The 1111298-nt window shown below is 37.8% G+C and overlaps 63 protein-coding genes and 6 long non-coding RNA genes across 201 annotated transcripts; 25 read left to right on the top strand and 44 right to left on the bottom strand.

Annotated features, from left to right (window-relative positions):
* The first annotated feature begins 14408 nt into the window (after positions 1 to 14408).
* Positions 14409 to 33639, top strand: LOC110826658 (uncharacterized). The gene is made up of 2 exons (XM_022057516.2): positions 14409 to 14810; positions 31279 to 33639. Exons 1-2 carry the CDS (start codon positions 14800 to 14802, stop codon positions 31952 to 31954), a joined length of 687 nt encoding a protein of 228 aa, XP_021913208.1. The 5' UTR covers positions 14409 to 14799; the 3' UTR covers positions 31955 to 33639.
* A 2836-nt stretch (positions 33640 to 36475) lies between these two features.
* On the top strand, positions 36476 to 109795 carry LOC110826599 (sodium-independent sulfate anion transporter). 7 transcript variants are annotated; one of them, XM_022057384.2, is made up of 14 exons: positions 36476 to 36785; positions 88429 to 88472; positions 96065 to 96141; positions 101182 to 101432; positions 101872 to 102067; positions 103365 to 103585; positions 104387 to 104564; positions 104773 to 104937; positions 105231 to 105392; positions 105716 to 105856; positions 106105 to 106250; positions 106497 to 106670; positions 106984 to 107137; positions 108065 to 109795. In XM_022057384.2, the coding sequence occupies exons 2-14, from the start codon at positions 88435 to 88437 to the stop codon at positions 108280 to 108282; spliced, it is 2121 nt and encodes a 706-aa protein (XP_021913076.1). In that variant the 5' UTR covers positions 36476 to 36785; positions 88429 to 88434; the 3' UTR covers positions 108283 to 109795. The 7 variants fall into 7 exon arrangements, with proteins under 7 accessions (XP_021913076.1, XP_021913078.1, XP_021913077.1 ...); XM_022057385.2 differs by lacking the exons at positions 36476 to 36785; positions 88429 to 88472 and adding exons at positions 93066 to 93433; positions 93560 to 93729; XM_022057386.2 differs by lacking the exons at positions 36476 to 36785; positions 88429 to 88472 and adding an exon at positions 93065 to 93237.
* Positions 38081 to 72768, bottom strand: LOC110826602 (uncharacterized). The gene is made up of 2 exons (XM_022057395.2): positions 72270 to 72768; positions 38081 to 40137 (listed from the first exon to the last, which is right to left on the bottom strand). Exons 1-2 carry the CDS (start codon positions 72272 to 72274, stop codon positions 39369 to 39371), a joined length of 774 nt encoding a protein of 257 aa, XP_021913087.2. The 5' UTR covers positions 72275 to 72768; the 3' UTR covers positions 38081 to 39368.
* LOC147872360 (uncharacterized) lies at positions 97727 to 99297 on the bottom strand. The gene is made up of 3 exons (XR_015537376.1): positions 99053 to 99297; positions 98539 to 98873; positions 97727 to 98166 (listed from the first exon to the last, which is right to left on the bottom strand). It is a non-coding gene; the product is annotated as an uncharacterized LOC147872360 (long non-coding RNA).
* Positions 109796 to 110143: 348 nt separating the features above from the next.
* On the bottom strand, positions 110144 to 118538 carry LOC110826666 (uncharacterized). 3 transcript variants are annotated; one of them, XM_087357012.1, is made up of 10 exons: positions 118279 to 118476; positions 117396 to 117591; positions 115960 to 116167; positions 115168 to 115539; positions 114813 to 114967; positions 113399 to 113573; positions 113092 to 113264; positions 112705 to 112860; positions 110868 to 111155; positions 110144 to 110422 (listed from the first exon to the last, which is right to left on the bottom strand). In XM_087357012.1, the coding sequence occupies exons 2-9, from the start codon at positions 117573 to 117575 to the stop codon at positions 110883 to 110885; spliced, it is 1692 nt and encodes a 563-aa protein (XP_087213138.1). In that variant the 5' UTR covers positions 117576 to 117591; positions 118279 to 118476; the 3' UTR covers positions 110144 to 110422; positions 110868 to 110882. The 3 variants fall into 3 exon arrangements, with proteins under 3 accessions (XP_087213138.1, XP_087213137.1, XP_021913222.2); XM_087357011.1 differs by having other exon boundaries at positions 110144 to 111155; positions 118404 to 118538; XM_022057530.2 differs by having other exon boundaries at positions 110144 to 111155.
* A 65-nt stretch (positions 118539 to 118603) lies between these two features.
* Positions 118604 to 121147, bottom strand: LOC110826601 (arylalkylamine N-acetyltransferase 1). The gene is made up of 5 exons (XM_022057394.2): positions 120941 to 121147; positions 120459 to 120529; positions 119404 to 119693; positions 119099 to 119236; positions 118604 to 119000 (listed from the first exon to the last, which is right to left on the bottom strand). The coding sequence occupies exons 1-5, from the start codon at positions 120953 to 120955 to the stop codon at positions 118723 to 118725; spliced, it is 792 nt and encodes a 263-aa protein (XP_021913086.1). The 5' UTR covers positions 120956 to 121147; the 3' UTR covers positions 118604 to 118722.
* Positions 121148 to 122817: 1670 nt separating this feature from the next.
* On the bottom strand, positions 122818 to 125070 carry LOC110826600 (protein IMPACT). The gene is made up of 5 exons (XM_022057393.1): positions 124933 to 125070; positions 124182 to 124414; positions 123762 to 124016; positions 123449 to 123608; positions 122818 to 123132 (listed from the first exon to the last, which is right to left on the bottom strand). The coding sequence occupies exons 1-5, from the start codon at positions 124954 to 124956 to the stop codon at positions 122959 to 122961; spliced, it is 846 nt and encodes a 281-aa protein (XP_021913085.1). The 5' UTR covers positions 124957 to 125070; the 3' UTR covers positions 122818 to 122958.
* Grip128 (gamma-tubulin complex component 5) lies at positions 125040 to 137527 on the top strand. Its single transcript, XM_022057383.1, has 17 exons — positions 125040 to 125166; positions 127802 to 128014; positions 128277 to 128468; positions 129267 to 129523; positions 130179 to 130356; positions 130540 to 130756; positions 131206 to 131338; positions 131625 to 131792; positions 132147 to 132328; positions 132852 to 133158; positions 134044 to 134266; positions 134391 to 134558; positions 135404 to 135524; positions 135819 to 136022; positions 136410 to 136492; positions 136837 to 136996; positions 137350 to 137527. Exons 1-17 carry the CDS (start codon positions 125095 to 125097, stop codon positions 137421 to 137423), a joined length of 2952 nt encoding a protein of 983 aa, XP_021913075.1. The 5' UTR covers positions 125040 to 125094; the 3' UTR covers positions 137424 to 137527.
* A 1620-nt stretch (positions 137528 to 139147) lies between these two features.
* Positions 139148 to 146431, top strand: LOC110826700 (methyl farnesoate epoxidase). Of its 3 annotated transcripts, none has more exons than XM_022057573.2 (9): positions 139148 to 139273; positions 141130 to 141215; positions 141556 to 141792; positions 142105 to 142262; positions 142569 to 142811; positions 143281 to 143395; positions 143988 to 144168; positions 144502 to 144619; positions 144776 to 146431. In XM_022057573.2, the coding sequence occupies exons 2-9, from the start codon at positions 141131 to 141133 to the stop codon at positions 145097 to 145099; spliced, it is 1461 nt and encodes a 486-aa protein (XP_021913265.1). In that variant the 5' UTR covers positions 139148 to 139273; position 141130; the 3' UTR covers positions 145100 to 146431. The 3 variants fall into 3 exon arrangements, with proteins under 3 accessions (XP_021913265.1, XP_021913264.1, XP_021913263.1); XM_022057572.2 differs by lacking the exon at positions 139148 to 139273 and adding an exon at positions 139949 to 140189; XM_022057571.2 differs by lacking the exon at positions 139148 to 139273 and adding an exon at positions 140201 to 140332.
* Positions 146432 to 151223: 4792 nt separating this feature from the next.
* LOC110826705 (ejaculatory bulb-specific protein 3) lies at positions 151224 to 154133 on the bottom strand. Its single transcript, XM_022057581.2, has 2 exons — positions 153903 to 154133; positions 151224 to 151935 (listed from the first exon to the last, which is right to left on the bottom strand). The coding sequence occupies exons 1-2, from the start codon at positions 154096 to 154098 to the stop codon at positions 151760 to 151762; spliced, it is 372 nt and encodes a 123-aa protein (XP_021913273.1). The 5' UTR covers positions 154099 to 154133; the 3' UTR covers positions 151224 to 151759.
* A 7187-nt stretch (positions 154134 to 161320) lies between these two features.
* Positions 161321 to 163498, top strand: LOC147872359 (ejaculatory bulb-specific protein 3-like). The gene is made up of 2 exons (XM_087357013.1): positions 161321 to 161544; positions 163083 to 163498. Exons 1-2 carry the CDS (start codon positions 161346 to 161348, stop codon positions 163265 to 163267), a joined length of 384 nt encoding a protein of 127 aa, XP_087213139.1. The 5' UTR covers positions 161321 to 161345; the 3' UTR covers positions 163268 to 163498.
* Positions 163499 to 164153: 655 nt separating this feature from the next.
* LOC110826701 (ejaculatory bulb-specific protein 3) lies at positions 164154 to 168363 on the top strand. 3 transcript variants are annotated; one of them, XM_087357015.1, is made up of 4 exons: positions 164167 to 165821; positions 166006 to 166287; positions 166730 to 166948; positions 168194 to 168363. In XM_087357015.1, the coding sequence occupies exons 2-3, from the start codon at positions 166098 to 166100 to the stop codon at positions 166912 to 166914; spliced, it is 375 nt and encodes a 124-aa protein (XP_087213141.1). In that variant the 5' UTR covers positions 164167 to 165821; positions 166006 to 166097; the 3' UTR covers positions 166915 to 166948; positions 168194 to 168363. The 3 variants fall into 3 exon arrangements, with proteins under 3 accessions (XP_087213142.1, XP_087213141.1, XP_087213140.1); XM_087357014.1 differs by having other exon boundaries at positions 164169 to 165821; positions 166064 to 166287; XM_087357016.1 differs by lacking the exon at positions 166730 to 166948 and having other exon boundaries at positions 164154 to 165821; positions 166064 to 166287.
* Positions 168364 to 171972: 3609 nt separating this feature from the next.
* LOC110826616 (ejaculatory bulb-specific protein 3-like) lies at positions 171973 to 174112 on the bottom strand. Its single transcript, XM_022057419.2, has 2 exons — positions 173864 to 174112; positions 171973 to 172319 (listed from the first exon to the last, which is right to left on the bottom strand). Exons 1-2 carry the CDS (start codon positions 174069 to 174071, stop codon positions 172129 to 172131), a joined length of 399 nt encoding a protein of 132 aa, XP_021913111.2. The 5' UTR covers positions 174072 to 174112; the 3' UTR covers positions 171973 to 172128.
* A 1021-nt stretch (positions 174113 to 175133) lies between these two features.
* Positions 175134 to 176671, bottom strand: LOC147872358 (ejaculatory bulb-specific protein 3-like). The gene is made up of 2 exons (XM_087357017.1): positions 176391 to 176671; positions 175134 to 175495 (listed from the first exon to the last, which is right to left on the bottom strand). Exons 1-2 carry the CDS (start codon positions 176596 to 176598, stop codon positions 175314 to 175316), a joined length of 390 nt encoding a protein of 129 aa, XP_087213143.1. The 5' UTR covers positions 176599 to 176671; the 3' UTR covers positions 175134 to 175313.
* Positions 176672 to 181539: 4868 nt separating this feature from the next.
* On the top strand, positions 181540 to 186636 carry LOC110826702 (ejaculatory bulb-specific protein 3). The gene is made up of 3 exons (XM_022057578.2): positions 181540 to 181695; positions 184973 to 185085; positions 185681 to 186636. Exons 1-3 carry the CDS (start codon positions 181604 to 181606, stop codon positions 185890 to 185892), a joined length of 417 nt encoding a protein of 138 aa, XP_021913270.1. The 5' UTR covers positions 181540 to 181603; the 3' UTR covers positions 185893 to 186636.
* Positions 186637 to 193567: 6931 nt separating this feature from the next.
* Positions 193568 to 195715, top strand: LOC110826703 (ejaculatory bulb-specific protein 3). The gene is made up of 2 exons (XM_022057579.2): positions 193568 to 193926; positions 195010 to 195715. Exons 1-2 carry the CDS (start codon positions 193731 to 193733, stop codon positions 195219 to 195221), a joined length of 408 nt encoding a protein of 135 aa, XP_021913271.1. The 5' UTR covers positions 193568 to 193730; the 3' UTR covers positions 195222 to 195715.
* Positions 195716 to 197756: 2041 nt separating this feature from the next.
* On the bottom strand, positions 197757 to 199512 carry LOC110826704 (ejaculatory bulb-specific protein 3). Its single transcript, XM_022057580.2, has 2 exons — positions 199308 to 199512; positions 197757 to 198119 (listed from the first exon to the last, which is right to left on the bottom strand). Exons 1-2 carry the CDS (start codon positions 199510 to 199512, stop codon positions 197944 to 197946), a joined length of 381 nt encoding a protein of 126 aa, XP_021913272.1. The 3' UTR covers positions 197757 to 197943.
* Positions 199513 to 200304: 792 nt separating this feature from the next.
* On the bottom strand, positions 200305 to 201925 carry LOC110826706 (allergen Tha p 1). Its single transcript, XM_022057582.2, has 2 exons — positions 201663 to 201925; positions 200305 to 200694 (listed from the first exon to the last, which is right to left on the bottom strand). The coding sequence occupies exons 1-2, from the start codon at positions 201847 to 201849 to the stop codon at positions 200555 to 200557; spliced, it is 327 nt and encodes a 108-aa protein (XP_021913274.1). The 5' UTR covers positions 201850 to 201925; the 3' UTR covers positions 200305 to 200554.
* Positions 201926 to 231420: 29495 nt separating this feature from the next.
* Positions 231421 to 243738, bottom strand: LOC110832158 (uncharacterized). 2 transcript variants are annotated; one of them, XM_022068920.2, is made up of 10 exons: positions 243336 to 243738; positions 241329 to 241962; positions 240791 to 240927; positions 239305 to 239449; positions 237950 to 238121; positions 235573 to 235841; positions 235225 to 235406; positions 234256 to 234454; positions 232644 to 233936; positions 231421 to 232053 (listed from the first exon to the last, which is right to left on the bottom strand). In XM_022068920.2, the coding sequence occupies exons 2-10, from the start codon at positions 241707 to 241709 to the stop codon at positions 231970 to 231972; spliced, it is 2862 nt and encodes a 953-aa protein (XP_021924612.1). In that variant the 5' UTR covers positions 241710 to 241962; positions 243336 to 243738; the 3' UTR covers positions 231421 to 231969. The 2 variants fall into 2 exon arrangements, with proteins under 2 accessions (XP_021924612.1, XP_021924611.1); XM_022068919.2 differs by having other exon boundaries at positions 231421 to 232037; positions 243336 to 243737.
* Positions 243739 to 246103: 2365 nt separating this feature from the next.
* On the bottom strand, positions 246104 to 294957 carry LOC110832824 (cytosolic carboxypeptidase 1). 7 transcript variants are annotated; one of them, XM_087356821.1, is made up of 23 exons: positions 294739 to 294957; positions 286175 to 286331; positions 285641 to 285723; positions 278839 to 278908; positions 277886 to 278041; positions 274917 to 275048; positions 274465 to 274596; positions 274056 to 274199; positions 273199 to 273429; positions 272583 to 272793; positions 271307 to 271693; positions 269494 to 269703; positions 268949 to 269074; positions 268290 to 268398; positions 267729 to 267885; positions 266641 to 266861; positions 265910 to 266050; positions 265304 to 265482; positions 251672 to 251759; positions 250532 to 250696; positions 249805 to 249981; positions 248079 to 248203; positions 246104 to 246542 (listed from the first exon to the last, which is right to left on the bottom strand). In XM_087356821.1, the coding sequence occupies exons 2-23, from the start codon at positions 286299 to 286301 to the stop codon at positions 246449 to 246451; spliced, it is 3465 nt and encodes a 1154-aa protein (XP_087212947.1). In that variant the 5' UTR covers positions 286302 to 286331; positions 294739 to 294957; the 3' UTR covers positions 246104 to 246448. The 7 variants fall into 7 exon arrangements, with proteins under 7 accessions (XP_087212947.1, XP_021925873.2, XP_087212950.1 ...); XM_022070181.2 differs by lacking the exon at positions 294739 to 294957 and adding an exon at positions 289158 to 289277; XM_087356824.1 differs by lacking the exons at positions 271307 to 271693; positions 294739 to 294957.
* On the top strand, positions 257286 to 264156 carry nw (narrow). 2 transcript variants are annotated; one of them, XM_022070195.2, is made up of 5 exons: positions 257286 to 257447; positions 260712 to 260894; positions 261661 to 261889; positions 262446 to 262601; positions 263149 to 264156. In XM_022070195.2, exons 1-5 carry the CDS (start codon positions 257381 to 257383, stop codon positions 263609 to 263611), a joined length of 1098 nt encoding a protein of 365 aa, XP_021925887.1. In that variant the 5' UTR covers positions 257286 to 257380; the 3' UTR covers positions 263612 to 264156. The 2 variants fall into 2 exon arrangements, with proteins under 2 accessions (XP_021925887.1, XP_087212957.1); XM_087356831.1 differs by lacking the exon at positions 263149 to 264156 and having other exon boundaries at positions 262446 to 262609.
* A 28-nt stretch (positions 294958 to 294985) lies between the features above and the next one.
* Positions 294986 to 300814, top strand: LOC110832833 (pyroglutamyl-peptidase 1). The gene is made up of 5 exons (XM_022070203.2): positions 294986 to 295058; positions 295147 to 295254; positions 296660 to 296856; positions 297378 to 297610; positions 298547 to 300814. Exons 2-5 carry the CDS (start codon positions 295242 to 295244, stop codon positions 298755 to 298757), a joined length of 654 nt encoding a protein of 217 aa, XP_021925895.1. The 5' UTR covers positions 294986 to 295058; positions 295147 to 295241; the 3' UTR covers positions 298758 to 300814.
* Positions 299334 to 355254, bottom strand: Cht7 (chitinase 7). 2 transcript variants are annotated; one of them, XM_022070191.2, is made up of 17 exons: positions 354996 to 355254; positions 323185 to 323266; positions 314778 to 314968; positions 314165 to 314402; positions 313161 to 313340; positions 311863 to 311986; positions 310698 to 311007; positions 309688 to 309926; positions 308950 to 309146; positions 307145 to 307362; positions 306464 to 306618; positions 306031 to 306171; positions 304869 to 305016; positions 304137 to 304322; positions 302923 to 303045; positions 302526 to 302727; positions 299334 to 301872 (listed from the first exon to the last, which is right to left on the bottom strand). In XM_022070191.2, exons 3-17 carry the CDS (start codon positions 314916 to 314918, stop codon positions 301652 to 301654), a joined length of 2823 nt encoding a protein of 940 aa, XP_021925883.1. In that variant the 5' UTR covers positions 314919 to 314968; positions 323185 to 323266; positions 354996 to 355254; the 3' UTR covers positions 299334 to 301651. The 2 variants fall into 2 exon arrangements, with proteins under 2 accessions (XP_021925883.1, XP_021925881.1); XM_022070189.2 differs by lacking the exon at positions 354996 to 355254 and adding an exon at positions 346277 to 346532.
* Positions 355255 to 356097: 843 nt separating this feature from the next.
* RpS9 (ribosomal protein S9) lies at positions 356098 to 359864 on the bottom strand. The gene is made up of 4 exons (XM_022070204.2): positions 359762 to 359864; positions 358510 to 358751; positions 357845 to 358031; positions 356098 to 356326 (listed from the first exon to the last, which is right to left on the bottom strand). Exons 2-4 carry the CDS (start codon positions 358730 to 358732, stop codon positions 356152 to 356154), a joined length of 585 nt encoding a protein of 194 aa, XP_021925896.1. The 5' UTR covers positions 358733 to 358751; positions 359762 to 359864; the 3' UTR covers positions 356098 to 356151.
* Positions 359865 to 359992: 128 nt separating this feature from the next.
* Positions 359993 to 362645, top strand: LOC110832832 (methylglutaconyl-CoA hydratase, mitochondrial). Its single transcript, XM_022070202.2, has one exon. The coding sequence runs from the start codon at positions 360145 to 360147 to the stop codon at positions 361033 to 361035; it is 891 nt and encodes a 296-aa protein (XP_021925894.1). The 5' UTR covers positions 359993 to 360144; the 3' UTR covers positions 361036 to 362645.
* Pmm2 (phosphomannomutase) lies at positions 361127 to 364847 on the bottom strand. 3 transcript variants are annotated; one of them, XM_022070198.1, is made up of 6 exons: positions 364731 to 364847; positions 364237 to 364367; positions 363673 to 363793; positions 363161 to 363237; positions 362663 to 362930; positions 361127 to 361921 (listed from the first exon to the last, which is right to left on the bottom strand). In XM_022070198.1, exons 2-6 carry the CDS (start codon positions 364300 to 364302, stop codon positions 361704 to 361706), a joined length of 750 nt encoding a protein of 249 aa, XP_021925890.1. In that variant the 5' UTR covers positions 364303 to 364367; positions 364731 to 364847; the 3' UTR covers positions 361127 to 361703. The 3 variants fall into 3 exon arrangements, with proteins under 3 accessions (XP_021925890.1, XP_021925891.1, XP_021925888.1); XM_022070199.2 differs by having other exon boundaries at positions 364722 to 364824; XM_022070196.2 differs by lacking the exon at positions 364731 to 364847 and adding an exon at positions 364509 to 364666.
* Positions 364848 to 365123: 276 nt separating this feature from the next.
* Positions 365124 to 370310, top strand: Sgsh (N-sulfoglucosamine sulfohydrolase). 2 transcript variants are annotated; one of them, XM_087356830.1, is made up of 10 exons: positions 365124 to 365295; positions 366319 to 366448; positions 367000 to 367116; positions 367462 to 367612; positions 367738 to 367976; positions 368162 to 368281; positions 368680 to 368868; positions 369007 to 369176; positions 369343 to 369489; positions 369953 to 370310. In XM_087356830.1, exons 2-10 carry the CDS (start codon positions 366415 to 366417, stop codon positions 370094 to 370096), a joined length of 1311 nt encoding a protein of 436 aa, XP_087212956.1. In that variant the 5' UTR covers positions 365124 to 365295; positions 366319 to 366414; the 3' UTR covers positions 370097 to 370310. The 2 variants fall into 2 exon arrangements, with proteins under 2 accessions (XP_087212956.1, XP_021925884.1); XM_022070192.2 differs by having other exon boundaries at positions 366980 to 367116.
* LOC110832835 (uncharacterized) lies at positions 369033 to 376975 on the bottom strand. 2 transcript variants are annotated; one of them, XR_002544067.2, is made up of 4 exons: positions 376792 to 376975; positions 375849 to 375998; positions 375248 to 375432; positions 369033 to 371411 (listed from the first exon to the last, which is right to left on the bottom strand). It is a non-coding gene; the product is annotated as an uncharacterized LOC110832835 (long non-coding RNA). The 2 variants fall into 2 exon arrangements; XR_002544066.2 differs by lacking the exon at positions 369033 to 371411 and having other exon boundaries at positions 372683 to 375432.
* A 208-nt stretch (positions 376976 to 377183) lies between these two features.
* On the top strand, positions 377184 to 389503 carry LOC110832849 (uncharacterized). Its single transcript, XR_015537343.1, has 2 exons — positions 377184 to 377277; positions 382216 to 389503. It is a non-coding gene; the product is annotated as an uncharacterized LOC110832849 (long non-coding RNA).
* Positions 378324 to 400284, bottom strand: Stam (signal transducing adaptor molecule). 5 transcript variants are annotated; one of them, XR_015537342.1, is made up of 12 exons: positions 399899 to 400280; positions 397892 to 398052; positions 396841 to 397092; positions 396071 to 396146; positions 395014 to 395193; positions 394307 to 394423; positions 392367 to 392469; positions 392018 to 392091; positions 390937 to 391142; positions 388717 to 388967; positions 381276 to 387693; positions 378324 to 380737 (listed from the first exon to the last, which is right to left on the bottom strand). XR_015537342.1 is itself a non-coding variant. In XM_087356829.1 (12 exons), the coding sequence occupies exons 1-11, from the start codon at positions 399939 to 399941 to the stop codon at positions 381296 to 381298; spliced, it is 1503 nt and encodes a 500-aa protein (XP_087212955.1). In that variant the 5' UTR covers positions 399942 to 400284; the 3' UTR covers positions 378324 to 380737; positions 381276 to 381295. The 5 variants fall into 5 exon arrangements, 4 of the variants coding, with proteins under 4 accessions (XP_087212955.1, XP_087212954.1, XP_087212952.1 ...); XM_087356829.1 differs by having other exon boundaries at positions 381276 to 381335; positions 399899 to 400284; XM_087356828.1 differs by having other exon boundaries at positions 378324 to 381335; positions 399899 to 400283.
* Positions 400285 to 401669: 1385 nt separating this feature from the next.
* Positions 401670 to 450809, bottom strand: Patronin (calmodulin-regulated spectrin-associated protein patronin). Of its 7 annotated transcripts, none has more exons than XM_022070230.2 (28): positions 450210 to 450808; positions 441517 to 441612; positions 440583 to 440798; positions 439889 to 440122; positions 439390 to 439640; positions 438505 to 438614; positions 436453 to 436563; positions 431525 to 431651; positions 430723 to 430978; positions 429377 to 429974; positions 428406 to 428575; positions 425393 to 425494; positions 423695 to 423822; positions 423191 to 423320; positions 422598 to 422830; positions 421471 to 421803; positions 420098 to 420279; positions 419508 to 419800; positions 418013 to 418204; positions 417351 to 417587; positions 417052 to 417250; positions 414031 to 414138; positions 413457 to 413540; positions 412861 to 412959; positions 409262 to 409393; positions 408709 to 408810; positions 407664 to 407946; positions 401670 to 407317 (listed from the first exon to the last, which is right to left on the bottom strand). In XM_022070230.2, exons 1-28 carry the CDS (start codon positions 450363 to 450365, stop codon positions 407173 to 407175), a joined length of 5307 nt encoding a protein of 1768 aa, XP_021925922.2. In that variant the 5' UTR covers positions 450366 to 450808; the 3' UTR covers positions 401670 to 407172. The 7 variants fall into 7 exon arrangements, with proteins under 7 accessions (XP_021925922.2, XP_021925926.2, XP_021925923.2 ...); XM_022070234.2 differs by lacking the exon at positions 450210 to 450808 and adding an exon at positions 443287 to 443307; XM_022070231.2 differs by lacking the exon at positions 412861 to 412959 and having other exon boundaries at positions 450210 to 450809.
* A 591-nt stretch (positions 450810 to 451400) lies between these two features.
* On the bottom strand, positions 451401 to 466744 carry pdgy (acyl-CoA synthetase family member pudgy). 6 transcript variants are annotated; one of them, XM_022070237.2, is made up of 9 exons: positions 466601 to 466744; positions 464647 to 464909; positions 462491 to 462698; positions 457706 to 458086; positions 456296 to 456450; positions 454715 to 454886; positions 453917 to 454089; positions 453391 to 453546; positions 451401 to 452536 (listed from the first exon to the last, which is right to left on the bottom strand). In XM_022070237.2, exons 2-9 carry the CDS (start codon positions 464899 to 464901, stop codon positions 452258 to 452260), a joined length of 1779 nt encoding a protein of 592 aa, XP_021925929.1. In that variant the 5' UTR covers positions 464902 to 464909; positions 466601 to 466744; the 3' UTR covers positions 451401 to 452257. The 6 variants fall into 6 exon arrangements, with proteins under 6 accessions (XP_021925929.1, XP_021925932.1, XP_021925928.1 ...); XM_022070240.2 differs by lacking the exon at positions 466601 to 466744 and adding an exon at positions 466352 to 466570; XM_022070236.2 differs by lacking the exon at positions 466601 to 466744 and adding an exon at positions 466265 to 466569.
* A 2292-nt stretch (positions 466745 to 469036) lies between these two features.
* mwh (multiple wing hairs) lies at positions 469037 to 525615 on the bottom strand. Of its 4 annotated transcripts, none has more exons than XM_087357371.1 (8): positions 525374 to 525518; positions 514730 to 514788; positions 499513 to 499624; positions 485700 to 486010; positions 481338 to 481617; positions 480144 to 480410; positions 476399 to 476563; positions 469037 to 474963 (listed from the first exon to the last, which is right to left on the bottom strand). In XM_087357371.1, exons 1-8 carry the CDS (start codon positions 525419 to 525421, stop codon positions 472702 to 472704), a joined length of 3504 nt encoding a protein of 1167 aa, XP_087213497.1. In that variant the 5' UTR covers positions 525422 to 525518; the 3' UTR covers positions 469037 to 472701. The 4 variants fall into 4 exon arrangements, with proteins under 4 accessions (XP_087213497.1, XP_087213498.1, XP_087213496.1 ...); XM_087357372.1 differs by lacking the exon at positions 525374 to 525518 and adding an exon at positions 518830 to 519049; XM_087357370.1 differs by lacking the exon at positions 514730 to 514788 and having other exon boundaries at positions 525374 to 525615.
* Positions 525616 to 525700: 85 nt separating this feature from the next.
* Positions 525701 to 533580, bottom strand: Pop5 (POP5 ribonuclease P/MRP subunit). Of its 3 annotated transcripts, none has more exons than XM_022070131.2 (5): positions 533381 to 533580; positions 532866 to 533014; positions 531337 to 531506; positions 530374 to 530534; positions 525701 to 526047 (listed from the first exon to the last, which is right to left on the bottom strand). In XM_022070131.2, exons 1-4 carry the CDS (start codon positions 533398 to 533400, stop codon positions 530376 to 530378), a joined length of 498 nt encoding a protein of 165 aa, XP_021925823.2. In that variant the 5' UTR covers positions 533401 to 533580; the 3' UTR covers positions 525701 to 526047; positions 530374 to 530375. The 3 variants fall into 3 exon arrangements, with proteins under 3 accessions (XP_021925823.2, XP_021925821.2, XP_021925820.2); XM_022070129.2 differs by lacking the exon at positions 525701 to 526047 and adding an exon at positions 529876 to 529991; XM_022070128.2 differs by lacking the exon at positions 525701 to 526047 and having other exon boundaries at positions 530253 to 530534; positions 533381 to 533579.
* Positions 533581 to 534564: 984 nt separating this feature from the next.
* LOC110832875 (echinoderm microtubule-associated protein-like 2) lies at positions 534565 to 574065 on the bottom strand. Of its 10 annotated transcripts, XM_087357375.1 has the most exons (21): positions 573920 to 574065; positions 565924 to 566323; positions 557961 to 558170; positions 557339 to 557501; positions 556387 to 556686; positions 555339 to 555410; positions 552547 to 552702; positions 552152 to 552301; positions 551220 to 551292; positions 550374 to 550427; positions 547024 to 547125; positions 546337 to 546441; positions 545636 to 545873; positions 544969 to 545142; positions 543461 to 543702; positions 543028 to 543165; positions 542375 to 542491; positions 541149 to 541193; positions 539393 to 539480; positions 538476 to 538702; positions 534565 to 538206 (listed from the first exon to the last, which is right to left on the bottom strand). In XM_087357375.1, the coding sequence occupies exons 2-21, from the start codon at positions 566000 to 566002 to the stop codon at positions 538081 to 538083; spliced, it is 2859 nt and encodes a 952-aa protein (XP_087213501.1). In that variant the 5' UTR covers positions 566003 to 566323; positions 573920 to 574065; the 3' UTR covers positions 534565 to 538080. The 10 variants fall into 10 exon arrangements, with proteins under 10 accessions (XP_087213501.1, XP_087213510.1, XP_087213504.1 ...); XM_087357384.1 differs by lacking the exon at positions 541149 to 541193 and having other exon boundaries at positions 573920 to 574063; XM_087357378.1 differs by lacking the exons at positions 565924 to 566323; positions 573920 to 574065 and adding an exon at positions 561325 to 562213.
* Positions 574066 to 576390: 2325 nt separating this feature from the next.
* Positions 576391 to 600145, bottom strand: norpA (no receptor potential A). Of its 3 annotated transcripts, none has more exons than XM_022070305.2 (22): positions 600127 to 600145; positions 596811 to 597022; positions 595972 to 596031; positions 595523 to 595657; positions 593824 to 593903; positions 592881 to 593016; positions 591998 to 592098; positions 591350 to 591516; positions 590181 to 590391; positions 589306 to 589399; positions 588336 to 588500; positions 587731 to 587910; positions 587034 to 587187; positions 586421 to 586578; positions 585756 to 585962; positions 585158 to 585322; positions 584305 to 584509; positions 583394 to 583612; positions 583103 to 583280; positions 582357 to 582560; positions 581956 to 582202; positions 576391 to 580584 (listed from the first exon to the last, which is right to left on the bottom strand). In XM_022070305.2, the coding sequence occupies exons 2-22, from the start codon at positions 596979 to 596981 to the stop codon at positions 580516 to 580518; spliced, it is 3306 nt and encodes a 1101-aa protein (XP_021925997.1). In that variant the 5' UTR covers positions 596982 to 597022; positions 600127 to 600145; the 3' UTR covers positions 576391 to 580515. The 3 variants fall into 3 exon arrangements, with proteins under 3 accessions (XP_021925997.1, XP_021925998.1, XP_021925996.1); XM_022070306.2 differs by lacking the exons at positions 593824 to 593903; positions 600127 to 600145 and adding exons at positions 594037 to 594116; positions 599619 to 599767; XM_022070304.2 differs by lacking the exon at positions 600127 to 600145 and adding an exon at positions 599619 to 599767.
* LOC110832876 (uncharacterized) lies at positions 599057 to 600931 on the top strand. Of its 2 annotated transcripts, none has more exons than XR_015537437.1 (2): positions 599057 to 599501; positions 600493 to 600931. It is a non-coding gene; the product is annotated as an uncharacterized LOC110832876 (long non-coding RNA). The 2 variants fall into 2 exon arrangements; XR_002544076.2 differs by lacking the exon at positions 599057 to 599501 and adding an exon at positions 599815 to 599913.
* On the bottom strand, positions 600922 to 607305 carry LOC110832874 (growth hormone-inducible transmembrane protein). 4 transcript variants are annotated; one of them, XM_087357260.1, is made up of 8 exons: positions 607138 to 607305; positions 604568 to 604777; positions 604361 to 604472; positions 603466 to 603607; positions 603047 to 603222; positions 602223 to 602344; positions 601763 to 601934; positions 600922 to 601278 (listed from the first exon to the last, which is right to left on the bottom strand). In XM_087357260.1, exons 2-8 carry the CDS (start codon positions 604773 to 604775, stop codon positions 601197 to 601199), a joined length of 1014 nt encoding a protein of 337 aa, XP_087213386.1. In that variant the 5' UTR covers positions 604776 to 604777; positions 607138 to 607305; the 3' UTR covers positions 600922 to 601196. The 4 variants fall into 4 exon arrangements, with proteins under 4 accessions (XP_087213386.1, XP_087213385.1, XP_087213388.1 ...); XM_087357259.1 differs by lacking the exon at positions 607138 to 607305 and adding an exon at positions 606894 to 607119; XM_087357262.1 differs by lacking the exon at positions 607138 to 607305 and adding an exon at positions 606654 to 606672.
* A 695-nt stretch (positions 607306 to 608000) lies between these two features.
* Positions 608001 to 615092, bottom strand: GrlHz (Gustatory receptor-like Holozoa). 7 transcript variants are annotated; one of them, XM_087357252.1, is made up of 9 exons: positions 614938 to 615090; positions 614184 to 614484; positions 613177 to 613263; positions 612392 to 612633; positions 611367 to 611553; positions 610425 to 610582; positions 610122 to 610302; positions 609260 to 609475; positions 608001 to 608339 (listed from the first exon to the last, which is right to left on the bottom strand). In XM_087357252.1, exons 2-9 carry the CDS (start codon positions 614238 to 614240, stop codon positions 608100 to 608102), a joined length of 1368 nt encoding a protein of 455 aa, XP_087213378.1. In that variant the 5' UTR covers positions 614241 to 614484; positions 614938 to 615090; the 3' UTR covers positions 608001 to 608099. The 7 variants fall into 7 exon arrangements, with proteins under 7 accessions (XP_087213378.1, XP_087213379.1, XP_087213380.1 ...); XM_087357253.1 differs by having other exon boundaries at positions 613189 to 613263; XM_087357254.1 differs by having other exon boundaries at positions 614243 to 614484.
* Positions 615093 to 617191: 2099 nt separating this feature from the next.
* Positions 617192 to 626399, bottom strand: l(2)34Fd (nucleolar protein 10 lethal (2) 34Fd). 2 transcript variants are annotated; one of them, XM_087357251.1, is made up of 14 exons: positions 626187 to 626399; positions 625434 to 625479; positions 624427 to 624641; positions 623230 to 623366; positions 622624 to 622830; positions 621455 to 621698; positions 620789 to 620908; positions 620242 to 620386; positions 619994 to 620154; positions 619649 to 619815; positions 619392 to 619482; positions 618523 to 618746; positions 618185 to 618281; positions 617192 to 617368 (listed from the first exon to the last, which is right to left on the bottom strand). In XM_087357251.1, the coding sequence occupies exons 1-14, from the start codon at positions 626250 to 626252 to the stop codon at positions 617249 to 617251; spliced, it is 2040 nt and encodes a 679-aa protein (XP_087213377.1). In that variant the 5' UTR covers positions 626253 to 626399; the 3' UTR covers positions 617192 to 617248. The 2 variants fall into 2 exon arrangements, with proteins under 2 accessions (XP_087213377.1, XP_021925747.2); XM_022070055.2 differs by having other exon boundaries at positions 621470 to 621698.
* A 150-nt stretch (positions 626400 to 626549) lies between these two features.
* Positions 626550 to 641061, top strand: Als2 (Amyotrophic lateral sclerosis 2). 3 transcript variants are annotated; one of them, XM_022070323.2, is made up of 14 exons: positions 626550 to 628128; positions 628623 to 629048; positions 629262 to 630216; positions 631037 to 631238; positions 632178 to 632358; positions 632758 to 632924; positions 634148 to 634257; positions 635317 to 635528; positions 635858 to 636134; positions 637400 to 637632; positions 638321 to 638497; positions 639263 to 639431; positions 639879 to 640061; positions 640785 to 641061. In XM_022070323.2, exons 1-14 carry the CDS (start codon positions 626777 to 626779, stop codon positions 640830 to 640832), a joined length of 4692 nt encoding a protein of 1563 aa, XP_021926015.2. In that variant the 5' UTR covers positions 626550 to 626776; the 3' UTR covers positions 640833 to 641061. The 3 variants fall into 3 exon arrangements, with proteins under 3 accessions (XP_021926015.2, XP_021926014.2, XP_021926013.2); XM_022070322.2 differs by having other exon boundaries at positions 628596 to 629048; positions 629265 to 630216; XM_022070321.2 differs by having other exon boundaries at positions 628596 to 629048.
* On the bottom strand, positions 629517 to 643708 carry LOC110832885 (uncharacterized). The gene is made up of 7 exons (XM_087357263.1): positions 642940 to 643708; positions 642433 to 642643; positions 637385 to 637643; positions 635831 to 635978; positions 634159 to 634362; positions 631611 to 631744; positions 629517 to 629822 (listed from the first exon to the last, which is right to left on the bottom strand). The coding sequence occupies exons 1-3, from the start codon at positions 643036 to 643038 to the stop codon at positions 637612 to 637614; spliced, it is 342 nt and encodes a 113-aa protein (XP_087213389.1). The 5' UTR covers positions 643039 to 643708; the 3' UTR covers positions 629517 to 629822; positions 631611 to 631744; positions 634159 to 634362; positions 635831 to 635978; positions 637385 to 637611.
* Positions 643709 to 646187: 2479 nt separating this feature from the next.
* Positions 646188 to 657319, bottom strand: hzg (CTD small phosphatase herzog). The gene is made up of 6 exons (XM_022070324.2): positions 657100 to 657319; positions 654717 to 654755; positions 653980 to 654212; positions 651750 to 651899; positions 651021 to 651206; positions 646188 to 650634 (listed from the first exon to the last, which is right to left on the bottom strand). The coding sequence occupies exons 1-6, from the start codon at positions 657170 to 657172 to the stop codon at positions 650407 to 650409; spliced, it is 909 nt and encodes a 302-aa protein (XP_021926016.1). The 5' UTR covers positions 657173 to 657319; the 3' UTR covers positions 646188 to 650406.
* Positions 657320 to 659500: 2181 nt separating this feature from the next.
* Glg1 (Golgi apparatus protein 1) lies at positions 659501 to 680471 on the bottom strand. 2 transcript variants are annotated; one of them, XR_002544077.2, is made up of 17 exons: positions 679739 to 680471; positions 676809 to 677141; positions 675497 to 675739; positions 674937 to 675117; positions 673933 to 674153; positions 672774 to 672895; positions 672426 to 672690; positions 672170 to 672339; positions 671051 to 671377; positions 669441 to 669648; positions 668732 to 668917; positions 667275 to 667475; positions 666635 to 666754; positions 665273 to 665507; positions 664230 to 664336; positions 661401 to 661674; positions 659501 to 660206 (listed from the first exon to the last, which is right to left on the bottom strand). XR_002544077.2 is itself a non-coding variant. In XM_022070312.2 (16 exons), exons 1-16 carry the CDS (start codon positions 680018 to 680020, stop codon positions 661510 to 661512), a joined length of 3366 nt encoding a protein of 1121 aa, XP_021926004.1. In that variant the 5' UTR covers positions 680021 to 680471; the 3' UTR covers positions 659501 to 661509. The 2 variants fall into 2 exon arrangements, 1 of the variants encoding a protein (XP_021926004.1); XM_022070312.2 differs by having other exon boundaries at positions 659501 to 661674.
* A 459-nt stretch (positions 680472 to 680930) lies between these two features.
* Mpp6 (M-phase phosphoprotein 6) lies at positions 680931 to 684590 on the bottom strand. Of its 2 annotated transcripts, none has more exons than XM_022070320.2 (3): positions 683587 to 683685; positions 682916 to 683156; positions 680931 to 681794 (listed from the first exon to the last, which is right to left on the bottom strand). In XM_022070320.2, the coding sequence occupies exons 2-3, from the start codon at positions 683059 to 683061 to the stop codon at positions 681494 to 681496; spliced, it is 447 nt and encodes a 148-aa protein (XP_021926012.1). In that variant the 5' UTR covers positions 683062 to 683156; positions 683587 to 683685; the 3' UTR covers positions 680931 to 681493. The 2 variants fall into 2 exon arrangements, with proteins under 2 accessions (XP_021926012.1, XP_021926010.1); XM_022070318.2 differs by lacking the exon at positions 682916 to 683156 and adding an exon at positions 684383 to 684590 and having other exon boundaries at positions 680985 to 681794; positions 683587 to 683687.
* A 159-nt stretch (positions 684591 to 684749) lies between these two features.
* RabGGTa (Rab geranylgeranyltransferase subunit alpha) lies at positions 684750 to 694836 on the top strand. Its single transcript, XM_022070313.2, has 10 exons — positions 684750 to 684987; positions 685465 to 685575; positions 685690 to 685820; positions 687359 to 687546; positions 689161 to 689358; positions 690080 to 690345; positions 690802 to 691030; positions 692080 to 692208; positions 692842 to 693032; positions 693628 to 694836. The coding sequence occupies exons 1-10, from the start codon at positions 684862 to 684864 to the stop codon at positions 693871 to 693873; spliced, it is 1815 nt and encodes a 604-aa protein (XP_021926005.2). The 5' UTR covers positions 684750 to 684861; the 3' UTR covers positions 693874 to 694836.
* LOC110832882 (uncharacterized) lies at positions 686729 to 690923 on the bottom strand. The gene is made up of 2 exons (XR_002544078.2): positions 690787 to 690923; positions 686729 to 689665 (listed from the first exon to the last, which is right to left on the bottom strand). It is a non-coding gene; the product is annotated as an uncharacterized LOC110832882 (long non-coding RNA).
* Positions 691269 to 726537, bottom strand: LOC110832877 (putative ATP-dependent RNA helicase TDRD12). 5 transcript variants are annotated; one of them, XR_015537531.1, is made up of 32 exons: positions 726306 to 726537; positions 725372 to 725596; positions 723346 to 723602; positions 722903 to 723111; positions 722365 to 722507; positions 721735 to 721842; positions 720232 to 721157; positions 716077 to 716233; positions 714729 to 714899; positions 713731 to 713889; positions 712702 to 712854; positions 711710 to 711947; positions 711051 to 711197; positions 710341 to 710540; positions 708350 to 708484; positions 707964 to 708106; positions 707613 to 707777; positions 705898 to 706063; positions 705275 to 705463; positions 704645 to 704849; positions 704133 to 704283; positions 703046 to 703153; positions 702289 to 702430; positions 701822 to 701935; positions 700680 to 701078; positions 699368 to 699636; positions 698997 to 699121; positions 698045 to 698167; positions 697318 to 697509; positions 696046 to 696146; positions 695855 to 695907; positions 691269 to 692369 (listed from the first exon to the last, which is right to left on the bottom strand). XR_015537531.1 is itself a non-coding variant. In XM_087357673.1 (30 exons), exons 2-29 carry the CDS (start codon positions 725582 to 725584, stop codon positions 697325 to 697327), a joined length of 5700 nt encoding a protein of 1899 aa, XP_087213799.1. In that variant the 5' UTR covers positions 725585 to 725596; positions 726306 to 726537; the 3' UTR covers positions 694235 to 695907; positions 697318 to 697324. The 5 variants fall into 5 exon arrangements, 3 of the variants coding, with proteins under 3 accessions (XP_087213799.1, XP_021926001.2, XP_021926002.2); XR_015537532.1 differs by lacking the exon at positions 696046 to 696146; XM_087357673.1 differs by lacking the exons at positions 691269 to 692369; positions 696046 to 696146 and having other exon boundaries at positions 694235 to 695907.
* A 252-nt stretch (positions 726538 to 726789) lies between these two features.
* LOC110832880 (deubiquitinase OTUD6B) lies at positions 726790 to 732782 on the top strand. Of its 3 annotated transcripts, XM_022070317.2 has the most exons (7): positions 726806 to 727026; positions 727575 to 727711; positions 728527 to 728660; positions 729688 to 729929; positions 730392 to 730611; positions 731620 to 731828; positions 732160 to 732782. In XM_022070317.2, the coding sequence occupies exons 3-6, from the start codon at positions 728589 to 728591 to the stop codon at positions 731818 to 731820; spliced, it is 735 nt and encodes a 244-aa protein (XP_021926009.1). In that variant the 5' UTR covers positions 726806 to 727026; positions 727575 to 727711; positions 728527 to 728588; the 3' UTR covers positions 731821 to 731828; positions 732160 to 732782. The 3 variants fall into 3 exon arrangements, with proteins under 3 accessions (XP_021926007.1, XP_021926008.1, XP_021926009.1); XM_022070315.2 differs by lacking the exon at positions 727575 to 727711 and having other exon boundaries at positions 726790 to 727026; XM_022070316.2 differs by lacking the exons at positions 727575 to 727711; positions 731620 to 731828; positions 732160 to 732782 and adding an exon at positions 730828 to 731318 and having other exon boundaries at positions 726790 to 727026.
* Positions 732783 to 733815: 1033 nt separating this feature from the next.
* LysRS (Lysyl-tRNA synthetase) lies at positions 733816 to 744134 on the bottom strand. Of its 4 annotated transcripts, XM_087357677.1 has the most exons (11): positions 743991 to 744132; positions 743015 to 743165; positions 742808 to 742928; positions 742071 to 742236; positions 741431 to 741711; positions 740202 to 740447; positions 739585 to 739747; positions 738283 to 738542; positions 737759 to 737971; positions 736533 to 736694; positions 733816 to 734157 (listed from the first exon to the last, which is right to left on the bottom strand). In XM_087357677.1, the coding sequence occupies exons 2-11, from the start codon at positions 743137 to 743139 to the stop codon at positions 734059 to 734061; spliced, it is 1836 nt and encodes a 611-aa protein (XP_087213803.1). In that variant the 5' UTR covers positions 743140 to 743165; positions 743991 to 744132; the 3' UTR covers positions 733816 to 734058. The 4 variants fall into 4 exon arrangements, with proteins under 4 accessions (XP_087213803.1, XP_087213805.1, XP_021925769.1 ...); XM_087357679.1 differs by lacking the exon at positions 743015 to 743165 and having other exon boundaries at positions 743991 to 744134; XM_022070077.2 differs by lacking the exon at positions 743015 to 743165 and having other exon boundaries at positions 736533 to 736676; positions 743991 to 744134.
* A 66-nt stretch (positions 744135 to 744200) lies between these two features.
* On the top strand, positions 744201 to 746886 carry Dnaaf6 (Dynein axonemal assembly factor 6). Its single transcript, XM_087357705.1, has 3 exons — positions 744201 to 744656; positions 745721 to 745929; positions 746554 to 746886. Exons 1-3 carry the CDS (start codon positions 744548 to 744550, stop codon positions 746803 to 746805), a joined length of 570 nt encoding a protein of 189 aa, XP_087213831.1. The 5' UTR covers positions 744201 to 744547; the 3' UTR covers positions 746806 to 746886.
* A 10518-nt stretch (positions 746887 to 757404) lies between these two features.
* LOC110832779 (cysteine-rich secretory protein 2) lies at positions 757405 to 762318 on the top strand. The gene is made up of 5 exons (XM_022070082.2): positions 757405 to 757496; positions 757745 to 757881; positions 759426 to 759571; positions 760368 to 760568; positions 761091 to 762318. Exons 1-5 carry the CDS (start codon positions 757409 to 757411, stop codon positions 761332 to 761334), a joined length of 816 nt encoding a protein of 271 aa, XP_021925774.1. The 5' UTR covers positions 757405 to 757408; the 3' UTR covers positions 761335 to 762318.
* A 2225-nt stretch (positions 762319 to 764543) lies between these two features.
* Phlpp (PH domain leucine-rich repeat protein phosphatase) lies at positions 764544 to 792068 on the top strand. Of its 5 annotated transcripts, XM_087357674.1 has the most exons (17): positions 764544 to 766065; positions 766260 to 766548; positions 768296 to 768477; positions 773676 to 773974; positions 776327 to 776477; positions 777304 to 777432; positions 784285 to 784438; positions 784639 to 784699; positions 785335 to 785592; positions 785817 to 786008; positions 786787 to 786949; positions 787352 to 787482; positions 787827 to 787967; positions 788310 to 788501; positions 788913 to 789111; positions 789207 to 789325; positions 789835 to 792068. In XM_087357674.1, the coding sequence occupies exons 1-17, from the start codon at positions 765805 to 765807 to the stop codon at positions 790919 to 790921; spliced, it is 4008 nt and encodes a 1335-aa protein (XP_087213800.1). In that variant the 5' UTR covers positions 764544 to 765804; the 3' UTR covers positions 790922 to 792068. The 5 variants fall into 5 exon arrangements, with proteins under 5 accessions (XP_087213800.1, XP_021925761.2, XP_021925765.2 ...); XM_022070069.2 differs by lacking the exons at positions 764544 to 766065; positions 766260 to 766548; positions 768296 to 768477 and adding an exon at positions 772849 to 773287; XM_022070073.2 differs by lacking the exons at positions 764544 to 766065; positions 766260 to 766548; positions 768296 to 768477; positions 773676 to 773974 and adding an exon at positions 774975 to 775274.
* mrn (general transcription factor IIH subunit 4 marionette) lies at positions 783781 to 798445 on the bottom strand. The gene is made up of 8 exons (XM_087357699.1): positions 798226 to 798445; positions 797583 to 797687; positions 796989 to 797120; positions 796236 to 796421; positions 795181 to 795361; positions 794589 to 794672; positions 793402 to 793586; positions 783781 to 792999 (listed from the first exon to the last, which is right to left on the bottom strand). The coding sequence occupies exons 1-8, from the start codon at positions 798369 to 798371 to the stop codon at positions 792615 to 792617; spliced, it is 1404 nt and encodes a 467-aa protein (XP_087213825.1). The 5' UTR covers positions 798372 to 798445; the 3' UTR covers positions 783781 to 792614.
* A 1250-nt stretch (positions 798446 to 799695) lies between these two features.
* Vps39 (vacuolar protein sorting 39) lies at positions 799696 to 815199 on the bottom strand. Of its 2 annotated transcripts, none has more exons than XM_022070206.2 (16): positions 814917 to 815199; positions 814647 to 814823; positions 813885 to 813985; positions 812845 to 813048; positions 811675 to 811852; positions 810425 to 810666; positions 809376 to 809505; positions 806961 to 807100; positions 806190 to 806318; positions 805318 to 805540; positions 804655 to 804827; positions 803949 to 804147; positions 803309 to 803424; positions 802578 to 802904; positions 802396 to 802490; positions 799696 to 801652 (listed from the first exon to the last, which is right to left on the bottom strand). In XM_022070206.2, exons 1-16 carry the CDS (start codon positions 814984 to 814986, stop codon positions 801589 to 801591), a joined length of 2568 nt encoding a protein of 855 aa, XP_021925898.2. In that variant the 5' UTR covers positions 814987 to 815199; the 3' UTR covers positions 799696 to 801588. The 2 variants fall into 2 exon arrangements, with proteins under 2 accessions (XP_021925898.2, XP_021925900.2); XM_022070208.2 differs by having other exon boundaries at positions 810521 to 810666.
* On the top strand, positions 802772 to 805247 carry LOC147872356 (uncharacterized). Its single transcript, XR_015537541.1, has 2 exons — positions 802772 to 802911; positions 804691 to 805247. It is a non-coding gene; the product is annotated as an uncharacterized LOC147872356 (long non-coding RNA).
* A 2382-nt stretch (positions 815200 to 817581) lies between the features above and the next one.
* On the bottom strand, positions 817582 to 855019 carry Actn (alpha actinin). 3 transcript variants are annotated; one of them, XM_087357675.1, is made up of 17 exons: positions 854753 to 855019; positions 834630 to 834864; positions 830277 to 830451; positions 829527 to 829687; positions 829310 to 829402; positions 828333 to 828418; positions 827141 to 827233; positions 826812 to 827042; positions 825926 to 826224; positions 825365 to 825536; positions 824735 to 824971; positions 823277 to 823361; positions 822712 to 822815; positions 822198 to 822325; positions 821725 to 821848; positions 820674 to 820958; positions 817582 to 819565 (listed from the first exon to the last, which is right to left on the bottom strand). In XM_087357675.1, the coding sequence occupies exons 1-17, from the start codon at positions 854867 to 854869 to the stop codon at positions 819407 to 819409; spliced, it is 2784 nt and encodes a 927-aa protein (XP_087213801.1). In that variant the 5' UTR covers positions 854870 to 855019; the 3' UTR covers positions 817582 to 819406. The 3 variants fall into 3 exon arrangements, with proteins under 3 accessions (XP_087213801.1, XP_021925779.1, XP_021925778.1); XM_022070087.2 differs by lacking the exon at positions 829310 to 829402; XM_022070086.2 differs by lacking the exon at positions 828333 to 828418 and having other exon boundaries at positions 829317 to 829402; positions 854753 to 855018.
* Positions 855020 to 855158: 139 nt separating this feature from the next.
* On the top strand, positions 855159 to 861948 carry LOC110832768 (uncharacterized protein C19orf47). Of its 4 annotated transcripts, none has more exons than XM_087357688.1 (10): positions 855159 to 855302; positions 855570 to 855766; positions 856469 to 856529; positions 857695 to 857802; positions 857940 to 858155; positions 858232 to 858371; positions 858759 to 858945; positions 859952 to 860164; positions 860507 to 860613; positions 861056 to 861948. In XM_087357688.1, exons 1-10 carry the CDS (start codon positions 855287 to 855289, stop codon positions 861332 to 861334), a joined length of 1524 nt encoding a protein of 507 aa, XP_087213814.1. In that variant the 5' UTR covers positions 855159 to 855286; the 3' UTR covers positions 861335 to 861948. The 4 variants fall into 4 exon arrangements, with proteins under 4 accessions (XP_087213814.1, XP_087213813.1, XP_087213812.1 ...); XM_087357687.1 differs by having other exon boundaries at positions 858735 to 858945; XM_087357686.1 differs by having other exon boundaries at positions 856469 to 856568.
* A 1253-nt stretch (positions 861949 to 863201) lies between these two features.
* Positions 863202 to 866218, bottom strand: LOC110832810 (uncharacterized). Of its 14 annotated transcripts, none has more exons than XR_002544055.2 (5): positions 866062 to 866218; positions 864843 to 865974; positions 864678 to 864744; positions 864219 to 864262; positions 863202 to 863426 (listed from the first exon to the last, which is right to left on the bottom strand). XR_002544055.2 is itself a non-coding variant. In XM_022070164.2 (5 exons), exons 2-5 carry the CDS (start codon positions 865960 to 865962, stop codon positions 863354 to 863356), a joined length of 465 nt encoding a protein of 154 aa, XP_021925856.1. In that variant the 5' UTR covers positions 865963 to 865974; positions 866062 to 866218; the 3' UTR covers positions 863202 to 863353. The 14 variants fall into 14 exon arrangements, 3 of the variants coding, with proteins under 3 accessions (XP_021925856.1, XP_087213828.1, XP_087213829.1); XM_022070164.2 differs by having other exon boundaries at positions 864224 to 864262; positions 865677 to 865974; XM_087357702.1 differs by having other exon boundaries at positions 864200 to 864262; positions 865677 to 865974; positions 866062 to 866217.
* A 244-nt stretch (positions 866219 to 866462) lies between these two features.
* Positions 866463 to 885697, bottom strand: LOC110832809 (neuroglobin). Its single transcript, XM_022070163.2, has 3 exons — positions 884034 to 885697; positions 870417 to 870648; positions 866463 to 869474 (listed from the first exon to the last, which is right to left on the bottom strand). The coding sequence occupies exons 1-3, from the start codon at positions 884240 to 884242 to the stop codon at positions 869328 to 869330; spliced, it is 588 nt and encodes a 195-aa protein (XP_021925855.1). The 5' UTR covers positions 884243 to 885697; the 3' UTR covers positions 866463 to 869327.
* Positions 885698 to 885929: 232 nt separating this feature from the next.
* beta-Spec (spectrin beta chain) lies at positions 885930 to 951082 on the bottom strand. 12 transcript variants are annotated; one of them, XM_022070144.2, is made up of 44 exons: positions 950932 to 951082; positions 945477 to 945530; positions 931569 to 931720; positions 927760 to 927911; positions 926935 to 927108; positions 925867 to 926155; positions 925183 to 925483; positions 924922 to 925074; positions 923922 to 924209; positions 923127 to 923478; positions 922325 to 922516; positions 921192 to 921392; positions 920908 to 921120; positions 920449 to 920595; positions 919268 to 919459; positions 918762 to 918950; positions 918448 to 918612; positions 918109 to 918348; positions 917574 to 917786; positions 917353 to 917485; positions 917002 to 917120; positions 916232 to 916390; positions 915076 to 915339; positions 914252 to 914452; positions 913690 to 913806; positions 912159 to 912359; positions 911594 to 911802; positions 911230 to 911434; positions 910947 to 911141; positions 910403 to 910582; positions 908795 to 909039; positions 908380 to 908603; positions 907987 to 908078; positions 907630 to 907734; positions 906360 to 907208; positions 905053 to 905168; positions 904610 to 904683; positions 902774 to 902833; positions 899105 to 899239; positions 896972 to 897142; positions 894221 to 894314; positions 893857 to 894036; positions 893385 to 893573; positions 885930 to 887237 (listed from the first exon to the last, which is right to left on the bottom strand). In XM_022070144.2, exons 3-44 carry the CDS (start codon positions 931696 to 931698, stop codon positions 887234 to 887236), a joined length of 8112 nt encoding a protein of 2703 aa, XP_021925836.1. In that variant the 5' UTR covers positions 931699 to 931720; positions 945477 to 945530; positions 950932 to 951082; the 3' UTR covers positions 885930 to 887233. The 12 variants fall into 12 exon arrangements, with proteins under 12 accessions (XP_021925836.1, XP_021925843.1, XP_021925841.1 ...); XM_022070151.2 differs by lacking the exon at positions 896972 to 897142; XM_022070149.2 differs by lacking the exon at positions 899105 to 899239.
* Positions 951083 to 951946: 864 nt separating this feature from the next.
* Positions 951947 to 962416, bottom strand: LOC110832807 (neuroepithelial cell-transforming gene 1 protein). 5 transcript variants are annotated; one of them, XM_022070156.2, is made up of 9 exons: positions 961931 to 962416; positions 960761 to 960831; positions 960168 to 960338; positions 959165 to 959398; positions 958836 to 959072; positions 957214 to 957370; positions 956052 to 956323; positions 954983 to 955145; positions 951947 to 954141 (listed from the first exon to the last, which is right to left on the bottom strand). In XM_022070156.2, the coding sequence occupies exons 1-9, from the start codon at positions 961989 to 961991 to the stop codon at positions 953840 to 953842; spliced, it is 1668 nt and encodes a 555-aa protein (XP_021925848.1). In that variant the 5' UTR covers positions 961992 to 962416; the 3' UTR covers positions 951947 to 953839. The 5 variants fall into 5 exon arrangements, with proteins under 5 accessions (XP_021925848.1, XP_021925854.1, XP_021925850.1 ...); XM_022070162.2 differs by having other exon boundaries at positions 959165 to 959317; XM_022070158.2 differs by having other exon boundaries at positions 961999 to 962416.
* Positions 962417 to 970916: 8500 nt separating this feature from the next.
* On the bottom strand, positions 970917 to 990714 carry 5PtaseI (inositol polyphosphate-5-phosphatase A). Its single transcript, XM_022070110.2, has 14 exons — positions 990234 to 990714; positions 988676 to 988717; positions 988054 to 988154; positions 984976 to 985063; positions 984201 to 984264; positions 983990 to 984093; positions 983156 to 983272; positions 981384 to 981439; positions 980491 to 980575; positions 979020 to 979109; positions 977799 to 977876; positions 977100 to 977285; positions 976703 to 976768; positions 970917 to 973602 (listed from the first exon to the last, which is right to left on the bottom strand). Exons 1-14 carry the CDS (start codon positions 990294 to 990296, stop codon positions 971509 to 971511), a joined length of 3234 nt encoding a protein of 1077 aa, XP_021925802.1. The 5' UTR covers positions 990297 to 990714; the 3' UTR covers positions 970917 to 971508.
* A 79-nt stretch (positions 990715 to 990793) lies between these two features.
* On the top strand, positions 990794 to 992686 carry LOC110832794 (mitochondrial import inner membrane translocase subunit Tim29). The gene is made up of 3 exons (XM_022070113.2): positions 990794 to 991346; positions 991901 to 992002; positions 992197 to 992686. Exons 1-3 carry the CDS (start codon positions 991151 to 991153, stop codon positions 992586 to 992588), a joined length of 690 nt encoding a protein of 229 aa, XP_021925805.1. The 5' UTR covers positions 990794 to 991150; the 3' UTR covers positions 992589 to 992686.
* A 761-nt stretch (positions 992687 to 993447) lies between these two features.
* On the bottom strand, positions 993448 to 1020834 carry LOC110832862 (patched domain-containing protein 3-like). The gene is made up of 18 exons (XM_022070272.2): positions 1020565 to 1020834; positions 1015541 to 1015787; positions 1010223 to 1010293; positions 1008253 to 1008453; positions 1007883 to 1008012; positions 1007291 to 1007397; positions 1006846 to 1006966; positions 1006275 to 1006433; positions 1005205 to 1005342; positions 1004424 to 1004669; positions 1003486 to 1003663; positions 1002530 to 1002664; positions 1002074 to 1002213; positions 1001355 to 1001510; positions 999295 to 999565; positions 998519 to 998640; positions 997919 to 998096; positions 993448 to 997460 (listed from the first exon to the last, which is right to left on the bottom strand). Exons 1-18 carry the CDS (start codon positions 1020651 to 1020653, stop codon positions 997312 to 997314), a joined length of 2838 nt encoding a protein of 945 aa, XP_021925964.1. The 5' UTR covers positions 1020654 to 1020834; the 3' UTR covers positions 993448 to 997311.
* Positions 1020835 to 1022667: 1833 nt separating this feature from the next.
* On the bottom strand, positions 1022668 to 1059622 carry LOC110832766 (calcitonin gene-related peptide type 1 receptor). Of its 9 annotated transcripts, none has more exons than XR_015537533.1 (12): positions 1030242 to 1030419; positions 1029876 to 1030106; positions 1029006 to 1029145; positions 1028507 to 1028628; positions 1027845 to 1028037; positions 1026975 to 1027122; positions 1026635 to 1026791; positions 1024956 to 1025083; positions 1024659 to 1024744; positions 1024171 to 1024351; positions 1023183 to 1023842; positions 1022668 to 1022992 (listed from the first exon to the last, which is right to left on the bottom strand). XR_015537533.1 is itself a non-coding variant. In XM_087357695.1 (12 exons), the coding sequence occupies exons 1-12, from the start codon at positions 1030272 to 1030274 to the stop codon at positions 1022985 to 1022987; spliced, it is 1494 nt and encodes a 497-aa protein (XP_087213821.1). In that variant the 5' UTR covers positions 1030275 to 1030420; the 3' UTR covers positions 1022668 to 1022984. The 9 variants fall into 9 exon arrangements, 8 of the variants coding, with proteins under 8 accessions (XP_087213821.1, XP_087213818.1, XP_087213820.1 ...); XM_087357695.1 differs by having other exon boundaries at positions 1023776 to 1023842; positions 1030242 to 1030420; XM_087357692.1 differs by lacking the exon at positions 1030242 to 1030419 and adding an exon at positions 1059484 to 1059622 and having other exon boundaries at positions 1022668 to 1023842.
* LOC110832863 (sodium/potassium/calcium exchanger 4) lies at positions 1059588 to 1100525 on the bottom strand. Of its 5 annotated transcripts, XM_087357682.1 has the most exons (10): positions 1085749 to 1086551; positions 1081615 to 1081836; positions 1080842 to 1081029; positions 1080165 to 1080312; positions 1078330 to 1078506; positions 1077539 to 1077616; positions 1076322 to 1076537; positions 1075505 to 1075606; positions 1074613 to 1074753; positions 1059588 to 1059723 (listed from the first exon to the last, which is right to left on the bottom strand). In XM_087357682.1, the coding sequence occupies exons 1-10, from the start codon at positions 1085909 to 1085911 to the stop codon at positions 1059653 to 1059655; spliced, it is 1506 nt and encodes a 501-aa protein (XP_087213808.1). In that variant the 5' UTR covers positions 1085912 to 1086551; the 3' UTR covers positions 1059588 to 1059652. The 5 variants fall into 5 exon arrangements, with proteins under 5 accessions (XP_087213808.1, XP_021925970.1, XP_021925966.1 ...); XM_022070278.2 differs by lacking the exons at positions 1059588 to 1059723; positions 1085749 to 1086551 and adding an exon at positions 1100388 to 1100525 and having other exon boundaries at positions 1074012 to 1074753; positions 1081506 to 1081836; XM_022070274.2 differs by lacking the exon at positions 1059588 to 1059723 and having other exon boundaries at positions 1074012 to 1074753; positions 1085749 to 1086549.
* LOC110832864 (sodium/potassium/calcium exchanger 4) lies at positions 1062785 to 1073231 on the top strand. The gene is made up of 8 exons (XM_022070280.2): positions 1062785 to 1063332; positions 1067515 to 1067703; positions 1068222 to 1068409; positions 1069359 to 1069593; positions 1070554 to 1070679; positions 1070757 to 1070963; positions 1071412 to 1071513; positions 1072856 to 1073231. The coding sequence occupies exons 1-8, from the start codon at positions 1063239 to 1063241 to the stop codon at positions 1073200 to 1073202; spliced, it is 1488 nt and encodes a 495-aa protein (XP_021925972.1). The 5' UTR covers positions 1062785 to 1063238; the 3' UTR covers positions 1073203 to 1073231.
* zyd (sodium/potassium/calcium exchanger zydeco) lies at positions 1088466 to 1109347 on the top strand. 3 transcript variants are annotated; one of them, XM_022070284.2, is made up of 10 exons: positions 1096371 to 1097597; positions 1099423 to 1099455; positions 1099589 to 1099783; positions 1100434 to 1100621; positions 1101335 to 1101482; positions 1102594 to 1102686; positions 1103197 to 1103346; positions 1104198 to 1104425; positions 1105438 to 1105539; positions 1105877 to 1109347. In XM_022070284.2, the coding sequence occupies exons 1-10, from the start codon at positions 1097552 to 1097554 to the stop codon at positions 1106209 to 1106211; spliced, it is 1518 nt and encodes a 505-aa protein (XP_021925976.1). In that variant the 5' UTR covers positions 1096371 to 1097551; the 3' UTR covers positions 1106212 to 1109347. The 3 variants fall into 3 exon arrangements, with proteins under 3 accessions (XP_021925979.1, XP_021925976.1, XP_021925978.1); XM_022070287.2 differs by lacking the exons at positions 1096371 to 1097597; positions 1099423 to 1099455 and adding an exon at positions 1088466 to 1088546; XM_022070286.2 differs by lacking the exon at positions 1099423 to 1099455.
* The last annotated feature ends 1951 nt before the right edge of the window (positions 1109348 to 1111298 follow it).

Here is a 1111298-nt window from a genome sequence, read left to right as displayed (position 1 = left end):
TATGTCATCACTGGCATGTTATTTACCAATAGCCTCTTCCTTACTTAAATAAATATATATTTTACGCATTTAAATGATTTAATGGGCGACTTACGTAGTAAAAGCGACGTATGATAGCTGAATGCAAAGGAGAATATTTGGACCTAGGAAGACGTTACAGGAGGCTGGAGAAAATATGGTTAGGAACGTCATAATTTGTACTCATGTTATTAGGGTAATTAAGGAAGACTATATGGGCATACGGGAGATGTAAGAAATGCGGTTCCATTTGTAAAAAGTCGTATCCATTCGAGTTGGTTGATTGTTTAAGTATTTTATGATAAGACGATGATTTTGAAGGCTGCTTCACACATTAGTTTGGGCCTGTTAGACGCAGTTATGACTTCGTATGTAATCAGTGGGAACGAGATGACACAAGTTGACGGATTACCTCACGGAACAAAAAAACCCCAACGGCAGAGAAACAGGAAAATTAAAAATTAGCGTAGGCTGTGTCGCAATGAAAGCTAGGATTTCGGCCGACATTTTTGGAAGCCATGCTTCATATCAGCTTAGTCAATGAGTACAGATGTAGACAAGAGTAATGCATCATTTTCTTAAATGGAATGCAGGAAAGCCGAGATCTTAACAAAGACTATTCGGTTCAAAAACTGTCGTCTTATATACTTTTAAAAATGTCGCAGACAAGTCAAAATTAATCGTTGTCATGAGTCGAACTTCAAATTTTAAATTTTTACGTGTAGCACATGAGAAATAGCAACATGATGTAGAAATTGATTGTGAAAAGGAATATTTTTATTTTAATAGTTCATAATTATTTGTCTCTGTGCGTTGTATCTGTAATGCTTATTCTGTTTAAGCCAGTATATTTGTAAATACAGCAACAGAATCAGCGAAGTATGAAAGATTTGTAGTCTAAATGAAATCCAACTTCTCTGCATAATTAAAGCAGTTAGTTGCCAGATAAACCTTTATTTTTATTTTTTTCAAACGCAACGCGTAGCTGACTTTGCTGTAATTACTGTGCAATTTCCTATTTTCACAAATTATATAAAATATTCGGAACAGTTCCGGTTTACGATTTGGTTAAAGGAGCGAAGTTAAAAAGAAGTACGTTCTAGTAATTTACAGTTACATTATTTCACGGTAATTTAATGAAACCCATGCATGGCGTAGCAGAACCCAGGAAGCTAGCCAGATAGTCGTGTGTGTGTGTGGTTATATCGATTACTCGAAGTCTCGACCACAGAACCCGTTAAACTATTGCATGTAAGTGCAAACGTAAATATATTTGCAAAAAGGAGACTTTGGGTGAAGTAATTTAATCCTTAAGGTACAATTTGGCTGCACGCGACAGAGACGGGAGACGGACACATCGCAGCTTGTCGCCACACACTTTTGAGGTGACGACCGAGACATGCGGCAAAGTGTTTATTTTCTTTGTTTTGTTGAGACATACGTGCACATATTCTGTGAAAAATGAGTACAAAAATGCTTCTAAAAAGGTTACTCGAAGAATAAGAAGAAGATGATGTGTTGCTGTGTTATTTGTTGCGAAAGAAACAAAGAAAACCTATGAGTTCAATATTTAAAACCAGACGCGAAGAAGGATCTTTCTGTCTGTTAATAAAGAATCATTTATCATTAGAAGAAGATAATTTCAGGAGTTCTTTTAGATTGAATCATAAGCAGTTTGGTTACGTACTGACGTGCTGCCTGAGCCCGTCGCGAGACACTACTGGTCCGAGAGCGGTCTCCTGTGCTTTGTCTCTGTCTCGCGCTCGTAATTGTACTTCATACGATTGTACAGAGAGCAGACAGGAAGCGACCAGTCTCGGTCTCGCAATTCTGTCGCCTGCCTCGGTCGCTTGTCTCTGTCGCGTGCAGCCAAATTGTACCTTTAGAGCACGGTCCTTCTTCAGAAGTTGATGGTCGCTGAGTGGCCAATAAATTCTTCACAAGCCAATTTTTCCAGTCCAATTTAAAGTCACCATTTCGTCTGTGCGTTGTAACCTACATTACCACATCTCGATTTCCTCCTTCCTTGACGTAGTCGCCATAATGTTTGGTGAAGAGTCCTAGGAATGTCCTGGATATATATACTATTTACTAACATCATTGTACAGAGTCTTAGTGGGTTTTTGATAGCTGTTGAGCGGGTGAATAAGCGATGCTTATCCGCGTGTGTTTATAAAGATTGTCCCCAAAAGATGTATACACGCATTGAATAAAGACTTTAATAAACTGTACAATTATATACTTCAGCATTGGCATTTTGTGAATTGTGGAGCAGTTGACAGCGGCGAGGAACTGATTTGCTTGTGTCTACATATTTTTGGGACATACTGTGCGTGCTTGCGTGCTTAAGCCCCAAGGAAAGAGGCAATTTGGAAAGGGCGTAGTTGTTGTGGATAAGCGTAGATGTTAGAGAAATTCTGTGTGATTATGTGAATGGATTGTACAAACTTTGGACAACGGGCTTCGGTGAACATTTCGATAAACTTAGGGGCGACCTAAAAGCAAGGGAATGAGACTTTATTTCCGGAGCGTTGGTATTCCCAGCCGGCTTTATTCTCGTCGGAGGATGCTGGTAAAACGCTCATATTTGAGACTACCACTCCAAGGGATCCCACTTCCTCTATCATCAAAAGCTACACGTCATCAGTTACCGAAGCAAGACTCTGGCCCTAGTTAGTTCATATGTTGGTTGGTTAATTAGTTATGTCCTACTGAATAAATTAAATACAGTTTTAAAAGAAGTCATTAAACTCTGGCTCAGGTTTAATATTAATTTTCTTTGTGCGATAGTTCCGTCTAAAGACGGTCTTGGAGATAATGACTCCACAAAATATCCCTCCAAACGGTATACAGTACATTTTGCATCATAAAGTAGCTCGTCTGTAGGAGGGAAATGTTTCTCTATATACGAGTTTCCCATAAAAGGAACCGTCTCCATCTGAAAAGGAAATGATTAATAGATCGCCCAGCTTCACAAAGGAGCCCATCGGACGTCGTACTGTGTGCAGAGATGCAATACTCGCTTATCAATTCGAAACAAAAACACTGAAGTGTAATGCTACCCTACAACTGCTCATTTGCGTACCTGACTCGGTAAGACTGTAAGGATATTGTTAAAGGGGGGAGTAGCTGAACGGTACAAGGTCTTCTTGCGCTGCTGATAGTAGTCGCTCGGCTTTGTACGTTTACAGAACTTGAAACTTTGTCACCGCGTAAAGTAGAATCAGGATTGGACCGACTTTGACTTATCAATCTTATCAATAGTAATTTGCGTAGGGTCAACATGGGACCCATATGGGACAACAGCAACTTGAATTTCCGTCGTAATATTCATTTTAATTTTGTATAGGGTAAGATACCTAGCGGTGGTCTAGCGGTTAGAACGCTGGCCTTGTAGTCCTGGGGTCTCGGGTTAGATTCCCGGCGGTGCCCGAATTTATAACTTGTGTTGGGCAAGGCCGTGGTCTAGGCAACACAGAAGAAGGCAATGGCAAACCACTTCTGGATCATCTGCCAAGAACGTATATGAACAGGTCCCAGTCCGAGAAAAGGATGGAAGGATCCTGTTCATATGGACCTGTCGTCACACAGAACACTAAATAAATAATAATAAAATAGGGTAAGATAATACAATTTTTATCAGAAATATTTAGAAATTTAAATAATTGTTTAATTCATTTCAATTTAGAATTTATTTAATTTTAATACCACATTCCTGTGTATAATGGGCCCACTTTTTTGCCGTGTGTATAGTCTGATTTAAAAAAAATGTTTTATGAATTGAAGACCAAAGATAAAGAAAGTAATTAATCGAAATTGTTCCTCCTTACGCTAAATGGCACTTATTTTGTGAGGTTAATGGAGTTGTAAACATTATCCGTGGTACTTATTAAGTACCACGCCATGAAGACGTGTGGGTTAGTGGGTGTATAGCTTCACTCTTTCTTGACCTCGTCACTGGATGACGATAAGTGATAAGGAAAAAGTGACCCCATTACCCATTGGACATAAGGCTGAAGATGGAGACAGCTTGTTCCCCCCGAGAAACTGGTATTTACTTGAAGTTGCACACGGCGTTACAACCCAGAAGATCAACATCGACATCTTAATCGCTTTAAGAACCTCGGATGTGACTAGGATAATTTACTGATATCAGTAATAATAATTCTCGTGGATGTCTTCCTGGACAGTTTCAAGGGACGTGTTCCGAATTGATTTTTTCCACGTTTAATGGGATCTTCCCAATTTAACACAAACATAAAAAATATTTAACGTACATTTTAATATTTTGCCCTAAGATATTTATCGTTATTGATGATAGTATTGGAAAATAAGCTGTTTCTGTTTTTCGGGGTGGTAATTAGAAGCCCTGTCGAAAGCAGGTAGTTTTCCCTCGGGTGGATTCCTTGGTTTGGAACGTCAAGGCTAAGTACTGTGGGACGAGGAGTCAGTCGCAGTGGTCCAACTTGGGCTTGTTCAGAGGAAGATTAAGTGGCATCTTCCTATCCTACGACTTCGAAGTGCGATCGGACGTAGAAAAATGACACAAAACTGGAAAGTGATATTTTCAAAATGTGCTCTTTGTCATTTTCCACACCTCACTGGCATTGATATTAAATTATTACAGGTACAAAAATGTTGCTACAAATCTAATGACGCCACTGGCTAGTTCTTTCTTGTAGGTCTTTTCCATTAAATATTCTCCATATTGAAAAATCCAGTGGAAGATCAATTCCTTTCAAATATTCACCTGATGACGGGGACATCCAACACATAGCATAAACCTAGATGGCCGTCTTCTGGGTCATAGATCCGCATAGATAGAAGTTTACAGCCATCTTCATACTGGCCGCCAAGAGAACCTCAAATCCGACTAAGAAAGTTTGTTGATTGATTATTCACGCGCATACTTTGTATATTATCTTATATATAAAATCACTTTCTTGATCACCCTATATTAATCTCTTTCTTCCTGTAATCATTTCACGTCAAGTATTGTTATATTGAAGTAAGAGATCTTAAAATTACCTTTTATATTTGCAATCAAATTAGTTTCTACCAGACAATGTTTTGTGTTTTTGTTTCGAAATAATTTCCGGCCTGGAACAACTGTCTTTTTTTATTCTCTCTTTTTGCGAAGCCTTGAACTTTACCAGTTCCCAGAAACGTGATGTTTGCTCCATCCACCAGATGAGAGGCATGTCTCGAAGACATGTCGGAGACTTGAAGTGTCCGTCCAATTATTTTAAGGCTACATTTCTTCGCCTATACTTCGCATTCCTCACCCACCTCGAGTCTACTCTGATACGCGAGCCATGGAGCGGAGGCCATCTTCAGACAATCTCTCAGCTGATCAAGAAAATTCCTGCTTTTATGAAACCTCGAGTATCGTTGCTATGTTCATATTCTACCTTAAACATGGAGGCGACAGCTTCCTCTACAACGTTCGTAACCACCTGCCAGACTGCAGTGCATTATAAAACAAACATCAGTCCATATAAGACCTAGTGTTGGACCAAATCTTCAGCCAGTTGACTTCAGTCAACATCTCACACTCGTCCATTCAGATCCATTCCAGAATATTCCTCCGTCTTTGTCTAGGGTTTTCCCAATTGGTCTCTTCTCTTCGTGTTTACTGACTCCAAAGCACGTGCTACATGTCTCGCCCATCTCAGCACTGTAATATTTGACGAAGACTTCAGAAACAAAGTTGCAGGCTCGTATAAAACAAAAGGTGAAATTACATTTTATATATTTTTATGTTAAGATCGGAGGATGAACGCAATTGTAATTTATCACAGTCGTTGCCACATTTTCAAACGATTTATTAGCTACATTCCGGTGTAATAGAGTATGTCTTTCTGTGGAATTTGTAATTTATTTCGTGTTTTTGCACAGAAAATTAACTTCAGTATAGAACATAAGCCGATATGTTCAATTTCTTCGTTGTTACATTTGGTGAAGTTGGAATGTTTCTCATTGTTTCAGATATTTCTAAATAGCATGTGAATCGCATTTTAAAATGACAGTGAGTTTCTTGCCGACAATCAGTTTGAAGCCCGTGTTTACCGCAAGGTTTGATTGAATTGGACTTACAAGTAACTGTCCAGCGTCTTCATTTTGGTGCCAGGACAGTTTGGTTGAAGGGGCCGCTCTGTGTGTACTTAGGACCGAAGGGCCAAGCTCATTATCTGCCTGCAGAAGGTTCATTCCACTTACAGGAAGTACAAATGAGTTCTGTTCCAAACGTGATTGTTCCTTGGGCTTTATAAACAGCAATATGAAATTGAAAATATGTGATTTAATTGCATTGTGACGTCATAATGTGTATCATATTCGTTTTCCGTTTTAAGAAAAGGCGATTTAGTCTTCACATTTTGTTTTCGTTTACAGTTCTAGACAAATACTCAGTGGTGTTACCAACTGCTCTAGGAAATTGAACTTCACGAACAAAAGAAGAGTCATATTTGTAATAATGTTCTGTTTGTAATCATTACAAGCTAATGACTGCAATAGCTACCGGAAATTGACTTCTTAGGGTCGATACCTTATTAACGAGGATGCACAGAAGTAATGAGAAAGTCCTACAATGGGAAGCTGTTCGTGTCTAACACTGCTGAAGGGGGTTCAGTTAAGAATTAAATATTTACAAGAATTTTCAAAGTTTAAAGATTGCCCTTTATGAGATGAACACGATTGAAATAAGCTGGCTCAGGATAGAGCTCAGTGGCGACATTTCAAGAACATGGTAACAATCCAAACTAACCAAGGAAGGCTTTGCACGTTGTCAGCTTTCATTCATATTCGGAAGGTTCCGGGTTCGATTGTAGGCCCCTGTCAGCTAGATAATTCGTCCCTTAAGAGATTTTAATTACGAGAACGTATCGACGTATAAGTGTGTAACTTTGAACAAACTTCGGTTTTCAAAGACGTAGTCTTACGTATGAAAGACGTGAGAAGATTCGACAACTCGATCACATGTGGAGGGTCCCACCCTCCTACGCCCTAATACAACTACAATGGTTCTTCCCCTCCTTCCACATCCCTTGACCAGTGCAGTTTACTTATCAACAAATGAACCAGGCCACCCTCGGTACGGAATGCTTTCCCTCTTCTTCAACCCTCAGTGATTAAGAACACAGGGGAGGACATTGTGGGGGTGGATACAGAGTCCCGTTGGATAGAGCCGCGTCGAACCCAATAAATAATAAATTTACCTCCAAGACGATGTTAGACGATGAGTTGGTACTTTTGTGTTTAAATCGATCTGATACGAATACATCAAAGCATCTTGGAGTTCAAGATTTCATTGCCCGTCAGATCGTGCAATTACGACACCTTTTTCCGAGATCATCTGTCAGAATACGCGGCATCTTAACATATAAAACCACAATTCGTTTAGGTCTACAGGGAGATTTTTCGTAATTGATTTGTAGGATAGAAAGAGTGGAAGCTTGTACAAAGCCGGTGATAGGGCGTCTCTTCAACAGATGGATTTACCTGTGGGCACAGAAATATGGGGTTCCAGAAACAGGCCTGTCAACAAAATCCATTCGTCCGTAATCTCGCTGCATGGTTCTTGTTGACGCCACGGGTCTGCGTTAACTAGCCCGTGGCTTAAGGTGTTCGTATTTCTGGGGTCCTTTGTGTACGTACACTTATAAATAAGAATTATAAGCTGTATGTTTCAGCAGACCCTAGGCCGACACTGCATTATATTCTATCGCTTTAGACACAGTTGAAAGAATCTCTTTAGTCTGAGAGGTTTTATTACATTTCTCCTTTTTTTTTTTTCGGGTTTTGATTTGAAAGCAGAATTCTGTGGGTGTGATCGTCTTTTGTTATTCTTTTAAAGCTGGACTTTGTACAGTATTTTTCGGGGATTTTGTTGGTTTTTATGTTGGTATTTAAGAAGGTTGTACCTTTTCTAGGATTTGTAAACACACAAAAAAATTTGATTTGTTCAACGTAACAAAGATCGTCTTGATTGCTGATAGGAAAGGCGTATGCTTCCAACTCTATTCAACCCCCTTCATTTCACTGTGTGTGTTGGCCATGTTGCGGGGTGAGTTTTAACAAGTTCATTCTGTGAGATGTGCTCCTCAGGATTAGCATCTGAAGGAACTTGTATTCTTGGAAAGCGTCCACTTGGAAGCCACAGAAGACGATGTGGGGAAGAATGTAATATGGTTCTTGAGGAAATAGGTTGGGGAAATGGGAGTTGGTTGAAAGTGCCTCAGGATTGTGTCCGACGTCGGACTAGGGTGTTAGCAGTGTTGAACCTTCGCGTATTGTCATCAGAGAGTTAATTTCTTGGAGGAGAGATTGTGTGTAAAGAGAAATCCGAGTGTATTCGCCCGAACGCATTCAGGCTAAGACCTTGCCTGCGATTAGTGTCAAAGAATTCTTTGGCCTCATATGCAGATAACTGTGGTAAAGGTCCTCTTGTTGCGAAGACGTTCGTTTGTAGTATCAGCGTCTGTGGCACTGAATCGTGTAACATTTTTGCGAACGTAGGAACTGAGTGTGGGGTTTCCCCACACGCAGTTTGTCTGTAGTTTCTCAACACCGAAATCTCTTCAGGCATGTAATTCTCTGTATCATATTCCCTCAAAGACAACTCCAGCTACACGGTGATTCAAAATACACAGGGCGTCTTCTTCTCCGGTGTTTTTATGGAAGCAAGTGGATGACGTAAGAAAGTGTCTTAGTGAGTAAGGCTATGTCTGGCAAAAAACATACATTTCAGGAGCTTTGCTGTACTCACAAGCTTTCCTTGAAGTTGTCACTAACCTCGAACGCAAATGTCGCTCAGATTGGAGCACAGATGTTTCTCAGACACGTTATTTACGACTGTGTGTGCTTTGTTGGTTTGATGTCTGTTTATTGCAAATACACATCAATTTTTGCATATCTGGATCTTGGCCAACCTAAACTAACATAACCACTGTTACAGTAACATACACTGCACAGTTAAATAAATATTTTTTTTAGTATTAACTATTTCGAAATATCTTTCAAATAAAATACCAAATCTGTATTTTACGTAATTTGTTATTTTGTTGTATGATGAGGCTTTTGAGAAAATTGATAGTCTGATTTTATCTTCACATAAGTAGGGATGAATACAAATCTCTGTTAGATAACGTGAAAGGATTATACCACACTTAGATTGAAGGATAATATTAAAATTGATCTTGGCGAAATATGGACTAGATTCATATGGCTTGGGATAGGTACCAACTAAACTCGGGGTTTCCCATTAGGGTGGTAATTTATTGAGTAACTGAGCGACTATCAGCTTCTTAAAAGTTACTCTGCTGAGTTATTTAATTGTTGGGTGGGCCTAATACATATGTTATTTGTTCCCCAAATTGGAATTCGTCTTTATACGCTAGTTTAATCTCGGGTGTATTAGAACTACAAAATATTCCACTTCTGAATTGATCGTTTTTGAACACCCGTTGTATCGAAACTTTGCCCTCTGTGCGTTCCCTGTCATTAAATAAGAAACAGGAGCTATGCTGGGGCTTAACTGTACCTGTGTGCAGATTAGATGTTGCTTCCAGTACTGAGATTTACTGGGAGATGAAAAAGAGAAATTATTGGAACAAATGCACTGGAAACAATAAAGATGCCTCTAGAGACTTTTACATCGCGTTGAACGTTGGAAGTTCCCCCGGGGGCTGCGTTACGTACAAAGTAAATGTTTGGAGCGACGGATGTCTTGAGTACACTTAACATAAAATGACTTTATCTTTCGAAAGTAATAACCGATTCTGTGGATATTTAGTAATAAACCAGTCGTCGCTCAGACGGTCAACAAATTTCCCTCTATTTATTGAACTTGTAGAGCTAACCTCTGAATCTTGGCCTGATTCAGCTCAATATAATACAGACCCTCACACCTTATATATTCAAAATCCATTTGGCGTAAGGTAAGAACACTTTATGGGCCCTTCCGTCATCACCCGTGATGCCGCGAGTGTAGAACGCCTTTGGAATGATAGTGTACTCCAAATGGAATACTTTCCAAGAATGTAATAATATCTCCATCTACGCTTAGGTCTCTCGAGTGGTCATTTCAGGTTTCTCGACTAAAATTTTTGTGTCCATTCGACATTTTCCTGGTACGTTCCACCCATCTCATGTTCTTTTACTCGCTGAGAGCCTAATATTTGGTGAAGAATACAGTCGATCTTGTATTTTAACCTTTGGAATTTTAAAGAGAGCAGAAGACAGATGGATTTTGAATTAAGTAGTAGCAGGCGTTTCCGCTTTGAATTTAATTTAGATTTTATATTGTCGTTGCCAAGGAAGTTCTTCAAACGTCTCAGTATTTTGAAAGCAATTATTAGCAGTTCTCTTTTGTTTTTATTGTCTTGCATTCTCATGACGAGTTTTTAAATTATTACCCCATCTATAACAACAAAACTTCATAAAAAAAGATAAACCAATTGCGGTCTGGAGGTGGCCCCACCTTAGGTTATTAAGGTCCATTCTCCCTGCAGCTTCTGTTCGTCATCTGATTGGACTTTTCTTGTCTAAGTGACCCGTGTTTCGCTTGTACATCGCGAGGCATAAAAACTTGTCTTCAACAGAAGACAATCGTTGGCCGATCGTCGGTCTCCTTCTAGTCTAAGACTCATTATCTCCATTGCATGCTCGATGTAAATTAAACCACTTCTGGCATTACAAGTTTGTTAGTCAGTAAGTGTTAACTAATATTCTAAAGGTTTGCGTCTGTTGGTTTGTACCTTTATGGGAGAAGTTTCTTTGGAAGTTATGTTGTCTGAATGGAAAATATATCCGACGTTTCGGAGGCTGATTCTATTTTCCGGTAGGAGTAAACGGTTGACAACTATGTAGAGCCGGTTAAATAGAACGATTCCTTACCGATAGTCACAGAAGTGGTTTCTGTATTACAAGAACCTAATGGAAGTGGGATAGGCCTATTATAGAAGCAAATTATCCGCTATGAAGATGGCTGTTTTGTGAGATGTTGCGCCGTATTCTGGTAGAAAATGATCGACGTTTCAGAAGGACGATGATTCGCTGATCGTAATACGGTCGTGCAGGGTGGAGAATAAGAAATGTAGCAACGGTGACCAACGTGGTCGCAACAATTTTATCCAAGGCCAAGACGTAAGTGAATCCATAAGGTGTACTTTACTTACGCTAAAGCGTACACAACACCTGGTAATCACTTGTCCAGCGCAGTTACTCGTCAAAGGTTTAGAAATTATCTTTCAACTTAAATCTCAAATGCAATTTGTAGTTAAGACAACGGATTCTTAACCCACTTTCTTATCTGGAATGTAACGTCGTTAAATCTTTTATTATGTATTTTAGTACAGTAGGTACAAAGTTGCGACCTTAAAAGAAGGGCCAAAGTGTTTCAGTTCGTCCAGCTGATAAACAGTGAATTAATGACATTTCAACGAACAGGTATCGAGAAACAGCGTTACTGTGATTGCTGTTAGAGAATTATCTTCTGAAATGACTTTGCTAAATTTTATCCACTTTCCGCGTAAGTCCGCTTCAAAACTTATTTTCTCCTCTTACGTTACCCCAGAAAATGTTCGCTGCGACACGTAAACCTGAATTTATTAAAAGCGTAATAATAAAGTGGGACGTACAGGAGAGACTGAGAAATAATGCATGGTTCTTAGGAAGTTGCAGGTCACCGTTCAATTTCATTTGCCTCCTTTCCTTTGTCTCTGTTTCCTCCTGTTACTTTCTTTTCTTTTCTGTCATCTACTCCTTTCTTTCTAGTAGTACAAAGACTCTCTCTGACTTTATGGATGTTCGCGAGCTTCGTTAGTGAGATACGTGGAGATGTTCAAGATTCGAAGGCCGGGCAGTCATCCCAAAGAATCGCTTCTAGCGCTGAAAGTAGTTTTATTCCGCTTATTGGACGGGTCACAGAACCAGATCTTGTTGAGATGCCTTATTCTTTTTTTATATATCAATTTATAGTTATGTACCACCTAGTAATTTACTCTCAACTTGAACGTCCTGATGCTACAATTTTGAGCCGTGTACACCTGGGTTGTAGGTTTTGGCTGGAGCAGGCTACCGTAGCGGTTGTGTGCCTGACATATTTACAGAGGTACCCAGTTCGAATCTGGGTTATCAAGACCGAGAAGACATTTCTAACTTTGCACTTGCTAATCCCCTGTGATTGCTGTACGGATTCATGAAATGGTAGTAGCTTCGTAGGTTTAGACGTAGCCTAATTATGGGCTGTATCTGTGAGCCCCATTCCAGCAACATAACGTACACAACCCTCCACTCCTGCCTGATTACTTTCACATTCTCGGGGTGTTCCCAGAAGCCTGTTGCGGGTTCGTAGCTCCTAGCCACACATGTCAAGGGACACACAGCCCTTATCTTTCGACGGGTGTGGTTACAAATCCCACAGGGACCGCGTGAGCGTTTTCCTCTGTCATAAATCATTCTAACCATCAGCGTGGGAGTTCCACTTGGTCAGAAAAAGAAATGGGAGTTTTCAGTCGGTTCTTACAGAATATTAGAATTATGAACTAACTCCATAAATATTCGATTTTGCATAACCTTTAAATTAAGCGCCGGATTTCCTATGTTCGTACACTGTAAAATGTCCTATTGATATCTTCGTATGTTTAATCCAGTGGTCGTGATGGTTTTAGTCCCTCATTGGTCACTGGCTTTGTGCCTCATCTGTGTTAAGTGCGCCAAATACGTTAACGGTGCTGTCGAGAAGCTGAAGTTCAATCAGAGAAGTCTTAAGGAAACTTTAGTATTTCCGCAGTTCTTTCATTGCTGCTATAAAAGGGCAGATAAAACGAACTTGTTCGTTTTTCCTTTGACTGTTGATATAAAGTCATAAAATTGCTGTCGATGCCTGGGCACTAAGTTTATGTACGTGCGAGCTGAAAGTATATTTCGGAGGCCGCTGTTGTGTGAGGTCTGGAAAATTAAGATCCCGTTAGTGATTTATTCTGTAATGAATCAGTGGGCATAGAAAATAAAACACGTCTGCGAATGATTGATAAATTTCTGTGAAAAGACTCTCTTCGCCACCGATGATGGAGGCAGCAAGGACCTCTGAAACGTTGGTAAACTTCTACCAGATTACGAGGCGCTACAACTCGGAAGACGGCCATCCTGAGACTCAAATCCAACGTTACAGACCGAAGATAGTCGAGAAAATGGCTTTCACGTAGATATAATGGTCCAGGAAATGTGGACAAAGAGGGTACTGAAGAAAGTTACAAAGAGATTCGTAATTTGTGGTCTTATTTTTCCATTTTTAAATTACCGTGGCTTGTTTCATGTCAAACTTAACTCAAAAATAGTCCTTAGCATAGTTGGTACTCTTCGGTTGGAGGTAGAACTGATTAATTACTTTCCAACCTAATATGTTAACCAAACTTCGATTGCTAACATGATAGTTTTGCATGCTGACGTTCGAGGTAGCGCGCTATATATCACATTTTAGTTACGAAACCTTTGTTGTACGCGTGTACCGTGCTGTCTTATGATTCTGCATCATGGAAGATGAGGTATGATGTATATACTTAATTGCCAAATTTTTTACGGGACGTCTCCCTCGGGATTTTAGAAAGTCACAGTAGCTCTATCTCTGTCATTAATCGAACCCAGGACAAGAAGTACAGTGAGTGCCCCCTTCCCCCAAGTAGTTCAGAACGAGGAAACAAACCGTAAAATAGCTGTCGGCATCGCAGTGCTAATTAGGTACTTCGGTGAAAACCGCAGAACATTCCGTAAGCAAATCCAGAGGTTGGAGAGTAACACGTGACCCTCTTATGCACAGCGGTGCAGAGGTATTTGCAAAGATATCTCTGCTTTTTCCTTTCTCTGACTTGAAATTCTGCCCTTATTTTATTAATATATATATTTTTCTCCTTATGCCTTATTTATCCGAATATGAAGCAAAAAATTTGCCTTTAAATATCTCCCAAAATAAATCTTACTGCGCATAGTATCTGCGCACTTTAATTTTTGTTGGATATTTTACTAGAATATGACTTCTTCATTGCTATTCGTTCAGTTGTTTTACGTTGGCTATCCTGTTTTCGATTCCGCGTTGAATAATTCCTGAAGACTGCCGATGTGTATAGATCTTCAAGCTTTTAACACACAATACCGATGTTTCTTCAATTCAATATCACTAACCGCTTGCTAAGGCAAAGAAAGAGAATTTCTGCAAACAAATCAGCTCCATACAAGACTTGGGTGGTTTGCTGACTGCTGGCTAGTGTCTGCGACGGCGCTGGTCTCGGCGGAAGACTGGGGATTGTTGAATGGCGAAGGAATTGTGGAGGGGGTAAAAGAAGAGAGGGGAGTGGTTCCCTAGAAGAGCTTCGAGGTGTATTTTTCATGGCATGGTCTACTAAAAGTCTTACAACGAACACCAAACGCAGACCCTCGCTATATCCATTCCGGTCTGAGAAGTTGTAGGAGCTTACGCTCTGCCGTTCGTCAATTGTTTTGTCTTTTGATGAGAAGGAAAGTGCATTGTTGTGTGGATGTGTTTGGTGGTTTAGATTGATCAGTGAGAAAGTTTAGATACGCGGAAATAACGCCAAGACTTCCGTGTTTGATAAGACATTGAAGACTTAGACAAGATTTGATTCGACACATCTATGATTCTGTATCAGTGTGACATCGAAACTCGTTTCCAACCTGTGACATTTGAAATCTACGCAGTCATTCCAGAATTGTTGAAACAGCAGAGGCCATAAAGGGAGGGACAGTGAAGGAAAACCTGAAAAAATGTTAACCAGGTAATAATTTACGAAGTCAGTGGCGGGTTGTAAGTAGAAGTTCTTTTGTTACGTTAGGGCGCTGTGTTAGATATTGAGGTTTGTGTGTGTCTTCGAATGAGACATGGGAAATGATTCTGTATGATCATTTAGCTTGAAGGGTCGGACGAGATTTAAAATTTTTAGTATGCACGCCCATCTGCCTCCTGCCCACTAGCCGCCACTGATATTGTACCTGTCTTGCATTATAGTGTGGGATGAGATGTTCATTTTCATTGCGATCTTCGTATGTCGGCTGTGAGTTTGTTCCAACACATTGATGTTTTATTTAATGATTTTGGCATCTCAGATCATGTGGCGTCTAATATTAGGACGAATAATGAATTGTGGAAAGAAGACGTTGTGACGTAATGCATGGTACTGTACTTGAATTTTCCTGGAGGGACTGAGGAAAAACAAAAATTACCAGTCAGTATGGTCGGTCTCCTGGCCGAGATTTGAACTTTTGATCGAAAAAATACGAAGTAAATGTACTCATCACAGCATCACGACGTTCGATATCATAGGAATATTATAACAGGTACGACGTTTCAGAGCTGGTTGCTGCATCCATCTTCAGGGCGATGTGTTAGCGTAGAATCGTGTTGGATATTAGAGCAGGTAGGACGAGGTCCTTCGGGGACTTACGAGGGTCGTCCTTACAGCAGGACGTCCGCCTCTGTCGGCGGTCAGAGTACAATTGCTCGTTTTTATTATGGCTACCTGTTAACCGCCCGGTGCCTTATCTGCATCAGACATAGAGGACGCTGTTCTTCAGCGCCGCCTGCTGGGATTTAGGAGATAATAGACCAGGAACTCCTGCTGCATATTTTTTAAAAAAATTATTTAATAATTCTTGTCGTCGATGTTAATCTTCAAACCCTGTGGATGGAGGCAATATGTTCCCCCGAAACATTACTGTCAGCCTAGAATTTCACGCGACGTCACGACGCAGAACGTCAACATCTTCACTGCCGTGAGTGCCTCAAATCTCATTCATTAAATTCCTGGTCGGTCATTCATTTCGTTTGATTCATATTCAGGAATGTATCTGGTAAGACAATGGGTGTTGATTGACGCTGGACATAAAATGCAACGTTGTTTGTGTAGGTATCGTTTGCTGAATAGATTCTCTGGACCTTTTAATACGTAGGGTCACGCTGATTCCTTGTTATCGACTCGCGGGCTGCGGGGTTACAAATGAGAATAGTTTGCCGAATCGCTACGGAAGTTTATTTAAAAATTCTGCTAAATTAGACCTACTACTGTAAACAGGGTCACATGTTTACTCAGTTATTTTCCTCAACAAAGTCATTTACCTATTTGTGGGGTATTTCACATTGCTTTTGCTCAGTATTTCAGTATCGGTTTAATTTTTCTGTTCTTGCAATTTGCATTCCTCCAAAGTGTTTTTCAGTAAGACACGCCGTGTGTTTTATGACATCGCGTGAATAATTTTAATCGTGCAGTACAGTGTTTTACAAAAATGCACGCGGGCCGCGCGTTGCTTACCTTTATAGGGTCGATAATTGACATGTGACGAAGAATCAATAAAAGAATGAAGAAGGCTGTGGGTTAGGAAGGAAATAAACAAAATGGCTGTCCTGATGATGGAGGCAGCAAGTACCTCCGAAACGTCGGTAAACTTCTGCCATACCACAAGGCACTGGAACCGAGAAGACAGCCATCTTGGTATAAATACAGATCATCCCATCAATCGTTAAAAGTGGACGCGCGTACAAGGAACCTGCGTCATGAATACGGAAGTTGTGTGTTTAGTCAGAAAGCTTAAGTGTGTTAGTTCACTTAATGTAAATTGGATTTGCGCTCGGCGCTTTTTATTTACTTAGCCAGTTGCTGAGCTATTTCACGCCCTGAATGTAAATTACCAACGCAAAAGTACGGACTTACTGCATTTAAGACAGTTTTTCGATATCATGATTCCACTTAAAAATTCGGCTTATACTAAGTTAAGTTACTTGGAAGACGAAGGCTTCATAGTTCGTATCCTTTACCAAATGTAATTGCAGTGACGAAATTACGATAACAAGATGGGCAGGACGTGTAGTAAGCGTGGGGAGATGGTCGGCGTAACTGAAGGTAAAATACGTACATGAGAATACAATTTTAAAGTGGATTTTAAGCTGTTGAGGTGCGAACGTGTTGGCTGGATTCAGCTGGCTCAAGATGTGATCCAGTTATGGGCTCTTTTGAACTCGGTAATTAACTGCTGTTAGCGTCTCTAGGACTCTGTTCTAATGCTGTGAGTCTGAAGATGGCTATCTTATGGGTTTCGGAGGTCCTTGTTGCTTCCATCATCAGGGCTGGGTAGTAATAGTTTTTGCTGTGAAGCTGTTGACTTCAACCTACATTCCATCACGATGAAAGCGTTACATGGGTTGAGGAAAATTTGTTACTTTTCGTCTTAATATCGGGCGCTAGAAACAGGTGAAGTTCATTCGTGACATTGCGCATTTTAAATTACAGTTACTGTGTTTATTTTACGAATTGTCACTCTCCACAGAGTTTTTGTTACTTAGCAGCCAATTGGGTTTTCATGGCTTAACCTGTGTAAACGTAGGTCTATTGTGAAGTTCAGGTTTACATGCCGAGAACCTTGGAGGTTATGTTCGCATTACAAACGGGATTATTTCAATAGGAACGCAAGCGATGACACTGTTTAGCGAATGAATGCTGTGGTAATTAATGTCTCACTTCTATTCACATTCCTTCAGCTGTTACGGCGTTGAATATGAAGATGGATGCCTTCTGTTACGCCGTGTAATCCTGTAGAAATGGACCGACGTTTCGGGTGTTTTTACTACCTTGTCTAACGTCCCGACAATTGAGGCTGCAAGTGCCTCTGAAACGTCGGTCAATTCCTGCCAGATTACTCGGAGATACATACCAGAAGAGTCTTAACGGTAAATAACCTTCGAGTTAGGGTCGGCAACTTTATGTCTTCACGTGTTCTAGGATATTCCATGGTTTTATTGTAAACAGACCTGCAACGGGCCTGTGCACGTCCTGTAGTGGACGGTGTGACACACCTTCCCTTCCAAAAGATGTTATTACCATGTAATATTAAAGCCATATATGGCGGAGTCTTGTCTCTTAGAAGGATGGGTAATGGATACATAATACGAAATATACATTGAGATGTAGGAGTTGAGGTTTCTACGGCGATGAATCTGAAGATGGTTGTCTTCCGGGTTCGTGCGCCTGATGATTGAGGCAGTAAGGACCTCTGAAACGTCGGTAAACTTCTGCCAGACTGCTCGGCGCCACAACACATATGACAGCCATCTTCGTGCTTCGAGATATTGCTTGTAACTCGACTGTTGAACTGTAGTTCACTGTCCTCTTGATTTACCCCCGGCATCTCGCAGACTTCACCAGGTAGACATATAAAGAAGCGGACAGTGTTTTATTACCATGTTGGTAGGCCTGCTGTATATATCCGTGACCAAATTAAAGTACTACCTGTATAGTTGTTGGTCGATAGATCGATTATCGTGTCATTTAACTTCTCCGTTTAAACTACGGACTTTATATAGCGTCTAGTGAGATAGGGAGACGAATGTTAATTGCGTGCTTTAAATTTTAAAACCCCTATTATGTCTGTATATTTCCATGGTAACGCAAGCTACAAATATTTAACGTGACTGGAGTTTTTATACATGGGGTTGTTTCTTACAGTTTGTGAGACACGAAATTACCAATGATAGGGTTAAGAGATAGTTGGAAGTTTTCAGGATAATTTTCTCAATTAAGGTTTATTAATTTTTTCTCCTTATTTTAATCCCTTATGTTAAAGGCAGTGAAATATATTTAGACCAGAATAACCCAACGAGATCAAATCTTGATCTGTCCGGCCTGCTTCTGTATTTCATAGCTTTTTCGCGCGTCGATTACTCATCGCCATGATGATGGAAGCAGTAAGTACCTTTGAAACGTCGGTCAGTTTTTACCAGACTAGAGAGAGAGAGAGAGAGAGAGATTCTGAGCAGATGGTACGACGCGGAATGAAGGAAATCCTAGTGACCACCATTACCGATGACCGAGTTACCACGTGATTTGCAGTTTTTGTGTTGCATTGTTACTCTCAAGTTCTTCGTCCCACATAAGAAGAACTGCCCCAATCCTTAGATGATATTTAATTTAACTGAATGAACCGTTTACGTGTAGTTTATGTATAAGAAGTGTGTTAAACCTAACGGAACTCGGAAAACGTCATTCATTTAACAAACCACACTATACGAAACACAAAAAATATTTATTGGTATGAAACAGAGTCGTCTAGCTCAGTGGTATTCAACCTTTTTTGTTCGCGTACCCCCAGATATAATTTCTCTTCAACTTTGTACCCCCAAAGTTGTTTGTGTATAATTCAAGTTATACATAATATAATCTACATCTAAAATAAATTAAATAAATTACATTACTGATTATTCACTGTTTATTTTATTATTATTATTTAGTGTTCTGTCTGACGACAGGTCCATATGAACAGGATCCTTCCATCCTTTTCTCGGACTGGGACCTGTTCATATACGTTCTTGGCAGATGATCCAGAAGTGGTTTGCCATTGCCTTCTTCTGTGTGTGAATGGAGTAATTGTTGGGATGCCACGGAGGAAAACTCCGTGTTGCCTAGACCACGGCCTTGCCCAACACAAGTTATAAATCGAACCCGAGACCCCAGGATTACAAGGCCAGCGTTCTGACCGCTAGACCACCGTGTCTCATTCAGTGTTTATCATAAAATAATATATATTTTTTTAAATTTCACGTACCCCCTAACATGTCTTCGCGTATCCCCGGGAGTACGCGTACCCCAGGTTGAATACCACTGGTCTAGCTGACCAAGAAATTCCGAGTGATGATTTGAACCAAGTTTTATTACCGTGTTCACAAGAGGGCGCCAGTTTAATCGGGTCCATTGTAATATTGTCGTTTCATTTACATCTAGGTCTTTCAAGTGGTCTTTTCTTCAGATTTTAGACTAAAATGTATGTTCGTCTTCCCCAACTCTCATCCTGAAGGATGAATACAGGAACATTGCAAGGTTTGATAAAAATAAACTCAACTTACTTTTTTATAGCATTTCCTGCGTGGAGCTGGGAAATTACAGTTGCGTTGAACTTTGTCAGTGGACGCACTGTATTATGCATCTCTTTTGTGGGCCATGAGGGTGAGTGGTTAGTGGGTTAATTTGTATTTTGGTGGATTTTCGTGTGAGTTGTAGTAAAGAGCGAATTTTGACATCTGTAAAATGATGGTTAGAAAAATGCTCATTGACGTGGATACCCAGAATTATCCTTGAGAGTTATTATACTTTAATTAATTATGATATTATACGAAGTTCTGTGGAATTTTTAATCTTCCAGTGAACGCGATCTGTTATTACCGACTGTTTCACTGTATTTGCTCCCAGACTGTCCATCAAAACGAGTTGTCTGTGATTCGGAGAATTACAGTGTATGTTTCAACTATTGGTTTGCACTTTCAATTTGTAAATCATACACACTTCCTGGAAAACGTACCAGTATGCAAATAATGTCGTCAAAAACCAGTGTTGTGTAACAAAGAGTGGCATAAGTGACAATAGATTTCTGCGAAGACCGTGTTTAGATTTGCAACACAAAGCGACTTCTTTGAAGACGAATAAATTATGAGAATGTGCACTAGCACTGGGATGTGGCATTTCCTTTGATGTAAACTGTAGTGTCGATGATTATGTGCGACGGTGAACAGAAATTTGTGGCAGAGAGAACATCTAAATTAATTATTTTATTTATTTATTTATTATTAACTGCAAATGGGTTTTTACCCGGTGGCAGTGGAAAATAATGAATGATATTTTCAAAATTTTTGTACCGATGTGGAACTAGGGTTCAGAAGACCAATGATGTAACCGAAATTAAAATTGGAAATGCGTAATTTGTAAGACGTTGTCAGCGGATTGTCCACAGTTAGTTTGTCTGTGTTATGTAGTCCTATAATTCTGCACTACACTTCACTTGATATCACTTGATATAATTGCGTTTTAAGCAGGGATTGGAAAGGCAAAGAGATTTGATTCGAAGCCCGTGATTCACCGTCATTTTTGAGACGCATTTAAAGGGCTTTCGACGGTCACCATTCGCATGGAACGGGTAATGCAAATAGGAAGAAGAAATTGTAGATGGGAGGATAATATTAAAAAGGATGTAAGGGAAATAGGGTGGGACTGGATTATTCTGGTTCAGGATAGGTATCGGGCTTTTGTAAACACGATAGTGAACATTTTGTTTCAGTAAAAGACGAATTTGTTGACTGGCTTCTCAAATAGGACTCTGTTCCATAAGTCAGTTTCTAATTTTCTGTTGTAAATAGTTTCACGTACTTACGCGAGCCGCTGAAATCATATCAGCAGGCCACGGTCTTAAAACCCCTAATTTGCTGCAGAGTTTATATAATATAATATAATATAATATATTTCCTATGAGTTTCCTTGTATAGCTTCTAGTCTTGGTTGTGTTGTGCTCGTGAAAATGCTAACTTTTCTGCAATGAGATGGGTGTGGGAAGATTTTTTGGGGTCACTGACATAATATGACCTTTCAAGCCGAAAGTGGCATATGTCGTTCAAGAGGCCGCTGTGAAGAAACCGCGCTCGTCCGGAGACATGAAGACGGAGTAAGATAATGAAGATGGCCTTCCATAGTGACCGACGTTTCAGAGGTGCTTGCTGCTTCGATCAGCTGCATTTTAAAGGTCTATAGACTTGTACCATAATATTTAATAAAAATAACCCGAGTGATAATCAGGCTGTAAAATTCCTGCCAATACGTAATTTAATCGAAATCCGTTGAGTAGTTTTGGGATTTAAACCATGCAGATAGATATCGGGTTTGGTCCTCTGTGTTGTGACTTACATATTCACCGCCGTATGATCGTTTAATCTGAGGTGCTAAGAGATACGAGGAGATACCCTGACGATGGAGGTGTTATTTTTATCTGAAACGTGGGTAACCATCGGCTTTAAACCCCAGTAGATTACTATCGATTAATACTTTTAATGTTTTTGAATGATATTCTAAGGTGGACGATGCCTCGTATCCTCCTGAGGAATATAGATATGTTTATATTTATGTGTTTACGTGTGTGTTTATCTTAAGCAAGGAAAAGCTTGAGATATCTGTGAAGCTGAGAAAATGCTTTCGCCGAGCCAAGTTGTTGATTTCGCCTTGAGGCTTTGGAACAGTTCGGAAGAGTCTTTCTGAGAGCGAGAGATGCCGTGAATATCGAAGTGGTTCGACGGGTTGTCGTCAGGTAATTATCGTCGCACGTGCAGCAGCGAGACGATACACGGGTCACAGCTAGGCGACGAGAAGGTACCGTAATTCTGCGGAGACAATTGAATTCGTCCAGCCCCAGCGATGATGACACAGACTGCCCCCCTGTGGTCACATACAAGTCACTTTTGATTTGTGTACAATTATTGAGACGAAAGTAGTAGAAATCTGACATCGTAGGATTTGAGGTTTTCTCAGCGGTCAGTCTGAAGATTTCTGTCTCCTTGGTTGTTGCGCCGTGTAGTCTGGTAGAAGTTTCTCGACGTTTCAGAGGTCATACTGCCTTCATCATCAGGGCGATTCTTAGTATGAAGATTTCTGTCTTCTGCGTTGTTGCGCTGTGTAGTCTGGTAGAAGTTTCTCGACGTTTCAGAGGTCATACTGCCTCCATCATCAGGGCGATTCTTAGTATGAAGATTTCTGTCTCCTGGGTTGTTGCGCCGTGTAGTCTGGTAGAAGTTTCTCGACGTTTCAGAGGTCCTTGCTGCCTATACCATCGCCCTGATATTTTATATAAATTATATTTATATTTTAATTTGTATTTTAATTTAATGTGCCTGCAGATAATGCATAATTGTTTTAACATTTTAATGCGTATATTCCACTGTTGCAGTGTGCACACCGCCTGCTTGATCATTAGAGCTTTCTTTGTAATAAACTGACCGATGAGTAAGGGCTCTTTGAACCATGATAGTTGGAGGGAGACTTATATAGGAGAAACAATGATCAGTACATGAGAAAACTGGCAGCTGGTCAGTGAGGCAGTGCATTCAGGCTTGAAATAGTGATTCCTAGTTTGTTTTCTGACGAGAAACGTGTCGGAATAAAATACGAAATAGAGAAAATAAATTTTAAAAGTTTAGGGCATGTCTGCAGCCCGTAAAGTAACTGTTTTTTTGGATTTGCAGCCGGGTTCAGATACCTCGTAGGGGCAGATATTTGTATCTTTGCCACCGGTGGGCCTTGAAGGGGCTCACGTAGTCTCCTCCTGCCTAGATACAGGGGTTCTATCGCCTGTAATGATAATTCGACCGAAGTTTGAATTCGCCTTTTTGTTCCGTGTAGTGCAGAGGTTTTGCGGTTTGCAACAACTAATGTTCGCTCCAGGGATACGTGTTTCTAAGGTTATTATTGTCTTTGGAGGTAGAAAACAGGTTTTGCTTTAAATAGGAATCCAAGAGGCCAAGGATTTATTGTGTGTTACTCGAATTCCTTATTTAGACATTTTCCGGCAAGCCTTTCTGATATTCTGAAGACATGCTTGTATTTTGAAAATAAAATATCAGAATGGAGATAAGTAGAGGTTGTTTCGAGTCGCGAGACTGCCTGGTGTTTTCTTCAAATCTTAAAATATAGAGGAAATTATCGCTTGTTTTATTTCATCCCTTAGGCTTACATCTGACGTGTGGAATTTTTATATTTCTACCATGATCAACTCTTCTTGGAGTATAATTGGTGAAAAATAACTGAGTTATGAATATTTTATTAAGCTTTCTAGGGAAACAACATGGATGTATGGTGTTATAAGAAACAGCAAGAAAAACATTTTAACCTAAGAAGAAACAACAGGATAATGGAGAAAATTGCGTAATTTGGCTTCATAATTTGTAATCTTTGCATACTAATATTGTTACGTTGTGATGAGCGTGGAATTCATAATGAAGAAGTTATAACAGCGTGGAAGATGCTGTTTGAGTGGAAAGAGATGACTTGGGAAGCCAAGGATTAGATTTCAAGATAATATTAAAATAGGCATTAGAAAAACTGGGAGTTACTAAATGCCAAACCCCACTTTCATGGAATTCGAATCAACGTGTATCGATATTCTAAAAGTTAGTTTCTAACAAAAAATTATTGATAGGTGAAATTTCGGTCGATATGGTCAAAATTTAATGACATGTAAGGGGGAGTAAAGTGCCCCTACCTGCGATACGAATGGCGTTGCAACGATAAATACGTATCTGCAATAATTTCTTATCAAGTCATTTGAGTTATTCGCAAAACCAAGAACATCTTTGTACAGAGCTTCGTTCCGTTTATTTACCAGCATCGATTAAACTTGCTCGAGATCTGCTAACAGAGTCAGTTTCTGTGTTTTATAGCTCGGTGGTCATGTAAAGCGGATTCCAAGCTCAGAGCCTTCATCATCCAGGCAATGTTCTTAGTACGTGAGAAAGTCAGAGGGTCATAGAACTTTGCGGGTAACGAGCTGTTTGCCAAATTAGGAGTGGACAAGTTTTCCTGCCAGCTCATATCACACTGGGGCGAGTGCAGACGCCGTGGCCTGACAGCTGAATAACTTAATGATTCCTCAGGAACCTGAACACGGATTATTTACGCTGGAGATTGGATAGAAATGTTATTCTTTTTAGGAACCACAATGCTGAAGGCTGAATTATGACATCGGTCGTATCTGTCAAGAACAGGAAACATCAGCGATGTATTTGAGGTTGCAAGCTTAGCGTAGTCAGAGATTCTAGGTCTACTGTTGTAAACTTACGCACATAAATTGTTAATTGAATTGTGTAATTAATTAAATAGCCCTTTAAACTGAAGGGAATGTGAAGGAAAATGAAGCTGTAGAAATCAGAAGACGTAATCTTCTCTTTATAATTCTTGGTAGTAGAAAAAGATAAACGTGAACGAACGGCAAGGGAAGATGAGAATAAGTGTTTCTTTAAGTCGTCTTCTTGACTGCGATGCTCTGAGACCGTCACGCCACAGAAATGGACTTCTTCCTAATGACTTGGGGTCAGAATTTGGTATGGCGGCCAGAGTGAAATGGTTTAATTCGAGATGTCTAAACAAACTGATTAGGGTAGATGGATAACATCTTCTTGAGAACGAAATTTACAGACCACCGCTGTTGATGTGGCTGTGTGGAGCGTTTACTGGCACGTTTCATCTTCAATTGCTCATCTTCAGGGCGGGGAGGGCGGAAACTTGAACTTGACACGAACCCAATTCAAATACAGAGAAGGAAAAAGGAACAAGACATGAACATGAAACAGACCACCCGGTTAAATTCTTGAGGTATTAGAAGTAAGAGATATCCCTTCGCTATAAAAAAATAACAGCTGACTCTGAAGCGTGGTTCACAATAGTTAATGGACTGTACTTGCAAGTTGTTATTAAATCATGTATCTTCAATTAAAGAGGAAAATTTCTACAGATTTCTCGAAGAACTCTGTGGTGTCTGAGACATTTTTGATATCGACGGACGAATTCGCTTTATCAGATTTGTCTTAAGAAGCTGCCATGATCTATATGATATTTGAGGATCTAACTGAGTCCTGAAGATGGAGGCAGTACTTCTCTTCGAAACGTCAACAGTTTCTCATCTTTTACATAACTCGGAGTTTCATTACTGTGCTCATTAGATCGCGCCACAAGACCTTGTCCGACTGCTTGAAAAACCTTCACACTCTTATAATATTTCTTTAAGATCCATTTTATTATTATCCTCCCTACGCCTTTGTCTCTGAAGTAGTATTTCTCTTCAAAATTTCCGACCAAATTTTTTTATGCAAATCGTGTCCACTCATGTACCACAGGCCTTGATTTGATCGTCATAATAATAATAATTATATCTTGGGGGCATGACGTCACGGACTGTGTCTAATTTAATATTATTCCGAAATTAAAATTTGTCTCTCCGAGGCATTCTTTGTAGCCACGCGATCGTGGTTTTCCTCGCCTGTGGCAATTGTCTGTCATCTGGGCTCTATTTCATATGGAAATATTCTCTCCTATTCTGGAACCACAGAGGCTGGAGCATGCGCGAGCTTAATATTCGTAAGTTAAAAGTGTTTGTCTTGTTGATACGTTCATACTCTTGGTCTGCGTGTCTATGATGCTCTTCGCTTGTCTGCCGTCTTGATTAATTTGTCGCTGAGTTCTGTTTTATTAACTGTGGCGGATGTTAACAGAGGAGTTCTTTTAACTAACTTTGTCTATACTAGGATTGAAATATGATGGCCATACTTTTGCTGTGTTTGTAACTCGTGTCTGATTGATGTGCGTACACGCCTCTGCGCGTTCAAATGCGACGCCATGCTTGTGTGAATATGGATTGCTAGTAGTACATCTCAAAAACAGAGCAACGTCTCGAATCACGACTCCCTGTTGTGGTTGGATGACGTTCAAGTATGGGAACTATTTTTTTGCCGTGAGGGTTGTAGGGGTTGGAATGCACAACAGCTGCTGTATCGCCATATTAGATAATTTAGAAGAAACAGGAATAGAACAAACACATGTACCACTTATGATGGTGTTTTTTTTCCCACATGATAAAGGAAAGAAGGAAATTATTTTAGAATTAAACAGGCAGTTCGTTGCACAAACATCCAGCAGCCATCTTAGGACTTACATTTGTTCTGTTCGATTAATTCAATTATTATGGTAATCAAATCAAGGAGGGTCACAACATGAACGATAAGAAAAACGCGTTCGGAATTGTGAACAGGAAACTTAAAGGAAAGGGCCTACTGGTAGAACTAGGTGTAGATGGGGAGATAATATTAAAATTAATCTTTAAGGTTGCAGTGTGTGTGTGGACTGGGTTGAACTGGCTCTATATACAGAGTCCAGCGGTAGATTTTTGTGGTGTTCCGTGCACAAGAAAAATTGCAGGCCTTCATGTGAAGTGCGTGCTGAACGATTTTGAATATGTCCACAAGTTTACTGTGCAGAGACAAATAACTTCATTGCGAACACGCCTGCAACCCCAATCTCTTCCGGGTATGGACACAATGATCCTTCAGTCGGTAGGCTAGTCACTGTGTTGGTTGGCGTATCCCAACTTCTGAAGCGAAATTTAGGGTAAACAAAGTTTGAACTTTTTTTTTGTTTTCCCTCGAGTAAGCTACGTTACGACTGGAACGTACGTCATTTAAAGACACACGTGGTTTTATTCATGTGAGGCATTAACTGAAGATCAGATATCCTCTGCAAAATTTATCTTCGTATGGAATGAAACTACACAGAGTTTATAAACTGTTACTTCCTTGAATATTGCAGTCTTCTGTGATGTTGACTGGCGTCTCACACTGTGATAACCTCAAATCTCGCGTCATTTTTTTTTTCAAATATTCACCCGTAGTTCATGGGACTAGACCGTCGGCGTCCTGTCTGATCCGCGCTGTAAGGTCTTTCTCGGGGTAAACCTGCCGGAGCGTGAAGGTCACGTACCTCCAACGAGCTTTACTTCCGCTGTCCGCTGTACGCCTTAGACACGGGACCAAATTTACTTTGTCTGACTCAAAAGCGTCTTCCTCCACGGTTTTTAGTTGTCAGATGAAACTCCTAAAGATAATTGAAGGTTTGCCAACTGTAAATTATCAGCATGCGTGGTGATAATTTCAGAGATTATCGTCTTAAGATGTATGATCAGCGGTAGGATAGTCGACGATCAGCTTTTTCTGTCCAAGTCACTGGTAAATGGTGAATTCTGTTCACATTCTTGGTTCGTTGCAGAGTTTGTTGGGTGAGTCAAGGAACTTGAGGATTTTTTCTCTTTACTCACGAAGAGCCACTGGACAGGTTTTAAATGTCTACTCCTGAGTGTAGTGACCACAAAGTGGTCTGCGGTCAGCTGACACAAGTCAACAGGCTGGAAGATTAACTTCTGAACTATACCAGCCACACAATCTGTTTGTTGTCGATGTTGCCGTCTGGGCTTGTAGGCATATAGCAGCGTTTCGGAGAAATATACTGCTTCCATCTACAGGGCTGAAATGAAGATTTTTTTTAAATAATAAATAAAAAAGTTCGTCGGTGACCCTCGTCCATATATGGCGCCATTTTGTAATTTGTGAAAGACATTCAGGTGTTCCAGAAACGTTTTATACACGAAGTTTGTACATTAGGACAAAATGTTTATTTAGAGAGATATTGACTTGATCTGTTCTTGCGCTAAAGTGGGCATGCGACAGGTAGTCAAGGAACCAGAGACTGCGTTCTCTGGCAGCGTTTGCGAGGAATGTACGCGGGACAACTTTCTTCTTTAATGGCGGTGGGTCGACCTTGACAATGGGTGGGAGGTCACATGGAAGCCAGGCTGGACATTTAAAAAGCAAAGTCGGTTTCCTAGTTGACATCACGGGGGGTGTCGACCTTGTGGAAGGAAAATATCTTGTAATTGCTAATACTTTTCCGAGGAATCAGCGCGGGTCCTTGAAATTAGATCGCTGTCTTCTGGGTTGTTGCGCCTTGTAATTTCAGTGGTCCTTGCTGCTTCCATCATCAGGGCGAAACGTCGGAAAGCTTCTACCAGACTACACGGCGCAACCACTTAGAAGGCAGCCATCTTCAAATGAAATTGTTTTCTTCAGAGAAGGGATATGTGACCCGCGTAACTGTGATGTATGTCTTTTCTTAGATTCCCCTGTGGCGAGTTATTAAAAGGGCTCGCCGTTTACGATGTGTGTACAGACCACGTGAATCACCACAGGGGAGGGACCCCAATATGGCGGTCATTTAAAGGGGAACTTAACGGTTGTGGTATTAATCAAAAGCTATGGTCCAATTTATTTGTGAATAACCGAATGTCATGTTTTGCACTGCAGAAATGACATTCGGCCAAACACTGGATATTACTTTTACGTGGGGCAAAGACGCAGCTAGAAGATGGAGGCAGTGCGTTCTATCGGAACGTTTTACCCACCTACAAGTAAACGCGACTTCGCAACCCAGAAGAATAACAGCTAATCCTTTTTTTTAAAATCCCTTTGACTTGCGTGTCTGAAGGGTGTTCCTCGTTGTCTGTGTGTCTTTTGTTTTCGCACAGCGTGTAAGTGGGGGCCGGGTGATCACTCCCTGCTCTCCGTGACAGTCAAATGATGACGGACGTGAACCAGAACCCGCGCAAGGTTTTTCGGCAGTCTGTGCAGCAGATGGTTTTTTGCATAAGTGGAATAAAGCACGTTCACTAACGTTCCTAGATTTTGAAGTACGGATTTTATCGGTTACTTCGCGTACAGTAAACGTGTAATGAGGAGGTCGTGTCCACCGGAACGTACAATATCGAAATAATCTCGATGATTTCATTTAAAAAAAAATCGTAGGCTGTTTGATGTCTGCTTCATGCGCTGTCGGTATAATTCAAGTTCTCACGGGGGCACATACGAAGACGACTGTCTTCGGGAATGTTGCATCGTGTACTGTGGTAGGAATTGTCCGACGTTTCGGAGGCGCTTACTGCCTCCATCATCGGGGCGGTCGCTTTCACCAAATATTTCTCTATCAGATTGAGAGTACGCGGTATTTAATTAATTAAACGAAGGAGCATATGATCGTTGTGAATGGGAAATGAGAAATGCGTACAAAAAGTGTAGTTCGATTATTTTATTTTTTAGTTGGTAAATTTTTATTTCGACTCGGATAAAATAAGATAAATTCTGAACATATTATTATCACGCGTTTAATGTTGTTTTTGATTTCGCCTTGATTTTAATTGTTATCTGTTAGTTCACACGAAATTGATTATCATCTGAAGTCACTGTTGCTCTAACTTCGCCGTGCTTGCTTAAGTAAAGTCAAGTCGTCAAGACGACGGCTATCTCCGGGGGGTGGCTGGTACCGGAATGAGTTCTTAATTTGATGGCTTTCATTTCATATGGGAAGATACTGTAAAGAAGGAAGACTGTAAGAATAGACTAGGGCAGCTCTGAGAAACTGGAACAAAGGTCAGGACTGCTCCCGAGAAAAATTCATAGAGACGTCGTATGTAATTACTTGGGCGAAATACGTAGACGGAAACATAGTTGGCCATGCACGTATAAACCACATTTTATTTTATGACGGAGTTAAACGTTTTTCTCGTAGCAGAATTACATTAATAATTACTAATATGTTTATTTATTATTATTGCGTTTTCCTGTGAGGAATCTTTTTTGAATTACGTGGATTTATGAGTTGCGACATTGAATGTTAGAATGACGGTGAATGTTGACCTAGAAAGGATGTGAAACGAGTGTTTCGTGATTTCTTGTAAACACATCGCCCCTCAGTTCGCCTGCATGGGCTCGAGAAAACTACGACAGATCCCAGGGTCGCCAGGCCGAGTTCCGAACTCACAACCTCAGGAATACGAAGCAGCAACACCAATCGATATGCTGTGATATTTCGTTTACTAGTCTGGTTTTGTTCGTAGTGCCCAGTAGTAGGCGTATAAATGCTGTTAAATTTTCTCAGAAATTCACTGTTGCCATTTTAGAAACAGAAAATTGTTTCGCGTTAGGAAATGTACACATTGCGTAATAAGTCTGGCGCGTTTTCGAAAATTTAACTTTTCTTATATTTTCGAATTACGCTAGTGACGTTCCTCCACGTGGCCGCTGTTGGGGATCCCTCTTATAGAATTTCCCAGTCACTTCAGAGCGCAGAGACGCACGTTGGTGTTTTGTAAAATTCCTGTTATGTCAGATTTTAACCCAAATTGGAATTTGTCGACTAATTTCAGCTAATCAAGTTAAAAAATAATCCGCTCAGTCGTTCTCTAGTTTTTATCCCGTAGGGACGGATTGGTAGATGTGACGAAGCCTCCAGGCGAAAATTTTTGCAGATTTCAGTAGTTTCTGATGCGCCTAAAACGCGGATATGAACAGGCTCTTTTAACTGGTATATGGCCTGTGGACATATATTTAGGTGTAGCCTACGTGGGATTATTTTAGTCTTTCGTAAGGCATGAACCACTAATGGATAACAATTGTAGAGTCAAAGCAATTTATTCCTCTCTGTTTCTCACGGCTCAGCGCATTGTGTGTGTATGTTTCAAGTTAAATTACAGTGTTCTAGTTTCATTTTCCAGGTTATTAACAAAGGCGTAATTATTTTTTTTATAACGGAACTTGCTATTGTTATTCTCCTTGACAGTGTCATTTCCAAACTTGGGAACTCTGGGGTCCGTCCAAGTGGTATTGCCGAGGGGCCTGAACTGACAATTTACGTACCGAGGTTATGAATGCGTGGAGATATCTCCTCTTCCATTATACGCCTTAATATCGTCACTTAAGCTAAGGGACTGCTTTATCGTTCAGCTTTTTAATATCAGCGTCAGGGAATATACCAGGGCTTTCGATGTGTCTGTAACAATTATTGCTTTTTCTTGCAGGCTGTCGTGTCTCGTGCCTCTGACACTGCTTATCTGCACGCTGATAGTGAGCACCACGTGTACGTCAGCAAATAGTGCGAACCACGAACTGTTGACACGGCTGGGGATGTCTCGTAGAAGAATGCCCATGAACCATCACAGGAAACGACTCGCTACCGAGTCCCGCCATCATGGCGTCAACAGAGAAGACTCCCACATGTTCATCATAAAACTCCCGCCAAACCCGTATTACTACTCGCATTTGAAACCCACGAAAATTTCAAACGCTTATAATTCGGTGAATAAAGTCCCAGTCAGTTTCAGAGCTAATGGAAAACCTGCAAGAGTGTATCACTGGAATATCCCTGTTCTGAAGAAGATTGCAAATAATTCAAGACGCAAGTCCGTCGGTTCGAACCTTCAGGCCCAAGACAGTAAAATATATACCATACAGAAGACGTCTCCTTGGACTCACGGCAAAGGAAACGAGGCACGTGAGAAATCTACTCCGATGAAACAACATAGAAAATCCGATCACAATGAGAAGCCAGCCGTTTCGTACTACGCACCAGCCAATCAACGCAAAACGATGATTCAGAAATATTTCTCTGGAAATGGAAAACCACAGTCGTTTTACGTGATTGAAAAGAGTAAGAAACCCGTGTATCATCAAAGGCTGTTAACCCTGAACAATTGATTCTTCGATTTTATTTTCTATGCTCACGTGCAGGTAGAGTTCCTGGCGCATTAAACTTTTCCGGGTGCTTCCAGCAACCGGAAAGTTGTACGAGAGTGGTTCGGTTAATCCTGAGTATCGCCGAAGTCCACTGTTGTACTTGCAGTGAAACTTTTTGTAATGCCTAGACAGACTGGCATTTCGTCAGAGGCAGCAGACCAGTGACTTGCACTCTGACCTCTCCCCCGATAAATGTAATGGACGTAGCATGTAAGTGGAAATATGACGTCACACATATTTCCTGTACCTTACACGAGAGAGAACGCCAGCTTGGAGGCAAAAGAATGTTATAATTACGTGGACAACAGCTCGATTATCTGTTTTCTGGTAAGAACTCCGTTCTTATTACGGGAAACGTATTCTGGTGATTGTACCTGTCCTGTTCGTGTCTTTATTTCAACAGGAAATATCAGAATTCTTGATTAATCTAACTGTAGGTTTCAGTTAATTTTGAATGACAAATGATTTTGTAACTCTTGGTGGCATGTACTGAAATTTCGTTCTATGTTTTAAAAAAATCTTAGCAGATAAAAGTTAATATAATTGTGACGTTTAAGTGTGTTTGTAGGCCTAATTATAAGTCGAGACGTAGGCCTGTTATAGGGATTTAAACCGAGTGGAGAACTTTTGCAGTGTTCTCAGAAACAAGTTATGGTTGTCTCGTTCATGAACCTAAATCTGTATTTGTGTGAATAACAGAATTATAGACACTTTTTCCGTGTTTTAAGAGACTAAGACGCAGAATCCTACAGAGTTTTTCTGTATTAATTTACATTATAGTATCGGTACAAAGTGGCCTTTCATTAGGTAGGAAGGCCTAGAGGTCATAGGAGCATACAGGAAAGAACTTTTAACCTAACAGAATTTTACTGTGTAATTATAAGTCTGTGACATTAATAACAAACAAACAAATGTTTTCTCGTACTTAGATCGTATACTGTTTTTTTTGTATTAATTTATTATAGATAAAGTTAAAATAGTTTTACCACGTATATAATAACATGCAAAGGTTATCTGATTATAGTTTCCCCACTAATATCGTAATACGTACTACATAATTTGTTTACGTATTTTAAAACTTTTAAGTTTTAATTTCTATTCGCTGTAAAATAAATGCATAGATACTGTATATATTTTTATGTATAAGCTTATCAATAAAGGTAGAATATATATACTAAAATAAAGGAGGTATAATGTGTGTTTTTGGGATATCTGGAAACAATCCGATAGCTTCATTGATGCTAAATGACTATACAAGAAGGGAACAGTAAATATAAGTCCGTAAATGACATGAATTTCATTGTCATCGAGTGTCGTCATTTTTCGCTTTAACAAAGACGTCCAATATTACGTAAACAATTTTTTTAAAAAAAAAATGAGAATTCTGCTTTATTTAAGTTGTGATTTGTGACCAAGATATGTAGCATTTAGATTTACAATTTCATTGTATTTGCAAGCACCTTATTTGCTATATTATTATAGGAAATTAACATTTTTATAACGTTCCTGTAAATATATAGTAAAATTTGTTTTAGATTATTGGTAGTATGTTGTTTATGTCCTTGTAGATTGTTACTACTTAAGTCGTATCAGAGTACTAATAAAATACTGAACGTAACGATTCAGAAAATAATTTTCAGATCTAACTTCTGTCAGTATTTGATTTTGATTTAAAGATCTTAAAAGGCAGCCATATTTTTTCCTGGTTTCTGTTACGGACGATTTTAACACTAATTCCATTCAACACTTTAAGAGCTCTATAGTAGAACGAAGTATTTATTGCTTTCATTACTGAAAATTATTCACACATTTACAAGCCTTTAATCACCAAGCCTTTCAGTTTCCAGAATAGTTAACGAAGCATTCAAGTGGATCCCCTGTCCGCTCTTTGGATTTATTTCCAGCTCAGTGGATCCACAGCGAAAGAACAGATTCCAGCCTTAAACTGTGCAATATTCGTAAGTTATGATTATTCACTTTTAAGATCGTTTATATTAAGACTTTCTTCAACTAGCGATAGAATTGCGTGTATGGGGGGGGGGGAGGGTTAGAGATTACATTCCAGGTGTGGCAATGAAGTACATTCTGGCATATTACATGCATTGTTTTTAATTGAGAATGTTTGTATGGAAAAGGAACTAAGGTACAGTGGCTGGGCGGTCCAGTTCACGTGAGGTCTTGGGCCACTTTAGCACGGGAATTATATTTTCGATTCCGACAATTGAAAATCGGCCCTGAAACAAACCATCGTGATATAAATTTTCGTAGCAAATGCCGCGGCTGTGACCCAATTTATAATCAACAATTACTATAATATTCGACTCTATGCAGATTAAAGTATGCAGTTGATAAGACTTCGTTTCGGAACTGCCTTTTTTTTAACTGACGTATATTTATTCGTTGATATTCATTATTTAACATTACGTTTGCAGTAGTTGAGAAATTATCGTTAAATCTCGTAACAATGAAACATGACTCAGGTAATGAACTGTTCTACGCTGTGCTTTGTTCATTTGTTGTTGATGTTAATTCGTGTTGTCATTTCGCCGGCCGACAATGGCGAAGGAAGAACCGTCTTATTCCCGAATAGTAATTGTTCATTGTGCAGAGTGAATAGGATGTAGTAATTCCGTGGGCAAATCTGCATGCACCATTATTGATTTGCTTCAAGCTTGGAAAGACATTGTTCACGTTATAATAGGGGACTGGAAGACTTAAATAATGAGGGGATGTACCAGCCATCTGTAAAGTGCACGTCGTAATTTTCCAATATTCTAAACGCGAGCCAATGCATTTCCTTCCCATGTGGTATGTCCGTCCACGTTCAAATTTAGAAATTAATGAACGAATTTCGACGAAATTTGATACGAGTGTCTGTAAGAAGTTGTCAAATAGATTTGACGAAGAAAATAGAGGGAGAAGAAACAGAATTCGATAAAATGTAATGAAGAAAGAACAGATGGAAGGAAAGGACCAAACGAATAAAATGCTCTGATGGCTTTAGGATATGATAAATTGGAGTCACCTGGCAGATGTTGCAGATTTGAAGTTGCGATGTGGTTTGCAGAACATGGTTTAGTGTTCGTCACGACCTGCAGTGTCAGTTCGGGCTGTAATATCTTACAAATTTAGTGACCTGTTGAACCTAGATTGTTCGTCACCTCAACCTTTCATTCAGAGGAGAAGGCGTGAACTTCGAGGAATGTTCTGTCTGACCTTTAGCATGTTCAGTTCTCACGTTTTCAAGGTGCCTTCGGGGATGTGAAATTTAATTTCCGCGAACACAAATGTTGTACGAGAGAAAACAAACTTTTGAACAGGCTCAAAAAGTCATTACTAATAATCACGACAGCAAGTACGAGAAGTTATCTGTTCTCAGTGTTCCCGAAATGAAATCATTTAAGCTCTGATCCCATGACCGTATCGTAATTAGGCAGTCACGAACCTAATTAGCAAGTTTTATACTTAAGCTATGTCAGCGTAAGGACAGTAAATAATAAATATTTATTGATTCATCTGTGGTTTATTTAACCGCAAGCTACGTGCTTCATGACTGGAGTTCGATTCCCGACATAGAAGGATGTCACAACGTCCAGACCGACTCCGGGGCCCATTTGGTATTGAGGAAAACCACGAGAAACCTTAGGATAACCTGTCTGTGGAATCAGATTTACTTCTATGTATTTATGTTTATTTATTATTATTATTATTTAGTGTTCTGTCTGACGACAGGTCCATATGAACAGGATCCTTCCATCCTTTTCTCGGACTGGGACCTGTTCATATACGTTCTTGGCAGATGATCGAGAAGTGGTTTGCCATTGCCTTCTTCTGTGTGTGAATGGAGTAATTGTTGGGATGCCACGGAGGAAAACTCCGTGTTGCCTAGACCACGGCCTTGCCCAACACAAGTTATAAATTCGGGCACAGCCGGGAATCGAACCCGAGACCCCAGGATTACAAGGTCAGCGTTCTAACCGCTAGACCACCGTGGAATTGCACTACTGAGAGCAGGTTACTGGCAAATATACGTACTTGTGCATGTTTTTAGACTGAAGTCTTCAAACTTCTTGTACGCAAAATCCAATTCTTTCCATATAATTTGACTGTCTCCTAACATTTGTTGAAAGAGTCCATTCATATTGTACAATGGACTTAATTTAATGGGACGAGGTGTAAAAAATGTAATTGGATCTAGAAACATCGACGGTAGCATAGTCACAAATTGGCATAATTGTTATGCCTCTTTCGTCATGCCGTTTGGCCAACAATAATTCCTCATGTCGTCTGCCCACACGAACTGTAACGAAATTATATATCATTATCCTCATTTACAAACCAAAAACGTTCTGTACTGGCGTGGATAAAAATTCTGCGTTAAACGGTTACTTTTGTTGTAAGTTGGCAGCTCTGAATAATACGCCTACTATGCTCGCGTCTTCTTCCTGTACAAGGCATGATGGGACAAGATGGGAAAGCAGAGAAAGTCGTGTGGCAATCACGCGAAAGTTCTTTAGTAGTTTTTTTTAGTAAAGAACAGTATTATTTTGTTCTACGTGTTGCTGTGTTTGTGTATTTTATCTGTGTATCGATAGTTTGTGTTTAGCTTACGAATGCGAAGTGGAAGTGTTAGCTGATGATATAAAATTATCTTTTGTATAGGGAATGTTACAAAGACAAAACATAACCAAATGTTGATATCAGATTTGAGCTGTGGTGTACTGGGACCAGCGACAACGCAATACATCAGTCTTTGACGAATCTTGGTTCTTCTTCAAGTAGCCTAATCACGGTAAGTGAAGCATAATGTTCATCGAAGCCCATTGTAATAAGAAATTTCGGACGACTGTAGGAATGTTAGCTATGTCCTGCAGTGTGACGTATATGTTACATTCAAAGTACGTATTTTATAGACTAGTTTTTTCATATGTGAACTGAACGTTGGAGTCAAGTATGTAATTAAACGTGTTTTTACAGTTTAACTGGGTAATCCATAGAATAACTAATAGAGAGCAGATAATGTAAATGGTGGGTTATGGTGTGTATTTTACGTAGGTAAATTGCGAAGAACCAAAACCAACCCGTACCTGTTGAAAACATTATTTTACTACTTATTGTGACAGTTCTTCAATAAAGGATTTGCCGTACAAACCGAGCGCTTGACTCCGCCCCCTAGCTCCTTGGGCCTGGGTTCGGACACGTGCACTGGTCCCGAGCAGGTAGTTACACAGGCGACTTCCGAGGTATCCAGTTGTATCAGAACCTTGATGATGGGGACAGAGTTGGTTCCCGAAACGTCGGTTTGCTACGGTAACCAGTTAACGCGGCTGATTTCCCGAGAAGATTTTATTGAGTTCTTCAATAGTTATTTAATTTAATAACTAGGCATTCTGTAAAGTAACTAGTTGGAGTGCATAATGTTGTTTACGTAAATCGTTCAGTTAATGTATGGGTTAGCTGTGTATTTCGTGAAATAATGGAATTTCGTACTTTAACGGTAACATATATGTTGTTACAGGACAATATGGCCGATTATCTGGCTTCTTTCCCCATTAGAATACCCGAGGTTAATTGAAATACTGTAATTAATTCTCTATTCATGTTTCAAAGATATTATTAAAATTTCCGCAGTATCATAACTATGGCAGTCATCAGTCATTTGCGGTTTTCCTCAGGCGTTACAAGAAAATATTATGCCACGACCACTTCCTCCAACATCCATTTCAATTTATCACTCAGAAATTACTTTATTATTCATGAAACATAATCACATAGTTATCTACAGATATTTTAACTATGTGCCTTATCTAGTGCGTAATGTGGGTTCTCTCCTCGAGGTTAAAACAGCCGCGGCTTGAAGCTCCGATTATTCCCGTAAAGATCAAGTTGATTTTATACATTTTTATCTTTGAAATTCAGTGGATCAAAACTCAGTTCACTTTGACGAATGGCGTTTGTATGAAAATGTGTCACGTGAAGAGGTTACATCAGGGATTAAGAAGGAATGGATTACGGACCGGGTGTGGCCCACTTTCTCATTTCGCGAAGGATCTTTATTAGAAAATATCACAAAGAGAATCATACATGTTGTCGTATTGCACATAAGGATACGTTTTAATAAATCTTTCACGCATTTAAATACAATTAATAAAGTTGTATGTAATAATTACAGGGTAACAGCGCTCTGTTTACAGTTTTCTTAAGGGTACTGTTTGTTTGTTCCCAAAAGCCTCAACACATGAAATTGAAGAATCTGCCTTTGTTTAATAAATATGAACTTAATTTACGCATATTTAAAAGAGCAAGTATAAATATATTTAATTATATAGAATACTTATAAAAAAATTGCATCAGTGTTTCACTGTCGTGGTTAATTTTATTGTTTTGAAATCTGATAATCCACTCTCATTAAACTTCGCTTAATAAATAATTTTAATTATAATTTGATAACATTTATTTACTTAAGCTAGTTGTACAAAACTAAGGCTACGTAAAATTTAATTTTGCTTGTTTATACTTCTTAAGCATAATATGATGATAATGAGTTAAATAGGACATGTAAATCTTCATTATTCAGCTTCTAAACTAAAAAATATTTTTAACTTTTCTAGTGAATGTGTAATTACTTTTCATAACGTCTTCTGCTTAATACTTGTAGTGTGTGTCAAATCACATGTACCATCCGAATTTTACGTTCAATGCAACTGAATACGTGTCATTGTTGTTCGAACGTGGTACTGATGCCATTGTTATCCTCAGTTAGTGGATAACGGTTTTTCAATATTATCATTATTCTTCATTACCACAGTTGTCACAGAAGCCGATTTAAACTGATTTGAAGAAGTCTCTGGCCAGTTATGCTGTTTTTACGACTAATAATATCTTCCATGTCTGCATTTAAAATTACGTTTTTGTGTTTCAAGCACAAAAGTTGCACATCTGAACAGTACATAAACATGTGTATATAATTCTATATCTACGCTATCATTTGATATAAATAGGAATATATTTTATCTTATTTTAAAAACGTTCTTTATGAGTAGAGTATTAAACTTACTCTGCGTGTAAACTAATTTTAATTTTGTTCACACTTAACATTCGTCACTCGTATCTTTTTTAAATAATTATCTTGATAAGTGTATGTAACATTTTTCACGTTACACACGATATATCTCGTTTAGGACCATTGTCTGTTATGGTCAGAATTTGTTGGTAAAAGATCGGTGAAATGATCAGACCAGCCATCTCTTAACCTTTAAAGCTCATTATTTCTGGTTTTCAAGAACACAGTTAAAATGCACTAGCAGGAGGATTAATATAAATAAAACAGCGTAGGTCGAAACGTCGGAATTACGTGGTCACATTATAAACCTAATTAAGGATAGAAATTCTGTAGAGCATCAGAATATAAGGAATTAACAGAATCTCTCAGAACGTAAACGTCACTGGGCCTTCCGTTGAAGACGTAAGGTCCATTGTTGAGGTTATTAATTGTTGAATCCGGTTTCGCTGGTGGTTTGGGTTTTGGGTATGGATAAGAAGTAAGACTGGGCCGATTTAACTCTGTTATTCCAGGCTCCATAGTTGGTGCCCCTGACCATTGGTATATATTGGTTGGTTTACCATTAGCGATAAAGTCTATTGGTAAATTAATGAAAGGACTGACTTGCGACGATAGAGGCGAGGGGGGCGGTGGCTGACTGACGTATCCCATGCCAGGAACGAAAACATAAGGGGTGGGGGGTAAACGAATATAGTAGATTGGTGAGTCAGGGTATGGGATCGGGTTCTTGGGGCGGATGATGTTGTCCAGGGGATCTGTTCTGGCCAAGATCTCATTAGCGTCTTCGCTAGCAGCGTAGCCGTTGAAAGGAAACTCGGGCACGTAGCCTCCAGTGAAATGAGGCGGTTGCCAGTAGTCGTAGAAGGCTAGAGACTTGTCGGTGCGTGGATATCGTTGACTGTTACGTGTCTCGGCCATTGTTGACCTGTCTTCGTCTCGATAATCGGATGTGACGTCCCTTCGAACGAGATGGTGATACGATGCATCGCCCCTCATTGTTGGCAGAGATGAACTCTGACGTGGCATTGTTATAGCGACGAAGGTCACGGTCGCCACGAAGAGGTTGTTTGTTGCGAAGAATCTGGAAAGAGAATTAAAAAGATGTGAGATCACGCGGATATGAACCAGAGGTTGGTAAGCTCTTGTACAGTTTGAAGATGATAATGTTGCAGTTAGAAAAGCTGAATTGAAATGGAATCTGGGTGGTTGGTCACGCGTCAGAAAAATACACCTCAGAGCCGTGTCCGACACTTGGAAAAGCCAAGTTCAAGTCTGGGTTAGCCCAACAGTTACGAACTTCTAATACGTCTTTGTTAAAATGTAAGAATATATTAATAATAAGTCGATCTTAACGGAATTTACGTCTTGGATAAGTCTCAGCACTTCGATCGTAGGTTCGAATCCCGCTAGGGTCACCAGTGAATTTTCGTTTACGTGTAGATTCATTGTCGATTTTGCATTATTGATGTTGTTTCCATTATGTACCCTCAGGGGCCCGAGGTACCCGATGCCTGGGGGTAAAACTGGGCTACCCTGTATCCGAGGGATAGAAATTTGGAGGCCTGGTCCTCCAGGTTGGGGGGTTGGGCGTGGGGTTTACATCCCCATTCCGGAAAAAAAACTAATTGTACAGAAACCGATACTTTCCGAATGTAGGACTACGTGTTTGTGTTACAGATGCGCTAAACTTTTCGGTCTGTGACCGCTGTGGATTTTAACACATGCTAGAATATTAATTTATTTGTAGTACAAAGGATAACAGGTTTATTTTCGCGGTCGTTGGCTTCATTTTGCTTCGTCGCTTGTCAGTTGTTTTTGAGACGCGTTGCTGTGGCCGTTGGACCATAACATTGCAGAACGACCTTGAGGAGGTCGTACTCTGCAGTCATGTCTAACTGTGAAGATGAACCTTCCGAACACGTTTCGAGAATGTCCGCAAAAAATTCGAAGAATCTGTGTTTAAAAGGGGAAATCAATCAAAGAAACGTTCTGTCTTGTATGCAGTGATAGGTCGTGTTTGTAAATCAGAGTTTCTGAAACAGTTGTCAGACCGCGAATTCCCTGATGACCGTTTAGTGTGTCAAAGTGCATTATTCAAATAAGTCTACAGGTTTAATTATTACCACCATGCCAAAGTATACGAACGTGAGCCTTGTTTTTGGTTTACAAGACCAATGTTTACATTACATTGTTAAAATGAGTTACGAATACAAATATGGAGAGTTTCCGCTACTTTGATATGATCTGTCAACAGCCCTGTACAAAACTGAGTTACGTTTCATTAGAATATACGGTTTTAAAACGGGTTTTATCGAAGTGTACTGTTAAACGGCGTAACATTTAGGCTATTTTCATGTCTTTTAATTGCATATTATCGTCTTTATGAAGCCCACGAAGATATAGCAACGTTGCGAAGTCGTGACTAATATTCTTACTTCATAATTTTTTCCTCGACGTATACACCAAAATTCTTTAGTGTTAAATTATAATAGGCCACAGTAGCTTATTACCAATTTATTGTTCACAAGCGTCTAGCAATTTCTCATACCAAGTTGAGAAAGCATCGTTAAACGGACCTAAAATCAGACAGAGAGGAGTTATAGAAGAATTAATAAGTTAGAAACACCCAAGTTTTGCTTATAACTCGTCGTACGTACATGTAAGCGCTTATGATAATAGTTAGTTTTGGACGTAGTCGAATCTTGAATTACAGATTTTAAAAAGAGATGCATATTTCAACATTGTGATGGCGTTACATTCCAGGAAAGTATCACGCGGTTATTGGAGGCATCGCCCTCTTGAAAACAACAGTGGATTACAATTCTTTATTTTCTTATTAATCACAGGATCTGAGAAATTATCCGGAATTAAACATCTTTCCGGCAGCTCCAAAAGTATACCCTGTTCGACGTAAATTAATATAAAATAAATTAGAATAATTTGTGAGGGTGTTTTAGCGTTTCAAAGTTTATACACAGGATATGCAATATCTCTTTGTTGCCGTATTTTTTTAAATGTTATCTTACAAAATAAATTTCATATAAAACTTGTTGACATGTTTATGATTATCGGCAAATAAAATTTCACCGCTTAGTTGGATTATCAATGGCAAAATAACTAGCCGATAGATTTTGCACAGCCGCCATGTTGATTTGCATACTATTTGAGTTATGCTTGTAGTTTGAAATCAAACGGTAGATGGCTCCTCCATTACTTGAAGAATTCCAGCGTCTAGCAGTGTCATCTTGTGTGATGTTCGTTAAAGATATCAGTTATCAGAATAAACATTAGATGGCGCTGAGGTATTATTGTCGTACGCTCCAGTGTTTGCGTAACTACCCACACACCAAAAAAAGCATTTAACGGTCTCCACGAAGCTGAGAGATTTCTTAGAATCAATTACGAAATTCTCCATCTTCATTACCGTGTCCACAAGAGCACGCCCTCTCCCCATTCCTGAGCCCAATCTATCCATTTGTGTAACGAAATACAAGGAAAACAAACCATGGCGCTTTTGACTGTTACGAAGTTGACGAAGGATGAGAAATGCCCACCAGATTTTGTCTCAAATCCTGAAGATCTTTTTTTTTTTCCATTGGGCTATGTAGGAGGATAATATTAAAGTGAGGGTGTGCGTTCGAGTCATCTGACTTTTTGTGAGTGTGTATTGTAATGGATCTTTTGATAACATAAAGACGGGAAATTTCTCGATTAGCTGAGCGTCCTGTTAGCTTCTCAAGGAGAGTGGGTTAGTTCTCGATACGTCTTCGTGGCGTTGTGTTTTTGTTTAAGGTCTGCAGCTGTGTGCTGTGAAGTACGAGTTGCAGCAACACCGGAACACTGGCTCTGCCATTGTTGATTGTAGGAACTAATTCATGATCACGGCTGTTAAAACGTATTAAATGATTAGCACAGTCCGTGGACTAGATACACTTCAATCAAAGCCTTTACTCGCTCTATTAATTCTCCATAAAAGTTTAGTTTGAAATAACGTAAAAACGAGAATGAAATAGTGAGGCGAGTTTATAGGAAATGTGACTTGGCAGATTCCTACACGTGTACAAGGCTTTGTCGACAGGACCGGTCACGTTTATTCTCATACCTAACGCTGTTCTTCTCGAGATAGGCTAAAACATTTTTTTTTGAAATATATTATTTCACCTGTTGTTTATTTTTTATTTATTTTTCCTATTTCTGTCTGCTCGTAAATGAAAGTAACGGTCCTTTCATGGCTGAAAGTTAAAGATTTGAAATGCTGCTTAAGAATTCTGGTTTTCGGAACATCCACCTATCTCATTCTGACACCTAACATGTAATTGTTTGCAGAGAAGTCTGTGGGTAGTGTGCCGAATTAGTTATGAAGTTCCTCATGTTTTTTTGTAAAGATAACAAACATGCTTTAATGCAGGAACATAGATTGGTAATGTTTGGCAGTAAGATACTCAGACAGTGTTAGACCCCCATGAATATTAAAAGAAGTTTAGAGTACTGATGATAAATTTGTTACGATTGGCTGCGTATGTAGCTCGGATAGACACAAGAACGTTCTGATTCCATAAATGGTCGGGTAATTCTTTTACGGCGATAAGTTATTTGCCCCCAAGCTGGTAAATTACCCCTTGTCGGCTGTCCGCGACTGCTGGCTTCTCAAAAAGCTAGTTATATACGTGTAAGAAACAGTAAGAGTCTAAAAGGATTGGATAAAGGGTATTATTGTTCGTCCTTTGTTATTAAATACGCCAGTAAAATTGTTTCCTCCGACAATTGCGTATGAAAGTAGAATAAATGTTGTTCCTTCCAGACGTGACGATGTTCACCGAGAATGGACTTCGTGGTGGCAAAGGTTTATACAATGTTCAGAACATGGCAAAGAATCATAAAGGAATCATATAGAGAATAGGAACTGTGATGATTGTGATTTTCTTCAAACTACTAGTTACGTCGATTGTTAACGGTCTATACTTGAACAGGAGGGCTTTCAGTTTCTCAATCGACTCTAGCTGCGATCTGTTGGACGTAATCGTAACTAAAAGATGCGAACTTCAGAATTCTTTCATGGATACAGAGAATGTTTACCAGAAAATGTCAGGTCAATTCGAACGTTTCAGGAAGAAAGTTTAATATATTTCTTGTAAGAATTTGCTACGTCACAACGCGTAGTAGTTCGGAAACGTGGGCTAATTATGAGGTACACATAAATACCTATAAAACCGTGGGAATTGTTTGAATAAAAGGATGAATCTTTCACGCCTTCTTCAAAATGTGCGTATAATTTTGTTTTGTAAGTAGAAACTTTTATTTTTTCTTTATGGGAATGCACATGTGAGGTTGTCTTTGTATAAGCCTTCATATTATTGTTATCTGGAGTCTTTTAAACATGATAAACAAATACATTTTGAGTGCATGCATTAAATTAGTGACCATGACAATATACCTTTTTAAGGCAATTCAAGGAATTGTTATCACAACATGAACAATTTCTTTCCAAGCAATAAATAATTCCTGGAAAACGAGCAGAGGCCATATTAATTTTTTCCACGCGAAACATTTGTATTACACTGCATGACGGTTGTCTGTGAAACAATTACATCACTCCTTAAACTCACTTCCTTCCCAGTTTATTTAAACAATATAGCGTTACTAATTGAAATGGGTAATGTTATTTGATTCAAGGTCACTTTTAATAATACGTCGTAAAATGTTTTTCCAATGTTTGCTACGATCTCACCGAAGAACGCAACTCTCAAAAAGGAAATTTTGCATGGGATTTGGAGGCTACCAAGTCCGCACAAACTCTTGTCATAAATTCTAGAATAATTTTACCCTTTTTATGTATGAATGTGAAGAATTTAGTTTGTCACTCCAGGATCTGGGGACCATGGGGGTGTCGGACACGAAGGGAGTGAGAGGGGGATGAGGATTTTCGTAATATTTGAGGTTCTCAAGGCGGCGAGCATGAAGATTATTTGTTCTGGGATCTTGTGTCGCGAAGTCTGGTAGTTTTCCGACGTTTCAGAGGTACTTGCTGCTATCATAATCAGTTTTGAGTGCAGGGAAGGCTAGGTGTTTACGATCGTACGCATGGCGTAAGACTTCTGATGCTTTCTGCAGAATTTAGAATTTGACATTTGTAAATGGTCGGTGAATCCCCGCGCGGGAATCTGTCTGGTGGGGATTCCCCCACTCAATCACTTCCGAGTGCAAAACACCCACGTAGTTTTCACATGAGTTACAATTATTTTTGTAGGATCTAAATTGAAATTAGTAAGTGTATACAAATTTTAGTAAAATTTAGCTGTGTCAAATTTCGTGAAAATCTGTTCAGTGATTCTGCAGTTGTTACATGTAGACAGACAGACGTACGTGGGGAGTGTATGCAATTTTTATTTTCCTAAGGCGCCTAGGAAAGAGATTCCTGACTGGGTATACAGAGTAAGGGGTCTTGTGGAATGTTATTCACCCACTGCCTTGACCAATTAGTCTATACAAACGCCACTTCCGTAAGTGCACTGGGGCACAGCAGCCTCCGTTGCAAGTGGCTATAATAGTCTGCTCTTTCAAAGATTTCTTTACAGATGACACGGATAATATTCACAGCACGGGATGAAATGACTCAAGAACACCGTCTCTTGTGTACGAGCGTGGCTGACTTACTGTACCGACTTACGGAACATTATATACAGAGTGTTGCAGTGATACCCTCACTTTTGAACTGCCGAATATTTTAAAACTGAATTCGTGTTATGATTTATTCAAAGATAGGCGCCTCTGTATGTAGAATTCAAAAGAAATGTTTTGAGGTAAATATCGTTATAAGAATTTTTGTATGCAAACGTTTTAAATTTATTATCTTCACACGGTACGTAATGATTTATTTGCTTATCAGCGTTTGGGAATGTTGGATTTATGAATAAGCTATTAATAAAATGACCTTCATTTAAAGACATTTTGTTTAAGCTCAGGGTTTAGGCATTGGCTCAGAAAATGATTTAACTTATTCTGGTGTATATATTAAATCTTGTCCGTCTATAATCACAATAAATTCTTATTAAATATTAAAATATTACAATAATTAACATTTAAAATATTTAAAATATTAAATGATGTTCTTTATCGAATATTTTAAATGTTAATTATTGTAATATTTTAATATTTAATAAGAATTTATTGTGATTAGACGGACAAGATTTAAATAATATTTATTATAACACAATATGACGCAACTTTACCATCTTATTCTGGTGTGTAACCTCTGGATCGTGGGCGATGTTTACAGATTTTTTGTAATCCGTTTTTGATTGGACTGTATGTATAAAGCTGAAAGAGACGAGGAAAGGATTTGAGACGGAAAAAGATGGTATACGTATACTATTAAAATGTTTGGAAATATGGAGGACAGTTTTTGAGTAGAAAGTGGTTTATTGTAGTTTTAAAAAATAATATATTGTACTATTGTTGTAGAAAAATTGAGTTGAAAAGTGATTGTGGTAAATGGGTGCAGGTTATAATTGAATTATTTAAAATTACGATATGAATAGAATTTGCTACCGACTTTCATATTCGTCTGTATGATTTATGCCATATACGACGCTGACCCTAATTCAAAGGCGAAGTCCCGCCATGTGGAAAATTCGAAGAGAAAATCGTCTAACATTACTTTTCAGACCTAAAGTGAACAAATGTCTTTCGGAATTGAAGCTAAACGATGCATTGTGGAGTAGACGAGACTCAGAAATCGTGACGGACTTCTAAAACAGAAAAAAGGCAAGTCGCCGCTGTGGGGTAAATTGTTGGTATCCGAAAGATCGTGATGTCCGTTGAAACCGTAGCCCAGCGCAATAACAAAAGAAAAACTGGGCCGGTTTTCGGCCATCTTGACACAATACACGTGGTCACATTTAGGCAGATGTTGGATTAGTACAATGAGACAGACCGTGTTCTGTCCATTATTCGCGAATCGATTCTGCGTCACAGGACAATAAAAACATTAAGCCACAAACGAAAATTCAAACAATCATACATGAAACTTTGCAATAGTGCGTGATTTTATCGTTTGTCGAACCGTGTAGTTAGCTGGTTACCTCGTGACAGACAAAATGACAGGTGATTTGCTCTGAGAGAGACATCTGTGCTTCAGGAGGGTTGTCACATCGAAAGCGTTGATATTCTCTGCTAATGGGGGGGGGGGGGGGGAGCATTTATTCTTCAGAAATTCGAAAACAATTCGTTCATAAGTTTCCTGTTTTATAAAGTAAATGGAACATCGCCCCCTTTGATTGACCAGAACATGTGAAGTAATACTAAAACACACAATTAATGGAAAGTGTAAAACAGTAGCACATAAAATTTAAAATAATTATTTATCTTTGCGTAATTACGAACGTTGCAAAGCGTTAACGTGCGAACATTCTTTTTGTGTTGTATAATAGAACGTACCAGGCCATGGATGAGTGAATTATATTTTGTTTCGGTGTGTTTATAAAAAGGCAGCATATAAAATTAAGTATTTTTATATAAAAATTATCATTATAATTTATTAATTTAATAATATTTTATTACCGCTACCATAAATATTATAATATATCCAGTTAGCTACATGTGCATAGTAGGTCGGCCTCATCAACGTTACCATGGCAACGGTCATAACCCATAACGCCTAAAATTCCGTAACAACAGCAAATGAACAACCATTTAACCAAGTAACCAATATTGCTTATGTTTGGTATAGAGCCAGATGTTTTCGGTTAGCGTATAACTACTACTACCAGCAGATGTGTATTGTTGCGTGCAAAAACATCAGCTCATCTGCGTCATGGATTTACAGTGTTGTGCGTAATATGGTGATGATAAGATGTAACATCCTAATCGCGTGTACTGTATATGACATCGTATGGTAGGCGAAATAACCGTTTAAACAGAACAAATGAAATTAGATACAAATCATTACACACAATGAGTCAGCTGTCTCTTATACCGAAATAAATTCACACAGGAATAAATCATGCAATCTGCTGAGACGCTAGGCTTGTCAGAGAAGCTGGAATAAACGTTCACACACTTCAGAAGTATTCCTCACGTGACATTCTTTACATTAAACGTGATAACGCTTTGTTGTGACGGACAACAAAGGAGGGCAAGTTCTTAATAACAGTGTATTTAATGCACAATAACTGTTTGTTCTGTGTTTGCGACACTCGATTCACGTCAGGTGTCGTTCCATCTGTTCTTAGGTCTTCCAAATGGTCTCTTCTTGCGGTAGTGAATTAGGATTTCTGCCAGATAGCAGAACCATGATTTTTAACACCGACAGTACCAGATCCTGCCACTGGTTTGTGACACTTCTCAACTTAACAACCTACATAAACCCCTCCCCTCCAAACAAAACTGCTGTATCTTTATTTCGAGGGCAGCCAAGTGTCAGCAGACCGATTATCTTGACTGAGGTTTATTTTTTTATTATTTAGTGTTCTGTCTGACGACAGGTCCATATGAACAGGATCCTTCCATCCTTTTCTCGGACTGGGACCTGTTCATATACGTTCTTGGCAGATGATCCAGAAGTGGTTTGCCATTGCCTTCTTCTGTGTGTGAATGGAGTAATTGTTGGGATGACACGGAGAAACCGGGGAAGCCCCCGGAGGGAAACTCCGTGTTGCCTAGACCACGGCCTTGCCCAACACAAGTTATAAATCTGAGCACCACCGGGAATTGAACCCGGGACCCCAGGATTACGAGGCCAGCGTTCTAACCGCTAGACCACCGTGGCTCGACTGAGGTTATCCGTGATTTTCTTCAGACCGCCCAAGCACCTGCTGGGTTAGTACCTTAAATGAGAATTCATTGTCTTCTGCGTTGTTTCGCCGTGTAGTCTGGTAGAAGTTTACGGACGTTTCGGAGGTCCTTGCTGCCTCCTTCACCAAGGCTCCTTCACATTGTTATGTTGTTTGTATCACAGACACAGTTTTCTTGTGAGAGAAGCCATAATACACACGCGTGCATTAGGAAGACATCGCGTGAGAACATACGAAGGGCATTTGTTTTCTCGTATGACCTGTCCTCGATACAGTAGAATGTTTCACGTGTTGTGTAGTCGTATGAGAACCTTGGAGCTGGAATCAGGTCCCCATTGATATGAACTTTGCTGTGTTTAAGAGGAAGTACCCACTGTTAAAACTGGCATCGTTTGCCATAATTATGTAGTCCTACAAACATCTAACCTCGTGGCTAAAGACTGGTTTTCTCTCCTCACTCTGAGATCATCCGATTCAAGATTGCTTTTAATATGCCGGTTATGTAGCATTGGTGTGCTAAAAATATTCTTACTTCTGAAAGTACAGGACTTAAGTCGATTCTAAATTAAAACCCGTGTACAGGTCTTAAAAACGTTCAAACATAAAAAACCAGTTAATTTATATGTGACTGGAAATGTAATGTATCATAACGTGAAGGAACAGGGTAGTTCCTGAAGATCTGACGGCTGGCCGTTTGATATAGAACTCTAAGGTCCATTTCGGAGTTCAGAACAGCCAATCACTGGATTTTATCCCGAGGCTCACTTAATTAAATCTGCACCCTCACACGGAATTTCTTCAAAACCCTTTAATTGAAGAGTAACCACCAAACAAGCGGATTTATCTCTTCAAGTTTTTCGAAAAAAAATAACCTGTATTCACTCCTCACTCCCCCATGCGTGCCACATGTCTCGTCCATCTCATCCTTCAGGCTAACAGTATCTGGCGATGCGTCCTAAAAATTTCGAAGTCACTCACTGTGCCCTTCTGTATTCATCTGCCACTTTGTCCCAGACTCTGTTCTCAGACGCCGTTAATCTGTGTTCATCCTTTTCACTGAGCGTCCACATTTAAACCCCGTGTAAAACGACGGGCAAAATTGTATGTCGTTTATTTCGCTAGTCTGATACTCCGACGTCCAGCGTAACATTTGGTAATATGCTGTTTTTTACGGGTGAGGTATTTTTTTTACCAAACTTCCGAACTGGAGGACCACCTATTGTTGGCCGTCCGCGACTGCGTATTCTGTGTATATTCGTAGTCAACCTCTATATCTGGAAACATTCACCCCAATCCGTAACCCGAGGGCGTGCCGTGTTTTTGTGACAGACGATCCACGTAGCATGGATTCACGTGGATTGAAAGTGGATTGGGTAGGATGTGGAGGAAAGCTGGCACAACCTAGTTCAAGGAACTCTTAAGGAATCTGACCTGGGATATCAGACTGAAACCGGGGAAAAAAACAAAAAAACATTAGTCATGACATCTGATTACACGCTCGGGATTCGAACCGGCTACCTTCTGAGTTCAAGTCAATGGATTTCTGTTGCCAGAATCTGAACGGTCCAGAAGTAATCAATTTTCAACATTGTTCCATATCTGACGTGCTGAATGGCGGCTTAATCTCCTATGGTGTACCGCTGTTTGGCGTTGCTTGTCGGAGAAGCCGATGAAGTATTGAAGTGGGACAAAATTTGATACTTTGATGTTTAGAATGTCCAGGGATTAAGGAAAGAAGACAAAAGATTATCGTCCGCCGCTAGAGGCGGTTTAATTTTACGCGATAGTGAACAAAATCCACAGTTTGTTTAATATATTTTTTTATTTAGTGTTTTGTCTGACGACAGGTCCATATGAACAGGATCCTTCCATCCTTTTCTCGGACTGGGACCTGTTCATATACGTTCTTGGCAGATGATCCAGAAGTGGTTTGCCATTGCCTTCTTCTGTGTGTGAATGGAGTAATTGTTGGGATGCCACGGAGGAAAACTCCGTGTTGCCTAGACTACGGCCTTGCCCAACACAAGTTATAAATTCGAACCCGAGACCCCAGGATTACAAGGCCACCGTTCTAACCGCTAGACCACCTCATCTTATTATTATTTATTGTTCTGTCTGACGACAGGTCCATATGAACAGGATCCTTCCATCCTTTTCTCGGACTGGGACCTGTTCATATACGTTCTTGGCAGATGATCCATCAGTGGTTTGCCATTGCCTTCTTCTGTGTGTGAATGGAGTAATTGTTGGGATGCCACGGAGGAAAACTCCGTGTTGCCTAGACCACGGCCTTGCCCAACACAAGTTATAAATTCGGACACCGCCGGGAATCGAACCCGAGACCCCAGGATTACAAGGCCAGCGTTCTAACCGCTAGACCACCGTGGCACGGTGTTTAATATTAATATATATATAATTATTAAATTAGTTTAAATTGTTAATATGTTGGTAGAACATTTCCAGGTATTTTCTGGACTGACCACTTATTGGAATGTAAAAGTCGTTTAGATACGTAAGGAGAGGTGAAGGGAGTTTTGCAAATCTTCGCGTGATTTTGGTTTTAACATTATATACTTTACTTTGATACTTCAAGTGCCAGAGCAATGCGAGTCCCAACTTTTCGATGGTTTTGATCTATAGACATTTTGGTAGGACTCCTTGGACGAGGTTTGACATTATATTGTCAATATTAGTTTCAGATCGTCCAACACTCTATATACACACTCGCGATAGTCATAAATAACAGACAGATATAACAGAAGTGGAATTTACCCGAAAAATTTCCAAGACTGCTACAAACAGACAAAAAAATTTAAAACTAGGTTCAAGGAACATATCGGAGATATGAAAGTCAATGACCCTAACACAGGACTTTTCCAGCATATTGCACAAAACTGACATTGATATGGCACGTTGGAAGATACAATGAAAATTTTCAAAGAGGCCGAACAGGGCAGTTGCATGAACATACTAGAAAAGAATCCACATTTAGTGAGACGTAGCAAACCAAGATTACAGCAACTCCATTTTGAAATCATAATAAACTCCAATAATACCTATAGACTGTTCCACCCCCCCTCTCCCATCTACGCAAATCTACCCCTCAGTCACAGTCCACTCTGTTAAAATGGACAAACTGCTTAAGTCACAGTCCATTACGTGGTGAAGTCAACAACAGAAACTGTGTACACAAATTAGCAGTCATATCTTTTAGTTTGGAATATTTAAAGAGAACCACCTGAATATGACCATTCAAAGTCGAAACACAGTGGATTCTTAATAGACATTGAAACTATAAACAAAAAAAGTTGTGTAGACGGACTGTCAACCTGATGTGAAGACAATTATTGTGTTTATAAAGGAAAAGGTGTGTTCCGCGTTTTTCTGAACATGCTGTAGAATCCTGGTAGTTCGTGAAATAACCGATAAGGGGACTTCATATGGCGACAGATATGCTGCCAGGTGCCTTGCACTGTTTTGAATGGCTACTATCGTGACAGCCAGGTCAACTTCATGCCTTGTATCGTGTTCTGCCCTCAGAACTCTGTATCGACATTTTACATAAGGTCACTGTGTGGCCTGGCTGACGTCATACGGGATGTGTTCGATGTATCGAAAGGGACCTACCGCGTCCTGAGATATCTTCTTTATGACGTAAATGGCTGAACTGTGAAACTTGAGTTATTTATTTTGAGTTGTCAGATAATGAATACATTATGCAAATTGTGCTGTATCGTCCTCACCCGTTATTCGCCACGTGCATAAGAACAAAGCACGATTGTGTGTCGGTCTCCGAAATTACAATACCAAATTTAATAAAAAATTAAATTTGGTATTGTGTTCTAAACTAAAAAGTGGCAGGAGAATTTAATGTTGGTTCTAATAGACCCAGTGACAGTTGACGATATGTTTCTCTAAAACGTTGTTAACCTCCACAAGATTCCACGGCTCAGATCAAATCGTTCATCAGTTTCATAAAAAGGGTCTTCGTTTTTATGAAACATTGCCACGTGGCCTGAAACTTTTCATCACGGTAAATGTCTAATCTAGTATGAGGGATTACTTTTCTGAATATTTGCCATATTAAGCCTGTCTGTAATGTGATTGGCATTAACAATAATGAACGTCATATATGCAGATAGGTCTACAGCACGATTAAATTCTTCGAAATCTTTAATCTATTAGCCATTCGACGCTGCGTCGGATGAAATATTGTCGTCGGATGGTCCATTAAGTCTCGAAGTAGATCGGCATTTTTCACTTTTATAATTATGTGATGGCTTTTCCTACGAAATGCGCCAAAGTTGAGCTGCTGGTCTGGCAACATTGCCTGTCTTGATTGGGTTTAATTTATTTCTATCTGTTTCTGTACAGCCAATCAACTTCGATTAACGGCTGTGTTTAGGTTCGTAGTAAACTTTACGAATAATTTCCTTCTTTAGTTCAACTCGTTATTTTGTCTGGCGTCTTGCCTTAGAAATGTAAAGAAGAACCTGTACCTGTTTCCAAACACTTTAATTACTTTCTTTAATGAACTGAATCACATGCTGTATACGAACAACCACAAGAGAAACAAAGCACTGTCTAGATCCGTGTGATGTCATCGCTTAAATAGACGGGAAATTATCCTGTAACGTGTCCTGCTTCAAGTCTGCTGTTTAATGGTGACAAAATTCTGGCAAGAATCAGCAAGAAATAATTCTTCTGTAGAGGAACTGAGCTTGGAAATTTCAGTTTGGCTCTGCAAATAATTTTGGAAGCTCATATGAAGAAATGTACGCGTTTGTACCCACGGACTTTGGCTGACTGTGGTATTCCCCAGACAGGCAGTCACGTAACATTGCAGTGTGGGGGAATCCCCGCGGTGACGTCACCACCCAACTAGACGTCCTACCTGCAAAGAAGTCATTGATTCCAGAAGACTCTGACTTTGGTGTCTCAGTTTGCGCCGGATTTGTTGTGATCTACAGACATTTCCTAGGTTGTTAGACGTGGGCAAAGTTTTCTGAACTTATTCCTAGTTTGGTTTCTTCACCTACCACAAACGTACGTGCTGTTTAGACAGAGGTAATTCGATTATTTCCACAGAAGATTTGTTTCCATTTGCGACGTGGGACCAGTTTGCAGTAACTCTCTTGTGCTCGCCAAGAAGACATTCCAGAGCGATATCCTTTTGGGGCCCATCCCACAGCCTTGCAGACGGTGTCATTGCCTCACGTAATATTCTGACTTACACGTGAAGCCGTACAACAGAAAACATGCCGAACGATCTGCAAAATTTCATCCACAAAATAAGCTGACAGCAGATTGTATCTGCAGGAATGCTTGCTACCATCCAGTTGAACGTATAGATTCAGTTGCTTCGGAATCTAGTCCAGTGGTGGGCTTTTGTGAGCACGGTGGTGAACAATTGAGTTCCATAAAAGAGGGGTAGTTTCCTGACCATCTGATTTTCCGCGGTGTAAAGGCCACCACTGATTTTAATGTCTTTGAAAAGCCACAAGTTCGATTCTCGCCCCAGAGTTATCTGTATTGATCGATATTTTACTTGGCTTTTCCTCAGGCACTCTCAGGAAAGGGCTAGGATAGCGCGTTAAATAATCGAGGACCGATTCGCCCACATAACTTTGATCGCAATCATCATTTCTAACCTGTTCAGTTGGAAAGAATTCAAATAGGAAAAAAACAAAACAATTGAAAAACCAGGAATATAATTGTTTAAATCTAATACGCAATTGTTGGTTGTTATTGTTTATTGTAAGGAGCCACGGTGGTCTAGCGGTTAGAACGCTGGCCTTTTAATTCTGGGGTCTCCGGTTCGATTCCCGGCGGTGCCCGAATTTATAACTTGTGTTGGGCAAGGCCGTGGTCTAGGCAACACGGAGGTTTCCTCCATGGCATCCCAACAATTACTCCATTCACACACAGAAGAAGGCAATGGCAAACCACTTCTGGATCATCTGCCAAGAACGTATATGAACAGGTCCCAGTCCGAGAAAAGGATGGAAGGATCCTGTTCATATGGACCTGTCGTCAGACAGAACACTAAATAAATAAAATAAATTGTTTATTGTAATGGGATCATGTTTTTGAACGTGTTTGTTATAACAGTTGTCATGGTGATGCTGTCAAGGGTTAGGGGCCTTCTGGAATAATGTCCATGGCTGAATCGATAGAGTTGAAAGGGCGTAATTTGTGAAAGCCGAATGAGAAACTTGTAATCTCAATTTACGATGACCCGTTATTTGTGGATGTTAACGAGCGACGACCTACGGGCAGAATTTAAGAAAAGTTAGAAGCTAGGTCTTTTTCTGCGGTGGTCGGACGAGGAGAAAAGCTACTCTGAAAGTAATTTGGAGGTAATGAGGGATGAAATATTGAAGTCGTATGGATTATATTGAATCAGTGTTCCAACTAAAATAAATTACCTTCATGTTAAACTAGTGGTGAAATTGGTCGAACGCCGTGGAATGTAAATTTGTAATCGTTATTCAGTTTCTGAGTTATCTTCCTGTTATTAAGGAAGTTTTTCATAATTCCACTTGTCTTTAGAATACAATGTACGTATAAGCAGAGTATTGTAATGTGAAAAATACATCGTAACGAAATAGAATATGATGTAAAAAGTAGAAATTGCATGTGACTTCAGAATGGCCTTGAACTCGGAACATGACCGGTTGATTGCTATTCTTGGCAATGCCAGCAGACCGACTGGAATCAGAACCAAAGTCATTTTGTTGCGGTTTTGCTCCGAACAAGAGGGACAATTATTGTTCGTGATTCTCATCGTCGCGTTCTCAGATCAAATAACTTCCTGGTTGTAAGTTAAAAGCACAAACGTTAACTATGTTCAAAAATGGAATTTTATAACCGTCTGACTGTTTGTAATTTATGTAAGGAATAAATTTAATTATTCGTGTTTTTTTCCGTCTAATCACAATTGTATATAAATAAAATTATACATAAGATATTAAAATATCATTTACATATTTAGTACATCTTTTTGCTACATGTTTCGGTTACATTGAACCATCTTCAGGTTCAGTAATATTTAAAAATATTTTAAATTATTTACGTTACAGGCCAATGTTAAACCACTATCACTTCAAAATATACCCTCACTCTAATGAATTTGGATGTAAACATCATCAGAAGTTACACAACAACAGTAATTAAGTTTTAGTTTATAAGATTATAATTTTTAACTTTTAACTTTACACCTGAAGATGGTTCAATGTAACCGAAACATGTAGTAAAAAGACGAACCAAATATGTAAATGATATTTTAATATCTTATGTATAATTTTATTTATATACAATTGTGATTAGACGGGAAAAAACACGAATAATTAAGTTTTAATTCACAATATGACGCAATTATATCAACGTAAGGAATAAATTTAAATACTTTTGCGGTTTGACAATAAAAATAAATTCGTATTTAAAACTGAAGAAAGAATAGGACTGTGTGTCATTGTTTATAATTTACAGAACGCGTATTTATTGTGATCAGGTATTCGGAAAATATAAACTTCTGAAGAAAGTCGAGTCACTCAGAAATAAATAAAGCAGTGACTCGTATCGCTTTAACTCGGCCTGTGACTTCCGACTCAGAAATGACGTGCGCTGCTTGTGACTGTGAACAGTCCAGCTGAAAAGTACAAGTCAGTCCCTGTTGTTGGCGACTTCTTATTTGTGTGTTTTACAGACGTGTGAAGATGTAGGTTTAAGATTAACCAGGGCTTAGAATCGCAATTCATTCTACAGATGTTAATTTATTTTATTTTCGTTTTTCTTCGAAAATGTGGTCTAAGTTCAACAGACAGCTTACAGTACTTTTAAATCTTCTGTGTTCGTGTCCTTTTTTTGGGGAAGTTTCACGCTGTTTAGCCTGTTATAGTTCCTGTTTCTCTAATCCAATCCAATCCAATCCAATCCAATCCAATCTTCTTGTTCCGCGTCTGTGTTTTTTTCCCCGCTACCTGATCGATTCCGTACCAAATTTCATAGAAATTCATTCAGTATTTTAATTATGTTTTCTGCGCTAAATCTCCAAGAACTGAGCGTATGCATGTGAGGTCATCTTCATCAGCTCACATGATACATCTTCGAAAATACTGAATGAATTTCTATGAAATTTGGTACGGAGAACAGCCCACGTTAAAAATTATTGAGAAATGTAATTTTGTTTTCCCGTCAGTCATAAGTATGTCCTACTTTACGCGAAACTCGAACTTTATCGATGAATCCAGAATCAATTTTGACAACGTGCATAATATATATATATACAGCTCTTTCAGAAAAAAGAGCTTTTACTTAAAAATGTTTTCGTTATGAATAATATTCCCATAGAGGTTTAAGAAAAATGTAATTTTGTCTCTGAGCGTTATGTTTTATTTTTATTTCTACTAGCTTTGCATTAACTGCAGTGTTAAGTTAACAGATATTTTGCTTTCAATACTACTGGCAATAAAAACGTATCCACAAAACATTTACTTTACCTCTGCTTGTTCGTGATTTTATGGAACATTTCTAGTTGACTTCGAAGTTTGCAAATTGTTGTTATTGTTATATTCGCACGATTTACCTCATCTTCAAGTACTGAGAGAATAATCACGTTTAGTAACCCTGAAATTAGTCATGTCGGCGGCCAAGTGCGCGTTTAATGGTTGTTATGTGTTACAATACCCAATTGCTGACGCCAAGTATATCTCCCATGGCAACGAACTTCACTCAAAGCTTGCGAGAATGAAATTGGCAATCTTTTTCTTTCAATTTTACTCTCCCTTATGTCATTATTTCATCATTCCGGGCACATTCGCGTGGTTATTCTGTCAGTCAGGGGCAAGAAACTCTCCACTTTACCATTCTCCACAGACCTCCGTAGCTGCAATGCGTATCGAAGCACGGCTATTTCGTGTGAACGTAAAATGTCTGCCAAAAGGAAATAAAGACAGGTTAATTGAGATCCCGAGTCCCGTCCTTATTCTATTTCATATTGCTGTCGCGTAGGTGGGAAGTGGGCTTATGTATGCCACTGGCAGACCGCTCACATGAGCGTTCAATCGCGCAGTTTGAACCACAGAGGATATTCATGCGGAAATTACCGGACGTTTCAGACGTGCTTACTGCCTCTGTCATCAGGGCGACAGTCGTCGTAATCTCAGCCGTGAGAACCTGAAATCTCACTGATTCATTTCTGTGTAAATGTGACCTCCGTGGTGTCAGGCCCTCATGTTCGTCCTGTGTGCGCGGATTTGCACTCAAATGACTGGAAGTCTTCGGCAGAACCTAACAGCGTACGTTCAATTCCATGCACGTGTTTGCTTTCAGACCTAGAAGCATTTGTTCGACGTAAACATCGCGTACAGAATGTGTTCGGTATTCAACACGTGTCTCTTCCTGAGTTCTGTCAAAAATACTGAAGATGACAACGAACAATATCAATTTTCAAGTCAAGTCCCCGTTGAAGTCTGAATGTTTCTGACAGTGACGCGTTGAAATCTGTAAAAGAGCTATTTCGGACTCTTATCTTACTGAAATATACACGACAGGCGAGTCCAAAATACCACTCTTACTGGTTTTAATTCCCCACTGTTATATGAAGACTATTTGTAGGCCTCTGTGGATGTGACTACTGCTAGAACTAGGCGTAGAATAGAGGATAATATTAAAATAGATTATGAAGAAATAGGTAAGAATATGTGAAGCATGACAAAGCGTGACTAGGCTTTATATGCCATGACGGCGTGAAGTGAGGTCACCATAGCTAATAAGACATGATAATTTTTTGGAGATTGTGTCCATGCGTGACTAGGCGTGACAAAGCGTGACGTAATATAACGGAGTGACGAGATGTACCCATAAGTGTAGAAACGCGACGAAGATATTCGAAACGATACTTAACCTAACAAAAACACCAAATCTAACCTAACCTAACCTAACCTAACCTAACCTAACCTAACCTAACCCAACCCAACCCAACCCAACCCAACCCAACCTAACCCAACCCAACCTATACTAACCTAACCTGTCGTATTTCATTCAACGTATTGCAAAGTTGCCAAAATTAACCGAGCATTACGTAACATAACGTAAGAATGCTGAAGCGTGACTTAATGAACACGCGTGCAAAAGCGTGACAAAGCGTGACTAGGCGTGATCTGCTCTGACGGCGTGACGTGAGGTCACCATAACTATTAGAACGTGATGAATTTTTGAAAATTGTGTCCAAGCGTGACAAAGCGTGACAAGGCGTGACTTGCTTTGAAAGCGTGACGAGAGGACACAATAATTGTCAAATATCACCAAACGTTTAAGAGCGTGACCAAACGTGTCCAAGCGTGACTAGGCGTGACGTAATATAACGGAGTGACATGATGTACCCATAAGTGTAGAAACGTGACGAAGATATTCGAAACGATACTTAACCTAACAAAAACACCAAATCTAACCTAACCCAACCCAACCCAACCTAACCTAACCTAACCTAACCTAACCTAACCTAACCTAACCCAACCCAACCTATACTAACCCATCCTGTCGCACCTCATTTAACGTATTGCAAAGTTGCCAAAATTAACCGAGCATTACGTAACATAACGTAATAATGCTGAAGCGTGACTTAATGAACACGCGTGCAAAAGCGTGACAAATCGTGACTAGGCGTGATCTGCTATGACGGCGTGACGTGAGGTCGCCATAACTATTAGAACGTGATGAATTTTTGAAAATTGTGTCCAAGCGTGACTAAGCGTGACAAGGCGTGACAAGGCGTGACTTGCTTTGAAAGTGTGACTCGAGGACATCATAATTGTTAAAACATTACCAAATTTTTTATAAGCGTGACCAAACGTGGCCGAGCGTGACAAAGCGTGAGTAGGCGTGACGTAACGTAACGGAGTGACGAGATGTGGCCATTGGTGTCGAAACGTGACGGAAATATTCGAAACGTTACCTAGCAGACCATCGTCGATATTACTTAATTGTTTGTCTTGAAATTAATTCACGATAATTAAAGCACTTGTTCAGAGATATTCACCTTTGCTTCCGTGTTTACAAAGGCATCTTATTAAATCACAGTTATCCAGCTGGACGTCTTTATGTATGCATGTATCCAAATGGCCCCGACCTTGAAACAAGGTATTTGCTTCGTAACGACATCTGCCATAAGTCACACCACTGCCTTCTTCTGTGTGTATGAGATGCCGGACCTTTAACAAGGGGCTCACACCATCAAGCTGTATTTTTTTTTTCGTTTTGCGTGGATGGTGTAGGACTTTCGATATGTTGTTACTGGTGTATCATCTGTTAATGATACTTTCTTTGCTGGTAACGAAGGGCTAGGATAATTAGCTAAAAATTAACATATGCCTCGCGTAAGCCCTTCCGAGCCCTCTGCAGAAAATCCTATCCCCAATTTTTTTTCCTGTTATCGTCAGTTCTACGCACGCGCAGGAATCGTAGTTTGAAGTAAGCCGCGATCTCTCGTAATTCATTATTTCACTTTATAGTAATTAACCTGCCTCATAACGAGATTTTTGATCACGGCTTTTTATCCATTAGTAATTGGCTATGATCTGGGCGGTCAGGGTTCGTTTCTCGGCAGCGGCTGGTACTTCACCACCGTTGGTAGCATGGAAAGGGTTGAAGTTTAAAGTAAGTGCCAGCTTTGGCCTTCCTCTCTTACCGCTATAGTGCGGTCCTTAGGTCCTACGTAGTCAATCTCTATGGGGAAGGAATTCATAGCTAAGTTCGGAGCCCTTGAAAATGCCGTCTTCGCACAGACAGCTGTGCGAGCCAAGAAAGACTTTCGGCGCCTGGGATTATCGCTGTACGTCTGATATGAGTCACATGAATGCACTTGATTTCTCTTTAAATTTTTTCTAGTCATCATTTGATACGAAGTTGTTGATAACCTCAAAATGTATGGAGGTCAAGGTCGTGTTGGAAACGAACTGGAATAATCGAAATGAGCGTTAATGGCCAGCTGATTCCGTGGCATGGCGACTTAATAGCCACGGTGGTCTAGCGGTTAGAACGCTGGCCTTGTACTCCTGGGGTCTCGGGTTCGATTCCCGGCGGTGCCCGAATTTATAACTTGTGTTGGGCAAGGCCGTGGTCTAGGCAACACGGAGTTTTCCTCCGTGGCATCCCAACAATTACTCCATTCACACACAGAAGAAGGCAATGGCAAACCACTTCTGGATCATCTGCCAAGAACGTATATGAACAGGTCCCAGTCCGAGAAAAGGATGTAAGCATCCTGTTCATAAGGACCTGTCGTCAGACAGAATACTAAATAAATAAATAAATGGCGACTTAAATGCGTTAAGTAACATCAATATAGTAAATCGTACGTGTTCTCATTTTGGAGAATGTCACTGTCTCTGTTCTCTGAACCATTATCTGTACGGTGCGTTTGATGCGTGTGATAATTATTGAGATAATAATAACAGTAATTATCACACTATAAAGTGGCATGTCATCGTGTTCTGGTCGAATCAGATCTAATGAGTTTATTTGATAAGACGATCGGATATTGTTAGCCATTGCTGAGTTTCAGAAGGAATTTAAGGCTTTAAGTATTTACGTGGGAGATTTGATCTGTTAGACTTAGGTAATCAACATTAGTCTTTACGTATCGGTTGCTTTGGAAATGTTAGTAATTGATTAAAAATGAAATGAACAAATGTTTAATTACATTCTGCCGGTCTGTTACTATGCAGTGCTTTCTGTGTGCAAATCGTCGAGAAACCAAAGTTCATATCTCTTTTTCCAGAATGTTTTAATTGGCATTTTGTGCGTGTGAACCGTGACTTTTGTTTTGAGAACATAACAAGGAAGTTTGTTACGTGCTATAGTCAAGATTGTGGAATATACTTAGCTACTATTGGCTGGGCGTGTAGCTTGGATGTTGATCAGGTGAAAAGGAATACTAATGAGTGACACCTGTCGGAAATAATCCACTTGGGAGACCAAGAAATAGATTACGTTAAGGTGGATCTTAAGGAAATAAGTCGTGGGGGTAGGAGGTTGATAAATTCGTCTCAGGTTCGTGTCCAATAGAGAGCTTAATTATAAGCGGTGAAAGAATTTTAGGATCAACTGACACAGTAGATATTCTCTGATTATGCGTTAACTCCGTCATAAAAGTAGCCCCGTGCTGAGGTCAGTTTCGCTCTCATGGCGACATTCGCACAAAGATTAAAAAAACCTCCGTAATAAGAAACAAACACGACGTTTCCTCTCAATTCTTATAAAAAATATTCTATTATCTACTGCCATGTAATAAACTCTTAAAAATACATTACAACTGAAAGTTAATGCCGTGTCTCAAAACAAGAAAAGTACGTAACTGTCTTAATGAGTGGATGGCATAATTTAATCTTCTACACTACATTATAATTTCAGGACAACTTCCTTTAAAAATTAAGAGCAATTAGATACTACTCTATCATTACATGTAAAAAGAACTTTCAGTCTTAATATATAAAAAAGACATTCCTCGTGGGTAGTGTCATAACTCCCGTTAGACGGATGTAAATCGAGGATGACAATACCAACTCTTGGAGCTGAGTCCTCCTTGAGAACCTGATACTACATTCGACTAGTCAAATGCCTGTCTTTTATGGAACCCGTGTTTCTAATAGTCTGTTACTCTATGGAATCCACTGCTACCATCTCACTTCCCTGAGATCCATTTTAATAATATTCTTTAATATTTGCTTAGTTCTTTCTCGAGTGGTCTCTCCCTGTCATGTGTTCAGGGCGATGTGTATGAAGATTTCTGTCTTCTGGGTTGTTTCGTTGTGTAGTCTGGTCGATGTTAACCAACGTTTCAGAGGTCATACTGCCTCCATCATCAGAGTATGAAGATTTCTGTCTTCTGGGTTGTTGCGCTGTGTAGTCTAGTCGATGTTTACCAACGTTTCAGAGGTCATACTGCCTCCTTCATCAGGGCGATATATTCATCCCCCTGATGACGGAGGCAGTATGACTTCCGAAACGTTGGTAAACATCGACCAGACTACACAGCGCAACAACCCAGAAGACGGAAATCTTCATACTCTGATGATGGAGGCAGTATGACCTATGAAACGTTGGTAAACATCGACCAGACTACACGACGCAACAACCTGAAGACAGAAATCTTCATACTCTGATGACGGAGGCAGTATGACCTCTGAAACGTTGGTAAACATCGACCAGACTACACAGCGCAACAACCCAGAAGACAGAAATCTTCATACTCATCGCCCTGATGACGGAGGCAGTATGACCTCTGAAACGTTGGTAAACATCGACCAGACTACACAGCGCAACAACCCAGAAGACAGAAATCTTCATACTCATCGCCCTGATGACGGAGGCAGTATGACCTCTGAAACGTTGGTTAACATCGACCAGACTACACAGCGCAACAACCCAGAAGACAGAAATCTTCATACTCATCGCCCTGATGACGGAGGCAGTATGACCTCTGAAACGTTGGTTAACATTGACCAGACTACACAGCGCAACAACCCAGAAGACAGAAATCTTCATACTCATCGCCCTAATGACGGAGGCAGTATGACCTCTGAAACGTTGGTAAACATCGACCAGACTACACAGCGCGACAACCCAGAAGACGGAAATCTTCATACTCTGATGACGGAGGCAGTATGACCTCTGAAACGTTGGTTAACATCGACCAGACTACACAGCGCAACAACCCAGAAGACGAAAATCTTTATACTCTGATGACGGAGGCAGTATGACCTCTGAAACGTTGGTTAACATCGACCAGACTACACAGCGCAACAACCCAGAAGACGGAAATCTTCATACTCATCGCCCTGATGATGGAGGCAGTATGACCTCTGAAACGTTGGTAAACATCTACCAGACTACACAGCGCAACAACCCAGAAGACGGAAATCTTCATACTCATCGCCCTGATGACGGAGGCAGTATGACCTCTGAAACGTTGGTTAACATCGACCAGACTACACAGCGCAACAACCCAGAAGACGGAAATCTTCATACTCTGATGACGGAGGCAGTATGACCTCTGAAACGTTGGTTAACATCGACCAGACTACACAGCGCAACAACCCAGAAGACGGAAATCTTCATACTCTGATGACGGAGGCAGTATGACCTCTGAAACGTTGGTTAACATCGACCAGACTACACAGCGCAACAACCCAGAAGACGGAAATCTTCATACTCTGATGACGGAGGCAGTATGACCTCTGAAACGTTGGTTAACATCGACCAGACTACACAGCGCAACAACCCAGAAGACGGAAATCTTCATACTCTGATGACGGAGGCAGTATGACCTCTGAAACGTTGGTTAACATCGACCAGACTACACAGCGCAACAACCCAGAAGACGGAAATCTTCGACATTATTTGTTCGTTTTCTTACGCACTTTGTGCGATCAACGAATAATAAAAACCTTTGCTTAATTGTACGTTACGAAAGCAGACAATTTATTTTTTGTAATAACTTATGGGAATGCGAAGAATGTTTTCACGTTACACCTGCGACCTTGACAAGGAGAATGTGATGGCTAACAAGTCCTCTTCCTTTGGGCGTATAAGGAAGATTTTTGTTTAATGGTTGCGACTGCATACTCCAGCAATGAGAGCGGATTATTCCTAAAGAGTAAGCAATCGTGCACCTGCGTTCAGCTCTGAAGCAACGAATGAGCAGTATTCAGCAGAAATCAATATTAATGTTATCTCGATGAAGTGTTATAAACTGTTTTGTATAAACTTTGGTACTGGTTAAGAAGTGAAATGAAATATTATATTTTTCTTACGCCGTTCTTGCCGAGAGCAAAGTAAATAGTCTTTGATGTGACAATAATTTTATTATTAGAGCAATAAGGTTCTCGCTGAAGTGAATATGTCGATGTCTGCTTCTGGGTTGTAACACCGCGTGGACTTGTAAGTTTTGTAACCCAGGAGATCGGCGTTGACTTGCTGCTTCGTTATTTCGGAGATACTCGGTCGAAGGACGGACACTTCAGCCAGTGTGAAAATTCTTTTGAAAGAATAACTCAAATTTCATTTGGATGCGTCAGTCTGCCTATTTATAGCACCCGAGTTTCATAAGCGTGTCCTAATTTTTATCGCAATCCTGGAACACGTTCCAAATGTACAGCTTTGGACTAAGTCTGGCCTCATTAAGATTTTTTACACCAATGTTATCAATTTCTCTTTTCTTTTTATTGGTCATACATATTACCGGTGATAATTATTAGTCCATTGACGTCGACCATCGCGTTGCTATAATTTCGTTTTTAAAATTACGCACGAAACGGTTCAGTAAACGTTGTCGGTTGTTTTGCGGCACACAGTCTTTATAATTCTGCTAAAGTGTGCAAAAACTATTTTACAAGACAATTGAACAAGATACTTGGAAGCAATGGGAAGACGCTGATCTTTAATTAAAGTAAAAAAAACATAACAAAAAACCCCCATAAATACAGAGAACATGACACGAAATATTTGCTGGTAAGAATGAGGGCAAAATGAAGCAATTTACTGATGATTATAAGTCGCGCGTTTGCTGAACGTCTTGTGCACGCGAGCCGAGGGTTCTGAATCGCTGTAGCACTGCAGTCACGGGTTCGAATCCCGATCGCGGCGCGAGTGTGTCCGCGTGAGGGTAAAGCCATAGCAACGGAACGACGCCGTGGCTGCACGTGTAGTCCACGAGAAAAGCGCAAAATTTTTGGAATTAATTAGGAGTCTGAACAAATGCGTTTGGGGTAAAAATACTAAATTATATACAACAGATTCAACATTTACACTCTTCATCTAATATTATTACAGCATTCGAATCAAAGACAATGAGATGGGAGGGACATGTAGCACGCATGGGAGAGACAAAAATGTGATTGAAACGTTTTTTCTGAAACCTGAAGGGAAGTTTTGAAGACCCGTGTGTAGATAGGAAGATAATATCAAAACCAGAGACAGAGCGTTCATGTTAACCGTGTTAGCCATATTAGCCTGGCTAACACTTTGAAAAAAAATTAAAATTATCTTGCTTTCACTGTTCTATGGTATTCTGTTATGAGTTAAAATGCGTCGTTAACCATCTCCAGCCTGGGGTGTGTAGCCATCAAACACGCGTTTTAATTAGCATGTTCATACCGTGATACGCGCCTTCTCCAAAGGACTTCAGCATGAAGTTACGTCGCTAATTAGACGCGAGCTTCGCTGTTCATGCAAGAGGACTTGCGTGTTCCTAAACACGTCAACATACTACCTTCGCTGGGTATGTACTTTCACTTCAATGACGAAAAAAATACTGCCATGATTTTATGGAGGCCGTAGACCCTTTTGGATGCGCAGAACACTTGGTCGAGTCCATTATTAAAAACTTCTCTTTATGGGTGTCTGGGACTCTTTTGTCTGATATCTGCGGTCGGGTGAGGTTGTTCGTGAGATGTTTAGCATGGTGATATTAGCGAGCATAAAACATCAATTGTTCGGTCTATATGCTGCCTATACTATTTAAATTATAAGACAAAATTGTGCACATAAACAGAGGTTAGTCAAAAGTACAGCAACGTATCAATAGGTACCTTCTGCATGATTGTACATCAGTAAATGCAACTACGAGGTCACTATTTCGTCTTCCTATATTTGCGTGTTTGCTCGTAAGCATCCTTTCCCCCACTACTCTTATCTTCCTTCCCCACTTGCGCTGTACGGTGGTCACCATAAACTAACAGGACAGAACTTTAGGACGAGTCATATAAGAAATGAAGTATGGAGTGATGAATTTTTATTAATGATTTAAACATGACATTTAAATTTCACTTTATTTCTCTGTTTATTATATTGTGCACAAAACTAACTTTGCCTTTGTAAGTCAGCACAAAAGCATTGCCTTAGTATGACTACTCAGGATGTCGTAATTTTGCAAATACACATCTGTTGACCATGAATACAAGTCTTCTCAACGGTGTTAATCTAATGCACTCCATGGCGTATAGTCCTTCTTTGAGAGGACAGTTGAGAAAATCCCTGCATTGTATGGGGCCCGAAGGTTAATTTTCTGTTCACCGCCACTTGGTCCTGTACTCTGCCACCCGAGTTCTCAAAATTCCATTTTAATATTGTCCTTCCGTCTTCGTGTAGGAACACCCAGACCGAGAAAGTAGGATAATATTCAAATGGAATATGCGAACGTAATCTCTTCAGGCTTTCCGACTAAGTGTTTGCATTTATCATCTGTTATGTTTGTCCCAAAATCCTCTCTTTCCCCTTGACATGACTGTCGGGAAAACATTTCCTTAAGAGCAATTATGAAATTCCTCATTGACAATGTAAATATATTACTTTCGTGACTATTATCGAATATCTGATTGCTCGCTGATTCTAATTTGCAGAGGCTGTAAGTACTACGAAATGAGACAGAGGGCACTATAAACCTCGGTCGGGGTATGAGATTACCAGACCGAGATTTGAACCGGGTAATTCAGTGTACAAGCCTGAGGCGTTACAGCTACACCGATCATCTCACGGATTAGATTTTAGACTTTGACAACATTTCTTTGAATGTCGCTGACAACTTTTCCACGGCGTCGTATTTATTCTGTTGTAGCTTACTGCCACCATCATTAGGATCGCCCTGATGATGGAGGCAGGAAGGGCCTCTGAAACGGATGTCAGTGTCTACAAAACTACAAGTTATGCGTTAAGCCGTATATTGTTACATATATACCACTAGATAGGTCGGACGAAACGGAACGCGGTTCGGAAGTACAGGGTGATTTGTTTTAAATGAGAACCCAATATGAATAGCATGAACGAGAGAACTAGAAACCTCAGCAATGTGAATGACACTTCTCGTCTAAAAAATTGCCAAGTTTTCTTATACTGGTTACTGTGTGCAGTAGTACAAGCTCATTAGATAATTTTTTAACTTAGGTGACATGTTCTTATTTTATGCTGAACATTAAACTTTCGGTTTTCTCTGGTTTCTTGCTCTGTGTCCTCTGTTTATTATTTTAAAATTGGCTTGTAGAAAAAAACATTAAACTCAGAATACGAAATCTTTATTGTCGTTGATAGACATGTAATTTATTTCAAAGCTGTCCACAGGTTTGCAATTACGAATAAGCGACTGCTCATGCACTAGAGTGAAAGAACAATTATCGTAAAAAATTAATAAACAGAGAAATTGCTTCTGAAGAGGAACTGTGGAACACGGTGGACAGTGAAATTAATCTTATACACTAAAATTAAATCTTGACAAATTTTATTTTAATTTCCTTACACTCGGAAGTAATGGTCGCATTATATTAAAACGTTTGTGATGGCGTTAACATTTCGTGTCGGAAATGTTTTAAGTTTCATTTCACATTGCTTTAAACATAACTCTTAATCATTTATATTTGTGATTTACAGCAGAATGTCATTTTCTGTTTCTTCTTTCATATTTTCATTGTGTCTGTCTGGATGCTGCGAATAGTTCCTTAATGTGTCAGAAGATGACAGGACAGATTTCTCTCTGATAATACTCCACACCAAAGATGCTGCGGCAAGATATTCAGTTTTTAAAAACAATATGCCCCTTTCATAACTTCGGGAGTGTTAAAAAGTTAAATTAAGTAAAATTGAACTTACCAATGAAAACATATTGCAAGTCCACTTACGGGTTAAATTGGTTGAATGCAAATAGACTTTTTCAGTTTTTAATTTTTTATTATTAACGATGTTGTTTCGACCAAAAACATTATACAATGTAGAATGAAAGATTATATATCTTAATTTTGAGTTGGTAAGAATTTTAAAGGAGGCGGCCGTGATTGAAGTTGCTGTCTTGACACACGCGAGAAAAACAAATTGAAATAAACACAAACTTGGTAAATCAGTTGAGGTTTGAAGCGGTAGTCTTTTGAACATAGCGTGGCTTATATCACGTTTGTCGCTGTAATGAGTTCTTTCTAGAACTTATACGTTTTGTGGATGTTTGTAGAAAATGTGAATGCAGACCTGAATGTAAGAAATGAGGTTCTGAGATTTCTAATACTTGTTCCGTAGCTTCTAATGACGCTCCGGAAAGATCAAAATAAAAACTAATTTTTTTCCTGTGTTTAGTAGCAGGCAGCATGTAATTTGAAATACCTGGGTCACGATGCTTGCAGAATGTCGTCAAATTACGGTCACTGTTTTGCGGAAAGTATTCTGACTGCCCGCATATCCTGCAATTACACGCGAAAGCTGGGTTTAATAAAACCTCTCCCGCGATTTCATACAATGTGGTATTCTCTTACATTATGTATAATTTGTCGTGTGCCATTAACTTATGAACAGCCATTCATTGTATGAAGTAAGGAATCTTACGAGTGCATGGATGTTCTGCTGGACAAAACGAAAAGTGACCTTTGATATGACCTTCTGAGTCGGTCAGGGTCAGCTGTAACCTACTTCTTCCATAGTGATTCATTTAAAAATGGAGGGATAATTATTGATCTTCTTCTTCTTCTTCTTCTTGTCACTTCCTTATTTATTTGTGGTCCACTTTTGGAAATCTTAAGAATTTCATCTGTACTACTTCCAGACTTTGATTCCCTCTCTTAGTCGAAACTAACATTTCTGAATGATGCTTTAAGTGTTTTTTGTTGTTGTAAAAAGTCTTATGGTAATCTTGATAGACCGAAACACGTATCCGTATGTATTATGAACGTTTTTGTTACAGTAATAAATAAAGTCTCGTTGTAGCTGACGAAAATAATATATCGGTCGTATTTATTTTTTTAGAAACCTCCACAGGATGCTGGAATGTATCTTCTTGAATTGACTCAGCAAATTTCTTTTCTCATAAGTTATTGAGAAACAAAAAGACTGTATGAATAGAAGAATCAGGCCTACTACAACATAAAACAAACTGAATCTTAACGACTGTTTGACGAGAACTGCCGAATCATGTAGTCACGTGATCCAACTGGCGCTAACTCATAAATGTCACTTGTTGTTGCATATTAGTATCGGTCCAGTTACTTAATTTTTAGACCTCGTATGTTAGTAAGCGAGAAACCTCATGTGTAGCATAAGAGATGAATGCTAACCTGTCCTAGCAGAACCACTACCGAACACATCGAGTCGGAACCCGGGAAGGGAAGATGTATGAACGTGGACAAGAGGTCAGTGAAGGCGCTCCTTAGTTGCTGTGGCAACGGTTGTGGGGTTCCTGTTCCTGACCTCTAATAAACACTGCGTTTAAAAACATTGACATGGGCTCGACAAGCATTTCAGCGAGGGGAAAATAAGAAATGCGTGCACAGTTCGATATGAAAACTCCAAGATCAAGGCGGACATAAGTGGGAAATGTTACAAATGATACTGGAAAAATATGATGCAAAGTTATGGGATGGATTAAAATGGCTCAGTGTAGAGAAAATAGTTGGCTTTTGTGAGAACGGTAATGAATTTTTGGGTCAATGGCAAATCTGTTAACCAAATTATAACTACAATCATTGTAAAGAAGACTTCTCACCATGATATTAAAACACACTTTAAAATTATTTACGCGTTATTTTTATAAGTCGTAATATTTACACAAAATCCACTATAACTTGAGAGAATTATATCTTCGTTTTGTAGAATATTGTCTACTGTTTATGATAAATATTATATACTCAACACATGTTGTACTGACTTATTATGTCTTCGTGTGATTTGTTGTGATTATATTGACAGGAGTAAGCAAATTCTCGAAACGTAGTTTGTATTATGCCTCAGACAGTGGAGAATTAACTCAAATTAGGTCCAGTGAATCAGACAAAGTAACAAATCTTACAATAATCTGAAGCGTAAGATGCTATAATAAAAGTTTATGCAAGAGTAATATTAAAATCATGTTGTCAGATAGTGTGTGAAACATATAGCATAACATTACTGCAGTTTTATTAATAAACGTATGTTATAAACCATTAGGAAATCGTTAAGAAAATGTTTGGGACCTGTTTATAAAGCACATATTATTATTTTAATGTTATTATACTTAATATCTTAGAACATTGTGCATTGTACTTTTAACTGATGAGAAAACTTTTATATACATCACACGAAGACGCTGCTTCCTCCAGCTTCATTAAATTGTGTGAAATTAATTATCTTTTCGTTACACATTAGTCAGAACATGAGAAGAACTGGCCTTCTTTGTGATAAGATTACAATCTTACTTATATTTAACACGTACCGTTATGTAAGAACAAATGCGTCGAAAAACAGTCGGAAGAATTAAGAACGTGTAGCAGAGGAAATGTTCTAACAGTGTAAGAGGAATTTAATTACGGTGCGGTGTTAATGTCGAGGTCGATATTGAAATAGTTTTGCCCCTTCGTCTTTTTTCTTTGTACTCTACGCGGTGTGGTTGTCTGCATCCAGTAATATACGCGAAGTGTTGCATCTCTGATAATTACGGTGGAGACTTAAACGCTGGAACAGGCAAGGAACACAACTATTTCCTACACTTCTCTGTCTCTCTCTCTCTGTGTGTGTGTGTGTGTGTGTGTGTGTGTGTGTGTGTGTGTGTGTGTGAGTGTGTGACCGTTCCAGACCCTGGAAGCAAATGTGGGAGAAACACAATTACATATTTTGACGTGTTTCAGCTTACTTCGTTGTCCGCTTAGTTCCACTCAGAAATTATAAGATTAGTCCAACTTGGCAGATGTTATTATTGACAAGCATTTGTTGAAGAATGATGCTATAGCTATTGGACTTTAGACGGTGATTGTCCGTCAAAAGAATTTCTGCTTGTTCTAAAAGTGACGCATTTTTGTCGCTACAGATATTATTCCAGTCTTTAAATCAGGAGTAAAAAAAAATGTAGTTGAACGCTACCTCTGCGTACAATCCAATTTATTACCTGGTATATTTTACAGATTGTCTTTATCTTGAATAGAAACATGTAAGCGAGTGTCATTTTTACTAATTAATACTATTATTTTGTTCTTCCCTAATTTTGAAAATGTTAAATTATGCAACAGTTTGAATAGTTTCTAAAAGCAAATAATTTTCTGATTACATTTTATTTAGCATTTTAGTTCAATTCAATTCAATTAATTTATTTACGTGTTTGCCAACAACAGGAAACCAATAACAGGCAAACACTGATAAATATACAATAATAATGAAATAATAAAGAAAAATACTACAAAAAGAGATTACTTAAAGTTATACATGTACAGTATTAATAATTAACAATAATAATAATACTTATAATTATTTAAGTTATGCATAATAATTCGATTGATAGCTTCCAATAAAACAACCAAGAGTATTGAGCATGCGTGAACATAATGGGCAATCAAGTTTTTGAAGTTATATGGCGAAAACAATGTACGATTCGTCCGGTAACAAGTGTTGACCGCAACACTTAGAGTATTATTGCGCTGCTTACCTCATTTTCAATCTCCGGCAGCTGTAACCTCTTGCGTACGTCGATTATTTGTGCCTTCCACTCGTTTGACGAGACGAATTTCTGCTTTCGGTGACACAGTTCCGTTCAAAAGTTTTATTTTAGTATATAATTTAGGTCTTCGTTTTGAAATGTCACGGGTATTTATTTGAATCTACGGTTTTGGAAGAATATCTTGAGTTGTTTTTTGATTTTCAAAAGGTAACAATCAGATCTGTTCTTTTTTAATTTGCAGAGGGCAACAATCTGATCCGATGGAGGTTGATTTAAACTCCTTTTTTTTGAATTTCATGCACTACGCCAGACAAAACACTACCGATGATTCAGAAGAGTGAGTGTTCACTTTTCGAAACGAAGACACTGCTGGGCAACGTACTTTGCTGCCGGCTCGTGAGTGTATCAATGACCCTGAGGAACACCGGAAGAGTGGGGGTCGGCGCGATGTTCACTGCACGGTTTTAAATGTTCGAATGAGCGATTGATGCCCAACGGTGCTGAGTTTTTATTTTCGAAAAAGAAGTCGCACGTTGCTGATCTTCGTGGTGATTTTAGGAGGAGGTGATAGTGGGAGGAGAGGACTGTGTGTGCAGGTAGGGAGGGAGGGAGGGATGAGCTGCATTTGTGATGCAAGGAGGGAAAAGAGTTAGGAGGAACTTGAGAGTTCTAGATGCCGCGATAGTGGGGGTACGAAACATGTGGGAAGGGTATCAGGAAGGCAGCATTTATATCCGCCTTCCATATAAAAATTAGGGCTGTATAATTATTATTATTATTATTATAGGGCACTTCGGATAATATTTCTACCTAAAAGGGGCGAAATGACAGGAGGCAGGAGATAACTAGAAAAGGGGGAGGTCCATAGTTTTTATTCTTCACCGAATATCATTAGGATGATCAAATCAAGGAGGATGAGATGGGTGGGGTATGCAGCGCGAACGGGGAGATAATAAATTGGAACAAAATTTTGTGGATGGAAAGCCTGAAGAGGAAGGGCCACTCGGAAGACGTAAGCATTGATGGGAGGGTAATATTAAAATGCATCTTAGGGAAAGAGGGTTGGAGGGTCTGAATTGGATTAATATGATTCAGGACAGGGACCGATAGTGGGATTTCGTGAACAAGGTAATGAGCATTTGAGTTCCATAAATGCGGTGAATTCTATTGACTAGTCGAGACTACTGTTAATTTCTTATGTAGGGTTTTGCTTCTTGGAACTACAATTATTATTGTCATTTAAGCACTGTATGCCTGTCAGAGACAGATGAAATGGAGTAGTTAGCATTTCTATCAATTTCTAAGAATGTTGAAATCGAATGGTGGTCAACTATTTGTTTACATTCGGATAAATTCGCAAATAATCTCGTTTCAGAGACTTGCTATGTTATCTGAGTTTTTGTAATAGTTTTATTACTTTTCTTCAGGTAAATGAGAAAATATCTTAGAATAGGCCACGACTACTGACTTACACATGCTTTGAATCTATTAGCCACAGTCACCTAACAATTCGAATCTGTATAAAGAATGTAGTTGGAAGAGCATCTTTAAATAAGCCAAGAATCAACGAGTAATTAATCTTTATTCTCCTACATTAATTATTGTTTTGTATATCGACGTTTTTTATCATGTGGTTGTATTCTAGGTTACGGCGTCGTGTTTTATGATTGGCTTGTTTGATGCTTCTCTCATCAGGCTGATGATCTCCTTTATCGCCCTAATGATGGAGGCATCAAACACCTCCGAAACGTAGGTTTCAAGTTGCAGAAGTTTATGGAGTTAGGAGGAGTGGGAAGGCGAGTGTTATTCGTGAGTAGTTTGTGGTGGTGGAAGCTTCTGTGATCTGTTTGAGGATAGAATCTCCGCATTCTCATGGAGACGCTATGGAGAATCACGAGTCTGTTCGTACAATTATGGAAAGACAAGCAGAATTCTAAATCGTGCCTGTGACATATATGGAAAGAGGACAGTATAAAGCCAGGAAAAGAATTACAGTTTATTGAAGTAAATGACTAGATAATGGTTGAAATATGTAGTAAATGCATTGTATGTATAATGAATCAAAGGAAGAATGATGTGGACAGCTGGAGGATTTGGAAACACTTTCGTCTGACATGGAAATTGTCCATGGACTATACACCGCAGAAGATGATTATATAGAAAATTTGTTCATAATTTTTACCCTTTATGATCTGAATTTGTTTGGCGTTTGATTATATCAGCATTAGAAATGGCTTCCGACATCTCCCAACGTTTAAATCTGTTCGTGACATTTCAAAAACATAAATTGTACGTTACCATGATATATATGAACAGATTTCGTGCTGTATTCTGATGGTGAGACACGGATTTTTTGACTACCTTTGAGGTAGGATTAGGCCCAGTTAGTCTTAAACACGACTCTAGGTGAAGAGTGCTTGTGTTCACGCTCCGGTCGCATTTTCCCCCTCGAATAGACCCCCAATAGTCATTGTATTCAAATCTGGGTGGTGCCAGAGACGGTCTGAATGCTGTGGTTGTCAGGATTCGAACCCACGATCACCGAGCCTGCAGCAGCCAGCTCTGTACTAAGTTATTTCTGTCCCCTATTTAAACCTTTAATTCCCAGTGGTAACCATACGTACCGCCAGATTTAACAATCTGAAGCTGTGTATTTTGTATGTATGGATCTTGTAGGATTATCGTTGTGAACTGCGGTTAACTCCTTAGGTGGCATTAACTAGTTGATATTTGTAACGGTGAAGAGGTGTGTTTTCTTCGCGGTACGAACTGAATTCTTAAAATATTGCTGGCTTCTGTCGTGGGTAGACGACGGACACGTGTTTTATGGCTATCGTATGAATATTTTGATTTCTTTATAGGCGCAGCTCAGTAAGAATGAGACAGTATTGACGAGATGTTTCAGAACTGTTGGCTTATTTGCCAGTTGTTTAATAACTGGATCCGTGGCATAAATCCGCGCTTTTTTTACTTACAACAGTCATGCCATACACTATCATGCAATACGCCTTAACCTACACAGTTTCCTGAAAAAAACAACATTTTTTAAAAAAATACTGTTAAAAATTCCGCGAAGTCTAGTCGTGGTTGACCTAGATGCTTTATATAAGGAAGTGACATTGTTCTTTAACTCGAAAATTGTTGTGAAATATGAACACGCAATTAGAGACAGTTCCCAACACGAATGCTGAATGTTTAGAAGACAGGCTTACGGTATCAAGTCTGTGTGATAATTCTTACCAATAACTTTTGAATGAAAGGATTTTCACTAAATTTGGTGTAGAATTGGAGTTCATATTTGTACTTTTATCCATGGCACTATATATCGCGTGAATAACGGGATATCTGTCCGTCTGTCTGTTTCATCTCTGGAATTCAATTAAATTTAATGAAAGTTGGCTTACTTCGGTATGTATGGCCTACGTGGTACTTAACCTCAAATCGAGGTTTTACGATTTTCCCAAGAACTGGCATGAAATACATAACAGTTTACAAACATGTTTTGTTTCCGTGGACAGAGTCACATAAACCTCGATGTGCTACACTTAGGGCCAGTAGTCTGGTATTTTTGCATTTACGCATTGTTAAACGCTTTCGTTTCATTCACTTTAACTAATTTCAAAACCCATATTATACTCATACGAATAAATATAATTTTAGAAATGCATTTATATTTTTTTTTGACATATTGGAGTTGGGGAGATTTGTACGTATTTAGAAAATATTTTTGTTATTTGTTAAAATTTCAATCACTGTTACTGATTTCGATAAAATCTCTAATATTTATTAAGCGTGCGTCATCGAAAGTGTTGTACAAGCTCCTGCCATCATGTAACAGAGTTTACGGTCCACTTAAGACATGTTTAATCGAGACACACCTTTCCAATGTCACCACGAGGAGCGCGTGAGCCTGTTTTCTTGTTCGTCATGGTGAATTCAAATGAAACAGATTGCGACTCTGCTCATTGTATCTGTATTACAACAGAACTACATGCAAGAAATGGCCATGAAGTGCAATGAGCTGTGCAAAGTTGCAGAGAAAGAAATTTGTTGCCTGTGGCTCCAATCGAAACTCATTCTGCTGTCTCCCTCTCTCCATACGTCAGTCAGTCCCCTGCTCCATTAACAGGATCATACAGTAATTGACCGATTTCGACGAAAATGGGTGTGAAAATCACGCAACTAGACGTCTCTGCATCCTGCTGATACCTTTCAACGACTTGCCATCACGAAAATCAATATGGCGGCGTTCGAACTTGTAAGAAGCTAACAGAAAGATACGAGGTGCGATCGGAAAGTTTCAAGACTCTGTCAATAGAGGGCGAACCGGATGTAGTACGAGCTTCTGCCGCTAGGGGGTGCGGCCTACATTCATAGTGAATCAGTGTGCCAGCCGGCATCATCGAATTAGCATTTGTTTCTTAGTTACGGGCGTTTTGGAAGTGCATTACACCGACCCTCCTGCGATTTCGGAATGGCGTGTGCATCAAATTTTGCCAAAGACTCGCCAAAACGGCTACGGAAACCTATGAAATGCTAAAGCAAGCATTTGGGGAGTCCGCAATGGGTCGTGCACAAACTTTTGTGTGGCATTCACGTTTTAAAAATGGCCGAACCTCTGTCGATGATGACGAGCGTTCTGGACGACCATCTTCGAGCACAACGCCCGAAAATGTTACGAAGATTCGGCAGGCCATTCACGAAGATCGACGTCGTACCATCAACGACTTGTGCGACATTGTTGGGATAGGCTATGGGACCTGTCAGCTGATTCTAAAGGAAGAACTCCACATGCGACGCATCATGACAACGCGCCAGCGCACACCGCCCTCAAAGTTCGGCAGTTTTTGGCCTCAAACACCATGGCCGTCATCCCGCACCCTCCTTATTCGCCGGATTTAGCTCCATGTGACTTCTTCCTCTTCCCAAAGATGAAAATTCAGCTAAAGGGAAGGAGATTTGAGACGATAGAAGAGATTCAGGCAGAATCGCAGATGGTGCTTGACAGGCTGACAAAGAAAGATTTCCAGGGATGCTTCCAGGCTTGGCAGGGGCTCTGGGATCGTTGTGTTCACTCCCAGGGGAACTACTTCGAGGGTGATGGATGAATTTAATACCTGAGATAAGTGTACGGGTTTTTATAGGCGCAGTCTTGAAACTTTCCGATCGCACCTCGTACAAGTTTACGTATCGAGATAATGACCAGAAGAAGTCAACTGACAAGTGACCTAAGTCCTTTAATTCAGAGTTCAGTTTTCTTTTTGTTCTCTTGAATTTTAAGGTCAGTGAAATTTACATGAGCGTGGCGTGGGAATAAATTACACAGTTGCAGAGGTCTTAAAATCTAACTTTGCGGCACAGTACGTCGTAGATCAGTCTGTTGGTTTCGATAGCAGAGCAACTTGGTCAACGAACGTCTGTCAGTGGTTAATATTCTAAGACTTGGAAGAAAATTCTGCTCTTAAATCCTACAGGCATTGAATACATCGATTAAGTTATCCAGGCGCGTGGGGGCACTAAATATTTTCATCTCTTTATAATGGGTTTGGTAATGCAGGAGTAACTACACGATTAAATGAATAGATAAAATCTTATGCCTGTGTTTAACCAAGTTCTTTTTTTGTTTCGCAGTAATTTGCAATTATTTTATTTATACGGTTCGTGTTCCTTCCTTCTTAAAATATTGCAATTAGTTACGGTGTACCGGCGGTGTTGAATTGAAACACACAGGATATCTCCTGCAGTTGCGAAGCACGCCTGACGGAACTAAGAGCCAATTTATTGCGTCAGTTTAAACACAATTATGATCTTAGACTGAAGTGAACGGGGGCTGCGTAGTAAGTGTGAAATCTCACACGAAGGGGGTGTGTGAGAACAAAGGGTTGAGGAGAATGTTTGAGATTAAGAGAGAGGGAGATGCAGGAAGTTGGAGACAATTGCGTAATGTAGATGGAAATTCGTAATTTGTTTTCGTGGCGATCAAATTATGAAAGATGGGATGACAAGCGTGGAACAAATGGTAAGAGCATGCAGAATTTAGTCGAAAATGCTGAAGGAAATAGACCGCTTAGGGGCACAGGTGTGGTGAAGAATAATATTAAAATTGTATTGACATTGGGTGGGAATTTGTTGACTGGATTTAACTGGCTTAGGACGGAGTTTATTTGCGGAGTCTTGTGGACATTGCAATGATATTTTCTGCGCTATAAATGGAGTAAAACGTCTTAAATAGCTAAGGGATTATAAGATTTTTAAGAATATATTCTGCTTCGTAAATATGGCATTAAATAACAACAAAGCTTTGTGTGATTTATCTCATGCGTCGCGTAGAAAACGTAAAATTCCAATCAAACGCGTGATTTCACCTTCACGAAACAAAATTATGTCAACACAGTCCCGTACATGAACAGCAGACTTTTTTTTTTACTATTATTATTGGGGTCATTGACAATGACCTCATGATGAGCTGGGATGTTTAATTTGCACAGGAGCCAAACTTTAGGAACCTAAAACTACGTAGATAAAAAATATCCTTGGTTTTATATTTAGATATGTGGTCGATAAATACAGCTCTCTACTACGACTCCAACGGCTCAGAATCCACACTAGACCTTGCCCGTTTGACCCCAGAAGAATGATCTAAGAAGTATAAGCGAGTTCATCTTACGAATCTCTAGCTACCAAATGCCACCACGCATCTGAAGCACAGTGAATCTTTACAGATAATGGCTGCTCAGGTAGTAAAGAAGTTAGACTCAATAAACAGAACCTGGACGTTCATACTGTTCTCACAAAAGCCAGCCACCGGACCATACGAGTTAAATAAATCTAGTACACACCCAAGAATCGTGCTTATTTAGTATCGTCCCATCTGCTCTTAGAACCCGCAAGTGACGTCCATTCTTGAGGGTCTTCTACCAAAAACCCCACGCGTGCTACGTGTCCTGTCAATAAATCGCACTATCGTCGATTTAATAGTAGTTAAATTATAAAAATCCTGATTATGTGACTTTTTCTGTTCTGCTATCTGTTCTCTTTTCGGTCCGCTAACCTGTTTACTTCGCCTTTGTTTGTGTGCACAGGCTCGAAGCAAGAACGTAAAAATATTAAGCAGACGAGCTCCTGTAAGAGACATATTTCACCTTAATAAACAACACATACCGTGACATAATTACCACAGTTCGTTCCAGTCTGTGTAAAAAATAAGATAAGAAAATACTTCATATAATACTATAAAGTACTAAATTTGAAGACAGGTCAGTTGTACGAAAAGCTGATTGCTCAGAATTATTGTCCACGACGCATATATTTTAATGAAATCTCGTTGCTTCACGCTTTATGCAAGAAAAGAACAGTGGATGTGGATAGATGTGTGTGTTAGAAGACGACATTTCGCATCGTGCGTAAATATATAAATAAATAAATATATATATATATATGGTTTTATTTATATTTGTCTCTTTGTACAGATCTGTACAAGCAAAATATTGAAGGTTCTGCTAAAATGTGAACAAGAGGAAATCAATAACGTTTGATGCGCGTGAATGCAACTTCTCTTTTGTATGTGGTTCTCACGAATTGGTTACGGTCTGGTTTCAATGTACTCGTCATTACCGTCTACCTGCCTCTGAAACGTTTCAAGGAAATTTGTAAGGTCTGTCAGAGAGACACGTACAGAAACTTAGTGTTCTGTAGTCACGTTTGGGACTGAAGGGTTTCGAGTAAAAGACCAAGTTGTGTGGCTGCGAATTGGATGAGCTGCTTTGAGGTAGATGCTGTGAGGAGATAATGTTATCATCTCCATTGTGTGGCGCCGGACACCGACTTCGGTGTGAACATCTGGAACTACTCCTACGGAACTTTGGACCACCATCTCCCATGACACAAGGACTTGCTTTAAGAATTTACAGTTTTTGAAGCCTAGTAACTTGCTTTTGAAGCTTTTTCACAGATTCGTACTCTGTTTCTCTAATATCCACTTTAATATTATCTCACCAGTGCCTTGATTTCCCAGTTGATCGCTTCTGTTGAGGTTTTCCAGCTAAACTTTTGTATGCATTTGTCATCTCTGCTATGCGTGCCATTTTCCCCGCCCATATTATTTCCATTGATTCGGTAACTTTAACGTTATTAATTGAGGAGATTGAAATATGAAATTTTTACACGATTTTCTCTTTTTTTCTCTCTCTCTCTCTCGTTTACAATATTCTCGTCAGCACGTTGTTCCCAACACCCGGAACCCTTCATCTTCCTTAAGAGGGAGAGACAATGATTCACATCCACAATCCACAAAATCCACATCTTCACCGTGAGAACCTAAAATAAGAGATTCTAATGGACGTTCCGTAAAAGGCAGAGAATTTCCTGACCAGCTGAGTTATTATCAGCTTCTGGAGAAGGATTTTGAATGAGGTTTGTAGGTTATATATTAGCCCACATAAGTCCAAATAAGTCTTGAGATGCCGAGGACTCGCGTGGAAACCCCCGTTCGTGATCGGTTAAGTAGCCGGCCTGAATTTGAACACACAACTCATGTTCAGCTTTACTGGTGCTTTGCTGCTGTGAGTGTTTATTTGTTTTAAATATGGGCCTATTCGAAAAATTCTGCAGTTTTGGCATCTCCATTAAAATCGTGATTTAAGCGTGTGCCACCTTTACAGCACGAATGTTGAGAAGTACAACATGAACGGTGGTCTTTGATTACTCGTAGAACAATCACCGCTTACAAGTAGAAATTGCTTTGGAATTATGTCTTCGAGGAATACGTTTACCGCAGGATGATCCGATGAACGTTCGCCAACAGAGTTCATTCCTAGATTTTATCCTAGTTTTCCTTCCACCTCCATTGAACACAGAACTTCTTGAGTAGCTAATAACAATTCGAGTCAATAAATTTTCACACGTTTTGTGAAACCAACAGGTTCATTGCGGTATTCACAAAACCTTGCTAGACGTATATGAGACTATAATATTAAAATGGATCTTAGAGAAATAATTTTCGAGGGTATCTATTGGATTAATCTGGCTGACCGGTGGCGGGCTCTTGTGAACGTGGTAATAAATCTACGGGTTCCATAAAATACAGGAAAATTCTTGACTAAATGAGCATGATGCTGGCTTCTGGATAAGGACTCGGCTCCATGGCGTTGATTAGACCCATTGCGTTCTAAAGTGTGTTGTATAACTGGAAGCTTTTAAAAAATGATGCTTGTTAATTATGCTTATGTAATTAAAGCTGGTTGCCGTAAAAGTTAAATTTGCGTGTTACTAGTTTTAGTGGGGGTTGTAATCGCACTGCAAACACGTTAGACCTATGTTCAGCTTCGGATCTAGCGCAGAGTTCCATAAAACTGTTTTCGTACGTTACGACATTTCTCGTTATTATGCAACGGTAATGATAAACATTCCTGCAACGCGAGGACTGCCTTATTGTGTTTTGGATACCAAATTACACATTTTCAAGGTCTTCTGTACTATTTTCTGAGTTGCTCAAACATTTGTTTTGATCGTGTGTCTGGTGTATTTGAGTTTGTCCGTGTAAATTGTGTGTGCGTGGCAACGCTCTGAGCGTCACTCGTTACCGACTCTTAAGCCGGTCACTGAACGTCTCTGTTCAACGATTACCACTTATACTTGTTTGGGATGCCCAGAGTTCGTTTCTCGTCTCGGAGAGGGATGTCGTGAGACGTGGTTTTCATGCTTTTCTTCAGTCTCTCCAGGAAAGTGCTGGAGTAGTAGGTGATACCTTTGAAATAGTCCACAGCCACCTCCTTTAGGCTGTAACAAGTTTACCGACGTTTCAGATATGCTTGTTGCCTCCATAATTGATGGCCAAGACCTAGCCGTCTTCATACTCGACGCCATGAGAACCTGAAATATCAACCGCTGATTAACGCGTTTGGATTTAGAATGTCGCGACACACCTAGACTCGCGTTATACGAGTTGGGAACCGCTGAGTCATTTTTTTTCGCGCTGTTCTTTGAGCGTTTCGCAAATTGTGACGCAGTTTGATGTCAGGCGTTAAACAGTCGAATTCTATCGTCATTGTAAACACTGGTGTCATTCACTTTCGAATGACTTCAGCGGCCACTAACAGCAGCCTGCCAAGGTTGTCCAACAAAGCGCCTTCACCCTGTCCTCCTCAGCTCTGTTTCTCCTTGATGAATGAGGAGTACTTTCAGTGCCTTAGGCCATGAACAGTGAAGTGATAAAGAAACGATTGTGGCCTAATTTAAGGCACCTTCGCGACGTTCATCTGGAGGGACTGACGAAGACCTCGAATTATCTAGACCAGGATAACCGGTCTCTGGACCGCGATTTGAATTCGGGACCACCCGAAACATCTTATTTTTTAGATTAATTTTAATATTATCTCCATAACACGATTTTGTGGGCAATATTATCTTGTCTGTAATGGACATGGCGTTTACTAAATTGTGTAATAGGAAATACTTCTTCCCAGAACTTCTTTTGTTGTTCTGTAAATAACTTATGGAATAATTAAAGCCTGGTTCTGTGAAATGAGTTATTTAATATGTATCCATGAGGACATTTGTATATATACCAGTACACTGGAAGTACTGGAGTAATCCGGGAGACGAGATCAAGCCGTAAAATCGGAAGAAATTCCCTTAATTTGTCATTGGTTACAAGTTCTAAGTAGGAAGTAACTAGAACTAGAACTAGAAGTAGACAGCAGAGCATCCTTCGCCAAAAGGGAAAACAATTAGTTGACTCTCAAGGATGCTTCTTCCTTAAAGGATACTTAATTTGGAAGACAGTCATGCCAGAATAAGTCATTGCTCGCACAGGTTAAAGCATTTCCAGGTATTTGGGTGTGTATGAGGACAAACAAGTACGAAAGCAAAGCGAAACAAAAGTGTCAGAAAATGTACGTGTGGTTATGGGGGACGGCACAAATGGCGTGGTAAGAAATGGCACGGAATGGTTTCGACACAGAAAAACATTTTCAATATTTTAAAGCCATAATTATTACTTTGCAGAAAAACACGAGGACAAAAAGAATAAATTGTCCACGCGAAGTACTGCACTGCCTTGGATTCTGTCTGCTACCTGCAGACGCAGTTGTTTACATTTTAAAGGCTTTAATTATTATCTTGCACGTTGTACATCTAAAACAATTATTTGTATGGGCTGTACAATTAATGAACTTGTAGTCGACTAGTTTCTAGTCGAAACATGTAGTTCGGCGAGAAATACTGACATTAGTTGGCACTTTAGAAACAGCGTAAAAAGTTGGACTTAACCAATAATTGGTGTTTGAAAGTGACGGTGGTTTAACGTTAAAGCGATTATGTTAGAAACAAAACATTCAAACAACAAAACGGAAGGTACCACATTTTTAATTAATGTCCCGAATATTAGATAAATACTGAGGAGCAGAACATCGACAGAAAAATTATGAAGCAGCGTCCACGTGTGACTACTGTGGACACTGACCTGAAGAGAAAACAGTCCAAATTCCACGACACACATATGAACTGTTGCAGATTACAAATATGGCAAGAAACACGCCATGATCCCACTCAGAAGAGGTGAGGTCTGTCGGGAATACAGAGGTAAATAAACGAAACGTGTCTTACTCAGATTAGAAGAACCGGTGACATAACATTCAGTGGTGAAGGAGATTCATTCCTGTAGACACGGACATGTGGCGAAGAAACCGAGTTCAAGTGTACATGATCATAACGACAGAATGTTTTATCAGACTATGCTATTACGTCAAGTAAGCTCCAGGGTAAGTGATACGCACAAAAAGACAGCGAAGTTACAAACATATTAACCACACAGGACGTTCTAAATTGAAAACAATTTGACCCTTGCAATTGCCGTCTGTGACGTCACACTGGGGGATTCGTCAGTAACAAAAATTAACCATGGTAACCAAGGTAGTAAGGGGACTCCCCACGCAGTCACTTCCTAGCGCAGAACAGCATGAATTCTTCAAAGCCGGTTTCTCCCGAATGCATGGGTATTTGTAGTCTTTTCGTGTTTTCGCCTTTAGATTCGCCCCATAAATCAATCTTGGATATTTTTTTTCCCCTGACCTCGAGTGCCCGCGTTGAAGGAAACCGCTTAAAAGTATAACGCTAATCCGTTTAAAAGATCTTTCATTTCTGTCAGCGTTAACTGGAGTTGTGCTTTCAGTTTTTGGGTAAGGAATTAAAGAATGTCCTCAGGCTTGGCAAGTGTCCACTTGTTTTAACTTTGTTTTCATTTAAACATTTCGCCTGCTCCTCCTCCAACACCGCAAACACACATCAGTAAATCCAGTGGGCGACGAGGAACAAACAAGAAGTTCTGGCAAGAATTCATGACGCCTACGTGTCTTCAAATGCTTCCTGCGTAGCATTGCTGTCCAGAGGTACAATCGATCCATTTCTGTACTGTACACAAATTCTAATAGTACAGATTCGTACTTTAAATGTGCCAAATATTAATGTTTATCGCGCTTATAATTATTAGCGCATTCGATGATTTATACGGAATTTTAAGGCTGGTTATAATCTATCTCCATTCAAAATTCTACAGCTACCTCCTATGGTTCATTGACGTAGTCATGACATCAGAAATAAATATTTGTTTCGCGCTGCCGCCATGTTTCTCTTGAAATTATACCGACAGTTACTCAAGCAGAAGTTACGTAGTATTTTTCAAGTTATTACAACGACCAAACTGCTGGGCCTTATATTAATATATCAGAAATTCACATGACCGCCATGTTGTTATCGCTGTCTGCAGTAAATGCGATTTCCGCTGGAGATATTAACTTTATTTTAATTTTAATTCAAAAGGAATTTGTGGTTAACAAATCCACATAGGATGATAATGTTGCGTCATATTGTGTTGAATATATACTTGTTCAATTTTTATCAGTCTAATCACAATAAAAATATTATTATTAAATATTAAAATATTAAAATATTATTACAATTAACATTTAAATATTTACATTAGAGCATCAGTAAAAGACGATGCTCTAATGTAAATCGAACATTTCGATAGAGAGCATCATTTTAATATATTTTAAATATTTAATAATAATTGTAATTTTTTTTATATTTCAATATTTAATAATAATATTTTATTGTGATTAGACTGATAAAAATTGAACAAGTATAAATCCACATAGGTTAGCTTTTCGTATATTTTGTTATCATTACTATTTCGTGCATTGGATTTGGCCCTCATATTTTCCTCCCATTTTGAAAAGACACGTAAATTTCACGTGTGTTCGAGGAAGAATCTATCTAGTCTTGCATTTATAGAATAATTTCGTCTTTGCATTTTATATGATCTATCCTTCCCCAGTGTTTAACACAGCTCAAAATAGTTTATTCTGCAGTGAATGCTATGAACTGCTCTGTTATTTTTCCATGCGTTATGATTTAAAATTATGTACTTCTAAACTCGGTCTATCGTAGACAATATCGGAGTGACGTTAATGGATTTGAGTTATAGGCTGCAGGACAACGTAAGGCAACAAAGAATTTGAAATGGAACGCCAAAAGTTGGCTCCGAGCAATCATTTGTTGTTTGTCGTACGTGCCTCTGCGAATGTTAGTTCTTCGTTCCCCAAGCTCAGTGATGGATGACGGAATGAAATCTGAATTAAAAGTCGAGTTACTTAGCGTTCTTAGTGCAGAATACGGTGATTGTGACAATAATCAGGACGATAATTTGCTATTCATTCGTAGCCATTGTTTTTCCCGTTATAAGTTAAATTACCGAACTGACAATCTGCAAAGACCTTAGGTTGTTATTCAAGGCAGAAATTCACAGTTAAGTGGGCAAAACTCCTGCTTCGTGTTGGGTTATTTTTAATGTTTTTCTTTATCCCCCCGTATGAAAATTGCCTGCATACAACCTTGCGACAGCGTAACAACGTTAGCAACGCTGTGGTGGTATCTTGGAACCGCGCGGTATCGAAGGTGAAATTGCCAGCGACTGTGAAGGATAGAATTAGCTGGCAGATACTATAGCAAATCTCCATTGAATTATTGAATTGTCTGCCAAACGCTCCATCAGTTACAACAATCCAAGAATTTGCAGATATCCATGCCATGGCTGAAACAATGCGAAATGTTTTAAGTGCTCCAGCCACTGTTATTGAAAATGTCAGTGGTAAAATGAGCTTTGTTTTAGAAACAATCCATGCAATTTTAACTTCAGCATGAGATGGATTTAAGTGGTCAGACTCACGGTGCGGCCATTTTAATTTTACTCTCGAGGATACGACAGTGCTCATGAATTAGGGAAAAGGACGTCGATGCCTATCATTGCGACGCCTGCAACAGACGCCACATTTATAGCAGGTCATGCGTATGCCATTGGAAGCGACGCTCGAAAGCCAACGCCGAGCGTCTTGAAACAGAATAACATCGGGGTACCGTTCGACAAAACGTTAGAGAAACGACGCCAAGCGTCACGACGCTTATAATATCACATTTCCGATACTATCGTTACGTAATATAAGCTAACCTAACCTTACTTTAGCTGGTAAACTGTTAAACCTTGCTAACTGTACGAGAACAACTTTCCAAACAAGGATGATACAAACTGAGGTCGAGTTTTAAGACAAGAGAAGTCTTAATTCCTGAGTAAACATGGCATCAGACATGAGAACGCGTATATTCATAGAGAAAGGAATGGATAAAGCTCTCATGAATATCTCTTAATATTTCTCCATTTGGTTATCCAGCAGTAGACGCACGAGGCGGAATTTAACCGAGTTTAAATTACGATGCAGGAGATGTAGAGTGTGAACGAGATAATGGAATCTGAAAGCAGATCATGTTTAGAATATTTTATTTATTCTCAAGAAGAAGAATATTTGTTTTAACTGTTTGTGGGAAGTGTGGCTTTGAGAAGAGAATGGCAGTCAGGTGCAAATGTTGGAAAATTAATGTTTTTCGTAACACTGTGTTTCCAGTTGTTGCCCATATCACTTCTGATTTAATACGTAAATTAAAATTGTTTTTACTGTTTGACTTTTCTTGTACTAAGCCATTCAATAATATATATATATATATATATATATATATATATATATATATATATATATATAGGCTACAGCCATAAAGAATATTGCATGTGGTTAGTCCAGTTTATTATGTATCAGTCTGTAATGACTGTACTCTGCAGTCGTGGAACACGTAATTTGTAAGATAAGGCGTCAGGCTTCACAGATTCCGATAACATTATGAACATTCCGTGACTGTGGAGTCAACAAAAGACAACACAAGGAAAGATCCAGGCAATGAGCAGATGATAATGACGAAAAAGGTTAAGCTGCCAGAAACAAGGCGCTTATTAACGACGCCTGTCCGCAAACTTCGTCTGAGAATTTGCATCAAAACTGTTGAAACCTGAGCAAAAACCATGACTGAAATATTTTACGGACTGATTTGCGTAAGCTTTTTGTGTTCCGTTGTCCTATTGCTTAGGAGTTAAAGATCTTGGGTTTGATTTGCCTTGCGTGTAGTTGTTTTTTGTTAAACGTGAATTACGAGCCGCTCAATGCACTTTTATACTAAGATTTTCTTCAGCTATCAGTTTTAAAGAGATCTATAGGAGCCCTCGTTTCTATAGCGAGAGACAGGCCTGCACATACGTGCATTTTGTTCACGCCCACTTCTCCAGGTATTTACAGCTTACGATCAGACACTTTCAGTGTTCTCTTGATACAGTAATTAGCTCTGATTTAAGTCTTTTGCTCTGGTTCAGTGCTGATGCAGATTATATGAGGTGGTGGTACCGTTTACTTGTGCGCTGCATTGCCAAATTATCTGAGCTTGTCCCCGTCTTCAAGTTCGCATTGATCGCCGAAACGTCGTCAGCATAACCAAGATGTAAATGGTACCGCTATCTAAAACCAAAATTTGCATTAATAGACTTAAATGAAGTGTCAGTCGGACATTAAATAATTTTCAGCGCTCGCTTTTCTGGGAATTTATTTGTAACCAAACGTATTACCAACTTTTAACTCTGTGTTTAATTTATGGTATTTTTTTCGTTATATGGAATTAATACTGTGATGACGTTCAAAACATTTCGGAATGTAATTTATGATTCAGATTCCCTTTGAGGCATTTACATTATATGGATGTTTATTATCTGTTACAGAGATACATGGATAGCCAACCAATTTGCAACGGCCGTCAGCGAACGTAAGTAGAATTGTTTGTAGCTAGCTGCATCTCGATGCGAATTTGTTTTTGTTCAATACTCGAACAGCAGGTGGTGATGGAGATCATGTCTAGCTGCTGACTGCTGAAACGATTACGATGTCATGATACAAATGTTTTCGATGGGAATTTTTTGAACAGCTGAGCGACTATTAGATTCTGAACCATGTCCTGTTGCATCACGGGTTCGGCAGTTACTAGCGTTTCGGACGAACGTAACGCTTACATCTTCAAGGTTTGCGTCAACCCCGAAAATGACAGCGACATGTACTTTTTAAACGTTGGTAGACATCTACAAGACAGAGATCTTTACCTTTAAATTGACTGCTGTTGAAAGAAACTCGCGTATAAAAAGAAAGTCACAGCGTTTATGAAGTTATAACCTCTCATAACTTTGTTGTTATTCCGTTTTTGAGTGTGGTGCTGTGGAACGGTTCCGAAGGTGCACATGAAGACTCAAAAGCTGTAACGAATAGCTTATTCTTCTCACAGAGCCCACCCTTCATTCGCGTGTGCGTCGAGATGACGTGTTGATGAGATGGCTTACGAGAGGCTTTGATGTAGCAGCCAGATTAAACGTTGCCTCGCTTCGATGAACACGGTAATTACCTGGAAGGAACAACAAGTTCTGGGAGCACCTTGGGGTCTCCTTCTCTTCAGCTGCATCAATCTATATGACAAGATAAATAAATATACATAAATTATGATGCATATTAAGTCTTTAAAGCCCAGAGGTAACTACATGTACCAGATTATTTAATAGTCTATAATTCTGCATTATGTATTTATGAATTTCGTTTGATTTTTAGTGTAAACAGGGATTATTTACTTAAACAGTATTAACCAGTCGATCTTTGTAATGTTTTCTTTGCGGTACGGTCTGAATTACTTAAATACTAGAATATAAGTATTAATTAACTCGCATTTCTGAAAGTATTATGCCAGCGGTATTATGTTTGTGATGATATAATATTATGAGGAAAATATCGCTTTTTTGTCGTAAATATAAGAAAAGAGTTTGAACCATAATAAGATAAATGAATCTAAGAAACGTAACAACTACATTTACGTATGATTAAAACTTAAGATACAGATTTGGGTGCGGGGGCAGAGATACATGTCACGCACTGAACGAACCGTTCAGCGTGACTCTGGTTAAGTCTCCATGTTTTAAGGTCAATGCACTTTTATCTCTGCCCCGACCATCATATCCAGACACCAAATGCTCGATTTCTGTGTTTCTGAATTCCATATACACATTCGATAAGGGATTAAGGATTTACAGGCAGAAATCCTTAAAGTCAAATCTCGGCCTTCCAGACAGCAACAAGCCACATTAGTGACTTCAGGCCCTTGTATGAAGCCCACATGAATAAAATTAAACAGTCTCCGACATTTAATTTAAAAGAATAATTACTTTGTGCAGTGGAACAAAGGTTTTTCTACAGGGGGTGCGGAAATTAACTTAATCGAAATGAGCTGCCAGTGATTGTATCTCATTAGTGCTTCGAACCATACGCAACTACATAATTCACTGCAGAATAAAACAAAGGAACAAGGAAAAATAAACAAAGAGAGAAAAAAAGAGTAGTCTGATTTTATATTCGTTCATAAACTTGATCATTCACTGATAATGTAGTGTTATTAAAAATAATTTGATTTGCGTTGTGTATTGTGTCGCAAAATTTCGTTAAATGGGCATTTAAAATCTCTCCCATGTGTGCTACCTGCCTTGCCCACCTCATTCTCCTTGATTTTATAATCATAATATTCTAAAGCTCTTCGGTGTACAACTGTCTCCGCCCTCCCGTTACTTTCTGATGCTTACGTTCCGAATTCTTCCTCAGCCACCTCGCATTAAGGAAACAAGAGCAGGGACAGTTGTCATTCTGAATATGTTAATGCTCCACGCCTTTTATGGCAGGTGGAAAGACAAAGGATCCTGGCAAGAATTTTCCGAACTTCGTGAATTTTTAATTTTTTCTTGGACGTAATTTTAATTCGTTACTAAAACTTCTGACTTTAGACTAGACGTATGAAACCGTTACCTATGGACAGACGCACGGGACTGTCCCACGCCTCGTTAACTCCGAAATGCTTTGAAATTTGCAGAATATCTTAAAGTTTTATTAGCTACCTTCATGAGCCTGTTATGACTTTGCCCTGCATTCTGGCGACCGGGCTTTTTAATTATCGTAAATTGTAGTCAACCCCGACAGATTAAGAAAATAGTTCAACCTTCACTGCATCTTTACCTTGAACTACTTACGACCATTTGTTACGTAATCGATCAATCGAATCGCACTAGTTCGTCTGTTGCATTTAGAGCGTGATAATGCCCATTCTCCTTTCATACTTCTGTAAAATGTAAAATGTGTTTCTAATCTCCACACTCCGTAGGAAATAAGAAAGGCGAAGGGACGTTATAGGAGCTATGTCCACCCCATTCCATTTTGGACATAATATAGAAAACTGTTTATTTCAATCATTTAGTGTTGTGATGCTGTGATTTTTAGAGCATAAAATACGTGGTTTCTTGATCTAGTTACATACAGACAATCAATAATCGTTGTTGTATACGTGACAGCCACTTGTCTATTCATATAAGTGCATCACGTCCGCCATTTTTCAGATTTCACGGTTCACACGCCTTGCTGGATAACATTATTATCTGGGCTTCGAAGAATGCGAAGGATGTACTACTGAATGACCAGGATTCATAATTTTTTTTTATTATACAGGTCATGCAATGCGTAGAAAAAGAGTCTATGTAGCGTTAAGCTTTTGAAGCCGAAGCTCGTCTATATTTTTATTTTTAAGAATTCAGCCCGTACCGCGAAGAAAACACGACACTTCACCATTACAAGGATGAACTGGTTTACACTGAGAATCATACGGGGCACATAACTACAAAATGCAGTTACTGATTGTAAAAGTAGGTGGTACACATATTTACCACTGGGATATAAAGAGTTAAAACATTCTTATATCTGATAAAGACACACTTGTTTTCCAATTTAATCACCACGTTTTCACCAAGTGTTACCCTCGACATTCGATTGAAGCGATCGGTCAATTGCATTCTGAAATGTGACATAGTTCCTTCTTCCATTGAATATTTGGGGATCTTTTGATGTATTAGTAACGTAGGAAACATAATCTGTACAAAAATTACAATAATTTTGTAAGTAGGCTAAGTTCTAACGTCATGTAGTTCTGTAATGGAAAATCGTCTGTTAACAATAATAACACAATGGAATGTGTTTCCGTTTGTTTCGAAAAAATAAAAGTGGACCGGTAGAGACTGAATGCACATCTGTAATAATACTTAAAAAATCAGATTTTTGTAAATTAAGTCGTGTTAAAACAGATTCGAATGGCCCATGTGGGCCTCAAAATAAACCTCGTGGTTTTGGGATGTGTTTACGTGTTGACTGACGTGATGTATACGGTGAAACAGAAGGGTGGTTTCCATTATTTCTTAAATGGATATAAAACAGTTATTTTAAGGTAAGATGAGCCAACTTAAAAGTTGAACCGGTTGAAACTTTCCACTGCTTGAATCCTCCCCTCCCCCTTTGCCCAACCGAATGGTAATGCAAAACAGGAAATCCCTGAATTTTATTTGTCTATTTTGTGCACTCATTTTGTGTGGTAACTGGAGCGTGGCTAAGTAATTTGATTCCCAACTGAAGAATTATATATTAACCGACCTGGTGGACAGAAATGCTTAATTCCTTTCCACTAAAGAGTCACGCTGAAGGAACCAGATCATGCTCTGGCAATTAAATATCAAGACACTTTATAATTCTGGGCGATGTTCAATAACAAACATAAATACGATCCACATTTAATGGTCTGTAACACATATTTTCTCCAACCTCTGTCCTAGTATAAGGAACTGTGGTAGTCTAATAATATTACTTTAAAAAATAGGGAACGTTCGTTTGTTTGGGTGGGGTGGGGTGGGGGGTTGAAAAGAAGCTCTGAGGAGAATGGGCTATTTCAACCAGAGAATTAGGCGAGAGAAGGCAGGAGCTTCATAAGGTGTAGGCTAACTCTAGTTCAAATACAACCTTGAAACAATGATAAATGAAAGAGAGTGAGATGGCCGAAGGAAATGAGAAATGCATTTTTGCTCGAATGCCTTGGAGTTTGAGGTGTTAGGATAATATTGAAATGGGCATTTAGGAAATTGTGTGTGAGAATTTTGAGTCAGATGATTGATGACAGTGTCCACGTGTGAACACAGCACCTTGCGGTTTCGTAACAGACGGAGAATGTCTTGAGAAGTTGAACTTGTGAAGAATATGGCACCACGGAGGCGTAAGAAAATTAGTTAATATGGAGATAGGATAGTGTTCGGTAGTGCATGTCGAGTGTATTCTGAACCTAGACAATATAATTTTAACTTTGACCTTGAAAGCCGGTTGTAATTACTGTATTATTAAAGTTCATATGTAAGATGAAGAAGAAGAAGAACAGACTCGTTGCTGTCCAACAAAACAATGACCTCCGGATGTATCCGATCGGAGTACCAAACGTAACGGAAGAAATTCCCAGTCAGTGCTGGAAACCAAAGTCCATCATATGTTCAGTCACGGTTAAAAGGAAGGGAGACAGAATTTCATATTATTGTATCATCTTACTTCGAATCAGAGGATTTAATTCAACCTTTTATTGTACAACGCTGAAAACAAGCAGCGACCCACATTTCACAATGTGCATTGTGCTTCTAGATGCTCAGGCACGGTTGAATCAATATTTCTCATGCTGTTAAGTGAGGTTATGTAAACCACTTACGTATTATTTAATCGTTGACGAAGCGCAAGTGGACGGACGGGTAGTTTAGTTGTTGACAGCAGGCCAGGCGTTTGCTGCCTGAAGTTACTGGTGAAAAATTCAAGCAATTCATCGTAATTTACTGAAAGTGGCAACGAGATGTAAGTGATAAGGGAAATGGGTTTGGGGGTCGGGAATGTTGTTCATTCAAAAATATAAGGAACGAAACCTTAAGAACTAGTTCTTGAACCACAATAAAGTTGAATTATTTGTCTTATTGTTGGCAGATATTGTCGCCTGCACTGCGAACACAATTCAAATGTGTTCCATAAGAACAAGCAGCGTACTTAGAATATCATGTCAAAGATTGTTTTGGATGGGAGAAAGCTGGAAATATGTACAGAATTTTGGAAGGGGAGCTTTGAATGTGGTCTGCTGGAAGACCAAGAAAGGAGAGGTATGGGATTTGAGAATGGATTGTGAACTACATTGAACTAGCCCAGAATCAGTTTCATTAGTAGGCTTTTCTTTGGCTTTGGCAGTATTGTGTTTTTTCTGAATACCTGTTTTATTTGCAGATGTTTTTTAGTTTTATACATAATGGGCATGTATAATTTAATATGCTCACGATAGGGCCCCAAGCTTTTGTCATGTGTCACTCAGCACTATCGTGAGTCATCTGAATCCAGTTCACACACACACTTTTCTTGACAGATTTGTTGAAGTAACTGAGTTTATTACTCTAACAATTTTAATTACAAATTTAAAAGGTCTCAGTCCCAACTGTCAGTCTGAAAATCTTTTCATGAAAATGTGCTTATAAAATTTTCATGTTTCATTGATAGAGGAAGTTACATACTCTTATTTCTCATAATGCTATCACATCCTGTATGGAACCTGAAGGTTCATTACCATGGTTACAAGACTCTGCCACTGGTTTGTATCCTGAGCTATATAATGAGATCCATTTTAATATTATCTTGCTTCCTATACTTAGGTCTCCAAAGTGGTCTTATCCTTTCATTTTTCTGAACACAATTTTGAATGCATTCCTTAGTTATTCCATGCCCTTCACATCAAAGTAGGCCTTCTTCAGTTATTAATATTAATTTAATTACATGGCAAAGTAATTATAGGTAATATAATTCTAAATTCAAAATTGGGTGCCAAATATTCAAATTGGCTTCAAAGACTATATTTTTCAGTGTGTGCCATGGTTTGAAAATGTACACCGCTGCTATATTGCACTTCTTTGGAGCTGTGTAGATTTTCAAATTTATTTTCAATTTAATTTGCGTAAACTAATTTTATTCTCTTTAGAAATATATATATTTATATCAATACAATATCAACACATTTTTTTGTTTTGTTTGGATCTTTTAAAAGTTGAGTAATAGATATGAAATATCAAGGTCACTAAGTTGAATACAACATCGTGATTTTGTACTATGTACCATTCAGACGTCTTTTGAAAGTGGAGACTGTAAGCTGCTTCTGCGTTACTGTAGTTTCGACAAGACATTGAACAAGTTCTTTATCTGTAAGTTACTAACAAGATGATAGAAATACATTACACATTGTAAATAATAATATTTTATGTATGACTTCAAGATACTAAGATTTTTAATCTTTAATTGAATAAAGTAAGGCTGCATTATTCTTTTGTTCGTCATCTGTTTGAGTTTCAATGATGTAGTTTTTTCTGTTTAATTCCATTATTATTTTCAAAGTGTAATTTAGGATGACATTTGTAGTAAACTGTTTGTTTTTTTATGTTGTGAATTTTCATCAACATCAACAGCACATTAAGCAGCAGGCCTGTTCTAGTCACATGAATTTATTCCTCATCTCTAGCAGGTTTTGTAGTCTGTCTTTATCCTCTGTTTTTTGTAATAAACTCTCTTGTAATTTTTAACAAACATTCAGATCCTCCTTTATTTACAATTTTGTATAATCTGAGACATCGCTTGCCATCTCTTAAAAATGTCAGTACTGTTGTTTGTTGTTTTGTTGTTTACTGAGACATTTTGAATCTTTCATATACGTTCCTGAATCTGTGTTATAACTCAACTTTATAAGTTCCACCTGGTTCATTCTAAGCTAAATAATTTCTGTGATACTGACATCATTATATAATGCTTTGTGCAGTTGGAAATAAGAGTAGAAGTTAAAATGTGGTGTCCTTTTAATTTTGTCTGCCAGTTGAAAAGGTCAACTTTCACTGTTCACCACAAATCGATTGTTACGTCACTTCTTGTTTTGTTACGTTTATCGAGGTCTACTTAGAAATTTATATTGAAAGGCTGTATCTATGTAGGGCAGCCGGTCGGATTTGTGTCGCTTTGTTTAGCTCTGTCACTGCTTTAATAACTTCTTCAGTAATTTTCTGTTATACCACCTATTCTCATTTGATCTTGCAATTAACGTCGCCTGCGTCCAAGGTCCCAAAGCTATTTATCTGGGTGAGGTTACAATAATAATTATAAAACTGATTCGTGTTATTCAAATTAATTCAGACACCTTCGTTGATGTTTCAATAGTCACATGTGCTGAAAGGAAGGTTCAGCCGAACGTAAAGAGAATGTGAATAAACTTAATGATTTGTCAAGGTCTCTTAGGAAGTACTTATAGCTTGGACACCTGATATTCAGTTTGGTGTCCTGCAGCTCAGATCGTGTATTGGTGAGCAGGACGTAACATTGTATTGTTATGAGGGCTGTGACGTAACAGTTAATGTTACCTAGTATATGTTTTCAAGGCAGTTACGAATAACACCGGATACTCATTTGCAGGTTACGAAGTCTTTCGGCTGCTGGAGTCGAACTGGAGGCAGCTCCAGTGTCAAGTAGGCAGGTATCAGGAAGTACAGGTACGTATTCTTTAAAGAGGTTTGGTATTGTATTTTCAAGTTGGATGCCATGCTGTTATATTATATCTAGTGAATCACATATACCATCAAAAGAAGGCTTGTAGTGGATCTTGAACTGTTTTTATGTACAGACACAATCATGGAAACTTTTATCTTGAACTTGACCCTCAAGAAGACAGAGGACAACATGGGAGTGATATAAGTAATGTAACAGATGCGTTTGTTTACAGAATGATGTATGCAACCAACGTCAATCACTGTTGAATTACTCTGAATTAGTTTAACCCTTTGATGCATGAAATTCATATAAATAATATTTAAGAATTCAGTTCATACCTCAAAGAAAACACATCTTCGTTACGAAGTTCACGTGGTTAATGTTGTTTAGGAAAATAATTTGTTTAGTGAATTATGCAAAACACATAAATATAGTCTGTGAAGAAAAATGTCTTGTTTTCTTAAATGCAAAAGCAGGTTGTACATACGGTTACCAGTGCATTTGTAGGGTTAATCTCGAAATTTGCGGGGATACTTTAAAGTAAGTCCTTCCAGATCTTTGGCATGATCATCCGCAGTTTTCTTCCTTTCAGTGTTATAACAGCCAATACAGATGAATAATTGTCATTAAATAAATTATCAGGAGGAAGTCAGTCTTGTAGTTGGTTGGTTTTCTGAACAGTATTGATATTGAGTCTACATAAGAAGCAGTAACTTTTTTGTATCTTATTCTCCTTCTTCCTGTTCTTCTACATTTTCATATCTTCTTCTACTCCTCAATTATTTTCAATGTTCTGGCAAGCACAGTTATCCATTTAGTGTCTCAGAGGGTTGTTATGCCCTACATCCATTGTCCTTTGCCAAAATGTGAAATTCTTTTGTCAATATTTTCATTAGAGACACTTAACAAGAAACAGCTCTTAGCTTCTGGTTGGATCATCAGGCCATCTCATCGCCCTGATGATCGGAGACATCAAAAACCTCTGAAATGATGGTAAACTTCTACCAGACTACACGGCAGTACAGCCCAGAAGATGGCCATCTTCGATTTTTAGAATTTCTTTAAACCCAGAGACATCTACACTCTTACTTGTCATGTGTCCCGCTATAAATGTCTAACATATCTATGTTACTGTTTTTTGTGAATTTAATGATTTTCATTCGCGTGCCGCAGAAGTTGCACATTCACACGTGACATGGGAAACGGCATATAAGCTTAACTACTGAAGCACCAATTTTTCAGGGTCGTAAGTGCTTCCTCCATTCAACATGACATCATTATCTTAAATTACCATATAAGGCATAACAGTGTCTTTTTCTGTAATTTCCTGTTCTTGTTTTTTTTGTTTGTGAAGTGGGAGAGGGAGATTATCTGCACAGTGCATACGCTAACTCATGAGTACTGGTTTAGTTGTCGTGTGACAGGTTTTATTGCAGGGTTTAGTAGATTGTCATTGCTCTGTGGATATATTTGTGGTTGAAGTGGGTTTTGGGCTTTAATCTGTTGATTTTGAGTTACATATATAGAGTAGTAATTGTCGGATTACTGAGTTCAGGTGTGTTTGTGTGGTCAGTCTTGGCCAAAACGGGTAAGGGAGTACTTGAAGAATTATAGGTTTTATGATAAATTGATTATTGTCATATTCTTTACAATTCTTTGTTTTAAGAAAAGCATGTCAGATGTGAGAATGACTCCCATTCTGTGTGTTGGATTGTGTTTAAAATTATATGTGTAATTATCTAATAAATTCAGAAAAAATATCATCAGTATACTATTCTACACTGCATAAGAATGCTCCGGAAAGAACTCAAGATGATTACTTTCTTTGATATGTTTCAATCTAAAGCCGGCAAGAAATATGAATTTGAGATTTAGGGTTGTTGTGGTGGTGAAGGTGTGAAATGTGGTTTTCTGAGTTGTGATGCATTTAATAACATTATGGAGGAATGAATTGCCTCAATTTTCAGGGTCGTGATGGAGGTGGTGTGTTCCTCTTAAGTGCTGGCAATACTGCATAGCATCAGGACCTGCAAGACCAAGATGTCCAAAGAAAAGAATTATTATTGTTGAAAGATTCTTTTCAGTCGCCACGAAAGCGTCACCTCATACATAAGAATTATTATATTATTCGCTGATCTACTTTGTGCAAGGTTTCCATCAATATGAATTCTACCCGTGTTAAATTTGAAAGATATAACATAGGTGTTTCACAAAGTCATTCTGTTTGTAATTGTTGATGCACAGAAAAGTTTAAACAGAATTTTAAGATGAAAATGTTGCTTGGCTGTCTCGTTGTTTTACGTTTCACAAAAGAAGACCTTATCAGAAATTGCTTATTTCTGGAGTTCTGTTATCACACAAAATTTTGACGTAGCGCTTGTATTAAGAAGTGCTCTTACCTCAGAATGTCGGCGTAAAATGCCATGATAGGAAATTCTGGTGACCTCTAGTGGCATGATGTTCACACTGAGTTTCATGAAGCGTTATCAATTGGTTTATGAAGTTGGGATGGGGAACACACGTCGACATGCTTATACCATAAGTGGAATCTTGTATATGTACTTGTGATTTGTTTTGGACTTCGCCTTACAATCTCATTTCATTAGGAGACGTTTTCACATGATGATGATGTGTCCATGTATGTATCTGTCCATTTCTTTTGATTTTAAACATAAGGTGTGTGCATGTATTGTGCAATATTATCTAGAAGTACCTGTGTTACATGAAAAATTGTCTGAAACAGAAACAAGGTGCAATTTTTAAACATTTTAACAAACATATATTTCACTCTATAAAGAAGATAGTTTAAATGTACCAGCACTGAAAAGTTTAGTAGTAGAATAGACGGCAGTAACAAGATAAATTTCAAAAGAAATATTTTTCTCAGGCCACACAAACAAAGCAAAAGTTTACCCCGGTATTTGAAGTGAAGACTAGCGCTGCTTTCGCTGTCAGTGTTAAGGTTAGAGGCAGCTGCCTGAATCCATTTCTTGATAACTGCTTCTAGGTATGCTGTGTGGCTTAGAATGTGATGCAATTCTTCAGTTTCCTATGTAATGTCCTTGAATCTTGTGTTGTTGTTAATGTTTTTATTTGTTGATCCCAGAAAGCTACTTGGTATAAGGAGAACTGTTTGAATTGTTTGATTAGATTGATGACCGCTGTTAACTTCGTAATGATGTAAGCTAAATCTGTGAGTCAGTAATATAGTAAGACTTCTGACAGATAAGCAACTTAAGATGTGTTTACTTGAATCTTTAGAGGATCTAAATTTATCTTTTAACATTATATCACTGCGTTCCTCTGAATTAATTCCTTCATTTATTGTATCCAGTTGGATAATGCTGTAGTCCTATGGTATTACAGTCATCTCATAATCTGAAGTGTAGATAACGCAGATCTTGGTTTTCAGTCTCCGCATTAAGACGGAGATCTGAAGGCCTCATGTTTTATATTTTTCTTAGTGAAAACGAAACCATTGTTTTCCAAGGAAGAAAACAAATAATTTGTAAGATTTGAGGTTTTCACAGCGGTGAGTATGAAGATTTCTTTCCGATTAAGAGTGGAGTTAGAGGCAGATGAAGGCTTTAAGTGGCACGTGTCACAGGGTAATAAACTGGGCTGTGAAGATATCCAGGCATGGTGAAACAGCCTCAGAAAGTCAGTGTATCTCTGTTTAGCAATAACAATGGTTTTGTGTGATATGACTCAAAGTATTTAGTGTTTTTATTCTAGTAGGAAAAAGAGTGATAGGATCAGACTTTTTAAAATTGTTTCATAAAATACAAACATTCAAAATGAGGAAAGGCAATGGTGAGTGTCAAGTACTCAGAAACTCCCATTTAATGTTCCACAACTTGAGGTTTTCTCTCTTTTAGTGTTGAATGTATGTTATTTTAAGCTAGTAATTTCAATGTTAAAATCCTTCCATTTAAGATTTTCATCACTGCAGTATTCAGATTCTCCAAAGAAACCTTAAAATGGGGATTTCACTGTATAATGTATGGGGTTCTAATGGAGAATGGAGCTGGGATAGGTCAGTAAGTACAGAGAATGGGCTGCAGGCTGGATGACCGTCATCCAGCACAACTTAGATTTTTTCTCTTTATCACAATATCCAGAACAGTTTTGGGGCCCAGCCAGCCACCTTTCCAGTGGGTACTAGAGTTCTTAGGGGGTAAAGTGACCAGGGTGTGAAGCCAACTACCTGTCTCTATTTAATGTTGCGATTAAGGATGTGTGGATATCTGCCTCAGCTTTCCCGTGTGTCTCCGTGGTTAAGAACCAGGAACAGATTTGTCTTTGTCTTTGTTAATGAAAACTAAGAACTAAAAAAATCAGCATGTTCATGGTGTATCACCAGAATGAAAGATAACTGATAAATTTTTAAGTACTGTAGAAAATTAAGATATTCGATGATGACAATAGCAAATCAAATTTTATTCACAAAACACAAGTGAAGATTAAATGTACCTGTTGTTTTATGCTGAGGGGAATATTTGAATCTAAGGAACAGGAAATAACAAGAGGTTGGAGAAAACTGCACAGTAGAAGGCCTCATAATTTGTGTTCTTCACCACATTTTAGGGCAAGTAAATAGTGGATAATGGACCATATCTATGTGAACATGTATTTAATGTGTATTTTATGAGTTCCTTCAGCGGTATGCTTGAATAATTTTTAAAACAGGCCACATTGTTACTTCTGCATTCTTTATAATCATTTTACTCTTAAACACTACATAACTTTACAGTTGATAAAGTGTAATTAAACAAGGAATATTGTAAACAGGAATTGTTTGAGTAACATGGCTAGGTAACTTTCAGATAGTGCTCTTTAGTCCTGATCAAAATTCACAGTTGTAATAATTACCAGGGGTTACCTTGTGAGATTTGAGGTTGTCACAATGGTGATGTTGTTGTCATTCTGCGTTGTGATGACTTGCAGCTAGATGCCGGTGTTTCAGAGAAATATACTGTTTTTATCTCCAACCCTGAAGTTTGTATTGAATTAAACATGTGTTTACAACATTTGCTTTTCAGATAATTTTGTTCACCAGTTAAACGCATTTCGAATGTCATTACCAGCAACTGTCGGCAGTTTTGAAAACAACCGGACAGCATGGATGAAGAGGTTAAAGGCTTCAGTATACCGCTGTGTACCAGTCTTGTCATGGATGCCACTATATAATTCAGACAAATTCATCTGTGATCTCATAGCTGGAGTGACAGTCGGCCTTACTGTAATACCGCAGAGCTTAGCATATGCAACTCTTGCGGGGTTGGAACCACAGGTTGGAAGGAATATCATATTTATGTATGTTATTCTTATGTGCCTCTGTCATACCAAGGCATATGGGGTGTTCATCTTTTGGAAACTCTGCTTGCATTTGAAATTTGATTCCAAATGTGGTGCATTTTCATGAAGCCCAAATTGAAGTTCATAAATTTTCCCAATAATGGCTGATTGTACAAAAAATATGTGATGTGGCATGCAGATCTCATTAAGATCTACAATATATGTTTGAAACTTGTTTTAATCTAGTGTACATTTAACAGGAAAATAATTTCTGGATGTGTGCGTTGGCATTAGCTTTATAACAGATTTTTCTGTGTAATGGATGAACTTCAAAACCAGCGAGGCGTGCAAACTAAGAAAGAGCTCATTTGAATAGTATTGTAATTTGGAGATACGAAGCAAATGTTGAGAACACTGCTGTTCCTCTGTTTCAGTATGGTCTGTACTCTGCATTTGTGGGCTGTTTTGTGTACGTTGTGTTTGGGAGTTGTAAAGATATTACAATTGGACCAACAGCTCTTATGGCCCTCATGACTTACCAGCAAATCATTGGACGTAATGTTGACTTTGCCATATTGTTATGCTTCCTCACTGGTTGCGTACAGTTGCTGATGGCAGTACTCCATTTAGGTATGTGTATTTAATTGGACAGCGTGTCTCAAAAACATGTAAATACGCATTCAGTGAATGAAATAAAGACATTTGAGTATCAAATATGTCTACATTGGCACTAAATGAAATCGCAAATCTAGTGTAGGTGTTCAAAATGACCACCGTCCATGTCTTCCATAAATACGACACGTGGAGATTGATAACGAGGTTAATGTTTCGTATTATGTATATACATCTTGTTGGGACATTGTGCATTTATAACATTTACAAGGGTCATTTCAGAAGTTTCCAGTATGATAGTGCCAGCATGATATAATTTGTACAAGAAATTCCCTTTTGAACAACTGTACAGATTAGCAGGTAGGCTGTTTTATGTTTGTGAACCCTCACAGAATTCTAAGCGGTCGACTAAGAAAGAATGCAGGTGAGTTACAGATTTATGGATGTGAGATCAGTGAAGTTGGAAAAAGGCCACAAAAGTTTTATGAACTGTTGAAGAAAAGCTTCAGGATATGTGTCCTGTTTTATGGAACTGATGGTGAGTGAATGCCGTTAATTTCAGGCAAGAAGATGCAGATGCCCCTTGCAGTGGTGCTCCAACAACTATCACTGGTGTGACTCATGTGGACCATATGTTTGCATTTGCGTTCCATTTATGGCAGTTGTGGCAGAAGTGGAAACTCACTGGCAAGTGTGTTGGGCGTCCTTACCAGTCGTTGAGGGAACAGAAAATGCATGCAAGGTGTATTCTGCATATTTTGAACAGTCATCGGCTTGACATCTGTGTGCCGCTGTCCACTACCTATCTCCAGTGTTGGCAAAGGAGAGAGATATTTTTCTTGATTGGATTTTGCTTGTTCTGATTCATTGTGTGTGTACTAATCACATGAAGGAAACTTCTGAAATACCTCTTGAAGCTAAGAAACCTTCTTTATCATTTTTAATCTTTAGAAACTTGTATTTGGATCCAAACTCAGACTCAGCCCAACAGTCATTACATTCTTAAAATACACAAATGTAAGATATTTTTGCTTCTTTTTACCTCCATAAATAGTATTTTACAAGAGAATGGCTATCTTCTGGGATGCTGTGCTGCGTAGTCTGGTAGAAGTTCGCAGCTGTTTCAGAGGCGCTTGCTGCCTCTGAAATGTCAATAAATTTCTACTAGGCTACATGGCTCAACATCCCAGAAGGTAACCATGAGAATCTGAAATCTCACATGTATAGAGCAAATTTTTCCAGCAGAGGGGACCAACAGCTTACATTCTTTCTCTTCATATCAATTAACGGAATTGTCCTTCTTGTCTTTCTACAGGGGTGTTGGTGGATTTCATCTCAATTCCAGTGACTGTAGGTTTTACATCTGCTACATCAGTAATTATTGCGTGCTCGCAATTGAAAGGTTTGCTGGGACTCAGGTTTAAGGCAAATGGCTTTCTTGACACTCTGAGCAAAGTATGTAATCATATTCCAGAAACAAAGCTGTGGGACGCTACCTTAGGATTCACCTGCATTGGTGTGCTTCTTTTGCTTAGGGTGAGAGAACTGTGTCATTGAGCACAGTGGAGTATTTATATGTTCTTTGTACAGATTTAATGCATATAAGGGAGATTTGTCTGTTATGTCTCAAAATTTACTGAATGGATTTTTATGAAATTTGTGTTTGAGTGTATAATCTGAAAGTTGTCAGGCATATTTAATTTGAAGATTTCTGTCTTCTGGGTTGTTGCGCTGTGTAATCTGGTCAATGGTTACCAACGTTTCAGAGATCATACTGCCTCCGTCATCAGGACGATGAATATGCCAATAGGGTGGGTGGGGCTAGGTTTATAGGAGCGTATTCATCGCCCTGATGATGGAGGCAGTATGACCTCTGAAACGTTGGTAAACATCGACCAGACTCCACAGCGCAACAACCCAGAAGACAGAAATTGAAAACCTCAAATCTTACATATTTAATTTGGTTCATATCATTCAAGTGTAACCAAGCTTTACATTGAACTGAAAATTAACTTTATAAATTTCCTCATAAATGATTCGCAATGCAAAATATTGGCACATGTTTTAAACTGTAGAGCATATTAAGATCTACATCTGCTATTTGAAACATTTTTTTATAGTGTGAATATTTAATGGGGGGGAGAAACAAAAACGGCCTGTATTCCGTGTGATATTAATGCTGTTGTTTTGATTATGTAAATATTTAAGAACTGAGGTTGCATGTTTATATATGCGGGACTATGCATTTCGCTCAAAAAATAATTTAAGAAATTAATAAAATACTTTTTTTCAGTTTGAAGTCTATTAAGTTGGATTATTGTAATTCATTTATTTCAGAAAATTAAAGATATTAAACTTGGGCCAGAGGGTGGTAAACCAAATAAGAGACAGAAAGCCATTATGAAGACTTTGTGGCTTATATCAACAGCTCGTAATGTTTTTGTTGTCGTTATCTGCTCATTCATTGCATATAATCTCCACACAGAAGATGAAGAATCACCTTTTATTCTTACAGGTATACTCACAGTTTCTTACAGTCGGCTTCTAAATCATAATTTTTATCAGGGATTATAATATATTATTTTCCTGGGATATTGTACAGTGATTTTATAACAGTAAAAAAAGTTTTCAAATTTGTTACATTGCATAGTCAGAATTATATTTCTATAGTGTGATTTCCTTATGTTGTGTTTTAATGCAGATGGTACTTTGATTTTGTACAGGTACTGTGCGATCAGGGCTGCCACCTTTTGCTTTGCCACCATTCAGCACTGTCCTCCGCAATCAGACATATTCTTTCGCAGACATGTGCTCTGAACTAGGATCTTCAATTGTTCTAGTACCCATTATCGGAGTATTAGGAAATGTGGCCATTGCAAAAGCTTTCTGTAAGTCAAAATAAATATTAATGTGCATTTGTCGTATAACTGAAAGAAAAACTAGTGATAGTGTTGTAATGGATATGAAACATCAGGCGCTAATAATCAAAATTTTAAAGACTGTTTGTCAAGAATTAACTTTAATTTGACACTTCAGTAGTGGCTGTGAAAAGCCATGATAGCACAAATGGAGAATAAGTGTAAATATAATGAAAGATTAAATCCACTGTTTATACATATTATATTATTATGTAATTGTGAAGTATTGAGAGAATATTTTCTGTATTGGTTGAATATTTCAGCGAGTGGGGATTCAGTGGATGCTACTCAGGAGCTCCTCACGCTTGGCATCTGCAATTTGTTAGGATCATTTGCTTCTTCATTCCCAGTCACTGGTTCTTTCTCACGTAGCGCTGTCAATCATGCGAGCGGGGTCAGGACGCCGTTCGGTGGTTTCTATACAGGTAAGAGCTGACATCAGTTCAGGTGATTTTTAAAGATTTAATTAAAGAAAATTAATTTAGTATAATGATGAAATAAATGTGATGTGGTTGTGCATTTCTGGCAGCCTGTATAGGGCAGCCAGTATTTGGTGAGTTTGGATTTGACAGTCCTGATTGGTGGAGTGGAAGAAGTGTGCCCACTCTTCCATTACACCAGTCGGCTCCATCAAATTTAAACTCACTACCTACTTGCTGTGTCAGAATCCTTTGACCACTGTCATCGTCTGGACCTGAGCAAAAGTTGTTAATTCTAATATGTATTTATTTATTTTGTACTTTCACAGGTGTTCTGATTCTGCTGGCTCTTGGCCTTCTAACTCCCTACTTCTATTTTATTCCAAAGGCGTCACTGGCTGCTGTTATTATATGTGCCGTCATCTTCATGATCGAGTACGAGGTGGTGAAACCTATGTGGAAGTCAAGCCGTAAGTCAGAGTCATTTGTGATAGCTGGAACTCTGTGTCTAGATGCACTAAAACTTGCACTCATTGTTTTCAGTCAGTGTTTATTGCTTAGTGCTATAAGTTGTCAGCGCAGTTACAAAAATATCACATTTTTAATCCTCGTTGTGTCCGGTAGTTACGCTTCCTGCAGTTGTTTCAGTAACAAAATGGCTTATGTACAACAGGATGTTTAGAAAACAACTGATATGGTGTTTGTGTTTACGTCGCAGGTAAAGACTTAATTCCGACGTTTGTAACCTTCATCACATGTCTGGTGGTTGGTGTTGAATACGGAATCCTTATCGGAGTTGGAATCAACCTGGTGTTCCTTCTGTATCCATCTGCACGTCCCACGATGCACGTGGAGAAGTCTACAGTGAGTGTTGCAAAGTTGAGGTGTGGCAAGAATAACTTGCATCCATCACAAAGTTAAAGTAAATAATTACACTGTACTGTATTTTGTAAAATTATGTATATCAAAAAATCGCACGCGTTTAGCGAAAATTAAGACGGCGTAGTCTGAGCTACTGATAGCATCATTAAACAAATAAAATCTTCAACAACAAGTAATACGTTTCTGTTTAAAATACTTTTTACGGTAACATTTTGCTTACATTTTCAGACAAATTCAGGAGTGGAGTACTTGCTTGTGACACCAGGCAATAGCTTGTACTTTCCTGCGGTTGATTTCATTCGGACGAGTGTTGGAAAGGCAGCCGTGAAACAGGGCTCAAGCCAGTTGCCTGTTGTTGTTGACTGCCGATTCATTCTGGGAGCAGACTTCACTGCGGCGAAGGTTCGTTTTGTTTGCTGTACCTAACTTAACATAGAAGAGTCATAGTTAAGAAACTGAAGAAATTAATAAATTTTCGTGGAGCCCGAAGGTTTATTACTGTGTTCAAAAGAACGTGCCGTTGGATCTTGAAGGCTATAAATAAATAAAATGAAAGAGTTACCCAGCTGGCAAAATTGATGAATTGCACTTTGAGAAAAGTATTAACTATCAGAAAGTCATCAGCAGTTGCTTTTAGATATAAAGGCATTCAGCGTGTGTTGCGTTCTATAACTTTATAGTTTTACGTGCTTAATGTAACGCCTTTTATTAATAGGGTATAGCTGCGCTGATAGAGGATTTTAACAAACGGAAGCAACCGATTTACTTTTATAACACACGACCAAGTGTCATTGCTGTATTTAAAGGGGCGAGCCTGGAAGAGTTTGTACATTTTCGTAGTGAGGATGAACTGGATTTTATTCTGCAATGTAAGTACCGCAGTGTCGGATTTACCTTCCATTAGGAACTATGTAGCAGATAGTGTTTAGTTATAATTCTTAGAGGAAGGGCATGAACTTCTCGCAGCTGTAGGAGTTTTCTGTCTGCACACATAATATTGGTAGGGTAAATTATATCAAACACGAGAATGTACAGCATTCTGTCACTCATATTGTTTTTGTACAATCAGTTACTATATTCTTGGACAACGACATATCAGATGTCTGGAAAAACTTTTCCGTTTTATGAAGATTACATTCTTCTTAGATATGCTGTGTAGTCTGATAGAAGTTTATCATCATGTCAGTGGTGCTTGCTGCCTCCATCATCAGGACAATCTCAATGCCACGGTGATCTAGCGGTTAGAACGCTGGGATTGTAATACTGGGGTCTCGGGTTCGATTCCCGGCGGTGCTCAGATTTTCAACTTGTGTTGGGCAAGGCCGTGGTCTAGGCATCACGGAGTTTTCCTTCCGGGTTTCCCCGGTTTCTGTGTGGCATCCCAACAATTGCTCCACTTTCATCAGCATCTCGCAAAAAGGGGGTCACAGGAGGAGCGTTAAATGCCGCGGTCCTGGTCGAACCCATGTACTGATGGGTCGTGAATCCTGCTAACCACCAATGCACACCATGCTGAATGGTGTGTACTGGGTACGAAAAAAAATGCCTTGGTGACGGAGACAGCAAGCACATCCGAAGCATTGATAGACTTCTGCCATGTTGTGTAACACAACATTTCAGAAGACTTGCTGCTGTGAGAACCTAAGATCTGATGAGGTAAATTTGTTTACAGACTCATCTTCTTTAAGGTACATGCTCCATATGAGACTGTTAGTTGTCACTTCTCTTGGTTGTCACATTTTTATGTCTCTCTGTTGAGCAGCGTAAGTATTCATGAACTTTTTTGAACTTTTAAGCATTTTCCAACAACCACCATCTCCCCAAACGAACTGAAGTTGAAGAAAGAAGTCTTCTGGTGGAAATGAAAGAGTGTCCATCTTTTGAATTGTCATTCGCCGGAGGAGTCGCTTGTAAATCTGCAGATGACTCGAACATTCGCAAGTCAGGAAGTAATGACTCTTCGACTCCGTTGTTAGAAAAATCTGAAACATCGCCAGAAATATTGAAAGTGTAGTGTGATATCGAGCTTTTAATCTCATGCAGGGAATTGTCACACGACCTTCTGCTTCTGCTGCGGAGGTAGCGGGTGTCCTATAAGCAGTGAATTTTGTTGCTATTCATATTACTTTCCAAGTTTTCTTAATTAAGTGCTCAAAAACTGAGGAAGAAAGTTCAGCATATTTTTCGCGTGAAGGTACGTCCACTCCGATTATTTTTCTTACTTCATTTGTAAACATTGTTCTTGAACACCTAAATCGTGTATGAAGCACAGTAAATTATTACAAGTACGCTTTGTATCTCTGAACAATTCCATGTTTTCATTCACAAGTATGACACTTCATTATTTTAATATTACGGTATGAAGGCTGTTTCTTTTATTTGGAGCGATTGGGTTTCTGAAAAGGCTCGCATTTCAGGCGTTTAATGCGTGGTATCAGGTACTGGCTGGACACATTTCCTCGACTCTGATTAATGAGCAGAGGACCAGTGGAATGAGGACTGCAGCCTCTGGATATCAGTCCACTGGACTACTACTTCTGGAGCATTTTAAAAGCAAAAATATGTTCAGAAGTCAATCGGCTATGAAATATTTGTGAATATATAGCGCCCATACGTGTTCTGAACATGCTGGACAGCACATCGAACAGGCAAAGTGACTGCGGAGGGACACCATCCACTCAGTTACATTTGGTTCGGAGGTTAAGAATTCACGAGTTTTACTTCCACGCCCTCTTTATAGCTTCGTGGGTCGGTAGGTCGTCTCAGGCATAACGTTACCTAGCAAAAGTTACCAAATATTCCCGCATTCCGCACGGAAAGAAGAAACTGATTTAGACGTATTTTTTTTAGTATCTCTTGGTTTCGCGTTGGTCATCTAAATGGATGAATGTATGCATTGCTTAATATTTACTGAACGTTGTCTTCTTCTGTCGTTGAGAAGTTGTAACATACTTAACTACTATTTTTGTCTGGAGGTGACTGATTCGTGTACGTGTTGTGATAGAAATGAGAGGCTGTCAGTTTGAAAACTTACCAAAATATTTAATTTAAGTCATTAAGAGTATTTATTTATGTAGTAATGTACCATTATGTAATTAATGTTTAAGAATCTCTGTTTTGTTTCGAGAGGTTTCTGTGTCTTGAAATGTGTCGCACCTCGCTTGATGTCACTGGTTTGATAACGAAAAGTTTCGCTACGACTGTGGAAGTCGAATGACAGTGAATCCAATGGGGAAAGATCTGTAGGTCTGTGGGAAGGTAAAAATCAGGGAAGTGTTTCAAAGCGTAGTTGAGTTGAGGTGTGATGAGTTGCTGCTTAGAATTAAAAGGTCACAGAGGTTATCAGCCGTTGTAAATTTATGTCGTGAGACCTAATGTAAATATCAGCTTCTTGTTTTAATGTTTATGTCACACACTATATTTGTAATTATGTTTGTGTTTCTGATCGTGCACACTGCATATTTTTTCTTGTACAAATGTTCAAAAGATTTTTGTGTAAAAAAAAATACCATTTATGTTCATTTTAAGTAGTTGGTTTGTCTTTTACACGTTTCACTATCATTTTCCATCGATGATTCCGACATTCTTCTGTCCCACTCCTTGCATCTGTGTTGAATATTTTTTACAACCTTATTTTATATACTTTATATCCTATTTGGTGTCTACGCCTTCTTTTCTGCCTAACGATTGCCATCTTGTCTTCTGTAGGATTTTAGGTTCTAGTGGCAGTGCGTACTGAGATGGCTGTCATCTGGGTTGTAGCGCCATCATCGTCAGGGCGATGATGATGATGATGATGGAGGCAGCATGAACCCAGAAGACAGTCATCTTCATTCTCTACTTGCTTTGTGTTTCGTATGTTCAAGGACAGAGTATTGACACGCCATCTTAATTTATTTACAGTAAATTTCTTTAAGTTTGCGTCACAATATTTTTCCTGTGGGGTTCTTTGGAATACTAGAAACAAATTGTACACCTCCTGCCAGGTGCTTGTAATCTGACACTTTGTCTGCTACGAAATTTTTCACTTCATCCACAGTGAGTTTCGGGTCTTTGGGCACCTTTCCTGATCTCTCATGTGGTAGGCCTATCACAGGGACATCGCTCACTGCAGGGTGGCGTCGAAGAATCTCTTCCAATTCTGCAGGAGTAACCTAAATAGCACAAGAACAAATGGAAGTAAAGCTCTCGTTAGAAACTGCATCCACTTTCACCCCACCCCTTCATAACATGGGTTTACAAGATGTAAACAGAGTTGCATATTATTTTATTACTCATACATAATAGGATTTTATTTACAGTGTACTGGAAAATTGTTAATAGTCGCTGTAACACAATTTTATTATCGCCAGTGTGTATGGGGGGCAGTGGAGGTAAAGCATGTCACAGTGACATAACATCCACGGGCTTCTTCTTCTGGGGGTACGTTAACAACATCGTGTACAGCGAAAGGGTGGAGTCTCTCCCCGATTTGCGCCGAAGGATTACAGATGCTGTCTCGGGTGTGGGGTGAAGTGGAATTTCGTTTCGACGCCTGTAGGACCGCGAGAATATCAGATCTCGTTACTTTGCGTGGTACGTGAGTATTTGGTTGCAGACCTGATTGGGAGGTAATCATTTGCCTCTGAGCTGTCTTCGCAGGATCTTTCCCGAAAGACTCTTAGGGATGCTGGTGAGGAACGCCACACCGCCTTTCAGTTGCTTGTGCTCCGAAAGTTTCGTAGCCACAAATGCTTTTATGTCTTCTTCGGAAATGTAAGAAGGTCTTTTAAGAACGACGAAAGCTCTTGGCACTTCGCCCGCTCTGTCGTCAGGAATGCCGATTACTGCTGCATCTTCAATGTCAGGATGACTGCGCAGAATCTCCTCCAGTTCTGCTGGCGGTACCTATGTTAAGAAGAGTAGTAAATGTAAAAGTCAGTACAGTTACGTCACTTCTGTTTTGTGGTAAAATAAGTAAGAACGACTGCAATGGCTTCTAGTTACGTCACTTCTGTTTTGTGGTAAAATAAGTAAGGACGACTGCAATGGCTTCTAGTTACGTCACTTCTGTTTTGTGGTAAAATAAGTAAGAACGACTGCAATGGCTTCTAGTTACGTCACTTCTGTTTTGTGGTAAAATAAGTAAGGACGACTGCAATGGCTTCTAGTTACGTCACTTCTGTTTTGTGGTAAAATAAGTAAGAACGACTGCAATGGCTTCTAGTTACGTCACTTCTGTTTTGTGGTAAAATAAGTAAGGACGACTGCAATGGCTTCTAGTTACGTCACTTCTGTTTTGTGGTAAAATAAGTAAGAACGACTGCAATGGCTTCTAGTTACGTCACTTCTGTTTTGTGGTAAAATAAGTAAGGACGACTGCAATGGCTTCTAGTTACGTCACTTCTGTTTTGTGGTAAAATAAGTAAGGACGACTGCAATGGCTTCTAGTTACGTCACTTCTGTTTTGTGGTAAAATAAGTAAGGACGACTGCAATGGCTTCTAGTTACGTCACTTCTGTTTTGTGGTAAAATAAGTAAGGACGACTGCAATGGCTTCTAGTTACGTCACTTCTGTTTTGTGGTAAAATAAGTAAGGACGACTGCAATGGCTTCTAGTTACGTCACTTCTGTTTTGTGGTAAAATAAGTAAGAACGACTGCAATGGCTTCTAGTTACGTCACTTCTGTTTTGTGGTAAAATAAGTAAGGACGACTGCAATGGCTTCTAGTTACGTCACTTCTGTTTTGTGGTAAAATAAGTAAGAACGACTGCAATGGCTTCTAGTTACGTCACTTCTGTTTTGTGGTAAAATAAGTAAGGACGACTGCAATGGCTTCTAGTTACGTCACTTCTGTTTTGTGGTAAAATAAGTAAGAACGACTGCAATGGCTTCTAGTTACGTCACTTCTGTTTTGTGGTAAAATAAGTAAGGACGACTGCAATGGCTTCTAGTTACGTCACTTCTGTTTTGTGGTAAAATAAGTAAGGACGACTGCAATGGCTTCTAGTTACGTCACTTCTGTTTTGTGGTAAAATAAGTAAGGACGACTGCAATGGCTTCTAGTTACGTCACTTTTGTTTTGTGGTAAAATAAGTAAGGACGACTGCAATGGCTTCTAGTTACGTCACTTCCATGCTGCAGTAAAATTAAAAAGTCAAGACGAGATAAGTGCTGTGACTACTTACGTAATTAAGTCGTGTAGTAAGAGGAAATAATTTGTTTACAGTCGTCATCTTTCTCTGTTCTAATTCTGTCACCTGTCGTTACTGGGTTCGTACTTTGGCATGTGATTACATGCAGTTTATTAAAGTGACAAAACTACAAATCCTTTCTCTGGTAAATTTAAAGGTGAAGTGATCTTCAGATGCTCTTTAAATGCGGGCCATCTTGCTTCACTGCTTTGTCAAGTTGTCGGATTCACTGACAAGACATCTTCCGTCAGATCTGAGTTACCTGATAGCCCTTCACTTTGATGAGTTCCTTCAGTCTGTCCGCGACATAGAAATGACCGTTCTCGTCGTAGTGGCCCAGGTCGCCACTGTGTACCCAGCCGTCAGTATCGATTGTCTCTGAGGTCACCTGTGGTTGATTTAGGTAACCCTTCATAACCTGAGACATAATACAAGTCGGATAAAACTAATGAAAATCGAATTTGTTGTTTAAAAACGTGTGATATCCTCCCTTCAGTCTTACCAACCAAAATGTTGTATGCATCCCTCATCTATCCATGCATTCTGTATGCCCACAGAATCTCACATCTTTGATTTGACTAACATCTGGCGAAGTGTACAAGTGCAGAGTTTCTCATTATGTAATTTTCTTAACGTATCTGATTTTCACCTGCGGTCCGCGGATGCAGATCTCGCCCATTTCCCCGTGAGCCAGGTTAGTTATTGTCTCCACGTCTACAATTTTCATCTCTGTGTTGGGGACCGGCACGCCGATCGAGTCGCAATTGTTACTGCCGTTGGTCGTCTGCGAGGTAGCCAGCAACGTCTCCGTCATTCCGTAAGCTGCACAGGAAGAACTCTGTTGTTTTTCTTTACTTCTGAGAGCTGCCTACTGCCTCCAACACGAGGGTGTTCGCCCTGGAAGCAGTAAGCACCTCCGAAACGTCGGCACATCTCTGACGACTGGCAGGTGTTACCTTGAAGGAAGTTGGTAGTTGGTGGCACCCTCTTCAAAAGTCGCTCCACGTCGAGGCGACCTATAGGAGCCGCCCCACAAAGGATATATCGTAGTGATTGAAAGTGCTTCGGTCTGACGCCGGGGTGCGAAGCCAGAAACATCACAAGTGGTGGCACCAGATGCATCACAGTCACCTGTACAGAGGCCGATAACAGAAAGGATTCAGTCTTTTGACTAAAACTGTGTTACAGAATGAAAAATCAGCACAAGAAAAGCACAGTAAATATTACAAAAATGTCTGCTTCAAGGGTTTAAATCAGGGGTGGCCAACCCGCGGGCCGCATGTGGCCCGCCTTGAACATTTTTCCGGCCCGCGAGATTCATCACACTTTTACAAAATATATTTATTTTATAATGGCCAAAGTAGTGAAAACCAATGTATTAAAAAAATGCATTATTTGTGCATCCATATATTCAAAAATTATCTGTCGAAATTATGAGAAAAAATTAACTTTGATTTTAAAATAATATTCTTGCGAATATATGACAGATATTGCCTGGTTGACTTACAGTGCAATATTGAATTAAAACACATTTTTGAAACATCAGAATCAAAAATAGATTTTTATAACACTTACGTCACAAAAGAGAAATTTTCCAATTTGAGAAATCTGGCACAAAAAGTTGTTAGCGCTTTTGGTTCAACTTACACCTCCAAAAAAATGTCTATAGTGTATCTAAATCTAATATGGGGATATATAATTTTATATGTGGCCCGCGGAGTTATGATGCATTTCCAAAGTGGCCCGAAAGATCATTTGGGTTGGCCACCCCTGGTTTAAATGATGGGAAAGCCACAAAACTTCTATCACAAGAACATTTCTACGTGCAAACACAATGAAGACCTAAACAGAAAGTTTAACGGAATGTGATAGCATCGCTCAGTCACTGAAGACAGTGACTTCAAGCTGGGTTTGATTCCCAGCAGAGGCAGCAATTTTATATTTGCTACTAGTCCACTGACTCTGGAGTCCATCCGGTATTATATCTTCGCATCACCGAACACTCCCTGGGGATGAAGCTAACCAATCCCGGTTGTTAAAATCTACAAATCGCCTCATGCCACTTTAGGATAGAACTGTGACCGATTCGTTTTCTGTCGACAACTGCCAGACAAAGAATATGACGTAGCTTCAACTTATTATCAGATTTATCATGGCCTCCTTTGTGGACAAGAAGTTGCTGTGGTCTCCGGTCATGAACGGAAAAATTGGGGCCTTCTTCGTGAGAAGATAGTTTTCAGCTGATGTTTCGACATACCTGAGGAGTGCCAGTGTTTCAAAGTGTGCTTACTAAACGTGTACCGCGTCTTTGCAGAAAGATACATCGACACATCGAAAGATACATGGACGTAGTTGAGAATCTTGCGTTACCTGATGTTCGTCTAGCAGTTTGAAGAAAGGGCCGGGTTCAAATCTAGGCAGCATGACGAACTTGGCACCGTGGGTTATTTTAGGTAGAAGCACCATGTGTAGGGCGAAGACGTGGAACAATGGCAGAACCACAGGCGTCACTTCCTGGTGGGAACCTGGAGACAGAAACGGCCTCTGAAACTTCGACCAGACTTCGGACTTACCGCCTTAGCTTGTTATTGGCTATCTTAAGATGACTACTGTTCCATCATTCATTGGGGAGACTAAGGAAAATCAGGAAATCAGTCGATATTCGAACCGAGTACCTCCCGAACGCCTCACGGTGAAACTGATTATACAAAATGAAGGACCGTACCTAGGGCAGGCTCGCTGATACAGATCTCTTGCCGATCGTTGTTTTGTGCGATGTGGGAAACTACATTTCTGTGGCTCAGCATTACTCCTTTGGGCAGCCCTGTTGTCCCACTGGAGTACGGCAGCATTACAGTGTCTTCAATGTTAACATCAAAACCCACCCCTGAAGTATCGACGCCGTCTTGAAGCATCTGTGCCAAGTCAACAGTTCCAGTAGGAATGTCAGACCCAGGTTCGATTCCCGGAGCGATGACGATGAGCGGTTTCACTTGTGTGCCAGCCAGTGTGACGGCTTCCTGGACTGTGCTGTGAATGGCGGACAGAGTCACTATTGCTCGTGGATCGCAGTCCCTCAATTGCCGTGTGATCTCCTCTGGAAGAAGCACTTGGTTAAGACGAATCTTTGGGACATCTCGTGAGGATCGGAAGTGGACAGAACTGGCTTAGGATCGTGACTAGTGCCGAGCTTTGGTTGATCCTTCGGGTTCCGTCATCTCAGAATTGTTCACTTAAGAGGAACACGCTAATTTTGAATTAATGACTTCAAGGTTAAGACTATGTTGACATTTGAAGATGGCTGTCTTCTGGGTTGTTGCGCCGTGTGGTCTGGCAGAAGTCTGCTGACGTTTCAGATGTGCTTTCTGCGTCCATCGTCAGGACGAAAAATTTCTGCCAGACTACAGGAAGGAACAACCCAGAAGACAGGCATCTTCAGACTCGCCACCGTGAGGAAATCTAAGATATGTCACAGTGGTTATTTTCGCTGGCGTGATGGCGACCACTGTTTGCTTACCGGCGGTGGAGTGCGGGTTGACAGTAGAGACGACAAGTCCTGCCTCCACAGCACCCAGACATACGATCGGCCACTCCGCTGTGTTGGGCATCACTATGGTGAGTGTGTTGCCTGGTTGCAGACCTGCTCGGCGCAGAGATGCGGCAAAACGCCGACAGAGGTCGCGCGCCTCGGCGTACCTATAGCGACGGCCTGTCACGCCGCATTCCTAGTCACGGGAGTCAAGACAGTGACAAGAAGTTGGTTAGTAATGCCCGATTTACGAAATTAAGTGCACAGTGAAACTGTTCTGTATCAGTTGATTACAATCCACAAGAAATAAATTATAAGGTAGTATATTTGCGTCATATTGTGAATTAGGTTAATATTTTCCGTCAAATCACAATTTTAATAAGATAATAAAATATAAAATATTTAAAATATCATTTCACGTTCAGTATTAAACCTCGACCCGACACAGTAATACTTCTAGATGTCTTCCGCCAGACACGTCATGTCTCTATCAACTCATCACCGACTAATATTGAACATCCAGATGAACCATGCCATATAAAAAACAATACCTTCCTTCTAATATATAAGAGTAATCTGATAAGAACATTTCAATAAACTGCATAACATTGTAAATGATTGTAATTCGAGTTTTAAATTTTACCAATCTAATTTATACCTGAGGACGGTTAAATATAACCGAAACATGTCGTAAGAGACGTTCCAATTTGTAAATCGATCATTCGATGCGGAACGTGAAATGATATTTTAAATATTTTATTATCTTATTAAAATTGTGATTTGACGGAAAATATTAAAATATTAAGAAATAAATTGTTAGCGACACTGGTCTCAGTTAATTGTGAACCAGGCTTTTGACCAAATGCAATCATATGGATTGCCCTTCCCTTGCTTCGTATTTGGGGGTCCCGCCGTTTGGTTTCTTTCCCATCCTTTCCAATTCGCCAGGAAAGTAACAAGTCCTTAAATGTCCAAAGAACAATCATCTACCTTTTCCTACGTGTAACATGTCCATCAGCCGTGTTTAAATTCCCTCGAAACTGGTTTGAAACTTTTCACTCTGTGGGACAGACTATTTATTGACAAGCTGTTTAATGCGTCACAGCACCCATTCTTGAGTCAGATGAATGAATTTCACCTCACGCCATATTTATTTCAGATCCAATTCAATATTACCCGCCCATATATGCCCCAGGTCTCTTTACTTCTGATTTTGCTCCAAAATTTTAGTACATTTCTGATCTACGTCTCCAGGGTTCCACACGCCCCGCCAATTTCATCGTCAGTGGTTATCTCTTCCCCAGAACTCGATATGCAGCTTTCAGTATCCTGGTTTGCTCTCTCTCTGCTCCAGGGCTGTTCCCATCGCGTTGTTGTCATATCGGCCCACCTTCACTGGCTGTGTGTATAATTGTGTTACTTACGAAGGCCACTTTGTTCGGCCACTGGTCGACCCGTTGCCACACATAATCTGACAAAGATACGGTCGGTAAAGTGACGTCAGGTAACGGCGACTTAATGACGTGTTTCGAAACGCTCAGAAGACGCTCATGCCTGCACGTCAGACGCAGCCCTGACCTTAGAAGGCGAGTCCGGAAGTTCATCCTGGGTCACTTGGTTCTGTGAACGAAAGGACGGTCAACGTACGAACGTCACTTTAACACGGAGACTATTACGGAAAAGCGATGAGGTCAGAACGTGCTTGACTACAAACCGTGGTAGGTAGATGAATAGGAAAATGGTTGTATTTTTGGTTGTGGCAAGTCTGACAAGTTTACCGACGTTTCAGAAGTGTTTGCTGCCTCCATCATCAGGGGCTTGTCCGCCGCCCTAAGAACCTGAAATCTAATACTAATGATATAATGATTATTACGTATATAGGACCCATGTTGTTATCGCCATATTGAATTGTCATTCGTCCATAAATTTCTCTAGTTTTTCTAAGAGTCAGATCACAATTGTTCTTCTGACGCATTGTGTCATTGTAGCATCAGGGCGATGATGGAGGCACTATGACCTCTAAAACGTTGGTTAACATCGACCAGACTACACAGCGCAACAACCCAGAATACAGAAATCGTCATACTCTGATGATGGAGACAGTATGACCTCTAAAACGTTGGTTAACATCGACCAGACTACACAGCGCAACAACCCAGAAGACAGACATCTTCATACTCGCTGCCGTGAAAACTTCAAATTCTAATTAAGCACAGGTTTATAATGTTCACAGCGTTTCTCAGTGTTGCTAACATCGCTTCTGAGGCACATTAAAATTTCCTATTTTTTTCATTCTCACATACTTACCTTCGTATAAAAAGTTAAAACACAGCTCATACACAGATACTGTACGACTTTTTGTGTAAATTGCCTATAAATCAAATGAATTTGAAAATAACATGTGTAATAATAACCACAAAACAATCTTTAACCTGCGAGCTGGAAGCTGATGATAACGACCAGTGTGCACTAGACGTGATTAAACACTGTTTAGTGTGAGCGATTTGCCCCGTGCTGACGGACAAATCACTCGCGAGTGCAACGGTATAAATGCATCCACACAGAGTGGTCTTATCTGCAGATTACTCGCTGACGTATGAATTATATAATTTTCTCCAGATGAACAAAAACGTTTTCTGATATTTTATAACAATTTTTATTATGTAAGTTGGCACGTCATAAGAATCGTGTGCTGGCGGGTCGAATGTTGCCAACCCGTGAAGTTATAATCAGCATCAAGTTTGGGCCTAATCATATTTTAGACTTTATTTCAACTGGTAGAACGTGTGGCTGTATATCTTGCAGCCTGGCAGCCATCACTGTCAGGGCAGGACCTCTTATCGGCGTCTTCTTGAATACCACTCTATTATCAATCTTGTACTCGTCGTACAGCAACCTGTGGACAGGCATCATGCCGGTCCGCCCCATAATACTAGCTGACGCCGCACTGGTGCAGTCGGCCTTTGCTGCCCGAAACCCTTGCGAGGCCCCCAGTTCCAGACTAGCTCGCGCCATCTTCAGAGCCAATCCTGTGGGATCACATCCATCGAGCATATCAATTTTTAGAGTACCTCAAATTTATATTTGATCCAGAGATGACATTAGCATTCGTAACAAGTATTCTTACCTCTTCCTGTGTGTGAAGGCTCCACAGATAATAGTCCAACCTCGAAGAATGTGTCAACTCCAAGAGTTTCGAAGAGGTTCAGCTGTTGGTGAACTGTTATAAGCATGCGCGCTACATTGGCAATTAGGGGGTCTTCAGCTGTAACAAACGAGATGGTTGAAAAAAAGGACGATATTCGAGGGGACATTGTCACGTGATGAGAGTTAAAGCAGCCAGCATCACTCTCGCCACCTATTTGTTTTAGTCGTGCAATTGAATGTCTGAATTCAGATGAGTACTCAACGATTTCAAATTCAAGGTCATACCTGGATCATCAGAGGGTGGTATTGAACACCCGATCACCTGGTCTCTTTTTAAAGGCCGGCTAAGGCAAGCACCGACGACAGTGGATCCATCTAGCGCCATGACGCACAGGCCACTGCGCAGTTGCGTTTCCGCGTATTCGTGGAAATCCCGTTCTCTCTGTCCTGTGGTGCAGTGCGGGAAGCACTGAGACAGGGGCTCATCCTGCAGGAAGATCGGGGTGATATGGTCCAGCACGTCACGGTAACGGCTCTCAGGCACCTGCTGGACATGGATGTCTCCACTCTTCGCCCTGAAACGAGAAAAACGCCGAATTTCGACGTAAACAGACATGAAATTATGCCAATTTACCCGTATACTGTATTGGTTGTTGTGCCTTCAGAGTCAAAGAGACATTCTTCTTGTATTGAGATACGTTCCGATAATAGAAGCTTATTTTGGTTTATACTGTGTTAAAAATTATGCTTATATGCAAAAGTAAGGCGGACGTTGTAAGCAGTTTTTATGCAATTGTTTTGCTCTTTAACAAACTTAGTCCTGTAGCCCACACGTTTAGTGATTCTGTCTAAATAAAATGTTTTCGGTTGACCTTGAAACGTTTTTCACTGCTTTTCGTAACTGATGAAATTTTCAGATGAATTTTCGCTAATGTTTATTCTTCGGTTGTTCCGGACACGCTGATCGTTTGCTCCTTAACTTTAACACGTGTTACAGTCGATGGCAGCCATCAACAACACTCACCGATCTTCTTTTTTACCATTCTACCACACTCCACTGGTTAAAATGTTAGTAGTTTTCCACACTCTCGGTTCACAAACAAATTGTTCATTTGTAATACATTCTACTAAAGAGCAGATATAATAATAATAATGTCACAATCTTACCGTTTCTCTAAATGAAATTAAAATCAGCTATATAGAAATAGGGGAATGAATAATAATATTGTTTAATTCCGCCAGCGTTTTCAATGGTGCCAACGTAATTTTTGAGGGGCACATTTAAATTGCCATTCTCTTTCGATATTCTCTTCTTAAAATTACGAGTTATGTGTACTCACTTGCTATTACCCCTCAGCACAGATGATGTCATATTTCGTGAGAGTGATCTACCATTTTTGGCGAGTGCTCCCTGCGAACAACAAAACATGTTTCTGCTTTAAAGTGGGCAATGGCCATTTTTTCGATGGCTTTTCATTTCAGGTTAATGTAAAGTCGCAAGTGCGACGATCAGGGCTATTGAAGCAGATTTATTCTCTTAGTTCTTATTAGATTTTACCCTGCCAATCATCATTTCATCATTACTGCATACTCATGACTAAACAGCACATTGTCACACGTCGGTCATGAGTTAGAGGCCTGATCGCTGATGCAAAACATGTCTTGTATTATACTAAAGGTTAGGTTAGTCATTTATTTTTAGTGTGTAAGTGTATATATTCCTTTACAACATAAACACGATTTGATACGTCGTGAGATATTGACCTATAGGCTTAGTGTAATGTCGCCATGTGAAGCCTGTGTAGGAAACACTTGTACGTACCATAAAAGAACTCATCTTCCTCCTTTTACCTCGGCGTGACCTCTGCGCAGTCCAACACTTTAGGCAACTGGAAACTATCTGCTGCTTTTCTTACGTAACTGATAAATGAATTTGCTGTCGTGCTTTAGATTGCTGCTGTGTTATACACGGGCATTCCCCACAGCTTAAAAAGCCACAGGTTACGTTAGTGGGGATACGTATCGTGGACTTCCAGAGGCCAGTGTTGTACGCACGAGAATATTTTATGTTCGTCATAAAACAGTAGTCTAAACCAGTATTTTAATTGGCGTCATTGCGTTCAGTTCTTGACGGAATATAGTACTCCAAATGGACTACACATATTTTAAAATAACCGTGTGTGGTATTTTGTATACTTCATTTACCCTTGTGTTAATTTGTTTCAGAAAAATGCTACATTTGCTAAGTTATTCGAAGTTCAGGTATCACATTAGAAAGTGGTATATAACAACAGGCTGCTGAGAACAGTGGATCTCAGAGGGACGCACGAGTAAGGTGAGAAATGTATGTAATATTTTGGTTGAAGAACGTGGAAGAAAGAATCCACTCAGAAAATTTAGGCGTAAATAGATGGATACAGAGGATGAACTTTAATTTCGGCAAATAAACTAAATGCAAGTCAGGTTTTAATGCGATAAAGTGTGACTGGCCCCCCTGATTGCCTATCTCAACACTTTGACGACACCAATCAAGGAATTTTGCATTTCCTTGGTTCTTTGCGTATGGATCTGACGGTGCTTAAAAGAAGGTTACTGCCTGGAACTTTTGTTAAGTCATTACGAACTCTTGGTAGATACTTAACAATTTTAAGTGCTAATTAATCGTCCCCTATTAACAACTGTGTACCATTTTTCTAATCGCTCTTCCAAGTGAATGTTTTCCAACATGATTCCCCACCGAAATCCTTTATGAAAATGTTCTGCCCCACATTTGCGACATTCCCAGTCTTAACCATATTGAATGACCAGTGCCTCTAAGGAACAAACCGCTAGACTAGCAAACACTATTTAAATATTGTTTGTGGTGTAATTTTGTGAAGTGGACTTCGACAATGTTTACTTGTACAAGGTTTCGTTTATGTTCGTGATGGGAATGGAGATTTGACGGTCGAGATGTTTTGAAACCGTTATCTCTTGCGGTCGAGAAAATCCCGTCACGTTACTGGATATTAGAACGTACAACTGTGGGAATTACCGCTTTATCCTTGCTTGTTGCTGAATCGAGGTCAGCAAAACTGGTTAGCGAACTCGATGGTTCGTCAGATGAAATGAGTAACAGCGTTTACGTTTCGTGTACCAGGGTTATGTTAAGATAAATTAACAAGAAGAAAGAAACATTGGTAACGCTGATAGGATTCCAAAATTACTTTATTATTCAGTTCATGAAAGAATCGCTCATATTTGACCCTTTGTTCTTCCTGTTTTAATCCAGTAAAGTAAAGTAAAGTTTGTCCCACTATACGCCATGTAGGCGTTTGGGGTGAGTGGAGGTATAGCTCCTCTCTTCCTTGACCTCGGCACTAGATGGGGGTGAGTTGTCAGCATCACGCCCCGGCCGGCTTTACCCCCGGGAAAGGACCCCGGTACCCATTGTAGAGGAGGCTGGGTGGGCCCCAGAGCCGGTCTGGACGTAGAGGCTAGAGGAAAAATCCTCTGCCCCCGTCGGGGATCGAACCACGGCCGTCCAGCCCGTAGCTAGTCACTATACTGACTGAGCTATCCAGTTCAGAATTTTTAACCTGCTCTCAGAGGAAGAGGTGTCACGGTTTAAAACCACATCCGGGACCAGTAACGTGTCACGTCACATATAAAACAGAAACATACTCATGACTGGGGCTCAAGAAGGAAACGTCTCTGGTGTCTCGGTTTATGTATCTTTTATTCATATGAACTATCATACCAAATTCCAAAGTCCTAAAGTGCACATACACACTCTTTTACACCATAACAAGTAATAAAGCTTTTTTGGCTTGGCACACAGCTTCAAATGCTGTACCGCGATCAACTTGTCTCCTTCTTCCTACTTTTCTTCTGTTGATTACTAGGCTCAATTAAACCAGCTATATCCAACACTTGTCTGGCAGCATTACCGATATGTCGAAACCTGTCGGGGCCCAGATGAACGCCGCCATACCAACGTGTCACGACCACCATAATATCCTGTAAGTGCAGAATCTGAAACAAATTCACTTGTTATACAATTACTCCATCACAAGATATCACGATATATACTTTCACATTATAACAACTTTATCCTTAAGAATCTATTCTAATTGTGTCCTTATATATTCTTCATTTTTAGCTTTTACACTCGGAATGTGAGTCTTGGACATTTGGTGGGATTCTTTGGGCAGGGGATCAGCCTTTTGTGAAACCTCTACCTATTTCCATCCATTCCCTGAACAGGATTCGAACCCATGATCGCACCATGCAGCCAGTTTGATCAGTCCTATAATTTTCCTGAGCATCCTGACTCCTATCGTAAATATACCTGTAGCAAATGAAGCAGGCGGCTTCCACCTTGTGCCTCTCCATCATCATTACAGTCTTGTATGCAACATTTTGTGTCTTCCTTACAGATGCGATATGCATACATGTTGTGTGTAGCATGTGCTATCTTCTTGTTCTGATAGAGTTCCTCCAGCACCTGCCTACACACAGTACCACCAGCAACTGTTAATTTCGTTTAAAAAGTTCTTTAAACATCTTTTCCTGCCAGAGGGAAATGTCATAACTGGCATATATGGAATGAATATATAAAGCAATGTAATTTTTTTAATATATATAACTTTAAATATGCTTACGAAACTTCTTCAGTATTTCTGACAATTGCAGTATGTCCTTGAAACACACTTTTTCTGTCAGTGATGACAGTGCCATGAATAATGGTTGGCCTAACAATGTGCTGACCCACAGAACACGCAGACATCACTTCATTACAACCTCCTCCTCTTTCATCTTCATCTTCTTCTTCAGGAGCCTCTGAGGCCTGCATATTGCAGAGAAGTTCTCGTACCTTCTCTATCCATTGGAAAATTACTGTTTCCCCAATGTTCTCTCTGAAAAATAATTTTTCTAAAACTTCATACTGTAAGAAATATAAAAAAAATTCAATGTTCCTACACTTAGAAGAAATGCATAAGTTAAAAGAATCGTATATTTGATAAAAAAACTTTATTACTCGAGATAAGTTCAGATTGTGTATAAAAACAAATTATTCTTACAAATAAATTTGATCCAGCTCTGAAGAAATTTTTGTTTTCTCCTGTGCACCTAAAGTAGGTGCAGATAGCTGGTACTGCGGTGGACTTGCTGCAGGATAATCTGCTGGTAGTGTCACATACAGAACAGCAGTTTGGATGCCTTCTTCTATTTTTATGCTATAAGTACGGTCCACCTCATCTTCAGTTTTCCATTCTCTGCTATATATTGAACACAAGGCTTCAATCTCTTCTACCTGTAAGATGACAACCTTTAAGTTATGATAGTGTTCACTATTCTGATATTATTTCATGTTACCACAGTGTTTTGTTGGGTGGGAATGAATACTGTATTTCTGATATTTGAAATTTATAAGAGGGTTTACAGTGGTTGGATGTCAGACTTCTATTTTTGAGAACATACAGGATTTGATAAACAGGATGATTCCTGCCATCTACTGGGGCATCAGAAAGACTAATGGAAAGGCAGTAGTTCCATGTCACGGATGCATTAACTTATAGCAACCCGCTAAGAATGACGGCATGACACCATTTGACATATAGTGCATAATTTCCGCCACAAAATCTGTAGAACGATACCAGCCCTACATGCGAAATATGTGATAAAACCTGCACTAAGGCTGTGAAAGTATAACTATGTCCTTGACTACATACAGCAAAAAACACATTGTGCGCATTACCAATTTTTTTCAACGTCATCTTCACGTTTCTGTCGTTGACTTCGTATTGCTATGACTGATATACATTCACTAACCTGTCTTGATAAATTGTCAACCATTTTATAATTCCGTAGTAAAAGAAGTTATAAGAGAAACATATGCCACCTACTAACTGCCATAAAACATTGGTCACATAATAGCGTCAAACACACATTGATTTCTCTGGTAGACTGGTTATCTATGATCTCCACTACAGTATGGCGGGAAGGGCTAAAGAAGCAATAATACCTGAAGTTCGTAACCTAATAATCCAGTTAACAAAATTTCATGTAAGTAATTGTTACATAGCTTGCCACCTTCGGTTTGTGATTGTTTAATATTGTATCATAAGTGGTAGACTTGTAAATGTCCAACCTACACTCTATTTCAGAACTTGTTTATGTATTTAATATTACATTTAATAGTATATATAAAGTTCCTGCATTCAGCTTATACGTATGTGGCCCTGTGTCGTAATATTTTACACCATTCACGTTTAAAGATGCGGTAGGAGTTATGGATTTTGAAATTTGAAGTAAGTTACAGATCGTACAGGTTATGTTCAAATGTTTGGAAGCCACTGATTTATTTTGGAACGTTCCTTTACCTTCCATACATATTTTTCTGTAAATCGTATTTTATAGGAGCAACCCTGCAAGCCAAAAATTTTGTGAAGTGTGATCACCCTGCTTTTCAATGCATTTGGTACATCAGCCAACAAATGTCCAGATTTCTTCAGTATTAAATGCCATTCTTGCACATTTTCCCATGACTCCTTATTATTTAAGATGCACTTTCACTAGTGCTGATTCTTTGGTTGTCTTGGATGCACCGATTGATCTGCTTCCTAACCTAAACATGTTTCAATTAGTAGCCACACAAAACATCTAACCTCAACAACACACATCTGCCATCCTTTAAACTATTCCATAACCTATACACTTATCACAATACTGTAGTCAAACTACCATAAATTTTACTAGTTTTCACATCCCCCGAATATAAAATCAGATCACAGTTTTTTTTCTTGTGCATTCTGTTAGTGGATCAGCCACGTGTCGCATTATCATCACTGCTGAAAAAAGAATAAAAATTAACTAGGTACAAATGCAGAAAGGTTTGTTTTGTTTGTATTCATATTATCAAGATCACTTTTAATGTACGAGGGTCGCTCATTAAGTAATGCCCCACATTTTTTTCCTCAGAACATATTTATTCAAGATGGCTCAAATTTAGTGACAATATAAATCAATGTTTCCTTTACACATACTATTTTTCCACATAGTCCCCATCAACTTGTACGGTTTTACGCCAGCGTGGAACAAGTGCGTGCATGCCTTGCCGGTACCAGCTCTTGTCCTGTGCACGTAGCCATGTCCTCACTGCTTGAATCACGCTCTCGTCATCTTCAAATCTTGTTCCGCGGATAGCATCTTTAAGTGGCCCAAAGAGATGGAAGTCGGAGGGTGCCAGATCTGGACTGTAGGGTGGATGGGGTAGCACCGTCCAACCCAATTTGGTGATTTCTTCCCGGGTTCTCAGACTTGTGTGAGGGCGTGCATTGTCGTGCAGGAGCAAAATTTCTGCTGGATGCTTGTGAGGCCGAACTCGTCGAAAACGCTTCTTGAGGGTTTTCAGGGTCCTGATGTACGCGTCTGAATTGATGGTCGCACCTCTTGGCATCACATCCACAAGAATGACCCCATCACTGTCCCAAAAGACAGTCATCATGACTTTTCCGGCGGAGGGAGTTGTCTTGAATTTCTTCTTTCTCGGTGATTGAGGATGATGCCACTCCATTGACTGCCTTTTTGTCTCTGGCTCAAAGTGGTGTATCCAGGTTTCGTCACCTGTAATGATCCGGGACAGAAAGACCTCTCCCTCAGCATCAAAACGCTCCAACAATTCAGAAGAAATCGTTTTCCTTTGAATCCTGTGGTCTGCTGTGAGACTTCGTGGAACCCATCTTGCGCACACCTTCGAATATGCGAGAGCCCTTATAATTGCAATCACACTTCCATTGCTGACTGAAAGCTGTTGGGCCAATTGTCGAGTTGTGATGCGCCGATCCTCACGAATAATGGCATCCGCGCGGTTCAACATGTCTGGAGTGGTGGCTGTGGCAGGACACCCAGAGCGCGGCAGATCACGGAGCTCGGTTTCTTCACTTCCTGAAGCTTTAACTCTCTTAGCCCAGCGACCAACGGTGCACCTATTGACTGCACAGCTTCCATACACAGCACACAAACGTTTATGAATGTTCACCACCGTTTCTTTTTCAGCAACAAGGAATTCAATTACAGCTCGTTGCTTGTAACGAGAGTCGTTCACAGACGCCATTTTAACAGTTCACTACAGCTCCGCTATCGGTTGGAATCATTTGAAACTCCGTACACGAACGCGGGAAACATCAAATCTCAAGCATGTAAAAGTACACTTTTCTATCTTCATTATTGGCTGAGAAAAAAAATGTGGGGCATTACTTAATGAGCGACCCTCGTAATTGAAATTGCATTTTTTTATTGAACCTCTCTCATAGAAATTTAAGGATGTGCCCTACTGGGCTTTGATAATATGCTTGATATGAACATGGTACACATACTTGTATGTTTTAGCCTTGGTGTAAATATATTAAAAACTTATGGGACAAATTGTATGCAAAGTTCAGAAAATAAAGTGAAACAGTATTCTTATTGTCTGTGATTATAAAATGTATTTTGGAACCATGGAATGTGTAATATATATATGTAAAACATTTGTATGAATGGTTTTGTAAGATAATAAGTAAGTGGATTTTGTTAAATGGCTAGTAGGTTTAAGTCATTTCTGGAGCCCCATTGATCTGACATTTCTTTTTAACACTCATGGTTCTCTAAAGCAACTTCCATCACACGTTTAAACTGAATGAGTAACTATTTCCTGTAGGAAGGAGAAGAGAATTTTGATTTGTGTGAGAGATTCCTGCTCTCCAACCTGTGGCACCATCGCTTTCTCTCCGTGGATAGCCACGCTGTTCGTCGCTCAGTTGATGGTTTGGTTACAAAATTTGAGGTGCACGGTCACCTTGATATAGCACGGAAACTCAGGGAGCTTGTCACCACATTCTTAAGCCATGAAGTATTTTGTGATCATCCACAAGTGAGTTGTTTAACATTTCTGTGCTGATATTTGCAGTAGAAATATATTTGCTCCTGTATTTCATGTTAATTTCTAAATATAGTTTAAGAGAGTTGGCAGAAAGTGTCAAGAGATGTCAGAACAGGTTTTTTTGGCGTAGGTGTGTGCATACCATAAATGTGCATTTTATGTGAAAGTCTATCACATACGTTGCTTTCTCAGTTATTTTTTTAACTTCTATATTATCATGGTTTTAATTGAATGTACAATTTTTTTTGTACAGTATGACATACAGTGGTCACTGCTGTCTCTACTTCTTCATCTAGCAAACAGTCCAACATCTGCTACTCATCTCCTTCAAACAACTACAACAACTGCAGAAGTACATGATGATGAAGAAGAACAATTTGACTGGACTTCATATTTACGAGAAGGAGATGAAAAATTTGTTTGTGTTTATGATGATTCTTCAAGCGTAAGTATAATTATTATTTTCTTATAACTTCAGCGGAGTAACCGAGAAATAATACATCTGATCCACACTTAGGAGTACGTGGTTCCGATCTCAGTCAGACACCAGCCATGCCGACAAGTTCTGTTGTGGTTTTTATCATTTACTCCAGGAAGATGACAGACTGTCTGAATTATACCAAGCTATCTCTTTATGAAGGTCCCGCGCCGTAGCTGCGCAGTCTGAGGCATCATGCTTTGGACCGGCGATACAGAATGCACGCTGATTCGAGTCTCGGGGGAGAAGAAATTTTCTCATGAGATTTCGACCAGGGTATGGGACCGGTGCCAACCCAGCATTGTGAGGAAATTGGAGAGCTACAATGAGTAGCATAATCCGGTCAGGAAAGCTAGCAATGGCTGGGGGCTCGTCATGCTGACCACACATCACCCTATATCTGGTTGGATGATCGTTCACCTCTGCTTAGGCACGTGAACGTGAGGCCAGCAGCCAGCTAGTCGGCTTTGGCTCTCAGAGGGCTGTTACGCCACGGATTACGGATCTCTTATGAAGGCAGAATTATGGACAAATTTCTGAGACCAGGAGTGCTGGAGCATGACTAATTATGTACCACATCTCTGAACATGCATGGAACCTTCTGTCCATACCCTGCCCAAAAATGTTTTGATGCAGAGTTTAGGAAAGTAGTAATTTTAACTTATGTTATTTATATTGGGCTGGATATAAATTCTCATTTGTTACAGGCTTTGGTTTTTTGCACTTTGGAGATATTTTAACACGTTGCTTGTATTTTTTTTCTAGGAAGAATTCAGCAGTGACTTAGATGAACCGCAAGATGAAGGATCTGAAATGTTAGCAGCAGAAATCATTAATTCTGTTTCTTCTTTGAACTTAGAAGTTCAAAATACTTCGAAGGAGTATTTTATTCGTAATTTAAAGGATATTTATTCGGCAGAGAAGTGGATGGAAACTAGTATTATGCAACCATATTGGACTTCTGAAGGGATATATCATAATACATCAAGCAGATTTCCAGCAGCAAATTTGGCAAAGTTGTGGTTAGTTCATGAAAATGTGGTAGAGTTATGGTACAAAATTATTACCAAAATGTTGGTTAGTAAATAAATAATGTTGATATATATTCAATGATATTTTATAGTCCCATAGTGGCAGCATTATTAAATAAGAAGGTGTCTGTAGCTGTCAGAGTTTGCCAGAATGTGAAAGATGTGTTTGAAGTTAATAAAATTATTAACTGTAAAACTGAAATAGGAGTCTACAATTGAGGGGAAATGCCGGGGAAATTTTAAAGCAGCGTTTATGAGCATAAACCTAATTTGGAAAGGAAGTCTGCATTTTTATTTAAACACTTCAGTTATTTGTGGAGTATATAATGTTTCCTAGTAAGACATATTTACATTGGTAGAATATTAGAACTATTTATTACTGTTAATTATCTACAGATTTCTGCGACATATCTTAAGGGAAAAGGATTAGGTTTACAATTGAACCCAGCAATGGAGTCTTGCGGACGATGTAGTGAAAGTAGGATTTGAGGTTTTCGTGGTGGCGAATCTGAAGACGGCCGTCTTCGGTGTAGCGAACCTTTGGGCTCCATAAGTGATGGGGAATTTTTTTACGAACTGAGTAAAAATCAGCTTCTCATAATGGACTGCTCCATGGAGTTAGTTTAGTTTGCTATTCTATTTTCAGGGATGAACATTTGATTAAACAAGGGTATGATGAACCACAGACTACAATCTTGAGTGAATACAAAGTTTTGAGGGAGATTCTCTGGATGTTCTTTACACCAAGTACAAGTTATTTATTCACAGAAGAGGCTAAGAAGTTCACTGTAAATCCAAATATTACCATACCAAGTCTCACAAAGGTAATGTAGAATTAAAATTGTGAATTTTGAATGTACAGTGATATCAGATTACCAGGAAAGCAGTAATTTCATTTTACTTTAATGAAGATTTATATGCAAAGAGTCCTTGATGGATACAGAAACGTACATTTGACAACACTGCGTGCTGATGAGCTAAACAGGGATTTGGGTTTCTGTCCGCAGGGTACTTTTGCATCCTACGTGAGTCGTCTGTGCCCTTATTTCACAATGCTGCGAGAACTTCAGAGTTTTAGTGAAGATCTGAATTGCAGCAGAGAAATACCAAACTGTACAAAATTTCCTCCCAATACATACATAGCTTATTGGACTGTAGTCAAGGAATTTCTTGATGATTTTAATTCACTCATCATTCAGATTGAAACAAAAGTAAAGAAACGAGGTATGTGCTTTAAATTTAGTGTTTTAACACGAAGAAGAAATGATATTTTTTTTGCACCATATAATAGCCCATATTTTATTTTGACACTTTGTCGTTTACATTGAAGTTTGTCTGTCAAATCCACTCTTCCTCCTTATGGACCAATGAATGTACCACTGCTTTTTATTTTTATATGAGAGCTTTTATTTTTACGAAGGAAGAAGATTATAATTGCTGTGCTGTTGTTCTGATGTAAAAATTGTGCAGAAAGCGAGTCATTTACACAAATAAATATTGTGATTTGTTTGATATTATGTAGCATGAGGTATAATTCGTAAATCTCAGTACCATAAACAGGATGCTAAGAATTTGTTATCTTTATTCTCTTGAAGAGTGAAAGATAAGCCACGGAGATGCTGGAAAGAGGATTTTGATACCAGCGTAGGTATTACTTTTGATTGTAATTTCAGACAGAACCTACACACTACTGCAACTGACTAATGAACTAGAACCAAAGTTGTATGAGTTGAGGAGCGTGTACTGTGTTCACGCAAGAGCAGTGTATGATTGGAAAACATCACCTAATTGGCTGTCAGCCTCGTGGTATGCATCTTTAAATTTATAGTCTCTTAATTTGTTGACCTGTCATAATTATCGCATCAAGTCGCCTGAAAAACTGCTATAAGAATTTGTGAAATTTTGTTCCCTGCTTTGGATACGTCTTGATGCAATGACTTTGGCGCTGTGGTCGTAAATAATAGTCAGTGGTGAATGTTGTATGTTTAGAGCATAGTAATAATAAATAAGAATCTTATTATTTCGGTAAGATATTTTTCAGCGTGGATGCTTACATTAGTGTTATTGTAAAGCTAAACTATGTTCTTAACAGTCTTCTTTCAGTGTTGTATAGAGAACTGGTAGATTCATCAACTAGTAGGCAGGCTGCCATCTTGCTGAAGCTGTTCTTAAAGAGTTTTGAAGTTTATCTTGATATCATTGATGCATGGCTGACTCACGGACAACTGCAGGATTGTCGGGAGGAGTTTGTCATAACAAGGTAACTCGCATAATGAAACCTAACAGGATCGCAAGGGACACGAACATATTTCAGTATCAGACAGGTTTCTGTGGGCCTACTGGAGAAGTGGGGGCTGAGTTGGTATCATGGAGGTCGAATTACATGGGTGACGACATAGAGGGTTAAACTGTAACGGAATCTTAAACCATCCACCCTCCTGTTGTTTGCTGTAGTGGTAGTAGTTAATAAATGACTTACTGTGATCAGGGAGAAAATGTGTCGTGTTGAAGTTGTACTAGGAACTGCAGTTTGTGTGATTTTCAATGTAAGTCGCTCTCTGTTCATATGCACAAAATCGTACGACATCATTTTATAAATACTTTGCATTTGCAGGGATTCTGGTGAATTCCACGAACCTCAAGACGAAGAATTTGTAGTCCATCCTTATGAAACGATGCTGGTTAGTGCAGGTATTCAGCCACTGCCGGTCCTACAAGTGATTGTCGGCAAACTGCTTCATGCAGGCAAAAGTATGGATTTGTTGTTGAGGTTGGACAGGCTGTCTGTGTCACGAGGTGTGTGGCATGATTGTTACTTTTAGATGCTTGTATTAGCTGTTGAAAATTTTTAGTTGTTCTTAACAGATGTTGCAAATAATGTTGTGATCTGCCCAGAAGTCCCCCTTTTTTTTTCCTTCATACTCTTCTGCTTTCATACACACATAAAAGTTCATGGTTTGTACTCTTATCCGCATATTGAAGTGATGAAATAAAGTAGAAAGAGATGTGCAGGACTTTGGGAGACGTGAGAAATGCACGCACAATTTTAATCGTATAACCTGATAGGAGGATACCGCTTGGGAGACCTAGGCACAAATGGGAGGATAAGATTGAAAGGGTATTGAGGAAATGGGGTATGGGGATACAGACTGGATTTTACTAGATTGTGATAGGGCTAATGAGCAGGCTGTTGTAAAATTGTACCAAAGGTTCCATGACAGGCAAGGAATTTCTTGACTAGCTAAACAGCTGCCAGCTTGTGAGGAGGGACTCCGTTTCACAGGGTTAATTCTTTTAGAATTCATGTTTTACTTTGCAGGTTGTTTGTGTGAAGAATTTATTGAACATGTTGAGAAGGACTTATCCAAATTTGCATTAAGAGAAGACAGTCATTTAGATACGAAAGAAAATGCTGATAAGAAAATTATTTACGATTCTAACCGGAAGAATGAACGCAACGATTTCTTTACCGAGGTAAAGGAACATTTGGTACAAGCTGGAGATCCTTTCCTTGTGAAAGCTTTTGAAAATTATCTGCCCTTCAAGCAAAAGAACCAGAATGATGAACAGGGAGATAAAGGTGAAATTATAAGTGTTTCAAAGAAGAAAGAACAGCTATATACAAGGTAAGCACACCTCTTTCTTCCAGTATATTAACTTGACAACTTCATTCAGTCAGTCTTATACTTAGAAAGTATTTTATGCACAGTATAATTTTCAAAAGGTTTGTGGCACTTTGATTATTTATTACAGTACATTTACTGTACTTGACCGGTTGTCATGCTGACTTAGTTTTATTGATTTTATTTTTGAGAGTATTGTGGCTTTGTGATTTAATGATCCCAGCTCTGCCTGTATGAGATGTAGTAGGCCCCAGGTTGGGTGGAAAAATGTGCTATTTGTCATCTCTTCATTTGAACTCTGACCTGGAGACTTGAAGTTGCAAGTTTGTAGCAGTTAGACTAATTCCAGTGGACTAACAGTAGAAAGAATATTTAAGTTATTCATTTTCAGAAGAGAGCAAATGCGTACATTACTGGCAGGTGGGCATTGCTGATTGAAGGGATAAAGAAATTACAACTGTAGTATATTGGCAACCATTAAGATTGAACCTAGAATCCTGCTAACCTAACCTAACTTAAACTAAACTAACCTAACCTAACCACTAGACCAGTAATAAGATTCAAACTTAGTACTTCAAAACAAACTTTGACCACCAGTACATAGTAATTGGAGTTGATGAAAGATTCTTGAGCTACAAGCTGCCGCAAAAGCTTCACCTCATATAGTAATTGGTGTTGCAGAAATACATTACTTCATGTGAATGAAGAGGGTGCCTTGGTTAGTTTATTTTTGCCACTGTCTAAATATATTTATAGGAAGATAATAAGTTTTTGAAAACGTGCTCAGAGATATAATTATACCTAAAAATCCAATAAATATGATAACTTTTTCTTCATAATTTCTTTACTTATAAATTTCTAAGAACTTTTTATCATATGTTTCCACAGACTGATTCAACATCTTGAACATGAGATCTTGCCTGTTAAACATGTGATAGAAACTAACCTCTTGGGGCTTGTAGAAGAGAAGTGGAAAGCAGCGTGCTCTTTGATTAAGCCAATCTTTCAACGCGAATTTGATCTTTCAATACATTTCCGGATCATTAGGGGAATTTTTCTGATGGAGGCAGGTGACCTCATGCATCAATTTTACACTTCACTCTTTGAACAGGTAACATCTCTTGCTTTTCAATGTGAATTATGCGCTTTAGTTTATGTTAATGGTTGTAATAAGTATAAAGTGTTTATTAATAAAGCACAGAGATGAATATACCTGTAATTAATTACCTTTACAGTTACATATGTGTGAGGCCACTTCATTCTCACTGACTAATCTGTTGGAGAGCTGTGTGGATCAGCGGTACCCAGAGTTTAGCTCACGTTTCTTCATATCTGTGGATAACAACATACGTTATGCAACATCTGTCCAAGACGCAATAAATAGCATTAAACTTAGGTATACTGTAAGTATACCTCTGTGCTCTTAGTGAGATTAAGATTGTGAAGATTACTGTTCCATGGGATGCTGTGTCTTGTGTCTGTGGGGCATTGCCCTGATAATGAAGGTAGTAAGCACATCTGAAGTATCGGCCACTCTCAGAATGTGCAGCACGTCATCTTAGAAGACAGTTATTTTCTCTGACTTATTGATGTCTGATATTAATTAAATGAATAATGTGAGCAATGACTGTTGAGTACACCCATTACAGAAAAAAATTAAAAAAAATCATGAGTGTAGATTCTTAAATAGGTAAATGACTGATTGACTGACTAGGGTTGTAACAGGGGCATTGATTTTTTTTTTCTCACGACTGTCGTTCTGACTCTGAGACCCATCCCGTCCATTGAGTGCTGGATACCGTTTCCTAGGGAGTCAGATGTGAAGTTGACTACATATCATGAAATACTCTCAGGGATACAAGCCATGTCAGATGGCTGAACGGTGAACAAGCCATATCTTCTGCCAACATTTCAAGAACCATGTCTGTTCTCATCTTCAGAGTTTCTGGGTAACCAGTTCGTTATGGTTTGTTCAACGTTCAGCCACCTGATACAGCTTGTAGCCCGAGAGTGTTTCATCAACTTCGGTGGCCGTGAGGGCTTCACTTCATACATTTGACTATGCGTCTTCCTCTACTGCTGAGGTCAAGAAGCACGGATTTTTACATCCACTATATCTGTTTTTGGCATCGTGCTTGGGCACACGGGTTACTTTATCTTTAACGAATATCCCTGTTTGAATATTTGTTATGCTTGTTAATTATGCAACTATATCTGTGTTATGTGATTTTAATTTCTTGTGTCACAGGTACAGTGGCCTGTGTCTTTGATACTGAGTGAACATAACATGGAATACTATAATACTGTCTTTCAGTTCCTTCTGAAGATAAAGTGGGCCATCTGTTCCTTACAGAAACTCAGATTCTCAGGTACGTGCCGTTTCTAGTATCCCTGTTGAATTTAGAAATGCGTATCTGAATAATTATTAACAAGTACAGTTGTTCTGGATTCATCTGGCTCAGGTTAACGTCAAGTGGGAGGCTTCTGTAAAGACAGTAATGAACGTCCAGGTTCCATAAAATGTGGGGGAGTTTTTGATCGGCTACTGTTGACTTTACTGCACATAGATGGATTTTTTTTGATATGACACATGCACAGCTTTGCCCTTCATGTACACTATATCGACTCCATTGTAATTGCTTTTCTTATTGCTCTTGGTTCAGATTTGGAGCAGAGGGAGAATAAGTCCAAGCCATTGAACAGAAGGGCAAGGCACCGAATGCACAGACTGCAGTGTCTGCGATTTTGGCTGCTTTATTCAGTGAACAGTGTACACAGTTACCTCATGGGACAAGTGTTACATTTGCTGAGCTTGGAGCTGGAGCACAAAATTGAACAGGCACAGGATCTTGATGCTCTGATGAAAGGTAAACGCCTGCTTTAGTTAAAGCAGTTTTCTTGCTGCCTCCATCATCAGGGCGATGATGGAGACGGCAAATACCTCTGAAACGTCAGTAAACTTCTACCATGTTACATGGCGCTGCAACCCAGAAGACAGCCATCTTCGTAACCAAATCTTAATTCATGACGGAAGATGAACCACGGCAGTCAGTACATAAACTGCGGCAAAAAAATAATTTTTTTAAGTGTACAATAACTGAAAGGAAATATTGGTTATTGTTATGCCAATGCAATTTTTTATTTATTTTTTGTTCTTACCTTTGTTTATTGTTTGACGGAATTTTTCAGATTTCTGTGATTGCGTTTTGATTCCTTAATACCGCAGAGTTATACTGTGTTTGTTTCTTTTCCAGCTCACAGTGCGTACGTTCAGACAGTCTATACACATTGCTTACAGTCGGATGACTGTGACGTTATAAAAAATTCTGTTCTTCAGGTAAGGAGCATTTTATGTACGTAAATAACAATTTCTGAGAGCTAATACCAAAGCCCACCATTTGATATGATTATGAGCTACTCCTATCTGTATTCCATCTTCACAACCCATCTCCGTAAGGTCCAGCTTAATGTTATCCTTCCATCCCCTCAAGTCATCCAAATGTCGTCTTTCCAAGAAGTTTTCTGACCAAATTTTTGTATTTGTTTCTTTCATTTGCTCTGCTAGCCCAGCCCATCATAGCCTCCTGGATTTATGATTTTGCACGTCTTGATGTTAAATTGTTAACAGAAACAAACGCTTCAGGAGTCTTACTTTGCATATTGCGTGTACATATTTTACAGATGATTTGGGTCGCATTGAGATTGTGTGAAGTTTGGGAGGCTGGAGTAGTATTTGTTCCTGAAGGAAGGCTTAAAGAGCTGGAGGAATTGTACTCCAAATGTTACATATTTCTGGCTGTTGTCCTTAGCAACTGGGTTGAAAATGACACCACATCACACTGTGAGTATAACGTCGTTTTGTATCATCCTTGAAATCGGAAACCACGCAAGTACGATTTTTGTGACGGAATTAATGTTGAATGTTTTCTGCTGTGGGATTTATGACGACATAACTGCTTGTCGTTATTGTGTATTTCTCTTGTATATTTCCATAAGAGCACGTAGGACGTTAAACTAGAAGATTTATTTCTTTGTCTGACGTGCTCATGGTTGCAATGTGTACTAGTGGAAAGGATTCATAAAAGTGGATTACAATTCACAGAAAACTGAATTGTACACAGTCTCATTATAAGATTAATTGTATCACTTGTATCGTTAATCTGAGATCACCGCTCGTGTCGATTTCCTTTTCAGTGTCAGGTCTGTGTGCGGCCTTTGACATGGCACGACTTCCACAGCATTACCCTGCCGCCATCACTATTAACTAAAGTTGTAAACAATACTCCTGTTGTATTTTTATTGTTCTTATATCACTAATGTATATTAATTTATTGAAGTAGTGAAATAATTATATCGTCATAGTACAATAGAAGTAGCGCAGTTTCACTTGTTTAGCTGCTGGTACAATACATATTCCTTTTACCCAGAGCATCTCAGTTGTATTTTACAAAAGAAATTTAAATCTCCGTTTAAACTTTTGTTGTAAGATTTGAGGTTTTTACAGCGGTGAGTATGAAGATTTCTGTCTTCTGGGTTGTTGCGCTGTGTAGTCTGGTTGATGTTAACCAACGTTTCAGAGGTCATACTGCCACCATCATCAGGGCGATGAATATGCCAATAGGGTGGGTGGGGCTAGGTTTATAGGAGCTTATTCATTGCCCTAATGACGGAGGCAGTATGACCTCTGAAACATTGGTTAACATCGACCAGACTATACGGCGCAACATCCCAGAAGAGATAAATCTTTAAACTTATGTTTCTGGATACATATTGAGGAAATGTATTTTTTTTCAGGGCGTTTACCTTTCCCTGTTTCCTTAACAATACCTTGGAGGGACTGTAAGAGGTTTATATTTGGAGAACTGAGCTTGCAAAGTGAGCTCACTTTGAAAGCTTTCTGGATTGTCTCTTCCCCTTTCACATTTCCTGTCTGTGTTGACGGTATCAAGCTCTTGGTCTTCTGGCAGGTACCGGAGTGAATCCTTGTACAATCCTTCGTAGAAGTGGCTAAAAATTTAGTATTCTCTTAAATTTTTAGCCACGTCATCGGAATTATTTTATACCCCTTACGAACTTAATTTTAATATGAAAAATGCTGCAGTGCATCCGTTACTGTCCCTTTGCACTATTCATTTAAAAATAAAAACTGATGAGAGAGGTTTGTATTTATTTCTGCTTTATTTACTAATGTCAACCACTGGCATTATATTGCATCTATTGATCAATGAATAATGAATTGGAAAGGATGTGGAAGGAAGCAGTCATGGCATAGTTTTAGGTACTACTACTCCAGTAGTTGGAGAAACTGAGGAGAACCATGTAGAAGTTCAGGATAGTATTTGGGCTGAAATTTTGACCTGAGACCTCTCAAGTTCCTCATAGTTGTAAGAAACATTGCAGCTTCTGTTTGCTGTAAATGTGGAACACTATCGACACTGAACTCTATTTACTCTTAAATGAGCAACTGAGGAAAACAATTTACTCTATCTCCTTATGTTCTGGGAATTTGGAACATCGTCATAATTGATAATGAACTTAGCAGCTCATGCAGTGCAAGTTTTTATTGAATATTACGTAAATTCCGATTGCAAATACAGTAGCAGTATTTATCTTTGTTTACAACTACAGGGTGGGTGGGAAGTAAGTAGGCATTAAATAATCGCTTTGCATTGGAAATATAGAGGTTATAACCATTTCTCAGTGCTACTTATTTCCCACACACCTGTATAGAATTTGTATACAAAGCTTCTGTTACATAATTATATTTATGTAATTCACTTCGAGGGCAATTGAAGAGCGTACGGGATTGTAAAGAAGTCTCATTAACACAAGTTTTTGTAGAATCCCTCGGCAAAGGCGAGGGCATCTCGAAAATAACCACAGTCAGAAATATCTGAAGAAACTGACAGAGCAACATTTGTGCTGCATTCGTCAGGATTTGACCATTGACTTTTGAAAATGGTGCCAGTGACATCAGAGTCGGGATTTCCCACATGGTCTTGTCGAGGCTTTTATGGCAGGATGACGTCATCAGGATGGAGGATTCCTCGTATGATTGCATGGGCACCTGCTTGGCTCGGAATTGACCACCCAGTCACTTCTACAAACAGAAACGCACGTAAGATTTTGACTTTAAATATTCCGTCATTGTACAGTTTTAACCGAAATTGGAATATGTTGAAAAATTAAGTAAACCTTCCCAATGGCAAATGTAATGTAAATATTTTCTGTGGTTTTTGAATTGTCACGTGTAGAAAGACGGGGCAATGCAATAGGTTAATTTTTGGAACTTACCGGTTATGAAGGTGCCTAAAATTGTCACCGAATGTTTTCATTTGAAGTGGAATTGTGAGAGAAAGCTCTCGTAGTTGCTTGGTTCGATATTTTCTGTTTATTTTCATTTCCACCAATTTTGGAAACCTTTACTACCACAAGGTCGATGCCTGCTTTAGGACGTCATTGAACCACGATAAAAGACTTACGTTTTTTTGTACTCTAAGCTAGGGGTGGTGCCATTGTATCAAGAACCAATTTTAGAATTTCCTTCGGTCGAAAAATAGCTATTACTGCATTTAAGACGGAATATCAGAATTCAGTTTCTTTGATACTTCTAAATTAAATTGTTGATGTAGTGAATTGTGGACTTTTTTTTTAATAAATTTGAAAATATCGCACACAACAGTGTATGGTGATATATGTCCTTTCACGTCCGTGTTTTTTTTTTTTTTTGGTTATACATAGTAAGGGAAACCTGTTATCAGTGGTTTGTTTTGTAACAGGTAGAATTCGGAATCTAATCCAGTGGCAGTTTGCACGGAGTTCCTTGTGGGAAAAACCCAGGTGTTTGGAAACAACGCGACCTTTACGAAAAAACCCCCCCGATAAGAACGAGTTTAATCTTGTCCTTATTTATGGGAACTATTTGTTTAAAGTTGAAATAGCAGAATGAAAGGGTAAAACCTTGTTAAATGCAGTAGGCATACGGTCAGTGAACGTGTATCGGAATAATTTCCTAACAGGACAGCGACTAAAAGGTACATTCTCTTACTGGAGACACAAAAGCTACTTTAAGTTCTTTCTGTTATGGATTTTATTTAAATAAGCATATTTAACGACGTATAGCCGTAGTTAGTAGTATATACCGTAGAAGAGTTTGAAGACTTAAGCATATAGTTATGTACGACGTAACAATAATTGCATTCAGACGTGTATTTAACACTAGACAGAGATTCTTTATTACGTTTTGTTGTAATACAAATACTGCATAGCAGAATGAAAAACAAATATTATAATTCGGTAGTTAGCAAGTCGGGACCACCCTGACATAGGATGGTTCGTAAACCTAATTACAATAAAGAAGAAAGTGTCATCAACACAGTGATTAAAAAAACTATACACTGAGAAGTTGATGCAATATTTCCTATAGGGAAATTAGTAAATTTGATTAGAATTCAGAAACAGGCAAAGGCTTTAGAGGTTAAGAACTATTTACATTAAATAGCAGAATAAGAACTGTGCTGGTAAAGGCTGTGTATAAAAGAAGAAGAAATTAGATCGATCAGAACTACTAGGTCTTATATCATTATATCGTTTTCTTTGTAGGATTTTCATTTTTAAACAATATTTCTTAAAACATTCCCAAAAAGAGTCAAATTGCGGGAACTCCAATTCCGTCTTTGTAAATATACGTAATATCAATACACGTTGTTTTAATGGGGAATAGGGCTACTGAAAAACATCAAGATTAACGAAGATTGTAAATTTATTAAATTATATTGACTTACAGGCAACTATATTTTTATCTTGTACGTTTGGTGACAATTATAGGGCATTTCTGGACCAATTCTGCAAGTGACTGGGCGAAGAGATCTCTTAAGGATAAACACTGACGATCATAAAGGCTTAGCTGATTTTCCATTGTTTAAATGTCTCTCTTTTTTATTTTGATGTCATTGTTTACTGTTATTATTACAGGATGTTTGTTACAATTGTTCTGACCTGTCTGGTCCTCTGTCTTCTATATAATGTTATTAAAATCAGGCCCAAGAATTTTCCACCAGGTGAGTGCTTATAACTGTTTAACTCCTTATAACTGAGTCCTTGAGAAAACTTTGAAGCTTTTATTTGTGTAATATTACAATTAATGTTATGTGTTTTAATTTTTTAAAATTGTATGCCATTGTATTAAATAATTACTGAAAGAATTCGAGGGGGTTATTGGAAATTATATTATAGGAACATAACAGAAATGAAGATAGATTTTGTTTAAACATGAAAAATATAAATTTCTGTTTCGTTAAAATATAGGTTACTTGAACTGGAATTTTTAATTGGATCAGATGTTTGATTAATTAAAGGTATTGAATGCTCATTGATGTGAGTCATTGGAATCTGTTCTAGGTCCACCGTGCTTACCTGTAGTGGGTTGTGTTCCATTCTTGCCCTCACAATACCTTCATCTGAAAATGGAATTGTGGTTGAAGAAATATGGTTCTGTGGTAGGTCTCATGCTAGGCTCCCAACCGGCTGTGCTGATCTGTGGGCCCAATGAGGTTCTGGAAGTTTTGCGGAGGGAAGAATTCCAAGGAAGACCGGAGAAAGCGAACTTTAGGCAAGAGAACTTTAACAGAAAGCTTGGTAAGTTCTGATTTGCGATTTATGTAATTCCTTTCTCGCAGTTTCCTCCACGGTGCTGCGTGCTCTGTGCATCTAATTCCTTCTGATTTAATCATAATGTTACATTATGAAAATGAGTTTCTAGTTGCGTGTCAACATTTTTAGGTACCGAGTTTATTGAGAAGTTGTCAAAGAAGTATAAGTCTGGTTACTTTTTAACTTTTCTGTGTCAGTTGACTGCGCTTGAGGGTCGAAACTTCTTGTGTTTACCCGCCCAAAGGTAACATGGTGAATGGTTTGATGTCTGTATCACTGTTAATATTTTTATTAAAGGTGTTTTCTTCAGTGATGGTCCATTTTGGGTAGAACAAAGACGTTTCACTCTGCGTCACTTGAGAGATCTTGGATTTGGTAAGAGTATTATGGAAACTTTAATTTCTGAAGAAATTGAAGATGTTATAAAGGAGCTAAGGCAATGCAAAGTATTACAGGTGAGTAATTGGTACAGCAACTACTTAACTGTCTATTTAGAACATTTTTATAATTAAAGTAAAACTCTGATGTAATGAAGAAAATCCATGGGTACCAATAAGTCGCATTGTGCAGAGTAAAAAGTTACAGAAATAACAAATTACGCAGGAAAAGTAGTAAGTGATGGAGAATGTAAAATAAAGTAATAAGATTAAAATTTATAATTTAAAAAAGATGGTTCCCTAAATTCACAAAGATTTGTTAGGTGATCATGTCAACTGGGTGTGAAAGAATATTTAAATAAGATTTATTTTTATATGTTTAAGGTGTCAAGATTTTTTGGGCTATCAACAGTGAATGTAATCTGGGCCCTGGTGGCAGGAACGAGATATTCACGAGGCGACGCTCGCCTCCAAGACCTTCTTCATGCCTTGACTCGCCTTTTTCGTTCAGGCTCTCAGACTGGAGGAATCGTAAACGCTGTCCCCATTCTCAAGATAATTGCTCCTCAAGTAACAGGACACCAAGAAACTCTGGATCATGTTACGAATCTCAAATTTTTCTTCAGAGTGAGTTACATTTGTATAATCATGTCATCATTTAATGTTTAGATCTGGGAGGAATGGCACCAGATGGCATCATCATAGTACGGTTCACATCCGTTAGTCATTTAAGAAAATCCAGTCATTCATTTTGTTGCAGATTCCTTTATATAAATACTTTTATACACGTACTAGTGCCTGTGGCAAGTGGGTGAGTGTATTTGTAGAGCAGTTACGGACAGACCGTCTCCATCTTTTTGTTGAATATGATGCAGGAAAGGGCCCTTTCTCCTCGAGTGGCCACTGCATGTCTGTTTGGTACTGAGGTTAAGAGTACGTGAAGAAATACCTCTTATTTTCCCATGATGCATGTTGTGAAGCGTTGGGATAACTTTACCTTTTATCTTACCCCCAGGTCACGTAAACTTTTGAGTTATTAATAACATGTTAAATTTCTGGCTCTTAGACAGTTCTCACTTTATAAAATCATTTTCAGAACATTATCAGAGAACATGACAAGACCTTCAAAGAAAATGATCTCAGAGACTTCATTGACGTCTACTTGAAAGAGATGAAGCATCAGAGTGACAATGAGAACTCCACTTTCTCGGGTAAGAAGCGGATAATCTTTATCATCATCTTCATTAAGTTTAGGAAGAAACGACACCATACAGGACGTACAGAGAAAGAAGTTTGACTTTACATTAAGAGGGATACATAAAAGTTCTTCTTTTATGTTGCCACGTATTATATAACAAATAAAATGAAGGAGAGGTTAGATTATAACTCTATAATATTTGTTAAACTAATATGATTTATATGTTTTTGTTTGATCTCATGGAATCCTAAATCTTTTTTCGGTAACGATGCTAGACGGCAAAATATTCTATTTGTTTCACGTTTAGAGCGATGGGAAAGGAACATGGGAGAAAGGCGGGAGGAGATAAAGGAAAGAAATTGATAACAAGAAAGAAGAACTGGTATAAGAGACAGAGATTCAAAATAGATCATTCCCTATTGGATTTTGATGGGCATTTCCATTAGAAGTAAAATAGGAGGGGCAGGAGGGGGTAGGAGGTAAGGAGACATATAGGTACTGGCCGAACTGTAAAAGAAGTGACATTGAGTACTACAAGAAAAGAAAAATCTGTTCACTTTACATGTAGTATCCTCTTTATACAAGTCGTGTGCTGCTGTTTGTAGAAGATGGCCTGATTATCACGTGCTTTGACTTATTTGCGGCTGGCGCTGAGTCTGTGAGCAACACTCTTAGCTTCACGTTGCTCTACACTGTCTTACACCCAGAGGTTCAGGGGACGGTGCAGCGTCTGCTGGACGACGTGGTTGGAAAAGACAGGCGTCCGTGTCTAGCTGACAGACCACGGTGAGCGTAAATGAAAGAGCGAGCGATGAATGGTGTAGTTCAGAAACCAATGAGTGTTACAGAGAAGTTCTCTCTGGTTGCTCAATTAATTTACAGATTCTAAAATGAGATCTGTTTCAGCCACTCTTTTTTTTAATGTTTTTTTTAGGGAAAAATCATGTCAGAGGTCTTGTAACATAATTAATCATAATTTGTTTGTATATGGTTGGTTGTTTTTAAATGTTGTTAGCGTGAAATACCAAACTGAGCCTGTACTTCTTGGATTACTTGTTTCCACTCTCATTTCAGACTTGAAGATGATCGTGTGGATGTGAAATGTTTTATATTTTTCAGACTGCAATATGTAGAGGCTGTCTTGGCAGAAGTAATGCGTATCAATACCGTAGCTGCAGTTGCACCAGCACATCGTGTCACTCAAGATACTACTCTGAACGGCTACAGCATCCCTAAGGTAGGTTTCTTCACTGCGATGTCAGTGATCATATCCAGGCACGTGGACGAAACTAGCTGACGTCCATGTCCAAAGCAGTGTTCTGGCTCACTGAGTCTCATCTTTAATTCTGTTGACCAAGTAATTGCGCTCGTGTTGCGTGGTGTCATGTTCTAGGATACAACAGTTATTGCGAGTCTGTGGTGTATCTTGCGCGACAAAGAACACTGGGGTGATCCTGAAGTGTTCAGACCTGAACGCTTCCTAGATGAGAATGATAACTTCGTAAAGGACGAGTGGATGATTCCGTTTGGCATTGGAAGACGTACCTGTTTGGGAGAATTGATGGCAAGAAATATCCTTTTTATTTTCTACACAACTTTGCTTCAGGAATTCTCCTTCAGTTTACCTGTTGGAGACCCTGAACCTTCCACGTTGTGTCTTTCAGGGATTACGTCTGCACCTCAACCCTTCAGGGTGAAGATCACGAGACGATCTTAGGTTATGCTGGGTTTTGGCTTAGAGGCTTTACGAGTTTGGCAAGTTTTCCTACAAGGTTAGGCCTGTAACATCTTTAGTTACTTTGTCATTAATTTTAACATTAATTATGAGTTATACTGACACATACAAAAAATGAATTGTAATGTTCTTGTCGTAAATGGATTCCCGTTTCTTCATTCTGGTGACTGAGTACAAACAACTTGCTGTGAAACATAACCGATAGTTTCGGCTTATCATTAGACCATTTCCCTGTCTTATTGAATTTTGGTGTTGTTTCTGCTGCACAGCCTATGCAGTGATGAATATATTTGAACGCTGGAGAAAATTACACAGCGTAATTTTTATAGGATGATTGAAGTAAAAAGAATGAAAAAATTAAAGCACAATATTGGGAAATAACATTAAGAGAAGAAATCGCCAGGGAGTCATAGTTCATACGAGATGATAATATTAAAATGGAACTTGGAAGAATAGGGTGTGGGATTTGAGTGACTCGGTAAGGCGGGCCCTTTTGAATATGGTCATGCACTTGCGTTGCCGTAGAAGCAAGGTATTTCTTTACCAACCGATTTGAAACGTTTAATAAATGTCACGAATCTGCTATAAACTCTGCCCACCGCCATTCCAACCTTCCCGTCCTACTCCTGTTTTTTATCGCCGATATATTGCAAGTCATGGAGGCGTGTGGATTGGAAGAAATCCGTCAGACTCGACAGCCCAGTGGGTTGATGCTGGTTCTTATCTTCGTCGATGTCCCGTTGTCCTCATTGGGTAGGACACGCTGTGCGGTCGGCATTGATACCAGCTCGGAGGCCATGTCAGAGACAAGAGAAAAAGATTACAAAATGCTGTACTGAAATTGGGGAGAGTGACCCTGAAAAAGAGCGTAAATAAATACGTAGAACTGATAAATATTGCCGACGTTTCGGAAGAGGGACGAGGGATTGTTGTAATACGCAATAAGATAAGGAAATGTCAAACAACACTTGTTATTAACTTAAGTATTTTGTTGGTATTCCTGATTTTGGTTCGTTTTAAGGGCTACTTTACTTCTGTATCTACATGGACTATTACGTAAGCTTATATAAGTCTTTGCTGAGGCCTTTGACAGATTTATATTAAACTTTATATAGGACTACAATATTTCTATTAGAGTATTATTATAAGTCCTACACAAGTTTCATTTAACTTAAATTATTTTAAGGCCTGACTTACTTATGGGATTAAATCTTTCGGCTTATATAAGTATATAACTGAGAAAAACACCTTTTGTATAAATTATATGTATTCACAGTTGCACACACAACTTATTAAACCTTTTCTCAAAACTCATTGATATTAGAAATTTTTTTTCGTAACATTAAATATTATGTGCGAGCCTCTAAACGCGAAATACTCTCGTACTACTACCAAGTAAAATAATTCTTGCAACTGAAGATAGGCAACACGCACGCTGTTAACCAGGCATAGTTAAATGAACTTCTTCAAATTGAGCAATAGCTGCTGTTTACCTCGAGATGGTTTCTGATAATGGACAGCTAAGCAACAATCCGATGATGTGATGCGCCATTGTGGCGTGTTTGGGCGTTCAACTACGTCTGGGGGTCGGAGACATCGGAGTGGTTTAACGATCTACAGCAGTGCATCGTTCGCTTGGAACTGACTGTATACATCTTGATTCAGAACAATCAATAAATCAGCGGTTCGATTTGTCACACTATTTATTTCGAGTAGAGATAGATTATCGATTTACCTCAAATACAGTATTTTATCGAAATTTCTTCAGAAGTTTCGAAGATGAAATATTCTGAGACAATCTTTGTTATGTGTCTCAGCATTCACTTACTCAGATTTGTGCAAAGGACGTACAATGACAAGGTATTATACAGCTAAAGGTTGATACTCGCATAACCTCAACAAGCTTCTGTAGGTTCAAGGGATTTAAAGCAAATTGAGAATTTCAGCATCTGGAGTTGCGCCAAGACATTTGAGAGAACAAAGGAAAAACATGGCCTAAGTGTATGTACCAATTCTATAGTAACATTTGTATCGGTCTGTGTATCACTACTTGATGATAATAATGGCCGAAGTGTCGAAACTTGCAGTGGGTTTTTCTTAATGCATTAATATATTTACACGTTGTGGTGACAGTTATTTGATTCATATAGATTAAACTTGCTCAGGATACGCTCCAATGGCTGGTAATTTTAATATTTCAGTGACTCTGCTCCATGAGGTTAATTAGCTGATGTTAATGGAATTGAAAGTTCTTAACAATAATTGTTGTTTTACTGTAACTTATATAACATTTGTATTGTGACATTTATAATGATTTATATTAGTAGAATAGGCAGTACACATCCATAAAAAGAAGATTTATTTAATTTAAAAATAGTTCTGAAAGGGTTTATAAGAATGTTTAATTATTACTAGTTGTTCATTTAGTTGCGTCTCAGGCCACAGAATTTTAAGAAGTTTGTGAAATTGGTAATGTGTCAAATGTTCCATCTAGTTTCAAATACAGAAACTATATTGCAATCGATTCTTTTCGATTGCCGTACTTTTAGAACGCACTCCGAAACACGAGTGCTGTCCAAGCTGAAGTGAGATCTTGGTGTTGTTTGTATTTTATGTGGGAGTGATGGCATTTCGAAGGATGAATTAGTTTGGATAAAAAGTACCCACGTAAAGAATTTCTAGATAATATAAACGTGTTTGAGGTTTCAGTTATTAATTCACTTTTGAGTCTGTTGTAAAGTAACTATAAAACGTGTGTCTACATTGGATTTGCAATCCAAGTGGTGGTATTATAAACATTAACAACGTAAGTTCCAGAACAGTCGATCTTGATACTCAGTTATTTGTTATATTAATGTGTTATTGGATATAAGTTTGCAACGTGCAGTGTAATAAAAGTTTTAATACTTGTGAACAGTCAATGTGCAGGTTAAGTTTGCCTTAAAATGTGCAAGTGTCTATACCAAAGAGAAGTTGTTGATATGGACTCGAAGTTTCCAGGTGTGTCCAGCAAATCTGCATCAAGACATCGCAGCTTGTGATAGACGTTGGGGACGTCGGTGAGTACAAATATATTTTCATTACCAAAGGATAAAAACTTAAACCTATTCCCAACAGCAGGTGTTTTAAGCTCTTACTTTCAGGTTCGTATATTAGGGGGCGTGGGTTCGAATTTCGCTGAAGTCATGGATGTGTGTTTACGTCTTTCTGTGTTGTGCTATTCTGTGTTGATAAGAGACTTCGTCACTCGTCCATCGAGTCGTACCAACTGTCTAAATAGACTAGTAAACCTCGCATGTGTGGTGAAGCCAAGGTCCTTTAAGAAATGTAGAGAGAGACAGAGAGAATTTTTTTCATTTATACCGACAAAGTTTCGTGTGAGGCTTAAGTGAAAAGTAGATATTTTGATATGTTTCCTTTTTGTTAACATTTCAATGAAATCTGCCATCTGGCTGTTGATGCATACTAATAAAGTACACATCGACCAAACTTATTTTGCATACATATAAGTTGTTTTGTTGAAGCTGAAATGTTTACATCTTCCAGTTTAACTGTAAACAACTGAGGAATAACATTTCATAATGACAACCAGTCAAATGTACATACAGACATCTTTATTACATTCCATGGATCCATGAGATAGTTAGATGTCGAAGTAGCTTCTTAGTGGGTTTCTAGGTTTTCTTTATTATGTAATACAGACGTGGACAGCCTGCGATCTTCGCAAAGGTCTGTATGTAGTCCGGTAGTCTGCCTCCATCACCAGGGAGATGACTCATTGCCCTGACGATGGAGGCAGCAAGGACCTCCGAAACGTTGGTAAATTTCTGCCAGAAGACAGCCATTTCAGATTGTGATAAGAAGTTGGAATATCTGACCTCTTAGATTTTTCTATGACGCTTGAAGCATATGCGTGCGTGCATGTGAGCTCTCGACACGCCCTGCTGTGTTGCGACAGTAGTGTCATAATCATTAAACTGATTGGTCTCTCTCGGACACGAAAAGGCGATTCCTTAAAGGCAGATTCATAATGGAAATAATGTGTTGGACATTACTCACCCATCGCCTGATGTATTAACACGCATGATGTTTCGGGACTTGGCTGTACTCCCAGTCACTTGAAGACGAGAGTAAAATCAACTCCCGAAACGTCGAATCTTATACTTCAGACAATGGCCAGTGTCCAACACAGTATTCTTATAATGAGCGTCGGTATTCCAGACTCGCATTATGCTTGATTCAAGGTCTTTGTTAGTTAAGTCGTTGATGGTTGCGTAGCTGGTCAGTAATGTCCTGATTTCATGAAAACTGTAGTTTCGTCAAATTCTGCCGTCGAGACATATATTTTGCCAGTTGAATCCAGTCCTAATTCTTACATTCTGTGTTTATATATATATATATATATATATATATATACCAAAAATCTATTTTAATATTATTCTCTCATTCACGACCGATATGTCTCGCATATCTTCCCTTGCTGTGTCCCGAAAGTAATTTGCATTTGGACATCCCAGTGGGTAAAAACAAGATAGTTCCAAATTTTGTTTGTGATTATTATTAACACACTTTGCACTGCCTGTGGCTTGTAGAGGCCTCATGTTAACTGGAAGTATTGACAAACTCCTTATTTGGTCGAAATTGTGCGGTGTTAACACAAGTGAACGCATAATGGCGAGGTGTGTGCACCCGTCTCTCCCCATATTTCATGTTCTAAATGAAGTGATTACAGAACTAGTTTTTGATTGTGTTTGGAATTATGGATGCACACTAAACGTATCCGAAACAATTACGTTTGGTCGAAATTGAAGTAGAGGTTCATACTGAGCCTAACACTTTTCTTAAAAGCTGCTGATCACGCAAAATACTGAAAGATTACTTGCCTTCTGGGACGTTGCGCCGTGAAGCATGGCAGAAGTTTACCGACGTTTCAGAATTACTCGCTGCTTTTATCGCCAGGGCGACGAACAAGTCGCGGCTTATTCTTCGACCTGATGATGAAGGCAGCAAACACCTTCGAAACGTCCGACATTATCTATCAGACTTAACGGCTTAACGTCCCAGAAGACAGTCATATTCGAGGTCGGAAAGATTTGCAAACGCTGTGATTTAGGTAGATGCGTCGAAAGAAGGCTCTGATTTAATATTTACACGCCCGGTAACTTTCAGAGGGCATTAAAGGGCTCGTCACACCGTGATCAGGCACGGAATTTTCCACTTGGATCGGTTGTCTAAATATACACTTGTGTTCTCATGTTGGTGAAAATTAAAAAATCATACAGGGGGGGACGGGGGCAAGACGACCCACTCAACATAAATTGAATATATTGACTTCGTTATTAGACACTAAATCTGGATAATTGTATCACGAGTTTGAGATTTCAGGTTCTCAGGGCCGTGAGTCTGAAGATGGCTGCCTTCTCGGGTGTGGCGATTTGTAGGCGGTAGGGATCTCTGAAACGTCGATAAAAGTCATCTGCTTAAGGAAAGATCCAAGGATCTTAATTATTCTGTAGATATTAGGGATAAGAGGTCATTAATGTTCTGTTATAATGCGAAATTCGTGTCAGTGTTTTCTTCAGACAGTGACCACAGTCCGCATTAAAAGGCTTTCGACACGTTGTCTCCATCTTCAGGCAAAAAAGAAAGGAAATGTTTTATAACGCATTTTGTATAAAGCTAATCGCTCTTTCCTGATCTTCTGAACACAGAACCCGGGCGATAGGTTGTTGTTCTATCGTGGTACATCCGTAAATGGAGTAGCGATGTTAAACATGTCACTTCACTGTCTCTGCTGAAGAGACTACGACGATCAAGTGGGCGTGAGTCACCCTTTTTAGTGATTCCAGAATATCCTTTTATTTTCTAACTTTATATATATTTTACGTAGACAATGGTGGCATCTAAAGGAAAGACTTCCATGACAGGAGACAGTTACAGGCAATTTTACCTTTACACGTTTTTTAAAATGAACATTGCAACATTTTGAAGGTGTGACAAGTGGAGATTGGAAAGGTTTCTGCTCGCTTAATAAATTTCTGAATGAATTTCGAATAGCCACATTGTATGGGTTCTAAAGAACCAGATTATTCCTAAAACAGAAGAACACAGTTTGACATTCGTTTATTTTACGAGAGGTACACCACAAATTATAAAGACAGGCCCTGACAAACTTCGCCCGAAGCACAAGCGAGGAACAAATCGAGTTTTGGAAATTTACAAGTTCGTATTTTTTTGTATCTGTTTTAGAAACTCTACACTGTAACTCATGAGAAGGATCATGGTACAAGATTGTGGAACCAGTTGGTGTCAAATAGTAACGATATAATGGATTACAAGTACAAAGTTTGTAATTTGACAGAGTACGTTTACGTTACGTGCTGTTGTGGTAACTTAATTGTTAACCATCCTGTATCTCTCGACGCTTTCCGTGGTACTTCTCCTCTGGGTTTGTTTTATTTCTGAAGACTCGTGAAGGGAAGTGAAATGTCCCACCACCTGCCAGCTACTAATTCTACGCCAGTGAACAATAAAAATGACATGTCACATGTCGACATTTGAGAACACCAACATCGAAACTAATGAGAAATTAAAGCCTCAGATTCGTCATCGTAGTTGTCCATGCGTGGTCACTTATGATTCTTAAAAGGACTTAATCAATTCCGCTGCTTGTGTCTCGTTAAGTTGTAATTTATGAATAATTATCTTCCAGTCGTCGGGTCGGTTTTCAGAGAAAAAGATTGCTGCTCTCTTGACGTGGCCCTTTTGTGATTCAGTGCATTTACTGCACTTAGTTTTTAAAGCATCCAGAAGAAATGCTGTGAAAACCAAAACAAAACAAAAATTAATTAGACACACAGAGATGTGTTATATCAGGTAGCACTTACTCGAAAGAAGATTGTGGTCGATTTGATTTTCTTGTCGATAAGTGAATATTTTTCTCATGGCGAAAGTTCTGATGTAATAGGTTCTGTGATGCAGTTTTCAGAACTTCGGTGCTCTGTATCAGTGGTATTCAACCTGGATTACGCGAATACATCTTAGGGGGTACGTGAAATTTAAAAAAAATATTAAGAATTCTGTCTTCTGGGTTATTGCGCTGTGTAGTCTGGTCGATGTTTACCAACGTTTCACAGGTCATACTGCCTCCATCATCAGAGTATGAAGATTTCTGTCTTCTGGGTTGTTGCGCCGTGTAGTCTGGTCGATGTTAACCAACGTTTCAGAGGTCATACTGCCTCCATCATCGGCGATGAATATACAGCGCAACAACTCAGAAGACAGAAATCTTCATACTCACCGCTGTGAAAACCTCAAATCTTACACACACACATATATATATTATTTTATGATAAATAATAAATAATCAGTAATTTAATGTATTTAATTTATTTTAGATTTAGATTATATACTATGTATAACTTGAATTATACACCAACAACTTTGGGGGGTACAAAGTTGAAGAGAAATTATATATGGGGGTACGCGAACAAAAAAGGTTGAATACTACTGATCTATATCACGTTGTGCGACACAGATCGTAGATCAATGTAGATCGTGATCTGCTGGGTGGCAACGCTGTGTGGACTTGTAATAGGTGACTGTCTTCCAGGAAGGAACCATGTATTTTAACAGAATGAGAAACAGCCCCGTTATTGGTGATGCAGATCTCTTGTTTGTAAAGCTAGACTCAGAATCGAATTCTTATTTCTTAAAATATTCGCCATATCGATAGTTGTTTCGATAGTTAAATGTTTTGTGCTACGATCCGTTTGTAAGAAAATCGAGAAACTTCAGGTCTGTATCCGCTTAATCGAAAGACATTTTACCGTTTGAATCTTAAAAAGTGGTATTTTATTTGTAATTCAGTCACGTTCTTACCGCATTTGATGTTGGACAGGGTTCGTATTTATTTAAGTGACTACTCGAACCTGTGTTTTCCATTGGTCCATGGATGACATCTTGTGAGACGGAAGACCGCGTCTTTTCAGTGCCTTCTTGCAGCAATTTCAGGGACTGAAACGTGTCTTTGATTTTTATAGATTAACTGTTTACATGTGACCTCTCGTGTCGCAGCACAACATCCAATCATCCATGAGGCCGCAGGTTCGACCCGTAATTTAAGAAAACTGGGAGTCCTGTTCGATAATATATGGATTTAATTACAAGCGAAGTTACCTGTCTCTATTAATCAAAGCGGAAAACATTATTCTGTCTAATAAATAAACAGAAATGAACGTATTTCTTTATACATATGATTAGGTATGTTCTGGACAACTTATGCTAATTTCGTTCCAGTCAGCAGACCTCGTCGTCTTTACAAATTTATGAAAAAAACGTGATGTGTTTACTCTTCCTAGAATACTTAAGTAAAGTGCGTTAATAAACAACGAATTTGAAAGAAAAGGATGTGTTCTGGGTAGTGAAATGTCGCCCTGACGATGGAGGCGGCAAGGACATCTGAAACGCACTACAACCCAGGAGACAGCCGTCTTCGGACTCACCGCCATGAGAAATTTAAAATCCTACTTACCGGATTTTGAGTTTTGGTGTTTCTAGACATCGGAATTGAAGTTCTATAGTAAAGAGTGATTTTTTTGGTAATGAAAATCCATCTAATAGCATATTAATATGTAATAGTACGTTATTAACATTCCTAACACTGGGTTCTAGTTTAAAAATCGACACTTATATCAGCAACTGAATTGTATGTGCGTTATAAGGTACTGTAGATGTAAATACGTATTAGAATCAGTATTATCTGTAGATTTAAACAGAAACTAACCTTTCAAACCGGCCGACTTTTCGGTACAAGATGAGGATCCTTCGTCTCGAAGACACGCGCTGAATTTGGCAAGCTTCTCCTTGTCGCCTAACAAGTCTCCCATGTCCAGCCTGTCATATTCTTCGGGGTAAGAGTCCCCGCTGACGCAGAGAGCAGCTAGCAGACAGATGAGCGTCACAGTAGTCCCAGCGATCATCGTGAATACCTTTGATCTGCGGTGTCTCGGGCGCTCTATTTATACGAAGGCCACCAGCAGTTGTTCAGTGGACTGGGTGGTTTTGTTTGCATAACACTTTTCACATATTATAGGTTATTAGAACATTATGGGTGTTACACGACTTCTAGACTCAGTAAAGTAGTATTGAAGAGGAGAGTCAGTGGATTACAGTAGACACCGGATTTTCCAGGGGGCGGATTTGACCGGGGCCTGCCTGGTTCAGGCACATTAAAAATTAATTTAGACAATTTGAAGTGAAAGTTAAAACGTTCGAAAAAAAAAAGGGACGAGACAACAGTGATATTAATTTATTTGTGTTAACTAAGACAAGTAAATTCTTGTTAAAATCTGAAATTTATGGCAACAGAACGTTATTATGTACTATCCTTTGGAATCGTTTTAAAAAAATAGTTGGTAGGTACTGTATTAAATGTTATATAAATTCCTTTATGTTACTAGTAAATCTTTAAAAAAGTTCAGTAGTGTATGAATGTAAATACATTTATGTAGTTGTTGCATTTGTGTGTTTTTCTTTAAGTTTTGTGTATTATCCGGGGTTTCGATCGTGCGGGAAAATATATTTCCCAACCAAGCAGGATAATCGGGTAGACCCCGGTGCCGGGATTTTGTGAACACGGTGACGAACCTTTGGGTTTCGTAAATAAAGTGGGCTGTTCTTTGATAGGGCGAATATGAAGTCGACTTTTAAGAGAATGTCCTGGATCATAGAATGAGTGAGTGAGTGGAAAATGTTGAGCAAAGGACCTACTTCTATTCCGCATTCTGAAGTTATTAAAAGTTACGCTCGTAGACTGAAATCTACAGCACAAAAGTAAGTGGAAACGAACAGAATTCATAAATATATTTATAAAATTGTAAATGCAATACGTGAGCATATAACTGTCTTCTGGGATGTTGCGCCGTGTACTGTCGTTGAAACTTGCCGACGTTTTAGAGGCGCTTGTTGTTTCCATAATCAGAGGCCGATGTGGACCTTGAGGAGGAAGTAACCTTGTGGTAAAAATTTGGTGACCCTGACGGATAACATAGGGACCGGTTTTTTTTAAAAATTCGACCACATTTTCGACTCGCTGGCCTTGGTGTTGAAATGTTAACAGATCAGTTTTTGTGATTTTTGATCATTTATTTCAAAAGCTACAAGCACGCTGTTATTTATTTATTTACGCAATCAGACATTAGTGAAACACCATTTTTGAAACTGTTTTTTTTCCTGGAGCAATATTTTAATATCAGGTATAATTTATGTTGTTGGATACGCGTATATCGAACCTGGAATCTGTACGCGTGAGTCAGTATGATACGTCCTACATGCAACCAAGCCAGTCGGCGCAGACATAAATCTCTACGACACGTAACGTGATGTATTTGCTTCGGTTTGAGTGCGAGATAAGGACAAATCTACAACCAGTTACTGCCTTGTACAATTCTCTGGTTTTACAGAAACCATTCCCCTAAACAGCGTTAACCAGCTGATCTTTGTAATAGTGAAATGCAGCGTTTTCTTTGCGGTACGGTTTGAACTCTTATACAGAGTGTTCCGAATTTCGTCTAAACAACATGCAGGATGCCCCCAAAAAGATGTGTACACGTTCAATAATCCATTTTTTCCGCTGTAAGAAGATGAGGACACGTGGTGGTATCAAAAAGACGGCCCCCCCCCCCACCCCACCATCGTGCTGTCAGGGCCGGTCTTGACAACATTTTTCCCGACCGGTGGAGGAGATGCGGGAGATGTACTGAGAATACCCCCCACCCCAAAAGAAAGTTACAAAAATGTGCGCGTGTCGCACAGAACACTTTGGTGCCCCTCGGATTGAGAACCACTGATTTAAGTTTTCTTTTCAACATTCGCTCGTGACGAAATTCCTTGGAAGACGTAGCGTTGCGTTGTAAGGATGACGTTGATACTGATGTTTAAGGAATATTGTGTGAGGGTATGGACTGAATTCAACTGGCTTAGAACGGAGTCCAGTGCTGGGTGAATTTCTTGTCCGGCCGGAGGACTATAAGCTCCTCAAGATGTTTGCCACATGGAATTATTTATGTAAACAGTTGACATCCTGTTTAGATTTGTTACGTAAAATATTCGTACAAAATGAAAGACAAACGTTCTGTTGTTGGGTCAATGGTTCTGACCTTCATCTGGCAATTTATCGTGGACTTCAACTTTCGTGACGCCACGTGGACCTGCTGTCGTAATGGAACCGTCAAAGTTGGTGGAAGTGGTTATACATTGAATCTGCTCTTAACTTGCTTCCAGGATAAGAAAAATGTGGACACAAATTTACATAATTTACCAAAATTATGTGAATTTCCTTTAAATGTAATAGTATGGTCATACACTTCTTTCAAAAATTTCCCTGAAACTGTGTAGGTTTTCGTAGCGGAAAATTAAATGAAGTTTCAACAGGAATGACCAATTAGAGCTCTTGGCCGTTTTGTCGGCCAGCATTGGATTTTATGGCGTTTGTACAACGTTACCGGGTGAGGCGAAAATTGTGTTTCTTTTAAAACAAAAGTAAAAGTGAGCAGCTAAACTAATACAAGTTATGTAGAATATAACTTAAGTTTGTGTGCAAAAAGATTAGTTTAGTTCAAAGTTCTATTCATATCAGTTGAGTAATTATTTTTTATATATTTTTTTTCTGCACTTGGATGTGGACAGGAGATGAAATAATGTACCTTGGACTTTGTTCTTCGACAAACAGTAAGTTGTAAAATAAACCCCAGCCTTGCTACACAGTTCCTAGAATAACATGCATTTTGCAGTTGCAAAGCTCCAGTCTAAGTGTTGGTAGTTCAACTACGTATCGATGTTTTTTACTTTGTGGCATGATAATTGCAGCCGTCAAACACACACCCTGAAATAATCATCATTTATTTGTTTTGAAAACTCAGATTCGAGGAATTTAAGATGACGTAACGGTAGCAATAATTGTATAACATAGTTTTATTTGGAATAGTTTGACGTAATTCACTTGGAGATTCTGAAGAGGTTATAAATATACACATCGCCAATAATTAATTACCAATTTTATAGACCTAAGCGTAATAGTTAAGAAATATTATTTGCTTGTAATTTAATTTTTGGCATCCCTCAAGTTTGTGTGAAATTGAAAACTGTTGAACTGAAACTAGGAGTAAATCGTGATTTTTTTTTAAAAAAATATTCAATTTCCCCCATTAGGTTAATTGATTGCAGTATTTCAAAATCACAAGAATAAATTTAAGCGGTTGTTATTTGTATTAGGGATTCTTGGATTGTCGTACCAAAGCCGACATCGAAAGGGAACACAGTTCTGTGATAATCGGAGCGAACGAAAGAACCAAAAAATATAATCGTGATTAGTTGCAACTGATTTGAACTGACGGAGGATGCCGTTAAATGGGGATTATGGAGCTACTGCAGTTTTGAAATAATGGATTATATATATATATATATATATATAATGTGTGATAAACAAGTTCCGGGACATGACCGGAACTTCTGATTCACACATTCTAATTACGAAACAAGGGAAAAAATCAAGTCCTCATCTCCATACAGCCAACGAACGGAGAGAAAAATGGTGTTTCGAAGCGTGTTGAGGTTCATGGCACCAGTTACTACTGCCCCTTCAGAGAAGAACTGTCCTGCAAATTCACTGCCTTGTCATCATGAACGTTCGGTTTTTCAGAAGACGGACTTATGCAGATTCACTGTACCATTCAGCTTAAGTGTCGTCTCATCTGTCCAAAGAATCATGCACAGAAACTGTGCATATTCACCCATTTTACCCTGCACTTTTATTGCACGAAATTTCCTTGGTACGTAGAATAAGGTTGCAGTCTTCAACTTGAAATCCCGATCTCGCTAACACGTCGTCGTAATGATTTCTTCTGTGATCATGTGCACTGCTGTAACGCCTTGGCAAAAGCATCCTCCTCTCTCGTTGATGAGTGTGGTCCACCAGATCGTCTGTTACGCATGTCGTTGATAGTAAGGTACGTCTTAGATTTATCTCGAATTATTCTAAATGCCACTCGTGTTGAGTTCAAAATGAATTTGATTTGCTCGAAACTCAATCGACCCTCCGCCATTTTGGATATCTGAATGATCGAGAACGTTATTGCGATTCCGTTGTTAAGAGCAGACCGCATTGTGGAGATGGAAAACAAGGTTAATATTTTACATTATAATGTTATACTTATTTTTAGGACATTCTGAGTTATTTATATGCGTTTTGGCTAACGAGTTTCTGAGATAATCTTGTACACGTAAATTCGGACTTGACTTGGCATCATGAAAAGGGTTTTAATGGTTTTTCTTTATATTTTATTTTTAAGCTTATGTTTTGTTTTGTGTGCTTCGAAATGGTGGTAAAACTGGTTGTACTGTGCATTTGGGCTGAAGGTTAAAACGGTCACGCCTATAGAAATATTCCTTTTTATACAATTTTATGTAATTATAGATTTCGCTTGTAAGACGTCCGTTTTAATGAAGGATTTCCAATTGTCATGCGTGCAGTGGTACAGCTTCGCTCTTTCTCTGTTCAAGCATCGTGGGACAGCTAGAAATTGGTCGTATTTTGGTACAATAATCCCTACACGACTAGGTACAGATTCCGACCGGCGTGTAACCTGAGGGAGATGGGTGACTCTGAGAAGCGAGTTTTTGCCACCGAAGCTCCTGGCTGAACGCTACCACTTCTTTGTGAGATCTGCAGATGTCAGGTTCATCAGACCACAAGACTGAAACTAAACCAAACAGTGTAAAACCGAATTCTTTAAGAAAAAAGAAACAGCATACACGGTCTGCAGTCAGTGTGGAGTTGGGGTGTCTGTACATAGTCTGAAATTTCATATTCTGAAGTAATGTTCACATGAGAACACAGTAAAATCACCAGCTAATGCAGTTTAACAAAGGTTTGTAGATAAAAAAAATATGTATCCAAGTCGCCTGCCATGAGCCTTTCGAATGACCATGACTGGCGACGTAATCGTCGACCGGAGAGTTCAATCCCCGACGGGGGAGCGTTTCTCCTCTAGCCTCTGCGTCCAGACTGGTTCTGGGACCCACCCAGCCTCTTATATCCAATGGATACTGGAGTACTTTCCCGGGGATAAAGAACGGCCGGGGTGTGGCGCTGACCATTGAACCCCATCTAGTACCGAGGTCTCTCACCAAGCGCCTACATGGCGTATAGTGGGACAGCTTTACTTACTATGCTCTTTTATGCCGTACTTTTAAGATTTAGTAAAAGCTGTTCTCAAGAATGAGGCAAAGCTGAGGCCGAGAGTTTTATCTTGACCACTTAATTCTGATGAGATTTTGGAGGTGGATGAGTTCACTCGTATTTATTTCACAATAAATAAATAAATAAACGTTAGTAAAACTTGTCGCTCCGTCTGTCTTTACTGACACGGAGTTGAAGTTACTGGAAACTCGCTACAAAGGGAATTTTTCCAGCAACTACACAAATGCCTCAACGTCATTGCCATGGAAACGTGCCATACCAAATCCCCGCTTGTACGTTTCAAACTGTAGAATGGAATCCGGAATGGTTATTTATCTTGTTTAAGTTTTGTTCGACGACAAACCCAATTCGAAGATGGCTGTCTTCTGGGATGTACCGCATTCTAGTCTGGTAGAAGTTGACCTTCGTTGCAGAGGTCCTTGCTGCCTCCACCATCAGGGTAACCGATTATGGCGGCGGCAAGGCAGTCAGGACAGACTGTGCTTCAGACGTCGGCTATCACTTTAACGTTACAGGACAAAGGTAGTACGTACAGTACGGATCTGATTTACCAGTAGAAACATGGAAGTGCTCGAACCTTTATGTTCCTCAGAAGTTACAGACGGGAACCATACTTTTTTTAGTCTTGCTAACTTCAGACACGTCACTTGTCGGTGTCCTTGTTAAAGTGACTGAGTAGCATGACTATAAATGTTACATATTCTACCTACCCGTCTGCGAAAGTAAAAGAGATCATAAACATTTTGCTCAAGCAGACAAGTGAAGGCATATTAATGAGGCGCACGGCAAGTGTCATAATTCTTGCAGAAGGAAATGTGTTGCAACACTCAGAATAATTAAACAGTCGAGTCTTGATAGGGCGAGTGAGTTAATGAGTGTGAGATGAGTAATGCATGCAGCATGAATGACATCGGTAAGGAATACGTATAAAATTTTAGCTGTAAAATCTGATGGAAAGAGGCAGTTGGGAGTATGATATTAAAATACATTTTAAAGAAGTTAGTTAAATGGGAAGTTGTTGACTTAAATCATCTGACTCAGGATAGCAGCCAGTGATGGGCTCTTGTGGTCATGTTAACGAATCTCTGATTTGGGTACACAAGTGGGATATATCGTTTTGACTGACCAAGTAACTGTTGCCTTCTCTAGAACTATTTTTCTTCGCGGAGTTAAATCGCAAAGGGAAAATCACAAAACTCAAATATTTGAACATGATGGTAACAAATTAAAATTTATTCACAAAATGGCGGTCTAGCGGTTAGAACGCTGGCCTTGTAATCCTGGGGTCTCGAGTTCGATTCCCGGCGGTGCCCGAATTTATAACTTGTGTTGGGCAAGGCCGTGGTCTAGGCAACACGGAGTTTTCCTCCGTGGCATCCAAACAATTACTCCATTCACACACAGAAGAAGGCAATGGCAAACCACTTCTGGATCACCTGCCAAGAACGTATATGAACAGGTCCCAGTCCGAGAAAAGGATGGAAGGATCCTGTTCATATGGACCTGTCGTCAGACAGAACACTAAATAAATAAAAAATAATTGTTTTATACCATGCAGTTGAGAATATTTTGTCTTCCAGTCAGTTGTTTAAAATTTAATATTATCAACTTTGTAATAAAAGATACACATTTTTTAAAATTTACGCAGTGTTATAACGGCCTTGTAGATTACTTTGTACAAGAAATGAATACGAAACCCAACAAGATATGCAAATTAGAAAGAGGGGCATTTAGGAAATACGTGTGCTCCATGCACTATCGTGTTATGGTCCTCCTGTCTTCGTCTCTCTTCAAGTAATGATGAAATATCTTGTATCGGGTCGTCCTTGATGAGCTACGAAAGTCGTGGACTGAATAAAGGATCATTCAGCCTGTACAAATATTGACATAGGATGTGCCTAATTATCATGGACGGCGGTGATGTGTGGGTGAGTATAAATGTTGGGTATTCCGTCGTGGGCCTCAGAAATGGAGAACAAGCCTTTGGTTGTGGCTCTGTGGTGCCTACTGACGCTGGTAAGCGTCGTCCTGACGGCCGAAAGGTACAGTGCTCGATACGATAAAATCGACTTAGATGCCATCCTCACGAATGACCGGGCCCTCGGCGCTATCATCAGGTGCATCTTAGAGAAGGGCCCGTGCTCTCCGGAGGGAAAGGATATTAAAAGTAAGCTTAAGCTAAGTTAAGCTAAGCTAAGTTAATGCGAAATATTATTCAGAGTTCTCAAAGCCAAGAAAGGAATGGAACCTTAAAAATACACTCGACGTTTTTATAGTCGTTAATCCTGAAGAGAAGATCCTACTTGAAGGGCAGTGTAATATTAGGTGAGGTTTAGGTTCTCACGGCGGCGAATATGTGGGCTGTTGCACCGTGTAATCTGGTAGAAAATTACCAACGTTTCAGAGGTTTGTTGCCTCCATCATCAGGGCGACAAGTTACTGATGATGGAGGAAGAATGTATCTCTGAAACGTCGGTAAATTCTTACCATATGTACCGTGACTAGGTATTGTGTTCGGAAAGTGGTAAGATGTCTGTGAATGGTGTACAACTTAATACTGTCTGTGGTTAGTTACATGACCCGAAAACAAAAGTGGAGTTCGATTACGGGCAGACGTTTAAAATATGGCGAATAGAAGCGGATTCAGAGCGTTCATACTTTTTTATTCACGGAATTAAGAGAGGACGTCGTAACGAACATTGAGCCACTGTTCTTATTTTGCGTGTTTTTGTACTCGTCGATAATTTAAAACGTAAGTCGAATGGTTATTAATGAAACAAGATTTTGGTTACGTGAGATTTTTCCGCTGTTCTTCACGGGAAGTCTGTTAATTGAATTATAAATTCACGTGGATTATTACGTAGAAACAGTGACTGATATGAGACCTGTAAAAATTGTTATTGAGAATGAATTTATATCTCCGATAAATGATATTGAGACACGTTTTAAGGCTGCCGACTGACCGTATTTCTCCGAAGTTTTTCGATTACTTTCCAGAAGGAAGAAGGCAAAGACTCGACCTTTGAAGAGATGGATTGACCAGTTGTACTAATTCCGGGATCGAAACGGGCCAAATAGCCTAACCATTTTTATTGATGATAAATCACACTGGGGGAGAAAAGAACAGCTTACCAAAGTGATGAATGCTTTCATTGTCAAAAAACTTTTTGCGCGTAGTAAAAGCGATCCAGAAGATTATTTTAATTTTAAACAGTGTTTGTGTTTATAAGATAGTGGCGTCTCGTAATTGGCCATTAAATATGAATGCAAAACATCTGTAGGACAAACTACTTGTCCTCTTCAGTGTGGCACTTGGAGAATTTTTGCGTAAGAACTGAATTCTGCAAGTGATAAATCCTCTCTAATCGCCATGCAAGGTCAGCTGAAGGCTTGGGTCTGTGCACGAGACTAAACGACGCAAAAAATAAGACTCACCGGACATGATCTCGGAAAGAGCAATGTTTTCCGTTAAAAAAACAACAACAAAGAATGGACGGAATGCTTCACACGCGAATTCAGACAGGCAAAAGTATCTTTTCATTATTTGATTTTGGTAATGACGTAATGATGTGACGTCATACAGACGTGATGGTTCCACAACTGTTACTGACACAGGTTTCAAGTAATTTCAGTGATTCAGTGCGGTTGGTCCTATGACATCGACGTATTTTCTTATACATTTTAATTCTTTATTTTGTTATGCAGCTGACCTACCAGATGCATTGAGGACGCAGTGCGCTAAATGCACAGATACTCAGAAGAGGATGATTAGAAAGTCTTCAAGGTACCTGCTTACGAACAGACCAGAAGACTGGAAGGCCATCACTCGCAAGTATGATCCTGACGGACGTTTCCGTGACAGCTACCTCAGCTTCCTAAACAGCGAATAAGAATTCTTTAACTTAGAATCTGTCTGATACAGTTATAACAATATAACAAAACTCTATGATTCGTTAACATAGAACATACTCAGGCATGGCTATGCTTTCAGTGATAAATGAGTCTATTATGCAGGCGGGTTTAAGCAGCCTCACTGACTATTATCGTTTCGAACATGAAGTTACCTATTATTTGTAGAATGTTACATCAGATAAATAAAAATGCAGTTTCATGCACCTTAAGCGTACTTATCCTTGATTAGTCCTTGTGACGTGTTGTGTGTGATTTATTTTGCATTAAACATAAAATAAATGCATGATCGTAATATGGCTTATGCCCTCTGGCGTCTTTCGTCTACGAAACTTCGCAACAGAGTTTTATAATACGTGATACTGGGTATATGCAAAAATATTTCCGGTGATTTAATTCAGACCCTTATCAGTCCAATTTAACAACTACTGGCTCATATCTTTGTCAGAAAAGGGCCATTGTGCATACTCTTGGCATGCCATCTTCACCAGCGATCTTATTAATTGTGACGTAATGACCTTTGGGCAGTTTATGGGTTTTCAGTTTTACCTGTAAAGAATCCATTGAATAAATACCTACTTACGAGGTGCTAGCCAAAAGTTAGGGGAATTTGAATTCCACGCGCGAACCGGTTGTGGAATGGCCTGCCGCCGCTAGATGGGGCGAGGCGTACCCTTTGTGAATTAGTGCCCCAACAGCCGAGAAGGCGGGAGGCCGCGTTCTTGAGTCTCGTGCGTTTTTGTGACGTTGTGATTTTTTAAATTGCAGATTTTAAGGAGCAAAGAATCTGCATCAAATTTTGTTTTAAGCTTTAAAAAAACTGCTGTAGGAACCCACCGCGTGCTTGTGGAAGCATTTGGTGAGAATGCTCTGAGTCAAAGTAAAACTTTTTTGTGGTACAAACGCTTTAAGGATGGACGAACGTCTGTCGACGACGATGAGCAATGTGAAGGGATGCATGCACCTCGTACAAAAGGGAAAAAAAAAAACTTTAGTCGTAACAGTTAACCCGACGCAGGAGGTCGTGGTTTTGTGGTCGTCATTTTCAGTACCTCGGACTATACAGCGTCGAATGAGAGGATGATGATGAATAATGAATTGGAAAGGATGTGCAATGAAGCCTTCAAGCGTTGCCAAGGCTGCTATTATAATGGCCAGTCATACATTTTGCCTTCTTCTGTGATGAATCAACTCTCGAGTACTTTCTGGTAGTTGCAATAGTAGACGCAAGTTGGAGTCGTTACAAAGAGTCGATACAATGGCGCGTGCGAGAGGAAAAAGCAGAACTAGTTGGTAGGATTTGAGGCTCTCACACCGATCTGGTGTAGTCTGGTAGAAATTTTCCGACGTTTCAGAGGTCCTTGCTGCCAGCTTCATCAGGCCGCTTGATGAAGGAGGCAATAAGTCTTGTTGCAGTAAATATTTGCTGATTTTTTTATAAAACCATGACCGAAAATACGAAGTCTGTAGGAAAATGACAGAATGACGTACATTTCCAGCCGTTCCAGTATGTGCTGAAAATTTAAGACCACGTGACCCCACTTATGTACTAAAATCTGTGGAGAGGGCCTACATTCAGCTGCGTATGGAGTCAGTAAGCACCTCCGAAACGTCAGTGGGGATCTGAAGGATCGTTGTCATATTCACAAAAACCCTGGACCAACTGCACTCGGTTCACACTCTTGAACACCTGAATCTTTAAGATTTACCACTGTCACCATCTACACCAAAATCTCGCATATGCGTCTTCCCTTTAGGATTTCTAATTTTTGGGTGTTTTTTCACGTTTCGTCATAAGCAGACACACCACCTGGGCACATCCATGTCTGTCTTTACGTCTGCCCTGATTATGGAGGCAGCAAGCACCCCTGAAACGTCGGCCAGTTTCTACTACACAACACAGCGCAACTTCCCAGAAGACAGTCTCAGTTAATTATCTGTTTGTTTATTCGTTTATTTGGGCGATACGACGTGAAAATTAATTTGTATATTTCTAGGAACAGACAAGTCCTTTTTGTCCTTTGTTGGAGTAGGACGTACCAAGAGATTTGCAGTAACAATATCCAGGAGCGCTGCATCTGCTGTAAGAACCGGTATTGTTTAAAGCTGGTGGCCTTGCAGATAATACGTCGTATTTGCATAATAGATTTACGCGCTGCAAGAACGTCTTATGTTGTTTTAAACTATTTTTAAGGTATATAATATTAAATCCAGTAGAAATCGACAAGTAAAACCCAATCTTGTTATCTAGATACGAGACATAAAATGTCTGATGACCAGACATTCTTTACGCGAAGTTAGATCATGTGTGATGCCCACTTTAACCAGTTTCCACTTCATTATCGACGACATTGTAGAACGAGACTAATAACAGTCTCTAAAAATGCGTGCTTTAATGATCCTGGGCTGAAGGACATTTAGTGAGAGTTATTTTTTATTAACACGAAGAGGAAATTTTATACTGAATTAGAAAATAATTATGCAATACGTGTACTGACAGAGAAGGGTTACGACGCATGGTAGAGTCTTCATGAGGTTAGTGTAATATCACTTATATTTAGTTGGATTATTTAAAAATTTAACGTCTATATTAGTGCAAGATTTAATCCGCGTAATTAGTGTGTCACAGTAGAGCTTCGATAACCGTGTTACAGTAAATGTTCACTAGAAGCAAGTGATTAAATTAACCAACGTCGACATTGCTCGGCTGTAATTACAGATATTGCAGGCTTAGGTGTCTTTGTGATGCTAATTCTGACGTAATTTTGTTGGCCAAGAGCTTACGACACGCCGAAGACGAAATATAACGCGATGCTTTTAACGAAGAGGGCCTTGCCGGTTTGGGTCATGTTGACGGCGTGGGTGAGCGCACAGAACGGGTCGTCGAAGTACGAATACGTGGATGTGGACGCCCTCTTGTCTAATCATAGGACTCTCAACAATTATGTTAACTGCGTCCTGGACAAGGGTCCGTGCACTCCGGAAGGCCGAGACTTGAAGGGTGAGTTGGGAACAGCACAGTTCACGCATCCCGTGTGTGTGTGTGTGCCCTTCGTCGAAATAATTTTTAAATTTAAGCCCGTGCGTCAAACAAAGCACCACGAGAAACGCAAATGCAAAATTGAGATTTATTGATAGGATTTGATTTTTTCGCAGCGGTCAGTCTGAAGATTTCTGTCTACTGGGTTTTTGCGCCGTGTAGTCTGGTCGATGTTAACCGACGTTTCAGAGGTCATACTGCCTGTCTGTAGAATGCGCAGTATATTTATACGACTCAGATTAAACGTGGGAATGAAGCCAAGGTGATTTTGCATTTATTCTGTTTTATTCGTCCAAATAAAAGACGTCTTTCTTCACCAACGATTTTTCAAATCGCATCAACACATGACGCACTTTTCTGTGCTGAAAATCGTTTGTCAAATTCGTGTTTTGCGTTTGTGTAGAGTACATGCCGAGAGCTCTGACGACCGCATGTGCCGACTGCACCAGATCGCAGAAGCATTTCATCAGGAAGGCGGCGTCATACGTCATGAAGAATAGACCAAGGGACTGGGATGAAATCGTAAAAAAGTATAACCCTCAGGGAAAATACCGCGAGTCCTTCTACAGGTTCCTGGCTGAAGGTTGAATTGCTGACAAAGTGTGGCGCTTAAATAATTTATGTAAGTTACTTAAAGTAAGAAAATTAGGGAGGAGACGACGGATTGGTTCAGGGGATTTCTTGTTACGTGACGCACATAGGTGGGAGCTCCTTTAGAAGAACAAAGAACGTAGTCATTCTTGACAGGATGATAGCCGCTCAGCTGATCGAGAAATTTTCCGTATTTTATGGGAGCGAAGGTTCATTACAGTGTTTACACCAGCCCACCGCTCTCATGTCCTTAGCCAGCTGAATACAGTCCAGATCCTTCTTATGACTCAATTTAATATTATCTTTCCATACATACCTGCGTCTCACAAATGGTCTGTTCAGGTTATATTTTAAAATTTGCATACATTTCTCGTCTACCTTGAGTTACTCTTTTATGTAATCGTCCTGATAATAACTGGTGAACAAAACAGAGTTGTTGTAGATGGATTAGAAGCAACTGTAGCATAAATTATGAAGCACCTTGGCATAGATTTTTCTCTATGCATCCACTACTTTTTGCCTCTTAGAACAAGACACTCCTAAACATTCTGATCTCGAGTCTCCCACTAATGTTAAACGATAGGTAAAATTAAAATTTTGTAGACTTCAAGTTCTGCGTCGTATAGACTGAAGATGGAAAGGCTAAACTTTCTGAACTCTTCCTTTATGTATGCAATTTTGATTTGTTACTGTACTTGTAAAATAGGCTATTTGAACTTCGTTACATTTTATACTGAGTTATGAACCATGACATTTTTGCTGTAAAGTTAATAAGGACTTTAGAATTTGTTTGTTTCTCCATATGCTTAGAACATTTGAAATTATTCCGAAACCTAAAAATAATGCGTGCTTCCATACACGCACATGCTCTCGTTAGGTGGCTTATAGTTACTTCTTAAATTGTCTGTTGTTGAATCGTACGTAGTTATGAACTACGGCAGAAGGTCGTGAGATACTGGATCCAAATTCTGTTACTGGTTTGTGCACACAGCCAGTAATTTAGTCGATATTTGAGTCCGTAAAGATGATTATTTTCACTTATTCATCGTGTTATTTAATTCTTAGACGCTGTAATAACGTTGTTGGTAATTTAAAAAGTAATATTTTATTTCGTATCCATTTTATTTAACTGATGTATTTAAATGTTTGCTTCGGCTCTACGGCATTTATATAATTTATTAAATAATTATCTTAAATGGCGAGTCCATAAATTTTAAGTGCTACTGTTGTTATAGAATATTTGTCATGTATTATTTGAACTCTTTTATTTTTTCAGAAACTTTCTGCACACAATGTGAAACAGCCATAATGGGCTAGGTGTCTGAATTGGTCGTCTAATCAGTAGACGGCAAGTGTTATTTAAAATAATGAAGTAGACACTTTTTTACTTTTATTTTTTACGTGTACTTTGAATACAGAAGGAGTAAAATAAATTGAAGATGTCCATCTTCTGGGTTTTAGTAAAATAAATTATTTGTAGTTACATATAACTTGTTTTGATGTAAAGACTGGAACTGAAGAAAATCTTATTGTGATTGGCATTTTTTATGTGGAATCTGTCTAGAGACATCATTACAAGTAATATTAAATAATGGTAATATTTTTATAGTTTTCTCTTTTACCATAAACAGACATCTTGATGCTACAGACATGATCTGCCTCACAGCCTGTATCTTCGTGATCATTTACGGGTTGTTGATAGTAAATGATCCTGCCATTTATTTTTATTTATTTAGTGTTCTGTCTGACGACAGGTCCATATGAACAGGATCCTTCCATCCTTTTCTCGGACTGGGACCTGTTTATATACGTTCTTGGCAGATGATCCAGAAGTGGTTTGCCATTGCCTTCTTCTGTGTGTGAATGGAGTAATTGTTGGGATGCCACGGAGGAAAACTCCGTGTTGCCTAGACCACGGCCTTGCCCAACACAAGTTATAAATTCGGGCACCGCCGGGAATCGAACCCGAAACCCCAGGATTACAAGGCCAGCGTTCTAACCGCTAGACCACCTCATCTTATTATTATTTAGTGTTCTGTCTGACGACAGGTCCATATGAACAGGATCCTTCCATCCTTTTCTCGGACTGGGACCTGTTCATATACGTTCTTGGCAGATGATCCAGAAGTGGTTTGCCGTTGCCTTCTTCTGTGTGTGAATGGAGTAATTGTTGGGATGTCACGGAGAAACTGTGGAAGCCCCCGGAGGAAAACTCCGTGTTGCCTAGACCACTGCCTTGCCCAACAAAAGTTATAAATTCGGGCACCGCCGGGAATCGAACCCGAAACCCCAGGATTACAAGGCCAGCGTTCTAACCGCTAGACCACCGTGGCGGTCATCCTGCCATTATAGGATTTAAAACTGTTTACCATACTTGGAATCTGAACGAGACATTCATAAATTCAGAGAGATTTTTACAAATTCTTTCGCCGTGAATACATTACCTGTGAAATGAAGATGGAAGTAGACGAATTGGGCCACCATTTTGTAATTTTCTTTTCAACTGCGAGTGAGACTGGGCCCTTGACGCTGCAGATGTAAAGGGTCTGTTGTACCAACCCTTGGTGATGACGATAGTTTAGTTTGAAACATTGAGTGCCAGGAGAAAACTATCTGAAGATGTGTCATTTTATCCACCCACGTGGACTACCCTAGGAAGTAATTTAGTACATTTTAACTCTGAAACACAGATGTAATTTATGTCTACCACCTAGATTAATATTGAGTAACTCTGCATTTTGTTCATAGAGTGTATTTATGTGATTCATATGTCGGACTTGAGGTTTTAACGGCGGTGAGTTCGGAGATGGCCGTCTTCTGGGTCGCCCTGATGATGGAGGCAGCAAGGATCTCCGAAGCACTTGTAAACTTCTACCAGACTACACGGCTCTACAACCCAGAAGACGGTCATCTTCGGGTTTCATGTGGTTTTCGAAATAAGCAGCTGTTATTTCCCTAAACAGAGTTAACCGATTCATCTTTCTAATTGGGAAGGCTTGGATGTATGAAGCAGGAGTTGTAACCATCAGCCGCAGTGTTCGATGAGGAGACAGGCAGTCGCTGGAAACGTGTCGTCCTAGACCTGCATCTACTTACGTATTCAAGAAATGAGGTCAGAGTGACCGTTTCTACGCCAAATAAGGAATGACGGCTGTACCACCTGCCCTGGGCCTTGACCTGAGTCTTGGTTCATTCTGACATAGCCTTGCTTCATGTAAGATATTTATAGAGGCCAAAGCACCGCTCGTAATGCTTGGCTGCTCAGGTGTGACGTTGGTTAATTTGCATTGAGACATGCACGGGTCACATTAATACGGATATCCCATAATTACGATGTCATAGGAGGAATCTTGTTGCTTGGCAGAATACGGGTGGGTATAAAAAGAAATTAAACGTTGCTGTAAATCGTATGTCTTCAGTGTCGAGTGTTGGAATTTATTTTATCTAGGACGAGCTGTTACGACATTAAATATTTCCGCCCATTTGGCCTCGTTGACGGGAATCTGTCGCTAGTCGTTGCGGGTTTTGTGGTTTCGTTCAGCACCGTGCCCCCCCCCCCCCCCCACAATGGCGTTCTCATAATTCACAATCACATAAAAGGGAGAAGACAAGAAAAGTGTATTCCAGTTTGGAGAATTGTTTTCAAAATAAGTTATTTTTAAATATGACTGTCTTCTAGTATGTTACGCCGTGTACTCTAGCACTAAGTACATCTGAAACGTCGGAAAATTTCTACCATACTAAACGACGCAGCTTTCCAGACTGTCATTTTCATACTCGGTTCCGCGAGAGCCTCCATTATTTCGATCCTGTAACCTGAAATTCATTGGTTGTGCAATCAAGAAGGCTTTGACGGGCTACGGCTTGGAAAATGGACAATGAGTGGTAGTGGAAGTTAGGTTAGGTTAGTTTGATTAGGTTAGGTTAGGTTAGGTGAATCGAATTGCTCCCTCAAGTGCCCCGGTATTCATTTTGTTGTCACAGGTAGTCAGCTAAAGGAATTGAGATGAGAGCATGTCTGGATTATACCGGCTGAGATCGTGTCCAGACTCATTAGAAGCTGTGTTATCAGGGAATTCTTTAATTGTAGAACATGTTCTGTAAAATATTTTGCGCAGCTGTGACAAGATCGGTTTTCTGGTTTTGTGTCATCAAGTACGAGGTGCGATCGGAAAGTTTCAAGACTGTGTCAATAGAGGGCGAACCGGATGTAGTACGAGCTTCTGTCTTTAGAGGGTGCGGCCTACATTCATAGTGAATCAGTGTGCCAGCCGGCATCATCGAATTAGCATTTGTTTCTTAGTTACGGCGTTTTGGTAGTGCATTACACCGACCCTCCTGCGATTTCGGAATGGCGTGTGCATCAAATTTTGCCAAAGACTCGCCAAAACGACTACGGAAACCTATGAAATGCTAAATCAAGCATTTGGGGAGTCCGCAATGGGTCGTGCACAAACTTTTGTGTGGCATTCACGTTTTAAAAATGGCCGAACCTCTGTCGATGATGACGAGCGTTCTGGACGACCATCTTCGAGCACAACGCCCGAAAATGTTACGAAGATTCGGCAGGCCATTCACGAAGATCGACGTCGTACCATCAACGACTTGTGCGACATTGTTGGGATAGGCTATGGGACCTGTCAGCTGATTCTAAAGGAAGAACTCCACATGCGACGCATCCTGTCTGAGGACCAGAAGCAGAATCGACTTCTCGTTTGTCAGGAGCTCAAAGATCTTGTAAGAACCGACCCCAACTTCCTTTCTAAGGTTTCCTCTTCCCAAAGATGAAAATTCAGCTAAAGGGAAGGAGATTTGAGACGATAGAAGAGATTCAGGCAGAATCGCAGATGGTGCTTGACAGGCTGACAAAGAAAGATTTCCAGGGATGCTTCCAGGCTTGGCAGCGGCGCTGGGATCGTTGTGTTCACTCCCAGGGGAACTACTTCGAGGGTGATGGATGAATTTAATACCTGAGATAAGTGTACGGGTTTTTATACGCGCAGTCTTGAAACCTTTCGATCGCACCTCGTATTTGAATCATGACGTATCATCAGGTTCTTATATTGATCTATCATATTTTATTGACGTTTTTATTCGTACTGTATGTTACATTTTTTTATAATGATTCGAATTGTGGAAAACCGTCGGCCTTGCTTCGGCTCGCCGAATCTGCTCTGTTGCTATAGAAAGAGCTTCTTGTGTAATTCTGTTTTAAGTCGTGATTTTCTTCAGTCTGTCCCCGTACTTCGTGGCGTACTTGTTTTCCGGATCATATTTCTCTTGTAGCTGTTTCCATAGCTCAGTCTTTTCGTTGAACAGATGCCTAATCACTTTTTCGACCATACCTCTTTGGCTATCGCTGCATTTTCCACAGTCATTTTCCAGAGCATCTGTGATATGAGCTGGAAATTAAAATAAAACTGTGACTTATTTGCATAAAATCGAGGTAGACAAATTGGTAATTATATCAGTACACATCCAGGTTTTTAGTGTAATTCTTTTACGTAAAGACTTTTTTTTAAATTCGTGTTCCTGAAAGGAAGTGAAACCCGATAAACTTCCTGCAACAAAGAATGAAAACATGTAAAAAACAACATGTTTTGCATCAATTCGACCTTGTATAGCCCGAACCGTTGACAGCATCGTTAAATAAATACATAAATAAAAATTCTTGTAATTGCATATTATAACATAGACGGTTTTCTCGTTGGAAACAAAGTTTAAAATGAAAATTTTAAACTGCAAAAGAAAAAGTCCCTATTGATTTGCGTTTGACGATATGTGGAATGTGCATTGCCAACCGTTTCCGTAAATTATGGATTTCAATAAGATGGAAATATTTTTCGAATTGGCGAATATTTAAGAAAACGTAAAATATATCGGACTGTTCCGCGTGTCTTTGTAGTGTGAGTAACTTTATAACAATAATCTGTTACCAGATATGCAAGAGTTCACTGAATAATATCTTCTTAGCTACTCTGTATATTTTCGGGTGTTTTAAGTGTTTATAGTTACAGTGGGACCCAAAATATTTCACAAAAATGTGAACGTTTTTGGACACAGATTAATAGCATTTTGTGAAGTATATTTTTTGTCTGAAAATGAGTGCCTTCTAGGTTGTCGTGTTATCATGATGGAGGCAGCAGGTACCTCTGAAACGTCGGTAAACTTCTACCAGACTTGAATTGAATTGAAATTATACCAATTCCGTCTCTTATTCGCAGAGATTATCAGCAAATTTACAAGCGTTTAAACAGAAGTCTTGTAATTAAATACGTACAAGTTTGTGCGACGATGCAATATTTAAACATTTCCATGCTGTTGTTTCATTCTAAAAGCCGTAGTCATAGCATATTTCAACGGTAACATAATTTATGCTAAAAGAAACTTACCTTTAACCTTGCAAAGATGGCGGAAGAGATTTCTTCACTGATCTTTCGAGAAATCAAAAAGTGATAGTGGAACCATGGTTCCGGAGAATTAGATTTAAATACGTCTATACGGAAAGGAAGTTTATATATTGGCTTCATTCTAAATATTTCCTTTATATCCGCTTTACAATTGAGTAAAGTTTGATTAAGACATTGCTTATTTAACTTGAATTAGTTACGCTTAAGATGGGTCTGTGGTAGATGAATGTAAAGTAATGTAATGAAATGTAATGTAATGTAAGGTAATGTAAGGTAAGGTAATGAAATGTTTTATAGGTAACAACAATGCCGAGTAAACAGATGACGTTTCCTAGGTAACATAACAATGAAGTTACACTTTTTCGTTTCCCTTTTTTGTTACACATTTTCGTAACACATTTTTGCCGAATGACACTGACCCTAAAATATAGACGTATTTAAGTCAAAAAAATCAGGGGAGAAGGGATGTTGTAAGCGAGCTATCGAAACTGACTAGCTAGCAGAGAGTTTCAGACCCCGGGAAGTCGAATACTTACATTTTAGCTCAGCGCCTTCAGGAGAGCATTTCCCATTTCCCATAAGGCATTTGAAGTAGTTGATCACAAGTCTGTCACTTGCGAGAATCTCGTCAACGTCTACGTTGTCGTATGCCGTAGTGTACTTCTCATCCCTGCGGAGCCTAGCAGCTTCAGCCAGGGCCAAGGCTGATACTAGCACGAAGAGAATAGTCACGAACTGCTTCATGGTGATTTGAACGCACCAAATTCAATGTTATTTCCAGCTGAGAACCTCATATTTATACTAAGGAAAGATATGTTTAAGTGACGTCACAGTCAGACAGGATTCGCGGAAGGAGAGGCACATATGAAGCACCCTATATCCTCCCCCCCCACCGCAAAACGACCCTGAGTATCCAGTTTTTCTTGACATGTGGTTGGATATTTTAATAGAATAATGCAGTAGTTAGATCGTCATCTCAGATAGATCAGACGAATGCAAATTGTTATAACTTACTTATACAGTATCGACGTAATTACGTATATTTTTTATTATGTATGAAGAAGTTCTCGTAGTGTCGCAATGCAAAGAAAGAAATATCAAAATGGACCTAGTGCTGAACGGAGGGGCATGTGACTGTCTGCATGGATCAGAAGTATGTATGTACTCAAAAAAAATGCTAGTTATTCAGATGAAAACTTTAATAAATATGTATACTTTCGCATGTCTGTGAAACCTCTGTTTCGTATAGTTGTGAAACGTAGTGTCTTACTTTAAAGAGACGGCACAAATTAATGTAAAACCGTGCTGACAAAATTATTTGAACCTAAGAAAAAATGAAGTAATTTGTATATAACATACCGAGGATACTAGTGATTAATAGAGAACACGTGGTATTGTCGGGACAGTTAATGCAGACGGACATGGAGGTGGGATGCAGAGGAAAATGGGGCATTGGAGGATGGCATTAAGTAAGATCTTTGGCAGGGGAGGATCGTTGCTAGCCAGCTAGTTGAGGCGAACGCTCGCGGTGATCGCCTCGTTGGATTAAGCTGGCTAACGATGTGTTTTATCTGAGCAGTTTTACTGTGTTGCGGTGGATGGAGTACCACTGAACCACGATCGTTGAGAGAGAATTTTCATTTTTCAGAGTCTTAGCTAGGATTTGATAATGCCTATATTGAAACTTCGAGTGCCATATAATAAATAAATAAATAAATTAGCTTGTTGTCTGTACGCTTTACTTAATGGGATATCTGATGTATTATTTAGAGTTCGTGAACAAACCAACAAATTATTGCTCTTAAATGGATGACAATTTTAGGAACAATTTTATTTATATTAGATATTACAGATTTTTATAAATCGAATTATCGAACATTGCCATCAAAGGATTATGTATTCCAGTCAATCTGCAGTCTGTTGGTTGCTATAGGAACAAGTTACTTTGTGATTCGAATGCCACATTAATTAATTGCTTTATTTTCTTCAGGCCTTAAGTTTACTCTCATACTTCTGTACGTATTTGTTATTCGGATCATATTTCTGTTGCAACAGCTTCCACTGATCAGGCTTTTTATTGTATAAGAACTTGATCACTTTATCTGATCCTTCTTTCTGCCTCTCGTTGCATTTTGAACAGTCCGTTTCCAGAGCATCTGTGATGTGAGCTGCAAAAGAAACGAAGTACATTTACAGGTCTTGTCCTTGTACAGAGCATAATGGTTAAAAGATGGATGTCTTTTGGGTTGTTGCACTGTGTAGTCTGGTAGAACTTTACCGACGTTTCTTAGGTCCTGCTGCCTCCATCATCAGGGCAATGACTCTTCGTAACCCAGAAGACAGCCATCTTTGGACTCACCGCCGTGAAAACTTCAAATCTTACGTAATGGTTAAGAATTCGCCAACAGTATTCGATATCGCGTTATAATTTTCCAAAACAAGAAATCACTTAAAGGATTCACACAGTTTGTATTATTTTATCATCATTAACATGTTTTCATAATCAGAGATATTTAGTCTAACAACATTGAATAGTGGGATGTATGTTATGCCAGGAGGGCGTAATGCTAACGCTGCTCTACACAGAGATGCAGATCACTGATAATGCACATTTTTCTTCTGTAAATCAGCCATTTTGTTGTTCTGGAAAGATGCCCTAAATGTGGTCTATTAGTGTTCATAGGAAGAAAACGGATTTCGTATTTGATATTACAGCCGGTGTGAAAGACAACTTGGACACTATTTTCACAGCTTAAGTCATGGCCGAGCGTAAAAACTTTGTACTTCAGAGAAAACTTGGTGTTGGACCAATTTTGTACTATTTATTTAATAATATTTTATAATATATTTTTTTTTAATTTTGAGAAACAATTGTGGCGACGTTGTAAGAACGGGGCAGGCACGACTGAAGAAAACAGGGAAGAAATTGATTTCATGTTATTTAAATAGAATACCAGTAGTATGTAGAACTGTTTTAAAAATCCAGGTACAATATTTTGCGGGTGTCACTCACAACAAAATCGTGTACTCCAGTTTTCAGACCTTGGAAGGCTCAGTACTCACATTTTAGTTCAATGCCTTCAGCAGTGCATCTTCCGGTGTCCAGAAGACATTTGATGTAGCTGTTGAGTAGTCTGTCGGTTGCAAGAATCTCATCCAGGTCTACGTTGTCATATTTCGTGGTGTACTTCTCATCCCTACGGGACCTAGCAGCATCAGACAGGGACACGGCTGCCACTAGTACTGAAACGAGCACTACGAACTGTTTCATGATGTTGGTGCACAAAATGTAGTGGTTCTTCCAGTCGATAAGCTAGTATTTATACTAAGCAAAGGTAAACTTGAGTGTCCGTTAAGGTGTGAATACCTAAATTGACAAGGTACACAATGGATGCGCTAAACGTTCCCCACCATTGGACGTTCTTGTGTGTCTAATTCGTCACTGGGATTTTATTTACAGTGGAACATCGCGGTCCATTGGTTAGTTATTTTGCTTTGTATTCATGAAGTGCAGGGTTTGGTTTTCAACTCAGGGTCCTGTTGTCCTGATCGACGATTTTCGTGACTTAACTTTAGGAAAATATGATAAGACAATAGGACAGGTTTGTTTTAAATTTGGTATGGAAGATACACCATTAGGGACTAGTCTTAACTCATATACTTATTAATTTCCTACAGTTGGTAATACCAACGTGAGAATGCTTAAATTCAAATTGTGAAATAATAATCTTTCGCAGTAACGCTATTATCCTTGATACTCTGCGATAATTAACATTAACACTCATGATGGCGTCATCGCTGGTTAAGCATATAATAACTCGATAATGCCTAAATGGATTTTCATAAAAAAATTTACGGACGTTATGCCATTGAATGTCATTCAAAACTCGAAATGTATTATTTTATAGAGTTAGAAATACGAAAGCGATGAATGCTCAAACTTGTGAGGTGGAAGGAATGATCCTTCGAAATGATATCATTATCAGTTACATTCCGATATGACGTTATGAAACGATTACCATAGCCTGTTACGGTCGGTAATACTGTTTGCATTTATACGTTGGTTGCCTCACTTACCATGTTTAGAAACGTTACCAGATGACAAAACAAATAAGAAATTGAAATTAATAAGGAATTCGTGATGCTATTATACCCTTTTTCCATGGATACCAGGCAATTAGCATCCAAAAGTCAAATCATTTGGAACCCGCTACAGGTGTCACGCTGTGCATACATTTGTTAACATTTTACATTTACCTTGAGTATTTATTGTTCAAATTAATACGCTGATAAAAATAGTGTTTGCTTTACTCTACACTGCACGCTCTAATCAAACTCACATGATAGGCCATAAACCTGTTCTAGGATGTGAATCAACACTGAAATTATTTTTTGAAACTAATGGAGAAATTAATTGGTAAAAATCGCTATAACTAGGACATCTCAAGGACGACGTCCTATTTACATGCACTAAGAATGTTAAAACAGCAGCCAAATAGAACAGTTTGCAAAAACAAACATGAAACGTTCTTATATGTTTATGACAAGTCGTTTCCTTAATTGCTACTAAAGTTTGATCCCATGTGTGATGGAATGATATACTCTTAAAAAATAGAGGCCTTTTTTTTCAGTTTTAGCCAAGCTAACATGGTTAGTCCCACGTGTGTTCACTTTAACAGTCCAAACGTTTTCCTACGTCCAGTAGTTAATATTTTAAGTGCCGTAAAAAAGAACATAGGAAATAGTTGTCAAAGAAGGATAAGGTGGGAATTTATAAAATCTCGCAACGAAAAACTCAATAATTTATACCGGACGTTTATTACCATTTTTTTGGCTTATGGTAACGAAGTATAGGAGGTTATGATATGCTGTTAATTTGGGTGAAACAAATGCTCTTGCTGAATTTTGGTGGGGAAACCTGTTGGTATGTCGAGAGAAATATGTGAGGATTATATAAGAGCAGAAGTCAAATAAGAAATGTTGTCGTTGGGTGGTAGATGAAACTGGCTGAATGTCGTCTGTCTTTGAGTTATGTCACAAGAGACTTTGGTTAAAAGTCTTGGTTGGCGGAACAATTCGGTCTTTGAAGATTGTCTTCAAATAGAGCTGTTGCTGCTTTGAATTTCCTGTTCTCTACTTCTTGGTATTCGATTCAGCGGTTTACCTGACGTCCTTTTGATCGTGACATGAAGTAATTAACAGATTTTAATGATGGTAACTGAGTTGAAATACATGATCATATCGCTCACACCCGACAAATGTATCCTTACATTTGTTTCCTGCACTATAGTTAATTACTTTCGAAATTGTTTATAAACGCTGACCTTGTGTTTTGCCTCGTATTATTACGTATGTTAAAGTAATAAGCAGTTTTCCAAAACGAACAACGGATAATTGGTATTTTAACATGTGTGAGTATTAATTCGTTTGATGTCCAATTAACGAAGAATAAGTACACTTAAAGAAGCTATGATTTATAATTAAATACAATTACTGCAATGAAGAAAAGATTGACTATTCTTTGCCCCTCGCTTTTATTTTCTCTCTCTTATATTCGTCTGTTATTTCTAATTGAATGAACAATTTATGGATTTCATAACATAATCTTATACGTCCTGCTTGTGTCAAATCGAACCCTTTGCCGGGTTTAAAATAACTCCTCTCTCTGCATCTGAACTTGAATCTCGTAAAAGCTTTCTTATATATTACTGAGAGAACAGATCAAATGCATACTCTAGTTCTTCAGAACTCTCTGGGGCTACCATCTAGCAATTAAACATCCATATAGACCTAAGAAAGGATGTGTATAGAAATGGATATGTCAGACACATGAAATGAATACAATCAGACGAATTTACAAGCTTGAAGTTACAAAAAGAAAGGAACAAATAAACCAAGGTAGTTCCTCACACGACAACGACTATTGCTCACCTGATGTTCTTCACGGTTACCAATAATCAGTGATGAAATGAGTTGTATATTCAAAAGTGTTACCGCATTGAACAGGTTTGTGTGTACTGCAGTCTTAACACCAGTAACTTGAACGTGACTGAAAACCTTACTTTAACAGCCTAAAAAGTAACTGCACGTTTTAAATTAATATTTGGCGAATAAAACTACGAGGTTTCACTTCGAAAACTCGACGACTACTGAGAAAATGAGATTACTCTTTTCGTAACAAGAGGTAATATTGTCACGAGGTACTCCTTGCATGACTTTGGTATAGGGAATTTCAATCAGTGTATTTAATAGCCGGATCTGTCCAATATGCAGGATTTATGTTTCAGTTCCTTTCATCATGTTATGCTTTAGTGCTTTACATAACTCGATCATGCTATGCAGTAAGTTGTGTTCGTCTTACGTAATGACCTGCTGAAGACGAACTCCATGGAACGAGATTTTGTTTCGTGCCACTTGTCAGATTATTCTGGGATGTTGAGTCGTGCTGTCTGATAGACGTCTACCAGGGTTTCCGTCATTAAATCATCAAGAACGTCAGTAAACGTCTACCATACTACACGGCGCAACATTCCAGAATACAGCCATCTTCATAATCGCCGCAGTGGGACCCGAAATATCACCAAGTAATTCCTTCTGTTATGGAATCCAGTCGATCGTGACCATGTTCCAATGGGACCGCTACTAGATTCTCTGAGAGAGTTAAATTCAGTCCACATCTTCACACCAAACTTCCTCTTAAAATAACAGAAAGGAAAAATGTCAGTAATTAAAGAAATGATCGATAAAATTAACGAACTGTGAAAATTCGTCTCTGTTCTAACACAAACTCTCCGTGTCCTAATCTACTTCAATCTTTAGTAACATCTTCAAACGTTATTTTATAATACCTAGTCTGTTGTTTTCCTCCTGTCTTCGACGTGGTCTGTCAAATAGTGAAATTGGGTTCTTTTGAAAACAAAATAAATTTGATTTCCGACCCTTAATTGCCAGCATTTTAATCACATCTCGCAATTCTTAATTAACCGCCCCAAAAATATTATGTGAATGCTTATGGATTTTAACATTATCGTTCAATTTACACTTCGATAACCTAGATGTCTCCTTCTTCGACCTCTGATGAAATTTGTTTATGCATTTCTCATTTTCCCCACGAGGTCTCAAATTCGACCTGGCGAGGTGTCAACAGGGTTCGCTTATGTAACTCCAAAAGAATATTCAAGGTTATAAAACTTCCATAGCCTGTTCTGCTGCGTGCGATGATGCAAGAAACCGATTAAACAAGTTTTAATAATGAATGGTCACAGAGTTCAATGTATTTGATTTCCAGGAACAGCCACAAGAGTATTTAAGATGCAGGGCTACACATTGTGCAGAATAAAAACTTGTCCACATCGGCAGGTGAAGATCAGGTACGATGGAATGATCTACCATCGCTGATCACAATCCTTTTCTGTAAACTGTCCACACACTTTCACAATCTGTAGTCTCGTTAAAGATCTGAGTAATGTTTATTTTGCATCACATTTTGTTAACCACGAAATCAAGTCTCCTAAAAAGTATCCACTAACAAACGAATTAATACCTTACCATTGGAATCCGGGGATGGCATACGATGGCCATTTCAGTGTTTAGTGGAAATGATTTCTTTTGACGAAGCCTGTCATTAAACTGACGCATATTATTGAATATTTCCCTTAGTCTATAACTCTAAAAATTATCGTAACACTTCGGAATTTGGCGGAGCCGGTTTCCGAAACGTCTCGACTTTTTAAATTTATAGACGAAGGAGAATATCCAATAATATGCGTCAGTTTAATTACAGATTTATTCTCTGTGTATACGTGTTTGTATTTGGATGTTCCACGACTCTTAATGTGAGAGTGAAAGATGACCACAACACTACTTAACGAATAACAATTTTAGAATTATCCTGATTTTATTTCGACGTTTCCTGAGAATCGGAGTTTACTATTGTCTCTGATTATTTTAAGACTCTTGACAGAGGCAGCATTACAGTATTTGTTGTGCTCAATTTATGGGCATTATGGACAGGAAAATCTTACTGGACACCAATCTGCGAGTATAACGTAAAATGTAAGGAAGAAATAACACAATGTGAACACATTTTGCAAGTGTTTCGTGCAGAAAATATACTTAAATTTAATACGAAATTGCAGTGTGTCTAATTTTGCGTGTCTGATTTCGTAAGGCTGTGTTTGTATAGCTTGTTAGTATTGCTTACAAGGCCGTTAAGGGGGTCGTTTGGTATATGCTGCTATAAAATTAGGCTACAAAGTGAGTGAGGCAGTGAAACGATGGCGGACAACGTCTTGGCCATGTGTTTGCTGCTTTTGGTAGCATCTGAGTGCCGAGGCGGACTTCCTGAGGACGAGAAGTACACGACCAGGTCAGACCTTCAGACGTACACAAAAATGTGACGTGGCATTTGTGCAGAAAATGTCGTAAGGTTTATACTTTCGCAGGCATCACGGACATGTTTGGACGTTTCGTGCGTGGAACATGCACTTAAGTCTCAACGTAAAAAAGAAACAGACCAACCTTGAAAATAATAAATGCCATAAAACAGAATATACGTATTTATTTTCGTTCTTGCACAAACTGGATATTCACAATCTGTACTTTCCACCAGGTAGTACCAGCGTGTTTGTCACGGACGGTGAGGAGTGAGGGATGTGAGTGTAGGCGTTTGCCTTTTACCGCTTTGTTTGGAGGTTTGCGTGATCTAGACCAGTGGTCTTCAACCGGTGGTCCGCGGACCGGCGCCGGTCCGCGAAAGCTTTCACCATGCTTTCACCCGACTATACTGCTACACGATTCGGGGAATTCCCAATGTTGCGGGGCGCTGCACGCGATGAGTATAGACGAAGTGCGCGGCCGCCGAATGAGAGTATTGCGTCAGCTCGCCTGGGGAGTAACGCTGCAAGGGCGAGCTGGCCGAAATTCTTTAAAAACAAAGGATCGGCTGTGTTAAGTGAGAAAGTAGGGGGAGGACTCACATGTGGTCTTTTTGGGGGAGTGAGCTAGCAGTGGTAGTCGTAAAGGGTGTCGTGGACAGTCGTGGAAAGTTTCTTGACTGTATAAGGTTAAGACGTTTATAAGCTAGTGTTTTGAAATAAATACATAATAAAGGTATAATTAGATTAACAGTAAATCATTATCGCTCCGTTACACATCCGATCCCCGTGAAAGACCCTGAGCACCCGAGCTAGCTGGAGCAAACAACTAACCAAGGACGGTTATAACACGTTGCAAGAATTCTTATTTTATGGCGCTCGTGCGTATTGTTTTTTTTAATATTGTGTTGTGGAATTTCGGAAAACAAATTATTTCTTTCGTAAAATTTGAAACCCTACAAGATGGATAAACAGCAGAGGCAAGGACAATATTCAGAAGAAAATTAGTGATGGTGCCGAAAGTATGCCAAGTACTAGTGCTTCAAGTTTAGAAGAAACAAAGAAAAAGAAATATCCTGATACTTCGGAATGTGCAATACAAACCAAAAAGAGAAAAGGAAACTTTGTTACGCATTACGATAAGGAATATTTAAAGCTTGGTTTTATTGTAGCCCCTGGCAGTGAACTATCGCCACGGCCTTTGTATGTAATATGTTCCGAAGTTCTTTCAAATGACGCTATGAAACCGTCCAAACTGGATCGTCATTTGCATTCGAAGCATAGAGATTTCACTGATAAGCCACAGCCTTGCGTCTTAGATGTCGTACAAGAAATTTTGGGTCCTCAAGCCACTAAGAAACTAGAGGCTATACCGCTTTCGTACACCACTATTCAGAGGAGAATTGTTGACATGGCCATCGATGTTGAAAAGGGAGTTGTAGAGGGGATAAAGAAATCGAGATGTTTCGCGATCCAACTTGATGAATCAACTGACGTGAGTAACCATGCTGTCCTACTTTGCTTCGTGAGGTACAGTGAAGATGAAGACTTAAGGGAAGAACTTCTTTGTTGCCTTGATTTACCTGGACGGACCACTAGTTCAGAGTATTTTCAAGCACAGGGCTTAGACTGGAGCAAATGTGTTGGTGTGCGTAAGGACGGTGCTGCGAGCATGACTGGTCGTCGCTTAGGAGTAGTTGCGAAAATAAAGGAAGTCGCGCACCCAGAAGTTTTGTTCACTCACTCTGTGATCCACCGGCAGCATCTAGCTGCAAAGAAGCTTTCTACTGAACTAAACACTGTGATGAATGACGCTGTGAAGATCATTAACGAATTTCGTAGTCGAGCTACGAACTCCAGGCTGTTCACGACATTGTGTGAGAGTATGGACTCACATCACCAACATCTCCTTCTCCATGCAGAAGTGAGAGTTCTTGCACGCCCGTTCGAACTTAGAGGAAAAAGTAAAGCAGTTTCTGCGAGAGCGAAAATCTGACCTAGTAGAGCCTTTATTTAATGAGGAATGGATGACTAAGCTTACGTATATGGCGGACATATTTAACCTTATGAACGAACTTAATATTTCTCTTCAGGGGTCTTGTACGAATATTTTTACACTAAGAAATAAAATGGATGCGTTCAAAAAGAAGCTGGCTCTTTGGGATAGTCGCGTACAAGAGGAAGACATAGAAATGTTTCCACTTTTGGGAGAATTTTTGAATGCTGCTGATATCAACCAGAAAGTCATATTCAACATAATAAGCCAACATTTAAGAGCGTTAGCTGAAAACTTTAATAATTATTTCCCTGAAAATGAAGATCCGCGTAAAGGTAACCTCTGGATTAATAATCCCTTTTTGGAAGATATAAAATCATGCGCACTTGATCCTCGTGAGAAAGAAAAACTGATCGAGTTGTCTTCTGATGTCACTCTGGTGTCCAGACATAAAATGCAATCATTGCCTCAATTTTGGATATCCCTCGATAAAGAATATCCATGTCTGAGTTATAAAGCTATAAAATTGTTGGTCGTTTTTTCGACTTCCTATTTGTGTGAAAAGACTTTTTCAGCTATGTCAGTAATAAAAACCAAACAGAGAAATCGAACTGACGTTAATCCAGCGCTTCGTCTCTCAGAAACAACGCTGCAACCACGTACATCAAATTTGCTTACAAAGAAGCAGCAGAAGATGTCGCACTAACCAACAATTGTAATTTTATAACATTAGATTTAATAAATACAATTCTATCTGCATTGGTTTTCACTTCTGGCTGACGCCGGGCCGCGAGTGTTAAAAGGTTGAAGACCACTGATCTAGACATTTGGTAGGACTCCTCAGCCAGCGCGGCCACTGTGATGGCTCCAATGTTGTAATTATTACAACACGTAAACATTATAATTTGTCCATTTAACTGAGAACTGAGCATGAATCTCTGTGACACAGGATCTGGCCCTCAGAGAGAATAAATATTGTGAGATTTCAGGTTCTCACGGCGGTCATAAAGGCGACGACAGCCTTCTGGGATCCTGCGCAGTGTAGATAAAAAATCATACTTGTCATCGGCGTTGATATTTTAGGTCGTGAGGTCGTGTGGACTTCTAGGTAGTTGCCAGCGTTTTGGAGAGACATCGCCCATGAAGATGGAGGTGGTATGTTCTTCTGAAACACCGGCTTCTACCTGAAAATCCTCGCGGCCGATATTTTAACCGCCGCGAGAAGTTATTTGAAATAGTTCGTCGTTGAAGGCGCGACGGAATTTGTGTTGCAGGTGGGACAACTTAAACGTAGACGAGATTTTACGCAGTAACCGCCTCATTAACAATTACGTCAAGTGCCTGTTGGACAAAGGCCCCTGCACCCCGGATGCCGTCGAGCTGAAGAGTGAGTGTTTGAAGTGCCGCAAGGCAGAAACGAAGCCAGCCAGCGAGCCTCTTTTTAGTTTTTCGTTATTCATTTTTGTTTCCTGAAGATCTAGATTAAAATGTGACACAAATAAGAACATGCGAGTCGTGATTACCATTTTAAACTGGTTTGGTTAAATAATCAGTATAAATTATATGCGTTATAACAAAATTCCATGTTCCAGTTTCATTATGAGATAAGATATCTTGCATAAGGTTAGTGACGATTTATATATTATCAAAACAACAAACTTCCTGGGAATTGTTCAGAGCCATTATTTAATTAAAAACGACGTCTCGGAAACCGAAATGTCTCACGACTCGTGTAGAACTATTTACACAACAGACTTATCGTTTGATAGAAATTATAATTTGACCTTAACTGGTGACATGTTTCGACAATGAAACGTTAATATCTGGTCAGCCTTTCAGTGCGCCAAAGTTAACGTATTCATGTTTGTTCTAGTTTGACAGCGACAATTAAGCACTGTAAATTTAACACTGAGACAAATATATAAAAAGAACATGTCTGGTAGGCTGTTACGAAAATGACGAATGAAATTTGTTTATGGCAGGGACTCTTCCAGATGCCCTGGAGACAGACTGCTCTAAATGCAGTGATAAGCAAAAGTCCGGTTCCACTAAAGTGATCCATTTTCTAATCGATAACAAGAAGGAAGACTGGGAGAAGTTGGAAGCAAGATACGACCCGTCTGGTGCTTATAGGATCAAATACGAAGCAGAAGACAAAGAGAGTGACGTGAACATCTCACCAGCTGAAGAATGAACACCCTGTATATGATTAAAATTCGAGGAGGAGATTACAGTACGAGACGTTCCTTTGTTGTTTCGATTCCAGGCATTTGTATTTTTTTTTTCAATTCTTGTGTATTGTGAGTAATTCGGGAAAATAAGTCTTTCTTAGCGTGCCTCGTTCAATGCCCGTTCTTCGCAGTGCAGTTGGTCATGAAAATATAAAAGAGTAACGACTATATTTTGAATTTATAGAAAAATGAATAATCGCGAGTCAAGTGGCGTGGATATGAGTACTTATCCAATTGATCATGGTCGCCCGGATAATGAGAAACTTTACAGAACCGTATTTAGAACCTTCTAAGTCTAACATAAAGAAATATCGTCTACTAATTCTATCTTCGGTTATGAATTTGTTTGTAGTTCTATTTACAAAATTTAATTCAAATGTGTAAAATAGATAATGTTTGGAAAGTTTCTAGTTAGTGACATTTCTGTACATGTAATAAGCACGTTATTGATTTTAATAAATATTTCTGATTATGCTTATATTCTGCTTATGAAATTAAAAATAATTCTGTGGCTTAAATCGTGCGTTATAAATCGGTGTGAAAGGATTTTAAGAGGAAATACAATATTATTAAAAAAAAGTTATTCTTAATTTACTCTCCTGATAGGCATTTAATCGTAACTGAAACGGTCCAAACACAGAGTAGTACATGGAAAAGTGTATAATTTTCTGAAGTGTTAAATATATCTTGATATTCAGCATTTGAAATGGTCGTATTTCCTGTGTCTGTGAATGTTGCCAATGTTTCTGCTGTAAAAATAAGAAATCAAAACACAGTTGCAGTTGCCATGACACGTATCAACATTCTAACCGAATCCAGTGTCCATCTCTTCCTACTTAACACTTACTCGTTCAAAATTCGCTTCGTGGATCTGAGGCAAACCACGAAGAATGTCAGTCAGGATAGCAGGTTCCCCAACCGAGATTTTAACCTTAGACTTTCTAGAATATGAGGCTGCAGTTTCGAGGTGACTTTCAGTTAATGTTCATGCTAGTAATAATGGAGTTTCGTCCACTGAATTCCTGGAACTGCCGAGTAAATAATGATTAATAAGCAGGTGCCTTGCTGACACGTTTGTTCGCCTAGTGTTAGGTAAACAGTGGGGCACGTTCTCAGAATATATGTCGCGGGCAGAGCAGGTAAGAATGTAGAATAAAACAAGTTCTGAATATGATAATTTCGGGAATATTAAAGGTTGTTTCATATGACTTGAGGGTTCTAGTGCCCCTACCTTACAGGTTTAGGTCTTTACATTTGACAAGCTATAATCATGACTCAGTCAATAGCATCATGACTCTTTCGTTAGAGATTCTGCCATTGAATCATCAATCCTCGTTCATTATTTTCTGAGAAAAGTAGCCTACAGGTATACCCATGCGATAATTAGACTGTAAGCCCTCGGCTTAACCTTAACTATATGTGGTGACTGAAGTGTATGATTTGTTTATTTGTGTGTGAAGTAATTTTTCCTTTGTGTTTACCGTATTTGCTATGTTTTAAGACGTCATCGGTTATAGGACACATCAGTGATTTAGTAATAGCTTTTCAGGGAAAAATACGCAATGTCGATTCTTAAAATCCGTCAAGCGTAAGACGCAACCCAGTTTCAGAAATTTTAAAATGTGAAAGAAGTACGTCTTGAAATCAAGGAAATACAATGACGTATTACTTATACCTCACATTTATCCTTTCTGTTATCATCAACTTTCTGTCTCGCCATGTCTTGGTGATCGGCCTGAATATTCTTTCCCTCTCTGTTTCTGGTTTGATGTTCTGTTGTTTTATAATATTCTTACTTATTATTTCCAGTTGCTTCAGAGTTTTGTTGATCTATAAATTAGACGGTTAGTCGGATTTTTATTTCTTGTAGAATTTTCTTTTTTATATATAAAATAAGAACTATAGGAAGGTTAAAAATCCATTCTGGGAGGTTACAGTTTATTCAGATTAACTGAAGTCTGCACGTTCACTCAGTGCACATTTACAAGTGACTGGATATGTAACCGTCAGGGTGTTACCTCATGAATAAATAAGGGAAAGTCACCTGAATAATTCTAAGTACACAGGAAAACATTTATTATGTTATTCTGAACATGTCTACATACGTGAAACACTTAGTAAAGTTTACCTACACTGTATTTGTGAAGGTTCTGTAAAGCAAGTTTTTCCTTTGGACTTGTCCAAATATGCAAATTCATCCGTTGAAGGGAATTCCCCTTACTTAAGACATCGCATGACAACAAGAAGGATTAATGTGTTGGTAACACTGAGCAGAAGAAGAAATGAAAGTGGGGTCTTCGGATATCAGGTCTGTGGATTATGTGTAACCAAGTAACGCCAATTTCGTGAGCATTACTTAACCTTAATTTAAAACCGTATTAAAGGTGATCGAATTTTAAATTTCTAATATTGTTCTGCTTACTATAATTACTTCCCTAATGACTATTCTAGCGCCTTGTGTAATCAGTAAAGGGGAATAGAACACGAATTGAATTAATTGTACAATTTCGACGTTATTGGTGGAAGTGTGCCGTCTTCTTGCTAAGGGGAGGGCCGGGTTCATATCCCGCTTTGCAAATTGAAACAGATAAACGTAAGGGCATCCACGCTTTCAGGATTCATAATTCACAGTGATCTGGTACTTTAATAGATTTCAAGCTGTTTTTTTTTACGTAGAGACGCACCAGCTTCTAAGGCTATTTGCTCCTAACTAATATTTAAGTAAAGAGAAATACAGCCGACCCTCAGAAACAGGCGTGTGTTACCTGCATGCAAATCTGCACATAGTAACAAGGCTATTAAAAATTAGCTGAGATTTTAGGTTCTCACGGTGGCGACAATGTAGAAGAAAATTTGTGCAAGAATGAAATGAGATGCAACGGAAACCATGTTATTCTTGTGCAATCAGGAAACTTGAAAGGCATGTCGGTTACGTATTGAGATCAGATGTGATTATTTTGCCAAAACCTGTAATGAAATTGCCTTTAATTTTTTACGTATCTTTGTAAAGATTCCACTACTTAATAATGCATCATCTTTACAAGACGCTTAATTGCAGCGGAGGTGAATCGATTTCCTAATCCTTTATGTGTAAGTTAATTAGAAACTTAATTTGCATAAAAAAGTTGCCTTATAATCTTACTCTGTGTGATGTCTGAATATATAAACGGTCCTCAACAAAAATTAATACAACTTTTTAATTTTATCAAGGGCGTGTTACACAAGACAGGATTAAAGTTACAAGATGCTCTTAGCTTATTAAACACGTCAGAGTCACATGGAGGGAAAGGGCCGATTCATTGGGATGTAATTATTTAAATCAGATGCAACATGGCTGCCAAGGGTAACCAAAAAAAAAGTTTCTTACAATTCGTCGTCATTTTAAAGTACAGGAAAAGACGTCACAGCTCTGAGTGTCTTTCGTCATCGGCGCTAAAGTTTTATGAGAGGGCCAAATCACGGAGAATGAGATGGTCCTGACGCATGAGGGAGATGAGAAATGCATACAGCATTTTATCTTAAAGTCTAAAGAGAAAAAACTTCTTGATAGACCTAGGGACGATAATATTAAAATGAACGGTAAAGAAGTAGGATTTGAGAGTTTGTGTTGGCTCAAGGTGGGGTCGCTGACAGGCAGAAACTATAATGAGTTGTCTGGCTTTAAAAATTTACGTGGGTTTCTTGATATAGCTGATCGGCTTTGAGCAGTACACTTAGTACGATGGTAAATTAGTTAGTGAGCTACTTATTAAATTATTTAAATATTTAATCAGACAGTTAGGTATTTAGTTTCTTAGTATTTTTATTAGAGATTTGTTTAGTTATTTTCGTAGTGCGTTTGTGGTTTAGCTATGCCATTAAGTTTTAATAAATTGCTCACATTTACAACCTTGTGATCCGCGAGTCGGTAATTTAGCGGGAACGCGACTGTGCGTCTGGAACAATTGGTGAACTGGTGTCTCGTGATTAATTTCGCAACATATTTACGTCCACAGCTACGCAGAATTACAAATAACTCTAATGTTTTATGTTTGATCTCAGTGCCATTTTTCAAATTCACTGCGGGCTTGGTGATTCTGAACCTCGCGTGAAAAGCATCGAACGCTTTCATGTTCTAGTGTACTCTTTGTACGAGTTAGCATCGTTTCTTTGGCTGATCTCCAACCAACTTTAAGAGGCAAATAAAAAGTGGACCTTGTTAACTCCAGATGCTGTACGTATCTGCTCAGGACACTCCCTATTGCTTCGGGCTGACATATTTTTTAGTCAGTCCGTCATCATTTGGGAAGACGTAAGAAGGCAAAGATCATGGGCGCCGACCACGTTGGTACGTTCTAGCTCGGATGTTCCGTGAACTTCCCTCACATTTGGTTTATCCTTCAACACTCTAAAGCCCAGCGGTAAAGATAAGTGTCACCCGCTTTAACAATCATTAACTTTTTATTTTGTATTTCCGCTGTTTTGTTTGCGGTACGGACTGAATTATAAAGGAGTGTCGGCTTCAGGTGGTTAAACAAGTTTCAGTAACAATTTTTCAACCAACTTAAGTCGTAGCCTTCTTTGCAGCGTGCGTGTATTAAATCCGTCTTGTGTGATTGTTCCGACGTTGGCCACCAGAGCGCGGCACCTCAGTGTCCATCTCACGATTATACTCGTCCGTCGATTTGTGTGCGGATTTAATGCGAATTTCAGATTTCCGTCCGATGGTTCTCGAGTCGAATCGACTGTGCAGACGGACAGACGCGACCAGCCCATAATTCGTTCTCGCTGTGCACTTCGTGCAAGGACGCATAGAAATTTACATAGATTCAGTAGTTGAAGAACCTTACGAGATACATCACTCAGCGCAGTAACTGTTCATAAATATTTTAAATTACCTTCATTCAGTAGTTAATGAAATTACCGCAAGAGTGCAATGCACGCGTGATCGGATGGTTAACGATTTGCTGTAGTCACCTTTTGCACGTACCCCCTCAACTATCCTAAATCCAAGACGAAATTATCATTCTCTGTTTTACGACGTTCATACCATAAACATGTTGTTTCATATGTCGCCTGCTTTACAGGCAACACATTTAGCAACACTGATGTATAATTTGCCTATGTTGTAGGCGCTCATAATAAAGTTTATGAGATTGTTAATAACAGTATGTCATTTGTAGATGGCTGCCTTCTGCGATGTTGCGCCGTGTAGTCAGGCGTTTCAGATGTACTTTTTACTTCCATCATCAGGGCTGTGAGTCATGCTTTTTTCTATCCCTTCTTTCTTTCTTAGGTTTCTCTATTTCAGTTGCTAATGCTTGTGGGTTATAATTATTTCGAAATTTTGTGATAGAGCTCCTAGCCCTGTAACTTCGAAGAACCAAACGAAAGTATGCTATATCCCATGACATGCGTACATTAGTTTTCTTTTCCGCATTACGTATTTGTTATTAGAGGTAATTTTACAATCGTTTGCACTGGATATACCTGGAACATGTAATATACTATATGTTTCACATATGCGTGTATATTTCTTCGTGACCCATATGTCACCACTCTTAAGGTGTGTGTCACAAGTTCATGAATATTGCCAGCAAGGTACTTGCCACAGACAGTATGTAATTTGTGTGTCAGGGCGTACAGCCAGCTCTGTCTGCTACGTTCACTTCTGCTCGAAGCTCACAGAAGGACAAAAATTAACTCACCGGTTAGAACAGTACTGAGTGGAACAAAAACACCTTGGCATCATGAGGCAACTCGTGGAGCTGCGAACTCAACACAAAGAACGTCAGTTCACATGTGCGCATTTATTGTGAGGTGTGAGGTTTTCGCGGCCGTGAGGATGAAGTTCGTCTAGGTTTTGGTGTCGCGTGGACTCTTCGGGTGACGCCAACGTTTCTGAGAAACATATTGTCTCCATCGTCAGTGCTGAATTCAGCCCTGAAGATGGCGCCGAAACCCAGAAGAACGCCGTTCTCGTGATCAATTCTTAATTTCCACGCCTCTCTGGTTTTTATCTTGGTTACAAAATGAATCTGTTGTTTTGTATGGGCGCGAAACATGGTCTCTCACTCAGAGGGAGGAACACAGATTGCAGGTGTTTGAGAATCGGGTGTTGAGGAGGATATTTAGGCCTAGGAGAGAAGACGATGGGGCATGGAGAAAACTGCATAATGATGAGCTTAAAAATCTGTACTCCTCCCCCAGTATTGTCAGGGTGATTAAGTCGAGAAGAATGAGATGGGCTGGGCATGTAGAGCGCATGGATGGGACAAGATGTGTGCACCGGGAAGCCTGAGGGGAAGAGACCCCTGGAGAGACCTAGACGTAGATGGGAGGATAATCTCAGGCGGGATCTATGGGAGATAGGAGTTGAAGGAGACTGGATTTTGTTGGCTCAGGACAGGGTCTGGTGGAGGGCTTTGGTTAGTTCGATGATGAACCTTCGGGTTCGGTAAGCCATCTAGTTAGTTACAAAATGAATCACATATACAGAAAACTTTGCATGCAATCGGATTTTTTTAAATTTCTGTGAATATTCAATTTTTCGAAAACAATTCAAATAAAAGTTGAAGATTTTAAATACACCTGTCATGTCCCATGAGATGGGTGGGAAACATAGTACGCATAGGGGGATGAGAAATGAATAAGAATTTTACTCAGGTAAACTGTGAGAAGAAGGCCGCCTGTGAGACTTAGGCATAGATGAGAGGATAATATTAAAATTGATCTTAGAGAAACAGGATTTGGTGGAATGGACTGGTCACTCACGATAGGGTTCACTAATGGATTTCGAAGATCATTAAAAGACGGGGAATTAGTTGACTAACTGAGCGACTATCAGTTTCTCAACTGTACTCAGTGGATTACCATGTGCTAATGTTTTCTACAGTAGGTGAATTTTTAAGTAATCTGGTAAGTTAATGTCAGCTCTGAAGATGGAGACTGTATGTTTCTCCGAAATCCATGTCGTTTCGTACATGAATGTGCCCTCATTACACGACATCACTATTATGTGCAAAGAGTTTGCTGTGACTTACTATGTATGCTGCATGCTTTTTATAAAGATACATAAATGCGAAACCCAGAATTTATCATTAAGCTTACAAGGTGACCCTTACAAGTTAATTTGAATACTATGATTATCGACTGACGTCATGCCAGCAAAGTTCAAAACAAATTACAGCATTCAGCATCATTGAGCGACTTTTTATACATCCACGTACACGGAACCAAAGTGCGTCATTATATTTGTCCATTAAGTGAATGAATTATGGCAGGTATTAAAATACTGAAGTAGAATTGATACAGCAGCTGATGCAAATTTCCTAAACTATCCAGCCCAAAAGAACGACGTTAAAAGTTGTATGATCTGAGGTTTCCACGGCTGTGAGTACGAAGATGGCCGTCCTCTGGGTTGTTCCGCCGTTTAGTCTGGTAGAAGTTTACCGACGTTACAGGGATCCTTGCTACCTCCATCATCAGGGCGATGAGACGTTGGAAAACTTCAACCAGACTACACGGCACTACAACCCCTGGAGGTGATTGCTGATAGAGGTCAATTAGCCCCTTTACCCCCGGTACTCATTAAAAAGGGAGCTGAGTGGACCTCATAGCCGGCCTGAACGCAGAGGCTCAAAGTAAAATCCTTTGATCGTATCGGAGATCTAACCTCGGTCTTCTCGTCTGCTGAGGCCCTGTGAGTGAGCTATCTCAGCTCTAAACTAGTTTAGACCTCCGGCTTTGAAGGCTAACTTCTAGCAGGAGATGCTTTTATATGGGACTAGGTTACTAAGACATCAGCGCCTGAGTGGAAACGATGCTGTACCCGCTGACTGTCATGGTGATCGCAGGAGCGATACAACTATCAGCGTCTGCTTCGGATACAAAGTACACCACTCGATATGACAACATTGACATTGACGGAATTCTGAAGAGCGAACGTCTCCTGAGGAGTTACTATAATTGCCTGCTGGACAAAGGACCATGCACTCGTGAAGGGCTTGAACTGAAGAGTGAGTTGATTTGTTGCTTTACTAAACTCCGTTCTTTCAAAGCCTTGTCTTTCAAAATAACATGCAATAGATGTGTCGTTAGGTTTCCTATTCAAATATGTGTCTATAATTTAACAATAGTTGGAAAAATACGGTGACGTCAGTGAAGTCTGGATCAATTATGTTCTTTTCATATCATAATCCTGCGCTGACGTTTCTTTGTAAAATTGTTGCTGCTTTTATGTGCTACATATTTCTTTTGTCTGTTAAATCTTGTTTTCTTTACTTCGTAATGGCCGTGTTTAATCTTAACGTTATAGTTTTTCGTGAATATTGACTTTTCTGAAATGTTGTTAATGCATTAAATGTTCCTGAAAGACAGGATTGTTATAATTATTGGCTAACTGCTTCAGTTCCTCCACAAATGTTAAAAGGAAACGCAAGACTATTTCTGCTGTATTTCTATTTTGTTGTAAATGACGATGGCTGCCCGTTTTTGCCAAAATGAGAACTGAGTCACAGTGCAAATAAATTGCATTTTCTAAAGCAAACTTAAAAAGCAATGGCGATAAAGCATCTCCTTGATTTAGATAATTTTTGAATAGGAAACGTTTCAGACAAATGCTTAACTGGACGGAATTTACGTTAGGCTTTGATTTAAACCCCTCAACCTGTGCCCAGGACAGCACAACACGGAGAAACGCGGACAAACATCCGCGCCTTGAGTGGGATTCGAACCCACGGTCCCAGTGTGCCACTGAGGCCTGAAGTTACCCTTTCCGGTCACATTAATTTAATTTCTAAGTCCATTAATTTCCATGAATTGCTTTGCAGTACGAGATTTTACATGTAACCTGTAAGAGTGGCAACACTGATTAGTTATCACGTGTTAGATCACGTTATTACTTGACACAATAATTTTTAGTCTAAAGGAATTTGAAAAGTCTTTAATTATGGCAAGTGAACTACTTTCTACTTGGTCACACGGCTATAAAGTCTCGAAACCGCGACACTGTTTTGCAACTCGTGCTCGAATGCTGCGTGTTACGTTCTCGAGTCTTCGGACTCTCTGCCCTCCTCACATGTGTGAATGGTTTGTTGCAGAAACCATACCTGACGCGCTGCTCACCGAATGCAGCAAATGCAGCGAAATTCAGAAGACGCAAGCAGGCGTAGTGATGGCTTTCATTCAGCTGCACCACCGGGACATGTGGGATGGGATCCTGAATAAGTACGACCCCGATAACACCTTCAGGAAGAAATATTTAATTGAAAACGACGACGACGATTATGAGGACGAACAGAATGACGCATGAAGGAGAGGGGCACCGGTGTGTCCTGGGGGCAGCGCTCATTTTGTGAACGTACCTTGTTTCCACGTCGTAATTAAAAAACTTTTACTTTTATTTTCATATGATTTTATTACAGTTTGTTTATAAAATCATCACAAATAACGGTGTAATTTTCCGGGTAGTTCATTTTAATTTGTTTAATTCTTCTTTAATTTTGTATTTGTTTCTGTCTTTAAATTTATTTTCTGTTTTGTTACTCCTTTGTTTCTTCTTTGTTAGCTTGCTTGTTGTAATGCTATCAACTACCATATTATCATGCGGACTGTTTAGTTTCTGTTTTTTTTTAATAATATCTCTGGCAATCAGCCGCGTCTTTTGTTTACACGAAGCTCACAGACGCTTCGGGAACCATCTCCGCCCCCAAAATCAGGGTTCTGATGTGACATCATTGATAATAATAACAATAATAATAATATTTGATTAATATTATCGAAATATATAAATCATGACCTTCCTCACCATGTGAATTTTTAAACCCTCGTACCACTTCATTCTTTTAATTTCGAATATTTTTCTCAGCCCATTTTTATAAAATTCTCTCTGTGTTCTTCGCTTGTGGCTGGGAGCGGTTATTTGCCAATACAGAACAACACGTCTTCGTTCCCTGCTGTTTCTATGCGTTTTTAATTGGTAGGAGACTTGAAGGCAAATAGATAAAATTCGAGTGTTATGGCATGCATTCTCTGAGTCCTGAGTGGCCTCACCGGAAGGAAAATATGCTTTAAAAATTCTTCCCAGAACTTCTTGTCAGTAGATTGCTGTCCATGTCCTCAAATCCTACATTCTTGTTAGTAATCATGAAACTGGGTACAGATGAAGTTTCAGGAACGTGTTTTGTGCACAGAGTTAATGCTTTTATAATTGGTGTGTTTGTGTAAAATGCCCTGAACCGCCTTCTCTCTCTCGTGAATCCTACTGCCTTGACGTCAAAGCGTTTCCATGTGACCTGAACGGTTGCATAATCAGCAGGGGTGAAATCGAAGCGATTTCTCAACAGTGCTGACGTCACACTTTCGAGTTAGCATCATCGCTGACTTTATACGTGTTTACATATGTCTACAGCCATATGCCACATGAGGTGAATGAAGTATTAGCTTTTTTTATGATCTTAGCATTGTCTGGGTACGTACACTCTCTCTGAAATTTCAGATACACTGTTGCAGGATTAAATTAAGGAAGTCAGCATGTAACCACCGTGGAATAAGCCGGAAGTGCGCATTTGTTTTTAACTTAGGGACCGCACGGGGCAATTTGAATGTTGCCGCAGATCGGAGAAACTTTAGAAAAAATTAGTGGTTCGGAAGTTGTTGATTTGACTGTGACGAATTTGCACTGACTGGATGAGCTTTCGTATGCACGGACTTTGCACTGGTTAAACACTGGGATAGAGGATCGAATCCCGCCAGAGTAATGGGTGGACCGATCCCCAGTCTAGGGAATATAACCAAAATATTCAAATAGGCAGAACTACACAGACACATCCTAGAATTTCCACAGACAAAATGTTCTACTGCTATTACAAAGCATTTTCAAAGGAAATTAAGCAAAATACGAAACAAGTAGCACGGAAATGCAACGACAGGCACACATTAATAATACATTAATCACAAAACTAACTTCTTTAATCTCATAAGGTAGTATATTTGCATCATATTGTGAATTAGGTTAATATTTTAGTATTTTAATATTTTCCGTCAAATCACAATTTTAATAAGATAATAAAATATAAAATATTTAAAATATCATTTCACGTTCCGCATCGAATGATCATTTTGTTTTCTGTATTACTCCATATTTATTAATGTTTTTATTTAAATCATTGCTTTACAGACTAATATTGAACATCAGATGAACCACGCCATATAAAAAACAATACCTTCGTTCTAATATATAAGAGTAATCTGATAAGAACATTTCAATAAACTGCATAACATTGTAAATGATTGTAATTCGAGTTTTAAATTTCACCAATCTAATTTATACCTGAGGACGGTTAAATATAACCGAAACATGTCGTAGGAGACGTTCCAATTTGTAAATCGATCATTCGATGCGGAACGTGAAATGATATTTTAAATATTTTATGTTTTATTATCTTATTAAAATTGTGATTTGACGGAAAATATTAAAATATTAAAATATTCTTTAATCTCATCGTTATCAAAAGGCATAGCACATTACAATTGTCTCAGACAGTCAAAACGCTATTGATTGATGGATCCATTTGCGTATAGTTTCGTCGAAGGACTGTGTTAAGGGCTCACCGCCCTCCCAATCTACAAGGCTGTGATGTTGGGGTGGAGGGGAGAGAAATTAATCCTCAGTCCCCGTTATTTACGACATTTAGAAAGAACCGATTTTTAAAGGTGTCTGTCTTGTTGGGATATCGCATCGTTTAGTCCGGTAGAAGTTTAACCGACGTTTCATAGGTGCTTACGATAAAGAGGTCGGTAAAACCTGTACCGGACTGCACGGCGTAACATCGTGAAAAGACACGTATAGATGCTGCGAGAACTCGAAAGTCTCAACAACTGATTTATCGTGTATTGTCCTTACTTTACATAGGCAAAACAAGATTACTTTGCTCGTGTTTTTTAGCTTATCCATTACATGGATGTGGTCCGTTCGTGGAACTGTTTATTAGAGAGACAATACTCTTGTTTGGTCCAGCAAGCTGCACGGCTGCCTACGCCAAGGACTCGTATCTCTTCTTGTACTCTCCCTTCGGATCGAATTTGTTCACGAGCCTGTCCCAGTCCTTGCTACGTTCCTTTATCAAGTGTTTGATGACGCGCTCTGAAGTTGTCTTTTGTTTTTCATTGCATTTCTCACAACCTGTTTGCAGTGCGTCAGGAAGGGTTTCTGTAACAAAAGAATTGTTCTTAAAACTGCGTTGTAGGCATTGTGAACGGTCAAAAGCGAAATACATTTGGGTGAGCTACAAAAGAAAATAACTATTTAAATAACTGAAACAGGACCCACGTCGGACTGCGTTTTGTAATATGAAACGAGACGAATTCAAAGCGTTGACAGAATGCAGAGACACATCCCCAGAAGTATTAAAGAAAAATTACAAATCATATGCAACTGTTGTGTCCCGATCAGCTTCTCAGGAAAGGCTAAGTGGAGATTCTGTGGGCTAAGAATAAACACCCGGTAGTGGAACGACCACTTTCACTAGCCACGTGCTGTATTACTTATGGCAGGTGTTGTACGGGTGTGGGCAGTGAAAGTGACTGCCTCAAGGCACAAACCAGGACGTTCACCTGCGAGACCACAAAAACTTTCCCTTGTAGCAGACAATTTCGTTCTGTATGTCCAGTGTCATAAAACAGGTCGTAACTTTCCGTCGCATAGCGCACAAGAGATTTTTGTTATTTGAGTGAAAACATTTTCACGCCAATTGAAACTAGATTGTTTCGAAACGCAGGCGAAGCGTGTGTCACTCTTGCCTACAAGACTGCCTCTGGGGATCATCCACGTTCTTATCAGGTGATTACGTACCGGCGGCCATAACCCCTATCTAATACCGAGGTTAAGAATAATTAAATATGACAGTGGTTACGTAGCCAGGCATGATCAAGATGTATGCCAATCAACACCCTGATGATGGAAGCAATATTTACCTCTGAAACATCGGTAAACTTCTACCAGAATACACGACGCTTTATCCCATCTTCGTACTCACCGCCGTGAAAACCTCAAATAATAACTAGGCCACAGTGTAATTTTATGATTTACAAACAAATAATCTCTACTATATAGACTACCCGTTAACCATAAATGCTATTCTTGCAATGCAGATAACAGGGCTCTCCCCTGTACCACAGCTGTGCTGGACATTGCCCATTTTTAGATATGTTTAATACAATCAATATTCCTGCAGCTAGATCTACTCCCATCGTCAGGTTTTCATTGGTTTATTTGTATTTTCGATAACAATTTGTACAGAACTGATGGATTGGCGTCGAAAATCAGTAAAATTATTTGTCCAAAAGGTCACAGGCGGTCGCCCACACGTCGGGAAGGCGAAGTCACGAAGGTACTCACTCTTGAGATCTCTGGCGTCCGGTGTGCATGGTCCCTCGTCCAGCATGCACTTGATGTAACTGGTCAGGATGCGACTGTTTCCCAAGATGCTGTCCACGTCGACATTGTCATACTTGGAGGTGTACGTTTTTGGCTTCTCGGCACTGACGGCCAGCGCTGCCCCAAGCACAACCAGAAGCAGGGAGACGGCTAACTTGTGTCTCATGGCGGCGTCTGGTGAGTGACCGAGTGCCTGCCGGCCTTCTATATATCGGGCTCTCTCTCCCCTCCTTGAGTGACCCACATCTGCCCGCTAACAACAAAGTGTCAGCACATTTGGTCCGGGAAGTTAACTTGCTCAATAATTTCCTGAATGTTTCCAAAGTATTATTTTTGTTTCCATGACGACGAGCTATTATTCCGGATGACACTTCAACTACGGCGAGAGCTTCCTGTGTGTCTTATTACCAGCAGAACTCTTTTCCTGGGTTCTGCCAAGGGCCTGAATTTCAATCACCGGTTCAACTGGCCCCTTTTTCAACGAACGGGTCTCTGTGACAGCTGCACCTTGGAATAGCTCTGATTCACTTCCGCATTGAAATAGTTAGCTTTAACTATTGTATTGTCGCATTTATTTCGCTGGTACGCGTCAGCTAAATCCATGTCAGACAAGTAAAATCTTCTAAGCGAGATGAACCGTTCATATCATTAAAAAATATTAAAACTGACAAAATTGTGCATTTGAAATAACAAACCTGTCAGTCAGTCCCCTGAAGATGGAAGTCTCGAAACATCCTGTGTATTAGATATAATCTTTAACTTCCCACTCTATAGGCCTAGTGGCTCATTAACGGTCTCCATTTGCCTGGTAACGGAGAATTTGAAATGGGACGTATATGAAATATATTTCACAAAATGGACAATGCGTAAAATAATATTGGTTCAATGAATCAGCAGTTTCAACTTCATTGTGTACTGGGGACAGAGATTTTCTTGTTTGAGAAAAAAACACCATTCGTTTAAATTGTTTACAGTTTTTATTAACATACACGTACCTCATTTGACTTAAAATGTCGTCCTGTATCTGCATGTATCAAAATGTTATGTTAGCTGTGAAAGAACCAGGCTGAGTTGTGAATTTATTTCTAAACAGTAAGGACGTATGCCTTCACACAATTGTCCCAGAAGATAAACAAATGAACTTGGCGTGCAGAAATACAGTTTATTAATGGGAAGGTTTGTGTATGTACGTAATGCCACTGTTACAATCAACCACTGTAACGCGCTACCACTGCGCTGTATACGTCTGGGTGTCTTTGACGGATGAAGTTCACCAGGCGACGGGCGTTGGCAGCTTGCTGGGCGGTGCAGGACCGACAGTTGCGGCCAACCACCTCTGGGAGCGCCACTGTCGACAGCAACAATCGAAAGCATTAATCGAAAGCAGTTTATCGACTGAACAAAACGACCGTGTTAAGAATTTCAGAGAAAAATATGAAACAGATCAAATACTAAATTTACAACAATGACTGAAATTATTTCATGAGCAATTAATATGACAGCTCTTTTGTTCTTTTGAAAGAATTAGACGGTTTTAGCGAGCGGTTTTGTCACTATCGTTTCCTTGCTTCAAAAGTAAAATTAAGTCACGAATTATTATGTTCGCCGCCATTTCCAGCATTGTGCAGTCGTGACATACGTCTTCATTGTAATGGCGTGATGCTTAGTTAAAATACCAGGGGCAAGTTTACAAGGACGAACAATTCTGTACTTTCACCAAGTTGGAAAGTACTTCATTACCAGCTCTTCTCAGACCTCCTGGACCAAGCTATATTCTGACTTTGCTATACTTGGTAATAATAGAGAGCAGGGAAACCCAGCGACCTCGGCTGCTGGTTGCTGAATATGAGCTTTAGCTTTCTAGGTACGTACTTAAAAAGACATTGAGCAGGATTTTTCCTGTACTAAAATTCTAAAGAAATGACAGTTCTGGACTGGAGTATTGAAGCTACTGCACAATGAATCAATTAACAAAATGTGTTATCCTTCCTGTAGAATCACTGTACCTTATAAAGCACTAATGTTAACTGACTGAAACCACTTTCGTAATGGTAACCAAGGTAATATACCATATTACTTTGTAAGAAACTTTACAGACTCGCATTGCACACGATTATAATGATACTTCATAACTTAATACATTGCATTGTGCCACACAGAGCTTATTCCTTGGAAGTCTATTGAAACCAAAGAATCCGACTGAAAAATACTGTGGTTAAAGCATTGCTACCGGCATTGTAGCCATCTTACGTCGTAAGTCATACGCCAGAGCCTGTTTCTTAACATCAGCACTCTTATAATGGAAACAAAACTTACATTTAAGCATTCTCCCAAGTTCATTACATGGACCTCGATCCAAAACACAGTTTATCTGCTGTTGAATTACTGCATTATTTTGTAATAGATGAGATATGTCGCCACTGCCGAAGACCGGCGCTCTCTGAGCAGATATAAGATTTAAAACAACGCAGAAAATAGCCACAGTAATAAGTCTCTTGTTCATTTTGGTCTTTTAGCACAGACGAACTGAAACAAACACAGGCGAAAACCGTGGTATATGTATCAGAGGGAAACAGCCTTGGGGTTATACAGGAGAAGCAAAACATCCCAAAATATCCACCTTTCACGTCTTTGGCTGGCCTTGAAAGATTAATTGAATGTACACAAAATTTAATCCATAAGCACTTTCAAGTTTGTAACTTGGAAAAAGAAAATACTGCAAGAATTGCGGCCATATGATCAGGAAGGGGGAATGTATATGATTAGTAATTTAATTTGCTAAGTGAATTGTGAAAATTAATGCATACTGGAGCTATGTTTTGAATGAAGGAAAATGTAGGAAATGTTAATGAATAGGAGAGAAACTAGGTCTAGGTAGTTGCAGGTTGGTGATAAAATCATAACTTAAAAAAATTAGTTAATAACATGAAATACATTGGAATCCTCTATTTATTTTATCTGCTTAATTCCATAACAATAATTATGGTATTATAATAATAATACACTTATTGAAGTGGATATGCTAACTTTTGAATAACTGAATATTTGTTTCACATTCAGTGAAATGCACTTTTGTTGTTATAATCTCTTACTGAAGATCAGCATCACAAACCTGGGGTGTTATGATCATTAATGTAATTTTGAAAATTTACAATGGAAGTGTATGTACATTGAAATTGAAGATTGCTGTCTTCTGGGTTGCTGAGACTGTAAAAAATACCGAAGTGTCAGAGGTAATTGCTGCCGCCAACATCAAAGCAGAGAACAGATCCGGCGGAGGCCAGGTGCAGACCACTTTGACAAATTTTTATTTTTTTTAACAGTTTTGAAAAAAAAATGTTTCAAAAGGAGCACAAAACTAAGAATTTTAGAAAAAATTTAAACTTGAAATTTTTTCAAAATTTTCTAAAAATTTTAGTTTATGCCAGACTCGATCTCTGCATTAAACGGTCTCTGAAGGGCCATCTCAGCAAAGACCGGGTGAGGCACAGAACGAGTCCGGAAGAGACCGAGTCTTGCACAGACTGGGTCTGGCATGTCCCGAGTACAGCAGACAACGGGTGTGGCCTAATCTAGCAGAGACCTTTTCTGCTGATAGGGCGGGGAGAGCTTTGAACACTTTTTCAAATTTTCGAAAACTAAAAGATGCAGGAAACTGTCTAAAAAGCACACAGAACTAAAAAAATTTGAAAAATTCCGACTTCAAAATTTTTCATAAAATTTTAAACAATTTCTTCTAAGCTTTTAATACACCATCCCTATCAGAACTGTTCTCTCCTGCACCCAGTTTCTGCCAGACTATCTCACTCACCAAGTTTCAACCAAATTTGGTCTGTGCTTCGACAAAAATTTCAAAATTTATCAAAATTTTCGAAAAAACAAAAAATGCAGGAAAATGTCCAAAAAGCGCACAAAACTAAAAAGTTGTCAGTGGAACCATGGTTCCGGAGAATTTGACGTAAATACGTCTTTACGGAAAGGAAGTTTATATATTGGCTTTATTCTAAATATTTCCTTTATACATGCTTTACAATTGAGTAAAGTTTGATTAAGACATTGCTTATTTAACTTGAATTAGTTACGCTTAAGATGGGTCTGTGGTAGATGAATGTAATGTAATGTAAGGTAAGGTAAGGTAAGGTAACTATGTAGGTAACCATTGTTGTTTATTTGTTGATAAACAGATGACGTTTCCTAGGTAACATAACAATGAAGTTGCACTTTTTCGTTTCCCTTTTTCGTAACACGTTTCGTAACACTTTTTCGTTACATTTTTGCCGAATGACACTGACCCTAAAATATAGACGTATTTACGTCAAAAAAATTGAAAAATTCGGACTTTGAAAATATTTACGAATGTTTCGAAAAATTTTGTTTTTGTGGGCTGTTTAGACAAATAGAATGGTTTTTCAATTTTTCGATAAATTTGAAAAATGTACAAATGGTTGTAAATGTTGTGAAAAGGGAAAATAACCAAATTTTCGAAAAAAAATTGATTGCGGAATTTTTCAAAGTTTCTTAGTTTTGTGCGCTTTTTGGACATTTTCCTGCATTTTTCGATTTTTCGAAAATTTTGAAAAATTGGATTTTTTTTGTGAAAAAACTGCCCTACCGGTCCCTGCTAGAACCGGTATCTGGAAGACGCTGTCTCTGCCGCACACTGTCTCTCAACGACCCGGTCTATGTCTCTGTTCAAATCGTTAATGCACGGCCCCCACTTCCGACAGGCCGCCGCTACGAAGACCAGCTTCGACAGACTTGAGAGGCACCGACCGACTCCAGCAGAGAACGTGTGAGGCAGAGACCGACTCAAGCAGAGACAGGGTAAAGCACAGAGCGCTGCACGGGGAGGCCATGTGTGGCACAGGCAGTGTCCAGCGCAGTTTCCGTGAAGCACAGACCGTGTCAGCAGAAACGGGTGAGGCACAGACCGCGTCAGAAACCCTTTGTGAAACAGGCCGTGTCAAGCAGAGGTTGGGTGTAGCACGGACACATTCAGAAGAGCCATGTGAAGCACAGACCGAGTGTTCTAAGTATCTTCCACTCTAGGTCTCTGTCGGACGCGCTGTCTGCCTCACACTGTCTCTGGCGGACGTCTATGCCTGTACCGGTATCCGCCGGAAGCGTTCCTTGCAACGACGGCGCGTAAGAAACACGGTCAAAGAGAGACCGGATTTCCTAGAGCTTGTGCACAGCAGAGTCCCTGTACGTCAGAGAAAGGCCACGCCAGAATACGTGTCTGGCAGGAATCGGGTGGGGAAAATTTTGAGGGAAATGATCAAATTTTTCAAAAAATCGAAAACTGCTGCAAATCTTCCAAATGGCAACCAAAACTAAAAAAAAAACATGAAAAATTTTCAAAAAACTTTTTTTAAAATTTTTCAATTTTTTTGATTTTGTGCGTATGTCAGACGTTCTCCAGCAATTTTTGATTTTCGAAAATTTTAAATTTTTTTCAAAATTTGCCTCACCCGAACCTCACTATAACAGCTTCCTTATAGAACTCGTCTCTACCACAGCAGGTATTTGCATGACTCGTTGACAGCCTCATCAGCTCACTGCCTTACTCAGTCTCTTCCTCACTAGGTCTCTGTCGGACGCGTTCTCTGCCTCCAACTGCCTCTGGCGGACAACGTCTATGACTGTACCGGTATCCGCCGGAAGCGTTCCTTGCAAAGACGGCACGTAAGAAACACGGTCAAAGAGAGACCGGATTTCCTAGAGCTTGTGCACAGCAGAGTCCATGTACGTCAGAGAAAGACCACGCCAGAAAACGTGTCTGGCAGGTATCGAGTGGGGAGAACTTAGACGGAAATTTTAAAATTATTCAAAAAATCTAAAAATGCTGCAAATCTTCCAAATGGAGCACAAAACTAAATAGATTTGAAAAAATTTCAAAAATTTTCTTTTGAGAAATCGCCTGTCTCAAGTCGTGAAAAGTCGCATGTCCCAAGTTCCGAGAAGTCGCAAGTCGCAAAACTTGAAAAGTAGAATGTCTCTAGTCGTGAGAAGTCGCATGTCTCAAGTCGTGAGAAGTCGCGTGTCACAAGTCGAGAGAAGTTGCATGTCCCAAGTCGTGAGAAGTCACATGTCCCAAGTCGTGAGAAGTCGCTTGTCCCAAGTTTCGTAAAGTCGCAAATCCTAAGTCATGAGAAGACGCATGTCACAAGTCGTCGGAAGTCGAATGTCCCAAGTAGTGAGAAGTCGAATGTCCCAAGTCGAGGGAAGTCGCATTTCCCAAGTTGCGAAAAGTCGCAAGTCTCAAGTCGCGAAAAGTAGCAAGGCCCAAGTCGTGAGAAGTCACTTGACCCAAGTCTTGAGAAGTCACCTGTCAAAAGTCTTGAGATGTCACTTGTCCCAAGTCTTGAGAAGTCACTTGTCCCAAGTCTTGAGAAGTCACTTGACCAAAGTCTTGAGACGTCACTTGTCCCAAGTCGTGAGTACTCACTTGTCCCAAGTCTTGAGAAGTCACTTGTCCCAAGTCTTGAGAAGTCACTCGTCCCAAGTATTGAGAAGTCACTCGTCCCAAGTCTTGAGAAGTCACTTGTCCCAAAACTTGAGAAGTCACTTGTCTCAAGTCTTGAGAAGTCAATTGTCCCAAGTCTTGCTAATTCACTGGTCCCAAGTCTTGAGATGTCACTTGTCCCAAGTCTTGAGAAGTCACTCGTCCCAAGTATTGAGAAGTCGATCGTCCCAAGTTTTGAGAATTCACTTGTCAAAAGTCTTGAGAAGTCACTTGTGTCAAGTCTTGAGACGTCACTTGTCCCAAGTCTTGAGAAATCACTTGTCCCAAGCCTTGAGAAGTCACTTGTTCCAAGTCTTGAGAAGTCACTTGTCCCAAGTCTTCCAAAGTCACTCGACAAAAGTATTGAGAAGTCACTCGTCCCAAGTCTTGAGAAGTCACTCGTCCCAAGTCGTGAAAAGTCACAGTCCCAAGTATTGGGAAGTACCTGGTCCCACGTCTTGAGAAGTCACTAGTCCCAAGTCTTGAGAAGTCATTTGTACCAAGTCTTGAGAAGTCACTCGTCCCAAGTCCTGAGAAGTCACTTGTCAAAAGACTTGAGAAGTCACTCGTACCAAGTCTTGAGAAAATCAGTTGTCCCAAGTCTTGAGAAATCAATTGTCCCAAGTCTTGAGAAGACTCTCGTTCAAAGTATTGAGAAGTCAATTGTCCAAAGTCTTGAGAAGTCACTTGTCCCAAGCCTTGAGAAGTCACTTGTTCCAAGTCTTGAAAACACAACGTCCCAACCTTTGAGAAGCCACTCGTCCCAAGTCTTTAGAAGCCACTCGTCCCAAGTCTTGAGAAGCCACTCGTCCCAAGTTTTGAGAAGCCACTCGTCCCAAGTTTTGAGAAGTCACTTGTCCCAAGTATTGAAAGATGTCACTCGTCCCAAGTCTTTAAAAATCACATGTCCCAAGTCTTGAGAAGTCACTCGTCCCAAGTACCTGGTCCCACGTCTTGAGAAGTCACTTGTCCCAAGTCTTGGGAAGTCACTTGTACCAAGTCTTGAGAAGTCATTCGTCCCAAGTCCTGAGAAGTCACTTGTCAAAAGTCCTGAAAAGTCGATTGTCCAAAGTCTTGAGAAGTCACTTGTACCAAGCCTTGAGAAGTCACTTGTTCCAAGTCTTGAGAACACGTCCCATCCTTTGAGAAGCCACTCGTTACAAGTCTTTAGAAGCCACTCGTCCCAAGTCTTGAGAAGCCACTCGTCTTAAGTGTTGAGCAGCCACTCGTCCCAAGTTTTGAGAAGTCACTTGTCCCAAGTATTGAAAGATGTCACTTGTATCAAGTCTTTAAAAATCACATGTCCCAAGTCTTGAGACCTCACTCGTCCCAAGTCTTGAGACCTCACTTGCCCCAAGCTTTGAGAAGTCATTCGTCCCAAGTCTTGAGAAGTCACTCGTCCCAAGTCTTGAGAAGTCACTTGTCCCAAGTCTTGAGAAGTCACTTGTCCCAAGTCTTGGGAAGTCACTTGTCCCAAGTCTAGAGAAGTCACTCGTCCCAAGTCTTGAGAAGTCACTTGTCCCAAGTCTTCAGAAGTCACATGTCCCAAGTCTTGAGAATTTCTTGTCCCAAGTCTTGAGAAGTTGTTGTCCCAAGTCTTGAGAAGTCACTTGTACCAAGTCTTGAGACGTTCTCGTCCCAAGTCTTGAGAAGTCAATTATCCCAAGTCTTGAGAAGTTCTTGTCCCAAGTCTTGAGAAGTTCTTGTCCCAAGTCTTAAAAATTTCTTGTCCCAAGTCTTGAGAAGTTCTTGTCCCAAGTCTTGAGAAGTGCTTGTCCCAAGTCTTGAGAAGTCACTTGTCCCAAGTCTTGAGAAGTCACTTGTCCCAAGTCTTGAGAAGTTCTTGTTCGAAGTCTTGAAAAGTCACTCGACAAAAGTACTGAGAAGTCACTCGTCCCAAGTCTTGAGAAGTCACTCGTACCAAGACTTGAGAAGTCACTTTTCCCAAGTCTTGAGAAGTCACTAGTCCAAAGTCTTGAGAAGTCACTTGTCCCAAGTCTTGAGAAGTCACTTGTCCCAAGAATTGAGAAGTCACATGTCCCAAGTCTTGAGAAGTCACTTGTCCCAAGACGTGAAAAGTCGCAGTCCCAAGTATTGAGAAGTACCTGGTCCCACGTCTTGAGAAGTCACTTGTCCCAAGTCTTGAGAAGTTACTCGTCCCAAGTCCTGAGAAGTCACATGTCAAAAGACTTGAGAAGGCACTCGTCCCAAACCTTGAGAAAATCAGTTGTCCCAAGTCTTGAGAAATCACTTGTCCCTAGTCTTGAGAAGACTCTCGTCCAAAGTTTTGAGAAGTCAATTGTCCAAAGTCTTGAGAAGTCAATTGTCCCAAGCCTTTAGAAGTTACTTGTTCCAAGTCTTGAGAACACAACGTACCAACCTTTGAGAAGCCACTCGTCCCAAGTCTTTAGAAGCCACTCGTCCCAAGTCTTGAGAAGCCACTCGTCCCAAGTTTTGAGAAGTCACTCGTCCCAAGTTTTGAGAAGTCACTTGTCCCAAGTATTGAAAGATGTCACTCGTCCCAAGTCTTTAAAAATCACATGTCCCAAGTCTTGAGAAGTCACTCGTCCCAAGTCTTGAGACCTCACTTGCCCCAAGTCTTGAGAAGTCAATCGTCCCAAGTCTTGAGAAGTCACTTGTCCCAAGTCTTGAAAAGTCACTTGTCCCAAGTCTTGAGAAGTTCTTGTCCCAAGTCATCAGAAGTGCTTGTCCCAAGTCTTGAGAAGTCACTTGTCCCAAGTCTTGAGAAGTCACTTGTGACAAGTCTTGAGAAGTTCTTGCCCCAAGTCTTGAGAAGTCACTTGTCCCAAGTCTTGAGAAGTTCAAGTCCCAAGTCTTGAGAAGTTCTTGTCCCAAGTCTTGAGAAGTTCTTGTCACAAATCTTAAAAAGTTCTTGTCCCAAGTCTTGAGAAGCTCTTGTCCCAAGTCTTGAGAAGTGCTTGTCCCAAGTCTTGAGAAATCACTTGTCCCAAGTCTTGAGAAGTCACTTGTGCCAAGTCTTGACAAGTTCTTGTCCTAAGTCTTGAGAAGTTCTTGTCCCAAGTCTTGAGAAGTTCTTGTCCCAAGTCTTGAGAACTCACTTGTTCGAAGTCTTGAGAAGTTCTTGTACCAAGACTTGAGAAGTCACTTATCCCAAGTTTTGAGATGTTCCTGTCCCAAGTCTTGAGAAGTTCTTGTCCCAAGTCTTAAAAAGTTCTTGTCCCAAGTCTTGAGAAGTTCTAGTCCCAAGTCTTGAGAAGTCACTTGTCCCAAGCTTTGAGGTCACTTGTCCCAAGTCTTGAGAAGTCAATTTTCCCAAGTTTTTAGAAGTCACTTTTCCCAAGCCTTGAGAATTCACTTGTCCCAAGCCTTGAGAAGTCACTTCTCCCAAGTCTTGAGAATTTCTTGTTCCAAGTCTTGAGAAGTCACTTGTCCCAAGTCTTGAGAAATTCTTGTCCCAAGTCTTGAGAAGTTCTTGTCCCAAGTCTTGAGAAGTTCTTGTCCCAAGTTTTCAGAAGTTCTTGTCCCAAGTTTTGAGAAGTCACTTGTCCCAAGTCTTGAGAAGTTCTTGTCCCAAGTCTTGAGAAGTCACTTTGACCCAAGTCTTGAGAAGTTCTTGTCCCAAGTGACTTCTCAATGCTTGGGACAAGTGACTTATCAATGCTTGGGACAAGTGACTTCTCAAGGCTTGGGACAAGTGAATTCTCGATGCTTGGGACAAGTGACTTCTCAAGGCTTGGGAAAAGTGACTTCTCAAGGCTGGGTACAAGTGACTTCTCAATGCTTGGGACAAGTGACTTATCAATGCTTGGGTCAAGTGACTTCTCAAGGCTTGGGACAAGTGACTTCTCAATGCTTGGGACAAGTGACTTCTCAAGGCTTGGGAAAAGAGACTTCTCATGACTTAGAACAAGTGACTTCTCGAGGCTAGGGACAAGTGACTTCTCAAGGCTTGGGACAAGTGACTTCTCAAGGCATGGGACAAGTGACTTCTCAAGGCTTGGGGCAGGTGACTTCTCAAGGCTTGGGACAGATGACTTCTCAAAGCTTGGGACAGGTGACTTCTCAAGGCTTGGGACAGGTGTCTTCTCAAGGCTTGGCACAAGTGACATCTCAAGACTTGGAACAAGTGACTTCTCAAGGCATGGGACAAGTTACTTCTCAATGCTTGGGACAAGTGCCTTCTCAATGCTTGGAACAAGTTACTTCTCAATTCTTGGGACAAGTGACTTCTCAATGCTTGGGAAAAGTGACTTCTCAAGACTTAGGACAAGTGACTTCTGAACGCTTGGGACAAGTAAATTCACAAGGCTTGGGACAAGTGATTTTTCAAGGCTTGGGACTAGTGACTTCTCAAGGCTTGGGACAGGTGACTTCCCAAGGCTTGGGACAGGTGAATTCTGAAGGCTTGGGACATGTGTCTTCTCAAGGCTTGGGACGAGTGACTTCTCAAGACCTGGGACAAGTGACTTCTCAAGACTTGGGAAAAGAACTTCTCAAGACTTGGGACAAGGACTTCTCAAGACTTGGGACAAGTGACTTCTCAAGAATTGGGAGACCAGTCCTGATAGGGATGGGACAGGTCAAATTTAGAAGGAAAAATTTTCAAATTTTTCGAAAAATCAAAAAACGCTGCAAACCTTCTGAAATGCGCACAAAACCAAAAATTTTCGGAAAAAATTAAAAGTTGAAAATTTTCAAAAATTCTTAGTTTTGTGCGCTTTTTGGACGATATGCTACGTTTTTCGATTTTTCGAAAAAATTGAAAAGACTTGGGACAAGAACTTCTCAAGACTTGGGACAAGTGACTTCTCAAGACTTGGGACAAGTGACTTCTCAAGACTTGGGACAAGTGACTTCTCAAGACTTGGGACAAGAAATTCTCAAGACTTGGGACAAGAACTTCTCAAGACTTGGGACGAGTGACTTCTCAAGACTTGGGACGAGTGACTTCTCAAGACTTGGGACAAGAACTTCTCAAGACTTGGGACAAGTGACTTCTCAAGACTTGGGACAAGAACTTCTCAAGACTTGGGACGAGTGACTTCTCAAGACTACGGACGAGTGACTTCTCAAGACTTGGGACGAGTGTCTTCTCAAGATTTGGGACAACAACTTCTCAAGACTTGGGACAAGAACTTCTCAAGACTTGGGACAAGTGACTTCTCAAGACTTGGGACAAGAACTTCTCAAGACTTGGAACGAGTGACTTCTCAAGACTTGGGACGAGTGACTTCTCAAGACTTGGGACGAGTGACTTGTCAAGACTTGGGACGAGTGACTTCTCAAGACTTGGGACAAGAACTTCTCAAGACTTGGGACAAGAACTTCTCAAGACTTGGGACAAGTGACTTCTCAAGACTAGGGACAAGAACTTCTCAAGACTTGGGACGAGTAAATTCACAAGACTTGGGACAAGTACTTCTCAAGACTTGGGACAAGAACTTCTCAAGACTGGGGACAAGAACTTCTCAAGACTTGGGACAAGTGACTTCTCAAGACTTGGGACAAGAACTTCTCAAGACTTGGGTCGAGTGACTTCTCAAGACTTGGGACGAGTGACTTCTCAAGACTTGGGACAAGTACTTCTCAAGACTTGGGACAAGTGACATCTCAAGACTTGGGACAAGAACTTCTCAAGACTTAGGGCGAGTGACTTCTCAAGACTTGGGACGAGTGACTTCTCAAGACCTGGGACAAGTGACTTCTCAAGACTTGGGACAAGAACTTCTCAAGAATTGCGACAAGTGACTTCTCAAGACTTGGGACAAGAACTCAAGACTTGGGACAAGAACTTCTGAAGACTTGGGACAAGTGACTTCTCAAGACTTGGGACAAGTGACTTCTCAAGACTTGGGACAAGAACTTCTCAAGACTTGGGACAAGAACTTCTCAAGACTTGGGACGAGTGACTTCTCAAGACTTGGGACGAGTGACTTCTCAAGGCTTGGGACAAGAACTTCTCAAGACTTGGGACAAGTGACTTCTCAAGACTTGGGACAAGAACTTCTCAAGACTTGGGACGAGTGACTTCTCAAGACTACGGACGAGTGACTTCTCAAGACTTGGGACGAGTGTCTTCTCAAGACTTGGGACAAGTACTTCTCAAGATTTGGGACAAGAACTTCTCAAGACTTGGGACAAGAACTTCTCAAGACTTGGGACAAGTGACTTCTCAAGACTTGGGACAAGAACTTCTCAAGACTTGGAACGAGTGACTTCTCAAGACTTGGGACGAGTGACTTCTCAAGACTTGGGACGAGTGACTTCTCAAGACTTGGGACGAGTGACTTCTCAAGACTTGGGACAAGAACTTCTCAAGACTTGGGACAAGAACTTCTCAAGACTTGGGACAAGTGACTTCTCAAGACTAGGGACAAGAACTTCTCAAGACTTGGGACGAGTGACTTCACAAGACTTGGGACAAGTACTTCTCAAGACTTGGGACAAGAACTTCTCAAGACTGGGGACAAGAACTTCTCAAGACTTGGGACAAGTGACTTCTCAAGACTTGGGACAAGAACTTCTCAAGACTTGGGACGAGTGACTTCTCAAGACTTGGGACGAGTGACTTCTCAAGACTTGGGACAAGTACTTCTCAAGACTTGGGACAAGTGACATCTCAAGACTTGGGACAAGAACTTCTCAAGACTTAGGGCGAGTGACTTCTCAAGACTTGGGACGAGTGACTTCTCAAGACCTGGGACAAGTGACTTCTCAAGACTTGGGACAAGAACTTCTCAAGAATTGCGACAAGTGACTTCTCAAGACTTGGGACAAGAACTCAAGACTTGGGACAAGAACTTCTGAAGACTTGGGACAAGTGACTTCTCAAGACTTGGGACAAGTGACTTCTCAAGACTTGGGACAAGAACTTCTCAAGACTTGGGACAAGAACTTCTCAAGACTTGGGACGAGTGACTTCTCAAGACTTGGGACGAGTGACTTCTCAAGGCTTGGGACAAGAACTTCTCAAGACTTGGGACAAGTGACTTCTCAAGACTTGGGACAAGAACTTCTCAAGACTTGGGACGAGTGACTTCTCAAGACTACGGACGAGTGACTTCTCAAGACTTGGGACGAGTGTCTTCTCAAGACTTGGGACAAGTACTTCTCAAGATTTGGGACAAGAACTTCTCAAGACTTGGGACAAGAACTTCTCAAGACTTGGGACAAGTGACTTCTCAAGACTTGGGACAAGAACTTCTCAAGACTTGGAACGAGTGACTTCTCAAGACTTGGGACGAGTGACTTCTCAAGACTTGGGACAAGAACTTCTCAAGACCTGGGACAAGAACTTCTCAAGACTTGGGACAAGAACTTCTCAAGACTTGGGACGAGTGACTTCTCAAGACTTGGGACAAGTGACTTCTCAAGACTTGGGACAAGAACTTCTCAAGACTTGGGACGAGTGACTTCTCAAGACTTGGGACGAGTGACTTCTCAAGACCTGGGACAAGTGACTTCTCAAGACTTAGGACAAGAACTTTTCAAGACTTGGGACAAGGACTTCTCAAGACTTGGGAGTCTAGTCCTGATAGGGATGGGACAGGTCTAATTTAGAAGGAAAGTTTTTCAAATTTTTCGAAAAATCAAAAAACGCTGCAAACCTTCTGAAATGCGCACAAAACCAAGAATTTTCTGACATTTCTGAAAAAAATTTTCAAAAATTCTTAGTTTTGTGCGCTTTTTGGACGATTTGCCACGTTTTTCGATTTTTCGAAATTTTTCGAAAAAATTGAAATTTCTCAAAGGGGTACCCCTTCGAGAATTTTCAAAAATTTTCGAAATTTTAAAAAAAATAAAAACGACTGCATATGGCGTGAAACGCGAAGAAATCTAAGAATTTTTGAAATTTTTGAAAAAAAATTGAATTCAGCTAAGACGGGAGAGGCACAGCCGTAAACAAGCAGACAAGACTTGGGACAAGAACTTCTCAAGACTTGCGACAAGTGACTTCTCAAGACTTGGGACAAGAACTCAAGACTTGGGACAAGAACTTCTCAAGACTTGGGACAAGTGACATCTGAAGACTTGGGACAAGAACTTCTCAAGACTTGGGGCGAGTGACTTCTCAAGACTTGGGACAAGTGACTTCTCAAGATTTGGGACGAGTGACTTCTCAAGACTTGGGACAAGAACTTCTCAAGACTTGGGACAAGAACTTCTCAAGACTTGGGACAAGAAATTCTCAAGATTTGGGACAAGAACTTCTCAAGACTTGGCACAAGTGACTTCTCAAGACTTGCGACAAGAAATTCTCAAGACTTGGGACGAGTGACTTCTCAAGTCTTGGGACGAGAGACTTCTCAAGACTTCTGACAAGATCTTCTCAAGACTTGGGACAAGAACTTCTCAAGACCTGGGACAAGAACTTCTCAAGACTTGGGACAAGAACTTCTCAAGACTTGGGATGAGAACTTCTCAAGACTTGGGACAAGTTACTTCTCAAGTCTTGGGACGAGAGACTTCTCAAGACTTCTGACAAGATCTTCTCAAGACTTGGGACAAGAACTTCTCAAGACCTGGGACAAGAACTTCTCAAGACTTGGGACAAGAAATTCTCAAGACTTGGGACGAGTGACTTCTCAAGTCTTGGGACGAGAGACTTCTCAAGACTTCTGACAAGATCTTCTCAAGACTTGGGACAAGAACTTCTCAAGACCTGGGACAAGAACTTCTCAAGACTTGGGACAAGAACTTCTCAAGACTTGGGATGAGAACTTCTCAAGACTTGGGACAAGTTACTTCTCAAAATTTGGGACAAGAACTTCTCAAGACTTGGGACAAGAACTTCTCAAGACCTGGGACAAGAACTTCTCAAGACTTGGGACAAGAACTTCTCAAGACTTGGGGCGAGTGACTTCTCAAGACTTGGGACGAGTGACTTCTCAAGACTTGGGACAAGAACTTCTCAAGACTTGGGACGAGTGACTTCTCAAGACTTGGGACAAGAACTTCTCAAGACTTGGGACGAGTGACTTCTCAAGACTTGGGACAAGAACTTCTCAAGACTTGGGACAAGAACTTCTCAAGACTTGGGACAAGAACTTCTCAAGACTTGGGACAAGTGACTTCTCAAGACTTGGGACAAGAACTTCTCAAGACTTGGGACGAGTGACTTCTCAAGACTTGGGACAAGAACTTCTCAAGACTTCTGACAAGATCTTCTCAAGACTTGGGACAAGAACTTCTCAAGACCTGGGACAAGAACTTCTCAAGACTTGGGACAAGAACTTCTCAAGACTTGGGACGAGTGACTTCTCAAGACTTGGGACAAGTGAATTCTCAAGTCTTGGGACAAGAACTTCTCCAGACTTGGGATGAGAACTTCTCAAGACTTGGGACAAGTGACTTCTCAAAATTTGGGACAAGAACTTCTAAAGACTTGGGACAAGAACTTCTCAAGACTTGGGACAAGTGACTTCTCATGACTTGGGAGTCTAGTCCTGATAGGGATGGGACACGTCAAATTTAGATGGAAAAATTTTCAAATTTTACGAAAAATCAAAAAACGCTGCAAACCTTCTGAAATGCGCACAAAACCAAAAATTTTCTGACACTTCGGAAAAAATTAAAATTTGAAATGTTCAAAAATTCTTAGTTTTGTGCGCTTTTTGGACGATTTGCCACGTTTTTCGATTTTTCGAAATTTTTCGAAAAAATTGAAATTTCTCAACTCTTTGAGAATTTTCAAAAATTTTCGAAATTTTAAAAAAAATAAAAACGACTGGAAATGGCGTGAAACGCGAAGTAATCTAAGAATTTTCGAAATTTTCGAAAAAAAATTGAATTCAGCTAAGACGGGAGAGGCACAGCCGTAAACAAGCAGACAAGACTTGGGTAAAGAACTTTTCAAGACTTGGGACAAGTGACTTCTCAAGACTTGGGACAAGAACTTCTCAAGACTTGGGACAAGAACTTCTCAAGACTTGGGACAAGTGACTTCTCAAGACTTGGGAAAATAACTTCTCAAGACTTGGGACGAGTGACTTCTCAAGACTTGGGACGAGTGACTTCTCAAGACTTGGGATGAGAACTTCACAAGACTTCGGACGAGTGAATTCTCAAGACTTGGGACAAGTACTTCTCAAGACTTGGGACAAGAACTTCTCAAGACTTGGGACAAGAACTTCTCAAGACTTGGGACAAGTGACTTCTCAAGACTTGGGACAAGAACTTCTCAAGACTTGGGACGAGTGACTTCTCAAGACTTCGGACGAGTGACTTCTCAAGACTTGGGACAAGTACTTCTCAAGACTTGGGACAAGAACTTCTCAAGACTTGGGACAAGTGACATCTCAAGACTTGGGACAAGAACTTCTCAAGACTTGGGACAAGAACTTCTCAAGACTTGGGACGAGTGACTTCTCAAGACTTGGGTCAAGAACTTCTCAAGACTTGGGACAAGTGACTTCTCAGACTTGGGACAAGAACTTCTCAAGACTTGGGACGAGTGACTTCTCAAGACTTGGGACGAGTGACTTCTCAAGACTTGGGACAAGAACTTCTCAAGACTTGGGACAAGTGACTTCTCAAGACTTGGGACAAGAAATTCTCAAGACTTGGGACGAGTGGCTTCTCAAGACTTCGGACTAGTGACTTCTCAAGACTTGGGATGAGTGACTTCTCAAGACTTGGGACAAGAACTTCTCAAGACTTGGGAGGAGTGACTTCTCAAGTCTTGGGACGAGTGACTTCTCAAGACTTGGGACAAGAACTTCTCAAGACTTGGGACGAGTGACTTCTCAAGTCTTGGGACGAGTGACTTCTCAAGACTTGGGACAAGATCTTCTCAAAACTTGGGACAAGAACTTCTCAAGACCTGGGACAAGAACTTCTCAAGACTTGGGACAAGAACTTCTCAAGACTTGGGACGAGTGACTTCTCAAGACTTGGGACAAGTGACTTCTCAAGTCTTGGGACAAGAACTTCTGAAGACTTGGGATGAGAACTTCTCAAGACTTGGGACAAGTGACTTCTCAAAATTTGGGACAAGAACTTCTCAAGACTTGGGACAAGAACTTCTCAAGACTTGGGGCAAGTGACTTCTCAAGACTTGGGAGTCTAGTCCTGATAGGGATGGGACACGTCATATTTAGATGGAAAAATTTTCAAATTTTTCGAAAAATCAAAAAACGCTGCAAACCTTCTGAAATGCGCACAAAACCAAAAATTTTCGGAAAATTCGGAAAAAAATTAAAAGTTGAAAATTTTCAAAAATTCTTAGTTTTGTGCGCTTTTTGGACGATTTGCCACGTTTTTCGAATTTTCGAAATTTTTTGAAAAAATTGAAATTTCTCAAAGGGGTACCCCTTTGAGAATTTTCAAAAATTTTCGAAATTTTAAAAAAATTAAAAACGACTGCAAATGGCGTGAAACGCGAAGAAAACTAAGAATTTTCGAAATTTTCGAAAAAAAATTGAATTCAGCTAAGACGGGTGAGGCACAGCCCTAAACAAGCAGACAAGACTTGGGTAAAGAACTTCTCAAGACTTGGGACAAGAACTTCTCAAGACTTGGGACAAGTGACTTCTCAAGACTTGGGACAATAACTTCTCAAGACTTGGGACGAGTGACTTCTCAAGACTTGGGACGAGTGACTTCTCAAGACTTGGGATGAGAACTTCTCAAGACATGGGACAAGTGATTTCTCAAGACTTGGGACGAGTGACTTCTCAAGACTTGGGACAAGGACTTCTCAAGACTTGGGACAAGTGACTTCTCAAGACTTGGGAGTCTAGTCCTGATAGGGATGAAACAGGTCAGATTTAGAAGGAAAATTTTTCAAATTTTTCGAAAAATAAAAAAAGGCTGCAAACCTCCTGAAATGCGCACAAAACCAAACATTTTCGGAAAATTCGGAAAAAATTAAAAGTTGAAAATTTTTAAAAATTCTAGTTTTGTGCGCTTTTTGGACGATTTGCCACGTTTTTCGATTTTTCGAAATTTTTCGAAAAAATTGAAATTTCTCAAAGGGGTACCCCTTTGAGAATTTTCAAAATTTTTTCGAAATTTTAAAAAAATTAAAATTGACAGCAAATGGCGTGAAACGCGAAGAAAACTAAGAATTTTCGAAAAAAATTAAATTCAGCTAAGACGGGTGAGGCACAGCCCTAAACAAGCAGACAAGACTTGGGTAAAGAACTTCTCAAGACTTGGGACGAGTGACTTCTCAAGACTTGGGACGAGTGACTTCTCAAGACTTGGGACGAGTGACTTCTCAAGACTTGGGACGAGAACATCTCAAGACTTGGGTCAAGAACTTCTCAAGACTTGGGACAAGAACTTCTCAAGACTTGGGACAAGTGACTTCTCAAGACTAGGGACGAGTGACTTCTCAAGACTTGGGACGAGTGACTTCTCAAGACTTGGGACAAGAACTTCTCAAGACTTGGGACAAGTGACTTCTCAAGACTTGGGACAAGAAATTCTCAAGACTTTGGACGAGTGGCTTCTCAAGACTTCGGACTAGTGACTTCTCAAGACTTGGGATGAGTGACTTCTCAAGACTTGGGACAAGAACTTCTCAAGACTTGGGACGAGTGACATCTCAAGACTTGGGACGAGTGACTTCTCAAGACTTGGGACAAGAACTTCTCAAGACTTGGGACAAGTACTTCTCAAGACTTGGGACAAGAACTTCTCAAGACTTGGGACAAGTGACTTCTAAAGACTTGGGACGAGTGACTTCTCAAGACTTGGGACGAGTGACTTCTCAAGACTTGGGACAAGATCTTCTCAAGACTTGGGAAAAGTGACTTCTCATGACCTGGGACAAGAACTTCTCAAGACTTGGGACAAGAACTTCTCAAGACTTGGGACAAGTGACTTCTCAAGACTTGGGACGAGTGACTTCTCAAGACTTGGGACAAGAACTTCTCAAGACTTGGGACAAGAACTTCTCAAGACTTGGGACGAGTGACTTCTCAAAACTTGGGACGAGTGACTTCTCAAGACTTGGGACGAGTGACTTCTCAAGACTTGGGACAAGAACTTCTCAAAACTTGGGACAAGAACTTCTCAAGACTTGGGACAAGAACTTCTCAAAACTTGGGACAAGAACTTCTCAAGACTTGGGACATGAACTTCTCAAGACTTGGGACAAGTGACTTCTCAAGACTTGGGACGAGTGACTTCTCAAGACTTGGGACGAGTGACTTCTCAAGACTTGGGACAAGAACTTCTCTAGACTTGGGACAAGAACTTCTCAAGCCTTGGGACAAGTGACTTCTCAAGACTAGGGACAAGAACTTCTCAAGACTTGGGACGAGTGACTTCTCAAGACTTCGGACGAGTGGACTTCTCAAGACTTGGGACAAGAACTTCTCAAGACTTGGGACAAGTGACTTCTCAAGACTTGGGTCAAGAACTTCTCTAGACTTGGGACAAGAACTTCTCAAGCCTTGGGACAAGTGACTTCTCAAGACTAGGGACAAGAACTTCTCAAGACTTGGGACGAGTGACTTCTCAAGACTTCGGACGAGTGGACTTCTCAAGACTTGGGACAAGAACTTCTCAAGACTTGGGACAAGTGACTTCTCAAGACTTGGGACAAGAACTTCTCTAGACTTGGGACAAGAACTTCTCAAGCCTTGGGACAAGTGACTTCTCAAGACTAGGGACAAGAACTTCTCAAGACTTGGGACGAGTGACTTCTCAAGACTTCGGACGAGTGGACTTCTCAAGACTTGGGACAAGAACTTCTCAAGACTTGGGACAAGTGACTTCTCAAGACTTGGGTCAAGAACTTCTCAAGACTTGGGACGAGTGACTTCTCAAGACTTGGGACGAGTGACTTCTCAAGACTTGGGACGAGTGACTTCTCAAGACTTGGGACGAGAACATCTCAAGACTTGGGTCAAGAACTTCTCAAGACTTGGGACAAGAACTTCTCAAGACTTGGGACAAGTGACTTCTCAAGACTAGGGACGAGTGACTTCTCAAGACTTGGGACGAGTGACTTCTCAAGACTTGGGACAAGAACTTCTCAAGACTTGGGACAAGTGACTTCTCAAGACTTGGGACAAGAAATTCTCAAGACTTTGGACGAGTGGCTTCTCAAGACTTCGGACTAGTGACTTCTCAAGACTTGGGATGAGTGACTTCTCAAGACTTGGGACAAGAACTTCTCAAGACTTGGGACGAGTGACATCTCAAGACTTGGGACGAGTGACTTCTCAAGACTTGGGACAAGAACTTCTCAAGACTTGGGACAAGTACTTCTCAAGACTTGGGACAAGAACTTCTCAAGACTTGGGACAAGTGACTTCTAAAGACTTGGGACAAGAACTTCTCAAGACTTGGGACGAGTGACTTCTCAAGACTTGGGACGAGTGACTTCTCAAGACTTGGGACAAGATCTTCTCAAGACTTGGGAAAAGTGACTTCTCATGACCTGGGACAAGAACTTCTCAAGACTTGGGACAAGAACTTCTCAAGACTTGGGACAAGTGACTTCTCAAGACTTGGGACGAGTGACTTCTCAAGACTTGGGACAAGAACTTCTCAAGACTTGGGACAAGAACTTCTCAAGACTTGGGACGAGTGACTTCTCAAAACTTGGGACGAGTGACTTCTCAAGACTTGGGACGAGTGACTTCTCAAGACTTGGGACAAGAACTTCTCAAGACTTGGGACAAGAACTTCTCAAGACTTGGGACAAGAACTTCTCAAAACTTGGGACAAGAACTTCTCAAGACTTGGGACATGAACTTCTCAAGACTTGGGACAAGTGACTTCTCAAGACTTGGGACGAGTGACTTCTCAAGACTTGGGACGAGTGACTTCTCAAGACTTGGGACAAGAACTTCTCTAGACTTGGGACAAGAACTTCTCAAGCCTTGGGACAAGTGACTTCTCAAGACTAGGGACAAGAACTTCTCAAGACTTGGGACGAGTGACTTCTCAAGACTTCGGACGAGTGGACTTCTCAAGACTTGGGACAAGAACTTCTCAAGACTTGGGACAAGTGACTTCTCAAGACTTGGGTCAAGAACTTCTCTAGACTTGGGACAAGAACTTCTCAAGCCTTGGGACAAGTGACTTCTCAAGACTAGGGACAAGAACTTCTCAAGACTTGGGACGAGTGACTTCTCAAGACTTCGGACGAGTGGACTTCTCAAGACTTGGGACAAGAACTTCTCAAGACTTGGGACAAGTGACTTCTCAAGACTTGGGACAAGAACTTCTCTAGACTTGGGACAAGAACTTCTCAAGCCTTGGGACAAGTGACTTCTCAAGGCTAGGGACAAGAACTTCTCAAGACTTGGGACGAGTGACTTCTCAAGACTTCGGACGAGTGGACTTCTCAAGACTTGGGACAAGAACTTCTCAAGACTTGGGACAAGTGACTTCTCAAGACTTGGGTCAAGAACTTCTCAAGACTTGGGACTAGTGACTTCTCAAGACTTGGGACGAGTGACTTCTCAAGACTTGGGACAAGTACTTCTCAAGACTTGGGACAAGAACTTCTCAAGACATGGGACAAGAACTTCTCAAGACTTGGGACAAGTGACTTCTCAAGACTTGGGACAAGAACTTCTCAAGACTTGAGACGAGTGACTTCTCAAGACTTGGGACGAGTGACTTCTCAAGACTTGGGACAAGAACTCCTTAAGACTTGGGACAAGAACTTCTCAAGACTTGGGATAAGAACTTCTCAAGACTTGGGACAAAAATTTCTCAAGAATTGGTACGAGTGACTTCTCAAGACTTGGGACGAGTGACTTCTCAAGACTTGGGACAAGAACTTCTCAATACTTGGCACAAGAACTTCTCAAGACTTGGGACAAGGACTTCTCAAGACTTGGGACGAGTGACTTCTCAAGACTTGGGACAAGAACATCTCAAGACTTGGGTCAAGAACTTCTCAAGACTTGGGACAAGAACTTCTCAAGACTTGGGACAAGTGACTTCTCAAGACTAGGGACGAGTGACTTCTCAAGACTTGGGACAAGGACTTCTCAAGACTTGGGACAAGTGACTTCTCAAGACTTGGGAGTCTAGTGCTGATAGGGATGAAACAGGTCAAATTTAGAAGGAAAAATTTTCAAATTTTTCGAAAAATCAAAAAACGCTGCAAACCTTCTGAAATTCGCACAAAACCAAAACTTTTCGGAAAATTCGGAAAAAAATTAAATTTGAAAATTTTCAAAATTTCTTAGTTTTGTGCGCTTTTTGGACGATTTGCCACGTTTTTCGATTTTTCGAAAAAATTGAAATTTCTCATAGGGGTACCCCTTTGAGAATTCAAAAATTTTCGAAATTTTAAAAAAATTAAAAACGACTGCAAATGGCGTGAAACGCGAAGAAAACTAAGAATTTTCGAAATTTTCAAAAAAAAATTGAATTCAGCTAAGACGGGTGAGGCACAGCCCTAAACAAGCAGACAAGACTTGGATAAAGAACTTCTCAAGACTTGGGACAAGTGACTTCTCAAGACTTGGGACAAGAACTTCTCAAGACTTGGGACGAGTGACTTCTCAAGACTTGGGACAAGAACATCTCAAGACTTGGGTCAAGAACTTCTCAAGACTTGGGACAAGAACATCTCAAGACTTGGGACAAAAACTTCTCAAGACTTGGGACAAGAACTTCTCAAGACTTGGGACAAGTGACTTCTCAAGACTTGGGACGAGTGACTTCTCAAGACTTGGAACAATAACTTCTCAAGACTTGGGACAAGAACTTCTCAAGACTTGGGACAAGTGACTTCTCAAGACTTGGGACAAGAACTTCTTAAGACTTGGGACGAGTGACTTCTCAAAACTTCGGACGAGTGACTTCTCAAGACTTGGGACGAGTGACTTCTCAAGACTTGGGCAAGACCTTCTCAAGACTTGGGACAAGAACTTCTCAAGACTTGGGACAAGTGACTTCTCAAGACTTGGGACGAGTGTCTTCTCAAGACTTGGGACAAGAACTTCTCAAGACTTGGGACGAGTGACTTCTCAAGGCTTGGGACGAGTGTCTTCTCAAGACTTGGGACAAGAACTTCTCAAGACTTGGGACAAGAACTTCTCAAAACTTGGGACAAGAACTGCTCAAGACTTGGGACATGAACTTCTCAAGACTTGGGACAAGTGACTTCTCAAGACTTGGGACGAGTGACTTCTCAAGACTTGGGACGAGTGACTTCTCAAGACTTGGGACAAGAACTTCTCAAGACTTGGGACAAGAACTTCTCAAGACTTGGGACAAGAACTTCTCAGGACTTGGGACAAGTGACTTCTCAAGACTTGGGACAAGTGGCTTCTCAAGACTTGGGACGAGTGACTTCTCAAGACTTGGGATGAGAACTTCTCAAGACATGGGACAAGTGATTTCTCAAGACTTGGGACGAGTGACTTCTCAAGACTTGGGACAAGGACTTCTCAAGACTTGGGACAAGTGACTTCTCAAGACTTGGGAGTCTAGTCCTGATAGGGATGAAACAGGTCAGATTTAGAAGGAAAATTTTTCAAATTTTTCGAAAAATAAAAAAAGGCTGCAAACCTCCTGAAATGCGCACAAAACCAAACATTTTCGGAAAATTCGGAAAAAATTAAAAGTTGAAAATTTTTAAAAATTCTAGTTTTGTGCGCTTTTTGGACGATTTGCCACGTTTTTCGATTTTTCGAAATTTTTCGAAAAAATTGAAATTTCTCAAAGGGGTACCCCTTTGAGAATTTTCAAAATTTTTTCGAAATTTTAAAAAAATTAAAATTGACAGCAAATGGCGTGAAACGCGAAGAAAACTAAGAATTTTCGAAAAAAATTAAATTCAGCTAAGACGGGTGAGGCACAGCCCTAAACAAGCAGACAAGACTTGGGTAAAGAACTTCTCAAGACTTGGGATGAGTGACTTCTCAAGACTTGGGACGAGTGACTTCTCAAGACTTGGGACGAGTGACTTCTCAAGACTTGGGACGAGAACATCTCAAGACTTGGGTCAAGAACTTCTCAAGACTTGGGACAAGAACTTCTCAAGACTTGGGACAAGTGACTTCTCAAGACTAGGGACGAGTGACTTCTCAAGACTTGGGACGAGTGACTTCTCAAGACTTGGGACAAGAACTTCTCAAGACTTGGGACAAGTGACTTCTCAAGACTTGGGACAAGAAATTCTCAAGACTTTGGACGAGTGGCTTCTCAAGACTTCGGACTAGTGACTTCTCAAGACTTGGGATGAGTGACTTCTCAAGACTTGGGACAAGAACTTCTCAAGACTTGGGACGAGTGACATCTCAAGACTTGGGACGAGTGACTTCTCAAGACTTGGGACAAGAACTTCTCAAGACTTGGGACAAGTACTTCTCAAGACTTGGGACAAGAACTTCTCAAGACTTGGGACAAGTGACTTCTAAAGACTTGGGACGAGTGACTTCTCAAGACTTGGGACGAGTGACTTCTCAAGACTTGGGACAAGATCTTCTCAAGACTTGGGAAAAGTGACTTCTCATGACCTGGGACAAGAACTTCTCAAGACTTGGGACAAGAACTTCTCAAGACTTGGGACAAGTGACTTCTCAAGACTTGGGACGAGTGACTTCTCAAGACTTGGGACAAGAACTTCTCAAGACTTGGGACAAGAACTTCTCAAGACTTGGGACGAGTGACTTCTCAAAACTTGGGACGAGTGACTTCTCAAGACTTGGGACGAGTGACTTCTCAAGACTTGGGACAAGAACTTCTCAAAACTTGGGACAAGAACTTCTCAAGACTTGGGACAAGAACTTCTCAAAACTTGGGACAAGAACTTCTCAAGACTTGGGACATGAACTTCTCAAGACTTGGGACAAGTGACTTCTCAAGACTTGGGACGAGTGACTTCTCAAGACTTGGGACGAGTGACTTCTCAAGACTTGGGACAAGAACTTCTCTAGACTTGGGACAAGAACTTCTCAAGCCTTGGGACAAGTGACTTCTCAAGACTAGGGACAAGAACTTCTCAAGACTTGGGACGAGTGACTTCTCAAGACTTCGGACGAGTGGACTTCTCAAGACTTGGGACAAGAACTTCTCAAGACTTGGGACAAGTGACTTCTCAAGACTTGGGTCAAGAACTTCTCTAGACTTGGGACAAGAACTTCTCAAGCCTTGGGACAAGTGACTTCTCAAGACTAGGGACAAGAACTTCTCAAGACTTGGGACGAGTGACTTCTCAAGACTTGGGACAAGAACTTCTCAAGACTTGGGACAAGTGACTTCTCTAGACTTGGGACAAGAACTTCTCAAGACTTGGGACAAGAACTTCTCAAGACTTGGGAAAAGTGACTTCTCAAAACTTGGGACAAGAACTTCTCAAGACTTGGGACAAGTGACTTCTCAAGACTTGGAACAAGAACTTCTCAAGACTTGCGACAAGTGACTTCTCAAGACTTGGGACAAGAACTTCTCAAGACTTTGGACAAGTGACTTCTCAAGACTTGGGTCAAGAACTTCTCAAGAATTGGGACAAGTGACTTCTCAAGACTTGGGACAAGAACTTCTCAGGACTTGGGACAAGTGACTTCTCAAGACTTGGGACAAGTGGCTTCTCAAGACTTGGGACGAGTGACTTCTCAAGACTTGGGACAAGTGACTTCTCTAGACTTGGGACAAGAACTTCTCAAGACTTGGGACAAGAACTTCTCAAGACTTGGGAAAAGTGACTTCTCAAAACTTGGGACAAGAACTTCTCAAGACTTGGGACAAGTGACTTCTCAAGACTTGGAACAAGAACTTCTCAAGACTTGCGACAAGTGACTTCTCAAGACTTGGGACAAGAACTTCTCAAGACTTTGGACAAGTGACTTCTCAAGACTTGGGTCAAGAACTTCTCAAGAATTGGGACAAGTGACTTCTCAAGACTTGGGACAAGTGACTTCTCAAGACTTGGGACAAGTGACTTCTCAAGACTTGGGACAAGGGACTTCTCAAGACTTTGGACAAGAACTTCTCAAGACTTGGGACAAGAACTTCTCGAGACTTGGGACAAGAACTTCTCAAGACTTGGGCAAGTGACTTTTCAAGACTTGGGACAAGTGACTTCTCAAGACTTGGGACAAGTGACTTCTCAAGACTTGGGACATGTGTCTACTCAAGACTTGGGACATGCGACTTCTCACTTGGGACATTTTACTTGTCATGACTTGGGACATGTGACTTATGGGAAGTCGCGAATTTTCGAAAAAATTTAAAAAAAATTGTGAAAATTTTTCAATTTTTTTTAGTTTTGTGCGCAGTTTGAAAGATTTACAGCATTTTTACTATTTTTTGAAAATTTTTAAAAAATTGGAAATTTGCACCAAAATTTTCCCCACCCGTTACTTGCCAGACACGTTTTCTGGCGTTGCCTGTCTCTGATTTACCATCTCATTGACGGACAGGGACTCTGCTGTGCAGTCTGCAGACTATCCGGTCTGTTTTGACCGTGTTTCTTACGCGCCGTCGGAAGGAACGCTTCAGGAATAGACGTCCGACAGAGATAGTGTGAGGCAGAGAACGTGTCCGGCAGGGACCTTGAAGGAAGAGACTGAGTAAGGCAGAGAGCTGGTGAGGCTGTCAACGAGTCATCCAGAGACCTGCTGTGGTAGAGACGAGTTCTAGCAGGAAGCTGGTCTAGTGAGGATCGGGTGAGGCGAATTTTGAAAATTTTCGAAAAAACAAAAAATGCTGGAAAATGTCTAAAACGCGCACAAAACCAAAAATTTTCAAAAAAATTCAATGTGAAAATTCTTCAATTTTTTTTTGTTTTGTTCGCAATTTGGAAGAATTCCAGCATTTTTATTATTTTTTGAAAATTTGCACCAAAATTTTCCCCACCCGATACCTGCCAGGCACGTTTTCTGGAGTGGCCTGTCTCTGACGTACCATCTCACTGACGGATAGGGACTCTGCTGTGTAGTCTGTAGACCATCCGGTCTCTCTTTGACCGTTTCTTACGCGCCGTCGTTGCAAGGAACGCTTTCGGCGGAGACCGGTTCAGGTATAGACGTTGTCCAACAGATACAGTGTGAGGCAGAGAACGCGTCCGGAAGGGACCTTGTGAGGAAGAGACTGAGTAAGGCACAGAGCTGGTGAGGCTGTCAACGAGTCATGCAGAGACCTGCTGTGGTAGAGACGAGTTCTAGCTGGAAACTGGTCTAGTGAGGTTCGTGTGAGGCAAATTTTGAAAATTTTCTAGAGACTGTGCACAGCAGAGTCCCTGTCCGTCAGTGACATGGTACGTCAGAGACAGGCCACGCCAGAAAATGTGTCTGGCAGGTATCGGGTGGGGAGAATTTTCGAAAAATCAAAAAATGCAGGAAAATGTCCAAAAAATGCACAAAACAATTTTTTTTTGAAAAATTCGTACTTTAAAAATTCTTACGAATTTTTCGAAAATTTGTTTTTGTGGGCTATTTAGACAATTTACATGGTTTTTCGATTTTTCGAAAAATTTAAAAAATTCGAGATTTTTACTAAGCTTTACATACACCATCGCTATCAGAACTGTTCTCTCCTGCACCTGGTCTCTGCCGGACTATCTGCCTCACCCAGTTTCAACCACATTCGGTCTGTGCTACACCCAACCTCTGCTTGACAAGGCCTGTGCCACACAGGGTCTCTGATGCAGTCTGCACTAGTTATTATGGCACTCAGCTGTACAGGCACTCTGTGGCAATTGTAATAGCAATATTAGAGACACCCACATAGCCATTATTGCATTCAGGTTATCTAGTCCCTATCTACCCATTATAAGTAACCCATGGTAACTAGAATTTAGCCCCATAAAAAGCATTGCAAAGGGCACTTATACAACAATATGTAATGCCATTATAATGGCCAGGTATGGATGGACTTATAATCAATACTGTAGTAAGCACATGAATATATTATAAGATCCCCAAGAGGCTAGGTTTATATTTTCAATCAACCACTCCATAAACAAACTTTTACTTAAGGAAAGAAGAATTTAGGGCTTGAGTGACATAGAAACTAAAAAATAAAGGGAAAAATTTACTGATACCCTCTGCAGTTCCCTCTCCACATCAGCTCACACACACACACACACATTAAATACTCTCCACAACCTGTCAATGAAGGTATATCTCATTGACATGCTGCTGCTGCTGATCTAGTATGTTGAAACAATATGAAACAAATTTTACTTGTGACACAATGTTATGTTATATATAGCCAGACTGTTCAGTATGTATACATTTGCTTTTACAGTCTAACATAACTTAGTACAGTGTGAAACATCAAATATCAAAGATTGGTTACATTTTATTACATTTTCTGTCATCTACCGCAGCCATCATCAGACCTTCCGACACAGAACATATATTAGGAATGTATAATAATTACAAAAAGTATTCAAAATACAAAAAGCATAACATTTTATTAAAAACGTAATGCTGAAATTATAATTACAAAAATGCTAACAGGCAACCCTCCATACTTTCAATATTTTATATAATTACGAAACTTCTGTTACATAAGAAATATAGTTCATAATATGCATGTCATCCACACAAAAGATGTAACCTTTGATATTTTAGTTTCATATTGTAGACAGCAAAAGTAAATATACATACCAAACAATCTACCCATACTGTACAATTCTTAAATACTTTTGCTGTTGTCCAAATTTATCATCAAAGTTTCTACAGTCACTTATTACACATCTTACTATAAAAATTTGTGATTAGTTGTTGTCTTCAAGAAATGACGTCATCAACAATGTCAACTTATATTTGTTTATACTCGGCATTGTTGTGGAACACAACAATGCCGAGTACAACACAACAATGCCGAGTAAACAAATAATGCTTCACAACAAAAACTATCAAGCCAGTCGCATGATCTCTGCTCTAGAAGCAGCACTTCGCATTCTTGAATATTGACTGACAGTTGGCCTAAAACATCATAATCAACTATTTGAAGTACCAACTCCAACGAGGTAAACTGACACTCATTCGATATATTACGATTACGAAAACTATTATGATCGATTTTAAGACGAAGATTTGCAAGGGTGGGGCTGGACGTAGAAAGCTGACTGACCAAGAACACTTGGCCTCTGAACAGCGAAGTAAAGAACTAAAACATCAGATTAGAGAAAGTGCTCCTAATAAGACACTAAATTAACACCCCGAAGGGGGATAGTTCAGTGTCTTACTCAAGATTTTAAAACGCATCCAACCCCCCGAAGGGGGAGTTAGTCAAGTGTTTTAACCCGCCCATTCGGGGGTGAGAGTTAGTTTAGCTTCTTACTCAAGGGTTAAAACACTTAAATGAGACATAAACTAACCCTTCCGAAGGGGGGTTAGTTTAGTGTCTTACTCAAGAATTTAAAACGCAACCAACCCTCCCCCATTCGGGGGGTTACTTTAGTTTCTTACTCAGGGGTTAAAACACTTGAATGAGACACTAAACTAACCCCCCGAAGGGGAGTTAGTTTAGCGTGTTACTTAAGATTTCAAAACGCAACCAAACCCCCAGAAGGGGGGGTTGGTCAATTGTTTTAACCCTCAATTCGGGGCGGTTAGATTAGTTTCTTACACAAAGTTGGTGGCGTTTTACAAACTTGACCAATCCCCCCGAGGAGCTCCGAAAGGAGCGCCCTGCTCTAGTAAACAAAAACGTATGGCAACTGCAAATACTATGACACAAACTTCAAAAGTACATAATTTTTTATCTTCCCTCCATCACTATTAAGTTTAAAGCCTTGCATGGTTTAACTTCTGTTCACATATTGTTCATTAGCATATAATGCATTCTCCTTAATAAAATCCTCATTGCAACATACATTCTTTTTTTATTTCTTTTTTGTAGGTATGTGTAGTATAACCATGAAATTAACTTCTCTGTATTAATAAAAAGATAGCTTTATTTCAGTACTATGCAAAATCGCTGTCCCGTCCCCTGTAATGAGACCTTGTTTGGGTGTCTTTTTAGGAAGAGAATATACAGAGTAAATGAAAAGATCGAAGCTGCAACACGTCACTCTGTCTCTGCCACCAGTGACAAATTTGGTGTTGCTCTTCAGTACAGGCCATGACAAACTACAACGGGATGAAGAAAATGGTGACAGTCATTGTCGTATTTTTTAATTAATGACTGCTGCCAATTTAGTGACCCTTTGGAGCATTACAGCCTCAAGTTCTGGATTTGTTCACATTACCATGTTGTTGGCTGTTAACTGTAACATGCTTCTAGCTAAGCAGATTGCGTATTTCCTTGTGCATATGGCATTGTCTTACCACATTTCTAATGGAACTGCTACCAAATACATACTTGTTTAGAATTGTAAGTACTCACCTAACAAGTACACACCATCATCCCTAATCTTATCTGACGTGCAGTGGATGGAAGGTGGCAGTTCATCAGAATCAACATTGATATCATGAAGTGGGATAAGTCGTGGGTAAAAGAACACGACAGATGATGGAATATCCATTATTGTAACTGCTTGCATTATAAATGATCGATCATCGATAGTCATGTCAGATCCTGTAATCAGCATATTCATAATTATTACGAAAACACTTTCAATTTCCACAATAAACAGAGACAAGAATGTGGCTTTTTAGTCTGAATAGTCAAACAAGTACTATTTCTTGAACTGGTTGTAACAGCTGTTTAATGCTTGGTTGCTTTGTTGTCATGAGATAAAATATTGAAGAAAAATGTTTGAGAAGGATTATTAAAGAAAAATGCAGGAAAATGTCCAAAAAGCGCACAAAACTAAGAAACTTTGAAAAGTTCCGCATTCAAATTTTTTCGAAAATTTGTAATTTTTTTTTGTTATTTTCCCTTTTCACAACATTTACAACCATTTTTACATTTTTCAAAATTTAACGAAATTTTCGAAAAATCAAAAAATGCAGGAAAAGGTCCAAAAAGCACACAAAACTAAAAAAAATTGAAAATTTCTGCGAATTTTTCGAACATTTTTATTTTTGTGGGCTGTTTAGACTATTTACATAGTTTTCCGATTTTTCGAAAAATTTAAAAAATTCGAGATTTTTTCTGAGCTTTACATACACCATCCCTATCAGAACTGTTCTCTCCTGCACCCGGTCTCTGCCTCACCAAGTTTCAACCACATTCGGTCTGTGCTTCACACGGCTCTGCTGAATGTGTCCGTGCTACACCCAACCTCTGCTTGACACGGCCTGTGCCACACTGGGTCTCTGACGCGGTCTGCGCTTCACCCAGTCTCTGCTTTACACGGCACCTACCTCACACGATCTCTGCTTGAGTCATTCTGTGCCTCACCGTCTGTTGAACCAGGTCCTTGCAGGGACGGCCTGTCTGTACCTCACCCACCTCTGCTGACACGGTCTGTGCTTCACCCAAACTGCGCTGGACACTGCCTGTGCCACACAGGGCCTCCCCTTGCAGCGCTCTGTGCTTCACCCTGTCTCTGCTTGAGTCGGTCGGTGCCTCACAGTCTGTCGAAGGTGGTCTTTGTAGCGACGGCCTGTCGGAAGTCGGGGCTAACTCTTATGGTTTAGAGTTTTGGCCATTTATTTAGTAACAAAGAACGGTTCTAGAGTGAGTGTGTAGAGTACATGACGCAACACGTAGATAAGCTGTCGGCGGATGTCACGTATAGATAAGATGTAAAGGTATACATTAATGTGTAAATAAAATTTTATTTCAGTACAAATATAATTCTACAGTTAAACGTTATTCAACGTTAAGTAGGGAACCGTGGTTCCACTGTCAATTTTTTACATTTGAAAATGCTGTTCCTAGATATATGAAAAAAATCATCTTTCCTTTAGAAGTCTTCCACAGAGATATTTTTTACACATTAAAATGTCCTGCAAAAACAATTTCAGTGTGATTTTAATTATAATTCTTATTTAGAATATAATAGTACATTGAACATAATTGTATTCTATTCGTATTACTTGCTCAATTGTATTCAATTGTCTGATAATCTTTAAAAAGTATTTCTCTGACTTTCATCAAATGATTTCTATACCAATACTGCACTGGAAATAAGAATGCCTGAAGGAAGAACTATATTTTTCCTCCAATACCTGGTAATGTGCCACAAAAAATATAGTTCTCCATATCTCACTGTATCTTAACCTAATTAATTTTAATAATATTGTGAGACAGCTGCTAAAAAAAAAGGTCTGCCTGCAGAGTGTCTATTGGCCAGAACTGTTTGAATCATCTTCCATCTTTGCTGCAGTCATCTGCTGCAGTAGGGCCATCAATATTTGAAACCTGCTTCTTATCTGAAAAGAAACCCATCTAATATGCAATAGATACAATCCATGTGCAAATACCAACAGTTAAGAATTACAAATTCTATCATTGAGACTTCAGCCTATAGGAACATGGGGTTTAAATCTCTATATTACAGAGCTGCCAGCTGGACTTTAGGCCCTGGATTAACAATTTAGCAGTATGATGGCCTCTGGATCATGTGTAAGCTGCATGGACAATAAAGGTTAAATGATCACACATGTACTCTTTCCTCTTTTAGGTATACATCATAACAAAATTAAAGTGTTCATTAACTTCTTCATGTGCCTGTACACAAATAACAATACACACTTCATGAACAGATTTTTAATCACTTTATGTAACAAGAATTCTTATAAAATAAAATATTATATTCTTTGACCACATGGGAAAATCTGGGCAGCCCTTTTGGGTGATACATGACATTTTCACAATAACTCAAACTAAAAGTCATGAGAATGTTTTCTACTTTAGACAAGTCTCAGTCAGCACAGTAAACATGTTTCTTAGAAACAACACTGCATTTTGAAGCTGTTTATCATATTAAGTAACTAGAAATAGCTGCAGGTCAGGGAAGATAATAAATAAACACTTACCTCGTCCAAAGTGCGGAGAGGGAGCTGTTCACTGATTTTGATAAATGTCTGCTCCATACTACAGTCCAACTGAAACATCTGAAGTATAATCTTATCTTCTTCTCTGGTCCATAAACCTGAAGTGGCATCACTATTACAACCTGCCTCATTTGATTCATTGGGTTCATCATCCTGATCTATCTTTGCACTTTCAGAAGCTGATACCTGACCATCATATTCTGACATCGTAACATCAATCATTGTTGTATCACAAGCAGCAACCTCCATAACACTCATGTCTTCACATTCTGAAACATAATCAACTTCACACGATGCTCGACCACAAGTCTCAACATTTGAACCTGCAGATCCTTCTACATTACCTGACAAATTACCTATATCTGCAGGGTCAAACCTGGCATCCTTCCTGCTGTGAATGGCATCTGGCAGTATACTTAAGTCCCCTGCACTTAAATTTACAGGTGCTGTATGTGGAGGCAAAACAGCGCTTTCATCATGCGCTATTTCCGGCAATGAAATACACAGACTACCACAAAAACCAGTTACAGCGGGGAGGACCGGGTTGGGCCATTCCGTGCTAATGGCAGGAATGGACAATATTGTGTTCTCAGCATTATTTAACACAGTGCTTGGAGTATTGCTATCAGTAACAGCTGTGGAGGAAACAGATGTCCTGTCATGAAATACAGGAGAATGCTGACCACTGTTGTTTCTACATGATACTTTCGGCACAGTAATACAAAGCGAGGAACTGTTAATGTCACTTGCAATATTATGCAGCAATACCACGGGCTTCGTTGAAAGAGAAATCTGTCTGCTGCAGCTGAGTCTACTGGAACGGACAGAAGCAGACTGTTTCTGCTCCTCTTTGTGAACTGAAGTCCCTCTCTCTTCATGAGTGAAGCCCTTAGAAGGGCTCATAGTCTTCACAGGATTAGCTTTTTCACGCCCCTTATAGGTGGTACCAGAAGATTTTGTTTTAGATGTACGAGCATGTTTTGGTGAAGATGACTTTATATTTGATTTAAATGTTGTGTTATTGGCTCCTCCATTTTCATTTACCTCATTACATGCATCAGCGCTATGGCTGTTATTAACATGTTTCACTGGCGAGTTGTCTTTACTGCCACTGGCAACTTCAGTATGACTTGCTGCTCTCCTTCTACTTCGCCCCTTGGGTTTACTTTTGGCTGATAGCCTGTTGATGCTGTCATCAATACTTTCAGTGTCAAATACAACTTTTGCGGGTCGCAGGACTTTCCCTGTCTGCAGAAATACTTTCCCATGAATAAACTGAAACATAATAATGATTTAATCTTAGGCCATTTATATATATATATATATATATATATATATATATATATGTAGATAGATAGATAGATAGATATAGAGAGCTTTGAATAAGATGAGAAGATGGAATAATAACACATGGATAAAACCACACTGGCATATTTGCAGATACTAACCCAGGATTTGCCTAGACAGACTAGAAAATACCTACAAATATTGTGAATAAGCACAACCCCATGACATGTGACAAAGAGTAATCCTCCTGCCATTTGTAACTAAATGAAAGAATGAAGCATAAGATAGCTGACTTCATATGTCTTACCCTAGTGCCACAGGACATACAGTGTGCAGCTTGGCTGTGATACTTGTCATCACGGGAGCTGTGACAGGTGCAGGCACAAGTATCACCACCATATGCATCTTGCTGGTCTGGCACAACAAGCGTCTCAAACAGATCTTCCTCACCCAGCTGTTCATTATCCACATCTCCAAGAACCATGTCTTCAAATTCTGGCATCAGACTAAGCACAAATTATAAATTATTCTCATCATTATGTTTCAGTAAACATTAAAACCTTAAAAATATACCAATAAAAAATATTTCTGATCCTTGGGTTATTTTCTTATGCTTTTTCAACTGTACATGTAAAACTGCATTAAATAGTACTATGATAATGAATCATAAATTGAAACATATGTGAAAGAATGTGGCCCCGATGACAGAGGCAGAATTGCCCTCTGAAATTTCAGTCAATTTCTATGAAACTAAACAGTGCAACAGACCAGAAGATTAATGATTCATGATTAATTTCATTACTTAAAACTTTTTACACTATGCAAACTGAAATTTTAAGGATTCCTTCAGGCACCTCTGACTGAGGAAATTGTTTTACATTTTTGAAATGTAAGACTATTTAATGGTGTAGACCAATTAATAACAACACGGGAGGTTTAATTAATGTCCGAAGCAAGAGGTGGATTGCCTTCTAGAACAAAACTATAATTTTCAAACACATTAATACAATAGTTCAATAACCTTTTCCTATATTATTACATAAATTCCATGCAGCAAGTTCCTTCTTCAGAACCTGATATTTTCTCAAGCACCAACTTTGTCCAATTTGACAATTTTGCCCCATGCATATTACAATTAGCCCCCACCTCATTCTCCTTGATTTTATTACACCATAACAAATTATGAAGCTCCTCAGTATGCAGTTTTTTCCAGAAATGCCTATGCATAGTCTGACTACAAGCTTGGAAACATCCATGGAAGATGAAGGAAGCTTACCTCTCTGCAGGTTTTTCATGTGGCAATAAAGCCAAAAAGTTGTCTATTAAGAGAGAATTGCCTTTAAGTAAGGGGAGTATAGCACTACGGACATCTGCAACTGAAACGCTTGCTTGGTTACTCAATGCAGACAGATTTGTATAAATTTTTTGCATTTGTTGTGGCTGCTTCTCAAAGTAAATCTGGAAAGATAAAATCATAAAAATGTACATATTAGTCTGTCTTCCTGTAGCTGCTCCTCCTCCTTCAATTTCTTCCCACATTCCTTTTTCCTTCTGTAACATTAATAAGTTGAGTAAAAAAAGTAATTTCAGTTAGAAACAGATTTGGATGACAAACTATACACACCTCTAACTTCCGAAAGAAGTCTCTCATTTTAGTCACCATGAGATATTCCATAAACTTTCCACATTGCATTGCTTGCTCTGGAAGAAGGAAAGCCACAAACTCTTCACAGAGGTCAGGATGCTGATTTAGTACTGCAGTTACTTTCTTGTATAAATCAGACACATCTGCAATACTTGTTCCAAATTCATTCATTATATGCAGGAATTCTTGGTATATATCAGTTCCTTCAAGTCTCTCCTTCACTTTCAAGAAATATGCCTGTGCAAATCCTGTAACACAAGCACAGAACTACTAGAAGAAATTTAAAAAATCTTAAGATACGATCCATAATGACAACCGTTCATGCCATTTAACTCCAAGCCTTAAAAAGGCAGAGCTAGAAGGAAGGAAAGTTAGTGTGATACCACGCTCATCATTCAGTCAAAATAAGATTTATCCAATGAACACTAAATAAGAGGAATGTGCACTAGTAACACAGGAGTGACGGTTTCCACGCAGAATGTTATCTGATGCATAAATCAAGCCGTAATAAGCAGAGTCAAAATAACTACAGATATGTCCACACACCAAGTAAACTGACACAGACAATACATCTTCCTACAGTTGGTGAGAAGCCATCACAAAAACCATATCTGTGTTATAGAAGGGGAAACATAACAAAACCAGACAAAGAATGTATATTTTTTAAATCAGACTCTGACTGCTCATAATATACGAGATGCAATCGGAAAGTTTCAAGACTGTGTCAATAGACGGCGAACCGGATGTAGTACGAGGTTCTGCCGCTAGGGGGTGCGGCCTACATTCATAGTGAATCAGTGTGCCAGCCTGCATCATCGAATTAGCATTTGTTTCTTAGTTACGGGCGTTTTGGTAGTGCATTACACCGACCCTCCTGCGATTTCGGAATGGCGTGTGCATCAAATTTTGCCAAAGACTCGCCAAAACGGCTACGGAAACCTATGAAATGCTAAAGCAAGCATTTGGGCAGTCCGCAATGGGTCGTGCACAAACTTTTGTGTGGCATTCACGTTTTAAAAATGGCCGAACCTCTGTCGATGATGACGAGAGTTCTGGACGACCATCTTCGAGCACAACGCCCGAAAATGTTATGAAGATTCGGCAGGCCATTCACGAAGATCCATGTCGTACCATCAACGACTTGTACGACATTGTTGGGATAAGCTATGGGACCTGTCAGCTGATTCTAAAGGAAGAACTCCACATGCGACGCATCGCAGCCAAGTTTGTGCCAAGGCTCCTGTCTGAGGACCAGAAGCAGAATCGACTTCTCGTTTGTCAGGAGCTCAAAGATCTTGCAAGAACTGACCCCAACTTCCTTTCTAAGCTCCGTGTGACTTCTTCCTCTTCCCAAAGATGAAAATTCAGCTAAAGGGAAGGAGATTTGAGACGATAGAAGAGATTCAGGCAGAATCGCAGATGGTGCTTGACAGGCTGACAAACAAAGATTTCCAGAAATGCTTCCAGGCTTGGCAGCGGCGCTGGGATCGTTGTGTTCACTCCCAGGGAACTACTTCGAGGGTGATGGATGAATTTAATACCTGAGATAAGTGTACGGGTTTTTATACGCGCAGTCTGGAAACTTTCCGATCGCACCTCGTATATACATTACACACAACACACATTGGGTATCACTTGGCCTGATGAAGTTTCAATTGATTCCACCTCAATATCAATCATTATTTTTTTATGTTGTCATGTTTGATAATGGAGGAACACAAAAAAATAAAAAATGTAGATTTCACAAGATATACATACAACTTCGGCTTTATGGGATGAGCCATGCTGAACACTGAAAATTATCCAACATTTCAGAAAACACTGCACCCTGAAGATGGATATTGCAATGTTTGTTAAAAGATATAATTTTTACCACTTGACACGGTTCATCCACAAAAGCCAAAACTGTACACTGAACTCCAGCAGCAGAAACCTAAGGAAAAGAATTCACAAGACATTAGACCAACAACATGCAAAACCAAATATAAAACTGGCTCAGACAAATATATAGACCAAAGAAGGGTGCAGTGAGCAATTTAAGTTATTACATAATGATTACTTTGTGGCTTTGATTTATACAGGTCACACAGCGCTGTATAAATTGGTTGATGACCATGAAGTGTGTACTAAGATGAGCACACAAAATTTTGCTGGAGAAATCTCTTTAAAAACATCCACTTCGACAACCAAGGAGATAGGAGTATAACATGAAGATGGATCTTAGAGAGACAGGTCATGGGGATCTGAGGTGGGCATGACTGGAGTGACATTCTTCTGTCTAACGGCTCTGGCTTTAGTGGTATTGGCTGAAAGTTTGGGTTCCGCTACCAATGTTAGTTAATAATACAGAAATTACCATATGATTTTTCCTCTCTCACAACAGTGTTGTCTGGTGTTAACAATGCCAAAGTTGATTCCATATCCTTTAGTTGCTTTGATTTCTTTCTCATAACTTTTGCAGCACGTCCTTTTGATGAACGTACAGTTATGCTTGCTGACATAAGAGCAGTTAGTTCATTTTCTTTATCCTATCAGAAAACATTCAAAACAAAAAATTAGTTTCCTTCAATGTCATATCAAATTTCAACTCAAGTAACTTGTCCTGATGTACGGTTAACACAGAATTTATGCCCATTTCTTAGTTTATTTAACAACACTTTCTCAAGTGTGTTATAACAGCACTGAATGGGAAGATGGCTGTGAAAAGTTCACTGGAAAGGATGTGATCAAGGCCTGCTTTACAGTACTATCCCAGCATCCGAAAGGACGACTACAGACAATTATGAAAACCTGAGTCAGGGTAGCCAGCTGCAATATAAGCTGAGAAATGAATGTGGGATCTCCTGGCTATGAACTAATGAACTGCATGGACCAGGGTACTTCTTGAGCAGCTTATAAAATAAAAATAATATCATACTATGAATTTAAACCTCAAACCTACATAAACATATACTGTCCACTCTCTAATACCCTTCCTTTATTTATATTCTATATGTATCACACTAATCTACAATTTATAAAAACTTCATAGAGTAGAGTACTTCTTAAGAAGCTGATAACAAAGCTGGTCAAGAAATTCGGTGCCTTTTACAGAACCTGATTATTCATTACTGTGTTGACAAGTGCCTGCCACTGGGCCCTATCCAGAGTCAGATAAGTCCAATCCACAAACATCCTATTACAACCATTTTAAGTCCCATCTTCAAGTGCTTTTTCCTTCCAAGTATTTTAAATACAGTCTACATGTACTAAACTAAAATAAATTATTTTTGTCAAGGAAACATATTTCCTGACATTAAATCTTCCCACATCTTAACTATGTATATATAACAAACAAATGACCACTTGCAGTCAATCGAGATAACATTCATATACAGCAAAGTCCTGATTATCTAACATTCATTCCATTTTATCTGACATGCTGTGTCAGAACACTCCATTTTATCAACGGTCAACTAAACATGTAGCAAAATGAATAATACTCTCCCACCACACACCTTCTACATTTTATATACTCAGTTCCTTTAGTGTATTATATTCTCTTCATAATTTAATAATACCATAAATTGAGTTGATATTTACCCTTTCATATTATCTGACATTTCTGTATTATCTGACTATCCTTTAGTCCGAATCAGGTTGAATAATCAGGACTAAACCGCACATGTCTCTCCCATATCCCATAAAATCTAATTCTCCCTTCATTCAAACCTTTTGTTCTGCTGACACATCCCTATATTCTGAGGTCTTCTCATCATTACCCATCTCCTTCATTTCTTCAGATCCACCTGGTGTTCCAGTCGCTACATCAGCCCCACAAGATACTTCTTGCTCCACTTCTGTTCCATCCTCACCACTGTCAAGAGGAGGGAAAAGTCACAGCTGAATAAAGTCTACGCAACTGGTCGTTTGAAGTATGCTAAAGCAATACAAATTGTACACTTTGACTACAGTCCATTAGCAACTCACATAAAGGTGAATGTACAAACACTACAAAAAATGTTGGTGAAGTTAAGAATATGGTGATATGACACGTTACATGCAGACATAACAGAACAACTTTAAGATTTAAAAATAAATATGTAAGTAATTGAATAAAAAGCTCTCTTGAAGGGAGACAAGTTCAAATGAGTATGATAGGTGAAACAGCCTATGATTCTGTCACTTAATGCTTGCAGGAATGCAAGGCGGATGGATGGGCCCCCATAGCTGATGTGAATGTGGTGGCAAAGAGGGCACATTTTGCATGTGCTAGAATTCAAACACTGGCTGCCCAGCTGGCTTATTTCTGGTCAGTGGTCAAATTCAGGTCAAGTTGCAGGTGCGGAATTTAAACATGTTTATATCTTTCCAAAAATTTTGAAAATTATGTGGATACCAGATGAATTCCTCTTTATGAACTTTTAGTGTTTTCAAACATTACGTGTGCGCAGAAAATTTGTAAAGAAGAGGCAAACTCACAGTTCCTTTACCACATCAACAAATGGTAATTATCTGGTTGATGTTGAACCTGCTGTGTATGTTAATTATCCATGTTATTTGATGTGGAACTGCATTTAGGTAATTTCATAGCAAGTAATTTCACAATATTCAAAATTCATATTTTATTAAATTTAATATAAATGTGCACCACAGGAATTTTATGTTTTCAAAAGTCATCCATTCTTATATTGCATGATTATGTTTCATCACCTGCAGATATTACTTTTATATATTATAGAATGAGATAAAAAAGATAAAATGAATAGTGAACAGTGTATAACATTGGCTTTTGGAAATATGCTGTGTAGAATGTTAAAGGATTACCAATGTTTTCACAAGAAATGCAGTTGCCACCTACATAGTGAATGTATTTTGGGGGGATATGGAAACCCTCATAAAGATCAGGTGGTCAGTAGTGAGTGGGAGGTGACCAGTCTGATTGGATGCACAAAGGAGCGGGATGCTATTCAACAGAGAGTAAGCACATAGTTGAGGAAAAAGAGGTGATAAAAAAGACCAGGTGAATCGTAATTTGTACTAGGGACAGAGCCTGGAAGTTTCACCCACAGAACTATTAAAGAAACTTCTCTATGCAGTTAATACTCAAAAACTACAGCACACAAACTGAAAATACTTAAGCCCTATTTCTGTCACACTGTTATATTTTCACCCACAGTAATAACACTGCACCATGCACACCACAATTATATCTTACACATCTTTCAGCAAAACTTGATCCAACTGCAGGTTCCCCTCCTGCTGATGTTTCTTTTCAGATGGAAACATGACCTTTAAGGGCTTTGGAGCAATTGGGCGCAGACCCTGTTTATCATTACCTTGCTGAAGATGGGGCTACAAAAGAAATTAACACTTATGTTTTAAAATAAATCCAGTCTGCAGTGACCTCATAAACTAAAATGAGTGTCTACATGTTTTACAATAGATCATGAAAGACAGTAATGGCAATTAGAACTTTAGAACTGTCTGGTCATAAAACTGACTTGAGATACTATTATTTGTTGAAATATTTCTGCATTTATTCGTAATATCTTGACTTTGATGCTTGTACAAGTAGTATGATATAATATTAATGTTTATTGCATTATTCTGTTAGTACCTGGTTACAAGTCTACATGCTGTCATAACTCAGAATTTTATCATCAACTATTCACCACCAAGAGAACCTAAAATTTCATTATCAACCCAATTAAATTCACGACTGACCGCTTCAAAAAATGTAAAATTTGTCTTACCTGATCATTAATGATTCCTTTGTTAATTAATGAAACCTTCTTACTTCCCTTTCCTTTACGATGAGTATTGTATTTCTTAAGGATTGGTGTAACATGTTTTAATGGTGAGGACTTCTTTGAAGAAACATTTGCTGTTACACTCAAGTCCAATGCTTTTATTGATATATGGCCCTGGCTCTCCTTCTCAAGATTAATTCTAGGGTCAGAGCAAGTGTGTGAGACACTGAGTACTTCCGGCAATGGTGGTGATGTAGAAGATGAAGGCTGGTGCAGTGAACTTGATTCAGATATTTCCATTTGTAAATGCCCATCTGGACTAGATTCTAACACACTGTAAATCTCCTTAAATGGCGTAGAAATTAAAGGCATACTAGGCAACATGTCTGGCACAATTTTTGTTACTGGTTCATTACTTTATAAGCTGTATGATTTCACAAGATTCTTCCTGTCAGTTGATGCTTCATATACTATTATTATTCCTCAGTCTCCATCCATTCTTATTACAACTTTCAACTTTGACAGTTCCTTATGTCATTTATTCAATTCAGATCATTGCTGAATGTGATCTCCACCCTTAATGTTTTACCAAATGATGATACACCTCTTAACTTCATTACTTGCAGTTCCAATAATCCTGAGAAAATAAAAGTACAAAACTTCTCTCCATATTTTAAAATTTTACTCTTTCCCTGAAATGCTGGGAATTTAAATTCCACCCTAGCCTAATGGGCCATTTGAAAATAGAATTTACAATTAATTATTCCAATTATACAAAATGTAGCACAATTACAACTACAATCTCACACTGAATGATTCTTTACCTTTTGATTACCCATGCTTCTACGGTTCAAATATTGTGTTAAAGATGTTAACAGCATTCCAGAAACAACTCGGTACTGTTAGCATGAAAGCATAAGGTGAAGACAGCTCGCACAGCACGGACATAATTTCATGTTGAGGTCAGGGAGAGTTAATGTGTAATTTATAAATCCTTACAAAGACTAAAGTAAACAATCATAAAGTATGTAGGATTTGAGGTTTTCACAGCATTTAGTCTGGGTTGCTGCGCTGTGTAGTCTGGTAGAAGTTTACCGACACTTCAGAGATCCTACCTGCCTCCATCATCAGGGCGATGATGAAGACAGCAAGGACCTCTGAAATGTCAGTAAACTCCCAGCAGACTACACAGCGCAACAACCTACAAAACAGTCATCTTCAGACTCACTGTCATGAAAACCTCAAAACCAAAACAGAAGACAGCCATCTTCATGCATAAAGTATGATCAATTAATCCTTAAATTACAATTATGCTTTTAAAAGTGAGCAAACCCATAATATTGATTTAAGAAAATGTTTGAGACTTTGTATAAATATTTAAAGATATAAATGCAACAAAAAATACTGCATGAAAATTAAAACAGTATTAACATTCAATTCTCAACTGAATTTCTCATGCACACAGTGCCTTTTCTAGACAGAATGTGAAGAAAATTAATGCATAACAGGTCAGTCTGACTTGACGGAAGGAGCATTATAGTCTTCTGCCCCTATCCGCACTCACAGGAAAACTCACAGTATAAAAATGCATGAAGAGTTCCAAAACCACATTTACCACCATACAACAGGTGAGTTGTCAGAGATCAGTGGCAAGTACATTTATAGCCTTGGTCTACGTGGATATATAGACATTAAGTTTCAAAAAGATAGTAGTATTTCTAGAGTCCTATATCCATATTTTGATTTACTATAGAGCTATTTAATGACACATTTTAAACTGCATGAGTTCCATAATGCATACTGGAAAGCTGACTGTGAAAGATGAATTGGAAAGGATATGGATGGAAGTTTAGACATGTAGAACAAGTATTGTATTTGTGCTATGACCTGTTCTACATCCTTGGCTTAGGCCTATGAAGGATCTACGGAATGTACATAAATTCTATTCTATTCTATTCTACTCTATCACTACTGCCATATTGCTGTCATAGTTCTTGTTCCAAACCTTACCTTGCCATTTCCCTGTGTAATAACCAATGGTTTGGATCCAGAGCAACCATAACCTCAAACTGAACTTCGACGTTATTTTTTGTGGTACATATGCATTATAGTAGTTATCTTATCTAACTTAGTATTCACTAATAAAAAAATTCAGTTGCGTATTTAGGTGCCTAAATTGAAACCTTTCCTTTTCTGTAGATGAGAGCTGGAATGCGACACTTTGCACATATAGTTTGACAACACACCCGCTGTTTTTCTAATTGAATACAACTTCAATAATTGTCACCAGAGAAATATCTCTAAGAACAATGAACGCGTTTAATTCACATGTCACAACTACATGGCTCAGTAAATATGAACTCAAATTCAAAATCCATTTCGTGATATAACTTCGACACTGAACACCGTTACCAATTAACGAAAACCAACGATGGCTAAAAGATTCCAGTCACAGATGAAAATTTTGCACAAAGAAGACTATGTACATTCGATTGTTCGTAGCAATTTCGACGCATCACTTATATCGACAAAGTACCTTGTAGGCATTTGCGATCACAACACATCTTTTTATTATTACAAGTGTTAGAAATGGCATCAGCAAACAAAGGGAGTATAATTGCTGAGATAGACGGTGGTCTAGCGGTTAGAACGCTGGCCTTGTAATCCTGGGGTCTCGGGTTCGATTCCCGGCGGTGCCCGAATTTATAACTTGTGTTGGGCAAGGCCGTGGTCTAGGCAACACGGAGTTTTCCTCCGTGGCATCCCAACAATTACTCCATTCACACACAGAAGAAGGCAATGGCAAACCACTTCTGGATCATCTGCCAAGAACGTATATGAACAGGTCCCAGTCCGAGAAAAGGATGGAAGGATCCTGTTCATATGGACCTGTCCTCAGACAGAACACTACAAATAATAAATAATTGCAACTATGGACGGAAAATTACGAAGGGCTAGTCCTTTCAAAATACGAGGATTCTGACTACTATACAACGCCACAAATAGAAGAAAATAAGGCTTCTGGAATTGATCTAGATTATTTGAAAAATTTTCCATTTGCCAAGTTGCTGAGAGAGAAACCAACATACATCTCAGCGGTGACCTTCCTTCGGTACATTTTTGTTCTGTCAGCTGCTAGGGCTCCCACAAAGATTGCTGTATCCTTGATGGGAGTCATGAAATCCAAATTGAATTCAATGAGAATAATGAATAATCAGGCTATTTATGCCAAAGATGCACTTAACGTTGCCTGTGGCTCTGTTTCCAATGACTATAAAAGATTGACCAATAAAAGTGAAGAGTTCAACTTGGATGACATTTTTGAAAAGTTCAGCTCTCTTGACAAGGCAGAAATAGGAATTGAGTTGATCAGGAATGGACTTTGGTACAAAAAAGAATATAAAGGAAAACGGATGACCCTCAACTGTACATCTGGTGTTTCAATCTCTATCTACTTCCCAACTCGAGATGATGACAAGGGCAATGTAGCATTCACACACGGCAGGGTTGCAGTAGCCACAGCTAGGGAAACTGCAGCCATTTTGATGGACAAAGATGATGTTCCAGCTTTGGGTTTAAACATAGGATGGCAGGCAATGGCAACAGAATCATCAGTTAACAAAGTCAATAGAGTCTTGATTGAACACAAACTGCAGGGCATTGAAAAGAGCTTCATGTACATGGTGTGTATACCAAAAGTGAAGCCTCACAGTGTTCTTGGTCTGAAAAAAGGTGAAGCCCACATCATGATGATTTTCCACATAATGAACGACTCCTACAACAGTCTGAAGAGGAGGGACAACAAAATAGAAGCCAGCTTCACTTCTGGAATTTTTTCCAAATTGGAAAACCTGGGCATTGAAGTGCAAGTGACCATCATCAAAGCTCTGTTGTCAGTTGTAATCCCTATTTGCTTGAAGAACATGCGGCACAAGGGTGAAGGGAGCAAAGAGGCTGTTTCAGTTATTAAATCCATCATGAGATCAATGGTGCAATGGAACCAGATGGAGGAGTCCACTGCCATGGCCGTTGACATGTCGGAACTGGTCATTGGAGGGTAGATCAAAATAAGAAGAGAAGTTGTGTAAATTTCATGGGCTAGTGTTCCGGTTAGATTCAGTGCTATGATTAGTAGATGGCAAGTAGGTGGTTGGGAGCATTTTTCTTACTCTATTGTTATTTTATTAGTGCATTAAGAACAATTTAAGCTTGGTAAAAAAACTGGTTCCTTATATTTTTTGCTGCCCTTGCATTCTCTCAATGTTACTCCTGTCAATCTACATAAAAATCAAATTTCTACATCAGAACCTGTCTGTCTAGACCTAAGGGTCCAACATTCACTTCCATATGTTAAGCTTGTTTTTACAGGTCATATGGGATTTGTAGGGGACAGGGTGGCACTAGGTCATGTTCTACTCTGTGTTTCTATACCTGATTCATGTACATTCACATATTTGGGGGATGAATGATAGGGTCAGTTAGCAGCCACAATTCTAGATAGTCTCATTAAAAGGAAAATGTTTTGTTTTTTTAGAAATCTCAGTTTGACTCCTAAAATTTGAGCATTAAAGAAACTTGTTGCATGTCTGGAAGCTGGTTGATATCCCAGCTGGGACACTTCTTAGAGGTGGTTAGTGTCAACATCTCATGATAAACTGGAGTCTCTGTAGCTTCTTATCTTCTTTGTCTGGTCCAGAATCACTGTAATGTACAGTGTGTGTTGGAAAACTAGAACTAATTAGGAACTGCTCACTGTATATGCACAGGAATGGAATATATTAATATCAACACATCTGAACTTTATTTTAACAGAACACTGTTTCCTAATCTATGAATCCAATTGTACAATTCACTTCCACGTGTTTAACAATATTATATAACTTAATTATTAGTTTACAAGTAATCTGATGCAAATGAGACTAACACTGATATTACATTCATATCTGAAATGTGTATATTAGTAACAGTAAAATATTTTACACTAACAGATTTACAATATTATGAAAGTAAGCTCTGTATTAAAAAAAACATTGATATCACACTACTGAAAATACTGAAATTACCTTAGTCCTGAAAGAGTATAACTTCAAACAAATCAATTTATGTAACTATAATTTCATATATCAACAATGCTCTTCTTCACATTCACTGCAATCACTTCGCTCTGACTCAATGACTTCAGGGCCAGGTCCTGTAAGTGTCCCTTGTAGATCTAACCTAGAACCATTGTTACCTTGTTACATTTTACATATGAAGCAGAAACATAGCAGTACAGATGAAGTTCCTACAAAGTATTAAGAAATTACAGAGATAAAATCTAAAACCAGGACTTTAGGCAGTCAGATACACTAAAATAAACATGGACAAAATTAAGAATACAATGGTATGAATGTGAGTTACACATGGTTGACGGCATAAACAGTTAATATTGAGGGCATATCAACAAAATGATTTACAGGAGACTAAATTCTCATAGTTATTTGATTTTAAAAGTATACAGTATTAGTGCTCATATTCCCAATGTAACTGTGTATCTGTAGACCAGTCATCAGCATTATGCCCGTCTGACATGCCATACATCCCACTGATTATGTAAATATGTTGAAATACCCTTTTGGTATGCAACCACTATGTGGACTAGAAGCTGGATGTGGAAGAAACTGAGGGAAAATACAAAGGGCTATCATGTAAGAGTGCAAATAGCAGGGCAGAAGAGAAGAATCTATGGTTAAAGTAATCTAGTCTGGTACAAAAGTCACTGAATGATAATGTGTACCAATAAACCTGGATGGCAAGTCTACTGAAAGACCAAAGAGCTATCCCACAACCCAGTATTATGCCTTTTTCAATTAAAATACAGTTGCCAACACCCACAGTGCACCTTTTAAAGTTAGACAGAAGGGGGTTATGGCTGTCAAAATGAAGAAATTTACTATGACTTCAGATTGCTGGTAATAATTTTATTAGTTATTTGTATGGGGCTATTCTTTGACAAGCCAAGTATACTATATACTTTTCAGGAAATATCCTACACCAGTGGTCCCCAACGCGGTGCCCGCAGGCGTCAAGGCTTTTTTTGGGTGCCCGCGTAGATACAGAAAGAGGTTATACTGAATAATGAAGGCCGTTCAACCATGAACATCATAGAATCAAAGCACAGATCTCTACTTACTGACGCCCATCTTGACGGTTGTTTGCAAGCAGCAACATCATCCTACACTCCCAAATTTGAAAAACTGGCTGATGAAATGCAGTGCCAAACATCACACTAACTTCCCACTTGAATAATAATAACTGTACTTATAAAAGTACGTATTTTTGATTGCATGTATCATTTAATGTGGTGTTGTTTTATGTATTATTTTGTGTCCATATGTTATTTGTCCAGAGAAAAGAAAATTTGGCTTTGTTAATTGGTTGGTGCCCGCCACGATCTCATAAACTCTCAAATGTGCCCGTAGGCACAAAAAGGTTGGGGACCACTGTTCTACACCATAGAGTAAGTGAGCAAGTGAGTTGTTTTGTATGGGTACAAAAATTCTCTTTTACTTAGAAGCAAGTGCAGTTAACAAGTTCATAAAAAAAAGCTGAAAATTAGATAGTAGGATGACATGAAGGTGAATTTTAGTGAAAAGGTTATGAGGATGGGAAGTGACTGGAAACAGTTCAGAAGCATGTTCAGTGGTGGGCTTTGACTTTAGTGTCACTGAATTTTCAAGTTTTGCTACTAAAAATTATTTGATTTATAATAACCTTAATGGTCCCGGACTGCATGTAGTCACATCTTTCCTCCAGCATGACTCATTGTGCAGACAGGCGAGAGCATCACAGAAATGTTCTCCAATCTCCTTCAAGCATATTGTGTTCACATGGTATCCCTGCAAAGCAATCACGCACCTTAAGATAACAACATGCACATTCTCTTCAACTAATATTATTTACGAGACAGGAACAGAGTACAGAGTAAAACTCTGAAACATGGAAAGACTCTCTCTCTTTTTTTTTTTTTCTTCAAAACAGAGGCTTACTATAACAGAATGTCCAGGTGTTCAACTGTGTGATGTTCCCTCCTAATAAATTTTAAACTTATAGATGAAACATGGTGCAAATGTAATGACAATAGAAGCCATTTCGCCTTTCATACCATCGATGATAACAATGTGGTGTCTGTTTGAACTTCTGAGGTGGGACTCACACTTAATGTGACTGACTGACTCTATGGCACAACACCTGGAAGCTGAGCCTTGGCCTCCTTCCATGTGGGAGGTTTCTTTGTCTTTTGAAGTGTGCATTTATGAGTAGTGAGTGACAAGCAGACTGCCTCTTCACAATTTCTACTCAATCTTGAGTTGTCTGCTAGAGCCATCTAGTGGTGAACCAGGAGAGACTTGGTTGAAAAATAGCCGCTGAAGTTTTGCTTACAAAACATCTCGTTCATGCTCGCAAGGTTCTTTTACAAGCCATAAATCTATCAACATCGGCCAGGTTTGAACCCACGAACCTTGGGTCCAGTTGCAAGCACGCTAACCACTAGTCCACCGAGGGTGACAGCACTTAATATAGGCTTATGAATTTGGTGTGGTAATGTTTATTGTAAAATTCAAAACATCATGGTTGCAAAGTAAAATCTATATTTAGCTTTCATTGTTGTGACAATAACTGACAAAACAACAGAGGTGGGCTTGTGAAGTGTACTGAGATAGATCATAAACACTTCTATAAAAATAGTATGTACCATTTTAGGTACATCTGAATCTTTCAGAGGGCCTATTAAAATCTGTTTGCGTAACATAACTTGAGAATGGATAAACTGATTTGGATTACATGTCATATTGGATAATTTTATGAAAAACTATCAATGCCAATTTTATTTTAAACTGGGCAATTTTAATGATCATTTTATGTAACAGCATGAATTTTTTCAGCTTATCTGCCAAAAATACCTGTTAAGTGTACAATGTATAATTTTACAATATTGTTTAATATGTTCACAATTACAAACACAGCAGTGATAAAATGTGGAGGTTATATTTAGAAAATTTAACATTGTTGGAATCTGTAATAGTAGAAATTATACACAGAAATAAATTACTGAATTGTACATATGTAAGTTTGTAGTTATTGGTAGTCTCACTTTCTAGAATAAAATATGAAGGGAAATAGGTACCATAAGTCTTCCTATTATTTCTGTGTATCACACAGTGTATTTTGATTTAATGCCTCTCACTGTTGTTACTGAGTCACTGTTGGTTTACTTACTTCATATTTTAGAAAACATCAGGGGTCACATTTAATTACAGTGCAAATTAATTTAAATAAATGTCAGTTTTAATCTGCAGTACTCTATATTTTTAATTTAATACCAACTACTCATTTGTATTTATAATTATAAGGCATAATTGAACACAGGTCTCTTATCTGACAGGAACATCATTATGCTATTGCTCTGTTCATCTGTAAGTACCAAATGTCTTCATACCTCATACAGTCCCTGGTCACAACCACAGTAACTACTCTCCATTGTGTAGCTCCGTTTGATACCAAACTCACGCCACAGAGTAACTCGAGCTGTTGACTCTCGTTCACGTTCAACCCTGAAGCTGCACAGTTGCAGAGAAAATGCAGGAGAGAAGTGTTGCATCAGATGAGGGAGTAGCTGTATGACATGGAATAAAACGTTTTTAGTTGTGTCTTAAGCCATTCTAATATCAGTTCCTTCCATGACTGATGGCTTATTTAAAACAGTTCCATCAATGCTAATTCTTCAGTTGTCTCAAATACAAGTGATCTGTCCCTTAACCTTAATACATATTACAGTCAATGGCAATCCATAAAATTCTAAACATTCACCTCCTTCCTTTCACTCTTCCTACCATTTACCAAACTTGCATTTGGCTCATATAGTTATTGCCATATTCCATGTCATTCCCTAACTTCACTAGTCATTACATGCTATGATCACATAAGTCAGATCACAAATCATTGTATTTTTCTTTCATGCAGTCCATCAACAGAGGCAATGTGTTAAATGTATTATTACAGCACTATAATTACTGAATGGCAATGAAAATTAAGCAGATGCATATACTATAAAATTAATATTTTTCAACTGTGCCGTTACATTAAAATTGTAATTCTCTTTATGCACGGACATACTTAAATCCTGCCTATATTGTACCTCTTGCACTTAAAGCAGTAATACTCACGAGGTAATCTGCAGGATTGTCGGGCACCGAACGATCTATGTCACTCCAACTATCAGAATTTGAACATCCATATAAGAACACGTTCTTACGACGTGAATGTCCATGGTAATCACAGAACACATATGGTGGTTTCTTTAAAACAAATACACAGTATTCAAGTAGACCCTAGAAAAGAAACAATATGGAATAAAGTTCAAGAAGAGACAACTCTTGCCAGCTTTTGTGAAGAAGCAAATAATATGATGCAATAATGACACCATTAACCATCATTCTCTGCCCATCCTCACCACGTCTCTCATAACACCATTGCCCATGATATTCACGTGTAAGCATTCAGTGACTAAAGAATAACTGCATGGATGTTCATGAAATTTGTTGTGGACGTTATGCCATCATAGATTAGTCCAAACTCACACTTTTTAAATTCCCACAATTTGTCCTACCAACCTGACGCATGCGCAAAGTTGTGAGGTGGAATGACGATGACACCATTACCAAAGAACCTCTGCGCATACGTATCATTGGCCTGACGTTATCAGACTACATGACGAAACACCCAGAAGAGAGCCATCTTCTTCATAACTCATCCATCTGTGCGCATTAAATAGCTAGAAAATGGTTAGATTACCAACGTCGCAGATATTCAAAGTCGTACGGTGGGGAGGCTATGACGGCATTACCAATTAACCTCAGGGCATGCGCACTACTGACCTAACCCAGCCTCTTCGCAGCTTATCCGTCTGTGCGCATTTAGTAGCTAGAGCGTGGTTAGACGGATTTTCATAAAATTTGGTACAGACATCATCGAAGACGTAATGGGCCTTGATGAAAGTCATTTCCTGTGGTTTCTAGACGAATGTAAGAAAATGAGGGTGGATGTTGAACTAATTCTGTTGTGGTTTGTGCATGGAAACAGATGTCTGTTCACTCATGCATGGCCTACTAGTTACAACAGACAATAAAAATAAGGCCGGCAGGTGTGGATTCACCAGGCACATGATAAGGATCAGCGGTGGGCTCTTGTGAATATTCATGTTCCATTAAAGGCAGGAATACATTTTGTACCTATTTGTAAGACTAAATTAGCATTTGTGGGTTTTCGGTACACAAACTTCTGCTTATTAATATACATAAACTTACTTTGGTATGGTAGATAACAGGATGCAGATACTTGTTAGGGTGGCTCCAACGGCGATTAAGATCCTCATTTGTCAGACCACATCGGTGGCTAAAAAGGAATAAATGAAACAGAGTAATTCAAGAATATAACTGTACAGACAGACAAAGCTCCACAAAAAGATTATTCATTTCGAAGAACCTTCAGCGGTATAAATGTACTTAGCCGACGTCTCCCTTCATATATTCCTACTGAAATTTTGTATGCATTTCGCATCTGTTCCATGCATATTACACGTTCCGTCCACCTTATCTCCCATGACCTAATTTTCTTAAATAATATTTGGTAAAGAATTTTCTTGTGTGGAATTTTTGTCATTCTCCTGTTAATTTCTATCCCTTGGGTCAAAATATTCTCTTCAGCACCCTGTTCTCAAACTCCTTCAATCTATTTTCTGCACTCATGGCCACAAAAGCTCATAGTTTTTTATATATTAATCTTGCATTCTTACATAGAAGACAAGAAGATAAGGCTTATGAATAAAATAGTAGTAAGCATTCTCGGAATTCAATCTGCTCTTAACATAATCGCGACTGTAATTTTGATATTTTGTTATTTCTAATACGTGAAATTTGCTACGTCTTTGAAGGACTCGTCTGCTGCCTTTACATTATAATTGCAATTTCAAATTCTGGATATTTGCACATCCCCAATATAAATTAACTGATGCATACAACCAATATTATTACTTGCAAAGAATCAAAAAAGTTTCCTTCACTTTAATTCTAAGACAGTTTAGTTTAGTGGTTGAATGTCTTTGGGTCGATTCACGACAGAGACAAGACCGTCTCGGCCATCACAGTGTGGAGTTACTTCCTTATACCACTTCCTGGCGTGGGGATAATGTTCAGGGATTACTTTATCTTTGAGTGTCTACTCCATGTTGCTAACTGGGTCGCTTTTCTCGACTTCACTTGTAGATACTGCCTTAAGCGCTGTATAAAAATACACCCCGTGGTAAGGAACTTGCAATCTGCACTGTCATTGATGGCACAAAATACAAGTTTTTCATGTCTGACGGTGAGTCCAGCCATTAGTGTGAAGACCGCGAACTGCTTTAAAGACCAAATAGGGAGAAGGTTTACCAACCTCCAGCTGGACATCGACTTCTGAACTCGCTGCTTGTGATGTCACAGACGAGGAATGCAGTGCCGACTGGCGGATGGTGTTACCTGATACCCCTTTTTAACAACTTAAGTCAAACAATAGCATCGCGGATAATGAAATGGAGAGGTCTACCTTACGGCACTATACCAGTAGGCCTACATGCTTAGAGTAACTGAGGTAAACCGCTGAAACCTGTCAGGGTATACGGCCTCCGAATCGAGAATACCGACGGTACCTTTTGAATAAGAAGGAATGCTAACACCCAAATATATGTAATTAAATTCTAATAAAATAAAACCGAAAAGGGTAGAGTGAAAAAAATGCTGTCAAATGTTTAACAGGTGGTTGTTGGATCAAATAATTGAAGAATTCAGCGTTTTTTTAGAATGAGATCAGAAAATTAAATGGGGGGAGTGACGGATTGGTGCATTACTTCAGCGAGGAGCGAGTGAAAATCAAAAGGAGACATCTTTCCTGTGCCTTGTCATCATAACATAAACGGTACATGAAGCGCGGAGGTAAAGTTCCATGCATTCTAGACCTTGACATGAGACGGGAGTCGAGAATCGATCGCAAGGCATTCACTGGATACGATGTTGTGCGGACTGCATAGTCAGTCTGGGAAAGAAATCAGTTTCAGCCACTGAAGGGACTCGAACTCCATACTTCAGTCAATATACAGTCATTTGATTACATTTTTTGTCTTGCCATGTCTTTTATTATGATCCGCTTTTGAGAAAACCTATTTTACATTTGAACTTCATGTTATTACATCGTACAGATAAAATATCCTCCGACATGTTTTATAGCAGATGCCAGTACAAATTTAATCGAAATTCATTCGTTTCGGATATTAAAGACGTCAGACAATAGAACTGGTTCGCTCCATGCACTTAGGGCAAAGACCACAAGTTCTGGTGACAGCCTTTCATTGGATTTATGATCACATCGCGCCATGGTCTTTCCGTGGCGTCGAATCAGACGCTTGTGTCAAGCAAACCTCTCAGATTTCAAAATATCAGCAGGTGAAAGATAGCAACCATAGAAACTATGTCATGCTGCCTCCGTCATCAGGGCGATGAATTCATGACCTCTGAAACGTCGGTGGAAATCTACCAGACTACACGGTGCAACAACCCAGAAGACAGCAATCATCTTATAGACTGATGTTTCATGTTATTTAACCTTTCATTTTCACTTACATAAAAACAAAGTTGTTTCGAGCAGAAGAGGCTGTGTTTCTTCGCGAGATATCTGGTTAATATAAATACGATTAAGGATGTTTTCTTCAACTCTAGAGCTTATATAAACTCACTCACTAGCCTCACAGACAAAAATCCTTCTAGAGAAACTGGCAGTGGCTCAGCTCGTCAAGGAGTTCCATGCTCCGTATGGAGCCATCTTGTTCAGAGAGCCAGCCACTACAACCCATCTTGAACCAATTAAATACGGACCACACCAAATTTCTTTAGCATGCATTTTAATATTATTCTCCCATCCACGCCAATGTCATTCAGAATTTCTGACTACAATTTTGTAAGCATGTTTCGTATTCCCATTCGTACTAAATGACCCGCCCATCTCGTCACACTTTATTTATATCGATTGAACGTTATGAACCTCCTCGTTTTGTAATTATCTCCATTCCCTTTGTTACATCCGCCTTTCAGCTCAAAAAATTCTCTGTCAGCACTTTACTGACTAACACCTTGAATGAATTCAATTCTGATAGTATTTGGAAATCCCAGCTTAAAATTTTTGGATCAATCAATCTAAAACCAAATTTATTTTTCGAGTGTTATGCTGCTACGGAACGAAAAGGATTATTTAAAAGAAAACCAGAAGACAGCACCTGGACGTGCTAGTTGCGTATTAGTCATCGCCCGGTTGTTTGTTAAGAGGGGAACGCAGAAACGGAAGTCACGTGCTGAAGACAATGCCCTGTCTAGGAGCGGAACTGCATGCCACGCATATAGACAAAGGGCTAGAGCGGACGAGCGGTTTTCCTGCCGCAGCGGTAAAACTACCGCAACTGCATATTCCTTTTTGCCTGTCCACACGGACGGTGAAATAAACGCATTGTCTGCGGGGTTTTTTTTTCCCCCAGTTGGGAGCTCGATTTTGTGAAGACAGCTCTAGGCTGATAAGTCGAGGTGTGGATTTTGTTGAGACTACGCTGTGTGCGTTTTTTTTTTCCTAAAAGCAAGGACAAGGCGTAGAAATAAATTTTGGTTTCCTCCACTTGTAAGTCAAAGATTGTAAGGGGTAATAAATATGATGAAAATACCTCTTGGAAAACGTCCACTTGGAAGACCGAGATGTGAAAACAGAGTATGGAGAGATTTTAGGAAAAAGGGGTTATGATAATGGGATTGGATAGAACTGGGTTAGGAGTGTTCAATGGGAAGCTTTGTTATTAACGGTGTTCAATAGCTGAACGATTATGAACTTCTCATGAGGGTCTCTGGTCAATGGTGAGAGTGATCCAGTTGATTCATTAGTTGCGTGTTAGAGGCAAAGTATTTTCGAGGACTGGATTACACAAACGAAAAGCCACTGGAGGGACCACGTAATATGAAAATATTTCCACCGCCAACAAAACGAACCCCGGCCTGATTTGCTCCCAACAGATGCATTTGCTGTGCGGATGTCCAAGGCATCACTTGGCGCTGAAGGTTCACGACGAGGCCCTCTGGAGGCTCTTCAAAACCTGATCTCTCAACATTCCATTACCCACGGTCACGCGGTACAGTTACACATAAACACAAACACACGATCGTCTTATTAAACTAGTGATCCTGACTGTATAATGAAGCCCGCGTGAAAGCAGCTGTAACAGTAAAGTGTAACTGAAGTGGTTTCCACGACGCGAGAATGTAGACTGCAGTTGCATGTCACAGTTTTCATTCACTAGGCACGCATTACTTGCACAAAGTGAGTTTCATGGTTTTCCTCAGGCCCTCCAGCAAATTCTGGATATAGTACCTTAAATTAACACCACGATCGGTTCTTCCCATGTCCTTTCCAATTCATTGCTCACTAATCATCCGATCACGCGACGTAAAAAATATGACCTACTGGCAGCGTCGGAAATCAAACCCCGGTCGTTCAATCTGAAGCCGGACAGGAGACAGATTTAGTTGCATTGTCGTTCACTCTGTGTTCTTTCCAGAACTTGTTTTGTTTTCGACTGAAAAGCCTGATAATTTCAATTAGAATATAAAATCAATTGTTGCACCTTCAACCCGGAGGACGGAGGCAGAATATTCCCCAAGCATATTTATATTGGACGAGACTACACAACGCAAAAGACAAACAGATCACATTTATAGAAAATCAGACGACCCATTATACACTCGTATGGCAAAGTTTTGTAGTCTGTGCTGCACAGACAACGTATTTCATATAGAGAACACTGACAGGTAGTTAAGATGGAATTGGCTGCCTTAGGCAACGTCTTCAGAATCCTATTGTTAGAGGAAAGGGTGTCTGAGTATGTTAATCGACTGTTAAGGTACACAGGTACATGCCACTACAGCGATTATAACGCCGTCTGGAGAATTTCAAGGCCAACTAAAATTGTAAATTGTAGATACTGTATTCAAGAACTATCTTCTGGTTTTTATGCAAAGGCAGAGTTGTTCTGCCTAAGCAATGGCCCATACTGAGAAAGTGGACACAAATCTTCACGTATTATCTGCGAGATTTCAGGTTCTCGCGGCTACGAGTGTGAAGATAGCTGTTTTCTGGGGTGCTGCGCTGTGTAGTCTGGCAGATATTGACAAGACGTTTCAGAGGTGCTTACTGTCTTCATCATCAGGACCGTAATAGTAGAGTGAGTAAGCACTTCTGAATCGTCGGTCACGGCGCAACATCCCAGAAGAAAGCCATCTTCATCCAAGTACTATTAATCTTGGCAATGGATGGAAGCCTCCAACTCCGACCGCTTCTACTCGGGGGACCTCCTCCGATACTCACTGGAGCGTCTTCATGTGTTACATGTCCAGCCCATTTCATCCTACATTAACTATTTAAAGCCGAATGGTAACTACATGTAGCAGCTGCTTTAAAAGTCAGCCATTTTGCATTTATGGATTCTTATGATTCTTGGAATAAACAGCGTTAACCAGTTGATCTTTGTAAAGGTGACTTTTTTGCGGTATGGACTGAATCTTATTTACTATTTCGACGACCTCAAGGGGTTTACTAAGAATGATTCATAACATAGCTAACCAACGCAGACATTTCTAAAAATATTTTCTTCCTGTCAGATGAGACAGATGAGCGAGCGTGTATTTATGATCACACAAACATGGCTGCACCTGACCAGCGTCGTTAATTCGTTAGTGATGAGTGGAGTGGGATGGAGAGGGGAAGATGAAGTTCCCAGTTCCCCTTATTTCAGAGTGCCAACACCCCCCAACCCCGCCTCTGCCCTTCGTCATATCCGCTAACTACAAACCGAGGGCACAAAAGACGCGGGATACTGCGGAGCGTACACAGACACATTCTCTCGCGGAGACATCAACGACCGGTTAGAACAGGAACCTCAGCCACACGCTGCAATGACGACCGCTGGAAGCTGGATATCAGCCACAGTACTCTTATTAGCTACTATAGTATCAATTTGTGGTAAGTAGACGAGTCATTCTGTACGTTAAACTGGCTAAGAAAAAACCCGAGCACCCGAACAGAATTAAATATTAGTGTATCTTATAAGTAAAAGCAGGGGAGGAGTACAGATTTTTAAGCTCATCATTACGCAGTTTTCTCCATGCCCCATTGTCTTCTCTCCTAGGCCCAAATATCCTCCTCAAACACCTGCAATCTGTGTTCCTCCCTCTGAGTGAGTGAGAGACCATGTTTCGCACCCATACAAAACAACAGGCAAGATTATTGTTTTGTATACTTTAATTTTCAGGTTCTTAGAAATCAGACGGGAAGACAAAATATTTTGAACTGAGAAGTAGCAAGCATTTTCGGAATTTAGTCTCCTCCTAACTTCCTCATGATATCATTTTGATTTGTTATTGTCGTTCCCAGATATTTGAACTTCGTTACAATAACATATTTGTATATTCAATAAATTAACACAAAAATAAATGTAGCATGAAGTAAAATTGCAAAAAGAAAAAAAAATCATTTTTAAAACAAGCATAAAGCAGGAATACAAGCTTCAAATCATGTTTATTGTAAAAACCTTAATTATTTTGGAAAACGAAACACCATTTCACATGGTCAAATCACGAGATTTCTCATTTCAGAATTATATATATATATATATATATATATATATATATATATATATATATACACACACACACGCTTTTTCCGTAATGCTTATATTAGTAACTGAAAAAGGAAACTGTAATTTATGTTGTTTTTACTGGGATAATAAGTCGATTGGTCTACAGAACCCTTACGAAAAATGGATAACACTTAAGTTTTGCATTTCTGTATTTTTAGATACAATATGTAACGAGAAACAAAAATATTAACTGAATGCCACCAGGCATTTTGTAAACTTGACACAGAGTAAGTTCAATGTCTCTGAACGTAATGAAGTAAGCAACCTTCTCAGCACAAGAAGCCTTATATAGATTAGTACCCAGCTAATGAACCCGGAATGGAGAGAGTCTATATAAATCTATTGACATGCAGAATGTGTCTTAGGAGAACCGTCTTGTATGTGCTGCCCAAAAATAGAAGATGAATGATGCTCACACGACGGTCTTCTTAGAATAGAACTGTAATTTGTTTCCTTCTTAGACGATTTAACAACGCTTCTCAAATTTCACATAAACAGTTTAGACAGCTGTTTTCTACGGTTACAAGACGTGGTGTCTTTACACGGCTGTTTTGAAAATGAAATGCTCGGGAAAATATTCAGACCTAAGTAGGAAGAAACAAAAGATCTGATGTGGCCCTGGAAAGATGGATTGACAGTAAAAAAGATTTCCCTCTGAACAACGCCATGAAAGCGTACGAGGGGGATGAAAGTAAAAACTCCATACATTCTTACTCTCGGTACTAGACGGTGGTGAACAGTTAGCTTCAGGCTCCTACCTCTTGAACCCCTCCCCCCAAGGAGAAGCCACCTAGTAACAAGCGGATGATTCCGATTTAAACCCTATTCCTACTGGAACTCTGATCGTGGTCACTTACCAACTGAGCTTTCCGGTTTTATGTTGCATTAGCGAAGAATCTTATGTTGGGATGCAATGTCCTTCATGTCATTTTTTGAACTCGCGTGTGAATAACCCATCTGCAGACTACCTAATAACCTTCACCATGAAATAGGAATAAAACAAAAGGTCTTTACCACCTAATAGAACGTGCGCATTTTATTCTGCAAAGAAAACAGTGACTCATGAAACCATGACTGGCAATGGACGTAGAAGACCGGCAGGAACACTCCCCCAGTTGCGGTATGCATCTGCAGCGCCAGACAGTGCTATTATAGGATACGAACAAGACGGCAGAAAAGGAACTGCTTGTCGTGCTAGAATGCTACAATGTTGCCAGATCTTCCAGTCGAAAGTGCGGTTGTACACCAATCAGCACAGGGATCTCGAGACTAGGCAACTTCGTATTCAAGTCCGGATTCTCCACCTTTCACTCGAAGTAATTAAACTCTACGTCTTTAGATCGTCTGTGCAAAATCTAACGCTTACAACATTTGCCTCACATTTTAAAAAAAAAGCAAAATAAAACTTCACCAACATCAAATATCAGGATGAAACAGTGTTTTGACCGAACAGTTATATTAAGCTATGAAAGCCGAGACAGAATTCAGTTCAGTAGCAGCAAGGATGACTGACATTGATTGGCGAAATTCTCATTCCTTGCTATCGCGCAAAATAACAGCCACCCGCCTTCTTGTTCGAAACGAAGAATGGTACTGCACTGCACGCGGCAGGCGCTTTGGCCAACAGAATCAGTTAGTCTTCCCAATTCATTATTCACCGGCATCTTTTCTACAATAACAAACTAACTATTTATTGAAAAACGAATACTCTGCTACCAATAAATTCCCAGTTTTAATGGAACTCGAATACTTACGTAAAAACGTGTTCGCAAAACCTCTTCGATGAGCCTTATCATGAACCAATTTAATCCAGTAAATACCCTCATACATATTCTACACGAAAATTGTAATTACATCCGATCTTCTATGGTAGTTTTCCTAAGCGTTATCTTTCCCTAAGGTTTTTCCATTAAAATTGCGCATATTTTATTTATTTATATATCTGGCTGATTTACAGTGCTTTACATTGATTGCGTTAAGACAGTGTTGAACAATAGGATTATCAGTGAATAACGAATTGTAATGTATGTAAAAGGAAATGGTCGGGACCTAATTTAAGGTAATATCCTTGCATATGCCTCGTGACTGAAGAAAGCCTCACAGCTATCTGAGCCGAGATCTGAACCCAGGAACTCCGGAATACGAAACAGAAGTGCTAACCACTCGACAGCGACGTTCATTTACGTGCATTTCTGATCCCCTCCATGTGTATTGTACCAGCCACATCATCCTCTTATTTTTAATAAAAATGGTGATATCAGACCGACGACTAGGGACTTGTGTTAACATTTCGTGACATTATAGTCTTTTACGGTGAGGTATCCTTAAATCTTCACCAACTCCAGCTGGAGAACTACTGAATGAAGTTACTTTCCATATTTTGAAGCCAATGGTACTGGACAAGTAATACAAATTGTTACTTCATTATGTCCAATATACTCCTTAGCATTTTGGCACATTGTTCTCAAACTTCCAATTACAGCGTCAGACCCCAAGACTATTCAACATTTGTGGCTGAGAAAGAATTTTTAAATATGCATGAACCAACACTACGTATTTACATGAGGTTGTCACAAAATTCCACACAGGTCAGCGCATCACTACCATTCAGCTGGATGGGGTCCAGTATTTCATAAGCCGTATGAACCCATACTCGCCTGAGCTAAACTACTTCTTGGCCTATCAGTACTGTCGCTCCATTGGGCTTCAACTGGCTTCTTTTGAATCGAAAGAGAAAGCAGATTCCATGGCTCAATACCTTATTAATGCAGGTAAGTAAACATTCACAGTGTTGAATACTGTCATCACGTCAGAATGATCCATAACTGGTCACATTTCTTCCTGAGATACTAACAGCTGAGAGCTAGTCAAAATATTCCCTGATTTTTATGGAACCCAAAACTTTGGTGCACAAGAGCCGACAACTACACTGGTTTACATCCTGAACCACACAAATCCATGCCCTCCCACCCTATTTAATAAAGAACCATTTTAATATTATCCTCCCATACATGCCTAGGTCTTTTGCATGTTATATTACCTTAGGATTCACAACCAAAATTATGTACAGACTTCTCATCTCCATGCCCTGATCATCTCATCTTTTTTTGACTTGATCATCCTAATATGTGGTGAAGAGTATGAAGTATGGAGCTCGTCACTATGTAATTTTCTTCAGTCACCTGCTCCTATTTTCTTCTCTATGGTTCAAATATTCTCCCCAGAACTTTGTTCTTGAACACCCTTAATCTAATTTCTATCCTCAGGATGACAGACCAAGTTTCACATCCATACAAAACAACAGGTAAGATTGTAGTTTTGTAAATTTGTGTCTTCAGGTTGTTAGATGAGAGGTAAAATAATTATAACATCCTAGCTTTCATTTTTCTAAGACAGTAGACAGTGATGAATCACGTGCAGTGAGGCCAAAAAAAACAAAAACATTTTGAGTTTGGACACCCCTGCACATATGAACTTCTTGTAATTCCACCAGTTCCAAGAAGTATACAAATAGGTACGTTGTGTCTTGCGCCCAAGGTTACAATGGTCACGACTACTGGACATCAGGTAACCGACTTGGCACTGACATGCTCATCTGGATGAGCTCTGGTGCCACCTTCAACGCTACATTCGATTACATGAGGAAGGCGTTTGGTAACGATCTGGACACCAGCACCAACGGCCCTAGTGGCGAAGACTCTACTGAGACCGGCCCCAGCACATCAGCAAAACCAGTGTCTGCAAGATGGGCCCGCCACAGACAAGGGTAAGTTTGCGCTAACTTAAGCTTATCCACCACCTCAACACCATGCAAATTGGCAAGAGTGTAAATATGCAAGCACAACACTTTCAGGGGTGTGTATATTAGCATGTATTTCAACATACATTTGAATTTAATTTGGTTGAATTTTAAAACTGTCACAGTAAGTCTGACAACGAAATGGTATGGGACTTTGAAATGTCAGATTAATCAGACTCAATCTGACAAAGAGGTGTTTCTAAAATGGTGGCCTACAGTGGAATTTCAGCCAATCAGAATATTCTAATTAGCATCTCAGTTTACTACAGCAAGAAAAATGTTAGTGAATAACATCAAATACGTCCACCATCTTTAGATCAAACCACCAACACAAATGTTTAATTGGCATCAGTTGGGTGGTTTCACATATAAAACGTGCAGCTGCACAGACACACCTCCCTATTATGTGTTCATTATGCACACTTCATACACAGAACTCATATAAACTATTGCATTTCTGAATGACTGAAGACTTTTCATTTGACAAGAATTGACCAACTGGAAATGTTTTCTGCTTGCTCAGTCGAGACAGCAGCTTGAAGACTGGCTGTGTGACACTCAAGGCACCAGACCTGGAGTGGGATACTGATGACTGTGAAGGGAACAAGGATTTCATTTGCGAGCAGACAAGATGCTATTATTACAACTATGGCTCTATTCCAGTCTCCACATCTCAGGGGTAAGCAGGTGAGAAAATTAAATATGGTACAACTTCACAATCGCATATGAGCCATTAATATGACTCAAACACAACTCCACCTACATATGTAAAAATGTAATAACTGGCAGTTATACACAAGAAGATTTACTAGTCCAAATTAATTTGGTTCTTACATGATAATGTTCATCAGGGAACTTATTGCATAATGAAAACAATTATTTTGTACCGGTGGCTGAAATTGCATTACTTCATACTGTCCTGATCTAATAATATAAAAAGGAAATGCAATTTTCATATAATAGGGATTGTGATTGTGTGGTAATAACACTTAATGATAAATGCAAAGAAATTTTTTGTAAGAAAACATGAAGGGGAGAAACAATGTGGCATAAATGGAAGGACAACATTAAAAAGTATATTAATAAAACAGGGTGCAGGGTGTGGAGTTGACTGAACTAGTGAATCTACTAAGTGTGTATTTTATTGGCAGTCACATCAATTTATCACTGTGCCTCCACTGGGAAAATGCTAATATATACACAAATAATGATCTTATATTCTACAGAAACAACAAAGTCAACAAACCAACAAAAGAAACAACAACTGAAGAAACGGATTCTACAAATGTAACCTCTGTACCAAGAAACAACAGCAACACCCCACTAGGACCACTCTTGAATTTCACAATCAATCGCCATATAACATTAAGACCCAATGCACATGATGTTCAGACCTCGCAACAGTCTTCAACGCCCGCTGCTGACCTGTCACTTGGAGGGAACCCTGCAGCCAGAGCTGTATCTGACAGAGACACTGACAACAATGTGGTATATGTAACAGCAATTGGTGCAAACAATGATCAACAAGCTGTTGCATATGTCAACATGAATGCTGGCTTCAATGCTGATCAAATTTCAAATGTTGAAATAACAACAAAGAAAGCAAATGACAAACCTAATATTGGGCTTCTTAATGAAGATGACTTGTCGACAACAATAAGCATAACAACATCAAAGATAACACACTAAAGAACTAAATATGATAAGGTGAAAGCCTCAATTACTTTTAGACATGTAACAGCACCATGATTTAATTAATGCTCTTACTAAGCAGTACTAAGTTGTAATTGTTAGACTGTTTTTTTAAAAGTTAAATAATGCTTACAAGTCAGATATCTCTGCCTAAGGTGAAGACAGAGTAAAGTTTCAACAACAACAGCAACAAAATCAAAAACTGAAGCCGTTATTCATCTGAAATAATGTTACAACAGACATCACTACACAGAAACCTTCATGGTGCATACATTAAGAATTCATCTCTTGGGTTAAGATAAGCTCAATCTTCATTACTTTTCAATGTCGGTGAGTTGGTAGTGTGTGTTGTTCTACAAACCATTGAATTACAAATGTTTATGGTGTCTTCAGTTACAACATCCATAACCAATTCACTGTTGACACATCCATTGACTATTCTCTGTTAACATATTTCATTTTGCTTGTGGTCTTTAGATTACTGTAGGAATGTAGTTCCTTGTATAAGATATAACGGAATAAAGGTACTCTAAAATCAGGAAGTTCTGGTAAGAACCTGTGAGCCGGTTTTTAAATACTTCAATCAGTACAGACAGACCAGTACAAATTATGAATATGTTGTCCTTAGTGCTTAAACACGCATCATGTCACATGGGGGAGTAGAGGTATATACCATTAATTCATGAACTTAGATGTAGGTAAGTGGTTAGCTTCATGTTCAGTCTACAGTATCCCTCCACCCTCCCATTTGTTAGGAGGCTGGGTGGGCCCCAGAGCCAATCTGACTGTGATAACTATGAGAGAAACCTCTTACTCCTGCCAGGAATCAAACCCTGGTCATCCAGCCTATAGTCTAGTCACCATACTGACTGAGCTGCTGGATTTGGTTGCATGATTATAAATAAATAAACAACTGATGAAAGTTCTCCTGTTAGGCATATTTAACGACAATGATTCCCATTACTTAAAGTTGTCAGGCAAAATCTCAAATTTTAACTCTCAGAATATTTGTAATTCTTAGCATATAAAATCTGTTATGTATTTTCATGATTTATCACCATAACAAATCTGACAGTCAATAACCAGTTACTGCCAGCAAGAGAATGTTAATATAAAATTAGCATAGTTGTAAGCTATCTTAAAATGTTTTTTCAAAGATATGTCATCAGACAGAATAGTGACTCCCATCTTAGAAGTTTACATGACTGCCAATGTTGGAAAATTAAAAAGTAAAAAAATCAGGTGGTTTCTAATAATGTGACGTTCACCTGAAGATACACATATTACTTGACTTGGCAAATGTTAGAGGAGGAGACAGACAGACATACACACACAAACCACCATCATGATAAAACAAGACTACCTTCCCTTATAAAATATGAAAAAAGTTTGAAAGTGTCAAAGATAATGAAGACAATGATATAAAAAACTACAATTTTTATGAATGTTCAATCAACATATATTCATATTAGCACATCTGAAAAAGTAATACCCCATTTTTAGTATATTTATAGAGTTTCTGATACAACAAATCTGCAAAAAATGTGCCAAACTTACTCTGACAGTTTCAACCCTGAACTCATTACCTGATGTCTATTAGAAACATTAAATTTAATTTACTGAATAGCTTTCAATTAAAGAAACGCATTCATAAGATGAATAGTTAGTGTAGGTATTTACAGCACTTACCAGCCATTTATAACACCTTCCATGTTGAGCATTGGGATTATCTTGAACACATATTTACTGCGCAAACTAACAGCTGCTGGAGAATTACTCAATAGCTTCTCAAGTGTTCCTTGCATCACCCAAGAGGAATTGCTCTCGCCTGGGTGCACACGAGCAGTGAGGAAAATAATTTCCCTCATCTGGAAGCACCAATGTTGATATTAAAAACTGTACACCATAACTACTCCAAACAGGACATATTACAAACTTTACTATATATGAAGAGACAGAAATTTGTCTATAAGTGAAATAAATTAATAGTCTTCATGGCAATATGTTGTTTAATGAATTCAATGCTGATATGAAGTCTATTTTATTTTTGAATATGTACTATTTATTCTCTGTACATCAAAATATGCACTGAATAACATAAATATAAGTCCAAAAAGCAAAACAAATGTTATTAGAAGTTTTGACACATAAATATCACAATAGTTAGGCATATTTTGTTCTATGTAATCACCCTGATTTTCCAATGCATATGGTCAAATATCTCACAAGTTTCCTCATTCAATAAGGGCTTCCCCCCCTCCCAACCTTTATCCATTCTTAATTTGATGTATTTACCGCAACTGAGTTGGTCTCTGATTCTGCAGCTGTAACAGTGATCAGCGGCGTCTCATTGTTATTCAGAGATGAACAGATAGACTCTGCACGAAAGTAAATTGAAGTAGAATCTACTGATACAGACCATTTCCATATCTGAGCCTGAAATAGGAAAAGTACATATGTGAAAGTATGAAGAGATTTTTGCAGGAAAATCAAACTATTTCATTCATCACTATATTCCCACTCACAATAATCAAGTCTATAAAGGTGAAGCTACTCCTGTGCCTAAGCATCACACCATGAATAACGGAGGTACAGTTCCACACATTAATCTCACCACCAGATTGAAGTGAGAGGTAGATACACACTCTGGCTACTTTACACCCATGGGAAGAAGCTGTGATACCTATTGCATGGGAAGACAGACAGGCACCAGAGCTGGTCTGGCCATGACGGAGAACAGAAACAATCCTGCTTCCGCAAGAAACAAAATCCTGTCTACCCAGCCCATAGCAAGTCACTTTAGTAATTGGATAATGCATTTCAATTAAACAATGAAGTATTATTTCAAGTCAATGTATATATCAATGAATGGGTTAAAACACTGATTTTTCTCTATGTTGATATACTGATCAATTGACAGATCATCATATCAGACCCTCTGTCATGTGAATGACACTTATGAATTGATATGTTTCTTATAAATAGCACCAAAATAACTCAATATAAATATGCCTACTGATACATACCAGCAGCTGTGAGTATGTGTACGGATAGTGGTAAGCGATGTAGCAGACATCATATGAATGTGGGAATGCAATTGTGAATGCTGTAGTAAGATATGAGCGTGGTTTGCGAGACGTTATGTTCTGGTACCAATTCCTATAGTAACAGATGTCAGTACCCACACGTACCCATCCTGGACGTCCCAATACAGACTCACGGACAGAGTACATTATTGGTTTCATTCCTGAAAAGAGCAGCAAAACATAATTTCCACAGAATTAGTACATCATATCAAAGGAAAGTCTTGCAAAGTTCTTTGCTGATTTGTACTGATTAAACATTGCTATTTAAAATGTTGGTAAACGTAACTAAATAGGTAGTTTATGTCCTTTCATAGTTCAGCTAATTATATTCTAGGAACAGGCTAGAGATTTTCTCAGACTTATACTTTACACCAGGCCAAGTTATACCTCACATCAATGCTCTGACACAGGCCTTACCTGCATTCACTCACCCTGCCACATGCCAGCAACATAAATGAGACAACATTTAAGGGGTCTAGATCTGTAATGTTGCCTAGATGCAAAGAACAGTTATTTTTAAATGTCCTACATTGTTAAAGGGTTAATCATAACCTATAAATGTAATGGTATGACTAAGGATATGCAATTATATTGATATGAATACAAATATTGGTATTTCTTGTGTAACATAACTGACATCATTTCTAACTAATTTATGGAGACATTGTTATATTCATAAACATGATGCATATGTTATATTTTAAAATAAAATCATAAATTTTTATTAATCATGACTTGTTTGCAATAAAGTAGGAGAACATCTGAGAGTGTATGGAGCAGTATGTTGTACTGGGACCTGTTTTTTAAATGCACAAATATAAATAAATATATTAATAAAAATTAGGGAATAATAATTACTGGACTAAAGACAAATTTCTTATTCTGTTTTAAGTTCCTAATTTTCATTAAACCATAACACAATGGAGTGACAGAAGTTAAAGTATAGCTCCCATACTTTAACATCTGAGTAACTGTAACTTTATATGAAGGAAATACTAAGTATGCATAACAAAAAAAACATGAAATACCATAGTTGAATTGGCTGTTCTGCTTCTCACAGTTGACAATATTAAAGACATATGGAAAATTAGATTCCATATTGCTGACTTCAAAATAAAACCACTGATGATGGTGACTGGAGTTTACATCTGGCATGAGGATGAGATCATACTCCTTAGGAGAAATCTGAAATACACATAAAAGAATCACATCAAACTGGTATATGGTGAGGTGCGTCTAAATTTGTGGTGCAATTTTTTAACAATTAGCAATTAATGATAGAAATATGAATTAAAGATGTAACTAAGGGGAAACTGTAGGAGTTTATCTGGGTTCTCAGTGAACTTCAGTGTCAGTCCAATTTACTTAACTGCACTCATTTCTTTGGTATTCTGATTCTTATCACATGTGAGTGAGAACACCTAATGTACACTCTCAATACAGCTTCTTATGCTTCATTTCAGATGGTCCATGTTACAGAGCTTTTCATTTTATACCACTTGTTTTACATATATAGTCCCACAGACAAGTCAAGTTGAGAAAAAAAGAGACATTATTTCTACGGAGCAATAGAAAATTAATGTCCTTACCTGAATCACTTTCCGAAGATTTCCACTTTCAAACCGTGACTCAAAACACAGGTGACTTTTAGTTCCATCTTTTTGGCCTAGATGCAACTCATCTGAATTAACAAGCAACCTATCAAAGAAAGAAAAATGCCAATCACCAAACAGAAATGCTGTAATACATTTATATTACAAGATATTATTTATGAAAGTAAGTAAAAATTAAGGGCAAGTTTATTACAAGTTTTTCACAAAATAAATACACAACAGTTACACATATCTTGGTCTTCTGTGTAATGACCCTAACTTCACCTAAATAATATAGTACCACTTCTTTCCATGACTGATCAGACACGAGTTCGCCAATTCTGATTAGTGCAGATATGCTGATAGATCTGCTGTCTTTAATAATAAAACATGTTTCAGCTGATGACTGCCAAGGATATGCAAAATCAATAAGGTTCATCCATCCTTCCCTGAAAATGTCCACCCATTCACAAACTTTCCTTTGGCTCACGCAGTAACTGTCACACAAATCTGTTATTCTTTTATCAATTTTGCTGGCTTTCATAAATTCTGACCATAAAAATTGTACATAGCAACAAAGCAACATTACTTTTTTTATAAAGTGTAATCTTTAATACATTCATCAACCAGAGATTATAAATAAACTCATTCCTCACCTATTTGTACTGCTATTTTGCCTTTGTGGTGGAAGTTCTGTGATAAGTGTATCTAGTTCATACACCACTTTGTTTGAACCCTCAAACTCAGCAAATCCTCGCTCCACACAAGCTAGGAGTTTGGCTCTGAAACAAAAATGTTTATCTTTTAATCAGAATTATTAATGATGTTTCCTGATACCAAATGTTGCTAGGGTTATTAGATAAAGAGTGGTAATATGTGCACAGAAGGGGGAAATAAGAAAAGCTTGCAACATTTTGATGAAAATCATCAAGGGATAGTCCTCTTGTGAGACCTAGTTATAAATGGGAGGACATTATTACAACGGATCTTAGAGCAGTAGGGGTTAAATAATTTAAATTAGCTCTTTATAATGTCCAATGGCAGACTTTTGTAGACATGACTGATAAACCTTTTAATTCTATAAAAGCGGGGAATTACGTGTCCAGGTGAATAACAATAAATGTTTCAGGGAAGAACGAATACCATGGCATTAATTAATAGTAACAACCTGATCTTCAAAACAGAAACATTCTGTACTCACCTGCATACTCTGCGGTCTTTAATGTTCAATGGCTCAAGTTCCTTCGAGCTGTCACTACCCATCATGTCTGGATAAGCAATCTTAATAAATGGTAAGATACTGTTAACACGAGATGCTATCTTGGCATAAACTCTTGGAAAGCCAGAGTCTTTGGGAATGTCAGAAATTACACCCAAGCCTTTCACCATCATGTGATTATCAATGTTGCTTCTGGTAAAGGAAGAAAAGTGAATATAATAAACCTTACGTTTGTCATGCACTACATTATGTCCAGGATTAAAAATACGCTATTCCTTGTGTGGCAATATACACGAGGCCATGAAGAAACTGCACCAACAATCTGGTACAATACTTGGCACATATTCAATGCACAGCCACACTTTGAAACCAATTTCATCAAAGATGTAAGCTATGAACTGTCAGTTTTGTTACACTTTATGGTACTATTTATATTATTTGCCCAAAGGATCAAAGAAAAACCACTAAGGAAAATTATCACTCAGAATTTTCTCCCAGCCAAGATTTTAACGAGCTATCTGTGGATTACCATTCATAAAATCAAACATTAATATTTAGTACCTTCTGTCAGATATTTTATTACAACATTTTATCTGCAAACACTTCCCAAAAAACAGTCATTTGTTGATCTAGAAGTAAAGAGAGAATACTAAGTGCATGTTCATGCCTTGTAACCAGAATTCTGGACAAAATCCTAATATAAAAATTGGTACTAAAAAGTGGAAATCCAAATATTTGAAAATGACAGTAACAAGTCAAAGTAACATCCATAAACACGTTGTGAGCAGCTCCATTTTAGGGAATGTTAATTACCATTCAGTTCACTACCCATCTTCTTTCAATCTAAAATCAAAATATTTACATATATAATAATATTGTCGGTTATCTTATATGGGTGTGAAACTTGGTTTCACACACTTGGGGAAGAATACTTAAACCTAAGAGAGATAGTGCAACAGACGGATGAAAAATATTGCATAATGAAGAGCTTCATTAAATATTACTACTGTGATCAAGTCAAGGTGAAAGAAATGGTTGAGGCATGTGGGATATGTGGCAGAAGAGAGAAGTTTCAGAAGATAAGCTTGAAGGAAAGAGACCACTTGGGAGAATTAGACATACATGGGAGGATAAAATTAAAATAGAATTTAAGAAAACAGGACATGTGGGTGTGTAATGGATACAACTGGCACAGGATAATTTCCATAGATTGGCATTTGTAAACACTGTATTAAACATGTGAATCATATAAATGGCAGGAAATTTCTTGGCCAGCTGAATTCCTAGCAACTTCTCAATGAATCTTCTTCTTTCTTGGCTCTACAACCCAGTTGTGGGTCTTCGCCACCTCCTTTTCAGAGGTTTTCCTAGTCTTTGAAGAATGCATTTGTGAACAGTGAGTGACCAGCCCACTGCCTCTGCACAATTTCTGCTCGATCCTGATTTGACTGCTACAGCCATCAAGTAGCGAATCAGGAAACTTGGGTGAGAAATGGAGAATGAATTTTGCTCATGAAACATGTCATTTCATGTTCGTAAGATTCTTTTACATGCTGCAGATCTACGTGGGACCGCCGGCTTTACTTCCCCTCCGAAGGAAGTTGTACTACGGATTTTTTTTATCACCCTTAAAAATCCATCAACCTTGGCTGGGTTTGAACCCATGAACCTTGGGTCCAGTGGCGAACACGTGAACCACTAGTCCACTGAGGGTGACACTCAACTAATCTACTTCATGGTATTGTTTGTCAGGAAAATTATTAAATTACATTAAGGCAAATACTGCAATATTTACCTCGTTGCAGTTGATTCCATTGTGACTCCATTTTTACCAGTATCCAATGTTGACAAAACAGAACTGACAGATTTAGCTGTATTCTGAATATCACTGTGATTTTTGCTCAAGGATATGTTATCATCACTGAGTGATTTGCTACATTCCAGTACCTTCTTCAATGGTTGACAATGATCAGCGAAGGATGGTGTTTTACATGGGAAAACCTGATTAAACACAGTATCATTAAGAATGTTCTCATGGCAATTTTCTTTGCAGTTCTTCTGTATAAACTGATTTTTTCCATTAGATGGTAAACTAGTATCACAAGAAGTAGAAGATTTCAGTAAGATACTTCTGCCATATTTTTCTTCCAGTTTTCCAAACTCTCTCAAATAATGAGAATATCTGGAAGGAAATTTAAAAATATGTTATGCCAACAAAGCACAAGTACAAAGAATTTCTTAGTTCCAGGTAAGAATATAAATGAGAAGTGAGTACTGCAAGATATTACATGATACAGAACCCTGCGATTTATAGTTTCCCAGCATTGTTAGGATAGTGAAATCTATGAGAAGTGGATGGGCTGAGCATCTGGATTGGGTGGGGAGAAACAAAAAATACACAGAGGTTTTGTGAGGAAACCTCTTATAAATGTTTATTTGGAACAAGGCAAAGAAAAATCTTATGAAGGTGGACTGACAGGATAAGCAGTGAATGAATCTGGCATAGATTCATATCCAGTGGTGATATGTGGTACTGGTGATGTTATATCATCATTTTATGCCATGATAGTGTTTTTGGTAACTCTGACCATCATGAAATAAATGTATAAAATATTGAGAACATTTATTATTCTAAAGTTAATAAATCAGACATTTTAACAGCTGCAGTCACTGAAAACAAAAAAAAAATCTGTATTTTCTTTATCAAGTATCAGCATGATGATGATGATCATCATCATGTCTGATTATAAAAGGTATGTTTAACCCAGCCAATGAAATATTTAAATGTGAAAGCATACTCCATTTGGAGTACACAAGTTTATTAAAAAATATTGTCAAAAAGGTAATAAGCAGTGCATATGATATACTGCAGATGCAAATTATTTTTCCTTTTATTTCATTAACTATACATCACATTACAAATTTTTCAAACAAAAGTTGTAGAGCTTAATGAGATACATGTTTAATGCATGCCCTGTGCTAATTCTTTATGCAAGGAGCCATTTCTAAGAAATGTGTCAAATTTTGGTTTCATCTTTGAGTAATGTAGGGATTATTTATCTGAAACATACCCAAGAAGATCTTCTACGTCTCGCTGAGCAGGAAGGGGCAGATTACAGATTTTGTTCTTGTACTCTTCTTTATAACATTCATTATCTTTGTCATCATTACCATCACTATCATCACTATCATCATCTTCTTCTGCTTCTTCTTGTAAGGAGTCCTCACAGCTATCTTCATCAGATCCTGGACTTGGCTCATGAGATGAAGAAGCATGTTTCCCTAAAATCAGCAGCATAAAACATATACAGAGCCCATAGTCTCTACAAGAAGCTGCAGACAACAGGAGCTCATTAAGTAACTAACTCTCTGGTAATACGGAACAACAGTCTAATACTGCTGATAAAAAAGCAGACATATTCCGCCAATCACTGTGTACTGTTATTGAAAAGCACAGATTTAGTGCATATCTTAATGTGTTAAACACTATATGTTCCCTCTCTGCCTTTAAACACCAGGTTACTTAAATACACAAGTAAATAAACAAAAAGTCACTAACAACCTTTCATACCTCTTAAAACACAAAAGAAAACTTTCTAGGGAAGTAATGAAGATCATAAATAGGAAACAATACAAAGAAAGTTATAAACCCGTGCTTTATAAGAGACTGTGAAATGAAAGACATACCTGTTATGTCAATTTCATTATATCTGTAGACCTCTTTTAGAGTCGGCAAGGTGAAAATTGCTGGGCTTGATGTACTCTGTACAGGCAACTGTTTCCTGTCCAGACATATGTTAATGATATAACATACCCGGGCTAGAACTGAATCATAACTTTTGTCTTCCGGACAGTGTGTACTGAACTTGTGAAGAAGGGTCAAACCATTGTGTGTACAAACACTTTTCCGGCCAATTTCTGTAGGTCAATGAAAAACATTATTCAATTTCTCTAGATTATATCAGACCCTAGTCAGATGGTTGGTCAGGAAGTAAACACAAAGACAAACAATCATATGATCAGGTCTATTCATTAGAATGAAAGACAAAATCATAACAAAAAGGTAGGTAGCAAATACTTTGAAAATGTGGCAAAGATAAAATACTTTAGAATAACAGTACAAAATCAAAATTACATTAATAAAAATAACACCAAATTAAATTTGGTGAATGTTTCCTATCATTCAATTTTAGAAAGTAGATAAGAAGATAAAAGATTATGTTCAGAGAAACAGTATACAGTATTTAAGTCCATGGAGTAAAGTCTTTCTTGAGAAATTAATAGTTCCATGAAGTTCTTTGACGTTTATGGAACAAGAAAGTTAATTACAGTGTTCCAGAGCCTGTCATTTAGGCCTTTGAAACTTATGAATCCAATTCACATTCTCACATTTTATTGCTTTAAAATCCATTTCTTAGGCCACTGGCAAACAGACTATTTGGTCTGTGAGCCACCAGCTGAGCAACCACAGCACTACATCACCTAAATCAACACGGTTATAATTAGTTCACAAATACATTTTATTACACAGTAATTCAACTCACTAGTAGAACAAAGGTGTTGTAATGTCATAATTATATAGCTGCAAATCTTTAAGTGTATTCTTCCTTCATAACGATCCCAGCGCTCAAATATCCGTAACAAGAGAATCAGTAATCCACTCTTTACTGTTTGGATACAGCAGGGTCCTGTAAATGTGCCAAAAGATATATGTGTTAATTAAAACCTGCTTATAATAGAATCCCAAAGGGCCTAAACATTTAACACAGGCTGTCACTTCTAGGTAGAATGTAATGCACAGCAAATGCACTGTGCATTTATGATCAAAACCACAAGCCACCAATTCATGGTATTTATGTACACTGACTGTGAAAAATCAGAAAACATTTTAATTATGCACTTCACACTGGTATTTAAAATTCTAATTTTGAGGAAAACCCAAAATATTCTTACTGCTTTTAGTGAGGTAGTTGATCACATTCAATGACAATCTGAGCTTGGAATTAGGAGTGAATCCAATGCAGACAATAATCTTCTCCATAGTAGCTACTATTCCATCTTTGACCAACAGTGATGTTGTAGAAGCTTTAGGAAAAAGATAAATAAGTTGGCCCTATGACAAATCACATTAAAACAAAACAAACAATTTCAGTAACATAATAAAGTGATGACACTATAATTCATCACACTTTATGATCTGAAGCTTTCACGGCAATGAGTCAGCGCTGAGCTTTCCACTCGCACGGCTTGCTCTTTGCCCTGATGATGGAGGCAGCAAGGACTTCTGAAACGTTGGTAAACTTTGACAACAACCCAGAAGACAGCCATCTTCAGACTCACCACCATGAAAACCTCAAATCCTACAGCCTGAATTTAATTATACATATCCCTGAATAAGTACTTACAGCTTCTGGCCAAACATTTAATCACAAGAAGTACTGGATATAATAGTTTAGTGTTATTACAGTAAGTTCGCAATACATTATGGAATGTTTTAGTAGCCCCAACCAGTCGAGTCTTCACTGAGAATTTGGAATCTGTAAAAGAAATAAATTACTGTCAATACATCAGAACATACTATTCATGGAACATTTGAAACCCTATGTTGTACTTACATGGGAAGTGGTCCTTACATGAATGCACATTATGCAAAGAAATAAATTACAAGTTCATTACACATACAAGCATGTAAACATGTGAGAAATTCTATCATGCACATCAGTTTTGCTTTTCCACATTTGAAATTATAATTCCATATGGAAATCCACAAGGGTCAAACCAGTTCAAACTAAATATTCATAAGACAATTTTATCCTCTTTCTTTGCAGTATTTAGTTTACTCCATGCTGGAATAATGCAGTAAGAAAATTAAATATCTGGCGCCCAATTCACTCTGTACATCCATGCTTCCCTTTATCAATTCTACAACAAACAAATACCTCATTACTCTACAACAATCTTCCTTTTCATAATAAAAGTTAGTTTTAATATACAAAAAGCCTAAAAACATACCATGCAGTTCCAAATTTTACATTGTAACATTTGTGTTAAAATATCCAGCTTAGTCAGAAATGCCTCATGAAATGATGACCGAATGTCTCTTGTAACTAATACCAAAAGAAATCATTACATTTTTGTTTTGCTTCAACACACCTCAGCGGTATTATTCCCATTCTTGATTGACAACAGTGTTGTAGTGGGCTACTTTGATAGCATTTTTGACAACCTGGCTGCCTCCATTTTCAAGGAAAAGTGATTAAACAAGGGCCTAGTGCCAATATGTAGATATGATATGTTTATCTAACATAAAATCTTTCTGTACACTCTGGTTGATGCTAAGAAACCAGATAACCACATGATGGGAAAATCTGTAGACTCTCATCCTTTTAGTTTTAGAACCTGAATTTAATAATAGGTAAGAATAACTCAGTGTTTATTTTCTGCAGTGCACTAACATTAAGAAAAAACAATTTGTTGTTGTTTATATGGTTTATGAAATTTATTAAGAATGCAAGTATATTTATTTGTTTATTTAAGGATGCTTTTTACAGTATCTCAGACTAAATAGCATTATATGATAGGATAATAGTGAATAATTAATTGGAAAGATGTGGAAGGAAGCTGTCACAGTTTAATTAAGGTACTATCCTGTCATTTGCCCAGACAGACCGAGGAAAACCACGAAAAACCTCGATCAGTATAGCCAGTTTCCAGGCTGAGATCTGAACCAAGTACATCCAAAATACAAAGCAAGAATGTTAACCACTCAAAAATTATGTTCGGTGTTGCGTTTAGAAGATTAATCTAATATGCACATACAATATGCATGATATAATACAATATGCATGATATAATAAGTAAGCAATATCATTATATCATTACAATTATTTTAGAAAAACAAAAGTGAAAAACAGTAATTCATTTAGTAGACTAAGAATATCAGCACTGGGCCACTGTTTAGTTGCTTCACCTTTATCTGAAACATTGGAAAAACAGCCGACCGCAACACAGTGCAATCAGTCAAAAATGGATTCAAATTTGAAAATGTTTGGAAGGTTATTGTCATGTCCATGTCATGAGCACTTTTAGACAGAAACAAAGAATAACACGTGAGAACCACAGTTAGGATAACCAGCCACAAATAGAATTCATCCTAAGCCTCTGAAATTCAAGTTGCATGGTAAGATGCACTATGAACTGATTATATTGTCGTGATGGAATTAGTTGGTAAGTCCAAAGTATTGTACTACATGTACATGCTGCAAAAGGGAGAGAGAAATAAAAAGTGAGAAAAGTTTAAATTTTTAAAATACATATTCTTCCACCTGTGGTGACAGATGGCATAAATTAAGCCACAAAATGGTGGTGGTCTGCAGACCACAAGTTGAAAAATGCTTTTGTTAAGGATGTGTCACAGTCATGCAGGCCTAACAAATAAACATTATACAATTTAAATATATGTAACACAAATGATGGTACATGTTCAAACTTGTAAATGATGATGCATCTAGACTTTTACAGAAATGGGAAATATGGATGGGTTGCAAAATAGCTACCATATTTAAGTCGCAGAATATGTCAGCACCTTGATTCATCTGCAAACAAAAGAATGAAACTGTTACGAAAACTAAATTTGATCAGCTTATAAATCCATCTTTGATTTTCATCATTCACACTATTCAAGGTACCAGTCACGACTGTCATGGCTGTAACAGACTGCAAAGAACAGTGCAGATTCTAAATATTTCATATAACAGAAAGTGTTACATACAACAAGAATCACTATTTACATTTCAAACACATATTCTGCATTCAATGCAGTATTTTTTCTGACATAAAAAAGACATCATAGATGATACCAGATTTTAATTTTGGAAGACACTTAGGACAACTGAGCTTCAGTATGTAGTACAATCTTTGTTACCATAAAAGTTAAAACAGTTCAGGCAGAGGAATTGTAGTCCACATGTGGAAGGAAATCCTCTCTGTAGCAAGTATATCTTCTTTTCTGTCTTCTTAAAAGCTCAATCTGGGTTAGCATACTACATTTCTTGCTTTGAAAATGGCTGGGTTCTGGGTTGTAGCGCCATGTAGTCCAGTAGAAGCCCAATGACGTTTCAAAGATGCTTGCTGCCTCCATCATCAGGGTGACACCTCTGAAACATCAGTAAGCTTCTACCAGACTACATGGCGCTACAGCCATCTTCATCCTTGCCAACATGAGAACATCAAATCCTACTAACTTTTGCTCTGATTATAACAATGCCATGTAGCATGACTTATATTTGATACCTTGGGCTTGTGGTTCTTCTTTCTTACACATACTTCAAGAATAGCAGAAATTAAGATTAACTTCAGTTAACATTTCTATTACCTCGCTGTGCCAACTGAGCCAACAGCCACATTAATTCCAGCATAAAAGTATCTGACAGAACCACATATTTTGTTTGCTGTTGCATTATTAACTTCACTACTGACTGTGATGCATTCATTGAGACCAGCTGACTAATAGCAGAACTTCGGGACTTTCCTGAAACATCAAACAGACCTCTGAGAAATATATTCACTATAGAAAAGAAAATAATTTAATGTGTTCAGATTACATTATTATATTTTTGTACTAGCTCTTACATATTGGCTGTAACTATTACATGGAACAAAGTCCTTCTTTACAACATAATAGTTAATCAGCTGGTAAAGAAATTAATTGTCTTTTATGGAATGTAGATTAATTACTGTGCTCATAAGATCCTGCCACTGGATCCTACTCTGAGCTGATAAATCCAGTCCACCCACTTCCAACCCAATTACTCAAGGTCCATTTAATAATATCTAACATCTATGTCCTGATCAACCAAATTATTTCTTTCCTTAATGTTTACTGACTAATATTTTGTATGCACTTCTTATCTACCTACATATGTCATACACCCTGCCCATCTCATCCTTAATTTAGTCACAAAAATGACAACATTGCTTGACATTATAAAATTCAACCGCATTAATAATATCAGATGACTTCACTCTTCACCAAATATTACTAACGTGATTAAATCAAGCAGGCTGTGATGTGTGGCCCACATTGGAGAAATTATACACCAAAATTGTAGTCAGAAAATATGAAGGGAAGAGAACATGTTAAATATCTGGACATAGATAGGAGTATAACATTAAAATGATTCTCAGAGGAATAGGAAGCGAGAATGTGGACTGCAGAATAAGTAATGGATTAACTATTTGCCTTTACGATCATTGGTGGATCACTTTCACATTCCACAATGAATGTCAACAACATGAAATTCAACCAGTATTATTACTTCCTGATACCTGATTTTGGAGCAACACACTCATGAAGAATTCCTGCCAAACTGCAAGTGGTTGCTTGGTCTTTCACAACCTGAAAGACATAAGGAACCAATGTCGATGACACAAAACAAGAGAGGTTAATGAATGGATAATTCTGGAAGGATATTGGGGTGACAGAAATCAATAAACAACAAAATTATACAAATATATATTTATTATTCAAGTCTATACACAAACTTTTAAATTGTTGATGTTAAAATTTAAAATCACCCTTAATATTCTGCGCCATTCATCGTTATCTCGATGTTACAATATTGTGCTATATATTACTACATGTTTCAATGTCATAGCATCATCTTCAGGTTTTTATCTTTAAAACTATTCTATATTTATTAATGCACGCTTTTCGTTGATTGTAGATTGTAGATTACTGTTGTGGGTGTACCTTTGATCTTCTTATTATTTTGCATATTATGTTGTGTATTATGTTATTTGTTCATTATTCTGTGAAATTATCAACAATATAATTAACATTTGAGTTATTAATATTATTTTTTATATTATTTTTTAATATTATTTATATGAAAATGAGTTTGGATATTGGCATAAAAATTCATTGTAAAAGTAGAAACAACATTTTAACATCAACAATTTAAAAGTTTGTGTATAGACTTGAATAATAAATATATATTTGAATTTTGAACACAAACATGACGCATCTAAACTATAAACAAAATTATAGTAGCAACTGCATACGATCAAAATTTATCTATCCATATATGAATATATAAGTATCGGCTATATATTCAGGGTACACTGAGTCAATATCGGAATATTTCCTACTTAGAAATCAACCTTTATTAGGGCCTACGTAGGAGATGCGCTGTTCATGGTTTGTATGACTCCTTCCACCCCTTCCTTTTCAATCCTTTCGTACTGATCATCCTCTGTCTCATATCCTGATTTAAGTTATGCATTTTGTTTGTAGGAATGGTTTAACAGAGGAAGTCATTGTCTTCAGCTTACACAAGACTCTGCCCCCAGTTAGCTTTTTGGTTAGTTGATTGGTTTGCTGCTGACTCACTTAACCCCGAAGATAAAAGCGATATATACCTCTAAAAAGTTGGTAACCACCTACAAGACCATACAGCATCACAATCCACAATTGAAATCCTCAAATCTTGGATATATGACTAATTCTTAATAAATGATTCTACTAAAGAATATTACTCTGAATATTTGTTTTGAGAGGTCAGAAATAAACTACTTTTTTAAAGACCACCATAATTTCAATGAAACTTTTTGAAAAACTATATCTTTCTACTCATATTGTTCATTAAACATAATGAAGTTTGCATACAAAATAATCTAAGAGAAAAGAACTGAAGTCCGAAACATTCTACATGTCTACACTAGCGAGTGGTCTGATCCACGTAATACCAGCTGCATTGCCCCAAAGGAACGAGGCTCCAGTACCCACTGGACACAGCCACAGACCAGGAAACGCATCCATCCTCTTCAGGAACTGAATCGTGGTCACATCATGATGGCGTATATAGAAGTCGAGATATACGAGGCGCGTCCACAAAGTAAGTTTCCCACTCGTCCCACAGCTAGCAAACCTTATATTGCGCGAAGCGACTGTGCGTACGTGATAAAGCAATGACGTAGCATGGCGCATGCACTAACGGCACCTCCCGCGTTCTCACAGTAGCATCGTTGCAGCTGTTGAAGATGGAGGTTCTTATTCCAGCTCCCGCCGACTGTGAAGTGCGGTCAGTGATAACGCTAGGCCGCACACGGCTCGACGGACAGCAAGTCTCCTGCAGGAGTTCAGCTGGGAGGTGTTTAATCATCCACCCTACAGCCCGGACCTCGCTCCCAGTGATTTCCATCTTTTCCTACACCTCAAGAAATTCCTGTCCGGTCAGCGTCAGCGTTTTGAGAATGACAGAGAGGCGGAGATGGTTGTCACACAGTGGTTCCAATCCCAGGCGGCAGACTTCTACGACACAGGTATTCAAAAGTTGGTCCCACGGTATGACAAATGTCTCAATTCCGGTGGCGAATATGTTGAAAAATAGCTGGACACTTGCTGTATCTGTTGCAATAAATATTTCCATGAAATTGTGTTTTGTTTCTGTAAACGGCCCCAGGGAAACTTACTTTGTGGACGAGCCTCGTACCTCCACGCATTCAAACCCCGGCTCAAGTCAAAAACGAATGCTCAGTATCGTGGTTCGGCCGCTTTACTTCCGGGTAAGAATTCCAGTCACGTGTCAGATTGGAGACTTGACTGGCCCAACAGCCTACCTCAACATCCAATCAGCAGCCAAACGCAGAGACGTTGAAACAACGTCATTCAGGATCCATAAACAAACACATAATCCAGAGCACTTTGGGAAAACCCGCGTCCGCGGTGCCAAAATAAAGTAGATAAATCTGTATCTAAGTTATGATTAACACATGGCTTGTTGTCTGCATACGCTGAAAGACTTCTTGTAGAATTTATAGCATACAGGACAGGATCACAGGATTGTGTCTCTATTTAAAGACGTCTTGTCAAGCAACAGATGCTGGAAGCGTATGACGTAGCTGTCGATACGGATCGTGTTCCTGTTGGGTGCGGTAAGATGACGGAATGTAGTCGTATTGGCCGTAATCTGGTCGCTGACAGTCGTCAAGCTGATCATGAAACTGCCTTATTCCGTCCTTTCGGCTTATAATCTTTAATGTGGGACCAAGAGTTCAAACCTTATGGAAGCATACACACAGTACACACGTGTGTTTGGAGTTGGTACGATATATAGATCCTACCTAGGCAACGAATATATTCGGGTTTAACGTTGAAAAAGCAAATTGGACATGACTGCATACGGCCGGTAAATTCGACTTTGTACTGCCCTGCTACGTGTTGTGATACAGACTGTTAGTTTATGCTAGACTAGTTTTAAAATGAATGCTAATTTCATAAAACAAAATTGCATAAAAATAAATGTTTTTAAAGTGGCGGTCAGAAGAAGGGTATCGTTATGGTAGAGCCAAATTCTTAAAATAAAACCCGGTTGTTTTAAGTTGCCAGACACGTTAAAAGCAATTCGGACAATTCAGTCACAAACATATTCGCAAATGATCCAAACATTTACTTTCAGCGAAGGTTTAAAACGCCCGTTACGAACTACGGGGGAGCACGGAGATGGCTGTCTTCTGTGATGCGCTGACCAACGTTTCAGACGAGCTTTCAGCCTCCGTCGTCAGGGTGATTAACTTGCTACTGGGGCCAAAGGCGAGTTTAAAATTCGTTCAGATCGGTGTAATATGACCCAACCTGAAATTAAGCTAAATTAGAATTTTATCGATTTTCTAAAGAACTGTTCACAGTTCAATATTTGGTGCATGGACATAAAATACAGGTCTCTTTGTGGTCTATGGCTTTCACCTGAAACATTATTTCACACGGTGAGTAATAAACAACAGATTTGCGTGCGCAGTATATAACCGTCCTGACCAATCAATTAAGTAAAAAAATTGAAAAAAGCATTTGACAAATCGAAGCCAAATTTCCACTCTTTTATGTAAACTCTAAGTAAATAAAATATTAAGTTTAAAAACTATAATCTTCATAAATTACGGTAACATATAATAAAATATGAAAAATATCAGAGCACCCACAATAAAAAAACAGTTGCGGGTGTTGGAGTCATAACAGAAAGGGTTGAGCAAGATGTCAGTGCTGTTACCACTTGTTTCAGCATCGTTAAATATGCAGAAACATTTCAATTCAAAATTCCGCGGCAGACATAGCGTTGAGAGAAGCGAACAGCGCCTGCAACAGGCCGATTAGACTACGAGGTATACAGCAAAGTAGGAGGTGTTGCCGCCCTCCAGGATACTTTATTGTAGACAATAACTTGATCACTAGGGATCGGATAACTCAAAAGTTGACCGCAAAGTCTAAACCACATCCTTCTGTAACAATAGCATTACAAGCCAACCACTATTATCATTATCCTCCTATAGTCAAAGACTAGATGGCCACGGTGGTCTAGCGGTCAGAACACTAGCCTTGTAAGCCTGGGGTCTCGGGTTCGATTCCCGGCGGTGCCCGAATTTTTATAACTTGTATTGGGCAAGACCGTGGTGTAGGCAACACGGAGTTTTCCTCCGGGGGCTTCCCCGGTTTCTCCGTGGCATCCCAACAATTACTCCATTCACACACAGAAGAAGGCAATGGCAAACCACTTCTGGATCATCTGCCAAGAACGTATATGAACAGGTCCCAGTCCGAGAAAAGGATGGAAGGATCCTGTTCATATGGACCTGTCGTCAGACAGAACACTAAATAAAATAGTCAAAGAATAAAAATAATCGAAATTCATCTACCCATAACACTGAAACTGCAACACATATCAGTTTTTCAAAACCAGGCGAAAGCTGAACGGATTTTTAATGAACCTTCGCATATTTTGAGTTCCTGATTACAAATCGTCTTTGTTTACCTTCGATAGCAAGCAACAGAATACCTGACACCTACTGGCCTTGAGCTGTACGATCGGGGTTCGAGTCCCCGCACAGGTAAGAATATTTTCCTTCGCCACTGAGCCCAGGCCAGTCTAGGATTCTCCCATCCAATCCGACCATCATTCTCATACGTCATCATAACATGGTGTTTAAGCTATTACCCCTTTGAAGCCGAAGATCGTCTGAATATTATTTATGAATTCAGTCCGTACCGCGAAGAAAACACTACACCTCACCATTACGAAAATCAGCTGGTTAACCCTTTGAAGCCGAAGCTCGTCTTCATAATATTTACGAATCCAGACCGTACCGCGAAGAAAACACTTCACTTAACCATTAGAAGTCGAATCAGGCGGTACCACATAAGATTTAACAAAAGAACATCCCGGTCAAAGCCTTAATTCAGAAAAGTTATCAGAGCCATCACCATAAGGATCTAAACCCAATTCAAACCGAAGTACACCGAGTTACAACATGCGTTCTTTGCAACTTGGCATTCTGAATTTCCAAACATAATCTTATGACTGTTTGCGTTGTCCATTTAATTGAAAAAATTATTGCTTATCATTAAGCCCCAATCAGTGGATCGTGGGTTTGTAAACAAAAACTGGATCTTGTGGGTGTTATAAGGACACAAACATAAATGTTTGTGCAGAGAACGTCTGCCAAGATCTTGGGCTATTTTCTAGTGATAGTGTCATCTTCTGCCCAGCCCCCCCAACACGCCGTTTCGCATGAACTTAAATAACAAATGTACACGCTCTTCATACACACTGCCACTAATTTATCAACTTTCAGTCGTTATGCATCCCAATAACAACAGCTGTTAAGATACAAGTAACGCATTTTATTTTAATACTTGACAGTGGCCCAAAATCTATAATCTTGAGGTGTAACTGGAAGCAAATGTAAGCAGTTACGAATTAGTACACTTTAACGACCTCCATTTCTCTGGCTATACTCTTACACTTAATTTACAGAAAGCCGTGAGTCTGAAGATGGATGTCTTCTGGGTTGTTGCGCCGTGTAGTCTGGTAGACGTTTACCGACGTTTCAGAGGTCCTTGCTACCAACATCACCAGAGCGACTCGATGGTAGCTGCAGCAAGGACCTCTGAAACGTCGATAAACGTCTACCAGACTACAGGGTGCAACAACCCAGAAGACAGAAATCTTCATACTCTGATGACGGAGGCAGTATGACCTCTGAAACGTTGGTTAACATCGACCAGACTACACAGCGCAACAACCCAGAAGACAGAAATCTTCATACTCTGATGACGGAGGCAGTATGACCTCTGAAACGTTGGTTAACATCGACCAGACTACACAGCGCAACAACCCAGAAGACAGAAATCTTCATACTCTGATGACGGAGGCAGTATGACCTCTGAAACGTCGGTAAACGTCTACCAGACTACACGGCGCAACAACCCAGAAGACAAAATCCTACAAAGCCGTAAATGTGTTTTCAGTTCGTAGCAAACAAAATAATATATAATGGCAGTCGTGACTAGGCGACGGAACTGGACGGACATGGTTCGACTCCCGACAGAAAACATCTCTCTTCTCTTTTACCCCAGACAATAAATACTGGACGCATTACACTTCCAAATTAAGAAGTTACGCACGTGTAACTTCAAGGAGATACACAAACGGAATTCGACTAAATTTCGTATTAGTGAGTATACATTAACAGTAGAAGGTAAACTTTACTGTGGCTAACGCTTCACTCCGTCTCCCGTCCATTTCTTCTCTCTATGTTTATTAACTTATTTCTCCCTTTATTGTCTTTTCTTTGTCCCTTCTAAATGTTTATTTGACTGCAGTTCTGACCAGTCTTCCAATCTCCATGACAACGTTTAATTTCAGAAAACTGTACAAGATGTCGACTTAAAATCAACAAACCATCGCTCGCCTACAAGCCATGAAATCAAGCCTTGACGGGGACACACTGCTGGAACATCGTCAACTTATAGGCGAACGTATGGCCAACGTGTACATTAGTTGTTTAGAAAAGCACAAAACAGTAGATCTAATGACAATCCCAGACCAACATCAACAACCTAGTATGCACTGCCGCCCCGAATAAGCACCAGCAGTGTGGGCAGATCAGTGTTGCCAACACGAGCGAGAAAATTACATAAATTGGTCAAAATGCAGTACACTCGATAAATGTATCTCGATCTACACAGTTCATTCTGTGAGAGGAGATATATAGAAGAAAGTACGGATGAACACTAATTCAGAGGTGCAAGATCTTTCTAGAAAAATGTATAATTACTCAGACGTGTAGCTCTTACCTCTAGTAAGCTGATTAGTAGTGCCAAAATGCCAGATTTTTTATGGCATATATACTCCAAAGTCTTCTCTTTCACCTGTTTATCTGAAATAAATAAATCAATCCCAGTTAATTAATTCTTCATCACTATCACCATGGGCTACACGGTGGGTACCTGGCCCCTTCTGACTCAGAATCCTCTGCATCTCCTTCTCGACTTCTTTCTCAAGCTCTAATACAGCATGATTCAAACTGAAACAAAAACCTAACCTAACCCAGTCTAACCGAACTCAACATGACGTAACCTAACCTAACCTGGCGTAACCTAACCCAACTTAACCTAACGTAACCTAATCTAACTCACCTTAACTTAACCCAATCTAAAAAGGAACCCAACCTAATTTAACCAAACCCAAATATCTTATTCCATACGATACGACGCTGACAAACAGTGACATAATATTATAACCGTTGCCATGGTAATGCTGTTAAAGTGGCCTTACTACGTACAGATATTATAACCTAGATACAGATCATATCTGAGATTGCAACATACCTTGTGAAGCTGTACGACTGTGCAGTCTAGCAGCCACAGAGCGAAGTCCTGCGATATTGTCATTAGGCTTGGCTGCCAAAGACTTCAGTCGATCAATGAGAACCTCGCTGAGATTATCATCTGACATTCTGATTACTGGGTAAAACTTCCTTCGGAACTATGGGGAAAAGAAGTTCAGAGTCAAAATGTTGTTACTGGCAACTGTCCCTTCTTGTTCCAGTACCAACAACACAGCAATTACATCATGGAAATACCTGAAATTCGTCTGAACCAGTTTGTCCTAGGGAAAACTAGAATACTTCACACAACCTAGCCTAACCTAACTTAACCAAACTCCTAACAGCGACATATCACATTCGTGGCCAAATTCTAAACCTTCTCCAGGTTTATCAGGTAATGTGATTATTCCGAATGTCGTGGGCGAGTGACTGCTATTCCTGCTTCGTATGTGGGAGGTCTCGAGTTCAACTCTCGCCCAGAAACCGACTATCCTAAGGCTTTTCATTGTTCTCCCCAGCACTTCCATGGAAGTACAGAGATAGTAAATCAGGCTACGACGGTGTCCTTCCACATCCCTTCCAATTCATTTACTCTCCTATCATCGGACGCTACATGGTATAAGCTTAAACGAAGGATAAATCTCTCCCTTATGCGTCCGTTTTGTGTATCTGTGATAACAGTAGATAACACAATTTCAACCCCAGCCACAAAGCTTGGATTTTCTCAGTTCCACTTCTACCTACAATCGAACAAGTGTTTATTCCGATACTGAAATCATCCTGAGAACTTGCGTGGGTGTTGCTCTTATATTTTTTGTTATTGTCTGATTTACCTGTTCGCTTAATTTTAGTAGTGCCATGTGACTGCGTTATTTGTGCACAAAGCAGGGTACGATTTAACTTCGAAGCGTTTAGGATGAGTAGAAGCTTGTATGTAATGAGTTCTTAAGGCGGACGCCAAACTTCCTCGCTACGGTTTTACCACGGAATGTGTCGTGTCCAGGGCTGTGGAGTCGGTACTAAAATCTCCGACTCCGACTCCTTCATAAATGCTCAATATGTATTAATAAGGGCAGACCTACTAAAATGGTACATGGCACCATAAGAGATTTAATCACCACCACGTGAATCATCAGTCCACTTTTTAGACTTATAACCTATATTTAATTATACGTGTAATAGTTATTGCAGAAATCGGTTGATTTCTAGACATTTTGTATTCTTAAGGTACCGGAGCCAAAGTTACAGAGCGTTATTCCCACACCACGTGGCTCAAAGCGTCGTTAAATCTCCCTAAGCGTTAGGCCACCGGTGGCTCACACGGTATAGAAATTGTTCTTAAGATTTTATATCGAGGTCGGAGTCGGTACATTTTTACATCTAAACATTTTAGCAGCCACAAAAAATTATTCAACATGAGTATATCGTCACCCAGGTCCCAGCTAATGAGTATAATGCCACTGCTCCATCTTATTTACTAGTTCCTCAAAATTGGGATCAATTGGAGACAGAGCACATCTCACGTCATATTCGGGGGTTCAGCAAACATTTTCGTTTTGTGTGTTTTTTTTTAAAGCAAGAGTGGAAAATCATACTTCACACATGTAAGTGTAATGTGTATTCCGAGGTGTGTCGTTACCCAAAGAAAAACTCAGGTTTGGAAAGCACTGATTTACAGTGATAAGAAGGCTGGAGTGAACGATTTAAATAAAATTGGTACAGGGGGAGATGTAAAAATAAAATTTGCTGGGCTAATTTTACTTCGGCACGTAAACTTATCGGTCAAGTATGAAGAACTTCATTACCTACTAAATCTATCACGAATATAATTTCAATTCCCACACTGTTTAAAGTTCTTCATAATTTTTATACAATATCTCTGTGTGTGCTTTAGATGAAGAAATATGATTCAGAAATTCAATTTCTGCGACTGAGGAGGAAATATGTGTATATCCCAATGTGTAAGTTTCACTAGAAAGAATAAACGATTATTTATTTTAAAACACAACGTATCTGAAAATATAACATAGACCGAACTGTTATATGGAAATATCAGTTCTATTCCATCTTCCCAAGGATTTTAAAGTCACGCGGTAGAGCAGACATACGGACTGCAGTAAATTCAGCATTATTCCTACCCGATCGATGCAAAACTTTAAATGCTGATGTCACAGATCCAATTGCAAGAGGCCCCACATTTAAATACTGAAACTGATTTCTTAGAGCAGGGCCTTCTCCACAAGCTTGTACTCATTCGCCTGGTTAATATACCTCCTGCTTTAAACCAGTTTAATGCGATCCACACCCATTTCCATAATCCAAATTTTGATATTATCCTCTAAATCTACCATTCGACCTCTTCCTATAACGTTTCTCGATCAAATTTGTTTATTCATTTCTCGTTTCGCATATGTGAGTTTCTGCCAATTTTAATATTATATTTTAATCTGCACTTATATCACCCAAGCAATGTCTTCCTTAGAGCATTTCACTACAAAATCCTGTGTTTTTCTCACTATTTACGCATTTTACAGCTCTCATAATAATATTAGGAGAGCAGTGATTTACAATATGAAACTTCTCAATTTCTTTGTTAGATCCAGATATGACGTTTCAAGCGTCGTCAACAATCATAACCTCATCTTGGAGCACCGGCATATGTGAAATACTTCGGATAATGTATTTCTATTGTTGTATTTGTCTGCAAAAATGAAAACTGATTCGCAGTTTCACTAGTAAAGAAATCATTAAATCAACTGGCACATTTGAGAGTCGTGTTCTGTCGTCAAAATTAGAACGCATACAAAGCAAGTACTATGCAGAAAAACAAAAGTCAACAATATGACAGCAGCTAACATTCAGATAAGGGCGTTAGACGTCAGAATGATGCGGTAAGGCACTCGTCAGTCAAACTCAATAAACGTTCCACACAAAAACTTTTTGGCTAAGCTAAACTATGGATTTAAAGTCCTTAATATACATACCAATATTACTGCCTTAATGACTGGTTTATCGAAACGTTTGTCAGATGTTATCTCTCTCTCAGAATGTTTACAAATATTACATCACTACTGTAGGTCTTCTGCCAAATAACTGTTTTATATAGCTTCTGTATAGTAAGAAGTTTCCTCGCTAGATGGCAGAAATTCAAAGGAACGAGAGCCAAACTTTTGTTGCCAAAAATTGATTAATTATATCTACTGTACTCTATATACGGGTGCTGACTTTCGAACTAGTGAACTGGAAAAGACACGCTCCAACTGTGCCAATGATTTTCCTTCGGACATGAATTTTAAAAGATCTTTCTCTACGCTATGAAATATTACCAATTTTCTGTCTACTGTCCTTTGGCGAAAATAAATAAAAAATTTTGCTGGAGCTTATTACACAGAGTAAAATTAACTAGATACGATATATCTAATTATTTTTAAACAAATTAATCGTAAATTAAGACAATGTAGCTCGCCTTAATATCTGTGGTATAATCATTCAGAAACTTAAGTTCCACAATTGAAAACATTTCTAGTAATATTTCGTCTACTCAAAATATGTCTTGCCTAGACATTTTGTGGGTATGGAATTACGCCGTGTAAGTTAAGTCTGAAGGTTTGTGAAAATTATTTCCTAGTTGTAATAAAAACAATGTTTCCGGGATTGACCTCGTGTCTCCGACCTCAGGTAAAATCTACTCTGTAAGAGCAATCGATAGAGCTGGTCCGTAACTCAGGTCCAGTAATGTATTTTTTCAGTACGACTTAACTTCATATTCGTGTTTTTCCCATTTCAGAATGAGTATTCCATACAGAAGCTATAAAGTTTGTCCCACTATACGCCATGTAGGCGCTTGGGGTGAGTGGAGGTACAGCTCCTCTCTTCCTTGACCTCGGCACTAGTTGGGGGTGAGTGGTCAGCATCACGCCCCGGCCGGCTTTACCCCCGGGAAAGGACCCCGGTACCCATTGGATAGGAGGTTGGGTGGACCCCAGAGCCCAAAATAGAATTTTATCAAAATCTAGAAAGCATATAAATGTTTCATATGATGAGTAGTAATTTTGATACATTTCCACTTTCTGTGATATTGTTTTGATGCCATAATAACTACAACTGAAGAATATTTGACTTTTGTACCTAAGAATATTTGAATTTGAATAACAATATGCTGAATCAAGAATCCACTTTGAAAACTTAGTTAGGGTTTGGTTTGATTTGGCAATCTGAGAACAAGAAACTTTTGAAGATTTCTGTCTTCTGGGTTGTTACGCCTTGTAGCGTGATAGATGTCCACCAACGTTTCAGAGGTCATACTGCCTCCGTCATCAGGGCGATTAACGAGCCAATCGAGCGGAAAATGCTAGGTTTATAGGGACCAGACAGTGAATGGAGTAGCCTCTGGTCCCTATAAACCTAGCATTCACTCGATTGGCTCATGACGGAGGCAATATGACCTCTGAAACGTTGGTGGACATCTACCATACTACATGGCGTAACCCAGAAGACAGCCATCTTCATATCCACCACTGTGAAAACCTCAAAGCCTACAAGAAACTTTTGTTTCACAGCAATGTAAATAAACAGGTAGCTGAGTTCTGAGGCAGGTATAGCAGTTCAGAAGTTTTTAGTTTACTTGTAGTGTGGCAAGGGGTAGGTATGTATTGATGATATATTACACATCCTTGACATATGTCAAATGAAGGATCTCTGAAATGCAAATAAATTCTAATTTTGCAGCAAACTTCAGGCATGACGTAGGTGCATCTTTCTCCAAAAACTTAACTGGAAACAATAATTTGTAAAACTCAATATAAGAACAACACTGCAGTTTAATCTTCATTAACCCTACTTATGAACCAAAACAACAAAATTTCTAAACACAGTAGCCAAAAAGCAACGTTAAACGACTGGCAAATGCTAATACAATACATATTATAAATTAAAATTCACACTATTATATAAATTTCACATAATACAAAACAAAGTATTCACCTAGAGAAATTATAAGTTATAAATAGATCTACCCATCACATACAGAAGATAAATTATCACTTATTTGTAAACAACATAAATTCATTGACACAGTAAAAGGAGTGTGTAATTAAATATATTTTTAATGCTACCTTAAATTGCGTCTTTTTATTTACAATACTTGAGAGATTTGATGGTAGACTGTTGAAAATTTTGATTCCTGCATAATACGCGCTCTTCCGAAAGCATGAGAGGTTGGCAATTGGTCTATGAAGCTGATTTTTATTCCTTGTGTACAGCAGAATTAGTTTGAAAGAGTTCTTGGTTATTTACAATAAAGTTCATTAATGAGAACATGTATTCACAAGGAAGAGCCAAGATCTCTAATCTCTTAAATAGACTTCTATATGAATTTCTATGTTTTACACCAGCCAATAATCTAATAATTTTCTTTTGTAAAGTGAATATCTTTTTACTGTTTGATGAATTTCCCCAAAAAATTATTCCATACTTCATTAAAGAGTGAAAATAGGCAAAATATACTGATCTGAGTGTGTCAGTGTTGCTGACATGCAACAGAGATCTAACTGCGTAACATGCGCCACTTAACTTAGGTATCAGTTTATCAATATGATTAGTCCAATTTAGGTGATTATCAATTTGCAAACCCAAGGATTTTGTGTTTATTGACTCTTGTATATACTTCTCATTATAACCAATACTTAAAGCAAGCTGTGGCTAGTTATTTGTTATAAATTTTATTATATTCGTTTTATCTATATTTAGGGCCAGCTTGTTAGCAGTAAACCATTTACTCATATGAGACAGAACTATGTTTGATGTTGAACAGAAATCGTCAAAATTTTTATTAGAAATTATGACACTTGTGTCATCAGCAAATATTATGGGTTCTGTTAAAGTATTTCTTGTTTTTATTGTTGGAGGAAGGTCATTTATGTATATTATAAAAAGCAAGGGCCCTAAAATTGACCCTTGGGGAACTCCATGTTTTATTGTTCCCCAGTTTGAGAAAAAAATTACACAGTCAAAAGCTTTTGCTAAATCACAGAAAATTCCTCCAACATGCATTTCTTGGTTAACAGATTTTAGCACATTGTCTGTTAGTTTGAAAGCTGCATCTTCAGTGAATACACCTTTCCTGAAGCCAAATTGTTCCGGGATTAATATGTTGTTTGTTATCCTTTACTTTTTCATTGTTTATTAGAACAGATGGCATCTGTTCTGATAAATATATTTTTCCTGTCTCCCTTTTTATTAAGTTCCATGTTGTTTTTATTTTATTGTCTGATTTTGCTATAAGTCTACTGTAATGCTGCTTTTTAGCCTCTTTTATAACATTATTCAGAATTTTACAATACTTAACATAAAATGCTATTGCATTTGGGTCTTTACTGTTCCTACTGTAGATAAACAGACTTCTTTTATTCTCGCAAGATACTTTTATTCCTTGCGTAATCCAGTCATTCTTTACTTTGCCTATACTTTCATACGTAATAGGAAAACTAGCTTCAAAAATATTTATAAAAGTACACAAAAATGAGTTAAACTTTTTGTTGGTATCATTGACTTCATAAACAGATTCCCATGTTTCATTCTTCAGAAGAAGCTGAAACTACATGATTGTTTCATTATTTACTTTTCTTTTCTTCTGCTGTAAAGATATTAAGTATTAAGTTATGTTATCAATAGCTGTTCTTGAGTCATATTGAATTCTTGTTGCAAAATTTACAGTATGTATCAAATTATATGTTGCTAGTAGTGAGTTTAAACGTTTTTTTCCAGCAGCTTTCATTTAGATAGTCTACATTCATGTCGCCACAGATTAAAAATTCAGTTTTGGGATTATACAGATACTTTAGAGTAGCATCTAGTCCCCTTAGAAATTGTTGAAAATTACCCGATGGAGCTCTGTACAGGCTTGATATAACTAAGTTAGCTGTTTTTGTCTCTAGCTGGATTGCACAAATTTCTAAATCCTGTTCTTTACAGTGTTGTGAAATATCAGTTTTGTTGAAACATTGATCTTTCTTAACAAAAATACACACTCCTCCCCTCTGCAGGTTTTGTCTACAGAAACTGGAACCTAATGAGTAACCAGTTTTTTTTACCAAGCTTAAATTGTTCTTAATGCACTAATAAAATAACAATAGAGTAAGAAAAATGCTCCCAACCACCTACTTGCCATCTACTAATCATAGCACTGAATCTAACCAGAACACTAGCCCATGAAATTTACACAACTTCTCTTCTTATTTTGATCTACCCTCCAATGACCAGTTCCGACATGTCAACGCCCATGGCAGTGGACTCCTCCATCTGGTTCCATTGCACCATTGATCTCATGACGGATTTAATAACTGAAACAACCTCTTTGCTCCCTTCACCCTTGTGCCGCATGTTCTTCAAGCAAATAGGGATTACAACTGACATCAGAGCTTTGATGATGGTCACTTGCACTTCAATGCCCAGGTTTTCCAATTTGGAAAAAATTCCAGAAGTGAAGCTGGCTTCTATTTTGTTGTCCCTCCTCTTCAGACTGTTGTAGGCGTCGTTCATTATGTGGAAAATCATCATGATGTGGGCTTCACCTTTTTTCAGACCAAGAACACTGTGAGGCTTCACTTTTGGTATACACACCATGTACATGAAGCTCTTTTCAATGCCCTGCAGTTTGTGTTCAATCAAGACTCTATTGACTTTGTTAACTGATGATTCTGTTGCCATTGCCTGCCATCCTATGTTTAAACCCAAAGCTGGAACATCATCTTTGTCCATCAAAATGGTTGCAGTTTCCCTAGCTGTGGCTACTGCAACCCTGCCATGTGTGAATGCTACATTGCCCTTGTCATCATCTTGAGTTGGGAAGTAGATAGAGATTGAAACACCAGATGTACAGTTGAGGGTCATCCATTTTCCTTTATATTCTTTTTTGTACCAAAGTCCATTCCTGATCAACTCAATTCCTATTTCTGCCTTGTCAAGAGAGCTGAACTTTTCAAAAATGTCATCCAAGTTGAACTCTTCACTTTTATTGGTCAATCTTTTATAGTCATTGGAAACAGAGCCACAGGCAACGTTAAGTGCATCTTTGGCATAAATAGCCTGATTATTCATTATTCTCATTGTATTCAATTTGGATTTCATGACTCCCATCAAGGATACAGCAATCTTTGTGGGAGCCCTAGCAGCTGACAGAACAAAAATTTACCGAAGGAAGGTCACCGCTGAGATGTATGTTGGTTTCTCTCTCAGCAATTTGGCAACTGGAAATTTTTTCAAATAATCTAGATCGATTCCAGAAGCCTTATTTTCTTCTATTTGTGGCGTTGTATAGTAGTCAGAATCCTCGTATTTTGAAAGGACTAGCCCTTCGTAATTTTCCGTCCATAGTTGCAATATTAAGACATTAAATTCGTCATGCAGTTCCTTCCGTGTGTTATTGTCTATCTCCGCAATTATACTAGGTTTTTTTGCTGATGCCATTTCTAACACTTTGGGACTTATGCGACTTTAAGTATATCTTGTTTGTGACCACGACCAGCAATGTCTACAAGACAGATCTCAATATAAATGTATACATACAGTTAGGGGTACTGCGGAATGTATCTCGATTGTTTTGGAAGACAGTTAAATCTTCAACTATTACCACGTATCACCAACAACACATTACTTTCATAGTTTCCTCATTTTTATACACACAAAACAAATATTTGCCACGTATCAACTGTTCATTTCACCTTCGGCAAACATGAATTGGAGCACGAATGAACCCGAAAGAATCCGGAAGTAGACGAATACTAAAGTCACCGAATAAAACAGTAACTTACATCTAAGGTTGGTGTCCCTGGCTAACATATGTGTATGGAAACACTCTCGGCAGGTGCACTGCACGGAGCGAGAAGGTGACGTCGTAATAAGTGCCTAGACTGGAGGATTTAGAATTTAACACTTTTTTCCACCTTATCGTCTTCTTTCCCTTTTCTGGAACAGGTTTATTGCGCTGAGTATGACACATAGGCGTGAAGTTTCTATCCGCCATTTGTGGAGTTATCTGAGCGGAGCGAACAAAGTGTGAATATGCTAATATGGCTTTTACAAGTAAGTATAATATACCAGCTTCGGTATTATTTATTTCTTTTAAAATGTTTAATACCCTTTCTCATTTTCTTCTCAGTCTTTAAGGTATTCGTTCATATTTTTTAATAATAAATTCCCAATGCAAATCCTTAAAGAAGATAATTAAGTATATCGTCGTCTTCTGGGTTATGACACTGTGTGGTCTTGAATATGGTTACCAGTGTTTCGGTGTTACTCCGAAAACCTGGTGACCGTGACCATCACCAGAGCTCAGAATACCATGATCGACTTTTCAACGTGGAGAGCGGCACTATCCGTTTAACAACAACAAAACTCGTGGGATAATATGTAAATTATGAGCAGTTTAAAAAATTGCATTAACGTTTCTAAAAGAGAGGCTGAACTAAGTTTATTCAAACCACGAAACTATAATGCCCCACTAACCTTTCCTCTTGCTGACCCCAGTTATGCCTTAATTTTGGAGGGGGGGGGGGTTGCGCTATAGCGCAAGAAGTTTGTCACCGGCTTTCCGCAGAGGTTTGGTTTCGCTTCATATGGGATTTTTGGTTGGCAAAGTGGCACTGGAATAGGTTTCTCTCCGTCAATATCCACTTCACTCTGTGACCACAAAAATTCACTCAGATTTGATGGGATCGAACCAAAAACCTAATAGATGACAGCTGTGCAGTGTCCTGCCTGAAGAACCATCAGGTCTTGTTGGTATTGAAAGCAGTTATGAAGTATATAGAGTCTTTTCTGAATATTGTCTTCTATATCCTTAAATACACACCAAAGCAAAAAGTAAAACTGTCCCATTATACACCATGTCGGCGCTTGCGGGGAGAGTAGTACAGCTCTTACTCATTCTTGACCTCAGCACTAGATGGGGGTGAGTGGTCAGCATCAAGCACTGGCTGCACTTTACCCCCAGGAAAGGACCTCAGTACCCATTGGATAGGAGGCTGGGTGGGCCCCAGAACTCATATGGACACATCAATAAATTAAGTCAATAATGATATACAAATTTATTACTAAGGTACTTAGCCCACATAGGTCTATTTTAATTTACATAGCATGAGACATAACAAAATCAAATCTATAAAGTGTACATGTAATTAACTGACTGACTGACTAACTCACTTACTCTATGGAGCAGTCCTTGAGAAGTTTTTGTAACTCAGTTAGCCAAGAAATTCCCTGTCATATATGGAAACCAAAGGTTCATTACTGTGTTTACCACTGCATGCAGAATTTTAGTGGGAATTTCATGAACAGCCACTTGAGAAGGAAACAGGAGGGTAAAATAAAGAATGACTAGGTAAATAGGATGTGAGGATTAGAGGTGTATGGAATTATCTTAGTATTATGTCCACATTATTTATTTATACTAAATAAATTTGAACATTTGGTTTTGTATCCTTTTCAGAAGACACTGTTGTGGTTACTGGTTTCGGACCATTTAAAAATTACAAAATAAATGCAAGCTGGGAGGCAGTAAAACTTCTGCCATCAATGAACATTGAGGAGGAGTTTGGCATAAAGTTGATCATTCATGAAATTCCTGTAACATATGGGTATGTTACAGAGAATGTTCCAGTTCTTTGGAGAGTTCATAACCCAATGGTATGCATACTTTTTGGTTTACTTACAGACCCCTGTCATACATTCAACAGCATGGATGTTCTTATTGGCCACGTACCACAGTTCATGCATTGTCAAGCTGGCCATGTGTTGCAGTAATTTGCAATTAAAAATTGCAGAAATGCTCCTGTTAATTATGCCTTGTTTGTTTGTCTGTACATCAATAACAGATGTATATGTTCTTTTGCACATTTAAGTGACTAGGTTGTCAAAGGTCAAATTCTGCTGAATGCACCAGAATTGGTATCTCATGTGCCTACATTTCCTGACATTTTCATTCTTTCCCAAGTCTCTCCAGGCAAATAGGTTGTGTATGTCCTCTTGTAACCCAAAAAATTCAGTTTTGAAACTTCTTCTGTTACCTTATTGGTCCCAAAATATTTTCACTCGCAACAAGCCTTCAGCTATGCTGTCTTGGACAGGAATGTTGTCTGCTCTTTCATTGTTTTGGTATAACATATAATTTTAATTCTGTCTTCAACTTTATTTTTGTTTTGCCAAAGCTAGTTGTGCATGTGGGTGTGTCTGGCCTTGCAACTGGTTTGACTCTGGAACAAGAGGCACACAAGTCAGGGTACTGTAAAACTGATGTAGAAGGGAAATTACCTCCAAGAAATGAAGTCGGTAGTGGCAAAGCTGAAGTAATTCGGCCTTTGTTTGATGTTGAGGATGTATGCAAAGAAGTAGACAATACCGAAATAGGAATTCCCACCTTCTGCTCTTCAAATGCTGGAAGGTGAGTGAGTGTTCATTGGTTCATCTCAGATTGAGATTCTCTGCATATCAATTTGTATATAAGACCTGAAAAATAATCTGTAACAACTTAAACATATAATTTTATTATTCAGATGTTAAATAGAATATTGTGAGCCATGATTCTGTGTAAAAAGTTTGTGATGACCTTCCATTGGAATTTGTAGAATAAAGGAACTTCAGAGAATCCTGAAATTTAACTCAGGCAAATTTAATCAGTATGAAATAGACTCAGAACATAATTTGTGGAGCCTTATGGCAAAATAATGAAATACACTGTATTTACTCAAATAATTGCTTCTGTCTGACTTATGAGGATGTAAAAGATAAGTTCTTGTATTACATAATTGCCTTTGACACAGTGGTTATCATTATTTAAGCTGCTGTCTGCCTTCTTTTGCTGCCTCAATCAGCAGATTTATGGGTGATTCTAATTCCAGGCAAGAAACAGCCTTTTCCTATCTCTGTATTCATAACTGTTATCGCGTTGGAGACACTGATATCATTTACTTGACTCTGTGTTCTTCATAGTGCAATTTTGCTTTCGCTTCCCGTTCATGTCACAGTAGACTGTATACCTGCCTTTATAGTGTCATGTCAGTACGAAAGTTAACTTTGAAGTTTCTGTCTTTAAAAAACGTGAATAATTAAATTCAGTTATTGTTCAGTTTCATTCATTCCCACATGATTACTTTTACATTACAAGGGGAAACTTGCATAATTACCCCAACCATTTTTAATATTAAAAACTGTGTACAAAGTAAAGTAATTATGTTAGTAAATATAGTAATTTCTTTCATTGCATGCAGAATAAAATACTATTCAACAATATTATGAAAACTCTCTGAAATCTAGTTAGGACATGTTAGAACAAAGTTATGATAAACATATCGTGTGACTTGATTTTTTCTTTCTTCAGATATCTTTGTGAATTTACATACTTCACATCTCTGAACATCGATAACTTGCGTACTATCTTCATTCATGTGCCAGAGCTAAACAATCCATTCAGTGCAGCTGATTTGGCAAAAGGAATTAAGGCCATACTACGCATTTTAATTAAAAAACTGAGAGCTCAGAGTTCAGATGATTATCTCAATAATGAAGTGTGCTCAGTACAAATTAAATGATTTTCACTTTTGTGGTTATGATATTTTGTAAGAGATGTGCAATTACAGTATTATATACTGTGAATGATTGAATACATTTAAATGTAAAATAAAAGGCAATGATCCTGAAATAATAAAGTATACAACTCTAAGTTTTGTAAGTACGTAGGAAGTAAAAGAGTGGAAGTGTTAAAAAATAAATCACAGAAACAGGAAGATTCTATCAATTAGTGAGGGAACAACAAGAAGACAAAAGGGTTTGATATAAACTAAACTACTGTTATTCTGAGACCAGCCAAGTGCCAGATTACAGATGAAGCCCTTAACTTAGGAATGATATTATGATAAAGTCCTGCTTGGTCAGGGCTTGTTGCACATCTTATGGGACAATGATAGTATAGAGCAGTGGTGTAATGACAATTAGCAGTGCAAAATGAAGAACTCTGAGAAAAACATGCCCCAGTGCACTCTGTCCATCACAAATCTCACTTGAAGTCACCTGGGATTGAACCTGGGTCTCCATGGTGAGAAGCCAGCATCTAGCACATTAGCAGCTATGGCACAGTCTGAAAGGAGTTTATATATGAGACTGAAATATATGTTTCTTAAAATATGTTTTATTATGTACACATTATTCCAATTCGCAACAAAAGTAATGTCCTGTACATTTTAATCTTGGATTAAAGCCACATGCTTAATCTCGATACAATCTTCTGCATTATCAGCAGACTCCATCAACAAAATGTTACCTTCCATTTCATGAAGAATCTTCTATAGGCAACGACTTTTTTTTTTTGTACTGACACTTGAATTGGTTTGTAGACAGCAAAATTACATCTTATTTGTAAAAACCAAGAAAGTAAATCTTTATAACTTAACACCGTGGCAACAACACACTGATATCTTCCTGTGACATAATGACAAAATACTTAAATGGAATGACCAATGTCAGGAAAAATGTACTGTTGACATTTTTATTATAGTGGCCTGAACACTTATGCACAACAAGGAAAGCATTTTTGATTCATGTTTCAGTAAAAATAAAGGCATTAATGTCTGAAAGGGATTCTGCTCTCTATGAAATCCATGGAACTAGAATGGAGAATGGAAACAGTTGTTCCTAAAATTCGTGTATAATCATGTCACAAATGCAGCATTATAATTATACTTCCAAGAAGTAAAGAATTGTACTTTAAAATTGGTGTCCATGAAATTCCTACCATTTATGTTAATATCAGAGCAACATGGGATAGATAATACAGTAAGTTTAAACAGAAGTATATTTATTAATAAAACTTATGTATTGTATTCTGTATGAGCACCATCAGTATCTCTGCACAACAGATATTTCAGCTGCACTGCAGAACACATTCTCCAGCATGTGTGACGTTATCTTTATAACAACGTCGGCCTATGTATGATCCTGTAAATATGTAGGAAATTTAAGGACACACTGTAGTATAGTTAATTTTAACATGTATCTGTTATTTCCAAATTCCTCTGGCCTTTTTTAAGCATGCACAATGTTGAACTTTTCTCCGACTGCAATAACAAATTTGTGTTCTGCTAGGGACATGTTTCTTCCATATTCCTGTGCTATTTTGTTAGAGGCCTTGCAACAGATTGACTCCAAACCAGGTCAACTACCAGATCAGTAAAATATTTACAGTCTCGGGATTCGTCATGAAATAAACCGACCAGAAATCGTAATCTGTAACAGAAGTCAGTTACAAACAAGGAATATTTTTATTATGTAATTTTGTGATTAATTTTGATACTAAAAATATAATTTCATATTTGTTTTTGCAAACAAACCATAATTTGTGTATCTCCTTTATAGATATGGTCTGAATATTTCAGATTGTGTAATTGACTTCTTTAACAGTCTTAAGGGCAATTTTAAAATCACCAAGCTTTAAAATGATCTTAAGAAGATAATTTGAATTTTTGTTATTACAACATTTAAGTAACACAAATATTTTTCTGCTTTGTGTTGCTTGCAGTATCCTCAGTTTGTATCCTGAGATGTATATTTTTTTAGCAGTGGCAACATAATAAAATGAAGCCTTTGTCTCCTATGTTTATTAAGTTGGTTGCACAACAGTTAACCTGAAGATGTCTGTTATTAAAAGTTGTGTGCTGTATTTAATAACTTTGACGAGATCTTATTATTAGTGTTTCTGTATGCACACATTTATAGTTCTTCCATACTTTAACAAATCTTTGTGCCTCGTTATGTTTTGATATAAACAGAAATTATAAACACTGCAACATACTCATACTTGGGAAAACAAATGTTAATACTTGGAAGTATAAAATTAGAATTCGCATAAAATTGCAAACCCACATTTTTTTTATTTTTGCAATTTCTTGGTCATATAGTTTATACCTATCTGAAAAAAAGAACTTTAAATGTTTATTTTAACTAGAAACTGGATAAATGTAACTGATAAACCTGATTTTTTTATTCATATGAGACATATCTAATAAATATCACATAACTGTAACATGAAGCTTAATTTATAGGATATACAAAAAGGACTTTCTGTATATCAGAACTTGTTAAAATTCAAGCATTGCAGTTATTTTGTAAATATTACTGTATGTCAATTAGAGCCATGGTTGTAGATTTGAAAACATCTGTGAAGGAAACCATACATTTTTTAAGCATCTTGATGATTTTTCGTGTCTAAATTAGCTGCTGACAGCAAACGGTTTGCTTCCTATCTTTTTATTATGACAGATCAAGCTTTTTGTCATAAGAGTAATAAACCAGCTTCCACACATGAACACTGATAGGTAATATAATAAAACTGCTTCAAGACAGTGTCCAAAGTTGAGTATCCTCCCAAATATTTCTGATTTCTTCATTGTCCTTTTTTTCAGTTTTGTGAAATTTATCTTGCAAAACATCCCTATTTCCTCTTAGCTGTGGGTGGAGCTTGAGTATGGTGCATACAACCCTCTACATTCTCTGGCCAGTCACACACATTTTCATTGGGGTTAAACACCAGGTTGGAAGGGCAAGGCATGTGGTGTTTCCGTTCTCCTTCGCACATGTAGTACATCGTGCAGTCTGCTTTGTCTGGGTGGTATGAGATATGACCATCTTCCTCTTCACAAACCACTGATGTAGCTGTAACAACAATTAGATACGAAATTGTTTTGATGTCATCAGAACAAACTGCAACAAGTTTTCTTATCAGCAGGTCCACAATTCCACAGCCAAACCCGACCACCACAGTACTTTCTAATTTCCTACTATGAATAATACAGACAGTGGTTATGTGACTTTCAGAGGTTAGAGTTCACTTAATGCCATTTAACATATGGTCCTGAAATTCTGTGTGGTAAAAGACTTTGAGAATTATGCATGTTTTGGTCAGATGTCTTTTCTGTTGACTTTAAAGCAAGATCATAGCAGGCATATCAATTACGTATTTAATTTCTGGTCTGATAACACGAAGTAATGAACCACTGAAACCAGAAGTGTGAAGTTTTTTATGGAGATAAATTATGAATGCACCTACAGATTTTGATTGAAATGTTTGTTTGCTAATAATTATGAATACGTATGTTTCAGGTTATGTGTGAAAAATGGGTGTAGTTAGAATCTGTGCTAGTATAAACAAAGAGAAATGTATCACTAAATTGCATATTAATTAATCTTTAATCCCAGCTAGCTTTACCATATAGACTGAAGCATCTGAAGGGAAATAAGTGTCATGATTTCTTTACAGAACATCATAACTGCTTTGCTGAAAACAAATGTGACTCCATGTTACTTACGGTCTTTAGTAGTGTAAGCTCCACCTCCAGCAGTACCCTCATATGGTCCATCATACTCCAGTTTCACAGTGTAACCTTCCAGTTCCTGCCTCATTGCGCTAATCAGTGGGTACTTGCCAGTTCCACACTGTCCACGGAAGTCATCCATATCCACCGACCAAATCATGATACCTCCAAAACCCTCTTCTTTCAGCCAGGCCATCTGGAGGACAAACAGAAGAATGAACTGATGAGATTTTCGGTTCTCATGGCGGTGGTATGAAGATGATTGCCTTCAGGGTTGTTGCAATTCCTTACATATCCTTTCCAATTCATTACTCACTGATCAACATATCATTTGGTGCTGTATAGTCTGAGTTACAGACAGTGTAATTAAATAAATCAAGCAAATAACTACCTTTGTCTTGAGACTCCGCTCATCATCGAAGCCAACCCACTGGTCCTTACGATATGCGAACGGCACTTGCTGTTCATTGTCCCAAACAAGGGTTGTGTTTTCCCCATGCAGGAAATCGCACACCTACAACAAAACACTCCTTATTAGCACCTCCTGCATTCTGTCTGTTGAGTGCCATATACATTTTATAAAATAAATTCTGAATCGGAAAACCTGTTCGGTGAAAATAATTGGAGTTATTTGAAAAATGTATACATCCATCATTACTACTGCTGTTACTGTTATCACCATGATGCAAATGTATGATATTTTGTGATTCACTTTTCAAGACCAGATTTCTTATGAGGTGAGAAATGCATACAAATTTTTTGCAGGAAAACCTGAAGGTATGAGACCAAGACTTAAATGAAAAGCAAATATTAATGTAATTCTTCAAGGAACAGGATTGGACTGGATTCAGATAGTTCATCTTGGGGTCCAGTGGTGAGCTCTTGTGACATCCTGACCAGATGAGTAATATAATCTTCTCAAGGATGATACATAATAAACAGAAATTGTTTAGCATGAAAACAAAGTAACACACAAAAATTTTGATATACTGTTTCCTGTTCATAAAATGTTATTCCTGATTATGCTTCCTGGAATCTGTCTGAAAAGAAACATTGCTGCCACAAATGGGGAAGAATTAAAGCCAACAGTTAAAAAGTACATGTTTTCTGAATAGTGAACTAAAGTACATGGAAAGAAAGTGAAAAAAGAAAACTTGAAATGTGTATTTTTCAGTACCAATTTGGTGTCCATATACTAGCGTGTTTTCTTGACTTACGATCTTGATCATAAGTACTTGGGGCATATGCTATGTAATACTTTGTTCTGGATGCTTGTGCCTGTTGAAAATGCAAACCTGTCTGAAATGGGAACATTTTCAAGCCCCTTGGGGTTTCTTTATAAACAGACTTTATTATACCCAATATTTTAGGTTCGTATGGTGATGATGATGATGTTGAGTGTGATCTTCTAGATTGTAATACCTCATGGTTTTGGTAAGTGGTTACAGATGTTTTGAAGTAACAATGGTCCCCACCTACAAGACCATTTGGTGTCAACAAAGAAAACCAGCTGTTTCTGTTTTTTCCATAATTTTCACATGATATGCTAGAATGCATGACAAGCACTTTATTGCTGAATGTTACAAAGTAATATATAGTACCTACCTCATAATAAGACATGAAGCCTGCTTCGCCAGTGTACTTGCCAGGAGTGCCACCTCCAGAGGCGGGGGCACCAATATCAAACTTTGTGGGATCAACAAGGGTAAAGGAGCGACCATATGTCGGCATACCAATCATAAGTTTCTCCTTAGGGGCTCCTTGCTTCACCCATTCACGTGCACTGAAGTCCTGCAAATAATAACCTTAACTATAAAGCCTTTTCTAATATATTCTCACTGTGCTCTTCTTTTGATAAAACAGTTTTTGGGAATTTGCATAATGTACGTTCTCAAGACACTGTAGACAAAATAAAAAAGGTGGCCATTGTTTCGTATCTGAGGCTCCGAGGCAACATGAAAAATAAATTTTTCACTAAAAACAAAGGAGTTAATAAGTTTTAGGAGAATATAAACTACATTAACTTTTATATGTTAAAAGTAAGCATAATTCATAAATTTGTCTTACCAACAGCTCTATTTGTATGCAAAAAAATATTTACACTTTCAACTGCTTCTGACAAGGTATCCCAGTTTTAAAAAATAAAATCTTATTCACAGTTTCTGTCCCTGTATGGTTTCAATAAATTATCTCACATATAATTTAGACTATTCAAAAGCCAGTTAAGGTAGTATCATGGCACATGCTGAGGTAGAATTCTCCTGTCTACTGTTGTCAGTAATTTATTACGTAACATATGTTACACCATTTTTGGGGTTATTATGATTTCATACTTACAACGGTAAGCTTCTTCTGGTAGCTAGTGGCACTCTCCAGTGGATAAATGGGACTGTTATGCCCCACCTGTCTCTCCCATTGTCCATGGAAGTCATATGTCATCACATTGATGAAGTCCAGGTACTTGGAAATCTCCGGAACATCATAACTGCAAAGATCAATATGAGAATTTAGAGTGCAGCATTCAAGGTCATGGAATTACTAGGTTGTAATCCCAGATCATTTTGACTTTTTAGGGTTCCAAAGGCAAGAAGACCTTTCTTTGGAACTCCTATTAGTGATCTGTGTGTGTATTTGTCTCTACTTTTATTCAGCTATAGTCATGTCATGACCACAAATTCATCAATTTTATGTGAAACTCGGTATGAGTCATACATTTTTGCAGTATCCCTTCCTTGATGCTTTTTAAATGTCATCAGCAATATATATGACAGCCATGTGAACTTCTGAGGTGGGAGAAACATGAGCACTGATCGCTACAGTCCTGGAGATAATTTCATAGAGACAGATCTTTGAAAAGCAAGCAAGTTTAATTTATTTCCTTTCTTTTACAGAAAACATAACATGAAAGTAAGGTGATTACATGTAGAATTTTAAAATGATTTGAGTAACTAATGGGTCAACATAACCTGCAGAACAACTACAGTAACATGTCATTAACGCAACTAATAGCTAATTTTAAACATCAGATTCTTTCTTCAGAAATTAACAGTCCCTTATCTGGTCACAAAATCCCCTGCCTTTTATGGACCTGAAGGTTCCTTACCACATTCGCAAGAGCCAGTCACCGGTTCCTATCCTGAGATGATAAAATCAGAAAACACCACCACACACTGTTTCTCCAAATCCATTTTCATATCTCATGCCAAAAATCCATGCAAGTCTGAGGACCTGAACAAATATTTTTAAACATGCCCCAGGCTGGAAAACTACTCTTTGTTCGCTGTTCACAGTTTCTTTGCATTTATCCTCCATATGTGGAGGCCATTTCTTCCATTTGCAGCCTGATGTTGTGCCATACTATAGTAACAAGGAACCTACTTAAATGGACTGTAGCGTTTTAGGTTTATTTTCACTACCATGAAAATCTCATATCAAGTAATATTAAAAAAACCATAAGGATCTTGAAATGACACCATATCTATTGCTATTATGTACTTACCCTGCTGCAATGGCCTCAAAGCTAGCTGGAACTGCAGCTGTGAGCAGGAGGCGAGGCTCTCCTGAGCTTTTAGCCTCACCTTCAAATGCCACACGTAGCTCCTTGAGCAGGTTTACATAGGCAGCCCGATCATCAGCTCCTCTGCAGACAGTTGACAGTCATTAATTCTTTAACTGCTTTGTCAAACCAAACAGCAGGACAGAATTGGTCAAATGGAAAACTTAACTAGCACTGCAAATATAATTAATAATAATATCCACACAATAGCATCAAAATAGAAGTCTTGTTTAACAGCTCCATGGTTTAGGTACGGACACTTACCTGTTACCTGAAAACAGGGAAAGAGGCAGCCTATGAGACTCTGCATGTTACTGATCCGAAAGACAGCGTCAAAGAAAATACTCATATGACAATTTAATTTAAAAACTATTACCTGGGGTATTCCCAGTCAACATCCAGTCCATCAAACTTGTAGTCTCTTAGTAGCTCGATGGCCTCATACACAAACTGATTCATTCGGTAAACATTGGACGTGAGTTCTTTGAATGGAGTAGATCCAAATGCCCATCCACCAATAGCCAACAGAATCTACGAACATAAAAGTACTCAGCGTTCAGAACTTGCATTTTGCAATACTCAATAGCAGCAAAAGCCCTTGCATAAAATTTAGGTTATATCAGATATTATAGCTTTCAGATATCTTTGTTTATCCGTATCGAGTCACGTGTTAGATTGTGTGGTGATTTCTAGGTTTCATCTTTTCTTTTCTAGGATCTTTTCTATCCTTCCTAGAACATTCAGTTTGGAAGCATGTGCCAATTCCATGTCCACCATGACACAAAAAACTAACAATGTTAATTTAAAGAGTATGTTTTATAATAATTCACTTTTCTTTCTTCTTCATGTCTTCTTTATACTGAAAAATATAGAATGTATTTTTCAAAGACCTACTTTTTCATTAATTAACTGGAGAAGAATTCTTTCTCATAATTACAAATTTAGCACAAAATGACATGAGAAATATTAAAATACGTATAAAAGCTGTGTCTATACAATGAGGTTTTGTGTCTGGCAGTAGGAAATGGTTTTGTCCTGTTTCTGCATCCCATTATACCTTGATACTGGGATTCTTCTCACGCAAGGCTACCACTCTGCCATACATCTCAATGTCCTTCTCATCTGCAGCAGCTAGCTTGTGGTCCTTGAGAGTTGCAAAGGCATAAATCAGGTGAGAACAAAGCGACGGGTCAACATTGTCAGGAGTGAACTTTCCAGCACCTGGCCTCTTCTGGGACCAGCTGGTCATGTAACAGAACACTTGAGGCCCACGTACTGGAACACAGCGAGGGAAAGTAAAAAATAAGTTAATCGATTAAATAAAGAAATAAAGGCAACTAGTTTACCTCAAAGTGTTGCTGGTATTTCACTTCTATTGCCTTTTCAGTAGTAATAATATGTTCCAAAATTTAAAATGGTTGCTACTTTTATAGGAATGTACCAAAGAGGAGGAGAGGAGAGTGACGTGATTTTTGTGGTCAAAGGTGCGAAAAGCAGTGAATATCAAAATCACACACGAAATGGAAATAACTGTACGACCTAAGGAGAAAAAAAATTTACAAATGGATGATGATCTTCAAGCGATGGCAAACGAATTTTGATGATTGTTTTTCGAGATAATGCAACAGGAAAATGACTCTTATCAGTTCTTTTGTCATTGTTAAAGTTCGGAGTATAACGTTGTGATACGAAACCAATTTCCAGGTAGCAGGCAGTGGTGGTGGTTCATTCAACTCCGAATGCATTTCTACAGAACGTGAAACGTGCACGAACGAAAACTGGACCAGCGACAGAACTGGGTGGAGTCGATTACGTAATATGCAGCCATTCACTACGTCCACCTCTTATTTGAATGGCATCTGGTCAACCAGGTGCAATTTACAATGGTGGATACAACATGGTACCAATACCAACTATTGAATGTACTCACCACTCAACTGGTGAATTATTTGATTAGATAATGTGGGTTTTAAAACCACTGGCCTGAACACAGAACATTAAGATTTTGGAATGAATTGTACCAAGCATTCCCCGAATTGAAACTGTTCAAAAATCTTACGTTACAGCTGATGCGCAGATTTTAATGACAATAGAAGCCTGTTTTATAATACGACATCGAGAGCGTTGTCGAGTTTTTTTAAATCTAAATCACAGACCGGAAGACGTCGATCAGATGATAGATGTTGACCTTGTTAGCCCTTGGCATTTGTGCCGTGGCTTGATTTCTAGATTTTGAACGAATTGAGCTTTTGGTTGTTGCAGTGTTCAACGTAACGACTTCTGAGAGTCAATGGGCCTTTTTTTTCCTGAAATTAAACTATGTCTGGCGAAGCGAAAGTTTAGTTAATTGGTTCCAAATATTATCTATAAACGACAGGTATGAAGGAGTGAAAAAAATATGGAGAGTATAAAAGAAGAAAATGAGGAAATTTAAAAAGAAATAGAAAGAGAGCGAAAATAAAGGTATAAATAAAAAAGGACAATTAAATTACTTAAGTAAAACAACAAACACAGAAAGACTAAAGGAAGACGAAAGACAAATTCGGGGAGAATTTATATTATATCATAAGTCTAGATTTCATACACGTTGCAGGAAACAAGTATAAATGAATACGTTTCAACTAATTAATGGTTCAAACAAACATCACTGGTCCACGACCCTAACTCAGGCTGGAAAACTGACGTGCAGAAGCAAACGACCAATCCGCCCTCTGGCAGCCACTTTCACTCACCCACATCACCGCCCTACGAAATGGCTTTCGTCATTTGCATATTACATCTCAGTTCGACCTCTGAGGCTGAATAAATTAATCCATAACATCCACTTTAACCTTGAGACACGCAGGGAGCAATTCTGCTTACCGTGTGGATCAACGACATTCTGGAGCGCAGAGGCGTCAGTGTTTTGTTTCTGTGGCCTGACTCTTTTCAGTACCTCGCTGACTGATATTTTGATAGGCGGTGGCTTCGTGGTCGTTTCTATGCTGATTGAGTTGGCAACCCTGCTCCAGTCCACGTCCTTCGCGTTGTCTGCACGGGGAATTCCTCTGAGTTCTTCCCTGAAACAGAAATTTAAATATTCTTGCGTTGAAATATAGGAACCAAAAAGTTAATTTACCCGATGCGATTGTGCGCCAATCATAGATGCGTCCTGCTCTGTATTTGGGAGGCCCCAGGTTCAAATCTATCTTAACTGAGGTTTTTTCGTAGTTTTATTCCGTTCCTCCAGACAAATGGAGGGATGGCAACTAAACGTAGACCATAACCACTTCACTCCAAATAATTTCTAATTCATTATTCACTAATCATCCTACCATTAAAAGATATAGGTTATAATCTGAACTACTATTAAGTGTCGTTAAACAAGCCATAATAAATATCATGCCCGGATACACTGTTAATAGTTTTGTATCTTATGATAGACTACGTCGTTAAAGTATGTTCAGTAAATGCAGACGTGAAAGACGTTAAATAATTTTTGAAAGACGAAATTTTCATGAAACTCTCTCGTCCCCCGGTCACTTCGAAATACCCTGATTCTGTCAACAGAGTAAAAATTAATTTTCTGCCTTAGCTCAAGAGCGTAACTTCGTAAAGTACCTCATGGCTCCGATGAGCGGGTACTTGACACGTCCACCGCAGATGGATCCCGTGAAGTCATCCATGTCCACGGTCCAGACCATGGCTCCAGCGTATCCGTTGTCCTTAATCCATCGCATTTTGTTCCTGATTGAGCGTTCATCGTCGAATCCTACCCATTGGTCTCCCTGAATCGCGTACGGTACTTTCATCTCATCGTCCCACACGTAGGAAGCCCCGTTCTTCAGCATTTCACACACCTGTGGGGCAGATAAAAGCATCTAAAACGCGTAAAAATTGGCAGGGGGTCACTAAGACAGTGCGTTTCATTTTCGTACGACTGATTCATTCTGAGTGTTGCCACTTCACCCTATAAGGCCCGATGGTAACTATACTTACCACCTATTTCAACAATCAGTAACTCTGCATTTTAAATTTATGGGTTTCGTATTATATTCACTGTAAAATGCAATTATTTCCTTAAACAGTCGATCTTTGTAATGATGAAGTGTGGTGTTTTCTTCGCGGTACGGACTGAATTATTAAATATTATTTACACAAGCTTCAGGCTTAAAAGGGGATAGACTACGGATGTTTATGATTAACTCCCTTCGGTAAACGATCCAGGAGACGTCACATTGGTTCTAAGTTATCATTGGTCTGAAGAAAGCAACATTTTCTGAGCGCGCGAAATGTGAATTTCGACTTCCTGTAATAATTCCTGCTAGGAATGTGAGATCACGTGTGAAAATATATTCATAAACGTGCGTTACGAGCAAATTTTTAAAGAGAGTGCAATGCAGTGGAGGAAACTGTACAGAAAGAGGCCACTAATTAGGATACCAGTACCTAGTAATTTATCGATACTAACAGTGGCTGAAGACAATCGTGTGATTCATAATCGATGCTGTACTTCGCACACCTAGTCCTTGCAATCACGATGAAGATGCCAATTACGCTGATTTATTAACACTCATCACGTGACAAGCCGTGAGTTACCTGCCAGTTTGCCTTGTGAAAACGTTACAAACCTCGTAATAGGCAAGGAATCCGCCTTCCTTGGTGTAATCTCCAGCTTTTCCTCCGCCACTGGCCGGAGCATTCACTTTGAAGTTGGCGGTGTTGGACAGGGTGAAGGTCCTGCCGTATGTCGGCATGCCGATGACGAGTTTATCCTTGGGCGCTCCCAGCTTCACCCACATGGAGGCCGCGTGATCGACGCATAGCTGTTTACGCCACTCAGAATCTGAGCTGGGAGCGAACAGGGGCGCGTTGTGTCCCGTCTCTCTCTCCCATTTGCCGTGGAAATCGTACGCCATGAGGTTGATGAAATCCAAGTAACTGCGACCAAAACACAAACTGATTAACGATCGTCTAAATAACACGCAGTAATTCAATCCGTACCGCAAAGAAAACTCAACACCTCACTATCACAAAGATTAAGGAAATAATCCCTTTTATACTGAAAATCACGCGATCCATAAATACAAAATGCAAAGTTACTGATTCCTGTAGCAAGGGAACATACGTATCTACGTGCCACAGGACTGTAACGTTCAGTAATGAAGCCGGATTTCCATAAAAGGCGGTCAATTCCTTAAAAAGCTCAACGACTATCAACATCTCACGAAATGGAGTTTCTTAGGTTGATCAGAATTTCAAGAAATCCTTGATTTCATTTTTTTTTATCGTTGAACACGGCAAACAAAAGGTAAAGTATTTTAGTTGTCATGGCAACCGCAAAGAACAGGATCGAAATCTGGATCTACAAGTGAAGAATTCCTCGTAATAATTCACGAGGAACGACATAATTTCTTAGGAGCTTTTACTCGTTTATTTCTTGTTAGTTCCATCAGCTTCTCGAACTGCGTTCTGAGGTTAGTGACGTCGTCCAGTCCTGCACAACGTGGTCACAGCTGTTCACACGCCGAGTACCAGCTTACACCGACAATCACACAAAAATCACAATCCGTAATTTAACGACGAAATTGTTGTTCTGAGCTGTGACGCCGTGTAGATTCTTAACCTGATACCAACGTCTGTTTTGTGGACAGTGTGTTCCTCCAAGTACCTACGATTCTGCATGGCGTCACAACCCAGAAGTGACTACAAACTTACATTTGCTTACGTCAGGAACCCGCCTCTCTTATGATTCCTTGGATGTAGAAGTGTTGCGAGGATTAAGGGCTGGCTTACCTGGCTACTGCAGGAACATCGTAGCCCCCTCGAACGTTGTCTGGGCCAACAGGTACAGCGGCTGTCAGGAGCAGGCGAGGTTTCTTGACCTCCTGCGCCTCAGCCTCGAAAGCTTCCCGCAGTTCTACAAATGAAGAAAAGTCAGTGAAGCCAAAATACTAGACCTCCTCTCTGCTTTCCTCCGAAACGTCGCTCCCCATTTATAAGTCCACGCGGTGTCATACGTCGGAAGACCACGATGGACTTCTTTCTACTCTGAATTTTCGTTATGTTACGATGCACAGCTGAATAAAATAATTAAAATCTTCAGTGGGATGTTAGATGTACCGGCTGTTTCAACATTTAACAACTCCATTTTCTATTTGTGTGTTTCGGATGATTCTCACTCTAAAGCGCGATTATTCCCAGTTGATCTTTGTAATGGTGAAGTGTCGTGTTTTCTTCGCGGTACGGACCGAATTCTTAAATATTTAGTCGAGCTTCGGCTTTAAAGGGTCAGTATCAAATATTTTGCATGGTTTACTAGTGATACTCTGACGTAAATGAAAAGAAACGAGCATTTTGAACGACTTTGCAGTAGGTCTGCAGATACAGACTTCTTAAATGTACAGCAAAGTAACCTTTCCGCTGGAATATTCTCGTCCTGCGCCTCAGCGATTGCAGGCATTTCGTCATCATGCCCCACGGACCTAGAAGTCTGTTAATTCAACAAGATGTTCCGCCCAAATAACACTTCCCGGACTTTCTTTTTTTTGCGAATGTCGCAAAATTCGCTTTCTTCAAACACGACTGAAATCAGACACGTGTTTACTCGTTTATTATTCGTGGTTTATTTAACGATGGTTTCAATCGTTGGGGCCCGTTCCAAGGGGCTGCGTCCCACCAACATTCAACGCGCCTCAAACACCATGGCCGTCATCCCGCACCCTCCTTATTCGCCGTGTGACTTCTTCCTCTTCCCAAAGATGAAAATTCAGCTAAAGGGAAGGAGATTTGAGACGATAGAAGAGATTCAGGCAGAATCGCAGATGGTGCTTGACAGGCTGACAAAGAAAGATTTCCAGGGATGCTTCCAGGCTTGGCAGCGGCGCTGGGATCGTTGTGTTCACTCCCAGGGGAACTACTTCGAGGGTGATGGATGAATTTAATACCTGAGATAAGTGTACGGGGTGTTTTTTTTTAAATATAGGCGCAGTCTTTAAACTTTCCGATCGCACCTCGTATGTATTAAACATAGACTGATGCATAAATTGACTTTCGAGGCAGAGTGCTAACCACTTGACCGTTCTGCCACTTACCCTTCAGGAGCAAAACGAAATTCTTCTTATCATCAGTTCCCTTTGGATATTCCCAATCCATGTCCAGGCCGTCAAAGTCGCGGTCCCTGAGGAACGGGATGGCGCTGTAAATGAAGGTCTGACGAGCGTACCTCGTCGCGGACATGACCTTGAACTTCTGCGTGCCAAAAGACCACCCACCTACAACAGATTAAAATTAGAATTAGAAAATTAATCATGTCCAATTCAATGCAGTGCATTTTCTTTCGTGTGCCAGCTAAGATGTTGCTGGATTTATTATTTATACGTATCCTTGGGGTGGACAGATATCAGGTGTGTTAGTATAAGATAAATACTCGATGCGAAACTTCATCATTTGAGCTCCTTGTCTACTAATGTTATAATAGTTGATTAATTACAGATTAAGTGGTCTCGAAATATAGCCCACGCAGGAAAACGGTAATTTCGTAAAACAATTGATCAGAAAACCCCAAGGGACGAAACCACTTTGCATGAGTAGTCGCAGATGGGAAACTGATATTAAAGAGTTAGGGTAATATTAGATATGTATAAAATTCAATAGGCTAACTACTACGTTTAATTAAGAAGCTCTTGATAATGTATTTTTTGCTTTAACCTCGTACTTCCTGTCTCTTAGGTCCAAGTATTATTCTCAGCACACATCCTGAATCTGTGTTCTCCGCTTATAATTATACACCAAGTTTCACACCCATATAAAATAACTAAAATCAGCTTTTTTCATATTAATCTCTAAGATTTTACATAAGAGACGGTAAAACTGAACTGAACGTCCTCTAAACTTTCTCGTGAATATTTTAATTTTTCCACATTTTCAGAGAAATTACTTTTCTACCTATGTGTTATGATGACACATTAACATTACTTAATTTAGCAGTTAATTCTTACACAGTGCAATCTTAAAAAGAAGTCCGCCGCTGTTTAACCTGTTCGTGAATCGAAACAGACAGCCGCCCGTCAAGTGCACCATCAGCCACTCAACTTACCGATAGCCAGGAGGATCTTCAGCTTGGGATTTGCCTTCTTGAGCGTCATAATCCTCTCGTAGAGACCAACTTTCCCGTCTTTCGTCTCGTCATTCGACTCGAACGAGGACAGCTTGCCCTTTTTGAGCCACCCGAATGCGAAAATGATGTGAGTGCAAAGATCAGGCTCGATGTCTTCAGGCAGGAATTTGCCATGTTTCGTTCTGTACTGGGACCAGTTAGTGTAGTAACAAACGACCTGCAACAGCGGCACATGGTCCATTAAGCACACCTGGCAGTGGCCCTGTTGTCGTTCGTCTTCTGGGTTGGAACTCCGCATGAACTTGTGGCTAGATACCAACGTTTCGGAGGAAAATAATGCTTCCATCTTCAGGGCTGATGAATGAGGCAGTGTGTTCCTCCGTAACGTTCGTATATGCACTTCAAGTTTATGAGGCGTTACTATTTAAAAGACTGACATCGACATGGTCACTGAGCCGTCAGAACTCCTCACCTCACACAGGCAGAGGGACTTTTCGTGTTATTTCAGACGCGTGGTATCACTGCAAAGCAAAATGAAAGTTCCTGGATTAAGTACACGAACAATTAATGCGCCCTAGTTCATCCTGCGTACCTTGTATCCGTCCTTCTCGTCGGCGGCGACCGCAGTGCTGCCTACGCCACTCTTGCGAATGCTAGTGACTGTGGGTGTGATCCGGTTCCTGACTTTGAACCGGTTCACACTCGCTGACGTCTCCTGGTCCCGACTCTTCATACTGGACGACGGTGTGGACGAGGTAGGTCGACGCAGCCGTCGCCTTCCACCTGGAAACCAGGCGGTTCTGTGTGAGAACTGGGAGACAGAAGGCGGTCCGGCAACGAAGTCGCAAGGACGCGGGAGGTTTCATGATCTCACGGAGGCGAGTATGAAGATGACCGTCTTTTGGGATGTTGCACCTCGTAATTCGGTAGAAACTGACCGATGTTTCAGACGTGCTTCCTGAATCATCAGGTCGATGGCAGTAATGCGCGGCGCCAACATCCCAGAAGACAATTGTCTTCATGCTCGTATGAACTTCGCCGTCGCTCGAGAACCAATGAACTCGTTTTCTTGTTGAATTTATTATTGGGGAATTTTTGTAACTGGAGTGTCAAGTGGAACTCGCTGAATATTTATCGAAGTGAAAAAATTGGAATATAATTTGTAGAGAAATTTTTAAAACATGTTATACCCGATATTATTTTCCCTTGAGGCTTGCGGTTTTCCAGATAATGAAACAAATGACATTCTTACGCTGTGCTGTGTCGAAAAACGTGCGACTATGTTTGGCCTTCCCCGTCTATTACAAGTTATTTAAAACAGAATCAAAATCACGGATTGAAAACCTAAGAGTTAATAACGGAACGAAGTTTCCATATTTCTAAACGAGAATTTGACGAAAGTTATAGCAAAGGACAAACAATTTTCCAGTAGTCACGTCCCGAAAAAAAATTTTGAGCCAGAAAATATTATCTTCTGAACTTGAAGCGAATAATTCCGAGGTAAAAGTTTCGTTCGTTTTTACTCGCATGACAGAAAAGGAAGACGGCGTAGGTAATCACAGGGAGAAATCTGCGACTCCTATGCTTGACCCTACATTGATCTGAGACCACAGACTGCTGGAAAGTACTCGTGGATGAGGTCTCTCTTCCTGCAACATGCATTTTATCAACACAGCCTGTAATTCAGACATTTCCCGCTCCGCTGAAGCTTGGAGAACCTGAGGAGAAGATTCTCTAACAAACATAATGACAGTGAAAATAGTGCAATCGTACGTGACACTATTTCTGGACGTCGGAGTTGCGACACATTCTGCGTGTACTATTCTGACAGCATTATAGAAAATAACATGTGTCCCCCTACTCATCCCTGTACTCAAGCACCACGCCATGAAGACGAGGTTGAGTGGTCAGCTTCCCGCTCCGGCCGCTTGAGCCCCAAGGTAACAGCCTCAAGAAGAATCTACATTAAATTCTCTCGACAACTCTTCTGGGAGAATCTCCTCGTTTCATGAAGGCAGTTTTGGAAATGTGCATCCACTTAATGAATTTCAAAGAAAGGACGCATACAAATGTAAGAACAAGGCTATTTAAAATTTTCACAGCAGAGTTCGCTGTCTTTTGACGTAGCCCAGAGGTTCCCAAAATGTGGGGAGCGCCCCCCTGGATGGGGGGCAGTGGTTTTCTGGGGGGGGGGCTGTTGTTTGTATGAAAAACATTTTTAACGAAATATGGAAAAATATTTATAGCATCCTTCGCAGTTCAGTAGTGGCAGCCATCAAAACAAAGTATCGTTCTACGATGAACCTGGAAAACGACCTTAGAGCGGTCATTTGAAAACTCCAACCTCGGTATGATAAATTATGTTCACAGAAGCACCCACATCCATCCCACTAATCCAGGTATGAACCGTATATTTTATTAGTTTTTTTAAATTAAATGCATTGAATAATATATACTAAATTATAAAATAATGTATACTCGTAGCTAAATTTTATGTCAAATGTTTGCTTGCGCTTGTTCTGGAAGGGGGGGTGAAATTTATGAAATGTTTTAAGGGGGCGCAAGGTATAAAAGTTTGGGAACCTCTTACGTAGCCTGATTGCGGCAAGAAGAAGGGCGAAAAATACCGAACAGAACATTAATATTGTCTCCGATTCTGAATTCCAATCGGGGTCCTTTTATTTCACCGTGTGTACTCTGGAAAGCGTGAAAGATATCTCCAGAAATTTAATCCTTGAAATCACAGAAAATAACGAAAGGTAATTTTAGTCATTCAGCCTGTCCGGCTGACATTATTTCTTTGCTTCATTGCATAAATGTAAGCCCGAGGCAACTTTCTCTGTTCAGTCCCTCCATTCGGGGTAATGTTCCTTGCAAATGCTAATACCACCTTTGTCACGTTCGTTGTGAACGTGATGACAAATTTCTTTGCGCATTTCGAAGGTTTTTCTTTTTTTGTGGGGGGAGGGGTGGGTCTGCCTCAATTTATACTCCCCGCACTCCAGATATCCCCAACACTAAACACATGAAATGAAGAGTGTTCTAAGTCACCAACTGGAGCGTAAGGAAATATTTTGAATATCTATCGCAGTCTGGATGCAAAACTGAATCAAATCGTCGTATTAGTATCTCTTTTGCATATTAAAAATTAATTTTCTATAAACAATCTATGCTGAAACCATCAAGGAAAGGGCACACTTTGAAGACAAAGGCGTATATGGAAGGAATTTTTTAAAATAAAGTTTCAGGGGTGTACTGGATTCATCTGGTTAAATATACGGGTTCTCACGATGAAACTTCGGGCTCTATAAAGGACGGGGAATTTCATGGCCAGTTCAGTGACTATCAGCTTCAGCCCCAGATGGAATCTACTCCGCGGAAGCAACTGGTCAGTCTTAGCGAGACAGGTTACGAGGATGGAAGATGGATTAAACTGGCTGAAGATCTTGTCTAAAAGAAAAGACATGCATGAATACAAGCGTCCGAAATTAAAATTATAAGATCTCTTGCTGGATGAAGTTAAGATACTAGAAAAATTTAAGGTATCACGAATCAACTGAGAATATTTTATTGAGTGATATTTGAGGTTCTCACGGAGGCAAGTATGAAGATGTGCGTCTTCAGGGTTGTAGCATCGTGTAGTTTGAAAGATACCGAGCGACGTTTCAGAGGAGCTTACTGCTTCCACCATTATGGCGATCACCCTACAGGGCGCTACAAGCCAGAAGACAAACGCCTTCACGTTTTATTAAATTAAAACACGATACAGGACTAAATAAAAAGTGACTGGAGCTCCAGACGGATTGTAATGAAACTGAAAGCTGAACGAGTGCCTGTAGGGTAAGAGGCATTGAAGGCCCAGGAACACGACGGCAAAAGCAGGAAGGGCTTTGGCGACAAGGAACCTGCCAGCCCTAAAGATTTGCCTTTTAGCAGAAGGGACGACAGAATTAAAAGGTCCTGTCCCGTATTAAGGTTAGATTTCATGCGAGGTCATTGCAGGTAAGATTAGTCTAGAAGTTTTGAGAAAAGTCATAAAATATACCCCCAGGCAGACAATCGACTCTGGGGCCACTCAACCGTCATGTTCGACACGGTTCTGCTGGCCTAATCCTCAGTGGTAGAGGTGATAGGTGATATGATGTGATTCATGTCTGGGGTCTTACTGGGACACAGGCCTGAAATCAATTAGGAGCTGAGTGAATCTTAATAACTCAGAATCTTACAATACGGCACAAGACACGATCAGCATCCATGAAGAGAAAGTGGCGATACGTTGTCATGGCAACACTCGCATCGTCTTTTTCTAAAATACAAATAATATATTGCTTGTCGTGTAATGATAATTGGAAATCTCTCATGCATACACGTAATTCTTATTAAATAAAATACCTCCATGCCGGCGTGACAGCGCCATTATGGTTATTAATTGAAGAAATACGCCAGAGTATTATGTCTTCGGTAAAGGAAAAGGCAAGGATATTGCTTCCAGGATCACAATTTATATAAACGAAATTCCAATAAGATCTCGTCTGTTGCACTGCCGGGTTTTTGAGCTGAATGTGCTCGTAGGTAGATGTCTACGTTTCGGAGAAAATTTTTTTCATCAGACCTCATCGCCCTAACGATGGTGGCAGAAGTCATCTCTGAAACGTCGGTCAATTTCTATCAGACTACGCAGCGCGCTACATCCCAGAAGACAGTCACCTTCGGAATATTAATTATCCTGGTAACTTCACACAGAAGTTAAGAGCCGGGAAAATTTCTCGCGAGAAACAGTGACGTTGCTTCTTAAGCATACTGTTGTGAATGTACCTTACAGCTCTCGACAACCTACATTTGTGTTTGCCAGTGCAGTGCTCTGCAGATTGAGGGCACGATGTCATCGCCCTCCGTCCAAGTTCTTGCCGAGACTTTTTCGCTAACAAAAATAAAATATTTATCTCGCTAGATTCTGTGTGACAGGAGTTGTAACAGGCTCCGCGCATTTCAATCTGCAATACTGGCGCTCATTTCCCTATCGATACATATCGAATGTACATAGCCTTACTCGTCTGTTCAATAATCGCATTATTATTATTAAATAAATTAATTGAATTATAATTATTATTATTCAGTGTTAACGGATTATTCCGTCTGGTCTGTTCTAATCCAAATTCAATTATAAAACTTTGAATCCTCCAGATATCTGGTAAAACCACTTACTTTGAACTTTATCCACCATCTGCTTTTAAAAAATGTCTTACATCCTTAAAAAAATTACTACACTTCCAGGTTAAATTCTCCTCCGTCTTCAGGTAAAAAAAGGGTAGTCACGTGTTCTGTTGGATCCGGTAGACCGATCTGTTCCCTCTCTGCATTCGACATGACCACTTTAGAAGTTCCATTCCTCCCCTGCAATAACTGGCTTCAATATGTCGGCCTCTTCCGTGTCCTTCTGCGGTGTACACAGACACTTTGTTCCCCTATCCAGAGAGTCATACACGGTACCTGAAGGATTCACTCTTTTGGGATTCATTTTGAATTGGAACAAATTAAATACGTGACAGTTAATAGAAATTTTCAATTTCCACAATGGTTCTGGTTATAAGTCATGTGGTAATATCGTGTTTGATAGGAATTATATTTTGAGGATGATAATATAAGGATAAAGTATTCTTCCCAACAGCGACCTTCAAACTGGGCATGCGGATTCCATCACTCAAGTGCAGATGTCCTTCCAGTCATGTTTTCCTATTCACAGTACGTATAATGCTTAGACTATCCGGGTCATGAAGATGGTTTCCTTGAAATATATTTATGCTTAGATAACGCAGTGGAATCTATTAACGATGTATAGATACTTCAAATCGATTATAAAGAGTCTGTCTCTCTTCTAGTATTTTAGAGCGAGATGTTGATAAATATCTAAGGTAGAAGGACGACTCTGGAACCAATCCACGGTGTGTTTCTTCCGTCATTTTGAAATAAAGTTTCATGACAAACGTTTCGAGTTTCTGTTCGATTAGGATCGTCTTATTGACGACGGAGTTGCACTAAGAGGTATGAAAAGTTAGTTTCTCACCCACGCACCATGGAAATCAATGGAAGTTATGCATAAAATCCAGAAAGAAGTCTTAAACATATGCGAGTGCCTACAGTCGAATTACGTGCTGAATTACAGACGAACACAGCGTAACCTCCTTTTTCGAGACAAACCCGAAATCAGCTGTTCTAATAAGAAACAATCACGAATAAAACATAAAAGTAAAGCTGTCCTACTACACGCCACGTAGGCGCTTGGGGGGAGAGTTTACGTTCAGACAACAAAATTATTATTTAGCTTTTCATCACGCAATTTCCTCCATTACAGAAACTAATCGGTCTAGGCTCTTAGAGATTATTTCCATATCTCAGTAACTTAATCAATATGGTTCACCCGTATTCAAATCTCTATCTTGCTGTTTTGTTTATTTGAACTACATCATCCTCCGACAGTTTCTTGATCAAGGACAGCAGAGACACGAATGTGAACTCTTGACCTAATGTACCATCGTTCAGAATCCTCACGTATTGGGGTCAATTACTGCAGCCATCTATGGCTCACCGTACTAAGAGAAAGACAGAATGAAAGTGCTGACAGATACGTCACACCGACAGCGGAAACCCCTTGAGATCCAGACTGGTACAGGTGAAATATTGACAAATGGATTTCGTGCTAAGATCCGTTGGTTCTCAAAAGACTCGACGCATTTCGTTTATTTTTGAAAACTTATTTCAACTTCCGTTAAGTTTTCAGAATTCTGACCTAAGTTTTGAAGTGCCATTGAAACACCTGAGCACTTGTGGTTTAGATGCAAAGTAACTGAAGCGTTCGACATGTCGATACGGCGTTTCTCTGTGTTCAGTGACATTTTTGGTACACGTACGAATTTATTGCCGGATACATTAACGGTTCTAGTAAGAATAAATTACTCAATATGACTCGTTGTCTAACTATGAAAAATATCTGCTCATTATCATGCTTTCGGAGAAAATTAAAATAAATAATATTGAAAAAAATATTGATTCTATATTAAATAATATTTCAAGTAGTATATTCTGTTGATAAAATAGCATATACGGGCTATAATTGCTTTTAAAGAATAATCTTCAAGTATTCGACTTTCTGCAACACGTAAATTCCCTTTGATTCTGATAGTGAACAGAAATAATCCAACCATTGTCTATGCCAGTGGTATTCAACCTTATTATGGTTCGCGTACCCCCAGATATAATTTCTCTTCAACTTTGTACCCCCAAAGTTGTTGGTGTATAATTCAAGTTATACATAGTATATAATCTACATCTAAAATCAATAAAATAAATAACATTACTTATTATTTAGTGTTTATCATAAAATAATATTTTTTTTTAAATTTCACGTACCCCTTAAGATGTCTTCGCGTACCCCCGGGGGTACGCGTACCCCAGGTTGAATAACAATGGTCTCTGCCATGTTCCATTTTAAAGCCATACTTTCTTATAAGACGGGAAAAAGAGGAACCCCTTAAAGTGGAATGTGTAAAAGTGTGGAGAATGAATTTCCTCGGTAATTTTATGTTAGGGCAATGAGGTTAACCTAACCTTTCACTGAAAGTTATTTCGAGTGTTAAACAAAAAATTAAGTACCGTTATGAGGTTGAGGAGAAAGGGTTGGTACCGCGAACATCTTTCTGTCAAGAACTTTCATAGACTTCACTTGCCTTCAGCCATCCTCATGACGAGCGCGTCGTTATGGGTTATCGTGCCTCTTTGCAGAAACCTCGTTCGCTTCGTTGCGCTCACAGCGGCAATGGACTCACACGAGAAAAACTTTTGCATCTCAAACAGAGACACGGACTATTTCCAGTACTTACTAAATAAAAAATGTCACATGCTCTCAATCAATGCAATTCCCACTTTTATAGAAGGTTCATCACCGACTTCAGAACACGATGGATTCTATCCGGTGTTTTTCGACTAAGTCAATTGCACCTCATCTCAATTACTCAACACCCATCCTAATGTCATCCGAGCATGCTGTATGCCCAGCTAATCTCATCACAGATTGTCAGAGTGTGGCCCGTGGACCTCCAGTGGGGGGAATCTCTCGTGATGACTTCATCAGACACATCGTCCACGCAAATGACATTGACTCCAGATAACTCTTCAATCACTGGATCTAACCATCCTCATGTTCTGACGGAACAATCAACCTCTTAAAGGGCATTAACAAATCGAAAATATAGATATAATAATACAGCAAACGAGCCAGAATTATTAGCTATACGTACATTTCCTAGATTGTTCTAAGCAGGACAAGTTATAACGTCATAGATGTTTGTTTATAAATGTAAAACAATCCGGTATTGATTATGATTATCCGTCGCATTCAACATCGACTATAAAGCGTAGATTTGCGGTTTCTCGGACGTACGGAGGCAAAGCGGGCTGCATTCATGTCAAGGGCAGACTTTACTGGGTATCACACAAAGAGCTTAATTGCCAAGCCAAAGACTTGAAGGCTGAGAAACAGACCTGCCTTTCTCATCTACGTTTGTCCTGTGCAGTGTTTAATATCACCCGAATTTTCGAAGTACTTTGTCATGTGGAGCCGAGACACACCTTCGTCCAATCCTCTTGTCTTATTCAGATGCTTATTCTTCGACTTTATGAATATATATTTATGTATTCCATATTTCTTCGCCTTTAATTTTGTCCTCTACTGTTCGACCTTTAATAAGCCCTAAAAGTTATTTTTATTCTAATTAACCCAAGTTTCATTTCCATGTTTAATTGTGCGAAATTATATTACTTTATTGATGTTTAAATTCGTCTGTATTGTTGTTGTTTAACGTCGCAAATATTCCTCGATACCGAATTATTTTTGTGTCACACCTAAACAAAACCTGTCAGTTTCAAAGCAAATACAATTAAAAACTTGTACAAATGAATTTAAAATAAAGATTAAGTACAATACAAGCCATTTATATACATACTTTGTGACGTCGATGTTGTATGCACCAGCAGAAGGACCGTTGTGATAATGAACGCCGTTCGCCAGACCCACAGTGGTGCCAACTGAAAACAAGAAAGCGCGATGTTTCATATGACTTAATTATAGCATTTACTTAACATATTCTCTTAATGTAAATACGGAGTATCGGAGCCAAGTAGTTAACACTCACGCTTCGTATTTCAAAAATTTCGGGCACAAATCGCTGCTCGGAGTTAAATTATCCTGACTGAGGGTATTTGTGATTCCCCCCCCCCCCCGAGATATCTTAAATTCGGCCACGACCACTTCCATTTCCTTTCCAATTCATTAGATTTAGATACTCCTATCATTCGACGATACAGAGTCTGAGCTACTGAGATCGCTGAATAGTTTAATAAACTGCAAATAAATATTTCGAACACGACTTGTAGGTTATTTTGCATTACAGCATTAACGCAGAGCATAATAAGATGGAACAACCGATTCGAATAGTAAGAAGACAAGAAAAGGATTCGGAAGGGGGCGGTCATCGTGTGTTTCAAAACAGTATCCTTGTATTTGCCTACAGATACTGCGGAAAATCATGGGAAATCTTATTCAAGACAGTTGGTAATCAGATCGTAATTCGAACTGGGCACTTCAAGAATACAGTTCCTAAACGATACCTCTGCAGGAACCTGCTCGTTCGAATTCTGTACAGGTAGACAAATGGAGTCTGTGCTGGTTAGTACCTCGCTCCGGTCTGAAGAAAGTTCTGCCGGTCACACGAAGACGTCGTCAGTCAATTCGCCACGAAAGAGAAAGTGATATGGTAACGTGTGGTACGTTACCTTACCACAGGCTGCAGTCAGCTGCTAGTCATGAACTGTAATTGCATTGTCTCCTTCATTCTCTATTTAAAAAAAAAAACTTGACAAGCCTCAAGACAAGTGAAAGATATGTTATCCATTGTCAATTCTTTTCCCTCTCTGACGCCGATATATTCAGCAAGCATTCATTTGCCTTCTGTACCCGTCACAGGCGATGATTACGAGTCCATGCATCGTAAAGAGTGTGATTGAAACACGGAAAGGTCAGTATATTAGCATTCTACAGAGATTGCGCTTCGTGTGTCTGTCCGTCCTTCTGTCCTATTCATCAACGGCTATAACTCCTAGGTTCTCTCAACAATTTACTACGGACTTCATGCATCAGAGACCTTAAAATATTCAGACGTTTTAACAAAGTTGAATGAGTTGTTCATAACTTCGGCAGGTTTTCCAAACGTTTCGGTAGACATTAAAATTACCATCTTCAGGGAAAACAGGGTTAACAATCGACACGTCTCGTCCCCGAAGTTATACACTGAATTCCAGTCGCATAAACCTGAGGACAATAATTAATTAGTTTTGTAGTAACCTACAGATACTAACAATCTCCATCCAATGCTAGAGGGCTAAATTAGTGTGATGTCGTGCGGACTTCTAGGTGGTTACCATCGTTTCGGAAGACCGTATCACTTCCATCTTCAGGGCCAAAAGAGTGGTTCCCTAAAGAAAATGATACTTCCTCCGACACGTTTGTACCCAGGTACAAATTATGCAACCCAAAAGATAAAAATTGATACATTTGTCTTTGTAGTACATTCTCTTCATTACGTGTTCTTGTTCTCTGATTCATTGACCTGCTGACAAATGAATATTAGGGGAGTATTTCATGGGGATAAAGCGGTCGGAACTGTAAGCAAAGCACACATCAATACAATGCCGGGGTCTAGAATTCATGGAGCTTTGCCTCTCACCTCCTGCGCTTAAAACAACAGGGATATCTTTCCTGTTACCTTCGCTGCTTGTCGTTGGAGCCGTCATAATATTAATAGGCTGTCACCTGTGACTTTTGGACATAATTTATGAAACGCTTTATGTGATTAGATAACTGGATAGTGAGACGACATGTTTATGACAACCGTCCTTGAAATCAATAAAGTTGGGTATTAAAGAATGAAATCTACAAACGTTTCAGTGCCTGAGCAATCAAATTTATTCTCGTGAAATGAGGTTTTAAGGCGGTGAATTTGTAAGTAGACGGCAATGTTCTGGAGGAACATGCCGTCCCCATTTTTAGTCCTCAAGATTGTATATTTACTTACCGACAAGTTTACACTGCGTTGCAACCCAGAACGCCAAATTACAGTCAAATTTCCCGCATTCCATAGCCTAGTGGTAGGGTTTATTCACAGCATAATGCAACATTTCAGAGCCATGTTCAACATCTTTCTTTTAGTTTTCAGTATTATTTATATTATAAGCAAAATAAAAGATTCTTTTGATATTCCTGTTTTATAAAATTCAATGCTATATCAGTGACAATTTAAACTCAAGATCTGAAATGCTTCGACGTCAATCAGACGATCTGTTTCAACTTCATTTGTGAGCGCTTAATCATTTACATGGCTGTACCAGTCGACCATGAGTTTAAACGAGTTACTATGTTAATATCTAATGTTAGCTTCTATTAAAAGCAGATTCTTGAATATGGACAGACCGGTAAAAACAGACAGGCAGAATGCATTTACGCAATACAATATAACGGTAAATTTGTTTCGCGTAAGTTATATTTTTAAACATTTCTTTCCGAGAACTGTTAAAACCTGAATAATTAGACTTGCTGACATTTTAGCACAATACACGAAACGTCAACTCGTACATTCTAAATACACAACTCTCTGTGACTTTATCTTGTATCGTTTTATATATCCTCTGTCGGTCTCAGTCCGCATATAAATTTCAGTTCGAAAATCCTGACAATATAAAAATAATGTGATCAAGTAATTGGGCCCCAATGGATCCTTTCTGTAGGAACCGGCCAATATTTGAAGAATAAGAAATTGTCTCCAAAGCTTTTACGAACTGAGTCCATAATTATTAAATCCTAAGAATACACAAGGAGCCGGTTCGGAAATCTACGCTTAAAACGTTAATTCAATGAAATTTTACTGATATTTCCTGTTTAAAATACAACACATCCGAGAATCATCCTACTGAAAATCCTATGACAAAATTCGCATAAATTTACACACACATAAGGACGTGCATTACATACATATATATTTTCTTGTTCGTTCTCAAAATCCTGTTCGTATTTTGCATGACTACATATGCCACGTAAAATAGGTATAATTTCCCCACGCGTTAACCTATTACAAGTAGCACTCATAGTTAATAGCTGTGTCCGATTTATACGAATATTAGGCTATATACAGTCACGTTTTAGTCGTGGCTGGTGTAAACTGAAGACGCTGTGGATTTCCTCCTCACTAGTTTTAAGACGATCATGCAACCGAACATGTTAGACGAAGAGCTAAAATTCCTCAAGGCATTCTTAACTTAACGTTATCCGGAAGAGAATCAGCCAACTAAAAAAATCACTGTATTCGTGTTTGAAAAGCTGGTTCGCAGACACAATACAGTGCGATAAAGAACTTAACGGCCTTATCCTGTCATAAATATTAAAATAATCACAAACGAACTTTCCAATGCAGCACATTGCCGGAGGGATTAGAATGTTCCTTTACTGTATTGCAATTAGTACCAACCGCTGCCTTCTCATATCTGTTCAAGGTGTTTGGTAACGAGTAGAAAATCACTCCGCAGAATTATTAGGCTGTGGTACAGAGTTATACTCGGAAAATACCAGGTTCGAGTCTGCTATCATGACTCTGAATTTCTTTCGTTTCACCTGCTCTAGATCTGAACCTGGGACTAACCGAAAACGAAGCAGGAGTTCTAACCACGCGATCGCGACACTCATACTGATTAAGTGTGAGAAATATCAAGGAACACTTTTGCATTCCTGTACTTTCGCTTGTTAGTGTCTCAAAAAAGCAAATTTGGAACATTATCACAAGCCTGCTCACTTAAATACGAATTAACGTCAAATATATGGTTTAATGACAATTAAAATAGCAGTGATAAACTTGACTGGAATCGTAATAAAAATTTTCTTGCTAATAACCTGGGGCGTGCAGCAGCCTCGAGGTGTAACCAAGTTCTCCAAGGTCTTTTTGTCCGTTAGTGTGTCACTCTGAATTCCTTTACGGTAAGACGACTTAATTAAAAGCAACGCATTCACTATGTGTCTTATTGTGAGGCGTGTATGTTGACATTCACATTAAAAAACTTATTTTACCGTAATATAGAAAGTTACGTATCTGAGTAAATTTAAAGGGTTTATCATCAAAAAACGAGTCCATGCCGACATGGAATTGTACATGGACTCTCACCCACAACGAGAAACGCTAGGCGCATTGCTGGCTTTAGGACCTGAGCGTCCGACAAACTTATTAGCAGATAACCTTGAACTATGGACCGTCATAAACAAGCGACAAGAGGAACGAAAGAAAGTCCTGAGCTTCTGTCAAAGGACAATATTTATCAAGCAGTGTTCAGCGAAGTGAATCCGAGTCTAAGACGACATTCAGAATTAACCGCAGTTTACAAAGTGTCTGATTAAAAAAGTGTCAACGTGTTCAACCTTCTTCTGCTGTTCCTTCGATAACCTGTCCCTGCCTCAGTACTCGTTCCATCCAGGGCTTTATCGGAACAACCACGTAATAAAATCCTAAAACGCAGTTATTTTGATATATTTTCTGTTAACTTTAACGCACGTTCCAAATTACGTTAATGAAACGCATAACTAAATATGAATAACAATACAGATTTCTGTCTTCTGGGTTGTTGCGCTGTGTAGTCTGGTCGATGTTAACCGACGTTTCAGAGGTCATACTGCCTCCGTCATCAGAGTATGAAGATTTCTGTCTTCTGGGTTGTTGCGCTGTGTAGTCTGGTCGATGTTAACCGACGTTTCAGAGGTCATACTGCCTCCGTCATCAGAGTATGAAGATTTCTGGCTTCTGGGTTGTTGCGCTGTGTAGTCTGGTCGATGTTTACCAACGTTTCAGAGGTCATACTGCCTCCATCATCAGAGTATGAAGATTTCTGTCTTCTGGGTTGTTGCGCTGTTTAGTTTGGTCGATGTTTACCAACGTTTCAGAGGTCATACTGCCTCCATCATCAGAGTATGAAGATTTCTGTCTTCTGGGTTGTTGCGCTGTGTAGTCTGGTTGATGTTAACCAACGTTTCAGAGGTCGTACTGCCTCCGTCATCAGGGCGATGATCACGATCACCGTGATCACGGAGGCAGCAAGGACCTCCGAATCGTTGGTTACTTCTACCAGATTACGCGGCGCTATAACCCAGAAGAAGGCAGCCATCTTCACACTCGCCTCCGACAGAACCTCATATTCTACAAATGTTAAAAGATGGAACATATTGGTGCAGTGAATCGATCGCTTTGCGAGCTTTCCACTTCTTTGTGATATCGACAGCTGCAAAGTGACAAGTCTGACTAGGGCAGCCTTCATCATCATGATGATATCACCTGACATCGTTAAACGTCGCCTTTGGCCAGGAAGTGAGGTCGTCAAGGAAACGCTGCAGTATGAAAGATCCTGAACGGCTCTGACGGCTGTCAACACACTTTCAAATTCCGAGACAATAGCTCATCCACGTTGCTTTCGTGTCGAGATGTCCGGCCATCTAAGGAAAACGTTCCCGTTGCTGACAGTCACGACAATGACAAGTTTCTCACACGGTGAACGCTCTGCTTGTGACGACGACGACTGGCTCAAGACCTTGCGCGTATGAAGCCACCCCGAGGATCCACACAGCTTTTCCATTTCTCTCATCCTTCGTCATATTTGTTTCTATGATTTGCGCAAACTGTGAGTTATGAAGCAAATCCTTGGGTTTCCACTGAACCCGACTGACTGCACACGTCCACTCCATATGCTCACATCCTATTTCTCTGAGATTCATTTCAATATCATCCTCTCATTTAAGTCTGGATCACCGAAGTGCTCAAATTCCCTTGAGATTTCGTGAATAAACTCTTTTGTATGTTACATCCCATCCATGCTACATGCCACACCCATAACAACTGAATTTAACTCACTCCAGGTACCCCATTTCTCGTCTTCTGTGTAAGTAATAGTTGCATGTTATAATTGGTCCCACAATGCATTGCAATGGAAACTAGCTTAAAGGTCACCTCACGTCACAGTTAAAAAGCAAATCTTTTGCTCATGAATATGTTTTTTATAGCCGTGACCTGAATTATGCAGAGTCTTTAAATCGTGTTAAATGACATCTTCAGGACACCACGCTGAACGATTTTCGTTCAGCTTGGTGGAGGTTGATGTTTCGGTAAGAAGTCAAGAGACTGTAATATGTCTGTAGATTTCCATCTTTCTCTAAAGATACTGAATGGATTTCTATGAAATTTGACACCAGCGGCCTGCCCTATGAGTTGCCGATTAAATATTAAAGTATATAAAATTATAATTTTATACGGGTATAAAACTTGGTCTCAAAAATTAAGAGAATAACAGAGAGTGAAGATGTCAGTACGAATAAGGTAAGCAGAATGTCAAACAAAGTGTTTACAAAATATATCTACAGCAAATGAAAGTACACTATTCCATATTTGCTAATATTCATGTGGTGCGGATGGCATTACTACACACTTTCACGCTAATCCTACCTTACGATTTCTGAAGAAATGCCAAACTTTTAACACCTTGAGATTCATATTTTTTTCTAATATATTTCAAACCTCTAAGGCCCGGGTAAATTTACTTCTCCTTTCCTTCTCTCCTCCATTTCTCTTTCGTTATTTAAGTTTAAAACTGTCGGAACGAGTCCCCGACAGATGAAGTGACAAGAGACCAGTTTGCTTCTCCACACTACAGATTACCGCGTTTTCTATCTCCGTCTGTCCATTCCAATCTAACAGATTACTTTCTAATTAGACACACGGAACGCCCAGATGCGAGATCCCGCAGAGATACCTAAATTTAACGACGTTTAAAATACGCTGGTAATTATAGTTCCTGGTTACGTAATTCGGCTCTTTGTCCCGCGTCTTCACGTCGTTGTTCTGGTGTCACTGCGAGCGGAACCCAAGAACGTAATTCCTTCCACATTTGTCCACGTGAATACTCAACTTTCCCTCTGACAGACTTGCTAATTGCTCGTTGCAGTGAGTGACCTTTGTTAGTTGTTGAGTAACTCCAGTCCGTGTGCTGTCAACAAACACAATTAGGCCTAGTTTATTCAAACAGGCATAAATGGCTTCCTCTTCAGTACTATCGTAGATTATTAAATGTCAACTATAATAAATATACTTGTGCTCATCTGTAAAATGATACTGATCACTGCGAATAGTATAATTGTAGGCTAAAGGAAGTTTTAATTTGTTAAACACCGTCATTCGACCCAATAAATATTATTTTATGCGTAAGCAAAATGTTAATATTTAGACGTTTGCGTCATTAATACCATTGAATGACTCAGAGAATGCAATGAAATCTTCTCGGGCGATCAGCAGTGACAATGGCGTTAAGCGAGGATTAAGATATTATCTCCGCCTTTCTCACACGGTTGATCACTCGAGAAGATTCCCTTGCATTCATTCGCCATGAAAACTTCTAATCTTACACTGTTTAACAAAGCTTTTCCATTTTCATTGGTTATATAGTAATAGTATACAATGACGTTAAGTATTGTTATTATTATTAATATAATAAAAATAATTGAATTGAATTATTATTATTATTATTGATAGTTGATTATTCGTCATGAATGACCGGAAAATCTAAAGTAAACGCACAACAATATTATCGCACAATGTCCAAAATTCCTTAACAGCAAATTATCACCAAACAAACAAATAAAGCTACCAGCATTTGTTTATTATATAGACAGATTACAAAGGAATTGTGTTACTGTTTTTGTACCGGGGTGCATGGAACATACACGACACACGTTTCAGTCGCAATGGGGGAAAGGAACACAAACTGCTTCAATTTTGAGAAGAAATAGTAAATTATGGCAACGCTTTTAAACTTGGCTGTCATGCAACTCTCGTACATTCACAGTCTGCCGTCTGTTCAATTCCCTTTATTTTGCAATATTATTCAACCTGGAAAAGAATTCCCTGCATTAGAAAGCTGTGCGTCGGTTGAAATTGTACCTTCAAACTCACAATTCCACAACCGTAACATTATTTTGGTGCCACGGACACGTATTTGCGAAAACCATAAAGTAATTCGCGTTCGGAGCTAACTTAAGCATGCGCACTGAATGCAGTTCTTATGCCTAATACGAACACTGACCCAGTTCCCGACATGCCGAAAGAAAGGAAAAGTGATGGTGTGTTATCGCAAATCGCGACGAACCATTTACCCAGCTAACAAGTATTGTAACGCAATGCATTACGATGTTCAGATGTAACAGTACGAAACTGCAATTCGAATTCCTGAATTCAAAAAAAAATATATGAATAACTTATTTTAACGACACTGACAAATATATTTATTTAATTAAAATTAAATTATTTGGTTATTCCGTCAAATCACAATGTATTGTGATTTGACGGAATAACCAAATCATTTAATTTTAATTTAATAAATCACAATATGATGCAACTACACTATCTTATAAATATATTTATGTTACTTAAAACTTTTAACGGCGAAACTTAACGTAATGTGTCGTACAATAAATGCACTGTACGGCGTTTGAATCTCAAAACTCGTTATAACTAATTGGGCCGAGACAACGTATTGTAATATCCAGGTGTGTGCGTCACAATAGTCTGTCCCTCTTCTTAATGAGACCACCAAGTCGTGTTAATATGCAGTTAACAGGTGGAAGTTCTGTGGCTGCAGCTTTCACCTACTTGAAACCCCACCCTACTGCATACCGGCAGCACCTGTTGAGCTGCAGCACGCGTTACGCGCGGGCCGGAAGGGTTGTCTGCGCAGCAGGCGTTAAAAATCGGACACTGGAAGAAATGACGAACAGATACGGAACGACAGAAGAGAAATACAAGAAGGTCCAGGTATAAATATCTGAGGATAACATTTCTTAATAAAATGTGTCGGGTAGGGACCTCGCTTGATGACTGTACCTAACGTTGAAGACCCTGGCGTAGGTTAGAAGACAATAAATGAAGTCTCCTTAATTTTCGTCTGGATCGATACAAAACGATCATTAGTCTGCCCGCTGTATTTCAATTCTAGAAACTTGGACTAAGCCACAAGGATATTACTATAAAACCCAGGGGCATTTTTGAACCTTGGTTTATCTTGAATACTGTTTCACGCTCCTGCTGGCGGCAGTGCCAAGCTAAACCGTGACATTTTTCAGAGGAAGGTCGTAACAACCTGCACTGAAGGTCAGTGTATCGGACATCCGCCTAGTAGGAACCGACAAGAGATCGAGTTCTTGACCACTGCTGGCTCAGTTCCATCCAGTCAGTAAAGTTCTCAATGTGGAGATTTCGATGCTGGTCTTCTGGATTTAACGCCCTAAAGATGGAGACAGTATATCCCTCCGAAAAGTTGGTATCTATTTAAAAGACAATATGGCGTTACTGTCCAACATCGACATCTTGACAGTCGTGAGAATCTTGAATCACATAAAGATGGTTCATCGTCGACTAATGTTTTAAGAGACCTGATTTTGAATTTCATTCTGTAGATGTGAGTTTGTCAGTGGGCTCTGCACAGAGAATATTTCTTTCCGAGTCCTGCAAGTGAGCATATATTGCACGGCCGCCCTGGGTTCAAGCCCCGCATTGCTGATAGGGCGTGGTTCCAACCTTGGGGTCCGCTCCAGTTCCCTACACCGCTCCCAGACCGACCACAACCTTGACTATTCTGTTACCGCTTACTGTCATTGTTCTTTTTATTTTCTAAGCACTAATGATATCACCAGGGGTGTCCCTACTCAGAAACCACGCCTTTGTTAAGAAAATTCGATCGGTAAAGTTTTACCTATGCTCACGCACCAGCAGCAAATATGGATGCAGAGCTCCACACATTAGTTAACTTGTGTTTAATTCGTTAAGGGCTAGTGGTAACTATATGTACCATCTGCTGTAATAACCAGTAACTCTGCATTTTGTAGACCTAATTATGGGTTTCGCAAGAGTTGCAATGTAAACAGGCACTGTTTCCTTAAACAGAGTCAACCAACTAATATCTCTCCTTTGTTAGAATTATGTACCAATAGTCGAGCTTAGTGTTAAGTTTAGCTCCAGATTAGCGTCTACCTTCGACTGCAGTCAAAATATAATTCAGTCATTCGTCTTATGTAATTATGCTCATATACTGGGGTTAACGCTTGTAGTGCCAGGTTAAAAACAAGCCTTAAAATATGTGCTAAAATCTACGCTGACATTTGCTGCATATATTTTAAAATCTGCTGCGAATTGAATTTCTTGACATTTAATTGTTCTGTAATTAAATGTTTATATTTCACACCAGTAATGACGTAGCTTTTCGTCTGTTCTGCAGTGCGTGTAAGACTGAGATAACATTAAAATGGATTTTACAAAAATGCAATGATGGGAGTGGACTAGATTCAACTAGCTCAGGGAGGATAACAGTTATAACGGCAATGAACTTTCGGTTTATATAAAAAGGTGGGGAATTTTACTGCCTGAATGACTATCACAGCCTCAAGAATAATTGTGAATGGTGGAGTTACGACTCGTTTAACATTCTCTCAGCCAGCCAAATCTGGCCGAGGCCCGATCGCTTTAAATGCCCCTTTTTCCTTTCCTCACAATACAGTGGTGAGTGTGAATTCCTGTCCACTTGGTATTACGTACTGGTCCACATATAATCGGGCATGACTGACCTCCCCTTATATAATGGAACAGTCTGATCACTGTTACCAGACTGTAATGGTACACTAAAAAATTACCTTCTTATTCGCATTGCCCCGGGAACAGAATCGTATAAAAACAGAAACTTACATGTTCTTCTTCGTCTGACCTGTTCCTATATTTCAATCCACCTTTTCGCGGACTGCTTAATTATCGTCCTGATGATGGAGGCAATAAGAATCTCTAAAACGTCGATTAATTTCTACCAGACTACACGCCGCAACATCCCGTAAGACAGTCACCACCATACTGGTCGCTGTAAAAACTTAAAATCTCGTTTCATAATTTATATTCCTCATCAACTACTAAGCCTATTTGGGAGACTCACACAACATTTTAGATGGAAAACCTAAAGGCAATAATTACTTGAGGAACTTAGGTGTAGATGGGAGGATGATACTAAAATGTATCTTAATGTTTGGAAGTGGACTGGTTCAGGGTAAGATCCAGTGACTGGCTATCGTGAGTACTGCAATGAGACGTGGCTTCCCAAGAGTCATTAGGTATTTCCACGAGAGATATCAGACAGGTCCTGCTTATATGCAAAAGTCGTAATTTATAAATGGTCATCTGGTTTCAAACACACGGCCTTCAGATGTGTTGTTACATACCCTCATAGTTTAAAGCAATACATTCCTGTCAAGCATATAACCTGACGGGTTGTAGCGGGAGGGGATAATTCCACACCTCAGAACTACGCAAGCAGGAACTCGGCGAAAGTCGTGCCCCATCGCGAGACCTGGCGGAAGTGACGCTGACAGAAGTTCTGTATCCTGAATGACAAGTCTCCGCAATGGTACGAATTCCATCATGGTAAAAGAGCGTCATAAAACAGAGACAACTGTAAAAGGCATCGTCATTTATGGCGTTCTTAATATTTTCGTTGTATAAATATTTCCTTTAACAGTTAACACGCTACAAATTGGATGCAGTGGTCCTACTGAATCCAACTTCTTCACCGCAAACACTTACGTGCCTCATGAAACCTGTCGAGTCATTTCTTTGGTTAACAATGTGCAGGTTTCAAAAAATTAAATTTAAAAAATACCGAGGGAATAATGAGAGAACGATATTTTCAAAAATATCAACACGGAAATGGTTACTGTCATGTTAAATGCACACTTATACCATTCGAACGCGCACGTTTTCTGTGTATATTCTTTGCAATTTGCATTCTTGTTATCCTTGATGTTCACTCAATGGACATACAAATCCAGGTATAAGATGATGACGTCAGTATAAAACTGGACCCGACTGAAAATAAGTAACAGGGGACTGGAGACAATTACACGAGGAGGTCCATAATTTCTGGTCTTCTTCGCCGAATATTGTTGGAGTCGGGGTACCTCAGTCTGTACAGTGACGAGGCTACAAAATGGAAGACCACGATTCGGTTTCCGGCTGGGTCACAGAATATTATTTCTGCCCGGGCATCCAGACCACTCTGGGGTCCACGCAGCCTCCTTTTTCAAAGAGCACCCACGGTAAAACTTATTTTTTTGCTATATCTGATGCCTAGGTTAAGAATGTGTGGAGTTACGGTTCCATTTCCCCATACGTCTTCATGGTAAAAAGCTTAATTAAGTACCGGGGACTACTTTAACTAATGGTAACAAAGCACTGTGAATGAAAAGAGTAATTGAAATCCATACACGGTAAAAGAAATGCTTCAAAGATCTGTAACTACATGAGAGGATAATACTAAGATGGAATATATTATGACATTTGCTGAACTAACATACGCTATTCATGAATGTTCGTATGTACACTCATTACTTATGCCTGAGCATACAAAAACTTTCTAAAGCCAGCGTCAATTCCTTTAGCGAATATTCAGCAAGCATTGTTATAATGGCAGAGTCTGTTTAAGGAATTCAGGTCACCACTGAGTCAAACAGAGAAACTTACAGACCGTACAGATTCGCAAACTTGCAATCGACCTCATAAACACGAATAATAAATCTTAAAGATGGCTGTACTGGACGGACGAATTAATTATAGAAGTGTACTTGGACCTAACTAATCAGTATCACGACAGAGCAGAGTAATTCTTGTGAACATGGCAGTCACTCAGCTGAAGAAATTCCTCTCCTTTTATGGAACACAAAGCATCGTTACTGTGTTCACAGAAGCCAGCCACTGGTTCCTATCCGAAGCCAGATGAATCCAGAGTCACATCTTCACGCTATCAATCTGAGGTCAATTTCAGTGTTATAACCCCTTCTTCCATTAGATTCCGAAAGTGGTATCTCTTCATTGGACGTAATCGAACTACGGTTTGGACAGATGACGCTGGTTCAACTACATCGGTTATAGATCTACATCATCGAAATGAGTTGAGCAGGAAGGGACATGACCTATTTCAGAACATAACACAAACATCCCTCTTAAAGATATTGAGGAAAAACATGTAAAATCTCAGGATTGTCAGTAACTTGGCATAGGTTCAGACGGCTCCCACCCGAATAAAAGTTCAGAGCAACATTGCAATACAAACATTCTCGATGAAAATTATTTGAAGCTCGGCTTTGTGACACACCCTGTTGACACGAGTCAGTGTCAAGGACGATCCTACAGCTGCAAGGCGTTTAGGCTGAGAAATCTGATATAATGACGTCTGTGACCCATTTCCCACCTAACAGATATTATTAGTAGGTGGCGTTAATGTGTTAAACACAGGGTGTTTTATACCGAACGTCATGACAGAGTGGGAACAGTAAGAAACGTGTGCCTATCAGTTTGAGTAAACATTCTTCCAGGTGTATTGTTCGCTATTTGGCATACCTCGTAGTACAGGTGTCCACTGACGGAAATCGGATAATTTTTTTAACATTCATCACATGAATACAATTTAAGAAATTATCCCGAGAAATAACTGGTGCTTTAATTTGTCTGTCTGTGTGTATAACGAGTTTCATAATCTGACAGGTTCATGTGCACTTAAATCAAAATACGTTATCCAATCAGCGTCAGTGTAATTCTGAAAGCGACTCTACCACGCCCAGCCACAACGGAAACAGAGCGAGTCGATTTACGAACACACGCAACGCACATTTCCAGTCGACTTATGCAACACGAAACACTAAATCTAAACACGACGTTTAATTAAATTTACGAATACGCACAACGAAACTCAATGTAAAGAATGCGGAATGAAGCAACTCGTATTTCTCACCAATGATCAAACGCGCATGCGCTACTGATTACTTAAACAATAACAACAACTGCTTCTTCTTTCTCAGGTATCACTGACCTTGGCCGACTCATATTTGATTCTGAAATTATAAATATTTAATTCAAGTGATACGCCATTTAAATTAGCATCGAAATACGTCACACCAACTATCGCTGCTGTACTATTTTGCGCATCGTCCTGATACGTATTCAGTAAATGCCGCCATGTTGGTCGTAAATGTGCCATCAGCTGGATGCACACGGCACTGCAACAATATGGCTGCCAACTATTACGTTCATGATTTCCATTTAGAAAGTTGGTACGTTCGTATGGGAGCCTCAGAGGCTCATCAACTCTTAAGCCACACGTTCACTGTTGACGCTTATACCTCGACGTCTTTGTGTCTGGAAGACGTAAATACATAAATCCACGACCAAACAGAAGAATGTCTTCATATTCTAGAGGATCTGAGTTCAAATCTTGAATTCTCATACTTTTATTCAATCCCTGCAGACAATTCCGAAACAAAAGGCCACGACCGTTTCCTTCCATATCTTTCCAAATTCATCATTTATCAATCACTCTATGACATCGCGCTATATAGTGTTAGTTTTATTATTATTTATTTAGTGTTCTGTCTAACGACAGGTCCATATGAACAGGATCCTTCCATCCTTTTCTCGGACTGGGACCTGTTCATATACGTTCTTGGCAGATGATCCAGAAGTGGTTTGCCATTGCCTTCTTCTGTGTGTGAATGGAGTAATTGTTGGGATGCCACGGAGAAACCGGGGAAGCCCCCGGAGGAAAGCTCCGTGTTGCCTAGACCACGGCCTTGCCCAACACAAGTTATAAATTCGGGCTTACGGAACAGTAAAAAGAAACAGTGAATATGAATGTTTTTCGGGAAAAGGAGACATAGAATCTAACGTAGGAATCTAACCATGGTGCAAAAAGGTTATTCCGCACATTCATGATGATTGGAGTGGATTTAACAAAGTCCTCTTGCACTGGAGTCTTACTTGAGAATCTTGGATCAAGACGGAAGTCATAGAAAAATAATTTGGCGCAGTGTCGCTTTAATAAATACTTTTCTCTGCTCCGGGATTGAGTTCGGACATTCTGGGAGAGAAACCGGCGATTAACATTCGACATGGATTTGACTTATCAGAAGGAATTTTTGCTTACGAAGTCGCGGCAGATATCTGAACAAACGTGTGGGTAAAATATATGAAAGGAAACTAAAAGGGCCGAGGTATGAGTTGAAGAGACCGACATCGGGGCAGGCGTCACGAAGGTCCTACTTAGCGGCCCCGAAGGAAGGAACTGCGGGAGACGATTCCAGATGTATCAAAGGTCATTAATATCTTCATTCATCTACACATTTAACGAAAGGAAGGAAGGAAAAAAGATAGATCTTAATTTAAAGCCAATTTACCTTGTACATACTGTTTGATATGCGAGGAGTTACTTCAGGTTTTAAGGTTATGTCCTGCTTTTCTAACCTTGCTGAATATGGGATTTTGATACAAGATCTTGCTGTATTGTTGCCTAAACAATGCAGAGAGAATGATTCATGCTTTATTTTTGTTTTAACGAAACACAGCCTTTTCTGTGTTACCATAAAAGTACTTTTTCGTTCTCTCTACGGTAGATGAATTTTCTAAGGCAACTGAATGACTTGTCTCCTCGGCAAATACTGCCCTGTAGAGTTCAAATACTGATTAATATTGCTTGCATAATCATTTCTTTCTTTCGGACTTAATCATCGACTGTTGAACCTTTTCTAAAAAAATTACAGCGTTTCAAATTGTGGATCTTCCTTCGTCAGTGGACCAGAGACCAGGAGTAGGTCGCATACCGGATTCAAAAGAGAATTCGTCTCCCTTTTTTTACCTGAAGGCGAAAACGTGGCGATTTTTTAGACTTTTTAAAACGATATTGAACAGACGATTCACAGAGTCCAAAACAAATAAAATAGTAATATAAAATATCGCAAAAGACATTAAGAGAAGAAATGTTTATTAAATAAGTGTCCTCTCCTCCTTCCTCTACATTTTCCTTCCTTCCGTTTCATGACCAGCTAAACGTCTGACGCCTCTAGTTAAAGACCTCAACGCAAACGCGGAGAAAAATCACTGTAAGTGACTGACTACTAAATGAATGTCAGACATGGCAAGTTACCTCATCTTAAAATTCTGTTGGTTTCCACGTTCGTACCGATTATATCACCCTGAAGATGGAGGCGAGAAACCTTCGTCGAGTCAATTAAGAAACCAATAACAAATAACAGCATTACGACTATAATTTGTGATTCAAAGAAATTAATACGAGTAGCCTACTTTTTGCACACCCAGTAGGGCCGGTTCCTGGTCGCTGCAGCAGCTCAGCCTTGATCACCGACTGTTCCTAACGGTGTTCAGATAACGGTAGACAAGCGAGAGTGCGTTTCATTCCAACTGAATAGACAGCGATGAAGGCAGGAGTAAATATACTGCCCGAAATTCTGTAAACCTGTATCTTTTAATTATTAATTTACAATCGCAATAGACATAGCACGTGCACATAAGTGTTTGTCGACGGACGCAGGGTGTTATTAGCCAGCTAGTTGAGGCTTACGATATACGCAAGCGCCTGGCTGAAGCTGGCTAACGATGCATTTTATCTTATCAGACAGAAGGCTTTTTTTTTAAAGTGTTAGCCGGACTAAAACGGTTAACATGAAATATCGGCTTCTTTGTAAAATTCGTATCGTCTTTTACGACGAAACGTTGTCCTGGGCAAGTTTTACAAACGTCTGTATCACAGGCTTTTCCTTCAAAGTACAAAATAGTAACCAAAACATATTTTATGATGATAGAGTAATTTCTTTTACCAGTTTCGAGTGATCCGGACGAAATTAAACATCAAGCGAATACTCGTAAACGGTGAGTAATATCAGACAGCAAAATATAATCCTTACGCTCACGTTTGCATTTACAATGATGGGTGATGAGTGAACTTTATTAATATCCTTTCGGTGGGGCAGGGTGTGGAAAACAGAGAAGCATCAGTGCTTTCAAGCTGGTAGACGGTTTACCGATAAAGCACATTGAAGCGAATGACAAACTACATCGACAAATTCCACTCCCATTTAACGGGAAGCTGCTAAGTGCTGTTCGATGCATCTACTGGTTGCTGATAGCAAAGTATCTAGAAAGAAGTGTCGTCGTTTGAGGAAAGTGAAAAGACAGACTCACGTACCGTTATAGTGCTTTGAGTTGCATAAATTCCTGACTCTGTCTCAACTTTAAAAAGTACTCTCAACACTCAGACGTGTAACCTAACGACTTTTCACTAAAATCAGTATCACTGACAATGCCAAATCTGAACTACCGACGTTGTACGAAGGGTACGAGTGGGAAACTATGCCAGGGATGTACAATTATATTAATTCGGGGATCGAGTAGGGCTATTATCAAACCTGGGCGGTTTCGTTTCAACAGACTTAAAGAACAAAAATTAACATAATTAGTAATAAACATTTAGCATTGCTTTTAACTGTGTGACTAGTCCAAATACACTGAACAAAATCCATGCAGAGTAACTGATAGTTTCTCACCTGGCCAAGACACACCCTGCTTTTCATGAAACTCGAAAAATTCATCGACGTATTCACTGGACCCCACTCTGATCCAGACCAAGTGTGGCTGATATATCTACAGTGGCCCCACCTGACTTCCTTACATCAAGTTGGAGCTAATTAAAACAGCAATTTGCTTACGTATAGTAGGGGCTCCATAAATTATATTTCCGTCCACCCGGTATTTACATTAGCTCGACCAAGGGGTCCAAGAGATAAGATTTGTGTCCTGCTTTCTCCTGAAGACGGAAGTAGAAGTTACTTCCGAATCGCTGTAATTTTAATAACATATAGACGATCGATAGAATATAAAATATTAACATCGTACGAATTGTAAATTTTACTATTATGTAAGATGCATTTTAATATTAGGGTCGCCAGGTTTCAGCGCCGTTTTCCCAGTTCAATCACTATCACCGTTTACGTGGAGGAAATTCGCTTGCATCTACAATAAATGAGCATCAGTTCTAACGAAGTATGTAAAATAACACCCTAGCATCCTTCTGCCCGCGGCCCGCGTTTTGACAACCCTGGGCCTGTGAGCCTTGAGCTCTCCACACAAAGTTGTGCCTCCCGGTTACTTGCGTGCTCCAGTAAGAGAGTCAGTGGGTCAGTAGTATCAAAAAGCTGACAGTCAGTGTAGGTCAGAATTTCAATCAGTTCTTATATGAGATTTCGTGTTCTCACGGTGGACATGATATGAATATGGCCGTCTTCTGGGTTGTTGCGCTGTTTACCGACGTTTCAGAGGCGCTTGTCCCCCAGCTTCAAAACGATTACACCAGGAAACATGGTCCACTGAGCGGTTGGATGGCACGGAGTAAACTAAACTTCAGTGATTATTCATTTCTTTGTCACGTTAAAGAAATTAAACCGAAACTTAAAACAATTTCCAACTAACCTGACATAAATCTTGGTCGTGAAATTTTCCTTACTGGACTATATCCACGCTAGATGTAAAAATGATTAGATTCGTCTGGAAATCGGAAGTTCCATTTCGTCCTCTACAGATGTGATGATTAAGCAGTGACGTTGATCATTACACCGAGAAGTCCTATCTTTATTAAAGTTCATGCAGTTACCACAACATTACAGAACGTATTTTTCTTTGGGCCGCTTGGTTGATCACGTAGAAAGAATTATGTCACATAGCGGACGGAGATTCATTTCTTTCTTTTCCTCATAAAGTATTGTTGTTACTGAAGAGTTCTTCGTGAAGACACTCTCCACGGATGATGACGACGATGATGATGGCATACATCATCGCATCAGAAACAACTCGACCCGTCTAATTAGTACAACATGCTTTAAAGAACCAGCCACTTAACGAAACATGAACTCGTTGTTCTCAGCTACGATAAGCGCAGGTATCAAAACTTTAATTGACTTTAAGTTACAGGACAAACCTGGGTAGATAAGAGTCTATTTTATGACTAGCGACTATTTCAGTTATATGTCAGCGGCTAAATATTTCCCATTACACATCATACTAACATTTATTCCTTTAATCTCTCTGACAGTCCGAATGGCGAGGAAGATTAAGCACGGTTTTGAGATAAGTCGCTGTGAGCCCTGATGCAAATCACAGCTACTAGAAGCACGAATTAATCTAGAAACTTAAATTACTCCATATGCTCAGTGAATATCTGTCAGTTGTGGGTGAATATGAAGCCTCTTTGTCCTATGGTCTAATGCCATATAAAAGCTTTAACTTGTCTAGACTTATTATAAATTAACACTTAACTATAATCATTTTAGATATTTGTACAGACAGACGGACAGACTGAGCGACTTTAATAACCACTCCGCTGGCCTGTAAACGCGCATAATAATATGATTAAAACAAATGTGGATTTAAGTGTTTCAATTTGAAGGTCAAGTCTTAGTAGTAAATGTGACCATTAGCCATCTTTCTTCAAAATATGTTGACTGACGTGGACTGATTCAGAGTCGACAAACACTGTCTTGTCATTTTGCTCTACGTTACAAATGAAGAACGTTTTAAAGCTACGTGTTGATACAGGATACAGATAATTTTAAGGTAAGGACAGTAAGCGTCCGTCATATAAAGAATTATAAATTTACAAGTCCCTCATACCCTCGATTTACATTAAAAATTTAACTCCATTGTAAAAAATAATAATTGTATGAATGAAGACTAAATTTACCATAGAGCTTTCAGTGATGAAACACAACACCCAAATTTAATCGAAATCTGTTAAGTGGTCGCGGAGATAAAACAGCGTAACAGTTACGACTCCACTGCACTTCGTGCAAAGAATGCACGAGAATTACATTCTAAGTTTGATAAAAAAAAATCATACACTTTCTTCACAAATCTCGCACGACTTTTGTATCAAGGCATTATTATACTTCTCGTGTGACTTATTCTTTTCATTGCAATGAAAATATGGAAATATGACCTACTCTGCAAGACACGGGTTGCCGGTTTCGACACAACGCACATCTGTTTGCCAAGTCAGAAAATATTTATTAAAATGTTCCTTCGGAAGAAAGACAACAAATGTGGAGAAATCGTATGAAGGCTGCCTGTCGTAAAAATACTTCCTTCGTTCTCATTAGGGGATAATAATGAAAATAAGGTTAAGAAACTGGTACTCTGTGAGAAATGTCCTGTCTGTGAATCATAAATCACAATTAATACATTAAAAATACTTGCGCACGTGCGCAGAGATTTCATGTTAACCGTGTTACCCCGGCTAACACTTTCAACAGTGAAAAACAAAAAGTCTTTTGTCTTACTTTCGTTGTTCAATGGCGTACTCCACACGCTGAGACACGGCACAAGACCTGCTAGGCCTGTCTAGCTTCTCGTCGGTTCTGGTATGCTACAGTGTATACAGTAATAATTAACCACAAAAGTAATACAGAGGACTTTTTATTTATCTTATTTTTATTTTAAGAGCGTTAGTTAGCCAGAATAACATGGCTAACAAGGCGAACAGAACTTGCTAAATGTTTTGTAGTACTTTGAGGAAATGTAAACGTAATTACTGGTCTGAAATATCAGTCTTTGTTGGTAGTTGGTAGCGTTGTTTCAGAGGACCGATTAGTGTAAACACTCCGATGGGAATCGCAAATGATTAACAGTGTAAACATCAAAAGGTGACGCAGCGAGAAAACGCGATGTCTAAAACAGAAACAAACAAAGTAAATATCGAGCAAACAGCGATGGTTCGTCACTGAAAAACCAAACAAAAACCACTTCAAAGCCTAACTGTGAATTTAACTATATTTAGCTCTTTTAAAACTAGTGGTAATTACAAATCACCTACTTTATCGTATAATAACTCAGATTATATCTGCTGGTTTCGTACGATTCTCAGATGAACAGCTGCTATTTCCCTAAGCATCATCCGCCAATTGATCTTTGCAATGGTTACGTTTTGTGTCTTTGCGACAAGAACTGAACTTTGAAATAGTATTTAGATGATCTTCTATTTAAGCTTATCGTCAGCTATTTCAAATACATACAGATTACACACATGAATAGACAAATTGCATTAAACTCGTTACGAATATCATGTCTTCTGACATGACAGCAGTGTACCATCTGAGATTAGATGTACTCTAGTAACACTAAACAATAGCATACAACACTAACGCAAATATCAGTGCATTTAACAACGCGCTCCCAAGCACATGGATTGTGTACTTCAAATGGGACGATGTTAATCACAAATTGAAAGGAGTATGGAAGGAATCTTCCGTGGTCTATTAAAAACTCGTAAGAGTTCCCATCCAAAAGATCCAATTTACTGTGATCAATATTAATGTTATTGTCCAGTCTCCTCGTTCTTTGAAATGCCTGTTTGCCAAGAGACTTCCCCGCCAAAGTTCCAAATGAATCCGTTGTTTCCCAGTCATGACTTTTGCTTCGCGATTTTAAGGATGTCAGGCGGCCTGCATAAATCGCTAGGTTTCTCCTAAATTTCTCATTCAATTCGCCTTCTTAGGTTCAAACATTCCCTTAAGAACTTTGTTTTCAAACACACAATTCATGTCCTTGTATTAAAATAGCAGATCACGTCTCTCAGCCACACAAAGCAATTGGAAAAAACAATGGGTTTACATATCTCGATAGTTCGATTCGTGATTACTGATTTCACGAGAGAATGACACTAAACAATCCCTACAGTTACTCTTACTGAAGATAACTTCTCCACACTACACGCAAGTGCATTTAGATGCCATAGCGCATAACATACAAATGCCTATTTCTGAAGGGAAAGCCTCGGTACAAGAACCAACTTACGTAACACTTCACTGCTCTGTAAGGACTTTCATTCGGACAGTTCCTCCTTTTCAGTTATCAACTGTTTCCGAACAGAATTAACAGAAATAGTCGACATAATATCTTTCCGGATAAAAATATTTATTATATACAGAGTGACCCAAAAATACATACACACTGCAGCAACTTTGCTGTCCGCTCTCAACCGCGGTCATTTTGAACACCTACGCCAGATTCCTTAATTCACTAACTGCCGATGCTGACGTATGTAATGATTCATTTTATTAAAACGTCTTTATTTAATTTATTGAATGTGTGTGTGTGCATCTTTTTGGGACACACTGTATTTTAACACTAGTCTACATCCTTATAGCAATTATTCGTATATTTATATCGGACCCCGATCATTAAGTTGATGATATTGTAGATGCAATGCAGGTACGTATTTTCCACATGCATCTCCGTGTACCTAAAGAATATAAGATTCGAAATGTGTTGCCCCATACAAATTTTGTAAACATTTTCTAAAATTCGGCAATAAAAAAACTAACTACAGTGTGTAGTTCGATATGTATTCGGAATACATTTCAGATATAGAAGTTACTTGCTGAAACTCCATTCTAATTTCGTTTTTAATTAAGCCTTAAAATGTGCTTTGGAAAGTGTAGACAATCTGATGGATTAGCAATGCACATTTGACTATATTTGGCCTAGGTGTCCATTTATCGTACTGTCGCCTTCATGTGAACATGAATTTGTTAATCTGACTTCATTAAACTACTCTCTCTTCACCATCGGGTCAGTAATATCGAATTTCGCCACGCCCGATTATTTACTGTAAAACATTTTTGTCTTAATTTCAAACAAACAAATATAATTTTAAAAACTAACTTCTCGTCTGCAACATAAAATATACGTAAAATTTTTGCCACGAAACCTAATGAATTTCCTTATAAGACCATAAAGTTTGGCATCTTATTCCAGATAATAATTAACTTCTCAAAATAATTTCTGTCTTAAAATTTCAACAGAAATACATTACTTAACTAAATTAAAATTTCTTTAATCCTTCGAGCTTTTCAGTGACTGACCTGGTATCTTATACATAGTACAGAACGTAATTATTCGCTTCATATTCGTAAGAATTTCGATGTCCCCCGAACTTTTAGCTTATTTTCAAAATTCTCAACAATTTATTCAGTTTGCTCACACGAAACAATGCCACTTATTCTAAAGAAATAAACATTTGTCGAATTCCTTCACTTACCATTCTGGTGCCGAATACGTAAAACACGATTTAATCTATCAGCTGAAGTTAAGCTACTTCTCTGTAGACAAAATACGCAAAATTACTTCTGTCAACACAAAGCCTTAAATTTCCCGGTGGTCCGGGCGACGTCGTCACTCTAGAATCGGTGCTGTGAAGACAGTTGACCTCATAAGGTGGCTGTCCAAACACTGACTGAATTGAAAGTTCTTAGGCACCGCTATACCACTAACACACATTTACTTCACTACTAAACCAACCTGGGCTCAGCGTCGGACTTCAAAACAAGCAGCAAAAGTTTCCTTTCTTTTTTTTTATCTCATCCTACTCCACTACACCTATTAACCAATCGGATTCCAAGAAAATGAGAACGCTCACGTAAAGCAACCAATCGGTGACGGCGAAGAGAGAAAAGGTGTTCTGTCTTACTATTATCGAAGTGATCAGTTCAATATTATGTAAAATAAACGGCCAATTTATAAATTTATCCGAATCTAAAATTCATTCTATTATATATTTCAACATTTCTCAACCTTTACCACATGGCAACACACTTAAGTTGTAGTTCATCACCTCACGACATACAACGCGATGTGGGCCCAACAGATTAAGGATATTTCTGTAAGAAGTAACAATCAGTGACTGAGCGATCGCTTTGATAATTAAGGTAGGAATTGAACCTCTGACGTCGATAAACTTCTACCAGACTACACAGCGCAAGAACCCAGAAGACAGCCATCTTCATACTCACCGCCGTGAAAACCTGGAGTCTCATCTTGATTTAAAAGATTTCACGAAATGGCGTACATTAGGGGAATGTTTGTTACCACTCATTTCAGAACCCGTAACATACCCCACCTTCGTACATTCAGACGTTCGGGTTAATATTTATACAAAACGTGATTTTTCTCTTGTTTCGTATAGGTGTGAAAATTGGTCTCCTATCCCAGAGGAAGAATTTTAAGGGTCGCTAAGTATACAGCGCTGCTTGGTAAATATTTCGAACGTCTCAACATTCGCATATTGTATTTTTTCTCTTAAAATCGTTGTGTAATTTATGGTTTTGCAAGTTAAAAATACCTGACTGTGTTAATATTGAAACGGAACTCTCAGGTCTGATCCATTGTGTTCTTACAGTGCACGCAGTTTCCAGAACTTTTCCCACCTACGTTTATGGCCATTACATTATTCAAAGTCCCGTGTCTTCACGTTTTATAACAAAATTATCCGGGACATTCCTTACAGCCTATAAACCTTTAACACGTGGGAAAGAGTTTACTATTACCCATATTTATAGCGCCCTGCTATTAAATACCTGGCTACACCGCTGTGTGGTGCAAAATCATAATTTAAAAGCTAACAGTTACTCACCCGGTTAAATCATGGATCACTAAAGTTCGTCTGGTACTCACAACAGCTCGCCAATAGACTTTACCCTGAGCAACTTGAATCCAGATGAGATTTCAGGTTCTCACAATGAGCAGTCTTCTGGGGTGTTGCGCCATGTAACAGACGGTGTTTTCTCAGGACGATTTTCCTGTTTCTATCTTCGGTTGTCCCAGATACGCTGATGGATCTGCGCCTTAATCTCAACACGCGTTACAGTCGAAGGCCGCCCACAACGCGCAACAACACTCATCCACTCTCCAATAAATCTTTCAACCCAATCGCGAACTACCCTCTGCCTTATGCTCACATCGCCAATGTCAATAACTTTCATACCTTGTGACCATAAAATTCCAAACACAAACGTTGTTATTCTTTAGTTATTATATTATTATTATTATTTAGTGTTCTGTCTGACGACAGGTCCATATGAACAAGATCCTTCCATCCTTTTCTCGGACTGGGACCTGTTCATATACGTTCTTGGCAGATGATCCAGAAGTGGTTTGCCATTGCCTTCTTCTGTGTGTGAATGGAGTAATTGTTGGGATGCCACGGAGGAAAACTCCGTGTTGCCTAGACCACGGCCTTGCCCAACACAAGTTATAAATTCGGGCACCGCCGGGAATCGAACCCGAGACCCCAGGATTACAAGGCCAGCGTTCTAACCGCGTTCTTTAGTGCATTCAATAAATGGAGCAGCGATGTTAAACATGACACAACATTACGCACTTCTCAAACGTCTAAAATCAGTTGCAGTACAAAGACAATGAGGTTTACATTTGTATTATTACCGTCGTCTTCTCAGTGCTGCCAACATCGGTTTGAGGGAAACTAAATTGCCCTTAACTTGTTAACTTTCGTCGTACATGCGTTTGAAAACACGTGCCCATAAAACTATATGGACACAGAACGAATTAAGTAAACACAGAATGTGTGATATTATTACGTAACGCGAAAGTTGAATATTTATCCAGGTCACCTGATGCCATTAAGTTAGATTAATCTGTGATGTTAAAACGGGATGGGAACGAAACTCGTATGGGAGAAATAACAACTACATAAAAAATTTTAGTCGGGAAACCTGTCTTACGAAAGTATGGCGAGTATGTATCTCCAGGTCTTCCGTCAAGAACCAGTCCGCAGAATTTATTATATTCTGATCTCCTCTCTAGAAATCTAAATATTAAAATATGCGCAACCATTTGGAAGACCTATATGTAGATGAGAAGATATTATTAAAAGGGATCTTAGAAAAAACTGTAAAAGTGGAGACTGGATTGTAGTAAGATCAGATTTTCTGGACACGACAATGAAATTTTGAGCAAAAAATAGTAAATTTCTCGACCAGATAAGCAACTATTAACACGTCGGCTCCGTGTATACAGAATAATATGGGACTTCGCGGGCAATTACATTTCTCATATGCCGAGGGGCCATAAAACAGCTTCTTTTTTCCTAACCGGAACGTCCTTAGGCTCCTACGGCCAATCTAAATGTCACACACACACAGGCCACTGGGTGGCCCAGATTGTCGTCGGATTACGCACGAACAAGCTTTATTTACCAACTACAGGAGAGCCCTTCAGTCATCGTCATGTACATTTTAAGAACACTCCGACTGTGAGATTTGAGGTTCTCACGACAGTCACTATGAATATATGGCTGTCTTCTGGGTTTTTGGGCCGTGTAGTCTCGTAGAAGTTTACCAACGTTTCAGACGTGCTTCCTGCCTCCATCATCAGGGCGATGTCACTCATCGCCCTGATGATGGAACCAACAAGCACACCAAATTATCGCAGTGATTTATGAAAGGATGCGTGTTTCGGCGCCAGTGCACTTATACCGCGTTTCGAAGATCGCTACTGGCACAGGAATGTGATTACAAAGTGTACGTACTCGAATTTCTTCCTCTGTAGGTTATTCACTTCTAGATGGAATTACTGCCTTCAATCAAACAACTTCAACAGCGTGACGAGAAGAAATATACTTCTCAAATGTTTTCAAATACACTCAGAGTCTCAGAGGTTGTATTACATAAAAACGCAACAGCGAAAGTTTAATCTCTGGAAAGGATTGCTGTTTCTGTGTTATGCTGTATCTCATTGTGAGAGAATGGACCAAAGCCCCGCAGGCCGTACTGACTAGCGTATTTTCAGCCTAATAATTACATTTCCAAGGGAAGGCAAGCATATAGCATTATTTTGTCCGTGTGTGTGACATTCTGACCGACTTATTAACTTTTGAAACAGATGACGAATATTTACGTAAGTTCTTATTGCTGTCTTATCTTTAAAAAAACAAAGTGTCGTTAAATAAACTAAAACCCATAGAAAGTGTAAATATCCGCAAAACAAAATTTAGTGTGCCTATTTTTTATATCCTAACTCAAATAACCGTTTCATAGACAAACATCACAAACTGGAATTATCTTGTTTCTTGGATTATTTAACCAAGTTTTTCAAATTCAACGCCTACGTATAATAGCATCGAATAATAAGAAGGCAGTGAATGGTGAATTTTAAAGGATATGGAATCGGCTATGGCCCGCTGATGAGCTTCAGACAGGGCAGTCGGCACTTCGAACAAATCAGCCCGAATGCAATTCCTGATCTAAAGCTCTGCCACTCACCAACTCGACGACCTTCTGTTCAGCCGGTGTTGCAGTAAACGGATAGGCTACTCTCCATTCTAATGGGCCTTACATATCTAGGGTACTGTATAAACCACACACATAACCGTCCAATTCACACTGCTCTTACCTGTGTTTCTCAACCTATAGTCCGCAGAACCCTCTCCGGCACCAAAGTCAACCAGAGAGTGAGTGAGACAGACAATTATATCTATATGTAGTTCAGAACGTCTTTAGCGGAGAGAATTCTACTGTTTCTGTTTTGGGTTTATTTTTATAAACATTGGCTAATTGTAATTCACGAAGTAAGTTTTTCTTACACAGAAAAGAATCCTTCTTCAAAACTTAATAGTCTCTCAGATGGTTAAGAAATTCTCCCAAAGATTCATTACTTTAAGATCCATTTTAGTATTATCCTCACAATTAAAAAGTACGAAAGAAAACTGGTCTGAAATATGGAATTACACAATTTCGGCCAAGTAAAATCTGCACGCCGCGGGTTGTAAAAGTGATACAAACCCACCACGACGTTATCAACAATTCCTTCGTCACGTCAGTAGTTAAAACCTTCCTTTCGTACGATGATTTTAATGGCTAGGAAGAGAATAGCTCTTTAGTCGAAACGCTGTCTTAATTGTAAATCGCTTCGAACAGTGAGGCATGCCAGAGTGACAAAATGTTTCCGCTCGGTTGCCGGCACACCACGCCTCGAGCAACATCGCCAGCAGGTTCCAACAATCCAGGGTTTGTTATCAGGGGTGAACAGTAAGCTACTCTACTGATGTTTACTGACTTACTTAGTCAACACCTTCAATACACAGAGTTGATTCCTTCCTGAAAAAAAATTCTGATTGCATTGTATAAAGCCCGTATATTACGTAATTTTGTTATAAAACAAGAGGCGATGGTATTTTATTCCGAAATTTTTTTTTTCGAAAAGTCCTGTGTTATCCTGTTTCAACAATCTTCATTCTTCACTCTTCATTTTGTATTTACGAGTATCGTTTGAGCATCAGTGTAAAAATCAATCATTTCCTTATACAGCATTGACCAGTTGATATAATGTAATGGTGAATTGTTTCCTCTGCGGTACGGACTGAATTCTTAAGCATTAATACGAGCTTCGGCTTCGAAGGGTTCAACGGCGTAGCAAACTGTTAATTCATAATTATAAAGAGTCCGTGAGTTTATGAGGATCTTCCAAGTCACACACTGCTGAAATTCAGAATAAAGATCCGTTTGGCCACCCCTGACGTGTTCTTTCCACGCGCCGTCTCTGAGATAAAGCTACGATGCAGAGAGCAAGCAAAATCAAGCTCAGTCACGAATAATTGTGTTGGCTCGGCTTCCGCGTTGATCAGAGTGCGTGAATTTACAAGTCAGATCCCAAAAGTAGAAGTGCGGCCACCTGGGAATTTAATTTCTTTTGGGTTGGTCATGTTAGCAAATCGCTTTCCTTTCGCGTCATTCCTTCCGCAAAAGAGCCAAAGACATACGAAGTCATCGTGTCATAGAAACACGCGTCCCTGCCCGAAATTAAGACGTCGATTGAACGAACTATCGATCCATGAATTCCCGTCTACATTAACGCAAAACCAGGAACACAGAAATCAATTTACATCGACGACGATAAAACACGTAAAACTTACTGTTAAAGTATACGAAGTTCCTCCGTACACGAGGCCTGAGAATGAAAAATTACGTGTCGTGTTTCCATTCGATTTACAACCTACATCCTTTGGGTTGGAGGCTGGATAATTCGGAGTGGTCCACACACATTACCCCTGTTTCGATATGAAAATATCTCTTCCTCCGAAGATGGCTGTCTTCTGCGTAGTAACGCTATAATTATCGCCCTGATAATGGAGGAAGCAAGGACCTCTGAAGCATCTGATTAACTTCTACTAAATGGAGCTTCAGCCCAGAAGACAGCCATCTTCATTCTCACCGCCGTGAAAACATCAAATACTATATCTTCCTCCAGATTAAGCCATCCCATGGAGAATTAAAGGCCGTGTTGAACTTCTCCGCCCGAGTGGACTACTCCTGATCACCCGTTAGCCCAAATAAGTCAAGAGTGAAATTAACTTAGAGACTTACCACTTGAAAAACGCGCGTTCCGACTAAGAACCGACCAAGTTTCACTACTAATGAACTTATTTGCTCATTTATTTGGTCGGTTACTTGACTGACTGAAGGGTTTACAGCCCTGGTTATTCGCGACTGTCAACACATCAACATACGAGACTATGATTCAAACCGGAAGTTACTTAAAAATTAACGTACCATATGTCAATACTTCTTACATTGCAGATGTCATGACTCGAACTCTGGAATCCGACAATCAACTGCATTTCCTGCGCACAAGATAGGCTATAATGGTTGCACTGACATGGTTGGGGTCTTCTGGAATTTTTTGGCGGTATTTCCTACATATGAGCTGTAACTTAATTCTTCTCGACTCAGACAATAGCCTCGTTCCTGGTATACGCGATATAATGGAGACTTTCCTCGTACATCAGCAGCAAAATCTGAGACAAGCAGTGCCACTTGTTTTCGGAGAACGCGACTTAGACAAGTACTTCCTGATGTAACGTCACTTGGTTATGGAACACGCTGTAGGAGTGAGGAACATCCTCGTATGTTTAACACATAATTGTGAATGGTTCTCTTGTGACTTATAATTTATTTGGGAAACACAAACTATAGCGAAGAACTTCCTCATGCTGTCAGTAAATTCTGGTACAAACAGTACTGCTTCTATTTTGCATTTCCTCGTATAGTTTAGTCGTTTCTGGGACACGCGCTATAGCGAGACGCTTAGTGCAATTCTTCTACGCGGTGACTGGAATCAGGTCTGACGTGAAATCCGTTTCCTGTAAATTTATAACTTATAACGCGGAAAACTACAGTAGTATCCTCTCCATAAGCCAATATCGAACATCTGCTTAAAAACATGGCGTATTGTGACATCTATTTTATGGTTTCTCTCGCATTATTTCTTTGATGCCAATCTGAAGAACTGTGTTGAACTCAGACCTTTACACTTCGTGGCATTTTACTATATTACGTTACAACGACTCTATTTACATAAATTCTGTTACGTTACTTGGATCTAGCGAACAGAAGTCTGATCTAAGTAGGTCGGTTCCAACACGATCTTCATATTTCTAAAACGTGTAAGAGTTCGTACCTATAATTTCAATAAGGTCCTTTGCGGCTTCCAGACCGACTCGAGATTTGAACCTCTTACCAACAGGTAAAGCGGGGCTTCCCCCCCCCCCCCCCCCCGGGGGGTACAAAGGATGAAGCACGAAACGGACCAATCAAGAATGCGTACAGCGTAAACCTCAGTCCGTGCCCAGCCCCTTCTTAGCGTGATGTTTAGAAACGGGAAATTTTATCGTTTACTAACAAAACAAAAAAAACACAAATTTTCGTGTGTATGTAGTAGGTATATATCACTCATAATCGTATTGGACATCAAACATTAAATAACCACTGTAGCTGAGAAAACATCGTTAAATAAGTAACTGAGAATTGACCATAGTGCACAGTAGCAAGCATATAAGATTAATCGCAGCCATAAGATGTCTGCTCCCGCTCCAACTTTCTCCAACCACTCTCGCCACTTTCACTGCAAAAATCATGTCTATATGTTTTAATCTTTTATTTGCACATTTAATTCGAAAATGGAGACCACACAAGTTACTATCCACAAGTTCGGAGTCTGTCGAATTAAATCATGAGAGTTACTATCACAAACGTTGTCGGTATTAGATCGATTGTTTGCGAATTTCTTTTCGCGCGAACCACACAAAATTAACGGGTACAAAGATACCTGTGCCTGTCTGTCCTTATGTTTCGTGCCTAAAATTACGACCGGAGGGAGGGAAAAGATATAAATAAACAAGGAAGGAAGAATGTCACAGACAAGTAAGAAACGATTTAGAGCGAAATGATGCGCTGAACTGCCCCTCTCCCCCATTTGATTCGACCATTGTTGTTCTCTGGAGATCCCACCGGCCCCACGAATATTTTAAGCAATACGTTGTTCATCAGGTCTAGCTGTCTCTCCTGCAAAGAGAAAGTGTAGGCACTGCGACTGAAAGCAACTTGTTTCCGGTCTGTTAGGTCGCCTGCCCTCAGGTGCAATCCGTCCTTGCACCTTCTTTCTCGTTTTAGTTAACTAATTACAGTAATTGCAGAATACAGTATTTTAAAACCTGCCCATTCATCCGTATGTATCTTCATACAAAGTTTCGTGGCATTCTTACTTCTTCACAGATCCTTTCCTACAGTGAAATATGCCCTAAGTCTTCGTACAGATGTTTACATAGGCAAGGCGATCCATTCCACAAAATATCAGTAACTCAATTCTAAACTACTGTAAGAAACCAAATGTTTGAAGCACGATGGAAATTGGATCTAGAATCTACTCTATTATTCAATAATTTTGCATTTTACCAACAAGGTGTAGGCCTACTTTGTGTTCGTTTCGTTCTCAGAATAAATAACGTATATTTTCGGTATTAACATTATGTAACGTGAAGATTTGTCTCCTGGGTTGTTGCGCCATATAGTATGGTAGATGTTTAACGTTTCAGAGGTCATACTGCCTCCGTCATCAGGGCGATAATATTCACCTTATTATATTATATATGAATTCAAACATTGTAAATAATATTGTCGTGCACTTACCGAATGACCATTTTGGTTGGCTTCGTTTCTGATTACAGCTCTCTTGGTATGATTTTGTTGGGTTAGTTTGCATGGTCATTCTTTAGATGCCCATTTTACAAAATCCTCCAGATCTTCACAAACTAATTCACATCACAAGGTACATAGAATACTAAATACGTTCCACATATTCTCATTTAAATATTAACATGCACACAAGAAAAGAGTACACCGGAACAAAACTTCGTACTTTCAACATTCGTAAAATGCGACACTAGATGTCTGAACATGTGCATGGCCAACACTCGGACAATTTACTATACTAAACAATAGTAAATTTCCCTGCTTAGTCACCCTGGTCAAGAAATTTTTATACCCCCTCAGCCGCAAAGGTGCGTGATCGAACAATTCTATATTACTATCGATTCTTTTGTATGACGAAAATGGGGCCACACATACACTAAATCGTCATAAACTTGACATTGACCTAGTAACCTGTATTTTTTCACCCATACAGAACCAAGATTGACAAATTCTTAGACAGTATGCTAACATGGCCACCTCCAAAACAACTTTTTTCTGAATACTGACAAGGATATTTTTCATAGATTGCTAGATTTCACTTAACAATGCAACGTTTAAGGCATTGCACATTAATATATGTCAAAACACAACTCCAACACTTGTATTTTATCCTTAGGCAAATCAAGGAAAACAAGCATTCCACGTTATAAGCAAAAATTAAAGTCTAAGGGAAGGGAAGGTTAAACATAAACATAAATTATTTGTAGTGAATGATATAGTTCAATATTCCCACATCAGCTATGTTTTGGCTTTTGTACCATTTTCCTTCTATCCACAAGTTACTGGCATGCTAAACACAGTTTGGATCAGAGTAATGTACTTATATCATATTGGTACTAATAAAATTATTTCAAAGTATATAAACTGGGAACTGGTACATTATTGGGACAAGACAAACAGATACTTCAATTCCACATCTACAGATGAGCACAGGATAAAGAAATGGTAAACTGCATACAGGTTTTGCAGGAAATTCAGAATTTTCACACCCTTCTTAGGTCATATTAAAATATTTGAGGTAGATTCATCAAAAAGGAACTTGATCAGACACATTTTATTGATACATCAAGTCATGACATGAGAAAGTTTACATTTAATCTTCATCCTCATCAGCAGCACCACCTCCACTTGTGGCCTTCCTCAAGTTCTTCCTCTTCACACGTCCTGGACGGCCACCACCAAATGGAGACTTCAGAGAGAAGTCAATGTGCTTCTGGGAGTCCAGTCGCACAATGAAACTGGGGATGTTCACCACCTGCTTGCGAACCCTGCATCGAAAAATCCACGTTTGCAAAAAAACAAATGTAACGACCAATGTGGGAATCCAATCACACAATAAAGTTGGGGATATTCACCACCTACCTGCAAACTCTGAAGGGAAAAATACATTTTGTCAGCACAATATAAGAGCCATAATATTTACAAATGTATCGACAGTTTATAAAGTACCTTTCACTATGCAAGTTGGCCACATAAGGAATATATTTGCAAAAAGAAAACATATAGCAATAGTTGGTTTGAACTTCACTATAGTCAACCATGACATACAGCATTAAACAATTTCACGCGTACTTGGTTACAAATCCCATAAATACTTGAGGACACTTTACTGTAATACACTAGAAAAAATACAAAACTGAAAAGTTCTGATCTGTTCACCTCACAAAATTCCTGATGGAATCTCAAACATGACCAAAACATGTCTGGTTTGTACAGAATTGAATCACGTGCAATTTAATTTAAAAAATCAAACACAACATGCACCCAAAACAAAGAAATGGGTGTGCACATTTAATTTTCAGTTAATGAGAAGACAGTAATCCTAAGTACCTTCATATCTGGTTCCCTCGCCCGTTTGTAAACCTTACAGACGTAGGGAAGGGGCTGCAAACAGCCCACATCCCAAGTGGTCTGTCTGAAAATAAATCCATTCATCTAACTGGCAGCTCTTGAAACCTAGCGGCAATTAATACATCACTTAATGCACAGAATCTAGACATGCAATACACAAGGTACTAACAGAAATCCCCATGTTCATGTATTATTAAGGTAGTAGACTCAATGTTCAAAACAATGAAACCCAAACCCTGCTATCTAGCATGACCTGCATTGATGATCTTTGACAACCAAAACTGCTGTTATATTTTCCTGAGTAATTTGATGTAAAAGATCATAGTAAGTTCCTCCCTTGAAGGGACCATGTTTCTTTCTTTCACTCACTCTCTAATGCATGCACACAAATAAATGGCAAAATACTGTCCACACGCTCATTAATTTCAACAAGAATCTCATTTCTGTTTGTTCTCACACACCTCAAGATTTGCATAATTCAAGGTATATATCATATACAATAGTTTCCTCTAACATCAGCAAAAACAAGTGATTCAGACAAATTCCAATCCATCTCTGCAACTTCCTTATGCCACATTCTATAACAAAATTACCTACCGTCTTCCCTTGTGGTATCAAAGCTATGTATATATAAAGGACAAAGGATTAAATCTGTGGTGTGGAAAACCAAGAGCAGACAAACATTCAAGCAAATTACTGTATTTGTAAGCATTATGTCAGGAAAACAAGACCAGAAGAAATGCCAGTATTCACCACAAAGACTAGAAACCTGATATATATGTCTCCCTGCCATGAATCAGGCAGACACTATCCAGTTCTGACTGGGATTAAACAGGGAGTTTTATCTGGCCTCCAAATGATTAGTGATCATCAAAACAAATGTCACTTGCCCAGTGATTGGGGCCACGCACCTAACACACAAAAATACATCTTACCGAATGTGCCTCTGACGAATAAGAACACGAGCATGATGGATTGACTTCGCCAACCCCAACTTAAAGACCTGCGTCTGAAGACGTCGCTCCAAGAAGTCCTCAATTTTCAGACCCAGAACATAATCAAGCTTCATTCGGCTCTCATCCAGTACCCCAATACGAACTAATCGACGTAGAAGAGCGTTACCTGTAGCCATAGAAATCACGATACTAATAATAAAGTAAGGATCTAAGTTAATCATAGATAACTGTAGTAATCTCAGACAAATTAGTGTATATAACTATAAAATACAAAATAAATTATATACCCACGGCTCCACTAATACAACTTAAATCTACCATCTGTTTAACAAAAAACACTCAAACCTAGTGTCACAAAATACCTCCTCACAGAAATATTATAAAGAAAAAGGAACACAAATCATCAGGGAACAAAATACATCCTTTCCATTATTTTCATTGTTAAATAATATGATAAACCATTTATTTTATCCATTCAAGGCCAATTCATGTATGTAATGCCATCACAGACCATCAAAAACAAAGTAGTAAATTAGTGACAAATTTCCAGCAAAAGTATGTGCTATGTGCATTCTCATCCAAAGTCCTCCTTGTGTGAACAAAACAGTAGCACCAGACAAGAATGGCTAAACAAATTATCCTACCCTCAAACAATCGACGCTGATCCTTCTCTTCTAATGTCAGAAGTTCTCGGGCAGCCTTACGAATCTTAGCCAAAGTGTATTTTACACGCCACACCTCACGTTTGTTACGAAGACCATACTCTCCAATGATCTTCAGCTCTTGGTCAAGGCGAGCCTTTTCATACGGTCTTCTTGGAGTAACATAAGTCTTACTAAAGACCGAAGGAATTCTACCATTCACCATCCTGAATGGCTAGGTAGACCTGCAAGAGGAACACTACTTTGTACATACTCTTGTAGAGAAATATTAAACCAACTGCACAAAGGGACATGCTTCACCCACTGTTTCCTTGTCATGAATCAGGCAGACACTATCCAGTTCTGACTGGGATTAACCAAGGATTTTCAATTTTGCCTCCAAATGATTAGAGATGATCAACAAAATTGTTGATGTCCCTTGCCCAGAATTTGGGGCCATATACATATCTTATATCAAATGTGCCTATGATTACTGAGAACATGAGCAGAATGTACACTTCACATACCTGATTATACAAAACACAGGCCTCAAACAAAGAAACTACATTGTTCATCACCAATTACATGTCCAGGATGAGTGGTCAACACTGTATTATAATGAATACCCAAATTATTCATGCAAAGGAACAAACCTGGTAATCACCTACATATACTGAGCCACTTTCAGTATATAACAGCAGAGCTCGCAAACCCTGGAATGGCAACTTTCACAGAATGCAGTCATATGCATGAAATTCCCATCTTAAGGACACTACCACACCCATGCAAGGCTCCACAATTGTAACCCCCTACCACAAAAAATGTGGCACAGTTAAGATGGAAAATGCCGTTCAGAAGCAAAACGCCTGTCCACAAACGAAATCTCAACACATTCTGCGACCAAAAACAGGATGACTTTTTCTAAACAAGAAACAATTAAGCATACTTTGTAACTGTGCCTGCGTAGCCCTACATGTATCGCTTGTCTGTACCACACCTTTTCAGTTAAAACAATGGAATATCTTGCGTTGTTTTAATTTGGTGCTATGTAAAATGCAGTCGACCCTGATCTTGTACCCTCAATGTCTGGCATGTGCCAGCACATGCCCATCAGATCAACATATATATTACCCATCCTTAAATATTTCAGCAAAGAAAACACACCATTAGACAAATAATCTTACACAGTTTACTACACTGCAATTATGCAGAATTACTATATTAACAGCACCACCCGCAACGATATATTTCCTACCTTCAACACCGCCGTATAACGCCACGCAAACAAGAAAGAACCGGAAGTCTGTACATCAATACGAACTCTGGCGGAAAATCTTCATAGGTCGCTTGGGAGCGGAAGTGGCATTATTTTTCCCTAAAAGTTGAATGTTACATCTCCGTATGGAACAAAATTTCTCTCGTTTTTTAAAAGCTGTGTTTAGAAACCATTGTACACATATTAGTTGATAATTTTATTTTACTTCATTTTAAACTTTTTAAGTAACATATTCAAAGTGTATGCACAATTTTTAAAGCAAAACATAATTTCCCTACGTGCATGCTGGAAAGTTTTTCTGATGCAATTACCCATATCACATTACGCTGCATTTTCTTCGGAAGTGTAAACAGTTGTTGAATATGTCATTAATCAAGAAAGTAAATGCTTTCAAACATTCTGTTCATATCCGTAGAATCTTTCGCCGACCGTCTTCATCTACAGCAAGTCGTTCACAAAATCTACGACTCAACTACTTGGAAGAGACAGATAATGGAATTGTCGTGCTCGAGTTGAACCGGCCTGAAGCGAAGAATGCTCTTAATCGAACTTTAGCATCAGACTTTTTCCGGGCAATAGATTCAGTAAAGTATGATACAAATGTTAGAGTTTTCATCGTTAGAAGTATGGTTCCTGGCATCTTCTGTGCTGGTGCTGACTTAAAAGAGCGATTGAAACTAACTAACTTGGAGGTTAAAACATTTGTGTCACAACTGAGATCACTTACTGATGCTGTTGAGAGCCTACCTATGCCAGTGATAGGTGCTCTTGATGGTACTGCTGTTGGTGGTGGATTTGAATTGGCATTAGCATGTGACATGAGAACAGCATCAGATAATGCTAAACTTGGTTTAGTTGAAACTAAATTAGCAATCATCCCAGGTGCAGGAGGCACTCAACGGTTACCTAGACTCATTGGACCAGCATTTGCAAAGGAGCTGATTTTCACTGCCAAAACAGTGACAGGGACAGAGGCTTTTGAAATGGGTATTGTTAATTATGCAGTGAAACAAAATAATGAAGGCAATGCAGCCTACTTGAAAGCATTGGAAGTTGCTCGTGAAATTATCCCTAATGGACCACTTAGTGTAAGACTGGCAAAAGTTGCAATAAATTCTGGTTTAGAAGTTGATACCAGCACTGGTAATATTATTGAAGAAGCATGTTATGCACAAGTTGTTCCTACAAAGGACAGGATGGAAGGACTCATCGCATTCCAGGAAAAGCGTGCACCTATATATACCGGAAAATGAAACAAATCACATTTATGGGAATAAGTATTGGGAGCATGATGTACTTTGGTCAGAGAAGAAAGATGGCACTGCATCATTAACATTTTTGGGATATTTTTCAAAATGTTTTATATGTTATACATAATATACCATAATCACTTGTATGTGTAAGTGTATATAAAGTTATATATAACACATAATTGTTTCAGGCAGTATGTACAGTACATAATATTGCCAGCTTTTTCATAAAACAAGCCATTAAAAATATATCACAAAGAACAGATAATAATAAAAATTAAAATGAATATGAAGTTCCCATCTTAAAGATGACTGTCTTCTAGATTGTGGTGCCATGTAGTCTAGTAGAAGTTTACCAGTGACTTCTGGAACATTGGTAAACTTCTGTCAGACTACATGGCACTACAACCCAGAAGACCGTACCAACCACTGTGAGTACCTTAAATCCTACTTTTCATTTTAACTTGTGTTCCATTTCAATTACTTACAAGTTCACTGTCTGTCAACAAACCATACATGAACCCTCCCTTTCACACTGCTAAATATAAGTCTTTCTAGAAATATAGCACTGCTAACTTGTACTTCTATAACAGTGTTTCAGTTTTTATTCCGTACCAACCTTCTCTTTCCAGTCATATGGTACCCTTAGTATAAAGAAGTTGCAGTAGCTTCTATTTTAATAACTGCTTCAATTGGTTTACGGTATCTGCTGGTGAAGTTACCTTATGACCAATTGTACGAGGATCTGTGAATATTTGATAATCATTGCCACCAGGGTCTGTCTTGTCACCAAAGAAGTGAATTTCTTCAAACATTTCTTTCTCCAAGTATTGTAAACAGTATGTCTTATCCCAACCCTTTGGAAAGACATCAAAACTTATCTGACCACCTGCAAAATTAAATATTAATATGACATGAATGAAATTAATAAACGATAAAACTGTTACGTGTTTGCTCAAAGACGAGTATAATGCACCATCCTTGCTTTTTATAAAAACATATTTGTATTAAATTGTGAAACACCACAACTGTCAGGAAAACATAAACAAACATATTGTACTATTTTAAAAAGCAATGTGAACAACTAACTGCTAAAGGCATGTAAGCATCACTACAAAACATACATGTAAATATTACCACATGAATGAAAACACAATAACATAATCTACTCTACTGCCTAATGTAGTGTATCCTAGCACAATATTACCATGGACATGATCATCTACACATATACCCCTAGAGGAAAAATTATATACACAAACACCTAGAAGCAGATTCAAAGATTAATCTAATTCTAAACTTTGGAATGTGCTCTAATTAATACAATTAGTCCTTGCAAAGGAAAAGCAAGTTAGCATACTTGAGTAGGGTGAATGAGGTATCAAGTTGGCTATGTTGTGCAGAGGGTGAGGGAGTAGGTAAAGCACAAATAGTATCCTAACCAACATCTGTTGCACGTGATATAACGAGATGGAAGTTGTCCTTCAATGTGATGTAAGGGAACAGCCAAATGTCTCCCTCTTCTTTAAATAAGATTCTGCTCACTTTGTATTAACATTACAAATGTATAATATTTGTCAACAGCAAATAAATTGTAATTTCATAAGTGCTAACATTGTTTGCAACTCACCTATAGAATATACAAGTCCCAAATCTGAGAACTTTTCTTCTAAAGCTTTGACAAAATTTTCTCTTATTTTATGCTCCTTGTCATATTCAAAGAACTGTTCACGCTCCACTTGACTACAGCTTCGTCCAACTGGGCAAACATTAATAAGTCCTGTACGGAATTCAATAAATGTACCACGTTTAACTGGCAGTTTTAGTTGTGACATATAGCCAAGAGCAAAGTTAATGAATGTTTGAAGTGTCTCTTCTCCCATATGCTCCTGGATGCTCTGAAACATTGAACGTATCACTGATTTAAGAACATTGACATATTTAACACTATACCAACAACATATTTTGGTATCATATCAAAATATCACGTACAAAAAACAAAGAACATTAGTTTTTCATAGAACTACAGGTTTTAATGTTATAAATGGTCAAATAATATAATGGCCAATTCTTGATCCTTGCTTCTTGGTTTGACACAGATATATCAAAGTAATATAATTTATCTTACCTGACATCCAATGGATTTGCCATCTTTGTAAGCTATCAACCCATTCTCTGCAAATACGTAGTCATATTTTTTTAGAACTGTAATAAAAACAATTACTGGATTGTAGGATAATTTATTTCAACAACAATAATCATTAAAAACACAAGTCTTTAATTGTATTTGTTCTAAGCACAGCCAATTGCCAGTTCATAAGTCAAGCCCTAAGTGACATCTGAAATGCTGACTGTGCTTCTTATACATCTCTGGGGCAGTGATAGATAAATATGTTGAAATGATTACTGGTATTGAGAAACTTTACAGTCTAAGAAAAATCTGCTTCAGTGATATTTTGTGCAAAACAAATGTCATATGAACTGCCCTTTGATTGAACACGGGCCACTGTAACTATGCTATGGAACAACAAATGTACATACATATATGTGAGATATATGCTAAATATCTCAAATATTTTACACAGCAAAAATTCTTAACAATGATAACTAAATATTGTGTCACAAAAAAATCCTTCTTACCTTCTTCTGAACCACCCATCTGATATGCTATTTTCTTAAAGTCTGATCCTCCTATCAAACCAAGAGTATACTTTGGTTTCAATTCATTAAACAGAAATGACTCAATGTCTGGCTCAATGACCTGCAAGTGTAATAAACAATTTTTGTGTTATTGCAGAGGCTAGAGGAACCATAAAAATCAGCAGTTATTAGCTGGTACCAAGCCAAGATTTAAATTGTGCACCTCTTGTAGGATTTTCAAGGCAGTGAGCTGGCTAGATGGCTGTCTTCTGGATTGTAGCATTGTTTGGAATGGGTTCCATCGACCCTCCCCCTTCTAAATTTTAGTATCTTTCTTCAAGTCTACACTTTTCACCAACCCAGAAAAATACAATTTAAACTCATACTACTGTGTAAACTTCAAAACCAATAAACATATAGCTTAATTTGATTTTGTTACATTGGGTTACGTTTCCATATCTTAAGCAGCGCAAATATATAACCTTTCATCTATTTCCCAGTCAATTCTCTAGCCTTGAATGTCAAATGACAGACAGCACCTTTGTCAACTATCATGAAACTTGCCTTCATGGGTGCAGTCAGTGTGCCATCAACATCAAATAAGCACATTATGTTCTCCCTTTGTAACATGTTTCTTGATTCGAAAATATTCTTGACAGCTGCAGTACAGTAGTTTACAGACACTGGGCTTCTCCCTGCAAAACAAAGTTGCCTAACGACCGTCCTAGAGAGAAATTACTGTGACTCAAATAACCTAAATTCCATTAACTTGAACCTGTCAAGCAGTACTCATCTGCGCTAAATATCCAAGTCAAAACTACACATGCAATATTTACACAGCTTCACGTCACTCCCACTGCACATAGTCGCGGAATGATGAAACTGATTACGAACATGACAAAATAGGTTAAGACTTCGAAGTTTGTTGGCAGCATTGCAACGAAACATTAACAGCAGCGAGGAAGAATTCGTATTTTGTATTCTAAAATTATTATTCAAGATAGTTACTGTCTGCTGTCTCATAATTATTCGACAATCTTAGTACATACTATATATACCATAAAGACCGCCACGTCGTAGAACGTATCACAGATTACGTTTTAGACAGAGTGTTTTGTTCCTTGGCACAATAATCATATATGTACTGTGAACATTACAGAGTACAATAACCAGTATTTAGTTTCATTGGTGTCCTTTAGAGTACACCACATCCTTTCTGTTACACAACTTCATTCCACCGATGCTTAATATTAAAAGAAATCACATTATATGTCATTTGCCCTATTAACTATTTTTTTAATGTTTGATAAAGCTATTACAATGTCATTTTGGTCAGTGACGAGTCACAAAAACGTATTAACAAAGATACATACGAATTCACTCTTTGAAAAATCAATCATATCCATTGGTTAAAGATGGAAATGACCTTATCTACTTACTATGCTCATAATAAAAGTTCTTAGAACCATAGTACATGGAGTGACATTCAGTGAAAGGCAAAAAGTTTTTTCTTGATGAATGTTATAATGCGTTTTTATGTTGTTATTTTCACATACTCTTTCATCACAACAAGCTATTGCAAACATTTACATACTCCAAAGAAAAACGCACTGTTAATTATCGGTAAATTGCAAATTCAATTAATACACATGCAAACATTCAGTTCTACAAAGATCTGCTCCGCATTCAACCACGTCGGGTCTCGTGATAATTTATAGAGGCGCCTCGAGAGGCTAATGATGTTAGATGTAGAAGTGTCCCATCACACAAGCCCAGGTGTGATTACACACGCAAAAATGTACCATATCAGGTACACAGATATACGAACATTCGGAAGCCATGCTAGAATCACAGACTGTTTTATGTATCTAAATTTGCATGTACCATGTATTGTGACCCCCATTTACTTTTGTACCCCAGTCATGCTCAGCTTCCAAAAATATTTATTAAGATTCCATTTAAATAGGTCTCCCCATAATACCCATGAATGTCATGGATCCCTCCATCCATTGCCCAAGACTATTTTTGGAATGTGGAATTACCATCTTATATTCTCAGCATCTTATTTGATATTCAGTGACAGTACTCTTGTATTATTAATACTGACTATTCCTTATTATGACCCATTATGAACTGTATTTGGACTGGTCAGGAATCAATCCCAGTCTGTTTAAATGTATTTTTCTGAACTTTCTGAGTACTAATCTTCACTTTATGGTTGATGACCTGTTTTAAGATATTAAGCTGTACTTTCACCTGTTGATTCAAATAGGTCACCCATGTATGAAGTTCTCTCTTCCATAAACCCAATAAAATTCAATATTTTTCACTGCTGTTGACGTTATAATATACATACAGCATGTTTTCTGACGCTCCTTCTAAAAAGAGAGGTACTGATACTCTGATCTGACATAGAGAAGAAAAGCATACTGTGACATCCTTTTGATGATGGAAAGTACCTGGAATTAACAACTAGGAACTTGAATTAAAATCAGAAGTTAGGCTTAACCAGTATTTGAAATTTCATTATTCCCTAATCAATATATTTTTGTGTTGTATGGAAAGAACTTATTCATTCTTGAAATGTGTTATGTAGCTAACTCCAAAAGCTTATATAGTACTGCCATTTGATTTTTTTCATTCCAGCTGATGATGGAGGATTTGAAATGGGGACATATAGGAACAAGATCTGTCAGACACCAAATCTAGATGGCTTAGGAAAGAAAAGTCTGATTTTCAACAATGCTTACACATCTGTCAGCAGCTGTTCACCAAGGTGCATGTAACAGACGGCATTTAAGTCACAATGAAATAAGATTGGTTTCCTGTGGTCTTGTTCAGGCAAGTGCATGGCCAATATTCCAAGCACTGCATGGCCTTATCATGTGATTTTAATATTTTCTGGTATGTTCAATTGGAGAATTAATTTATAGATGTTAAACAGTATAAATACTACAGAAATTTTATCATAATGTTCTCTGGCCTGTCATTGCTTTCAAACAGCCTCATCCGGGTCAGATAAAAGTAACTGCCCATCACATGTGTTTGTCACAGGAAATGCATAAAATTCAGGTTGTACTTATAATGGCTACAATATGAGGCTTTCATGTACAAAAATACAAAACTCTACTAGTCATCATCATCATCATTCTTCTCTTTATACGTTAGGACATTTGGCCTGATTGAGCTCCAAACGCAATTCACAACATTCTATTTTAAAAATATAAAAATTATAAGTGTTACAACTCATTAAATTGTTTTAATAGGGTGACATATAAACTAATTGGTTACATAACATTCATTATAGTCGTTCAGCTATCTTAACAGGGCTACCAATTCATCAGAATGGAATGTATGGTTTACATCAAGGAGTTCATCATTTCAATTCCTTTGATAATATCAAAAGTCTTCCAGGAATTCTGGCAGAGCATGGAATAAGAACAGGTATGATATGGTAGTTCCATTATAATTCAGTGAGGTCCCTATCACAGAACTAAACTTAAATATATTTGTTCCAAGTCCATTCCAGTGTTTCTCACCTTGTCCCATATGGCAGAAAAAGAATGTTCACATTTTTGTTTTTCAACAATCTCATTACATCAGTGAACAATTATCTTAGATGCAACTGTTGCCTTTGATATGATTGTGACACTCATGACTCCTCAGTTACCCTGCTGATGGTAACACCCATAATGTGGCATAAAGAATACCTCTGGAATGTCTCTGTACTTTAAAAATATATCTTTCCAATCTTGTTCAATCTGAGATATATTCATCTATTTTCAACAGGAATTATTGGAAAGAAACATGTTGGTCCCAGCAAAGTGTATCCATTCAGTTTTGCAGAGACTGAAGAAAACAATTCCATCTTGCAAGTGGGAAGGAATATCACAAAGATCAAGCTTCTTGTCCAAGAATTTCTTACACAGAATTCTTCAGAGTAAGAAAAATTACATGCCAATATGAATTAACATCTTCCAAGTGATGAAACTAGATAACCTATCTTGTTTACCACCACCAAAATTAAATTTTTATTTTAATTTTGGTTTTGCTTCTCCCATGTAGTCCATTTTTCCTGTATGTGGCATTCCATGACCCACATCGATGTGGACATATTAATCCAGAATATGGCAACTTCTGTGAAAAGTTTGGGAATGGTGAGCCTGGTATGGGTCTCATTGAAGATTGGCATCCAATATACTACGAGCCAAACCAGGTGCAGTTGCCATACTTTGTCCAGGACACTCCAGCAGCACGTCAGGATGTCGCAGCTCAATACACAACCATCTCCAGGCTAGACCAAGGTACCAGTATTGTTTCTTTTTTAGTTATTTAATATTGCTTTCTCACTGCATTGGTTACATAGTGTTGAATGAAATAATGATCATGATGGAAGTGTTCATAGCCTATTCTTATTCATCAGTTGATGAAAAACATGGGAACAAGGCAGTTGTATTTTTAATATGATATTGTGACATTCACTTCCCAGGTGTGGGATTGGTGTTACAAGAGCTGAAGGCAGCTGGATTTGAGAATAACACCCTCATAATCTATTCATCAGATAATGGTATTCCATTTCCAAGTGGACGCACAAACCTGTATGATCCAGGTAACATTTAAGGAAGTTGTTCAGGTCTCTGCAGATGCTTTGATTTATAGGAGCAGGATTGCTGGGTTTTGGACTGTGTCCATTGTCTGAAATTATAAAACACTTGAGGACTGGATCTGTCCTTGAAACATTGTTTTTTATATCAGACAATGGACAAGGTCCAAACACCCAACAGTCCTGATTTATTATACCATCGTCAGAACCCTTCATAATTGAACAGTTCCCTAGTTCCAGATTTCTTATTACCAGTTTAGAATGGAGGTTAGCTATGGGCAATGACAGGTTTCATAAAACAGTCCTACTCTATGTATATTAAAAAGAGTTCTTAACTTCTGGAATGTTATTCATAACCTATAAAAGTACCAACACTTATATCCTGTATCTTGTACTTTGGCCAGGAATGGCAGAACCTATGTTAATCTCTTCTCCACGGCCTGAGGATCGCCACAATGAAGTGACATACAGTATGACCAGCTTACTGGACATTGTACCAACATTATTAGACTGGTTCAAGATACCATACCCTCATGAAAATGAAATCAAGCCTATACTGACTGGAAAATCACTTCTGCCATTACTGGTGAAAGGTAATTTACTGATCTCTGTCAGCATGAATTTGGAATGGACACCTCGAACAATGGAAATTCACCAATGAAATGAAATATGTGAGTGCAATGCACAGGTAATTTGTGCAACTTGTAAACTTTCATTCTTTACGTACTCAGAGCCTGCACATGACACAGGGGCTGTGTTTGCTAGCCACAGTCACCATGAGATCACCATGTACTACCCTATGAGGGCTGTGCGGACCAAGAGATACAAACTTATACACAACATTAATTACAAGATGCCTTTCCCAATTGACCAAGATTTTTATATTTCTCCATCATTTCAGGTAGGTAGGTTATTGAATCAGATCAGATTCTGATACGTGGAGGTTGTTAATCTGGCCATGTATGATAGAATTATGGATGAACAATTATATCACATACCAAGAGAATGAAGATATACTGTCATTCTGTATAACTATTGTTTTATTCATATGTTTTATGAATATATAGGATCTCCTAAACAGAACACGATCGAAACAACCCCTGAATTGGTACAAGACACTTAAGAGCTACTACTACAGAGATGAATGGGAACTGTATGACCTGAAGCGAGATGCTGATGAGGTGAACAATGTAGCATTTAAACCAGCCTACAAGGTTTGTCTGATCTGATGTCTCAAGCAAAAAATTCTCCATAAAAATTTAGTTTTGTCCTTTCCTTTACACTGATGTGTATCCACACACAGAACAAGTATTCCACGTAAAGTTCATATTATGTACATATTCTGTAAAGCCTACACCAATTCTTTTTCTCCGTGTCCTGTCTTGTTATTCAGCTGAATAACATATTTTCCTTCAGACCACTGTTCTAACAAAGGGCCCCGAAGTAATGTTAATACACTGCTCTGAGTTTACCGTCATATTTAAACACATCAGGCCAAGATCGTTAAAAAGTTTACGGCACATTATACTCGATATTTTGGACTACATAATGGAAATCTCTGTATGTCTTCTTTTATACGTAAATAAATATCACTTGCAGTCTATGTGAAAGGTAATTTTAACCAGGGGACAAATATTGCTTTTGAAAAGAAGTGTTTCTACAACTTCTCTGTTTTAGGATGTATTTTTGGAGCTCAAGACAAAACTCAATGAGTGGCAGAAGGCAACAGCAGACCCATGGTTATGTGCACCAGGAGGGGTCCTAGAAGCATCAGGCAGCTTTAAGAAGCACCCACAATGTCTTCCACTGGACAACTTTTAGCTGATAACTTACGAATGGTATCAGCATGCATGTTCTCATATTCATACATACTCTGCTTTGTTTCACCTAAGGGGCTTCATAACTGACATAGGTAACATGTTCCTGAACAAGAATGCCTGCAAAATGACAAGAGCTTCTGTGACCACACGTGGTTAGGATATGTATTTTGCTATGTGGCAGTGAGAGTTAATAAATAATTATAAATGAAACGGTATTTCCATGATCTGGTGATGTTACTCCTGAGAACTGATTCCATAATACCCATTAGACAGGACACTTGATGGACTATACATCTAATCTGAACAGCTGCAAAACGAAAGATCTCTGCTTCTTCTGGCAATCAATCTCGGTCAATCACTTTGCTCACTGAACTATCCTGGCCCAGATAATACATTAGACACTCTACGAGATACAAAAGGATAGACAATAATTTGGCAGTCATTCTTGAAATACAGATCAAAGGTGCACATACAAAAGCAAATATATCTACCAGTGGTAGTCAAAACAGTTTAAAAGAATTGTATATGATTATATTAAATATGACCATATGACCAAACATCACAGTGCTTAAAAAAGGGACAAAAGGAAAAGTTATACCCATATATAATTTAGTTCACACTTTTGTCAGGAATATAATAAACTTTATTCTAAAACCCCTTTTAAGTTCATTCTGCCTCTAATGGCTACAATATTAATATAATCCGAAGACAAGTATACAAACTGCAAATGCTCAATGCAGCTTTCATACACTTATACTAATTATTCCATTAAATAACAACCAGAAAAATAATTTCTCTATTTGGCCAGTAGGATTCAACAACACGTGATAATATATAAATATTATCTTCAATAATTTGTTTCATTTCAACTCATTAGTAATACTACTATTTACTTACACTGTTGTTACAATATACAAGTTCTTAAAAAATAAATTCTAATTTCTGTTAATGAACACATTTTGAGAAGAAATTAGAGAATATAAAATAACTGCGCCGTTAACAACAATCTTAACTAAATACTAAGTAATACAATACTGGTAAATCATCAAATCAAATCTGAGTTTGGCTATACCGATTATTCCATTCTTCCAGACAAAAATTATGACAATATCAAAGAACTAAGACTTCTTTCTATAAAATCCTTATTTCAAAATTTATCAAAAATATGTAAAATTTATGAAATAAAAACCTTAAGCATAATATGTGGATTGCTCAGTATGTTAGATTTTTATTACTCACTGTAAACAGGTCACAAACATGGAGGCTGGCATGTCAAAAGAACATTACAGTATGAAGTAATTACATAAAGAAGAAGCCTGGAAAATAAGACAGACCTAGTAAATAAAAATGGAAGACAACAAAATATTATTTCAGCTTTCAAAAAACCACAAGCAAAGTTTAAGTGAATTCATTGTACACATGAATTTATACAGAATACAGACACTGTGTACACACCCCTCCCCCCTAATATGCACCCAGCGACATGCCACTGATTAATCAGCAAGTCAGCATAGGAAATATGGCAGTTTATTTTTTTTATTGTGCTGTGAAGTACTGGATGGGACAGAGCAAGCCTATAATATGAGTTTGATTTGTTTTGAAATGTTACAAATTTTTTACTTTATATTTAACTCCCTAACAAAAGGGAAAAGGCCAAAGGATAAAAGATAGAAACAATCAGCATCCAGATTACTCAACCAAAAAAACAGACTGACATCAATCTCAAACAGAGGAACACACAATGACAAAACATATGGGAAGTGATAAAGATCGAGTTTTAGCCTATCTCGTCAACAGAGAGGACAAGTATCTCCCTCAGCAGGTCATGGAAGTCTCACACCATGAAATGGAAGAAAATTCTCACCAAAAACAACTTTCTTTGATCCCACCTTCATTTCTGGGCTCTTAAGAAGACCACATTTTCTTTGGCCCACCCTTCCTCTGTGACGGCTTAGAAAGGGATCTTTCTTATTGGCCGACGCACAATTCCATAACCCCCCTTATCCCATGACTGAGTGACCAATCCCCTTGGCCTGAACTTCCTTCTAGCCATATGTAAATCATCCATTTGATAAATCTCCCACTTCAGACCTAAAGATAGAAGCAGCATGTTCTTCAAGAACGTTGGTATACAGCTAGAGACTACATTGCACAACAGCCAGGACTACCACCTTAACAATGCAATGAATTAGTGTTCAACTTCTACATAGGTTATAAATAATACTGTCTTATACATACATACTGCTTCTATATGGACATTTCAATTGATACAATTGGGCAATGCATCTAAAAAATAAAGTTGTATCTACATAGGAACTAATATACTAGATTTAATGTACAAAACATAACATTTAAATTTCTATGTCCAGTAATTATGGGAACCATTTAAGTACTATATCAGCTTACTATTATTAAATAGAATATAAGATCAGCACTTAATACACATATACATAATATTCTTGGCCAGAAACTGTAATGGAATTAATTTCTTTGAACACTGGGATGAAAAAAAGATGGAAATCCAGAAACTTGCTCCATTGGAACAACTGTATGCATCGCACTTCGGAATGAATATAAAACAATTAAATAGTATTTATTTCAGGTTGTTATATATTTCTCACATGGGTCCACTAATACAGGCATGAACAGTATAAACAGTACAAAATATACTTCTTGTTTCTATAATTTTGCTTTCACTTTTCATTGTAAGTCTTACTGAAAGTCTGATCAGTACTAAAAGGAGTATGAAAGTTGATTCAGAATGGAAGTGGTTATGGCCAAATAGCCATTTTCCTGGAAGAAATGAAGCACACAAACATCAACACCCAAGACTGAATCCAGGTACCTTTAGTAGTAACTAGCATGGACAAGTACCCCTAGAAGTGCGCTGACAAAATACACGAAGCAGCCAGAACATAGGTTTACAAGGCATGTCTCTTGAAATGATTCTTCGGTATGGATATTATAAGAAAAGTAAAAAAGAGAGGCAATTTTAATTTTACTCATTTTATCTTGGCAGCACTGAACAAGAGTGTATGCATCCATGCATGAGCGCACATGCAAATATGAACCTATGTTAATTTGCTTTCAGTAGTGATAATGTGACTTACTTAACATGACTATTATATTAACAGACTGCAGCAAAGAACAATGACATACAGTTTATGTGGTCAGAAGATGTGAGCCAGGGGAAAATTAAAAATGTTGTTGAAGAAATCAAAGGTGGGTGAAGTGTGTTGATGATAAACTCCTGGAGAGTCATCAACTGCAGATCTGTATTGAGGAACTGACTAATCAGGATATTCAAAAGAACTAAACAATCAGCACTGATGAATGTGCACATGAAATGAGTATCATTTATGAAAATAAGTGGTTCAAGAATAGCTTGAAGATGCAACCACATTATTTTGATGGAATCAGGAACCTTGCTTGTACCAAACATGGATGCAGATACATAATTATGATGTCTCAATCTTCAGAGGACACTGCAGAAAAGTAGTTTTATGATGAGTCATACAAATTTCAAAACATGAGTCTCGTAAACATACTTTCAAGCTGCCTCAAACAGATTTTATCATTTCCCAGAAATTTAATACAGTTTATGAACCACAAAAAGGAACACAATTATTTTAACCTTTTTTAAATATCCTGAAGTGGGAACTGCACAATAAAACATCTTTAAGGGTTCCAAGAACTTCTTTCTGTTTCATAGTCTCCTGACATAATTGCTCTTCAGATGCTCCATAATATTAAACAGTTATCCTTAAAATGAGTACCGTTAAGAAAACTACAAATAAATCTTAGACTCGACAAAAGTGTTCTACGTGGAATAAGTCTTATAAGATATTCATATCATGTTCTGAAATTCGTTCCAGCAGACCACAAAGAAAATTAAAGCACCAACCTCAACAAACGTTTCTGAGGACATTACTATATAATAGTTTACACATGATAAGTTCTTTACACAAGAACTACATAATGGACAGACATAATCATGCAAAAATATATGAACACTACATTGACATAACAGCTGTGACCACAAAACATTAACCAACGTAACAGATTAGAAGACTAAGTATATATCACAGACAGGAATGTTTACAGATCACAAATGTAATTACCAAACACAAGTAAACTTAAAACATATCTAAAAGTTGTGACAACAGATGATGCATTACAATGCAAATATGTTGAACATCATCAACTGTATGAGGCACATTTAATTTACTCAAAATGTCAGGAATTGGTTTTATCACAAACTTAAGCAACAGCTTATTTCTTAGTTTAATTAATTATGCTTCCTTGTAACTTAATTGGCAATGCTTTGTCATTCTCATGTTATACAGTGCAAACTATAAATGATGAATTGGAAAGGATGTGGAAGGAAACTGTCATAGTTTAGTAGACAGTGTACCATACTAAGACATGGTAACAGACAATGCTGACACAGGAAAGATGTCGTACACAGAAAGACAATATTTCACCGTGCCTTATAATCTCTGTTCCAAATTATTATTCAGTCACATTCTTGTCCCAGTTTCACTGTATCTTTGGATATGGTAATCAGGAAGCACTTTGCATTTTACAGGGTCAATGGGTTACTCCTGCCTCAAGCATCCTTTAAATCATTCTAAAGTAACATGCAAGTATTGGTTGTGCTACTAACATTAGAAGTAACAAATACTAAAAAAATTATTTTCTGTGGTGCAAAATGTGACATAAGACAGGCAAAAGGAGAAGATGAACTGTCACTGATTGTGTTTCAATGAAACTCACATGTGTATGTATGCATTTGTAGGAAAATACAGGAACAAAAAATAATTACCTAAGCTTAAGCCAGGAATTAATAACATAGGTGGTTATGATTTTCCCCACCCATGTGATGACCCCTGGAAATGTCACCTCTCTTTTAAGTAGCACGGAGTATACCACATCTGACTCAGACAATGGCAAATGTCCAACACAACTGCAGTATAAGCATAAACAGAACAAGATGTCTGCCATATGAAGGCATGTGCAGACATGAAAATATTTCCGAATTGATGTCTTATATACAAAATAAGTTTAATGAAGTTATCTAAGGCACACAGCAATGAAAAGCACAATACAAGGGGAAGTAATGTACTATAAAATAAGGAAAAATATACCAGACCTATGAACAATACAGCAAACAGTATGATTCATCTCAGATAAAGACCCAACATGATGAATGCTGCCTTGCGTACCAGAACATTTCACCAAGTTCTCTGCACCCTTACTCTGGTATAGCAGCAGGTTGCTTGCTTCTAGTACTACTCCTCTAGTCACTTATAACTGAAATTCTATCCACCCAAGATTCTGAAAAGATACAGACATCAACTTATTTCATAATCCAGTTTATGAACCATCATCTTGTTTGCTTTTCTCTTCTCCTCCCATGCACAAATGGGTATAAGTGCGCACTCTTCAACTAGTAGCAAAACAACATCGACAGAGTGTAAGAAAGCGTCAAAAGATCTGTGATAATATGGAAATTATCTCATGAATAAAAACAGATCATATTTAAATTTATTTTACAATATCAAAGGAAAGGAATCCCCATTGTTTTAAATCCTATCCTTCACATCAATCTGGTGTTATGAACATGCTGAAATTCCAAATGATTACTCAATAATCAAACAATAACACTATCAAATCCTATGTTATGTAACTGGAATCAGGGGTCCCATTATGCTACTACACAGATGTACGGAACAGAAAAAAAATTTCCTTACGTGTTATCTTCTAGTAGCTTTGTTAGTACTCATTCCTGTCACTAGTTGCTGCTCTTGCCTCTGAAGCACGGAGTTCAAGCGATGTAAGCTCATGGCTGATTTGTTGGCTGACACCTCAACACTGCGCATGTAGTCTGATATTTCCTCCATCTATGACAGGAACATCCACATTTGTGACTCAACAACCTAAACTCTGTACATGCTGATGTATAGCTCATATGTTTTAGGAAGGACTCATTTATATATACAGAAATTGGCTAAACAGGAACATGGTCCCAACATACTGACTTGGAAACTGAGACGGCCAAGCAAAGGAAAATTTCTTCACAGTATATTTCTCATACTAGCTATATAAATCGGAAATAATGCTTCCATAAGACTGAGAATGTATCTGTGATCAGACAACCTATATAGAGGTCACTTATAAAACTAACAGCATGGAATAGTGGCATCCAAAAAACATGCAAACACAATTTTAACATTTAAAGCTGAAACATGAACCCTTACAAAGAGAAACAAAAGCAATATCACTATGGTTTTGATTACACTTACAGCTTTATGTGTGTCTCATTTTCAGTATCATCCCACTCACTAATTACGTCCTTTACCAAAGTTTCAGACCTCTCCTAAAGGTGCAGGGTACTTCAAGATGGTCAAGACCATAGCAATACACACACGTCAACAATAAACAAAATAGCTTTCACACAAATATTACCCAGGATCTTATTCATTATTCTTAATATTAAATTAATAATTAACAAATAGCACATGGTGCAGGCTAAAATTCAAGAAGGCTAAACCTTCCAACTTTCCTTCTATTTCCAAAAGTACAATCAAATGTAGCCAGGAATCAAACCTCAGTATTCTTCGTGCCCAATTACATTATGAAACTCACAAAATATCTGGAAATGCTAAAATGAAAACACTACTCCATTATACTTACATATTGTTTGTAACCTTGAAGTCTGTGAAACTTTTGGTTGCTATCGTATAGGTATTTCATTTTTATTATGATGAATAAAGATACAAATAATCCCCCAATGACTAATACAATGGATATCACATTGGGGAATCGACGACGGAAAAACATGCTGTACGCAGTACATCTTTCAGAGTAAGTCCACTGAGCTAATTTCTAATATCAGACCAGACCTATTATCACGAGAGGCACTGACATACGTTAGATGTAAATTGCCACATTCCGGTGAAATAATCCACACAAACTCAACCACTCTACTCAACACACACCAATCATAAGAATACACCCTGCCCTTCTCAACATTTTCATGACCATTAACATCAGCCTAACTTGTTCCCACTCTTTCCCACCGAACGCAGGCATTCTCGTTCACAGATTTTGCCAACATTGATCAACAGCCCACAGATTACCAACGTTTTTCTACTTGTAAAACGCAGTTTCAGGCGGAAGGTAAGGATTTTGTTTTCGGCTGCTCTAGATGCGGATGAGTTGTTTTCTCTTACGACTTTGGAGCCCCAATTTTCTGTCGGAGTTCATTCCCATAACCAAATGTTGGTGCTCTAAGGCTCTGGAGCATCCCGTTCCGTTCTGGTGCAGAAAACTGCATTGCCCATTTGCCAAGGATTGCTGCCAGAGTTATCGATATGTAGCGTTTCTCAGGATTTGTACCTTCAGATAATCTTGATGTCCTCCTTAATAATATATTAACGTTGATCTGCAAGTCAGCTGTTCGGCCCTCTTGCATGTATTTTATCTCCCACCCTTCCATTGTGCTCACCGCCACGGTCAATGACCACGTCACTGCCAACAAACTCATTCAACCATGTAGTCGAATGTTGCATGTACCCTTGTGAGATGTCAAAATTTGATGTGAGTTCCTGTTTCTGCCTGTCCATAAGTTTCATTTATAAATTCAAGTTTCTGGGATAAGCCACATCAATTGTTGAAGATTTTCCAATGTTCTGGACAACACTGCAGTTGCCACCTCCTGCACGGATGTCTTTGACAAACCATCCAAAAAGCTATGGGCAGTGTCTTGCATAAGTGTAAGACATCAACCCTTGCAAGGTTAGACCATTCTTGCACATGAAAAGTTTACAATAGTTTGAATTGCAATTGTATATTTTTTGACCTATACCACAACCTATCGTCATCTAACAAACTCATGGATCCAAGGAATAAAATGTTTGAAATACATAGCTGGAAATGGTGCTTTATAAACCACAATTTGCATATGCTAATGGTACTGTTGTCTTTGCTGAAGGCCTTGGCATGTTCAGACTACATGCTATTGCTGCTGATGGGAGAACATCTGAGCAGTTTTGGCCACATTGTTGAGGAAAGGAAGTGATAAATTTTTTTTTTGAAGCACATAAAAATATATCACTCGAGGTATTACAAACTGCAGCAAAGTTAACTTTAAAATGTGATATACTATCTATTTGTTACATAAATTAAAGATGCACTTTTATTATAAATAACAAAATTAAACAATATTCATTAACTGTATTTTATTTTTAGCTCAAGTGATATACAATTTAATACAGTATAGTAAACCTTTATTATCAGCAGTTATGTACACTTTGCAATAAAATTTACACTTTAAATGTTTTGCACTGGAGTGCAAATTAAACATAAAAAAACATTTGAATACTTTTCACAGTAGTGAAAAAAACAGGACTGCATCACTGTCTGTTCTCATAAGTTCACACCAATTCAGTCATGTTATGTATAAGCCACTGAGTTTAATTATGCCTTCCAAATGTTATCAGAATTGTTTGATTTTCCTTAATTTACACACTGTTTGGCTGTAAATGAGCAAATTCTATTTTTTTCTGCAAAGTTCTTATTTATAATCATTTACTTTATCACAGAAAACCAAATTTGTATAATACAGGTTTTTAATAAAAAAAATTGTGTACCAACACTCCTTCCAGAAAAGATTAATTCTAACAGTAAATCCACACAATGTTCATGAATTTAAAGTATCTATTACATCATGTTTGGCTCAACTCAACACAGTATTATAAGCACATCAAGAATTAAAGTGATCTGATCTTGCTCTTTTCAAATTTCAAAACATTCTATGTTATATCTGACTTCAGCGGAGTGAAAAATTGTTGCCCTGGATGAAAACTGAAGTTGCAAAGTCATGCTCACAGGATGGGCAATCTACCATTAATAAACTGAAAATATTGTTGCCAGCTGTTCTTTACCAAAGTCATGATACTTTTATGGGATACACGATTTGTATTCAGCACAAACAATATAGCACACAAAACATAACTTAACATGGATCTGGAGGGGATTAGTTCTTTACACTGAAGTCACTATGAAACTATATTTCAAGAAACACATGGAAAATACCAATTCTAGGATCAATAGGTTGTACACCATCCCACAAGGTTGTGACATTTTTAACTTATGAAACATTTTTGTTTTCTTTACAATCACTTCACTGAATGAAATGTATTCACTATTATGATTTATATTTAAAGGGGTAGTAACAATATCTATAGAATACTAAAGCAGACAGCTGCAAATTTTGAACTTATCTGATAAATCCAACATTTGCAGGCCTCTCCTTGAAATGTTACTGAATATGCTGCAATCAGGACATGTATCTTTAAAACTAGAAGCTGCCACTTACAGGAATAAAAGTGAATAACTATATACAATCCATAGTATGGCCTGACTGATCCTTCTACTGGAATTCAACTTAATCTGGGATCAAGAGTAAACATTACGATGCAATAAATAATATTTTTAAAGAAAAATAAACGTACGATAAATCCAATGCATTAACTGTAATATACTGTACAAATAATATATGTATTGAAAACATCTCAGACTAAATAATTTTATGCAGGTATCACTAATCCAATTTGAAATGGTCTCATATTAAAAACAGGAAGTTCGATCTGCCCTATAATATTTTGAATCTCCTTCAAGGATTGGATCATTTTAATACGTATACTATTTAAACATTTCTGAATAAATGCAAACAATACAAAATAAAATCTTTAAATACTTACACTGTACAGAAGCCAGTCTACCTCATGTAACATAATAAACATATAGACACAAGTAAAACATATTTCAAATTTCATACATTTCCACTCTGATATCCTACAATAAATCTATTTTGGTAATAAAAGAAATGCTTCTTTGTTCCCCTCCACCTTGCAAATTTCTTTACTTGAATACTTGCACAGAAATGTCTAAGAATAGTACCAGACAAAAGTACTCAATCTGTTAATAGAATGATGGTCAATTAAACTCTTTGTTCAATCTCAATGGGTCTGGTCTGTGATATGCTACACCATTACTATTTAACAAGAAATCTGAGGGCAGTATTGCTTTCAGTGAAACCATTTTAAATATACTGGACACACAGGAATTACAAAATATATGTCATTTGAAAACAAATTTTGGGAAATGCAGTTCAACATTACAAATATTGATAATAGCAGTATGTCAAACTGTCAGAATCTTGTAAGGGTTGTTCAAATGTAACACATTTGTATCACTGCTAGTGAATATGGTCAGTCACAGGTGACCAAACAACTGAGTGCACGACACATGAGCAGTCGAAAATACCACTGAAACAGAACTGGTGCACTGCAGCAAACAGAAAGTGTGGCACCATTAAAATCTGGCTTTCTAGGTGCTGAATATGACCAATGAGCTATCCCTCAGTTCCTTAGTGCCAACAAGAGGTGTCATAATGTTTCATGATAGCACCCATCACCATGTGGCCTGCACTGTACCAAGAAACATTAAGTAAAAGGTGTTAGACCAACCTCCACATAGCCCAGACTTGTCACTGTGTGATTTCTTGGTGTTTGGCTCTCTAAAGAAAGCACTAAAGGGTTGTAGTCAGGTCAGACCATGTCACGGATGGTTTCATCTGAAAAAGCCTCATATTATTTAAAAGTTAACATTCCAATTTTGAGATTTCCTTTCATTAATTTATATGCTATTTGTGTCTTTATATCATTTAACTGTTTATTAATAGATACATATCAATTGGAGTAATGGAAGATACAGAATATAAATTGAAGTAAAAATTTGAATATCTCAAAACCTGCCATATTTATATTAACAATTAATTCATTATTTATAGCAGTAGGAAGTGTTGTTGACACAGGGACAAACAAAATCATGCACAGATAAACAAAAATTAGTCACTGATGTAATTCATGAACACAAGTTGTACAGCCTTAGCAGTGACAAAGAAACTTACTACGGCATGTGTCCAGTCTAAATAAATAATCATAGCAGGTAACATTCTTTGCTGTATGCAGCACTAATTAACAAGTGGTTAAATATTAAACAGTGGTGTGGTGAGGGAATTTCTCAACTATCGGGTGGTGAAGTTCCTGTACTTGAAAAAACAGTATAACCATTAAAATACAATTTGGTCTAGAAAAAACTAGGCAGCTGACCTTTTTCACCTGCCTGCACATTATCCGACCAAGTGGAACTGTCCATCCGTGTGACTCCACCTAAAAGAATGGAATATTGTTTCTGAGTATATGCTAGACTCCCTATACATAGTCTACCATGCGAAGAGTGACACTGGCTTACATAAAATAAAGTTAGTGATTTAGGCTTGCACTAAAGATAAAACGGAAATTAATCATTTTTGTCAATATGTGTAGCCGCAGTCCCTTACAAGATGTATACAAACATGGCAAATAGTTTAAACATAAGATAAGGAATTTCATATTCTACATAATTCTGAATGCATAGCATATAGCTTTAACAGAATCTCATTTCAAAGTCCAATATGCTTGTTGTTGATCTCAACAGTATCTCAAGAGGATCGTTAAAGGCAGACGCTATCTTTCCTTCTTCATCCTTCACCCCACAAGTCACTAGATTACAGTCGTGGACTGTACCTTCTATTGTTTACTGCAAGTATAATGGAAAAAAATACAAAATGAAAGGTGCCATAAGATGTAGGATTTGAGGTTTTCACGGCTGTGAGTCTGAAGATGGCTGTCTTCTAGGTTGTTGCACCATGTAGTCTGGTAGAAGTTTACTGACGTTTCAGAAGTCCTTGCTGCCTCCATCATCAAGGCGATGAGTGATGATGGAAGCAGCATGGACCTCTGAAACGTCAGTAAACTTCTATCAGGCTACAGGCTAAATGGCACAGCAACCCAGAAAACAGAATCTTTTGCCATAAGATGGTTTCAGTGTTAATGTTATATATTATACTGATATTTCCTGTTATGATGTAAATGAATAAAATGTAAGATTAAATAAAATCAATGCCAATTTTGTTAATACTTATTCCCACATAAGTCTGGCAACTGGTCATTCTGAAACCAACATCTTTTAATTACAGAACTCAGCATTAACCTCCTCATATTGTTTCAGACAAGCCTGTCATCATGAGTATATCATACCCAGACACTGGTCTGCTGCTTTACTCTGACAAAGTAAAACCTGTCTACATCAGAACCTTGATTAACCAGAAAACTGATTTCATCAGAAAATTTCTCCAGCCTGATGAAAAGAGAGTGGAAATTAATTGAAGGAAAGAGAAAATAAAAGGGGGGAAAAAAATTGAAAATGTGTAATGCTCAGTAAATGTAGCATGAACACTTACTTGTGATTTTAACAATAAATTTTAAAGATATGGAGCACAAGTTACTTTGTCATTTAGGTTAACTCTCTTAATGTTATATTCTAGAACAAAATCAAAAAGAAACACTGATATTTCATGTACTATAAATTTCAGAATCACCAAAGAAATGTTAAACAAACTTCTCTAAGACACATTATACATACAGGAATGTGAAACAGTGAAAGAGTCAAATCCAAGTGCCACCACATTGTATAATAATTAATTATGACAGATGCAGGTAGTAATAAACACATGTAACATAAAATACTAACCTCATTTAGTTCTACCTTTCTTTCAGACATTTTCTAACCATGTGTGGGTGGGTGTGCATAATAATTATTCTTTCATGCCTTACGTACAGCACAATTCCTTAGGCAATAGTACCCAGAAATCATACACTACTTTTAAAATTTAATAATGATATTAAAAAAGTGTTAAATATACATGCACAAGATGAGCCCAGAAGATACTAATTTCACACATAAAGAGTGACAATTTTTAATTATAAATGGCAAAACTCAATAATATAACAATATACAAATTACATGACAGAAAAGAAGAACATAAATTAGGCAGCATCCAGACATACTGGTGAACTTTATCAAAACACACTCTAAGAAAGGATTAGAGAACAGTAACTCATACTTGTCAGTATTTCTTCCAGATACATCTACTATTTTATACAGAAACTTTCAAATCTGTATTATATTTATAATTATATCTGGTTGTCATTACTATACCTTAAGACATTTAATCTGGTATTCTTTCCCCTCTTTCCACCAACAAATTTGTGTAAAATCAATCACAGACTATGTTCAAGGGAAACAAATGTTCTTAATGTAGAGAACTTTAATTTACATTGATGTCAGAATTTTGTTATGTGCAAGGTGCTCTAAACTGTGCATTGTATTCCATTAGCATGTTTAAAGTATAAAGCCATGGATGAAGAGGTCACATTTCACAGAAACAATGGAAAATAGATCGCATAACTTGAGCAGTAAGGCATGCCCAACAGTTTGGCACAATATAACTTTCCTCATAGTAAGCATTACACACAGTGGAGGATTTAATTAAAATATATGTCCATGCTTCACTAATTTCATAATATATTTTTCTACTACAATTTGTAAACTTCATACAACTTAAACTTAAAATAATTTTTAAACCAGTTCTTACAACTTGTTATATTTTCTTCTTACTTTTACTTTTAATGCTGGTTACCTACCACATACTAGAAACTCACAGTTGACATTATATATGTATTTACAGGCAATGTTGTTTTCTTCTTAAAAAGTTGAGTTTGAATTTCATTATGTCTACACAGCTTTATAGCAAAGATGTAATTCACAGAATCCTTGTGACCATAATTTTTAAAAGTCACATAGCTTAACGTAGAAACAGAATATCCCAATAATGGTGAAAATGTTTGCCATGTTTACTGGTTGTCTCATAATGCCAAAATTTTGAATTGTAGTTCAGTAGTATTAGCTGAATATTTGGATGTTAATAAGTTACATTTTACTTACAGCAGTTGATCTCAAGTAAAACCTGTGTGTGTGTGTGTGTATGCATAACAAAATATAATATTAAAAATAAAGTAATTTCTATTGCACAAATTTAATACCACTTCGCATGTCCGGCTTCTTAATTTATGACATAATTTTAACTCATGATACAGTGATCACAAAATGACTGGTGCAATGTCCAGAAACATTTCCTGTTCCAAAAATTAGGAATGCCTTCTTTTTAAAAAGTATTTATATATAAAACTAAAAGTGAGAGAATACTTAACAAATGAGGTTCAGCAATACATATACAAGTCTTTATCTCTATCCTGAGTACTAATTATCAAGAGTTTGTCCTTTTCTATCCAATGTACAAAATTACATTATGAAATACAAAGTCAGTGTTCCATACTAACACTGAACACTATCCGTCAACATCAGAAGTACAAATGAAACCTGCTGGGAAGGAGAATTTGATTAGAAGTCAAACTGCACCATCCTTATTCACAACTCTTCAAAATTGACTCATCATGTTTAAGTTTAATTTCAGTAACTGGCAATTATTTTATATCGGTTTCTTCTACATTAAAATTAGGAAACTCTGTATCTTTGAAACAGAAGTCAAGTGGTACACACGGTGGGGTATGGTATTCTGACACGCTTGTTTACGTTATTACTGAAAGAAACAGATAGAACAGAAATGATTGGTAGCAGTCTGCTGTCAGTCTGTGTTTGAAATGTGGCAGCTTTACTTACAGCAACAATCAAGTGACAACATACAAACAAAAATCATCCACAGTTTCAATATTTCCGTTTAAAAGCTAAATAACTATCACTGGTCATAATTACTGAAATAAGCTTTGACAAGACCATTTACATGATATCAGAGTGGTTAATCCATGGAGAAGTATACTGAGATGGTGCATCATGAGCCAGGAATCATTTGGTGTGATGTTCAAGTGGTTTACATATGACAAACACGCACTGTTCTCAACCACAGCTTCAGTTTTCTGCATTCATATCAACAAAAAGTCATCACTATGCCATTTTCCTTATTAAAGTAACATAATTCTGAATTGTTATGCAAATCTGATTATTCATGAATGGTATCACAGAAAGTCAGGCAGAGTTTCAGGAATATAAGTGTCTTGAAATACACTGGTCCACTAAATTCTGAAACAATACCTAAATGTGTACCACATGTTACTTTAAAATTAATGTATGGCTAAATTTTGAAGAGCTGCTCAGAATTATATGATGCAATGCCACTACAGTAGGCTACCATGGAGACACCATTCTCTGCACGAGCTGCCTGACTACTTGTTTTATATTCTTCTAGGGCATAACATCTGAAGGGTTGTGAACTGTTGTTGAGCCAATTCTGTCAAGGGTTCAACTCTTTACTGGGAAAGCATTGGCAATTTATGTATATAAACATGACACTGTGTAGAAAACTAATTAGAAAGTGTTTATCAGAGTGTGTACCTTCTGAATCTTCCTCATAACATCACACAGCCAATCTCTGAGTAGGTTTCTATTTCTGTTCCATGATTTTGAAGGACCTAAAGCACTTCTACAAACTTACATGCTAATCCTCAAATTTATATATGAAATGGGACTGAAAGTTCCCAGTCAACATCACAGTTTGGTGAATGTCATAACTGATGTTTGTTCCTTTAGAATATCTTTATACCCCAAAATGTATGTACTGGACACAGTGACTACAAAATAAGTTATATATACACCTAAACCATTTTCTGCATTCATAATCACAGTTTGTTCAGCAACTGCTGTAGTCCCATTTCAGTCTTTTGTTGCATATTTTGTTGGAAAGAAAACTCTATTGTAAGAATGACTGTAAATTTATACGTTAATGTAGATGAAATACATTCTGTCTGAGGGATGCACTTCATTGTATCACTGTATCCACACCAACAGATTGACTTCACTGGTTTATATGAAATAAATACTGTGCATATAAAACAAAATACCTTAATAAAACAATATATATACATACACAACCATGACAAGTATAATTGGTTATTACTGTAGTACCTCCAATATGAATGAGTCACCCCTGTGATTAATTAAGCACTATTTGGTGAAGAAATACAGGATAGTGGTGGTACAGCTCCATACATTTTTGACTTTGACACCACATGAAAGTGAGTGATCAATTTCACATTCCAGCTGCTTTAGCCCCAAAGAATAAGCTCCAGTGCCAAATGGATGGGACTTGGTAGGGTGAAGAAAAAAATCACTGCCCGTCTGGGATCAAACCCATACTCAACCACAGCAATGACTAATATTCATCATTTGGTTTGCAAGGTTGGGTAATTATGGCAAAAACAAAGTCAATGTGTGTTTTTAGAATATTGACTGTCTCATTCATGTGTGTAAGAACATAATCATAAAACTACAATAGTCATAATCTCTAATTAAAAATCAGCTTGGAAAGGGCATATATTGTCCAGTATCATTAAACAGTTTCATAAATCTTGGTTAAACAGTCTTTTTGTTGGCTCTGATAACTATATTTCAATATATTATAATGGCTTGTAAGCAGAATGTTCCATTGTGTGAAACAGCCCCAGATATATGTTGAGAAGTAATGATTTTCAGATCCTTGAAAATTGAAAGGTGCATCTCAACAGAGGCTCAGGAGATTGAGAAACAAGGTGGAATTAATACCAACAACTGAAATATAATTTGTGAATGTTCACTAGCATGGTGCAGAAAGGTAAAAACATTTTGGCTTTATAACTAATTTATCATCATCATTCCATCAGGTATTGGCCATGTGACCCATTACAGTTTCATGCCATCTCTTCAGTGGTCTTCTATGTCATACTATTTCAAAACTGAATTAACCTAATATTTAACTCAAACTTGAATCTAAAAGCCAGCTACTAAAATTGTACATCCATGTAGAAAAATGTCACAACAAATTCTGGCATGTTGGCACAGTATGAAACAACACATTTTTAATCTTTTACAATTTATGACAGTAAACAGTCAGTCCCAAATGCTGTAGCAAGTACAAGACACGAAGCTATGCTAAAATCCTACACAGTACATTTAATGTCATTAAAATCAAATTTCCTTCATATGCTGTTGCTAGTAATGTACTTGCATAGAACATATTTTAATTAAAACATATTTCCTGAAGCTTTCCATCTGCTTTCAAAGACTCAGTACTGTAAGAAGAAACATCTGTCACTGAAATTAATAGGGAGTGCCATGAATACAAGGAAAGACATAACTGGCTCAACAACAACAATAACAACATATAATTCCCATTATGAACAATGTAAATATAAAACACTGACATACAACCTCATAAATACCTATACAATTATGAAATTTTCAACCTATGCTTTGACCTAAATTACAAGTTAAGTATAATTTCAGTGTCAATAGCCATACAAAATAAATTCAATTCAAGATAAGCAGGGAGTTAAATCTACACACATATATGAACCTTATCATCACTATCGCAATGTAAATATTAACAGGTGGATAATGATCACGTCATCCTCTCCAGATAGGTCCTCGACTCTAGCAGAGTTCACGCCCCACATTTAGTCCTACCCTCACAACAAAGGTTGCCCATTTGGAGGGTAGTTTGTTCCTGGTCCTGGGGGCAGCTGCTGTGGCAGAGGACCAGTTGGGCGTGAGAACGAAGGAGGCTGTGCAACCGAAGGACCATAGTTTGGTAATCCACTGAAAATATCACCAATTCCATTATAAGTGCTTCTTATCCTGTGTTTCTCCATTTCTTCCACACGGCAGCTCAATAAAATATATTTTGTATCTCACAGCATCATGGCATAATGCGCGGGCATTAGCTATATTCTTCTTTTGCATTTTGTTGTCTTTCATTCTTTAATTTTTCATAACATGTCCATAAAAAATTTATTCATAAAACCTGATGGAAGACACAATTTGGGAAACCTAAGTGTAACTGGGAGGATATAATGAAAAAGAATGTAGGAGTGTGGACTCTGGCTGAGGATAAAATCCAGAGGCAGGCTCTTCTCATCATAATAAAAACCATTAGGTTTCATAAAAGGTGGACTATGTTCCATAGACTCAGCCAATTACAGTTAACACATATACAAAGAAACGTGATGGTTTAAGAATGAGTAATATATGTCAAAAGATGCACACAATACATGATGATTCAAAATAGCTCTTCTGAAAAGGCACAGTATGTAATGAGTATAATGAAACATAATACTGAGGCAGAAACAATTTAACAAAGAAACAGTGACACTGGCTGATAAGATGGCAAAAGAGGATTGAACTGTAAGTACCACATTTTATGAACTGTTGTTATCTGTGCATAGGTAGAGAATCACAATTTAAGAGCCTGTATGTTTTGCTATCTACTTTCCACAGGTAAGCACATTCATTCATGCAACACTGGAAAAGCAATGACATGCTGTATTTCATTCAGCCAGGATAGCTCAGTCAGCAAACTGACTGGCTACAGGATGGATGACTGGACTTCGATTCCCACCAGGAGCAAGAATTTTTCTCTTCATCGCTATGCCAGCCCACCCAGTATCACTGAAAGGGTAACACCAGCAAAGAAGCTAGATCATGAAGCTGACCACTCACCTCCACCTAGTAGCAAAGTTAAGAATGTGTGGAGCCTTACTTCAACTCCCCAACGTCTTCATGCCTGGTGCTTCAGTACGCAAACAACCATGCATTTACTTCTATTTTCTGTTCACTGCTTACCTGGCGGCATATGGAATCGGCGTTCCTGTAGGAGGCTGAGGTTGTTGCAGCCTCTGTTGGTCGTCTAGCCGATGACTGGCTCCAGGAGGCAGGACTCCTGGAGGCAGTGGGCCAATTTGATGAAAATGTGGTGGCAGTGTCATGGAACTGGGACCAGAGGGTCCACCCATTACCAAGTGATCATGGCCAGGAGGCATTGAATAATGGTGAGACACTCCAAATGAAGAACCTGCTGGAACTCCATTGAATACCTAGACACAGAAACAGCACATGAATATGAATTTGCTACATCTGCTTTACTTACAAGGACAAGAAAGTTTCATGATTGATGTGTCAACTTTATGATATAGAACATAATTACAAAGTACAATTACATGTAGAAAGAAAGAGTTGAACATGTAGAGCATAGAAGAAAATATAACTGCTAATGAGACCTAGGTCTTAAAGTATAACCCAGATATAGCATACTAAAGCAAATATTTCACTAGTCTGAAAAAAAAAGTGTGCATCACATCAAAGCAAAAGTAAATATCAAATTTCTTCCATCATAGTAACACCCTCCATATTTTGTCTCATGGAACTTTTTCATGTTCTGAAACCTGACAATTTAATTGAATAGATCTAATCTAGAATCTGATAAAGACATTCACATAAATGTGATGAATGTACTTAAAGGACTTTCCAAAAATAAAATTCCAGAGTGTTCATGAATATGTACACAGATAATGCTCTGAAATTGATCACAACCAGTAATGGTTTGGTGAAATAAAATCTTTTAAACGATTAATCTGGTTACTATACACAAAAACCTCATTTTTATGTGGTTTTCTCTTCTTTCATACTTATACAGTGAAACCTCTATCCATCGTTCCCGGAACTATCGTTTTCCCGGATGCATCGTCCGTTTTGTTCGGTCCCGGATACATCCCATATAAAATAATGTTACATTTTCCCGCTTCTATCGTTCCTCGAACTATCGTTTTATCGCATCGATCGTTCAAAAATCTTAGTCCCGGCCCACAATTTTCCCGCAGTGATCGTTTCTGAGAATTTAAAATGCTGGGTTTAGAGATAAATTAATACCGAAAGACGCATAATGTTTTTGGAATACACAGTAGCGGTAACCTGTTATGTCGCCCAACCAGCACAGATTCTTTTGGAATGAGGGTCAGCGGTGCAGGGGTGATAGTTGGAGTGAATGACGGTGCTCATTGTCAGAAATTTTACGATTTTAATTAGGGTGCACTCATATTTCGTTCCAGCGATGCCAGATGGCATGTGCAGTGTGAATTTCTTCACAAATGCTTTTATTACAAGTACAAAGGAAAGGCTGGCGGCACTTTTCATTCTTCTGGTTCATCTCGTTTCCAGCGGTTCAGGGTCTTCTACAGTTACGTTTCGTTGAGTTCGGCAGTAATAGTATTTCCATTCTTCCTGTTATTGTCCGCAAAGGGGGTTGGAGTGGTGAGGAAGACGAAGACGACGAATGCGAGCCCGAAGCTTTGCCAAGTTTTGCCGAAGCACACGCTGCATTGGCGAAAGTGAAGTTGTTCTTTTATGCGCTTAATATTAGTGAACGTGACGAGGAAAACGTTTTGAACGTGGAAAGGGCTCTGGTCTAAAACGTAAAGTTTCGACAAACCAGTTGTCCATTAAAGACTTTTTTGGTAAAAAGAAGTAACTTTGAAAGAGAAACATTGTTTTTTTTTAAAATTTTTAATGCTTTCCCGCATCTATCGTTTTCCCGCATTCATCGTTTTTATTTCCCACCCCCGCCGAAAACGATGCATCGAGGTTTCACTGTAACTCCATGGTATACAGTATACTTTGGAAAGGAGATAGTGAATCAGTATGTCATGCTTTTATGGAACCCGAAGAGGTATCACAGCATTAACACGAGCCGACCATAGATCCACACTTAAACAGCTGCATTACTCCACTCCTTCACATTCTATCTGTCCACTACCCAATGTTATATTATCCACTTATCTGTGTGTAGGACACATAATTAAAGTGCATGCTCAATTGCTCCAGAAATTAATTTAATTCTTATTTTAATCCCATGATAACAATTATTATTATGATGGTCCTCCTCCCCTTTCAAATATTCCAGCAAAGTTCTGTATGCATTTCTGCCCACCTCACTGCTCTTGATTACAAATTATGACACTCTTTTCTAAAAATGTCCCCAGCAAATGCTGATATAAACAAATCACTTACATGACCAGATGACGGTGGAGGATAACCATAATTCACCTGCTTAGGCATAGTGTGATAGGACTGTGGAGTCACCGGTTCCCGCATCAGTGTGTGATACAGATTCAAGGCTTCAACAAGATCAGAACTCAACTGTGTAAGTTGGGCATGTTTGCGATCTACTCTCTCCAATTCCTGGTCTATCAGTGGCCCCATTGCATTTACTTGTTCTAAAAAAGAAATCATCTGTTTAAAGTACTTGAATTCTTTGTGTCAAATAAGTTCACTGATGACAACATAATAAAGTAACTACAAATTCCCAGTACTTTTTTCTTTAACAACACACTCAAATGTACGTGTTACACCAGTTTTTTCAACCTTTAATTCCATATAGAAGAACACTAAAACACAGTTCAGTACCTAAAAACAAACCAGATCATGCATTATTGTAAAGCTACACGAACTATGTTCTTTACTCCTACTTGAACAGCACTGAAATGTGTTATTATATACAAAATAATAGTAAAAATGCGTAATCCAAAGAAGTACATATTTTTAAAATGTATCTGTTGCAATTATTCAATTATCTATGGTATTAATGTTCAAACTCAAATAAATTTATTACTTTCGTCCTGTACATCTTGTGCAGAAATTTATAATGCAGTGAAACATAAAACTACTGCAAACAAAGGTAATCTATGAACTGAATAAAGTATTATTTTGCTTGTACTTCATTAAATACACAACACTTCAACCAAGTTTCAAATTAAAATAGCAGATCTGAATCAGATGTATATTCTTTGTTACATACAAATTCTTTAAATGATAAGCTGATTTTCCAGACAACTGATAAAAGATTTGAGTTTCATTTCATCAATATATTCATTTAATATGTAGATTGTGTTCTTCTGGACTGTGACACTGTAATAGTTTTGTAGGTGGTTATCATCCAGAAAAACCACAACAGACATCTTCACCAGCACAAGAACCTCAAACCTCATATTCAATCACTAGTTTCAGAGATTAAACAGACAGAAAGCTACAGAAAGTTTAAAAAATGTTACAAAACAACTCTTAACGTGACTTTACATTACATATAACTCACCTTCTAGATTCAACATTTCCTCACTGTCAGAATTGTTCTCAGTTGGGTCTGCTTCATGGAGAAGATGCAGTAACCTGATAACAAGTGTTCGTATTATAACATTTCCAAAGCAGACAATGCCAAAAAGTCATCATACCAAACAAAAATGTGACTTTTTTAACTTGGTACAATTAGCCCCACATCTATAAAATCAAGTAACTCCATGAAAACCTGAGTTTCTCTGCTGAACAAGAAATTCACCACTTTTGTCGAACCTGAAAGGTCCAATACTGTGTCCATGCCCTACATAACTGTGGTATAATAACTCCTCATAAATCTTAGAGAATCATTAAGATCCTTCTCAGCCCACCTGTCTATCTTCTCCTCATTGATCTCCACTTCCTGTGGCTCCTCCACAGTTTTCACCTGCACAGCCTCACTGAACTGAACTGACTTCCGGGGCTGGTCCAGTTCTGAGAAACAAATGAATTGTAACAGAGACATATCATTAAATCATATGGTTATCTATCACAACAGAGTCCACTCAAATCCAACCCAACTATTCATACCTATTTTCTCCATAAAATTTTTTAATTTTTTCTTGCAATCTATGCCTAGGCCTTTTATAATTCTTAATCATACATTTCCCCATGCATGCCCATCTAATACTTAATTAAAGCAATGCAATAAAATTAGATGAAGTACAGAAAGTATAAACCTTCCAAAATCCTAATTTTCTCCTCTCATTAGGTCCAAATTTTATTGACTTTACGTAGAACAATTAAAAGTGCAACAGATTAATACCTACAGCATTAGATTTATATATAAAAATAAGATTTATACCTGCAAGAAAATCATTAAGTTGAATAAGATATCCAAAATAACAATAAAAGGCTTAGGGTGAACATGACATAGGATTTGCAATGACTAGTATAATCATAATAAACTTTACATTTACAGTATCACTTATCTTCTTCAACAGTATCAAGAGGACAAACAGAAAAAAAATTTACAGTGGAACCACGGTTCCGGAAAATCTGACGTAAATACGTCTTTGTATTTAAATTATATTTAAGCAATAAATACAATGAAAGGAAGTTTATATATTAGCTTTATTCTAAATATTCCCTTTATATATGCTTTACAATTAAGTAAATAGTTTGAATAAGACATTGCTTATTTAACTTGAATTAGTTACGCTTAAGATGGGTCTGTGGTAGCTGAAATATGTTATAAAATTTGTACACTTTAGAGTATCAACATTTCGTGCAAACACCATATCTACACAAGATTTTGATCTAGTAGTACTACACTGAGGATTTGACATCAACATTAAGCCAAATGTTTCCTCCATAAATGTGACAAAGCTTTGATTTTCCTCCTTCTTTAAATGAATGTTAAAATTCCTGCCAATATTATGGGCATTGTTTTACGACCTTCTGTGGCCATAACTGAAAACATCTCTGTAAATTTGGGAGCAAACATTCCCAAATGACTCAAAACAAATCTCTTACAATCATCAATAGGTGTGTTGTTAGAAATATACAGGGTAACAATTAAAACTTTTTCACCATTGACCATACACTCTGCCGCACAAATATCACCTCTCTTTTCAGCTGCAAATATTCTGTATTCTGCTCCATCCTCCTTCATCAACAGATGTAGGGTAGTAATGGTAGTTGCTCAATGTTTCTCGTACATGGCCACTGCGCCTGCTCTTTGTTCGTCACACATAAATTGCATTTACCTCAATAATTCTTATATAAGATAAGTACTTGTGATATTCTAAAACGTTTTTAACAGCACAATATTATCTACTCCTCGACACACTTCTTCTACAAGCGATTCACAGCTCATCTCTTTCCACAATAACGAAAGCGGATTGTTGGCGGCATTAATGAAACACAACAATGCCGAATAAACAGATGACATAACATTTAGTTTCTTAGGTAAAGGAGTAAAGCATTGTTATGCATGCAGGAGTTCATATAAAAGCTGACCATTGTCGGTATATATTTACACATTGTTGGTATGGATCTTACACATTTTCCTAACGCTGTTTTGCCGAATGACCCTTCCGCATAGACATATTTATGTCAAAACATTCAGTGGGATTTCAGTTATTTACAGGGATGATCATGGAGAAGGCTGTCTTCTGGCATGTTGCATCATGTAGTTTGGGAGAATCTTACTGATATTTCACAGCTTCTTACTTCCTCCATCATCAGGGCCTCACAAATGTTGGTCAATTTCCACCAAACTACATGGCACAACATCCCAGAAGACAGTCATCTTCATTAACAAACTTACTAAACTGTTCTGGTTCAGCTGACAAGTCTGCTGTAACAAAATTCGCTGGGAAAAGGCCTTCCCCTTGGTTATTATAACCTTTCCACCAATTAGGGTCCGAATCATCTAGCACATGAACTGGAAAGAAAGAGATAATCACCAGTGTAGTTTATTTAATGACATTTTCTCAACTGCACAGATCATACAGCATGAAACAGGGCATGACTATGAACAATAAAGCAGGAAATATGTGGAATAACTGAGTCATGGCATATTTCAGGGCATTATCCCAGCATTTGTTTAGGGACAGTAAAAATAACCATGAAAACTTTTAAAAGGATATCAACCCTCTGGGATAAGAATTTAAACTGGGACCTGCTAAACATGAAGCAGCAGTGCCACCACGCAACTGTAATGTTTGGTCTAAACCACATCAACTAAAGAAAGAAGGTCTATATTAAAGGAAAGGAAATACAATTTCTTTCTGCTTAAATATTAGTAGAACCAACAGGAGAGACAAAAGAAGACAAAGTGAATTTCTACATGTACTGATGACATCACAAACAAATCACATATTTGTACAAAAATTAAATCTCATACTTTTACTGCAGGCCAAGACAGGAACTTATTTCTTAAGGTCCCTCCCTCACAATGTGTGTGCCCTAAGAAGCAGCTTATGTATAAACATGGCATTATACACAATAAACACCTCAAACATGTTCACTTACTGATTTCTCCAGCAGTAAAAGTGAGTTCATTGTCTTCAGCTGCTTCAAAATCATACAGTGCTCGAACCTTTCTTGCCTCTGCAGATGTGGTAGACCCACTTGACGAGAGAGTTGTAGACGGGTACAAACTGCTCTGAACCTTAGGGGAATGTTGTGTCTCTTTGAGTGACAATTCAATAGCTGAAATCAACAAAAACATCTGTAGACTGATCAGTTCTTTAACAAAATGCTTTCTCAACTGCACAGATTGTATGGCATCACATGGTATGCTAAATGCTAATAAGGAATTTGGAACGGTGTAGACGTGGTTACTGTCTATTGTAAGGTATTAACTCAAAAGCTACATGAAAGGACTGAGGAAAAACACAAAACTATTCCACTCAGGATAGCTAGTATACAGGCTGAGACTTGAACCTAGGATCTTCTGAACATGAAACAGGAGTGTAACCATTCAACTTAAATACCTGTATCATCATGCAAACAGTTTCTGCAATGTTTACAAATTTCATCACGTCTGATTTATTTCAAGTTTTAGAGCAGAAACAATCTAAGTTTCATCACTATGACCTTACAGTTATCAAAGTTTGAATAAGAGTTTTGTTTCAATTACTGTGAAACTGGCCGATGGTCAGACTAAAAAAAAAGTACCATATGCTTCTCAAATGACACATACTGAAAGAGATAATTACAACACTAGAGTCCAACATTTCAGCCATATTTAAAACTACTATTCCAAAGTCAATTGTAGCAGAAAGTGTTCTTCTTTCCCAGATATTTGATGATGAGCTGCTAGAATTGCCAAATTTTCTATTTACCTAATTTTATTAAAGAACTCACAGCAGAAGTGCAGCATATTTGGGTTCTAACTGATGAACCATTCTTCCTTAACCTGTAAGAAACACTATCCTCCAAGATGAAGATAGTTTCAATGTGAACATGCATTAACAAGCATATTAATTCTGTCAGTCGGGCCTGCAGTAATGTAAGGACCACTTTCGATATAGCCGAGTTTCCATTCATTAAAAGTATGCCTTCCTTCTGTTTCACTGTAACATACCTTTCGCAATATCATCTTCTTCCTGCTGACTAGATACAACATTCGGGTCTCGGCTTACCACAACTTGCTGCCTTGACTGCAACAAAATAATGTTCCTGGGATAACACACAATTTTTCTAGAGGATAAGCATAAAATAAACTGAAAGTTCTACCAGAACTTAATTAATTCCAAAATCAGTCTCTTCATTCTTCTATTTTTCTTGCATCCTATCTAAAATCATAAACATTAAAATATATGATTTACCTGTTTCTTTACATGGGTGTGGAAGTTAATTTCTCATTCTAAGAGAAGATCACAGATCGAGGGTGTTTGAGATCCAGTTGGTAAAGAAAAAGACCTAAGAAAGTTGGGCAGGTCATGCAGAATCTTCGTAAATATAAAAAATGTAAATAAAATTGTACTTGGAGCACCTGAAGGAGTAGTCACTTAGGGGACTCAAACATAGATGGCAGTACAATATTAAAAATAAAACTGAGCCTTAAAGAAATGTGGAAGGATATGGACTGAATTCATCTGTGTCAGAGTAGCAATCAATTGCAGGCCCTTGTGAACACAGAAATGAACCTTCAAATCTCAGAAAAGATAGAAAATTTCTTGACTACCTCAGACTATCAGGTACATCACTCCATGGAGGTATGGAAAGAATGTACCAACAAATGTTTACTACTTTACTATTCCTAATGGTAGAAATAATAAAATTGACTTCAGAATGTCTTAGAATCATGCCATAATTATACTTTATTTTAAATACAAATGGAATTTCCTTAACCTTTACTGGCTCTGAAGGCACTGAGAAGTCAATCCCTTCTTGCTTAAGTTTTGCATAAAGTGATGGAATAAGATTCAACTGAGTGTCATTTTTGAAATCGCCCTCAGCCCACTTCTTAAGCAGCTGTCGCAATTTCTCAGCTACTCTTGGCTGACTTCGGCCAAGTAGTTTTCGAAATTCAGTTTCAAAATCTCGGGATGCTACTTCCAGGTGAAAAGTCTTCCCACAGTTGCTTACACAAGCATCGAGTAACTGAAACACAACAACAAAAAATTCACACTGTTATTAGGATATACACAACAATAAATTATATGTGAGTCAAAAGTCATGAGTAGGAAAGGGGGTAGTAGTTATGCCCTATTTGAAGATTTTATGGTAACAACTCAATAACTAAAGAATCACATATTCTATAAAGTACAAGTAAATGTTATCCTCTGCAGGATTAAGTGATTCGTTGTTTGAATCCATATTCCAGACAGGTGTTCATAGTGCTCACAAGTTAAAAATTCAATTTTAATATGGTTCTTATACTGCTGCATTCCATCATTCTCTTTCATCTGACATCCTGACATACCTCTCTCTCACACAAGCAGCAATGGCCATTATACAGCCTACAAAATACTTAATATTTTTAACAATTTTGTAATCAAAAACCAAATTAAAAATGATATAACAAAGAGCATTACCTGCTAGTTCACATTACAAGTAAGACATCAATAACCATTAACTTTTACAGAGAATAAAGATATCTGTCTTCTGGGTTATAGCATCATGCAGAAATTTACTGATTTTCATAGGTGCTTGCTGCCTCTATTAACAGGGCGATGATGGAGGCAGTAGGCACTTCTGAAACATCAGTAAATTTCTTCCTCATTACATGGTGCTACAACCCTGCAGACAGTAATCTTCATATTTAATGGTATGAGAAACTTGAATCCAGGGAACAGATAATAAAGTTTTGCCATATCTCACATAAATACTGCATATTAAAGGTTAATTTTGGGCTCTGGAGGAGAGTGAAGATGTCACTAGGAAATGTATCATGACTTACCGTGATAGCCTGCATTACTATGTGAGGGTCTTGTTGGTTAAGACGTTTAATAATTGCTCTTAAACAGTCTTTTGCATTTATGGTGGACTCTCCTATTTTGTCACATATGTCCATAATTAGACCCCACTGTTCTGATGTGTTCTTCTCATCAGTTGCTTTCTCTGAAATTTATAAATATGACACGACTTACGCCAGCATTCTTAAATAATCTGGCCGCATAATGTGGGGATTCCAAAGAAAAGATGGTGAGATATATTGTGAAGATGAAACAGGCAAATTGCATAATCCATGGAGTGAAGAAGAAGAATATTCTAAGCATTATATGAGGAGTGAAGTAAAACTTCACACATTCATAACCTTGGCACTAGGTGGTGGTGAACAGCCAGCTTCACAGTCCACCTGTTTAAACACCCTTGGGGAAAATGCCCCGAGTACTTGTAGGACAAGAAACTAGATGGACTGCAGAGTTAGACTAAAAATGGTGGGAAAATAAGACGCCCCTAGCCTTTTTAAAACTGAACTCCAGCCCATAACCTGACACATTCCTGACTCAGATATACCAGTTCATTAATTCTTCAATTATATATTAATTTGTACATCCTCAAACCAAGATATGCAAACAGTGTAAATCACCATCATACAGAAAACTATCTACTGGTCAAACTGTTTTACTTAAGTAGTTTTGTGATTTCTATCTACCAATTCATCCATCCCTTCAGCTAACCAATGCCCAACCATGACTATTGCTCTAGCCACCAACTTGTAACTATCACTCTCAGAGATTAGCTCCTGGTTGGGTTATTTACAGTCTTTCTGTTCTTCCAGCTAAATATTGGGATAATAACTTAAAACTTATCATGAATGCTTCCTTCCAATCCATCATTCACACACTTGTTAAATGTCTGTTAACTCAAAAATTAGTCAATCTATTCACTACCATCTGACCTAAGTTCAGTATTCCATAGCTATTCTGAGACAAAGTCTTATATAAACTATGCTTTGAAACTCAGACTCAAGGTTTTAAGATGCTCACTAGTGATAGCAGAATCTGAAGATTCAACACCACTAATATCAAAGCCTTCAGCCAGCTTCTTCTACCTCCCATAGCCACAACCCATTTCTCACCATCTCCAACTGTCATCCAAGTAGCTACTTAATAAAAATTTTCCCACTTAAATTCCAAGCTCCTTAATCGTTGTTACTTGGTAGCATATCTAGGTATTCAAATACCTTTTAAAGTGGTCTGAAACCATATCATGTTTTAGATATGTGCAGTACAGACTCTTCAGATTTACATGGACATGGGATAAATATACTAGTACAAGCCTACTTCAGTTGCTGCCATCTGCCCATGTGAAATACTGAACAGTACTGCAAGTGCTTCAATAATTTGGTTCAGAAATCAGTCCATTATTTATCAGCCAGTGAATGATGCTGACCTGTCACCTGTATCTAATGCCAATTTTGAGAATGAGTAGGAGCTATACTTCCTCTCACCTCAAAAATTCTGTAGAATACTCCAAAAAATAAAAGGCACCATGGTGGCAATATACAATTTCACTCTTATGCATAGCGTCTTCTACATGTTATTCTACTGTGCCAACAAACGTGGCAATACACACACACAACATACATATAACACCACAAACGTGCAAGGCATAAAGCTGTTTTAAGAGGATCATACATTATACACTATGACTACATAACCCAACACTTTCCCTGGAAATTTCTGTAACTAATTTATACTTTCTATCAATATCATGTTACCAACACTGTATACCACTTCAAGACAGCCCCAACTTTACTTATAAACCATTTTCTTATGATAAGAAACTACAAACGTCACGTCAAATCACATTAATGGAATGACCATGTTATGCAACGTTTAAACCACAAGTCATGTACGCCTGATTTTGGCAATAACTATAACATAACATAATAATATAATTCATATTAAAATTGTTTAATGTGAAAATGATTTGCTTGTGACGGGAAATAAAAACTTACCAACGTCAGAATCTAAAGATGACGACGCTGAAAACAGCCCCATTTTCTGGCAGAAATTATCACTCCAAGCTATTATCAACAACACTATACATTAAAATCACATTAAAACAAACCATGCAGGTTACTGCACTCCCTGAAAAATTGACATCAACAGATGACTAATCCCATAGATTACAAACGTAACTAACACCATCCTTCTGGTGCAACTATACGTGCCATTTTCTTGTTAATCATGAGACATCTATGGAGTGTAACAAATATTACGTTGTAGTTCTAACATGTAAGCCAATATAGCAATTTCAATTTCCCGACATGATCATTTTACGCCGAACTTTGGATATTAACTTCCAGCCTTATGATTCACAATAAAGGGATAATGATGGAATGACTTAGGAGCTGATAATAAGAGATTAGAGATATCTATTTCATGACACATCGAAAAGTCGTCGAAATCTGATTGACCGAATTGTTTCCGTCGTAGATAACCCTGGTTCACCGGGATCAGTTCACTAGGCAGTTTTTGCTATTAATGTATTTATGTGAATAAAATTTCACATTGGAAAGCTTTATAATTTGGCAGATATTATTACAGAGATGAGGGAAGATATGGTACACATAGAAGACGAGAAATGCATACAGATATTTAGTCAGGAACTTGGAAACAGACTACGCGGGAGATCTAGGTGTGGATGGGAGGAACTTAGATGAGACTTTAAAGATAGCTGTAATTGGGGTATACTTGTTTAGTTAGTTTGTTTAACGACACTAATACAGTAGTTCATACTATATAGCATTGATGGGGTATACTGGATTCAACTGACTTGATTAGTCAAGTGACATGTTCTAACCATAAAGTATCACTGGGTTACATGATATGCAGAAAGTTTGTTGATCTGCCCCTTGAGTTATTTGGGGACAAGGATCTTGGCAGTATATATTTAGATTTTATGAGTGTGGGCCAAAAACAAAATATTAAGATTCTGAGTGTTTGAAATGTGGCTTTAGAAAAAAAACATTCATTAAATCAAAACAATTAAGAGCTGAAAAGTGTGAACAACATTAGATAAGGTGGTACACTCCAATCAGTAATGACTGTAGGCCAGGCTGTTACACTTTGATTCCTGATGGGGTCAATTTTACTCTTTAATGCAAATCACATCTTGTGGCCACCTGTTGTACTTCACAGTGAATAGAAGGTACATTTTCATTGGGTTAGTTACCGGAATGTGAAGATGAACAATCACTTCAACGAGTTCTGAGGTCTAGGATATTGACATACATTTAAAGCATGACACTTTGGTTTGAGGACAAATTAATACTTGCACAATTTATGTTCAAACATTGTTTCTGCTACCAAGTTGTGCTTGTGATAATGCTAGTGCAAATCAGAGGGCAGTTTCATCACTCCTATGAGGAGTACGAGTCATATTCATACTTCAGTTGTATACTCTCATTTTATTTTTCACTGCACATGATAATTTTTTGTTTCCACTCACATGCTGCACAGTTTTCACCTCTAAGTTTGATTAATATATATTGGTTCTAGAGGTCAGACATGACTTTTTCTGAGCCATGATAAATGTACTGATGTGGGCAAGGAGAACATGCAAAACAAGTCTGATGGTCATGTGGAAAAACAAATGTGCTACATTCTTATTGCTTTCTGGTGTACTTCTTGCTATGCAAGTTTAACATATGATTATATTCTGAATCAAAGTTATTAGAAAGGATGATGCTTGAATATACTGTATGAAATACAAGAATGAAACAATTCTGGGAGAGATGTTAATTTAATTTCAAAGACAAATCTGCAGTAAAATGTACTTTGCTGATTACATAATTAAAGGATTTATTGATAAATGCAGACACTAGCAGTAGATGATCCAAGTCTACTTAATAAATATCTGTATATAAAAACATAATATGTACATTGGAAATTAGCGCAAGTTTTGTAAAAAAAAAGAAAGAAAAAGAAACACAAGAAATTTACATATTAGTAAGCACACATTTTTAAACCCTATCATATCACCATCACTTATCAATTCCACATATTCAACCGTTTAAAAGTCAGAATCTGTTGGATGACTAAGGATCACTGTGTACTGTAAAATACTTGATACTAAGGCAGGAAAAAGAAGTTTTATTGTTAATATGGAACTATTATGCAGAAATGGTTTTGTGACAATGTGCATATACTTCACATCATTACAAAATACTGTTTTAAGGCAGAGTCATTGAAAATAAAACCTTTCTTTCCTGTCTCACTGATTATGCCAATTATTTTCCTTGTATTAACATGGCTCATGATTCAGTTCCTCAGTTAATGGTGTAATAACATTTTTGTTATCTCCTAATCAATTATTCAATATACAATAAACTAATATTCCAAGTCAAGTACTGAAATACAATTCATAATGACTAAATGACTGTGTGGTGGTAATCATGGAATGGTTGGATGTTTTTACTGTATATATACGTAGTGAATGCTCCTGAATCACAACCAAAACTGAAGTCTTAGTTATAAGCATAAATAAAAGAAACTCAGCTGCATTAATCATTATTATGAGCACATTTTACATAACAGTAGGTATCCATGACATAATTATGGTATTCTTCATCTCATAATTAAACACAGAATGACAGTTACAGATTAACAAAATACCCAGTATAGTAAAATAACAGACAAAGTTATCACAGCTGTCGTGGGGGGGAGGGGGCAAAGAAAAATAAGTAATTTTGTTAATTTTGAAAATGTGTACAAAATAATTGTAACTAATTTTAAACATTCTTTGTAACTGCTGCTTACCTAAAGGTGTGTGACATATCAGATTTGAAGAGATCCGCTCTTAACTACTATGATATATGTAAACTGCAGCAACAAATCTCTCTCAATGTAGAGAATGGGCTACAACCATGCACACACGTTTATATTTGTACAGTTATGACATGGGCTGGAAGATGGACAGATAAAACAAATGGTCCCTATTTCTTCAATGGTAAGATCAAGATATCTGCATACACTACATTTTCTGGGCAATATTTCAATACACTGATAATGCTACATGGTTAAAAAGTGCCACCACATTTGTGCCACTGTGCATTCATTTGTTGACATAAGAAGGTTCAAAATATATGAACTGTATGAAAATGTCCTGTTGAATGGTACTTAACAACACTAAATTTGGTGGTGGGGAGGAAGAGAGGCATCTGAAGTATATTGTCTATGAGAAATGCCTCAAACCTAATAAAAATATTTCAACCAAGTGCACCAAAGTCACAAAGGAAGTGTTCATTTTATTTTCCATCAACAGTGTTCCTCATCATTCCTCTATTGTGCCAAGGAAATTTTGCTTGCAGTTAAACATGTACACTGTTCAATTCATATTAAGTACACATGAATTTTAAATAAGGACACCTTAAAGAATAAAAATAATAGGGCTAAAGATTGAGGTTAATTATACAATTTTATACTGCTTGCAGTAGCTGAAACAAATTGAAATGTCCTTCACTGCAACACTCTGAACAAAAGCAGTTCAACATAAACTTAAAATTTTATCTGTTGTTTAAACAGGAATATGTCTAGCCAGTTGCATAAAATGGCTTCCTGTTTGTCACGTGTGTGTATACAATCTCAGATCAATGGACTAGACTAACTGGTTGTGCACAGCAGGACATTTAATATGTAAAATAATGTTGACTAATCCTGTCCCATGCTGTTGGTGCAAAATAATGGAAAGCAACTGGGAAAAATAATTTTATAATTTTTTATGAATGGATATGCACTACATTGAAACATACAGAATAAATTACTTCCTAAAGAAATGCATCATATGCTATACTTTGAATCAGAAAAAAATGTTCAATTAGGTTCATCAAATTGTATTAATCATATTAATAAATTTTATCTCACTCATCATTCTATATAATTCTCATGTGCTTCAGAATGTTATTTAGCTTCATTTGTTAAGACAAAAATAAAACAATTGTTTTGATGCAAAAGAAAGAACTGATACTGAATTTCATTATCCTACACGAGTTCTCATCACTTCAATGTATAACTAGCAACGAACATGCCTGGTGGTAATACAGACCATGACAGATAGTATGAAATGTATGTGTAGCTTCCACAGTTTCATTGTACATTAAGATAATCACTGAGAAATTAACAGTGAAAGCTAATGAGATTGGGTGGAACAACAGTAAACAGAATCAAATGACAGGCATTAATTTCTAAGATCCAAGTAAAACTCAATTTTGTGCTCTCTTCACTTTTCTTGTTTGTTTCCATTATTTACAGAGAAATATTATATGGCAGATTTCACTGTATCATTAATATTACAATTTTAAATCATCCATAACATGATTAAGGCCATGACAGTCCAAAGAAAATAGTCGGTCCTTGAAGATAAGATTTCAAAACATGTTATCTATGTCATGAAGTCATTTGAACATGACAAAAATACCATATAAACAATAAAATATTGAATACTAATCAGTAAGCTAACCCATTAACTATGACATACAAGATAAAACAAGTGCTTGAAGCTCCTACCCTGTATTATGGAAATGAAATTTAGTTTTTCAGAAAGTGAGAGATAAAACAATCTGTTGAAATTAAATTTTTATGAAGTGTGAAAGGATGTATTAATTTGGGTATAACACACTACAAAAACCCACATATATCTGGTATAAGAAAAAAAATAAATTCATACAGATGGAACATCTAAGCGGAATGACAGAATAAAATTTTTAATTACCACCCATAACAAAGAATAAATATTGAAGACCATTTAAACACTGAACTGAAATTACAATTGACTTGCAACCCTGTTTCTGGATAACAGATGAAGATATTTTACTATATAAGGACAAATTTTTGGCATTAACCTTTCACACACTGTAGAGACTTCTGGGCTGTAACACCACACAGTACTGGGAGAAACACCCAATGCTTTAGAGGAATCAACTGCTTTATCTTCAAGGCAGACATAACAGAAGTCCCTTCAAAATCCTGGAAACTTCTTCCAAACAACATGATGTTACAACACAGAAGAACCTACAATGTGTATAGTTTGCATGAAAAACTCGTATGTTACATGAGGTAACAATTCTGTTCTGGACTGTGACATTGTGCTGCCTTGTAGGTGGTTACCGATGCCTGAACCCTGGTTTGTACCCACCTACAAGTCCACAAGGCATCAAACCCAGAAGACCACAATCAATATCTTCACATCTGCTGAGAACACAAAATCTTACATGATGCCTTTGTTTAAGTTGGTACCGTTTCTGAGTAGAGTCTGGAAAAGTTTACTTTGTGTATGTTTGTAAGTAGGGATTACTGATACAGTTAGCAATACACTGCAAAACTCAGAAAATAAGTGAGAATTTTATCCTTGTAACTATCTGAATTTAATAAAAAGACATATTATGCAAATTAAGTTCTAAAAGAAACCTTTTGTAGACATATCAAAGAATGTTACTACTCTCTACAGCCTTCCCTAAATTTTCTGTTGTAATTTAAAGTCAGGGCAGATGCATCTAGTAAAACACAGTAAATGTGAAGATAAAAATAATCTGTTAAAGATGCATGATGACAGCTGATTCACTGCACCAAAATTACGAACACTGCCAAATGTCTGAGGTATATTTAATATTACATGACTTTTCAGGAGTTGGCTCTCCTTTTATTTTCAGGTGCTTAATTGCTGGTCATTAAACACAACCTGTTTAAAGTACTTCTTATCAGTGGCAACAATGAAGATCAAACTTGGGAAACATTTGAATACTCATACTGTATAGTAGCCACTAAACAATTTAGCAGAACTTGCAAGATAATTAAAAAAATCTGTTTGATCCTGAGCACTGACACTGTTATCAGGATGGTTGTCTCAGTATAATGAAAACCAACCATGAAGCTAACCTCTCAAAATGTTACTAATATCAGACATACTTCAGACATGGATAATGTCCCATGTAACATGACAGAACTTGTGGGTTCTATCAACATATTCTGTACACAGGATATCTGATAAATGCTACAATATAACGGGGAGAGAGAAGTTTGCCTGTAGGAATCTCAACAGAATATTACTTATGTCATTTTTCTAAAACAAGTAAGAACATCAGTGAAGTGTGCAACTACTACATATCTGTGTCTGAACGTATGTTTTCCCAACAACCTTCACTACAGTATGTATTTTGCCTCTCTGTTCATATTTTGATCTTCATTATTACATCTCCAGGTGTTTCCATTTAGTCAGTCATACCTTATTCTGTATTCTTTATACATCAGTACACCATGCTTTGTTTTTATAAACACAAAATACCCACTGCCAAATTACATTACTAATAGTTAAAACATTACATCAGAGCTCACTGAGACAGCCAAGAATCTGCTTATATCCAACCTGATTAACCACCAGGACAACAACCAACCATCAACAAACATAATACAATGACCAGGATCTGGTAAGTGTGAGTATGTTTAATTTTATCAGTCATGTTAAATGCTATTAGTAAAACATTTATATTTATACTTTAGTCAACTGGAAATTAGTATTACTATTTTTTTAAACAGTTTCATTTAGACACAGTTCAATGAGTTATAAGACTTTTTTTAACTGCATTCCTATTTAAGCAGCACTGTCCTTTTAAATTACTTTATGCTCAAATCAAGAAATAATTTTGTTTCAGCCAACTGTGTTGAATCACCCTCCTGCAAGATTATCTAGAACTGCAGATTGTTTTAACTTGAGTATACTGAATTTATTTATATTCTTGTGTTTTAGATTTTGATATGAAAATGTATTATCTTCATCGCCTTTTCACGATCTCTTTGCAAACAGTATACAAGAGCAAGAACATTCACATCCTTCATAATTGTTCTGTGAAGCACAGAAATGTTGCTGACGATGTAACACTGATTATTAAAAAACATTACAACTCAGGCCAAAGCCACATATACAAAGGGAATGAACAAATGATGCAAAAAGCCCAGCAACCCACTGCTAGTCAACAAAGCACCATAAATTTGTAAAATGAATCTTGGTTTAAGAACACAGATAATTCACTCAGAAAATGACTATAGTTCTTGACAACCTTAATCTGTATTCCACATGCTGATCAAAAGTTGTAAATCTGCTTATGTACCATTCACACTTAAAAACTACATCTGTGACTGCCCATCCATCCTGCTTACATTGCGGTAAATTAAAACACTGCATCAAGAACTTGTATGACTGATAAACTTTGATTTCACTCAACAAAACTGATGACTAAATAACGAGTGCCATATCTTTTTTGTTAGGTAATGCCACCTTCTTTCCTTGCCATAGGCTGTTATGGATCGTGAAGGCATCAATGGTGACTGTCAGATGTTTTGTATGGACCTGTGAGAAGCATTTACCTCCAGAATTATATCTGAAAGTTATGAAAGTGAAATTAATCACCTATAAAGAAATAAATTAAAATTAAAACTATAATTAATGAAAAGCACATATCTTCCAAATGCATTTTCTACATCTCATTAACTTTAAAGTCAATTTAATGCAGATAAAAGAACCACTGTAATTGGGACACTTTGGAACTAGAACACTTTGGCCCAATTATGCGAAGTTCCATGTAAAAAGTTAAAAAGGTTTGTTCTTTAAGATTTGTCCCAAATAAATGGTGCCTCGATTAACCGATGGCCCAATAAACCAGAATCTACTGTGTGTGTGTGTGTATATCCGATGTCAGTTCCAGTTACTAAGAATAGAATACTTACTTAAAGAATTTATCAAACATTCGATCATTGACTTGTTTTGGACCAGTGCCATATAGTTTGCAAACCTCTTCTTGTTCAGGGCAATATGAGTATAATGCTCTAAATTGGCAGCCTGCATCTCGGAAAAGTATTAGGAAGTGTTTGCTCTCTGATCGTGCTATCTCTTCTAGAACTCTTCGCTTTGCCTCTTTATTCACTACACCTGGAAATACGCAGTATTCAACTGCATTTAGCATTATGCCTCGATTTGATTTGGTTGTTGGTTGTTTATATAATCTTGGACCTGTGAAGAGAAATATTGCTGTGTAATGAATTAAGTTCAAAACAAATGTATAAAGTGAAGCTTTCGCGGTGATTGAAGTTGAAAGACTTTCAGGTTACAAGCCACGGCAGGTGGCTGAATGGCGAATAAACCATATCTTCTGCCAACGTTTCAAGAGCAATCTCTGCTCTTATCCTCAGGGCTGCTGCATAACAAATCTGCCATTGAGATCCGCCTGCATGACAACAACTTCAATAGGGATGATGGTTTCACTCTGGTATCATGTGACAAAACTGCTGTCTGCCCGGAAGGCCGAGCCAGCGAGTGTGAACACTTGACCTTGACTGCCAGTGCCTATTGGTCATAGTGAAACAAAGCAATGGACAAGCCCCCAGCAACACCATGCTACTACCTGCCGTCCACCGCCAGTTCCCATGGACCACATTTGTTACACAGCAGCCCTGAGAATGAAAGCAGAGATTGCTCTCGAAACATTGGCAGATGATATGGTTTATTTACCATTCAGCCACCTGACACAGCTCGTAACCTGAGAGTCTTTTATATTAGGGTTTACACGCATTTTGAAGACAGCAGGTAAATAAAATGATGTTCCATCAGGTAGACATTTAAGGCAAAACATCTAAACTGTTATAAAACGAAGATTTCACATTAATTTGGTCCCACACATATACTACAGGTTGATTATTGGAGTTCACGGGTGCCTTGATTACACAAAATGGTGTGCAAACAGCTACCTACAGATGCACTGGTCACTCTGCTAACCTGTGTACTCCATCATGGAACTAGGTGTTGAACTGATGTCACTGGAGCCATCATCAAAAACCCTACGCTTTGTCATAAGGCCAGGAGGTAATGAACCAGGACCTGAAATGAATGAAGTTCAGTTAACAAAGACTGACTCTGCATGCTATTACTAATGGCAAGTGCAGTGCCTTCTATTGGCATGACATCCATATCGTGAAAATCGATCAGATGACCCAAATGTTACTAAGAGGTACACGATGATACCAAATATCCTTATTTCCTTACAATAATAAATTAGGCTAAAATAGTTATTTTATTTTATATGAAAAAAATAAAAAACCCAGGTCAGTATGTGAAAGGAACACTGCCCTGTATACTGTACATGATACAATCTACTGGTACACCAATTACTTGAATAACTCTGCCAGAGATGTCACTAGGAGACATGGAAGAGAACGTAACTGCATTTTTACAAATAAGATCAAGAATGACAATTTACACGGGACATTTTCGATAATTTGGGCGAGGAAGATTTATGAATGTTAAGAGAATTAATGCAATATCAATTTACCTGAAGGAGATGGAAGATGTCGCATACTACTCATACCTGGCGATGGGGCTCGTCTAGGTGGAGTGGCTCGACCAAGACCAGAATCAGTGTCTGTGTATCGGTACACCATACTGTCCTGGTCTGTGCTGGAACCTGCAGTTTACAAGCACAGCTATGCTTTAATATGACAGCCTAATGCAGACTATTGAAATTATAAACATATCACAAACAAATTAATAAAGTATAATATCAGATATACAAATAAAATTCCATTGCAATATTAACTGGATGACACTGGCTGTCAAAATACTTACTAACTGAATAACTGAAATATGGGAACTCTATGATAATTCTGAGATACACATTTTCAAATATTCTGAATTGTTCTAAAGAGTATGCCAATGGTTTTACAATCTATAAAACACTGAACAAGTAACTGACTGATCTTCATCTAATTCGCCTGAAAGTGCAATAATATGTAAGGTTAACATCAGAGAGCAAATCATCAGAATCATGAAATATGCAGAATTACACTTAAATGCCTGTTCCTAAACTCCCTTTGATGTAGTCTGTCTTGCCATTCTCTGATCTCTTTACTTCGGTTGTATGTATTCGGTGCCTGCTTTGGTACTGTCTTTGTCTTCATTCTGTGTATGCATACAGCTAATACTTCTGACGGTCTTCAACCTCAATTCATGTGCACTCAGCAAGGCGACAACCTCGCTAAAGGAACTGCATTACCTTAGGCTAATAACTGCTTTATTTTCTGGAGACCCAAGGCTAAATCTTATCCTGAAGACTGGTTATCCTGACACACAATTTACGGTTTTGGTCACTTCCTCAAGGCAAGTGCCAGGACAACGCTTTAAATTATGTCACAAATGATTCCTTACATCTTTTCCAATGCATTATTCACTAATTGCCTTATTATTCAATGCTAAATAATCTGAGCTACTCAATATGTAATAAAATAAACCGCAAACATAAGAAAATGCACAATGAAGCTGTCTTATCAGTGTATCCAAATAAATAAAAATATGAAAACTGCAAAAACCATGTTCATTCTTACACAGCAAAAATTATACTGATTAATATATTAATCACATATGGCTTAGACAATGGTCTGTTCTGTGTCCATTAATTCCACATTCATTAGTCTTCAATCCCTTGCTCCAAACCACACACAAAAAGAGACGTTTTACACAGTGCATAACAATACATTGAAAAATTAACAGAACAAATACAATTCTACAAATTTACTACAAACCTGAGTATCTATGTCTTTGTATAACACATTAAAATGCAATAAAACCAAAAACAATAATATCAACTAGACACAATAATAAATTTACAGAATAACTACTAAATCATCCACCCTACTGGCAAGATTAAGTTAGTACATCTCCATGTCAATGGCTTCACATAAAACAATATGCCTTGGAACCAATTCCAATGATATATTTGTTCATTCATGATGCCAAAATAATGCAGGTTCTGTGGGCTCAAAGTCTCCACACCATTCACTGCCTTATAGGTACTATATTACTTAAACCTATTCTAACATTAGCTTCAAATATAACTTCTTTGAATATAACTAGTATTTATGAAGACCAGGAATTATCATCCTTAATGCATACTGCCAAATACAACTGCAAATATACAATTTGCACACAACACCACATCACATTGGCAATCTGCATAATGACTAACTTACAAAGTCTATGAAGGAAATCCCCTTGAAAAGCTTATAGTCACTTGGCTAATCAATAAGTTTCCTATATTTTATCAAACCCAAAGATGCATTAAGGTGTTCACAAGAGCCTGCCACTGGTCCGTATCCCGAGCAACATGAATCCAGACCACGCCAACCAACAATATTTCCTTAAGATTCAATCTAATATAATTTTCCACGTATCTAGATCCTCCAAGTGGTCTCTTCCCTTTAGTTTTTACAACCCAGCACATCTTAGCCTGCTAGATTTCACCATCCTAACAATACCAAGTGGCTGTATATAACAAAGTTAACATTAACCCAAACTGCTCATTTCATCCTTCTACAGTCCAAAAATTCTCTTGAGCACTGTAGTTTGGGTTCCCTCATGGTAAGAGGCATCATGCACACAAGAAACTGAAAAAACTGTTTTGTACAATTTGATATTCTGTATTTTGGAAAAACAGATGGGATGATAGTTTTTGAACCAAAACAGCAGAATTACCCTTTTCCTAATTTTGTCATGGACCTCATTTATATTCATTAGTTTTGTTTCTAAATAATTATATAACATCATTTATTTGTTACATTAAAACTCTGTGGGTGTGTCATGCCCATATTCCTAACAAAGAACATTTTAAGATGAAGGCTTAAGACTATTCCTGACCACCACCACTTGCTGGTTATCAGCAACTGCAAAATGTAATTAATTACCTTACCAGAATGTGCTTTTGCTTATATTTATTAAATTATTAGAAGAATCATAACATACATATTATGACATTTAAGAAAACATGGTATTTACAAGCCTGAAAACAAGCCAGATGTATTAAGTATGATAATTCCTAGTCAGGACAAAGTTAAATGTTATGAGGGGATATTCATTCACTAACACTAAGCTGCAAAAGAACTGTATTTTGTAACACTGTGCTGCATCTTAGTTAAAACATACATATACAATGTAAGATTGTTAGTAAAATAATGCCTATATATATTCACATGACAACTGAATCTTGCCTGGCCCACACACAAGGCCAATTTATGAACCAATTATTAACAACAGAACAGAATGAAACTGTTCTTGCATCATAATGTAAAATTTTCTTTCTTTCAAAACACACATTAATCTGTTTATAGCCTGCCAACACCAATCAAGTGCAAATTACATAGTGTAACAAATGACCATAAAACCTGAGATAACACAATTAAAATACAGTAAAACATGTCTAAAGTAGAACACGAACTAAGCAGAAATCTTTTCCGGAAAATGGAACTGTTTCCGTGCTCAGGAGAACAGAGAAGGGACACCTACTCAGTTGTGTCCATTACAAAGAGCTAACCTGTCACAATCTCATGGTGGCAAAATATGAAGTACGAAGGTTACTTTTTCTGGAATATTGAGCCGTGTGGTCTATAAACTACCAGACTACACAGCACTACAGTGCACAAGACAGTCATCTTGATACTCAGGCTGCCTGGAATTCTCACGTTTTACTGTATTTACTTTGTACTTACACACATCATTTTTCTTAGTGACATCAAATTACAACAAGGTTATGTGTAATGCCAACACTGGACACCAGCTACAGGACTGTCAAAGAGTGCGCAGCTAGGCAAGTCTTGTTGAGTGCAAATATATATACTGATAAGGATAAAGCAGCAGTTCATTTCCAAAACACCATTCAGCTGAGTGCTCCCAAAAAGTATTAATGCAGGACATCTTGGTTTTGGAAACAAACACAATTAAGATAGAAATGAGCTAGTTGCTGGTGCATAACCCGAACCGAACCATCACCGGTAGTAGTTGCAATCACTGGCTGAAAGCCTCTAGAACAGAAGGATAAAAAAACCATCCACCACATTTTAGCTGCATGCTGGGTCCATGGATGGATGGATGAAAACTTCTTACCACACAGATTCATGAGAGAGTTTGATTTCCGTCCCCTAAAGTTCCCTTGATATGTGGGATATTTCTGCCGGCCTCTAATTCGACCTGGCTCCGATGTATCTGCAAGTATTTTGCTCCTTGTAGGTGTAACTACAACAATGTTTAACCCTTTCCATCCTGCATTTATTGAAAAGCTTCTGTTAAATCACTGAAAAGCTACAAATAGTTACCTGAAACTGTTTTGTGATTGTAAAACAGGTTTTCTTTATTGGCTGTATGAAACATCAAATTCAGATAAAAGACAAGTGTTTTTGATTGAAATATCTCATGTAAAGCACAGAAAGGGTTACTACTGTATTTAAACACTTCATAGCTGACAAACTTAACAAACGATGTTAACTACAACAACAAATACAATCGAATGTCTATTTAATTTAGAACAGATTATACTAACAACAGGTTATGAAAACCAAAGTAGTTATCACATGATAAAGTTTCCTTCTGTTTTACTGGGAAGGGTCCAAATACACAAAATTACTCAGATATCTGATAGCAAACACATTACTTTAATGCTATTAAACAATTATATCCAAGTAAGTAATGTAATATACACAGACCTCTAGACGTTTTATAGGAACCTCTTCGACCCAACTGATTCACACTGCGGCAAGGAGATGCTCCTCGACCATCATCTGGAAAATCTGAAAATTACAAATTATTTTACTTCAACATACATAATGGTTAAATTTAAGCTCATAACAAACGATGAAATGCTACCCAAGATTTAAGGAGATATGGTCTACTGTTACTTTCTTCTTCTTCTTATTCTCTGAATTTATTACATTTCAAGGAACATATCTGGAAGAAACATAAAAAGATATGGAAAGTCTCGGCTAAATACCTGTCCTTCAGCACAAAACTAATTCTCCTGAATACAACAGACTGGTTTTCTACTGCAACATAATATTTATCTTCAGAATGAAACATTAAATAATACTGAATAAATATGTACAGATACACTACTAAATTTTAACAGTGTATGCTATTATCCTGTGATTAGTAAATATGCTATATGGTATAAATAAACTTTTGAAGGTCACAGTCTGTACTTCTTCTGCTTATAATAATGAAAAGTATATGTGGTACAGCCCAAGCAACAAAGTAGTCCACAAAAATCAGTGAACATCTCACCTCTAAACAAAGAGGTTCCAACGCCTCTGCGTTCTTCTATTCTGTCAGCCAAACTATCCTGTGAGCCACGGTAAAAATCTCGTCTCATGTGTGGACTGAAAACTGTGTCTGGGAGGAAACAGAAACATGCAAACAACATTTCAAACGCAATGCTACTCAGATTAAAATTAAAATAAAATATATGTGCTTTACTGCAACTAAGAGAGAAGAAGCATCCAGGACTGTACATTAAGTGAGAATGGATGGATTATTTACATACCTTATGTAAGACCTACAAGCTGTAAAGCATCACCACTATATATATATATATACTATCTCTTTGAGCCAACATTAATTTTCCTTCAGTTGCCTGCCACGTCTGTAAAGAATTGTAGCCTAAGAATAAATAAAAACTTGTGACTTGTGAATTTCTGCACAAGATGCAGACTTAATTTCTACATGTATTCAATGGATTTCAAAGAAATTTAGTACTGAAGGGCATCTGCCTCGAAAGTAAACAGATAAATTTCATTCAGTTCATATCACAGCCCAACATCTCCTGAAAATATAATTTTACTTTAAAATTTTTATCACAAATGGCTCATCTTAAAAAGTTTGTACAAAACATTGACTATATATTTCAATAAGTTCTACGACTCTTTATAAATTTTTTGCATGGTATACACTTAATGAAATATAACAAAAAATATAACTTACGACCACTCATTGTGGTGTTTTTAGTGTGATTAGCATTCCATCAACATATCTGTATGACTGAACATTAACATGAATGAGGTATGCAGCCTTGTAAATTATGAATTTGGAAAGAATGTGAATTCCAAATTACGTAACATTTTTCCACTCATTTCCAACTTACTTGTGTGTCTCATTTTCTCATTTAATTAACATCTTTATACAGTGAAACCTCGATGCATCGTTTTCGGCGGGGGTGGGAAATAAAAACGATGAATGCGGGAAAACGATAGATGCGGGAAAGCATTAAAAATTTTAAAAAAAACAATGTTTCTCTTTCAAAGTTACTTCTTTTTACCAAAAAAGTCTTTAATGGACAACTGGTTTGTTGAAACTTTACGTTTTAGACCAAACAGAGCACTTTCCACGTTCAAAATGTTTTCTTCGTCACGTTCACTAATATTAAGCGCATAAAAGAACGACTTCACTTTCGCCAATGCAGCGTGTGCTTCGGCAAAACTCGGCAAAGCTTCGGGCTCGCATTCGTCGTCTTCCTCTTCCTCACCACTCCAACCCCCTTTGCGGACAATAACAGGAAGAATGGAAATACTATTACTGCCGAACTCAACGAAACATAGCTGTAGAAGACCCTGAACCGCTGGAAACAAGATGAACCAGAAGAATGAAAAGTGCCGCCAGCCTTTCCTTTGTACTTATAATAAAAGCATTTGTGAAGAAATTCACACTGCACATGCCATCTGGCATCGCTGGAACGAAATATGAGTGCACCCTAATTAAAATCGTAAAATTTCTGACAATGAGCACCGCCATTCACTCCAACTATCACCCCTGCACCGCTGACCCTCATTCCAAAAGAATGTGCTGGTTGGGCGACATAACAGGTTACCGCTACTGTGTATTCCAAAAACATTATGCGTCTTTCGGTATTAATTTATCTCTAAACCCAGCATTTTGAATTCTCAGAAACGATCATTGCGGGAAAATTGTGGGCCGGGACTAAGATTTTTGAACGATCGATGCGATAAAACGATAGTTCGAGGAACGATAGAAGCGGGAAAATGTAACATTATTTTATATGGGATGTATTCGGGACCGAACAAAACGGACGATGCATCCGAGAAAACGATAGTTCCGGGAACGATGGATAGAGGTTTCACTGTATATGGCACAGTGCAATAGAAAATGAACATTAAAAGTGATCACAACAACCATCAGCAGAAAATTCTGGTACAGTGCAACAAAGAATGTACATTAACAGTCATCACAACCATCAGCAAGAAATTCTGTTCCTCTGTTTCACGTAAGCATGCACCTCTTTGAATACAATACTAAAAGTTTTATTCTAAGACTGCAGGGAAGTGAAGATTACTGAGGGTTATTTATTTGACGATTGCTGTCTTCTGGGTTGTTGTGCCGTGTAGTCTGGTAGATGTCCACCAACGTTTCAGAGGTCCATTTTCCCTCCATCATCAGGCCTTCAATAATTCTAAACGGTAGCATTTTCTGTGGCACTAGCATTATCCAATTTTACTGTCAGCAATAAGCAGTGCACACATATACATACAGACATATTTTAGCTACAGACCAACATGGGCTATTAGAGCACAGACATTACCATATCAAACGCATGTTTACAGCTAGACCATCATAAGTGCACTTCCCAGAAAAATCGAACTATTAATAAGTATACATTAAACTAGTATTAGAGATGTGGAGGGCTCATTATACTTCATGCGTAGGGAAAGCTAATAAGCCCTTGGCTAGTCAAGAAACTCCCCACCTTTTATGAAGCCTTAATGTTTATACTATTTTAAAACTTTTGAAAACTCATTTAAATGGCACCTTGCCTGCTTTTGAAGTTGTATTTAAATGGCAGTAACCTCACAATATCTTACAGCCATGATATGGCTGTGCTGAACAGAGCATCCACACACATCCGAGAGTGTCAGCTGGCAATGGGTTATATTACTTTACTGTATGCTTTTTAATAGCTTATGACTAGTAAATGTAGCTATAATACTTTAACTGCCTATGTGCATTTGATATAACACATGTTCACTGATAATGGCTCATGTATAGCCACATAATAAAAAGAATACAGTGCTAAATTACTATAGGAAAAATTGCTAGTAATTTAGATCCAAAAACAATAATTCTGAAGACTCTAGAATATGTTGTTGTTATTTTTAGTCACTCCACTTCACTAGAATTTCAGGGATGTAAACAGAATCAACCCAGTTACCACTTCCCTGCACTGTGCGGATTTACATGCAAACACACACAAACATGAAAATAAAGAGGACTGTATGCACCACATTGAAATATTACCTGTCAGGTTAGAAGTAGAACCCTTCTTGCTACGACTAGGGCTCAGAATTCCTTCTTGCATGTCCACCCCACTGCCTACACCACCACTGTCAACATGGATCGTCTTTGGCCGAGGACGAGAGCCTGCAGATGTCTTGTTTCGCATTTTGGGCACTGGCTTATTGGTCGCAAGATCAGCTTTTTCAGGCAGAAGCTTACCCTTAAAAAATAAATACATATGAATATGTTATATATGTAAATCTGACATACCAATCAATGAAAGTGAATATGTGCTTAATGATTAAAATTAATTCACATACTTCTCTCTCTGCCTCTTCAATGGCTTTCTTAAGCTTGTACTGCTCTAAAATGGCAGCTCTACGCAACCTTTCCTCCTCCTTCTTCCGTTCCCTTTCATCCTGCTTCAATTTTTCCAATTCTCTGCGGTGCTGTGCTTCCTGTTCTTTGTGCTGTTTCATCTCTTCTTGCTGCTGACGACGCTGCAGTGACAGCAACATAATTCGCTCTTTCTTTCGCTCCATTTCATCCAACGCATTCTGCAAAATGGACACAGTCACCACACCTCTTGTTTCAAAACCAATGGTTTCTCAATTGTGACAAAACAGGTAATTAAAACACCAGGTGACTTTATTTACAAATTTGTCTTTAAATGCAATACAACTGTTGTTAACAGACATACACAAATATAAACTGAAAGGTTCAAATCTTACAGCGTGTAGAAAGATCCCACTCCCAGAATTAATCAGAACAGAAGAGGACCTAATCTGTGATAGCTGCAGAACTTTTTGTGTGGAACTTCAATGACAAATTTTACTGAGACCTGCACAGTACTTTAGTAGATGAAACTTACAGGCATAAAACCAAATAAACAAGACCTGCTCATTGCAGTAATTTTATTAAAATTTGTGCAAAGAACATGAGGGGAGAAGCAGTACTAATTACAGCACAAAATGTTACTTACAGGATCAGGATTCAGAAGTTCACTTCCAATGACAAGTCCCACGCCTGGAGCTGCAGACGTCTCCACTTCATTATTACGCTGTTCTACTGTCTCTGCTTCTCTTGGTGCAGAGGGTTCCACACGATACTGTCCAGCAAGCCTTGACTCTTCATATTCAGTGGGCTGGTTTTCAAATTGTGATACTGGTCTCTCCTATGGCAATACAAAAAAATATTGCTGTAGTGTTAACTATCTAGAAGAGAAAGGCAGGAGAATAATAAAACTGTTTATGCTAGAGAAGTCATGAAATAATTATCTTCCAGTATGACAGACTGTAATAATAAATATACTTTCTGTGATGGATACAAATTCGTTGTACCATCATACCAAGTAACAGGAGGATGGTAAAAAGTTCCATAATTTGTATCACCACAAAATATTATTAGGGTGACAATATCACAGAAGATGGGAAGGGAAGACATGTAGCAATCATTGGGGAAATGAGAAATGCATTAATCATTTGGTTGGAAAACCTGGGCATAAATGGTTCAGACTGGAACCAAGTGGATCACAATAAGATACTGAACATTTTGGTTCCACAAATGGCAGGAAATTTAGTGACTGGTAAGCAACTACAAACTTCTCAAAATGAACTCTGCTCCATGAACTTTATTTGCTTAACAGCCAGAGGCATTCTGCATGAACACATGGATTTGTTGCTGTTATGACAAAGTATCAAGAAATCAACTATATATAGTCTTGAAAATCCAATAGCTAACTAGCTGGCTTAGGAAACCCAAAGGTTCATCACCGAACTAACAAAAGCACTCCACCGGTCCCTGTCCTAGGCCACCACAATCCAATCGCCTTCAACTCCTATCTCCCATAGATCCTGCTTGATATTATCTTCCCATCTATGTCTAGGTCTCCCCAGAGGTCTCTTCCCCTCAGGCTTCCTGACCAATATCTGGTGCACACCTCTTGCCCCATCCATGCGCACCACAAGCCCTGTCCATCTCATTCTTCTTGACTTAAATCACCCTGACAATATTGGGGAAGGAGTACAAATTTTTAAGCTAATCATTACGCAGTTTTCTCCGTGCCCCATCGTCTGCTATCCTAGGCCAAAATATCCTCCTCAACACCCTATTCTCAAACACTTGCAATCTATGTTCCTCCCTGAGAGTGGGAGACCATGTTTCACACCCATACAAAACAACAGGCAAAATTATTATTTTGTATATTTTAATTATTAGGTTCTTAGAAATCAGAGACGAAGGCAAAATATTCTGAACTGAAAAATAGCAAGCACTTCCAGAATTTAGTCTCCTCCTAACTTCCTCATGAATATCATTCTGATTTGTTATTGTTGTTCCCAAGGTGCAAAAATCGGTTTCTTTACTCTTGCTATTTAGTTAAGCCATGGAAACCTTCTAGCTGTGACTGTGTTTATTGTAAGAAAATTCAAATTCTGTAACCATCAAATCACAAGGTCCATATCTTTCTTAATACATACCTTTTTGGGAGATGACTTCCTCACCCTGAGAGGAGGCTTCGGTCTTTTGGGAGCCACATCACTATCAAAGGATATATAGAAGCCTTTCTCCGTGCCTCCATCAACACTTGGATCCACTTCATTGGCAGAAGGCATGCTGGCCGCATCATCTGATTCCTGTTGCTGGAATGAATTTCTGGACAAAGAGGGCCGGGTGGGTGATGGTATTCTGTATGTTCGACTACCAGATGTGATTTGCAAACCTTTAATGCCCTGAGCTAAATTATGGGTATGATCATCTACCACAGGTGCACCTGAAAATAAGAGACAAATGACTATAAAGAAAATACAGGGCAAAATCCATAAAGCAAAATTTCTAACTGCACATACTTCCAGTCCTACAAATCTTGTATTCAGGTACTGACAAATCATAATATTTTGCATGGTGGTGCTCGTTCCATCGTTATACGTGAGCGTTGCTCAAACGGTGAGGGCAATAATGAAATTTTATCCTGAATGGTAGCAGTGAGCAGAACAGACAACATAAACCATCCACATTTCTGGGACCATCATTGTACAATTTAAGCAATGCCCAGATTTCAAACACTTACCTATAAAAGATATACTCTGAGGCTCCATATCATCCATTGGTGGTGTTGGAATAGGGGCATGTATGACACCAGGACTTCTGCTCTTCTCTGGGGTCATTTCACTCTGTGACTGCTGCTGCTCCAAGCTGTTACGTGGCACACCTCGTTTCACTTCTGGTGACTCTCCCATTAGCTGACTAATCCTGCAGGAAGGAAGGCAGCAAATATCTTAACAAAAGAAAACATCACTTATTATAAAATAAAAGAAAAATTAATACTTGTATATTTGACACACACTGGGCATTCTTAACTCTGCCAGTATGTGAACTGCCCCCGAAGATTGCCAAGCCATTTGGTCTAAAAATACAAAATGTTATTTTCAAGCTACGGGCGTAATCTCTTTGCATATAATAGAGACATCATTCAGCTTCCAAGAAAATTGCATTCATACATAAATTACTAAAAATAAATAATTTTATTATTTTTAGTTAAAATTTTTAAACTTCATATTTTAAATCATATACCCCAAAGACAAGCACTCATGACTGAAGTGAAAGCAGTAAGAAATCACAAAAAAATCATTATCATTCTTCCCTGCGACAAACACGTCTAGAACAACCTGTCAGGTTTACAACCACAAATAGTGTTTAACTTTTGTGAATGTTACTCTATTTTCTTCTGACAACACAATAAGGAATACTTCCTACCATTTAAAGCAAAGACAGTCAACTTAAGTCCATTTATGGCATGCCATGACATCTACTGACCACAATAATATACTACTACAAAAAAAACCATGCTGACTTCTCTGGCTCTGGCAATCTCGATATGAGTAAGGTGCATCAGTCACATCAGGCTGTGGCATTAAGAGGGTTAAATATGACTGATAACATATGGAAGGTGTTCCTGAACATGGAGATAACTCACTTTGAAAAAAAAATTCAGTTTCTGCTAAAAGAATTTTCATATAATTAATTTGGACTATACTAGTCCAACACAATAAAGGAATCTGGAGTTGTAAGGGCTGAAATATGCTATAATTACTTCTTCCATATCCTTCCTAATCCTCAATTCACAATCATCTTTCAGTTACACGTTACATAACACATGCAGTTGTAAACAAACTAACCAATTCACTAAATTCTTGCCCTTACAGTTTCACAGCTGGAGTTCAATGTACAACTCCGGCTTTCGGGGACAAGCTGAGTCAAACGTTGTACTAAAGAAATAAACTAAAAACAGGAGAAAAATAATGACACAAATAATTAGAAACCAAAGGAAAATACTGCTCCCTACAGAACAATCTAACTGCATCACCAACAGCTAAAACAATCCTAAAAACCGAAGAATTTGAAGTTATTTTTAATCTCTAAACGTTTCAAATGAAAACTTACCTATGTACAGTGGAACTTCGATGCTGTGGGGAAGCAGAAGGAGGGGTAGGACCAGCGCTACGAGAACCATACACACCAGCTCCTGCATCAGAGTGAAGTTGGAATGATGTATGTTGTGGCATGCCTCCATTGCCTGATGAGGAATACAGCAAATTGTTCACACCCAAACTGTGGTGCAGGCCAGGGTGTTCACCATTGTGGTACCGAGCATCTCTACCTGCTGGGTGCCCTGGTGCTGAGAAACTTCCAGGCTTGCCTTCATGGAGTACAAAGCCACCTTGTGGCTGGCAATTATAGGAAGCAGGCTGTGAATTCTGCATCAGCATTTGTTGCCTGCATTGGGAACAGATGTCACATTTGCATACAACCAATTGGGAAGTTGTGTGTGTGTGTGTGTGTGGGGGGGGGGGGATGCATGCGCGTGCACACGCACACACAGAGTTTTGTTTACAGCCTTAGTGCTGCCTGCTTGTATAGCAAGATGCTAACTGGTAGGTGACTTCTCTTGGATAATACAATAACACGTATCTGCATCATCTAACTGGAGGTCCACATGCAATCTCACATTTCTTTTTAATAAAACCTCATTACTTAGCTGATTCAACAACAGTAAGTGAAAATGGAGTTGCCCAACATCCACCGACACATCTGCAGTGCCTACTTACAGTGAGTGACATCACAAAATAACATGTGTGCCTTGTTGAGAATTAGTAACATTCTAATAGAGTAATGAACCACCAAACAGGGCAGAAAATTCAATGCTGACTACGTGATGTTTTCAATGACTGAGTAACAAAGAGAATTATGGTCATCACGTTCTCTGGACCTGAAAATGCGTCATTTTTATCTAAGTGGTGACTTGAAACAAAAAGTCTACAGAAATATTTCATGTACTTCACAGGTTTCACAGATCAAACTACAGAATGTTATTCTAGAAATAAGGGAAAGTAAAATTCCCAATGAATGTCACATAACTGATTATGTCAGTGTAAAATAATGTTCTTGAATGTTAAAGGACAGCATTATAAGAAGGTACAGAGCCACCGATTAGACTGCAGAGTTTTGTAGTGAGCTGTTTGGGTGGATATATCAATTGCTAAGAATCTCCCAGACATCTTGAATCTTACCTTGCAGACTGTGGATCACCCCAAAGCATCCTGACATCCTGCTGGGCTTGGTGCGTTGGATACCGTGTAGGAGAAGGTGCCTGCTGAGCCCACGTTCGCCTTTGTGCCTGCTGCTGCTGATCATGAAGATAGAACTGGGTTTGCCCATCGAATCCTTGCATATTTTGTTGAAATGCTAAACTCTGCATTTGCTGCTGTGCTGCAAGGCTCTGCAGTTGCTGGCCAGACAAGTCCTATAACGTTCATTCAACAAATGCGTTTTTTTTTTGCCTTGTCTCCTCATTTTATAGACGGGATTAAGGTTATTTGGTTTAACATTTATGTATCTGCCCCCTTCCCCCCAAATAATGTATGAACCAACTGACAGATTTTCATGAAATTTGGGTAAAAATATCACACCACCAGAGACAACAGCAAATTTGTACTTTCAATTTCTAAACTCAATAAGACCCCATGATTGCTGTGGCTTTCTTAGGTTCAAGTATTCTCCATGGCATTTTGTTCTCAAATGTTTAATATGCATATTCATACCATGTGACAGAAGTTTTGTTATAGTTTCAATGCCATGGGATATAAGAATATGATGTTTTCACCTGAATTTGGTGTTGTTGTTGGTTTACTAAACCCTGCAGATGGTGGTGTGTAGATAAGTCTTGGATCTGATTCTGCTGCGTAGCCAGCCGCTGAATATCATTCTGGATTTCATGCAGACTTGAGTTCATCCTGTATTAAATAATACAGAAATAAAGTACTTTCATAATGATAGCTTCATTCAGCCTGGATGCTTAGGAAATGTAAAGTTTTGAATGCTTCTGGCATTTTTTGAACATTTTGTTAAGACTGTATCAATATAATGTAATTTTAAATATATAATCATAAATCAGGTTTAACACAAAACAGAAAATGTTGACATTAGTAGCAACCAGTTTCCAGTACATTATATAATTTACCTTTTATTCAACATCAGTAATAATAGTGCATTAAATAATGATGATGATAATTATAATAATTGCAGCAAATTATTACTCTCATGACTGGCTGTACTTGTTAATACTGAATTTCCAAAGTTATGTTCTTATGGCTTCAACTGTACTTACTGGGCTATGGACTGCTGGTACTGTTCAAGGTCCATATTCTCTATATCAGGTGTCTTTCTCTCCTCAGTGAATGGGACAGCACCATCCAACCATTTGTGTTCAACTGATGTCACATCCTCGCTGATTTCCTGATAACACAATATACCATTTCAGAATCCAACAAATAATACTACATACACTTCATATTGTTGTTTCTATGGGTATAAACATAAAACTTGCAATAATATGAAGAGGACAGTCAGAGACACATACGCTTATGAGTGACAAAATGTAAATGAATAGTGGACAGAAGATGAAGCAATATATAACAAATTGTGTGAAAGAATATGCCGATGAAATGTGAGTGCAGATATAAAGTTTCTTTTACAGCACTGGAAGTAAAAGTATAGGTTTCAATGGTGAGCAGAATACTGTACAATAGTTATTAAACAAAATCACTATTATGTTATTAACTTTACATGATACAGAGGCTCTCCTTCTTAATACATACACCTTTCAGACCCTGAACTCAGCTTTGTACTGACTGGAATATTTGCATCTTTGAATTTTGTACTAAAAAAAATGTAGACCTATAAATTAGCGATTTATAATGTTCATTTAACCAAAAACAATGCACCACATGTTGGAAACAGAATGAGGCAGAAAATAAAAATCATAAAGAAATCACACAGAATTTGGAAGGGGGGAAGGTATAATTCTTTGTCATCTCCATATTCCTATAGTTCAGGGAAACATTGCTCACCAAAAATCAACCTATTCTTGAAAGAACATGCCAGAAAGGACTACGCTATGCCTGACTAAAAACTTAGAATGCGTCATTCACCACAAATTAAACTAAGCCAATTTATTTACAGAATTCAATGACAAAAGCAATTCCTTCTACAATGAATAATTTTTGAAGGAAGTCTTTTTTAATTTATACATTTTCATAAGCAGCAATGACACAATTCTAGATGATTCTTATTTTAGAAAAAGATATGAGGAAAAAGTACTTTCATGCTGTTATTAATAATAAGAGGTTCAAGTAAAAGAAAGATGAATACCAACATTTAACCAGAGGAAATTATTTTTTATACAAAATAAATGTGGAATATTTATAAGATTCCAGCACTACAAACAAATGGTATTACAGGCAGCAAGAACTACTAAAATTAATTTATTATTAAAGCAAGAGCAATAATTATAAATATGGTGACCTGAGACAGTATACATACTCTTATATATTACACACATATAAGTATGTTTTCATTTAATACAAAAATCAGTGCTAATTACAACAAATATACAATACAAAGAAACAGAAGGTGATGCTGACAAGCACTTGAAGTAATGTTGAAAACAAAGATAAAACAAAGACGTATATCACTGTCACAAACAACACAGTACAAAGGTGGTGACTGAGGGGATGGAGGAACAGACAGAACTGAGAACACACAAAGGCCCTGGTTTATTTTCAGTGCAGCAAAAAATCATTACAGACTTTTTAAGCATGGTAACTGAATGCTTTTAAAAAGGAAGAGTTGGTGTACAATGAACGAAACAAGTCATTTACCTTGTGTCACACTAACCAAGCCCTTTTATTTATGCAATGAATGGCCAACTTATTTCACCACAGCACAATTTGTTCCCCTCCTACATTTACTCAGACATGTGTGGGTTAATTACACCTCATGCACTCAGGAACCAACAAAACCATACCTGCAGTGAGAATGGTCTCTGAGGTTTCATATTTTCTACCACATCTCCATTTGAATCCTTGCCAGAATCTGACTCTGGTGTTTTAATGTATGTGTTCTTTCCCTGTAACACAATGTTATAATCAGGGTTTGTATTTCCAAGAAAAGATATAAGGTAAGATAACCACATTTATAACAAAATTACAAACAACTTCATTCATGGTAAGAACTATCATGTATAATCCTGTCCCTCGGAGATCATATTCCATAAATATTCTTAACAATTATGTTGCAGCGTAGAGGCAAATAGCATACCTCTCTCTTCTAAAAACTGCTGTCAGGCATATGCCTTGATTTCTTTACTGAAGATACTGGTTCAATTCTGCATGGTTAAAGCAGGAGCATCTGCCTCTGATATAGTCTCTTAATGTAATTAATTAGTAGTGTACTTCCACATTCCACAGTAATACTGTTTGCCATAATTATTAGTATAACAGCAGTAATGCTTTACTTTACACTCTTCCTTTATGACTGCCAGACAATGGGCAATCAACAAATGAAATCTCTCAGCACTGGCATCATTAGGCACATACAATTCTTATGATAACTTCAGAAATAAGAGCATTCAAACAAAGTAACTCTAATACGCAAAATGCTCCTTAAAAAGCTAAAAATTTCCAGCTCTTATATAACCCCAAGATTCAACATCATTATTTCTGAAAGCCTGCCATTGGACCCTGTCCCAATCAGCTAAATATAGTTCACATCCGCAGACCGTTTCTCTGAGATCTGACTTAACAGATCTTCCATGTGGTCCCTCCACCTCAGGTGTTCCAAAATAAATTTTATATGCACTTTCATTCTTCCCAGGCAAGTTCTACTAATCTAATCCTCCTTGATTTAATCACTCTAACCAATTATGAAGAGCCTGACAGTCTAATTTTCTCAAGTAGTAAGAGAGTACTGTAATTATATGATGCAAAAAGTACTAACATTTTGGTTTTATTTATTACATAAGACACTTCCCACAATGGAAGACTTTTCAAAAAGGTAAAATACAAAACTGGTTTTTGTTTATGAGACAGACATGCTGCATTTAGTTCATACAGTAATGGGATGAGATTTGGAGCAAAGGGCTATTCGCTTTTTCACTTATAGATGTGCATTTATTAAGCTCCTTGTTTGTAACTATTGACATGTAGTCTTTTCTATAATATAAAATCCTTCTGATGACAGCTTTCTTCTTCCATTAGTGCATGGAGTAATCTGTGTCCACTGCTTTTTTTAATGCTTGCCAAGAGTTTAATGTACAAAATGATCATTATGTAACCAAATTAACATCATTAACATAAATTTAATGATTTAAAGTATAAACAGATAAAACTAAATACATCATAAGAAATGATACAGAACCAAGATCAACAACAAATTGAACATAACTAAGTAATAAATCATTTGAAAATGTAACTATCTGGAAATAAAAGTAACAGACATGAGATTCATGCAATGCTGAAACTAATTGTGTCAGTTTATATTACAAAATATTTCTTACTAACATGCAAAGCACTTCCTTGCAGCTCAACAGTGAAGGATATTAGCACACTATATAATATATACAGTCACACATGCCTGTCTTCCACTATTAGAAACATTTATATACAAAGACGTTTTATAAACATCAAAGAGACAGAAACCACAAAGCCCAAAGTGATAAATAAATGGGGAAAAGTCATATCCTACTGCTACTAACTCATGCCAAACTGCCACTGATACCATTTGTGCAAATTAAAGAAAGTGAAATAAGTTTAATTGCAGTCAGGACAATTTCTAGAATGGCACCAATTCATATATTTTTTTTTTTAATTTACAACATTACATTACATTTATTAAAAAGTACCAACTAGAAGAATCAACTGATTTTATTATGTCAAATTAGTGGTTTACACAGCAGTAGAAATGTCAACTGTGGTCACCAAAACTGTGTTGCCATGTACTAATGCTGTGGGTCGTTACAAACATTACGAAGAAACACAATGCCTCAGTTCTCATAAAAACAAAAAATTCCTACAGACCACAGGTAATTACAACTAAGAATACCAGAATCAATTAAACTTTTCATTAATGCTTTTTAGTGATTAATATCAGATCAGATTGTGTAGCAGATTGTTACTAACACACAGTTTTCCAAATTAGTGTGAGAATTTGTCTAGGACCAAACTACAAAGGTATGTTACTAAAATTATTTTTTTTACAAAAGAAAGTAATGCATAAAAAGAAAAAAGATTAAAATGAATATTTGCCATTGTTATTTATTTATTAGTATTTTATTTAACAATGCTGTCAGTAGCTCAGCCTATATAGCATTACATTATAGGTGATTAATGAACAATAAATTATAGAGGATATGGAAGGAAAGTCATGGACTAATTTAAGGTACTGTTCTGGCATTTGCCTGGAGGGATTCTGCATTCTGCAAAACCATGAAAATCTCAATCAGTAGAGCTGGCCTCTGAGCTGAGATATATAAAGCAGGACTGCTATCAATTGGCCTCCAGGTATATTCTAAGATACCTTCCTGGCCTCTGCCTGTACAGGCAAATGTGCAGAATCTATTTCTGAGGTCAGAGCACCTACAGGATAGATTCTGTTACTCCCATAACAGCATGATGATGAATGTTGGTCAGCAGAGGAGACCTACAGCTTAACATGGTTTCTGAACCTGACATGGACCTGGAATTCTTCACATTCCCAAAGTTTTATTTTTAGCAGAGGTGAAGGTTTCAATCTGTAAGCAGAAGAATCTGCACGCAGACCTGACTAGGCCTTGAACTCAGAAACCTATGAATGAGAGTCCAGCATATTAACCCAAATTCTCCAGATCCTCCTAAATATGTAAAATTGTTCCTGAAATACAGCTGTAAAAAATATTTCTGTATAACTGTTCCACTCACAACTTACTTTTCAGGAGGTGTGGAGTATGTAATGAATACAATTTCTAGCCGAACATTTTTCTTTATCTGATCTCTACTGCTTACCTTTGTAACGGCTTGCAGGAAAGCAGCCTTCCCCACTTTTTGGCGCTGCTTACTCATCACCACTTCCATGCGCCTCTTCTCACTCTCGATGAGCCGACGTTTTTCCTCCAGCTTCATTCGAATATTGTGTAACTGAGATGCCATAATGTGATTATTTGCATTGGTATCATCTGGAACAGTAATTAAAGAAACAGGTCACTTATTGAACAAAATGCACAATCTCTCACGTAGCACAGTTAAATAAGTCTTACATAAGACACACAATCATCCGCTAAAGTGCCAAATGCCATTTGGAAGGAAGCAGTTATTGATTATCTGAAGGTAACATCACAGTGTTCACCTGGAAAGATGGGAAGTCTAAAAACTTCAATCAGGTCACCCAATAAACCTGGCAGAGATTTGAATCACATATGCCAAACTACAAATCTAGCACATTATCACATCTGCACAGTAGGAGATACCAATAATAAGTGGTTAAATAATATTATTTCTGCTCTACTGCTGACACAGGTAAGAAGTTAATTACTGATATTTTATGTTAACACAAACGACTGCACACTTAAACACTTGACTGAAACTGTTCTACTCTGTGCTAGAGGGTAAAAGGAAAGCACAGCAGCGATATTCTATGTCAATAGTGCAAGCAAATGTAGTGACAGTACAGTTACATATCTGTCAGAAAACTTTAATTGTTAATTACCACAAGATTTATTAACGTAGTATCACACCAGACTTTTGCAGTTCCATAAATCTGAGTCTAACCACTACTCCTCTGGTTTGGTTGCGAACTATTTTACTCACAATGTATTTAACAGTGAAGAGAGATGGCATGCTAAGAAACAATGCTGTTCATGCTTATATATATCACAATGTTAAACCCTCTAGACAAAACCTCCCTCATATGTAGTGACTACCACAAACTGATACAAAAGGCTTCTTTCAGTATATAAGCACATAAAAATGGCACCTACCTAATGCAGATGTCATCTCCGTCTGTTGCAGCTGACTGGTGCTGGAACTCTGCTGTTGCCACGTGGTTGTGTTGCTTGGGAGAGCAGCAAATGTTGTTTTCTTCTCACCAGAACCATTGCTATTATTCCCACTAATTCTTTTGTTGAGAAAACTCGACTTTGGAGGAACACTACCCACATCCTGTTCTCGATCATGTTGCATGTATACTATGTGGATGCCTTTGGGTGTTTCTACACCTGCTTTATGTCTTGATAACTCAGCAAAACTTGTTGCAAGTTTAATTCCCCCAACATCACCATCCACCATATCACACAGTTCTGAAACTTCCTTGGAATGTTGAGTTACCTGTTTTAAAGATACCATATTAGACCGCTCTGATTTTTCCTCATCACGTTTCTCACTGGAAGAATAACCATTGTTGTCATGGAAGAGGAGTTCAACGCCGATGCTTCTGGCCTCCTGGGCACTAGTACGCAATGCAGTACTGGTGCTTTCACAAACATTTTTCTTGCCTGTGTGCACAGCCGGCTCCTTGTCCGGGTTACGCCCCAACAAATGCAGGTTCTCTTGAGAGCCTCCAAAGTTCTCCAAGGTCAGCTTTAAACATGATTATAAAAATATTACACTACTGTCAACATACCAAAACAAAATACAATTTAAAAGAAAACTATGTACACTGGTACTGCAGATAAGATACTTGCAGTGTCTTTAAACAACAGGATATTAACCATTGTTCATCGTTTTGTGTGCTCTAGATATCAGCCACTTCTGACTACACAGACATTTTCTGAATGATCTTCCTGTATTTCTATATCCCTTTGGTTTCTACTGAAGACCAAGTTTCAGGAGGGCAACATTTCTGAGAAGGCTAGAAATAAATTCCAAAATAAACACAGCAGTAACCTGGCTGGACCTACAGGACAAACAGGTGGAAACTCCTATGCAATAGACAAACCAACAGGAGTGGAAACAGGATAACAAACAAGAACAGGCCAGTAAAGTGAATGAGTGACTGACTGGTTACAGATGAATCACTGGGGTCCAATTCCCAAAGCCATAACTTTTACCATCTACCAACTTTATTAATGTATTCAAACAAAAAGCACATATACTGATCATGACTGATAATTTCAGGGCATAATTCAAAGGAAAATTGTGTTCACTGTCTTCACATGTTCACACACACATCATACATATAGTTTATAAAGATAGCAAGCATTTCCTTTGCATATGAAAAAATAGTGAGCTATTTTTCAAAACAACACAAATTGCAGGGCATCTTACATTATACAAACGTCTCGAGTTTCAGTGATCCTCAAGAAGCATCTATTACCATCAAACTCACCTGTGAATCATCTGATACAGAGTTCCTTCTTGACCTCCTGCCAGCATAAGAACTTCGTCTGGAATCCTCCCAGTTGCTGGGTCTACCAGCAGCTACTGGTTCTCCCCGTTCCTCCGCTTTACTGTCCTGATTTTGCTTCTCTTTTGCTGGTCGTAACCTGGCAGGAAGCAAGGGCTCCTCAGCTTGAACAACTGAGCTTAAGGTAGGAACTCCACGCCCTCGATGCACCACAAACTGATCTTCACTACTGCTATGTCTAAAAAAATTTGAGAAATATACATTATTAAGACTACTTTTGCCACCCTTGGTGGACTTGTTATTAACATGCTCGCCACTGGACCCAAGGTTCGCGGGTTCAAACCTGGCCAAGGTCGATGGATTTTTAAGGGTGATTTAAATCCGTAACACAACTTCCTTCAGAGGGGAAGTAAAGCCAGCGGTCCCATGTAGTAGATTTATGGTACGTAAAAGAACCTTATGTACATGAACAAGATGTTTCGTAAGCAAATTTCAGCAGCCATTTCTCACTCAAGTCTCTCCTGATTCACTTCTAGATTGCTCTAACAGACAAATCAGGACTGAGTAGAAATTGTGCAGAGGCAGTGGGCTGGTCACTCACTACTCATAAATGCACACTTCAAAGACAAAGAAACCTCCCACACGGGAGGAGGTCAAGGCTTGACTTCGGCTGTTGCGCCATAGAAAGAACATCTCGCAACATGATAACCACTCACCTCTACAGAATGAGTGGAGCAGCATGCCTACAAATGCCTATACAGGCACAGAGGCACTTTACTCATACCTTTCTTCCTGTGTGTGGCTCCTGTCATGAGACTCAGTGGTGCTTTTCCCATACGTATCAGCATGTTGCAAGGAATGTGACTTTTTGATAGGCAGAGACGTCTGTATTGTTGGAGATGACTTAGAAACTGAAACAACAGTATAATATTTGAAAAGTTGAATTAAATACAGGTCTAAGTGCACAAAACAAGCATTATCCATAACTGAGTTTAAAAGTGTGTATGGCCTACAGCTGACAGAACCGCTGCTGCTATCTTCTGGCATGTCTTACAACTAAAGCAACAGAGGTGGAACTTATAGCACTGTACAAGGTTGAGGCTTGGCATACACGACATGTTCTGACCATTACCTCAATACCAAAAATGTAGGCACTTACACCAGTATTTAATTTAGTTCTTTAATTATAAATATCAGTTCTCAAGTAGTACTTCAATTCACATCAAAGCGTGCAAATTGTGCAAAATTTATTTTATGCATTCAAAATGTGAAATGTCTTTACTAGGGAGTTTCAAAATCCTAAGGTTGAAAGTTACATAAATACACACATATATCTACCTGGTATGCTCATATATCTTTAACAAACAGTTCTTTGTAAGAAAGATGATTTTACTGTATACACCTTTTACATATCTTAATCATTAACCACAATTTATAATAGTCATCATGGATCAGTAGGGTGATCAAATTGAGGATAAAATGGGCAGGGCATGTAGCGAAGACAGAGATGAGAATTGTACACAATATTTTAGACAAAATATGAAGGGAAGAGAGGCATAGACAGAATGATAATTCTATCTATGGATGGATCATAAAGAAATTGGATGTGAAGTGAGGGTGTGGACTGGTTCCACTATGTCCAACAGGGTTCCATGAAGGCAGATCTGCTCTTGACCAGCTAAGAAACTATCTCCTTCTCAAGAAAGACTCTGCTTCATTAAGTTAACTAACATTTGCTTAATATTCCAAGTTCTGAAAGAAACTCTGATCTACTTTTATATCTTAATGAATTTATAATAAATACTCGACATGGAAATACATTGCACAATGTTTTGTGTTAGAGATACAAGGGACACATGAACTATAATTACACCCATTAACAAATATATAAAGTGCTTAAAGGTAGAAGACTGAGTGAATTTGTATAGTAAACAACAATAAACAGAGCACTCATCTGAGAGATCAAGCATGACTGACTATGCACATTAGTGATATCAAACATAAAATCACACTTATAATCCATGACTGACTGACAAATAATGGTAACAGTGGAACACAAATTCAGTTTTTTTATGACATTACTTACCTGGCAGTTAACTTTAATAAAAACTTCCACTCATAGCAACTCTAATATCTTTTTTAATTTATGTGCAACAGACTTCACTTTACAAACAAAATAAAGAACAGTATAATTACACAAACATAACAAATTTCTAAACACACATGCAAAAACCTGAGGGAAACAATTACAAAAATTTTCTTCACCACAAGAATTCCAAAAACAAAATTGTAAGTGCTCTGAATCTTCCTTAATTTCCATGAATTAATACTGCATTTTTCTTACTAACACAAAGTCTGGCAATTCAGATTATCTGCATACATTTTGAGAACTGTACGGGGTTTGTTTGCAAGCTATTCTAACAACAAAGTATTTGAAAATAAAATATTATTGACAAGATATGCAAATAAAGATAACAAAATAAATCAGCTACATTTCCTTGTAAGGGTAATGCTCACATGCAGAAAAATATCCCATAAATATACCAAAGACATGCAGAAATACAAACTTCATGTAGTCTAAGAAAATTAAATATACCAGAGGCAAAATATGAAACACGATTAAACATACTAGTAACCTAAACTTAGCCCACTAGTATTTCTGGTATACTCTGAACTTAACTAACAGCTGGGAGAATATGAATGAACCAGAACATATTGCTAATTTCAGACAGGTGTAATTTAACAGAAGTCATGTACTTTAGATACTTATAAATCAGAATTTCTTGTGCCACTATGTACACTACATTGTTTGTTACTGATTACTACACACTTCCAGTATTCAGAACTATTCTCCACCACTCTCTTTCCTTTCTCCAGTGGTCCCTGTAGATCTTTAAAGCTGGCACTTATCTGAATAATATTTAAAAATTGAGTAATACTGCAATACTAATAAGATGGAATTGTAATGGCCCTGTCCAAAATAAAATTAGCCAGAACACTACAGTATATAAATGACAGACTTCATACAACTTCAATATGAAGATGCAAAGAACAATTACCTTAATGGACTACTTTCAAATTTCATTTTTTACATCCCTAAGTGTTATGTGCCTTTTGAACAAGTTCAAAATTTGTGTTTGATAAGCTCATGTACAGGAAATATCATTAACAATTTTTCCATATTCACAAGAACTTTGCTCAATGCAAAGAAAATACTTTTAGTAGAACTGCCAATAACCATAACATTGAGAGTGCTTGCTGATAAAGTTCTCACTTTTTATTTAAGAGACCTATCTCACACATACATGCTGTTTCTTGCAATGTGTTTCTATCAAATAAAATAACTATTCAGATTTTTAGTCTACAAAAGATCCAGTATTGTCAGGGTGATTAAGTCGAGAAGAATGAGATGGGCTGGGGATGTATGGGACAAGACGTGTGCACCGGGTACTAGTTGGGAAACCTGAAGGGAAAAGACCGCTGGGGATACCTAGACGTAGATGGGAGGATAATCTCAGGCGGGATCTATGGGAGATAGGAGTTGAAGAAAACTGGATTTTTTGGCCCAGGACAGGGTCCGGTGGAGGGCTTTGGTTAATTCGGTTAGTTCTAGTTAGTTAGTTAGTTAGTTAGTCTACAAAAGATAAACAGATCACAGAATGCTAAGGCATGCAGACATGAAGATGAGATGTCCCATAACAAATACAACAGCACATCTCCTTACTTCAGAGGGAACAGACTGCGCACAAGACTGACCATCTCACAGAGATAGCAAATATGTTCTATGAATAAGCAACACATCTACAATGTATTTACTCCTGTGTCTGCCAGACTGAATTTGTCTAAAATAAACAGTATTTTACAATAATTTGAATCAAAAATGAGGAATGCAAATACAGTTTAAGCTTTCTACGGCAGCTGATAATGTCTAAATTTTCTGTAAATTGTTACACGCAAGATTAGATTATTCAAAAGAACATATTTCAGACAATGAATATGTACAATAAGAAGACATAATGTAATATGAAGATGGCTGTTTTCTGGGTTGTAGCACCATATAGTTCAGTTAAAGTTTATTGATGTTACAGAGGTGCTTGCTGCCTCCATCATCATCACCCTGATGATTTAGGCATCAAGCACCTCTAAAATGTCAGCAAACATCTACCAGATCACATGGTACTACAACCCAGAAGACGGCCATCTTCAGATTCACCACCATGAAAACCTGAAATCTCACAATGTAATATCGTATTTCATTACCTATCTACAGTAACACAAAACAAAGCATGTCTATATTGTCTTCCAACACTTCTATTTGGATTTTTCCTGACTCCAAAAGGTGTTACAATGCAAAACCGCACACAAAATCAGGTTTCAAGTCATATGCATTCAAAGCAAGCCAGAGCAATATTACAACGTACAGGTAGCCCTCGATTTGCACCGATTTTGAAACCAGCAAGTCAAAAAGTGAACAAATATATTTTAATATTAATTATAACGTTTTATAATATATCTCGTACTGCTTCTTATACTAAATCGTAATTCTTACACCACTGATTTTGAATAAAAATTATAAATACAGTCGTCTCTGCAATTACGTATGTTTCGTTAACGCGAATTTGCTCCAATGAGATCAATGAATCGGTAAAAGCTGTTTGTGAAATGCAAACTTTTACATATGCGAGTTTGCTCTTATGCAATTTCATTCCTGGCTCTTTAAACTTTCAAAGGGCCTAATTTAATCTCTACGGAGGTCCCGGGGTTATTTTTACTACGCGATTTTCTATAGGTCGGCGTCTTACATGAATGCAACTATCGCATAACAGTAGAGATGACTGTACACATCAATCACATGAAAGAATCGCAGTCAATCGCGGGGACCAACGAATTGCTGATTGTAAGTGTATAAAATATATTTTTTAAATTCCCTTTATTTTATTTACGTTATTTCAGAGCTTTAAATGTAATGCCATTATATTACTCGTCAATTTTTGGGTGCTGGGAACGCATGTCATTGACTTCCAGTTGATTTACATTATAAAAGAGTTTCAATTTACGCCGATTCCGTTTACGCCGGTTCGTCCAGGAACACATCCCCGGCATAAATCGAGGACTACCTGTAGTTGTGGAATGGCTATCAAATTAAAAGCTTCAAATCAAACCAAAGTTTTCACATAGAACCAACTAATAATACTGATACATGACTTTATTTTACTGTACATAATAGTATCACTTTCATTAAAGTCCAAAATTACTGCTCTGGATTTTTCAATTATTTTTTAAAATTTCTTTTGGACTAATGATTCCAACAGTTAATTTTCGAGTGAAACAAAGTCACATAATTTCAAGTAAAATCTGTTTCCTCAACTCACGTTAAAAAAACAATTACCTCATCTTTTCATATATGGAAATTCAAGAAATACTATATTTTATTTACACAGTTTAAGATTTTCAAGGCAATTCATACGCAGTCTAAACTCCACTGGGTTGTAACACTGTGCTGCAGTGAAAGAAACTTCCATTACAGTAAGGTCTTAGGCTCAGAAGACTTCGTACTACATGTGATTGTGTTTCTTTAATAAAAGCAGTTTTTTCTCAATAATAAAATAAACTACAAATTGTAAATCAGTATTTGATGGATAAATATTAGGTAGAGCTCAATTTATATTAAAGCTACTGATGTCTACGGCACATGGTGGAGAATGCTCCTACCTGTGAAGCCGCTCGAATGAGCTCCAAGATTACTGCGAAGATCAGGGATTGCAGATATTGACTGCGGGAAGCTACGCTTGTGAGCTACCCCTTGGCTATTCCTTGGGTAGACTGAGAAAGTTAGAGCACAGTGAAAAGATTAATAAAAAGCAATACAGTACAGTGATGGGCAACTAATGCACTTCTCAGCTGCGTTTACAAGCAGAATGACAGTAACATAGTAACAGTGCTTGCAAGCTCAACTTGCATATATTTGAAAATAAGTGCTGAGCAATCTAATAATATTCAGATTAGTTTCCTTAAATGAATTTTCTGTAAATAACTGATGAATCATGTCTGCTTTTGAAGTATTTTTAATGTGCAAACAGAAGAAGTCTTATTTCATATTAAGTAAAAGACACACACTTTATTAGTTTGGTAAATATGGTTATAATAATTAAGGGAAATAGTCATGAAAAGATTATATCTCCAAATGAACATACCTTCTGCAACGTTAAATAGCATTCAACAAATCACAGAATGATAACATAATAACATAGCTTACACGATGATGCGCTGCACATTAAGTACACGTAGAAAATATTTTCTCATTGTATATATATTACTGTTGCCCTCACTGATACAGTATTTATGAAAGAAAAATCGACAGAAAGGAGAAAGAATTGGTAAGATCTGCTTGTTTTGCTTGCCACAACCCCAACTATTCTTACTTCAATAATACTTCAAAGTGTATCATCCAATCACCACATTCATTCAAAACATGCAGTTCCATAATTTATTGTATTTAGATAAGTGTTACCAAGCCTTTATCAGCAACTGTGCAATGAAATCTGGCCCTCTTGAAAGATCATTAATTTACCTGTAACTACTGTGCCTAAAAGCATTATGAAATGCATGATAAGGAACGTGTTATATTGCCAGTGCTGCAAAGTACCACAGCAGTCAAAACTTGGAATGAATGTCCATCGTCTAAGGTCACCTTGAAAATATACGGTTCAGATATATATATAATTAAAAGTGATACATGGAGGTTCACAAAATTCTAAGCCAGATTGCAAAACCAATTTCATTTGGTAAAGAATTTTCTGTGACTACAGATATGGGGCAAATATGTAACCTGTGTTCATTTTTTGTACAAATAGAAAAACAACAAAAAGGACATATGTGCAAAGTGCAGACACACATTTTATAAAATGACAATTAACAAACTACCGTAACCAGACATTCAATTTGAAATGCTCTACATAGCCTGAATTTCTGTTCAAAAAAACCCATATTAGACATTGATCCTTCTTCTTGTAAGTTCACTTAGGAAATTAAAGCATAAAATATTCCATGAACTGTATTTCACAGAAAAAATTTATTTCAGTATCAAGTCATGGACAAACAAATTAACACATCTTCACACGAACTGAAAGGCTATCATTGCTCGAAATATTTTTGAAACGTATCTTCAGATTGGCAATATACATATAAAACCACAAAAACCTGTCAGAAAAGCTGATGCCCCACTGAGGTACGAATGAGATCCTCCCAATACAGGTTCAGCACATTACTGACTCAGCCAACCTGCTGATTAGGAATAAAGTTAATCACGGCAGACAAAATAAGCATAAGTAGCAGTAGCAACCAAAACCAGTTTTCCTAGATGGAACATTGGAACAAGAAATTTAATTAATTATTCACCTCACGTTGAAGTGTTTTCAATTGGCTCCTTCTCACTAGAATTTCTCTTCTGTATTCTATTTTGAAATGCTTTTAAACATATTCCCTAAAAAACCCTTTCCAACACTGAAAACCACTCTTAAATACTACAGTTTAAATTCTGCATTACTGCCAACTAAAATTAAAAATAAATTCTGTTCTGTTAAGTAGTGTTAATAAAAGATCAAATTCCACTGTTGCAGCTACCAACTGAACCAAATGTTTCCAACAGAACAACCCAAAAAATGTTTGCACACATAACTACAGAAGGTCCAGACGATATGATACCTGTAAAACAAAACTATGTTAACAGCATCTACCAAGAGAAATTAAGTAACGATGTCTTACCTTCTTTTAAATTTTTGTCTGTGCCTGGAAATCGGACACATTTTACTGGATGAATCTCTAGTACGTTAAAGAGATCTGCCAGAAAAACCACTAGATTCTGCTTCATTGACCTACATCAAAGAAGACAAAATTCACAAAAAGAGTTCAAAACAATGTGTACAAGAATGAAATAAGAACACAGAACTTTCTAAAATACACTTGACATAAAGTTTTAGTTAAACAGAAATTTAATTTTTAATAATCAATGTACATAAATCCATATTTAACATTTATTTTGACACATCCATGGTACAAGGTTACACAGACTATAAAAACCATTCACATCACTTAAGCTGATGATCTGGATTATATTCATTCATGGCATGCAGCAGTTTCAGTGAATAAAGTCTCCATTTCAACCTTTAAATGCTTCAGCATGTTCGTGGTTGTTAAGTTTCAAATTCATTTCTCTAATGTCAATAAAATATTAATGTCATCTAGTTGCATTATTACCCCCACTTAATGGTACCTGCACCTTGTTGTGGTGGTGGGGCTCGAGTACCTCAGTGACCCCAAGAGCTACGCTGGCGGTAGCATAGCTACTGGTAGGGCCTCCCTAGCTAGATTGGTCGAGGGGGAGAGGTCAGACTAAGACAGATACCCTGGTCCTCCAGGTTGGGGGTTGGTCGCAAGGCTAACAACCTTTCACCATAAAAAGGAAGATGTTTTGAAACCTCAATCAAAGCCTCGGACAGACGGACCTAACAGAGGAGAATTGAGGAGGCCATGGACCGAATATGGACCGGAGAGCCGTAGAAGAAGAAGAAGTTGCATTATTACACGTCTTATAAATGTCCAAAGGGTTACACATTTCTTATAGACACACTGTACATGGTAGATACGTACCCACGCATATAAGTTACATCTTCTGGCATCATGTGGAACACAGAACACGGTAGACTACGGGTGCAAAAATTATAAACCAGCATGAGATTCTGAACACAGTCAGACACAGTGGGTAAGTAGCTGACTACAACATCCGTCCATGGCAATTCCTCAGGACAATAGAATGACACTAAAGCAGCTAGACTAATTCCATCACAGAGGTCTTTCAGTTCTTGCACTGGAGGAAGGTCTGGTACATGCAGTCTGTCACCCTAAAACATAAAATATTAACTTACAGAATCACAACCAGTCAGTTCATAGTGAAAACATTTAATGTAATGCTACGACCACAATATGCCAGCAGGAAAACCCCAAGAGACTAAACGGATAGAAATGAATGGTCTAAATCAGGTACCGACCCCAGTACCAAAAGGTACCCTCTTCATTCTGATACAGTTTTGTTCACATTGATTCCGACCTTTCTTCTGTAACATACACACTAATGGCATCTAGCAGTTACCTCCCTTCCCCTACAATCACCCTGCTCCATTTCCTGCTCTATCCTCTGCTTCAGAGCAGAACAAGCTTTGTTAACCCAGAGTACCAGACCCCCTTCGTGGTCAGCTGGCAGCGGATCGGGACTGGCAGCTCGAGAGAAACTAAATCTTTGGATTGCTGCTACAACTCGATCAGGTGTCACAACCTCCTTTGCATACAGCACCATGATGGCTTCAATCACAGCCATGTGAGCACTCTGAAACAAAATAGAGAATAAGTATTTTCTAACCAAAGTTAATGCAGTGCACAATTGAAAGATATAGCATCATTAAAGACATGTCCGTACTGTTTCCATATGACTAACTGAAGCTGCACATTTGTATACAATTATCATTTGTTAAACTGTGTACATTATGAATATGTATGTCAATTTGCAGGTCATTATACAACATTAGCACTACTAATGACCATTTATTTCAATAAACTTGCACCTTGTGTAAGTTGCCAAACCGTTCTGTGTATGCTCACATTCGGTTAAGAACCGTGATCATAAGAACACGGGGAGAGGGATTTGAATGCATGTGCTGTTTGCACAAAGATAAAGGCAATGCCATTACCACATTTTGTCAGCTATTACTAAATATGCAGAATTGAATTTTAATTCCAATGTCATAGGACACTGGCTGAGAAAAACTGTTTTAATGAACAAAACTTACCAGTTTAATTGGATTGGTTTGAATAAGTACAGTTTCTGTCAACTGGTCATCCGGAGGTTCTGTAATCAACACGCCTTTCCTTGCCAGGGCTTGGATGATGCCCCAGTGGTTAAGGTTGTGATAGTTAGGGTCTGAATAGATGTTTGCAAGACCCAGGCAGTATAGCTCTGCATTGGCAAGTGAATGGACTATTTGTGGTTTCAAATGTTCTTGATCCTAACAAAAATGAAACACAGTACAATGAGTGTAGAAATTAAATCTTAACTAGATACTTTGTACAATTTACAGCCTCGCAAATCTGTTCCCAAACTACAAATAACATAAATTGTCTAAACTGATACTAATATAAAAGTAACAGACCTTGTATGTATGTCCCCAAAAAATCCATATAACATACAAGATGATGAAATATTCAAATTCCATTTCTCTGCATATGTTACTAATCATAGAATCTCCAATAACCCCAAATTAATATGTATCACTACCTGTCATTTACATTCCTTTTTAAAGTTCATTCTGAAAATAAAAGTGGACTGAAAAGAAAATCAGAAGGGTTACAAAATAGGTCAGGAAACTTACCAGCTATAATGTTCAGAATACATCATGGGAATCTTACACCAGATCGTGTTATCTTCCAACATTATGATACCCATGGTGAATTTGAAATGTCAATACCCATGTCATACTCTTTGCCATGACTGTGGTACAGATATGATAAGGTACATAAAATACATCAGGCCATAAATTCCTGTATGTATGTATACATTTCTGACCACCACTCTCCCTCCAAAAATAAATGGTGGGCAGATATAGAAGAAAGCACTACCTTGCCTTTCTCTAAAAGGATGAACTTTACATTTAATCTCCACTATTTTTCCAAAACATATTTTCAGTAATGATTTCCATGCATATATATCAAAGAAACACGCATCACCTCCTGATCTCGATAAAATGGTTCCCGTAAGTTCTCTGGAACCCTGTTGTTGTATGCCTTTGACAGAAGCCACTTCACTGATGCTCTCTGTTTTGCCTGAAGGAAAAAAGAAACTTTATATAGTGCTCACTCATGACTTTCACTATGGCAGTTAAAATATTCTCTGCCATTTTTATGGAATTAAAAACTTCATTACCATGTTCACAAAAACCCACCACTGGCCTCATCATGATTCTGACAAATCAAGTTCACACCTTCAACCAAATTTCTTTACAGATGAATTTAATACACAGCTGAGAAATTATCACTGAATAAAAGAGAAGCATTTGGATGCTACTGAACAGGATGGCAAAGATCTGTATTTGGAAAGAATGTGGTTCTAATCTGTCAGGTTAATGGGTATCCTCACAGTAACAAATTATCTTCAGTTAAGAAATTTGGAAGTTTGTGGATCCTAGAAGGCAAGCTGGTAAAATCAGTAATATTCTACCGAAATTCTTTGATGACGTCATGGCTCATAGCCTGGACAGAAGGCTGGTCGGCTTCCTACGCACATCCACCTGGCATCACAATACGCAGCTTGAAAGATACTGTTCCCACCTGTTCATTCTCCCCGCTCCTGGACGCACAGTATTACGGCGAAATTAATACCATGCATCAAATCAATGCAACGATAAACTAAATACTATGAACCATAGCAAAGGCAATTCCACGCCGCGAAAGTGCAACGGGGCATGTACTGTAGCATCCTCACATATCTACAACAGGACAAAGCGAGTGCTTTGATTCGATCCAAGGTCACCTTCAACTAACTAACTAGATGGCTTACCGAACCCGAAGGTTCATCACCGAATTAACCTCCACCGGACCCTGTTCTGGGCCAACAAAATCCAGTCTCCTTCAACTCCTATCTCCCATAGATCCCGCCTGAGATTATCCTCCCATCTACGTCTATGTCTCCCCAGCGGTCTCTTCCCCTCAGGCTACTCGGTGCACACCTCTTGTCCCATCCATGCGCGCTACATGCCCCGCCCACCTCATTCTTCTCGACTTAAAAGGTCACCTTCAAGCCTAAGAAAAAATATATGGCAGGAAGTGGCTGAGCTCCCTTAACTGACAATTCCATGGTGCCTTTGGGAAGGTGAGAGACGCCATCCTAGACAAGAAATTCTCCTCCTTTTCAGAACAGAAGCCTTACTACACCTCACTCCCATATCTTCAGTATCCATCTATGCCTATGACTGGTAATTGGTCTCTTCCTTTTCGGTGTTCTGACTACAACCCAATGTCCCGTACCCGAATCTCAGCTGTACACGGGAAGTGTCAGAGATCACCTTTACGACCGCAGATAAATTACCAGAGCCCCTGCAAGAGATGTTATCTGGAGACACAAGCTAGCAAATGCAGTGATTCCCACACTTATAACAAATTACTCGTGTCTTCTTCTCATTTCTTCCAGATACGTGCAACAACGAAAATGGGGTTGGACTCCGATAACATATTCCTTTCCCCGTAAGTAACCCGATACGATGATTTTGGTACAAGCGGTACAGCAAAGTGTCCAGAAAAGTGCGTGCCATACTCCTTGTATGGCAATGAGTACTCATCAGACCACAAGCAAGCAATCGACCATTTTGTTTCAAAGCTGTTCAGAGACTGATGTAAACCTCACTTTGTATAAAAAATGAGTATACTATACAGGTATCTAGTTACTCAGTAATCTTACATGTACAATTAAAAGTTTAAATCATAATATAAAAGTATTCAAACCTGCATTCATTTCAAGATTAGCTCTAACTCCTGCCCTGCAGATGATTTCACCTCTGTTGAGAATTATTAAACTTTATGTATATCTACATGTGAAATAACTTCTGTACTAGTGTTATGACATGTTCTACGTCCTTTGGCTTAGCCCAAAGAAGAATCAGGATCTATGAACTGTAAATAAACCAACTCTAACAATAACTCTAGCTCCCATCCCTATTCAACGTAACAACTCCTTTCTTCTGGCCTGGTTGTCCTTAAACGTCGAGTTCAAGTTTATGATCAAAAATCAACGAACTGGGTGGGAGAAATCTACAAACCAGAACCATTAGCCACTGAATGCGATGTGACCTACTTCACTGTCACAAACAACACATGATGGAATAATGCAAGAGTTTCCATAAGTGGAAAATGGAAAGTTTTGTTAATAGACTGTGTGGGCATTTTGGAAGCGGACAGGCCTACAGCATGCAACAAATCCACTGAAGGTCACACCTACGTGCATCACCACTTCGTCTTACCTCTTCAATGAGTCTGTCTGTATGGTGGACTGGATAGAAATACGTAACATACATTGCGTGGGATTTCTCATGCGTGAAGTAAGCACATTATAAATATTGAGGCGTTGCACCAAAAGGACATCTGGGTCTGTTACAGTATTCTACTGTCTGTGTTACACAGCTCGATTCAATGGACGAATTTTGGGTAGAAGAGGTCTCGGTTCAAGGGCTGAAAATGCGAGACCGAAATCGTCATCTGTTCTCTATTCTCTATAAAGTCTCTGGAAGCTAGATCTACGCAGAGATATGAAACTAAGACCCTCGAATTCATCGTCTGTTATATATGAATTTTAACGGGAGCAACATCGGGATGCAGGTATGGAAAGAAGACACCGAAATCTGTATTAAAATGCAAAGTGTTAACGAAGTACTCGATGTTGACAGTTTACAAGCAAGCCTCTTTTCTTTATCTAATTAGTACGTCATTATATTTAAATTTAGATAGGAATGAATTGCTTTCACCTACCTATCTGCATACCTTTATCCATGTAAAAGATAACCTCACTTCTTGGCCGAAACGTCATTTTCAAAACAGGCTGAATAATCATCAGATTGAAAAATAAATATCAGTCAAAAATGGCAATATTTAATGTCCTGTGCAGTTCTTAATACGACAGTACTTCTGGGTATAATCTTTGTTATAAGGTTCTTTCAACAACGACTACTTTCTGAATCCTGCCAGTAGAAATATGACAAACCATCTGCTTTATGCAACTTGAGAGTAGAGTAGAGTTTATTTACATTCCATAGATAGAGAAAATATAGTCTTCTAACCTGTTTCATTTTAAGTGATATTTAATTACAACTGGAGGATAAGAATGTGAATAAAAATTACTCCGGCATAAAATCATTCCAAGCCGAGGATTATCTGGGACCTGAACCTTTACGATATGCAGATTTTCTTAAAAACCTGAATTGTTTCAAATTTGCAATTTGTGATATTTTCACAGTTCCTTTCCTCGACGTAAGGTTTTCACAGTTGATTTGTATCCTAAAACCCTGAAACGCAATGTTCGACTTCATTTGAAGGAGCATGTCGTTATTTATTAACAAAGCTAGGGTTCGTGAAACAGCAAACATTCCCAGTTGGTGACGTGAGAAAAACAGCAATATTTCGTTACAAAAGAAGTTGTTAACGTAAAAGCTGGGAAGTATTAAATCAAATGATAAATCACGCATAGTAATTCGTCAACATAAATGCCCAATGTATCTGTACTCCACTAGTGCCATGCATGAGACAGTCCACAACAGCAACAAATATCGAAATACCAAAGTACATATAAGTTATTCAGTCGTTAAGCCAAGGAAAATACCATACACATATGTGGGTTACGCAGCAATGAAGAAACAGTACACAGGGATCGCTTTTTGCATTAAATTGCATGTAGCTTCATAATAACCATCAGACAAGAAAAGCGGAAGGAAGAAAACACACGAAAGACACAAGGATCTCATAATATAGACAAGAAACAAAATGATACAGACTGTGACGATTTTCTGAAACCACGGTTAAGTACTTTTTTTAGCATTAGCCTGCTGCACTGCCTCGCTGTGTCAAGAAGTCACCTAATATGCTGCTGTTGTGCGTAACCCCAGTATCTACGCTTTTATATGGTAAAGTATACAACGCAGGCCCTCCACAGGTTTTTCCTTGTCCTCCTTTCAGAAGAACGCGTTTCTTTCTTTGTGGCATCTTCGCAGTCTGCGCCCTGAAGCAAGGCACCATCCACTCAACGAACTCTGAACATCGCATGATGATAATGGCCCTACACGCTAACCTGGTACGTGAGCATACCCTGTCCACTCATTCCAAAAGACGGTTTGTATAAAACAGTCTGCCAACTCAATATTTCTTTCAACCTATACACTCGCTTAGACAGTAAAAATGAAATGCTATTGATTCCACAATAAAGTCGTCGGGATAGTTGGTTTCGGGGCAGAGGTTCATAAAGACGATCTCCCACACATGAAGCAAGATGTTCAACCACTCGACAGCCATATTTGGTCAAACTACTGGAATAGTTCCATTACAAGAGTGATCAGAATCATTTGGCCGCTAACCATAGGATGTTCAGTTCAAACCCGATTCAAGATAATGCGATAGTACGAAGTATCGGTTACATCCACAGCCACATTTTAGAAATCGCAGAAACAACGTCTCCCTTTATTAACAACTGGAACGTAATGCGCAATACCCAAGGGCAATCTGCCCACGTCGGTGTAAACTGGAAGTCCTTTCCGATCAAGGAAACGCCAAATACATAAACTCGCAAAGAAGCTTAATTATGTCGTCCAATCTTTGTGGTGAAACATTACGTCCATTTCCGCGAACCATAATTCAAGCTGACCAGAACGGCAATTAACCATTAGCTGCCTGAAGGTCGCTTCGTTTTGAAAATTAATGAGACACAGCAAGATTCGAGGTTTTCACGGCGGTAAGTCCGAAGATGGCTGTCTTCTGGGTTGTAGCGCCGTGTAGTCTGGTAGACATTTACCGACATTTCAGACTACACGGCCCTACAACCCAGAAGACAGCCATATTCAAATGATAGATAGGTTTAAGGACAACTTACTAAACTTCTACACATTACAAATGCGAATTAAACATGAGACTGGCGGTAACCAAACACTCTTCTGCTACAATACCGACTGAGGACGAAGGCAAGCAGTTAGGTCCATCCCTGTAATATGCAGTGGGAACTATACCCCGTCCACCACAGCAGACAGGTGCGAACTATATACATAAAAACATTTCATTCAAACAACAGGAAATAACACTACTAAAATCGAGGTTAAACTAGTTCCTGTTTTTAAAGTTCTGGCCTTAGTTTATTGGGATACAAACTACATTAAGAAGGGCAACTGATGTTGTGAATAACCAGACCAATTCCCTGGAAACTCATTATCCACCCTACATTTCCATACATATTCATTTCCAAAAAAACACATTTTTCAATGACAATAAAACGATATTTCAAAATTAAAATTGATGACAAGAGGACTGTAGTTTTATTGTATGTAAAAATGTCTCTCAGGCTAAGTATGTCATAAAGGTGTACCGTGAGTGGTAAAACTCATGGATTAACCACAGCACTGGATGGACGTGAGCGGTAAGGTTCACGATCTGGCCGTCATAGGCAGAATCCTTGGTGTACACTGGGCAGGATGCTAGCTGGTTCCTGGAGCTGATTCAGATGTGGCGCTAAAGATAGTCATACCCTGGTTTATGTAGCCTGTATTATACTACTGACAACTACAATGGGTCAAATGTAGTTTTAATTTGGCATGGTTTGTTCAACCGAGCATTACAACAACCACCGTAGACTGCAGCCCACACTCATCCCAACATAAATAATCTAATTTTAATTGTTACATTTATCCAGAAAAGTCATATTTGCTTTAAAAATTATCCCTGCAATCTGAGGGCCAAACACATAATGAAAGTATAGAATGCTAACAAGGAAATGTGGATTGAAAAGAAGTTAATGTGCAGAAAACACCCATGTTAATAATGAAAGCTGCAATAAAACAGATTCGCAGAAAAGACATGTCAAGTGCATGTGTCCACTGCCAGGGCATGGCTATTTGGACATCTGCACATTCACTGTTTCACAAACAAAAACTGCTCACTTCTCTTGTCTGTATGTAGATAATATTTGCTCTGTACACCAGCTAATTATAGAAGGATACAGTGTGTTCAAATTGTATGAGAGTATAAAATGATTTAATTCAGGATAATGGTAACCATACAGAAAGGAAAAGGATTTTGGACTGGAAAAATTCATTTTTCTCATATTATAATTAGAGTTTCAGATTCTGAGTAATGTAGGTTTGATCTTTAAATGCCCTATAAATGCACATACACATACATAAAAACTTCATCACAATATCACTTCAACATGCCAAGAAAAGTTAATTACCAAGAACTAGATCTGTCATGGCATTTAATAAATTTCACACAACAATCTAATTGCAAAAATGTTTTGTGTCAACTAAACAATTAATATGGAATGTGTAAACAGCGTCTCAAACGTTACATCTCTGTGTCTTTTAAGCCCACATTCATATAAAAATAGTAATGTTTTCAGTTACAGTAATGTTTCTCATTATTTACTCCAGACCCCTTTAACAAGTCTCCTGACACCTACTCCCTTCCTAATCTTGACCTACTCAAAGTGTAAGTTTATTCCAACATCCTTCACGATGACAAAAGTTTTAATTACAACTAAGTAACTGCAGACCAAACGAAACTTTTACAGAATCAAAGCACATCAACTTCACTGGAAGCACAGCCTAAGAGAAGGAAGGGCACAAACTCCATAAAATACTATACATGACACATGCTCTCCTTACAAACTTGGTAAATTATGCAAAAAAGTAAAATGTTCACAACAGATAACACTGAATAAGAAATGTTGTGTTCTAGTATAAAGATTCCCTACATCATTTATTAGAAATTAAATTAAATAAATTTTAAACCAAATCATGTGCACCAGTGCAGACCTACAAGTACAGATGGCAATTTCCAGTATCTAGCAAAAAGCAAAAAGACACATCTGCAAGGCTTGTACTTTAGTATAATGAATTCTTCTTGGGCTGCCAGCCATGCCACATTTCGAGAACCATCATTGTCCTCATCCTCAGGGCACCGAAGTGGTTGGAGATCCCATCCACTGTCTGCATACCTGTCTGAGCCCCATATTCATGGCTGCATGTTAGCCAATAAGGCCTGGTGTGTGGAGTGATGTGCTTGCTATTTTTAGCCCACCTTACTGATTGGATAGCAAGTTCATCACTGGGTACCAGGTCTGGCTCAATGTGAAATTACTGTCTGTTGAAGTTACCGCAGTTCAGCCATATTTCAATTGCATCCTTTACAAGGTGGTCCATATAACCTGCTGTTTTGTCCAACATGGTGGTAATGCTGAAGTCACTGCAATGCCCTGTGTTTATGCTGTGCTCCATAACCACAGTCATGAATACAAGGCTTGGGCAGGTATATATACAACATGGACGGGATCTCCAACTTCGGTACCCTGAAGACAATGATGAAGATTGTTCTCAAAACACTGGTGTTTTCACTTGACATCACTGGTAGCCTGAGAAGAATTCATTATACTTAGTTGCCATGAAAGCTTCAGTTTGTGGTATTTTAGTGTTTCCTGCAACAGGAAGGATAGAAGTTTTCACTGAAATTCAAACTTTCCGCCTTCCTTTCTTTTGTTTTAAGTTGAACACTAAAAATCATTCTTGTAATGATGAGATATTGTCAAACACTATTGCTTCCCTAATTCTTTGGATCTCACAAACTCAACAAATCTAGACTTCAAAGAATGCTACACAAGAGCAACTGAACAATCCATATTAGTAATCATTAGTAAGTGTTTAAAATATGCTTCCGCTTCTGAACATTATACTTATCAAATCATGCAATGAAATTAACATAAATAGCTGTAATAAGTATGCAACTGTAATCCTGATTTGGTATTTTATTGTACCAAGTGTTCATATATATATAGTGACATGTTCTACATCATTGGCTTGTACTATGAAGATATACTGGATACTGGGATGACCCATTCTTCAAGTGCCTGAGCACTGCGAGTCCCAACTTTTTCGTTGGCTTGATATATAGACATTCGGTAGGACTCCTTGAATGAGGGATTGGCTCGTCGCAAGGCCTCTACCTCTACACAGGACAGCACAACACAGAAGAACACGGACAAACATCCATGGCTTGAGAGGGATTTGAACCCACGGTCCTAGTGACCAATCGGCACAAGGCCCACACCTCAGACCACATGGCCACTGCAGACCCCTATGAAGATATATGGAATGTAAATAAATTCAAACTCTGATATCATGGGCATATTGCCTAAAGGGCATACAACATGTTTGCACAGTCAGAGATGCAACAGCAAACATTGGGGACATATACCATGACAGAGGGCCATAATGCTGATGCTGCTCTACACAGAGAGACATACACCTGGCCTTACAAACACGAACAATACACATTTGTCAAACCAAATAAGTATAAGAAATCAGTCTCCTGTAAATCAGTAATTTTGTTGATACGCATTTGTGGCATGATGCCCTCGATATGCTTTCACGTCACTAAGTTTCATTCATGTGAATGTTACACAGAGATATTCTGCATCACGTGAATTCTTGTTAACATCATTGTATAGATGTATTAATTATAATGAAATATTAAAGTAGGCCTTGAGGTCAAGCACCTTGTACAAACATAATGAACTGGTGTATTCTGAAACCTAAGATTGTCGTTATAAAATAATTTTCATAACAGAATCACCGGCATTTTTCTAAGGTGTCTTCATACGTTTTATGGGCTTAAACTAAATCTACCTGTCTAGTGTCGTACGTATCCTGTGGCTCCAAATCCTGAACCGCGATCTTACGTCGATCTTCATTCCGATCCATAATGCAAGCATCAGCAGTTGGATGGCAATTTTTAGACTCAGAATTTGCCTTTGAAAATAACTTAGAAATAGCGCTCCACATTCAACAACTGACACAATTTATCACTGGTCTCCTTGTCATATCTTTATCTAGCCTACGCACAATACTTGACAGACAAACTTTTACATTACAAAAACTGAACTGAGGTCACTTGCGTCATAATATGCGACCATACTCTCACTCATCGACCGCATTTTAATGGATATAACATTTTATACAAATAGGAATTAAAATCTAGACTCATATTTCTCATTCGCACTGTCAACGTGAAAACCCGAAAGAGTTCTGAAACTGGAAACGAAAATCCACGATCCCAGGTATTCGGAGAATATTTTCTACCACTCAACACAGGTATTTGGAAAATTCACAGCTGGGTGTATCTCTGAATGAATCACACTTATGTAAACATTGTTTCAGATGTGATTATACTAAGCATATATAGACATATAAACCGAACGACTTAATTTTAGTAAAACAGAGCAAACACCTCACAAAGGTATGAAGTCGACGTGATACAGAACTAAAATGACAACTGACACAAAATAATGAAATTTATATTTTCTGTTTATGTCTGCAGATGTCATACATTGTGGGGACGACATATTTGATTACCGAGAGATGGCAGTGTATGTAGTATCTGAATCGATTTATGTCGATATATTATATCGTCACACTTGCAGCGAATAGAATAAACGCGAGGCGCAAGTGACACCAACGAAAACTGTACGGTTACAAGAAAAAAGCACAGATTATCAACAAAGAATATAATCACGTAAAAGTTTATAACAAACGAGATGAACATCTTCTGGGGTGTTGCATCGTGTAGACTAGTATAAATCGACTACGCAAAGGGGCTAACGAGCTCAGGTTGATGGAGTATGTAATTTTGCCATAAAGGCGTCATCCGTGGCATCTGTCAGGCAGCATTGAATGACTCCAAATGTTTATGATACATGCATCATGCGCAAGAATTAAATTCAATATGTTTCTGGTTCAGACTACAGATGCAAGAGTACTGATAATATGGTGATAATCTGGATCAGTGGGTCAAAACTTTAATAACTGAAAAAATACACATTTTATTGAAATGCTGCAGTCCTGCTCTGTATTTCTGTTATTTAAAGGGCATTGTACATAATTACAAACACATAACAATGCGGAAAATTTGTGAACAATCACAGCTGCATGGCTCTAGTGAGGTTATTATATTCAATAAAATCTTCTCAGGCAATCACAGAGCACATGGGAAAACCAGCCATAGTTTAGGGACAAATTAAAATAATTTAATAAAAGGTTATAGACTGGATACTATTGGCTTGGGATAAATTTCAGTGTCTGTTACATAGTAATGAAACTCTGAATTCCACAGAATGTGGGGAATTTGTGGAACAATTATGCAACTATCTGCCTCTTATGAACTAAGTTTACATGTGAGGATCTTTTTAAATATTTGTTGTAAAAACAGGATGTGATGTGGACAAGATTAAATTGGCTTGGGATAGAGATCATGGCAGGCTTTAGTAAACACTGAATTAAACCAATGGAATTTCTTGAATAGGTAGATAACTCAACTTCTCAAACACTGTGCACCACAAAATTAGGTTATCCTAATGGTTCCTGCTATGTATTCTCAAGCAGAAAACCACAATTTTATATTACATTCACACTTCATTATCAGTTCTATGGGAGAATCAAGTTTAACCCACATTACTTCAGTTGGCTCTTGTACTTTGCCCCTGCTTGTTGTTTCAAATAAAACTTAATATCTATTGCTGTTTTACCATCTCCAAGTTACTGTCACTTCTAAAATTATCAGATTGAGGCTCCGATAATTTCATTCATATAAAAGTATTAGGCCTTGTACTTATGTCAGACTGCATTGTGTTTTGTTATCTCTCATACTTTCATAAGTGATCAATCGCCACATAAGCACATCATTTGGAATACATTTCTTTAAGTTTTCTTCGCAGAATCTTGCCTGTTGGATTCTTTGGTATTGCAGCTATGAATTCTACACCACCTTTTAAATGCTTATGTTGAGACACCTTTTCTGCCACAAATTTCTTCACATCATCTTCTGTGAGTTCTTCTTGTTTTGTTACAATGAAGGCTTTAGGGACTTCTCCAGACCTTTGGTCTGATACACCAATGACTGCTGCATCAGCAATTCCAGGGTGACTGCGAAGTATGTCTTCCAGCTCAGCTGGGGCCACCTGTACAGAATGCAATAACCACATTATGCCTTTGTTGCAATAATGGGGTTTTATTGGATTTATATGTAACAAGACTGAAATATTAATCTGTATTTTATACTTTCATTCATTTCCTTTAGATATATTACAAAGTAAACATGATTGGCAATCTTCCTTTTCTCACAGTAAAATTAATAAAATATGTGCATATGGACAAAAAGTAACCTGTTTGTGAAAATAGAAAATTGACGGAATGTCATTACCATGATTGCAGACGAGATAAAGAAAAAACACAAAATCACAACAAAACAGAAGAAAATACTGAGAGCATCATGTGAAAAGGGCATATCAATAAAATGACTGATTTATAGGAGACCAAATTCTTACACTTATTTGGCTTGATGAATGTGCATTATTAGTGGTCCCGTCTGTTAACTCTGTGTAGAGCAGCAGCACCATTACGCTCTTCTGACATGATGTACACCTCACTATTATATTTTGTTAGACCAAGTGTCTCTAATTATGCAGATATGTTCATGTGTCCTTCTGGTATGAAGTCCTTGATATATCACATCTTAAGCAGTTTGGATTAAAAATAAACTAGCATAAAATATCACCCCTACAACAGTAAGGTGGTAAATGTCATGTTGAGTGTATAACCCTCCTACTTCATATTTGAGAGGTCACATTTCATTCCTGGCTCAGACAATAGGTTCATGGTCTTCCTCAATCCCTCCAGACAAATGCTGGGATCATACAACAAGAGAAGGCCAAGACCACTTTCTTTCACATCGTTCTTGTATTGGACACTGTAAAACCAATGCAGTTTAAAAATATCTGTTAAATAGACCAAAGAAAAACAGTAAGAAACATACCTGTGATCCTTTAACTTTAATAAGTTCCTTATATCTGTCTACAATGTAAAAATTGCTTTCTTCATCATAGTAACCCATATCTCCAGTGTGGAGCCAACCAGAGGAGTCAATTGTTTCAGCAGTAGCCTGAGGATTGTTATGATATCCCATCATTACCTGGTGGCAACATGTTTACGTAGTTACATTACAGTAAATACATTATGATTTTATGTGATACAATATCAGACTTTTTGAACATGCATACAAATTCTTGTTTATACAAACAGTTGAAGTCTAATCTGCACCTTTCTTAATCTCTTTTCTTTCTGGGACATGCTATTATTCAGTTGTATCTGTAATCACAGATTACCTAATTTTTTATAAGAACCAGGTTACTAAATTAATCTGATTCAATTTATAGACTGCAGGTGTAAGACATGTTTGACATTTAGTGTCTCAAAAAAGGAAACTGTCACCTTTATTATGTTCTTAAGTATTTCTGCATTTAAATAAAAGTTTTGAATATTCAGCTACCATATTATCTTACCTGGGGACCTCTAATACACACTTCTCCAGCCTCTCCTGGTCCCAGATTCATGTTAGTATCCATGTTAATTATTTTCATCTCAGTATTAGGAATGGGTTTACCAGATGATGTGTACTTGGTGCTTCCTTTCTCTAATATGCACGCAACAGGAGAGGATTCTGTCAGCCCATAACCTCAAACAGGAAATATAAATGGGTATTTGCCACTGTCTCATTACTGAGATAATTTACTTCAACAGAAGTTTTGGTCCACAGTCCATACAGGTGAATGCTGTAATCAATACTGCAGCAAGCCATAAGAGACATATTCTTAGCCCATATTGATTTATAATCCATTAGCAAATGTGTGTGATATTAAACTATAAAAATGAAAAAAACTACTTTCCATACATTCTGGTTCCAGTTAACCTTCTATAAGCTGATTTAGATTTTATCATAGTAGGTTTTTGCAGGAATAATTTGCACATAGGACATTATTTCAAAGTTGTAAAGCATAATCAAGTGAGTGAAAGAAACTGAATCAAACCCTTGAGGTGATAGAGGCAACAAACACCTTTGAAACTTTGGCAAACTTCTACACGGCACAACATGCCAAAATAAATGCATGTAGCCTAAATACAATAATTTCAAATTATTAAATTATATAATCATTTGAACAATTTTGTTTGATTAGGTTATGTTCCTTTAAATGCAATTATTTTTGTTTTTCAGGAATTATATTATGTAAATTATATATGGCTCTCAAGACTTCTCTACTGTGCAGGCAACAGATAAAAAGGTGTGTGATGAAATTAAATACCTTGACTAAATGAAACATGTGGTGCCTTCTTTAGCAAGCGTTCCACATCATTTAGACCAACAGAAGCTGCTCCGTTATTAATTAAAGTCACTGATTCAAAGTAAGAACTCTTAACATCAGGATGTGAGGCTATGAAATGGATCAAAGGAGGCACCAGATATAGCGTGGTAGCCTGCAAAATAAAACACAAAAAAATTAATTTGCAACTTCCTTGTTCCATGATTAGCCTGGAGTGCATCATACAATGTGTTGCTCACATAATTCAATATGTATACAAAATGCATATATCAAATTTTGCTTTTTACTTGTAATTTTTGTACATTATGTTCTCAATTTATTGTTTGACCTTTGCAAAAGGTGAATAAAATGAACACAAATAAGGGAGTCTGTGTCAAGATGTTCCATCTCCAAAACTACTATATAGATTTTAATCAAATTTGATAAGTGTTTATACAAAGAATTGAGAAATTTAATTCTGCCTCTCACTTTACATGATCTCAAATCAAACTCTGAAGATTTTCTCAAAGTACAAAAAGAAATCTGTACATAATGTAAAATACAGATCTTACAAACATTTACAACTTTTATTTTAAATACTTTAATATGGTGAAAACTCAATTGGCAATAAACTGCTTGAACAGGCAAGTAATTTCTTATTCCATGCAGCATTAATATGTAATGTGATTAGCTTTGCAACAGAGAGTTTGTATCGGTAATAAATGCACATCAAGACCAATCACAAATACAAAATCACAAAGTATGCATTTAGTAAATAAGTGTACAACAACAAAAACTTGCATTCTTGACTGGTTTGTTGCTTCTCACATATCTAAATTCATATATAAGGAATTCTACTAGGATAAACATTTAATTCAATTAAAGATGGCTGTCTTCTGGGATGTTGCACCATGTATTCGGGTAGAAGTTCACCAACGTTTCAGAGGTCTTAGCTGCCTCCATCACCAGGATATCGCCCTGCCCAGAAAACAGCCATCTTCAGAATCACCGCCGTGAAAACACCAAATCCTACTTACTTCATTTAATCTGATGATAAACACTAATATTATCATCAGTTTTATGTAAACGTTCATTCTTCTTATTCTTATTCCTTGACTCCGCAACCCAGTTGTGGGTCTCCGCCGCCTCCTGTTCGGAGGTTTCCTAGTCTTTGAAGTGTGCATTTGTGAGTAGTGAGTGACTAGCCCACTCTCTCTGCACAATTTCTACTCAATTTGACTGCTACAGCCATCTAGTGGTGAATCAAGAGAGACTTCGGCAAATTTTGCTTATGAAACATCTCTTTCATGCTCCGCAACGTTCTTTTACATGCCGTAAATCTACGACATGGGACCGCCAGCTCTACTACCCCTCTGAAGGCAGATTTTTATCACCTTAAAATTCCATCAACCTCGGCCGGGTTTGAATCCACAAACCTTGGGTCCAGTGGCAAGCACGCTAAACACTAGTCATGTAAATGTTCATAGCATCATAAAATGAAGGTCCAGTAACAAATTCTGGAAGTCATCTTCCTCCTTTATAATCCCATCACATATGGGATTTTAAGGCAGCTTTAATATTTACCTTATTCTTAGCAATGGATGATAAGAAGTGCACAGGCTCAAACTTTGGTATTGTAATGATTTTTTGACCATAGTAAAGTGAACCAATGGCTAGAGAAAGTAATCCATAAATGTGGTAGAAGGGCAGAAGAGCAGGAAGAACTTCTTGACAGCCATCTGAAACAAGAGTGGTAAACAATCAGGTATGAAGGCCAATTTATACTGTAGTAATAATTGCCCATAATTCAGGCCTCCACTCAAATAATGCTGAATGACATTTTTTGGTGAAATTTCCTCCCAAATTTTGCCCTCAGTCTTTTGCAACATAGCATTATTCCAGGGTAGCCAACTTATGAATCATAGTTACATAATGATATTGTAACCATCAGCAAATCTGAAATTGACACCTGAACAACACTTACAGCAAACAATAAAAGGCAAAATTTATAAAGAAGTTCTGCCGAAAGTGTTCCAAAGAACATTATTGAATCAGAGGCCTCAATTTTTGTATCTCAATTGAATGGACTTTGAATGTATTGACATGTCAATTCTATGCTAAAACAAAATTAATAGAAGTATTTTATTAATTAGCATTAATTTTGTTCTGTCATATGTCCTACATCTTTAGCTCATCTCAACCTCCTTGACTGCATCGTTGTAACAATATTTAAAGAACAAATCCATAAAGACAGGGATGGGAAATTATTTTTACCTTGAGGCCAGTATGTTTTTTTTAAAATAATAATGGGTCATAGTCTCACAATGAAAATTCTGTTGTTCAAGAATTGTGAAACAGGTACAAATTAGCCACCCAAAATATTTTATATATACCAACATACAGTTTATAATAATTATATTATTAATAATGAATTTGAAATTATGGAAGATGTTTAGGCATACTGAATCTGTAGAGAGCACTTGTTTGACTCTTTATTCCCATTTGTAGGTATGCGGCAAAGACGTGAAGCTGTAAATATTTATACTAAATACCCAAAAAACTTAAATATCTGCCAAGGCTTCTTTATATTTCTGTTGTTTTCCCTACACTGTGTATGAATAATTAAGAAGTGGGATGTATTATATTTTCTATTTTTTCATTATTACCTTCTGTCAAGTAGACCATTACATTTTTCTGCCCATATTTTGTAGTAAATCAAATTTAAAAATTCTTGCTTATTTGTGACAGTTTCGTTCCTTCCCAGAAGAATATCAGCAACAGAAATAAAATATTTTACCAGACTACTACCTGCTAAACTACTTTTACCTGCATCCATGTTACATAATTTATGTTTATGAGCGGTAATTTTACTTTAGTTTCCATGCTATATTCTATAGTTTAAGAACCAGAGGTTTTGTGATAATCAGAGATTTGCACTTTATCCAGGCCTTTTGTTTAATTGTAAGATGATCAAGGAGTGTAAGTATTGCTTACGTGAGGCTCTCACAGGTGAATTTAGCTTGGGCTCACTTAACACCTGCAAACAGTTTGTGACGAGATGTCTATGTGAAAGCTTCACCCCCTTCGGGAAGCCTGTGGTCCCGCTGGAATATGGCAGCACTACCACATTGTCAGCGCTCAGCCTATCATCAGCAGCAAGGTTTGACGTGTCAATGCCTTTGTGCGTCATTTCTTGGAAGTTGATTGTTCCCTGGGGAATTGTTTTATCTTCCAACCCTGGAGTGATGATAACTGGAATTCTTCTCTTCCTTTCAGCCTCCAATGTGCTGACAGCTTTAGACACGTTGGGATAGACTTCTGATATCGTCACAATACCAGTGGCACCCGAGTCTCTAAGCTGCTTCAATATTTCATCTGCGAAACAGTAATGTTTGTTTCCCTGTGATACATATGCAATTTCTTATGTATGGTAATAATTTCTTAATCTTAAACTCTATGGCATGCTTTGACATCTGTGGTATATCCATCCACCTGTGTTGCAGACTTCTGTGGCACTGGAAAGTCACTGGACAATAGATGAAAGACTATTACAAGTACTATTGGTTTTACTCTTGCCTGAGCACCAACTATCTTGACTTACGCCATCATGAATTTCTTTGGTCCCTTCAGATGAATGATGAGTACAGAAAGTCCTCAAGCTACAAATGGGTTTAATTTTAAAAATGTGTCTATAAATATTTTATTGAGAATTGATTTTCCCATGGGTCAAATGTTTATTATGGTGATTAGGTCTCGAAGCATCCAAGAATAGTATATTTGATCCATAATTAAGCTGAAATATAATACATTTGGGATAATAATACTGAAAAGTAATACTGTTGCAATACCAGTATTAAAATAAAGCAGAAAAATAAATTGTACAACAGACACTTCTTTTATTCATTTACTTGAATGTTGTTTTTCAGCTATGATTTGGGTCTTTTTGACGTAAATACGTCTATACGGAAGGCTGTGAATCGCTTGTAGAAGAAGTGCGTCGTAGACTAGATAATTTTGACATTACATTTCCTTACATTACATTACATTCAACTACCTTCCTTTCATTGTATTTATTGCTTAAATATAATTTAAATACAGAGACGTATTTACGTCAGATTCTCCGTGGTTCCACTGTCAATTTTTAGCTCAAATTATCAGTGAACATAAACAGTTCATGCTCAGAAAGCAACAGATAAACTGAATACCATACATCATGTAAAGTAGGGCATGAAACCAAGGTAAGGTGCACAGCTGCAAGTAGATCCTGAAATAGGTGTCTAGTTCACATGCATCAATTAAAATCAAATTACTATAACATTAAGGTGTGTTAACAGGTGTTTTTCAAGGATACAAGAGTTTGCAACCTAGAAACTTCTTGTATAGTATTATAAAATATCTCATGAACTATATAAACATATTTTAGAATTTTGATAGCGTGCCACACACATCGGTATAATTAAAAAATCTCATATCTACCAGCCTTCTCGAAGGTATCACCACCTTGTCGAAGGCAATCTGCCGGGTGAGGAGGCTTGCGTGCTCAAATGACCCTTAGGGCTATGCCGGCCTGAGCTTCGGCTCATGGTAGGGTCACCCAAGCCGGACAGGTCTAAGGAGATGCGCTAGACTAAGAGTGATACCCTGGTCCTCCAGGTTGGGGGTTGGGTGTAGGGCTAACAACCTTTCACCTTTAAAAAAAAATATGTGTTACGAAAAAATCAACCAAGCCTCGGATCAGGACGGACTCTTTGGCACGACCACGGCAATTGAAAAAGGACATGAGATTTGGTACCTGGAACATTAGGAGCCTCTATAGGGCTGGGGCACTGAAATCAGTGTGTAGGGAATTAGGTAATTATAAGTTAGACTTAGTGGCAGTGCAGGAAGTGCGATGGGAGGGGGAGGGCACGATCCCAGTGGACAATTTTACATTTTTCTATGGAAAGGGGAATGACAATCATCAGCTAGGGACGGGTTTTTTTGTTCATAGCAGAATTAGGGCAGCAGTTAAGAGAGTAGAATTTGTTAGTGACAGGTTGTCTTACGTAATTTTGGAAGGACGTTGGTGCGACATCATTGTCCTTAATGTTCATGCCCCAACTGAAGACAAAAGCGATGATATCAAGGATAGCTTTTATGAAGAATTGGAATCAGTATTTGATACATTTGGCAAGTATCACATGAAAATTCTGCTAGGAGATTTCAATGCAAAAATTGGGAGGGAGGATGTCTTCAAACCCACAATAGGCAGCGAGAGTCTCCATGCACTTAGTAATGATAATGGCGTCAGAGCAGTGACCTTCGCTACGTCAAAAGATTTAATTGTAAAAAGTACAAAATTTCCACACCGTGATGTTCATAAATACACTTGGACTTCCCCAGATGGCAGAACACACAATCAAATAGATCATGTTTTAGTAGATAAGAGAAGGCAGACAAATGTAATTGATGTGAGATCATTCAGAGGAGCAGATTGCGACACTGATCATTATCTGGTGGTAGCAAAAGTGAGGGAGCGGCTTTCAGTAAGTAGACGAACTAAACAAAATTTTGACACAGAAAGATTTGATTTGAAAAAATTAAGTGAGGGAGAGGCAAAGGAACAATATCAAGTTGAAATTTCGAATAGGTTTCAAATTTTAGAGACAAATGAGGATAATGAAAGTGTGGACATCAACAGGGAGTGGGAAAATGTCAGAAACTGCATCAAAATTTCAGCAAAAGAGAAACTAGGATACTACAGGAGAAAGCAAAATAAACCGTGGTTTGATGAAGAATGTTCAAAATTAATAGATCGAAGGAAGCAAACAAAATTTCAATGGTTGCAGAACCCAAACAAAACAAATGCGGATAATCTATGTAACGTGAGACGTGAGGCTAGTAGAACCTTTAGGACTAAGAAAAGGGAATACCTGAAGGGCAAAATTGCTGAACTTGAGACAAATAATAAGGAAAAAAACATCAGAGACCTGTACAGAGGCATTAATAACTTTAAGAAAGGATATCAACCCCAGACTAATTTGGTAAAGGATGATAGTGGCAATTTGCTTGCAGATCCAATAAAAATTGTGAATAGGTGGAAAAATTTCTTTAGCGAGCTCTTAAATGTTCATAATACTGGTGATATTAGACAGATTAAAATGCATACAGCTGAACTGTTGGTGCCAGAACCTAGCTTAGATGAAGTGGAACTAGCCATTGGGAAGTTGAAAAGTTATAAATCTCCAGGAATTGATCAGATTCCGGCCGAATTAATTAAAGCAGGTGGCAAAGGGTTGCATATGAGGATCCATAAGCTTATTCAGTTAATTTGGGATAAGGAAGAGATGCCACATCAATGGAAGGAATCCATAATTATTCCTATTTATAAGAAGGGGGACAAGACTGAGTGTGGTAATTACCGAGGAATATCGCTGCTATCAACCTCATACAAAATTCTATCCAACATTCTTTTGGCAAGATTAACCCCATATGCGAATGAAACTATTGGGGATCATCAGTGTGGGTTCAGACGAAACAGATCAACGATTGATCAGATCTTTTGCATTCGTCAGATACTAGAGAAAAAATGGGAGTTCGGTGGGACTGTACATCAGTTATTTATAGATTTCAAAAAAGCCTATGACTCTGTGAAGAGAGAAGTGCTATATAATATTCTTATTGAATTTGGTATACCAAAGAAGCTAGTGGGTCTAATAAAAATGTGCTTAAATGAAACCTGCAGCAAAATTCGAGTAGGTAAATATGTATCTGAGACATTCCTCATCAAGAACGGTCTAAAACAAGGAGATGCTTTGTCTCCCTTGCTCTTTAACTTTGCGCTAGAATACGCCATCAGGAAGGTCCAAGGTAGGCAGGAGGGTTTGCAATTGAACGGGACACATCAGCTATTGGCATATGCTGATGATGTTAATTTATTGGGGGACGATATAAATACAATAAAGAGGAACGCAGAAGTTTTACTAGAGGCTGGTAGACAAGTGGGGCTGGAAGTAAATTCAGAAAAAACTAAGTACATGTTAGTATCTCGTCATCAGAAGACAGGCGGGCAAAATTATCTTAGGGTAGCTAATAAATCCTTTGAAAGGGTTACAAAGTTCAAATATTTGGGAACAACAATAACAAATCAAAATGATACTTGTGAGGAAGTTAGGAGGAGACTAAATTCCGGAAATGCTTGCTACTTCTCAGTCCAAAATATTTTGTCTTCCCGTCTGATTTCTAAGAACCTGAAAATTAAAGTATACAAAACAATAATCTTGCCTGTTGTTTTGTATGGGTGCGAAACATGGTCTCTCACTCAGAGGGAGGAACACAGATTGCAGGTGTTTGAGAATCGGGTGTTGAGGAGGATATTTGGGCCTAAGAGGGAAGACGATGGGGCGTGGAGAAAACTGCACAATGACGAGCTTAAAAATCTGTACTGCTCCCCCAGTATTGTGAGGGTGATTAAGTCGAGAAGAGTGAGATGGGCGGGACATGTAGCGCGCATGGATGGGACAAGAGGTGTGCACCGGGTACTGGTTGGGAAACCTGAAGGGAAGAGACCGCTGGGGAGACCTAGACGTAGATGGGAGGATAATCTCAGGCGGGATCTATCCGAGATAGGAGTTGAAGGAAACTGGATTTTGTTGGCCCAGGACAGGGTCCGGTGGAGGGCTTTGGTTAATTCGGTGATGAACCTTCGGGTTCGGTAAGCCATCTAGTTAGTTAGTTAGTTTCATATCTACCAGCTTGACACACAGAAATCTTTCCATCGCTAATTACGTGACAGCGTACCTGAAGTGAAGCCTGGGTTGACAGTGGTGACAACCATACCAGCCTCAATTGCTCCAAACAGAACGTGCAGATATTCTGGTATGTTGGGGAGCACCACTGCAATCACATCGCCATGTTTAAATCCTGCCTTACGGAGTGATACAGCAAAGCGACGTGCAATCGCACGTGACTCGGCGTACGTGTATTTGCGGCCTGTCAGTGAACACACCTAACACAAACAAGAAAGGGTTTTTAATCAAGAACGTTTTCTCTGCTGCACATGTTTACCAACTGACATACGATTTGAACTCGGCTGTTCAAAATAGAGATGTATAAAAAATAATAATTCTGATATTGCAAAAGAAGTACCTCACATAATTTCTGTATATGCAAACTACAATAATTATTCTATAAGAAAACTATTTCGATGCCCATATAATTATATTTCACAGCCATTGAAATATATTAAGTGACCTGAAGCAGCACATTCTGCACAGCTGTCAAAGTACAATTTTATAGGCTAATAACATCTTAATCTAGAAAATGAATTGCTTCACGGCAGAGCCCAACATTCAAGTTTCTGTTCATAGGTGCTCCATGTGTCTGTGGGTGATTCAGCACACGTCCCATCTGACTGCAATTTCATCCCATATTCTGCTCGTACGTAGCATATCTTTAATACTCTTCAACACTCTTTACCACATCACGGATTGTGTCTCGCAGTGGCCATAAGAATTCTGGTAGAGCAGGAACATAAACTCTGTACCCTTAATATAGCCATAAAAATCAAAATCAAGGAGTGTGATGTCAGGTGACTATGACACGACAGAATTCGTAATGAGATATCGACTGTCAGTAAACATATAAACCTGAGACACACTTATACTGAGACCTTGATGAGGCAGTGAGAATTCCACCTGAAAATCAGAAGAAGTCCTTCAAATAACCAGCCTCCCAATATGGAGTATATCTGCAGATGACAGGGAGTAGTCCTCCAGTTTGTATTTCAGGTATAGTACCTCCATAAATTAGGCCATTTCGAACAGCACTTCATATAACCAGTATTTAGTTCTGATGTCAATGTCATTCTGAGATTTGGTGCCGTGCAGACTCCAAATTTAGGGCTGAAGATGGAGACAACATATTTCTCACAAACGCTGGCATCTACCTCATTTTACGCGACGCCAAAACCCAGAAGAACACGGTCATACTCACCGCCGTAAAAATACCCAAAATTTCACATAATATTTTGTCCTGTTTATGTGTTATTTTCGTACGCTACGTATTAACTACGTCTTCGATCTGATCACAGCTCTGCAACGCTCGAGAATCGGACATGTTCCGGTATTTACAAGCCCATAATAGTTCTATCCAATCTCCTGACGTCGACCCACGTTTAATGCGACATTTCTATATGTCCCATTCTCTTTAAATTGTAGTTCGATGGAAAAACAATCAAATACTTCGCCGTTCAAACATCCTATTTCAATTTTAGCTACGTAACATTAGAATTACCTTTAATGACAGGAGTGTGGTGGGAACGGTTTCCCACCGACATAGTAAATGAGCCTACTGTAAAAGTCACAAATGTTAAGGACGGTGTTATACCTCTGTTCAGAATTGATGAAATGACTCAGGGAAAAGCTGATGTTTTTACAGAAAAATCAGTCCCAGTGCAGATGTGCCCCCAGCTGCACTCGGCTGTCCTTCGTGAGAGACAGGAAATCAGTTAATGGCTCACCGTTCTTTTACGTCATGAATTCCTTTACTGTATTACTTACATTTCAAGTTAAAGCGCGGTCTGTTGTTCCAGGTCCGAGATTTATCTCTTGGTCCTTCGTCTCTGACCCGATACTTGGCTGGTCTCTGAGTAAACACAGTTTATAGCCGTTGCAGGGAGTTTTCGGTAATGATTACGGAAGCTATCAGGAGATATTCTTATTCTCGAATGATCTTCCTACTTGTAACACTGAAATTACCATGATTTGACTGACGAACCAATCAACATCTGAATACCACATGCTTATCTTCAGTAGCCGACGAGTGTTTGTCAACGCAGGCTCGAAACTGTGGGTTAGGAATTAAATTCACTTAAAATTTCTTCGACGCCGAAAATGTGATATTAGCTACTGATGCTTCAAAATTCAAATTAAGTCAAGTCAACAAGTCTTACTTACTAGGGCTGTGCTGTCCGGAAATTTGTCCACCATATCCCAGACAAAATCAACTAAAGTGATGTCTGGTACTGAGATGTCAGGGTAGGGGGATTTAACTACGTTCTGCTCCTGGGTCGACAAATTGCGAGCGCTCTCATTGCTGAAAGAGGTCCATTTCTGGACGGCCCCCACGCGCCGTGACGTCATTGTTCTGTACGTACGTCGTCCATTCTTGACGATCCTAAGGCCCAGCTGCAAAGTACTCCAACTGTTCATGTTGATACCTGTGGTGGATCAGAAGGACGCAGAACTTATACCATGTCCAAGACAGCCACACACAAATACGGAAAGTCTGAAAAAGACTACGAAGTTGTTTATTTATTTATATAACTTATAAGAAAAGAGATGACGCTGGTACAAGTTTTTTTTAAGGAGACGTGATAAGAATATTCTGTTGGAATTTATTCTTACAGTAATATCACGAAACTCATTCCTCGCTTTAATCACCAGAGCAGTTAACAAAGGCATTTTCTTAAATTGTCATAAATCAACAGCTTGAAACGAGAATGTCATAATAGCTACAGCACTGCTCATTTGTCTGCATTTTTCATAATTTCAACTTGGTCATCAACCATGATAAAGGCTACAGTGGGGTCCAGAACGTAGGCTCACGGTAAAGATTTGTTTTGTACTGTGCCTAATGAAGGCTACGTAGTACAGACAGACATTTACATAAATAAAAACAGTCTCCATTGCGTTACATAACTCCAGTCAGACGTCACTCATGCTTCTAGTTACACAACAAAGTTTTGTCAACTTCATGCAGATATAAGATAAAACGCGTGTATTTTACGAATGCCTACAGTTTCTATTTTACATAATTTTCCTTCTGGTGAACAGACACTACCGGATATTAAAATTAATTTAAGGAGGATCGAATTTTCTCTGACAAACTGTAGTACCCAAGAAGCTGACTCCTTATCATTTTCTTCTTTCAATTCTGTACAGTATCGACCAGCGAATACTCATCATTGAAGAGTAAATTCGATTATCTGAAAGCCCAGAAAAGGTTAGAAATTTGGACCGGGCAGGCTCGCAATTTCAGACCTGGCCAATGAATTTGAGAGTCAGGATGAGGTTTCGACGATTTCTGTAACGTCGGAAACTTCTACCAGACTACACGCGCGCAACAACCCAGAAGACAGTCATCTTCTAACAGAACACTTTGTACACCAACTCTGTCGGCTGCCTGTGACGATCACCTTCTGTGTTTTAATACATAAATTGAACATCTAATTCTGAACACCAACGATATTTTTGTATCACGTAAACACCATATTCACGAACACTTGCTGTTTATAAATATGAGAATGTGAATTGCGAGAAAATATTTATCTTTGTTAATACAACCATGACGATACGAGTTGGTAAACACTGCAAACGTCAACATATATGAGATAAATATATATTTAGCAACTGGACATCATATTACACAAACACACTGGACCTTGAAGCAAGCCAAGATCTTCTCAGTTTGTCATTCACCATCACCTTTTAATCCAACCTTTATACTTTTGCGTTTAGGTTATGTTTGTGCTAAGTTTAAGCTCTGCTAAATTCTAATAATAAACTCACTCACTCAGATTGTCAAGAAATGTGCCGTCTTTTATGTTAACTTCTGTTTCATTGTGGTACTACTGGCAGTTGAACAGAGACTAGTCCATACCTGCACTCTTATCTGTAAGTCTGTCTTCCTTGGTCCCTCTCAGGTTCCCTGTCTAACATTTGTCATGTCTCTCACTCTGTCCCCCGCCTCCGAAACAACATTTGATGAAAACACGCATTGTCATTTCGCACTTGTCTTCATCGTCCTCTATCCTAGATCTACACATTCTAATCACACGTTCCTTCGTACACAAAGAAACTGCATTAGGACGAGCCCATAAATTCCTCTGTATCCATTAAGTCTACTCACCTCTGGAATGTCTGTGTTTGATAAACGCAGGTTGGAAGAAGGTTGAAGTAGCTTTATAGTTTCTCGTGTATGAGGGAGGGGCGAATAGGCGAAGACGCGAGAGGGGAACAACTTGAAAACAAGTGTAATGCTGTTCTATTCCTTGACCCTACGTGAAAGTCCAAGGTCTATCAGTCAGGTGACAAAAATGATAACAGTTAAAAATAGAAGGCTGTGAAGACAGCTCAGTTAATTTAGATTTATGAAAAATTGTTGCTTTGATGACAATAATCGGTGATTACAGTCACGATGCAATTTGGACAGCAGTTCGAACCCCACTCGGAACTTTAATTATGACCGCATGGTATCTATTGTTACCATGCGATAAGAAAATGCGTGAAGGATCAATTGTTTTGCAACTAAATCTTTATAACTCAATGGTAAGTGCATATATCACCCATTTTAACAGCCATTAACTCTGCATTTTCCCCACATGGTGATTATTTCCTTCAAAAACATTCTCAAGTAATCTTTGTAACGGTGAAATATGGCATTTTCATTGCGGTACGGACTAAATTTTTAAGTATTATTATTTTATTAGTCGAGCTTCGACTTCAACGTTCCTGCTATCAGTCTGTCTGTCTGTGTAAAACTTTATTTGTAGCACGAAATCCTCTAAGTTACCTTCCGTAAGTTACTCTTACTGCCGAAGTTTTGTTAGTTGGTTCGCGCCGAGATATATAAGAAAAGGATTAAAAAAGAAATGTTTTGTACCGCCCTGAGGAATGGAGGGGGCAAGAACCTCTGAAACATTGGTTAACTTCTACCTGACTACACGGCGCTACAACCCAGAAGAAATCTATCTAAGAAATATCTTAGTATAATGGCCCTTGCTGGCGTAAGCCTCAATTAGGTGGCTAACGATGCATTTTATCAGATCGGTTCTGCTGTTTTCCAGTGTATAAAGTACTACGAAAATAAGACAGAAATCTTTTTATTCTGTTCCTCAAAGTGTTAGCCAGGCTAACGCGGTTAACACGTACATTCCGTTCTTGACGAATTGTTACATAAGGACTGAGACCTGTGATAAGCTTTGCGAACGCGGCAGAGAATCTTCGAGTGCCCTTTGCACCATTTCAGACTGCTGTGTCATGGAGTGTCGTCAGGAACACTGATCGAGCTGCTTCTTGTCTGACATATCGGACACGTACTTTTCTTTGTGTGATTAGTTTATCAGAGCACGCTGGTTCTTGCTAATTTGTCTGTTTATTTTGAGCGATTTAGTCGTAGATCCGGACAGACTCTTGTGGCGGACTTTTGTGAACACAGTGATGAACCTCCGGGTTCCATAAACAAAGTGGGCTGTTCTTTAACAAGCCAAATATACAATCGACTTTTCAAAAAATTCCCTGCACCATAGAGTAAGTGAGAGATTCTATCACAGAGGATACAACGACTGGACAAAACGCAGAACGAGGTATGCACACGCAATTTTGATGGGGAAATACCTCAAGAAAAGAGATGATAATACAAAAATGGATTCTACAGAAACGGACTGGTGTGTGCAAAGGGTTCATCGTACTCACGGCGTGACCGAAGGCAGGATTATTTTCCACATTAATAACATATGTACAATGTGTCATGTTAAAAAATATTGGGCGAGACCCGTTTAAATTTAACGGAAGTATTTCTTTTGTATTTTCACCCTTATCCTTTCTTCTGTATCCCTTTCTCATTTCTTTCAGTCGTGAAGAAACCAGAATCAAACTACTTGCAAAAGCTGCCTAATGATAGCATCACTTATAAAACTGAATGTTTTTCTTTCAATTTCTATTCAACTTCCGGGCTCTGCAAGCACCAAACCTGCCTCTACATATCAGAAACACAAGTTTTGAACATGAAACGGGCTGCAAATTTTCGTGAAAATCGATCAAGTTCAAGGCAAGGTCTGACCCACCAAAACTTAATTCGGAATTTTGGTGGGGGGGGGGGGGGCACGTGAAGGAAGGAGAAACCTTGGAGCATCTGGGCGTAAGAGAAAGGATAATATTTAAGTGGGCATGGACTGCGTTAACAAAGCCCGGAACATGTTCCAGTGGCAGGATGTTGTGAACACGATGATTAAACTTCCTGTTCCGACTGTCAGTTCCTCGAGGACTCGGAATTACTCAGAATTCTGGAGACAGACATCGGGCTACAATTAAGTGAACGCGATAGTCACGTAGGACAAATCAGAATGACTTTGAAAACAAAATACATCATGTAATAACATGACGAGGTTACAGAACTAGTTATTTGTGTAACAGAAGAGTTTGCTAATTCCAGATGTAGGTTTTTATAAACTAATGCCTACAAATGAAACTAAAATGTAACCAAAGGGTAGACAAACAAGAAGAGAAAGTTGACAGTGGATCCACGGTTCCGGAAAATTTGACGTAAATACGTCTATACTGAAAGGAATTTTATATTTTGGCTTTATTCTAAATATTTCCTTTATACATGCTTTACAACTGAGATAAGTTTGATTAAGACTGTGTTCTCTAATGACATATTATTCATACAAAAATCACGTGTCAGTGATACTGGTGTCCATTCCTGAATAAGACGCAGGGAAGTCAAAATATGTAACAGATTAATGAAGTTCATTAATAATTTTCCAAATAAAAAATATTAGGTAACAGAACATATAAAGCCTACTTTCCTATTGCATTTCTTGTCATACTAACCTTGAACTGTTTATTATATTAGCTAATAAATGTTTGTAAAATCCAGCAGTAAAAAATGATTAGCTCACAAGTTATAATTTTATTATAATTACATAATTAAATACACGTTTTATCATCGCTCACAATCTGAAATGTTATAGGATGTTATTACTGTCAATAACATCTAGGAAAGAACTTTTATCTCATGTGACATATATCGGTTATATAACCTCAAAGTTTCAAAGTTTTTGACATACAAGCGTAATTTTTGGGGGTATGCTTACGACCTGTTATCATACTAAATTGCAAATGCCTAGCTTAATATTTGTTAGTTACCACTGTCAAACTGAAAGGCAGACGTTAATCTGACGACTGAACGGCAATCCCGTAGAACAAGACTGTCTGAGCGAGGATCAAGGTGAACTAGTGTTAACATTTTATTTATCATCCATATTGATTACCAATTATAATAAAAGTGGAGATTGTTACATGTACATCGTAAAATATACAAATTAAAGAAAATATATTTTCTATAAAATACAAAATAAATTTCACTCTACTTTCCATTCTCCAGCTAAATCTTAACTATTGCACTTGCATGACAAATTTAAAATACAAATGGCATATGTACACTCCCCTGTGAGATCGTTCCAATCGCTTCGAACGTAATTTAAATAATTCACCACAGCACGTCATGAATCCTCTTGCATTACTCACTTAATATTATTTAACCTCAAATTCATCCAATTAAATAGACTTATTTGTAAAGGAACCCTTTACATTTTCTTCCACGTTCTCTAGGGCAGTGGTATTCAACCTGGGGTACGCGAAGACATCTTAGGGGGTACGTGAAATTTAAAAAGAAATATATTATTTTATGATAAACACTGAATAATCAGTAATGTAATTTATTTAATTTATTTTATATGTAGATTATATACTACATATATAACTTGAATTATACATCAACAACTTTGGGGGTACAAAGTTGAAGAGAAATTATATCTGGGGGTACGCGCGACATCTTAGGGGGTACGTGGAATTTAAAATATATATATATTATTTTATGATAAACACTGAATAATCAGTAATGTAATTTATTTTAGATGTAGATTATATACTATATATATAACTTGAATTATACACCAACAACTTTGGGGGTACAAAGTTGAAGAGAAATTATATCTGGGGGTACGCGAACAAAAAACGTTGAATACCACTGGTCTAGTAAAAGCTTACTACAGTCTGCCAGACTACACATATGACGTATGAATATGATAGCATCCACATTATCCAACATATGAAAAACTTCTCTACATTGTTTTTAAGGTTATGTAACTCAATTGTTTATGAAATAGTTTCCAATCTTCCCCAGTCAAGTTACGCAACCTGCAGAATTTATTAATGCCCATGTGTTAACAGTTTTACTGAATAAAATTCTGCTTCGGCAGAACGTTACCAGTAAGCCCGCTACCTTCACGGAATCCATCTCGTTCTGAGTGAAGATCACCGTAAGTGCATTACTGTTTGGTTTATATTTAAATACACAAAACCAAACTTAAGCTATTTAGCGCTGAGGTTAAGAATGCGTAGAGATTCACCATACATTTACATGGCGTGATGATTACGATGATGATGATGAAGATACTGAGGCAAAATTTTGCCTTCAACTGATCAACTGAAAGTAAACATTACTCACCATCCGATATGAAATGGATATATAAATTTAAATTTTAGACGGAAACCATCTGAAATCGTTCCTTCATCTGCTCCATCACTTGATCAAAATTCGTCGTGTTTCGATGCCACGTGTATTAAAATCATTTCCTCGAGATTAATGGACACCAAATAATGACGTATGAACAATGCACGTCTCATGTTTGGTCAAATATGGTCAGATGAATTATCTTGCACTTATGTTGGACACTGTCCATTGTCCGAGTTATTATAACTGACAACTTAATTGAAGAAGAAATGAGGTACAAGGATTGAATCAGGGATGCATCATGAGGAGTTTACTGACACAATAGTAATCTGATTGCATAATTAAATTATTATAAGTTGTATTCATAGAGAGATGGAAGATATTTATATATGAGATCATCATCTCGTAAGATTTGAGGTTTTCACGGCGGTAAGTAAACCCAGAAGATAGAAATTTTGAAATATCTCATTCACAATTGTTTACGCAACAGTTAATAAAATAATTTGTTTTGAATACTATGGACGCTATAGGAGTTTGCCTTTAAGAACACTTCACTTTCTACCTGAATTAATATTTGAATTATACTTTACATACAATTCCTCTGTTCTTCGTTTGTTCCCACAATTTATGTGGGCCCAAGGTCACGACATGCAAGTGCTCCTTGATAATTTACATCTTCATACACGTCATTCCCCGTTCTAGGCTTATTTAAATTTCCGGTAATATTCAAATATTCAAACCTTATAAGTTTAAATAAGTCTGATTAACGTATTTCTTTGCATACCAAAAAAAATGATATAATTCTGCTCCCCACAAATTAGACGCCAGAACATGTTAACCGTGTTTCTCACCCAGTACATTCTATCTTCTTTATACTTTACATGGAATATTTTCTTTTCATTCTAAAAGTTCCTTCCTTTAGCCTGCAGTATCATCCATCAGTTCAGTCACCGACCCCTAAACTCTACATTTTTAAAAAACATTTCTTCTTCTTCTTCTTCTATGGCTCTGTGGTCCGTATTCGGTCCATGGCCTCCTCAATTCTTCTCTTTCATTCCGTTCTCTGTTAGGTCCGTCTGTCCGAGGCTTTATATAAATAAAACAGCGAAATTATACAATAATTTCAATAAAACTGTGTAACTGACAGACAGAAGAGCCCAGTATATTTAATATACACGATTCCGAAATATATTCTACTCCCATTTTCAGGTGATAAGCTAACGGATATATTTTTATTTTCAATCTTAGTAGAAACTGTCACAATTGTAACTAAAACTCTCTAAATTCTAAACTGTGGTGGTTCAGAGCTTAGAAGAGAGACGAAATATTCAACGAGATTTGCGTTTAATCTCAATCACTCTTAAGCGGCCCATCCACGTACGAGTCTGACTCGGCGAGCTTGACTCGTGAGCCCACCCACAAACGAGTTTGGCTCGATGGAACCCGAGCCGAGCCGGACTCGTACGTGGATAGTCCGCTTTAGTAATACTGATAGCGTACTTATCATATCTGAATATGGAAGTACGGCCACGTCCTAAACCACTCTACGTATCGCAACTCTGCTGTCACACTTTCGTAACTGCCCTCATCACTCCGTTCGACGTTATTACGTGCAAAGGAAAATTTCAATTTTCATTACGAAAATTTCCGAGCATATAAAATGAAACTGAGTTGCCTAAATTTTGAGCAGACAAAAATGCACACAAAATCTCTCAGTAAAGTCCGGAAGGAAGGTCCGTCACTTTCCCAGCTATCACGTGACATGAATTACGAGAGCTGACGGGTGACGAGGAAGACCTTGGGCAGTATTCTGCTGCAGGCGTCAGGATCTGCGGTTTCATCAGCAGACGCACTGGCGAGCCTCCGGTTACGTGGTGCCCTGAGTACAGACCTGCGTTGGCGTGTCCTCTCTTAATGACGAAAGATTTACTACTGGAGATACCAATTTTACTGTGGGAGTTCGTTGGTGACTGGTGATTCAACTGGGGGGCAGACTCAAAAGAACTGCCTTTGTTAGGGGCTGATGGAAGGAAGAGGGGATGACTTGATCCATCTGGAGGATATCGTCTGCTATTAGACACTGCGGAGGGTTCGTCGTCGGGACATCGGGGGAAGCGAGAACTACGGAGTTCTCTGCATGATTGTAAGGATAATGGTTGTGATGATGCTGATGATGACCGCGGCACAATGACGACAGGTGGGGGGGTGCTATATGCCACGGCTACGTCAGCTAAACTCCTTCTGGACCGTGATTCAAGGTAACTCTTTCCCCACTCCAAACTCCAATCCTCAGTCCCGCTACGTCCTTGGTCGCACGAAGTCACGACGATGTCCACGAGCGAATCTAAGCCCTCGTCAATGCGGTCCAGACTTTTTGACTTCAGTTTTTTTGAAGCTAGTGATGGATTTACCAGTTCTTCTTTTCTCGCGCCAGAGTAATTTGTCTCTGACGATGATAATGATTTGTAGTGCTTTTGTTCTGGAGTTACTTCTTGTGAATTTGTGAAATCTGACACGTAAAATAAACCGTCGAAACTCCCGCATCTTTGTCTTGAAATCGGTCTCCTACCATCCGGATTTTCATCCTTCAACCGTACTTTCTTTCTGTCTGAAGAATCCTCCTTTGACTTCAGCCTTCTACTCCCTGAAACTTCATCTTTCGATATCAGTTGATTATTGTCAGAAATTTCATCTTTCGATACCGGCCTCCAGTCATCCGTCACCTCTTCCTTTGTCCTCTGTTGAGAATCCTGTTGTCGGCTGCTTTTGGCTTTGTCATATCCTTCCTGATTATTGACGTGATGGAAGGACTCGTTGCGTTTAATAACGACAGTAGTCGTGGAATTTTTATTGATCCTGCATTTAAGATTCTGGATCTTGATCTTGTCATCATGATTTTTCATATTATTGTCCTTATCACTGTGAGTGCCGGTCTTGTATCTATATTCATCATTTTCACAGGGATGCTGGAAGACCTGGACCATATGATTACTACTCCTGCTTCCCGTACTGGTATCGATAATGCACGCCCTCTGAAGGCACGTGCTTCCAGTAGTCGTTGAAGTGACACTTCTTTCTCTGGCAGAACTCAGCAGCGAATCTGAGTCTTCTTCACTCGTGTGGCTGGGAGTTTCGTCATCAAAGAAAGGATTCTGTCCGGTTCTGTCATCGACATAGACGTCGCGTCCTGAATTCAAGAGCAGATGAACGAGACTTCGAGCTCTTCTCGGTGGCTGTGGCAGAAGACACGTTGGTACAATCTCGACTTCCGTCTCTGATGCCGGATGATGAATCTCGATAGACGTCACCTGCCTACCCTGTTTTCCGGAAGAGAATTTCTTCGAATCGGTTTGATGATTATGATGATACGGTGATACTTTATGGTGATGTTTGTTCTTACCCGTTTCTGTGTCTGTCTTATTCGACTTCTTCTTTATTTCATCTCGTTTATCTTCAAGTTCCCTTTGCTTCTTTTCAGCAGCCTCTGCTGCATACGCTTCTGTTTCTGCGTCATTTATAATGTTTCGTAATTCTTCTATAACTTCGTCAATCGTTGTTTCATCTTCGTCATCACCACCTTCTGACGCATCATCATCTAACTGATCCACACTCGTTTCCTTCATAACAACCTCGTTATTTACGTTCTTCCGCAGTCTGTTTCTCTCGACGAGGATCGTGTCATTCTGGACAGCAAACAGTTCGTACACCATTGGCTCTCGTTCGATGTCACCAGAGTCCTCCTCGTCTTGAGACAGAGACTGATCTTGGTCTGAAGAACTGATGCCTTCATCCTCAGCTGGAGTAGAACCAGATCCTTGTTTGGAAGAGTCTGTCGCATTGTTTTTGCTGTCAGAGTGATGTCGTTTCGATGACTGGGTTGTACGAAGAGTGGCGACCTCCTCCTCCAGCTCACAGCACCTTTCCTTCAGACACTTTTCCAAAGACAGCAAAATGCTTTTCTCTTCTTGCAGAATCTAAAATTCAAGAGAAATAATACGTTTAATGATACATCTAAAAAGCACAAGTCACGAACTGGTTCCAGCAAACCACAAAACTTCCTGTTTTATTATCACGTGTGAACTCAGTAATGAATGTGAGTCAACGAACAGAACTTGATCATAATGAACACGTGGTCACGGCACCACAGAGTCGAGCGGCGAGGTAAGCGTCCAGATATTCCGTCGGTTACTGTATCAGTTAAGAGACAAGTCCCATTTTTGTTTCGAATTATTGTTATTACGGAAATTGCAATATCTGTGGAAGGACAGACGTGGAAGAGGTGTACTCCTGTGGAGTACACCTTGCTCCTTTACACACTCATCCATTTACTGCAGACACAAACGCACGAGTATCGTTTGAAAAGCAATCAGAAAAGTTTCAAATAAGACTTGTAGACCGTAATGATATCTACATTTTGTGAGCGCTGGGTCTAGAGAGCCGCTAACAGTTCGAAATAGCGAAAAACAAAAAGACTTCTGTCCTACTTTTGTGGTTCAGTGGTACTCCACACACACTAGAATACAGAACAACTGGTCAGGTAAAATTCATCCTTAGCCAGCTTCAGCCAATCAGGCGTCGTTACGCTCCCAGCGAGCGTTAGCCTCAGCTATCTGGCTTAAAGCATCAAAAGACGACTAGGTTTAAGTCAATACAAACTAAGCGTGACTAAGTCCCTTCTTGCAATGAACCGCAGATACCTCCAGTGCAAATGGAAGTGATTGTGATTTGAAAATACGAGGACAGGTGAAACTGGCAGATTTTCTCGTGCTTTGTGCGTGGTAATGAGGGCCCATTCATCGACTTGTTGCATGGAAAATAACTATGGTCAATGTACCCTATCAATCTGTAAGATGTCGGTGTAATGAACTCCGATGTAAATAACACTTATTAATATATTTTAGTCCTAGTATTATACTTAGATGTTTAGTGACGAGAAAAAGTGACGTGAAATGTAACAGAAGTAATTACGTTTCGCCTTCTTCGGGGTTTATAACATCTGCATTGTATACAAGGCTGAAAAGATGCACTCATTTGGAATACACTGACATTCCAAAGACACTGCAAGATTCAAAATATAAAATGAAATCTGTGTACCTTTTTATTATTTGTTGGTCGTAGTCGCAGGCTTTATGTTGTAACTCACGCTGAGTAAGTATCTGAAACGTGAATCTGTTCCATTCATTGGCCAGTATTTTAATTTTTACGGGGTACTGTCGACCAAGTGCAGATGTCGGAAGGAGAAGACTCCTTCAACGTATTTCCTTCATTATTCTTTAATATCATATACTAACAATAAGAGCTGCTGTCCTGTTCCCGCATTCATCACCCTGTGGTTGACGGCCTCTGCGAACCTAACCTGAAAGTTCCAGTCGCAGAGACAACCCAAACTCAAGTCGACGAACAACTGACCTGAATACGGCGTTCCAGGAGCGTCAGCTGTTCTCCCAGAGCGTCCTTGTCCCGTTCCGCCTGCTCTGCCCTGTCCCTGAGGGACGCCACGTCCACGTAGTTCTCCTCCCAACGCGACAGCTCGACGCGTACTTGCTCGGCAGCATTCAGGTTCGAAGGCAGGATCTGCAGATCAAGATGACTGATGCGTCAATCTACAGCTGGAGCACGGACAATGCATTTCGTATTTGGGGTCGGGTGGGTATGTTTCAAAGTCACCAGGGGCCCGGGTTCCGTCCTCTCGAGAAAGAGTCCGTAGTTCAGACACTGTTGACGTAATCTGATCAATAGGTGGAAAGGCAGATTCGAAATCTAAGTTTTTCTCTCAGAAGAATAAAACAATGAAAAATGTGAAATTTCTTTCCAAATACATTAAACCGCCTGTTGCATATATTACAATAACCAAAAGTCAGAATCAATCGAACAACAAAATATACAATAGTCTAACAAAATCAAACACGACTAGATACATATTTTGCTTAATTTCAGAATTGTAGAAATGTCCAAAATAACTGAGCACAACTGGCAACAGACTCAGTTATTAACATACTATTATCCCAGATAATTTATTATCAAGTATTATAATCGTGACACGGATCGTAGGAACTTTTTGCAAGGCAGTGACGTATTGCGATATCCGCGAGATGGCACATGATTGATGGATGTCGTCTCTGTCATGTAATCTAATAGACGTACTGCCTCTGTCCGACATAATTTTCTGTTTATTTCTCAAGTTATGCTGCAAAAAAAAAACCGCTTGAACGTAATAAACTTAGTGTAACAGTGTGCTTCAAGAACAAATGATCGCATCGTAAAATGGGCATAAACTGTTTCCTTTGCAGTGAAATTCTCGGTTGTATGCGTTTCCGATGGTGTGTGGCGGTGAATGCTGATCAGCGAAGTCCTTGCCCGGTGCAATGATTTCCTGAATAAATGTTACAAACCTCCAGTGAAATATTTTGTGTAGCTGTGACATGTACTGACAGAAACGCACCTGACATACAAATCGCTAAACTAAGGTAATGTACGCGTGGAACGTGAACATAAAACACAGGCTGAAAAGTGCAACCATAAAATCAACATCGACCTTTTAAAATGAATTTTTTTTATATAATTTCCTGAATTTTGTCGTATGTGAGAATTGTTAAAAAAACACACAAGGGTGCCTACCTACGACGCATTCTAACAAAAGTTAATAAATCTTCAATGATATTAATAGTTTTGCACTCATTTAATCAGCGAATTAAACCACTATATATTTTAATAAAATGTACGAAAAATTGCAGAGAAATGGTCTGGAAAATGTATGTGCTCCTGCGGAGAACATCTTCCCAGTCCTGTGAGATTTAAGGTTCTCACGGCGGTGAGTATGAAAAGACGGCGAAGTGTCACTGATTAGCCACTGCAAGGCAACAGTAATTAATCTATATTGTTTATTGTTTAAATCTTGTCCGTCTAATCACAATAAATTCTTATTAAATGTTAAAATATTACAATAATTAACATTTAAAATATTTAAAATATTAAATGATGTTCTTTATCGAAATATTCGATTTACATTAGACCATCATTTTTTACGACATGTTTCAGTTCCTAAAAGAACTATCTTCAGGTGTATATAATTATATAAAGATTCAAATCAATAATAACTTAAATACAATTTCTATATATTATTTTAGCGTACATTTTTTATTAGATGTTTATCAGATATCAAACGAAGTTCTTTTCCAGATTTTATTCCGTTTTAATAACACATTCGATGTTGTTCTGTATATGTACATCATGCTCAATATGACTTTAGTGTGGGTGAACGTTTTTTTTGTTGTTTTTGTATCAGCCTGTAATGTAAATAATATAAAGACTAAATGAATATTAATAAAATAGAAATAGAAAATAAAATAATATATTGAAATAATGAAATATAATTTTGATCTATAAAGCACATTACGATCAAAATTGCGCCGATGTCATAAGCACTTTATCGCACACGTTTCTGAGTCGTTATTTAAAGCCAGAGTTGCTACATCGTTTTCCGTTTTCTTTGATCAGAATGAATACCAAAGAACTGTCACAAGTTTCCATCTCATTTTAATTTTATACCTAGTCAATATCGTCTTGCCGGACGCAGAGACAGAGGAATGGGGCAAAAGAGGTCATTCACGCAACAAGAAAGTTGCGCGGAGAATTACGTCGTTATTTTCTAATAAATCGAAATGCGACGACCTAGTTGCGTGATTGTTTGACCTTGTTCCAGGGGGCAGCGTGGTGAATTAAAGGGGCTCCGTCTTTATGGATTACAACGTCCAGCCAAAGAGTTCATAAAACTGAAACCGGGAGCTCTGTTTGCATTGATTACACCGCCAAATTAGGCGCGTAAATATCGTATTTTCAAATTAAACCTAAATTCTAGCGTAATATCATCATCTTATCTCCTTTCGGTCTTCGGAGTTAAAAATTCATTAGCATTTCTAGTTTCCTCATACCCAGCACACTCTAGCTCTCCATGTTGAATTATCCTAAATATACTAGGGCATTTATACAATTCATAAAGTTCCTTATAATGTAATATCTTGTGATGTTGACTTATTTAATACTTTTGGGTCATAATATTTCCCTAGGCACCTTGATTTCAAACAAATCTTGTAATTGACGTTTTCCTTAAAGTAAGTTCGTGGTGAACCTTATTTCAATTTGTTACTTCTGTTCTCAGACATGCGAGTTGCGAGACATTATCAAATAATCTCATAAATATTTCAACTATTTCGACTTTGAACCGATAAATTTTCGGGGCGGTACATTCAGCCAACCTTATGAGTCGACGTCCCGTACAGCGACCAACAACATGACAAACTAAGGCAGCTGGAGGCTAGTGGCAATGTCTCAATTAGGCTCATACTGCCTTTAGCTACAGGGTTTTAGTTTAATATAACAGACAAAAATGTTACGTGAGTGAGAAAAATATAATACGATATTAATTTTCTTCGAAGTGTCTCACTCCGCTGCTAGTTCACGTTTCAAATGAGTTTTAGTCGCCCAAGAAAGTACTTATGCTGTGTCATTTATACTCATCATAACAGAAGTAGTATTTCGGGGTTTTTTATGTAGTACTACGAATGAAAAAGTAGCATGCCACATTTAGAGGCCACGTCCGAGCGTATCCATGATCTAATTTCAGTTCTAAGGTGAATGGATTTAGATTAGACCACAAACTGACATTCGATAACCTCTCCTCCGAGTTACAACCAATAACTCGAAGATTTCTGTCCTCTGGGCTGTTGCGCCGTGTAGTCTGGTCGATGTTAACCAACGTTTCAGAGGTCATACTGCCTCCGTCATCAGGGCGATTCTTAGTATGAAGATTTCTGTCTTCTGGGTTGTTGCGCTGTGTAGTCTGGTCGATGTTTACCAACGTTTCGGAGGTCATACTGCCTCCATCATCAGGACGATGAAGATTTCTGTCTTCTGGGTTGTTGCGCTGTGTAGTCTGGTCGACGTTAACCAACGTTTCAGAGGTCATACTGCCTCCGTCATCAGGGCGATGAGTATGAAGATTTCTATCTTCAGGGTTGTTGCGCCGTGTAGTCTGGTCGATGCTAACCAACGTTTCAGAGGTCATACCGCCTCCGTCATCAGGGCTTAGTACAGAAGTTTTAATCGGCCACGAGTCTTTCTAGCCTACCATTATCACAATATCCTGTTAACTCACCTTCTTGATGTTGCTGACGTAGAAGCCCGCCTGTTCGAGCTCAGCCTGCAAGTACAGCCTACTCTGTGGGTTTGGCGCCGTCTCGATGAGTGTGTTGAGAAATCTGACACCCGCGGCCTGCAGCTCCGGGCAGCCCCCGGCGCTGCTCAACATGCCTACCAGAAAACGGAACCGCACGGGCTCGCCGAAGCGTAGGCGCAGGGTGGAGAGGGCCTCCGACACAGGCCCGTGCCCACAACCCGGAGGCTCGCACGCCTTCGTCAACAACTGAAAGCAAACGCCCTGTATAATCACTGATGCAGAGGCGAATAATGTGATTCCTGTGTGTCACATACGAGGCAACTAAATACAGTCGAAACAACAAACAAACTGTGACTCGCAGTAGCAGTAACTTTTTTTCTTTATTTTGGGTAATGGACTGAGTTGGGATCAACGGGGAGTCGGACTTCTTCATATCGATTATACCGTCGATAGATAAGTTCATCGACGGGTGAAGTATCTTGTGTGGTAAAAGGAAGAATATCAGAACGTATAGGCGTAGCTGCAGTCACAGAAGAACAAATGGCAGAATTTGAATTTAAGTTTAATTATATGCAACGCTAAGCAGTGGGATCATATCGAAATAGTACATCCAAAATAAAGAATTTACTTTGCAATTTTTCGGTACAAAAAATTTTTTTGTTCTTGTTTTTTAACAATCTTCAAGGCTCATTTACATCTGAAACAATGGCTTACATTTCTGTAAATGATGTACCCACATAAACGTAGTTTGTCTTAAAAACGTCGAGATTCAACGGGGAATAGTTTCTCTCGTACCTTAATCTTTCACCCTATTTCTTCCCTTCCGCATTGTTACTTCGATTCCTCTCGCCCTTGCCTGAGACTGCATCCCCTTACATATGACATCACACAGTCTATTTCAATTTCTTAAAACATACAGAAAAACCTTAACACAACTTCATAATTTAAAGAAACGTGCGTATTAAAACTAATATAGAACTCTGTAATACAAATTTAAGACAGCTGATAAGACAAAACTGTTACAGAACAACAAAAACAATTAATAATATTAGACAATTAAAATTTCACCGCCTTCTACCACGTTCGAGCTCATCCAGATATCTCTCTCAAGCGAGCACGCCCATGAAATGGCGTGTAGCCTAGCACAGATGTTGTCAGGGCCCGTGAACCCACCTCGAGCGCTATGACACGCGATTTGCTAACGTTGCTCATGATGCAGACTGCCAGGGTGAAGAGGCCGGCCGGAGACGCCGCCAGACGCCTCGCGGCGTCCGGACATCGGAGACAGCTGCGGATGCACTGGAGACAAGAATGTTCGTCTAGCAGGGCTCGCCTCAGTACGGGAGGAGGACATCGCGTCTGTTGGCTCGCCTGACTCAGCTGCACGGCTCGGAGCAGCTCCAGGAGAAGTGTGACTCCGTCCAGAGGGTCGCCGATAAACTCTTGGACAAAGCTGCAAAGGAATAATAGTACACTTTGGTGGACGGTCGCGCCTATACACGACGACACTTTACAGTCGCCACGAGCATCACGAAAAACACAGACACCCCGACATTTAGCAATAAGAGCTCAACACAAAGCGAACAGAATTCAATTAAAAACTAGAATTTATAAAAATCTGGCTGTTTATCGATAGATTTAACGTAATTTCTCTGGTTATCCAAATCACGTCTTTAAGTGTTTTCTGTATTACCGTTGTTTTGATAAAACAGCTGGTGAGTCAGGTTGACTATACGCTTTCTTACATTTCCGTACATCGGAAAACAGGAAGTTCTACCGCCATTACCTTTAGTGCGGCTTTAAAACACGGAGTTGTTATGAAGATGACAAATTCCAACAGACGGACATGCCGATATTAACAGTTCATTATGCCCTAATTTTACCCGCTTCATATACAAACCGCAAATAACACATTTTAAATATTGACCGTGTGTTCGTCACTAAACCTCGCTTTTCAGATTTGTTGCTACGCAAGAAGTTCTTTATGAAGCCTACTTCGATACGATAGCATCAAATGAAGTGTAGAGAATTTGTTTTTCCGAATATCTCACGTTTTCATTCTTGATGCAGCCTTGTAACTCTCCAGAACTGAAGTTCATAATCATAGGAGTATAAAACGTAAAGACGGCCTAATTAAGAGGAAGCTAAAGTGCCCCCTGGCAGTGTGGTTAAGGTCACTGGACTCAGGCACTAGAACGGGCCACAGGACCCAGGGCTTCGAGTGACATGTCTTGAGCGAGACGGCCCTTGTTATTAGCGGTACCATTCCCAAGTACTGTTAGCGCAATTACCATATATCTGACGCATGAATACCCCTCGTTGTGCATCGATTTATATTATAACGGAAGCATTAGGTGATTCCTGAACAATATCTTCAGGGTTCGGTTCGAAACAAACTTCGTAGCGTTGGCTGTTTGCTTCATTAGTCGATCCAACTACGTCGGTATTCGTGACTGTCAACACATGAAATGTAATAGATGAACCTGGGTTAATTCAAGCGAAATCTCGATTGGTCCACTACAATTTCCTTATCAATTGAATCAATATTTGTACCGTCATGACTCGGTGTCGACAGACACGTTTACAGTCAACTTAACCCTTTAAGACCCAGTGGTAACTATATGTACCACCTGCTTCACACAGTTAATTACTCTGCGTTTTGTATGTATGGGTTTCGGATTGTTCTCAGTGTAAACAGGGATTATTTCCTTAAACAGCGTCAACCAGTTGTCATCTGTAATGGTGAAGTGTTGTGTTTTCTTCGCGGTACGGACTGATTTATTAAATAATATTTAGACGAGCTTCGGCTTCAAAGGGTTAAGGAACAACGTGATGCGGTGGTTCATCCTCCTTTACAGCTACGCCGACCGGACGATAAATACGAAACAAAATCCCCATTAACTGTGTAAATTATATTCCCATTAACGTGCGATTAAATAAATTTAATGACCATCATCTGTTTCTATCGAATGAAATTACTTTCATTGGTCTACTGGCTGCAATTAGTCACGATTTCTAACACGAACGCTTTGACGCCATTGTCCGAGTGTAATTTTCGTTGCAAACAAAAATTGTACTGCACACAGACGTTAATAATTAAACCAGCGTCTTGTAATTCTCTCTCAGATACTGCAGAATGAGACTGCAAAAACGGAGCTTCCCGTGAAGAGAATCTTTGGAAACAGTCTGTCAATAATTCATTTCAAATTATCTTTTTCTTCCTTTCTTTTCATCATCCGTACATCAGCAGGTGCAAAAATTCTTTTCCTAAATAAACGCCAAGTGTTACAAAACTGAAGCTAAAACTGCAGACATTTAAAATAAAAGAATCTACGATGTTCTTTTGTGACCAACTCAAGTGGTCATTTGAGCTCCGCTACATCTGGTAAACTGAATGGATTCCTGTCCATTTGTATTTTTTTTTAGTGTTCTGTCTGACGACAGGTCCATATGAACAGGATCCTTCCATCCTTTTCTCGGACTGGGACCTGTTCATATACGTTCTTGGCAGATGATCCAGAAGTGGTTTGCCATTGCCTTCTTCTATGTGTGAATGGAGTAATTGTTGGGATGCCACGGAGGAAAACTCCGTGTTGCCTAGATCACGGCCTTGCCCAACACAAGTTATAAATTCGGGCACCGCCGGGAATCGAACCCGAGACCCCAGGATTACAAGGCCAGCGTTCTAACCGCTAGACCACCGTGGTTCTCCATTTGTAGTAGGTACATGAAATTGCCTGACGCGGTGTTCTCAAATTTATTTATCTCGAAACACTCCGAGTCTCGAAAGTTAATGACGGAACTCGAAAATGAGACACATCCAAACGACGGCAAAGCTGAGAAGAAAGTTGTTTCAAACCAGTAACACGACGTTGATATGAAATCGCCAAATAGGGAGACTTCTTTGGACTGTGAAGTGCTTATTAAATCAACTTAATGTAGCAACAACAAAACGGGATGTACATGTTCTTATTTTGAGATAAAAGTCTCGGAGATTTGATTACAAGCAACGTCAAGACCAATTACTCGAGCCTCATCTGCAATGTGGTACAGTGTGCTCCGCATAAAGCCCAACACATTAACGAATACATGTGCTAACGCAAACTTCTATCTGCATTTACGTCGGATAACGCTTTAAAACCCATTGGTAACTACACGTGCCACACACTTCATTTCGTAGAGATGGGTTTTCGCATGATTTTCAACGTGAACAGTGATTATTTCCTTAAACAACGTTAACAAGTTGACATCTGTAATGGCAATGCGTTGTGTTTTCTTTTCGGTACGGACTGGTCTTAAATATTATTAAGATGAGCTTCGGCTTAGGAAAAAATAATTATACTTTAAGATCATGTCCGACAATTTTAATACAGGCAAAATTTATGCTTAAAATATGCAGTGGCGTTAATCACACACACGAGAGACGAGCGCTGAATAAAGTTTCTTTTTCTCCATCTAAGCCTATGTCTCTTAAGCGATCTCTCCCCTTCAGATTTCCCGACTAAAACTTTGTATACACCCTTTATTTCGCGGATGCGTGTTTCAATGTCCACTCAACCCATAGTCATCGTTTACGACTTCAACGCAGCGTCTTTTAATATTCTTGGAGAAGAAGGCGGAAGATATTGAATCCAACATTTTCCTTTCATAATATGAAGGCCCCAGTTCCATAGCTACTTCTGATTCTCAGAAGCAGGATGATTTTTTTTATCTTTCAACATCAGTTTGCATTCTTTGCCCAATGAAAGAAAACTACTATTTTATTTGAAGTAACAATAACCTATTTTTTATTCATAAGTTATTACGCATGCTTGGAAACAGAGTTGAATCCATATTTCTTCTTGTTTGTCTTTTTCCCTATAAACGAAAGAAAATTATGTAACGTGGGAGCATGTCTGCGTCGCCAGAGAACAGGTTCTGACATTCTGTTCTTTGTCAGGACAGGCCGCCGGATACGCCTGAGTTGTATGTTGATTCAGTGCACTGCACTTTAGCTAACCTTGGCTTCAATTCAGCGTTGCACAATCATCTCCTATTTGAATTACATCCAGACTTCCGCAAGTCAAATTATAATTGCAGTTTGCTGTCTTCTGGGCTGTTGCGCCGTGTATCCTTGTATAAGTTACCCGACGTTTCACAGGTCCTTGCTGCCAGCATCGTCGAAGCGATGAGTAAGCAGCTCTGAAACGTCGGTGGACTTATATCAGACTACACGGCGCAAATCCCAGAAGACAGTCGTCTTCAGACTATTCGCCGCCCTGAGAACGTGGAATATCAGAGGTTTGAATTTACGTTTACATTTGCTTTAAATTTTTAGGTTTCAACAGTGGTCAATTGCGGGTTTCTGGATTGTGACACCCTGTATGTTATGTAGGTAGTTACAAACATTTCTATTTGTATCTTCTGTGTTGAAGATAGAGGCAGTATGTTCCTCCGCAACGTTGGAATCTGCCCACAAGACGTCACAACGAAGAAAATAAATATCGAAATATTCAAGGTCACGAAAACCTCGAGTCAAATTTCACGCGTTCTTACCTCGGGAAGGCGAGCCTGAGATCTGCCTTCAGCTTCCCCAAGAGTTCGGTGACGGTGGAGAACTGCCTGAGGCTCATCTCCTCGCCGTGGGGTGTGGTGGGTGTGAGGATCGGGTTCCTGTAGTCCTTGCTGCTCTGTCCAGGAACCGGCTGTTGGAGGTTGTGCGCGCTCTTAAGCGTCGCGTCGGCAGATTCCGCCTGTACGGCGGACCCCAGGCCATACAGTTGAGCGCTGCTACCTGACCGGCGCCCCCACTTGCGTAGGGACATGGCGTAGTCCTCTGGGTTGTACACGGGTGGCCGCTGCTGTTCCTGGAACACGAAGGGAAGACTGAATAAAATCAAATGCACACAACACGTTACACGAACATCGAAAGAGCGCTTAATATATCAATAAACCCGTATCGAAACGTTGGAAATCCTTACTAAACGCCCTCATGATAGAGGCAGTAAGCACCTCTAAAACGTCGGTAAATTTCTACGACACGAAACGGCGAACATCCCAGACGACAGTCATCTTCGGACATGGATGTTCCGGAACAGAAAAGCGACCTCGCCTTCGACCACGATCAGCATACACCCTTGAAAAAATACATCGACGAGAATGTTGAATCTGTTAAGTAACGGCCAGTATTTCAAGTCTGACCTGATATTTAGAAGTAGACCACAGCTTGGAAAGCTGACGTCTTTGCCCGCAAAGGTTGCCTTTAGCTACTGGTAATGGTCTAGAAACGCAGTCACCTTCCTGTCCAGCCTCTCAAACTACTTCTGCAGACCATCCATGTGATGGACAGACGCGACTCCAGTTTGCTGAGACACTGGCACATAAACAATCAATAATCTTACAATAAACATGTATATGACACAACAATATATTACACCAGGATCACCTTAAACTATGACCTAAATTTTCTTCGTAACAAAATAAGTCGTTTGAGAAATGCATGTCTGAACTCCGGGGAAATTCTTGCAAATCACACTTTATACGTGTTACTACTGCAGACCTAAGACACGTCCAGTCAGTTCGTCCCGCGTTACCCCTTTGAAGAAGCCGAGTGGTAATCATCTGTACCAGCTATTTTTACAATCAGTAACACTGCATATCGTACTAATGGTTTTCGCATTATTCTCACTGCAAATGGTGATCATGTCCTTAATCAGCGTCAATCAGTTGATCTCTATAATGGTGAAGTGTTGTGTTTATGAATTTTTAAATATTATTTAGACGAGCGTCGACTTCAAAATGGTTAATCGAGTCTGTGAAGTAAAAAATGTTGGCACAGAACCTTGGCCATCGGTCACTAATATCTATATAAGATACACAGATAATTACTGGTCCTGTAAACCTGATGTTATACAATTAATAATGCACACGCTGCATGCAAATTTTAAATCGTAAATTTACATATAGGTTGAAGTTTCTTTTCCCCTAGATGTTATCTGTGTTTTAAAATGCAAGATTGTTTATCGTGTTGCAATGACGCTAAAACTGTCTTTGTATCAATCTGCCTGTCTCTCTCTCTCACACACCTAGGTCGTGCTATTCTATAATGTTAGCTGGTCAACGACTTGTGTAGTAGCTGCTAGCTGCTTCTATAGTACGATGACGGGGGAGGTAGAACTTCTGTAGCTAAGGAACCATGACACATACGAAATTTACTAGAACCTTCAACCGTGAACATGGCAGATTTACTACAAGAAAATGCTTTCAAAACTCGTATTCATCATTAAGTATTGTATAGAGGCAAGAATGCTTTTGTAATGATTTGCTTACTTCGATCATTGAAACACGAAGTTAAATTCTGCTACTCCTTCAGATGTCGTTGAATACGCCCTGCGGCGGCTTCATTGAATGATTAGCAAAATTTATTCTGAAATTATAAGTAGTTTTAGGCACTAAGATTGATTCACCGCAAGGAATCTGCCTACACAGGACAACGAGCAGGATTCGACGTTTCCTTAAGATCCATTTTAATATTATTCTCCCACCAACGCTAAGTTCTCCCAAGTGGCATATTTCCTTCAGGTTCCTTTACCAAAATTTTGTACACATTTGTTGTCTCTTAAATGCGTCCTGCGTACCCCGATCATCTCATTCTCCAGGATTTCTCAAACTCTTCTCAAAGACCTCTACAGAACATCTACATGACTTTGAAACACTTCACTAGGATTTCTCCAGGACTTCTTCAGAATTTCTCCAGCACTTCTCCAGCAATTGTCCAGGATATATACGTCCATCAGTTACCACGATAGGAATTCTCCAGGAAATTGATGAACCATTTCTAAAACCACAACTTTAACTAGCCTAACTTAACACATGACCTAACCTAACACAACCTAACCCAACCTAACATAACCTAACCCAACCTAACATAACCTAACCCAACCTAACATAACCTAACCCAACCCAATCTAACCGAACCTATCATTCTCAAGTAGCCCCATCTTTTGGAATGCATTTGCCTTGACTTATGAATGAACTTTATCTATAAGTGGCTTCAAACTAACAGGATTATGGTCACTCAGTTTAATAAAGTTAGGTAGATACGAAAATGAGAAAAATTATTCTTGAATTGAGCTTCAAAAATTTAAAGCCCCATACTCCTCAAAACCTTGGACTTATCTTCTTATGATCTTGAGGTGACGTTGACATATCCATGTCCTGAAACTGACAAGATTATAGTCATTCAGGTTCCTACAGATCGGCAGAAATATGCGTTTAAAAAATGAACTTAGAATGACCTTGAGAACTTTAAAAGTCTCTATTCGGAAAACCCACGGACTTATATTGTCATGACTGTGACATGACGATGACCTGTCCGTGACCTCAAACTGACAAGGGTATTGTCACTTAGAATCCTACAGATCGGCTGAAATATGCGTTTGAAATAATGAACTTCGAATGACCTCGAGAAATTTAAAAGCCTCTATTCGGAAAACCCACGGACTGATATTGTCGTGACTATTACATGACAGTGGCCTGTGCGTGACCTCAAACTAACATGAGTATTGACATTCAGATCCCTACAGATCGGTAGGAAAATGCGTTTGAAAAAAAAACTTTCGAAATACCTTGAAAATTTTCAAGGCCTCTACTCGGAAAACCCCTGCACTTATTGTCGTGTCCAGGGCTGTGGAGTCGGTACTAAAATCTCCGACTCCGACTCCTTCATAAATGCTCAATATGTATTAATAAGGGTAGACCTACTAAAATGGTACGTGGCACCATAAGAGATTTAATCACCACTACGTGAATCATCAGTCCACTTTTTAGACTTATAACCTATATTTAATTATACGTGTAATAGTTATTGCAGAAATCGGTTGATTTCTAGACATTTTGTATTCTTAAGGTACCGGAGCCAAAGTTACAGAGCATTATTCCCACACATTTTGGCTCAACGCGTCGTTGAATCTCCCTAAGCGTTAGGCCACCGGCGGCTCACACGGTATAGAAGGTGTTCTTAAGAATTTATATCGAGGTCGGTACATTTTTACCGACTCGACTCCAGAGTCCAGGCGTAACTTATTTTTGAAATGCATCTCGTTTTTGTAGGAAACATGAAAACCGATCAGAAATATGTGGTTAGTACCCTGGAGACTTAAGACTCGTCTCTGGGAAGATTAATTTTAAGTTTCGACGCTGAACTCCTTATAATTCTCGCGTCAAGCCGTAGAACATTCAAGAAATATTAATATTATACAGTATATTAACTGATCCTGCCATACAAGTAGCAGTGAAATACAAAAGTCTACAGATATTTCACTATGCAGTACACATACTTTCTAAACAGATTCTTTGCGATTATGTGCACTACGTATTCCACTGGCTTCGATGTTCATTTATCACAGATTCAAAGCCACTGCTGCAGTCCTGAACATATTACATACAACCTGTCATACATAGTTATAAAATAGTTAATCATATCAAAAAGAAATTTTAGAATTGAGCTGTATATCCAAATGAGATATATATTTTACACCGCGCGGCAATTCTATAAGCCATCTTTTACAAAATCGATTAACTTCAATTTCAGTTTCATTAAAACAAGTTTTGAATTCACTGAAGAAATATAAAATTCATCGGACTATTTTAAGAGTCGACATACTCAGTATCAAATTTCACTAAAACCTTCCAAACGTTTTAGAGATGAATCACAAGACAGCGGAGAGTCAACTTTGGCTTCGTACCTTTGTTTACGAAGTGCGATCGAAAGGTTTCCAGACTGCGCGTATAAAAACCCGTACACTTATCTCAGGTATTAAATTCATCCATCACCCTCGAAGTAGTTCCCCTGGGAGTGAACACAACGATCCCAGCGCCGCTGCCAAGCCTGGAAGCATCCCTGGAAATCTTTCTTTGTCAGCTTGTCAAGCACCATCTGCGATTCTGCCTGAATCTCTTCTATCGTCTCAAATCTCCTTCCCTTTAGCTGAATTTTCATCTTTGGGAAAAGGAAGAAGTCACACGGAGCTAAATCCGGCGAATAAGGAGGGTGCGGGATGACGGCCATGGCGTTTGAGGCCAAAAACTGCCGAACTTTGAGGGCGGTGTGCGCTGGCGCGTTGTCATGATGCGTCGCATGTGGAGTTCTTCCTTTAGAATCAGCTGACAGGTCCCATAGCCTATCCCAACAATGTCGCACAAGCCGTTGATGGTACGACGTCGATCTTCGTGAATGGCCTGCCGAATCTTCGTAACATTTTCGGGCGTTGCGCTCGAAGATGGTCGTCCAGAACGCTCGTCATCATCGACAGAGGTTCGGCCATTTTTAAAACGTGAATGCCACACAAAAGTTTGTGCACGACCCATTGCGGACTCCCCAAATGCTTGCTTTAGCATTTCATAGGTTTCCGTAGCCGTTTTGGCGAGTCTTTGGCAAAATTTGATGCACACGCCATTCCGAAATCGCAGGAGGGTCGGTGTAATGCACTACCAAAACGCCCGTAACTAAGAAACAAATGCTAATTCGATGATGCCGGCTGGCACACTGATTCACTACGAATGTAGGCCGCACCCCCTAGCGGCAGAAGCTCGTACTACATCCGGTTCGCCCTCTATTGACACAGTCTTTAAACTTTCCGATCGCACCTCGTATAAGTACAAATAACGCACACATAATCAAGTTTCTATATATGGTGCCACAGAAAACTAAATCGACTGGCACTTATTCTTAGCTAATGACACAAATAAAATCTCTGAAGTATATGCCACTCACTTGGTTAAATGAACCGACGTTACAAGTTTTAAAAATTTCCTAGTTTTTATCCACTATAAGGAAGAAATTCCAGATAGTATTTATGTTAAGAATGAAACCTGAAAGACAAGTATTGAAGTAATCCGCGTTTTCGCTCGCTACTTCTCAAATGGTTTCGAAAAGAACAAGAAAGTCAATTACTCTTCAGTCTCTGCGATATCTACAGGTCGGCAGTCAGAATTAGACGGATGAGACAAAAGAAAATCACTATACTCTCATACTCTTTAAAGGATATTCTCAGACATTCATTTAAGTCTGACTGAAGAATGTAACATATTGTCTCAAGGGGCCTTACACGTTCGGTTTTTACTCAGTCTAAACTGCACAGACGAGAAATACGCAGTTAAAATTACGTCTGGACAGAAATTAAAAAAAAAAAATCAGTACAAAATTTATTTTCCTTACAAATCTTTTTATCTTTTTTCGACTAACGTTCCATCCCTCTCTTTGTTTCTTTTCTGCTCTGTTCAAAACAGAATTTATTTATTAAGCCACGCATACAGGTATCCCAAGGGGCCATCTAAACACCTTTGCCTGTCATAGCAATTCGTTACGGAGTGAAGAGCCAAGTCTCAACACTACAACCGTGTAATCTGAAGATGCCGGAACTGCTTTAGCAGAATTAAACTTGCGAGAATGAATGTTCGCAGAGCTTTATACATGTCTGCTATTCAATACAGTACAGAAACATTGGCATTCTCTCACCCACAATACAACTCATCACCTCGACAAAATGGAAACCGGATCTACCACAAACAAAGGCCAGTCAAAAGAACCGATTTTAAACATCTGAATCTACTCAACTGCACTCAAGCTACCCTAAGACGGGTCATGAATGTTTAGTAATCTCTAACCTCAGGTCACAACTCTTAATAAATGCAGCAAATGTCAAGAATTTCCCTGCACGCTGCATCCTTCCTTCCCGACTCTGTCCTGGCCTTCCGTTCCTGGCGCAGATATTCACATTCATTGCATATTTTAGCTGCCAGATCACAAGATTTTGTTTACTTGGCGAATAACCTTGGGTTACATAAATGTGGGTACATTTCTAGACCAGCTTGTCCAAGAAATTCCCTGCGAAATGGCGTCAGACAAGAGATTCTTCTCCCTAAACCGACAGTTCAACGCAGAACAAAAGTATAAAGGTAGGTGTACTCAAATGGAGTAGCCTGAAAATATTTATTAAAATTATTCATTGGCTATTTTGAATGCGTCATTGGTCTTGAAGTTCAGACACAGATTCAATTTACAGTAGAGTTTATACTGCATCTTTATAATCTAAAAATTAAATTCGCCGAACGACCTACCGTATCAAAAATCTTATATACCGCCACGCAACACCGCTTTGCATGTTGGGTATTTTAATTCACGACTTGCTATTGGAACAAATACCCAAACACTACAAATAAAAATGCAGATTTATGCTGTCTCTGCAGTTTCGTCACACACGATAAACTCGCAGACGCCACCCACCACATAAGTCACCTCTTCAGACGTGATACCCTCAAGTCTTCCGTGTGCTGGATGTTTCAAGACATCATCAGTCTCTCAAAGAGGATTCTACTCTGTGGAATTCGTTATGAGGGAATTAATTCATCGTTGAATCAGCGTCCTGACAAAAGAAAGTTTCTTAGAAGAAAATATTTGTTTCTCAATACATTCCTTCAACTATTGATCTTAGACCAATACCGTATTACCGGCTGAGTGCAGAAAGATCAGTCTGAAATTGGCCACGAACATCTCCTCCTAATACTAATCCACCACTCAAACACATTCTTCCATCTGATTCGAAGGTACATAATCCCTCCAATTACAGCAGTGTCTTTAATTACCATATTTAAGCACAGCCTTCTATTAAATGTAAATACAGTTGCAGGGCATTTCCTTCCTTTCTATTGATTCTCTTATCTTTCTCATTTCATAAATTTTTCTTGCTGTTTTATTCCATCGGTGTCCATTAAAGACACAGAACGTACGTCTGACGAACCCAAAGGTCCACAGCGGAAATGAATCGTTAATTGAAGTCGCTCAAGAAACCGGTCTGAAGTCATTCTGACGCCCTCGGGTCTTGTACGTCGTTCTGCTGTTAAGCGGAGAAGCAGTCACCAGAGAGACACTTCTTCCGACAAGCAGACATGTTCACTGAACAGTGGGGACCCTGGTCTTCGTGACCAAAGTATCAGCAGTAGCTGCTTCGGTGCGGATAAACAATATTAAGATTTCGAAATGTTTGCAGCCATTCGATTCGTGACTTTCGATATCAGAGTCTAAAAACAGAGCTGTACAAAACTATGACATTACATGCTGTTTTGTACCGACAAAGAACTTAAACCCCTGTCTTGAAGCATTACAGAGAAGGAAGACGTCTGAGCAGAATACGATTCCAACAGACAAACGAACGAAGAAAACTGAATAACTTTATAACCTGTACGTTTCATGTAGTATTCTAGGGCGGGACATACGACAAGCAAAGGGTAAATGATTACGATAGCATCAAAGGTAAACACAAAGTGAAAAAGTAGACAATAACAGAGCGAACAATTGTTACGCTATACGCATACATTTCCTAACTAGAAGGTGGGGTTGTCGGTGGTGCTTGACTAAGGAACACGCCATGAAGGCGTGCGGAGGAATGACAGAGTTTTCTTCGCCTCGGCACTAGATTCAGGTGAGTGGTTAGTATCACGTTCCTCACCCTGGCCGCTTTACCCCCAAGGAGAATAGCCCCCAATACCCAATTGGATAGGAGGCTGGGTGGGCCCCAGAGCCGATCTTGACGAGATGGCGAACAGAGCATTTTTTTTGTTTCTGCCCAGAATCAAATCCCGATCGTCCAGAGAGTAACCCAGTCACCTACCACACATTAAATATGCTGTAATGTCTCCATAAATAATTTAAGGTCTTAATTTTATTTTATTTATTTAGTGTTCTGTCTGACGACAGGTCCATTTGAACAGGATCCTTCGATCCTTTTCTCGGACTGGGACCTGTTCATATACGTTCTTGGCAGATGATCCAGAAGTGGTTTGCCATTGCCTTCTTCTGTGTGTGAATGGAGTAATTGTTGGGATGCCACGGAGAAACCGGGGAAGCCCCCGGAGGAAAACTCCGTGTTGCCTAGACCACGGCCTTGCCCAACACAAGTTATAAATTCGGGCACCGCTGGGAATCGAACCCGAGACCCCAGGATTACAAGGCCAGCGTTCTAACCGCTAGACCACCGTGGTATTTAAGGTCTTAATTACCAGAAGATAATTGAATGGAAAAAAACTACTTTATAATTTGTCAAATGGAATTTAGAACAATTATGGTTGAACGTGTATGCCCCATGCATTCTTGAAACACATATTCTTCTTTCTGTATGGTTGCACCAGCTGAAATGGTTAGCATCAGCAAAGAAATCATCCGTTAAATTTCCGCATCAACTGGTAGAGATTGTAACGCATCACAGTACAATTCCTCGCTCCGGTATCTGAAGCGTGGACCAAGAACCGGAATTAAATCACCTTCTCCCGCCATTCTCATTTCGACTAATCGACTATGAAATTTTCGAACACTTCCCCATTTCTCTCGGTACAGAAGAACTCGTAGATTACGGACATGTCTAAAATTATGAAAAGATACTGTTTGTAATTTCATTACAAATATGACAGACAACACTGAGAAATGTTGACGTTATTAAACATATCCGATAAATTTAACGTAAGAACTGTCACATAATAAAAAATAATATTTAATATTATTACGTTAACATATTTAAAATTAGAAACAGTAATACTACATGTGACCCTGGTCGGCTAGAATCGTATGAGCAGATGCCCACAAACCCAGAAGAACCCAGAACTGTAAGAGCTTGCGTACAAACGTATTCACTGCAGCGGGATATAACTGTCACTTGGAATTTTATTCAGCTGGATTCATCATCCACACCTTTGCGCGCAGTGCACTAAACAAACAGCAGTTAATTTAGGAACTTTCTGATTATCTGATTATAAGAATTTCAAGTGTAAACTCAAATAATCCGATAGGATCATTCAGCACGACAAGAACTACGTGCGGATTGCAACTTTCCAATCCTGTTTACTCCACGTCCATAATTCAAATTTTTGCAGACACAGAAACCGAAAGAATTGCATTAAGTGGAACATGAAATCCTGCCAACATGTCGCACTAACTTCATCTGATTCTGATCCGATCTCATTTGACAACGTGACAGGCCAGCAGGCAAGTTGTCGCAGAGACCTCCAGTTTTCATTGGCCTGCACTGATGTTTTCTCATTAGCTTCGCTTCAGCAAATTCTGGTCGCAAAAACCAACAGTCTATGGCTCTTGAACTCAGTTAATGTCTACGACAATTATTCTGCCTTAAGAGACATTGTGGTAAATTACCTGCAGTCAGGCCATTACAACAGAAATAATATACAATTACGGTTTGAGTTCAGAAAACCTTCAGCAGAACAAACACGTAAATATGTTGAACAAATAGTCGCGGAGAGCCGACATGGGACAGTCCTTAATCTTGGGGGTTGGGTGAGTAGCTAACAGCCCCTCACAGTAAAAACAAAGTATTTTATGAGACACGTAACAGTGGACAACGGACAAGGGTTGGTGCTTTGTCGTGACCTACGCAACGGAGTCTTCAGGAATTAGTAATCTGTTCTATAAAGGTGGACTACACAAGGAATTTCTGGCTAGTCTGAACAGATGATAAATATCAAAATTTAGCTGCAAAACGTGAAGAGAATAGATTAGTCTAAAGATTTCTGGTAAAGGTATGTCTTTGAACTAATACACCTTACTGGACAATTAACTTCGTCTAAAAACCTACATTTCGGCATCGCCCTGATCATGGACGCAGCAAGGACCTCTAAAACGTCGGTAAACTTCTACCAGACTACAGGGTGCAACAACCCAGAAGACAGCCTTCTTCAAAACTGGTAGTTGTTCCAGAAATGTCTCGCTTCTGTGGCATCCAAATGCTTATTACAGCGTTCACAAAAAAAACCGACATCAGAACATATTTTGAATTATTTTAATCTAGCCCACACTCAGACGCCATTTTTCTCTAATATTCTCACAGATAGACGCTATTTAACATAATGACAGTTCACACCGTACGTAAAAAAATCTCCCAACAAAATACTCTGATTTCTTTGTCAGCCGGCAAATGAACAGTAACTGCAAATTAGTAAGCCAAATTACTCTGAACAGACGTTAGGTCTAGACGAGAGTGCAACAAAAGAAGTGTTCAAGGTTCGGTAAATCTGTAAGAGACGAGAGACGTCTTCATCACTTGACTATCAAGCATTGTCTACTTTACGGCATAAAGACGTAACAAAGTACATCGGAAGTCAGTATTCGTCGCTTCTTGGAAACGCATATGAAACACATTTTCCTGCAACCCGCACACAACGAGGTGCAAAAGTCAGGGCCCACTTGAAATGAACACGCGCATTAAAATGATTCGTTCCTTACGATTTCAACTTAATTTACATAATTACTTGTCACATAATCTCTTACAAATATCTTCCCAAACACACACATAAACAAATTATACTTTAAAATGGTCGTAATCGAGGGATGGCAAGTGTGTCCCGGCTTTTGAAACATACTGTACATGCATGTGATCGCATTCTTCTGTTATTTAACGACGCTTTTCAACAGCACTGGTACATGGATGGGAAAGACTAATTTGAAAAGCACAAATGTAAGGGGCCGGTCACTGATTACTTAAATCAGAATTTTACGAAGGGCCTGAGTAAAACCACGAAACCCTCAGTCAGGTTAGCCGAACTTTGGACCGAGGTTGGTGATGTGTGGAATTATTAATTCGATAATAGTTTTTCGTGTATGAAACGTTACAAATATGTAAAATGAAAAATTATGTATGCGTTTTGTCCCACTCTGTAAAAACGTCTGGTTTCCACCTTACCCTAGCCGTTCTAGTCACTTGGCATTGAGACGTTACGCCATACAGCGACAGGACAAGGAGGACTCCCACAGAAAGTAACGCGACGTTTATTTAGTGTTCTGTCTGACGACAGGTCCATATGAACAGGATCCTTCCATCCTTTTCTCGGACTGGGACCTGTTCATATACGTTCTTGGCAGATGATCCAGAAGTGGTTTGCCATTGCCTTCTTCTGTGTGTGAATGGAGTAATTGTTGGGATGCCACGAAGGAAATCTCCTTGTTGCCTAGACCACGGCCTTGCCCAACACAAGTTATAAATTCGGGCACCGCCGGGAATCGAACCCGAGACCCCAGGATTACAAGGCCAGCGTTCTAACCGCTAGAGCACCGTGGCGTAGCGAACAATTTTATTGAAATTCCGATTAACAGACGCATCAACGTTAGATCACTAGGTGAGTATCAAGGTTTCGGGGGTTCGTATCGCCTCCATCTTCAGTACGTGAACTGCATTGAGGGGCCCATCCCTGCCTGTGGGTGCTTTCACTCGCCAGATCGTGCGCATGTGCACTCTGCACACGCACCGCGGCCCCAGGAAGGCCAGGGTCAAGGAACGTTGGAAGTAAGCGACCACATACGTAACTCGCCCTACAGGCAACGATAGGAATATTTCGCTCCGCAGGTCTGCAGTCAGCTGTCTCGCCTCGGGAACTTGAACGCCAAGGCAATCGGAAGAGTTTCTTATATCGACATGAAAGTCGCGTCTCTCTACAAAGGTAGCTGGATATTTAATTATTTTATATACAAGTCTTAAACGTGTAGTATGCTTATTAAGGAGGGAACAACTGCGATGAAAGTTGGTGTTAGACGTTTCGACACAGAAACATAGTCTGGCAAACATAGTTTTGGTCAGTTTACATTTGCTATAATCATGAGTCGTGACATGTCCCAGGAGGACCTCAGTCAGTATAGCAGAAACCCTAGACGAGACTCGATTTAGGTATCCCTAGGGTGACACGGCTACATCAGCCCACCCAGTAACAGAGTGAAGGCGTTGTTCTGTACGTCTAGACTCGTAACCAGCAGGAGCGTCCGTCCTTGCCATCCCACATCATTTCCATTTATTACAACCTGCTCGCTACAACTTTCGATTGATGAGAACGAAGCAACTGGATATCAAGTGCAACTTTCCAACTGCTAAGTAAGACTTGAGGTTCTCACAGCGGTGAATATGAAGATTTCTGTCTTCTGGGTTATTGCGCTGTGTAGTCTGGTCGATGTTAACCAACGTTTCAGAGGTCATACTGCCTCCGTCATCAGGGCGCCCTGATGACGGAGGCAGTATGACCTCTGAAACGTTGGTTAACATCGACCAGACTACACAGCGCAATAACCCAGAAGACAGAAATCTTCCAACTGCTAACTTAAAATGTACTAGCAGAATCCGACGTATCAGCACCGCAAATACCAAGTCCAGCAATTGACACGATCCTCAGTCAGTTTTATCCACCACGACCACGTCCCATCTACTTCTCGGTCTTCCCAATCTTCATTTCACAAGATAATTCTTATCAAAATTATTTATGCATTTCTTGTTTCTCATTCTAGCCACACGCCCAGCCCATCGTATCCTCCAAGACTCAAGTTTCCTAATAATACCAGGTGACATGAAAAGTCACAAAGGTCCTCCTTATGTACGTAAATATTTCTAATTTCATGCATTGTGGGTTCGAGTAGTTTTCAAACAAATGCACATTCTTCCCTGACAATAAGAGACCACACTTCTGTCCATAAAACACTCTAAGGGGCAAAGTCCTTCAGAAGTTTAGAGCCGATCAGCAAATCAGGAGACGTCGGGTTTCCGCCTTCTGTGCAACCCAAAGGTTCAATAACGTGTTCGTTCACAGCAACCCGCCTCACAGTCAACTGTTCCGAACCTCCTGACCCTAAGCGTGTAAAGCAGATGGGATAATAAGTTTCCGAAGTTAATAATAATATAAATTTCCAGTGTATCAACTGCGCCGTAACAGAAATTAAAAATCTGTTCTGCACTTATCGCTGGACATCGCATAAATACTTTGTTAATTAGCGTGTTAAATAAAATCTTCGTGTGCTATCTGACAAGAATGTCGCTGCACGTCAGTGAACTTCTACTTACAAGGGAAAGTGACATCTGTTTGTAAACAGCTTATATTATATGAGTGCCAATGAAATCAGTTGGAAATTAGGTGAAACTTTTCAAAATGGCCTGCAGACATAATAGAGTACTAGGCAAATATCTAATAAAACGTGATTCACGATCAGCACACTTAAGCGACACCTGCAACATGTCTTTTGTGCGAGTAAGAGGATCAGGGTACTCTATTTACGCGCCGGGACTAATCAATGACGCCAAATTCGAAACCCGGCCGGATTGCCAACAAGACTGACAGAGCTGTGGAGGAGACGTTCCTTGTGCTGTTCAGGCCAACAACGGAACAGAACCTGACGCGGCCATTCGATTAATTATTTTATTCATTTTGGTCCTATCACGAATGACCAGGGCCTTCAATTCTAATTTAGAACCCTTGAATCACTATTTTGGAACGTGGCTGACACATTACAATGAATCCATTAAGGCAAGTTTCTCACTTCAGCTTTGCTTACCTTGTTATTGGTGTCGCCACGATTACTCCAAATCCCGTCTTTTACCGACGTCAGACGAGGCCCGTCTTCTTCTGAATTCGGCGCCATTTTATCTCCAAGTAGCAGTGAATCACTGCAAACAAAATGAGAGACAACATTTCAGAATACCACGCAGCCGATGACTGTTACTACTCAGTACGTAGTAAAACCACAGACACTTTACCGACATCAGACACGTAAACAAAACAGTGGTTAAGTTAACAAAGTTCCTTCCCCATGTTTAGTCCCTCAATTAAAAATACCTTAAACCAAAACAACTTAAATAAATTGCACATGTAAATAAGTGCGCAAAATCATCAAAATCACGTTCTTTCAACCTTTTCCAAATATGCACGAAATCTCTTTCTTAGAATCACTGTCCCTTCTGAATTCTTGTCTGAATTATTTTGGTGTTTGAAAATACATGGAAAAGGTTCGTATCCCGCCATTTTCCAGTAGTGTGTGAGAGTTTTCAATAGAAATCATACGTCACCGTAGAAATACACCAACATAAGATTTCTAGAAACGAGATCTGGAAGGCTTAATATTTGTTTTACGTATCAGAAAACCTCATACTCCACGGGTCACCGGAACGTGTAAGTAAACACGCAAAACATACAAGTACAAGGATTTTGAAGAAAACGGTACCTTGGTACTTATTTCCTAAAGCAGCTGCTGCGAGAGAAAATGAAGTAATGAGAGAGTCCTAGTTGCCCTGTAAGTCATGTGATAACGGGAACCTGATGAAGACGTACGTCACTCTATGACGCCGATCGGAGTACGGTCGAGTGGAAACTGCGTTCAGCGATCTATTTTGAAGAATATCGACTCTGAGTCGGTGTGTCACGACATGCAGAATTCATGAAGTTAGGTCCTACCACCCGAATGGTCTGTGATGATGGTTTACTGTCATATATGCTTGAATTTACTGAATGATCATCAAAGCACTTGTCATAGCTAAGAACCATCACAGTTAGCGGGCGTCGATCCCAGGATAAACGGCGCTGCTCGATACGGAAGATGGGGGCATGTTCATTCAACACGACACAAGAAGGGGTCATTGACGCTCGGCATAAGGAAGACTCCTGAGTAAGGACTTGGAAAAGAAACCTCTAAATCATAACCCCTGAGGATACAGAAAGAAAAATAAAATAAAATTCACGGAACTCCAATGTCTACTATCTATACTAAAAACATTCTCATATTAAGAATTGTCTGGACGTGCATTAAACTCTTCATTCGTTAAGGTTTTCAATACGTGGAAAGTAAAAATACTTGATTTCGATGAAACATATTTGTTTTTCCTGTCAGGGGGGCAGACATATCGCAGCTCTGTATTGCTAATTTCACCATAGTTTGTCATAAAAATTCACATTTATAGGTGTTTTATCCTTTTCCAGCAGTCTATTGTCCGCGGAAATTTGTCTATTTTAGTTGTTAGCCTATTATTATTATTATTATTCTTTTTCACTGATAGTATCGGCCGAGATTTAGGATGTCAGAAGTCGCTTCTCCCTCAAAAAATAGAAAATAAATAAAGGTAGTAGGTTACTCCAAAATGTCAGAAGGTTGTTTTCGGTACAACACAGTCACAATTTACCACAAAGCTCGGGGTTACCCGATTAAAATTTCCGCCGGGCTATCGGCCACTCCAAGTGAAATTTCTTTCACTATTTGTAGACAATAAATACGGGAAGCACAGTAGGTAACTTAGCGCTCTGCCTACGTGGCAACATGATACGCGTGACCCTACATGTTCCGTCAGGACAACTGCTGGTCAGGCTATTAACCTCTCTAAGACAGAGACCAAGGGAATAAATGGTCACTTTTCAAGGCACTCACAACCACCACCACCTCTCATTCCAGTGCGATACGCGCAAGAGAACCCCAGAACTGGTTTCCAATCCACTTAACAATTCCTAGTCCACAACTAATTTTGCGGTATTAAAAGTGAAAATGAAACTCAAGGTTTTAACCTGTGGAGTTGCAGGGGGTCACACCAATGTTTTGAAGGGGAACCCTATGTTTTCTGGATTCACTCTTTGCTATTCTCCACATCTCATTAACTACGATGTTCATTTATTGCGTAGCTAATCGCAGACGAAAGCTGAAGACAATTCAAACATGTTTATCCTCTTTCATTGTTAAGTATTCCCCATTTTATTTATTTAGTGTTCTGTCTGACGACAGGTCCATATGAACAGGATCCTTCCATCCTTTTCTCGGACTGGGGCCTGTTCATATACGTTCTTGGCAGATGATCCAGAAGTGGTTTGCCATTGCCTTCTTCTGTGTGTGAATGGAGTAATTGTTGGGATGCCACGGAGAAACCGGGGAAGCCCCCGGAGGAAAACTCCGCGTTGCCTAGACCACGGCCTTGCCCAACACAAGTTATAAATTCGGGCACCGCCGGGAATCGAACCCGAGACCCCCAGGATTACAAGGCCAGCGTTCTAACTGCTAGACCACCGTGGCTATTTCTGAATAATTTATTTATTTATTTTATTTAGTGTTCTGTCTGGCGACAGGTCCATATGAACAGGATCCTTCCATCCTTTTCTCGGACTGGGACCTGTTCATATACTTTCTTGGCAGATGATCCAGAAGTGGTTTGCCAATGCCTTCTTCTGTGTGTGAATGGAGTAATTGTTGGGATGCCACGGAGGAAAACTCCGTGTTGCCTAGACCACGGAATTGCCCAACACAAGTTATAAATCCGGGCACCGCCGGGAATCGAACCCGAGACCCCAGGATTACAAGGCCAGCGTTCTAACCGCTAGACCACCGTGGCGGTCGTATTCCCCATATCAAATAAAAATTTCTTAGATCAACATCTGATATCGCATACCAGAAGACAACCATGCCCTTTGGGGTTAAGCCAGCATCTTAATAACCGAGGTCTGTGTTGTCAATAAGTCTGTTTTGCAGGCATAAGTGAATGCACCCGTTCTTTACGAGCTGTGATCACATTCCTCAAATTACTGCACAACTCTTTATGATCGGTGAAGCATAGAAACCACTGGTTCAATAGATGAAACGTCCCAGACATAAAGTTGGCCCTGGAATTCAATACTTAAGAGAATGCGGTTTAGCCAAAAATAAAAGCATCACGCAAGTTTCTTCTGCAGATAAATTCGGTTTCTTTATCTCGTGGATCATGTTTTGTTGCGCGTTTAAATACGAGGTTCTCACGGCGGTGAAAATGTCCCTCTTTTCAGCTGTAACACCGTGCGGACTCGTATGCAAATAAGCAACATGATAATCCAGAACATTTACGAGTTTAATTTAAACTACGTTTCTATGTGATGTAAACTAAACTAGCAAGCAAGAATTTGACAGCTGAACCACGGTTCCGTAGAATCTGACGTAAATACGTCTATACGGAAAGGAAGTTTATATATTTGCCTTAATTACAACAATATTAACAACAATGCCGAGTAAACAGATGACTTTTCCTAGGTAACATAACAATGCACGCAAGCTGACCATTGTTGTCGATCCATATTAACACATTGTTGATATGGATCTTACACGCTTTCCTTTCATTCCGTATAGACGTATTTACGTCAAAAAATATTAATCGTGGTTTAGTGTGGGATCTGCAATGCGACACCTTTACAACAATGGACTTGCGTCTGCAACAAATAAACAGCAAAGCCAATGAATAAGAGTTCAGAGGAGAACAAGGACCGCGTTATGAAAATATATGTAGGCCTACCTCATTCAAATCAGAGTCGCTTATAAACCATCACTTTGATTGGTTAATGCTACTGGTCTGAACAGACTGACCTTTTTTTTTCTGTGTATGGATTCACTCCACGAATTTATTAGAGGCTATTAAAGCTTGCAGTCTTCTAATTTTGTTGTTTCACGTTTCAAACGAAGGCGCAAATGACATTTGTAGTCGTATGTTCTTTAAACCAACAATAACTAGAACGTCAGAAGTTATTTGCTTGAGTAATAAATGACTACACATAGGAATTTTATGAAAGGGACTGTTCTTTTTATGAAGTTCAAACATGTTAGCAGCTGAAACCGGTTCGACAATGTAATAAATGTTATTCTAGCAACTGTCGCTTTAGCTAGGGCCAGATAAATGTACTTGAAGAGCTTTTAACACATCTCACTAAACGTACATCCGAGAGGCTTTGCACTCGGGAGGCCTCAGGATCAACTCACGGTTCAGAGACAGAAACTTTTCGTCGTTTCCCTCAGTCCAGCTAGGCAAATTCTGGAATTGTGTCTGAATTTAAATCACGACCGCTTTCTCGCGTATAATTTCCAATTCGCTGTTGATTATTAATCCTGTTTTTCGAACCTTTATATAGTCTGAGCTACTGACAGTGTTGTTATAAACAAATACGTAATTCTCTGGCCTCATAAGGCATGTTACCGGTATGTTGCCACAACGATACAGAGTGTGCAGTAAGATGTTTACCAAGACACTAGTATACAGTTTTCCGGAAGCACTTCTGCTGGTTTTCATACCTCACTGGTCCTAAATGTCAATTTGTTGCAAATTATGATGTATGATTGAAACCGCCAGTTGGAAAGCCGACCACACTACAAACAACATTCTGCAACGGGTCAGAAATAATTATTGTGTTTCGTTGATCATTAACAGCATTGCAAGATGTTCCACACGACATACAGAGCTCTGTATTTCATGTTATGTACAGTGCGTTTCATAAGACACGCACCGGAAATGTTTCAACCTCTCTTTTAAAATTAATCATTAATTCTAAAAGTAAGTAAATATATAAATAAATAAAATACGTTGCGCTGGTATTAATGTGTACTGACCGGGAACATATATCAGCCGCTGAAAAATTTAACCATAAATACGCATAAAGGCTTCCAATCCTATCAATCAATCAATCTACCGTTGGAAGTATTTTCAACTGACACCGAGAAACGGGAAGAGATTTCGATTGGTCACGTAGCGGTCGTCCAGGAATACCAACGTACGCGTAGCGTCTACAACAGTAATGGCTCGGGGCAATGATAATTCAAGAAAATATCCAACAAAGCTTTCCAAGGGGACAGGTATGTTACACACTTCATTCTGCCGAATTCCAAAAAAGCCAAAACATCAGAATGGATAAACACGTGCATTTCTAACCGCGGATATTAGAGCAATCACGTGGTTTATCATCCTCAGTGACGAGGCGATATTCTGTCTCAATGACGGAAGCTAACAGACGCTGTTGGTCCAACAGCAATCCGCAATGGATAAACCAAGTGCGGTGTGGATGACCTGGTTGGCTATACTTTTTAAAAAAAACGGTGAAAGATTCGAAATTATTGAGGTCACCATTCCCAATCCAGACGACATCAACTTGCACACTTGTTCCAACATGACAGTGCTCAGCCAGATTTCGCTGTGGAAGTCAAGAATAATTCGGAAAAAATGTTCTGTCAGTGGAGTGTAAAAAGAGGGCCACCCCGATCACCGGTTTTTGATGCCCATAGAGTTTTTCTTAGGACATGCTCTTGGCAGCGGCACGGAGCGTGTGACCCTCGACACCTCATCACGCACCGGACGCAGGCCGTATTTCCCACCGGACAAACGGGCCCCTGCTGCTTCATTGTTCTCTCCAGCATTTCCCACGAACATTGTTAAGTGCCACTGCAGCATTTCGTACGCTTAATTTCCTTTTGGCGTTTTGTTATTGTAATGCTTACGTTTAGACGACATGTTAGCCAACTCCACGGTGCAGGGACGTTCTTGAGAAGCTGCTTGTCGCTTGGCTAGTCAAGAAATTACTCTACGTTTATGGACTCCGAAGGTCCATTATCGTGTTCGTAAGTGCAAGCCACTGGACCCTAACCTGAGCCAGATTAATCCAGTTCATACACTCGTATTATATTTAAGATCAATTGAATCCTACAACTGCGACCAAAAACTAGTTGCAAAGAAAGAATTTGAAGATTTCCGTCTTCTGGGTTGTTGCGCTGTGTAGTCTGGTCGATGTTTACCAACGTTTCAGAGGTCATACTGCCTCCGTCATCAGGGCGCCCTGATGACGGAGGCAGTATGACCTCTGAAACGTTGGTTAGCATCGACCAGACTACTCAGCGCAACAACCCAGAAGACAGAAATCTTCATATCTGATGACGGAGGCAGTATGACCTCTGAAACGTTGGTTAGCATCGACCAGACTACTCAGCGCAACAACTCAGAAGACGGAAATCTTCATACTCATCGCCCTGATGACGGAGGCAGAATGACCTCTGAAATGTTGGTAAACATCGACCAGACTACACAGAGCAACAACCCAGAAGACGGAAATCTTCATACTCACCGCTGTGAGAACCTCAAGTCTTACAAATAATTTGAACTCAAAATGTCGAACCTCACTTGGAATCACTATTCTAGTCTCGTTTTAAGTATGGACATACTATAGCGAAACGTTGTTTTTATTATGCTACTAACTGCTTCTATGCTGAATGAACACCGAGACAGCAGAACTCAAAAGTCAAAATGGCGACACGCTTTATACGAAATCCCGCCAGGTCCATCCATCTCCGATCCTCATAACCTGTCTCTGTAACATTCACCTAGACGTTAGCCTTTCATCTCGATCTTCGGTTTCTCCAAACAAATTCTGTATGTATTTCCTGTTTCCCTCCTAGCTACATGCCCGGCCCATCACAGCCTTCTTTATTTTACTTTGTTACTCTCAATGTATGAATCAAGTCCTCGTCTGTCAGCGTTTTGAATTAGGCTAGTAAGACAGTCTTCAGCATGCGTGTGCCAATAAACTGACTCACAGTTCAAAGCAATCAGCTCGTTATTGCAAAAACTGGAAAATATTTTCCTGCAACAAACTACAAAGAAGTAAGAAGAGGGAAAGGAAAGAGTGAGTTGTTGTTGTAGGCCACGCCTACTTCCGTTTCAAAGCTGAAGTGCCACGAGATTATGTGAATAAGATATGCTTAATTATACTCAACTCTCCATTCCATGTTTCTTGATCAAAGGAAGATCAGAACCTTGAACTCATAGCAGGCAGATTTATCAGTTCCCCGGTGCAGATCGTAAGCAAGAGACAGAAGAACCGATTACATTTTTCCTCACGGAGTAAAAGGAACTTGTAACTCCAATGGCACAGTCCTCCTCCATCAGTTGACAGCCAAAAAAGTTCCCTGCCTTCATGGAAACAGACATTTCATTATAGCCTTCACAAAATCACGTCTAGGGACCGTAACCCGAGCCAATCAAATCCAGTCATCACATCTATGGAACCATTTTCCTTATATTCATTTTAATAAAATCCTTTTATTTACGCTGAAGTGTGTCACGTTGTCGCTTTCCCTAGATTTTTTCGACCAACATTTTTCAATAACTTCTAATCTGATCCTTACGTACTACAAGCATAGCCCATCGCATTATTCTCCACTTCAGCTCAACGCATGCGTATTGGCGAAATTATATTTCGTGGGCATCAAGCTTTATGGAAAAGCCTCTTCTAGGTTTAATCAACTGCATTTCCTTCGCTGAAGAGATCAGAACGAGTCAAATAGGAAGAAATTTGTTAATGATAAAATGTGAAGGATGCTGAAGGAATTACTCGTGGCCTATTTCAATTCTGCCTGCCTGCAAAGTCTATTCAGGATAGAGTACATCCAAGCCGAGAATCGAAACGTGTGACTAATACTAACCACAATTTGAATTAAACTTTGCTTAATTCTTGTAAATCTAATTCAAGCATATTTAATAAACTTCTCGAATAACGTAAACAACGTCAGGGCACTTTCACCTCGTAACTAACTCATGAAAGTCAATGTAATCCAAGAAACAGACATTCGATAATTCTCACTCATCATTAAACTGAGGTTCTGAAAACGAAAGTATATGACATCACACATCTTTAATTTCACATACCACCGTGGCGCCGCATGGTGACAGGGCAATGATACCAAAAGATATCGCTTTATGCATTAAACGCCCAGCGTCAAAGCAGCGCACAAACCCATAAATGGTCTCGTAGCAACCGCCAGCCAGAATACAACACAGGAAATAGACAGGCAAAACGATCCTGCACACAAAATGTCAAAATTACTTCCAGTGCTTACGTTATGACAAAGCGTGAACGTTTCCAATTATTTAGAGAAAGTCTCTGACTGTGGATAATGTATACAAATTCGTTTCTTTAGAGAGTATTTTATTTCGAAAGTTTAATTATAACACAGGATTATGTTGCAGTGTCATATTTAGTACGCGTAAATACGTTATCCAGATGCCACTGCATTCGTAACAGAGAATATGAGTGCTATGGATTTCTAATGCGCATTCCATCTTCTTCTTTTTCTATTTGTTTTGCTTTTCCCTCTACCACCAGCCTACTAGTGCATTAACCTACGTGTTACTAAGCACAATTAGGGGTGTCCAGACTACGAGCTTGACAGCACTACTGTGACCCTCTGAAGCCGAAGCTAATCTAAACAATATTTAAGAATTTAGTCCGCACCGCGAAGAAAACACAAGGATCAATTGATTATTGCTGTTTAAGCGGTCTAGCGGTTAGAATGCTGGCCTTGTAATCCTGGGGTCTCGGGTTCGATTACCGGCGGTGCCCGAATTTATAACTTGTGTTGGGCAAGGCCGTGGTCTAGGCAACATGGAGTTTTCCTCCGGGGGCTTCCCCGGTTTCAATTACTCCAATCACACACAGAAGAAGGCAATGGCAAACCACTTCTGGATCATCTGCCAAGAACGTATATGAACAGGTCCCAGTCCGAGAAAAGGATGGAAGGATCTTGTTCATATGGACCTGTCGTCAGACAGAACACTAAATAATAAAAATAAAAACAATGAGAATCATCCGAAACCCATACAAACAAAATTGAAGAGTTGCTTATTGTTACGGCAGGTGGTACAAATAGTTACCATTGAGCTTTAAATGGTAAAAACGCATAAGATCGGCAAATCAAATTACTTCGAGTTTCGACCATGGACATGACTCACGAAATTTCTCGGCGGAACCGAGGCAGATTTCGATCCGAACACAAACCAAAATATAATTTGATACTAAAATCACAAAAGCCAATTTAGTGACAACTTAAATTATTTAACCTACAGGTACGCCTCACATGAAATAGCTACTTCGAGCCAAAGAAATCGTAAATTGTAGATCTATCGGAGCTGTGGAAAACAATGAATGTTGCGTGGAGCATTTAAGGGACACTTTTGTGAGAATTAATTAACAGATAAAATTTCTTTAGAATGGAAGAAAAGTTAAAAGCCACTCCCATTCCGTAACAGCGCGAAAGTTGACAGTCTAATGGATGCTTTCACTTGCGTGATGATTGTCATATGATGTACTTCTACTGACTATGGGCTCTTAACGTAGTAGCAAAATGTAGTCTTGTCACTTAGATGACATATCTAATGCTGTTTCTTGCTCGTGTTTCAGATAATGGAGAGTATTTTCTTGTTTGTAACGAAGTGACAGTTTCACTTCTTGTTGACAAAAAAAGTATTTTAAATAATACTAGACGTGTGATACGAATAAAAATGGAAGGATGGGATTGCTGCTTTGATTTGTTAATTTGGCAATTACATCGAAGCAACACGTTTGGCCAAATCAGTTGAGTAACGACATACAGATCTCGACGCCTAAACCCCAAAATTCTCAGGACAAAAAGCCTCCTACCCACCGCCGTGAAAACCTCAACCTCAAATCACAATGTATTTAAAATAAGATAATTAAAATAATTAAAATATCATTCTGTGTTCCATATCGAATAATCGATTTACAATTGGAACAGTTACAACATGTTTCGGTTTTATTAAACCATCATCAGGTGTAAAATTATATTAAATTTAAAACTCAATTACAATTTTTTATAATTTTTCGTAGTGTAGTTTTTTGGAGGTCGTGTCCAGATATTTTCATATAATGGATCAACTTTATTGTTTGAAGTGATGCTTTTGATGTTTACATCGGTCAGAGATGAAATAGTAGACAACACAGTTGTGTCTGGAGGTGATCCAGAAGTATTACCGTATCCGATCAAGGTTTATTACTGATTATCTTATTTTAAATACATTGTGATTTAACGGAATAACCAAATAATTTAATTTTAATTTAATAAGTCACAATATGACGCAACTACACTATCTCAACCTCAACCTCAAATCCGACACTTCAGCTGTCAAACTTCCCTCAGACTATTTGACGTGTGCATTACAATGGAAGGATAAGGTCTGAATTGACGACTGGTGTTTGATCTGAGTCATAAGCTGATTTTTAAATTTCGTTACAGCGTCTAGAGCCGTGGAGGTACCCAACAATCTTTCTCGCTGTCTCAGTCTAGTAGCTCTCGTTTCCCGAAATCGCGGAACGGGGAACAAACAGCGAACTGCAGAGGCAACGGTTCACCAGCCGGTGAATTTGTTCCCCACGGGCAACGATTCTCCTCGAGGCTTTGTTTAAGAATCGGCAAACGGTTTGCGAGGAGATTAAGTGCATCGGTACTTTTACAGATGTTTATCGCACTGGAGCCTGTTATACAGCACTGCAGAGTGCTCAAGACACACGAGGACGGTAACTAGGTTACCACATGTCACTGCAAACCTCAACTCAACTCGTCAAGAACTGAAGACAGTTTCAATTTTGCGGGGTCTAAAGAATGAGAATCTTCTCTCACCGCAGCTTTCTGGTGTTAATTACCTTTTCAGTAGTGGCAATACTGCGACATGTTTAAAATGGCTGCTCCATTATTAGAAAGCACCAACAATGTGACCAAGACTTTTGTTGTCAAAGGGTGTCAAAACCTGACAGTTAAATATAGTCAGAATTACGTGAGCCAGAGATGAATTTAGGAACAGATGAAAAAAGAACTCAAAATTAAAGAGAGAGGACGAGTGTTCTCGTAGATTGAAAAATGCCGAAACACGAAGCCCATGCATAACCATAATTGAAACAAATCTTAATTTATACACCGGAAATGTTAATATTATACTGTAAGCCTGCATGTCGTTGGAGTTAAAAGACAGCTCAGCGCAAAACTAAATAAAAACGACAAAACTGCGTCTGCAATGGCAATCGGTTATGAAAACAATTGACGGTAGAAGAATGGTCTAACACCTGCGTTATGTCGAAAACATTTACCTAACACAGAAGTCTTTGTGTGCATGGTCATGCCCGGAGTATAACGAGGGTCTACTGTCGTTAAAATTAAAATTAGGATGTAAACATGTGGAATGGATTCAACTGGAACAGGGTAATTTCCAATGTCTGACTTTTGTGGATACAGGCATGAACATTCGGTTTTTTTTTTTACAGGACATCTCTACCAGCTGAATAACTATCAGCGGATCCAAAGAACCCTGTAACACTGTCATATTTTATATAAGAGAATCATTAAGTGGAAATTGTTGAGGCTGTTAAAGGCTACATCATTAGAATGGGCCGTGTGGTAACAATATGGCGAAGAAACGAAACAGTTGAAACTCTCACGTCAGCTGGTGTCTTGATTAGTTCACACAGAACACGGAAAGGACCAGCTCGGCAGATTTTACGACTGCTGAATACCACAATCATTCTGTAACTGTTGCTTTGTTACGTAATTAAACGTTTACTGTTCACCTTGCATTCTTAACAAACTACACACTCAACACTGACAGTGTCACAACGTGTCTATTGCACCAACAATGTACACGGTGGGATTTGAGGTGAGTCTGAGGACGGAGGAATTCTGTGAAATTTACACTTACTTCACTCATATCACAGAACAAGAGTAAAAGTAATTCTGCCACGTCAAGCACTTTTTTTGACGTAAATACGTCTATATTGAAGGGTCATTCGGCAAAAAAGGGGAACGAAAAAGTGTAACCTGGTTACCTAGGAAACGTTACATTACTCGGCATTGTTGTTACCTAGGAAACGTTACATTACTCGGCATTGTTGTTACCTATAAAACATTACATTACATTACATTCAGCTACCACAGACCCATCTTAAGCGTAAGTAATTCAAGTTAAATACGCAATGTCTTAATCAAAATTATCTCAAATTTTGAAGGATGTATAAAGGAAATATTTAGAATAAAGCCAATATATAAACTTCCTTTCCGTATAGACGTATTTACATCTAATTCTCTGGAACCGTGGTTCCACTGCCAACTTTTTGGTTAAAGAATTTCAGTTTTTACATTCTCATGCTTAAAAATAAAAACAAGTGTTTCTTCATAACAAGCCTTAAATTAATTACATGTCAGTCTTCCATCTTGTGGTGCAAAAAGAAAAATAATACGCGGGTCCTTTGCCTTCACTTAAAAGCGTGAGGCAAAGCAACAATGAAAACTCCTCATCAAACAAAAAATCTTAAATTTATGCAAGATCAAATAATGATGGTATCTCACAGCAACGGAAGTGCCAGCGCATTCCAGCCACTCCAACAATGAACTTCATAGAGTTATTTTAATACAGCCTAATGTAAAGTTACGAAGGCAGAAAATAATTAAAAGAAAGTGCATAGACAACCTTCCAACAAAATAATAACACAGTAGTTCCGTGAATATTATTTTTCTGCTTAATTATTCTGTCCCGTTCAATGTATTTGATCCCACACGCATTTCCTGATCACATCAAAATATATTTTCGATACAACTTATGCCAGTCTTGCACGGTGTGTCTAACATCCTTGCAGCCTTGAACGGGGGATCGATAATCGCAAGGCTTTTACTTACATATAGCGACAGATTATGACTTAAAATCGTGTTTTTTGCGAGTTCAGACAGGCTTCAAACAACTCGTTACCAACCCTAACCCCTAAAATTAACGTAACTACTGTGATTTATTGATTCAGACGTCCATATTCAGAACAGACACGGTGTCATAACAGGAAACACAGATATCGTTCACCCTACATAAAGTTCCCTTGGACTTCATGATGGTATGTGAAGATCTCAATTACAGAGTGCAAGTAATGACGCGTGTTCCCACTCATGAGCGATATTCTGCACGAAATACCATATTAAAGGCCTAATGAGAATGTATTCTAACCTTGAACACAGACTCCAAGAGGCGTGGATTCCACTCAGAATCAGAACACGGTAATAACCACTTTGTAGCGTCCAGGTTCCCATCTCAACAAAAAGTTATAATAAACTACAGGATCTGAAGTGCACAGCACAGTCGAGGAAATAAAAGATGGTTCTACCGCGAAATCGGGGTTGAATTCATTACCAAACTAGAATTAAATGAGTGACTTGCGTGAACCAATTATTCTAATAAATTCTGTAAAATATCCGGGCAAATCCGATTCCCTCATTGCAATAATGTTTAATGCACATTCAGACATTAAGAAGGTTCAAGAACATCACCAAATCTCATCCACCGACACGAACTCTGGTGGTCGAGTTTTAAACACTTCTGCGCATTTATTGTCACGTGATCTAGCAAGCCAATCAGCTTCTGAGAGTTGGTGTATAAAGTATCCAGTTACATCAAAGGTGAAGCAGACGCCATTTGTCTACATACATCTCTCTCAGCCACTCGTGTCGGTTACTTTACGCACAGCTGGTAGGATAATATTAAAAATTCATCTTAAAGGGCAGATACAGGAGAATGGAATTTCGTGATTAATATATTGGAAGGGATTTATTCAGAAGCTAAGCAACTATCAGATTATCTGCTCTTTTGAGAAAGCGATGTTATATAAACATTTACAATCAGGCTTACAGCAAAGGATTTTACATAAGACGTTAGGACAAGCTGTTTTTTACAATGTAATACCTGTTACGCAAAAGGTAAGGAACTGGAAATTTCAAAATATTTGTGAATGTAGGTTATGGTCCCTTGATTTTACGTTCTGTAGAGGTTCGTGAACTGGCCCATACACTTTCATATTCCCACCAGCGCACAGCGCAATGACTTGTATTGTTCATTTACATCTACCAGGCTATATTTATGTTCATACATACTGGGAACACTTCGTCAAATGTAATTACTTATTAAAACATACATACTTCTGCGCAGAATGGTAATTTGTATTGACGTGTTATCCCACATTACCCTTTTTCACGTCGCACAACAAACAGAGACTCTCGTTAAGCCTCTGTACGCTCGTTAAGTTACTCCTGACTGAAGATGGCCGCCTTCTGGGTTGTTGGGCGACAAAGGGTGTTCCTCCAGCGTGGGGGTTGGGCGGGGAGGCCGACAGCTAATCACCGTAAAAATGAATAAAGTAAAGTACTTTAAGGAATTGCATGGAAAACCTCGAACTTGGGCGCATTCTTTTAACGAACGACATATTGGGAAGATCTAAACACACGAGAAAGAAGTACTACATGGAAAAAATAAAACAGGCTGATAATTACTAATGCCAGATTGATTAATGATTTGCATTCAAGTTTATCCTAATAACAGTAATATGAAAGTCGAAGATTCTGAATCTGATACAGCGTTATTTATTTTACAGTCAGAATAAAAACCCCGACATACAAGCCAACAACCTTTTAGAAGAACACTTTTTGTCTTCAGAAGAGGAAATTCTCAATTATGAAGTAATAAATTGCGCATTTTTATACGTGAATTAATTACAGATGGTAGGGTTATGTGATGTGGGGAAAAGATACTGAGAACAGGATGTGGTGAAGCAAGAACCTCGAAACATATGCGTGAAATCCGCCCTAACCCCTGCAGCTACGCAACGTCACGCACTGAACGGATACGTCGGGACAGCAGACACCTCCATCTGTGGGGAAGGGTCACGCACCAAAGACATTACTTCGATTCCTTTACAGGGCAGGGATTTCTCTTTGTCGCGTCGTCCGGACTGTCCCTGGGGATCATACCTCCTCTCCAGTGGGTTGGCCACCGAGGATACTTTCCCAGGTATGAAAGCGCACGGAGCAGCGAGTCGCTGTTAGCCACCTCTTCCTGGGTTAACGTGAGCATGGGTCTTAGGTAAGTCGACTAATTTGTTTCAGGAAAACTTGCAGTGGGCCTACATGTTATTTTACCAAAGTAAGAGACACTGTTTCACACCCGACACAAAGAGCAACCTTTTCTATTTTCCGATCAAAATCTCAGTTCCACAGTCAGCACGAATTTTCTGTTTGGGAGTAGCCGGGTTCGAATCTCGGCTATCATGCAAACTCTGCCTTAAAATAAGACCAACAACTTCCTTTCACATGAAGTTACATCAACAAAAGCTATTTTCTGAATTAAGAACTTCTTCCTTCTTACCTTACATTGTATTCGGCTATGTCCTGAAGTGTTTTCTGACAACTGTTCCTGGCACATACCTGCAAAGGAACAGAGTTAGTATGAAATATGTTAAGTTCACTCAAGACCGTCAGAAATATTCAAACACGACATAAATTATATTACGTGTACCGAAAATTGTCCAAAAAGGTTTCAAGCTCTGTGAACAGGTAATATTCTGCAATAATATTAAATTCCCCCCAAAATTTGATAAATATCATTTCATGACAACGATTTGCTACATAATCCTCTTTAACTTTTGCTTTATTATTCAGTTTTCAGTTAGCTCGGTCGCCATATGTAAACTGTTACATCATCATACGCATAGTTGAGTAACAAATTCACTAAATCTGCGCCTTCCTACGGCTTGACGACCGCGGTTCGATTCTCGGTATGTATAGAGCATTTCTGTCACACCATTCAGATCATCTGGGACCCACCCAGCATCCTGTCCAGTCTACACCTGTCAGGAGGTCCACAATCACTAGCAGCTTCACTGTTGCCACGATAACCCACCCACTAACATAGACATTTTACATTAATGTAAATTGTTTGTATGCCTTCGAGAATGGAAACTCTGAGTTCCCATGCAAACCACCAACAAATAAAATGTTTTTTTTTCCTTTAAGTATTTAGCATTGAAAGCGTTTGGCACGCAAGAATCAATGAAGAAAATAATAGCTTAGAATGGACCCCCCGTCTTACGTAACTGAATAAGTTATGTGTCTGTTCCGAAATGAAACATTCCTTATTTCGCTTTCTAGCAGATTCTGACTTTCTTTGTTCAAATTAGGCTTTTTGTTCTGGGCTATAATGGCCGATGATGTAGGAGAGACATACCAGAAAGAATGAGGCGTTCATGTGGAACTGAAAGAAAGTACAGGAGATAAAACCTCAGCCAAAGATGCGTGTCCAACTGCCGCGGAAGTTTCAACACTCCTCCCCCCGTCAAATAGCTCGAGATTACACACGGGGAAAAAGGTTCCCGGTTAGAACCTACTTCACCGTCGTAACTCCCGCGATCTGAACCCGTCCCCAGCAATAAAATGGCCAGTCAACACCTCACTGACACGTAAAAATACTTTTAAAAGAATTTTAAAACTTTTGATCTTTATAACATGTTCCACATTGAAGCATCATTACTTTGAAAGGTTTCTCTTTATTTCGTGATATTTTTGTTGCAAGATTAGTAGTCGCAGGATCTCGGGTTCGATTCCAACTGCCGTCATTAATATACATATATGTATGTGTGTGTCTGTGCAGTAGAGAACCCTGATATTTCACTGTTAAGTCTTCCTGTGTGGGTCCTACATGTGAACTGAATCTTAGGTCACAAAATACCGGAAATTTTAAACAGGAAGTTGTCGTTTCTACGTCCGAATAGGATTAATTTCTAGTTTTATTTGCACTGAACGCAAGTGTGCGCAAAGCGTATCAGACAGCGTAAATTACAGAGTTGCAAGAACCCCAGAGCGACAGAGAAAGCCAAGCCCGTCTTCGAAATGACGGCCGAGAAGCGGTTGCAGGTCGACCAGGAGACGTGAGTGCCCTCAACGAGGCAACCGGATATACACGGCAGCGCCCTCCATAAACAAATGGCGGCCGGCATCAAAACTGGTGAACATTTACTGAACCGAAGACAAAATGCGATTTATTGAACTTTCTGTGTGTTATTTCGATATCAAACCACAACTTGGCCGCATTCCGCGATTCAGAATATTTCTTTCCACCTCAACGGAGGAAGTTCAAGCCTGTTCCGACTTAAAAATATCCGTGTTCTGAATTGTCTCGTGTATCTTTGCGTGTGCATTTGGTTCGAAAAGAACTGAAAATTTTGAAGGTCTGACACTGTTCACTCCATTTTCTTTTGTAGTAACCTATCTTTCCATTTAACTGAATAAATAATTATAGGTAGTTCCTTCCCTACATCTTCGTTTTTAATTTAGTTTAACCATTTAAATCCAAGTGGAAAGTATATGTCCCACCTGTCGTAACAAACAGCAACTCTTCATTTTTGTAAATATTGGTTTCGGATTATTCTCACTGTAAACAGCGATTATTTCCTTAAACAACATTTACAAGTTTGCCGTGAAGTGTTTTCTTTGAGGTACGGGCTGAAATCGTAAACAAAATTTAGACGAGTTTCGGCTTCGAAGATTTGTCGTTATCCAGGCTTCAAAAGTATGGGAACTGCGATCCATAACAAGGCTTCTAGATTATTCCTAGGTTAGCAACGACAAGACTACACCTTGATCTAAAAGGAAGCACCGGACAGAACGACACCGTTATGAAAATTGCGTATTGCTTCTGTAATATTGGGTCACTCTAAGTCCATCTCGGGCAACGAGTGAAACGCCCGACTGGTTTCTGCGGTCAAACTGAACGTAAGAATCAAATCAAAGCACATGTTTACATTTTTATCTAAACGAACGACATAATTATCCAGCTAAGCGTGCACAAATTCCCAGCTAAATTCTCTTAATACCAAATTACTGACAGGCCTACAGCACCTAGCACGAGTATGGTAAATAGGCAACGCCTCCTTAGTAACTTCCATCTGGAAGGTACCCAATTCGAGACCCTGTATGATCATCAGCTATCCTGACTGTTTTCCACGTTCTGTGAAGACGAATGCCGAAATACATGCTTCAAATAAATCATTAACATTTTATCGCATATCCCTCTATGACGGTGAAAAAACGTTGTTAAATAACCTAATAATCTCTTATTATATAAATTATAAATACAAATAAGGTCTAATTTGGACGCCTTTAATTTTCCTGAAAGTCAGCATAATTATAATCTTACACCAAGTTCTTCAATAATAGTTACTGAACAGCATTAAGGAAGCTCAGCACATAACGGCAGAGTGGTTGGCCGCCCTGCTTCGTATTCAGAAGATCCCGGGCACAATCCTCATCTCACGAGCGTGGTTTTTGTCACCCCTCCATGAAAACACTGAAACTGCGTCTTATAATAGGGCCTTACTGCTTATTTCCGTGCTTTTTCAGTTCATCTTTCGAAATCCTGCTTCCATTCGATTCCATATAATCTACAACCTGAAGAAAGCGCCGATAAATAGACCGAGAAGCACAGCAAATGATTGGGGGGGAGGGGGGTTTCCCCATTTACTTCGTGACTCTTAAATACACGTTACTTACAAGCTGTGTAAATTATTCTGACCGCTTGTTTCTTCATGGTTCACTTCAATTCCTAAGTCATTTGGGTAACAAATACGAATGTCCAAAACCGTTAATACCAACGTCCGCTATTGGACACTATCCTGAGCCAGTTTCATCCACTTCTCACCTACCTGAATCCAAATTTTATTTGTTTATGACAAGCCAGTTTTCATTTATATTTGTCGGGTTTAACTAGTGTTTAAATGGGTCACATTATATGCCTATAGCATCAAATGACTAGTGACAACTAGTGAAGTCCTAATCTAGCGTAAAAATATCAGTCAGAATGCCTTTCCGGGCCGAGATATCAGCCCGGGACCTGTCGAATACGAAGCAGGCCTACACAAAATAGTACGTAAAAACATCGTTGCTACAAAAAGACGTATACACACAACCACAACACGCATCAACATTGCGTATACATACATGACTTGAAGATCTCGCGGCGACAAAATTCAATAAAGTCTTCTCGGGCAAATAGCCGTGTCAAATGGTTAGACGATGATGACATCATAACCCTGATGATGGTGACAGATGGTTCCCGAAACGTTGGTCGCTTCGTGTGACCATCTGACAAGGCTGATTGCCCAGAAAATTAGATTGTGTATACATCTTTTTGGGACATTCTGTACATTACATACATTCATACACGTAAGCCATAGCAGCGTATACACACTTTTACATATATACTTTGATACGTACATCGACGCTAGCGCTCACCAAGTACATGACCTTGAAACCTTCAACCTCTCTCTGTCTCATTAACGTTCTACAGAAAAACTAAAACATATGAAACTGATAAGAAAGAGATTTCCAGAAAAACGACGACTGTGTGAAAGCCACTACATGCCATGTAACAGAACTTCGGAGTGCTAAGCAAACTTAAGTCCTGCTGCCTACCTCAGCTGTGAGTCGCAACATCACTACACACCACTTGACACCAATCACTGACACACACTCAACACCGCGTGCCTTGCAGTCATCAGTGTTGTTGTGGTCCGTTTGTTATTAATTCAACGACATCTCTCCACTGCATATACTTGTGTCGGGCAGCAGCTGAAGACCGCTCGTCCTCGCGTCTTCCTGCTAGGCACGCCAAGGCGAAACTGGCGATACGTAAGGCAAGAAGACTTTTTCAGCCCGACAGCGTAAGCCAAAGCACGGCTGGCTTGATTACCTGGCCAACAGACCCCACAACACAAGCAGCGAAAGGAACGAGGAGACAGGAAAACGACAACGCATTTATCATTTTGTTTTTGCATGTAATGCGTCTGTCTCAGATCTTCAACGCAGTGATTCATCATCGTCCTGACGATAAATACAGAAAGCACATCTGAAACGTCGGTAAACTTCTATCAGACTATACACGGCGGACCGTTCCAAAAGACATCGAGAACCTGAAATCTCACCAAACTTAATCCACCTATTTGTTTCTCAAATTTCGGCTACTTTGCTGGGTCAGAATATCATGTTTACCCCAATTTATATGGTTACAAACTTGGAGCCAACCTTCTTTCTTTGTTCTACAAATCTACATACTATACGTTTCTTAATTACAAAAATCTAAACTTGGGATAATATTACATCCGTTGCCATGGCAATGTTTTTAAGGGAAATCTACAATGTACACGTACGCCGCATTGTAACTTCGATATCAAATCACAATTAAAATGTCGGTACCTCAAATCGTAATATATCCTTAAATTAAGTAAAGATACACATAACAGTACTTAATCTAATTTGTTATACGTTTGTTTGTGGAAACAATGCACTGAAACAAAAGACTGTTCACTCATCCATGGCTTGTTATGTACTTAAAAAAACATCTCAACTGATGCCACTGAACAGAATCCTTCTCGAGAAGCAAATAGTTGCTCAGCTGGTCAAGAAATTCCTCGCCGTTTATGGAGCCCGCCACTGGATCACATTGTGAGCCAGCAGAATCCTATTAGTTTCATTTCAATATTGTCCTCTCATCTACGTCAATGTCTCTGAAGCGATGTCTGCTCCTAAAGTACGATATGCATTTGTCCTTGGAGTTGACAAACCAGCCCACTACAACACACCGCTACTTATAAATGTGTGGGGAACTGCTTAAAATCACGGTCTCTTACATCTAGTTTTAACAATTCATCGAAAGATGGACACAATTTCATCTCGCCGTTTGATCTGGTCTGTATGCAACTCCTCATTACACAGATTCGTCTTCATAACGACAAGCATTAAAACAAGAAATATACTGACACAAGTTCACAAAGCTTCGCAGTTAATAACAATGGACACTTTAGCGTGAAATTTCAAAGAACTCATTGTCCCCCCACCCCAACGAAACCCATCTGCGTCTCATAAATAGTTTCATTCTTCCTGACTGCGTTGTCCGAATGGAACATCGGCGAAGGGAAAGGCACCTAACCGTCTGTCGTCCTTAGACGTTATTTCAAAGAGCAGTTTCTCGTCATGTCCCTTGAAGTCGCCAAACAGACATTTCTTACGTTTACGCTGAAACTTTCTTCGACGGAAGATAATCTCTCGTGTTATATTACGCGCGACAATTACGAAAAAAGCGAAATTTTAAACTGATTTCATCGTTGGAGGCACTTAACCACAAAGCAAGTGCAATTACGAACAAATGCAAAGTACGAACATTGTCAGCTCCCACGACTACATTGAAATACTTCAAAGCATACCGCCAGTTTATTAGCTTGGGAATCACCGATAAAGACACATGTGAATCATGTTAAAGAACGAAACAAAGAAAAACACGGCGAAAGAAAAGTACATTTTACTATTATTCAAATTGCAAACAAAGAACTGATAAGATATGTTTACTCCTTATTTGAGCGTTCTTTTCTACTGTTCTTAACACAAACGAGTCTCAAAAAGTATATTTAAACAGCAAACTCTGAAGCATAGCCACGGTGGTCTAGCGGTTAGAACGCTGGCCTTGTAATCCTGGGGTCTCGGGTTCGATTCCCGGCGGTGCCCGAATTTATAACTAGTGTTGGGCAAGGCCGTGGTCTAGGCAACACGGAGTTTTCCTCCGGGGGCTTCCCCGGTTTCTCCGTGGCATCCCAACAATTACTCCATTCACACACAGAAGAAGGCAATGGCAAACCACTTCTGGATCATCTGCCAAGAACGTATATGAACAGGTACCAGTCCGAGAAAAGGATGGAAGGATCCTGTTCATATGGACCTGTCGTCAGACAGAACACTAAATAAATACTCTGAAGCAAAGTGCCTAAGGACAAGACGAGCGCTGTAGTCGATCCTCAACATGGAATCGATAGAAATTCATTCACCTCCGGTGAAGTGTCGTAGAACCTTCGCGGAAATGTCGAACCTGACAAATTGGAGAGGGGGGGGGGGGGGGAGGTATGTTTCCTGAGAAGTGTCGAACCCTGACAGGTACAATGTTCTCCGTCTCACACCGCGACCGAATGCCACAAGCAACGCTGTGTCATCAAAATGCCTTCCAGCACGTGACCGCGGAGTGGCAGTGCATGCGAGTAACTAATATTCTGCTAAACGTCTACAACGAAGCAACGGCAATCGTATTTTTATTGTTCTTTGCACGAGATGAACAAAATGCCTCGTAATTAATGAACGAATTTCGGTCAAATTTAGGAGTGGTCTGCATGACTGTGTTAAATTTGTCGCACTTCTAGGTTGCTGTGCAGTGACGTCTGGTATAAATTTACCAATGTTTCGGAGGTGCCTGCTGCCTCCATCATCAGGGAGAGGCTATAACGACCTATGAAATGTTGGTAAATTCCTACCACACTACACAGCGCCACAACCGACAAGACAGTCATCTTCATACTCGCTGCCGTGAGAACCTCGATTCCAACTTCTCGCGAATAAGCCTAGAATATGATCGAAACACGAAGTTCCCGAAGGTTTCGACTACTTTACTCCCATGGATAAAATGTTTAAAGGCTCAGTTACGTACCCAGGAGGACCTGTTACGCTACCTTCCATCTCTTCCCGTGTAGCATCTAAGTTTGGGCGAAATTCATCAAATGGACACTTGTCTGGAGAGATTCAATTCGCTCCTTTAGACTCGTGTCAGACTATACACCATCCTGGTGAAGATATTCTATAAGAACGTCGGCTTAACGTGTTTAAAAGGTTCATTCCATATAAATCTTAAACAAAGCATACTATAGATGTACTGGAAGCCTGTCAAATCTTTCTAAACATTAGTAATTTGACCCACGGAGCAAATAGTGTGTCACATTACACAACAAAAGCGACTCCCCTAAAAGGAGAGACGCTTTCTCTGTACTCCAAAACTTGCATTGTGTGTCATGACATTAAATCGAGCCGCTATGGAAACAAGAATGTCTACAAATAATTAATGACAACTAATTTACTCCAAATGGTGACGATAGCAAAAACTGACATATCTATAAACTTATCATAATCTGTGGCTCTACGCTCCTTGGCCTCTTCCCATATGGGAGAATATTTGACGTATTCAGACTTGTTGCAGGTCTCCCTGGATGAGTGATCAGCCCGTCGCAAGGCCTCCACCTGTTCAGGACAGCACAACACAAACACAGATGCCTTAGTGGGATTCGAACCCACTGTCCCAGCGTCAAAGCGAATAAGGCCCACTGTGACAGTCTAAATATGAAATATATGTTTAAATTTCTTATGATTCAGATTCCGACTGTTAGCATTCAAAAATGATATACCGCCTTACACAATTCCACGTCCAGAGGTTACTCATCGCCCTGATAATGGAGGCAGCAAGGACCTCTGAAACGTCGGTAACCTTCTATCATACTTCACGGCGCTACAGCCCAGATGACAGCCATCTTCGGACTCAACGCCGCAAAAACCTCAAATCCTACTGTGTCCCTGGAAAGTATCAGTCAAACGTACAGACGAAAAGGTGACTCTAGTTTCCATTTTCTGAACACGAGTCAAACATGAATTAAAATGGATTGCTCGTCAGCGCATCCATGTCACTAACTTAAACCAACACAACTTAGTTCAACCCAATCCGTCTGCTCTTATTTGTTACTGGCTTTCACAAGTACGTAAATATCACTTTTTCAACAAAGTTATTGCACATCTGAATGTTACGGAGAAGAGGGGCAAGGGCCACTGCTTCGAACCGCAAACGTCCGCCATCTGTAGGCGAGCAGTAGACTGCAGCCATCTCTGCTGACCATTATGGAAACTATGACAGTTGCACTACCTAGTTTCAATAATGCTCAGCAGAGATCGCTGCAGTCTGCTCGAAAAATGCAATATGTAGGTCTGCATTCTGAAGATGGCTGTCTCCACGATGGAGGCAGCACAGACCTCTGAAACGTCGGTAAACGTCTACCAGACTACACGGCGCAACAAACCAGAAGACATCTTCAGACTCACCGCCGTGAAAACCTCAAATCCTACATTAAAATTTGTTTGAATTTAATTTCCCTTTCTCCTTTCCTCCACGCTTCCTTCCTGCTTTGCACCGGAAGTCATAACTCAATGGCTGGCACTCCTGGTTAAGTAATCTGGTGATTCTGGGTTTTATTGTCGGCCCACAAGCCAACTATCCTGATATTTTAAAGGTTATCCTCAGCGCCTCCATGAAAGGAATCGCTACATCTCACTCTCACTATGGCTAACAAAGCTTGGATGACTTGACTCCCAGCACCACGCATTCTGGTGTCCAAAGCTCTAACCATCCGAACAAAGTGGCAGAAATGTTCAGTTAACTCACTTCCTGCTGTCAAAACCATAAATGAGCGGAGTTTTACCTCCACTCCCTCGATATAGACGCTTCGATGTGGTGTTTGGACACTGGGGAACATTACTTTGAACACTGAGGTGCAAGGGGAACACGGAGGTAAAATCCGCGCAGTCGACGAGTGGTCAGCTTCACGCTCCGGCCTGTTTAACCATTAATAACACTAATGTTATGAAATGACCATCGCATTATATGAAAGGCGCAAGTTTATTGTAACTTTAAGGTGCGGTCCTTCATGAAAAGTTTGGATTTGCCGCCTTTTACGGAACCTGAAGGTAAGCTACCGTTAGCTTGACCTCACGCAAAGTACACGAAAAGGAAAATGCAAGCAGCAGTGGACAGAATATGGGTCACACATAAAGACAAGAACAAGAAATCACACGTGAAGGAAACACGAATAAACCAAGTTTAAAACACAGAAGCAAATATGACGCGTGATGATGACCAACATCGCGATGCATCAGGACAGAAGCAGAATGTGAAAAAAGGTATAACAGCTGAAGAACAAGTTTGATGAGCGCACAACCGTTCACGTTCTCACGGCGGCCATCATGAAGATTATTGTCTTTCGGGATGTTGCGTCGGACGTACTGATCGATCTACCATTCGCCAGCTGAATCCAGTCCTCTAACATTTACTTTAATATTATCCTCCCACCTACAAATAAATATCCCACGTTATCCATATCCTTGTGGATTTCAAACCAAAATTCTGTAGGCCCAGTTATTTCTCATATTCCATTTAAAACAACTGGACGTGAACTAATTTCCTACTCTCCTGTTCTGACGTATTTCGTCAGGTTATGACCGACAACAGGCTAGACCTGTGGCCATTCTGGTTTACGATCCGCAATATAACTCCCAGGTTATTAAAAACATACAGGTTCCGAGTATGCACGGTCACCAGGAGAAATTCGAACTCTGATGACCGACAAGTATGGAAATTTTACCATCCGTTGTCGTTGGATTACAAATGAGTTGCGATTAGGGCACAGTCCACAGTCACGTTTAAGAGAAAACAGAACACTGTACTCATCCCATATGACAGATAACTTTAGTGCGATTAAAAAAGTCGTATTCAGAGGTCCCAAGTTCGAATACCTACACGAAGACGGGGTGTCCGGACTAAGGTTCTACATCAGTGGTTCTGAATCAGGGGTGCTTGAGATATATTTCCTGTCTTATCAGACAGATCGAAGGGGCCTGAAGAAAAGTGATGACAATTTTGAATTGACAGATATTTTGCAAAGCATGAGCGCATTTGACTTTAAGTACTTCGTACAACTTTTTCCTCTTTGAGATAAAAATGAAGTCCCCATTAAAAAGGAGTATGTGAAGTCTCAATCTGAGACCAAGGGAATCTAGTAGCTTCTCAGCTGGTCAAAAACCTCCACATTTTTACGAAATCAATATTTTCATCGAAAATTGTCTTGGAAAATTAGCTCATCCTTAGAATCAACCGTTCAGGACCATCTCGTGGACAAATTACATGACCGATAGTAATGAAAATGTGGCCAAGATTATATTTTATCGCCCCGATGGTCTATTGGTTAGTACTGTAGCAGCCGTCACCAAATTTCATGATTCAAGGTCACGACAAGATCACGATTAAACAGCCATTGCGACGAGCCTTTGGAGAAGTGTCTTTTTTTTTAAAATTAAGGGATTCGAAGAGTCAAAGAGGGTTCAATACCTTGAGCAGTCGGTGAATCCATCGTCCTGACAGAAGCTGCAAAGACATGCCGAGAACTGTGAATCCAGATCATCGTGAATCAGTTCGTCTTCCTTGTCACGTGACTCCGTCGTCCTCGTGCGCGCCATGCTGTTTCGCCTCTCCACCACCACGGACCAATAGCGATGCAGGACCCATATGACGAACAACAAACGGCTAGTATCCGGATTGGGTCTCCCAGTCGTGCTACTTGTGTTGCCCATCTTGACCGTTCTTTCAGTTATTAACAATAAGATCGGGTAAACACGGGAAAACGACAATTTCACATTTCCGGTTGTAACAAACACGTTCACTTTTTCGTCCCCAAATTCATGTCTTCGTTTTGAAATAAACAGTTAAATGAATACTAATAATTCAAACAGAATTTCAGTCAGCATTCCTTCATCACAACTTTGTTGACAACAAACAATAATAATAGTTCCCACAGGTACCAAGGCCACCTCAGAAACTTCCAATTATCCATTGTCATTTATTACACTTTTGCATTGCCTCTCCTTTAACAGGGTCGATTAACAAACAAAGCTCGATCTTATTCAGTGCAATGCAAATTCTATTATAAAAATCTGATCTTTCACTATTCTTCGTTATAATCTGTTGCTCAAATTATGTAGTAATTCATAAGATGTGTCCTCTTCCTGAAAAGAAAGAAATTAAACATCTAATGACATTATTAACAAACATTTCATACTTAATATACACGATACATCAATATATTTTTATAAATCACGATCTATTGTTTATGTGCGTTCATGACGCACTATTATGTGCGTAATCCGAGGTTCTACAGCATCAATTGATACGACATTTATGTATACAGACTGGATTTGAAAGAAACTGGAAGGATTCTCTTATGACACCGCTAAAACTTCGTTTACATAAAGGAATTGTGAAAGACGACGTAAAAGTCTTTCAGAATAATAGATTTGAGACTAAAATTAGACTTAAAGAACTCGTGGATACAAAATATTAGCACCAACCACTGAGCAGAATAGTTCAGGGTGTATTTGCATGTTTTGAGGTTAACTGACTTTCATGAAATATGTCAGATGTGAATTCTAGCATTGGCAATGGCGCACACGTGACGAGTTGATTATAACAGACAACTGTTGTAGAATTGTTTTTTTTTACTTTTAGTCTCTAATTTCAAGTACGTTGTCTGAAAAGCAGCCCACTGGTCGGAACTTGAATAAAAGGGTCATTACCGCGACTGCTCTACATAGATCCAGATCAAAGTGATTTAACGTTGCGTGATATTATACGCTGATAAAGCAGAACGCATTCAAATTATTTACTTTTTCACACTGCTACCAACTTGAATGCAATGATACGATTTCGGTTGTAAAAGATTATTTTATTTACGGACTACGGTGTTTCTGAACGTAGAATGGTAAGCAAAGAATTTGCAAGGGAACAACGAAGAACGGATATCAGCATGATGTGAAGGTCTCTGAAAAATTATTCTCGTGAACCACGAAAATGTCGTCAATTTCGACGCCTGGTCTCTCATCAAAGTTGTCGGGTTTATGTTCCTTTAATCTAAATATCCTTAAAAGGAAAGATAAACAATTACATTCCGGATATTATATGAAATTCAAACAGGGAACTTATGTTATGTTACGTTTAATTTCATCCTTCAGCATATGTCAATAAAAATCAACTCCGGAAATTTTTGACCGGATCAGACATAACAGAAATGGGTACTAGATTTTAGTCGGAATACCAGAATAGAACGTAAAAAACCAAGGCTGAGAATAATAATATTAAAATTGATTTTAAATAAGCAGATGTGATTTAGGGAAAGGAATTCACTGATTTCTATGAACATAGTAATTAATATTTAGGCTTAGCGACTAACAGCTAGGAATTATGCCGTCTGCTGAGATGTTACGAGCATAGTCTGCAATCAGTACCACATGTTTGTCCTCTTAGAAATAAAAAGCGAAGCACATTTAATAGCAGAACGAAGACAAACACGCAAAACCGGATTGCCAGGAAGCAGATGCATTGGAATGTTCAATGGACCAAAAACAATAGGCCTATACGGTACTTTTGTCAGAGGAGAAAAACATTTAAATCAAACAAACTCGTCCGACAACAAAGATCAGAAACTCGTGGAAATGTGTCTTTATAAATGGTCATCGCGTCCATGTATTAGCTACGTTGTACGTCACATAGCTCTTATAATGTTAATTCCAAGAGGTAATCATCTCTTCATTTGGCAACTGGTTTCGTGATATTATTATTACTATTAACTCCATTAAAAGCAGTCCTTTTGATAAGCTAATAGTCGCTCAAATATCTGCCAGACAAAACCGGACTTTTTCCTCACACTGTTGCTTTCGGATACGTTTTAATATTATCCTTCCAATACCTTCTGATTTCCTTAGATTATTCTAACGGTGTATTCTAAAGCTACGTTGAAAAAGCGTAGACCTAGCCTTCTTTCCGATTATTATGTGTAGGCATGACTGCTCAGTAATTGATCTGTTGTGTTGAAATCCACACTGAAGATTGTGCCAATAATTTAGTCTTCACAGTAGAAAATTACTTTTGAAATTATTAATTTATTTTAGACAAACAAAAAGTGGGCTTCAATACCGTAATTCCAGTGTTTCGAGAGGTCCAAGATCGGTCATTGCGATCTGCTACGTAAAATAATTGGTTGTCTGGTTTGGAACTCCAATACGACTAAACATCGGAAATACATGATACAATAAGAGGTTATGTAGACAACACTATTTACAATTACGTTCATTACCGCGTTCATAAAATCCGTCACTCAACTCTGCCATCAGGCAGTTGAATCCAGTCCACGCCTTCACTCCCCGAATGCTTCAACTTTGTCTTCATACTTACGATAAGATCTGCCAAGTGAGATCTTCCCTTCCGCCCTTGAAAATATCGCACTTCAAATGCACCTTTGCACTACGCAGAATGGAATTTCGGTGTAAGCACTTGGAACACAAAGACCCACCTGTCACTGTGACGGATTCATGCCACGCGTGGTTTTTGAGCAGACACTTGTAAGTACGCACTGTACACATTATCGCTGACGAAACAAGTGAAGGGGATGTAGCGCGTAACCAACCATGCAAGACTGGTCCGTCTGCCGGACATTCACAGGCAATCCGGTGTATCGAACTGCTACAGGCAGTTACTTCACCCGAAGTCCAAGGGGACAACTTCGTGGCATGCAATTCGGAGTATGATATTATCACTGGCAATTTCTGCGCCTGCGATCCCTGCTTCAAATTCACGGCATATCGGCCAACTTACGTCACTGTGGTAACTAAACTTACTACCGAGCGGACAATAACAATAAAAAGAGATTTCGGGCTCTCACGGCAGCGAGTACTAACATGTCTGTCTTCTAGCTTGTTGCACCACGTAGTCTGGTAGACGTTTCAAACGTGTTTGCTGCCTACGTCATCAGGAAGCAAGCATCTCTGAAACGTCGGCAATGCTCATTTGACATATGAAGTGAAAATATATACAGCATGAACTGAATATGTTATTTGACGAATTATTTTATTGCATTCAGTTTGTTGCGCGTTAGTTCGGACATCTTTATGCGCATTTGCTATGCTTGTCGAGGCAGGTTAAATTACTGAACAACCCTGTTCACTCACCTGTGCCAGTTTGGGCACTTCTTCGTTGTGAGGTCACTTGGACTGGGGAACAGATGCATACAGAAGGAATATTTTCTTTATTGTAGCTTGCCTGATGATGTATTTTGGTTAACTGATGAATAATCTTCACACGTAGTGCAATACTGAAGTTCTTTAGAATTATGAAATGGTATGTTTCAGTTTAACATTGTTCTGTGCATTGAAACCCTTATTAGCACAATTAGAAATTGTTCCAAAACTGTAACTTCTAATGACTTCTTGACTAACAGATAAAAACAAATTCCTTCCATCGCAAAATCTCCACTCTCTTCATCATCCTCTTTGGTCTGGCTCGTACGAGACCATGACAGTTGTTGTGCATGAAGTTACGTATGTCCACTGCCATCAGTTGGTAGGAAACTGTATCCGACTTACTGCATAAAGCAACCTTTATCCACTGCCGTTTAACAGCTACACAGCCTGCCCAAACGGAGCAGCAAGCACCTCAGAAAAATCGGCAAACTCCTACCAGAATGCACAACATAAAATCCCAAAGAACAGTCATCATCAGCCAAATACATTTTAATACATGAGGATTAAAACCTAAGTTGCGAGAGAACTCATGAGTGGCATGGGCACAGATGGAAGGAAAATATAAAAAAGGATCTTAAGAAAATAGGAAGTGAGAGCGCAGATTTGACTCAAATGGGTCAGCATAAAGTCCGGCGGCGGGCTCTTGTGAACACGGTAACAAAAATTTGGATTCCATAGAAGTGACTCAGTTTCTAAACCAGAACTCAGGTCCATGACATTAGTCACTTCGTTCTTTGCATAATCTATCACGATGGTACTCACTGGTTAGGAGACTGGATGGGACCTGGAGCGGGTCTGGATGTGGTGAAAAGTAAAATCCATGCAACTGACAGGAATCAAACCCTGGTAATTCAGCCATTAGTCAGTCACTATGCTGACTGAAACAAAAGAAAAAAATATTTTGTGACATATATGCAGCCTTCTTTTTGATGAACTTTGTAATAATGCATTTATGACTGTAATAAAAGATCATCAAGGCACATGCACATAATCTGAGTACACATTTGAACTCTTGCTATTTTGTAGAGAAACATGCATGAACATTTTTAAACATTTCCTTCGGTTTTTCAGTGCTAAAATTTTCACGCATTTCGTTGATCCGTGAAACAAGGATTGTCAGTTAAAATAATCAGCTGAGATACAGCAAGTATACGTCTATTAAAACATACAACAACATTAACAGTATACAAGTATTCCATATTTTAAGTCTGTGAGCAAGTCATCAGTTATACAATGTTGGTTAATGCATCCAGAATTCACCATTATTTGTCTTCCACGACCTCCGTCTTTTTATTCCTGACTTCTGCATGTCCAAACAACTCTAGAGAATTTAAGTCTGTGAGGGCAGCTTCCATCATGTTCCTCTCATCTTCCGTTTTCAATTTTGACCATATCTTTTCCAGGTAAGATCTCTGATGATGCTGAAAGCAAGAAGCATAAGAAGTTGCAGAAGTTCATCTCTAGAATTATTTTATAATCTCTTGGCTCTTTCACGAGGCATTGATAAGCCTGTGACAGCTTTGAACTGAAAGAAAATGAGCGAAGACTTCTGTGTCAGTGACACATGACCTCATTATCATTAATTCTATTATTTATTCAATCATTACATAGACTGTCCATAAATTAAAAGATGATGTTATGGGTATGTAATTATTTACTTATAACAAATACCAAAAAAAAATTATGTACTACTAAAAAGTTTTTTCATGTGTGGTCATGGAAGTTGGGAGATAGGAGTCGAAAGAGACTGGATTTTGTTGGCCCAGGACAGGGTCCGGTGGAGGGCTTTGGTTAATTTGGTGATGAACCTTCGGGTTTGGTAAGCCATCTAGTTAGTTATTTAGTTAGTGGTCATGGAAGTTCAAATATAACTTTTCATGTGTTATGAATAAATAATTACATGCCTTACATATCATCCACTAATTAATGAACACCTGGTATTTTAAACATACTTAAACACTTCTTGAAAGGTGATCAAGTCTTACTATTCTGAGGAATCATCTGTCTCCAAGTAATAAATTAAAATGAAACTGACATGCCTAAACCTTCCAGAGACTGATTTCAGAGTACCTACTGCAGCCATAACTTTTATCAAAAATAACCCTCGACCCCTGCCAAGTTTGATTCATCAGAAATCAGGGCCAGTTTATTGGAAAGAAGGTTTGTAGACGAGTTCTGATAGGATCTGTTCTACAAACAAAATACTATGAAGCGCAAACTTACCTGTATGAATTTGTAACAATGCTGCAGAGTTGCTCCAGTATACAAAGTCCTCACTATGACATTTTGATTTTCGACCTGCTGCAATAACGGCAAACAACTGGCCACAAGTCGGTGAGCGCCGTGCCGAACACGCACCACAGCAACTCTTGTCCATTTATTGCAATATTTGGCTAACACAACGAGAGAAAAATTAAAACTGTCCAATGAACAAGGAGTGTCACCCTCAGCGGACTGGTGGTTAGCGTGCTTTGCAGGTTCAAACCTGGCCAAGGTCGATGGATTTTTAAGGTAGACAGAAATCTGTAGCACAACTTCCTTCAAAGGGGAAGTAAAACCAGCGGTCCCATGTCATAGATTTATGGCACGTCAAAGAATCTTACGAGCACGAATGAGATGTTTTGTAAGCAAAATTCAGCGGCCATTTCTCAACCAAGTCTCTCCTGATTCACTACTAAATTGCTCTAGCAGACAAATCAGGATTTAGTAGAAATTGTGAAGAGGCAGTCTGCTTGTCACTCACTACTCATAAATGCACACTTCAAAGACAAAGAAACCTCCCACATGGGAGGAGGCCAACGCTCGACTTCGGCTGTTGCGCCATAGAAGAAGAAGAAGAAGAATGAACAAGGAGTCAATGTTTAGAACTTTGTTTTGACATGCATGCATAGGTCTTTGAAAAGTAAACTGTCACTTCACTGTTCAAGAAGTGATGCTTTTATGGAACTACAAGGTTCAATATCATGTTCCTATAAGACCATCACTGGACCTTATCCTGAACCAGATGAATTCACTTCTCACATTCTTACACTATATCACCATGACCCAACAAAATACTGCCATCCTGTCTATACCTAGGTCTCCTAAGTGATCTCTTTACTTGGGGTCTCCTGCTTAAAAGGTTATGCCTATCAGTTCTTTGTTCTCAGACATCCTCAATCTTCAAAAGTCAAATGTGTTTAAAAACACCTGTTACGGTGCATTTTACTCATATCACTTTTGAAGTAGTTGTCTTCTGCAGTCACAAATTTCTACCAGCCTACATCTCTTCAAAGGGCATTCACTCTCTGAAACAGGCAGTAACTGGCAGACTACATCTGGGGAGCAGGAAGGTCTTGGAGGCATAGATTGCAATCGTGGTCAGACTGGTACACTGCCATGATGTGAACAGCCATTTTCCAGATTCCCTTGACTCTCTCATGCATGCTTATCCTAGACACTGCATGGCTAGTTTTATTCACATATAACCAATAACAATGAATTCTTATTTCTACTCCAACAATAAAATTAATAGGTCTTGCCCCTTGTTACATAGTGAAACCCCATTCAAAATGTAGAAAGAACTGAGTTGACGGCACCATACACTAAGGTTTCTGTTCACACTAGTTAAAAAAATGTGCATTATAGGGAAGTAACGAAAAACTGTAGTAAATTGCTGATGGAACAATTATTATTTTATATTCAACAAGTAACATGGAAATGTTACCATTTAAAGTCTAAAATGCAGAATCCACTTATAGCAATGAACTTACCTGCAAGTCCCGTCTTTGTTGCAGCAACCCCAAAATCTCCATGTACTTGCTGAATTTTCTTTGTAATTGAAAAATATAGGCTTGCAGGTTTCAATATCAAAGCAGTATCATTATTCTCGTTAATGGGATTCACTTCAATTACAATATACCTACAAATAATATTAACAAATGTGTATGTTTCAGTAGAACAGAAAGAAACATAGCAAATGAATGCATTCATCGAAAGAATGGGCAAGCACCAAATTCACATGGCACTCGTGGAATGAATGATTCTGGGACCTGTATTGCACAACTTCATTCCCACATAAAAATTATTTCTGAATGTTTTTTTGGTTATGTTACACATGAAAAACGTTTCCCTCTTTCCTAGATATAACTGTGAAATTAGATTTAAAGAGGTCAATTAAAATTATTTTGTCCATACAAAACAGATTAGGTTACAAAGAATAAAAACAACTGGCCAGTTTCAAACACAGCATTCAATTTACCAATAAGGACATTCGTACATAACTTACCTGTTCTTAAATCGAACCATGGGATGGAGGTTTCACAAAGCTGATAAAATACTTCCTCGTGATATTTAAGTTTAAACACACACGACAAGCCTTTTCTCATCCATTGTTATTCATATTGACCACGGAAAATCAGACACAAGGATTGGTATCTCAATTCTACGTAATAGCTAAAACCATGACTTGCTATACTGCCATCTGTTATTGGTATCCAATTTTTGCTGCGTATACGTCGGTAATTCTATTGGATAGAAAGATAACTACTATTCCAACTGTCTCCCCCCCCCCCTCCTCCTCAAACAATTTAAATTCAAATTACTTATTTTAGCGTGGAAAATTAAAGGTGGGAAAACATACAAAGTATGTGGGATCTATAGTTTTATATTTAAAAAACTGTATTCAACTATTTCCTCACTTAATGGTACCTGCACCTTGTGGTGGTGGGGCTCGAGTACCTCAGTGTTCCCAAGAGCTATGCTGGTGGTAGCATAGCTACTGGTAGGGCCTCCCTAGCCAGATTGGTCGAGGGGGAGAAGTCAGACTAAGACAGGTACCCTGGTCCTCCAGGTTGGGGGTTGGTCGCAAGGCTAACAACCTGACACCATAAAAAGGAAGATGTTTCGAAACCTCAATCAAAGCCTCAGACAGACGGAACTAACAGAAGGATGGAATGGAAGAGAAGAATTGAGGCCATGGACCCAATACAGGCCGGACTGCCATAGAAGAAGAAGAACTATTTAAAACACTCCTCTTATTAATTTCCTCAATAAAAAAAAATGATATGTTGCTCGTCACATCCATTACTAATGCCAATTTCTCAGACTAAGTAAAAGTGATTTATAGCATGGCTATGCATGAGAAGGATGTGGTTATGGACTATTTTAAGGTACTACCCTAGCTATTGCTAAGAACATGAAGAACATCAAATCATGAACTAAGATGTGTTATACTGATAAACACTTACAGGGAAGAATGTGAATCATGACAGAAAGTAAACATCATATTGAAATGCTGATTAATTACTAGTTTGTGTTTAAAAATTATGATAAAATAAGTATGTCTGTATGGGTATATGCAGAGAAATTTACATAGTTTCACCAACATTATGTTAATGACTGGTAATATTTGTGGTTTTCTGTACTCAAAATATTTTAAGCTCTTACATCAGAAATATACAAACACTGGGATATTATGTAAATAAAACATGTATTTCACTAGTTAGAAATATTACAAGAATGTCTTCACTAAAACATGCAAAAAGTTGCTTTAAAATTAAGAAATTATAGTGTTAAGTTTCTTCATAAACAGGCTTATTTCTCCCAGTTCAATTATTATTTATATTTTCTTCCTCTTTTTGATAGAAATCACCAGCATGAGAGATTAAAACCCACCATCTTGTTTCACAGATTTAAAATAAATATTTGTACAGTTCAATTATACATGCATGAAACAAAGGGCACTTTGCAGTTGATAGGTGGTATTATGATATTAACAGTAAAATAAATTTCTTCTGACCTCCATGGAATATCACTTGTTACAAGCAAATTGGAAGAGATACTGGGAACTGTGCAGACATCAGGTGTAATTTGCAAAGTACGAGTAAATGACATTTGTTTGTAATAACCAAATATTCCCCTATCATTGCAAATATCTTTAGCAACCACACAATGAGTATGCTCTGACTCTCCAACCAAAAACTAGTTGCAATTAAATTATTGAGAATATTGGAACAAAGTAACTTCATATTATATCCAATTTACATGTTTATTACAGACAAACTAAAATAAATAAATCTCATTACAATGTAAACTCTCAAAATCTAATGATGGATATTAACTACAATATATCTATTCTATGATTTCAAGAATGGAGGTGTAGGCAGTTATGTAAAAGTTTACTGAATCATCTTGGTCTGAATTAAGCAACATTACTGAAAACATTTAACAGAAGCTGAACCATATGCATACTCTTATAGGCTGAATTCTTTTTCCATCCATTTTTGTATTGGATATATTGTAAATTTTGAAAAATATAAAATAATTGTAGTTAAGATTCATAAGTTTACTCATTCTTTCCACACACAAGCTCACATTTCTACATTTGTAGTGCAAAAATTAGGCATGCCCAGAGGTAAACGACAAGTCACGGGTAACCACAGTCAGCAAAGTGTTGTATTTATAAGAAAAACTTAATGACACTGAAACCCCTTAACTTTAGAGTACACTGCATTCATTGGCTATCTTTTTGTCATTTTTGAAGCTGTATAAAACAAATAAATATGTGATACAGATTTGATGGCAAGAACAAATTTTGTTACCAGGCTCTTGATGATGTTTGGAGATGTCCTTTACAACACACAAATAATAATCTCCATTTAGAAAAATGTAGTTTCACATCAGGATAGCCCAAGACTAAGAGATAAAGGAAAACATTTTTAGAATTTTTTTTTTGTAATTGGTTATCATACACAATTCAATATCCGTTACAAAAATGTGTGTGTCACCACTGGTACACAGTATAAGATCTGCCAGACAATTAATTCACTTTCTGATGGAATCACACCAAATCAATTTCATAACTTTACATAATGAAGTCCACGCAAGCCATTTCACCTTTATATTATTGGTTTTATTTGAGAATTCAAAAGAGCATTAAATCTACACAAATTTCATTAAACTAACATTTCTACAATTAGAAATTTCAAGAAAGTTGTTGTAGGGAATGCACATAACAGTAAAATATTTTTTGAAGCTTATCATCAAGGAGAAAAACAGACATGGGAACAGAGCTCCAGGCACTCCAAGATCTCGACATTTCTCGGAAATACTTAGTCATTTTCACTGTCTTTTGCCCTTATCCCTGAGGAAAGCTTCTGTAATGATCTTTGGTTATGACGCCAGTCAACTCAAGTCACTTTAGATGTGGTGGTGAAGAGCAAATGCCCCACTGATCATCCAGTTCATAGCCAGTCATCTATTTGCTACATATTCTAGTTCTGCATAAGTGGATATCTTAAGAGGTAAGCTGGATTCAGATATTTAAGAAAAGCAACTTCATACTGAAATTCAGTCATCTCATGAAACACCAACCTAACCACAATAATGTTCTAAAAGGGTGAAGCAACGTTTGTGACTTTTAAATTTCCTTTTCTTCCTAACTTCTTGGGGAAATATTTCTCTCCATCGGTTGCCTAACACTTCAAGTTTCTATCGAGCCATCAGCTAGTGGCACCTACAAGCTTTCAAATGCAGTGTGATGCAAACATCAGTCGTCTACACTATTGTCAACTACTGTGAGAGACACAAGAGCAGAAAACTACATTCCCACTGTCACTGTATAACATATTATCAAGTGTAAGATGTATTATTTTAAAATGTCATATTTCATCCTACTTTATAGGCCAATGACTACACTTTATTTGTTTAAATTGTAGAAAAATATTTAATAAAACATGCTGAGGCGGTTATAAACTGCAGTCATCATATATAACTGTGGTTTTTAAATTTAAGTCATGAACCAACAAAATATGGATGAAGTATACACTGATATAAAACTTGTCACATTTATTGCAAAATTCCAGAAAATATGTATGGTATATCATACAAAAAGTGTAATGTATATTAAATGTATCAAACTTACTGGCTGCACAGGCACTCATCACTGCCAATAGTAAAGAATTATACAATCTATCCTCTTTCAGTGTTTTGTGACTGTATAAATCTCACAAATGTATCAACTCCTCATTCATTTCTCTGCAGTAGGTAGAGCAAGAATTAACAAAAGTTTACAAATACATTTTTCACAGTTATTAGATTAATATAGAAAGGTTCCATAATTCCAATATTAAAGATCTTCTGTAAACAATATGTCCCAATATGTAAATATAAAGAAAAAGTAAAACTCTGCACATTCCAAACGTGGTCACCAGACAGAGGTGAGTAATCAGTTGCATGTCCCAGTCACTTCAACATGGGGAAAGACCCTAGTACCCATCAGATAAGAGATGAGTGGGACCCACAACCAGTCTGGACATGGCCAGAAAGGGAAAACTCTCCCTCAGCCTGGAACTAAACCATAATTCACAGCTTCGGTAAGCAGGGAATATTTTTACAATTAAAGATGCTACAGTAAAGTTATGCTGTTGAGAACCACATCTCTCAAACATTACTAATTTATTCTTCTGGACAAAGAACTAGAATTTTCAGTGAATTTTGTACAACAGTGCGAATGCTTTCCATCCATGAAAAATCTCGTGTGACTGACAGTACAGGTCTCAACATTTGTGTCAATTTTATATGGGTTGATGGTATACACATTTATAAAACATGAAGTTCTATATACAGGTTTGGCAACTTTCTATGAACTAGCAAGAAAACTTGGCATGGCTTTATGTCTGATTTGAAGCAGACAATGTGCCTTTATTATGTTTTACTTCCCTGAAATGCAGTTCAAAAACAAAATTTGTCAAAGGATTAGAAACTTATGTTGTAAGAATACCACTATTATCATTATAAAACAACATGACATACTGCATGTATATGTGCTTCCCCCCATTTTCTTGTTAATTAGCAGATATATTTTGTCTCAATTTTTTGTGTCCCACATTTATAACACATCTAAGCTCCATACACTTCTAAAGATATTTCTTAAGTATCTAGAAGTGTTGTAGTGTTTCCCCATAGGATTTCACCTATCTGTTTCACTTAGGAGAGTGCCCATTGCATAACGCTGGTGTCACGACCTCCTGTAGAGATGAGTCGTGAGTCATCATGCAGGAATGACACATTAGTCACATGACTGCTGTGGCCTCCATATGTGTGAGACAGTGACTGTAACAATTTTTTAACAGCAAAGTTAAAAGTGTTATTTTATATCACTGTAAAACATGCAAACAGTTACATAGTTAACATTTCTGCTACATATTCAAAAGGCTGTGGGTTTGATTCTCATCCCAGAAGTCAGTTGTCCTTTCAATAGGTTTCCTCAGACATTTCAGGTAAACACACATTTGTCTTTTCCCACATTATCCCCAACTCAATGTTCTTTCTTAAATGAACTAAGAAACAACCATCACATATTAAACCTTACTCCTACTTACCCTGGGTTGAATTACTGGGTAAGAATATAGCTTCACTTTCCCAAAATCATCTGCAGTAGCCATTAGATCTCCATCGTGCGAGCGATCACACTGGTTTACATCTGTACCATCAGCACCCTCCGGCCAGATGCCAAGTGTGTTGAAAGTCAGCGTACATGAGTTACTTGCCCATTCCACATCACGCAGTTGTGATGACTGAGGTACTTGGCGACATAAGCCAGCATTCCCTGTGTGAGAAAAGAGCAGTGCTTCCATGGTAGAGACAGGAAATCACAGAAATATTTTGCTAATAATGGATGAAGTACACAGCATTTTTAATGTGTTATTTGTGATTTTGCATGCCTTGATGGTTACAATGTTCCTTTACTTTCTTTCTTTTTTCTTTCTTGGTCAATCATCTTCTACCTGTAGGCATCGAGGTTAACACTTAATCTATTAGACATCCGGTAGGACTTCTTGGATGAATGATCAGCCCGTCACAAGGCCTCTACCTGTATATGGGACAGCACAACACAGAAAGACACGGACAAACATCCATACCTTGAGTGGGATTCGAACCCACAGTCCGAGTGTCCAAGTGCTCAAGCACATTCCTTTACTACAGACACGAATCGAACTACCTCCATGCAGCAGAACAGAGTCCTTCATGATACTCATAAACTGACAGCCAGAAATGCTCAAAATTAATAATAATGAGTTTTAAGTACGAAATTATGCTATATGAAATGTTAAATGTGATTTTCACTGTTCGTATTTTTGCACGCACATCAAAAACTTTCAAGATAATAAGCTGACATGTTACTTAATTAAATATGTTATAATGTAAATAAACTGCCACATATGTATATATAATGAAGTATGGTATTCCTTAACATGAACTTATCTTTACCATTATATAGGATGTCATGTTAACTTACAATACAGTAGTTCATAGTCTCCAGAATTACTCTGAATGTATTGACTATCTGCAGACCAGTCAAGATGGGTGACGAAACTTGAGTGACCCTGTAAATAATACAAATAAAATTGATTAATGCAGCCTTATTAGTCCAAGGAATTCCAAACTGCTCGAAAATCTTCAACTTGCTGATGCGGCAGTCACTGTAACATCCCTTTTCACAGTCAGCTTCATGCAATGAAAGTGCTCTGAATAATGTGAGACAGAAAAAGTGAATGCAGCATACAAATCAGACTCTGACAGCTTCTTCTGTCACTGTAACACAGTTCATTCATATCATGCTAGTCACAATGCACATCTGTAATTTCACTAATTATGTAAGTTTTGGCTTGGAGCTTCATAATTGTCTGTTGTTCATCAGAATAAAGCATACAAAATCTCTCGCATGCTCTTTAGTGGGTACAGGTAAGAATTCGGTCTTATAACAATCTCTGAGCAGGTTAGTGGAGGAAACCAAGTCACCTGCTATCTCAAATAAGATATTGCAGTTATTCTCTGTCCCTTCAGGCAAATTCACGTAGATTAATTAGAAACAGGCCTTAAACATCCCATTCCATATCTTTACTTATGCACCATTCATTCTCATATAAATAGTTTATAACCCATTCAGTTGGAACAGCATAATTACACCAACTAAGAATCAGTCATAGAAGTCATTCATTTGTCAGAACAAATTACAGTACAGCACCAAACAAGCTTGGAAAGTAGCCTATGACTAATCGAGCCACTTCTAAGTGCAAAAATAAACGTGTCTTCCTATATAGTGCACACTGTTGTCCAATTGCAACCAAAACTAGACTGTGTCAACAAATTTTAGTAAATTTCACAAAATAATATTTCATCCTTTAACATTCTACTTGCCTTCATAATTTTGGAAACTATATATAATCACCAGGTTTCTATCCACAAAAGCAAATATCTCCGTAAGAAAGAGAAGCTACCAATACTATATTCTGATAAAATATTTGTTTTATAATGGCTTACAATTAACTTATATGATGAGAAACTAAATTCAGTATAATAGGGACTAATTCTTCGTCTTTAATTAAAGCTGGTTGAACAAGATAACCATCAAGCTTACTACATGTTTAATTAAATTTAATACTGGTATTAAATAAATTCTAAAAGACAAATGTGTGAACATACATTATTGTTCTTGTTACTAATACTGACATGAGTAACGATTATCAACTTTTTGTTGCATATTTTTACACAAAAACGAAATTAGTGTGTATTTTCATGTGTTGTGACACAAATCCTGCTTCATATTTGCAGGTCCTTGATTCAAACTTCAGCCTTGAGACTGGCTATTCTGACAGGTTTATCGGGTTTTTTTAGTCACTCCAGACAAATGTTAATGCTATTTTAAATCAATTCACAATCACTTCCTTCCAGTCCCTTCTAATTCACTATCCACTAATCATTTGAAACTATATAATCTAATCAATTGGAAGCATCATTAATTAAACCAAGAACAAATCAAAAAATAAATTCATAGATGTGTAAAACTATAAGCAAATGTCTCCAATGGTGGGTTCTTTCTGGAAAAAGAAGTATTAGAACTATTTCACATGAATGTAAACACAAGACGCTACAGTGCTACAGCATAGTGCAACAGACTAGAAGATGGTCTACACACTGCTAACAGAACTACTCAAGACTCTGGGACAGGCAGCTGATTGACTCGAGGCATGGCAGCATGTCCTGCCACCTACCAGCAGTGTGGCATATGTTGCACTTCTTCTGCGTCTTCTTTCTGGCTGTTGTGATGGGCCAGCGTGAAACAATAACACAAACAGATGGGCACAGCAGTCATCACTGGACAATGACCAATAAATTTAAAAGCCCCACAACCTGTTTTGTTACAAATTGACCATCTACAGAAGCCTTTACCACTCCAATGTATATCTTGCAGGCTTAGAATGTTAATGTATGAGTAGTACAAAAAGTGAGCAAAGAAGACAGTTTTCATACACGAGTAACTTCTGTTGTATTTACATGTAAACATTAATTTGCACATTACTACGAAATAAAGCCTGAATCACATATTAATTAGCAAGCACTCAGTTGCAACCTACATGAGTCATAATATTCCTTGCCATAGATTTCTGCAGGCTGAAGAGATGGCTAGAAACACACAAATGGTGAAATGGTGCCACATATCATATTAGAAGAACAAGCAGAGAAAATTTGCTTTGTGATGGCTCATTATTACAGAAGGGATTACTTTCCATCACATGAACTGAAATACATTATATTCAAGCCAACACAACAAGCCAAAAAAATGTTCAAAAGCCCTAAATGTCACATTTGGTGTTGACTGTTGTCTTCTAGGCTGTGACATCATGTGGTTATCAACATTCTGGAGAAACATACCACCTCCATCTTCAGTGTATGGAGATGACAAGTTTATCTGACACACCAGTAGCCAACTACAAGACCACAACTGAAACCTTCGGTGCTGTCATAACCTCAAATCTCAGGCTGTTTCATTTGGCTTATAACATAAGGAGTTTGGATTCTATCAAGGCTTGTGACAATGACTGATTCATCTAACTGTAACTGTTAGACACTTTCCACTGTTTGGGGTACATATAAACATAACATGCTTGAGGACACTGTTCTACTCCCATCTTCAGGGACTGGTTGTCATTATATTGATGTATTTTTTTATCAGTGACAATGATCAGGGTGAAACCCAGATCCCTTCAAATAATAACCTTGCATGCTCACTGCAAAACCAATGGAGACAACAGCCTGTTGAAATTTATCAAAAATTACGAGTTACTTAATGCCACATCTTTTTATTATTGTTGTATTTTGTCTATGTGACAATATTACACATTGAAGATTCCATTTTTAACCACTCATTTGCATTCAAATACATATTACATTTGGACCTAAATTCTGCAAAAAATTACTTAAAATATATTACACTTACCGTGCAACGTCCTACACGACTATATTTGCGTGCCTCCTCGCTTACTTGATACACATAGATGTTATTGTCACGAGATCCTAAGGCAAGTAAAGTACCATCTGGTGAGAACTTCACAACCTAGGAATAGATAAAAACATTTACATATGCAACTACCTGAAAATCTACATAATGTAAGATATTAATTACTTGATAATAAACATTTCACCAATTTTTTTATGGTAGGTTGTTGAAATCACTGAGTGACATGCCTCCTTGGTCTAAATAGGAAAATATGTGAACCTCTGATGGCTGAAGTAAATGGATAATTTAGGATATTATGCAACAGAGATATCTGTGATTTTACAGGTCAAATGGTCATTAAAATACGTTAGAATAGTGATATAGAGGTTATGATAACATGGGAAAACATAAAATGTGTATAGAATTTGCATGGGAATACCTGTTTGAAATGATCACACAGAAGACCAGAAAATAAATCTGAGGATAACATTAAAATGGCTCTTACAGAAACAGGCTGTAATGATGCAGTATGAATGGAATGAACTCAGTATCATGGGAAATGGCAGGCTTTGATATTAGCAGTGCTGAAACTTTTTGGTTCTTCTAGCATTCAGCATGATGTGAACTACATCCTAATAATTTGTACTTGTTACCTGCATGGGTTCTGCTCCATCAGTATGCATTGAATACACTTCTCGGGTCTCTGCATCCATGACTAGCCAATGGCCAGAGGTGCATCCAATGATTAACACACTGCCATCCAAAGAAAATGCTGCCGACTGTACAGGCTCCTAAATAAATGAAATTTTAAACAGTATGATTAGACAAAGTGCAATCTCCTGCAGAATTTTATGTCCTTACTCCAAATGTCCTATCTTATCCATTGTGTAATTCTGGAGGTGAAATCTGCTAATGACTGACAACCTCCCTGTAATATATGCATTTTTAAAACATAAAAGCAACTATAAATTTGAATTATGTTATTGTGATATAGAAGTAACAAAAGATGAGGAGAAGGAAGAAGGAGAGGAGGAATCAGGTTCTTGTAAAACAGCAATTAATGCGAAGTTCACTTTGCAAACTTACTGCAACATCCTTGGTCCACACCACTGTGTGGCTCATTGAATCCCACAGCATGACCAAGCGATCATGACCTGCTGTGAGGAACTGTGGCAAATTTGGGTGAACAGCTAGACCCCACAGCTCATCAGTGTGACCAATAACAACTGGTGACAGACCCAAATCCAAGCTCCCTATCAATATACAGTTTCTAGTTGTCCCAACCAGCAGCTGTGAACCACGACCTTCCGCAACCACACGTACAGGGCCTGTCAAAGTTAACTCTCAATTAAGAAAAATACATTTAATGTAAATGGAAAAAAATATAATTCAATATCTGAAAGACTCAGGAGATCACAAGTGCACACAACCTATATTTATAACAATAAAACCATATAGAATGTTATATGTTACCGTGTTACAAACCTCATCAGCTCATATTTGTGAACTTTTGAATATCATTTCTAGCCTACTTTTCTTTCTAAAGCAAACAAAAGTGGCTTATCAGATTATACAAATTTTTAACCAACCGAATGATTTTAAAAACATATTTCTGAAAAAGTGGTAACAACATGGTACATGTATGAACTTATGAAGTAAGAACATCACTAGCATCACTTAATGTAAGGTTCTGAAATTAAGTACGGTAGTTAATACTAAAAAATATGCAAGTTCTATCCAGGTAACATCATTTGTAGAATGTAAAACCATATTAGAGCCATGCAAAAATTTTAATTTAGCTTTCAGGTTGACAGTAATAACCAGTTAACCACTAGAGCTATGAATATGAACAAAGGTATGATAATAAGTTACAAAAACACTTACAAATTATGTGTAAACTTGAGTTTTATAAGTAAACAATTACAAACATGATAACAGTATGAAATGTCTGAGGTTACATATAACAAATTTAATGTAGTCAGAATGTGTACTGTATGTGGCAAGCTCTTCACCAAAAAATAATAGAAAATTTAAAAAAAACAGAATGCAATAGAACAGAATAGGCTAGAACATAATAAAATTAAAATAAATAAAACAACAGCAGCAGAAAAACATCACACTATATGTAACATACTTACAACACCCCACAGTTTCTTGTTAAACTTTAAGACCTACTTACAATTATAACATATTTTGAAACATGAAAGATTCTGCATTTATGGACTTTTTTAACAGAATTATGCTTTGCCTAAAATAAATTTCTTTCTGAGCATAACATAACCTACATTCCTAAATCTGATCAGAACAGTCACGAAGCTGGTCATAAATTACCTACCTTTTATAAACCATGAAAGTTCAGTGATGTGCTCGCAAGAGCCAGATGAATTTAGTTCAAACTCTCACATGCTATGGCATTAAAGATGAATTTTAATATTAATCCCTCCATTTACATACAACACAGATCTCTGAAGTGGTCTCCTCCCTAAAGGTTCCCCCAGTCAAAATGTTACATTCACTTCTCATCTCCCTCTGTGCTCTACGTACTAAAATGCCCTCAGTCTATGTTACATACACTGTTAATGGGGATAACATACCCAAATGTTCAGGTACTTGAGTCTCTTGACCTGTTGGATTCAATGAGGCATCTAGCTGCACCAATCGCCCATCCTTTCCACCACCGGTTATCAGGCTCCCTTCCTTCATCACACACACAGAGAATACTGAACCTTCATGTAACCCACGCAAACACTTGGAAATTGTATTTGTTGCTGAAAAACAAACACGAGACTCTCGTTCAATCACAGTATAAAAAAGGCAGATATCAAAGCAATAATCCAAGGTGAGATTCCTTACATCTTTAGAAACTCCTCAGATATTAAATAGGATTAATATATCATTAACATACAAATTTTGTTTAAGAAACAATTCAACAAAATAAGAGGGGGGGGGGGGGGGGGGGGGGGAGAAAGAAATTTAAGTCTCGGATATGAATTCAGTTTTAAATCAAGCTGATTGAACTCTGACATTTGCAGTAACTGAAAGCTACAGTAAGATAACTGTAGAAAATGTAAGGTTAGCAATACATTCTTTTGGGAATCAAAAGCACACGTTTCAGTTTTAATTAATATACACCAGACTATTAAAATATAAGCTACCAAAATACAAATAACTGACATAATCTGTGCTCATCATTATAAAATTTGATTATTTATACCAAAGAAATTCTAAAAATCTTTACTTCTCTTTCTGAGGTCAACATACCTCTACCCCAGACCATGATGCTACCATTTGAGTCACCTGAGACCACATCACCAGACTGGGTGAAAGCCAAGCATGTTACATACTTTGCCTTATCTCTGTTCTCAAATATTCCCATACGTTTGTATAATGTTCCACCTGCATCTAAGGTCCAGAAGCTGATATGTGACTTTCCGCAAGTCACAATGCTCTGGCGGTCCATTGGATGAAACTCCGCTGCCACAACCGTGTCTGCAGAACACTGGAACCAACAGTTTTTTAGATCACAGTTGAACATCATGAACCAGATTCTTACATGTCAAATTCCATATAACAGTTTTAATTTTAAAAATGTATTAAATCATGGTGTTGCAACAAAGTTCAGAAGTTAAGGAGGCAGTCACATTTCAATTTGTTTGATTGATTCGTGGATTGGTTATTATTTGTTCTTTGCAGATGTGTAAGCACAGTAACAGGTCCTGTAGCTGTCTGTCCACATGTTTCATCCCTGAAGCAACTGAATAGAGTTTGATAAAATTCGGCGTTGTGAATTTACGCCGAAAGTTAACACAACTTCATTTTCTTTTGTATTAGTCCAAGATGTCATCCCTTGCTATGTTAAATCATTCCCACAGAAATTGATCAGATGGTCTGACAGCGAGTAGGATGGTAAGAAGTGAGAGTCAGCGGGTCATAATGGCTGTAATAAATTAGTGACCCTATACCTTAGTCTCTGTAATCTTCTGACCATGTTCCCCTCGTTGCCAATCCCAAATGGAGATGTTATGATCTGGAGCTTCATCAATGGCACACAGCAGCACTCCTCCATCCTAAACACACATACACAGTTACTGTAACAAATGTTGGAAAAATGAGATAGGAGAAAACTTGAACACAATGAAAATCATCAGATGCAAGCAGTAATTCTGCACAACATAAGGAGTAACAAGATTTACTCTGAAAATAAAATCAGTTTTACAAGTTTTCCTTTTGAGATTGTTTCCCCCTACCCAAAATATTATGTTCAAAGCTTTTAAGAATTAAAAGTAATTCTGGTTAAAGTACAGAAACAGTTATACCATTGATTTAAAATAACAATATTGTAACAGCATAATTACTTTAGGGTGGTAACAATAATTAATCAATCATTATAACCATATATGTGAATAACATATAGATATTTGTAGTAACTGGAATTAAAATCAAAAAGTTAAAATATTTCAGAACCCTCAAATGCATGTCATAACTGTATTACCATGTGCTCATGACCACATGTTTCATTCCTGTGTTGATGTATAAAGCTTTACAGAGACAACTTTGTATAAGTAACAGATCACTGCTGCTTCTGTCATACTGCATAACACAATGATATCTCTGCAGACTGTACACAAGTCAGTAGTAAGTATACTCACAGCTTTTGAAAATGATAAGCAGCAAATGGAACGTTCAAACTCGCCAATACCAATTACAGCTAATGTGTGAAGGCTTACTGAGTTCCACACTCGCACGTGAGGCTGTAACAGCACACAAAAATGCATAATTACTCTAAAACCTATTACAAAAAGTCTCTACCACAAAGTTATATCATTATTTTATTCCTGCAACAATTTTAGACACCACAATACTGTATTCCTTTCCTATGTAAGAGCAATTTTTAGACCACTTAAAGAATTATGCAAACAAATCTAAAGACTGTACTGATATTACATTCTTAAAAATTGCTAATGATGTTGCTGATGTTCTAACAAGGACTGAGAGATCATTCCGAATTTAAATATTTTTTCTTAATTGAAATTAATATTTGAACATGAAATTAGATGATAATTTCACTTACATTTTCATTCTACATATGATTTTTTTCCTTTACAATGAACCACCTCAATAAAACTACATATAACCTTCATTTTGTACCTTATTACTCAGTATTCAGGCCAAATAATTATATTCTATAACAACTTTAATTGTGATCTGTTAATAAGAATAAAAGTACTTGTAAATAATCACCATAAGCATCCTTATCTTGAGGTGTAAGCAAAATAAGATACACAGAATGAGATATGACAGGTAAATGCAACATATAAAAGCATCAAAGTAAAGAAACCAAGATGAGACAACAATGGAAGACAGAGACCAGCGACCAGTGTAGCAACCCACACATCACAGAACATAGCTGAAAGAGAACATTATGCATATCAGCTGTAGAGCTTTGTAACATTCTAGGTGCTGTTAACTGTCTTGCAACAGCCACAAACAAACATAAAATACCACCAATTTTTGAATCTGAAACAGAATATTAACAACATCAAAAGTACAGCAATCCATCCCACCAACTCAATATAACCAGTGCTCAGTGTTATATTACTATGTACAGGCACAATATGGTAATATTACAGCTTTGTATTTGGGAGATACCAAGTTCATATCTTGGTTGGGTTCCCAACTATCCTAACAGGATATCTGTGATTTCCTCAGAATCACCAGGTGAATCTTGTGACTGTCTTGCTAAATGGCCACGACTGCCTCGTTCCAAATCCTTTCCTACTCACAATCTGACATAATCTCTGCCACTGAAACAGCAGTGTTAAAGAATCTAAAATTAAATAATTCAATAGGCAAAATAATTACCAGTTCTGTCAACATTATCAGTGAAAAAATGTTGATATTCACATAACTTATGACAATTTAATAATTTAAATATCCTCCTCAGCTGAATAATTAAATATAGTAGATTCCGGTTAATTGGGCCATCAATTAATCGGAGCAGTTGTTTATTTACATTGTGTACCATTGTACTGTATGATATGCCTTTCTGAGAAAAATTATATTTGATCAGATTTTCATACAAAGCAGGAGTACTGGACCAATTTAAACCAATATCAAATTTGTCTGATTTGTTTTACTATCAAACCCCCAAGACCAAAATTCATTGTAGTCTGTTCAGTAAGTTCAAAGATGAAAAATTCAGACAGATCAAGGGAAGAACATGGACCTTCCCCACATGCTTGCATTTCATGACCACTGTGTGAAAGATAATATGGCAATATTGTGGACAAACAGTAATATGAACATTTTTCACACCCACAACCCACCTTGCAAACAATTAAAATCCCTTGAAACAACAATATTAGACACATGAGCAATGAGTGATTTTATGTTCAGAACAGAGCAAGTTAGTTCTTTTCAAGCAATGAGTATAATATCTCAAACTGATGCAGCCAGCAACCACCAGATGTCCCAGGTGCTGTGTGTGAAACGTTAGCCATGTGGTAAAATGTTAAGTGCAGACCTCAGGAAAAAACAATGATAATGCCCTGACTTCATATAAATATTTGTTATTGTTTCAACAAAAGTTTATAATATCATCTATAACTTTATACCAGTAATGAAGCAAAATGTTCCTGCACCAAACAATGAATGCTGTTCTTTTGTGTGTCAATACGAAAAGAGGCAGTTAATGATTAAAAATATATTTATTATATTTCATATTATTGTATTGTAATGATATAATTGCATATTCTTATTCTTCTGCTTGCAAAGAGAGCTACATATTTAGTAGCAATTTTTAACATTATTTTAACATTAGTATGAACAGTACATAAAATAAAAAGAAGTCAGACCATTAACAATTTTAAATGGTAACTCTTTCGTGGTGCCTGTTGAACAAATGTAATATAACTATTCCATCAGCACTTTATCACATTTATCTTTAACTATGTTAGTATGGAAACAGATCCAGATGTAAACACACATGTTCATTTCCCATCATCACTACATAAAGGTAGTAAATAAATCCTTTGAAAATGCGGTAAAGAACAAATATATGGCAAGTTTGCAAAGTGCAAATCAAAATTATCTTCCTGGCTGCTATCTAAAAACATAAAGATTAATATAATTGGACTGGTTGCTTTGCGTAAGTTTGAAACTTGGTCTTCACTTTAAAGGAAAAACAGAGATTGAGGATGCTGGAGAGAGAATATTTGGAACTGAGGAAGGATAAAGTTATGAGAAGCAAATAGCACAATGGGTAGCTTTGTAATTTATACTCTTCACCCAATATTATTAGGATGATCAATTCAAGGTGAATGGTTAAGAATACATACGCATACAAAATTTTGGTTGGAAAGCCTGAAGGAAAGAGACCAATTGAAAGACCTATGTATAGCTGGAAGGACAATATAAAATCAGTCTTAAGAAAATCAAGTGGGAGGGTATGGATTGGATCTGTATGGCTCAGGATAGAGGCCTGTGGCAGACTCTTCTGAATACAGTAATGAACCTTCAGATTCCAGAAAAGATGAGGAATTTTTGTGCTAGCTAAGCAATCAATCAGATTCTCAGGAAGGAATTTGCTTAATGGAGTTGGTTTAGTCAATTATGCTATACTGCAGATACATTTCACTTTCACTGAAGTTTCATCAGTGTATATCCTGTCATAGTTTTTACGAATAATAATGGTATTTAAGTTGGATAACACCGTACACAACATACTGTACGTGAATTTTTAAACTTTTGTTAGATATCAAGTATTATCTAAGGAAATGTACAAGTAAATTTATGTGTAAACTATACAGTATGGCATGCAATGAAAACTATTCAGTAAAATTGCAATGCATCCACAATATAACAGAATATAATAAAAATGTGGTAAAGTGCTTGTGAATTACTTATTACATTACATTTACAAAGCTACTTCAGGCTTCAAGAATTATGAAAGTCCACATTAGCTAAGAAACACATAAGAGCACAACACTTCAGAACATACCCACTGCTCAGCCTCAGGTGCCATCCGATCTGGTGGTGGGTTGAATTTCCACGACTGGATCAAACAATAACAATCCAGGTAAGCCTTACACTTCTATACATCAAGCATTTCTTCTAATAAAATAACCTCCCTCACCATCACACCATCAGCAACAAACAACATTTAATAATACAGATGACACGTCTAACTGATAACAGTTTATACATCTGTATTATCACACACTGATGTATAATGTAGATGAAATTATGACTTAATGAAAATATGTATGAAGAGGCAGTGTTATATCGAACACTGGCCTGTTCTGTTCGTCTCTCACACTGGTAGCTGTGTATGTTTTAGGAACTGGGTACTGCAAGGTTAGTGTTAAGGGTTCAGAATGCCAAAACTCTATCTTCCCTCAGAAGTATGGGTAAGCAAAGGGCATATAAAATAGAAGAGAGGCAAAAGCAGATGTTGATACACTTTCAGATGAGGAAGGCTTTCCAGAGACAAAGCAATCAATTTTGAAGCCAACGCAATCACCTTCAATTAAGACATATGTGATAATACAGAGTCTGGCTGAAAAGACTATTTCCATTTGTGAATAAATTCTGTTTCAATTAGTTAATAATGAGATGAAGGACAGACATCTACTGAGAAAAAATATGCAAAATATGGTAGGGAAAGAATAGGCAGAAGAGGAGTGCTTATAGAAGGAGAGAGAAGAATGAAGATGCATTACTGCATCAGGTCAAAACACTAAAAAATGACAATGATTAATCAAATACCCACTATTTTGTAATACGGCAATGCATGCATCCTTTAAGTGTAACTACAGCAATAATATGATATTAAAAAGCCACTAACCCGTCCTTCTCTCCTGTCATGTCCAGCAGCTTGCCCTGTGGCAACAAGCAGCTTATTTGGGTGAACTGTAAGGCTAAAAAAAGAAAATCTTTCCTTACATTCTTGAAAAACTAATATTTCATTACAATATTTATACAAAATTACAATATTTAGAGTAACAAAAGCCAAATTTTTATGCAAATCAACATGATCAGCATTTCATCTCTGAAAGTCTTTGGCGATGGTCATGTATTAATACTTGCTTTCTAACTTTTGGATTTTACCTATCCCCTACTTTCTTAAAAGTCTTTAAAAAATCTTAGAACCATAAAAATAATTAACTTTTGAAGGATGGACCTTCCTTAATCTTCACGAAAAAACAGGGGAGTCACCATCCATTGGATCTGGTGGACCAAGCTATTTCCAGGTGTCACAGCCCCACACCCCATCATTACTAAAAGACAATGAAAGTGCCATCCTTCAGGGTTTACTTTTTAGAGTCATCATCTTAATGCTGTTTCCAGGTCCTGTCAGTTTTAAGTATGTGACCTCTAAGATGTCTGTACAACACTATAAACAGATGAAGAAACATCTGGGGGGCTGACACTGTGTTCACACAGCTCTGAAATAACTTCTGACAAAATAAAATGCTAACTTCTGCAGACAGGAAAAACAATCCAGCCTATGTTCAATAAAAGTCTCAATCTCCATGTAAAAATACATTCATTATGAACTGTCAAATATGCTGTATTATCCACATAAAAGATTAAGAGAATCACTTCAATAGACGAGTTGTAAACTTACTTTTGACTGTCTCATAATCACTATGAGGCCTCACTACAATGGAAAAACAGTGTCACTATGGTTGATGTCCCGTTAAAATGAGGTCTTTTCGAAAGACTCTATTTACCATAGTTGAAGGCACAAGACATATTCATACCGCAGCAACTCACCACTTGACATCATCAGTGTGACCAAGATAGTGTCTCTGAGACTGTTCTTCTACATTGTAGAGAACAACTGCAGCTGCTACAAAATAGACCATTTCACCTGTAGGAAGCAGATAGAGATTGGAACGGCAGTCACGACCTCGATAGCCATATCTGTACATTATTAAGGTCCTTATATTCATATCAATACCTGATGTACTAGGAAATTGGGCATAAGCATGTGGACTGGAGGACAGGGACCAGTGGCAGGTTCTTATGACATGCTAGGAAGTCACGAGAATTCTACCAATGTTAGGAACAATTAAAACTGTTGTAGACAATCAGATGCATATGAATTATGATTACCGGGGCCCAGCAGTCATGTTATTACATACTGTCACAAAACTTGTAAAGGATACACCCATTCAAGCTTCAGTCGAGTCTGAGGTGCTGTAGCTACTTTTGTCATGTCATAGGTCTCAGCAACAGCTGTTGGGGCATGTAGGACAATAGGCCGCCCACGAAGGAAGAACCGCACTGATCCCTCCTCCTCATTATATGTTGCATCTCGAGTCCTGAAAATTAAATTAAATTTTATTATAAAAAAGCTTCCAAATATTATGCAATAACAATAACAAACAGTGATAATGATGGATTTTGGTATCAGCGATGTTGAACATTCTGGTTCTATTTGGTTCTCTTACCAAACTGTATATACTTCTTTCTTCTGCTGGAACCATTCTAAAGAATCTCCTTAGCATCATGAAATATTTATAAATACCAAAGAACATCTACATTCATCTTAAAAATCAATGAAAAATACACCTACTCCATAGCCTATAACTATTAAATGACAGTATTCCGCTACAATTAAGATATTTATGATTTACACAGAACCAGTTCAACAAATTTCATACACAGTTGTTGTATACCATACTGAAAATATTTACTACAAAGCTGTAGGTATATGACACGCTCATAAATCAAACTCCCTTGTTATGGAGAATAAATAACAGTAATGGTAAGGAATACTTTCACTTCTTTCAGATATATCTGGAATTTCATTTGCAAAAGATTCAATTTTGAAAGCAAGTAAAGATTTTGCAGGAATCTTACCACTCCATTTCAGACAAAACAGGACACAAGGATTTCACTCACAACAAACATGTATGTCACACTCACTGCTTCTCCTAATGACATACAAGTGAGCTTTGTAATGGCAACCTTCTGTATCTCTGTATGTGTCACACTTGTTAAGCATAGCCCTGCTGTCACTGGAATCACCTTGCACAGCACACTCATCACCATCTCCCTCTTCCCCTACCAGTTAGAAATCATTCCCCTCTTTCCACAAAAACCACTTTACTACAACTTCAGAAAACATGCGGCTGGAACCAAGTTTCCTTCTTTAATGAGAAAGTTTTACTTGATAACCAGTAACAATAGTATGTTATTGGCATGCACATCCATTCTCATCTCAGAGAATATATACTGAGTAGCTTTTCAATGTCCAGTTTATATAATTTCCCTGCATTATTATTCCTGCACTCAAAGTGTAAAGCAGAAATTAGCACCACAAAGGAATCATTCTCACTTGACCTTGAGCATTAAAACACCTGCTTTATTATTGCATAACTATGAACAAAATAAAATGGTTGGGTGAATTAATAATTATTTGAGAAAGGATAATTTTAATGGTTGTCTAAATCATGTTACCACGACAAAATAAACTACTAAAACCCATTAAATATTTACTAGCAAGAACCAAAGTAGACATGAATATGGCAATGCATTTAACGTTAGAATACATGCAATACACAACAGAGTGAAAACCAGCAACCCAGGCCTCTATACAAAAGAGGTATTTTATTGAGGGCATGAGCATAAACATTATTGTCTTCCATTCCTCCTTTATCTCAAAATCCATTTTTAGATGACAGATGGAGTGAGATAGAATGGAATTTACGTAACACTCTACTGTGTGCAGTATTGCATGGCTTCTCTTTGTAAAAATGTCACTGTGACAAGCAATATCCAATGTCATTTCAGTCAACATTCCAGAAATTAACCTAGTCATCCTTCTAATTATCATTAAGAGGACGTGTATATTTATTTGGCCCCTGTAACCAATTTATTTATTTCTTTACACTGATACATGTGATTGAACTTTATATTATAATTTCTAGTATACACTGTTTTATGGCAATTCCTTTGGTGGATCAAATACAGCCAAACGAATAATATTCCACAACAGCTTTTAGGCCTCTGTCTCCTCTCTCCCCCTCCACAATTAATCCCACTCTACCACATCCGCCTCCAATCAAGGCCATTCCTCTTCCCCCTCCATATCCTGAGTCTTGCTGCAGAGAACTGGTATGAGCCGCCCAAACTCAAATGCAATACATTACTGCACCAGAAACAGTACAACAGCATCAATGTCAGTAGAAATCCTGTCTTAGGTCAGTGACTGTAAAACTTTGATCACCAGAAATTTTTTTACCTTCAATCAAGTTAGCAGCTAGCAATTCTGCTTCTTCAACAACTCCATTCTTTATAGCAACTTTCATTACTTCTCATTTTTAAAGTGGTTAATCAAGTTTTCCATGCATATTATTTGTAATATATTTCTATGTTTATTATATAAAATACATATGTGATTATCTTCCAAGTTTCAAACAAACTATTCTTTTAGCAGATTCTTATTTTACAACATGTGTTTTGGCAGAGCACAATGTTCTCGAGGAATATTGTTACCTATGAGCCTGACAAGCATTGACAGAATTTTTATTTCCAAGATTGAGGTTAAGTCACATAAAACACATATACAACCCAGATTCCTAACAGAGTTACAGATCACATAACATGTTACTATGTGTGAAAATGCATTTTAAGAGGATTTTTAATGTACATGAACATTAAAAAAAAGTAAACTGCTAAATAATTCATTCAACAATCAACAATAAAAGCATACAATAGGTACCTGTACTAAAACCATGAAGCACTCATAGCCAAATATCCAAGACAGTACCAACATAAAAGCTAAACTTGATTAAGCCATAATTTATTAAAATCAAATATAAACTTTAGTAAGGTATGTCTCAGTAGGTTATGTAAGTGGAAGCAGTCGAGTTCAAGGATGTGATTTGGGAAAAGGGGTTAAAACTCAGTAAAATACACTATAAATAAAAAGAAAAATGTGCAAATATCATACCCATGCTTTAGCAAGTGCTGCTGGTGCTGCTGTGGCCTCATATACAGGTTAAATAATGACTTGGTTGCTAGTCTAGAACAACACACCAACAGTAAGTAACACATACAGGTTGCATCACTGTTGAAAAATAACCTGGAATTCTGAAACTGAACAGAACTCATTAACTTATTTTCATTTGCACATTATACATACTCAGATCTACATGAACAGTAGTATCATGTACCAAACATAACCACAATCTGTCAAAATACTTAAATAATTATATGTAATGTTAAAGAAACGAAATTACACCAGAATCAAAAATGGCCACGCAAAATGTGTAGTTCTTCCACAGTACTGAATTCCACTGTTTGAGTGTTCATGGACAGACAAACAGGCCAGCAGACATGACTTTAAATGTATCTATAAATTAAAGTTTAAGGAACTAGCAGGCATGCAATACTCTCTGCTACACTAATTTTCTTAACATTTTCTACCAAATAAAATAAGCCACATTTAAAAACTGCTGTACACTAGCATACCCATGCAAATTTTAAGGAATTATATTTACAGACAAATCAGCTCACAATTTTGAGCCCTAATGACTTCCATGTTATTTTTTCTTGACTTTTTCCACCAAAATAAATACTTATACTAACATATTTTCATTTTTAATGACAAAATACAAAATAATAGAAACTAAGTAGTTTCAGTTCAAAATTAATGAATGCCAAATAATGCGAGCGGAGGAGTCAATGGAGAAGAACATCGTATTGGGATCTACATCCGGGAGAAGGGGACGTGGATGGTTAAACTCCAGCAAATAATTGACCGGGATAAACCTGGATGAACTAAACGAGAAAGTGAAAGACAGAGCAATGTGGAGAAGCAGGGTTCACGAGGTCGCCATGAGTCGGAAACGACTCGACGGAACGTGACGTGATGAAAGAACTAACTAGACACCAAAACTGAATATGTATCAGCAGTTGGTTTCTGCACCACTTCAGGTGCCTGTATACCATCCTTCACTAACAAAAGACATGTATTTTACCAAATAACTGTAACTGACCTGGACGCAATGGCCATACTGTTGGAACCAATCAGACTGCCAGTTGGCGATGTAATACCAGAGTTGTTGAAGTCTCCAGTAGAACACCAGCGTTTGTGCAAGCTGCCTGAACCAGACACCACGGAGGTGGGTCGTTGCTGTGTTGGTTGTGGGGTGCGGGGGCTGGGTGTGACACGACCCCCTGGAGGGGGTGGCGGTGGGGTATGTGTAGGGGAAGGAGATGTCGGTACAGGAGATACGCTGGTTGAACTAGGACTATCAGAATGTAATGAGCCAGTTGACTGATAGTGCACCACTCGTCTGTGAACAAAAAAGTTCTGAATCAGTGTCAGAGTAGCATTTTCCCAGTGACATCCTGATACAAAATTTGAAAAGTATCATTATGTATTTTGAACTTACGTAACACCCCAGATTTTCAGTAATATAAAAGTAGCAAGAACTTTTGTTTACAGACAACTCAGTATTTCCTGTATTAAATGAAGATGGCTGTTTTCTGAGTTGTGGGATGGCTCAGTGTCGTAGAAGTTTACCAGCGTTTCAGAGATCCTTCCTGCCTCCATCATCAAGGAGATAAACACTGTCACAACCCAGAAGTTAGCCACCTTCGTACTCACCGCTGCGAAAACCTCAAATAACTTTATTAATTGTTCAGACACATAACAAAATAACTCTATCCTCTAAATTAATCTTTATCAACTGTGCATTATACTAACATACCACCGACCATCTCACAGTCCATGAACCACATTACTACAAAGAAATCTTGTACATCCAAATTCGAGAATCTGTTGAATTATAGAAACATCCTATCTGATGCAAAAATAAGTTAAAACAGGTAGATTATAAACAAAATACATGTTTCAGAATTATGTAAAATTCAGAAATTTGTAGCGACACCGCAGTTTCATTGATGCTATGAGTGTGAGAAAAATACGTAAGTTACACGGTATACCTCTGCGGGAGTGAGGACGGCGCATAACTTGCTGTCTTCCGGAGAGAATCTTTAAAAGCAGCGTCCGTCACTCCTCCATGCTGTTGGTACGCTGTCTGACGCAGACGCGAGGCACTTCCAATGAAGTCTTTTCCTGCACCAACATGATTACTCTGATTTGCCACTGCAAACACAGACATTTCATTTATAATGGATGGATGTATCAGTTTAAATATATAATTCCGTAATAAACCAAGAAAGAAAATTTAAAAAGGTGAACTTTAGCAGTTTATTCTAAGAGTACAGTCTGTTTCTTTAAACACTGATTTTGATTTGATATTTTTTATCTCTAAACTGCATTAGAAAATGTCTGCAAATTTATATGATTAATTGCAGAAAAACAACATTTTAGGAGAAATATATTTGTATTTTCTGCTATACTCTTTTGAATTAAACATCTCCAACTTAATTCCAATACTCAAATTCTTTCTGTCGACTATATACTGCATTAATTTGATTTTAAGACACTTTTTTCACATTTAAAAAAATTCTGAAATCAGGGTACATCTTGCATTTGATGACATCTAAAAGTCGAGTAAATATGGTTATTCAAGAAAAAAAATAAAACATTCATGTAATTTACCTCTAGAGCTTGTCCCACTGCCATTCCGGACAGGAACACTTGCTCGATTAAAGTCACCACCACCCCGAGAATCAAACTGGTTAAGGCGCCTCAATACATCTGCTAATGTAGAACGTAAGCAGACAATCTCATCACCCTGTTGCAGAACTTTTTTCTCCAAATCAGCCACTCGTTCCCGGAGTGACTCATTCTCCGTTTCCATCATATCATCTGCAACAGTAATTCAGCCATTATCGGAATATTACAATTGACTGATGTAAGTTTGGCCTATAAAACCATCTAACTAACTAACTAGATGGCTTACGGAACCCGAAGGTTCATCACCGAACTAACCAAAGCCCTCCACCGGACGCTGTCCTGGGCCAACAAAATCCAGTCGCCTTCAACTCCTATCTCCCATAGATCCCGCCTGATATTATCCTCCCATCTACGTCTAGGTCTCTCCAGGGGTCTCTTCCCCTCAGGCTACCCGGAGCACACCTCTTGTCCCATCCATGCGCGCTATACGCCCCGCCCATCTCACTTAGAAATCAGACGGGAAGACAAATATTTTGAACTGAGCAGTAGCAAGCATTTCCGGAATTTAATCTCCTCCTAACTTCCTCACGAGTGCCATTTTGATTTGTTATTGTTGTTCCCAGATATTTGAACTTTGTAACACTTTCAAAGGATTTATTAGCCACCCTAAGATAATTCTGCCCGCCTGTCTTCTGACGACGAGATACGAACATGTACTTAGTTCTAGCCCCACTTGTCTCTGCCAGCCTCTAGTAAAACTTCTGCGTTCCTCTTTACAATTGACTGACATAAACTATTTTTAAAACATTATCAGGGTGACTCACCACCCTCATGGTGAAGGCAGCAAGCACCTCTGAAACTTTGGTAAACATCTGCTAGTATAAAGGGCACAACATTCCAGAAGACAGTCGTCTCCATGACCTATCCTGGCTCCAAAAACATGCAAATGTTTTCTGAGTGACTATTATCTAACAAATCAATGGTCGATGTGTGACCTTGACCCTGCTACAGTACTGCATTATGACACGCAGGAGGGAATCTGGCCCGATGGGGTTGTTTCAGAATACACAGCAGCGGTGGGGCTTGGTTAGTTGCCCGAAGTCTGAGCAGAACACAGGAGTCTGTTTTGGACACAACAGATTTCTTCCTCCATTGGGCACCCGGCCGTTGACAGATCGTGCCACTAACATTTCGAAACCGGAGCCTTCATCCATTCCGGTATCATCTACATCCTACATCATCCTCTGTTACTTTCTCTTACGCCCAAATATTCATCATTACTATTGACATAAAACGTATGACAATGAATAAATACTCTCTAGATTTGCATGTTATGTATGGAGGAACGTCACTGAATCCTTGAGCAGCTTGTAAAAATTAATGTATGCAGGGTATTTTTCTCCTTTCATAAATTCGTCCGCAGGCTACACTGGAAAGCGCGGAGGGTGATCTCAGCTGAACACGCAACAGCAAACAGACCGCTGTCAAAAAAAGCAACTTGCACTGTCTGGCTTAACAAGAAGAAGTGACAAGTCTCCGGTCTGACTCTATTGAAAGTGAAAGACTTTTGCAAACACAAGGCCGGTATTTTCGAATTACGTATCTCGTTCACAGCACGGAGAATGCTGACAGACTAACGCAGCTTATTCCATATCACGGCTTATCCTGTATCAGAGAGAGCTTGAGATAATGATGATTCCCACTGGACAAAAATAAATTGTGACGTCATCGCTATCTGCATAAACACAATGAGAAATCATCTTTACGAAGACCATGAGGCCACGTTGTACTTTGACCTTTCGGCTAAAATCGACTTTCGCCGCTGAAAATGTCAAAATATGGGTGTTTTATCAGTAAACAACAAAGTGGTGTTGAACGTTTCGAATTTCTGGAGTTCAAGGCAGAAATTGCATAAAAACACAAAATAACGGTTGGCCAAACTGATTATCGATTGTTCTCTCTCAAATTTCCGTGCACTAACAAATAATTGAATCAATACGAAGTTCGAGGTGTGGTCGCATTATTGCTTAAAATGACGCAGTGGATGTAGGGAAGTTTATAAATCCAATACCTGCGCTACCTGACAAAATCAATTCGCAAAACTTCCTGTCGTATGACACAGCGGTATTTATAGCTGACTGCTAAGCGTCGATGCCAACAACTTATTCTTGCAGACTCTCAATTATGCTAACGAAGCATAATGTCCGTACAGTGGCTGCAAAAATTGAAGACTTCACAGCCAATGACAAACGTACACCCGCAAACTTAGTCAGATGCAACATGCTTCCAGTCCTTAAACGCGCAAATATTCCGGGCTCGCTTACCACTGGCTTCAGCAAATTCTGCTTCACTAAGAGTTCCGAAAGAAAATCACGGCAGTGAAGGCTTAGGAAAAGTTATGAAAACATCATACTACTTCCTAAATACGTCGTCACACTGCGTTGTGAGACTTAACTTATTTATCTGCTGATCTGTTTATCACGCCATTGCCACCTTCATCTTCATGGATTAAGTCGTTTTTCTGCCTGAAGCTCTAAGCTCAAATGTTCAACACGAGTGGATACTTGAATATTACTGTAATCTTTCTAGATCTCTTTTACAAACAAAAATTATTTTTTTGGTTTGCTCGGGTCGTTCATCTTATCCATATATTCTAGCCATTTTGTTTCCGGAATTATTCATTGTTGTATAAACATGCAACTGTGATGAATTAATTATTGGGTTAGAAATACTGAACTTTCTAGACTTACGATATCTTACTTCAATAATCCTCTGAAATAAATATCAGTACGAAGTTTACGTGTTAAATTTAAAATCTCTAAAAAAAACAATCAACAATGCATCTTAACAAGATACTCGTTAGTATTTTGTATTGTTTGCAAATACACTTCACGCTCTGACAGTCAAACCAAACAGTCACAAGAAAATACGTAACACATACACAGAAAAATCTGGTTTTGCATTCTAAAAAGAAAACAAAGATTAGACACGTCTGAAAACGATGCTGTGGAGCATATTTGGGAGGACACAAATTGAGAGAAAGATTGAGAAAATTACACAGTTTCATAATTTGAATTGTTAACATAAAACCGTCAGGGCAATTGCATCAAATGCGTCGATAGGTTGGCCATGCAGTCCGAACGGGAAAAATGATAAATTAATACATTTTGATCACAAAGCCTGTCGGAGCAGAGGTCACGTGGAAGACTTAGGCGAAGAGTTGAGGATAATATTTAAAAAAAACAGCAGAGTGTAAATGTGTGAAACTGGATCTAGCTGGCTCAAGACAGGGCCCAACGACTGTCTTATCTGAACTATAAACACATCTGTACCCACTGCTACTTACTCCAGGCACTCACAACTCCGCTTACTGCATCTCCTGGAACTTCCATCATCACCGTACTATGACACTGGTGTCACTTCCCCGAGTACTTATCGCATTGTTACTTGTATCAGCTTCCTCCACACGCACACACATCACAGATTTTAGAACAGAAAAAAAATGCAAGACCTAAAAATGAACGTCACGTCATACAATAATAATTACAGTCTTGACTGATGTGGACTGGAGACCCTGAGGAATCTTACAATTGAAACGAAAGCTCTTCATGGCGTTTGAGTGACGCTGGAGAGCTAAGGCCAGCAGCGGTTGGAACGGAAGATGGTATAATGAAATGCACATCTCATAACAAGTGGGTAAAAAGTCTATAAACACTTCTCAGCTTGCAGTAATTGACCTTGCATCTAAATTTAAAGTTCATTTATGAGATCAGAGCACATTATATTTATATACTAGTAAACAAGCTAAAACGATTACTACAGTTAATTTTAAAACTTCTTAGACAAAACGCCTGACGACATTTAAGGTCACGAATTCAACTATGCCCGAGATTCTTAACGCAAAATAACTCGAAACGTGTTATTTACAAATGGTTCGTGATCACAAATATTAGCCAAGATCACTTCATTTCCTGCAGAGACCCATCACGAAGCCAAAATCAAAGCAGAGAGACCCCTCGAGAACCACAGCATTCTTGATGATCCAAATCTGTGGGCGGACCTACAGACTTATGACGCGTAAAAACAGCTGATCCTAAGCGTCCGCGGCGTTGGCTTCTCCAACACAAACTGACTTCAACTTACGACGAGGAGAATTAAAACAAAACTATCTGCGTTTCTGAAACATTTTGTCAACAATCGCCCTGGTATCACACAAATACACTTCTCCATTCGGTAAATGTTTTCGCTAAAGAACTAATACTGAAAACTGAGCATGCGATCGCACTGTCGCCAACTTAACAGATGTTAGAACATTCACAGCCATCTGTAGGATCAATAACGGGGAAAAGGTCTACTCGCCGGGGCAAACGCTCTTGCCCGCGTAGGGAACTTCGTGGCTGTTAAATGACTTAACAAAAGACTTGCGTCTGGCGGTCAGTAACCGTTCATTACATTAATTCAAGGAATACGCTGAGAACACCATTCACCCAGTTTGTGATTGGAGTCGCATTTTGGTATGAAGGGTCATACTTGGAAACAAGATAACGTTTAATGTTGTTTCTTTTTCCAGCTACTTCCTTGGAACTAGACAACCTGCAAGGGGCGAAACCCGGAACGGAGAAAGACAATTATTTTAACGCCCATTGCTGACAAAATTAAATGCTTAGCGTGATGATTCTTAGTGTACCAGATAATTACGTCGACCAACAGACGCACAGAGTCAAATGCCATCGGACGTGGAAACGAACCGACAGGACATGACGTCGTGTGGGTGGAGGCCGAGTATGGAAGCTACGCTCAATGAGATTTGTGCAGTTACAAAGAAGTGTCCAAGGTCAGCTTACAGCCCGTGGTTGAGGGATTTTGTTCACTGCCATGTGAACAGTTAGAAGGCGAAAACTTTAGCTAAAAGGCACAGACAGAAGGGACTCCACAAGATATTTACAATCCACGAGCCAGTTAGGTAAACGTCACTCATTTCCCTTGATGTTACAAAATCTGTTTATGAAAAATTTAACATCACTTTATCGACTGCAGACGTTATGTAAAGCCGGGGTAAAAGATTGAGACACACACAGAACGCATAACGGGTGCCACCTGGTGCAGTAGGTTACCGCATACAAGAGCGAAACTTGATTAACGGCGCATTTCGTACACATTTATGGCGAGCAGTTGGTAGCCCCTACTTACCTCTCGAACAGAAGGACAACCCTTGCCCAGTTTCGTATCCTAACCCCTAAAGATTAAATAAAACTCCAGAAACTAAATGCCTGATATTGTCAGTGCGAAATTCAGTCTCTAATTGTAAGTGAAGAACAGAGAAGAGGTAGAAAGCTGTCTTCTGGGTTGTAGCGACATTTAGTCTGGGAGAAGTTTACCGATGTCAGAGGTCCTTGTTGCGATGATTCATCCCCCTGATGATGGAGGCAGCGAGGAACTCTGACAAGTAGCATGTAAGTAGAAAATTACAAATATAATCATTTTGTTGGATGCCGAAAGGGCAGAGACCGCTTGAGAAATACCGGAGAAGACGGAAGGCTCTTTAAAAGTGAGGCATTAAAAGAGTGGAATGTGCTGAAGTGATTCAGGACAAGTTCCACTCACTGTCTGACTATTGAACACGGTAATAAATCTTAGGGTTGAATAAACAAAGGGGGATTTCTTGACATGAACAACAACTATGATCTTTTCTAGGACTCTGCTTCGTAAATATAGCACCGAAGGAGCATGTGTTATCGGAGAATAAAGTGCAATTGTTTACTAATATTATTGGTTACGTGAACCTGTTTTTCCCATGGCTATAAGCTGCTATGACATCAAAAGTAACTTGTGACCTTCGCATCGCGCATCCTGTGCCAACCACACCGCCTCACTCCGACACAATGCAGAGACCGAGCCAACACCTGTTCTGCCTCCTGAACCCCATACCCAAACAATGTTCCGTGAACTACGTCGAAAACAGGGAATCTGAACAGACAGCACATCTTCCCTTCCAGTGGCGGCTCCTTTATTTATAACCTGATTCGTATTCTGAGGGTCTTGGGTTCGAATGTCGGCCCGGAGACCGGCCATCCTGGCAGATTTTTCGAGGCTCTCCTCAGTCACGACACGAAACAGACGTAACCAACTACACGTAGCAAAGTCCCTATTGAGAAGCTGACAGTCGCTCGGGTCATGGGCGACTCCGCCACAACCACCCCGCAGCCTGTCACTTTACTGCCACCAGAAAACAATTATTTCCATAACTATCGCCATTGTGAAATTCATCATTATCAGCTACAGTCTGGTGCAGTATTAAATGTCACTCAAAGGGCACCGACCGATAGTGGCATGATCATTGCCAACCTCTGAAATATTTAACTGAAAATAATTTTAGAAACAGCCATTTGACGAATCTATGCTTAAGATACTTCCAGACAGACGTAAACTCCTCTACACCATTTCTGGTATGTTTCAAAAATTATCTTCAATATATATTAATTTGTTTTCTATTTTACTAATATTCATTTAACCTTTATGTTATTTACATTACAGACTGATACAAAAACAACAAAACGCTCACCCACACTAAAGTCACATTGAGCATGATGTATATATACAGAACAACATCGAGTGTGTTATTAAAAATGGAATAAAAATCTGAAAAAGAACATCGTTTGGTATCTGGTAAAAATCTAATAAAAATGCACGCTAGCATAATGTATGAAAATTGTATTTGAATTATTTATCGTTTTGAAGCTTTATATAATTATATACACCTGAGGATGGTTCTTTTAGGAACTGAAACATGTCGTGAAACATGAAAAATGATGGTCTAATGTAAATCGAATATTTCGATAAAGAACATCATTTAATATTTTAAATATTTTAAATGTTAATTATTGTAATATTTAATAAGAATTTATTGTGATTAGACGGACAAGATTTAATATATAATATATACGAATCTATGCTTGATTAGAAAGTCTGTTAATTCAAAAACGTCCCATCATCTGCAGTGGGTAAGTATGAATAATTATAACAAACATCTAAAAATCCAATATTTCAAATATAATTTAAAATCTGTACAAACGACCGGCACGTAATTGTTTTCATAACATCGCGGCGTCCTTTATTCAACAGCGTTTTCTGAAACTCACCCTCATCGAATCTTTGGAAACGCCTGTCCACCGAAAAATCGCACGCCACGTGATAGAGAGAGGGGGGGAATAGTAACAAAACATTAACAAGAATCTTTTGGAAATGCATCTCTCAACGAAATTTGTTCGGAAGCTACAAACCATGGCCAATATGAAAACAGTAGCATAAGTAGACACTGATTTCGTTTCTAGTTGTTTTACCTGTACTTATCACAACGAACAGATAAGGCTTATAAGGTACATGCGATGTTATTACATCATGGTCAACTGATGCAACACTCCCATATGGACATATCCTGTCTACAAACGGGTGTGCCAAAGAAACGTGCTCCGTGACCAAACGACGTGTTATATGGCAAGTTACAGGCCAGTTCATTGCTAAATAAATCCTCTCTCTCAAAAGACTGGAAGCTTCATTATGCAGACGTCCTCAAGAACGCCTCATTCAATTGACATGCTGAGTAACGTGCTGTATCGCTGATTCATCCAGTTCACACAAAACAGAATTACGACACAAAGGTCAGAGATAACAGGCGGACGGAAAAAGCTTCCTGGTGTGTAATCTTCGCCCAGTAGTGTTAGGGCCACTAACGACGATGAAATTGGAGAGACATGTAGCACGCAAGGAAAACCTCGAGGAATGTCACAGGCCCAGGAGCGATGATAATATTAAAATAATCTTTAAAAGTAGAATCTGAATTATATGTTATTAGCCCATGTAAGGATACATAGAATGTATGAAAATTTCAAAAAAAAACAACATAAATCTGTCATTATTTTGACAGGCATGAAGTAAAAACACTTACCCATTCCTGAGGACGATGCAAGTTCATGTTGTCTTCCTGCCGTAGCCCCAGGGGCGCCATGACGTCCATTCAAACGCATTCCGGAGGAAAGACACAACAGTACTGTCACAGGAAGCAGAAGACAGCCATCCAGGTGTTTTAGCACACACTGTACACTGGCACGCGGGACCCACTCATGCCGAGATGGATTAAGCAGTTGTAACGATTACAATCTACGTACTTCAGTAGCAAACACGACCGTTCTCACGTTATCAATACGGACAAATTTCGCAATACAGAGGATAAACTTGGTGAGGATAATTGCTGCTGTTATTAGTATTGGAATCACTGGAGTTCGACGAATATCACAGTTGTCGGCCTCAGATTACAGCTGTCAGTTACTGCCAGTCCTTGAAGTGATCTGAAACATAAATTCCACGGCTCTGAGACACCAGACTGAAGTTTGAATATTGTTTCTTAGCAGAGAAAGCAACTGTCTGATGATGCAATAATGACACCACCGCGCAGTTTACAACAGCTGGCAATGACGGTTAGTGTTATGCCTCATGAAGGTAGTTAAAAAAGAAAGCCTCAGTTTACAAAATGTTTTTTTATGAAACCAGCTTATAATAAGGCAAAAGTAATTACTTCACTGCCGTATTTTAAACAACTTAGTAATACCTCTCCACACGATCTCTTAAATACTCGATGCTAGCAAACACTATGGTAGTAGATTTCACCACGTTTCCTTCTGATCAGAAAACCCGACTGGAAGAGAATACTTGGAGGACCATGGCGTACATGGGAGGACAATATTAAAGTTGATGTTAAAGAAATGGGATGGAAGGTGGTGGACTGGATTAATCTGGGACCAGTCGCCGACATTTGTGAAATAAGGAAAGTTTCAGGTCACGTATCGCGTACACAGGAACCAAGGCAATACTGAAACGAATACGTTTGTATTATTACGAAAGCAATACAGAGTTTTGCTACTACCGTATTTCTTTTTTTTGTTAAAAAAACACTCTTTTACACTTTAAAACTTCTGAAATCGGGGTGCGTCTTACAGTTAACGGCGTCTAAGAATCGATAGCGTTTTTTTCCTGATAGAGATCGATAATGCGCCTGATAATCGACGGAGTCTTTATATCGAGGAAATACGATATTTTGCACTCGTTCGTTCGAGTGCTCAAAATCGAATGAATGCAATGTCCACACGATAATTTCCTCATGTTTCGTTTACTTCACACAGACTGCGCTGCACGACAAAAGGGTTAATCGATTGAATTATGAGGGGAAGAATCCCGCAATGTGTTTTGAAGATCAAGACACGTTCTTTAAAGAAGAATGCGGTCATGACACCGTTAGTACTTGGAATGTTGCTTGCCGATTGAAGTGCCCGGAAATGCTTCCACGTTAATGCATTCATACGAACTCAGTTTCGGAGACCGTTTGGTCAAATGAGTAACTTACGACTTCAACAGGTGTTTTTATTAACAGAACAGAACTTAAAAAGTCTATATGAGAAACAATAATGTTTTAGGACTTTTATTTACGCTTTGATACATTCAAACGTTCTACGAAAAAGTTCTCAAGGAAATATCAGACGATTTACGAAAGACATATGAATAATAACTAACATTGCCATCAGGTATCTTTCCACCTTTCTTCACCAGGATTTAAACAAATTGCATTCGTTTTATGCGGGCTGCAAACGTATGCATTAGGAAACCGAAATGAGCTTTGATATTTCCACAGAATTACTAATTTTCTAGCAATTAGTCGCCATCTTTTGAAACAAGGTAAGATCACGATGGCCAATTAATACAATGCGATTAATTTGTTAAAACTTTAATGCGTTTTCAGAATTATTTTCCCAGCTACACTGTAACTTATAGGCTATAAACGACCTACTTTAACATCCACTCCTGTTGTGTTTTATTTGAGCTAGGGATTTGAAATTTTATTAAATATTATTTACATTGCCTTCATGCTTCGAAGTTTAACCTGAGACCGTGTAAGAGTACAGACTTGTCGTATGCACAAATGAAATGTGGACACGCATCACACAAAATATTTAACACAATGGGAGTTGGACTGCTTTTTTGCAGGGGTAACCGAGACAAGGCATTTGGTAAACGCACAAGAGTACAGTTTTCCAACGGTTGTCTTTAACATTCTTCGAAGCTGGCGTCTCAATAAGCACGCAGACTACACAGAATATCAATGAACATGCCCTCATACCCAGGAGAGCAGACATTAGTAAAAATTATGCCTTTGGTTAAATGAATTACTGAAATTATATTATAAGATAGTGTAGTTGCGTCATATTGTGATTTATTAAATTAAAATTAAATTATTTGGTTATTCCGTCAAATCACAATGTATTTAAATAAGAAAATTAAAATATCATTCTGTGTTAAATATCGAATAATCGATTTACAATTGGAACAGTTACAACATGTTTCGGTTTTATTAAACCATCATCAGGTGTAAAATTATATTAAATTTAAAACTAATTGTAATTGAGTTTTAAATTTAATATAAAACTAATTGTAACTGAGTTTTAAATTTAATATAATTTTACACCTGATGATGGTTTAATAAAACCGAAACATGTTGTAACTGTTCCAATTGTAAATCGATTATTCGATATGGAACACAGAATGATATTTTAATTATCTTATTTTAAATACATTGTGATTTGACGGAATAACCAAATAATTTAATTTTAATGAAATTATATTAATTTATTTTAGTTTCTAATCGTCCCGAAGAGAGAGATTAGTTAAAAAATTTCCTGTTTTCTGTTTAATATACTTTCCCTCATCAGTTGCAGTAGGAATTTACAGCAAAACAGATCCAAAGAGGAATGTAGTACGTCTTAACTACTGCACCTTCACTTGTGCTAATTCACGAGATGTTCCAAGAGCTTGTCGATGACCTCTAAGAAACGGCAAACTCTCTAGCCGCAGAGGTAAAACTCGCGTACGCTTCTTAAATACGTGCATTGAAGTTTCGAGTGTTCTTGCCGTAATGAACACACAGACCTTAACGTACTTCACAAATAAAGTTAAGAGGTGTGAAGTGCGGAGAACGATGTGGCCAAAATAAAGCATCTTTGAGACCGTCGTCTCATCCGTTACCCGTCGGGCTGATATCACGTGTACTCGAAAGTCTTACGACGTTAGCTTTGGACCTAAGGCGTGTAAGAGACAAGAAATGCGAACAGAATTTTTTTAAAAAAAATGTCCGTTCGATAGACTACGGCAGGATAACGTTAAAATGTATCTCAAGGTTTTGTCGTATGCTTCGGTATTAGCGACGTTTAACTTTCGGTTTCTGATTCCATGGCCCTGTTTGGTTAGAAATATCTTTATCTGTTTAAGAGCGCTGATATCATCCCAGTAGCCTTAAAATGTTCATCTTGAAGTTGTGATAAGATTTGAGATACTTATAAAGCACAATCTTGACATTTACTTGCAGTGTAAATCCTTGTTTGATTACACTGACAACAAATCCATTTTGTAAAATCAGGCAGCACAACACAAGAGGCTGAAACTAAGACCGATAATATTACTTAGATTAGAGTAAAGTGTAGAATGAATAATGAACTGGAAAGAAAGTATAAAGAAGCAGTCGTAGCTTAGGTACTACCCTGATATTTTCCTGGAGAGCCTGAGTAAAACCACACACATCTCGATCAGGATATTTGAGCCCAGATTTGAACCCGAGGCCTCCCGAATATGAAGCAGGAGTAACCACTCAGCAGAAACGTTCTGTTTTAGTTTTTCCTTACTTAATCTGTCCCAGATCCAAATTTCTTCGTCAGAACCGTTTTCGCAGATGTCCTTGGTCTGTATCACGTGTGGGACCAAATTTCACGTCAACACAAAAGAAGAGAAATGATTCTTCTGTACACCTGAATCTTTAGTTTTCCGAATGGATCGTTCTATGCACACCTGTTAAATCTTTCTCTCGCTCCAAATGCAAATCGACATGCAGACTTTGTGAAAAGAGAAAGCATTGCCTATTGTGGTAGGGTGTCATTAAAATGAAACAATAGTATTCCATATTGTGGCTCTGACCCAGAAGACATGTGTCCAGGGAAGGCAATAAGAGTGAGTCATAAAACCGGTTAGTGCTAAACGTTCCAAGGAATTTCGATCGGCCGGCTTATTCTGGCACAGTTCTGCAGAGTGAGGTAATAAATCTGGCATTTGGTGAAAGGAAATGAAAATCAGTGGATGAAGACAACTCAGGACCAAAACTGCAGATAAAAGCTGGAATGCAGGCTGTCGAGGTCGAAGAATCTCATACAAAATAGGCCGTCGAAAATCCCGTCCGACTATCAACACATTATGGATGGACCGCAGTGTGACCAACTGAATGTATGTTTAGTGCCAGAAGGGCGTAGGAAACTGCCGCGACCAATCTCAGGGTACTATCCCAGTTTTCGCTCAGGAAGCCCGAGGGAATAAAACGACAAGAATAACCCGTGGGAACAGTCTGGATTCAGGCAGTGATTATGAAGATTATTTGAATAAAAATTTCCTTGGATATTATCCATCGTCTAGTAAAATATAAAATATAAAACGTAAAACGACGTTTCGGAGATGGGACTCTATCTCCGTCTTCAGGTTCCTACACAGTTGGGCCCACTAGATAGAGCTAATCCCTATCTCCGGACCTAGTAAATATAAAACGTAAAACGACGTTTCGGAGATGGGACTCTATCTCCGTCTTCAGGTTCCTACACAGTTGGGCCCACTAGATCAGGGGTGGCCAACCCAAATGATCTTTCGGGCCACTTTGGAAATGCATCATAACTCCGCGGGCCACAAAGTTAATTTTTTCTCATAATTTCGACAGATAATTTTTGAATATATGGATGCACAAATAATGTATTTTTTTAATACATTGGTTTTCACTACTTTGGCCATTATAAAATAAATATATTTTGTAAAAGTGTGATGAATCTCGCGGGCCGGAAAAATGTTCAAGGCGGGCCACATGCGGCCCGCGGGTTGGCCACCCCTGCACTAGATAGAGCTAATCCCTATCTCCGGACCTAGTAAATATAAAACGTAAAACGACGTTTCGGAGATGGGACTCTATCTCCGTCTTCAGGTTCCTACACAGTTGGGTCCACTAGATAGAGCTAATCCCTATCTCCGGACCTAGTAAATATAAAACGTAAAACGACGTTTCGGAGATGGGACTCTATCTCCGTCTTCAGGTTCCTACACAGTTGGGCCCACTCCGTCCGGAGATAGGGATTAGCTCTATCTAGTGGGCCCAACTGTGTAGGAACCTGAAGACGGAGATAGAGTCCCATCTCCGAAACGTCGTTTTACGTTTCATATTTTATATTTTACTAGACGATGGATAATATCCAAGGAAATTTTTTATTCAAATGACTCTTCACTACAAGAAGTTTTAGATTTGATATGAAGATTATTGTCTTCTGGCATGTTGCGCGTTGTAGTTTATCGGAGTTTCAAATCATAAAGGCCTCCAATATCGCAAGAACCTCTGAAATGTCGTTAACTTCTATGATGACAGCGATCTTCAGTCAATTAGAAATGGGCAACTAATCGAATACTACGTCAACATCTCTGTCCCTTGACTGGGCTTCATGTGCAACAGGTTAGTGCAGCGAAAACGTTCTCCAGACTTGTATTTGGGACGTACTCGGTTCGAATCTCGGCTGGTCGACCAAGCGAATGCCAGGGTAATGCCTTGATACAGGTCATGCACGTCCGTCTCTGCTCATGAACATCTGCCCGTCTGAAGGCCGGCTTGTGTCCGTCTGCGTTCGAGATTACGTCGCAAGTAAATATTTGTGTTTAATTTATGCTTGTAACGACGCACAACCGACTTAACTGTGTTTCATAAGGTCACAAAAAACACAAACTTTATAATCAATTCACAATTTAGATGTTTCTGCCTGTTGTATCTGCAAACGATCTCAACTTGACCTCTATACAAGTATTCATGCAAATTTCATTCTGTTTTGGACTGAAAATTAAAATTAAACCGTTATCTCTGTTGTGATCACTGCGCAGTCGCACGAAACAGACAATGATACCCTGCCCGTATCAAATACCGGGGCCGTTGGAATATGCGTTGGTTCGTCGTTGCTTCTCGTTGTAACTCAGAAAACTGTAGCTCCTCTTTCAAAAATCGAAAGGTTTTTCGTATCTTCGCCTCTATTTAGTTTATTATTTCTCATTATAATAGACTAACAATGAGCAGTCCTCATAAGAACCCGGGGACTTTATAAATAACGACATGGAAAAGATATTAGAACAAGAGGTTGTGGCCAATTTTATGACATTATACCAGCATATACCTGGAAGGGCCGAGGAAAACACAAAATGTTACGACAGGATAAATTCGAACCCTGATACTTCGGAATACAAAGTACGAGTGCTAACAATTCAACATTTGGTATCTTACAGAAATGTTTTATGATGACGTCAACTGGGATCGTGTCCTAGAGCCATCGAATTCTGTTCATTCCGAGGAAACAGAAAGTGTAGTTGACCGCCGTGGAATTTGTAAGTCTTCGTCCAGGGTGTACTTTACGTACAATGCCGTTTTAATTAAGCCCACGTAGAAACACGCCTAAAGGGGCGAAGTAATTCAGTTTGGAGTACGAATTAGCATACACACTGATTTTGGATTCTTCAACGGACTTAGTTAATTGCATAATACGTAATAATAATGATCAACATTTCATGGAAGCTTTAACATGACTAGATAAATGTAACGATATATTAACATTTTATGTTATTCTACGACAGACCGTTAATAATTTAACGTAAATTTATAAATACGGCCAAAAATTTGATTTTATAAAACTGACTTCAATATATTCGATCTAACTTGAAAAACTGGACAAGAAATTCATTTCCATGAAAGATAAATAATCATTACAATATCCACAAAAGCTCCCCCTGCAATGAATTAATCCTACCCTTAGCCAGTTCAATCCGTTCCCCTCCTTCATATCAGTTTCTGGCCTCTTCCGTTCAGACTTCCAAACCAAAATTTTGCAAGGCTTTCTTCCACGCGTCGTACATTATACACAAAATTTAGTCCGACTGTTATATGACGAAATATTTTCTTCTATGTGTGCACCAGTTTTAGAGTAAGCCTACACATGTTTTCCACATGTGTTCTTCGCGATTTTATACACCGACTAGCCTTGACCAAACACAGCGACTGAGTGGAGAACACTACTTCATATTAGAGAGGTCCCGGGTTTAAATCTCGGCCAGAAGACTAGTTATACTGACTGATGTCTTTCGTAGTTTTCCTCAACCCCTCCAGTTAAATTCAGAAATAAAAGATAAAGTTCTCCCTTGTACTACATTAAGCACGTCATATACTGGTTGAGAAAAAATCTATTACAGTTAGTGCCTTTAATTAGTCCCTTTCCAATTCATTAATTATCCTATCATTTGACCCTTGTAATTCGGAACTACTGACAGTGGTTATATAAACCACAAATAAAATATAAACTGTGTTTGATGTTAATTTACTACAGGCACAAACAGATTGTTTTGAAGCTAATTGTACGATAAACAGGGCACGCCACATTGAACCAATAGAATGCATATTTCCATGTACCATGTTAAATGTTCATCGCCCCGAAAGTATTTCAAACAAAGGCTGTGTGTCTTAACGGATTCCACACATTGGCCTACACCACTTTTCGTTCCGCTAGTCATTTTCACAAAGTGTATTAGGTTTTATTTAAATCAGGGATAATATAACAATGACATTAACCTAAATTTAAATTCGTCCTGGCCTTTCAGAGCAGGTTTCCATGCCAAATTTCAACAGATTCCGCGTGTGTACAAGGTAATATAACAGGCTGCATAATCCGAAGGCTCTGTGGCTTAACCTCAATTGTGTATAAAACAATCTTGCAACTGATACTGTCAAACGAAAATTAACTCGTTTGCTACGGCTACAATTCCAAAAGAAAGTTTGCAAACAGCATTACCTAGAGTTCAGGCTTCCCACGATGAGCATAGTCCGCGTAAATACAAAGCAAACTGCGTCACAATTGTATTGAAAGGCCACCAAGCAACACAAACGGAGACTGCTTACTGCCGACTACAACGCTAGTAACAAGGTTTTGGCTTCCACGTGTACTAGCCTTATTGCAAATATGTACCTTCACCTGTCATTTCAAGGTGAAGTTACCTGGTGGTGTTGCAGTCAAATGATTCAACTTCATCCCATTCTAACCCTGTAACTTTCTTTGAACATTTCTTTCATTTATACTCGCTGTTGTAGTAAAAATTAGCAAGTGTTTTCTTACGTGGCGTTGCTTGCAAAAGGTCTCGGGAGAAAGCGAAACCTGCCGGAGGGGAACATGAGATCCTGCAGGTGACTTGCTATCAGTAGGACAGAAAACGTTGACTGTGAGATGTGCTACAGATGTGCCGAAAATAACCTATAATTCATTAGGAAGAGTGCTTGTACAAACCCGTATGGAGACACTGCTTGTTTTCTTTCTCAAGGTAACAAAAATTGAAATGCGAAGTGGAATAACTAGGAGTCATGCTTGTAAAATAATGCCCAGGAAAACAAACTCTGTAAATGAAGTCACAAATAGATGCTAATGTAATCGATTACATTCCCAGCAACTACGAAATCAAAAGGTTCGTTACCATGTTCACAAAAGCCTTATCCTACGCCAGATAAATCCTATTCACACCACAACCTATCAATTTAAGACCCATTTTAATATGGGCATCCCATCTACCCTTAGGTCTTTTAAGTGGTCTCTTTCCTTCCTCCTGTTACTTCTTTTCTCTTATGTCAAGTTATTCTCCTCAGGACTCCGTTAGTTGGTTAGGAAATTAACCGATGCGTAAATAATATCTAGCAGGTCTGCTGTAATGTAGCAGAAATTTGCCAATCGTTCTGGAACAAAATGTCGCACGGGTTATAAGGCATATCTTCACCTGTAACATCTTCTTACATCATCTGATCGGATGGCTGGAATTCTTCTAGAATGAATACGTTGGATTGTAGTCAGAACAGCGTGCTGCCTACTAAAGAGGCTGATGGGGCTAACGAACGCGTTACGAAGTGTATGAGCGATAACGTCTCGGATAGCCAAACAGGGGTGATCCTAAAGCTTCGAGGTTATAAGTCATCCTAAAAAATACTATGGCAAATATGCTGCCGAGGACAGCCGGTGAGATATGGTCTCTTCACGCTTGGGGTTTAGGCGTATGGGAGACTCCAAAACCCTAAATACAAATTTCACAAAATGCTTTGGAACGGGACAGTATTACGATCTAATAAACGGAACACATGTCATGAATTTGTTTTATAAATTTCCCAAGGGGTTCTGTACGTAAGTACACTTATTGTCTTGACAGGATGACGAATACCAAAGGCATCACATTTCAATAGCAAAGCAAAGCATGCAAACGCAATTGTAGATGTCAAACGACACGAAGTTACATATCCACGTTGCATACATTACAATACATGTAAGAATAACAATCAAGGATGTATTATTTTCACTGCCTATAATATGTGCTGCAATGTTTTTACGTGGCGAATTATTCCAAGTTCTCATTCCGGATGAACAGCCATTCACATTTAATTATAATGCAATAATAAAACACAAATAATACTGACGTCTGTTCGTATAGCGTATCATGTATCCAACCTTCCAGTACAGTGAACACCAAGGTGCTATTGTACAAAGCCATATTGAAATGGGTGTCGATTAATTAAATATTAGCACTCAACAAAGACATGCCGCTTATACAGACTATATTATATTCCCTGTGCTAAAGTTGTTCTTAATTCGACGTCAATGCGCATCTAATTAAGCAAGCCAGTATGTAAATTCTAATTTAAACTTCATATACTGTAGCTGCTTCGGTATATGACGACGTATTTATGACGTTGTTGCGCAAAATCACACAACGGATCTAAGGTAACAAACACACGAGGCAACATCGTGCTGTGACATGAACTCCAGCATAACGTAAATATTAAATTTCCACCACAACAATCGACCCAATAGAACTCATCGTTTATGGTTACACCAGTGAAGTGTTACACATGGAATTACTTTTAAATATAGTTTTATGAGTAACTGTCACTTCCATAGATTTGTAACTGTGACCAAATTTCTTGAAAATGGATTGAGTTCATGTAAAACATGATAATTCTTTTTCCTCACAGGTGAAACACGTATTTTACATTTGTATTTAAAATATGTCCAGTCTAGTATTATTAAATAAATACATTTCAGAAAATAGATCCATTTCCAACCTCAAGTGAAAATATTATAAGTACCCATTAAATTGGGTCCATCAAAAGGAACCGACCAACCTAAATCATGTAGGCCCAGTGCTAAATCTTTGGATTGTGTTACGTGTTATACAAAAAGGAACAAATAATATTAGTTTTTCTCACAATGAACCATCAAAGAAGACAATGGCATATTTTAAGCATTTATTCTGCGTCCATTTAATGACATGTAAACAAATGCACATACCAGGAATCTGTTCACTACTAACCGCATTTCAGAACAAAAAAAGGTAAAACACTGACTGATAAAACCCTGTACAAATCCGTTATTTTGGTTACAAACTTTTCCAATAACATCTTAACATTTCTCACACACATATCTTGAATATTTTTCATGACATTTTGGGATATTGTAACAACTATGTTTGTTGAAAAGAATGTACACCCCCAAACAACCAAAATACCTTTACTTTGGAATAAGTTACCGGAATTCATTCACTACATAATTAAATACAACACAAAAGAAAGAGAAAAAATCTTTCATCTCCAAGAAGTGTGAATTTTTTTTACAGGTTCTGAAAGACATCTAGTGGTATTTATTCTAAACAGAACTAGAAACAACTCTTGACTACACTAATCAAGACATGGTACAGGCTCACACCGTCAGTGATGCATTCTTTCTGTATCTGGTAAATAAACGAGGAAATAAAGCGGAGAAGTGACTGCGTATTAAGACCCAACTGTTTCAATGTAGTCACGATCCTGTATTTTTAATAGGAATAAAACATGGCTTCACTTCAAGAGGACATAAATTACAAATGTTTGAAATCAAATGGCTAATGAACATATTTTGACTTAAAAGAATGAAGTACGCAGTTAAACATTATGCAATAAGGACTTTTGATACAGAATTTTGATGTGAAAAGCTCAGATAACGACCACTCAGAAGATGGAAGGATAACATTAATCTGACTCTCTGAGAAATATTTCATGAAAATGGGAAATGGATAAAACTGGCTCAAGGTCATGCCCAAAGGCAGGTTTTAAGAGAGTGGTATTGAACCTTCAGATTTTCCTATCACACTATTAATTACTGAAGACACGTTTCAAGGTCACTTAATTTCACTACTCTGTAACAAGCACACATAATCTAAATGCTTTTAATGATCGTGTGTCATCCATCACCTAAAGTTTTTCCAAACAATTACATTTTGGAAACATTACCCTTTGGAAAGCTTATGACAGATCCAAAGTAATTATCATGTTTAAGTACATGTAACATAAATGAACCCATTTCGGAGTCCGAAGGGTAAACTGCAAAATATTCCCGCTCGATCTGCTCGAGAGTCGCGAGCGAAATCCACTGTCACTCTTGCGCTCCATCTATATTTTTGTCTGCGCAGAAGTTATTACAACAAAAATAGTAAGGTACTGGTAACACCAAAATATTTTCCAGCAAAAAGAATTGGCAACAGTGATAAATAGACCATCTGCTCCACCGTCTCCTTGTTTTCAATGAGGTATTCAAAGTTTCCATAAAATTGCTTCTCCTTTTATGCAGCCATTTATAAACAAAGTACGGAGGAATCATTCAACTAGTAAAGCCATGCATACCGTGTTTTCTATAATATATTGCACCATTTTCCTTCTGAATGCCTCTGGGGGAGGGGAGGGGGGGCTGCAACTTACATTCACACATGTTCAATTCTATTAATTACTCTATTAGAAGCCACCACTAAAAATGTCTTTACTGAAAATTAGGAATTCCAATTAAACGCATCCTTCGACTTAACAACAAGAACTTGGTAGCTATGACATTTTTTATCAGTACATTAATCTAAGTACAGATAAATTACTGCACGGAAAATGTTTAATATACTCAAGGCTGTTTCCTGTACTACAAAAAATATTCAATAAATTTTCTACAATCATTACACAAAAAATGTTTCTTCAATGGGGCATTACAATACTTGGTTCCTGACTGTTGTAGTCGGAGAGATATAATGCATTAACAAATATTCTAAGTATTATTAGTACAGACAAGCGCTTTGGCTGTAACGTAAAATAAAACTTTCAGATAAAATTAAGCACTACGCAGACAAACGATATCTGAGCCCTTCAGGCTATTTAGAATATACTTTACATTTACTTAATAACTGTCAATATTTCTAAAATTGGACAGTAATCAAGACAACAAAATGCAACAGAAGCCTTCATCACTAGAAACTCGGAATGTTCGCATTTAATCACGCTTGTGCTCGATCGCTCCGACACGAGCGCGCACATGCTGACACAAATACTCGTCACTACAACGCTCTTCAATGGGCAAGAAAGTGCAGTTCAAGGGTCAAGAGTTTTCAGAACAAACTCCGAACCACATGCATTATAGCGTTATAGCCAGACTGCTCACAATTTCGTACATTATCAACTTCAAGAGATTCAATAAGTTGTTTCACAAATAATCACGATGGGCCTGTCGGCCATGGGGCAAACTTAAATTTTAGTTCAAGTATGAAATGCTTACATCGCAGTATATACGACGGAATGTCACATTTGTCAGATTTCAGATAAGCAAATGTTAATTTTTTTCAATTCAAAACAAATGCATATATATATAAGCTTCTAAAACTTGCAAAGACAATTCTAACACAGCAACTTATTTCACTGTAAAAGATAATTGGACTAAGTTAGCTTACTTGTCCTGTACAATAAAAAAACCCAGCACTTTTTATGAGAAAAATTGTTCTGGAACAATCTTAGAAGATTATTTCCATCCTTAATCTGTATTACCCAACGACCATCAAAACAAATCATAAATCCTGAAAGAATCAGTCAGTTAATGAACCAGATTAGCTTAATCAGTATGGTACTACCTACACGTCGAGTGATCGGGATTTGGAACCCAGTATGGACACATTTTTCTCCTTGCCAGCATACGCGGCCTCCTCTCGCATGGATACGAGAGCAAAGCAGAAAACATGTATGTAGCCTTACATGCACCTCCCCGACATATTCTCATGCCACGGATATTAGACATGAGGAGAATTTCAATCAATCACTCAATGAAGTAAAGAATAAATTATTCAGTTACTTGAGTACAATCCGGCTTTTACCACACTATTCTATACGATGGCTCTGGAATCCATTTCAACACAGAAAAAGCCGTGTGTACAAAACGTTCATGTAACTAAAATGCATCCTGAGCGGAAGTTCCACGGCCATCAGGTAGTATACATTATAACTAAAGATGTGGTAATAAAGCCGAAAGTACAGACAATACGGCAAAGGTTTTGGATTGGTAATATGGTAAGCATCACAATGATTCAGCATATACCACAAACTTGTTTCATCATGCCAACCTCACAAAACTTCATACACTTTAATTTATAATTTCACACACCGTTTACTCTTTGGCTGTCTTTAAGTTGCGTGTGTGTACGTTACTTGTGTAAAATCTCATGTTCATATTTGGTAACATTTTACTGATTAAATATTAATTCCCTTTGGTTAGAAAGTCTGGAAAAAACAGACCAGATCTTTTTGTACTCATGTATAACTTTTGGGTATATTATTCTTGAAAACTTACATACTAATTCCCAGAATTTCCCTATATAAATTTTTGGCACTTGTCAGAAGTACATTACTAACGAAAATAATACTACTGTAGATAACAGCTCATTCTGAGAAGACTATTATGATCTGCATACATTATGCAATGCTGATAACGAGATACTTACTTCTATTCTAATTTTTTAGGCAAGAACATACCGCAATTTAGACATTAATGGAAATTTTATATGTAACGTAAATGGGCGTGGGTGAACATATGTACCCAACATTAGAATATAGTCGATCTGCATACTTATTTATCTGTCATAATTTAAATGTATGCATATCTCAACAATTAGGGACAGATACCTTATCAATTCTATAACAACAATATTTGGTTTTACATTATCTTTTTGTACCCTTCGTAGCTGGCATACATATATACATTAATAAGTAACAATAGTTCTACTTTTTAAGATAAAATTACACAATGCACGATTATCACCATACAGATCAACAAATAATTTAAAAACTGGTGAGCTATAGTCGTCATACCTCTGACAGCGCGGAGACCTACGTTTACTGGTTTATCACATGACTTCGAAGTTGAGATGCGCTGTTACCTTACTACACAGCTGAATTATAGCACTCTGAGCGAGTGATAAAATATCAATCTGACTAGAATTATATAAATGTTACAAGTCATAAAATAGCTCTTAACATAAATATGACAAGGTTTTGGCTGGTTCTGTTGGTATCAAGAGTTCAAGCAAAAAATTCCTTCTTGGCTGCAAGCTGATACTCTCGTTCTTCGTTGTTGTTCATCTCAATTTGCTGCAAATAAAACGGCCACGTTAAACATTCCAAGGACTGGCTACTTGGCTGCAGATCCTACCTGTAGCTCACCGACACGCTTTACGAAAAACTTAAAACTCATCATAACTTCTAAACTAACCTTCTTACCTGAATGATTTAAAGATTGCAGTGCATGTCGGGTAATAACTAGGGTACATTTAGACAATTAACCAGCATTTTATCAGTATTACTAAAACCATAACCTGTCTTCCTTTGTATCACACAGTTTGTGAACAGTCTTTTTACGCCTTATTACAGATATATGCATGTTGTTTTACACGCTGTCCTACGTGAGCGATTAAATGCGAGTTGCGTGGGTGAAGCAGAAATATCAAACTGGCTGTTCGTGTGGCGCTGTCCTAGGTTCCAGCGAAGCGGCCAAAGTCCGAGATCATATATTTTGATATTTTCAAGCGAGTTGCTGTGCTAGCCAGTAAGGCACGTGCGCAAGAAAGCTCTGACCGTGCAGTACATGGAAGGTGCATGCACAGGAAGGCCGTGTGCTTCTATTGCGGTCTCTCAGGTAGGACACGACAATCGATTCACAGCTTCATATGACACCCCATGCTGCTTATGCAGCTCCGGTAGCTCACTTGTTATCGCTTACGTAGGACATTGCCTTAGTGTGGCATGCCACTGGAAGTTCCAAGAGTTTACAGAATCTACAATAACTACATAAATAAGGCGGGGCTTATCCCTTGCTAATAATAATTTAAAAAATTACAGAAACCTTAGGTGCACCAGAATGCAAGTTTTTAACAGTGGCCTTACAAGGAACGGCAATGAGAATCCAACAAACTGTTAATGTATGAGTCTCGGAATGGGCATGATTATTGTTTACAGGTAACTAACGCACTCAACAATTTGAACAAAATTTTCAGAGAAAATACCCTGAAAAATGGAAGATATAGGAACTCTTCTGTCACAACAAATGCATTCTAAGCCATGTGAAGTTCTGTCTCTACCTAGCATCCTTCTCACTCCTTGCACAACCATCACAGTCTGCACCATACTAATAGCACTGGTAATTATGGCAAGTTTTATTAAAACATGTATTTCACCCATCACAACTTCCAAATATTTGCCAACATCACCATCATCTATGACCAATTACATACAAACCCAATGAGTTAACACCCGAGCTAAATGCATTATATTATTGGTTGATAAACGTACATCGCCTAAATATAACATTTAAAAAAAAAAAGAGATTTGTAGGGCAAAGTCTAGAACAGGAAAGTAGGCTTTACGAGTCTGTTCAGATTTCGTCATTCGATTGATTTTTCTGTAAAACAAACAACTTTCATCAGCCTTGTAAAACAAGTTAGTGTTTTTGTGTAAAGTACTCACATTCTGCACATCCTTTACAAGATTTTCCATTTCTTTGTCATGTTTTGCCTTCAACTTCTCTATTTCTCTGTCATTCTTCTTTTGAGCAAACCTGCGTTCATCTGTGAATTTCTTGGTATTGTTCTGTTTCTTCTCCTTCAGTCGACGATCTTTGTCTCCTTTTGTCCTCAGTGTCTTGTCATTAGCTACTTCCCTCATCGTCTCCACAGAAATCTTTGCTTGCCGAGAATTCATTTCCCTCATCTCCCTAGTGTGACATAAAATTCAAGTGTCACTTGCAGCTTTTGCCTTTGAATATGCGCATCTGAATGCACACTTCTAGTACCAAGAACACAAGACACAGTTACAAATGTTAAAATAGAAAAAAGTGTCCATAGTTACACTTAACTTTGTCTCCTTACCGATCATGCTTAGCTTCCAGCTGTTTCATTTGAGCAGCATGTGAAGCCTCCATAAGCTTCTTCAAAATTTCTTGCTGGTCAGTCAGATGCTGCCTGATCAACTCCCACTCTTCCTTGCGATGACGCTCGACCATGTCACTCCACTGCATTGTCTGCTCTGCGACCAGTTTGCGGACTGCCGGGTCCGACACCAACTCGTTCTTACTGCACGACAAATGTAAACATATCTTACAACAAGCATCAGTCTCTCTACATTCTACTGTTATCACAAACTGATTAATTTAATTTTCTCTTCATGACAGACTGCCCAAATCCTGACACGTGTACCCAGATTAAAACATTGGAGGTTTATTTATAACATAAGATATACAAAATGTGGCTCTATATACTCTGAGGTTCATATACTGCTTCATCCTCAAAAGAATCCAAAGACACGATTGAGGTTTATCGCCGTTCTCTCCGGCCCCTGGAAATGAACTTGTTTGCAAATATTATAAATGCTTGCCACTATTTATGAATAATATAATTAAACATAATATATCAAAAAATTATTATATAATTGTTAGAAAGTTCTAAATTAACAAAATTATATTCAGTATCACATATACTATCAATCTCTGCTGCACACACATTTGTACATCCCAGTGTTCGCTGTATCCTGTGGTATCCCTAATGACAATCCCCCGTTCCTAGATTTTAGAATTTAACATAATCTCTACGTCACAATGACACAAGCAGATATTAACTTCTTTCCTTTGATGAGTTTCTCAATGGCTGTGCACTGTTGCTTCTGCATGGCCACTTGCTCCTTCAGCTGGCGTTTCTTTGTGGCATCCAATTCTTTTTGCTGCTTACGTGCCGTCTTCTGGAAGCCTTTTTCTGTTCTAAGTGATTCCGCAGTGATCGAATCAAACTTAAGATCCTCTGAAAGCATACAATTACACAATTCTGGTAGAGTGATGCTTGTATAAAGCCTGTAATTCATAACTAGGAAAATTAATTTTTAAGGATGGTAATGGTAATGTACAACAGTGTACCTTTCTTCTCTTCCTCCAGCTTGGTACCTGTAGTGGCGCCTTTTGCACCACCTGTCTTACTGCCTTTCTTTCCTCCAGCCCCTGCTGTAGAATTCCCATCGACACCCAACAGCGGATCTTTAATGTCTGTCTCTTCTATACCCATGGCTTTCAACTGTTGATTTCTCTTCTCCTGGGCTGAAATGAATGCTCTGGGATCTGACAAAGCAGCCATGAAATCTGTAAGCACAACAAAACTTCACTGCATGAAAATATATTCAAGCAGATTAACTGACTTATGGACAGTGCCAAACCCTTTACCTGAAAAGCACGGGACCTACGCCTTTCAGATTTTAAAACTATGAATCTTCTTGTAGAGAAATTTAAATACCAATAAAATAAAAAAATATATGCTGAGGTATGCTTTAGCTATAATACACAGTTTGTTTTTGATGATAAATAAAAAACCTGTAAAAAGTGGGGTGGTATCATCATCATCTGAAAGATGTGTAAAAGTCAACAACTTACGCCATTGAACAAGTGGAAATAAGCAGTAAGATGACAGTCAACAATGGCACCATTTGGACATGGTGGTGAATTGAAGAACTATAAAGTGCCCGTTTTAAAAACGACAAGCATGTGAAAATGCTTCCTTAAACAAATTGCTGGGGGAAATACAGATTTTAGGTCCTATATTCTGCGATGCCAGAGACGGCATCCGAAACTGTAGGTAGTTTTTTATTTGCCAAGAATGTGTCCTTAGAAACAGTAACATATGCCAAAATAATGCACACAGGGAAATGAATCAATCCACAGTTGCAGTTAGTGCTCTGAATGATGCTAAATGGAATTTATTTACCAACTATTTACAGATGTTACAATAAAACCACATAAACCTCAACAGTGTAAGTATAAAACTACGTCTACCCTACCTTCAAATCCATCAGGCACATATATCTTCAGCTCAATATTGCAGAACAACATGGGCAGTGACATGGGAAAGTTCGCCTCAGTCCTCAGAGAAATGTGTCTATAGCCTGCCTGCAGGCCATCCAGTGGGAGAATACGCTGGCCAAGCAGCTTTCCATTTTCCTCATAAACACCAAATCTTAGAACAGCCAAATCTGGAAGAACAACCTGACAGCAGTACATTTATCAGCAACCCTGATGATACAGACAGACAGAATAAACTTAAAGGTCGTGAGATGCAACAGCTTTTCAAGCTGGAGGTTCAATCTGACAGTTTGGTTCATTACCAAACACGCAATCAGTTCCTGTTGGTATGATGTATTTCAGAATTCTGAAATATCATGTGTGATTAACGAACTAGTTACAAGAAGCAAAGTCCTTCCTGAGAAGTTCGTTGTCACACAGCTAATTAAGAAATTCCCTACCTTTTATGGAAATGAAAGGTTCTTCATCATGTTCTCAAATCCCTGTACCTGACTCCCTAAAATGAATATCTTAAATCAAAAACTGTTTTCTAAAATTAATAATACAGGAAACGGTGACACCAGATCCAAACCTGTTTCATGTACTCATAAAACCAAGTATGTTGTGCGGCATCCTTTACTATTTACATAATACAATTTTCTAATAAAAGCAGTATACTTTTTTAACATTTATCAGCATAAATAACTTGAAGGCCTTACAGTGAGTGTGATAATGCAATTCTCAGACCGCAGAAAGCACACAGCCACTATAACAGGGAGATAAAAAAAACAGACTGAGGAATGATCACATAAAGAAAACTTTGGAATACAAGTGTGGAGAAACATTACAAACCTTCCTGAAGAAAAATGCCTCCTCATTATATACTGGATTTAGTCCATTGTATGGAACCATACGTGTGCGGAACTCCCGTCTGATAGTGTCAGTTGGAAGCCCATACATATCTACTTCCACATAGGTGCCCACTTTCTTGTCAGACAAGAACTGACCTGCAATCACCTGCATAAAGCCATTCTTTCAGTCTTAACAATAATCATTTTCCATAATGTAAGTCTCTTACCAACTGAAATGTCAGGAGAAAATATTATGAATTATGTTTGTCATGAAAAGTAGAGATTAAACAATTTTACATAGGAGTGAGGATCCGATTTAACCAGTTTCAGACTGTACCACACATCCATTATTTAATGACACTATAACAACAACAATAAAAAGTGTAACTACTTATTTATTCAGTAAATGAAATGCTGATTACAGAGCAAAAAGTTTAACCCACCTGAATAGAATGGGCAATTCATTACCAGCCAAAAGAATATAGACTTCAGCAGATGGCTACAAAGTCTGAACAGGCTTAATCCTGATCTGTGGAGTGTGGAAGATAAATAAGAAATACTGTAAGAATTTTTCAATATAAATTGGACAAGTACACGACCTGCACGGAACACTGGGCAGCAATGACTCCATCAACAGGTGATTCTGCAAATGGATCAAAACTACGATCAGCCCGCCTCATGAAGTCTGGCTTCAGCAAGTACCCACAGTTACCATTGTATTCAAATTTCCCTTGATTCAACTGCATGGGCAGGTCAGGTGTCTGGAAGTTCAGTGACACCATCTGGCAGCCAGCATTCCAGAACACCTGAAATCAAATGCCAAATTGAATGGCAGCATTGACAAGGCCATCAGCAGAGAAATAAAATTTAAATTATCAAAATTGCCCAAGAAGTTTTCTTGGCACATTTGTTTTAAAATATTTCCAATTCCTGAACAAATATATGAATATAGCCTTACAATAAAAAAACATAACCATGGAAATACTAAGGAGTTTTAGAATAAAACAGGCCAGAGCCTAGCGATCACAGTCACACATTTAGTGGGTTCCCCGTAATTTGTCAAGACAATACTTCAGTTGTGGCAATGGGAGTACAGTTTCTTCCTTCTCTGGCTGTCACACTAGCCAGCCAGTGAGCAGGAAACCAATAATTATAGCATGCCAGGTTTGTAAGTTTCTAATTTTTTTACATTTTCCAGAAGATAATTCAAAATGGTTATTCTTCAGCTCCAATTTCTGAAAAACATGAGATGTGGCCAGCCCACCTGAGGCATATAGTTAGAAGAATCAGCTCTCGTGCCTCTGGGGTAGATCCTAGACATCTGTCGCTTGTTGTAATTGACAAATTCAATTGCTTGAGACTTGAGGTAACCTAGACCAGCTGTCTCCGCAAAAGAAGACATGTTGTGATGGATATTTTTTTCTGAAAAATGATAAAATAAAAAAAAACTGTACACACATGTAAGCAGTAAAAAATTCCTACTGAGGACAAAAACTGGAATTTAATAATCTACAGCATAAAGAAGACTTTCATTGACTGACCCATCCAACCAAATGACCGACCGTCCATCCACCCAACCCCATACAGCAGATCCCTTTATGAGAAGCTTAGAGATGCTCAGTTTGATGTTCCCCATTCCCCCAACTTCTATTGAACCTAAAGTATCATTACCACGTTTATGAGGAGCCTACTGCTAACTCATATCCTGAATCACATAAATCTAATCCAAACTCATATATTCCAATTCCTTAAGACTCATTCAAAATCAGGATCCCTCAAAAACAAAGCTGCAGGGCTAACCACTTAATTGCACTAATCACTCAAACAGGTGGTATGCAAGGATTTCATATATACTTGATTATATGCAGTGAACTCACGTTCTGCAACATCAAAGCCTTGGAACTTGATTGGTTGAGCATAGTTAACCATTGATGAGAGCCATGGATGAACATTGGTTGTGGAGCCTGTATACGGTATTTGTACTGGAACATCTTCCGGTATAACGACACCATCTGCACCTTCAGCTGGCTCCTACAGTGAACAGTAACCAGTAAGGAAATGCGACGGCCATGTCATAGGTTGCGTGGCTGATCATTAGCTTCTAACTGCAGAAGCCAGGGTTCACACCCAGGTCAGTCCACGTGGGATTTGTGGTGAACAAAGTGGCACTGAGACAGGTTTTTCTCAGAGTTGTTGGGTTTTTCACTGTATCATCTGGGGGATGGACAATGGGCCCCATTAGTGGCCACAATTCCAAAGAAATGCAATCTCAACCCACAGCAAAAAAGAAGGCAGGGGGGATAGAAAAAAAGAATAACAATTCTATAATTCAATTTAATTTCATGAGCAGGTTTTCATGCGTCCAAACCCATATTATTCTATTTGACTTTTAACCTTAATTTAGTAAAGGATATGTATAATTCAATGTCATTTATCTCTTAACTTAGGAACCAAGATTTTTCCACCAGTAAATAAAAGTGTATTCCTAAGAACTAGTCATCTATCACTATCTCATTCATAGATAGATTCGTAGATGACAAGTTACAAGAATTATACAGTGGGAAACTGACTTACCTCTTTCTTTTCCATCATCGGAGCAGATGCATCTTCTTTTTCCTCATCCTCAATAACAAACTGCCCCTGCATGAACAGGTCCAATTCTGCTTTCTCCACATCTGATTTCAGACGCTTATTTTTTATGAGAATCTTACGCTTGAGCTGGTTGGGAGAAGGCAGTGGAACACCTGGCTCCAGCTGTGCAGACCATAATCATGTTCAGAAAGCTCCCAATAATTTAATGTAGACACAAACTGCTATTCACCAAACAACACAACTCAGTCTATACAAGTCAACAGTGAAGAATAAATGTATAGAACTTAGGTACGTTACATAATAATTATGTTGGATATTATCCATGATTAGGTTACATTTAATATACAGTATAATCTGGGAGGAGCTAGTAGCTCATTCAGTACAGTGACTACAGACTTGATGACCGGGGTTTGATCCCTGACGGAGGATTTTTCCTCCGACCTCTGCGTCCAGACGAGCTCTGAGGCCCACCCAGCCTCCTGACGATGGGTACCAGGAAAGCAAAAAGACAGACAGACAGACTGATGGACAAAAGAATTTATATATATATATATATATATATATATTAATACTGTGAAATTACTTACAGGACTTTCAGGCAGGGGTTCTTTCAACAACAGGTCTCCAAGGATGTCATTGCAATATTTGGCGAGCTTGTACTGTTGTCCCTTGCAGCAGTGGTTCTCAAATGAAAGTATGACTGGGAAGTCTGATGTCACAAATGCTGTGTCACGAAGTGCATAAATCACATCCTGCAATTATCGAATATTGTTACTATAAAACGCATGGTTCTCCATATTTCAGACTGGCCAGGGGGCTAAAAAGAAACCACCACAGGAAAAAATCCCAGCCACATTAGAAAATATTACACAGGACCTAAGCACAGATGGAATTATAATATGAAAAGGGATCTTAGGGAGATACGGTAGGAAGGTCTGGTTTTATTCAGCCTGTGGGCTGAAATCTGAGGTCAGAAACTTCTAATTATGAAGGAGAAATGCTAACCACGCAACCATGTGTACATATATCTTCTCGATTTTATCCTGTCTTAGTGTTTTTAAAACGCAACATTTCAGAAGCTGGTTCTATCTCTGGCTTTGGGTAACCTGTGGAAGGACAGAAGCTTACTTTGTTAGGCCAAATTCTGCAACATTCAGGTTTAGAAACCCTCCAATGATGGATAAACTGCAACAATAATTACACACAATGTGTAACCCATAGCCTGAAACTTCACTCAATCATGCTGTTCAGCACTTATGATATAATATTTACCCCCACCCACTTTATTATACAAAATTAGTATTCTGCATTTCTGACTGAAACACTTATCACACATTTTCAGATAGAAAACTATCTGGTAAATGCAAACCCAGATGGGAGAACAATACTTGTGGAGATTAAATTCAGCTGACTCCGGATAAGGCCTAGTAGTGGGCTCTATTGAATATAGTAATGAATCTCCATATTCCATAGAAAGCAGAGAATTGGCAAGCTGAATGATTATCAGGTTTGACAGCAAGGACTGTGCTCCATGGAGTTAATTTTGTGGAGATGTACCTTGAAGACTATGTCTGTACACATTGCCTTCCCATGAGTGATGATTGGTTCTTCATCTTTTCCCAAACCATCCCAGCAGTCAAGCTCCACACACCTGTAAATAGAAAATGTATTTCTATGGCCTATCCAGAGTTTACATGACACTTGATTTCATTAGAAGTATTAAGTAAATGTTAGGTATGAGAAGAAGTAACAGGCTATATGTGAAAGCAATTCTTTACCTCTCTTTGTAAATACCATATTTTGTTACACACTAAATTGTCATGAAATTAAGAAAACAATTCTCATACATTTCATGCACATCATGCTTGCAAATGAAAGGTGAAAACAATGAAAATATGTCATTACCAAATTACAGAAGGAATAGCAGCAGGGATAAAATCATAGTATGAGGTGCGAGCTAGAAGATAGATCTGGCACAATATGGCAAGAACTGGCCTCTACTGTTTGCTACATGATCTACACCATGCCAAAGAAACATGAAGACAGAGATTAGAAACTTGTCTGTGAACTTAATGACGAATGTTTTAGTTTGATGGAAACATTACACATACAGCATTTAAAGAATAAGCATAACAAAGTGTAACAAACACATGAAGAATTTAAATAAAAACATCTAAGCTATCTTTTGTTACCAAGTGTCTCAGTGTTGGACTTCTACAATTTCTTGTATAAAATCTTCCACTTTCACAGCCAAATATGTAGACTGCAGAAATCATATTCCCTACAAAAAGTAATTTTTGTAAATCCTCACATAAATCAAGCACCCAAGATTTTAATGACATTTCAGTAAACACTTTTTATGAGTTATGTGATGAAGTCGAGTAACAAAAGAAAGCTTATAAAATATAAAATGAATTTAAAAAAGACAAAACCTGCAGCCTGCCAGAAGAACCTGGCGATACATCTCAACGGAAGACTTTCCACCAAACTGGCGGCCAGATAAGTAGGTATTATGGGAACTGTTGATGTAATAGTGAGATAAAGGTTGGTCCATATCCATGTAAATGTCAAGGCGATCCAGAAATACAGGTGCATTTTCATCAGACATTAGGTAGCGAATCAAACCATCCTTTGTCAGTTTCCCTGTAATTTTGTAGCAACAAATTCATTAATGTATGTGGAAAATTAAAAAAAAATAAAGGAAATTTATCTGAAAATAATGCTGGCAGCACTGAAAAGATGGCAGATATAAACAATATGAACTTCCCTTCATTAGAGCCTAGCTGGATTTTACTGGCAGTGAGCAGCAGATCAAAATCAGTTCAAAATTTTATCTTCCTGTTTCAAACATAAAGACTAAAATATACAAAACTATATAATTCTGTCTGTCCCTTTTTTTAGGGCAGTAAAACAAGATCTCTCACTCCAAAGGAAAGAACACAGACTGAGGGTGTTTTATAATAAAATGCTAACAAGAATATTTGATGAGACAAAGAAAGTAACATGAGGATAGAGAAAATTACAAAAATGAGGAGCTTAATAACTTGGAATATTCATAAAATATTATTACAGAAAAAACTCAAAAAGGATGAAATGGGCAGAATGTGTATACACACATGCATGTGTACACTTTGCAGATGAAATACACATGCAAAATTCTGGTCAGAAAACATAAAGGGAAGAGATAAATTAAGAAGTCTGTGAGTAGGAAAATATTAAAACTGACCATAACAACAAGAGGGCAAGAGTATGTGGATCATATTGAAGTGTCTCAGGATAGGATCCAGCATTGGGCTCTCATGAAGAGCAGTCTTAAAAGACTCTGCTCCATGGAGTGAGTTAATAATGAGTAGAAAAACTTAAATATCTTTTCTGACAATATAAAATAAGTAAACAAACAACTATTAACACTATAAAAAGACACTATTGCCATACGCATTTCAACCTCAAGAGGTCATCATCAGTGGCATCAAGGAAATTAATTCATTTAATCAAATGGTTTAAACTGGATTTAGAAATAAATAAGGTGTTTTAAGATTCTTTACTGACAGCAAGAAAATATGAAGCATTTCATTTCAGCATTAGTCACAGAACTACTCACGTTCAGTGCGAGCTTGCTCATCCTGTTCATAAGTAGTGATGATTTCTGCAGCCCTTTTCTCATCGTACAATGGGTACAATATTTCATTCAATCGTGGATCTCTCTGCTTTTCATTTAGAAATAAGATGAACTGGTCCACACTGATCGTCTCCGTTTTACCCTGTGTACTGCACAAATGACAAACAATACATTCATTTGAACACTTACAGATATATCAACCTATTTGTATCAGCTCTGCAGTGTCATAAGCAACAAAGTGCAAAATGTGAACCTTCGACCAGAAAATTTCCAAAAGGACACAAACTGCTTAGTGAAAATCACTGATGGAGTATCTGACCAGTTTTATGGAGTGATTGATAAATAAATATAAATTCCCTGAAGGGAAATCAAAATCCTTTCAGTGCTTGAATGTGATCCATTGGTCATACTTTGCCTGTTTTCAGAGTGAGGCACACAAATCACAACACAACAGTATTGCTCTGTAACACAACACTGTACTTCCACCATTGTCACCAGTGTACAATACATCCTAGAATATTTTTATAACGTAAAGAAGTATTTTCTCCTTCAAGGACAGCATAAATCTGTATACTGGAATGAAAAGGAAATACATCCAGCTACAGACATATTAAACAATCACTGACTCACATGGACTGGAAGAGCTCCTCTATATCATTTCTTGGACAGATCTTATGATACAGGTCATAGAACTTATCAAAAGTGAAGTCTTCAGGTTCTATTCCATCGTTCTGTAACAAGATATATTCCAGTCTTTATTCTAATTTCCATACCATAGAACTTATGTTCATGTAACATGGAAAACCATTCAAAGCAACAGAATTCCTTTACAATTAATAGCTCAACTAGTTTTGGTAATTTAAATAATTTTCAATGGGTCATCATACTATCTGTAAGCCAAATTCCATTACACCTTTTAAAATTAATATAAAATTACATACAACAGTTACAACTGTTTACAATGACCATCACAGTAAAATGCAATTTACAGACTGTCAATGATAAAATTCTTCAAATTATCTCATTAAATTTCTTGTATATAAGACACATTCATGGTCTATCCTTTTTGTTCAGTTTTTATATTCTTGATGAAAAATGCACGGAATGTGAAAAGCAAACACACCTGTATGCTGAAAGTATCATACTTGTAGAAATGTGCACACATGCTTTGCTGTTTATCAGTTGATAATGACAATATTCTAAATCTTTCACAGTCTGCATCCTTCCCAGTATTAGCCTCAAATGATAAAAATGAGTAAATAAAACCAAATCAAATTAATAATAAATGATTCTTCATTTCAAAACACATGATGAACTAATGCAAATTAAGAAACAAGACATTTTACATTCACAACTTGGAACATAAGCAAACAACACTGAATGACAAATAATAAAGTAATCAATAAATTTTACAATTAAAACTGTTTAATCTGATAAAAATGTATCTTTCACTTCAAACATTCTCCTCTACTAATATTAATATAATGATGCTTTCCTACTTCTTTTCTTTTACCTTTCCACTGGGAAGCCCAAGATCTGACAAACACTGATACACCAATTTCTCTGTCTTGCCTGATGCAAAAGTTCTTGCCACAACCTTAACAGGTACTTTGCCCTTTGGGTCAGTAAGGAATCCTAGGCGCATCCAGCTGTAGAAGAATATTTGCTTTATAGAAAATAAAATTAACTCAGACAACATTAATATACACAAATTTCTTAAAAGTAACCAAAAGTTAAACTGTTCTAGAATATTTTTCATAATTCCAACTAAGTATAATATTTTCCATATGATTTCTCATAATGTTACTTCTTACCTATGAGTGACATATGACAGCTCAGCCTGGTTATTAATACACAGAGAATTACAAAATAATCTCGGACATAAACATACACACAGTTCACAGCAATGCCATTTAATTTCAAAACTATTCTATTAAATTACAAATACTACAGTGCAACGTATAATAATAACATTAACTGAACAAAATGAAATTTAATTCTTGACCACCAAATGCATATTCATCGAAAGATCACTCTGTGAAGAGGCAGCATTTTGTGCATGCTTATCACTAGAATTTGTAGGTTGTTTCTAAGGCGATATTTTTGCCATAACCGAACTGAAGCAGCTCAGACAAGTTATGTGCTGCTCATCATGATTAAGAACATGATAGGTGCAATCAAAGCAAGAATGGCTTAAAAACTGACATTTTATTCTGATAAACTCAGGCAGACTGTGGATTGTTGGATCAAATGGCTGCAAAGCGGAATACATAGTATGTCTAACTGTCATCTGATTATTTTCCAAGGTTATAATAAAACTGCCCTTAATTTTTTACTTACTTGTAGTTTTATCACTATAATAAAGTTATAATATAAATGTAATCTTTCTTGCTGAAATTTTTGATGTGAATTTGTGTTTATACATAAGCAGGTACCAGTATTAATATTTAACTTACTGTTTCATGAGTGTAGTGCGAGCACAGATGTTGCTTATCTTGTTGTTATGTGTGACTATCCGTAAACCTTCCTGCCATGTCTACCAATCGTAACAACACATAGCAGGCGGGCAATCCATGCAACAAAAACAGTAACACCCACACACAACTAAAATTAATGACATGACACATCAACATGCTCTACATTGCTGAACAACAGATGTTCAAACTTACTGCTTCTTCAAGCACGTCATGGGGCATACATTATTTGCCTTTACATTGTGCGTGATTTTCCTGATACCCTGTAACCAGGCCTGCAGGACAAAACAATATATTTAGACAACACTAGCACCGTAATCCCGCAGTTCATGTAATCTCAAAAATGTAAATTTCATGAGATGAGAATGGGAAAAAAATTCAATGATTCTCTAAAGGTTTGTGATTCAATGTCTGGAACGATCCACCGATATATACACATATGGTTACATAGTCAAATCCCACTCCAGTTACATTTTCTTACTATTGCTTGCAATTACAAATGTTCATGTTATATTTTTAGCAATAACTTATTACTTCTACATAGAGTCTATGTAACATCTGTCAGACCTAATGTCAAAGTTTCACCATCGCCATGCTTGTAACTGTTAACTTACAAACAACATTTCATGTGTAATTTATAGGTATATTTATGATATCCCCACTCCAAATTTCACTTGCCTGCTTCAATGGTTCATTATTTACTGCTATCAAATTGAAGCTAACAAGAAGTTCTGCATGACTACCATGCTGTTTTATACCCTACAAAAACTATTGCATATTTTTGAATATATATTACCATACAACAGGACTCTACTTTAAAAGGTGCCAGTGTCACTTCCACCTCAAGTATGCCATTACTGATTGTAGGAAATTAAAATGACAGAGGCAGGCATCCAATAGAACATAATATTCATAGCAAGTTTCATAAATATCTGTCAACTGATAAAGTTCTTCTGGGTTTCTTTAAATGTTGACACCTACTGATCAGCCTACATGGTGCCAAAACCCAGAACATAAATATCGTCACCACCGTAAAACCTTGTCTGACATCTGTCAACTGGTTCAGAAGTTGGAGAGGCACACACAGATGTACAAACTCAGAAAAAACACACATGCAAATAATCACACACACAAAGTATACTGATCTCATAAGCCCATTTTTTCTCTTATGAATGGAAAGTAGGCCAAAATGAGCACTATTTACACTCATTGAGTCAGGCTCTTATAACCACATCATGATATAGTGAAGCATGAACACAACCTCCATGTCTGAAAGGTAGCTGTGAATATATCTAATTAGCAGTTGCAGACAGTCAATATGGAATGGTCCTCCAGCTTGGGGTTTGGGTATATACCAATAATACTTCACCACAAAACAGAGACCTCTGGGGATACAAATAAATAATTATGGATAGTCAGCAAATGGTATTCCAGCATGGGTCTTGATAAAGCCTCAGAACTGGACACATTCTTTGGAACAATCTAAAGCACGTTTGAAGGACATATCAACGACATGCCTGGGACTCTCTTTACAGAGCTGTGAGCAGTGAAGTATTGTATGTCACTACAGATAAAAGTTTTTACAAACAAACTACCTTTACCAATCACACTGTTTAATTTATTTAATATTTTCAAAATGTTATTTTATTAACAAGTACAACAAAAACAAGCATACACATACCTTTGCAGTCTCTACATCTGGACAAACTACATGCTGATAATTAATGTTGATGTAGTCAGTTCCACTGCAAATGGTGAGTGACCGTTCTTCCACATTGTCTCCCAACTTCATCAGGGTGTTATTCAGCTTCTCATTCTGCAAAACAGTCATCATACATGTATGACTTCAGCTTTTGGGTGAGAGCATCATGGAATATATGATGTCAACCAACATTTTGGCATCTGCAATGTTTACTGAAATGTTGGTTAACACCAAATATTTGATGCAACTCTCATCCAACAGCCAAAGTTATATATTGAACTCCAGCCGCGAAAACCTACGGAGAAGAGTCATCAGACAGCTTCAACTCCACCACAATGTAAATAACTATTTTTCAGTGGTGAAGGATGCTACAGTAAGTTCAGTCTACATTATTAGATCTTCAGAGTTATAAAGGATAATAGACACACCTTTGGAAGTCCACCTGCACGAATGTCGCTTACTTGACACAGCTCAATGACATCACCATCCTGAAAAATTTACCTCAAGATCAATTATTAAATACTGACAAACTGAATCAAAGCATCACACAAAGTATTACAAAAGCAGAGAGAACTCAGTTTTACTAACACTGCAATCAATGTCCATATGCCTATGCACCGTGCCATCAACAAATATTGACGAAGGTTTGAAGAATGATCTATTTAATGTATATCCCTAGTATTTTTGTGAAGGTACTGAGAAAACCTAAAAAAAACTGTCATGATAGCTGGCCTCTGTGTAGGAAATTGAAGCTCATATTTCCAGAATACTATAAAGTGTTTCTAGAGTTCTGGAAGCATCTATTCACATGCTTGGTTTGTCCATGTTACAGCAGTTTGTTGGAGGTAATTGTAAAATCAAAGATAACTTATGATTTAGAAAAGATCTGTTGACAAAATTTCAGTATATGTATTCACCTCCATAAAAGCAACCATAACTGTGCCATCATTCATCATTAATAACTGAATGACATCACTGTTCTCACAAAATTGACAACTGAATAACTATGTGCTAGGGCAGCATTTCTCAACCTATGGTACACGTACCACTGGTGGTACGTGAACTAATTAAGAAAATCTAAAGTTAATATTAACATAAATAACAGTTTTCCCTGAACGCATTTGGTTAGTGGTACATTTAATGTGATAAATTAGAATTAGTGGTAAACCAGTGAAAAAGGTTGAGAACCCCTGTGCTATGGGATTCCATGACAAACAGGGTTCCCATCATTCTGCTTGTCAATCAAGACTTGTATATGGTTACTTACACGAGCCTCACTCTTCCAGTAGATGAAAAATCCATATTCATCCACCCTAAAGAGACACTTTGATTCGTATTCTATATTTTCCTTTTCCTCTGTCCACCGTTCAAAATAACACCCTTGTAACAGTGGCTCTGGCACTGGGATATGCCAGCTGAACTCAAAACGCTTGGTCATGCCTTCTGAGGCAGCTCAATCACGCCATTCTCAGAAATTTTCTGCAAACAAAAATTACACACCTAAACTTAAAACTGCATGCAAGATTTGGTACAAACATTTTGATTTATTTATTTTATGTTAACCTCATGCAGTAGGTTCCTTGTCACCATGCACAGTACCTCACCAGGTAGCCTGTACATAAGAAAAGTAATAGTAAACATGTTGAATTAGCAACTGCAGACAGGTGATGAAGGATTGTCATACAGCTTTAAAGATGGTCATTGAATAGAAAACACACAGGCTGACAAATTAAAAAACTTTCAACTATTATCACAGGCAATTGATAAAAAGAGAAATAACATCCTGTATGCATATTAAGCTTCATAGAGGCTGGAGAAATGAAGGAAGTGAGCATGAGTAATTGAGTCATGCCTGTAATTAAGGAAATGTAATAAAGGTTTGAATTCTACTTCCTGTGGATATGAATTTTCTTTCCTGTATTTACTGATAATGTTTCATTTCCCACCAGCTACACCGTAAATGTTATTTACACACTTTTCCCATTGATATACATACAGAATAGCTTTCATTCGTAAAGGCGTACCACTAGACCCCAGTGCCTTGCTCATCAAAGAATTCTCCACCTTTTATGGAATCAAAAGGTTCAATAAAATTTCTGGCAACAAGCCACGTCAGTTGTGAACAAAAGTTCAACATTCAGAGACCACTCACATCTTACAGAGTCCAAAGGTTCATTACTGTGTTCACAAGAGCCTACCAGTAGACTCTATTCTGGCTGAAGGTAGAAGACAACTCAAAAGACATAGGCACAAAGGAGACTAGTAACAAAATGCATCTAAAGGATATATTGTGGGGGAGTGTGGACTAGTTTCATGTGGCTCAAGTTTGGCACTGGTAGCAGACTTCCTTAAAAATGGTAATAAACCTTTGAATTCAACAAAAAAATTTGGAACTGCTTGAGTGACTGATAGACTACCAGCTTCTCAAGAAGAATCCTGTTCCATGGAAGTAGATACTTCATTTAAATACATTTTAATAGCCCAACTAGTTAATGGATTTACTAAATGCAATAAGAAAGTATGTCCCACGCCGTAGCCACATGGTCTGAGGCATCATGCTTTGGACTGGCGATACGGAATGCGCGCTGGTTCGAGTCTGGGGGGAGAAGAAATTTTCTCATGAGCTTTCGACCAGCGTATGGGACCAGTGCCAACTCAGCATCGTGAGGAAATTGGGGAGCTACAATAAGTAGCGTAATCCGGTCAGGAAAGCTACAATGGCTGGGGGCTCGTCGTGCTGACCACATGTCACCCTATATCTGGTTGGATGATCGTTCACCTCTGCTAGGCATGTGAACGTGAGGCCAGCAGCCAGCTAGTCGGCTTTGGCTCTCTGGAGCTGTTACGCCACGGATTTAATTTAATTTAATAAGAAAGTATCAATATGGGACAGCTTCCAGTGATATACTGTTAACACAAGTTTTATAAAAAAAACAATTATATTGACATCCATGGTAGAGGATTCTTTTGCACCCCTGAAAACTGCACATAATCTTAAAATAATAGTTTCCATACTGTCTGGGGCTACATAGCAGCCAGTGAAATGGAAGACCAACCGTGAACAGCAAATATTGAAGCATCATATGGACCTCTGATTTAACTGATTAAAGTTGTGATCAAGTATTCATTTACTAGAAATAAACCCACCACTAATTTTAGTTTTCTTTACTAAATCAGATTAGGTTATGAGGCAGCACATTACTTATAATGGTAACATTTATTTTTATGTGAATGCTAGCACCAATGTTTTATTGCATGCAAGAACAACAAATATAACTCTCCATTACAGATAATAAAGTCAAAGTTGCCCTGTGCTTTAAAGATACAGTGAACAAGGCTATATATCCTTTACCACAGTAAACAATCAGCTTTACACTCATGATGAAAGATTCCTGGGTAGATACCAAAGCTATTCCGAACACAGTGACAATGAAAAAAGTCCCAATTCTCGTACGGGGAAGTCATCCATTTCTTAACATATGCAACTGTAGAGAACACCTAAATTAACGACCTCAACTACAGTACTGCAAAACGAGGGATATAACAAGTTTCACTTCATAATTATTCACGACTAGTTTTTATTTTTGTAATTAAAAAATCACGTTCAAAAGAATGTTAAAATTCAGTAACATTTTAACGAATCATTCAACATAGCTTTTAATCCGAGAAAAAATAGTCAACCGGCAAAGCCGATACGGACACTCCACATTAATTCAAAAGTCCCGGAAACTCTTGGAAGTCTCATTTCTGACTTTCAATGTGAGGCATGGGGATTGTAATGTAGATTACATGCGGGACTTACCTTTTACAATGTTCGATTCATTTTAATTTATTAATAACACTAACATTTGAAAAATTAAATGTCTTACTCGTACACTTAACCCTTTTTAACTGCCACAAAATGGAATACCTCTGAAAACGAAAAGTGTAAGGAGCAACCTTACATTGGAAATATAAGGCAAGTAAAAATGTAAATATTAACAAAACGGATAAGTATGCACGTCAGAATCAAATTAAATACGCCAAAACTGGATAGCTGCAACGACAACATTCGAATTAAATATTGTATACGTACCATATGATGGACATGAAGATATAATGTGTTTCCATCTGTGTAAAAATAAGTAATCTACCAATCACATTTTCACAAACAGCCTCAAAACACCAACTTCCTACTTCTGTGTTTGTTAGTCGGATTCAATTTTCTTCGATCAACAGCCTTCGTAAAATATACATAATTCACGCATGCGCAATTAGGCTAATTCTGAGAGCTTAGTCCGTTCCACAAACGACATCCTCAAAGATACTCCATCCTTTTAAATATTCCACAATTTGCAGCTACATATCCTACAGTACATATGAACAGCAAGGTAATATGATAGGGTTCCCTCTGGTTATAAGCACTGGAGAAAAGTCATCCAAATGTTTTAGTACCCCATGTTAGTAATGTTAAAAAATTTAGCATAAAATACCAGTTACATTGCAGCATATCACATATTCCACTTCTGAAGCTGTCGACATGCCTTGAAAGGAATCTAGGTGTTGTGAAGACTTACAGTTTCTGGCAATCACATTATCCTTACCTCTAACAGTAATCTTGTTTGCATACATCCCAGATACTTGCACTTCAGTGTGCTTACAGTATGTCACAATTCATAGCATACTGATTATATAATCAAAGTTCAAAGGTTTCTGACGACGATGAAAGGCATACCTTTTACATAGTCGTATTTCACCCAAAGATGGAAACAGAACCAACTTCTGAAACATAGTTTTAATAATACCTAGCTGGTGGCTAAGCCCAGAAAAGCAATTCATTATAGTATACTACTTGATTTTGTCTACTGCAAAATCTGTATAAATGTAAACAAGAGGTTTCAGAATAACACCTCAAACCAATGACAAGAAGTCTGTATAAGTATCTTGATTTTCACCTAATTTCTTTTCAGATTTACTCAGCAATTAATGTCGTTTGCACCATTAAAGTATGCCAGCTGATCAATGGAAAAAGCAGTGCAATGTACAAGGGTTATTTGCTCCAAGCCAATCACATTATTATTCACATGCCCAGTAAAAGAAATATATTTGAGGCCACTTTGCTGTTCTTTCGTAACACCCCAAAAAGTACACTATTACTGACAAAGAAGACTGCCATGGGACATGATGTTGGAGGCAGCAAGCACTTCTGAAACACCGGTAAACTTCTACCAGACTACAGGGAGCAACAACCCAGAAAACAGACATCTTCAAGAGGAGTACTTACTATTGGACAGAGGAGGTGGCTTTGTCATACAAGCTGGTGAAAACATCACCAGATGATTTTTTTAAATCCTTAACATGTAGTAGAGAGTCACATGTTAGTTAAAATAAAAATGTAATTATGCAGTTTTTACAGAATTTATATTTTGTAGTGTTTACATATTTCTGAAATGTACAATGGCAGAAAAGATATTCTGTACACAATTAATACTTCCATGAATCTAATGTTTAATTCATTATGAAATGGAAAGGTTTCTCAGTCTTCATGTTGTCACACTAAAATATTTGGTTATCTAAATAATATGTATTTGGAATTACAATGTCACATAACATTTTAGACAGTATGTTCTAAATTCGCAGTGCAGTCATAAATACTTAAAAAATAATTATATGTTCATTTCCTCCTGTTGCCAGATGCCATAATTGATGCGATACGAATGAAGATGTTAATGGTATCCAGGTAGATGGAAATTGACCTGTAAACAAAGAAAACATATTAATCACTCTTGAAGCCATTACCTTGGCAAAGTACACCTCTGTTTCTATTGTCTGTAATTTTAAGTAATTTCTATCAAAACAAGTACCAGCTACTTACCAGCAATCTCCAAATATGTTGTAATACTTTAATGTAAGGAATCTACTTTAATATAATAGGACAAAAGCCATCATTCTTTCTGTAAGACTCATGGGAGACAAACAAAATTCTGAAGTTTCCACACCTTCTGGACATATTTCTTTAAAATATATTTTGATATCTTCCTACAGCGCCACAAGAAGATGAATACAAATGATTACTACAGCAGTAGGCTATATTAAAATTATGAGGACTTTATTTGACAAAACAGTTTTGCTGAAATAATACATATTGTTGGTCACATACCATTCCAGCAACTTGCAATTTTAGTGAATATAAACATGGCAATACCTTTCATGCATATATTGAAACACAGAGCTACTTACGCATTAACAGGGTCAAATGGATGTGAAGCATACATTGGATAAATCTCAGCAGCACGGATTATTCTCTGCGTATCATACAAAAGAAATCCAGAGAACAACACGAGGCCACCATACATAGCAATGGAGTACAGACCAGCTCCAAGGACAGTTGTAGGTGGTAGAAACATAGACCCTGGAAGAAATTAATTTGTTCCTATTACAAGAATTCAGTAGTGGAAAAGCACACTGGAAGCTAACCACATGAATTAACATGAAATTATGAGCAATTCAAACAGTACTTCTTTCAATACAAAATATAGGGACCTGGTAGCCTCAGAAAGGACACTGAACTTTCATTCAGAGGTTTTTAATTGTACTGCCAGTCAGTCCTGAATGAACATTAGGAGAAATACTGCCACTCCAACCTGTTCAGTAGTGTGATAACAATTAGTACAGGTTAATTTATTATATAAGAACTTACCAAGAGAAGATGCAAAAACTACCCCTAAACCAATTGCCAATGGCCCACCAATACTGAGAAACTTTTCACTTGGTGCACAGACAGCAACAGCTGAGAGACCACCTACCACACCAGCAGTATACCTGGAAGGTAAAAATACTTTAAATTACCATAATTTTCTGCAGGCATTCTCCATTTTCCAACACACACAGAATCTATCCACTACCCAAACTTGTTGGCAAGTCAAAATACAAACAAAAATGATAATAAAACTGAGCTACTGACTCACTTGACATAAATTCTGACATTATACAATTTTAAATTTTACTAAATAGTTCATATGCCCAAATTTTAAACAAATGGTTATTATTTTCATCACTGAAATTCAAGTTCAGTGAACATTTCTGTTTGCCAAACAAAAATGCCAAATGAAGACAAGCTTAAGACTTTTTAAGGCTGTGAAACTTACATATATCTTAGGAAGTTATTTGGAATACTTGGTGTAACCCACTGACTTACATGACACCCAAAGTTTGACCTTGTTCTTTAATGACGCAGAAAAATGAAAAAGCTCTATATCCCTAGAAATGTACTGTTCATATAAATCACAACATATAGCAAAGGCAAAATAAACAAGAATTTCCAGGCAGAATTCATAAAGCCCACTTTTCTATTACAGAGTTACTATAGTTAATTCCTCACCACACCCACACGGGTAATTTACTACTGGAGAACAACCATTCCCTTTAAAATCTGGTATCAAAGACCCAGAATTCTAGGAGCTTAACTTTGCTATTCCCTGTATAAGCTTTTGTGGCTTCTTAACCATAAATAGATGAACTCACCAAGCAGCCCGTACAATCAGGGGACCTCCTATGAAGCACAATGGAGCAACAACTGCACCCAAAACAGCAGTGTGAGCTATCCAAGCAAGCTGCTTGGCACCAAAACCTTCCTTATATGGAATATTATGTACAACCATGCCAGTTCCAATCATAGCTGCCAATGTTCCTGCCAAAGACTGGAGAAAAATAAAAAAACAAAGCACATAAATGCAAAGCGCAAATAATAACTGATATCCATTAATAAATTACATGAAAATTTTACCAATTAGTAAAAGACAAACTCTGAAAAACAGAAATGTGTAAGGAAAAAGTCATATCAATGTATGCAGAAGAAACTTGGACAGACAGACACACATGTGTTCATTTCACACACATCATGCTAAGAATGCATAATAACAGGAATTTATCACAATACTCACTAGAAATGAGGACTTTGTCATAAATCGCATGAGTGCTGGTGAGCGAAATGCTGCTGTAGCAGTGACTGCTGTTAAAGCAAGTGAACCTCCAAAATAGATGTATGTGTCCTTGATTCGTTTCTGAACATAATCTGGCCATAACCTGCCACAAACAGAAATTCTTTCATCATATACAAAGACCACAGAGTTTCAACTGCCCAGAACTAAATAAACACCATATATGCACAAATGTGATGCATACCCCATTTTTTAAAGGTCAAAGTGAAAATAAAAATCTTTGACAATTTAGTTATACAAAATCAAATAAATAGTTTTTAAACACAAAAACTATAAATGTATTAAATAAATATTTCTCAGAAATATTCAATGAAATTTCTTTACATGTTAATTTTATAAAATTTAATTTGAAGTCTGTATGTAGTTATATAAGTTATAATTCATTTTCACAAATTAAATTTTAAACTTAATCACCACAATTCTTTTATTGTTATTGCAACATAAGTGTAGATGAAAATAAACATATTCAGTGATACCTTCTAATAAAATGCCTAACACAACTGAACATGTGTCAATATAATGAAAAGCAAATATTTCAGATATGTTTGGAAGGGAAAAGAAGCATATTATGTTTTGGCAACTACAATTTGTACATATTAGAAACCAGAATCCATATATGCAAAGTGATGATTCAATAAAACTTCTGCATATATCAATCTACCTTCTATCATCTGAAGGACATAATTATATAAAAAATATATGGACATCATTATTCAGATACAAATCTGGGAGATGTAGGTTCCTTTCCAGAAGGTGGATCAAACAAGATAGTGGATGGGTGAAAATGTGTTATGCATAAACAGACAAAGCTGTGACATATGACAGCTGTTGCACTTACATTGCACGATCAATTGCTCCACTTTCATTAGCAAGTCCCAAGCCATAATAGCACAGTGCACCAAGACCAAGTGCTGCTCCTCCGGCTACTGCTCCCTTCCCAATATTGAATGCTGGAAATCAACACACAGATGCAGCCAAACTAAGCTTATAAAAAGGCAGGATTTAAGGTTTCCATGAGAAATTGAATATGACATTCAGTCCTTACCTGTTTCACCAGCTGGTGCCATAGCTCTTTCCCTAAGTGTCCGTCGCCTGGATACACGATGAAAGGTATTTTGGGCATCATCAGCAAATGTGCGGATCAAATATTTGGACACTGATGGTCGTATTAATGGTACTGACTTAGAAAGAGATGCTTTTATCACAGGTGTTAAGGAGCCCTGGCTCAGCTTCATACATGACATAAGAATCATTGCTAGAAAAAATAAATACAAATCCACATAAAATATGTGAGGAAGAATATGAGCACCTAATAGAAGGGGATGAGGCAACAGCCTATAAATTAACAAAAGAAACACACTTTCCTTTTTCATGAGCACATGCCAGATGTCACTGAAAAAGTTGACAGTGCAACTATGGTTCCGGAGAACCTGACGTAAATACATCTCTGTAATGTAATGAAATGTAATATAATAATTCTTATATAAGATAAGTACTTGTGATATTCTAAAATGTTTTTACCAGCACAAAATTATCTAGTCTATGACGCACTTCTTCTACAACCGATTCACAGCTCAGCTCTTTCCGAAATAACGAAAGCAGATTGTTGACGGCAGTAATGTAACACAACAATCCCGAGTAAACAGATGACAGTTTCTTATGTAACATAACAATACATGCAAACTGACCATTGTTGTCAGCCCATATTTCACATTGTTGATATGGATCTTACACGTTTTCCTTTAACTTTTTTGTTGAATGACCCTTCCATATAGACGTATTTACGTAAGAAAATTATGCTCTTTATCCTATGCATTTAACACACAATCCTCTATCAACCAAGAACCAGATATTCAAGAATACTAAAATATGGGAAACTAATAAATAAGATATAATTTGAAACCTTTACCCAGTACTTCACTATTTTTAGCATGCATTACAAACCTACTGGTAAACTATGAACACAGTTCAATCAAGTCCACATCCTTGCATGCTATTTTGATAATATTAATTAATATTATCCTTCAATTTATGCCCATGAATCCCAAGTAATCTCCCTTCAAGTTTCCCAACTTTGATGACTGCTAACAATGGTAATTGTTCCTATAACTATCAAGTCTTGCCAAATGTGTTGGCAATGGATTTCCATATATATAACCGCATATCATAAAGTTACATCAAAACATTTTATACAGTGAGGAGTGAATCTTTCAAAAACATTACATTTATATTGAGATCTCCTGTTGAACACTATATACCTAAACATTTGGTAATTATGAGTTGGATATCATAAAAGCTCGTCTATATCAAAACTTCAAAATGAATCGTGACAGAAGATGGCTGACTTCTGGATAGTAGCACTGTGTAGTCTGGTAGAAGTTTACCAACATTTTGTCATTTGATAAATATGAGTGCTCAGTTTCATGTTGTGGATGCTTCACCCTCAAGGAACAAACACCAGTATGCAATGGACAGTAGGCTAGGAAGACCCCCAAGTCAGTCTCAATATGGAGATGAGAAAAATCCTTGTGCCTAGCAAAACTTGACTTACAGTCATCCATCCTGCAGCCTGTCACTGCAGTGGCAAAACTGTCCTGTACCATCAGTAGTGTATCATGTCATCTCAAAAAGCACACTATATCACTGTCAATGTGATATTATTAAAGTATAATTAATGTTGATACCCTGAAGCACTCCCACTTCTGAAAACTTTATGTAAATATTAAAATATAAATGCTTCAAGAGAATTGAAACCAAGATCACATAACCTATACAGAATTTCTTAAAATTCTTTCCCTAAAAGTTACAAAAAAAAAGCTGGGTCACTACAGCCATGTCAGGATATTATGCTCCAAAAGTGAATCAAACACAGAAGACTTGAGCTGATTCGTTGCTGGTTCATGGCATTCTTCAATATAAAACTGAACTACTTTTACTGCAAGATCAATCGGGTTAGGTATGAAGCCCTAACATAAGTCACTACATGATGTGCTGCTTGGTCAGGGCCATAGCACACCTAATGGGATGGAGATAAATGGATATTTTGCAATGCTACGATGATAATTATCCGAAAAAACAGAAGAACTTTGAGAAAAACGTGCTAGTGTTATTTCACATAACACAAATCTCACTTGAAATCACGCGCAACTGAACACAGGTTTCAGCTGTAAAAAGCCACTGTTAACCGTCTGAGCTATGACATGATCTCGCAAGTCTTCCGATACATAAATCCTCGTCGATGGTGGAATTATATGGCACAAAACACAATTGTTTTGGAGAAAAGTAATACGAATATGATGCAATGGCATTAAAATGTTCCTACATCTACACTTCAGTTTTGTATATTCGTGTTTCAATGAGGCATTACTTACTAATTTCTTATTAATTCTCCGGTTCGGCTATAGTACAGGTTAAATTAATTTGTGTAATCACTATAAATTAACCACGGTTCAGCACAGCAGTATATTTTACTGTTATTGCGTGTTTGTTATATCTACGCACTACAAGTTCACTGCAGTTGCTCGATTGTGCTACCATCTATATATCTCTATTTGTTGGTAAGAAAAATAAGCTATCCACAGTAAAAGTGAAAAATTGGTTACTCATAGCACATACTGTATATGGTAGTCTCTAGTGTGGACTGAAAAATAATTTAGAATTTCTTAATGCACAACATAGTGCACCATGTCTATAAACTTCAGATATCATCTGCGACACTTAATCCAAATTTTACACTATTGTCATAATCGATACTTCAGAGGTATTCATCCTCTTCCCTGATCAGACTACAGTGCAACAATCCAGAAGAGCCAACTTAATTTTTGCCACCATGACAACCTGAAATCACCAAGCTCTAGCTTCCTCTACATCTTATACATTACACATTACTGTGCTTGATACATGGATAGTATGGGGATGCATGTTAATTATTACAAGTTGCATAAGCTGCATATCAGTAAACTACATATTTTACATTATTTAAAAGTATTGAAAAGCCAAAAAGAAAATAAAGCTTCCACTGCAAGCCCCTTGCCAACAAATTGGCAGCACACCCATTTTACTTTAAGATGATTATATTTATTTCTGTTGACACAGCCAGCTTCTAATAATGATACTCCATATCACATCCTGCTTCATTCTTTCCTCCTCCTCCTCCTCCTCCTTCTCCTATACTCCATAATCTCTTGCCCATTTCACTCTGTAAATTCAAATGTTGTTTAATGCAGCCATTCACCTCTGAAACTAGAATTCTGTTTCTAAATACCATCTGTAGGCTTATAAGGTAAATTATTATGATTTTCTGACCAGTCTGAAACATCTTCATGGTGAAATTGAATGACAATACAATCCTGCAGTCATTCAAATCACAATTTCCATTCTCAAAGAGCAGACACTGTCCATCTGGACCATTTTACATCCTTCCATTCAATGCTCCAAATGTGCTTTACAACAAAAATGTTAAAACAGAAAGAACTTCAAACTTATACAATTCAGTTTTTATTGTTAATAGATTAATTTATACATAAAAACAACAGCAATAACTAAAGTTCCCAAAAGAGTATAAAAACATAAAAATTCTATAGAATATGACACTGCCCAAGTGTGATTATCAAAATGGTTCCTATTGTGGCAGCCATGCATAGGTACCTTCCAGTTACTGGGACCTTAAACAATTCTGAGGTCATGTGGAGAGATGATGTATATAGTAAAATACTATCCAAATCCTGCTCAGGTGTAGTCTCATAGACAAATGGCCGGGTACGTACTTCATGACCTACATCCTGCATGGCAATACACGAAGCTGTCAGTCGGGCTGCCTGTGAAGAATTACACTGAATGAAATGGTTTCATTTCATATTATGTTTTGTGAAAACATGTTTCATATATTGGAATGATTAAGGAATTTATGGACGATTCAGTACTGCCTGTTTTGAGGATAGTGGCAATATAGTAGCTGACCAATCCATTCGTATATTATTTGAAAATGACCCATTTTCTTGCATAAAATTATATACCACATATGCATATTCATGTAAATAATTTTACTCTAAAATAAATAATCCGTGGCGTAACAGCCCTCTGAGAGCCAAAGCCGACTAGCTGGCTGCTGGCCTCACGTTCACATGCCTAAGCAGAGGTGAACGATCATCCAACCAGATATAGGGTGATGTGTGGTCAGCACGATGAACCCCCAGCCATTGCTAGTTTTCATGACCAGATTATGCTACCCATTGTAGCTCCCCAATGTCCTCACGATGCTGGGTTGGCACCAGTCCCATACACTGGTCGAAAATATCATGAGAAATTTTTTCCCCGAGACTCAAACCAGCGTGCATTCCACATCACCGGTCCGAAGTATGATGCCTCAGACCGCGCAGCTACGGCGCGGGTCAAATAATTTTACTCATTTTGCCAATGATTTATGCCAGGTATCAATTTTCTGTGAAACTGCCTTGTTACTTTTAGTTACTTGTAAGTTACAACAGACACAACGATTTTATTTTTAATAATGCACTGCCACATTAAGGTCTGCTGTTATCTTTTACATTAAAATTAACTCTAATTTTTGTTACCTCCACACATAAAAATTACATTGTTGAAAACTGCATCATCAATCTCTGTACTCATCTTGGAACAGTGGGTATGAAACAGCACATATGAATAATTTCATTCATATGTGCTGATATTTGTAACTCTGAGACTTTCTGTAATGTCTTCTGCCTTTTAAGCGCCTCACCTGAATGAATGGTGCAACAGCAATCAGCGCCCATAGAATTGTGTTGAGAACACTGACTCCAATGATGGGTTCTGTCTGTGTGTCTGTTATATCAAATTTCAGCAGCCATATGATTCCTGAGGCTGCAAACGAAATGTTGACAATTGACAAGACGCAAACTATTGGAGCAAGGTCTTCATTCAAATATTTCAGAAGGTTTCGAAATTCATGGATTTCCTGTAATGAAATAAGTATTATAACTAGTAATAGTACTGGGCCTTCACATAACAAATCAAGTTATATTCCTGTTCCTCAGCTCAGGCAGGATGACGTCCAGTGGTGGGACCTGCTGAACAAAATGTTCAACTAATGGGCTCCATAAAAGGCAAGACAGCTTCTTAATAAAAACACGTTCTTTTGTTTGCATCCATGCTAACTTACGACATGGCGCCATTAATAAATAAACCCAAATAATTTCAATTAACAATGAAATGCTGGGGCAGTATGTTTTCACTGACACTGTTAAACAAAGTTGTGATGTTTCCAAGCAACAAATTTTGTTCATAGGCCAGAGAGGATTAATTTAAAAGTTAAGTGTCTTTATATGGTGATAAAAGGCACCTAAAGGAAAGCTGTATGAGATTTAAGGTTTTCATGGTTGTGAAAATCCTGAACATAACTGTCTGAAACACTGGTAGCCATATACATAATGCCATAATTGGAATACCATAACACCAAAGTAAAGAATTTTTACCAGCACTATACCGTTCATATGTACGAATGCTTCCATTTAAGTAAAATCAACAAATGAAGTTGTACAAATAATTTTGGTTCATTTAGGATATATTCTCAAAGCAGTGGTATTGTACTGAACATTACTCACACGCATCCAGTCCCTATGAGACATAACGTACTGCAAAAGTTTTTCTCTCAGAGATTGTACATGCAATGACAACAGCTGACTTTGAAGACAATAGCTTGTGATGAGTGTGGCTTGCACCATGTCATGCCACAGCGTTGATAATACCAACAGACCCTTCAGCAGTATGGTCACTTCACCTGAACTGTCATTACAATAAAACAAAGAACTGGAATTGAACATCCATCACTTAAATTCACTGTTTCTTGACACTAACAGACCATTAATTTATGAAATTTATACCGCTCTGGACAAAAATTTTCATACCTGTGCTGTAGCCATCGGAAAACAATGGCCCCATCTGCCACCATAATACAAACAGAGACTACTGAAGCTGTCACCCATAGAATACTCAGACCAATAGATATCCACAGACTATACACTACTGTGCGTTGTGTTGCTGATCCACCGGAAACCAGGAGAGCCTAAGAACATTAGCAATAACAATGAATTCTTGTGAGACAAAAACTGCAAATATTAGGAATAAACTTTTGTGAGACAGAATTCAGAAATATTAGGAATAAACTTTTGTGAGACAGAATTCAGAAATATTAGGAATAAATTCTCACAAAACAGAATTCAGAAATATTAGGAATAAATGTTTGACAAACAGAACTTAGTAATATTAAGGAAGAACACCATAGGTTTCAATATTAGTGTAAATTTTGCTAATGAAGATACTAAGAGTATAGAAGTATTAATCCTTTCATGATTTCATAGGCATATTATTGTAATACTTTGCAATTGTTCAGGCATGAAGGATTTGCCAATTTACAAATGTCCAATTAACAGTTGTAAGTTTTGTCTAAATGTTTTATTAAACCATTATTTAACTTGACAAATGTTCATATTTATAGATATTTTCACATAAGATACCAGTTTTAATTGGCCAATGAAAACTAAATTCGTACCATCATTGCCTGATAAAGGACTTCCCATCCAAAATCCAACAGAGGTTTCAGAAACTGAATTAAGTAACAGAAATTAATACATGCCTATAAAATTTACCTTTCATCTTTCTCTTCATAAATAATGTCTAAGAATATTCTGTCACAACAAGAATATAATAGTAAGTGCAGGACTAGGTACATGTATTGTTCTTTCAATTATGGTCCCTAAATTTAGAAATAAATTCTGAAGCAAACAATTAACATTTGGATCACAGGAATTTTATTTCCAAATTCTTGCCAGCAAAAGCAACATACTTACTCTTTCCATCAAACTTTGAAGTTGCTCATTGTCATTGATTCTAAATAAGTACAAAGCATAAACATATGCTGAAAAATGAAGAAGACTTGGCACAATGTAAGTGAAGGCTATGTTACCATAGCAAATATATTCACGATCTTCAACTTCAGTAGTTGATTCATTCTTGAAGTCGAAACCTCGATCTCTCCTGAAGCAGGAATTTCATATCAGTAACTCAAGAATAACAATTTAATTACGAGTAATTGATTAATTTATTGACAAGCTGTCTAACTCCAATGCATCCATTTCCCTTTTTTGGGCTCTGGTCACAAAAAAAAAAAAAAAAATTCCCCCCCTCTTGGAATGAATTGAGATTTCCAATTTGCCTCAACAGCTTCTCAATTACTTCTACTGGATAGTTCTCACAAAAACATTATACTCTATGTTCTCAAAGTTGGATAATGGCTACTTATGACTGCTAAATTTGTTACGAGAATTTATTATAAATGACATTTTTTATAAGCATTTTCCTCTTTTCCACCCTTTTTATGAAAAAGAGTGGTTTCCAATTATCATTAATAGTCCTGAATTCTGCAGGACAAAATAGTGAAAAGGCAGCCAATAAATCCTTGAACAATATGTCAAATTAAAATATTTTGGAACAACAACAAATCAACATTGCATTTACAGAAAAATTAAGAGCAACTTAAATCTGGGAAATATTTGCTACAACATGAAAGTGAAAGAAGACTATAACTGTATCTATTCTTTGTATGGGTGTGAAACATGAGTTCACACATTAAGGATGACATTAAAATGATGATAAAGAATGGGAGTGTGTAGTCTGGGTTTATCTGGCTTATGATAGGGACATGAATCTGGGTTCCCAGGTATGGAATTTCTTGGCTGCCTGAGTGACTATCAGCTTCTGAAAAAGGATTCTGGCCCATGGAGTTCAGTTGGTTAAATCTGGAAGAAACAAAACAATGAGCACAAATGGTCTGTGAGCTGTGTGTGTGTGTTTCAGATGCACATGCACATTATACCTGAAACATGTCATGTACTGCAGAATATAACCCACGAACATCAACACCAACACAAACACCAAGTGTTTGTAGCTACAACATGTCAGGATACAATCGTGCTCTGTATTTTCCACTGTTGATGGCCTTAGACCCATAAGACACAGAAGTCTTGAATATGGGCGCAAGATCTTGCACTGGCAGTAGTACAACAGAGCTGAAGTGCTGAGGGACTCTTGGTGAAGTGACTCTGTAATCTGGACAAACTGAGTAAAATTGAAAAACAAAGTTTAAACCTTTTACAGAGTAAATTTAAATCTGCAGTGCAAAAGACTAATTACATAATACATCAGAGAATGTAAATATCCAAGTTTTTCAACAAGTGATGAACGCGATAATTACGAAGTCGAGGCAGTGAATGAAAATAATTACACTTGGAGCATAGTGATATTCTTAATTAAACGTTTAATCTGCTTGCATAGATGAATTGATGTTTGATGTATTATCAATACATCTGTACAGCAATTACATGTCCAGAGCAGATTTGTGTTATACTGTTTAACTTACTCAGAAATCCCTGTGATATTCTTGCTTAACACACAATGGACAATGAAGGCATTAAGTGGTCAGAGTAGGAATCTGATCACTCACCCCAATTTAAAGCCAAGATATAGAATTCAAGGAACTTTTACCTCTGCTTCCCATTTACATCTTTAATGATAAACTGAAACCCTGAATCCTGACCTCTACCTCTTCAATGTCAAACAGTATGTCTGACAACAGAATTGCTTTTCTATAAAGTTATTTACTTCACTGCTAACTTCAATTTCCTTTGGTGGTTTCATGGAGGATTCAGTAGTAGTCCCACCTTCAGCACTGTCACCTCCAAGCATTGCCTGCATAAAAGCAAGTTACAATGAAACACTCGTAATTATACTCTTATTTAAAATAAAAAAAAATACAAATCATAATCATATTAGCTGTGATAATATGGTAACTGAATGCTTTACAGTTAAGGCATGATACTAAATCTTGTTCTCGGGTATTTTATAGTTGATTCTGATCCATAATACAAAGCACACAGTACAGACCTTCAGACTTTCTGTTTCCCATATGGGGGGGGGGTTAATCACACATGTACAAATCATAAGTGGCTCCCATATGAGGCTATTATGAACAGCAAAAACTCAAAAATATTATGATGACGACGATGACAGTAATAATGTGAATATGTACAATTTGCAATTAGGTTTCTTTGCAGAAGTTGGTCGGTCATATAATACGTACTCTACTACGTAGTGAAAAATGAAATAGCGTAAAAGGAAACAGTTGTGGCCTATTTTAAGGCACCACGTCATCATTTCCTTGGAGGGACTGACGGAAATGATGGAAAATGTATTATGTTACGGATTAGCGATCCCAAAATAATTCTACTGCGGATGAAATTAACAAAATACATACAATTCAAAGGTCAATACTGTCTTATCGCTGGCATATCATCCTGGAGTAATGCCAGAAATTAAGAAATCATGTCACGGCTGGGGTCGAACAGAAAAGTATATGCCATTTCCAGTTGAAGTAGGTCTGCAAGTACTTTCGAAATGCAATATGCGACATTTTCGATTTTCATTCATCATTGGCCTTAATATTTATTATAGAAGCAAATCCATTTTTGAAAAGGTAATCGTATTACGTAAAAAATAAGCTTACATGTAATTCCTGTAACGGCTGATGAATTATTATCATACCTGTAAAAGTTATTCTTTTTCTTTAATGATATAAAATTATATTTCTAAAGAATATGCTTTTCAAATACCTTTCCTCCGAAGCCCGATGTCTGCATTATACGAGAAAAATAAAGGTTACTCTTCATACCTCACAAACAGAAGGTTGCATTGCAACTGATGTCATTTCCACTGCGTATTCTGGGGGTAGTCGGTTTGAATTCTGGATTGGGAACCGGTTATTCTGAGGCTTTTCTTCGTTTCACTTAGTTTCCTGAATAAACAGCTGGTGGGCCATTACCGTCAAATACGTCAAGACAAATCCCCTACACACCCCATTTGTCTCACCAGTTAGCTATAATCATTCTTCCATTTCCCAATGGAGTTGTCTCACTGACAGAAAACCAAGAATTATGACGATAAGGTATTTTTTCAATGACGCAACCTTCATATCAGCTTTTAAAGATAGATTTTCACGGATTCAAAATTAATGGATACAAAGACGCGACCACATTTTTGGTTTTATCCGCGTTCCGCAACAAAAGAAATAAATAAGGAATACCATCACAGCTCAAATTTTCGCCGAAATAATATCCAAGTCATGTTAATTAGCAACAAATATAAGACTGTATTTTTTCCCACAAAATCCGACTCAGAAGTTCACTATGCATATACATCAGTGTCTCTGAACTGAAGTTATTTTGATGTCAGGGTTCCTGTTTGAAATATACGCAAATTAGAAACAAAATGTATTCGGTAACGGAACGCCTGCGCTCAGTGAAGATCCCAACAGAACCCTGCGATTCAATTACGGTTATTAAATAATAACTGATTTGATGTAATTACCTTTTATAACGAAATCCCAAGTGGACACCTTCCGTGTAGAAAGCAGAAGAGAGAAACGAGAATCTTAAATACGTGACAGCTTCTAGATATTTTGTGGAGCTTGACATGTAGACTCTCCGTTGCCAGCTTGGAATCAAAATACACAAAAAATAAAAAGAGATTAATCTGTTTATCTCAGTACGTAATAATCCCACCAGTATAGCCATCTGTTATTAGCTATAAGCTCTTAAGTCAAGAATCTGTATGCACACGACCTGCTTGTCTAAGTAAAGATTTCTATAGTTGGGACTTAAAATTTAAACCTTTACTTAATGTGGTAAGATACAACAAAATAGAGTTACTCAAAAAATAAGTGTAATTTATATGTCTTAAATGCATAATTTCAATCCTAAATTCGGCTGCTGCCATGTACTCTTCAACACTTTTTGGATAGGTTTAGATTTTTTTTCTTCTGAACTGTTGTAACAAAGTCACTTTCAGGAACAGGCACAGGAACACCCCCCTGCCCAATGAAATAGGTCTTCCACCATCGGTACTTATTCGGAAACTTGTAATGCTGTGGTTGTAACAAAATGTTACCAAAATGTGGGGGCTAAATTCCGGAAATGCTTGCTACTTCTCAGTTCAAAATATTTTGTCTTTCCGTCTGATTTCTAAGAACCTGAAAATTAAAGTAGTACACAAAACAATAATTTTGCCTGTTGTTTTGTATGGGTGCGAAACATGGTCTCTCACTCAGAGGGAGGAACACAGTTTGCAGGTGTTTGAGGAGGATATTTGGGCCTAGGAGAGAAGACGATGGGGCATGGAGAAAACTGTGTAATGATGAGCTTAAAAATCTGTACTCCTCCCCCAATATTGTCAGGGTGATTAAGTCGAGAAGAATGAGATGGGCAGGGCATATAGCGCGCATGGATGGGACAAGAGGTGTGCACCAGGTAGCCTGAGGGGAAGAGACCACTGGGGAGACCTAGATGTAGATGGGAGGATAATGTCAGGCGGGATCTATGGGAGATAGGAGTTGAAGGAGACTGGATTTTGTTGGCCCAGGACAGGGTCCGGTGGAGGGTTTTGGTTAATTCAGTGATGAACCTTCGGGTTCAGTAAGCCATCTAGTTAGTTTGTTAGTTATGGCGAACCTTTACTGGGCAAAACTTAATAAAAACCTCAGGACAGCTGGTCTCCTGACCAATATTTGAACCCAAGAACTCCCAAATATAAACCAGGGGTGCAAATAAGTTTTTCCGCTGTTAATAAAAACCATAAATACAGACATCACCATATTCTTGTAGAGTGTACCATTAAAATGTGACCCAATAACAATCACATACTACAATAAAAGAATAAAATCAGAAGCAGATTCAGTGCCATGTGACAGACTATCCCAACCTCTTGCATTTCGCTTAAGTCAAGATCACATAGGCTGCTGAATGCACCAGGTGTAAAAACCTGTACAGGTACAAACAAGTGCACTCATGAGCAGAAAATGCGTTCATTTCTTAATATTATTTCACATCAAATTCAACTGCAGCTGTCCATGAAGCACTTAGCAGTGCACATCCTAGCCAGGAAGTATGGGGTAAGACAATACACCGACTGTTAACAAAATTTCGGTGGATGCTCGTCTTCAAGGCAGACATAAACCCTAAGGAAACAACTAATTTGTCCTGTTGTATTGATTTCACCAAAACTTACAAGTACTGTCACAGTTTGGGTTGTGTTTTAAATGAATGTCTTGCACAACAGATAACTGAGTAGGTTCATATATAAATATATGACGGAGAGTTCAGGTTCTGCAGTAACAGAAGCTTAGACTACACACAAGAGGAGGAATTCTTCATGAGGAAAGTGAACAAATGCACATGCATCTGTAGTAAATTTAAAATGCAGCACACAACAAAAAAACCCACCACAACAAGAAGTAGGCACTTTAACCTCTTAAGTGACACATAAACTTTGATGGTTCAGTATCTGTAAAATCTCCCTCCTCCCCCAATACAAAGTACGACAGATTTTTGCTAATGTTATTTTCCAAATGGACACAAATTCTGCATTCTATCACCAGAAAAATAATATTCAAATTGATTCAAGTTACTTAGTAAAATGCTGTACTGCTTCTTGCACTACTACATTATCAGTTAGAAATCTTTTTGCCTTTTAATATATGTCGTTAAAGATCACCGTGCTATCAGGCCAGAACAAAATGGAGGCAGGAAGAAAACAAGCGAAAGGATTATTCTTTAAAACAGATAAATCATAGTAGTATATAATTTAATTTTTGGTTTTATGTACACAATCCCACAACACACATTCACAGTGGAAATTTTCGTTTTGATCGCAGGCCAGGAAGATTCTTTGCAGGACGCAGCAATTTTCGTCTCTCCTCATGATGCTTCCTCCCTTGCTCACGTGAATTTAAAATTCTCTCTTTCTGTAACAAATCACAAAAATTAAAACAATGAAATATTTACGCCTTATCTCAACAATCTGAGATCGTGTGCATGCGACTGCATTCAACCTCAATTTGAAGAAAACAGTGGGATCTGACAAGACTCTACATATTTAAGTAAACTGTAATAACAGCAGTCCCACATAACATACACTAAACATATAACCATTAACCGTTTCTCCAGGGCAAATATTAAACCATTAAATTATTATGCTATCACAATACTGACCTGTGATTCATGTAACTGGCAAAGATTGTGTCTATGAACTAGTTTATTCAATTTGTTGCCAGAAGTGGATTAATAATTCACCTACCTTGCTGTCAGAAGAACTGACCATGAAAATCACATTAAACATTTATAATGTTTACTTGTAACTGTGTTTCAATTTGAAATTCATTTTAAAACAATGAGTAAACACCACGTAACAAATGTGACTTTCTTCAATGTACACGGAGTTTATGTAACAAATGCAATAACAATTCCTTCCATATCCCTTCCACTTCATTAATTGCCCCTTCACTGGATGCTACACAGTCTCAGGTGTTGTAAAATAAACCATAAATAAATAACGATAAACTGGAAAAATAACACAGAAAAAGTTCCACAGTGTGTGTTGTATAGCTATGTAAGTAAGTTCATTAAATACTGAATAATAAACTTGACAGGGCAAAGGGTAAATGAAAAATACATAGGAAATAATGGTACATAAACCTCAAGGGAACAGACCATTTGTTTGGTTCAAAAGTTACAGGTGCTCTATTTCAGCAGTGCCCATCCCTGATACAGCCACAACATACCTTGCCCAGAGAAAAGGTCATCTCCCGATTTCCTATCGAGCCCAGCAATCGCACAGTGTCCCTTCCTTCCTGTTGTGCGCGTTCGCCAAGGGAGGAACTGAAAGAGAAAGTAATTACTGTCTTAAAACATGCAGTAGATAAACAAGACGTCCTGAATATGACTTATGATGCCTACTTTCCTATAAAACCTTTACTGTACACAGAGAATCCTCCAGAACTGCAACAAAGACTTTCATATTAAAGGACTTGCTGTATTTTGGAAACAATATAGTTATTTAAGAAAACCCCACTTAATAGTCACATGGTGAATTTACTGTACACTGAAAATAAATCCTTACTTGTTTCGTCTCTTCTTTACGTTTCCTTGCAATCCTTTGAATTCTTCCCCTTCCTTCAATTCAAAGAACCTGGGTAAGCCAACTTCCTTTTCCTCTTCTTCTTTCATTCGTTCCCTCTCTTCCTGACGCAGCAGATAATGCTGATGCTTCACTTCCTTAGTCCATTGCTGGTCATCATCTGAACTAGACTCTGATTCAGAGCTTTCCTTGTTTTCAGATCCACCCTGGAAGAAGTTGATATTTGCTTCAAATCTAACATTACAAGGAAATTAAATTACATTTCTTCTTTCTTTCTGCTCATTACCATCATGGCATGCATGTCCTCATGGAGCATATGCTGTGAATGTTTTTTTCAGATAGTGAGGGTAGATGCAAATATGGTGACTGCAGGAGGGGGGGGGGGAGAAAAGGAGGAGGTCCTCTAGCTTCAGGGTTAACCAACTGCCATGAGCCTTCATACACCTTAGTTGCAAAATTGAAAAGAACAGGCAATGCAGAAGGTACACAAAAAATTTCTGCTAGATAGAAGTTACTTGTTATGATAAACGTATCTGAAGAAAGTTCTCTTTTATGCAGAATTTTTCACATAACTAAGTAAATTGATGGTAGTTCTTCTTGGTACAAATACATTCTTTTTATAAGCCATATTCATTGTATCATGATTATACTCTATTTTTCCAACAAGGGATTAACTGCTAACTTGCACTGAACTAGGAATTGAGTGAGTTAAGTGACTTCTGTCATCAAAAAAGTACTGTGATAAAAATTAGGATGCACTGTTATAGAGCAAATGAATAAATGAATGCACACATTCAGAACGGAAACCACCACTCACTTCTGAAAAAACAAACCAAGTAACATTTATATACCTCCACTTCCTCGAATTGCTGGTGTACAAGTTGCTTCTTCAACTCTTTCTTACGACTCCTGTCAAGTCGAGATACTACAGGGTTCAACAGTCTGGAAGATATAAAATATAATTTATTAATAGTTAAAATTATTCACAATGGTATGGCTTTTTCATAGTATTAACGATTCCATCAAATATATATCAACACCAAAAGCATAAACCTGATAGTAAACAATTTCCTATTAAACATTACAAACTACAAGCTGATGGATCTACCTGTACTCTTCAGCATTCTTGTCCACTTCGAAGTCTGGGTTCTCAAACAAAGCTTTAAAGCGACCATCCTTCAGCAAGTCAGTACCACTTTTATTCTTCTTTCTCTTCTCCTTTAGCTCTTCATCTATCAGCTTCAAAGCCAAGTCCTTATTGACTTTTGGCAGAGTCTACAAAAAAAGAGGCAGTATAACTCTGAAGATAGTTTCATTTAAGCAATTACACATGTAATTTTTAGTGTGATAATTTATATAATAACTAATTCATCGAAGATTGTATAAAACATAAAATCATAGCTTCTTCTACAGAATCCTTTTCCAATGCACCTCCTCTTCCATGCTCCCTCACCTGCAGTTTCACACGATTTTCTCTGTCTCCTTCAATCTTTTCCCTGATCTTCTTCCTTTTGTATTCATCAAATGCAAATGGTTCTGCTACAGACTTTGCCTTCCTGTACAGTCTTATATCCACAAAGAATCCATGCATATAGGCTCTCAGGAGGTTTGTTCCTGAAACACAGGTGGTTTATCATTTCATATGTACGATACTATACTAACATACACTAACAGGTATTTAAGTCAGAGAAGAAGTCCTACCCATCAGATGATCCAATCCTAAATCTTGCAGTTCTTTCCTGGTCACAAACTTGTAGTCGTCATATACAGTGTCAACATGCTTTTCCTCCAGTTCTTCGGTTAGACTGTCCAGAAAGCTGCACCATCGGGGGGCTGGACCCAGACTCTGCACCCGTTTACAGAACAGAATTAATTTATTTACAATTAGGAATTGTGTAGAATTTTAAATGCAACATCACGCTGCTGCCAACTGAGAATGTAAAATAATACCTTTTATTTTCTGTAAATATGAAACTTCTATACAATTCCTACAAACTTTCAACACAGAAACAAGAGTCTATCATCAAAGCAAATTAATTTACAACAATTTAACACAACTATCAGAGAAGACTAAATAAAACTATGGCAAGTGCAGCTGACTTCCATACAGAGATATACCAAATCAGTAGCAGGATGCTAAATGGTAAAATTCAATTCTGCACATTACTTCTCACACACGCTATACACCGATAGTTCGGACATGTAAATACATAGAATAAATGAAATTCAAATATATAAATATACTTACAGGAATATAGTATGTCTGAATCTTTGTGTCTTCATTTGCAGCAAAAATCATGCCAGTGTTGGGGACAAGACACAGACCATTGAAATCTGCTGCAGCTTCAATTGAGGTGAACAGCTTTCCCTGCATTACAAGACCAATATATTCTATACTATATTCACCATCATGCTACCTCATGTCCTTATTTTATATAAAATATATTAGTTCAACAATGCTGAAATTCATCATGGAAATGGAACATTTCCGTACATATTTCGTTGTTCAATAACTGTTGTTCTTATTAGACTAACAAACACTGGTAAAATTAAAGTCATTTCTATGCCCAAGCACCACAACAAGGCAACAAAAAGAGCCCTGGCAGTAGAACTCCATATATTCTGGACTTTAAAAGGAGACAGGAGTGAGCGATTATTTTCATGCTCCAGATGCCTTACCCACAAGGGAAACAGTTCCAGTAACTGCTGGATAAAATGCTTGTTAAACCCAAGGCCAGTTTGCAGTTAGTAGCAAAAAGTAAAATCCCAAGCCCTGCCAGGAAACAAACTCCATCCTCCATCCCATACCCAGTCATTTTACTAAGTTAATTATTCCAGCTCATGAATAACAAATTGTGTAATCATAAGTATTAAAACTTAAAATTTCAGAAAGAAATGTGTATTAAAAGAATACCACAAATATGCATACTGTCTGTTTCTCCCATATCTTAATGACAGAACTGTCCATAGACAGAACCAAATCTTGAGCCTCGCTGAAGTCCAAATCATGTATGGGCAGTCCATACATATGGTCCTTAACTTGGAAAGGCCTACTAGACCTTATATCATATAACAGCACTTGTCCAGTTGCAGTACCAACACCGAGCGTCAGACTCCCTTGGAACTGGAGTGCAGTCACTGATGGGAAACCATCTAGCCTGAAAACCATCAGTAAGCGGAACAAAATGTCTGGTAAGGGGCTATAATTATAAGAAATGTTCTTTGTGAGGATAGCTCAGTCAGTATAGTGACTAGCTACGGGCTGGACGGCCGGGGTTCGATCCCCGACGGGGGCAGAGGATTTTTCCTCTAGCCTCTGCGTCCAGACCGGCTCTGGGGCCCACCCAGCCTCTTCTACAATGGGTACCGGGGTTCTTTCCCGGGGGTAAAGCCAGCCGGGGCGTGATGCTGACCACTCACCCCTATCTAGTGCCGAGGTCAAGGAAGGGAGGAGCTATACCTCCTCTCACCCCAAACGCCTACATGGCGTATAGTGGGACAAACTTTACTTTTTTACACAACAGAAAAAAAAAGTGTTCCTAAAAATGATGGAAAATGGCATGATCAACTCCATGTTTGAACTGAAGTACATAACTTTCATTAACCCTCTGAAGCTAAAGCTCTTCTACGTAATGTTCAAGAATTTGGTCCGTGACATAGAGGAAACAAAATATGCCACATATAGAAAGATTAATCTGTTAATACTTTTTAAGGAAATAATAGCTGTTTACACTGAAAATCACAAACACAAAACAAAAACACAAAATGTAGAGCTACATACATTTTCAATCTCAGACACACAAAAAAATCAGAGATGAGCACAGAGGTTACACTCCTAAAAGTGAAAGAAAAGAGATAGGAGAATACCATTACCTCTTCTGCTGCATAATTTCTGACTTAGGATACAGTCCAGCGGTGGACTGTTCTGAAGAAGGTAACAAATCTTCAGGTTCCAAAAGAGACAGGAAATTTGTTGACCAGCTGAGTGACAATCACCTTGTCAAGGACTATGTTCTATGGAGAGTATTATCTTTGAGTTATGAATAATCCAAGGAAGTGTGCACTGTCTACCAGCATACTCACTGTGAGTCTGTGATGCTGAGTGCACAATCCAGGGTGCCAACTCTGCCTCTGGTGCGAGAATCCCAAGCCTCTACTTTGCCTTCCTGTGTTCCACAAACAAGCAACTGATGCACTGGGTTTATAGCACACCGGTTCACCTCTGAAGCATCAGTCACCAATGAGTTGAGAAACTGACCTTGCTCCAAGTTTAGTCTATATACTTCTGGGCTACCAAAATAAATATATATCACTGTTATTAATACATCAAATGGCTCTTATTTTTAATTGTTCTATTGTTCACTTGCAAATAATTCTATGATATTGAAAGAACTGCTCAATGCCATGAGAGTGGAGGGAGATTATGATGGCGAAGAGAAAACCTGTGCAGGAACTTATTTCAATGCACAGTACTAATACTGGTATTTGCTTAGAAGGAGTCCTTAATCAGGACAGCCAGTGCTTTCAACCTGATATATATAAGACACTACCTAACATGTAGATGTATTCATTTGTTCTGATGAAGTATAATCTCTTACATCTTAGAACCTCTCCTTTAATGTGACCTATTAAAACATGAATAGTGACTTTCTTCAGAATGTGAAGATGTAAAATTCCATGGTACTTTACCCAGCTCCCACCACGTAGAGGTCACAAGTCCCAGGATGATACTTTAGATCACGCCCAAATCTTGGTATCCGCAATCGATAGTACCGCCCTTGTGCTGCGTGGAATTCTACATAGCGATCAGAGCGCAGGAAGACCACCTACAAGAGATATCACAAAAAATCACCGACAAATGGTAAAGGATCACGTTCAAAATTTACACAAAAGCATATTTGCAATATTACAAAAAGACCCTGGAGGACTAAGGAAACAATTATATTATATAACATGCCTTTAATGAAAATAACTGTTATATGAACAACAATGTACTGACCAACTGGCATGGCTAATCACCCAAGAAGATTTTATTAATGTTAGCTGTAGTGCGCATGGATGGGACAAGAGGTGTGCACCAGGTATTGCTTGGGAAGCCTGAGGGGAAGAGACCGCTGGGGAGACATAGACATAGATGGGAGAATAATGTCAGGCGGGATCTATTGGAGATAGGAGTTGAAGGTGACTGGATTTTGTTGGCCCAGGACATGGTACGGTGGAGGGTTTTGGTTAATTCGGTGATGAACCTTCGGGTTCGGTAAGCCGGCTAGTTAGTCGGTTAGTTAGCTGCCATGAAAACTTCAGATCATACATTAACAACTTGTTGTATTTTAACCTATACTTTGGTCACAAGGTTAAATATACAGTTTTATGAGCTACAAATGTCACTGCTGAAATAATCTTCAGGCTTCTTCATTATGCACTATACAGGGTGAGTCAAAAGTATGTTTACAAACTTTGTGTGCGTGTTTGTGGATAAAATATTAGAAAAAAATGTTCCTATGAACATGTGGTCGCAAATGCTTCTTTTTCAAAATAATAGCCAAAAATGAGTTTCAATGTATGCCTTTCCACTCCCCAGATTTCAGTGATCTCAATACCCACTTGTGGGTAGATCTAAAACAAAGAAACCTAATGAAAAATATCACACATGTACAGCACAGCATACCACATAATTGTACTCAAATGTTTGAAACAGATGGCTTTCACCTTGATCCTGTCCTATAAGTGTCACTTTACCAAAAGAAAGTTATTTACTGAGGCAATAAAAAATTTATGGTACTGTATACTGGGCCCCAATGTCTGAAATCATTCAATACAGCTAACCACAATCAAGCATCTACCATCTACCTCAAACTGCCAATATGAAATAAATATTACACTAACCTTACTGTAATCTTCTGACAGTATCTCAAATGTGACAATTTCAGAATCAAAACACCTTTCAAACTTCATGGACAAGTTATTGACATCATAACATCGCATTCTGGGTTTGTAGATTCCAGTTGCCAGAATAAAGTTTCCATCTGCTGAAACCTTCACTGTTGTACTTATACCAGGCATTTCAAAGTCCTGGATAAGCTCAATTCTTCTTCGAATATCTGTAGAAATTTAGTGTAAATAACAAAGCATATCCAATAACAAAATATATAAAAGTAAGATTTTACCTCTTTCATTTGGATGTGGTACTTTGTCTTTCATCTTAAAAGAAGAACACAGACTGAAGGTACAAGACTGGAGGTTTACATGGTAGTGAAGATGTGGATCGTGACCCTCTGGGTTGTCACGGCATGTAGTCTTGCAGGTTGTTGCTAACATTCCATCTCAAAGACTAAATAGTGTCACAATCCAGAAACCATAATCTTCATACACTGAGGATATTTGAGAATAAATTACTGGGAAAATATGTCTGTTTATTGTGTTTTTCTTAGTAGGGAGGTAACCCTTACGACCAAGATTATACTTGCTCAGCAATGGGAAACAAGGCCATTTTTGAAACACACTGTTGTGATGCAATGGCATAGATCACATTAGTGCAACAATAACTGAACACATTGGGAATCAAGGCAAATGTTGGAGCATGTGTACCAATCACCTTGGGTCATATTAGTGCAACAATAATCTAAGGATAATGTTGGAGCACATTTGCTCAACAGTGACACTGGACATCAGTACAGCAATGATCTAAGAATACCTCTGAAATGTTACAATTTGGGAATATCCAAAAGTGAGAGAAAATATGACACTTAAAATAGAGAACACATCATATGTAATTTTAAAAGAGACCTTGCAATATTTGGTGTGAATCAGACCTTATGTCAACAAGTTTACCATAAATAATTTACAGAATTATATCATCATCATGATACTAAATAAAAAGATGAAATTCTTACCAACATTTTTCTTCTGCAGCGCTCGTCTTTTGCGATCTGATAACCACTACAATTGAAAGAAAAAAAATTATTCTAATTTTTCAACATAAACTGAATGCATCCAGTACTGGAAATGGACTACATACTCATTCCAATGCATCTGTCATCCAACATCCTGGTAATTTTAAAAAAAACACTGTCTAACCTTCACCTATATGATAGTGGTCTGTTCTAGTAGTATGTATTCCATCCAGAGAATTAGGAACATTCTGTGGTTGACATGGGAGATAAATGGACTAGATTATTCAGAGCTTCACAACATGCCATTATTTATTTGCATTACATAACCATAATAATGTAGAATATGCTTCACACTTCTTTCTGACTTTGCCCTATTGCCAAATATCTTAATGTGGATAAGATTCTTTCATAGTGTGTTATTGATTTTCACGTGCAAGAACCCTCTTTCTTGAGATACTACTGGCAATCAGGAATGATATATTTCTGAATCTTCAGACAAATAACTCTGCCAATAATCTGGATCTAGACGTAGTTCGTTATTGCTTTATAAACACATATAGCAAGTAATAAATAATTGTCATTAAAAGCAGACCTATCATTGGTAGAACTGTGTAAAAGCTCTGAAACATACAAATTTTTTTACAGAATTTATATGCAGTAGAAACGCAGGCACTTCAAAATTATATGACTAGCATGTAAGCCTGTCCTAGGTTAATGTACTTCTGAAGTGTTGCATTCCCTGACGAAACGTACCTCTGGTAGTGATTTTCCAGCACTTAAGTTGTAAATCTTCACATTATTTGGGTCGGATACGAACATTATGAACACCACAATCACAGCTACCACAATTCCTCACGTACTGACTAACACATGTCACCACAAATCACATAAGAAACAATCGCTGATCGATTTCGTACAGATTATTCACAAAACGAGGTTAGTTTTCCATTGCGTCTCAACTTTCGGGACTGTGGGATAATGTTGGTCATGCCTGCTGTGAGGTATTACACATGGAAATTTCCCGTCTTCTAACTTAATATCTCTTGAGTGTTGGAAAGGCAGACGATGTACGGACTGGCTGCATGGCATAAAACATAACCATCTTTGGAATTTTTTTAAAATTGGCCTAGGTAAATGACTACTGTTTAGTAGTACCATACAGTTAATGTGAGGAGCAAGGTCGAGGAGGGTCGTGAAGATTTGATCATTAGAGGAAAAGTAATGAAATTATATTGAACTGATATGACAAGACTAGAACGTAGACAGATGTTCATTAGCATTAAACTTGTGTTCTTAAAAGGTGTCACTAAATCTGACTGTTATTATAAGTGCATTTCAGCCATATGATTATGAGATCAGAAATGAATGAGATACATCTGTGGTTTGGTCTTAACAAACTTTCAGTATCCTTTGAATCATCAGATCTACCAAAAGACATAATTAAAATGTGCAAAATAAATCATCATGTGTTTGCACTGACAACTAGCAATAGGGTATATCATAGTGAAGTGGACCTAAACTGTGATGATAAATTATTTTTCTCTAATACAGACATAACAGCTATAGATATAGCCTGCAATAATAAAGTACTGTATTTTGTCAGCAGTAATGGACATGTCTTTAAAACTGACCCAGAGGATTTAGATATAAAAGAAGAGATCATTCTGAAAGAAGATGTAAAATGTTGTAGTCATGGTTACAAAACATCAGGGCAGAAAGTCAAAGTAAAGACTATTGCTGCTGAGGAATGTAGTTGCTTATATGTTACTGAAAATGGCCAACTTTGGGTATCTGGTGATCAACCAAAGTTGGGTCTGCAAAATGAATCACCCCAGAAAGTTAATTTTTTTAAGAAACGCTATGTGATATCAGTTGCGTGTGGAGCAAATTTTAGCATTGCTTTGGTCTACAAACCAGGACACTATGTTCCTGACAGAGATAACAGTGACATTGATGATGACAGTGAAGATGTGTTTGTGTCAAATTGTCCTGTATGTGTATCACCACCAATATCTCAACAGTCTACTTCAGAAACATGTCCTCTTGGCCTTCTTGTACAGCAGACAAGTGATGAGCATTTCTCCACATCAAGTACCAGCAAGGAGAATACAGCAGATGACAAGAAAAGCACAGATGACTCTACATCAACATCAACAAATGGAAAGGCTGATAAGAAAGATGTAAGTTCTGATGTCACAAAGAAATTGCATGTACAATCATACATGGAAGTTCCTACTGAGAAGAGTTCACACAACATTATAGAAGGTAGTGAAAACATAATAAGGACTCGAAAATCAGTTCACTGTGATGAGAAAGAGACAAGGAGTGAATTTATGAGGGAGGAAAAGAAGAATGAGTTTTTTATCAACACAGAGGCTGCTCGCCAATTTCTTACACGGCAGCTTTCCTGGGTGTCGAACTATGGTGGTGCTGGGGAAGATCTTGTGGAATGTGCAGAGGCTTCTCTTGCTCGCCCATCTCATATTATCAAGCAGAATATGTCGAATGTAGCGAGTCTTGTGTATGAAGGTGTTAAGATTGTTGGTGACAGGGGAGCCATACTGTTCCGACACATGAGTGGAGGATCAGAGACAAATGAGAGTATACCTGGAGGGACTGTTGACGGTGAATCATTTGAGGAATTGAATGCTGAGGATTTCATTATAGCTGCACCTAGCATCACGTCAAGTCTCAGGTATTATGTCTGTAGGGTAACTAACCAATGCTCCAATGTGTCAGTTTTCTCTAAACATTTATACTACAAACATGACTCAGATATGGGAACCCACAGGTCATTTAACTTTTAATTTACTGTAAATATGACCTCACACAATAAACTTACTGCTTGTAGGTCAAGTGGGATAGGAAATGAACCATGTACTAGATTCCTACTTGAGTTTCTTTGTTATTCTGTTTTTTAGTACATATGTTTTTGGTATCAGATAAAATAACAGAATGCATATTTACTATTTCCTTATGTGTACAGACTTCTGATATATTTTCACTAAGTACTGTTAAAGTATTTCAGAACAGTTTATGGCACTTAGCGTAGCTTATTGAATCATACATTCAGATTTTAATGATGTCTGTATATATTCTGACTACAGGTATAATCTTAATAATGTGAACATGTGTGTTTGATGCATACTGCCTTCACTTTAGGTGTGAGGAGTCTTTTTGGTCTTCCAGTTGTGGCACCAGTGAGCAAGGTGAAGAATCTGAGATTGGTATATCAGAGCGAGTTGCTGCAATGGTTCATGCAGGCACTAGACTGCTTTCAACAGAGCTCTGGTCCTGGGGTGATATAACGCATGGACAACTTGGGACAGGTGACACAGTCAAGAGAAGCCAACCTACTATCATCTCTCGTCTGACTGGAATAGGTGTGTGCAGGATTGATTGTGGACATGATCATGCCCTGGCTGTTTCATTGGATGGCCGTGTATTTGCTTGGGGCAGAAACCAGCACAATCAAGTTTCACTTGAGACTGAGACAGACCAAAGCACTCCCCAACAAATCAGCTTTTCAGAACGAGTGAGAAGCATTGCAGCAGGAGATAATTACAGCCTGGTGATTACAAATGACAACAATATATACTATATTGGCAAGGGCAGGTAAATAGTTGTGATCTTACCATAGATCAATTTCTGTCAAATTAGGATTACCGAGGTTATTCTAAATAATTCAGATCCAGACATTAGAATAAGTAGCAAATGTTTTGTTCTATGTTCCAATAAATTAAGAATTTATAACCTACAAATGCTGACAAAAAACAAACAGTGCAAATCAAATCACCATGAGTGTAATATTGTAATTTTAACTTTCAGCAGTAAAAGCTTATTAAAGCTGGATATTCCTTTACTTTTGGTGAATGAGTCTACACAGAAATGGATCTTCTCATCAAGACATATCAGTGGTTGCCTTAACACAAGTTATGCTACATCAGTTGCTATGAAAGACCTTGCAATTGAACAGACTTTCTTGGAAGAAATGCTCCTTGTGCATAGTTCACTCATCAAACCACTGCAGAAAAAAGGGACATCTGTGCAGGAAACAAATGTATATGATGTGCTCTGTGAATGTCATAGTGAAATACTCAGTTTTACTTGCCTGAATGTTCAGTCTCTCCGGGAGTACACAGATCACAGAGGCAATGAGAGCAGTGTAATAATAATTCAGCATGTAGATGAGTACATTCGCATATACAGGAACTATCTGAGTGCTGTGTGTAATGTTATAGCACTGAGTGGATTTATGCATATAGCTCACTTAGTTGATATCCCACAGAAGATGTTTACAATGTTTCATGAGCACTCAAAGACAAACAAGAAGTCCCAGGAAGCAGTAGTTTCCTGTGCTCTACTCCATCCCTTGAAGAGGCTCAAGTCCTACAAGAGTACAATTCAGTTATTGATTCAATGTAATGACAAGAGGCACCAAATCTTGGAGGATAAACAGACTGTTGAGAGAAAGCTCCAGGATGCTCTTGTCAAGTGGGATCAGATGTGGGATGAACAGGAGCAAAAGAGAAATGAAGCTGATACCACAAGACTTTTCTGGGAAAGTTCTGGTCGCATAGTGGAGTTACTACGATCTCCAGAAAGGCGTCTGATCAGAGAGTCACGATCGCATTCCCTTTTTGTTCTCAACTCAGGTCGCTTTTCTTCACATTGGTTTGTCCTTTTCACAGACGTTTTTGTACACATTAGTGGAGGGAGCCAGAACGTACATCCACTGACCACAGTCTGGGTGGATGTCATCCAGGATACAGATACCATACAGGTATGTGGTTCACATCTTAAAACAATTAATATATTCTTGGTATATGTTTACAATATGTTGACTATCTATTTAGGTATCTAATACTCACACAGCCTGATATAGTTGCACCATTTTTTACCTAATCTATTGTTGTATTAGTGTAATTAAATAATATCTGTTCTTATATTTTAATAGAGTTACATTTGATCTTGATGTAAAACAGATTATATTGGATTGATAGAAACAAAATCAAATTTCTCTGACAACTGCTTTGTTTAGTAGTTTTGAAGAAACAAGTAGCCAGACAGACACACATGCCATCATGCAAAGGAGACATGAAAACAAATTTAGAAAGTGTATTTTGTACTATAATACTAATATCCTCATGCGTTCTTTTCAAAGTGCATTTAGAGGTATTAAAGCTGCCTTGTTCAGCTTTTCCCATTTTGGCCACCATATCACAGCACCACAGTGCCTACCGTATGACTTTCCTTATTTGTCATTTTATCACCACCAAAATGTTTTTGATGTTGCACAGAAAAGCACAACCTCCACATCAGATTTCATCCAAATCCATCCAGTAGTTCTTGAGTTGAATGGACTAGACCATAACGTGTTCTTGCTATGCACTTTGTACAAAGAATGCATAATAAACAAAACCAAATGTAATAACTTCCCACAGTGTGACATGTCTGGTTCATGGCTTTACTTCCTGTATCTAAATTAATTCATCCATCCACTCATTCCTGTTGACTGAAAAGCTTTATAGAATAGTGCATACTTGTCAATTGAAATGATTTAGAGTGATGTATTTGAAAATGTTCTGTATTCGGTTTTACAGAATGCTATACAATTAACAATGCCAGAGGAAACACTGACGGTATATACTGCAACTCCATGTGATAAAAGTGAGTGGTTGCAAAGCCTACATTGTGCAATCAAGCGATGTCTAGAGAAACATCATTCTCATGTACCACCAACAGTGAGGACTGCAAAGTACATATTCACGAAACATCATGTGTACAAAGATGCCAAGTATACAGGTGCGTAATACTGCTGTGTGCCGAGCATGTTGAGCTTAATGTGCTGACAAAATTGTTTTCATAGGAAGACTCAAATACACATCCTGTTAACTGGGACAGGTACTTCTTTCATTGGGATATACCTCCTAGGAAACATTGTTTCACCCATTATAAACTACCCTTATGTGGGTTATGAGTTATGTTTAAACCTAAATCTGGCCTGGAACCTTCTCTCCCTCCAAATGGCCCACTCTCTCAGCCAATCATATATAAATACCCCCACTTCCCAGTATAACCATTTCAGTCCTGAAGATGGACACATTGTGTTTCTCTGAAATATTGGTTTCTACATGGCAGCAAGGTGTTGTCAAGAATATGGTTGAAAACACTTACCTCATGGGCAAAACAATTGATTTGATGAGTTTACATCCAGGTCTTAATGTCGTAATTGTGCTATTGTTTGGAAGCAGCACAAATTAGCCTTTAACGGGAATTGCAAGACTAGATCACCAATGAAGTACAGACATCTGGAATAAATGAATAAATAAATAAAATTAAATATTAAAGCGGATATTGCCACTGAGGCAAAGAGATCCTGGAGAAGTAAACTATACCTGGAGAGTGTAAGAACAGGTATAATTAAGCTTAACCCTGCATCAACTGCAATGGTTATTTAGTCGCTGAAAAATTATGGGAAGATTATGAATAATGAGTTTTAAGAGTGTGTGAGGCTATCACAGTCAATTTTAAACCACTTAAAAGCAAATATGTAGCGACTGGCACTACTCAGTCTTTGAAACAAGATCAGTCCAGCGATACATAGCTGAATAGTCCTGTGATATGTTCCTATGACTGATTTTTTATGTGTAAACTACACTGTTTTTATGCATTATTCAGAAGTTTAAAGTTTATCCCTACACGCCACTGATGCAGTACATTTAATGTTAGTCTCACTTATAGGTCGCTGGTGGAATGGAAAACTTCAAGGTCCTGGTAAATTGGAGTGGCCTGATGGTAAAGTGTGTGTGGGCCAGTTCCAGAACAGCCAGATGAATGGGACTGGGCACATGGAAATCCCAGGAATCAGCATATATGATGGGCAGTGGAAAGATGGGCAGCAGGATGGCAATGGGATAATGAAGTAAAATTACACATTCTAATAAATGATTTTAAGTCGATCTGTGTCACAGTGAAATTTGATAATTTTATGATTTTGCAGATCTTGAAATTGTCAATTGTTGAACTTCTCAAATTTTACACTGAAGGCATTCTGTTACTGGTACTGCCAATTTGCATTAACAGCTTATTTGACTTTCAGGATACATACTTGTTCACTGCATCTTAATTGGCTCTTTGATTCTTGGTATATTCAAATCTGCATGACACAAGGTTAAAGATCATAACATTTCTGCCAATCCTCTTTTTCTGATACCAAACTAGATGCCTGAATTTTACAGACTAAGAAATTTGAGGGCTAATTTCTACCTATAGATGTGCCTGTAAGTGAACTGTTATGAACAGATGTGAAATGTTTTATCAGGTACACAAATGGTGACATTTATGAAGGTCACTTCAAAAATGGTGTTGCTCATGGACACGGATTACAGAAACAAGGACACTTCACAGCATCTGTGGCATCTGTTTACATTGGCGAATGGGTTAATGGTGTAAAACAAGGATATGGTGTCATGGATGATATTGTGACTGGTATGTATGTTCCTGTTGATTTAATGTACTCATATTTGTCTTATCCCCATTAACATGTTTTGTTATTCAGTTCAAAAACTGTTAAAATCCTGTCTACTATCCAAAATTCTGAAGATCAAAATATACAAAACAATAGCTAATTTTCCCACTTGTTCTATATGAATGTAAAATATTACCTGTCACTTTTAAGGTAAGAACATAAATTATGAGTGTTTAAGAAGGATAAACATGAGCAGTTGAGTATATTACATAATGAAGACCTCTTATGACTTATACAAATGACTTAATAATCTAAATTAGTTGCCCAGTAACAAGGAGTGGCTTTATTTATCAGGTTTGACTGACTGAGTACATATTTCCTTTCCCTTGCTTTCTATATGAAGATAAGACAAAGCCAGCCTCTGAACTAGATAATCCCAACGACAGACAATGGGTAATATCCAAAGAACATGCTTACACAATGATACCAGACTACTGTCACAAACCTTAGAACTAAATAAATGTATGCAAGTAATTTTCAACTTGAAATAATTTAAGGAATACAAATAAAACTTTGAAGGTTATGTAACATAGTATTTTGATCTGTGAAACAGTTAAATGCTATAATAGAAATTACAGTATTAGAAGTTTCAGACTGTACAAAATGGTTCAAGATATTATCAGTGACTACAGTAAATGTGTTTGGGGAAAATAATTAGGACTGTATAACTGTTATATTTTTAGATCCAATTACAATAACTGGTGCAAGGAACAGACAAGTCCATTTCTACAAATTTTTAGGAGGAAAATAAAACTGCCTCAAATACTGAACAGTATTATAACAAATACCTTGTTTTTTTCTTTTTAAATAAATTATTTGGTCGATTGTGTGGTTTTATAAAAATTTATGTTTTGGAGAATATGTAAAAGTCAACATGCTTTGTTCTTGCAAGCATCTCTCTTTGTTAATATGACATTACAGAATTTTTGTTTTCAGCCAGCATGAACAGGATATGAAATTTATACTGTCTAACTTCAGCTTTTGGGAATTAACTGTGTTGATGTGGCTCATCTTGAAAGCCAAGGTTATATGCTGAACTCCAGCTGCAAATGCTGAAGACAAGAATGAAACAGATTTTACAAAATTTTGTCTGAATTATGTCAGGATGTATTTAACACCCTTACTTGAGCCTCTGTTAGAAAGTTCTGAATCAATTTTCAGTGTATGTTTGTCATTTTTATAGGTGAGAAATACCTGGGATATTGGAGCAATAACATGAAGCACGGCTGTGGTCTAATTGTTACCCTTGATGGCATCTACTATGAAGGTGCTTTCACACAAGATGTTCTTACGGTAAGCCTTCAACATATGTTTTTGTAAACTGATTAATGAGTTTACTTCGGTGTAGATTTCTTTGCATGCATTGAACACACAAAGGTCATCATGCGTATATCATCTCTGAAACAGGAGAATGGATTTTAATACCATTTGGTGTTGAGAGTCTATACCAAAAGTTGTTAGCTGAATTTAATTTAGGTAGCTATCAGTCCATTAGAATCTCTACTTTTCATCACTTCAAAACAAACTTTTACAAGTTTTCTTTTTAAAAAACTGATCATTTTACAAGAATCTGATATATTACATAAAGTATAGATCACATCAATATTTTTTATTCACACCATTTTCAGGATGGTAAAACAATGTCTGACTCCAATGTGATGCCTGTAATACAATTTAGCTTTGCAGTAGATTTAAGCTTCATTAAATTAACATCAAGGTCAATAAGGCATGCAAAACTGCAACAGAAGGATTTACCATGTAGAAAGAATCCTATTCATCGAAAAGTCTAAAGATTAAAGTATGTAATATAAATATAAATGTATATACTATAATTTCTCTTATTGTTTTATATGTGTGTTACACTTCATCTCAATCCATAACAGAGAAAGACTGAGGGTATTTGAGGAAGGAATTTGGACCTGCCATAGATTAAGTAACAAAAGACTAAAATTTCATGCTCTGGCAGAGTGGTTAGCACTCCTGATTAGTAGGGAAAGGTTCTAGTTTCAACCCAGCGATTAGTTATCCTGACTGAGGTTTTTCATTATTTTCTCAGTTCCACCAGACATCTACTAGAATAGTACCTTAAATTAGGTCATGAATGCTTCTTTCCACATCATTTCCAATTTATTACTCATTATACATACTATCATTTGATGTTATATAATCTGAGCTGCTGATAGCATCATTAAATAAACTACAAATTACCATAAATATCATAGCAAAATAAGACATTAATAAGTTTAGTAAAGTAGTTGTGCAGCTTTGTAACAGTGTAAAAGTGCTATGTATATGAAAATAGAATTGAAGTTCAGTATGAGTGTAATATGAACAATAAATATTCTTCTATAGGGGCATGGTGTTATGGTTTTTGAAGATGGAACCCACTATGAAGGGGAATGCCGAGCAGCAGGTGTGTTTAGTGGAAAAGGAACATTAACATTCAACAGTGGTGATCGTCTAGAAGGCACATTACATGGTGCATGGAATGAAGGTGTCAAGATAACGGGAACTCTGTATAAAAACACAACCACTCCCCCTAATCAACTCAGTACAAAACCAAGGTACATTTACAGTAATTTCCATGTGACAAGCAGGTAGCCATGAAATTAAAAGTATGCAGTAGTCTGCCCCTGTAATGTGTGGTAGCCAGCAATGTTTATAATTTGGTGGCATCACTCTTTCACAAGTGAAGTCTACCTCTGCTGCATAAAATGATATCGTATTCTATCTTAAGTATAACTTTGAGCAGGGCTCCAGCAAAAAGAAAGTCATGTACTCACCACAGGTGAGTTAAAAGAAAAAAGTGGATAGCAGGAAAATATCATGAGTAAAGACAGTGATAAAATTCCTGTTCTTACATTACCTTGTCTTCTATTTACATGTGCTGCAGCTCATTCGGAAAATTGTGTGTTGCTGCAAATCAGAAGTGGAAGGCCATTTTTCGGCAGTGCTATCAGCAGTTAGGCGTGCCAGAACCAACAGCAGCAAAGGGCAGTAAGCCAAATGTAGAGCTGCAAAAGGTGTGGGAGAACGTTGCAGTGATCATCAACAACTCGTGGCAGGAACGGAGAATTCCATTGTCTGACCATCTGGACACAATACCACAGTTTGGCAGAGATAGACTTGACAAGGAATCATACCATGAACTGCGCTCATATCTAGTTAAGGTGTGGAAGGGGAAATAAAATTATGAAATAGTTTATGAATGTATATGATGGAACAAAATACTGTAAAAAATAGAACTTCGGATCATAAAACTGTTAGAGATAAAGTGCTTTTTCATGGTTTCCTAGTCCCTGTGGGCAAATTCTGAAATAGTACCTCAAAACAGATCATGGCTACTTATATATCCTTTCCAAACTCATCATTCACTCATAATCGGTGAAGCTGAGAAAGCATTGTTAGCACTCTTAAGGTGTTTTTGTCAGAAGGTTATATAATTTCAGGTTATAGCAATTTTTGCTTTTCTACAGAAATTAAATTTCATCATCTGCTTCCTTTTTGCAAGTCTGCTGATAGAAGCTACTGGAAATGGTTCAGGTTCATCTCATGTTCAAGTTCAGGACCAACACTAGTATTACTGTCACCAGAGTCTGAGGTGTCAGATTCTCATGCTGTTGATATCTCTCTTACACAACATGAGAGTCCACTTCATACAAGCAACCTGCAAGCAGCATCTGAAGCATGAATCTGACAATCACCTTCTAGTGCATGGAGCTCTACCTCAATGTCCCATATATGTCTGCATGGCATAGTCTTTAGGCACAGCGGTATGCCTACAGTATTTTATGAATCGCAGCCATATGTCTGTTCAAGGACACTGCTATCATGTGAACTGAATGTGCTCTATGAATAATTTGAATTGTTTTTGAATGCTTCAAGATTAGTATATACAGGCCAAAAGATAAGTTAGAATGATAAATTTGGTACAGTCCATAACAAACCTGGAAACTACTGTACTGGAATTGCAATTTCACTAGTTAAGGAAATACAAGACTGTCTGGAAAAATGTGTTATAGTTTGATTAGAGGGTTCCAATACACATGAAATTTGTGTGTCCTTTTCTATGAAACGTTTGGATATGCATTCTTATCTTTGTTAGAAGATGAAAGTGAATTGTCAGCTTCCTACTCTGGCTACTTTAACCCTAGGAAAAGAGCTGAATGAATAGTATTTTCATAATTAATGAACTGGCAGTATCAAAACAGAGAATCCAAATTTGTAATGTACCTCTTGTTTCAGGACTGTCAGGAAGTGTTCAACTCTGTTCTTTGTAGAAAATAATAAGAAATAATGACTACAACAGGAAATCAGAACACATTGTGTTGTTACACCAAGTTAAAGTACCCAAATCTTTAAGATTTTCTTACAAAAAATCTCCAAACAGAGTGCTTAAATTCTATGATTAAAATGTAACCTGTGTTGCATGCAGGCATTTGAGAGTCAGCATCATCCTCTGGGAAGACTGCTGGCCGAGGTGACAGCAGCGTACACGGCAACATATGGTGGCGTTCGCGTCCATCCTCTCCTGCTAGATCATGCAGTTGCTGAACTTCATTCGGTCACAGCACGCCTATATGAGGTTGTTCGAATCTTATTTCCTGCTCTTCCATCACTTGGCCAGGAGTTGCAGCTTGTGGAAAATCAGGAAGCTGAGCTGGAGAGGTGACTTGACCCTGAAATCAATTGTACCACCTATACATAATTTTAATTATCAAACAATGACTTGCCTGCTTCTGATCCCAGTGACAAGAAACAGCTTTATATATTGATCCTGACAAATTAGGTACCCTTTCTTTCTACCTGAAGATGGAGACATAGCCAGCATCCATGACACTTTTATGGTACACTAGCAAATTGCACATCAAGAAAGACAGGAAAATCTGTAGTAGTACTTAAAAAAATTGGCAGGTCTGACAAAGCAGCGTATAAAAATTAAAATCATTACTGTCTTTAATTAATGAAAGATTCTAATACAATTTCATGTAAAACATTTGTTTTGCTGCATTATCTAACCGCCATCTCTGCCATTACTCTTTGTGGGGATTTTTAAGGACAAACCAGGTTGTAACCCTAATGGAAAGCAGTTTAATATTAAAAGAATGTTTGGTCCATATCTTCTGAATCCTCTGAACTGTAAAAGAGAAATCAAAGTTATTATTGGTACCACTGGTAAATGTGACTTTTTTTTACATCTTCTGTGATGCTGTACTGTAAGTTTTTATGTAATCATATGCATTTGAAACCATAGTTTATTTCTTCAGATCCTGTACATAAGGCATGCTAAATATTACAGTATGGCAGAGAAAGGATAAAGTAGCTTTAAGTTACTGAAATGATTATCATGTTGTAGTGAAGTGGTAAGTGCTGCAGCACTGCTACACCCATTTCTGCTCCCAAGAGTGCATTCAGCTTTATTTGTGCTGTATGCGCTGCACAACATGGACGAGGATGATGCATACTGGAAGCGTCTCCTCAAGTGGAATAAACAACCTGATATCACCCTCATGGCATTCCTTGGTATTGACCAGTAAGTAGTGTAATATTGTTAATGGGTGTGTCTTACCTCTTTGTAACTCTGAAATATATTAGCTTGTTAAGGTGTCTAAAACACAAAGATGAAACATGAAAAATATATATTCACCTCTTGATCTTATGATATATGGTGAAGTATTGTAGATTATCACTTTAAATTTTGCATGCTGGAAGATTATACCATACCTACAAAATATGATGAAATGTATGTTTATATACGTGAGATCTCGTATCGGGGTAAGATATTGATTAGTCCGTCTTTCAAAGCATTCTGGGTTGATCACTAGTCAGATCTATGTGTGCATGTTACTGCTTGCAGATGGCTACCTTCACCTCTGCCAAAAGTGAAACTTGGGAAAGTGGAGTATACCAGGCCCACAACATGATTCATGACCCACATTAAACTGTGGTCCTCTTTGCTGAGCATATCATCCCTGACCTCAGAAATTGATTCTAGACTTGGCTAGGCTCAGCAGAGACCAGGAAAGGTCATCATAGACCATCCATGGAGACACTATACCAACCATATTTGAAAGTAACAGTGTTATGATGACATGAACTTTTGAGGGCTTGTTTCCCAAAGAAATTGTTAACAGCCTTTACTTCGTTGTGTCATGCCTAATTTAATTTCTTCTGCATAACATGTAATATCAGGCTTAACATTAGAGGTATTGTGCAAGTTCAGTTACAGGATTCCAAGAATTCCCACAGGAATAAAGTTGTAGTAACTCTGGTTCTAACAGGTAAATGTTTTTGACAGGAAGTTCTGTGTGGCATCTAACCATCATCGAAGTTGTGAGCCTCCATTTTCCCCACTGGATGATCAGCTCTTCAATGATGCAGTGGAAACACTGCAGCAACTCAAGACAACATTTTCACCCCTCGAGAAGTTACTAGTCATACGAAGGACTTTTGAGCAGATGACACGAGTAAGATTCATTAAACACTAGCAATTGATCAAGAGTACAGTAGAGAGAATGACCATTTAGATTAAGTGAATGTGCAACATTCAACAAATATCAGACATCTTGACATCAGCGGAAGCCGTCTTGAAAAAAGTCCCAGAAAAGAAAATGAAAACATTAAATTGCAAGAAGGAAGTTCACTTTACTCAAACTCTTAATTTTGTTTCACTTTTAAAACTGAGAATATTGCTGTAGCCATATTTCCCATTAAAAATATACACTTACAGAAATAACCACCATAAGTGTAATGAGGGGGGGCTTCAGCTTATACATTTTCCAGGAATGCAATTAACCTGTATCTTGATATACCTTCCTACAGAGACATTCTTTGTCAAGAGGCCTCACTAGTTACAGGGAGTAATGTAAATCCAGCGAAAGTGCTTATGTTCTTAGTAAATATTACTGTTGTAGGCAGTGCAACATTTGCTGGGAACTTCGTACATGTGGACAATGGATGAACTGTTTCCTGTATTTCACTTTGTGGTAGTGAGATCACGCATCCTGCAGCTTGGTTCTGAGATTCATTTTATTGAGGACTTCATGGAGCCACATCTGCAGAATGGGGAACTTGGTATCATGTTTACTACTCTAAAGGTATTACAAAACAAGAGATATAGTGTGTTTTTTCCCATATGAAAGCATTTTTGGATAGACAACTGCTTGCTACTGATATTTCCACATTGCAGAATTATAATTTTGGTACCATTTTGTTTTTACCCTTTCAGTCTTTGTCCAAATTTGAGTGTCTGTTTCCCATAGTCCAAATGATATAAATGGTGTTCAGGTTCCCAACCCAGCACACAACAGTTTGTCTAATGTAATCTAATTTCTAAGAGAAGAAAAACAAACAGAACAACAGTTTTTTATTTATTTTCTTGAATGCTGCCACTCATTTTCAGCTATTAACGATTTTTCTTTGCTCAGAATTTCAGAAAATGCATATTTGTGCTACCAAATTATTGACATACTGAGGTAGATATTACTTTGTTTACATGCATGAATATCTGTAATTTTGACATCTGTAACTTGGGAACTGTCTAGAATCTTCAATTTACACATATACATTAATTGTGGTCATAGTGCATACTGGAGTCTGAATTTCAGTATAATGTGTTTTAATAGTTACCCAAAAAATGGAAACATACAAGTGATCCATATTTGGTTCAAAACTGATTTTTCCTGTATGTATATAGTGACTGATGAAAGACTCTCAGGCTATATAGTGATTGACTGAAGTAAAATACTCTGGCTTTGAGGTTACCACCTACGTAAATAAATATGATTAATATATATTAATGCATTTATTATTCATTGCAGGCTTGTTATTATCAGATCCTCCAAGAGAAGAGCAGTATGAGCAACTAGCTACCACTACATTTCTTCCAAAAGAAACCTTGTCCCAGAGCTTATATGCCATGTCTGAAAGTGTTGGTATTTTTTGTTTCTATATTGAATTGTATTCTCCTTACACTTTTTTATGAAGATCCCACAGTATTTTTATATATACTCAAGCTGTATACTGTTATATGTTGTTACTGTCTTGGAGCAATGTGGAAACTGTATGTATTCATGTGAAATATAGATGTATTTAGTATCTGTTGTAACTCATTGAGCCCATGTTCTCACAAAATTTACAGGAAGTAGGATAAATATATTTCTACTACGTATCAGAATAATGACAAACCTAACCTCCAACTAAACTTTCCTTGGATAATCACTGTAAATGGAAACTGTCCACATGCTATACTATGAATAGTGAAATGATAAAAAATATTCTAGACACAATGCACTCTAACAACTGCATGCCTAGAATGTAAAAACAATGTCAATTTTAGAATCTTCATGTAAATTGTCAGATCAGAGACATACTTAACAGCTAAACATCAACAGTAATGATATTATATTATTTTCAGAGTTCCAACCCACTGACTGAAACATTCTGAATGGCTGTGTTTGTAGATGCCTGTGAGCAAACATTTTAAATAAACATATAACAGGGGATGGAAGCTTTATTTAGATGCTTCATGTTTTGTTGAACAATGACAGTATTGTGGATATCAAACAGAATATAATGTGGACCATGCACATGCAAATCTCTGATACCGACACCTTCATAAAAGCTCAATATGAATTAATAGGGGTAAACGTACTAAAATGTTAAATGGCACCATAAGAGACTTCATCACCACTACGTGAATCATCAGCCTACTTTTTAGACTTATAACCTATATTTAAATATACGTCTAATGGTTATTGCAGAAATCGGTTGATTTGTAGACAGTTTGCATTCTTAAGGTATTGGAGCCAAAGTTACAAAGCATTGTTCCCACACCATGTGGCTCAACATGTCGTTGAATCTCCCTAAGCATGAGGCCGCCAGCGGCTCACACGGAACAGAAATTGTTCTTGAGATTTTATATCGAAGTCAGAGTCAGTACATATTTACCGACACCGACTCCAACTAAAATTGCTTCCGACTCGAACCTATCCTCTTTCAAGTAGCCCCATCTTTTGGAATGTGCCTTCCACATAACCTTCCTGGACTTCTCCAACACTTCTCCAGGATTTATCCAGCACTTCTCGACGACTAACAATCTTCCGCATAACCTCTCCAGGACATCTCTGGCACTACACTAGCAATTATCCCAGATTTCTAAAGGACTTCTCCATGACCAATGAAATTTTGTATAAACTATCCAGGACTTGTCCTACACCACTCTATGACCTATCCAGAACTCTTCCAGGAATTCTCCAGGACATCCCCACGATAAACACGCTAGAAATTCTCCAGGACAATCTAACCCACCGCAAACCAAAACAACCTTCTCTAACCACACCTAAACAACCAAACATTACCTTAGCTAACCTAGCTAAACCTAACCTAACCTAACCTAAGCCAATATAACGCAACCTAATCCAATGTATCTTATCCCAATTAAACATAAACTAATCCAAAATAACTAACCCGCATAGGATGAAACCCACTGCCACTTAAGGACTTCCACATAATCTTCAAGGATTTCTCCAGTACTTCTCCATGACCAAAGAACTTCCTCATAAACTCTCCAGGACTTCTCTGGCAAAACTCTAAGGCTTATCCAGGATTTCTCCAGCACTTCTCCAGGACATCCCCATGCCCACCCGATGAACACGCTAGAAATTCTCCAGGACACAACCTAACCCATTGTAAATAACACAATCTTATCTAACCTAATGTAACAACCTAACACAGGATGAAGATCTGAGACTTTATGATTTTTAAAGGAAAGTTTTTAAGAGCTTCTGCCAAGTATTACAGATATATCATAAATTGTTGGAATTGTGTTGCATGAAGTAGTATATGGCTACAAATTAAAATAGTGAAACTGAAAGAAAATATAAGAACGATGGCCAAAGAATAACTTCGCAAAACGGTTTCTTGAACTTGGTGATGGAAAATTAAGAGTATATGCAGAATTACTGGAGAATTTACTTTCCAAACAATCATGTTAAAGATGGCTGTCTTTTGGGTTGTTGCACAGTGTAGTCTGGCAGTAACTGACGTTTCAGAGGTCCTTGCTACCACCATCATCGGCCTGATGATGGCGGCAGCAAGGACCTCTGAAACGTCGGTAAACTTTTACCAGACTACACAGCGCAACAACCCAGAAGACAGCCATCTTCAAACTGACATGTTATACATCCTAAACTTACGGCAAATTGAGGATTTATGGGATATAAATACATTCTAATCCTAATTCTAAATTCTTATTCAGCATTACTATCAGAGATGAAATACTGGTGCCAGGAAAAAAAATGGATGTCCTATATGATAAGGAAATGAAAAACCGTAATTTTTTAAGTTTTCACGGCGGTGAATTTGAAGATGGCTGTCGTCTGCGTTCTTGCGCCGTCTAGTCTGGTAAGCTTCTGCCAGACTACACGGCACAACATCCTAGAAGACAGCCAGCCATCTTCAAATGAAAAACCCGTCGAGGGGGGTGCCTACAAATCAGTGTTTGACATTTTCAAATACGTATGGCACAAATAAATATACAGTTCACGCACGAACTTAAGTATCAGTTTTGCTGCAGGTAATATTAAATATAGCAGAATCGTATTTCGGTCGTAACTTTTTAACTTTCCTTTACCCTGGCACCGGGTACTTATCCTTTACGTCGTTTGAAGAGGGTGTGGTCTCTGATCACATTAACATTTAGGTTATATTAACATAACTTCAGATGGTCAAAGGATATAACGAAAATATTACTCACATGACGTGAAATAATAAGTAGATTATTTTCCTGAACTGGTTGTTCCAGATGAACAATTACACAAACCAACTTCATGACTCGAACACCATATACCCCTCGTAGTGTTCATCCCCAAAATCGTAAATATATTTGCTCTCCGAACACGTGAAGAGCTCAGAAGTATATTCAATCACACTGCACACCTGTCTGTACTGGCATAATCTGTTCTGACTCGATTTTGTCATAGATAACCTGTTGTGCTGTCACAACCAAGGATCACAATTATAACTTCGAATATCGAATAATTCGATTACTGAAAAATATCGAATATTTTCAGTGTTTAAACACCGAATAACCTGATCGTTTTGCAAATGACCGGGCCCTTCCAGCATATGAATGAACCAGCCTCTTTCCAAAAGACAGTACCCAGCACCATTATGGACGTGATACAAGCATGCCATATCCATAGCATAGTCCTTGAGAAATTGAAAGTCACTTGACTAGTCAGTATACTCTCTATGCTTTTTATGGACATCGAAGGTTCATTAACCTGCCATTGGACCTGTCCTGAGCCAGATGAATTTAGTCCACATCCTCACGCCAAATTTAGAGATCCATCATAATAATAATTTTTAATACATGCCTAAGATTCCCCAGAGTGGTCTCTTTCCTTCAGCTTTTCCAACTACATTCTTCTATGCAAATCCACACACAACCCAATTCATTCTTCTCGATTTGAATGATCCTAATGAGTCAAATTATGAAGCTACTCATTGTCAAGGACACAGACCACTTATAATTTAAAACAGCTAGTCAACAGGTGTCTTCCTTTTTTAAGATAATTATGGTACGAAATCAAAACTAATTGCAAGTATCAACCTTTTAGTCATATCTTTGATATGAAAACTGCATTTTGCCAATGGAGTGTATTTATGGGTTTTGTATGATTCTCAGGGCAAACTAATTATTTCCTCAGACAATGTCAACAAACCGATCATTGTAAAGGAAATTTTTGTATACTGTATTATTTATATGAACTTTGACTTCAAACAGTTAATGAAAATTGTAAACATCTTGGAAGAACATTGTTAAAAACTCAGCTGGGGTTTCTCATGGTTTTCTAGTCAATTGTCAGGGCAATAGAGTATTAAAAGGTACCAGACACTTTTCATCTCACATCCACCACCTTTACACTATTCACCTTCACCTCCCGTTAAAGGCTCTAAGTAGCTGCTCACACTTCAAACTTGTGATACTAAGTAAAACAACACTAAAGCCATTCTTCCATTGACAGAGCTCAAAGCACTTGCTAACCTTCTGTTCAGGTGTTAGTTTGGCAGACAGAAATTCCCATCAAGAAATATATTTTGTTTTTCTAGAGCAGCAGTTTCCACAAGGTCTGCAACATTCAAATGGAAGGGGAAAAGTTCACTGCATATTATGACACACCCCACATCTTACCTGTTTTCACTACTGTGAAACACACAGAACATTTCTAGTCCACTTATTCTCAGAAGTCCTCATCACACTGTGTCCATAGGATTTGTTCAGTGTTAAATTCAAAGCACAATACAGGATATATGAAATAGCCATAATTTATATTTCATTAAAAGATGAGATGAGATATAGGAAACTTAATTTTGATCTAAAAAGGGAGGAGAAAGTTTCATTGCACTGACTTATTTTTACTTTCTGGATAACTTGTATGTGGCAATATCAAACACAACAGACATAGGATATGCAAAATGATTACACCTGCACTTTCTCAGACTTGGTAAATAAAAATACATTACAAGTATGATGTTCATTACAATGTAACACTTCAGAAAAAGGTCACATTCACCCAAGGTGGATTGCACCTGTTTGGATGTCACACTGCATGCATCAGGGTCTTTGAGAAGGTAACAGCTGCTCATCAGACAAATTCCCTGCCTTGCACAAGACCCAAAGTTTCATCACTGTGTTCACAAAAGCCCACCACTATACCAAAACCTGAGCGAGATGAATCCAGTCTACCTCACACCTTATTTCATTATGGCCATTTTAATATTAATCTGTGCATGTGCCAAAAATTACTATTATTTTCTGGAGCTTCCTCAGAGTCATCTTGATTTTAAGTTCAATCTGCCTGGTAAAACTTGACCAATCAATACAGAATGTATATGTATAAGGGATTCAAAAAAATATCCACAAACCTGAAATATTTCCAGTGTATGAAAGCAAATACTGCTGAGGTCTGATCACACTCAACGTCAAACAGTGGCATGCCGTGTGGTCGAGTAAGTGGTATGCTTTACAAGCATCACTTCACCTTAACAGTAATACCAATACCTGGCAAAGAGATAATTCAGTGCTATGAAGAGTTATTTTTCAACAGGATATATGGTCAGGAATAATGAAACAAAGGGTTGACCTCTTCCAACTCTCATGTGACAACATAAATTTATCAACCAACTCTTATTACTCACATGTAAGCAATATACGTGGATTTGCATGTATAAATTGAGATGCTGTTTATTTACAAATCAAAGGCATTATTTTCCTTCTTTTCTTTGAAAACCATACAAAAGTTTTGTACAATATTTAAACTGTACATGGTACTGTACCGTAACTTGTTCTGAGACATAAAAAAAAAATAAAAATATGTATACATATATGTGTGTGTATATATATATATATATATATATATATACAGAATGAACCAAAATTAGCCTTCCAACTTGATTTGTACTGTTCTAACAGACGGTTTAAAATATACAAAACTTACACTGGTATATACACATACAGGAATTGATGTTTGTTTTATTGCTGTTACCATGGGCCAGATTACTAATCTTTCTTCACAAGATTACATGGCTAAATTCTGCAGCAGGGAACACAAGTACTGCTATTACACATTTAAATGGTTACTTCATTACCAACGGTAAGAGAGAATGTTCGAAGTATATAACTGAATTTCTATCCACTTAATCACGAAACCACCTCATACTGCTCCATTTGGTAAAACAATTAATTTAAATCCCCTTCATTCAAACCATGATCATTGAATGACACTGACTGGACCATTATTTTATTGATCTGATGGGGTGAGACTATATATCTGTGCAAGTAGGCCACTAAGAGGCCCACTGTCCACCCAAAAAAGATACATAAGTAAATATGAAGCAGCAGTGGAATGATAATGACGGAGAAAAGTAGAGGATTCAGAGAAAAACCTGCCCCAGTGCCACTTTGACCACCACAAATTCCACTGGACTGACCTGGGCTGCCATGGCAAGAAGCAGATGAGCTATGGAATAGCAAATGCATTTCACTGTATGGGCGGGAAACTACCTTGTGCTCAGTCGTTTGAATTATGTTATAACACTTGGGGGGGGGGGGGGGGGGGGGGGGGGGGGGCTGAAGTACTGATAAAAGGTCTACTCTAAATTTTAAGTGGAATTAAGTTCAACATGTACAGTTACAAGTTACTGAAATTACAATGCTAATTTTGGTCCTTCCTATATGTATACCTATTTACTCCAGCTCAATGGTCAGCAGTTCTCAAATGTTCATTACTGACTTAAAAGTGAATTGCTTTTAAGGGCCTGGGCTTTCATGTTTAACTGAGATATGTTTGCATGTATCTTCATTATAATATACACAGTAAGTGATAAATTAACATAAAATAATGGAAAAACAGCAAATATATTTAGGAATGAAATGTACTGAGAACTCATTACAGTGAATGCTGTAATTACAATAAATGTCCTAAAATGAATATATTCCTGAATAGTTTATAAATAAAGCTGTCAGTTTTTGGTTTTATAAAATTTCCTTGTGGTGGGGGCCAAGAATTACTTTCATATTTGAAACTCCACTTTGTAGCAAATGTTTTCTAGTTAGCAAATTATACAATATTATTCTGCACGATCACACATTTCTTCATGTCTAATGTACTCCAATAATTTATACTGTAGCTTTCAAGTAAAACACTAGCTTTTCAGATAGTTCATGTTTACATTTCTGAGTACTTCCACTTATAAAACACTTATGTTCTGCTACATGTGTTATGCATGATTTGCACAATGTGGAAATTTTGAACGTACTTCAAACACATTTGCAAGCAGAAGAATGTTATAAAAGCTAAGGAAAAAATATATAAAGCATAGAATGATACCAGGAATGAGTCTCCTAACTATATACAGCTTGGCAATGACTACAATTTAAATTCATCAGGCTCTAAACTAAGAGAAAAAGACATTAAAGTTAATAGGCATATTTTTTTATAAACAATGAATAGTGTTATAAAATAAGTTATCACACTGGATTTCCTTTCCTTAACAGTGTCATTAATTATGCAAATAAAACAAGCTGAAGGCCACAGGTTTCAACCTTTCTTAATATATAGCTTCCAGTTCTTTATAGTGAATTGGGTGACGTGACATTCATGTAACAGAATGTTAATATGATGAAATATAAATAGTGGTCCCTCAAACTTCATTGTAATGAGATTTCACAATGATCTGTTGAAACAATATACATCATACACAGAGAGAAATAAGGTGGAACCCATCTTAACTTTCATTACTGTCTTTCATCTTTTAACATTGTTATGATACTTTGATGGATGGATTACAGACCCAGTTACATGAAATCAACATATAAATCAAATTACTTATTTGGTCTGAACTTTATCATTTGGAAATTTCTCTGTATGTATACTTGCTGTATTTAAATATGCCCGTTTTCAAATAATATACAACAGAGTAAACCATTTTCTTTAACAACAAATGTAAATATAAGTACAAAACAGTGTTAACCTGGAACATTCAACTGTCATTACACAAGTTGGACATATAAAAGATGTTAGTGCAATCTATTAGCACATGGTTATGACAATACAAAATTAAAAATTAACAAAAAGTACCAGATAATTTATGCTGATGAATATGGGTTTCATTTTATTTTTGTCACCATCTGTATCAATTTGAAATCTTAATGACATTCTATGGTATATCAACAAGATATCCATCACAACCTTGCTTTTGCAATACCTCACATGCATGTCGATATAAAACTCCAGGCCCTCATTTGAGAACCGCTGCATCATACTTGTGTCCATTACCTTTGAGCAATCCTCATTCCCATATGGAAGCACCTACCGATTACACCTCAGACCATGGGTTATGTATGAAGAGTATTATTGGGTATCTCACTACTTGTATATACATATAAGAATAACACAAACAAGCTGATTTAATGATACGTCTTAATGATATGAAGCATCAAACCAATGTAAAACAGATCAAGCAGTCAACAAAGTACAGTCTGCAGCATTAATGGAGTGTTGTGGTGGTGATGGTGGCAGCAGTGGTAGTGGTAGTGGTGTTGGGGGGGGGGGGGGGGGAGGTCAAGAGGACTAAAAATAGAAACAATACATTCATATGTTTGTACAAAAACTCGATCACTTCATCACTTTTATTAGATACTAGATCTTTTTCACCATGAATGGGGGAACATCAACACGATAACAGCTCTAAAAATTATAACAAACCCTCAACTCTTAGAGTTGGAAAAATTAAAATATTAAAACAGATAAAACCCCATGTGATGTTCATTTGTACTGCAGGAGCTAACCTAATGCTTGACATCATGTAAGAAACCTACACCAAAAGGAAAATACTGAAAAATGGTGACAGGTAATTTGGTATATTTTTTTAATAAACTTGTAGTAACCATAATAATTAAAAAAGTTGAATGGACCACCGCAACAGCGTTGAGCCAGTCAGAGCACAATAACAATGTTATCAAAATGTTCGTTAAGGCCACTATATAAGATTAGCAAATTCATATACATGTGCGTGTGTGTGCGCGTGTGCGTGCATGCGTGTGTATGTACACATACACACGTAACATAACTGGTTAAGTGGCACAGCAACACACACACTCCACAGACACGGACTCCCTGAACTAAGTCAAGAGAGGGAAAGAAGGGTAGGCTTCATTTGTCTGCCATACCAGCCATATGCACGTGTTAGGCTACACTTTTCTAGCACAGGTTAGAAAAAAATAGCACCAAACTCATCTACACATTCGAACCAGCCTGCAATTTGCTGTAAAACATTCAGAAAAGGTTCTCTTTTGTCAAGATATTACTGTACATTTCAGTCCATGTCTGCATAATTTCCTTCCTTTTTATATAAGACATTCAATACACATGAGATTAAAATGACACCTCAAACTGTATCAAGCAAATATTAGAATATACATGGTCTCCTTTATTATGATAAAAATCATAGGACTCAATTATCTGATTATGGTTATCAAAAGGCTGAGTACTACAGTTTTCAGAAGCTATTATAAAAACTATTTATATCAGCAAAAATAAATGGGATTATTCTTTGTTGAGGAAGTTGGACCATACACACTTTTCTTCGACAGAAGCTCTTCCCTTGCAACTCATCCAGAAGGCAATATTGGCACTTGGACTGTTGGATAAAACATACTGCATTAAACAGGCAACCGCTAATGACAAAACATGAACTGGTGACAACAGATGCCATCATACATTCACACAAGCATGCCTACAGATACTCGTACTTGCACACACGGAAACAACACGAGACAGCATCCTAGTAGGACACCACTCTCAGATTCAAACAACAGCATCCTAATGAGGTTGCAAATGTCACTCGTATCCTAGGCTAGCGGAATCCCTGAAGTGGCTACGAGCCGGCATTGAGCGTTGCATGATTGTTCACCTGTAGGTTGTTATGTTGCTGTGGTGGTGGAGACTGGTTCATCAAGCCAGATGTTGGGCTGGTGTTGCAAGGATGGTTCGAGTTGCATAGAACTGTGTACACATTGTCCACTTTACTCAGCTTTTCAAAGAAAGGGATCAGATCCAGTAATTCTGAGTCAGTCATATCATCAAACCATGAGGCTACAGGCACCTGTAACATAGTCACTTCCGATCACTATCTCAACATCGGTGGGGAGGCCCTAAAGTATTTGTATTAATACTACTACTAACTTCTTTTTATTCCTAGAATACCCATGGACTCTGTGACTTTGTTTTCTATCTGACTTGGCAGGTATTTTGCAAATAACTTAAAATGACTAGATAAGTGTCAAAGAAATATTTGACTTACTTAAAAAAGTGATATTTACTAATAGAGAGTGACAAAATGTGATAAATATCAATGATTCTAACCACCTGCCTACATGACTCAATACAATGTGTAAAGACTGAATAAACAAAAACAAGCCTAAAAATAGTGGAAGGGATGCACTACAGATATGCTGTTACAATTCTGTCCCTGCACATGTGTAAACTCACAGCATTGTCTGGATGGAAGATGTAGGAAGCAGGTGAGTTGTCCACAATGATCACTTTTTGCAGATCTCGGCCCAGTCTGTTAAGATCCTTTACATAATTCCCTCTGTGGAACACGCACGATTCTCGGAATAAACGGGACCGGAAGACGCCCCATCTGTCTAACAGGTCAGCTACTGGATCAGCATACTGTAATGTGAACAACACCTTGGCCAGTTACCCTACCTCCAGTCTTCGCAATCTAGTTCCACAATGTCAAATGTGATGTTACCTAATCTCTGTGCAATCCTTCTCAGCCTTCCAAGTGGCTGGTTTCTCCACCAAAGTTCTATATAAATTCCCCCCCCCACCCACCCATTCTAGCTATGCCCTGCTCATAACTGTCACCCAGACTTCATGAAAATTCCATATTACATAATGCTGTGAAGTTATGTTTACCAGTTTTAATATCTATACAACTCTGTGTGTTTCCTATCAAAAATTCCATTAACAGCAAAATTTACTTTTTATTAAATTTGCATTTATTGCAAATTCCTGACTCCACAGTTTTGCATGATGGTTTTACTTTAAAACAGGAATACTTGTTTCCCTCCACAGTCTTTCCAATTTATTTTTATAAAAACTATGCAGATGAAAAAGTGTGATTAAATAACCAAAGAATTAGTCCTCTATATAAATGACAAACACGGAAGGAAATAGCTAAAACAATGAAATTTTGAGAGATAACCCCACCTTTGCAAGGCTGGCAGTGAAGAGCACACATTCATACAACTCCCCCATCCTCTGCAAGAACTCGTCAACATATGGCCTCTTAAGAACATACACCTGGTGGACAGTTCCATCTATCTCCACAGGAACAACAAAGTCAGCATTGCTGATGGGCTGCAAAAGCAATGGTCAGCCACAGACATCTATTACATATGTCAATCAATCTCACATATAAATAATATTACACTGTTCTGTATCAGTCTAGATCTATTTCACACCAGGTACAGAAGCATGGGCAACACCAAAATAGATCTTGAGGATATGGACCAGATTCAAACTGAATCAGAAAAGGGTTCAGTGGTGGGTTCTTAAAAATATCTTAACAAAGTTTCAAGCTCCAAAAAATCAAACAATTTCTTAACCAGTTGAGTAGCTACCAGCTTGTAAAGAAGCCCTGTGCTCTATGAAGTTGTTAATCCATCCAGATTATAAAATCTATATCTTATGTCACACACCCATCTTATATTCTCAAGAATGTTTGTTTAAAACTGCTATGATCGGGGGGGAAGAGAAAAAAAAGGTCTTGAGGTGCTCATAGCAGTAATTATTAAGATGGCAGTCTCCTGGGTTGTAATGATGAGGCCTGAAGATAATCGCTCCAATGATGGAGGCAGCAATTACATCTAGAAGATCAGTGCACTTCCTCCACACTACATAGTGCTACAACCCAGATTTAGTTGGCAACTTTAACAGCACAGATCACATGCAAGCTAACAGCCATTTCAAGTTGGAAACACTGACCACCATAGAGTGTGGTAAGTACTTGAATGGCTGACCAACTGGTACCACCACAGGCAGTTGGCTTATAGTTTTACAGTATGTAAGAAGAATGGAAACAACAGAATACCAAACATATTGTATGATACAAGCCCAGAGTACCGAAATTTTGGGAAGACCACTTAAGAAATGGAATGAAAATGCAAAAATAGCCTAATGATGAATGATATCAGATATCAATGAAAAAGTGATTAGGGATGTGAACCATCCAAGCAGATAATAAAATGCATAAGGAATAAAAATCATAAAACAAAATCCCACAAGAATGCTCTGTTTATTGTCAGTATGTTTTGCATGCACAAATTGAAAGCTCAATCAATCCTTCAAACTATACTTTTGCCACATCACAGTAAATAATGAACATAAAACAGTTCTATAATAATGTATTATGCTAACAATCTTATTTACACTAGGTCTAGAGGAAATCTGTGACCTGCTACTGACAGTACCTTCTCAGCAACATCTCACATTACATGAAGAAAAACTGACAATGTACAATTACAATCTACAATTAACAAATATTTATATTGTTGCATAGCAGAATCTATGTCACTTACTTCATTAATACTGATGCCAATAACTGCTAAGTGCTAATTTAATCAGCTGTGTAAATTCAAATCTATTATTTGCTACCAAAAAAAATTGTAAGAAATTCTAAGTCATAGAAATTTCAGACACAAATATGCTGGGTGTAATCTACACAAAATGAAATGTGTTGATGCTTCATTCTGACAACATTTTCTTGCTATGGAGAGACATTTATTCTGCTTTTTAACATATGCAAATTCAGAGAAATGCAGGAATTACCTAGTTTTAACTACACACCATTTGGACCTTAACTTGGGGGAAAGAAAACGCCCAAAATAATTACATGCAATATTAGCTAGCACATCTTCACATATTTCTTCTTTTATGTTGAGAAAAATTCCTCACAGCTATACGAAACTGAAGCTAAAAATATAAGGGTGTAGATAAACATACTTGCTTAACAAACCAGCCAAACCAGAATACCATGAGAACAGAAACAATGCTGATATATGAAGATATATTTGTCTGAATAACCAGTGAAAACAAAATGGCATGGTGCTGTATTGGACTTGATTATATGTAACAGACCATTTGTATCACCACAGTTGTTGGCAGGTTGTGATGCTTTACTTCCTTTACATGGGGGTTGAAATTACACAGGGAATTTCTGTTTCAAGGCTTTTGTGGATGAAATGCAAGGGTTGACTGTATTAAAACAACATCACATTTCACTTATAAAAAACTATGGTATAAAAGGATCTGTATGGCACATTCCAGAGTAGCCACTAAAAAACAAGCAACACTGGCAGGAAAAAAGAGAAAGAAGATACATTCATAAACTCTAGAATAAAATAGTGACTCCAAACTCTTAACCTTAGAATTCACTTACCTTGAAAGAGCTATGAACTAGTGTCTCATCCAAATCAATCACCATGCATTTTTTAAGAAAGTCCTGGTGTCGCACTGAAGGTAACAGGAACCTAGGGGAACCTGGGCTAAGTGGTGGTGAACCCCGCCCCACATTACCTGGGGGTAGTTTTGAGCTTTTTGAATTTGTCTGCCTACTGAAGCAGCAAAACAGAGAACGCAGAAACCCTCGCCGGGGTTTCTTGCCAACTTGACCTGAAATAAATCAAGGTATCAGTACTGTATCTTGAGGAACAATCTTTATGTCAGTTCCATTACCTCACAGAATTAATAATTAAATCTGGTATTAAATATTTCAGTTTTAATTAGGACTGGACAATTTTAACCACTTTATATACAAAAATTTGTTTTTCGTGATGTAATCTTATCACAATGGACCATTCTACACGAAAACAAACACTTCAGTTTTTTAAAATAAATCACAATAATTAAGAAAAAATAATTAAAATATAGCTGTCCTCTAAACACCATGTAGGTATTTGGGAGGAGAGGAGGTATAACTCGTACTCATTCTTATAGAAAGTATAATGGACTGTACTGAGAAGTGAAGTTACATTCTTTATCCTTGTTTCACTATAAAGCCACTGTCTTCATAAGCCTTCCCCATATTACTGTAATACCAATTTAATCACAAGCATGAATTTAAAGAGACAAATAAAACAGACAAAAACTAAAAATATTTTACATCTTGTCACTTACCTGATGGTGCCAACTCATTTTCCACATGTGGTAAAGAAACTGGAAATACAGAAAGTAAAGTTTTAGAATGTTTATGTCACAAAGAAGCATTCATTTCATGAAGCAGGACTCAGAAATAAATGCTGAATATTTTGTGGTGAACAGGTTATGTCAGTGAAGCATAGTTTCTTGGATTAATTAAAATTCAAGTTTGTTGTGGGAGTGTAAAGGGGATGAAAGTAGGCCACCAATAAATAAAAAATAAAATAAATGAAGACCAAACACAGAAGAAATGCTTGTACTTTGTCAGTACAACCACTGAAAGTAAAATATCATTAACGATCATTCTTTCTAATAAAGAAAATACTAAGGAATAAAGATATATTAATAAAAAAGGCCATATTTTTATATTCCACGGCTCCTATACAACAGTGTTATCTAACAACAAGTGAACCAAAAGCCTGTAGCAGCTGGTACAAACTACAGAAATGTTTATGAAAAACAGAACCCTCTCTGACAAATTCAATGATGCCTATACCAAATTAACAATCTCCCTTCAAAAATGGATTCTGGTTTTCAAAAGGGCAGTTATTTACAAATGATATACACACCTAATAACCATAACACTTTCATCTCAACTACTAAAGCTAAGTCTCATAAAACTGGATTAGGACAGCTTTGAAATCATGACTGAATTTTCTGAATGATTAACAAAAGAGAAGTGTTGTAAATGCAAAGCTGACCTTAATTTAAACAACCTGTAGGTTATGACAATAAAACAACTAAATCCCTTGGCTTGAAAATTGACAATGACTTGAAACGGAAATAACATATTCAATATATTTTCCCCAAACAAAATCCAACATGCTTTGCCATGAGGAGAGTCACACCACTTATGAAAATGGATTCTTTAAAATAAGTTTACTTGCTTCTTTCCATTCTGTCATGTCAAATGCTGGTATCTTCTAGGCAAATTCAACAGACTGCAAAACTATTTATAATCCAAAAGAAAATCATCAAAATAATGGCAGGTGCATACAACTATATACAAAATTTAATATATTTCCCCTTGCAAGTGAACTCTTATTCTCATTACTGTGATTCACTTTGGACAACATGAAAGTTTAGAACAAATTCTGATATACACCATATAAACACAAGGCATAAACAAGACCTCCATGTGCCAAATGTTAACCTTACTAGTTAACAAAAAGGTGCTTACTAGGCAGGTATCAAGTTATTCAATCCTCTTCCTTTAGACATCAACAGTTTAACATACTGACAGAATAGTGCCTGAGAGTCCAAATTAACCATCTCAACTATCATATATTCACCCTACCTTACCAAACAACAAGATCTACTACATAAGAAACATAAAATCTAATGTATACAGGGTTGTGAACATGTGGATTGTGGTCTTTTGGGTTGTGACACTGTAGTCTTGTATGTGCAAACTAACTTCTGGAGCATGATATCACCTGCATCCATCTGTGCTGAACTTCAGTGTGGTAATTTACTTGTTGCTAAGGGTTTGACCAAATAATGTTGTATCTTATATAAATTCAGAATTCAAAGTATACAAAGTAGAGCAGATTAGAGTACTTTATTTACAGTCCATGGCTAAAATACATGCAAGTAAATGAACAAACTAAAATACCATCAGTAAATGACCAGTGTTTTAATCTCTGGTAGTCACAGACCAATTCACGCTTCAACATGTGCTGCCAACAATTCATTTTATCTCATTCCCAGTCATGCCTTGCTCTGCTGGGTACATAACCTGCTCAGTAAATCATTCATGCAGAAAAGTAATATCAATCAGATTTTTTTTCTAAAAAACATCCACAGTTCACTCGATAACTCCAATGTTGGTATTTACAGCATATCCTACATATCAGGTAACACCTGACATTTCATATTCATCATTCTACAATCATTGTTTAGAACTGGTACTGTTGCAGTCAATTATGAAACACAAATATCGAGATTATATTGATATTCTATCTACTCTGAACACTAAATGCATAAGCTGAAAATGGTTCTCTTGAAAACATAAGTCCTGTCATAATATAAGTTTTTACCTCCCCCGTCAACAGCCAAAGGTTTCGATCTTTTGAGATACACAACAATCACATTATGAAAAGTGCACACCTCATTATAACTCTGTACAAACTTAATGTTTACATATTTCTAAAAGTGAGCACCATTTTTATGGAATGACAGGTATCTGTATTGTTACAAAACATTATCATTGACTTTCAACACACAGTTTTTTTAAGTATGAATAAAAAGTAACAGCAAACAACTCCGAATTTCTGTTCTATTCCAAAATAACGCCTGCTGCAATCACTGCCGTACTGACTTCCTCGTAACAGGTGCAACACCCATGTTCGGACCTACTTACCTTTTTCAGGACAGAAACTACTTAGTTGTTCGTCATCGCGTGACACCTGTGTGATGATGGACGATGCGTCCATTTAAACATTTGTCTGTTATCCTGTTATTGTACTCAATTTTGGAAAAGTAAATGAGAAACACCATAAAAAAGTCTTGAATTTCAAAATGGCAGATGATCTTTCATTCCTCTCGACTTGTTGTGGTACTGACTACGTACATCAACATAGGAATTTAATCATACATATAAGTCATAATAATATAGTTATTGCAATTTAAAACACGATTTCCATAGTTTTCTTAATCATAATATTCTACATGCACACGTGCTAAATCATATTGAATTCCAGTTATGGGTTTCGAGAATAACCATAAATTGGTATGGAAAACATATATGTGCAAGTGTAAATACTGCACACATGACATAAATCTAAAAACATTTTAAATAATTTTGTTCCACTGTAGTCAGAATTATATACAAAAAAAGTGTTAACGACAGATAACACAATTTTTTGTGATTCTTCTTTGTACAATTTTATAGTGAAATCAAACCTACTACATTTAGGCATGGAGTAGGAGAACCGCGGTCCATAGCCACCATAGATGAAAGTTAACCGTGATCATTAATTGGAAATGATACTACTATTAACAAGAACAATAATAGGTTAATGCACGCATTGTAAATGATTAACAGGTGAGATTACAGATTCTCACGGCGAGTATGACAAATTACTCCTCTAGGATGTTGGCCATTCCTGTGTCACAGGTCTTTGCTTTCTACCGTCAGAGCACATCTTTCAGCCATAGCTTGTGAATTTTTGCCGTTCAGAACTCATACAGGTCCCTATTTGAACTTATAAAACCTACGTTGTAATGGTGAAAACCATGTACTGAAACACGAGTGGTACCACAAACTAAGCTGTAGTTCATTGCAGCTTCCAAATCATACATAAAGTACCACATAAAAGCATGCTTATTCCTTTGAGTTGAAATAACTACATATATGTTACAGGCCAGAGATGTATAGCAACAAACAGTTCTGTACTTCAGCTTAAAGGACGTTCTGTCTTTAGAATACATTCGTTGCATAACTGGTTTTGGTCTTTGCAGCAGTATTCCACGAGAGTAATTGAAAGTTCCTCCTGGGCTCTCAAAGTTATCACAAACTATGAAAGCGAGGTCACAGCGTCCCAGCCAATATTGTGATCTCTGCTCTTAATGTGTCCTCTGAACTTTGTGGTCTCTGAAAATTCATGCTTCTGTGAGGTTAAACAATTCACAGAAATAACACATTATACCTCAAATAAATATGAGCTATTTAAAAATTGCAAAGTAATTTGTTACATTTTGCAGATGCAAACAAAGAATTTTGCATTCTTGTTTTTCGATTAATCATATTATCCCCATAAGCCGATAAGCGTGCTTCACCAGTTTTTGATTAAAAGTGGAAATAAACTTCTAGTGGTGTCCTCTGCCATGCAAAACATAACATATGCAAATAATAACATATACTATCAGTGAAATTTTGACCAGATAGCTGGAAAATGTGCTTTTATATTAGTTGTATAATTTTTAAAATGGTTTCCTGTAAAATTGTATTTTGCACATATCAGCTTATGACTTTCCACCACAGCATTACTTTTGTAAAATGAGAAAATCTTATAAATATTAAACAGAGAAGAAACAATAAATACCCCTAATGTGCTTTTAGTGTGTCTGTTTTATAATACATATCACTGCATACAAAATGTTTACAATTTACCATTTCACATAATTCTCAATCTAATTACAATACTTATATACAAAATAGTTTAATATGTTATGCAAATGAAATTAAAAAATTTGTAATACTGCTGTTCCAAAAGTGGTTTAGAAATGCATTTGTGAGAACTGACTATTAAAGCTGAACAAATGAAAAAAATCTAAAGTAAAAGTGCAACAAAATCAGTCATTAAAAGAGTAAGAAAAATCAACCTAATATTTCTTCTTCACCAAATATTAGGGCACTGTCAGAAGGTATGTTATGAGAAATTCATGAACAAAGTCCACAAATAAAATCATACAGGTATGAACTTATTATTCTATGTACTTTTACTTCATTCTTTTATCAAGTGTAATTTGAATAAAGACTTACATACTGAACTCTCTGAAGCTTTATGTGAGAGATCCGATTAGTAAAAAGATACTTACAACTCCAGGTTCAATTAGTGCATTTTTATCTTTAATTACTGCATGTACAATGTTTTGTACATTTCCAGTCAATTCAGAACTATAATCCTCTTCACTATACAGAGTGAGTCAAAAGTATGTTTACAAACTTTGTGTGTGTGTTCCTGGATCAAAAATAAGAAAAAAGTGTTCCTATGAACATGTGGTCGTAAATGCTTCTTTTTCAAAATAATAGCCAAAAATAAGTTTCAATGTATGCCTTTATTGCCAAGTATAAGGACAGAGATGTTTCTTTATAACAGATGCTGAAATTGCTCCTCCATTCTACACACATATCCAAGCACGATGTACACAAGACTCACGGATTCATTCGTACACACCAGGGTTTCCTCGAATCATCTGGCATGCATTCTGTGCTCGTTTCCATAGGTCGCCTTCATTGTTTATGTCTGTTGCATAAATGATGGACTTCAAGTTACCCCACAGATAAAAGTTCAATGGAGTCGGGTCCGGTGGCCATGCTACTGGGCCACCGCGTCCAATCCATCGTTGAGGGTACTGTTCGTTGAGATGGTCTCTGACGCGACGGAAAAAGTGTGCTGGGGCTCCATTGTGCATAAATCACATTTGTCTTCTTGTATTCAATGGTACATCTTCAAGGAGATGTGGCAAGTGTCCTCTTAGACGTGATGGAAGCATGTGTGGACCAATAAGCATGTCACTAACAATTCCTGCCAAAACGTTAATTGAATCATATGCTGCACCTCAGCTTGAGGATATGCAGCCCCATATGTTCTTTCAGCAAGATGGGGCACCGCCACACTGGGGATTAGAAGTGCGCAGGTTCCTCAATGAAAAGTTACCTTCTTGTTGGATTGGGCGAGATGGCCCTATTCCATGGTTTCCCCACTGCCCGGATATCACAACTCTGGATATCTTCTTATCAAGCTACATAAAGACAGCGTATGCAAAGAATGTTAAAAACATCACAGAATTAAAACACCGGATTGAAGAGATATTAGCTTCCATCACGCAAGACAAACTTCTTAATGTTTGGAACGAAATCATCTATCGCCTTGATATTCTGCGTGCTACTAATGGGGCTCACGTGGAAGTTTACTGAAGTCCTGACTTAACTGCGGTAGTCTACTTAATTAAAACAAAAATTTCAAGTTGTGTTATTAATTACTGCAAACCGTTTTAAGATAGATCCTAAAATACCGAATTTGTTATGGCTTACAATGGGGTGAATAATTTATGGACACCCTATATTCTTGATAGCTTGATTTAAAAGAAGTAACCAACATTGCATACATCAGCTCTTTCATCATTCACAGCCTCATATTACCATTTCAGTCATAACAGATTTTGCATGTTTGGTTCAGAAAATTAGATACAGAGTTTGAAAGTAGTAACAGTTTTCACTAAACTTCATACAAATGGGTGATTTGTGAGGGGGGTTGGTTGGATGATTTGATACTATAGGTGCTGGGTACAGATTTAAAAGCTGTTTACAGCATTCAAATATCAAATTAGAACTTTCAAACAATGACATTTCAAATTTATATAAACTCCAATACCAGCAACTATCCTTTCGGGTTTATTGGGTTTTTGGACTTTGTCCATCGTCCAAAGTTGAAATGTATATGACATTTGGAAAACTGGACCCTTTTTTGTCTTCGGGTGTATGGAGCAGGGGCACCTACTCAGTTGGGTCCAATAGAAACACCTATCCTCAATCACTGGATCTATGATTGAGACTAGCTCCTTCTATCAGACCCAACAGAGTAGATGTCCCTGCCCCATACACCTTAAGACAAAAGGGGATCCAGTTTCCAAAAGGTTGTATGCATTTTAAATTTGGACAATGGACCTGACTATATCATACCATCATCAGAACCCTACAGCTTATCCTTCCATTGCTAAATCTGTGCAGTATTAATATTTCCTCCTAAAACAGAATTCTGTTCTGCATAACTTGGAAATTATTCAGTCATTAATAAAAATAACTGCATTTACACAAGGGACCTGACAAAAGGGACTTGGGACCCTACAACACAGTACAACATTAAGGAACAAAATTTTTGTGTATAAAAACAACAGAATCACAGATATGTAATTTAACTTCTCAGGATCTCTTACATGAGCAGTTCTTCAAAGACACCAATGGCTGCACACTTAAAGTGTTTGCTGCATCATGTTTTTCATTTTCCCCACACACCTTATTATTTTACAAAACATGTAAAATATACTATTTATTTTTCATCGTCAATGTTCGTCGCAATGTGCGACCACAGAATAGTCCGGCAATGAAGATAACACCCACTGCAGTCACAATAACTACAAAAAAATATCTTTTGGCAGGTGAGTGAGACATCTGAGCGTACAGTTCTTCAATTGTTTCTGGCTCCATTACCTAGAACAAATTCAGCACAAAGTCAGTGAAGAAAAGACAATTTTTGAGTGAAACTATTATCAAAAATAAAATAGGACTAGAACTGCTGTTCATCTTCAGAAAATAATCTTCACATGGGTGTCAAATTTTTTGACAAAATGTATCATATAAGCATGATATTAGTAAAACAACTACATAAACACTGTGACAATGCAGTGTGCTAACTCCATACTGCAGGGTCTAACTTGATGGTTAATAGCTATTTGCTAGCCAAGAAATCCCTTTTCACAAAACCAGAAGGCTATCTAATTACCATATTCAGAAATGTCTGAAACCTATCCTGAGCCATTTAAATCCAGTTCACATCATCATACCCTATTACTTTAATCTTAATTTTAATGTTATCCTCCCACCTATTCTAGGCTTTCTAACGGGTCTCTTCCCTTTATTTCTCATTTCCCTCATGCGCTACATACTATGCTCATTTCATCCTGGATTTGATCATCTTAATAGTATTAAAAAAAGCACAATTATAAAGATCCTCAGCATGCAGTTTTTCCATTCTCCTGCTACTACTCTTCTTGTAGGTCCAAGTTATTCTCCTTAGCGCTTTGATACTAAGTATGCTATTTTTTAAGCATGAGAGACCAAGTGACACACTAATATAATACAACATGTACACTCTTACAATTTTAGAAACAAGCTAAAAAGACAAGATTCTGAACTGAATGGTAACAACCATGCTCTTAATTAAAATTTGTCTTAATTTTACAATTAATTTATTTGTTATTGTCACTAATAGAATCCAATCTGGATATAATACGCTTTTTAAAATACAGAAAAATGCTGATTTTAACCTTACTTGTAATAATAAGAAATGGTTTAAATACATATCTTCAAGCCCATCCCCTAGCTTCTAATTTTGTATACCACAACATGACACAAATATTAAAATAAATATGTGGGTATAGCACCGTCAACCCAAATTCTACCCACAATCCAATGCATGTCATACAATTATGAGAAAAAACGTATTGACTGATATTTTAACTTGTTCCACAGATGTAGTTCAAGAAGTTACTGTCAAACACACTTTTACATATGTATGCTTCATTGCAGGCTGGTTCTAAATGCCATGACTGGAATACACTGGTCTGGCATCACAAAGAACAAGCTGATTGCCCCGATAAGAACATTTAAACATGTATAAAAATGCACAAGTCTCTCCTGTGACATGACAAAAGTGTAATTTGGAACTATGAAGTAACAGTTTCCTGTTGTTAGGTTGCCATACACAAAGTATGCAGTAGAGGCAAAGAAGTTTGAGTAAGGATATCTTTATGGACTGCCAGCTATAAATAGCTTCAGAAGCAAATCTGCAAGTACAATCAGTGAAAAAAGTTGCAGCTAGTCAGGAATAGCCTGTTACAATTAAGGCGCTGGGGAACAAATGTTGAACTTGACAATGCTGATGATTTCGCTCAATATTAATAACTTCTAATTAACCTTTATCTTATTAGCGTTCCCAGTCTGGCACGTAAGTTGTGACTCAGCCCTACGAACGTTCCCGGAGCGGAACTCAAAACTTGCAACCTTGTAAGTAGACTTGGCTACGTCTTTTGGCCTCTTTTAGGGGCTGCAAATATTGAATCACTTTCTCTAGGGTTCTGACAAGTTCAACCTGAGCTGTAAACGCGGGAACTATAATCATAAACAGCAATAAACATTGTTATTTTTAAGTGAGTTTGGGCTTCATTTTCAGACCCCCTAATCAAAGATTCTCACATTCCTCGGCATGATGGGTGAAAATAATGTGTATCCACTGAAGTAGGGGAAACAAATTTTTCTGTGTGGTCATTAGTTCACAACCATGACTTCTACCATGTCGAATGAGCTTCCAAAGAAGGAAGTAAAGTTACTAAGGCCTATTTAGGCAATTAAGATATTAACTGCATTTTTAAAAAACTCTATGTATTCTCTATTCTATTCAAGTAAATACGACTTTTATTTCGTCAATTTATCATGTTTACTTTAGATAATATTAAAGTTTTCCGTAGAGTGTGCACAAAAGTTTAAAAACCTGCAAAAAAAAACTCCATAGGGCTGCTACCACTTTGCCATTTAAATTCCCGTCATTTAAAGGTTAAAGGCTAATAAAGTTTCATGTTAGGCTTTCAGGAAACAAACATATGGACTTTTCTATGTGGACCTCAGCACTTCCTACTGTGTCAAGTAATGATTATATTGAGGAATGCCATGGTTTTAACAATCAGTTGTCAGTTGGTTTAGAACACTGTGAGTTGATTGTGGACAGTGGCAGTCAATTGCTGACTGAGTTGGTGACAGTGAAGGAGCAGCATACAATATGTGAGTGTTCAGACTTCATGAAGAGAAAGAGTAATGCTAGTGTGGAGAATAAAAATAAATTGAACAAGATTTATGATTTACAACTGTAAATAATCAAAAACACAAACAATTATTTGTAATAAATAATAAATATAATGAGCAAAGAATGTTCTGAATTGATTTGACTTCTGTTACATTTATATGTCACATATCTGTAAAATTCTACTTACGGAATCAGCATTCTTAAACATTTCTATCCTTTTTGTCAGCATGACATAACAGTCATGTTGTAATGACTTGGATGGGTCCCTCAATGCATTTTGCAGGCACTGTATGTCTATAATATGAAACATGTTACAAAATTAGTTCATTCACTGTTGCAATAAGTATATTGACGTTAGGCAATAATTTGTTTCTTTCTAGTAATATACTGTTCCTGAGTTTGGTTTCATACACAATTTAATTTAAGATATGATATTGAAACATGGTGAATATACAGTGGATTCTGATTAATTATGACACATCAGGGCTAGAACACTTTGGCCAATTAATCGGCTGCCCAAATTATGCAAAGTTCCACGTCAAGAGTTAAAAAGGTGTGTTCTTTAAACGGCTGCTGTGATTAACTGATAGCCCAATTAACCAGAATCTACTGTACTTGTATATCTTAACATGTAGTGGATTTGTCCAGCAGTAATATAAACAGAGGGACTTATAACTGACAGCACACTGTAAACAATACTGACTATGATTAAGGAAGTACCATATTTACATGCATATGTAAGAAACATTCGAATCTTAAGAAAAGAAAGTCAAACTTTAAGGAGCATTAAACTTCTAAATTAATATCACCTTAAATATCAGTCATATTTAAGTAGACACTGTGTTGAAACTAATATGCCTATAAAAATAAATTCAATGAAACTGGTATGAAAATATTTCATTTGGTATGTCCTGATATCTTAACTCTGATGTGAAAACCTCAAATCTTACAAACCAAACTACCTATCACTTAGTTCTACAGTTGCGTGGACAGGAAATTAATAATACCTTATAAACCTGAAAATTTTCTTAAAAGAAGATAATTTATATTGACATATATATGTTATAACATTAAAATGTTTATTAACTGTAACACTCTTAAATTTGTTTGCTCTTCTAACATCTTTTAAAAAATCTGACTTTACCAAAGAGATATGAGAGTTGCAATTATAATAGGCCTTTACACACATAACAAGTTTTACTTTAAGGCACATTTTAAAGCAACACTTACGGCGACCAGCTCCCTGTGGTATGTCCTGACAGAATTTGGATACATCTATGCCACAAGCCTGATGCAGCAAAGGGTCCACATGTATGTCAGCCTTTGCCTCTTCAATAAGACTTGCAATTTCCTGCTTGCAACCAGAATTCAATATGCGGTGATTATTGAAAGCCATCTTCAGACATTCCTCCACTGCACCTGAGCCATCCTCTGTACCATCATCCAACTGGCACATTGTTTCTATCTAAAAGGTGAGGCATACTTATATAATCTGATTCCACACTTACTGAGAGATGACATTTTACATCCTAAGTGAAAAGAAACAACATCTGTCTTCAACAACATAGGATCAAGCTTGTTCCAACTTCATAGCTATTTTATGAATGCTCTCCTTACTTATCTGTATTTTATTTTTTAAAAGAAGATTAACTTTTCAGAATCTGTTTTGTTTTTCTGTTTCGGTAGATTAACCAATTTTATATGTAGTCATCTTTTATACACACATTCCATTGATCCAAAAGTCAGACCAACTATAGAATGTGCAATAACCTTATCATTCACGTGACACAACTTACAATTCAGCATACCTTGCACTGTATTGACATACTGCACAACTAAGAAAACCAGGAGTCTAGCTGGCAGTACAGTAGTACAAGGTTTTAAATCCCCTATCTCCATGTGATAAAGGTTAAACATTTTTTTTGCTTTGAATTTTACCAACAATTTTTCTTTCATAACTGAAGCTCCACTTCAATATAAAAGTGTAGAAACTGTCATTACTTTATAAAACTTAAACTTTTATCTTTCCTTGGCAATTTAATATTTTATTAATGTCTTCAAATGTAAGACTTTGGAGGTATGTCTGCCAATAGGTATTTTAAAAATATGTAAATACCATTACATTTATTATTGTATGAAATTATAAATACCAGTAAGAAAGACATTCAGACATCTATACTTACTTCTTATCTTTTTGACAGTAATTCTAGAAACACTGTAGTTATACATATGAATAAAGGTGATAAACATGTTATTTATGAAATACTGATGAGCTCTGAAAGCTGCAAACACTATTTGGCATAACATTTGAAAATATGACAAATGTTTTATATTGAAAATCTTAGGTAAATAAATTTTTCAGTTATTAATTATAAGTTTTATCCACATGAATAGAACCAATTCAAGAAAACTTCTTTCTAGAGCCTGTTTCATGCTGTATTAAAATTCACTACCTATTAGTACAATACAAAACTTAACAAATAAGAACAAACTGTAAATATACTGATTATACCTTGCAATACTAAGAATTATTAATTCACTATAGTGAGAAGTAAAACAAATTTTAGTATAATATTGATATTTTTACTTTACCTCGTTCTTGCACATCGTTACTAGAAGAGGGTTCAACTGATAATTGAGTGCTGCTTCACGTAGAACTGTAGCTACCTGTTGTTCACACTCTAATCTTAGTTTACTCTCCCGAAATTTTTTCTGCAGGTAAGAAATAATCTAAATAAAACATTTTCTTTCATAATTTAACATTTACAACCTTTTATTTCTCTAAATAAGCTCATAATGCCTAGAGTATATGAGTTTGGTATCTATGTAGTGAATGGTCAATTTATAATGTCAATCATACATATCAAATCAGATCCAAGCCTGCTCACCTAACTGTTTATGTTTAACATACTTCTGACATTTCTGTAGAATTTGATTCTATTCTAATAAGACCTACAGTTTACACAAATATTATAGGTTGGTCCATTTGTAAAACACATCTAATATGTTTAAAAAAGTTAAGTTGCTTTATATAGTGGAACTAGCATTTATTGTTCCTCATTTTAAAGTTTCCCAACATTCAGCTCTTTCCCAACCTAAATGCTAGAATACACTGTATATAAATTGTCATTTACACTCAAAAGTCTTAATTTTTCCCCCTTCTTTGAAGCGACATCTGAGAGAATGTTAACAACTTAATGCTTTGTATAATATACAGTGAAAGTCTTTGTACCTTCAAACACTTAACAACTTTTCCTTCCAACTCCTTATCTTGTGGCTCTGTAGCAATGACTTCAGAGCAAAACTTTGAAATGTCAATACGGCAGCCCTCTTGTAACAACGGGTTGAAACGATAATCATGGCTCTGCTCAATCATACGATGCACTACTACCTGTCTGCACTTTGGGTCAAATGAAGATTCATCTTTATACCGCTGTAAAACAACATATAAATAAATACTATACATCAATAAGAAACAAAACTTTAAGAAGAATAAAAAAGTTTGGTTTTCAATTCTAATTACTGTGATTCACTGCACTAAGGTTATAGATGACTGAAGTAAAAGCCAAGCATGCTGGTGTCACAACTAATTTTAAATATTTAAAAAAGTGATAATGCAAATACATGTTATAATAAAATCTGTTGGACTTTGAAGATTTGTTAGACTTACATTTTAACATAATGAAGATAACTATGTGCATGCATGTGACAACTACAGCAAGCAGTATTCCCATCTATACTTATTACATCTATATTAATTTTAGATTTTTGAAATTATTTGGTGTGTGTGAACAAAAACAGCATGTTAAACCAAAACCTTTGTCTTGCAGCTCCTACAAAAACCAAAGAGTTTTTATAATTTGTATTTGGTATGAAGGGGGTTAAAATTAGAACAGAAATTTTATTTTTGTGGATGGTGAATCAACAGCCATAGTTTCATGATTTCTTCTTGGGGCTACCAGCCATGTCAGGTGGTTGGTTATAAGGTGAAAACATCAATGTTTCAAGAACCATCTTTGTCCCTGTCCTCAAAATACTGACGTGATTGAAGCATGGATAGGATCTCCAACCACTTCACTGCCTGAGGATGAAGATGGTTCTCAAAATGTTGGAGTTTTCACCTTTCAACCATCTGACCCAGCTGATAGCCCTAGAAGAACTGATTATACCAAGTCACCATGAAAGCTTCAGATCATACAAGCCATACTTTCACCCTTCTAAGGAAATACATGTTGGTATGTGGGCTACCCACAACAGAACGATGTTTTGTCTGCAATAGCAATGACCAGTATATCCAACACGGTAGCAGGTAATGTGTTGTGCATCATACTATAAACAATTGTTTCTGTTATGAAGATACAAGCAGCTAATATCCATTGTTGCTTTCAGTTACAGCTTGGGGAAGAATGACAGTGTGTGCACACACGCGCATGTGTATATCCATTCATTCAGCACAGTCCTGTCGTCCTGACCATCAGTTAAACAACCAGAGTGCGGGAGTGAAAAAAAAGTCACCCACCTCTTGAAAGAACTAGGTATTTGCAGAATAGTGTCCTACAGAAAAGAAAGTTGTTTCTGTATTTCCAAATAGGTCCTCATTAAGGTAGTACAGGTACCTTAATCAGATTGTGACATATAAAACCATAACACACTTTTATCTGTTACTGACAGTGAACTACACTAATATACCTTAAGACATATAAGAGCTTGTGACGGATCCTCCTCATGGCAGAAAAGACGAACCATTTGCCTACATGTTGTCAAAAGCGTGTAATCCACAGAGCTATCCCGAAGTTCCTGCTTCACAACATTGAAAATTACTCGATGACAATCCTCTGATAGTTCGGCCTTATTCACCTGGAGACACTCCAACACCTGACACAATCAAAACTTCAATATGCATTATATGGTGTAAAGATAGCTGTCTTCTGTGTTGTTGTGCTGTGTAATTTGGAAGAAGCATTGCAGAGGTCTTTGCTGCCTTCTTCAAAAGGGTGATAAGTCATTATCTTCATGATGAAGGCAGGAAGCACCTCAGAAATCCTGATAAACTTCTATGAGATTATGCAGCACAACAATGCAGAAGACACCCACCTTCAAGCTCACTGCTGTGAGAACCTGAAATCTCACCCACTATATGATGCTACAAACTGTTACTGGTAGAACAAAAAATGTTTTGTATGTTGTGTAATGCCATTTCTTGACAGAATAAGTCTGTTACAACTTTAGAGGATAAAATGTATATTAAAAAAGCCATAACATGTATAAAACTACAATGATTTGAAAGTTATTTTATTTTTTCTGATAGAGGATATAATAAAAGATGTCAGATCTTGCAAGAAAGAAGGAACATTTTATGAATCCAAAAGTTACATTAGACTGTGTATACAATTCATACCTGAGCACGTCCTTTTTGAATGTCTGCACAGAATTTCTGTATATCATCAACACATACTCTTTTAAGTTTTGGATCAAGGTCTACATTTTCTCTCTGTTGAAATAATTGAGCCCTTAGCTGTTGACGGCACTCCTTAGAAATTGAGTGTTTTGCATCTCGAAGAGTATCATTCCGCACTTCTTCACTGAGGCAAAATATCACATCAGACCTAAGAGGCAAATGCCAGAACATGAACTTCAGAGTGAAAATGTTCTCACAAAAGTAGGGCCTCTTTAAAGGAAGAATACATTCATCCTTATGTACCAACTTATTAACTAACTACAAGGTGCAAAGTTATTCTTATGATGCTGATAGTTTCTTAGCTGTCACAAAATTCTCCACTATTATAGAATTGAAAAATACATTGTCTGCATATAACTTCAATCAGAAAAGTGGATACAAGTTAATTGCTTACAATTCAGAACAGTTCATTTATTGCTATTAATTTTTAAGTGATTTATCTGAGATGAATTTAGCCTTCATCTTAAACATAAAACAGAGGCAGGTAGCACTGCTCTCTAAAACAAGGGCTAAGCAGACCATCAGAGTAGAGTATTTTGCATAAACCATGAAACATCAGACTGCCTTCTGCTGTGAAACCTAATACTATGTGTGAAGATGGGTTTAGGGCATAACCATCAGAAAATGTATATAAAAAAATATTAATTAATTACCAATGGTGAATAACAATGACTATGAGGGTAATTCAAAGAAAACAACTGCTTTGCCAAAAATTGTCTATAATTCTTTATGTCAGAAGCAACTCAGCTTCCTTATCAACACATTGTCAAGACACAACTTCATAAATTTTACCAATGCCATGATATGACGGGAAACATTTGTTTGGACATGTAACCTATTTTGCACAAAACACTGCACTTCCATATCAGCATGAAAGGGGGCTCCACTTGGTGGCATTTTTAAGTTTCTGAAAATATTATAATCTTTATATGTGGGGTATGGTGTGTGTAAGGCCAGTGTGGGAACAAACGGTGGTCTGTTCACATTTTCATATACATATCCATTTTAAATCTTATACACCGATATATTTTCTATTGCAGAAAAATAGTAACATATATACTTTTGCAAAGTGTTCCCCATTTATGAAGCTCTTGTCTGGTAGGTAATGATTAAAACTAATTACATAATGCAAAAGCAATCTACATCCACCACTGTTTTGTTACCTGACAATCGTTTAATTAATAAGGGATCTATATGTAATGCTGCAGCAATAAATAACAGAATGTCAGTCAACAGAATACACATAAAATATATATTTATTCAAATAAAGAATTCCAATATTCCATAACAATTTATTTCCTGGGATGTTGCACCATGTAATTTGGGAGAATCATACTCACATTTCAAAGAGTCTTACTGCCTCCATCACCAGGGCTCATCAATTTCTGCCAGATCACAGGGCACAACATCCCAAGAGACAATCATTTTCATATATACAAACTCACCACCATAAGAACATGAAATCTCACAAAAATTGAGATGTTTGGAGGAAATATTAATATTATAAAAGAAATATGCACAGCGAGAACAAATAGAGTGTCATCACTTACTTGGTCCTGGATGTAGGGCAATACCGCTTTACATGTAAACGGCATGCTTCTTTGAACTTGTATGTGAAGTGGTAGCTTTTGAGGGAGATAAGCTGGAAATGTTCAACAGCAGCGCGACATTTGTAGTCTGTTCTCACATCTGGTTCATTTTTGTGCTCAATCAGACACTCCATAATGTCTCCCTCATCATTTCCCATCTTGAGTTCAGCTTTACAGTGCCTCTCCATTACACCCTGGCAAACAGACATTATGACTGGATTCAGTTCCACATGTTCTGCTTGCACCTCTGTGAAGTTGGCCACTGCTGCACGGCACTGTGGATGAAGTCTGTAGACAAAAACATAATATTATTTTCTAATAAATACATAAGGCTGCAATGGAATATGGCTAATATGCTATGTTGAGTGTGTATGCCTGAGCTATCTACAAGTGATGACAATCATACCTAAGCATCCAAAATGTGAACATAATTTTCTCCCAAGTGAAATATGTTCACTGATACATGTTACTTCATTTCAATTAAACGTTCTTCTCCAAATTCTCCAGTTTCCAATAAATTAACAATATGCTGTCTCATAAATCACTTTTGCAAAATAAGAATGATCGAAGGCAAGAAACAGTTCAGTCATTCTTCCATTTTCAGCATATTACTGTCAGTGATAATGACAGCCCATTCAAAATGATCAAGGATAACATATTCTTTACAGAGGAGGCACAGTTTCACTTAATGAACAGTCAAAACAATACAATATGAAGTAGGGACAATCAACAAGATCTTCAGACTTATTTTCCCCAGATTCTTTTGTTTGTGGCTATTTGAAAAATAACACACATACAAATACACTTTTACACCACTGAAAGGTGCATGTCAAGATCTCAGGTGACTCTTTGTCATGTTCCAACACACATGAAACAGCAAACATACATTATAAAATAAGGATGAGGTTATGTTCAACATCTCTGCAAATATTTTGTCTCAAACAGTGAATTAAAACTGCAACACATTTTCTGAGGACTGCTAACTTTTGGATCAACCTACGTATCTAAATATCAACACATCCATGATGCTTTTATTGTTAAGTAATGACTTGTGATAAAACATTAAATGAAGATACTCACTCCTCTAACTTGTCTTGCAGGCATACCATTTCTTCACCCTTTCCTGTCTTACCAGGGCAAAGTGAAGCCAAATCATCAAGACACACCTCCTCCAACTCTGGTTGCAGATCCACACTGACAGCTCGTTGTCGCATCACACGCCGTATCTCCTCCAGACAACCTGGTCTCAACTAAACATAAATATTGTCATAAGACATGTTTTCTTACTTGTAAAAAGCCTCTCATATAAATAAAAAATATTCTTCTATAAACTGACCTGCATTTTCTTCTGTGCATGGTAGGCATATCTGTATAAACATGGAAGCACCAAGGGTCCTCTCTCTGGGTCCATCTGCCCACTGTCATCTGCCCAATCTTTCTTTGCATGACAAAACTGAACAGCATTGTCATGACATTCTTGATACAACTGGGGATCTAAGCTGAAGTCACGGGCTATAAAGTATTGTATCTGTAGTAATGCTGCTTCACAAGCTTCAGTCATATGATCAGTTCCAAGTTTTTCCATTAGGCAAGACATAACTCTGCAACAACGACGTACTGTTTTATAAACACACAGACACACATATCTATACGTAAACAGCAGCAGGGTAAAGGGTTGGCTTACCTTGCATTTCCTCCCCGGACTTCACTGCAGGCCACATCAACAACAGATTTGCAAGCTTCTCGCAGCACAGGATCCACTCGCCAGTCTTCACCAGCATCCACACGCTTCACTAGGGACTCAAGCTGTAACAGAGGTGATGAGAATGAACTGACAAACATTAAATCTGTAGCAGTCTCCTTGGGCAAAAGATAATTATCCTGGTCAATAAATTAACTTTTTTATGATAATTTCTTCACAAAAGCCCTCTATATGACTATCCTCTATAAGATCACTCCAATCCACATCATCACAGCTTATCTGTCTGGAATCAATTTTAAAATTTCCTTCCATATAAATTTAAATTCTTCCAAAGAGCTCTTCCTATCAGGCTTTGTGACTAAAATTTCGTAAAGATTTCTCATTTTTGAAATGTGTGCTATATATCCAACCTCCCTCATCCTTCTTGATTGAATCACATTAAACATGAAATGCATCAATTCCATTTAAAATTAACATACAACATTAAATGCCTTATTTAATGTCAAATGTACAATTTTTTGAGAAAATGCTGCTCTCACATAAACACAGCAGACAAATAATTTAAACCTGTAGGATTTTTTCTTTTAGTTCAAGTTTAATACAATTATGGGGAATTTTACACAAGGGAATTAAAGCATAAATCCATCCATATACATAATTATAAAAACTGCAACATTTGTATAACATTTTTTTGGGGCTTCAGCTGTGTTGAATAATGAGTATTAACCAAAGATTCAGTAAACATTACAGTTGCCATTTTCAAGGTCAATGTATAACTGAGTGAGTTCTGGAAGCCTTATATAGGATAGGCAGTGGATGGCAGGGTAGACCACCGCCCACTGTCTGAACACTTTACATACCACCTTCACTTTTCAATCATTATTCTATATTTAAAACTGTAAATATGTGGCATGAAGATGTATAAAGACAAAAGGGTCCCATGCAGTGAAAAGCAAAACAAACATTACCTCCTCATTTCTGCCGACAATCTAGCAAACAAATAATAACATCTCTGCTATGTATCATAATCTCTTCATTATGTGCCCATTTTAGTTACTTCATGAAAGAAATGCATTAAAATTATGACCTACTTTTCTTACATTAACTGTGACACTAGACGAAGACTAGAAAACCAACTCACTGCTCTCTGACATTGTGGTGAAATCCGTCCTTTTCGCCTCTTCAGCCTTGTATGTTCCATCAGGCAATGAATCGTTTTGCCACCAACTTCCAGTGTGTTACAGAACTTGACGATGTCATCAGAACAGTGTGTCACAATTTCAGGAGACAAGCGGTAATCTTCCAAGAGAATTTTGCGATGCTCTATCATCTCCAGATGGCAGTCGCGTGATACCTTGGTACCTACATACATAAACAAATACCTAGTAGAAACCAACTCCACATTGCACATGACTAACCAAGTAGATGGCTTACTGAACCTTAAGGCTCATCACCGAATTAACCAAAGCCCTCCACCGGACCCTGTCCTGGGCCAACAAAATCCAGTCTCCTTCAACTCCTATCTCCCACAGATCCTGCCTGACATTATCCTCCCATCTATGTCCAGGTCTCCCCAGCAGTCTCTTCCCCTCAGGCTTCCCGATCAATACGCGGTGCACACCTCTTGTCCCATCCATGCACGTTGCATGACCTGCCCATCTCATTCTTTTCAACTTAAACACCCTGACTATACTTGGGGAGGAGTATAAAGTTTTAAGTTCGTCATTATGTAGTTTTATCCAGACCCCATCATCTTCTCTCCTAGGCCCAAATATCCTCCTCAACACCCCATTCTCAAACACCTGCAATATATGTTCCTCCCTCAGAGTGAGAGACTATGTTTTGCACCCATACAAAACAACAGGCAAAATTATTGTTTTGTATACTTTAACTTTCAGGTTCTTAGAAATCAGATGGGAAGACAAAATATTTTGAAGTGAGAAGCAGCAAGCATTTCCAGAATTTAGTCTCTTCCTAACTTCCTCACGAGTGCCATTTTGATTTGTTATTGTTGTTCTCAAATATTTGAACTTTGTAACACTTTCAAAGGATTTATTAGCCACCCTAAGATAATTCTGCGCCTGTCTGCTGACGAGATACTAACATAGCACATGACAGAACATCAAATATGTAAAAGCAGCCTACCATTACGGATTACTCCTTCCAGACACAGTAAGATCTGTGCAAGACGTATATCCTTATCTTCGGACACATAATGGCGACAGTGAGAGGCTCTGATAGCATCCTTGCATACCTTTGCAAGACCTGTGCTGACCTTGTAATCGCGTGCAATCAGAATCTCACGACGTATCAGATGTTCTTGGCACTGAAATAAGTCACAACACTCACTACTACATAGATAACACCAACACAAACTCAACAAACAACAACTATTCATGGTTTCTGCAATATTAAACAAACAAAGAACTGACCAATTACGACACTTTTAACTAACAGTTTAAATATATACACATTTCAAACTTAACCTGGAATATTTAACATAGCATGTCAGTAAATCCCCCTACCTGTTTCTTATCAGGCAATCTTTCTTGAGGTAATCTGTTCCTGTGTACAGTTGCCCCATCCCATGAAAATGCAAAATGACACTGGTCCACATCACTCTTTATGAGAAACAATTAAAGTTCTAGGTAGAATTTCAATGATCCTCATATTGCCTTATTTACATTACACTGCAACACACTAACCTTAGAGCTCATTGTCCTGTCCATTTTATATTGCAACAGGCACTTATAAACTTTTCCACTTCCTGGAGCTACATCTGGACAGAAACGCAAGTGGTCATCTGTACAATCCAAATATAACTGCCGATCAAACTTCACGTCATCAGCTTGTAGCTCAGACAAGTACAAAACTTGTTTCAGGCAAGCAGGTTCCAATGTTTCTACATGCTGTTGGAGGCAGAGCAGTGTTTGTCCTTGGGAGAGAGACTACAAAAAAAATACTACAATTATTTTACATGACAAGCACTTAAATAAAGCTACATAACATGAGATATGAGTCTGTCAATAACAGTTCCAATGTTATAAGTAAACTACTCAACTCTCTGGTAGCAGAACCTGAAGGTTCAACATCACTAATACCAAAGCCCAACATCAGACATGATCTTTGCCCAATTCCATCATCTGCCATAAAAACCTACATTCCTGAGATCAATCTTAAAGCTATCCTTCAACCAATTATCTTCTGAATGACCCCTCTCTACCAAAATACTGTATTCAGTTCTTGTCTAATGCATCCAAGCTATGTGCCCAGTTCTTCATAATCTTCTTGATTTCACTACACTAACTATAACAGGTGGCATAAATATACATGGGTACGATGAAGTTTTGGTTAGGCACTATTGCAAATAAAATACTCTGGTAATGTTTGTAGGATTTCAGGACACCATTATTAATGCAGAATACAAAATGGCAGATTTAAGTTCTAGTCTTCAAGCTGTATTGTTAAAAAGCTCACAATCTCTGAATGTGAATATTACAAGCTAATAATTTAAGAACAGCTGTTATCACATCTGAATAAGTTATGTATTTTATTTTGAATAGTTGGGCTAACCAAATACATATTTTCTTTCCACCCTAAGAATGCAATAAACACAATTATACTGAAAGGTGGTGGTAACACAGTGTGTCACTGAAATATATAATAATGAAAACAGGTTACAAAAGAGTGTGCTGTAACAAACTAATTCATTAATCTGGAGTTTAATAGTCTCAAACAACTAGCTGGCCAGCAAATAGAAGCTTTCTGTAACATTAACCAGCTAACCTCTTAATCACTTCAAGTTTTATTTATGATTAACAGACCAAGCACAAATAATTCTAACTTACACAATGCAAATGGTCTTGGTCATCACATTGCAAAAAACACCAAATTTTGGATTATGGCCTTCTGAGTTTTGACTTGTGGCCTTGTAGGTGGTTACCAAAATTCTGTGTGTCCAACATGTCACAATCAAGAAGACCTAATTTGGCACAATATTATGTAATATTCACAAACCTTTTCTGGCTGTAGGCGACCACATTCAGTGTTTTTAATATCACTTTCACAATCTGTAGTAAAGTGGGTGATTATTCGGAAATCGCTAAAGGCCGCCCATTCCAAACGCTGGATGAACGTCTGGCATAGTCCATTTTTAATCCTCTCACGATTGTCTATCATACATGACAGTAAGACTCCAATTTGCCCTGTTGCACTACACCCTAGCTCGCTTAGCTCATTGCCACAAGCATGTCGTGATAATTCTTGAACATTTTCATCCTTCATCAGCTCTAAAGTGTGTTCCCATATTACATGCTGACACTTCAAATTTATATTTGTCAGCTGGTTTTCCTACAAAAAATATAACACAAACTAACAGTATTTCATGCAATTCATATTTATTAGCTTCTCAGTTAACAAATAAACAATAGAGACACTGGCTGTATTGTATGAGAAAACAAGTTATTGCGATATCATTCTAGCACAAGGACCAGCAAAACCCTAAACTGGATAGCTAATTTGAACTGATTAAGTCATGTGATAACATATTCTGTATATACATGATAGGTTCATAAATTTTATTAACAAAGCAAATGAAGATAGCAGTCCAACAGTAGATCCAAATATACTAATTGGGCTGAAGGTCACAAGCTATGTATTTTTAAGTAATTCAGCCCATTAATGAATGCTCAACCGTAACACATCTGACTTGTGATTCTGAAAATTTCTAATGATGTAGGATTGTGATGAGATTTTTTTTTGATGTGGTCCACTGTCTGAACAATGTTAAAATAAAACTGTTCCATAATCCACAATCTGACTTGCTTTCAAAAGGAACATACAACAAATTTTGAGGCTGGCTATCCTGATCAGTGCACCAAAAAAGTATGACAGCTTCAAATTCACAATTCTTTATCAATTTAACACCCATTATTATATCCACAACTAATTCCACGGAACAGAATTGTTATCTTTTAATGAACTGAAGGTTCATTCCACATCCACAAGAGCCAGCACTAATCCGAGGCAATGTGTAAGATTTTGTATCTTGATAGTTTTTAAGGTCAGACTTTGTAGACCCCTACCACCCCTCCACAAGATGCAGAACTATCCCTTAGATTTGAGGTTCTCATGCTAGTGAGTACAAAGATGACTGTATTCTGGGTTGTACCACCATGCGTCCATCATGAGGGTGGATGCCCTGATGATGAAGGCATCAAGTACTGCTAAAATGTTGGTAAACTTCTATCGAAAAACACGGTGCTACAACCCAGAAGACAGCCATCATCTATTCCATATAAACTGTCTATAACTGTACAGTGTGTCCGTAAAATAATGATGGGGTAACAAACAGTCATAGTTTTGGAACAAAACAAGATAGAGACATGAAATAAAAGTCAAAATAAAGAGAAACTCTCCAAGAATCTTACCTGTTCAGTAGATTTCGATATGCGCTCATTTAGTTGCACTGCAGACATCAAGATGATATTCAAGCTCTTGCCATACACGACCGAGAATTTTTAGACAAGTTTATGTTCAGTGATGAGGCTACGTTTCATGTTTCGGGACGAGTCTATCGGCATAATGTTAGAATATGGGGTAATGAACCTCCATATGTCATTATGGAACATCAACGTGATAGCCCGAAAGTTAATGTGTGGTGCACAATTGGACGAGACAGAGTCATTGGCCCCTTCTTTTTTGCTGAACAAGCTGTGATGGGAAAGAACTTCCTGGATATGTTAGAAGGGTATGCAGTGCCCCAAAAACCGGAGAATTTCATTCTCCAGTTAGATGGAGCATCTCCACATTTTGCCACATTCGTGCGGGATTACCTAAACCAAACAATTCCTCAGCAATGGGTCAGACGAGGAGGGTGGATAGCCTGGCCTCCACACTCTCCAGATCTTACCCCTATGGATTTTTATTTGTGGGGTTATGTGAAGCAACAAGTGTTCTCTGTCCAAATAACAAATTTGGACCATTTGAAAGAACGGATCACTGAAGCTGTTTCATCTATCACACCGGATGTTCTCGGTTGTGTATGGCAAGAGCTTGAATATCATCTTGATGTCTTCAGGGCAACTAAAGGAGCGCATATCGAAATCTACTGAACAGGTAAGATTTTTGGAGTTTCTTTTTATTTTGACGTTTATTTCATGTCTCTATCGTGTTTTGTTCCATGACTGTTTGTTACCCCACTATTATTTTACGGACATACTGTATATTCATGGATAACCTTATTATCTGGAAACTGTCTACTCCATCTGAAGTCTGAGGATATGTATGCCATGATGTGATGATAATAAACTTCCCTCTACAGGCTAAAGATAAATGTGAAAACAAATACAAAGCAAGCTCTCCACAAGCAATATGCACAATGGATCGAATAACTACTCACCAATATAAAAATATTTTTATGAATTGATACTCTGACATACCACTATGTTGTTTGGAGAAAATAAACAGACAGCAGAGAAATATATAAAATTTCAAAATAAAATCCTCTGAACGACAGTTGTTAATAAAATGGTGGCCCTCAGATTTACAGTAGCTTTGTGTATCAGATCCAACACAGAAGGTGTACCCTTCCCTGCTTGACACCTGAAGATGGAGACAGATCCACCCTTCACAGTGTTGCGACGCCAATAATAAAGTAATAATAATACAGTCCAAAACAAAGACACTACCAATACACAACCACTGTCAAACACAGAGAAAAATCCTTGGTCATTTTGTAATGAAGACTCTGTTCAAAGTTAAGTAACTTCTAATTATAATAACGCAATATATTACACCATTAGCCAAAGTACGAAACAAATAACAACCACAAAGCATCAGATTTTTGGAAGTCATCAAAATCCAGCTGCACATCTCTCGAGAGAATGTTAAATACGATGATTGCTATAGGAAATCAGAAAACCTTCTGTCAAATACACTGCACTAACCTTAAAAGACTGAATACACTCCAAAACAAATAAGTCATCACTATTTGCAGGCAATGTTCCACATAGTCTTTTAATTTCGTCGGTACAATCCCCTTCCTCAATCAGTTTTTTTCTGGGCGTGTTTCGTTTACTTCTTTCTGCAATTTTTATGTTTACACTGTGATTTAACGTATCCCAACTCCTCTCATTTTGAGATATAGAACTATCAAGTCCATGCGTGATATTATACATACAGAACAACATAAGAAAGGTTAATAAAATACAAGTAAATAATCTGCACATCCTGAATATCACTGCCGATTAACCTTCAAAACAGATCAACTTTCTCAATTGCTCTTCTCACTCATGCAACTCCAACGGTAATAAATCAGCGGTAACCAGGTTCACAGATAACAATATAAATATTGTTTGTTTGTTTATTTATCCTGTAGACCAACGCATTGTTAAGGGACTTGTCAATCAGTATTATACATTTTCAAAGTGCAGTAGTGTTTATAATGTAATCTTATTGAGTATACATTATATACATCTGCTTGTATCAGTGGCCAATTTTCGAAAAATCTTCATTCTATTGAGTATTAGCACCCCTTAATAAGTAACTCCTTCAGTTTCTTTTTAAACTTGTTGTTTTCACGGAATAGCTATATTCTCTTTCACATTTTAAAAAACACGAAACCTTAGATAACCTACAAACCCATAATGTTTTCACATTTACTAGATTACTAGAATCAGTACGATGCCAAGACCAGGCAAGAGTAATGCTCAGGGTAATGAAGTGTGCTCAATGTGCCACCATGAGAACCTGACATCTCACTAGTATGTATGTACGTCAGCAATATACACTTTCACTTTCTCAATCCTTTTTTTAAAAATGTCCTTCAGTTGAAAATTCTTAAATACTATTGATATCTACATAAATAGTTTCAACAATCATAAAATCATCTCTGAATTGGTGCTTTATTTGTAAGAACTCATGATTTTATACACCATCCTAATCTTTCCTCTCACTATCTCACCATTAAATGAATGTGAATGATGAGATCCATAATCTTGTCACTTTAACCCCCCAGTGGATGAGCTGTCCCCAGTATACAATGTACAGGAGGCTAGATGGGTGAAGAGAAAAGTCCTTGCATCTACTGGGAATTCATCACTTGCTGTCCAGCACATTGTTTTACAAACTTAGCAATCGTCATCCATAAAGTCTTCTACAATTTATTTTTGGATGTGTTCCAGAACATCAAGGTTCAATAACATAACATATGAAAGTTTATTTAAATGTAAAACATGTCTTTTCTACAAATGTTTCTACCACAGTCCCAGCAAGCTAATGAAAATATGACAGGTATAATATATAAAATCATGCATGCAAACAAAAGTGTTTACACTTTGAAAAGACACTTAGTGCCAAACACATTTGAACCTCAAGAGGTCGTCATCATCAGTGGCAAACAAATAAATTCATAAGACGATGGTTTGTTATAAAGCATAAAAGGTCACACTTTATAAAACCATACTTTATGTAATACCACACTGGATGTTAAATGCACAAGAGTCGGTGTCTTATCTAAATTGAGCAAGGTTTTAATATTGACAGTTACAATGTACCAAATTACATTCTTTATTAAAAGTAACACTTCCTTTCCTTAAAACTGCAGACGAAGAAGAGAACCAGTCACATACAATAAGAATTCCATATGTTAGCATTATATTAAATGGATAATAGAAAAACAATACGAAAACCAAGTTTTTTTATTAATCACAATCTGGTTTCATAAATTTCACTTTCTTTATCCTTTGTTCAGTGTCACATTCTTGTAGGTTCCCACGATCTCTCTTGGAGTTGAATTTGCGACTAACTGTCCCTACCAGTATGTTATATCGACTTGCCATTTCAAAATCAGAAACATCTTTTTCATTAACAACTTCTGCATGATCAGCTTGAAGTTCCAACTCTAAAATTCTTTCTATTTCCGGATTCATTCCATGAAAGGAGAGTCGTCCAACTATCAGATTTTCACATGGCACAAAGCTGGGTTCAATTATGTATTTACACCTGAAAGATGAGACACAAATTACACAAACTATACAATATCTCCTGTAGATAAAACTGTTGACTCATTAGAACAGATACAGGCAGCTATTGCATATATAACAATGGTGAGCACTTTTGTCAATGTGATCCTTTGTTTACAGGCAGATCTTGTGTATCTGACCTAATCACAACCTAACTTAAATCTGACTTATACCATGATTTAACCTAATCTAATCCTCTTGGGGTTGGGTTGGATAAAGTTAGGTCAGGATTAGGTTAGAAGAAATATGATGGCCAGCATAAGATAAACAAGGGGGCTATGACACGTCCACTCATAACCCAAGGGTCACAATGACCAAGGCTACTTGTAGCAGGTTCATCGGAAGAACAATTTCTCACTTACATAATATGAATACTGAACAATGACAATGAACACTCACCAAAAGTGATAACATTTCACTAGTGTTAAAAAGTTGACAGTGGAACCGTGGTTCCGGAGAATCTGACGTAAATATGTCTTTGTATTTAAATCATATTTAAGCAATAAATACAATGAAAGGAAGTTTATATATTAGCTTTATTCTAAATATTTCCTTTATACATGCTTTACAATTGAGTAAACAGTTTGATTAAGACAATGTTTATTTAACTTCAATTAGTTACGCTTAAGATGTGTCTATGGTAGCTGAAATATGTTATAAAATTTGTGCACTTTAGAGTATCAACATTTTGTGCAAACACCATATCTATACAAGATTTTGATCTAGTAGTACTACACTGAGGATTTGACATCAACATTAAACCAAACGTTTCCTCCATAAATGTGACAAAGCTTTGATTTTCCCCCTCCTTTAAATCAATGTTAAAATCTCCTGCCAATATTATGGGCATTGTTTTACGACCTTCTGTGGCCATAACTGAAAACATCTCTGTATATTTGGGAACAAACGATGTTTGCTTCCTGCGATTTCTATATTCCCTCATACGTTCAGCATTAGTTTTTGGTATTCTTTTTGGGAACTTCAGGTTCATTATTTAATACTTCTATTTTTTTAAGTTTTCTGTACTGTGTCATATATTCTGTATTATGGACTCTATTTTCATTAAAATGCTTATGAAAATATTCTGTTGCATTGTCATACCTTGGTTGTCTGATTCTTGTAGGAATGCTTGTACTTGCTAATGATGTGGAAGCATTAACTTGCAATAATTGCTTCTTGCGATTTCTATATTCCCTCATATGTTCAGCATTAGTTTTTGGTATTCTTTTTGGGAACTTCAGGTTCATTATTTAATACTTTTATTTTTTTACGTTTTCTGTACTGTGTCATATATTCTGCAATACCGATTCTTTTAGCTTCAATGTCATCCATCTTGTTATCTCTAAATAGTATGACGCAACACACAAACGCAGCAACAGATATCTTAATAATTCTTATATAAGTTAAGTACTTGTGATATTCTACAACGTTTTTACCAGCACACAATTATCTAGTCTACGACGCACTTCTTCTACAAGCGATTAACAGCTCAGCTCTTTCCGCAATAACGAAAGCGGATTGTTGACGGCACAATGCCATGTAAACAGATGATGTAACAATTAGTTTCCTAGGTAACATAACAATGCACGCAAGAGTTCATATAAAAGCTGACCATTGTCGGTCCATATTTACACACCCTTCTGTATAGACATATTTATGTCAAAAACATAACACTACAAAGATGTGTCATAACTTTTCATCTTGCATCATATGTTAAATAATAATAATGCAAAGGATGCAAATATTTTAATATAATTGTTCTCTGAACTCACACTCCACGTTTCATGTCCTCTGTAATGACATCTGAAAACATAGCTTGGGTCTCTTCAGCATCTTGTTCTCTTAGTGCCTTTTCCTTGCTTCGTTTCATGAACTGTAAATATAGAAATAAAATAATTCTGCAATGACCTCAAAATATCAACCTCATCAAACAGTTGTCTTAACCACTGTACTGCAAAATTTGGCCCATAGCCTAGAATAGTAATTAGGTGAAAATATTTCTTCACATCAGTCTACAGTTAAAAAAATAAAACTCTGCAATAATCACTTATCATGTTTTAGGATAGTGCTTATTATTCTTTAACTCTCTAAACAAACATCAATATGACAATGTCAGTCACATCTTTAGCACTCCTACTTTGTATTCATACATTAGCATGAAGTTAATGAAATACAACTCTCAAGCTCACAGTCATGAGTAGTTTATTTACATTCCATAGATCCTTCTTAGGACTCAACCAAAGGATGTAGAACATGTCATTTCATACAATATACGTACACTTCATTACTTGTGCATAAACTGATGCTTCTGCACAGAAACCTGATTTTAAAATAACATATCAAATCTGTGAAACCACCATATGTGTTTCAAGTATTCATACAACATGTTTAAATCTCTCCGAAAGTAAATAGACAAAAACAAAAATGCACAAAAATATCATCAGGCAGCATTGTTGTGCAACTATCAGTTTATATTTTAAAATTAGGAAAAGTATTTCGGTATACATTTTTCAATCTCATGATACACCACCACGATTGCCTTTATCCTTAAACAGTAACTGTACATACCTTCATCTCCAAGATTGACTTCGACAGTTTTTGCTTCGAAACATTCTTAATTGCCATTTTAAATACAAAAAGTAATGTTTGAGAATACCAAGAAATGTGACGTACAGTCCAGACAGTATTTGCTCTTTCAAGAAAACACGATTCCACGCACCTTCATCTTTTCTTATTTAGCCTCTACGAATCTCAAATCACAGAACTTAAAACAATTTTTCCAAAGCCACGGTGCCCATCACCAATGGTCCTGTAAGGGATATTCTACGATACCATATTGCCTACCTACTTGTTGGCTGCAATGTCATGTTGATATTAGTGATCAAATTCTTGAATTCAATATGGTGGGCGTAACGCGTAGTCATAATATTATTATAGATTTATAAAGTCTGAAATATGTAGAAATAATTTTTGTACTTAATTATAGAGTTATGCTTGTGTAGAGATTCTTGAAGAGACCAGTAAGAGTATTTGTAGAGTAATATGAAATGATGAAATTTAAGGTTAGGTTGCAGTGTTCTGGTCTTGATGATATTTACAAAACTCATGTGCTTGAAAATATAGTACTAGAAATTATATTATATTTAGTGCATGTGCATACAATAGCTCAAGTAGTAAGTCAGTATACTATTCATATTTCTGAGGTGTAAATCTAACCGTCTTTGATTCATGTTTAAATTATGATCCCAAGGTTGACAATCCACATCATATACAAAGAAGTTGCACTTGCAGAAACACTTCTTTGAATTTGGCTTAGTACATTATCACTAAGCAATTCTAACTTACAAAACCTGCCACTGAGTCAATATTTTGTTTGCCCTTAGTTCTTTAATGTCAAATCAGAGGTTATAATAGGGCTATCAAACTCAGAATGCACTAATTGAAGTTCGTTAATACATGTAAATAGAATTTTTTCACCTATTCAACCATGTCATATAAGAATTGGACACAACACAAGCCAATTACATAAAAACTATTTTATAAAATCCATTCTGTCTCCATGTGAGTTAAGTTCTACAGTAACATTGTTTGCACAGAAATTGTACAATATATTATGTGGTTGTTTCCTATTCCGCATTCTTTATTTACAGCATGGTAGGGTGAAGACAAATACCAATGCAGAAGATAAAGAAGCAAAGAGAAAGGAAAAAGAAAAGAAATTAAAATTATACCAAACAGGAATTGAGAAAGCTTTCACAAAGGTACTTACTAATGACATGAAGTAACACTGACGCTTTGTGACACTAATACCAATTTCTTGCAGTACAGTTTATTTTTTCTCAACATGATCCACACATGAGTGTTACTTGTTTCAGCGCAAAACTGGAGAATATGATGAGGAATCTCTTGCAATTTCAGCACAACTCTTGACAGCCAATCCTGATATTACTACACTATGGAACATCAGACGGGAGGTTCTGCTCCATTTTAAGGATGAAGGTCAACGGTATGAGTGGAGTGTACAATAGGATTATTACAATTATTGTTAATTAGGACTGCTAATCCAAAAAATCGAGTCAGTTAACTTCTTACCATATGTCAGTTAACAAAAGTAAATATATCACAAGAAAACAGCATTTATTTGGTTTTAACCCTAAAAGTTAACAGGTGGTGACTTTTTAACAGGTAACAGTTCTGAAAGGAACAGAGTGTAGAGGAAGATATTTGGATCTAATAAGAGAGGGAGACAGCTCATGAAAAACTGCATATGATGAGCTTCATGACCTATCCTCCTCACCTTATATTGTTAGGGTGATTAAATCGAGGATGAGGTGGGCAGGACATGCGGCATGTATCGGGGAGGGGTGTTTACAGGTTATTGGTTGGGAGGATAACATTAAGAAGAAGAAACAGCTTAGGGAGACAGGAATCGATGGAGCGAACTGGATGCAAGTAGCTCAGGATTGAGTATGGTGGTGGGCTTTTGTGAACATGGTGATGCACCTTCAGGTTCCATAAAATAAATGGGCTATTGACAAGCTGAATATACTATTGGCTTTTCAAATAATTTCCTGCACTATACAGTGAGTAAGTAACATTTCTGAAAGGGCAACTGTCAGTTTTTCATGGGCTCAATAACACATATATTATGTTTTGAGAGATTAGATACAAAGCTTTAAATGGAATAGCTGATCATGTTTTAAACTTCACTAAAAGAAAGAGTAACTGTTGATTTTCCATAGTAGAGTACTTTGAACTTAATTTTCTAGAATAAAAGTTGCCTTCAAGAAACTGTACTACCTCTTTTAGGAAATATAATACAAAAGTAAAGGGAGAAAGATGTCAGCCAGACATACTAATGGGAACGTTGGTTTGTTTGAATTTTTCCCCTACAGAAAATACAGAACAAAAAACTGTTTGAACATATTTCTATAATTTCTGCAATGAAGATATCAGGAACATATATTTGTTGATACCAGGTTTTTCAAATGACATACAGAGTTTACTTATAATAACTACTGCTCTTATACTCTAGTGACATATTCACTATACAATATATTTAGGAGTGATGGAGCATTTTAGATTCATAATTTTGACACCACCAGCCACACAGTTGTGACTAGAAGAATTACAGAAATCCAACATTTTCAGAGATTTGATCACAAATAGAGATGAGATTTGAATGAACCAATAGTGAGCAAATACTCTAAATCAGAAATCCAAATTCTGTAGTTATAACAGAAATGTACAACCTATTTTAAAAGTACAATACACAAGATAAAAGTACAGTTGCTACCAAAAATCCTGTAATTTTTCTTTAATTCTGGTCACCAAGTTTGTCTAATGGGTTGCAGTGCTATGTAGTCTGATGAAAGTTTACCAGAGTTTCAGAGGTCCTTGCTGCCTCCATCACGAGGCCCTGATGATGGAGGCAGGTAAAACCCAGAAGACAACCATCTTCATGCTCACCACCATGAGAACCTCAGATCATCAAGTTTATTTGTGATTATGGAGGCACTGTAACATTTTGCTTTATTTTCAAAGAACTGAAGATGATTTACAGCAACAAATGCAGGCTGAGCTATGCTTAATCGAACAATGCCTGCGTGCTAATCCCAAGTCATATGCTGCGTGGCATCACAGAAGATGGGTTCTAGATAATATGCCAATACCCATTTGGAAGCAAGAACTGGCACTGTGTAACAAGTACTTGGACCTGGATGAAAGAAACTGTAAGTTGAAACTGTAGGACAAACTGTTTATACAAAGAATCTAATATTATTTTAAAAATTCTGTTGAGGATCACCTGCTCTTCCTTAACCTGTTGACGCGGAATTTTAAATACCCAGCATATACCGCTGTTGTGCTGTTCCGGCGGTAGTATTTTTTAAATGCCCGTTTAAATTTTGCTGTAAAATACGTTTTTTTCCCATAACTTTTGAACTATATGAGATATAATTATGAATTTTTCACTGAAATCCTCTTAAAAGATGGTTTTGTAATCTTACCTTATAAGATGAGCTCTCTGTGTGTGACCAATGGGAGCAAATGGATCAGAAGTTGAAAACGGAGTGTACAGCAGCCGGTAATAATAAGATCTGATTGTAGGCTTTTGAACAATGCCCATCAACATAAATAGAGCCAAAACCACATAAATTTCGTCTACTGTGACATCTTGCCACTTCCTAATCCTAGATCGAAATGTGAGAGGATGGGCACTTTTAGAAATTTATTGCTTAGCATATCTGTTGGTTTCATCTACAATGAGCTGCACAAGAGCTGTATCGAAAATGTTTTCGAATGAACTCACGACATCTAGTTCAGCCGTGTCGAACCGAGGACCATATACATTACCAAATGCTTCTCTTGAAGCAGGAAATGAGTCTATATTTTCCCACATATACTTGCCGGAAACAATACCTGAATTTGCTTCTACAATTTCTTCCTGGCTTTCGCCACCACCATTGTCAATCTCATTATCACTAATCGCTACCGTTGCCGGTGTCACCAACTGTGTATAGTCAAAGTCTACACTCTCAGTGTCCGAGCTACTATAATTGTCACTTCCAATAATTCGTCTAGAAGTGATATTTGTTCAGCATCAGATAACACACGACTGCTTGAAGGGTTCTCCATTGTAAAACTGAGGCCAGTCGTCTATTTTTAGACTCCCAGGTAGTCGTTCAAAAGATACTCAACAGGGTTGCCGGATCTTCACACACAGAAAACTTTCCACAACAGAGTACTACAAACCTCATTGCGCTGGCATTAATCGTTACAAAGTTATGAGCTGAAGAAATTAGGCTTAAAGCCGGGCGTAATATTACGCCCAGCTGCAATCCCGAGCATTTCAACTAAAAAGTCTAGATGAACATGGATTACAAAACGTACACCTCAGTTCATGAGCTGGCATAGTTGTCAGTATAGTGACTGGCTACAGACTAGACAGGATTTTTCCTCTAGCCTCTGCGTCCAGACCGCTTCTGGGGCCCACTCAGCCTCCTACCCAATGGCTCCTGGGGTCCTTTCCTGGGAGTGAAGTGCAGCTGGGAATGATGCTGACCACTCACCCCCATCTAGTGCTGAGGTCAAGAATGAGTAGGAGCTATACAACCTCTCTCCCCAAGTGCTTACATGGCATATAGTGGGACAGCTTTACTTTACTTTTACACCTCAGTTGTCTCCCACAGAGTGAAAAGCAAACCTTCCTCTAATTTATAACATAACTTTGCTGTATATTTTACTACTACATCATCATCAACACTAACTAAAATACAGAATTACCTGTAACACTCAGTGTGTCAGAGACCAATTAGTATCCCAGTGGGTTAATTTTTTTTTTCCAGTACATTGTTGGGATTATCGTCGTTTTGTGGTGGAAAGGTCACAAGTTCCTGCTGCAGATGAGTTTGAATACACTAGCAAGAAGATACTGGCCAACTTCTCTAACTATTCCTCATGGCATTACCGCAGCCGACTGTTGCCACTCATATATCCAGATCCTATGGGAAAATTACCCATTCAAGAAAGAAAACACAAGGAAGGTGAATATTTAGATGAATTAACCCCATGGGGAAAGTCCTTTTAAGAAGCTAGTAGTTGCTCACTTCGTCAAGAAATTCCTCGCCTTCATTACTATGTTCATGACAACCTACCTGACCAATTGAATCCAGTCTCCATCCAGACACCCTTTTTCTTTTAATATCTATATTAATATTATCCTTACCTCTATACTGGGTATTCCAAGTGGCCTGTTCTCTTCAGATCTTCTGACTAAAATTTTGTATATATTATCTGCAGACCCATGCAATCTACATGTTTTGTCCATATCACCTTCTTCACCACAACATTCTGCGAAGAGTAAATATTATGATTTAAAATTTTTCTTTGCCTGGACTTTTTCAATCCTTAAATGTAATCTACCATCGTCAGAACCCTTTAGAATTTAAATATTATGATGCTCTTCATTATGTAAATCAACTGCAGCTTCCCATTACTTTCTTGTTGGTCAAGATGTTCTCCTCAGCACCTAACTCTCACACAACCCCACTTTATATTCTTCCCTTAGACTGAACAACCAAGTTCCATACCCATACAAAACAATATATAAAGTAGATTTGTATATGTAATTATGCAAATATTTTTAATATGTTTCATTTGCCTGTTCCTTATTTTTATTCTTAGTAGTTTGTGATGTAACTTCATTTGGTGTTAAAGTAAGTCCATGTGATCTACGAGTCCATTTTATTACTACTTTTGTCACAGAATTGGAGATTGTTCAGAATGCCGCCTTCACTGACCCCAGTGATCAGAGTGCTTGGTTCTACCAGAGATGGTTGCTTGGACGGACCCTACAGGCATTGAGACTAGCCCAGGTTCATGTTTCTTATGACACAGTCTGTGTCTCACTGACTCACAGTGTCAGTGTCATCTGCGACAAATCTAAGATACGTTTAGAACTACAGCTGAATGGTGACAATTTTCCCACCACTTGGAAAAGCACCAATGGTCAGCAGTACTCGCATGTTTGGGTATCCTTTTAGCAGTCAACTAGGGACACCTGTTATTTTCAGAGGTGGGAAAATACTATTTTATGTTGATGACGGAATAGTAGAGTCAAGAGTATCACCATTGTATTATATCATGAGATTTGTAGTTCATTGTGCCTCTCCTTTGCTGTTAGATTTATGGGGGCTAGGTATCTTGTGATTGTGATCTGATTAAACTGATTTGTGGAAATGTACTCTGCTACTCAGCAACAGTATACCATTGAATGCAAAATGTAACAACAACAACAATAATAATCGGCAGCATTTTTGTAGTCTAAACAGTCATAATGGACTGCTGCTTAGTACGGTCACAACTATCTTTTGTAGAAACATTCTATGTATTTGGCCTTCTGTGCAGTTTTCATTGCTGTAATTCATGTAACTAATTGGAAACACTAAGAAATGTGAATAATTTTATAGTACCTTGACAGACAACAGATTTCCGCACTACCAAAGGAACTGCTCTCAGGAGACAAGACACTGGCTATAACTGTATCCTTACACAGTGGATCATCTCTTGTACATTATATGTCACTTAACTCAGGGAAACTTAAGGCGAGTACCAAGCCGCAGTTCAGTGCTGGTTTCAGTGAGGGCATCACTTCAGTTCTACAGGATGAACTTGACTCCTGCACACAACTTCTTGACCTGGAACCAGACAGCAAGTGTGAGTGCAAGACGTGATTCTAGCTCCAGTGCTGTTGTCCCACTGTGTAGAGAGAGCAAATGTGACAAAGTATAGACCTCTTTGGCACAAATTTCCACCTTCTTATCATGACAGCACTGTGAATGTGGAAGATGCTGCTTTTATGGAACATGATGATTCATTATCTTGTTTGCAACAGCATACTATTGGACCCTATGAGTCACATGGATCCAGCCCACATCATCACACTCTGTATCTGTAAAACTCATTTTAATATTACCTTCTTATCTGTGCCTAGACATTTCAAGTTGTCTGTTCCCTTCAGGTTTTCCAACCAAACTTGTGTATACATTTCTCACATGCATACTACATGTCCTGTCTTACAGCCTTTGTTTAATCCTAACAATATTATATGGCAAATTGTTATGTACATAATAAATCTTACATGAGTTTTTAAATTGCTTTTGAAATGTATCCATCTGTTACATTATGTTGTGTTCTTACTGATAAAAATGTTTGGTCTTAAAATCCTAAAAGTTACAAATAAATGTAAAATTAAAGTGAAAATTATTATTCAGCTCTTTGTAGTTCTATGGTTATTGCATTTCTGTTCAAAGGTTACAGACTGTTTATCAAACATGTTCTACATATTATGCCATTACTATTCAAGTCCCATGTTATGTCATACACATTAACCCTTGAAGCCAAAGCAATTCAGTCCATACTGCAAAGAAACCACCACTTCACCATTACAAAGATCAACTGGTTAATGCTGTCCATGGGAATAATAGCTGTTTACAGTTGGCTCTAAAGGGCTAATGATTATATCATGATTTGGTTGCCAGAATTTCTTCAGAAATGTTATGAAGATGAGGTTGGCTTCTGCTTACAAATTTAATATGGTGACAGACTGTAAACAGGCCTCAAAAGTGGCAGAATGAAAAAGTGAACCCTTAAAAAATTATGTTTAGAAAAGAAATAGAGGCCAGCTATACTATTCTTAGATTTTATATTGAAGTGGCATGCATGGCGCAGCGAAGTGATCAGTGATAATGTTGGCACTGTTGCAGGGACACTGCTAACATCTGTGCTGCTGATGCAAGCTGTTGACAGGCACAAGTACCAAGAAGATACACTTGCCAGACTAAGCCAACTGATTCAAGTGGATCCTCATCGTAGTGGATATTACAAAGATCTGTGTTAGTTACTCACTATGCATGTAAAACTTTAGCACCCAGTAATCTTCATGGAGTAGAATCTTCTTGGGAAGCTGAAGGTCTCTCAGTTCATCAAGAAATGTTTTTCATGAAGCCTGAAGGGTTCATTACTGTGTTCACAAGAGTCTGCCACTGACCATATCCTGAAACAGTTCACAGTAATATTTAAAATAAACAGAACTATTTCCTGTTAATTTTACTAAAAACTATTCTAGGGTTCTGGGTCCTTATTCAGCTGTTCCATAAATTCCTTATTCTGAAACCCAAGATCATGTATTTCTCATACCAGTAGGTGAACACTGAACACAATGTTTAACAAGGTGAATTTATTTACATCCTCAGAAACTATTTTATTCAAATTATAATTTTATTAAGAACAATTTTAATGTCAAATATGCCAATATATCATAAACTACAGCAGACTCTGAAAACTAAGTAACTAAAATGTGCTTCTTCCCTACTTTTACACACTGCATTCTGGATTGTTTGCCGATATCAGATCTGTAGAGGCAGATTTTTTTACAGCTTCCTGTCCTTTATAAGGTAGATTTTTGTATAAATGGAAGACAAAGATCTTAAACTTGAAGGTTTTTGATTTTGTTTGCATGCTTTCAGGGAGCCGATATAAGATGGAATATGCCTTTGATCAGAACAATGAGCTAGACCAGAATATCGATCTGTCATGCCTCAATCTGACAGCCCTCTACCACTGCCATTACTTGAGTTGTGTGCACACACTTGACCTCAGCAACAACAATCTAAGTGGCCACTCTCTGTCTCAACTTCACCCCCTTCAGTGCTGCCAGGTTTGTTACTTTTTTCCAAGGACAGTGCTATATATACTATATGCAATATCACATTGATAGGGGTTACAACATTAATGTAATGGTATTAACAGTGGCAGAGAACAGAAAGGTGTAAGGTTTCTAGACGGATGTGTTCACCCACAGCAAGTTACTGACTGGGCTGTCCCAGTTCATATAATTCTTGGATTATGTTAGCTATTGTCAGTGTATCAACTGCAGAGGTTATTTAGCTTTATAACAGGTGAGTAGATGATCATGTTCATTGAGAACTGTCATGACTAATTTCAAGTTGCTATCCCAGTATTTACCAAGGACTAAGAAACACCATAAAATAGCAGCAGATTCAAACTGAGAACCCTCAAAACACAAGATAAATGTATTGTAGCTGTGTCACCCTGATTAATAAGAATTTGTTTTCAAACAAATTTTCTGTCCACATATCAGAGTAATGGAAGCATTGCTCTATAGACAAGTGTTGATGGAAGCTTATGCTGGGAACTCTTAATTTAATTCTTAATCCAAATATACTATTGACCAATTTGATGTCCTTTAATTTTGGTACTGATCAGTGTACACTGCGATATGTTGATATTAGGTCTTGAAGCTGGACAGCAACAACATTGCAAACCTTCATGGGATGCCTGCACTAATGTCACTACAAATCCTGTCTCTGAGAAGCAATGTCATCAACATTCCAGATGAAGTCAAGTACCTGGAACCTTGCATCTGTTTGTCTTCAGTAGACTTAAGTGATAATCCTACTGAGAAAGATGAAATGCTACAAGAGTTGGTAAAAACATTCCTTCCATCTGTAAAGATGTTGAACACATGCCCACTGTAATCACATTTTCATTGCAAATACACATCATTAGGAACAATATTTTTCTTTTTTATACAGTGCAACACTTAATAGAATTCTACAACACTTAATGAAGTGCCCAACTTTATGTGTTTGCATTTTGTATAATATTAAGTGATGGTGTGTGAGAAAAAACAGAAATTAATCATTTAACGTTTATACTTTGGTCATGGACAAGTGTTGGTTCATTCTCGTTAAATTTTACATAAACTATTTCTGTTGCAATCACATGTTTTGTTTCATTGTAAATCTTACAGAGAGGGAAAATCTCCATACACATATTTATTACAACTAAAAGAGAAGCTACATTTTCTTTCTCTAAAGGTTCAGACTTGTAAAAAAATTTTGAGGAACCTCACAAAAAACTATAAATTTTGAAGATGTTTCAGTCATGAAGAATATAGTGTATTTTTGGATCTGGCCTTTTAAGTAAAGAAGTTTTCTTCTGAAAGAGCAGTTAAGAAAACAGAATTTTTTAATGACTGCATATCTATGGAAGAAATAAAGAGTAATAGAAAGAAATGGTTATTTTACATAGTTATAAAACTGGAGACAAAACTGAAGTAATTTCTGAGAAACCATCTTTTGTTAATTTGATAAGAAAATTTCAAACAGTATTCGTCTGGCAAATTTCATGGTGTTCACAAGTGAATGAAATAGTTGCTCATGAATGTGGGTGCCACAGTAGTAGGTCGAATATCAAAACATCTTTGACATAAGACAACTATTACAGAAAGCTGTAACATAATGGATGAGTATGTCAAACACTTACAGATTTTTAAAATGTCTGTGTTCAGTGAGGAAAGAAATGAATACATATTGTCCAAGGAACTTAAGTTAATTTAAATGGTGTATGTAGGATGTCTAGTAGAGTTTGTATAGGTATAAACATTTATGTAATACTTTTTGAGTTTACAATGGGAAATAAAAAGGGGCTGCTTTATACTGATCATTTTATAATTTTGCTCTAAAATATGCCATTGTTTATGCTGCTGATGTTGGTCTGTTGAGGGAAGAAAAAATACCACAGAGAATAACTCAAAATTGTCCTAAAGGCCAATAAAAAACTGATCTGAAGAAAATGTTGATAACTATATATATATATATATATATATATGAAGACAATATGAAACCAGATTCAGAAACAAAGTCAATATATAACTATATGTAATTAAATCATTGAGGATTTTAAAAATTTAAAAGTATATCAGAACAAAACTAACAAATGAGGCTTGTTATAAAGTTCTAAGCATAAATTCTAGAAATACTTATTATTATTCAATTCTAAGATTTAACAGTTGCCACTGACAAGGATGGATATATATATATATATATATATATATATCAACAGTTTTTCCACGTGTTCTGTACTGGTGTGAAAGATGGCATCTTTGACGGAAGAACAGAAATAACAAGTAATGGTTTTTGCTGCAGTGTGTTAGAGGAATTTATTTTAATAATACAGTATAGTGAAATGCCTTATTTTTGCCAAAACAGTAATGTGTAATGAGGAATTAATAAATTCACATGCATTATTTCCTGAAGTAAATGTCAGTTCTTTTATTCTTGCAGAACACTTTGAAACATAACACTGCATGGAAGTCTTCTTAGTGAATCAGCCACATCAATATGTCTCAAAATTTCAGAACCTTTGTGTGTTTCCAACATCTGGGATTTGTGTGATAAATGACCTAATAATGTCTTCATTTGCCAAGAAGGTAGGAGTCAAGTGTCACCCATCCCAAGAAATGAGCCATTCAGCACACTGTTTTGATTTTATATAAATGTATGTAACATCAGGAAATCACCTGTCTTGAAGGAATTTCAAATCATGGTAGCTCATTTCCTGCAAAAACTTCATTGAATGTACTGAAAATTCCAAATTTTATAATACCTGAACTTGTCTGTCTAGCAATTAAAAGCAATGAATCTCATTGTCATTCCTGATCATGTAGCTACTCACAATGTCATTTCCCAAAGCTGAATTTGGTAAGATCCATTCAGCCATTGCATTCCCTGAAACAGAGGATATAAATGTTTCTGCAAACTATAGCTAAAAATAGATAATACATTTGACAATTTTCAAATTTCTTTACAGAATCAGTAAGGTTATTTAACTGTCAGGCTACATGGAACCGTGGCATAAGTACTTACATATTATAGCATGTTGCTTCTGTATGCCATGTGGCTAGTCATCTGTCAGTTTCACCCATCCTTCATTCTTCTAACATGCATTACGTTGATTTCTATGTGGACTGTTCATGAAGCACATCACAGATTATCTACACTTGTCCATATGGATTGTATAGCTAACAGACTTACTGTCCACAGATTGGGAGTTTGCAAGGCCGTTGTGGAGGGAGAACAGATGGCCTTGAATTTTCTAGGACCATTTCTGTGTAACATCAGCGTTCGCTTGAGTTGTACAATACAGACACTATCCCAATGCTTACTCACATTTGTTCTGGCATGTGTAGTAGTTGCTGGCAAATAAGTGAACCTGCCTCACCATCTCTCAATCTGTGAACAGTGCTATTACCATACACAGGAAAGTCGGTCATCAGTGGCTTCTTGTTCGTCTGAACAGATTTGTTTGATATATGCAGAGTCACAAATTCTGTTCAGGCATGCCAAAGGCACAGACTACAATCACATTTCATGCAAAATAAACTACTTTTGTTACTGTCCTCACTTAACACATAACTACTTTTCTGTTTGCAGACCAGTGTAATGGCCACACTCATTTTTGTTTCCATAAATACACGATAGTACCACACATGTATTCTACCTATCACACGATTTATTGATCTTCATTCCAAATCTCTATTTTTCTAATTGAAAGGATCAGTTACATTTCTCTGAATAGTATAATAATGCTATAAAATGTACTGGTGATGGTATACTTCTGTAAGTGTAGAATTTAGAGCATGAAACAGCTATTTTAAATTTCAGTAGAGATGAAGATGGCTGTCTTCTGGGTTGTTGTGCTGTCTAATCTGGTGGAAGTTTACCAACGCTTCAGAGGTCCTCACTGCCTCCATCTGAAACTTCGGTAAACTTCTACTTGAGTACAGGAAGCAACAACCCAGAAGACAGCCATCTTCAGACTCGTTGCCGTGAAAACCTCAAATCCTACTCCAGTAAAGTTGATTGTCACAACCTGAAATACTGAAGTGAACACAGGATGGGCTTGGTTCATAAAAATTTAAAATATAATATCTACACAACAGTATGATAATTAGTTTTCCTCGGTTTTAATAAAAACATTTTATCCAACTTGTAATATCCAATTTGTAACACAACATATTCAACAGCAGACATATTATATTATGACAATGAGGTATAAAAGTTCTAACATACAAAAGGAGAGTTCTCAGGAATATAAAGTAGAGTTAAATTAAACAAATTTAATATAATTCATCTTACACTTCCTTTAGTTTAATGAGTCATAAGGGTAAGATGTTTCCATCACATCTGAGTCATCATCGTCATCAACATCATCATCATCATCATCATCATCAAAGTTACTGACAGGAATACGAGCCACATTAGCCCTAGCAATCAAACCTGTGTCAGCAATTTGAACTTCCTTATTTGGCAAAAGTAATTGTTTTAGAGCTGCAACAGAGAAAACAGTTTAATCAAACAGAAAAATTTGTACATAACATAGCCACTACATGTGCCAGGTACTTAGAGATGCCAGTCTTATCTGTCATCCCTGAACACATCACAATAAACAACACAAAATGTTTACAATTACTTCATCTTGCAACCAACATTATCTATATTACACACAGATTAATGACAGTCTTAAACGTTTCCTTGCATTTTAAGAATCCACATGTTTTTGTTCCTACAGTAAAAGAATCTTTGATGAGTATAAGCAGGACCTGTCTGGTATATTCCTTCAATCAGTACATGTTTTTTTCTCTTTCCCACAGTGTAATTTATACTACATACACAGATTGATGAGTGAAGTGGCAATATACAGAACTGCAATTTGAAAATATCATAAAATGAGTTCATGGGATGTTTCACGTAAATTTCATTTAGCAGAATCCTTAACTACCAAAACTGGGTGTAAACCTACATTTCATATCCATTAATATATTTTATTTTGTTAAAAAATGTCCTTAGCAATATCTTTTCTTACCTTTGCTACAAACTGATTTCGCGGTTACGTCTTCACTATCAGAGTCATTTATGTACTTCTCCAAATCCAACTTCAGCCATGGTTGTTTGTAGTGTGAAGAAAGAAGACGTGGCCAATCAAAACCTGTAAATGCAATTCAGATATACATTTGAACCTAATGCTTCTCAGAATATTCTTATAACCAAATATATACATACTCAACCAAAGTTTTAGTATAGTCCCTGTGCATAAGATAGCCTAAAGAAATATGTTTGTCCTAATGAGAGCTATATAAAATACAGTTTTGGACATGCAACAGTTCAGGTAGATTAATAAATGCATGCTTCTTACCATGCAGACAAAGTTCAATATCATTTTGGATTTGTGGTAGCCAAACTTGCAATGGGCTTGTTTTAGATCAAGTACTGAAGTTCCTCTAACAACTTTCATAGTACCAATGCTCCATATGCACCTATGATCATCATCATTAGGGGTTTGGTAGAATAGGCCTATTTGAAGTTCCAATGCCAAGGGACTTCCTTACTCCACTTATAAATAATAATATGTAACAACACAGCAATAACACAAATCTCCCCCATACCACAATTACTGTCCCTCTAAGATTCAAATATTCTCCCAAGCACTTTGCTTCAAATACATGGAATTCACAGACCACATCTATGCTAAAATTACTGTTCACATGTCCAAAAGGGTCTCATTAAGGGCTACACAGGTATCTTAACCTTTTGTTTTAGAAAGTAGATTAGACAATACCAGTTTCAGAACTGCAATAACAGAATTTCCAGTTTATTACATTTTTAACTCACAATTTATGTTGTTGCATGTATTCTGAAACATTTTTAACAATTTCTATAATTATTTTTAATACTTTATTAGAGATTCAGGTTCTAGTATGTTCATTATCAGCCTTATTAATCCATGTTTAATATGAAAGAATATTCATATTGCTTACCAATTACAGTTTTCATCATCTTGATATGTACAAAAAATCCCTTAGCAATATGAGTCATACTAGAGGCATTGACTGGGCCATACAGGTCCAGTGTCACCTCATACACTTGTCCATTCACATTAGTACTGAAAAAAACAATAATTATTTTACAGAAGCAAACACCAACATTATGTTTTAGTAATACCAATGATTAGCTGGTGACTGTGTACACATGAATAGTTTTAAATGCTCCTTGGACGTGTCTATATTCCAAACTTTAAATCATTCACATATATGGATGAGTTCAGAAATTACAATTTCTTTTTGTAAAAAGCCCCCCCCCCCAAAGAAGAAGATAGTGTGCAATTATCATTTTCCCCAAGTGTTCATACCTGAACTGTAAATGCGTTACATTCCACTTAATGTGGTACTTCAGCACACCTGTGATCATAATCGTCACGTAAATGGTAGAATCATTCTGGTGCCACAGCACTTGTGGTGTTCTTGTTGAACGCACTAAAGGAAACATGCAATCTGTATCATTATCATCATCAGATGAAAAATAATTAGAAGAACTGTAGGCTGCATTGTCAGTGCTGTGGTCATGTGATGAAGGAAGTGCAGGCAAAGCAGTCATGGATGGTTCGCAGTTTGTGTTGAGCTACGGAAAGAAAAAAAATCTATTATGCATTGCCTTCTGCTAAAGCCACATTCAACGAAAGATTTATTTTGTGGAAAAATAAAGTGTTGACAATAACAAAAATAAAACGTAAGTGCTGGCTATCTCCGGAAGTGAAAATACAGCGGAACCTCGATATAATGCGGGCAATGGGGGACGGCTTCGGTAGCCAAGCTACGTGCAATATAAGTAAATAATGTGAAACATAATCAAGGAGATGGTATACCTGAATCCCCAATATAACTGGGTATATTATATAACTGTTCCACTGTAATTCCTTCCTAGTCATTCTGTTATATAACAATCACCAACAGATTCCATATTCAGCTTTACTTTTTACACAGAAGTGAATAACATAGGAAAGAAACAAATACAACTAAATTGGAAATGTCATAACTTGCATATGTACATCCTTTTTATGACATTAAGAAATCAAATGAATACCAACACTTCATTATTAGATCAAAAAATAAAAGTTGGCAGTCTATTACATTAATGTGTATTTTCTGTGGTTAAAACCATGCATAGTAAATAAATAACACCACAGAGCATTTACTTGTCCAAACAGGTCAAATGCCTTGAAGTAAAAGTACTTTACTGATCCAAATGTTATAAAAAATACAGCTAGCTTTGGAATAATTACTCTGTATACTTGTTCAGTTATTCATTGACAAAAATTCTTCAGCATGGTACAACATGGCAAGTGAGAGGGGTGTTGCTGCATTGCAGCTTATAAATCTGGATAATATTCAAGCGTCTACCTGCCTGATAAAGGTGAAGGTATGTATGTAAGCATGCATGTGAGAAGGGTTAGTTAGTTATTAAACGGCCACTCCTTTATGCTTGCAAGCAAACTCATATTTGCACACATACCCACACCTACATGAATTTCTAAGACATACTTTGTTTCCATGTATGGTTTTCTGTTCATGAACATTTTAAAAAATCTAATCTTCAACACCAGGAAGCATGCAATAATTGTCTGTTGTTTCTAATCATGACATAATACTAAACCATGCACTTACACCCAGGATTTCAATGAGGAGTTTTTGAATATCATCATTGTCATACATATTATCATATTCATCATCATCATCATCATCATCATAGTTTGTATCCAAAATGGATTCTTCTCCTGATGGTATAATTGCATTTGTTTTGGAATGCTGAGAAATACTAATACCAGAAAGGTCAATAAGTTGAGATTTCTCAATCTCCACACCACTTTCTTCACTTGAGTCAGCTTGCTTTGAACGTACAAGATCTAAATTCTCAAAGATTTGTTCTATATTGTCTGGTAAAGCCAGGTTCCTTTCAAGTAATACCCTGTTCAAATAGATATCTACTTCAGTGCTTGTATCCATAAGCACAACCTTGTACTTTCCCCCTCCAGTGCACACTGCAGTCTTCATCACATCACAAACCTGTCAAAATAAATTCAGCATTATCATGTTAGAATATCAAACAGAGTAAAGAATACACATTCATTTATCATTATCCATTGATGTTTCCACCAGAATGGGTGATTTTTTCACAATGTTTCAGCATGTTACTGGGTGGCTATAAGGCCCTGGTCTGAAAGCAGCACCCTAATTAAACAAGATAATCCTCTCTAAGGACTCAGAGACTTAATGATACCCAGACCAACAGAGAGGCCTTGATTATGGCAATCAATATGAGAGCACTCTAACACAAGGCTTCCATTTCAAAGTTGATTCCTCTCAGCAGGGAGTAAGGAATGGTTAGGTGCCCACTCCATTTACACGCATAAACAAAATCTATAACCTATAAACTAATAGCCAGGCTAAATATTTATTTTTATAGCAAACTGAAGCATTACTATATAACCTGTAATCAATCTCTATTTAAGTAGATAAAGAAAAGTGAATAGATGTTAAGTAGATTTAGCAACTAGTGTGGAGTGACAGTATTCAACATTCTACATTGTAAGCTTATATAAACTATAAGCAATAAAAATAATGATATTCTCCAATGCATGGTGGTCCACACCCAGAACTGGTTTGCAATCCATTAGAAATTGTGATCAAAGTTTTGCCCAGCACTGATTAAAGTGAATTTGGAAAATAAATCATATCTATCAATTTTTCAACATATGAATATTATGACTACAATACATCTGATATTAATATAAATACACCTGACATACCTTACAAAATAGACAACTAGAATTATTATTAAACTCATACAACATATCTGTTGCTTCATCAGACCAGGTGTCTTCATCTAGCGGCTTAACGCCTGCTAAGGAACATTCTATGGCCTGTAAAGAAATAATGTTAAATTAAAACAACCTTCTTGAGTAGCTGTAAGGTACTTTAATATATTATAACTAGAAGAAAAATTATTATTGAGAGTAGACTTCCTGTGGGTCACATGTGCACACACCTGTCTCTATACACACACTCATAAGCTCTCTGTCCCCAACAATCCAAAAATAAACACTACAGCACTCCTTCATATCTGGGCTGTTGTTGGATCAAATATTGGTATAATGATTAATTATCTATTTTAATATCCCGTGTAAAATGTTGTAAAAATGACAAAGTATGCATAGTCACATGTTAAAACCTACATATTCATAAACTGCAGGTTTGTGACAATCACATTACTCACTTGAAATGGTAGTTGTTTAATCAACATCTCTGTTATGGGAGCAATATCATCTATGCTGACAGATGCATTATCACCATGATCTACAAAGAACAACAAAGCACGGTCACCTTCCAACAGCTGGTCCGCGCGTGCTCTGTACCACCTGCATATAATCAACACAATTATCAAAACAGTTTCTATGGATCAATGCTGCAATGGTCTGGCATCTCTGTGGGATCATTTTTTAAAGATATCAATTACTTAAATAAGAAGATGACCTGTATATGTAATTGTGGAGCATGACTTTTGCCAATCTTGACAGAGATTGTTGATTAAATAAAGTTCATCTTCATAACTACAACTAGTAATAAAGACAAGCTCTATCTGATCGTTCCCACGCAGCAAGTACCCTTATGCGCATAGTGATAAGGATGGGCTTTATCTAAGCCACTACACAGGAACTAGGGGAATCTGGTGGTCTTGGGTATGACACTGGACTCACTTTCAGAAGGTTCTGAATACGATACACAGTCAAATAAGCATACAGATGTTTCTTCTTACAGACTGAAACCTTCAATGCTGCTGAAGGAGACATGGACAAACACAGTGTTCCACACTGGCTGAATTAATAAAATTATCAATAAAACTACAATGGCTCTCTTGTCAAAAACTTGTTTTTATTCAAAAGTAGCCATGTTCCAAAGAGGCAGAGCAACTGTTCATTCGGTGACTCATATTTATGGCAATTCAGAAGAGTAAAAATATAAGTTTGACTTACAGACCATCATCTGGGAATTTACCAAGGCAGTAAGTGCCTTTCTCCAGGTGGAAATCTTCCGGTTTGGTCTTCACACATTTCTGCAATTCATCAATTAACCTCTCCAAACTGGAAAGATTAAAAGTACAACCAAACTACAATTCATGCGTAAAATAAAATCCTTTTGTTGTGTAATCCCATCTACTTCTGTTCTGTGTGTGTGTGGTAACTGACTGGAGACCATATACAGTTTTAATATATAAAGTAATCTATGTGGTATTTGCAAGCTTCAGCAGTTTGCGGTACCACAGAAGTGAACAACAGAAGAGATTAGTGATATCACATCCTATTGTTTTAGAATCTTTATTTAATGAAAGGCAAGAATAAGGTGTCAATTAAATGGATCAAGTGTTCTGTTATTGCTTTCACTGTTAATGAATTTATTAAAAAAACATGTAGGAAACTAATTCAATTTAACTATTCGAGTGATTTATTTTAAGAAAAACCTGCCCAAAGAATGGGTATAACTACTGTTCTAACTAGTCTACCATCCAAAGTTAGATCACAGAATAAAAAATAACATCTCCATAATGTTTATAATGTAACACTTCTATAAAATATTTTTCAAGCATTAACACTAATTTAGACTCTAAACATTTGTCTTATGGGTTGTAATGCCATGGAGACTTGTAGGTAGATATGTACATTCCTCCAAACTGGTGGTATCTACATAAAAGTCTTTAAAACCCAGAAGACCAACACTGACATCTTCACTGCCATGGAAACCTTAAATCACATTAATGTGATATAACTTCAAAGAATAAATATGTCTCATACTCCTTTTTAATATTATGTTTATATACTACTTCAATGTGTTATGTTGGTACTACTGACAATATACAACTCACCTTCAATAGCTAGTATTTATAGTATTTATATAGGGGTGAATAAAATTTAAGGGCCCTATATTAAGTGGTGCTATTACTACTCTTACCTACTAGTAGGTATGTGAACCATTTTGTTGTCACCAACTGTATAAAACTGAAAAATACAAGGTTAGTGTGTCCTCCAATGGCATAATGTTTTTCTTTGATATGCCTGTACTTACCTATCACTGAACTTGCAGCGTTGAATAAACAACTGATGTGGATTATGTGCATGAATAATGCTAATTTCTTCGAATATTTCTGTGTCTGGTTGTGCCCACTGAGGTGATGGTAATGTTTGAATTTTGGTTTGAACATTTTTCGAAGCTGGAACTGCAATATGGGAAAAACAATTCAGTGTGGTCACAAATATTTCACTTCCACATTTCTGGAGCTTAAGCAGAAGTTCAGTGGGAAACATGGTATGTCCTCAGATTGTGGCTTCCCCTTTACCTGCAAAGTGGATATATGTTGCCAGTATGTAGGCACTAGGATCCCCAGGTATGAATATGTTAAAAGAGTCCTGGATAACGCGTTTGTATGACGTACCCAATATATTTTATCAAACATGCTTACATATTATACTGAGTAATTAATTACCAAACTCGTAACCATGAAGAGGTATAACTCTGAATGATATAGAATATACAACATATCTGACACAAGTTATAACATGTTGAGATTAAACATTTACCTTTCTCATAGCTAGGAACAGAGAGTCCTCCTGCAAGACAGAGTTCATACAATTTATTCAAATGACTTGGATTCTTAACAGCAAGTCCGCACTTCACTAATTTCTTGCCCAGAGACAGTTCCAGAACATGTGTATCCAAACGGCTAAGGTAGCTGCGACATTCTAATGGGTCCAACCAGAGAGTGTGTCCTGCACTCAGCATCACCTGATGACAACACAGTAGGTATCACAAATCACTGTATTTCGATTTATAGGTTCCTACGTAGAGTTACATTCATCACCAGAATACAAGATAAAGTCATAAGGCATATATAGTTAATAAACTCTTAAAATACTTTTTAGCAAAGTTAAAATATTTGTAAAGATCAGTTATAAATCAAAACAGTATTCATGAAGAAGTTGAATAAAGATTAAATTTGGGAAATATTGTTACCATAAAGTTCAGAAGTTTTCATCTTCCTGTGTCCAATTTAAAATCTACACCAGTACTAATAATAACCTTCAGTTCCATAAAAGACACACAAAATCTTGACCAGCTGAGTAACTATCAGCATTTCAAGAAGTATTTTGATTTACAGAATTAGTTATGGTATTTCCACAACTCTTATCGCCAAAAAAGTTGCAAAGTACCTTTCCAACTATGAATTTTCCATCCTCTTCTCCACTGTTAGTATCATTAATCCAGTCTTTCATCCTACAATTTGCTGTCTTACTCCAGTCAGTGTCCAGATCACATGGCAACACATTGCACAGAAATATATCAATCACTTGAGGAGGCAGTCGCTGTAGGTCTGCAGGCATGGCAAGAAGCTGGTATACCTAAATTACATTTAGAGACACACACATATTATATATACATGAACAGAGCCAGAGAATGAGAGTATACCAATTTAATTTTGTTATGGTAAATGGTAAGCTTCCTGTTCCAGCCAATTTATGTCCAGAAAAGGAGCCCCAGTACTTATTAGACAAGAAGTTAATTTTAAAAAGTGACAGTAACTTACTATTGATTCCAGTATTATTTGTTTAAAATATTAGTGCATAATTATTAAATATGATAACTATGAAATGTGTATATAGTATATTAGAAAGCATGTATCAATAAACACTACAGAAATGTCACCATTTAAATTTAGCTGAAATACGTATCATGAAACAGACAATAAATAGAAAAATTAATAATCATAAGTTTGGGTAGAATAATAATGATTACCACAATGATAATTAATAACCAATAAATGCTGCATGCTTGCCTTAACAACACTAAATGTCCCTTCATCTACGAATTTGACTTTCAGTACTTCAGGAAAGTGTTTGCTGTCTTCTTTCACAACCTCTACAACTTGAACTCGTTGGAAGAAGTTAATCTTGCTCTCCAGTGCACAGACATCTCCTAGTTTTGGGACTCCATGCAACTGCCTGAAATTAAGTTCTTTAAAACAAATACTTCAACTAAAATACCTAACAGAACTCAAACTACTAGTGAGCAAAAAGTGTACAAGTATTTTGAGAAACGAATTTCTGTACACCAGCACACTTTAAAATTTAATGTACAACAAAATGTAAATTACAAAGTGAAGTCAATTACAATATTTTCAATGATATGATTTTTATCTTCTACTCACTGATATACACGAATAACCGACACAAATTTTTTTTGTTTGCTACTATGAAACTCTATTGCAGAACAAACAAAAGTGATGCAAGTTTATTCCCCTAGAACACATTAGTACATTCTGAAGATTCAATACCTGTCAGAGTGAGTTCAAACCTAACCACCTTATCAAAGCATATTTCCCTCAAATAAATTTAAACATTATCCTTCCATCTGCAATTTGGTCTTCCAATGCCCACTTTCCATATCTACTTACCAAAATTCTGTTTCTTGTTACTTCAACTATAAATATGCCCAAGCAGTCATAACCTCCTTTACTTACTATATTTTCCAGACTGTCAGATGAACCCAGATTTTTGTGGGAAAATTTTAGTAACAAAACAGTCTCAAAGATGGCACATACAGCAGGCATGATCTTACCAGTAAGAGTTATATCACATATTTCCCCAAAAGTGGATAAAAACTAGATGAGAATCTCTTTCAGTACTGTAACTAATGTACGAGGCGCGTCCTCAAAGTAAGTTTCCCTGGGGCCGTTTACAGAAACAAAACACAATTTCATGGAAATATTTATTGCAACAGATACAGCAAGTGTCCAGCTATTTTTCAACATATTCGCCACCGGAATTGAGACATTGGTCATACCGTGGGACCAACTTTTGAATACCTGTGTCGTAGAAGTCTGCCGCCTGGGATTGGAACCACTGTGTGACAACCATCTCCGCCTCTCTGTCATTCTCAAAACGCTGACGCTGACCGGACAGGAATTTCTTGAGGTGTAGGAAAAGATGGAAATCACTGGGAGCGAGGTCCGGGCTGTAGGGTGAATGATTAAACACCTCCCAGCTGAACTCCTGCAGGAGACTTGCTGTCCGTCGAGCCGTGTGCGGCCTAGCGTTATCACTGACCGCACTTCACAGTCGGCGGGAGCTGGAAGAACCTCCATCTTCAACAGCTGCAACGATGCTACTGTGAGAACGCGGGAGGTGCCGTTAGTGCATGCGCCATGCTACGTCATTGCTCTATCACGTACGCACAGTCGCTTCGCGCAATATAAGGTTTGCTAGCTGTGGGACGAGTGGGAAACTTACTTTGAGGACGCGCCTCGTACAAATTCACCTATAAATACCCACAATAAAGTACAACTAGATGAATACAATCTCCCTTCCCTGCAATGAATTACATGAGGTAAATTAACAAGGAGCGATGGAGAGAGGTGTCCAGTGGCAGTTGGTGGAAGAGGAGTGGTGGAGGGACAGGAAGAGATGGAGGGGCTTTACCAAGCGGACCCGGCCCAGGCTGGAAACAGCAATGGGTGGTGATGATGATCATGGAATTAACAAATGTTGGTACCTGTTACTCTCATTACTGTAATGCATATACACTGCCATGTTAACTGCCAAGTATTCATCAGGTATGGGAACTGTGCATCCATGAACATCAGTGTGCTCCAAGAGGCGAGCAGAGAAACTGCTGGCATTGTGGACATGGAGAATCTTTACTTTCACATGACCACAACTGGAAACATAGTCAAATTAAAAAAAAATTATGAAAAGGCACAAAACAAGGAAATGTGGCCTGAATAAATAAGAATAAGGAAAAGGTAAAAAACCTGCTGCATTCTGACTGAAGAAAGAATTAAGATTTAAATTGTCTAGGCTCATAATGTCAAGTTACCAACTATAAATACAAAAATACACTTACGTAGGAATACTGGAAGGTCTGTCAACAGCGTCCAATATAATATGACGGCTTCTACACATTCTTTCCTTGCATTCTCCAAAAGCTTTTACATAGTAGCAGAGAGGAAAGCTACATTTCTGAGATTCCTTTTGGCGTACAATTTCCTGTACAAATAAACATTCTTTTACAAATGTCACAAATATAAAAAGGACCTTCCAAAGAGAAGTCTTTATTGAAGCTGTTTGCAACCCTGGGACTGCTACCTAAATATATTAGTAATTTCAAAACAAGTAAACAAATTATAAATACAGAAGATAAACAAGTCATTAATAAATTCATTACTTCCTTAATCTACTAAATCTAATTTTACTTCAGACAAATTCTACCTCAAATTTGAGTACACTCACCAGTGCCTTCGCTTCAATGTCAGGAGCAATGGGAACAGAAAGCCTTTTCAGAAAGTGAAGCACTTCAGGTAGGGCTCTGGTTGTTTGGTCCTTGTCAGCAAAGATGTGAACTTTGCAGCCTGAAGAGTCATTTTTCTGGACAGGAACAAAAATAAAGCTCTCACTCACACAATGGGTATGAACGTCTGAAGTTGAATTCCTATTGATGTACTTTCTAACAACCTAATTCTAATCTGTATTTTTTCATTGGCTGGAGTTTTAGTGTATAACTTCAGCTTACGGATGACAGCCATGTCCAATATTTGATGTTAACCAACGTTTTGGGGAATACTGTAGTTGCCATTTTAAATTACCTAACTCTATTCTACAGCCTACAGTGGATGGATATAAAATTTTAATACTGACTTTCAAATTGTTTCACTGTAAGTTGTAAGAAACATATCAGAATAATGATACAGTGAAACCTCTATCCATCGTTCCCGGAACTATCGTTTTCCCGGATGCATCGTCCGTTTTGTTCGGTCCCGAATACATCCCATATAAAATAATGTTACATTTTCCCGCTTCTATCGTTCCTCGAACTATCGTTTTATCGCATCGATCGTTCAAAAATCTTAGTCCCGGCCCACAATTTTCCCGCAATGATCGTTTCTGAGAAATTAAAATGCTGGGTTTTGAGATAAATTAATACCGAAAGACGCACAATGTTTTTGGAATACGCAGTAGCGGTAACCTGTTATGTCGCCCAACCAGCACATTCTTTTGGAATGAGGGTCAGCGGTGCAGGGGTGATATTGGAGTGAATGGAGGTGCTCATTGTCAGAAATTTTACGATTTTAATTAGGGTGCACTCATATTTCGTTCCAGCGATGCCAGATGGCATGTGCAGTGTGAATTTCTTCACAAATGCTTTTATTACAAGTACAAAGGAAAGGCTGGCGGCACTTTTCATTCTTCTGGTTCATCTCGTTTCCAGCGGTTCAGGGTCTTCTACAGCTACGTTTCGTTGAGTTCGGCAGTAATAGTATTTCCATTCTTCCTGTTATTGTCCGCAAAGGGGGTTGGAGTGGTGAGGAAGAGGGAGACGACGAATGCGAGCCCGAAGCTTTGCCGAGTTTTGCCGAAGCACACGCTGCATTGGCGAAAGTGAAGTCGTTCTTTTATGCGCTTAATATTAGTGAACGTGACGAGGAAAACACTTTGAACGTGGAAAGTGCTCTGTTTGGTCTAAAACGTAAAGTTTCGACAAACCAGTTGTCCATTAAAGACTTTTTTGGTAAAAAGAAGTAACTTTGAAAGAGAAACATTGTTTTTTTTAAATTTTTAATGCTTTCCCGCATCTATCGTTTTCCCGCATTCATCGTTTTTATTTCCCACCCCCGCCGAAAACGATGCATCGAGGTTTCACTGTAGTTGTTTACAGACTTTTTTAAGTGCAATGAAGGGTTTGATATTAAAACTGATGGTTGAGTTTTTATTAAATAAAAGATACATATTACATTATATTCTCCCTCTTCTTTCTTGGCTCTACAACCCAGTTGTGGATCTTCACCACCTCCTTTTCAGAGGTTTTCCTAGTCTTTAAAGTGTGCATTTGTGTGTAGTGAGTGACCATCCCACTGCCTCTGCACAATTGCTACTCAATCCCGATTTGACTGCAAGAGCCATCTAGCAGTGAATCAGGAGACTTGGGTGAGAAATGGCTGCTGAATTTTGCTTACGAAACATGTCGTTTCATGCTCATAAGGTTCTTTTACATGCCATAAATCTACAATATAGGACTGCCGGCTTTACTTCCCCTCCGAACAAAGTTGTGCTACAGATTTTTATAACACTTAAAAATCCAATGACCTCGGCTGGGTTTGACCCGGCAAACCTTGGGTCCAGTGGCGAGCACGCTAACCACTAGTCCACTGAGGGCAACAGTTCATTATATTACGTGTTTTAAAGCAAAACTATGTATGAACCAGGTAACATGAGATACCACTCACACTTGTCGACTTTTTAAACACACTGTTATAGTTGTCCATGAGGCAGGAGAACCGGAAGCCAAAACCTGTCTTAGTGTGGGGCAGGCTGTAGTGAATCAGCCACATAGCATCACACACATCCAGTTCATGCAGAACCTCATCTGTACACACTAGTACCGGGTGTACACCCGAAACAGAGCATTTCCAATGGTAGCATATCTCTGTAAGAAATATAAGTTATTTTCATGATAACTTGTTTTAACTGCAAAGAAGACACAACAGTAGTATTAATTAATGAATGTAAAGCAGGATCATTAATATTTATTAAATCAAGGATTACATGAACAGGACATACAGCACTCGTGGCAGAGAGAAGAAAGGCATAAACAATATTAAATCAGAAAACATGAAGGGTACAGCACTTAGGAAACCTATCCATAGATGGCAGGATAATATTAAAATGGATCATAAAGAAGTTGGTTGTGGTGTTGGTTGAATTCACATGCTTTAGTGGAAGACATGTGAACATGGCAATAAACCTTCAGGTTACATAAAAGCCTGTAAATTTACTGATCAGCTGACAGATTTTCAGCTTCTCAAGGACTGTGTTCAATGGGATTACCTATGTAGTTAGAAACTGAATGAATTTTGCAGGATATAGAAGTGATTCACAACCATCAGTATGCACAGGAAAATGTACTACCATACGTTTCAACAGAAAGTATACTTACCACTATTATGGCATTGAGTCATATCTTCATGTGCTGCCAGAACTTGATAGCACTGTGACTCCAGAACTTGCACCAGATCACTGACCTCTGCAACTGACTGGCACACGATGACAGTCTTGTACAGGCCTTGGTATCCATCCAGAATGTCTGTTCTCACATTACAAAGTACATAATATAAATACAGTTTCTATTGACAGACCCTTTACATGCTGTCAAAATAAATAAAGATGTTTTAAAAGAATATGAGCATAACTGATCTCATTTTTTTAAAATCCTATCACTTTTTCACTGTAATACAGTAAAATTTAAATAAAATGTAACCTATTTAAATTATAAACCCACTGAACATCATGGTCAACCATCAGCACTCCTATTTTGTACTTAGGAAATCCCAGATTTTAATATCAGCGTCAATAATGACTATCATGACTGATGTATCTCACGATTTTTCAAAGTCCTTCCAAACAAATGTGAAGACAGTAACTTGAAATAAGCCACAACCACCTCCTTTCTCATTCTTTACAAGTTTTATTCACAGTTACTATAATATTCAATACTATACATAGCCTATGCAGATAAAAAGTTTGTTAAGTGACCAAAACACTTAATGAATAAGAAATAATTCTATAACAAAATATACTTGTGATAAGATTACTCACCCAACACTACTTGAGGCCTGCTGCTAGCACTGAGAAAGTGGAGGGTGGGCTTTAGTTTCGCATATACAGCAGCCTCAAGGTAACCACTGATACAGACAAGGAAGTTCTGTGATATGTGTTGTGAGAACTGTTCCACGGCAGGACACCACTTTTCTGAGGTAGCTATCACCTGAACAGGCATTTCCACCTTTGATCGCCGCTCCAACATCTTTTTGCATTCAGCAATTAACTCCTTCAACTGAAATGCATTCAAATCACACCTTTCTTGACAGAGTTATTTAAATATTTCTCTATGCATAATGTATTGTATATTGTGTTCGGCATTGTCCACTATTTGAAGTACGTTTGAGATACATAACTTTCAGAAACTAACTGTAATCCTGTCTTCAGGTGACTGGTTTTCATACTGACTGATTATGTATTACCTTCTTTAATTTGATATTACTGACAACAGTTGGGTTTGAACCCAGAACCTTTTGGATCATGTAGCTACATGTGCCAAACAGCTGTTGAGATTCAATGTTTTGTGGCCGCAGTAAGAGTTTTACTGGCACACAGTTTTAGGGTTTTCATTCCAGTGCCAAAAAAATAGGAGAAAAGAAATTTGTTCAGATACTTCAACAACATCGCTGAAAGAATCCGACCTTTTAAATAAATCAGTGGTTACTGATGAGACTTGGGTATTCAAGTACAACCCAGAACAAAACTGTAAACTTTCAAATGTCAAAGTACAGATTTTCTACTACACACACAAATATATATATATATATATATATAAACAAATTCCAAAATAAAACGAATCAAAACCATACAAAAGCTTAACACAAGGCACATGTAATGCCAAGCTACAAACAAATGTATAAACATCTGAACAAGGAAATGAATCCAGTTTTGAACCAAGTGGGAGACTAATATGATTCACAGTGAAGGCAAGAAAAGATGTTTCACAAATACCAAAAAAGAAAGGCTGAAAGTGTGCTATGTTGGCATACCTCAGGAAGAAATTTTTCAGCTAGGATATCCACTCCATCCAAAACCAGATGTGCAAGGCGTTCCATGTTGGTGATAAAACGACTACAGCGCAGAAGACGCATGAAGCAACGTGGAGTAGAAATAAGAATATCACAACCATTTGCAAGAAAGACCTGTAAACCCAACATGGACTATATACATGTACTGCAGTGTCTATATGACACTTTATTACAACATCTTCATCGTTAGAATCTTAAATCTCACGATGCCTCCATTTCACTTCTACCACAAAGATGGAAGCAGCATATTCCTCTAAAATGTCAGCAATCAACTACAAGAATATACAGAAGATCACAATCTTAACTCTTACCACTGAGAAACCCTCAAAATTATATGTAGGAGACAGTTTTGCTTTTGACAATGTACATTCCATTTAAACCAAGAACTCATTTTATTGTACTATAATTCATTAGGTTTGCATTAATGTACCTATATAGCTAATCTGCCGCAATCTCATAATGCAACAAACTATAGGAACAAATTCCAGAAGCACACAATTTTCATAATTTGACTTCACCTTTACAATTGTATGTCATGGCAAGTCATATTCAATTACACTGTATTTAAATAAACCAAAACTAAAGCAAAAACATATGTAAATAGTCTATGTTCTTTAATGACTTCTAGCCTCTGGGTCCAGACCGGCTCTGGGGCCCACCCAGCCTCCTCTACAATGGGTACCGGGGTCCTTTCCCGGGGGTAAAGCCGGCCGGGGCGTGATGCTGACCACTCACCCCCATCTAGTGCCGAGGTCAAGGAAGAGAGGAGCTATACCTCCTCTCACCCCAAACGCCTACATGGCGTATAGTGGGACAAACTTTACTTTTTACTTTAATGACTGCATTTTATAAATGTTAAAATAACCATTTCAGTAAACTAGAAATAAGCAATCAGAAACTGGGGAGAAAAGAAAGAAAGAAAACCACACACACACCAATGATTAATCAACTGATGTAATTTTATGAAGCTCCTACTTAATAAGCACTTACCTCCAAATCACGTTCTCTGTCCCCACCATAGGCTATCTCAACTCTTACTTTATTTTGGTTTGAGAGTTCTAGTAGCGTGCAACACTTCTCGTATACAAACTGGGCACTCCTGCTACCTGAACAGAGGACCAGCACAAGCGGTCCATTCCCGGGAGGCAGCTGAATATAAAATTCTGATTTCAACTTTCATCAATACAACAAATGTAATGCTTTAGTCAGTATATAAAAAAATCACCACAAGACTACAATTCACTTAATGACATCATTTGAATGAGCTTTATCTTAAGCAATTAATCTTAAAAATTAAATACAGATTAAAACAGAAGATTTTTGAAAAATTATTCCATTGTTTCATAAGTTTTATTTCATGAACTATTTAAACTGCAATGATTATATAATATCAAATGAGATGGAAAGATGACTTGTACAGATTTGGAAGATGGCAGTCATGATATAAAACTAAAGATATCATCTGCCTTATCAATAAAGCCAATCATGTGTCTTTGCCAAATTTCCATCTTTTGTCTATTGTTTGTGTCTAACAGTAAAAATTAAATCATTAACCAACCTACTACCTCAGAAATCACACTGTTCTCTCAATTTATGCTCCCCTTGTCCTCTCAGCTTCACATTTAAAATTTTCTCGCATATATTTAGACACAGGTTAATGCCACAGACATGCTTATGTTATTAAGAAATATCTTAGAATAATGTATAACACATGTTCCTATAGCTGCTGTAAAGTCATTAAAATACTATATTTTACTGAACAACATTAAAAATTGTGGTAACTGCACACGAATGTGCTTTCTTTTTGCATAACTACAGCACCTGATAATTATTAAGCCACAGTACAGAGAAGAAGGCTGTAGTCTCAGCAGTAAGCTGCTCTACTTTTCCTTTACAGTTAATAAAGCATCATTAAATAAACAAATGTATAAAATGATTGTGATTTTCAAACATAAACTGACGTTTCAGATCTCTTTTAAACTACTCACGTCAGAATAAACATCTGGTGTCAACATGAAGCTCACAAGTGGTATAAGGTAAGCGACAGTTTTGCCAGATCGAGGAGGACCGACCAAAACTGTGTATTGTCCACGCATAATTGCTGGCCACACATAAGTCTGAATGCGCATAGGGGCCTTAAAATCCATTTTTGCAAGAGCCTGCAAGACCACACATTTATACACATACATAAAATTAACTTCCTATTACAATGTGTATGAAGACACTGGAACAAACGTATGTATATAAGCAAAGAAAATTGTAATGGAAGGCATCACATCAGCATTACTCTTACAGTTGCATTATAACCTAATTATAACAGAAGCCAACATATCAGAACAAACTTTAATCTTGAAGAGATTTCTGTTGGCACAAATAAATTCCCTTACATAAAAAATTTGCTCATTGTACACCGTATTTCCTTGGTTTTAAGAAGCCATCAACTGTAAGACACACCCCTGACTTAGTAATAGGTTTTCAGGAAAAACGATGCTATATCAATTCTTAGATGCCATCAAATGTAAGATGTACCCCAATTTCAGAAAGTTTAAAATGTGAAAAAAGTGTCTTATAGTCAAGGAAATACAGAATGTTATGCATTTATGATCAAAATTACAAGCCTCAAAAATCACAATAAATATGTACAGTACAGTACACTATTCCAACCAAAGTTTTGTTTTATCTATATTTACAGGTTAAACAGTTTCTATTTCACATTATAAATTTTTTGCTCAAAATTCTGAGAAACAGATAAATCATTTTACATAGCCTGATATCCACTTCACACAGGTTATCCTGTGCTATGAAAATGTAAATCTAAAGTTAGTTTATCCTGTTCTGCTCAACAATCTGATAAACACAAATTCTGACACTTATCACCCTAAGGGCATTGTTCCACACAAGCTAGTGCTTCCCTCAGAAACAAAATCTATTTATACTCAAATTGCATTACCTGTAATAGAAAAAAACTCATATTCCATGACATATAACAGAAAAAAATTCAACTGTGATTTCAGTGGTAAACTTTTCAATTAGCAAATGTTATCATCTTAAGTTCCTATTTGAGTAAGAGTTGCCAATCTAAAGTTAATTAAAATCTAAACACTGAAAGCACCACTAAAACAAGGTTTTGAACATAAGAGTTGGATTTATGGACACACCTACATACAAATTATTCTAAGTTGCACAAATGAATGTCAAAAGATGTGAATATGTAGTAAACACAAAATGTATTTCCATCAAGTATATTTTAAACTCTCTATAATGGCAATTTTGGTCAGCCTTTTTCATAAGATCACAGAATCAAACCACACATACACAAAATGGTGGTGATAATACCTGATGGATTTCCATGGGGAAGTTTGCTTCAGCTATCGACTGAATAGTCCTAAAACACATATCCCCATGCACAAGAATCCGAGATGTCTGAAGTCGATCAGTAATCTTGTACGCTGTGGAGAGTGTTTCAATCTGCACTGAAGGTAATGTTTCTACACTGCAAACATAAAAACACTTACATGAAAATCATAATGCAGTACAACTGCTATGAAACATCAAGCACAGAATAACATAACTTGCATAATGTAGTTTCTTAACTCGATTCTCAGGCAAGAGGATGACTGTCCTGATTAAGGTCCTTTGTAGCTATAACACTGCTTGCAATTGGAAATTTTAGAAAAGATCTGTATTCTATTAAACATATAAAAGGGAAATGAGGAGAAAGATGTAAGCAGGTTATAAGCAGTAAAAGTAACATTTCTATGAAGTATTAATACACAAACAGTAAGTAATAACATAAAAAACCAGGGCAGAAGGCAAGAACAGAAGGTTGAAACATTGCAAGAGGATTGACGAAACTACAGATACAGTACTATAGATATATTATTTATGGGATGGCAGAGAAGCAAGCAGAAAATTTTGATATGATATCCATTCTGGTGGAAACATCAGTGGATGACAATCAAATAAAGATTTATTAACATTACATTGTTCTCTTTCTCGATATTTTGCACTATCATTATAATAATTTTAAATCATACCACATTCCTAAACTGATATCTGCCTACAAGTCCACAATGCATCACTATCCAGGAACTAGCAATGACATCTTCACAGCCATGAGAACTCTAAATACAATTTGAAAAATACTTCCCAAGAGGTTTGATTTCATAGTGGATCAGAAGCTGTAACACACAACAAATCTCAGAGTAGCCAGTGTCAGGACTGAGATTGCAACTTAATATCTGAATATGAAGCAGGAGTACCAACTACCAACAAAATTACCAGTTCTCTTTCAAGCAAAAATTGCATACATTTTCCTTTAAGGACATGTGTATAAGAGGAATGTTTCAAATGGGACATTTCTGGATGGAGATCATGAAACAGTTTTCAAAGTAATAATTGTCGACTTCCCTGGGTTGTGGCTCCATGCAGTTTGTAGGTGAAATTAGCATCACAATACAGAACACAATCACCATCTTCACCACCATGAGAATCTTTGAATCTGTATGTTTCTATATGTCAATTTAAGTACACATAACCTCTGAACTAAACGACATTAAAACTTTCAATCAGTCTTCATGAACAATTTATGGAGGCACCAAGTACCTTTGAAATGTTAGAAAAATTCTACAACACTACATGGCACTAGATCCCAAAAGAAAGCCAGTATAACTATAGTTTTGTATTAATGCTAAGCATACTCACTTCCATAAAATTGTCAGTGTATCTGTAAATTATCCCATTTATTATGAATAAGCATTTGGTTTTCATTTCCCATATCTCATCATCTGGTTCTTTAAATATTTAATTGTACTTATTTATTCTATTGGTTTATAACCTAACGCAATCTTACCACTTACTTTCGCAGGAAGTCTCTTGTTTTCATTTATTATAACACAATGATTATATTATTATATATAATCATATCTCTGATTGAAAATTACAATATAGTAGGCACTATACTGCTATAACCTTCCATACACATGGCATCCATATCTACAAGGTCACAATGATGTGACAAATTAAAATTAGTAATACTGGGTGAACAGGAAAACGCTTTCAACACATTACAAAGCCTTGGATGGACACTTTGAATGATGACCCACAAAAAAACTGGATATATCATAGGAATAAGAATTTGGGTGAAGTATTGTGTCACTGACCATAGATGTGTGGAGTAATTAATCAGTATATGATAAAAGAAACATCATACAAACAGAACCACCACTTTAGCTCAAAACATATTGTACTAAGAGAATGACTCAGAACTGACTCACAATCTAAGTTCAGACATTCTCTTCTAGCGGGCTTTACTGGTGCATCAAAACAACATAAAAAACTCTGAAGACATGTCATGCGTGACAAAATCAAACTGGGTGACTCCAACTTACAGCTTACTTGAAGAATTTGTATGCATGGTATTCAGATATAAATATTAAAAAGAATTAAAAACAGCTATCATCTTGGCACTGTCATTTGTTATTCAACTGACAGAAAAAACTGTAGCTCCACTATTATATACTATTGGTATTTCTATATTACTGGCAATACTGGGAATGACCCATTCTTCAAGTGCCTGAGCACTGCGGGTCCCAACTTTTCGTTGGCTCGATCTATAGACATTCGGTAGGACTCCTTGAACGAGGGATCGGACCGTCTCAAGGCCTCTACCTGTACACAGGACAGCACAACACAGAAAAACACGGACAAACATCCATGGCTTGAGTGGGATTCGAACCCACGGTCCCACTGACCAAGCGGCACAAGGCCCACACCTCAGACCGCGCAGACACTGCGGACCCCATTTCTAGGTTACTACCATTACCTGATCTTAAGAAAATATGCTAGTGTAAGCGTTTAATTTGTCAATCCTGTGAATAACTCTCACACAGAACTGTGAAAACAGCAGAAATAATATAGCCCTCAATGTACAAATTACAGACTCAAGAAAAACAAGCCTAACTCACATAATCAGCACTTAAACTCACAGAGTACTGCTTATTCAATAACACATCTTTATGTTTAACTGATCTGGATAATTAAAGGTAAAGGTGTCCTTGTGCCTAAGCACCATGCCAATTACATGTAAGGGGGAGTGGATATAATCTGGGCAGTATGTAGTCAGCTGTACCTACCAGCCACTTTAGTCTCAGAGAAAAACCCTCTCATACCCACTGGACCACAAGGCCACACTGGACATAGGGGCACAAAAATGTCTGACCTCTCTGGAAATCAAACCTCTAAACAACTTAGTCAATAAAGTAACTAGTTGTGGGGACAGATGACCAAGGTTCAATTCTCAGTGTAAATTACACAAAATATTACATTTCTGTGAACTATTATTAAATTATCAAATAATTTCATACAATAACATAGAAAAAACTTGTAATCGCCAGTGCCAACTAAAACCACACTTAATGCCACTGGTTTGCAGATTACAAAATCTTAAACACAATTTACATTTTGTCAAATAAACAAAAGCTGAATGGTGACAAGCTTTCACTTCTAACGAACGGAAAGACTCAGGTTGTTTCATTTGTTTCCAGTGTTGCTATCAGATCCAATAAACTGCAAAAGAATGAAACATGAACAAAGCCCTTACACATCTGAAACAAATTATACAGAGGGAGTAAATGCAGTCTTCAATGATGTAAGAACAACATTAACACAACTTCAGGGCATATACTCTTAATAAATAATAATAAAAAAGACAAGTTAAACACACAAATGTAAATGAGACTGTTATCCTTGCAAGAATATTATTTATGTACTTTCATTATTAAATTTCTATTATCAGAATCAGACAACAGAAGTGTGTGTGTGTGAGAGGGAGAGCAAAAGTATTCTTTTCACCACTTTTCAAGGATGCAACATGGAACTAGAGTAAAAAGTAAAGCAATCACGCTATAAGCCATGTAGTTTGCTTGGGGGGGGAGAGGTTGTATAGCTCCTACTCGTTCTTGAATTCGGCACTAAATGGGGGTGAGTGGTCAGCATCACACCCTGTCCGTGCTTTACCCCCAGGAAAGGACCCTGGTACTTATCGGACAGGAGGCTGGGTGGTCCCCAGAGCCAGTCTGAACGCAGAGGCTAGAGGAAAAATCCTCTGCCCCCATCAGGGATCAAACCCCGGTCATCCAGCTCATAGCTGGTCACTATACTGACTGAGCTTTCCCAACTCCTATAGACCCAGATAAGCAATAAAATTAATTATCCTTCAAATTTTTCACTGGAAATCAAAATCATCATATCACAATCCATAAAACAAATAGACTTAATTTTACCCATTGACCAGCAGCCAGAACACTGACCCTTGGACACAGAAGAATTAATATGACTGGATATAAATAATGTGTTGATTGTAGCCCTCTGGGTTGACACTGTATAGTCTGGTAGACTACATGACAGCCCAAAATATGCTTCACTACTGTGAAAATCTCATTTTACATATATAAAGAATGTATTCGCTACAACATGCAGGTCCATTCCTACCTTGCAAGTGAATTCGACTTGATCTGTGTATCATTCCCTGACGTTTCTCGTTTCAACACAGCAGTAAGTGCAGCTTGAGGGAGTTTTGCTGTTACATCAGGAATACTGCTCACAGACTGAGCATTTTTCTTCAAATTATCAAGCAGATTTTGTCTCTTAGATTGTGCTGTTCTTTCCATACTATTCACAATGTCCTGAAAGAAACTTGTGGTAGAAACTGAAGTGATATCTTTCTGTTTAATGTCACACTGTATACCACCAACATTTTCTGTTTTATTATCACTGTTTTTAATAGCACTGTTCGTTTCTGTTTGCACACACTTGAGCAATGATAATGATCTCTGCTGTTTCTTAACACCAATTTCTTCACCATATTCTGAATGTATTACAACTGAGCTTTGTACTTCATTTCTTTCTGTGTGTAATGATATACTTTGTGGCAACATGTCTGGAACAGAATCATACTTCTTTGGATCCTTAAATGATGGTGAATGAGAGTTATTTTCAACATCAATAGAACACCTCCCCCTGTTTATTACAGATGAACTGTTGAAGTCTCTCTGGTTCTTTGACCTTTTATTAAAGGTTTCTAAATCTCCTCCTGCTGGAATGTACTCTGTAAATGAAGAGTTCTTCTCATGAGAAAACAGTGACTTATGTGATGCATTATTCAACTCACTCACTGATATGCTGTCATGATCTGAATTAAAGTCAATTAGATCCAAGAGACCAAGCAATGACGATGATTTTATTTCATGTTCGTGCGAAATTTCAGAACTGCTAACTTCATTCCACTTCCCCACTTGCTCAACACTCGCTGGGGTTAATTTTGAACGCACACCAGGTGAGATTTCTTTCCTGCTCAGAATTGACATTCCGCGGCCAAGTGGTTGTTTACCGTAGCTTTGAAAACATTCACCATCTTCCTGAAACTCAAAACAATACTTATAATTATTCTGTTTCAAAGAAGGAAATATTACTACCCACCTACAATTAAATGTCACATTTATACCATTCTCTTAACTGGTATATTTTCCTTTCAATAGTTGGCTTTGTTAAGGTGACGTACCCTCAGAAAAACATTTTAACAGACAATAATTACGTATCTGAATATGTTTCTCACATACAAAAGATTTCCACCACATTCAGTTAAAAATATTTTGACTGAATCCAGTTAAAGGTTTCTTTTTCTTCACTTCCCCCCCCCCCCCCAAATGCCAATGGGGCTCTGTCAATTTTACAAGTACAGAATAATTGTTTACTGTTGATGAAAAAGAGATGACAACAATCCTGACCAGCATACAAAACCTTTAGCTAAGTAAACTGGACCACAACATTACTTCCACATTTGTAACTTTTTTCAAGTGATAGGCAAATGCATGGCCTTCGGATAGCATGTGAAAAAATAACTTGTCGAAAGATACAAGCATGGCGAGCACTTCCCACTAGGCCATCAAGTCTCCACGGCAGAAAACATGCATTTCACTCACAGCTGAAACTTACATGTGTATCCACAGATGCTGCTTCAACATCTCTTCTCCATTTATCAGTCTGGTTACATTTCTGTTCCTCTATCTTTGCCCGTTTAACACTGCATTCTCGAATGTAATCCTACATAGCAACATAACAAGGAGCAATGCTTACTAATATCTGTATTAAAAAAGATCCCTACATTAATTTAGCACCACACAATCTTAACCTCTGTAGCAGATGAAGTTGAGTGGTCAACATCACATTCCAGCTGTTTTATCTCAGAGGAAAGAAACCTGGTAGAGACTGGGTAGGAGGCTGAGTGGATTAAACAGTTGGCAATAAGGCCTGCACTAGGCTGCATTTTCTTCATGTAAGACTACCCATACAGTGGCAAATATTTTATAAGTTATAGCACTAATAATAAGACCATAGTCTTTTCTTTACATGGCGCTTCTATGTATACATATGCACACACATACATCAATGGACTATGTTCAACAAAGTTATTGTGATTCAAAATACTAACCTTTAAAGCATTAGATACTTGGTGATAATAAAGGAAGTACTGATTTGTATTAAACTATGCTTGAGAATTATTTTAATCTGCATATAAATTTTAACTTCTCACTAAGAAGCAACAGAATACTAATTTATGCATACTCGAATCTGGCGATGTTCAATCTTGTTACTTAATGAAGGCACAGGACTAGTGTTTTGGTTCCTACTGTCTGTGCAAACTGGAACCTGTGGGGAAGGTGTCCTATAAACAAACTCTTCTTGCTTTGTATCAGACTTTATCAATGCTGAAACATAAACATAATTACTGTAAAATTTTACTGTAATGTTTTCCCATGTATTGAGGAAGTTGGATGTAAAATTACTTTTAATCTTTTAAAGGATTTTTGTCTTTGTACAGTGTAACTTACCTACTATATATGTATGGATAACAGTAAACGTGAAACCTTCACTCAGTGTGAAATCTTTATAAAATTGTGGATCATATATGAATGTTTTTTATTTTTATGACTTTACTTACTTTCCAAAAATGTAACTCACTGGGAGTGGTCTCTTTTTAATCATTATTAAATTGACCTCTTACCATACTACTTCCTTGTATTTGCAGCTTTGCCTTCCTAATGTGTACAGTTTGTGTGCTAGCCTAAAATAACTGGTTACTCATTTATCAACAAATTCAAACCTTCTTCAAAAAGCGCCTCAGAAAACACTGCATATTCTTGACTACACAGCTCCTTACTCAGACTTATGCTTCCATTTGACAGTTCTAGAAACAAGTCACCATATATCTTCTTTTTGACATTCTTTTTGTATACAAGCCATGACTTGGTGGATTCTTCCAGCAGACGCTTGACAAACTTCACTGCTGCAGCTGACCAGTTACTTGCAACTCTGAAAAGAAGACACAAGATGACTTTATCTTAGTTCATACTCTCTCCATGTGCATTTTGTATGAATCTCAGTATAAACTATGATTATGTCCCTAAACTGCATTAACCATTTGGTCTCTGTAATGAATGCCTGTCACATTTTTTTGCAGCGGGAAATGTATGTTGAGTTGTGGCTTCAAGGGGTTAACATGCAAAGAATTACAAATTATTTTAATTTATATTATGATACACATACTCTCTCTTCATTTTCATATCCTGGTAGTCCATTCCTACTGTTGTAGGAATAATGCCATAAAGCACAACTTGGAATGCTTGGAAATCAAAGTTATTCCAGGCTGCAGGCAGCTTCCTAATTGAAGAGCTGCGCACTTCAAATGGAAGACCATGATCCACAAGGAACACTTTATATATATAGCCGTTAGTCACATGTAGTACATAGTCCACTTGTGCTCTGTGCCAGTGACCTGTTTCAGGATTCTGAACAGCAACCAGCTATAACAAAATAAAGATAGTTTTTATACATTCTGTCCATAAAGTGCATAAGGAGACTGCATCGCTGGAACATCATGTCTGGCCATCCATATGTTTATATTTGAAATCAATAAATGGATTTAAATGATGTTTGGTATTGGATAGTTCACACTAAAGTTGTCAAGCAGATTTACTTTCTGTGCACATCGGCCAATTAAATTCCAACTATACATGAAGCCCCATCAGAATGCTATAAAATTTCTCAAAAAAGTCAATGTATAGCAAATTACAACATGACACATATTGCAGGTGACTTTTGACTAAAATATTTTTTGACATGATGCATAATTATTGACATAAAAATAAAAATAATTTCTGGCTATGTGAGGTGGAATATGTGTTATTATGATTAGTTTTGCAATACTGCATTGCAATTACTATAATTAAGCATCAAGGAGAATTTGATATGCAGAAAATGTGAATATTCCACTGGAGAATTACATTCTCACACTTTTAATATTTATTTATTAATAATTAGTCATTATTTTTACATTCCCATGTACATTGTAGAGCTTATTTAAAGATCAATTCCATGTCTTTCATTCTTTGTGTTGCCATTTAAATGAACAACAGTTAATACTTTTAATCTGCAATGACACCCTTTTCCTTTTTTTGCTCTTTATTACACAATTCTTTGTAAATCAATGTCTTTATTGACTTGTGACAACAGTTTACTTATTCACACGATATGTATATAGTCTTTAAAAGTAAATCAGTTCCATGAGAAACATAACCTAATATAAGACAGTTGCGTGTGTTTATAAGAGGTGTTTCAATCCATGGGAAAACTGAAAGTTCTACTTTTCACTAGCCATGCAGACATAATTCTACCTGATTAAATTTACATGATATTTCATACATATACTACAACTAAACTTTGTTAACAAAATTAAATTTGGTTCTATACTGGACAATTTAGCCTAGCAATTTAAGTGCAATCCAAGTTCTGCATATGGAGGTAGGGAACTTGTGTTATGAAATTTAATACTGCAACTTCTTCTTAAAATAAAATCACAAAATAAAATTTTGGGGTCATTAAATGATATAACTGCCACATTCATAAACGACAAATATTAATTTTTAAAACATGAATTAAAAATGCACGACAAGATTTGTTTGCTTAAATACACTTCCTTTGTGCAACAGGCTGCTTTTGAGAAAATGTTTATTTCCTGTAAATGACTTACTGGTAAGATTCTCTGAGTCCTTCACTAACAACAGAAGTGGAAAGGTGTACATACAAATCTATTGCTGTCAAGTTTAAAATCATTATAACACACTGCAAGGAGCCATTAATTTTTTTTCAGTTTAATTAAATATACATCTTATCAAAACATGTCTTCAATATCATGTACAGGTCTTAATGATATATTTATATTATACAATGTAAAAATGAGTCCCATCTGAGTTTCATGTAGGGCAGGGACCAATATGATACACATTAAACTCACATGACTTTTCAATGTATAACCTCTAAAACCAAATTTCACAGAAATACAGTGGGTAGTGTCAGAGATATAAAGTAGAGACACAAGTAACCACATGTGAATGTCATGCAAAAAAACCAATGTGAAACTCTTTTCTTGAAGTTTGTTTGTAAAAATATGCAAAACATTTAAGCTTAATTCATAAATTCCTTAGACTTTGAAATTTTATTTTTCACACATACTAAGTTTCAATAGTGGATTTACAAGGATATAACTCAATATGTGCATGACAGCAAACCTCACCTCTCCTTCTTCAGGCAAGTAGTTCATCCCCTGGAAGTTATATGAACTACGACGACAATGCCCTGAAAGCATTTCTTCAAGATGAATAAGTTCTTCCCTATCTTTTGACATGTCCTTTTGAGGTGATTCAGTGACCCAGAGTGTTGAAGGATCAACCATATGCATCACTGACACAATAACTGCATTTGCTGGAAGGGTATCATCTTCAGCCATTTTAATTCAGACCTGAATAAAAAGGTAACATACTTTTAAACATAATATTGCAATCAAAATGAAAAAGGAAAGATAAAATATGGTTTATAACACACAGTATCGAATGACTTCTTTATGGAGACAAGTATAAGATATTTATCTTACACTCAGCATTACTATTACTAACTAACTAGATGGCTTACCGAACCCGAAGGTTCATCACCGAATTAACCAAAGCCCTCCACTGGACCCTGTCCTGGGCCAACAAAATCCAGTTTCCTTCAACTCCTATCTCCCACAGATCCTGCCTGACATTATCCTCCCATTTACGTCTAGGTCTCCCCAGCGGTCTCTTCCCCTTAGGCTTCCCAACCAATACCCGATGCACACCTCTTGTCCCATTCATGCGCGCTACATGCTCCGCCCATCTCATTCTTCTAGACTTTATCACCCTGACAATATTGGGGGAGGAGTACAGATTTTTAAGCTCATCATTATGCAGTTCAGCACTACTATTACATGATTATAAATTGAACAATTATACAATTTCTTCTGAAAAAAAACCTATTTTATTATCATTCACTAATTACTTTAGCAGCTACATGTTCTGATGCAAGCATAATGTTAGTTGTCAAGATGTATTCATTTTTGTGTTATTTTCTCTGTGCAGTTGAGATAGTTTACATGATAAATTAAACTTCTTGACGTCATGAAATTACATTAAAACAACTTCGTTTCGTACCTTACAAATTACAACACATACTCACGACTATCGCCAGACTACAATTCAACCTAAATCCTACGCACCAAACTCCCTCCAACAGACAATTCAATATCGGCGTAGCCAACATTGTACTATCACAATTTACCATGTACAATTGTGACTCATAACAATATTCCAGTATAGTAAACTCCTTTTTGACATTTACTGAGGTTAGAAATAGGCACATAAAGGTTGTATCTGTATCTCTTTGTTTATATTGTCTTCTGGGTTGTTTCGCTTTGGACTCTGGTAGAAGTTTACTGATGTTTCAGTGGTCCTTGCTGCAGCGATCAGGGGGCATAGACACAACCAAAAACATTCTTGTAGTTAAGTTTGAAGGTTTCTTACAATTGTGCGTAAAATATGTAAAAGCACAACTAAAGCGTTTGAAACCAGGATTCTGCTTCTGTTTGCAGGTAAAAGAGGGGAAAGTGAACGGGAAGTCCATTTGTTGGACCCCCTGGGTTAGCTAGCTACAGCCAAACCACGGTACTTATCAAGTTTACATCATTTCATAGATGAATACCAACATAATATCCACAAATAATACCAACATAACTGATAGTCGCACTGAATCTAATAATGTTCAGTGTAAATTATCAGGAAGCGTTGAGGCTTAGGAGGTTAGAGATGGAGATTGGTCAGAGAACAGAAGAAGAATTGCTGCAGAAACATCGGAGACAGAGGAATGCGTTACAAGGTACATATTAATTTGGTTATGAAGAAATCCTGCTAACTGAAAATGAAACCGTTTATTGCAGTAAGTAAGTCAAGTTTGAATATTTGGATCAAAATATTAGGTTAGGATATCGATTTTGGTCTTCTGAGTCGGTTCTTTCAATGACTCATTGTATAGCACCAGATGATGGGATGAATGACGTGTAATTATGTGGGAAGGATGTGCAAGGAAGTGGAAATTGCCTGAAGGGACTGAGAAAACCACAAGAACCTCAGTCTGGGATAGCCAGTCACAAGGCACAGACCCCTTGGCATCAATAAATATGCCATGGCTTTACCCAAGGACCCTAATTGGTTGTTAAACTGAAGTGGATTTGGTTTTCTGGACCTCAGAATACCTGTGTATGGCAGTTGCTCAACATGGAGTTTAACAACATTCCCCACATGCAGCTACCAAAGATAAAGACACAAAATAGGAAATAATCCTCACAGGGTTGAACCTACAGGACTTCCACTACACATTAAAGACGCGCATAATTTGAGATTCAAGGTTGGCATTTATGGTTTTAGGAATGATGCAAGAAGACAAGGTAAACAGAATGACTGCTTTCAATTAGCCATGCCATTGAAGCAGAAACAATACAATGTTACAACATTTTCAGTTACCACAAGCTAATGAGGGATATTTTACAAGAACAACACACTCTGTAAGTATGAGTGATTTTTTGGTGAGCTGTGTATTCTGCGAAACTTATTTCATAATGAAGTGAGCAACAAAACTGTTGAATAAAAAAATCCTTGCTAAGGAATTTTCAGAAAGTTAATGTCTGAAATGGAATGACATTTCTACCGGCTGGTATTACATTATTTAGTTTTTATAGAAAAATAAACATTATTCTGCCCCTTTTCCCTGCCAATGGACAAATTAAGCCAGTGATGTTGGATCTGACCTGGTTTCTGCTTAGATGCTGATTTTCTGTTGAAAGTAATTATATGATTTTAACCCTCTGAAGCAGGATTTCACCAAAATAATATTTAATAATTCAGTCCCTACCAGAAAAAACACAATGCTTCTCCATTACAAAGAACAGTTGGTTAATGGTGTTTGAAGAAATAATCAGCATGTACACATAATCATATGAAACCCATAAATACAAATCAGTTATCAACTGTTATGGCAGGTGGTACATGTAGTTACTACAAGGTTTTATAAGGTTAAACGATGATACTGCTATGTAAAATATTTTACTTTCAACATTATATAATCTAGTCTTAAACAGTTCTCTTATCTAAGTATAATTGATTTTTTATGAACTAATCAGTTATGTCTGATGAATTTATGGTCATCAAGTAATGGTTGCCAAGAGCTGAATTAAACTTGTACAAAGAAATTGTGCAGGAGACTTTATCACAGAATTTTACACATGATTCATATTGCGTGACTAGAACAATCAATGATTATTATGTATTTGTGTTACTATATAAACTGGCTATTTTATGTTTTGTATTATTTTGTGTGCAGGAAAAATTCAGTCTCTCAAAAAGTCATCTACAAAAGGGGATAAAAAGAAGAAGAAAGAAATCATGGAGCAAATAGCCCAACTGGAACTGGAATTAGAGAAAAAGCAGAATGAAGAACTGTTGCAGTTGAAGCATGTTGGTTTTATGACACCTACTGTTAATCCCATCCATTATTTACTATGGAAATGTGAAACTGAAGATCATAGACTGTGGTCATGGACACTAAATAAATACATGAATAAAAACAAACAAGAAACCAAAATAAATCTAATCTAAGATCATATTCTAATTGGGGGGGGGGGGGGGGGGTTGTAGGTTGACACTGCAAGTAAACACATTAGATAGTAATAGTAATAGCAAATTGCATTTCAGAAAGGAATTACTGTAGCATAAACAACTGCAGAATGCAAAAAACCTTCAGTACTGAAACAAATAAATTATTTTTATTTAGACATTTGAAATGTTTGAAATTCAGTTTAAAATTAAGGCAAAGGTGTCAGATCTTTCAAGTGACCTCTTTAGGTTTCCCCAAACTAATATGTTGTGTACATTTCTCATACCTACCTTTCAATTATGCTTTGTGCTGTACCCATCTCATCCTCCTCAATTTGATCATCCTAATAATCTAGTAAAGAGTAAAAATTATGAAGCTCATTTTGCAATTTCTCTTAGCCTCCTGTAACTTCAGCTTATGTCCACATTCTCCTCAGCACTGTTCTAAAACACCCACAACCTGTGTTCTTCCCTTAATGTGAGGTACAAAGTTTCACACCTGTACAAGAAAATGTGTTATATTCAAGCATTATGTTGTGTCTGTATCACATTTTAAAGTAAAGTAAAGACATATTAACAATGCTCACTGTTATATACAGTACAGTTTACACGTTATTAATAGCTGCTTGATGAGTGTATTCCTAGGTAAGACAAAATGTGTTTATCAGAGAACTGGAAACAACACACACACTTTCACCTTTGCCCTGTGCCAAAATATTTTAATTCACAGTAAACTGATATTCTCTGATTAACTCATTTAAATATTTTTACATACACTTGTATTTTATGTGCAGCAGACAATTTTACTATATTCTACAATGTTAAAGCATAGAAAAGGGAGAAGTATTAGGTTTCTCATTCTTCTGACTTCATATTGGCGTTGTTTTAGGACACTGGAGTGTATGATGAACCCGCAGATGACAGTGGGACACACCTGCCAGCCCCACGAGTGAGCAAAGCTCAAAGGAGACGTGACAAGAAAGTCATTCGAGAGAAAGAGCGAGAGTGTATGATTCTGGCTGAGGAAGCAGAGAATATACGCGGGCCTCGGAATGTGGAGATACAAAAAATAAAGCAGATTCTGAAAGAACGTAATCTAATGATCAAAGAGATTCCTTCAGATGGAAACTGGTATGGATTATAAAATTTGATGATGTGATTCATGAATCTGTATCCTTATGAAATTTGCATAAAAAGTGCCTATTCCTCTTTACCAGTGTCAGAGGAATTTATTATAAGTCTCTAAAATTGCCTCTTGTAAATACAATAAACATGAAGCAATTACTAAAATATAGAGGTAAACAATAAGCTTCACACCCTGGCTGTTTTGCCTCTGGGTGAAAGGGCCTCCAGTACCTATTGGATAGGATGTTGATGGGCTCCAGAGCCAGTCTGGAGATGGAGAATAAGAGAAAAATCTTTTGTCTGCACCCAGTGATTCAGTCTGAAGCCAGTCACTATTCTGACTGAGCAGCCTTTGCCTCACAGAATGCTGTATTTAACTTTACTTGATTTGAACTTCATTTTTCTTGTTATTAATATTTCTTAATTCAGAAATCAACTCATTACATCAGAACTGGTACATTGTTCCAGCTTGTACTGTGCAATAGATGACCAGCTAAAACTTCATGGTGATGATGGCCTGGGGACAGAAAGTTTGCGTAAAATGACTGGCCAGTATTTGAAGGAACATAAATCTGATTTCTTCCCATTCATAAGTCATCCTGATACAGGAGACCAGCTTACTGATGAACAGTATGAAGACTACTGTGATGAAGTGATCTACACATCTGCATGGGGTGGGGAACTAGAGGTCAGTTGAAACATTATATTCATTATGTATAATAACCAGAAATAATATTACCATTTAGAAGGGTTTTTTTGTGCAGCATACTTAGATCCTTCATTCAGTAAACATATGCACAATCTATAAATGTAGATTCTATTTTGTAAATATTCTAACATAAAAAAACTATTATCTTATCTTGTACAGTGCAGTGTTTGTATAAGATGGAAATTTTTGTTTCAGTTTTATAATACGTTTTCCATTCCCAACCGTGCCAGCTACACAATGAAATACTGTTACAATAAACTCCAGAAGACCCCAGAAATTATCAGTAAATTTTACTACAGTGCTAGTGAGAGTTCTATCAGATTTTACAATAATATTATGTATGCACTTAGAAAATTAACTTGAAACGAACATGCACAAAATGAAATAAAAACAAGTCAGGAACAGCTAGATTCCTTTGTTTTTATTTCCAGTTACTTATGCTTTATCTTGTGTGAATGTGGCATGTTATAAGCACAGTTGTTTGATATCTGACCATGTAAGGAAGTATAAAGTTAAATTATAAAGACAAGACTGGAAACATTTAAATTTTTAAATAATTACGGTGAACAATGTGCATGAGTGAACAGACACCTATAGAGGTACATTTATCACTCATTCAGAAGCTTGAACTTGACACTGATTTTCATTAATGAATTTTACTGCAATAAATTAAATATTAATGAGTTTTTGTTTTTACATTTTATTTAATCCACTTTAAGAGGATGAAACTGAATTTATAAACTAATTATTTTTTTCCAAAAATTATCTTAATTTTCTTTTGCTGTGGCACATTCCCAGTCATGATGCTGTTTCTCCCTACATATGACCAATCTGTGCCTTTAAGGGGTATATTTTATATATTTTGTACATAATTCTACTGAAGTGGATGGTTTTACTCTTTGTTGCTTGTTTTATTTTTCAGTCACCTATGAAACTATAAGTATTGTGTAATTTGTAACATATGTTTAAATTTTACTGCTGAAATAGTTACGAGCCCTCTCACACATCTTGAAATGTTGCATTGAAGTCATTCAGGCTACGGGTCCATCTGTACTAGTCGGTGAGGAGTACCGAGACAAAAGGCAAGCTACTCTTACATTCCACAGACATATGTATGGTCTTGGAGAACATTACAACTCAGTTAAACCCTACGTAGATGAAGATAGAGAAGATACTGAAGATTTATAGGTGCAATGGTAAGTAATTGGCAGTTTTTTAAAATTTAGTATTATTACAATGTTCTTCAAAGAGTGTATGTATCCTGTCCTACCATAAGAAAATATTTTAATACTTATCACAGGACCTGTCAAAAAGTGCCCAGCCAAATGCTTGTTCCTGTCAGTGCACAAACTGGGTGTAATGTAGTTAATTTTAAAAATAAATATCTTAGCATCAAATTACATATGACTAGGAAACAATATTAATGAAAGTGAGATTCTTTAAACTGATATTAATAAAACTATATAAGAAATCTGACATAATGATGAAAGGTAGATATAATGTATTTGTAAAAATTGTTTGTTTTAGCTTGAGTCTGGATGCCTAGAAGTCTCCATTTATAATTCAATGGACTGGGGATAACAGTCCTTGGTATCTGACTTTGATGGCTAGTACAAGCCTTTACCTGCTTCATCATCAGGTATTACCTTACCCCTAGAACAGACAAGCTGTACTGTACTGTCATAATTAATACTTTGGTTTGTACAGAATTCATTATCTTACAGTTGAAAACTAAGTTACACTGCTGACTCTCAAAACTCATGCACAGTTTGTTACTGCATTGGTACCTTTAAGTTACGATCTTGTTGCCTGAAGTTTAAAAATTAGAAATGGATGAACCTCGACATAATTAAACAATTTTTAGAAGGCAAAAATGTCTTCAATTATGAAATTGATTCACTTTTTGTACCATATTGCAAACTTGGAACATGAAATCTTGAACAAGATAATGTACAATATGCTTACATAAATTAACAAACCTAAAGAACAGATGTTCCACAGATTTTCTGTTTTAAAATAGTATACTCTGAAGATCTTATTTTGTTTCCACATGATCATTCACAAAAGTTTAAGTGGGAGGAACCTGTAAACATGAAGGTGAACACCTATTTATTTAACTTGTAATAAAACTTGCACATATGTTTGTTAAATTGTGTTGTTCTTGTGATGGCTGCAGCAATGGTTAGCACTCCATATACAGGAGGTCCCAGGTTCAAATCTCAACCTACAGACCAGTTTTCCTGAGGTCCTTTGTGATTTTGCTGTCCCTTCAGGCAGATTCCAGAACTGTATTTCAAATTCAGCCATGACTGCTTATTTCCAATTCATTGTTCAGCCTTATTAAGGATGATAAACTAATTTTTTTAAAGAACTGTTGCTTCTTTCCCCCCCCCCCCAAAATACAATCATTACTCCGTTTTCTTAACTGTAAGAAGAATGCTTGATAATAATATACTAGTTGTCTGTTTTAGTTAGAGCTACCGGGTCTCCAATTTATGAGGTTACGGTCGTGCTTACATTGCGTTATCGGCCGCTGCTGTTGACGTAGGCGGGACTTGTACACGTGAGTCACGGGCGAGTCAGTTTCAGTGCCGCTAGTAACAGCGAACTACGAATATTTCTCGTCACTAATACATGTTATTACATTAATTGTTTTTACCTTAAATCACAAAAGATGTTCAAAGTGACTTCCTTGTGCTTGCAAGCAAGTTTCACATCTCATTAACATATTTCTAAATACTCGACGAAGCTCTTCTTGGGATATTGCCGATTATTTTCTTTTTGTGATTTAAGGTAAAAACAATTAATGTAATAACATGTATTAGTGACGAGAAATATTCATAGTTCGCTGTTACTAGCGGCACCGAAACTGACTCGCCCGTGACTCACGTGTACAAGTCCCGCCTACGTCAACAGCAGCGGCCGATAACGCAATGTAAGCACGACTGTAACCTCATAAATTGGAGACCCGGTATAAGCCCAGGGACACCAGTTTTTAGTACTTGACTTAGGTGACTGGTTCAATAAATATGGCAAGAAACAGCCTTGCCTTACCCTATATCCTCATCAGTTAATCCATTACCTCTATGATAAACAGTGTAGGCGTAGTTAATCACACAATCTACATACTCAAATGACTGGGAAAACATTAAAACATGCAATAACGGTCCACAAAACACATACTATCATAAATTAGGAATTTTTTATTTTACTTCTAACTCAAAGGTTATCTGGTGCTTCTGTTTTTCAAAAATTAACACTGCATTGTAAAACAACACTTTCCAGACAACCAACAACACATGTGAAGGAAGCTGACAATTCAATAATTTATTTCCACAATGAAGGATTTATTTTAATTTATATATTCCCTAATAAAACAGCCACCAGTTAGTTTGGGAGTGTGCTAATAAAAAGCAGTTGATGTGTTTACTTTGCAGTCACATTTGTAATGATAATCTTCTCCTCTTCATCTTCCTTGTGTCTATTTGGGTCATCTGGTTTCATTGCTGGGAAGAAGAGCACCTCCTAAAAGAGTGGACAACACAATGTTAAATTCCTTTGGCAAACATAAGCATGCACTAATTTATCGAGCAGTTCATGTGCTAGCACCCTATTCATCTAATGTGACTCATTCTACACACAATGATAAAACAACTAATCACAAATACAGCACAACATTAATGCCGGTGAAGTCAAATTTAACTAGTTCAAATATTTATCTCAAATGCATTTAAAGAGTTTGAATTTGATCAACTGATTGCATGCACCACAAAAATGTAATTTATATTTGTTGAGCTGAGATGCGGCAATCTCCCCAGAGGAAACCAAAATTATGATTGAGAACAAATACAAACCAAAATCATAATTATATGAGATCTGATGTTCTCTTGGCAGAGAAAAAGTCAATGCTGGTCTTCAAGTCTACAGTGTTATTACCCAGAAGATCAACACTGGACAAATTATAACTGATAATGCAACATATGATCATGTGAATAAGACTTTTACGTACATATCTGGAATGTTCCGATAGTATGGCAAACCAAGGAATGAAAGATATAAATTCAATACAAATCATAAAATATTCACAGATAACAAAAAACAAACAACATGTTTCAATTTAAGTTAAAGACATTAAGACAACTGAAAAATGTTCCCAAAATATGTAAATTTTGTGAATCTAACAGTTTCATCCACATTTCAATGCATAACCCATGTAGTATGGCTGATAAAAAAAAAGACTTTTTTTTTTCAATTCGTAGGTTCCAATTTGCTCATTCTAGTCGAACTCACCAATCAGGTTGCTTTATTTTATTGGACAATATGGAGCAATTCTGATACATAATAATTTTCACCTTAAAAAAAAAAAAAGAGAGAGATCACCATGTAACAATGAAAATGCAGCATCCCTGTAAGGTACACTAAAAAAGGAATGCTATGTTATAATAACTACACAACACCCACACAAAGTGAAAGAGTCCAGCATCCTTTTTGTTGTTTGCTTAAATGCAAGTAATATTTTGAACTGTCTGAGTGTCCACACATGTATTCTGATCTGTGCAGTTTATGAATGCTTCTGATTAATCCAGAATTTCAGCTCCCAATATAATTACATGTTTGGTTGTAACAAAGTTCGATTTACTATCCAGAAAGGACCATGTAAGTAGAAGAGTCTTCAATAACTTTCAGTCATGAAGATACTCTTTGTGGGACAGAAAATATTACATTGCATTCTGTTAAAACAGTGGCCTTGTATACTACTTAAGAACTGCATACCACATTCCAAATTAATATCAATGTATATCCCAAACTAACTTTTCATGTGAAGTAAGTAAAGAACATGTGACAGCTTGAGTTGTGTCTTATGCACAACTGCTTAATGATTTTACAAAATGATTGTACCTTAATACTTCCACAACATAAGTTCTCATTTAACTTTTCTCCATATAATGATGATGCATATAATATAATAAATCTAAATTTAAATGCTAATCCCACATGCAAAAAATTTTTAGCAATAGAATGTTTATGGCATATGAGAAGCAATTCCAGCCAGAGTGTCCAGGAAGAGAAAAGCACATGGTAGTTTTCCAGCATTTATGTTTGGTGAGATTTTAAAGCCCCCTGCAAAAACTGATTTAAGAGTCCCCTCAGCCCATCAATTACACTAAACTCTTACCTTGACCACTTCTCTCTTTTTTCCCTCTACAAAGTCAAGCAAGCTTTGTAAGTTAGGTAAGGCAACACTTTTAAAAAAGTCCTGTTAAGCCCCACAAATGTAAGATTATAAAAATAAGAAGTGTATTTTATACTGCATAGATGTAGAACTTAACATCTCTGTTGCCAAAAACAAAGACGTACTCAAGCCCACGTTTTACACAACTGGTGTGAAATATGAAGGAAACATTTTGTCCACACCCTCCACTCAATTGACCATCAGAACCCTTTGTTATTTTAATTTCTTGGTCATCTCTGCCTTACAAGTTGTCTGGGACTGTTCACTTGCAAAATATCACTTGATAAATCTCCAAAACATCCAATAAATACATCGCTCTGTGGAAACAATCTCGTGCATAAATAAATATACAACTAATTTAAGATGCATTGTTAAGAATACTATGATCCTTGGCCACAGAGGGCACCATTCTGATCGGGGCACCCTGCAACTGCAAGCTATGCAGGGCGAGTCCTGATGGCTCTGCAAACATTATGAGTGGCTCAAATTTGATCTAGAATTTCCAGTTTCTATTATATAAGTGTGGATCAGTGTCATATCTGCACAATCATTTCATGGAATTTGAAATAAGAGAGAAAATTTATTGACATCGTATGATCAAAACTGTTGGTAAGATTTGAACCAGATACATATTAATCAACACATGGCATGCTTTTCTAGCTCATACCTTGATGTTATTGGAATCTGTGAGAAACATGGTCAGTCTGTCTATGCCCATGCCCCAGCCTGCTGTTGGGGGCAAACCATACTCCAGTGCTGTGCAGAAGGTCTCATCTACTAGCTGAGCTTCATCATCACCTGCTGCTTTATCCTGCAAACCATAACAAAACTGATTCTCTAACTCAGTGGTATTCAAACTGGGGTACGTGAAGACATCTTAGGGGGTATGTGAAATTTAAAAAAAATATTATTTTATGATAAACACTGAATAATCAGTAATGTAATTTATTTAATTTATTTTAGATGTAGATTATATACTATGTATAACTTGAATTATACACCAACAACTTTGGGGGTACACAGTTGAAGAGAAATTATATCTGGGGGTACGCGAACAAAAAAGGTTGAATACCACTGCTCTAACTCAGTGCCAAAACAAAGATGAGATGCTCGACTCTGATTTTAAATAAACTAAACTAAATGTAGGATGATAGAACACGAAGGTTCAAACTTCTAATACCACACTCATTAGGCATGACTCCAATTCCGTGACATGGTGAGGTATAAAGCAAGACATTAAGCACTGCCTGGAAGTGAAAAACCTTCCAAGAAAAACTAGTAAAATTAAGGATCAAAGAGGTCCTTGCTAACTGCATCAACAAGGCACTACAGCCCAGAAGGCAAGCCATCTTCAGACTCAGTGCTGTGAAAACTTCAAATCCTAGTCATTCTTAACAAAGTAGTTACCGATGACCTGACTCCTAATGCTCCTCCTTCTCAAGTATAATTCCCTCTTCAGAAATATACACATTTTCATCCAACAAAGGGTCAATAAAATAATATAAAGAATTATCACCACGAACTACAGCATCATGTGAATTCTGAAGTAGAATCCAAAAATTTGAAAACAAAAGGCCTTTGATATTTCAAGTATTAAAATTCTCAACTGTAAGAGTTTATATCTTGAAAGTAATGGGAACAATGGTATGTAAATTATGAAATAAATATTAGAATTAAAATATTTTTACTGAATATAGGGATACATAAACATCAAGACAATAGAAGGGTCATTCTAAATAGGATACCCTCATTTCGACTAAACTCTTGTCTCCTGGAATAATAAACATTTTATGTACTTGTTCTTTGTGATTAGTGCAAATACAATTCTCTCCTGACAACTTTCATTATAATCCCTCAGTACCATATACAGAAATCTACTAAACATTCAATTACCTTGGCTTGTTGCTCAAACCGTTCCCGTTGCACAGCAGGATCATTTAATTCTGTATATGCATTGACTACCTCTTTCTTCACGATGAACAACTCAAATCTTTCAGTAAGGCCCTGCACAGAGCGATGCCACTTAGCTAGCGGACTCATGATCTGTGGATGGTCACAGATAAATGTAGGACTGATGCACTTCTCTTCCAAAAATTCTCCAACTAACTGAAATTAAAATAAGCCTAATCAGTTTCTAAAGGTAAGAAACAATTTCAAACTTCGTTATTTTACACAACTTCAGCTTTCAGGGATGAGCCACATCAAATACTGAACATTAACCAACTTTAGCAAATAATGCTGTTGCCATCTTCAGGGTGAATATGTAATGGCAGGGTGTTCTTGGAAGTTTACAGCAGGCAGTAGGTGGCAAGTAGGGTTTGATGGTGCTGACTGGCAGAGTGGAAGAGTGGGCTGCCATATAATTGGATTGCAGTGGAAGTAACCTGAAATTAGTATGAAGTGCATCACAGTGTCACCTTGTCTAAGAGCCGTGCAGCAGTGCGAGGGACTGGACATTCCACACCTCGCTCCTCACATAGGTCACTCAGGAACTTTGTGGCCTCTGGACTACCCAGTTTGTCTGCATCTGGCAACTTTACATTCAGTACCTCTTCCAGTGATGGAAACATTGAGATCCGTTTGAAGGGCGGTGTGAAGTCTATTTCAACAGCTTCTCCTCCTGGACCATCTGGGTGATACTCGATTTTGTATGTGCCATGTACACTTTTTACCATGCCTGATGAATAAAGAATGCACATTTTACTACCACCAGGAAGTGTAATATGACTACCATAATTTCAATGGATGTGCAATACAAAACCCTGAGGATTGATTGTGTAGTGAACCAAAACTGGTATCCAAATCTTTACTATGCAATTTTAATACTGACACTCAGGCAACTTGATGCTTTGCTAGCTATAGAAGCTTTGCACTTATTTAAACCAATAAGTGGCAATTAATTTTCTTCAAATTTTCAGTACTCATCTTGCATTGAGAAATTGACATCTTGAGGAACAATCTTCTTTGTATGCAGAAAAATGCTAAGCCATCGCAATGCTCAAAACTCCCAGAAAGGTGAGAATGTTTTTCTAAAATTGTCGTTTTCTTTGTTCCTGTTTAACATACTGAGATAACTTTTTGTTATCATAATGTCTAGTAGTCAGTTTTCAACAGTCATTAACCAATGGCATGCAGCAAGAAATAAAGACAAACACAACTTTCAAATCTGAGTCAACAGAGAAGAAACATGCACCCCCATCACACAGAACAGGTTGCTGGGACTAGCAACCAACCACCTATTCATTTTTCTTCTGCACAAATGCTATTAAGTGTTATAAAAGAAATAATGAGTCATCAGAAAAAAGGCTGCCATGACAAGTCTCAGAGTTTCAAGTTTGTTGCAAAAATTACAGTTCATAAAATAACTGGACACCTGTGCATATAAGCTTTTCTATTATCAGTGTATAATGATTAACCATTGAATTATTACTTCTTCTTTTTTAAATAAAGGTCTGCTTCTCATTAACTGGCCAGGCACACAGTAAGGTGTTAGGTAAATAAAGGCTACTATGATCATTTGTAAGGTTCACTATTTGTTGAAATATAATAAAGCCCTTATAATATACCAATTACATTGATTATATTAACATAAACAGGGACCCCCCACACCCATTTTAAGCTAAACTTCTTTGCCAAATTCCTGGGAGTAAAAAGAATTAATCACTGAAACAAATAGTTACTATGAAAGTCAAAAGATGTAAATGTAATTAAATCCTTACCTGATAACATGCTCTCTGTTATGTGCATTAAATCATGATAATCTGCATATGCCATATAGAATTCACATGTTGTAAATTCTGGATTGTGTGTGAGATCAATTCCTTCATTTCTGAACTGACGTCCAATTTCATAAACTCGATCAATACCACCCACAACCAGCATCTATTGACATAAGAAATACTTGAACTGTACTATCGCTCAAATTAATTTCTATTAATATCTTTGAAGTGGGCTAATCTACAAGAATACGAAGACAAATCATGAATATCCATTTCACTTATAATTAAATCCCTAACATTTCAATCTATTAAATTTAAGTCTTCAACACTTTCCCACGGCATACTGCCAGAATAAAACTACCTATACAATCACATAACACAGCTTCTGTTGGAAGAGATTAAATTAGAAGCCTAATTATTTAGAGTAATACATTCTATATGAAGACTGGGGTTAAGTAGATCAAATCTGACCATAGGACTGTTATGTATAGTGACTTGGAAAGTCAGCAGAACTTAACATGGCTCCAGCTGGTGCTGCAGACACAACCCAAACTCGATACAAGTAACATATGTCACCACTATTCCTATCCACTTTACAAAACACCAAACATTTTTACCTTGTGATAGAGTTCAGGAGCAATCCTCATGAACAAGTCCATGTTGAGTTCATTGTGGTGCGTGACAAATGGTTTGGCAGTTGCTCCTCCTGCAATCATGTTCATCATAGGTGTCTCAACTTCCAGAAAACCAAGACTATCAAGGAACGTGCGCACATACGAAATAATTTGTGCTCTTATATGAAAATTTTGGCTCACTTTCTCATTCAGAATCAAGTCTAGGTATCTCTGACGGTATCGTGTTTCCTGAAATGACAAAATATGCGCATGACCAACACAGTTCATAAACTATAACAAGCCTATATATCTGATGATGATGGAGGCAGTAAACACCTCTGAAACAGTAAGTTTCTTACATGACACAACATCCAAGACTGTCATCATCATAAAGCAAAATATATGTCCAACTACAGTCCAGAACATTACGTATCTCTGGAAGGAGGGAGAACAAAGGGGATATGGTACAAATAGCAGGAAAGACAAAGTGATAAGTAACTAGCATGTACTGTATTTGATACAGAAGAAGGAATGTACACCACGACATGAACACATTTATTATCAGTCCTAAGAAATTTACAGTACATGTAGGTTACCTGTCAACCCAGCTCCTTTGGTTTCTTCCCATATGACATTTTTCTATAATGAGTTGCTCTCGTTTTACACCCAGTGTCTATCTTGGGTAGCTTTTATGAACATGGGAAGTATTAAACAGCTGAGTGACTATCACTTTCTCAAGAACACTACTCCATAGAGTTGGGTTCTTTAAACATAAAAACGGCACAGACTGCACCATACAAAATACCGTCTATTTAGCACTCATATAAATTATTAAGTCACAGGCAGTAAAAAGTAGTGAAACTTATGCAATAATGACAGTTCAATATGGCAATATGTGCATGAGCTAGAGGAAAGTTTATAAACAGATGGAGAGATACAAAGGAAGTCACAATTTTGTTCACCTGAAGAATCAACACTGATGAAATTAGCATCAGACATGTTAAGGCATGGAGCAAAAATGGCTCAAGGTAGAACAGAAAATTTATTATTCTGATGAACTTAAGGAATTAATGAACACAATAAAATGCAGTGAAAAGCAAGGACAATAGGTAAATCCCCCCCCCCCCCCTCAATGCAACTGCTATATGGTCATCCTTTCAAAACTTGTAATAAAATTTAGTGTTTCACTATCAATGAAATGTTTGGATAAAGAACGTTTAATGGTACTGTACCTTATCTTTAAGTCCAAAATGAAGATGAGGAAGCATGTGTAGACATGGTGATAGAAGTTTCATGTTTTTTGGTACAATAGACAGTTCACCTTTCTTGGTCTTTCCAGGATTGCCACTGCAACCAATTATATCACCACGCCTCAATTTGGCAGTATCTACTATAAATTTTTCTTCTGACTCATATAGCTTTGAATTTGCCATTACTTGAATCTTGACTCCTTCTCCCCGCAAGTCATAAAATATCAACTTGGCTCCAGACTCTCTGATTGCATGTATGCGACCTGTTAACAAGAGGACATACGTAACTGAAGATTCTCAAGTGATTAAGTTGTGGTAAGAAATATTACAAAAGCATAAACTAGCATAATGATATGAAGATAAATGTGTCAGCAGTAACAGTTGGAGAAATAATTAGCTTCTTTTCATAATCCAGACAACTATGTGATTTATAATGTATAGGTGCCATATTATTAAGTTTTCCACAAATGACCATAAAATAATATTTCAAATAGAACATGAACATGAAGTGCTCAATTCTGTGATCTCTTAACTTCCATCTGGTGTTATCCCCTTGTGCATAATCTACTGACAGTAACTTGTAATGTGTGGTACTATTACTAAAATATCAAACAGTTTAAACCTGCAACGCTGACTTCGATGCCATCCAAAATTTCTCCATCACTAACATGGTCATATGTATCTATAAACTCTGCTAGCGAGATTGAAACATGAAACTTGTGTGGATATGGATGTTCATCCGTCTGCTTTAGCTGTGCAACAGCCTGACTGCGCAATCTGAAAAACTCCTGCACAGAACAAAAAAGAATTACAACCATATTATTTTTTACATTTGTGATGTAACACACTGTGCTTTCAAGTGTCATCATACTAATAATTTCCCATCATAACTTAAGAACAGTTTTCAGAAACAATAGTGACTTTAGCAGAGCATTTCCTTGACCTTGAAGCTGTGACATGTTTTTGAATGCTCTCTTGAAAATACTGCCCTGTGCTATAAATGTTCCCATTGTTGGAGATATCTGCATACATGTTACCAGTAGCCTGATTAATATACTAAATTCTATACAAAATATGAAATACTACAAACACAGCAATATGTTGAAACACTGGGAAGCTAGAAAGCTAATAGAGAACTGAAAGTCAGCTGACATTTCTGTACCTCCTATTAGAATGGCTGTATGCATGTGCAGATAGGTACTTCTGTCTGAAGGTCATGTCAGTTCTCCATTCAGACAGCCAGTACACTTTATGAACAGAAATTCTGAAGAATTTTCTATCATCTTATATTTCCATAAGCTGAATAATAATGTCAAAGCATCTATGCTGTATACTGTAATGTGCAGAAACTTGACTCACGTTGGGACTGATCTCCTCCTCTTTAACAAGAGAGCTGGTCTCTTTCTTTTTAGTGCTCTGAGTGCCCAGCAATGCTTTCTCCTTAGCTTTCTGCTCCTGTTTCAAGCGTCGTTTCAACTCACTGCAATATATAAGTAAAATCAATCAATGTGATTGCTGAAGCTCACACTATGACATCTTATTTACCACACTCAGGTCTCAACACACCTATGATGCAGCCTTGAATTGGATCCAGAGAGACGGCTTATAGCAAGACCACCTTGGAAAGTAGGACCCAATTCCCAGAAAGTGTTCCCTATTTCCCTTATGCATATCAGTCCAAACCTCAACATGTTGTCTCCACCTCAAATTATTCTATCTGTAATGACATTTGCAAATTTGTATGTAGCAAATCCATTCATGTACACTGTACCTAGCAAACAAATTTCTTCATGTGCTATCATATTCAAAAGTTCAGATTCCCAAAAGAATAACAGGGCCTTGCACTCTGCATCATAACATAAACACTTCGTATGTATGTATGTGTACAAATATATAAAGACTAATTTCTTGATAGTAAAATCTTGACCCTGCACTACCAGTTTCCAAACCCTTTTTGACTAACTACGTAAGTGTTATCCACATCAAAAGCATGACTCTCTTCCTAAGATAATTAAAGAAAACAGAAGGTAGGAGAAAACTGCATAATGAAGACATTTCACAATCAATAATCTTCAACAAATACCTGGATAATCAAACCAAGGAGATGATCTTAAGGAAACAGGATGGGGAGGCTGGATTAATCTGGCTCAGGACAGAGATCAGTATCAGGCTCTTGTCAACACAGCAATGAACTTGGAGCTCCATAAGAGGCAGGAAATGTAACTGACTAACTGAGCAACTATTAGTTTTTCATGAAGAGCTCTGATCCACGGAGCTGGCCTGGTGGTAGATGACACGTTGTATGAAGTAGAGAGATATGGTCAGTATGTTGTGAAGTTGTACACTACTCTTTACAATTTCATTTCAGGCCCCTCTTATCTCAATGCCACATAATTTCCTTATTTATACGTGTCAGGCCGAAGTTAACAAAGGCAGCACATTGTTACGAAATATTTAAACCGAACACATACACCAACAACGAAAACCCAAATGTTACATTGAATACTGTGATGTTTTACAGTGGAACAATACAAATGCTTACTTTTTAGATACCTTCTCTGCCTCTACCTCGGCCATGCTTGCACGTCTTTCACGTCACCACACGCGGCAGGGTTTCGATAGATAATGAATAGGTATGAATGGACGATCAACAGAGGAATGTTTAACAAATACATATAGTAAGAGGCGCTTCATATAAGATGGCAGCACAATCTGTACAACCAAGTATTTACACAGGAGCACCAGGTTCCATATTACAATGGTCTAGTCATAGATTGGTTGGTAAAAGTATAGGTCATAATTAAGTATGTATGTCTGTACAGGTACAGTTCTCTTGCTCATGCAGATCCTGAAATACACAGGTGAAAAGACTTACGGGCACAGATGGGACAGATGACCTTCAGTTCGTCTGTGATAGTGGCGGCAAAGTATAATTATGTTCAAATGTGGACATGAGAATATCGATAAGACGTTGTTGCCATAGCAACCCTATTCAGACGCTGTTTCGTTGTGGAGAACATACATCAAATCTAACATTTCGACATTTCTTTCCAATTCCAGTTCCAATTACAATTTCCAGTGATATTTCAGCTAAAAAAAATGGAATTTAGTTACCAAGACTTTAGAAGATTAGCTGAAATGCTGAAACCGACCGAAGAAGATTCAGACAGTGAAGACGATTTACCACAAAGTGGAATATCTAAGCTCGGTAAAATATTGTGACGTGTTGCTGTGAGAGCAGCATAACAATGTCAATAAACAGTTTAGTTGTCTGTTTATTAACATTATTGGGTTTGGCATTGTTGTATTCGTTTATAGACATTATTGTATTTGGCATTTTCGTATTGACGTGAATAATCCAGGGTTGACAATCTAGGTCGTAAATACCGTCCCACGTTACAATATTTACGGTTGTCTTCAGTCCTGTGCATTTATACTCATATTTATGTATATCAATCGGGTAATAACAGAACAACTGTTGCATTTAAATAACCAATTATTGTTTCTTCGGTGTTCTCATTTTGTTTGTGAATACAGATGAAAGGTCGTACATTAAAACTGAAACTGAAATGAGAGCAAAAACTGGAGGAGCTTACTGTAGAGTAGAGACGGCTGTGACTGAGGAAAAATAAGCTCATCAAGGGATCTTATAATAGTTTACTTTTGCTATACGTAGTCGTTTTTAAACCCTTAATATTTTTTAATTTGGTTGGTAGTTTCATTATTATTATTAGTGTTCTGTCTGAGGACAGGTCCATATGAACAGGATCCTTCCATCCTTTTCTCGGACTGGGACCTGTTCATATACGTTCTTGGCAGATGATCCAGAAGTGGTTTGCCATTGCCTTCTTCTGTGTGTGAATGGAGTAATTGTTGGGATGCCACGGAGGAAAACTCCGTGTTGCCTAGACCACGGCCTTGCCCAACACAAGTTATAAATTCGGGCACCGCCGGGAATCGAACCCGAGACCCCAGGATTACAAGGCCAGCGTTCTAACCGCTAGATCACCGTGGCAGTCTGGTAGTTTCATATAAATAGTTAATGCTGACAGCTTCAATTTAGTCAACCTAATATTATGGCCTTTGTAAACATGATTATCCTTGGGGTCCCATGAACGATGGGGTATATCTTGACGATCTGAAATTCTATCAGATTCTCAAGAAAAAGAACTATGTTTCGTGTAGTTAAGAGTTTTAAAGAAGTATGGGCCATTAAGACGTGTCATGGCTATTTTATAAAATGCTCTCCTTTCTTCTCTTATCGTGCAACAGGCCCAGGAAATATTGGACCGAAGAAAGACAGCGGAGATGGAAATGGTGCCACTGCAGTCACGGAAATGGCTGTTGATTACGCTGCCATCTGGGATGAAAGCGAGATTCCTGACGTCGATGTGGACGACACCAGCACGGACCCTCGTGAGAAACCAGATTTTGACATCAAATACAGACAGGCGGTAACTCCAGAGGATGTGTACCTTCAGGTTCGGCAACCAATCTGATTACGCTCGTCCCTGCTTTTGTCATTTTCAAACGCCTAATTTCTTTGACGTGCGAAGAAGATGAAGTACAATAGCGCAGTGGAAGCTGTGTACTGGGAGTTGCACCTCGTCTGTCTGAATATTGCTGATAGATAATAAGGCTAGGTCACATGCGTAAGTTACACAGTAGTGTCAAATAATGTAGGAATATGACAAGTACTGGATAAGATTTGTAAGGAGGAGATCACTGACTATATGAAGTTTGTGCCCTAGCATTCACTGGTAGAGATGAAAGAAAACTTGCTGGCCCATAATCGAATCGGGTAACTTCAAAATTAAAGTCTAGAACGTTCGAGCCGAATTGGTAAAACTTGTGACGTCCTGCAAGTAAAAAGAATCTCATCCTCTCACGTTTCCCGCTTGACTAACCAACTTATCCTTCAATCTTTTCCCTCTTTTAGTGGATTAGGTAGAATTTATTCTACATTCAGTTGATACGGTCATGTTTAAAACGTCGGTAAACTTCTGCCAGACTACACGGCGCAAAACCCAGAAGACAGCCGTCTTCGGACTCACCGGAGTGAAAACCTCAAATCCTACAACGAATAACCGATGTTGGTGTTGCAGATGGGAGGCAAGTCTGCAGGTACTGCGAGCTGTGAGGATCTGGTGGTGAGCGTGCAGCTGCCAGGAGAAACAAGAGGTCAGGTGAACTTGTCGGTCACTCGCCAGCGTCTGGATGTCCGTTCCCCGCGTTACCGCCTCAGTTTTGCTCTGCCACATCCTGTGAACCCCAATTTGTGCAGAGCAGAGTGGCTGAACTCTGCGCTCGAAATCACTCTTCGGATGGACAGAGAATTTGACTTCATAAATTTCTGATTTCAGCAACCATTCTCTGGTCTTCAGGATTTAGAAATGTCTTGTATTTAAAAGTGAAAATAAATTACTATAACATCCATATATTTTTTCGTCAAGAATTTTCACGTATTCCCAATTAACTCCATGGACCAGAGTCCTCCTCAAAAAATACAGACAGTCACTCAACTGGTCAAGAAATTCCCATACTTTTATGACACTCAAAAATTATTTTAACATACACATAAAACCTAGACTCTCAATTCTGGATTAGTCGCATCCGTTCCACACATCCGTGCCCCATTTCCTTATTCTTCCCTCCATACCATGGTCTTCCTTTTAAATTTCTCACTAAAAGTTTCTACGCATTTCTCATTTTCCTTAGGCCTGATGCGTGCACTACTCAGTCTCCTTGACCGTATCACCTCAGCATTTGGTGACGAGCACAAATTATAAAATTTGTCACGTAAGTTTGCCATATTCCTGTTTCCCTCCGTTAGATCATCATTCTCTGCAGTACTCTGTTTTCAAACACCTTAAGGAACTCTACGTCTTGGTTTCAGAAACTTTGAAACAGATGGTTATTTATTTCGTGTTCAGTAAAAAGGGCTTGCGTCAAATGCAATATTTGCTTACTTAGGCCCTTCTTACCGAGAAACAACGAACTGTAGAGTGTCTCTGAAGGAGACACCGAGAAACATGGTGGAAAGGGTGGATGTCCCTTCTTGTATTCAACGCGTCGAGTCTGCTACCTGGGACAGCTGCCAGATACCAAAGTTCAAGGCAAAGCATTTTTCATAGTCATCTCGTGAAGGTGGTGGACCGGTTTCAGTTGACCCTTTGGTCACGGAAGCGGAAGTTGTATCGACACATCCGTGAGGGGTCGGCACAGCTCAGTGAAGTATTGTGTGCGAGACGACTGGAGTTCCATTCCTGACAGCGACAAGAGTTTCTCTCGTCTTCAGACCGGCCTTGTGGCCCCCCCCCCCAGGCACCGGGGCTCCTCTCTCGGGAACAAAGAGGCCGGGTGGTGAATCTGAAGGTACGACTTCGATTTGCATCGCCCTGATGTTGGAGTCAGCATAGACCTCTGGAACGTTTGTGGACATCTATCAGACTACACGGCGCAACGACTCAGAAGACAGTAATCTTAAATTTTATTTCGATTTTCACAAACACATGTACACATACTCCGGCTCCTAACTTTTCGAGATGGCTCCTAAAATTAGAGGAATATTGTGCAGGTCTGGATATTATAATATACTTAGGATCCAAATCAGGTACTAATCTTGTAGTTAACTACTCAGTTGTTTAAAGTTTAAGGTATATGACGTCATAGCTGTCGTAACGCAATAATATGAATGAAAAGATCTCAAGTTCAAGATCACTGTTGCCTACAGGCCGACCGAAAAGTCTGGAACACCACCAAGATTTTGTTTCTTTTCTGGTATCTTGGCGAAAAATGTCTACAGTATTAGAGAAACGCACGTAAATTATTTTTTTTTTTACAGACATAATGTATGACCTCAAAGACATGGAGATTTAACAACTCAGTTACAAGCCCATCGCTATCAGAATATTGTTGAGGAAGTTTAAAGAAACAGTCTCTGAGGAGTAAAACCTACATTCAAGTTGTTCTAAAGCCTCGAGGGAATTCTGCGAAGCTGCCACAAAAGAAATTGTTATTCCAAAGAAATCAGAGCGGTTCCAAACATAGGAATCTAAATCATGTCAACGTAGATATTCTAATGAAGATCCAAGGATACGTGCATTTTTCGTCTGCAGACATCGAGTAATACTGTAAAATATTGAAATAAAATAAATGATTTCGCCTTTGGTTATAGACTTTTCGGACGTGCTATTAAAAGATAAATTCGTGTGGCAGTAAAGTATCTATTACGACATTGAAACTCTTCTATTACTTGTAACTGCTTGGAGCAATTTACTCTTTGACACATTAACTGACTTGTTTTCCTCGGTTCATAAATATCAATTAGCGTAATATTGAACAAGAGAACATTCGAAGCGAGGAGTTTGGGTTCTAGACTTCAGTTACCAACACTTTCGCATTACATAACAGAGCTGTTAGAAGAAGAAAAAATCTTATTTCTAACATCGATTTTCACAAAAATAATTTTGTTCACGCCCCTCTGCGAACATCTAAAGTGTCCGATATCATATATCGGTAACTACAATGCAAGAAAAATCTGGAACAAAATCCAAATTAAGTAGTTCAATTTTACGTTATTTTCGCAACTTCTCCAAATCAGGGCGGACCAATGACATTCACAGTTCATGAACCACAACACGCCATTTATTTCTAAGTTGCTTCCTTTTCGTTTCCGGAGAATCATTTAAGAATCTTTTTGACCGGCATCTCAAGTTTACTCACGTCTCCGGTCACACACATATTAACTTCACCAGAAAGCAGTTTACAACCTAAATTTTTCATTAATTTCTGTGTAAATAACAAACCCTTTACAGATTTCTATTCGCCCGTTTGGATCTGCAGTTTGTACGTATGGAATTTTGCCTTCGTGAAGACATCACAGAGGGTTCAGGAGTTTCGAGGTTGTACTGTTCGATTCACTGGATTCTTCGGTAGGCGTATTTATAAAAGAGTAAAGTAAACGCCATCCCGTTACGCGCCATGTAAGCGCTTGAGGGGTGAGGTAGTATAGCTCCTACTCATTCTCAACCTCGACACTAGGTGGGAGTGTGTGGTCAGCATAACGACGCTGGACCCCAGGTACCGACTGGACGTAATGGCTAGAAGAAAATCCCCCGCCCCTGTCGGGGATCGAAGCCCGATCGTCCAGCTCATGGTCTGTTTATAAACTTGTCAAAAAGCATTTTGAGAGGATTAAAAAACAGTGTTCTTGAATTTGTAAGGTTCAATCTCGTTTGTGCAGTCAACGCACACATCGCACATGAATTAAACAATAACTGTTAACATCGTGCAGGGTGATAGGTGCGAGGAAAACTATGATTCTAATTGCCACTCGACCTCAATTGGCATGTGGTATCACTAATTGCTATTCGTCCGCGTCAGGGTTTTACTTAATTGTAATCAAGGTCCATTTCTAAGTTTGGGTGCTACAGGGTCACAGAACAAACATCGTGATTTGTCCAAGTTCAACTGCGGCTGAGTCTAGCTCATTCGAAGGGATGACCCATTAATTTATTTCCGTTTCAAGAGAAATCTTGTAGACCAGTCTGAATGTGTTGGGTGTGACTGACCTTCCTAATTGCATAACAACGCGATATGTAAAGTATCAAGGCACATGTTTTTAAAACGTTTATGCAGACTGTGTTACAGTTGTCTTGGATTCCAGTAATTCGTTATGCTCAAAATGTCAGTCGCGCGAATACACTGTATCTGATGTAAACAGCGAATCCATTTACGAAACGCTGTAGTGAAATACTGAAACAGATGACGATACAAAAATCAAACTTCATTTGCAAGCATAAAACGAAGGTTTACTCATTCTAAAAGTCAATTTTCTCTGCTGTGTGTGTGCGATAAATGTAATCTGCAAGTAAAATATCGGAATCCGTTTGATAACGGTCTGAGTATACACAAAATATAATTAAAATAAAGTTATTGCTGGCTAGATAAAAACGAAGTACTCTGTGGGAGCAACACAACCCTGCAAGTTTTTAAAAACAAAATTCTCAGGAAAATATTTGGACCTTCGACGGATTCTGAAGTGATTCTTGGATATGACAAGGAACTTCGTGATTGGCAACTGAAACTTTTCCTATTTATTATGAACATGACATCGCAATTTGAAGTATTACTTGTGATACACATTTTTTGGGGGTTCGGTGATTCAAGTCTTCAGAAGAGACAGCCGGATAAAAATTCACTACGAGTCAAAAGCGACATATTTCATAATGACTGCGCTATATGACAAGCAACACAGCATCTAGATTAGCCTTACTTCATACAAAGACAAAAATCCACACTTCACCAAGCGTTTATTTATTATTTACATAAGAAATAGTCATTGATTTTTTACAGCTAGATTAGCATTTTCGAAGCAAAACAATTTGTCATGACCGCATTTATGAACTCAAATGTTTGTCGTTGTCGCATTCAGTTATAAATACAATTTGAACGGAATGCTCTAAAAAGCTAAAAGAGCTTCGGGCGTTTGACTTCTTACAGGATGTTTACACAAATGGCCTGAAGATAAAAATGAACATTAAGACTAGGACACTTAATAAATAGTAAACGGAAAATACGTTCAGCGTTCACCTTCAATTCGACATTTTATTCAAATTCAGTCGGTAGTTTTTGAGATAAAACACGAGGACGGGCAAAAGAAACCTCCACATTAAGCGTTCATTTTATATACTTGGCCAAGAACGGGTTCCGTTGAATTTCAGTGCTTACGTTTAAAATAACTTTAAAAGCTTTAACGCTGCTTTTCCAAAACTCGCCACTGAACAACGATCTCGAGCTAGCTCAATCCTCGCATTCCGTCTTCTTAAGATCCATCTTAGGATTATCCTTCCATATGAATCCAGGGTTTTCTGCAATGTGAACGTTGATCAGCGAGGTCTCTCACCAAAATTCTGCATTTCCTCTCTTCTCATCCTAGTTACATGCCCAGTCCATAGCGACCTAACTACAAACGATGGTGCGACGATATTATCGAATTCCTCGTCATGTAATATCCTAAAATGTTTATTTTCTTCTAAATTTCTACGTATGTCGGGATCGTATTTAAAACCAAATGGTAGATACGTGACTAGACTAATTTCAAAATCATTCTGCGAGAAGTTCTTGAGATAGAGAGAGAGATAGAGATAGAGAGAGTGTTTGAAATTTAAAAAATCACACATTTATTATCACTTTATTTATTTAGCGACGTTTTACCAACTGGTCGGAGAATGGCGATGGTAGGATGGTTGAGAATGATGGATTACCGCAATGACCAGGCTGCAAACGGCTGTGACCTAATTTGAGACACGCAACATTTGTTCGGTAGGAGACACTGGACACAACCACACGAAACTTCAGTCAGGACTGACGGACGATCTCCAGGTTGAAATTCGTGGCCTGGACCACTCAAATGCTGTGTAGGACTGTTAACCTCTACAACGCGTCACTCGGTGAATGCACTTGCAGCAGTCTGAAAGCTTAGTCATCCACAGCGATTACCAAACTCACAGTGCATACGAGTATATACCCCCTTCTTCCACTTTTTATACTGAGAATCTACCAAATCCCTGTTTTCCGTGACTACATTCGTGTTTAACTTTGCTGTGTTTATTGTACTCTTTATTTTATCGTTTATGAGAAAAGATAACAGCCTTGTGTTGTTCACGCCACGTCAGAGCGGAACCTTGAGGACCAGTTGTGTGTGAGCCTATAACTCCTGTCGCAGTCTGTGGTCCGCGCAGTTCTGGACCGCCGTCAGACTCTTGTTCTCCGGTTGGAAGCGCTCTGGAATGGTGGAGTTGCTCTGAGCAGCTGTTCGTGGTGCCACGGACTGACAAAGCGACCTTGTTCGAGTTTACTCAGAAGGTAAGTAATATCACCCGGGACTAGTGCTGCCTAAGATGTGACAACAGTTTTGCTTTAGCGGAGTGTCGTTTTAAGTTTAGTCCAGTGGCGCTTAGATTTTTTCGTCTTAATCAGATTTTGAAGTATCCCCACACCCCTTACGGTGTCCGTAGCATTTATTTTATATTTTATATCCTTGATCACAAATCTTATTAATATTTATACATTTAATTGTCTCAAGTTTGAAACTCAATTCTGCATTAAATACACAGGTCGTATGTAGGAAAATTAAAGTCGCGCTAAAACCAACAGAAGACGTCAAACACAGCAGACCACAATCGACAAATTCAGTGCCGAGAGAACTTCAAATTTCTAGCAAAAGCATACAAATTTTGGGGTAGGCACTTATAAAATATTTGAAGCAAGATTAATTAATTCATAGGAAATTTGACGGTTGAAGACGATGTTCTGAGTGAGAAAATATTAATAAATGGTGAATAGGTACGGATTTGGAAGGAGATGGATGTCACCTGTTTCAAGGTACTGTGCCAGAATTTGCATGGAGGGATTAACGAAGTCCATACAAAGTGAATTGCGAGAACTGAAAACCCATTCGTGATTCGAACCTGTGATCTCCCGAATGACATCAAATACCAGCCTGTTCCAGAGATCTACCAGGAATAGATAATGTGGTTTTGGAAGATATCGCATAAAGAAGAACTTGATGATTTAAACATGTAAGATTCTGATTGTTATTTTACCATGGTTTTTTTTAAATATTTATAACATCGATTCATTGTGAATGACGCAGGTTGGCAAAAACGTAAGATGAAGCGGTCGTGGCTTATTTTAACGTATTATTGCAGAATTTCAATATCATAAGCGTGCAGAAGGTGCGGTTAAGATGCCGCCTGTCAATTTTAGTACTGAGAATGAGTCAACTAATTTTGTTCATATTTGTTGAAAGTAAATTTGCATAATAGTTATAAATAATAATATGATTACAAAAATGTTTGCGCAATATCTTTATTCTCTCATACATTACATAGGGAAAGTAAATTAAACTAGCTCCAAAGAGCTGAATCGTCCTTGATAAAGTCATTACTGCTCAGGAAGTTAAGAGACTTTCATAGAACTTGAAGGTTCATTACCGTGTCAAGATGAGCCCATCACTGGTACTTATCGGGAGCCAGATGAATCCGATCTTGCAATATGTGTGTGCCATAAGAACGCATACGAAATCTTGGTCGAAAATTCTCAAACGGACAGACAAATTGAGAGATTGATTTTCATAAACCTAGCAAGGCTAACGCTACTTCGAATAGTCGGTTGATATTTGAATAATAAACTGGGAAGAAGTGGTTAAGGCTTATTTTAATGATAATATCTCGACATTTTGCAAAAAGTGGTTAGCCAAGGTTTTACAACCATGTAAAACAGAGGCAGTGCACAGACCTATAAATATTGTTGAACAGTTTACAGACTACATTTTGTGAGAAATATCAGAGAAACAAACACTCAGGCTGTAACCTATAAGAAATATAAACCAATCTTACGTTTTTAATGCAATCGGTATCAAACTCGAGATCAACCCGATGCTATATATTATGGAATCCAACATGGTGGCTATATCACGATTAACCTTGATCGAGATTACGGGTCTTCGGGACCTCCAAAAATTGAAACAGGAATGAGAAACCTAGGAATATATGGGAGGAAAATATTGGAATAGTTTTTAAGGAAATATTTTGTGAGGAAATTAAGTTCGTTCAAGTAGCGAAACTTACGGTCTACTGGCGGGAACCTGAAGCAGGAAAATGTTCAATCAGTTGAGCGACGCTCCACGGATGTAAATAGACGTCTACACAACTGTGTATGAAATATCTTCGTTTTCTCAAGCTCTCACGAGACAGACATACTGCTCTGTTTAATATTAAGAATGAATTCTGAAACAATTTTATTTTTACATTTCATATGACGATTTTGACTGGAATTTGGACCGTGTTTTGGGTTTTCATGATAAACCAGCTTTGTCCATATAGACCAAAATTACATTTTTATTGTCTTCTCTAGCACAAACGTCAGTGAGACGAACAGTGCGCTGCTGAAAACAATTATCCCCGCCCCTGGTAAAACACAGAACAACAATCAGTATCCATTAAAGTCAGTGACCAGAGATTTATTGAGGCTGAGAAGAAATATGTTTGACTGCATCACCTAAAATTAGCCTCACTGTCGCACTATTAGGTCCAGTACGTCACTACTTCCACCTAGTAGGCACAAGATAATGTGACTGCTAGTCTTATCAGTGTGGAACCTTTCTGTATCAACATTTTTGTGTGTTCTTGACTCAAAGTGTATGTCTGTCCGTCTATATATCCAAATATTTATTATCAGAAACTGCTTAGTAGATCTGATGAACATTTATTTGTGCCCATAATCTGTTGGGTCTATTTTACAACAACTACTCAAATCAATTTTTTTTATCATTTATGTCAGAAATGGTCCATCGTACATAATTATGCTTATGGTTTATATTCAAATAAAGAACTACACAGGTGAAACATTGTATCTATTAAAATAGCAACGAACGATTTTAAAAAAATGTGTGCACTCTAAATGGAAAAATAAATACATCTGAAATTAATGAACTACTACGATAACTCGACAATATATTGTTTTATAAAGAGTGTCATCCATATGCCTTGGAAATAATCGTGACAAACTTCGAGTTACGCACCAGTAATTATCGGTAACAATCGATAGATATTCGAGAGCGATTGTAACAGATGCATATATCTATAAATCTGGCTTTACCTAGACTAAATGTGCGTCGTTTCTGGAAGCAGACTGTGCTATGGACAGTCTCAAGGTTAGAACACGGTGTTTCCTTGAACTCGAGGGAACCGGTGAGCCACTCTTGGCAGCTTCCATTCATGTGCTGTATCTCAACATTATTATGCAGTATGCACGCATATCACTAAACTTTAAATCACGACTTTATCGCTCCAGTCACAAATTTAATATGCTTTTGAAAACGACGTTACTTTTTCAAAATAACGATCGTCAGATGTCCATCAAGACTCGTGAACTGTTGCACTAGATTCATAACACTTTCCATTATGCGTAGTAACATGGCCGATGATAATTAAAGCGTAATAAAAATTAAAAATCTCTATGTTTTTCCTATGTTACTAAAATATAACTATGAACCTTCGATTTAATGTATAGTTGGTTTTCTTCTTCAAGAACAACTTATTCTTGCAGTAGCAAACTTAGTCTGACATTTAAATGAATGTTCTGACCTTTCTCAAAGAATATTATGCACATTGAATTCTGACGTCATGATAAATGTGTGGAAAGAAACATGGGCATTCTTGACATGGTTTGCATTGACTGAGACTTTGCACATATGCATGTGTGTGTGTGATCCATGAACAATCCTGGAGAAATAACTCTATTTCCCCAAGAATTAGAATTCTTAGCCTTTTCTGGTAAAACCACGTTATCATGGCTTTTAATGGTTGGTTACAATTACTGCAATTATTGACACCGTTATTATTAATACTATTCGTCCATTACACATGGGTTTGATAGCAAAGACTTTCTTAAGTTGCTAATTCAAATATGTAATGCAAAGAGCTGAAATGATTATATTTAAAATACAAATATCTACGTTGAATTGATGTACAGACGGGCATTTAAAGTGCAATAGAACAGATATCTTTACACTGTTATCAGAATTATAATAATATACGCTATCCCCATTATTAAAATATGCTGTTTGCTATGACAAACGCCCACACAATTTGAAAATTGTACAGATTTCGCACGTCCTTGCAAACCTGTTTCTCCACATAGGCAACCTTAATTAACTCGAAGGCCATGATTGGAAGTTCTATGCTAGTTAACAGTTACTGTCATGGCGAGAAAAATTCCAGTGAACAAACCCGGAACTGATCGTTGAGCGAAGCAACACGAGGTAAAAGACTGAAGGAAATATTGTACGGAATTTACGCCGCGCAGATCATCAGTTGGCCAAGAAATTCTCTACCTTTAATGGAACCTGAAGGCAGGCCCGCGCCGAGCATATCTGCCGCCCCTATGAATAAGTACATTTTTCTATTTTTACATATTTTGATGGATTTCAGTTCCTTTTAGCGCCCCTTGAACCATGGCTCCCATAGGCAATTGCATACTTTGCTACCCTCTGGGACCGCCCCTGATAATCGACACTCCAATGCAATGCTTCAAAATTCTGTGCCCCCATAGCAAGTTTCCGCCCCTCATACGCCACTTTCCGGGTACGATACACACGTTTCACCCACAAATCGACGTAGCTCTGCCCGAAGGTCTATTACCGCGATCACAAAGCACCCGCCATTAGACTCTATACTGTGCAAGCTGAAATTATTCAGCACCTCACATTTCCTGAATCAAGATTCAACGTAATATCATCTTCTCTCCTACCACCAGGCATTTTAACTAATTTCTTCCCTTCAAGATTTCCAACAAAATTTTTGTATGTATTTATCATTTCTCGCTCATCTTATTTTAATTAATTTTGTGTCCCTAATAATATATGGCAAGGCTACTGAATTCCTCATTATGAATTTACTTCCGTTGTCCTATTACATCTGTTCTACTCAGTGCTTCGTCCTCAAGTCCATGTTCTTCCCATCTCGGCGATAGATCAAGCTTCACACGCACGCATGCGCATACAAACATATAAAATAATGTATTTGTACTATTTACTAATCTTTGTTTCAGACAAGAGATAATGATTTTGAAGCGAATGTTGGTTTTTATCTGTACACTACCCCTTTAAGGATGAAGCTCGTCTAAATAATATTTAAGAATTTAGTCCGTACCGCGAAGAAAACACAACGCGTCACCATTGCAAAGATAAATTGCTTAAAGCTGTTTAAGGAAATAATTGCTCTTTACAGCAATAATCATATGAAACCCACACGTAAAACATGAAGTGTTGCTGACTGTTAAAGCAGCTGGTACATATACTTACCACTTGGATTTAAATGTTTAACTTTTTACAGAAAGTACGAAGGTGCAATAATGTTATATTCTTGTGGTGCATGTTGCAGGTAGCGCAGGATGATATGCGGCACGAACAAACTAGTGCGCTGCTGTCTCATTGCATTCTCCCTGTTCCATGTTACCAGCGCCTGGAAATCGGACCGCAGTAAGTAATATTTTTACCATAATCACATCTCAAATAGTCTACGATTTTTGCACTCTTTCCATGAATTAATTTACTGAACAGTTGCACTAGGCCGTTGGATTCAATAAACCTCAACGTTAATCTGCCTCAAAATAGCGTCACAACGTACCGAAGAGGATAGCCATTTGTTCGAACACAATCATCGCATCGATAAACCTGATGACTTATTCCACGTTAACCGAAAGTCTCGTGATACTTTTTATTTTCAGGACCCCAAGTGTATGGAGACAAAATACCGCGAAGGGTACTCGAACCAACGCACAAGCGGGTGCAGAGGAACATCGTGCTGTACCACAACTTCTTTCGGACACGCGTCACTCCCCCTGCAGCAGACATGCTCAGCATGGTAAGGATAATATTAAAATGGTGCTTAAGAATATAAATGAGAGCGTGGATTGGTTTTATCTGGCTCAGGACATGATCCAGTGAAAGGTTATTTTGAAAAGGCACTCGTTTTCCGTGTTGTTTACCAGCTGAAGAGCATTATCACCATAATCATCGTCCTGATGACAGAGGCAGCAAGCAACTCTGAAACGTCGATAAGCTTCTACCGCATTACAAGGCGCAACATCTTTTTCTTGAAGTCGTGAGCAAAGAGCCTTAAATCTCACAAACTTCAGTTCATATACCTAAACAAATTGCAGAACGAAACACTTTTATTTCGTTACAGATAAGCAGAAACGAGTCCGAGCTTATTCATTTTTGAAGTAATTATCTGTAACGAAGAGATCAAGGCCCAATTACTAGTGCGTCTCTATCAATTACGTCTTTCACATGCAAAAAACAGTTCATGGGTACATGGCAGATAGCAGCATTTGTTCTTTCAATTCCCAATTGCAAGGATGTGGGCAGATTACAGACTCAGTGGACTCACTCACTCACTCTATGGTGCAGGATATTCTTTCAAAAGTCGATGGTATACTCGGCTTATCAAAGAACAGCCCACTTTCTTTCTAGAACCCGAAGGTTCATCACCGTGTTCACAAAAGCCCGCCACCTGGTTCTATCCTGAGCCAGCTACATCCAGTCCTCTCCATCGACTCCTGTCTCCTTAAGGTCCATCTTAACGTTATCCTCCCACTTACGCCTAGGTCTTCTCAGCGGCATCCTTCCTCCAGGCCTTCCAACCAATTCCCTGTAAACACCCTTCCCCTCCCCCACACGTGTCGCATGAATCCTCCTGGATTTAATTATCCTAACATTATCAGGTTAGGAGTACAGGCCGAGAAGCTCATCATTATGCAATTTTCTCCATAATCCGTCTCCCTCCCTTTTAGGTTCAAATAATCTTCTTAAAGAACCTCAATCTATGTTCCTCCCTCGAATTGAGAGACCACGTTTCGCACCCATACACTCAGTAGAGCTACGCCAGCATTTTGCAATAAACGAACAAGCGCTCCTGTTTCATATTCGGGAAACCCCAGTTTTGATTCTCGGCTGAGAGGCCAGCTATCTTGATAAGATTCTATGGGTTTCCTCAGTCCTTCTGAACGAATGCTAGGAAAATACAGAAAAATACACAGCTGTTCTATCTCACAGTCATTTTGAAATCGTTTCTTGCCAGCCTCGAATTTGTAAAATCTGTACGACTGAGAAATCACTGTTAGATAAAGTAAGAAGCCGTGAAGAACAGGCAGGTTTCTTTTGAACCTTGTGGTTTCTTCTGCTGATCCTAAAACACGAATAAGATTGTAATTCTAACGTCTAAGTAGAAACCATTACCATTCCTTCAAATGTCTGTGCTTGTTCATCTGCCTTAGAATAAATGATAAATTGCAACCTAAAGGTTCCCTTATACATGTAAAAAACAAAGAGGGAGCTTCGATATTACAAAAATTGTGGTGTAGTACAGTCGAGACATTGGAATTGTTTGTGTGTGTGTGATTTCAGAGTTGGAACAAAGATGCTGCCCGATCTGCCCAACGCTGGGCAGAAAAGTGTATGCTGCTGACACATGACAACGTGACTGGACGATGGGTGGACAATTTTGGTTCCTGTGGACAGAACATTTTTGTGTCCACACACCAGGTGCCCTGGTTAGTGAGTTCTAAATTGTTATTTTTGGAATAGATACAAATATTCATCCTCTTCCTCACAGTTGCTGAGATTAAATTATACTTGAAACTTCAAGTGCAATGGCCAGACAGGAGTTTGAAAAATATATTATTGAAACTGGTGTCAGGGTTTTTGGCCCATATTACAATAAACTTGCAATAATTTTTTAAAATCTGATTTAAATTTACGGTTAATGTTTGTTAGAAAACATATGAAATATACATATGTTCATGCCTCATTTGCAGAACACAGGACAACTCAGAATAAAATAATTTCCAATAAATTTGTTGAATATGTAGCAAATTTAAAATATATGAAAATGACAATTATATAAATCAAACTTACAAAATTAATAACAACTTTAGGGTATATGAGAAATGTATACAAACTCTTGGTTTGAAAGCCTGAAGGGAAGAGAATACTCAGAAGACCAAGGCATAGATAGCTGGCTAACATTAAAATTGGTCTTGAGGAAAGATGGTCAGTCTGGCTTAGGATAATGACTGGTGGAGGGCTCCTGTAAACACATTAATAACCTTCAGGTTACATAAAAGTTGGGGGAATTTATTGACTAGCTGAGCTCTGCTCCACAGAGCTAGCTAGTTATTTACAGTCTAACTTAGTTTCATGCTAATAACCAAGAGATTTCAGTCATTTAGAATTATAGCACCATCAAGTTAACATCAACAACTGTAGGAGCAGTAGCAACAACAAAAACAACAATTTTATTTACTCTTCTACATTCTTCAAATCTGATGTAATTTTTCGCTGTTATAGGTACTTCGCTATCAAAACATGGTTCTTGGAGAGGCATGACTTCACATACGGCTCTTCACGAAATGACCTGTTTAGGGTGGGCCATTACACGCAGCTAGTGTGGGCTACCACACACAAAGTGGGCTGTGGCTTCCAGAAGTGTGAACGTGGAGGTATTAAAGGCAAGCCCTATTACAACTATGTCTGCAATTATTGTCCCATGTGAGTACAATGTTGTCTACATTCTACCTAAATTTTATTTTATTAATTTGTTTGCTTTGAATATTGACATTATAAGTGATACATTTTGAAGAAAACAAAACATATTCAGTAGGATTTGAGGTTTCATGGTGCTACAACTCAGAAGACAGCCATGTTTAAACATACTCACCATGTAATTTGATGAACAGAGATCTCTGCCATTGTATGACTTATAATATTTCTGATTCATCAACATGGTCTGAAACTAAAATTATGAGCTCAAATTTTAAGAAGAATCTGTTTGTAAGATCTGAGGTTTTCACAGCGGTGAGTATGAAGATTGCTGTCTTCTGGATTATTGCGCCATGTAGACTAGTAGATTTCCATCAACGTTTCAGAGGTCATACTGCCTCCGTCATCAGGGCGATGAATAGGCAGTATGACCTCTGAAACGTTGGTAAACATCGATCAGACTACACAGCGCAACAACCCAGAAGACAGAAATCTTTAAGAATCTGTTTGTGAAGACTGTTTCTTTTGTAGAGGGAATTTCATGGACCGGCTAGGGCGACCTTACAAGAAGGGGGCTCCATGCTCACAATGCTCCAAACACTGTCGCCTGAAGAAGCTGTGCATGAACTCATGTCCCTCAGCAGACTTGTGGGCCAACTGCCAAGAACTCAACAACACATGGCATGACTGGCTGTGCCAGAATTATTCTCACGAGGGTCGTGATCGCCACCGCCACTGTTCAGCCACCTGTAACTGCCATGACAGGATCATCTAACATTTATTGTTTTCAGAGAAAAAAGGAACCTAAAACACCAAACACAGTTTTATTTAATTGTACATGATGTTCAGTGCTTCTTGTATGGGTTTTGGTCCTTAGATTTGTCTGAACAATATTCCATATTCCTCCACAAACTCAGCAGTGATTGTATCATATTCTTCAGTTCCTTGTCCCACATGAGCAGCTGACAGGATACACATCTAGCCATTTCTTTTTCACTTTTTGTCTCCCCACCTTGCTTAACAGAAACATCTGTTTGCCAGAGTAAAAACTTGGTGCAGAGCGTTAGCAGATGCCATGATCGCTGCTCAATAGAGCAGCTGTCGGCATGGTTTCGTTCTCACTTGCTTAGTTAGTGAAACAGCTAGGTTAGTGTTCGATAAATTCCAACCGGGAGAGAAGCGCAATGCTGACTTGTGCTATGATGTGAAATGTGGAAAAAAATCTGATAGAAATGTGGTCAGTTTAAGTGCTATTCCAGGAATGCCTGAAAAGACTGAATGAATCCACAAGAAACCAAGTTAAGACAGTCTTAACAGGTAATTCACAAATACAAAGTTCGTGCTTTGCCACTAGCTGATCATCTTGTTTAGAAGAATTACTTACAGATAAATGCAGGCTTTCAGGTTTAAATATTTTATAAATCAGAAGAGATTAAATGCATTAATTTTCAGTCTATAGTTCTGGATAAACTTCATAGTCTTCTCTGGAGATGCCTTGAGACCTGCCTACATTATCCCAGAGACATGGGTCCCTGATGCACATTCAACAGAAGGCACAAGAACCAGTCTGGATAAAGATGCTGAGAGAAGAAGAATCTTCTCCATGCCAAAAACTGAACTCAAGTCATCCAGCCACTGACTGAGCTATCTTGTCTCCTGGATACCTGTTTTGCATATGCGAATATGGTTTTTGTGATAAACTGGAAACTAACATCATATAGCATAGCCTTTCATACAATAAATACGTTTAGAGCTCTAATGCGCATATTTTGTTTAAAGGCCCCTACAATTAATCAACCCTGGTATTTCTGTTATATTCAGTAGAGATCTTTCTTACTTACAAATTAATTATTCTCTCTCTTCTTGGAGAGGAGTGTGTGGCAATACTGTCAGAAGAGTATTGCGTTCATAAAACAATACATGACTCTCACAAATCCATGTGAGTGAGATGAATGATATTTAAACCCATTCATATCCATAAGCATACAATGATCTCGTGCTGCATGTTTTAATATGCCAAGGTGTTCCGAATGGTCTCCTCTTCACGCTTGAAGAGATATTTTGCATATGGTGCCCAGTGTTTGCTGTGAGTTTTTGCTCACTTACACTTGTTATATTTGGTATAGATAATATATTACTGATGGTACCCCTGCTGCAAATTGTCCATGCCACAGACGCACTAAATCATAGACACTTAAGTACTCAGCTTACTCCGTGGACTTCCAACTGTCTCAGAACTCATGGAACATATATAATTTTTCATTATTAATAGTCTTATTCCAATCAAACTTAAACAAATCCAAAATAACCGATCTGCATAGGATCAAAACCACCACTGCTTAAGGACTTCCAAATGACCTTCCAGGACTTCTCCAGGAATTTCCCTGGAATTCTCCAGGATTTTCCCTGGAATTCTCCAGGATTCTCCAGCACTTCTCCAGGATAACCCCACGACCACCCGAAGAACACGATAGAAATTCTCCAGGATAACCAAACCCATCGTAAGAGAACAACCTGATATAACCTACCCTTAACTTACCTGACTTAACCTAACCAAACCTAACCTATCCTAGCCTAACCCAAAACGCAACCTAATCCAATGAAACTTATCCCAATCAAACTTAAACAATCTAAAATAACCGACCCGCATAGGATCAAACCCACCACAGCTTAAGCACTTCCAAATGACCTTCCAGGACTTCTCCAGCAATTCTCCATGATAAAGAAATTTGCGGATAAGGTCTCCAGGACTTCTCCGACACTAGTCTAGGACTTTTCCAGGATTCACAAGTTGAAGCTTCCTTTATCACTCAGTCTGTTGGGTAATGTACGATCTGACAAGAAGAACCGCTTCGTGTCAGGGAGGGGGGGCTTTAGGCAGCCAAGTGAGACCGGAAGCAGCTGTTGTAGGCAACAGGAACTGTATATTTGTGCCAAACATTATTGTTTCAGCAAACTAAAATTCTTTATATAAACTTTCTGAATTTTAAGGAATAGGATATTAAAGTAAAACATTTTTTCTGAAATATTTTATGTAGTGATATAGGTTTGCCCATGTTTAGACCTATTACGATGCATCGAAAAGTATTATTCTGTTATGAATTTGTCTCTCTGAAGAACAAAAGCGAAACGACCTCCACGTTAAGTATGACTTAAAGATAAAGATCTCTCCTTGACATGGATCCAGTTTATAAGGTATGGGCAAGATGGCCGAGGATACGTCCAGATGTCAAGTTGCACTTGCGAATTTGTGACCATATGACTTAAGAAGTGGTTGTTCTTACTGAGACTTTCCGTGGTTTTCCTAATCCTCACACAAAAATGTAGGGTTAGCATCTTAATATAAATTACGACCGTCTCCTCTCACATTCTTACCAAGCCATTACTCTTTGTCATCCTATTAATCAACATTCAACGCTTCGTAACACCTGAGACACAAACAGTGTTAGTGGAGTACTCATTTTCCTAATGAGCTCTTTGTTATTTTTCGTGCCTTATTATATTTACTATTATTATTCATTTATTGTAGGTTCACTGCAGAGAGAAACTGAGTATTGCAAAGCTAAATCATACAACAGGCTACACACTTCAAAGTCACGTTAAAATGATTTTTGGAAAATCGATCAAATTCTTTATAAACCAAAATTAAATTAGCTGGTAACTTTTACTGCAGTTGGCCAGTTACCGGATTAATCAAAATTCGTCCACTGTATTCGGATATTAAATCTGCAGAAGGACGTACAGACACGACGAACGTACTCATTGTATTTTCATTTTATGCACTGTACAAACTGCAAATGGCCCAATTGGTAATTTCGTAGGCAATGCGTATGTATCGAAGAATGTTTCCAATATTAAGGTGGTTCATTGTTTTCAAAATGCAGCGTGGAAATGTTTCCCATCGTTAAAAACAAAAACCTTGAATTATTCATCCATAGAGATGCGCTGTCTCTGTCTGACATCCGGTAGTCGATGGACGGACTGACGGACAGGTGGTCTCGGCAGTTTCACCCACAGACTGGCTACTGGTTGGTCGTTGGATCCTGCTCAGTGTAACTGCCATCAAGAATCAATTTACTTCGCGTTACTTTTCCAGTTACTTACGATAGGCCTATGGAAACTCAGTGCTGATTGATAAAAGCCGAATAGAAAATGGAAAAATACAATTTCGTCGTCTACTTGCAGTTCTTCATATCGACCACAAACAAATACCTCAACCACGTGATAACAACATTTATTCTGAGAGACTCAACAAACAACTGAAGGATATCCATCACGCATTCAACAAACGTGAAAGAAGAACCACTTTAAATGTTTACATTTGTTCAGAAAAATTACATCGAATTGCCTGAAATATCAGTTCTTCAGAAATGCCACGAAAAAGGTTTAAAATAACGACTTACGCTTTCCCAGAAAAGCCACAAGAAAGAACTTGGGATACCGAAGCCAAGATTTCGTTCTGAACGTGAAGTAAACGCCTATCATGCGCTACGCTACACCTGCCACGAGCGAAATCGCCCGTCTCACTTCTGAGTTCCGATACGACGTGTGTGAACTTCTAACTGGGTTTTCTACTACAAACTGACGATTGGAATCGTGTGAGTTGACCTGTGAATACGTGAATCGACACCAAAATGTGGTGTATCAGTGTCCTGACATTTTCCATTCAAAATGTCATGACGTTTATGGTGATTTGGTGTTATGGTATTCTATGGCATTGTTCTAGTGATTGTTCATTGTGAAAGAGTGTGGGAAATTACGAGTAACTGAGTTATTGCTTCTGAATTAAATATACTGAATGTGAAATGTGATGTGGATTCTTATCAGTCACAAACGTATAAAATCATGATAATTAATTCAGAACCTACGAACCTCCAGGGAACAAAGGCACACTTCTGAATAGTATTTACCCCACTTAACGTGCAATTTAAGGGGTTCTATACCAATTAATACGAAGTTACTTATCCTTTGAAACATATTTTATAACATCAAGTGCAGAAATCTTATTATATTTTGCGTTTCGGATATCAGTTTGTAGCAACTGAAGTTCGAAATTCCGTTGAAATCAGGCATGTCGTGTTCTTAGTCAAGTTCTGGGCTGTAATCAATGCGTATTCAAATGAATTCTGCGCCCTGTTGAGCAAAGTCGCGGGGGTGCGTAGAATTGCACGTAAGAGACGAAAACACACAGAAACAATCGCGCTAATCGAGGAACTTGGCGAATTACGTCAGTGAAAGTGCTGCCATGGTAAAAGTAGATGTGACTGAAGTGAAACCAGAACATGTAGGCGGAGAATTAGGCCGACGTCGTTCCAGGCGCCTGGGCTCGACGAGGGGTCTGCGGCCACCAACCGGTCACACCAACAACGGGTGGGTGCGAGTGTTCAACGGGCTGCAGCAGCAGCAGGAGACGCGCGGGACCCTGGTGTACCTGACACGTGACACGACCGTGCGGGATATCTGTCGAGACCTTGTACTCACAGAACACGTGTCCATCTGGATGCAGGTACTGGTCACTCACTCGATCGGTTGGTCAATGAATTTCCTACCTTCAATAATAATCTGAATCTAACCTTTTCCATGGAGCGTTCAAGAAACCCGAATATTCATTACAACATTCACAAAACCCACCATCGCAGCTCCCAGATAAAGCGAACTGTTCTGGAACGGATTCGTAACTTTTGCCACTTATGCTCGCAGCACGGGGGAGGTCCCAGCCAGCGTCTATCGCCCGAAGACCGCCCCCTTGCACTGCAGAACGCCTTTCTGGAGCGCTTGGGGTACACGACTACCGTGCGCAGGGCGAGGCTTGGAATCGATCCTGAGCTGAGACACCTGTTGCGTTTCCACACGGGGCCCGCAACGCCCCAACCGGGACTCGAGGGGTTCAGCAGGTGTGGCGCTGTGTTGGTGCTCAAGGGTCTCGTGTTCCCGCAGTGGCGGAGGCGATCCATCGCTGTGCTCCATTCCAGACTCTTGCTATACCCAGGTAAATCGTCTGTGCTTCTGCATTGTGTTCGCCAGGCAGTCAGTCTCGCATGCCGATGATGTTAGACCATGCGATGGAACTCTTATGGTATTTACGCCACTGACTGAAGCGAACATTACCACAGATGTAACGCTCGTGACTTCTTCTTGCGAGGCACAACGCTTAGGAATCTGTGACTGTCTCCATTATCTGGTGATATCAACGCTGAAGATGGAGGCTGAGATAGTTTCAAAACGTTGGACAATTAACTAAATTCTCACGTACTGATCGTCGAAGAAAATTTAATTACATCCAGTTGCCATTACAGTTTCAAATCTCAAATTATCTGATCTGTTTTCCACTATTGTCCTACAAACTAACAAATATTGCCTTAACGTAGGCCACAATAGGCTTTCTTTTACGTCCCTTGAGACTCAATACTCATACTACAACTGTGTGACTTTTAAATGATCCTGAAGTTAAAAAAAAATTGAAGACGTTCTGGTTTAAAGTCGTTTAAAAATATTCAGAGCAATGTGACGACAGTATTAAAAGGACTTTCGAGAAAATGTTTACAGCAGTGATTTCAGAAATAACAGAGACGCTGGAATGAGTGTATGAAGTCAGAAGGCGTATACTCTGAAGGTTATCACACTTCAGCAAAAATATGTTACCTTCAAGAGAATCAGTCGGCGTATTTAATTGTCAGACTCATACCAAGATTACCGCATATACAATTACTGTCTTTAATTTTCAGGGAAAGTAACTTAAATATGAAAAATTATAGCCAAACTAACGACTTCCAAGCCATGCATTCCTTTCGCGAAGCGAACTTTCGTATAAATAATTAAATTTCACAGCGCCGTGCTCGTGCGACCACTTCTCCGACATCTCTGTATGGCGGGTCATCTAATTACAGTTAATTCCATTCTTATGAGGAGACGCGCATATGTGCGAATATAAATTATGAGCAATCTTCTTGAGGTCTGCTGTACTATTTTTACCCATTTATTTGGATAATAATTCAACAGATTTCAATGTCTCCCTCTCTCTCGCTGTCCGTCTTAGAACTTGGTTCTGTTCACATGAAGTAACTTCGCAATGGTTTGCTCCAAGCTGTCCAAATTAAGGCGTACACGAATTACTTACAAATAAATAAGGACAGCAACACAAAAAGCTTTTCTTTGGCATTTCGTACATTCGTCTTCATAGATACCAGTGAAACAAGTTAGAAATAATACGCGTTGCGGAACAATTCTGACACGTTAGCTAATTCAGAGAAGGCAGATTTCTAATGCTCTGTTATAAATATCATAAACAGGCGGGCGGATAAGGAAGGGGCTAAAATATTAAAATTTATAAAAATGAAACCAAAGGTTATCTTCACAGCACAAGAATCACTTTTAATAATTTTCAAAACCGCACGACTCATGGAAAGAAGTGTACTGGACACGAAATATGTGTTTCGCTCTTACCTACAGATTATGTTCGAAACATATTTCGCTCTGATAAATATTTACCGACCTACGCTCGATACGATCGCAGAAACACTTCTTCATGTGAAGCGTTCGTTATTATCTCTCGATCTTTACCAAAACTAAAAAAAATTCGACAAAATTTAGAAATAACCCACTAATATCAGAATTTGTGAAAATCCGTTCAACGGTTCTCGAATTCTTACATGACAGACGTGTCAACTTCTTTGAGAATGAGAGAAATAAACTTCTATACAGACGCTTTAAATGCTACGCCCGTTTTCTGTTACCAGGTGCGGCAAGCAGCGATCCTGAGGTGTTTGACCTGTCAGGAGGTGAAGTTGGTGTGAGACCCCCTAAGGCAGGTCGCCTCGTGCTGAGAGTTGCACCCCTCGATAATGAGAAGGTTCGTCACATCTTTTTAGGATTCAATGAATCCTGGGAAAGGGATCTTTGGATGGACTGGCTAAAACAGGTGAGTAACACTTTCACCCTCAATTCTATGTCAGCGCCATCTACCAACTCATGATACATAAAGTTATACTTAAATTTATGCTTGTCTCCCAAGTGTCGCTGGAACACTAGCACTTGCCTTTATGGTGGTGAATCTTTTCAGAGAAATTTAACAGAGTCCAATTTGAACTTCTCATAAAACAGAAGGGATATACTGGACCGCCACGAATTCAAATTAAACTCGCTCGACTATTCTTAGTGTAAACCCCCAATAACAAAATTTATCAAAATCCTTCGATTAATTCTCTACATGAAACGTCTGAATACAGAGACAAGATTCCCCTTTATTCTTGAATTTCATGCTGGCATATTCTGCACAAATAATGTATGAAGTGGTCTTCATTTAATATTTATATAACAAAGCATGGCCACACTGATGTCAAAGTCTATACTGACTTAAAACCAAGAAACATTTTAATAAGAAAAATGAATCGATAAATAAAGAATAAACGGCCCTATCAATCTTAAACATAATTATAAAGAAAATGAGTTTTTCACTTTTCTAATTAAAAAAACAGTTGTCATTTATTGTAAATGATAAACAGAAAACTGCGTAAATTAAGGGCAGTCACAGAATGGAAAACAATGAATTCTACTGACTGAGTTACAAAACATTAAAATGATTTGTTTGTTTAATGTGGGAAGGTCATGTTGATCGCTTGGCCGAGTTGTGTGGAACGTTAAATAAACTTATCAAGTTCAAAATGATTTTATGCACCGTAACTTATAAGCCGCATACAGTTAGACAAACCAATTTCACAGCAGCAATCCAAATCGTAACTGATCTTATTTCGAAAGTCCAAGCCGTGAAAACTAAAATATTCACCTATCGTATATTGTGACGTGCATCTGGAAGGGGCACTTAGTGAAACGCGCCATATTGATACTGCTGTATCGAACAGCTGGTTCAGCGGTAACACTCTAGGACTGTCTGCATTCGGGAGGGATGCGGTTCGAATCTCTTCCGCGTTACCGGAAACCCTACTAAGGTTTCATGTGATCATCTTTACAGACAACATTTGAAACAGCACCTTAAAATAGGCCACGGTTGCCAAATTTATAATCATATTCCCATCTGTAAAATGGATTCAAGTGGATGAATCGAAGATCCAACGGTGAGCTCTTGTGAATCTTCAAGTTGCACGGAAGACGGAGAAATTCATGACAAACTGTCACTTTCTTAGGAGGACCAGTCTGATTTACGAAGGCTACTTTAACAGGAGCTGTTTCCGGTGGCCTTGTCCACTGAATGCCTCTTCCTCAGAGGCGTGACCCCTGACAGCCGAACCGTATGTCCGGTCAGAAACAGGTCCTTAGACGAAAGTAACCAAGCGTCAAGCAGTTGCTGACCCTACATCGGCGCTTGCACTTTTATTGCACGCTCAGACCATCTCTTCTTGGACGCAGAGACTGGCTATCTGGAATTGTTCCCGAAATTACACAATGTCAGCTTCCTTACATATATCATCATTCGACTATGTAGGCTTATAGTCTGAGTTTCTGACAGCGTCGGTAAATAAACAGACGTCCTGTCACTAATAATCTCTATCTTAAAAATGCTACAGAAGAGACACATCCTCAAGTGCTGATATGCAAGCTCTTTTCCATAAAAAATGACAATAGTTTGCTGGTTTAGGGCCGCCTTTGACCTTTCCGCTCCTACTGAATCTAACGTAATTTCTCTAATTCTCTTGAACCTGGCCCCTATGAGACTCATTTCATCCCATCACATCGCATGTACATTTTCCAAGTCAGAGGCCCGGTGTAACATTTAATAAAATGCCTATATTATATTTTTGGCTGGCAGCCCTGCAAACACCCCACCAGGAAAACCACCCCTAGTAGCCTGTCTGCGACGGCTTTATTTAATATGTTCGCAGCTACCCTCTTCTCCATCCTCATCATCATCATCAGACGGGATTTGCAGTCCGCGTTTACTCAGCGTCCACTCGCATCAATTAACTGCAGTTACATTGAATATGTAATAAGTAAACAAGAACAGGACTAAGCAGCGGAATGAACCTAGAAAAACAGCCAAGTACAGTTATAATATCACTGCACACTTTGTTGCGGCACGTTCAGCAATAACAACATTACCACGATCAGGTATTGAGGAACGGCAACCGAACAGCTGGCTGTAACTGTGCGACCAATTAACTGGGTTACTTGTAGTTAAGGTTGGGACCAATCACATCGCATGTTACAACCTGTCCAACGTCAATGTTGCGGAATAAACCGACCGCCTTTACGCAAATGTCAATTGAGAGAAAGCATCAAAGACGCGTTGAAGAGACTTCTCAGCAAAAACGAACAACGCTATTTAGCATAAATTTAAATAAACTAACATGAAGTTTAAATAAAACTGTTCTATTTATAACCTTGCGGCACGCCATTCCACACAGAAGGCTGAATACGGTCCCGTGTTCCGTAAAGAACCTACGATGCAGTGCAATAACTTTCAAGAACCCTGTTATTTACACATTATCTGTGTACATTATAAAGCTCTATTAGATTAACATAATACATAAGAACAAGTATATAGTGTATATAGAAGGGTTATAGATTACTACTATAAGAAATAATAAGCTTTACCTAATTGAATAAAACATTTTCTTGGATATTATCCATTGTCTAGTAAATATAAAACGTAAAACGACGTTTCGGAGATGGGACTCTATCTCCGTCTTCAGGTTCCTACACAGTTGGGCCCACTAGATAGAGCTAATCCCTATCTCCGGACGGAGTGGGCCCAACTGTGTAGGAATCTGAAGACGGAGATAGAGTCCCATCTCCGAAACGTCGTTTTACGTTTTATATTTTATATTTTACTAGACGATGGATAATATCCAAGGAAATTTTTATTCAAATAATCTTCATAATCACTGCCTGAATAAATAAATAAATAATAAAAAAAGGTCCGGAGATAGGGATTGGCTCTATCTAGTGGGCCCAACTGTGTAGGAACCTAAAGACGGAGATAGAGTCCCATCTCCGAAACGTCGTTTTACGTTTTATATTTACTAGACGATGGATAATATCCAAGAAAATTTTTATTCAATTGACTCTTCACCATCGTCAAGAAGTTTTAGATCCAAAATTACTTGTAATTAGAGTTTTAAACATTTTCATTTTAACCCAAGTTTCGACATCTCTCGCAGCTTCTAGACTACTCACCCGCAACATAACAAACATTCAGCAATACTAAAATTGTAAGTTTAGACTCTACGATGACTGTGGGCAACTATATACGTACATGTTCATACATTCCAGATAGCAGCTAGAATATTACTCTCACAGACCACGTCTTTCTTAATCCATATTTCATAGCCATCCTCCCTTTCGTCATTCCATAACCTATGCAGACAGTGGAACGTCTTTAAACAAAATACATCCCATTGTTCGTGCCTCCTACAATTTCGTTGAGGGGCAGAGCAAAAACATGTTTTTTCACTAATAGAATTTTGTCTCAAATCTGAATGATCATTGAATTTCATTCTTTATGAAAGCTTGCGATATGTTTAATATCTTAAAAGTAACAAATAAAGCGAGTGAGGCAAGGAGAATCTGTAGGAAGTTTCCAAGCTGTCATGAAATTCTGTTATTGTCTAGAAAATGGACCCATATGGACCTAACAATTAACAGCGTTCAGTGTTCCTATAAGTTAGCGAATCTCCGTATTAACATTGTTGAACAAACGTAAAATACGCTTCTTTCGTAATTATATACTGAAAATAAGTTCAGTTAAACATAATCACGCGTCTCACGAGTTTCAGGGTCTATTTATTTATTTTTTATTTAGTGTTCTGTCTGACGACAGGTCCATATGAACAGGATCCTTCCATTCTTTTCTCGGACTGGGACCTGTTCATATACGTTCTTGGCAGATGATCCAGAAGTGGTTTGCCATTGCCTTCTTCTGTGTGTGAATGGAGTAATTGTTGGGATGCCACGGATAAACCGGGGAAGTCCCCAGAGGAAAACTCCGTGTTGCCTAGACCACGGTTTTGCCCAACACAAGTTATAAATTCGGGCACCGCCGGGAATCGAACCCGAGACCCCAGGATTACAAGGAACGTAAAGATAACGACACGAGCCCTTGCCGATTTTTCAGAAAATATTATTCAACGTTTTTCAATGGAACTGTTTATATTGACTCCGAGCTCGTCCGTTCCACGAACGAGTCTCGCCCAACTTACGTCTCCAACGATATTTTTCCTAAACAGTTCCATTGAAAAACGTTGAATAATATTTTCTGAAAAATCGGCAAGGGCTCGTGTCGTTATCTTTACGTTCCTATACAAATAGACCCTAAATCGGGGAAAATGGCACAGGTCCCTTCAGCGTCATTCTGCTACTTGCCCTTCGTCTCCTCACAGGGGAAAAAAACTACTTTTTGCTCGGGATTCAAATCTCGCGATTCGAGGAAGTGCGAGAAAGACTGAGATATATTTACCAGGTGGCTGGCGATGCTATGAGCATGACGACAAAAGTCAGGCGTGTCGCGTTATAATGCGACACGGCAGGAAGCAAGCCAGTCCACCTAGCGCCGTGTTTACGTTAAGATGTGTCTTGTGGCGAGAGCGTGGACCAATATTTGAACTGTGTAACGATAAAGAAGTGTTTCAATGCACCGATACACTAATGGAGACGATGAGGGCTAAATGATGGTTGTCACTGGGCAGTCTTTACTGTGCGCGGCCATCATGGCTGAGCAGGAAGAGAGTCAGGTCGGCACTTCTTCAGAAGACAACCTAGAGCAAGATTCCCTCGAGGTACGTCCAAGATGCAACGTTATCGATATGAGGAACAGGACGGCTAAAAATACGTAATCAGAACACGGGACAAAATTATAATAGCCTATAGGAATGCGTAATAAACAGATCAAGATGACTGTCTCTTTTTGGGATGTTGCACCGAGTAGTCTCGTAGATGTTGATCGATGACGCAGTACGCACACCTGAAACGTAGGTCAACTTCTACTAGACTTCACTACGCAATATCCCAGAAGGCTGTCTGTCAACTTCATATTAAAATCTGAGATCTCACTGCGATGAAACATTCGATTCTACAAAAAGTGCGGTATTTCATTAACATCTGAGCAGCTGTCTTCTCCTCAGGAAGGACTGTGCTCCATGATGGTTGCCGTTGCTGTTCTTGCAGGCGACGCAGTTGGAGTCCTGTTCTCCGCGCTTGGACCTTAGTGGGGAAGATCTGGAGCGCCTTCCGGAGTCCCTGCCCACCTTCTCGCACGTGCAGGAGCTGCATTTGGGTCGTAACCGGCTTGGCGATGGCAACCTGAAGATGCTGAGTCGACTTCCTCGGCTCAGATCCCTCCACTTGCCCGGCAATGCTCTCCGGGATTTTCCTACAGACTTGCTGCAACTATTCGCACTTTCTCACCTCGACCTGTCAAACAACTCCCTCACAGAACTGCCAGAAGAAATCTGTAGCCTCGTCAGGTAATGCATGATCGATCGATCGATCGATCGATCGATTTTTCTTTCATCTAACGGTAATTTTAAACTGCACAGATAATGTAATGTAGAGTGATAAGCTAACTGATTAAATCTAAATAGGAAGAATTTTGAGGGAAAACTAGAAGACAATTTTATTTTAAAGTACAAACACAGCATTTGCCTAGAGGGACTGAGCAAAGCTACGAAAAGTTTCATCAAAGTGACCGGTCTTCGGGTCGATATTCTAAGCCGGCGATAATCGAATTTAAAAGTGGAAAAACGCAAGAGTCATTTAACGTCTGATTATTGGCTTCTGTGTGATCACACGTTCGAAAAAAAAAATCAGCTTAGGATACTTTTAAATTAGAATATGAAAATGGCGACAACACGAAATATTTTTATTTTGCAATTCGAGTGTAAAGTTTGTTCGTAAGCTGTGAACAATTTATTGTGAAGGATGTGGACAGAAGCGATTATTGCACGCCTATGTTTTAAGACACCAGCATACTTCAGAATGCACGCGGAGGAACTGAACTAAACGACGAAGAACCTCAATCAAATAGTCGGCCTTCGGGCTGAGATTCGAACCCGCAACTCTTCTATACGAAGCACGAATACCGACTACTACACCACGACCTTCAGCGTTGCAGCTAAGCATTTTGCAACTGTTGTAGGAATACAGACGTGTTCACAAGTAACGGTTGGCAAAGGATCAAATTTTCGAGGTTAAGTTTACAATTAACAAAAATCTACCTTAATTAGGTCGAGTATCGACTCGTTCACACCAGCTAATCATCGCACTGGTCTTAGTGACTGATATATCCCTACATGTTTTAGCACAAATTTGCTGTGAAAGAGGAGGCGAATCTCAGTGTGTTCTAACACTAATTAGGGTTTCCGCTGTTTCTCTTCTTGTTCACTTCACGCTCTCCTGCGTATTGTTACGTCAGCCTTTAGCAATGGCTAATGTCTTTCCTTTCTCAGTGTTCAGTCGGCGTGGCTGGGTGTTAGAAGGTTTCCACTGGCATTAAAATTCAATTCTACGCTATTGTTGTTCCTGTCCTTCGAGAAGACTATTCCAGTAATCCAACAGTGAAGGACTGATTATTGTGTTTCATTGTTTAAACGACGAAACAGTTCAAAAATGAGACTGGATATTTCTTTTGATATGTGTCAAGTTTTACTGTGGTCCGTAAAAATGACATAAATACGATCATTAACACTTTAACAGCAATATTTTCCGAGTGTTCACGTGCCAACAAAAGCTTACAGACGAGAAGGGCATTGCAACAGACTATGACTGGTGAGACTCTCATTATAATACAGCGATAGAAATTAGTAGCAAACTCGGTGAGATATCAGGTTCTCTCTGTGGCGAGTAAGACGTTTATTGTCTCCTGGGATGTTGCGCCGTGTAGTCTGGTAGAAGACTCCTGACGTTTCAGAGGTGCTTACTGCCTCCAAGGACTCGCCGCCCTGATGATGGATGCAGTAAGTACCTCTGAAACGTAAGCAAACTTCCACCAGACACGGCGAAACATCCCAGAAGACAGTTATTTCCACTTGCAAACTCTTTTCTTACAAAGTCATTATTGAGAATCTGACAGTCGCTCATCTTCCCCGCATTTTATGGATTATTATTGTGCTCACAGGAGCCAGTTGATTCCAGCCCACACCTCACACCCTATTAGTTTAAGATCTATTACCTTTCACTAGTTTAGGATGAGGTCCAGTATCGGGCTTTTGTAAACACGGTGACGCACAACCGATTAAATCACAGCAGGTAAGTAGTTTATTTACCTGCTTAGTGACCATTAGTATTTCAAGCCACATCTTCTATCATGGAGTTAAGTAGTTGATTTGAACTTATACGGATTAAACAGCATTTGGTACGGATCATCTACGTCAAATTTAATCGAAATCTATGAAGTGGCTTGGAATACAAAATAATATATTGAAGGAACAGCAAACACGACCTCTGGATTATGTTTATTTTTATGAACTAGGTGGTCATTGAATAAAATTTTTCTTGGATATTATCCATCGTCTAGTAAATATAAAACGTAAAACGACGTTTCGGAGATGGGACTCTATCTCCGTCTTCAGGTTCCTACACAGTTGGGCCCACTAGATAGAGGTCCGGAGATAGGGATTAGCTCTATCTAGTGGGCCCAACTGTGTAGGAACCTGAAGACGGAGATAGAGTCCCATCTCCGAAACGTCGTTTTACGTTTTATATTTACTAGACGATGGATAATATCCAAGTAAATTTTTATTCAATTGACTCTTCACCATCGTCAAGAAGTTTTAGATTTGATATAGGTGGTCATTGTTAATCATGATTCATTGTTACAGTCTGGAGGAACTACGAGTCGATCGCAATGCCCTCTTCCGACTGCCGCGAGCACTAACGCGTCTGCAGAAACTGCGCAATCTGCTTGTTGGCCACAACCGCCTCCATGAACTGCCGGGTTTCTTGCTCGCCATGAAGGCCCTCACTTCTCTGGTAAGCTATAATTGTTTATACCGAGGCCATTAGACGACGCTGCTTCAGCTTCGGTAGTTGTTTTAGGAATGACCAAAATACGACACAAGATATTATTATTTTAATAGTACGGAATGTTTCAGATTGTTGTTACCAGATGCATGAAGGAAAGAATACAAATTAGACTCCACTTTTCCCTTGAGTTAATGTTAATTTTTTCCTGCATTATCCGACCAGCACCAGTATTTTTATATTATTAATTTTAATCTGCCATTTAATACGGTTATCAGTCAGATGAATCGAGCTGTTTTATCTAAGATTCATTTTAATATTATAACTCAGATTCAAAGAGACTGGATTCGGCCTCCTAATCAATGGTAGCGGTCGTTTTTTCCACGGATCAAAGCGGCTACAGCGTGAAACTGGCTATTCGCCTGCATCTTTGGTGTCAAGATTAAGAGCGCGTGGAGCTACAGCTCAATCCCAAACTCCCACACGTTTTCAGGGCGTGGTGCTTAAAACTTCACAGACCCAAGAAGAAACAAAATCATCATTAGAATCATTATCACTCGTGCTGTGAGACCTACCCATCCTCCTGAAGCATGTATGTAAACATTCACCCCCAACTAGCACTGAGGTTAAGAATGAGTGGAGCTTACTTCCACTTTCCCGCACGTCCATGTGGATAAAAACTTAGGGACAACTATATCCGTGCATCTAGATTTTCCAAGTGGGTCCCAAGATCTGTATTCGCCTTCATTAAAGAATAAATACTCAAGAAGCATAAATCTAGAATCACTGGTTTAAGAACGTTGTTGCCTCATCAGTTTGTAATTCGTGTTCTCAGGATTTCCAAGGAAACCAAGTGGAGAATAGCAAGATGCCCGGTAAAAATGAGACAAACAGCAGCCCTCTGGGCAGAGTGAACCTACGGGCCAATCTTCTGAAGGGAAACATTGTCCTGGGAAATTATGGGGTAAGTACAAGCAGCCGACTCAGTCTTTAAAGATGAACACGTTGCTAATAACAGAATAATAGGTCTATCTATGGCGAAGAGTCGTTCCAGAGAAGCTAATAATCGTTCAGTTTCATGATATTCACATAGAATTAAAAAAGTTTGGTCATGCAATGCAATTACAAGGCCTCTCGAGATGGAAAATGACTATAGGAATGCAATATGGTAACCAGTAACAAAACCTCTGTGGTTAAATAATTTTATGGCCTATCGCTTTTAGCCATAAAAATTTATACCAAGTACCGTACATACTAGAATGCATTACACTTAAATAAGCAAGCTGCTTAAGTCACGGTCCATTACATGGTAAAGTCATATATGTTTAAAATTTAGCAGTCATACTATTAGTTCAGAACAATTAAAGAAAACCACCCGAAGATAACCAATTAAGGTCGAAACACATAGCGGATCTTAATAATCATTTAAAGTATAATAAAAATTGCTGTGTAGACGAACTGTCAACCTAACGATCACATAACGTGAAAACCTGTGGGTTAGGTTAGGTTAGGTTGCTGATGCACATGTGCAGAGGATCATGGGTAATGACGTTCTCTTTGTCCCATCTCATGAGGTGTTTTCACCTACTTAAAGGATGAAGAACACCTGAAGACCACTAATCTGCAGAAAACTATAAGAATGTTCAATGCATCGATTATCATGAGTAAAACTGCAGTCATAATACCAAAATTATTATTTATGTTTTTTTAGTGTCCATATCCTGCATTTGTTATTACTGGACTTAATTTATATAAGATTTTAAAAAGTGAAATTTGACTTCAAGATATAACAGATGCATATAACATTGTCACTACATTGTAAACTGTTACCCATCACCACCATCAATTATTAAAGCGGTATCCCATTCTGGTCCTGTTGTCTTGTCTTGGGATTCATGTCTCGATACACATGGCCTAGTAATAACTAATTCTCTCTCTAAAACAATCGTCCTCCATGTACTATTTGCTTGACAGCAAGGTTACTTCTCAATTTCGCCATTAATTTTTCTCAGCTCAACAAAACATTATGTACATACATCAAAATAAATCTCACTTTCTGCAAATATTAATAAAAATACATTTGACTAACCTCTCTTTGCTGCCTCCTGGTATTCAGGTGATTGTGGTGATATGAGCAACCACACAGAATGTTCATTCACTAAACACAGACTACTTTAAGTCTGTCGTGGTTTTCCTCAGCCTGGGATATTAGTTTAAAAATTGAGCACGATCGCTTCCATAGTCGCAAATTATCTTCGTCATAGCAGTTCGACGTTTTATAATTTAGTACGTAGGCTTACGTGATTTAGGACGAGAACACTAAATTTAGGTAACTAAACCCATGTAAACAATTTGAATTGAAACCATAATTCAATCTGTATCGTCACTTACCGCCGAAATAATTATAAACTAACACGTCAAATACCCCAATTCCAGCACACACAACCACTACTTTGCAAAGAAACCATCTCACTGAATTTCATGTGATTAGCAATCAATATAACCGGAAATTCGATTTATATCGATAAACTACGTCACCCCAAAGAAACAATCGAACAACCCTCTCTCTATCACATAAATCCACACATCGATCTATGCCATCTATTGATAGATCTACCAAGTTGAAACCTTAATTTATTCTTTTTATTCTTCTTCTATTATTGTTTCCATTTTATACGCGTCGATGGTCGAAAACTCTTCCATCTTCACTGTACGATTTCTTGTCAGCATTTCGTCTTATAGCAACTGGCACACAAATATTTAGTATCCAGTATTTAATATTATAAAAGTATAAAAATAATTCCTAAGAGCTATGAAGTACATGAAATTACACCAAATTAGAAACTATATTCCTCCACTGTTTTACTTCGTGAAATGGTGACGACATTAAAGTGCTGTTGCCACCATAACAGAATTAAGAACATTTATTTACTCTTAATACGTTTACGAGAAATTAACAGAAATTACATTTTCTCAATAGTGACTACACATAACAGATTCCCTTATATTGGAGTTTCTTCGTTGCTATTTAAAACGACATTATTTACAAATGTACACGTAATTGGGTTCGTGAAGGTTGGTATGACATTTTTAAACATAGAAACATTAATATCCAAGAACTTAATCTCGTTTAATGTACAGGGATTTACGTCCGTAGGGATGCCTACGTAAAATTTGACGAAACTACCTTCACAGAATAAACGGAATGTATTTGTGAGGTCAGACTTTCCCTGTCAGCAGGAACCACGGTACATGGTCATGGCAGTGTTGCTCAACATGCACTAGGAGGGATTCAATGATAGTGCCGTACAAGTGAAATTACTCTATTGGGGGTCCCATAAACATATACGATTAATACCGTATTAATATCGACAACATTCCGTCAAATACAATTTTAAGTTGATACATTATAAGAAATACTTAAAATATTTAAGGGACTAACTTTTAAGTGGATTTAGGTGTATCCCCCTCTTTTGAAACAGGAGCCCGTCGGAAGACTTGCAGAAAATCTGCTTAACTTTCTTCAGTTCCTTTGCTTAGCCCACGAGCTTCCGACTTTAATAACGAGCTATAAAGATGTCGACCGCGTTCAAGTGATTCACGATACGGTGCAGTGGCGCACTCGACATTGAACTTTCTTGTTCCATATAAAACGGAGGATATCAGCACCCCAGGAATGCTTCTGTCTCACCAAGAACTGAGGTTCTTTGGTTACTGACTTAAGGAATCATTTTAAAAAAATTGGAATAACTCTACTTTTGAATTGCTGTCAATGTTATTTTTGTTGGCGAACAAGACTCGTTCGTCTTTCGATTCATGACATTCAAAAATCGATCTTCTCACTTTTCAACTCAGGATTGCAAACTACGTAGAATATACACCAGTGTAAAGGGAAAATGTAATTGTGACGTTCTGCGTCATTCCGGTTTAGAGTTGCCGTTCGAACTACCAATAAATCTATAATTTTGGGACAGTCCATCAAAACATATTTACAAACTTGGTTCCTATCATCGAAGTATGTATCCCTGTAAAAAGGGCAGTCGTCATGGATGAATGTGGAAACAATCACAGTTTGTTTATCATGACAGCCAAATCGAACACGTACATTCACTCTATGGAACGTTAAAGTCGATTATATTACATACTTACCAATTCGACCACGATGTTAAGGAATATCTTTCTGTTTTTCATTTACAAAATACAAAAATAAAACTACAAAATTTTATAAATACAACTTCCAGTTCATTTTAAATTTAAATTCAATCTCAGATAATAGTGACAGTTATTAAGTATGTTAAAATCTCTGGTTTGAAGTAGTTGAAACAATGAAGAGGGCATTGTTCACAATAAAACAACATACTCGCGAACAATGGATGAAAGAACGGATTATACCGCTGTACGTCTTTGTATGTATGACGGTCCTTGGGGGCTCAGCTATTAATCGTGTCCTGTCGCTGCGACCGTGGAAGAGTGTGATGCAATTACATATTCAGGCTGCAAATCCATGCGTCACGATGCCAGGTTTTAACAAAACAACTGTCACCATGGTGAATCGTGTATCACGACAAATATAAATAACGAAATTCACCCTTCGTACAACATTCGAGGTGCATTACATTCCTCGTGATATGCGACTTTCCTGTAACGCGTAGTAATCATAACGTAAGGGCAATATCAGGGATTTGGCAACGCTTTCGATGACACTGTTTTTCTTATATTAGTAATCAAATATTTAAAAAGACAAAACCCATGTGTTTTATGGTTCCCTAGAGCTATTTAAGCCGTCAAGTAATACGATACCTAAAATTAATTCAAATAAATGCAAATTACTTCCTACTTCCTGTCGGCTAAATATCGAAACACACATATAGTATCTAATTTTTTTTCTATTTGATCTGACATTTTTGCATAACCTTGATACTGTGTATTAGTATTAAAATATAATCATCTTTTTACCTCGTCATATTTGTGTCGTGATACTAAGTTAATGCATGTTGCTGGATTGTAAATAAATTAGGACTTTTCACTAATCCAGACTATCCCTTCCCCCTCCTGGTCCTAACTAGCGACATTTTACTGTATTCATATGAAAACCTCCACATATAGCCTATAAAAGTCCACCAAACTCTGCGAAAGACGTCCAAGATGCTCGCGTCTCTCCATTCTCTAGCCGCGAAAGACATGTCAATTACTACGCTCAGATGTCTCAGCATAATATAAATATAGAGTTATTTTACGAATAGTCAATTTCTCTGCGGGATGGAAATGTCTGAGTTTCTCCGCAGTTTCCGTAAAGAAGACGCAGGCGAGAGGGAAAGGTGAGCGGGAACGAAGCTCCCAGAATTGTGAAACAGTTCAGTGGCTTTCGATGCACACGGGTCGTCGTTTCGGTCGGACGTAGAAATAAATAACAACTGTTTATTTGCGAAGATTCGAATTGTTTAGTGATCTGTGCTGTGGAAAGAAAGAAAGAAAGAAGAATATTGTGTGAGCGGGCGTCCTAGTGCATTTTCTTCTGACAGAGGAGTCAGTCGTTCAACGTCTCTGATTTCTGAAAATGTTAATGATACATGAGCAAATTAGCACTGGTAACACAATATAACATTGTTTAAATCTTAAAAAGATTATTGCAATCAGTACATCGTAAAATACTGAAGCATATTTATGTTTCGGTTAATAGTTTTGACTAATGTAATATTTTCAAAATGCATTTTTTTTTACTTAAGAAGCAGAATAAGCTGGTCATTTTAAAAGAAAATAGTCGAAATATCCAAATACATTTTATTAATATAAGCTTATGAGTAAATTAATTTTGAAGAAATTCGTCTTGTTACATTACAGCTGTACAAGTGGTAACATTTTTACGTAGAACAAATTAAAATCGTAATAATATTTAATTAAAATATAACATTAAAAAGTGTAATGTTTATTATTTAAAAATTTCGAATAAACTTCTGACCTTGAAGAGTTGGAAACTCAAAATTAACTAATAATAGAGTGTTCACTTTGAGAACTTGCAATTTTTCGTATCTTATAATAAAACACTGTTTCCAATTTTGAACGAACATTATTAATCAAATTCGAATTCAATGCAATCATATCTGTCGGACGAATGTAATACAGAAAATCGGAGACGAATCCCGTTTTCTTCAGGAGTCGATTAATGGATAATCTTAGGTTAAAGAACCTGCTAGAAACCTAAATATTTAAATGTACATAACTGTACTTTCACCAATTGTCTTACACGGTTGTGAAGTCTAAGGGACGAACATAGACCGAGATTGTGTGAGAAAAGATTGCTGATGAAAACATTCAGACATTCCACGCCGTGTTCACGTGAGTACGTCATTGAAACTGAATCCTGCTCCAGTTGAATCCAATCCAATCCAGTCAATAAAAACGGAGAAAATTTTATCCTTTGTAAATTAACTAACTTTTTGGTGGTACAACCCGAAGGATCACCACCGTTGACACCGAAGTCCGGACACGACCATGACGAAAAACACCCGTCCAGTTACAAAGTTTCGTCAAACAATTCGTTTATCGGCCAAAATATGAAGTGGACAACTGTGAACAATCTAAGTCCTAAAACGTCGCACGGAAATCAGAGCTCTCATAAGTGCCACTTTGAATCCGTTCGGCCACACCGAGAGGTCATTATGGCCAGCACGTCGCAGTCTCAACCGTTCAACAATCCGCGAGCACTGCAGTCGCATAACAATTCGTGCTTGGTTTCGAAGACTCATTGCCATGGAGTCAAGGGCACTGCATCAAATTATCAACGCGAAAACATGAAGACTGGCTTGCCGAACTGCCACCATAGCAACTCGACCGGTTTCTCAACCACATGTCGTCATATCCAAAATACCAAGTCAAGTCCTCTAAAACACTACAGAAAACGCAGTTCGTCACGATTCCAGTACAGAGCGTTAGTGCAGGAACACAGGCAGGCCGTGCCCAAATCGCCTCCGTATACGGCATCTTCGCATCTGCACCTTCGTTTGAATACGTCTAAAGACATCCGCAAACTCAGAGTCGACGGAAGTCCATTTCAGGTAACGTGACGTAATGGCGTGTCTCGTCCTTGAATGCCAGGTCGGTGTACCGCACCCAGATCGAATTTCCTCCTTGTTACCGCTTATCCTATGGTTTTTCGTAGTTTTCCTCACGTCCTCCACATAAACACCGGAATTTACCAAAGCAATGTGTTTAATAATTTGAAAACATTTTTGTTACTTATGGCATCACAGAATTCTGACATATAAGGACGAAAATATCTTCCATTTACAGAAAACGAAAAGGCAATGACACATACGCACAAATATGTACTCATTTTATTGGCTGTACATTATTCTTATTTGCACTGGAAGAGCTTTCACCTCTCCATTGTTACCTACCCTAATACTAGAACATGGTACTTCAGGTAAGGACCAACGATGGACACACTGGTACCCAAAATGCAAGATGTGGGCCAATATAATTTTCTGACCAACTTGCAATGCTAGAGGGCCCTTCCGTTAGGATACCTCACTATCTTGAAACTGCCCATGGTTTCCCTCAGTTCCTGTGGACAAATAATATTATAGTATCCTAAAACAGGCAACTGCGCATCATTTCACACTACATAATCTCAACTGATGACACACTTTGAGCATTTTAAAAATCTTCTCAGACTATCAGCTGTATCAGTTGGCTAAAAATCGCCAACATTTCAGGGACCATTAACTGTTCCCATTATCAGGGCTGTGATGTGATTGTAATTACTTTCTAACCTTGTCGTTAGGAGCCCCCGCTGATATGAATTTTGTGTGTTCAGAATCTGACACAACTGGACATGAGTGAGAACAGGATTGAGACACTGGACCTCAGTGCGCTGAACATGCTGGAATGTGTTCAATGTTCCAGAAACCAACTGACTGAACTTTCGCTCAGTGGCAAGGCACTTGTTTCGCTTATTGCAGGAAACAACAGTAAGTATCTTCTTCTGTGTTCCTATGACAGACAAGAGCCTCTTCCATAAGCAAATATATGCCATTAGAGATAAGTTGGACAAGCTACAGCATGGATTTTGGCTACCTGATATGGACTGAAAGTGCATAGGTTAAAAACATGGATTATGTATGTTCAGTATCCACCTAGATGCAAGTTTTGATTTTCGTTCTGCTTTTAGGGTTACAGAAACTGCACATCAATCCACCACCCACACATCTCAAGCATCTTGATGTCTCATAGTAAGTATCTTTTATCTTTAAGAACCTCAGTACGAGTACAAATTTCAATACACAGTGAGGTGATTTAGGTATAACAGAACTTGTTTTGACTGGATTCCAGATCACATGACAGGTTTTGTACAAGCCTCTCTGTGTCGTCCCTGTGTGTCTCACACACAAGGTTCTTATTTACTATATTGGAATTACATTAAAAAAATAAATCCTTTAAAACTGTGGTAAAAGTTCAAATGATTGGAAAGTACAACAATAAATCAAAGTTACGCTTACGAAGCCATTAAAACAAATTATTTTCATTTGTATTTCTTCACTTTATGTCATACCACTTTACTGTATTTCTATAAAAATATTTTAGACCTAAACTTTTAAGGTTTGACGCTTTTATGAACAACAAAGCATGAATATAAAACAAAACAACAACAAAAATCTCCTCCTCTTCAACATCCCATTCTTCTGCTTATTCACTAATTGAAACAGAAATTAAAATCAAGTATCTGGAAGTGTACAGAGGGTCTGCACCTTTTTACATTATAAGACTCAAATGCCTCAGTATTACGATATAATAAGTCATAAATAATGTCCTGACTTGCAACATTAGATGTTCAATTTTGATCTAATCAAAAAAATTTGTTAAGCAGCAATGAATTGGAATCACTGCCAGACTGGACTGCAAGCTGCTACCAACTGCGAGCTTTGTTTGCAAGTCATAACAAGCTACAGGTGTTGCCTGAACATCTGTTCTGCAGTGAACTAAGCTCCCTGCAGACCCTGCAGCTCAGTTACAACCGGCTGCAAACGTTACCTACAGTCATCCGGCACATTCCCTTGCAGGAATTATTCCTGCAGAGCAACAGTTTGGCTACCCTTCCTGCCAACTTTTTCATTGTATCAACAAGGTGACTAACGCTAGTCATAACCATTAAGAACAAATTGCAAATTTGTGGAATGTGAAGCCCCATACACAGGGCTCAAAAAGTTATGCTAAGTCACAATTAGAAAATATGTCTGCATTAACCTGGTAACACTGCTCCCGAACAACACTCTTGTGTTATCCCACTTATTGTGATAGCTTATCAGGTTTTATGAATCTAAGTTACACGACATAAAATGGGTTTTGCAGGCTGCGTGTGCTGAACCTGTCAAATAATCGTTTGTGTGAACTACCAAACGGATGTCATCAGGGTCACCAGCTGGAAAAACTCTACCTCACTGCTAATTGTCTTGCTGACAATTCATTGGATATCCTTGGCAGGCTTGCCAACCTCCACACACTACATGCAGCATATAATTCTATCACAACATTACCTGAAAGGTATTCATGCAATACATTGTAATAGTTTAGAACTAGACAAAATAAAGCCCAGTTGTTACATTGCAGTTAATCAGTTATGCTGATTATTTAAAGATCTTCAATTTTTTGTTTTTTTGCTTTCATTACATGAGAGTTCTTTACTCGTATGTTATCTTCATATTAATCATCTTCATGACAGACATTTTTTTGTGTATACTAACTTATACCCATCTTACTTTTTCCTTCAAGTTTATTATTCCATTCTATCTTCATCCATTTACACGAGCTTTTCATCTCTTCTTTTCAAATACTGCAGTCAAGTGACAAGAAATCCTGCTTCATATTTTGGAAACTCACGGGTTAGAGTGTCGTCTGTAGGATTTGAGGTTTTCGTGGCAGTGAGTCAGATCATCTGCTGCTGTTTTTGAAGCATTCAGCAATGCATATCCTGACAAGTACTGAATATGACAACAATACACCAAATGGTAACAAAATTTCTTGTCACAATGAAGTCACCAAAGCTTAAAAATCCTGTTGTAATTAAGGATGCATTTTAAATGGAACAAACACACTGTGTTTTCTGGGGCACTTCATTTTCACACTTGTAAATAATATATGTATTCAGCATTTTGGAAAGTATTTGGGCTATCATTTTCATAGAAACCTTTTGAAGAAAAGAGCACCATAGAATTGGTTGGTCAGTCAGTCAGTCCGCTGTAATGAGCTGTTTACTTAGTTATTCAGTATTTGTATGAACTCTCAAAGCACACGGTTTTAAACTTGTTACTGTCTGTTCCAGTTGTGTAGCTGTTTGGACTGAACTGGAGGAACTAGTAATCTCTGGTAATAAATTGCAGCATTTACCAGACAACATTATACACCTCAAACACCTGCGGGTTTTACGTATACACTCCAACTGCCTGCAGACCATACCATGCTTTGCTAAGATGACATCTCTCAAGGTACACATGTAATAAAATCTTGCTTGTAACACCTTTGCAACAAAGTTTTCTTTCACACATTTACATGTGCGCTGTGCGCATGTGTGAACTTCAACTCAGTGAAGATACGCACAGGTAAGTGTCCATTGTTTCACAGACTGTCTCTACTTCCATTACCAGAAATTACATTTAGTAGCCATAAAAGCTTCATATCTTTTATTTGGTGAAGATATGTTAAATAAATGGTCTCCTGTTATTTCAGCTGCTGAAAATTTATTATAACAAACAGCAATATGGATCCATTTTTAACAAAGCACACACTTTGAAGTCATTGTACCAAATGATATGCACTAAGAGTTAGACACTTTTGGCAACTTGTTGACCTGTTCTGGCCTCTGATGAAATTAAGGAAAATGATTACAGGTACTGGACCTAGCACACAACTGTTTGGACAGAGTAAATCTAGCAACTCTGGTTCCTCAGCAGCTCCAGTTTCTGGACCTGTCTTGTAATTCTAAGTTGTATGTGGACCCACGGCAGTTTCAAGTGTACAGGTGAGATTATATTTCACACAGACTTTATCCTTACAGTTACTAGTGCTTACACTCTTTTAAAATAATTATTATAAGAATTCCAATAGCAAAATATGATTAATATGACATTTATACAATTCACTGTTCATTCATGTCATCACCATCATCATCATTATTAAGTCAAAAAGGAGAAAATAATAACAGTTGCCTTGGCTGATTCCTTTCTTCAGTTCAAATATGTGCAGTTCCATGTGAAAACTGGGAAAACTCTAAGCTCTAGAGACCAACAAAAATAATTTAACTATAATGCATTTAGCAAGTCATTTGAGGATGTTACTTTCATATATTTTGTGTTTGTTGTTTAGAAGTCATCGTCCAATGAGCCTGGTGGATGTCTCTGGACAGAATCGTACCTGCCTTCCCTCAACCCCATACACTGGAGGAGGTGAAGATTTAGGGCCACCATGGAAAGTGGGCTTCTCTCAGACTGCAGGACAACGAGAACGGTGTGTTTCCAGTGTTAAGAGAGAAATAACAAGACCAGAATACAGTTCTTTGCCACGGTCCTTTAAAAAATGCACGCACATAACATTCGATCTTTTAGTATTATGTACTCTATTTTTCAAGCAAAGAGTCTTAAAAAATAAATTATGTTGTTTCAATGTGTATTTTAAACACAATACAAAACTGAAGAAGATATGAAAAGAACAGATTTTCCTCAGGTAAAAATGTTTTCAATGTGAAAACCCACATCGGGAGCACGAGGTTACAAGTCATGTTATGAAATTACCATCTAAGGATGCACTCCTTTCAATTTAGTACTGTCTAATATAATTATATTTCTACAGGCTTTATATTACGCAGATCCGTCTGCCTTCGTTTTGCAACATGGAAGGTCTGTTCGGTATGTTTGATGGAGGGAATAACAATGACATTCCCAACATCCTTACAAAAGCTGTGCCCCGTATGCTGCTGGAAGAGAGAACAGTCAAGGAGACAGCTAGCGAGTATATGAAATATACAATGCTTTCTGCTCACAGGTAACAGCATTTCCTCTTAGTATGGCTTTTCACTCTGTGCATTCCTTTGGTATGAGTTAAAGTGAGAGCATGATCATGTTTTATCTGTCAAAGCAGAACTGACATACTGTAGAAGTTTTGTTATTTTTCTAAGGGATAAGATGGGGTACATGGGTGTCCATTAGATTAAGTTCTGCTAAAACAGAGATTTGGAATTCAAAAATTACAGGCTCCCAGTGAAATCAAAAATAAAGAAAATATATATATATATATATATATATATCTGTCCACATAAGGGCAAACAGTTACTTGGAGATGAAAGCTAACTCGCATATATTAAACGCATCTGACAATGAATAACATCCATTATAATGAATCAAATATTGCCATATATCTTTAGACATTAAAGGTGTCTTGCATGAATTTCTGTAGGGAACTGAAAGAAACTGGACAGAAGTATGGTGTCTGCGGGACACTATGTCACATTGTCCGAACAAAGCCAAGTGGCTCATCGAATTTTCTTCCTGGAAGCCAACATCAGTATACGATGAGGGTGGCTAGTGTCGGTGAAGCTCGAGCAGTCCTACGTCGCCGTTCAGGACTAATCAACTTGTCTCAAACCACACAGACAGTAAGTAAAGTTGCTTCCACGCCATCATGTTATGAATTGTACATGAGATCAGTGCCAATTAAACAAGTATGCTTTGTCACTCTATTTCTTTTCAGAACCCTAATCATAATCAGCTAGGGTGCAGTGCCATGTTTCCACTAGTCATTCCAGATCCTCATGTTACTGAAGTAGATTTGGAAGAAACTGACGAGTTTCTGATAATTGCTAATAAGAGGTACGAAAAAGAAAAATGTTCCAATTCCAAACCACTTTAATTTAACTCTTTAATTATCCACTTGGTACTTTTGTAAGCCCTGTCTTTTTTGTCATTCTATATGCACAGGACAGAATGGAATGATGTCTGAAGAAGCCAAATTCCTCTGTCAGTCATTGATCCTATGGTGCACAATAGACTTTGATAAAATATATAGAGAATTCACAATAAAACCATCTTGATAATAATACAGTCAACTGGCCTATTAGTTTCATGCTCTATTTTTGTTGTGTCAAATTTCTTCACATATTCAGATATGAATGGTAAATAAAAATGTAACTGTTTGGATCTTTTGGCAGTCAGGTTTCCTAAATTATATCACGGTATTAAAGAACTTCTGAGTTTATCTCATTAAATATACTGAATGATGGCATTATCATTACATCAAGATAGCACTAGCATAAAAAACACTCAGTAAAATAAAATGGCAACAATAACTCAACAACTGAATATATGGAATATACTTGCAGATTTTGGGAAGTTGTAAGCATGGAGGAGGCAGCACAAGAGATTCAAGACATCAGCAATGCCATCTTAGCTGCAAAAAGGCTCCAGGACCTGGCACAGAGTTATGGCAGTGAGGAGAATCTGAGCATAATGGTAGTACATTTTGGCAACCTGACCTGTACAGATGTGGACCGGATGTTGCGAGAGCTACGACACACGGTCCAGAAAACGAAACAACAGTGCTGCGGCAACTGCTGTTTTGGGGATGGGCTCCACAAACAGAGGTACTACATACAGAATCCTCCAGATGCAGACCGTTCATCTCCAAGTGGACAGAGTGATCATGCCAGCAGTGACTGCATGGGAAGGAACCGGCTGCTGGAACAAGACAGAATGGCAACACTGTATAAAAGGAACTTAATGACATCAACACAATCTGTGCTTATGCATGAAAATGGAACCAAGAAAATAGGGCCAGCCATAGAGAGACGTAGTTACAGAGACAGCAAACGAAGCAACAGTGGTGTACTGAAGGCAATTCACAGTAAATTAGACTCATACAGCAATGGACATCTTGCAGACGCAGAAGAGGAGGAGACTGGTTCAGATCGATCAGGGACACAAGTGTCAGAGGAGCAGTTCAAATGCTGGGAGTATATGCTAGAGCAGAATACACAGCTACTGTTTGATAAGGAACTTGATACTCTGTCTAGAGGATTTAGTCGACGAGGAATTCATCGGACAGGTGCTGCATTGGACCCTTTGTGGCCTCATCCATCAACGTCACTCAGACATGAAGGGAAAGCTCTCTCCCGGAGCAGCCCACATCTTTCGGACTCAGCGGCTATGCCAGCAGTTCCATTCCTTTCCCGCCATTTTGGTAGTGCTCGTTCTTTTAATCCAACTGGACGGACATCAGTGAGGTTTGGTTCGGGACGGCAGACATTAAATGGTGGACCAAATGCAGCTTATTTTGGAAGTTTACAGAGGCTCATACCATATAACCTTGAGTACAATTTCTCAGTGATTCAGGAGAGAGGAGCAAATCAAGATTCTCTGGAGCAAGATGGCCGCATGCAACAGTACTGGGGTGTCACAACAGAATTGTGACATTGTAATACTGCTCCTATATATATGAACTGAACTTACAATTTAATTTTACTTTGTAATGTCCATCCTTATTACATTGTGGTTTAATATTCTCTATCTTAGCTGAAAAATATGAAAGTTAATACAAAAATAGTTTGAGAGAATTGTGAAAAAACAATTAAATCCTTTTTATGAAAATGTGCCACATAAAAGAATTGTGCCCTGGTCAAATTTCCCTGTTAACCATAAAACTGCTACATTTCAAAAGGCATCCATTAATATGTCTGGCTGCCCATCTACAAGCAAAAGCAACCAAATTATTGGCTAACAAGCCAGACCTATACACAATGTTGTCAAGCCATGTTAATTTTAGTTTTGTTTGGTCCAGTGTAAGGGCTAATTTACTTAAGAGAACAAATTCAGCTTTACATATCTTTTAAGTCCTCTGAAAGATTTTGATAAAACCTGAAATAGTTAATAACAGAATATGTTTCCCACATGAACATAAGATAACTCAATAGTAATAAACAAATGAAAACATAAACAAACTGGAAATGAATATGTAGCATGTAACTTGCTATTCAGACACAGCCTCCAAGAAATAGTAACACCTATTTGACATCTGGGTTAACATGCTAGTCAAAGTGATAGCAGCAGCAGCAATGGTCGGTGATAAGTGTGTGGGTCATACTGACAGACAACATGCTTCCACATACTGAGTGGATATTTTGAAATACCTATTTATAAATATGCAAAGAATAAATAAACTCACACTACATTTATTAACAATAAAAAGAATGTTACTGTTATTAGTTTTTATAAATTATAATTTGTGCAACTTTTACTTTTTGACGTACGTTTCTATTGTAACTTCAAGCTCTTCATCTCTGCCAAACACAGCAGCCGCTGACCACAGTTGCCACACGATCTTGGGTGTGGGTCTTCGTTGACTGGACACTAGGACTGTGGTTTCATATCCCACTCAAGGTATAGATGTTCATCCTTCTGTGTTGTGTTGTTCTATTAGTACACTTGAAAGTGACGAATGTATGTGTGCATAGTAGAAGGAATGTACTCATATGAAAAAGAACAAAATAAAGTGGCCAGCACTCCTGCTTTGTATTCAGGTCCTGGGTTCAAATCCCAGCCCAGAGACCAGCTATCCTGAGAGAGATTTTTCATTTCTTTCCTCATTTTCCCCAGGTAAATGCCAAAATAGTACCTTAAATTATGCCACAAATTCTTTCCATGAGCTTTCCAACTCATCATTCACTCAGCACTACACAATCTGAACTAATCACTAAATAAACAAATAATAAAACAAATTATCTCTCAAACATTGTGGGGAATACTGTGTACATAACTGTCAGAATAAAATGCTATATCTCTGGTTGCCATAAACTTTTATCTCACAATCATTAGACACTGCCAGTAAAGGATCCTGTCCTTTATTTCAAACACGGTCTGCTGTATTCAAGCAAAGTTTGTCTGATGATGAGGATTTTGAGGTTCTTAATATGTTATATATTTCTTGAGATTAACATTGCTGTAAGACCACAAAGGAAGTGAGATGAGCCAGTGAACTAACAAGGGCAACACTGGAAATTTATCACTGTTACTTTAAAACTAAATCAATTTTGATTATACAGTGAGTTCATTAGGTCCACAAAGAACCTGTTTCTGTCACAAACAATTGCACAGACAAGTAACTGCTTCAACCTGCTCCTTTGGAGTATCGCTTCCAGAATCTTTTGACTTCCTCATGACCTGAACGTGTTACTACCATGGTCCTGCGCTGAGGGTTCTGCCACGTCAGTACACCTAAATCTTGTGCATGGTCTCTTAACACTTCAAAATCAGCTTGAGAAAGAAACTGACTATATAAAATTCCTTCTGAGAAGGTAAAACGGTTGCGTTCATTTTCCCAGAGCTTGATCTGATCTACTACAGTAGGTGGGAGCACTGGAGGCCCCACGGCCACCATACGGTGATGTGCGTGTAATCGAAGAAAACCCACTATTTGTTCCGCAGTGATGCCACTCTTCAGGGCCTGACGCACCGAGTCTCGAGTCAATATTCCCACAGCAAGATTTGGAAACCTGTGAAAACATTGGGTAAGGATTGTTTATTTTTATAACAAATATACAACATGATAAATTCATATTATGTTCAAAATGTTTATGTACATTGCGACTGCAAGCATAAAAATGAATCACACAAGAAATCAGGAAAACAAAAGAAAAAATATTACTGCTACAACAAATGTATTGTACTGTCTAGAATAACTGGCAATTTTCAGTGCTGAAAATTTTAAATTATTTAATGTTACATAATAAAATAACTCAGCAACTGAACTCTTTGTTTTCAGTAAGTTTCAATAAGTTTGCATATGTATAAAACAAAATCACAGAATTCTATTTTTGAGCAAAGAAAGCTTGTATGAATGCTGTAAATTCATGTTGTTAACCTTAAAAAGATGAGTTACCAAGAAACTGACTTGCCTGTACATAAGTTCACAAAACAGGCCCAGGAGAGCCACCTGCAGGTTGGAATCTGTGTATGCATATACTCTGTAGTTGGTCTCTACAACAATGTAACCCTCTCGGTTCATGTCCAACTGAGATCTGCTTTGTCCTGATGCAATATTAAGGGCTAATCTTGTTGGATAAAAGCGCCCAGCCTTTCTCTGTAAGTCACAGTTGATAGTTGAAACGGACAATCAGACAAAATGATATACGTAAAATACGGAGTATGCACAAAGGAACACTGGTGTTTTAGATGTAAGTATTTACCGAATGTAATAAGAGAAAAAATAAAACAAAACACAAAAATAATAATATAAATTTATTGTTTTAGTATATTATTTTGATATGCAGAATGTTGCTGTCAGAAACCTGTTCAGACAGCCATTATGTTCCATCTTCATACACATCAACACAAATTCAAAGGAAGATAGCTATGTTTATGACTCATCTCTCTGACTCTGTCCATTTCTGTCAAAAGGTGAAAAGCTCCTGCTTGGTTGGGTTCTCTGGTGGAACTAGTCTCCAGAAGTAGAAACTAGCTCTGCTCAGGGGCCAAAGGAGTAGAATTTTCTTCACAAAGTGATTGAAATGATGTACATTTCTTAAGCGTTGTGAATTTAAAAAGTAGGATGATGGACAAGGTCCAAAACATAAGTTATAAACACTGAGTTACACCATCATCAGAAGAATCCTTTAGACATAACAAAGATTGTCTGTGTCAGGAATTATAAACAGACATGAGTGTCGAATTTCAAGTTCCAGTCCATCCAACAAAACACCTAGAGAAAGATGTGATATGTGATGTGCCTGCACAAACTTGGTGTGTTATGCAAATTTCTTGCACAGAATAAACAAACAAAAGTTATATGTATTTAGACAGGCTACAGAATTAAACTTTTTCACTGCTTGATGAAAATCAGCCAAGTGAACTCAACTTGAAAAATTATTCATATAAGAAAACTGTTACACTATTAACTTAATAAACTACTACTGTCACACTACCTTACAAAATACTTTCCAGTAAGTAAGAAAAATAGCTTTCAACACCTATGTGAAATACATATAGCTGATGTCAAGTTGTATATTTCTTTACATTGTCTGGAGTTCCATCCAGTGCATACAGTATAACAATTTTAAATTAATGGTTAAATATTTCATCTCACCTTGCGCTGATAGACAAGTCCAAACTCCCTAAGATGTTGCAAAAATACCAGGAGTCCATCACTCATGCCTTCTGTGCTGTAATCCTGTTAATATAATCATGCCAGGAATTGAACCCCAGTCATACAGCCCACAGCCAGACACTACACTGTATGTCTATTTACAGGATTAACATACCAACTACTACAATTCACCATCATCACAAACATGTAGCCACAATGTTAGGATTTTAAATATGAATGTAAGCAAATAATCTCCCATTCAACAATCATATTTAAACCAATTAATCTTATACAATTTATTCTGTTCTTTTATGATAGAAAAAAGAATATCCTATAGTTTTTCCTACAAATTTATTTCTGCATTTTCTATCCTAATTTATGTCTAATTTCTTGGTTAAAGTTTTGCATTTTTCATAAAGAGTGTATTGAAGAGCTGAATGAAATAGGCTAAGAATCATGAACTGAAATTTCCAGACAATTATTTAATTGCAAAGTCTGAAAACTTTGATAACTTCGTGTAATGAAGATTTGTCATCGCACACATAAACAAGCATAATGATATACCGCAATGCTACTAGAACTTGTTCTTTACCTTGCCCATAGTACTAAAACTGAGTTGGAAAAGGAATGTTAGACAATCCACAAGATCCAAGCCACGAGACTCCACAGTATCCAAGTACTGGAGGATGAAGTACCACACCTGAGATGGTGTATCCAGCAACAGAAATTGAAACCCTTCCCGTGTGATCACTGGGCTACCGTCATCTTCATCACTGTAATAATAGCAATTCCAGTTAGTGTGCTGTGTTTCAGAGTTCTAAAGATTTTAATACCATCCACACTATTAGCAGAAAGATTTAGAACAAGCATCATACAAATTTAGATGGCAGGTAATCATTCACCAATTACTGCAACCACAACAGGTACTACTGAAGGCAAGGAATCAGAAAGTACTAACATGCAGAGCGTATTCAATGGTAAAAGTTTATATAAAGTGTCACAAATAACAGTCAAGTAGTTTCTGTAACACACTGTCTATAAGTGAAAGAGTGTAGGCATTCACAAAGTTTTCTACAGTTCTAAAAGAAAAATTCTATTCATTCAGAGAGTTACTTTTGAAATAATTCTCAACTTGTTTTTTTTTCAGTAAGAGAAAGAAAAAGAAATTCATGCTTTTGGGTGATCTAGTTTCATCATGTAACTACGCGTGAAATGCTGTTTATTAGTGGCTGACTGCAAAATTGCTTTAAAAGGACAGCATCTTTCATTGGATAGTTATATGCACCAGTTGTTCCTAACTTACAAGTTTTTACAACCGTCCAGTCAAATTAAAAAAAACAACAACTAATTTTTAAAATAAAATATGCATCAAATTATTGTGACCATTTCAAGAGGCCTGCAAATTGTTTCAGATAGGGAATGGAAAAGCATCAAGACGGGTTTGGTTCCAATAGAATGATATTCATACCAAGTTCCATGAACATTAGTCAACTAATTTTGTAATACTGATGTCCATAACTAAATCAGGAGTTGGACAGATGAACATTCAAGAAATTTCTTGGGTTCCAAAAAAGGACTCCTTTACCTTTCAATGTACTTTTCAAATACATTCTTCCTTATAAGTAAGAAAGTATGAAGTCAACTGACCGTTTCATAAGGCCAGCATGAAGGAGGATACGGACAGCATCAGCCGATATCCCCTCCTGCTGTTGTGATCCCACCATGTAATGCAACACACACTCCCATCGTTCCATAGCGTAGCTGTCCAAGTACGGAATGTCACGCGGTTTGCTGTCAGTTTCCAGTTGTGATGACATGCTCCATGGCTTTCCTCTAAGAACAAAACAATTTTTGCAACAAATTTACTAATAACCCTTTTGGATCCTGAGTACACAGCTGTGCAATTAAGGATGCTATTCATTTACCATCACATCTCACATAAAGGCATCTGAATTCCACAATGCACAAACAGTCTCTATCTATGTGAGGAGTCTGAGTTCATTTCTGAAACAGGAATGCAGCATAAGCTAGGGAAGGAGGAAGACTACATGGTTTGAAGCATATAATTCTTATCATATTAACACAACTGCAATCCCACCTATAAGTAAATAACTATAATCCTATAAAACTAAGTAAAATCAACACAAAGTTTATATAAACACTATTGCTGCCATACAACAGAAAACCAGCCTGTAAGAACTACTTAGTTCTGATCATGGACTTAGTTCATTGATAGGGAAAGGATCAATATTCCTCTACCATCTGAATCTTGGTCTTACAACTAGCCTCTTGAGGCTAAAAGTTTCATACGTGCCCATGGTGAGCAGATAATATAAAAACACACAATGATGAAACATTCAATGAAAGGCATTGGAAAACAAAGTAGCTGCATGACCTTACCCTCCCAACAGAGCAATCTTCATATTCCTTTTAAAGGCAGAGTTCATAATCCATCCCGGAAGTCCACCAGGTATAGCCGCCTCCTGCCATACACGGAGACTACTCAACACTTGAGCCACTTCATTGTGTTCCCTGAAATATAATAATGGATAAATGTAATGATTAACAGACTCAAAAGTTGCAATGGTTGTTCATGTCTGTTAAACAAAAAAAGAATCATTTTAAAAAACTTAAAACTAAACTAACCATACCTCCACACTAAGCATATAGACTACAGCTTCAAACTGTAGTTGACTAACTTTTGCAAGGATTTATTAAAAACCTAATTCCATTAATGTTCCTTTGACCACAGAAATGCCATATACAGACATGTTGAAGCCATTAATACATTATTGTTGAAGGTTACATCACAAACATATCAAATGGAATCTTCTCTCTGCTTTTGCAAACAAAGAAACAAAACAACCACTAACAGGAACATCAGTCACCTATCCCAAAAACCACAACAAACCTATCACTTAAAGAAGTAACATGCAGTTACTAAATATATCAATATGCAATTATAGACAGACTAATCCCTTGTATGATACTTACTTCGAATATGCTTGTGAAACCCATGAAGCTACTACAGCTTGTGGAACTGGCTGTTCAACGAAGAGTATTCGGATAACATAATGCTGTGCTATTTCTGGGAGTTCTCTGGAAAATATTGAACACAACAAAGCAATGGAGTAAAACAAATTTAGGTAAACAAACAGGTCTTTGATCTGAACAATTTACTTTGTAATTATACATTAAGTTACGTAACTGGAATGATGATACTGATAATATAAAGTAATGCCGGAGTAATTAAAAAAAATCTACCATAAAAGTAAATAATCTGATACAACACCTGAGTTCAATTTTCACTTGCCCAAACGTTTAAAATTTATCTATGCTTTATCCAAAGCAAATATCTGCTATACAAATCCATTAAATCTGAGCCAAGAAACTTTCACACTAGTTTCATCTTTCTTCTTGGGGGGTTTAGGATTCTACATTATTACCAACCGAAAACCACCGTACTTAGCACAAAATCTTCACAAAATTACCACAAATAACAATTTAATTTTGGAACTGCTAGACTATTTCCGAAGAAAAAAACCGTGGGGAAGTAACAGCTGCATCTTGCTTTCATAATGAGTTATAAAATAACGTAGCATATAAAGTGTGGTTATGTTACAAAATAAATATACACCTGTACACTGCTAAACACGTTGTTGGATGATTATACAACCTATCCAGAATTTCTGTTGGAAGGGTCTTCAAATAATCATGTAGGTTTTTACACTGTAAGTTCTTTGACTGGAGTGTTATTTTAATTACTTTGCTTGCTTCTGCCATCGGTTTATCAGTCACTTCCACTTAAAACCGATATTCAATATTCAACTGCCACAGAGTACTAAATAGTCATCTGTGGTACGAATAGCCGTTCTATCATCGTGCAAACCGTTTTGTCTATGACCGACAACGATAGCTCAGTCTGTATTAAGGGTAATAAATAACTTACCAACTACAAGCGGGTAACTACAACTATTAGTGATTTTATTGATACCAATTTTCAGAGTTGTGAAGTCCATATTTTCATTAATGTCTTGTAAGAATGTCAGAAATTTGATGTTTTAAGGAAACTGTATAAACCAAGAATTTACAGTTTGTGAATTTAAATATGACTTTAAAATAACTTCTAACATTAAGTACCAATATATAGAACTTGTACATACAAAAGGGACACTAATGTTCAGTAGCATTAATAATAATGTTCCAAGCTTTTTTAATCATATTCACTCCCAATAAACTACTAGGAATTTCCAGTGTTATATACCAATCAATAAGCAGTTTGATATATTAGGCAAGTACTAATATTGGGTTATCTCTTTCCTCATGGAAAGATTTATTTCAATTTTGGCAGTGGAACTGGGAGAGATGAGCTGTCACTGGCATGCAGCACAAAACTAAAAGAGGTTAGGAGTGAGATCTCTCACCATCACAGAATGGATGAAATGAAAGCATAAGGGACAGAGACTGAGTTTGTCAGCATGTTTCCTCATCGATACTGAATGAATTTTGATCAAACTAGGAACAAGTAAGGAAACATAATCAAAGTTATGAGGCAAATCTAATCTTGGTTCCTACCAATCTAGCATTCACTGCTTATTTCAAATTCAAATTTTCAAAATAGAAAAAAGTTCTTCATATGAAAATCTGGCATGAGATAAACTACAGATCTCAAGACCTTTTAGTAAAACACTTTTAATGTGGTAAATATCAATTGACGTACAAGGAAACTAATTTCTGACTATGCATGACATTTATAGTGTAATAAACTTTGCTACAGTAGATTTGTACCTGCAAAAAACAAACATCAAGGTGTACGATTTGAGGTTTTCACAGCAGTGAGACTGAATTTTGCAGTCATCTGGGTTATTGCGCTGTGTAAATCTACCAGACTACATGGCACAGTAACCCAGATGACAACAATCTCCAAGCATCAAGGTCCATGAAGTATGCAAAATAGCAAAGACAGCATTTGGAATACATCTTTTGATTCCTGTTTTGTCCATGATAAACTTTGATTTACCATTACAAAATGTAACAAGTCCTTAATCTTATTGGTGCAATAATGTTGAAATAAAGGCCATAATGTAATGTAAAATAAAATACCTGCTTTCAGCTTTAAATATTATAAACTGAGGTGTATTTTTATCTTATATACATATATGTAAGGACACAGTCACTCAGTTTAACTGTACATAGCATACTCATGTGTATGGAGAAGAGACAGAAGAGTACATTGTAGTTAGCAGATTATTTATAAAAGTATAAATAACAAACACCACTGTCCTGCTAGCCTGCCTTAATCAGTCACTGTATCATCAGTTACAAGGAATATTTGCCTAACAATGTCCCCTCCCCCCTCCAAATAACACAATACATATTTGACACTGAAAATAGCAGAGAAACTTTTATTACACGTTTAGAATTTACTATCTTTTGTGAAAGAAGTCTACTGCATAAAAATTTTAAACTTATTTGAGGATTCTAAGAATTCTGTTTTAGTAGTATCTCATTCTCTTGTTCTGCACCCAAGAAACCACATGAAACATTAGCATTATAAGCATTTTCTGTAAACAAATTGTTTTGACAACTCTAGCCCCAGCCATTGTAGGCATACTGCGTTATATATTTTATAATAAAATTTACTCAGATGGAAAAGTTGACTGCACAGATGAACCTTGATATTATGCGCCCAGTTATATAGCGATTACATGATTTTCATCATAGACTTGTCAACAGAGAGCTTATAACATGGGCACTGAAGCTGTCCTCCAACACCTGCATTATATTGAGGTTCCACTGTACTTTACATCTGAATGTACTTACAAGAAATACAGATACATTTTTTTCTGAGAGGAGGTTGGTAGTCACTGTAACATGAATATATTTCTTCTGTCAAATTCTTTGAAGACACTGATATAATAACATATTTACTCACATAATTTACACTCTCTTGTAACCAAATGTTCATGTCAGAAACTTGTGATGCATAAAATATGTGAACACTACTTTCAATAGGGTATCATTTTACATGTAAAATTGAGGTTGAGAAAATTACAGTTGCACAATACTGATAAAAGTGTGTAAAAAGGAAACTTTCCTGTATAATTTAGAACCCTCCTGTGTAAAAGTATTATATGCTGACGCTGTCCAACAGCAGCAGGTATTCCTAGTCAGAAATGGGGGGTGGGAGTCGATGTTTAGACTAACCTAGAATCTGTTGTTTTACATCACCAGTGCCCGTCTTTGTCTTCAAACAGTCGACTGAATATATTTAAATTACAATACAGCCCTTTCTGCTAGCTTGGAAGAACAGAAAATAAAGTCAAGTGGGAAGAATATATAGATGTAGTCACAAACAATGTGAAACAATCTTTATAACACAAACACTTGTATCCGTTATTTCAGAAACCTCAACTTGTGTCTATTCTGCCTAATAGTATATAAATTATGGAGCAAGCATTATATGAAGGCACAAATTACATGATTAATTACTTACATACTTAGCTACTTAACAAAAAATTTGGGGTCAAGATATGAAGGTAAGACTTCCATATTTCTCCTCCCCCAAAACATCTTGTCTGAAAGTATTGGTGCATAAATTATGTGAGTAAATACACTTTGTGGGTATTTGAAAATGTGGGTGACTGCTCTGTCATATATATCAAGATGTCTGTTTCTCTGTGCCACAGCTACACAACATATCCTATAAAACAGGACAGACAATTTTCTGAAACAGACTTTTGAAATCAATCACTTAACTTTTACAAAGACTATGATTGTGCACTATGCTCTTTTAGTGCTTACCCAAAGTATCACAAATGCCTCTTCTTCACAATCCAAATAGTCCATCTGAACCATACTGGACATTGTATGTCTTTACAAATTACGTTCAGGGCCATTACAACTTCCATGCTGATGCTTTTAATGCTGCATTCAGCACATGAGAATAATTCATCACTTTTGAAAGTCTTTGGTAAATTCAGCAAAAGCAAATACAAAGCTACGATCTCCTGTCTTGACAAGAATAATGCACAATGTCACCATTGGGATAGCGAGCAAAAGCACTGAAATGAACAAACAAACAAAATTCAATCAGCATACTTTGTACATTTAAGAAGATAGGTACATACTGTTACACCATTAAAAAATAACTAGGTTATGCTGCAGCCTGTTTATAAACTGTATGTAAAACAAAATTCTCAGCTCTAATGTCATCTTTTTCATTGTACATATCCCTGCACAACCCCTCAGTGACCATAACAATTTCATTTCCATCATATAAATTAGTCCCCATCTGTCTTTCTTAATAACACACTGGCCTACTAACAAATATATTCCATGAAGCCAAGTTCTCCTTGAGAAGCTAACAGTTGCTCAGCTAGTAGGAAATTTCCTGTCTTTAATGAAACCTGGTGGTTCATTACTATGTTCACAAGACCCTACCATCCCTGATCACACTGTTCGCTGAACCAAGTGTGTTGAGAAACAGGCTGACTATGCAGAAAAATAATAAACTTTAAATGTTCAGAATAAATTGTAACAAAAATAATAATAATTGCAGGTAGTTTTTGAATCACCCCTACATGTATCACTCAGTACCACAAAATGGACAGTGTGTATCAGTAGTGAAGTACCAAATACGTTACAGCAATCAGAATGAAAATGTAATTAATGCATCAGTTTTGATACACTACAAAAAAAATTATGAGATAGACTTTGTGCACCTGAAATAATTTTATAAACATATAAGTAGCTGCTTCAAAACAAAAAAGAAATATTTTGCAGCAGAGTACAAGCAGTTTCATACCTCTGGTTTCCAAATCTCTTCTTACAAACTGGACACACATTGAATTCCGTCATGAGGATGCTCTGTGATTCATAACTCATTCTTAGCTCTTGCACCTTCAACAGCCACAAATAAAATATATTAACTGAAATACATACTGTCCTTTAATCACAACATTCATAGAAGAATAGGCTGTGCAATACCTGCAAATGCTCTGCATATAACAGTCCCTTCAACACCTGAGACCGCCTGCGCTCATTTAGCTTGTTCTGCAGGCTAACCTCAAGGAACTGTCTGATTCGCCCCAGTGGTACCCTGTCAGGCAGAACACTGAGAGCCTTCATAGGGTGAATCTTGCTGGCATGTTCTTCCAGGAGGGAGAGTGCAGTCTCAAGGTCTGATGGTGGTGGACAAGGCACTGTCGAAGAGGGAGTTCCAATTACAAGCCAGCTGTTGTTTGGTGGGGTTATTAACATCTTCATCAAAAGCACATACACCTCATCAGAGCCTGCTGAACCTTGGCTGTACACCTGTAGGGTAAAAACACTACTGTAGTAAATGTTACGGTAATATGGCTGTATCCTTTCATAATCTGAGGGTGCAATAATTCTTCTATCATTACGTTCATGTTTCTTGTTCTGATGGCAGTTATGGTAGCTTGCCACAAATGTTTGTTATTTTGAGGGTGAAGAGATGATGGGGTGGTGTGTTGCTTGCACCTTTTCACATCAAAGTCCACAACAATTTTATTTACCAGTGAAGGAAAAATTTGAAACCAAGATCTTCGCCGGCACAATGTGTGATGACATGGAATTATACAGCAGCATTTATAAACTCAAGTAAAAGAGTATAAGCAGAGAGTCAGCCCAGTATCTATTTTTAAAATAAAAGCACCAAAACCATTTCAGTCCTTGGGTATCAAATACATATTTACCTTATCACAGTACTGTATAGCACGAGGCACATCTCCCAAGGTGCTTAAGTATATGGCTAGGGCTTGCTCATGTCGACCAAGCTTCCCTAGCACAATGGCTCTTTCTTCAAATAAGCCTGTTAACATAATAAATCATGTGCTAATACATAACAAAGAATAGAAAGCATATAGCTTATGTAAACATATAAAACACAGTAGATGTCCAACATCTTCTTAATGATCCACATTCCTGAGACAATTTCACAATCCGTGGACTGAAATGTGAGCGTTGAATACTATTACTACTACTGAAAAACTCTGTTTTTGGTATGAACAGGTAATTTTTAGATAATTTTACACAATACAGCATACTGTAATTATTTACTTCAATTCTGGGATCTAACAATAGGAAACAAATGCATTAACCATTTCATAGTTACAACACAGATCTTTGCTTCAGAGTACAGTTTCTCTCTCACGTTATGATTACAAGTATATCGGGCAAAGATACTCACAAAAAGGATCATGAGACAATGCCGGGGTATGAGGCCTGAACACGAGCAGATGACAATCATAAGCTGATGACACCTTTAAATGTAACAAGTTCTCACAGAAAAAAACAAAAACATTATAAATACACTGTCACATCACAATTACTCACAGTCATATGGAAAGTGTACAAACACAGTCTCTGGAGTGTAGTGTGAAGATGTCTCCAAGAACTGCAGTAATTTGGCACGTGTCTTCTGTCTTTCTTCGGAAGAAGTCACTAGGAGCTGCTGATAGCGTTCTCGATATTGATGCACAAGAGCATTGTGAAAGATAGAGTTTGAATCCTCCCATACATGTATTACATGTTCCTGTAATGCAAAAAATAGTGAGAAAATCATGTGATACATTCCAAAGTCTTTTCTTAATCACCACTTACTTTCCTTGATATTTGGAGTACACATAAATGAGACATAGCATATCTCATAGTTTGTTGAAAACTATCTCTTTCAAATTTTTTCCACAAAGTACTCTAACTTATCTTTAAATTTTTTCATACACTGTATATATGCAAACTACAAAGTTATTTGTCTACTAACAGTCGCTGGTGGTGTTCCTTAATGGCAGAACCTTCATATCAACTTACATGAATAACATTATAGATACAAAGACCCAAGATCTTGTAAAAGGGAAAAAGGCTTTCACCGTACAAAATATAAAGTTTTCAGAGCCAAATGCATTTTGTGTAAAGAACACACAGAATACTGATAATGTTTAAACATCACTGTTCATTCAACCACTACATATAAACAAACTATTTTAGTGTTTGGTTATAATATTCCAATGATCTCATTTGAATTAAATAATGTCAGCTATACCAGGTATGGGATGACAAGATCCTTATGTGTTCGCAGCAGGTAATCCAACACCTTTGGACGTGGCAGTTGCTCTACTTCAGCAATGTCCTCTGTGAACATCTTGAGACCCTCCTCAGGGTTAGCCTCCAAAACCCAACCAGCGAAGTCCAGCATCAGATTTATGTGATCCTTTCCTGCATACAGCATATCAAAAAAAGATGCTCACACTAACAATATGCCAACATCAGACAATCAAGCAGATAAAGGAATGAAATGCACAGAAGTACATACAAAAGAAAAAGGTATCCTTACACAACATGAAGGATATAATGGGCAAAGAGGTAAAGCTCTATATATTCCAGCCTTAAGCATTAAAAGCTGAATGGTCAGTTTCACACTCCAACCAACCTCACAGGTAAAGAGACCCTGAAGATTGTGTGGCATGAAGATTGAGTTCATAAATACACATGGCAACTGAATTAAAAAAAAACATGTTATGCTTTGTTAACAATAAACTGCAAGCTGGGCCTACCTGGTCTTTAAGAAATTGTTTCATTTTAATAAAGAGGTCAAATAGTGATATTTACTATGAATGAATGTTTTCATAAATAATGCATCTAAGAGTTTGATTGGAAAATCTTTCAAGGAACATATGTGAATTATGCAAATAAGTTCTATACTGACCAAGATGCTGAAGGTACTGCAGAGTGCGCTCATATCCGTGGAGAGAGGAGTCAGGGTGGTCTGCCAGCTTCTGAAGCAGCTCTAAAGCCTTTCGATGCAGCCCCTTGGTTTGGTAAAGAATAATAAGTTCGCTATACTTCTGGTGTTTCTTCAGTGTCTTCTCGGTCTCCCCCAGATGACAGTGATTTAGCCTCAGCAAAGGAGCAACTAGAGCATCATTTGTCTATACACAGAAATACTTGTTTTAGTTACAGAAATAACATGTTGTAAGCTACTTACTTTAACAGTTTCAACATTTTAATTCCAGGAAAACTATTAAATGTTACTGCAGTTAGAATACATATACTAAGTGTGGCAAGAGACACTTATGTAAGAAGAGTGAATAGCGAAGGTCCAGTTATAAAATTATTCAACCTGGTGAAAATATCAGTGGATGATAATAGTGGTAACAACTGTTAAAAGGATCAACAACTGGTATTTATTGTATACATATATTGCTACTCACTATGCACCAGGATGCAACCATTCAAATTATTCATAGTTCACACTCTTCACCAAACATTAAGGAAATTAAGGCTGATTAAGGAAATAAGAAGTACACATAAAAATTTTGTATGGGTAAATTAGGCATAGATGAAAAAGCACATCAAAATTTATAAGACATAGGGTGTGAAGGTCTGGATTGATTCTGTTGGCTCAGAATGGGGTAAAGTGACTTAGTCTCTTATAAACACAGTAATAAACCTTTGGGTATCATAAAAGGTGGGGAATTTCTCGACCAGCTGAGCAACTACCACCTTCACTAGACAGACTTTGCTTCATGGCGTTATAGTACGTCATAATTCCGAACCTGTTAGATTACTCTGACCCACCTGCAAGTAGCATTTCAGCAGAGTTGTGTCTATGATCTGCAGGAGCTGCTGTGTTGACTTGTGGGTCATGCTGTTCTGCTGGCTGCTCTCTGTATTCAACTTTGTGTCCTTCATGGGCTTGTGTCGTACCTGTAACAGTCAAAGACAACAACTTCAGAATTCAGTTTAGAAACAAAAATAGAAATTGCAAAAAAATTAATTATGTTCAATACACATAATGGGCCACTATGTTTTAACAATATCTTTGTACTTTCAATGAATAAACATCACAACCAGTGAAGAAAAACCCCAGCAAGGAATACATTAGGAAAAAACAATTTCTGCAGTGGAGTACATACACAGATGATTATTATTTTATTTAATGACACTGTATCATCATACAATGTGAGATGATGATCACATTTAATGAAAGCAATTGGGAAGAAGTGGGCATGGCCAATTTCAAGATACTATCCTGGCATTCACCAAAGGGAACAGGAAAACCATGATAAACCCCAATAGGGTTAGTTGATGTTCCAGCCGAGACTGGAACCAGGCATTTCCCAAACAGAAGTCAGAAGCATTACCACTTGTCCCAATGTATATGGCATAGAACATTTCCACTCTTCTTAAATTAAGCTGAAGCCTCATGAAACCGAACTCCAAGCATAATATATAGTTATACTGATTGTAAAAGAAAGTAATTAGAATGGCACTAGCAGGTATTACACATGGCCAGATATTTAATACAGATTTATAAACACAAAATGAAGAAGGAACATGTTTAAGAACCTCAGTAAGAAATTCAATAAGGGCCAGCAAGCCGTTTTCCAGGTCACGGTCCTGCAATTTTGGGCGCTGCTCCAACTCTTGATGTCCACGAGATTGCTGAGGCAGCAGCTCTGGAAACAGTCTGATCACTTCATATGGGTCTGAAAACAGCAGGATTATTCTTAAATAGTAGCATGGAGTATCAGATTCCAAAATGTGACCTAACAGGCAACATACTAATCCAAGAGTCACAACTAACTAGGTAACTATTTGGAAAAAATGAGCAGTTGATCCCAGTAAAGGAATTCTTGCTTTCACTAAAATGATAGATTCATCACCATGTTCAAGGTGACCCACCTAAGCTACATACCATTTTATCAACAATTCATTTTGATATTATCCTTCAAGAGGTTTACAAACCAACACTTTGTATGCATTTTTAATTTCCCTTGTGCAGCTAAAGTTCTGCCCATCTTATTCTCCACAATTTAATCAATCTAACAATACAAGATGAAAAAATAAATTGTAAAACTTTTCATATATAATTTTGACTTCACTTCTAATCTAATTTCTGATGCCCCTATATGTATAAAACATACCACTGGTAAGGCAAAAGTATAAATTAATTTCATGTGAAAATGTAAGAAAAAATCTTATGTTTATTTTATATAGAATAAAAGTTATGCTGATTTAAAAATTTCACTGTAGACATTACAGAGGCAGTTAAAAATACCACTACACAACACAGTACACTCAATGGAGGGTTAAACAAATAACAATAATAGTAGCATGCAACAGATAACCTAACCAAGAAAATATAATCAATATTGATGAAAGTACATACATGTGCATGCTCCATCCATACCATGCTAATATATGAAGACTTGGAGGATATGATCTTATCTGTTTAAAAGTTCTATTTAAGCATCTGGCTTGACAATCAAGGAACAATGCAGCAAAATTCAATATACGAGGGTCGCTCATTAAGTAATGCCCCACATTTTGTTCCTCAGAATATATTTATTCAAGATGGCTGAAATTTAGTGACAATTTAAATCAATGTTTCCTTTACACATACTATTTTTCCACATAGTCCCCATCAACTTGTACGGTTTTACGCGAGCGTGGAACAAGTGCATGCATGCCTTGCCGGTACCAGCTCTTGTCCTGTGCACGTAGCCATGTCCTCACTGCTTGAATTACGCTCTCGTCATCTTCAAACCTTGTTCCGCGTATAGCATCTTTGAGTGGCCCAAAGAGATGGAAGTCGGAGGGTGGATGGGGCAGCACCGTCCAACCCAATTTGGTGATTTCTTCCCGGGTTCTCGGACTTGTGTGAGGGCGTGCATTGTCGTGCAGGAGCAAAATTTCTGCTGGATGCTTGTGAGGCTGAACTCGTCAGAAACGCTTCTTGAGGGTTTTCAGGGTCCTGATGTACGCGTCTGAATTGATGGTCGCACCTCTTGGCATCACATCCACAAGAATGACCCCATCACTGTCCCAAAAGACAGTCATCATGACTTTTCCGGCGGAGGGAGTTGTCTTGAATTTCTTCTTTCTCGGTGATTGAGGATGATGCCACTCCATTGACTGCCTTTTTGTCTCCGGCTCAAAGTGGTGTATCCAGGTTTCGTCACCTGTAATGATCCGGGACAGAAAGACCTCTCCCTCAGCATCAAAACGCTCCAACAATTCAGAAGAAATTGTTTTCCTTTGAATCCTGTGGTCTGCTGTGAGACTTCGTGGAACCCATCTTGCGCACACCTTCGAATATGCAAGAGCCCGGATAATTGCAATTACACTTCCATTGCTGACTGAAAGCTGTTGGGCCAATTGTCGAGTTGTGATGCGCCGATCCTCACGAATAATGGCATCCGCGCGGTTCAACATGTCTGAAGTGGTGGCTGTGGCAGGACGCTCAGAGCGCGGCAGATCACAGAGCTCGGTTTCTTCACTTCCTGAAGCTTTAACTCTCTTAGCCCAGCGACCAACGGTGCTCCTATCGACTGCACAGCTTCCATACACAGCACACAAACGTTTATGAATGTTCACCACCGTTTCTTTTTCAGCAACAAAGAATTCAATTACAGCTCGTTGCTTGTAACGAGAGTCGTTCACAGACGCCATTTTAACAGTTCACTACAGCTCCGCTATCGGTTGGAATCATTTGAAACTCCGTACACGAACGCGGGAAACATCAAATCTCAAGCATGTAAAAGTACACTTTTCTATCTTCATTATTGGCTGAGAAAAAAAATGTGGGGCATTATTTAATGAGCGACCCTCGTAGTACTTTCACAAGAGTCAAGGTATAATACACACAAGTTTACTTGCTGGATCTCAAATCCTAAACAAGTAATAATTTGTCTTTCTTATTATCTACATTATCAAAAGAAAAAAAGTGACTTTGATCCAAATTACTTCAAAATATCTCACCTGTTCCTAGATTCAAAAACTCCTTCATGGATTCATGAAACTGTTTGTTGTTGAATAAGTCGAATGCATACAGAGTTTGAATCTGGTAGATGTTCTTAGACTTCTCCTCATCTGACTCATCTGATATGTTCTGCACAGAAGAATGTGTATCTGCAGTAATAGTAGGTATAATGATAAATCCACCAGTACAAGTGACCAACAATATTTTTAGCTATATGAACTATTGAACCCTGCATTAATTAATTATTTTCAATATCACAAAAATTTACAATGACTAACACAGACTTTAGTTCATATACATGATTAATCACCAACTACCTGTTTGATAAATCATATGGAGTCAATTAGGACTCTGATTTCCAGCAAAGGTGAGGGTTTTTCTCATTCCACCATGTCTAGACCAGACTTGTGGCCCACCCAGACTCCTATCTAATGGGTACCAGAGGCCCACATGAGGGTAAGTGGCCAGAGCCTTAATATCACTTTTCACCTCCACGCAGTTCCAAGGTTAAAAATGTCTGGAGCTACACCTCCATTCTCCCCAGGTCTTCATGAGATGCTGCTTAATTAAACACTGGAATAACTTCACTTCTTTTTACCTAATCTGAAATCTGGCAGTGCTCACGTGCATAACAGAACCACAAATTACAAAACAGATGAGAATTAATTACTCAGATATCACTGAAGAGATAACATTTGCTGTCCTTCCCAAAATACAGGAGGCCAGTCACAAGGACTAAATTTTTCAAATGGGTACCATACAGTAGGTACCCTTTTACGTTTCTGCATACAAAGACTGAGGAAGCCCCCAAAAAGAAATACAATTTTACTATCCAACTGAAAATGTCCAAAGCAAATATTCCCACTGCAATACTAACAATTCTATAGAAATACATTAACTTTCATGCTAATTATTTTCTTTCAGCCTTGAATTTCATATCAGTATAAGAGAATCAACCAATACCAGATACAAATTTTTTTAAAAAAAGTCAACCTGTGCAATATATTTGAAATCAGAAACTTAACCTCATTATGATTAATATACATACTGTAAGTTTTAGTGCGAGTTGGAATTGTTTGTCTTCCAGAAGAATATGGATCTGTCGTGCAAGCGGAACTGCCTGCAGACACCATACATGACTTACTGATGCTACATATACCAGACCCTGACGACAGCGAACAACCAGCCTTGGCTTTGGAACTGTCACAGACTGAATGAACAAGCAGGGTTCTACTGTCCGGATCTCAACACAGTCAGCCAGCAAAGCCAATAGATATGGCTCATCATAAGCTGTAAAGAAAAAAACAATTTTAAGCTAAACAAATTGGCCTTAAGAGTATTTACAACTATAATACCTTACTTCTCAAAAAGATGTTATCATATCACAAAATGTACCTACCACATTGATTTAATTTCTCTTTCAGTTCTTTTCACCATCCTTCTGAAACATTTTTTCACATTTCTGAATATTTAAGCAGATACATAAAAGACTTATTGCAATTAACTGACTTTGTACCTGGATCTGAAAGTGGCCCCTTTTATATACTGGTTCCAATATTACAACACATATGTAAAACATAAACAGACAGATGACACACTATTATTGAACATGCAGTTATTTTTTATCTTAAATAAAAAACAATCTAAAACTGAAAATACTTTCTGTGTAGTCCTTGTTTTATCAACTTTTTTCCCCCCCACTGCTGACAAGAGCATGAACTCTGCCTAACTCCATAGTCTACATTGTGGCCAGCCACAGTTCTTTCTTTGGTGTAATATCAATTTAGAAATACAATGGTCATGAATGCATGAATGATTCTTGTATTATTTAATGGTGCTTTTTCAACTGCATAGATTACATGAGTATAGAGCTCAGTAAAGGTAACATCCTACCATCTGCCTGCAGGGACCACATAAAAACCATGAAAACCTTAAAATTTGTTATCTCTAGAATGAAATTCCAAAATGGGATCCTTCAGGATATGATGGAGTACAAAGCCTTTGACTGCAATATCTGATTAGATTCAATAGATAATACATTTAGATAGGCACTTGTCTTTCTTGGAATAATGGTTATCTGCTTCTTAGTTTATTTAACACTATTGTTTTAACTTCATACATTACACAGCACTAAATTAGAGGTTAATACATTGGATGTAGAAGGCAACAATCATGGCCTCCTTTAAACTACTTAACCATGATGTTCAGCTGTTCAGACTACTTTTAAAATAAAATAAAATAAACAATTCCAAGATGCAGGTCCCTACAAAAGAATTTTAAAAATTTAACAACACTTACCAATGGCAAGTGGCACCTCAGACCATCTGACTGCATATTTCTGTATGGGGTCACCTTCGGTGTTCATGAATATGGACTGAGTATCTTTCCCAAGTGCAAATGTGTTATCAGATAGCTTAGTGATGCTAGGTTCTGGGTGCTTGCCTGTTGGAAATAGGTCATGCTGTTGCCCAGAAAGCTAAAACAACAAACCATCTTCAGTTAAAGTGTGCTATGGAATTTACAGACTGTTTGCATTTCCTTAGCTCTATAACACTGTGGCCAATTTAACAATACATATTACAAATGCGCCTCTCAAAAATTATGTTATTGGCAATATGCATTGTTAAACAAGCATGGAAGCAAATTTTTGAATTCAAATAAATTACACATAATTTTAATATTTATGAGTACAATGAAGAAAAAGGAAATGATGTCAATGATAAAACAGATATAACCACAGGAAAGTCAACATCTTGGAGAACGACAAAACTTACTCAATATTAAAAGAAGACTAAAAAATGAGTCACTCATGCTGAAGCATCTTCAATAGTTTCAGAGCCATCACAAACAAAGTAAGTCGAAGTGGAAGACAGTCTGACAGAGATAGGTCCATTAACTTAGATATGTTTAATGATGCTGTATCAATTACAGAGATTACACAGGGTTAAATGAGATGGGAATATAATCAGAAATGGTTAACAGGTAAGTATATGGAAGGAAGAAAACATGGCATTCACCTAAGAGACTAAAAAAAAAACCCACAAACACCTCAGCTGAATCACTAGCAACACAACCAAGACATAAACTGGATACCTCCAGAATACATGTCAAAAATATTACCTGTACATGTTTTTAGTTTCAACTATGAGAAACATTTCACACATACCAAGCGTCTCACAGCATATAAAATGCTCCAAGCTGTGCTGCATACAGCAATAATTAATAAATATTCAAAGTCTGTATTTTCTGCATGTGTTGCATATTATTCAAAAAACATTGTCACAAACAAGTGCCATCAAAATCAGAAGGTTCGCCGACTACTTACATTTGCCATTTTACACAGGCTGATAGTAACTAGCAGCTATTTACAATTTCCATGGTATTTTCCAGCCATAATTTGGTCAAGGATACTATACAATCCCCAGAAATAAATAAAACACTTATGATAAATCTGATATACAAACATGCCTGCATCAGACAGTAGTCACCCTTGAAGCCAACACAGATTGTTTCTTGGCACCAAGCCAGAGCACGTGGAACATCTGCTACAGTAAGATCATCATGCAAATCCAAGAAACCATTGTTCTTCCAATAGAAAAGCTGAAGCTTTCGTTTCACAGCCACACACATTCGCACCAACACAGATGTCTCTCCTGTCAGTGAAGTATGTTTCTGAATAATCAAAACATATAAGCAACAATTAGTAGAAATTTAAATACATTTATGACAATGTGATTCTATTCAAATTATGACAAAAATACCATTAATAAAGAAGGATGTACAGAATGATTCCTTAACAATACAACTCTAAGTAAATCTGGTTTCAAATATCACAAAATTTTCCTATATTCATCACCCTGATGACAGTATGACCTCTGAAATGTTGGTAAACATCGACCAGACTACACAGTGCAACAACCCAGAAGACAGAAATATTCATACTCACCGCTGTGTAAACCTCAAATATTACATTTTCCTATATTCATTATACAGTAACCATAAAGTGAGTCTTTGTTCTCACAAATTCAAACAAGTGTCAATTTCTGATATATTTATTACCTTTATATTAAAAGTAGGGTTATAGAAACACAAAATAAGCATAGCCAGTTAATAAAACTCTCTACCCCACCGTCTCGATATCTTCCTCTGTTTCTTTCTTCGAGACGGTGGGGTAGAGCATCTCACAGCTGTTGCAATGTTCAAGATTTTTATCTCCTACTAATGCTGAACTAAATGTACTTAATATTTTACACTGTATGCACAAATGACCTCAAAAAAGTTACATATATGATTAAACATTTTAGGCAACTGCATGAAGTTTTGGCACCTACTATCTTTGTATAAAATCAAAAATGAAGTAGGATGAAGTCATACAAATATGTCTGTACAAGATTTCAAGAAAAGTAATTTATTAGCTAAGAATGAACACAAAAATAGATGTTACCATAAAACAATCATCCCTTAAATAAGCTGAAAATAAAGTAAAAGTCACATATTTCATTACTAACCTTGATGTCCAAAGTAAATAATGTTGCACCCCTAGTTCGCTGAACTACTGTTACTGTTGGGAAGTTTACTATTGTCATGTCATGAACACAGATAACATTATCTGAAACAAAACACTTCATAAACACAGAATAAATCTCTGAGCACTTAACTTCATCAAAACTCCATACCAGTGCTAGCTATTAAGGAGTAAGGATTTATACCAGGGAGGAAGAGTAGGGGACAACTCAAACCACATCATAAATAATGTAAATAATTTTATTATTTTTACCTAAAACTGGCCTGTAGGATCAGACACAATATTAATATCATGACTCAATTACAAACCGAACTTTTCCCTCAACCGGTTAATGTAATGAGATTTAAATTTACTAAAACTAACAAAGACTGCATTAACCAGTCTGTGAACCAACTTTTAACTAAATTTTGGTTATTTATAGTTTTACCTTATTGCCGTTTCACATAAATCAACCTTTTTATAAAAATACAGAGGTGTGACATATCAGAGTAGCATAACATAAATGGATGATCAGTCATAAATGGGCAGATCAGTGGTGAAGATAACTACTGACCAGCTAAGCTCAATAAATTAATTGATAACTAAACATTATACACAACTTCAAAATAAGAAATCTGAATGTGGAGTCAACGCCATGTGTTGTGGCTACCAACGTAGACTTTAGTAGAAGTCAAATTATTAATCAAAATTAAACAACAAAAATAAGCATCCATTACAGGCATCCATAACATATATGAATCATTACCTGACAAGCTAATAAGAAGTTGGTATTCTGGAACAACGGCCAATTGCTGAATTGGTTTCTTGCTAAAATTTTTATTATAGCGTAACAGTTGTACGTCAGGCTTCTGATCCCCATTACGGCATCCAACACTGTACATTAACAAGTGGCCCTGATGTGTTCCAACCAGCAAATTGTCATCTACAAAAAATTAAAATACAATTCATAAAAATCTAAATACATAACATGCTTGAATACGTTTCGCGTATCATACTTCCCTATTAAGGTACATACCATAAGCTGTAATAGATTCTATCTGGACTGTTAACTTAAGCAACTGGGCGAGCTCATATGCATCGTGCATTCTCGGCTAATTTTGGACTTGTAATGTAAGCAGTATTTAAATATCATTTGAGAAAACCGAAAATAAAAAATTCTACATAAATCATTACCACAAACACTACCTATGTACCAATGACTACTAAAAATCCCACAATATGAACATTGCAAGTAAATTCATAACCACACGTCAATCCCATGATTCTGCCATATTTAATTTGGCTATAGAATCGCCACCTAATGATACGAATACGAAACACAGCAGACTTTTCTGTGGTTACTCTACGGGATAAATACTACCACGCCCTGTGACAATGTCGTGCGTGGGTGGGGGGACTTTTGAAGCTCAGGTTGTATTGGGAAAATGGGGTTAGGGTAACACACTGAACTTGATGCTTCTTTTTTTTTTCCGGTTTAACAATATTTGTACATTTTCCGGTACCCTTTACGGGTCCCCAACTTTTCAGTTGGCTTGATCTATGGACATTCAATAGGACTCCTTGGACGAGGGATCGGCCCGTCACAGGGCCTCTACCTGTACACATGACAACACAACACAGAAAACCATCCATGGCTTGAGTGGGATTCGAACCCACGGTCCCTGCGGACCCCTGAACTTGATGCTTAAAACGTATATTTAATAATTAACATGCATGAAAACACTAGTGTTGACATCAGTGTTCCTGACTGTAAGCTGTTTAATATAACACTCCGGCAACAATCAGTTCTAAACATTGCTACAAAAGTGCGGTTGTAGTACACTGGGTGTTGTCCGATATAGAGAAATCAATTCCACATGACCTGTTCTACATCCTTGACATAGACCTATGAAGGATCTATGGAATGCAAATAAATTCTATTCTTTAGCAACATGTGAGAAAAAGTGTTTCTCAGTATTGTATTCAAAAAGAGGAAACAAATGTGTGTATATGTCATAGAGACTGTACACCATGGCTGAGTAGTTAACACTCTGAATTCTTAAGGTCCTTGGCTCTAATTTCAGCCTGCAGACCTACTACCCATTTCTCATCAAATTAATAAAATGAATGGTGCACTTAGCACACATGTGAATGATTAAAATGTGTACATTTTGGTTTCAAACCCATAACAGACCACTCACATCAGGTACACATGGGGGGATAACATTGATCTTTTGGAAATAGGGCAGGAAATTGTGAATCGGATTCATCTGGCTTAAGATATGGATCAGTGGTGGGCTCTTGTTGGCTCTGTACTGAACCCTAAGGTTCCATATAAAGTGGGGACTAACTTAATGACATCTTAAGGATTCTTCCATGGAGTTGGTGAATATTAAAAGTTAATTTTTTCTTCTTTCTTTATATCTTATATTAGTCTCTTAATCCCTAACACACTGTGACTGCAGCACTATATTGCAAAGAACAAAGAACTGACATTTCCAGCATAACAAGAACTTCCAGAATGAAGAATTTCCTCAATGAATAATAGAAGTCCGACCAATTGCATAAGAGATTTTGATGTAGCTCCATAAAGTCGGCATATTACCAACCATCTCCCTCAGCCCATGGGGCCCGAGTGTGTGTACAGCCAAGTTCACTATTCAGAGTAGCACAGCATGCTACCCCAATGTTCAATCAAACTCACCCATCACTAATGTTCATCCAATAAGCATTAAACATGTGAACAGGATTTGATTTTCAGGAGGGGTAAGGTTCTTTCTCACTACCCTTATAACAAAACTGGCTTTGGAGCACACATGGCCTTGTATCCAATGAAAACTAGGGGTTCTATACCTGGTGGTAAAGCAGTCAAAATAAAGTCAATCACTTCCCATTAATTAAGAATGTGTGCAGATTTAACTCCACTCCCTCCATAATGTGGTGGTTAGGGACCTGGACATTTTACATTTGCTCTAGTGCAGAATCTTAACAGAGCCACAGTTCACATTCTTTGTATCATCCAAAAAGGATAAACGAATGCCATATCATTTAAATTGATGGGCTATGAAACACCTATTCATTAAAAGTGATGTCATATGATCACCTGCATCTCATGGCATAAAATAGTACTGGGGACTATTTGTTCTCTTACATGTTTTATCATCATCTTCACATCAAGCAGAGATTCCAACAAAGTAATGTCTAAGACAGGGGTGGCCAACCCAAATGATCTTTCGGGCCACATATAAAATTATATATCCCCATATTAGATTTAGATACACTATAGACATTTTTTTGGAGTGAAAAATTGAAACATAATGAGTTATTATTATTGTGTTTACTATTATTCTTATATGTAAACATAGATAATATAATAATAATGATACTAAGCGTACATTGTAAAGAAATATATATCATTTTGTAAAAGTGTGATGAATCTCGCGGGCCGGAAAAATGTTCAAGGCGGGCCACATGCGGCCCGCGGGTTGGTCACCCCTGGTCTAAGACAATACCAAGATATGAAACTTCAGAACTGGAAAAGGATGAAGGTGATTTTTCACAACAGAACCACATGAAGTGGACATGTATACAGTTTTTATTGATCTGGTTTACCCATCACTAATGAAGAGTGGTAGTCTGTAGCATTTCCTGCAAAGTGACAACACAATTAATGAAAATATAACTTGCAGAACATAAGAAAATTCATGTTTAAAAATTTTGATCTTTATTCAACTTTGAATGAGAAAAATATAAATTCCAGAAAACAGTTTAATTTTCCTTCCCATTTTGGATATCTTTTACATATGAATTATACAATGACTAGACAGACTGTGACCACATGATAGTCACAAAACCCACACACTTTAAATAATTTTGTACTGACTGTTTTTTAGATTTATAATAGTTTAGATTTCCAAAATAACATGATAAATGAAGTATGCCAATGCCCATTATCTGAACACAATTTCATTTACAATGTTAACAAATGACATGTACCCCTGGAAGATCCGGTTTGTTGTTCTCCCTTCTTGCTGTCCACCAGAAAAATATTCTTGGCATATTAACCTTTATCGTCCATATGACAACTTATGCATATTCATACAATTTCTGCATTGCACTGGTGAACCACAAAGTTATATACCACAAAGGTAAAGTCTGGCCAGAAACCCTGTAACACCTAAGTCCCGACTCCCATACGATAAAGGTTAATCACTCCACAAGTGGCGTATTTATTCACTTGGACAGGACAAGCACTGTCCGATTACAAGTATTTCTTCCATTATCCACACAAAGCTAAGCCACTGCCCTACAGCAGCAACAAAATGGCTACAAATTTCATTTAAATCAATGAACGCCATTGTAAAATAGTAGCATACAGTGTTACAACGGTTAATTTGCTGGCAGTGAATGGGCTTTCTCTTTTCTGTTCTAAGATATGAGGCTGACTGTGCAGAAATATTATCTTGGGGTTAGTATGAAAGGAAAATATGATAAATATGTTAGACTATGCATTTTATGACTGGAATATATGAATTCATATATTTATTCAAACTAATATATTACTTACTGTACATAAATATACTCAAATGAAAAATTAATCTACACTTAATCAAGCCTTAGCTTCATTCGATTCGTTGCAACTACCAGAGTTACCAGTGTTCTTTCTGATACCTGGTAGCATATGCTGTTCGTTGTAAAAGCAAGAATAAAAAAAATATATATATATATAACCGTGGAAGGGACACAGACCAGTTTGAATCCATCAACTGGCAACCTTGATGTTACATGCTATAGTGTTTTCAACCAAAAACTGTCAAATCTACATTATTTAAAATTAAAAATACTTGTAATCAGACTGGATTGGCAAGATTGCTGCATGTAACATTTTTGCTATAAAGGAGTTATGCAAATGAATGGAAATATGAAGCAAACATTATTTAATAGTGAAAGCTTATTGTTGCCATTTTTAAAATAAATTAAAGGAACTTTACAATAAAACTGCACACTTTTTCTTTCTCTTCCTTTTTTTTAATGCCTAGTCAGTGGCTTTTCATTGGACAAGGCATTTGAGTGAATATTTTATTACACAGCAAAAGTAGATTAAGTTAAAATAAAAATAGAGTAAATTATTTCTACAAGTGTTCTGTGGACAATTTCACGTATGTATGTGTATGACCATTGATATTCAATTCATTCCCCAGTCTATATGGCAACAGGTGGTTTACAGTGACCATGTTGAGCCACAGTTATTGATTCCAGTCCGAGTCCTTTTAATGTAATCATAATGTCAATTAGTTACCCTGGCTCATGGTTTCAAGAAAATACAATGAACAATTTCAAGGTTACAGCTCAATATTATTGTCCTAACTATGATTTTCACACAGTTAAGATGGTTCAAAACTGAAAAAAGAAATCCATGAACAAGAATAACATACCAACTTACTGAATGAATGACTCAATGGTTGGGTGAGTGAATATACGAGTGAATGAGTGTAGTGTGGATTACAGAGAGTTGTCAGGTTTGATTTACAGATCTGATTCTCCATATAGTGCTGTGGAGAAGGACATGTAATCGAGGGCCCCAGGGACAGCATTCGGTCCCTTGTATGGTGGCATGCGTTGGATACAGTACTCTGCCTGGTCGGGTGGCAACTCCCTCCGCAGCTCATCAGGAAGGATGTACGGCTGAAAACACAATAATGAAACTTCCAACATTCAACCACCACTCATTACATCACCCAACAATAATCATCATCATCAGTATTGTCAAATTCATATGAATGTTTGTCTCCTCCTGATTCTGCCAAGGGGTAAAACAATTTGTATTTCTGAATATACTCACTAAAATTCTTGTCCATCAATGGCTAATTGGCATTAATTGTATTTTTTCACTTATTCAATTTAATACCGATTGTCAGAAAACACATCAAAATCCAGTTCAAGTAGACAACTAGTAGACACACATTTCTCTCTTAACTACATTGTTCACAAATAAGGAGCTGTTCTCTCATACACCTCTTCTCAATTTAGAAAAGTATGTATTGCCAGTGATGATACCCTATAAACTAAGTTTCCTTAAAGAGCACTGAATTAAACAGTGGTTCTTATCTTTTACATTCACTCACCTTGTCTCCAACCAGTAAGCACAAAAGAAAAGTTACATATAACTTAGAAGGTTCCAACAGCTTAAAATTACAAGTACATATTATTTTTTGTAGCTTGTTATGATGTTTCTTGTAGATGTACAAGAAATATGGTCCAATAAATTAGTCTCAATCTAATGCTGCTTGTGGCAGCATACACAAAACGCCTCTCAGATGTGAAACACCAATACGGGACTGTTTCAGCAACCAAGTATCAAGAATTTATAAGAATGAGCAGCTTATTTTTAAAATTCAAGCTGCAGTCCCACTTACCTGCAGCAACTCTTCTACAAATCTTAATTCATACCACACTGAACATAATCCATTCCCTTACTTACACATCAACTGTAAAACACATTAAATAATACTTTTTTATTACCATCATTAAATTAATCTGTATTTTGACAAGAGCACCAAATGTTCACCATCAAAAGAAAATCACAACTCCTGTTACTGTTAAAAACAAATTGCCACTACCAAAGATCCGTACACTTATAGAATTTTAGAAGACTACATGATGAAATTGATCTGTAACAGAACTGTCAGTCTGAAACACAGCAATTGTTCTACTCTGGTAGTAAACACCATTAATCTGGTCACTTCACAGTTCGGATGACTATAATAAACATGTATAAAGTAATATTTATTACCTTATCTCCTGCGAGAATGCGGAACGAATCAATAACCTGCTCTGCTGTGTCCGTATCAGTAGTCTCGCGTGTCATGAAGTCCAAGAAAGCGTCAAAGTGGACATAGCCTGTTGAATTAGGATCCACAACAGCAAGGATACGCTGGAAGTCGATCTCACCCTGGCGATCCTTGCCAATGCTATATCCCAAACTCACAAGACATGACTTAAACTCCTCAGGTGCCAGACGGCCTGTGCGGTTTTTATCAAAATGGTTGAAGCTGCTGCGGAACTCATTCAGTTGATCCTGCAAGACAGTTGGCCATTTATATTTGGTAACACATTACAACCCTTTCAACCCAGCACACATGATACACTGATACATATCATGTTCTACTCATCATATAATAATTTCAGAACACAGTGCTGAGAATATTTGGACCTAAGAAAGAAGATGTAACTGGAGGCTATAGATAATTACATAATGAGAAGCTTCTTAATTTGCATTCTTCATTGTATATTATTCAGATGATAAATCAAGAATTATGACAACTGAGACATGTACCATGCTTAGGGGAAATGAGAAATACATAAATGCTGATCAGGAAATCTCAAGAAAAGCAGCAAGATGGGAAACCAAGAAGTGGTTGGAAGGATAATATAAAAATGTATCTGAGAGAAATTGTTTGAAGGTAGGGATTATTGTCACCTGGAGCAAAGAACAGTTAAATTGACAGGCCTTCCCAAACATGGTAAGTAATAAATAGCAAGATTTCAAATTGTCAAGGTAATGAGTTTGAAGATCGCTGTCTTCCAGAATTTTGCACAATGTAATTGAACCGATGATTCAGACAACTTACTGCCTTCATCATGAGGGTGATGAGTCCACAGTCATCTTCATATTAATAAACCCTTGGGTTCCTTAAAAGTAGGAAATTCTTCAACTTCAGAAGGAAGATTGCACCTTACAATTAGTCATAAAGTAATACAGTTAATACATACTATATTATAAGAATTTTATTTGTGTTGAGAAATCCCTAACAGATTATTACAACCTACTTCATTGTTCTTACCTGTGTGATGCCCTTTGAGTCTCTTGTCAATATCTGGTTCTCAACCTCATTGATATTGCGATTGATAGACGTCAGCAGTTGTTCCCAGCCAACACGCAATGTCTCCATCGTGTACTGTGTGTACCTACATCACACATTAAGCTCCATCATAATTTATTAATTTACAAAGTTCACACATTTAAATTAGACAAACAGAAAATTTTTGCCATGTGCATATCACTGCAGACTTGTGGACATGACATATACCTTTCTCTGGAACATGACAAACTGTTTCCTACATATTATACAGTACCTTTCTCCAGTGTCAGCAACACTGTTGCCAAACTGGAGGCAAGATTCAAGTACAAATTTAATGCTGCTTACAAGATGATTATGAAGAAGTGTAGCAAGACAAAAAAAGCCTTGTTTTGACTGTTGTAAACAAGGCAGCAATTTTCATAAAGCAAGTCGGTAAATATATGCTATATTTTTACCTGTTCTCAAAAATCATGCCTTCCTGTACAGCCTGGTGTATCTTTTCCAGTTCTTCAATATGTGGTTTGTACGCATAAACTCCTTGCTCATATTCCTTCAGTCTATGAAGCTGATCTTCCAATGAACCCTGAAACACATAGCACATCAGTCACAACTGATGCACACGATATAATATGTGAAGTCCTGTTCAACGCTGAATTACAGATAGTAACTTTAACTCTCCTGCACTGAGCTGTCACCCTCTGTGAACAAGATTACTCAGATTATCATACTACACAGTCTTGTGTATGGTGTATACAAATGGTTCTTTTCTGTTCCAGTCTGATTAGAGTGCAGAAGTTAAATAATCTGCTTGCAGTACCATTCTATGATAATTTAGCAAATTGTTATTCCTCTCAGGCAAAACCTGAATTATCCAGCTTGCTGAAGTAGTAGTGATTCCCTATTCCCTCATATGCCCCCATTCACACAAATCATCCATGTGTTGTCACAATACAATGGGTGATTACTTACCTGAAGACCCATACCAATGGCAGTGACTGCATCCATCTGCCGTTCAATCCATGGTCCGACTTGGTTTGCCTTCTCAGCAAACTGCCTACGAACCATCTCATTATCTGTAGACATAAGCTAAGGAAAATAGTTAAAATGAATGATACAGAGCGACTGCTCTGACAATGGAAGCACATCTAAAATGTCAGTAATTGTCTACCAGACTACACAGTGCAAAAACCAGAGGACAGCCACCTAGCCACTTAATGTTGTGAGAACTTGAAATCTCACTCCTGTATTCGTAACTGAAATGTTAAATATTTTTATTCCTACAAGATATTAAAGTAAACTAGGATTAATACAATTGGTATCATAATTCATGCTGCTGTCAGTGTTGCCAAAGCCTTTGAAAATTCATGAGACATCTATTTATGTTGACATATCCTAAAAATCTGATTAAATCCCTTACAAATGGACAAATCGGTTAAAAAAACAACAAAACAAGGAGAAAGCCATTACAGTATTTGGAACGATTTTAAACATGATCATAGCATATACTGTAGTTGAGCAGATTAAATAAGGATACTCTGCTGCTTTCGCAATTCTGCCTGTAAGGTTTGGTCCCGTTGTGGTACGAGTTGCCGTACATCTGACCACTTCTTGGTAAGATCCTGTAACATTACAACAGACAAAAGCCCTTTCAAAATCAATTGATCAATTATATCATCTAAAGGGAACCACCAGAAACCTTGAAGCCCACACATTCACTGGGTTTCAATCCCTTTATGTTCTATATGGTAGTCTTAAAGCTGTCTCTGTGTCTAAGCATCAAACCAGTACCAACAGGAGACTAGGTGGGTCACAGAGTCAGTTAAATGTGGTTAAAGAATCACACCCTACCAGGAACAGAACCATCCAGTCTGTAGACAGTTCCCTATTTTGGTTCACATGTCCTAATTAGTACAAAGTGTATAACAGACCCAAAATTACTGGCATGGCAGAAATATGCAGTCACAAATAAAAACACAATTCAAACTTGCAATATATTCTATCTGCCTAATGGTATACAGTTCTATACGCACAAACCTTAACCAAAAACATTATAAATTTATTTTAAAACTAGCCACAGCTGAACCTACCTGAAATTTGCTATCCAGTTCTTCCTTGTCAGCAGAAAATGTTAACAAGAATCACTACATAAACCATGTGACACAACATAACGTACACTACAAACATTTAACTTCTTACATAAAAAAACAACAAGCAAAGTCTCATAAGTATGGGATGCAGTATTTAATTCATTTTTCTGAGTGTTTCAAAGTACACAAATTCAAAACTATTAACTGCCAAGATACTTAACTTTGAAAAAAATTAAGACCATGCATATTTCCTATTTTATCCACAATCACTAAACAAGGCTTGATAGTTTCAAAACACAGTGAAATATTTTATATATATATATATTTTATGTAGAGGCACTACTGATTTAGTCCAGAGTACCACCAGAAGAATAACTTACTACATGCAAACATATCAATAAATATAAATTTTTACCAAACATGCTTAGAAACAATCATAATACATTAGTAACAATTAGCAGACTACTCTCTTATTCAAGTGCTAACCAATCAATTGTAATGTTTTATTTCAACAGTAACACTATGCCTGTTTCCTCTTATTAACACATTTAGGAACACACTCTTAAAATGATAAACAGCTGCAAAAGCATATTTAGTCACAGCAATAAATGGGCTGTTTCACATTGGCCTCTCAACAATATGAACAATTAGCATCTGGCCTGAAAGATAAAGCTGGCTTCTTTTCAGAACAAGTTTGCTTTAATTTGATTTAGAGTTACACACTGCACAAAAGAGGATACTCAATACAGAAACTGCAAATGTCAACAAAGCAGACATTCATTATGCTCAAACATGCTGCCATTTCAGTACATGAAACATCCACACTTAATATCTGTACAGAGTTGCATAAGGTCATTATGGGGTTCATTTTTGATTGATATTGAATCCATTTATAAAATACTCACATTTGCTGTGAGTGTGGTGTATGGGTTCTCCAGTCCACCCGGCACTTGGTACTTCTGCACTGTCGCCTCTACCTCACGTACCAACCCAACAATGGAGTTGTACTCCTTATCTGCTTCCCCCAAAGTTGCCTTAAACTGGCTATGTGCATCGATCAGACCCTGTATCTCCTCCATGGTGTGGACAATGAACATGTCCACAAGGTCCTCTCGCGTACCATCCAGCCAATTGTTAAAAGGCTGTCAATGAATGTCAACATATTAACTAATTAGTAACAACTCAATGTTTGCACGTGAATGCAGATAATAATTTGAAAAATGTGGAAAAATATATTTGGTTTGTGGATTTTTATTTCAAAATTACACTCTGTTATACACAGAAGCACTTCTGAACCAAGATTTTATGTTTCTCATTGTGTCCACTTCACATTATGCAACTTATTGGGAAATCTAGTAGCCTCATTGAAGAAATAAAGACTGAACTTCCATCTCATCACATGTTAATGTGTCCATAAAAACTACCTGCTTGTATTAATATGCATATATGGGTAACAGTTTAATAACTATTCATGTGTTGATTATGTCTGCATCTCAAATTCTTGTTAAACACAACAAATATGTAGTACAACTTACTGCAGCACGTTTAGCAAACTCCAAATGTAGGATGTCTATTTTCTCAAGAATTCTCTCAGCCTCATCCAAAGCCTGACGCCTGCGCTGTGTCAGGTTTCCTAGCCTGTCCCACTGGTCACAAATCCTCTGGCACCGTGCATTCACAGATGCACTATCATGGTACTCTAAAGTACTGTGAAGAATGAATAACTTGTTAAGAACAGTAAACTACAGAGGAATTTTGTAATTTAATTTGGCGTTCACTGAAAACCTGGTGCTCTATATATCCAAATCTCAATGTGGTAATATACAATGAAATTCCCATTGAACTATTTCAGGTGCACAAAGGATCTGAACAAGAAATTAAATGGAATCAATGTAACACAAAAAGGACTACGATTAGAGAAACGTAATCATCACTAAATAACATAAAACCTTGCACAAAGACTCCAAATATGTAGACCTAAAACTATTATATAAGGGAAGTTATATAATGGGGCTGCCAGTTACACTTCCCTGTTCAAACCAGAATTACTGGCACCTTATTCAGTTTGATATCACATCTCATGACTTCCAACTTACTTCAGTTCCTGAGCAATAGCTGCTATCTGCTCCACACGATCCTGATGAGCAGCGAGGTCAGACTCAAATGCCTCGTGCTTCTTCTTTAGAGCTTTCAGTTCATTCAGCTTGCACTGCCGGAAGTCCTGGCTCTGCAACATCTCCTCTTTGCCTCGAGTCCAGTCCTCATGGATGTCAGCCTTGTGCTTGAACTTCTGGGCCAGATGTTCCAGGCGCTCCAGTCGCATCATCTCAGACAGCAGCCATTCTTCAAATGACTTCTCAGACAGCTCAAGCCCTTTCCAAGCATTGGCTATGTCCTGTCATGAACACTCAAATTACTATTTTAAGTAGAATTTCATTTAATGTTCCTCAAGTTAAGGTTTTCCTACATTAATGTTCATTTTCTGCACTTTATTACCTATTTATGATAGTTTTAAATTTCCTCCATTTAAAGTTTCTTCAGTTTAGTATTTAATTTTGCTATCTAGAAAAACAACCTTCCATAGGAATTTTACTGTATAAGTTACTTCATTAGAAATGGATGAAGAAGAGTGGGTGAACAATGGCCTATGAAGGATTTTTATGAGTCAAAACCCTAATGGTGACAAGCATGTTAGAGCTGGTATCCTAGCAATCACCTGGCTACTATGTACTAACTTTACATGACTGTGACAATAGAACATGTTTGCTTATTATGACACTTCTGACCAAAGTAGCCATAAAAGAATGACCTCACAATGTGTTATTTTGTGAAATATACCTGGTGTCCTAAGATATGATAACATTTGACAGATACAAATCTGGAAAGAACATCAGAAATGTTATCAGAAAAAAGGTCTGCAGCAACACACAGTGACAACTAAAATAATAATGTGTTAAAACTAAAAGTACTAAAAACACTCACCGAGACCATCTTGCCCTCAGTGGGCATATAGGCAGGTCGGTTAGACAGGCGCAGCTTTGTCTGCAAGGTGTTGAAGTTTGTTTCCAATTTTGCCTTTTGTTCAACACGAGGAGGCTTATGCTTGCGCCGGTAAGTACGGTACTCCTCAAGTTTCTTCTGCACACCAGCTAGTGAGTTGTCTGTCTGGCGACTGCTGAGCCATGGCATTGTGCGTCGAATCCATTCCAACAGCTAGAATGAATCACAGAAATAAATTTGCTTGCTTGTCACTTTGTAGCAAAATAATTCTAATACATGTGAAGGGATAAAACAAAACCTAGTTTACTTACATCACTAGCTAGTCGTTCATATTCCTCCATAAGGCGCTCATTCTCCTGGTTGACTTTCAAAACCTTGCAGATTCTATTAGCAGCTGTCTCTGCCTAGAGTCAAACATCAAATGAACTTATATTTATAAACATAAACAGAATATAATAAATTGGCCACAATCAGATTTCATTTCTCAGTATCTTACAAACATTTATTATTCATACCAGTCATCTTTTACAATAAGGGTTCTGTAATCTACGTGCTTATAATGTTCAAAGCTTGTGATAAGGATCATATGCAGAAATTGGTGATGAAACCTCTTGGAAATATCTGCTTGAAAGACCAAGGTTAGAGGTTGATAACATTAAGACAAATCTTCAGGAAGCACGTCATAAGGAACAAAGATGAATGGAATTAGTTCAGGATTGTGTCCAATGGTAGGATTTAGTATTAGTAGTCTTAAGTTCTAGTATCACAGTGTTAGCTACATTTAATTTGTATAAAATTATTTGAATATGCTAAAAACATATACATAACAAAAGCCTATCATTTTCAACAAATAAAAAGTAGATTTTAACACAGGTAGTAGTATATACATCAAAACACTGATTGAATGGTAAATTTACTGAATCAAACATACACAGACAACTTCTAAATGGTGCTTTTGCTTATTCATTATTGGCCAAAAATATTTTTCAATCACATCACATTATAAAGTTACCTTTCATGAAATTTCTGTACACAGTACATGCTTATCAATGCAGAAAGCATAATGGCAATTATTTGCAAAGTGGAGAAAAGTTTAACAAAGAAGGAGGTTACAGTCCTTGAAGATCAAACTGCTAATGAACCTGTCTAATGAAGTCATATTCAAGTCTCTGATTGCTGGTTTTTACCATGTACAATCTTGTAAGGTCTATGCTTCCATAAAAAGCATTTAAAATTTAATTTTTCAAACTCAGTACACAATTATTTGGTCAATATTTTCAAGTGCCAAGTAATGACACCAACCAACCAGAAACTTATAAAAGTAACCAATTCACCCTGCAATTAATAGAGTAGTTTTTACTAGCTTCCAAGTGTACAAATTTTACAGTGTTCAGTGTAATTTTCTCTTCAGCTAAGTACGTGTGAATTAATTAATATATAAATGAATATGAATATCTTATGTAACCTCTTCAGAAAGCACAATGCCCTCTACAGTATGTGTACCTTCTGTGCGCCTGAGAAGCAGTGGTAATATGATGAGACGTAGGTCATCACAGCACGTTCATCTGGCATCGCAGTGTTTACCAGGTCTGCGGCATGCAAAGAAGCAGCAAACATCACACACCTTGTTACAGTTAGGTTAAGAACAAATGTTAGACAAAGGTAAAATTATCTCAGTGCTTACACGCCACACTATGAAAACACACTGGGGAGTGGAAATGCACAACACATTCTTAACTTTGGCAATACAGTAAGATGAGTGGACAGCTTCATGCTCTGTCTGAATGAGCTCCAGAGCTGGTCTAGATGCAGAGGTAAAAATTCCTGCTTCTGCTGGAAATCAAACCCAATTCACCTAGCTCATAGCCAATCACTAACTGACTGATCTTACCAAGATCATCAAAGATAAAGTTGTCCCTGTATTTATGCATCATGCCATGAAGATATGTGAATGCATTAGTGCCTAATCTTTCATTCCTGTGGTAACAACCATCAGCTCTCATTTCATAGGAGGCTGAGTAGGTTCCAGACATGATCTGAATGCAGTAGCCAAGAGAAAAACCCCATCATCCATGCCATAGCCAGAAACTTTATTGACTGAGCTATCCTGCCTCTGACTAATTCTAGGAGTAAACAGCAGTTATTTCCTTGAACAGCATTAATCAACTGATGTCTCCAAGGGGGAAGCATTGTCTTTCCTTTGTGGTAGGGTCTGAATTATTAAATATGAGCGTTGTCTTTAAGGGGTCAAGCTAAAATATGGAGCTGCTGCACAGCATCTTCAATAAAATGTGACCTGAAAGTAAAATTCTTTAGGTTTTATAACCATTTGTTAACATCTACAGCACAGAGTCCATGCTTTATTTGCTAGCTCATTCAACAAAACAAAAGAGAACATCAATCAGTAAGTTGGGCTCGCAATCCATGCTGCTAATTGTAGGGTTATGTCTGAAGCACAATGTCATTACTGCGTCTCCAACCGATTACCTGCTGAGCACCTTGGAAGGCATGATAGTAGCAAGACACATAGGTCATGATGGCACGTTCATCTGGCTTGGGCGTGTTGATCAGATCTGAAATATGCCCAACCTATCACATCACGTCATGAACTTCTTTCAAGTTATAAACCATAATTCTAGAATTATGTGAACAGCATACAAAGCCATTAAACATACTAAGATGACTTGACAAGCCTACCATCAGGATCCAACATTCGAGGGATGTCTAGGTACTTCTCAGCCACATCAAATGCAGTGTTCAAATTTTCCAGAGGATTGTCTTTGCTGAGCTTGTTATAGTCTATTAGGTCTGGGCGATGGCGGTGGATGAGAGCACAGAATGCCAGACCATCCTTGAAGCTGCAGAAAAACATTACCATTAAATCCTGAGAAATTATGGTGTACTTCATAAAAAAACTCTGCAATGTAATCTAGCACACTATTTTTATACTGCAACCAAAAGAAAATGGCCCATTTAAAATACGGGGAACAAATTCACTTCCTGGATGTTATAGCAAGTTTGGTTTCAGCTAGCAACCACAATGTTAGTATTAATTGGTCACTTGTTTAATCTCAACATACGCCCTACTCTTCCATAACATCAATCTGTTTGATCAATTTCGAGACAGCCTTATCTCTAAAACTGGAGCGCGGACTCAACAACTCACCACATAAATCTTTTATTCAAATTACTTTGTACACATGCAGCAAATACAGGCCTAATTACAGTATTAACATCATGAAATTATTCTGAAACAAACAAATTAGTACTGGTAACATCAACAGAACTCAGCCAATGAATTCCATTGGTCACAAAGGCAACAGTGCAAAAAATCTAGAAATAAATAAATTCATCACACATCTAGTAGATTTTGAGCATAACTAAGATTATGACAATCCACAAAAATCCATGAGTTCTATACAAGAAATTTTCAATCTCTAAACATACCTGAGATGGAAGTTCTGCACATTGACGTTCTTGTACGGTGCTGTCTTGCGCTGGCACCATAGCAACAGCCCCTCTTTTGCAGTCATTTCCTCAACAGAGATGTCCTGAATTGCAAACCTCAAAATGATGGTCCAAATCATACCCAGAGTCATCTTCAGGTTCCCATCGACAATTTCTAGAACATAAGTAACCTATTATAAGATTGGCCTTCTCGAAGGTATCACCACCTTGTCGAAGGCAATCTGCCGGGTGAGGAGGCTTGCGTGCTCAAATGACCCTTAGGGCTATGCCGGCCTGAGCTTCGGCTCATGGTAGGGTCACCCAAGCCGGACAGGTCTAAGGAGATGCGCTAGACTAAGAGTGATACCCTGGTCCTCCAGGTTGGGGGTTGGGTGTAGGGCTAACAACCTTTCACCTTTAAAAAAAATATGTGTTACGAAAAAATCAACCAAGCCTCGGATCAGGACGGACTCTTTGGCACGACCACGGCAATTGAAAAAGGACATGAGATTTGGTACCTGGAACATTAGGAGCCTCTATAGGGCTGGGGCACTGAAATCAGTGTGTAGGGAATTAGGGAATTATAAGTTAGACTTAGTGGCAGTGCAGGAAGTGCGATGGGAGGGGGAGGGCACGATCCCAGTGGACAATTTTACATTTTTCTATGGAAAGGGGAATGACAATCATCAGCTAGGGACGGGTTTTTTTGTTCATAGCAGAATTAGGGCAGCAGTTAAGAGAGTAGAATTTGTTAGTGACAGGTTGTCTTACGTAATTTTGGAAGGACGTTGGTGCGACATCATTGTCCTTAATGTTCATGCCCCAACTGAAGACAAAAGCGATGATATCAAGGATAGCTTTTATGAAGAATTGGAATCAGTATTTGATACATTTGGCAAGTATCACATGAAAATTCTGCTAGGAGATTTCAATGCAAAAATTGGGAGGGAGGATGTCTTCAAACCCACAATAGGCAGCGAGAGTCTCCATGCACTTAGTAATGATAATGGCGTCAGAGCAGTGACCTTCGCTACGTCAAAAGATTTAATTGTAAAAAGTACAAAATTTCCACACCGTGATGTTCATAAATACACTTGGACTTCCCCAGATGGCAGAACACACAATCAAATAGATCATGTTTTAGTAGATAAGAGAAGGCAGACAAATGTAATTGATGTGAGATCATTCAGAGGAGCAGATTGCGACACTGATCATTATCTGGTGGTAGCAAAAGTGAGGGAGCGGCTTTCAGTAAGTAGACGAACTAAACAAAATTTTGACACAGAAAGATTTGATTTGAAAAAATTAAGTGAGGGAGAGGCAAAGGAACAATATCAAGTTGAAATTTCGAATAGGTTTCAAATTTTAGAGACAAATGAGGATAATGAAAGTGTGGACATCAACAGGGAGTGGGAAAATGTCAGAAACTGCATCAAAATTTCAGCAAAAGAGAAACTAGGATACTACAGGAGAAAGCAAAATAAACCGTGGTTTGATGAAGAATGTTCAAAATTAATAGATCGAAGGAAGCAAACAAAATTTCAATGGTTGCAGAACCCAAACAAAACAAATGCGGATAATCTATGTAACGTGAGACGTGAGGCTAGTAGAACCTTTAGGACTAAGAAAAGGGAATACCTGAAGGGCAAAATTGCTGAACTTGAGACAAATAATAAGGAAAAAAAACATCAGAGACCTGTACAGAGGCATTAATAACTTTAAGAAAGGATATCAACCCCAGACTAATTTGGTAAAGGATGATAGTGGCAATTTGCTTGCAGATCCAATAAAAATTGTGAATAGGTGGAAAAATTTCTTTAGCGAGCTCTTAAATGTTCATAATACTGGTGATATTAGACAGATTAAAATGCATACAGCTGAACTGTTGGTGCCAGAACCTAGCTTAGATGAAGTGGAACTAGCCATTGGGAAGTTGAAAAGTTATAAATCTCCAGGAATTGATCAGATTCCGGCCGAATTAATTAAAGCAGGTGGCAAAGGGTTGCATATGAGGATCCATAAGCTTATTCAGTTAATTTGGGATAAGGAAGAGATGCCACATCAATGGAAGGAATCCATAATTATTCCTATTTATAAGAAGGGGGACAAGACTGAGTGTGGTAATTACCGAGGAATATCGCTGCTATCAACCTCATACAAAATTCTATCCAACATTCTTTTGGCAAGATTAACCCCATATGCGAATGAAACTATTGGGGATCATCAGTGTGGGTTCAGACGAAACAGATCAACGATTGATCAGATCTTTTGCATTCGTCAGATACTAGAGAAAAAATGGGAGTTCGGTGGGACTGTACATCAGTTATTTATAGATTTCAAAAAAGCCTATGACTCTGTGAAGAGAGAAGTGCTATATAATATTCTTATTGAATTTGGTATACCAAAGAAGCTAGTGGGTCTAATAAAAATGTGCTTAAATGAAACCTGCAGCAAAATTCGAGTAGGTAAATATGTATCTGAGACATTCCTCATCAAGAACGGTCTAAAACAAGGAGATGCTTTGTCTCCCTTGCTCTTTAACTTTGCGCTAGAATACGCCATCAGGAAGGTCCAAGGTAGGCAGGAGGGTTTGCAATTGAACGGGACACATCAGCTATTGGCATATGCTGATGATGTTAATTTATTGGGGGACGATATAAATACAATAAAGAGGAACGCAGAAGTTTTACTAGAGGCTGGTAGACAAGTGGGGCTGGAAGTAAATTCAGAAAAAACTAAGTACATGTTAGTATCTCGTCATCAGAAGACAGGCGGGCAAAATTATCTTAGGGTAGCTAATAAATCCTTTGAAAGGGTTACAAAGTTCAAATATTTGGGAACAACAATAACAAATCAAAATGATACTTGTGAGGAAGTTAGGAGGAGACTAAATTCCGGAAATGCTTGCTACTTCTCAGTCCAAAATATTTTGTCTTCCCGTCTGATTTCTAAGAACCTGAAAATTAAAGTATACAAAACAATAATCTTGCCTGTTGTTTTGTATGGGTGCGAAACATGGTCTCTCACTCAGAGGGAGAAACACAGATTGCAGGTGTTTGAGAATCGGGTGTTGAGGAGGATATTTGGGCCTAAGAGGGAAGACGATGGGGCGTGGAGAAAACTGCACAATGACGAGCTTAAAAATCTGTACTGCTCCCCCAGTATTGTGAGGGTGATTAAGTCGAGAAGAGTGAGATGGGCGGGACATGTAGCGCGCATGGATGGGACAAGAGGTGTGCACCGGGTACTGGTTGGGAAACCTGAAGGGAAGAGACCGCTGGGGAGACCTAGACGTAGATGGGAGGATAATCTCAGGCGGGATCTATCCGAGATAGGAGTTGAAGGAAACTGGATTTTGTTGGCCCAGGACAGGGTCCGGTGGAGGGCTTTGGTTAATTCGGTGATGAACCTTCGGGTTCGGTAAGCCATCTAGTTAGTTAGTTAGTTATTATAAGATTGGACTTCAAATTGTAATGCCAAGAATGAGAAACCACATCCCTCCTGCCATATTTTATCTGTGACAAAACTGATAAGCATGATCCTCTGGCCATGTGAGGAATGTGTTCCAAAAAACCAAAAAACATGTGAATCCACAAACGCAAGTCCACATCACACATAACTCTCTGGGGAAGAGATTCCTTCAGAAGTTGACAGTCATTCAAATGGTCAAAATATGTGAACCCTGCCTTTCACAGAACATGAAGGTTTATTATCTAACTCACATGAACCTGCCATTAGACCCCATTCTCAGCCAAATAAATCCAGCCTGCATCCTCACACCTTATTAAAGATTAATTTTAATATTATCCCATTTATGCCTAGGTTTCTCAAGCTGTATTTCTTTGCCTTCCAGGTTTTCACACCAAAATGCATTAATCTGTCACTACAGAAAAAAACTGTTCATTTCTTTTGAGTTTATTAAAACCACAAACTGCACCATCAAAATTGTTGGAGGGATGTGGGCAAGAAAAAACACATTCAAAAATCCTGGATCTACTAATAACAAATTCATCAGTTCCAGAAAATTTTCAGTGAAACAAAGTGAGAAGTGAAAATGAAATTATCCCAGTGCTTAAACACCATGCACTGAAGATATACAGAGCCCACTCATTCTTAACCTTGGCATTATATGAAAATGTGTGGTCAACTTCATGTTCTGGCCACTTAACCTCAGATAACAAATCCTTGGCACTCAATGGATAAGAGGTTATGAGGGCTTCAGAGCCAGTCTGGATGTGGTGGTGAAGAGAAAAATCCATCAGCTTGCTAGGGACTGAAACCATCATACAACTGACTGTTATTTAGGCAACCAATATTTGTAAGAATTTCATATATTTCTGTGTTAAGACAAACCTTCAGCACCAATGGACACCAGTTTAACACCCTTGCTAGCAATAAAGTCAAGAGCCTTGTTAACGTTGGCAATCTTGTGAAATCGCATCTTTCCACGATCTGGCTTGGGCAATGTCTCGCCAGAGATGACTTCAAGGAGCAGCATCAGCTTGAGTCCATTACGAAAGTCTTCATCTATGTTCTCGATGGCTGTGCCTGCCTTTCGGAGGTGTGAGTTGCACCATGCCGTGAAAGTCTACAGGGAAAATGAAACACTGTATTAATTACATACATCATAAAATCAAATCTCAACACACATAAAAAATTCAGTATGAATAATAAAGAAAATAGTGCCAAAGCTGTAATACTTTCAACTTGTGTGAACTTGAAAGATAATCTACAAAAAGTAAATTATGAATCCAGAAATGCATGAAATACTTTGAACTTACACATCCTATTTGACTGTACAATCTTGTTCTTCAATTAATTTGGCCCAATGGTCTACGGTTTTCCTGATGTATCATTTGTACTGACAACAAACTTCAGAAGCGCGCAACAGATGCTAAATTCAGATCAGTTTGGTAAACCTAGCCACAGTATATGAAACTACAGAAAAAATGTCACAATCACCCACTTCATTCATCATTAAGAAAAGCAGTGAAATTGGACTGGAACGTATAAAATAAAAATGTTTACAGAAAAACTGTGCCTGTCCATTAGTGTATTAGCATTAGCAGTAAAAATTATAAATGGACGAAACTTAAATTTTATCCTACGAGTACTTATTATCAAAACTACAAAATTTTAGTGTCCACTACTGTTTCTTTCCTAGGCAACCACACAAAGTTTAATGCATGAAGGAATCTATTTGGCATTCGAGATAATATTACTGCATGGCGGTCGTAAAGTGGCAAACAACAGGCAAGGTATGTAATGTCACATTCTTTGGTTTTTAGGACCACAATTTAATCCTGGGTAAGAAAAAATCATTGTAATTTCTTGCAGTGCATTAACCGCCACATGTGACTTATAAGTTTGAAGAGGTACAGATGGTAATTTGCACTGATGCACATGTTCCTTCACAACATACTGTCTCCAATTTCAGTGCCATAAGACCATTTATACTCATACTGCTATGAAAATCTCAAATCCTATAAGTTAACCAACACTATCACTGGTTAAATGGGCATATTTCTAAATATATAAGAGAGAGGCAACGTAAATATTTCGGTACACTTTATTTAAAGAGAAACCAGGGCAATGAATGGGTACTTTAGCTCATAAAATGCCCCTGTAGATGTTTATGTATCTGCATCAGCCTAGGTTTGAACAAGGTACTTCCCAAATACATGTCAGCTGCATTACCACTTCAGCCAACTTGCAGGGTTGTGGCTTGCTGAAGAAATCGTAAAATAGTTATATTATTACCTAACCACACAATCAAACCCTGACCATCATTGTCTGTGGTCAGTCATTGTACTGATTAAGCTATTCCGGCATACTGCAATCAGTTTCGTACCAGACAGTGCGATAAGACTGTCGTTTAATTACACTACATGCTCGCAACTAAATGGATGACTGAGGTTATGTTTCACGCGTCCGTTCATGAGGGTGCATTGCTATACTTATCTTTCGCGATCTATAAACCGTACCCGAGAAGGAGGAAGAGGTCAATGATGTATCTTGAGAAGTAGGGAAAAGAAAATGGATGAAGCATTCGCAACCTAAAATTAGGCGCAGGGCAGGATACTGCTTGCACCAAAATAAATCCTACCACACGTCTTGGGCCAAGCTCCCAGACAGAAACACTTTCTGAGGAGAGTTATCAGAGAACTGAGGTCATTACGACAATGTTGTACGGTAATAGAGGACGTGGGCGTGTGAAAACGACACTCGGACGGCGCCCATCAGCGTCTTGCCACGACTCCCTAATCCGGGAAGGCCCATTTAACCAAGGAGATTACCCATATTAACGGGTTCCAGGAAAATTAGTGTGCACATATATTAATATATATGTCAAGTGCAAGCAGTAATTGCAAATTAATAACTGTAGAACTTCGTGATTCACTTTCTACGTACAATGTCCACTAGTACAGGTTTCGGCTAAGTTAAATTTATCAAAACTTTCGCACCATCACCATGTTTGAAAATGTTAACATTCTTATGCTACATACAGCAGTTGTATGCTTATGATTTATCTCCATATAAATAATCACATAGATATACAGATAGATAGATAGATATAAAGCTCTAACAGTCCTTCACTGAAAATGCAGATGAAGATTTCACGTGACCGCCTTGTCGTTCTTTTACACTGTACGTCAATACAGCCCAACAAAAACTGCATATTTTTATGCGATAATTTCTGGACTCAATAAAGCAAAGCCATTGTAATTAAACATTATTTACTTCCCAGTCTCTGGTTACAAATGCTTCAGTATGCGACGGAAATGAAAGATAATTCTGAAGTAAGATTGCAGTTTTACCAACTGCAATGCCACCAATTCCCACAACTCGGCCCATACGCTGACTGTTCTGAAAGCAAGCTGTAGTTTTATGTTCTTCCAGTGGGTGAAATTGTTGTGTTCACACCACACGCACCCTCAGTGTTGTGGGAATACCAACTACACAAATAAACATGTCTTCTCTGAGGGTCACAAAGGCAGCGGTGTATTCAGAAATGATCTACTAAGGGAAGGGATATGTTTACTTTAAAGGCAGTAAAAAACTATCGCCACACATGCTGTCAACTTTCTAATTAGTCTTCACGGTTCTAATGGTCCTGTAAAAAGCAGGTCTTACTAAAATTCTGCTGAGTAAGTCAGAGTGGGATCCCGACACAGAATTTCAACGAAATAAGAACAGATACGGCAGAAATGCTTTTCTTAAGAGAGAATGGTTGAACAATGTGACAAGAACAGGGAACAAAACGGAAGTAGGCCCACTGCAAGAACATGCAAGGCACTTCCGGCAAAACGCCGGAACAGTTTTAATCCTTGTAACGAGAAGAGGCCAAGAACTTAGTCTGTGACGCCGCTGATCGTCATGAAGGCAATCTGTTCTGTCCTAGTACCTTCTATCGAACAACGCTGTCGAGTGGCATTCCGGATGTCCGCGGTTAGAATCTTGTACGTACGCCAGAAGTGCAACATTGTTTTTTAATGCCACCTAATCAAGCCTACCATCCCAGAACTTCATCGGCGGAACCAGTCATAAACTTCATGGCAGCCCGTGGAACCAGAGGCTGGCAACGTACTGGAATCCGTTATCGTCCAGCGGTGCTCGAGATGAACCACGCGGAAAGACAGACATGACCAGCCCTAAATGCGATCATTTCGTGTACATCGTGCAAAAAACGAATAACATATCAGCTTTAACGTGAAATAACAGCGACAAATCAGAACACGATTTCCATATTCCTGATCAAAGGAAAAATGCATATTATACACTACAGAAAAGGCGTAGTACTTAAGAGAACTAAAATGTTTTATTTTCACTGAACCTTGTGCGACTATAACGAATTCAGTCCCCTGGTTTCGCCAAGCGAGGAACATCCGTACTAACATTAAACGATTCAGGAAGTCAGAGTACACAGAACTTCGAAAAGATTTATTGAAGGAAAACTTCGACGTAAATATTGCCAACAGCATGGCTTAACACTCGCAATGATTCATGCCTGGCAAACATCGAAAACCATAAATGTTCTGACCTCATATACTTCGAACCTCTGGCAAAGAATTTAAAGATTACTCAGTCTTTATTTCTTTTGTGTCAACACTTTTCCATCGGAATAAGGACGGACGATTACATCAACTGTGGTAGGGGTAAGTAAAGTGCGGAAAGTGAGAAAAATCAGTCAGGTCCATGGTAATGTTCAGATATTAACATGGCCATCTGGCAATGTTTACCAACGTAATGCATTCAAAATACTCCAATCCCATAACATAAACCAAGAATAAAATTAAACATGTCGACGGAACTAGTTTCGGGGTTCCTGGTGGCCAGGATTAGAAACATAAGAAATGCATAAAGAAGTATTGTTCAGACCTGAAAACGAAGGCATTACGTTCCTCCGAAACACTGTATGTACCTACAAGTCCACAAGACCAACACAGGGAACCTCTTGGAATACCTCAACTTGGACAGAAGAGAATTAAATGGACGAGGCTTAGGATTATGGCCAATGACAGGTTTTGGTTTCATTAATTTTTTTATTTACGGACGCAGTCAGTAGCTCAGGCAATGACTATAACGTCAATTTAAAATACGATTAATAAATAATTAATTTAAAAAAAACGAAGCTCAAATAAAGCGTTATCTACTGCCTGAAAGATAACTCAGCGTATAAAATCCAGTTCTGTCATATATTTAATTAATATGTAAAATATTTGACATACTTATATTAATATTTCATCAAATAAATGTAAAAATCCTTTCTGGCTGATTATAATGTATGAGATGTACTGAAAATAACACAAAATACATTCAGAAAATATTTCTGAACAGGCCACATCATACACAGACTGGAATAAAGTAGCTCAACCAAGAGATCACTTTCATCAACACAATAACAAGGCGTAACAGTAGCTCTATTCAAAACAAAACAACGCTCTGTATTCTGTCACCAACATGGCGGCTGGAAACATTCCATCTTATTCACGGCACACCTGGACACATGGTTCACAACATCTGCCATGGCGACAGAACCCGTAACTACGTTCCTAACAATAAAATTCTAGACTGCATTGACAGTCATTTCACTTCCTATATGAGTTCTCTACACCAAGTGCACGTGTTTCATCTTCGAAATCATTCAATGAATTACAAAAATCCGAAACGCTTTATCTGAGGGTCAACGCAAAAAGACGCTGAACTTTAATTCTGTTCTGTATTGGTCCTACAAAACCTGTACGAACATGAAATTCGTAACCGAGCATTAAAAGAGTCCATCGTACAACGCACACAAATCATGACACTACTTGGGAGGCCTAGGCATTAGAACAGTATTAAAATGGATCTTTAAGAACCACTGAGAGTTAGACTCTCCAGAGCTGGGCCTTATCCGCAAAGCCTAGTGGATTACTCTCAAAACAGTAAACACAACGACTACGCGACTATCAAGACTCCGTTCCATGGAATTATTTCTTCATAGGGAAGGATTTTGTAACATTCAACTTTATAAAACTACACTTACAAGGTAAGGACCTTCCTTTGATGTTGAAAGGAATGCTGTTCATATCTCAGGATCCTCGAAGTCCCAGGACGGGGCAGTATCAATCCAACATGAAGTGGGCGAAAAATGGCTTCCTTTAGAGACGTGCATTAAAAAGGTAAATGAACTGAAGAGGATATAGTGTAGGAGAACTCTGGCTACAAAGTCAATGCTTGCAACTGGACTCCGTTTTCAACCAGTTCTAAGACGAGAAATCAACCCAGAACCTTCCGAAAGTGAATTACGGTCGAAACAGTTCCATTCGCGAGAGAAGCTTTAATAGCTTACAAGGAAAATGAATAACTGTGAAAAGCGTCGGTTCAAATTTGGAGGAACGTGAGCTGATTTATTTCCAAAGCGGAGCGTTGTACTTTTACTTCGTAAGCAGGCATGAAAAGACTTCGTACTAAAATAAGGTGGGCGTTGTCAAGGAGAAATTCACGTATTGAGCTGCCTTTCACTGAGAAGTGTTGCTGACACTGTTTACACCAATCTGGGCTTACGAAAATAAAATACGTTTTCAGTTCTACTGCGTCTGAATCCAAAGTCGTTCAGAAAATACACCCGAAAACCAACTCCGGTACAGTTTATTCAACGCTGTATCATATTTTCTGTTTGGAAAATGTTTTATCTTTCATCAAACGTTACACTTTTCCAGGGTAATACATTTCTACAATGACCAAACCACTTCACATGGTCATACCTAGTAAAAAATTAAAGACAAATTTATTTTGCATTTGAATAAAATAAAAACACAGCAGTCAGACATATCTGATTTCTGTCCCTCATCGGTCTGCTTTCCAGTGCATCTTGACCACAGCTCCACGTTTCCTTATTCCATCAGAACGAAGCAATTTCGTTTGAGCCTTAAACCACTCCTGCACAACGTTTTTCCATGACAGATGTTCGTTTTGGTTTCAGAATCGTTTGTCTGGCTCATAAATGATCACCACGATCACAGCCCGTTCTCCGAATCTGTTAGTCAATAAATTCCCCGTCTTTCACGGAATCCTGCCGGTAACCATTTTACGAGATCCACCCACCCATGCCTGTTTCATCCCCCTTAATTGAACTGTCCTCGTAATATCAGCAGAGTTCTAAAGCTTAATAAAAATTCCCTACGTCAAAATCGAAGGTCAACTCGGTTATCAGTAACCAATGGTAAAGAAGAACAAACTAGGAGGTGAAAAGTTTAATTAATTTCCTCCTCGAAATATGGGGAGGAAAGGTAAAATGTGCGATGTGGAAAAATACACCTATAGGTCAATCTGTTATGAGGATAGACAAAAGTATGTCTGCGAACGGTCACGTCAGCAACTGATGTTCGGTCAAAGCTTGCTTACGATTTATGGTTCATATGCATGAGACAGGCTTACAAATATGGCAAAATGCTTACGAAATATGTTAATTGTCCCTTAATCGTAACACGCGGTGATTTAAGCGCGCAGGATTTTTTAAAACATACAGTGCTTGTTTTGAAATAGAACATCTCCCAGTTGCCCTCACCCAAGAAAGGTAGGCGACCCCTGGTCTATTATTATATATATGGGCCAAGTATGAAAAAAATTCTAGACCTACTAACCAATCTTCAGAGCACACAAATTTAGACAACACTTCTAAATAAATAAATAAATAAAATTCATTCAAATTAAGCAATTTATCAGTAGTCACTCTACAACAGCACGTAGAAGCAGGTAATAGATCCAATAATAATTTAGAACAAATCCATGTCTTAAAAATAAACCACTTTTCAGTACAAACTCAGAAGACAGCATCCAAGTACGAAAGCGGAAGGACACACACAGATGGCACAGCCTCAGTGCAGATGTTCACGATGAACCATTTAAAAGTGCAATCTGCTGGGGTAGGGGGCGCACTCCTGGAACCCCCCCCCCCCCCCATCGAATTCGGGGGACAATAGCATCCGTTCCTCGACCAAAAGAGGAGTTTCATGAAATATCCCTCTGCCCATTTGTCCTTTCGATGGCCGTGTTATACCACGATTAACTGAAAGAACACGTCGCACGAAGGTAATAAAGCTTAAAGTAAACTTAAAACCGACGAAAAGTAACACGACGTACCAACAGTACAGGTATTTTCTCAGCTGGTCAAAGAAGTTTTGCTTTTATGAAACCCTTGACCGTGTGAACAAAGACCTGAAACTTGAACATATCTTGAGCCAGATTAATCCATTCTAGACCTACAAACCTTTTAAAGATACTGTATCTGTATCTTAACGGCGGTCTATCTTTGAGATCTACTGACCAACATTTTGTACGCATTTTTGAATACTCGCATCCTCCTTCAGCTATTCGGCTTAAATAATGACAGTGAAGGAAAACAGATTACAAATCCCGTCATTACATAATTTTCTTCATCCCCGAATTATTAGTTCTCATAAGTCAAACTGTTCTTAACAGTACTTCTCGTCAAACTCCGTGAATCTACAAACATCGATATGAAACAGGTAAAATTATTTTTTCCGCTCGTTCATCTTCAGCTTTTATACAGAACAAGGGGGGGATAAAGAGTTATAAATTACTCTTATGTCCGTCATTTGGGCGTACAGCGTACACCTGGTGAACTGCACGGTACAAACTAAAATCACGTATCGATTCAAACTGTCAGAAGACAAACTATTTAGCCCACTTCCATCTATAAATAAGGTCCGTTAGTAGCCTTCGGTTCAGTTTCGTCAATTCTCAGTATCTCTAAGAACATCCCAGATCGTTTCAAAATTCCCCCATCCCATCCCCTCCCAAACAATTATCCAGGGGCACTCAAAAGGTAAATGCTCATTTTTTACGAAGCTCTCATGTCAATAGAATATAATTCATAGTCGCAACAGGGTTTATCAGTATCATGCTGCCAGTTACGTGTGCATGGTTACAAAATGTTCTGTACGCACATGTGACAGATCTAAACATTCTGAGTCTATGATGGGCTGACGCCGTGTACTTTGTAGGTAGTTAACAGCATTTCAGAGGGACGTATCGTCACCGTTTTCAGGGTTTAACTGACTTATTTATATTCAAATGTACCAATAATTTAAAATAAATCACAGACAGTCCAAATGAATAACATTTAACTGAAAATTATGTTTGTTTTATAACCTAACCTAACCTAACTTCATACACCTGAGACATTACAGAGACGCTAACAGTCGCTCAGCTGGTCATCTTGTTCACATCCTATTTCTTAAAGAGTCTGCTGTACCTAGATATTCCAGATGGCTTCTTCCGTTCAGCTTTTCGACCAGCATTTTATAAATATTTCTCATTATCCCCATGCGTGTTACAAGTCCATTCCGTCTCATTCTTCCTGACGTCGGTAAACTTCTACCAGATGACACGTCACAAAACTCAACCGTGCACGTTCAGAAGAAACTACACCAGCGTGTAATGTATTTTCATTAATCCATGTCCTATGCAAATTATGTAGACTCGTGAGTAACTTCAATCACATTCTCCTTTGGAATTGAAATTCTTCACGAAATGAACTCGGTTCGCATTCTTGGCACATCGCGCTGCCACCAAAAACTAGCCTAGCCGATGTAACCCTGAAACCTCGTAAGAAGCTCATCATTTATAACCGGAGGCCCATGACCGATTAATTTATCTGCTGTGGAGATAACATCGAGAAAAAATTATGAACAAAATGTACGTAATTGAGAATAGTAATATTCCTCCATCATTAAGACACGTTTTACCGCGTTTCTATACAATCGGGCACAGAAACAGATCCCGTCCCTTGCTATGGTCATTATTCCTTCATTATAGAACGAATAAATAAGTTTTTCACAGAACTTACCTCCTACTTGTATGAATTCTGTGAGAATTTGGCCAATACCGGATGATTTATATTTTGTTTCTACTTTTCAACAGAATTTTCAACCTCAAAGTAACTAGGCTCATGTACTAAAATGACCCACATACATGTATTTCAGTACGTCCAACATAACGAGTAGTTCAACACCATCAATCTAGCTTGAATTCTGTAACCACTGCAATTTTGTCTGATTCATCTGAACCACGAACTTTGAACACCACTCGTCCGTCAGCTGTGTATCGCCTCAACTCGTAACAGTTTACACTACCATTGGCGGAAGTTTTGACATTTTCTCAAACACTTTAAAGGTACTACTGATGTTCGTGTTATTATCCACTATAAACCGATATTAAAACACAGTGAACTTTGACTGATGCGATATGAAATGCACGTGAACAGAAAATCACTGATAAAACTCAATAACGATCAAGCCTGAAGTCGGCTGTCTCCCGGAATGTCGCGCCGTATAGTAGAAGTTTCGGAGGTGCTTGCTGCCTTCATCATCAGGACCTGATAATGGATCACCTCGTAATTTGTAGGCTACTCGTCACCAAACATCATCAGTGTTCCACACACAAAAAACAATTAATCGAAACATGGGAGGATGGTATTAAATTCGTCGAATATACAGAATGTTTAGGTGTGGCCTGCATTCAATTAGCTTAATATGAGACCCAGTGGCGGGCTCTTGAGAACATGTTCACAATATCACAATAGCTTCGTTCCATATTCTTCCAATTTCATAATTCACATACGTTATGCGGTTGTAAAGAAGCCGTTAACCTTTCATTCAGTGTCATGAACAAGATCTCTAACAAAGAGTGGCCACCTGCTATGAATACCTTCGGTACTTAACATTGCCGAAGAAAGCATCCTGTCGTCTTCCTTACAGCTCATGATACACCATCGTGAGAGGGGGAGTTACTTAGAGACAAATGACGACACGTAGGATTTGAGGATCTGACGGCGGTGAGTACCAAGATGGCTGCCTTCTGGTTTATAGCGCCGTGTGGTCTGGTAGAAGTTTATCAGCGTTTCAGAAATCCATTATCAGGGCGATGATCGCCTTGAAGATGGAGGCAGCAAGAACCTCTGAAACGCTTGTAAACTTCTACCAGACCACAAGGCGCAATAATCATTGAAAGAACGACATAATTCACATTTAAATACGCCTAAGAAACGAGGAACTACATGATTGACACATTCTTGATTTATTTAACGATGCATACAGAACGTTCCAGCGAACCATCCACTCGTGGCAGGGTCTTCCATGAAAATTTGAGTTACTCAGTCAAGAAATATCCTACTTTCTTGAAAATACAATTCTATATTGCTTGATCTTCAAGTTTTTAGATGGGATGAAAACAGAGAAAATATCCCGACTTTAATAATTCGCTCAAACTCAGAAACAAACTACAGGCGATTTATAGTTACATATATTATATGATAAAATTACCATTATTTCCTCGATTTTAAGCCTCACTTTTCTCCCATTTTAAAATTTCCGAAATCGGGGGTACGTCTCACATTTGATGGCGACCAAGAATCTATGTAGCATCTTCATTACCAAATCAATCGATAACATCTCAAAGTCGAGAAAAAGCAGCATTAATATTGCTACCAGCAAATCATAACCGCGTTTACGAACAGAGTGACGATGGTAAGGAGGCTTGTTAAAAAAAATGCTGTACAGTCTGGTGCACGCAGATTGCATCATCCCAAACCTGATCTCAGCCGCGCGCCATTCAGCTCCTTCTCCCCCCCCCCCCCCCTCCCACCACCCGTGCAGCCATTTTTGGTCATCGCTTGTAGCGGCCGGCAGCTTGGAGTAACCCAATGCTGACACTCGCGTGTGCGCGGCAGATCCTCTGGGATGCTGAGGAACCGCGCGTACAGTTCGCACGAAAACATCGAGACGGCGAGGAAAGTAGCACAATCTCAACACTTCCAACACCGCGCTCTGACAATATCTCACTTTCCGTCGGGACGAGAAACCAAACCAACGCCGAAATTACAGTTTCGGATATTTTCATGTTTCGATTTTTTGAACAGGGGACAGGAAAATAAAATATTCCGAATTGAAAGGTAGCAAATACTCGCCTACTTACCTGCTCTTAATAAATAATAATTTTAATTATCTTATTTAAATACATTGTGATTTGACGGAATAACCAAATAATTTAATTTTAAATTAATAAGTCACAATATGACGCAACTACACTATCTTAGAAATTCGTGAATGTTTATCGTTCAGAAACAATTTAGCTCTACCACATTTTCGATATCTATGTTCACGAACGTACGTCTTCATAAATTTCTAAATTATAAAAACGATCCTTTCAGAATTTCAATCGGCATTATCACCTCTTAGAAGCTAACTCAGTTTCTTTTAACTTACGTAAGGTTTTACCCAATAGTGACGTTGATAATTTTCATAAATCCAGCCACAAGTTGATTCATACAAATTCGGTACCGTTAGGGTCTTAGAACGAAAGTTACTTGCCACAAGTTGTAGTACAGTCAGCATAAGTGTGTCGGAATCCCGACTGTTTGCCTCATACTTCATAGAGTCAGAAATTCCAAATGAAAAAATGACACCTAGGTGAGATTTCAGATTCTAACGGCGGCGAGCATGAAGATGACTGTCTACTAAGTTGTTGAGTCGAGTAGTGTGGTAGAGTACTCATCGCCCTGATAACAGAAGCAGTAAGCACCTCAGAAACGTTTACCAAACTACAGTAATCAATCCCTACAGAGACACAGCCATCTTCCAATCGCATGCATTCATTCCATACTGAGGTGGTTCAGAAGGCTTACTTTATTATGGAAATTATATGCAAAAATACGTGACCGTCTCTGTCCATTACAGCAATGCTTAAGAATTTCACGCACAGTAAGAAATCAAACGTGTCCGATGCATTTCCTGGGCAATTTATAAGCTGTTACTCATGAGCTGAAATACGTTATAAATACGTGTGGGACCGTCCACAAACGCACACTACCACGCATGTCACAGATGACGTTTCATTTACATAAACAGTTTCTCCTGTTCGCTTACCCCGCACAGAGAAACTTTTGTATCCAAGATATCTTTTCCCCGCGTTTCTTGTCCTCAAATTCTGCCCCAACTTCAGTGACTTGAATTCATCTTGTCTACTGACCCCGCAGTTCCTGGTCAGACCTCTGAAAATCTGGGAGATCGGCACATGCCATTCGAGTGAGGCAGCAATTCCTATAAAAGAGAGTTCTTAACCCTTTCCGACGTTTCAGCGTCTTCAAAAACGTATTCATATAACGTCACTCCACTTTATACAAGGATCTTTACTGCTGTTAACAATACGAACATTTCTGCAGATTCAAGTTTTCGGTGTTAAGCGAGTTGTAACAACAAATTTATTTCATGAGGGAGAATGTCTACACAAAAAATTGTTTGCCTCTTATAGGAACCAGTCAGTATAGTGACTAGCTACGGGCTGGACGACCGGGGTTCGATCCCCAACGGGGGCAGAGGATTTTTCCTCTAGCCTCTGGGGCCCACCCAGCCTCCTCTACAATGGGTACCGGGGTCCTTTCCCGGGGGTAAAGCCGGCCGGGGCGTGATGCTAACCACTCACCCCCATCTAGTGCCGAGGTCAAGGAAGAGAGGAGCTATACCTCCTCTCACCCCAAACGCCTACATGGCGCATATCGGGACAAACTTTACTTTTACTATATAGAAGCATAAATTACTTTTCTTGTATTACGTCAAGCATATAATGTGTCAAAAAAACCCACGAAGGGCAGTATTTTGAAAATGACAATAAATTAATCGATCCGTGCTTTAATGTAAATTAACCGTTATACCTGACATATTCGAAATTTAGTTCGGCCAACAACTTCTTGTGGTGAGGACACTAAATTTTACCGAACTCAGTGAAGTGGTTTCAGATATGAAACACGCGACCACACGTTCATCTACGAAAAGAAAGCACCATCAACACCTTCATTTTAAAATTGATCACTTACAGACAGCGTGGTAACAGTACGATCATATCAGTACTTTCATTTCTGCAGTGTAAGGTACGCGGGAACAAAAAGGTTTAGTAAAAAGTAACGGTGTTGAAACGCGAAAAATAATATCGCTTTTTAGAATACTTGTATCGATTTACTGGAGCATGGACTGACTCTGCAATTTGTCCGTTTCCTGACTTCTTCAGTCTTGGACAACGCTTCTAGCCGACAGCGACACCCACCCAGCCTCAGGAGGCTCATATTCCGGAGGTAAAGTTTACCATTCAACTCTCTCCTCTCCAGGTTAAGAATAGGTTAGTTAAGCTTTACCTGAACCCTCCATACGTACACGGCAACTCCATTTGTTCGACGTTTTGTCAATTGCAAAGGTCACACGAGAAGATAACTGCAAATGACGAATTGATAAGGACGTTGGAGGAATCGGTTACTGCCTATTTGAAGATACTATTTTAAAACTTTTGACGAATGAGTGAAAGAAACCACGAAAGCTGATAAAACACACTTTGATGTTGGTCAGTACGGAACAAGGAGGTGTTCGAATAATGAATGACAACATTCACGAACTTGCTTCTATTCCTCAAGCCACTCTTGTCATATTGTAGCTCTCTGACGTTTGTGAACGGCCTTTGAACTTACAATTACATGCACCGTCTGACCTTCTGAACAGAAATGATGCTGCATTTATCTCCTACGTTAACACAGATACCCGATTAATTTTCAGATCTTGATCCACAATCACTTGGACTCTGCCAAAGTCTTCTTGCACATCGTCATTTCGCCATCCCAAGACGTGTTACGAACGCGAGCGACCGATCTGTCACAGAGCGAGATTGATGGATGTACATCCTCAGCGTCCGACAAACTTCACATGGAGTAAATCACTCGACCATTTCAGAACGCAAATGCAGTTTTTAACTTGTATTACGTTTCCACGTCTGACTTTACCGATAAAATTATACACAAATCATGCCAGAATGTGACTATAGAAAGGCAATCTGTAAGAAGTAGCATGCCACTCAAAACTTCAAATGACGGGAGTCCTGGGAAGCGTACCCTTATTTGATACAGGGTGGGACTTGAAGCTGACAACTCGCCCCCAACCAGATTTTAAACCCTGCAGCCGATTTCAACTCACCACACGTCTTGGTGACGTGGTGCTTAGAATCAGGGACTACTTTGCCTTTTACCATTACCTTATCTTCAATGTTCATGGGTTAATCAGTGTCGTGGGCCACAGAACTACGTACGAGACATCTGCCCACTGTGTCCATAATCTAAAGAGTCAGGCGTTCGTTTCTTAAACCCTGCCAAGGGCTCTAAAACTGCTGAGCTGCAACATGAAATCAACGAGACGATATCGAAGAGCAGACAAGTTGAGATACTGACCCCGTTACCAACAAGTTCCCACGTAATAAAACGAGATGTGCTCATTTCCCTCACCTGACAGCACAAACGGCTCCAATGGCACTCTTCATATGCAATGCGCATCATCGGCTTCTGTCGCAATTTAAAGGATGGCAACAATTTCAAATTCAAATGTCATTTAAAACGAAATGAAACTTCGCCAATCCATTAAACATTCCATGCAAGTAGTCGGAATACTGGACAAATAAGGGCTAACCAGACGTTCATTGCCGCAGTCACAAAATCCCGGGCATGGGACAATCGGGAGCCGATTATATGCAATTCACACCATCACGCTCCATGCTACATGACATGCTCATCTCATGCTCCCTGGTTTGATGACTCTCACGACATTTGGTAGAGATTACTAATTATGAAGCCCCTTGTTATGTGGGCTGCCTCCTCTCCCTTATATCATAAAGTTTTAACTTTAATATATTACTCAGTTATATTATACGTGGCCTTGCAAATCCACTGGCAGAATAAAAAACAGAGTGTGCTTACACTGCCGAGGGAAAATTTTGGATTTCCGAAAAAAGGAAGCAACTATATGATGAATAAAACGCCACACGGAGCTTCGGAACTTCTAGTTACAATAATTAAATCAAGGAAGATGAGGTGGTGGTACATGTGCCGCCTTGGGGAAAATAAAATTTGGATACAGATCGTAAAGTGTGACGGAAAACACAGCGCAGATGTAGGGATATTAAGGCAGATCTTTAGACGAATCGGTCTTCAAAGAGCGGTGGACTGGATTCAGCTGACTCAGGGCAGGGTCCAAAAGATTTTCAAACGCGGTAATGAAAAGACAGGGTTCCAAAAAAAGTAGGAAATATGTTTTCAATCTGGGGAACCTTCCAAGTAGCACCCCGTAACATCCAGTTATTTATTTCTGAGTTAAAAGTTAACACGCCACGACGGCATAGAAGGCTACGAAGTAACGTTCCTTAGATTCTTTGCCTGTGCATCATGTATGGACACAAAGGTGCACGTTTCGCAAAAACACGTACGATTTCAAACATTAACGTTCCCGTGGTACTCATTTTAAAATGCAATACAGCTGACGATTAGGTTATTAGATCGCTAGATTGCATTTAACTCACTATAAGACGTCTAGGTGGGTCCCAGAGCTATTGTGGATGTGGGACTGGCGAACAGAACAATTCCAACGCCCCTATCCGGAAAACAATAATTCGGTAACCAATCGCATTACTGACAGCTGTCACGACTCACGTGTGCGTAATATAAATCAATCACACAAATTATAAGACCGGTCCTTTCACCTTGCAGCAACACGCCTTAACGCCAATGAAGCCGGTGTACAGACAACATCCGGGTTCGAATTTTAGCCTCATTATCAGCTGTCCCGACAAACGACTCTCGTGGTTTTATTCAGGCAAGTGTGAGCACAGCCCATTCCATCTAACTCTCCTCTATACAACTCGGGCAACTGGCACAACTTTGCTGAACAGCCTAAGAATTAGTAGACTAGTAACAGCAACGTTTTTGTCAGACTTCCGCAACACGAATATTGGAAATGACGAAAACAGAACTCGACAATTCTTCAGGGCACACACGCTGGTTCTTGATATGAAGATCGAAGGGCAGCAAGATCAAAGCAAAACTATGCTTGGTCCTGAAGGGATCGATATGATGACTAAAGCATGAGTCACAGCATCCCGATTGTCGTATCAAACACGAGTACTTGAAAAATCAAGCAGAGGGGCTCCACGAGAACCCTACACCCCATTCTGCTCAACGGCGCTGCTAGATCACGGAATTCACACATGAGCACAACGTACAATGGGCGAAACAAAGAATGTGAACACACGTTGGTAATGAACCACAATCTACGTGTGACGCAGTCTAGAGGCACAGGGGGGGGGGGGGGGGGACAATATGAAATACCTCAAGGTTACTGTTTATCTGTGTCTAGCTTGATAAATTCCTTTAAAATATTTGTGACCCAACTTCCAAGGTGAACTTTCACAACACGAACATACTCTTCGTCTAGCAGTCGAGCCCAAATACAAACTGAGAACGTGATATCCAACATGAAACAGGCATGAATGGAAGCTCAAACGTGTCACATGCCAAAAGACGCTTCTGCTTAAAAGGGCGTCCTTTGCAAAGGGACAGTTCTGCAGCCAAAATGGGAACCCCATGTATGACAAAGAATATCAACAAAATGTACCATTCAAAGGCACAGAGATATCACACTTCGAACTACGATATCTACTACCGAACGCCCATGTTAAGTACCCTCGTTTCATATTCGGGTGTCCCGAGTTCAAACCTCGGCTCAAGACCGGCTAACCAGAGCGTTTTCGCCAGTCCCTCCAGGCACATGATACAATAGCATCTAAAAATAGGTCACAACCGTTTTATTCAATTACCCGAAATAACATGACCTATGCGTTAAAGTGTTGTTAAATAACCCACAAAACAAAATTGGGGTATTTTTCGAACGGCTGAATACATCGTCCGAGGAAGCAGAAAAAGCTTTCCATTTACAGCTTAATAAGTTTGTTATTGCCTTCTTTATGGCTCGACTATGGTAATAATGATCCTGGTTAGAGCCACAATCTTGAATACCATGTGGGGCACACAGGTTCGTGTCTGCGTTTTACAACACAAAATATTTCAGACACCTCATACGCTTCTGGATATTTCCTCCAGGTAACTGCCATGAAGACACCTTGGAAAATGGAGGTACGGCCTATAACCAGTTGCTGACTGACTGAGCTATCCTGAATCCTAATCGACGACATGTACTCGTATTTGTGTCCCAAAAATCTCAAACAATCTGTGCTGAAAGCAAAAGCGACTGTACGTCGAGCAACGTCACCAGTCGGCGATGTGTGACGCTACAGGCGCCTACCGAGAAGTACCCAAAAATAGGGAGAAAGAAGCATAGAACCACTGGTCGCTCACGACTGAGATTACAAGTCAGCTTTATCTGCTGCATACCTCAGTATACAGACGCTGCGAGCCCTCCCACTTCATGCTATTCACACTCTTATTGTGATAAGTAATATTCCTCGACCAGAAGGTAGTTCCTTAGTAACGTGAACCATTGTCAGAATGAGGAACACGAGATTCAGGTGATTTTCCAGCTGCAACTTTGTCGAAAGAAATTACGATTCCATACATTAAGAATAAAGGTTAAAATCTGTACGAGTTCTATTCAACAGAACTGAAGTCTTAATGCTGTAATCTAAAGCACACATATTTTCCAAATTCGTCAATTGGTACTTTGCATGCAACAATGGCTTTGTTTATTTACTCCACACACAAATTTATTGATTCCTAACTGCACTATAGATTCTTAGCACAGAGTAATAAATTATCTTTCCAAATGCGTTGTTATTCAACATGCGAAAAAATGTTCCAATAAATTTCACATAACGTAACAAGTTCTACATTTTCGTCCATTTACTACTTTCAAAGAAAGAGTGATTCCTAAAAAATCTTTATAAATTTCAATTTTGGCTCTACGTATGTACAGTAGAAGTTCATATGCACCAAAATTAAATTCTCTACTTAAATTTTTAAAATCTACTAGGGCAGAACGCTCCTTTCGGAGCTCCTCGGAGGGGTTGGTCAAGTTTTTAAAAAGAAACGAACCCCTTCGGGGGGGGGGGGGGGGAGGGGGTTGCGTTTTAAAATCTTGTATAAGAAACTAAACTAAACTAAACCCCCCGAATGGAGGGTTAAAACACTTGACCAACCCCCTTTCGGGGGAGCTTAATCAAGTGTTTAAAAAGCAACCAACCCCCTTTCGGGGGGGTTGGTTGCGTTTTAAAATCTTGAGTAAGACACTAAACTCGGCATTGTTGTGTTGTACTCGGCATTGTTGTGTTGTACTCGGCATTGTTGTGTTGTACTCGGCATTGTTGTGTTGTACTCGGCATTGTCGTGTTCCACAACAATGCCGAGTTTGTTTATATTGTTGATGACGTAATTTATTGACGACAACGAGGAATCACAAATTTTTATAATATATAGATTCCACTGAAAAATGTAGTGTAGTTTATGCAATGAAACAGACAAATGGATAGACTTTACGTCCCCATTAATTACTAACTTTATACACACACTATGAATTTACTGCACTGACCATATGCTGCATCGCAAAATCATGCAAATTTTATAACATGGCCACTATCTTTTCAACCCACACACTTATTAATAACACCTGAAAATATAGGGCAAACAGGCATGTCAGCTGTTGCAGGAAGACAAATATAAAGTTTGTTCTCTTAAGAGGTCAGTGAAATAGGAAAGAATTTTTTCATTACAGCAAATTAATGGAATAAATAACTACGTTGTACTTCAGGGTTGTGATGCAGTGTACAATTGCATCTACCTAGAAATCTACACAGCATCAAAACCCATAACAAAAATGTCATTCTCACAACCATGAGAACCTCAAATGTCACATAATACAACAAAATTAATACACAGATGTATTATACTACACTTAAATTTGTTCTTTGCGAATATAAACAAGCTTAGTCAATTTACATATCCACATTTTATTTGATAAGTACAAAATGTACATACTTAACAATCAAATTCTGTATGGCAAGATAAAGCTGGGTATAAGCTAATTACCTATGAATATGATATCAGTTACAGAAGTGCCAAAGGAGAACCTGATTCAGCAGCCTCTCTCCTTATCTTTAAAACATACTAAACTGAAACTTAGGAGGTTCTTAAGGCCATAAACATATTACTGCATTCAATATCTTCTTGTGCAATCAGGTTCTGAACCCTGATGATTGGGACAGAGGTGGTTCCCAGAATGATGGTTGTTTCGTGTAACCAACTGACGTAGCTGAGTGCCCAAAAACATTTTACTAAGTTTAGTCGCCACAAAGCCTACAAATCATATATTACTGCATTACAACTTGGAAGACCATAATTGAAACTGTTGCATTATAATTCCGTAGTGTTTAACCAACACATGATAACTCCATAATTGGTCCTGAGATAAGTATGATTAATGACTGAATCTTAGGTGCTCTTTTGTTTGGTCTGTGATAAGTGCAACTCACAAAACTGCTACCAGGAGAATGGACTGTCTGATAATTACAGAAATGAAACAAGCACTGAATTTTAATGATGCTGCCCTGTAAACGTGTCATTTTGGAGCTACCATGTTTTGACCAAAACCTGCAGAATTACAATTAAATGCCTTGAGAATTTAAGACTTGACAATTAAAACATTTCACTTAAAGTCTGCTTCAATCAATTAACTGTATTTGACCATTGGAAGGGTGCACATTACGGGAACTGCTAATGGGAGACATTGTAACTATCATGGTTCCTGCAAACCAAAGGGTTGCTATGGGACTTCGGCTCACAATGTCAACGGTACATGGGAGAAAACATTTCTGAAGATCAAAAATTTGGTTGATCCTATAAAAGTTACAACTTCCCATTATAATATCATGTTATATCAAGGTTCCCAATTGTGACAACACGTTTACTGACATTAACATTTCCTTCTATTTGATGTAAACAAGCCACGACTTATACGTAGTGACAAACAACTGAAAAGAACAAAAAGATGAAGCCTTGTAACCAGGCATCATACATATATTTCTTCTTGCATAAATAGTGTCAAAATATCAGATTGAACACTTCGCGAGGTGTTACACCCCTTTGAGCTTTCACTACGTACCTTCTTCTGCTGTTTCTCCCATGCTGGGTCAAGTAGTCCCTCTCGTTCCCATTCTTCTTCGGGTTCCATGTAACCATCCCCATATTGATCTATATTATTCATAGCGTGATCGGTCATCGTTAATTCAGTTTACTGATTCTCGGTGATCGAAAAGTCCCTTCCACGGCAGAAAATCGAGGCAGGGCGTCACACCACCTCACGCACCGTACACAAACCCTCCTACAGGGTTCGCTACAACAATCCCCCCTCGGCTATCGTGCTCGATGAGGCTAAAATGGGGAACCCACGTGACCAAAACTTTTAATTTGAACGTTCAACAAGTAAATGATAATGCAAACCTTCTAATATAGGTTAAAATTGTTATATTAAATATATATACTTACAGTACTTAAAATTCCTACTTAAAAATACTCCGCTGTAGAACCTTGAAAAGGACATTGGTCATGCCTAGTAACCTGGCAAATACAACGAATTAACCATATTTCAACTCTTCCACCATTGGTCATATGGAATGTATGTAATCCGAGATCGAAGATGGCTGGTGCTACAAGTAGGTTAAGATAAAGATGTAATATTTTATGAATGAAAACTAGCAAATCCTCTATGCGTTTCATGAAAAATGTAGAGCAATAACGCCAATTCATTGTTTCAATTATCCATGACGTCTTTACATTGAAGAGATACCCTGGTTGTGTTGTCATCCAACTTTTTTGTGATGCTGGAGAATAAGATTTAATTAAGATTGAAATAATGAACTGCTGCAGATTTGTTTGCAGTCATGAGTTAGGAGTGAAAATAGTGCATTTTTTTATTACAGGTACATGGATTAAATTCTTTACGGATGCTGGAATACCAGCAGGAATAGCAGCTTCCTATGCTTTGTCGTTTTCTAATAACCGTATTCGAATGGATATGTTGCTGGATCTCAATAAAGAGTATTTAAAAGATATGGGAATAACTTTAATGGGAGATGTGATTGGTATCCTCCGGCACTCCAAACATGTTTATGAGCAGGTATATAGTCATAATTTCTCATATTTACATATGAATGTAATTTTTCAATTTTGTGAAGAACCCAACAGTATTCTTGAAACATGGCAGTGGTAACAGCAAGAAAATCTTTAGAACCCGGCACCCAAGATATCAGAATTTTAAAAAAGCAGCCTAGTGCCTTGTAAGAACAAAACAGGCAGTGCTTACATATGTTCCTACCACCTGGTTCATATATTTTAATTTTGCCTTTGTTTTTATTATGTTTAATTGTAATGCCCTTGTTCTCTTAAATCTTCCATGTTAAGTGTTTTCATTACATTACCTGTAGATAAGGAGACTCATACCACTGTTAATTTTAATCATCTGAGGTTTACAAACCTCACATCCACTTAACTGATTGTTCTCCAAATGTTATATATGTTGACATTTGCTGTGTAATCCAGGATGTCCAAAGACAGATCTAACATGATCACTCTGAATCAGCATCAGTCTTTGGAACAACCTTACAGTATAATCTAATACATTTTGGATTTGTTGAAGAAATATGGAACATTTTCAAATGCAATAGAACATATTTTTTAAATTTGCTTGTTTACTCACAAAGGGATTTTCATACAGTAGTTTTCCAGTAACCAAGTAAAACAGCAGCTATTAAAAATGTAGTATTCCAATATATATTGAGAGAAAAAGAGAGAATATGTATATTTTTAATATTCTTTCCAGAATGCTCGAGATAAAGTTCTTGGAACTTCAGGCAATGTACAATCATCACAAAAATCAACTCGTAAGTTTTCCAGTAATTTGCGAAAATCATCACTGCCAGGTATAGGACTGTAGCAGTCAAGGTCACCGTCAGTGCTCCAATTGATAAGATTTCCAAAATTCCATACATTTATATATATATATATTTTCTCATATACTAACCTGTTTTGATAACAGATTGTTATTGTTGAACAGAATTTTATCTTACTTTTTAAACCATTGTTTTGATTTCTATTTCCGTTGCTATAAGTAAGAGGAAGTTGAAAGCGAATTGACTGTTTTTGTCTACCTGTAAAATTAAAAAAGTAAAGCTGTCCCACTTTACACTATGTAGGCGCTCTGGGTGAGAGACAGTATAGCTCCTACTCATTCCTAACCTCGGCACTAAATGGGGGTGAGTGGTCAGTGTCATGCCTCGGCCACACTTTACCCCCAGGAAAGGACCCCAGTACCCATTGGACAGGAGGTTGGGTGGGCCCCAGAGCCCATCTGGATGCAGAGGCTAGAGGAAGAATCCTCTGCCCGTCAGAGAACAAATCCTGCTTGTCCATTTCATAGGCTGGGCGGACCCCAGAGGCTATAGGAAAAATCCTCTGCCTGTCGGGGAACGAACCCTGGTTGTCCAGTCCGTAGCCAGTCACTGTATTGACTGAACTATAAAGCATAATTCTCTAAGGAAGAATGAAACTTTGAATGGAAGACTTCTAGTTAGTACACTGAGGATGTGCTACCAAGACACCTATCCAACCTTTATCTCTTATCCACACTCTTAATATAAGTACTGCAGTTGAATACATAATTTCTAAATATACAAGAGTGAAAAAATTAAAGATTTCAGTATAAAGGAATTAACACAAGACTAGTACTGTTTACATTTATACTACGTATCTTCAGCATCATCAGAGTGGTTTCACTGCTAAACATTCTGTCTTTTCTTGACATTGCATGTAGCATGTCTGGGATTAGCTAAAAAATTCTCACTTCTGTAATCATTAATACTATGTATTCAATATTAATGCCATCAGAATTATTAGTATTCTGATCAAAATCAGTATCTGCACTTATCTCATTTGCTTCATAACTAATTTTTATTTTACTCTTTAATGAAAATATTGAGGACCTCTTCATGCTATTTATAAATTAGCCCAATGATGACTAAACTGTAATATAAATTTGTTAATTTATAGCTGCTTCCAGAATGTTAGATCATTATGTAAGAAAAACTGATCCCAGTTCAAGTGATGGTGGGGGCAGTTGTGGTGATGATGATTATAATGATGCATCTACTCAGCAAAGTAAGTTAGCAACTCTTTATTCTATGACAAGTTTGCTCACTTACATAGAATGACCTGGATTGAACCTAACAAAGATTTTTCCTTTCCCATAAATCTGTTAATTCTTGAGATGTGAATTTAACTGGATTATCTTACAGCAGTGTTATTAGAAAAACAGAAAACTAGTGTTCCTAGTACTTCAGTTTCAAAAACAAAGAAGCAGACGCTGAAAACAAAACCTCAAGAAGAAGTACTGGCATCACCTGTAAAGAAAGTGCGCCGTGTACTGCCAGAACATGAAGGTCGCTACAAAATCACAATGCCATCTGGATCAACCCCACGTACACAGAGGATTTTAGCCAAACAGGGAATGTGTAAGTACTATTGTAAAAGAAATGGTAATGTCTTGAATGATTCACTAGACACAGTTCACAGGTGTTTGTTTTACAGTGACTCAGAAAAAGAAGACCGTGTTTGATAGGCTGGGAGATGGATCTGTTACAAGCACCACTGAAAGTGAAGTCCCAAGCATAACAATTACTGGACTGGGGTTAAATATTGTGAAACCTGCTAGCAGTTCATCAGAGAAGGTAACTGATACAACTTAATCAGAGCTTCTGAAACAAATTAAAAATCAAGATGCTTAACAAATAGTGTCACGGAACAGTACTTAAATTCAGACTTACAAAATAACAGTCCATCATCTTAAACTATTAAGTAAATAAGATCAATGTGATCGAATGGTGGGTTTATTTATGGTACTGACCAACACACATGAATTATATGTATTTCTCTGATAGTCATAAGTGCACTTTCCAGTCCTTTCTATCCCACCAAACAATAAGTTATGTAACATGTCCAGAACATCTCAGCACCTACTCAGTAAGCTTAAAGAAGGTAAGTATAGTGTAGAATAAGATAATGCGGATTTTTATTTCATGAAATTGTTCCAGTATATCACAGTGATACCCTTACAGCAATCATCAGTATTTTCACGCCTGGGTGAGAAATCTCAGGTGTCTTCTACATCAAACCAGGACTTTTCTGAAGACAAAACATACCTGGAGGACAGCCTAATCTCCAGAGAGACTGTCTTGCCCTATGCTGGAGTGTTCAAACAAGAACAAAGGAAGAAATCTATCAATAAAAATGAAATTCAAAAAAGTAAGAAATTTTTTAAGGAAGACTGTTAATGTTGTACTTTTGAGGAATAGAAAATATTCACCTTAGAAATTCAAACCTGCAGTCTCCAAATTACAATGCGAGATAAGTTAGAAAAGGAAATTCAATTTATAAGAATGGTATGTGATTGCTTACATCGGCTTGGTCATGAGAGTAGAATTGATGGCATGTTCCATTTTAGATACAATGCATAAAGGTATTAATTTATGAACTGGCTTCACAAGGTCATGTTGTGATACATTTCATTAATGCAATGTTTACTAATAATGAGCCTGGCCTACAGCCTTCATGAAAGGCATGAGAACTAACTCACAAGTCTGACTTACTCACCTTTTCAGGTGTCTCATCATAGCATATGCTACAGGTCAGCATCCCCAACACATAGTATCATAAAACTGCTTTGTTCTGGCAATGTGTAATAATAATTACTACACATTATCAGCTTACCAAATAATCCCTAGTTAAATAATACTAATAATAATTCAAATGCTCTGCAGTCCAGTACATAACCCCATATTATTATATTTCAGTTTCCATTCACTATAATTACCCACACTAAATAAATGCATGATATACCAGGCCACGCACTATCAAAATATAAGAATTCACCTTAATAACTTTGGCATTTTATGTCAAATTTAACTTTGCTTCTTGTTGATTTGGCTTTATTAGCAAATATGTATAGTAATATGTTCCTTTAATGAATCTATTAGAAGAAAATTATTTTACAAATTTGGCTTGCACATGAATTGATATTAATGCAGTATTTATGCTGTACATAAATTAATCACCTGATGATGAAATATGTGTCAACATGTTGCTGTTCACTTTGTAAATTAATAACGTACAAACAGTTCTTATGTAGATGGTAAATAAAAGTACTGTGTTATATACATGTATACAGAACAGAATGCTCCAATACTGATTCAAAATGACAAACCTGTAAGGTAATATGGGAATATTCTTTAATTGTGATCTATTTATGCAGTTAAAGTTCCCACAATGCAGGCTGATATTGAATCAGCCAGGCAGCTCATAACAGAGGACGGTCGAGTTGTATCCAAGACAGTCCAAGTGCAGGAACGACTTGGAGCTTTAGTACCTGAAGGCAGGAGTTTATTGCACAGTGTGAAATCTCCAGACAGTATGAAAGTGGTCAAGAAGATTATCAAAACTAACAAGACTACAGCAGGAATTCTCGGTGAGATATACATCCATCCAGCCAGCAACCAAGCTTGTATCTTTTATCCTGTGTCATCCTGACCTGATGTCCTCATATGTTCTGATTACCTTTCAAAGACTTGCTAAATGTTACATTTGTAAGTTTTCAATGGTAGATTCTAGTAAAATACCACACATAACCAAGTATGTGTGAATATAACAGATAAAATGTAATAATCAAAGGAGAGGTTTAAGTATTTTATGACATTGTTATGTACATAACTATTTAAAAACTGGTGACATTTGGAAACAAAATATTTCTAATTTACGCAGACATCTTAATTATAACAGTAACTTGTAGCTGCTGGCTTCTGTCTTATAGCAAATCCTACAAATGCCAGGAAACTAAGTGTTAAAGCAAGGCTTGGGAGCTCCGATTCAGAGGTCGGTCCAACTACAACTACAGAACCAGCTATTAGAAGAAAAAAGGTATGTGTGTGAGGACAGATATTCAGACTTCCTCAGCTCATTGATTCTGAAACTTCAGGATGTATGTATTGGTCAGTGGTGACAAAAAGCCAGGTATGCTAGGCAGTCAAAACAGGTAATTATATGCCATTCATATCACAAAGCAAGCGGTATGCTGAAATAAGAGCTTTTAAGTAAGGAAATGCCAGAAAAACAAATGTACTGGACAATACACAATTTCTTACTGAATGACAATTTTATCACAGTGGAAAGTCATCTTTACTGTTGTGTATTGCAGTGTCTAATTTCAGTAGCATAATAATTCACAAATGGAAAAATAACTTTATGAAAATGTTGTATGTACTGAAACCAAATATACATGAATGATGCACTGAATTCAGTTTACTGTGGTTAAAACTGTTTTTGTAAGTTTTGTGGATTGACATTAAATGTTTTGTTACAGATTATTTATGTGAAAAAGAATGATGAGAAGGTCACAAGTGTCACTGGCAAGGCACGGATGCTGAGTTTAAATACTGCAACAATGAAGAGTGTTACATTTGGTGGTGTAACCAAAAAAACATTCATGCCAAGAGAGGCCATTACTAGTAGTACAAATCATAATAGAGTCAGGTTATCAAATAATGTTACTAGCAGCATTGGTGCCTCTGGAATATGCAAAGGACCTGGTTCTATCACCATGAAGACTGGTGTGTTCAGTCGTCTTGGGTCATCAAACTAAGAAGCACAAGAAAGATCTGACATAATGAATTACTGACAAACTGGAGAAAGAAGTATCACGGTGACAAGACAGCTGGATGGATGTAATGTGCTGTAATTTAATGTGTAACCATGTATGGTCTCTGCTGAATAGCTTATAAAGTCTTTTACATTATATGATGTAACATATAACTTATCTTCCATCTTTTCCATATACAGTACCAAATTCACTCTTTGAAATTTGAGGTTCTCACTGCAGTGCAGATGTGGATTGTGATTATTACTTCTTTGAATTTAGCTATTACATGATCTTGTATACCCATGGCATTAACAAATACAGAAACAATAATAAATTCCAATATTATTGTTCTTTGAAGTCTGTGAACCTTAATGGGGATCATGGGTACCTTGCCATCCTGAAGTTGTTTTTGATTGCTTAATTGCAATAACAAATAATTTTAAAAAAAGGGCAGACTTGTAATTACAGAAAGTAAGATCTGCATATGCTTCATTTACAGCTTTCCCATAGCAATAGTTTACCTAGACTAGCACATTGAGAAATGTTTCTCTGTTTTACAGCTACATTTTCAATTTGTAAATGCTGACTTTAGATTAATAAAATGTATATGAGAATAACCAGAATATCCTTTAACTATTAAAGAACATCCACAAATTTTAAGAAATAGACCAAAAAATATAACACTACACGAAGTTCACTCAATAAATTATTATAACTACATACTTATTATCTGTACAAAATAGGTAATGCACACAGAGTGGAATGATGGCTACAGAAGATGTGAAGTACTGAAGGTCACACTGACATATTAGATTCTACAAAACTGACTCTAACATGCTAACTTCAGTCCAGATTGTAAATTTTGCACAGCTTTCTTTAAAGAAACCATATTCTTAAGTTTGTTTTGAGTGTATAGTGCCAAACACATTTCCCAGAGAGCTGCAGACCCACTTCCAATCTTCAAAATTTCAGAGCTACAGTCTAGGATGACTCCATTACCTCTAACAAACAGATTGGATCATGTAACACCAAATAGGACTTGAAGTTCTTAGAGTGACAGGTGTAAAGAGGGCTATCTTCTGGGTTGTTATGCCATGTAGTATGGCAGAAGTTTACAATAGTTTCAGAGGCAGCAAGTACCTATGAAACATTAGGTCACTGACCAGACTACACAGCATAACTCAGAAAACAAACATTTTAAACATGTAACAGTGTTCCATCTTCACCCACTCTGAGGGTTGTAAGGGATGAGGATGTTTCAAAACAGTGCTGGGGATATTTAAAAATACTGCATAAATTACCTCTCTGCTTGTACACCAAATCCTCATTCTTGACTCTGCTTTACATGGCCCCATTATAGATGCAAATCTCAGTGTTTGTATGATCGAAGATAAATGGAAAATGAAGACATGGATGATTACCTGTGTTGTCTTGAAAAATAAAGGAATACTATTAAGATGGATATACAGTGCTAAAAGTATCTTGTTGATATTCCTGTACTTTGAAGTGCATATTTATATCAAAACCAGCACCATCATTTACATGATCTTCCCATGTACCAGTCACACAAGATTTTGGACCAGCCTTCCCATGGCAGAACATACCAGTCAAATTAATGTAGAAACCCTTCTTTTTCATATAATTCTGTTCACAAAAAGCTTTAACCTATACAGAAATTAAATGTTATCTAGAACGCCTGTTTCACACATGCCAAGCACATTTTCAATCTGATGCTGAAATATGCTGCAACACTACATGAAAAAGCATATTACAGCTTTATCTCTTCTTCTTAAAAAGCATGCCAAGTTACACTTAATGGACAACAAAGGATTCAGGAAATAATGTATGTTAAGGAAAGCTGATCAAAACAGTGGTTTGTAATACATTATATTGATATCTTTAAAATTCCATACAATTGGCATATATGACAATCTACCTAGCAGGCTTGAACAATTTCTCTACTTCCCATTTTCATTCAACATATGTTAAAGTTAAAACTAAAGTAGAAGCTACATTACATGTTTACTTAATTAACTCATAAGATACAGAACACTTTGATGACACATGGTACGTATCACTGGAACATCTCCCATTGCTGAAATACAAAACAATTAGTTCAGACATCACTCATTAGCTTTACAACTTAACAACATTTCCATGTTTCACAGTAAAAGCCTGATATAATATGGCTCATTAAATAAAGATCCCATCACATTTCCTAAACAATCGATGAAATACTACAAACATAACCTCATGAGGGAAATTTATCATATCGATACAGAAAATCAAATCAGTTTTAAAGTACCACTCTGGAACACATACTAAATGCAATTATATTCAACACAGCCACCTACATCTCAATTCACTATTAACATAACAAAAATTATGTGACCTAAACAGTGTCAGCATTCTTCAATACTCTACCAATTATTTGAACAAGTACTGCCTTCACAACACAATTGTGGCCAAACATTAGTAGCATGGTTCACTCCTGAGAGGGTAGTAGAAACTTCGTGATTAGCTACATTGTGGGACTCTCACAATGCAAACAAAATAACTTTTAACTTAATAAGAAACTAATTAACGTTTTTTCAGGTCTTGTTCTAGAATTCACCTATAAAGAATGCACATACACTAACAGCAAAATGAAATTAACTTGTAAAAATATAATAAAAAAGGTATCTATTATACCTCAAGATTCAGACTGCTTGTTGGAATTTTTAATGGTGTTATACAATGAACACACAAATTAATCTGATATGAGGCACATATTCTTAAGATCTCTTTAATGTCCATGTTACATCAGACTTTACCTTATATAAATATCACTTAATAAATTCCATATTACAAATATAAGAAGATACCGACCATAAAACAATTTTAGTACCTCACCACACATTTCGTCTTGTAGTTTCATGGTCCACCACATGACTGCAAACAGAATACGGACATACGTAAAATCTTCTTCATGTAATATGCTGTACAAAGTCAAAATTGTATACATCACTAATTACAACACAACAAAATTTAAATTAGTCCAACACACATGAATTATTCCCCCACCCCTTTATATAATTACAATCCAGAACTCTGTTTTATTTTAAAACCCGTGATAACTTTAACAACACACAACTGCAAAAGCCACATACTCTTTATTAATTACTGTAAACTATATGAAGCACACTTTAATGTTGTTATAGTCAAAGTATATAACTTATGTTGGACTAATTGTACAATCAAACCACTGCAGATTTATGTATAATGGGGCAGTTCCCACTTAACACAATAAAATACTGTCAAATTCTGTAAGTTTCAAGAACTGAACATATACAACAAATTTTCGCACCTTAGCCATACTTCACATGGAAGGTAGAACTGCAAGCCTTCCATTACAGTGAAGTCATCCAACAGGCCTGAAAAAATAATTTTAATCTCTCAATAATACAATTTGAAATTAAGAATATTTCATGCAATCATTTTTAGTGTACATCTAGCAAAGTAAGATACCGACCATTATTATCAAGTTACAAGCCAAATTCCTTTCACTTTATTACATCCAAATCATCCCATGTTGAAAGTGCACTGCTACTGCAAGTGCTACAGAATTCCAACGATACCCTCCTCTTGGCAACTTGCAGGCAAACACCAACATCCATGAATGGCTCATCACCTGCTGCAAATCCAGTGACTGGTAAATCAAGGGTGGTAGGCTGAACCGAATAACAATCACAAAATTCAGTATCATAAAGATTTCTATCAGAAGGTGATAGGAGTGTATCATCTAGAATATCATGATGTGGCATTGACAAAGAAAGTGCTACATCATCTTTGACATAAATTTGTTCTTTTGTCCTCTTGGCAACATGCAGGCAAACACCAACATCCATGAATGGCTCATCACCTGCTGCAAATCCAATGACTGGTAAATCAAGGGTGGTAGGCTGAACCGAATAACAATCACAAAATTCAGTATCATAAAGATTTCTATCAGAAGGTGATAGGAGTGTATCATCTAGAATATCATGATGTGGCATTGACAAAGAAAGTGCTACATCATCTTTGATATAAATTTGTTCTTTTTTATCTAAAGTAAATGTTGTGCTGCTTCCATCAACCACATCACTGAAACGTGAACAAATGCTGCTATCACTTCCTGTACGCACATAATTGTGATCTGGAGCTGAATGTGTGTTATTGTTCAGAGTGTGCTTGCTAATGGAGGTAGTTACTGGCAGCCCCGTGTTTTGTATAGACTGTAGCAACATTCTAATCTCCTTGTTGTTTGCTAACACACCCTTCAAGTAAAGAACTTCTTTTCTTAATGAACACACAAGTGAAGACTGACCTTCCAAAGTCTCTTTAAGTTTGGTGTTTTCATCAGAAAGTCGAGCTATTTCACTCTGATGAGATTGCATCATGTAGTTGAGACGATTTATTCGCGTCATTATTGCATTTTTTGAAGAGCATTTTGGAAGCTTCCTTACATGTCCTGATTTTTTAAAATCCAACTTCTCTGTCTTGCGTTCGTTTTCTGACTTCGATATGAAACTCCCGCAACTAACTTCTCCGTGTCCCGATAATTCTGCTGCCCAAACACCAGACAAATGATCGGAACACCTCCACTTGGCCATATTTAAGTACGCCTAAAAATTGAAAAAAAATACGTTAATTTTCGTCGTGAAAAAAGTGTGCTCTCTACTGCCTACCGTCACAATAAGTTACTCACTAACCAAAGTTTACTGAGTTGAAACTGAGTAAACGTATTTTTAAGTATAGTTTTCGTTAAACTCAGAAGGCATACAAAAACAATCCCATTAGATTAACAACTAATGAAGTAATTGTGTGCGTGCTGTTTCAATTACTTGTGCAACTAATTTGTCGTACCCAGACTTATCAACAGATGGCGGAAATTACGAACACCAACAGCAACGTACCAACCAACAGAAACAATAATTACCAGTCTAGACAGTACCAATTGGAAGTAATTTCTTACAAATGCAGTTACAAAAAATGGTTTTGGAGAAATACTTCACAAGGTGTGTATCTTTCTTAAATCAATTATATTGATTTTATTCTTACTTGGACTCCTTGATATGAGGATGGGAGCTGCAGGTATCAAGTAAGGCACAAGACTGTGTTAGGTTATTTAATTGTTTCTGCTTACACTCACTCACTTACCTAAGGAGGGCACAGGGAAGCAAAACTTCATGAAAATAAAACAAATTCTAGTTAATTACAATTAATAACTAACAACAACACACAAAGTTTGTTTTTCAGAGACCTCTCACAGCTTGTGTGATAAGTAGTTAGACACTTGTTAGCATCACCAGTTATATTTTTTAAAATTAATATTAACTTTAACTCTGGCTCTCCCATCAATACCGAGAATAGTCGACCACAAACATTTCTGTACACAATATGTGAATTGCATAGTTAAATGAACAAGCTGATAACTGTGTGCAGTTTATGCACAACTTTTTCTTATTTTTTCTTGTCATTTTATGTTATTATGGTTGCTTGTTTCTTAAGATGCTGAAGGTATTGAAACTAACAATTTAAATTGTTAGTGTAAGTTCTTATTAATTACAAATATTCTCCTACTTTTGACATTTTGATTTGCTTTGCTTTCGAGTAATGTCATTAACTAATCGGGGATTAAACTTCATTTGATGTCATTCCTGTTTATAATATCATGTGGTTTTGAGAATAAAATGCATTCTAGGATTGAATGAAAAAGCAAATTCTTATTGAAATTATTTCAATAAGAATTGCTAGTTGTAGGAATGCATAAATTTAATTAGGGGCTCATATGGTCTTTTCTTTCACATTTTTTACTGGGGGCCTGCTACTTGAATTTAAAATTAATTTGAGATGAGCATCAAAATACATTACTGAATCAGATAATATAGCATTTCTAAATATGGCAATATATGTTATATTACCATTATTCTTAATTCATGTTTCTGTACAGATTGATTAATTACTTGGATACTTTATAGCAAAATTTCAAATACAGAGGTGATATAGAATTGGATTAAATTAAAAACGATTATGCATCATGAAGATGGAAGGAAGAATTTTGATCCCTGTATCCAGAATAGGCCAAGAGTTTAATCCATTATGTTTACAACAATTAAACCTAAAGTCATGCCTCTGCCCAAGGACCAAGACATAAATATGCATGGGGGAGCTGGGGTGAAGCTCAATGCTTCAATGCTACATGGAGATGAGTGGTCAGTTTCACAAACCAGCCAGTTTTTCCCAGTATTCATTGACTTGATAGATGTGTGGATGCAGTGGCAGAGATAAATTCCTTTCTCCTCTCTTACTAGGGGAAGACAGAAGAAGACACACATGAATATGGTCCTGGCGATCCCATGAACCTGTATTTATAATGAAACCAGACTGAAACGAGCAAGGCACAAACCAGTCAGAGCATTCAATTAGACATACTATTACAGACTAAGCAATTTTCTCCATTCCTCATCGATTATGCATGCAGCTGTCACTCCCTTCTGTTCATTGCAATACAGACACAATCTCCAAGTAATAACCCAACACCATTCTCCTTTAACATCACACAGCACATGGCTGGCTACAACTACAAACTTTAACTTAACTTATATACATAGAACATTGTACAGTATTCCACATTCGTCACAACACTGTCAAACTAAACACTTTCTAGACAATTCTAGACAGTAAGCCAAACACAGGCACATACTTTGGCAGCATTGTTGCCTAAATTTGCATAACAAATATTAGAAATGTCTGTCATAAATTTGACAACAATAATGCTTCTCACTTTCCTTTCAAACAGAACACCGGCATAGATTTTTGTGGTCAACCATCTATCTTAAAAGGGTGCATTTATTTTAGTCTCTGGTTCCTTACAAAAACATTTTTTTACATAGTGAGCTTAATAAAGGGACTTCAGGCTACTGACCCTGTGTTTCTTAACCCTGCAAACAGGGACCAAGACTAGGTCCTATTAACAGAACTCTATTCTCAGTGGTGGCATGGGACATAAGACTATGTAAAACAAGACTACTATATGGCTTCTGCTTATATTATCCCATCATCCCATGGTTTGATTTTCTGAACTCATTAACTACATCAAATTAATTCAAATATTTCAAAGCCAAAATCTCAAAAATGTAAATAATTCCATCAGGCATTGGCAAATAAATTAAACTATTTCATTCCAAAGCCATCAAAGTTATATGTCAGTGGGTTTACAACATAATCCCACAGATAAACGAATGCCTGTGGTTGGAATGTGAATACATTTTATGAGGTTAGTAAGATCTGCACTGGACAATGGACCATGCATCAGATGCATCATCCTCCAGAGTTTCACAACATCGCACTCTTGCTGTCACTGTTAACGAACACTAAGGCTTCTGACAATATCAAGAATAATATTTTTTTTTTGAAATGGAGAATAGATGGATGCCTATAAATATTTGTGATCTGTGTCATATGTGAAAATCTGTATGGTAGTCAGTGTTCAATCTGTAATATACTATATTAAATAATTCTTACCCATTTCAAAGCTGTCTCCTTCTCTGAGTTCATGTAGTTTTTGGCAATATCAGTGAAAGATACTTCTGGCATCTTCCAAAAATTGTTAGTGGCTTTTTAACAACACAAAAATTTACTAAATAAGAAGAATTAATTTTATTAAATCTAAACATGGAAATGATTAATTAGTATATGTTTTAAAATGAAAAGCCTCAATTTTTGTTTCACCTTTGAATGCTTCATGAACATTTGCACAATAAGGTCTATGCAGAGTTACATACAATATTTACGAACAGATGTATGAACTGGGTCAGTTAGGCATAATGTCCTTGAAACATTGCAGCTTGGGTGCACAGATAACTGGTAATTGAATGATCTTCAATATGTGGATCCGACACTGACTACAAATTTACGAGTAATCAATTCTCTTAACATTATTAGTCTCTGCATTTCTTTTTGGGTCAGCCTTGTTTCATGTGTCCGGCTTCTTCTCTTCATATCCTCGGACCAGAGTCTCAATAATAAACTTGATAGTTATTTTGTAGATACTTTCTATGTTCTCTGTGTATCGATCGCCAAGAGTCATCTGCACAGCCTCCAGGAATGGTCGCTCGATTCTCTAAAACAATGCAACTCAGTTTATTAATGTGATACTACAATGAAGTACTTTTTCCACTTAAAATATACATGGAGAAAGAAAACACAACATATTCCCATTACAAAAATCAATTGGTCAATTCAGTACAGAGAAATAATCGCTGTAAATATAAACTGTAGGAAAAATGCAGTCATTACCTGTTAAAGCATGAGAAATATACAGTTACCACAGGACTTTAGACGGTTAAAATTTAGTGTACATACAGGCGACATTTCAATTTCTTCAGCATCCTATAAGGATAAATATGTAATGATACAAAATCTGTAAGATTAATAACTCGACTGGAGCCATCACCAAAATACTAAATTGAACACGGCAGTATTAGGAACATAGAACAACAAGGATCAATACAAACACTCCACGTGTAGAAACCAATAAAATACTAAGAATGCATTACAACGACATGATATAATAAATATTAAGACCAATTATACAGAAGTACAATTAATATCAGAAACAGTAAAAAGATGCAGTTGATGCCTAGAGTACAGAATATAGTAAATAACTGTCTATTTACTATGAAAACAGGGTACAAAGCACAAGTACGCCCACTTCTGAAACAATACTGGGATGAATTTGTAACACGAGCTTCCATTCTGCTAGTGCCTTACGCTGCGGCAACTTCTCTGACACTACCGTCCGGCTTGTAGTCTAAACAACGCTATGCAGGCGGACAGTCCGTTTTCATACGTGCTTTGCTCTTAAGCAATAAATTACAAAATGTACGCGCGACCTGCACATTATAATTCAACATTTGGATAACAATTGCATGAACAAGCGTTCTATATTTTAAGCCTTTTATATATATATATATATATATATGTCTGACACGATAGAGTGAAATGAAATAGTGTTACTTCCATCTCAAAAGTCTACACGGCCGCCATGTTAGTATAATCTCACCCAAAAGTACTCGGGCTTGAACCCTGGGATGCGGTGGTGAGAAGCGCCGACTTGTGTCAGGAAATCGAAGAAGGAGTCCAGGTTGTCCAGTCCCTTGATGCCCTCGTCCAGCGTGGTCATCACAGTGTTAGCATGCTCTGCCAACTCCATGCTGTTCGCTTGTTCTTCGCGGGTGCGAAGTTCCCTGAACTTCTCGAAAAGGTTAAGTAGTTCCTGGTGTTCCTCGAACAATCTGTGACACGCGAAAAGAACGCGATCAAAGGAAATATTCACAAACATCTGCCATCACACTATATAATAAAATCACTATAATATTCATCAAACTGCGTGCTTAAAGGTCACGGAAAAACTTCACCCCCCCCCCCCCCATTACAACACGGCACTACGAGTTCTGAGGTGCTTTTACCCACCTGGACTCAGCTATTCGTGTTGCAACTTTCTATGATTTTGCTGTGACCTTGAAGCAGGCAATTTGTTGATGGCTACTATAGCGGTAAGTGTCCTTAACGGTTAGTATGCCATCTATTAGCGTGAAGTCGAATTACTCATTGAAGCTAAGCCAACTTTTGATCGTTCTTAACATATTCTGTGTCCTCAGGTGATCTGTGCTTTAACTAATCTATGGGCCGCATGTCTAGACTGCATTGAGTATAAAGCGTTCCAGCGTTTTTGGCCGCTGAAATTTGTGAATTGGAACATCGGAGCGAGTCACTTACCAGAAGTTTGCTGGAAGGGATGGCAGCAGGCCGCGTACAGTAAACTCCAAATAAAATATCACCACGGTATATAACACAGGAATGTCTATTTCACTGCACTAAAAACCACTAGAAAAATAAAACTGCAGAGAGTATTAGATCATTTTATCTTCTTCACAACTCTTCGGTCGTCTTCCAATTATTCCACTCCCACAGACCATCGCTTTCTGACATCACTCGATTCGTCACTGCCGCTGTTGCCGTCCACTCTATTATCTTCAATTATAATACGTTCAATAGCGTCTTCGATTATACCTTCTTGCTAATAATAATTTTATTCTAATTTTTTCACATGCTGACATACATTATCCCATTCCTCTTGCCTAATTTCTTCGAATCTCTGGCGACACAGATGCTCGACGTCTTATTTTTTAAATGTTGCGTTCTTGCTTGCAACCCATTGTTTTACATCTCCCCAAATACTTTCAGTGGGGTTTAAATCGGGAAGGTACGGCGGAAGTCTCAGCACAGGACGTTCTTTGTCTACTAAAATGTGATCACTCACATAATATTTGTGCTTTGACTTATTTAATTTGATTAAATCGTACGGTGGAACTTTCAGCATGTCACAAAATAATATGTTTATTTCCAATAGCCAGGCTTTCACTTCGTCCTTCTTTGATTAAGACGTCGGAGGTTTGTGTGTCTGAGTGTTATGATACGAGGCGTTATCAATGACCAGAAAGGTGATTGTAACGAACAGGTGGCATGTTGTTAACACAGCACAGTCACAAGACAACAATTATCAGGCTTCTACTCTGCTGCACTGGCACAGACTGTACTGACCGACGAAAACTCCTTCTTTCCTTCATTGAGTGGTCCGCATACTGGGCTCTCCCTAAAAGATCAGCGGCCATAATCGGTGGATCCAGTTATAGTAACCGAGAATATACTTAACCCGGCGTTGCCCAGCAACGGAGAGAATACTTGAAAACATTTGAAAAAGTTCACTAGCGTTGCCTAGCATCCGAGTGGAAAGATGAACAACTGTCGTAAGGATCAGTGTCAGCTTTATTGATTCGCAAACACCAAGCACTTCTTTGGCAGCAGGACGTGGTTATTACAGCTAAGACTTCTTTTACAAGCTTAAAAGTTTCTGGATTAGTACTTTTGTCTGTTTGTTTAAACGAAGCTTTCTCAACTGAATAGTGAATGCAACGTCGACATACGGATGACTGAAGATGACGGAAGAATGTGCAAGGAAGCGGTCGTGATCTATTTCAAAGTACTATCACATAAAGTAGGATTGTCTATATGAGCTGAGGAAAACCACGAAAGTCCTTAGTCAGGATTTTCTGTTAACAGACCGACAATGTTGCTAGTATACTCAACGTTAATTGATATCAAAATTCAGTACAAGCATTTTTTTTTATTTAGTGTTCTGTCTGACGACAGGTCCATATGAACAGGATCTTTTCGTCCTTTTCTCGGACTGGGACCTGTTCATATACGTTCTTGGCAGATGATCCAGAAGTGGTTTGCCGTTGCCTTCTTCTGTGTGTGAATGGAGTAATTGTTGGGATGCCACGGAGGAAAACTCCGTGTTGCCTAGACCACGGCCTTGCCCAACACAAGTTATAAATTCGGGCACCGCCGGGAATCGAAACCGAGACCCCCACGATTAGAACGCTGTTTGGATTTTTTCATAACAAACGTTTAAAATATGATTCATGAGAGGAAATAAAACACATTTTTGATGTCTTTGTATCTATTCTATTACCCTTAACTGAGCGGAGACAGTATGCAGGAAGATAAATACGTTTATGAGCGAACAGTTTTCCATTACGAGACAAAGTACTAGTTAATTAATTCTTGCATAAATGAAACAAATTTCGTCGTTTATTTGCCTTGTAATGCCATGTAGAGTTGATCACTCGAGCTGTCTGACTGTAAATTGTCTGTCAGATGGACGCGTCTATCCGAGCCTTGTACTTTGTTTAATACACTTGTAAGTAAAGCGACTGGCTCTGGGTTTTACGACCGCATTCTACTCCCGACAAAGCAAATTCTTTCTGTCCTTCGCCGCTGTGTTCAGAGAAGCTCCAACGTCATATTCATTTTGTTCCGGGTGTTTTTTCGTCGAGTATAAATCGATCGAAGCGTGGAAATGACCGCTCGTCCGAAACCGGCTGTGATGTTATGAATTGCATGCAGCTTCACGTCCGCGTTCCCTGTCTCTCATGATGCGATGCTCAGAGACAGGGAAAACTTAATCGGTGTCACGGATACTTTTTGGGCCGAATCCGTTCCCAAGTCATGAGTTCGGACCCCTACTCCCCTTCAATCTGAGAAAGAGCGACTTCCTGTACGAACCATCAGAGGTCGCCATGGTTACCTGGTTATATATAGAGCACATCGATCTGATTTGCTGTCGCTACGTTCCAGCTGTACACGGACGCACACGTGTACTCCAGCACACGGAGCATTGGCACAGGGCCTCCCGACAATCGGTGCAAGACTTAAATCACGTATAGACCTACTGTAACAGCTGCCCCTCCTGCTTTCAATTATTCAGGGGGAAATTCGATTCTCTGTTCAAAGATTGGCTCTCCTGACTGAGATGTTTCGCGATTTTTCTCAGTGCCGGCACAACAAACATGAAATAGAATTAAAATTAAATTATTTGGTTATTCCGTCAAATCACAATGTATTTAAAATAAAATAATTAAAATATAATTCTGTGTTCCATATCGAATAATCGATTTACAATTGGAACAGTTACAACATGTTTCGGTTTTATTAAACCATCATCAGGTGTAAAATTATATTAAATTTAAAACTCAATTACAATTTTTCGTAGTGTAGTTTTTTGGAGGTGGTGTCCAGATATTTTCATATAATGGATCAACTTTATTGTTTGAAGTGATGCTTTTGATGTTTACATCGGTCTGTGAAGTAAATGATTCAAAGAAACATTAATGAATATGGATGAATATAGAAAACAATTAAATAAATAAATAATATTATAAGGAAAGTAAAATAAACATACCAGAGATGAAATAGTAGACAACACAGTTGATGATGGTTTAATAAAACCAAAACATGTTGTAACTGTTCCAATTGTAAATCGATTATTCGATATGGAACACAGAATGATATTTTAATTATTTTAATTATCTTATTTTAAATACATTGTGATTTGACGGAATAACCAAATAATTTAATTTTAATTTAATAAATCACAATATGACGCAACTACACTATCTTATGAAATAGAATCTTAAGATAGGACACGATTATTTAATTCCATATCTTTCCCAATTCGTGATTCATAAACACAAATTTCATTAAAATCCGAATACTTTCGTACTTGCGAGAGATCACCTTGAAGACAGAGAACGGATCTCAGACTATTGATGATCTGTGACAGAATTGTTCACCTCAAAGTTTCAGTCTGTTTTATGTTTAATTGGACACTAAACTGTGAAATTGCAATGGATTCCTGTGACGTTGAAGAGAAAGATGTCTCACTCATGCAGCAGACACATTTTCATTGAAAGAATTCACTGAAGTTTGATGCAGGTTGCGGTATGAACATTAGAGATCGAATCAATATCATTTAGCTAGAGCATCATCTTTCAGACAACAGACATCTCGGGCGATCGGGACAAAAGAGTTAAAACTTATCTCACGAACGCAGTCAGTGTGTATGGATGTGGACTGGATTCAGGGACCAGCGGTGGACTCTTGAGAACACAGTAATGAACTTTCGTGCTCTAGCTAACCGACTATAAGCTTTTTAGAGGGGACTCTGCTCCATGAAGCCTCTAAATATTGTAATACAGTGTATTATGCGACGGAACACGGAAACAACATCCAACTTTTTTACACTCATTTAGCTGCAGAAGAAGACTTCTATTGTCAGAAATAACCTTCTTTAAAAGAATTGTAATCTTTCATTGGTTAACTGAACGGATATCCTTAAAATGTACAGGTGGTCCATGACGGCTTACGTAAGACTAATTTCTAATAATAAACCATTTCCTGAAAGACACTGTCTTTATGAATTTAATTACATACCAAGCCATATAATTCCACGCAGCTTCATTGGAGCGCCTTTGAAGGTTATGTTATATTCATTCTAACACTGCACTTACGTCTGACAGGGTTCATAATAATTTTGGACGTCAAGCCAACGTTCGAGGACGTTAATATTACATTAATAATGCCCGACATAACTGTAGTGACTACATTTCCTGAAAACCTTAGTCAGTTGTGGTCAGGAATCCCTCCTAAGACCAAAGACTGAACTGACGTCTTGTAAGCTGGATCTGCTTGTGACATCAGGTAGAAGTATGAAATATAAACTGTTGAGTCCATTAGATGAAGCTAATCCCAGTCGCTGGACCGAATTATCTTCATCCGATGTACCAAATAAATAGGTCTTATACTTCACCTCATGACGGCTTGCGAAACAATGTATGTCTTTTAGAAAGCTTACGAAGGAAAATAACAAACGACCTTCGTCAAAAGACGTAAAACTACAATTAAATCCTTATTGTGTAAGTGATTTTCTCGAAATAAACGAGTTGTGTGCAAACATGCAGTTTATACGACAAGTTGTGTTGCGTTACAATATATGGAATACAACTGACCCACAAAAGTAAGACGGAAGGTTTTATTTTTCGTTTTTCGAGGTGTTATTTATTTTTATTTATTTAGTGTTCTGTCTGACGACAGGTCCATATGAACAGGATCCTTCCATCCTTTTCTCGGACTGGGACCTGTTCATATACGTTCTTGGCATATGATCCATTGCCTTCTTCTGTGTGTGAATGGAGTAATTGTTGGGATGCCACGGAGAAACCGGGGAAGCCCCCGGAGGAAAACTCCGTGTTGCCTAGACCACGGCCTTGCCCAACACAAGTTATAAATTCGGGCACCGCCGGGAATCGAACCCGAGACCCCAGGATTACAAGGCCAGCGATCTAACCGCTAGACCACAGTGGCTCCTTTTCGAGGTGTTAGCCAGGCTAATACAGTTAACGTCGACGCTCCGTGTCTGCTCAGGGAGACAACGTCGCAGAACGTAAAAGAAAAGACCATCTGCTCGCGTCTTTGTATATCCGAACAACGCGCTGTTAACATTTGCTAGAGAAAAATAACCCACCGTGACGGCACTGAGGTGCTTGGTGGTTTCCTCAAGGAGAACGCGTGGAATTACCAAGACGCTGCTATTTAAAATCACTCACGGGCTGGACGAACAGGGAAGGAACTTTCCTCTTTGTCTTCACGCCCAAACCGGGTCGTATCCAGGGGGTAACAGGACCTTTTCCTATGGAGTAGACCGGTCAGAGTGTGAAGGTCATCACATACGTGTTTCCGGTGTCGAGGTTAAAAAAGTGTAGGTACAGTTAGGCATACCTCCACTCCCCCATACACCTTCATCTCGTGGTAGCTTACACACACAGATAACTTCACAGTTTACCCTCCCATCACTATCATGTCGTCCGCGTCGAACATTTAGAGAGATACAAACAAAACTATTAGTAAACTATAGCTCTATAAAACTAACTTCCAGAGAAGTTAAGGTAGTTAAGAAATTTCCCACTTGCTATACAATCGGAAGGTTAATTAACGTGTTCATATTAGCCAGCCACTGGGCTCTATCTTAAATCCAGCGAGCGACGTCACACAATATTTCTCTCAGATCCATTTTAATATTATCCCTTAATCTACGCCTAGACTTTCTTCACTTCGGGTTTCCCTGTCGTAATGCTGCATGAGTTTCCCATCACTCCTATGCATTCTACATTCCCGCCCAACTCAACCTCCTTGATTTGACACCCTAATAATATTCGGTGAAGATTATAATTTATTAATCTCTTCATTATACAATTTTATCTCTCCTCCAATTACTTTCTCCCTCTTAGATCCAAATATTCTGTTTGAGATTGCTCCAACAACTGGCTACCTTCTTATACGACATTTTCGGAATTTCAAAATTTGGCTTTCTAAATTTTACAAACTAATTTCATTTCGCGTGACGTGAGATTCTCACGGCTGAGTCCGAAGATGGCTGTTTTCGGGGATGTAGCTCCGTGTAGTCTGGTAGAAGTTTACCAACGTTTCAGAGGTCCATGCTGCCTCCATCATCAGAGAGATCGCCTGCACTGCACTACACGGCGAAATATCCCAGAAGACAGCCATCTCCTAGTTTCACCTGAAATTGGCTGAAAGTATCTGATGGTCTGACGGACGCATGCAAATTATTATTGCATATAGGTTAGAAGTCAGAGGGCGGTGTGTGGATGGGGCAGCCTGTGCGCTGTCAGCACACACAGTGTTTGTGTGTGAATATTGAAACTAATAGATTATAATCGAGTCTTTATTATTTACAGGAATCGACTGGCATGAATCGTTTTGCTCTGCGATCCAGTACGACAAAATTATTGTTGGATACAGGAAAGAGAATGCGACCCACACTTCTGTGACGTTTGTATTTTTGTCCTTATTTGTTAGTGTTTTTCTGCATTTGTAGCTTTATTTGTTTTTCCTTTCTCCCCCTTCCTGTTTGAACCTCTTTATTTCTTTTCCAGAACTCGTAAACGTTGCTCTGCAGCGCAGAAAGGCTTTGACATCTCATTCTTAAAAGACTAACGCAGAGGAAGATGTATCTTGACTTCCTGACTTAACTTTATCGAAGTAGTCCCTAGGATACCTCTTGCGAAAGTAAATTATTGTAGCCAATGAGATAAGAGTAGAAAGTTGACCGGCAAAGAAGTTCATGTAAAACACAACTTGAAACACGTTTAGTGCTGAAAAATGCAGAGAGTAAAGTTAAATGCCATGAAAAAGAAATGAGTTTCAGACAGAGGACGCGGTTCTAGAGAGGCGATTTTTTAAGCGACCGCGGAAAAGTGAACACGAGGGTCACACTTAGCCGTTCAGACCTGCATGTGACATTCACGAACGCGCACACACGTCTTCTGAAACCGTGACAATTTATAAAACACGTAATAGCTGCTATAACCTTTTTCACACGCAATTAAGAATTAAAAATTTGCTCACGAATGTAAGGATAGTAACTTCAAATAGGCTAGTACAGTCACCTTCCAAATCCTTACCTACCCACCGTGTTACTGTGAAACTGATGTCACAGGAACATTGAGTAACCCGGCGCTCGGAATACGGGGTAAGTACAGTCTTAATAAAATGTTTGTGGCAAGAGTAGTACAGTGCCCTGGGAGTGTTCTCGAGCAAGCTGCCAGGTGCATTATTGATTGTGCCGCGCACTCCAGCACAGACACAAACCATGAAAACACTTCCAGCATTCCTACGCTCTGACCACTACATTCGCCAAAGCTCAATACGACGCGTGAGGCCTATCCAACGACGCACACAGAAGGAAACCTCACGGGACGAGATCAGTTCGGAGACCTAGAGACCTAAAGATGTGAGGGTGTGGAGTGGATTTAACTGGCTCAGAGTAGGGATTAGTAGCGCGCTCCTGTGAACACGGTGATGCATCTTAAAATTTCAAAAAAATGCCGGAAAATTCTGAGTCAGCTGAGGCACTACCAGCTTTTGGGAAAGGATTCTACTTCATGTACATGTACGTAAAGTTTGGTGGGAAATACCTTGGGACTTTTAACATGCCCTGAGATGGCGCAACAGCTCGTTAGAGGGATTAGAATGCAGAAGCCATCAATTTCACGAACAACTCACATTAAAAATTCTGTTAGGAGATGTCAATGCCAAGATGGAACAGAGAATTACTTTTAAGAACCGAATTTAAGACACGAATCTTACAAAATGTATTATGATGTCAGGACTAAGGGTGACGAAGTCGATTGTTTTCTTCCTTCCTTCTTTCTTTCTTTCTTTACTCTTTCCTGGGACGTATGGGTCTACTCTGAAGTGACCGCAGGCCATCTGACCTCGCACAGTATTGTATTCTGTATGCCAAACACGAACTACATTGCTGATATGAAAGGTGTACGTACTCCTTGTAGTAAGCTCTTAGGTCACTGTTGCGCAATTATGTTTTCCAGCAATGCCCACGTCTGCCATTGTTTCTCAACACTCCGTTTCAACAGTGGGGCCACGGTTCCCAATGCTGTGCAAAAATGTTCCAGGTCATGTGGGTTGCCTAGCTTCTAGAAAAACCACGATAGACAGACAGACAGACATGTGAAAACCTCAAATCCTACTTAATAACAGCGGTATATAAATATCGCCAGGCGGAATTTTTCCACTGGCCTAAGGGACGCTATAAAATATCAATATACGACTAATACAGTATAATGTTAATGATAATGAGTAAGATACTGGTAGATGGAAGTGTTCACGAGCAGCCTACACACGCTTGCAGTTATAATGGGATCAATAATAAACCTCTTAATTATCTCATAGTTGACAGAAGGAAACATTCAAGTATGATTAATGTGCAATCTTACAGTGGGACCGGCCACGACTATCACCAGTTTTCAGTAATTACAAAGTTAAAAAATTGCTGTGAGCAGTGTAATTGACAAGCAGCAACTTGATATAAAATACTGAAGTAATCTGGAAATTAAATAATCCCTTCAAGTTGCATATGAATTTGGAATTCACGAAATTTATACAGAGATGTGGTCAATAGTGCAACAGAAAACAACACTTTTCTCAGTCAATCTGTATGGTTAAAATCATTCCCATGTATGTGTAGTTTAATAATGGGCCAAAGGATAAGTTTTACATTAATATTATGCGACTGGAGGCTTCCCGTATTCAAGAATGTCAATTCTCTAACTCAGATAACATCAGAATGGTAGTCGTGCAAAGTTCTGAGGAGGGAAACGACACATCGCCATCTAGATCCCGAAAACTTCAAGGTTTATGGTGGCTGGCAGTGCAGTATAACAATAAAACGACCGAGAACAGCACAAATTAAGTATCTGCGGGGTAGTTTTCAGTTGATCACTGCATCTGGCAAACCTCCAGAATGTTTGGCGCCAGTTATCTTCGTGGTTCGTTGCTGATGTGTGCATCTGGGCCCTCCTCAAGCTTCTGACACGCGGAAAAGTCTCAGGCACTCAGACATGTTACTCTACGGATTAATAATTCGTATCAGGTGAATAGTATAAAATGACTTATGAGGCGTCCATTTGTCTCTGCACTAACACCAGCGACGTCCTCACAGAAAGGAGATTTATAAACAGTTCTTATTCTGACACTTCCGTAACACATCGGCCAATCAGACGCGCGGCTTCGCTTGAAGGCTTGGGCCTAATTGTGCTCGTAACTGAAAATTCCATCAAAGCATTTCAGCTGTTCTTTTCATTTCCAGTCTTGATCTTTCTCTCCTTCTCGCTTCCTTCTGAGTTTTTCCCCCCTTTTAGTCAGCCCCGTCACTACGACGAAGTAATATTCTCGATAAAATAGTCTCAATAATAACAATAATAATAATGGTAATAAGTAAACTTTTACGTCAGTGGAGAAGGGGCTTAATTAATTATTATCGTCAATAACAGAATGTTTCGTTTTTGAATACAGAATCTAAATGCAAGTGTACATATATTTTACCCACACATGATTATCTAAACTCTGTTATGTTTTGCAAATATCGGAGGAAATAAATACAAAACATAGTTCGGTTATTCAGCCAAACTGATAATTTCAATTGGACTTGTATACAGTAAATCAACTACACATTCCAGCCACATACATTTTAAACTGACGACAAATTTAATAAAAATCTATTCCGAAATTTAAAGACGTGGCCAGTGTGTCTGTATGACCAGCCACGTGACAGTGGAGTTCATTTAAACGTTTATGGGACTGCTCCTGCCTCCATAATCAGAGACTGATTTCAACCCGTGATGATGGGTGCAGAGACAGTCTCCGAAACCCTGGAAACCAACTCCAATCTCACGCGTCTAATAGTACGAAAAGACATTTCAGTATTCAGCTGCCCTGAAAACTTCACATTTTAGATAATGTGCCTCAACAGTTGATGCGAGATGAATTATCACTCCGATTTTTCGTTTTGGAATGTCTGACGCCAGCAGCGCCACTTAACGCAGGCGCCATTTTGTCCCCATATAGATTGAGGACAAAAGCGAATTAAGACTTTATTAACTGTCTCTAGTTTAGAACGCAAGCTCAAATTATACTGCCCTAAACTGAAGATTTCAGTGTTCTGAATTATAAAAGCAGCAGACAGTTGGGACAAAACGAGACACTGATTTCGTGTTCTGAATGTGAGCGTAGGCTTAGTAAATCCAAATTCTCTCAATATAAATTTTGATTCTCCATACTTGACTGTAGCGTCTTGCCTCAGATTAACACACAAGCTCCTGTACACATGTTCCCCATTCTGATAATCGTTGTAGCAGTTCTCGGTCTTACGTAGGCCGACAGTAACTGAATAGTACGAAATAATTCATAAAGCCTAAACTAAACCTACTCAGACGAGAACCACAACGGATCTAGGCAAATCATCAGGTAAATCCGCTCGGCCTACAATAAATTCGCTCAAAATATCAAAGATAAACCTCATGGAGGTTTCTAATTTGCATAACGAACTTCATTACCTTCTGCCTTCAAACAATATTATTAGGATGATCAAATCAACGAATATAAGATGGACATGTAGAACGCATGCGCAGATGAGAAATATCTAGTAATCTAAAAATCTTGGTCGCAAAATCAGTGAATGAAAAAGGCAACTTGTGACTTCTTCGCGTAAATGAAAGGTTAAAGAAATACATGTTGTGAAGGTGCGGATTGATTTAAGCTGGCTCATGATAGGAACCAGTGGCAAGCTCTTGGGAACACGGTAATAAACCTTCGCATTCCATACAGGAAAGTCCTTGACTAGCTCAGCAACTATCAAATTCTCAAGGAGTTAGGCGTAGTCAAATTTTACTTTAGTTGTGAATGTGGAAGGCAGTGGCCATGCTTGTTTTACTTTTGGAGGCACTGAAGAAAAACACAAAAGACGCCAGGTCAATGGGTCTCAGGACGGAGACTCGGGTCCCAAACAAATAACCGTGTTAAATATATCACCAAGACATACAACGAACGATTATCACATTAAAATCTTTAAGATCATATCGACTTTCTTCTTATAAACGATAATATAGCCCGCTGTTGCATGTAAAGGATAAATGACGAACTTGAGAGCAGTCACGGACAACAATACATCAATCTTGTGCCCACTCTGTGAATCCAGAAACGTAAATCGATCTTCAAAACTGGCAGAAGAATCGAAGTCTGTTTCCTTTTGCCATGCACAGCTTGTCTTATTATGAATCAGAAAGAAATCTCACTCACCTCATGATTCTAAATCTGAAATTATTTTTGTGCTTTCAATAAATAATTTTTATAGCAATTTTTGCACTTGGCGAAAGTTTTCATGCCCGCGGCTCGTCTTCCATTTTGTGGAATTAAGGGCACGATTACAAATTTCCAACCAGGTAAGAATAATATACAGTTCTCACCTCGTAGTTTCTAACAACATCCCAGAAGACTGTCAACTTCACACAGAAATTAATTTTGAGATATTATTTTTAAAACCCGACTGTATTGTTTTAGTTTAATTGTAATTTCGTCGATTGTAGACTGTTATTTATTTTCCCCCCCACTCCATTCTATGTGAATGTTTATTGACATTGTACTTCAGACAAAGCTCCACGTAATTACTGCACTAATAAACTTGTAAAACGTGTTGACTCTCCGTTCACAGTGGGGGCTCGGTCTGAGTGGGTCTTCGCCATTCGAACATTTACCATAGTTCGAATCCTAATGGGGGTAATGATAATGTTCGCGTTTTCCCGTGTTGCATTACCTAGTGACAGCCTGGCTTCGTACAAATAATCCTACCAAAGATCTAAAATAAATCATAATTTAAGAAGTAATTCTAAATTAGAAAAAAAGTCAATAACAACTAATCCTTGAAAAGCAAACATTCAGATGCGATTAGTCCGTTCGGGGCTACTAGTGCGCCGCCAGACAATTAAAACTGGATTATCATATTCATAATCATTATTAGATTACCTTAATGCTATGGTGCGATTGTTGCAAGGATTTAACAATATTGCATGGCCTAGCCTCTAGACCAGGAGTAACCACTTATAAGGAGTTATTGCCTTAATAACAACGTATTATTATATCTAACAAAAGCGATGAAACAACATTTGGCTGAATATTTGGCTTAGACAGAAGATTCGATTACAATTGAATAATGTTTTAGATATCGATTACGTTCTATCGCGAGCACATTAGTAAATGACAATCGATTCATAAACATTTCGCCGTATCGTTAATATTTGTTGTTATTTTGTTCTTACACTCTATTTCATGATTCGTACTACATTATAAAATCATTGTTTTTGAACAACTTCCGATTAATTAGGGCTGTACGTGTATTAAATTGTATCAGAAACTGAGGAGATATTAATTTTACGTGATGTACAAATTCTTCGTGATGAGAGGAACTCCTGTGCGCTTTTCTGTATAAATACCATAAAATTGAGGCATAATTGTGAGAGTATATCTATCCGCATATATCCTCTTTGAAACTACTTAACGGATTTCCATTAAATTTGGTACTGGTCCACACTTATGATCTGCCAGGCGAATTTAATTTCGATTCTTGTCACTCCAGTACAACCTCTGCGTTTATATTAACCCCAAATCGAATCTGATCGCTGTTGTTCTCGTAGACAGGTACCGAATTTTGTAAAATGTAAGTAATATTTAGATGAGCTTCGCCATTTAAGGGCGAAGAGAGAATTTGTATATGTTCTTTGTTTACATGTCAGTTGGTCTGTAATTAATATGCGAGGTGAGACAGCAAACAACGTGTAGTCTCTCGCAAGGTACGAACTCTGTGTATTCCTGGTTCACTGACTGTGTGATTAAGTGGAATACTCACTTTATAAACATGTACACCCCAGTTGGTTCCATTGCTCGGCTGATTCCTTTCCATGAAGCCATCATACTATATTTCTGCTTGGCCGTAAGAGGCAGACGAGGGTCTGGGGGCTCTGGTGGTGGTGGTGGACCTGCTTCCCCATGGCGTCCTTTGCTGCCCTCACCCGCATCTCGGTGAACCATGACCAACTTTCCCAGTTCACACCCCATGTTCCTCAGACCATGACAGCTTCTAATCAGAGTTCATCCTAGACCGATAGATAACTCCAACAGGTAAGCTCTGTTTTATTTCTGAAGCTGGCGAGTGTCTGCATTACGTTACGTTACAGTTTAAACACTTTGCGACGTTTATATGTTCTGCTATAAACAATATTTATATCTATCACACGCCCATACGTACGTATTAGTCAGAATGTACCGAGTTCCCTGCCATAGTTTTGATCACCTTAATGCAACCAACTAACAGCACAATATGAATGTTTAACACATGTGGTGTCATGTTGACCTCACAACAATGACTGTGCGTCTCCTATAGGCGCGACGCTCGTCCGAATACAACGCTTGGCGTCTGCGCTGCCTCGACGAGGAATACATGGAGGTGTGAGAGAGACAGGATATGGTATGAAGTAAACAGAGACGGGAAATTTCAGTTTTTTTCTCACATGGAGTTGTCTCATCGGAAGTAAGATACGTCGACGGGTTTGCTTCCGTCCTTTTCTCTAAAAATGATACTCATGAACCAACATATCATACTCCAAGGACAACATTAATATGAATATTTAACAGACAGAAATGAGGCACAACTAATTCGTTGACCATCTTATGTCAATGAGATGAAATCAGGTTCCTACAGCAAAACTTCACAAACGTTACTACACAAACACAGGCTAACATTTAAAATCTCTGTCGATACGACTAACAAACCACATTTTATCTCTGATACGAATTCCAGTCAATCATATTAACACCACTTCCTGTAGGTTCCTGAACTGCTGAAGCAGCTAGAAAGACTATGGACATATTACAATTTCTGTACGTCTATTAATAAATGTTTAATATTTGGAAACGTGGTAATGGTGCCAAATTATGATATTACATCTGATATTTATGTAAGTTACTTTCATAAGAATAAAAACTTTCAATGTCACAATCAACGTAGGTTAAACATGAAGCATTACGTCTTGAATAATTCCTATTGAAACCCGTAACACACTATTCTAAAATGTGAAGATGAAAATCACTCTCGTATGCGAGGCGTTCACCGTCTACGTTACGTGACGATTCTAATGACTGTCATTAAAAGGCACGTCACGCTTGCCCTATCAAGCCGACATTCCTCTTTCCTTTCGTCATATTCCACATTCCTCACATTAATACAAACCGTACACTTCTTGCTTTATAAAAGAATGGAGTTTAAATACGCACTGAATGCGAATAAGAGGAGCTAAATACCACTCAGTCCAAGTCTTGTGTCGTCTTGTTATATCTGCATGACTTTGCAGAAACAAGTATAAATCGGATGATGATATTAAAATGGATCTTAAAGAAACTGGCTCAGGATACAGTCCTGCGGCAGGCACTACTGAACACGGAATGAATCTTCACAGACCCAAAGGAAACAATTTCACAACCAGATGAAGTACCATCAGATTTCCAAGGAGTTGCCTTTCTACCGGCTACTCAATACTCTGTGATGAGAAACTTTTCCACTCAGTTTACTCACAAGGCCAATGGAAACTTCACAGTGAAATAAACAGCTGTGGCATCTCAGGCGTACAACTATATTAAACGAAACAAAACACAACAAAAACACAAGACAATTCTGGAGGACGTACAAGGTCAACAAAAGGAGTTGTGGCTGACTTATTATCTCAATAAATCAGACTTTTATAACAAATCCATCTTTATACTGTTTTTATTATTCAAAGCACAAGATACAATTCCCACTAACAGCCTTATCCATAACAATCTCTAGACCACAGGTGAGGTTCAGTTGGTGGGCAGTTTCAAGAAAGGGCGAGGCAGGCATAAGCAAATAAAACTGTAGATACAGCGAAAGAAAAGTGGGCCGTAATCGAAGAACTCCGAGATAAATCCCCGTAACGTGAAACTGTAAAATTAAAAATACATGAAATATTTAAAGTGTTCTTATGTTTCTCAGTAGATATAGGTATAATTTTATCAAGCTTTCATTGGTGTTCTTTTCTGTACTTTTATAATAATTAGTATAATTCTATATTTCACTTGAATGCTTGTATTTTAACACTAAACTAAAGCTGTTTAACATGACTTGCTCTACTATTCATAATAAACAACTCGTAAAATTCATCCCTCACTTTTAAGATGCTTAAAAATACAGAAATCTGCAACATCATCAATGATAAATGATCCTAAAAAGATTGGACGAATCACTTTCTGAAACATTTACAAAGCAGCGATGCAACAGCAGTCTGGCCATACGATCGTGTTACTTATGGTATGAAGAATGTGACACCCAACAAAGCTTGAATCTTCAAGATCAAACTATCATTACATAAACAACAAAATCTTGACACAACACGTAAAACAGCAACCTACATGATGGAAATTATAAACCCACATATAAAATGAACATATGTACAAAATATTAAAAAACTCTTTAACAGAATATCATTCCTTAAATTGTGAATAACTTCTTATCAATTTGTTCTAATCTTTAATAAAAGGCTGCTTATAACGGAGAGGCAAAAACAAATTATGAAGTTCCCATCATATAGATCTTCCGTCCTGTGAAATTTCCTTCATGGCAGTAGTTACCCTCGGTAACAAAAGGAAAATGTTCACAGCTACTACTACACAGGGGAAGGACACAGTTACAGCTCCATCAAGTTCCATTCATTCTCACGACAAGACAACCATTCCCGACTAAAATCATCAGTCCGTTACAAAAAAAGTATTTATATTGGCAATAGTGAGGGTAGCATAACATGTGTGCATCTAGACTTTGCTGTTTGAAATTTTGTTGAACATTTCTACAGATTTTCAAACTTCAAGTTGGCAGTAAAAATTATGGCTGCAAATATACATACTTAATTATTGAAGGATTATAAAAAAACTCAAGAAACTGAGGACAAAAAAAAAAACTGGAGGGAGAAGGAACGCAACTTGACTGGTAGGATTCACCGCGTGTCTGTACGGCTTGCTCTTACTTCCTTCTGGCGTTTAACTGAAACAGAGGAATAAATACAAGAACTGTTAAGGACATGCATACCAAGAGCTTGTGGTTTTACTAGTACAAACAAAGATATGGAAATGTTTTACTTTGTATGAACTTCGAAAGCAGAACATTATATTTATGAATCATGGTCGTGTGTCATGGCAATGAATACACCAAATCCCATACGCATTACATTAAATTCAATATGCAAGGAACATCTGTAAAGACTGAATATCGCTTGACTTACGGCTTCTAAACTCATACACAGTTATACGTACAAATGTAATTCTATTTTGCATACTTTATATGGTAAGACAGGCTAATGGTCTTATGTCCCACCCTAACAACTTACAAACAGGCACATTTTTTCTGAAACTTGGTATGAACATCATGCCACGCAACAGCTACAACATTTCACAATCATCAATAACAATAACATGGCAGTCATGCAAATTTCTGAGGTCTAAGTAACACATTTTAATGTCCAACAGCCAATTCAGTGGCCGAGGTTTCTGCACAAATTACTACTGGCCAAACTAATAACTTATATTCTTGTTTGCTTTTAATTACTACCTCATCTACATCTCTTCTAATCACTGCAGTGAATACATGAAACTTACTCTCACGTGTTCAGACGTCATGCTGTTGGGGTCCTCTGCTTATTCTACATCATCCACACTATCATATTACAGATCACTTTTCTCTGCATATTCTCCTACTTGCATATTTTCTAATTTTAACAACAAAGGAGAAAAAATTTCAAACGTGAAAAATCTAATTTCTAGTAAGTAGAGATTTTGCCTCAATGCTGATATTATAAGAGTCAATATAGGGTCCTAAAATTTCACATAATAATTTCAATACATGAAGCTGAGATGTCATCTAAACACTCTAGCTGTTTTGTTTCCAGTATACTTAGGATAGGACGCCAGCTTGTCTGCATGTGGCAGAAAGAAAAATCCCTGCCTTTGCCACAGTTTAAACCACGTTATCCAGTCAGTCATTTTAATGACTGAACTATGAACTATCCCAGCCCATAATTGTATTTCATCTTATACAGATCACAATACAGCTAACCAGTAATACTTCAAGTTCATGTTTTCATCAAAACAAAATAGGGTTCAATATGCCATCTGTTTCTTTATGTAATATAAGAAACAAATAACAATTTGCCACATCTTTATGGCAAAGTGTCAATATGATGTTCATTTTGAGATGCACAAACCTGTTTACTAAAATGATTTTTTTTTAACAATTTCATAAAATTTTGAGCTTAAAGTCCATAATGAAGTTGCAATTATTCAGTTTCGTTACTCAACAGTAATTTTTTAAATTAAAAACTGAAATTCACATATTTTCTATACACCCGTTTTGCTCCGACCCCCTTCATAACACATCACCACCGAATGCTACAACAACATTCTGAGTAAGTAATAAGAAAGACGATAATTAAACTTGCTTCTCCTCGTACCTACAAACATAAAACAGATGCATACTACACTAGTTCAACAGTCATTCAACAGGAGATGACCAGTAAAGGAAAATTTATACATAAATGAAGAGAAACAAACTTTTATACTATCAAAGATTTCACTGGCATCCAGCATAGAAAAGAGAGAGAAACAGAGACAGGGCCATGCACTGCAGAATACATGTGTGCCAACATCCAGCGTGCAACACCACAACATACCTCTCTGATGAAACTGCCACCATCTACTTCCAGCTGAAATGCTTCTAATTTCCAGTATTTATCAAATCACTGGCAGGTTATACCATTCTGATGAGTTAGTAAAACTGCAGAATGGGAACATGTATCACGAACCAAAACAAAGTAACAAAGCCTCGCATATACAGGGTAACTGGAATTATCTACAACAGATATCTTCCTCTCAATAAAACTTTGAAGAACTCTCTTGCAATCAATTTTCAAATTTTAATGCAAGTGTGCATCTCTGGGTATTGTTCTGGTTCTGTTCAGACTATCCCATTATTTCACAAACTACCTAACACAATTTTGCTTTGTAAAATTTTGCTGCATCACAAGAATTACATTTACAGTTCACCAATTTTTAAATCATAATTCATTAGGTCATGAACAGAAGGCTACCAATTCAAGTTAACATGTTTTATTATTAATCTGACAACAAAAGAAAATACAACTGACTTGGTTTATCTGTCATCATGCAGATGTCATATCAGATCAAATCACACATGTGGACTGGAAAGGTAATGGGGCAGTAGGACAATAATGCAAGTCTGGGTGAAGTACACATTTAAATTTGAGATTCTTTGAAGAACAAAAGCCTCCACACATTTTCTTGTATCTGCACAGGCACTCAAAGGTAGGCAAATCTATATCCTTGCTCCTTTTTCATTTATGTCAATCACCTTTACTAGTCTCTCCTCATTAAATTAAAGTATATAAGCGCACACGCACACATGCACATGCACGCACTGAAGGCAGCCAAGTATTTATCCAGCAGCTCTCTCACACCCACAAGCCTGAAGGCCTTACTTTATGGCCTTCATGGAATCACAGGAGAAGCACACAAGACAGTGGATTTCATTTGGAACTTATATATTAAAATAGATATCATACCGAACCCCTTTTTCTCAAAATTGTGATATTGCACTACCCCTCTACACAAGATATGGTCCATTACATCCTACCTATCAAAACTTCTACCATCAAACAGGAAATGTGGTCATTCATACTGTATTACGGACCATGGCAGCATTATACTAAAAATAGTGTTATTCAGAAGCTGTATACATCTATAAAAAAACATGGAACCTACTTTAAGAAACAAACAGAATTTTGTCACTTGTTATTTACTGTGAAAAGTGAATCGGACTCTCCAATACTGAAATTAAAATTCACATCTTGCTCCCAAAATACTCTAACATAATAAGAAAAGAAAAATTGTGGGAAAATATGCTGTTCATACCACTGATATTGAAACTAAAAGGCATTTATTTCATACTAAAACTATATTTAATCAAAACCTGACCATGCAAGGTTTGGAAATACAGTAAAACCTCAACAGAAGAGCAGGTGAAGTGAAACTAATATAAGAGCCTTCTCTGTGGACTTACTTAATGCTGTATCATTCAGACCATTGAATACACATACCTAGACTTCAGTGACAGATACTAAGGCATGACTCGACACCCACTTTCATAACTCCACACAGCATATCAAGTAATAAGATACTTTATACGTTATGAGTTCATCAACATTAGATACACAGCCATTCCCAAATCTGCATTATTCAGTGTATGTAACTGAGAATTTTACGGATTAACTTGTGAATTTTGGAAAGAGCATTTGTATCCTCGACAGGAATATGAGTCTGGTATCTGAAAGTGAATCTTAAATAAAAATGGTCAGAGAGTGTGGACTGGACTCAACTAGTACAGGAAAGGTTCCAGTGGTGGGGTCCTGTCAACAGCGTAATTAACCATCTGGTTCCATAACTGATAGAAAATCAGACATACTGAGTGACCATCAGCTTCTCAAAGACTGCTCCATGAAGAAAAATTGTCTAAATATTGCCTGATTATATTGTAAAAAGTTTGCATTATTTTATTTTATTATGGATTCTGAGTTTGGACTGTGGGAGAAAGCTGTTACACCAATTTTATGGCACCATTCCAGTATCAGCCCAGAAGGAATGAGTAAAATCATGAAACATTTCATCCAGGCTTTGGGCATGATTTGAATCCAGGATCTCCTGAACAACAGTTGGCAAAGGTTTTGTATCTGTCCTCATATGCTAAATATTCTCAGGTTTGGGAGAGAGATTAAATGTTTTCTAACACTTGCAAGAGTTTTGTTATGACCCACAACAGAGTATCCTGGTATGTGAATTGTTCCAAAATGAGTTGCAGTCATTCAAGTGAGGGATTTTAGAAAAATTCACATATTCTGAATTCAAATTAAACAAGTCAAACTTTTCATGTTCACAAAGAATGCTACAGAACTTTACATTTACAAATCGCACATCCTAACTTATGCTCAAAGTCTTTCTACATACAGTTCCTGCTACAATGTTTGGGACAGTAAGTAAAATAGCTTGAAGAGTAAGGGTAGATCAGGTACAAAAAACTGCCTTGTGCCTTGTTTACTGGTCACAGATACAATGCAAGCTTTGCTTGTACTTTGCACATTCACAAATAAATGTTTTAAAATATCCATTCAACATGTGGAAGCATGACACTTGCTGGAATGGTTCACACACACTTTTTGTATGACTACTGATAGTATCACCAGTTATTTTGTTAGCATGTTATTATAGGATGAGAATATATGTCATATAGAATATCTTGAAGGCATCAATGGACTAGACAGTGAGTTAACTGCTTCACAATCGTTTACAATTTTTTTGTTCTGTTTATTATTCCTGAATTAGTTGGTAACTAACAAATGACAAGAGGAGTCATGTTTTCACAAGTAGCAACATTACTAGAACACATTTATTTTCTCTGACAGGATAGGAGTGTCTGTTTACTTCAATACGAAGCAATGTGGGATGAAAAACAGCATGAGACAGTGTCACATATCCCAAAGGCGAGGGCAGAATGCAAGCTATAATATGGAATAACTGGATAACAATATTATAATCTGGATATACATATATATGTATGTGCATGTCATGTGTTGTCTGTGAACTAGGGTACATAATGCATTTGAAGCAAGACATGAGGTTTCAAACACTGTCCTGTTTAACATAAAACACAAAAAATGGGAAGTACTGACAATGCCTTAAACAATAAGAAATTTAAAAAATGAGAATAGCAACTACATTATGGAAAATAAAATTCTTTCTAAATAACAACCTTTTCATGGGGTTTGGGTAGGGGGGAGGAAAGAACAAATAAACATTGTTACATAAGGCCCTTCAAAATCTTAGCCCTTCAATATTCTCAATCATGCTCACTGTGATAAGCCTGCTCATCATACATTACCATGCGCTGGGAATGTCAGCAATGACATGAACTATCTGTTCCATTTTTCATCATTATTAATTATGTGAAATATTGTGACATTCTTCAGCCCACAAAATTTATTATCTCACCATTTGGTGCTTCACTGTGCTTCAACCTTGGAAAGATTTACTTTTGCAGCTGAATGCAAACAAGGCAATGTGTCAGAACTATGATCAATCTTCCTTGTACCTGTGTATGGTTGAAGCACATGACCAAGCTGTATTATCACAGCTGTATCCAGTCTGTTCTGTTTACCCATAAAAAAAGTCTTTACATATGCTTGCTTTATACACTGCTACCCTGAGACCATAAACTACACAATTACTTCTCAAACCAATACCATAGCCTCCCATAGTAGCAGCAAAAGATCAGCTGGACTCCCAAAGTAAAGGCAAAATTCATGAATTACAATTTGGAAATTATGAAATACTTTTTAACAGAATTGTTTAAGATACAATATGTAAGATAAGCTACTTCTCAAAACCATCATAAAATCAAAGGATCAAGAACATAACTACTGGCCTGAAAACTAGTGACAATAGATAAAATTTATGGTGTGTTTTGCATGTTCATACTAACGAAGATGTTGGCCTTCGCTGCAAATGCTCTGGATAAATCACATCCTCATATTTTGCTGTGTGTGGAAGTTACAGTAATTTCAGTCCAAAAATTAATTTCTTAGAGAATTTGAAGACCCCCACCTAAACTACCCCCATATTTTTTAACTGATTTGAATCCTACAGTTGCTGGGGGATGAACTACAAGGGGGAAAAAGATAGTAAAGATTAACTTTCACCACTCTTAACCCTGCAAACTGCTCTAGATACAAGGGCAACTGTGGTTTTACTGTACCTCTGCACCTTACACTTCACTGCAAAAGCACAGCTAGAGTGATGTACCTAACTAGAGACTACTCCATCCATCCATCAATCCATCCAAACATTATCGCTAAAACAGTTATCTTTAGAAGATAAAAATAGGTTATCATATGGTAAAGGATCTGAACAGGTTATGTTACAGGGAGAGCAACTTTCATCTTGCATCTTAAACTCATCATGGTTGGGTTTCACTGAACAGTTCTTATTCTTCTCTTTCACCATGCTCTTCATACTTTCTCCAACCAGTATACAAACACAGTCTGATAACTGGGCAGAAAACAATATTTACTTTTTCTTCAGTGTGAAGAAGCTCCTACGCTTTGGTTCATCCTTACGGTCACCAGAAGCTGGGAGTGTCTGCGAACGTGAAGGGCCTGCTGACCCCTGGAGGTCACACTGTACACTTATACGTTGCACCCAGTCATTCATCTCTGCATCATCACGTGCCTGGAAAAGGTACTCTGCCCCATTTGCCAGCCTAAAAAATTATGACAGGCTTATGTTATCTGAGGAAAATACACACAAACCAAAAGATAGAAAAGTAATATGAAGACTGTAAAGAAATCATGAGTAGCTTAGAATAATGTAACCAGTGATATTAAGATGGTCTTCATATGTAGCAAAAATGGGAGAAATGAGACAGTATCTCTACCTGGTTGAACAAAAAAGGCACACTATTTCAGAGTCTACCACTACTGAGTGTGTTTTAACTTTACTACTCATTCAGGCCACACAAACAATATTCTAAAATAGTGACTCACTTGATTCTGAAGACATGTTTCTTCTTTGTGTAGTCATCAGCTACCTTGGTGGACCCACCACGTAGATCCACAGGACTCTCCCCTTTGAAGTAGACCTCAGGGGCAGCCTTGTAACTCTTCTGGTCTTTGTAGAATATGAGTAAATTACCCCTTAACACCACGTACAGCTTGTCCCATGATCTGTGTAGACAAGTAATGGCAGAATTCACTATCAAATCACTTCAACTGAAACATACCGAAACCCGTCTTCTCAGCCAGCTCTGGGCCATGATTTAAACCTGGTATTTCCAGAATATGAAGCAGGAGTACTAACTACTTAACCATTACATTCAATTGTACTTATGCAGCTTTGCATTCAACTCACCTATTTGATGCCTTCTTTGTGGTTGACTCCCACTCATGCTTTCGAGTCAAAAGGCCTTCATGTTGATCCTCTTCTGCACCGGGGCTTGGCCGTTCTGCAAGATAGTAATCACAATATATAATATAATCAACATATTACTGTAAGTGATGGTTATACATTACTGTGGTAATGAACATTTATTTGGTAAGAAATATCCACTATAAACTTCAATGCACGTTCAACATAGGTATGAGAAGACACATTTAAGTAGTTTCTAAGAAAATGAACAACTGCAGATAAAGGAGAGGTACTGGTGACTGGCATGGCAGTAGAAGTAGCAGAAGAGGACGACGACATGGTGGCGGTGGAGGCAGCCATTGTGCTGGTGAATCAATGTGAAAGGAAAGAATGACATATATGTGACTAGAATGTCCAACATGCTTATGTACAATCAAATTCCTTCTGATTATAATTTTATGAAAAGCAACACAAACATTAATACCAACATAGTAATACATTAGACCCAATAGTTCAACATTTTGTGCTGGTCACAGGAAACAGCATCAGTACCAGATAGGATGTCTGTAAACCTGCAACTCAATCATATTCAAAGCACATCACAATCAATACAGTAATGTAAGTACAAAGTAGCCGCATGTCGACAGCTGCATCTGAATAAAGATGAAAAGTAGTTTCTGGACAAACAAAAGGTAAATTATTTCAAACAAAATATGAAAAATTCTTGAAGATTCTTCAAGGTCACCTTCTGCCATATGTCACTTTACTTCAGATACAACTTTAATCTAAAGGCACTGTATTTTACTGACAACACAACAGAAAAAGCAACAACATAAATATTAACAATATTCTGGTACTATTCCAACTAGAATACTTCAACACACATACAATACCACATTTGTGCAAGTCCAAGGCAAAAGTCAGTCCACTTAAATCTCCAGAGAAGTGTCCTATGCATTCACTGACAACGCTCACATGTACAAATTTAAATAATGTGCAATTTGTCTACTGCATGTACATACTGTATAGATAATAATTTTAACCCTTTGAATGCTATCAGACAGTGCATATAGAAACTGTACTTCCTTCTTTCAGAATTCCATTCCAAGACAACTGTCTGTGATGAACCACATGCATGTTGGCCAAGTGCCACACTAGCATACCACTAAACTGTTAATCCTGGAGGTGAGTGCAGCCAGCAGCCACATAATACAGGATCTATACCTCTTACTCCCATATGATAAAAGTTCAAAATAAAATCATGAGTATCATGTCTGGATATTATTATTTGTGGTTTACACCTATGGAAGCTGGGAGTTCATCACTTTCTTAACACATAAATCATAAATGTACCACTAACTATATTTTATAAAACTGTGGTTTGTGTCACAAATTTAGTTAAATACGAAGACAATGTAAGGTACGAAATTAATGTGCATACCATACATGCAACAAAAATTTCAAGGCCAAATCCAAACTACGTACATACATTATGGGAGCATCTTAATTATCAACATCAAAAACTTAGCTGAGTTGTGGAGGTATAGGAGTTCAAAATTCACAGTTCAATCACAGATACCTCTACAACTACAACAAAAAAGATGACATAAAATTACTTTTATAAATTATATACAATCACCACAATCAATAAACAATCTGTACATTGCATGCACTGGAACATGTTCTCTCGAAAACAAAGTCTATGAAACAAGAGTCTGAGAAGACTTGGGTAGTTGAGAAATTTCTGACTTTTGTGGAGTTGAAATTCTCTTGACATTTTTTTACATAAATGAAACCATCAGGTTGAATTATTTAAACCTCTAAACATAATGGTGCCATTAACAGGCTGGATAGTATAATAAGAACTTAATATGTTCTGTCTTACTGCACCAAGATATCATATTAGCACTATGTACTTGGTGGTGGACTATGGCCTACAGTAAATACTACATTACAAATATCTATTTGGAGGGCACAACTCATCAATCATTTATAGTGTAATTAAATGAAAGAGGAAAAATGTTTGTGAACTTTTCCAAGAGCTGCAAAATGACACCATATTTATCAGAGCACAAGCAGATATATGAGGAAGATGTCGGCAGAGATTTGTCCTGGTATATGCACTCAATCATCACACAGAGAATATGAAAGGTACCAGAATCTGTTTAGTGTCATAATATTATCTGAACTCCCCACTCAAGATAACTAAATTTGAAAAGCAATAAGTTTTGTGATTGATTGGGCAAAATATTCTCAAAAATTACAGACATGATTTAGGAAAACAATGGTGTCAAAGCCACGCACTGGGCTGCAATGTACTAAACAACACAGGTGTTTGGTATCTGATCAAGATTATCATCACTGTGCTTACACAACTTCCCTCTCTCCAGAATTAACTCCTGCTGATTACTACTTGTTCTTTTTGAAGGGATGTACATAAGTCAGCATAACAGCAACACCTAAGATTAAACAAAAAGTCTTACAAACAAAAAAAAGTTTGCAGCTGTGTTTCCAGTAGTGGCATGGGCATTGGTAAAAATGTGTGACAGTAAAAGGAAATTATTTCAATGGCAGAATTTCCATGTCAACAAGCTAACAGACACGTTCACAAACATTTTGACTCTTATCACACAGTTGCCATATTATTGCTTACATAATTTCTATATTGCCACCAATTATTTGGAGAACTACATCACTTACTGCAGTGCCACTATCTACATGGTGGACTACCTCACTTTTCCATCAACACCTCACCTGCAGCCCGTTCCAAATTTGCTTCATCATCACTATGTGCCCCAGCACCTGCAGTTGGGCTTTTAGATCCCTTCTTCCAACGAAAGCTCCGGAATGGAGACTTGGAGCGAGAACGGTCCTTCTTGCGATCCAGAGAAGCCGATCCTGACTCCTTAGTACTAAGTCGGGGAGCTGTTGAATTTTCACAGTGTAGCACAGAATAATGAAGCCATGCTTTGCAAACTACATGGTACAACCACTGCTTGATACATTAATCTGTTTCAGTATCAGTACAAAAATCCATTGAGCTGAAGAAATATGAGTATTTAAATCCATAAAATTTAACTGATGTGACTACAAGGAACTGAAATATATACTGTTGTAAAGAAAAACAGCAATCAGACCACATACTATCCATCTGGCAAAGAATAACATTATCTCCTTTATGGAGTGGTTGTTCCACAATAGATTGGGCATGGCAAATGTACTTACAGTGATAAGAGGTTTTAAGAGAGAAATCCTGTGTTAGAATGATGAAAACCAAAAGAGATGCAGGCAAAACAAGCCAATACAAATGAGTAGGGAGGGAGAAAACTAGTAATGTACCATGCAATATTATGAAGAGACAACTGATACAACAAGCAAGCTAAAGTAATGTAAACTGTGTCTGCATAATGGACCCACATGTGTACCCCAGCAAATATTAATAATTATCCAAAAATCACAAACCCTTGCTTCCAGAAAATCACATTCGTTCATTTAAATGGCACTTTTGATCTCACTTTATGACAAGCTGTAACAGGCATTTTAAGCATGTCCTCTAAACCAATGTACTATTTACACACACGCTGATTTGCATTTCTGGTTGAATTTTCACCATGTTAAAAAAACTTTTTTTGGATTGGCCTTTTTAACATTTCATACAGTCCACTTCTAGCTGCAGATTCAATTTCCATGCGCAACGAGACACTGATCAACATCACAATCATAAAAATATAATTTTTACAGACAAAATTAATATTTACATGAAACAAAACAAGAAAGCATAAGGTTATTAAATCATGACAAATTATGAACGGGCAGTGCTCTTTAATATGTATTATGCCCAACAGCAAACACTGCAAACTGTTTTCATTAAATGTATGCAGATCATAAATAGGAAACCTCAACTATTTCTGCCTGTTAGTCAAATACTGATAAGTAAAAAAGTAAAGCTGTCCCACTATACGCGATGTAGGCGTTTGGGGGGAGAGGAAGTATAGCTCCTACTCATTCTTGACCTCGGCACTAGATGGGGGAATTTTATATGGGAATATTTAATTGAAACAAAAGCAATAAAAGTCCAATTTAAGATCACTCTATAACTTTACATGAAGACTGACTAACACTTCTCTCTGGCTTGTTAAATATCTATCAACTTGAAAACTTACTCGGATACAAGGGGGAATATGCTATGTCATGCTAATTTTAAGACACAATTAAGGGCTTGCATAAATTTTAAATTTTTCAGAGTAATAAAGCAAAATGGATGATCTGTAATCACATATCCTTCCACTAGTTTCATCTTGTGTCTGAGAGGAGAAAAATCTGCACATTCTTTAGTTTTCACAAGTTTCTTTTCAAAATATGCAGAATGATAAAGCAGTTCGACTGAATTCATATCTGAAATAAATCACACTACACAAAGATGAAAACATCTGGAAATTTTACAGCATGTCAAGACATAACCAAGTTGGATTAATACATGACCACCACACAAAAGAAGCTGGTAACAATATTTATACTTACTTATATTACTTTATTTCCACTACATGTTTTGTTTCAAGTGAACCATCAACAGGTGGACAGTCAAGGCTAAAAATTGTTACTACATAACATTAACAAATGAATCTAGTGGTGGGGGTTCTCTCACTACATTTCACAATATAGTGAAAATTCACAATTACAATGGAAATTACTAATTTCTTTACTTTATTCTAAATTATTCCATGCTAATAAAAACATGGTAAGCAATACCTCCCAAAAATTTGACCTGAAATTTTTACAGGCACAGAAAAAAAGTCTGATATCACAAGATATAAACAAATTAGCAGTTCGATGAGAACCAGTCTGTAGACACAGTTTCAACAAGTTCAGGCACACTGTGTTACTTACTGGATGCTGCTGAGGAAGATGGTGTCTGGCTTCCTGGTGAGCTCAGATGCGAGGTTGAGCGCTCTCGAACTCCCTCAACTGGCTGTGTGTTTGCAGAGTCTTCAGCAACTGGCAAGCTGAGACTGGGCACATGCACTGGCAGAACAACAACCAGATCTCATGCAGCAACACAACATGCAGATCATGCCAACGTGCACAATGCTTACTATGACCATGCTGTTTCTCAGCACAACTATATTTTTTGAAAGCAGTTTGTACTTTGCAAACAATCTATTCTAATGCAGACAAAGGATCAGTGTTCTTACAGACTGTATTTGGAAAAGTATTTCAAACATCTTGTTTGTTATATTTTGACTTCATGCCTTCTTGATGTGGTCTCTGATCATCATGGCATTTGTCCACCTGACTAAGATCAAGTAAAAATCCCAATTTTGTAATCAAAGGACTCAGCAAACAGGATTTCCATCTTACTCCCAATTACAGGATCAGTCAACATCAAAGGAGACTGCAACTTAAGGTGGAATCCAAACTATGCTGAGGGCCCACAAATATCAAATCATAAACTTCTGACTGTGGCAAAGTCAATGGAAGGGGGAACAAGTGCCAACACCTTTACAACACATTTGGCTGGCCTTTTATATATGCTACATTCACCAGATCAGATGACCACAGTAATATCTGGTGCAGAATACTATGGAGCTCCTCACTATGCAGTTTCAGTTAACTGGCCATATTATCATTCTGCATTTTTAAGTTAGGCTCAGAGACAAGACAGACCTCCCTCTGTTTACTTTCATCACAAACTAAAATACAAGCTGTGCAGATAATGAAATACGGTAGTCCCTGCTATAACGTGGCTCTCGGGACCAAAATCAAGAGACTGAATTAAAAAATGACAAGGCACAAGCTTTTGAGGCTTAAAATTAAGCTGTATTAAAAAACTTTTCACCAGTGTCTGGGTAGATAACCAATTTCTGGGGTGCAAAATAACATACTTTAAAATAAGTCAAGAAAACAGCCAACTTTTGGGGTTCAGAATGAATCAGCATTATACTGAATTCTATGAAGAGAACCACATTATAGAAGGATGCCAATATTTAGTGTCCAAAAACAATATATACACATTATAATGCAGAATATTAACCTTGTCAACTGTGCCATGAAGCTAAGAGTTGTCATTTTTAACACCTACAAAGGATTAGCTATATCACTAAGTGCCAATGCTCATGTACATAATTGTTTAGTTTATTTCATTCACTGAAAGTGTGTTTATACATCTTTTTGGGACACACTGTACAATCATAACAAAACTAGGTGGCACATTACCTGATGCAAAAATCTGGTTACCGTCACTGCACTTACCTTGAATCACAAGCACATAATAAGCACAACTACACAACCTATTAGCTATAAAGTAAAGTGGGTTAGTTATCCAGGAAGGAAAAAAAAGTATTAATATCACTGTGCTGCAAGCCAGCGCTCCTAAGGGTGCAAAGAAAATGAAGTACAATATATGACACTACAGTAGAACCTCTCTTATTAAACTTAAACAATATATTTTCAATGTTTGATAATTATTTAAATATAAAATACCATTTTCTATCAAAATACCTGTCTATAAATTTGCCATACAATGTGTAATGTAATGGATTAAATATTATATATATATGCACTGGAATGCACCGTGATGTCATTAATTTTGGTAGATTGTTGAAAGTTTTTAGTTTCTGACACTATGATGTAAATCATGGATAACCAATCAAACACAAGTCTTTATATTCAAAACCAACCATGGATCAGCCTTTAAGGGCTGGTGGTGTCTTTACAGAATTAAGTCAGTTAACAGAGGATCCACTGAAATGAAACAAACACACAGAAAAGACCAGAATCAGTTCAGACAATGAACACCACTCCCTGTTCCAGAAAGTCGCAGGAACCTAGGAAAGAATATTAAGTATGCGTTCACCCTCAAGCCAGTAACACCTGCACCAAGTTCTATGCAACAGTATCTTCACCTTAAGCACATATCCATAAAACTCCTGCAAGAAAGTTAGTAAGAACATGAAATACAAGCAGAAGTGTTTACCAGCAGCTGTCAGCAGCATATCACCAGACAAAACACATTTATAAGCTTATGGCATGCTACCTTCTTGATGGATTTTTATAGCCACTTTCATTGTGTAAATGTCCTACATACAGTGAAACCTCATTTATTTTCCTGGAATGTGTGTTTTACCATATTTTACATTTTCATCAGACCCACTGATTTTCCCCATTCCGGTGATTTCAGTTCTTGCAAAATATGTAGAAATTCCTTTACATTTCCAGTTTTGTGCAAATTTATCTGTCACACTGGTTAACTTTTCTTTACAACTATTGGCTAATCTTGAATGTTGGTCACCATCTTGCATCATTTTAGTTTTTGATGTGCAACTCTTTACAAGTTAGCTATTATTTCTATTTAATCTGTTGGCTGAATCTACTGCAAGCACTGCAGTCATTTTATTTAAAATGTGTACTTCACAAATCACATCGAAACAAGCACAGCAAAATAACAGATCACTTTTTTAAGATGCAAATACAATATTTACTACTGTACCTACATTGTGAGATTTCAGGTTCTCATGAAGGCAAGTAGGCGGTTCCTGCCTCCATCACTGTTCTGATGATGGAGGCAGGAAGCACCTTTGAAACATTATTCAATTGCAATGAGCCTACAAAGAGCAAGAAGATGGCCATCTCTTTACCAACATTATTTGCTACGTATTCTAATAATGACTAAGGTGAAGGTTGGTAAGATGGTTATGATTTTTGAATTTCCTGCAATTTACAGTTTATTAAGACTTCCCAGAAAAGCATAAATAAGAAGTTCCACTGTATTTACCATAACAGAAAACCCACTAATCCACCAAATTTCTGAGAAACTACTCATTATGATTGAATTAGAACATTTCTAAGAAAAAGAAGTGTGTTTGCTACAATGTTCCTACATATATATGTGACCATTCACTGTAAATGGTATTATGTTTCTATTTTATCATAATAAAAGTAAGTTGGATGTTTATTAAATCTTGTATGTCCCTAGCCCTTTACATCACTGTTAATGCTAAACATTTCTGGCCTAAAAAAATAAATTAGCCCTTCACGTGTAATATATCCTGTAAGTATGTTTGGTATTCTTAAGAAACAACTCACCATATATGTTGTTTTTATATCTAACCCAATGTTAGTGCTAGAGATTAAAAAAACACCTGACAGTGTTAATCTATATTTAAAAGTACCCATTCCCAATAAATGTTTTACATTTGTAACCTACCCTAACAAAAATGAACTACATTTATAAAAATACTGTACTGTCCTTCATTTCTAACACTGTGAATCCTCCACATTACCCAATTAAGCATTCTACATTCACAATAAATTCTGTTAGCGTTATTCTAAATTTCTACAAAACTACTCACTGTAAATGTTTATTAATTATAGTCGAGAACTACTACTGCCCTACACTTATAATGTTCAATCCCAATCCTTCATAATTATTAACATGACTAACACAATCACTGTGCTGCTTAAGCAATGTAAGCATGGCAAGGCAACAGATCACATTTTTGCCAAGTCTGCTGCAAACAGTCACCAGCCAAGCCAAGGACAACAGGAGGACTGACTCACCTTCCCGGGCAGCGGGCCGGTCCGACGGCGTCACTGCCTTGGTGGAAGGTTTGCGAGTGGCTGGAGGTTACCAATCACAGCATGTAGACGTGGTAGGAGTAGGGTGGGGTGGAAGAGACAGAGAAACAGACTGTGGTCATCACATGCAATACATGCCAAGAGCCACATTCCACAAGCCACAGCAGCGGGTAGCCCCAGTGCCAGGCAGTATAGGAATGCACCCCTGTTGCAAAAACCCTACCACAAACAGTGCTCGCACAACTACGGGGATATTGCACCTAATATGTTTTTAAAACAAACTCAATTTAATTCAAACAAATAACCTTAAAACTATCACAGACTTTTTGAGGCACTCTCCTGTCCCTATTCAGTAAGAAGTTTCAGTTTGTAGGCTCGGGAATATCAAAATTACATGTTCATGTCATACCACAAAATTAACATTCTTGTGCTATCAACAAATACATGTTCTTTGCAACTTTACATAATTCTAGAATATTATATAATACCTATAGTACCCTTTATATATATGAGACAGGACCGTGCACAGAAACACACAGATAAAACTACATTATTCATCTCCCAACTGTACCAATCAACTCCATAGTCTCTCTCAATATCTATGCAAAGAAAATGGTCATTTAGCTAGTCAACCAGTTGCTGCCTTTTAAGGAATTTGGAGGAGTATTACTATGTTCTAAAGAGTCAACCACTGATCATGGTCCTGAGCCAGATAAATCTAGTACTACTTATGAAAACCAGCGTATTTGGATAATTATTCAAAGAACTGAAGGCAGACATTTTCTTGAGGTCCAAAGAGGGTTGTACAGATTTAATCCTGCTTAACAACATTATTTTAAAAAGAACAGACTTTCATCCACAGCACAAGAATGTTACTATTTAAGAATATGCCTTGACACTAGTCAATAATAAAATTCTTCTTCATATCAAGGACAACATAAAAATTATACTTTCAAGTATACATCAGTTTCCCACAAATTTTCTTATATGTTAAGCAATATTTCATGTAGGCATGCTCAATTTTTCAGTCATCATTTATGGCAGGAGGAATGGTATGTAAATCTGTTTATAAGAAATAAAAATAAGGAGTGACATTACAGACCACTAAAATTTCCAAATCCAAAGGTATTACAATGTTATGCCTATTCACCTGCCCAATGTCACTACAACACACATGTAGGTCGAAAGTGTTAAACTGAAACTCTACTCCATGACTAACCACTTCAATCCCACTGACCTGTCTCTCATAACAAGGGAAACATTGATGGTAAGCAAAGTGTAAATGGCAGGGTCTCTATGCCAAGAAAAGTAAACATAATACATGCATTTTACATGGACGGAAACAATATAATGAAAATGAATAAACAAAACCAAATTCAATAAATAACCATGCAGAATGGAGATAAATTTTCTGATCACAGATTTTGGTACATGTAACAAAAAATAATCTCAAAAGAAATCTACACAACAAAAGCATAATACTGTGTCATTTAAGTTCATTACTTATTTAAAAATGAAAAGAAACCATACCAAAATTAATCAAATAATAAAGAAGAAATGGATTGCTCATGTGTTTTAAATATTCTTCTGTTCACCAAAATGCCAGTGCAGTTCCAGTCTGTTTGCAGGTAAGCACACAAATGTGCAGCTGGTGACAATAAGGAGCTATTGTATTAATATAGTCCTTATGGCAAGCTATTTGAGACCTTAGGCAACATAAGAACCTGCAGGCATTCAACTTTAACTTTCCAGTTCCACAGTTTAGAAGCAAACACTTGGAACAAAGAAACGGCATACCATGTAACTGCAGTGTCTCACCTTCTCGTGTTTCTGCCTCCTTTTCACCATTCAGCTGTACCTGTTCTGTCTCTGGTGATGCCTCGCCATCAATCCTGCAGGTAATAACATTAATATAATGAACTACAATTCAAAATCCACTAATAATGGCCGAACTGAAGTCTTACAAAACTGTCTGCAGAAAGAATTGCTCATGATATATATGAAGCTGGAGAATTTCCTATAGATCAAAAACATCTAGGTTGAAAAATGTTCCAATACTCTCCCTCCCATTTGATTGATTTGTATTCAGGACATATTTTGCTCTGTAGACGTTTACTAAAATTCAAAGTAAATCCATTTTCATCTAAAGACTAATACATAAACATAAAAGCATTTAACAAATATAATTTTCCTCTATTAATGTGAAGCACAACCTTCACCCAAAATAAAATAAAAAATGGGGACTGAGAAAAATATAGTACCTTTCACTTGGCTGATCCTCTGGGGAGCTGGGTGGGGGCGTCTGTTTGGCAGCCAGTTCTTCCTGACGTTTCCGCTCTTCTTCCTCTTCTCTTCGTTTCAGTTCTTTCAACTCGAACTAGAGATACAAATTGGAGGTTTTAGAATTACATTTTCTGAATTTAAACACATAGCAAGGACTGCAAGCCACACTGGAATAGTCAAAACCACATGATATGTCAGTCTTCCAAGACAAGACCACACAATTTAGGTTTCTTCCATATAATACAGATAAGAAAATTTATAACTATACTTGGGTTAATGATGACAATGATTACACCACTGGTACCAAAACTTTCCCATCATTGCCACTGCTATGTTCACACTAATAACTTCAAAACATAATTATATTACACAAAAGCAAAATCAAGCAAGGGCAGCTGGCCAAGATCAAGCTTTAATTCAACTGTCCATTTATTCTGCATTAAATAGTTAGAAAGACTGCATTACTTCACACAAAAACAAATCTATGTAGATTACACACAATACAATCAGCAAATCTCCAAATCCTTGTTACATATATTCAATCAGCACATATTCTTTGCCTCACAATAGGAAATACTGCCTGCTCAGATTAAAACCTGTATGATTCTTTTAAAAAAATGAGATTATCAAATTTTGCATACGAAGCTGTACAGTCAACGTTGTCCTCAGTCTGATTAAAACATCAATCCAAATATTTGTGGAGATTAGGAAATTAACAGCAAGCTGGAACAAATGCATCAATATGCAAGCAAGCAAACTATTCTTACAACTGCAGCCTGAAAGTTGCAATTGTAAGATCAGCAAAAAGCAAGTTTCTGAAAATGCACCAATGCCACTTCATTATTTGAAGCCAAAAATGGTGTGCTGTCCTGTTACTCCAAGGTGGCTCTAGTATGTCTGGGCAGTAGAAAGAAACATGAGAATGAGCTCAGATGACAGTGGCAATGATAGTGGCAACTATAGATCTGCTGGGAAAAATAATGAGATTTTCTTCTGTAGCATCACACAAAACTGTTTATTGTAATCACTTTGCATTAATATCTTCCATTTACTGCTCTGCCTCCTAGATTACTTAGTTTGGTATGCCAATGTTTCATAATATGACTATTAGCACCACACTTGTACAGATACCAGTAAAGTGAAACACAACCAAGTTTACTGCACAGACAAAACACAATGGCCTCCAGAAAATAACAAAACATGTGACATTGGCTTGAAGCATGATCATACAAAGCACAAGATGACATACAGATATATTCAGGCAGACGACTGTACTGGTTCTTACCTGACGTGTAAGTACAAAAGGGGAACTGCTATCACTTGAATTGGATGAACTACCACTTGATTGCCTATCCCTCTGATCCCTGCTCCATTTCAGTCTTTTGGAATCCAATGAATCTTGTGAATATTCTGTATTGTTATCAGGATTTGACAAATTAGTCTGGTATATCTGCAGTGATTTTGGAGATTCCATAGTGAATTTAGTAGGTTCATTTTCACCCTCATCAAAACGTGGTAATGTGGAACAATGGCTGTGTTGGAGGCTAGATTGTGAAGAATGGAAGGATGTAAGGTCACATTCAATTGGCAATGTAAGTGGTGACTGTATGGAATTGAGGAGACAAACTTCTGATCTAGGAGTAAATCTGGAATTTTCAGAGTTTTCATAATGTTTTGATATTATTTGTTCTTCTAGACTCGAAGGCAATACTGAATGAGAACTGGTTTCAAACACGCATGACTCTGCATCAGGACTTCCAGGTTCATGTCGCCAGTCTGAGTCCCAAAGAAATGATCGCATCCGCTTCCTCTGTCTGGGTCTCCCAACATTAAGATATATTAGCTTAGTTCCTGTAGATGTATGCTCTCGTCTATGTCGCCTCCTGTTTGGATTGTAAAACCTTGTACTGTCTAACAGAATTGCTCTTATTATATTTTCTACAGGTCTGTGGCAGTGCTTCCGATGTTTTACTGGGGCTGAGATTTTTTGACATGTGACAGGCTGACAAAATTCTATGGTTGGTGAATCTGAGTGCACTCCACCATCATGCAGGGGTGCCACAGGATACAGCATCACCAGTCCTGCTCCATCACCAGAACCAAGAGTAGAAACAGAAGTGAAAAGCTTCTCATGCTATTAAACATACATAACACAGATTAGAAAAAGACATTCTCATATTCCACAATAAACAATGCAACATGCACCCATTACTACCACTACAACTACCACCACCAAAGCAGTACAACATAACAATACTAACAGCAACAAAATAATCATAATCAATTCATGAAACTGTCTTTTCCTCATTATCATCCAATATATGAATACATCATGAAGAAAATCTTTAAATTTACAACAGCAATTTAATTTTAACTGAAAAAAATGACACTATCAAAATGAACTTGTACACTGACACTTAGGCTTACAAACCTTAGCAACTACACCAAGAACAGCTGTGATACAGCACATAATACCACACAAAAGTTTTTAATTCAACATGCAATTTCTAGACTTTACAAAAATGTATTTTACATGAAACAAGGCAAGTACATACTGTTGTGAGCCGCTCTAATGCTCCAAACCTCTCTTCCTGAGCTGCTGCTGACTTTTCAAAAGCTTCATGCTTCTTAATGAGGTTCTCAACCTCATCAATTGTATGCTAAAACAAACAACAGGCATAAAATAAGTTCTAAAATTCAAGGAGTGTAGTTTGAATTTATTTTGAAAACACAACCTCATATCATTACAACATATATGTGTGAGGAGTAATGATTTTCTACAAATGTATTCTGTGAATTTCAAAAATTTACTCATTCACCACACCAAAATCTTAATTACCACAATGTCCCTTAAAATTAAAATTGTGTTAAAAATGTTCCAAGTCTTTATAGATATCTTAAGATCAACTTACTCCAAGTTCCTGACTCATGAGGTATGGTTCCTGTGCAATAAGCCATGCTTCAGCCACAGCAGCATCACGAGCAAACTGATACACCTCCAGGACTGAAATGTAACAGGATTAATGGATAAATTTTTTTGGCTACAATGGCATACCATTATCAGTTGAAGAATGTATGAAAAAATCTGCACTCTCTCCATCAACTTGTAGGCAAGACCATAATTGCACAGTAAGGTTGTCATCAGCATGCAAGCCAAACATTTGTTAAGCACAAAATCTAACACGTGATTGAATTTATTTTGTAAAACTCATATCTTACCCACAAGCTGATACTTTGTATTGTCACAATCAATCACAGTATTATCAGGATTTTATTGTACAGACAGAAAACATAAATAATCTTACTAAGTTGCAAGTTCTCCCAGCGTTCTTCCCAGCGGTGCAGAAGTGAATTGCGTTGATTTGTCAGAGAAACAAGTTTCTCCCTGATTTCATTGGAAGCATAATGATTGCGTGACAGTAGCTCCTTTCCAAGTGATATGCAGGCAGTGAAGTTATCTTCCCGGGCATCAATTTCTGCTTTCAAACTCTGGTGATTATTCATCAGCAACTCCACCCCACTCACATCCCTACGGAAATTCAATTTAAAGACTTCAACAGGCATGCCTAACCCTTTCAAAATAAAAATCAAGGAAATGCATGCCCCATGGCACACTATCCATACTCAGAACTTTTGCAGTTTCCTCCAATCCCTACATTCTTTTTACCAGATCTGCACATGGTCCACATGTTAACTGTAAGTTACATATTTCCACAGTACCTTGGTTTCTCAGATGTGTTCATCTGCCTCACTACATCGTCCATCCAGAGCATCAGGGTGCGCACCATGTTGAAGAACTTGAACAAATCACCCGTGTCAGCTAGCTTCTGCCGCCGCCCATCACACATGGCCTGCAGATTTGCCCATGCTGTTACAACCTCTGCTTCACGATTTGTGATCTCCTTAGCCTTGTCACCAGCATATGAAGCCTGCAGCTTGGCAGATTCTTCCTGAATTTGGTGCACCTGAATAGGAATGTAACAATGTTACTCACACATCATAACAAAGAACACTATTCATAAGTAACAATTACAGTGAAACCTCTATCCATCGTTCCCGGAACTATAGTTTTCCCGGATGCATCGTCCATTTTGTTCGGTCCCGAATACATCCCATATAAAATAATGTTACATTTTCCCGCTTCTATCGTTCCTCGAACTATCGTTTTATCGCATCGATCGTTCAAAAATCTTAGTCCCGGCCCACAATTTTCCGGCAATGATCGTTTCTGAGAATTTAAAATGCTGGGTTTTGAGATAAATTATTACCGAAAGACGCACAATGTTTTTGGAATACGCAGTAGCGGTAACCTGTTATATCGCCCAACCAGCACATTCTTTTGGAATGAGGGTCAGCGGTGCCCATTGTCAGAAATTTTACGATTTTAATTTGGGTGCACTCATATTTCGTTCCAGCGATGCCAGATGGCATGTGCAGTGTGAATTTCTTCACAAATTCTTTTATTACAAGTACAAAGGAAAGGCTGGCGGCACTTTTCATTCTTCTGGTTCATCTCGTTTCCAGCGGTTCAGGGTCTTCTACAGCTACGTTTCGTTAAGTTTGGCAGTACTAGTATTTCCATTCTTCCTGTTATTGTCCGCAAAGGGGGTTGGAGTGGTGAGGAAGAAGACGACGACGAATGCGAGCCCGAAGCTTTGCCGAAGCGCACGCTGCATTGGCGAAAGTGAAGTCGTTCTTTTATGCGCTTAATATTAGTGAACGTGACGAGGAAAACATTTTGAACGTGGAAAGTGCTCTGTTTGGTCTAAAACGTAAAGTTTCGACAAACCAGTTGTCCATTAAAGACTTTTTTGGTAAAAAGAAGTAACTTTGAAAGAGAAACATTGTTTTTTTTTAAATTTTTAATGCTTTCCCGTATCTATCGTTTTCCCGCATTCATCGTTTTTATTTCCCACCCCCGCCGAAAACGATGCATCGAGGTTTCACTGTATTTACTTTAATCCGCTAAGATGTCCAATGTTCATAAAACCGTATCAACTATCTACCTACTTGAGCTGTAAATACTATGTCTAAAGCAGCATTCTATTTTGTGTCTTTGCTGTATAATACAATATAGTTGACTCACTCTGACTTACCCTGGCCTTTGCTTCATTTACGAAAACGCACATGATTAAGCACTCAAAAAAATATATTGTACAATCTGTCAAATTTCATCCAGAAAAGTAGATTCTGCCAAATCACATGCGAGTCTGATATACAATATGTCCAGACAGAAAAACATGGTTTGTAACAGAATGAACAGTACACGATAAGTCCAAGACAATGTAGTCAGTACAATTCTATATTAATAGGATGTAATCTTCTAACCTGTGACTGGAGAGTCAGCAGATCCTGAAGGAAGTTTTGGTGTTTACGCTGCAGAGCTGAAACTGAACCAGCATCACGGCCCAGCTCATCGGACATGGAGTGCTGCTTCTCCAAAATACGGCCCAGAACATCCTTGCAGTCATGGAAGAACTTGTGCAATTCACGTGATGCAGCTAGCATCTATGGGCAAAATATCACAAATTTACATCATTTTTTTATTCAGTCCAGTAATATAATTTATGGTGGTCACTTTTATTAATCATTGTTAGACTTTAGGTTTTTCAATTAGAAAGGGAGTTGAAGGAAAAGCCCTCATCATAGACTAATACTCCATATTTTGCTGTCTCAAATTATAGATGAGAGAATGGTTCCCCTGTTCAAGCCTCACTAGGACAATGGCCAAGAATCTTCAAACAGACCATGACCACTTTATCTCACATCCTTCCAAATCCACTCTTCCCTCTGATTTGTCAGTCTCACTTCAGCCTCTGCAGCTCCCACAGCATGTTATAATAAATTACAAGAGGAACACACTGCTTTATACCTGCGTTCTTGTTTCAATGAGTTCAAGCAGATCTTGCCAGGCCTCATTAAGCCCATCCTTCCACTCTGCAATTGTGGCAGAATCAGAGTGACCTGCACTGATAAGCTGATCAGCAATTCCATTAACAGCAGCCACACGCTCGCTGCCAATGGCCTCAGTGTCCCGTGCAAATTCCTTGAACCTCTCCCATAGTAACTGTTGCCAAAATAGAAACATATTTTATTAAAATAATTCAGCGTTTCCTTATGCTGCACATAGCAAAGTCAAACAGACAACAACACACCGTAACATGATCATAATCTTGTCCCAGTTCATGTGAGCCAGCCACAACCTCACGCTCTGCTATCCACTGTTCTAGGTCGTCAACTTCTCGGTTTAACATGAATAACTGGAGGGCTTCATCAAGCTTGGCTCTCCTCTCACCTGCCAGATCCTTCAACCCAGCATAGAGTTTGTCCACTTGTGACTGCTTAACAGCTATCTGGTCACTACAACACAACACAATTAAATTCTTATATCACATAAATCCCTATTAATCAAAGACAGTAACCTGAACCTATGATTCAATGTACTATGCCCAACATAACCTTCAATTAATTGCTTATGTCAAAAAGATGGGACATGGTATATACACATGCAGAACATACCTGTCTGGATGCTGCTCACTGGTTAACTGCCTTGCAGTTTCACCCAACTGCCTTATCGTGTCTGCATAATCTTCTACAGCCAATTCCAGGGTCTCATGCTTCTTCATCAAATTCTGTGCTGAGATTTCATCCTTGCCACGATCTTCCACCATCATGTACAATTCCTGCTCACTCATCCACGATTCTGCTTCACTTGCATCGAAGAAATACTGTAACATTTATTCCATTACAGTGATGTCAGCAAAATGATGCACAGAGAAACCAACCATGAAAAAGAAAACCAAGGTAAAATATTATTGCTGAGATATCATTGATTTTTTTAATCAGAACTTCCATGATTAAAAACCAGTAATAAAGACTGCCATTAGAAAAGTTCTTTCTACTGTGAGTGGTGATAGAAACCATCTGTGTCATGTTCTCAAACAACTTAGAATATCCGAGTGACTTTCAATAAAGAAACATTTAAGCCACACATAAAAATAAAATAATATCAACAAAATTTAACACTGACTGTAAACTGTGACCCTAAATGAAATAAACAGTAACTTGTACAACATAACCCCACCTGCTGTGCCTTCTCCGACTGCAACAGTTTGTTTCGTCGATTCTCCACTGCATCTTTCAGCTTCTGCCATTTGGCCAGTAAGTCCTCAATTAGATGCGTAAATTCTGGTGCATCCTCATGGCCCTCATCTATTAATTTCTGCCCATTGTTACAAACCAAATGTATCCTAGGTTCGTGATTGTCAATCTCTGTGCGTAGTGACTGCAACATAATAAGAGCATAAGGATACAAACTCACAACATCCATACACATACACTTAATGTAAAATAACCTTTTATCAAAGTTTTCAAAAATGGTTTGTTGAAAGACACTCAGGGGTTACCAGTTTGCAGCCTCATAGTTACGCAATACTGATTCAAATCTATTCAAGGCAGGTTTGAATGCACAAAGTTATACACTAGTTCTATGGCACACAGCCTACAGATAAACTTGATGATGGTATTCTGGCTCAAGATTTTCAAAGATGTACAGTGAAACCTCGATGCATCGTTTTCGGCGGGGGTGGGAAATAAAAACGATGAATGCGGGAAAACGATAGATGCGGGAAAGCATTAAAATTTTTTAAAAAAACAATGTTTCTCTTTCAAAGTCTTTAATGGACAACTGGTTTGTCGAAACTTTACGTTTTAGACCAAACAGAGCACTTTCCACGTTCAAAATGTTTTCCTCGTCACGTTCACTAATATTAAGCGCATAAAAGAACGACTTCACTTTCGCCAATGCAGCGTGCGCTTCGGCAAAACTCGGCAAAGCTTCGGGCTCGCATTCGTCGTCTTCTTCTTCCTCACCGCTCCAACCCCCTTTGCGGACAATAACAGGTAGAATGGAAATACTATTACTGCCGAACTCAACGAAACGTAGCTGTAGAAGACCCTGAACCGCTGGAAACGAGATGAACCAGAAGAATGAAAAGTGCCGCCAGCCTTTCCTTTGTACTTATAATAAAAGCATTTGTGAAGAAATTCACACTGCACATGCCATCTGGCATCGCTGGAACGAAATATGAGTGCACCCAAATTAAAATCGTAAAATTTCTGACAATGGGCACCGCCATTCACTCCAACTATCACCCCTGCACCGCTGACCCCTCATTCCAAAAGAATCTGTGCTGGTTGGGCGACATAACAGGTTACCGCTACTGTGTATTCCAAAAACATTGTGCGTCTTTCGGTAATAATTTATCTCAAAACCCAGCATTTTAAATTCTCAGAAACGATCATTGCGGGAAAATTGTGGGCCGGGACTAAGATTTTTGAACGATCGATGCGATAAAACGATAGTTCGAGGAACGATAGAAGCGGGAAAATGTAACATTATTTTATATGGGATGTATTCGGGACCGAACAAAACGGACGATGCATCCGGGAAAACGATAGTTCCGGGAACGATGGATAGAGGTTTCACTGTATTATGTCTTGCAGCATACTGCCTAAATACAAGTAAAACTGCCTTTAATCAAAGAAAGCAAAACTGAAGTAATGACAAAAAGTGATTAACTCCATTCTAACTCCCAAATTTCTATGAACATTACCTGGTTCTTCTTCTTGAGCATGTGAACATTGAAAAGACTGTTACCATACTCAGTTGAAGTGGCCTGTGGCATTTTCTCTGCTATCCATAGCTTCTCATCCTCTACATCACGTCGGAACTGGGAAGAGAAAAGTTAAATCTGTCAGTAGTTACCACATTACATACCATGTCACACGAGTCACAGTGGAAATATATTTAATATTGTTCCTTGCTTTCATTTATTTTACATTCAATTTCAATTACTCAAAGTCAATTTCAGCATTAAGTTTGCTCTGTTTTGGCATTTAGATCTTAGCTTTAGCCATGTGGTATTTGAATAATTATGGTAAAATGGATAAAATTACAATTCATAGAAAGACAAGAATTAAACAGCATATGAAAAATGCTGGGATGATCCCTGCTGACATTTTGAAAACAAAGCAAGCACTGTGAAGAACAGATTTCCTTATGCAAGGCTTACTCACTGATGACAAGGGCAGCAAGCACCTCTGAAATGTCAGTAAATCTCTCCCAGACTACACAGCCATCTTCATAGTACCCACCATGAGAACCTGAAATCTCACCTGGAATGCCTCCTTCTTCTTTTCAAGTTGTCTTTGTCTGTCCAGCAGAGGAGCCTTCAGCTGCTCAAATCGTATTTCTACCTGGGACTTCTTCACCTGGATTTCATCCATTTTCTCTGGAGCAGTTCGCTGCAAGTACTCAGCCTGTGTCTCTAACTCAGACACCTGTTTCGCCTTCACAGCCATCTGGGTCTCAATCATCTAAATCAACAAATTAATCTGCTCATTCTCTCACCACACATCCTTTATGAGCCCAAGGTACCCTGATATACAATCTGATCTGTATTCTTTAAGGGCTTTTATGCCATGCAACAGTATGATAATTTGTGCTTGCATTAATGAAGTGCTGTCATTTAATTGGGCCATTAACATCTGCAGGAAAACATTAAGCCAGGTAAGTTCAACATGGGTGCTTTCAGCAACAGCCAGATTCCAGCATGTCACAATCTCAGTCCTTAAATCAAGTATCTTCAGTATCACATTTTAGAGCCAGTCTATAAAAAAAGATGACTACAGTCCAATTTCCAACTGGAACAAAGATTTTTCTTTTTGCCATCATGTCCAGACGAGCTGTGAAGAAGGTTAAAGAGGTAAACTGGCTGCAGAATGAAACTGACCAATAGAATTAAAATTAGTGTCAATATTACGAATATGTGAAACATTACCTCCATCCCTCTATATATCTTCATGGCATGGTGCTTAGACAAAGGGACCACTTTACTTTACCTTTATGAATTTAACTGTAAAATAATAATGAATTAACTCAAAATAGTAAGGCATTTAGTAACAGACTTCTACATTTTGGGGAATCTCATAATAGATACCTGTTGTTTCTGCATGAGGATATTAACAGAGGCCAGATCAGTACCAGTGTCCTCTGACTCAATTTGCTTCTCCAGATCATTCATCCATGTGTCTATGTCATCACATGTCTGATGAAGCAACACTTCACGATTCGCATCAAAAAGCCTTTCTCCCTTATCCTTAGTAGCCTGTTCCAGGTCATCAAATTGCTGACCCAGTTCAGAAATTCTTGGCTCAATCAGTTCTGCCAGTTCTGGTTTCTCTTTAACCAGCTCTTTTGCAGCCTGTAATAAGGAAAATATAATCTACAAAAAGGAAGGGTCACTCACCAACAAACAAAGGCTGTTGAAAAAGTGTAGTGAAAGATCTTATATCCACACTGTATTTTTTTCTCAAGAATAAATGTGCATTAATAGGTAATTAGAATTATTCCATTTTCCTAATATGGAAAACCAATTTCAAGCCAAGTATTCTATAAAGCACAACACAAATGACCCATTTATCAAAGATAAGAGTATGAGGTGCATACACCAAATTTCAGTCACATAAATAACACACAATTCCTAAAATTTCATTGATGCCTGACTCGTGCAGCAATTTATTAAAATATTTCACAATGGATAATTACTCTATCTGCAAGACCTAACTATAAAATAACATATTTTTACAGAAAATCTGGATATGGCCTGTATGTGACCAACTTGTTTAAACAAATTTCTTCATTTAACCAACCTCTTGAAGTATATCAAAATTCAACCTTCACGACTCTCAGCATGATAGCACAGTACAGGGTCTCACTAATCACGCTATGATAGACAACAGATCACATGATGTGTATAGTGCAACAGCACTGAATTAAACAGGGAATAGACAAAATCATGCAACATGGGCCTGTAGTTTTACCCCTTTCATAGCATTACTTTATGAAAGAAGTTTCTAATACATTAAGCATGTAACACAGAAGAAATGAGAGAAAAAATACAGGATTTTATAGGATAAAAACCAAACTATTGGAAGAGTAATTTCTTTCACATCACTTTTAAATTATTCATGCCTCTTGTAATAAATTACTCTTATTATAATTTATTACAGTATGTAAAAGTATGCTGAAATTCAACATAATGTTATAATAACATTCAGAAATGAGAAAACAATAGCAAGTAGTTTTGTAAGTACCTGCTGGATATGGAAAAGCCTGTCCTTATTGGATGCTATCTCTGCCTCAAAGGCTTGGTGTCGAGTCCACTTGCTGTGCACAGTTTTTGCACTGCGATATGTCTCATCTTGTGCTGTAATATTCTTCTCTTGCACCCATTCACTCAGTTCCTCGCAATCCTGTAATTCATATAACACATTTATAAGGAAATAATTACCTGCGATAATTTATGGCCATTATTAATGTACCACTGCATGTGGTAACATGAACGGTCAAGTCTGGCTCAACCATGTTTAGCAAACTTATAAACACATGAACAATTTTGGGTTCATCGAACATGGGAAAGAATTCATAAAAACGTTTACAAATACACTGTTACAAAAAACTGTGACCTTAAAGATGCTTGAAGCAGCATGCCAATCCTAAGTTACTGTTATCTGCCACTAACCTTACATAACCAAATTTTCTCTCTGTTATAAGAAAGTCACAAATTGTACTTTAAGTATGAATATCCATATTTATCAAGGATGATTACAAATAAATATGCTAATTTTATGTGAAACTATATGAATAGGTGGGTCACTGAGTGTGGAGTTGGGGAGAGGGTATGTACATTCATCAGAGAATGAAAAATGTATGCACACACATTTATGTGTGTGTGCATGGGCATCTGAAATGAGTCTCATAGAGTCTGAGAATGGCCACATGTGTCTGTAAAATGGGTATTACAAGTGGTCATATGATTTTTATAAACATTTTTACTGCATATGCATTGGGCCATTTCCTTTACCTGTAGGAACTGGTGAAGCTGCAACTGGTCTTTGAGTATCTCCATCTGCTGAAGTGCACGGTCACGATTAGCATTGCGCCTCTCATTAATATTTTCTGCCTTTTTGTGAACTTTATCAGCTGGGGAGAATAAAAAAAACACACATTATAAGTTGGATTTCAAAACTGATGAAATAAAATCTCTACTACCACACAATGTACTTAACCCTTCTGCTGGGGAGTATTTCTTTAAGGTAAAAACATAAATACTGATATCTGGCTGGATTCTTGCAGCTTATACTAACCACTGGATGTCAAGTAACAGATTAACTTACCTAAGAATCAAATCAATCTGAGGTTTTACACCACTGACCTGCAAAGTGACCCTCATCGCACAGACGACCAGCAAACTGCACAACATTGTTGATCTTGTCATCATTGGCCTCCATGGTTGTCAGGAAAGCCTCATGCCGCTTGATCAGGTTTTCTGCCTGTTCCAGGTTTATCTACAAATTAACAGAACAGTAACATGCTAAGTGTATTCTTATTCAGATTTATAAAAAATCTATAATTTAAACAGGTCGAACTACTCACTGGTGTCTCGTCCTTACTGAGAATGTGCTCTTGTTGTGACAGCAACACCTCTGCCTGTTTAGCATCACGGTTGAACATTTGCAGATTCAACGACTGAGACAGTAACTGTTGTCTGTTCTCCCACATCTGGTGTAGCTCTTCCCAGCCATCCTTTAGGGCCTTCAATCGTTCCCGCAGGAACATGTACTGAGGATCATCTTGCGTTGAAGGTTCCTATAAAAACAATGACTTTAATGCCACTCATTGAAAATCCATAAATTACAACATCTTAAATATGTGGTTTCAGGTTTAATAATAAAAGCCATATATAGATATCATCAACCAATAAAACAAATTCATTACTGATGCTTCTTTACTAAAGCCATGTGAAAGATTACTTGACTGTCATGCTATCATTTTGCATAAAGACTTTCTTATTCTTCCTAGCAAGACTAGGGCAGATTTCTTATTCCTCCCTTACTTACCACTACTAGCTGAGCAAGAGAAAACAAAAAGACTAGGTTATACAAGTGCAAATAAAATTAAAATTACTTACAGCAGTGATCCGTTCTCCATACTCCATCATTTTTGAATAGTCATCTGTGTAGTTGTCTATCTCTTCTCGGATGCTCTGATGCTGATTCAATAATTTCTCTGCCTCAGCCAGTGATGCAGGAGTGTCTTCTGACGCTACATCTGTCTGAGTCTTGGTCAGCCATGCCTGGAAGTGGTCCAGATCTCGCAGGAACCGATGAAGGTCACCTGCCTCTTCTAATTTTGAGTCACGCTCTTTCAGCTACAAACCACATCAACAAAATATTGAACACAAGTCTAAATTAATGAAATATTTGTTCTTCGAGTCCAAAATGTTAGTAAATGTTACATTAACATTTACCATTTGTGTGAGCTGTTCCCATATCTGCTGGATCTGTGTGATTCTATCACGAATAATGGCTGCCTCTTCTGGGTGTTCTGTACCAATAGAATCAGCCTCTTGTTCTAGAGAATCCAGTTTTGCTTGAATGGCTGCCAGATCACGCTCCATTCCTGACAGTCGACGCTATAATGCAATACACACATTAACTTCCCTTACTGGGTGAGTATCTACCATATTCTCATAATTTCCAGCCAGATAGTGATTTTTAAAACCAGGAGTTTCAATTTTGGCAATCTTGACAAACCATACAGAACATTAAGAATGTAACAAACCTGCAGTGTCATGATGCCTGTAAGGTCCATTTCAAGGCTGTCTGTGGACTGCAAGATTCTCTTTTTGTCTTCTATCCACGACAATGTCTCACGGCACTCAATGTGGAATGATTGCACTCCATGGGCAGAATTCAATTCATCACGTTTAGCTTCTGCCTTCTCCCGAAGTTCTGCCCACTTATGATTCAGCTGAATGGAGACAAAATTATAATTACTTATATTACCATAACTTTAAGACACTTCATCATCAAATAAAATATGTCCACTACATAGTCAATTCCACACATAAATACCAAGTCCTATACAGCATTATCTATTTCACTTCACAGAATACATCCAACATCACCCATGTCTTACCCACACATTCTCCACCCCTTTTGTGCACAATTCTATTCATTTTGTAATGTAGCATCCCAGAGTGTTGTGTTGATTCTTGATTATTATTCACAGTCGCTTTCACAAGCACCCTACTTTCCTATACTACCGTCACCTATGACATAACCCACCTGATTTTGCCGAGCCACAATCTGCTCAGAATTGGGGTGTTCGACATGCAGCAGCTGTCGTGCTAACTGGTTAACCACAGCTACACGTGATGCATTGGCATTCATTTCCTTCTCAAAGCCATCATAACGATGTTTCATGATCTCTACATCTTCTATATCCTTGGCTGGAACCATGGTCTGCAGCATGCGATCCTAAGGGAAAAAAAGTCCTGTGAAGAATTTGTTTCCAAGATATTCAACAATTCCCTCAGAGAAATGCTGACTCATCAAAATATATTTATAAATGATGATTTACCCAGCAGTTATATTACTCTGTGCATCATGCTGAAGCCAAATGTGACTAATTTAGATAAACTGAAGTCAAGTATTCACAATAAAACTATATTCCACCTAACAGTAGAACTAGTGTTTTATTATATGTCTGCCATGAAAATTGCATGTTTATATACTTGAAAGTCATTTTTATATAAAAATCATTTGAAATAAACAAAATGTTACTGCAGTACTCATTCATGTAAAATCTGCTACTTCTTACTGCCTTCTTCTGTACCAAAATTAATGCATTTGTGTAAGCATAAATGTATTAACAAAGACTTTACAATTTACATGCAACAACATTTCCAGACTTCATTTTCAAACAGCAAGCATTTCCCTTCCTTTCAGACAAATATGGCAAATATCACTAATTATGTGACAACACAGTTATAAACAACTGATTCAAATATAATTACTCTACTTATGTATGCACAAGGTGGTCACCTTCATTAACGGTCAAAATGCAATTTTATGGTTAAAAATTTACATCTCCATTTATTTTCAAAAGTCATGTCAAATGCTTGTTACATTTCAGCTGACAAAGGCCCCCCTCCCCCCAATCAAGTGACAGTGCCAACTCTGTGTTACGTCTTCAATGAAGTAAACACGTGACCAAACTTCCTAGTTCCACATTTACATAACTATTATTTGCCACAATATCATTCTATAACTGTTGTCCTGAATAAATAACATTTTTCTATGGCATAAATGGTACACTATTCAAGAAGCACCAAAGTATGTTTCCCCATCATTAAAAACATAGAATGACCACAAGAAGACATCAGATTGTATTGATTAAAATTCTGACTACATAAAAACAACAAAACACATTAATATAAAATAAATAAAACATTGGCAAATCTAACCTTCTCTCCTATCCATTGCTCCACACCATCAGACTCGCTCAGCAACTTATACAAGGAGAGTGCATCGAGCAACCGCTGCTTACGAAGTTTAGCAAGTTCCAGCAATTCCTTATACCGGTGATCAATACTTGCAAGACGTTCAACAACCTAAAATTAAAGTATCAATGCACTTGCATATCCCCACTGGGATGATGGAATAAAAGAAATTATTCCATTCAAATTCAATGTGCCTATTCCACTGGTATTCACAGTACATGTATTTCTTTGGCATGATCTCCATTACCTTTATTTATATTAACCATAAAAACTATATGCATATCTTGCTAAAGACTGATCAGCACACAGTCCCACCTCAGAAATTAGTAAGTCTCAATGCTGATATTACTGATGAAAGAACTATGATGAGGTGACCTATCCAATGCCATATAGTACTATAAAAATGTAGCTGTTAAGTCTCACCTCTGGAGACTGTCTATCCTGTTCTCCAAGCTGTTCTGCCTGTTTGTGTAGAGTCTCAATAGTAGAGTTGTAATTCTTCAGTTCATCTGTCACATCCTTGTGTTTCTTGAGAAGAGATTGCACATTTGCTTCATCACGACCTACATCCTCGCTTGACACTAGCCTCAATGTGTCCAACATCCAGATATCCACATCATCTGCATCTGCAAAGAACTGAAAAGAAAGCCATTAAAACAGTAATACTTCTACAGTTCTCAAGTTCTGAAACTATTCATTCAACTCACCTGATGGAAGTCCACGGCCTCTTCTAATCGCTTACGTCTATATGCTGCTGCATCTATCAGATGTTGCCACATTCTCAGAATCTCTTGCAGCCGTTCCTGGATGCGATCAGCACCAAAGTGTCGACGCTGCACAAGATCATCTCCCACAGCAACTACTGACATCAGCTGTGGCTCATGACTGCCTATCTCGTTTTCAAGAGCCTGTAAGGAACAAAAACAACACAAAACACTCAAAATCAGTGAAGCGCGTACAAATCAATTCATACACAAATAAGCGTATTGCACAGATTCCTTGCCACCACAGCCAGTACATCGTAGGGTGCATACATAAAGGAGGCAGACATCACAGCAACCAGTAAATATGGAAAGCAGCCTATGTATTCTTAATATACAGCAATAGGTATGATATACAGACAATAACAGTACCTTGAGGAATATAAGTTGAAGAATAAAAGAGGAGAAACAAAACAAAGAAAATTAAAGAAAAGAAAGGATGACACAAACACAAAAATTCAACTGTAAAATTTCATAGTCTGAGGTTATTTAAAAATAACTGGACAAAGAGTAATATTAAAATGCTTCTTGGAGAAGGCATTAACAGAGCACAGTTCAAAATTATAATCCACGGGTGAAAAGCTTTTCTCGTAACAGTGAAGAACCTTTTTACACTATGCTAGTCACTGACATACGAGTAACAAAATCACTTGGTTATTCGGTCATTATGCATCAGCAAGTTTAAAAATGACTGGAAAAGTTCACAAACAAAATATGCAGCAGAAATAAACACAAGTAACAGTCCCTTCACAGATTATTACAATAAAATCAGTGTGAATTATATGTGAACACATCATGTTCTGTCTCTGTCCAGACTCATAAAAGATACACAAATGTGGAAACGTTATCATCAATCGAATGCCAGACAAAAAATAAAACCAATAACAATACAGAAGTGCTGAATTTTAAAACAAAACACCAGAAATGTCATCTAATTTTTTTTAACTAATACATTTGCTTTCACCTTTGTCAGTTTAAGAATTTTCAGGTTTGACTTTGTACCGATACTGCGAATGCAAAAACATGTTATGCAACTAACTGAAAAGTATCACCACTTTCTGCTGTGCATATTGATTTACCTTGTGCTTTGAAAGGAGAAGATTGATTGTAGTCAGGTCATGACCGATGTCCCCATTGGTCACAATCTGCTCCTTCTCCTTTATCCAGTTTTCCTCATCTGCCATGTCCCAGTAGAACTGCCACAGTTTGCGGCTCTCATCCAAACGTGCTCGGCGTTCCACTGCTAATTTCACCAGTTCAGCATAAGCATCCTAGAATAAAAAAATAAATTAAATTAAATTCTTCAAACCACAGAGATTCTACGAACATCAATGGTATGTGTTCTGAAAATTTTTCATCCAGCTAAGAACAAAATTTCCATCATAGCTCTGTTCTAGTTAATTCCATCGAGCAAAGACTATCTTGAGAAACTGCAAGTCACCCAAGTAGTCAAGAAACTGCCTTTCATGAAACCAAAAGGTTAAGTGCTGATGGACCCCATCCCAAAACAGATTAATACATTTCACACACACAATTTAATTCTTAAGATACTTTTTAATTTTATCTTCCAACATATCCCCATGTCTCTTAAGTGGCATTTTCTCATCAGGTCTTCCAACAAAAATTTTGCATTTATTTCTTGTCTTTCACACACATGCTACTTGTCATGTCCATCTTACCACCTTTGACCGACTACTCTAATACTTGGGAAGTTGTACAAATTATGCAGTTCTTGTCACTGTCCTCCAACTCCTTATCTCTCCGAGGGTGAAATGTTTCCAGCTGAATTGCCTAATGGAACAAAACATTATTCTTTCAACCTGCAAGAGCATACGTGCTATGTCTTTCCCACATTAATCAGTCTATAATTAATGTTCTAACCTCAAGCTGCTGTACACGCTCCACAATTATGGCAGGGTCACACGGCCGGTATCCTTCTGTTGTCTCTTGGTCAAGGAAGCGCTGTGATTGTTGAACCACTGCCTTTACACGTTCTCCAAGCACATTTATATCAGCCTCCACCAATGAGTGTTTCTGAAGAAGATCCTCCACACCCATAAGGTGCTTGCCATAGTCATCTGATAGTAAGCGCAACTTCAGTTCCTCCATCGAATCTAGGATATAAAGCATCTCCTGGAAATTCTGCTGCAACTGGAGTGACAGCTCCAGCCTCATGCGCCTCGCACGGAGAAGTTCCAACAGGTAGTTCCACAGACGCAGCACATTGTCCTTCCTGCACACACCAACCCAATATAAGCCAGTTCTTATATCAAATCGAGACAAGTTTATACAAACACAATATTGGTAAGTTCTACTGCCATCATTAATGTATACACAGTCTACTTGTGCAACAGATAACAACATCAGGTGCTTCTAAAACACACCAGCTTTACTGTTTACTTCACAACACCATGAAATTTGAGTGGTCTCCTTCCATCAGATTTGCTAAGTAAAACTGTATTCATATCTTGTCTCCCCACGCATGTTATCATTTTCAACCCCTATCATCTTCCTCCTTTCAATCATCTCTGATCAATTATATATAAAGTTCATTTCAACATAGAATGTCTGTCAGCAATCACTGCAGCACTCGGCATTATTTTTCTTTGCTTTCTTATACAATCCTATTATTTACTGTCAACCAAACTGATATCAAACATCCCCTGAACACTGTACCTGGCATTAATTCGGTCAATGTCATAATAGTTCTCTGCCTCCAGTTCCTGAGAAACAGCAACGACGGCCTGAACTCGTTCTTCATATGCAAAGATATCAGTCTCAATGGCCTCATGCTTCTTTGCAGCTGCTTCAACAGCAGCAAGATCAAAACCAAAGTTGTCCTGAGAAACAAGACGCTGGTTTTCACTCAGCCAAGTCTCACGCATGCTTGCCTTTCGGTTGAACCTAGCTGCCAGCTGTTCTAGTTTCTCCTGTCTGATCAGCTCCTCACGCAGGGCAAGCTCCCTGAAGAACAAAACATCATAAATCCACAATAGCAGAAATAAAATATGAATTTGAAAAGAAAACTTTTGACTTCACTTATGAAGTTAATGAACCATCATTTTCTTTGATAATACACTTTCCGAGGTAAATTTTGTAACATTTGGCCCGCAACATTTTTTTTGGTTGGTATAAATAGTGCAACATTACTCCAATTATTCAGCTGTATATACTGTATGAAATGCCATTTTATCAATCTGTTCTACAATTCCATTTGTAGGCATACTAATACTGTATTTTCATCACATGGGAAAGAGTATGAACTAATAAACAAGTAAAGTTTCCTTCTCAAACAGTAAAATGTATCCTTCAGAATAAGTGCTCTGTAAAGATCATACAGAATAATGTGACCTATCAACTTTTAGTTACTTGGCAACACTTCATCACATGCTCAGGTTATGATACGCTGAATGGTAGAACAACTGTGTGAATGATGAATTAGAATTAATCTGGAAATGTGTATTCACAATCTAATTAAGGTTACATGCCTGGAACTACTGACGACCACCACAAAAAATCTCAGTTCCAACATCTGGACTGACACATTAATTCAGGACGTACTAAACACAAAGCAGCAGTGAATACAACTAGAAAGTAAATGTTATATATATGCCTTACAGAACAGCAGAAGGCATGAGTTTAAGTGAATCTGGAGATTTGTGGTGCAATAGCTTGCCTTTCATGCTCTGCTTTTTCAAGTCGCTCCCAGGCCTTATTAATGTCAGAGATCATCTTCCCTTCCTTTGGTGTGTATGGCTTTTGATTGTTAGCTCTCATTCGAGACTGCAACGTGAACAGCAACACTTCCAGGTTGCCCTTCTCCACAAACCTGTATACAAACATCAACTACTATGAACACAAAATGAAACAGCAGTTACACATATAATATTTTACAAACATGATTACGTTCTTATCAAAACACAATTTCACCACTTACTTTGGGGGTTTTTCAACTGTGCGGTATGTATTGAACTGTGTTAGTTGTGCTTGCACACCGGCAAGGGAATTGGCAAAGTCACGCTCACGAAGAGCAGTGATGGTGGCCTCGATCCAACGTAGAAGATCTGAAGTCAGACCCTCATATTCCTGCACCATACGGTCATTTTCCATGGCAATACCTACAACCTTGCCAATTCGCTTCCCTTGAACTGTTTCTTGCTTCATCTTGCTAAAGTAATGGTAGTATGTTACAACATATGTGATGATTGACTTCTCATCAGGGTGATCCACAAAAATGTCTGAGAACACAGAATTTATTAGAAATATAAAATAAGCAAGACAAAAATGCATTTATTAGTTGAACAAGAGTCATAGAAAGCAACAGTAAGCTCTTGAAGGCTACAAGTAACTGCTAAGTTACCAAACATTTTACCACAAAATTAGCAAATTCTCAAAATGACAATGTTGTTACTAAACACATGATACAAAGCTAGAGTAAATATTTTAAAAATGTATTTTACTTTCCCATGGAATGAGAGTCATGATATATATACGACTTTGCTGCAAAATAAGAATCTCAAGGAAAATTATTAAACTGCATATAACCCACAATTATTAACATCAGTTTATTTTCAGCCTTAATAAGAGTATAATAAAAAACAAGCATGCAAATTAAATTTACCTTCTGCATCAAGAAGCTTCGTAAGTCCAAGCTTCTCCTCCGCAACATTGAAAGCATTGTTCAGGTTGTATATTGCATTAGATTTGGACAATTTCTCAAACTGTATTAGATCAGGGCGATGTTTGTGGATAATGGCATTGAAAGCCAAGCCATCACGCCATGATGTGGTGAAGTTGCGGACATTCACATTGTGGTAACCAGCAGTCTTCATCTGACACCACAGCAATAATGCATCCTTGGCAGACTTAGTCTCTTGATTATCTGTCTCTTCTATTGTAATGTCTTGTATCTGCAGAAGAGTTCACCACATCAGTAATGTATACTGTTTCCCTAATTTTATAAGGAAAGACTAACTTATGGCATCACAAAAATTAACAAAAGAACTATGGAAAGTGCACATTTACCTTCCAATCTGATAAAATTGATGTTATAATGGGCTTTTGTAAAAGGGAAGAATGTATGGATGAAATATTTGTGCAGTGATTGACATTTTCAGTTTGGGATAGTGACAAACTACAAACAAAGAAAACTGTACTGATAGGTACCATTCTCAGAACAGAAATCTTGTTATTCTGTGTCAGAGAAAAACACCTAAAAATCCATAGTGTCACAACCAAGAACAATATTATTACTTTCATTGCCATGAGAAACTGAAATCTCACCCTAAGGTCATGTTTAAAAATAAACAATCATCAACCAATCTACTTGATTCCATATGAGAATGAACATTATGTACGCTAATGAGAACATAATGCTGTTTCACTCCCTTTCAACTCTTGAAATAACTTGTCAATTTCAGCATGACCATTATGTCACTGGAGGTAACATCAAAATTGCACTGAACTGAGTGAGATCTTATTTATGCTTAACGCTCTAATCCATAAATTCTACCTAAATATAATTATAACATTAATAACACAAAATCTATACGACTGGAAGTCCACACAGTATACAAAGTAGATTTTACAAGTTGTGTCTGTAACTCTTGTACCATTATTCTTTATGGACTTAGATTTAAAATAAATAGTTTGACAACATTGTGACAGTATATATGATGGTATACCATACCTGGAACCTAAGAATGATTGTCCATATCAGTCCCAAGCTCAGACGTGGATTGCCATCCACAATGTCATGTGAACCCATGTTCTCCAGGTGAACCCTCTGTTCCCGCAGGAACTGTAAGGCTTTGTCTACATTCTCAAGACAGTGAATACGCATCTTACCTTTTGTGGGACGAGGCTATGAAAGGAAAAAAAAAAAAAATACATACATGAATCACACAACAAAAACATTGATGCTCATTGTGTAAAAGAACTAAGTGTAAGGAAAAAAGGCAACACCTATGCTAAGGTAGTATAACAGAAAATCTGAATTATAGGCAATTATTTATAAATGTATCGGAAATGTAGCATATTTCACGTTTCAATTCTATAAATATGGCAACATATAAAACAGACATCACTAAAATCATGCGAAAAAGGGCTGAAAGTAATAGAAATTATTTCATATTGGTATAGGAACAATGACAACAGTGCCCCAGACATGATCACAATTGGCATATAAGAAGGAATGATCCAAAGAAAACTGCAGGCACATACAATATGAAATACATAATCAAATGGTACATAATACTAAATATTCTAGTGAACTATGTAGATATAAATTAAATAATCTAGAAGAACCTCTACAAAGTACAGCATGCCATTCAAAATACAGTGAAAAGCAAATATTTCTCCAGTATTACAATGCTATAAATCAGAATACAGCAGCAGAAAACAATTCACTGGTAAGTTTCTGAAGCTATTAATATTAGTCCATCAGTATATTAGTAATCACAAGCGTTTATGACCAAACGCACGCACACACACACACACACATCTCATCACTTACCAATCTTTCCCCTGAAAGGACTTCTAATAGTTTAAGCAGCATTTTACCATCACGAAGATCAACATAAAGATCACTGATCCTACATGATACACGTACGAGATGAGAATTTACCCATTTCTGGAACGTTTTCTTTTGTACACTTTCTCGTTCGTCTGTAATACAGAAAGTTAAAAGATTGGATAAATTTCCTGAGACTTAATTGAACATAATTAATTATTAGTCTACATAAAATGCTTCATGACATGTGTCACAGTATATAATACCTTCTGCAGCAGTTTTAATGCAGTCCTTTACTCAACATTCTCACCTGTGAGATACAAGAGCAGAAAGGTATACTCCAAAATTTTTAATACACTTGTTTTCCAAATTCTTTCATTCTTTTAAAATTTGCATATACAATGTTGATACTTATTTACTGACGATACAACAGTACACACACCAAACCGCATATGGTAAAATTCTTGTTAAATTTCATTACTCTGGTATATGGTACATGGCCAGATCAAATATCTCTTTGGTTTCAACCCTTTCCAGTCCTCTGTCCAGTAATATTCATGATTAATTTTCCTATTCTACTCAAATGTCAGAATAGTCAACAAAAGAAAGTCAAAATAATATGACTTCACATAAAAGAAGGAATAACAAATCTGATTAATTCTTCTGGGCAGCCCATATTTTTTACCTATTTGTTAAAACTCCTCAAGGGAGCTTCAACATGGAGTATATAACATTTTAAACAATGTGAGGGGAAAGGGTAATACACACTATGAGAATAAAGAGCATGAAATCCTCACTCCAGAGCATCCACTGTTCTCTGTATTTTTAATTCATTGGAGCAGGGTCCTCCTTGAGAAACTGGGTCAGTCAGTTAACCAAGAAATTCCCCTCATTTAATTTAAACCCAAAACATTATTACTGTGTTCACAAAAGCCTACATACAGACCCTACTCTGAGCCCAATAAATTCAGTCCACATCCTACTTCTTTAAAATAAATGTTAATATTATACTTCCACCTTGTCTACATCTCCCAAATTATTTCTAGCCTTTGATTTTTTAGTTGAAGTTGTGAATGTAATTCACTTCTCCCATGCGTGCTACATGTTCTGTCCATATCATCCTCACTGATTTGCTGGCCCAAATAATATTTGGTAAAGCGTACTATCATCTGCGTATGTACTCTTCTGCTCGAGACAAGAGACCAACTTTTACACCAATATAAAACTACATATAAAAACAAAAACCTGTGTACTTGTTTGACTGTTTCAACATGTATGTCTTCAATTATTATTTTTCTTCCCTGAAGAATCAAGAATACAGACATAATATTAATTATTCTTATTGTTATTATGATGAAGTTCCATGTTAGGCTACACCTGAAATGCAGAGTTTTCATTATAGTATTCTCAAACTATAGAATCGTCAGGGTTTAATTGAATTTATATGTTGCAGATCCTCCTCCTGCTTTTGAAACAAACGAAGTTCATTTATAAATAGAAACACTTATTATTCAAGTTGTATTGCATTACACTGTCACAAAAGCTTTAAAATCCTGCATCATTTAAATCCTGAGCTATACATAAACAAAGAAAAGAAGGTAGACAGAAACATCCTATTCCAAAATCAAGTTCCAATCCCTGGAAGAAGCCTTCTCACTGAAAGGAGAGGTCACATCTCATCTATTCACAGCATATAATTACCTTCAGCCAGTTTCTTTACATAAAGGCCACCATGGTGTCTACTGAGAAGTGTACCAAGAGCAAATATTTGCTTCGTCAACTCTCAACATTCTTCAACAAGGTGATTAAATTGCCAACAATTACATCACATTAAATACAAGAAAAGGTCATCAATGAACTTCATAAAGTGGGAAGAAAAAGGACAACAGCAAAATTTCTCTATCACAAAAACATAAATACTCACATTCACAAACACATTAAAATTAGGAAATCTTACTGGGAAATAATTCCTGAATTTACTTTACCCTTCATATCCACTTAACTTACAGAATATAACAGGAAGAATAATTTGTTATATTCCTTTTCCTTGTGACAAGTTATTTTTCTAATAAAATGTGTATCTGTTCATACTGTCATGAAAATACAATACACTATAAAAAAGTGAGATAGTGCCTGTCTACATGCTACTATTTAAATCCTGGATTTAATGCAAGATTTATGACATAATAAAACACTTTAATTTAGAAATGCTTACTACTTACATAAAAATGTCATATTATTAAATTAAGAAAATGTTAAAACATACTAGTTTCATAAATGGTCCTGCCTAATGACAATACTGAAAATTTTTTAAATGAACAGTTACTAGTATCTTATTTTCTATTTTCACTTTTTAAGTTTGGTGCTATTATATAATGAACCTTGCTCTATTCTGTGCTAGTAACAAGTTCAAACACTTATGGTACCTGTATCTCCCTGGTCCACATTTTGTAGCCACGTATGAATAACAAAACTGAGATAGGGCTGATGCAACCACAAATAACTATACATAAAATTCCATATTACGCATCAAATACACCACAACCGCTTCGGTTTTATAAGACCACAAACCAAACAAACATATATTTTGAATTAAAAATTAAGCACGTCTGCTGATCACATACCTCGTAACTCAAGCACAACATTATCATAGCACTCCTCTACATTTTCCATTGGAAGTGCTAATGTTGGACTTGCAACACACTAGTATCTAATTAACAACCAGAACAGTTGCTAGTGGGTTCAACATGATAAGTATGTGATAAAACAGACCTTCAGGAAACTGTACGGCATACCAGCATCCTGCCACATTCTCAATCTATACAATAAACTGTACCTACTCAACTTCCTAAACTGGCCTAGAGATGTCAGGTCCTCCCTTATGCAAACAGAATTCAAAACCCAAATGTTAACTATTTGGTATAATATGGGTATAAAAACAAGCAGTTGTAACACTCTTTACATAAACCTGGATGACATAGGAAAAAAATCTCTGGAACACTGGGTTATAACTGGGATACTGGATACTGGGAACGACCCGTTCTTCGAGTGCCTGAGCACTGTGGGTCCCAATTCTTCATTAGCTCGATCTATAGACATTCGGTAGGACTCCTTGGACGAGGGATCAGCCCATCTCAAGGCCTCTACCTGTACACAGGACAGCCCAACACAGAAAAACGCTGACAAACATCCATGGCTCGAGTGGGATTCAAACCCACGGTCCCAGCGACCAAGCGCCACAAGCCCCACGCCTCAGACCGTGCGGCCACTGCGGACCCCGGGTAATAACTCCATTCTAAAGTAAGTGATCGCCTAAGACTTCAGTGCATTCGGGAGACATTAAGGATTCCAATCTCACACAAGCACAAAGAAATCACCATGTGGCACCACAGCAATAAACCACAGCAAAGATGTGTTCACAGATTCCTTTGCTTTTACAACCTGCATTAAAGTTTCTTGCAGTGCACTAAATTTCACAAGTCAGTTAAAATGGTAAAATGCCCCAATCTTTGCATTGTTCTGAAGTTTATAAGACGTGTGAAATAAGAAATACACAAATTTCATTATTTCAGTACAGCTAATTTTATAAAACACTAGATAAGGAATGAGTTCTTTCACTAAACATTAAGCAAGTCTCTCTACAAAATGTGTGATACAGGATATAAGCAATGAGCTTTGCTTTATGTTTCAGGTTTCTTTAACTTGTAGACTGATCAAAGACAAAAGTGTAAATAATTCACTACATATAATAGGCACACATATGAAGGTACTGCAATGTAAAACCTTCAAAATATCCTAACAAAATTGCTTACCAGCCAAAGCCTTGATGCGGGATCGTTCGAAGAGGCGAGATGAAGAGTTGCCCCCATCATATTCATAGTCCTCCACTATCTCCTGTTGCAACGTTGGGTCCCATCGGACCAGTGATATGTCCGTCGTCATGGTGACGACGCCAGGTCAAGCCCTACGAAGAAGAAAATTTCAAAATTAGTAAGATATCTCAACCATACAGCAGCAGCAACATTACAAAATAATGGAATATAACTTAAACCAATCTGAACCAAACCACACTTTGTCACACAAATACCAGAGCCATGTAAGCAGGTTCCTTGCCACTACAGGATGGACACGCGACTAATGACAATTTTCTGTAATACGTTATGCTGTAAGACTTTAACTGAGTATCAGAAAAGGATTACTATTACTTGCCAGAGACTGTACCGGGTTCACAGGCACTGAACTAGTCACGGTGTTGAGTCACCACAACATCTTTGGGCCCTACAAAGCGTGACGCCATGGCCAAGGCAAAGTAACACAGGATCATGCAAAAGATGTAGCTGTCAATGCAGGAGGTAGTCTGATCTACTTGGGGCTGAGTGGACATGAACCCAATAAATGATTATGAACTCTTGCGATTGTGCGTGCGTGCGAGTGAGTGAAAGAGTGAGGTCTCTGAGCAGCGATCGCATCAAACTGCTAAGAGTACTGAAGTAAACCACGAAAAGCCTCAGAACAGGCGGTCCCAGCATCCAAAACATAAACCAGGACTTCCTAATACGATGCTAGAGTGATAATCACTTAACTGGGGCATTCGACATAAGGTGGCGACTGACTTGTAACATTTGCCTGTAATGTAACGTGTTACAAATCGAGCATTACACAAGTGAAGACAGCGAACGGAGCCGCTCGATGCGAGCCGCTCACGCTCGCGGGCGCTCCATCGTGTTGTCGGTTTTTTCGCGAATCCCTTTGAGTGTTACATTACAAGTCAGTCAGTCAGTCGAGCGGCGTCGTAACGAACATTCACGAGTTCTTTAAATAAGAGTAGCGTATTAAATGGAACAAAGATAACACAACCTCCATGTCCGACATATTGAATGAAATGAATGGAGCGCACACGAGCACAGTCGAGCCGAGCGTTCAAAACGAGCATTCGATGCGCCTCACCAGTTGTGGTGTAATGTAACATGCTCGCCGCGAATGTTACATTACGAGTAAATGTTACAAGTCAGTCGCCACCTATATGCGGCCGTGCGCGCGCGCGAGAGAGAGTGCAAAGACAGAGTGAAAACAGAAGGGAAGGGCATATATAATACTGTACTTGTTAATTATTATTGTAGGACTAGCCCTAATTATCGCCCGTTGAAGTTGACGGGAATTAAACTTTTTTGAGTTTAACAGTAGCACAGCTACATCTTTGCAGTTTATCTTCGTGAAGTGCGACCAGAGTCACAGACCCTGTCATAAAAAACACAAAGACTGGTATAAAAATATTTTTGTTAAAAATACAAACATGGAGAGGCATTCTGAATCCCAAGTCAGTACTATGTAAGGAAGCAAGATCCCCCTAAACCCACAGACATTCTTAAAAAGCTGAGAGCCACTCAGGTCGTCGATAATTCCACTCCAATGGTTCTTACCATGAGCCAATTAACCAGTCTCACGCCCCACTTCTGAGATCCGCTTAATAATATTCCCACTCAACAAGATTTTCGCGGCAGCGGCTTTCTGTGCAACAAAAACAGAAAGACAGTTTCACTGTTCTAACATTTTGGTGAATATCATTATAACACATTAGGGTAGTCGACCTCCGTCAAACGAGATGCACTTCCGTCCCGCCTACGATCGATACTGATGCGTGTCGGCCGACTACCCCGCTTAACGGACAGCGGGACACACCACTGCGGAACTCTAGAGCGCTTTTACTCGGCAAGGAAAAGTTTATGTACACAGTACTCCAGTTACCTGGTCCTCACGGCCGCACAATTCAACAATGTCGTTGCTGCGCAAATACATTAACGAAATATTTGTATCAGAATAAACTACAGCTGAGTTCTGTATTAACAGAGACAATGTCTTTTAGGAGGATTATTACACATTTTCTGTTCCTTATAAAAACATTTGTGTTAACATTTATTTTCTTCTGGACTTCTGCAATCATACACACGATGCAGATTTTTAAAAAGTACTGTTCTGTAAAAGGTGGCAATTCGTGGAAGAACTTACTGTCACCCTCAAGATGAAGGAATACGTTCCTCTGAAACGTCGGCCAATTTGTACCAAAAGACACGGTTCTACTGAAACCCAGAAAACAGCCATCTTCAAAGATAAAAAATGTTGGGATGATGAAGCTTCTGCGTGAACAATCTTTAATGACGGGATGACCGGCTGAAACACATGAGTGAAGTCCGTATATAAAAAGAGTGAACGTTCCGCACCATCGACGCCCGTTGCCAACTTTGAAACACTACAAAATCACAATGGAGCCGTTTCGTTGCTTTTCTTGGTTCCAGCTCTCAGAAGTGGGCCTCAGACCACTCTGAGAACAGTCAATCTAGAACGTTACTGCTTAAACTTCCTAATTTTAAAATTCTGAGTCAGTTCCGGGCAGTCCTATGCTTTCCCTTACTCGGCACGGACACAATGAATGCCCCTGAACTGGCATGTCGCAACAGCTGCACTTCCTGGTGACTATGACGTCATGGACCACCGACGTGTAGGGTCCAAATATATTAAATATCCTTGCAGCCAGTCACATTCCGAGCGCTCATTCGCACTGATAATTCCAAAATAAACGTTGGTGAAAAGAGCAGGTTTCTGGGGTACCTCGAAATACAGGCCGGTTAATGTAATAACCAATCTTTCTCCAACTGCTGGTCGGAATAACAGAAAATAGATTTAAACAAAATTATAAACTGCAACTTCATATATAAGAGCATGATTAAGCTTAGCAAAGTCAACAAAATCTTCATTGGACACGATCCTGAGCCAATTCCACCGCCTCCCATCCACACAGCTTCTTTGCCCATTATAAGTTTTAACGTTAACATCTGATTTTCTCGGTCTTCCAATTGGCAGCTTTACAGGAGATTTCTCCATCAAAATTCTGTACGCATTTTGTCTCATTCGAATTACGTAAGACCGCTTCCAATCAGGATGACGATAAGATGCAGACCTAACATGCGGCCTGCATTATACCGCTTATGTTCAAAATCTGCCGTAAGAGAATCTTTTTAAAAAGTCGAATAAGCCACACAAGGTTCTGCCCACGTATTCTGTACGCCGTGCCGCTCAGCCCAATTCACCAACGACTGGACGTCCTTGTGATATTTATTAGCATGGATATTATTCAACACGAATTACGTCATTCTGATGTAGCAAATACTGTATGTGGAGTAATGACGTCACTTCGCCTCAAAGAGGGAGCAACATCCTAATTACTAGACATTTAGGAAAGTTAGCAGCCGCCTGTAAACGCTACAGAAAGGCAAGATATAAAATGAAGTTAAAAGAACTAATTGAAGCGAACAAGAAAGGTTCGCGATTAAGTAAGCGGTTTAACCTCAATGTTTACAAACGATGCCACTGTAAAATCCAGTTGAAACACTACAGGCCCCACCTATGTGAAACATTCCATGGACAACCACAATTTGGCAGCTTCGCGTGCCATATATTCGGAATATTAGTTCAGAAAACGATTCAATACTGAATACTGGATCCTGGTATGTTCAACTGCCAGGAATTTTGTATTTTAATACACAAATAGTTGGTTCCTGTACTCAGAATATTCTCCGATGTCCGGCAAAATACGTTTTAATTCCTGCTACCAGAGGGCGAAAAGCTTAACCCGAAGAGAATTAAAATCCTCCCGGGGGATCAACAGCGTCAAAGTTGAGTTAAAAGTCAACGTCAACAAATTCAGAATATTTATTCGGGGACGTCCGAAAAAATAAGTTTTAATTAATGTAACCAGAGACGCAGAAAGCGTACTCCGTGATTAAAACTAAAATCCTCAAAGTTGAGTTAAAAACCAAAGTTTCAGAGACCTGCTGTCTCCATCTACCGAGTCGATCTATGCAACAGGTCTCCGAAACGTTACTTTAACTGGACCACTGCGAGCTTGCAACAAGTTTAGAGCATTTATTGCCCGTGAAAGCTTCAAAGTTAGGCCAAATCCCTTATGTTGATTTCGAGACTTTACTTATAAATTAAATAGAAACGTTTATTACACCTTTAAAAATTCGGATACACATTCAATTAGCGTAAGTATGGAAAAAGCCTAAAACTTCAACAGCAAAAAAAAAATTTACCGCCACTGAAAACCCGTGTATATAACGTGGTGTGTTTTAAGATATTATGTTGCCAGAAGAATCCACGTGAAATATGAACCTAACCCCGACCCACAAGAATAAAAGTCTACAGCGACGAAACCGGTCCCGCCCAAATCACCCCACACTGGTGCTCCAATGGGAGACCCTGCCCAACTTATCTCGGGCACGATCAACATCGAGTCATCAGGGTAAATACTAGATAAAGATATGAACAGCAACAAGTTACAGCCCGTGCTCTCTTGCTTGGAGTCATACGAAAATAAAGACTTCACCCTCGTGGTTACGCAAATACCCTGTTCAGACTAATATTTTAGGCGAAGATGACGACAAAGCCTATTACGACGAGGAATCTGACCACGCGCAGACACAAGGAGAACTGACTTTTTTTTGCGTGTTCTTTGAAAATCATATACTGAAAGCCCCGAGTCTCATTTGCCTGTCCGTTTCTCCGTCAGCAACTTTCAACACCAAAACCACTTTACGAATTTGGGTCCAATATGGCAAAACGTCGTCCGGATACATTTCGTGCCTTCAATACATCAACCAAAATCTTCACACAGCCGCGTCACGTAACAGACGGCAAGCCCACAGTGAAATCATACCTGCTTCCTAATTGCATCACATCATTGCCAGATGCTCTCTTGATGTCATGTCACGTGGGCATGACGTCACTAGTCATACGTGCGCAAGGAATGACCTCCGACCTCGTAACACTTTTCAACAGCAAAGAAACCTGGTCATTTGAAACTTTCAGGAGCAACAAATCAACGGTTTGATCACATCGCTCATTTCCATTTCCCAAGGGACGATGCAGTAACACCAAATATCCAACGAAAGCTCAAGACTTGTCTCAGTCTTACACACCAATTCACGAAATCTGACTTAATTTCATATTTGCCCACGAACACGCCGGCAATTCGTGTGGCAGGTGTGGACAGGTGAGCACAGAGTTCCAACCGCCGTTAAGTCTGTCCGTATACTTTTACTCGGTGAAGGAACTACGGGCAATTTTAGTTTACCCCCAAAATGAAATGGGTAGCAGTGGAAAATGTTACGAATACAAACTCCCGAATACTTGCTCAAATTCTGCAACACACCTTGTTCGTCAACAATCATCGCCCTGATGACGGAGGCAGCATGACTTCTGAAACAACAATCCACAAGGCAGCCATCTTCAGACTCAGCCGTGAAAACCTCAAATCCTACATATGCGAAGTAAATCACTAGTTCGCCGGTAAGGCGAAGTGCAAGGGCACAATCGGTCGTCGTCCATTCGGCATTACGATGACCACCTACAATGCCTCTGACTTAAGGTGCGAACCTAGGACGACCAACAACTGGTTGACACACCACACGACCACGCCCTGTTCTTCTTCATTACATGTAAAAGTTTAACGATCTTCTGTTGTTTGCAATGATGTAGGATACACGTTTAATATTTCAAGATGCGTTACAAAAAACCCTACCGCGTAAATTAACAAAGCGGTCTAATTACAGTAAAACATTGCTAGAGGAATTAAATATTTATGTTTCAGAAAGATTTCCGTGTCTAAGGGAGGTGCACGGCTTTACATAAAAGAAATAATGTTTTACTATGCACACCCCCCACGCGTGTTTTTCAAATAACCTCCCAATACCGAAATATTTTATAAAAAACAGATATCTGCATAAGTAAGGGATCGGGGTGACCTCAGTCACACCCACATGAGTCGTATGGCGATCGGTCGCCTACGAGACACGCAAGCAGCAGGAACGGATTCCCGTACAAAGAAAAGTTCGAAGACTGGGAGAAAAAGTGTTTTAATGCCGTGCGGACTCTCGGTATATGTCAATATTTCGGAGAACCATGCTGTCTCCTTCAGGGCTGAAATGGCAATGCTGCAAAGTGGGTTGGATGATGAATAAGGGGATTAAATCTATCACAAAGCTCTACTGCGGCAATTACGACACACAAATCACAGTTCTTTCCTTGTTTCCTTCTTGCTCTATTTCTTCTGCCTTCTGAGGCCCCAAATCGTCAATGTCATCAATTACAAAAATCACTCGTCTTTGGGCCGATCCAAATTAATCTGTTACAAGACTATTATTTCTCTTTAACATCCTGCTTTCCTTATCAACTACGTCGAACTGTTCGCGGTGCAAACGTGTGACGCCATGTTTCGGTGACAAATATGAAGACAACTTGTCACTCCACAAATTTCAATTCCTACGTCACAATAACTCACAAAACCGACAAGTTTTGCATCGGCATCGTCGTTTAAACAAAATGTCCCGTCAGACCGTTGCTTGTTTGAAGCTTCCGTCACGAGTCGAATAATCCCTGTGCGCATGCTCTGTCTGGTCTTGCGATGGAGTCACTTTCTGTTTTCATGACTGACTGCTCTGCAAAGAGCTGTGTGTAGCTCCCCACCTCAGAAGATCCAACGACCGCCTTTGCTTTGCGCCAAGGACCTACCAGTAAAGTATGACGGATGTCGAATGGCTAGTTCAGTTTCAAGAAAATCGGTCAATTATTGTATACAACTGTTGTCCAGAAATGAAACCGCAAACGGACAAACACAGCTACTTTAAAAGTTCTGAAAGAATAATCTGATTCCAAAGGAGATTATAAAGTTCAGGGGCTCTATTTGAATCTGCCGATCGATGCGAAGGCAGTTTGTGCCATTGCAGTCTATAATTCACAATCGCACGATCTCACTGCGGGTAGATACTAAAACAACATTCAGAGACTATGCACCTTCACATTAAAACGACACTGCTTGCACGTTTATGCTATGCTTGGGAGAACGAGTCTGTTCTTTGTTATCACACTGTCTACAGTATAAATTAATTAATACCCCGTTATTTCTTGGAATTAATGTTAATCTTCCATGCCCTTTTTCGGTCCCCTTAGTGGCCGCTTTCCAAGACATTTCATCGCCTAAATTCGGTAAGCATTTTTCTTTTCCTTCGTGCTGAAGAAATGCTCAGCCTCTTAAAGACTTCGTTATGCCAACAAACGACCGGTACAAAAAACGAAGGTCTTCGCTGTCTAACATCAAACATGACCACAGTTTCCAACATTTATCCCTTCAGAGTCCAACCAAGGCGGAAAAAAAATGCGAATGTATACACATACTTATCTCAAGGTTACAGAGTTTTGGTAAACAGACGAGATAATTTTAGACTAAAAAGATCTACAAGTTACAGCTGTTTCAGATACTTTCAAAAACCTGTGACTTCGTTGCTGAAACCTGGTTTCGTATCACGTTCATACATCCACTTAGTTTTATCAGTAACTTCTTCCAAGCCAATCCCTTTCCTGCCGTATAGGAGAGAAGCGTTAGAGGAATGCGCAATTCGATAAGAACAATTATGCAATTACTTAATTTTCGATAGTCTCCACGTCATATAAAATACTAGTATCCAAGAGAGAAGGAACGCACGTAAGTTCTTGCTCAACTTCTCGTTCTGTTCCACCCACAATCTTCACGCTTACCAACGCCGAACCTTGACTGAACCACTACTCATTTAGCACAAATTAACACCACCATCATCATCATCAATATTTCCATTACAGTGTCCACCCAAGATAAGTTCTTGGAGAGTTGTAACGGTTGCTTCTTTTGGAAACTGTAATTACATTTCAGCGCATTTTATGAACAGAGCTGTCGACAAAGCAGTCGCCTCCCTTCACGCACGGCATCACCCTGTGCGTGCTACATTTAACTCAGTTTCCATCAGTTTGTCCGGGCAAATTCACGCAAGTACCGCCTTCTTCCAAATCCTTACCTACACACCAACGATGTCCATTTCTCCCAATCCATTCGACGACAAACTCCAAAGCTGAAACAGCGTCGTGGGATCAAACACTGCTACAGTCCACGACTGTAATCTTGAGACTTGCAAGGAATGCAGGAAGTCCGTAGCGTTAAAGGCAGACGCTACCTTTCCTCCTCCACCCCGCAAGTCACAAGATTACAGTCGTGGACTGTACACGCCCTCTCCGTGTGTGCTTATGGGACCACGCCCCCCTCCCCAAGCGACAGAGACTGTCGACATGACAATTTACCAATTACTTGAAACAGACGACCTGGGTTTGACCCTTCACAATTACTTATGACGTCACTTGTATTTAATAGCCTTGATGAGCCATGAAGGTTAGTCAACTCTCAAGACAGAGCCGTACATCTGCACGTTCCTTATCTAAAGCACCGAAAACAGGGATTGACATGAAATATACACCCACAGAAAATGTTAAAAATAAATGTTGCCTATCCCAATGGTCTAGCGGTTAGAACGCTCGCCTTGTAATCCTGGGGTCTCGGGTTCGATTAACGGCGGTGCCCGAATTTATAACTTGTGTTGGGCAAGGCCGTGGTCTAGGCAACACGGAGTTTTCCTCCGGGGGCTTCTCCGGTTTCTCCGTGGCATCCCAACAATTACTCCATTCACACACAGAAGAAGGCAATGGCAAACCACTTCTGGATCATCTGCCAAGAACGTATATGAACAGGTCCCAGTCCGAGAAAAGGATGGAAGGATCCTGTTCATATGGACCTGTCGTCAGACAGAACACTAAATAATATTAATAATAATCCCAATGATATATAATTATTATGTAACCGCACTGCATGTTTGAGAACTAAATAAGAGTTACATCAGTCAGCAGCATGCTTCTCCTATCTAGCTTTCAACATTCTGGTCTTTCTGTGTACAGTAAATGATTCATCGACTGATAACCCTGCTACAAGCTTGTCAACGAGCGATAGTGGCACCACACACAACTGTCTCATAACTCAATTATACAGAACCCAGCGGGATAAGAAAAAGAATCCAACCTTATGTCCTGTGACAATTCATACGATTTTTTACTGAAATGCGCGTCTCGTTTTAAAACTTCAGCTAGTTTTCGAGACATGCTAGGCATAAAAATTCCAAGTCAAAGAATTTTGTCGAGCAAGTTTTTTTTATTTGGTTTCGTCTAATTCATTTTAAGGCTAAACAATTACACAAGAAGGCCCACCCGTGCTCACCGCAAGAGCCTCTGTCTTCGACACAAAGCACAAAAGTGCTCTCAGAATGCCTAATGCACAAACTCTTCCTTGCAGTTGGTCCCATGAGCACTCGAAACGTTTATTTCATTACATCAGCTTTAATCTTATTTATTTATTCCGAATATCAATATTGGCGAGTCCAGGTCTAGTCGACATCACGAAACGCCACTGGTACCAACATTAACTTTAACTGTTCGTTGTCTTGACGACACGGCACCATCCTATTAAATTTATGACATAAGCAAATCAGCTGTAAATCATTTCTGGGTAGATTTAAGCTCGCTACATAGATTTTGAATGCCGGTTTCAAGCAGCTGTAACTACCGATGCAGATCTACGTTTACAATATCCAACAACTCTGAACTGTTCAGCATACGCACAAGCAAGTATGTACAATAAACGTTGCAAAAAAAAAAAGTATTTTAACATTCTTCCCCTTGCGCAAGGAATGCAACTCGCAGTGCGCAGCTGTGGATTTGGTTGCGGCAAACAGCAATCTTCACTCACCAGAATTCACAAAGGCGAACACAAAACCAGGCGGGTACACATCTCAGCTGATCGGACGAGTACGTATGAAATAAAGTTGCGTTGTCCAATACCACAAAAAGCTGAAACCTGTACAACCATTCCTCACATTCACATTCACTACCACTACCTACATCACACTGAGGACGCACTGGAATATCCGGGAATACAGCTGAAATTTCATCCAGGCTTTACCCAGCATTTCGGAGGGGTAGAATGACGTCATAGGAGGAGGAATGAATCACGTGGTTATGCGCCTGAGTATGCGGCAAAAATAAAGCGAAATGCGTCGCGTATTACGTTCTTGGACACGCCTACTTCCTTAATAAAAGTTTTGAAAAACGTCTCTTCCTACCTTAACTTAAACGAACGCACGTCCGTCTTAATAAAGTGAGAACGATCATCGAGATCTACCCATTGATTTCCGAAATTAAAACACGTGGACAGACGTTATGCTCTTCGACAAAATAAATAATTCACTTGCAGGACCAAAGGTTAAACAACCCTAAAAGCCGGAGAATAAATGCAACACTTATTTGAAGAACCAGGAATAATTCGCCACGCCACCAACACCTTACAATTTTTCGACAACGCATTACTAAATTCTTCTTATCCGTGTTAAGAATTACTATTTAGAAACACTTTCCGAACTACTAAGGTTACATGGATGTCAGTCACGTAAATGGCAGGGCAAATACAGAAGTCGACAGTCGCCTATTTACGAAAAGTTAACTGCAAAGGTATGCCACGTGCACGTGAGTGTATTACCGGCAACAATCCCTGGTCCCGGAATGTAATTCCCTTATTATGGCCGCTAACAGATCAGTCCCGCAAAAATCTGCTGCCCAAACACACAAACAACAAGCGTTTTCCTATCAGACCCACCACCTACAGGAAAATCTACCTAGATGCTTTACGTCGGCCTCAATTCGTCCCGAGAACCCGCAGTTCCCCACCTCAGGGGACCGCGGAGCTGAAACCAGAATAGAAGATATCCCTCTGTGGCCGTCGATATCTAAACAGCCAGATAAGCAAAGTTGCAAAAACTGTTCAAAGAACACCCTAGGCGAACAAGGTACAAAACGAGTTCGGTTCCTGCCTGGCAAACGCAAGGATTTCTCACTTTGCAACCGCGGCCAGACTGGCTCTAGAACCCGCCAAGCCTCTCATCCGAAGGGCACAGGGAGTTCACCATCCACATCTTCAAAGAATAACAAGTTTCAATTTTTTTAATCGACACTGATTAATTTTACGGTGGAAATTAATTATTAAAACAGAAACACGTTTTCAATCAGGGCTGTCCTTGACAAATGGTATCAATAATCTGGGGTAATGAAACGTCTGGTTGGCCTAGTAGTAGCCACTGACTGCAGACTACAACGATCAATAGAAAGTAACTCAGCACGTAGCTCAGATGCGCAGCGGGCCCGCTAGTAAGCGCCCTCTCGGGTTATGACAGATCAATTCAGACATCACAACGAGGGCTTATTTCTCTGCGACATCCTATTTTCTTTCCAAGCCAACTGCGGCGATGTTATATTACGCGATAATTTTAATTTGATATGAGGTGGGGTTTAACTCCTTTTCGTGTTCTGTCACGCGACTACGAGGTCATCTCCATCTCTTAACACTGGCAGCAATAGATTTCTACACGCAATAAATGAACATGAAATTGGGATTCAAAACATCAAAAAACGAGACGAGGGTAAAGCGCTGAATGTCCGACTCTCGTTTACCTCGCGGGCCGTCCTTTAAAGAAATGGCGATTGCAGCTGAAACCAAGGACATCACTAGCGTAAACCAATCGTGTTACCATGGAGATGCAGCAAATATTGACACAGCGTTGATTCGAATGCAATCTTAAGCAGGAACAACAAACAGCATGTAACGACGTTACAAAATGATGGACAACACCTTCAGCAGAATTAGATCACAATGCTGGACCTACTAAAAGCCGAGCGTTTATGACGTACATTTAAAAAAACAACACTTTGAGACATCATGAGACAAATAACGATCGTCGTGCGCTAGTGTCTCCAGTAAGTCCGACTAAACTGAATGCTAGCAGACATGTATTCGTCACGCATAAACCAGCTGACGACACTGCTTTCAATCAATTGGATTCAAACCTGGACAAAGTACGGGTGATACTTACGAATTAGAAAAGAAGATAAAGATTAAAAACCAAAGTATAAAGATGAGAAAAATAAAGTCTCGAGCATACTACATGTTTCAGAGATGTTAAAGACATTTTATCACCTTGGAAAGATAAAGAAGTGAAATCCACTCTCTCCTTAAACATCTCATCATCCGTAACTCTTTTCACGCTGTTTTTCATTAGAAAGAAATAGTCTTTTGTTCGTGCGCATTCACGGTAGCCTAACGCAGCATCTCGGAGCGTCTCGAGTGATCAAGAAACCGTCGACTTTCATGGAAGCCGTTGGTTCGTCGTCATGTTTAAAAAAAAAAACTGCCACATGAATCCAGTAACACCTGTTTCAATATTCAGCTCCAGTCTACATCTAAATATATCAAGTGGTCTGTTTTTGGATTTTCCGACTAAAATTCTCATTTCTATCTCTTGTCCTCCACTATAATATTTCGTCAACGGTATAAACAGTGAAGCTCCTATTAATTATGCAGTGTTCTCCACACTAACTTTACTTTCTCCCTCTTAGATCCAAACTTTCTTCTCGGCACCTTTCCCACACAAAACAGATAAAATTATATTTCTATACATTTTAACCCGTACGTTTTTGAAAGACGGCGGGAAAACAAAACATTCTGATGGTAATTAAAGCAAGCAATCCCTCGATTTAATATAAATTTTAATGTCTTCGTTAATGTAATTCTGATGTCACTGTTCCCGAATATTTAAACATTGACATTTTCAAAGGATTTACGGTACATCTTTGGTTTAATTTTAACCGTCTAATCACAATAAAATATTTTATTAAATATTAAAATATTATTATTACAATTAACATTTAATATTTAAAATATTTAAAATATATTAAAATGATGCTCTTTCTATCGAAATGTTCGATTTACAATTAGAGCATCATCGAACATTTCGATAGAAAGAGCATCATTTTAATATATTTTAAATATTAAATGTTAATTGTAATAATAATATTTTAATATTTAATAAAATATTTTGTGATTAGACGGTTAAAATTAAACAATTATAATCATCACAATATGACGCAACATTATCATCTCAGGTATATCTTTTATATCATGATTCTGCAATGTACTATACTGACAAAGCAAAATATATACTTTCTTTCGACACTTCTAGACCAACATTCTAATACAGCGTCTGTGTTTTCATGTTACCAGCCAACAAATTAATAATCAGTGTAGACAAGATGACGAGTCCTATTCAATCAAATCCCTTCAGACTTCCTTGCGCATTCCCAGTGGCGACTGAATTACGGCGAATGTTAAGTATACACAATCATATAAAAACGAAAGCACGCTACTCAGTCTGAAAGCAGGTGGTCCTTCAAAGACAGGCAGACGGAACGATACTCGGATTTACAAGAGGCTAAGCGTACGGAGAAATTATTTGCAATTCCATCACAAACGAAAACTGTTCATATTGCTAGGCATTGTATGTGTACTGTTAACTTCATATAGTTCCAAAATGAAAAACTGATTCAAAGCGTATTCCACGGTCAATACAATTTATGTCTTTAAGCATGCCACTTACTGATGAATGTGTGTACAAACTTGTAAGTGCAGTGAAGTCAAGCGTTAATACGGAACTCACAGAGGAAGTACTGTCTGCATCTTAACTGTCATCAATTAATCAACCTCAGCCGCGGGGCCTCGTAATTTAACTCTGCTAATCGCCGCTGAAAGGGAAATACACATCCGCCCCCCAATCAGAAATCGCTAAGAACCGCACAACGAAAGGCATTTCTCTGAGCTATTTCAAATGTTCTTTCACGAAAGGTCAACCAAAAGGTTAAATTCAGTCAGAGAAGACTTAACGATTTCCACCCCCAAAAAACCACACAAACTGGTGATCTATATTACTTACCCCCGTCAAAGAGTCCCCACGCTGATTTATCTTCAAGAAACAGACGTTGAAAGTCTGGAAACAAGAAAACTGAGGTTAGTGTTACATCGTTGGAGAAGTAAAAGAGAGCGTCGTCGCATTGGAGACGCCGTGACGCTCCAGCTGAGCGCATTGTTACGTCTCGGCGATCAATAGACATTCGGCCTGTACTACCGCAGTCAAAAACATGCACCTGTCTATAGCTACTGCGGTTAAAAACGCATTGTTAACTAACGCCACCCCCCCCCCCCCAACCATCGTATCCTTTATTTTCAAAACCAGAAACACGCACGCACACATGGGGCATAGGGCAGTCCCTATTTATATGTCCTTTTCTACACGCGTCATGAAGTTTACAGGTGCCTTCAATTCTGTGTGTCAACTGGGGAATTTGCAGAAGGACTCCTTGAACCAACGGCAACAATAAAGTGTACTACGTGGTTAGTATCCTGAAATTTCTGAAACATCATTATTTACTACAAACGCGGTGATGATAGTTTGATTAGAATTACATAATATTACGAATCTATTCCTCTAAAGTAAAGGTGAAATGTTTCTCGTGCCTTCGCAGTTATTGTTACAATTTAACGAACCAATAAATAAAACATTACACGAACATTACGTTCGTAAGAATTAGACACACCTTTAAGAAACTCTGATATCATACGGGCATGGTTAGTGTGTGTCATTATTTTCCTTATATGCCAAGGTTGGAAGATTCATGGTTGATCCTTACATCCAGTACCACACTTCATGAAACAAAAGAACGGTCACTGTCTATTCATACCGCGCGCATTTCATGGATTTCGCGCAAGGAAGCAAAGAAACGAGTTCTCTGATTACGGGAAGACGTGTCATGCCTAGCGGGACGTCGGAAAATCCACATTTAAACGAATACGACTCTGTCTGTGCTGATTGTTCTTTTACGGGCCCGATAATGTGTATGTCGGATGCTGGAAATTAAATGTATTGGTTCCCTTGTCTCGTAAATAGTGTGCCAAGTCGCTGACCCCACGGTGTTATGCTCCACTGATTCTCCCAGCCCTTCCTCTGCCTTGATCTTGTCACCTGCCTACTGGTAGAAACATGGCGACTCTCCTGGAGACTGCAACAGCTTTACTATGCAGCAACAGGTGAAAAGAATACTGGAGTAGGTGCCCCAGAACCTACATGAATTAATCAATTACTTTTTAATGGTTCCACAGTTTAATAAAACCAATATGTTTTAATTATCTATACACGGTGCACAGCTAACATCGATACGACTGCTAAACCAAAAAATTGTTTTGACACAACTAAGAGCTCCCATGTCGCGTAATTAAGTTGACAATCACGAGAGACGACAGGGGTGGACCACAGCACGCACACAGAAACGAGAAATGGCACAAAATGCTTCTCAAAAAAAAAATTAGGCGAAGAGAAAAACTGCAGATATACGCGTGTATATGAGAGGATAATATTAAAGCAGATATTAGAAAAATTAGTGTGAAAGTAAGATTGGAATTAGCAGGCACAGAATTAAGTCTTACTGAGAACGTTGATGAACACAGCAATGAGTCTTTGAGTCCCACAAAATTGGTGGATTTCTTGATTAATGATTCTATACAGTGGAGTTAATATTCAATGTTGTAACTTCCAACGTTCATTCCAATGCACAGAAAACGGCACTCACATTCCGGAGACATTTAACAAAACGTTCCTAGAGTCGGTTTACTTCCTCCTGATTAACAACTTTTACAGTTTGGGTAAAATGTAAACAAAGATTGAAGTTCTCTGCGCCAAGCGGCAGTTGCTTCACCACCGACGAAACAAGCCCTGATACTAGTTAGACGGGAGAAAATCCCTGCCCCTGTCGAGAAGCGAACCTCGGTAGTCCAGCCCCGCATCCAGTCACTATAATGACTGATCTAACCAGGCTCATTTTACAATTTAGCCGACGGAAAGAGGCCACACCCTGGCAAGATGACAAGATGAGAGAGAGGCAGCGACTGTAACAGCTGCTTTTTGTATGCCTGCTGAAACTGTCACCATCTGAAAGTCATTCAATGGCTGATCTGTAAGTTAACGGCACTGTATCAACTACCGGACTTATTTAGCGAAAATGGGGTCGACGATGGTTACGAGCGGTGAAATGGAAGAATGCAAGACGAAACAGCTTGTGACTCATTTAATGGCAAATTCAAATGGAGTAGAACACCAAGAAAAATCAGCTGATTACCAATGCCAACAACCGGCTGTAGAGCTTTTAATAAAAAATGCCAATTCCAGGCTCAAAATTCCAAAAGTGCACTTACTACAAACTACAGTACCACAAAATCTTATTTAGATTACAGGCTACCTCATTACTCATTTACTGCAGAAACAATCCCATTACCGCAAAGCTAATGACATTGCAGGTATCACAATGAATAATACAAATAACTTCCTTGTACTTCGTTTAACACTTCACAGCACCGAAAAATGGTTCATATAAAGACTGTAGACCTTTGCTATATTTATTTATTTATTTATCGTGCAATGAGTAGTTTTCGTGAACGCTATAAGTTGATTTGTGCGAAGTAGTTACACTGTACCGACAAGAACCAAAATTAAAATAGCTAAACTTTAAATATTGCTCTATGTTCTCAGTACGATATTCAACCAAAAACTATTCGGTAGTTTCAGAGATATAACATATGGGCGGACAGACATGGCCACTGGTATATCCATTCACTTCAGAGAATTATATTAAACACGAAGCCTACACCAAATATCACGATGGTCAAATCACTAACGAGGTGAGTGGGACATGAACCATGCATCGCAGATACTAAAAATATGTAATAAAAAAAACATTGGTAAAATACCTGTACAGTGGAGACCACCTGCAAGATACAGGCATACACGGGTGGATAATACAAAAATATATGTTATGGGAAAGTGGTATGGATTCATCCTCAAGCTTAAGAGAACACAGTAGGGCCTTCAGGCTCCATGAAAAACAACAAGTGCTAGAAGCTAAGTGACTACTAACTTTTCAACAACTCTGCTCTGTGGGAGATAATTAGTTACAAAAGCAGGCAAACTAAATGAGTATCATAATTCATGAATCCGGACTCAACCTTAATTCTTGAATGCAGCCCTCAATACATATGGAATACAACCCTCAGCACACAACATAGACAACTTGCATAACAAGGGCAGGAACAGATCAACATTGTGTCACTGGACCCCATATTCATGGCAGCCGGGGGGGGGGGGGGGGGCATCCTGCACATCCTCTAAGGAGTCAGGTTGAACTGCCTACACTTTAAACAGGGTCAACATTATCAAAGCACTAGTTCAATTGCAGACATTACATTACATTTGTTTTGTTGAGTTACAAAATATCTTTCCATAAAATAGAACACACGCACTCCAGAATCTAATGCAGTATACACTCAATAAAAAATCTGAAACCAAATTGTCTAACTTAATCAATGATCAAACAATCCTATATTCTCCTCAGCCTTTCTAAAAAAAGTTTCCCTCAAGTTAAGAGATCAACTTTCATATTCATATAAAACAACTAACATCTAACTTCATTCCTTGCATACTTGGAACAGGTGCAAGAAAGGTTTACTTGCTTTTCATTATCAAAAATTTGTTCAACACTGTGAGTAACACAAAACACCTTGAATATGGCTGTCTTCTGAGTTGTTATGTCATGTAGTCTGGTAGAAGTTTACCAACGTTTCAGAGGTCCTTTCTGCCTCCATCATCAAAGCCCTGATGGAGGCAGCAAGGCCCTCATCTATAACTAATAAACTCAGACACAGATTCATGCATTCAACACATGGCAAAAACATGATCTACACAGACCACATGTCAACCTTATAGTCTACCAAAAAGGAGTCTACTAGTAAAATTATACAAGCTCTCCCACAAAATTAAAAATTTATCCACCAACAGTAAACAATTCAGGGAAGCACTGAAATAATGCATTTTAAGTCATACCATCTACAAGGGTGTGGTCAACAACCAAAACAACTTCCTGATAATAGACCCCTTGGACAACACATCAACATTTTGTAGCCCAAATCCATCTAATAATATATAAAGATTCAGTTGGTATTCCAAAGTAGATACAATACAAATATGAACTAATTAATGCTGTTTACAGAAATAATTGGTTTAATCAGTGAATCATACAAAACCCAAAAATACAGTGTGAGGAAAAGTGCAGTTATTGAATACAGGTATCAGAGGACTTTAAAGGGTTGAACAGACAACCAAATGGTTGCCAAAACAGTCATTGTGAGATTTCAGGTTCTCACAGCAGTCAGTATAAAGACAACTGTCTTCTATGATGTTGAACTATGCAGTTTGGCAGAAAGTGGCCAACATTTCAGAGGTGGTTACTGCCTCCAACTTCAGGTCAATTTACTTATCACCCTGATGACAGATGCAATAAGCATATCTGAAACATTTTTCAGTTTCTACCAGACTACAAGGTGCAAAATCCCAGAAGATAGTTATATTCAAAGCAGGTCATTTACAGGCCCAACTTCATGATAAGAAGAATAACTCAGCTGATGAATCTCCTATACACATAAACTATTAATAAACTACAATCATTTTTCATTATTATTTGTACTTTAGAAAATTTTAGAGAACATAAGCACTCTCTCCAATTGACATAATGTCACTTCTAGGAAAGTGATCAGTAATCACAATTTTTGTCAGAAGCAAAATATTTCATGCAATTTCTTTTGTTTGGCTTTAATTCATTTGTTCAAGCTAGCAAAAACAACATTCATGCAAATTTTTAAACAGTCAATTAATAGATGTGAAATAATAATATTAGTATCATCTGCAAAAGGAAAAAAAAAGTATTGGTTTCGACTGAGAGTTAAATACTAGAGACCAAGTTAGATACTAAGACTTACTAGAACTAGATAAAATAAGTAGATATGCACTATTTTGCTTAATTCCTTCAATCCACTATTCTGAATGAATGTAACAATTCAACTATTGAAATCTCATAGTAGTTAACTGTCTCCGCAAGTTCAGGAGAATCTTTGCTTCTAAAATACAGCATATCATACAAAAACTCGAGATATAGAGAGCTAAGTAATTCCTAAAGCTTATGGTTTTCCTCAGTTCCTCAGCTTTAAATACCTGCATGCATATCTACCTCTGGAACAGTATGTACATGTATTTCTGTAGTGGCTGTGATAAACATTTTTTTCTACCGAAAGCCAATTAAATTGTTTCGTCTACGCAGTAGTAGATAAATTTAGCAACACCTAGAGTGTATCATCTTTTAAGAATTCTCGACGCTGATCAAATAGTTACTATACAGTCCAACAGCATAATTGAGGGTGTAAAGGCCTAATTTGGCAGCAGTACGTACAGCAGGCCAAACCTTCAAATATCATAAAATTATTAAACAAATCACACACTTCGAATCTCTTACCTCTTCCTTCTTGAAACAGATAGAGTAAATTTATCACACGATGTTTAATTCCCTTAATAAGACACTATTACTATAACCACTCCGACAACAAACTTCATCTACCCAACCCGACCAACGCGCAACCATCTATCGTCTGCTGTAAAACCGCGTGGCTCCGCAAATCAAGTTAGTTCATAATTAAATTGTATACTGACAAATTGCCACTTATCAAATATTCAAGTGAAGTGTACTTTCAAAATAGTTATAAAAACTACACACTTAAAAATACGTCTTTAAGTTTACCGACTTTAAAATTGTCTAGGTCTTCCGCGTATGAATATATAATTATCAATGATGTCATCGGCCGGTATGGCATGTGATGAATGAGTTCAAAAATGAAAGTGGGCGTGGTAATGGTCAAAAAACAAAAATTTTAATCTTAGTCCATAAAGATATTATTTAAAATCCATATGTACAAAAGTGTTAAAATATGTAGCAATGAAATGCTCTCACTGCATCTTTAAAATAAAACAAGAAGATAACCAAACCTTGACGCTACATAAAACTAGGTCAAGATGTCATACGATCAAGTTACATGCAAAAACTGGCACTTCCTCTTCCAAACAGAATGTGGCAAAGCGGTCTTGTTAAAACATCTGTTTACATACAGACAGCACAAAAGTAAAATTGCCCAATAATGGAAAACGAGTAGGTTACTGAGAAGATTCACGCACCATTTCCGCAAATATAACAACAAATGGATATTCACACATTTCCGACCTCATTCCTGAACGTAAACCATTTTTATATTGTACCTCCTACAATTTTTTATGTTCAACTGACCTTCAACTATGTTCACTTCTAAACACTTTTAACCGAACAATCACATGCTTTTTGTTATTGTGGAGGCAGGTAGTACTGACAAGCTTTCTTCAAAACATGAGATCATAAAAATAGTTAAAGCTTTCCTATAAAACAAAAAGCACTGACTAGATGAAATGTCTGGGGTGATGTTTGAAATAAACAGAACAATTCATTTCCATTCCACAGATCTTTCACAGTAGAAACACAGCACAACAGCTGGATTATTTTTATTTCTGTGATAAAAAACAACTTGTTACAAAATACATCAGTGTTGAAGGTTTCATGCTTTCGCATCAACTGCATGCCATCATGAGACCTTATTTATACAAAATACAGCACCTCTTATGCAACTTAATTACATAAAATGTTAAAATATATAAAAGCCAGAAATGTATTGAGAGTTAAAATTACACATTACAATTGTTACATGAGTAAGTATATCTTGGCTACATTACATGTAGACCTATCAGTGAAATTTAGTTACAAATACAGGCCTCACAAACTGTTAGTAACAATTAACTTTTTTTGACTGTGTGTCATGTCTGAATGGGAGGATAATCTCAGGCGGGATCTATGGGAGATAGGAGTGTAAGGAAACTGGATTTTGTTGGCCCAGGACAGGGTCCGGTGGAGGGCTTTGGTTAATTCGGTGATGAACCTTCGGGTTCGGTAAGCCATCTAGTTAGTTAGTTAGTTAGTTAGTTAGTGTGTCATGTCTGACGTGTGGTCCAATAAGTTGTACATCACACTAGCATACCTCTGAACTGTTAACATGGAGAGTTAAAATCTGGTGAGCAGCAGTGGTTACCTTGGTTACAGGGCAAAGAATAAAATCTGGCAAGTACACCAGAATTATAACTTGTTTTAACATCAAAATAATTATCCGTTAACCATTTGTTTCCCCGAAACAAATACATAATTAACATTACTTTCACACTTACAGTGGCATGTTCACAGAAAAATACCAAACCTTTGGTTGGATAAATAGTTTTTGCATCATGATAATGCTCCTTCCAACATAGCACTTCCAGTACAGTGAGTTTTAGCCAAAAAACAAATAACAGTATTGGAAGGCCCACATACTTGCCAGACTTGACCCAATTCACATTAGCAACATTAATATTCTCTGAAATGGAAACATTCTGAAACACCTGAAAATATTCAGGGTAATGTGATAATACTTTAGAAAGGACTTTTGGAAAACCATTTAAGCATTAACATTCTTTCAAATGAAAAAAACAAATTGAATTAATACTGCAAGAGTAAATACATGTGTATTATTTGATAAAATGTTATTCTGACAACTTTGCTAACAGTTTACTGTAGTTATCCTGCCAAGTCATATTTGTACTTATCTGTATCTACTCCATCTAGTAATACTTCCAGAAAAGTACTTTGAAAAATTTGAGGTTCTGGATATTCTGCATTCCAGACTTCTGCCATTTAAATGTACGACTGGTAGACAAATTCAGATTGAGAATGATCAGCAATAATGCACTGACACATACTGCTGCTGCCTGCTGTGAATTTGACTATGCAAAAAGAGTTAAAATTCATATCATTCTGGAATTATTTTAACCTTTATTGGCCATTTGCCATCACATATTCCAAGCATACAACTACACTATAAACCCTGGAAAAGTTGGTAGCCCCATATTACATGGTCTTTACCCCCTATTCCTGCATAATAAAGATTAACAGCATTGAAGTCCAAAACTACCTAAATTCAAAACTTTGCCAAGTAAGATGTTATAAATTGAGTGACTGACTACTCTTCAACAACATTAAAGCAAAATAAAGGCAAAAAAATTATTCCAGAGAATCTATTCAAAACATATCAGTATGTTTCCATAATATGAAGTGAATACTGTAAATATACTAAAAAACTATCAGAATAACAAATGTAAAAGTGAAAATTTGTGAAGTTTGTAAACTACCAACTGTAAATTATGAGTATATCTAGCTACTTCATTAAATATACTATGCAGAAATACTTTGACACATTCAATAAATGTGTATCTTACAAAAATACTTCATTTCCTGATAATCTGCTTTGAATACAGTATCAGACAAGATTATCTCTTGTAACACTTTTACTTACCCTATTTCGCTGTCTGAATGGACGGGTAAACTGAGAATTATTTCCATTCAACACAGACTTATTCATACATTTACAAGGCACAACAGATTTAATCTTTTTCTTGGCTTCAGGTGGAGATGAACTTTTTGTTTTGATGTTTTCCTGTGAAGATGTCACTTGTTTCATGCAATACATCCAGTGTTTTCTAACGTGCTCATTGGTGGCAGCAAAGATGCGATGACTTCCAACAGCAGCATCTTTAAATCCTACTCGGAAAGCAGCCTGGCCTGAAGAAAACAGTTTCATTTTTACTTCACTGAGCAGAGTCATTTTTGAAGAGCTGATACTGAGTTGGTCAAGAAATTCCCTCCATTTTTGAAACCCAAGATTCATCACTATGTTCCAGGAGTTCACATCTCTAAAATATTTTGAGCCACCTGAATCCAGTCCTCACCTTCATACCATATTCCTTTAAGAGCCATTTTAATATAAGCCTCCCACTTACACCTGTATGTTTCAAAGTCTCTTCCCTGCTAGTTTTCTAATACTTTACAAAAACTTTTAATCTCTCCCATGTGCACTACATGTCACGCCCATATCATCCTCCATATATTTATCACCTTAGTAACAGGCAGAGAATTAAATTTATGAAACTCCTTATACTTCTGAGCCTCCTCCTCACACTTATACTTACTCCTCAGTAATTTGTTCTTAAGCACCCTCAATTGCATTTTATTCCCACAAGGTGAGAGTAACAACAGGTAAAATTATTTTAATCTTAAAGTTCATGGATACAAGATGAGAAAAAGTGAATGGTAGCATGAGAACAAAAATTAGATTTTACTGTTCCTGCAGATATTCCAGAAAATTAATTTTCCTTTAAGTTTTATTGTAAAAGAGCTTTTGAATTAAAATGCTAATGAAATACACACTGACAAATAACTCTTTATATATGAAATCAGTTTGTCCTTTCAAATGACCAGAAAACTTATTATAGATAATAACACAGAATTCTATGTTTATGATAAAAATTTCCAGTTCCTTTAATAACATTAACCAATAATAATATAAATAAAACATGCTATAATATGTTTGCCAGACTGAACCACTGATGAATAGGAGACTCACCAGTACGAGCTGTTTCAGATCCTGCACTCCTTCCCCTCAGCTCAACTTCCTCAAAAGTAATCTGCTCTGCTGGTATAATAGGAGCACATACAGTGAACTTAACTGAAGGGCGGCAGATGCGAGTCACAACAAAACATTTATCAAACAAGAAGCAATTAAATTTCTGTAAAACAAAAGCAATTCCATGTTAATTACTTATATGAAATGAATGGAATAGTGTTTTCCTTAGAGATCTAACATAATATAGGAAGATATGATACAGATCACAGTCATAGTTCATAAGTAATGGAGTAGATTTTAGAACAGAATTCCAAGCAACCTGAACATGCTTCATTCCGGACAGGTTCCAATTTAACACTGGCAGTTACTTCTTGCACAGTAACATATCTCCAAGTAGAACATGCCTTGAGAAGCTGATAATGATTCAGCTAGTCACAAATTCTCTGTCTTTCATGCAACAAAAATGTTTTACTTATTTATATTCAGCAGTATTTGGCTTGAATATCAACTCTACAGGCTAGAGTACTTTTTGAGAAACTGACTGCCACTCAGTTGACTGATAAAGAAATTACTCACCTTTTAAGGAATCTGAAAGGTTTATTACTGCGTTCAAAAGAGCCCATCACTGAAACTAATCCTGAGCTAATTCAATTCAAGACATTCATACTCAATTTCTTTAAGAACCATTTTAATGTTGCCCTCCCACCTATGCAGTATGCTCCTCTGATACATCAGTCAACATCTCCACGACTACATGATGCAACATACCAAAAGACAACCACCTTCATACTCATTGCCACAACAACCTGAAATCTCACTATACCTGACTAAAATGTTGTTTACATTTCTCATCTTCCAGCCTATTTCACCCTCTTTGATTTGATCTCCCTAATAACACCCAGTGAAAAGCACAGACTGCAAAGCTCCTCGTAATTTCCTCCCATCTTGATGTTACTTCCTCTCAAATATTCTCCGCAGCACTATTCTCAAACACCCACAAACCAAGCAAAACAGATTAAATTAAATCATTTGTAAAGTAACAAATTTCAGCAGATACAATTTTCCTTACTGTTCCACGACGATCTTTAAGTTCTCCAGAACAAAGAACTGCCGTACATTTATCAACCAGATCCCTAGAGGAATGATCATGTGGAAACTGCAGCCTGGTACACACGAGTCTACACTCGGCAGCACCAATTGCAACATCAGTTTGCTGCAGCACCAGTGTTAGTGCTGAAGCAGTTTTAGACAGAGGGATTACATCCTCATGGCCACTTGGTGTATGCCTTAGTATCTCTCCAACTAGCAGTGGATATTTTGTCAACCGGGATCGTGGCACATCTGAAAATTGAAAAGGATGACTGTTGTGACCGAGTCCTTGAAATACCACCCAAAATAATGCATACTATTCAAGTGAATGTCAAACAATTATTTCATCAATATTCACTCTGCAGTTCCAGGGATGAAACATGTGGACGTAAATGAAAAGAACATTTCATCTTTGCATAAAACTCGAATTAGGTAACATGTTTATGGACAAGTCTAATGATGTCTGTATACATTTGTCTCATATATTCCTAGTCCACAAGGAGTTGAACAAGAAGATCCCATATTCCAAAACTTTAAATTATACTCCTGAATATGCTATCAGGAAGATCCAACAGTATAACAAAGGACTTAAATGGAATGGTCAAAATCACATGCAGTGTATTCCAGTTAACTGGGACCATTGGGACTAGAACACTCAGGCCCAATTATGCAAAGTTCCACGTAAAGAGTTAAAAAGGTTTGTTCTTTAAGATTTGCCCCAAATAAACGGCTGCCCTGATTAACTGGAATCTACTGTATTGCTTATCCAGCATGCTTCAGACAGGAGATCTAGATTTTTGTCCTTCTATTGTACACAATTACATGTGTTCCCTAGGTATGGTAAACAGGATATTTGCTTGATATTACAGCATGCTGCTGCCCTTTTACAAATCCACACATACACAGCTGTATTGTCACTATTGTTTTTCCAAAGCTCACAGAAGTATTTAATTCTTTTTACAATTACAATATAAACACTAAAAACAGTTTAGAGTCCAATTTATACTCATACTTGTTAAAACAAACAAATCCAACAAAATATCTTGGAACCAGAACACAGACATAATTAATGAAACAGTTTTACAAGGAAAAACAGACAGTAAAATTTGTAAATCAGAGGCTAGATATGTATTATACATTACCCAGAAAGGTCCACAGATCCAATCTCCTACTGAATGAAGATTCGAGACATTGCTTTAAGAATTCCTGAAAACGTTTATTAATATTCTTCTCTTCTAATAGTGCTCTAGCCCACACTTGATTTGAGCAGTGCCCAATGTAGCAGTTAAGACCTGGAATCTATCATATGAAATAATAAACTTTAAATTGCACAGAACATTCAAAGAGGAAGTGAAGAGTTTATATTTCAAGAAGAAAATATCAATTTATAGGCTAGGCTATGTCAATTATTAAATGGCATTCTATCTGAACAATGGATTAGCGTCATTTGCAGATATTTTCCTTTATTTGGTCCCAGAAATTTACACTAACCTCTAAAGAACCTTTCTCCACAGTAAGATGAATGAAACTGTTACAACATAGTGTTTTAAAAATGATGAACAGATAAAACTGTGTACTTTCAAACAACTATGCATATATTCTTCTACAAATACCCAATTATATGAGTATATTACAAAATTCCAAAGTTATAATACAACAACTTATAAAATATTAAAAAATATTCCCTCCTAAAATATGCAGATAGAATAGATTCATAATTCAAACAAAATAATAGTTCCACATTCTATCAGCAAAATCTGACTTGTGTCTGAAGATAACCAGTTTCAATTTTGTTCAAGGAACTGACTACTCTGTAAGACACTCAATGAACATTCATTAACAGCACCTTAATTCCTATTCCTTCCCAAATGACCACTGAAAATCATCTTCCATCTTATCCAATGTTACATAAAAAAAATAAAGGTGAATTAAGTGTGTATAGATTTGTTAGGCACAATGTACAGTCCATAGATCAGGAGAAAATCCCTGCTAGGAATTTGATATATGCGCAAGATTTCGCGGTGAGTGACGACCGACCCTAAAAGCATTCGTTCCACAACCACTGAACGAACAACAGACGACAGGTTTTCATGTGTTCTAATGGGTACAGCTTTAAGATTACCTCACAGCGGCACACTGATTTAATCTAGAATATTATCGCAACACCCGCAGAACACATTAGAGGTGCACTCACTACACGCTACTCTTAACTGCTTGATGTTTTCAGTCTGTGTGTAATAGCATAAAACTCTGACGTATCACACTTCCCACCAATAGCAGCCCTCTAGTCCAGCTGATAAGTAACATTTCCCCCGCACCGCACCAGAAACGACTTCCCTCAGCAGGGTTTTTCTCGTGATCTGTGGATAGTATGTCTAACAGTGTGACAAGAAACATACAGAATTTTGGTGAAGTCATGTTTCCCAAGGAAAAAATTCTACAACAGCCTAAACTGCATACACAATTACTTTACTAAGAGCTGCTTGTCAATTTTAAATTCTAGTTAAAGATACCCCATAGCTAAAATTTCATTTTCAAATAGTTCTTAAGGAAGTAAGAAAGAAGTGGCTTAGAACAAGGTCCAGTGGCAGGCTTCCAAGTCAGTAATACCCAAATATTTTAGCATCCAAACAGAGCATAAAAAATGTTGTATTCAAAGTGTTAACTAAGAAATCATATTTCAATTTGTATTCACATTCATTTGTGTGATTTAAATATACTTTTAACATTTTCTGTAATGCTTTTAATTTTCAAAAGACCTTACCCAATTCAGTAATGTTTTACCAACACTTTCAGTGATACCAGCTGAATTTCGGAGGCTAACAAGATTATCGCGCAAGGAACGATGGATCTTGAGTAGGTTGTCTATTCCTCCAAAGACACACTGTGCTTCCTCTTCTGAAAGAAGATGAAGTTGCATCATGGAGCTCTGGTATTTATCCTGTACAAACTCAAGGTCTTCTACAATTCCATCTTCGCCACTCCACAACTCATATATTGCCTATAAGAAATATTCCAAGTTCAGAAATGGAGTTCAACCCTGACAAAAAAACAACTATACACAAATATTTAGAACTCAGAAGTTTACAGTACCTCTTGACGTTTAACTTCTTGCAAGCCAAGCTCCATGGTATTATTTCGTGCAATGGCTTGACTCCAGCAACGTGTCAGACGCTGTTTTGCATGCCGAAGCGTTGCTATCTGCTGAGAGTTGGTGGCAGGTGTCCTTAATATGCTACATGAGCGCTGAAGAAAATTACAAGGTGATGATGACCTGGGTGAAGTAGAAGTGGATGGAGAGTCCATTCGGCCTCCAGCGAAAGAGCGCTGCATATATTTAATAGAACTGCATGTCAATAGTTTGTAATGAAAAGATGGCTCTAAATTATACACAAAGATTTGTTAAAATAATATGGGAATCTAATTTATATGGTAAGGACTAGCTCAGCCAGTCATCTTAAAACTTTGCATACAGTGTAGTGTATTAAAATATAAAGATAAGTATACAAACGGTTTACACACTAGTGTCATTTATTGTGTAAACAGTTTCTTTGTATTCTTATTTTTATATTCCACCAGTCATATTAAGTCAGTGTACTGACTGGCCTACCTCAGCTCCAGACAGTGGTTATATTTTGTTAAATAATCTGCATAATTAAAACAGTTCAAATAAAAGTCATATATCTTAATAAGATCTGTATTTCTATGTGCCATACAAATAATATGTATCATAACTGGTTTTCAAAAAAATCAATAAAGTTTTAATTTTAACTTAATTAAACATATGGGTTACACTTGACCACCATAAACCAAAATTATATTCATCCAACAACTTCGAGTGCAGATTCCTCAGTATCCAATTTAATAAAAATTTATTCAGTAGTTTCAGAGATGTAACATGCAGACAGGTAGAGAGACATGATTCTGTACATTCTGTGCAAAGAATGCATAACAATAAAATTAATTTGCCAGAGGAATCACTATGCAGTATCACAACGTGAATGCATGACAATTCAAGGAGGAAAGGTTTACAAACCTGGCTTGAAAATTCTATAGAATGACAAACCTGTAAATAAAATTCTACAGCACGACAAACCTGAAGAGAGGCACCAATTTTCATTACAGGCCTCATTGGTGTGGACAACAAGTTGGCTAGGGAAGCTACTTTTGATAATCGTCGTTTCCTCTTGTTCTCCGGCTCAGGAGCCAAAGTTAGGTCCAATGAACACATACTAACAGCATCACTGTTTCTTCTCTTACGTTTTCTCTGCAATAATGCAGTAAATTACCTTCAGCTCCACAGTAAAATCAACAACAGCAATTAGCCAATCAAATTCTCATATTCATCAGCCAAGCACATGTTTGTATTCATAATTAATGCCTCAAAACATTTCAATGGGTGATATGGTTGCTACCACAATTATATAAAATTGATGGTTCAACAAGTGACAGTGTGCACTTAGATTTACTTTCTCTTTATAGAATTCAATTATTCAACTTTCAAACCTTGCATATCATCTAATGTTTTCTGAGTATAAATGTGTTAAGAATTAAGGATGGATGGAATATGATCATGGTACAATGATTAATACTGAAGACTTTTACTGCCAAGAACAGGTGCATAAAATCATACATTTAGTTTCCAGTTCAACAGTGACATGGTCACAGAACAGACTGCATTTCACTCACCAACCAAAATCCCTTCTGTGGCTCCACAAAAAAGTCTTTCAAGGAAGTAGGATCATCATCCATTGTGCCTCCTATAAAAATAAACCAGAATTATGGGAGTTATATTTCTAAACACAGCCATCAAGTAAAGAATATAAAAACATTTTAGAAAGTTTATGTATGTTCTTGTATTAATCGCTTCTTAAAACATATAGGTATAGCTCCTACTATTTCCTAGCCTTGGCACTAGAGTGATCAGGAAGTGGTTACACCCAGCCTGCATTTTACCTCTGGGGAAAGGACTATTAGTATATTAGTACCCATTGAATAGGAGGGCTGGGTGATCCCAGAGCTGGCCTGAACAAAGAGGTTAGAAGAAAAATTCTTTACCCCTGCCAGGGATAAAACCCTGGTTGTCCAGTCATCAGACACTATACTGACCGTCTCCAAACATTCATGGTATACGTGTGTTTATAATGTATAAATATACCAAATGAGCTTATCTTATCTTTCTGTGTCCTGCATATAACCTTACCACTATATTAATTACATGAGAAAGTACATGAGGTTTTGGACATTAAAGACAGCATCAGCCTGCTGACCATCTGGTACTGCAAATGTTATGGTTTACTATTGTAGTCCCATAAGCCTATCACTGAGCCAGATTAATCCAGTCCACATCTTCATGTCATGTGTCCTTAAAATTAATTTTTAATATTATTCCCAATCCATACCACACAATCTCTTCCTTTATGTTTTTCGACTGAAAGTTTAAATGCATTTCTCACGTCCATTTGTGAAATTATGTACATCGATATTATGGTATATGCATCTCATTGTAAAACAGCAACAAACGGTGCTGGATGCCACGTAATTAATAAAATCGTTCGCATAAATCAATCTACTTAACCTACACTCCCAGTTCAGCATGAAATAACAAATCAGCACAAATCAACTACCAATATATGCACACGTATGCAATGGGAAGTATAAAGGATGTAACAAATAGCAAAGCTGAGTTTTGAAACTGCAGAAATGGGAAAACCGATGTTTACTGCGGCACCTCTTTACAAAAACCGTAGAATAAAAATAATAAACACGGGAGTTAAAACTGCAAAGTGCTCTGCACTTCTATTACCATACACTCTCTAAAATGCTGATTACACACTACAAATGATGTATGTTCATTACCAACAACAGTAACATGAAAACAATAAAACACGAACCACACGTATTTTAACTTCGCACACATTCATTACCTAACAAATTATAGCGGGTCCTTTCAAATCACAGATTGTAAAACTCACAGAAAGCGAGAAAGTCTTCAGTGCCGAACACCATCGATTAAAGACAGACATAACCTACAGCCGCTATTAATATTTGACCAAAGGCTATCAGTATCCACTACTAGCATAGATTTAGAGATTCCTAAATATATATTGCACCTGCCTGCCAAAGCGATTAGCGCAACTAACATCGGTGTAGGATTTGGGATTTTCACGGCGATGATTTTGAAGCTGATTGTCTTCTGGGCGTGATAAATATACGGTATTACTTTCAATCGGTCTGTTCAACGATTCTGATTCAGGAAAGATAGATTTTTATAGCAGTTCCTTTTCCTATGCTGTACACACCAGTAGGCAGAACCAGCATTTTTTCATCAAAGTATAATACACATCTTCAAAATTAGAGTTGTCGAATATGAACTCAAAGTACAGCCACCTTTTATTAAAAAATAAAAGAGGTTTTATATAAATGCCTTCAGTTAAAGTTATAGGGACAACTAAATAAATAAGATACTCATGTTCTGTAATGTTTAAATAAAACTCAATGAATTTGGGGAAATCATACTTAATCAGGCTCTTATTCACCCCTGATCTGATCCATCTTGTATCCAGATGCCCACGTCCTGACATTCGTCACCTCAGCCCTGATCTTGTAGATATTTTAGTCCTTTGGAACATCAGTAATTAACCAACTTCTATAAGGTGCCAGCACCCAAAAGCAGGATCCACACAAAAACACTTTCAGTAAGGTCATGAGAACCTGAAATCTCAATCAGTTGTTGGGGTTTGGTTGTGCTATTAGACTCTGATATTTCTATTTATTTATTACTATATTACTTAACAAAGTTCTGTTTATAATTTGTAATGAGGGTAATCAATATGACTGTCTTCTGGGTTGTTTCACCATGTAGTCTGGTAGAAGTTTACCGATGTTTCAGAGGTCCTTGCTGCCTCCTTCATCGCCCTGATATATATAATTAATTAAAACTGTCCAAACATCAGAAGCAAACCTGAATGAAGTGCCAGGATGCACTATAATATTGTGTTGAGAATAAGTATTCTATATAGAGTGTAAGCTCCTGAGGGTTAAGCAGCAATACAGTTAAATGCAGTATGAAATAGGAAAGTAGTATATGCATGGATTCAACATGAAGTGGTTTACTAGCATTTTTCCAAAGGAATTTGGTGATAAGCAGGTTACATGCTAATCTAAAAAACATACAAGTAAAAAATTCCTTGACATGAAATTAATCTTTAATTTTAAAAAAAAGTAAAATTATTTAACTCTCTAATAAAAGTCCCTCTGAAAATCTGCTTAAAACTAAGAAATACGGATGTATAAATGTCAATGTTACAGTTGTTATAAATGGCATTACTTCAGGTGTAAATATACAAACAATAAAATGATTTTTTGTTTTATCCTTAGAATTCCAAGTTTAATTTGAATATGACGACTTAACCTCACTTTGTACTCAGTTGATGTGATTAGTATTTTTATAGATCTTTAATGACCATTAATTCTAGTTCTGTTACTGAAAAAACTAGTGTTTTCTCTCTGCATTTTGACACTGAATAATATAGTATACCACACATGTCAATATAAATGATGTTATCAGAGCAGCTCATCTGTTTAGCACTGAACTGAACATTACACCACTGCTCCAACTGTGGTATATATAAAAAAAGATATATGTATTATTATTTATAAAAATTTAAGTAACACTGTGGTCTCAGTCTTACAGAACTCTGTTTACACACTTAATTCAATCATAATAATAAAACAAAAGTGACATGTTTTTGGTTGGGGCACAATTGCTCTGAAGTTTTGTAATACATAACATTGTAATTCAACGCTGATAAAAATATCCATAATTGCTGTGCAAAGTTAGCAGAAGCACATTTCTTGCTGTGATTTTCCAATTTCAAATTATAGCTGAAGATACAGGCCTATATATAATTACCTACATGTCAGCAAGTGTTCCTTCATTAAAAAAATGTTTCTATAAAAATAATTTTGATGGTATAGCTTAATTATTGAATGACATTGCAAGTCCAAATGGAATTAGCAGGCAGTTACCCTTGCATCCTCCCATAGTTGTTTTTTCAATACTTTATAGTAACAGAAAATAAAATTTCATAAATATAGAATATGTAGAATAGTTTTTGCTAAATTTTAAAAGAGACCTTTACACTTTACAGCACTTCATACCTGGAACAGAAAATTTCTGAATGTTGACATAGCACTATCTTTTTTACCCGCGTTATTCTCATTATTCCACCTTATTGACAGAAATATTAATTTGTGAAAAGTAAGCATAAATTTTGCATACTTATACTGTTACACATACTATGATACACAGACAGCAGAAAACAATATACCATAATCATAACGATAAACCTATATAAGAATATTCAAGGGTTTCAACATCTTTAATCATATAAGAATTAAAATTCCAATTTCAATGTATTGTGTAAAAGGGAGCCATGTGCATTCTCCACATAACCTATATTTCATATATCAACTGAAGGCCAAAAATTAATTATTAAATACATAATTTAATAAAAATTAATAATGTACAGCCACTCAAAAAATTCCAGATTTCTTGAATGCCTAGGAGCCTTTACCTTGTATGGTAGAGCCTGAGAGACTGTACCCTCAGCTCTCTTTGCTAGTCACTCACCTTCCTCCTACAATGTGCCATTAATTTTGCAGTCTGTGCTAATTTGTTTTTAAAGTTCAAAGTCCATACAGTGTCCCTCAGAATGCACTCTAAAACAGCAACAGTTAGAAGAATTCATGAAATCTTAATTCCTTTTAGTGTTACCAGTATATTCTTTCTAGTCAACTCAACTGATAAAGGAAAAGAGTCCAAGATGTTTTTGTTTTTTTACAATCCTAACTTTGACTAACAGGCACAAGAAATGTCAGACAAAAGTATGGTCATTAAAAGAGAAAAGAAAGAATAAACTGTCATAATTGAAGATCCTAACTTTGAAACTGATAGTGACCATAGTTCAAATCTTGAATGTAGTATCTCTGAAAGTGATGAAGCTGTAGAAGGTGGCAGTGAAGATAAAATCTAATATCAATGACAAATGGATATCAATAGACAGCATAACATAACCATACAACTTCCAGGATTACACCCTTAGCAATGAAACTGTGATGTTTTATTTTTGAGGGCATTACTAACAATACAGCTATGTGGACAAATTTCAAAATCGATAATTAGAAATTGAGAAGCAAATTAAAATTAACAGAAAAATATAAGCCAGTATCTCAGAAGCAAGCATAACAGTTACAACATATTTTACCACCATACCAGTAGAAGGTTAACAGTACTACATTCAAGTTTCAAATAATTACTGTATAAATAAGAACACTTTTCAATACAATAGGTATTTAGGGCCAGACATCAGTATATTAATAAGTCTGCTAATGACAGCTGGTTCAATTTTCATATCAACTAAACTTAATGATGTAATTCATATTAATACTACTACTTCCTAAACTAGTTTGGTTTTTGGCTTATACAGCCCTTTCTAACAATTGTTACTCAAGAACTGAACTTTTCATTTGTATCTGGAACAACCACTATTTCTTTTGCTCACAATAAGTACTGAAAAGATAATTAAGATTAAAATGTAACAAATCATGTTCATTCAAAACAAACACTGACATTAGTTACGACATTTCTATGCTACACTTTAACTTACAATCTGATATTTCGAACACAGATCTCTAACTTATGTATGTTTGTCCCTCACCTTTAAGTGACATTATGTTTTCCTATATGAGAGATTTATGATTGTATGTTAAAGGTTAACTGATGACAATTATACATGTAATGAACAATCTACATAAAACTATCAGACCCACAGATATAAAGGTTTTTAATAACCCTCATACACATCAATCAGCAGCTAGTTAGAGAAGCAAAATAGAAATAGGTAGCTAAGTGTCTCAGAGAATTAGACACTCACTGTATACCATCTGCCAACCATAAACTAATTTTAAACTGTATTATTTAAACATATATGTTGCACAACTTCTACAAATGACAGGTAATAGTGGAATTATGATTTTGTTTTTCTGTAAAAATTAAAAGTTTTTAAAAAACTGTTGGCCAAGTGACAGCAAGGGCAACTACAGCTATTTACGAGGGTTATAAGTACACATTGAACTCTATTAAGAAACTGAATCTAAAACACTTGAAGCAAAACATCACAAAATTCAATGATCCTACTTACAGCACTGATAACATGAACCAACCTTAGGTCTGGTGCTGAATTCTACATGTAAACATATGATGCTAACTAATGCAGCTTGGAATTTCAAAACATCCTACTACTATCACTGAAATATAAGTATGTGTTCACAAAATTTATAAATTAAGTGGGGAAAAAGACTATACCTCCAGTTGTTCAACTTACAGCCAGACTGTTTCCTGACTGACTGATCTGAGTTTATCCGTATAAAAACTAGAATGACTATACATAGAAGAAAATAAACTGTCATGGAGACATGGTCAGGTAATTCAGTGTTAAGGGACTGCCAGTAGTTTTGTTAGCACAGTTCAGATATATTACGGAAGAACCCATACTCTTCTTGCTATTCAGAATGTTATAATATAAATAGCTAAAGGTAAAGTTAACACTATACCATTAAAAGTCAGAAGCTGGGGTGAAATTTTTCCCACAGCACTAGAGGAAGGCAAGTTGTCAGATTAATATTGTTGAGTTAATTCCTGGGAAAAGTGACATTGAAATCCACTGAATGGACCTCAGAACCATTCCAGACATAATGGTGAAGAATAAATTCCTAACATACTCACCAGGGATCAAACACCTAGCAATTCAATCCTGGTCCATTTGATAGGTTTTACTGTGTATAACTTAATAGCATAATACAAATGTGTATCAACGCAATTAAAAAAATACCTGAATTGAAGTCTTTAAATGTTAATAAATACCATAATCTAAAAGGAATACTGCAATGTTTGAGGTCAAGGTACAAATAAATCACTGAACAAATAAATAATTAAATAAATAAATGCATTGATGTCAGTTTAAAGTGTGCTTCTGGTTTTAGCTAAACAGTCGTCTCTTTGAATATTCGCACAGGTGAGTCAGAGTGTTTTATGTGGATGTAACGAGTGATGGTGGTTGCATCCGCATCAGCAGGGGCAACATGTTCAGATGTAAATGATGTTGAATCCACATTATTAAAATGTTTCGTGTTTCCACCACAAGTCGACCCTAAGACAGGTAAGAAACAGAATGTTACAATCATATAATCACGGTTAACAAAAAAGACAAAGTACAAGTACAAGTGCAAGCTTTACAGTAATTCTGACTCCTTGAGGCATGTCAAGGAGGCATCAGTAGTTTACATTTTAACCCATCACTATCTTCAGCCAAACAAATTTAGTCCACCCATTCCAGGCAAAATTTTATTATTTTTAATGTTTCTGTCACTTTAGACTTTTGATGTTATTTATTGCTCCCAGTACTGGGGGAATTTCTGTATTAGTTCATTCTTAATTTCTATTCTTCTAGTAATGAATGACAATCAATTACAATCACATTGCAAAATATGCACAGCACTTTTCCCCAACATAACTATAATTACCATTTATTATAAACAGTCCTCCATAAGGGAATATTAGTCACCCAACATAAGTGATGATTTAAGACTTAGAAAGGTTATGTTTTACATTTAAAAATTTTCACTGTAAGATGTGGGCACATGAATATACATCTAGTTACTCATTTAACACAAAACAAATACTTTCTCTTCTACACACACACTTGATTCAAAGCAGAAGCAGTTAACTCATATGAATGCAATAAAAGTTTAAACTCTTTAGATAGGTAATTAACAACAAATCTACTTTAACATACCAATTTCTGAAAAAGACTATTATTGCCAAAATATTCTTTGAAATGTGCAGGGAAATGTAAAAGGATGAATAGGTTGTACCTCAGCCATGTCACATCCTAACAATTATTTATTTTAATCCGTCTTATCACAATATTTAAAATTTCTTATAATTAAGATAATAAAATATCATTGATGTTCCATATCGATTGATCGATTTACATTTTGAAACATCCTTTACACAACATGTTTCAGTTTTTATAAAACCATCTTCAGGTGTAAAAGATTTACGAACTTAAAACTCAAATATGATTCCATTTGGTGATGTTTCATGCCATTTGTTTTTCAATTTTGGGCGAGGTGTTGTCTTTTCTTAAATTTTATCAGATGTACATATCGGTCTGTAAGTAGAAGATTGAAAGAAACACTAAAGAATTTGAAAGAATTTATAAAAGAATTTAGAGAATAAAATGCAAAATATATAAATTATAAAGATTTCTGTCTTCTGGGTTATTGCGCTGTGTAGTCTGGTCGATGTTAACCAACCTTTCAGAGGTCATACTGCCTCCGTCATCAGGCCCTGATGACGGAGGCAGTATGACCTCTGAAACGTTGGTTAACATCGACCAGACTACACAGCGCAATAACCCAGAAGACAGAAATCTTCATAATCACCGCTGTGAGAACCTCAAGTCTTACATATATAAATTATAGTTAGAAAGTAGCAGTAAGATATAAATAAAAATAATATAAAATAAAAGTAAATCTAAAATAAAACATACCCTAGATGTAGGAGTGATTGTTCCGATATGTCCAGAAGTACGACTGTCATCGTATAGGTGTGGGTCAATACTGACTGTGGTTGCTTGTGGAAGGAGTAAGTAAAAGGTGGCTGTCGGGGTTGGGGTTAATGGTCTGTAGTGCATTGAAGATGGGGTTATTAAGGAATATGTTATTGTCATTTAGACAAATGTTTTGTTTATATGTTTGTTGTATGTAATATTTTTCTATTGTATTCCTATGTTTTTTGTTTTGTACTATTTTTATAATGTCCATTGTTTCATTTATTGTATTATATGCATGTCCTGTATTTAGAATATGTTTTGCGTATGCAGAACTGTCTTTATTGTGTCTTATGGCTGCAATGTGTTCTTTGTATCTATGTGTGAAAGTGCGGCCAGTTTGACCTATATATGTTAATGGACAGTCTTTACATTTTAATTTGTATATACCCGGTAAGTTATATTGATTGTTTATGTTTATTGGTGGTTTTTGTTTGAGGAGGTTTTTTATTGTGTTTTTTGTTTTGAAAGCGATTTTTATTTTGTTTTCTTTAAATAGTTTTGTTATGAATTTGGTTTCTTTACCTATGTATGTAAAAGTGGCCCATTTATCTTGTATGTTTTCATTTTCGTTAGGTTTTGTTGTTTTATTAGGTTTTATATTTATTTTGTGATTATTATATCCGTTTTCACTGAGAATTTGTTGGATGATAACATTTAAGAAAAGACAACACCTCGCCCAAAATTGAAAAACAAATGGCATGAAACATCACCAAATGGAATCATATTTGAGTTTTAAGTTCGTAAATCTTTTACACCTGAAGATGGTTTTATAAAAACTGAAACATGTTGTGTAAAGGATGTTCCAAAATGTAAATCGATCAATCGATATGGAACATCAATGATATTTTATTATCTTAATTATAAGAAATTTTAAATATTGTGATAAGACGGATTAAAATAAATAATTGTTAGAATATTCACAATATGACGCAATTACACTATCTTATGTCACATCCATCACACAGAAATAATTCGACTTCATATCATCACAAAAATATAGATTTATGTAACACTATGCTTAATTTTTTTAATCCCACCTGCATACCAAAAGAATCCACTTGGGAAGGGTTAATACTAATGTGTGAACAAACGAATTTTTCAAAAATTATTTATTTTCATAAACATGTAGCAATTGATAATTATAAAAAAATAAAGTAATTTATTTAATCACTTCTTTAAAAGTCTGTAATTTTTTGTTGTTTTTATGGGAGAATGGTTTTTGCAAAAGAACGTTAATATTTTTCTCAGATTTTTTGTCGAATGGCAGTGAGGCAGTAAAACTCACGGTATATCAGGGGAGTGGTGTATTAAATTCCTTCCTATATAATTTTCTCCAGCATTCATTTTCTTAGGTTATGGGCATGTGGTGGGCTCCTGTGGACAGAGTGGAGACCTTTCTGACCAGCTGAATGACTGTAAGCTTTGCCCCATGGAGTTTGTTTATAATTCTATAGCATGTGATAAACATTATGTAACATTATTACTTTACCTGCGTTATGAGGTAGCTGGAGGTGGGTGGTATTTCACCTTATACCCAGTAAATGTGACAGTATCTGATTAAGTATCCACATGCATCAAACCTGGGTCACTGTTTTCTTAGTAGATTCACATCGCAATTCAAATAATTTCTAAATAACATAATTAGGAGAAAGCCAATGCAATTCATAACAGAACTGTGTTCTATGCTTCTGTGATTATTGAGGACTGCAGTGGAACCCAGTTTAAAATTTTTACTTGTTCAAGGTTCAATTAAGTGACTGGACATTAGTAATGAATATTAAACTTTTTCCATTTAACTCTTTTCTCAGCTTAGTGTTCAAGACAATCTTAAGAAGGTTGGTTTGAAAATAAATGTGAAGCCCATGTTCTTGTCTTATCAGACTGCAGCACAATATAATTGTAGAAAGGTAGGAAATAAATCCTTAAAAAATGCCAAGTTAAAACATTTGGAAAGGACATTAAAGAACCAAAATTGCATTGACGAAGGAAGTAAGATGAGATTAAACTTAAAGAATGCTTGTTACCATTCAGTTCAGAATCTTTTGTCTTTCCATCTGCAGTCTAAAAATGTAGCTATCCTCCTTATATTAATCAGTGCAAAAAGGAATTTATGTAGGGTGCATCTTACTGTATGGGTAACATTTAAATAAATGTGATAAGATAAATCCATTCAGAAATATCTGTATTTTTATATAACCAACAATAATAGATCAATATGAACTTCCTCACATATTCAATTAGGGTACCACTGATAAATATACTGAAGATATCAGTGAAAAAGACATTCCATTGAAATGTTTAAAAATCTCATCACTTCAAAATTAGCCAACCACTCATAATAGTAATACACTAAAACTATGGATCACAGATGGAAACATCTAGTTCATGCCATAAAATAATAACTACAAGCAGGCATTATGGGCATGACTGTAACAATGACTTGCAACATTAATATATGGTGCTTGTTATTATTATGGTAATGAATATAAAACAAAAATAAAGAGTTCTTTACTCTGGAATTGTCTTCCAAATTCATGTCTCACCACAACAAATTTAAAAGATAATTCCAACAAAGCTTTGGTTTTGGAAGCTTATACTTAAAAAAACAAAAACACAACAAGAATAGGTTGAAACTAAAAATGAGGCACATAACAAGAATGGTAGACTATGCAACACAATGTACTGCATAATGAGATTCATAGCCCTACCGACTGGTAAAATAAGGGTACTTAATCTGTAACAATCTGATTATATAAATCACAATAAAATACAGCAACTGAAACATTTAACATCAGAAGACGATTGTTTGTCATCTTTCTTCTCTTGTTTACAATCAACTGGAGCGTCAATGACAGAACCACATGCACTTGATATGGAATTATTTTGCTCTGTATGTGGTTCCTGCTTTAAAGCTGATTTCTCACAACTTTCAAACAGTCCATTAGGGGAAACTGTCAAATCTTCAATATTGCATGAACTGGTTATATTTCCACAGCTAAGTGTCCGTAACACAGTGAACAGACAAGGCACTTGTTTCTCCAGGATTCTGGACGAGTAGATGTTGACTGGTACAGACACACTTCGAAAGAGATTTTTAAGTGAAGAATTATGTACCTTCACTGGTTCATTCTTGAATTTGGATATCATGTTACTCATAGGTAGAAGTCTGCTTATTACAAATACCTTATTACAAGGCAACATCCTATCTTCTGAAGTGTGGTTTTGGGGCTGTTCTTTACAGTTATTACAAGATCTTAGTTTATGATTTTCAATAGAATTAGTAGATTCTGAGGACAAAACAGATTTATTAACTGCTAAAAAATATCTTATTTTATCATTAGATTCAGATATAGGAAATGGTGATTTGTTTGTAGCATGCATATTAGTCATTACAGGATTAGAGGAACCCGGATTTGATGTTTCATGACTGAGTGAATGACCCAATGCTGCTGATTTATTGCATTCAGCAATGCAAGAGTGCACTTTGTGGAAGGAATGTGGGTATTTGGTATCAGTATGGCTCTCAACTTCTAACGCTGACTGCGTCATTCCAGGATTTAAAATAAATGAACTTTCACAAGGCGATAATGAAGCAAACTTTTGTGCCATTTCCACAATTGTGTCAGACTTAATTTCTGTTTCTAATACCAAAGCAGGGATATTCTGGCTTAGAACTTGACTATCAATATTATCATCATCACCACGATGATCCTGACATAATGGTAACATATCTTGTGCTTCTGTAGAAAAACCTGATATAATTTGAACTGATTTATTATTGCCCTTTACCTGAGAATTATTTTGTACTCTTCCTGCACTACAACTCAGTGCTGCAAACTGGTCTGTCTCTCTGCATTCAGCATTTGCACTGAGAGTAACCAATTTATTACTTTTGTTGGTATTATTATGTACATTATCACAAAAACACAGAGTTTTTGACACTGGAACCTCCTCTGACTTAACTGCCTTTACAGCCTTATTATATGAAATAGAACACCTGTCCAAGCTTGAATATGATTCACATTTTTCTTCAATTATATCAGGTACCTGAAACTGACTGGTACTATCAGAGGCAACTGATTCTTGTTTGCTTACTTCATCTTCAGTAGCATGAGACGGGATGAGAACAGAGTCCCTGTTCTTACTAAAGTCTCCAATTTGCATAACTTCCATACTGGAAGAGGAAAATATCTTCCTACAACTTCCCAAAAGTAACTTCTCAGTGAGCAATAAAGTTTCATTTTTGTATTGAGAACCAATCTGCTGCATTTCTTGACTGTCTGATCTTACATTTTTTCCAGTTTCTTCTTCTTTACAACTATTGCATATACTCACAGCATCCTTCTTGTCATCTACACGTAACTCTTCATCTGAACTATCAGACTGTTCTACAGAATCCGATACTACGAAGTCCCAGCCGTATATTTTGTCTTTCGTACTCGGTGCAGGTCCATATATCTTTAAATTTGCATCACTTTCTCTCTCATAATCATCTGGAAATTCAAATTGGGGTATCATGGAGGGAGTGGGAGAGGATGATGGTGTCTCCATGCTCTCTGGAGTATAAGGGTCATGCAACAATGAAGCGTGCGCTGAGGGTGGCAGTAACAAATGGCTGTCACTTCCAGCAGCTACAGGAGTAACTGTCGTGCAACGAGCAGCAAGCAGCATGGAGGAGAGGGCAGCATGATCTAATTTGCTGCTATGCTGAGTGTGACTCTTTGGCCACTGAGGGGGTGAGACACGTGCATCAGCAGGCAGGTACAGGCCAAAGCATGGAGAAGATTTGGTGTTGCAGCAGCAAGGAACCATACCTGCATCCGAGTCCAGGCTCACCTTCAAGTACACTGGCTGAAAAAGATATGGCTGCATTTAATTGAAATATAATGAAATATTACCACCAATATCACAAAACACTTTAATAGATCAAGGATTCATGAGTTCATACCAACACAAAATCAGAAGTGGTTCCTGTAACCATCTATGGAAGGAAGTCATATATGTAATGAGTTAAAAGATGCATGCTATGGCATCATAATATGCAATATTTACCCAGAAATTAAATATGAACAGGATGTTAGAGGTATGCAGATGCATAACAGTGTTTTTCCTTAAAGAATGATAACAGATGGGCAGCAAGGCATTGTGGAAGTTATTCTTAGAAAGTCTTTATTGGTATCTTGGATTTCTGACCACTTGATTCTGGGTGGTTAGTGTTGCCTTTGGCTTAAACGTTATCCTTGCAACTGGCTTTGAGCTACAGAACAGCCCCTGCTTATATTTACCATATAAGCACTTATTTTTTAAAGTGTATATAGTATATAATCACCTATTCAGGCCTGTTCTTAGTTCAAGGTTTATAAGATAAATGAAAAAGGGGAGACCACCCATTAGTTCACAAGAACTTTTCACATCTGAGACTGCACAATAAGGTATGATACTGATGGCCCACACTAAAAATTGTCAGTTTAATTCAGTTTTTGTCCATATTGGTCCAATATAATCCCTATTTTACTTGAGAGTCAAACCTAACTTCATAACTTCTCAAACTGACTCTTCAAGTAAAAATACTAACATAACATAAAATTAAAGATCTTACTCAGATTTATATTCAGTATAGTGAGTATTTACTTAAGTACTGCAGTGCAATTGGCACTGCAATAATGCAATAACTTGAACCTGGAATAAATAAATATCAAGGTCAATGAGGTATGAAGAATCATAAAGAAAACATACGATATCTGTACTCCAGTGGGATACAATTTCCCACTCTCGTTCATTTTCAAATGAATCCAGCTTACCAACTTCTGCTAACAAAATACATATAACTGACCTTTCTTCTGTTTGTGTACCTTTAGACATTAATTATTTTCTGATAATATTTTACTCTCTTATTGTTACTGTCTCATCAAGTTTCAGGCTCTTATAAATATATCCCCCCCCCAAATCCATGCACATTATGCACTGGAACAATGGACTTTTGTTACCTACAGCGCCCTTAGATTTGGGGATGAGAAACAAAATTGTAGCAAATTAAAGTTCAGCCTGGATTAAAATGCACAAACGCAAAAATTATTTTAAAAATAATACTAATAACCTTGTAGGGAATTAGTCACTAGTAAACTTATGTTGCTATTAGTAGAGATGCGCAAACAATGTGAAATTAGAACCTCACATGTGCTCAGTTTTGTATCAGTTTAAAGTCTGAAGAGAAACATCAATTCTCACTGCTCATCTATTCAAATAAATTTCAAATCTGCCTTGTAAAACTCAAGTCATTTCATACCCTGATTTCTCATATGGCACTGATATGAAATTTGCATCCGTGTACTGTGCACAGCATGGGCATTGGTAGACAAAATACTGTAAACATTTGATGTTCAATGCCACATTTCAAAACTCTGTTAAAAAAATGGGTGTGTGCACATCCCTACTTATCACATACCATTGAAAATGAGTTAAAACTGGAAGGTAAACTATCTTCAAACGTTAACAGATATAAATATATATAATACATATAATAAAACTATAACATGAACAAAAAGCACCAAATAATGAAATTAGCATCTATTCACAATTTCCAGTAGCTGCTACCAAAATCAGCGTTATGCAAGAACAGTCAAGTGTGCATGAGTGTTAATGTTTATACCTGCTGGTGTTTCCATCATGTATGAAGTGAAAGCCCAGGTAAACAGGCTGCATGTGTGAAGTAAAGAAACAGAACAACGTAAAGCTCCTTCTCAACATTCTCATACAAATAAAAGATGGTGTATTCATAAAAACAAGGAAGTAATGACAGTATGTAAAAAATAAAGCTGCTGTACACAGTATGCAATATAGACACAGAGTGAGACAGCTAATGGACATAAATGTGTTATCCATAAAATGTGAATAACAGTTCAGAGCTGCAGTAAGTACTATATTATTACCATATTTAAGTTTTAATTCTACATCTTCATTTTTCTTCCCCCCCCCCCCCCCCATTTTGTACTGTGTCATCTCTGTAAAATCAATAAATAAACAGCATTTTTAATTTCAGTAAATATTTTCATAATCCATCTACTCCCTACATAGAGATATGATAACAACAATTTTTTGTGTCAGTGAAAGTTCAATTCAAAATGCAGAGACTGCAGGAGGAGAGTCTCTAAACATGGAGAATAACTGTAAATATGCTGTTGCAGACAGAAGAGAAGGGGATGGTTCAAATCTCTGGCAGAAGTCCAAAGATCTCTCATTGTAAAAAAATTAAAACATGAAATGTCACAACCGGCCTTGAATATGGAAAGGATAAATATATAGGCTGTTGTAAATATAATAATGAAGTATGTTCTGTAAAAGGTTAGGAACTTCTTAACTGGCCAAGCATCTATCAGTTTTTCCAGAGTGCCTCTTGAATGACTAACAAGGAACTTCAAGAAAAGTGAAACCTAGGAGGCTACAACCTGGTTTGACATGGATGACAGAAGGAATACGTACACAATTCTGATGGGCAAACCTTCTGGAAAAAATTCCAATCCAAGACCAAAATGAAGTGGGAGGATGGCATTAGAAGTTTCTGGGACAGGTTGTGGAGAATGGAGGTGGACAGAACTGGTTCAGAATTATATCCAATGGTAGGTTTTGTTAATAGAACCTTTGGGTGCTGCTACCATAGTTCAGTTAAACAAAACATGTAGCAAATTTACAACAGCACTTACAAATTTTGTCTTAAACAATCTTATAATTTCACACTCATTTCAAGTTAGAAATATCAATGTAAATATATTATATATTTTTTCCTTCATGTTATGTCCATTAGCATAACAATATTAAAATATTCTAGACAGTGAGATAGAAGTTTGCAACATATTACTTAATTAAAGAGAAGTCTTCATTTTAAAATAAGCATGAATGAAAGAATAGAAACATAAAAATATTATAATTAGTAAGCTGTAAAACCATACTGTACCTTATGGTCACCCATGCACGTGCCTGCCCCCATCAGTCCGTACTGCACACTACCAGGTTCATTTATCTGTAATACATTCCAGTGAAATGTTCTTACAAACAACGAGAAAAAGAATACAACAGCCTTTCCAAGCACACTCTTGACACCAATAGTTTTACAAAGTTCACGGGTAAAAGTAAAAGAATACAGTTTGGAGAGCACAACAACAAAGGATATTGACCTCTGTTTCTGTCCATTTCCTTCAACATGTTTAGACTTTCACACAGAATCTCTTGACATGTTGCAACATTATGTTACTACAAAAGAACCACCATGCTACCATGCATGAGGAATTACCCAGCTTTATCATGGCACTGTTCAAAACTACAATTGTTTAAAGAATTATACAGAAACTTACATTGCTGGTAAGGGACTTTGCAGAGTTGCTAAGAAGGACACGATCACACCAAGATGGACATCGAGTCTGCATGTAACATTCTGCTCCTTTCCGATCCTCTTCAAACGGGTAACTTGGTGGGAAACTGATGGGAAACTCATACAAACGATCAGCAAAAGGTTCAAGCTCACGGTCAAATTCCCTCAGCTTGAAAATGAAACAATGGACTTACATTAGCAATGCTGACAGTCTACTATACCACATGATTATAACCTTTCAACTGTCACATAATATAAAATTGAAGCCTAAGTTCACATAGGCAAAGAGCTATTACCTTAATTTTAATTCAATTAAGATCAGTAATGTTACTTTTATTAAACTCTTTCTAACATGAAACTCCATCAGGTACAATTTACTTTCTTTGAAGCTAAACTGTTGGTATCAGACTGAATGTAGACAGATTGATTTTTTCCAATGTGAATGTGAAAATTCCTTTTAGGTTCACTGTGGATGGTCCATCAATATTTCCAAATTTTGCCTGGACAGCCATTGTACTTAATACAATTTTTTCACAATGGTTGATTGAAATTTCCTATAATATTCAAACACATTCCCAGTAACAAGATATTATGCAAATATTGTATAGCAGCGTGTGAAGTGTTAGAGTGCCAATGCAGGAAAATGTGTAGTAATACATTTTTAACAACCCCATAAACTCACCCATTTTCCATTTTCTTCTATGAACACGGTTTGGTGGTCTTGGTGACTGAATTCCTTCTTCCCCAAAGAAAGGATTACCTGAAAAAGTTTACATATTAGCCATGAAACAGTATGCTCAAAGTTTAATGACAGAATTAAAATGGAACTGAATTAACAATAGTGATGACAAAGCAACAATACAAAAATAAAATTACATAACATTTTATTTTACCACACCAAGAACATTGTATAAAGTACAGCTTCCTCATCACTTATGAAATTTGTTCAAAACATCATGTAATCTGGCAACATTTAAGCTACTTTTCTGAATATTAAAATTGTTACATACATAACAATTTCTGAATATTTAATGCCATACATTTATTCTTCCTAAGAGGAACAAGAATAATTGATGTCCTCCATATCAGACAGTAATTTTTATTAATTCTGATTAGCCCATGTACCCAAGGAGGGTATGTGAGCTATATCCTACAGGCATTTTGTGCCATACCATGGCTGGATCATACTGAAAAAATCAAAGTTCCATCACCTGCAATGAAATGCTTGATGATATTATCATTCATGATTTTGAACTGCAAATTTCCTCAATTCTCAATTGTTATGTATAAAAACTTGTTGGGAAAAGTTTCCCACAAACTCTTTTTCATTAAAACTGTCATACCATTTCCTCTGGCATGTTAAAAAGTCTCACCATCAATGTGATACTTTTTCTTCTATTAGGTCAAACTAATTCTCTTGACATTTCTATGGGCCACAGAATACCATGATCGTATGTCCTCTATCTTCTTTTAACATCTTAATCCATTTAAAAGTTCTTTACCAAATCTCAGTGTTACCTTTTAGTTCTGTACAGATGTAGCCAAGTCAGACACAGAAATGAACATGAATCTTTATTATAAACAACTTCACTCTGCTCTTAAGATTCAGAACAAAATTTACAACAGCAATTACAGAGCAAAACAAACTGCCAGTACAACATATTTCAATTTAGTCAACACTCAAGCACAGTCATACTGCCTAAAATCTCCAGACCTGAAACTTTTGAGACAGACCATTTCTATGTAAAATGATTTGTAATTGAATTCATACATTAATATTACTTTGCCATTAATGTATAACCAAAACATTTAGAAAAAAAATAATACCTTTGTACTGTGAAGACAGAAATTACACCACACTGTGAAGAAAATATATGAGAAATTTAAATCACAAACGGCTGACCTGGCTAGTCCCATCACGGTACTGCAGCTTCGTATGATCAGTGCTTTTATTACTCTGCAGTCTTACTGGGTTCAAACCTTCTGCTAATTTCTGTTATGGAGAAGAAAAAAATTCATTCAGACCCAGCCACAGAAAGAAAGAACATCCAGGTATTAAAAGACACAATAAATTGTATGTCTGGTTAGATGACACTACAGATACAGAGAAAAATTAAATAAATGAAAAGCAAGCAACTGATACACTGCTGTTAAGAATGAATTAATCCTGTCTGAATCATATTCAGACTGATCCCTAAATGTCACAATACTGAACAAAAAAGTTGTTTAGCAATATATCATGTTAAGACAAATAATTCAGGAACAGAAAAAATGCACATTATATGACCTATATTGAAGCATAAAGATAATGAACAGTACAACAGCAATCACTACAAGAGTGAAGGGGGAGTATGATTGCCAAGGCCAGGACAATAGTATACAAGGGTACATTTAGGCCATGAAAGAGGAATTACAATAATAAGAGAAGATGAATAATGATAAATATGATGAAAAATAAATTACAATTACACAAGTGTTTTCAACATAGACCTCTAATTTCTGGAATATTAAATGAACACATGATATACAATGTATTACTATTTTATGACAAACTCTGCATTCATTTCACAAATGAATACACAATGTAATATTAACTAAATTTTTTTCAGAGCATTATTCCCAGATTTACTAAAACCTGGAAACTACAATGAAAGATAGCTCATGATCAAAGCACTCTCATCAGACTGGAATCCATAATATTTATCTCTATTACCAACTCAATGAGGAAATTCCAAAAACAAATAAAATTACTTTATAAGTCAAACTGAGTATAAGTCTACTTCAGATAAATTATAAGAAAACACAAAACAAAATTACCTGGGTTATGAGATTCTTTAAATCCCAAGATTATGGTCAACTTGTAGTAAACCAGTGATTATTCAGCTTAAAACAAAATGACAATAAATTAAAAGGGCTTTAAATTTATAAATGGCCTTTACATGTCATATATTACATAAACCTCAGCACTGAATGAAGTATAGGTAAACTCAAATGCAATACATTCTATAAATGGAGCTATGATCATACAAAGAGACTGAAATCTGAAACTAATACAAGAACACATGACCTAACTTGAATTCAAGCATGGAGGGGGATAAAATTATGATAAATAGTTACACCCAAGCAGAAATTTTAATACAGAAAACCATGAGTGGGGAAAAAAACCTGTTGTATCTTGCACATTCCAAGAGCTTTATATGTATTATCAGACTTCCTTGCATGTATCTGAAATGAAATGCATATATCTATATGAATCATTACTAACCTATCTGGAAGGGACTCAACATGGAGTACTACTGAACCTGCCCTGACTCAAAGAATCCACTCCAAAACCAAGATAACAGAGCAGAAAAACAAAAGAAACTCCTACTGACTTTGACAACTCCTTGTGCATCTGTCCTGAAGTTAAAGTCACCAAAGACAAAGAATGGAGCTGTTCCATAGTCATCATTATGAAACCTGAAAGAAACAAAATCATCACATTAAACTACATAAACACAACTGTTCTGTTCAAAGGACTTGGAGGCAAATCTCCACACATTCCAGATTTTGGCATGATGGCCCAAGAGTCATTAATAGATTATGTGGCATTATGGGCTCTTACACCCAACAGAGCCACTTTCATGATGTCAAATTTTATGTTTCTTGACACTGGGGAACAATATAATCACATTTATTCTGTAAGACAGTAATGAAAACAATACACAGTTTACTTATTTGGATGTAATGACATATTAAACCTGTCCTACTTTCCTTTTCATATTATTGGGGTTGTGTTCATGAAACATAAATTTTTCCAGTTGGTGCCCACATTCTCTCTCAACACAGCAGGCTCCAATAGAATGCAAACGGTTTTACTCCTTTGTGCAACCTTTTCACTGGCAAGTCTTGTCATTTACAAACAGCCCAACCCAAGTGATTCTTACAACAGACTACTTATCAAAATGAGCTATGCTACATAGTACAGCTTGGCAGCTAGGCTGTAACTTTTGGGACACTTCTATTTTCAAATAGAGACAAGTTTGGTATAGTGCCATGACAGTCTATCATCATACATACAACAGACAGCAGAATGGTTTAGTTTTTACTGCATTAACACATCTATGATACAAAAGATGTGTGAAATTCTTTAACATGTATAAGCAAATAGTTAAGCCATGCCCAGGAGAGCATCCATGCTGCAGGCTCATACCTATGAAAGGGTTAAATTTAAAAATAAACCACTACTAAGCTAATCAGGTAAATGTAAATAAAATATTTTTCTAACCTATCCAGCGTATGTTCCAGAGCACGTCGTCGATTCTTGCAGTAAACTGAAGGGAACTGGAAAAGAGAAAAATATTTCTGAAAATTACATGTTTAACCAGTGATGCACATACTTCTTAACAAATCTAAAATAATCAAAAAAAGCTGTTGCACAATTACTGCAATATTTGAATATATGATAAAACCTTCTTGGGCAATCAGCTACACCAATTCAGAACAGATGGCCAAGAAGAACCTAGTCAGAAACACATGGTACATGGACCACCTAGTAAAGGAGGCCATCGAGATGTGGTTACACAATTTCAAAATAGATAATGCACTAAAAACTGTAAAAGAAGTGTTTGCAATATCCAAGTAAGTGTTTAACACAATCTGCCTTATGGAACAACCGCATTAGTCAGCCAACAGCAAACATTACCTTCTCAATCATAACTTCAATACGCATTCTGTACTACTGTGGTCACACTGTAATTATAAAAAGTATAACACACACACTTGACCCTGGATTAAATCTGTGGATTATGGGCAAATAACCCTTTTCTTTTGTGCTTTACATTTCCTGTTACCAAAACATTATTTATAAAAGTACAACAAAAAATATAAAACAAAATAAAATACAATAAAAACAATAACATACTAATGGAACTGGTAGGAACACACAAAATCTGACTGGTTTCAAAAATCTGTTATCAACATCAATCACAGCTCAGGTCAATGCTTAAACAGTTCAAACAGGACTAATGAATTATAAGCATTTACAGTATGTTTAACATTTAAAAAGTTTATTTCCAGAAAGCTTAGAAAATTCATACTTCCAGTTAAAAACTCATAATTAACACCCCCATTCAATTTACCGGACAACATAGCCCTTCACAAGATAAAGGGATAATACCATTATAACCAACACATTACATCATTCCAATCTTATTAATAACTTTACTACAGCAACTCACTGAAAACAAGTGGTAAGCCGTGGTTTCATCGGTGAGTATTTACAAGGTTCATTTAATGGCACTGTAATAATGGGAATGTGATAATTTCTATTCTACTGCACGAACAAAACATGCATTATTCCATTAATATTTTATGAAATCCCCCAATACTCTAAAAGAATCTCCTATGATGCAGAAACTGAACAAAACAAAGTTTTTATTTGACAGCTTCAGTAAGTAAGTTCCAGGGCAGAAGCCATAACTAGAATAGAACACCAAGGAGTTATTAGCTGTAGTTGCCTTCAAAATACTGTACTTAAAAAAATCACACATTTCTGCCTCTAATCCTACATCCTGACTGATGTTTTCTGTGGTTTTCCTTAGTCACTCCAGGTAATTGTCAGAATAGCACCTTAAATTAGGCCATGACTGCTTACTTCTATATCCTCGCCTATTCAATAAGAATCCAATCATTTGATGTCATACTGCCTTAACTACTAAAAGCATCATTAAATAAATCACAAATAAACAGAAATTTCCATTGATGTCAAAATTTGATGTTAACTCACTGCATGAAGCAACCCATATCCACACTTTCTAAACCATTTACACACTATGTGTTCCTCTTGGATTTTATCCGAAGGCTACTGCACCACTTCACCAACTGTCAGTGGGGCTCCTGCATGTCTTCACATGCACAAACCAAATGCCATAACGTCATCATATTTACACGGATCCTGGAACTTCTGAAGTTACTACATATTCAGGAAAGTAAAGAAGTAAAAAATCACCCCCCCTCCCAAGTTTTAGGAATAATGTGTCTAGGTTGTCTTTTACTTACCGATTCCACAGCAATAAAATTAGAAGCATCATGGAATAAATGAATATTAATGAGGTCAAATACTGTTCCATTGAGACTCCACCTTGTACGAAGGAAACCCTTCCGTGACCATTTACACTATAAGAAAATTAAAGCATCACTCAGGTTAAACAGACTGAAAATTGTGTTTCCTCATCAATTCATAAATAAATTTTTGTTGTCATTTTTCTTAATCAAAAGCATTCCACAATAAAAACCACTTTTCTATTAAAAACAACAGTGATCTGAAATCCTGGTATGGACACAGAATTTTTCTCTTTGCCACCATATCCAGAATAACTCTAGTCTGTTTTAAAGTCCAAAGTATTCCAGGGTTTCTTTTCTAGTAAGATGGGCGGGCAACAAAGCTGACAAGAGCATGATAATAACCATTCATTCACCTCACACAAAGTGCTAAGGTCGAGAATTCATCAAGCTTAATCTCCGCAACTAATGAACGACTTCATTGTGTAGAGCAGAGGCAACTATATCACCAATAAAAGATCTTCTAAATGAAAAATAAAGACATTTTTAAACATGTGACAGAAAACCTAGAAAACAATTGGTCTGTAAAATTCCTCAGAATAATCAAAATGAATAACCGGCTAATTACTTTGAAAATAATATATTACCACATTCTATCATACATCTGGGACTGTAACTGGTGACTATAGAAATTACAAAAGAGCAAAAACTGTTCCACAAATAACACATTTTTTTATATATGAATGGCATATTTAATTAAAGCTTAGAAAATCACTGTACATGTGAAAATACATTTTATATATTTTCATGTATGTTGAAGTGTAATCTCACCTCTGGGAAGAAGTCTTGCGGAAACTTTGATTTCTCTTTCGTGCTGACAGCTTCAATATTTCCAGAGTGGACTTCTTTTCCTTTGGCAGATATAAAACCCATCGCTGCAATTTCCCAAAATAACAAATCAACAGTACCAAACAAAAAAAGAGTTTATTTTTAATTTCTTAACATAAATTTTATTTTTGAAGCTGATGGACACAACACTTACCTGAAAAGTCCCATATAAGCACATCTGACATGGATTCATGTATAAAGTAGAAATTACCCAATGCCTGAAAATATAAAAAATTTCATGATTTTAAGCTTCCTGCACTGTTCTGGTGTATAAATTTTCTCACTGATAAACCAAAATATTTTATACTGATTTATTAAATCCTCAATGCTAAATTTCTTAAGTAAATAATGTAACTTTAAACATGAAACATGGATAGTGGACAGGCAAAGCTTCCGTAATATATACCCACATTTCAAATAATATGTGCAAAGATGCATAAAAATTAAAACTAATATTCTAAAGCAAGACAAGGGAATTAATCTATTTAATAATGTAATTTCAGCAAGATTTAAAGGAAGTGCCACCATATTTAATCAACTTAATGAAAATAACCACATAGCTATTCTAGGCCTGAAACTCTTCAAAACTCATGAGACGTTAATAGCCTATGACTACCCACATGTTCATAAATAAAAATAATAATATATTTTCTCACAGATGCCAGGTGAGTTACAGAAATTCTTATTTATTTTCCATTGTCCTTCTCTATAAATCTTTCTGAGTTGCAGCAATCTGCCATTTTAGTAAATCATTATTATTGTATCTTGTGTGTTATGAGATACATGATAAAAGAAAGGATTTAGCACACATGAAACACACTTTGCAGTTACAAAAATTGTAAATAAAACACTTCACAAAAAAATTACTTAAGGTAAGTTTTACATACACATGATAGTGTAGTATACATACAGTAGTATTTCATGCTTACGGTGAAGTTTTCAGCAGAAGAATAATCCTCATCGAGGTATACTCGTACTTTGTCAAATAATCTAAGCTCTTCACTTGACATCAGCAGTCTGGAATATAATACATGCAATTTTAAGCATGCCACAAACTTTCCAAAAAGTAAGTCTGTGGCAGCAGAACCTTAAGACTCAACACTGCTAATAATAGGAAGCCCTGCCACGAGATACAATACTGAGTGGAAGCGTTTCAAGAGGTTTCCTCACCAAAATATTGCACGCATTCAGGGTCTCTCTAATCCTCACCAAATGCCCATTCATCTTAGATATCACTACCAGACCAATAATAATTTATATTTATTTAACACTGCTCATCATACTAATACTAGATAACCTGTATAAATCACAACATTCCTTATTACGAAATATCCCAAATGGCTCACTTACTTCACCTTTGTTAGGTCCAAATACTTTTCTGAGTGCTGTGTTTTCAAACACCTGTAATTTATGTTATTTTCTGGAACAGACTGTTTCACATCCACAAAAACAAATAGAAAGTGACAGAAGATTTCTGTCTTCTGGGTTGTTGCGCTGTGTAGAATCATTTTAGAAAGCAGATAATATAACAAAGTTTTTAACTGAACACTAAGAGTATTTCAGCAATTTATTCTTTTACCAATTCTATCATAAACATCAGAAATATCTGGTGCTGTTCCTTAGATTTTGAAACAAACTCACAATTTATTACATAGTCACACTGCCTTTTCTGCAGTTTCTTTACTGGCCTCCAGAGGACTTTTTCATACTCTACATGCTATTTATATATTCACACTCAACAACCTTACTTTTATCAACATAAACAAGCACCTATTTTATGTTATTCAATACAAGAACTTTCTGATGCTCTTCGGCGTTACTGATGGCATATCAAAGAAACTTATCAAGTACTGAGGATAAAGAATCCTCTTGTTTAGCTTATTGTGAAATACACAAACATCACATAAATGTTACCTACATAAGCTCCACTAGACAACTTCCAATAAACTCTTTATGGAATACTGAAATTAAAACTCTCTTAATCCTTAATGTATGGGGATGGGGAACTATAACCCTCATACATGGACTTTACCTCCAGAGCTATTGGTGAAGTGGTATGCTACCGCTAAACATAGCCATCTGGACTACAAGTATGTCATGGTACATGGCAGATAAAAGATAAATTCAACTGCCAAATTAAATTTCTCAAATTCTATTAAAATATATAATATTTTACGAAAACAATGACTTCCATGAAAAGATATCAGAATTGACCAATATGTATAAGTTTTCTGATTGCAAACCACAGAATGGAGAAATGAATAAAGAAAATAAATCTTATGCAGGCATATTCTCAGTATACAGGGGAAAGTATGGTTAGACAAGGTTAAATAAGTACATGTATGAAATCTGAAGTGGTCAATTAACATGAACAGATCACTACTGTGGGAATCTATTAGTGTGATTTCTTACCACTGCAGCATTTACAAACAGGGACTAAGGGGAAAACATTAGGCAGAGTTGACAGTCTCAGGGTTAAGATTGACCTTCAGGCCTCCTATAAAAGACAGCACAAGGATGGTGGCTTCTTTCTAGGAGGTTGTGCTGTGTAGTCTGGTAGATACTAATCAATATCTAGGAGACTATTGCCATGAGAACCTGAAATCTCAGACAGCAAAAGGACATGCAAAACTCTCACAGTCATGTGGTTACAGACCAACAGCAGATTGTAGCTACCAAGCCAGCTAAAAATACGACAAGGATGTTTAATTTGGCAGTAGGGTAATTTAAAGTACTTGTTATGTAAAAGGTTTATTATTGTACAGCCTTCATTAACAAACTGTTAAAAGCTTGTATAAACAGAGTGAAACTCAGAGGTTTCATAGATACACAACTACATTCAACGAAGACTTTATGTTAACATTTACCAGCTTTAAATCTGTCTGAATTTGATCTTTCCCAATATGAGTAAGTTTTTTTTTTTGGGGGGGGGGGATTTTCAATGTATTCCTTTTTATAACTAATGTAATAAGCACGTGAGTAACACAAAAAATATGTACCAGATGCTTAAATACAGAAATACATTTTTACTGTTTCTGTGACTAAAATGTTGAATTGCACTTAATATCTCATGGACAAAAAGGACAGATAAACATTACCTTGCTAACTGAGAATTGGAACCTGGACTAATTAGCATACAACAAACTTTAAATTACCAAAATCTTGTATAAGAAACTACAAGCAACTCAATGAAACATTGTTAAATGTTTCAGATTCTCCCCCTTCCAACATATTCTGTGAAATGAAAAGAAGTGCTCCATTAATAGTAGCTTGGCTGGTCACCCAATTTCCATGCTGGCAAGCCACCCCTTGTTGACTGTATAAAACTATTTGTTCAGTACATTCACAGCTACCCTCAACATCTGGAGAACTTCAAAAATGTTTATATATATTAATTGTGTAAAGCAGAACATCTTGATCATTATGTACCTATTTATTTGTGAAAACAATTTTTCTACATGTCATGTGCAAGAAAGTAACAAATGATAAGAAAGAGCCATGTTATTAACAAAACCTGAAAATTGACATAGAACAAACTGGTTTCTTTCATGGACCACAGTTAGCCCACTCCTGCATTGGATGTTACATAGTTATGCAGCTGAGTGTGTTGTTAAATAAAATTATCATAATTCTTTACTTAAAACTCAAATACCATCAATACCATATGCCAAAATCTTCTAAAATAAACAAAATATGCCAAAACAAACTTTTCTACAGTTTCTTAGCTAATCTAAAATATTTCATACAAAGAGTTTCCAACTGCCAATTGTACTTAAAAATTTATTATTTCTACACATATACTTAAATTACTTTATGTAACTTAACTCAGGCTGTATATCTGAATAGGTCATAAAGACAATGGCCACACATTTATCTACACAATGCACTACTTTCTCTTTTAAAATAAAACAATGTCATGTATAATGTAAAGGACACAAAATAAATTGAAGGTCAGCACATATCTCATTACTGAAGTCTTACAAGTAGAGGAGCCAAAAGTCACATACCTAACAAAATACTCCACATGCTTCATGCTGCGTTCATAGTTCTTCCCTCCAACTTCCTGGCAATGTAAAGCTATGAATTTTGGATCCAGTCTTGATATAGTCTGTAAAAAATGAAATCATACACACATAACACAAAAATTGCACACAGAAACCATAATAACTACATATCTGAAGAAGAAAAAAAACATTTGCCAGCAAAACAGAAGTATGACAACAGATCTTTCAAAACCCAGAAATAGCCAGCATTTAATTCGACTCACATCATACAAAACTACTGTACAGAATTAATTTACTGTCCTATTTATTACAAGTGGTCAGTATCAACTGAAGGTACTGTGAATTTGGTAGAGTCTACTAAGGCAGCTAACATAAAGGTGTATCCCACTGAAATACACATATTATATTTTCAAAATGTATTCTTGTCAATTTTGTACACCTCACTGGCACCCAGGTTCATTTATTGCAGATACAAAGCTGACCACTTATCTTCTCTAGTGCCACAATTAAGAATGCATGGAGTTTTGCCTCAACTTACACATACACCTTCATAGTGCAGTGCTTAGGCACAGTGACAGTCTTACCTTTAATTTCAAACAATTAAATACCTTGTAGCTATACTTACAGATAAAAATTCTTCAGTCCATAGTTTTAACATCAAAGATGGCTGTAAAATAAAAGCATTTATTTTTTTATTCTACACAAATCCCAGGCAGACCTCACAAAGCTTACTTTCTACTGCACAGATTTCAAATCTTACAAATCTTTTACATACATACATACATCTTTATTACATTCCATGGATCCATAAGATAGTCAGATGACAACAGGATGTGGAAAAAGTCATAATAATAATAATACAATACATATAACGCACAATTCATACTATTATATAAATTTCACATAATACAAACGCAGGGTTCACCTAAAGTAATGAGAAGTTACAAATAAATCTACCCATTACATACACAAGATAAATTACCACTTATTTGTAAGTAATAGAAATTCATTGACAAAGTAAAAGGAGTATGTAATGAAGTACCTTTTTAATGCTACATTATGTTGTGCCTTTTTATTTACAAGACTTGTGAGACTTGATGGTAGACTGTTCAAAATATTGATCCCTGCATAATATGCACTCTTCTGAAAACATGAGAGGTTCACAACTGGTTGTGCTGTTAATGCTATGTTTATATAATATAAGTTTATAATCAAACAAATTCAATTTAGCAAATAAGTTAGCATGCTGCTACTGCCAACTGTTGCAAAAAGAAATAAAGTTGGGGTGGCAGCAGTGACACAGCATTCACATATCACAGTCCATAAAAGATTATCAAATGGTTCAAATGTTGAAAGGGGACACACACAGACAGTTGGTAGCCTCACAAGCCTTATTCCTTAGGCACATTCACTATGAAAAGTTGCATACTGAAAGCACAGGCAAGTTTGTATCCTAAAATGATACTAAGCAACTTAACATGACAGATAAGCAGGTAGCAAAGTTCAAATCTTGGTCTAGAGACTAGCTAACATTTTTCATATTTTCTCAGTCCCTTGAAGCAAATGTTTGGAAAAGCAATGACTACTTAATTTAAAATACTCCCCTATTCATTATTCACAAAACAATATATGCAGCTGTAGAAAGAGATGTTAAAGAAACCAAGAGTTACTCCAAGATCCTTATGAGATAAGGACCCCTGAAATGTTGGCAAACTTCTACCAAACTACAGGACAGTACAGAAGTTTTCGTATACACTGCCATGAAAACCTCAAATCCTAGTAAGAGTTAATCTATACTAAACAAAGAAATATGAAAATCTGTACACCACTAAACAGACATATTTTCCAAATACATTCTTTGTCATTTTTCAAACATCATTGGCCTTGATTTATTACCAATACAAATATATTCTAGCAAAGCTAAGCGCACTATAGTTATGATGTTAAGTTCGGTTATGTGTTTCCATCTGTCTGATGTTTCAGGCTTCTAGATTATTCTAGAACAAAACTGCCGGAACATTAACAACGCTTACAAGTACATGCTGGGCAGCTTCGACAACCTTATTAATGCTACTGCAACAGATTACTAATAAATTTAAATATTTAAAAACATAAGTTACTTAATATTGAAGTAATACTTTCTGATTCACCTATAACAAGTTACACCAGGTGCAAATACTCACGTCTTCAAAAATTGAACCCACATTAGCAGTAACCAACAACACTGGTGTGCTTTGCCCCGCCATAATTCTCAAGTATGCAATTAAGTTTGGCAGCGCATGTCACAAAGTTTGGGGCTCTTGTTCTTCAGAACGTTTACACTTCTTTATACTGTTCCATACTAACAGGAAACAACGTTAACCAACGTAGCATTACATTATATCTTCAGATATGCGTCACTAAACAAACTCTCCGCCGCAACCCTTCTAGGTGCTCCAAGCCACGCCTACTTCAAAAGACGTCAATGGGTTTTGGGAAAATGTGGATATCACTGAACATTTGCCGATCGGCATAGCTCGAATTTTCGTATACATTCAAGCACAATAATTCGTATTTACAGTCAAACCTTAGATTCAAATGTAATATGCAAGTTATAGTAGAGCTTAAAAATCTCAAGTCATAAAATGTGTTTTACTGAATCGCCTCTATATCCTCAAAATATTCTTCAAAAAGTCGTTCATAGTTTTTCACGTCTTTTATCTCCCCAACGTTGCCAACATTTTAGGTCATACTGCGATTTGCCAAAGTTTTGCTCAAGCATGGGTCTAAAGTGAGATAACATGTTGGGGTATATTATTGCTGTCAAACTGTTTCTCACAAAGAAACATAAACAGCATTCTAATTTCTTATTTGAGTAGTTTCTTTAATGCAGAGCATCATTTAAACAACCCCAGCAGAAAGACAGCCAAAGGAAGAAGGCAGTTGTGTTATAATCTCTGTTTCTTGGTGTCTCGTAATCTCCGGCGCGAATACTCCAGTTGTGGAGAAATTGCACTTTAAGCAATGGTCATCTATTACCTATGACTTTTTCCTGTGGCGATAATATCGATATCATGGGTCAGTTGTAAATAACCAAGGAATACATGGCGGAAAAGCTCAAATGCTAGAAATTGGCAGTGATTGGAAGTCTTACATAACCTATAATATCCGTGCTGATGCGGTCAGCTTGATGATGTCTAGCTCATGGTTTGGCAAAGTTTTAGGACAGTTTGCTCAGAAACGTATACCTAGTATAATTACAAAGTTTGAGTTTAAGTTACCCGAAAGATACAAAGGCACTTTCATTGAAAAATGGGGCAAGTATAAACATTTCAATAGAAAAAATTCTGAAGATGACTGTCTTCTAGGACATTGTGCTCTGTACTTAGAACTCTGGTAGGCATTTCGGAGGAACTTATCACTTCCATCATCAGGGTGATGAAGTGGGGTGAAATTATGTCTGTATTTTGAACCCACTATTGTGACCATGATCATATTTCAAGCTGATACATGATGAACTCTCCAAAAGTATGCTCTTGGCCTATCATGAGAAAATGGTCATTTTGTTTTGTAGTTAACATTAGCATTTACATAATTTTCGTGATTGTAACTTAGGATTAGTCATATTATTGTGGTAGTTTTCTTAGATATTAGATTTGGCCCAGTAAACTTATAATATGTAAGTTAGAATATTTGCGTTAGGTCTGTATCCAAAAGTACCTGCTTGGAGTTTAAGTAGTGGTCTTGTGGGTTATTCAACAATTCATGGGATTCCTCTGTCGCAGATGCTGATGACACAAAATATTTATTGGTTGGCCATATGACTTGTATTTTTTTATCATTCTCAAATGCACACTTATTATTTCTGTAGGAAACTACTGGAAAAATTTGTGTATAGATTACAAGGAAGTAGCCATTGAAACAGCTGAAAGTGCACGTCAGGAACCAGTAAAAGCTCTGTTTATTTGTAGTGGTAAGTTTTTCATGCATTTTCTTTGTTTTTCTTGAGATAAAGGTGCAAGTACTAAGAGGGCCAAATATGATATTTTTTAAGTTTTGCTGAAAAAAAATAAATCTTCAAAATATGCAGCCAGAAAAGAGCTCTTAATTTTGATATATAAGAATTGCATTTTGTAATTTTTTCAACATTCTCCATATATTTTTCAGGGCTTGGCTTCATGGCATACTGTGCATGTAACAATCCGGATGAACAAACTTTTCGTGACAAATTCCTCTTTTACACAAATGAGGTGGCACTGATTGGAGAGTCAATTCGTAACCCACTGGCTGTTAGTCACCTCAAGTTCCTTGAAACATGTTATAACACGGGTGTGATACGAAAGCTGAGTCTTGGAATCATTAGTTTCATCTGGATCAGTGATTATGACAAGTCATCTGGGCTTTATCAGGCCCATTGTGATTTCCTAGAGCCAAAGTTTTCAACTTTTCATGAACGAATAGTTGATATTGGATTCCTTGGACAATGGTGGATTCTGCAAGGGACCATGAAAGACTACGATGTTAATCCTTCAGAATTTAAAAGCATACAGAATGCATAACAGTAAATAGTTTTGGTTTAGTATAAATTAGAAGACAATATTATAATATATATTCTTGTTGTTATAAATCTGTTGTGCATTAAAGACATTTCACAGTATTTTATTCTACTACTTGCTCAGTCAGTATAGTGACTAACTACGGGCTGGACGACCGGGGTTCGATCCCCGACGGGGGCAGAGGATTTTTCCTCTAGCCTCTGCATCCAGACCAGCTCTGGGGCCCACCCAGCCTCCTCTACAATGGGTACCGGGGTCCTTTCCCAGGGGTAAAGCCAGCTGGGGCGTGATGCTGATCACTCACCATCTAGTGCAGAGGTCAAGAAAGAGAGGAACTATACCTCCGCTCACCCCAAACGCCTACATGGCGTATAGTGGGACAAACTTTACTTTACTTTACTTACTTCTGTAAACAATTTGACGAAAGTTTGACTTTCCTCACTTGTATGTATAGCCTGCTATTTTGAAGACATCTATATATACACATGTTGGTCAATAATACTTTATTAATCATTTTTAAGTCATTTACATATATGACACACACACCTACAGCTTCATAAACAGCATTTTCAGTAAAGTGGTTTTTTGGCCTTCAAACAAATCCAGTGTTGAAGTATGAGGCATACTCATATTATCCCGTATGTGACTTTTTCATATGGTGAACAGTGATAGTACAGCGAGGACTCCTTACCAACAAATATGAATTTGAATAATGTGTGAATATATAACATTCTGGTTATCTGTCATGGATTTTCACACATTACTAATTAAGGAGATGCCACAGAGTTCAATGCTGCCCCAAGATTTTAAACCCCAATAGGGCCAATTTGGTGTTGATTTATAAGCAAATGAGTATGGTAAATAAAGTAAATGAGCTTTATTCAGTATTTGCCATACAAGTGTTTTAAATAAAAAGTAAAACATGCTGGCAGGCTTGCCAAAGGCACAGCCATTTGGTTACAACTATGTCTTAGTTTACTTGTCTACATAACAAAACAATTAACGGACAACAGGACTTACTGAAATGGCTACAATTATTTGTAATAATACTGAGGTATAAGCACAAAACATTCATCACAGAGGTTACACTGAACTTGACCACTCATGCATTAGGATCACAAATTTGAATCTGACTCAAGGCAGTGGTGTTTATATGAATTTTTTTTGTGTTGTGCTGTCCCATGTAAGGAGAGGGCTTGCAGTGGGCTGACCACCCCATCCAAAGAGTCCTACCAAATGTCTAAAGGGATTCACAGTTTCAGACCTAATTCTGAATTGGAACAGGCCTTACTGGCTAATACATAAAAGCAATAACTGAAGCAGATTGCACATCAACAGTATTTAAACATTTTGACAACTATTGAAATGGACAAGATTGAATGAGGTCAGTCTTGTAGAAAGGCACAATGTTTGTTCTTTTCAGGTTTGGCTGCTGGCTATGTACTGTACCACATAAAAATACAAGCTGATCAAGTTAAAAATGGCCATTATCACTTGTATGAAAGTTTTTGCGCAATACAGATATTTCAAAAATGGTTACAGGACATAGTAACAAGTTAGCCTTATATTAACCCTACAAGAATTCAGTAATATTAAACGGGCACAGTGTTCTACGGCACATCAAAGTATACAGGAATTTATTTATATTCCAGCATTTTTCAATATATTCAGGTGGAAAGAATTAGGAATTAACAGTTTCATATTGACCTAAAGCACAGAAAAGGAATCTGAAGGATTAGTAAAATATTGCAGCAGAAGAGTAAACAGTTAGAAATATACTTCATATTGATTACTAGTGTGATACTTGTTTGGCTTACCAGATCATAGAAAACAATAAAATGTAGTGTCCACATGCTTTTATAAAGCTTACTATTTTAGACATTAATACGATACAAATTGTAATGAATGAAGGATAACTTAAGCTATTTATTGGAACACAGAACAGCATATTAAATGCCTGAAATTATTTCATGTGTTCTGAAAGACGATGCTAATACTGTAGTGACATGGTTGGCCTTTGTAAGGTACCCATGTAATATATTTTATATATCTGAAATTCCAAGTGTTTCATAAATAAGCAGAGAACTCCACAGAATGGGCTTATTAATGGGCCTAAATTAAGTTGGCAAGTTATATGAACATGGGTGTGCAATGTTTGCTACTGAGACAGCTTGATTTAATGAAATAATGCAAAATTTTGTTAATGGATGTGGTTTACTTGAATGTGCACTTATAAAAGGCAAACACACTTCGGGAAGGTATAAGGACTGATCACCATTAATATAAATGCAAGCTTTAGCAAGATACTTCAAGTGCTGTTATACATGCTGAAAAACACTTCATATGATTTAATTCATAAGTAATGTTCTTAGTATTTACAAGACTAATCATAATCAAGACATGGCACCACAGTAGTTGATGATAAAAAACATGTGTGATGTTACATAACACAATTCAGTGTTTCTTGCAATCCACTAACGTTTATGTGTCAATTTAGAAGTTCCCTCTTAATGTTTATGAAATTTTTTCTAAGGTATATGTAGAAAATTAATATAATATACACACTGTTACAAGAAGTAGGAGAGTCCGTTAAAGAAGTATGCAATTTCAGTATTCTTTACTTGCATAAAAACTTGGGCAAAGAATGGGATCTTTAAGTTAGCAGAAAATAAAAACAGCATTTATTGCAGACTTAGTGATCCAGTTTCAACAGTCTTTTTATCATTAGTGAAGCGTTTGCAGTCTTGTGTTCAGATGAACTTCTAGACTCAGTATGGTATTTATTCATTAATGAAACATCCATTGTAATAACAAAGATATGTAAGGTATCATGTCATATTTATACAGGGAAATTAACAAATACATAAAATTTCTGCCCTTTAGTACATGTTTGTATACCTGGGCCCTAATATAGTGTTATCCAGTGTCTGTATTGTGATACTTCCAGTGAGGTATTATCAAATGTGCTGTGCCTCTTTGTTCTTACCATTCTTTTTCTCACAATACATAAGCAGTATGATTCAGATTAATTTACCTATAAACTTTGACTAAAATGTCCAGAACAAAACAATCTTGTAATTAAATTTTACTGATGGCAGAGACTCTTCATGCTTAGATATTGTAAAGAAGTATGGTTTGATATGTGAGGAATATAAATATATCAACTTTCAGCCAATAAATATAGCTTTAAGACTTGACATTAACATCCTGAAGTTTAACATCAACATGTTCGTGAAGATGAAATCAATTGATGGGCTGCCACATGCTTCCAAAATAAGTTTCATATTACCACTACCTTTAAGCCTGAAGCAGGATAACCCACCACTAATGTTTAAATTGTTCTGTTGGACTTTGTCCAACATCTGAATTATAAAATCATAAAATTACATTTGAAAACTTGATTCTGCATTTGTGATCAGGTAAAAAGGGGTCCAGGTCTGAGGCTGGTTCAACCAGGGGCCCCCCCAACAGATAGGGTTTCTGTCCTCTTCCCCTTTTTCTGAGGACAAAAGCAGAATCCAGCTTCCAAAACATCATGATTTGTAATTTAGAAAATGGACAAAGTCCAAAAGAACAATTTTACACATAATGCACCATCATAAGAAACTCTCAATCTTCAACCCAACAGCAGGTCACATTTCATAATCAAAAAACTGACTTCCCAACAGATCCACTAATTCATGAAATGAAGTCCAGTACAAATGGTTGTCATTTCCCTCAAGTTCTTTCCATATTGTAAACCCTTTATAATCCAAATGAAGGTAATGTAATTCCTGCCTGGAATTCACAACCTTAGACTTAATCTATGCCAGCCAAATAATAAAATTATCAAATTTGCACTATATGGATTTATGTATATTTTAAGAATATCAGAGAAGTTTGGAGATTCACTTCATCACAGATGTTGATAGAACACTTAGCATGTACTGTTTTGTACTAGATATGTTTTTTGTATAATATTGAGTTAGTATTTACATTGGTTGTAACAATACAAATTCTTAAATGTCTTGTGTGTATCAAAATGTACACATTAACACACAAAAATATAAAGGAATCTCAATTTTACATCTATGGAAATGTTACTCATATAGTTTATATTATATACTAGCATCAAATTAAAGACTTTCGATTCTTGTCTTGGTCTTGTTTGGAGTATTTTAGAAACAAAATTAATTTTGTGTGAAGCCCTATTTCAATTACTTATTTCACATTATAAAAATATTACATTTTGGAGAACAAATTTAGAAGTCAAAGTGAAGCATTAAACAATAAGACAGAAAAGCAAGACAAAGGTGAAATGGGTAGCAAAATTTTTGTTTCCACATGAATGGTTATTAATTCATAGAAAGACACATCATGTAGTTTAATTAATTACTATATGTAGGCTATTTTTTCAGTTCATAGCATATAATATTGTATTATTTATAAATTAATTGTGGCTGCTAATCTAGACCCATAAGTTTCTTAACTAGACCTATGATCATGCAAATGCAACAACTGCTTCATGTAACTGAGAAAAATGACATTCAGATTGTTGTTTAAATTCAATAAAATACATAAATCCTTTGAGTCCAGTCAGCAGCACCTGGGCATATGCCCCCCAACCTAAAAAACCACACTAATATAAAGGTTCAAGAAACATGGAAGATGCAGATAGAAGATCCATATTTTGTGTCTATTTGTAAGCGTGAAGGATAATATCAATTACATATTCAAAGATTTTACCTTAACTGCCTTCTGAGCTACCAGAAGGTGATTTACTATTATATCCACTGTCAGAGAGATTACATGGATGAGTTTTAATTATCAGACTTGATAATTGATTAATACCTCCATCCTCTAATGCCTTTAGAGAATACTTACTGGTAGATACATCTGTGAAAGAAGCAGCAAAGAGTAAATTAGTTTATAAGCACCATGCTTAGCACTATTCTGTGAAAGTGTGTATGTGCATTCTTAATCTTGGCACTAGACAGATGTTTATATTCCAGGGAAAGAGGTCAAGGAATCCACTAGAAAAGTTGTGATTATAACAATGAATTTCAAAGACATGAAGCTCATATAACAAGTATCATGTTTTTTTTTGCAATGTGTGCTTAAAAAGTTTGAATGTATTATGCATGGATGACAAATGCAGTCCAAAGGAAGCCAAAGTACCCAAGTTTTGCTGCTTGTAATTCAGCAGCATTATAAATGGACAATAAGAAATTAAAACTCACTCTTAAAACTTTATCTCAAAAATAGAATGACTTGCTCAAAACTCACACTGAATATGGCTGTTGGCAACACTTATGATTAGATTGGTTAACTTCATCAAATCTGCAAATACATACCTTCTTTTGTTATGTTATTTGATTGGTAATATCCATTTTTACTTTCTACAGGAACTGTGAAATGTTGACTAGTTTCTTTTTCAACATTTTTTTGGGCTAGTGGTCCAAACCAGCTGAGTGCAACGGGAAGGAACACCAAAGCATGAAACAAACCGAACACCACCACTCCTGTGAATAACTGAAAAGTAAATTAAAGTTTTTTTTAAAAATAATACAGCTAAAAATAATACAAATGCAAGAATTTTATGAAATTTTCAGAACTCAACTGATTATCCACAGAAGATGGGGGGAAAGAAAGAAAGACCATACTGAAATGTAGAAGCTTAAGCACACATGGTGTCATGCTGTATTGTGATTTTATTAATGAAATTCCTCAGCTTAATTTGGTTTTGAATATCTAAAGGGGAGACAAGCTTGGTGTGATAAAGATTAAAAGATACAGTTCACATTTCCTTCCAGGGTACATTGGACTGGTAAAGGTTTATTTAGTTATAAGGAAACCCTCACTTCTGCTTATTAATACAGATGCCAGAAAAGTGGCAAGTCAAGGGAAGTAAATAAAATAGCCTGATTCCATTATTAGTTACCAGTAATATTTACCTTAAAAAAGGTGGTGAAGAGATATGAATCACTTCCACCTAGTAATACAAATGCCAGGAAAGTGCTGAGCCCACCATTCAGCACTGCTGAGCCAATCATAACCAGTGTTTTAATGGCTTTCTCTGAAACATGTTTGGCATGAAGTACAATCCATACAGCCTACTCATATTTGTATCAATGTAATATTCAGTAATATGGGACTTCCATTTAATGGTAACACAACTGCATCTTGGTATATTGTAACTTATGCTATATATTTCACATTAACCACTGCTGAAAGATTACATAAGAGTGGAATGATTTACTACAGTGAAGTATACATATTTTCCAAATGCATTCTTCCCTATTTTGCCAACATTAATGGCCTTCATTTATTTTACTTTTGAAAAAATTCTATTCCAGTGGCTATCATGCTGCAGTCAGAAATTATTTTTGTGCATTCTTAAATATTCATGATGCCAAATAAAAACTGCAGAGCTTGAGAAAGTACATATTTTAAGTCATGTACCAACTTTTGCAGGATGAGCCATTTTTGAGAAAACTGACGATGCTCAATTTGAGCATCATATAAAACTTATAATGTACTTAGTGCAATGGACACATACTTATATTGAATATAGATGACATGATTTATGTAACTAATACCATGAAGCAAAAGTGCTGCTTGAGAACCCGATATTATGCTTAGCTAGTCAAGAAATTCTCCATCACTTCTTTTGTATGAAAATAGCACCTAATTCTGATTAAAAATATCAATCTGTAATGGGATCCAGTACCATGTCTTGTACCCTGAAGATGCATAAATTCATTTCCTATGTGAGCTGAGTAGTCAACAGCCAAGCCTGCACAGAGCAGTATCATTATAGAAGTAGATATCTCAATGGTAAGTCCAAGCCAATACATGGAACCCACAAGATCAACAACTGTGAATACTACACAGCAGATCACCCAAAATGATGTCTGCAAGTTCTGAATGAGAATCAGTGTCACAGCAGCAACTGCACAGATGGTAAGCCCCAAGTTTCTGAGCAGTTCATCACCAATAATCTGTAAAGAAAAGAGCTGGAGTTCACTACAAAATCTTTCAGTCTGAAGTACTGAAGTTCAAATAACACTACTGTCTTCTTCTTCATGTCATTTCCACACTTGTGGGTTGAATTAGGCCCAACGTGAATACTGAAAGAATGGCCGAAGGGGCCACAGTGGATGAACATGTGCTTTCAATAAAAACAGGAGTAAGCTAGCTGCCTGAATACCACTAATGTATCAATTCAAAATCAACATTTATTTCAGTGTTTGACTAAACATTTCTATTGATAGCTTTCAATATAGGCAATTGCATCATATGGTCACTTCAAACAAAACCATCAAGGTAGATAGGGCAGTAAAGTGGGTGACCATAGGCTGAATGACCAGTGCTTTGACTTTCAATAAAATCTTCTTGGACAACAAGTTATGTCAGCTGTGGACAAAAGCATAACTTCCCAGAGATCACCTCCACCTCCACACCCGGGAAATGATATGAAGGTTGGCTGCTGATAATGGCAGAGATGGTCTCAAACATTGGACTTTTGTCCACAACTGACACGGCTTGTTGCCCGAGAAGATTTTGTTGAGCTCAGTTGCCATGAAAGCTTCAGGTCTTATATTTTTCTCTTTGCCATTATGTCGATACTGGCTATGGCTCCCACCAAGCCTCCTATCCAAAGGGTATTGGCAGCTCTTTCCCTGAGAGAGAAATAGCTAGAACAAGAAAGTGATCACTCACATCCATCTGGTTACAGCATTGAGAATGAATAAAGCAAGCTTACCTCCATTTTCCCTGTACATCTTTAAGGCATGGGACATAAGCAAAGGCAACATTTTACATTTTTATATTTTATCACCACCTATACTCATCTAAATATCAGTGAGTATGAGGAAATCACAGAATTCAAAATTATCAGATTATCAAATATTTAATGCCCAGAATCTGTGATTAGGTGTAAACACATAAGAGAAATGGTACTTGCTGTCTAAAAGACATCTCTGGAATTGTATCACCAGATTAAAGTGCCAACTTTCATTTATTTGATTTTGAAGTCAAGATACTGAAGAAAACATACTGAAGGGAACATACTGGTTGGGTTTAGCAACTTCATTCACTGAAGTATCAAACATATTGTGATTTTTAGAGCACTTCTGTCAAAAAAGAAAAAGCAACATTAGTAAATTGTAGTGTGCACAAGGAATGGCTGAATCAAGAAATCACTGCTGCTATTAGGTTCTTCTGAAAGAAGAGGTAATAATATTCATCTGCAATCACAAGCTGTTAAATTCTATGAACTATTTTTGTCAGTTTGTAATTCTTTATAAGTACTTTTACATTTATTGCTCCATTCAGGATAACTACTCACAATAATCTCCCAAAGATGCCCCTTAAGGTTCTAACAAAATCCGCAATAAAGTTTCTAAATTAACCTTTTAAAAGTTGGCTGTCTCCAACAACAAGGTGATGAGTCCTGATAATGAATGCTGAAAGAACCTCTGAAATATTGGTAAACCTCTACCAGACTACATGGTGCTACAAGCCAGAAGACAGCCATCTTCATACTCGCTGGCATGAGAACCTCAAATCCTAATTAACCCTTTAAAAAGGAATACTTGTGCAAAGTTTGTGCAAACTCTATAGTTCAGGATACACAGCAATGTAATAGCAACAATATTATTCTCCCTGCGAAACAAATTTATTCAGCCAAAGAGTTAAATAAGTCAAACAAAGGAGCTGATTGAAATTGCATGCTCATAGTTCTTTCTAGTTCGTCTATCAAGAGAAGTTGTAACATACTGCACAAACCTTATTTGCAGTCCAAGAAACATATTCGGGAGAATATGATACAATACTCTCCACTGAGAAGTTTACACTTTTTATAATCTCTCTAACAGACTCCATGGCCTTCACTTGCTGTGTAGTTGTGTTCATAAGGATATGCTGAATTGGGATCTGAGAAGCCTGCAAATGAAAACATGGATTCCATAGGCCATCTATTTTTATAAATTTCAAACCAAAGAACATACTTGGTAATGACATTACTTCTATTCCAGATCTAATATCTATACAACTAAACCATGACTTGCTTACCAGAAAATAAGAGAAAGTTGTAGGTCTTAATGAGATCTACATTTTATTTACATCATGCACATTTTTTGTGTGATTAGCAAGCTGTTTTTGAGGAAACTGATATAAAGCTTGATTTTAGCTTATGTAAAGGAGGGTTATGTTGAACAGAGTCTAAAATTAAATATACCTGACAAAGTTTAGCGTGGACTTCCCAGTGCCAAGTTTTGATGATATCCTAATTAATTCTGGAACTGATACACTGGACAGAATGCATACAGTGTCCCCATTATGTACTTTGTGTACATACATAATTAATGTAAACTGTGGTAATTCAGGATACCATATTCACAGTGAAACTACAATATGAATACTGTACACTGCAGCCTTTTATATTAAGAGTGATATCCAATAAATATTCAGAAACTCCCACCAACATTAATTTCTCATACAGTTACCGTGATATTATAGTCTCCAAATGGAAAAGCAGAGAACTTTACGTCTTTTATATACTTTTGTCCATTCTGAGACATCAGAAGAAATTCAGAAATGTAACTCTTCATTTCATCTTCATCACTGGGAAGAGATTCTGTTGCAACTGCAAAACAAATATCAAATTTGGAATCAAAATTTTTTGCCCTCCATTACAACTTTCAAGTGAATCATCTCCCAGTGAAGCCTAAGTGCACCACTGAAATAATGAAACCATGTATTTATTATGAATACATATCTGCTTGATCAATGTTCTTGCCATGGTGATGAATACTGAACACTAATACTGAGACCACTGACATATTTTTCATAGTTTACAATGAAAAAACTGAACACGTTTCCATTTTCTTAAACTCGTTTAAAAATAACACATATTACTTAATCATTTTCATTAGCTGATATGGCATGCAGTAAGTACTCACTTTCCTCACTGAGCCAATTCTGAAATTTTATGTACCAGAAATCAAGTGTTCCTTTGTTGATGTATGGATTATTTTCCAAGCGAGTATACAACTCATACAACTTATCTTTGTCTCTGAAGTAATTTATTTCACTACCTGAAACATAAAAGTATTGTTGAAAAAATTGGCTTTCACCCTTTCCTTCATGTGTTATGCACAAAATAATAGAGCATATATGATAAGCATCTAAAATAATAAAAATAAAGTACTTCACTTGCATTTAGTTTCCATGTACATGAAATACATTGTGTTTTTTTTAAGTTCATTTAGTATTATTATTATTAATTGTAACAAATTTCTTTGAAATATAATTTTACAGATATTCCACTTCAAATTATTAGAATCTGTAACTTGTTCTTACAGAGATTTTTCTAAACTGGCCCTCAGTCTTAAACACAAATTAATATGTAAAAATTTGAAGGACAGAGGCATACAGATACAATTGGCTGTTTTCATCTTGGAAAGAAAGCTTATCGTATTAATGAGATATTTATGTGTTTATCCTGTGTTTCTATGCATATAGAGAACATCTGAGTGTATGTATACAATTATTTCACAAATGATTTGTCTTGTGTAGTTTTTTGTAATTAATAGTAAGTAATGTATCAAATATTTAACACAGTTTAAATCATATCAAACTTCCTCCATGTTTCTAGTATACCACTTATCGGTGATTTTTATAATATTGTGACTATTAAAACATTATTATTATATAAATTTTTCACAATTTATATATAGGAGCTATATTATGAAAAGAGTGAAATATATAACAAAGTAAATTAAAGAACTGATACTTTTAAATGTAGTAAGTTATCAGCATGTTCACAAGAGCCTGTTACTGGGTCTTATCACAAGTCAGCTATATGCACTCTCCCTACTTCATGAGAACAATGATAAAGAAAATATATCCAACTCACCTAAATAAATTCCTGCACGCTTTCCATACTCAGGAAAGTGCTCATTGAGTTTGTTGTTATATTGAATGGGATATGATTCTGAATTAAGATACCACATAGGATCAAACTTCTGCTCAACTTTAAGAACAAACCACACATTCAAGCCAAACAGAAGCAATGTACCAATAATAATACAAACCTGTAATGAGAGAAACATTCACACTCATGAACACTATTGAGCTGCTCCTTGCACTGTGCTTAATTAATATAAAACCACTTTTAATGAAACTCACTACAAGTGCCCAAGTAATATTTGTTACACATGCGCTACACAAAAGAAGGGAAAAGGCTCTGATAAACATCAATCTTCTTAATTTTACTTCCACAGGTTAGGAATAAGTCTGCTCCAACTTCACAGCAATTTATGAATATCTCCCTACATCTCTATATAACCTTTTGGTTTGTAATGTAGCGTGAGTCTTTTAAGGATATCACTGCAAAAAAACAGCATTTAATTATTCCTATCACTGAATTCAGATTCTAAAAATAAAAGAATGTGACACAATACAGCTGATATATTATTTGTAATGCTGGATGGTGAAAAGGCTTATAAATACCAAATCTGCATTAAACCATGGTTGCCTAGTGACAACACATCAGTGAACATTATAGTGTAGCACACATCAGATGGAATGGTAGAAAATGGGATGGCAGATATTTTACATATCTGATTTAACCATAAATGAAAATCCAAAGGATGATGTAAATATTCAACATTCTGCTCTGATTTTTTTACACACCCTGCAGAAATATGTAGTTACCCAAACGTGTTCAAGATGTCTTCCATCAAGTTCAAGATATTTTTCATATAATTTCTGCAGATTTTATTCTGAACCACACTGCATGACACAACATTACCATTGTCTAGAAATTTAATATCAGTTCTTCTAATTACACACCTTCACAGGAGTCTTCATCAACGTGGGGCCAACATATTTCTTAAACACCATTTTCTGAATGTTCTGTTGACTGCATTCATTTGGTTTCCAGTTCCTATGTACTACACAAATGCAGCCATCTCTGTTTTTCTGCAGTCTCATCTCATCAATAGCTAAGCAACTCACAAAGAACAGAATCTCAAAAACATACAGGAAGAAGATGCCAGTTGCTGCAAACACACAGAATGACCTCAGGAATGGCATAATCTGTAACATACGTGGATATAAAAACTTTTAGCAGTTTCTCACATCTCACTGGTCTTGATATCCATTTACTGCACAAACAAATGTCACACAGCTAATTACTCTACAGACCCTATATATATCATACTGCAGTTTCTTCCATTGTATTTCAGCAAGCATAAACCATATTAAAACAGTTTCAAATAGAAGTTGTGGGTTTTAATGAAGGAATTAGGAATGACAGTTTACATGATGCTAGTAACAATAATGATATAGTAGTAAGCACTACTATGTCAAGAAATCAAACTGTCAACTGTTCACAAAATTAATAAATACTCTTAGATTTCTCGTGATGGAAGGAGACAATATCAGATTGACCACATAATCTTCATAGAGAGAAGACAACAACCAAGCATACCATATGACTGATCTATTAAAGAGGTTGACTGACAATGACCAACACGAACGCTTGATAAGCACAGATCTTATCTCAAGATGCTAAACAAAGCAGAAGTTAAGGAATAGTATTAGGTAAAAATTCATACATTACTGTACTTACTGTTGACGTTCCAATTGCAAATGCAAATATGTCAGTCAGTGATGTAACTGTTATGGAAACACCTGCTTGTCGTAAGGTTTGTCCTAATCTCTCTGGAACACTTGTGACTTTGTCTTCTTTATTCAGGTTATCCAAATACTAAGTATGGAAAAATGGTAAAATGTATTATATTCACCTAAAAACCAAGTACGAAGATGATGCTATAGCACCATGTAGTCTAGTACAAATTCACCAACATTTCAGAGGTCACCGCTGCCTTCACACTGGTGATGGAGGCAGAAATTACCTCAGAAAGGTTGGTAAACTATTACTACATGGTGCCACAACCAAATGAGAGCCATCATAAACATTTTATATAGTTGGTACCAAATTAATACCAGCTGTTTGATGACTCTCAGACTGCAAGTTGATTTTCTTCTGGTGGTGAACAGATTGTGCTTCAAGCTAAATGGTGGTGGCCAGAATGTAATGAACCAACACAGCCTAATAACTGAGGATTTAAAATATGGTATAAAACATATTTAAAAATCATAAACTACTACTACTACTGCTGAAAGCATCATCTCTTTGCCTGGATTTTATAAACAAACTGTACTAGAATAAAATTTATTTATTTTGCCAGTCTCATGAATACATATTGACAGTGATAAAAAGCTATAAAAATCTTATAAATATTTACTCTTCTTGACAAAAAACAAAGTTATCCAAAGTGCACATAACCTGTAGTGAAATAAATCAGTTGCTTATTTCTTATGACAGTTTGGTTAACTGTTGACTAACGTTCTGTTATTGACAACTGCGGCTCCACATAGTGACCCCTTGATGTGTTACACAGCTAGTTTTAAGTTGTTACATGCGTGCAAATGGATGGATGTAACGATTTTAATAGGCAATTATTGTCATTGCTGTTATTATTATATTATCTTAGCACTGTATTTTGATTGTTGTGGGGAATTAACAATACTGCATTTCAGCATGACCTGATCTCTACACCAGGATTCACCACTAAAATAGGCTCTTATGTTCAATAAAAATATCTGACAAAATTGGTAATACATTTTAAATTTTACCTGCATTATAACAAATGAGTTGTCCACTCCAACTCCTAGCAAGAGGAATGGTAAAATTGGGTGAATTGGTCCCCAGAAGAAGCCCATATAGAAACATAGTCCATATGATGCCAAGATGGACTGGCCCACCACCGAGACTCCAAGCAGAGACAAATAGACCTTCATGAGGAAAACAAGTACTTGAAATGTGAATACAGGACATACATTTCATACACTTTTTACTAGTATTAAGCACCTTCCATAATTCAAAGTATTAATGCACCATCTGATAACTGACTTCAATAAAACGAATATAACTCCGTAACTGGTTGAGAGAGAGATTCCACTGGCACTGTGGCCTGATGGTGGCAGTGTCAGTAATGATAGCAGTGATGATACATACATACGGAGCAATGGTGGAATTGTGACCAGAAGGAGAAAAGTAAAATATTGAGAACTGCACCAATGCCACTGGTAAGAGACAGCAGCACTCGCCCTGTTTGCTATAAAGATACTTTGGCAGAAAAGGGATCAGACTAGAAAGAAAGTTTGTAGGAGATTACAAAATGGAGCAGATCTGGTATTCACTCACCCTCTGTTCCACTGAGTTGAATCGGCCTAACATAACCATAACATACACTATTATAAGGGTGAAGCCAGCAAAGAGAACTGTCTGGTTATTTTGCAAAACCTGCTGCAAGAAGTCCAAGTAGCTGCAACATATCACAATATCAGCATTAGTCGTAACCACAATCTTACATTATACTAGGTATAAACACTCAAAAGTTAAAACAGAAATCCATGAATGATAATGGCAGTGATGACAGCAGTAATGGTTAAAGATTACTGCTCAGCTTCTTCTGTATCAAGCAAGATATCTAGTACAAAGGAAGGAATGGGTGAAGTGATTCTTAAAATGGACTTTTGTCCAGGCATAATGTAACAATTCTCTTTTACTTCCAGATAACAGTCTATATCTGTTCTAGACCAATTTTCTCTAACATCACATATTCTGGATATATAAACTTCTGACTTACCTACGTGTTGATACAGCATATATCTTCATCCCAGGAGGAAGAGTTCTGTTTGAAAACAGTACATTCTGAATAAATTCCAATTCCCAGTCAGGAGACCATTTGTTTGTCTGAAATAAAAAAAAAAACTCTCAACATTATTAATATGCTACGATTTCTTTGTGTTGGCAGGACAGACATTTAAATAAATGACATGGGTGGAAACTGACCTAGGATAACTTAATTATATATGTGGAGGTTGTCTCCTCCAGTTACAAGCCAAGGATATGCCATATACGATGTAGTCCATGGTTGCTTATTCAATATATTCACAGCTACCTTCCATTAACGGAGGCCAGCTTCTCCAAGTACAAGCTGAGGATGCACCATGCCGCAGTAACTTAACCACCATGTTGTGGTAACAAGGGATTAACTTCAAGGATCTTCTTACATAGCGTGGATTATAACCCAAAATACTCAACATTTAAATCAGCATCATCATAAAATCATAGTCGTATATATTCAGTGTTTTAAATCCCCAATAGATTTGTATTCAAACTTTTAATTAGAAAGGTAGACATATTTGAAATGTCTCAACATTCAGCTGTTCCCTCACCTTCTTTAGAATCCAATTCAGAATAGTTGCTTTTGCCCCAATAACATTTCCTTGGTTATCCCACCTGATACCTGATAAAAGTGGTTCCACTCTTTCAAGGACATTTGAGAACTTCCCATGTGATGTTTCCCTGTAAACAAACATCAATACTTGCATATAGTTTATGACACAAAGAACTTCCCGCAGCTGATCAATACACAAGATGTCTTATTCATTCACTTCTTAATTTCCTAGACTGCAGCATCAAGTTGTTCCAGTTGGTTCAGTGCAAAAAATGTGGGATAATTAATTAATGGTAATGTTGGGGTTAAAAATGTGTCTGACTATTTCAAACACCACTAAGAAGAAAGAAAATATTTTAAATACTTACGTCACATTGATTGCATGCGTTATGTTCCTCATGATGGCTTCTTGATCCAATTTAAAGACAGTATCCATTGTGCCATTTGATGTCCAAATCCTCAAGACTGACTGATATATACAACTATCTTGAAATTCATAGTCCTTCATGTATTCATGTATTTCATCTGTTACTTCACTTTCATTGACATGTGGAAACCATGTTAAGTATCTGAAACAAGGTTTAAACACTTGGTATACAGTTTCACATATTTTTAACAAATATAAGAAAAAGGGTAATTTCTGATACCCTGCAGATGTGACTTTAAATTTCTTATGTGCTTATGTAATCACCGTTCTGAGTGCTTAGACCTTGTCTGAAAAGGAACCTGAGTGAAGAGAACTCAATCTTTATCAGAAAATGCCTTTGATGCCAGATTACAGTGAGTAAAACAATCTAAAATAAGCTCCAATTAGCGGCAATTGTTTGGCACAGGAACAGAAAGAAGAAATATGATATTACCTGTTAACAATCTATTTGAATATCTGTTTCCTTTTCATACAACTTTTCTTTCTTACTGTATATCCCATAATTTATCGAACAAGTAACGTATCGGGCACGAGAAAGAATTAAGCCAGATCATCCAGAATGTGTGGAGTAACTTTAACTTACCACTGGAAAATAAGAAAGAGAAAGAATGGTATAAAGATAGATGCCACAGCCCAGAAAACAGCCATCTTCAAAAATATCCTTGCCTCTGCCAGCAACTAAACCCTTCTCATTCAGCCCTTATCCAGTCACATTACTGACTTACGCTAGCTCACGTTCATTCACTCATTTTCCGACTCATTTATTTATGTATTTAGATCACAATGATTTTCATATGTTATGAATGGGAGAAAAAAATGTACAGGTCATGTTATTAACATCTAAATACTGCAGTGGGCAGGACTGGTCTTTATGACTAGTTTTCCTATCTTTGTCTTGGGGCTACGAAATGAGAGGCCAGTTCCCTGGCTCAGAATTTTACAGTCTTCAGGGATCAAGTAAGGGTCAATTGGACAGGCTGATGAATGCTGATGGGATGAAGAATGTCTCCCAATTACACTATCTTCTTAGTTCAAGTAGAAGTCAATTGGGTAGATCAGTAAATCTTAAATGAGATGAAGAAAGTCTATCAGAAAGGACAAAAACTGATGTCTGTACCTTATTCAGTTAAAGAACCAATAAATAAATAAAGATGTCTGGGGACAAAGCACTGAGAAGAACACCTGGTCCTTACAGGGAGGATTGACGGAAGGTAAAAAAACTGTACAACAAGGGATTTCTTAAACTACTCTTCACCAAACATTATTAGGGTTGTCACATCAAGAAGAATGAGATGAATGGGACATGTAGTATGCAAGGAGAGAAGAGAAAATCAAATATAAAATTAAACTGGAAGACCTTAAGAGAAGGGCCAACTATCACCAAAACCCTGAAGAATTGAAATTAAATTATATTTTGCTTACACCAGTGTATATTTTGTTAATTTCGTTTATAGTTCAGTTGTATTTGTGTTTATTAAATATAATGTACACTTATTTTGATTTTGTGTTCTATGTAGTTTATTTTAGTTGAAATGATCCACGCCGATTATAGTTAAATATCATTTTAATAGGCACATGAAAGATGGTAGCAGAGCCACAGGCTAGTCAAGATACAGAAATGCAATAGTTCAACCTTTTCTTACAACTGAACGCAATGAGCATACAAGTAAGAAAGGAGCACAGGCAAAATGAATGAAAGCTAACAACTACATCTGCTAGGTGAAGGCGATGTACACACATAATAATCATTAGACTCACAACGGGTGGAAAATACTGAAAGGACCAACCAATATTTGAGCTCTACTGCTGGAGGAAAGTGTCAAGTTGAGTGAAGAAAACTGATTTGATTTTGCTGCTCGACACAAGTTCAAAAGTGATGCTTCGATGTGCATGCATGAAGTTCATTCGTACCTGGCACAGACGTCTGTCCAGTCGTGTCCAGCAGCAACTATGCTCCTCACAGCAGTTTCAAGCTCTGCTATCTGAAACAGAACGACAAATTAAGAAATTAAAATACTTCTTTTGGTTGATTCTATGCTTGCACAATATGCATGTGAGTCTGCATTGTTCAAACTGAAGAGCAACCAAGGTCTATTGCTCCCAGTTCATCATGATCACCGCATAATTTCTCATTTGAGGATATCTAACCCATGCAGTTGATGAAAAGACTAAAACACTTACATTGAGATATTCAGGGCCACGGAAAATGTGAAAATGCCTGAAATTCTTCCAGTCACTGGCTGAAATTCATTTACAGAACTACTGGGATATGATTGACAGAATTAAGTAGTGAGAATGACTTGGAATCTTTCTTGCCATTAGTTGGAACTGGTCTACAGAACCAGAGACATGAAATTTGAAATATTTCAATCCACTACTGGCTGACGTTTACTTACGGAACTAGGTAAATATGAGGATGCTTGGAAATAGTTACAGCCACTTGGTGAACAAGAGAATAATTGGAAATCTTTCCAGCCTCTAGCTGAAATTCATATACTAAACAAAATCAAAACGTTAAAGTTTCAAACACCTGTATCAGTTGAGAAATTTTTCGGCGTCCGAATGATTAAACAGCTTGGGTTTTGTAACGAGTATTACCGGAGGACGTCTATTTGTAACGTCACCACACACATTTCGGAGTGATTCGCTGGTTATAATCCCGCGAAACAAAATAGGTAGAGGTCCCTGAAAATATTTACTCATTACGTAGCTATGTAGAACTATGGAAAAGTTCTATGTTTAATTACATACATGTTCACGAACGCAACCCACGCTATGACAGGCCATCGGGTGGTAAACAGGATAATCTGTTAATTAATTTATTGATCAAAGCGTGGGCGTTATAAGTATTTAACGCAACTGAACGCGGTGCCATGCCCAAGGCGTGCGTTCATGATTATCACGAATAATTTAAAGTTTTTATCTTGTAGTGCAACATTAAGACGAGTTTTAAACGCGCAATTTACTTCAAGCTGAACGAAGAAAGGATGCTGTAGGAAGTAAGCACTAAAATGTGGAAGGACCATATATAAAACTCGTAAACACTACATTGATGGAAGTCTAATTATTTCGAAGATGGCTTGAGCAGGAATATTTTTCGGGATTTTATTATTAACAAAATTAATGGGAACAAGGCAGCAACCACGCATGACTTTTTCCTTCAGATTTCTCATCTCCTGTGCGTGCTACAAGTCCCGCCCATTTCACAGTCCCTGATACTTGAGAAAAAAACACGAATCTGAAGTCCCTCATCATGTAATTTTCTCCGTCTGGTTACGTAATCTCTTAAGTTCCTATGAAACACGACCTCAAGGGCCGAAAATCCTTGGTAACAGCTTCCTCAGCACAAAGTGCATTTGCAATTCAACAGGAAAACTGAAAATCAGTTTCCCCCACTCTACACAATTGAAACCGTTCATTTTCAGTTCCTCTGAACACCTTCCTTAAATAACAAATGAGAAAATAAACACGTCTGTAAGACTGAAATTATTCTGGCAAGGAATTAGCGAAAATACTCGACTTATAAATATTATTTAAATCTTGTCGGTCTAATCACAATAAATTCTTATTAAAAATTAAAATATTACAATAATTAACATTTAAAATATTTAAAATATTAAATGATGTTCTTTATCGAAATATTCGATTTACATTAGAACACCATTTTTTCACGTGAAATGTTAATTATTGTAATATTTTAATATTTAATAAGAATTTATTGTGATTAGACGGACAAGATTTAAATAATATTTATTATAACACAATATGACGCGACTTTACCATCTCATACCATCTCGACTTATAAAATTTATTGACATAACTTGCACGTCATCACGTGACAGGTTTCTCGGCGAAGTAGGAACGAATGACTTAACAAAAAATGACACTGAAAGCAAAATCCCAATCACGTGTTGCAGGTACAACTCCAAGGTTCAACACAGCTAATATCGTACCTACAGCGAAATACACGAACACGACACGAGACAAAAATCAGCAGAAGACCAAAATGTATCTGTAGGCAATAAATCATTTACGAATGACTGAATGATCCTCCAAGTTTTCCTTTTTTATGGGTACGATACTAACAAACAGAAATGGCGTTCACAACAAAATTTGGATAATGAATTCTGTAAATGTTTATTATTCGGTTCGAAAATCTCTACCATCCTTTTATAAAATTTTCTCGGGCTATCAGCCGTGTTAGTTGATAAAAACTCGACGTTTCAGGGACCATCTGCATTTTAATGTTTGTCGCCGTGAAAGCTTCAGACCACACATTGTGTCCATTCCACCTACATTCAACAAACGCCAAAGAATTATATAATACATATAAATGTAATTTTTCATTTGTTTTGCACAGATGTGAATTGTGGTCTGTTTGACGTAAGAACATTGTCGGCACTAGACGGAGGTCAGTTTCACGTTCCAGCCGCTTCACCCCGGAGGAAAGAGCCTCGGTACAAACTGGACACGAGGCCGAGTGGGCCCCAGTGTCGGTCTGGAAGCTGTGGCGGATACAAATATTGCACCGCTGGGAATCGAACCCGATCCTCCACCCCTTAGCTTAGTCACTGGGAAATGGATGAGACTAAACTGGGTCGAGATCGTGCACCACACTGAGCTGTGATAAACGGTGTTGAATTGTCAGGTTCTGTTTCGCAAAGTTAATTTAACTTTCCTGAGAAGTCACGTCGATTCTTGGCCGCCTTAAGCCACGCATTTCCGATGCAGGACGTAAGACGAGGCGGACTTTGGCATCTTAGAGCTGCTGGACTATGATCTAGCACTACCGTCTCGGGCATTGGCACTCACCTTCGGTGCACGTGCACTTAACTAATATGTCTATCTGTTGTAGAGGTTATAAACCCGCCTCCGGGTTCTCATGCACTCCGCTTGGCTCTCTGACTCAACAATATGTAATAGTTGGGGCCACCCCTCCTACGTGCTCTCCGCAAAGTGATATGAATTCCGTATGCAACAAAAACATAGATTCGTGATGTAAAAGCTGCAGATTGTGTGCACTGTCCATCGTCTTACAGTTTTTTAAACACACGACGTTTCGGAAACTTGGCGTTTTCCTCTACCCCCTCCCCACCTGTCATCTTAAGACAACACAAATCGCAAACCGGAAAAAAGCCAAGGTAGTCCAGGTAACCAAACTGAGCTCTCACGAACAGTTAGCAGATTGGTACCAGTGCAAATCCATCAAACACTGGTACGAGTGTCGCCTCTCATTCAGGAAATCAACCAGTAGCTCGGCTGGGGCATGAACTCACGGACTCTTGCACAACGCATTCGTTCTATTATTAAAAAATGAACAGAACATGACGCATATTTAGACGTACTGAACAATACTGAACAGGAATAGTTTTGTTGTGTTAAAGTACATCGTGAAGTTATTAATAGAAGCAGCAAAGTCTTTCCATCATCCTTTATGAAAGTGAAATTTAGACTCCGGGGCAACATGACAAAAATAGAAAAGCTACAGTTGTGACAGCAAGGCACAGTCTTCCCGACTAGAAAAGAAACGAATACATTTTACAACTCAAACCTTAATCCTTAGAATGAAAAGTCCTCGCCAAGTTACGACATCTGTCTGACGTCAGTGTCTAAGTACAGAAGTTCTGAAACTACGAGCAGTTATGGCGATAGAGCGGCTGTATAATTAGTCACAAATTGCACGCACACGATAAAAAAGAAATGCTTCCGCTTGACCTCCAGGTGTGTAGATTTTTGGCAGACGTTAGTCATTTGAAACATCTGGAAGATTCATGGCCCCAAGAACGAATGTACGCACGTATCTAGTACTAATATAGACCAGTGGATAAGTGCACATGTACGGACGGGTGCAAGTGCACTGACGACCGAGGACAGTGCCACACTGAACAAGACTACACGTAATTCTACTTCGAAGATCACGGGATCTAAAATTTCACAAGGCTGGAAATCATAATCGTCAACTAAGTATAGTTGTATTTATTTTTATAGAATACATCACCATTGTAGCCACATGATCACCCCATCATAGCCTCCTATATTTCAATGTCTTAATACTAAGAATCATGTACAAATCATTACGTTTCTTGTTATGTAAGTAATGTTCTGCGTTGCTTAACGAACTTATCTCTCAGCCTTCTTATTTGCACATAATTTCCGGGGTACTTCTGTGTTCAGTGAACTGCAATATGCCCTCAACCCGACCTACTTTTTCACACTCATACAAAACAACTGGCAACAATATGCCCTTACCTTCGGCGTTTGAGAGGAGGCAAACGGCTTTTAAGTGAATATTTAAAACCTCAAATCCTACATTTGAAACGCAATTACATAATTTATTTATTTCACACTTTCCTCACGAACCTCATTCCTGTTTGTTAATAAGGTGAAGATATACAAATTTTTTAATTGCTTTAAACCAGTGGTATTCAACCTGGGGTACGCGAAGATATCTTAGGGGGTACGTGAAATTTAAAACAAAAATATTATTTTATGATAAACACTGAATAATCAGTAATGTAATTTATTTAATTTATTTTATATGTAGATTATATACTACGTATAACTTGAATTATACACAAACAACTTTGGGGGTACAAAGTTGAAGAGAAATTATATCTGGGGGTACGCGAACAAAAAAGGTTGAATACCACTGGTTTAAACAACTGAAAATAACGCAATTATTACAACAAAATAACATTTCGCCGTGTGATAAAAACAGCCTCGCAGAAACAGTTAACACCAAGACTCTCTAGGCGTAGGTTTGAAAACCAATTTTCCGCTAGACGTGTCCTTAATCATTTAATTCACAGCTTAGTAGAACGAGAGGGAGAGTCGAACAATGAAACAGTTATCTCAAAAACAACAGAACGATGACAAAGTCGGTAAAATATTTCTGTGACACTCTTGAAACAAAGGTACAAGTTCCCCGTAGCTATTCTTGGGTTCAAGGTGAAGGAGCTTGCTTATTCATCAGCGCATTGTTACAGGGACTCGGAACGGGTTCAAGCGGGTGTGTAGATGTGCAGTTCATTATCACTTCATTCATCACCAATTCTGACATTTCTTTCTCAGCCCTTTCGATCTCAAAATGTCGTTGAAAACAACCACTCACACAGCAACAAAATATTTTACTTTCGTAAATTTTAAAATTCGCGTTGTTCGACGGTCATCGTGCTGAAAAAAAAGTGATACGAAGATTTATCTGAAACATAACACCTTTCTCAACTTACCGAAGCCAAAACAGATGGCGTCAGCACATTTTCCGCCTCCACAATAACACTTTCGAATCGCATTTCATCTCGGAAGTTCCGTTCAACCCACGCCGCGTCGCGTCGGACGTGAGAATCAATAGGCATAAACAGTTGAATATCGTCCACTTCCTCCTTCCATAACAAGAGACCCAGAGAACTGACCAAACATAGGGTCAGGGATAACAATAAGAAGACCAAGGGACGCGTCCCAATCGCCTTTCCCGTTCTGAAACAAACAAGAGCATTATTAAGCTCACATCATCGCATCCTTATATCTGTCTCACTCTGCGCTGTACTGTAGTAGGGGACACTAAACGTGCATGTAGAATTTTGGTATGAAGACGTCCTGGGAAGACGGAAAAGACTTTGCTCAGAATTGTATCTCACAGCCATGAGGAATTCTTCGCAGCTGTAAAATGCATTGAATCGATGACGAGTGCCTGCCCTGTCGATCTGTTTAATTTCCAAATTAATCACAAGAGGCGCTTCAACATCTGCAGCGACCACGTCGCGTTCTTTTCTTATTTATTTATGAACTTATTTACTTGCTAATTCTGCATGAACTTAAAACTTCAGGTGAAGGTCCCAAACTTCCTTCACTACTCTGAGATCCCTTATTACGTAAGAATTACTAACTAAATACTATCACAATTTCAGGGACGTATCTGTTTCAGGATTCAGTGATAAATTATAGGTGGCAGCACTGCAAGACAAGGTTATTCGATTTCCGATGGAAACACGCAACGTTTGATTACAGAAATTCATGCCAAATCAAATGACTTAAATCACTGACGGAAATTCAAACTTGGTATGATAACCATTCTTCACAAAGAAACACTCCAGTGATGTGCACAAGTTGGGCGCGCATAATAATTATGTCATGTCGATGTGGATTAATTTGGGGTTCCGAAGGCCTCGTCATTGGGGAGGTCTATTTTATAACTCATACGTTTCCGGCCCTATGATCCAGGATGGTTCACTGAGTCAGGAAAAAAAACACAACTGCGGGCTTTTGTGAAAATTTTAATGATTGATCGGCTTCCGTAAAATGTGAGGAAGTTCTTGACCAGCTGAGAGGGGATACAGGATTCTGTCTCGAAAGAGCAGAGCCTCTCTTCAGAAACTAACAGTCGTTCAATAGTCAAGAAATTTCCGGCTTTGCATAGGACCCCAGGATTCAGTACCAGACTCACTTACAGGCTTCTAAATTCCGTTCCAAAATATATTAATTCTCTACACAGAAGACTGTCCGATTAATGTTAAAAGACAGTAGATTATAACAGTGGTATTCAACCTGGGGTACGCGTACCCCCGGGGGTACGCGAAGACATCTTAGGGGGTACGTGAAATTTTTTTAAAAAATATTTTATGATAAACACTGAATAATCAGTAATGTAATTAATTTAATTTATTTTATATGTAGATTATATACTATGTATAACTTGAATTATACATCAACGACTTTGGGGGTACAAAGTTGAAGAGAAATTATATCTGGGGGTACGCGAACAAAAAAGGTTGAATATCACTGGACTATAGAACTCTTGAATATCCGTTTGCTGTGAGCGATGGAACCTATCATCGGCCTATTATACGACAATGCCACTGAACCTCCCCGTACCCCTTTCACTTCCGCAGCCCCAGACTCGTTCAACCAAACCTCTTATTACGAGCAACCAGGGAGGTCGAACACACACAGTCTTTTGTTTACAGCTTGTCCTTGTTCAGACAAATGCACGAACTGAGGCTCCACAACAATGTCCTCTGCTTTCGAGCAGTTACTTTTTCTTTATATTTGCGGTCGTCTTCATGGATTCTGACTTTTCCGAGTTTGCACTTTCTAAATAACGTTAAATGTAATATAGCTATATCTCGAAGAAAGTTTCTAACTTAACTACAGAAGGTTGTCTGTCAATGGTTGGTGTTCTTTTCGTCATTTCTCTAGCAGGACCAAAAAGTCTCTAAGCTGACTCACCACGTGGGAGCATACTCTCGTACGTTTCCGGCGTTTGAATTAAGGTTAATATGAGGGGACCGACAGACTGCGCCAGTATAATCCGGTTCGAAACGAAATACTGTATGTACACGAAGTTGTTTAAATTAGGAAGTCATTTTAATGTAAAACTACAGTACGTGAAACGTCCTCACAGTCTTAAAGGGTTCCATTCTCGTCCTGCGCCAACGCACTAGAAAAAAGCAAATGTGGCCGTCAAACATGGGGCAATGAAATGTTCCAAGACATTTTTTTAAACAAATATTAAACTTTTACTTCGTCAATAAACAATAAGAACTACGTGTACGCCAGATGAAAGTTTGTTCTTCTACTAATGAAAACTTACGAAACCGTACTGGTGTAATGTTAAAGTAAAAAGCTGTCCCACTATACGCCATTTAGGCGCTTGGGGGGGGAGAAGGTATAGCTCCTACTCATTCTTGACCACAGCACTAGATGGGGGTGAGTGGTCAGCATCACGCCCCGGCCGTGCTTTACCCCCGGGAAAAGTGTAATGTTAACTTCATAAATTTCAAATTTCATTGGAATATAAACATTTTAATTTCGGTTCAACTTTCAACTTGACAATAAATTAAAATCTTGAAACGTTGTTTGAAACATCAATTTGTGTTGCTGTCGATTTTATTTCGTCGGACAGCGCATAAAGATGTGCAGGTATACTGAAATTATTTCAAATGGGTTTCCTATTTGTATTTATCAGCCACATCAAATAAGGGCATTCTTATTTATGCTGATACAATTTTTTGTCTAGATCATCCATTACCAAAATAATTACGAGAAAATGTTCCTATAGGCCGGAAAATAAGTCTAGTAGTAAATACTGGGAAGTAGATGAAACTGACATAACAAGAAACGAAGGCCAGGAGCAAATAAATAATGTAAAATCATGTAAAACAAATCCTGAAGAACCGAACACAGAAAACAATGTTGCCACATATTGTACGTAAGAAACCTGACCTCTTGCTTTGAAAGAAAAACAAATTAAGCGCGTATGAACACGAAATGCCAAGAGAAGTATTCGGTTTATGATGAGCTTGGCATGTAGCTAGAATGGGTGGTACTTCGAATGAATGCAGAACCTTGACGGCTTAAGCTGTGTTGAACCTCCGTGTTCTGATATCACAGTGTTGGTTAAGAATAGCGAAACCACACGCGAAGGGCAGATGGACCAGCACTTCGTTCTGTAGTCGGCGCAGTAGTTTTTGGCCGGTGGAATTTTCAAGGGGAAGGCTAGGAGCGAGTCTCTTTTGCGATAGTATAATGCTGACTGCAACGATGAGCTTATCGGACTGAACGCACAAACAAAAGAAATACACTGACCGTGCCACCTCAGGTACACGGAGTAGGCCCGTCCGCCAGGTTCTCCACCGGCCAAAAAACTATTGCGCCGACTATACTCGGGGCGGTCTGAAGATGTGACAGGCGGCGGTGCCACTAATACAATACACAACACTTCTAAGAAACCATCGGGTTAAACTGTGGTCTTGGAACCGGTCGTCATATCCGAAATTCGAAAACGTCAATTATCACATAGGGCACGCAACTGATATTATGTCTTCGACCAGACAGTCTCACACAAAACAATGGCAGCACAATTAGGGTCACCACTGACAACGTGGGAGATGCGTTACAAACACTATTTTGCTGAGTAATAAAATGCTAGTAATCCTAACCAAGATCGACCAATTCTTAATCTAGTGTGGTTCCTTGGTTTATTAAACAATTCTTTTACAAATTACACTGATTGAGCCAGATTACAATGAATGATGAACAAGGATGAAAGTAGAATGAAGCTTTCTTAGACTATATCAAATACTGTACAACTATTATTTCAAAATAGTGAGAAAAGCTAAAAAAAAAGTCAGAATAATCATTATAAAGGCTGAGGTACGAACTTGGGATGTACATGATAAGAAACAGAAGTAACTACCAACATAAATTATTAGGCATAAATGAATAAAATAATCGAGTATGGTTCACTCCGCATTTCTTAATATCCTGTAAACATCAACCACGAGTTTAGTATATAACCTGTCCGAATTGGGATGAATATTAACAATATTATGTCTTCTGGTATACCAATGAAGGAGAGCGTACTGGATGTATAGTTAATGACTGTAATCTTGAGACTTGCGGGGTGAGGAAGTGGGGTGAAGGAGGAGAGACAGCGTCTGCCTTTAACGCTTCGGATTTCCTGCATTCCTTGCAAGTCTCAAGATTACAGTCGTGGACTGTATAAGTCACGTTGTAAAACTTCGCGGCCCGCCGTCACTTCGAAACAAATCTGGTCGACTCTCCGAGTAAAAAAGGGCAATCGATATAAAAAAGCACCCCACGTCACGGATGACTTCTTGGTATTCCTGCTTCTTTTTTCGGGAGAGGGAGATCCCGGGTTAAAAATTCTGCCCACAGACCGGCTATTTTGTAGGTTTCCTACATGCATATCTTAAATTATGCCACGACATTTTCCTTTATATACAGGCTACTTTCCAGCTCATTAATCATGTTTCCATTCGACGCTGTAGTCTGAGCTACTCACAGCGTCGTTAAATAAAATACGAATAATAACATATATAGACTAGAAAAGAAGGAAGCATGAACAAAGCTTCTGTAATACTCGAAGATCCTACACCGCTAACATAGATGCATTTGAAGATTTCTGTCTTCTGGGTTGTTGTGCTGTGTAGTCTGGTCGATGTTAAAGTCTGGTAGAAGAATAATCATGTCTACCACACGAGACGGAGCAACAACCATGAAGACTCACAGCCAATGGAACCCTAATCTCACGAAAAAGGGCAGAAACCTTGCAGCGTTGTGTTTTCTGTGAGGTACTAAATTAATATTTGGTGCTTCAAGGGGTTACACAAAACTGTATCTGGCGATGTCGTATGCCAATACATACTGGCATCGAAAGGTTAAATGCATACCTTCACATGTCAACAGCACCACAAAGGCAGTTTATTTTTATTCCATAATTTCGCAAGCTCACCTGTAAAACACCAAGTCAAAATTCGAGGACCATCTTGCTGATAAGTCACGAAACCACTTCCGCTGCGTCGACTGTTTATATGTTGCCATAGTAACGAGGAGACAATTACACAGTCACTTATCCCGGAAAGATTACCACTAACTGTCACTGACCCAAATGAGAAGTGATCCAATCCTGGATAATCCGCTATCCAGACATTCTGATCACATCGTCGTCCCGATATTGACTACACGAACTGTGCATGCTATGTACATTGGTCAGCATAAGAACATGTTAGTTACTCCCGCGTAGATGGCAGCACTTTCCGCAATCGATCTCGCATTCTGACAGTGTAAAAACACCCGAAGTTTGATATTAATCTATCTCACAAAGTAAGGGCGAGAAATAGTAATTGTTAGTTAGGTCTGAGTGCGTTATGCAGCATATAGTTGCAGTTATTTCTTCCTAAACTTAAGAGGTGAAGCCAAAAATGTCCTTATAATGCCTACATTAACAACAGAATAAAGGCACTGTTTATGATTTGCATGCGATTGTCGTGTATAAAGGTATTATTTATTATCCGAGCATAACCCAACCTACCCCGTTCGCTAGTGATGTTAGTATGTTCGTATTTAAAAAGTAGTGAATGTCTGGACGGAAATTCGTATAGATGTCATCCAGTAAATCAATATTCATTATTTCTTCTCTCTAACGTGTGCAATACCATCCTTCCGGATGCTCTGATTTGCAAGGTGTGACGATGACTTCACTGCCCATAATCATCTGTGTACCACTGACCTATGATAACCTAATCTAGCCACCATGCCCCCTTCACAAGAGATATCCGCATGTATATATTTAATAACTGGAGAATGATGGGACAATACTTCCTAATTTGTTACACTTTGTAATGACACTGTGATGGGGTGTATACATGTATAACTAGATAATGACTGGTTGGAAATTCATGATATATGGTGTGTACATTATGCCATAATTCTCAATTCCAAACTCATACTAAGGTTTTACACTCTATAATACCATCGATATGGGAGCTCATATTTGCAAGGTGACATAATGACAGATTATAACTGTGATTCTCTGCAGATGTGCATTACTAACCAAAGCAACCTGAATCTAGCCTGACAGTCTACCCTAACATAACCCTTTTTGCTGTTATAACTATTAATTTAATAACTGAATGAAAAGTTTTCATGAATTTCATATGGGCATTATGGTATAGGTGATTACTCCATGCTCAAACTTCATACACTCAGTAATATCAATATAATGGATGCTCGAATTGTGAGGTGGAATGATATCATTAACTATAATCCCTTGCTCATGCACATTACTACTGGTATGCATATTGTTAATACTGAGTGAACATTTTTGTATCCAAGCAAACATTAATTTGACAAGGAATTCAGTCATTTGTATTGGAGTTATCAAATTTAAGAACAAAAATGTCACTGAGCTGTGAAAGTTTCACTTTCCAAACCAAGAATTCACTTTTAACCTTGTGGTTGCTAAGGATTCTTTCAGGCTTTTATAATTTCAGTAATCACAATTAAATATTGTCCATAAACTATCATCTGATTTATCATATTCATTATACTCATCACAAAACTCCACACTGGTAAGAATTTTCCTTTGTGCTACCATGGCTCCAGACAGTTCAGTAACAAATTGTTAACATAACTGTATTTATTTCATAACTATGGTCAAAAGAATAATCACTAATTAGTTTACTGTATAGCCATAAATAGTACTTGTTGGATATCCTAAAATAAAACAAACATGATTTTATGTGCATAGTAACCAATGTGGCATTAGATAATGTGCATGCACTTGTCAAAGATTAATGAACGGTAATTCTTTATCCAACTCAGATTTGTGCAGTGCAGTTTTATTTACATGTATAGGAGTTTTTTCTAACTAAATAAATTTCACATATATGTAGATAAAAGCAGAATAGAGCATAACTGGACCTGCATGAATACCATGGTATGTTATGAAATTGTACTATATGAACAGCCTCAGATTTATCATGGAAGTTGTATTTCGATAGTACAGAAATTCTTTGCTGATTATTGATTCAGATATTGGAGATGGTATTTGGAATAAATTGTAAGAATTCAAACTTTATTCATTTTTACATAATAACACAATTACTGAAGTGCAGGAGGACCTCTCCAGCCCCATTTACAATTAACTGGCATTACTCATTCCTGTTCAAGAACACTGGGTATCATCCACACAAAATCAAAGATGGTCTCTTTTATTATGTCGTAACAGTAATATGCATACATATGTTAACACATTCACTTGTTATGATGCTAGCTGCTATTCAATTGAATGTTCTCTTCCTGTGCCAAGAACAGCTCACAACATTGTCGCTTAGTTGCTGAAGTACAGATGGTCCTCAAATTTATGCCAGGTTACATTCCTGGAAAAGATTTCATAAGTTAAAATGAATAAGGAGGACCAAAGATCTCAATGAAACAATGTTACAATACAGGGTTATATTAGTGATCATGGGCTGTGTATTCAACTTTTTATAGACACAAATACAAATAAGGTATAAACGAGCTACAACCACATATAACAATTTAAAAAATGGTGTTTGAAAGTCTTACCTTAATAATTCATAATGCGAGGTTTACTGTGACCAAATAATTGAAGTTAAAGTAAGGGAATTATTGTAAGAAACTAGAAATTGAAGGAACACCTTTATCAGGCAGATAGAAATAGAAATAAACAGTGACCAGAGTGGGATTCAATCTTGTGACCATCTGTGCACAAGCCCATTACCACTTACTGATGAGCCACATTGCATTTCATTACTAGGTTATTAACAAACATTAAGAACTGTGGGACTAGAAATCTCTGTGTGTGGGCTTTGTGAGTTCTACCTCAAATACGTGGCCAAAATTATCAGAGACGGCAGGGGAAAATATACCTTCTCTGACATTTTTAATACCAAAATTATTCCAAGCAGGTAGCTAGTGCTTTAAGTGAGATATCTACTTCACAGTATGGAAATGTTAAGGATTTCAGGGCTTCACTTAGTTTTGGATCAGAAGAGATGCACAACTGGAAACTGACAGGAAATAATGGTCCTGTCACTCTTTTCAAATGATGCAGGACTTGTGAGGTAGGTACTGATGCAGGACATGCTGTTAGAAAGCAGTCTGGGTGGTAGTGACAGTGCTGCCACCTAAACATGGACCTGCACTGAAGCTAGGATTCCTCAATTCTAAGAAGTTTCGATAGGAACGCCTCATCAGTGCGTGAACCTGCAAAGAGTAAGTTTAATTTGAGTTTGATATCACATATTGCAATAAGAGGACACACTTTATAAATGTGTTCTTGTGAATTTACATCCCTCATTGATCATAACAGTTATTTATTGACAGTATATCTAATTAAGAGTAGATATACTAAACTACATTCAATTTCTGACAAAGCTAGTCAAATGATTGATTTCTTGTATATTGTTATATTCATAATGAAGAACTAGAATATGTCCCATAATATTACATGATTTATTATTTATCTGTGACTGTTCTGTGAATGATAATAACATCAATTTTTTCCTTAGTAATTTTCAAAACAAAACAATACCTCTCCATTGATGTAACAGAAAATTAGTGCCACTACAGCTCCCTGTAATCCATCAAGCAAAATGTCAAGATAGACGTACAGCTCTTGCCACTGACAGGTACCCGACTGTGGCCGATACATTGTGATGCCAAAGTGTAGACCAAAGAGAGGCACCAACACCAGTGTGGCTTTCACTGCTTTTCTGTGAAACATTAATACAAGTGAATTAGATGAAAAATCCATTTTGTTGGATGCAGTAAGAAAACTAGTAAACAAACTTCTAGGGCTCATGAAAAAGTATGTTTGAACATTGATAAATTGTGACAAACTTACAGTACAAGATCAAAAAGCGCAGTTAATGCCACAAAATACTGGATAGTGGAACATTGTAGTATATAACAAGCAACGATTGATTAGAGCAAGCAAAGAGGTAATTCTGTTTTGTACTGACAGCTGAACAGTGAAAACTAACAAACGCAGACCACAAAATGTAGAATAAGTAGAGCTACCTGTACTGACTAGGTTCATGATGATGTGGTGCTCTTAATTTGATGACAAGCACTCGAATTATATTCACCAGGAATATCATGTTCACCTGTAACAGCAGTTTACAGTTCTCTTAGTGAAGTTGACCTTATCTTTGAAAATACTGTATAGTATGTCATCAAACGTAAAGAAGCTCAAGAGATAACATGTCACCTCAATATGTGAAATGAACATGTAGAAGAAGAAAAAAAATGTGAATTGCTATTATGTTTGTAGATATGAACAAATGTACATACTCTAAAACTGGAATTCATACTTACTAGAAGACTAAGCAAACTGGGAACGTTCAAAACCCATTCGCTAGGATCTGTTGGCATCGCCCAGCAATCTCTGTCTGAATCAATTATTCTCAGCAGAGCATAGATGAGCACTGGCAGAAGGGGAAAGCCTGAAGTAGACAGGACATTTACACATTTTACAGTGAAAAGAAAAATGGCTAATGTTTTGCCCTTCAAGCAGCAAAAAATAGAATTAAAATCTGGATGTGTAACAACTGTACTTAACGTAACATCCATTCAATGTGTAACACCTGTGTGACCGTGTGTCACAAATTACTCAAAGTCCAGCTGACTGTGCACTGCACTACCATATCACAAAACTGTTAAGCCCAGACTTTAAGTCCACCCTGCATTTCTATAGTTGAAGGTTTAAAACCCGTATTCTCAAATGATGAAGGTTAAAATTATGGACAATTAGGTATCTGTATTACTTTATCAGGGCACTGGAACGTTTCAAGTAAACTGAAGAATGTCTTAGAAAATTCTTGATGGTTGGTCACCTTAAACTAGGAGCTCTCCCACAAGTCAGCCACCTTGGCCACATGACAATTCTTAAATGTCACCATCAGCTGTCATAAAAAATACTATAATTCAGAGGTAACTAGATTTAAGTTAATTTAATTTAAGTTTCACTCCAGTATTGGGATATTGTTTTCATCATGCATTAAAAGAAATCAGTACCTAGTTATTTTTATATCTATTGATTAAAGCTCCTTATGTACTTCAGAATATTCAAATCAAAATATTATTTAAAACTAAATGCAGCTACAATTGTGGGGTCAGAGGCATCTACGAGGCTCGTCCACAAAGTAAGTTTCCCTGGGGCCGTTTACAGAAACAAAACACAATTTCATGGAAATATTTATTGCAACAGATACAGCAAGTGTCCAGCTATTTTTCAACATATTCACCACCGGAATTGAGACATTTGTCATACCGTGGGACCAACTTTTGAATACCTGTGTCGTAGAAATCTGCCGCCTGGGATTGGAACTACTGTGTGACAACCATCTCCGCCTCTCTGTCATTCTCAAAACGCTGACGCTGACTGGACAGGAATTTCTTGAGGTGTAGGAAAAGATGGAAATCACTGGGAGCGAGGTCCGGGCTGTAGGGTGAATGATAAACACCTCCCAGCTGAACTCCTGCAGGAGACTTGCTGTCCGTCGAGCTGTGTGCAGCCTAGCGTTATCACTGACCGCACTTTACAGTCGGCGGGAGCTGGAATAAGAATCTCCATCTTCAACAGCTGCAACGATGCTACTGTGAGAACGCGGGAAGTGCCTTTAGTGCATGCGCCATGCTACGTCATTGCTCTATCACGTACGCACAGTCGCTTCGCGCAATATAAGGTTTGCTAGCTGTGGGACGAGTGGGAAACTTACTTTGTGGACGCGCCTCGTAGTTGCAGAGGTTCTGCTACCAATGCCATAACAAATTCTGCATGAGAACCATTGGTATAGATTTGTACAAAGAACAAGAATTAAATGAACAGAAAGAAGTGGGGCATGAAAACAAACCTTATCAAAGCCAGAAACTTAATCAGAGGATGAAACTTCTGTCCTCTTAGATACAATTTGAAACATGGATTCTAATTTACATTGCATTTGACATCCACATTAAATAAAATGATCAGATTCTGTCAAAATAACTGTACTCACCCCAGCCAATTGCATAAAACAACAGGAGACTTCTTTCCTCAGCAAAAGTAGTAGAAATGAGACGGTGTAGGTAGAAACCTTCACAAAACATCCACATGTAGTTGGTGAGCCGGAAATACTTGGTGAGCAGCAATATTAGTTTACAGTAAGGACCATTCTGGAAAAAATCAATAGAAAACTTTCATTGTTAAATGATATCACATCTTCATATTTTTGTGTGATACTCAGTTCTTAGCATCAAATTTAATATTTCTATGTTGGTATTTTTAACCTGTTGCTCACTCACATCAAAACTTTAATAACTGCAAAGATATTAGTAGCATTTTATAAATATGTGTACCTGTTTCAAAACAGACTTATTTCCATTGTTGGTATCATCATATGCAGTCAAAAGAACACCAGTTTTGAACCATATTTCAAAAACAGCATTGAACAGCAAAGATACAAACAGATTTTTATGAAGTGCTATTCTATGTCCATGTAGCTGTCTGGAAAGGAAACAAAAAAGTGAATAAATGTTTCAGTCTTTTTCTGCAACCTGAGAGCAGTAATGTGGCAACCTTCAAATACTTGCAACATGACTTTCAAAAATGTCTCTATCATTTTGCCTGGTGATAAAGGAAGATCCATCCTTTGAAACACAGTAATTATTTCAAGATTTTAAGGTTTTTGAAGAGGTCTTAAAACAGATAAAATCCAAGGTAAAGAAAGGGTCCATAGATTGGGAATAGATTAGTCTATAGATCAAACAATTTAAAATTTCTGAAGATTTAAAAAAAACATGATTGATAAGTCCAAAGGAAAGAAATATGCTTTTTATTAATATAAAGGGAGGCCTGACAATGAATCTTAAAAGTTGAAACATGTCACCTTGGTGACAGAAGGATAAATATGATAGTTATCCATCTGAAATATTCACACCAACAGAATGGTAAAGTGTAAGTTGGAAGATTACAAATAACAGTTTCTCATAATGTAATTTTCTCCATCCTCCTGGTACTTTGTCTCTGTTGGAGCTAAGTATTCTCAGCACTCTGTTCTCGAACACCCTCTTACAGCAAGAGACCAATTTTCACAGCCATACAAAATAACAGATATAATTATAGTTCTATAATCTTTAATTTATAGGTATTTAGATTGGGCATAGAAGATATAAGATTCTGAATTGAAAAATAGTGAGCATTCCCAGACTTAAAATTACTATTATTACTTGTATAAATGGAATATGACAAGAGCAGGCAACAGAGCAACGGCTGTGACAGTGTAAGCAGCAACTCCAATGTACAGCCTGCGCTCCATTATGCTGTGGACGCTGCATGATGAATAGTCAGTCCACTGGATGTTCTGGTATATGGGATGACCGCGCCACCGTCCGTCTCCTTCACAAGACTTCCTCACAGTCACTAGTAAAAGAATATGTACATTAATAACTGACAAGCATAATAATAGTTATACAATATGTCAAAACAACCATAAATATATGCATATACTTCTTCATATATTGTGGTCCATCATTTGTAATCTCCCCTGGTTCAACGACGCTAGAGCCTGCTTATGCAAACAGTAGTTTCGGAATCCCTCAATATCATCATTTGTTACACTGTGATGCATTTTGAGAAGTTGCAATAGTAGCAGTTGGGTGGCTGTCCCTCGGTATCCATTGCTGTCATGTAGGTCTTACCGATTATAGCTTTGTTTATTACGACATGGTGCTTAGGCACAGGAATAACTTAAATTTTTATTATAACTACATCAAAAATAATACAAAACATATATTAATTTTATTTTATCTGGCAAGTCATTGTTACATACCTATCTTCTTCCATAATACACAATGTAATCATACATTTTATTTAAATCATATTTACTCACATTCACAGTTGTCTTCTGTTGTTCCAAATCGGATAAATGTGGGGCATGCATGCTGTCGAGTGGAGTGAGGTGGCGTGTCTGGCCAGCACATCCAGCCGTCCCAAATACCAGGACACCAGTCACTTCCTGTAATCACATGTCCAACACGTTAAATTATTTCTACATCACTCGTTAATTTATATTTAAAGTTTTACTTTCTTAATTCAAGGACCACAAAAAAGTTGAGTAGGAATGTTGTTTCACTAATGGAATACTGTCTTTATTAAAATCATACTAATAATAATAATGATGATGAAAATAAAACCACCACACAATTTATTTTAAAGAAGTTTCCATCCATAATGATATGTAACAAAAATAGTCTTCCCAGATGGTGTTCATTCCAAGACCAATTTTACCATATAATACAGAAAAATGTAAAGATGTAATTTCTTATGTAACTGTAAGAATGTAAATTTGTAAACCTCCCAGGTCCAAAATCTTTTACGTTGCAGCCTACTTGCCATTAGCAATGCCAGTGACTTCTATCATTTCCTTGCAGCAGTCTGCAGCCTTGATGCAACATTTCCTCCACTTCTGTGTCGCAGCCTCATTTATAAATGTGTGTGTCAGTTGGTCTGAAGACATGCTGGCTTCCACCTAAAAGAAATATTTTTCTTACATGCTGTGGAATCCGTCTGAGTGACAGAAGGAAGATTTGGTACAGAAGTCCCTAAATTACAAACGCCCATACGTATGAACGAAGCTATTATCTGCCTTAACATTTTGACAGATTGGTTCATAACAATGCAGTTTTTACATACACATCAGTTGTTCGTAAGTATTCTTCAGCATCTCCAGAAAAGTCTCTTCTACCTCCTCATCTTCCACTAATTAAATTAAATTTGTTTCTCTTTAACGACTGGAGAAGATGAGACTTGCGGAAAAGAAATGGGGGTTAGGAATAAGGTTTTAGAATGCAGCCCATTTAAGGAAGAAGCTTCTCATAAATCAAAAACTGGAAAAAAAATATAAATACCAGCAAGGCGGAGTAGTACTTTTACGAACACTTCCAACTGTTTATTTAAAAATGATGATAAAATCTCTTATTAGTACCACCACTTTAGTCCCAGTGGCACCAGTTGGTGCATCATTCCACCAGTAAATCCAAAACAAAATGAAGTTGCGTCTGTGTACAATCTTGCGTTATGAAGCATAAAGTAACAAAGTGGATCTATGCTGTAGCAGTGGAAATGGAACTGGCTCTGGGTCAAGTCCACTGGCAGGTTTTGGTACTTTGGTGTTGAACCTTTGGGTTCTATAATCGTAGAGGATGAGTTATGAATGAAATACAAAATAGTATCAATTAGGTAATTGACAACATGCTTACTGTAATATTACCAATAACAAGGCTCATGTTTTTAGTTAGCTTTGCTTTCATGCCAGGCTTGAAATTGGATTCATGCATGTATTTATAACACTGGCTGCAGGAGACCCTCCGAAATTTCATCTCTGGAAGGAGCCTGTCTTGCAAGCGACACAGTCGAACACTGCTGTTCTCTGACGCCACCCTTGAAAGCAGCGCCACGGTGATGAGGGTTAAAGTCAGCAGCATTGTGGCCTGTAAGTACATCACAAAGTCATGTGATAAGAGGACTGATTTTACTATCATTTAACAAATTCCACAGAGTCCTTGAGAATAAAAAATCCTTAAAATTAATTTTAATATTATCTTCTCTTCTATGTTTAGGTATACCAAGTTATTTCTTTCCTTCTGGGTTTCTGACATTCAAACACAAAATTCAGTGAACATCTGATCAGGATTACGAAGTCAAATGGCTTTACAGATGGACACAGAAATTTGTGCAGATTGGTAAGCATTGCTACACATTCAGTGTCCAAGGTTTGATTCTCAGCTTGCAAACAGGCTGTCCTAAGCTAAATGACTGCTACACGGGGCTGAATCATCCTTCAATAGGAAGGTAGTAGACGATGTTACAACCCGGAAGACCTACAATGACGTCATTACCACCATGAAAACCTCAAATCGAATATGCTACTTGTCACCCAATCAAGAAAATACCGTCGATATTATCCAACAGACATAAAAAGTTTTTTTCCCTAAAACAAACGTTTGGTAGGCCTGTAAGTATTGGTTGTGAATTTCTCGGACACCCAGTACGAAAGGAACGTTTCTCTGGCAAAGTTGTTTTGTTTGGATTTCTGGACAGTGAAGTTTTCACACACGTTGTTTCGTCTTTCCGAGGTAAGGTTTCCATTAATTGAAGCGGTACGTTGCTCCGCTGTGGATTCAAACAGGGATTTAACTTTCAGTGTCTTATGGGATGTGCAGGATCTGAACTTCGTGGAACGAGAGCTCAGATCGATATTGAGACTGCTGGAAGAATAAGCGACTCCAAATATTAGTGTTGCCCGTTGGGAAGACAAATAATACATTCCGACTCCGTAACTACAACAATTTCGTAGGCCGACCGATAAATCTCTGCCTGCCAAGTAATTTCCTGAAGACTAAAAAGAAATCTTTACAAAGCAAGGTACTCAGCGAACGCTGATCTCTGTTTCTCCAACGCGTCCCTCGCAATTTTGCATAAACTTATCTAGTTGGCGATATTTGTTTTTGCAGATACAAATCTGTTGTTGTGAAGTTGTCATTTTACTTTATGCCGCTAAATTGTTTACATTAGTAGGATTTTAGGTTTTCACGGCGATGGATGGCTTCTGATTGCAGAGCCGTGTACTCTGGTATAATTCATACAAAATATTGACAGCCATTTTATGTTTCACCTTTATATAGAATGTAACTACTAGTTTTAGGATCTGAGGCTGATATTCATAATGCATCTAAATTGTGTGTATTGAATAAAACTATGAAGAAAATTCACCAACCCTTTAACAAGAGAGGGCCCCACAGACACACTGAAGCCACATTAAGACATTCTGGAGTAACTTAAACGCACGTGCGAGTTGACTCTAGAAACAAGTTTCTTTAAGTTACAAATATGAAGAACGAAAGAGATAGAGAACGAAGCAATGAAAGAGAGAGAGAGAGAGAAAATACGGAAGAACGGAAAGATCGTGGGAAACAAAGACAAAACTTAGACGTCAAACACTTCTTCGTCATGAACACTGTTCCCTATAAAGCCTATATGTGATATTAGATTAGTCTTCTTCCCGGCAAGACTTCAGGGGCGGGCGCAGTGTGAGTTATTTTTGTCCCATGCGCCTCGCTTTTATAATCTAATTTCACGCACTGAACAAGTTTGGCTGGAGGCTGGATAATTGGTTCAAACGGAGAACCGATTTTCTGACCTGAGAGGTTTCTTGTTTACTCAAGGGAATTGCTTATCTCTTTTACTTTATTTAATACCGCCATCTCAACTGATCACACTACATGACGACAAATGAGAAGAGATTCAGGAAGCGTTCGTGGCCTACTTTAATTGCTTTCCAGAATATGCCTGGAAGGTCTGAGGAAAGTTATAAACAGTCCTAGGAAAGACAGGTAATCTCCGGGTCTGGAGTCCAATCGAAAATCTTCCAAATACGAAGTAGGAATGCTAACCACTAAGCTGCGAGGTAGCGCCATCTGTCCCAAGTCATCTCCAGCTTTCACTCTCGCGGAAAAATGAGAAACTACAGTCAGAACAATCGGAGTCAAATCCGAGACTAAAATAGGATTAACAAATTCAAATCAGCCATTTGAACGACCTACGTAGTATCGATATGATCGATTCTTTGATTGTTCATAGACGGCGTTCCACCTGCACAGATTTATAGTGTCGAATAAGAATTGCGAGTGCGTAATGAATTACAAGAGGTCGTGACTTATTTTAAGGACGATATCAGAAATCGCATAGAGATACTGGTGAAAATCTCCGTCAGTCAGGATTGCCAACATATGGTACACAGTTAACAGAAATGTCGCATATTAAGTTCCGCTATAGGATGTCAATGGTTACATAAAAATCCATCTAGACACTCAAATAAGCCGGTATTTGCACTGAACCAAATTAAACAGAAATACAAGTGAATTGACACGTTTTATTGTAAATCTTCGACACGGAGTTTTGTCGCAGTCGGCTGCGAAATTAACCATTATGAGAACATTTGTGTGGAAGTGGCTGACACAAACCAATATTTCTTAACAGAAATCAGCCCAAAGGAAACGCGAAACACAAGTCTAATGGCATTCAATAAACTCGTTATGATTTCAGAAACAGTGATCGAGCAATCAATATTTCTCTGGACGTTTTAGGAACGAAAGTTTTCAGGTGTCATTAAGAAAAGGGAAGACATGTGTCGACCTTCGGCGGCCATAAATCTTCCGATATCGACATTTGGGACGTAATGTTGCTGACATGCTAAGTTCCGGACATACCAGCTACGATCCGGGGTCTTACCGTGGCTGATCCCGTGTTACGAGAGATGCTCGTCCCAACACACAGGAAGGTATCGGGCGTCTATGAAACAGAAGACCAAAAAGTTCGGTAGTAAATGACATTGCTCCGAACTGAAAAACACAGGCCTACAATTACCCATTGTTTATGTGAGCAAGAAAACCACTCTTGCACGGTCGGCGCAACTTCCAAATCCCCCTTTTTAACAATCAGTACTGTAATTAACACGGTATTACAAGGGCAGTAATCGTTTAATTCGAGTGTCATATACACCACAAATGATTTTCGATGCCTTTAGATCTGAACGTTGATTAAGTGGACATTTGCTAAGCATCAGCACATTCACTAACGAAAATCAGACAATGAGCATTAGGCCTTTGTTCTGTCCAGTGGTGTTGTTTCAACAGCTCTACATACTTTATTTGGAGTGATTAAGTGTTAATACAAAATTGTTGTTCAAACCACAGCAGGGTTGTATGTAAGTGTTTACATGCTGATATGACTTTTCCCAAGAGTCCCTAAAACACGTACGAAAACTTTCTAGGCGTTTTCCATAATTGCAACTCTACTGTCTGGACTGTCCAGATGTTCACGGTTAAAGAATTATGGACATTAATAATTAGCTGGCAATTAATGTTTAGTAAAAGTGAACATTTACCCCGAAGGTATTTAAAAATCCCAAAAATGATTCCTGACGGCTGCATATATCAAGGATTTATCTATATTTATTTTTATTTAGTGTTCTGTCTGACGACAGGTCCATATGAACAGGATCCTTCCATCCTTTTCTCGGACTGGGACCTGTTCATATACGTTCTTGGCAGATGATCCAGAAGTGGTTTGCCATTGCCTTCTTCTGTGTGTGAATGGAGTAATTGTTGGGATGTCACGGCGAAACCGGGGAAGCCCCCGGAGGAAAACTCCGTGTTGCCTAGACCACGGCCTTGCCCAACACAAGTTATAAATTCGGGCACCGCCGGGAATCGAACCCGAGACCCCAGGATTACAAGGCCAGCGTTCTAACCGCTAAACCACCGTCTGATTTATCTATATCAACTGACATCTCTATAATAAACTATTGTTATCGCTCTGAAGTTTCTCCGAAACGTCGGCAAATTTCTATCAGACTACACTGCGCAACAAACCAGAAGAAAGTTATCTCAAAGTTTTATTTTAAAGTGTTTGTAAATGACTTCCCTTCTTACGTCGTTCTTTGTAATTCCTGTCCTTGAAATGAAACCTCTGCAAGCTGCTCTTCAGAAGACGTTTCATGTAACGAACGTGCCCGTCGTAACGTTTAGACGTATCACCGGAAAGCCATCAAACTGGGGTGTGAATTTTATGCTACACCAGAGAAAATCCAAGATGATATTCTTTTATTCTATCAAATAAATCACCCGTAACGAATCTATTCCTCTAAAAAATCAACCAAGTAATCTGCGCTCAAGTTTTAGAATCGTCATGGCAGGGTGTTTGATGCGGGCTGAATAGTTTTCTGAAGGATTGGAATTTCGTAAAAATGCGATTCCCCACATAATTGAATTTCAATCAATAAACGAATGCTCGCCTGATTTATCGTCTTTATCAAATTCCTAAAACTAAATATCTCCTTGAACGGATTTAATTTTGAGCCACCGTAAGACATTCATATCATCGAGATGACAGTAATGAAATAACTTCCGAAAAAGTTGCTTCTGTAATGCTTTCCAGGCTCAGTGGCAGTAAAGCTGTCCCACTATACGCCATGTAGGCGCTTGGGGGGAGAGGCGTATAGCTCGTTACAAAAAGATGTATACACAACAGTAATTTTGGTGGTCGCTTGTCAGTCAGTTACTCGCCGCTGTCAACTGTACCACGAAACTACGGTGGTAATTTTGAACACCTACACTTGATTCACGACGTATAAAATAATTTATTTTATTAAATTGTCTTTATTTCATTTATTGAATATGTGTATACATATTTTTTGGATACCTGTAATATATTTTTGTATAAAAGTATGGTTATTTAATTTTCAAACTTCGTTTACTCTAAGGAAGATTTATTATTACAAAATTAAGAATAATGCGTCATAACACCAGCAATAATTCCTATAAGATCAAATTTTAATTGCACATTAACACATAAACGACGGAATTTTGGTATCATGTTGCCTGAAAGGAATATTAAAAGTCTCGTGCACTTTCATTTATCAACTTCCTCATAATGCTATATAACCTAAGTCGTTAAAACACTCATTTAAGCCTTCTATGCGATAAAATGTGAAATACAATGGATGCAGGTACTCGATCGATAAATGCACTTTCCATTTCGTAAACAAATATATATTGAAACTGTATTTTGAGTAAATGAAGGAAATAAAATTAGACCCCTACTTTTTTCAAACAGAAGGAAATGGCTGTCTTCTGGATTGTTGTTGGTGAGTCATCGCCCTGATGATGGAGGCAGCAAGGACTTCTGCAACGTCGGCAAACTTCTACCAGACTGACTACACGGCGCTACAACCCAGAAGACAGCCATCTTCAGACTCACCGATGTGAAAACCTCGAATCCTACTCGTACATTCTTTTAGAAACCTTTTTCTCTGAACAAAGGCTGATTAAATTACTTGAAACCTAATGTTTAGTGGCCATAATCACGATGTTAAACGCCGTCGCCATGGCACTATAATATTAAAAAGGATTTAAAGAAATACGGTATGGACTGAATTAAACTGGCTCAAGAAGGTATCAGTTTCGGGTTTCTGTGAACACGGAGCGATAAACACGTGAATTGTGGCCTTCTGGGTTGTACAAACAGTAGAGACTTTGTAGATGCTTACCAGCGTATCACTTGCATCTTCAGGGTAGTGATGAAGGAGATTATACGTTCCTCGAAAATGGTACTACAGCCCAGGAGACTACAAACCACATGCCAGGTTATTGTTTATATGTCTTACAATCTATTGACAAAGAATTTAGAAGATTAATCTTATAACAATACACGTACAATTGGGCTATAACCAAGAAATAGTTGTAAGTCACAAGAAACAAGCAACTGCGTTATTTCAGGGCAGTTCATTTTACTGAAATTCCGGAAAGAACATTGAATAACGATAAAACTGAATACCAAAATTAATACTTCCGTGGTCAGGATGTAATATTACAAGTCACTTACATCCACCGGCAATAGTACAAGAATATGCCTGCCCTAGTATTTACTGTACTCTACGTTTCTCGTATTAAAACTCAGTTCTAATATCGGAATAAAGTTATTTTGACATCAATGTGTACGGTACTATTTGTTAAACCAAGTAGTAACAGAATATCTTTTCCACTTTGTTATGTACCTACATCATAATTACACCAATCTCCCGAGTTGTTTCTTTTCGACCGACGCACCTTATTGTCATGTTTACTCATTGTCAGTGCATTCGCGTTGTGTTCTGAAAATTGCTCAGTGAAGTATGCATGGTTTTGTGGTAAAAAGTAGGTCACCGGTGGTTATAAGCACAAAGGGAATTCATTCAAGACCTCTCTCTCTCTCTCTGAATCTCTTTATCCCCTGCTCCATAGGCTAAGGAACAGGCAATTAGGTATCTCGGCAGAATACGACCATTGTCAAAGAGGGATGTAATGTAATCCAACGTCGAATGTCGAAGTTGAAAATGTTAGGTTACTGTACACACCGCACATAACGCATAACGACAAGAATGACAGTAAAATGGTCATAAATTATGAAAGAGCCACGGTGGTCTAGCGGTTAGAACCCTGGCCTTGTAATCCTGGGGGTCTCGGGTTCGATTCCCGGCGGTGCCCGAATTTATAACTTGTGTTGGACAAGGCCGTGGTCTAGGCAACACGGAGTTTTCCTCCGGGGGCTTCCCCGGTTTCTCCGTGGCATCCCAACAATTACTCCATTCACACACAGAAGAAGGCAATGGCAAACCACTTCTGGATCATCTGCCAAGAACGTATATGAACAGGTCCCAGTCCGAGAAAAGGATGGAAGGATCCTGTTCATATGGACCTGTCGTCAGATAGAACACTAAATAATAATAAAAAGGATATGAAAGGAGACGGTCAGTCTGTATGAAGATACTACTGCGAAGTTCAGCTGGAGAGACTGAGGAAGACAGTCTCAATCAGAAGAGTCAGGATTCCTGTCGGATTCTGTTCCAACAGAAGTCTATAGAGTAACCAGAACAGACATCCTTTCGGATTCTTTTTGACATTTTGATTCTTAGCCTGAGAGAAGGTCAGCGGCCATAATCGGTGGATCCAGTTCTAGCTGCAGTGAAATATTGCACCCAAACGTAATGGAAAGACGGAAATCCTTACAGCTCTGACCATGCGTGTGATTTCCATTCTCACCAAATCGATGCCTGAAACTGTCCATCTCGTTCTAAGCAGTTACAAGGTGGAATTAAACTGCGTGGTGCCTACACCGATGAGGGTCAGTTATACAGAATAGGGGCAGGCAGCTGTTAACAACATCGCATAGCAGAGAACTAAGTAATTAGAGATATACAACACGTGAGATCCTGCCATTAGAATTTCCTGTACGTTACAATGTCTCTCATCTGAGCTCGAATCGAATTTCCCAAACGAGATTATTTGCTTTTGTTAGTTTAAATATTTCGAGTCTTCAGACTCTTGGAACTTTTGTAAAAATTCCAGATATGAAAAGTAAGTGCACTGACAAAATTCTTCTGGTCTCAAAGTGCGGTGTTAAAATGTACCAACGTTGAAGCGAACATGAATGGTTATGTACACTCACTCAAAAACCTAGAATATCCTACGCTGAGTAGAATTCTGACATAACATGTAAATCAGAAGTAAATTAATTGTTGTACGAGATGTTTAATCTGTTTTTCCTGCAATAAAAAAGTCCGTTAAGGGGCCTAATGGAAACAATATTCTGCCATTGCATCCATTTCAACAGATCTTTACGCCTTATGAAACGACAACGTCACATAATATTCCGTTTTATGTCACGCGTCGTGTGCCTTCTCTGTCGTCTTCTCGTACGACATTGCCGCTTAAGGGAAAGTTACGATGTGCAAGGTTTCATGTCAAGTTCAACTTAAAAACACAGAATTCATACGAGGGTGCAAAATATTTAAAATCTTATTTGTAATTATACATAAGGAATTTATGTTAGGATTTGAGGTTCTCACGGCAGTGAGTACGAATATGGCTGAGTCGTAGAGCGGTTTAGAAATTTCTGACTTTACAGAGGTACGTTCTGTCTCCATAAAAACATTAAGGACCTCTAAAACTTTGGTAAACTTCTACCAAACTACAAGAACCCAGAAGACAGCCATCTTTAGAACTTATCTTAATTTTATTTTATCTGGCAACCTGAGGGAAAATTATTAAGAAGCGGGAAATCTGAGACAAAATACGTTAATATTAATTAGTAATTTATAATGGATTTTGAATTTGTGCCCGTGAGCTAGCAAAATAAATTCGACTCAGACGGGCGAGGGAGCTCCGCTCCTCATCACGTGTGAAAAATCACTTAAATTGCTTTAAAAATGTTGTATAACAAATTAATCTGTGCAATAATTTACATTCTGTCCTCCAGCGAGTTGTCCCATTGTTAGCAAAGTCAGCGTTTCACGTATGGTAGGTCCATAGGGGTGCACAACTTGTTCTTGCAGTGAAATGTGATCAGGGTCGCCAATTGTGGCGTTAAAAGTCTTATTTATGCACCGAGCCATGTGGTTAAAGTCACAGCAGAGAGACATTTATTACTGGGATTTTGCAAGAACGTACTAAAATATCCTTCTAACCACAAACACACACCGCCTATTTACACCACAAGGGTTTAAAGTGAAAACTTATGGACACCCATACCACACACACGTGTTGAAACTCATCCCTACTGTAGGGTTTTCATAATTTTTATCTAGATAAAAGGCTAAATCACGAATCAGACCCTCGTAAAGCCCTTTCATTATTTTCCTGAGTCCCATTCGTGCAAAATCCGCTGAATCTTACTTCAGACTCTTGTTTGCATATCAACATTCAACACTACGTAATATATATTTGGCCAGTAGACAGGATACTTGCAGGTTCATCACCGTGTTCACAAAAGTCTAAAATTACAGCTTGTCATGAGTCAACTGCATTCAGTTCACTCAAAACTCAGCAACACCAGATTTCTTCGATATCCATTTCGATACTATTATCCTTCAGTGTCCGCCTGGGTTATTCAAGTGGTCTCATCCTTTGCTGTTATTCCCCACAAGCCTGCATCTTTGTACATCACCTTTAACGAAGCCACTTCAATAGCAATTATAATTTTCTATGTTCACGGATAAGGCGACTTCTTAGCTACATCGGCCTCAAATTAATAGTTCTAGAGTCTAGGTCGTTTCCTCAATTTCGTCGTCTACAGTTTATAATTCCATCTTAATTTCGGTCTCTTGGTCTCATATCTTCAGCAAAAATCTCTTCAACAATAAAAACAATAACATTTTTTCATCAGGAGAAGGCGAGTGCTTTCCATCTGTAATATTATCATCCAGAAAAGCGCAAAATAGTCTTTATTAACGATCGGATTGTTCAGTTCAAGAATATGGACACAGCCGTCACAGAACAGCAAAACTTTGCTCTTGTTGTCGACAAACAGATCAATGAAACTTCTACAACTTTTTTTTTTTGCATTTCCAAACACGAAGGATTATAGCAGGCGCAGAGTGGATTATTTTCATATAAATGGATTGTACATGTACAGTACAAACACCATCCATTGCCAACCTTAATATAATTTCCCTCATAATGGAAGCGGAGATGGTCTCCGAAACGTCGGGCTTCTATCCACAACTGACACGACTTGTTGCCCCAGAAGATTTTATTGAGATCAGTGGCCGTGAAAGCTTAGAGTCTCACAGACTTGAGACGTTAAGATAAACAAAAACGAGGAAAAGATCGCAGAAAACTGAAGGCGAAAGTGAAATTAATCTAAGGAAAAACGGAGAAATAGTAACGAGGTAATTGTCACAAGAAACGGAAGATAAAAGGGGAAACTTTTGTACAATTATCACAGCCGAGACTTCATAAAAACGTCTCATTTTATTTTGTAAGGATTCCGTCGCAAAATTATGCTGGAAAGTTCACGCTTCAGCGGTTATTTTTAAATACAACAGCAGTTGCAGCCGCCATGGTCCCACTAGCAAATTCTGTCCAAATAATAAAACATCCTGACTTGTCTAAGATTCGATCACAAGACCCTACGCGTACGAGTCTACTTCACTAAACCACGATCTATTTTGTATTTTATTGTTTGGCTGTAAATTTACGTTACTTAAAGTTGACATTAACAACGCAGGATTTGTAGAACCAAGTCTGGAAAACAGGAAATTAGGTTTTATGAGTTCTCACGTAGGTCTTTCTATAAGTCTTCTGCTTCGTTTATATGCACACGCAAGCTAAGGATAGCAGAATCTCGTCTTGTGTTGTTTAAATACGCTGCATCAATTGCAGAACTCCTATAGCGCCGAATGAGATAATAGGACTATTTACGAAATAAAAGAGCTCTATATAATACAGAGATTTTATTTGAAAGTTAATTTCTCTCAGGAGGGAGCCAGCAATTCTGGAAAACCACCTCGGGGTGATGACAATATCAGCCAACCCAGGAATGATGAAAAGACTTGTTCCGTAGGCAGACTTCATATGGCAAAGACAAAGTGCCAGGTAGTGCCAGAAGGAAGCTTAAAACAATTAAGAGCCAATATAATACCTAGGGCTTATGGCGACCGAGGTACGTGATACTACCCAAGTCTGGGGAGGGCCTGACCAGGGTGCGTAAAAGGCCCAAGTCTCCCTAGTTAATTAGGTTAACCCTCCCCAAAGACCAAGGACTCTGTAAGACCTGAGATCTATAGGGAGACCCTGATTTTGGCTACCAATAAGCTTTGAAGACAATTATAAGATCCTGTTATGTAAAATACTCTTTTTCATGGGAGGTCCGGAGTTGCTACCAGATTAAGTAAATGGGAAAGCAGAAAATATCAGAAACTGTCACGGGGCAAAGGTCGGTCATGCAGTCGCCCCATTTACAAACATACATGTGATGAATTCGAAAAATACGAATTGAAGTCGTCTTGGCCTTCCTAAGACGCTGTGTTATTATTAGGCTGTAAGGACTAAGAAGCAACTCGATTGATCTTAGAATAGCCCATTCTGTAACAGACTGCTTCCTCGAACTAGCTCCATTACCGCTGAGTTCAGGAGATACCCGAAGCGACTTGCTGAGAAAAAATTACGATGGTAATAAATGATACACAAGGAGAAGTCTTAATTTACTTTGAGGCCCTAATGTTTACTCAAAATCACTTCGGTGCTTAAAGGAAAGACCAACTCACAGTTCAGAGATGGATTTTTACTTGGAAACCAGAAGAGTTACTCCGAAGTAACAGAGGCTCTGGGGAGAGGTAAAGAGAAAAATGATATACTTCAGTAATGAACTAGCTATCAATTATGAGGTCTCTCCGGAGACGGTAATAAAGCGACTATCAGCTTCTCAAGAAAGTCCCTTATCCATGGAATTAGTTTGCTATCAACTGTTTAAAATACCGAATATTCATCACAGGTAGGCAAGAAGATACCAACATTTGCACTAAAGATGGCTGTCTTCTGCGATGCTGCGACGCGTAATATGGTAGAAATCAATCGACGTCTCAGAGGTACTTACTGCCTCTATCATCAGGGCAATGAACCAACTGGGGGCTATTAACGACTACTTTTTTAAAATCTGTTCGAGCTACCTACCCTTCCCTCCTGCAGACCGTCTCCTCTAGTCGTAACCTGAGACTTGCACAAACACTAAAATTATTGCGTTGTAAATTTTAAAATTAATATTCTGTATTATTTGATCACTCGGAAAGAATAAATTAAACTTATCTGTGAACGATTTTCAATTTTCGTACCGAGTCCCGCATATACCATTCTTATCACAACAGAAATGATCACGTAATACAAAGACTTTCAGTAACATTACAAAGTGCTTAATACAGAAAGAAAACACTTCTTACAGGGAAAGTCTAACGTTTCTAAGTTTCAAGAAAATTTCTACCTCGCTTACTGGAGGCTCTAGGACGAATCATATATTTTTTTCTGGGGTAATTCCCAAACCGCCACTCCTTATAAAAAGACCAATCAATTGCTTTTCGCTAACTAAGTTCAACCAAAGTAAACCTTCGAAAATAAAAATTGCTGAACGCCAACTGGCGGGAACACGACATTCGACCGCTCCTTAAGGCATCTCCCGCTACTTAACACGTGGCATCTATTATTAATCAGTAAACAAGTCGAAGGGAAAACTGAACGCACTATTTTTACTCTACCTTTCTCTTTACCAGTACCAATATTTCAGCTAATGGTTCTGCTTCCTTGAACTCAATACACGTCATTTAAGTGAAGACAAACGCTCTGCTGAACGTTTACATCAATTACCAATCATGATATCAACATGTCGGCGCTGCGAATCATTAAGGCAGGGGCGACACGTCATTCAGAATCCTGAAATTATGCACTGATGATTCTGATTTGCACATTTTATAAATAGAATATGACGGCAGCGCAAAATCACACGCAACAGCACCGAAGCTGGAAACGGTGGGACTTGACCTCCACGCCATCATATAGAGACACGAGGAAACTTAATTTTTTAATGTTTATTTTAATAGTGAAATCGCCACAACAGACTAATTGATATGTAACAATCTCCATAGAGTAATTGACAGTCGCTCATCTGGTCAAGAAATTCCAAATATTTTTGAAGTGTTTGCAACCAGCCACAAGACCATATTCACAGACAGTTAAATGTAGCTCAGTCAAATACCTTTTAATATTATCCTCCCAAGTACACATAGATTTGCCAACAGGTCTCTTCGTGAACGCAATTTAGACGTTACCGTCGTTTCCAAATATCTGAAATACCCCATTTAAACGGTAATAACAAATCAAAATGTTACAACGTGTCTTAGTGGTGAAGCCATTTAATGTAGAAACAGGCTATAACAAAACGTCGAATGTTTTAATGTCGAGCAATAATGCGCGTGTCTCAGTCCCATAATGCCCCTCATTATTAACTATGCATGAGAAGAAGGACTCTGCCCACATTGTTTACAAGCCAACCCACGCTGTCCTAACTGATTTTGTTTGTTTGTTTGACAACACTATTACTATCACGTCACTTAGGTTAAATGAGGATTAGTCACTTAGCTGCTTTTGATCGCATGGACGACATGAACTCACGTTGGATAGACATGTCCCTCCCTCCCGTCTGTCTGTCGTAAGTCAGAAACAGCTGACAGAATTTGCGAGATATATTATAATGTACACGAAAGATTGCTGGGCAAATTTAATTGTAGTCCCCATGAACTGACTCCATTGGACATTGGTCTTATACGACCTCAAACGTAGTTAAAAATCGGCTATAATTAGATCTGCTCAAACCAAAGTCAATGGATTTTCTGAAAAAAGTCTTAAATACTGTTAATTTATACACTTTCTATTTAAAATAATTTGCCATACAAGGAAAATTTAACAAAATTCAAGGAAAACTAATTTATGACTGTGCTTTTAAGCATTGTTGGTTGCTGCTGAAAACTGCACTGAGTTCCGCACTAAATTCGTCCAGTCTCTCTACGTTGCAAGTACATTATTCGCTGGATAATTCATATTACCATAATTTTATCAATGATGGTAGAGGAAAACACATTAGTGCGGGAAAATAAATATCAACTTCCCGTAATAGACTTGTATCAAGAGTGAACGCACATCTAGGTCAATGAGCTATGCAAAATCACAAATGATATATTTCGAAAGTATGAATCTTCCAGTTTCCACTCTTGTTTTATCTAATTCGCACTAAAATAAAACCATCAGCTGCTGACAAAGGTTTTGTGAAGGATGAAACTAAAATTTCTGGTGCGACGAGCAGGAGCCAGAGGCAGATTACAGACAACTGCACAATTAGGTTAAGAAAAGCTGGTTCGATTTTAACGCACAGTGCTGATGCTAGTGTGTGTTCAAGCGAGATCGCTTTCAGAACGCACCCCGGTATCCATTTTAGACCTGACAGTGTTTAAAGAAAAGTGGTTTTTCGTCCGTAACCAGCAAAATCCCACACCAACACGAAAACTCAATATCGATTTCGCAAAGACTCTGGGTTGTTTTATGGTTTGTAAAGGAATTACTTCAAACAATGGCCATTTAAGATCTACTACACACAAGTTCCCTGCTCTAGCGATAGTATCACGCCCACGTTATGGAAGCCATGAGAATATTATCAAGTACAAGAGACCAAGTGGCCTCTATTAAACGAAGTTTCGTGAGAATTGGTTAATGAGTTCAAGTGTTATGAAAGGCACAAAGACGCTGACTTGATACAACTGACCTATCTTATGTTCTCTTACGGAATGAGGAAAGTAGACCAAAACTAGGAGTGTAAAATTCTGTAAATCCAGGTCACAAATGTAACTAAGAATTTTGTTGAAAAGGTAAGTTAGAAATTGAAAACATAGCTACAGATATTTTAATTTAAGAATTTTAAAGTAGTCGGAATGTGCATTAATAGATATTACGCACAGAAAGGGACCACCCAATTATATAATTGTTAATTTACAGATCATAATACCCTCTAACTAACTAACTAACTAGACGGCTTACCGAACCCGAAGGTTCATCACCGAATTAACCAAAGCCCTCCACCGGACCCTGTCCTGGGCTAACAAAATCCAGTCTCCTTCAACTCCTATCTCCCATAGATCCCGCCTGACATTATCCTCCCATCTACGTCTAGGTCTCCCCAGCGGTCTCTTCCCCTCAGGCTACCCGGTGCACACCTCTTGTCCCATCCACGCGGATCATAATACCCTCACCTTAAAAAATTTATGTTTTAGTTATTAAGCCTTTCTGTAGGTGTATTAAGTTTATCTGTAATTTATTTCAGATTTTGTATGCATCACTGGTATTGAATGAAGTTTTTCTAGGTATTTCTCAGTCCTTCCAGGCGAATACCAGGATATTACCTTCGAACAGATTATGACAGCGTCTTAATTTCTTACCTATTTATACTTCATGATCATCGTACCATTATTAGGCGCTCTCCAACTACTGCAGTTAAAAAATCTCGGAATGGATAAAATTCGAACCCGTGCCCACACACAATTGACGATAATATTTCGATCTCATTTGAGGTCGGGTCTGACTGGGTTCACTTCATTTCGCGACACACTGAACAATTTAAGCACACAGAGCCGTCATGTGTGTGTTGTTTTGTTATGTTCGATTTAATAATTGAATTAAAAGAAAAATACATTTCTGACAGTCTCCATTGGATATTCTTCCGTCAATATGTCCTTCCACCATCGCAAGCAAATGTTTTGGAGGGAATATAATGCACGCGAATTTATTATTCTATAACGTGACGTGTGAGTTAAAATGTTCCTGTATTACAATTAGACGTGAGTTTTTAATCAACTTCGATTGTTGCTAATAAGTGACCTATTAATATTTCACGAAATGTTAGGAAAATGTAATTATTAATTTGTCTGTGGAACATAAACATTACCTAAACGTAGTAAAAGACCAGAATACACTAAAAGAAATAATTCAAACAATAAACAAGTTAGTTAAAATGATTATCACACTTTAAAAAGCTGTTTTCTATGCAAAAAAGAAAGAAAGAACATACAAACATCAATAAAGGCCTATTCAAACATACGTACAGATAGACAGATCGCGCTCCGTTATAAACAATGGACTGACACAAATAAAATACAATGCAATATTTTTTCTTTGGAATCGATAAGCATGCAAATCCTTTTTTTAACCTAAAATTACTCATTTTTGTAAATTCAATACCAGAAGTTAAGACCAGGTATCTAGAAGGGCGAGAGAGATTTACCTTCGGAAGCCGCTCATAAACTTCATGTCACGCCGTGCACCTGTTTCTTTATGATGTTAACCGATGGCAGCCCCCCCCCCCCCCCCGGGCCCCTTTACATTTGATATTATCCGTGGTTTTAGAGCGCTATTATTCTTGTGCCCCCACGAGTTCAAGTAACAAGTTTCCCTTTATGGCGACTTTGAATTCATCCGATTCCTCAGGGCTGTAGGCGAAACGACTTTCTTCAGAGAGATAAAAGTAAAAGTGCAGGGGCAGGAGGACGAGAGAATAATTCCACAGGGAGTTCTTGATGACAACTCTCTTCATCCGATAAGACCTCCTTCAGTGTCTCTATGCAGACGGAATAAATCAGTAGCTTATACGACGTCCGAAACGTCGGTAAACTTCTACCAGACTACACGGCGCTACAACCCAGAAGACAGCCACCTTCGGACTCACACCGTGAAAACCTCAAATCTACTTGTACGATTATTTTCAGAGAAATGTAAAGAAAAAGGTATTTTTATTTCATAAGTTCAGGTTTAAAAAAAATGTTGACTAAATATTATTAGACAAGGCATGTAACACAATTGAAAGAGATGGAAAATCTGTAAAAAAAAAATTCTAGGAAACAATGAAATGGAACGATAGCATGGAACACCAAGACGTAGATGGGAAGATAATATTGAAAAGGATCTTAAAGAATTAAAATATATAATATAATTCAGGTCTATACACAAACTTTATTTACAGATGTTAAAATTTAAATTTAATTTTAAAGGAAAAACCTGAAGATGATGCTACGCATCGAAACATGTAGTAAATGAAGGCGCAGTATTGTAACATCGTAGTAACGATGAATAGCGCAAATTTTAAATTTTAAATTTTAACATCTGTAAATAAAGTTTGTGTATAGACCTGAATTATATTATATATTTTAATTATAAAACACAAACATGACGCATTTAAACTTTAGATCTTAAAGAAATAGGCTTTGGAGATGTGGTCTATTAGCGATGTCTTGTGATAACAATAAAGCGCCTTGGGGTTGCATAAAATACGAGGAATTTCTTGACTGAGCAACTTTTATTAGCTCTTAAAGAAGGACTCTACTTCATGGAATTTGTTGGTCGATACGTACAAGAGGAATACGTGTGTAAATAACGACATGGAAAAGGATTCTTCATGCGAAAATAACAGTCGCTCAGCTAATCAAGAAATTCCCGGCCCTTCAGGAAACACGATATGCTCACACAGGCCGCCATTTGACCCAGTCTTGGTCTAACTGACATCCTACTTCTCTGAAATTAAATCTGATAGTATCTTCTCATATGAACCTTTCATGTTTTCAGAGTAAAATGTGCAAATTATAACAAATCGGAATCTTTACGTTAACATGTGCCCACGTCGAAATAGCGTTCTCTTGTACTGCAAGTGCATGAAAACGTTTAATTACACAGAAATTAATCGGTCTAACCTTCATGGCAACAGAAAACTTTAAATACAGATGTCATCCACCTCATACGTCACAAGGCAGCAAACAATACAGCGAGCTTCCTGAAAGTGAATTTGACAGGCGTTGTCTTAAGCTTAACATCACAAACTTCGCGCACTGTGTTAAATACAATTATAGACAAAGGATGCTCCCGGCGTGCTTTCCCTGTTTAATCCGATTTCAGAATAAGTTGCCTCTGTGCATCACTTATATCTGCACCGAACAGCGGAAACTCTGAAAAGTGTCCCCGTTACAAACACAAGATGGACACAATGGCCATCCTCACAGTACGCAGTCATCAGTAATGGACTCTAGTCTTAATTCTTTAACAGAGCGCGAACATGTGGCACATCCCACACTACATTCGCTGTTAGTGAAACCAGACCTCACTGGGCCATCCTCAGTAGTCTGGTAGACGTTAATCGACGTTTCAGAGGTAATTACAGCCTCCATCATCACGGCAGTGGTGATCGAGACAGTAAATACCTCTGAAACGTCAGTCAATTTCTACCAAACTACACGAAGCAACGTCCTAGAAGACTGCTACCTTCATATTCACCGCCGGGAGCACCTGAAACCTGACACAGGATTCCCTGGATTTGTTTCATTTTAATTTATATGCGAACGTAACTTTAGTCTATTCAAATCCTTTCTGCTTATTTTATATTTGATGCATTTACGAGGGATTTATTGGTTATAGGCCTATTTATATTACGATTAACAAGTGTTATTTTTAAAATTTCCTGCTTTCTTTGTATAGATTTAAGCTTCTGAAAGTTCATAAATTCTTGATGGAGGCTAAAGGATGCAACATCCCAGGAGACAGCCATCTTCATTTTTGCCCTTGTCTTTCAGTTGGTCTCCAAGGTTACAACATGCAACACAAACATGTATAAAACCGTTTCATTGTTATTGCAAAAATAATTGCTGCCATAAAACCTCGTTCTGTGAAATCCAATCACCCGAAATACGAATCTAATAAACATTTTAAATGCACCAATCACCTTTCCCATTTTTCTTTGTAATTGCGACACTGGCTGTTACGACGCTACAGAAATATGGTCATTTAAGAAACCATATTCGCAAAGACTCTAAAGCGTCTGAACATCTGAAAACTGTTTTCATCTATTCTACTTTCCAAAACGTCGAAGATCGGGATACACAAAATATCTTTTTTCATTTGTCCTGCACGGGTGTAAAACATGGCATTTTACGTTGCAGAAACAATATAAACTACAACTGCTTAAGAAATATTTGGACGTACCGGAGTCCAGCTATCGTGGTAAACTGTTTTCGTAACTTTCCTCAGTCACACCAGGACAATTTTAGAATAATACATTAAAGTAGGCAGTGGCAGCTTTCCTCAAGATCATTCCCAGTTCACAATTCACGTTAGTCCGAACATTCGACGCATAATCGCCATGTTATTCGACGATATCTTAGTAGTTACTTCAGTGTCGTAAAGTAACAGAATACAAAAAATAATTAGCGACTCCATATTGCTAGCTCCGTTGTGTCCTGTTATTTAAGTCATAATGAGTTCAGGAAGAACATAAAATTATTACGTAGGATTTGAGGTTTTCACAGCGGTGAGTCTGTAGATTGCTGTCTTCTGGGTTACTGGGCTGTGCAGTCTGGTAGATTTCCACCAAAGTTTCGAGGGTCATGCTGCCTCCGTCATCAAGGCGATGAATGTGATCGCCCTGAGGAAGGAGGCAACATGGACCTCTGAAACGTTTGTAGACATCTACCAGACTACACGGAACAATAACCCAGAAGACAGCAAACTTCAAAAAAACTATTACATAACAAAGAGTCACATGTCTCCCACCTGGAGGTTCTGGACGTTGAACGCCAACACCCGAGAACTAGGACGTTCATGAGTCGACTGACAGTCACACCGACGCTCTGCGTCGAATATAGCGCCACTATATATACACCCCAGTTCTGCTAACGGACATGCCCATGGTGGAGCAATCTACACGCTTATGCATGAAACTACACCAACAAAAAGCGAAATTTCGCATCTTTATAAGGAAGTAGCACGCGGTTTTATCCGGAGTACGTAGGGAAATACCCGTGTAACTCAAAATTCGTACAGGATCTACAAGCCGAACGGGTCGGACGAACAGCGTCTACCTGTTTCGTTCATTTGGTACCTAAAGAACGCATTACAAAGAGCATGTTAGTTTTAAGTGGCGTGCATAAATGAAAGCAAAATAGGAAGGTTCTGCCAGCCTGTCCCAACGCATGTTGCACTGTAAAAAATGTCCGGGTTCCATAAAAGACGATACATTTATTGACTATCACCTTCTGAAGAGAGAGAGAGACTGCTCCTTGCATTTGGATGTCATAGCTTTTCACAGCAATTGCCTTTGAGTTTGAATTTCTGTGCTGTTTAATTGTGTATGTATACTCCCTCTTCTACATTTTCCTCCTCTGACAAGAATCGAATACTTTGAAGCATCATCTGAATTTCAGAGAATAAATCGGAGTTCTATATATTTCTTTGTATATAAATTAATGGTCAGTATAACTTACATATCAAATCTAAAACTTCTTGACGATGGTGAAGAGTCAATTGAATAAAAATTTACTTGGATATTATCCATCGTCTAGTAACCGGAGATAGGGATTAGCTCTATCTAGTGGGCCCAACTGTGTAGGAACCTGAAGACGGAGATAGAGTCCCATCTCCGAAACGTCGTTTTAGGTTTTATTACTAGACGATGGATAATATCCAAGTAAATTTTTATTCAGTATAACTTAAAATTTTAAAATTATAATACATTTCTATTTTTCAGTCTGTTTCTTATTTCCTCATTTCGTCTGTGCCAAATAAAGATCGAAGTTACTTCCAGCAGCAAATTCTGAAATATCATCGTGCATTTTCTTTCGACTTTTCTAATTACTCCTCTCACTTTTTATGTTTCATTTCCTCAGCTGCGCTGAATCTTTAAGTTTAATTACTAATACTGCTACCTCCATGACATGAATTTTGAACATTCCCTTACTGTGAGGTTCTGCTTGTTAACAAAAGTTCTCTGCCTACGGTTTGTCAATATGAAGAGAGAGGGTTACAATACGCCCACACACACTTGTTAGCCAACATATCTGACTGTACTGCACACATCTTACGCCGTGTTGGGTTATATCACGCCATTACGTATCTTTACGCTACGATGCGTCATATAACGTCATGCCAGCTTCCATGGCTACAGTAATCAGTAAATCGTATGCTTTGATTTGGAAGACTGGAAACCCAGAATAAGCATATTCATACACCAGAGTTTATAATGAAAGAAAAACGAAAACTTGTGTGCTCTGGAAAAATTAAAGCCATCGTGAACGATTTCTAACATAATAATGTTTACCAATTTCTTTTTCCATTGTCAAGAGGGATGAGATGGATGTAGCATGGCGGAAATTAACTATGAGATATTGGCGTGGATGGGATAATAATATTAAAACGAGTCTGATTATGTACCTCCAAGTTCCATGAAACGTGAGAAATTTATGGTCAGCTGACGACTACCAACGTTTCGAGGGGGACAGCTGTCTTCCAAACAATGAGGAGGCTTAGGGACAACTTTTGTTCGCTGTTCCAAAAAAGAAAGTTTAACACTTATCGCATAATGAGATACGAGGTTTTCACTGCGGTAAAGATGTCCATATTGGTCTTCTGGTGAATAACGTTGTGTGGAATTACAGACATACAAAAGTTTCGGAGGGACATACTGCCTCCATCGTTAGTCTTTCAGTCCTCTTCAAAAGCTAACAGCCGCTCAGCTCAAGACGTTCAACGCCTGGGATCAAACCTGAGTTTCACAACCGTATCCAGAGGACCCCGCGAGATGCCTTATCTCTAAGAGAAAAAAATAAGCACCAGGCAGATTGAAAACTTTACATGATTTGTGAACTCTTTCCCATACGAGCCTGTCGTTAGAATGATCATAATTCGGAGGTCCCCGGTTCAACTCTCGGCTCCCCTGAAGTGTCTCCTTAAATTAGGCCAAAATCCATTTCAATCCTTTCCAAAACATCGTCTACAAACAACCTGAACATTAGAAGCTGCGTAATATAAGTAGTTGAAAACGCGTCGTTAAATGAACCAAGAAGGAATTAATCAAATCGACAGGTTTGACTAAGACCAAAAATCACTTTGGTCGGTTCCTTATAACTCACTGTTTCGCCCACATTCTTGTGGAAAATAGATATTCAATAATTTACACTTTAACAGCACTGGCATTGATACACGCCCCTTTGCCCTAGTGGAGGGCGACCTGCAATTAACCGCCATTTCCGAACACTCACCTTTAATTTTCCCCCATGTCGTCTTCATGGCTGAACAGCACATAGCAAGAATATACACACAATGTCTATAGATGCACTAAATTTATACTATAACGATTCCAGTTTATATGTGAATCAATTTTAAAAGTTCAAGGATCGCAGAACGATTTATAATATAATCTGACACTTAATAATAAAGTCGCACTGTTATTTATAACGATACATGCCTAAAGTTTAAAAGCTAACTTTATCACTTTTGCACGCATGGACGCGACTGTCTTCTGTCTCCTGTTCCAAGCATTCGGGAAAGTCCGGCTCTAATTCGCTAATTTCCGTAAACTGTACAGTTGGAGAATGTCGAAATAAACAAATTGTAAAATTAATCGTATTAGTTCCAGTTCAAATTTAATTATACGTTTTATTACTATGCATCATAACAAATGGACGTGGATCAGGCAAACGGGCTCAAGTTTTAGTACCACTTAGCCTTTACAGTTGAAGAGAGAGAGAGAGAGAGAGCGAGGGAGAGACAGAAGAAAAAGTGGGAGGGAATTGCAATAGGCATTACTTTTTTACGTGGGGGGGGGGGGCGGGGGATCATAAATTTTTATTTGCAGCTACGAATGTCCCTAGGCAGTTCCCGCTCGCCCTTCTGGTACGAACAGGTTTATTAAAAGTAATGCATTTATAATTGAAAAAGATGAGATGAAAATCGGCGTAAGGGAGATATTTTTCAGGGCCCCTGCGTTAATTTTGAATTTTGATATTGGTCTTGGAAGGGCGTCGTTTAGTAAACATTTGGAAGATGATATGGGGGCTACTTTAGGGCGGAGTTTTTGATGTTAGCGCTTTGGGGGGGGGGGGTGCATGAGAGGCACTCAGAGCAAAGTGGAATTTCGGTATCAACACAGCATTTGCTGTAGGACCGAGGAAAACCACGGAAAACCTGGATCAAAGATCACATAAATAATATTTAATGATTTAGACCTTATCGCAAAGAAGACACTACACTCGCCATTAGAAGGATAAATTGGTCAATGCTGTTTATAACGAGTATCAAACGAAACACTTTCTAAAATATAATTTTTCTGTTAAATGAATGAAATTATTATTATTATTCATTATAAACACCGTGTTTCTGGACGTAACCTCCACGATACTTCCAAGAAAAATGTGGAATAAGCCACGTTAGCTTCCTTTCGAATCCTCTGCAGTTCATTATCACTCTTCTAATCGACTCTACATAAAAGACACAGTTGCACAATCACTAGTAAATCAACAAACAATATATTATATCTCAGACATCCGATCTGCATTATCACTGGCACGACTATTACACTGACTTCTACGCTTATTGACAATACTAAAGGAACTGCTTCCTGTTGTTCTGCGTTTGAATACCGACGAGATTATAAATACGGCGGGACAATCCGGAAGACAGCCATCTTCGACTCTGTAGTGATTTGTCATTTTCCATTGCACGTTTCACTCAGCGTCCATTTAATCTCCGAGGTGCAAGACCTCGATACTTGAGCACTGGACTTAAGAGTAAACGGAAAATTAACAAAGTACCTACCGACCGGGAATCGAACCAAGAGGCATTGCTGTCGGAGCTAGTACAACTGCATACAGCTTAATGTTTTCATTTTCGACGCCGTCCTACATTGAGATAAACACTTTCTTGTACAGTTGGCATCTACTGCAGTGAAATTAAATGGGCAGATGGCGAGGATACGGAAGGAGACGGACATGATCGATATGAAGGCAATACACTGTGCTTTTGATGGAGGGACTGAAGAAACCTGGCACGGCGACTGATAACCCGGCCTGTAAAATCTAGGTACGTGCCGAATACAATTCTAGCGCGTTCCTTCTCAGTGACTGCTGATACAATGCATTACGATATAGGACAGCTTTCTCACAAACCCCGCTTAATATTCATAACATAATGGCATTGCTCATCACATGTTTTATAACCTCTGCAGTTGCTACAACGCAGTAAATTTATTCTAAAGTTATTAAGTGACGCAGATATGCAGGATGCGGAATGTAAGCAAGCAACAGCACGTAATGAGATTTCGTGGAACAATTCCAGGAGTGACTTTACCACTCGTCTGGAACAGATACCTGGAAGAACTGACTAAGTAAGGTCGGGGACAGAATGTCTGCGATGACAGTCTGATCTCTTACCACTGATTCAAGTTGACGTGCCTTATGAGCGCAAGCCACATCACGTAGATCTTTGTTGCACAAATGTGAACCAAAGTCATCGCTGCGCAACAATGCGTTACAACAATGGTACCTCGAGCCCCATTATTGCACAACTCCTAGTCGCACCCCTTGTAATCCTGGGGTCTCGGGTTCGATTCCCGGCGGTGCCCGAATTTTTATAACTTGTGTTGGGCAAGGCCGTGGTCTAGGCAACACGGAGTTTTCCTCCGGGGGCTTCCCCGGTTTCTCCGTGGCATCCCAACAATTACTCCATTCACACACAGAAGAAGGCAATGGCAAACCACTTCTGGATCATCTGCCAAGAACGTATATGAACAGGTCCCAGTCCGAGAAAAGGATGGAAGGATCCTGTTCATATGGACCTGTCGTCAGACAGAACATTAAATAAATAATAGTCAGGTGTGTCCATTTTGAACTGACCGCGGATAACAGAACCTCGCGAGAAGAATTTTCAGCTAATAAAATAAGAAATAGCTATTAAATTTTTGCACTAACTGTAGACCGTATTCTGAATGTCGTACTAAAATACATTTCTGAGGAATTTTAACTTGGGATAAATCCATCTCTTAATGAAATCATTTTCATGAAGAGTACCAGAAGAGAAAAGACAAGGACAAAAGGGAGGAGATGTATTGATCCCAAAATTCTGTTAGCTCTTCCTTCATAAAACATAACTGAACTATTATAACTTAATTGCAAACTGCTTTTATTAATTAAAACATACCGCGCACTTTCGGAGTCCTGTGAGAACTTACGTGACATTCCAGTACTTCGGATATTAAAGAATTTTCAGACAACTCCGCTGTATCCATCACAGAAAACAGGATGGCGCAGAGTAAACAACTTCAGTTAACGACAGTGACTGGGAATGAGTTGCTATTTGTTCCAAAGCATCGCACATTATGGTGAAAATTCGACGTCATGTGAACGGACAGTGACGGAGGATAAGAAAAGTGGCGACCCTGTACGATGATTCCAAGTGTTCTGTACCATTAAATATCGCATTAATACGAGTCATTTAGGCGACAAATGTTAAGTTCCGTGCATTCAGCTACATGTCTGTTACGTGTTTTAGAACTAATTTACTAATATCGTTCTGTCATACTAATAGATACGCACCCTTTTTAGAAAACTGACACAGTGAACGCATAATGGGGAAGTCTTAATTTTTAATCTTCGAAACTAGGGTTTATACAAAAATCGGTTTTCGAATTCCAGTATTTCCAAAAAACAGGTTTTTCGAATTTTTACAAAAAATTTAAAACAGTAAAAAATATTTATACTTATTTTAAAATTGTTCAGTTTATTTAATATTTATGGAACTACAAAAATATAACAAAATAAAATATACTCCATACAAAACCAAATAAAAAACTAAAATAACTAAAATCAGAAAAAAATAAATTATAAATTTTTATTTCATTTAGTATTTTTCTTCAGGAAATATGATTTCAAAAAACATTAAATGTCCACTGAACGATTACTTAATCTTGTTCTTATTCTAGATACAAATTTGCCTGAAATAGAAAATACTCTCTCACTGGCTACTGAACTTGGTTTTATCGTTTTCAGGGCATCAAATAATAAATCTAAATTCTTTGTTCTTTTATTGGTTGGCTCAAATACTGAAAATTCGGCCTTCAGTTTCTTCGGATTTGATATTATTTTTTCAGGTTCCTCAAGAAACCTATGAATTGATTTTTCGATGGCTTCCTTTAGAACATTGCCCTGATTAATAGTTTCTCCGTCTCCGATATATTCATCATCGGAATCTGTTTCCATACAAGAATTTGGATATATTCTACACAATATTTTTCCAGATAACTTAATAATATCGAATTTTGAAGCTAGTGGAAATACACTAGATTTCTTTGTTGAAATGTTTTGTATCCTTTCTTGAATTCGTACTTCTAAAACATTTAATAATTTGGAACTAATATCAGTCTTTAAATTTTTAGTTCATTTAACAGAAATGTTTACATATTAATTCTAGTATCTAAAACCTGCTTTTTAAATTTTAAAAGCAGGTTTTCGAATTTTATAAATTTATCCAAAAAACCCTGTTTTTAAACCCGGTTTTTAAAAACCGACAATCCCTATTCGAAACCATTCAGCCGTTTTAGATGAAATTTCATACTGGGAAACATTTAACTGATAATGGACATCGTTTGGTGTGACATACTTTATGATTTACGTATTTACTTAGACGGGTCTCTAGGCAACCCATCAAGGTCAGAAACACACGGATCTACATTACTTACTTAAAAAGTCGTGTCTGAAACATGAAATAATAATCAGCAGGCAGTCGCCTCAGAAATGACCTTCACATTATAAAATCTGATGTGTTCATTTACTAACTGTAATTGAATGACTCTAAGTAGGCACATACAAAATCACATGCGTGTCTGCGTGTTTATACATATGATAATCAGACAGACTTCTGCGACTTACTTACCTTTGTCCAAAGAATACGAAGGTTAAAATAACTGTAATGATCTTAATTTTCATCATCATAGACGCCATAAAACATACAATCTTCGAAGACGGGCAAGATTCAAGGCTTTGTATACAGTAAGGATACAGTACAGTGAACGATAAATCAGGAAGGCTGTAGAGTTAAGTACCATCTCAGGATTTGCCAGGAAGCACTAAAAAAATCTTCTTAAAATCTCAGATTGGCCCGAGTCCAATCGAGATTCGAACACGGTACCTTCCAAATTCAAATTAAGTGTGCTACCACGATGCCAGCACGTGATTGTAATTACCGAGTTCGTTAACCCGCTGAAACAAGCGTGGATAAGTATTACGGTACACTTCTTTTTCAAAAAAGACACGATAACTTTCCTCACCAGTATTATTATTATTTTTTATTATGTGTTCTGTCTGACGACAGGTCCATATGAACAGGATCCTTCCATCCTTTTCTCGGACTGGGACCTGTTCATATACGTTCTTGGCAGATGATCCAGAAGTGGTTTGCCATTGCCTTCTTCTGTGTGTGAATGGAGTAATTGTTGGGATGCCACGGAGAAACCGGGGAAGCCCCCGGAGGAAAACTCCGTGTTGCCTAGACCACGGCCTTGCCCAACACAGGTTATAAATTCGGGCACCGCCGGGAATCGAACCCGAGACCCCAGGATTACAAGGCCAGCGTTCTAACCGCTAGACCACCGTGGCTTTCACCAGTATTAGAATTCATTAATTTCATAAACAAATCCATTGTTGGGAAGTTAATCACGCTTCATAACATTTGAAAAACATATTCAAATAAAAAAAATGTAAGTTTCACATTCATATTTCGCGTTGCATGTCATTTCCTTGTGAAACGAGTATTTTCCAGAAAACTGATCGAGTTAGCTTTTAAGTTCGTATGAAATGGAGGTTAGGTTACAAAATTAGATACGCCCAAGAAAGTTTGGTGTAAACATAAAGAAAAACAAATTTTATCAAAATCTTACGAGCAATTTCAAAGATGAAACGTCGGACAAACGGGGGAACACATTAATGCGCATATTCTATTAACTTCATGCAAGGAGCTCATAAAATAAGTCAGCGTTTTGGTCGAGTTAATCGCCAGCGGGAATATCAGACGTGCTACATGATCACAAAAGCGAAACGATAAATTTAAATTCTTACATTGTCGCTGCACATTAACAACACTCCTCAGAGTTGCCACCAAGTCGCCTATTCGCATTACAGTACATAATCGACGTAATTTCAAATATGCTTCTGAATTAGAAGAATCAATATTTAAATATTAGCATTCAATTTTCTTGATGATATTTCCACTTCCCACTTCTAGTACTATAGCTAACCACACTCTCATTGTACGTTTATATTGTATTAAAGAGGCAACAGGGATAAAGGTTTATTAAATGTGTCTACAAGTCTGGCTTTTGGCGCCAAGTCCACGACTTTCTTTGCAGAAGGCACAGACAGGAGAGAATACGTGCCTAATTATTATAAATACTGCTTTTCGCCGTCTTCTTCCAAAGACTGACTGATACAAAAAAACATTTGTGGTCAGTAATTAACTAACTCCATGAAATTCTTCTTATTTAGCCAACTAGCTAGTAAAAAGATCTTACTTTTATGAAATCCTAAAGTTCATTATCGAGTCCACAAGAGCCCGTCGTCGGTTCCTATTTTGAACCAGATTAATCCAATCCACGCCTTCCAATCTCACTCTCCTAAGATCCATATGATCTTAAGATCAATATGTTACGAAATGTTCATGAGAATTTCTTTTTAAAACGATCTTCACACCTGTTTATTTATTATTATTATTTAGTGTTCTGTCTGACGACAGGTCCATATGAACAGGATCCTTCCATCCTTTTCTCGGACTGGGACCTGTTCATATACGTTCTTGGCAGATGATCCAGAAGTGGTTTGCCATTGCCTTCTTCTATGTGTGAATGGAGTAATTGTTGGGATGCGACGGAGAAACCGGGGAAGCCCCCCGGAGGAAAACTCCGTGTTGCCTAGACCACGGCCTTGCCCAACACAAGTTATAAATTCGGGCGCCTCCGGGAATCGAACCCGAGACCCCAGGATTACAAGGCCAGCGTTCTAACCGCTAGACCACCTCATCTTATTTTTATTTAGTGTTCTGTCTGACGACAGGTCCATATGAACAGGATCCTTCCATCCTTTTCTCGGACTGGGACCTGTTCATATACGTTCTTGGCAGATGATCCAGAAGTGGTTTGCCATTGCCTTCTTCTGTGTGTGAATGGAGTAATTGTTGGAATGCCACGGAGAAACCTGGGAAGCCCCCGGAGGAAAACTACGTGTTGCCTAGACCACGGCCTTGCCCAACACAAGTTATAAATTCGGGCACCGCCGGGAATCGAACCCGAGACCCCAGGATTACAGGGCCAGCGTTCTAACCGCTAGACCACCTCATCTTATTTTTATTTAGTGTTCTGTCTGACGACAGGTCCATATGAACAGGATCCTTCCATCCTTTTCTCGGACTGGGACCTGTTCATATACGTTCTTGGCAGATGATCCAGAAGTGGTTTGCCATTGCCTTCTTCTGTGTGTGAATGGAGTAATTGTTGGGATGCCACGGAGGAAAACTCCGTGTTGCCTAGACCACGGCCTTGCCCAACACAAGTTATAAATTCGGGCAACGCCGGGAATCGAACCCGAGACCCCAGGATTACAAGGCCAGCGTGGCTGGCACTCTCACCTGTTACATTGTTTAAACGAATGTTATTTGATATTGCAATTGTTTAGAAAAGTTACACGCTGTAGCTGTGTATCGAGAATGGGATAATGCCGGCCAGCCTATCCTCGCCCTAAATTTCTAAAATATTATAATTTGATCAAAGTTTATGGCTGAATGAGAGGACGTGAACCCCAAATGTTGTTTGCCGTTTAATTGTGATTTCTATATTTACACTGCAATCCGTAGTATGACAGTGTCGAATCACAGAAGATTTATCAGAAACAGCTCAAAACGGAAACGTTACATGCTGTAGGACAACCTACAATTAGTTTATCACGAAAATCGTATTTGAGACGCGTTTTAAATATAGGCCTACAGTATATTTAAGGAAGTACACAGAGAAAACACCTTGATGAATATGGAGCCCGATGTCTTACTTCTGATTAGCTTAAAAGAGGTACTAATACATGACTTGAAGGTTTGGTTGCCAACTTACCCATGCCGAAATTCATACTCGTGATTATCCAATCTCTTCCTAACCTTCGCAGGCCTCTTTGTCCTCGGGGCATCTAGCCCGGTCAGTTGGCATCCGCTTCACATGTTCATTCCAATTTTGACGGCATTTTCCATTTTCGTGAATCATTTGATCTTTCTCCATTCAAAAATCAGTCTCTTCTTGTTGATCTCACGATCTCAGGATCTCCTTCGTGCCTCCTCGGCGTCCCTTTCATTATCTCTGTTAAAACAGAATGGAATTTTTGAGTTAAACAAACGAAATGAAATCTTGAAAAAAAAATTAGTCATCAACACCAACATTACATATACAAATACCAACAGCCAAACAGAGATGGGAAAAACAAGTCTTTTGAGTAATTAAACATATTCAGTGAACTGAGTCATGACTGCAAAGCAAAAGAGATAGTCACGCCTAGGATTGCTAGTGAGTGAATGACTGCTCACGGACGATCAAGTCATCGAACTGAAAACGAGACAAATCATCAACAAGAAACTTAGCGGAGTGGAAAGTGACTGAGTCTCTAACGTCATGTTTTATAATTCAAATCCAAAATAAAATGTGGCTTCAAGCTTATTTCAAAAGTAAAATATCGATGTTGGCCTTCTGCTTTGTTAAGCAGTATGGTCTTATAGGCAGATAGCAACGGTTCTGAGGAACATACTGCCTTTATCTTTAGGCCTTTATAATCTGAATTCAGTCATAACCAACTCTAATATTTTTGAGTAAAAGTTGAAGCTTAGTTTACCAGTCAGACCAAATAATTCATATACCCATGGAATGTTACTGAGGAAGAATTCGTAGTTCATAGTAATAAGCCTAAATAAATAAAAACTCAGAAAATCATTCATCATTAAGTAAAGTATAGGTTTCTTGCTGCAATTATTCTTCCCCTGTACAAAACTGAAAATATAACTCGAAACAATTTTTGCTGGTCCTAGATTTGTAAGCTATTTTAATTATGAAAACACAAACTGAAAGCTTTGCATTTCACTTTCATAGTCCTAAATGGTTAAGAATTCTTATTGTTATATGTCATTGTCATAGATTACTACTGTTCGTGGCTTCCGAAGTGTATTTCTTAACACCATAAAGTACGTAAATAAATGTATATTCAAACCATTTTATTTTTCAAATAGCCTACGTATCTCCTTACAGTCACTGAACTACTGTCATAAGTAAGTAATCAAATAATGTGCATTTAAAGTAGAAAGTAAATTATTTTTTAGTTAAATATTCATTAAATAAAAAATATCCACAATCAAGAGTCACAGAACTTGAAGAGAAACTTATATAAAGCAGAAATTACTGGTGCTAGGGTAAAGGGACTTAAGTCCTAAAATTCCAACAGAAGAATGATGCTATTTTGTAGCCTATATTTCATATTATCTGCACTTTGTATACTTTGATTTCTCCCTGCCAATCATTCTACAAATGCTCCATTATCTTATATTATTATCCATATATTCACAGACTGGTACAAGAAACATTTCATTGAAGTGCGAAGGGATTCAAGTCTCCTCGTCACTAAAACAATAAAAAGGTATTTATATGGACATACAGAGAGGTGGAAGGTAGGTAGATAGGAAAGCAAGCATGCAAGAAAACTTCTATTGCTTACATCTAGTGACTAAGAACTAAAACATGGCTTATCACCAACTTCTACTAGCGAATGGTAAAAATAAGTATTGATGTCTAGTTTGCTTCAAAAATTGGAATGGCTGTTTCTAAACTCAGTCTGATTGTGCAGTGTATACATAAATGAAAAATACTAGTCTGGCTAGTGGTAAGCCACCAGAATACTAAAATAGGAGGAATACAAAGTAAATGTTTTACTAAACAACACAAAAATGGCATATTATCATTATTATTAAAAGTACCTTGTCATTGTAAGATATGAGGTTTTCACAGCGGTGAGTATGAAGATTTCTGTCTTCTGGGTTGTTGCGCTGTGTAGTCTGGTCGATGTTAACCAACGTTTCAGAGGTCATACTGCCTCCGTCATCAGGGCGATGAATACGCTCCTATAAACCTATCCCCACTCACCCTACTGGCATATTCATCGCCCTGATAACGGAGGCAGTATAACCTCTGAAACGTTGGTTAACATCGACCAGACTACACAGCGCAACAACCCAGAAGACAGAAATCTTCATACTCTGATGACGGAGGCAGTATGACCTCAGAAACGTTGGTTAACATCGACCAGACTACACAGCGCAACAACCCAGGAGACAGAAATCTTCATACTAAGAATCGCCCTGATGACGGAGGCAGTATGACCTCTGAAACGTTGGTTAACATCTACCAGACTACACAGCGCAACAACCCAGAAGACAGAAATATTCATACTAAGAATCGCCCTGATGACGGAGGCAGTATGACCTCTGAAACGTTGGTTAACATCTACCAGACTACACAGCGCAACAACCCAGAAGACAGAAATATTCATACTAAGAATCGCCCTGATGACGGAGGCAGTATGACCTCTGAAACGTTGGTTAACATCTACCAGACTACACAGCGCAACAACCCAGGAGACAGAAATCTTCATACTAAGAATCGCCCTGATGACGGAGGCAGTATGACCTCTGAAACGTTGGTTAACATCTACCAGACTACACAGCGCAACAACCCAGAAGACAGAAATCTTCATACCTTGTCATTGCTGTGTAACTGTTGGGGGATATAATGAGATTGAATTTCTGCACAAACTGGCTTCTCAACCAATATTTGCCACTGACATAAAATCGCACACAGATTCCTAGTTTTGGTTTTGCGCTAAGTTCTGTAACAACTTACTATAATCTTACATTTTAAATAATATTTATCTAAACATTAGGACAAATCCGTTACACTCATTATAAGAAACATAAATATCAGAAGCTTTTGTGTTGTTATCAAATGCAGTACTGAGGATGTAAAATTCAAACTTCATCAGTATCCAGTACTGTCTGATAACAATAATGTCTATTGGCTGGGGGTGAGATAAGCATGTATCTCCTCCAGTTACCATGTCTTCCTTTCTTCCCCTCCAAAGTGGAGACACTCAGCACATTTGACATTGAAGGTGAGTTACAAACTGTCACGCCAACAATTATGATTATTTATTTCAGTAATTACCACTGATTTATACTGAAGTCTTCATGTTAGACTGTCTCTACTTCATTATTTAAATTACATCATGCTGTTTGTGTTTCATCCTTTCAATATTTTTGGTAAACATCGAGTGATTACACCATAAATTACCTAAAATAGCAGCTGGTCTGTGAGTTTTAGATAAGGGCTGATTGGCTTTTTCTTCAGTCTTCTGATAGCATGTGCCGGTGTAGGTTCTTCGTAGTTCTCATGTAGCATAGGAGCCTTGCAGTTTATCATTTTTGCTAGGCTGCCTATGCCAATTATGGTGATCATTTCGTGCATGTAAATAATTATTTTTTCAAAATAGAGTACGTGATGACTATATAATTTTGAAAAAGTTGAATATCAGAAAACAATAACTATCATTAAAGTTAATGATATGAGCTATAAAACAAGTTGTAGCTGTGACATGAAATTTTTTGGTTAATTTATTCTCAATCTCAAAGAAACAATCATTTAAGACATACGCGGAGATTGAAATTTTATTTGTGATTTGTTTAAGTGTTTTGAACAGTGACAGTCAATTCAGTGACCTGAAGAATTTGATAGTATTATAAGCGCAACCACAACATAGACTGTGTCCTAATACCAATAAAATGACAGAACTGAAATGGAAAATAACAGTCGTGTCCATTATTTTTATGGTACAATTTATATCAGTGGAATGTATGAATAACACAACTGATAAAGGTAAGTTTCCATTTAACAGATCTCATTTAAGCTATTAGTACAAAGCGGCAGTTCTTAACGATGGCTGTGGAGCATTGATTCAAGGGGTGCAAGAAAACGGGACTTTCGGGAATAAATCTGACTTTTAATAATATATTTTTGTGAACTTCTATTAGGAATTTCTTTTCTCACTCTTCTACCAACTGTTTACATTATAGCACAATCAAAATATTTTCTTATTCCCTGTAAACATATGATCCAATATGTAAGTTCTGTACACATAATTTATATTATATTTCCTCTAGAGAAATGGGGGCTGAAAGTTGTTCGTAACTCAGCACTTTCTTAAATACATAAGTTAATGATGCCTTAGAGTGTTTCTCCATTCCTGTTTATGCTGTCATGGCAAGTGATGATTATTTGATAATATTATGAACTATAGCTGAGTGTAATTTCTGCAGTTGTTGGTTACAATCCTGTGCAAGGCACGAACGTTCACATTTATCAATCATCTTTATAATATCCCAAAATTTGGGGATTCTGTCATGGTCTAGACCAACATACAGACAATGCACAATGAATTTAGTGGCTGAGTGGCCAGAACCTCTGCTTCCTACTCAAGAAGTCCTGGCTTCAAAAATGAAACCCACTTTTGACATATTTTTCTTGGTTTTAATCAGTCCTCCTGGCAAAGGTCCAGAGAATGCCACGACCAATTACCTTCACATATTTTCCTATCATCACTCAGAAATCATCCTATTATTTGACAATACATAAGTAAGACAACAGAAAAACGATCAATAATAAACCAAGATTCAAACTGACAGAACTGGAAATGATTCCACAGATTAAGTAAATTCGAAAAATATGTGGAAAACACTAGTAGACATGACTGCTCCCATCATACAAAACATGGTTTAGATATGAGTCTAATTTGCAAGTATGCTGAAACGTCGGTAAACTCCTACCACACTACACGGCGATACAAGCCCACGAGAAGCTCAAATCCTACTATAAATAACCTCATTTATAGTTCATATTCCTCCAGTGTTACTAGTTTTATCAGTCAGCATCCTCTGATACAAGTACTTTTATTTACTTTAACAATGGAAGCTGATCATGGTTGACCCAAACAATGGGATCGCGGGTTCAAATCCTGCTTAGGGTACGAATATCTCATATATTCAACAAATATAAACACCCATGTCAACTAAAATGAAGAAGAAGACCAGCGGTGTCTAGAGCAGAGGTTCCCAAAGTGTGGGGCGCCCCCCCCTGAGGGGGGGCAGTGGTTTTCTGGGGGGGGGGGGCACGTTGTTTGTATGAAAAACTTTTTTTAACAAAATATTGATAAACATTTTTAACATCCTTTGCATGGTTGGGGCAGTTTAGTTGTCTTACAGTGCTGTATACTCATAGCTAAATTTTATGTCAAATCTGTTTGCTTGCACTTGTTCTGGAAGGGGGGCGTGAAATTTATGAAATGTATTAAGGTGGGCGCAAGGTATAAAAGTTTGGGAACCTCTGGTCTAGAGTAAAGACGCCATCTAGAGTCTATATTAAGAGAAACTTCAAGAGACGGATTGTTTGATAAATGATATTTCAGTACTGAAAAACTGCGTAACTATCCCTATGTAAGGAATGTTCGACTTTTTCCTAGGCAAACTCTTTCTTTTATAGCTTGGATCCGCGTCTTCTCCTCCTGCTGATGTGACCATTTTCATTGTTTCTCGGTTCGCGTATTTCATAGCTAGAGACAGGGCCCAATTCACCAATCAAAACCAACCCAACTAACGTCGTGGTCAGCACTCCTGCTTCGCATTCGGGGGAGGTCCCGGGTTCCAATCTCTTCGTGGAAACTGACTAACCTTACAGAGGTTTTTCGTGGTTTTCTCAGTCCCTACAGGAAAATTCCGGGATAATAACTTAAATTAGGCCATGACCGCTTCCTTCCGCATCCTTTCCTAATCATTATTCACTATGATTATCTCAATCGACGTTGTTAAAGTCTGAGCTACTGAAAAAGCGTCGATAAATAAACTATCAATAAAAACCAACTCATCACTCGATAATCGTTGTTAAATAGGTAATCAAAATCAAGGCCTTGATATGTTCTAAACTACTGTGATTTTAGCCAGAATAAATCGTTCTAAGCTCTACTGTGAAGTGGCCCATACTGTACAGTGGTTATGTGGGTCATTGATTTGCAGAACTTAAACTGGAGGGATATGGAGAAATTTGTTTTGTGTTGTGATGTTCGAGCTGTCATAACGAAGCTCGTGGGACTATTCATATGCTCGGCTGTACGTGACTTTCTTGTTAATCGTATCAACACAGCAGTAATTAACTTATTCATGCTTTTACACTGTGTATACACGAATCTGGCACCAACGATATACGTTACTTCTTCAAACAGCGTTCTTATTTCAAAAAGGAAGACAAACTGCCATATTTATTCGAAGTAAATTCTTAAAAGCTTTTAAGAATAAATTTGCTTTTCATCGTTTATCTCACTCGTTATTTGGCGCCACTCAAGGCCATGTCCTCTAATTTGTCTAATATGTCCACTCATTTGTTTGTTTGTTTGTTTGTATCAATGTCTTAGACATGACTATGTAACTACTGAACACTGATGTGATGATTTTCGAATTTCCCAGAACTTGGCCGTGGCTTTCACAACTATATGCCGAAGTAGCCAAACTACCCGACAAGCTAAATATCTAACGTAAATGGAACTCTCAAACATTTCCGGTAACTTCATAAGGTGACTCAAAATTAGCAACACGATTATCATTAACTCCCATTCGGGGCACATTCTTTAATCAGTTTTTGAAAATGTAAATATGCTATATATTGCTATTACTACAGGATTGTCATATTTGTAATTCTTGACTTATCTAATTCAAACTCTCCGGTAAACAATCTTCACTAAAACGTTGATAGTTTCTCGGCTTGTCAACAAATTTCACATTGAAGATGACTGTCTTCTGGGATGTTGCACCTGGTAGAAAACCGCCCGACGTTTCAGAGGTGCTTACTGTATCCATCATCACACCCCATTTCAGAAGACAGTCATACCCGTCGCTGTGAGAATCTGAAATCTCATCAAACATAACCTCTCATGAAGCCGAAAGATTCATAACCATCGTTATATAAATCCAGCAGTCGGCTCTATCCTGAGTCAGTTTAAATTACGTGCCGTATGAACAAACAAAGTCTACGTACGTAATTCTTACACAGCTAAACCATATCGCCATGTAACCAGCAAATTGATAAGAAAAAGTCACACTATCGATCTGCCAAACATGAGCAGCAAAAGCTCTTCAGATTCATGTAACACGGGGAAGTTGAGGTTAACACTCTAATCACGGTGTATAATTCGACCAACCGGAGTTGTGTTTGCTGATGTAATGAGAGCCGTACGAAATGCATGTTACTTTGCTTTGCTTCACGCACAGTAAACCGAAATAGTTGTAGATCGTTCGTGTTAACCACGTTAGCTCAGCTAACAAATAAACTATTCTGTCTTAGAATCGATCAAATAAAATGCATCGTTAGCCACAAACAGCCAGACAACTGTTGACCAGCTAGATGAGGCCCGAGCTCGCAGCGAGCGTATAGCCACATGAACCAAAATCAATCAAATCCATTCTTCCACATTTAGCGTACATTATCAGTAACAAAAATCTTTAAAAGTACGTTCAGTAGTGTCAAAGATGAAACATACGGACAAGATCTCCTCATTCGGGAGGTCCCGGGTTAAAATGTCAATTCAGAAACCGGCTATCATGACTGAGGTGTATCGTGGTTTTCCTCAATCTCTCCAAGTAAATACCAGGATAGTAAATTAAATTATGCTACAAACACTTCTTTTATATACTTCCCAGCTTATCATTCAATAATTCTATCATTAGAAGCTGCACAGACTGAGCTAGAGACAGCGTCGTTAAATTAACACATCTCTCCACTTTTTTAAATTTATGCTTTTCAAGCGAAGAACGTATAACCAACATGGTTAGAAAATAAAGTGCTTTTTCTAGGTAAATATATATTTCCTATAATGCAACATTTCTTTCTGGAATATTCTGGATCCATTTGAAATTTCAGTACCCAATGGTATACATTATGGCAATTATTTGCAATAAACATTTAATTCCAATAAATTAAGATAATTAATTGAAGTAATTAATATTTCTGTTGTAGATGACCAGTACCCACTGCAGGACTGCATGGACAGTTCTATCGCCGACTTCCCAGAAGATCTGTTTGACGCAAAAGAAAGGAGGAATGGAGCAATCATCTTTCATTTCCTCTTGGCACTCTACTGCTTCACAATGCTTGCAATAGTCTGCAATGACTACTTTCTGCCATCAGTGGACTGCATCTGTACAGGTTAGTTCTGATAAGTTACGAGATGCTGGAAGTATTTCAAATCTAGTACTGTTAGAACCTGGTGGTAATATCCGGCCCGAGTTCTGTTTACAGACTGGAGAGAAACAAGCTTATTGACAGTGGTGATTGCCTGCCTACCCAGTACAGCTGTCACGAATTTAAATGTGTATTCGCATATGATAAAGTTTAATACAATGTAAAACAAAATACTTCTCTCTCTTTTCAGAATAAAACAGAATAGAATTTATTTACGTTCCATTGAACCTTCATAGCTTAATCCAAGGACATACGTAGAACATGTCATAGCACAAATACAATACTTCTCTAGAGTGATTAACCCCACAACAAAGGATTTGTAACTGGAATACATTAACGTAAAAGCCTGTGTAGAAGAGCAAATATTGTATTTTAAAAACATTTGTGCTCCATTGGAATAAATCACTGAGATCTTATAAGCAGGAGAGAAATCTGAGAAAAGTTTTAGTTTAAATGCAACTTGTTATCAATAATGTTTTCAGATCTGAACCTTACACAAGATGTTGCTGGAGCGACATTTATGGCAATTGCCACATCATCACCAGAACTTTTTGTCAATATCATCGGAACATTCATCACCGAGTCAGACCTCGGGGTGGGCACAGTTGTAGGTTCTGCTGTGTTCAATACTTTGGGAGTGGCAGCATGTATTGGACTTGCAGCTTGTAAGGTAAGATCATTACATCAACATGAACTTTCATGCCACTATAATGAAACAGAGTTTTTAATTTTTCAAACTAGCAAATGCCACTTGTTTAAAATCAGATATAATAAACACATACTGCTTCATTAAATGATGGAGACAATAGCTTCAGGTCATAATACTCTCTGAACTATGGTAAGGAAAGTCATTAGAGTTCTTTTGTCAGACATGAAGGTGGAAGGAGTCTGATCGTGACCACTGAATACTACTGAGGTTAAAATTACATGGAACTTTAGTTTGTATTCTTTGCACAAAGTACCTAAAATTAACGTACAACATTGAGGTTGTTCGTAGTTGTCCATATGTTTCATCTCCAACACGGTGAATAATTAATTAAATAAAGGAAAAGTAAGTTCTGAATTTTTGTAGTGTGATTACATTTAGGACAATAGTTTTGGTTTAGATTTGTAACAAATGCACGTTAAAGCCAATGAAGTACGCAAATCCATGAAGCACAGATTTCAAAAATGCATTTTCTACATGTAATACACCTCTCTAACTTTGTTCGCTTTTTGAAGTGGCTGAACTCAAATCTACGCCATTTGAGAAAAGAAAGCATATACAATTTTCTTCAATCGGCATTCAGTAATTTTAATATTTTTTTCAATTAGACAGCATGAACTCTTCTAAAGTTATAAGTTCATATACTAGAAAATTTGAGGCTGTCATGACAGTTCAATGACATTTTGGACACTGATATACTGTGTCCATTTTCAAGGCAAAGTGACTATCCAGTGGCCCCTGAAAATGCTTATAGAAGTGAAAAGGCCAACAGGTGGTGGAAAGTACTTTGTCTGTCAACTGATGGCTATCAATACAGCCTGAATATATATGGTGTCATCATCCACAAATAGAATCCACATAAGTACTCATACATATTCATACTTGAATGTTGAGTGTTCATGTTATCTTTCAGGTTATTAACCTTGAATGGTGGCCATTGACACGTGACTGTAGCATCTACATTGTCACAATAGGAGTCTTGACTGCAGTAACTTTAGATGAGAAAGTTGACTGGTATGAGGCTCTCATACTAGTCCTTATGTACATTACATACTTCTTCATAATGTGGTCAAATGGGCACCTTATGAAATTAGCCAAGAAACTTGAAGTCAAAATTATTGGCAGTAAAACTGTTCTAAATGATCCAGGTAAGTTAGTATTTTGCTAGTTTATATAAATGATAACAAGTGTCCCTTAAAAAAACAATGCAATGTACCAAACTAACTGAACCTTCTGAATAAGAGGTTAGGACTCCTGCTTTGTATTCAGGTCCATGGTTCAAATGTGGAGCTTAAATACATGACTAAAGTTTCTCATGGTTTTCCTCCATATTGCCAGTCAAATGCCAGGATACTATCTTAAATTAGGCCACAATTACTTCCTTCCATATCCTCTCCAATTCATTACTCACTAGACATTCTAGCATTCAATGCTATATAATATGAGCTACTGACAGCATTGTTAAATAAAACACATAAATTAAATAAATGTCACAATTCCCCAGTTTGTGTTGCAGTGAAAGTCATTCATAATTTTTCTCTGAATACTGGGATAGTACCTGCAAACAGATCATGATTACCCCTTTCAAGCTTTATCTAGCCACCATTTATGATCATCATTCCACCACATCCAACACTATGAAATACCAGAGATGAAATAAGTGACAATTAATTGTTCCAATAGGATAGGACATTGCAGTATGACAAAAAAAAAGGCTTCTTATCTTTTACTCTTACTTAATTTTGTTGGAATGACTGAGATGGGCTGCATATGTATCATATATAGAGAAAAAAATGAAAACATAAAATATTCTGGTACAAAATCCTCAGAAGACAATTGTATAAATTTTAGGATCTTACTGAAACAGGTATTAAACTTTAGATTGTAATAAAACTGAATTTACATGACTGGGAATTACATCAAAGAATAACTCGAGACGGTAATGGACCTCTGCATTCCATAACATTGGCAATTTCTTGGAAAGTCTGAATCAGCATATCAGTTAATTTTACTACTACTACTACTATTACACTACTACTACTACTACTACTACTACTACTACTACTACTACCACTACCACTACTACTAATCAGTTTCAATTCTTTCAGAGAGTTCTGTATCAGAGGTTTATTCAAGTGTTGGCCCTGGAATATACCGCTGGTATCTTCATGGAGATTTCACTGTTAGCAACAATATAACTTCAGATGACACAGAAAAATCTCCTAAACGTAAAGGTAAATTTAATTTATTAAAACTCTTAGAACGTCAATAATTCTAGAAGAATGGTACTGAAGTTTCTTTTGCCCCACAGGTCGCTTAATGTGCCCACCAGCAGGTAGCGGACTAATAGAGAAAGTGTGGAATATATTTTCATGGCCAGTTTCACTCTTGGTTTTCATCAGTATTCCAGATTGTCGTAAAAATCATTTTCGTCACTTATATCCTCTCACATTCATTATGTGCATAGTATGGATAGGAACAGCATCATACCTCAATGCCTGGATGATGACAACTATAGGTATGTTATGTTTTTTCATTATTCTCATATAATCATGTTCACATATTTATAATTTTAAAAGTTTTCAACTTTTCCTCCTCATTTTCTGATACTTTCAATTATATATCCATCAATTTCCCTCTTCTTCTCATAATTTTTCAATCTTAATAATATTTCAATTCTTGCTCTTCATCTCCTTCTTTATTACTTTCCTTGCCTCCACCTCTTCCTCCTTGTCCACCATCTTATATTTACAATTCTAAATCCACCTATCCCTCTGTAGCTTCCTCTTATACTTTTTAGTCTTTTCTGGTCACTGAATAAAAATAAATATCCACTCCTGGTCTGGGATAAATTATGCTAAAGTTTATACAATAAATACGCTTACAAAACTGAGTCTGTTAGTAGTAATTTAGAGTGATAAAATAAAACAAGCCTGCTAATAAATAATTATTGTTGCATTCTTTAGGTAATACCTTTGGAGTTCCTGATTCTGTCATGGGACTCACTATGCTTGCAGCAGGTGGAAGTTTACCTGAAGCATTTTCTTCAATTATTATGGCACGGAAAGGTGGGTTATTTTACCATTATGTGAGGTTATGTAACATGCTACACTTGTGACAGGGGCTTGCTCTTTTATTACATCAACATCTTGTTAATTTATCTTATAAATGTCTTTGATATAATATTTCTTTATATTCCTAATTATTACTCTTTCCTAGAGAAGCAAATTATTTTAATGGATTTGGTCCTGTTCTTATCTACACAGATTACACATTTTAATGCCCGCACTCATCATACACTATGAACAATAAGAATGCATGAAGATAATCCTTCATTTCTTTATACATCTTCATGACAAGCATGTGAAACTTAATAAAATATGGGAAAACTTTACTATCACCAGGCTTAAAACCTTTACATCTCTCTGGTCTTCCTCTAGCTGTTCACTCTTGAAGGTTTATAATTCCATGTTATCCTCAGTCACCTGTTTTCACCAATTCCATCTATATGGCCTTTGCACTTCTTCCCATATGCAAATCGCTATATTAATGGCCTTAACTTTATCCTGAATACTCCTTTAACCACATATCCATATCCAGATTCTGATTCCTGCTGCTTTAATTCTCACTTTGTCTCCATTATCCTATGTCCTTGTTTCACAACCATATTTTGACTGGTTTAGCCATGTTTCCAACAATTTAAAATATGTAAACCTCAACATTATTTTATTAGAGTGTCTGTAAAAACTTCTTCCTAACCAGATATCTGGATTTTATTTTCCAAGTCTATCATGACATTTTGTTTTAATAAATTTGCTACTAATAGCAGTTCATCTAATCTCTCTGTGAATATAATTCAGAAGGAACAGTGATGCCAAGGGAGTAAATTAGAGAGATGAGAGCAATTTCTACCTAAACAATGAATATTTACCACTGCAAAGAAATGAAGGAAGAAAAGTGAGGAGGAACAGCAACACAGACCAAAAGCTATGCTTTATTATTCATCACGTGGTTTATCATATAATTTGAACACAGAAAAGGCATGGGAATTAGACTGAATGATTGCACTATAACTAATTCACATGCTTTAGACTGTAGTCGTCTTAGTGGTAACACCACGCAGTCACAGAGGTGGTTACCAACATTTTAAAGGAAGCTGGGATGTGGATGGATAATATAAAATGCACAGACTGGGCCAAGGCAAACAAGACTGACCAATCACAGCTTGGGGGGACAAAGCCTTTTTCAGGTCAATGAGAAAAAGGGAAAAGGAAAGTAATTGTCCAGAGTCGGTATAAAGGAAGACTGGAGTCAAGTAAATATATGTAAGCAAGCACCTGATCCTTCAGGAGAACATCCTGTGTTCATTCAGACTCACAGTTACAATGTATGCTATTTCCCATTTTGCAGGTATGGGAGCCATGGGGATCAGTTCCTCTGTTGGAGCCAATACTCTTAACATTCTTCTCTGTCTGGCGATGCCTTGGTTCATCAAATGCATTGTACAAATTGCCCAGACTGGAGATGCAAGCACCGGTTATGTCGAAATCATGTCAGAAGGAGTAACGTACAATTGTTTCTCTCTACTTGGCTGCGTTCTGCTGCTTTATGCTGTTATAGCTATGTTCAAATTCCAGCTTGGAAAATGGCTTGGCTTCACATGCGTCATCATGTACTTTATCTTCATCTCATTTTCAGTCCTCATTGAAATGAATGTATTCTTTTTTGTTAACAAGCCATTGTGTGTTGAAATATGAAAATAATAATTCATACTGACATTTCTTTATCTCACATTTTATTCTTTCCCACAGATTTCATTCTCAGTGAAATTTTATGTGGAGAACTGTATTTATTTTTGCACAGTGACCAGAAGAAAATGCTTCCTAATTCAGTTTCCTCCCTCTTATATTAATATTTCCCCATTTAACCTCTTCCCTCTGCCAACTGGAAGTTCTGTGAGTGAATGTGACTTGCATTACAATAGAAAATATTTCTCGCGCTCTGCAGACTTTAAAAACATTTCAGCTGACAATTTGAGACTTCAAAGAACATTTTATGCCATTTTACACCACAGCAAGGTTCAATGAATGGAAAAGATGATTACTTACAACATGCTACAAGACTGAGGTAAAAAAACTAGCTTAGGCTAACCAAACTTACAAGATACAGATTGACAGAGATGAATCTAAGACTAAAATCATAGAGGTTATGATAACTGTATGAAGTAAAGGGAGGAAGGGAACTGAAATGATTGGCATTTATAGAGTATATCAATGAGGAACATTAAAAACATGGGAAGAGCTGAAACTTGAAGATTGCTGGCCCGAATCAGAGGAGAGAAGTAGTTGAAACAACTAACTGACTGGACACCAATTGTTATTGGAAAGTGTAAAACAAAACATGGTTATTCAAGGAATTTGAAGAAATGGGTTTAGAACAATTGATTTTTATGGAATATGAGAACAGGAAACCAATAAAAAGGGAAACTCAGGATGAATAAGATAAGGATGGGTCTACAAATTCCATGTTTGCAAACTAATGCAAACTGTATTAACATTAATAGGTATAAATATGCAAATGTCAAATTTATTACTGTTTTTGTAGGAAAGGTTATGAGACGTGGTTCTGTTGTATTCCAAGAGAGAATAAGCTCAGAGCCAATTAAATCCACTCCACACTCTCCAATCCTATTTCTTCCAATTTTAATATTAATATCCTATCTATATCTACATCTTCCAGATGGTCTCTTCCCTTCAGTCTTTGAGTCTGAAAGCGAATTTAATCAGGTGTTCTCCTATGCACATAACTTTTTCAGTATCTTGTCCTTTTCTCATATATAAAATCAATTCTGTACATTGCAGTTTAAAGATTAAACTGGATAAGTAATTAAAAATAGCTAAGGCATTTTTCTAGAAAGAACACATCTAATCACATTCCTGTACAGACAATAATGAGGGGGCATTTAGACTAGTATCCCTGCCCACATACTGGGAGATTCACAAGAAAAAATGTGTTCAGTTCTATGAGGGTTGCCATAATAAGAAATACTACATACATGAAAAGACAGACTACTCCAACTTTGTAATCTAGTTTGAAATCATTGAAAAAGAAAGCGGCATAGAGAAGAAATAGCGTAGAAAAAAGGGAAACAGCACTGTATGCCATACCACCAGAATTGATCTGAATATAATGTTGGCCTTCAACTGCAGGTAGGAAAACACATTTGATCAGCCAAGGCAGTCCAAGACACAGCAAAATATCAAACGTGTTTGAACCAATAGAATTACTGATTCCCATGTTTCCATGACCTGTAACAGAATAATTAGAAATATGAATATTAAAATAATACATAAGTAGAATACTCAAAGGATAATCAACCTAAATAATTTCTGCATTATCTTACGTGGTGATGTACATGGCTGGATGTGTATACCTCTAACAACTTTCCAACAAACTAGTCAACTTTCATGAAATGCAGAAGAAAGTTATACCATTGGATATTACTCAGACACAATGATTACCATATTCTTTCTCTGAACAACTCCAACAGTTAAATTATGATTAATTTTATTAAGGTAGCTATTTAGTGTAGTATGCTAAAAACTTATGATAATATAAGTTTAAATAAATAGTTATTAACAGTAGCAATATGCTCCACAATTACAGAATTACATAAATAAAGTAGTTTGATTCCTGGCATTGATACTAATAACCTCAAAAATTAAATACTGAATACTCTAACAGAAGTTATGCACTTGATGCAAGACTCAAGGGAATGACAGTAGAATGTAGCAAATTACACTTTGTTTTGTCACACAGCAAAGCAAAATATGTATGTATCAACCTACTTCAGGGGCAGAGCATTAGGGTGTGGACAGGATTGAACTGGTTCTGGGTAGGGTCCAGTCCCAGAATCTTCAAAACTCTGTAATCTTAACCCTCAAGTTCCATATAAGATTGGGAATCTTTTACCATCTGAATCACTATCAGATTCTTATAAAGAGTTCTGTTCAATTGAGTTTGTTACTAATATACCAAACAGCAATTATTACGATTTACCTTGGTTGGTTACGATCATGCTTGAAACAGCTTCTGGTACACTCATCCCTGCAGCCAAGAATGTAAGACCCATTACAGAATCTGGAATCTTCAAAGTGTCTCCTACAAGGTAAAAGTCATATTTTATTACAGCTTCAGAGATAAAGTAAATTAAATCCAGGCCTGCACATAAAAATAACATAACCTCAAATCCTACAACATATTTTGTGTACAATCCCTACAAGATGTCCTGTAAGTTTACTTGGTATATCCTATGTCATTATACGGTAATAAATTGAGAATTAGCTTAGAGAATTAAGTCTGAAAACGAATTCTGATTCTTTAGAATTGATTTTAATCTGGGTCTGAACTATTTGTTACATTGGACAATGGAAGAGAAATTATCAGATAAATTTAATGAGGCCAGTCTTACCACAAATCTGTTGATAAATAAAGTAGTACAACTTTCAGGAAAGAAAAAGGTCTATACTAGAGGTGAATGTAATCTCAATGAATAAAACTGAAATTGTGTTGCTGTCTGACATGATACCAAACGTATGTTCACTATGAGGTTGCACCAAACCCTACTTTTCCATATTCTGGCCAAACACATTCATCATATCTCATAGCCACATATTTTTCAGTGATATTTTCCTAAAGTGTAACCTGCATATTCAGAAAGAGGTTATGACTATGCACATGTCTGAAAATAACTAAATATAAACACAATATTACAGACTAGCATATAAGATTACTTAAAGTGTTGTAGCACATTCAAGAAATTTACATTATGATGTACCCTGGGTCTTATAAATCTGTATTCTAGTATTCTGCATACCTATAACAGTTATCATCCATGCAATCAGATAGGAAGTTGTACCAATCCAAATGATACACATAAAGAAGGTCACCATGTAGAATCTCTTACAGAATTCTGAATGGCAATTTGGGATTGTTGCAGCCAACAATATGGCAAGTGGTCTAATAAGAAGCCACCACAATTTGCTGCAGCAGCTGTCATTCGATGGCCAACTACATAATCCAATTGTATGCTCTGAAACAGAATAATTAAGAACAACTGTTGCAATATGGTTTGTGAAAGAAGTAATGTAAAATTGTTCCCAGTAATAGATTATAGGCCATATGTAGTTTTCATGTTGGGTGGTGAGAGAAGTATTAACATATTAGTAAATCAGAATTACTTTTAAATATTAAGACTCACAAAAGTGCACTATTTACACTAATTCTGATACCTTTATTCAGATTTCTTTTCAGCCTGCTTCTGGAAGTCTAAGTATATGACCTAATTAATAACTTGGGAAAAATTACAATGTTAGTGTGCCAATGTAAGATTACTAATTGGACTGATATTAATTCTCGTTCAAGACAAACTCAAATACTTTATTAATTTTATACATTCTTTTGCAGAGTAATCTGAGTCATGAGTACTGACATTTTTTTGTCAGAACCAAACTTTTGTGATTCACTGCTAAAACTTATAAGAGAAAGGAGTTTTCCAAATTCAATAACTCCAGATACACTAAAAGAACCTTAACATTTGATCTTATTCTTTTTCTTTCTTTCCTTCATTTTGAGAGAGGGGTGTTTACAAACTTTCTTGTGCAATGTCCATTTTATGTCTGCTGCTTTTAATTTAATTTAAAATTCTGGCAGTATATCGGGGAGTATTTTGAATAAAAATATTTAGGATAACACTTTAGTTCAGTCCATCAGAACTTCTTATTAACATTAGGTTACTTTCCTTTAACAAATAATATTTTACTTAAAATGTACACCTATATCATAATTAAACTTAGTTGTATTTGTATCAGGCACATATTTTTCTCCTTATATGATGAACTAATTTTGAGAAATTTTATAATATTAAATGGAGCATAGAAGTGGCTGCATCTTTCCAGTCTTATACACTGTTATGCTGGAAGAAGGGAAGACGTGATTCATCTATATATAATTTAATGAAGCTATATTTTACCACAGTTTTACCCCTAATATTCTACATTCCATCAACTGGCATACAATTTTATAATTCCTTACCTGGAATTTCCTTGTCAATGGTAATGATAGTATTCTCCATACTTTCTACATCTCCATTATGTTTTGCATATCCATTCTCTGAAAAAAGAAACATAAATCTGAAACACGGGGATCACCATACAGTGCTAATATATTGACTGATCTTTGTACTAAAAGAGACAAACAAAAAGCATATTCAGCAACCAATTGACCTTATAGGTCTTTTGAGACATTCAACACACCTATAACTTCATTATGCAGAATGGTTTTGAAATGTACACCATTAACTGGACACACAGGGCTATAGAGCCAATGATGATGATGATATAATAATGCAAAACAGAGATAATATAAATATTCAAGGACACACTTTGTTACAGTCTTACAGAGGTAGGCTCCATTGCAGGATGGCAACACTGGACACTTCATCAGCAATAAATGATGGTTATAGAAAGCATTGGCTAAATAATGGTCCAGTGGTGTTACATAGTATTCTGAAAATAAAATAATGAAATACCCATATGCCCTTGTTCACTTCATGCGTTATATTTATTTTTGCCATAACAATTTCAGATTGAAATATAGGAAAAATAAAAGACATTTACTTTTTTGAAATGCATGTAAACAATGTGTAGGAATTTTCATTCTGAATTATATTTGTCAACATGCTTAGTAATAATTAACAGTCACAAAATGAGATAATGAGATCCCCTGCAAAAAGAAGAGAGATAATTCTGTTTAAAACATAACATCCCTTTGCCCGTAACTTAATAGGTTGCTGTGGTAAAGTATTCATTTTATATTCTGCTTACCATGTACTTGGTGAGTGACTTCAAAAGTAACGAGTTTGCTCCCATGCACATACTGTGCAATTAAAGGGCTTGTCTCTGTCATGATAGCATTTCCAGGTATCTGTTTATAACCATGTCGATGCTGTTTGCAGCAGCTTCCACTTAACCAATGCCCAATTTCCACATAGTAATACATAGCTGAAGCAATAAACATACATTTCAGGTTTCTTGCTCAGCAGAAATAGTAACAAAGTCTTCAAATGTGTAATCATGATTAAACAAAATAAACAAAAATGAACTGCAGTGTACATATGCAATGAAAAAGTTCCCAAGAGCATTCTTGTCATTCAGTTAAGAATCTTTTATTTTTTTGCCTTTTTTCTGAAAATTACAGATTAAAATATACAGAATTACAAAAATATGTGTTGTTCTGTACTACTAAAATGGATCTGAATGAAATATGTTGTGAGGGTGTGGAATGAATTCAACAGTCTCAGAAGAGGGTCAAATGTTGGGATCTTGTACAAAGCTGAGAGTTCCATAAAATTAGTTAATTAGTTCTCTTCATAATTTTCGAAATATGATATTATACCATAGTAAATAATATGGTTCACTTATATTCAACAATTATGTTCATTCTTTAGTAACATTATTAAAAGATATTAACATATAAGGTTTAATCTGAAAATATGTTACACATCTTAACAACACCTTCAAGAGTCACAGCCAGATGAAGACTTCATGACGCCTAAGTTATGATAAACATAAGACCAATATAAAAATTAATAAAAATACAAAGCATTATTAATAAACACTGTTAAAGAAGTTTATTTGAATACACCGCCACTTTTATAAAAAGGAATCTTGGGAAATAGGTTACTTTAATGTAAAGTCACCTTAGAAGGGTTCAGAATTTCAGGTATAAAGTGACAGTGATGAGCTTTATTATACTACCTCCAGAAATTTAAAATGAGGAGGAGGAATGGCATGAGTCCAGTAACCTGTTTCTGTATTTCTAAGTGGTCACTCTTTGGAATCTTTCATGAAAATCATTTTACATTACATTTAACATCTGTCAACACCTCCTTCAGAAATACTGATTCCAATGGCACACAGTAAGCATGAAATATTACATAACTTAATTTGAAGAAATAGAAATGAAATTTAATTACCAGAAATGAAGATCTGATATAAATAACCTACAACACATAAAGGCAAAGTTCTCTGTAAATTAAGCGAAAGCTCCAGTCAGCACTGGACAGATATTAACTGTCAAATTCATGTACCGACTGCATTTACCCCCAGAAAACATATTTGACAAGATGCTTGATGAGATATATTATTTATATATATATATTATATATATATATATATATATATATTATTCTGGGTGTGGTGGTTCTTGTGGTGCAGTTGAATATATTAATAACTGCAATGATACTTAATGGAAATGTAATCAGTTTCTCAAACAAAAATTATATAATAGCCTTAAAGGCAGACAAAACAAGTCTGTAACACCAATAACATCTATGCATGCATGTGTGTATGTGTATTATGTAGATTTTGTGACCTAACTAGCCTTTAACCCTTTACCAAACAAAGTTCACCTACTATTTATAATTTGGATCCTATCTCAAAGACAACATATCGCATCTTCATTACAGTGATCAGTCAGTTAATGTTGTTTATAAAAACAAATATAATTTAAGCTGGAAACCACATTAAACCAATAAATACAATCTGTGTGGCAAAATATACAGTTACTGATTGTTAATGAAGGCTACTGAGAGCTAAACTCAATGAATGAGTGTATGTTTATATATCAAGCTTCACAGGTGTCATGCATATGTTCTTACCTAATATGTACAAAGAGTACAGCAGTACAAGAATGAGGGCTTCATACCACTCAATACGGTCATCCCACAGTGCTGCTATCAGAGCTATAACTGCAACACTATAAATTCCACAGTCTCGGGACAATGATCTCCAATTCACCTTAATCACCTGTAAAAATTATTGTCATTACTTTCTATTCTTAGTTTCTCAGCTTAAGTGATGAACACAAACTAAGGCCATTTGACAACAGAGTGTTGAAGAGTCTTCTTCTTAGCAAGACATTTCCATTTTATGTAGGTCATCTGTGGAGAGGAGTATATTTGGATTTAAGATTGAGGAAAGTAAATGGAAAAAATAACTTATTTACGAGTTTCGTAATATGTGCTATTAATGAGATGCTTTTAAGGAGGTCAAACTGATAACACCACAAATGTGGATTACATGATTTTAATTTATTATCAAAAATTTCCAATACAATATAATTGTTGTCCAAAAATTGACCACTTCATGTGAACAATAAAATATGGCACAGCTATACTTGTCATTGTATTTGAATAGCTACGTGAGAAATGTTTATAACAAAAATTAGATTTCAATAACACATGTGTACAAATTCTTTATGTGATGATAATGATCTTTACTTAATAACTTTTAACATCGACAAAAACATACATTAAAACAAAAGGAAGAAACTTGCCTGCTTCGCAAAGAGCCCACAGCAAGCTGGTACAGCAAGTACATTGAAAACAGCACTCCCAACAACAGTGCCCACACCAATGTCTCCTTCTGTGATGAATGTGCCGACCACATTGATAAAGAGATCAGGGCTTGACACTACTGCTGCCATGAAGGTGGCACCTGCCACATCTTCTGACATGTTCATATCTTTAAAGCATATAATTCAGTAACTGTAAGTAATTTTAAGTTCTAAAATGGAAGTAATAAACATGGAAGCACTAATGTATTATTAGCAAGAGTAGGCAAGGCAAGTTGAATAGCAGCCTGCTCTTCTGCTCCGCCAATCAGCATCATCAAATCCAACTTGTCACTTATTGCCTGCCCTATATATGGCTTCCAAAAATGCTCAACCACTACACATTTAACCTGAAGATGGCAACTGCAATACTTCCCAAAACTTTGAATAATTCTCAACATTTGACATGGGTCAACCCCAAAAGCCAAAGTTACACATTAAATATTATAACAGCAAGAAAATCTGACTGGAATTAACACAATAATAAATAATGATTACATAATAAAATGCCTAATGAAGATTAAAAATAGGATCTGTAGTAGTATATTCTTAGCATTACAGTGCATGAGAGGTGGGAGTGAAAAAAAATCTCACGTCATAAACTTACAGTTCTGCCTCCCTCCGCGAAACAGACCATCTTGTCTCATTCCAACTTCACTTGCAATTGTAACACTGAGATCAAGTAATTGTATCTTGAAGGAAAGTTGTGCGCTTACGTTTACACATTTTCTGAATGCAAGGAACAAAGTAGTCATCGCAAAGCACACCAAGACACATGAAAAGGTAGCAACAGATGATTGCATGGATGGCCACTGCCCCTGCTTGCCGCTGCTCTGGGGTGAACAGGTCTGGTGGGAAATCGTTTATTGCAGGAGGAGTGCAGTTCTGAGCAGCACCTAATGTAGCAATGTCTTCTGAGTGCCATAGCAACTGGCGACCTGAATGAAAAAGACATAATTAGTTCCAAGCTTTATCTGTAAGTAATTCTTCCATATAAATAAGAATGCTGGACAATAACAGACAATAATAGGAGGAAGGCTAAATGTATTATAAAGTATCTTCTTACACAGGAACATGAACACTCCATGATCAAAAGAAGGGCGAAGTTTAGAAAGTAATTGTAAATTAATAATACGTATTCCTCAAACCCTCGGACTGATCTTGTCATGAACCTGAGGTGACATTGATCCATAGTCACCAAATATTAAAGTTGTTTAATTGGACATGGCCAAACAATTTGTGCTTTGTGCCAATTTTATTTTGAATGAAACTCTTCTGAACACAAGATCTTTTAAATAACAGCCAATTCTATGGAAGATTCCATCTTAGCCCAGTGTTGTGTACTCAGGCCTCATGGCTTGTGGGACTGGGAATGCAAATGTGGGAGGGAGAGGGGCATGCTAACAGGGGCAGAGGTCACCTGCAGTATGCCTGGGAAAGGAGAGCACAAGTAGCAAGGCAACTAGTAAGGACTCAAGTTGAGTAAAAATAAAACACTTTTCTAGAATTATCAATAATTTAACATACTCTTTTGTAAAGTATATATAACATGTGCAGAAATATGGCAATCAGTCTTTGGTGGTATAGGAGTTAGTTTACTAGCCTAGTAATCAAAAGATTTTTGTGAGATTTCAGGTTCTCATGGCAGCGAGTATGAAGATAGTTGTTTTCTGGATTGAAGCAAACTACTTGATGGACATTATGCATCATCCCAGACTTAATAAAACACAACGTTTCAGGGACTGGAATCTAACTCCATCTTCAGGTAAAACTACTCTGTTGGATCTCTGGAGATAGGGACTAGCTCTATCAATTGGGCCCAACAGAGTGAGTTTTACTTGAAGATGGAGATAGATTCCAGTCTCTGAAATGTGTTTTATTAAATCCTGGATGATGGATAACATCCAGAAAGTAGTTTGCTTCAGCAATGTACCATCATCACAAACCTTCAGAATTAGGATGTCTTCTGTGTTGTTGTGTTGTGTAATCTGCTAGAAGTTTACCAACATTTTAGACGTACCTGCTGCCTCCACCATCATGGTGATGAGTAGGATGATAGAGGCAGAAAATACCTCTGAAATGTTAGTAAACTTCTACCAGATTACACAACACAACAACCCAGAAGACATCCATCTTCGAAAGACCTTGGGTTTGATCCCAGTTATCACCAGTAGCATCAAAACAAAAGAGAAACAGTCAGTATAATGACAACCAATCACCTGAAGACATACAGAAAGAACTTCAGAAATGTCATGTATATTAAGCAATGCCCAATATAATATTTATATAATGTCCATTATGCTTCACATCTAGTTGCATCTCAAATCTTTGAAACAACTTATTATTATGACATGACAGAGTGAGATACAACAAAGTTAAGACTTTTGTAAACTATAGTGCTCAATGAGCACATAACTTCTGCATGAAAATGATAAGATAAAGTATAAAGAAAGAGCAAACAAGCTGTTCATCTTCCAGTAGTCTGCTTGAATGCTGAGGGAAAAACATGACAAGGAAGTGTTTCAAGAACACCTTTAGAATTGTCTTTAAAACAATAATTTATTTCAAAGCTTTCTGATCATCAATTATATACTTTTATTTAAAAATAATCGCACTGCCATATAAATTCACTACGCATCCATCTGCACCTTACTATTAGGTCAAGACAATATCTGAACTTATTAAAGAGGTGAAGATTCACACATTAAAGAGATTTATATTTGGCTGCCGCTGACGTCAAACAGGAAGGTATGGTTGGCTGAGGTCGGCGGGGTCAGCATCTGCCCTCTTTATATCCTGAAAGTCATGGGAACCTCCACTTGAACTGTCTGAGAAATCTCGAGGAAATGATCGACAAAATCTTCCATCTCTGAACTCTTGAAGTTTTAAGGTCAAAGCAGCTACTGCATTGAGCTTCTGTATGCCATGACAATTGTTCTCAAGTTTGGGCCCTTAAAGCGAGATATACCCTACATATTAAAGCATTTGGAGCCTCGAAAATATATAAGACTGGGTCTGGACATATTCAATACGTGACTCAGTCCTTGGGGAATCAAGTCACGTCCAGATGAGAAATTACTGCCCAATGGAGCGGCCTCTGGGTGGCGGTAATAGTAACTATGGCCACAACAACGCGTACCGAGAATTTGGAACACTCTGCTAACAAAATAATCAACTCGATGGCGAAGGACCTTTCTTGATAAGCTAGTAGTACCTCAGTTGCACAAGGCATTCCCCATGTTTTACAGGAATAAGAAGGTTCACTACCGTGTTCACAAGAACCTGCCACTGGACCTTGTTCTGAACCAGTTTAATCCAGTCTACGCCAATTTATTTGAGACCCATCTTAATACGTCTCTCCCAGATCGGTTTTCCAAGATGTTTCCATCTTCCCTTCAGGCTTTCCGATTTGAATGCTCGTGCATAATGATCTTACCTGTGTCCTGTATGCCTCGCCCATATAATCTTTCATGATTTAACAACCTTAATAGACCAACACCTCATGAAGAGTACAACTTATGAAGCTCCTTATTATGTAATCTTCCCAATGTTTGTTTCAGTCGGACGTCCAAACATTCTCTCCAGCACGTTGTTCTTAATCCCCCTTGGACCACGTAAGAATGATGACGTGTGTTTTGAAGTTGTGTAGACTAGTCAAAGCCCAAAATAATAACATCGTCATCCCTTAGTCCAAATTATCCGGAAACGATCAGGGAGTTCATTAAATTCTGCCAGAAATCGTAATCACGTAGAGAGGGTTAGAATGCAGCTGTACCTAATTCATTTCACAGAGGGCCCGAACGTCGCGGCAACGTAATTACACTGCTCTTTGTATTCAGGAGGTTCCGGGCTCAAATCTGGGCCCGAAGACCGGTTATCCTGACTAAGGCTTTTCGTGATTTCCCTTGGTCTCTCCACGCAGATGCCAAGATAGCACTTTAAATTCGAAAACTAACACTTCCACATAATTTTCAACTCATTAAACATCCCACCATTAAACGTGTCGTTAAATAAACAAGAAAACAAAATCAATTCACAATATGCTAAAGCAAGGGGAGGCTTTATCACCACTGCTTTTCAGTTTTGTTTTAGAATATGCCAACATAAATTTAGAATACAACAACATAGGACATTTCCTTCAAGACAGCATAGAAACTGGTTTAGAAGTAAATATAAATAAGACTAAAAACATATGAACATGATACGAAACCAAACTAATTTGTTATTGTTTCAAAGTTTAATTATCTGTGAAGAACACCAACATGAAATTCATTATAAAATTAACAGTAGAATAAAGTACGGAAATGCTTCTTACTAGATTATTTGGTTTAAAACTATTTTGATGAAGACAGCCATCTTCAGACTCACCGCCGCGAACACCTCAAATCCAAATATTATGATCCCATGTACTACCAAAAACACTAAAGATTAGAATATACAAATCAATTCTGTTACTAATTTTGCATGAGTGTGTAAATTCCTGGGAGAAACATAGAAGCATCCAGGAACAAGTTCTTCGGGAAAATATATCGAGTAAATCAGGATATTGCGAGATATAGTGTGTATAGGTCACCTAGTCGAAATGAAGGAGGCCACACTGAGCTAGGCAGGGATGGGAGAGAAGCGCGAGCCTCTTTGGAAATGTCAACTTGTAAGACCAAGAAAGAGACGAGAGGATAACATGAAGATGGATCTTAAGAAGACGATTTGTAAGGATGGGAGATGGATGGATCTGGCTCAGGATCGTGTCCAGTGGCGAGTTTTAGAGATCTGGCACCACATCGTTCGTACCAAACTCAGTTTGAATGTGCTGGTAACTGACACCAAATATGGATGCTGCTAGAGGTTACCTGAAAAATGCTTCCGAAAGTTTCGACGTTCTGCGTCTTTCCCGCCGACTGCTATGAGACAGTAGACTGTCGGGATACCGACCAGAAACAGAAGTCTACAGCCAAGATGAGTGGTGAAACGCCTTCTCGGCCTACACTCAGGCCTCGCGTTGGTTTTTACCATATCAAGTAAACGGTTAGGTTTGGAACAATAGCGAACGACTATTGTTCAAATAACAGATTTAAACATTCAGTACACAACAAAGTCACCTTATCTAAAAGGCCTATATATTCTCGTATAGTAAAATAATATTAATACATCAAACGTCCGAAAAATAGTTAAATCACTGTTAAACACATGTGAACTCATGTAATCACTTCCATAGGATATTTCGGAGGTAGATCCTGGTAGTAAACTTACAGCCGTTTACTTGTAACTGTTGGAAATCTGTAAATCAACTATTCATACTGCTACTTAAGAACAAATTTGTACTTGTGTGTTGGTTCAGATAAAATGCTGTGCAGCTGGTTTTGTTCCACTCGTAAATTTTAAACACAGGCTGCGGCTTAAGGAATAGTACAGACACCCAGTTTCGTAAGACGCATGCATGGTCGATCCCCCCTCCCCGTGTACGAGATGGGCCACGTGAAGACTCGAATTAGAAACACAAAAGACAGCAGCAGTACAGCGTCGTTATCTGATGTAATTACAATATATCATATGACGGATTATGCAGATAGGCCAGTGCTGTTAGCACATGCTTGCGTCGCACAAATAAACTGAGAACAAAATTTACTACTGACGGATTCCCTACGAGTGTGGAAAATACATTATCTAACATCGTAATCATCTGGCCTCTGCACTGGAATCATTTATATTTTTTGCTGATGTAATTACCGTTATTGACAGTCAACAGTACAAGGTTTCCTTGACAGCAATTGATAAACAAACTCCAGTTTTATAGACTTCCTCAAATTTTGTGTTCTCTGCATTGGAACAATTTCTATTAGTACTTTCCCTCCTGATAGACGAAGTAATTAATTAATAGATTCCAAATTCCATCACCAATTTTACACAATACAGTCATTTTACCATATCCTGGACCAATCTAATTCACGAAGATGACAGCCATCTGGGATGTTGCGCCATGTAGAAGCTGGCCACCATTTCAGAGGCGCGTACTGCCTTCATCATCAGGTGTTCAATGCCTTGATTGCAGAGGCAACATTCGCCTCTGAAATTCTGGTCCACTTCTGTATGACGCAACATCCCACCTTCATACTCATCGTCGCGAAAACCTAAAACCTCACAAGTCTAATTCGGTCAACAATTTAACATCATCTTGTATGTTTCACTGCAGTCTGCACCTGCATCTTAATTTGAAGTTATATATAGGCACAATCTTTCTTGATTTAGTCATCCTAGTTACATTGGTCTGAGATTATAAATTGTGATGATGCCCGCGTAATCTGCCTTGCATAGTCCCCTCGTCTTTCTTAGATCCAAATACCTTCCTCATCATTTCATTCTTAATTTACATTTCTCTGCCATCATACCGAGACAACGAGATATTTAAGTCTGTAACAAGAGAGAATAAGTTGTTGATATTTTGTAACGAGGAACTTCGTGATTTATACAGGTCACGTGTTCGTTGGTTACAGAGTTAATTCTCTTAGAGGCTACTATTGGTTGGGTCCCTATGTGGCTAGCATGCAGAAAAGAAGATTCCGTTCGCAAGATATTATAATGACAATGAGATGTTGAATGTTTTTCGTCATCTCGTCAGCATGGAGGCTGTTCTTTTATTATTTGTAACTAAATAAGTAACTTGCTAATACGAAAAATGTTATACCGCATAATTTAGATCTAATACGAAGAAATATGAGGTATAATATGAACACAGTTTATACATACAAACAGACACGTGTAATTTTACATTATTACATGATTCGGTGGAGCAATGAGATAATTTAATCGTAGTTTAGTGTGTTGCCACGTAAAACAGGCAGAGCATCGAGTTCATAGCGTACTCTTTCGATACGTGAACGAATTAGAAAGACACGATACATCGTCTTAATGTCAGATGTCACGCACACAAAACAAATCAGCATTTTATCATTTAGCGTAATTTTATTTTAAAGATACGACACTATAAAAGACTGCGACAAAGAAAATATCTAAGGACGAAAATTAATTAAGATGGAAGACAAGACGTAATGCCGAATTGTGGAAAGAATTTGAATTTATATCGATTATACACCTGAAGATGGTTCATTGAAAACCGAAACATGTCGTGAAAAAGATGATGCTCTAATTGTAAATCGAACATTTCGATAGAAAGAGCATCATTTTAATATATTTTAAATATTAAATGTTAATTGTAGTAATAATATTTTAATATTTAATAAAATATTTTATTGTGATTAGACGGTTAAAATTAGAAAATTATAATCATCACAATATGACGCAACATTATCATCTCCTGTGGAAAGAAAACCCATTTTACGCCTCACAAACTTCTAGTTTACTCTGTAATTTTCAAGTTAAGACAACAAAACCAAGCTACGTACCCACGCCACGGAACGTATCTCATTAACAAATTCAAGGGTAGATCTAAACAAATATTTTCGGAAACCAAATGCATTTAGGAGATTTGTTAATAGTGAAACACCCTGTATATGCGGCAGTGTCGATATATATCTCGACTCGGTGGTGCGGTTGTTTCAATCAACGTGTCACTTAATATGATGCTCTGGTCACTCGGTGAGAGGTCCTCGTCCAGTGAACATGGACTTCAGCGGTGGTTTCGGCGGTGGAGGTAGGATATATATTGTCTCTTCATTAATTAGCCCGTTAATTATAACGGTTACTGCGTTATTGGATTACAACGCCCCAACCATCGTATGCTCTACTGGACGCATTCGTAATATTTATTCTGTATCTGCACACAGTTTCTGTTTCCGTTCGAATATTTATATGGATTTTGTGATTTATCTGAAAACAGCGAAGTGTTATATTTAACGGAAAATGCCTCATTAGTGACGACGACCTGCAATTTGACGCTATTTGCTTGTGACAACTGCGCACTGGACTTCAATCTTCATGATATTGACGACATTAAATAATGTGATTATCTGCTGTGCTTCAGTGGTCAGTCGAACTGGTGTATTAGCCTGTGTTTCAGCAGGAGTTAGTTCTTTGATGTGTTCGAGTATTCTACTGTGAAAAAGTGTTTCATAGGTTTTATTTAAAATCGCCTTAACGCCTACATCCCAACATAAAATCATATTAAGTCAACACTTATTATTTATGGCTATTTAAAAGTGTGTCGTGGTGGATGTTCGGATAAAGTCGTACTTCAACATTACGAAAATCCGCATGCAGCCCCCAAAACATAGTTGGTGCGAGAAATATAATGCGAAATAAACTTCGAGATTTCCATATCACGCCGAAATGTAATACGTTGACTTCAATTTGTTGTACTTCAGTGCGTTTCGCCCACAGATACCTACGAAAAAGTTTTCTGCATGTGATACAATCTAGTTTTAATGAAACAAAATTTAATAAAATAATTCACGTACAGTTATTTAATCCAAAGGGAAAAACCCATTTAGTTGACTTGCCCGAACATTGGTGGACAATATTAAAACGGATTTTAAAGAAATATGATGTGAAAGTGAGGACTGGCGGGCTCTTGCGAACACGGAAATTAATTTTCGGATTCCGTAAAAGGCGGGGAATTTCTTGATCATCTGTCCGTGGAGTATGAAACGCATTTTAAGGAAATATGAGTTTCTCTTTGCACAGTTTTAAGGGTTTTAAATGTTTTAACGACAACTGAGAATCTTTCATTTTACAAGATGGAAACTACAATATTACTGTAACCATCTCAACAGGGAAAGTTTTCTTTTTTTGGTGGTATTTCTGATGACGGTAGCCTCTTGTGCCATCACACAAGTTGACCAGGAGTGAGAAAACTGGATTACTTTTGTAGAATGGTCCATATCTCAAGTCGGATGAATCCATAATTATGATTAGAAAATTCTGATTATAAACAAAACAGATACAGAAACAGAGAAATCCGGAACTATTTTTTCGGTGTAGAAAGACATTTAATTTTTAATTCTGATGTATGTTAACGCCCGATAGACACTGAAGTAAACTACAGCCGAATCAGCAATCCTGTGCTACGAAGACTTGGCACCTACACTATTCAGGTATTCTGGCTGCGGAATTGTAATAACCAATTTGTAAGCTACTTAATCACAATTAATTGAGCGAAACACGAAGCCAGTTAACAAAGCAAATTATGTGCAATGCATCTATGTTCTATTTAGGTTAAGTGCAGTATGTAACAAATGGGAAATTGAAAGAATTTTAGGGACGCTTACAGGTCTACTTAGTGCCAATTTCGACTGGCGGAAATGAGGCTACGATGGGAAATTTATGTTGAAGTTCGCACCGTTTCAATTGTTTTGTAAATAAGTAATTTTTCCTTAAATCGACAACCAGCAATTTATAAATATAAAAAAACACGTAGTCGTTACTGTACTCCTCATGGTTACTGATAAAGAAGGCGGTGGAAATGCGACGAGAATTTATTCTGAGCATTAGTGTAACATTCACAGTTAAGGGCTGTACGATTCATAAGACGCGACGTTTGTATTTCCTGGCGAATTCTCCAGTGGTTGTGCAAGGGTGTGAAATGTGATCTCTTACTTCGAGAAAGAACTCGAACTTCATGCGGAGGAAAAGAAAGTATTCCGGAAAATATTTGCACCTAAGACGAAAGAAGTAAGTACGCAATTCAAAATTTTCTGATTCACAGACGTCACCAAGTACGAAATGGCTGTCTTTTTTTGTTGTAGCGCTAACGTTTCGGAGGTTCTTGGTGCCTCCATCATCAGGGCCATGATGATGGAGGCATCAAAGACCTCTGAAACGGTAAACTTCTACCAGACGACACGGTGCTACAACCCAAAAGACAGCCATCTTCGTACTCACTGCCATGAGAACCTCAAACCCTACTTAGTCCCTTAGTATTGTTAGAGTGGTTCAAGAGTGCAAGACAGGCTGGGACAGTTGCAAGGAGTGGATGTCCTATAGAAGAAAACGATCGCTTGGGTGAAGACTGAGAAGAAGATGGAAGAATAGAATTAAGATTAATCTTAGGGAGACAAGTTGTGAGGATAGGAGGTGAATGGAACAGGCTCAGGATTATGTGTAATGGCTGGCTTTGGCATCCTGTGGCTTCCGCTACCACGCTGCGCAAGGAACATCTGAGCGCGCGTGTCAAAACTTGAACTGTCGCCTGTCCAATTTGCGTTGGGATTTGTGACCAGCTAGAGCACATCTCAAGCGTATTTCTTCAGCAAGCTATTGGCTCAGAGGATAAGAAGATGGAGCCGTTCTTTCGTCCTCTTCATTGAGGTTCATTCATTGTAGTTGGAGGGGAGGAGGAACATGACACTGCCCCCCCCCCCTCCATCCACATGTCACTGCAAAGCGTCTCCGATGCTGCTACAGCGAGCCATGTATTCATCAACGCGCAGTTTCTTTCGCATTTTGCACACAGCTTTTAACTTTGTTACCCAATCTGCAAATCTGCAACCCCCCCCCCCCCCAAAGACAGTAATTCCTGCATCGACGTGCACCAATTCAAAGTTTTTGTTGCACCAAAAATTAACTGCGTGTGCCGAAGAAAATTATGTTCACTCAATTAATTCCAGCGGCTGAAAAATGTCAACTCGGTAATGAACTTCCGGAATCCATAATACACAGGAAATTTCTCTAACTTCTCAAACAGGCCCCGTTGCATGCAATTAGTTACTTAAAGTGCGTTCTCTCTTCTTAGTCTGCACTAGGAATTAATATTCTTCTTGAAAAACGTACACATTGAAGTTCAAGTAGCTGATGAGTCCTTGGGGAGAGAGAGTGAGGATCGGGTGGATGAAACTGGCACAAGTTCGTGTCTAACAGCATCCTTCCGAAGTAATGGCATTCAACCTTCGGGTTCTACACGGCGACAAAATCGGCCACGATCTCTTCTTCCATTATTCACTACTCATCACAGCATTAGACGCTATACGATCTTAGCTACTGTCAGCGACGTTAAATAAACAGTAAATAATTAATTAAATATGTTGCTATGATTAGAATATATGCTTAATCCATCTGAATTCTAAAATTTAACGGCGAGTGATTTTAATAGACCCTATTCAGGCCTATTTAATTATTCTTTCACTATAATAAACACGTACATATCATGTTATGTGAACAGCAAGGGATATTCTGGAAAATTTGTCTCCCATCTTTAGGAAAAAACAGCTGATATCCATCGAAAACAACGTATGAAACAATCATTGATTACTCTGGCTTGCAGGCAGGGAACGAGAATTTTCTCTTTGACACCGCACCCAGACAATTTATTGGGCAAACCCAGCTTCCGGAATTGAGCGCGAAGCTCACAACTCGCCTCCATTTAGTGCCGAGGTCAAGTAAATATGCCACAACCCAAAGGACTGCATCGGTATCCTCACAGCCGTGAAAACCTGGCTCACTAAAACTGTTACAATAAATAAGCGAATTAATTATTAAATTTTACGAAACCCCTGGCTACATACAGTCGATTTTGATAGTTTCAATTAATATTATCTTAACATAATCACTATAGGACTCCCACGATGCGTTAGACCTCTACCAACTCCATAACTGAATTCATGGTATTGGGGGGTCTTCATTAAAGAAACCCAAAAGTTCATTTCTTGTACATTTGAGGTGTTCTTCATCAGCCCTGAAGATGGAAACAGTATGTTTCCCCGAACGTTGGTATCTACTTGCGAGTTTTCACGGCATCAAAACTCAGAACAACAGCGTAGTTCATTACCGTGTTCACAAAAGCCCACATTCCGACTACCTTATTCGTATTAAATCCAGTCCACCACTTTCATGCCCCACAGCAGTATCCCAAATGGCATGTTACCTTGACGCTTCCCGACAAAAATTCCATATGCACTCATAGTTTCCCGTTATCAATTCGGCCATGTCCTATTTGATTTAATCGCCGGGATAATATTAGATAAGGAGTATAAATTATAAGCTCCTCATTATGTAATTTTCTCCACTTTCTGGTACTTCTCTCTCACGTAAAAAATATTCACCTCAGCACTTTGCTCTCAGACACCCTTGATCTGTGATCTTTCCTTGCAGCAAGAGATAAAGTTTCACACCCATACAAAGCAACGGGTAAAATTATAGTTTTGTAGCGTACATTTTATTCTTAATCAGCCTCTTTTCTTAGATACGAAGCGGAACGATTAAGGATTTTTAACCAAATGATATCGAGAGTTTCAATCTGATCTTAATTTAATCACGAAGGTCATTTTGATTTGTTATTGTCGTTACCAATTACTTGATCTTTGGAACACGTTTAGAAGACTTATTAGCTTTATCTGCCTTTGTCCGGCAGTCTGGTGGCGAGGCACAAACACACACTCTTTCAGCATCTAGCCACTTCTATATCAGTCTCCGTACTAACTCGTTACAGTTTTATGTTCTTTTCTGTGGTTTTTATATTTTCGTCTAACAGATTAACTTCATCAGACTAGACCGGTAACTAAGGTGTGTCATTCAATTCCAGTCCATCCTGAAATTTGGGGGAATTTTCTGAAGCAAATTTTAAAATAAATAACGACAAATCAATTCCTTGTTTCATATCATTATGAGGAGAGAAAACATTAAAACAAATGCTCACCTACAGCCTACAGGTTTTACCGAAACTTCAGCGCCACAAAATTGTCAGGTTGCATTCCGCCAAATAAATACTTCTCTCCCGGATCACAGGTCCCCTTGCTGTTGTAAAATCTAACGTCCATGCCATGAGCGGGATTCGAACCAGCGAGATGTTAATCAAATTACTGCAGCTCTATTTAAATGTTCAGGGGAAAAGTACATTCGGGCATTCGTGTTTCATTAGGTTCAGACAGTCTAAGGGGAATCTCCAGAGACCTGAATACAACACAAAACATCAACTACCCAGCAAGTACGTTGTAGGATTCGAGGTTGTTGCGCCATGTAGACTGGTAGAAGTTTACCGACGTTTCAGAGGCCACTGCTGTCTCCATCATCAGGGCGATGAGCTTGAATATGGAGGCAGCAAAGACCCCACAACTGGTCGTAAACTTCTACCAGACTACACGGCGCTACAGCCCAGAAGACAACCATCTTCAGCAAGTAATTTTGTCTCTTTGGACTGAAGCCTGTTGGGTCGCCACAGCCGGTCTGAATTCGGTAGGGACAGTCACTTTACCGATTATCTTTACGCATCAACGAAACCAGTTACAAACAAATAACAACTTTAGTGACGTTACTGCATATTTTTATAGAAATCACGGCCTTCAAGAGGACTTACCTTGAAACGATTCTAATCTTTAATAATTTTATATAATCTGATCTTGAGATTGTCTACCTTTTCTTCTTCAGACATCATGGACAAGCCCACTGACCTTATTACGATTTAGAATTATCTCTGAACTTTGAATCCCGTTCATATCTGATAGCACTTCACAGACGAGTGGTCGGCCTTCGTACGGCTACCGTCTGCACGAGACAACACAACGCACAAACATGCGGGCATGGTGGTACATATCTATACCACGAGGAATTCGATAGGTTAGGTTAGGTTGGGCCCACAATCCTTATATTCCAGCGGTCAAAACCCATAAAATTCTCAGTCTAAACAAATTCATCCTACTCTCCCGTGCAAACTCATCTGACGCTTCAAAGAAACTCGTCTTGTTTCCATGCACGATACTTTTCAAAGAAATGTTGATTCCGGTCTTCTGGGTCGTGATGTTATGTCCTCTGTTAACACCGAAGACCACACTCCTCCGCGGAAACGTCAAATCTCATACATTTCAAAGAAACTCATCTTACCGCCCTGCATAAAGAATTCTAAACAGACCTACCCGTCATTCTATCTCAGATTTCAAATGCCTTTAACTAATCGTATTACACCAGGCTACATAATCAGAATATTGCACCCTGAGACCACGTATATTAACAAAGTAGACAAGCGAATATATTCTGTTTCAACCACAGGCACGAGACATAGAGGTCTTACATCACAAACAATTCTTTTTTAAACCAAAACATACGGTTCTATTTTACGACACCTAAATGTTACGAGCTTGAAGTCTTGAGGCCCTTACGATGGTGTCATTATAGTATGACTTTGTCCATCGCCTACGTTTCTGAAGCTGGATCGCTGGATCTTCAGGTAAAAAGTTTGAAGCAAGGAAGTTGGGCCCCCTGATTGAGTCTGAGGCTGGCTGAAGTAGGGTTCAAACAGGAATGGCTCTGTCCTTCCCACTTCTTTACCTGAAGATCCAACGATCCAGCTTCAGAAACGTTGCGATGTTATTGATACTTAGACGGTGGACAAAATCCAAAATGCCGCTTTTAGACATCGTTATGCGATATTTTGCTCTGTTGTTCGTATCCTTGCATCGTCAACAGACATTCCGGTAACTGAAATATTAGGCTACTTGCGAAGTAATTACACCAGAAGAAAATACAGGGGGCGGGAAAGGGTGCAGACATGTGAGCTGTGTTCCGCCTTGGCCGGTCCTCCACTGGCTGTCATAATAGTATGACCTTACTCAATCGTTTTTTCTCCGATTAGAAAATTGCTTTCATGTCTTTTAACTGCATGACATAATGTGGCTGACAACCCTACGTCATTCTAACAGAAGTACAGAGTGTGCAACAAATACAGCCCCCAAACAATTACATTAAGAGGTTATTACAAAGTTGTAGTCCCTCAATTGCTAACAGAAAAGTCTTACCAGACAGCCAATTCTGAAATAATTTCATCAAAAATATTCAAAAGTGAAGTTAAACATTATTGCATTGTGAATTTTGGTTTTCGTCACACAAGCGTGCATTTTTTTCTGTCACAATCCTATGCCGAAGAATTAAAAAAAAAAAACACGCAAACAAACATTGTCCTTACATATTTATTTCTAAGATTTATCACCACAGTGAATAGGCTCACACTAATTCAGTCGTATTAACAGAAATGTTACCGATGTGACTCACCAAAGCTGTTCCCTGTCTTAACAAAAAATTTGGAGCGCACGAAATTCCCGAATCGATTCTGACTGCGCTAAATTTGTCAGAGAGGCTCATAATCTCAAAGTTCGCGCCGCTGCCATGTTTGAAACTTAAAACGTATCAAATATATTTTCACCATGCAGCTACCGTCAACAAACGGAAGATAACCAACCCAGAGATCAAAGTACTAAATCTTCACTTTCCATAGAAGGCGGAGAATTTCGTGTATTTGGGCCCACGACGCATATTAAGAACAATACTCGACCAAAACCTTCGTTTATACAAGTTAGAAAATCATATATTAACATAAAAATTTGGACAGTAAGTGAGATTTGAGGTTCTCACGCCAGCGATTATGAAGATGTCTGTCCTCAGGCTTGTTACGCAGTGTAGTCTAGTAGCAGTTTCCCGACGTTTCAGAGGTGTTTGGTGGCCGTCGCCCTGGAGAAGGAGGCAGCAGGCACCTCTCAAACGTCGGGAAACTTCTACCAGACTACACTGCGTAACAAGCCTGAGGACAGACATCTTCACGTTGAAAGGGTATTATTTTTAACTTTCGTCCTCTGTTCTTTACGTCATTTAATATCTTTCAGAATTTCCGCGAAGAATGTGACGTACCGGAGATCGTGATTATTTCAAACACAAAAGCACGCTTAAGACTACTATGTGAATACCTGGAATCAGCAGAATAAAAATGAAAGTATTTACCTGCATGGACACCGTACCATACACAATACGAAGTTGCGAAATAAAACTTTGCGAATGCAGTGCTTTAAAAGTAACTGCATGACACGAAATAAAACAAGCATGAACAATAAGCAGAAACCCTTTTTAAGAAAGGTGTTTTTTCTTCAAAAGACAACCAACCCACTCCTAAATGCACAGCACTTCAGATAAGTTGATAGTCGCTCAGCTAGACAAAATATTCCATGCCTTTTGTGGAAACTGAAGGTTCAGTACCGTGTTCATAAAAGCAAACAGCTGGACTGAATCTCAAGCCGGTTTAATCCAGCTAACACATGAATTAGCCATAAGTCGATTTTATCACTGAGTGGCTGACACTTTGCTCGATTATCGTTCGCGGGGTCTGATTATCCTAACTAAATTTCTTTACGATTTTCCTCAATTCCTGCAGGTAAATCATGGGACCGAGTCTTACACGAAGCAAAGACTGTTTCTTTCTACACCCGTGCCAGTTAATTATTCACAGTCATCGTTCCATTCAAATCAAAATACACCACGAAACACACAAAATAATTCTTTAAATCCGGGCACAGAGGCATGTTTCGCGGGCTGCATTTCGTTTACCAATCGCTCTCTTATCCAAAACGGTGCATAAGTAACCTCCCCCTCCCCCAAACTATACCACATCCTGCACCCTACGTATATTTTACTTTGCGTTTAATGGTTCGTTGTAGAGAATTTTGAGAACACAAAATCTGTGCAGAAAGACAGGCGTCTTCTTGTCAAGGAAACTCATCAAGGATGCAAATCGCGAGTAAAGCTTGCACAATACCAGAACTAGCAGCAAGTAATGCTGGTGACGTAACGCAGTATTACTTAAACTACCAAAAGAAAGTCCCCGCTAATTTTTCCTGCTGACAGACGAAAGTAACGACGAGGACAAGCCAGTCAGACCAGGAGCGCCGTACAGGAGGAAGTGTTCGCTGTCACGTCGTCGAAGAGTGCCAGCAGCCAGCGCTTCGATTGATGGACAGGGCGGTGTCTGGGTCGTGGAACCACACCCAGCTCCTCGGTTCGTCTCCTTTCCTTTTCTCTGTTGCTTTAATTCCCTCTCTCTATGTAGGCTTCAAAGAAGGTGGGTAAGTAAAGGCTTATCGCGCTCAGACGGAGTTACGAGGTTCGGACGTTGACAGATCTTCTGTTTGAGACTGCCTTGAGACCGGCACTCAGCAGTGTTTTTGCGAATTGCCAGCGCGTGAAGAGAACCTTCATTCTGTGCCTCTGACTTGTTACAGCGCCGTAAAAAACACGTCTTTTTTTGTCTGCAAGAAATCTGCAAGCTGGGTCTCTCGTCGTCCATTTTTACGGACAATAACAAATCACCGCCCAACACGCGTTAGTTCCGCCGAATTATCATACCGCAAGAGAAAACGCAGAGCAATAGCAATTAGATGCGAGGGCCGACAGACGGTGACCGGTGTTGGCTCTCACCACGTGACACACTGCCCTCGCGCGGTCACCCGCCACACAGTAACCGACTACAAGCATGTTCGAACCAAGGGCAGATCGGCACACACTTCGGATGGTTGTGCAGGTCTTTAAATGCAAGAAATATTTTAATGAAGTAGGCTGGGTCCTTCGACCGCATGAACGGCTGAAGTTTTCCACACCGGAGCAGCAAGCCAATAAGAATACGAAGTCGTAAGACGAGAAATTTCTGGGCCTCAACAGCAGAACCACGGGGTTCAACACCGAAGTCCGCCATTCGGTACCATACTAGGCCAGTGGCACACGCCTCCCAACTCCGTCCGTATTATCCGCCCCACCATCTCGGCCTTCAAGGCTGACGTTTTTAGATATATTTCCCTACGAAAATTTTGTATAATTCTTCGTCTCACCAATCCTATCTAAGTGCCCAGCCCATCGTGGCCTCACAGGTTTCACTGGGACTGAGTGCTGGGCGATAATGGGACAATCGAAGGTAGGCGTGGTCATATCTCAAAATGATGCTTTTCTTATGAAGGTGCTTAGTTTTCGGCGTAGGCATAATGTTTTAAAATTAATGTTCTCTTCCAGCAGCCACTTCGCGCTGTTACTTCTGTGGCCTGGCAGTAGGCATTGTGTGTAACACAACAACCAAGTCACATGGTTTGCTAGGTTTTAATGATTTCGTTTGATCGAGACAATGATGACAAGGTTGACCTGCCTTTCCTCGGCTAGAACAAACCCCGTCTCACCTCCAGCGATGGTTCGTTCTCACTTAGAAATGAGGGACGACAGAACATCAGAGTCTTCAGATATGTTACCCTCTAGAGTAGTGTTCCTCGACATAAATCTTTATATTGTTTTCGGTCTTGCTATTTATAAATACTAATTATTTCATCAACACTCTCTAGCACCAATTCCATCGTTTCAAATCGATTTACTTCTCCAAGTCTCTCTATCTGTCGACAGCAGGTAGCTACTTTCATGTTGCGTGGATGCTATGCACTGTTCTTCTTAAGACGCAATATCTAAATTGGGCAATTTCGTGCTGTGGCAATTCGTCCCCGCGTGTACGTAAATGAACACTTTGCTTGGCGTTTTTCCTGTTATTATATCTTGGAACGTCCTCATCGAAACTGCACAAGTCCCAGTGGTCTCAAAACTTCTGCACAGGAATATGAAACCGTCTTCAGAGTTCTTTTTCCTTTGTGAATTTCCCGTCATCTTTTTTCGTCACATACGTTCGAAATTCTTTCGTGCCTGGTGGCGCCTTCTTCAAGCTACATCTAAGGCCCTTCGTCCCTATACATCACTAAAACACGCAAACAAAATCAGAGTTAAAAACTCTGAGCAAAACTGGCACACAGAATGTCAGCAGATAATTTAAAACTGAACTCGTACTATCTGGACAGGAGACTGGCTGAAGACTCGAGTAGCATCAACAGGTAGTGTAAATTTTTGAACAGATGTACAAATACCTCAACCCACTCCCCATTTCTGTTCTGTCACCAGCAGAGTTTGGTTGCGCGCAGCATAATCTTGTTCCTGGACTAACTATAACAATCATAATTTTGGCAGGTCTGGACGATCAGAGTTTCACACAGAACTGCACACCTCCAGCAATAGACGATTTTCCAAAAGACTTGTTCACAGAAGAACAGAGGCAGGATGGAGCCGTCGTCCTCCACGTCATTGCGTCCCTCTACCTGTTCGTCGCTCTAGCGGTCGTCTGCGACAAGTACTTTGTTCCCGCCGTAGAAAGGATCTGCCAAGGTAGACCGACATGTCTCTAATTTTAAACCATTTCAGGTCCTCGGGCAGTCCGACATTCGCTACAATGACGACCCAGCCAACAGCAGCAGACAGTCCAACATCCCAAAATACTAAAATTAACAAATCTGAAAAGTGCAGCCTGTTGGGCAAAGCCGAACATAGGAGTAGAAGTCCCAGGAAAAAAAACTGGCTTGATTTTTCACATATTCAAAGAAACAGTTGCCTTTTCACCATAAATAAGTTTCAAGATTACCCTTATAATTTATCAAAACCACATAGCTATAACAACTGCAATATCACTGGTCTGAATCTATGAGATTCCTGGTTTTCAATGCTAAACAAAAGTGGACTGCTGTCTTCTGGCCTTCAACTTCAGTTTTCCTCTGAAACTTTGGTGACCACTTAGGCCTACAAAGAACTCACAGCACCATAATGCAGAGGACCTCAAGTCACAAGATGCATTTAAATTCTATGTGAAATAAACATTTATAAGCACATAAGGTGAAACCAGTCATGAAAGTACATTTTAGACACTACAAAATACTGGCAGCTTAGTGTGTTTATCAAATTAATAGTAATATTTTCGGAAAGGACAAGCATTTACCTGAATATCTAGCGTGGCATTAACAGAAAGTCTGTCATTTCCACAGCGCTAAACATGTCTAATGATGTAGCGGGTGCAACATTCATGGCAGCCGCAACATCAGCGCCTGAACTCTTCGTGAATGTGATTGGTACATTCATCACAGAAGGAGATATTGGTGTTGGTACCATCGTCGGCAGTGCTGTCTTCAACATCCTAGCTGTTGCAGCCTGCTGTGGCATTGGTGCTGGCATCGTGAGTAATGTCCTGCCACTAGATTGACTCTGTAAAGAGAAACAAAAGAATCTGAAATAATCTAACTCACTTTAATGTAGGTCATTTTTAATATAAGTTTTGTATAGAACACACATCATGCCCAAGCAAGATCTGTATTTGTATTTAAATTATAAATTATAACTGATGAGCATACGTGCCATCTATAGTAGTTACAGATCCTAACAATAAAGGTATATAAAACATCCACATCTTCTTGAAAATTATAAACAAGGAGACAGAACAAAAATACGATGTGATGTCTCTGAATTTTCAGGCAGTTGAAAAAATATCACTTTTGGTTGTATATAAGATGTATCACAATGTCATATTGCTGGTGTACAAGCACATCTTGGTACATCTTCTCTCTTACTTTGAAATATTATCCTCAGAACTTCATTCTCAGACACTCTCAATCTGCAATATCATTAATATATTACTTTGGAATATTAAGATAATCTTATTAATGACACAATCAGCTAACAGGAAGAAGGCGATGAATGTCTTCTTTTTGGAATAAAACAAGTCGTATGCTGTCCATGGTGGTCTTCAGACCTGCAAATGGAGGCAGGATGTTCCTCCAAAATGTTGGAACCCAACTATAAGTCCACAGAGCATCACAACCCAGAAGACCACCATGGACATCTTTACCATTGTAAGAACCAAAAACCTCACAATTTGAATGCTGTTGACAGGTGGTGCCGCTAGACTGGTGGCCACTAACAAGGGACTGTCTGGCTTACGGAGTCACAGTCTCACTCATGATCTGTATCATTCACGATGAGAGAGTTGAATGGTATGAGGCCCTGACCCTAGTGCTGCTCTACATTGTGTACACAGCAGGTAAACAAACATCAGAACCTGAGGCAGCATAAAGTAATAAATACCTCGTAGCAGTTTCACCACAGTAAGAAGATTCCCACTGAGTCTGTTTACTTTCTTCCTCCCAGTCCCTGTTACACAGACTATATAAATATATATATACACACACACTGTAATTCTTTTTGTGGTGGTCTTACTGTAGTTTCACTGCAGAACTGATGGTCATGTGAAAGTTAAAGTAATTAGCATCAGTCAAGCTTTGTTGTTGGTACTGTCAAATTGCACTAACATGTCATGTGGTCTTGGATTTCAAGGAATGTATTGTAATCTAGGAGTAAACACATTGCAATAATTAATGTGACGGAAGTAATATAAATTATATTAATTAATAATATGGTTCGTTGCATGATATTCTTAGCATTATAATACGTACATGATAAATTGAAGTGGAAGCAACTTTCTGATTTTATAACCCTCTATTCGCTACTGACACTTCTGCACTGTTGTAATTCCAACTTTGGCAAATTCCTGCCAAGGAACAAAGAAAGCATGTGCTTTCATCAAGTGAAGAGATACAGAAACCACCATAACACTAAGAATGCCACATTCAGAAAAAATATTTGTGGTGTATGTGTTGTAATAGTAAGGGCCTTGGGATGCTAAGCTTTAAAATGATTCACTGTCCCTGAAATAACTTAATAATTACAACAGACCACAGACTCTGATGTAAATGATTCTCAAATGCAATCCACTGCTATTTTTGTGAATAACATAAAAAGTCAGAAATAACCAGATCTGAGGCATTAAGAAATGTAATTCCAATCTGAGAACTCTTTTCTTTCCTACACGGCCCAAATAAATGAAGTGGCCAAATGTCCTTATATATCCTATGACTGCTGCTCATTATTTAAAATATCCATATTAAAATGTTACATAAAAGAGAACGCATGATACACAGAATTGCTGATCTAATCAATGAAAATGGAATGTGTGAAACAGATAAATTAAGTGAACTAAAATAGGAAAATGGTCTACATTTTCTTTTCTTGTTGGAGAAAATGCCCTTAAAAAATCTTTATTAATGAATACCATTAACATACTCTTAGATTCATTAGTGCTGATTAATTTGCAGTAATGTACTGGGACAAGTCCATCCAGCGATGTGCCAGACGCCAACTCAAGGATGGAACCAACAGAAAGCCATCAACAGATCCAACTTCTGTTGGTAAGTGAAGATATTTAAAGCTATAACATCATGTCCATCTACAGTAATGTGCTCAAATTATGGGACCATTTTCAATGACAATATTTGGAATGTCTGTGTATAAGTATAACATTCTGAATTAAACTCAAAGCACCATATGTCATATATGATAATTATTCGCTATAAACTTAAAAACACTTTTGAATTTGAAAACTCAGGGCAACTGGATCAACCTTTTGAAATATAAATTCACTGTTTCCACAGTGAGTCCCTGAGACTTTTATTTCAAATATTTTCCTGTAGTATTTAAGAACAGTAGGGCCACTTAATTTTACTATATTCTCCGGTGTTAGACACAGTAAAGACACCCAAGCAATACTCTTGATTAGCAAATCCTGAAGTTCTTTTATACTATTCAAATTATCACTCATGTTAAATTTCAAATTGGAAACTGCATAAGAATAAAATTTCCGTCTCAGTGACAGCTGAACGATTTAGTGATATGTGTCTGTCTGGTTGGGTTGTTGCCAGAGGCTGGTGAGGTACAACTGCCACTACAACAGCAAAATAGTGAAGATGTGGTAACACAGCAACAACAACAACAAAATGGCAGTGTTAAAGGTCCCTCAGCACTGATGGTGGAGCCTCAAGCTGCCCTGCCATTGCAGCAGGATAATGACTGTAAGCGCACCCAACTCAGTACTCACGGTATTTTGAATTTATATGCATAGTAATAAATATATTCCTGGACTCAACCAACCAAGACAAAACTCTCAAACTACTCTCTTTGAGCCATATGCCAGTGGTTCCTAGAGTGGCTGTGTCTAGGTTAGGTCTGGGAATTTTTTCACTGTACTACAGATTGTTATATAATTATGTTAGTAAAAGTGATATATTGTCCAGTCCTTCCTGTCATCACATCAGCAAGTACTGTTGTTTCTTTGGTACATTTTTATTGTATTGACACTTCTTTAAAAATGTATATGCTGGGCTTTTTCATATTAGTCACTTTTAATTTTTATAACTTGAATGTCATTATTGTCATTAATTACTTTCCTAAAGTTATGCCTCAATAGCAGACCTGCCAATTGAAGCTGGACTCTTAAAGTTTGGTCACTTGTTAGCACTGAATCATCTGTATTTGTGGCTTATAATTGGTTCCATGGCATGCACATGAATAGCCCCTGCCCCCACAGATCAAACCCTGGTGTGCTCCATTTTGAGACAAATTCATTATAGTATCTATCTGAGGCCCAGTAAATTTCCCTGATGCAATAAAGCCCAAAGAAGCATTCTTGTAATGTAATTAGAAATGTAAACACATGCTGCTAACCAGAAGTCCTTTATTGCTGTCTTTGCATTTTCAAATTTTAGTTTACAAGACAAAACATCACATTTCATTATATGAATGTTATCTACAACACAGTTAAAAACATGATGCAAGTTAATTATATTAATTGCATTAATTTCAATGGCTTATTGAATTTATCTTTTGAGCAAATTAGAGTCCTAACAAATCACTTTCCATTTAGCTGGTTCTGGAATTCTGTCATCATCAATATTCCACTGGCCTCGGGGACAGAAGAAGTGGCGACAGTTGGCATGGTTGCTTGTATGGCCAATTCATCTCGTGTTTCTTGTTACCATACCAGACTGTGAGAAACCGCGCTTCAAACGCTGGTTTCCGCTTACATTCCTTATGTGCATTGTTTGGATTGGCAGCCTATCTTACGTTGTAGCATGGATGATAACTATTATTGGTGAGTTTCCTTTATGATGATACTATGAATGGTAATTATACTTAATTTTTAATGAACAAAGTGAAATTTTACAATTAAGATAGGATAATTGGATTTTGAACACAGAAATGTTTTAGACATTCCTGGGTGTATGTTAACCTTTAACACATGTCTCTTATGAGATCTGAGGATCTTACAGCAGTGAAGATGTTGAGGTTGGTCTTCTGAGACTTGTAGATAGATACCAACATTTTGTCTCCAGCCAGGGCTCAAAGTGGAGACAGTATGTTTCTCTGAAATGCTGGTATCAACCTAAAAGTCCACAAAGTGTTACAAACCAGAGGACCAACAACATGAGTAATTTATACCTCATATGTGGGAAAAGTATTATCAACATGGCAATTAAAGTTTATAAACAAATTATCTGATTCCTAAACAATATACTGATAATTTGATTATTAATTCAGTAGGGAAGGATTGTGACCTGGTTTATGCTTCTCACTCTGAGAATGAGGACTGAGGAAAGTTTATTATGATATTATCAATTGTCTGTTATTTAAATTAAACATTGTAACAATTAAAATACTGTAGAATAAAATGAAAATAATGAAAGAAGGAAGCAGAATACTACTTTACAAAGAAGTTGTGAAAAAATACGAAATAAAAGAATTATTTTGACAACAGTAAAAAATTAAATCTGATACAAACAGCCATTTATAACAGTATTCAGCTGTAAATTTCCTTAGTTATTATTAATCAGATTTATATAATTAACATTTAAATTTTATGCAGCATTTTCAACAAAGTTAGATGTAAACACAGGTCCAATAGTATGCCTTTGTGACACTTTATTGAAATTTTGAGTTCCATAAAAGTATTAAATTTCTTGATCAGATGAATAACTACCAACTTTTCAAAGAAATTACTGAACCAAAGAGTAACTTTAATAAGAGAAATAAATATTCATCCATAAATATTTCTGCCTCACATTAAATGACTGGTTGACACTGATTAATGATTTGACAATTTTCAGGTGACACATTGAAAATTCCAGATTCTGTAATGGGCATTACATTCCTCGCAGCAGGGACTAGTGTTCCAGAAGCAGTCTCTAGTGTGATTGTTGCTAAACAAGGTGAGAACATTTCATTTTACGAAACATAACAGAAAAATTTCTTGGTATAAGAATGTGAACTCAAGACCAAGGCACAACAACCCAGAAGTCAGCCATCTTCAAATTCACTGCCATGAAAACCTCAAATCCTACTTAAGTGTATAACTGATCACATTACCATCTCAACCTCAAATATTTCTGCTTATAACACACAGATCACAAATCTTGTTCAGTTAGCTCATTATATATCATCTTTTTGCAAAATGCTTCTTACTAAAAGTAAAAATTGCAGTAACATATCTACAATGCCTTGGAAAATTCATCCCTATTATATAAATGAAATTACTATCTGTTACAGGACACGGATCTATGGGAATTAGCAATTCCATTGGTTCCAATACATTTGACATCCTGCTATGTCTAGGACTACCATGGCTCATTAAAGCTTCATTCCTGCCCACTACTGAAGGACAGCACTTTGTAGGGATAAATTCAAGAGGTCTTGAATATAGTGCTATCTCTTTATTGTCAACTCTACTACTACTGTATGCCACCTTCTCATGCAACAAGTTCCAACTGGACCGCAAGGTGGGCCAAGCCTGCTTGATTATGTATGGAATGTTTCTTGTGCTTGCATCTCTTATTGAACTGAATGTTTTCTTCATGGTGAATTTGCCAACATGTGGGCGATGAACATTTCTAAAGTGGAAATATGTTTTGTGGTGACATTTAATGACAAGAGAGAACAGATGAATCTGATGTTTGACCCTAATGTCTCAGCATGCTCTTTAAAGACCCATCTGTCTTCTTTATTATAAGCAACCATGTAAAACTGGAAAAGATGACAAACACACAAATATCCCATTGAAAAAACCATTATGACAATTTAATAATTCATACTTCAACTTCATGATGATAACTAAAATAAGGAAACTTCAAACTTCATGATTCAGTCCACTAAAAGAACTATCAACTTCATGAATCCCACTCAATCCAGTTCCTTCAGATAAGCCACAACTTTATCCAACTCACTGAAGCAAACCCATCTTCACTGATTCAACCCACTGAGATGACTTTATGAGAACAACACACTGAGATAACCTTCAACTTTGTGAAGTCAACCCATTGAAATCACTTAAATAACCCTTAACTTCGTGAATTCAACCCATTCATGTATGTCTCAACTTCATAAATTTAACCCATTCTGATAGCTCTGAACTTTGTGACTTCAACTCACAGATAACACCGAGTCAATTATTAAGAAAAGCAACTGTAAAGAGCATGAGACAAATGTGTGGTGTGACAGAAGTTTGCTTTTTGGTTGTTTAAGGAAAGTTATATAAGGTAGTGACAGGTCATAAGTGGCTTGCACAGTCTTGTCTTTCAAGTACTTTATCAAGTTTTACAGGATTTATACTAAGAGCAGTTCCTTACTACCCTACTGTAAAAAAATAAGACTTAGAATTTACATTTGAGCTGTTTAAATGGTTTAATTGCAGGACGCTCCTTCCTTTAAACCAACCAAGGAAGTATTTGGTATTGTGCAAGATTGTGATATGGAGATTGTATCCACTCTTATTATGTTGATTTGTTTTCTTAAAGAAATTACATTTGCAACTAAAATGCATCCTGAGGTCACTAAGATCTGCAGTGTTTTACATACTTTGGCTATATTTAACAATATATGAGATTAAATTAAATAACAACAAGATTATTGAAAGGCGGGATTAAACTTAACCCTTTGTTGCCAGCCTCTGTATATGGTATATGGACCAGAATCATGGGGTTTTCATCTCCTCCATCTACATGGAAGGACACAATTTAAATAGCTGCCATGACTGAAGGGCTAATAAAGTAGAATAGATTTATATGATGCACATAAAGAGAAACATTTTAAGAGAAAGGGGTAAAGGAAGTATAAAAATAAAAACCACAAGAAGAAACACAGTCTGCAGAGAATTACTGTAAGAATGTCCTTAATTTATATTTTCAGTAGGACTGACAATATACTGCATTATCTTTGTTGGACAATGGCCTAAAGGAAAACTTGCACACTACTTTGAAATTGAAATAAAAGTTTTGGGTAGTTCAGCTGAAGTTCTATTTTAAGCTCAATGTGTGCACAAAAATCCAGCATTGGAGACACACATGGTTTTGTATGTTACAAAATATGAAATATATATTTTAAAGAATCATTAGAAGTGTTTAGTTAGCAGTTAATATATTAAGTAAACTACTGTATGTCCTTCCAAACTCTCTGAAGTGCATATGCAGGAAAATATGAGGTCAGCAATGTATCTTAATTCCCTATTTGCTACTATCCGAAGTAGATTTCATAACTCTTTTGTGAGAGATGGATGAAAGTATCTGAAGCTTGTCTGACACAGATGAATGTTGTGTAATTCATAATTTCATTAGATATAATTTAGATCATCTCATTTAATTCTCACACATTTTATTTCTAGATTCTCTTGCTGCAGTTTCCCAAATTATAACATGACTTATTTCCAGTACAATTACTCTCATTTCCATTTTAATACAATCAACTTCTGGAAGAATATACTTTTAGCTTAAACAATGCCATTATAAATTTGTCACAAATGATACAGTTGAATCAGTCATTTGTAAAACCGTATACATCCACAGAAATCACTTTCAAGGAAAGTAAAAAACATGCTAGCAAAAGCACTATTTTATGCTTGATTTAATCTTCTCCAAGAATAATTGGAAAGTGTCAAATTTTCAAAACCATTATAGTTCACTAACGTTTTTTATGTCCAGAGTTATAAGCTAAGTAAGTTATTTTTGGACTTCAGTTATTTTTAAAAGTACCCACATATTATTGAAGGAACACTGCATGACTCACGTGGTTATGTCTCATGTCACTACTGGGATGACCTATGTAAGTCACTGTGAACTTTATTGGTTTCTTTATGGTCAAAACCCTCACCAAAATCTAGTAGCAAAATAATACGAGTCCAGGACTGAAGATGTTTTGCTAAGAAACACACTATAGACAATATAGCATACACATAGTAAAGGCTTGGATGGATGTGATTCTTGTAGGAAATGATGCACTTGCCAATGGTGACTGCAATGGCAGCAACAGCTCAATACTCTCAAAAGTGAGTACATGTGATTATGCACATGACTAATTCAATTCATTTTCTTTCTTCAGTAGCACATGTGAATACGTTCAATGATGTAGAAATACCTCATAATTTCAAATTTTCTTTTCTTGATATTGAAACTACAATGACTACCAAGGAGAATTTATAAAACCAAGTTCTCCAACACTTATTACAAACTGGAGGTTACAACAATTTATGGCACCTGTTAATGGATAAATAGATGAAATAATCAGACTACTCTGTTTCGAATATTGAAGTTATGAAGAATGTTGTCAAGTGATATTACACATTATCATTAAATAAACCACAAAATCCCTAGTACCACTACATGCTATTGGTAAGATAATTGTAGCCTATCTTTGAAATCCCCAAAAAAGGGCATTAACTTGGTCAAATGTGATAGATAAGTGCATTTATTTCCTGTTGCTGAGAATGACACTAAGAATACAACACTACTGAAACTGTAACAAACATCTGGAACTTCTACCAGAAATGTGACAAGGTTATGAAGTGTATTGTTGTCTCATTTAATATGTAATTAAAGATACATTGTGACTTTCTGGAGAAAACTGTTATTTTTTAGTGATAACTTTAACTGGTTACTTTCATATTTATTGTTAAAATGGTGTAAATGTTACGAGAGATAATTTTCAAATGTAATGAAAGTAAGTCTATAATTAAAATTTTGGATTGTTTCATTACTATATTTATGTTTGAGGGCTTGAGGAACCTCATCTCCCAATGTGATTTTATATATGACACAAATAGTTTATGATTTATGTTGTTCACCACTCTTACTGTGGAATCAACATGAACATAATATACATTAACACCTCTATAAATGTAATATTGGAATACAATTAGGATGACAAAAACTGGTAAATATTACTGTATTTGGTAAGAAAAGCTGGTTCAACTATCTTTAGAATGATAATTTAATTTTATACCCTTTAAAATATCTAATATAATCTGCACAAATTCTTCCTAGTTTTGAAATATGTCTTTCTTGTCTATGTAAAATAAGATCATGTTTCAGTAAGAATATTCTGTGCAAACATGTCTTCATTTATTAATGTAAGAGATACATCACGAATTTCATCTCTAGTGAAAGTAAAGAGCATTAATATATCTAACCTAAAAATTTGAAATGTTTGCTTCATGCACATAAAGAAGACAATAAAGCTCTACCTGACTTGATTTGTAAAAGTAAGAAAGTTTGAAAAACTAAATTATAAACTTAACTTTTGCTGCTTTCTTCCCATTCATAATTAACAATAATTTCCTCTGAGCTCGGGTAATTATTATTAAAGGACAATGAAATATAGTACAGATACAAGATGTATGATAAGAAATCTGATGAAATTCATTCCTACAACCACCGATGGATGATTTTAATAAGATCTATAATCAAACCCAGTTTATGTATCCTTTACCTTGCTAATGATAGAATTTATCACCTAGGAAAAACACAATATCTCTTCTGAATAACTCTGGTGTTCAAAAAATGTCAGTGAAAAAGTAGCCATTGCTGTAACAGTCAATCTGCCTTGAAATTTACACTCTTCTAGTCTATTCTCTTTGCAGTTCCTATGCAATCTGTAACGAGACATGCAATCGTCCTTCTATCCATCCCCTGGGTAATGTGTACAACAAAACTTTTGACTGTGCATTCAAATACTGCTATCACAACAGCTATTTCCATTTCTTCATGTATAAAAACATAATTTACCTTACAGACATCACTATGTTTATACAGTTACAATTTCTCATCACAGTTTTTCAGATGTGCACACCTTGCTGTTTCTTGTTAACACTCAAACATATCTTTTTTCCTGTTTTTATGTTAGTCTGATTCCAAATGATTCAAGCAGATGTGTCCGCATTTTTGACATGTCAAACCTAGTGCTACTGCAAAACCAACTAGAAACTTCATTACCTCTCCGTTGCTTCATTAATGAATTTAGAGCACAGTCTTTATTTTGTTTAAATATTGTTATGTGAAACCTAGAAGGTAGCTTGGGAAACTTCATTACAGTTGCTTGACCCTTACTATTCTTACTGCATCAGATTTGCAAAATGTGTGACTTCACAACTTATACACAGTATACTAAATCAGCTACTACATGTACTCTTATTATGAAGCCTATAAAACATTTTACAAAACCATTCTGTACACCTGAAAACAGCCCTATATTTATTGTATGATTCCCACTTCTTTCTGGAAACCAATTTCCTTCTACAAGCATTTCAACTAAAAACAGTCTCTTGTTTAAGTAATGTACTAATACAAGGATGCATCTAACCTAAAACTTGCCTTACAACCATAATTAATTGTACTTATATGTAATGAGTTACTTACACTATTTACAACTTCAGTATTTTCTCTAACAGGACCTCCTCACTGCTTTGTCATTTCTGCCTTATTGTATTGATGTTTCTTACCACCACATCCCAACATCCTACACACAATACCAAAAACAATTTGGAGGCAAAACTCACCATTTACCAGGATAGACAATTAATTTCCCTGCCACAGGTGGGAAAACATTCCCTTGTCAAACAATTAAAAATCACTATTTTGAACCAAAACTACCTCACAGATTAGATATTGTGGAAACTTTGAACATTCATTTTCTGGAAACATTTCAT

This window comes from Zootermopsis nevadensis, unplaced genomic scaffold (assembly GCF_977971745.1).
Source record: "Zootermopsis nevadensis isolate Lab colony 2312 unplaced genomic scaffold, Znev_1.0 Znev_ptg000028l, whole genome shotgun sequence".
NCBI classification, from domain to species: Eukaryota; Metazoa; Arthropoda; class Insecta; order Blattodea; family Termopsidae; genus Zootermopsis; species Zootermopsis nevadensis.
This window is presented reverse-complemented; position numbering and strand designations above follow the sequence as displayed.

Excerpts from the sequence above, each read along its gene's own strand:
- LOC110826599 (XM_022057384.2), top strand. The coding sequence starts at position 88,435 with ATGGATAGCCAACCAATTTGCAACGGCCGTCAGCGAAC. Across the intron at positions 103,586-104,386 it reads GTGTGCTTCTTTTGCTTAGG|AAAATTAAAGATATTAAACT; the intron begins GTGAGAGAACTG and ends CATTTATTTCAG. Across the intron at positions 105,393-105,715 it reads GTTCGGTGGTTTCTATACAG|GTGTTCTGATTCTGCTGGCT; the intron begins GTAAGAGCTGAC and ends GTACTTTCACAG.
- LOC110826666 (XM_087357011.1), bottom strand. The coding sequence starts at position 117,575 with ATGAACTTCCGGACTCGCCTTCTAAGGTCAGGGCTGCGTCTGACGTGC. Across the intron at positions 115,540-115,959 it reads CAACCCGCACTCCACCGCCG|AGGAGATCACACGGCAATTG; the intron begins GTAAGCAAACAG and ends TGCTTCTTCCAG. Across the intron at positions 111,156-112,704 it reads TCAAAGTGAAGGGCTATCAG|GTACCGCCAGCAGAACTGGA; the intron begins GTAACTCAGATC and ends TTCTTAACATAG.
- LOC110826601 (XM_022057394.2), bottom strand. Across the intron at positions 119,694-120,458 it reads GTGCTGAGGGGTAATAGCAA|GGCGAAGAGTGGAGACATCC; the intron begins GTGAGTACACAT and ends TTCTCGTTTCAG. Across the intron at positions 119,237-119,403 it reads ACCACCCTCTGATGATCCAG|CTGAAGACCCCCTAATTGCC; the intron begins GTATGACCTTGA and ends CGTTTGTTACAG.
- LOC110826600 (XM_022057393.1), bottom strand. The coding sequence starts at position 124,956 with ATGGTTGACAATTTATCAAGACAG. Across the intron at positions 124,017-124,181 it reads GAGCTGGATCAAATTTATTT|AGAGAACATTGGGGAAACAG; the intron begins GTAAGAATAATT and ends ATTATTTTTCAG. Across the intron at positions 123,609-123,761 it reads AGAAATACTGAAGAAGTTTC|GCAGGTGCTGGAGGAACTCT; the intron begins GTAAGCATATTT and ends TACTGTGTGTAG.
- Grip128 (XM_022057383.1), top strand. The coding sequence starts at position 125,095 with ATGGCGGGAAGGGCTAAAGAAGCAATAATACCTGAAGTTCGTAACCTA. Across the intron at positions 128,469-129,266 it reads TTTATGATGATTCTTCAAGC|GAAGAATTCAGCAGTGACTT; the intron begins GTAAGTATAATT and ends TTTTTTTTCTAG. Across the intron at positions 131,339-131,624 it reads AATTGGCTGTCAGCCTCGTG|TCTTCTTTCAGTGTTGTATA; the intron begins GTATGCATCTTT and ends TGTTCTTAACAG.
- LOC110826700 (XM_022057571.2), top strand. Across the intron at positions 141,793-142,104 it reads GAACTTTAACAGAAAGCTTG|GTGTTTTCTTCAGTGATGGT; the intron begins GTAAGTTCTGAT and ends TTTTTATTAAAG. Across the intron at positions 142,812-143,280 it reads ATCTCAAATTTTTCTTCAGA|AACATTATCAGAGAACATGA; the intron begins GTGAGTTACATT and ends AATCATTTTCAG.
- LOC110826705 (XM_022057581.2), bottom strand. The coding sequence starts at position 154,098 with ATGATCGCTGGGACTACTGTGACGCTCATCTGTCTGCTAGCTGCTCTC. Across the intron at positions 151,936-153,902 it reads AAAGTCGGCCGGTTTGAAAG|CATTTCTTCTGGATGCTTTA; the intron begins GTTAGTTTCTGT and ends TGGTTTTCACAG.
- LOC147872359 (XM_087357013.1), top strand. The coding sequence starts at position 161,346 with ATGGAGAACAAGCCTTTGGTTGTGGCTCTGTGGTGCCTACTGACGCTG. Across the intron at positions 161,545-163,082 it reads GGAGGGAAAGGATATTAAAA|CTGACCTACCAGATGCATTG; the intron begins GTAAGCTTAAGC and ends TTTGTTATGCAG.
- LOC110826701 (XM_087357014.1), top strand. Across the intron at positions 166,288-166,729 it reads GGAAGGCCGAGACTTGAAGG|AGTACATGCCGAGAGCTCTG; the intron begins GTGAGTTGGGAA and ends GCGTTTGTGTAG.
- LOC110826616 (XM_022057419.2), bottom strand. The coding sequence starts at position 174,071 with ATGAAGCAGTTCGTGACTATTCTCTTCGTGCTAGTATCAGCCTTGGCC. Across the intron at positions 172,320-173,863 it reads TGAAGGCGCTGAGCTAAAAT|CTCATATCACAGATGCTCTG; the intron begins GTAAGTATTCGA and ends TTTAATTTCCAG.
- LOC147872358 (XM_087357017.1), bottom strand. The coding sequence starts at position 176,598 with ATGAAACAGTTCGTAGTGCTCGTTTCAGTACTAGTGGCAGCCGTGTCC. Across the intron at positions 175,496-176,390 it reads TGAAGGCATTGAACTAAAAT|CTCACATCACAGATGCTCTG; the intron begins GTGAGTACTGAG and ends TTTCTTTTGCAG.
- LOC110826702 (XM_022057578.2), top strand. The coding sequence starts at position 181,604 with ATGGCGGACAACGTCTTGGCCATGTGTTTGCTGCTTTTGGTAGCATCT. Across the intron at positions 181,696-184,972 it reads GACGAGAAGTACACGACCAG|GTGGGACAACTTAAACGTAG; the intron begins GTCAGACCTTCA and ends TTTGTGTTGCAG. Across the intron at positions 185,086-185,680 it reads GGATGCCGTCGAGCTGAAGA|GGACTCTTCCAGATGCCCTG; the intron begins GTGAGTGTTTGA and ends TGTTTATGGCAG.
- LOC110826703 (XM_022057579.2), top strand. The coding sequence starts at position 193,731 with ATGCTGTACCCGCTGACTGTCATGGTGATCGCAGGAGCGATACAACTA. Across the intron at positions 193,927-195,009 it reads TGAAGGGCTTGAACTGAAGA|AAACCATACCTGACGCGCTG; the intron begins GTGAGTTGATTT and ends GGTTTGTTGCAG.
- LOC110826704 (XM_022057580.2), bottom strand. The coding sequence starts at position 199,512 with ATGAGACACAAGTTAGCCGTCTCCCTGCTTCTGGTTGTGCTTGGGGCA. Across the intron at positions 198,120-199,307 it reads GGACGCCAGAGATCTCAAGA|AAACCCTTCCTGACGCACTG; the intron begins GTGAGTACCTTC and ends CTTTTGTTACAG.
- LOC110826706 (XM_022057582.2), bottom strand. The coding sequence starts at position 201,849 with ATGAACAAGAGACTTATTACTGTGGCTATTTTCTGCGTTGTTTTAAAT. Across the intron at positions 200,695-201,662 it reads ACTTGGGAGAATGCTTAAAT|TGGCGCTCCCAGAGGTGGTT; the intron begins GTAAGTTTTGTT and ends TGCTGTCGACAG.
- LOC110832158 (XM_022068919.2), bottom strand. The coding sequence starts at position 241,709 with ATGTTGCCTAGTATGCCTTTAATTTCTACGCCATTTAAGGAGATTTAC. Across the intron at positions 240,928-241,328 it reads AAGGAATCATTAATGATCAG|CCCCATCTTCAGCAAGGTAA; the intron begins GTAAGACAAATT and ends TTTCTTTTGTAG. Across the intron at positions 235,842-237,949 it reads GAGAGAGGAAAAATCATATG|GATTTGCACAGGCATATTTC; the intron begins GTAATTTCTGTA and ends CTTGTGTTACAG.
- nw (XM_022070195.2), top strand. The coding sequence starts at position 257,381 with ATGACGACCGCTGGAAGCTGGATATCAGCCACAGTACTCTTATTAGCT. Across the intron at positions 261,890-262,445 it reads TGGGCCCGCCACAGACAAGG|TCGAGACAGCAGCTTGAAGA; the intron begins GTAAGTTTGCGC and ends CTGCTTGCTCAG. Across the intron at positions 262,602-263,148 it reads CCAGTCTCCACATCTCAGGG|AAACAACAAAGTCAACAAAC; the intron begins GTAAGCAGGTGA and ends TATATTCTACAG.
- LOC110832824 (XM_087356821.1), bottom strand. The coding sequence starts at position 286,301 with ATGTCAGATGATAATCTCAGCGAGGTTCTCATTGATCGACTGAAGTCT. Across the intron at positions 273,430-274,055 it reads ACAACACCTTTGTTCTACTA|AAATTGGCCGGAAAAGTGTT; the intron begins GTGAGTTGAATT and ends ATTGACCTACAG. Across the intron at positions 271,694-272,582 it reads GACGTAGAAGATCTTCTTGG|ATATTCTCATTATTTGAGAG; the intron begins GTATGTTTCAGA and ends ATTTCCTTCCAG.
- LOC110832833 (XM_022070203.2), top strand. Across the intron at positions 296,857-297,377 it reads GGAGAGTTCATAACCCAATG|CTAGTTGTGCATGTGGGTGT; the intron begins GTATGCATACTT and ends GTTTTGCCAAAG. Across the intron at positions 297,611-298,546 it reads TGCTCTTCAAATGCTGGAAG|ATATCTTTGTGAATTTACAT; the intron begins GTGAGTGAGTGT and ends TTCTTTCTTCAG.
- Cht7 (XM_022070189.2), bottom strand. Across the intron at positions 309,927-310,697 it reads GATTCCTTGCCTATTACGAG|GTGTGTGAAATGCTGAAGAA; the intron begins GTTTGTAACGTT and ends TCTGCCCCACAG. Across the intron at positions 302,728-302,922 it reads AGCGGAGTCTCAAGACAAAG|ATGGCCTGGCTGAAAGAAGA; the intron begins GTAGTTATTTGC and ends TTTGTCCTCCAG.
- RpS9 (XM_022070204.2), bottom strand. The coding sequence starts at position 358,732 with ATGGTGAATGGTAGAATTCCTTCGGTCTTTAGTAAGACTTATGTTACT. Across the intron at positions 358,032-358,509 it reads TCAGCGTCGATTGTTTGAGG|GTAACGCTCTTCTACGTCGA; the intron begins GTAGGATAATTT and ends CTATGGCTACAG. Across the intron at positions 356,327-357,844 it reads ATTCGTCAGAGGCACATTCG|GGTTCGCAAGCAGGTGGTGA; the intron begins GTAAGATGTATT and ends TTTTCGATGCAG.
- LOC110832832 (XM_022070202.2), top strand. The coding sequence starts at position 360,145 with ATGTCATTAATCAAGAAAGTAAATGCTTTCAAACATTCTGTTCATATC.
- Pmm2 (XM_022070196.2), bottom strand. The coding sequence starts at position 364,620 with ATGTTTCGTTGCAATGCTGCCAACAAACTTCGAAGTCTTAACCTATTT. Across the intron at positions 364,368-364,508 it reads TGGGAGTGACGTGAAGCTGT|GGAGAAGCCCAGTGTCTGTA; the intron begins GTAAATATTGCA and ends TTTGTTTTGCAG. Across the intron at positions 363,238-363,672 it reads GATGGGTGGTTCAGAAGAAG|TTCTAAAAAAATATGACTAC; the intron begins GTAAGAAGGATT and ends TTTTTATTACAG.
- Sgsh (XM_022070192.2), top strand. The coding sequence starts at position 365,187 with ATGAATGTTATAATGCGTTTTTATGTTGTTATTTTCACATACTCTTTC. Across the intron at positions 366,449-366,979 it reads GTCAGCAGCTGTTCACCAAG|TCGTTCAGCTATCTTAACAG; the intron begins GTGCATGTAACA and ends CATTCATTATAG. Across the intron at positions 368,869-369,006 it reads TCTGCCATTACTGGTGAAAG|AGCCTGCACATGACACAGGG; the intron begins GTAATTTACTGA and ends TTACGTACTCAG.
- Stam (XM_087356826.1), bottom strand. The coding sequence starts at position 399,941 with ATGGGGCTGTTTTCAGCGTCGTCATCTTTAGATTCTGACGTTG. Across the intron at positions 396,147-396,840 it reads TGCCTTCAGAGCCAGTAAAG|TCAAGGCAGCAAGTTGTGGT; the intron begins GTTAAGGAAATT and ends ATTTTGTTGCAG. Across the intron at positions 387,694-388,716 it reads CCGATTCCATATGCCGCCAG|TGGATTACCAAACTATGGTC; the intron begins GTAAGCAGTGAA and ends TGATATTTTCAG.
- Patronin (XM_022070230.2), bottom strand. The coding sequence starts at position 450,365 with ATGTGGAGCGCTATTTCTAAGTTATTTTCAAAGGCAAATTCTGAGTCT. Across the intron at positions 425,495-428,405 it reads TCCTGCAAGCCGTTACAAAG|GGAAAGAACACATACATTAA; the intron begins GTAAGCAGTAGA and ends ATTGTGTTACAG. Across the intron at positions 420,280-421,470 it reads CGAAGTTCCACTGTACATAG|GATTAGTCAGCTAATGGGAG; the intron begins GTAAGTTTTCAT and ends TCCTTCCTGCAG.
- pdgy (XM_022070237.2), bottom strand. The coding sequence starts at position 464,901 with ATGAACAGTTGGAGTACTTTGCAGCTGGGCCTTAGGATCGTCAAGAAT. Across the intron at positions 454,887-456,295 it reads CATCCATTGCTAAGAATAAG|GCTACCACGCTATATCTGGT; the intron begins GTAAATATTAAA and ends TTTATTTTGCAG. Across the intron at positions 452,537-453,390 it reads TTAAAGTTAAAGGATCACAG|GTGGCCCCAGCTGAGCTGGA; the intron begins GTATGTTTCTTA and ends CATTCTGTACAG.
- mwh (XM_087357370.1), bottom strand. The coding sequence starts at position 525,615 with ATGGGCAACACAAGTAGCACGACTGGGAGACCCAATCCGGATACTAGC. Across the intron at positions 486,011-499,512 it reads GTGGCGACACCAATAACAAG|GAACAGCAGCGGCCACCCGT; the intron begins GTAAGCAAAGCT and ends TTCGTGTTCCAG. Across the intron at positions 481,618-485,699 it reads CTCAGGCTCGCCTTCCCGAG|CTTTGTCCAAGAGTTTATCG; the intron begins GTAAGAACGCGT and ends ATTCCTTTGCAG.
- Pop5 (XM_022070131.2), bottom strand. The coding sequence starts at position 533,400 with ATGGTTCGATTTAAGAACAG. Across the intron at positions 531,507-532,865 it reads AACAAAGACGGGACTTGCAG|CCAAATATTGCAATAAATGG; the intron begins GTAAGTTCATTG and ends TCGTTGTGTTAG. Across the intron at positions 530,535-531,336 it reads ATTGTTACAAATTCATACAG|CATCATCAGAGATCTTACCT; the intron begins GTAAGTTTGCGC and ends TCTTGCTTTCAG.
- LOC110832875 (XM_087357374.1), bottom strand. The coding sequence starts at position 558,896 with ATGGAGACGACTGTCTTCTGGAATGTTGTGCCCTTTATACTAGCAGAT. Across the intron at positions 556,687-557,338 it reads CCGTCCTCACTCCCGCAGAG|ACGAGTGGTGCACTATCAGT; the intron begins GTATACCGTGTA and ends TTTTGTTCACAG. Across the intron at positions 543,703-544,968 it reads TCAAGTACCTGAACATTTGG|GCCCTGTACGTGTGGTTGCG; the intron begins GTATGTTATCCC and ends TAACTTTGACAG.
- norpA (XM_022070305.2), bottom strand. The coding sequence starts at position 596,981 with ATGACCAAGCGTTTTGAGTTCAGCTGGCATATCCCAGTGCCAGAGCCA. Across the intron at positions 593,017-593,823 it reads CGCACTACACTCATGAAACA|CTGGATGCGCCTAGGATTCC; the intron begins GTAAGTTAAATA and ends ATTCTTCTACAG. Across the intron at positions 584,510-585,157 it reads AGGCATTTTTCTTCAGGAAG|GTTGTTCTTCCAGATTTGGC; the intron begins GTTTGTAATGTT and ends TACTGCTGTCAG.
- LOC110832874 (XM_087357260.1), bottom strand. The coding sequence starts at position 604,775 with ATGATTCTTATGTCATGTATGAAGCTGAGCCAGGGCTCCTTAACACCT. Across the intron at positions 603,608-604,360 it reads GGAGCAATTGATCGTGCAAT|GTTATGGCCAGATTATGTTC; the intron begins GTAAGTGCAACA and ends TGTTTGTGGCAG. Across the intron at positions 601,279-601,762 it reads CCATTTGACCCTGTTAATGC|GTCAATTTCCATCTACCTGG; the intron begins GTAAGTAGCTCT and ends CTTTGTTTACAG.
- GrlHz (XM_087357252.1), bottom strand. The coding sequence starts at position 614,240 with ATGAAGAGTAACCTTTATTTTTCTCGTATAATGCAGACATCGGGCTTC. Across the intron at positions 609,476-610,121 it reads CTCATAGGGACTGGATGCGT|GAAATCCATGAATTTCGAAA; the intron begins GTGAGTAATGTT and ends ATTTCATTACAG. Across the intron at positions 608,340-609,259 it reads CTGTTGCACCATTCATTCAG|GCAGCCCGACTGACAGCTTC; the intron begins GTGAGGCGCTTA and ends AATTCTTCACAG.
- Als2 (XM_022070321.2), top strand. The coding sequence starts at position 626,777 with ATGATTATGAGATCAGAAATGAATGAGATACATCTGTGGTTTGGTCTT. Across the intron at positions 629,049-629,261 it reads TACTATATTGGCAAGGGCAG|CAGTAAAAGCTTATTAAAGC; the intron begins GTAAATAGTTGT and ends TTTAACTTTCAG. Across the intron at positions 630,217-631,036 it reads AGGATACAGATACCATACAG|AATGCTATACAATTAACAAT; the intron begins GTATGTGGTTCA and ends TCGGTTTTACAG.
- LOC110832885 (XM_087357263.1), bottom strand. The coding sequence starts at position 643,038 with ATGATGGTGGTAGCAAGGACCTCTGAAACGTCAGTTACTGCCAGACTA. Across the intron at positions 642,644-642,939 it reads TTAACATGATTGTTTGGAAA|GTTGTGTCCTGGAGAATTTC; the intron begins GTAAATTCTCCA and ends ACAATGGGTTAG. Across the intron at positions 637,644-642,432 it reads GTGGGTTTCATCCTATGCGG|GGTCAAGTCACCTCTCCAGC; the intron begins GTTAGTTATTTT and ends AATTGATTTCAG.
- hzg (XM_022070324.2), bottom strand. The coding sequence starts at position 657,172 with ATGGACGCATCGTCCATCATCACACAGGTGTCACGCGATGACGAACAA. Across the intron at positions 654,756-657,099 it reads TAGTTTCTGTCCTGAAAAAG|TTTCTTTACCACATGTGGAA; the intron begins GTAAGTAGGTCC and ends CTGTATTTCCAG. Across the intron at positions 651,900-653,979 it reads TAGTTCATAGCTCTTTCAAG|CCCATCAGCAATGCTGACTT; the intron begins GTAAGTGAATTC and ends TTGCTTTTGCAG.
- Glg1 (XM_022070312.2), bottom strand. The coding sequence starts at position 680,020 with ATGTGCAGATTATTTACTTGTATTTTATTAACCTTTCTTATGTTGTTC. Across the intron at positions 674,154-674,936 it reads GGAAGGAGTAATCCGTAATG|GTACCAAGGTATCACGCGAC; the intron begins GTAGGCTGCTTT and ends TTATGTATGTAG. Across the intron at positions 671,378-672,169 it reads CTGCAAGACAAGTTAGAGGA|ACTTCATCCACAGTGCCGTG; the intron begins GTGAGTATCTTC and ends TTTTGTCTACAG.
- Mpp6 (XM_022070318.2), bottom strand. The coding sequence starts at position 684,439 with ATGGCAATTAAGAATGTTTCGAAGCAAAAACTGTCGAAGTCAATCTTG. Across the intron at positions 683,688-684,382 it reads AGTCAATCTTGGAGATGAAG|TTCATGAAACGAAGCAAGGA; the intron begins GTATGTACAGTT and ends CTATATTTACAG. Across the intron at positions 681,795-683,586 it reads GAGGACATGAAACGTGGAGT|GTGTAAATACATAATTGAAC; the intron begins GTGAGTTCAGAG and ends CTCATCTTTCAG.
- RabGGTa (XM_022070313.2), top strand. The coding sequence starts at position 684,862 with ATGATGAAATTTAAGGTTAGGTTGCAGTGTTCTGGTCTTGATGATATT. Across the intron at positions 684,988-685,464 it reads TGCATACAATAGCTCAAGTA|CATGGTAGGGTGAAGACAAA; the intron begins GTAAGTCAGTAT and ends CTTTATTTACAG. Across the intron at positions 691,031-692,079 it reads CCTGGAACCAGACAGCAAGT|GGACACTGCTAACATCTGTG; the intron begins GTGAGTGCAAGA and ends GCACTGTTGCAG.
- LOC110832877 (XM_087357673.1), bottom strand. The coding sequence starts at position 725,584 with ATGGCTGAAGATGATACCCTTCCAGCAAATGCAGTTATTGTGTCAGTG. Across the intron at positions 723,112-723,345 it reads GATATGAAAATGAAGAGAGA|AGTTGCAAGTAACTGGTCAG; the intron begins GTATGTGTATCA and ends TCTTCTTTTCAG. Across the intron at positions 713,890-714,728 it reads CACCAGATGTTTATTCTGAC|CTGCCTCCCGGGAATGGACC; the intron begins GTGAGTAGTTTA and ends TTTTATATTCAG.
- LOC110832880 (XM_022070315.2), top strand. The coding sequence starts at position 726,909 with ATGTTCAGTGTAAATTATCAGGAAGCGTTGAGGCTTAGGAGGTTAGAG. Across the intron at positions 727,027-728,526 it reads ACAGAGGAATGCGTTACAAG|GAAAAATTCAGTCTCTCAAA; the intron begins GTACATATTAAT and ends TTTTGTGTGCAG. Across the intron at positions 730,612-731,619 it reads CATGGGGTGGGGAACTAGAG|TTACGAGCCCTCTCACACAT; the intron begins GTCAGTTGAAAC and ends CTGCTGAAATAG.
- LysRS (XM_087357677.1), bottom strand. The coding sequence starts at position 743,139 with ATGTTGAGGTTTGGACTGATATGCATAAGGGAAATAGGGAACACTTTC. Across the intron at positions 742,237-742,807 it reads AGGAGGAGATCAGTCCCAAC|GAGTTTTTCAGATTGCGCAG; the intron begins GTGAGTCAAGTT and ends TGTTCTGTGCAG. Across the intron at positions 736,695-737,758 it reads GGTTTGAGCAACAAGCCAAG|TTTTGTTATGGTTTGCAGGA; the intron begins GTAATTGAATGT and ends TTAGAGAATCAG.
- Dnaaf6 (XM_087357705.1), top strand. The coding sequence starts at position 744,548 with ATGGAATTTAGTTACCAAGACTTTAGAAGATTAGCTGAAATGCTGAAA. Across the intron at positions 744,657-745,720 it reads AAGTGGAATATCTAAGCTCG|GCCCAGGAAATATTGGACCG; the intron begins GTAAAATATTGT and ends ATCGTGCAACAG. Across the intron at positions 745,930-746,553 it reads CAGAGGATGTGTACCTTCAG|ATGGGAGGCAAGTCTGCAGG; the intron begins GTTCGGCAACCA and ends TTGGTGTTGCAG.
- LOC110832779 (XM_022070082.2), top strand. The coding sequence starts at position 757,409 with ATGATATGCGGCACGAACAAACTAGTGCGCTGCTGTCTCATTGCATTC. Across the intron at positions 757,882-759,425 it reads CAGCAGACATGCTCAGCATG|AGTTGGAACAAAGATGCTGC; the intron begins GTAAGGATAATA and ends GTGTGATTTCAG. Across the intron at positions 759,572-760,367 it reads TCCACACACCAGGTGCCCTG|GTACTTCGCTATCAAAACAT; the intron begins GTTAGTGAGTTC and ends TCGCTGTTATAG.
- Phlpp (XM_087357674.1), top strand. The coding sequence starts at position 765,805 with ATGGTAAAAGTAGATGTGACTGAAGTGAAACCAGAACATGTAGGCGGA. Across the intron at positions 787,483-787,826 it reads CGGCAGTTTCAAGTGTACAG|AAGTCATCGTCCAATGAGCC; the intron begins GTGAGATTATAT and ends TTTGTTGTTTAG. Across the intron at positions 787,968-788,309 it reads ACTGCAGGACAACGAGAACG|GCTTTATATTACGCAGATCC; the intron begins GTGTGTTTCCAG and ends ATATTTCTACAG.
- mrn (XM_087357699.1), bottom strand. The coding sequence starts at position 798,371 with ATGGCAGAAGCAAGCAAAGTAATTAAAATAACACTCCAGTCAAAGAAC. Across the intron at positions 794,673-795,180 it reads GTTTTAGTACTATGGGCAAG|GATTACAGCACAGAAGGCAT; the intron begins GTAAAGAACAAG and ends TTATATTAACAG. Across the intron at positions 793,587-794,588 it reads GACTTGTCTATCAGCGCAAG|AGAAAGGCTGGGCGCTTTTA; the intron begins GTGAGATGAAAT and ends TGTGACTTACAG.
- Vps39 (XM_022070206.2), bottom strand. The coding sequence starts at position 814,986 with ATGCACGATGCATATGAGCTCGCCCAGTTGCTTAAGTTAACAGTCCAG. Across the intron at positions 804,148-804,654 it reads ATCTTGTCATCCCATACCTG|GAACATGTAATACATGTATG; the intron begins GTATAGCTGACA and ends TTTGCATTACAG. Across the intron at positions 802,905-803,308 it reads CTATACAGTACTGTGATAAG|GTGTACAGCCAAGGTTCAGC; the intron begins GTAAATATGTAT and ends TTTACCCTACAG.
- Actn (XM_087357675.1), bottom strand. The coding sequence starts at position 854,869 with ATGACCGATCACGCTATGAATAATATAGATCAATATGGGGATGGTTAC. Across the intron at positions 829,403-829,526 it reads TCGAATGTTGGATCCTGATG|ATCTGATCAACACGCCCAAG; the intron begins GTAGGCTTGTCA and ends GGCATATTTCAG. Across the intron at positions 824,972-825,364 it reads AGTTTGCTAAACGTGCTGCA|CCTTTTAACAATTGGCTGGA; the intron begins GTAAGTTGTACT and ends ATTCATTGACAG.
- LOC110832768 (XM_087357685.1), top strand. Across the intron at positions 857,803-857,939 it reads TGATGCATCTACTCAGCAAA|CAGTGTTATTAGAAAAACAG; the intron begins GTAAGTTAGCAA and ends ATTATCTTACAG. Across the intron at positions 858,156-858,231 it reads TTTAGCCAAACAGGGAATGT|TGACTCAGAAAAAGAAGACC; the intron begins GTAAGTACTATT and ends TTTGTTTTACAG.
- LOC110832810 (XM_022070164.2), bottom strand. The coding sequence starts at position 865,962 with ATGGCCAAGTGGAGGTGTTCCGATCATTTGTCTGGTGTTTGGGCAGCA. Across the intron at positions 864,263-864,677 it reads CCATGTGAAGTATGGCTAAG|TCATGTGGTGGACCATGAAA; the intron begins GTGCGAAAATTT and ends TTCTGTTTGCAG. Across the intron at positions 863,427-864,223 it reads ACTACAAGACGAAATGTGTG|CAATGGGAGATGTTCCAGTG; the intron begins GTGAGGTACTAA and ends TTTGTATTTCAG.
- LOC110832809 (XM_022070163.2), bottom strand. The coding sequence starts at position 884,242 with ATGGGGTGTGAACTGGGAAAGTTGGTCATGGTTCACCGAGATGCGGGT. Across the intron at positions 870,649-884,033 it reads GGGGTGTACATGTTTATAAA|ATTGTTCGAGGAACACCAGG; the intron begins GTGAGTATTCCA and ends CGCGTGTCACAG. Across the intron at positions 869,475-870,416 it reads TCAAGCCCGAGTACTTTTGG|AGAATCGAGCGACCATTCCT; the intron begins GTGAGATTATAC and ends GCATTGTTTTAG.
- beta-Spec (XM_022070144.2), bottom strand. The coding sequence starts at position 931,698 with ATGACGACGGACATATCACTGGTCCGATGGGACCCAACGTTGCAACAG. Across the intron at positions 922,517-923,126 it reads AGCGTGTACAGCAGCTTGAG|GATGCTTATGCTGAACTGGT; the intron begins GTTAGAACATTA and ends TTTTTATTCTAG. Across the intron at positions 893,574-893,856 it reads AAACATGTCTTCAGAATCAA|GCTGGCAAATGGGGCAGAGT; the intron begins GTGAGTCACTAT and ends ATAATTTTTTAG.
- LOC110832807 (XM_022070156.2), bottom strand. The coding sequence starts at position 961,991 with ATGTGTGCGAAGTTAAAATACGTGTGGTTCGTGTTTTATTGTTTTCAT. Across the intron at positions 959,399-960,167 it reads AAATTGGTGCCTCTCTTCAG|CGCTCTTTCGCTGGAGGCCG; the intron begins GTTTGTCGTGCT and ends AAATATATGCAG. Across the intron at positions 954,142-954,982 it reads ATCTGAAACAGCTCGTACTG|GCCAGGCTGCTTTCCGAGTA; the intron begins GTGAGTCTCCTA and ends TGTTTTCTTCAG.
- 5PtaseI (XM_022070110.2), bottom strand. The coding sequence starts at position 990,296 with ATGGCGGGGCAAAGCACACCAGTGTTGTTGGTTACTGCTAATGTGGGT. Across the intron at positions 984,265-984,975 it reads CTTCTGCTGAAAACTTCACC|GCATTGGGTAATTTCTACTT; the intron begins GTAAGCATGAAA and ends TTATATTTTCAG. Across the intron at positions 973,603-976,702 it reads CGTGCATGGGTGACCATAAG|CCAGTGTACTTGAAGGTGAG; the intron begins GTACAGTATGGT and ends TATCTTTTTCAG.
- LOC110832794 (XM_022070113.2), top strand. The coding sequence starts at position 991,151 with ATGCTAGAAATTGGCAGTGATTGGAAGTCTTACATAACCTATAATATC. Across the intron at positions 991,347-991,900 it reads CACTTTCATTGAAAAATGGG|GAAACTACTGGAAAAATTTG; the intron begins GCAAGTATAAAC and ends TTATTTCTGTAG. Across the intron at positions 992,003-992,196 it reads AGCTCTGTTTATTTGTAGTG|GGCTTGGCTTCATGGCATAC; the intron begins GTAAGTTTTTCA and ends TATATTTTTCAG.
- LOC110832862 (XM_022070272.2), bottom strand. The coding sequence starts at position 1,020,653 with ATGGCAACATATAAACAGTCGACGCAGCGGAAGTGGTTTCGTGACTTA. Across the intron at positions 1,008,454-1,010,222 it reads TGGACAGACGTCTGTGCCAG|ATACTTAACATGGTTTCCAC; the intron begins GTACGAATGAAC and ends ACCTTGTTTCAG. Across the intron at positions 999,566-1,001,354 it reads TTTCTTGGACTGCAAATAAG|ATTATTGGTGATGAACTGCT; the intron begins GTTTGTGCAGTA and ends TTTTCTTTACAG.
- LOC110832766 (XM_087357689.1), bottom strand. The coding sequence starts at position 1,030,274 with ATGTCAGAAACCCAGAAGGAAAGAAATAACTTG. Across the intron at positions 1,030,107-1,030,241 it reads AGAAGGAAAGAAATAACTTG|GCCACAATGCTGCTGACTTT; the intron begins GTATACCTAAAC and ends ATGTACTTACAG. Across the intron at positions 1,028,038-1,028,506 it reads AACAGAAGACAACTGTGAAT|TGACTGTGAGGAAGTCTTGT; the intron begins GTGAGTAAATAT and ends TTCTTTTACTAG.
- LOC110832864 (XM_022070280.2), top strand. The coding sequence starts at position 1,063,239 with ATGACAGAACTGAAATGGAAAATAACAGTCGTGTCCATTATTTTTATG. Across the intron at positions 1,063,333-1,067,514 it reads GAATAACACAACTGATAAAG|ATGACCAGTACCCACTGCAG; the intron begins GTAAGTTTCCAT and ends TTTCTGTTGTAG. Across the intron at positions 1,070,964-1,071,411 it reads CTGGATGATGACAACTATAG|GTAATACCTTTGGAGTTCCT; the intron begins GTATGTTATGTT and ends TGCATTCTTTAG.
- LOC110832863 (XM_022070274.2), bottom strand. The coding sequence starts at position 1,085,911 with ATGGTAAAAACCAACGCGAGGCCTGAGTGTAGGCCGAGAAGGCGTTTC. Across the intron at positions 1,077,617-1,078,329 it reads AGTCACTCACCAAGTACATG|AGAATGGATATGCAAAACAT; the intron begins GTAAGCAGAATA and ends TTCTTTTTTCAG. Across the intron at positions 1,074,754-1,075,504 it reads CATGATCGTAACCAACCAAG|GTCATGGAAACATGGGAATC; the intron begins GTAAATCGTAAT and ends ATTCTGTTACAG.
- zyd (XM_022070284.2), top strand. The coding sequence starts at position 1,097,552 with ATGGACAGGGCGGTGTCTGGGTCGTGGAACCACACCCAGCTCCTCG. Across the intron at positions 1,099,456-1,099,588 it reads GACTCGAGTAGCATCAACAG|GTCTGGACGATCAGAGTTTC; the intron begins GTAGTGTAAATT and ends TAATTTTGGCAG. Across the intron at positions 1,105,540-1,105,876 it reads TGTGATTGTTGCTAAACAAG|GACACGGATCTATGGGAATT; the intron begins GTGAGAACATTT and ends TATCTGTTACAG.